General features: G+C 46.3%; 2 protein-coding genes and 1 non-coding gene across 3 annotated transcripts; 1 reads left to right on the top strand and 2 right to left on the bottom strand.

Annotated features, from left to right (window-relative positions):
• Window positions 1-5,595: 5,595 nt before the first annotated feature.
• On the bottom strand, window positions 5,596-572,713 carry LOC138526245 (arylsulfatase D-like). Its single transcript, XM_069636738.1, has 10 exons — window positions 572,554-572,713; window positions 433,290-433,439; window positions 403,711-403,832; window positions 302,224-302,346; window positions 199,027-199,450; window positions 123,153-123,289; window positions 88,897-89,031; window positions 62,337-62,499; window positions 18,787-18,908; window positions 5,596-8,849 (listed from the first exon to the last, which is right to left on the bottom strand). Exons 1-10 carry the CDS (start codon window positions 572,565-572,567, stop codon window positions 8,482-8,484), a joined length of 1,758 nt encoding a protein of 585 aa, XP_069492839.1. The 5' UTR covers window positions 572,568-572,713; the 3' UTR covers window positions 5,596-8,481.
• Window positions 572,714-855,133: 282,420 nt separating this feature from the next.
• LOC138526698 (5.8S ribosomal RNA) lies at window positions 855,134-855,283 on the bottom strand. Its single transcript, XR_011283720.1, has one exon. It is a non-coding gene; the product is annotated as a 5.8S ribosomal RNA (ribosomal RNA).
• A 32,913-nt stretch (window positions 855,284-888,196) lies between these two features.
• Window positions 888,197-1,078,656, top strand: AKAP17A (A-kinase anchoring protein 17A). Its single transcript, XM_069636739.1, has 5 exons — window positions 888,197-888,283; window positions 917,568-918,341; window positions 961,380-961,528; window positions 1,033,145-1,033,385; window positions 1,076,236-1,078,656. Exons 2-5 carry the CDS (start codon window positions 917,580-917,582, stop codon window positions 1,077,061-1,077,063), a joined length of 1,980 nt encoding a protein of 659 aa, XP_069492840.1. The 5' UTR covers window positions 888,197-888,283; window positions 917,568-917,579; the 3' UTR covers window positions 1,077,064-1,078,656.
• The last annotated feature ends 74,777 nt before the right edge of the window (window positions 1,078,657-1,153,433 follow it).

The raw sequence follows: 1,153,433 nt of genomic DNA on the forward strand, positions 1-1,153,433 counted from the left end.
GATGGTGTTGGGGCACACCTTAATTTTGATGGTGCCACACGCAATAGACGTTCTCTTAAACAGAACGCAGATGCAACAGCTCACATCAGCTAGATTGACTAGATATGAAATTATCCTGTTCGCATCACATATTCAAATTCAGAGGTGTTGCGCTTTGAACCCTGCAGAATTAATGCCCCTACCCAGGGAATAAACAGGTGAGAATGAATCACCTCCCCATGATTGTTTAATGGTTACTGAAGAAGAAACGAAGGGAAGAATTGACCTAACAGACACCCCACAGAAAGAGCCAGGTGGAGAACTGTTTTGTGATGGTTCCTACGTCAACTGCTGCCTATGCCATTTCGATACTAAAGACTATTGTAGAGAGCCAAAGGATCCCACACAATTCAGCGCAGGCAGCAGAGATAATAGCATTGACAAGAGCATGTGAAATTTCTGAAAATCTAAATGTAAACATATACTGACAGTCAGTATGCCTTTGGGGTGGTGCACAATTTTGGCTGACTCTGGGCTGAGAGGGGTTTCCTAACATCACATGGAACTAGAATCCAACATGGCCCTTTGATCGTGTGATTGCTGTCTGCACTTACGTGTCCGAAGCGACTGGCGATAATGAAATGTGAAGCCCATAAAAAAAATAACATGTAAGGTGGGAGAAGGAAACGCATTTGCAGACAAAATTGCAAAACAAATTGCCACTGACTTAAGCACAAAAATGTTGATAGTACAGTCAGAAGAAGTGCCCTGCATGATAGAGAATGGGATTGCTACAGTGAAAGAAATGCAGGCGGATGCAACTGCAGAATTAGACTTGGAAGGTTGCTGGGTGGACAAGGAGAGTAGAAAATGGATGCTGCCCAACTCCTACGTAACTGCAATGGTCACCATGGCCCACAGTCCCACGCACATCTGTGCACAAAAAATGGTTCAGCATTTAACTACAGTATGGCAGAACATGCACATAAGAAAAAATGTGGAAAGACTAGTTTAGAATTGTACAACATGTCTGCAACACCATGTTGGAAAAGGAACAGCTACTCCAACAGGTAGTTTTGGCCCCGCCTCTATGCCCTTTGAGGTGATCCATTTTGATTTCATAGATGATTTCATAGAAATGGAAAGATGTCAGAACCTAAAATACATCCTGGTGGTAGTGTGTGCGTTCAGTAAATGGGTGGAAGCATATCCGCTGAAGGACTGCACAGCATGAGCACTGCTAAAGTAATGTTAAAAGAGTACTTTTTCCGATTCGGCCTGCCACGTGTCATATGGTCAGATAACGGCCAGCATTTTGTTGCCGCCATGTTGTTATAGATATGTGCAGGCCTCCAGATTGATAAACGATTCCATTGCGCCAGGCATCCGATGAGTGCTGGGCTTGTTGAGCACCACAACGGCATATTAAAGCGTAAAATAAGCAAAATCTGTGCAGGGAGCAAGCTGAGATTGTCGGATGCATTACCTTTAGCTTTGAATTGCATGCGCACATCTGTGCCGGCAAGGGCTGGACTCTCCCCATACAAAATTGTGATGGGGAGACCGGCTAATGTTTGGTGTGTGCCGCAGCCAAGGCGGTTGAGTGAAATAGAATATCCTGTGCTTAGTACATATTGTAACCTTTTAATACAGAAGCTTTGTTTGATTCATCAGCAGGTGCAGGAGGTTCTTCCTGTCAGATATACTGGCCCGGGGCATTGTCTGCAGCTGGGAGACTGGATTCTCATTAAAAACTTTGAAAGGAAGTCATCGCTTGCACCAAGATGGCGTGAGCCCTAGCAGGTTCACCTGGCAACACAAACTGCAGTCCATGTGGACAGTCGGAAGGCGTGGATTCATGCCACTCACACTAAGAGAATTCCATCCCCGTTGAAAGAACTGCCTGATCCAGACGACAAGGAAGAAACAGATGCCTCTGACTCGAAGGACATCATTGCCAGTTCTCTGCCGCAAATTCTGCCTGAGCCCGAGACAAAGCCTGTAAAGATTGCTAAAAAGGAGAAAGGGCTAAGAGTGCCCCAACTTTGCCCAGCTGAATTTGCATCACCACAGGTTAACACGAAACCTGCATCATCACTTTGGCGCCCACCATCAATTGCTGCGCCGCAGGTTGACTCCAAGCCTGAATCTGGAAGTGCACCCGCACTAATCATCGATCACACAGTACCTGGAGCAATACGGTACAACCTACGTTCTGAAAATCGAAAGTGATCTGATTTCGTGTTCCTTTTGTTGCCTATATTTCCCATGATGGATGAAGTGGGAATCGGAAGCCTAGGGGAGTGGAGCGTGGGGGTTATGCCAATCTGACAGCTCTGTAAAGTGGCTTCCCGGTGCTATCTTTGAAAATAAAAAAGTCCATGTGTTGATCACCCTGTGCGAATGAGCGGCAATTGATGTTTGCTCTGGAGTCTTTTGAGCAGTGTGCAGAAGCACCATAATCTTGCCTTACATTTAGCAATCCAGGCTGCCGAGAAATGGCCCAAACACTTTGTTAATATTTTCAAACTTACTGGTATTTCAACGAGTGCAGCGGTAAGAAGTATTCACTACGAACATTGTTGGAGAAGAAGAATCAAGAAGAGGCCTATACCTCTTCCTGCCCCCTCCTGCACCAATGCTGATAATGTAGTAAATAGAGACTATAAAATTGCCGTGAAACAGTTGCCGTAAAAGATGTATGCTAATCATCACGATATTCATGTGCATTATGAGTCTACTTGCACTGATATCAATAGTCCTGGTATTATGGTATTTAGAGGAAATACATCCATTAGGTGTGTTTTTGCCTATTAGTAATGTTTCTGTCACCGAAAGCCCAGTCCATGTAATCTCTTATACTTTGCCCCCGATGGAAGAAAGACACAGGGAAGGCGCAGGGAATAACACGTTACTTCTGATAATGAACATGACGCACTCAATCCTGAGAAAAAACTATTGTTGGGGGTGTGCGCATATACAACAACATGGTGGAAAGGGAATAGGTTGGTACGTGCAGCCATTGCCGTTAAGTTCAGCATGTTATGCATCATTAAGTGCACTATATTATGGGAAATGGAATAAGAGTCAAACAGTCCGATTAGATAAGACAAACATGGACGAATTTGAAGAAGTGGTAATGAAACCTGTAGGTTGCTCCATATTTCACAGAGCAAGAATGAGAACACCAGTAATAACGCCACAAGGTAGATTATATGTGCCATATAAATCATCTGTAATCACGTTTCACATGAACCCACTAGGGAGTAAAGGTACAGTGCCCCCCTCGTATACAATAAATTACAGTCCTCACACTGTTCCATTTTGCTTGTGAAAGAAGGGCTCCTATTCAGTAGGGACATTCAATAGGTGTACGACTATTGCAATCCGAGAGAGAGAGAGAGAGAGAGAGAAAGAACCAGTATATGTAGGTGACCCTGTCTATTTCATATGTGGGGAAAAAGCTTATCCATGGTTGCCTAGAAATTGGGGAGGTACTTGTTACTTAGGGATTCTTTTCCCGGGGGTATTCCTTTCAAAAACGTCAGACATAGCAAAATTATCCAGATCGAGGCCACGACAAGATGAGGAAGGAGGATTAATTGCAGAAGATGTAGTAAAATCATTTATACCATTTTGGGGTCAAGCAATAAATTCATACAATATAAGACAACTGTCCAGAATTTGAGAGAAAACAATAAATGGAACAACGTATATATTGTATAATATGACTCTGGAGGAAAAAGCAATTAGATTAATGACACTTCAAAATAGAATGGCTCTTGACATACTTTTGGCTGATCGTGGAGGAGTTTGAAAATCGTGCAGTCATCGTGTTGCGTATTTGTAAGTGACTCCTCCCATACGATTTTTGAGGCAATAAAAAAGTTACAGTTAAAAAAAGTCCTGCGCTCTGACCTCCACCCCTCCGCAGGTAGTTGGGAGTTGAACATAAGCTCCTGGTTTTGGGAATTATTACGCTCACCGGGATGGAAATTAGCTGCAATTCTAGCAGCAGTACTTGGAATCTTCCTAACATGTTGTTGTTGCATACACTGCATACCAATAATTTCCACTGAAATAAGTGATGAATGTATACACATGATGACACAAAAAAAGAACTCCCAAAGTAAATACAATCACGAACCACGAAATGCAGACTGTGAAAGAATTAATGTCGATTAATATCGATGAGGAAGATGACGATTATAGCAGTATGCAGAGTTCAGAATCAGATACATGGTCGGAGGAACACATGATTTATGGTTGATGCATTTGGCTTACGGCCAAGAGGAGGGTTTGTTAGTCTAGAAAATACCTTACCATAGCATAGACGGTATATTATGTTGGCCGAAAACCAACCGCATCATATGTCTAGCATCATCAGTACAGAATCGTCAGCATAACCATACAGCGTCCATTTTCCTTCTCTTTGCTTTTCTGTTCAAATGCTTTGCTAAAAGTGAATTCTATTCCCTTCTGCTCATGCACAGAGCAAGGCCACAAGTCACATGTTGACGGACTAGCCCAGACAGCCCAGACGGCAATGGACCGTTCTCCTCTCTCACAAGTCCTTGGAAGTAAGCAGAAAGGCATTTAATCACCAAGCAGGTGCCAGCTAGAAACTGTAGAAATAGACAGTTAATGAACAGAATTATACTCTCTTTCATGGCCCCCCTTTTCCTGGGCCCCTTTAGATCAAGCCGACCTTTAGCTCACAAATAGAAACAGAGATAGTAAGGCTTGGAATGTGTCCCTCCTACGAACACAGCTTGCTTGCAGAACAAGAGCACTATGTTCTCCGTAACAAAGAATAGTGTCTGCACCTTCATAGATTGCAACTGTCGCTGAATAAATGTCTTTGAGGGTGTCATATTCGTCATAATTGTCAATCACCAAACCCTTGCTAAAGAAGATACAGATGGGCGGTTTTGAATGTGTCACTACTGATAATATGGTGGTCATTTTGTATATATGTAACTGATGTAAAATGTTCGTTCTCTTGCATCCCACGACGTTTGGGTAGCACACATTGCGGGAAGTGAGATCCGGTCGGCCGACTGAGACTATTTGCTTTGCAATATACCCTAGATTTTGGGAATAGAACCTTGTGTCTGGTGTATCAGTTCGTGTGTGGTGATTGTGCTTTGTTTCCATGCACGAGGGTCCCCCAGGGGCCCGTCACAGGGGCAGATGCTTTGGGGTCTGAAATCCCAGATTAATGTCACCCAAGGTAATGAATTTAGTCATCGTTTTCATATGAGGTGTGGTTAAGAGGGGCATGTCAAGGTCTCAGCGATTGGGACCATTTGGATGTAGGGGTGCACTGACTTGTCTGTCTCAAATTGAGAGACTTGTCTATCTCTATAGATATTCTAGATGCTAACATTCGATTAAACATGTGTGCAGTGTAAAGAACCCACTTGGGACAAAGAACAAAACAAAAACACAACTATTTATCGCTACACAGTAGGCCCAAATGCACTCTTAAGGGGACAATTGTCCCAATGTAGTTTAGTTAATCACAGAATCAGTTACCTCACTATTAGTGAGGACAGTAATTCGCCTCAATCACAATGTGGTTTCAATTTAAATAGGATAAAGATTCAAAACACATTTGTCTTTGCTATTTAGTAATAATTCACTGTCAACATTAAAGTGTTGATATTATTGATCACACAAGGTTTTGACTGTCCATACCCCCCCACTTGGTCCATCCAATTGGAGTCAGGGACAATACAGTAATCGTACAAGAGTCTTTGTTACCAACCACGTACAATGATATCACAAATGTCCTCATTTGGGATAAGATATAATCTAAAACAACAATTTCTTCAATGTATGTGCAGACTACAGTGTGTCTAGGTGTTCACACATGAATTTTCCACATTATATCATACAATCCTTGTAGCTTGTAGCTCCAAAACAGCTCTTTAACAGTGTTTCTGTCACCAACACGTTTCGGATCGTAGATCCATCCTCAGGGTGTGAGCTACATGTTCCTGGTCATCATGAATTTCTTTGAAGGGAGAAGAGCAGGCCACAGGCATTGTGCTGCCATGATTCTGTAGTGGCTAGGATGTTGAGGTGGATTCTGTAGTGGCTAGGATGTTGAGGTGGTGTTCCAGCAGAAGGTCATGAACATCAATTGCATGTGCTCCTATAAGGTGTACATTAATATGAGCACATTTTATGACACAGGTTGCTTAGATTGGGGGGGGTGCCAGGTGTACATCGCTAGTGGGCAGCAGGGAGGGGCGGCCTTTGCGGGGGTAATTCTAGAAAGTCTAGTGGCTCCTAGTGAGGGGATGATACATTCTGGAATAGGGGCATCTGGGAAGCTGTTCTATCTCTGAGGCTGGAGAGACTGAAAGATCACAAGCATGGCTAAGTGGCTCCTGCATTGTACAAGGCTGATGTGGGGTGGGAGTCGGCAGGCCTGTGAGGATGGAGATCCTAAAGCAGTGATGGTATGGGAGCGCAAGATGGGGGGGTGGCTGTAGTAAGGAGGAACCTGTGGTGGTTGTGCTTGGACCCTTTGTCATGGTGGCATTTAGCACTAGGGCTGTAGTGAGGAAGGGACATCTTAAATATGCCGGGGGCAGCTACAAAAGAAGTTATGCTGCTAGTGGTTTTATGCGTGGTCGAATCACATGGCAATGGGTAAGGTAGGCTTCCATCACTGCTTGGGTAAGAGCTGGCTTGTGCTTACTGAAAGTGATGTTGTCTGGTTCAGTGTCGGTTCCAAAGAGGAGTGGGGGTGTGTGTGATTACCTGTAGCTGGGGATAAGTTAGAGGTAGTTGAATGCAGGAATGACCAGAGTGGAGGCTTGCCAGTGTTGTACAATGCACCAAGGGGTTGAGCCCGGGGTTGGGCCTGCTATATGCGCGCCATTGGTAGAAATGGTGTGGGACAAAATAGCAGCCTTGGGCAAGCATGGTGGGGGAGCAATGTTGCAGAGATCTGATTGGTTGGACAGAGTATATCTGGACTAGAAACTGGAGGCTTGGCCTGACGTAGGAGGAGTGTGTGCTCAGAGGCAGCAGGTTGTCATGACCAGGCTCATCCGGGGGGTCGTGGAGGGAGAGGGGCTCAGGGTCCTGAGTAATGGGTGTACAGCAGGTTGTGGTCGGCAAATAGGGTGCACGGGCAGTGCAGACATGCATTTGAGGGGTGGAGGATAAAGTGGTATGTTGCGGGCAGCACATACCATCAGCTAATGGGCAGGGCTGTAAGATTGGTAAGAAGCATGTGGGTTGTGGAAGGCCAGCAAGAAACGATTGCACAGTGATGGAGTGAGTTACAGAACAGCAGGTGTGAGAAGATCCAGGGCACTTCTTACCTTGGCCGCATGAAAAGTGGGACAACCGTTTTTCCTTCGCAGCTAAATGGAGTATGCTGGTGCTGTCTTGTGCCGGCATCAGAGGGCTGGCAGGTTTGGCAGCAGCAGGAGCGGAGCCCAAAGCCAAACAGACTCTCAGTGAGAGGCCTTAAAAGTCTGTCTTTAAAGTGGGCCGGCTTCCCTGGGGGAAGTTCAATTTATTCTGTAGTCATCCTATCGGATGCGTGGAAAGGCAAGCCTACGGGCAGGCAGGCATCAAGGAAGCAAGACAAGTGTGTTGTGGCAGCCATTTTTAAATAGCAAACTGCTTCTGAGTAACGGAGCCCAAAGGGGCTTACCTCCGTATCAGGTCCATCCATGGTGGGATCTGGATGGTGTTCGTGCAGGGCCAGACAGGGTTCTCAGTGAGAGGCCTTAAAAATCTGCCTTTAAAGGGGGCCGGGAGGAAGTTCCATTTCTTCTGCAGTCAGCCTATCAGCTGCATTGAAGGGCAGGCCTACAGACAGGCATCCGGGAAGCAAGACAAGTGTGTAGGGGCAGTCATTTTTAAATGGCAAACTGCTTCGGAGTAACGGAACCCAACAGCGCCAAAGAACAAGGACTTGTGAATTGTTTTGCTGAACATTTCTTATTAATAAAAATCTATATTTTGTTTACAAAAAATTGGATATACATGTCTTGTTGGATTTATTGATTAATCTATAATGTGGGAAGACTCTTAGTGAATATTTTGACTGTTCTGTACAGTATTTGAAAGTGTCAGGGAACGGGGGATCTGACCTTTGGCACTTACCTGATTCCCAGTGAGGGAAAAATGGCAGCTTCCCGCTCTGAGGAAGCTCAGAGCGGGGTCTTTACTGTGTGGTAAAGACCCTGTTCTGAACCTCCTCAATGGCTGTGAGGCTGCCACACCCTCCTCGCTGGGTACGAATATGTATTAATCACTCCTTTATATCCTTCCCATAAGTCTACACCTAGTACAGTGACCTATGATACTTTGTGTCCTGCTTCATAGTCTTTGCATCTCAGCTCAAGTCAGAGTTTAAAGAAGAAAGACAGAAAACAAAGAAAAAATAATACTCCTGGGACAGCAATATCATCACTAAAGTTGCATTGAATGTGCAAGGTACAGTTTACATTACTGAATATTTTCAAATGTTCAGTTATTGTTTAAATGATCAACTTCTGTGTCGCACCAACAAGCAGGAAAAGTCCCACAGCATGGCTGCAGCCAGGGTTTCCAAATATTTTGATACCCATAGAGCTGATTTGGCACTGGGGTCAGTGTGCGCCTATGCTCCCTTACTGCTAGGTCTATGGATTCCAGAATTTCTTCAAACTGCACTTCAGTAGTAGGCGAAAGCGGGTAATCTTCAGAGGGGTCTCTGGAGAGATCAAATAGCAGTGGAGGATGGTGATGGGTCACTTGTTCTCCAGAGCAGAGGCATAGGATTGTGCCATAGCAGCCTCCTGCCCCTTCCGGATAGAAGTTTGGAGTCGTATAGTGAGCTTTCCATACAGTGTCACCTAGTACAGAAAGAACCAAGTCAAAAGAAAAGAAAATGTTAATTTCCAATTATATGTAGTATTTATGCAAAGTATAAACACTCACAGTATACAATTCGGGGCAAGGTTAATAAACTAGAAGACAGGTGATGTGCCCCATGCCAGGAAGTATATCTAGAATCAAATCTAGGATTAGGACCCCAGTTCAAACATCAACCAATGGACCCACCTACTTCCTATGAAAGGTAAGATATCAGAGGTCAAACAAAATTCATACCAGTTAGCAATTAAGTTGCTTTTATTATACGCATGGGGCCACTCAGGCTCCTTCTACACAAGAGGCCAAACTTCATGCACCAGTAGGACACAGACAACAATCCCAAACTCTAACTGGCCGATGATATGTGGAACCAGTTTATCCAAGCCTGTGCTGCTCCTGGTGCAGCACGCACCAGGTACTAAAATAAAATGCAGGGCCTCAGCGCACTTACAGCACCCTGGAGTGTCAGTCACAACATCTATTAAATACTACTTGGTTTTCATAGCTTTGCTGCACAGACAGGGTCAGCAATGGGGAAAGGCGGAGTGCTGATTTGAAGGGGATCATGGCCCCTTACTTGGAGTTGGTAAATTGTGAGCCACTGTGCTGTTCCATGTGATTACAACAAAAACTGGAATAACTAAAGCTAGTGTCACGACCCTAAAATAACAAAAAATACACCTTTTTTAATTTGGGGGGTGACCCTCCAAATCCCCTGTTTCCCTAGGTCCATAACCCACTCCAACCCCACTTTGTTGTTTAAAAAGTTGTTAGTTATTCCTAATTCGTTAATATCACAGTATACCACTGTGGGGGAGTGAGGGAACTACTGTCCCTGGGCCTCTGGTAAGTCTGGCTATATCTTTCAGACTTGTGTTGCAGGACATGTTGGTTGTTGACATAATGACCTACATACTTTTCAAAGGATAAGCCATTTTCATATAACAGTTGCATTAATCATAAAACAATGGTTCAGCAGTGTATATCAAAACACAACAGCTGACTTTCTTTTAACACGAAAATAAAACTTTGGGCCTCATTTCAAGTTCAGCGGTGCAGTAAAAAGGTTTTTGTAATTGCATTACACCCACTTTTTTTGGCAGTAACAGAATTATCCGCATTTTTACTGCACGGCCAAATTTCGACTTTGGAGGAAAAGTGACATATTTATCTCCAGCTTTCTGCTGGTGGTAGATCCGCCATCATCCAATTTGAGTCATATGGACTCCACAAAGTGGGAATTACACCTCTATACCATCACTCGTAATCCTGTGGTAAACCTACTGGACTGAGTGGCGGTAACAGTAAAGGTAAACTATTTTGATGGTAATTACTGCACTGACGAATTCCGAATTTGAAGGAAAAGTGGTGTATTTATCTCCAGCTTTTTACTGGTGATAGATTTTCCACTTTTCCTCCAATAATCTGTGGATTTACCTCAGCGGAATTACCGCTCAGAGTAAATCGACCAAAATCGCAACTGAGTCATATGGACTCCAGAAAGGGAGAATTACACCTCTATACCACCACTCATAATCCTGTGGTAAACATACCGGCCTGAGTGGGGGTAACAGTAAAGGTAAACTATTTTGATGGTAATTGAGTAATTCGGTTTACTGCCGAATTACCGCCAAGCTCATAACAAGGCAGTTAATGTTAGGTTCAAAGCTGCTTTAAATTGTGTATTAACTAGTTCGACAGCGTCAGGATTTCTTTATAGATATCCTGATTACTTAGTCACAGTACCTCAGAATAGATCAAGATGACAGTTATGTCGTCATTGATGCATTTTCATTCAAATGATATAATCGGCAAGTGTGACAATAATAGGTGCTTGCTCCGGTATCCTAAAGCTCGGCTCGAGTAAGACAATCCTGACCTAGTAGTTGGAATTTCTACATGTGTTAAGTGGCGCAAGGCAGCATGTGGTTTTGCCCTATTTTTCACAGCCACGTCAGGCAACAATGTTAAATGCCTATTTTTCCTCATGCCTGAGTTATCCATCGCCTTGCAGTATATCTGGGCACTCCAGTTTACCAGATACACAGGGCCTGGTGGTAGTGGTAGAATAAGTGGTATTTAGTTCAGGTCTATGTTGTTTCATCCCCATTTTTGTTTCGATTCGTTTTTTTACCAGATAAAAAATCATAGAATTATTGTAAAAATATTTGGGGTTTTCGGGAAAAAAACATCGAAAAATATACTGGCCATGAAACAACGGTATACCATTTAGTTCCACAAAAATGCAGTAATAAATGCTTTAGTATTCATGCAGTATTACTACATAAAATAATATCATATGTCCCCAAAAGAGAGAAGTGGGCTTATAAAATAGGGGATAACTACCGGGTCCAAATGAGTAAGTCATGCAGATCGTTGCTGCATTGTTACCATGCGTGGTAACAGATTTTCTTTCATAACATCACCCATTCACTGCACAAGGTTCAAGATTCTAACGCACTGCTTCTTTTGAAACTTATTACACCAATCTGGGCCATGCCTACATTGTGGACACTGTAATTCTATCATAAATAGCCCATTAATCCTTCATCCATCGACTGGTAAAAAAGTCTTCTTACGCAATTTTGGTACATGTGACTCACAGGGTGTCATTTATGGCATTTGATGCCCCTGTGAGAAATGTTACGTTGACAAAACAAATAGTAAGGCCAAGATAAGATGGAATGAACATTGTTCTACAACAGGCCAAAATAATTGTGTATCTCCACTCTCACATCCCTTTGTGCACAATCATATGTTGCTCGGATGCAAGTTTGCATTTTGTAGTCCCAAAATGAAAAAGAGGGGGCAATTACTACCTCAAAGATGAGCTATTTTATAGACTCACAGGTCTGAATTATTTGAACGTAGTTCAGCATTTTCTATGAATACTATGGAATATATCCAGTTTTATTATCTGTTCCAACTGTGTAGAGATGCCCTCTAGATTCACCAAGATGTCTGTCACAAGAATACGGCCCACACTATCATAGATATGTTTATTCTAACTACACTCACAATGTGGTTTGATTTGATATAATTTATATTTGTTTTGGACAGTATCATTTGCAAACTTGTATTCAACAACCACCTATACGAATTAACAAATTTGGGAACCAACATTAAATAATGATATCTGTGTCTTGTATTAAAATTGTGGCAACAAAATATGCGCGATGACAATCGCGCACAATGACTGAAACATACAGGCACTTTTATGCTATTAGATTGCATCACATTGATTTTATATAAATTACTCTTAAATAAGGAACTTGAATCCCTTTATCTTCTCTCTCTCCAGGGAGGCGAAAATTGCACTCCGGTTTTTAAGGAAACGAATGTATACAGGTATCTTTTTGAATAACTTAAATTGGGGTTTAGGGGAGTGCTATTGATTTCCTCAAATTGAGACCTGCTATTTAAAAATCTATTTTTCTCTTTATTTTTCTCAGTCATTTATGCTTCTGATGAGAGTTATAGAACCGGAATGTGTTAAGCATCAGTACACCCATCATTTGGCTTGGTGAAACGATGTCTCTGAGATTCTAAATCAGAAAATCTATTAGAATATTTTAAGCACCATTACTTTGTTTTTTTACTAGTTTTGGAATGCTGATTCTAAATGTCCTTATCATTAAGCTTTTTCTTTAAAATATGTGGAAACTTGATTTTTTTATATTGAGATTCAATGCTTTATAGCTAAATCATCAAACTGAGTGAGCATGGGTGGCCTGTCCTTACACTAAGAGAGCCTTAACTTTCATTCGACGAAAACCACCATACGAGGACTCAAAATCCTGTGGTAAGTCAACGGGACCGAGTGGCAGTAACAGTAATTGATTTGGGGGGCAATTCATTGTATTCACTACCAAATTACGGCCAAACCTCTGATGACTTGTATAACATGAATTACGTCCAAGAGATATTGTAAAGCTCTGCTAACTAAGCATGTAAGATGCAACCCAGAGGGAAACTGAATGATAAGGTCCTTTGAATAATGATCTTGGCCTGGCCATTGTGACAAAAACGTACCATGTGAGAAATTCTTATTAACAAATTTGGTCAGACATTGGAATATTGGCTTAATTTTTATAGTCTCAAAAATTTGACTAGTTTTGAATGAGTGACTGCTCTTTGTGTGCTTCCCATGTACCTCCATAATATAAGTATGCAGTAAATTGTTCGGAAAACTGATCTCCGAGATGTGTGTTGTGCTACAAAAAAACAAAGAAAAAAAAGATAAAGATATAGGTGGAAGCTAGGGCAAAATGTTTGCGCCAAAAAAAATTTGCCTCGAGGAATGCTGGGACGTAGACAAAATTGTATGCTAAGGTGCGAAGGCACAGCATGCATTCAGTATTCTGAATTGAGGCGCACGCATGGTGTTATAAAGGCCTTACTAGCTAAATTGGGTACAAATGGGATACCCTGGGTTCAGAATGTGAAATCTTATCTAGGAAAAAACCATGCAGGTAGCCATTTTATCCCCCCTCCCATTTTGGACATTAATATGGCAGATCAATGGAGTAGATGGAAGGCTGTGTATAAACAAAGCTTGCATGAGTCTAGCGAATTACTTAAACCATCTAACCGCAGACATTTAGTTTTACCCTCTGGGCTCATGCAAAACTAGCTAGTATGGTCAAATCATGGTTATGAAAGAAACACCAATACAAGGCCAAGATTTAATTGCTTCCATCTAAGAGTGGTTATGGCAAAATGGACAGGTCAACACACTAACAAAAGTGATTTTCTTTGCATGGCACTGATAGAGGACCTTACAAATGTTATAATAGTCTGCCTGGCTTATGCAGACATCAGACAAAGAATGCTGAAGCCTATCTTGAGGGAATTGGTTTTTAGACAATATTGACATACATATACATGCTCCGGCCAGATAGGCAATTGGTTTCTCGTCCTTTTCATCATACTTCAGACAAGCATTGCATGTCAGAAATAGTCTATTGTCGTCCTACTTAGTAATCTATCAGGAATTATTATAGGCTAATGCACGTTTATGATCTTGTATCTGCAGTCCGCTTGATCCTATATTGTACTGAGATAATTTAATTATTTTATGATTTGTTTCATGGATGGATATTTATGTCCAAAATAAGCATCTGTATTGATTGATTGGTAACATTTTGTTTATGGGGAAACTCAGCAAATTGATCTTTTATGTATTTTACGAGTCAAAGTAAAACATTGTGTATTTTATTTGTAATGTATGAGCTGCTGACATTTGACCTACTTTTCTGTAACAATTGTAACTCTATGTAACCATCTATTATTTGACATGCTTTCAGCAGCTTTGAATTCCTTTTGAGCAGGCTGCAGACAGAGCACCATCTAGAGAAATCTCAAACCACAAATAGAGTCTTCAGGCTTTAAACCACAGGAACCCTTTAGCATTGGGAGATCTTAGACATTGTGTCAATTCACAGGATCTCGTCACTTCTCCCCAGATCAGATCCCTTGCCTATGAGGCTAGTGAGGCGAGGCTCCTACCCAAAAGTCACCCTAGGGGTGGTAATGTGAGTGAGAGACTCCCCCCATGGGGATACAGACTTCCATACCATGAATAACCTCCCTAAACCCTTTTCTTTCCAACCCACAACCCTGATTAATCCATCTAATAACCATCCTGAGAGTATCACCTGCAAGATCCACCATAACTGTGATGAAGAAGATGCAGGGAAACATGAAAAATAATCTTAGGATGAATTGCCAAGGGACTGCAAGGAGGTGGCTTCAAGGAAGCATGAAGAGAAAGAGACTTTAATGTTATGCACAGCTAGACCCTGTGGTATAAAGTAGAGATTGAATAAGGACTCAGAGACTTGGGCAACAGGAAGCTGGCCTGCAGCCGCAGCGAGGAATGTTGGCACCCTGAGATACCGACCTAGGAAATTCAAATTCGGATAAGAGGACTAACCGACTCAAGAGGCAGTCAGCCATCGAGAAGGAGAATGTCGAGCAGCAGGCACAGAGGCTTTCTGTGAGTTGGCACAGATCCAACTCCAACACCCACTATAGGACACTGGTGGTTGCACAACCTTAGGAGGTGGACCGAGTGGTCCAGAAAATACGCCCAGACAGCAACAAGCAGAACGGTCCTGGAGAGCTGCACCAAGACAGGAACCAAGGTAACGGGAGGTAACAGGAGGCGCCAGCGACCTAGGAGGATTACGGAGAAATGTTCAAGTAATGTAAAGAATCAAGTGTTACTCAGGAGTGATCTCCATCACAGTGATACCTAGAGAACCAATAGCCAATTGAAACTTGGAAGTGATATCACTCATCACAGTGATAGACAAAGGACCAAAATCCAGTATTCCTTGAAAATAGACCACAGTACATTAGTGCTGATAGCCAAGGAGGAAAAAGGTAAGAGATTCACAGGGACAGTTTCCCTAAATACCAAGCCTACTTTCAAAGTAAAGAGTACATCAAGAGTGAACTTCCTCGTACGAGTGGTGACAATAGTCCTAAATATTAATAGTGCCTCAGGAGTCAACTCCCTCGTAAAAGCAGGAAACTTGCAGGAAAGAGATCAAAAGGACCAAGAGTTATCTCCCCTGCAGTTAAGATACAAGTAGTCCTAAGAGGGTATCAATGGTAAGAAGAAGAATTGAGAAAGATTAACTCAGTTGTTTATTAATCATTGGGAGGAAGGGAAAGACTTAAAAGGGTGTTCAAGAGACTATCAAGGAACAATCTTGAAAATGTCCTCAGAGTAGACCCAGAGTCATTCTCCTGGTCGTAGTGCTTTTGGTAAAATAGACCCTTTCACAAGAGACTGCTAATCAGCCAACCAAGACTGGATGGTTTCACCAGGAGAAAGGGGGGGGGGGGTCATTCCCCTGGTGCTTTTTGGTAAGAAGAACCTGGAACATTGGGTGGTTTAGTTCTCAGCAGTATGGATAGTGAAGCTGGCTTGGACAGAGGATGGTACTTTTTGGTTTGGACAAACATTCTGATTAGCACCCACATATCTGTTGAGACAGGGAAAACCCCTCTATACATAGGGAAAGACAGGTTTACTTACTTTGAGTTAGTAATAAAAGTATGTAGCCAAAATGAGAACACCTTGTATGTCTCCTTACCCCATCGCGCCACAGCACCCATGGCATAGCAGTGGCCCAGGGTGGTGGAGGGGATCTTGCATCTAGCTACAGAGCCACCTCTACACCTGCAGGTACATGATCCCATCCTGACCTTTGCAGTGCTCTTGTTGTTTTCACATGCTTTCAGCCTATTTCTAAGGGACTTAGGGCATGCTTCTGTTACGAAGAGGAAGCAATCCTGAATTTCCTTAAGAAAAAGAACCAAAACATGAGTAAACCCACAACAATGGGGAGAGTGCCATCATACGGATGCCCAGACCAAAACTCTGACACACTGAATGTGAACTTGAAGGTAAGTAAAGCAAAACGCAAGGAAAACAAAAAAGTGTGTTATGTGTCTATGTTATAATTTATTGCAATGTGTGTATGTGCAAGACTATATTGTGCATGTGTATGTTTGGTGTGCGTGTGTGTGATTTGTGTGTTTGTGTGTGCCTGAACTTGTTTGGCAAGCAGCATTTCCTATTTACAATGACAATGTTTTGTTCAAAGTCATTAAGTGCTGTGTAGGGAACTCTGGTATAGATTATGGCCCAAGCTTCAGAAAATGATTTCCAGTGACCTTACTGGTACATATTGTGGTTTCAGCTTCAAAAAAGTGATCTAAGTTTACTGTCACCATCCCTGCCATAGATTGTGGCTCGGAACTTCATGAAACTGATTTACAGTGATTGTGGCTGTAACTTCCTGAAAGGGATTGACAGTGACCATACTGGAATAGATTGTGGCCATAGTTTCACAAAAGTAAACTACAGTAACCATCCTCATGTAGATTAGCCAAACTGGTAAAGATTGTAACCACAGCATCATGGCAGTGATTTACAGTGACCACGTTGGCATAGATTGTCGCCGTATCTTAATGAAGGCGATTTAAAGTGAACATACTGGCACGGATTGTGGCTGCAGCATCATGGCAGTGATTTACAGTGACCATAGTAGTAATACATTGTGGGCAGAGCTGCAGGAAAGTTACTCACAATGACAATGGCATATAAAGTGGACACAGGCATTATGAAAATGTTACAAAACACTCTGGTGTGAATGTGTCATCTACTGGATTTATTCACGTGTTAGCCTAGCAAAGAAAGTGCACATTTTATGGCTTTTAAACCCATTTTCTTCAAGAATTGTGCTGTAAAATACACCACTTGAAAACATTAGTTTAAAAATATTCTTGGGGAATACCCCTGGCCATCCCACATTTATCATCAGTCACTTTTATCAATTTGTGGGAGACATTAATTCTCCTGCACTACAAATATTTGTCAACACTAACTTTTAATCATGTAAAATGCAAATCCCCACATAGAAGCCGCTCACTCCCCTGGCACAAAAAACTTCCTCCGCCATTGGGCATGCACATCATAATTCTACTGGCCACACACAGTGGTGGTGGCTGGGATGTTTGGGCACCAGGTGTCTCCACATTGTTTCGACAGCAGGTGAAAGATCCCACATGTTGATACAAGTGCAATTCGACAATCGCTCTCACGATTTTGTAAGTCAGTCAATTAGTTGGTGAAAATCGGAGTAAGTCTACTACACCATATGGGTGATATAGGATATGCCCATCTCCAGTAAACGAAAAAGTGCACATGCCAAAGCCACAATGGCTGAAAAAACATCAACATTTGTAACATCAACATTGTAGGTGCTTTATTCGATACGTTCAAAAATACGATGGACGATATGGAGATATTTGCTCCAGTGCCATAATTCACTCTAAAATGAAAGTGTATGCTGCTGGAGAAAAGACAGAACTCCTGTACACCAATTCAGTTTCTGAACCAATTGCACACAGACTCGAAATGTGCAGTAATCTAGGATTGCATCAGGTTTCAATCAGAGAAAAAATGCTGTCTGAGAAGAGTGCACAGACGATGCATGCACTCTTCAAGTGTCTGAAACACATAATTGTGCAGGTCACTGGAAACGCAAAGGTGACCTGCGCATTACCCGAGGGCCTTGAGTCTGTGCAAAAGATGTGCTGGACCGCACCCTTGAAGACATTAGTAGCATGCGCATGTCCAACACTAATATAGAAAATGGTCCCAGGGCCATGTGGGTGCTGGGAGTACATTTCACGTAACTAGGACCGAAGAGCTGCAAGCTGCAATCCACAGACTCGTGACTGTAGTGGCTGAAAATGCAATACACATCAGATTGTCAGTACTTACCCTTATGTACACTGACCTCTCAGTAGCAAAGGCAGATTCTAGTGCCAGGGGCGTGGATAATAGCGTGTCGGCGGGAGGCTAGGGGGTGCAAAGGCACCAAGGCGGATTCCATGACACGCACACAGATGCCCTTTGTGAATCTGGCACATCTTTTGTCACATAAAGGGAAACACTAGCCCATGGATTTACTTGTTCACAGAAAATGTGCGTCAATCAACCCCTAAATTATAGCTATTGTCTGCATTTTATGAAGTGAACCCGAAGATTCTGCGCAGTACATCCAAACATCTCGCACATCAAATGGCTGGGTTATATAAATTGTCAGAAAACAATTTTATTTTGGCTTTCTTTTTAATAATCTCCTATCTTCCAAAATCTCTACATTTGGTTTCCACTGTTATTTTTCTCCCTCTAAAATGTTAAACAAAGCCTAATGTATCTCCTCATGACAGAAAAAAGGCATACACATGCAATATTTTTTGGGCAGAATCCTACATCACAAAAATGAGCTCTTCCTACAAATTCTTCACAATATTTATGTTAGGCTAATATAAAACACCATTTGTTGTATAGGCGCCTTACAAATGTCCAATGAATAAATAAATGGTACTCACGCTCCACTTGGTGCCAGCGTACTGCATGAAGGTGAACTCCACAGTAGTGAAAGAGGAACTCATGCCCGGAGTGGGAAACTTCTCCCTTTAGTAAGGGCATCAGGTCTCGTCCATCGATGACTCTAATTGAATGTAGAGAATATGGGACATACGGGATACATATGAGCTGTGTGTCTCTCATTCTGTGCAAGTGAATTGTTTTCACCATGTGGTAAAAGAGATTTTGCACGCAGTATGCGCTGCAGAAATGTTATACTTATGGCAGTCAGACTCTTAACCATTACAAAATATAAGTGAGATTAATACGGTTTAGAGCAACAAGGATTGTCAAAACCACTGGAATTAAGGAGATAGCATACTTATTAATAGAGCTGAACCATGCAAAAATCCGCAAATAAAATCACATTCGAAATGAATTTGAAACGACATATAGCAACACCATATATTTATATACCATTGTTCTTTTATAGCACAGGTAATACAAGAGATTGCTTTCTAAAGACGCCATCGGGATTCAAAGCTGTGCTGCGTTGTCTTGCTTCCAATTCAAACTCGTTGCCCCTGAGCTATCCCCTTCTCTCCTCAACATAGCTTTAAGAGCCATGTGCAGACATGTGGTGAAAAGTTAGGTACTCAAAAAAATTCCATTTGGATTCAAATTACGCGAATAAATTCTGGCCATAGACAGTTCTAATCTTTGTACATCGGAAACGCTGTTCCACCAACCTTTGACTAACATTTTGAAATATTTTCCAATTTACTGTAATCATTTTAATGGCAATTGAGATAAACAGATAATATAATATAAACAAAATATTAACTTTACCACCAAACGCATATTTAGTGTAATTTATAAGCTCGTGTTGGTTGTTCTTATCCTGTTATTTCGACTTCCACGTCATATTTATTATCTGGTTCCTAGATAACATTTAAAATATATCACCTGTACTTTAATAGTATATATTTGCATATATCATTCTATATACGACATATTATCTGAGATTTATTTTCTCTTTTCGTTGCTTCATCTGCAGTGCAGTGAAAATAATACCTTCTGTGTTATCCATGGATGCAAGTTTTTGTTCAAAAATCAATACAACTTAATAAACTATAGAGCACTGGAATTATGCAGCAAGATTGTGCTAAATTATGTGGCACTTTGGCTAATTTATGCAGCGTGGAAAGACTGATATTGAAGCATTTCATGAGAATGAAGAAAATAAATACTATGGAAATGTAATACATTTGAAAATGAATGCCAAACAGATCCTAAAACATTATGCGTTTATGTACAGCAACAAGACATTAAGCTGGCAACAGAAACTCAATACGTTATCAAAAAAGCAGTATCGCCCATGTAGAGTGTCCGGTAGGTGTGCTCCTGCTGTTACTCCACCGCCCACCGTCACTGTAGTTAGCCCATCTGTGGTACTGACTCCTGACGATGTGGGTGGAGATGTGTCACGCCACTTTTGGGGAGACCGGGGTCCGTTGCACCCGCTCCCTCTCCCACCTCCTGGCGGATCTACCCGCGCTTTCGCGCTTGGGCGTTCGCCGGGGGGAGAGGTGCTGGGGCCGGTGCTAGAGGGCTGCGGCACATGCGCGGGAAACCACTGTCTCGGTTCCGCGCATGCGCCGTAGATTGGGCCTCCGTGCTGGGAAGGGCTTGCCTTCCAAGCCTCATTCTGGGTCCGCCGGTGCTCGGAGACGAAACGGCTTGCGTTTCAGGCCTCGCGAGTGCCGGCGGCCCATAAGAGGAACCGCAAGCAGTAGCAATTCGCGTCTCAACGCAGTTGCTACGGTCGTGTTGCTCGCTCCTGCTTCTTGTGGTTCCTGTTCCCTGTGCCTGGTCTTGCTTCAGCTCCAGCCTTCTCTTTGTCTCCCTGCCTTGCTGGTCCCCAGCCTGCCTGGTTCCCAGTCTCCTGTTACCTGCTTGGGTTCTCCTTGGCTCCTGTCTGCTCCACGAGCCTTCCTGGGGTCCAGGTCCCAGTCCCCTTCTTTTCCCTGGGGACCCCTGCTCCTTGTCCTGGGTTCTCCCTGGGTCTTTCTGGGCTTAGCCTCTCCTCCAGCTTTCCTGGGGCCCTCGTTCACTGTCCTTGGATTTACCTTAGGGATCCCAACTCTTGGTGGTCTCCCCCTCCCAATCTGGTTCCCTCTTCCTGTCTGGACCTGCCTGGTGCCTCATCCTTTGGACCTACTGTACCTCGAGCAGATCAGTCATCCCAGACCAGTTACGTGAAGCTGCTTGAACTTGTCTCCCTGTGGACTGGGGGGTTGCCAGACATTTGGTCGAAGTCTCTTGCCTCCAAGGACCTGATGTGTTCAAAACAATAAGCAAAAAGTTCCTTTCCGTATGTACGTTTGGGTGATGACTTTTCACCTCTGGGTTCCCCTCTTCCAGGCACCGACCCCTCTCGAATTTCAGCCTCCCTCCGTCGGGTTCACTATGGCTTGTATTCAAACAATTTCATCAGTTACATTCACGTGTCAGTGGGGGATGGCTTTTCACCCGTGGATCCCCCTCTTCGGGGCTCAGACCCTTCTTAAATGTTTGCCTCCCTCGGTTGAGTTCACTACGGCTTTTCCCAGATCAATTTCATCTGTGGCATTCACATTTCTTAATGGGCCTCATAAGCATGGCGGTCCAGGAACTACGGTACCGGCATGCTTACCTTTACCGTAGTTCCAAGACCGCCATACTATGAGCTGTGCTCGCGGGCACCTGTCAGCCCGCCAGGTCTGGCCTGGCGGGCAGAGCGGCACCCGCAAGAGCAGCACGTCGGATGCACAGGCATCTGGCGTCCCCATTTCTACTGAGCCCTATGGAGCTCAAATGGGAGTGGGGACTGACAGGCACCGGCACCCGGCAATGCAGGAATTACCGGGTCCAGAAATGTCAGAATTACCCAGTAATTCCTCATTGACCGGTGCCGGAAAAAATACAACTCCGGTGGCAGCCAGGCCTGTTTCACAGGCACGGCTACCGCCAGGGTTATAATGAGGCCCAATGTCTTTTTAAACAATTTACTGTGGACATCCCTCTGTCGGTTTCACTCTTGCCATTCACACAGTTCTTTCTCTTTCTCACTATGCAGGATTCATCTCCCTTAGCTTTCCAATAATGTGCCTGTCAAAGACTTTCGACTGTACAGGGGATTTTGCTAGACCCCTGTATGACCACTTTGACCTTTTCCTTGCGGCTCTCCTAAGGCCTTCGGGTATTGGTAGCTTCAAAAAAACGGGGAATAAACCAGGGTCTCTCGATGAGCACACACGCGGTGCCGGACCCTTCTGCAGCTGATTTTTCCCCTAAGACATTAACAGTTCTTTGAACTTCCCTTAGCTTGTCTTTTGCAACTTTCATTCAACACAGTTCGGTTTCTTATCTGTTCTCCCCACAACTCACCGGCTGTGATAAACCACTTGGCTTTCTTTGTATCTGGAGTCAAGGACGGTACTACAGTAGCATGTGCCTCTTTCTGTCCCACTTATCAGCGTAGGCGTGCTCCGTGTACAGTTGACATCTGCTGCAACACATGTTGGCTATTGTTCGCAGTTGGGTCAGAAAGGGCAAAGTTGCTTCTCTCCTTGTTACCCCTTTAGTTCTCGCTGCCTTTCTCCTCCTCTGCCGTCCTGTGATAGCTGTCTCATCACGCGGTCTGCCTCTCGCGTCTTTTACTGTTGTGCTCCACCTTTTATCCCTGTGGGGAAGGGAAAGAGCCATCAGGTATGTGCGATTCTGGTCAATTGCCTTACTTTGCGTCACCCTTCCATTGGGACATGTCAGGTAAACTGCTCTGGTGTTAGTCTGTTGTCTTTCGTGGTGTGTGAAAGCGGTTGTGTCGGAAGGGGGGGCAGAGTGTGAGTACCCTATGTGGCAGGATGGGGAAAAGGAATTAGAAGAAGTGGGATACCGCATCTCACCTGTCAGTGTCCCACTTCCACTCCCCGAGGACCCCCCATTCAGGTGATCCTCTCTCACTGGTCCTCCCCCAGGAACTGGATCCAGTAGCAATGGTCATGTCCTGGCCACCTGGATGACAGATCCCCGGGGACTAGTTAGGGAGGCACCTTCAGGTTTCTCACATACCCTTCCTCCATGCGATGTATCCACATTTCCCTGGTCTTTTCCTTTTCGGTTTTCCACAGTGAAACAATAGAGAGTTTGGTCTAGAAACCGTCGCATGACCCGAGGGTCAGAGTCTTTCCGTTGGCTAATCCAAACTAGGGGTGAATGCTCTGTAACAAGTGTGAATTGCGTCCTAATAGGTAGTATCTAAGATGGACGATGGCCCACTTGATGGCCAGGGCCTCTAGTTCCAACACAGAGTAATTTTTTTCACGTGGGAACAGCTTGCGACTAGTGAATAATATGGGATGTTCTAGTCCATCGCAAACCTGGGACAGGATGGCTCCTAACCCTGTAAGGGAGGCATCCGTCTATAAGACAAACTCTTTAGAAAAATTAACTACCTTTAGGAATGGGTTCTGACACAGAGTCCGTTTCAAGCTGGATAACATATCTCGTCCTCGTCATTCCAACAAAGTTTCTGGGGTTCAGCATTCTTATGTTTATCTGTCAGTCGGGCTGTTTTGTCCGAAAAGTTCGGGATAAATCTACAGTAATATCCTATTAACCTGAGAAAAGCACTAAGATCTCTTTTGGTCTTGGGGGTTGGTGTATGTAAGATGGCTTTTACCTTCTCATGTTGGGTCTGTACATTCCCATTCCCTACGAAGAAGCCAAGGTATTTTATGGCTGACTGGGCCAAGCTGCACTTAGCTGGATTAGCAGTTAGGCCACATTTCTGAGGACTTTCATGATGGTGTAAAGATGGAAGAGATGGTCTTCCCAGGTCATATAATGATGATATCGTCACTATAAGCTCCTAAGAAATTGGATTATAGTTTGATCCAAAAGGAGTAGGAAACTGGCTGGCGCGCCGTGTAAGCCAAAAGGAAGGACTTCGAATTGAAACAGTCCCAAAGGCGTATAAAACGCAATCTTTTCCTGATCTGGCCCATGTACGGGAATTTTCCAGAACCCTTTGTTTAAATCTAGGGTAGATAGAAAGGTGGCTGCTCCGAGTTTATCAATTAGGTCATTCGATGCATGGCATTAAAGTCCGAAATGGCATTAACTCAACCGGAATCTATGCAGAATCTCCAGGAACGGTCAGGTTTAGTGACCAACACGATAGGAGAGGAACATGGACTCGAAGAAGCCTCAATGATATTGGCTTTCAACATTTTGTTGACTTCCTCAAGCACTATGTTTGCAGGCTTCTGGGAGTCTGTAGGTTTTAAATGAACCACTTTTCCTTTAGGTGTTCTAATATAGTGCTATGTGCCTTTTACTCTTCCTAGTTTTTCTGAGAATACACGGGAAATTAGATAACTACATCTTTTAGATCTTGTTGTTGGATAGATAGCTCAGGAGAAATTAAGTCAAAGTTATCTATTTCTTCAGAGACCAGACAAGCAAGTACTTTGGTCTGGGTAGCTGACAGGTTCTCTTTCCATTCTTTCAAGAGATGTACATGATATAAATGGACTCTGTTTTCTGTCTGGTTGGGATACTTTATACGTACAGGTTCCCGTTAGTTCTATCTCATAAGACCTGTGCCACTTGGAGACAAGTTTGTTTTTGAGGTGGGTAAGAGGACTAGTACTTTTTGTCCTATGGATAATGAACTTAGATTCACTTTTTGTCATAAGTGGATTTTTGTTGGTTGTGGACTTTTACATAAGAGTAAAAACTAAGTCTCAAACTAATTTCATATGTTCTTGGATTCTGGTGGCGGTTTGCGAGATCCAAGACCGTGTTTCCTTCCTTGAAACACTTGTGTATAGGCGTGTTATAAATGCCATATCATATCATGGGAATGGGGGCCTCCTCTCATTCTTCCCAGGTTTCCCAGAGCATGTCCAGGACTTCTTGGTCTCTCTACCACAGAACAGTTCAAAAGGAGAGAATCCTGTGGAAGCCCGAGGGGTTTTCCTTACTGCAAATAGTGCCCACGGGATCATTCGGTCCCAATCTTTCCCGTCTTTATCTACCAATTTTCATAAAATTAGCTTCAGGGTATTATTGAATCTTTCTACCAAGCCATCAGTTTGGGGATGGTACAAAGAAGTTTGCAAGGTGGTAATGTTGAGTAGCGCTTTGACTTCAGCAATAAGTTTATTCATAAAATTCAAACCCTGGTTTGTTGGTATTTCCTTGCGAAAGCCTAACTTGGAGAAATACGGTAGAAGATGTAAGGATCTGCTGGGTGGTATGATTTTGCATTGGTAATGCTTCTGGATATCGGGTCGCATAATCCACAATCACCAAGACATATTTATTGCCTAGTCTGGATGTCTGCAGGGGTCCAATTATGTCCATACCGATTCTTGAAAAGGGGACTTCTATGATCGGCAACGGGTTCAGAGGGGCATGTAATGGGATGTGTGCGTCAGTCTATTGACATATTTCGCATGTCTGCATGAAGGTTTTTATATCAGAGTGAATACCTGGCCAGTAAAACTTCCCACTAATATGCGCCTGGGTTTTAGATTGTTCTAAATGCCCCCCGTAAGATGTGAATGTGCGATCTCTAGTACAACTATCCGGTGGCTCTGGGGTATTACCAACTGTGTTCTTACTAGACCTTCCGTAGACGTCGCTCGTCTATAAAGCAATCCTTGTTTTAAGAGGGACTTCCCTTCTCTAAGCCTTCTCCTTCAGGAATTGCTTGTAGGAAAGTTTCAGCGAGAGCTGGATCATTTCGCTGGGTGAAGGCTAAGTTGGGATAGATGGTAGGTTCTTCTCCCTTCCTTTCTTCAATGTTAAGAGATTTATCAGCTCCCCCAAAGCCTAAGTTTCCTCTTTCTGTTTTATCAGGTTCAGTTTCTTTAAACTTAGGAAATACATCTCTTTCCAAAATTCCCTGGGCAGTTTGATCTCCACAACATACCTCAAAGGGAATCGCACCATGATTTTGTAGGAGAACTTTCACATCTCCCCGGAAGTCGGGATCAATAACACCTGCTAAGCCATCTATCCCAAACTTCCAAGTTAGGCCAATCTTATGTAGCACCCCAGAGGGGGTATCAAAACCAAGTCTGTAGGAATTATTCCTCTTTCCCCAGGGGGATAATAGCTTCCCTACTGCTACAGATATCAAACCCTATTGGTACATTAGTGGCGATGGAAGGGTTAGAGGCTCTCCGACTATGTTTTTGAAACTGTAGGGTTCCCGATTTAGTTTCAATTGAGCCACATCGCACTTCTGACACCATATGTAAGGAACTCATGGTGATAACTGTAAAGACAGGCAATTGATCACATTTGAAGGGTGTTTATTAAACTGTATAGGTAGGTTGAAAAAATGCCTAATCTAAACCTAAATCTAAGATGGGAGCAAGCTACGACCATCAAATAATAATAAGGCAGCACTAGTGGTGTCTTGTCAAATAAAATAGGCTATACTAAAATAAAACTATTGCCAATTCTTACAACTAAATACAAAAGAGTGTGGGATAGTGTTCATAAAAAAGAACGAAGTGTTGGGGTAGCCGGGGTCTCCCTTCCCCACGTTTTGAGCGTGCGACAAGGCAGGACTTCGGAGTGCAGCACACGCTCGAGCTTTCCCGACACACAATTACAGTTCCATTCTCTGGTATCATGACCTCCGGTGGTTAAGTCTCTTTTCTACAAAAATCCTCTTGTCCCTCCGAGAACCTGATGTGTTCAAAATAATAGTTCCTTTCTGTATGTACATTGAGTAATGACTTTTCCCCCCTGGTCCCCCCTCTACCGGGCTCCGACCCCTCTCTAATTTCAGCCTCCCTCCATCAGGTTCACTAGGGCTTGTATTAAAAAATGTCATCTGTTATATTCACGTGTCATGGGTGATGGCTTATCACCCCTGGAACCCCCTCTTCCGGGCTCGGACACTTCTCAAATGTTTGCCTCTCTGTCGGGTTCACTACGGCTTTTCCCAGATAGATTTCATTTGTGGCATTCACAAGTCTTAATGTCTTTTTAAACAATTCACTGTGGACATCCCTCTGTCAGGTTCACTCTTTGTCAACACAATGTTCATTGAGGCATCAGGCTTCGCCCCTTTATATTGGCATCCCTCCGTCGGGTTCACTCTTGCCATTCACACAGTTCTTTCTCTTTCTTACTATGTGGGATCATCTTCCTTAGCTTGCCTGTCAAATGTACAGGGGATTTTGCTAGACCCCTGTATGATCACTTTGACCTCTTCCTTGCGGCTCTCCTAAGGCCTTCTGGTATTGGTAGTTTCAACAAAACAGGGAATCAACCAGAGTCTCTCGATGTGCACCAATGTGGTGCTGGACCCTTCTACAGCTGGTTTTCCCCTAAGACATTAACAGTTCTTTGGACTTCCCTTGACTTGGCTTTTGAAAGTTTCTTTCAACACAGTTCGATTTCTTGTCGGTTCTCCCCTCGACTCAGCGGCTGTGATGAACCGCTTGGCTTTCTTTGACTATCTGGAGTCAAGGACGGTACCACGGTACCACAGATCTCTGTCCTACTTTTCAGCACGAGTGTGCTCCGTGTACCATTGATATCTGCTGCAACACACGTTGGCTATTGTTTGCAGTCTTATGATTCCATCCACAGAGGCTTTGTGGGTCTGGGTCAGAAAGGGAAAGGTCGCTTCTCTCCTTGTTACCCCTTCGGTTCTCACCGCCTTTCTCCTCCTCTTGAACTGCTGCCCTGGGATAGCTGTCTCATTGTGTGGTCTGTCTTGCTGATTGTGTGCTCTCGTGCTCCACCTTTTATCCCTGTGGGGAAGGGAAAGGGCCATTAGATGTGTGTGATTCTGGCCAATTGCCTGACCCTTGTATTGGGACATGTTAGGTAAACAGCTCTGGTGTTAGTCTGTTAGTCTTTCGCGGTGTGCAAAAGTGTTCGTGTAGGAAAGGGGGGTGGGATTTGGGAGTCTAAGTATCCTAAGTGGCAGGATGGGGAAAAGGTGTTCGAAGAAGAGGGATACTGCATCTCACCCGTCGGTTCTCGCTTCCACTCCCCAGGGACCCCCATCCAGGTGATCTTCCCTCACTGGTACACCCCCAGGAACTGGATCCAATAGTGATGGCAGTCTTCTGGCCACCTGGATGACAGATCCCCGGGGACTTGTTACGGAGACAACTTCTGGTTTCTCACATGATCAACACAAAGTTCTCAGCTTCCTCCAGCTCTTAGCTTACCTTTCAGCTTTCCTTCCCGAAGTTCAAGAAAGTTCCTCAAAAGTCTTGAGATTACCTCTCTCAACTTCAAAACAGTTCCGCAAATCCTTGGGTCTCCCGTTGTCATGCACAGCAGTCAGATTACCTCTGGACCTGGACCTGTAACACCCTATTCTGACAGGTCTTGTTATGTCCATAGAACTTCAAAGCCTTTCTATTCTAGATGGAGGCTGTTTGATACATTGACTGGAAAACAGGGTTTGCATTATACACGTCGGTAGTATCACGTGATTTGAGATGGTCATGTGTTTTCTGCTCTACGTTTATTAGCAGAGTGTGGACGTCGCTCACTGCTTCTGATTGAATAAACATGGAGTCTTGTAGCTGAAGCTTTGATCTGCGTCCTCGCAACTCTTCAGCAACTTCTTTGGTAAATCCTTGCTGCGTGTAATATTCCACATGCAAACTCTTACTACCACAATCTCCTTGCTGCGTGTAATTTCCACACATGGTTTCCTAGAACTTTGCAGCCGCGTGTAAGAAGACAAACGTGTGGCTCTCCTGGCTGCGTGTACTATTGCCACGTGTAAAATCCATACACGGTTTTCCTGGAATTCAAGTGTGCTACGCTCTGATTGAATCCCGTCGCCTGTGATCAAACAGGTGGATTTCTGACTTATCCTTCTGCATTTTCGTGATTGAGTGTTTTGCTACACACTATCTCCTGTTCTACAAGGGAAAGGAAGTTCTGCCGTTAACTGTTAATTACGAAGGTGATTGTGCACATTACTTTGGACGCTATCCTGTGGTGCAGCAACCCGTTATCTAGAGTGACCCTCGTGCCATTCGGGATAAGTTTCCCTTACTAACCTTCCCTCCTTTTTCGTTGGTTCTATTTGGATTTCTTCAGAGACTTGTTGTTGGAGCCTCCCGTTATCAGCATCTACAGGTTAGTGTTATCCAATTAGTTGAACTATTCGTGAGAATTTATGTTGGGACACATCTTCATTACACTTTATTTTATCCTAGGCTGACTTCCAATTTTTTTCCCACACCCTTTCCAGTGATTCCTCCCTCTGACTGTTTAGCGTAGTCAGAGTGGCATAATTTGGAAGGTCTATTTTGACTTCAATACCTTCAAGCCGTTTTCCTCCTCAAGGATCCGGAAGAACCCTACCAATTGTATCCTTTATGGTTATACCTGTATCCTTTACTGGTCAGATACATGGTTGACTTACGACACCCTTCCAAGTTCAAGGCAACACAGTTCCACAAATCCTCAGGGTTCCCTTCCCCAAGTTCAAGGCAACACAGTTGCAAAGAAAAGGGTCTTGAGGCTTCTGTCCTCAAGACAGTATTACAGTTCCTCAAGTCTCAAGTCTCAGGGTTCCCTTCCCCAAGACTTCAACTTGCCAATTTATGCTTGGTTTCAGCATTTCAGTATTCTTGTTTTTAGCCTTTCAGTATTAAACACAACTTCAGATCAACTTAACACTTCTTCTGGAGTAAATTAACAGTTCAATAATGTCTTTGGTTTTCACAGTTGAGGATCTAGGCGCGGTTGTCAGACCACACAGTCCACGCATTAAAGGTTGTGCAACCAGGAACCCGAGGCTCTTCAGCCCACACAGGTTCTTCTGTATTTGCCCGTGTACAGTTTCACACTCACTTGGCTTCTCCTTGTTAGCAACTTGGCTTTGCCACAATATTTCACAAACCCTTCGCCAGTCTTTAGCCTTTTCATACTCTATTCATGCATAACATTCACTTAATGGTGGTTTTATTTCTTCCACACCTTTCCTTCATGCTCTTTTCGCAAAAACATCTACACTTGCTCTCTGATTTCGTATGTTGCTTTTAAATGGGCACCCTCACATTTATCTTTCAGTCAATGGTAGCTTTTCCCACAAAGTTCTTATTCAGTTCGGTATTCAAAAGATTTCATTTAGTTTGGGATTTAATATTAGCAAAGATTAACTTTGCTGAATTTCCATTTGACCCATGGCTTCTGGTTTTATTTCACTTGCTTCATTCGGCATGAGTTTCATTTCCATGCAGCCCCTAGAAGCGCCCCGGCTTCGAGTGATATTCCTTTTCACTTACCTGTCTTCGGTATTCTGCTCGGGCAGCAGTGTTGCTCCTCTTCTGCTCCGCCTGCTGTTTTGCTTGTGACCGTGAGCCCCGCTCGTACTTCATTTGCTTCTCTGCACTCATCGGCCGCACAGCTTTCCTTCCGCAGACACTGGCGGCAGCTTTATTTCTCCTACTTTGATCGCAGCTGTGGCTTCCTGACCACGTAGGCTCCCAAACCTGTGGGCTTCAATTTGACCAAATTGCTCTGGGCTCCAAGGTCTTTGGGATCTTCTGCCAGCATCCTGGCTTCCCAGTCGGTCCCACCATGACTGCTGTCTTTCAAACAGGATCCCCTGCTGGTCTCTTCCACACAGACCTCCCTACTTCTCTGCCTGCTGCTGTTTTCCTCTCTTATACACCTGGAACCACTGGACAGGTTACAGGTGTGAGTTCTTAATTGGTTTTATCCGGCAACATGCCTGACCTTCACAGTACTCTGCAAACATCTTCCTCGTCCCCGTACTAGAGTGGTGAAATGAGTTACCAGTGTTCCCTACTCCTAGTTGCCTCTTCCTCGTCCCAGTACTTTCATAGGTAAATTGTGGTAAAATGAGGGCAGATGTTTTACAATAGCCCATAAAGGTCAGAGGAGGGATAGGTTGGTTCTCAATAGGGAACAGGGCATACCATGTCTCACATGTGGGTACCTTCTTTCCAATCACCAAGGACCCTCCACCCAGGTGATCCTCCCTCGCTTCTCCACCCCCAGGGTTAGGATCCAAAAGCGGTTGCCTTTCCCTGGCCACCCGAGAAGAGGATCCAGGGGGAGCAGGATACCCTCAGGTTTCTCACAGCAGTCAGAAAGGCAATCACCATTAACCATACAAAAGGCAAATGATTAGAGCAAGCCAGCCCATCCAATTCTCTGTGCACAGACTTTATCTAGTCTGCTATTAGCAGAAGTGTGGGGCCTCGTCTTAGGGTCTTGCTTCCTTCATATCGTATATCACGGAATCCGGAAGTTGAGATTGCCACACAAAAGGATGGGAACATGTCCTCCAATTTTGTTAATTATGGTTTTGTTAATTATGGCCTCCATTTTCTGCACCCAGCGTTTTTTCGATGTAGATTACCCAGTCCTTTTCTGAGACCCCACACACATCTCTATGTTGCTGTTGAGAATTTTCCAGAACTGTTTAAGATTATTGGTGGTCGAACAAAGAACCATTTTTCACTGTATAGGCATGCTCTACTGGCTTTAGTTGTAGCTTAGCCGCATTGCAAAGTTCTCTACGAAGCAGCCTTTTTCTGTGCCTAACGGCTTTATCAAATATGTGGCGACGACAAGTCTTAAAACGAACTCCTTTCCTGGAGAAGCCACCAGTTTTGGTTAGGAAACTTACAATGCCAGCTTTTATCTTCTCAACACACCGTTCGTAATTCTGAATACTCAAAGAAGCAGATTCAGTGATGTGTGAGGGATCAATTCATAATCCCATAGGAAAAACTTTGTAAAAAAAGTTCTTGTACCTCCCTAGAGGCCACCCCAATCCTGTTTAGGTTTCAGGGGACACGGTTTAGTTCGGAGTTATCAGAAAGTGTTCCCCCGAGTTTCCCGATAAGTATGGTGTGTTAGGCAGAATTCTGAGAAATTTGCTAAATCCCTCCACCTTAGAGACCCCCAGCAACATTGCTGGATTTTGAAGACTTAATTTTTTTTTAACCTAGAGAGAGTGAGACCCTTTTTTCCCATTCTCTCATGCATTTTTATTTGATTCTTGAACACTTTTTCTTTTGGTTTGGGGTCTGACAAACTCCAGAGGCATAATCTTTTACATTGTGTCACACAGCACCTTCAGTGCAGTGACACAGGGAAGTCTTTCAGAGTTCCCAAAGGTTTAAATACCTTCTCTTAGATAAACTACTGTTTAAAGTGAAATTGACTTTACTTACATTTGTAACTTTCTAGACCCAGCCCACACTATATTACAATAGGATGCTGGAGGGGTTACCTAGTATCCCCTTTGTCTAGCTTCTCATGTAACATTTTTTATGTTACCCTTTCATCACCGAGTGGCTGGTGGCAGTGGTTTCGTTTTAACTACTGTGGTGTGCATTTAACACAGGCTGCGTTCGCAGCTGCAGTAAAGCACCCAAGGGTGCCATTTTTGTCAAAATGGCCCCAGTCTTCTTTTTTCGCCATTTTTTGTGGAAAGATCCTTCTTGAGATTTACTCAAGAACATTGTTCGCTTTGCCTTTGGCGGGATCCACAAGTAAAGCCTGCCTCTGGTTCCAGGGTGTCTGGGTTAGGCAGGAAGTGAGGGAGATGCCCGAAACCCCCTGTGCTTAGTCTCCTAGGAGACCCAAATGCACTATGTGGTGATTGGCCGGCTGACTGTCCGGCAAGGACAGCCACCCTGCTGGGTGCTTGAGCAGCTGGGCTGGAATGAATGGGAGAGAATTGAATAAAAGGCGAAGCTTTTGGCTTGGAAGGCAGAGTCAACCACTGGATGAAGGAACCGAAGAAGAACTTGAAGAGGATTCCTGCTGCAACTCCTGGACCATTGGTTTGCCCGGTGAAGCCCTGCTGCAGTGCCGAAACGCCAAGTTCGCATAGACAGAGAAGCCCCTGCAAGGACGACTTCTCCCCTTGAGTTGGTGGGACCAATCAACTCCAAAGTAAGCCACCTGGACATCCATCTCTGAGCTGGTTGAATTTCCACAGAGTTGCTGCTGGAAACCGTATAGCCAGGGAGAGGAACACCAGATTGTGTGAGTTGCTTTTAAGCTGGCCTAGAGCTCCAGGAAGATCCTCTGGACACCCAGGATGCAGGAATTACCAAGCCGGAGCCCCCTCAACAGAGTGCGGGACCCCAGAAGTAAGGAAATTTAATCTCGACAGCCAGAAACCGCAGTGTTGCTATTTGCAGTACAAGCGAGGAGCTGAAACACTGAACAGCCTCTGAAAGTGAAGTTTGCCGGTTGCGTGTTTTGACCGTCCCAGTGCAGTGCAGGAGTCCCCCGACGTCCTCCCTCTTGTCCCCATGACTGAGGCCCAGGAACAGTGAGATCTGCAGAGCTGCACAGGAACAGGAGTCATCTGCTGCATCTTTTCTTCATTTTTAAAGGTACTGTACAACGTCTAAGAGAACTTACCTCTTTCTGTAGAGTTGCTTGCATCTTCTACTACTCACAAGTCTAATCAGCTTGTGGCCCTACATTTGATTCTTCTTTTCTTCAAAGACTTCTAAAACATTGTGCAAAGACTTTTCCATGAACCTACCAGAAGTGCTTTATCCTATGTAAGACTTTTTGCCCATTGACTTTGGCCTAGCCTATTGTACTGAATTATTGGGGGGATCCAAAAGTATTTGCCCGCTTAAGAATATTTGAGGTCTCTTGTTTGTTCTAAATAATCTTTTCCTTTGACTTATTACGATATGATCCTAAATGCAACAGTGATATATTAATGTCCCCTGCACCCTAGCAATTGAAGTTACCTGAGGGTGTAGGAAGTGTGTGTGGGCCATTCTAGTAAGAGTGTGTATTTCATGAAGTGTATTTGCGTGTTACTATTATATTGCTCCCTTCTGAAGAAGGCTTATTCTAACTTTCTTATAAATACATTAATAATTGTTTATTCAAGAAACCTTGAGTGTAATAGTTTATTTGAATTCTTGTAACTGTAAATCTGTGTAACTCCACTCCAGCTTTCATTGACCCCTCTTGAGATAAGCCTGGCTGCTCAACTCGCTACCAAAACTGTGTAGTACAAGCTTATACCAAAGGTTGGGTTTCCTATACCTGTAGTCAGAGTGGTTTGTAGTGTTTCCAGAGGGTACTTCATACAAGCGTTGCCTAACATGATATCCCTTCATGGCCAGGTTGAAAAATATAGCATGATGATCACTTGCATTTCGGTGAAAGACGCACAGGTCATGGATCATAGAAGGAACCTGCGAGATGAAAACATGGTCAACAATACTAGCGCTAGTATCACTTATCCTAGTAATCTGCAAAGGGCAGTCAGAAGGGCGATCATTATTAACCATACAAAAGCCAAATGAATAGAGCAAGCTAGCCCATCCAATTCTGTGTGCACAGAACGCATCTAAACTGCTATTAGGGGAAGTGCGGGCCAGGTCTCAGGGTCCTGCTCCCTCCGTATCGTTTCTCGTGGAATCCTAGAGTTGAGATCGCCACACAAAAGAATGGGAACATGCCTTTCAAATGTGTTAATTATAGCCTCCATTATTTCCTTAAGTATTTGACAGTGAGGCACATTAATGACAATGAGTTCCCTCACAACCCCAGACTTAACATCTCCAGTTAACAGTATTCCACCATTCAAAACATTGTTAGACACACAGGTTAACTCTACAAGGTGCAAGGGCTTTAACACCCAAAATCAAGCCACCTTTAGGCCTGACCCTTGGGTCTTGTTTGGCCAGCTTGGATATAATATTCAAACCATCGATGGTTATCAGTGACGTATGCAAAACCAAAAGGTTGATGGCTGGAAAGTTTTGAATAAATCATAACCACGGCACAGCTCTGGCCGATCCTCCAGACCATTGTTTTTCAGCCCGCCAAGCCATTACAGAAGGGGAAAGACCGTATGCAAATTAGGCATGGTCCCACCCCAAAAGAGGCAGTCCAACCCAAAATGCTAGATCACATCCCTTCTGCTCAAGACCACAAGCATACCCAGACATGTTTCGGTCTTGCTCTGAGTCATAAGGAACCAAACTGCACCTCACTGAGGAGGTCCAACAAGGACGAAATATGTCTGGGGTTGCTTGTGTTTCCGTGCAGAGGGGACCTGGCCTAGCAGTTCAGGCTGGGCTGCTACCATTGGTTCAGATTCATTCAAAACCTTCCACCCATCACTTTTGTGGTTATATCAGTGACGTATGCCAGGTTTCTTGTAGGGCAAAGGCACAGAAGGTGTCTATAACTTCGAAGAGGCCATCCTGTTCAAATAAGTGGAGGTGGAGAAGGGACAAGGAGCCAGTCAGCCTTCTATGCTGGGCTAGACTAGCTAGCCACTGCCAATGACACCTCTTTTCAGACTCTATTTGAACTTCTGTTTCCCACACCACCACGCAAACCCAGAAAGAGTCCCTCTGATGGTGTCTGAGTGGTGGTACCCAAATCAGCCATCTAATCAACTCTCTTTTGTCAGTAATCTTTACAGGGATTCAAATCACCACCTAACGTATGAACCGTGTTTTCAACCCCCTGTGGGTAGTAGGTGAAATATGCGAGGATTTAACAAGAGGTCTACCAAACATGTCCTTTTCTACATCTAACTATTACAGAACATTCACAAACCATTTTTAAGTGTAATGTGCAATGTTGTAGAATATAATCCATGGTGCTTTCTGCCTGAAATTGAAAAAGCAAAGTGCCATATTTTAGTATCTTCACAAGTTTCAACAATTCGCATATCACTACTCTTAAGTGGTATAATGCCTTGAAACAGTCCCAACAATCTGGATCTATTTAAATAAAAAGCATCTCCAGAGCAGAAAAGGCTACTGATTCTAAGAAATCTAGATTTCTTAAGAGTCCTCCGGGGCAAGAGAACCATCAGTAAAACGGAGGACAATACCGCAGGAGTCTGTTTGCACCAAGACACTGACTGCAGTTCTGCCTATGTCAATGTCTCAGGTGCTGAATAACCCCTCACGATTATACACCCCTTCATCACCATCGTCCCAGGCCATCCCATATTTTGTCATTTGCTTTCCAGCACCCCTACTTGGCCTCTCCTTTGACCTTGAATTATCTATGGAACAACCCTGCACAGGGTTAATACAGGTACATATGTCACATTTGTTCTTACTAGGTAACACAATCAAATAGTCCTCACCCTCCTCTTCAATAGTGAAAGAGGTATTAACCACACAGTGAGGAAGTAAGGCGGCCTTACATTTGTTTCTTACCTTTTTGGTATTGGCATTGGGCCCCAATAGGTCAGATTTAGAGTTGGTGTCTCTGCTGGCTTTTCCAGCAGACTTTAGAGGTAACAGGGGCCCATTTGCCACAGGTACAGTCATATTAAAAGTTGGGTTGTCAAACTCATTTAGACGCCCGTTCCTTGTCCTTTTAACTGGCAACTCATCAACATTACTGCCTGCCTGATTACTCTTTTAGGCTTGCGTCTATACCAATCTACAGAAGATGAATGTTAGGCAAAGTGTGTATGCAGTACCCTCTGGGACAACTACACTAGCAATACAGGTGTAAGCAAAAGCAACCTTTGGTATAAGTCTGTACCACACAGTTTCTGGTAGCGAGCTGGGCAGCCAGGCTTATCTCAAGAGGGAATGTGAGCTTGTAAGGGTGTTACACAGAGGTCTATAATTACAAGTATTCAGATAGACACTTATACTCAAGGTTTCTTGGTAAGACACGTATTCATTTATTACACCGTCAGTTAGAAAACATTCACTTAAAGGAGGCATTCAATATCACACAAAAATATACTACAGTACTTCACACTATCAGGTTCTGAGGTATTTAAACTACTTTGAAGGACGAGCAAAATGGCATTCAGAGCATTTGAAGTAGGAGCAAAAAGGCATAAGTTAATAAAAAACGAATATTAGAGTTACTCTTAAACAGTGCAAATAGTTTGAGTTCACCAGAGGCGTTGATTCAATGCAATAGGTAGGCCAAAGTCAATGGGCTAGAGTCTTGTATAAGAAAAACGGTAGTTTAAATGGCAAAAGTCTTTGCCACAGTTCTCAGATGTAGTTCAAAGAAGAAAGGTTTGTATATCGGGTCACAAGCTGACTAGGCCTGCAAGTTGCCAAGGTTGTACGCACTTTCGCAGTGAGAGGTAAGTTCTCTCGGTCGGGTTGTCACAGTACCTTATATTGAAGAAAAAGATGCAGCTGAAGAATTCTGTTCCTTGCAGTTCCTGCAGATCTCACTGTTCCGGAGCCTCAGTCCTGGGGACAAGAGGGAGGACGTCGGGGGACTCCTGCACTGCACAGGGACTGGTCAAAAACCTGGCAAACTGGCAAATCTTCGATTCCGGAAGCAGTCTTCAAGCACACAAACGTGTCCTTCTCCCTGGCTAGTCAGTTTCCTGCAGCACTCTGAGGAAAATACAACCAGCTCTGAGAATAGTGTCCAGGTGGCTTACGAGTTGATTAGTCCCACCAACTTAATGGGAGAAGTCGTCCTTGAAGGGCTTCTGTGTCGAGATGATCAGACAAACCAGCGGTCCACGAGTTACAGCAGCCGGGCTCTTCCAGCACGTCTACGGTTCTTTGGTTCCAGTGGTCGACTCTGCCTTCCAAGCCAAGAGACTCGCCTTTTATCCAGTTTTCTCCCATTCATTCTAGCCTAGCTGGCACTCACCCAGCAGGGTGGCTGTCCTTGCCGGACAGTCAGCCAGCCGGTCACGCCAGAGTGCATTTGGGTCCCCTGGGAGACTCAGCACAGGGAGTTTCGGGCACCTCCCTCACTTCCTGGCCACCCCAGACACTCGGGCGCCAGAGGCGGTCTTCAGTCCTGAAGCCCACCAAAGGCCTAGGAACAAAGGGACCAAACCTGGTTTGGCATGCAGAGACAAACTCTAGAAGGACCTTTCCAAAAAGAAATGGTGGAAAAAGAAGACCGGGACCTGTTTAAACAAAGGGGGCTCAGACGCCATCTTGAAAAACATGGCTCCCGTGAAACATAAATACAACGTTTTTAAAGCTGCGGTTTTATTTCTAAGTTTTCCGGGCTCCTCCAGCCCGGAAAACTTAGAAAAAAAAACGCAGCTAGTGCTTATTTTTTGTAAAAAAAATAAATAGCACTTACCGAGATTCAGCTGCAGCTTTCCTGCTCTGGTCTCCGGTCCGCGTCCTCCGAGTCCCGGCACTACTAAAGGGAAAGCCACCCAGCAGTAGACTTTGTTTACTACAGCTGGCTGGCTTTTCCTTCATTAGTGCCGCAAAAGCAAAAGCCAGCACAGGAGGGCCTCCATTTCACAAAAGGGCTGCGCCCCTGTGCTTGCTTTATCGAATTTTGAGCTTGAATAGCTCAAAATTTTACATAGGAAGTTTTAAAACGGAGGATGCTAGTATTTTTTTTTATGTGGCCTATCTATTTTTGAAATAAATATTTTTACTAGACCATCCCTTTAATACTTCAGCTGGGCTTGGGACAATCACAGCTGCCCCAAGTTTCATTTTAATAGGTAATCTTGGGCATAGCTGCTCCTTGCCCACTAGGTCACTGGGGAATTTCCTGTTGTTGGGCCCTCCATCCCCTCCCTCCCAGAGCCCAAATGTCATTTTAATGTTAATAGCTGAGCAGGATGGATTCTCACAGCATCACAGCGCAGGGGGAACGGTGGGTCACCACAGCTGCTTCCCCCCCTCACCCTCCAGCTCACCTTACTGTCTTTAGCATTGCTGAAGCTCCCCCTACAGTCTTTGTCCTTTATCTCTGCTTCTTTACTTCTTTATTCCCTCTTCCTTTTGACACATGGTTCTTTTGACCTCATCACCATTGTTATACAGTATATTGGATGTAGTAAAGCTGGGACTCAAGACAGACCTCCTGTGGAGTCATCCAGGTAGCTTTATTTACATAAGTAAAAATGTACATCATCCAGTGTCTCTTGAGGGTATTTACAGTGGTACAGTAGACAGAAGACAGGACATAGTTATAGAGCAGACCCACCGGCCATCCTTCACACTCCAGCTCAAGCACCCAACTGACACACTCAGAACATCCACTCACAGATCCACCCAACATTCTCCTGAGCTGCATTCCTGCATCAACATTCTGACATCAAGCACTTCAGGCCAGTGACATAAGACAAGAGTACATCACAACATCTCCCTTTCATACCAGACTCAACCGCAACACTTGCCGCCATTAATATATGAATGTAACATCTCTGTGAGAGAAACAGAACTAGCAAGCCCTTTATTCAGGGTAGATACTTGGGCTTCAACAGTTATTACCAGCCAAACAAGGTTTGTGAGAAATCTATCTTGGCGAAGGTGTGAGGAACTGCAGAAACTTTATTTTTCATTAAGTTAGACAAAAAGGGTATGAGTGCTAATTAGTGTTCATTAAGTAATACATTGCTGCCCACCATATGTTTTAGCAGCTTAATGCTGGCGCAGAGGCATGCTATTTTGCATACCCACTCAGAAATTAGGTCGCAAATTCTGTGTTCTGTGCCATATAATCGGATTGATATTATATTTGTAGGGTATTATTTTCAGTAATTCACAGGTTCACAGGTCTGCATCTTGAAAATGTCAATTTGATGTGTTCAGCCAAAGACCTCATACAAGGATGGTGCCGTTTGTGACATTTGCTCTCCTCTGCAGGTGGGCACCCTTTTACAGCTGACATTATTGATATCTGAAAAATTGGATATCAACTTCCTTTACACATGATGTCAGGTTGATTCCATAAAAAGAGACCATTTTCAGTTGGTTTTGACGGGTAGCACATGAAAAAACCCATTAGATGCCGGGACACCAAGAGACTCAGAAGCATTTTAATAACACATTTGAATGATGGCTTCGCCCACAAAATATGTCAATAGTCTGCCCGTGTAACAAGACATTTTGATGCTGGCTGTGTCCAATAATGCCAGTAATTCCACTGTGCAAAGACAAGTCAATGCTGACTGTGAGAAACTCACGGTGACAACAAGTAAGACAGACACAAGTGATCACAGTTCAAGGGTGTTTATTGAACAATTGATGCTGTATGCAGGTTGGAAGAACACCTAATCTAAACCTATATCTAAGATGCGAGCAAGCCTTGACCATCAAATGAAAAATAAGGCCGTCCTAGTGGCGCTGTGTCAAAATAAAATGGGCCTATACTAAAACACCTATTGCCAAACATGGGTGTAGGATCATTCTCAAGAAAGGAAAGAAGTGTTCACAGATAATATGTCAGTATGCAGTAGCTGGGATCTCCCTTCCCCGCCGGATGAGATGGAAGCTTGGAGCACAGTACAGTCTTTGGCTTCTCCAGCACGAGACAAACGTTCTAATGGCAGCTCTCAGGACACACACACTCTAGCTCTCAGCTATCGGGGCCGTCGATGGCCAATACTCATTTCACTTGAAAGTCTCTTGCCTTCGAGGACCTGACGTGTTCAAATAACAAACCAAAAGTTATTTTAACAAATGAAAAGTATGTTTCCAAGGTTTACTGGGTGACGGATTCACCCCTGGGTCCCCCTCTTCTGGGCGCTGACCCTTCTCGTATCGTATTCCACAAATCGTAATGCCTTTTTAAACAGTTTCTTTAGACTTTGCCCCGCTGGGGATTCACTTTCCTGATTTCTTCTCACTGCAGGATTCTCTTCTGCTTTCTCACAGCTTGTCGATCAAAGTCTTTCGATTGTACTGGGATTTTACTAGACCGCCTGTACGGCCACTTGACCTCTTTCAGTGACTCTCCTACTGCCTCCTCCTGTAGTTTCGCTCAGATGGGGATCAACCAGAGTCTCTCGAAATTAGCACTCACATGATGCCGTAATCCCTCTGCAGCTGGTCTCCCCTCAACACTTCTTACAGTTCTTTTACACAGTTCACTAATCTTGGTTCAAACTTGCTACTTTGAGCTTCTCATTCAACGCAGCCCGGTTCTTAATTGATTCTCCCCTCGACTCACCCGCTGTGATGAACCGCTTGGCCTTTCTTCTTCATTGGCATAAAAGCCAGTACCAAGGTCGCAGGAGCTTCCCTCGCTCCTGCTTATTGGCATAGGCTTGCTCCGTGTACCGCTGCCATCTGCTACAAGGCACTGGTGCTATTGTTCACAGTTTTAGGCTCTCTCACACGAAGGTTCTGTTGGTTGGGGCGAAAAGGGCAAGGTCACTTCTGTCCGCTCCACTCTCTCGATTCCTGCCGTCTTTCTCCTTCGTTTGAACTGCTGCGTCTGCTTAGCCATCTCGTTGTGCTGTCTGCCATGCTCCCCTTGCTCGTACTGTGCTCTCTGGCTCCATCTTTTATTGCTGTGGGGAAGGGAAAGGGGTGTCAGGTGTGTGTGATTCTGGTCAATCGCCTGACTTTGCCTGACCCTTGTATTGGGACATGCCAGGTAAACAGCTCTGGTGTTATTCCGTTATCCTTTGCTTTTGTGCGAAAGTGTTCATGTTGGAAAAGGAGTCCGGGGGTGGGGGGGCAGTGGTTTGGGACGTCATATGAAAAAGGATGGGGAAAAGGTGTTAAAGGAAGGGGCCTACCAAGCCTCACCCATCGGTGTCCCACTCCTGCTGCCTGAGGGCCCCCCATCCAGTTGATCCTCCCTCACTGGTCCACCCCCAGAATCTAGATCCAATAGTGATGGCCATGTCCGGGCCACCTCTATGACAGTTCCCCGGAGACTAGGTAGGGAGACACCTTCAGGTTTCTCACATGACATTGTCAATATACGCTAGTACTACCACCCAAGAACACACTCATGTTGGCTTTGTCAACAATGTTAATAATGCCACTGTAAGAAGTAAAGTCCATACTTGGTGTATCAAAATATGTCAGTATTCCTATGTCAGAGCATTTATATTTTGCCTTTTGCCATAATGCCATTGTAAGAAACAGACTAATGATGGTTGTATCAATATATGCCAGTATCCGAATTTACGAAACACATGAATTGGCTTTCGCCCATAATGCATTAATGACACAGTAAGAAAATCTATCATTGCTGCAGTATATGCCAACAATGCTATTATTGCCAGATAAGAACACACAATGGCTTTGCCCAGAACGCCAGCAATTGCACTGATAGATTAAGTACATACGGGTTCTGCCTCATTCCCAACCTGCTCCTCCATGGCCAGGACTGGCTGCTCCGTTAGGCCCTCAGACTGCACCAATTCCTCTAAATCCCCCTGACTCGCATACTTCCTTATCCATACAAATGCATGCTCACTTTCATGCAGACACATTCACACATGCTTTTTAAAAAATGTACAATTACGTTTTATGGAAGCCTGGTCCAGTACATTGTCCATGAGCTCTGCTCCTTCTTCCAGGAGTCTGCACAGAAAAAAAGAGGTCTCTCTCTCTTTCTCTCTCCCTCTCGACTTGTAGCTTCTCTGTAAGATTTACCTGGCTCCACTAACGTCCATCCTCACCTCTCCCTTTTATTGTACCTGAACTGCCCCGTCTCCTCCCCACCAACTGTCTGTCTTCCAATATTTCACTCCTCCTCTCTCCACCCTTTGATGTTAATTCCTCACACCTCTTACTCTCCCACTACTACTACTACTCCCACACTGCGACTACTCCTCCCACACCACTACTCCTCCTCCTCCTCCCATACTACTACTCCTCTTCCCACACTATTACTCCTCCCACACCATTAATCAACCACCCTTCTGTCACCCTGTACCAGTCACATTCACACCTTACACTGCCCTTTCTGCACACTTGTCTCCCACACATGCACAATACAAATAACACTCTGAAGTCAATGCCTCACCTGCTCCGAAATCCACCGCTCCTTCATTGCTCATGCCTGTCTCTTGGTTGCTGTCTACCTCCCCCTCTGACCTTATCCGATTCACCAACACTTCCGGTTTCCTACCCCAGGCCTATATCCCCCTCCTCTGATGAGCATTGGCCAGCTGTCCCTAACCAAGCTACTGGCTTTATCCCCTTCCTGTGCATGTAAGCGGAAAATAAATGCTTGAAAGGAGGTCTTAGCTCCACTCAATTTCTGTGCTCAGGCTTGCAACCCAGGAGATCTGGCAGGAAGGAAAGTCAATTTCAAAGTTCTTTCTCGCGGTCATATTACTGGGGATCTCTAGGATAAGTCCGGGGAGCCTTCCTAGAAAATCCATGGTGGTATAGTCACTGATTTTCTGTTGCGGGACTACTAGTAGCTTTTGCTGGTCCCGTTTATTGCACTGCCACTGTGGGCCATGAAAAGGCTGCGATGTGCAGCTGGAGTCAGCGTCTCCCTCTCTATGCAACCACTCTGATGCAGTCATTGTGCTGGAGATATGTTCGGGCAGCTAATTGATATGTTTCTTTGATCTTATCACCTCATTACCCAGTCTCTCCCCTCTCTCGCTTGCCAGCATCTGCAATAGAAAAAGATCCCTATCGAGCATAGCCACTGACATATCCCTAGATGTCGTCACTTCTTCCTGCGGGGCAGCCCCTTCCCATGAGGCCAGGGTGGTGAGGCCATTACCCGATAGTCCCCCTGGGGGTGGTATAATGAGGGAGGATCTCATGGGGAGGAACTCCCCCTCCGGCGATGATGACGACCATCTAAGATATGGCCCGAGACACCACACCCACACATTCTTACTCTCCTTTTTCCTCTCCTGTGAGTTCAGTACCTAGTAGAGATATGTATTACTGTAAAATGCAAGACCTTGTCTATCTTGCTTGGAAGTACTGAGACGAAAAAGAACATATTAGACCCAAGTGGAAATAGGACTGGGGCGAGTTGGCCAAGCAGAACTATGAAGACCACACCTGGGAAACAGAAGAAAGACGTACCCCTTAAATCGAGACTACAGTTGCATCATAGTATAAAGGCCGACAAGAGACTAGACCCTTTTTTGTCGAATACAGCCGAAGGAGACAGCAGGTGCAAAGGATTTCCAGCGCAGGAGATCTGAATCATGTCCAGGAGCCAACGGGAATGCCGGGGGGAGCCACCAGAGTTCCCGAAGGGCTTCGCAGGAGCAGAGCCACATGGACAGCTCAGAATCAGGGAAACTGACCAGCACAATACCCGGAGACGCCAGACGACCACAGAAGCAGTCGACGAGAGCCCATTGAAGCAGAGAGGCGGAGTGCAGCCCCAGGTAGTACCGGCAAGGTCCTCAGTGCTTTTGGAAAGCGCAGTCATGCCGTCTGGCTGCTGGCGGAAGGTGGACGTTTTAAATTGAACACTATTTTATCAGGGTAAATCCACCCTCCACACATTTTTCTCCACTCGAACTACCAACATAAACATAAATGTTTTCCTACTGTTGCAAGATACTATCACGTTTCAGTTCTCCTATTATACCAGTGAAATAGAAAGCGTATCATTTGCATAGCATGGCTTGGTGCTGATGTAAAAGAGGAATTAAATCTCATACCAGTAGTGATGCAACTATGTCTAGGAGTCCCAAGAAAACTGGTAAAAATGTTGGTGCTATTTCAGAGCAAAGTAAAATTACTGAGTCCTTCCCACCATTCAATCAGGATAATTCTGATGCTGACTGGGGGCATTGTTTCTGTCTCATCGCAAATGCAGAACACTTCTTTGACCCACATAGACAATGATTGTCTATCAAATGTGTGTTATTATGTCCAGCGTGAGTCTGTGGGATATCCGCTCCCAAATTCTCCTATTTTACGTTCTGAAGATCACATCAAAATAATAGGCACTAACTTATTGTAGTCGCCTGACTTAGCAAAAATCGCTAATGAACTGTATGGCTCCTATAAGGTTTACACCTCGTTTTCTAGCTCTAAATTTAACAAGACTAACATGACTGAGAATTCCATGGCATATACCATTAAAGCTACTCTTATGTTATGCTGTGCAATATCTAAAGAACAAAGAGAGCTCAGCTTAAGCATTTCGGAAATTGTTGATATTGTGCTTAAGAACAGCACTACTGAAGTCACCAATATTTCATGTATGACCGAGAGTGATTCTAAACTACTATTCTTCTGATCAGAGCAGCCGATAGATTTGGCCCTTTCAGGCACCTCCAGCCTGGTGCTGTGGCCTTAATTGAAGAAACTCAATCACTGCAATCACTGAGGGAGGTAGTAATTTCAGATGAACTGTACGTTTCCCCATTCTACTCTCTCTTATGGTATTCGTGAGCACAGAGGAAGAGAAAGAAAAAGAAAAAAATCCCAAAATAAGACGGCCAACTCACAGCTGAATACAAATACTAATCAAAATAGCCATTAAAAAAACGCTGATGCGCTGGCTAATACTTTGGCTGTCAATGGCGTGTGCATATCTTCTAAGGATAAAGGTGTCAATCAAAGAAAAGAAAATGTTCTAAACGTCCCCTTCACAAGACTTAACTTGGTGGTAAATTCTAAAAATGGATTTCAACCATTGACAGAGGATGTTATGGCAATGAACACTACAAATGTATTACAAACTTTGGCTCCATCTTGTTCTAATTTGAATACTTGTGATCCTTTGCTAAGAATTGGTATTGCTGGAAAGTCAGTTAAAATTCTGGAACTATTTACATAATCTGAAAGCCCTTTCCTGAATAGAGAAAGGGCTCTGCAGTTACTTTATTGTATACCACAACTTGGTACGACTTGTTCTAGTGGCAATTAACTAATTGAGCTACCGTAACTCTACAGCAATAGTAACCAGGGGCAGAATGGCCTATAGGGAACTCCGTTAGCCCTCTGCACCCTGGACCATTTTGTGTGGTATTTCCAAATGTTCCCAGAGGAAAAGATTTGGTCTGCTGAAAATGTGGAGTATGGGGCCACTTTAAACATTATTTCCAGGGCCTCTATTGGTTTCCAGTCCACCCGATAGTAACTGGGCACTAGTGCCTTTTTTATCGCCTGTTATTGTTGAACATGGGGTCCCTTTCTTTGAATTATTTAAAAAAATGTGTTTTGAATTTGTTGCCGCCAAAAGATGTGATCTTGTCCTAGACAGCATTGGTAACGTGCCCTGAGAAACAATCAGCAATTTCAATATTATATAGAACTCTGCAGGACGAGTAATCAAGAAGAGCGCACTTCAATTTAGCATGGATCCTAATGGCTGCACGAAGGAAGATTGGTAATAGCTCCCTGCAGCTCTCCTAGGAAATCAACATGGACATAACCCTGCTTTTATTAATTGCCATATCATTGCTTGGAACACTAGAGATTTCCGCTCTTTTTGTCTAGTCCAGAGAGTTTCTGTCACTTGAATTCAAGTGATGTGTTTGTGTTCCAGGAAGCATGGTTATGTGACAACTTTTAAGTTGACGAATATATCATCATTTGTAGGCAAGCAGTTAGAACATCTATGGGTAGACCCTCTGGTGGCCTTTGCATTGGAGCCAAATTCTGACAGAATTTATTTCAATTCAAGCTGGATGGTCTCTCATCCTAATTTTCTGTCTGCTGCCCTTACGTGTTCTTTGACACAATATTCACCTGTTCTTCTTATAATTAACTGGGTTATATACCTGGCATTGCCAGGGTTTGCATTCCCGCAGATTGGTCAAATGCTGTGGAAATGTATAAGGAACAAAACTTCGCCAAGCTACAAACAAATGTTAACTTTTACTGGAATTCAGGGAAAGGGGTGGTGGGTCCAAATGTTATGTAGCCAGTAATGTCCAAAGGGTCCTAACAGGTGGCTCTGCAAAATTTGGTGCAGATTGGTGAAACGGTGAGGAATTGTATAGGGAACATACATGAAGCCACAAACCTAGAGATTTTTGCTGAAATCCTGGATAAGGGGTGGGGTTTCCAGATGTGATGTAGCCAGTAATGTCCGGAGGGTCCTAACAGGTGACTGCAAAATCCGGTGCAGATTGGTGAAACGGTGCTGTTGACGAATTTGGCAAAAAAGTATATGGGGCCCGCTGAATTATTTTGGAAAGTTGGGTGAGGTTGCGTGGAGGGGGGGGGCAAAGTTATAGCAGGGTCCCAAAATCTTTGCGCACGGCTACATGCTGAATGGCTGGACGGATTTTAACCAAATTTTCGGCAGGAGCGGGGGCTTGGTTCCGAAATCTTGCTTTTGTGTTTTTGGTGGAAATCCGACCAGTACTTTTCTTGCAAAGAACTGAAATGTAGGTCTCCAAAAATTACTGATATCTGGCTCCGCTCTGCGGACCCATTTCCCTGTTCGCTCCGTGGACAAAAGTCTGATTGGCTTGCAGCGGCCGGTGGTTGGCTGGAGGGAAGCGTGGTGTGCATCAACATTTTTGGGAAATGCTCCCATGGTGTATCGGAGGACAGTGCGGCACCGAAAGGGCACAGCAAACATTTTATGCCATGTGGTGGTGGGAAGAAGGGATGGAAAGGGTGGGGGAGTGAGAAGTGGTTCATGGGATATATCTCATTAGGTGGATGAAGACAGTGGTGAGCCTGCAGTGTCTGTGCGTAATGCGCCGATTTGCAGGTACCTCCACAGGTGACTACCTTGTGTGGTGAATGCAGGCAGCCTTCGTTACGCAATAGCTTGTGCGGTGACCTCTTTCCTTACTGACTGGTGGCAGGTGAATTGCACATATGTAAACATTGTAACATAGCATGCAGTATGTTGTGTTGTGCGTGTTAAGCCCATAGCCCCTTCCATGCATGGCTGGAGGCCTTTCACCAACAACTATGTGCCATGGTTGCAAGTAGGTTTGACATTGTTGCCTTGTGTGGTTTGTCAGCATTGTTATGTTATGTTATTTTGCATTTATATAGCTCCTTATATACCATTGGTATGGTCTGAAGGTGCTGGTAGGTTGAACGCCCTCGGGAACCGAAGTTCAGATCAGTAGAGAGAGTAGAGGGAGTCAAAAGGTGTGTGCGAACACCGGGTATGTGTGCAGCTCGTGCGGTATTCGTGTGATAGCTGCTTCTTAGCTGTAGGTGAGGTGGTTGAGAGATCAGGAGTATGTGTTCGCTCCAGCAGGGTTTATCAAGACCGGATGAGGCTGCGTTAGGCCTGAGAAGAACGCCTGGCTGGGGGGGTGTAACCAGCAGTGTTTACTTAGAATGATGTGGAGTGAGCGGCGGATGTTGGTATGAGAACAGTTATACCGAATGGTGTCATAGTATCTCTGTGTTCTAGTTGAGTGGTGATGTAAAGGAGAGAGTAAGCGTGGTGGTGAGATATGATGAGTAATATGCTTTTTTGAACGTTCTCTGCATTCCAAACCATACTATATACGTCTATATATGCAATTCTATGCGCTCGTTTGCTCCAGACACTAATCCGCTTTATGCCCTCATACGTATTATGCATTCACCCCTTCTACGTACTCGCCCCCTCAACGCACTCACCCCCTCTACTCGCTCTCCCCCTCTAGGCACTCTCCTTCCTCTCCCCACTCTCCTTCCTCTCCGCACTCACCACCCGTCTGCACTGACCCCTCTCTACGCACTCGTCCGCTCTATGCACTCGTCTGCTCTATACACTCATCTGCTCTATACATTCATCCGTTCTATACATTCATTCATTCTATACATTCATCTTCTCCAGCGATCTACATACTCTCCGCACATCCGAATTCATCCGCTATCCACACTCATGTGCATTACTTGCTTCTCTTGAGGATACTTGCAGATACGACCTGGAGCTGTCACATGCTCTACATACTCATCCGCTCCACATATTCATCTGCTCTACACACTCATCCGTTCGAGATGCTCATCCATTCTATACACTTATCCAATTTACTTATTCATTCGATTTCCACACTCATTTGAACTATGGAGTTATCTGTTCTTCCATTCATGCATTCTTCCACTCAGCGCGTTTGTCAGTTCCACCTGCTTCATCAATTCTAATTATCACATCTGTGCCATTCATTTCGTTCGCTCCTTATGCATTCTGTCGATTTCAGCAGTTTAACTCTCTTTACTGTTTCCGTATGATTTATTCTTATTGGCCCTTTTACTGCTTTGATCTACTTTATTTGTTTAATTCTTATTGGCCCTTTTACTGCTTTGATCTACTTTATTCGTTTAGTTCTGTTTGTCCTTCTAGTTTATATTAGGGGTTATTAGCTGTCAATTTCTCGGATCAGGCAGTTTGTTGGATTGGTGTCATTGAGTTGTTGTTAGACGGTTTGGTTAGTATGGTACGGTTGGTTTTATGGGAAGAGCCAGGTTTTCCGCAGTTTGCGGAAAGACGTTAGGTCCTCAGTTAGGCGGATGTGGGGTGGGAGTGAATTCCATAGCGTGGGGGCCAAGGCCGAGAATGATGATCCGCCTAATCTGACAGAGTTTGTCTTCGGTATGACTAGGAGGCCGGCTGCGCTCGATCTTAGGGTTCGTGGGGGGTTGTAGGGTTTTAGTTTGTCTTGAAGATATTGAGGTCCGGTTTTATGCAATGCTCTATGGGAGATGTATAAGGTTTTGAAGGTCACCCTTCGGGCTACTGGAAGCCAGTGCAGCGTCTTAAGGGCCAGGGAGACGTGGTCTCTCGAGCCAAGCGCAAGTAGCAATTTGGTTGCCACATTTTGTGCTCTTTGGAGTTTATTCAGTTGGTACGCATGGACTCCGAGGTATAGGGGGTTTGCGTAGTCCAGTCTTGATATAACGATTGATTGGACCACGGAGAGTCTGTTGGGAAAGGAAAGATACAGAAAGATGCACCTAAGGGTTTTAAGGTGGTAGTGGCAGGACTTTGAGACGTTGTTGACTTGGCGAGAGAGTGTTAGGTCAGAGTCCAGGGTGCATCCAAGATTTTTCACTGATTTGCCGGCGGTCGGTGAGTTGCCCATGGCGGCTGGCCATGGTAGTGGGTGCGGAAGAAGTTCTGTTTTAGAGGGGTTTAACAGGAGGTGGCTTTGGGTCATCCAGAGTTCTATGCCAAGGAGGTATGAGGCCAGGTCAGGTTGGGAGTTGGGTTTCGAGTTAAGGAGTTTTAGAATTAGTTGGGTGTCGTCGGCGTAGTTGTAGCACAGGATGTTGTGTGAGCGAATTATTGGTGGGAGGGTGATCAGGTAGAGATTGAACAGGAGGGCAGATAGGCATGCTCCTTGTGGGACTCCTGTGTCGACTGGTCGTGCTTGGGAGGTATAGCTGGAGAGTATCGTTATTTGGTACCTATCTTTGAGGAAAGAGGCTATACATTTAAGAGCGGATCCACTAATTCCTAGGGAGTGGAGGTGGTCTAGGAGGATTGAGTGATTGATCGTGTCAAAGGCGGCAGATAGGTCGAGAAGGATTAGAGCGGCGCATCCCGCGGAGTCGGCCGTCATTTTAAGGTCATCCCAGATCGAGGTTAGGGTGGTTTCAGTTCCGTGACGTGCTCTGAAACCTGATTGGGTGGGGTCTAGGAGATTGTTGGCTTCGACAAAGGCATTTAGTTGGGAGTAGGAGGTTCGGTCAATGAGTTTGGCAAGGAACCTGGTGTTTGAGATGGGGCGGGAGTTTTTGGGCTCGAGAGGGTCGAGCGAACGTTTTTTAATTAGTGGTTTGACGTGAACCGTTTTGAATGCGTTGGGAAAGATACCAGAGGAAAGGGAGGCATTTATGATAGATCTTGCGTGTTCTCCTGCGCAGGTGGAAGCGAACATTTCTTTAAGAGTTTTGGCTGGGCAAGGGTCCAGCGGCGATCCAGATGGTTTGCGGGCAGAAAGTTTGAGAAATTGCTCCGGTGATATTGGACTAAAGGATTCGAACGTTGGTTATGTGGAGGACGGAGCTGATGGGCAGGCTGGTATGGGGGAAGCATTGCCTGGTGGATGTAAGAGAGCTAGTTTGGTGGTTAGAGTTTTTGTCCTTTCGATAGCCGTGGTGTAAAAGTGGAGGGAGAGTGAGTCGCACAGTGATTGTGACGGGGTCGGGACGGTCATTGTACAAGCTGGATTGGTGAATTCGGAGATGATTTTGTGGAGTTCTTTGCTTGGGTTTTTGCAGTTTAGGATTCGGGTATTGTAGTGGGCTTTTTTTGCTTTCCGGATTTCGGCCTTGTACTGGTACAGGTGTCGGGCCATAGGTGGCCCTGCTCTCCTGGGTTTTGTCTTTCTGCCATTTGCGTTCTAGATATTTGTATTGTTGTTTAGTGGTCTTTAACTCAGGAGTGAACCATCTGGGGAAGAGGCCACGGCGGGTTGATGGTTTGCAAGGGGGTGTGAGCCGCATCAGAGATGCGTTGAGCCATGAATCAAAGGCCTCAGGGGTTAGTTGGTTGTTGAGACGGCAGGGAGGTGGTGGAGACTGTAGGTGTGCCTCGGCTAGGTCCAGGGCGATTATTAGTTTTTTCCAGCATTTGCGTAGATTCGGAGGTTCAGATACGAGTACAAGAAGGGGGTCGGGTGAGCGAATGGTGAACGAGATAATGAAGTGATCGGAACAGATGATAGGGGTGGGGGGCTTTAAATGAATGAGGCTGTTGGAGCTAAAAATGGCATCAAGAGTGTGTCCTTTATAGTGAGTCGGGCCGTTTATGTGGGGTTGGAGATTAATTGCATACATTGTTGGTTCCATGTGTGTGGTGATTGTTAGCACATTCTACAGTGTTCACTCCATGCCTTGAGCTGATGGAGTGAACACTCCTGCAGTGTGTCAAGTGGGTGCAATGTTCAAATATTGTGTGCATAGAAGTGGATTGGGTTGAACTGCATATTTCATAGGCTTGGGTATTGTCCATTGCGCAGAATACGGACTACTCAACTGCACTGTGAAGTATTGTTTTCTGCACTGAATAGAGTGCTGGGAGCAGGGCCACTGCTGTGAACAGTTTTTTTGGTTCAGTTGGCAGTAACAACATAGTATGTGAATGAAAGTGGGTATGGGGTGCGGGAGGTTGTGTTAGGTTTGTAGATTCTGCTAACTGTAGCATGTTTCCATGCAGAGCGGTATTACGGTGCAGAGGTTGGGTAGGAGTGCCTGTGGCTGTGGTACATGTGTGCATTGTGGTACTTCGTCACATGTTGGCATGCATGGCTGCATTACGTTGCAGTGGGTGTGGCCAAGGCATAGACTATTGGGTGCATGGCCAAAGGCTGTTAACCACACCCACCGCAGCAATGCAGTTTTGACTCTGCATCTCTCAGAGGGTGGTGACCTTTAAAGAATGGTTTTGGAGCACATTTTAGACTTCATAGAGCACCAGAAGTGAGCTACAATGCGTATATTGTTGGGTGCATGGGTGTGGTTATTGTTAGAACATCCTACATTTTTTGGTGTATGGCTGGAGATGACCAGTCCTGCAGTGTGCCAACTGGGTGCAGTGTTGGAATACTGTCAGTATAGAAGAGGGTAGAGTTGAAGTGGATCTTCTATGTGCTTTGATACTCTGCTTTGTGCAGATTGCTGGGAATCGGCACAATGATGTGAAGATTCTGTGGTTTGGTTGGCAGTGACACAATACTATGTGAATGGAAGTGGGTAGGGGTGCCGGAGGCTGTGGTATGTTTGTGATTCTGGTAACTGTTACGTTTCCATGCATTGCTGTGTTATGATGCAGGGGTTGGGTAGAAGTGCCGCTGACTATGTTACGTTTGTGGAATCAGGCCACATGTTCGCATGCATGGATCTGTTGTGCTGGGTGTGGGCAAGGACTAGATTATGGAGTGCATTGCCAAAGTTGCGATGGGTGCCACCCTGGATGATTTTGGAAATCGTGGATTCTTTTGCAGAACATTCTACTGGAGGTGCTTTGGTCGCACACACCCCGTGCATTCGGACAGTTTAATAGTAAATATGGAGTGCTGTACAGAAGTGATAGTTTTGGATGCAGAGGTGGTCTTGGATTCGATTGGTGCATGTGCGTGTGAATATTTCACAGTAACCAATAAGGGAGTGCTGGAAAAAGAACAGTGGAAAGGGAAGAAGGATTGCCCCTGCTTTACTGGGTAGCTGGGAAAGCGCACATGCCACATCCTGCCATTCTGAGCATGGTGGGCATTGAAATGGAACTCTGGGGATTAGCCAATGAGGTGTTCAGGGTGTGGCTCACACAAAGGGGCGGTACTATTTTTTCCCAATACTGTGTGTAATGACGTTGGTAGAGATGCAGAGACGCACAGTGCTGATCGTAGGCGTTGCAGCTAATTTTGGGTAGGAAGGAGTGGACCCTTTGTGGGGCAGTCTCTATGAATGCAGTTTCGGCGGGATGGTTCACCTTGCAGATATGTGGCCTCTGTCGCACTGTCAATGTTGTCGTGGTGCATTATGGAAGTCTACATTTGGGTTACATGTCGTGTGGACATTTGCTCCGTCACCTGAAGAAGTGTTGATGAATGCAGTGATGCAGATTTTTCCCACTGCCAATGTCGTTTTATCATGCATACCACCAAGAGGAGTATGGGACCATGCCGGTGTAATTTGTCCCCAGCCAGAGCTCGGAAGGCGTCTTATAAACAGAAGCATGTGTGCATTTATGTGCACTGATGGGATGTTCTCCACCCACTATGTGATCATGAAGTTGCAAAATATGCAGTGCTTGCATGCAAATGACATTTGTTTGACAGCCATTGGCAATGCTATTTTCTTTTACACTGTGCAAGAAGCATTGACCATAATTTAGTAGAAATGTAAGGAGGAGAAGCAAACAGAGTTATATAAAGAAAAAATCAAAAAGGTTGGTTCGCAAGCATGGAAAAAAAACACAAAAAAATAAAATTATCTTTTCTGAGCCATGACTAAAGACCCAATAGCATACCCTGTTTGAAATGTCTTCCCCCCTCCCATTCCTAGCACGATAACTCTGCAGATTCCGCAGTAGTTTCAGGATTACACGTGCCACATCCAAGACTTCAGGATGGCAGGCATGGAAATGGGACTGTGGAGGCTAAGGCATTGCTCAGTAAGGTTTCTGGTTGTGGTGTGTACGCAAAAACTGTAGCAGAAGGTCTATTTGTACAGAGAAATGCAGAAGGCTATGGTTGAAGTGTGCACAGTAAGGGGCAGGCATCCTGTTAGTACGCAGGCACTGTATGAACTTATTTAAAGTTGGTAAGATACATTCAGTGCTGCTTTTGTGCAATATTTTTGGGAATTTTGTAGGAAGTTGGTTACTGCGGAAATAAATTCTGACGTGTGCAAGGTAAGTTGCAGGCATCCTGTTATGCATGCAATGTGTGTATGATAAGATATGTGATGGTATGTGATATGGCATTTAAAACGTGCCTATATACAAGTGTTTCAAGGCGCATCGAGGCAAGGGGGGGCGGAGGGGAGACAGACAACGATCCTACTAGGCCAGGTGTCACAGATCACGCAAGTGCATGGGCAGGGGAGGGGAAGTGCAGTACATGGGAAGAAGAATAAATAACAATAGGTAAAAATACAGGCCGCTGGTTGCAAATGCAATGATAAGTGCAAACATCAGGTGGTGGTGGGACTGTTGGGGATACAGAAAACAGTTCCCAAGTGCGAGGGTTGCCAGAAAGGAAGTGCAGGGTGCGACTTGCGGGCGGAGGTGGCCTGGGCCCGAGACTCTCTAGCCAGGTAACCAGTGCAGAATCATTTTCAGCCAGGAAGTCAGCAGGGGAGAGGCGTTGAAAAAGCAGAAGCAAAGAGAAAGGTTATTAGGTGCTTCCGGACCCGGAGATGGTGCTCCCCAAGTTTCAGGGAGGGAGGGATCCTGTTCCAGAGGGAGGCCCCAGCCGAAGAAAGAGATCTACCACCAACTGGTTGCTTGGAGAAGCGACTGACCCTGAGGGAGTTGGAGGCAGATGAGCGAAGAGCTCGAGCATGGAGACATTTAGGAAGTGAGAGTTGAAGTTATTGAGGCCCCAGGGTCCAGAAGGCCTTGCAAATAATGCAGAGGGTTTTGGCCTTAATCCTTGCAGCCACTGCAAACATTTCAGTCCCGGAGAGATACGATTCCTGGGCTTGAGGCCAAGGACAAGTCGCGCAGTCATGTTCTGGATGAGTTGCAGAGGGCGGAGAGTCGAAGTGGGCAGATTTAGAAAGAGGCTGTTGCAATAGTTCAGGCTACAGAGAAAACCACAGCTGTGGAGACAGTGAGTTTCTGGGAACTTGGTTTAGGTTGGTAAGATACATTCAGTGCTGGTTTTGGTGCGATAATTTTACGATTTATGTAGGAGATGAGTTAGTGCAGAAAGAAATTCCTAACATTGTCGGAAGGAAAAGAGAGAGTTCCTGTTTGGATGTTACAATGGGTTATATGGGTAAATGAAAACATTGAAAGCATATACCATCGAAGTGCCAATTAATGGTAGGTGATGGAAGAAAAAAACTATGTTTTTTAAGTACGTAATGGACGTTCAGTGGCAGATACCGTGCTCAGCGGCACTTGTAAAAGAGATGTAAACATACTGCAGAACAATTATTCATACCTTGACTTTGTGGTGATGAATGGCCATGGGGGATGTATGTGGATGCAGAAATCTTGCATAGTTTTACTGAACTTTCTACTGGACGTGCTTTCGAATGACACGACACTTGCAGTCTGAATGTGTAACGGTACATATGAAGTGTTGTACAGACCGGTCAGTGTTAGATGCTGACGTCTTGGATGGGATTGGTGGATGCATGTGTGACTATTTCAAACTAGCCTTTGAGGTAGTGCGGGACAAAAAAAATAGCAGAAAGGGAAGAGGGACGGCTGCTGCTTTACTGGGGCACGGCCCTCGCAGTACTTGGGGAAGCGCACGTGCCACGTTCTCTGCTTCTCACCATGCTGGCCAATGGAAATGGGACTGTGGGGATTATCCAATCAGGAACTGAGGGTGTGGTTCACAGGAAGTGGCAATAACACTGTTTTTCATTACTCTGAGTAGTGAGGCACCTGACAAGGAGAAACGCATTGTGTTGGTTTTGGGTGATGCCTTTGTGATAGATCTGCACAAGTATGTCCAGGAAAGACACTTTGATGGCAATTCTGGTTTGGAAGGAGTGGATGCATTGTGGTGCGCTGTCCATGTTCTCAGTTTTGGCGATATGTTTGCACTTTGCAGACAAGTGGCCAGTTTTGCTACTGTTCATGTAGTCGTCGTGCATTATGGCGGGATGTGCATTATGGCGGGATGCATTTGGGTTACATGGCTTCTTTATGTTTGTTCCATCAACTGAAGAGGCTGATGAATACAGTGAAGAGGCTTTTTCCCACTGCTCAGGTGGTTTTCTCAGCCATACCACCAAGAAGATTATGGAACTATCCTAATGTATATTGTTCCCAGCTAGAGGCTGGAAGGGGTCTCATCAACAGAAGCATGTGCGATTTTTCATCCGGTTGTGGGATGTTCTTCTGCAACAATGACATCATTAATTCTCGAACGGCAGTTTTTCGATGCGAATGGCATTTCTTTGTCCAGCATTTGTGATACTCTTTTGTTTGCCCATCTACAGGAGGCTTTGAAAAGTTTACTGTAAGAATGTGAGGAGAAGAAAACCCTATAAAAATTGGCTAAGGGATTGCGCAATAACATTTCTGTGTGTGGTGTCTACGCAGAGGACTGTTGTACAGACCTTAAAAGTGTTACATGGAGAGCTCTCCAATGTGACTGGTGGATGCGTGTGTGACTTTTTAACAGTACCTAATGAGGGAGTGCTGGAAAGAAGACATTGGAAAGGGAAGGACTGTTTCTGCTTTATTGGGGCATGGCCCTCGCCGTACTTGGGGAACAGCACTTGCCACATACTACCATCTTCAGCATGCTGCCCATGGGAATGGGACAGTGGGGACAATAGGTACCGAGGGTGTGGGTCACAGGAAGGTGCGTTAATACTTTTCTCCATTACTGTGCGTAGTGAGCCGGGCTGACATGGTTACCATTACTTGCAAAGGTAATGTAGCAAAGCAAATTTGGACCGACATCAATTACAGCTCAAAGCTTTGTGGCCCCCTACTCTGTTCTGAAAAGTTACAGATTACAGAGCACCTCTGGGGTGTGGCCTTTTGTAGGGCTGCTGTGGAGACTTTGCACCCGGAAAACAGGCCTACATCATTCAAACAAATACATAAATTGTGGGGTGTTTATAAGCATGTACTTTCCCAATAACACTCCGTAGATTGCACTGCACATTTCCGCTGAGGGTCCGGATCATGTCCGCGAAATAAGGGTCCATGCGCATCGTGCGGTCGCATGGTGACCTTGTGAATGTTCACAATTGGGACGGCTGTCCACAGGACGCGTTTTGGGCAGAATACTTTGTGCGCATGTGCATAGGTGTCCTATGCACACTGTTGGGATCTCTGGACTGATTAATAGTGTGACACGCGTGCGCCGGGACACGCTGTGTGTTCATAGGGTATAGCAGGTGGGATGTTTATTTGTGCAGCTACCTGTAGGACGTGGGTAGGCAGCTTCCCCTAATTAAAGTTTGTTCGCATATGCTGCACAGGGGCGGTGTCACTAGCAGACAGATGTGTTTATAGCAATGCATTGGTTAATGAACTAGTGATCAGTGAAGTCATCAATGACGTTTGTGATGTCATCTTTGATGTCATGGGTGTTAGTGCGAGTTATGGTTCCTTAGTTTACCATAACTGGTGAATTTCTGGGTTTTTTCGGTTTTACCTGTAACCATAACGTCCCTGTAACATCATATTCCCATTGAATTTCATACGTTTTTACTAGTGCAACTTAACCATAACGTCCCTTTAACAACGTTTTTGCACTGATATACAGAGGTTTATGATCCTCTGGGTGGTGGCCTTACAACTACAATTTTTTTACTTTATTCAATATATATTAGAGGATTGGTCAGTCTTTATCCAAAATCACAGTTCATATTAGCGGGAGATCTCAATTCTTATTGTGATCTCGCAAAATATCTCTATTCTGATGAGGATGATTTTATATGTACTAAAGATGAAGTAACGTACTGTAAAATGTATGCTTTTAAGAATTCTACCAAATATACATGTGCAGTATTGCCACAGATTTCGAATGACCAAAGATGGATAGAGTTTTTAAAGGTCTATGATCTGATTGACCTAAATCCTAAACAAATGCCCAGTACATCCACGTTCGATACAAGGACTAATGGCAAAGCAAGTTCTAGGATTGATTATCTCTATACTTCCTTGAGACTCATGGAACTTATTGCAAATTTTGAGGTCATCGCAGCGTGCGTCAGTGACCATGCAATCTTGAAGCCTACATTGGCAATGTGTAACAACCTTTCACGCACAGTTTATCCAGGTGCAACGTTGATTAACCTGCAAGGCAACAGAGTAATTTGGTACGAAGTTAATATGGAAAGTAAGAATACCAAATTAATGAGTAATCCTTGCTCTCTAATGATCTAGATACTTATGATGTTTCTTCTATCATGTTAGAACTTGATAGTGTATTATTGTCTTGTTTTCTTTTAAGAAAATAACTTTTTTTGTTATCCTAAGCATCATCATATTAACATATATGATGCTGCTATAGCTGGAAAAAAATATGGTTAAAAATGACTATTAAGCACATCAAAAATGAACAATTACATTGGAAAGTAAAAAGCAGCTAAAGTCCGAACTAAATATAAAACATGCCTAAATCTCATAAGCACAGTATATATAATGCTTATTGGCAAATTATATTTGGGATGCTTCACGCTAATGATAATAAAACGTTTTGGCACTTATATCACAAATATATGTCTGATGAGAGCTCATCCCTATTTCTGAATCCACCTCGGTGGCACATGTCTGTGCATTATATTACGATTACATCTTTATTATTGGTCCCGATTGTGTGTTTTCTGATTCAGTGAGTAAGAATTGTTTTAAATATTGAAATAGAAGATATTCAGGTGATAATTAACTGGCTTAAACCCGCCTGTTTCCCGGACCTGATGGCATTGCGAATGCAGTCATACAAAAGGCCCCTTTATTTAGGGCTGACTTAATATATAAAATCTTTATTAAAATTACTCAGGAACGCTGCATGCCTCTTACCTGCAAGAAATCCATACTTATTTCTGTGTATAAGAAAGGCTCACAAGCTGATCCTGGTAAGTATCGGCTGCTCGCTATGATAGGCACTTCATGTAAGATATTTTCTAGTCTTTTGAAAAAACTTAACATCTGGACCATTGAGAGCAATCTTCTTAAGAAGCAACAAACCATCTCATGTTCTCTACTTATTGCCAACCAGAATCTAAACTTTATTTGTGGTCTGTTGATTAGGCTGGCGCCTTCGATTGCGTTGTGCGGTCAGGCTTATGGTACAAATTGGCAAAGCAGGGGATTGATACATTTGTATTTGATTTTGTGAAACAAATATATGAGAATACTACAGTGACCATTAGACTTGACCACACAGGTGTGCTTTCCAAACCTATAAACACGAATCACAGCCTCAAACAGGGCTGTGTATTGGGTAAATTTTTGTGCAATCTTTATGTTGCAGATATGTACAAGACCTTACCCAATTGTAGAACTTCTTCTCTGCATATTGGTAAAAATTCTCTTTCTTGGTTGTCTCATGCGGAAGATACAGTGATATTGAAAAAACTCCAATAGGCTTGCAAACATTGCTACATGCAATGCATAACTATGCTTTAACAACCTTAAGAAACATGTAAAAAAAAAAATAAGATCTTAATAATTGATGACAAAAAAAAGATCAGCCAAGTTTATTTGAAAAATTGATGGTGAGACTATTGAAGTGGTGGAGTACTATATATACCTGGGAGTTCCCATTACTAACCGAGCTGATAGGGCTTTTTATGAAGATAATTTGGCCCATAAAGTCCTTAAGAAATGTTCAGTTATAAATGTTTACATGGCCTGTAACAGTGGGTATTCTATTGAGGGGTCTCAGATGTTCTATAAAATTTGCATTATTGTGAAATTATTATATGGATTGGATTCTGATGGAAAACAAGTATCATGGTTGAATAATATTGAGGGTAAACTATGTCGACCTGTCTTGGGTTTACCTAGATCTGTTCTGATAGAGGCCATACATTGTGAATTGGGACTAACATCACTTTTAACTCTGTTGAAAATAGCATGTTGGAAGTTGTATATGAAAATTCTAGATGCTAAGGACGATGATGTCTCTCTGTTGGGTTTGTATGCTCATGAATTGGGTTGTATCACAAGAGCAACAAGGTATTTAGAGTACTTAAGACGTCCTATGGAGGAATTTCATAAGGCAATTGGATGGAAATCCACCAAACCATTTAACATTGGTGTATATATAAATACGTTAAAAGCTAAAGCTCTGGACTGGGATCAGGTTTTCAATCTTGAGAAATTAAATGTCAGATCATTGAACTTTGATAGGGCAAAGCGCCTGGTGACCAAAGAGGAGCTGTTGAACCCGTAGTGCAGTAGTTTGTTTCTTCCCACCAATGTAACACTCAGGTGTGCATAAAAACAGTCTGAGCATTCAATTGGTTGAAAGATGTTTGAAGAAGGAACAGGACACGCTGGAACCCCAATGGCTGCAATTTCCTTCAAGGTGCTTGACGACTGCACAGGACAAGCTGGAACCCCACTGGCTGTCAGTAGGGTAATGTGCATAACATGTCAGGCATGAAATACGACAGTAGGTTGGAACTAATCAGCCTCTGGAATGATACAAGAGTTTACGTAAGACAAGAATTAACAAAAGAACGAACAACTAGAGAAAGAACAAGGTGAGATTTCTTACTTGTATATCCGTAAGTAGAGATTCAAGCGAAGAAAGCATGATGTTGATGGTATAGACGGATCCAAAGGGAAAGTCCAAGAAGAACGCATGTCACACGTGCTGTGGGATTTCTTAGGTCCAACACAAATTCCTATTCCCGCCGGCACGCGTACGCCTAGGGTGTAATGCGAGTTCCCAAGTGTGCTGTAGGCAGTCTCTAGTCCAGCACCAGTTTCCTATTCCCGCCGGCACGCGTACGCCTAGGGTGTAATGCGAGTTCCCAAGTGTGCTGTAGGCAGTCTCTAGTCCAGCACCAGTTTCCTATTCCCGCCGGCACGCGTACGCCTAGGATGAAAATCCTTCTTCTTTGAGACGTGAATAAACAATCCAAACAACAAAATCCGAGAAAAAGCCAAGTCTGTGGGCGGTCCGGGTCAAAATCCAAGAAAGCAGGCAAGGTGAAATCAGGAGACGTGAATCTGAGCCAAAAAGGAAGTTCGGATCGTAGCAACAGGCGAGGCAAAAGTACTGTGGGTAAGACAAGAGCAAATCCAATAAACAGGCAAAAGGTCGAAAAGGAGCAAGAACCAGGATTATGAAAACGCCACTGCTGTGTTCCAAGTTAAACGATCAGAAGCACCGAAGCAACAAAGGGGAGGCCCTAAATTTGTGTGGCCACAACGCGGCAGTCACGTGAACGGGAAACAGCAGAAACATGTGACTGCAGATGTACTAGCGGCAAGTGTCGCCATGGCAACCTCCAATGCCTTCGAAACAAGCCTTTAAAGGAACGGAAGCATGTAGTGTTGTTGTCACGTTTCCTACCTATCTTGACCCCCGAAAGTCTGTCGGGTAAGCGAGGAAGCACACTAGTATCTCGTGTTCTGACATTAAATAGTAAAAAGAATTACAGTGAATATGTTACTCAAGGTGTTGACCCTCTAAAACCTCTTGACTATATTATTAAGATGTGCAATGTAGATTTAAGAAGGTTTATCATGAAATGACGGTTTAACATACTGATTACTTATTCTCACACGGGCTCCCGGAAATGTGTCCCTTATGAATTAAGAACTTGCCAGCTTTGCAATGACACTGTTAAAACTTCTCATCACATTTTGATTGCTTCCCCTGCCATTACTAATCAACATATGACGGGTTATATGCAATTTGTATGCAACTTGTCCCAAACACAAAATAACCAATTTTGGTCTAGTGTTTTTATGGCAAAGCATTTAAGGTTGTCAGCAGCTTCTTATCATATTTGGAACATTGCAGAGAATTGTTTAAATGATCTGAATATACAACTATTTTATTCTCTCTTTTTAGAAATCATAACAATGCTGTTAATTTTGCTTGTGTAATAGCAGTTTATATATATGGTGTATGTGATTTTGTTATTAATTCTGGTCTCTTAAGTGTAAAAGGTGTTTACCTTTTTGTATAAAACATATGCACTTTAAATAAAATAAAAGAAATACAAAATAACTTAGCTAGGCTTTGCATGCACTAGAAGCAAAATGCACAGTGTGGCCAATTCCTGCTCAGTACACAGTAGGTCAGGGGAAACAAGACCGGAAACCAGAAAATAAGATGCCCTTTGGAGCAGCTAACAAATAACAAAACCTGCAGGAGGACTCATCCCGATTCTCACTTCGTGAATAATGCACCGCTGGTGGGCAGCACCTTTGTGTATACAGGCATGTCTCTCTGATCATGTTATTTATGATATTAGAAGAAATACCATGTTAAAGTAACATATTTCATGATTTCCAATTATTGGAGCACTCAATTACTTTGCTCTGATATTGAGAGGTTTCTGAAATGTATGGTCAACACTGGTTATTCTTCAGGGAGATTAGCATGTGAAAGACCTGCCAGACAATGGCTGCAGTAGTTGAACTTTTGGTTCTCAATGCTGGCATTTTTACTGTACATCATATTTTCAGTGAGTACTTTTGACAGTTGTCCACTGTCAATCCTGTAAGTGGAATTATTTACCTGTATTGCAGCAGAAGGGTTCTGATATACTCCACTTGATCAGAGACAAAAACACTGAATAAGTCATACCTGTCTTGTGGTAACTTTCCTCCAGCAAGATGAACTACTGTAGGGTAGATATCCATAAGACTTGTAGGTGCATCAATCACTGTATCAGTGGGTAGCACACCTGGCCATCTGAATATCCCCGGAACACGGATTCCCCCTTCCCAGCCAGCCATGCTTTTTCCTCCTGAAGAAGACAAATAGAAAGTGTGTTGTAGTACACACTGTAGTTTATATCCATCAGTCAACGCCACACATATTTTAACACAACACATTGATGAGAATGACCAGACAAAACAAAGACATTTAAAAACCTTGCATCAATGATGCATTTGTTTACATGCATTGTAAACTGATAGAACACTCTTGGATAAACAGTAGGCAAATTAGTAGCAAAATCAAATATCCAGTTGAAGACAGTGAAATCCGACTGTAACACACAGCTAAGGACACATGTGAAAGGGCTTCAATGCCTGCAACCTAATGATCTAACAACATATATGACAACAGTGAGGTACCAGTCAACACACAACTTGATAAGAGCCATATTTTACCTGTATGTGCTTCAATATCAGCCTGCATCAAGAAGCATTTCCATTTGCTCAAGGGAATCTATGTTGATGTATGGCCCAGCTAGGTTTTCACATTTTTTAAAATGTTAGAAGACATTCCATGCAGGCCAGAACTTGCATGTAGCATAATTAATTTTCTCACAGAGAAATTTCTTGTTTAAAGGCAGGGCCACATTTTTCATAGTTCTGACTTCCTTTTAGGGTGGCTTAAATGGTGGCTGGATTTCCAGAGATGATGCAGTCTGTTTGTTAAATATTCAGCTTTGAAAACAAAAGGCCTGGGTTCTAATTCACACTGTTCCTTCCACTTGATCAAATTTGTGTGACAGAGGAAAGATTAAAGTTTACATTCAAAAACTGGACTTGTCAATTCTGCAAGGATGTTGGGAGTGCACGGAGCAATTTAAGCTGCAGTGTCAAGCAACAAAAGTCTTCTCACCCGCACCATCAACTGCTGTGCACCACCAGTAATTCTCGCTCACATTTGTACCAAGTGCATCTGGTCTGACAGTGTTGGTGTAGTATGGATCAGTGTGTTTACAGTACTTACTTCTGCTTAGGTGATAGTGTTTTTTCTGAACTATTAACAGCAGTTTGAGAAGATCAATGAATGTAAGCGCTCTGGAAATAAGGTAATGTAGTAGCTATTTTTGCTCAGCATCTGTGAGACATGTATTTTCTAATTAAGAAGATGCATTGGAGATTCCCCATAAAATGTACCAGCATCATCTACGTTGCCTGTCACAGCCAGTAATGCACGGTTAGCTATACATTTAGCCCCACATGCTCCCATCCCCATGACCACTCATTACATTCCATGGTGTCCCATCACAGTCGCCCAATTTTATTTCTGGAGGAATAAAACATATAACCCATGTGTTGTGAAAATGCATTTATTTCGGGTTAGACTTACACTTTTCCCAGCTTTAGGCCAGCTGCTTTTATGTGGTTAGGGACTGGTGCAAAGGGAAAACCCAGAGCATCAAGTGTAGACAGAAGCAAGCTCGCAAACATATGACCCAAACAGAAAAGGTTTTAGTGCATGATCAAAAGCAACAGGAAGACTGATAGGGCGACAGATAGAGCAATACAGTTAGACATATGCAAAATATACCCATCCAAAGAGTTGCACACAGCTGATAGGTTAATGGATGCACTACTGAGTGAAAGACGATAAGGTCCGATTGCTCCACCTCCCTATGTGACAGCGGTGCCTTGACCAGTACCGCATGTACCTGAAACCGGCTCTCAGCCTGATACACTTCCCACACTGGAGCTCCTTAAAGCTACACAACCTAGCTCCCCTACCACTTCCAAATCCGATACCCCTCTAGTGCAATATTCACGCCCACTTAGTGATCAGAGAGCTGGCCTTCCTAGCGCACTGCCAGAGAACAAAAAAATTATGTTAGAAGTAACAGCAGAAGACTATATACTGGAAGGGACTGAATTAGCTTTCTAACATATGTTGACTGGCTAGCATACCTCTGAACGAAAATATCTGTTAGAACACATGGGAAAAACACTTGCCCGAGAATGGTGTAAACTCACTGATAACGCAGTACCCAGAGAATTGCAACATTTAAATTATTCAGCATGCACCATCAATACACTTGAAGATGTACATCAGCACCCATTTGACCTGTTCTCAAATAAAGAGGAACTACATGAACTACAGATAGCAAAGCTAGATGTTTTAGGAATATCTTGTCCTTTAATAAACAATGCATTCATTCAGAAAAGCACTGTGCCCAAAAACAGTGAGATTAGTGCAGAGAAATGCATCATCTTTCGAGATGCTCTCAGATTGATTTCTAATCCATGGCTTTCCCATATGGAGATCCATGACACATTTAAGCAATACTCCCCATCCATTCAGAAACAGGTATTACAAATAATGGCTGAATACCTACAAGAAGAATACATTAAAAGGAAATAGTGTTGTACAGAAGATGTTATGAAAATATATAAGCGCACATTTACAAATGACACTGCGCTCACTTCCCTGTCTCTCAACTTAGTTTTACTGCTCAAAATAGGATTAATAAGGCCACTGCTCAGATGCCCATGAGAGAGGTGCCACCGACACTTGTCCCACAAATAGAGGAGCCGGCTAATGGTGACGTGCCTGCTAGAACAGTTGCCCACACTATATTGAACAATTTGTATAAATCCCCTTTTCCAGAAAAGAAGTTAACACAATTAAGCTATCCATCCCAGACACAAGGAAGAACACCACTGGTTTGCATAAGGAGGTGCAGTCGTCTTGGCTTTCTCTGTAACATCCCTACTGGGTCGACCCATTTTACAGTAATTGATTTAAAAAATGCCTTTTACTCTGCCCCTTATGCCCCGATTCCCAGTACCTCACAGCATTTATATATCATGGGCAAAGATTTGAGCACACAAGGTTACCCCATGGGTACTGTGAATCGCTGAGTGTTTTTAACAGGGTCATTCAAATGGATTTGGGAAACTTACAAGTGCCCAGTACCGTAATTCAATACATGGATGACTTATTAAGGGGTACAAAGTGGACACAGATAAATTGCAAGACAGAGGTAGTATATTTGGGACAGGCAGTGTCATCTGCAGGGAAAAAGGTAATGCCTGAGAGAGCCACTGCAGTCCAGAATACAACTCAGCCAGTTACGGTTAAACAGATGCAGCAGTTTCTGGGGCTCGATAACTATTCTAGGTCCTGTATTTTTTACTAATATAGTTACAGGAAGCCCCTACTTCAAGCGCTTAAGGAGGCCCAGAAGGAGAAGCGTCCAATAAAATGGTCAGAGGAAATGAGAACATGTTTTTGGGAAATCAGGACTGCGATCAGTAATGCTCCCGTTTTGGTGACCCCGAATTACCAGAAACTTTTTTCTATTTTCACATTCAGATGGAAAGGTAATGACAGCAATCCTGGCTCAAAAAACAATTAGGTTACAAACCCTTGACTTACTACAGCAGGCTTTTGTATTCAGTTATGCAAGGTCAGTTTCTGTGTGAAAAAGCTCTCGATGCAGCAGCTTTTGCGATAAAATACTCTTCTACCATTACTAGGGGCTGCCTGATGGTGATGTATGTGGAGCATGCAGTTTTTGCTATCTTTGAAAAGTCTAAGTCTACTTTGACAACCGAAAGAGTAATGGGGTATTTTGTCAAATGCTTCCATACATCCAGTAAGGTGTCACATAGTCAATCCAGCAACATTCTTAGCCGAACCAGTAAAACCTGACAATGTTGTCCACGACTGTGCAAGATATGAGGGAGAAGATGAGAGGCGGAATGTTGAGGAGGACGCCTTGGAAGAAGGCAAGGTACTCTTTGTTGACAGTTCGTAAACATTTGATCAGGGCACTGGTGAGAGGCATACAGGGGCAGCTGTTGTAGTTTTTGTGTATGGGGAACACCGAGTTGGAGTAGAGAAACAACTTCCTCCCCATTACTCTGCACAAACAGCAGAACTAGTGGCACTCATTGAGGCACTAGAGATGAGTAAGGTGAAGACAGTCACTATCTACTCTGACTCTGCATATGTCACATCCACTGTACATTCTGGTTTATCTAGATGGAAGAAAAGAGGGTTTAAAAGATCTGATGGGACCCCAGTCCAGCATGCCGCACTGCTATCCCCATTTATCGAAGTGCTAACATTGCCCCTATAGGTAGGAAAAGTGAAGTGTGTGGCGCATACAAATTGCCCTGATTTAATAGCGCTTGGTAATGATGTTGCAGACAGAGCGGCAAAGGAAGCAGCATACTTGCCCTTTTTAGTACCTTCGAAAATGCAAATGGTGACCAAACAAGTACATTTGCCAGTCTCGTATACTGCAGTCCCTTTGCTTCAAATAGTAGAAATACAGGGAAGGCCCCCCAAGAGGAGAAGGAGCTCTGGGCAAAGAGGGGATGTATGCTCTCACCCACAGACTTGTTGTGGAGACATAAGTTGTCGGGAAGGTAGTAATGCCTGTAAAACTACTTCTTGTGGCTCTAGAGCAATTAGATTGCCCTTCACATATGTCCTCACAACAAATAGCAACAGAACTCCAGGAGGATTGGTTTATACCAAACATTCGCAAACAGGTAAGTAGGTTTGTAGGGAATTGTGTAGTTTGTAAAGAATTCAATCTCGGTAACACCATGAAGGCAGTCAGAGGGGCAATATCATATGATACAGAAGTGTAATAATTTGAGGTATTTTATTGTAATTGTATGTCAATTTTCCTGATGGCTTGAGGTTTGTCCCTGCTGCACCCTTATGTAAAATCAGCATCTTAATTTCTGGTGAGGGAGGTATTTCGGAAATATGTGAAGTCTTGAGATCAGATAATGGGACCCATTTTTTCTATGTATTATTTGCCAAGATTACATCCCTTCTGGGGATCAAGCACAGGTTGTGCACAGTGTATCACCCACAAACCAATGGACAAGTGGAAAGGCTATATGGTGTGCTTAAAATGCATTTGTCTAAATTATGTAGTGAATTGTGAAAAAGTTGGTTGTATTATCTTCCGTTGGCCCCGTTTACTTAGAAAATAAACTGAAGAAAGATGATCACCTAAGTCCTCATGCAGTGGTGACGGGCATAGATTGTAAACACCACCCTCACCTGCACGCACAGGTTCAGACGCACATAAGTCAGCAGAGATTTTTGGAGAAGAATTTGGGGAATGTCTTCGGGCCTTGACTAAGAGCGTTAAGATTGTGCCTTCTCAGGTATACGCATCACACCAGCAAGCAACGGGAAATGACAGCAAAGAACAAGAATATCAACAGCAACGATTGCTACTCCCGGGGACTCCTATGTGCGTTCCTTTGTTCGCCGCTGGAATGAATAGCATTTCCATGTGCTCTTCGAGTGATCTTCTTACACTAGATGCAGTCAGAGTGGAGGGAAGCGTAACTTGGATTCCTGTCCATGACGTACAAAGGGATACCAAAGTCCCTCCACTGGCACCAGGGGAAGGGGAAGAGCAGTCCTAAAAAGATAAGTGTGCCCTAAAGAAACACAGTTCATGCCGGTGGAAGGGGCGCACAGAGATTGAGAATTGTTATTTATTTTTCAGACTGTAAAACAAAAGAATGTATTTAAAAATGTGTATGAAAATGTGTAGATATATTTCTCTCTTGATGTCGGTGGTATATGTTCTGAATAGTAGGAATGTAAAAGGGTCTGAGTTATCAAGTACTATGGATACGGCAGACAAATTGTTAAGAGCACAAGACCTTGAAATAGATTTAGTAAATAACTATGGCGATGTAAATTTAGAGACAGTAAATGACGCACACACCTTCGAAATCAGATAATACATGATATCATGATATGAAGAGGGAAAAAGAGGGGGAGAGAGAGACAGATCATTGTTCTATTTGTTCTCGTATCCCCCATACTTATGGTGTCCCTAGATTATTTATTCCCGATGAAGTAGAGGTTGCAGAGGCACAGTGTCTAGTGAACCTAGCCTTGTGCAGGGTCCAAGGGCAGTTTTAGGGGCAATCTGGAGCGGCTTCCACCTTTCCAGTTGAAGAAGGTTTACCATTAGATGAAGAAAAACAGAAGGCTGTCCATTGCATGTAAAGAGTACAGTTCAATCTTCAAGGACTAAATATTGTGAACAATAAACGGGAGCAAGGGGTGAAGAGTTGCAGAGCAGGAGGATTGGTGGGACTCCCTGAAAAATGGGGTGGCACAAATAAACTGAGTATGTGGAAGTGTATGGAAAAACTATGTGAACTTTTTAACATGGTTCAAAGAGCCAGAGAAGCCTGTTAAGATCCAGTTACTTACACATGTTTCTCTGTGTTTTAAGGGCGATGGCACAGTGGGCCAGATCACGAGTTAGGAGGTATCCCAGGTGGGATGCCGCCCAACATTACTAGCATTAGCACCCATCCATCTGGCAAAATTACAGCCGGATCATGGGTTGGGCGCTAACTAAGTCCCCATTCCCCATTGGGTCCATGGGGAATTTTCAGTGCAATTATTGTGCAGTAATACTGCCAGCGGTAATTGCACTGAAAACAGGCTTTTTTCCAGCATGGAAATGAAAACCCAAAGCTATTTAATATACACAATAAGGGGGGTCCTGAAAGTGTCTTTCTACTGGCCTATATCCCGGGTTAGAGTCTCAACCAGAGTCTTTAGCTCACTACCCTTTCACAGTAGAGACATTTCCAATACATATCCATCTTTGTCCTGCCCAAGGGCAGTCAAGAACCGAAATGCCATGCAATTCTCTTCTGAACAAGAGTACCAGTGTTGTCTGAGGTTGCTGTCGATACTCTTGTTCAGAAGAGAATTGCCTAGCATTTCGGTGCTGGACTGCCCTTGGGCAGGACAAAGACTGATAAGTAAGGGACATTTATCTTCTGTGAACGAATGGTGAGCTAAAGACTCTGCTTAAGACTGTAACCTGGGATATAGGCCGGTAGAGAGAAACTCCCAGGACCCCCCTTGTTTGTGCACAACCTGAGGGGGGTCTTGGAAAGGGGGACGGGAACTACTGATGACTCTTTTAGACATTTTATTCTTGGGTGCCTTCATGGATGAGCCTTACTATGAAAATTCTCATACCCATTTTTGTATTCTATTGAATTATCGTTGGTTCCTGTCAACTATGTCTACGGTGCTGCTCTACCAGAATGCCCTGAGCCGCTGCTATTGTCACTCACCTGTCTCTCTGCAGCAGCGATGGATGAGCCTCCCTTGACCCCGAGTTCTCACTTCCCCTGTTTCACCCAGAGGGATACCTCGATTTCTTGTAGGGAGCACACTCCATCCTGCATTCGCAGGGGCGCGATTCACTCATATGAATGATGCCAATGTATGTTGGCTGAGTTCAGATGCCACACGCTGTTATATGCCTTGACAGCGAGACCAAGTGTTCAAGGCGCCAGTTTCTTCACTGGCTAGAAAGTCCTTTCCACAAGTGAACGTTGCGCGGAGGATGTTGAATGTCCTGAATTGTCCGTATGGTCTTTGTTTGCCAAGGTATTTTGTGGGTGAGTAGCGCTGCATGTAGAAGTCAGCTGCTGGTAGGAATGCGCAGCATCTTGAATTTGAGCGTGCCTGGTAATGTCTCTCCCTTTCAGGAGTGGATTATGTGGAATTAGCGCCTCGAGTCCGGGTTCAGCGCTACTAGAGACTTAGTGGTCTGGTAAGTATGCACACAGGCTTTGGTAAGTATGCACCGCATTATGAGAGAGAGCGCAGTGAAATAAGTCTCTGCGTTATTTGGCCAAGCGCAATTAATAATGTCTCTTCTGTCTTTTGCAGCGGTTTTTGCGCTCGTACAACTGACCTGGATCCAGTGTCGCCGGTAGATTCGGTGAGTATGTGCAGCGTTACTGAAGTGCGTGTGCTAACGCAGTTCTTCTTTGTTCTTACAGGTGCCGGTGTAGAAGTCCCCTCTTGACCGGAGATAGCTGCGGCATGGAGAAAGCACGGAGGTCATCCAGTGCAAAAGCAGAAACAGAATGATCCGGAGCAGGTAAGCAGAAGCAGGAGGATCCGGAGCAGGGAAGCAGAAGAAAGATGATCCGGAGCAGGGAAGCAGATGCAGCTCACAGTAAGCAACGCAAAGCACTGGAAGAATCTTGGGTGTGGCTTATATAGCCAGCCACACCCAAACACTAGAGAGCTCATGCATCGTCACGCACTTCCTGTTTAGCAACAGGAAGTGGTAACCAGGAAGTTCCTACAAACACTAGGAAGGAATTAAAAGGAGGTATCTGCTATGGGTCTTGTGTGCCTATGCCACGCCTGCCAAGCCTCCACCCAGCTTGCCCGAACTATCTGCCTGGTACCCATGACCGCTATGATGGTCTTGACCCTCTTTAAGGCTAGGGCCACTGCCATTCCATCTCACATGGGTACTCAAACTGATTTTAAAATGGATACAGGAGTAGTTTTATGTCCTCCACAAGGTTGGAGTGAATATGTAAGACAACGTGTAGATTGCGGAATTGGTGGAAGGGCAAATTGGGATTGTCCAGCGGCGGAGCATGGGTGCGTTTGGACTAATATGAGAGATGGTTGTAAGATTTCATTCCCCCGAGAAGGTGAGATTGATCAGTTGGAAATTGGTTTGTTAGTTAATGTATTAATTGAAGGGGGGAATGTTGGGGTGGTTGATTAGGGTCCCGCGGGTAAAGAGAAGTTTGAATTGTGCACGCCATATTGGTGGCTGGGGTGACAGCGATGTTGACATAATGTGGCAGTTTAGTATGAATCTAGTTTAGCTAATGGGAACGAGGTGTTATTTTTATTGTTGTTGGTGCACATCAAGATAAGCGTCAAAACTGCTCATACAATATAAACGCAATACAGGTGTGTCATACTACACAGCACTTAAAAAAATCAGGCAGCATGGAGCTCTACATGTGCATGTAAGGTAAGAGATTGGAAATGGGAAAATCGGTGTGAAGGTATGCAGTAGTCCTGAACATACATGTACACACATGCATAAGAGTCTCTAGGGAAATAGGTTTTGGGCAGTATGAATATACAGATCTGTTTTGCCGCAGAATTCTCTGACAAGTTAGGAATTGCACTGGCTAAAAACCTGGGTTGGGCAATTGAGCTCCTTGTGACTGAAAAACTAAAGTGTTTGTGGAAGTACAGCAGTTGCGATGAATATCAGATGTTCAGTTTCGGGCAGGTGTTTTTTATGATCTAGGTGCATTGTGAAGGGGAGATGCAATCTCTGTAAGTATATAGGAGTCCGTTACTGGAAATTCTGGCCACCTGTTAGGGCTGGACAATTAAACCGGATGTGGGCTGCTTGCGGCAAAAGGAGCACTATAGATCATGGATTTTCAATAGAGTTGTCAAGATTTGGGTTGGGTCCATGTGGCTGGAATGGTAAGTCGCATAGTTTAGAATGAAATGTGGACACCAACATGTTTGGGCGATAAAACCTGCCACAATAGATCAAAAGGAAACGTGTTTGCTCTCCTCTTCTTTTACATCAATGGAATTTCCACAGAATAGCCATGTGCGTCACAAGTAGGGGTAAAGGTTTCTAACTAGATGGAACTTGTGATAATTGAAATTGTTTGTAAATTGTGTAAACATTGTAACTAGGAGATAGGACTATGACCAAATATGGAAAGGACCCAGAGAGAGGTGTAGTGTAAATATGAAACATGCAATTATAAGTTAAAAAGAGGATGGTGCTTGGATGAATGTATGGAATAAAACATGCAGGAACTAAAGGGAAAATGGTTACATTGTACAGGTTTAACCAATCATGGGTGTGGAGTTGGCACTGCTACAAAACCTTTACAAAACCTTTGGCAGTGTTTTACACTGTTGCAAATTGTAGAACATCTGTGTCTTTGTGTGGTTCAGGGAGACAGGTTAGTTTGACTCTTTGATGACATCTAACCCATCCTGGCCGTTTGTACAATAAACTTGCTTTATGGACAAAGCCTGTACTTACTCCTTAAGGGTGGCCCTGCTTTTGGTTACAGTGATCAAAGGCCCAATCCTACAACTCCCAAATGCAAAGTTCTCCAGTAACTCCGCCAAACTGTACACTGCGCATATACAGTGCATGCTACATGCTGGTTCGGAATTTTAAAAGCAGATCTGAAGGCAGGTCCGCCTCTTCCTGATAAACACAGTAGAAAGACTTCCAAATGCAAAGTTCTATAATAACTGTGCTACACACTGCCAACAATCTATGATTAATGCTGGAGCAATCCTAAATTCTGAGGGGTCTGTTATCCAGTGTTGCATTGAAAGTTTAGAACATGCTGAGGACACCAGAAAGAATTACATTTTCTGCGTGTTTAGTTTCAGTATTCCATATTCAGAGATATTCAGTATTTTCCCTAGATTTCCAGTAAGGTGGATGAAATCTTGTTCCATTGCAATCTTCAGTTAATCCTCAGTGTCATCTTTGTAGTGGTTTATCCTGCTGTTTATGTCACTTATCCGATCAACCAGTGGGCCCCATAGACAAGTTAAATGACATTGGCGAGAGGATGTGACATGAGTGAGACCTGGGAGACACCATATGATTCAGGGTACAATGAGGACATGGAACTTTAAAGCTTTACCAGTTGTGCACAGTTTTGTAGGTAGGAGGTACTCCATTTGAGCCCTTTCCCACTGATACCGTGGTGTCTCTTTATTGTTACAGAGAATCTGATGATCCAAAGTGTGAAATGCTGCAGATAGATCCAGTAAACCAAGTAGACATGCTTTCCCCTTGTCCATGATACATAATTCATCATTAACATTAATCGTAGTGGATTCAGTGCAACCTGCTTTAAACACTGAATGGTGGTCCACCAGCAGGTTGTTTTCCGTGATGCATGTGGAGAATTGCATAGCTACATAAGGGTTCTCAATCGTTTTAGCCTAAAAAGAGTAGCCAGTTATTGGTTGTGTTGTTTAGGTCTGCTGGGTCATTAGAGGGTTTCTTTAGGAGAGAGGTGATATTACCCGCATTTAAGCTGTTTGGAAAATTGGCAAAAGAAAGTAATGTGTGTGTAGCCAATCAAGTCCCAATATTTTGAAAGAAACCTTAACCAGTGAGTCACACATTGGGCCTCTGTTATGGCTGAATGGTTTGAGAGCACTGATGGTCTTTTCGAGGGAGACCAGATATAACAGATAAAAAGTATCCCAGCTGCTCTAAGCTTTGGACATTGCAGAGATGATCCCATTTAGAGTTTGTCTAGCACCAATCTCTTGTGTGAGTCACCTTATCTTCTCCATGAAGAACTATGAACATTTGAAATTTCTCAATGACATGATGGATCACTGATTTGGGGTGAAGGTAGTGGGTTTATCTCACCACCTCTGAGCGTTTCCTTGGCTAGTCCTTCTCTGCATAGATTTTGGTCTTTATGTGGCAGCCTTTGTGTAAATTATGCTCCATTTCTAATTTTGTGCAAGCAACATGTAGGCCATTTAGTCATTTCTGGGAAGGGTGTATGTACCATTACGGCCTTCCACTCTTTGTTCAGTTCAGCTGAGAACCAGGGAGTGCATTGATACGTTTCTCACTTTTCTGGGTCAGTGGGGCAATGTCATTGATGATGTTAACCAGGTGTGAGAAACCTGAATGCACTCTCACATTTACTCCCCAGGGATCTTCTGTTCAGGTGGCCAGGGAAGGGCCCTTGCTTTTGGATTCCCACCTTGGGAGTGGACCAGTGAGTGAGGATCACCTGGGTGGAGGGTCCTTGGGGATTGCGAAAAGGGTACCAGAAGGCGAGACATGGTATCCCCTATTTCCTGACAGTGGTTTACCTTACCGTCACTCAGCCTTTGTAGGATATTGTTACACAGATCCTACTTTTCCCCTTGAAGTGAGACCAAGTGCTGAGAAGAAGAAACTAACACCAAGAATAATGGAGATTACCCACAGGAAACACCAGTATAGTACTGGGACGAAGAAGAGGGAGCCTGAAGGCTATAGAACTGAGGGTCAGACATGTCCTGTTAATTGGACTAATTGGGGTCAATCAAATGAGTCTGGGACTTCACACATGCGGTCTATCAGACTCACAGGTGTATAAAAGGTGGAGTCTACAGAGTGTGAGGGGAGAGAGCAAGAAGCCTTTGAGGGGAGAGAGTTGGAGAGAGCAGAAGGAGAGCCATTGGAGTCTGTGGGACGCCGGATGAGAACGGGATGCCAGGACGCTGAAGGACAGCTGAGCAATGGAGGCTGTCATTGCATGGCGAGGGAGCAGTGTCTCCAAGAAGACGGAGAAGTCGGGAGAAGGGTACCGTGGAAAATACTGGCCCCTTTAACTGTGGCCAAGAACTACTCGTTCACCTGAATGGCAGTACCCATACAGGGATGTCTGAGGGCCAGGCGGTGAGACACTGACTTGAAATCCCAGAAAGCATCCGTTTGAAGAAACTGTACATTGCAGCCGGTGAGTTTCAAAAGGATGCGAGGAAACCTGGTGCATGTATCATACTTGCCAACCCTACCGATTTAGGCAGTAGGATACCGCTTTTTAAGCAGTCCTACCGCCTACCGATTTTTTTACACCAAATACCGATTTTTTTGGTTAAAAAAAAAAAATCTATTTTTTTTTTAATAATTTTTTTTTTGCCCACGCCAGCTCGTTGGAGTCTTAAAAGGGCTCCCCCGAGCTGGCGTACCGGGAGAATGCCTGGCATGCAGGCTTTTAATGTCAAAGGCACCCACGGCGGTGGGCTAAAGCACCCCTCCGCCGCGGGTGCCTTTGGCAAAAGGCGCCATTAGTCCCCCACCACGCCAGCTTGGGGGAGTCTTTCAAGGACTTCCCCGAGCTGGCGTAGCAGGAGAAGGCGTGGCATGCAGGCTGTTATTGTCAAAGGCACCCACGGCGGTGGGCTAAAAGCTCCCCTCCGCCGCGGGTGCCTTTGGCAAAAGGCGCCATTAGCCCCCCACCACGCCAACTTGGGGGAGTCTTTCAAGGACTTTCCCGAGCTGGCGTAGCGGGAGAAGGCACAGCATGCAGGCCTTTGATGTAAAAGGCGCCCACGGCGGTGGGCTAAAGACAACCCTCTGCCGCGAGTGCCTTTCACAAAAGGCGCCATTAGCCCCCCACCACGTCAACTCCGGTGAGTCTTTCAAGGGCTCCCCGAGCTGGCGTGATGGCAGAAGGCGTGGCAGGCGCCTCATTGTCATTGAATGCACCCGCGACGGCGGGCTCATTCAATGACAATGGGCTGCTGACGCACCCTATTCCTATCATTACCTCCTCGCCTGACTATTTTTGAAACTTTAAGATTCCTACAGATTTTTGGTCACAGAATGTTGGCATGTATGGTGTATGAAAGTGAACGGATTATATAGTAGTGGAGTGGTCACATGCAGTCGACACGTTCTCGAAAGCCTCCAAGTGAATTAAGGGAACAAATCAAAGTGAATGCAGTACTTGAAGTGAAACTTGCAGAAACATTATGTCGGAGTGAAACATGCTGAAAGCGATGAACGAGAAACCCAACGGGAGCCAGTGAAGTGCGAGCAAAATGCTAAGCGGGCAAAATAAAACTGTTATTGATAAACAAGCAAGCACATTATAGAAAGGAGAACTAAACGAGTATAAGATAAGGCAAACCCTGAATTTAAGAACTGGGGAAACGCTATAATCCACCACATTGATAAAAAGCTGGGAAAAGGTAACTGGTTGCATAACCTGCAACGGGTGGGCCATGCGACCTTAGACCAGGACATCCCAACAAGAATGGTGAAAGCAACTTCGAACTATGTTAAGGCTGAATATAACAGTATTTGATTGAAAGCAACTTCGACAGACAATGATGCTGAACATTGGTGTTTTGAGAATGAGAAAGAATATTTGAGTGAAAGTAACCTTGAAAGACACTAAAGCTGAACAGTGGTGTTTTGAGTATTTGAAGCTTGGGGAAAAAAACCCTGAGCTCTTTATGAACCATTATTGTTTTCGACATTCCTGTTTGAAGCTTGGAAAAGGGAACCCCTGAGCTCACTTGAAAAAATTGTTGCTCTGGACAATCCTGCTTGAAGCTTGGGAAAGGGAACCCTTGAGCTCCTCTGGAACTTTGTTGATGGGGTGAATCAGTGCTTAAGCTTGCACTTTGTGATTAAAACTGTGACCTGAACTTGTAAAGGGGGCTGGAGACTGCTCCAGACTTTTTGTTGAGCACTAGTCAAGTTGGCATATTCCTACACTTTCTTTATGAGATGTGAGGGCAAGCATAGATTTTGACACAGGCCGACATGTCAGTTCAACTTACAGACTTAGACTTTTCCTTAGTTTCTTTAGGTAGGGCTATTCCCACCATAGCTGCAGGTCAAATTAGGCATTACATCCATCCTGACATTTTAATAATGGTTTTCAAAAACGGTTACATCTGTTGTCTGTATCACTTCTTGATACCATGCCTGTCTCACACAGGGTATTGTGAAATTGGTCCTGATAGTGTCATTACCAATCTGTTCTGTGACAGGGAGGCAAGTCAGATACAGGGTGGGCAGTTTCCATGGACTGATGTGATGAATCAGAGATGATTCCCCCAGAAACTCCAACCTGGGACCCCTCTCATGTGACCAGGGAAAGGCAGACGCTTCCTGATCCTAACCCTAGGGGTGGTGTTCTGCAGGGGGAAACCGGTAGAGAGGAATGGGACAATCCCTTTAATAACTTCCCCAGAGACCCTGAGATTGCATACTGTAAAATCAAAGGTGGGGGGAAAAGCTGATTTTTACATTGAGGACTCCAAGTCCTGGGATGAAGAAGAGGACTGCAGACGCACGTGATTGCAAGTTGCAGCCCATTAATACTAATAGCCCACACCCAAGGGAGACTAGGAGGCATAAAAGGCCGCCTCAGGTGCAGGCCATAGAGCAGAGCAGCAGCAGGAGGTGGAGTAGTTGTACATCTACATGGCAGCAGAGCAGAAGTTAGAGGAAAGTAAAGACGTTGGGACCACTGTTGTGTACCAGATAGATACCGGTTGAGGGAGGGTCTCTTCTGTCCGCGACTTTGATTGCAGAAGCTGCACAGCAGGAAGCGATGGGATTAACAGCTTTTCCCTGGGGACCGGAGCTGCAGAGGTTGCGGAGCCAGAAGCGTGCAAATTGAAAGCTTTTCCGATTGTCAGTTGAGTGCTGGTGGCAGGTGAGCACCGGAGTGCCGTGGGGGCGAGGATAGCTCCTCTACCGACTGGTGTGGGTGGCGGGAAGCCGAGAAACAGAGGTTGCTGAGCTGTGCAAGAAGGCAGAAGCAGAGGGCCTGGAGGCAGTTAGGCAAACTGATGCGCATGACTGACCTGGTGAATTCACCAATAGATTGTGACACTGGAGTGCTTCGTAACTGGCCGCTGGCCAAGTCCAGGGGCCATAGGCACAGAAATAAGATAAACAGAGTGACATGGAAAAAGAAACCTGTTTTTGAATACCGGACTGATATAGCAGACTTATTATTCTATTGCAAATCAAGCTGACTCAAACAGAAGGAGGAGGCAGAGCAAGAACTTAACGATCAGACCAGGAGGGTGTGATTGTATCTATGCGGGTCAGATTAAAAGGCAACAAAAAGAGAGGGCAATAACCCAAGAAACCAATACAAACAACTATTGACCAAGCCAAAAGAGAATCATACCAACACAAGTTATAAAGAACCAACATTGCCAAAGCCAAGAAAGGGCAATTAAGAACTCAAGCTTTTGTAAAACATACTGCCCATATGTAAAGAAGGTCATAGGTGGAACTGGCTTAAACCCACATTGTCAAAGCCAAAGTGTGAGAGTGAGATAGAAACATTGCTAGAATTTGGTTAATGAAGAAGTGGGGAAACAGCTGTGGCAGCAGGGCTGTCCTTCTGATAGAAGATATTCAGAAGGAATGGAGCATAACCTGCATGTGTGTGGCAATCACAAGTGTGTAACAAACAGCACCAATGTGTTCCTTGTTTTACCAGAAGAAATACTTAAATTTGAAGTTGTGAAGCAAGAGACAATGCTAACGTGTTGGAAATTAACCTTTCCCACAGAAGTATGTGTAGTTAGTAGTTTATTCAGTCCTGGCAGGAGAGTACACCAGGGCAGAGGACCTTTTAGTGGAAGGCCTGGCAGGTGAGCGGACCAGGTGAAAGTCATTGAAGTACTGTGGTGTGGTGTGATTAAACATCTTGAAGTGGCAGAACCATTAAGATGTTTTTCTGAGCGGGTACAGAATGATCCTGACAAATTAATATCACTCAAGCAAGTGTTGTGTGAACTGCTGCAGAGTTATATAACATTGTTAAAACAAGTGCTTTCTGAACTGTTGCTGAACTATGTTGACAAAGACATTTGTGTTGATGAGTTGTTTTGAGCTCTTTGTCACCAGTGGAAAGAGAAAAACCTTGTTGAATATTTGTGAACTGTTGGTTGAATTCAAGTTGGAACTTTTTGTTATCCAGTTGGAACCAAAAGAACTAAAGTGGAACTTTTACAAGACAGAATGTCCTTATCCTTTTGGAACTGCTGAATGAAATCTTGCTTGAACGTGGGGAAGGGGAATTCACCCAGATAAGGAGAGCCTGTCATCAAGTTGTGAACATAACTGATATATTTGTTTTATTTGCACTGCCATAATGCCTTATTGAGTTGTTGTATGCACAAGTATGAGGGACAGAAACCTTTCATTAGAGCGTTTCCTTTCGAATTTATTAGGCATGGAAATCCTCGTGAGGATAGGGATAACGAGGCATTCATCCGCCCTTTTGAGTTAATAAAATGCCATCTTTTGAAAACTCTTCGCAAAGTTTTCCGCCTCACATTTCTGACCCCTCACACTAATGCGTGATGCACATGAGGTGTTTTAGTTGGAACCCCCTGGCAGACTGAGGTCTGTGATGAGAGAAAGTTGTGAATGCATGGTATATGAGAGGGAATAAGGACTCCTTTCCTATTTTCATGCTCTGCATGTTGTGTGAAGAAAATGTCAACAGGCATGAGTTGCATTTATTGGGTACAGAGTATTTCCATTGATGTTCGTAGAAATGGTGGTTCCGGCATGAATATGGGTGTGAAGTATAGACAGCCTTTTGAATTATTTCCGTTCACCACTGAGTGAAAATGGTCAATAAAGTGTTTTGAGAATTCTTAGTGTGAAGTGTCTGAACATTTAAACTGCATTCTTTGAACCAAGGCCAGGTGGGTATGAGATATCAACACTATTTGTTATATTTGTAAGTTCAAACAAAACAGATTCCTTTTTTTGGTCACCATGTTGCTTCGAATTTTAAGAGCCAACACATGTTTACTCAGAAAACATCATAAGCAGAGACTTCCAATTGCTAAGAAATGACTAGTGGTTGTTTTGAGCATGACATCAAAACAGGAGCCGGAGTACTCACTTCAATATTGATGTTCAAGCCTCTCAGAGAGTAGAATCACTAAATCAAGTGAGATCAAAGGTTTTGTCCAGTGATCCCATGGAGGCCAACAGAAAGGGAAACATTTTATGTTGGTCAGCGGCAATGAGGAGGGTCAGAGGGATTCTGGGGAAATTCCACTAAAGTTCATGAAAACGCTAAAACCACACATAAAATATACACACATGTATATATACACACATGTAGACAATACAAATATGAGTTCCAAAACCAATGATCATTATCCTGGTCAGTTCTGCTAACACAATCAGTGGTGAGCTGCTATGCCAAGGGACACCCACTACATACTCTACTCATGGTCAACAGAGCTCAAATGCTGTGATGGCTCAGTGTTGTCTTAACCACATATTAACAGCTAGCTTCTTTCCTGGCTTACTCCCCACATGTGCCCATCAGGCTACTAGAGGGTCCTGGCAGATCAAGTCAGCAGTCCACAAGAAATAGTATTGTGCTCAAATTCTGACAGAAGACACACACTTACTGCCAAAAGGATTTCGGTCGTGGATCGGGACTACAAAATCAGACATTCTGCATAGATTTTCACTCACACACACAGTGACTAGATTCCCTGCCTGAGCATGGGTGCCAGAAGGAAAGGGGCCCAGAGGCAGCTTGCTGCCTGGGTCAATGGATGTTGGGCCCTGGGGTGGTATGGGGAGGATCCCCTGGGCCCATGGCAGGAGACAGTCACATTAGCCAAGTACGCATCATTTTTAGCAACCCTCCTTCCCCAGGTGTGAAAGCACATAGCTCTCCTTAGATGGACCCACAGGAAAAAACCCTCTAATTGAAGGCTCTCCAAGGGAAGGCCTCAGTGAGTCTGGAGAGAAGGTATTGATGACTGGCAGCTGGTACCTCCACTATCAGAAGCTCTGAAACTTAATTTCAGATTTCGCCAGACCTGCACTCAATCTAAAGGTCCACAAACACAGAGTTTGTGAAATCTGCAGTTCCCAGAACATTGGAAAACTGATGTGGGGAGCCACTGTAACTCAACTGTGTCAACTACGAGCATGCCTCATGCCGGGTAACCATGGTAGCCATGTTCCTACTCTCCTAACATTTCAAATAACTCAAATGAACTAGAAAACCTACCTGAAGGCTTTCCAACCTCTACTTCCTATGCACACACCACTCAAAGGCCACAGATCAGTGTAGGCACATGTTGGGAGGGTCAGAGAATCCATTATAATATCCAACATGACCTAGGCCAGATATAGGCTTTCCTCACCTTGCGAGGCCAGATAAACTCTAGGTTTTCCTAAATGATCCAATCAATCCCTGTCTACAATGTATTTCCCCTCACAAGTGCAAACCCTCAGAGTAAGATCCATCAATGGGGAAGGGTCAGAGTATAAATGCATCTGATGAAAATCACTAGGTGAGGATCTTTGGAGTAGGTTGTGGTTGATGATTGTAGGAGTTGAGAGCATTACAAGGATTATGGAACAGTGGCAGTTGTTGGAGGTGAGGGAGGAGGCAGTAGAAGTTTGTACGAGGTGGTATCAACAGGTGGGGACAGCAGATATTTCAAAGATGTACTTACAGGTAGTAACAGCAGGAGGAGGTAGAAGATAACTGGAGGAGGTGATAACACCACTTATAGGTGGTCCCCATGTCCATAAGAGCAGGAAGGTTCTGGCAGATCAGGTCGGCCATAGGCAAGAGTAGACGTTAGGCATGGGAACTAGAAAGGAACATGAAGGAGGTTGTCAGTTCAGAGGGGCAGAAGATAAGGGAGCCGAGGGGTGCAACTTTGGAGTATGGGAATGGACTGGGGTCTAGAAAGTTGTGTTAGAGATGGCAGTCTCCAAACCCAACTTGATCTATACTGCAAACTGCTCAAGGAAGTTCAACAAGTCCAAGAGGAGCTAGAAACAGTGGACTTGGAACTAGACCAGAAGCAAAGAACTGGGTGTTGGAGAGCCATGGTTATAGGGCCCAGGACGTCCTGCATCTACTTAGCATAGTGAGCTTTCCCATCAAGGCACCGTATGACTGCACATCTCAGGGACAGAGGGTTTGTTTGGTGAACATTGAGACTTGTTTTAATTTGCCAATTTCTATTTCTTTGTTGAACATTAGGACTTGTATACATAAAAAGTATACATCCTACCTATTGTATCCAGTTGTCTGTGCATCCCATCAGGCTTCCATGGCAAAATATACATATATATTTTTAGGTCTTTATACAAGAAACTTTGAGGATATCAACGTTAAAACCTCTGCGACCAATGAATTTAAGAATAAAAATGTTGCATTGGTGTGGGAAACAACGGATACATAGAGTTCCACCCCTCCGTTGAATCGAACCGACTTGATTGTGTTTCTTACAAACTGCTTACTGTGCCATAAGACATTTTCGGGCACTCATCAATTGTAGTGATTCAACAATGGTTTAATAATGGCCCTTTCTGATTACACGTGTTTCGACACATCTTTGTGTCTTTTTCAAATCAGGGCAAATCTGTTTCTTTACTTATCAAAAAGGAAAATGGCATATAGTGTAACATTCAAATATACAGGAGCAATTTGAAAACAAAATGTTTCGAAAAGGAAATAAAATAACGTGGTTTAACGTATTGATAACATTGAGGATTGCATATTTGACAAATTAAGAAGAAAGCCAATAGAGAATAAAACCACAGCTGAACATACAAATGCAATGGAAAGAAACCACAGAGAATGGGGTGGGGGAGCGGGGGGGTTGGTAGGGATTCGACAAACACCGTGGAAAAAAATATAAAGGGAAAATTAGGAGAATTCTAAACCCATTTGGTGCTACTCAAAATCTTAATCACAGGTGTTTGTCATAGTATTCATCATATTAGGCCTCCTGTTAGTGGAACATTTTAATAAAGATCAGTTAGATCTTGAAACTCTTAGAATTAGTAATATTAAAAAAAATTGTTTGGTCTTAAAGTCCTGAGTTCATATCGTCACTAATTGACAAATGGAGTCCCTAAACCATGACTTCCGTGTTCAAATATGCTTCATATAAGGGTAACAAAGGAGTCAAAGGATGTCTTACCATTATTTGTTTAAAAAATGGTTCACATTGTGTGGTTGCTTGAGGTAAGTTCTTGGGTTAAATCCTGCCTATGGTATAATGACCATTGCTTTTCAGGGTTGCTAAAACATAGGCTAATGTCTTATCACATACATATTTGCTGGTTATTCCTTCGTACATGTTAGTTAAATATGATGCTTCTTATTTAATGCGCATTAATGTTTGTGCGCACGTCTGTTCCAATTGTAGAAACCATAGCCGACTCATAATTTATAACTTAATTCCTAAAGCCCTTCCTGATCTTAGTTCTAGTAAACATGTTTTTGCTAATATGCGCATCATTGTTACGAAATGGTGGCTTGTAACTGGAGTAATACTTGTGACTGTGCTTTCATGGCGTGTTCGTTATACGCGCTGCGGGGTTACCGAAGTGCTTGTTTGCATTAAGAATTCCCAAGCACGTATGTTAGCATTGTGTAAAGTACATGGGGAAATTCACAAGAGTCTCTACCTGGTGAGGATAGCGGTCGCATAGATATCGCGGCTGCCGTTTTCTTTTCGCATTTCTCACTATTGTCTAAATATTGATAAGTCACATAGACCTCACGGTTCGTGTTGTCTTAACGCATAGCTTACTTATTGGTTAATCTGAATGGTGGGCAACACGGGCCCCATGGCTTACCTGTTAAAACTTATCAATGCCTTTCGACATGGACTAGATAGACACTCAGTGTTTCCTGCAACAATATAACAAAATGGGTCCTACCTTGTCTCCGTAATTGGATTGAAGCTATAGAGACCTCACCTGCTTCACCCTCTCTCCGCCTCTGACACGGCGAACAGAGGATGTGGCAGTGAAAACCTCGAAAGGGAAAAAAACCTGTGTCGCTTGAGAGCGGAGATTGACAGGAGATGGAACTGGAATCCAAGTGGTTTCCCCTGAAGGAGTTCTTTTGGGATCGCGGAAGATGACGCCTACGAAGTCCGGAAGCGGGAACTGTGAGGTGTCAGCGACTAGGAAGAGCTTTGGGGTGAGAAGGTAAAAAGGTGAGTGTTGGTTATAGGGAGGCGGGTAGGTCAGATGTATAATGAGGGTTACGGCTCTACCAGCCCGGTCGAGGAGCGGGTTGAGGTAAGAAAATAGTTCCGGAAATGTATGCTGGGAGTTGTAGTCTGTGAGGTGGCAGAACCCTGAATACGACAGCAAAGGTAAAAAATCAGTATAAAGGAAGAGTCTTTCTAGCAACCGCAGAATGTTTGACAAAAGGAGAGATTTTAACCTACAATTCGGAGGCGACTTGGACGGCTGATTCTGCGGCTGATATGACCAATAGCTCGTGGGAGCGGAATTGGGAAGGTGGAATAGTCCTAGGAGGAAGAAGAGGTTAGAAAGAAAGGAGATTGTGAGAGATAACCTCAGTAGCAAGAAAAAAAGTATCGGGCAATGAAAACAGAACTTTCCTATGCGATAACTTACGAAGCGTGACCACCATAAGCAGTAGCAACGCATTGCGGTTTCTCTTCCGGGCGTTAAGTACCGTGGCCAGGTTAGGGGGCCGAGTCTCCCCAGGTGACAGTGTGGGCACTGGACCGTCCGCTTGTGCGAACAGCGCCCTCTTGGGAGGAATGTTGTGGAGAGAAGGCATAAAGTGCCAACGGCGCAATAAAGACCACTTCCATACGCTGTTTGTAACATTACCTGAAAATGATGTTTTTTGGCGCATCTCGTGTCGGTTGCTATGGAAGGCAACGTTTGATTCAGTACCTATTTAAGGCTGTCTCTATGGAAACATGGTCGTCTTACCTTGATTTCCATAGCACTAGAGAGCTTGGTGGCCATGTTTTGGGGAAAACAATGTATTCTGTATTTGAAGCGTGTTTTTTGGTTGTGTATGTCTTCAAAATGTAGATACTTTTTTTGTATTAATAAAAACTGTTAAATGTATAGGAATACATCTATTCATGGATTAGATATATTAGCACAATCGTGTATTATACAATTATTATTAGTCAATTTAAGGCTGTCATTATAGAAACTGGTCTTTCCTTAGTTTCCATTGCACTAGAAAATTTTACTTGCGAGGGTATCGAATGTAAAGGTTAGTGTTCTTCAGTTTGTGGCTGCCTTGTGAGGTGGACCTGAGAATGTATGAAATGGTAACTCTAAAAACACAATTGTGATTAAATTGGTACTATTAGTAGCTATTTGTCTCTTTTCATCATTTAGAAAACTGTGTAGCAATAACAGACAGACAATATCACATAGATGTAGGCATGTTACTAACAGCAGAGACAATCTGTGTTTTTGACGGGTGGGTATAATATATATATTATATATATATATATATATATATATATATATATATATATATATATATATATATTATTTATTTAGGTGTATTTACATATTATGTGGTCCCGAGAATACTGTTGCCTAAATTACTTAAGGATTTTTCCTTTTGTGCAGCTGTATATTTTATATTTTATACTAGCACACCTTTGGGTTTGGGGGTTAAGAAATGAAGGGATTTTTGCAAATACCAATTTTGCACCTGCCAGGGCAAACCACAATTTCACAGTCTTGCATATAGAAAATCGAGCTGTTTTCTTAAGGTTGTATGGAAGCCCTGTTAAGGTAAATTAAGTTGAATGTTCTGAGCATCCTGACAAGCTTTGCCCACATGTGGCATGCCAATTTAGTGTGAGAAAGGTCCATTGACCTAATCAGATGAAGATAATGTTTGACAAGCTCTCTAACCTCAAAATCCAATATCATTTAAACCAATCAACTGATTCTGCATTACACATTCCAAAATCCCCCAGACTTGGACTTTCTCATTGTCCTGGCCTCCTTTCTGCACCAGCCTCGTGGGTTAAACCAGTTTCTTCTAACGTTCAGCTTAATTCTTGTACCCACTTGACAACCCATTTCCAGACATCTAGGAATCCAGGATCTGGATGGCTTTCCAGTCACTCAATCCTGCGTTCTCAACTTGCTAGCTCGGGTGGAATTTGGCATCGAACTACATAGGGGGTTTTAGTAAAAGAGCACTGCCATTCAGGCATAGCCACGCCTCTGCCTGGTTGGGTCATATGCACGGTATGGGAGATTGTAGATATGCACTTAGTAAATACCCCCAGGCATTCAGTAATCTCCTTCAGCTGAGAAAGTGTGCAGTAAGTGTACTGCAATTTTATTTCACATGGTGATCTTGGGCCTTAATGGGAAACACTGCTAAAGTGTGGAGCAATGTCTTCATAGGGAGATGCAAATTACTACAGGGAAAACTGATACTTTTGAGTAGCATTTGTGGTTCTTTCAGAAGAGAGAGCATCATTCTCTATTTAACCCATCTTTGACTTACCATGCATTCATTACATGGGGCATTAGTTGGAGTAGTAGAAGTCCCTGATTCAACAGACATAGATGGCCACTGGTTAGGGAAATAAGGTTGGGTTGATACTGCAGATCAGGATTTTCTCACCATTTTCTGAAAGAAGCATGGGATTAGCTGGGGGAAATGTAGGCTCCAGTATAAAGAGCCTCCGAGAGATAGGAGCTGCCTGGAAAGGAGTCTACCTCGTTACGTATAAAGGAAAATATAAAATAGAAAATTGGTAATTATTACTTGATAGGGTTTACCCCAATAATTCAAGAAAAAAACGTTTAAATGCAAGTTTACTGTACATTTGTCCTGGTATAAAAAAAAAAATCGAAGTCCATAGTACCTGACAAGGGGATCAGGGGTTGTGGGGGTGTCCCCTGCTCCCCTAGTTTGGCATTATGGGCTGCAGGGGTTGTGGGGGCCCAGGGAGCGGGGGGAAACAAAATACCCAAACCTCGAATTACAAAATGCAAACAAGTGGGCTTTGTAATTTTGTAATTCAAGCTTTTGGGATTCGGTTTTAGAACGTAGAACCACTTGATAAACTCAGAGGTACAAACAGGACCTAATGTGCGGGAGGGGTATTCAATGGTAGAGGAGGAAGAGCTTGCCCCATTTTCAATTTGTGTGACACCTCAATGTGGAGGTGCACAAACAATGCTCCCCAAAGGCAGGTGCTTTGACCAGACATTGAACACATTCCTACCCACTGTCCTGCAGCAAAGGCATTACAGGCATGCCCCACCACTGCAGCTTCTGGTTCGTGCCATGGTATTCACCTTTCCAGTCTGTAAACAGCGAGCGATGCAGAGGCCTACTCATGGAGGGCCTGCCCCACGACACCTCATGCCTGACAGATGCAGCCATCTCTTGACTGAGTCCGATACAGTGCCAAAGCAGATGTCTAACTGTGCTGCTTGGAGGACAGTATATGGCTGGGCACACAGTAGGCAATATAGCATCTATGATTTCTAGATTCACTTTGAGTTTGAAATCCTGTTTCTTGGTTGGACTCGCTGCACCATTTATAACAGAGTATGGTTGTCATGTGGGTGCCTAAACAGACCATTTCACCTCTTGAGCAAAACAACTCAAGATGCTCTCAAAAGGGAAACTTCTGTCATCTGCAAATTGCTGGCTTTCGCTGCTGCAGGGGCTTGGTGGAGAAACCTTTAGCATGGAGCAAAATACAATTATTATGGGAGTAAAGTGTGTGTGTTTCTTAGTGAAAATCTGCACACCCACAGCTTCTGCTTGCTCTTACCTACAAGAGCAATTCAGCACAAAAATTCAAGCTGACTCTCCCATGAGCAAGCGGACCAAAAGTGATCACAGATGCATCTCATGGCTACCGCCCAACAAGGAACAAACATGTATATGGTGTTGTTACAGGGACTTTAGTTCAGAGGAAAACTGCCTCATGCTGGAATGCCCTTGTGGGTTGGACCAGACTGTTACGCAATGGATACGTCTCTTTTAGGGAGAGACAGAGGGTTACGTGGGTTTGTGGATCTTCCTAAGTGAAAACCACCCACAAAGAACAGGTTCCTGGCCCTTGTTCATTCTCAGTAGAGCAGCTCTCATACACATTTGGCAGGACAAGGAGAGTTCTGGAATCTTGTATCTATGTGGTTCTAGTTAGGCAATATGACCCGAGGAGGGGGGGGCATTACCTGTTAGGTAATGCCCCCCGGCCATATTAAGAAGCCTGAGCAAAGCAAAACCTTTAACAGAGCCCTGGGGGCATTACCCGACCGGTATTGGCCCCCCTCTGAGGGTCACTGTGCAATTAGTACCCCGGCACGTCGTACCGGGGTAATTGCATTTTTTTTCCTAGTTGAGAAACAGCGCTGCAACTGTTTCTCGACTTAAGAAAAATAAAGCAAAAAAAAATTGGCTGCTAGGGATCGGGAGAACGGTCTACACGTAGTCCTTTCTCCCTTTCCATGGTGGCCATTCAGATGAGTCGAAAAAAAAGTCAACTAAAGAAATGGCTGCCATGGAACAAGGAAAAGGGGTGTAGTCCCTTCACCCTTTCCGTGGCAGTCAGGCAGGGTAGGAACCCCGGGACCGCTGCGGTGAAGCAGAGGCTTCAGAGCCTTCTCAGCGAGGTAAGGCCCAGGCGAGGGCCAATGAACTTGCTTGTAATAAGCTCATTGACCCTCATTGGGTACTCATATACATTATGTTACAGACAGATTTCACCTTTCATGTTTAGCCGACCCCATTCTTTGCAAAACATTTTGGGAACTGAAATAGAACAACCTGCAAGTATCCAAGTAAAATATAAAGCTATGAAAGCAGCAATAACATTCCCCATGTATGTCAGTGCCAGTATTTGAATGGCAGTGGATTATGCTTCTACATGCCTAATCAATAACCTGCATTGTGTATGGACAGTAGACTAACATTACAATAACCATTTAAAGAGTGCTCTAGTGGTGGACCTCTACCTAGTGAGACATAACACAGCTTCCAGACAGCAGCCTATGCTACGAGAGCTTGCAGAGGGCCACTTTCCTTCAAAGAGTGGCCTTTTCAACAGCACCTGACCATGGACTAATCCCAATGGACGCACAGAATGCAACTCAAAGTACTGTGCTACAGTTGAAAGATGCCAGCCCAAACACTGGCTACCCAAACCTTGGACAGCGCTCTGCTGCTCTCGAGCTAGGTTTAAACAATATAATAAAATAAAGAGGCTGGTAACTCTACCCCAAGATTCCTCTGTAACCTTTTACCTTTATACACCCCATTCCATCCTCCCAGCTGGGCGTTGCCATCTCGGCCCTCTAGATGGCCTCCATGATCGGATGTGAAATAGGTTAGCGTGTTGTTTTCCAAACCACCTTCACGAAGAGCATCAAGTACACCACCTAAAATGTAGATATAGGTATGAGAAAAGTGCGTATTAATCAGTGTGCTTACCCTCGGTGTTAAGTTAAAGAGAGTTATCTTCCTATTTTAGTTAGTATTGATTTCCTCTCAAGAATCTAACAACATTTGCGGCCTGGCAGCAAAACCCAACACAGACTGGTATCCACTAGTCAGTCTGTAAGTAAGAAAAAACAGTGTGGGTAAATTGGGTTACTTGCACCTAGCCTACAAATAGAGCAGAAAATCGATAAGTAAATATTATAAGTGCATAGTTTATTGGTTGTAAACCAAAGTTAATTTTGACAATTATTAGAAAGGTGCCAACATACTCCAGCTGGAGACATGTGCAATTTTGTTTTGCTCTTACCCAGGCTTTTTCAAGACACAGTTACATGTGCGTGATACAGCGATATGTATTTAATTCAATCAATATAATCCTGCACATATTCTACATACAGTACATAACTCAAGTAAAAGTGACTGTTGTCTCTTAGTAACCACACAACAATATTTCTTACACAAAAGTGCATTACAATCTGGGCGACTAATATTCAAATTGACATACTTAGTAGCTCTGCTGTGAGAGGAGTAGCTCTGTTGTGAGAGGGGGGCGAAGGAGAGATAAAGCAGAGTGGAGTTAGTTAAGTTAGGGTTGGGTTTATCATGCGCTTGAGTCAAGTTCTGGCAGAATCTGTGTCAAGTCCTGGATCTTACCTACAGAGATCAGAACTGAACTGTTCCTCCTTCAGTGGTCAAGACCTTAAGATTTTGACATAGTTTTATGACGCTGGTAAGTGGTGATTCTACAGTGATTCAACACTTTCGGTAAATTTTAGAGCACAGTTTCCAAAGAAAATGCAAAGTCACATTAGTAAACATAAGTAGCAAAATATGCAATGAACTGACTAAACCGGCATTTGCTAGGCAAAACAGATTAATACCCAGTCTGACTTTTACAGACAGACCACATGAAGACACGTTTGGATTCAGTAACAATAAGGTAAACTAATCAAGCAAAGAGAACCCCGACTTTGAATAGGATAAGGTGAACTTAACTAAATTATGGGCAAATGTAGACTGCATATCCTTGAATAATTTAATAGGATACTAATGTGACTTTGCATTTTTTTTTTAGAAACTGCCCTAAAATGCACTAAAAGTGTAGAATCATCGCTTACCAGCGTCATGAAACTAAGAACGTTTTTTAAGGTCTTGACCACTGAAGGAAGACCAGTTCAGTTAAAATCTCTATAGGTAAGATCCAACTAGGACTTGACACAAAGATTCTGACAGCACTTGACTTCAGCGCATGATAAACCTAACCCTAACTTAACTAACTCCACTATAGTTTATCTCTCCTTCCCCCCTCTCACAACAGAGCTACTCCTCTCACAACAGAGCTACTAAGTATGCCGATTTCAATATTAGATGCTCAGATGCTAATGCACTTTTATATATGAAAAATTGGTGCGTCATTACTAAGACAACAGTCACTTTTACTTGAGTTATGTACTGCATGTAGAATATGTGCAGGATTATATCTATTGAATTAAATACATATCGCTGTATCCCGCATATTAACTGTGCCTTGAAAAATCCTGGGTAAGTGCGAAACAATTTCACGTGCCTAAAGCTGCAGTATGTTGGCACCTTTCTAACAATTCTCAAAAAGTCACTTTGGTTTGCAACCAATAAACTACGCAAGATGTACTGCTCTATTGTTAGGCTAGGGGCAAGTAACTCAGCTTACTCACATTTAAAATTTAGATATGCACATTAATCGGGATATAGAGTTTGAATGTCAAGAACTTAATACCTTTTTAATTGAACTGAAGAGCACACACAAGGATTCCTTGGTTGACAAGAAAATACTAAAATATTAGTTGTAAAAGGATTACAGACACCAATTTCCATAGAACAGTTTTCACACCTTAAAATTGCCCAATTAAAGCTTCATTACAATGGGCATTATGGTTGCAATACAAAACATCACTGATTTTGTTTTATTTATGGTTAGCTAAGAAACTATAATCCCACTTAAATGCACTGCATCAGGCTGCAGGAGTGACATCACAAATGCCAATGTTGATATATTTGTGGAATTGAATATTGCATAACCAACGACATATTCCACCAACTCAATCTCAACCACTGAACTCCTTTCATCTATCTTCCTTTCTACCTGTGGTGTTCCCCAGGGGTCTAACCTCTCGCCCTGGCTTTTTAACCAATACCTGGCAACTATCGCCCACTGCATTGCCATTTTCTGCTCAAATTTCCAGTGCTACGCTGACAACACTCAACTCATTTTCAGGCTGGCCTCTGCCACCTCCTCTCTCATCTCTGATTGCCTAACTGCCATTCAAGATTGGTGTGCCGCCAATGATCTTTGTCTGAATGCAGCAAGACGGAGATCCTCCTCATCGGCACACCTTCACCATCCTTTCCCCTCACTCTCTGGCCGGCCTCCCTTGGCCCTCCTCCTACCCCCCACCTGCGAGGCTAAGAACCTCGGGGTCATCTTTGACTCCACCCTTTCCTTCTCCGCCCACATCTCTGAGGTCTCTAAAAAATCAAATTTCCGACTGCACCTCCTCAGAGGTACTCTGCCTTTCCTCTCCATCCCCCAGAAGCTCATGGTAGCCCAAGCTCTGGTTCTCTCTAGCTTGGACTATTGTAACAGCCTCTTTCTAAATCTACCTGACTCTACTCTCCACCCTCTGCACCTAATCCAAAACAGGACTGCGAGACTTGTCCTTGGCCTCAAGCCCTGGGATCGTATCTCTCCAGCTCTGAAATCTCTCCACTGGCTCCCAGTGGATGCAAGGATTACATTTAAAACCCTCTATATTGTCCACAAGGCTTTCTGGGGCCTGGGTCCAAAATACCCTCAGCTATCCTTCCGCAAATACCTCCCCTCTCGAGCTCTTCACTCCTGTACCTCCAACTTCCTCAGGGTCAGTCGTTTTTCTAAGAAACGAGCTGGGGGTAGATCTCGGTCTTCGGCTGGGGCCTCCCTCTGGAACAGCCTCCCTGCCACTCTAAAACTTGAGGAGAACCATCTCCGGTTCCGGAAGCACCTCAAGACCTTCCTCTTTTCTTCTGCCTTCGCTCCCCCTCTCCCCTGCTGATCTGTTCTCTCTTGGCACCGTGCACCTGGCCACCCTCTGTCCTTTGGGCCCAGGTACCTGCTCATCCTGCCACCCTCCCGCACTGCCTCCGGGCCACTCCTTGCACTGGGGTCTGTATCTGTACCCATACAGCCCCCCCTTTTTCTTCCTGCACTTATCAGACCTACCCTGTCTGCTGCCTTAAACCTAGCACTTGCAAATTGCTGGATGCACTACCACTGTTTGTTGCCTTTATTATTTATTTATTGTTATTTATCTGTTTCTCCTCTGCTTTGCACTTTCCACTTCTCCCCCCTTCGATGCACTTTTCCCCTCCCCCCTCTCCCATGCACTTGCGTGTTCTCCATGTCACTGGGCCTAGTAAGATCGCCGTTTTGTTCTCCCCTGCTCCCCTCCCTTGCCTTGTCGCGCTCTGAAACTCTTGTGTACGAGCGCAATAGAAATAAAATATCAATCAATCAAAAATAAAGCACATTGCTGTAGCCATAGTGCACATTACCTGCAGGGCACAGCTGTGGCCAAGCTTTTGGGGCACTGCACAAACAATACCCCCTTTCCCAGTACCCACGATGCATGACCTATGGCCAGATCTAATTTATGCTGTGTAAAGGTCAGAGCCTATGGCCATGCCTTGTGTGCGGTATCCCTGCTCCCAGTATCTTCAACTCATGGTCTGAAAAACAAAATATGTGCCTATTGCACAGTATACCTGCCCAGGGAAACCATCAGGGATATCATCACTAATATTATGTGTGTGATCTAGTGCGAGGACAGGATCCATCTGCTTCCACCGAACCACTCCTCAGAATTCCTCACAAGTTGAAAATTCCACCAACTCAATCTCACCCACTGAACTCCTCTTCCCTGGTCCCACCCACCGATTCTGGTTTTGTCAACCCCACTAGACATGTTCCGTTTGCTAATGGGGATTTCACCTCCCCTTGCACCTACCCAACCCAGTCCAAACCATGCACTCAATGGGGGCTCCACCGCCCACGACCCGCAATGAGAACCAGCCCATCCCATGCCACCTAACTGCACTCCCTATCTCATGCCCCATACTACCTAACTCCACTCCCCCACTGCCCTTCTCTGATCTCCTCACCAATTCATCCTCTTTTCACTGCGCTCCACTTCTTGGCTTTGCACATCAAACACTGGTCATCAAAAGTGGACAATACTCTGACCAGCCCTATGTTCCCTGCAGATGCCAGGCGATGCCTGTTAGTTCGGTGACCTGTGTTCGGCAAAGATGGAGTCAGTGAATCCAGCTTTGTCGAACACGGTTAAATCCGCTTTTACATTTTGGATCATGACTACATTGTCCCTTGCCCTCGGGTTTTTACTGGGAGTTTGTAATATTTTGTTTTCATTACTGCAGTCCAGAATTTGGTCTTGCTAGAGAACCCTAGAATTCCTTAATTAAAGTGTAGTTAGTGCATGTCTAGCTTTTGCTGGAATACTTTGACCGTGCACTCTATGCAGAGTCTTTTAAATGATCATGTTGTGTGCGTAGTAAGTCCGTCACTGTGCCTTTTATGCAGTACCTCACCCCAAATAACCATAGGTCTCAACTTGCTGCACTGCCCTCTGCACTACCCCTGCCCACAGTAACCATTGCAGCCATGCCCCAAGCACAATACACCTAGCCATAATACCTAAAGAGCATGGCCAGCTACCATGCGTTGTGAGCACTGAGGTTTCCCTGCTAACAGGAACCAGAGGACAAGACCTAGGGCTATCTCCTATCAGTACTGCACATAGGGTACGGCTGAGTCGCATGAATGAGAGATGGACACAGGATAGGTCTTCAAACAGGGTTTATAGTAGTCTGTTACACTCAACTGGAAAAGTTAAACTTAAAAAACAAATTGCACCAAAGTAGAGGAAGGATCAACTTTCATTAGCAAATGTGTGCAAATGTCAATATTGGAACACTTTGTCCCCTCACCAGTTCCCTGCGAGATAGAAGTGATTAGACCATAAAGTAGTCCCAGTACTGAGGTGTTTATGTGCCTTTCTCACTTCTTTCTTGACTCTGCTCTGTAGTATGATCTTCTTTGCGCCATTCTTGCTAGCTCCTGGGAGACCTCTGCTCCAGGTCTCTAAGGTCCTACGAGCGCTGGCATGCTAGGCCTGGTGGTCGCAAAGATTGGGTTTAGTTAGCGGCTGTACAGGTTCTAAAGTGGTTGCCAGGGTCTGGGCAACCAGGAGCTTCCTACATGCTCAAGCTTTTCCTTCCACTTGCTTCCCAACCCAGGGTTCGATCTCTAGTTCCCTATGACTTGTCCTTGTCTACCTCCTCGAAGGTCCACAACAGTCTTGTTCCTGTGGAGAACCCTGCTTCCTCTCTAAACCGCTTATTTTCTCTCTCCTATCCACCTAGTTGTCGATTCCCCACGTACCTTTAATTCCACCTCTTCACTCAAACCCAATAGATGGAGGCTGAGTATCTTCCTAAACGTTCTTCACCAACCCCTTCTCCCCACTAATCTTCTTGTCCATCCCCAAACTACAATCACCCCCCCTCCTCCTTGACCTCCAAGTCTTCATTTACTCCCTTGGACTCCTCCTCGGTCTTTTTTCCAAACTTCTCTTCATTGATATTCTGTTTTTCTCCTAATAACTCCTTCATTTCTACTATACACCACATCCTTATTTTGTTCCCGATTTCTCCTGACATTTTCTTCCGCTTACTCCCCACTGCACTTTTACCATATCTCCTCCTATCCCAGTTACTGCTGCTTCCTTCTGTACATCTCTCTATAACCGGCTCTGCTCAGCTCATGCTCCTTCAGCTCTTTTCTGAACCACGCTGTGGATTTTTTTCTGCTCTGTCCTCAAACTTCCTCTCTCCCCCTATGCTCCTGCTGGTTTACATAGGGCCGTGGGCACTCCCTGAGGCATGTTTCTTCCCCAGTCATTTTCATGCGGTAGAGTACTCTTCTCAAAGGACACAAACAATATGAAATTCAAAACCAGTGTTTTATTGAGGTGTTTGACAAAGAATGGTGCAAAGGGTTAACTCAAGCAAAGAGTCCAAATGGTAATCTCTATGATTGGTCCAAATTATCAGAGTACAATTGAAAGTCCCACAAAAGGTCACTAGGTTTTTCTCTGCCATCAATCACAGTATTTTGTGCCAAGTGGAGTTTCCATGTCAGTTAATGGATTGGTTGTAGCTTGGATCTCTTCATATGCTCTTTTTTGTTGTACTGCTTTCAGTTCTCCCTGTTGGCAGACCAGGCTGTGCACAGTGCTCGCAATCTCTACCAAAAGCGAGACCTGGTTGGAGACTCCACAGGCTGATGTCTAGGCTCTTGACCATGTCCCGACTCAAGGGTCCTGGTCCTACAGCCCACCATCCGGCTACCACTGGTCTCCTTTTGCACCTTCATGAGCTTCTTCCTGGGAGACCTTTTTCTTGTGTCTGCCCTCCATCTTCACGCTGCACTGCTCTGCACTGAGGCACTGTTGCTCTGGCACTAGCCACTTTAGATTGTTCTGCCTGACCTTATGCTGGTAAGTGTCATTGCCGTTCTGTTTACAGTGCAATAGAGACTAGCAGAATGTGAAGTATTTTGCACCTGTGGTGCCTGTCCTAAATGACTTGAAAGGCTGCTAATTTCACCAATACTTTCAACAATATTTTGTATATACTTGAATATGCTTGAAGGGCCAGATGTAGCTGTGGCATCAATGTGATGAACCCCCCTGACCTCGGTCCCCTGCCTTCAGCCTCAGTCCTGGGTGTTGCGGGGTGTGAATGGAAGATTCTTATCCACAGCTGCAGCAAAGAGAAATTGGTGTTATCCAGCCCTCATGGTCACGTGTCCAGACATCGCAATGGTCATGCAGCAATATCATCACAGTGTAGGCTTCTGTGTATAACAATGATTCCATTTGTGATGGGGGAATTACTAATGTTATGTGTGCTACGGTTCTGTGTGTTTGGTTGGTGTCAAGCGATACACAGTCCAAGCCTTCACAGATATAGAAAGATATCTTGTTCCTAGTAGGTGCAAAGGCTATGGGAGTGAGTCGACTGCTCTCACACAGTATTTCTCTGAATGCAGCTTGGGGTATCTACTTTATGCTCCTGGCACCTCCTCTGAAAGACTACTGCTTCAGTAATAAAGTGTGACCCTCTAATTGACCGTTTATGTGTATTTTACTACTGTGGACAAAATGAAAAGGGTCGCTCAACACCAGAGTGACCTTGTCTCCGAGCACACTCTTGTGCATATCAATATGCAAATTTGAATATTACCTTTCAATTATGGTGTACTCTTATGTCGTTTGGTTAATTTTTTAATGATACAAAACAAAATACATTTCCAAACCGGAATTTTTCTATTACTCGCAATTAGCCATTGTAATTTTTCTGTGTACATGGTACCTGTTTCATTGCATTAATAAATAAACTATTCTTTCTTGGTTTTGAAATCCCAGGTATAATTCTTTACAACATGCAAACAAAATATAGTCAGAGAGTTGACCACTCAAGTTTTCATGATTAGCCCATAGTTTCCTATGATTGGTTGCCCACATATATGTCTCTTTTTGTGGGTTAATTCCCTGATTTGTTCTGATGGTGGTAATCCAAATGTGTGGCTTCCTTTCTTTCAATTTTAAGTGCTTTTATGTTGGTTTTTAATGCACAACGCGTTTCGGCTATTCCAGCCCTTCAACAGGTGTGGTCAAATCATAAGTTGTGATAAACAAATTTCTAGAATTTAAGAGGAGAAGAGTTCTGATCAGTATCATGTTTCACTCTGTGTTCCTTATTTCTTAAAACATTCTTCTAAAGATTTTGATTCAAAATAATTCTGACCTTCAGCTTCACTGATACTCGAGATGCAGTATTCTGCCAAACATCTTCCACATTTGTAAATAGACGGTGGATTCCTAGTAGTTTATCTTTCCTTAGCGTGCAACGAAGTGTCTTTTGGTTAAGTCTGAAGAAAACAATATGGAATTGTTTTGACTCAAATCAGTCTTTTTTACGAGGCATTCTGGTGTGAGTTTTGCACCGGGATGAGTCGCTTGTGTGAAAGCGCTGGGTCCCAGTGTCAAAACCCTGATTATTTTAGTTTTCAGGCTGAGTAAAGGTTAGAGCGCATAGGACTCATATGCTCACCTCTGTGCTTGAATTCCCGTGCCGTGCGTACCGCGGCCGCTATGTGAATTCAGTCAGCTGCTCGCCGATCGTTAATCTCGTCTTCCTTCTATCCTTCTCCGTAATCCACTGCTTAGTGTCACTATTTTACTACTGTGGCCACGATTGTCACTGGCAATCCATCAGTTATAGTTTTGTGAATCCCTTAAAGAGACAATAGGACAAAGTGTTCCTGCCTGAAAAATATGCCTGCTACACTTTGGCAAGTGCCTAATGTGCCTTTGTGGCAACCCTCAGCCTCCTTCAACTGGTATGGTGGGGCTAGACAGGGGATCCCTCCCCACACTGCCCACAGGTTTATCATCATATAGTGGTGGCAGCACCTGCCCCCTTGACTACACTACCATTTACATCCAGGGTCATGATGGGGAAGGGCCTATAATTATGCTCAATTGGTACTGTAAAGCGGGATCTTCATATCATGCCCTGATCGCAATATTTGGTCACAGTACCAACGGGGCTTGGCTACATACTAAACGCATGTGTGGGTACTGCACACAGGGCATGATCTTTGGCTATGTCACTCATGTAGTGGTTATTGAAGGCGAAAACCAATGATAAATCCATAATTGAATACTAATAAAGAAAAATTCAATTTTCAGATAGACACTGATTATTAATCGAATAAAGTTGATCCCGCCTCTTATGTTATTGCCCTCTTTAGTTATTTTAGCTGACTCTTTTGGACATCCCTGAACCCATTTGGCCTTGTCAGTGCTCGTTTTCCCATTGACGGATTTGTGCATGTGCTCTATGGATTGAGGGATAAGATACCGACCAGCAGGATTACCATGCCAAGGACAGGCACCCGCGTGGTGAAATAAACCAGACTGGACTGGCAAGGACAATGGGGTTGCTCAAAAAGGACTGAAAGTCATCATGGGAGTGGAGATCTAACAACAGTCAGCAAGGATTGGCAGGCCAGATGTTTTCATATGATGTCTTGAACATAGTGGACACTAATAAAAGGATTATGTTTTAATTAATTGATTCATTGTTTTGGCGGGACATGGGATAAATGTAGTTTTCTTGATTTTTCCTAGGTGAGGTCACCGATGGTCTATAAAGGTATGGGTTCATGAGGGTGGGTCAGGTCAGTGCACTTAGATCCCGTTTGGTTTATATTGCTGATTCCTTGACTTGCAAGACAACGAATAAAGATGCCTACATTTTAGTTTATCATCACCTACAATTGATGCATGAGCCTGATTTCTCCTACAAATCTGGAGTCGCAACTTGGACCTGTCGTGCAATGCGGCAGCACCACAAACTGGAGGGCTGCCTCTCGAATGACCCATGCACAACAAATGAAGAGGTATGGCGTCCTGTTTTAAAGCTCCAAGGGGTGGTCAAGAAAATTGTGTTCTGATGTAGATGTGGGAAAATCAAACCATTTTGATTTCTGGTAATTCTAGTCCGGTACGGATCTGTTGAATCTGTTAATTCTAGTTTGGTATTGGGCAAAATGACCTCTGGTAATCGGGTTTTAGTTTTAAAGGAAGAGGAATTACTAATGGGATAATGCACTGGCAATGGAAGGTTTGAAGTAGCCTGTATAATAGGATCAGATGGGGCAACTTCAGAGTCTGTGCCCCAAACCCTGTCAGGACCACTCAGCAATGTCTCATTAATCCCTCATGCCACTCAGGATGGTTTAGAAAGTGGTGTCACACTGTGTGTTAAACGGGGCAGATGAAATGTAAATGTGGGGTTCGAATTTGGCATAGACATGAGCAAAGAGTGGTCGAAGTAGGTACCCGCACAAGCTAAGGGTACACTTGCCGATTACATTCTTACAAATTATAACAGTGTTACGTGCAAGTTTCTTGAAGACTGGCATGATCTGATGGGGGAAAATAGGCACACTCTGTTCCTATTAGAGGGAATTTTTAATTGGGGGAAATTGGCAGCTCTGAGCCGTGCCTTAGAAGCAGGTAAAGGGAAAGTAGAGACAGTGGAGGACATATGACATGTTGTATGAGAAGGCTTCAGACAGACAGAATACATTGAAGCTTGCACGGCTAACGGATTCAAATGAGCGATTAAGACATACATTTTTGAAGAGCGAGGGAACAACTGATGCAAATCAGTCCTCCTTGCTGATCTGTCCTCTGATTGTAGCTGACAAACAAGATGACTAGACTTATTCACTAATGTTTGCATGCCAGTGAAGGGAGCTCTAGGGGTCGCTCCGACCAATTCAGCTCCAATAGCTTCTAAGGCTCCTGCACTACCACCTCAGCTGGATCTGGTATGGGTGACATCACAACCTACAGTGAACACTCAGCAGGGTGGGCCTGCAGGTCTAACGTGTGCGCAAATTGTTTTACAGCATGCTGAAATGGCTATTACAATAGTATGTAAAGGCCAGTAACCCCTTCAATCATCAGCAAAGGCAGAAGACGTTTTAAAGTTTGTTATAAGAAAGTTATCTAAAGCACCAACTTTAGGGCTGCCTACTCATAAGAAGACATTTGCATTGTTCTGCCATGAAAAGGAGGCACCTAAAGGGCTGCACCTTAAGCTGAAGGCCCCCTGTAAACGTGTGTTGCATAGGGGACCCTTCAAAAGTAAACAAAAGGAATTCTGCAGGGAGCGAGTTGAGTGCCATTTTTTCAATTTGAAGTCAGCATGGCCCTCACTTAGGATGGCTGAGCTGACGGTCCAATCAAAAACAACAAAAAATACCTGGTTGATCATACCCCATGGCCAGGAGGAGCACCACACTCTTCCAGTCACCGGTGGCGCCCGTGCTCTCTATTTACATAGTGCCCTGTTGCTAGAAGGGGTGCTGCAGTTCATATGACAGCCATAGCCTAGGCACTGTGGATCAGCGCTCCCAATGAGAAATGGGAGCACTCTCTTGTCACCGCCACAGTCAGGACCTTCATGGGTGCTCCCCGTGTGAAGGGGTAGCACCACACAAACATCTCCGCCCTCCCCAAGCCACAGGAACTTATATGTGGTGCTCCCCAGTGAATAAGGGAGTGCCGCGTGAGTGTTACAGGGCCCACCTTCTGACACAGTGTACCCACTCTGAATCCCTGTGCCATTTCTGGCATATGTAGCCTGGGCTAGTAGACTTTGCTGGGGTCCCCTACAGCTTCAATAAGTGCCGGGCATTCCTGGCATATGTGACATGCCAAGAACTCCCATCAGCGGCCCTCACTCTGCAGCTGCTCATTCTGGTATGCCTCTGGCATATACAACAGCCTGGCTTGGAAGATCTTTCGGCCCCCACATGCTGCTGCTGCCCTGAGAAAAGCCATCTATTATCTCACGAGCTCAGTCATCTGTGGCAAAGAGGACCATATGGTGGCCCTGGGTAGCCATGAGTTGCCTTCCAAGTAAGGACTCTTTATTTTTATATGTTTCTAGTATAAAGTGAACTTCATAAGGACTATATATATTTTAAAGGAGTCTTTTTTTCTTTTTCATTAACATTTTATAGTGTGTAATGTGTGATTTACCCCTTTTCATAAAATATAAAACCACTAAGAGATGCTACACCAGCATTCCTTTTCCCAACTTTCCTTATTTGTAGTCCATTTACACTGCACCTATTTTTGTTTCCTGGCTCAGTCCATATCCCAGTGTGGCACACCCAGGGCGATTACAGAAATCAGGTAAGTGGGCATGTCGCAAACAGGTAAGTGGCGGGTACTGAGTAGCCAGAAAAGTAGTGTGCCCATCTATACCTGCTTTGCGCCGAGTGGAAGAACTACCTCACCCACCTGATACATTTTTTGGAGCCAATTCTGAGATCACCATGTGGCGTGCCTATACCAACCCCACCTACTGACTTGAGCATTCCTATCTGCCAATTTGGGGTTAGCGTGTATTTTGCCAGACTGCATTTCTGTTTTTATACATCAGTTATTTTGTGCAATATTTGGGAATAGGGTTGATTTGTGTATGAGCATAATCCTTGTGTTGTGATTTCACCGGATTTGCCAACCAGAGGAGAGTCAGGCACCATCATCAAGGATCGACTTCTGGTAGTCAGCTGGTCAGAGGGTCAGGAGTTAAAGCCAGAAATCAGAACAAAGACAGCCTTTAACAGCAACATGCTTTATCTAAAATGAGGTGAGGTGTTAAAGCATTGCTTTATCTAAGGTGACGTCCCATGGAGCACCCCCCCCAGCATCAGGTACTGAAGTTGACTGAGTGTCTGCAATCCTTCACTGGCACAGTCAAGTGCCTGGGTAAAGCCCTTTGCCTAGCTGCCACCATTATCCTGGTCTGCTTTGGGACCCGAGAGGTCTGACTAGAGACGTTGCCCCTTACCATAAATGGGGAGAAGATTTGTGGAGCAGGTGAGGTATATGTTTGGAGTCGAAGTGGATCTGCTGTGTGATTATGCGTGTTTGTCATTGGTGAGCAGAGTGGTTAATGTGTGGAGTGAATATGTATTGTATGGTACCAGGTGAAAGGAGAGTGTTTGATCAGTTTGTGGGAGGAGAGTAGTCATGGGAGGGTGTGACTAGTAAAAGGATAAAGTGAGTAGTAGTGGGAGGAGGAGAGTAGTAGTGGAAGGAGGAGTGCAGTAGGAGGGGGTAGTAGCCTAGACGAGGGGAGTAGCAGTGCCAGGGAGAGGACTAGTAGTAGTGCAGAGGAGGGGAGTGGTGGCAGAGAAGAGTAGTAGTGATTGTAGATTGTAATTGAGACGAGAGAGGAGGCGTGACCCTCGAGGGTCAGTGACCCGGTTATTATATCACCAGGCATTTCTGTCACAAATAACGAGGAAACAATTATTAACTTCAGATTAATAAAACTAAGAAAATAAAAGCCGGCATAAATAATTGAAGGGCACCAAGAACTTAAAAGTGATGCAATCGCCAGGTATTGATAAAGACTCCGATTGCTTCACGGAGTACTCAAGTGTACATCCCACCATGACTAGGGAGAGACCGGCTGTAGCAGGGAATGGGGTGGAGCCGGGAGAAGCAGCACTGTATACTGCCTAAACAGAAATCTGTGCGATGGAAAATAGCCAGCCCCCGGCGATACTCAGAGAGGGAGTAGGTGACATGATGGACCATGAGTATTTGTTAAAGGGTGTGCCCGCTTCCAAACAAGAACCAAAAAAAAACAGGTCTATAGTATATTGAGGGGTTCGAATGAGGGAGTTCTGCAGGATCCCGGTTAACGATGGGCATAGGGAGAATCCTTCCGATAGTGTCAAGAGAGTGGGAAAGCACGGCTTGAGTAGTACCAGTGTATCCAAGTATGAAAATCTCTTGGAGTCGGGCTGGGGCATTGCCCAGTGTTCTACTTACTCACACTTGGAGAAGCAACAGGCTTGGTCATCACTTCAGGCTTTAAGGAAACAGATTGTTACTGGAGTGGAATTTTCTGGAAGGAAGGCACCTGGTCTTAACTAGATTCGGATTGTGTGTGTGGCCAAATCAGTCAACCGCTCCCCAGCAGGAGCTCAGGAGCAGGATACCCCACATTGCAAATAGGAGGCACAGGCATGTGGCACGTACAACCCCGTTGTTGCTGGTCACTGTATTTTGGGTCTGTAGTGGCTAAATCAGACTCTTGGAAAGGAATAAACCCATGGACCAAGTCTGAGCTACCAACGGTCAGTTGTAATCACCATATTGATATATATTGTAATCTTAGGGGCCCATATTGAACCATTTCTTTGCTTTAAGGTCTTCGGAATCGGGGGAGCCTTTCTATAGGGTGTGGCTGGTGCGCTATGTGTAGGACATTTATTTTTATAACAGACGGAGACACGAGACACTTAAATAGCACACCACAGGATATGCACGGGCGACTCAAAAGGACAACAACATTGAGGAACTGAGTGGTAACTGATTGTAGCTTGCCCTCACCTCATAGCTGGATACTGGGATTCTAAAGACCATTATAGCATTCTGCATATGACGAGCAGCAAAAAGAAAAGTCCCCCAGCTGGGCATGCTGCGGCTCTCCAGGCGTGTTCTAACACATTGCAAAGACTTTGGGCTGTAGATCATGCAGCAACTGCATCTGCTGGTCCAAAGAAAGTTCTTCCTTTATCTGGGTCACAAGCAGAAGGGTCAGTCATGGCCGCATCCAAGGAAGACTTCACAAAAAGCTTTTAGGACTTCCAAGAGAAACGTTCTGCATCTTTTTAATCGCAGTTTTACACATTTACCACAGAAAAAAGGCAGTCACTCACAGATTTTAGTAAGGAAATTTCAACTTTGGGTGCTCGTGTTAACACAAATGAGAAAGCCATTGAAGAACTGGTACAGGTCAGTAGACAAACAGATGTCACAATTGAAGATCTGGCAAGGGTAGCACATAACCTTGAACTGCAATGCAAAGATTTGGACAATAGATATCGTCGTTCCAATATCCGAATTCCGAATCTTACAGAAATAGTAACGTATCTGGAGCTTAAGGACGCTGTCAAGCATTTCTTCTCAGACTTAATACTGGGCAATGATCCGACTACAATCATGCTTGACAGGGTACACAGGTTGGGCCAGAAGAGATCGGAACACGGTGCACGACCGCAAGGTGTTATAGCTGGTTGCGCATTATATCGGCACAAAGAATAAATTCTCTTTGTGGAAAAAGTGACAGGTCGTTCTATCACGCAGTATGTTCCTTGGGAAGGTGTGTTCAGAGATCGACAAGGGCGCAGACATAGGGGAACAAAAAGGGAAGACTGGAGAGTTCGAATAAGGCGTCTGATACTGAAGTCATCATCTCAGGCTAGCAGTGAAACATAATTCAAAAGTGATGGTCAGAAAAGCGGCAATCCTAATACAGACATTATCGGAGCAGGACATCTTGGATTTTATCTGTTCAGGTAACAGATGGGGGTTTTAGGATACCCTGCACTTTACCCTGGGGGAAATATTGACCCTCAGCTGGTGGTTTTTACCGCAGAATACAGTAGGTTCTGCGGCTCACACCTGGGGATACTGAATGGTGGAACAGGGGAACATTTCCAGTTGGAGAAAGGAATGTTAGTGGTTGGGGAGGGAAAGGGTGGTGGGATACCGTGGTGAATGGGGCTTTATATGGACAGTGAGCAATGTACAGGTTCAGTCTGTATATATAGTGTCGCTGTGGACTGGACGTCAATTGTGTATAGTTCAGATGTCCAACGCTTAATATTAGGGGTTTAAAAACCCTGATAAAGCGTAGAAGGCTTGAGGCCTTCCTGGGGCGCCACCAAACAGACTCAGTGGTGCTCCAGGAGACTCATTTGTGTATTGATAGGCACAAAATATGTTGGCGTCATTACCTTTTATTGATCAAGTGAATGCGTTCTAGAAAGTCGCTGGGGTGTTAACTGCAATAAGATCAGGGTCCCCACTCAAAATGCTACGCTGAAAGGCCCACAAAGGTCATTATGCTATCATGGTGGTAGAGCTAGAGTATTTCACTTCAACAGTGGCTTCGATATATGCCCCTAATGTTGGCCAAGAGGGCTTCATGAGTAGGACTCTCACACAATTAGAATCTTTCATGGTGGGAGAGTTGGTACTTCTCAGTGACCTTAGCATCACATGGGACCCAATACGTGATCGAAGGACCACAACACGCTATGCCAACCATCTCCCTCTAACTCACTAAAACAAAAAAGTGCACAAATTCCCCTTGCTGATTTCTCCACAACACTCAGGGGCTCAGAGAAGGGGTACACATGTTATTCACATGTACATCGCTCCTTTTCATGTATTGATTATGCTTGGGGTGCAGCTCCACTCATTGGCAAGGTTACGCAAATTAAGTGTCACACTATAACACTGTCAGATCATGCCCCAATCTCAATAGACCTGAACATTTAACAAATCCCACAGAAGTTGTGGGCCTGGAGATTCCCACAACTACCACTAAGGGACCAGGTGCTTAGAGATCAAATAGACGAGAAAATTGGGGAGTTTTATGCAGTTAACTCTTTTGGGGAAACCACGCCAAATGTTACATGGGATGCTTTTAAGGTAACATTGAGAGGGATCCTGATTGTGGAGGCGGCCATTAGAAATAAACAAACAAACATTGGAATTCGAGCTAAAGGAAGAATTAGCTTGTGCAATGAAACACATGGAAACAAATGAGTCCGGGAGCACCAAAAATATACAGGACAGTGGCAGGGAGGTTACACCCTTTTCACACAAAGAAAGCAGAAAATCTATTATTTCTTAAACAAAAATATTATATATAAAAAAGAAGACGGACAGACTTTTGGCTAGACAACTTTGGCAGAATGCTGCGTCCCAAACTATACACTTTTTACTCCAATTTGTATCACTCAAACTCCAGACACAGTGCAACAAAAAGCATACTTAAATGCTGTTAATCTTCCCCAAATCTCTTTGGCCAACAAGGAGACGCAGGTCCGGACGGATATTCTGCTTTAATTTATAAAACATATCGGAACATACTGGTTCCCAGATTAACTCATTTATATAATTCCTTCATTCAATTTGGGGGCATATCAAGGATCAGAGAGTGCTTAAGGGGGAAGGGAAAGTTCCAGTGGCAAAGGAGTGATTGCAGAAATAGGCCAAGGCAATATCAAGGGTGTCGATGTGGTCTTTGATGGTTCTGGATGAGCAGGGCAGAACCTGCTTTGACGAGACTTTTATAGATCAGACTTGTCCAGAAACATTGTCAGGAGAGAACATGGGAAAGGAGGAGGAAGGAGGAAGAGGGGCAACCTCATTTTGGCTAAAGATAGTTGGTCTCTGTCCCCGCCCCCATAGTTCTACGTTTAGGAATCAACCTGGACAAAGACCTTACATTAAGGCATCAACTTTCAACAGCTTAAAATATGTTTCTTCCACTTAAGTTTCTAAGAGGCGTATGTCCCCTCCCTACCATTCCCCACTGAGTAAGAGCTATTTATTAGGTTCTGCCCGATTGTATTTTGCCAAAAAAGCGTCCTGTTATGAAGTTGTCTCACTGTATTGTTAGGGAGAATTCTCTTATAGGGCTAATTTCCCAAACCTAGTGAGTCTCCCAGCAGCTTTGCTGGATTTTTGGGGTCTGTTTTTTTTCTCCTGCTAAGAGTGAGACTCTTTTCCTCCCACTCTTAGGCATGATTTGAGGTATGTCTTTGACTTGTTGTGTGCTTATGGGCTATGTTTTTTTTTTACTCCATAGTGTATCATCTGTTTTTGTGTATGTGTTCACAGCACCCTCAGTGCAGTAACACAGGTGTAGTGACCCCCAAACATAGACTCCATACCCTGGGACTGACTAATGTCTCCGAGGGCATGTAAAGTCACCATTGACTTTACTAGACCAAAATTGTGAACAGAACCAGTACAAACCATCATATTTTGGAAGTACTGGAAGGGGTTAATTCGATTGCCCCTGGGTCTGTTTTCAAGGGGCCACTGTCCAGTCCCCCCTTGTCGAGTTTCTGGCTGGTGGCAGTGGTTACCACGCAAAATATTCCACCGGAATATTTCCTATGGGATTTTCCCATTGATTTTAAACGCACCACTTTTTGGTGCAATGTTAAAGATACTGCTGGTTTATATATTTAATATTAAATCAACGGTTGAGTCTTTTCACCAGTACTCTTTTCTAAAATGGCGTTCGTGTCCGTCTCTGTAACTCCAACCAAGGTCGGGCCCTTTGTTCCACTTTTTGGCGGGCTTCTCCACAGAAGCCCTCCAACTGGTGCCACTCTGTCTGGGTTCCACAGGATGTGTGGGTGGGGGAATTGGCACCCTGGACTGCGTTGCCTAAGCAACTCAAGTTGCACTCTGTTCTGATTGGCCCAGTGGTGAGCCGCCCGGCTCACCACTTAGAATGTTTGAGTGACAGCTAGGCTGTTGAATGGGGGGTTTTCTGCATAAAAGCAGGGCTTTTGGGACTGGAACTTCAGAATTCGCCACAGGACCTAAGAATCCGAAGCGGGAAGAAGCTGACCCATCTGCAACGATGACACCACCGGTGGAGCCCTGCTGCAACAAACTCACCACTTTCCCAACGACAAGAGAAGATCTTCTGCTGGACGAGACTTCCTCCTTTGAGCTGGTGGGATCAACCAGTTCGCCTCTTTCGCGTTCCAAAGACATCTCTTGGTCGAATCGCCCGTGCCAAGCACCCCGGCGGCCGGATAGCCAAGCTTCACCACTTTGACCGCGAATAAAAGGAACGCACATTTTAACTGACGAACTCCGCGGCTGGTTTCATCCCTGGGCAGTGCAACGACTCAAGTTTCCTCGTCGACGAGATCCTCTCTTCCCCTGGCCGAAACAACAAACTGCAACCACTGCCAGGAACAACTGCCACCGCTGGAGCTTCCTCTCTCTTTAAGGTACTGTGTTCTGCCTGGCCTCCCTTTCCAGGGATTGCTAAAGGTGACCCTTAAATCCTTGGCTTTCCAACTGGGTTGGTGCCAGACCTTCTAACTTTACTTCCTGAACCACCCCAACCTCTTTTGAACATTCTGCAAATACTTTTTAGTGCATTTTAAACTGTGTGATCTTGGGCACATTTCGCTTCGCTCCATTTAAAGTGGGCCTGGCCTATGAACTTTGGCTCTACATTGTATACTGCCTTTACTCCCTTGATTTGAACTTCTAAAAGTGTTGGGAACTGTTTTATTTTTATGACATGCCTTTTTCTCTCCCTTTAACTTAACTATTGGAGTGACAGAGGGGGGCGTGGCTACGAGAGCCATGTAGGAGGACACGTTCTGGAGGAGCTCCCGAGATCCTGCAACGATCCGGGCAAATATGTGCGGTACGACGGATCGCTGACCACCGACGATACACATGATGGTGTGTGAAGGTATTGGCCACGCATTGTGAACTTCTGGAGAGAATAGGATTAACGGCGACGGAGATCGGTGGCTACGAGTTAAAAGACGCCGCGAACAAAGGGCGACTCAAAATGGCCGACCAGGGCCCGGGACTGGAATAGAGGCGAGTTGTACGGTGGCCTAGCTGTGAAGGTGCATTGTACACAAACTTGCTACTTTAGCAACCGATCGATTTCCTGAGCCATGTCGAACAGGCCGGTGCGGCCGAAGGTGAAACAGCCTACCTTAGACGATTTCACTAAAACTCCCCCGAGCCAGGACACTACCAAAAGTAAGGATGCGCTGGCTGGGAGTGGCACGACGTCTTCGTGCACCAACCAAGAAATCCTGGCGGCGATTGTGGAACTGAGGGCGGCCTGGGAATCAAAGCTGGAACTGGCCGTTACTGAACTGAAGACTGCACTGGATCGCAAGGTTGGAGAGGTCCAAGAGGACGTTAATCTGCTACGACAAGATGTCAGGACCCTGGCGGAGCGCACGGAGTCCCTCGAAAAAGAAGTTGGCCCGAATACAGCAGATTGCGCCACTCATAAGGCCGACCTGCATGCCCTGACACAAAGGATGGGCAACCTGGAGAGCAGAGCGGAGGAGGCTGAGGGACGAGCCCGTCACAACAACATCCGCATCGTGGGCCTACCGGAGGGGATGGAGGGCCGTGACCCTACGGATTCCATCGAATCCATGCTCTTACAGGAGATACCTGGAGGGGCCCTATCTCAAGGATTTGCAGTAGAAAGAGCACATAGAGCCCTAACTAGGAGGCCACCTCCGGGGAACCCGCCTAGGCCTGTGATCGCCAAAATCCTTAACTACCGCGACCGGGAGAGGATACTGGAATACTTCCGTAAAGGAGGGACGATCACGAGAGGAGCGGCAAACATCACGGCTTATCCAGATTATACTCTGACTGTACAGCGTAGTTGCATGAACTTTGGGTCTGTAAAGCGGAGGCTGAGAGAAGCGGGCCACAAATATATGTTACTCTATCCTGCAAAATTGAAGGTCTTCCATGCACATAAAACCTTGTTTTTTGAAACCCCGGAGGATGCTATGGGATGGCTCGATGCGCAAGGATGCCCCCAGGAATCAGAAGTTCGGCCCAGAAAGGGCTCGGAAGAGATACGTGAATCGTAAAATGGCGTCGCAAGATGGCGTGGCTCGTGGGACTTGAATATAGTCGGTGTGACACCTTCGGTAAAGAAGGTCAGATGATTGCACTATGTGTCAAGACATTGTGAATGTTTATTTGATCGGGAGCCTTACGGGGCGATACTCTCTACCCCACAATAGTTTTAGTTGGGTGGCCGTTAGGGTGACCTCACCCTACTGGGCTCCGTTCACCGACCGGTGCTTGCGGTGCTAGATGTGGGGGTGCCTGAGCTCTGAGGCTGGAGCTGGGCAGCAGTTGGGGTGTGTGTTGTTGGGGAAGGCACGGGTGGGGGGAGGGGAGGGAAGTTGGGGTTTAGTTGTGTATATAGTTGAAGGGAGTTTGAGCTTATATGAGGAGTTACTGGACCGAAACGCTATCTGTGTCATGAGGGCGGTTGGGGGTCGCTACATGGGAGGCAGGGGGGAACGTACTTGCCATGGGAGACCTTAAGATTGTCACCTGGAATGTCAGGGGACTTAATAGTTATTTAAAAAGGAATAAAGTTATGTTGTACCTCAAAAGGCAGAGGATTGACATTGCACTATTGCAAGAAACACACCTGAACCGGCACAAGATAGAACTGGTTGAGAAAAAGTGGAGTGGCATGGTGGTGGGCTCCCCGTACTCTGCCTATGCCAGGGGAGTGCTAATCTGGGTAGCACCGCACGTTCCGTTCAGAGTCACGTGGCAGGAGGTGGACACGGAGGGCAGGCTGGTTATGCTCAGAGCCCTGGTGGAGGATAGAGAGGTTTGCATTATTAACACATACGCCCCCAATCAGAATGCTGCTGCATACTTCAGGACCCTTTGCACCCGTCTGGGCACATGTGTGGGGGGAGCGATCATTTGGGGAGGGGATTTTAACTGTGTTCTCGACCCAAGGGCAGATAGGTCCGATGATAGGATTGATCGGCCCACCCCGGCGGCCAGAGTACTACAGACGTTGCTGGGCGACTTTGGGCTGGCGGATGTTTGGCGACTGAAATACCCTGATACCTCGCAGTATTCTCAGTACTCTGCTCCACAGCGCCTATACACGAGATTGGATTATTTCTTTGCCACGTCAGAAGTGGTGATGGCGACCACTCAAATTGAATATAAAGCGAGGGTCCTATCGGACCACTCGCCCTTAGTGCTGACCTGGCAGTATGGCCGCCCTCGTGCACGAATACCTACATGGCGCCTCCGTGCAGAGGCGCTTAGGGACACGGTTTTTAGGGAGGACATCAGGGAGGCGATCCAGCGGTACTTTGAGGTTAACACGGGCAGTGTAGATTCGGCTGGTACACTTTGGGAGGCATTCAAGGTTGTGTTACGGGGGGACGCTATTTCCAAGTCAAAGGGCCTGCAGGTTGGGGTTCTGATGGAGCTAGAGAAGGCGGAGAGACAATTGGAGCGCGAATGTAGCAAGGCAGGAGGGGATGCAGACCTAGTACTTGAGCTGCAGCAGCGGTGTTCGGAGCTTTGGGAGAGGCTCTGTAACCTTAACTATAGAAAATATGTTGAGAGGCAGCATGCGGGTGGAGACAAAACTGGCCGCCTACTGGCATGGTTATATAAGAGAGAAACCCCTAGGCCCCCGATCAGGATGATAGTTAGAGAGGACGGAGAGGAGGTAGACACCCAAGAAGGAGTTAATGCAGCCTTCCTTGATTATTATAGAGCACTGTATGAGGACATAGGGGGAGAATATCAGGCAGAGATCAAAACTACATTGGAAGACATAGAGCTGCCCAGGATTAGTGATGAAGAAAGAGAGGAGCTGGACGCACCTATTACACTAGAGGAACTGGAGGAGGTAGTGAAGGGATTGCCCACTTGTAAGACTCCGGGCACGGACGGACTCCCGAGTGAGTTTTATAAAGTGTATGGAGCAGAGATACTCCCCCCGATGCTAGAAATGTTCAATGAATCTTTCGAGAAGGGTCGGTTACCGGAAACGCTCAGAGAAGCGCTGATAGTGCCACTCCCCAAGCCTAATAAACCCCGACAAAGCTGTGGATCGTATAGGCCGCTGTCGATGTTGAACCAGGACAGCAAGATCCTGACGGCGGTCCTGGCCAACAGGCTACGAAGGGTCATCAGTAAACTGATACACCCGGATCAGACGGGCTATGTCCCCAACAGGAACATAACTCACAATCACAGGCGACTTCACCGGGTGATTGAAGAGGGGAACAGAAGTGATGAAGAGATGGTGGTGGTGTCCCTAGATGCAGTTAAGGCATTTGACTCAGTGAGGTGGCCGTGGTTGCTGGCGGCCTTGGAGGGGTACGGGTTTGGGCCTGGCTATGTGAGGTGGGCGAAACTGCTGTACAGCGAGCCACTGGCCAGGGTGCGCACGGGATCTGTGATATCCAAAAGGTGGCGACTTAGCAGAGGCACCAGACAGGGATGCCCCTGGTCCCCGATGCTGTACATATTGGCCCTGGAGCCCCTGGCGGTGTAACTCAGACAACAATATGACTTGGTTGGCATCGAGGTGGGAGGAGAGAACCATTTGATATCCCTATATGATGACAACCTGTTGTTGTACCTGAAGTATCCGGAGGAAAACCTCCAGTACATTTTAGAGGTCATGGAAAAGTATGCGGAGTTGTCCGGCATAGCGGTTAATCCCAGTAAATCAAGCATGTTTCCGCTGGGGAGCTTCATTGGGGTCCCTCTGGAACGGTTGCCGGTGTTGCCCGTGCCCTGGGCAACTGAGTCTTTCCGCTACCTCGGAATTGATGTATATCATGCTGTGAAGGAAGAACACTTGTACAATACCGAGGCGGCGGTAAAGAAAATCCGCGATAGTATGCGGTTTTGGGAGAAGCTGCCGCTGGCAATGGTGGGCCGGGGGGCGATGCTTAAAATGGTGGTCCTGCCCAGGCTTTTGCACTTTTTCAGCAATATACCATACTTGATACCCAGGAAGTTCTTTGTCAAACTTGATAGTGTATGCAGGGACTTCCTGTGGCACGGCATCCGCAACAGGGTAGCCTTGTGGAAACTGCAAAATTTCCACGATAGGGGAGGCATCAAGCTGCCGAACTTTGAGGCCTATTATGTGGCCAGCCAGCTGCAATACGTGACCAAATGGCTCTCCGATGAGGAAACTCCTGAGTCTAGGCTGGTTGGGAGGGACTGCGCCCCGTTTTATCTAAAGGAGGTTGTCTGGGTCCCTAGGTCGGACTTGCAAGGATGCCCATGTATGTTGCTGTTGGGGTGGAGAATTTGGCGTAGAATGTGCCAGTTGATTGAGAGCCCGCACCCGTGTTCCCCGCATGTGCCACTGGTCGCCCTAACTATGGGGGTACAGCCAGCTCAGGAAAATTATCAGGACATATTGGGAAACGGTTGGGCTGGCCACATTGGGAGACATATGTCAGGATGGGGCCATTAGAGAATTCGTAGACCTGGGTGAAGAAACAGGGCTGCACGGGGGCCAATATGTTACATATCTAAGGCTGGTACAGATCATCCGCAAGACTTGGCCGGAGACGGTGCTAGCGGAAGATCCAGATGCACTGATCGGAACGATATATGATATATCAGAGGGCGGGCATGAGATCTCTAGATTATATGAGGTGGTGATGACCCGGGTGGGGAAGGACTTGATGAATTTGAGGCTTGATTGGGAAGCGGAAGTGGGGGCACAGATGACTGATGGGATGTGGGAACGGGCCATGGGATACCATAAGAAAGTGTCCAGGAATGCTAGATTGCAGCAAATACAGCTGTACATCACGCACAGAGCATATATGACCCCGAAGAAAATAGCCAAGTTTGCGAACGCAGGTAGACGAGCATGCCCGAAATGCGATGAAGAAGACGCAGGTATGACACATATGTTCTGGTCCTGCCCAGTGATCGAAGGCTTTTGGGGGGAAGTGGCACAGAAATTAGCAGATAAGGGGGTTCTGCTACGCATTGACACGGCCTGGGTCTGCCTCCTGGGAGGGTTCCCTAGACCACGGAACACCAAACATCTCGGGAAACTGAGAGACCTGGCGTATGTACTTGCTAAGAGAAGGATAGCTATGAGTTGGAAGCAACGCCATGGGCCAAGAATAGAGATATGGTGGCGGGACCTGCAGAAGTGGGCGGAGGCTGAAACGGTGGTATGGCAGGAAGCGTGTGGTAATTGTGGGGAGGAAGAAGTGGGCAACCTGGCGGCTTGGAGAATGTTAATGACGGGACTGTTTGGCGCGGAAATGGACCCTGCTGCTTCCCAGAGGGGCGACGCCCGGCCACACCAAGTGTACACAGAACTGTAAGGTTGATAAGCTCTTGGGGGAGGAGGGGTTTGAAGTGCAGTAACATGGCATTAATTGATGTTTACAGTTTGTAATGTATAATGCTGCAAGTTTGTTTTGTATTGTTTTATTTTGAAAATAAAAATTATTTAAAAAAAAAAAAACTATTGGAGTGACATCTAGGTTACGCGCTCACATCTGTTTTTACAAATAGTGGTGTTTAACTCTGACTTGTCTAATGGTTATCAAGGGAGGTGTTTATACTTAACCTGACTGTGTTTTAATTTGCTTTTTATTTAGAGTGCTGGTGTATTTCCTAAAGTGTGTTTTAAATAAATAATTATATACTTTTGATACAAAGCTCTGGTCAGTGTTTGTTTGCTCTACTGTGTTTTTAGCCCTATTGTGTATACTCTATATACTGCCCTACTCTTCTTGAGAGAAGTCTGACTGCTCAGCCAGAGCTACCAGGTAAATCTGGGTGGTACCGACTGCTACCAATTGGGTTTGCTGCTTACTCCTGTCGCCTTAATCTTTTTGCAGTGGTCCCCAAGGGAACTGCACAGGATTCTGCCTAACATGTATGTAAATAGTTATGGCCATGCTTGCTATTCATAGAGAGCAGGGTGTTCATTGAGTATGATTTAGTAAAGTTCTATATGGAATGTCACAGTGTAATCTAGTTCTGAGCAGGGTGTCGTAGCCTGCCTGTGGCCAGAAAATGTTTACTCTTAATGTTGCTTCTATTACTACTTGCACTAGCCAGCCAGGTGTAATGTTAAACTGGGCGTCTGTACTTCAGGACCTGTAATAAAGGGTATTTCATCTCACTGGAAACTGCGTGGGACTATTCTTCACGTCCACTTGGGACCTTCAGCTGAGCTGATCACACGCCTACGTAGGGCGCCGAATTCTATTGCAATTCACTGGTTCTGGAGTCTCTGAAGTGGCTTTCGGACAAGCAGCATGCTTTTCTCAAATACATATGCCTAATCCATACATCTCTTTATCGGCCAAGACCTACACTATTGTGCAACAGAATCTGCTGATACCACCATACACGACTACTTTACTAGCAAGTCAGCCTGTGTGCTAGTTGATCCTATATATCGGGACGCAAAATCTAACAGCTGGCAGATCATCTGGACCTGGATTGCTCTACCAGTCTCATTGCATAACCAGAGCAACCGCTTGTCATTTAGAAGAAATCTCAAGATTTCCCTACGTAGGACCCAAAACTAAACTATATAAAGATTAAGTTACTCACTGAGCCCCGCATTGAACCATGCATAGCTCGCTTCTGATTGAACTTCCATTTAATAGCACCAAGATGCCCTATAGGTCAAATAGCACAGCGGGCCGAGTACTGACGCAGGTTCAAACCCCGTCAGGGCCAACTTAGCCTTTTTTCCTTCCGAGGTCGATAAATTGAGGACCACACTAGTGCCGTGCTGTGGGAGGATGAGATCAACAGTTGTTTCATCGCTTCAGATGCCCGAGGGCATGAGTCGCTGTGAAGCAGAATTATATGCAGTACCCTTTGGGAAGAACACACACAATTAAGACTGCAAGTGACAGTACAAATTCACCTTTGGTACAAGCCTGTATTACACAGTAAAAGTGGTAGCGATGGCTGAGCAGCCAGACTTATCTCAAGAGCAAGTGAGCAGTATCAAATAGTTACACAAAGGTCAGCAATTACTATGATTAAAACAAACACTGACTCAAGGTTTCTGAGTAAAAGAATATACATTTATTTACACATCAATTGTATAACATCCCACTAAGGTAAAGCAGTTTAGAAATCACACTCTTAATACACCACACCACTCCCAATAAGTTCCAGACAAGTCAAGCTCACAAACTGAAGTGGGAGCAAAATGGCACTCCAGAAATTTAAAAGGGAGGGAAAGAAAGTTAGGCAGAAATGAAACCCCACCAACAGGTAAGTACTTAGGGCAATTGAGCAAGAGGAACTACAATGAAAGAATCAGGTAAAAAAGGCTTAGGGCCAAAGTCAATAGGTCAAAATTCTTTTGCTCAAGATCACACGGTTCAGGGTAGTTTGCGGTAAAGTTTGTGCCACGAGTTCCGGATGAAGTTGGTCGGCAGAATAGTTAGTGTTAAGAAAAGAGAAGGACAAGCCCTCGGATTGGAGAAAGATTTCACGCACTTTCACCGCGGCTGAACAAAACGAATAACCGGATTAGCACAGTACCTTAAAACAGAGAGGGAGTTGTAGCTGAGGCAGACGTTCCTGGGAGTTCCTGCAGGCTCACGGTTCTTGAAGCGACTGTCGGACTGACAAGAAGTAGGAAGACTGGAGGGTCCTGCACTACCCAGGGAAGAAACCAGCAGCAGAGCAAAGCAACGAATAAAAGGTGCACTCTTCAAAACCCAAGCAGGGTCCGACCTTCCTGGCTATTCGGCCCACTGTAGCTCTGCACAGCGAATTCGACCAGAGGAGGGGTCCTGGCTTGAAGTTTGGGCGAACTGGTTGGTCCCACCAACTCAAGGGAAGAAGATTCCTGGAGGATCCTATATGTCGTTAGAGTTTGAAGATTCAGACCTGCAGCAGGGCTTCACCGGGCGGTCCAGTCATTTTAGAGGTCCTCTTCTGTCAGCTCCTCATCGGCCTTTCGTTCCAGTGGCGGATCTGCCTTTCCAGTCCCAGAGACCTGCTTTTTATGCAGTTTTCCCCCATTCACAAAGCCTGGCTGTCAATCACACAGCAGGGTAGCTGTCCTGGCAAGGACAGTCACCCAGCCAATCAAACAGGAGTGTGACTTGGGTTACCAAGGGAACGCATGGCAGGGGTCCTAAGACCCCCTCCCTCACATCTTGCCTGCCCAGACTTTCAGGCACCTTAAGGGGGGCTTCTGTGCAGAAGCCCGCAAAAAGACAGTGAACAAAGGAACCAAACCTGGTTTAGCGAGCAGAGTAAAATACGAGAAAGACTTTTACAAAAAGAAATGGCGAATAAACCCAGCCAGAGCCGAAATAAAATATATTTTGTCAAGTGGGTTTATGTTCGAGGCTAATAAAATAGCCTAAAACAATACCATGGTTATTTAAGATAACCACGGTATGAAAAATAGGGTAGTTACCACTGCCAGCCGCCAAGTCTTGATGAAAAGGGAGCGAAACAGTGCTCCAAGAGAAACAGACAAAAAGGGATAAGAATTAACCCTTTCCAATACTCCATGTAAGATGGGGTGTACTGGTCTGTGGTTTAAAGAGACTACATAACGTTAATGGCAACTTTACATGTTTCTGGGAGACAGTAGTCAGTCCCAGAAAAATGGAGTCAGTTGGAAGTCTGAAAGCAACCCTGTGTCACTGCACTGAGGATGCTGTGTAACACACAAAGATAATGGCCATGGAGTAGGTGAGGCTCCAGAGCCCAAGATCACACAATTGGTAAAAACACACATTCAAATACATATAAGAGTGGGAAAAAGGCTCACACTTTCACCATGTGAAAAAATAAACCCTGGAAATCCAGCAAAGCTGCTGAGGGACTCAGTAGGTAAGGGAAATTAGCCATTTTGGAGAATTGTCCCCAACAGTCGCTATGTAAAAAAGTATTTTACTATATGCGAATTCTAGCACTTTATACAAAATAAAAACACTTCCATCTGCACATTTTACTCAGTTTCTTGGAGGCCATCTCATAAAATTTCGAAAAAATCCTCACTGTGGCATTTTTCTTAAACCAGGCAACAAAAAGTGATACATTCAAACATGTCCACCCACCTGTTGGCCCTCTACTTACTCTATTCCTTCAGTATCAACATCAAGATGGTGAAAGGTGACAGTTATGCCGTTTATAAATTAAGGACATTTTAAAGTAGAGGCTACAACCAGTTGGCTCCACCCACTCGTTTAAAGTATTAGAAGTGGTAGTGTTTCTCAAAACAGAGTTCCTAGTTGGCTATACCCAGGCAAGATTCTAAAGCACAGGGGTCTGCAACCTTCTGCTCTCCAGATGGTATGGCCTACAACTCCCATCAGCCCTAAGCAGCATGGCCAATAGGGATAGATCATGGGAGTTTTCGTCCAAAATGTTTGGAGTGCAAACTGCTGCAGGCCCCTGCGACGTAGCCTCTTAAATGAATCACACAAGTCCATGTATAAATGTTCAGGATTGGTGGGGTGGTTTCTGAGTAGGGCGAGAATTAGAGAACAAATGAATGCGCTAAGCACAGTCACAAGGGACCAGGCCAAGGACACCAAGCCCCTTTTATTCAATATAGTTTTCATCCAGATTTAGATGAAAATGTCTGTAAAGAGGCTTTGCAACAAACAGAGCAGGGGTGATTTTTGAGCCACCCCGCCCCTTGACTTTAGAAAGTAATTAATGTTAAGCAGTTCTTCAGCAGTTAGCAATGAATGGAGCTCATTTTGCTCCTTGTAATTTGGCGGCGGGAGCCGTTATGTGTAGACAGACACGTAGGCAGCTCCCAGACGCCAAATTTTGCTCATTTGCATAGTGTATTGCAAATATGCACTCTGCCATGCAAATGAGTAAACGCTGCCTGCCATACCAGTATGGCATGCAGTGTGTACAAAGGATCCCTATGCAGTATTTATTTATATTTTTTTAAAGCACTCACACAGCCAGGGGCATCGAGGTGCAGTTACAGGAATATGTCTTAGTTGCGTATTTATAACACGCTTAATTCCCAGAGGTTTCTAAGCACGGACAGGGAGATCGAACCTATGTTGCTTCGTATCGTCTTGTTTCCAAGGCGAGCACGTTGCCGCTGAGCTATCCTCCCGATAGTAGCCTGCGTTATGCTGGCAAATAAAGCTGGCTGGCTCCATAGGGATCACCAGAATTTGTATCAGTCAAAATGTATGCTGGAACAAATGCTGGAACAGTTGCATGGCAGTGAGAAAGCAAGTGGTGGAAATGCTCTGATTACTTACCAATAATCTTCATTACTCCTAGTCCTACTCTTCCTCATCACAGTACTTGCAACATGAGGCCCCTGACTCCGAGACAGGACCTTCTTCTATTTCTTTTGTTCTGTGTAACTCCTCCGCTTGACGCATGTCATTCAGTTTAACATATCCAAGCCGGATCAGGGGACCTCCCCCGCAGGGAGGGAGACGAGAGTCATCAGTACTGTGACAAGGAAGAGTAGGACTAGGAGTAATGAAGGTTACCAGTCAGTAATCAGAGCATTACCTCCACGTCCACTCTTCCTTGTCCCAGTACTTACATCATGAGGCATAACATAGCAGCAACAGGGAGAGGTGCCAATGAGACACAGAGAGAGAAAGTGCAGAACAAAAAAGACTCCCACCTTTAATAACTCCAAAATCACATCCCAAGACAAAATCCCAACCCCGAAGGAACCATCCCCAGAGTGGGATACATTCAACCGATAGTGGTCGACAAACGTGCTCTGATCTGACCAGGTGGCCACCCTACACATCTCCAGTGGTGAAACCCCCATACCATCCGCCCAGGAAGCAGCCAAACCCCTGGTAGAGTGCCTCTGAACGTGGGCAGGAAGAGGCAGGCCAGAAGCCACATAAGCCATGGAGACAACAGCACGAATCCACCGGCTAATCGAAACCACAGAGGTCTTCCGTCCTGCACCAGCAGTGCTAAAAGTAACTAAGAGACTATCAGACTGCCGGAAAGGGGCAGTCCGAGCCAAATACTCCAGAACTGGCCACCGCACAACAATGGCATGCCGAGCCACCTCATCCGGCGTCTGTGGATCCTGGAAAACGCAGGGAGAACCAGATCCTGAGAGGTGTGAAATGGAGACACCACCTTAGACAGGAACTTCGGATCACACCGCAAAACCACAGAGTCCGGTAGAACCCTCAAGAAAGGGGGTTGACACAGCAGAGGCCCAATCTCCCCCAGCCTACGGGCAGATACGATAGCGATCAGGAAAGCAGTCTTTAGTGTAAGGTGCTTGATGTCCATTTCTGACAGGGCTCAAAGGGAGGCCCCTGAAGGAACCTCAAGACAAGAAGGAGATCCCAATGGGGAAGGCCCTTATAAGTAAGTAGAAGGATGGGAAAAAGAGACCCTGCAGAAACTTCCCCACCAAGACCTAGGCCCTTGTCAAAACCCTCCTGGAGGAACTGGAGAATAGTCGGCAGACTGTAACCCAGGGGGGAACCCAGACCGCCCACACCAATCCCGAAAATGATCCCAGTGTCTGTCATACGCCTTCAGAGTAGAAGGTCCATGAGCATTAATGATGGACTCGATCACAGGACCAGAAAAACCCTGGAAGATCAACCAAGACCATGCAATAGCCAAGCCGGCCATTGAATCCGTCTGACCCCAAACCCTAGACCCGTCTGCAGGGGACAAGGCCACCTCGGAATCAACCAAGGTTCCTGGGACTGAAGCTCCAACAGGGAGGGGAACCAGCTCTAGCGGGGCAAGAACAGAGCAACCAACAGCACAGTCAACCCGCTTTCCCTCATGCGCTGAACCACCAGGGAAGAATGGGGCAGAGGGGGGAACACAAAGGAGACCCCAAGGCCACTCCACAGCGAGGGCATCCACCACTCCAAGCCCCCTTGGCCGGGAACCGGGAGCAGAAGAGAGGAACCTTCGCAGAGGCTGGAGAGGCAAAGAGATCCAGAACCCAGAGCCCGAACTCAACACAGATCTCTACAAACACCCTGTCTGACAGAACCATTTCCGAAGAGGAGGGGAACCGGCAGCTGAGCAGATCCGCCCGAACAATGTCTACCCCTCTGACATGAGAGGCCACCAGGGACAACAGGTGCAACTCCCCCCAGGAACCTATCTGAGCTGCCAGAGCATTCAAGGAGCAGTTGAACCCCCCCAGGGGTTGACATATGCCAATGCTGTGGTATTGTCCATCCGGACAACCACTGCCCGGCCTTCCAGAAACACCCTGAAGTACAACAGGGCCTGGAGAATGGCACACAACTCTCTCCAATTGAACGACCGACAGACCTCCTAAGGAGCCCACAACCCCTGGGCCGAGAGGACGCCCAACGTGGCCCCCCTAAACCCTTCCGCTGGCGTCTGTAGTAAGAGTGGTCAAAGGAAAAATTGACCAGGGACACCCCTGCCCGTAGATTCGGAACCCACAACCACCACAGTAAAGCGGCCCTTAGAGGAGGAGACACTGGGATCAAGGGCCTTGTAAGCCTGAGAAGCCGGGAGCTAGTGCAAGAGTAGATAAGACGCCAGAGGACGGAGATGAAGATGAGCCCAAGGAACCAGGAAGACATGAGACTCCATGTGCCCCTGAAGCATGAGCAACAGGCGAGCCGTGATACAACGCCGCCTGAGAACCTTGCCCAGAACAGACAGCAGGCACTGGACCCTCTCCCGGGACTGAAAATCCCTCCACATCCTCGTGCAAATCTGAACCCCGATGAAAACCAGATCCTGAGAGCGCTCCATTTGAGACTTCTGTCAGTTCACCAAAAACCCCTAGTCCCGTAATGCCCGGCAAACCAGAAGGAGATGAGACAGGACTGTCTGCAGGAGGGCCGCCTTGACCAAACAGTCGTCCAGGTAGGGAAAAATATGAATACCTCTCAGGTTAAGATGCACCACCAGGGGAGCTACCAGCTGGGTGAACACTGTGGGGGCCGAGCGGAGAGACACATGGTACTATGCATGCTGGAGATCAAGGGACACCATCCAGTCCCCCCTGCGCAAAATCGGGAGAATGTTCCGCAAAGAATCCATCTTGAGGCGTTCCTTCCAGACGAAGCAGTTCAGAGCCTTGAGGTCCAAGATGAGGCGAGAATTCCCTCAAGATTTGGGGATCAGAAACACCTGTAAGTTAAAACCCAGACCCTGCTGCAGAAAGGGAACGGGCACGATAGCCGCCTTCAGTAACAACTAAAACAGAGCTCTCGACATAGCCAACCTCTTGGGCAGCGAGCGGGGAAGAGCAGTTCGAACCATGCAACCATGGACAGGAGGAGACAGGAAGTTCCCTTAAAACCCCTCAGGACAGTGTCCAGAGCCCAATAATCCGAGCACCACCAGTCCCATACTGGAAAAAACAGACGGAGACGTCTGCCCAAAGAGTCAAGACTTCTGGGCCGGGCCCGGACGAGAAGAGCGCGGAGGACCCCAGCCCACCCTGGGCCTCCGAAAGGAGCGGGCAGAGGAACCAGGGAATGACCGTCACCAGAAGAAGATTTCTTGACTGTCAAGGTAGACGTCCGCTGTAACTTGTCAGCGTGTTTTTCAGCACGAAACACCTTATGCACTTTATCCTCAAGCAAATCGCCAAAGGGTTTTGAACTGTCAAAACAAAGTTCAAGGGGAGCTGCCTTTTGCGAACCCTCTGTTTTCCAATTCCGCAGATGCACATGCCTCCGGGCCGACACATCAGCACCCATGGCCATGGCCGGGCCACGCACTCCATCAAACGCCAGATCGGACAAGAGTCAACTTGCCGCTGAATGTCAGCCATCAGCAGGACACAGTCAGAGCCCCCTTCTGCAGCCTTCTTCAACTTCCTGAAACCACTCAGCACAGTCTCCGCAGTGTAGGAGCCTTAGATATTTGCCCGGAGGGCCAGTTGTGCACCAGCATGAACCTTCTTTAGGCTGGAATTCACCCTATGGTGCACCGGGTCCCGGACAGACGCCTCCTCGGCTGACAGAGGAACGATCCACCAGACTAGCGAGGATATCATCAACTTCAACAGAGTCCGAGAGCAACTTCTCACCCCAAGGATCTTAGCCCGGATGTCAGAGACCAAAGGCACCTTTTTCTTCTTCCTCCTGCGAAGTTCAGGGGAAGAGGAAGATGAAAGGGCAAGATGCCCGAGTTTAGCAGTGTGCTTTCCCATGTGGCAAGCAGAAGCAGAAACCAAAAAAAACAGAGCCAAAAAAATTGAGCCACGATATTTAACTCCAAGCTGGGAGAAAACCACCAATGAGGGAGAACAATCGGCAACAGGCCGGTACTGCAGTGTTTAACTCCAGGCTCCTCCGGAGGAACACTAAACACCCCTGTCCCCATAGGTGGGGCCAACCCGCTCCCGGAAGGCACAATCAGACTGCCAGGCCTGCCCATGCGCATTGATCCTGGAGAAACAGCACGGATCTGAGGAACAGACACACCCGGGGCGTACACAGGGCCCCAACCCCCACACAACACCAGGGCAGAGCCCCTTACCTTATCCCAGAATATACAGAACAAAAGAAACAGAAGAAGTTCCTGTGTCGGAGGCAGGGGCCTCATGATGCAAGTACTGGGACGAGGAAGAGTGGACGTCGAGGTAATGTAAGTTGCACTCCGCCCCTCCTCTCTGCCATGCAAACAAATTAAAATGGGGTGTGATGTTATGGAAGGCATAAAAGCTTTACGCAAGTCTTTTATGCCTTAGATTAATGTTACACCCCATCAAAAAAGAGCCCCAATGTGTGCCTTACGTTTTAGAAAGACAAATGCAGGGCCAGATTAAAATATACTTGTAAAAAAATTAATACGTTGCGCGCGTTCCCTGAGTTGGCATGTGCTTGCAAGCACTATGGGTAAAACAAGCACAACTGCTGGTTCCAAGCAGATCGGTTTGCAAGCTGAAGACACCACTCACTTGTCTCAAAACCCCTAGCCACAGACTAAAAAATAAAACAACTTACCAACCATCCAGTCCATCTCCTCTACGTTATCTCCATAGAGTTGATGTTTGCTCTTCCCAAGAAAGCGTTCAGTGGTAACAAGCGGAGTGTGAACATGCAATAAGGAAACAAAGAGGAGGAACGGACCCTCCTGGTTTCTGAAAATTTGAAAACATTGGAACGATTAGGGTTCTGAAATAAAATACTTATTTACAGAACATTCTAAGCGATAGTAGCATTTCAACTTTTGTTTCTGAACAGTGCCTACATCAAACGTAGAGCAACTGAAATCACTAGCATCTATACAACAAATATTAAATCAAACAAATCCTACCCAACTGAGACACTACACAGCGAGAAGTTAATTTTGTTTATAGGTATTACGAATACCCTAGAAGTTTAAGGCGTGGCCTAGATTGACAAAGAGTCCATATTGAAAGATCCTCCAGGCTCAGGTCCAGGCCCAGTAGCTTGTGACTAGATGCCATTGTTACATCCCTTACTAAGGTATTTCCACTCACAGCTGCCTGAAAGCGGAGTACTTACTTAGCCTTCACTGAGGAACCCCCTCACCCAGCCCCCATAAGAAAACCTTGTTTGGCAGCACCAGACTCTGGAGGGGCTACGCTGGGGTGATCCATGCCCCCCCATGTTGGGATTGTCCCATTTAGGAGTTCTGAATACTCCCTTTTCCTCACCCCCACTGTGGTAATGCAACATTATGTAATGGGGGAGAGATGGTTCCTGGCTGCTTGTGTTTAACTACAGTTTCCAGAATACCTTGCAGCAATGATGCTGATGTAGCCAATAACACCTGTATTGAACTGCCTCTCTGAAGAGTGCAAAAGGCACAAAAGCACTAAGCAGGGGGCGCAGGGGACACTGGACTAAAGGGTTGACGCTCCTTCTCTCCTCACATATCCGACGTCTCTAAGAAGTCACACTACCAGCTACACCTCCTCAGAGGTATCTTTCCTTTCCTCTCCTTCCCCCAGAAGCTCACTGTCTCGAGAGCCCTGGTTCTCTCGAAGCTGGACTACTGTAACAGCCTCTATCTAAATCTGCCCGCCTCTACTCTCCGCCCTTTGCAACTCATCCAGAACAGGACTGCGAGACTTGTCCTTGGCCTCAAGCCCAGGGACCGCATCTCTCCAGGACTGAAATCACTGCACTGGCTCCCAGTGACTGCGAGGATCAAGTTCAAAGCCCTCTGCATTGTCCACAAGGCCGTCTGGGGCCTTGGGCCAAAATACCTTCAACTCTCTCTTCCTAAATATCTTCCTTCTTGAGCTCTTAGCTCATCCAACTCCAACTCCCTCAGGGTCAGCCACTTCTCCAAACAACGAGTTGGGGCAGATCTATCTCCGCTGCAGGGGCCTCCCTCTGGAACAGCCTTCCTGCCTCCCTGAAACTTGAGGAGAACCATCTCTGGTTCCGGAAGCACCTCAAAACCTTCCTCTTTGCCTCCGCTTTCTCTCCCCCTCTCCCCTGCTAATACTACTGAAACTGCACTGAATCTGCAACTGGGCCACTCACCGTTCTCGGTCCTTGGCCCAGCCACTCTCCCAGCACTGCCTCCATGGCAACCCCTGCACTACGGGACTGTGTCTGTATCCCTACAGCCCCCTTCCCAGCACTTGTCTGCACTTACTTCGCACTTGCCACCAGCTGGCCCTTGTTATTTATCCTGTTTGCTGTATGCTATTAATCCTGTACTGCACTTTCCCCTCTCCCTTTCCCTCTACCCTTTACACTTGCGCAATCTGAATGACACCTGGCCTAGTAGGATTGTTGGCTGTCTCCCCTTGTTCCCCCCCTGCCTCGTCGCACCTTGAAACACTTGTGTATAGGCGTTACAAATGCCATATCATATCATAAATAGCTGTGAACCAGATTGCACCCCTCTTCCCCTCAAAAGAAAACACTAAGCATTATAAATATATTCATACTTGCCAACCCTACAGATTTAGGCAGAAGGCTACTGCTTTTTAAGCAGTCCTACCGCCTACAGATTTCAGTGACAGATCCTACTGCTTTTTATAGTGGCAAGTAATTTATGTGACTATAAGGCAAGCTCCAGAACAAAGCATGCAATACATTAATTAGTCTGTCTGTACAGTGGACTGGTAGGTGATTACTTTGGGCTCAGACCAATCCACTGACCTGACATCTATGTGACTGTCCTGCACTCTGGCCGGGACAACCCTTAGGTGAACCACCAGCGAAGGAAAGGGGCAGAGTGTAACACCTTCACACAACATCTGATTATCAGACTAAGGGGGGTATCAGTCACCATGTCATAGCTCTCAACTCACACGCTTTTGGCGGGTGTCACCCGCTTTGTAAAGGGCTGACTCACCCGCCAAGCCTCCTGCACGCCCATTCATTCCAATGGGCGTCTCACCCACCGAAAACAAAATCGGGTGATTTCACCCGCCTTTGCGACACAAATGGTTGAGAGCTATGCCATGTCATTCAGTGTTCAACTTGCAGTAAATATGTACTGCCCGGGCTGCTGCTACAGAGCAGTTGCAAACGTTGCCCACCAGCTCTGTGTAATTACCTTCTGTGAAGTTAGGTAATTGAATTTGGTGTTAAGTTAACATCCAGAATTATACATCTTTAACATTTGAACATCTTTCCATATTGTGCTGTTTGATGAGTTGTGTATTTTAGAATAATACTTCAATGGTGCCAACAATGTATGTATTTTCGCGTGATGTCATTGTTATTGGAATTAATTTTTGAAACTTCAAAAATCCTACATCTTTTTTGGTCACAGAATGTTGGCAAGTATGTATATTGAGGGAGAAACCCATATGCGGGTCAGTAGAAACTTACCGAAAGCAGATAGAACCAATCAAAAAAAGTACAGTGAAATGTGACCTAACTGGAATTCATGCTCGCGGTGGGTGACAGTCCCTGAGTAGCTCACTAGAACCTTGTAGCTTTAAAAAGGTAGTATTTTTTTCCTGACAGGTTGCAGCATCGACAGTTGTAATTGTTACGGTGGGCTAGATGGAACTTACCCAACGAGTCAAGGTGTGTGTAAGTTGCCGGAAACTAAAGAGACGGAGAAACACGTTCACTGAATGCCGGATATTGAGCTTCCTGTATGTGTTCCGCCTTTCCTTTCCACAATACATATGCAGGAAAATGGGACACAGCGTACGGTAAGCAAAATTCGTAAAAGCCTTTACACAAGAGTTTTTATGCATTTTGCTGATGTTAGGCCCCACTGAAAATAAATGAGCACAAAGGAGCTCATTTTCGAGCTGTTGCGTAATTTGGAAGGCGAATGAAAGGCATCAAAGTCTTACGCAAGGATTTGACGTCATTCCTGCACGTTACGCCACAGAGCAAAGTGAGCTTCAAAGTGTCAACTGTGTTACAGATCTTGAGACTTTCTCTAGGAAGAAGCATTGCGTCATTCCCACCTAGCCCGTTTTCGACTTAAGTCAGAAGAAACCTCTTATCACCCAAATGAAAACAAGATCCCACCTTCAAAAGGGTACTCCCATCACAGCTGCTTCACTCGAATACTGAAGAAGCAGCACTCTTTCAGAGATAGGAAAACACTTTAAAAATCGATCCCAATAAAGAAATTTTTACCGCTTTTATTTTAGGATATTGAAAATAGTTTCGTCTTTTACAGTCATTACATTGCATGTTCATAGGCATGAATGTGTGTAGGTTCTATAAAGAACTGGGCCATGTCAAGCAACATACTAGGCAAGGGTCCGTGTTGTGGGCTGCCTGCGGTCAGCCCACGGATGCCGTTGGGATCACCCGACTGGATAAACACGCCGGTGGGCAACAGCCGAATCCTCGGTAGGGTTGCACCCTACGGCGACAGGAACACCGGGCGCAATGTCAGCAGTATGGGGGTGTCAACCCCGCTCACCAGCAGCCGTGGCTCCGAGGGCACTCGGGCTGCGCTGCACACACAAGGCCACAACCACGTGGCAATCCTCAGACACAAACAACAGACACGAGTTGCCACTTCCTGGGGCTCTGCTCTCGCAGCGCCAGCAGAGCCCCTTTTATTGAGTGAGCATGTGAGCGTCATGACACAGTCACGGCGCTCACGTCGGCCAAAACACTAGACCACACACAACAGTCTGTCATCACGTGACTATTATTACACGAGTTGTTAGCCTCTGCACCTTATAAAATGCTTCTAACAATTTACATCGGAAGATGAGGCACGACGCCAGCAGCTATGGAGGTAGGGGAATTGCTTGTGATTGCTGTAGCATCTGGCATGGCATCGTCAATGTCAAAACACCTTGAAGCCGCTAATCCTCAGGACCGTTAGCTATGTCCAACAGAATGACGTAATCCTTAATCAGTTTACTAAAGGGCAAACAAGTAGATTCCAAAATAGAATATAGACGCACATGCTACCATATGTAGAAGGGATGTTCTTCTTGATAGCTATAGTTTACAGAAAGCCAAGACCACAATGATGGCAATGGACAAGCCCCAATTTACTGACCGTGTCTTTCCATGCATAGAGGGCATCAACCTTCAAATAAACATGCTGTGGACTGGGAAACAAAAGAGGCCCTGGGAATAATTGCTGAGAACCAAAACAGGCCTTAGAAAGAATGTTCAAAGTGGCCCCATATTACACATTTTCTGTAAGCCCAACCCCTTTCCTATGGGAACATTTGGAAATACCGCACAAAAGAGGCCGAGGGTGCAGAGGCCTGCCAGGAAATCTCCAGAGTTCCCTATAGGCCAATCCGCCCCTGGGTAAGAAAGAGGAGCTAACGTGAAAGACAGACATACGGCCTCATTACAACCTGTCAGGTTTGGACCGCAGTGATTCCGTGACGGCGGTAACAAAGTTTCCATGTCCGCAAGGTTGTGGAAAGACCGTCCGATTACGTGCTGTCGGTCGCGAGGCACCACACGGACACGGAAACGTTGTTACCGCCATCACGGAAAAAGCCACGGAAATGGACATAGCGCTGCCACAAGTAGCGCAAAACCTGTGTCCGCCTCCGTCGCCATGGACACGGAACCGGAAATACCATGATCGCCAAAACAGGAAACAGAGAGGCGGCCATCATATAAAGCACAATCTATTGCCATCCAGAGTCAGCACAAGCAGAATCCACACTGTGAGAAGGCAAAATAGACCACCAGCACGTCTGCCAGGATTCCAGCTCAGAGTCAGCGCAAACAGCACTTTAGTGAGGCGGAGCTAACTGAACTGTTCTGGTGGAGCATATCGTGGAGCATGCAGAGATGCTGTTCAGTGCCGCAAGTGCACCGCTGTGGGCGTGACTGTGAGGAGCGTCGAGGACTGCCACAAGCGGTGGAACGACCTCAGGCTGAGGGTTCGGAACCTGATCTCCACACACCGCCAACGCAGCAGTGGGACAGGTGGAGGACCCCCTTCCCTACTGAGGTTGCAAGCATGGGAGGAGCGTTGCAGCAGTGTCCTCCACCTTGAGGGCATCCATGGGATCGGGGAGGCTGAGGCAGGAGTGAGCCCACCTGCAGATGCTGGTAAGTGGTGAAACATGAATGCCATATGAGTATATTTTGATGGAATGACTGGGCCAAAGGACCCATTAACAACCCCCCCAGGAAGTGCATGACTGGGCCAAAGGACCCATTAACAACCCCCCCCCCAAGGCAGTGCATGATTGGGCCAAAGGACCCATTAACAACCCCACCCAAGGCAGTGCATGACTGGGCCAAAGGACCCATTAACAACCCCCCCCCCCAAGGCAGTGCATGACTGGGCCAAAGGACCAAAGGACCCATTAACAACCCCCCCACCCCTCCAAGGCAGTGCATGACTGGGCCAAAGGAACCTTTAACAACCCCCCCCCCAGGCAGTGCATGACTGGGCCAAAGGACCCATTAACAACCCCCCAAGGCAGTGCATGACTAGGCCAAAGGACCCATTAACACCCCCCCCCAGGCAGTGCATGACTGGGCCAAAGGACCCATTAACAACCCCCCAAGGCAGTGCATGACTGGGACAAAGGACCCATTAACAACCCCCCCCCCCCCAAGGCAGTGCATGACTGGGCCAAAGGACCCATTAACAACCCCCCCCCCCAAGGCAGTGCATGACTGGGCCAAAGGACCCATCATGATCCGTATGGCAACCAATATAACAACAATGCATATCCCCAACAATCAGATGCATGTAACCAACACTATTGAATGATAAACCTGTACGATGCATGAGATGCACCCATCAGGCACCACCACAACACTAATTGCATGTCCTCTGTGTCCCAACAGCCGTATCAAGTGACAGTGATACTGCACAACAGGCCAGGCAATCTGCACTGGCACGTGTCCAAGCCACCCCCCCTGCACAAGAGGATGCTGCCAGGAGTACGGCATCTCTGCCCCCAGTATCAACTGCGACAAATGTGCCGGCCACCACCACCGACATCCCCAGCGTCTCCACGCTCCCCGAGGCAACAGGTGCCACGGGAACCCATCATGCCCACCCAAACCAACACAGAAGGCAGCTGCACTGCAGAGGAGGCTGCCTGTAGTGACAACAGAGCCCCGGCAGAGCACACTGATACTGGCCGCAGGGGGAGAAGCCCACATTTGATGACCTGGGATCCTTCCATCAGCTGGAGTTTATCCCCACATCACTCCGAAGTCCCATAAGGTCACCCACCCCATCTATAGCAGAGCTTAATTCATGCATGCAGCGGATGGAGGAGCAGCAGGCTACCCTCACCCAGCTGGTGGAGAGGCAGCTCGAGGAATCTAGGCTGCAGAGGGAGTGCTAAAGCACGTCAGTGCGTCGCCTCTCAAGGTCCATTGGACGCTTTGCCAGCACTATTGTCACCCTGGCACGCCATGTGCGGGAGGGTAATGACAACACCTCCAGGCTCATAGAGTCCATGTTGATTGGGCAACAGGCAAATATTGCATGTATGCCATCTATACCTGATTCTGTGCCATCCAATACCACCACACCATCCAGGTCCACTACTGCCAGTCCAAGGAGGCGCTCGAGTCGGCTAACGGGGCTCTCGGGCAAGGATGCACAGGCACAGAAGCGCACACGGAAGTGATGGCATGTGTGTGGGGCACTGCAGGACACACGTGGACTTGAAGAGTGTGAGGGGTGGGTACGTTTGGGTGGTGGGGAGGTTGTTTTGGGTGTTTGAACATTGAGGCCTGGGTGGGGGTGGGTACGTTTGGATGGTGGGTGGGCACGGGTGTACAGCTTCCCTAACCATTGCACCTCCTTCCCTGTTGTTAATTCATCAATATATCATCATTTGAAATCAAAACATACATGTGTGGACATCTATCATTTCATTTGCAGTACAACAAATCAATTATTGTCATCACCATATCCATGCATTGCTGTGAATGTGCTGTGTCTCAAAAGTAAATGCAAATCAGTTCATCCCATGCTATTTGGCCATCAAGTGGACCCCCAGGGGGAGGTGGTGCCATCCCATCCCCATCTCCATCCCCATCTCCAACCCCATCTTCTTCATCTGCGTCTGGGGGCATTGGGATGTTTCTGCGCAGGCAGAGATTGTGCAGCATGGCACATACGAGCGTGATTTTACCCGTCTTCACTGGGCGGTACAGCAGTGATCCGTCAGATCTGCTCAAACAGCGGAACCGGGCCTTCTGCGGTCCGAATGTCCTCTCAATCATTCCACGTGTGCGGACATGTGCCCTATTCTACGCCTCTTCATGCCTGTTCCTTGGTCTCCGTACAGGTGTCATCATCCATGGCGTGAGTGCATATCCAGCATCACCTACATGGGATGTAGATGAGGGACATGTCAGTGTTTGTGGTATCAGGTCTTCATCTGATGCTGTGCTATCTTGTATCATTGTTCATTCATGCATATGTGCCATGCAGTGGTTGGAAGTGTTTATTGGCCATCACAGTGGATGTAGCCAACTGGGTATTGACCTACAAATTTACGCGCATGTGTACTCTGCGGGTGACATTTGATTGCGAGTATGGCATAGTGCAGTGATGTGCACACATGGCAGAGTCACTCCACTGTGATGAAGTAGTTAATGCAGGATGTCTCATTTACAGGCATCATGTGCATTGGGAGGGCAGTGTTCCATTTGTGGGTGGGTGTTTGCAGTGGCACAAGGTGTATGGGACAGTGACAGTATCGGCTGTGTGTGTCATATGGCAAGGTGTGTTCGGGCATACTGTGGTGACCTGTCATGTCTTCCTTTGTGATGTTTGGGATCCGCTGTCTATTTGGTTGATGGCAGGGGGGGTGATTCATGTCCGGTCACAGTGGCACACTCCCATTGCTCATTGGCCTGGACACACACACACCACTTCAACAGGGTCAGAGCATCGTCAGCTGTACTCACCTAATAGCCATGTGCTTTGTCCAGCATAGCGTTCCATGTACCATGGTTATGTGGAATTCCGCAGTACCATTGAATCATGGGTTGAGCCTGGAAAACGTGCGTAGCAGTGTGTAATCAGTAGCGTGGCATCACATACCATCTGTACATTCAACGAGTGATACTGTTTCCTATTGCGGAACACCATCTCAATTGCACGTGGTACTGTGAGCTCAATGTGGGTGCAGTCGACTGCACCTATGCAATTTGGCATGCCTGCTATGGCATGGAAGGCCAACTTGGTGGCAATGACCTTGGGAAGGGTACGGGGTAGGGCTATGTGTTCCGACACATGGCGCAACAGGGCATCCAGTACCTGTACCAGGATTCTTGAAGAACAGGGTTGTGATATGCCGTGCAGCTCACCGACCGTGTGTTGATAGGTGCCAGTGCCAAGGAAATGCAGCACAGACACAACCTTCAGGAGGGGGGGTGGTGGCGGTGGGTGTGTCTATGTGGCTGCTGATGTTGTCCTCAATCATGGCAGTGATGTACAGGATTGTTGGACGGTCCAGCCGGTACAGTATGTGGATCTGTCCTGGGGTAAGGTTCTAGGGTGAGGCCCTGATGCGTAGTATTGCAGGTTGCCTGCGGGGTTGTGCTGGCTGGACAATGGGGTTTGCCATAGGTGCAGGGTTGGCTGGTTGGCGTCTGCACCTCCTCCGCCTCCTCCTCTGCACCATTACTGCCATCATGTGCAGTGCTGCCTGTTGGTTGAGTAGGCCCAGTCCCAGTGCTACTAGAGCTGCTCCCTGCATGGTTCTGTGTTGTGTTGGGCTGGGTGTGGCCCTTTTGTAGGCTCCCAGTGTGCTGCTGGGTCCTGCTGGGCTGATTTGGTGCACCTGTGCCCTGATTCAGTTCAGCAGGCACTGTTTAACGTCATGTTCGTGGTGGCGGCCGTACCGCCACCATGATCGCGGTTTTAACGCCATTTTTTCTGGCAGTGTTTCTAGCGTCCGCGCTAGTTGTGATGCTTGCAGTATTTCGTATTGCCGGTAACGGAGGGGTTTCCGGGCAGGTGGACTTTACGGGACCCTTAACTCCGCGGTGGCGGTTGGGGGAGGTGCTGTTTCCGGAGCCGTGGGTCATGATTGGGCGGATGTGGAAACGTTGCCGGTATGGTTTTACCAGCGGCGTTAACTCCGGACCGGTGTACTTGTAATGAGGCCCATAATTTCTGGCTGAGAAGCATGTAAGCAGCATTGAGGCCGTTTCCTTCTACTTACAGGCCAAGTGTCTTTCAGGCCAACTGAAGACACTACTTAAATTAGTGCTTGCTTGCCCAGCAGCAGATCCAGAGGCAGGCTTAACAGGAAGTTGCTTTAGAATAATGAAGCAAAATGCTCGATTGCATGACACTATCCCATCGGACATCAAATCTACCCCTACATTTCAACCTTTCAGAACTAAGATCATCACCTGGTTACTTAACAATTAACTAGCACCGTATGTATGTATGTCACTCATTCTACTATAACTGCTGTCATAACCGATGTTGTAACTATACTTACATTGCACAATTGTACAAATGTTCCTACCTATGCCTGTAACTTGATGCTCAAGCGCCCATATACCTCTGGGTCAGGTGCGCTATACAAATAAATAAACAAACAAACAAACAAACAAACAAACATTCTTTGCTTGGAGTATCCAGCCCCCTTACAGACTCTACATGCAGCCTTTAATTCTTTCTTTGCCTTCTCTTGCACCATTTCCACCCCCACTGATGCCACACTCCCAATTAATTAAACTGGTCTAATCTGCAGCTCTGCAAGTGGTTCAACTTGAGAATCAGGCACTAAAAGAGACTGTGCCTGAGAGACTGAGGGCCCGATTCTCAAGTGGGTGTTAAATAACGAAAAGGTTGTTATAAGCATTAAAAGACCTTTTCGGTACTTAAGACCCATTCTGAAGGTGGCACATTTTTCCTAAAACGGTAGGAATGTTCCACTTTTGGAATATATGTGGCGGTTGCTATGATGGGTGGGAAACCAACCTAGCAACCGCCACATTCGTTACCGCCACTTAAGACAGGTATTCTTGTGGCACTCCTCCACTTTTAAATGTGCGCTAAAGTGGCGCACATGTACAGTGCAATTTAGGTACCGTATTGTGAAGGAGTGCCACAGGAAGCCAGTCGCAGTGCAGGTGGGTGAGAGTCCTATCCCGTGCATTGTTATGATGTCTTCTTACTCATTCACACAATTGTGCCTCTGCCTTTCTATACCTTACTATAATCCTCTCTCTTTAATTGATTTCCTTGCATTTTGGTAAATCCAAATCCTGATATGTTTTTAACAACGCTACACCCCTATTCAGCATTGTGCTTCTGTGCTTTTGGAAATCCGAATACTGATGTGTTTTTAACAACTCTTCACCCCCACAAGGCAGGTTCAAAACATATTCAATGGTTCACAAGAAGAAAAATCCGGGTCCAAAGCACCTTGAAATGTCAGAATGCCTTGAAAAAGCCATCAGTCAAAAACCAGCCTGAAAACTACAAGGGAGGATTAACACGTATTGAAAGGGTCACCAGAATTCATGGAAAAAATCATCAGACATGCATGATGAATATGAAGGGGTCTCGGCAGCACTTTCGTAAAATAACAATTATGTCGTTATTTTCCAAAAGTGCTGCCGAGATTGCTCCATTGCACCTGTTGTGCCCAAAAACAGGCGCAATGATCGTGGTGCACTGTTGTGCACTATGAGGACACCCAGGCCCACTTGAGAATAGTGGTGGAGCCTGGGCATCCTGATTTGGCACAGTGATTCGTGCTCTTTAGCACACCCACTGCGCCAACTTGAGATTCAGGCCCTAAGTAAGCAACAGACTTGGATGGGCATTTGAACTGGGACTAGGACAAGACACTAGGATCAGAGAAAAGAACTAGGATGAAAGGCTAGAAGGAGAGACTAATTAGGGCTGGGTCTAGGCACTAGGACAAAGAGCATGGGACAAGCAACAAGGGGTGAGTGAAAAGGGACTAAGAACCAGGAGGAGAGAAGCTTGAGAGACTAGTATTGGGATGGAGTGGGAGGAGTGATTAGGATGTGAGAGATTGTCACTAATGCTACATGGTCACAAGCTTTTCTCTATCTAATACAATTGTCTATTCAAGTTTGCATACCATGTATGACTCATGCTACCACAGCCAAACTCCACATAAAGTAACCCCCCTTTTACAGTAATTGTATAACCGGATTTCCCCAGATTTAGGCATTTATAGAGGAGAATGTGAAAAATAAATGAGATACCACAGTGATGCTGATGAGAAACAAATCTGCATACTAACAGAAGCCTGACCAAATGGGTATGTACTTAATCACTTCCTTTGAACACATGATTCCTACCTGTGCTTTCCTCTCATATTCCAGAGGCATCTCATGGCATTTTCATCTTGCTAAGATACAAGCAATGTTGACCAGAATCATTGCTTTGTTCCTCTGGTCCTAGGCAACTCTCTTTGGTTGGTGGCGCACAGACACAGAGGTTTCACGCCGTTAAAGTACATGGTTAGAAGAACATTAAGTTACAAGTAAGATAGCAGTAAGGTGGTTACATTGTGTCAGGGGTCCATAGATACATAGCTGGCAAGACCGTACATTACACATATTTGTTGAATAGTAAGGTTTTTATTTTCTTGCAGAAGAGAAAGTAGGAAGGCTCATCTTGGATGTGCCGAGGCAGGGTGTTCCATAGTGTGGGAGCGATGGTGGTGAAGCAGGAGCCCCCGGCTCTTTGTCTGGTATATCTGGGGATGGTCAAGGCACAAGTGGTGGAGGCGCGGAGATTGCGCATGCTATGTTTCTTAGTGATACAGTTTGTGAGATGGGGGGCAGTGTTGCATAGGCAGCGATGGGTGATGGCCAGGAGTTTGAACTCAATGCAGGCTTTGATGGGAACCCAGTGGGCCTTGTGTCTGATGTGGGAGATGTGGTCGGAGCGCTTCAAACCCCATACTGCTCTGAGAGCCTTGTTTTGCAGCAGTTGGAGTTTGTTAAAAAATTGTGGTGGAAGTGCCAGCTAAAATGGCATTGTAATAGTCTAATTTGCGGCCTATGATAGCTCTGGCTAGGGCGAGACAGTTTTTGGAGGTAAGGAATTTCCTGAAAAGATTAATGAGTTTGGTAGAATAAATTATGGAAGAGGCAATAGCTTTGATGTGTCTTTGCATGTTCAGTACTGCGTCCAAGTAAACACCTAGCGTTTTCACATAGTTGGAGATGGGGATGGTGTTTCCGTCTGTGCAGAAGGAGGAGAAGGCAGGCCTGAGAAGCTTGAGGCAATGTGGGGATCCTACGATAAGAGGTTCTGTTTTACCATCATTCAGGCAGAGATGGTGAGTGGCCATCCAAGCTTGTATGATGCCGAAGACATGGTTGATGAGTGTGGAATCAGTTTTGTGATTGCCGGAGAGTTTGAGGAGTACCTGTGTGTCATGGGCAAAGTTGGCATAAGGGATGTTGAGAATGTCGAAATGGTCAAAGAGTGGTTTGGTGTACATGTAGAGGATGAGAGAGAGGAATGAGCCCAGTGGGACACCATAAGATGCAGGTATGGGGTCAGCTGACTCGGGGCCCGCAAAGACCCTGGTAGTTCGGCCAGAAAGAAAGGATTGGATCCAGCGGGTGGCTTCTGGGGTGAGGTGGGAAGTGGTAGTGAGGTGTTTACAGAGGATCTCATGATCGACTAGGTCGAAGGCTGTGGAGAGGCCTAACAAAAGAAAGATAGCATGCTCACTGTTGTCCCTGATGTGGTCAAGCTGGATCTTGAGGTCAAGGAGGGCAGTTTCAGTGCTGAGTCAAGATCTAAATCCAGATTGGTGTGTATCTAGTAAGTTGTGGCTTTCGAGGTGTAGTTTCAATTGCGAGTATGCTGTCCGGTCCAGGATTTTGAGAAGGTAGGGAACAGTGGCGATGGGGCGATAGTCGACAAAATCCATAATATTGGTTCTATATGTTCTGGGTTATCTGTGAGGAAAGCATTAGCGTGATGCTTCCCAAACGGATTTGGGGTGCTTAGAAGTCTTAACCTAGGAAGGTCACAGATCCAAGTGTGGTGGGGTGTTTGGTATTACAAAGGAACACTTTAGGGACTGCAATGGCAGGAGCGGAGACCAGAGCTTAGTTCGTAGAGCCTGAGCAGGGTTTCCAAGTAGAAACCCCATGGACCAGGCACAGGAGATTTGGGACGACTTAAGTAAAGTAAGTACAGAAAGCCCTGATACCCTTGGGTCTAGTGCGAGTTACAAACAAATACACAAACAAAGCCAACAAGAGGGCAGCTGTGAGTAGGTCTCAAAAAGATCAGGGACAACTCACCACATGGGCCATCTCACCACATTTGTGATATTTGTATTGGGGGCAAGGCCCTGTTAGCCCCTTCAATGCCCCACCAACCCCAACAACCGTAAAATCCCATTAAAACAGTCCCCTTAAACTCCTGGTAAAAAGGACACAAAAAAATGCAGTGAAATGGCACCTCACCAAATGCAGCGAAACGGCTGTGGTGATTTGAGCAGGTACTGTGCCAAAAACGTTTTCTCTCAGCTTGGGATTTTAGACATCGTAAGTGTGAAACACATAGAAGTGATCAGCCACTAATTCAAGGAAATGCTTGTAAAAGTGAGGGTACCACACACCGATGTAATTTCAAGTCTGTTGCAAGCCGGTTAGGAGGCCTGAAGGATGATTTCAGAAAACCCCTTTTCCTGCAATCGCAAATCAGTGTGTAATCAGAGGAACAAAGTGCAGTGCCGGCAACAGCGGGACAATAAAACAGGGTCTGACCTGAAATTATAGTAATGGACACAACTGTAATGACTGCAAAAAATCTACGTTGTGAAACAGTCAGTCTTGTAGTTCAAATGTATTATGAAGTAAAGGGAACTTCTGTTAATTCTTACTAGCTAGTGAAGGAAAAAGTGGTAGGAATAAAACAGGAATTGTCCCACACCTTAACATATAATCCCCTGTTTTCCTGACTCACCCTCTAACTTAATAATAAGAACAGGGAAACGTTAATTGTGTCTCTCCACTTTGTTCAAGTCTGGACATTTCACTATTTCTTCAATCTGACTGACCACAGGCTTGATTTTCATTTCTCTGCTAATACCAGCTTGTCTGTTATGCAGCGCTTCATCTGAGACAACTTGACAATTAGCACATGTTATAGAATACAGGTCTTCATATAAGTAATGTAAAGTAGGAGACCATGTAATCCCTTGGAATTATAAATCAAGAATGGGTATAGGTAGAGAAGTCCAGTTTTGGTTTGAGTCCCTTACTTGTATGCTCTATTACTTATCCTGTGCCCTCAAAGTGAAAAGAGGAAGTCTATCTTGATATAGGACACAAAACAAATGGAATTATTTTGGGACATATGACGAGTTATTTCCCATTCAGTGGTGCTCATTTTGTCTTCAGACAGTTCATCCTTGGCCACATTCAAATCTGTGAGTTACGGGTTGAACATGTTATTTTTAAGCAGCCCCTTAACCCAATGAGCTGTTTCAGCTAACAGTAAAAGGAATGAAATGTATTCTGTTCTAGCACACACCACAGTGGGAATTGTTTTTTGTGCAGTCATATTTCGCAAGCCACAGCCTCATTTTGATGGCCACGCTCATTTAAGGCAAGAGATTCCCAATTTCAGCATCTGCACGGTTTGGTTAGTTCATCTGAATCTGATCTGTCTCCACAGAAAGCGAAGATGGATCAGAGATTGTGTGTGCAGTGAAAGGCACCGGAACAGATGATTGGACTTTCATCTCATCCTTGCGTTGGAACCATGGAGACCCGGCAGCCACGATAGCAAACAGGGTGTCCATTATTATCCCATTTTATCCCATTAATTTAAGTGGATCCAAGCACAATTCACTGAAATGAGTTTGTTTCTGTGAGAAATGAATATACATCACTTAGGATAGGAACAAAGTACACACCTTTGCAGTTTTCCAAAATGGGTCCGGAATGCCACACCACCACAGGATTTGCCCAATGGCACAAGGGATAAGAATGAGCAAATATAAAGGCAACCAAGCACACCTATTTTGCATGAGTTTCCTGTGTAGCCACAGTATCAGAATGAAGTCGCCACAGTACTCATTTACAAATCCTAAGAGGGTTGTATGGCGAATCCTCTCTGCTGTCATACTAGACTCAGTGTAGCATATGATAGTTCGATATGATAATTTGATATGATAGTTTATTTATATAGCACCTATACACAATGTCTTTCAAAGTGCTTAACCATATGTCGTGGAAGCATTTCGGCCAATTCCATCATGGCTGCCGCATTCGACTGTCACACGCCATCAGCTTTGTGATGTATTCTGCTCTTCTGGCAAACTAGGCATTTAAATATGGACAGACCCAGCCTCATACACGTCGAAATGCTGCAAGTCCTCAAGTGGATGCTTTTCGTCTCTTCCTCATGGTCCTTGTTCTTCCCGTTCCTCCCTGTGGTTCCTTCCCATCCGTTTCCGGTGTTCCTAGCTGATTCCTTAGCTTCTGCTTGGCTCCCACTGTAGAGTCCTTGTGGATTGCCAACATGTTTCAAGTTTCTGCCTCGAAGATAGTCTGGTCTTGCTGATCCATCAGGGTAGAGTGAATAGTGGAGGTTTTTCTTCTGGTTTCTAATGCAGGATACCCGAGTAAGAAATAATTTGATTTCCTTAACCTTGGCACAGTGAGAACCCCCCTATTCTATGTACTACACAAGGTACATAAGGACTCCCTAAATCCACAGGGTGTCCTATAGTTTCACTATGTGGTTCTATTTTGGTGCCGATTGGGCAATTTTTTTACTTCTTCCTAAAAGCATTAGCAATTACGTAACTTATCTAACTGGCAGATACAAAGGATGTATTAAAAACAAGGGGAACTGGTAGTATTTCACCCTACCACTGATGTACATATTACTCTGGACATAGAGTCACTGTGCTCGAATATTCCTCAAAGAGAATCACTATCCATTATGAAAGACTTCTTAAAAGAAAGATAAAGATCCCCTTTAGTGCATAGTGACATGTTGAATGAATTATTGGAAATTGTGCCAACAATGTTTGTTTTGCAGATTTAAGAACTCCATAGCAGTAGGACATGTTTTTGCTAATTGTTAACTGTTTAGCTATGGGGATGTGTTCTGCTTGCTACAACCAAAGAATGTGAATGGTAAAAGGTTTATTTTTAAGCCAAATACTAATAATAAAATAAAAATTAAAAAAAGAACTGTTACTTAATGCAATGTAAGGGTATGGTAATGGGTGCAGTATTTGCCCCTAAATTTGTCACCATATATATGTAGAGGTTGGAGCAGTTATACATATTGGCAGATAATAATCCATACAAGTTGGCTCTCAAATTTGATAAACAATCCATTAATGGTGTTCTTATAATTTGGGATACTAGCAAAAGGTATAATAACTTGATCAACTCATTGAACCCTAATTTAAGATATACCATGCATTCCAATACCAGAACGATTACATTTTTTGGATGTGCCTATTAAAGAAGATGGTCATGTAGTGGTAGATATATTCCGAAAAGAAACATTATGAGAGGTCCATCCACAAACCTTATGGAATAATATCCCCTATGGCCAATTTGTAAAGGTCAGATATAATTGCACCAACCTGAGTAATTGTATCTTTCAATCCAATCTTATTCAAGATAGTCTAAGAGGGGATACCCAATGAGATTATTAAGACAGTCAAAGAAAAGAGCCAAAAATCAGCTCACTGCTAACACTCTAATTAAATATCCTGTCAAAAGTTATATGAAAGATCGTTTGGTGTGTGCCATGACCTATAACACCCACCATAATGAGATTAAGAAAGCTATTTCCAAAAATGGACACTTGTTGCAGTTAGAGCACCCTCATCTGGCACGCTCCCCCTTTGCATATAACAAAGAAAAACATTTGAAAGAATGGCTGTCTTGTACAGAGCCCCCAAGGCTAGACCTTTGATAATCACCTCCATGGGAGGCATGGACCCAGTGACATGCCATTTCACATGCGGAAGTTGTAGCAGTTGCAGATTCACATCTCTGTGCACTACTGTTACAATTAATAACAAGATATGGACTCCGAGGAGCGATACTACATGTAACAGTAGCAATATCCTTTATGCTGTGGAATGTCCTAGTCTACAAATGAACATCGGCAAAACCTCTAGGCCTGTGAAAGCTAGGATTCTTTAACACAGGTCTAGAGTTAGTACACAGAGCTTTAACATCACCTTTAGTGACACATATTTTGGCTTAGCTTCATGGCCCAGACGACTTTAAATGGTGGCCAATTGAAAAAGTCTTTGGAAATGGTCAGAGTGCATCCGCTAGACTAGCCCAACATGAACAATGGTGGATGTATCAGACCCACAGTTATATCAGTGGTTTGAATAATCAGGAAGTGTGGAACCAGTTGGGTTGCACTTAGTTTCATACGCCCACTTAGATCCCATTTGCTGCTTTAATCGCTATTGTAACTTTTGAGTTCTCTTCACCTCAGCGTATTTAAGAGGTCTAGAGCCTTCTTTTTAAGGAAGCCTCATTTAGCGATCAGTATTATATTTGCCAATTATTGTTTGGCCGTCCTGATGCACGGTGGTTGTTTCGAAGTTGGTTAAACATAGTTAGCCTTGCAGGGGTGTTAGCCAGTATTTCAACATGGCTCCCACTACTACTGTTAAACTGTGCGTCATTTGGAGCACAACGCAAAATATAGGTACTTAACATTTGGCATTTGTATTTTACAGGAATCCGAACTTTAGTTTAGTCCCATACAGCCTTTCCTCTGAGCAAGGTTTTTACTATTTAATATGCGCTAAGTGCTGCAAGGATTAAAGTTAGCAGGGACTGGATTACGTATAGATTATATCTTTCCAGCGTTGGAAGCTTTACATCATAATAGGGCATTGGATGAAATAAGGTACATTTGTTTTTTCAGATGCCCTCGAATTAGCGCACACATTGGGGACGGTTTGATGTTGGCATGAAATTCACCAATTACTAGCATTTTCCTGCCACCGAATAAGAACTATATAGAGTTAAGGTATCTTTGTTTCACTCCTTGTTCTATTCAAGTCATATACAATTTACATGTCATCGTTTTGAACAGCATCAATTATTGTAAGCATTGTTTAATATTTGTCTGTTATTAGTGAAATAATATGTTGCATTCAATGGCAATTGCATAGGCAGGGTGCAAACTATCCATTCTCTTGGTACTTTTTGCCCTTTGTTTGTATATTTAATATATTGTCCTATGCACTTTTTGTCTATTTTATTTCCAAAGAAGGGTTTTATTAACTAATAAATAAAATATTTTAATGATGGAATGTGATCCCTAGGCCTTGACTAATCAATGAATCCTTTCATGCTCCAGTAGATGAATGATTCAATGATTCAGTCTTTACGCATTAGAATGAAATAATTGCTGGGCTTTCTTGTGGGACACCACCTTGTATTAGTACGATTGTCAACCCCAGGTGTCTACAATGGGTATAACCATCCATACTCTACAACATTGTAAATTTAATGCGTGAATTAATTGAATTAAGATAACTCAAGAATGCATCCAATTCGGACTCAGTTCCGGTCCAAACTGCAAAAATATCATCATGCAACATTAACAAAGAAACAATTTGCTTGCCCAACTAAGTATGTTCAGTGATTCAAAATAAAACATAAAAATATTGGCATATGCTGGGGCCATCGCAGACCCCATTGAGTTCCCAGATGCTTGTACGTAAAAGGTTCCATTGAACCTGAAGAAGTTGTTTAGTAGAATGATTTTAGCCAATTCAATAGTGCAAATTATTGATGCCTGGAATGTATTTTATTGCAAAAATATCCAATCAAGAGCCTCTAATGCCTCTTCATGGGGGGTAGAGGTATGTAGGCTTTGAACATCCATTGAAAACAAAATCAAATTCTCTGTTCGAGGGCCTAGGTCTCCGTTAGGAAATGTTATGTGTCCCTAATATAAGTAGTTGTAACATTTTGTCAAAATATATCCTGGCACCATAGGTCCTAAAGGTGGATTTTGTATATGTTTATGTATTTTTGGTCTGAAATAGAGCAGGCACAGCATAAGCAGGGCCAAAGAAAGCTTTCCTCAAACATGTACTACATTGACTTCACCCGTGCACCCATGCAAGCTTCCCTCAAAATCCGTCAGGTACAGCAGTAGGGCTAGTGGAAGATTTCCTGAATTTGAGATCTCCCAGAGTGCCTGGAAAGCATGCAAACATAGTGGAACATGGTGTAACTCTCAGTAACATAATAAACAGGTTTAGTATTTGAGGAACCAGGAATGAGACAGACTTATGATTTTGACCATAAACTTGTATTTAAAAGAAAAGGGGGTTGGGATATGCCTCTTTGTCCCTGCTCTAAGAGCCGTTTTCCTACCTCAAACAAAACAAAGGGTTTGTCGATGCCAGACTGTTCAAAGCAAAACATCCTGTGTCCAAAGGACTATTCTGGCCATCACATTCTAACAGAATTAACTCGAAGGTGAAAAGGGTAAACGTCTTTGGTCTTTGGTAGTGTACAAATGTTCAAAAGAAAGGAAATGTGTAACGTCAACGCAAACGTTCCAGAAGGATAGAGTTCCTTGTTCAAGAGGGTGATTCCCTTCCCTTAGGTTTTATATTCATGAATATCAGCTCCCTGAGTTTCTCTTGATAAACACAACTGGTTCACAACATAACTTGGCTATTAGTCTGTATAGAGTTCCTTACTACAGAGAGTGGTTCCATACGCCTGGATTTCTCTCCACTCTCGTCACTCTGTTTTATATTCAAGAATATCAGTTTGTTAAGTTTCTCTTGAACAACAACATAGTTTGGTATACAAAACAATTTGGCCATTAGTCAGTATTTTGTTAGGAGTCCTGGTGTACTCTCTTGCCGGGCGTTCTACCCTCTTTAATATGTTCTGCAGCCTTTTATCAGTCCTGATGTAATCAGGACATTCTTGGACTCTGTATGTTACACACTGTTCAAAGCGATGATACCTGGTGTGGTTTCCTGAAAGCGCTTTTTCACATGAACACATTTGTAACTTTCAACTGCCTAGTACATTCTCCTGCCAGGGCTTTTCTTATATTGATACACTTTCAACTTGCAGCTGCCTGGTATACTCCCCTGCCAGGGGTTTTCATATATTCTTGCACCGTTAATCTGCCTGCTTTTCTCATGTGGGCTTTGTGCTGTGAGGGGTCAGTAATGTGAGGCGGACTACTGCTTTTAGTTTGATTAGTATTTGACATTTTATTTTAATAAAGAAATGCAAACAAACCTAACTAGGCCTACTATACCACGTAATTCCCTATCTAGTCTATGATCTAAGGGTAGGTCTCCTAGCATGCATAAACTGGCCCTCACACTAAACAACAGATCAAAACAAAGGATAAACAATATAAATAAAAGATTACCAGATAACCAGTGTCTTGAATGTCTTCTACTTGTCCTGGTTTGATCTTGTTCCCCCAGGAATGTCCAAAGTCACTTTCTCCCAAGACCAACTCGGCATCAATGAACAGGAACAAAAACCAACAAAAAACACTCAACCTCAAAATGCAGCGCAAACTAATTGGACCAAAGGAAAGACAAAGAGCAGAAAGAGCAAACACAACTGAACACCACCGAAGACTCACAACTGCAGAACACACACCCACCGACAGGAACAACAGAACCAGCGCTGAGAGAAGAGAAAAATCCCTTCACCCAACTCCATACCTCACAAATAACTAGTCACCAGAACGAGCCAACCCAACGTACAAATCAACAACAGACAACCAAACACAACCAAGCAGAAGAATGGACAGCGCTAGAAATAACAAGAACATAATCGACTCACTAACACCTTACATCACAAAACAAGAGGACCTTCCACTCAACAGCCACAAAATTTAGAAGAGGAACCTGATGAAAACAAAAACCTAAGACTGAACCTAGAAGAACTTTTCGACGACACAAACTACTATACAAACGCCTCAACAAGTGATTGACCTGGAAGAAAACTGCAACACCAGTCAGAAGACAGCGCCAATATTAAATCACAAACCAAACTACATCTTTAAAATCCACTTCAACCTAATAAATGCAAGATCCATGTCAAAACACTTGGAGATCTTTGACCTCTGCAACAACGGCATTGACATCCTATTCATCACAGAAACATGGCTGGATGATAATTACAAAAATCACACTCCAAAGCTGCCTCCTCACCAACTTAAAATGCCTTCAGGTAAACAGAAAAAATAAAAAAGGAGGCAGCCTCACAATAGCATCCAAAGGACACCTGAAAGTAAAAACAGCCAAACCTCTTAACATCATCAACTGCGAAACCATGGTCATACACCTATCAGCGAATCCAAAACCACCACATTCATTCTGGTTTACAGACCACCAACATACTATGCAACCTTCGTGGACAACTTCATAGAAGCCATCACCAACATAACCATTGAGCATGAACATCTAATAATCCTGGGGGACTTCAACATTTGGTTAGAAGAAAAGCACGCCAACACTCAAAACTCACTAATTGGGCAGCTAAGAACCATGAAATTACAACAGTTGGTCGAAGGGGCAACTGGTAACAGTAACTGATGACAGTTCCTCTTTCTTTGATGAAAATATTCCCATTCCATGTTCCACAAAGAATACAGCACCAATGGTATTCCTGCAACAACTTCCTTTCAAGAAAGAATTGATAGAATTCAGAACAAAAGTACCACGTCTGCTTAATAAAAATTCCTCTTCTTGTAATCTCGGCAGCGTCTTGAATACAATTTGTCAGGATGCTTCCTCTTAGGGATTGCTCTCTTCTCCCTTCTGCCAATGATACTGTGAGAGCAGGCTCCTTTGCCTCACAGTCTACTACGGCTTCTAATACATTCAAATAATAATTTTCTGACAAAATTATAAACAACCACAGTTCTACTGCTTCTGCTGCAACTTTATACTGGTAAAGTATTTTAGGCAATTTAAACAAGACACCTTGACCTCTACAGGTTGGCAAGGCACCCTTCTTTCTTGGGTTATGAGAAAGGGCAGGTTCTTTGCCTTTCCTCTCAGTCTTGCAGCTACCACAAAATCTGTCTTTGGCTTCCAGACTGCTTCTCTCGCTCAACTTTAACAGCCTCCGCTCCACAAACTAAAGGAGTTCTTGAACAAGCACCCAGGTCTCTTCCCAAGCTTCATGTACACCTTCTTGGTTCCAGTAGTTACCCCAAAGCTGTATTGCCACCCTTCCAGCCTTGAATAACCTGGACACCGTTGTATCATAGGACTCTGGATTTAAAACAGTTCCAACAACCTTAAAACAATGGTGTTCAGTTATTAATTGGGCAGGTTTCCCTTTAGAAAGGCTTTGTCTACTGACCTGGGTAATGCTTGTTCTCCTCGTTACTTCAGCAAGTTCTAAATAATTGTTCTGAATATAATAAAAGGCAGGTTTCTTTGTAGAAACTAGTTTAGGTACACACAATTAGTGACAAACCTCGACTTAGAGGTGTGCATTCCTTTTTTTGGGCATCGTTAAGCTTTAATAGGAATCGGGAAACACAGTTTCGTACGCACAACCTCTCTTTGATGTTACATACCCTTGTAACACAAGTCAAATACTGCTTCTTAAAGGCTAACCAGGAATGTTCTCCTCCTTAATACGGGAAACACAATTGTTTGGCAACAGTTCAAATACAACAAGGGGAAAAAGAAAGGCTTTCTCTTCACCCAAGCACTTTAACTTCAGTGAAACGTGCGCATGATACAATTCCCTTGTTATAGTGACTTCCCATGGCTGCAAACAACTTTACTCGCTTTTACTTATACGTGAGCATCAATTAAGATGGTTGCAGTTACCAGCAAGGTATTCCTTTGGAGTACAGCGCTTCATTCACTAGCTCCCCAATCACACTGGTTGTGGCTGCTTCTACTTCCCATCTTTATTTCTTCTGCTACTACTGCTACATGAACACCTGGGACCCTCACCCCTCTGCAGCACAGGTGTCTCAAATCTAGCCATGATGATGGAGTCTTCCTTAATCCAGCTTCCGTCAGCTAGCCTCTGCACACGGGGCTCAGATGGATACACAGCTTCACCTCTGCATTCGCAGCAATTAGGCGCACCTGGAAAGACTGCCTGTTCCTCCCAATCTCTTCCAATTCCGCCACAGCCAAACACACAATTTCGTTTTGATGACAAACTTCCACTTAACAGTGTGTGTTCCCTTTTATTCTGGTAGCGTTATGCTTTAATAGGAATTGGGAAAGTTTCATATGTGCAACCTCTCTTTGATGTTAAATTAGCCTCGTAACACTACAGGGAAGTCAACTACTGCTTAAGAGTTCACCAGCAACATTCTCCTCCTTAATAGGAGACATGCGACCATTCGGCACTTAGTTGTTCCCTCTACCCTTTACACTTGCGCGATCTGAATGACACCTGGCCTAGTAGGATTGTTGGCTGTCTCCCCTTGTTCCCCCCCTGCCTCGTCGCACCTTGAAACACTTGTGTATAGGCGTTACAAATGCCATATCATATCATAAATAGCTGTGAACCAGATTGCACCCCTCTTCCCCCTCAAAAGAAAACACTAAGCATTATGCATATATTCATACTAGCCAACCCTACAGATTTAGGCAGAAGGCTACTGCTTTTTAAGCAGTCCTACCACCTACAGATTTCAGTGACAGATCCTACTGCTTTTTATAGTGGCAAGTAATTTATGTGACTATAAGGCAAGCTCCAGAACAAAGCATGCAATACATTAATTAGTCTGTCTGTACAGTGGACTGGTAGGTGATTACTTTGGGCTCAGACCAATCCACTGACCTGACATCTACGTGACTGTCCTGCACTCTGGCCGGGACAACCCTTAGGTGAGCCACCAGCGAAGGAAAGGGGCAGAGTGTAACACCTTCACACAACATCTGCCTATCAGACTAAGGGGGGTATCAGTCACCATGTCATAGCTCTCAACTCACACGCTTTTGGCGGGTGTCACCCGCTTTGTAAAGGGCTGACTCACCCGCCAAGCCTCCTGCACGCCCATTCATTCCAATGGGCGTCTCACCCACCGAAAACAAAATCGGGTGATTTCACCCGCCTTTGCGACACAAATGGTTGAGAGCTATGCCATGTCATTCAGTGTTCAACTTGCAGTAAATATGTACTGCCCAGGCTGCTGCTACAGAGCAGTTGCAAACGTTGCCCACCAGCTCTGTGTAATTACCTTCTGTGAAGTTAGGTAATTGAATTTGGTGTTAAGTTACCATCCAGAATTATACATCTTTAACATTTGAACATCTTTCCATATTGTGCTGTTTGATGAGTTGTGTATTTTAGAATAATACTTCAATGGTGCCAACAATGTATGTATTTTCGCGTGATGTCATTGTTATTGGAATTAATTTTTGAAACTTCAAAAATCCTACATCTTTTTTGGTCACAGAATGTTGGCAAGTATGTATATTGAGGGAGAAACCCATATGGGGGTCAGTAGAAACTTACCGAAAGCAGATAGAACCAATCAAAAAAAGTACAGTGAAATGTGACCTAACTGGAATTCATGCTCGCGGTGGGTGACAGTCCCTGAGTAGCTCACTAGAACCTTGTAGCTTTAAAAAGGTAGTATTTTTTTCCTGACAGGTTGCAGCATCGACAGTTGTAATTGTTACGGTGGGCTAGATGGAACTTACCCAACGAGTCAAGGTGTGTGTAAATTGCCGGAAACTAAAGAGACGGAGAAACACGTTCACTGAATGCCGGATATTGAGCTTCCTGTATGTGTTCCGCCTTTCCTTTCCACAATACATATGCAGGAAAATGGGACACAGCGTACGGTAAGCAAAATTCGTAAAAGCCTTTACACAAGAGTTTTTATGCATTTTGCTGATGTTAGGCCCCACTGAAAATAAATGAGCAACAAAGGAGCTCATTTTCGAGCTGCTGCGTAATTTGGAAGGCGAATGAAAGGCATCAAAGTCTTACGCAAGGATTTGACGTCATTCCTGCACGTTACGCCACAGAGCAAAGTGAGCTTCAAAGTGTCAACTGTGTTACAGATCTTGAGACTTTCTCTAGGAAGAAGCATTGCGTCATTCCCACCTAGCCCGTTTTCGACTTAAGTCAGAAGAAACCTCTTATCACCCAAATGAAAACAAGATCCCACCTTCAAAAGGGTACTCCCATCACAGCTGCTTCACTCGAATACTGAAGAAGCAGCACTCTTTCAGAGATAGGAAAACACTTTAAAAATCGATCCCAATAAAGCAATTTTTACCGCTTTTATTTTAGGATATGGAAAATAGTTTCGTCTTTTACAGTCATTACATTGCATGTTCATAGGCATGAATGTGTGTAGGTTCTATAAAGAACTGGGCCATGTCAAGCAACATACTAGGCAAGGGTCCGTGTTGTGGGCTGCCTGCGGTCAGCCCACGGATGCCGTTGGGATCACCCGACTGGATAAACACGCCGGTGGGCAACAGCCGAATCCTCGGTAGGGTTGCACCCTACGGCGACAGGAACACCGGGCGCAATGTCAGCAGTATGGGGGTGTCAACCCCGCTCACCAGCAGCCGTGGCTCCGAGGGCACTCGGGCTGCGCTGCACACACAAGGCCACGACCACGTGGCAATCCTCAGACACAAATAACAGACACGAGTTGCCACTTCCTGGGGCTCTGCTCTCGCAGCGCCAGCAGAGCCCCTTTTATTGAGTGAGCATGTGAGCGTCATGACACAGTCACGGCGCTCACGTCGGCCAAAACACTAGACCACACACAACAGTCTGTCATCACGTGACTATTATTACACGAGTCGTTAGCCTCTGCACCTTATAAAATGCTTCTAACAATTTACATCGGAAGATGAGGCACGACGCCAGCAGCTATGGAGGTAGGGGAATTGCTTGTGATTGCTGTAGCATCTGGCATGGCATCGTCAATGTCAAAACACCTTGAAGCCGCTAATCCTCAGGACCGTTAGCTATGTCCAACAGAATGACGTAATCCTTAATCAGTTTACTAAAGGGCAAACAAGTAGATTCCAAAATAGAATATAGACGCACATGCTACCATATGTAGAAGGGATGCTCTTCTTGATAGCTATAGTTTACAGAAAGCCAAGACCACAATGATGGCAATGGACAAGCCCCAATTTACTGACCGTGTCTTTCCATGCATAGAGGGCATCAACCTTCAAATAAACATGCTGTGGACTGGGAAACAAAAGAGGCCCTGGGAATAATTGCTGAGAACCAAAACAGGCCTTAGAAAGAATGTTCAAAGTGGCCCCATATTACACATTTTCTGTAAGCCCAACCCCTTTCCTATGGGAACATTTGGAAATACCGCACAAAAGAGGCAGAGGGTGCAGAGGCCTGCCAGGAAATCTCCAGAGTTCCCTATAGGCCAATCCGCCCCTGGGTAAGAAAGAGGAGCTAACGTGAAAGACAGACATACGGCCTCATTACAACCTGTCAGGTTTGGACCGCAGTGATTCCGTGACGGCGGTAACAAAGTTTCCATGTCCGCAAGGTTGTGGAAAGACCGTCCGATTACGTGCTGTCGGTCGCGAGGCACCACACGGACGCGGAAACGTTGTTACCGCCATCACGGAAAAAGCCACGGAAATGGACATAGCGCTGCCACAAGTAGCGCAAAACCTGTGTCCGCCTCCGTCGCCATGGACACGGAACCGGAAATACCATGATCGCCAAAACAGGAAACAGAGAGGCGGCCATCATATAAAGCACAATCTATTGCCATCCAGAGTCAGCACAAGCAGAATCCACACTGTGAGAAGGCAAAATAGACCACCAGCATGTCTGCCAGGATTCCAGCTCTGAGGCAGCGCAAACAGCACTTTAGTGAGGCGGAGCTAACTGAACTGTTCTGGTGGAGCATATAGTGGAGCATGCAGAGATGCTGTTCAGTGCCGCAAGTGCACCGCTGTGGGCGTGACTGTGAGGAGCGTCGAGGACTGCCACAAGCGGTGGAACGACCTCAGGCTGAGGGTTCGGAACCTGATCTCCACACACCGCCAACGCAGCAGTGGGACAGGTGGAGGACCCCCTTCCCTACTGAGGCTGCAAGCATGGGAGGAGCGTTGCAGCAGTGTCCTCCACCTTGAGGGCATCCATGGGATCGGGGAGGCTGAGGCAGGAGTGAGCCCACCTGTAGATGCTGGTAAGTGGTGAAACATGAATGCCATATGAGTATATTTTGATGGAATGACTGGGCCAAAGGACCCATTAACACCCCCCCCCCAGGAAGTGCATGACTGGGCCAAAGGACCCATTAACAACCCCCCCCCCCCCCCAAGGCAGTGCATGATTGGGTCAAAGGACCCATTAACAACCCCACCCAAGGCAGTGCATGACTGGGCCAAAGGACCCATTAACAACCCCCCCCCCCAAGGCAGTGCATGACTGGGCCAAAGGACCAAAGGACCCATTAACAAAGGCCCCCACCCCCCCAAGGCAGTGCATGACTGGGCCAAAGGAACCTTTAACAACCCCCCCCCAGGCAGTGCATGACTGGGCCAAAGGACCCATTAACAACCCCCCAAGGCAGTGCATGACTGGGCCAAAGGACCCATTAACAACCCCCCCCAGGCAGTGCATGACTGGGCCAAAGGACCCATTAACAACCCCCTCCCCAAGGCAGTGCATGACTGGGCGAAAGGACCCATTAACAACCCCCCCCAAGGCAGTGCATGACTGGGCCAAAGGACCCATCATGATCCGTATGGCAACCAATATCACAACAATGCATATCCCCAACAATCCGATGCATGTAACCAACACTATTGAATGATCAACCTGTACGATGCATGAGATGCACCCATCAGGCACCACCACAACACTAATTGCATGTCCTCTGTGTCCCAACAGCCGTATCAAGTGACAGTGATACTGCACAACAGGCCAGGCAATCTGCACTGGCACGTGTCCAAGCCACCGCCCCTGCACAAGAGGATGCTGCCAGGAGTACGGCATCTCTGCCCCCAGTATCAACTGCGACAAATGTGCCGGCCACCACCACCGACATCCCCAGCGTCTCCACGCTCCCCGAGGCAACAGGTGCCACGGGAACCCATCATGCCCACCCAAACCAACACAGAAGGCAGCTGCACTGCAGAGGAGGCTGCCTGTAGTGACAACAGTGCCCCGGCAGAGCACACTGATACTGGCCGCAGGGGGAGAAGCCCACATTTGATGACCTGGGATCCTTCCATCAGCTGGAGTTTAGCCCCACATCACTCCGAAGTCCCATAAGGTCACCCACCCCATCTACGGCAGAGCTTAATTCATGCATGCAGCGGATGGAGGAGCAGCAGGCTACCCTCACCCAGCTGGTGGAGAGGCAGCTCGAGGAATCTAGGCTGCAGAGGGAGTGCTAAAGCACGTCAGTGCGTCGCCTCTCAAGGTCCATTGGATGCTTTGCCAGCACTATTGTCACCCTGGCACGCCATGTGCGGGAGGGTAATGACAACACCTCCACGCTCATAGAGTCCATGTTGATTGGGCAACAGGCAAATACTGCATGTATGCCATCTATACCTGATTCTGTGCCATCCAATACCACCACACCATCCAGGTCCACTACTGCCAGTCCAAGGAGGCGCTCGAGTCGGCTAACGGGGCTCTCGGGCAAGGATGCACAGGCACAGAAGCGCACACGGAAGTGATGGCATGTGTGTGGGGCACTGCAGGACACACGTGGACTTGAAGAGTGTGAGGGGTGGGTACGTTTGGGTGGTGGGGAGGTTGTTTTGGGTGTTTGAACATTGAGGCCTGGGTGGGGGTGGGTACGTTTGGATGGTGGGTGGGCACGGGTGTACAGCTTCCCTAACCATTGCACCTCCTTCCCTGTTGTTAATTCATCAATATATATTATCATTTGAAATCAAAACATACATGTGTGGACATCTATCATTTCATTTGCAGTACAACAAATCAATTATTGTCATCACCATATCCATGCATTGCTGTGAATGTGCTGTGTCTCAAAAGTAAATGCAAATCAGTTCATCCCATGCTATTTGGCCATCAAGTGGACCCCCAGGGGGAGGTGGTGCCATCCCATCCCCATCTCCATCCCCATCTCCAACCCCATCTTCTTCATCTGCGTCTGGGGGCATTGGGATGTTCCTGCGCAGGCAGAGATTGTGCAGCATGGCACATACGAGCGTGATTTTACCCGTCTTCACTGGGCGGTACAGCAGTGATCCGTCAGATCTGCTCAAACAGCGGAACCGGGCCTTCTGCGGTCCGAATGTCCTCTCAATCATTCCACGTGTGCGGACATGTGCCCTATTCTACGCCTCTTCATGCCTGTTCCTTGGTCTCCGTACAGGTGTCATCATCCATGGCGTGAGTGCATATCCAGCATCACCTACATGGGATGTAGATGGGGGACATGTCAGTGTTTGTGGTATCAGGTCTTCATCTGATGCTGTGCTATCTTGTATCATTGTTCATTCATGCATATGTGCCATGCAGTGGTTGGAAGTGTTTATTGGCCATCACAGTGGATGTAGCCAACTGGGTATTGACCTACAAATTTACGTGCATGTGTACTCTGCGGGTGACATTTGATTGCGAGTATGGCATAGTGCAGTGATGTGCACACATGGCAGAGTCACTCCACTGTGATGTAGTAGTTAATGCAGGATGTCTCATTTACAGGCATCATGTGCATTGGGAGGGCAGTGTTCCATTTGTGGGTGGGTGTTTGCAGTGGCACAAGGTGTATGGGACAGTGACAGTATCGGCTGTGTGTGTCATATGGCAAGGTGTGTTCGGGCATACTGTGGTGACCTGTCATGTCTTCCTTTGTGATGTTTGGGATCTGCTGTCTATTTGGTTGATGGCAGGGGGGGTGATTCATGTCCGGTCACAGTGGCACACTCCCATTGCTCATTGGCCTGGACACACACACACCACTTCAACAGGGTCAGAGCATCGTCAGCTGTACTCACCTAATAGCCATGTGCTTTGTCCAGCATAGCGTTCCATGTACCATGGCAATGTGGAATTCCGCAGTACCATTGAATCATGGGTTGAGCCTGGAAAACGTGCGTAGCAGTGTGTAATCAGTAGCGTGGCATCACATACCATCTGTACATTCAACGAGTGATACTGTTTCCTATTGCGGAACACCATCTCAATTGCACGTGGTACTGTGAGCTCAATGTGGGTGCAGTCGACTGCACCTATGCAATTTGGCATGCCTGCTATGGCATGGAAGGCCAACTTGGTGGCAATGACCTTGGGAAGGGTACGGGGTAGGGCTATGTGTTCCGACACATGGCGCAACAGGGCATCCAGTACCTGTACCAGGATTCTTGAAGAACAGGGTTGTGATATGCCGTGCAGCTCACCGACCGTGTGTTGATAGGTGCCAGTGCCAAGGAAATGCAGCACAGACACAACCTTCAGGAGGGGGGTGGTGGCGGTGGGTGTGTCTATGTGGCTGCTGATGTTGTCCTCAATCATGGCAGTGATGTACAGGATTGTTGGACGGTCCAGCCGGTACAGTATGTGGATCTGTCCTGGGGTAAGGTTCTAGGGTGAGGCCCTGATGCGTAGTATTGCAGGTTGCCTGCGGGGTTGTGCTGGCTGGACAATGGGGTTTGCCATAGGTGCAGGGTTGGCTGGTTGGCGTCTGCACCTCCTCTGCCTCCTCCTCTGCACCATTACTGCCATCATGTGCAGTGCTGCCTGTTGGTTGAGTAGGCCCAGTCCCAGTGCTACTAGAGCTGCTGCCTGCATGGTTCTGTGTTGTGTTGGGCTGGGTGTGGCCCTTTTGTAGGCTCCCAGTGTGCTGCTGGGTCCAGCTGGGCTGATTTGGTGCACCTGTGCCCTGATTCAGTTCAGCAGGCACTGTTTAACGTCATGTTCGTGGTGGCGGCCGTACCGCCACCATGATCGCGGTTTTAACGCCATTTTTTCTGGCAGTGTTTCTAGCGTCCGCGCTAGTTGTGATGCTTGCAGTATTTCGTATTGCCGGTAACGGAGGGGTTTCCGGGCAGGTGGACTTTACGGGACCCTTAACTCCGCGGTGGCGGTTGGGGGAGGTGCTGTTTCCGGAGCCGTGGGTCATGATTGGGCGGATGTGGAAACGTTGCCGGTATGGTTTTACCAGCGGTGTTAACTCCGGAACGGTGTACTTGTAATGAGGCCCATAATTTCTGGCTGAGAAGCATGTAAGCAGCATTGAGGCCGTTTCCTTCTACTTACAGGCCAAGTGTCTTTCAGGCCAACTGAAGACACTACTTAAATTAGTGCTTGCTTGCCCAGCAGCAGATCCAGAGGCAGGCTTAACAGGAAGTTGCTTTAGAATAATGAAGCAAAATGCTCGATTGCATGACATTCTTTGCTTGGAGTATCCAGCCCCCTTACAGACTCTACATGCAGCCTTTAATTCTTTCTTTGCCTTCTCTTGCACCATTTCCACCCCCACTGATGTCACACTCCCAATTAATTAAACTGGTCTAATCTGCAGCTCTGCAAGTGGTTCACTTGAGAATCAGGCACTAAAAGAGACTGTGCCTGAGAGACTGAGGGCCCGATTCTCAAGTGGGTGTTAAATAACGAAAAGGTTGTTATAAGCATTAAAAGACCTTTTCGGTACTTAAGACCCATTCTGAAGGTGGCACATTTTTCCTAAAACGGTAGGAATGTTCCACTTTTGGAATATATGTGGCGGTTGCTATGATGGGTGGGAAACCAACCTAGCAACCGCCACATTCGTTACCTGCCACTTAAGACAGGTATTCTTGTGGCACTCCTCCACTTTTAAATGTGCTCTAAAGTGGCGCACATGTACAGTGCAATTTAGGTACCGTATTGTGAAGGAGTGCCACAGGAAGCCAGTCGCAGTGCAGGTGGGTGAGAGTCCTATCCCGTGCATTGTTATGATGTCTTCTTACTCATTCACACAATTGTGCCTCTGCCTTTCTATACCTTACTATAATCCTCTCTCTTTAATTGATTTCCTTGCATTTTGGTAAATCCAAATCCTGATATGTTTTTAACAACGCTACACCCCTATTCAGCATTGTGCTTCTGTGCTTTTGGAAATCCGAATACTGATGTGTTTTTAACAACTCTTCACCCCCACAAGGCAGGTTCAAAACATATTCAATGGTTCACAAGAAGAAAAATCCGGGTCCAAAGCACCTTGAAATGTCAGAATGCCTTGAAAAAGCCATCAGTCAAAAACCAGCCTGAAAACTACAAGGGAGGATTAACACGTATTGAAAGGGTCACCAGAATTCATGGAAAAAATCATCAGACATGCATGATGAATATGAAGGGGTCTCGGCAGCACTTTCGTAAAATAACAATTATGTCGTTATTTTCCAAAAGTGCTGCCGAGATTGCTCCATTGCACCTGTTGTGCCCAAAAACAGGCGCAATGATCGTGGTGCACTGTTGTGCACTATGAGGACACCCAGGCCCACTTGAGAATAGTGGTGGAGCCTGGGCATCCTGATTTGGCACAGTGATTCGTGCTCTTTAGCACACCCACTGCGCCAACTTGAGATTCAGGCCCTAAGTAAGCAACAGACTTGGATGGGCATTTGAACTGGGACTAGGACAAGACACTAGGATCAGAGAAAAGAACTAGGATGAAAGGCTAGAAGGAGAGACTAATTAGGGCTGGGTCTAGGCACTAGGACAAAGAGCATGGGACAAGCAACAAGGGGTGAGTGAAAAGGGACTAAGAACCAGGAGGAGAGAAGCTTGAGAGACTAGTATTGGGATGGAGTGGGAGGAGTGATTAGGATGTGAGAGATTGTCACTAATGCTACATGGTCACAAGCTTTTCTCTATCTAATACAATTGTCTATTCAAGTTTGCATACCATGTATGACTCATGCTACCACAGCCAAACTCCACATAAAGTAACCCCCCTTTTACAGTAATTGTATAACCGGATTTCCCCAGATTTAGGCATTTATAGAGGAGAATGTGAAAAATAAATGAGATACCACAGTGATGCTGATGAGAAACAAATCTGCATACTAACAGAAGCCTGACCAAATGGGTATGTACTTAATCACTTCCTTTGAACACATGATTCCTACCTGTGCTTTCCTCTCATATTCCAGAGGCATCTCATGGCATTTTCATCTTGCTAAGATACAAGCAATGTTGACCAGAATCATTGCTTTGTTCCTCTGGTCCTAGGCAACTCTTTGGTTGGTGGCGCACAGACACAGAGGTTTCACGCCGTTAAAGTACATGGTTAGAAGAACATTAAGTTACAAGTAAGATAGCAGTAAGGTGGTTACATTGTGTCAGGGGTCCATAGATACATAGCTGGCAAGACCGTACATTACACATATTTGTTGAATAGTAAGGTTTTTATTTTCTTGCAGAAGAGAAAGTAGGAAGGCTCATCTTGGATGTGCCGAGGCAGGGTGTTCCATAGTGTGGGAGCGATGGTGGTGAAGCAGGAGCCCCCGGCTCTTTGTCTGGTATATCTGGGGATGGTCAAGGCACAAGTGGTGGAGGCGCGGAGATTGCGCATGCTATGTTTCTTAGTGATACAGTTTGTGAGATGGGGGGCAGTGTTGCATAGGCAGCGATGGGTGATGGCCAGGAGTTTGAACTCAATGCAGGCTTTGATGGGAACCCAGTGGGCCTCGTGTCTGATGTGGGAGATGTGGTCGGAGCGCTTCAAACCCCATACTGCTCTGAGAGCCTTGTTTTGCAGCAGTTGGAGTTTGTTAAAAAATTGTGGTGGAAGTGCCAGCTAAAATGGCATTGTAATAGTCTAATTTGCGGCCTATGATAGCTCTGGCTAGGGCGAGACAGTTTTTGGAGGTAAGGAATTTCCTGAAAAGATTAATGAGTTTGGTAGAATAAATTATGGAAGAGGCAATAGCTTTGATGTGTCTTTGCATGTTCAGTCCTGCGTCCAAGTAAACACCTAGCGTTTTCACATAGTTGGAGACGGGGATGGTGTTTCCGTCTGTGCAGAAGGAGGAGAAGGCAGGCCTGAGAAGCTTGAGGCAATGTGGGGATCCTACGATAAGAGGTTCTGTTTTACCATCATTCAGGCAGAGATGGTGAGTGGCCATCCAAGCTTGTATGATGCCGAAGACATGGTTGATGAGTGTGGAATCAGTTTTGTGATTGCCGGAGAGTTTGAGGAGTACCTGTGTGTCATGGGCAAAGTTGGCATAAGGGATGTTGAGAATGTCGAAATGGTCAAAGAGTGGTTTGGTGTACATGTAGAGGATGAGAGAGAGGAATGAGCCCAGTGGGACACCATAAGATGCAGGTATGGGGTCAGCTGACTCGGGGCCCGCAAAGACCCTGGTAGTTCGGCCAGAAAGAAAGGATTGGATCCAGCGGGTGGCTTCTGGGGTGAGGTGGGAAGTGGTAGTGAGGTGTTTACAGAGGATCTCATGATCGACTAGGTCGAAGGCTGTGGAGAGGCCTAACAAAAGAAAGATAGCATGCTCACTGTTGTCCCGGATGTGGTCAAGCTGGATCTTGAGGTCAAGGAGGGCAGTTTCAGTGCTGAGTCAAGATCTAAATCCAGATTGGTGTGTATCTAGTAAGTTGTGGCTTTCGAGGTGTAGTTTCAATTGCGAGTATGCTGTCCGGTCCAGGATTTTGAGAAGGTAGGGAACAGTGGTGATGGGGCGATAGTCTACAAAATCCATAATATTGGTTCTATATGTTCTGGGTTATCTGTGAGGAAAGCATTAGCGTGATGCTTCCCAAACGGATTTGGGGTGCTTAGAAGTCTTAACCTAGGAAGGTCACAGATCCAAGTGTGGTGGGGTGTTTGGTATTACAAAGGAACACTTTAGGGACTGCAATGGCAGGAGCGGAGACCAGAGCTTAGTTTGTAGAGCCTGAGCAGGGTTTCCAAGTAGAAACCCCATGGACCAGGCACAGGAGATTTGGGACGACTTAAGTAAAGTAAGTACAGAAAGCCCTGATACCCTTGGGTCTAGTGCGAGTTACAAACAAATACACAAACAAAGCCAACAAGAGGGCCGCTGTGAGTAGGTCTCAAAAAGATCAGGGACAACTCACCACATGGGCCATCTCACCACATTTGTGATATTTGTATTGGGGGCAAGGCCCTGTTAGCCCCTTCAATGCCCCACCAACCCCAACAACCGTAAAATCCCATTAAAACAGTCCCCTTAAACTCCTGGTAAAAAGGACACAAAAAAATGCAGTGAAATGGCACCTCACCAAATGCAGCGAAACGGCTGTGGTGATTTGAGCAGGTACTGTGCCAAAAACGTTTTCTCTCAGCTTGGGATTTTAGACATCGTAAGTGTGAAACACATAGAAGTGATCAGCCACTAATTCAAGGAAATGCTTGTAAAAGTGAGGGTACCACACACCGATGTAGTTTCAAGTCTGTTGCAAGCCGGTTAGGAGGCCTGAAGGATGATTTCAGAAAACCCCTTTTCCTGCAATCGCAAATCAGTGTGTAATCAGAGGAACAAAGTGCAGTGCCGGCAACAGCGGGACAATAAAACAGGGTCTGACCTGAAATTATAGTAATGGACACAACTGTAATGACTGCAAAAAATCTACGTTGTGAAACAGTCAGTCTTGTAGTTCAAATGTATTATGAAGTAAAGGGAACTTCTGTTAATTCTTACTAGCTAGTGAAGGAAAAAGTGGTAGGAATAAAACAGGAATTGTCCCACACCTTAACATATAATCCCCTGTTTTCCTGACTCACCCTCTAACTTAATAATAAGAACAGGGAAACTTTAATTGTGTCTCTCCACTTTGTTCAAGTCTGGACATTTCACTATTTCTTCAATCTGACTGACCACAGGCTTGATTTTCATTTCTCTGCTAATACCAGCTTGTCTGTTATGCAGCGCTTCATCTGAGACAACTTGACAATTAGCACATGTTATAGAATACAGGTCTTCATATAAGTAATGTAAAGTAGGAGACCAGGTAATCCCTTGGAATTATAAATCAAGAATGGGTATAGGTAGAGAAGTCCAGTTTTGGTTTGAGTCCCTTACTTGTATGCTCTATTACTTATCCTGTGCCCTCAAAGTGAAAAGAGGAAGTCTATCTTGATATAGGACACAAAACAAATGGAATTATTTTGGGACATATGACGAGTTATTTCCCATTCAGTGGTGCTCATTTTGTCTTCAGACGGTTCATCCTTGGCCACATTCAAATCTGTGAGTTACGGGTTGAACATGTTATTTTTAAGCAGCCCCTTAACCCAATGAGCTGTTTCAGCTAACAGTAAAAGGAATGAAATGTATTCTGTTCTAGCACACACCACAGTGGGAATTGTTTTTTGTGCAGTCATATTTCGCAAGCCACAGCCTCATTTTGATGGCCACGCTCATTTAAGGCAAGAGAGTCCCAATTTCAGCATCTGCACGGTTTGGTTAGTTCATCTGAATCTGATCTGTCGCCACAGAAAGCGAAGATGGATCAGAGATTGTGTGTGCAGTGAAAGGCACCGGAACAGATGATTGGACTTTCACCTCATCCTTGCGTTGGAACCATGGAGACCCGGCAGCCACGATAGCAAACAGGGTGTCCATTATTATCCCATTTTATCCCATTAATTTAAGTGGATCCAAGCACAATTCACTGAAATGAGTTTGTTTCTGTGAGAAATGAATATACATCACTTAGGATAGGAACAAAGTACACACCTTTGCAGTTTTCCAAAATGGGTCCGGAATGCCACACCACTACAGGATTTGCCCAATGGCACAAGGGATAAGAATGAGCAAATATAAAGGCAACCAAGCACACCTATTTTGCATGAGTTTCCTGTGTAGCCACAGTATCAGAATGAAGTCGCCACAGTACTCATTTACAAATCCTAAGAGGGTTGTATGGCGAATCTTCTCTGCTGTCATACTAGGCTCAGTGTAGCATATGATAGTTCGATATGATCATTTGATATGATAGTTTATTTATATAGCACCTATACACAATGTCTTTCAAAGTGCTTAACCATATGTCGTGGAAGCATTTCGGCCAATTCCATCATGGCTGCCGCATTCGACTGTCACACGCCATCAGCTTTGTGATGTATTCTGCTCTTCTGGCAAACTAGGCATTTAAATATGGACAGACCCAGCCTCATACACGTCGAAATGCTGCAAGTCCTCAAGTGGATGCGTTTCTGTGACTCTTCGTCTCTTCCTCATGGTCCTTGTTCTTCCCGTTCCTCCCTGTGGTTCCTTCCCATCCGTTTCCGGCGTTCCTAGCTGATTCCTTAGCTTCTGCTTTGCTCCCACTGTAGAGTCCTTGTGGATTGCCAACATGTTTCAAGTTTCTGCCTCGAAGATAGTCTGGTCTTGCTGATCCATCAGGGTAGAGTGAATAGTGGAGGTTTTTCTTCTGGTTTCTAATGCAGGATACCCGAGTAAGAAATAATTTGATTTCCTTAACCTTGGCACAGTGAGAACCCCCCTATTCTATGTACTACGCAAGGTACATAAGGACTCCCTAAATCCACAGGGTGTCCTATAGTTTCACTATGTGGTTCTATTTTGGTGCCGATTGGGCAATTTTTTTACTTCTTCCTAAAAGCATTAGCAATTACGTAACTTATCTAACTGGCAGATACAAAGGATGTATTAAAAACAAGGGGAACTGGTAGTATTTCACCCTACCACTGATGTACATATTACTCTGGACATAGAGTCACTGTGCTCGAATATTCCTCAAAGAGAATCCCTATCCATTATGAAAGACTTCTTAAAAGAAAGATAAAGATCCCCTTTAGTGCATAGTGACATGTTGAATGAATTATTGGAAATTGTGCTAACAATGTTTGTTTTGCAGATTTAAGAACTCCATAGCAGTAGGACATGTTTTTGCTAATTGTTAACTGTTTAGCTATGGGGATGTGTTCTGCTTGCTACAACCAAAGAATGTGAATGGTAAAAGGTTTATTTTTAAGCCAAATACTAATAAAAAAATAGAAATTAAAAAAGAACTGTTACTTAATGCAATGTAAGGGTATGGTAATGGGTGCAGTCTTTGCCCCTAAATTTGTCACCATATATATGTAGAGGTTGGAGCAGTTATACATATTGGCAGATAATAATCCATACAAGTTGGCTCTCAAATTTGATAAACAATCCATTAATGATGTTCTTATAATTTGGGATACTAGCAAAAGGTATAATAACTTGATCAACTCATTGAACCCTAATTTAAGATATACCATGCATTCCAATACCAGAACGATTACATTTTTTGGATGTGCCTATTAAAGAAGCCGGTCATGTAGTGGTAGATTTATTCCAAAAAGAAACATTATGAGAGGTTCCATCCAGAAACCTTATGGAATAATATCCCCTATGGCCAATTTGTAAAGGTCAGATATAATTGCACCAACCTGAATAATTGTATCTTTCAATCCAATCTTATTCAAGATAGTCTAAGAGGGGATACCCAATGAGATTATTAAGACAAAGAAAAGAGCCAAAAATCAGCTCACTGCTAACACTCTAATCAAATATCCTGTCAAAAGTTATATGAAAGATAGTTTGGTGTGTGCCATGGCCTATAACACCCACCATAATGAGATTAAGAAAGCTATTTCCAAACATTGACACTTGTTGCAGTTAGAGCACCCTCATCTGGCGCGCTCCCTCTTTGCATATAACAAAGAAAAACATTTGAAAGAATGGCTGTCTTGTACAGAGCCCCCAAGGCTAGACCTTTGATAATCACCTCCATGGGAGGCATGGACCCAGTGACATGCCATTTCACATGCGGAAGTTGTAGCAGTTGCAGATTCACATCTCTGTGCACTACTGTTACAATTAATAACAAGATATGGACTCCGAGGAGCCATACTACATGTAACAGTAGCAATATCCCTTATGCCGTGGAATGTCCTAGTCTAAAAATGAACATTGGCAAAACCTCTAGGCCTGTGAAAGCTAGGATTCTTTAACACAGGTCTAGAGTTAGTACACAGAGCTTTAACATCACCTTTAGTGACACATATTTTGGCTTAGCTTCATGGCCCAGACGACTTTAAATGGTGGCCAATTGAAAAAGTCTTTGGAAATGGTCAGAGTACATCCACTAGACTAGCCCAACATGAACAATGGTGGATGTATCATACCCACAGTTATATCAGTCGTTTGAATAATCAGGAAGTGTGGAACCAGTTGGGTTGCACTTAGTTTCATACGCCCACTTAGATCCCATTTGCTGCTTTAATCGCTATTGTAACTTTTGAGTTCTCTTCACCTCAGCGTATTTAAGAGGTCTAGAGCCCTCTTTTTAAGGAAGCCTCATTTAGCGATCAGTATTATATTTGCCAATTATTGTTTGGCCGTCCTGATGCACGGTGGTTGTTTCGAAGTTGGTTAAACATAGTTAGCCTTGCAGCGAGTTAGCCAGTATTTCAACATGGCTCCCACTACTACTGTTAAACTGTGCGTCATTTGGAGCACAACGCAAAAATATAGGTACTTAACATTTGGCATTTGTATTTTACAGGAATCCGAACTTTAGTTTAGTCCCATACAGCCTTTCCTCTGAGCAAGGTTTTTACTATTTAATATGCGCTAAGTGCTGCAAGGATTAAAGTTAGCAGGGACTGGATTACGTATCGATTATATCTTTCCAGCGTTGGAAGCTTTACATCATAATAGGGCATTGGATGAAATAAGGTACATTTGTTTTTTCAGATGCCCTCGAATTAGCGCACACATTGGGGACGGTTTGATGTTGGCATGAAATTCACCAATTACTAGCATTTTCCTGCCACCGAATAAGAACTATATAGAGTTAAGGTATCTTTGTTTCACTCCTTGTTCTATTCAAGTCATATACAATTTACATGTCATCGTTTTGAACAGCATCAATTATTGTAAGCATTGTTTAATATTTGTCTGTTATTAGTGAAATAATATGTTGCATTCAATGGCAATTGCATAGGCAGGGTGCAAACTATCCATTCTCTTGGTACTTTTTGCCCTTTGTTTGTATATTTAATATATTGCCCTATGCACTTTTTGTCTATTTTATTTCCAAAGAAGGGTTTTATTAACTAATAAATAAAATATTTTAATGATGGAATGTGATCCCTAGGCCTTGACTAATCAATGAATCCTTTCATGCTCCAGTAGATGAATGATTCAATGATTCAGTCTTTACGCATTAGAATGAAATAATTGCTGGGCTTTCTTGTGGGACACCACCTTGTATTAGTACGATTGTCGACCCCAGGTGTCTACAATGGGTATACCCATCCATACTCTACAACATTGTAAATTTAATGCGTGAATTGATTGAATTAAGATAACTCAAGAATGCATCCAATTCGGACTCAGTTCCGGTCCAAACTGCAAAAATATCATCATGCAACATTAACAAAGAAACAATTTGCTTGCCCAACTAAGTATGTTCAGTGATTCAAAATAAAACATAAAAATATTGGCATATGCTGGGGCCATCGCAGACCCCATTGAGTTCCCAGATGCTTGTACGTAAAAGGTTCCATTGAACCTGAAGAGGTTGTTTAGTAGAATGATTTTAGCCAATTCAATAGTGCAAATTATTGATGCCTGGAATGTATTTTATTGCAAAAATATCCAATCAAGAGCCTCTAATGCCTCTTCATGGGGGGTAGAGGTATGTAGGCTTTGAACATCCATTGAAAACAAAATCAAATTCTCTGTTCGAGGGCCTAGGTCTCCGTTAGGAAATGTTATGTGTCCCTAATATAAGTAGTTGTAACATTTTGTCAAAATATATCCTGGCACCATAGGTCCTAAAGGTGGATTTTGTATATGTTTATGTATTTTTGGTCCGAAATAGAGCAGGCACAGCATAAGCAGGGCCAAAGAAAGCTTTCCTCAAACATGTACTACATTGACTTCACCCGTGCACCCATGCAAGCTTCCCTCAAAATCCGTCAGGTACAGCAGTAGGGCTAGTGGAAGATTTCCTGAATTTGAGATCTCCCAGAGTGCCTGGAGAGCATGCAAACACAGTGGAACATGGTGTAACTCTCAGTAACATAATAAACAGGTGCAGTATTTGAGGAACCAGGAATGAGACACAGACTTATGATTTTGACCATAAACTTGTATTTAAAAGAAAAGGGGGTTGGGATATGCCTCTTTGTCCCTGCTCTAAGAGCCGTTTTCCTACCTCAAACAAAACAAAGGGTTTGTCGATGTCAGACTGTCCAAAGCAAAACATCCTGTGTCCAAAGGACTATTCTGGCCATCACATTCTAACAGAATTAACTCGAAAGTGAAAAGGGTAAATGTCTTTGGTCTTTGGTAGTGTACAAATGTTCAAAAGAAAGGAAATATGTAACGTCAACGCAAACGTTCCAGAAGGATAGAGTTCCTTGTTCCAGAGGGTGATTCCCTTCCCTTGGGTTTTATATTCATGAATATCAGCTCCCTGAGTTTCTCTTGATAAACACAACTGGTACACAACATAACTTGGCTATTAGTCTGTATAGAGTTCCTTACTACAGAGAGTGGTTCCATACGCCTGGATTTCTCTCCACTCTCGTCACTCTGTTTTATATTCAAGAATATCAGTTTGTTAAGTTTCTCTTGATCAACAACATAGTTTGGTATACAAAACAATTTGGCCATTAGTCAGTATTTTGTTAGGATTCCTGGTGTACTCTCTTGCCGGGCGTTCTACCCTCTTTAATATGTTCTGCAGCCTTTTATCAGTCCTGATGTAATCAGGACATTCTTGGACACTCTATGTTACACACTGTTCAAAGCGATGATACCTGGTGTGGTTTCCTGAAAGCGCTTTTTCACATGAACACATTTGTAACTTTCAACTGCCTAGTACATTCTCCTGCCAGGGCTTTTCTTATATTGATACACTTTCAACTTGCAGCTGCCTGGTATACTCCCCTGCCAGGGGTTTTCATATATTCTTGCACCGTTAATCTGCCTGCTTTTCTCATGTGGGCTTTGTGCTGTGAGGGGTCAGTAATGTGAGGCGGACTACTGCTTTTAGTTTGATTAGTATTTGACATTTTATTTTAATAAAGAAATGCAAACAAACCTAACTAAGCCTACTATACCATGTAATTCCCTATCTAGTCTATGATTTAAGGGTAGGTCTCCTAGCATGCATAAACTGGCCCTCACACTAAACAACAGATCAAAACAAAGGAAAAACAATATAAATAAAAGATTACCAGATAACCAGTGTCTTGAATGTCTTCTACTTGTCCTGGTTTGATCTTGTTCCCCCAGGAATGTCCAAAGTCACTTTCTCCCAAGACCAACTCGGCATCAATGAACAGCAACAAAAACCAACAAAAAACACTCAACCTCAAAATGCAGCGCAAACTAATTGGACCAAAGGAAAGACAAAGAGCAGAAAGAGCAAACACAACTGAACACCACCGAAGACTCACAACTGCAGAACACACCCACCGACAGGAACAACAGAACCAGCGCTGAGAGAAGAGAAAAATCCCTCTACCCAACTCCATACCTCACAAATAACCAGTCACCAGAACAAGCCAACCCAAAGTACAAATCAACAACAGACAACCAAACACAACCAAGCAGAAGAATGGACAACGCTATATATAACAAGAACATAATCGACACACTAACACTTTACATCACAAAACAAGAGGACCTTCCACTCAACAGCCACAAAATTTAGAAGAGGAACCTGATGAAAACAAAAACCTAAGACTGAACCTAGAAGAACTTTTCGACGAAACAAACTACTATACAAACGCCTCAACAAGTGAGTGACCTGGAAGAAAACTGCAACACCAGTCAGAAGACAGCGCCAATATTAAATCACAAACCAAACTACATCCTTAAAATCCACTTCAACCTAATAAATGCAAGATCCATGTCAAAACACTTGGAGATCTTTGACCTCTGCAACAACGGCATTGACATCCTATTCATCACAGAAACATGGCTGGATGATAATTACAAAAATCACACTCCAAAGCTGCCTCCTCACCAACTTAAAATGCCTTCAGGTAAACAGAAAAAATAAAAAAGGAGGCGGCCTCACAATAGCATCCAAAGGACACCTGAAAGTAAAAACAGCCAAACCTCTTAACATCATCAACTGCGAAACCATGGTCATACACCTATCAGCGAATCCAAAACCACCACATTCATTCTGGTTTACAGACCACCAACATACGATGCAACCTTCGTGGACAACTTCATAGAAGCCATCACCAACATAACCATTGAGCATGAACATCTAATAATCCTGGGGGACTTCAACATTTGGTTAGAAGAAAAGCACGCCAACACTCAAAACTCACTAATTGGGCAGCTAAGAACCATGAAATTACAACAGTTGGTCAAAGGGGCAACTGGTAACAGTAACTGATAACAGTTCCTCTTTCTTTGATGAAAATATTCCCTTTCCATGTTCCACAAAGAAAACAGCACCAATGGTATTCCTGCAACAACTTCCTTTCAGGAAAGAATTGATAGAATTCAGAACAAAAGTACCACGTCTGCTTAATAAAAAATTCCTCTTGTAATCTCGGCAGCGTCTTGAATACAATTTGTCAGGATGCTTCCTCTTAGGGATTGCTCTCTTCTTAGCAACTCCCTTCTGCCAATGATACTGTGAGAGCAGGCTCCTTTGCCTCACAGTCTACTACGGCTTCTAATACATTCAAATAATAATTTTCTGACAAAATTATAAACAACCACAGTTCTACTGCTTCTGCTGCAACTTTATAATGGTAAAGTATTTTAGGCAACTTAAACAAGACACCTTGACCTCTACAGGTTGGCAAGGCACCCTTCTTTCTTGGGTTATGAGAAAGGGCAGGCTCTTTGCCTTTCCTCTCAGTCTTGCAGCTACCACAAAATCTGTCTTTGGCTTCCAGACTGCTTCTCTCGCTCAACTTTAACAGCCTCCGCTCCACAAATTAAAGGAGTTCTTGAACAAGCACCCAGGTCTCTTCCCAAGCTTCAATTACACCTTCTTGGTTCCAGTAGTTACCCCAAAGCTGTATTGCCACTCTTCCAGCCTTGAATAACCTGGACACCGTTGTATCATAGGACTCTGGATTTAAAACAGTTCCAACAACCTTAAAACAATGGTGTTCAGTTCTTAATTGGGCAGGTTTCCCTTTAGAAAGGCTTTGTCTACTGACCTGGGTAATGCTTGTTCTCCTCGTTACTTCAGCAACTTCTAAATAATTGTTCTGGATATAATAAGAGGCAGGTTTCTTTGTAGAAACTATTTTAGGTACACACAATTAGTGACAAACCTCGACTTAGAGGTGAGCATTCCTTTTTTTGGGCATCGTTAAGCTTTAATAGGAATCGGGAAACACAGTTTCGTACGCACAACCTCCCTTTGATGTTACATACCCTTGTAACACAAGTCGAATACTGCTTCTTAAAGGCTAACCAGGAATGTTCTCCTCCTTAATACGGGAAACACAATTGTTTGGCAACAGTTCAAATACAACAAGGGGGAAAAGAAAGGCTTTCTCTTCACCCAAGCACTTTAACGTCAGTGAAACGTGCGCCTGATACAATTCCCTTGTTATAGTGACTTCCCATGGCTGCAAACAACTTTACTCGCTTTTACTTATACGTGAGCATCAATTAAGATGGTTGCAGTTACCAGCAAGGTATTCCTTTGGAGTACAGCGCTTCATTCACTAGCTCCCCAATCACAGTGGTTGTGGCTGCTTCTACTTCCCATCTTTATTTCTTCTGCTACTACTGCTACAGGCACACCTGGGACCCTCACCCCTCTGCAGCACAGGTGTCTCAAATCTAGCCATGATGATGGAGTCTTCCTTAATCCAGCTTCCGTCAGCTAGCCTCTGCACACGGGGCTCAGATGGATACACAGCTTCACCTCTGCATTCGCAGCAATTAGGCGCACCTGGAAAGACTGCCTGTTCCTCCCAATCTCTTCCAATTCCGCCACAGCCAAACACACAATTTCGTTTTGATGACAAACTTCCACTTAACAGTGTGTGTTCCCTTTTATTCTGGTAGCGTTATGCTTTAATAGGAATCGGGAAAGTTTCATATGCGCAACCTCTCTTTGATGTTAAATTAGCCTCGTAACACTACAGGGAAGTCAACTACTGCTTAAGAGTTCACCAGCAACATTCTCCTCCTTAATAGGAGACATGCGACCATTCGGCAACAGTTGAAATATAACAATCGGGAAAAGAAAGGCTTTCTCTTCATGGGAGCACTTTAACTTTGGTGGAGCAAGGGTGTGATACAATTCCTTGTTATAGCGACTTCCCATGGCTGCAAACAAATGTAATCGCTTTTACTCACATGCAGGCATCAATTAAGCTGGTTACAGTTACAGGCAATATATTCCAGTACTGAGCTTAATTTATTGGCTCCACAATCACATCGGCTGAAGGCTACTTATACTTCCTGTCTTTAGGTCTTTAGTTATTGTGCTACTACTGCTACAGGCACTCTTGGGACCCACACCCCTCTACAGCACAGGTGTCTCAGATCCGTCTTGATGGAGTCTTGATTTCTCCAGTTTCCCTTGCCTTGCTTCTGCTCATGGGCCTCGGGGGGATGTACGACTTCAGCTCTGTGGTCCCAGCAATTAGGTGTACCAGGAAAGACTGCCAGTTCCTCTGAGTCTCTTCCAATGCAACCAGTGGTCGAAGTGTACGAAAAGAAGTAGTGGAGCTATGTTCCCTACTGGTCTGCAGCGCTCCCCATCGTCACACCCCCTCCCATGCACAATATAAACCCCCAAATGCATGCACCTGCAGTTTGAGGGAATGCTCAGTGAACTGCACTGAAAGTGCAAGTTTCAACTGCTTCCTACACTTTTATTTTAAAACGAAACCGTTCCGGAACGGTTTCTTTTTAAAATAAAAGTATAGGAACGGTAAAACTTCATTAAAAGTAGCAGAGGAGCACCGCTCCCGACTGCTCCCGCCCACTTCGACCACTGGATGCAACCATAGCCAAACAGGGTTTGTTAGCACAGGGCTAACTCAGAGCCTGCAGGTGAGATCTGCTTTTCCTTTGCTGTGGCGTCCCTTCTGTGGTCACACTTCCTAGTGAACTTCCAGCCTCATACTATGCTTCTTCTGCTACTGCTGCCGACCTTCCAGCTCCTGCTTGAGCTTCTCTCTACTGCTGCCTCCCACTGCAGCCTTTTATACCACTTGGGTGGGTTAATTGGCTTCAGGTGCAGGCCCTTAGCGATAATGGCCTGACCTTGCAAAAAGCTGATATGCCTGCCTGCCTTTGGTCTCTCCAGTCCTCTTCCTTCTTCATAGGAAGGAGTCTGGTGAAATATAGTCAATTTTTGAGAAATTCCGGTTTCTTACTTCTGTAAATGTTTTAAGGACAATTTATCTTCCTTTGATATTATTAGAAGAGGGATTATAGGATTTAACCTTTTTAGAGACAGATGGGACAGGAAAGGTCACATTTCCGTCATTCCTCTTGGCATACCTTTGGCCTTGGGGAGGATTTGGGATTTTAGGGGTACAAGAGACTTGTTTTTTGGGTACAACACTTAGTTGGATTATGCCTTTAGAGTTTACCCTTCCATCCTAAGTAGGAAGTTGAGATACATCAAAGTGGCAATAGGCCAATTCCTCCTATAATCCAGTGGCAAGAGTATTCCTCTTCACATAGAAATACTGCATCTCATCCTGTGAATTCCCATCCCCCCCCACCCTGGGCCTTGTCTCCCCCCAGGTGATCATCCCACAGTACACCACCTCCAGGATTGGGGTCAGGAAGTGTCTGGCTCCCTTGGAGGAGACTTTAGGCAAGGTTTTAGCGGGAGATCCGCAGGATTCTCCACACCTCTCACTTCCTCTATCTGATGTTCTCCTCTCACTACTCTCTGACTCATATCTCCACCCTCCCTCATTCCTTCCACTCCCTGTGTCTTCCTCCTCTGTACCTCTGATGTATTTCACTCCATCTCCTGCCTCCACTCTCCAATGAACATAACCCTTCTCCACATTACTATCCTCTCCTCCACACAACTACTTCCTCCTCACATGATTACTACTACTCCACCATCTTCTAGAACACCCTCTTTCCACTCATACAAGCACTTCAGAGACACTCCTGACATGCCCTCTCTTGAACACACTTGTTGATCTTCCACACGCACAAAGCAGTGCCACATGTACTCACTAACCAATATCTCACCGGCTTCACGCTCCAATTCCACCTCCTGCTTCTCTGACCTCTCCCGAACAACCCACACATTCTCGTTTCCTGCAGTCTCTCTCAGTTGGCGGCTAGACCTGAACAGTCTGGCTCTGTCTTCCCTGTCCAGGAGGTGTTCTATACCAAGTAGGTTTTACATATTGTATTAAGCCCCGTTCCTTTTCTCTGTGCAGAGCTTCCATGGAATTGTTAGAGGCCTGGGACGTACAGTGCCCAATTACGTGTTAGGGGGCCTTGGTCTGGGCTCCCCCAAGGTGAGTGCATTATGGGTAGAGGTCTGCGATCCTGGATTTAGTCCCTGGTGGTATGGGGAGTCTGCTGCACCATTATTGGAGCCGGTGCCAATGCTGGGGAGCAGTGTGTGGCATCTGTCGTAGCCGCATAGGCGCTGCAATCTTTTCTCTGTTGGCTGTCTCTCACTTTGCTGCTTGCCGGTTTCCTGTGCTGGGACACAGGGAGGGTTGGAGGCTGGATGGCTGCTCTCACTCTGCCAGTCTACTGTGAGTTGTTTTGTGATGAGGGAATAGCTGGCCAGCATTTGACTTAAGGGGCATGGGGTGATGCTAATGTATACTGCTCTATGGCAGGTAGAGGGATTGAGGCCCTGTGAACTGCCGGACTGGATTACTCCCTGGTAGCCCTTACACCACTGGATGGGGGGAGGGGTGGGAAATCACATAACCTGTTGATTAGGTTGGTAACCTTGTCACAATATTCAAGGCGTTGGATTCTTTTGTAATAGCTGACCTGGTAATAAATGAAAGAATTAAACCTTGCATTGGGTATATACTGTTGTCAGGGGATTGTTGGTAAGTTCTTTATGTAATCATGCATCAATAATTGCAAGCAATTAGTTGAACATATTTATGTATAATTGTTCTTTGAACCATAATTCACTTCTTCTGTAGGGTCTCCCTTCATCTTTGCTACTTGAACGCAGTTGAGCCAGATCACTGCTTAAATGTTGAATTGCCAGCAAACCGGGTGGATCTGCACATCACTGCTTCTCGCAAGCTTCTTAGAGCATCCACCTGGAGCAGCTTTTTGAAATGCACCACTCTACAATCAATCAATAAAACACTTTATACCCGGCGTTAATGTTAATAGAATTTGTGGATCAATGCAAAGAGAAAGACTTAATCACAAATACATTTACAATCATACTGGCTGTTCCTGGGGCAACATATGTCATTCTAGCTTATCTTAAAGGTCAAAATTGATCGGTAGTTCATAGGGTAACTTCTGTACCCCCTTCTTAACTATCGGAATTACCACTGATTGATTCCAGCAAGGGAGCGTAGCCATGTAGGTCCCTGTGACTTATTAATGGTCATCGAAAAGGCTAAACATATCAGAGAGGTATGCGCGGTATAAGAACAGTATCTAAGTTCCATCAATGAAACGGTCCTCTATGATGTGTCTTTGTAAACACGTAATTGTGAACTTTTTTCCCTTGCAGAGTCCCCGTGATGGCAAAAGATTGCATAGTAGCATAATTATAGCACCTACTTTCAGTTTTAGCTTGTGAGGAGGCATTTGTCCTACAGAGTTCGCTCTTTAGAGACTGAAATGTTGAGCTGGTAATTAACTGTTCATTGAAACCAGAACCACCGTGCTCCGTGTGAAGAGAAGTGGGGGTGGAAAGAAATAACCTCTGAATGTTTGTGATAGTGGAAGGTGAAGGTGACCACGTAGAACCATGCTCATTCTGTTTGTTGAAATTGTAGCTGTTGAAGTCGGTGCACTTTGCTATTTGGACAGCAGAGGGCATCCTAACACTGATAAATTGCATCCCTATATTGAAATGATAGCTGTTGTTGCAAGTGGGTGTACTTTGCCATCTGGACAGCAGATGACAACCTACCACTGAAAAATTGCATCAGCTGAGTACAGAAACATGCCTAAGCATTATATATATATATAGAGATATATATATATATAGATATCGATGTAACGATCAAATAAAAGATCTCCATTACAAAATATTGATGAATCCCCTCAAACCAACTCAACCGAATGTACAAGACAGAAAGTGCCCAGAAACCTGGCTCAAAATGGTAAATCTCCTGAAAAAGGAGATTACGGTATCTATAGTGGTTATGTCTGCCATGATCCTGTTGTATGGGCTTCAGAAAGTGACAAAAGCGGAGGAAAGGAAATGGATCACAAAGAAAGAAGCGGAATTCCTACGAGCAGAAAAACCGAGGATACCGCAATTTTATACTCTCCCGAAAATTCACAAAACCCTAACTAGACCACCAGGGAGCCCAATAGTGTCAGGTTGTGATTCGGTGTTAGAACCCTTATCTAGGTTCGCGGACCACTTCTTGCAACCAATGATCAGAGAGATGTCATCCTTTGTTAAGGATACCACACAAATCATAAAGGAAGTAGAAGAGAGACCATTTAACCCAGTTGAAGGAATTCTGATATGTCTTGATGTGGTATCATTGTATACTAATATACCGCAGAGGGCCTCACTTGAGGTTTTGGAAGAAAGACTACTTATGGGGAACAGAAACACCAATACCCCAGCCTCGTTCATCCTTTGGTGTGCTGAAGTAGCACTAATGGAAAATGATTTCCATTTTAATCGATGCTATTATAAGCAGACACAGGGAACGGCTATGGGGGCTACACTAGCCCCAAGTATCGTAAACCTCTATATGGAGGCTTTCGAGACAAGTATGATCTATGGTGACAACAACCCTTTCAGAAACAATATCCAGGTCTGGAAGAGGTACATAGACGATGTTCTACTAATTTGGAAGGGTGATGAGAGTGAAGCAATTTCCTTCTTCAAATGGCTGAATGAACAAAATCAACACCTTAAGTTCACTGAAAATTACAGCAGAGAAGAAGTGAATTTCCTGGATATAACAATAAAAGTTGACACTAACAAAAGGGAGAACTTTTTGTCAAACCATTTAAAAAGCCAACTGATCGTAATGCACTATTGCATTATACCAGCTTCCATCCAAACCATACGCGGGACAACTTGCCGTTTGGGCAGTTTTTGTGGTTGAAGAAAAACGGCACTAAGAGAGAAGACTATAGAGAAGGGGCCAATACATTGAGAACAAATTTACATGAAAGAGGCTACCCTAAAAAATGGACAAACCGAGCGATGAAGAGGGCTGATAATAACCATCGGGAAGCAATACTTGAAGAGCAACCGGTGTCCAAAGAAGAAAAAAAGAATGACAAATAGTTTTTTGTTAACACGTATAGTAATCTATCAAATCAGATTAGAAAAATCATATACCGAAATTGGACGATTATGGAAAAAGGAAAAAGCCCACTGGAAAAACCGCTAATAGCCTTCCGAAGAAGTAAGACCGTGAAGGACCAAATAATGCGTAATGATATTACAAAGCAGTATAAGATCCAACCAACACTTACAGAGAGCTGGAGAATGAGAGCACCGGAGGGCCATGTGCCATGTGGCAGCTGCACTTGCTGCCCACAAACAGAAATCAACTCAAATAGATCTAGGACTCAGAAACGAGTGGAAACAGAAAACACTAACTAATTGCCACTCTAAATGTGTGATCTATGTGGTACGGTGCCCCTGTAAAAAAAATCTATATAGGGAAGACAAAGAAAAATAAAAACCAGGATAACGGAACATAAGAGTTGCATAAGGAACAGAATTCACTCTGCACCTATAGTAGGACATTTCATTGAAATGATCTATAAGGCAGATGAACTAAAGTGGTCTGAAGTATATCAGGTGAAAGTGAGTAATGACGTGAACGTCGACAGGAAGAAACTACTGACAAAAGAAAAAACTGATTTTTCTAACAAAATGTTGTGAGACAGGCCTCAACGAAAGAGCCGAGTGATGTAGTATGGACCAATGGTAATGGACGATATAATGTGTAATGCACTGAGAGTTGCATTAATTCGAGAAGCATTTGTCCTAAAAGCGACTTATGACAAAATGCTATTGGAACTAACTTGTCCAGTTCCTGTGACAGTTACAACATGTGAGTACTGGGAAAAAGCATGGGCAAACGTATATTGAGCATAACAATACGGGATCAGGAAATAGGAGCCTTACTAGTTGTGCATGATCGACAGTAATAGGCTAAACGAACACGGAGCAGTGAAAAAAAGAAAAAAGGACCTTCAATTCCGGAACGATGACGTGACGGTACGGCATTGGATAAATGGAACCGCGCCTAACAACAGAAACGTAGAAAAGAACACGGAAATAGCAACACGCCGGAAAGAGGAACCAGCTGTGATGCGGGAAGAGTATTTCCGGGTGTGAAAAAAAGTCAACGGACATCGATGGATGTGAGAGGACGCCGGTAGCGACCCGCGAGACAGAGGGATCCAGCCCTCGAGATAGAAAGTAAGTATAATTTTGGAAGAAATTAATGGTAGACTATAGGAGAGTCACAAAATAGAACGGAACATTCTAATTTAAAATGCGCTCATTCTGCTTCGATAGCGGCTGGTTTAGAAAACCCAGAAGCTGACTAAAGATCACGTGAGAACCCGGGGCGATCGAGATTACAATCAGCAAGTAAGGGATATACACCAAATAGTCTAAAGAGCGCAAGCTGTTTCTAAAAAGGACACAGGATATAATACGCGATACTGTTTCTATTTCTCACCCTGACCCTTTTTAAAGTAAAAGGAGGTACTTACCTCGAATAAACACCCTTGAGGAGCTGGGACTAGCTGGGAACTGCCAACACGGTCGACTAAAAAATAAGAACACATTACTAAGGTATATTTCGTGGAGCTTTGTAAACCATGATGCTGTGTTTATCACACTAAGGACATGAATGATCAGTCCAACTGTGAGTGACTGTAAGATACACCCTTGTTTTTATGTGCTGAAATAGGTGAATACAGAAAGTTAACACACAAGTGCCAAGAATAAAGGAGCACCCAGAAATAGACACCCGGATGGATCAAAATAAATAACCTGCATGCTAAAGCTAGAAGGTAAATAGTGTACCTCCAAAGTATTATAGGTTTTGAGAAAATAAATGTTAATAATGCCCTATTGAAGAACAGGGGAACTACTGCTAAATACAAAGAGGGTAGGTCACCAGATTAATGGTATACCACCTAAGAAATGATGTTGTGCTGTGATAATGTCCTCTACCAAGTCGTGCATGTTAGTGCTAAATGACTGAAAGAAGATATTCTCTTTCAGGGTAAATTATATACCCTAGATGTAGTAATAAAACTACATAGGGCCTCATTACACGGTAGGCGGTAAAAAACAGAATTTACCGGCATGGCGCTATTAGCGTGTCCGCCCTCGCAGGTGACCGTTAATAGCGCCCCATTCCGAGTACGCGGACACGCGCATAGTGCCATGCCGGTAAATGACCCTACCGCCATGCCGCAAAAGTCCCCCAAGAGCACCTTACCGGCTTTGACCAAAGTGCTGATAGCACCTCCGCCCTCACGCTACATGGAAATAGCAGTTACCGCTAATAGCGCTTACCATCATTAGCGGTCACCGCTATTAACGGTCACTGTAAAAAAGCGGAAACCGGAAATAGCGTCATCGCACAGGAACGGGAAAGAGCTCGGCGGCCATCTTTAAAAACACAATCCATTGCCATCCTCTGCACCCAGGACCTGCAGCAACATCATAGCTGGAAAAACTTCTTCCCATGACATCAAAGAATGCCCAAGGCCCTAAAGAAAGCTGATGTGGGCCAGCGCAAACAACGCTTCTCCGACGAGGAGTTGACAATGCTAGCAGACACACTAGCTGAAAACGCAGATGTAGTGTTTGCAAGCGACATGCGGCGTCCCGCACTGCTGAGAAAAACGGAGATCTGGGCAGAGGTGGCGCGGAAAGTCAGTGCGGTGGGCACCACCCCCCGCACCGTAAAGGACATGCGCAAGCGGTGGGACGATCTGCGCCTCCGTGTACGCAGTATACTATCGGCCAACAGGAGTCTGGCCATGGGCACAGGAGGCGGAGGAGGATTCGCAATGAAGATGCAGGAGTGGGAGGAGACATGTGCCAGCATCATTGGCATTGAATCCATCGAGGGAGTGGGCCAAATGGAGCACGGTGTGGCAACAACGTCAGATGGAGGTGAGTGTCCACTCAAAACACTGCAATGCAAAGCATGAGGTCCTCCCCCAAATGTGACATGGGAATTATCTAATGGATGGGGACATCACACACACATGTATAGAACCCTGCACATATGCCATGCACATCCCCACACAACCATATGCATGCAGCACCTCACACCCTGACTCATGTCTGGATGACCCACCCATCTGGCCAACAACTGCATGTCCAAACTAGATGTCCAAATCCATAGAACTGCAGCAACAACAACATATGCATGATGCATGTTGACCCATCACTGATGCTGTCCCTGTCTTGCTCCCCCACAGGCTCACAATCTGACAGTGAGGAGCTGGACTCTGCAACGCAGGCCCCACCACCCAAAAAGCAGGCCAAGGGCAAGGATGCAGGCACCAGGCGCAGTACATCGAGGGGCACTGGGAAATCTGGAGTGGCCCAGCAGTCCAAAGCCACACACGCACCGACTACTCCAAGGGTTGATATCCCATCCGACACTGTGGTAGCACCCACACCACCCACCCCCACCACTCAGGAGCCAGTGGCAGAAGGCACGCTGTCCGCAGCCAATAGCTCCGTCGGGGAAGCCGCTACCACGGCACCCATGAGTGATGTGGAGGACCCATGTCCGACACCGGAAGTGCAGCGTACACCCAGTCCCCAGCTGTCTTCACACCACAGCCCATGCAACACAACAAATGGCAGCATCCATGAGGTGTATGCCGGAGAATCACTGGCAGGGTTATTGAGTCCCGTGGCGAGCTCTCCTGATGGCGGCCACATGCAGCAAGCTGCGCCGAGGAGAAACAGGGGCAGGGCCACAGACGAGAGCATAAGCCTAATACGACAGCGCCAGGAGGAGCTCAATACCCTGGTTGGCCGGCAAGTGAGTGAGGCTGCCTTGTCCAGGGAGGAGATTCGGGACTTTTCAAGGGACATGAAAGCCGCCATGGACAGCAACACGACGCGCTTATGTAATGAGATGGCCGCTGTGAGGCAGGTCCTAACCCGCATTGCTGAGGCGATGGAGAGCATGCGTCACACACAGGGACCTGATCAACCAGGCACCTCATTGTCTGCCAGCTCCGACCAAACAAGCACCCTGCGCAGGTCCAGCCGGTCCTTGCGGCGGCCAGACTCACAAGCCCCCAATGGTGGTAGTGGGGGAGGGAAGTAGGGCCAGCCTGTCACTGTTGACACTTGCAGACTAATGCAGCACTGATGTGCACACCATGTTTGTGGGAGTTGTGGAGGAGGGGGGTGAGGCTGTTTGGGGGAGTTATGGGGGGAGGGGGGTGGGGGTGTTTGGGGGAGTTGTGGGGGGAGGGGGGTGAGGGTGTTTGGGGGAGCTATGGGGGAGGGGGGTGAGGGTGTTTGGGGGAGTTGTGGGGGGAGGGGGGAGGGAGAGGATGTTTGGGGTGGAGGGTACATGCACTTTTGATTCACATAATGCTCAATACACACGTTATGGCATAGATAATCACATGACTGGACATTGATTATTGTGTATGTGTGCTTTATTGGTGAAGGGTGCACAGTGTCAATGTCCTCCCAATACCCAGTGCCCTGAGCTCCACATCAATTGCACCCTCCTAATCCATGTGTATCAGAAACAATGGTCTATCAGGTGCTGGCGCACAGCACGTCCCTCCTGGGCATCGCCACCTGCATGACCTGCAGCCCCCTCTCCTCCATCCTCATCCCCGTCATCATCCTCAGCAGGTGGTTGCAGTTCAATGTCAGGGGGAATTGGCACATTCCGTCTGATACACATATTGTGCAGCATGACACATGCCATGGTGATCTTGGCCACCTTCTCATGCCCGTACAGGAGTGCCCCGCCCGACCTGCTGAGGCACCGGAAGCGTGCCTTCAAAAGGCCAAATGTCTGCTCAATTACCACGCGGGTACGGGTATGTGCACGATTGTAGTCCTCTTCGTGCCTGCTCTGTGGGTTCCGTACAGGGGTAAGGACCCACCTCTTCAGGGGATAACCGGCATCACCTGCATGGGTGCAACAATGGGTATGTGTAAGTGTTTACATCAACTGGAACCTGTACATATCACACAAACAATCATAGCATTGTGAATGACATCCACTGATCCAAGCATGCATGGCAATCAGGGTAACTGCAATGTGGGAAGGTGAGGTAGTCCTTGCAAGTGGACATGCACCATGCATGCATACGGCAGAGATTGCCATGTCCTGGCTGAGTTTAAGTCATTCATGTTTCCCGGCCCTGGCAACGTTTGTACCACACTGCTAGTGTACTGCCATTCCACATTTGAAGTCACCATGCTGTTTAATGGCAATTCAGTAGTGTTGTACGGGTGTGGCTCACTTCAATGGCTACAGGAGATCCATTTGTATGCACTCATGGGCGCGGATCATTTCTGATGTTGTTCAGCGTACATTTCTGATGTGATTTTTCCATGCATGTTGCTGAATTGTGTTATGGGGCCAATGGTGTGTTGTGCGGTGTGCATGTGGTTGGAAATGGCATGTTTGGCGTAATGGATTGATATCTTTGTCCGGCAAATCACACCTTGCATGTGGTTTTGTGTCTGGTCCATTGTGGGCTGCCTCACTGGACAGTGATGCTAATATGTATGTCCATTCTTCTCCTGACACCAGTTCACACCCCGTTGGAATATGCATCCCCCCCCACTCACACCCAGTTGGAGTATGCACCCCCCCACTCACAATCCACATCACACTGCCATGTGGTTGGCCTGCTACTCACCAAGTAGCCACGAACGTTGTCCAGCATGTCGCTCCATGTATCGTGGTATTGTCGAGTTCCGCAGGACCATTGAATCATGGGTTGATCCGGGATATCGGGCACAACAATGTGTGATGATCTTGTTGGAGTCACATACCATTTGGACGTTGATGGAGTGGTATTGCTTTCTGTTACGGTAGACTACCTCATTGGCATGTGGGACCACCAGTTCAACATGGGTACAGTCGATGGCCCCGATGCAACTTGGGATGCCTGCCAGTGAATGGAAGCCAACTTTGGTGTTGGAGATCTCCTGGGCAGTCCGTGGCATGGCTATGTGTTGACTTGTGTGCTTCAGGAGGGCATCGAGCACCTGGTTCAGCGTGCGTGAGAATACTGGTTGTGATATGCCATGCATCTGACCTACCGTATGCTGGTAGGTGCCTGTGGCCAAGAAGTGGAGCACAGTTACCGCCTTCAGTAGAGGGGGGATGGCAGTACGGATGTCTATGAGACTCACAATGTCGTTGTATATCATGTCTACAATGGTGGTGATGGTATCCCGGTCCAGACGGTACAGGGTGTGTATCTGCTCAGGGGTTAGGTTGAATGGACTGGCTCGGATCCTGGGAATTGGTGGCTGCCTCTGTGGTATCACTAGGTGCACTGGTGGTGCTTGCTGCGCCTGTCTTGCCCTCCTCCTCCTCCTCCTCCTCCTCCTGTGTCTCCTCTATGCTGCCTGTTGTTGTAGCTGCTGCACTGCAATCATGTCCTCCAGCCCATGTAATGCTGTTAGTATTGCATCCATCTTGGTGTGGAAATGGGTGTGGGAAGGGGTGTGGTGTGCTCTTTTGTGCTGCCAGTCTCCATTGCCTCCACCTGTGCTGATTTTGTCAACCTGTGGCAGGTGGGAACACTGCTCAGGTCTTTTAACGGGTGGTTCGCGATGCCGGTATTAGCGCCTTGCCGGTAAGGGGTTTTTGGGTCTTCGCCATGCCGGTATTGCCATGTCCGCATGGCTTGTGATGGCATGCTATTAGAGCTATGGCGCTATTTCCGGACTGAGGGGTCGCGCGCCCACGGACTTGCTGCTAATAGTGCCACCGTACTTAGCGGTGCCGCTAATAGCGGTTTGTTCGGGTCGTAATTGTGGAGGGGATTTAACGATACCGGTAATCCATTACCGGTACCAATAAATCCCAACCGCCTACCGTGTAATGAGGCCCATAGAAGTTGGTTTAGTAATTAAATCCATTCTTCATATACTTGCTTCTCACAGATACCATCTTTTGGATTTCTGGCCCAGAAATGAAACAGATGGGAGATGAACATAAGAGCCTTGACCAAGAAGTCTAATGAACACAAGAAGACCTAATGGTCACTACATGATAGACTGTTGTTATACCAATATTAACCCCTGAAGAATTTCCTGGAATTGTGAAAACCGATATAGGAAAGAAACATGTTGGGTAGTGTGGATTGTAGAATGAAAGGATGTATGAATGACATAAGTGTGAATGAATAGAACGCTGCATTGGGGAATTTAGAGTACCCAGTGAGGGTAGGAGAGGACATAAAAAACAAATTATAAACTGAAAAGCTTGTCCTCCAATGATGAACCATTTAACTGCGAAGTTAGGTATTAGATAACAGAGTATTATGTAGGTTTTTCTGTGGTCAACAGTGCCAAAACTAGTGACAAATGTACAATAACTGATATTAGACATAAGTGCAATATTTTGTATTAGAGATAAACTATGAATGCAATTTTAGTGATGTTTTTATTGAAAGGAAATAAATTGATATTTTTGATAAAAAAAAAACTGTTTGGAAAGAGTATGTTGTAATCTAATGAGTTAAACAGCATGCATGACTAAGTCAAAATAAGGTACCGGAGAAGCAAGGGACCCTTTAAGCTTTAGTGTGGTATGTCTAGTCTTTTTTTTTTTTAAACATGTTTTTATTTTCATTTTCAACAACAAGACCATTACAGTATTGGTCACTTCAACAAAAGAAAAAAGAACCCCTGTATTATTTTCATACAACGTATATATAAGGAACATAGAGAGGGGAGAAGTGCAAAGCGATGATAAACTTTGGTCCTGTGTTTCTGAATCCCCTCCCACTCCCTCCCCTGCCTCCCCCCTCCCCCCCTCCACTCGACATTATCGCTTTGTACACAACTCTAAACGAAAAGTCATGACCACTTTGGGCATTACAGCATTGCAAGGGCACTGCAAGTTGCTACTGCAAGAAGGGGGCAAGCCCACACAGGATTTGAAGTATGCAATCGTCCAGCGGCGTGGGGCATTGCCCTGGTTCCTTTGCTTGACTGAGATGATAAGCAAATGTTACTAGTCTGTGGGCTCCCAATATGTCGTGTAGTATTCTAGGAAGGGCAACCAAATCATTTCAATTTTTCTGCGAGATTCATTTATTGCTGCCGTTAGGCTTTCCATTTCGTATATTGCGTGGGCCTTTATTAACCATTCTCTCTTCGATGGAAGGACCCTCGATTTCCATTTTACGGTCAGGCACACTCGGGCTGCTAATAGGAGATTGCGTGGTAAGTACATTAGGGATTCGTATGTTTCGTCATCTTCCGATTCTATCCCAAACAAAACTAGTGTGGGCGTTGGGTTTCTGGGGATCCCATCTATGTCTCGAATCCAGCCCAGCACTTCCCTCCAGTACACTTGGACTCTATCGCAACCCCACCACTGATGCCAGTAGTCGCATTGCTCTCCAAAACCCCTCCAGCAGTAGGGAGATGTTCCGGGGAACATTTTGGACAGGCGGAGGGGAGTGTAATGCCACCTCATCAGTAATCGCACATTGTGCATTTTGTATTGCATGGAGACCGATGATGACCACACCACCCTGTATATTCCCTTCCATACCTCCCCTTGGGTTTCTATAGATAGGTCGGTTTCCCATTTCGCCTCTGAGGGTGGGCGTGGACTGTGACCCCTCGTGACTAGTGCTCTGTACAATTTTGATACCAGGCCTCTCGATGTTTGGGGGAGGCTTAAAATCTGCTCGAATGGCGTCAAGGGGCGCTTTAACAAGTTACCCCACCTTGGGTCATGCATGGCACTTCGCAGCTGAAGGAAGGATAAAAGGGAGACACTTGTACCCTGCAAGTCGGCCTGTAATTCTTCCCGGGTTGTGAACACCTCATTTTTCCAGAGCTGTCCAGCTCGACTCAAACCTGCCTCATACCAAGACTGTGACTGCTGGACTGCTCTCAATGAGTTTTGGATTGGTGGAGACCAGATGCAACTTAAAGGAGAGGGCCACGTTGTGATTCCCTGCATGGCTCGGGATGGTCGCCAAAGAGACCATAATACCTTCAGAATGGGGTGCTGTTTAATCCTTTGTGTCATGGCTGATCTCGGGACCCACAACCACTCTCCCAGGGTGACCGGATCAAAGATGTCGTTCTCTATTGCCACCCATTGTTTCTCTGGGTTTTCCCACAAGTGATCCGGGAGTATACGAAGTTGTGACGCTCTATAATATTCTCCCAAGTCTGGGAAGCTCATGCCCCCCATCTATTTGGGTTGGATAAGTGTGGAGTACGGGATCCTTGCTCGTTTGTCTGCCCATAGGAATCTTAATAGTATGCGCTTTACTTCTGTCAGGAAGGAATCGGGAACAATGACTGGGAGGGACTGAAATAAAAAAAGAAAACGTGGGAGTATGTTCATTTTGATGGCAGTAAAACGCGCCGCCCATGACATGGAGAGTTTGCACCATCTGGAGATGTCTTTTTGGATGGCTACCCACAGAGGTGTGTAGTTAGCATCGAAAAGGTCGGGCAGGGAGACCGTTATGTTAACCCCTAGGTAGCGGACCAAGTCGGTTTGCACCTTAAAGTTCCAGTCTGTCTCTAGGCGCAATGCTAAGTCAGCATTGTCTTTTAAGGGGACAGCTATGGTTTTTTGTAGATTGACCCGGAAGCCTGATAGGGGACCGTATCGTGACAACTCTTGGAAAAAGGCAGGAATAGAAGTGGTGGGTTCAGTCAGGTACAACAGGATGTCGTCGGCAAACATAGCCAGTTTGTACTCCCTACTGCCTCTCGGGATTCCTCTAATGATCGGGTTGGACCTGATGGCTTGGGCAAAGGGTTCAATGACCAGGGCATAAATGAGAGGGGAGAGTGGACAGCCTTGTCTTGCACCTCGAGTAAGGCTGAAGGTTCGTGACGAGATGCCATTAATCGATACTTTGGCCCTGGCAGATCGGTATAGTGCTTTCGCTCCTTGTGTCCATGCTGCTCCCAGCCCCACCCATTCTAGAACAGCTATCAAAAAGGGCCACTCTACACGATCAAAAGCCTTTTCGGCGTCTACTGATAACAGGAGGGGGTCCTTACCGGCCTCTCGGAGAGTTGCCATGAGGTCTAGGGTTTTTCTAACGTTGTCTGCCCCTTGCCGGCCTCTTACATACCCTACCTGGTCGGTGTGGATTTGTTGCGGGAGAATCTGGGCTAGGCGGGCGGCCAGTATGCTGGAGTAAATTTTTGCGTCTACATTTATAAGCGAGATCGGTCGATATGATGAACACTCTATGGGGTCTTTACCTTCTTTGGGGATTACTATAATGATGGATTCAGTGAAGGAGTCGGGAGCCTTGCCAGATTCTAAGATGGAAGTGAATAGTTTGGCGAGGAAGGGTGCCAGTGTACTGGCGTTTCTCTTATAAAAGGCTGGCGTGAAACCATCCTGTCCTGGGGCTGAGCCTGCCTTGAGGGCTGAAATCGCTCCCTGCACCTCTGTTGCGGAGATTGGGGCATTTAGCATTTCTAGGTGCTCTTCCGTGATGGGAGGGCGTGACATATTGGTTAGGTATTCTTTGATGTCGGGGGAGGTGCCATCAGTCTCAGCAGTGTATAGGTCTGCGTAAAAATCGGAGAAGCGAGACACTATGTCTTGGGAATTTGTAAGCGGAGAGCCCTGTTCGTTGTTTACTTTATGGACTGCCCTATCTGCCCTTTGTTTGCGGAGTCTGTTCGCTAGCATGGTGTGCGCTTTGTCCCCCTTTTCGTAGAACTTCTGTTTAAGGTATTTAATTTGGGTGAGGGCTTTACCTTTCCATATATCTTTTAATTCCTCTCTCATTTTCCTAATTTTCATTTCTGTTTCAGTGTCACTAATGGGGAGATCCCTAAGGGAGCGTTCTAGTCGGGTAATTTCTTCCTTAAGTTTTTTCTCCCTGAGTAGCCGGAGTCTTTTTTTGGCGGCTCCCTCTGATATAAGAATGCCCCTTACTGTGGCTTTACCTGCTTCCCACACTGTGTTCAGTGACATACCGTCAGTGTCGTTGATGTCAAAAAATTCTGTGATGGCTTCCGAGAGGAAGTCCATAAAAATTGGGTCTCTGCATAGCAGGTCGTTACATCGCCACCGGCGATCCAGGGGTGGGAGTGGGCCCAGGTCCAATTCTAGACAACACAGGTCGTGGTCTGACCAGGCTACAATTTGGATGGATGTGTTTAAGATGTCGCCCTCATTTTCCGCCCCCAGTAATAGGTAATCTATCCTGGAGAAGGAGTGATGTGGTGGCGAATAAAAAGTAAAGGCTTTTTCCCCTGGATGGGTCACCCGCCAGGTGTCTATTAAATGATGTTCCCTAAGCTGAATTGCGAGTCTGTCACCCTGGAGCGTGCTTGGGGGGAGGGAATTTGGTCGAGCTGAGTGCCAGTCGCATTCACGATCTATAGATACATTAAAGTCACCCCCGCAAATTAGTGAGCCCTCCCTCCATTCTTCAATGAAATCGAACAGGGGGTCGGTGAAGCTTGCCTGCCCCTGATTGGGGGCGTAAATTGAACACAATGTCATGGTACGTGTTCTCAGCTTCCCCTTAAGTGCGATGTATCTCCCGTGCGTGTCTCTGTGTATATGAAGAACTTGCATTCCCAGGGACTTACGCAGCAAAATGCCCACACCCCCCTTCTTCACCGGGCCAGATGCCCAGAAAACTTCCCCTATGTCTTTTCCCAGGATCTTTCTTTCTTCCCCTATGTCTTTTCCCAGGATCTTTCTTTCTTCCCCCTTAGTGTATTTTGTTTCCTGTATGAAGAGAATATCTAATTTGGATTGCGCGAACTGTCTTGCTAGCATTGATCTCTTTTGCGGGGAATTTAAGCCCTTGACATTGAGGGAGCCGAAGACTATGCCCTGTGAGTTAGCCATAATCTAGGATTTGGATAGCGTTTTTTGTGTTGCTACTTGCTTGGTCCCTTTGTGTCATATTAGAGTAAATAGAAAACTGCCTTGTGTTGTGGTACTTTTGAGTTGGTTCTTTGTGCTTCTCGAGCTTACTTTGTCGAGTGGTTGTGTGGTTCCCCCCCGTCCTCTCCGCCCCCTCCCTAGTGTGGAATGCTATACAGGGCATCCTCGCCCCCCGGGAAGGGAAAAGAGTAAAGAAAAGAGAAAGGAGACGCCCTCTTCCAATGAGGGCCGCTTTAGGAGATACCCTCTTCAAGCCCATATAGTAACTTCGATCTCTGTGCAGGGACAGGGGGCACAGGGGACCGCTATGGTGGACAACAAACTAGAATGTCTCTGAGCCCCAAGCCCCATCCGGGCAAGCGAACTTTGAGTAGAAAAGAGAAGTAAAGAAGAACTTCAATGGAGCACCATGGCAACCCTTTCGGCCAGGGTTAAGGCGCCCAAGCAGTACATAGACACAAGATGCAGTGTTGGCGGATCAAGGAGTGTTCAATCGTTTGAATTTCCATTTCTGTTGCGCACGGCCTCTTCTCGAGGGCTTTTCAGTTGGATCTTGACGCGGGCCCTTGGGTTCTCTCCGGCACACTGCGTCCGAGACCGAGTCCCCTGCAGGGCCCTGCAGGTGGCGACGAGCTCGTTCCGCTTCTTCCACCGAGGTAAGCCTGTATTCTTCGCTGTCGAACTCGAATGTGAGAGAAAATGGATGGCCCCATCGGTACTTCACGCCTTTCTCTCGGAGCCAGATCGTGAGGGGACGACACCCTCTTCTTTTTGCTAGGGTCATTGCTGAGAGATCCTGATAGATTTTGACTGTTGAGCCACGGAAATCGATCGTGTCCTTTATTCTTGCTTTTTGTAAAATGTCTTGCCTTTGCGTGTAGTAATGGCATTTGATTAGGACTGATCGAGGGCCTCTCGCTGAGCCCCCTGCCCTGTGCACCCTGTCGAACTCGAGGGCTGGGGGGGCGGTCTCATCATAGAGGGACAAGATTAGGGATTTCACAGCACTCTCAAGGCCTGATTGTGTCTCTCCTCGCTCTTCCTCCAGGCCAATTATGCGGATGTTGGAGCGTCGCTCCCGATTTTCTAGGTCGTCCACTTTCGATTCCATGTCCCTTTCCTTCTGCTCGAGGTCTAGGAGTCTAGCCTCGTATTGCATGGTGGCGATATCACCTGATTGTTGGTTGTTTTCGACCGCTTCCAGGCGGTCCTCGACTTTGGCCACTTTCGTTTGTAGGTCTGATATTATTCCGGTTAGGTTATTTCGCATTGATCTAATCTCCCCGAGCAGAAGGCGGATGTCAGACTTTGTCGCACTATCGCCATCATTGCCTGGAATGTCTGAAGTGCTTTGGGCTTCTTCCGCTTCCATAGCTGTGTTGTTGCGTCTAAACTTTCTTAGGGTCGCCAGGGTTTGTGGATCCAGCTTTGTAACTTATGCAGGGTCCTGTGAGCACGGACTGTCGTGCTAAGGTGTGCTTATATTCACGATCGTGATCCTAAGGCTGGCTCGTTATTCGGGTGAGGTCTTTCTAAGCTCCGTGGTGGTCTGCCCCGGACTTCGCAAAAGCGCTAGCAACGTGCCGCGGACGAATCGGGGGCCCCCGCCGCTCGGTTGTCTCCACGCCTCACAAGGTGCTTGGAGGGCCCTTGGTGATCCTCCGATCGGCTGCGAGGCTCTACTAATGGTGACGAGTTTGAACAGAGGTCGGTGCACGTGGAGATCCGTTGTGTTGGAGCGGTGGGATAGAGCTGTTGGGGAGAGTTCCGTGGCCACGGGAATGGCTGTTTGTGCTCTTGTTGCTTGGTGGAGAGGGGGGGGGGAGGGGGGGAGCCCCAGCTGAGCTGAGGAAGCACAGGCCGTATTTCGCAAGAGGCCTTGTGTCCGCGGCTGACTGTCGCGCACAGCCCCACAGGAGAGGAGCGGGGAGAGCGTACTGCGGATGTGGCCCGGCCCCGCAAGGGTTGCTAGACGGAGGTGCAGCGTGGCCGGGTGTACTCCCGAGTGTTGAGCTGCGGCGTAGGTAGTGGGATACGACTCTGGCGAGCGGCTCGCGCCGTGAGGTGTAACTGCAGGGGCCCGGGAGCCGACTCCGATGGAGGATGGGGGGGGGGCAGGCAGCTAAGCTTGGAACGCTGCTTACCCGCACCGGGCCGATCTCTCCGGTTGTGGCTTGCCTAGCCGGTCGCTCCACCCCCTCCGGAGGGCCGGGTACCGCTGACCGCCGCGGCTGATCCCGCGGTTGCCTTGCCTCGCTGAAGAGCCAGAGTGCTCCCGTCCGCTGGGTGCTGAATGTTGCTGGCGGGCTGGTTCGGCTCCTCGTAGAACTTGCTCTTACGCGCGCGACGCGTATTTCAGATGGTGGCGGCCATTTTTTCTCCCGTCTCCTCGTTGTCCCAAGTTTGGGCCGTCTGTGTTGCCTGGGGGGCACCGATCGGAGGCAGATTTCTGCCTTTCCCCGCAGCCTTGTCACCTGGGCTATGGCTGGGTGGGTGCCAGGACGCTGTATTTACTGCATTTGCTGGTTTTGTCGGGCTTTAGTTTCCTCTGTCCTGCTTGAAAAAGTGATTTTTGCGGGCTTGAAGAGGGAGACGGTGACTCAAGCGACCATCGCGTCTGCGCCCCCTGGTGGTCCGTATGTCTAGTCTTTTGACGCTTTGAGTGTTGTCTTAAAGAGGTCCAGCTAAATATTCCCTCTAGTCTCTCAAAGTGTTGTGTATGGGCTTCAGTGACATTTAAGACCCAACCCTTCACCTTAAAAGACTATTTCTTGAGCTTGCTACAAACTACTTGTCTGAATTCCCTTGTTCTTCTCTTCTCTGAATGCACTTTCCACTGAAAGTCTGCATTATCTATGGATTTCATTAAGGAGGTTGGTCGCTAGTGTTTTTAATAGTTTGTTTCTCCTTTTAGTGTTATTAAAGTCTTATTATTATAGAGCCTTGTTTGGGCATTTACCACAGTACTATTGTTCTTTTGGATGACTCAATACTGCCACACACTCTTGAAGTGCATGACCTTCCCTTTCCCCATGCTTCTATAAAGAGGTGACACAATGATACCATTCATGTTGTGCTGGTTTCACCTTTATGATTGAGTTCACTGCTGGTTTAGTATACTATTGTGTGGATGAGTACGAGTTTAGAAACCACTCAACATCCCTGTCCTCACAATGGTGAAGAAGTATTGTGACGAAGGAGAACATTCTTTTTTCCCCATGCACATTTTCACCTATTCGGATATTGTGTGAAAAAGGGAATTCAGCGGCTTAGTGTGAAACTTGTAGGAGACCCCTACCTCCACCCCATCTATCTTTGTAGTTCCTGCTTTCTGCTGCCAAATGCTGTCCCCCCCTGAAGTCCCAGGAGGGATCTAACATGGCTGACCTGCCTGGAATCCGTGACTTGGACCTAACCACGTTATTGTACCAAGACGTTTTCCAGCTAGTCTGCTGTGTTTGTACTTTTGAGCCAGAACATATGTTGTGCAGCCCCCAAAACAGGTATCAATGGACAATAGCCCTGCTTCCACTGCCAAGTAAGAGACTTATGTGAGCCCTGTGGTTTGCAGCATAGAGCCACTTTAGCTTATATCGATTTACATCTCTTTAATAATTCATGATAAGAGACGGAAAACCCCTGCGGGCAGGGGCGTTGCTAGGGGGGGGCTAAGGGGCTATAGCCCCTGATATTTTGGTTGTAGCCCCGGATAGAATCTCAGGAGCTACAGCCAAAAGACTAGCTAGCCCCCAGTCCCAACAGTTCCAACATCAGTTTAGCCCCGGGTCTTTTCCAGACCTAGCAACTCCCCTGCCTGCGGGCCAGCATCCTAGGCTGCCTAGTGCTTGAACATGCCCCACCGTCCCCAACATTTCCACATACCAATACCCCAAAGACACACAGTTAAACCTTCAGGGCAGCCAACATGAGGCATTACTTGGTTAAAACACTGCTTGACACTCATCCAGTTATGAAGAGAGTACATACCTAAAACTCAATCCAACCAAAGCAGTTCGTGTGGAAACGCAGCTAAACTAATGCACATCCAAATCCCTAGGTTTCACCATCAACTGCAACCCTACCTCCCAGACAACATACCTAGCAGAGCTCAGAATTAACTTGCATTACTATGAAAAATGAAACCCTTCCTCCTATTTTGGACCATAGGGCAGGCACCAATTGCTGGTGCTACCTTATCTAGATGGGAGGGAATGCACTGAACGATATAGTTCCTAACTGAGCCCTTGAACCTTAAAAGCTTTTCAAAATGCTGTTGCGTGAAACGTTGGTGTCAAGAAATATGAGCACATCTTCCCCAAACTCCGGGAATTGCAGTGGCTGCTGATACCAGCAAAAGATCATATTCAAAACGGCATGATCACCTTCACAGCAGTGGCGAGCAAAGATCACCATAGCTAGCCCAAAAGCTAGTCACCTCAGGTGTCAACTGATGAATCTGGCAGCCCATCACCAAATGGTTCAATAGAGAAACCAGACAGCAAAGGTTGAGGCCAGGTTTATTCACATACAGCTCTGCAGAATTGTGCAGGGAAACTGGCTGAGTTTACCGTCCCAACATTTTGGCCTTGTATATGTTTTTAACGCAATGAGCCTTATACGAAAAAGTCTGTATGATATATGTAGTCCGTTCCTCTGACCCTGCGGGGCATAACTTTAGAGCACCATTCAACACCTGTATCATTTCTAATAGCCTACCCATGGAAGATAAACGACCAACTCTTGCAGATCTTTCCACCATATACAACATGCCCTGACCGTATACCTATTGCCCACATTATCCCTGTTTGGGTTCTCAACAAGCTAAATACGCCTTCATGTGACGCTAATGGGCATGTAGTTGGGCCTACACAGCCTCAAACAGAGGCTTACATCATGCTTGTATGGCTTTATGGGCACCCATGTTCATGCCAACCAATCAACTCTCACTGTGGGCCACCTCACCAAACATGGCAGCGTTACTGTCACATTATTGGCTTCTGTTTTGCTCTGTCGGTTACTCATGTACATCTGCGGACTGAAAAAAAAACACTGCCAGCTTTGACGTAACACACTTACGGAAACCGAATGACTGCAAGAATGGCAACCAAAAAATGATGGAAAGAAAAGAAAAACAGGAATCATGGACCACTCTCATACTGGACATTCATACATCTGCAACACTGCTATGTTTGAGGGATGAATTAAATACCCTCTTTTTAAACAATGTAATGACTGTCTTATTGACCTCCAGCAGACCAACTGGCCGATCGCCATTGCACCACCAACGCAGCTTTGTCCTCCTGCACCAACTTGTAGCAGGAATGTTCACCATGTACAGCGCTCAAAGCCATCCTAAATTATATGCACAACATACAATATAATTCCCTTGCATATAATGTATCAGGAAAAAAAACAACATCACATGCATTTTTATAGCAATCAATGACGAATTCCTTCAAGTTCTAAAGTGCTGTATTAATAGGTGTTATTGCCCATTTTAATGGTACCCACAAATTGACCATGGACAGATTAAAAGTTGGCTTGGCCAACATGTGATTAGAACCTGGGACTGGGACTTTGTAGTGTATATAGATACAAGAGGCACAGGCAGTAAGGGGGATAACGAGGGATTTATTGTTACTGGGTAAATAAACTTAAAATAAGAAAAGGGGAATGCGAGTCCCATCAAACTCCAGCTTCCCTCTCCCTCTCCAACCGTGTTCCTCACCTGCACAACATCGTCATGGAGCCCCTGTAACACAGGCTGATCTGCACAGCAGATGGATCATCTTGCGTGATACAGCAAGCTCACTGCTACACATCTTTCCTCCTTCACAAACAAGTGAACAAATGGAAAGGCCTTTTTTTTCTTCTACACAAATTCAGCCAGGTGTCGAGGTCTTTGGTAGGTCCTTCCACATCTTGACCGGCAGAGACATCCCGTTGTGTTACCAGGCAAGGAAAATCCAGAATCATGCCTGGTCACTCTCGCAGCATCACTCTCCGTGCCAACTTTACCATCTCCATTAACACCACTTCTCACACCGCCATTCAAACTCTTCACCACATATATTCGCTCCATGTTCCATATATGTCCATCTTCCAACCTTAAGGCATGTTTAAACACTTTAGTCACCCCAATGGGTCTGGACATCTGCACGGCCCATTCCTGAGAACAGGGGGAAGTTTTATCCTCACAGTGTGTCCTACAACTGGAAGAGTATTACTGGTGCCTATGACACTAGATATGTCATGTGCAATTTGTTCTTAACAGACTAAATTTGATGTTCTCAAAAACACTCACCAACTTTTTTACTATATCAGTGTCCTTCCCCATCCAAGGTGGTACTAATTTGATTAAAGCTTTCCATCCTCTGCTAAACTCAAATTGGGAAGCACCCGTCGTGCAATGTGGGGTGAAACAATGTGCTACACTCGCATCTCACAGCCCTCTCCCTATCCAAACCATTAGACCACCCCCCAACGAATGGCTTCCTTGAGGACTTTGTTGAAACGTTCCACACCATTCATTTGGGGGTGGTAAATGGCACACCGTTTGTGCTCAATGGAGTTTTTTTTGCAATATTCTTCCATGGCTTTCGAGCAAAATTGAGACCCATTATCTGTAACAATTACTCTTGATTTGGCAATAATGTATGGTCTGATCAATACCTCCACCCATCTGGTTAATAGATCAATCACAACTAGACAGAAGGACTGCCTCCCATTACTCCACACTGGGCCTAACACATCCATACCCAGCTTCTCCCACAATCTTGTAGGGATATCCATCCTGACCATCGGATACTTCAAACTCACACAAACATTATCACTCCTACTACAAAGGATAAACTCCCGAACTGTTCTTTCGATTTGAAGGTCACATCCTGGCCACCAGTAAGCACTTCTTATTCTTTGCTTCGTCTTGATAATCCCTCGATGACCTTCATGACCTAAATCTATAATTCTCAGGCGCACACCCAGGGGTGGGGTGATCCTGTTGCTGCATCAATAAGTCACCCTGGATGCTCAAATCATCAGCGACATTCCAATATGGTAACAATTCTAGATCATCAAATTGACTCTTCCTTAGAAAATGTATCTTCTAGTACTCGTCCAAGCTTGTTCATAGAAGCATCTTGCACCATTGCTCTCTCCCATTCTTCTTGCGGTACAGGCACAGAGGCTATGTTAAAAACTTCTTCTGAATTGTCCTCTTCTTTGTCTGCCTCTGTCAAATTAGTAAGCCTGGACAAACAGTCTGCAGTGACATTCCTTGCACCCAACACATACTTTACTGTGCAATTAAATTCTTGCAACTGAGTTACCCATCTCCTGATGCGATCAGAAACCCTGTCTAACCCTTTGGACATAATTATTTCAACATAAGGTTTGTGGTCATTGTGAAATTCAAAAATATACACCCCAAATGAAGTTCCTGAACTTGTCTGCTGCCCATTTAATTGCTAAAGCCTCTCTCTCAATTGTGGCGTATGACTTCTGTGCTCCTTTTAGCAACCTGGAAGCAAACGCTATAAGGACTTCCTTCCCATTGTCCCCCTGAGTGATTACGGCACCCAAACCTATGTTGTTAGCATCCATAGTTATGATGGTTTTACGATCACTTTTGAAATTTCTTAAGGCGGGAGCTCTGGTCAATGCTGACTTGATGCATGTAAATTGCTCCTCATGCCCTTTCGCCCATTCAAAAGCACCTTTCCCCTTGGTAAGTTCATGTAGAAATCCTGGATGAACCTAGAAGAATACTCTGCCATACCTATAAATGTCTGGACTTCCTCCCTAGAAACAGGTCTGGGCATATTCTCTATTGCATCAGCCCATTGCTTTTTTGGATGTATACCACCTGCCGAAATGACATGGCCTAAGTACTCTATTTCTGGTCTGCTGATCTTAAATTTTTCTTTACTCAAGGTCATCCCTGCTGCACTCAATTTCAGGAATACATACTCAAGTCTTTCATTGTGAATTTCAAGGTTGTCTGCATATATCAGTATCTGATCCTGAAAACATTATGCCATCATCTCTGTTAAATAGTCTATGCATGATTTTCTGAAATACGGAGGCTGCAGAAACATGTCTGAATGGCATCCTTTTGTACTGAAATAACCCCTCTGGCGTGTTGAATGTGGTCAAACTTTTAGATTTATGCTGTAATTTAACTTGATGATACGCTGATGCTAGATCTAAGGTGGAGAAAAATTTAGCTGGGCCAATTGTAGATATAATTTCTTGTATATTGGGTAGTGGGTGTCTTTCCGGAATCATATCAACACATATCCCATCTTTTTTCTTAGAACAACAAGAGGCGACACCCATTCGCTGGCGTCTATACTTTCTATGATTCCTTGTTCTTCCAATTTCTTTAACTCAACCTTTACTTCTTTCCTCATCGACAGAGGGATGCTGCGTAACTTTTGTGCCACCGGCTTACGATTGTCCTTCATCCTGATTTTTATGCACAAATCCACGTAGACACCCAATCTTGGCGCAGAAGACTTCTTTCCTCACTTCTTCCATCACATTCTCTTTTACGTTGATGTTCTCCACTGTGAATACAGAATCCTCTGCATTGGGGTCTAACCTCACTTTCATTTCAATTTCCGTTGGTGCGTCCAACTCAAAAGCGGAGTCTTCCCTTTTTTCGTTACGTATACCTTTCCTCTGGCTGTCCTACCTTTACATTTTAGGGTTCCCAGAACCATCCAATTAATTCAATCTCCACTCCTCCATAGGCCTTGGGGTTGATGTCAATTGCATTGAGAAACATGTTTTGATCGATCCCAATTATTCTGAGATAGAGTATTTTTCGCCCCTGAATCAATCACCATGTCAATTTGTGCTTCGTTTATGAATAGTGGGGCTTTGGGACCATCTCTTTCGCGTCATCATCAACAATCATAGATATACATTCTTCCCCTTCTTCTTTGCTGCAATCACTTCCGATCCAATTCGTGGACATTTTCTTAGTTTTACAACACCTTGAGAAACTACCTTTACATTTACATGTACACATAAGATTTTCAAAGCAGGGCAATCAGGATCATCTGCAGAGTGATTGACACTGTCACATCTGAAACATCCCCCTTGACTGTTTTTCCTGGGGCTACTTGTCATTCGCCCACGAAAAGACTGCTTACCTCTTCTGTAAGCTCTCCAGGATGACATGACGCGTGTTCTTGGAGATTCTTCTTCTGGTAGCAGTGTCACCAACTGACGCAACTGCATCATTCATGTTGGGTGCATTTGAAGGTGACACACTTACTTTGGTGTCTTCGGCTTTAATGTTTATTACTTTTACTCTGTTCTCTAACATCTTGACACACTTATCTGTGTGTTCTACTTCTTTTGCAACATGCAGGACTGTGTCTAATGACGAGTAATCTTCCGACCACAGCTTTTCCCCCGACTTTGGCATTGCTGCACTCCAGTGTAAACTGATCTCTCAGACGTTCGCCAAACTGATCATTGAAGTTGCAAGTCCTCGCTAGCTTCCTCAAACATGTAATGTACTGCTCTACACACTCCCCTTCCTCTTGTGCACTTTTGCCAAATTTATAGCGTTCCAAAATTCTGCTGAGTTTTTTTTTCATAGTGCTTACCAATTATTGTGACTGTTCTCTCATATTCGTTGAGATTCTCATCCTCAGCCTCTGGGAGATCTTGGGGTTCTTCAAATTCTTCTTGACCTGCAGTACCTAAGCAGTGCAGCAAAAGAGATTTCCATCTTTCAATGCTGCAATTTTGACCACAAACTACATTTGCGTAGTGCTCAAAAGACTATCGTTTCCACGGTGTGGTGGGTTCTCCTACATCAGGCAGGAAGAATGCAGGTGGAGGTACGCTGCTGAAAGCCACAGTGTAATGAAGTGTGTCATAATCCAATGAATTTATGGCGAACAATGTAGTGGATGTTGACAGTTCCTCGAATGAATGAATGGCAAGTAATAGGTTCTCTGCATCGATTAATTGATGATCAATCTTAATGGGTTTCACTTGTGTTAAATAATGTTCAATGCCAATTTGTAATATTTATTTCATGTGTGGTTGTTTAACAGGCATGAGACACGTTGCTCAGGATGGTTGGAGTATGTCTGGTATGATTGGTAATGTCCCATACGCTGCCTGACTCCAATATGGCCATTAATGTGTATAATTATCAAAGTCCAGTCAATATGCTGACATGAGTCTAGCAAGAATTTGATTGAGGACAATAGTAAACAGAGCGCCCCTTTGCAGACGTACGCAGCAAGCTGTAGCCGAGTGCTACATTCTCAAAGCTGAGCTGCACAGCTTAATGTTGCCGGCGCTGCAGAGTAAAATCTCCTCACCTTGTATCAGACGTCGCTGGATCAGGGAAGAGCAAAAGGCAGGCACATTCATCATTCGGCGCGGTGGGGCTCATATCAGTGCGGCCATCCTCGTTGCCACGTGTAGTGTATATGGATACAAGAGGCACAGGCGTTAAGTGGGATAACGAGGGATATATTGTTACTGGGGAAATAAACTGGAAGAAAAGGGGAATGCAAGCCCCACCAGACTCCGGCTTATCTCTCCCTCTCCAACAGTATTCCTCGCCTTGCTCGCATAATGTCGTCCCAGGGCCCCTGGATCACAGGCTGAACCGCGCAGCAGATGGATCCTCCCGTGTGATACAGCGAGCTCACTGCTACAGACTGCTAGTTGGACACCAATCTCAGAAGTGAGCCCTCAACTCTATAGGCTATCATGCACCAGAGTACGTGACACAGGCATTTGTTACATCCGAGATGGTGCAGAGGAGTTTAGAATTACTAAACCAAGCAGAAAGCTATATCCAAAAAGTTTATGTCAGCTACAAGACGAGGGTCTAATGAGCGATGCAAGAAGAGGGTCTAATGAGTTATATAAGACAAGATTTTAATTACAGACAAAAGTCAAGGTTTCTTTCACGAGATACAAGACAAAGGGTCTTACAAGTGATACACGATGACAAGCATGAAGCTACTCAATGTAAGACTGTATATATTTCACGGCAACCACAGTTTTACCACTGGAGGCTACATGGACGCGTGGACACCCCTCTAAGAGATCAAACAAGACAGAAAAAAGGTTTAATGAAGGGAACTGGAAAATATAAAAATAGTCATAGGAATAACCTGGAGGCACTATGTGGTAAACGCAGCACATTGTGTATTGGTTGGTTCAGAGAGTACACAGATACAAGGACAGCCCTCAAAATGTGCACTCGCCACTAGCTATTGGCTATTGCTAATTAACTCTTGGTGAGTAAGAAAGAGTTGTGCTATGTGCATGTGGTGAATTGAGGGGGCCAGTACCTATTTGTGCCTAGCCCGTAGCTTGCAGATTCATATGGTTATCCCTGAACTAGGAGAGGATGAAACACTTGGAAGCAGCAGCATGAGGTTGGCATATGGGATATGATGATCCGATCTGTTCTTGGGCTAATGTTTTAAGCAGTGATGGCTTCAACGCAGCATTGGATTTCTCAGACACATCAGAAACAAGCACTGGTGCCAAGAGCTGAAGCAAAATCCACAAGAAACTCAATTTCAAGAACTGGACAAAGCAGTCTGATGAGATTAGTAATACAGTTCAGCAATGAACAAATCAGTGCTATGTTACCGGTGCTGCGGGCCAAGGGCGATGAATGCAGCGTAAAGATAAGGAATCAGGTCTCTAGGTTGGATAAGACTCTGGCATCAGCAATGGAGATGTACAGGAGAACTAAGGCACAACTTCTGGGAAATGCATAGAAAGTGTAATAAGCCACATAAGCATGTTTCATAGGTGCATTAATGTCAGCCTGTATAGACACAACAAGTCAAGAACCTATGCTACATTATGCTACATGCTACGTCCCGGCAGGATAGCTCAGCGGCAGCGTGCGCGTCTTGGAAGCAAGACGACACGAAGCAACAACGTTCGATCCCCGGGTCCGCGCTTAAAAACCTCTGGGTGTTTAAGCGCGTTATAAATACGTAACTAAGACACCAAAAAAAAGCACAATTACGCAACTAATCCCTGTAACAGCGCCTCGATGCCTGCGGGCTGTGTGAGCGCTATATAAATGTAAAATAAATAAAATAAAATAAATAAATACATTCAAGAACAAATCACTATGCACTAGCAGAATCCGAGTCCAAAGACAGCAAAGCAGAAAGCCCCTGCTGGATTCTGTACACAAGTCCAGAGTGGCAATATTGTCACTAACGTGGTATTTACGTGGAATGCTGACACTGGACAGTGTAGCACGCATATGTGAGCCACCCATGCACAAGCACTATACATATGCCATACACATGCCCTTTCACCCACATAAAGATACGTGGTCAACCTTCACCACTGGAATAAACTATTACATATTTATTACAGATTAACCTGTATTAACTGTATAATTGTTCAAAGGCCCAAATGATGTGTGGGTGTACGTGTGTGTTCCTTGCTGTGCCTGGGAATCGAAATGTGATCATCAGGCAAGAGATGAGGCCGCCTTGTTCGTTGTCTCCAACACAACCTGCAAGCATTCAGGCCTACTCTTCAATGCAGCATTAATTCATGATATAACTACTGCACATATGCAATATTTTCTGCATAACTATTACAAAGCAAATAGTTCCCCCTATATAAAACTTCCTACTCCCGCCAGTTGCTTCCACCCGTAAAGCACCCCTGCGCTAAATCGTCTAGGAGGGGTGTAATCTGAACGTGCATCCCAACAACATTTCCAAACAATGAAAATTCAGGAAAGAAGAGGGGACAGATTTGTGAAGATGAGGTCACCATCTTGAATCTGTTGGTTGGCAGAAAAACATGGACTCAACCCATATCCAGGATAGAGATTACATACTTACTACTAAGTAAATCAAAATAGCAATACATTTAAAATCCTGTTAGTGATCTTCCAATCGAAGTGTACATTATCCCTAACGCATTCTAAAGACAAACCGTCCTGAGGCATTGCTAACGAGGAAATTGACAGAGTCGAACTAATATTCTATTTCAAGTAGCCTTTAACTGGAACCCGAGCATACTCAGCGTAAGGGCCTAGAATTAATTTACGTCATAATTATATGTCAACAAGATCTCTAGCCATTTCTGTAGAAGGCACACTTTCTTCCTAAAGAGCTGTAACATTCCCAGAGCCTTCAAAACGAATATAATGCACAGTTTGAAGAATAGATTTGTTTGCAATAACTACATAGAGTAAATCACCTTTTAATGAAGGAACGTGCTTCTGTCATCATGAGCGAGGTGGTCCTTTGAACGTTCATGGGTTGTTCCGTAATTTCATAGTTTCTCATTATCAGGCAGTTCCAATGCCGAATGAATCCATAACAGGAGTACCAAGATATGAAGAAGAGAAAGCCACACAAAGCAAAGCCGGTGATCAGTTTCCAGCTAATTGGCAGCAAAGTGGTAAGTCTTCCGATTACCAGAGTGAGAAGAGCCAGGACAATCATTTGAGTGTAGAACCTTAGTTTATTTTGTAAGGCTACATATATTTCTGAGGGCATGTTGAGCAGACAGTCATTGTGAAGTGTAAACGGTGCTCCATAAAAATAATCAAATCCATGGTTGAGAGGGTGGTGGCAGTGGTCAGCCGCTGATTCACAGTTTACACCCAGGTGCCATTTACCTGTACAGGAAATTAAGAAAGCAAAAAGCAGCTGTGACTTATTATTAAAAGGGACAGATGCATTCAGTCATGGAACTTTCCTTTACTTGCATTATTTTACAGTCTTCGGCCATAATAATAGGATACAAGAGATAATGTTATGTTCATCAGATCATGGACAATCGTGATCACATAAAACCTAGAAACCAGGTTGTTCTAGTGTTTTCAGCTCAATGTTGGTAGAGGAGATTAAATTGAATTAAAAAAAAGAACATGGTACACAATGTTTTAGTCAGGTTAAAAAAGAAAAAAATCGTATTTGTTACATCATATGTATTAAATTCATTTTTTCTTCCCACGCTTTATAGGCAGGACAATCGCACAATTCTGCAGAATTTGTGAAACAGATTTTTATTGTGAGCATAACTTCTTAAATTACAAAACAGCTTCATAAGGCAGCCCTAAAAAGAAAAAAAGTATATGTTTCACAGTGCTGCAAAACAGTATTTTAAAATTGAAAATGCAACGCATGCAGAGAACTTCTTTTCCAAACTTACAGATCTTCTCCTGTTGATTATTTTCCATAACAGTGTTTGTTTGTTAGGGTCACCTCAATACAATCTGACCAAAATATATTTTAAAAGGATTTGCCCATTTTAACTGCGCAAGGGGGGTCCATATGTCTTTAGGTTGCAGTGTGGCCCAGTGTTCTTCCATATCAGATGCCCCACGTAACGGCACACAGCCACCGCGCCACAGTTTGGCAGGTGGGTCATAGCCACTGCAGCAGTATACATCAAATTGCTAATAGCATACAGAGGCTTGCTAGTTTGTGAAAACTGTGCTGCAGCCGCCATTTGAATTGGTGAAACAGACAGTTTTGCATGGTGGGTTCTATAGTGCAATTCAACATTGCAGACCTCATGCCAGTATTCCTCCAGTCTCTGACAACTCCAGAGCATGTGGAGGTATCCTGTCTCGTCTGCGTGACATCTGGGACAGAGTGTAGAGTAGGTGTGTGTAAAGAGGTGCAGTCGTCGGGGTGTAGTGGAATCTGTGTAGTACTTTGAATTGTATTAGTCGTAATCAGGAGTTAAGGGATACTGCACAAGTCTGCAGACACATGGATTCCCAGATGTCATTGGTGATGTCCATTTCTAGGTCTCTAGCCCAGGCCTCCCGGAGTAAATATAAGGGTTTATTGCCGCGACTTTGCAGCAGGTCATATAGTCTGGCTACCCCACCCCACGTGCAAGTCCCGCTCATGAGGAGGTCATAAAATGGCTTGTCAGGTGGCTGCAATGGGAATATAGCCCAGGTTTTTTTTAACAGCTTGACCGGGTCCAGTATATTGCAGCCAGCGCAGTCTTTGTCTAGGTGGGGGGTTCGGTAGGTCCTGGGACGCAATAAAGGATTCCATGTCATATAGGTCTCCCTTGGTCATGTACCAGTCTGTTGCCCATTGTTGTGCTGCAGTTTTGTTTATTTTAGGATGGGAAGACGTTCCAAAGTGACAGATTCCCATGATATGGATGGGGGTTATCTACCATTTCCCTCACTTTGCCCCAGGCTAGTGCTGTCATAAGAAGTGGGTCATTGACTTTGGGGGTCCTTACATTGCGTGGTAACACCAATTAACGGATATTGCGGGTGCCAGCTGCCTACCATTCAATTTTCAAGTGTGGGTGTCTCGAGTCTACATTGAACCAGTAAAGTGCATAGTGTTCCAGTGCCACAACCCAGTATTTTTCCAAATCTGGGGCGGCCAGCCCACCTTGTGCATAAGGTCTCGTCAAAGTGTCCCATTTAAGTCAGACCGCGCCAGCATGCCACTTGAAGCTATTAATCACTGTGTTTATTGCGTCGAAAAAATATTGCCCCCATCCACAGCGGTATATTTAAAAAAAATAGTATAGTATTTTTCGGAGCATTATCACTTTAAGGAGGGACAGCTATTGTGAATGGGAGTTTTGCCTAAGCTAGTAATTTGGTTGTCAGTTAGGGCAGATATATGCCGTAGTTTCGGGCATAAAGAGAATCTTTGTGTTGCGTTACAATAACCCTTAAGTATTTAAGTTGCAGTGGGGTTGGAAACTTCTCAAAGGCCTGTAGGATAATAGCATGTGCACAGCGGTATGGCTCAAAGATACTCCTGTTGCAGGAAACCCATGCCACAAAACACCTATCGACTGGCCTTGCACCTTCCTGGGGGTCACAAAGGTTCTTCACCTCTTACTCAACCCAAGCAAGGGGAGTTTTGACATTGATCAACAAGTATTCATACTGAAAAAAGAGTTACATATATCCCGGGGGTAGATATGTTATACTACATTGTATCATAGTAACTGTAGAGTTCTACGATGTGGTGGTCTCCATCCTAGCGGGATATGTAGGGGTGCAGATTATATGGGGTGGTGACATGAATCTGATATTAGATACGGCTCTTCATAGAACGGGCACTACACCTAGACCCCCATCACGTGCTGCAAGGATGCTCCTACTGCATATGGCATCACTGGGTTTACGGGATGTTTGGAGGGTTCTCAATCCCATAGAGCGAGGATACACCTTTTATTCATCGGTGCATGACAGCTCGTCGCAAATAGACCTGTTCTTAACTTCGGGGCATTTACTGGGTAGAGTCGAAAAAGCTGAGATACTTGCACACTGTCCGACCATGCACCAGTGACCATGTTAATATTTTTGGGTTTGTCTCCACCCCCAAGCACGGCCTGGCATGGCGCTTTAAGTTGGAGGTTCTGAGGGATGTAGTGTTCAGAGCTGAGATCCGTTCAGATGTCGTGACATTCTTTGAATGTAACAAACAGGGAGACCCAACGATCGGGGTGTGCTGGGAGGCTTTTAAACTTCACATTAGAGGCATCGCTATCTCACGGAAAGCGGGGATATTAAAGATGATTAGAAATGACCTTAACCAATCTGAGTCTAAACTTAAGGGCCTGGAGCAGGAGTGTGTAACTGCTGCTACCCCTGCCAAGCTGGCACAAATAAGGGAGGAGCTTGCGGTCTTCGAGTCCCACGCCCAGAGAGAGATAAGTTACTTCTCTCGTCCTCAGGCGGCCAGGAAATATGGGGAGGGTGACAGGCCAGGTAGAACACTTGTTAGGCAGGTCCAGGAGGAGGGTGGGCGGTCACAAACAGAGTGCATCACTGACACACAGGGCATATTGCAGTGGACGGACCAGCAGATACTTTATGTCTTTGCCAGATTTTATACTGAACTATATTGGTCACAACCAATACACGATGTACATGACATATGCAAACTACTAGACCGTATCCCGATGACCAACATATCCCAAGCTACCCGAAATCTGCTAGACACCCCGATCACATTGGAGGAAATAGTCAAATCCATCTCTTACTTACCGAAAGGTAAATCCCCCGGGCCAGATGGTCTCACCTCAGAGTTCTACCAGGAGCATGTAGCTCTCCTTGCACCAAAACTACTTGAGCTCTGGGATGACTCGCTTACTAAGTCTGTATTCCCTCCCTCCCTCCCTCTGAGAAGCCACCATAAAGTTCCTGTTGAAGCCAGACAAGCCTAGTGCTGAATGTGGATCCTATAGGCCCCTATCACTCATGAACATGGATATAAAAATCTTTGCCAAAACAATAGCGAAAAGATTCCTGCCTATTATGTCCCACCTAGTGCATGAGGATCAGGGAGGATTGGTCTCTGGACGCTCAACTGCCCTTAATATCAGGAGACTTTTCAACGTAATATCTAGGATTGACCAGAATGCAGATGTGGTTGCGTTCACACTAGATGCCCAAAAGGCCTTTGATATGGTCTCCTGGCAGTACATGTGGGCAGTCCTTGATAAAATGGGAGTGGGATCCAATATGATTAAATACATCAAACTCCTGTATATGCACCCTACGGCACGGGTACTGGTCAAGTCTCAAACCTCTGTGCCTTTTGCGTTCAACATGGGCACCCATCAGGGTTGCCCATTTTCCCCCATCCTATTAGTTTTGGTCATTGAACCAATGGCGGACTAGATTAGGGTGCGACATGCCCAAAGGGAGATACGCTTGAAGGACACCCCTGAAATTATTTTGTTGTATGTGGACGATGTTCTATTGTACGTCCGAAATCCATCACTGAATCTTGACCCTATACTCAGAAATGTAGTCCAGATTGGTACATACTCAGGATTCACAATGAACTGTACCAAGTCTGAGATATTTGGCTCACCACCATGACCAGCCAACCCTCATGCCAGTTCCCTCTCCGGTGGTCGCCGAAAGGAATTCCGTACCTGGAGGTGCAGGTGTCCCAACTCAAATCATCCCTGCTGGTGGACAACTATTCAGCTGTGGAACAGTACACTTGTTCTAAGATAACGAGATGGCATTCCCTGCCACTATCGTTGGCAGGGAGAATGTCATTAGTGAAAATTATCCTAGTACCCAAACTCCTTTACATATTTGCCAATGTGCCTTTATGGCCTGGGAAAAAGTATTTTGGCGAGCTCCATAAATTGTGCGCACAATTCCTTTGGCATGCAGGGGCAGGTCGCAAAAAGTGTGTACATATGACATTTCCCTATGAAAGGGGGGGGCTTTGCCGCCCCACATTTGAAGATGTATTGAATTGCCGCACAGGCCCAATACGCTACGTACTGGTACTCGGAAACTGAGGCCCCTCCCAATGTCAAACTTGAAAAACTTGCAGCAGCTGACCAGAACCCCAGATCGCTAATCCTACATCGAACATATAGGGACGACACAACACTAGACCCTACTGCGGCTACTCTACTGGCGTGGAAGTGGCTGTTACAGCCAACCTCGGGACTATGCCCCTATTATAAATGGCTTCCTATTTGGGAATTTTCCGGACTCGCACCCACGCACGATAAACTACTATCCCAACATTGGCGAGCGCTAGGATATCAGGTGCTGCATGATCTGTTCCCAGATGGTAAATGTATCACCCCACAGACCTGGCGTCCAGGGCATACTGGGTCGGCGCTAGAAATGCTGCAATATTTTTGAATCCAAGCTCCCATCTGCAGTATGTGGTCATGCTATCCTGGTGAACCACCAGATTCACCTGAAATACATTACATTGCAAACTCGTGCGGAGCCCATGGAGTTATCTTTTCACTGTATGAAATGCTACTAGCAAAAACCCAAGACCTACCCCCCCACGGCTCGAAACGTATGGGCAAATGAGTTCAACTGTACGATTACAGACGACATGTGGACGAGACTGTGCTCTCACACATGCAGGGTTTCCCTCAATTCCTGATACCGCTGTATACAATACATATTATTAAATATACTATACTACACCCCTCACAAACTCAACAAAATCAATCGCAACGAGACACACACCCGCCCTAGATTCATAACTGAGTCAGCCGATCATACACATATGTTTTGGGGGTGCAGCAAACTCAGTGAGTTCTGGGGTGAGATACTACGTACACTCTGACATTGTAGGAAACACTGTGCATCCAGACCCGCTGGGAGTGCTATTTGGGTTGTGGAGAGACGACAATGTTAAGAAACTGTTAGCATTTCTGATGCAAGTTGTATGGTGGCAAAGAAGTGTGTTCTCCAGTGTTGGAAGCGACCTTCCCCTCAGACTATTGAAATGTGACTCAGCGCGCTCACTTGGAACCAAACCTGCAAAGAGAAGTGCATGAACTCCCTCGCCCAAGAAACATATGGTCCGAATTCTGTAGCTACCCAGTCAACCTGTCCAATAGTGATACTGGATCACCTGCCCCAAACTCACCCTGCACTCCGACACCAAATGTAACTTGAAATATATCTTACTGTACAACGCTCTTGGGACCATGTATGTTTTGCTGCTTATCCCATTTAAATGTGCTATACTACATGCTGAAGTGTATACTCTGCCTTATCGTGTATGCTGTGTTGACATGCCAATTAAATAAAGGTTTAAAAGGGGGCGTGGCTAGCGCGCGAGCGATGCGGACGTGAGCTGAGTGAGCTCCCGTAAGCGCCGACACAATCCTGTACCTTTATCCTGATTCCTGGGGACATCGAACGACATCAACGCCACGATTGTGCCCGTGAAGCTGGGGGCTACGACCGGCGGAAATCCGGGCTGTGGTCTGCCCGTTTGGAGGGCCATAATCTGCAATTTACTGAAGGCCGGGGGCCCCGAACTGCGAAACCAAGATGGCCGCCGGAGCTTGAGGGCAGACCACCTCCTGTCTGATTGGGGCTTGAAGCGGCCTGGTGTGGTGCGGCACACGCAGTGGACACTGACTTTTCTTACAACCAGAGGTCGCCCGGACAAACGGCTCCTGCTCTTGGGCTGTTTCGACCCAGCCCCGAGTGGTGGAGGACGGCAGCGGCCTGGCCCGACAGAGCTAGAGGTAGGTGGGATTAACTCTCCCCCCCCCCCTGCTCCATACAGACGGTGGATTCGTGGAACCTGCGTGTTGGAAGGTGTTTGGAGGACCCCGAGGCCTTCCACCTGGCCTGTTGCGGGGCTGCGACACGGTACACCGGAGTAGATCCATAAGGGCGTAATTAGCACTGTTCGACCTGCCGTGCCGGACGCCCCACGCCTCCCCGGAACTATGGGGAAAGAAAGGCAGAAGAAACCCTCCACACAGAGCAGCATGGACCAATTTGCCGTCGCCACCACCCCGGCCCCGGCGGCCCCAGCAACGCGACCGAACTCCCCCAATGGGGAGGGCCCTCTTTCTCTCCATGATGTAATGGCGGCCATTGCTAATTCCCGATCCTCCATGGAGACCAAAATAGATAGCATGGCGGCAGACGTCTCCTTCCTACGCCACGATCTACAGAAACTAACCTCCAGAACGGGAGAGGCGGAACAACGTATTTCTGAAGTGGAAGACAATATAGGCGGGATTAACCGCCAACTGTCCCAGGCCTTAAACCGCCTTAAGACCCTTGAATCAAGAGTGGAGGATGGAGAGGGGCGATCCCGTCGCAATAATGTCCGTATCCTGGGTCTGCCAGAAGGGGAGGAGGGACAGTGTATGGAGCTGTTCTTGGAGCAGTGGCTTGTAGACATCTTCGAGGCCACATCCTTTTCAAAGTTCTTCTCAGTGGAGAGGGCTCACAGAATGCCGGCGGGTAGACCACCCCCGGGTGCCCCGCCACGTACTATCATCGCCCGCTTACTCAACTACCGAGATAGGGATGCCCTCCTGCAACTGTCGCGGGCACAAGGCTCGATTACCCATAACGGCTCCCGAATCGCCTTTTTCCCGGACTACACCCGAGAAGTGCAGCGGGCACGACAATCGTTTGAGCCACTCAAGAGACAGCTGGCCCAACTAAATGTGAAATATGGCCTGCTCTTCCCGGCCCAACTGAAGATATATCATGGTGGAACCACGGTTCATTTCAGCGACCCGCAGGAGGCATGGAAATGGGCGGAGGCCCATATAGAAGGTGATTGGACTGCGAGACCGAGGAGGCCGAGAGGAAGACCGAGGCCCAGGCACGCCTCCCCGAGAGGAAACCCGGAGAGGAATGAACAGGGGGTCCTGGACCCCGATGCAGATCAGCGAGGACATTGACCGGACTGTCGCCCCTCTGGCCTAGTAATGGCGCTTTGAAGTATTCTTTCTTTGTTTGTATTCTTAAGCCGGACGCATGAGTAGTCCACCATGGAAGATGTTGACACTGGCGCATGGGAGGGGACTCTGGAGGAGCCTCTGAAAACCCCCCCCCCCTAGCCGAACTTCCTCCTTTCCTTCTCCTTCTCCTTCTCCCTTTTCCCCCCCCCTCTTTCTTGTTTATCTAGACCCGGCTCTAGGGTCTGGGTTTTTGAGCTGCTACCTTAAGTTGAAGGTCCAGCTATGTTTGGGCGACAGGTACTTCGTGTTGGGGTGGAGTATAGGGTGGGGGTAAGTTGGGAATGTTTGGAAGTTTGTTTGTTACTTCAAGACTGTCATATGTTTATAACGGACACGAACCACTGTCTTTGGTCGAAGTTACCACTTCACCATCTCTCACTGATTGCTACAATCGTACAGACCCCCATCATGTGTGATAGATATCCTGTGCACAGACTCACGGGACACCCATGCGCCACACCAAATCCCTGAAGTTCCTCACCTGGAACGTGAATGGGATGGGGTCCGGGATTAAACGGCGCCTGCTTAGGCAATTTCTAAATAGACACTCCCCTGATGTGGCCCTTTTGACAGAAACCCACCTGGCCGGATCACACTGTGCCTTTTTTCAGAGGACTAATTACCACCTTGCCCTTCAGGCGGGGTACACAATGGGCTCCAGGGGCACCCTCATCCTGATACACAAGCGCATTCCATTTACTCAGCAATTGGTTGAGCGCGACCCAAGGGGTCGATACGTGTTCGTCATGGGGACCATCTGGGGTCAGACGATGGCCATTGCCGCAATTTATTCCCCACCCGGGTTGGGACAGGAATTACTGGACGATCTTACTACCCTTATAGGGAAACACCATCCTGATACGTTCATTCTGGGGGGTGATTTTAATGATACCATGAATGATAACTTTGACCGTTCCCATCTCCGAAATCGCAACCCTGACACCTCGACTAGATTGGCCAGTTTTGCATCGGCCCTTGGGCTCCGAGATGTATGGAGAGAGTTACACCCGACTGATAGGGAGTACTCCTTCCATTCCGGCGCTCACGGCTCCATGTCCAGACTGGACTATTTCTTCTTGCCACATACCGACCTCCATAGGGCAATGTCCGCAGATTTACTCCCCCGGGGCATTTCGGACCACTCCCCCCTCTTAGTTGAATTGCGTATGCAGGGTCCCCTTCCCCCTAGAACGTGGAGACTTAACAATTATTATCTGGGGTCCCCGGAACTGATAGATCGCCTCGAGGAAGTTTCTGGTGAATATTTCGAAATTAACGAGAAGTCGGTGGACAGCCCCGTGATATTATGGGAGGCCTATAAAACAGTGCTAAGGGGTGAAATCCTTTCTTGGACGACACATAAAAGAAACATCCGGTTCCGGGAAATATTAAAGGCCGAAGAGGAAGTGAGAGACAGGGAGATTGAGCATATATCCGATCCTACGCCTGAGACCCACCGATCCCTCCAGCGCGCCCAGGAGTGCCTCCGTAACAGAACGATGGATGACGCCAAGCAGGCCCATTGGCAGGCTAGGGCGAGGGTGTATGAACTTGGGGATAAGTCGGGTAAACTGCTCGCTTGGTTGCAAAGGAGAGACGAGGGGCAGCGCCATGTCCGGGAAATTGTCACGGCACAGGGCGACACCCAACATTCGGACTCTGGGATTGCCGAGGCCTTCACAGAGTTTTACGCAGATTTGTATCGGGCTCCGACCTCACCGCTAAACCCCTGCCTCCTAGATGAGGTGACGCTGCCGATCCTTTCGGGGCAACAGAGGGACCAGCTGGACTCTGCTTTATCAGAGGCTGAGATTGCAGAGGCACTGTCTCAGCTCCAGTCGGGAAAGGCACCGGGCCCGAACGGATTCCCAGTTGAAACTTGGCAGAAGCTAGGAGTAGACAAAATGGCCGGTCCTCTACATAGGATGTTTCTTGCTGCCCGGGAACAGGGTACCCTCCCACCAGATCTTTGCAAGGCCACCATTGTGGTCATTCCCAAGCCTGGCAAACCTCCACATGATTGTGCTTCTTATAGACCTATATCGCTGATTAACGGAGAAGCTAAGGTCCTTGCTAAGCTATTAGCGAATCGGTTGCAGTTAGTCACATCCTCCTTGATCCATCCGGATCAGTGTGGTTTTATGCCTGCCAAATCGACTCGGATGAATCTGCGCCGCCTCCATTTAGCATTGGAGAGATCCCCGATTATAAACGAACCCTTGGCCTTGTTGGCAATCGATTTTGAAAAGGCGTTCGACTCCATTCGATGGGACTACCTTTGGGAAATAATGCGCCGCATGGGGTTCGGAGAGGCCTATTTAGGCTGGGTGCAGCTACTTTATGTTAACATCAAGGCGGAAGTGAGAGTGAATGGCTGGTCCTCTGGGTCCTTCCCCCTGGGCCGTGGTACGCGACAGGGATGCCCTTTGTCCCCTCTTTTGTTCGCCCTTGCTATCGAGCCATTAGCTCTTTGGCTTCGCCAAAACACCGCCTGGAGAGGATTCAGATGGCCGGAGGGACACGAGGATCGTACATCCCTGTATGCGGATGACCTCCTGGTGTACCTGGGTGACCCACTAACATCCTCTGCCATTGTAACGCAAATGTTAGTCCGCTTTGGGGAACTCAGCGGACTCAGAATCAACTGGGGGAAATCAGTCCTCTTTCCGGTGAAGGGTGGGGAACAGGCAATCCCCCAGGACTGCCCGTACCGGGTGGAACGACAGGGGTTTCGTTACCTGGGAATATGGATATCCGGGGATTTAACAAGCTATATAAGGAACAATCTCCGACCAATCACAGACCGCTTTATTGTTGATGTCCGGCACTGGAAACTCCTCCCCCTGACACTTATGGGAAGAGCGGCACTTTTTAAAATGATGACCCTTCCTAGATTCCTCTATGTCCTTCAAAATGCCCCACTTAAAGTCCCCGACTCGGAGTTCCACCAGGTGGAGACACTTCTCAGAGACCTCATATGGGGGGGAGGCCAGTCACGAATTGCGTTAACTACACTTCAAAGATCTATTTGGGAGGGTGGAATAGGAGTTCCCCGCCTTCAAACGTATTACTGGGCATCACAACTGGTGGTGGTTAATGACCTTCTCCACGGGGACCGAGACCTGCCCCATATACGGGCTGAGATAGCCACTATGCGCAACACTGACCCGCTGCTTCTCCTCTATCAGCCCCTTTCGAGAACCTCTCCGCCCACAACCACTACGCATATGATCACAGTGTGGAGACAGGCACACCGATTCATTGGGTGGGAAAATAAAGCTACTAGAGCACAACCCCTCTGGCGGAACAACAACCTAGCTGAGACCCAGAAGTTGGAGCCGTGGCCTAGGTGGGTGAATGCGGGGATTGCCAGGATTGGGGACATGCTTACACAGGGGTGTTTGGCCTCATTTGATGACCTACAATTGCGATTCCAGATTCCGAATACGGAACATTACCACTACATTCGCCTCGCCCATGCTTTGAGACCCTACCTGACAGCAGATACGCAGTTACCGGACTATACCCCCATAGAGCGTAACATCCTTCCGGCGCATATCCCTACCAAATGCACTTCCATCCTTTATAATGCTATATCCTCTTTTGCTACCCCCGAATTGAATGAACTAAAGGCAAAATGGGAAGTAGATGTGGGGGTGATAGATCCTGAGGATTGGATACAAGTCCTTATGCATCCCCGGGAAATCGCCATTTCCTCTAGGCTTCGATTAGTGCAGTTGAAAATACTACACCGGGTTTATTACCCTAGGACACGTCTATATGGCTGGAAACGGGCTTCTGACCCAAACTGTTTGCGGTGTGGGGATGGGGAGGGGACCTTTATTCACATTTTGTGGCTGTGTCCCCAGATACAAACTTTTTGGAACGCATGCTGTAGGGAACTCTCCCGAGTTCTGACTCGCACCATACCACTGGACCCAAGGGCTTTGCTTCTGGGCGTGCCCGATGAGATAGAAGCTAATAAGTGGGAAAGATTGCTCCTACACACGGCGATGGGGCTGGTTAAGCGCAATATCGCGCAGAAATGGGGTGCCCCTGACTCCCCAACGCTGGAACAATGGAAATTGGATATGGACATATGCGCTATGATGGAGCGTAGGATTTACTCGGCGCGAGGCTGTCCCAACAAAGCGTCGAAAATATGGGACAGGTGGGAGGAAGGTGTGGCCTGAGTGTCCCATGTACAGGCGGGGGAATGTGCACTGGGGGTTTTGTTTTGTGCTTGTACCATACTATACATTATTGCATGTGATGAGATGATCGCTCAACTGTTGATGCTCAGGGTACCTTTTCTGATTGTGAACGACTATGACAGTCTGAAGTTGTTTTTGTTTGCTTGTTGCTTTGTTATTATGACCATTGTACTATGTTAATAACAATAAAATACTTTATAAAAAAAAAAAATAAAGGTTTAAAAAAAAAAATATAGCGTAGTTTTACTGCTCTAGGGATCTCACTAAATATGTTAGATGACTTGAGATAATTCCGGAGTATAGCGATCATGATGTGTTAGCTCAGACAACTGTGTTGAGTGCTTATGGTGTGTTCATCTGTCCACAATCAGGGGAATTGCTAATCCGGGTGGTAATAGAATAAACTGGATGGCCTGCAACCTTGAAAAATTGATAAATATATATTGTATAACTTGGAGCCAGAGATTTCCATTCTTCTGAAATTGTCAGACTAATCTGAAGACTGGTTTGCTAGAATGACCGACACAACCGCTATGGTTAACCGTCCTGTTATTTTTAAGGAGGGGTAGGATGAAGAATAATTGCTGACAAAGATTGCGAGGGGCAAAGTGCAGATTAAGAAGAGAGATCGAGGTGGTCCACAGAGAGTAGGTCAACCCCTTCAGTCTCGACCAACTTCTTAGAAGTATAAGAAATAAGCACACATATTGGGTTAAGGGACGTTAAGTGCTCTATATAGAATGATCAGTGGCAACATATGATTCAGGTACTGGCTCATTGAAACACAATTGCAGGTCTGGGAGTCCCTTAGCACATATAGCGGTTCTGCCTCCTACTATGTGGTTAATCCCATCCCAAAGAGTATATGGTTAGAACATCTAAAAAACATCTTTTATGAGGATAAAGGCGAGCTAACTGATTATTGTTTAAATTAATATTTGATAAATATGATATTGTGATTATTAATGGCCTTAAATGGTCTGGGGTGCTGGGCCCTAATGGCCTGGCAAATGTGGTCTTAAAACATGAGCCAGATGTATGGTCACCAATACTGCTTATACTATTTAACAAGATCTGCACTGCTGGTCAAGTACTTATTTCCTAAAAGCGTGCAATTTTGATTCCAGTTCATAAGCGAGGAAGCAGGACTGTGCCCAAAAATGATCGCTTACTCTCTATGCTGGATGTGACAAGTAAGATCTTTTCGACTCACCGGTTCAGAGAGCTTCGGAGATGGGTGGACTCACTCTAGATACTGTGTATATTCCAGACTGGATTCAGAGAAGACTCCTCTACTGTACACAAGATGTTATTGCTGGGTACTGTAAGGGAGGCATGGTATCACAAGTGAAGACCGACAAGGGATGCAAGGTTCAATGGTGTTTATTGAATAATAAGGGTTGGAAAAACTCCTATCTGGCCCTAGATCTAAAGATGGTAGCGCACTCTACCATCAAATAATAAATAACACAGTCCTAGTCATGTCTGTCAAAATAAAGTGGCTATACTAAATAAACCTATGGTCTGCCCTTACGCTATTACAATAAATAGGTGCATGGCAAAAGGTGTATGTAAAGGAAAATCAGTGTTATACAAAAGATTAAGATGACTCAGATGAGTCAACTCTCCTGCCCAAGTTGGACAGCATGAGGTAAAGCTGCCCCCATAGACAGGATGACACACTCTGGCTCAGGTTCTCAAAACAAAAGGCAGTTTAAAACGTGGATCGAGGCCTGGCTGGCCTTCCACTTTAAAGTCACTTTTCCAGCATTCCAAAAGTTTTTCACAGGCCAACAAAACGTTCACAGTTGAACAAAAGGTTCACAAAGGTCTCCCTCCGTTGGGTTCGGACCTTTCAAAGCATTAACAGTTCACATAGGTCTCCCCTCAGTCGGGCTCAGACCTCGCAATCACAGCACCTGCAGGAGTTCTCTTCCCCCAAGCTTAATTCACATTAGTTAGGGGTTCCCTTCCCCTAACTTATCACACTTCCGGTCTCCCTCACTCAGCCTCAGACCTTCTACTGATGTCGAAGACTTTCAAATGTGCAAGGCTTTTAATGTAGACATCCACAGGACCACTTTGACTTTCTCAAAGTTCGCTACAGGTCTTGCTCTGCCGGGCTCAGAACTTTCACTTTGAAACTCAACTTGATTCACTTTCCTTAGGCTTCTCTTGCCTTGAAACCAAACACATTTTGTATCCTTCAGGCTCACATCAGTACTCGCTCAACAGAGACTTTCGACTGGGCACTGTCGCTATGCCGGACCACTCTGTTATACTGTATCATTATTATTTGTCACTTGTTCGCTTCAGCTCGCTGGCTGTGTTGGTTTCTTTGTTCGTATCCTTGATTTGAGAACGAAGAATGATACCACAGCCTTGGCCTCGCCTTCCCAACTCTGTTCACCTGGGAGGGGGTTGTTGGTATCTTTCAAATGCACTGTTCTCCTTCGCTCTGTCCTCTCAGGGGTCTACCTCAGTCGGGCTTGGACCCCTCTTGATTTGCAAAGTTTTAACGTCTTTGGCCTCATGTCCCAGAATGCACTTTTCTTATTTCGCTCGCACTTCATCAGCTCCCCTATACAGCATTCTGGGGTTTTGGGAGCTATGGAGGTAATGGGGAATAACGTGTTCAGGTCAGGGTCTCACCACCTGCCCCTCAAAGGTCTAGGCATTCCTGTTTTGCCCAGGGGAGGAGCTCTCATGTGGGCACTGCCAGGTAACTCCCAGCTGCCCCTGGTTTGGCTCCCTGGTGTAATAACTCTGTCTCTACACTGCATCCTCCCCTGTACTCACAGGCCCTGTAGTGATAGTGTTTCTTCCTCCAGGCTGTCCACAATCTCTGTAGCTCTAATTCTTTTCCCTCAACCTCTGTGCACCATCAAGCATCCCCAGCAGCCTCAAAGTGTGTGTGTGTGTGTGCCACCATTTATACTTCCTGGGAGAGATAACAGGTTTCAAGTGGGAATGATTGTAAAGGGAGTCCTGACCTTGCCAGGCATCATTACTGGGACAAAATGGCGACTGCCCTATGAATCCCTGGTGCATTGATTTCTATTGGTAAACTTCATAGCTCCCTCTCACCTCTTCTTCATCCCCGTGGTTTGGTAAATGGGATTTCTAGAGGCGGTAGGAATTGTGGAGGTTGTAATTTTTTCAAGATCTGGTAAAAATATTGTCAGAAGAAGGGGAACGAGTTTGTTGCTGCGAGATATAGGGTGTTGTGTTTCTTCTCGGTCACCTCCCTTTAATGTGAGTATCTGTTAGAATTGTGGAGAGGGCAACAAACTCTAAAGGTGGAGGAAGGGCTGGGTAGGGGTGTGTTGTGAAGAGGGGATACTGCGTCTTGCCATTGGATGTCTCACCCCGACTCCCAGAGGACCGCTCACCCATGTGATCATCCCGCTCTTGTCCACCCCCAGGGTCTGGATCCAAAAGTGATGGCTGTGCCTTGGCAAGAGATCCCTTGGGTCTGGATAATGAGACACCATTTGGTTTCTCAGAGTACATTGACTGGAAACTGTCTGGTGAGAGGCGCTAGTGCGCTCTACGTGTTATATGTCGATTTAAAAGCAACTTTTGACATGGTGAACCGCACTATGTTGTGGCAGAAACGTAGTAGCTCTGGTATTAATGAGTGGCTCCTTGAGGCAATAATGCAATTGCATGAATCCACAATGGTGTGTGTGCAGTTGGAGAGGGGCGGGGCTGGCTCTGCCCCTCTCCACACTAATCAAGGCGTTAAGCAGGGGTGTGTGTTAGCCGCGTTGCTCTACAATCTGTACACCGCCTACCTGAATACCTTCCTGGCTTTGGTTAACAACTGCCACCCAATAATTGGAGGAGTGCGCGTGGAATGGTATGGAGTGATATTATCGAATAGAAAACAAATGTATTTTTGAACGAACCGAAAACATCCCAAAATAATTACGATTTTTTAAAAAAAATTATATTTGGATATTTGGGAGTAGTAGTTTTGGGGTGGTGGTGGGGGGAGTATTTAAAAAAAGGAGGCCTGTTTTTTGGGATGTTTTTTGTTTATTCAAAATTCATTCTTTTTTTTCTCATTCGATATAATCACGTTACCACGTGGAATGGCTGCCCTATGCAGACGTCAGTCCTGTTGGACCATACTTATGTTGGTCTCCATAGGGCATCCATGGCATTAAGTAGGTATGCAGAGGCCAACGACTTGGTGCTTAATGTAGAAAAAAAACAAATCCATATACGATGGGAGTCGGAGAAGAGCAATTACCACCAGGAGCTGCCGATGTTGTACTAGTGTGCAAGTATATTGGTCTGGAGTTTCGGCACAGTAAACATATCAAGATTATTTTGCAAAAGAACAGGAAAGCTAGCCTCCTAACCTCGTTGACCAGAACGTTTGCGAATATTATGGCAGATTACAGTGCGGGGATAGTGATGCTGTATGAACAGAGCTTTTGTTCAGTGATGGTCTATGGCTTGGAATCACTATCGATGATCAACTTCCAATGGTTGAAAGTAGTGGAGGTGAAATTCTGGAGGGCACACCGGAACTTGGCTCAGTGCCAATAGAACTGGTGCGACTGGAATTTGGACTTCGATCCCTCAAATCTCTGGTCTTGAGATGAAAAGGGGCCTTATACATCCAGACTGTTAAAGCCCCAATCGTTCTGTTTCTCTAATTAGCAATGTCATGATGAAAGATGATAGGACCTGTAGACTGTGCACCTGGGCTGAATCTGTCCGTAAACTGTTTAGACAAACTTGACTGGTCTCCCAATTGGGATGACGAGTACTGCTTGCTGAAGGACGAATTTGAGCGCAAGCTTGATTCCTAGAATTGGGTCTGTAATTTTAATCACATGGAGACTCTAAGACGACATCCTAGACACAGCTATATTAAATACATGTACATGAAGCCACATAATTATCTGGTAAAATGTCCCTCTAGTCTGGTTAGAAGATAATGTTGAGAATCGACCACTTGCCTACTTCGACCACTTTAAGACCACAGCACATGAATGTTGTACTCGTCGACTTAGTGGAGCTCCTAACACACAGGAGATGGCTGAACATGCGTTGACTTCTTACAAAGCTTATGCACACCTCTGATGGGGTTTGTACACAATTAAGCCTCTATACGTGAAGATGAATTCTGGCTTTACTGCCTCAATTCCGGTAATGTGTGTCTTTTATTAGTTTTACATGGCATATGGAAGGTGATTGACGCTAAATTGAGGTCTATTGTATGAAACTATATGTTTTGTATGTATTTAGTGTGCTCATTTTCTTTTTCTTTTATTATGTACAATTGAAGGTGTATTTTATTTTTGTAAACAGATGTGTGAAGTTCTTTGGAACTAACATCACATTATTAAAATAAAATATAACCACAAGAGGGCGCAAGTAACACACGTATGCCTAACATTAACTAGGAGTTTTAATGTTCTAGTTCTCCGTTTTCTTCCGCATGTTTTGGAACAAGAGAGTAGAAGCGCTTCAATATCTTTCAAATTGAATGGGCAAGCATTAACATAGTTTTGCGCCTGGATACATTAAGAATAACCAGTGTTCTCCAGTAAAAAGAGTCTCTTTAATACATTAAGCTCGCCCAGGTCAATATTGTCTGCATGTAATTACCATTTGATCTACATGTAACTGTAACTGTAACCGCTAATCGTCTGCACTGGTTTCTGTAACAGCGCCTCCATGGCTCCGGGTTCTATGAGCTATGTATATGAAAAAATAAAATGAATAGAATACATATCTTTTCATACAAGGACTACAATGTTGTCACATTGTGAGAGTTAAACAGAAAATACCGTGGTTCGGGAGGATATCTTCCGTTCACAGCATACACTTGATCTAAGTTTCAAATCATTACAAGTCCAACACCATTATTCATAAGTCACTCCAAGTCAATCCAAAAAGTCCATTTGCATAGTGTTTCTCAAATATGAATGTTTTTAATTCTTCAAGAAAAAAAACACAGCCGACACGTGTTTCGACCACTTATACTTTTACTTTGGCAACTTAAATTTTGGTCATGTTGGAATGGCTTCACAAGGTGTGTGGGTATAAGTTTCTCATTTAGAGGTAATTAACCATGCATGAAGTTTATATATTGAAGTTGAATTGTTTTTACGCCGACTTTGTTTAATTTCGTAGTGAAGATACTAGTGGGTTTTACTGTGGAATATAGTTAAGATCTGTCTATTTTTGTTGATCAAACATTTGATTGAGACACTAATTTGTGGTTTTATATTTAGGTTTCTTTCTTTGGACATCGATTTAAATTCTTGATCATGGCGTGAATTTTCCATCATCCTGACCTGACATGTGACACTACATGGTATGGTTTTTGAAAAATGTATATATTGCATGAACCTGTAATTTTGTACAGCCTTGAGAACGACCGGTGGTCGAAACACGTGTCGGCTGTGTTTTTTTCTTGAAGAATTAAAAACATTCATATTTGAGAAACACTATGCAAATGAATGACTTAATGAATAATGATGTTGGACTTGTAATAATTTGAAACTTAATTTCTGTTTACTTGATAAAAGCTCTGTGGGAAGTTTGAGGGAAGAATATCACTTGCTGCCAACCTTTCTTTTAGGTTTTAAGAGTGGTAAATAGCACACGCAATCCAATAGCTTGTTAGCTTGTCAGATTCGCTTTGTGTGCCTGCTGAAATCCACGACTAGTAATGGCAGATTATATGTGCAACAGGGACGAAGATAGAGCTGCTTTATTCGCACCTACGGGAAGTACATCCAACCCTTTTAGAAGTAGTTATACTGCAACAGAAACTCTCAAACAGAAATTTATAAAACTAGAAAGACTGTCGAAAAAAGAAATTAATAAGTACTGGGAACATGCATCTTTAGCAAATTATTTAGAAAATGGTATCATTCCCCAAGGTTTGAGAGTTCTGATTTTCCCTAACTTTGATAATGATGAGGATGCTGATCTGGCAGAGAATTGGGAGAAGGATCTGAATCAGAGTTCTAAAGTAATGTTAGAATTATTGATAACACATGCTACAAGAGAACACAAGAGGGTTATAGTACAAACTAATAAACTCAAAGAAGAAATTAAGGCCATGCCAAATGCAGAAACTACTAAAGAAAAGAACTATGAGAAAATGAACAAAATCTTACGAGAATATCAGGATGATATTAAATTAAGGAAATTTTGAACGTTTTTCAGGGAAAACAAGGACTATAGACAGGAACGGGTGTATACCTTTCAACCTAAATATGACAATATAATACCACGATCTAGACCCAGCTCTTCCAATACTACACCTGCCAGCTCAGATTCTGACTCAGAGGAAGAACTTAGAGAGAGTGATGCTAGTACTAAAGATTGTACAGAACCCACACATAATGGAGGACAAAGTTTTTTAGAACAGATACGCAGACACAAGAAGGGAAACATAAGATTCACAAATCTAAAACAAGTCAGATTTGCAACACCACCAACAAGATTTATACCAATACCAGGTGCCACACAAGGGGCAGGAGAGGGGGCAAGCGGAAGCAGGTGTGGAATTTCGACCAGGTCGAGCAGCAAGAAACGTCAGGCGATCCAGTGAAATGTGATTTAGTTATAAATTTGTCAGACAAATGCCTCTCTGATGCTGAAAATGCTGTGCTGAATAAAGGATTTTCTTTTGCACCAGGTGTCAGGACAGACTTTGTGAATTTTCAGATAGATATTTTTAAATTTCTAAGTAAATTGAAATTAAAAAATGTTTTCGCAACTCAAGTACAAATATTCCAGCCTAAGACCGCCTTGAATCCACTAAGTTCACTATCTCTGACATTCGTAATATTACTACTTTGACTAGTCTAGCTGAAGAAACCACTGTAGATTCCGAATCTGTTTGCCAAATACTGGGTGTCAATACCAGACACCTTGATTTAAAATAATTGAAGCCTAAATCAAAATGTACACCTTGTTTGGGTACAGATAATGTAATTGAAACTTTCCACAAGACAATTATAAAGGCTATACACAAGCCTATGGATAAAAGAATCTATAACAGAAGGAGATGCAGATCAAATTTGAGTAAAGAGGAAACAGAAGCTTTAGAGGTCTTAATGAATGATAAGTCTGTAAACATCAGAGAAGCGGATAAGGGGGGTAACATTGTGGTGATGAATACTAAGGAGTATATTAACATGGCTATGTCTCATCTAAATACACCACAATGTTATACCCCTTTGAAATCTAACCCAACAAAGAGAATTGTAACTTAACATTTGGAACTAATACAGTGATGGTATGATAGAGGTTTCCTAACAGAGGATGAAAAGGTGTTTTTGACTAATACAGAACCCACCATGCCAACCCTATATTTTCTACCTAAGGTACACAAGACTTATGAAATTTTACCAACAGTCAGACCCATTATGAGTGGTATAGGGTGGGTCACAGAGGGCATGTCCCAATACTTGGATGAAGCGTTGAAACCTCATGTTCTTAAAGTGAAGTCCTACATTAGAGATAATGTACATGTTTTGCAATTCTTCAAGACTTTAAAATGGGAATCAGCTTTTGGCTACTCTAGATGTTTCAGCGCTTTATACTAGTATAGATCATGATCTAGCAGTTCAAACAATAGACTACACCTTTGAGAACTTATCTGCTTCTTATATGCAACACATACATATGCTTAAGAGTTTTCTAAAATTCACTTTAGATAATAATGTATTCATTTGTAATGAACGATACTATGCACAGGCCAAAGGGATAGCCATGGGTGTATAAGGGATGGCCATTAATGTGTATAATTATCAAAGTCCAGTCAATATGCTGACATGAGTCTAGCAAGAATTTGATTGAGGACAATAGTAAACAGAGCGCCCCTTTGCAGACGGACGCAGCAAGCTGTAGCCGAGTGCTACATTCTCAAAGCTGCGCTGCACAGCTTAATGTTGCCGGCGCTGCAGAGTAAAATCTCCTCACCTTGTATCAGACGTCGCTGGATCAGGGAAGAGCAAAAGGCAGGCACATTCATCAGTCGGCGCGGTGGGGCTCATATCAGTGCGGCCATCCTCGTTGCCACGTGTAGTGTATATGGATACAAGAGGCACAGGCGTTAAGTGGGATAACGAGGGATATATTGTTACTGGGGAAATAAACTGGAAGAAAAGGGGAATGCAAGCCCCACCAGACTCCGGCTTATCTCTCCCTCTCCAACAGTATTCCTCGCCTTGCTCGCATAATGTCGTCCCAGGGCCCCTGGATCACAGGCTGAACCGCGCAGCAGATGGATCCTCCCGTGTGATACAGCGAGCTCACTGCTACAGACTGCTAGTTGGACACCAATCTCAGAAGTGAGCCCTCAACTCTATAGGCTATCATGCACCAGAGTACGTGACACAGGCATTTGTTACATCCGAGATGGTGCAGAGGAGTTTAGAATTACTAAACCAAGCAGAAAGCTATATCCAAAAAGTTTATGTCAGCTACAAGACGAGGGTCTAATGAGCGATGCAAGAAGAGGGTCTAATGAGTTATATAAGACAAGATTTTAATTACAGACAAAAGTCAAGGTTTCTTTCACGAGATACAAGACAAAGGGTCTTACAAGTGATACACGATGACAAGCATGAAGCTACTCAATGTAAGACTGTATATATTTCACGGCAACCACAGTTTTACCACTGGAGGCTACATGGACGCGTGGATACCCCTCTAAGAGATCAAACAAGACAGAAAAAAGGTTTAATGAAGGGAACTGGAAAATATAAAAATAGTCATAGGAATAACCTGGAGGCACTATGTGGTAAACGCAGCACATTGTGTATTGGTTGGTTCAGAGAGTACACAGATACAAGGACAGCCCTCAAAATGTGCACTCGCCACTAGCTATTGGCTATTGCTAATTAACTCTTGGTGAGTAAGAAAGAGTTGTGCTATGTGCATGTGGTGAATTGAGGGGGCCAGTACCTATTTGTGCCTAGCCCGTAGCTTGCAGATTCATATGGTTATCCTTGAACTAGGAGAGGATGAAACACTTGGAAGCAGCAGCATGAGGTTGGCATATGGGATATGATGATCCGATCTGTTCTTGGGCTAATGTTTTAAGCAGTGATGGCTTCAACGCAGCATTGGATTTCTCAGACACATCAGAAACAAGCACTGGTGCCAAGAGCTGAAGCAAAATCCACAAGAAACTCAATTTCAAGAACTGGACAAAGCAGTCTGATGAGATTAGTAATACAGTTCAGCAATGAACAAATCAGTGCTATGTTACCGGTGCTGCGGGCCAAGGGCGATGAATGCAGCGTAAAGATAAGGAATCAGGTCTCTAGGTTGGATAAGACTCTGGCATCAGCAATGGAGATGTACAGGAGAAATAAGGCACAACTTCTGGGAAATGCATAGAAAGTGTAATAAGCCACATAAGCATGTTTCATAGGTGCATTAATGTCAGCCTGTATAGACACAACAAGTCAAGAACCTATGCTACATTATGCTACATGCTACGTCCCGGCAGGATAGCTCAGCGGCAGCGTGCGCGTCTTGGAAGCAAGACGACACGAAGCAACAACGTTCGATCCCCGGGTCCGCGCTTAAAAACCTCTGGGTGTTTAAGCGCGTTATAAATACGTAACTAAGACACAAAAAAAAGCACAATTACGCAACTAATCCCTGTAACAGCGCCTCGATGCCTGCGGGCTGTGTGAGCGCTATATAAATGTAAAATAAATAAAATAAAATAAATAAATACATTCAAGAACAAATCACTATGCACTAGCAGAATCCGAGTCCAAAGACAGCAAAGCAGAAAGCCCCTGCTGGAGTCTGTACACAAGTCCAGAGTGGCAATATTGTCACTAACGTGGTATTTACGTGGAATGCTGACACTGGACAGTGTAGCACGCATATGAGCCACCCATGCACAAGCACTATACATATGCCATACACATGCCCTTTCACCCACATAAAGATACGTGGTCAACCTTCACCACTGGAATAAACTATTACATATTTATTACAGATTAACCTGTATTAACTGTATAATTGTTCAAAGGCCCAAATGATGTGTGGGTGTACGTGTGTGTTCCTTGCTGTGCCTGGGAATCGAAATGTGATCATCAGGCAAGAGATGAGGCCGCCTTGTTCGTTGTCTCCAACACAACCTGCAAGCATTCAGGCCTACTCTTCAATGCAGCATTAATTCATGATATAACTACTGCACATATGCAATATTTTCTGCATAACTATTACAAAGCAAATAGTTCCCCCTATATAAAACTTCCTACTCCCGCCAGTTGCTTCCACCCGTAAAGCACCCCTGCGCTAAATCGTCTAGGAGGGGTGTAATCTGAACGTGCATCCCAACAACATTTCCAAACAATGAAAATTCAGGAAAGAAGAGGGGACAGATTTGTGAAGATGAGGTCACCATCTTGAATCTGTTGGTTGGCAGAAAAACATGGACTCAACCCATATCCAGGATAGAGATTACATACTTACTACTAAGTAAATCAAAATAGCAATACATTTAAAATCCTGTTAGTGATCTTCCAATCGAAGTGTACATCATCCCTAACGCATTCTAAAGACAAACCGTCCTGAGGCATTGCTAACGAGGAAATTGACAGAGTCGAACTAATATTCTATTTCAAGTAGCCTTTAACTGGAACCCGAGCATACTCAGCGTAAGGGCCTAGAATTAATTTACGTCATAATTATATGTCAACAAGATCTCTAGCCATTTCTGTAGAAGGCACACTTTCTTCCTAAAGAGCTGTAACATTCCCAGAGCCTTCAAAACGAATATAATGCACAGTTTGAAGAATAGATTTGTTTGCAATAACTACATAGAGTAAATCACCTTTTAATGAAGGAACGTGCTTCTGTCATCATGAGCGAGGTGGTCCTTTGAACGTTCATGGGTTGTTCCGTAATTTCATAGTTTCTCATTATCAGGCAGTTCCAATGCCGAATGAATCCATAACAGGAGTACCAAGATATGAAGAAGAGAAAGCCACACAAAGCAAAGCCGGTGATCAGTTTCCAGCTAATTGGCAGCAAAGTGGTAAGTCTTCCGATTACCAGAGTGAGAAGAGCCAGGACAATCATTTGAGTGTAGAACCTTAGTTTATTTTGTAAGGCTACATGTATTTCTGAGGGCATGTTGAGCAGACAGTCATTGTGAAGTGTAAACGGTGCTCCATAAAAATAATCAAATCCATGGTTGAGAGGGTGGTGGCAGTGGTCAGCCGCTGATTCACAGTTTAGACCCAGGTGCCATTTCCCTGTACAGGAAATTAAGAAAGCAAAAAGCAGCTGTGACTTATTATTAAAAGGGACAGATGCATTCAGTCATGGAACTTTCCTTTACTTGCATTATTTTACAGTCTTCGGCCATAATAATAGGATACAAGAGATAATGTTATGTTCATCAGATCATGGACAATCGTGATCACATAAAACCTAGAAACCAGGTTGTTCTAGTGTTTTCAGCTCAATGTTGGTAGAGGAGATTAAATTGAATTAAAAAAAAGAACATGGTACACAATGTTTTAGTCAGGTTAAAAAAGAAAAAAATCGTATTTGTTACATCATATGTATTAAATTCATTTTTTCTTCCCACGCTTTATAGGCAGGACAATCGCACAATTCTGCAGAATTTGTGAAACAGATTTTTATTGTGAGCATAACTTCTTAAATTACAAAACAGCTTCATAAGGCAGCCCTAAAAAGAAAAAAAGTATATGTTTCACAGTGCTGCAAAACAGTATTTTAAAATTGAAAATGCAACGCATGCAGAGAACTTCTTTTCCAAACTTACAGATCTTCTCCTGTTGATTATTTTCCATAACAGTGTTTGTTTGTTAGGGTCACCTCAATACAATCTGACCAAAATATATTTTAAAAGGATTTGCCCATTTTAACTGCGCAAGGGGGGTCCATATGTCTTTAGGTTGCAGTGTGGCCCAGTGTTCTTCCATATCAGATGCCCCACGTAACGGCACACAGCCACCGCGCCACAGTTTGGCAGGTGGGTCATAGCCACTGCAGCAGTATACATCAAATTGCTAATAGCATACAGAGGCTTGCTAGTTTGTGAAAACTGTGCTGCAGCCGCCATTTGAATTGGTGAAACAGACAGTTTTGCATGGTGGGTTCTATAGTGCAATTCAACATTGCAGACCTCATGCCAGTATTCCTCCAGTCTCTGACAACTCCAGAGCATGTGGAGGTATCCTGTCTCGTCTGCGTGACATCTGGGACAGAGTGTAGAGTAGGTGTGTGTAAAGAGGTGCAGTCGTCGGGGTGTAGTGGAATCTGTGTAGTACTTTGAATTGTATTAGTCGTAATCAGGAGTTAAGGGATACTGCACAAGTCTGCAGACACATGGATTCCCAGATGTCATTGGTGATGTCCATTTCTAGGTCTCTAGCCCAGGCCTCCCGGAGTAAATATAAGGGTTTATTGCCGCGACTTTGCAGCAGGTCATATAGTCTGGCTACCCCACCCCACGTGCAAGTCCCGCTCATGAGGAGGTCATAAAATGGCTTGTCAGGTGGCTGCAATGGGAATATAGCCCAGGTTTTTTTTAACAGCTTGACCGGGTCCAGTATATTGCAGCCAGCGCAGTCTTTGTCTAGGTGGGGGGTTCGGTAGGTCCTGGGACGCAATAAAGGATTCCATGTCATATAGGTCTCCCTTGGTCATGTACCAGTCTGTTGCCCATTGTTGTGCTGCAGTTTTGTTTATTTTAGGATGGGAAGACGTTCCAAAGTGACAGATTCCCATGATATGGATGGGGGTTATCTACCATTTCCCTCACTTTGCCCCAGGCTAGTGCTGTCATAAGAAGTGGGTCATTGACTTTGGGGGTCCTTACATTGCGTGGTAACACCAATTAACGGATATTGCGGGTGCCAGCTGCCTACCATTCAATTTTCAAGTGTGGGTGTCTCGAGTCTACATTGAACCAGTAAAGTGCATAGTGTTCCAGTGCCACAACCCAGTATTTTTCCAAATCTGGGGCGGCCAGCCCACCTTGTGCATAAGGTCTCGTCAAAGTGTCCCATTTAAGTCAGACCGCGCCAGCATGCCACTTGAAGCTATTAATCACTGTGTTTATTGCGTCGAAAAAATATTGCCCCCATCCACAGCGGTATATTTAAAAAAAATAGTATAGTATTTTTCGGAGCATTATCACTTTAAGGAGGGACAGCTATTGTGAATGGGAGTTTTGCCTAAGCTAGTAATTTGGTTGTCAGTTAGGGCAGATATATGCCGTAGTTTCGGGCATAAAGAGAATCTTTGTGTTGCGTTACAATAACCCTTAAGTATTTAAGTTGCAGTGGGGTTGGAAACTTCTCAAAGGCCTGTAGGATAATAGCATGTGCACAGCGGTATGGCTCAAAGATACTCCTGTTGCAGGAAACCCATGCCACAAAACACCTATCGACTGGCCTTGCACCTTCCTGGGGGTCACAAAGGTTCTTCACCTCTTACTCAACCCAAGCAAGGGGAGTTTTGACATTGATCAACAAGTATTCATACTGAAAAAAGAGTTACATATATCCCGGGGGTAGATATGTTATACTACATTGTATCATAGTAACTGTAGAGTTCTACGATGTGGTGGTCTCCATCCTAGCGGGATATGTAGGGGTGCAGATTATATGGGGTGGTGACATGAATCTGATATTAGATACGGCTCTTCATAGAACGGGCACTACACCTAGACCCCCATCACGTGCTGCAAGGATGCTCCTACTGCATATGGCATCACTGGGTTTACGGGATGTTTGGAGGGTTCTCAATCCCATAGAGCGAGGATACACCTTTTATTCATCGGTGCATGACAGCTCGTCGCAAATAGACCTGTTCTTAACTTCGGGGCATTTACTGGGTAGAGTCGAAAAAGCTGAGATACTTGCACACTGTCCGACCATGCACCAGTGACCATGTTAATATTTTTGGGTTTGTCTCCACCCCCAAGCACGGCCTGGCATGGCGCTTTAAGTTGGAGGTTCTGAGGGATGTAGTGTTCAGAGCTGAGATCCGTTCAGATGTCGTGACATTCTTTGAATGTAACAAACAGGGAGACCCAACGATCGGGGTGTGCTGGGAGGCTTTTAAACTTCACATTAGAGGCATCGCTATCTCACGGAAAGCGGGGATATTAAAGATGATTAGAAATGACCTTAACCAATCTGAGTCTAAACTTAAGGGCCTGGAGCAGGAGTGTGTAACTGCTGCTACCCCTGCCAAGCTGGCACAAATAAGGGAGGAGCTTGCGGTCTTCGAGTCCCACGCCCAGAGAGAGATAAGTTACTTCTCTCGTCCTCAGGCGGCCAGGAAATATGGGGAGGGTGACAGGCCAGGTAGAACACTTGTTAGGCAGGTCCAGGAGGAGGGTGGGCGGTCACAAACAGAGTGCATCACTGACACACAGGGCATATTGCAGTGGACGGACCAGCAGATACTTTATGTCTTTGCCAGATTTTATACTGAACTATATTGGTCACAACCAATACACGATGTACATGACATATGCAAACTACTAGACCGTATCCCGATGACCAACATATCCCAAGCTACCCGAAATCTGCTAGACACCCCGATCACATTGGAGGAAATAGTCAAATCCATCTCTTACTTACCGAAAGGTAAATCCCCCGGGCCAGATGGTCTCACCTCAGAGTTCTACCAGGAGCATGTAGCTCTCCTTGCACCAAAACTACTTGAGCTCTGGGATGACTCGCTTACTAAGTCTGTATTCCCTCCCTCCCTCCCTCTGAGAAGCCACCATAAAGTTCCTGTTGAAGCCAGACAAGCCTAGTGCTGAATGTGGATCCTATAGGCCCCTATCACTCATGAACATGGATATAAAAATCTTTGCCAAAACAATAGCGAAAAGATTCCTGCCTATTATGTCCCACCTAGTGCATGAGGATCAGGGAGGATTGGTCTCTGGACGCTCAACTGCCCTTAATATCAGGAGACTTTTCAACATAATATCTAGGATTGACCAGAATGCAGATGTGGTTGCGTTCACACTAGATGCCCAAAAGGCCTTTGATATGGTCTCCTGGCAGTACATGTGGGCAGTCCTTGATAAAATGGGAGTGGGATCCAATATGATTAAATACATCAAACTCCTGTATATGCACCCTACGGCACGGGTACTGGTCAAGTCTCAAACCTCTGTGCCTTTTGCGTTCAACATGGGCACCCGTCAGGGTTGCCCATTTTCCCCCATCCTATTAGTTTTGGTCATTGAACCAATGGCGGACTAGATTAGGGTGCGACATGCCCAAAGGGAGATACGCTTGAAGGACACCCCTGAAATTATTTTGTTGTATGTGGACGATGTTCTATTGTACGTCCGAAATCCATCACTGAATCTTGACCCTATACTCAGAAATGTAGTCCAGATTGGTACATACTCAGGATTCACAATGAACTGTACCAAGTCTGAGATATTTGGCTCACCACCATGACCAGCCAACCCTCATGCGAGTTCCCTCTCCGGTGGTCGCCGAAAGGAATTCCGTACCTGGAGGTGCAGGTGTCCCAACTCAAATCATCCCTGCTGGTGGACAACTATTCAGCTGTGGAACAGTACACTTGTTCTAAGATAACGAGATGGCATTCCCTGCCACTATCGTTGGCAGGGAGAATGTCATTAGTGAAAATTATCCTAGTACCCAAACTCCTTTACATATTTGCCAATGTGCCTTTATGGCCTGGGAAAAAGTATTTTGGCGAGCTCCATAAATTGTGCGCACAATTCCTTTGGCATGCAGGGGCAGGTCGCAAAAAGTGTGTACATATGACATTTCCCTATGAAAGGGGGGGGCTTTGCCGCCCCACATTTGAAGATGTATTGAATTGCCGCACAGGCCCAATACGCTACGTACTGGTACTCGGAAACTGAGGCCCCTCCCAATGTCAAACTTGAAAAACTTGCAGCAGCTGACCAGAACCCCAGATCGCTAATCCTACATCGAACATATAGGGACGACACAACACTAGACCCTACTGCGGCTACTCTACTGGCGTGGAAGTGGCTGTTACAGCCAACCTCGGGACTATGCCCCTATTATAAATGGCTTCCTATTTGGGAATTTTACGGACTCGCACCCACGCACGATAAACTACTATCCCAACATTGGCGAGCGCTAGGATATCAGGTGCTGCATGATCTGTTCCCAGATGGTAAATGTATCACCCCACAGACCTGGCGTCCAGGGCATACTGGGTCGGCGCTAGAAATGCTGCAATATTTTTGAATCCAAGCTCCCATCTGCAGTATGTGGTCATGCTATCCTGGTGAACCACCAGATTCACCTGAAATACATTACATTGCAAACTCGTGCGGAGCCCATGGAGTTATCTTTTCACTGTATGAAATGCTACTAGCAAAAACCCAAGACCTACCCCCCCACGGCTCGAAACGTATGGGCAAATGAGTTCAACTGTACGATTACAGACGACATGTGGACGAGACTGTGCTCTCACACATGCAGGGTTTCCCTCAATTCCTAATACCGCTGTATACAATACATATTATTAAATATACTATAGTACACCCCTCACAAACTCAACAAAATCAATCGCAACGAGACACACACCCGCCCTAGATTCATAACTGAGTCAGCCGATCATACACATATGTTTTGGGGGTGCAGCAAACTCAGTGAGTTCTGGGGTGAGATACTACGTACACTCTGACATTGTAGGAAACACTGTGCATCCAGACCCGCTGGGAGTGCTATTTGGGTTGTGGAGAGACAACAATGTTAAGAAAATGTTAGCATTTCTGATGCAAGTTGTATGGTGGCAAAGAAGTGTGTTCTCCAGTGTTGGAAGCGACCTTCCCCTCAGACTATTGAAATGTGGCTGAGCGCGCTCACTTGGAACCAAACCTGCAAAGAGAAGTGCATGAACTCCCTCGCCCAAGAAACATATGGTCCGAATTCTGTAGCTACCCAGTCAACCTGTCCAATAGTGATACTGGATCACCTGCCCCAAACTCACCCTGCACTCCGACACCAAATGTAACTTGAAATATATCTTACTGTACAACGCTCTTGGGACCATGTATGTTTTGCTGCTTATCCCATTTAAATGTGCTATACTACATGCTGAAGTGTATACTCTGCCTTACCGTGTATGCTGTGTTGACATGCCAATTAAATAAAGGTTTTAAAAAAAAATATATAGCGTAGTTTTACTGCTCAGGGAGCTCACTAAATATGTTAGATGACTTGAGATAATTCCGGAGTATAGCGATCATGATGTGTTAGCTCAGACAACTGTGTTGAGTGCTTATGGGGTGTTCATCTGCCCACAATCAGGGGAATTGCTAATCTGGGTGGTAATAGAATAAACTGGATGGCCTGCAACCTTGAAAAATTGATAAATATATATTGTATAACTTGGAGCCAGAGATTTCCATTCTTTTGAAATTGTCAGACTAAACTGAAGACTAGTTTGCTAGAATGACCGACACAACCGCTATGGTTAACCGTCCTGTTATTTTTAAGGAGGGGTAGGATGAAGTAAGAATAATTGCTGACAAAGATTGCGAGGGGCAAAGTGCAGATTAAGAAGAGAGATCGAGGTGGTCCATAGAGAGTAGGTCAACCCCTTCAGTCTCGACCAACTTCTTAGAAGTATAAGAAATAAGCACACATATTGGGTTAAGGGACGTTAAGTGCTCTATATAGCATGATCAGTGGCAACATATGATTCAGGTACTGGCTCATTGAAACACAATTGCAGGTCTGGGAGTCCCTTAGCACATATAGCGGTTTTGCCTCCTACTGTGTGGTTAATCCCATCCCAAAGAGTAAATGGTTAGAACATCTAAAAAACATCTTTTATGAGGATAAAGGCGCGCTAACTGATTATTGTTTAAATTAATATTTGATAAATATGATATTGTGATTATTAATGGCCTTAAATGGTCTGGGGTGCTGGGCCCTAATGGCCTGGCAAATGTGGTCTTAAAACATGAGCCAGATGTATGGTCACCAATACTGCTTATACTATTTAACAAAATCTGCACTGCTGGTCAAGTACTTATTTCCTAAAAGCGTGCAATTTTGATTCCAGTTCATAAGCGAGGAAGCAGGACTGTGCCCAAAAATGATCGCTTACTCTCTATGCTGGATGTGACAAGTAAGATCTTTTCGACTCACCGGTTCAGAGAGCTTCGGAGATGGGTGGACTCACTCTAGATACTGTGTATATTCCAGACTGGATTCAGAGAAGACTCCTCTACTGTACACAAGATGTTATTGCTGGGTACTGTAAGGGAGGCATGGTATCACAAGTGAAGACCGACAAGGGATGCAAGGTTCAATGGTGTTTATTGAATAATAAGGGTTGGAAAAACTCCTATCTGGCCCTAGATCTAAAGATGGTAGCGCACTCTACCATCAAATAATAAATAACACAGTCCTAGTCATGTCTGTCAAAATAAAGTGGCTATACTAAATAAACCTATGGTCTGCCCTTACGCTATTACAATAAATAGGTGCATGGCAAAAGGTGTATGTAAAGGAAAATCAGTGTTATACAAAAGATTAAGATGACTCAGATGAGTCAACTCTCCTGCCCAAGTTGGACAGCATGAGGTAAAGCTGCCCCCATAGACAGGATGACACACTCTGGCTCAGGTTCTCAAAACAAAAGGCAGTTTAAAACGTGGATCGAGGCCTGGCTGGCCTTCCACTTTAAAGTCACTTTTCCAGCATTCCAAAAGTTTTTCACAGGCCAACAAAACGTTCACAGTTGAACAAAAGGTTCACAAAGGTCTCCCTCCGTTGGGTTCGGACCTTTCAAAGCATTAACAGTTCACATAGGTCTCCCCTCAGTCGGGCTCAGACCTCGCAATCACAGCACTTGCAGGAGTTCTCTTCCCCCAAGCTTAATTCACATTAGTTAGGGGTTCCCTTCCCCTAACTTATCACACTTCCGGTCTCCCTCACTCAGCCTCAGACCTTCTACTGATGTCGAAGACTTTCAAATGTGCAAGGCTTTTAATGTAGACATCCACAGGACCACTTTGACTTTCTCAAAGTTCGCTACAGGTCTTGCTCTGCCGGGCTCAGAACTTTCACTTTGAAACTCAACTTGATTCAGGCTTCTCTTGCCTTGAAACCAAACACATTTTGTATCCTTCAGGCTCACATCAGTACTCGCTCAACAGAGACTTTCGACTGGGCACTGTCGCTATGCCGGACCACTCTGTTATACTGTATCGTTATTATTTGTCACTTGTTCGCTTCAGCTCGCTGGCTGTGTTGGTTTCTTTGTTCGTATCCTTGATTTGAGAACGAAGAATGATACCACAGCCTTGGCCTCGCCTTCCCAACTCTGTTCACCTGGGAGGGGGTTGTTGGTATCTTTCAAATGCACTGTTCTCCTTCGCTCTGTCCTCTCAGGGGTCTACCTCAGTCGGGCTTGGACCCCTCTTGATTTGCAAAGTTTTAACGTCTTTGGCCTCATGTCCCAGAATGCACTTTTCTTATTTTGCTCCCACTTCATCAGCTCCCCTATACAGCATTCTGGGGTTTTGGGAGCTATGGAGGTAATGGGGAATAACGTGTTGAGGTCAGGGTCTCACCACCTGCCCCTCAAAGGTCTAGGCATTCCTGTTTTGCCCAGGGGAGGAGCTCTCTAGTGGGCACTGCCAGGTAACTCCCAGCTGCCCCTGGTTTGGCTCCCTGGTGTAATAACTCCCTCTCTACACTGCATCCTCCCCTGTACTCACAGGCCCTGTAGTGATAGTGTTTCTTCCTCCAGGCTGTCCACAATCTCTGTAGCTCTAATTCTTTTCCCTCAACCTCTGTGCACCATCAAGCATCCCCAGCAGCCTCAAAGTGTGTGTGTGTGCCACCATTTATACTTCCTGGGAGAGATAACAGGTTTCAAGTGGGAATGATTGTAAAGGGAGTCCTGACCTTGCCAGGCATCATTACTGGGACAAAATGGCGACTGCCCTATGAATCCCTGGTGCATTGATTTCTATTGGTAAACTTCATAGCTCCCTCTCACCTCTTCTTTATCCCTGTGGTTTGGTAAATGGGATTTCTAGAGGCGGTAGGAATCGTGGAGGTTGTAATTTTTTCAAGATCTGGTAAAAATATTGTCAGAAGAAGGGGAACGAGTTTGTTGCTGCGAGATATAGGGTGTTGTGTTTCTTCTCGGTCACCTCCCTTTAATGTGAGTATCTGTTAGAATTGTGGAGGGGGCAAAAAACTCTAAAGGTGGAGGAAGGGCTGGGTAGGGGTGTGTTGTGAAGAGGGGATACTGCGTCTTGCCATCGGATGTCTCACCCCGACTCCCAGAGGACCGCTCACCCATGTGATCATCGCGCTCTTGTCCACCCCCAGGGTCTGGATCCAAAAGTGATGGCTGTGCCTTGAGCAAGAGATCCCTTGGGTCTAGATAATGAGACACCATTTGGTTTCTCACAGTACATTGACTGGAAACTGTCTGGTGAGAGGCGCTAGTGCGCTCTACGTGTTATATGTCGATTTAAAAGCAACTTTTGACATGGTGAACTGCACTATGTTGTGGCAGAAACGTAGTAGCTCTGGTATTAATGAGTGGCTCCTTGAGGCAATAATGCAATTACATGAATCCACGATGGTGTGTGTGCAGTTGGAGAGGGGCGGGGCTGGCTCTGCCCCTCTCCACACTAATCAAGGCGTTAAGCAGGGGTGTGTGTTAGCCGCGTTGCTCTACAATCTGTACACCGCCTACCTGAATACCTTCCTGGCTTTGGTTAACAACTGCCACCCAATAATTGGAAGAGTGCGCGTGGAATGGTATGGAGTGATATTATCGAATAGAAAACAAATGTATTTTTGAACGAACCGAAAACATCCCAAAATAATTACGATTTTTAAAAAAAAATTATATTTGGATATTTGGGAGTAGTAGTTTTGGGGTGGTGGTGGGGGGAGTATTTAAAAAAGGGAGGCCTGTTTTTTGGGATGTTTTTTGTTTATTCAAAATTCATTCTTTGTTTTCTCATTCGATATAATCACATGTTACCACGTGGAATGGCTGCCCTATGCAGACGTCAGTCCTGTTGGACCATACTTATGTTGGTCTCCATAGGGCATCCATGGCATTAAGTAGGTATGCAGAGGCCAACGACTTGGTGCTGAATGTAGAAAAAAAACAAATCCATGTACGATGGGAGTCGGAGAAGAGCAATTACCACCAGGAGCTGCCAATGTTGTACTAGTGTGCAAGTATATTGGTCTGGAGTTTGGGCAGAGTAAACATATCACGATTATTTTGGAAAAGAACAGGAAAGCTAGCCTCCTAACCTCGTTGACCAGAACATTTGCGAATATTATGACAGATTACAGTTATGCGGGGATAGTGATGCTGTATAAACAGAGCTTTTGTTCAGTGATGGTCTATGGCTTGGAATCACTATCGATGATCAACTACCAATGGTTGAAAGTAGTGGAGGTGAAATTCTGGAGGGCACACCGGAACTTGGCTCAGTGCCAATAGAACTGGTGCGACTGGAATTTGGACTTCGATCCCTCAAATCTCTGGTCTTGAGATGAAAAGGGGCCTTATACATCCGGACTGTTAAAGCCCCAATCGTTCTGTTTCTCTAATTAGCAATGTCATGATGAAAGATGATAGGACCTGTAGACTGTGCACCTGGGCTGAATCTGTCCGTAAACTGTTTAGACAAACTTGACTGGTCTCCCAATTGGGATGACGAGTACTGCTTGCTGGAGGACGAATTTGAGCGCAAGCTTGATGCCTAGAATTGGGTCTGTAATTTTAATCACATGGAGACTCTAAGACGACATCCTAGACACAGCTATATTAAATACATGTACATGAAGTCACATAATTATCTGGTAAAATGTCCCTCTAGTCTGGTTAGAAGATAATGTTGAGAATCGACCACTTGCCTACTTCGACCACTTTAAGACCACAGTTAGGGACACCACATGAATGTTGTACTCGTCGACTTAGTGGAGCTCCTAACACACAGGAGATGGCTGAACATGTGTTGACTTCTTACAAAGCGTATGCACACCTCTGATGGGGTTTGTACACAATTAAGCCTCTATACGTGAAGATGAATTCTGGCTTTACTGCCTCAATTCCGGTAATGTGTGTCTTTATTAGTTTTACATGGCATATGGAAGGTGATTGACGCTAAATTGAGGTCTATTGTATGAAACTATATGTTTTGTATGTATTTAGTGTGTTCATTTTCTTTTTCTTTTATTATGTACAATTGAAGGTGTATTTTATTTTTGTAAACAGATGTGTGAAGTTCTTTGGAACTAACATCACATTATTAAAATAAAAAATAACCACAAGAGGGCGCAAGTAACACACGTATGCCTAACATTAACTAGGAGTTTTAATGTTCTAGTTCTCCGTTTTCTTCCGCATGTTTTGGAACAAGAGAGTAGAAGCGCTTCAATATCTTTCAAATTGAATGGGCAAGCATTAACATAGTTTTGCGCCTGGATACATTAAGAATAACCAGTGTTCTCCAGTAAAAAGAGTCCATTTAATACATTAAGCTCGCCCAGGTCAATATTGTCTGCATGTAATTACCATTTGATCTACATGTAACTGTAACCGCTAATCGTCTGCACTGGTTTCTGTAACAGCGCCTCCATTGCTCCGGGTTCTATGAGCTATGTATATGAAAAAATAAAATGAATAAAATACATATCTTTTCATACAAGGACTACAATGTTGTCACATTGTGAGAGTTAAACAGAAAATACCGTGGTTCGGGAGGATATCTTCCGTTCACAGCATACACTTGATCTAAGTTTCAAATTATTACAAGTCCAACACCATTATTCATAAGTCACTCCAAGTCAATCCAAAAAGTCCATTTGCATAGTGTTTCTCAAATATGAAGGTTTTTAATTCTTCAAGAAAAAAAACAAACACAGCCGACACGTGTTTCGACCACTTATACTTTTACTTTGGCAACTTAAATTTTGGTCATGTTGGAATGGCTTCACAAGGTGTGTGGGTATAAGTTTCTCATTTAGAGGTAATTAACCATGCATGAAGTTTATATATTGAAGTTGAATTGTTTTTACGCCGACTTTGTTTAATTTCGTAGTGAAGATACTAGTGGGTTTTACTGTGGAATATAGTTAAGATCTGTCTATTTTTGTTGATCAAACATTTGATTGAGACACTAATTTGTGGTTTTATATTTAGGTTTCTTTCTTTGGACATCGATTTAAATTCTTGATCATGGCGTGAATTTTCCATCATCCTGACCTGACATGTGACACTATATGGTATGGTTTTTGAAAAATGTATATATTGCATGAATGTGTAATTACAGGCTTGAGAACGACCGGTGGTCGAAACACGTGTCGGCTGTGTTTTTTTCTTGAAGAATTAAAAACATTCATATTTGAGAAACACTATGCAAATGAATGACTTAATGAATAATGATGTTGGACTTGTAATAATTTGAAACTTAATTTCTGTTTACTTGATAAAAGCTCTGTGGGAAGTTTGAGGGAAGAATATCACTTGCTGCCAACCTTTCTTTTAAGTTTTAAGAGTGGTAAATAGCACACGCAATCCAATAGCTTGTTAGCTTGTCAGATTCGCTTTGTGTGCCTGCTGAAATCCACGACTAGAAATGGCAGATTATATGTGCAACAGGGACGAAGATAGAGCTGCTTTATTCGCACCTAGGCGAAGTACATCCAACCCTTTTAGAAGTAGTTATACTGCAACAGAAACTCTCTAACAGAAATTTATAAAACTAGAAAGACTGTCGAAAAAAGAAATTAATAAGTACTGGGAACATGAATCTTTAGCAAATTATTTAGAAAATGATATAATTCCCCAAGGTTTGAGAGTTCTGATTTTCCCTAACTTTGATAATGATGAGGATGCTGATCTGGCAGAGAATTGGGAGAAGGATCTGAATCAGAGTTCTAAAGTAATGTTAGAATTATTGATAACACATGCTACAAGAGAAGACAAGAGGGTTATAGTACAAACTAATAAAATCAAAGAAGAAATTAAGGCCATGCCAAATGCAGAAACCACTAAAGAAAAGAACTATGAGAAAATGAACAAAATCTTACGAGAATATCAGGATGATATTAAATTAAGGAAATTTAGAACGTTTTTCAGAGAAAACAAGGACTATAGACAGGAACGGGTGTATACCTTTCAACCTAAATATGACAATATAATACCACGATCTAGACCCAGCTCTTCCAATACTACACCTGCCAGCTCAGATTCTGACTCAGAGGAAGAACTTAGAGAGAGTGATGCTAGCACTAAAGAAGGTACAGAACCCACACATAATGGAGGACAAAGTTTTTTAGAACAGATACGCAGACACAAGAAAGGAAACATAAGATTCACAAATCTAAAACAAGTCAGATTTGCAACACCACCACCAAGATTTATACCAATACCAGGTGCCACACAAGGGGCAGGAGAGGGGGCAAGCGGAAGCAGGAGTGGAATATCGACCAGGTCGAGCAGCAAGAAAAGTCAGGCGATCCAGTGAAATGTGATTTAGTTATAAATTTGTCAGACAAATGCCTCTCTGATGCTGAAAATGCTGTGCTGAATGAAGGATTTTCTTTTGCACCAGGTGTCAGGACAGACTTTGTGAATTTTCAGAAAGATATTTTTAAATTTCTAAGTAAATTGAAATTAAAAAATGTTTTCCCAACTCAAGTACAAATATTCCAGCCTAAGACCGCCTTGAATCCACTAAGTTCATATACTATTTCTGACATTCGTAATATTACTACTTTGACTAGTCTAGCTGAAGAAACCACTGTAGATTCCGAATCTGTTTGCCAAATACTGGGTGTCAATACCAGACACCTTGATTTAAAATAATTGAAGCCTAAATCAAAATGTACACCTTGTTTGGGTACAGATAATGTAATTGAAACTTTCCACAAGACAATTATAAAGGATATACACAAGCCTATGGATAAAAGAATCTATAACAGAAGGAGATGCAGATCAAATTTGAGTAAAGAGGAAATGGAAGCTTTAGAGGTCTTAATGAATGATAAGTCTGTAACCATCAGAGAAGCGGATAAGGGGGGTAACATTGTGGTGATGATTACTAAGGAGTATATTAACATGGCTATGTCTCATCTAAATACACCACAATGTTATACCCCTTTGAAATCTAACCCAACAAAGAGAATTGTAACTGAACATTTGGAACTAATACAGTGATGGTATGATAGAGGTTTCCTAACAGAGGATGAAAAGGTGTTTTTGACTAATACAGAACCCACCATGCCAACCCTATATTTTCTACCTAAGGTACACAAGACTTATGACATTTTACCAACAGTCAGACCCATTATGAGTGGTATAGGGTGGGTCACAGAGGGCATGTCCCAGTACTTGGATGAAGCGTTGAAACCTCATGTTCTTAAAGTGAAGTCCTACATTAGAGATAATGTACATGTTTTGCAATTCTTCAAGACTTTAAAATGGGAATCAGACCATCTTTTGGCTACTCTAGATGGTTCAGCGCTTTATACTAGTATAGATCATGATCTAGCAGTTCAAACAATAGACTACACCTTTGAGAACTTATCTGCTTCTTATATGCAACACATACATATGCTTAAGAGTTTTCTAAAATTCACTTTAGATAATAATGTATTCATTTGTAATGAACGATACTATGCACAGGCCAAAGGGGTAGCCATGGGTGCTAAATTTGCACCATCCCTGGCTAGCCTGTTTATGGCCCAATATGAAGAAACACATATCTGTGACCAAGAAATCTTTAAAACGAATCTAATCGCATGGAGAAGATTTATTGATGATGTCCTAATTGTATGGAAAGGGTCTCAGGCATAATTTGAAAGTTTTGTGTCATGTGCTAACAATAACAAACTTGGGATCAGCTTTACTGGCTCAGCGAGTTCACAGAGCATTGACTTTTTAGATTTACATATTTTTGTTAAGAATGGGCAGATTGAAACCAAAACATATCGTAAGCCAACAGAGGTTAACTCTGTACTCTATGCTCAAAGCAGTCACCAAAGATCTACAATAGACAATATCCCAGCTGGGGAATTTTATCGAGCCAGGAGAAACTGTAGTTTGGATTTGGATTATTTCAAGGAGTCTGATCTGCTAATGGATAGATTCAAAAAGAGAGGGTACAATCTGAGATGCATAAAGAAAGCAGCTGATAAGTACAAAGAGTGCAGTCAAGCAGAACTTTTATGTGACCGTGCGAAAGAGAAAATAGGGAAGGATCATATTTCTATAATAACAGTTTTCACAGGATTCCTCTTTACAAAATGGTGTCCAAACATTGGAATATTTTAAGGCTAGATAAGGATCTAGTTCCTTTTTTGACTGAGAAACCCAAGTTCACTTTCACGAGAGCGAATACTATTAAGCAAAAATGGAGTCCTCCTTTTTTGAATGTTAAAGACGACAATACTAAAGGAACTTGGTTAAGGGGAAAAAAGCGATTTTTTAAATGTGGCAACTGCAACCAGTGCAAATATGCTCATGCAAACTGTGTTTCTTTTACTGATGCTAATGGAATGAAAATTGAGATTAATGAGTTCATCAACTGTAAAACGTGTTATGTTGTTTATGCTATTATATGTAAATGTGGCAAACTTTACATTGGTAGCACTATTCGGCAATTGAGAATTCGAATAAGGGAACATCTGGCCAGTTTAAGGAATACTGATCCGAAGTCACCATTGGCCATACATTGGCAGCAACAACACCAGCTTGACAATCAAGAAGATTTAAGATTTATTGGACTAATGCAAATTAAGATGGGGAAACGGGTTGGTAACCTTAGGCTCGAACTTAGGCAACAAGAATACAAGTTAATTTGTTATTTAAGAAGCACCATAGTTGGTCTTAATGAGGACCATGAGATGCATGTATTTCTATGAAATATTCATCAAGATCAGCAATATTCTCTGGCAAAAATCGATATGCTTACCGCTTGTGAAGCCATTCTAGCCTTACCTGAATGATGCAATATACAACAATTGAATGTCAAGTTCATTTAAATTTTAGTGAAAGATTATACAGAGACGCATTAGCAAAACCTTTTTCAGAGAAAGATATATTAATGCACCAAAGAAATAGATTTGTTTTGGGCTACAATTTAAGAGTGATACATTAATTCATACATGTATAATAAAAGGACACAATCGAAGAATGAGATCTTGATATATTGACCCAAATATATATTCAGTTATATTAAAGGAGTAACACCAGAGTGAAATGTGTAGCATTATACGGACTTAGTTAAAATGAGGACATTTTAATTGTGCAGGCAGATATCAGTTACCCAATAACAATTTGGGAACCAAAGTTATGAGCTGCAAATCATGCCGCTTATGATATTTGGGACTTTACTACTTGTTTACAACAAATGCACGTGTGGCGTCATTGCGTACACGTGATGTCATCGCGAATACGCACATATGGCATCATCGCGTGCGCGTGACGTCACAGCGATGTGGCCCGCAATTTCGCTTGCATTTAGCATTCTTAAGAGGAGGTAGTAACTTGTGGGACCCCTTTTGGAGCAACTAGAAGAACAATGATTGGGATCTAGCCCACCTGGTTGAAGGGAGCAGCACCTTCTCAACACCTTTGGCCCATAGCTAGGCCTCCATGTCCAAAGCCCAATAGACACACTATTGCTGTACTCTGGCTATACTCCCTAAATAGGTTTCCTGAAGGTGAGGGTTCATTGGGTGCAATACCTTTGTGCAGGTGGTTTGTGGCCTAAGGCATACACATGCTTAGGGTGGGGGTGCCTTTCTGCTTAAGCAGTAGGTGCTGCTCTGTGAAGGTAATTGTTGTGATGTGCTTGTCAGTGTGTGCAGGAGCTGGTGATGTAATGTGAAATGTCATGGTATGGATGAGATAATGTTTGTGGTGAGAGTTCCAAGCCCAGAGAGTCGGAGAGCCCCAGCCTGGGTGATGGGTGCCAGTGTCTGTATTATCTGTTCTATAAAGTCCTATGTAAACAGTCCCTGATAGGTTAAGCCAATGTAACTGAATAAGATGCCAATAAAGCTTAAAGGAACTTACCATGAAGACTAAGGAGGTCAGCTTGTTTCAGTAATGTTCCCAGATCTGAGGGGAGGGGGAATTCTTCAATTGAACAGTCCACTCTTGCCCTTTTGAACCTCTTAGCTGTGACAAATCACAGGGTTTTGTCACTTCCCCCCCAGATGGTAGACTTTCCTTGTGAGGCTAGGGAGGTGAGCCTGCTGTGCAACATACCCCATGGAGGTGGTGGTAGGCGGGACTTTACAATGAGAGGCTCTCCTCTTGGAGATAAGAACTCACATTCCATCAAGGAACCCCCAAAAACCTTTCTTGTGAACCATCAATAACATCCATGCTTCAGAGAAGTCCATCAGAACAAGACACTGTTTGTTATTGTAATAGCCCCAACATTCATCTTGAAGAAACGTATGCCAAAATCACTGAGACAAAGAAGAGAGATAAGTGAGTAATACAGATTGCTCCATGGGCTAAAGTTAACCAAACTGCGATGAAGAAGCCTAGACGAGTAAGAGAGAAAGGACTTTAAAGTTGGGGAGAACCCAGAATTTGGATATTAAAATCAAAGAAGGACTTAAGATGGAGAGTGAAACCCGAAGTTCGAACCTGGGAAGAGCTGGGAGATTCTGAGAACCGAGATCTCGTTGGTCGTGAGGACCTTGCCAGTGATTGGTCGTCAGGGCCTGGCCAGTGGACGTACCGAAGAGGCACAGGAAAACAGAGGTTTGTGCCATGCAAGGGAAGAGGACCTTGAGGAAAAGAGAACAGAGTGAGCAGTGGCGTGACCTGGGAAAGGTGGATTGTTCAGTCCAAAAATAGCACCAAGACCGCTACAGCCGTGGCTACGCAAGAGCATGCTGAAGAACCATGAAGGGTCAGCATGACCGCATGGTGCCTTTTCAACAACAAGAGTTATCCTGGTCCCAAAGAGTGACCCGGTGGGGCTAGCCCGTGAACAGGAAGGTAACAAGAGAGGCGGGAGAAATGGATATGGATACGGGAGCAGGCCATCTCGTCCCAGTGACACAACAAGTGTTTGTAAGAGCGAGAATAACTACGGGACTCAGCCTACTCGTCTGTGACAGATTCTAAATGTGAGGCGGACAACTTAATGAAGGTTTTTCACAAACAGCCTTTTTCTTTTACTTATACCGGTGTGACAAAAACCTCACTTTCCCTAACTAACGTGGATTTCCCGCCCTATGAAACCAAGTCTAAAGGAAAACACACTATCAAAGAGGTATCTGTCCCTCATACTTATGCAGCCAATAAAATCATATAAGTATTCAAAATGGCTCTTCAAATTCAACAAGAATAACAATTATATTCATACACAACTTTCATAACCAAATGACCTTGTAACCAAGGTAGGATTCCCATCCGCAGGTTTAAAGCAGGATTTCTCCAAACAAACGTTCCAGTTAGTAAAGGTATTTTCAACCATTTTGCCTCCTCCGCAGGATATGCAACCAAACTCATCAACGCTAGCAAACCCTTCCTCTCGGCTCAGAATATTCTTGAAATTGCCCGAGCCCTCATAGGGTCCAAACTGCACTACTGCAACGCCCTACTCTGCGGAACATCAGAAAAAATGTGCACAAACTCCAAACTATTCAAAACAATGCTCTCTGAGCTGCCCTTGAAATTGAAAGACATGCCCACATTTCAGAGGCCAGAAAGTCTACCCACTGGTCACCAGTTAAGGACAGAATCAAATTCAAGATGCTATCAATCACCTACAAATGCATGACCAAAGAGGCCCCCCAATACCTCGCTGACACTATCAAAAAAACATTCCTTGTCCAGACCGATCAGATCTGCCTACAAACACTGTTTGATCACACCGCACTTCAAGCATCAACCAGAAAAGAGTGAGGGGCAAGCTTTTTAGCCCGCGCCCCAGCTCTCTGGAACAATCTCCTACCACATCTGCGTAATGAACCTTCCTACTACACCTTGAGAAAACACCTCAAAACCACCCCCTCATTAACCCTTTCCCCTCTTTCCTCGTCTGTAACCAGAGCCTAGATGCCAGTGGGTTTTGTGTGCTCCTACAAATGTACAAAAAATAAAATATATACATATGCCAGTTCTGCTATAAGGGCAACGCTTTGGCAAGTAGCTTGTGAAGTAGCGGTTGGCTGTGAAGGCTGGATCCTGCTGCCTAACTCTCAAAGTCCTTGGAACACTGCAAACGTTGTTTGGGTTAAGCCCCACCCCCTTTCTAAGAAGACATTACCCAGAGCCCACGTGCCATTGGCGCACTCGCTTTGGCAAGTAGCTTGTGAAGTAGCTGTTGGCTGTGAAGGCTGAATCCTGCTGCCTAACTCTCAAAGTCCTTGGAACACTGCAAACGTTGTTGGGTTAAGCCCCACCCCCTTTCTAAGAAGACTACATTACCCAGAGCCCACGTGCCATTGGCGCACTCGCTTTGGCAAGTAGCTTGTGAAGTAGCTGTTGGCTGTGAAGGCTGAATCCTGCTGCCTAACTCTCAAAGTCCTTGGAACACTGCAAACGTTGTTTGGGTTAAGCCCCACCCCCTTTCTAAGAAGACTACATTACCCAGAGCCCACGTGCCATTGGCGCACTCGCTTTGGCAAGTAGCTTGTGAAGTAGCTGTTGGCTGTGAAGGCTGAATCCTGCTGCCTAACTCTCAAAGTCCTTGGAACACTGCAAACGTTGTTTGGGTTAAGCCCCACCCCCTTTCTAAGAAGACTACATTACCCAGAGCCCACGCGCCATTGGCGCGCCAGCTTTGGCAAGTAGTTTAGCTGTTGGCTGTGAAGGCTGGAACTCTCAAAGTCCTTGGAACACTGCAAACGTTGTTTGGGTATGGAAATTAACTGCTTTTCAACACGGACATTGAACAAGACTTATACTGGACTTCTAACGGACTTGCTAAAAGTTCTAAAAGTAATATAAACTCCGTTTTTGTCTTGTATTAGGTTAAGCCCCACCCCCTTTCTAAGAAGACTACATTACCCAGAGCCCACGTGTCATTGGCGCGCGCTTTGGCAAGTAGCTTGTGAAGTAGCTGTTGGCTGTTTGCTGTGTGCGTGGTGCGGGTAAGACTGGGATTTGCACTGCTTCGCAGGTTGTTTATATACTTTTAACTGTAGTGTTTCAGGTGGAGTTTGTGTTTTAAATGCCGAGCTGTGCTGAAGAAATGACAGTTTAAATCTGATTGAATGGGAATGAATGCGATTTGCAAAATACACTTGCGTGTGTGTAGGTGAAATATACAATTAGGCTGATCTTTGCCAAACCTTGCTGAGTTGAAAGTGCATAGAAAATACATAGAGAGTACAGAGTTTATGCTGTAAAATACTACCATCTAGTGGTCACAGGTTTAATTCAAAGGTTTGTTAGCTGAAAACCAAGTTGTGTTACACTGTGCATTTGTATTTCTGAACTGGCTGTTAGTGGAAAAGTGTAAAGCGTTTGAGAAGTGCTGACTCTTAACTCTTAGGATATGTGCCCTCTTATGCGCTTTATAATGAAGGATTCTATAATGCCCGAGTTGGGCTGTGATACCCTCAAAACATTGCGGGGGCGGCGTATCTGTATGCCCAAGGTAAGATCTCACCATAAAGTTTTGAGTAAATAACTACCGGAAATTTTACCCAAAATCGGGCATAGCATCCAGTAAGAATGTGGAAGCGGCAAAAGAACGTGCCACTGAGTTAACGCGTGATTTGGGCTGTCTCAGTGACACACTGCTAGATGATATTATATGTGGAGAAGTGCTGCATTCGATTACCAAGTCCGCTGACCGAGTTGTTGATAGTATTGATGAGGGTCATCTTGTTATATTGGATGCAACTACCGTAACTGGCTCTTCTTGTGCTGAAGGTGTGGAAAACTAAATGGATTTACAAGCAGGAAAGGAGCGTCTTGTGTCTAATTGTCCACAATATTTAGCGGGAAAAGTAATATGCACTAAAGCACAGATGTGCTGTGATATAGATGAAGGGGAGTGTTTAGATCTGCCTCAATGCTTTGGAAGACGATGTGGCTTATTTGGGTCAAGGTTTGGCAGCTTCCTTTTGTGAATGTTCCACTCCTCTTGGTGATATGAAGAAATCACCATCAGGATTGGAATGCTTGCCCTTATGTGGGGCAATATGTTTGGGGTTGGGTGTAGGAGAGAAAAGTGATGAGAAAGTTGGGTTCTTCTTTGGTGATACAAAAAAGGTGATGAAACAATCTGATTTTACTAAAGCCCCTATAACAGAGATTGCTTCTATCACAAATGACGTGGGAAATGAAAGTATTGGCGATACTAGCATGTCTTTGTCTATGATGTTTAATGCATTTGAGAATTTATTAACAGATATAGTGGCAAAATGTACGCGCTTAGAGGTGAAAATGGATATCCAGGCACTCATCATACATAAATGTATGATGGCTCGGGAAAAGGTACTATGTCAACGTAGTAATAGTGTATCTGGTATAGAGAATATAGATGACAATCTCTGAAAAGGCGAAAATACAATGTGTGTCATCATAAGCCTAAATCTAAAAATAAAACACATCATGCGTTTATGTATGGAAATAAACCCATACTAAGAAAGAACAAAAAAGCGAACAAAAATTAAAGATAAATATTAAGCCTATTATAGTTCCATTAATTAGTGATGTTAATGTTGATGTACTAGCATGTGCTGTTGCTCCTGCAGTTTCTAGTGCCTGCAGTCAGGAGGGGAATGCCCAACCTATATCAATGCCACAGTTAGAATCTCAACCCACTATACTAAAATTAGCCTTGTCTGAGCCTATAAAGCATAAACAAGGTACTTTATCCGAGATTTGGAAAACTAAATCTATTATTGACACACCGACGCCAACCCATAATCATGCATGTGAAAAAGTGGACAACAATAAGAACAATAATAGTGATAATATGGTCAAGGTACTGCAATTACAGAAAATATTGCATGATGAGGACCAAGCGCCATTAAACAGAGCTGCGGTACTAAATGTATTTCACTGTATTCTACCTTTGAGGTCTATTAAGGCCAGTGACATCAAATTGGTAGATCAAATTGAGAAGCCCAACACATACATATCAAATATATGGTTCAACAGTGACTCCATTCTATCATATGTATTGCAATTTGAAGAGGATTTTGTGTGCATGGGTTATACCTGCTGTACTACTACCATATCGACAACAGTAAATAAACGTGTAATCACTTCTAACTTGAATGGCACTACAGATAATAGTGTAAGGGCTGGTCTTAACCTAGAACGCAGCATAAGTAAAGTAGCAAATACTGTACCACCAATAGGTAAAAGTGTAAAGGTACCTCTTTTGGCGACTGTGTCTCCATCTAAATTGTTCAATACGAAATCGGATGGAGCTCAGCCAGTCGATTGGTAACCACTGAAAATAACCATTTTCGCAATCACATTCAAACAATATTTTTCTAAGGAATTGAGTTGATCAGATTGTCTTTTGTCATGGAATACTAGGGGTCATTGTCATCTATTTGCCAAAGAGGGTCTTGTACCTGTCCTTGAAAACGTAACCTTTGTAGCCCTACAAGAAACTTGGTTAATGGACAAAGTGTTGTTTGATGGTCAGAGCACAGTCCATCAGGTCGCAACCAAAGGGACTTTAGGGAGGCCCAAAGGTGGGCTCCTGAGTACTGTAAAACATCCATGGGTGGCGGCTATGCTAGATGAATCAACGTTGAATGTGTTGGTTGCTAAAGTGATCCATTTGAATCATGTAGTAATTCTAATTAATATCTAGGATGCTCCCAACACAGTGGAATCAAAAAGAAACATAATTGTGGTCAACAATATTTTGATGAAATATAGTTATACATTTCCGGTAATAATGGTAGGAGACTTTAAAGCGAAAATAGCTAACCACACATTCAAGGTGTTAAAAGACCGGTCTGAAAAATCAGGCAGGGGAGATTATGGCAAAGTATGTTAATTAACCATGGGCTTACCATGCTAAATGGCAATATGCCCGGCGATGAAACAATGGCGGCTACGAGGGTGGTTGGAAAAGCTGCCTCTGTTTTAGACTATGCTTTTGTCAATAATGCAGGCATGGAATTAATTGTAGATATGGGTTTGGTTTATCGAGAAGAGAGTGACCACCTTCCTTTGAGTATCCTCCTTAAACTGCCATACACAGAGGTACCATTAACGGAATATGATAGTAATGGACAGCTTTTTGTGAACGCAGCTAAGAATAGAATACAATGGCATTCGAATAATCTGTCCCGCGCGAACATAGTTGCGGAAACTCTTATTTCCAACTTTTTACTAGAAAGGAAGGTAGAGGTAAATTAAGAAGGAAGTAGTTTAATTGGTGATTTCTCTAATGATCGAAAAAATACAGAAAGAAGTTAGGGAGTTTCACACATATAAGTCCTCATTTGAACGAAACAATTAGGGTCAATACAAACATTATGACAAAAATATAAGTAATGAAAAAAAGAAGGTAAGAAGTGAGATAGCAATGGCTGTACACAAAGTAGCGCCAGGGGTTCAACCATCATCTATCTCTACTAAAGTTAAATTTATCAAGAAGAAGTATTGTCTTTGGCTCAGTGCCTATAAGAAGAGTTTGGAAAATGCAAGATGGAAGGAAATTGCACTGTTGGCCTAGTCCAATGAATCCTCTAAGATATGGGATGTCATCAGGAAAAATAAGAAAAGAGGCATTACAATTAATTGTATATCAGAGGAAGCATGGAGTTCTTATATTGAAACTACATTGGGCCGTACTGAAACTATCAGTCAGAGATGTTTTATACCAAAGGATATTTGACAGTGTAAATCAACTATATCAGATATAGCATCAATTATTGCCAATCTGAAAAACTCTTGTGCAGCAGGTCCCATGGGTCCTGCAAACTTTTGTTTAAACTTAATCCCCATCTTTGGGCCGAAGTTCCTTTCACTATTCACAGAAATCGGTAAATTCGGCTTAATACCAGAATCATGGCACACAAGCCACATTCTAACCCTGTATAAGAAAAGACCTAGGGCCGAGCCAAAGAACTTTAGATTGTTGACGATGCAAGATATCCCTTCTAACATTTTGTTGGCACGAGTACTTTTAGTGGAACTTAATTCCTGGATTAAAACTAAGAACATTTTACCACCTAATCAAATTGGTTTCAGGGAAAAAGCTTGCACAAACCATAATCTTATGGTACTAATCTCTAGCATTGAATATGCAGGCAAACGTAGGAACATAAATACATATTGTGCCCTGATGTATTCTCAGCCGCGTTTGATACTGTGCTGAGAAATTGTCTGTGGCTGAAGCTCCAAGCCTGTGGGTATTCCCAGAGGACTACTCAAGATGCTAATGTTGTTAAATAGCAATACAACTGTAAGCATAAGACTTGATGCAAGGGAAGCTCTCTGCTGTAATACCTACATGTTGCGGGGTTAAGGAGGGTTGTATTGTTGCCGCAACCTTGTTTAACCTGTACTCAGCTGATATGGAACTAGATTTTAGTTGCATAGAATCAACACATCCTGTAAAATGCGGTGAATCGTCAGTAGGGTGGTTGGCATACGCTGATGACTTGTTGCTTCTAGACCATACCCCAGATGGCCTTCAAAAGCTATTAGATGCACTAGAGGCATACTCAAAAAATAATGGGTTACGCATTAACATTGAAAAAAGTAAAATAATGGTGTTTCCAGCGAAGCACATTTATAAAAAATATGCGTGGTACCTTAATAGTATCGAGATTGAAATAGTTAGTAGTTACAAGTACTTGGAGGTTTTGCTGGATAGCAAACTAGTTTGGGAAGAGCATTGATCCTCTGTGAAAGCACATTGTTTAATTGCTGCTAACTCTCAGTGCGTTTATAGGATCTAATGTAGGATTTTAAGCCGAGGCGGTTCTATTAATGTATACCGCAACTGTTCGCACAATGTTTATGTATGCAATAGAGGTATGGGGCCATAGATTTTTGCCTTGCCTAATTAATCCGGAAGCCTTTATATTGAGAAAACTAATGCGTCTCCCTAGGAACACCTCCATTGAATACCGCTATCTTGAATTTAATATGAAGTGTATTAAAGCAGAATATATTAGTCATTCTGTAATGAGCTATGTAAATCTGTTGCATCTTGACAATGACACCATTGCGGTAACTCATATGCGTGCCTTTTTGAAATTACATAATTGTAATAGTTTGGGAGTACTAGGAATTGACATGTCCATGTATGAGCATTGGAAAACAGGTTTTCCAACGACATCAATGAATAGTCCTGTGAATTCATTTAGGCGGTGGCTCAAAAGAAAAATAGCAATTCACTGCAATGAGTTGCATCTAGTCTCCTTGGCCTCAAAAGCACATAGTGGACATTTTTGTCAGTATTACATGTATCGTGTACAACTCCCTAACTAGATCAAGGCATATCCTAGTCCATATGTGTTTAGAACTTATCTCTTAATGAAGTTCAATCTGTCCATAGTTTTAGAGATAAAGGGAGCATGGCTTGGTATAGAGCGGAGTAGACACCTCTGCAGACTGTGTGGCTGTTTAGAGATTGAATCATTACACCATCTTCTGCTGTGCTGTGAAAGTCTAAGAGCGCCGAGATCTTTGTTTTTTAAATCATACAACAATCAGATTGATGTTAGGATGACAGAGTTTGTGGACAGCTTTTATGCAAGGTGATTACCTTAATTTAATATATTTTTTTGTAAAATGTTATCTGAGAATAAGTGAGATTTTAAAATATATAGAATAATGAAGTGTAATGATTAAAAGTAATGTGAATTGTTTTAAGGATTGTATATTTGTCGTATTGCATGTGTTTTTAACTGTTGTATATACAAAGCTTGACAGCTGTAAGTATATTAAATAAACTTGCACTTATAAGAGCAACACAAAGTTCCTTTCAATAGCCAAGCTTTGTTTGAAACACAAATGTTTCTCTTCTCGTTAAGGTTTTTACTTGGCAATAATTAAACAAGGTGCACTCTTCAGAACAAAGGTTTCTACAAGCTCTTGTTTGTCAAACCAAAAAGTATTTTCCTTCACTTTTCCAGTGAATATTTCAATCTATATTCTTCTTGAAAAGACAATGACTTCACATTTCTTCTTTATAAACAAGGTTTTTGTCAGGATGGTTTTGTCATAATTTAGCAAACATTTGAGTGGACTTGCCACTTTCTTTCCACCAGAACCCTTCACCACAAAGTAGTACTTCAATATCTTCTTCCTGGTCCACTAACCTGCCAGGACTACCCCAAACAATCCCTTTCCTGGTGTACTCACATGCCAGGATAACATTCCTAACTCTACTACTAATATGCTGTGGTGAGGCTTACTTCACACATTAGTAAAGTCTTTGACTTTCAACAGGATTGAGATTCAATACTCCTTATTGATTTGCCACATGAAATGCAGGTTATGTTCCTCTCCCCCTTAACACTTTTCCCAAGGAGGGTTTTCTCCTGCCACATCTGAGTGTCTACTATTACACCAAGTAATTGCTGCTAATGTCTTTTATTCAAGTTTCTCTCTTCAATACAGCCGTTTCTTCTGTTATTCACAATGGTCTTTCTTTGGCTTAGGCAATACTGGTTGTGATCTGATTTATATATTGCCTTCTCTCGACTTTGACAATGGTGGTTATAGTCTTTTGTTAATATTACCCCCTCTTTACTCGGGTAATGCTGGTTACAGCCTTTTTTGAATATTGCTCCCTCTTTATTTCAACATTAAAAGTTACTTGCTTCCTTTCAATATAAAGATAGTACCAAAAATACTTACTTTTTTTAGTTCAGTATTCAAAATGATTATAAGCAGCAAGCGGTTTTGTACGGAGCGCCCCTGGGTCACCTATCAAAGGCCAACTGACCAGTTTGTCCCTGCATGTCTGTTTAACCCGCTGCTTCTGCAACTTTTTCTTTGAACGTCAGGTTTGGAGCTATGGTGCGCTCCGGTTGGATTCCTTTGACCCGCGGCTTTCACACCAGGAGCCTGCATCGCTCCTTGTGTTCCCTGATGCTCGCCAGTCACCTGAGCGGGACACAGGTTTTGGAGAGCTTCGCTCTCCTGTGGGGCAGCCAATCACAGAACTGCTTCCTGCTGTGTGACCTCTGCAGTTCAGGCTCTCTCATCACCATCATCCGCTACACATGCGGTGGTGGTGCCGGCGTCTTCCTTTCTACGCCTATGCTGCATACAAGATCTCTGAAAACTTCTCCTACTGCTTCTACAACTGCTTCCCTCAGTTTACACCTGAAGGGGATTTAAATAATCAAAACTACTACTCAGGTGTGGATCGCCAGAAACACTAGACTGCATACTGCAGTTCTGGGCCTCTGAGCACCTCTTCCTCATCACCGTACCTATGACATTCTGGGACTTGAAGTCCCTAATGTTCTTATTCTCCATTTTATCACAAGTTTAGATTTTGCAATAGGCCATTAGGACCATGGGATCACTAGGTAAGTTGTTAAGGTGGTTCTCCCAATTCTCCTCAACCAAGTCCCCTCCCATGTGATCCTCCCGCAGAACACCACCCCAGGGTCAAGGAGTGGCTGCCTTTCCCTGGCCACATTAGAGGGGTCCCAGGTCAGGGTCTTTGGGATGACCTCCTCTGATTCATCACATGGCCCAGTAACACAACAAGAGTCTATAAGAATAACTATGGGACTCAGCCTACTCATCCCAGTGACACAACAAGTGTTTGTAAGAGGGTGAATAAGTACAGGACTCGGCCTACTCATCCCACTGAGTAGGCCGGGGGGGACAGCGAGAAAAGGAGGGGGAAGTACAAAAGGAGGCAGTGCGACTGAGGTGAAAAGTGGGAAAGAAGGGTCCCCAGAAGATCGATCACACAAAACATCATCCAGTGAGGAAAGGAGCCTTGCTGTCAGATGAAGGCCTGAAAAGCAGCTGAGCCAGGCCTCTCCCCAACAAATGGGATGGAGACAAAGTATGGGTTCAATATTTGCTAAAGATGCTGTACGGACCAACTAGGGGCACAGGCTGTGGTGGTGCAAAAACTTGCATCAATCTAGGAAAGGCAATGCAGCATCCAGATGCGAATCAACTAAGTCAAAGGCCCTGCAAGACTGACCAGGACGAAATGCCATGACCCCTAAAATCCAGAGTCTGTGAGAAACTGCCACCAAATGGGCAAATTTACCCAAGAGGGAGCGAGAGGGATGGATTGAGGACCACAGTCATAAGATATCCTGTTTTCATTGCACTTGTTTTGTCAACACCTAACCAGTGACCAGTTGCGCTTAGTCCTCTCGTATTGTGGTCATTCCTAATAAAGCCTTGTCACCCTTCATTTTGACTGTGTTGTCCTTTGATCCATCAGCAATGATGTATGCATGAGCAAAGATTTTCTCATCATTGCTGATGCTTCGTGAAGTCTGATGTGATACCAAATAAGGAGGTGCTATATGTGATACGGCTTGCAGAACCATCGCCACATGAAAAGGCTTGCTGAGAGGAGAGGGTTTAGTAACATTGAGAAGAGAGGAACGCTGTCGTGCTGGCTGAACCACTGAGCTAAGCCAAAGTGAAAGGGTTTGCCAGATATCAAAAACTGAACCACCGAGCTCTCAGTTGATCACAGCTATCAAGAGCTGAGCATAGGGAGAGACTTGCATCACTGTACCCGAGCCATGCATCCGAGAACCACTCACACTGTGCAATGAAGCAGATAAAAAGAGCGGGATGAAAAAGAAACGTCTGGCAACAGTGCATGCAAGTTGAAAGGAGGGAGGGGTTGGAGAAACTGCACACTGGAAACCTGTGTGAGTGAAGGGAGCAAATCTGGGAAGTAGAGAAGGAATCCGACTGGCTCTGATCCGGGAGTGAAGCAAAAATCTGCCAATCAAGACACCTTACAGAGAAAAGAAAAAACCTGATAACAATTCTTTATGCTGAGCATCCTGAATCCCAGTGTACAATGCAGAATCCAGTAACGACTTAGCTACTGCTTACTGGAAATAGGACTTTTCCATCTACTCATTGGAACACACAAGAAAATACATGACTGCACTGAAAGCCTGACTGGTGAAGACTCGATCCAAAAACTAAAGACCAACCCTGACAACTTTAACATTTGGTAAAAATATTTTTTTTCCAGCTTTATTCAGAATCTATAACCTATTTCATTGAGTATGTCCCATAAAAAAGCAAATAAGTGATTTGGATCGCAACATCAAATCGCACTAGGCACTTGTGAGACTTGACCATCAGAATGTTACATTGAGCTCTCAGAGTGGAGGCAATATATGTAGAACTCATATGCCCAAGAATGGAGATAGAGAAAGTAGTAGTGCAATTATTATTACCAACACCAGACAGATTGGGGATCCTATTGTTTAACAAAAGCGGTCTAGGGCACCTGATAAGACTGACTGGACACCTGAATGTTTCACTGATTGGTAAACCCTATTATTCCTCTTGGTTCACTCAAAACCCCAACATCTTTGTCTCCAATCGGGGTTGTAACGTGTAAGAGAGGAGGATTCCAATTCTTGCAAGCTGACCACCTTCCCAGGTTGAAAGCCTTCACATAGGACAAGTTAAAAATCATTGTGGGGTGGGGGTACACATTTAAAAGAGTCAATTCACTGTTCCAGAAATGACTGGCAATGAAGGATCAGTAATATGCTCACACTGATATCGATGAGACAGGGAAGGCAAATGTTGCTTCATTTCCAAGCCATATTTCATTGGATTGACAACAACCAGTTATGTGTCTCACTTGTGAATCTAGGTATTCCTCTGATAATGGTGTAATTCCTTAAATAGTTGCATGCAGATACTCGGATCAAGGTCCAACTTCCCATGTAGAGTAATTTAACGCTCATAGTAACACCTGCAATGGACCTCACCAGTGATGCATTCTTAAGACAATTGAATGTTTTCTTCATTTGGCTAACCTGCCATTGGTGATGGATTCTACGTGATCATTCTCAACCAAGATTGAGGAGGGTCATGCAGAGGTCATGGTCTGATTGGATGATACGTTTTAGTGTGGACCTTGGTTCAATGCCATTCCAACAGACGTTGGAGACGTATTACACCAATATCAGCTTGGAGGTCAAATTCAATATATTGCATAAATATTAATTTTTCCCAATTTAGGCACAAAAATAAGCAGTCAAAGGTAACATGCAAATACATCTTCTGAAAAACGTGCCTCCTAATAACCTTCAATGCTAAGAAGGTTGAACTAAAAAAGATAATGTTCAAAGGTGAATGGTTGAAAAACTAAAGCCTAGGAAGGGCAGGGGATGAAGGGTCAATCAAGTGGTGGCAACCCTCATAAGGTATAAAGCGATAACCAAAAAGTGATGGGTGGAAGGTTTGAATAAATCCGAACTACTGTCACTGCTCTGGAAAACTCTGCCTGTCACCACTATTGCAAAGAGCGTCCAGCCATTTGAAAATCAGTCAGGTACTGCCACCAATGGGAGGATCCCAGCCCGAACCGCTAGGCCACGTCCCTTCTGCACGGAAACACAAGCAACCCCAGACATGTTGCAACTCCCATAAAGTATAAAGTGAAACAAAAACAACCATAAACAATGGACAATTTGAGAAGAATTTATTGAGGAAGGCATTTCCCCCGAATGGTTTTTAGATTGATCAATGAAGAACCTTTCACCGTTCAAGAGAGACTGTGGTAGCTCTTTCAGTAACTGTTTACTAGCTTTTCTAAGAATAAAGACCAGTCAGAAAGCTATTGGTACTGAGATATTGAACTATTTTCCAGAATTATATACGATCAAAAATAGAAATATGTGCTCTAATTCTACGTGAAGTGGGTCTGGCATAGATTAAAGGAAATGAAAAACAACCCTCTTTTTAGGAATAACATCTCTTAAGTGGAAAGATATTCTGTATTCCATGGAAAATAGCCTTACTTGTCCATGTCAGCAGTAGGCCTTTCCGGCAAAACATTTTTATGAATGATAATTCATCCTTTCGGGGTGCCATGTAGTGCCACCATCCCTCCGAATACCTTCTTGAGGCTAGGTCAAATCTATACTTTGCCTCCTTGAAGAATTTGCCTTAATATGGAATCATAAAACAAAATCCACTTACCTCCATTACAGCCATTGGAAAGCACATTTTCTAACCTTACACAAGACTATCCTAAAAACACGGTGTCCTAATAATTATTGGATTTGCTTTTTTTGCATTGTGAAACAATACTGTGAAATCCATTTGTGCCATCCGAAGACTTATCAGCAAATAATATTTGTACTGTTAGAATATATATTCCTTGCCAGGCATCATTTCCCTCCTTGCACAATTGCAGGGACTTGATCACAGTAGTCGTTAAGCCCTCACAAAGTTGTTTGAATTTGACAGAGTCAATGTCCTATCCCCGTCTCAGAGTAGTTGTTCCACTACTCATAGTCATAACGCAGAGGCCATAGACGTTAGAAAGCTAGGGGATCTGCAAAACCCCATATCCTTCAATGCAAGCATCATACAATTTCCTGGGGGAAAGAGGTATGACATCCAACAGCCAGGACTACCCCAGACCCACTCAAGACTTCCACAGATGCAATGAGGCTTTTGGAGAGCCAGTCCCTCATTCAGCAAGGCACAAACCCTATTCTTTTTAAATGGGACCTTTTTCCTGGTTTCCTGGGGTAGGAGTCAAGATACCATAAAACCTGGTCAGACCCTGAGCAGATCACATCTCTATACACCCCTGCTTAATTAGCAATACGAAATGGGGAAACTAATTCACTCTAACCTAAAAGGGAACCTAAACTGGAGAAACCCACTACCTCCCCATTTAGCAATGAGGCATAAACAAAGCAACACTTATACTGCCTCCCAAGCCAACAAGGAAACCCAAGTCAACATTTTTATGAATAAGGTTACCAATGAAATCTAAAACTATACAGCAACAACCCCTCTACCAATATACCAGGTAAACAGACATACCAGCTGCCAGCCAAACAAACACACCTAGCACAAGGTTGAAATCCAAAATGGCCACCAGCCCTTTTAAATATTCCCTCTCACAGTGCTGAACAAGAAAATCTCACTACTATGGAGGACACAGTAGGGAAGTTCCTACCCAAACAAGCCAATCCAGTATCTAGCCAAGCCAGTTTCTAGGTGGATCGGGAAGAAGCGAAGCCAGAGTTAAGGAAGCTGCAGGAGGAGCCGAGTGAGCTTGAGCACTGAAAGAACTGAGTGGACACAGTTAAGAGCCTTAGAGTGCTAAGAGGCTTTGAAATAAATAGACCAGAGGGCTTTGGGAGGTATAGGCGGCCCAGAGATAACCATGGGTCTGAAGAAGCTATAATGGCACCCATGAGCCCCGACACTGTCAAGAGAGCTGAATGGAGGAACCTCACCCATACAGAGGGTGAGAACAACTATCCTTGTGAAAGTATGTGGGGTGCCATATTCCGGCAAATACGGCAGAGCAGGCAGGGTGCTATTATCTCTGTGAATGTCAACTGGGTAAAGAAGCCATTAGCTGCTACATGTGTGAGTCTGTAGTAGATGAGAGAACCTGAGAGAGACCAGTATTCATTTTAAATAAATTACTGACACCTCAAATGTTTCACCCATTCTGACACTTTTGTACTGTTCTGAGAGAAGAATATACCTCTTATTTGAAGACCAACACCTAGTCAAGCCATTAATTTCAACCATGTTCTGATGGAACGTACCAGTTCTTTGAAATGTTCTACTGTGTCATGCGTTTTGTTGATTCGGCCACATGAAAATCCACAAAAGCCCCTAGTTATTGCTCAGTAGAACATTCTTACCACAGTCCAGCAAGCCAAAGGATTTCCAGAGTTTCACAATTCAATTTGTAATGCTTTCCTGCTTAAAGGCATAATTCTTGAGTATGTCAGAAGGTAAAATCATTAGAAGATCCATTCCACTAAGGTTGTCAGTCAAAGGGCCTTTGGTAATCCTAATGACAAATCGGTGTAATTTCGCTTTGGGAACAGGGGACTGCCCTGTCATCTTTTGCAAATACAAATTATTACTATAAAGTTGTGTCAAACATTGGGATAGATATATAAACTGAAGGGTAAATCCCCTACTCTGTGGAGGTCTGGGGTAAAGATTCAACAAGTATCAACAAATAGTGACCCCACAGGGTGTAAAAAATACAGGTGATGTAGTATACCTATTACTGATACTCACCTCACTTTTTCTAACCTCAAAAAGCAAACAACTAGTGTACAACACTGTAGCATACAAGAAAGATGCCACAGACTAGTAAACAGGTCTAGCATAAGGTTCCCTTGCAGGATCACTCTCAATTGGGCATATTACTTTCTAGTTCCAAAGAGTGTCCTAATTGACTCTGGCTCTTTGTATTTTATCTCTGCTTAGCATGTGGTCATATCATAGCTGTTTTCAGAGGGTCATTGCTAGGAATTTAACGCTTAAATATTGACCAAAGACTTGGCTATAATTCTCATTATTTTAATAGAAAACATAAAACAACTTTTGGTGCAAGAGCCTCAGTGACATTTTACACAAAAATATAATTTTTCAATCAAAATGACAGCATTTGAAATAATCATGCACCATGGAGAGCAATAAAAGTTAAGTGCAAGTGAAACAAAAAGAACATACAAACATTTTTTGCAAAAAGAACCAATAAAAAATGTTTTCATTTGGACAAGAACTATAAATAACACAGAAAATAAATTATATTCCTATGACAGAGGGATATTATAACATTACTTAGTTTTCACCCTATTTTGGTTTGACAATGCTTCGTTTTCACCCTATTTTGGTTCTGGAAATCCACATATGTGTTTGCCAAGGAATCCCAGACAAAGGAAAACAGGAGCCAATTATTTTTCCCCTTGTGGGGTTTTTTTGGGAATAGATGACTGGTTTCAACTTGACTTGTGTATTCACATTGGACCACTGTTTCTTACAGTACTGCTCAGGTCTACGTATATGCAAACTGGCATAGCTGATGTAAGTCCAGTGGTCAACTCAAACAGCCAAAGAAGGTCAGGCAGATGTAGTTGAAATACGTTTCGGCGTAATGATCTGGACAGAAAACGCCTTCCTCAGGACCAAAAGTCAGATGTGTAAGAATTATAGCCCCTATAAAAACAAGCAAAAACAGAAAGGGCAAGAAAGTGGAACAAAAAATAATGTTAAAAAGAGTTTTGGGAAGATTAAAAAGTCCAACCAAAAGCGACTGTTAAAGAACTAGAGGCGTGCCAATTTCTATTCAAATAATACATGTAAAGGGAAAAAGCCGAACATGAAAAGAAAAGGCAGGAGAAAAGACAGAAAAGAAGAGGGAAACACCCAAACCCATCACAGGGTGAAGAGCCAAATTATAAGGAATATTGTTCATAACGAGATACAATATGTGTGCATAGTCCAGCACCGCGAAGAAATATGACAATGTATGAATAATGAATCAAGCAAAAAACAATCGTGTGTCAGAGTAGGCCGAGATACTAAATAAATATGAATATTGAGGCCAAATGATCTAAGTAGAGTCAGATATGGGAACATTTTTGTGACACCCTCAAGTGTGAAATCACCCCTAAGTTGGAATCTTGTGTTCAATATGGAGGGGGTATCTTTACCTCAAATTGGGCGATCGAACAAAGGTCTGGAGCCACATGCAGTGTTACCGGATTGGGTAGTATCTGTATACTGGAAGGTATTGATGACCAGAGGACCCAGTAACGTGTGTACACACTTCACTTATCTAGAGGGAAACACAAATGTATACCACATAAAATAGGTGTCTCTCTGAAATCCGCATGCAGAATTCCAAATAGTGACAAATGTACTTGGAATACATGGCAGAAGTGAGAGAATAGAGGTCTGTACTTGAAATCATGGGCTTATCTGGGCACTAAAAACAGCACATGTCAAAGTCAGCGTGCCGCAGTTAGATTGCTGGTTGCTCGTCAGAGCTATGTGTCTCTGCAAAAGGAGTAACACAAAGGCCAAAAGAGGCGTATTAGAGCGCCATGCTAGCTGTGTGGGACCAGCGGTATTGATATCAAGCTGATCCAGCACTCAGCGATGGAAATAAAAGTAGACATGTACTCACCCGATGCCCTTGAGCAGGTAAGACGAGGGAACTCAGGTCTTCTCTGTATGGCGGGCATACGGGTCAAATAGAAACAAGAAACGGCAAATGTCGTCTTCGTGGCCGCTAGCGGTCTGCTAGATTCATTTGTGACCGGCAAGTAACTCTCTCAGTAGTGTTCGTCACACATAAAGGGCGCAGCCTCTATAGGGCAGAATATATCCTAGTTGTAATCAAGTGGCTATGGAGCCAGCGAGTGTAAAGACGTACAGCTAGAGCGGCTGCTGTAATTACGTAACGTGGAACTTGGAATGCAGTCCGAGTTGCCGGAGGTGCGCCATTGTTATGATGGTGGCCAGAAAAGGGAATGACACTCAGCTTGATTCTGGTAGACAAAAGCTGCCCATAAGCGGCAAGTATAGTCTAATCTCATGCTGATAGTAACTCAGGGGAAAGGGAAAAGGGAAAAAAAAAAAGAAAAAAAAAAAAACTATCGGATGTCTCAACAGAAAGATGGAAAGGGAATCAATGCCAATATTCAAATCCTATGGGTTAAAGCAAAAATTAGAGAGGACTGGGGTATATTTAAGCATGCGATACCTATGGGGCCAAATTGGCAGTGACTTGTCCAGTTTATGCAGCTTAAAAAACTCCAGCTATTGATACATCTGAGTGCAGAAGGTGGAAAAGGGGAGGGGGGGAAGGGGGGAACGGGGGGGACTCCTGGGGCCACAGGAGGGTAAATGGAAAGCCGAAGTCTGTCTGAACAGCAGTGTCCCCAAATGGAGATGGCTAAAGACAAGAGAGAAGGAGAGAAAGTAAAGCTGTGCTCCAGAATGGTCTGCAGCAAAAACCATGTTTGACTCTGAGGGACCCCAAGGTCAGTGTAGAAATTGACATTGCGGAGTTTCCTCATTTAGACCTCTCCGTTTATCCAAAGTTTGTAAACGATGGATCCATCTGGATTCCTTGTCATTCAATGCTCTCTTTGGATTGGAACTGTTTTTGACAGTGTCCAGAACCCACCAGTGTAAGTCCTCAGAGCTATGGGCAAAAGCCACATAGTGTGACACCATTGGTGCTTGATGATTCTTGCACTTAATCCGCCACATAGTGTGACACCATTGGTGCTTGATGATTCTTGCACTTAATCCTGGATCGATGTTCATTGATCCTTATGTGAACTGGTCTTGTGGTTTGGCCCACATATCGCAGTCCACATGGACATTGGATGCAATAAATTGCATTCGTAGTTTTGCAGTTAGACAAGAAACGTATGTCCCATACTCTCTCCTCAATTTTAAAGTTGGACATTTTCTTTGTGTATTTACATGCCCGGCAGTTTCCACACGGGAAGTGTCCCAACAGGGGTCTAAGAATTCTATGACTTATGTTGGGTTTGCCATGGCTAGTGGAATGCACCAATTTATCTCTCAGGTTTCTCGATCTTTTAAATGCAAAGAGAGGTTTGCCTTTGTCTTGAAGACAGTTTCTAACCATTGGCCAATACTTCAAAAGGGTTTTCTTAATGGCAAATGATTGTGTACTGTAGGTCGTAACGCATGTTATGCGATCCTGATTTTGTATTTTCGGGTTGCATTCCAATAGATTTTCACGGGGCGTAAATCTTGCTCTTTTTAATGCATGGGATACCAATTTCTTGGGGTATCCTCGTTCCTTTAACTCACCGGCCAATTTATTAGCATGTATATAGTAGTCAGCAACCTCAGTACAATTTCTTCGGAGTCTAAGGAATTGACTGAAGGGCAAATTCTCTTCGAGAGATCTGGGGTGGAAACTCTTAAAGTGTAGAAAAGTGTTTCTGTCTGTGGTCTTTTTATGTAAGTTACAGGCCAAATGTCCAACTTTCACATTAATGCATAGGTCCAAAAAGTTGATAGTCAATTTGGAATATTGCATCGTGAATTTGATAGTATCATGTTGGCAATTCAAGTAGGCAAAGAATTCCTGTAGGGACTCGATATTTCCTCTCCAGAGAAAAATAATGTCATCAATGTATCTGTACCACTTTCTGATATGTGGATTATAGATGTTGTTTTCGGAGAGAACATGTTTCATCTCAAAAGCAGCCATGAATAGAATCGCGAGGCTCGGGGCAAAGGCTGCCCCCATGGCAGTTCCTCGTTTTTGTAGATAGAACTGTCCTGAGTAGACAAAAAAGTTTCTTTGTAGCGCAATGGTCATTAGTTCGACTATGAATGCCGCTGGGACCCCATGTTGGGTTGCCTGGTGGATAAGAAAGAGATGAACTATCTCTATTGCCTCCTCCTGTGGAATATTCGTATAGAGGGCAGTAATGTCCATCATGACTAAAAAGTCCTGGTCTATATCAAATGGTTCTCCCTCAAAGATTTTTATAGTTGCTGTAGTATCTTTTAGATATGTGTCAGTTTGTTTACTGATTGGTTGCAAGAATAGATCTATGAACTTGCACAAAGGTTCCAAAATGGAGCCACAGCCAGACACAATCGGCCTACCTGGTGGCTGAGTTTGATCTTTATGTATCTTAGGTAGACTGTAAAAGGAGGGAGTCCTTTTCTCTGAATGATTCAGATATTCGAATTCATCCTTAGTTATCCATGATCGATCTACTGCATATTGGGTGGCGTCCCTGATCTCTTTTTCAATGTCTAATGAGGGGTCCTTCCTCAACGGCCAATAGCTTTGGGTATCCTCCAAGAGGTCCAGTGTCATGCGATTGTAGCGAGCCCAAGAAAAAAGGACAATCCCTCCCCCCTTGTCTGCAGGTTTAATAATCAGATTCGGATTAGATGTTAATTGTTCCAGGGCTTTCTGCTCTTTATTAGAAAGGTTATTTCTAACCTGATGATTTGTGTTTTGAAGTCTTTTAAGGTCACTTAGGACACATTTCTCAAATAGGACAATTTCCTCAGCCACCTGATTGTCTGATGGAGTAAAGGTAGATGGCACCCTCAATCCTGTGTCTGTTGTAGTTTCACTCTCCCCCTGTTCGCAGAAAAAATTACTTAATCTAATTTTTCTGAAGAATTGTTTCATTTCAATTTCCGTTGAGTACCAATCCGTCCTGTGGGTGGGGACGAAAGAAAGACCTTTTGTAAGAAGCAAAAGTTGTTCGTCAGATAGTATTACATCTGATAAATTAAAAACTGGAATAGTTTGATCTTCCGAGATAGTAGCCAGAGGAGTGACAGGGGCTACTGTTGGTTGTAGCCTCTCCTGCGTGATCGTTGCCATCTCCGACCTCCCCGTGTATCCCATGGCTGACTGTAGGGGTCCCCTTGGTAGCCTTGAAAGGGGCCTCTCCCTAAAAAAGGTCTTTGGCCCCTAGGTCTAAAATGTTGTTGGACTCCCAATTGATATTGGTCTTCCCCTGCAGAGTCGCTGCTAGTGTCAGAAAAAGTGACCCACCTTCTAGGGCCTCTCCTATTTCGTCCTGTCTGTTGCGTTCTTTCCTGGTTTTTTAGCTGTAGATATTCTGCACTCAGATATGGATATATTTTCTCCAATCTAAATTCCTGAATATCTTTATTGAGTTTTTTAGTTTTTTTTGATAGTGTAGATGTTTTGAATTCTTCAAAAAGTTTTTCAATTTCTCTTAATTTATCCTCCGGGTTAACAATTAAAGTATTGGATTTAAATTTCAGTTCATCTATCTCAATTTCTTTTTGTACTTTTACTGCTAGTCTCTGTGCTGTTGAGATCGTTAGGGCCATGAGGTCTCTGCTGCATTTTGTGGCAATTTTACTAAAGCCAGTTTTCTATTCCTCATCCTCCAAAAATAGGCCTGGCTCATTGCGTATCACCAGTCCTGCTGGTATGATGCTTGCTCTCAAGTACTCTCTCAAGAAATGCCCATGTAATTCTGTTCTAAATCCCTTCTTCTTTAATCTTAACAGTTCCTCAGAGTTACTTTGTGTTAATATAGGGACAGTATTATCACCTTGGTCAAAGAACGACGGGCCTCCAATTATATTCAATATTTGTTCCTCACTGAAACTCAGTGTGGCATTCTCGGCCATATCCTGGCCACAAAGTGTGTAATGAAAAGACAAAGTGGGTGAAAAAGAACTATTTAAGAAGAGTATTAGAAAAAGTTTGAAAGAACGACCAATGACAAAACATGGGGGACATAGAGTGTGGAACAGAGGATGAAAAGGAGCGTGAACTCAAAAAAACCTATAAAAGAAAATGAACTGTTCCAAGAAAACACTATAAATTGTAGGGCTAGGGGACCCTAAATGTGCTATGGTGCCCTAGACCTATATACAACCCTACAGTCAGCCGAGGCTGACAGGAATATATAAACTGAAGGGTAAATCCCCTACTCTGTGGAGGTCTGGGGTAAAGATTCAACAAGTATCAACAAATAGTGACCCCACAGGGTGTAAAAAATACAGGTGATGTAGTATACCTATTACTGATACTCACCTCACTTTTTCTAACCTCAAAAAGCAAACAACTAGTGTACAACACTGTAGCATACAAGAAAGATGCCACAGACTAGTAAACAGGTCTAGCATAAGGTTCCCTTGCAGGATCACTCTCAATTGGGCATATTACTTTCTAGTTCCAAAGAGTGTCCTAATTGACTCTGGCTCTTTGTATTTTATCTCTGCTTAGCATGTGGTCATATCATAGCTGTTTTCAGAGGGTCATTGCTAGGAATTTAACGCTTAAATATTGACCAAAGACTTGGCTATAATTCTCATTATTTTAATAGAAAACATAAAACAACTTTTGGTGCAAGAGCCTCAGTGACATTTTACACAAAAATATAATTTTTCAATCAAAATGACAGCATTTGAAATAATCATGCACCATGGAGAGCAATAAAGGTTAAGTGCAAGTGAAACAAAAAGAACATACAAACATTTTTTGCAAAAAGAACCAATAAAAAATGTTTTCATTTGGACAAGAACTATAAATAACACAGAAAATAAATTATATTCCTATGACAGAGGGATATTATAACATTACTTAGTTTTCACCCTATTTTGGTTTGACAATGCTTCGTTTTCACCCTATTTTGGTTCTGGAAATCCACATATGTGTTTGCCAAGGAATCCCAGACAAAGGAAAACAGGAGCCAATTTTTTTTCCCTTGTGGGGTTTTTTTGGGAATAGATGACTGGTTTCAACTTGACTTGTGTATTCACATTGGACTACTGTTTCTTACAGTACTGCTCAGGTCTACGTATATGCAAACTGGCATAGCTGATGTAAGTCCAGTGGTCAACTCAAACAGCCAAAGAAGGTCAGGCAGATGTAGTTGAAATACGTTTAGGCGTAATGATCTGGACAGAAAACGCCTTCCTCAGGACCAAAAGTCAGATGTGTAAGAATTATAGCCCCTATAAAAACAAGCAAAAACAGAAAGGGCAAGAAAGTGGAACAAAAAATAATGTTAAAAAGAGTTTTGGGAAGATTAAAAAGTCCAACCAAAAGCGACTGTTAAAGAACTAGAGGCGTGCCAATTTCTATTCAAATAATACATGTAAAGGGAAAAAGCCGAACATGAAAAGAAAAGGCAGGAGAAAAGACAGAAAAGAAGAGGGAAACACCCAAACCCATCACAGGATGAAGAGCCAAATTATAAGGAATATTGTTCATAACGAGATACAATATGTGTGCATAGTCCAGCACCGTGACGAAATATGACAATGTATGAATAATGAATCAAGCAAAAAACAATCGTGTGTCAGAGTAGGCCGAGATACTAAATAAATATGAATATTGAGGCCAAATGATCTAAGTAGAGTCAGATATGGGAACATTTTTGTGACACCCTCAAGTGAGAAATCACCCCTAAGTTGGAATCTTGTGTTCAATATGGAGGGGGTATCTTTACCTCAAATTGGGCGATCGAACAAAGGTCTGGAGCCACATGCAGTGTTACCGGATTGGGTAGTATCTGTATACTGGAAGGTATTGATGACCAGAGGACCCAGTAACGTGTGTACACACTTCACTTATCTAGAGGGAAACACAAATGTATACCACATAAAATAGGTGTCTCTCTGAAATCCGCATGCAGTATTCCAAATAGTGACAAATGTACTTGGAATACATGGCAGAAGTGAGAGAATAGAGGTCTGTACTTGAAATCATGGGCTTATCTGGGCACTAAAAACAGCACATGTCAAAGTCAGCGTGCCGCAGTTAGATTGCTGGTTGCTCGTCAGAGCTATGTGTCTCTGCAAAAGGAGTAACACAAAGGCCAAAAGAGGCGTATTAGAGCGCCATGCTAGCTGTGTGGGACCAGCGGTATTGATATCAAGGCCATGTCCTTCCTATACTAATATAACAGGCACAAATAAATATGGATTAGGTTTTCAGAACCTCCAAAATTTAAATGTCATTGCTTGTTACCCAAAACTACTCATCTCCACAAGGACCTGTTCATTCAGGCACAGCTAATTAAAGGATAGTTCCGGGACTTTTTTTTATTGTCCCTACGGGTCGGCCATGTGTTTGTAAGCATAAATCGGTAGATCGTAGGAAACTTTCCTATGGACCTTACCCGACTTTTCGCCCATTATCGCACTCGAAATCAGCCTCCATTTTGTGATAATCCTATCATTCCGCCGCATCGACCTGGCTCACCTGCCTTTGCGGCACTAAATCAAATCCCCCGCCCCTGAGCCTGACATCAGCAGACGCGTACTGCCCATTTCAAGCACGTCTCGTGTCAACAATCGCTGCGCCTCAGCTATTGACGTGTTGCCATGGAAATGGCAGGACGCCTCTTTCCCCAATAAGTATAAACAGACCGTTTCACAACATACAGCAGCAGATTTTCGATTCCATTCCTCTCTCTGTGTTACTTTGAGTATTCTGTGACTCGTTTCAGTGCTCTGGTCAGCTACCTTCGCCGCTTGTAGCCCGTGTGAACACCTGTACCATCTCTGTAAATTATTTTACTATCTTTACCGCACAATGGCCACAATAATGCCGTATATGTACGAGCCCGAGTACACCGAGGAGGAACTACTGGAAAGGCAAGCACGCGAAAACGATGGGGATTCGGACGGCAGTTGGGAGGACCAGTCAACGGATGAAGAGCCTGGACCATGTCGCATGGACGGCGTCTCCACCTGGTGCACGTGCAATCGGTGCGAGCTAATGCCAACTGAGGAGGAGAACTGCTGCTGCCGTGAAAATTCCGGGTGCTTGGCCTACATTTCGGAAAGCGAGCAAAGTCTGCAGGAAGGCGAGCAAAGTCCGCAATGCATCACCGAGCTGCCAGAGTTCAGGGAAGCCTGCCTCTCACGGACAGTGTTGAGGATGATGATGGTGCTTATGCACGAACTTCGTGGCACTGTTCGTCCGCGTAATCCGAGTAACGAGTAAGTATACTCTGTTTGTGATGCCACCACTATTTCATGGTCGTCTCCCACATATAAAATTACATTTACATATCATTCGAACGCATGTAAATTGGTTCCATATAGTGCATTTTCTAGATATAATTTTTTTCTAAGAAAAATGACATGCGTTACCTGAATCGACATTGATAAGAAAGTTTGGTCAGTTTAATACAGTTTGCATCTTTTTTTTTCACAGGTGGTACAGGCTGGTGGCCTATCGTTGCTTCACTTGGTGGCTTCACGGGAGGCTCGGACACCGCGTTCGGAGAGTAATACCTGCCTGTGCGGTACTTGCCATTAGACAACATTTCCCCAGTGACAGTGGACAATACCGCGGATTTTCCCTCGATGTGCTGCAACCTCAACTTTACAATGTGTAATGTTTATTATTTATGTTTAACTAAAATCTAAAATAAAGCCCAACATATATTTTAGCAATGGTTGTTTTGATTTTTTAAATGAATCTAGTGTGTCTCCGTTGAATAGCCTTCCAGTGCCTTGTCTTGTCACACCACATGTCTCCGGCCAGCATCCTCCCTCACGCTGGCCGCACACCTTCAATCCACATAACCGTTGAACCCATATATGCAGCAGTCATACATATATTATTTTGTGGGTTGGCATCAAGCGTTGGCAATAAAAAGCTGTTGGATTTTATTGATACAAAACATGGTTATAGGTAAATAATAAATATGGTTGATCATAATAAATCCTCTTTTTGGGCACCGGGTACAGAGATGACCCCCATATATTCTCCTGGGAGGGTGAGGTATTTATAAACTCACCCCCCTGCCTTCCATGTAGTAGATCCTGCAGCCATCCTCTTACATTCAGTTAGATGGCCTCTCCTTGGTGAGGCCCTGCGGCAAATGGGTCTTGTCTGCACGACCACCGCCCCGATCCACCCCCCCGCCCTATCAAAGGCAGTTCGCACCGGGGTACTTGTGCTGGCAAGTGGAGCTGTCAGGGAGCGATAAAGGCCAAGAGGTGCCAAAGACCATGTACACTTCAAAGTGGTCTATAGAGCATGGGTTGTTGTTCCCATGTCTACCTCCAGACCCCGTGTCTCCTGCCAAGCATCCCCCCTCACGCTGGACGGCCCCCTGCAATCCACATAAGTGTGTCTCCATTCACGAGTCTTCCTGTGTCTTGTCTGCACGACCACCGCCCCGATCCACCCCCCGCCCTATCAAAGGCAGTTCGCACCGGGGTACTTGCGCTGCTGGCAAGTGGAGCTGTCAGGGAGCGATAAAGGCCAAGAGGTGCCAAAGACCATGTACACTTCAAAGTGGTCTATAGAGCATGGGTTTGTTGTTCCCATGTCTACCTCCAGACCCCGTGTCTCCTGCCAAGCATCCCCCCTCACGCTGGACGGCCCCCTGCAATCCACATAAGTGTGTCTCCATTCACGAGTCTTCCTGTGTCTTGTCTGCACGACCACCGCCCCGATCCACCCCCCGCCCTATCAAAGGCAGTTCGCACCGGGGTACTTGCGCTGCTGGCAAGTGGAGCTGTCAGGGAGCGATAAAGGCCAAGAGGTGCCAAAGACCATGTACACTTCAAAGTGGTCTATAGAGCATGGGTTTGTTGTTCCCATGTCTACCTCCAGACCCTGTGTCTCCTGCCAAGCATCCCCCCTCACGCTGGACGGCCCCCTGCAGACCGCATAATGCCACGACATATACACGTCATTCATTCACAAACACACCCCTGTTTCGAATTCTTTATAACCCACTTCATATTTCTAATGAGAACTTCTTTGCGCTTTGCTAGTCAACCCGTGAAGGTGCTGGTTATCTGCTCTTCGTCTCTGTGAACTTCCGTGACCACTTTGAGCAAACTCGTCAGTTTGCAACCTGTGAACTGCTCCCTGTTCTACGACAAGAAACTACTCTGATCCCTGCATCTAACTGTTCGTCAAGGTAAGTCCATGTACCATAATCATTTTGCGTCCAATTTTTTAATTTATATCTATTTGCTAGTAGTCATCAAATTGCATCCATGTTTTCTTTTCGTTCACGACAGTACATGCAAGGAACTAGTCACATGTTCTGAGTTTAGTCAAATTACTTTTTCTATTTTTTGAAAGTTATTGAAATACTTATCCGCATGTGAATAACGTGTATAGTTCCAAGAACCAAAACGGACCTTGCATTGAACCTTTTATGTGTCATTTAATGTTTTAACACATTGGTATTCATAGAGAATTGTTGATCTTTACTTTTCAGAACTTTCCATAATGCCTGCCTGTTCCATTGGCGGTTGCCCTTCGAAGACCCATAACAAATCTGAAGATACTATAATGCATGTTTTCCCTAAGACAATAGATCAGATAAGAGAATGGGTCCGATATTGCGGATATCCAGCCTCTGAGCTAGAAAGTAGAGTCCTTGAAGTCTTTGCGGACAAGAGGGGTGATCGATACCGCATCTGCAGCAGGCACTTTAGCCCAGACATGTACTCCACATCATTGCTAATAAAGAAGAAAACACCGCGAGCGAGGCGAAAATTGCTCTCAACCGCTATTCCCACTCTATTCGTCCACATCCCTCCACTGGTGAGTCAAGTTTACGTATTTGTCTCTCGGCCTTGCGGTAGTGTGTAGCATTAGCTAACAATAATTTCCCCATTTATGTATCCACTCAATATGAAGGCGGAAGATTCTCCATCCGTGTCGTTATTGCAGTCATCAGCCACTTCAAGCGCCTATCGGGTAATCTTACGTAGCTATTCTGACACTGACTTGTTTTAGGCATGTAAATCAATAGTTTTAATTGATCGTGTAATCATTTTACCTAATGGTACACCACAGTACTCGTCCTCTAGTCTTTGTTTTCAGTTATAATTATTGTTATCCAAAATAATGCAAGTACTGTCTTTCAGGGAGATGCTGAGGAGTCCAACGCATTGACGACAACCGTAGATGTCACTCAGATGCTCGAGGTACGTTTCCGGACAGTTCCATCGATGGAGATCATCAGATCTTGCATTCTTGTAGCGTGATTGTTACACACAATGTTTCTTTCGTTTTTAGCCATTGGTATGTCCTTCTGTCGTCGCCCTCCTATGTGTCTTCTTTTTTCAATATTGTGTTCATTACTAATGAAAGTCCTATGTTTCAGGGAGTCGATGGAGCATTAGTCCAAGAAGAAGGGGGAGCATGCAGTTACGGGTCGGCGCAACAGCTTGCAGAAGTGTGCACCGCAGTTACAGCGTCCCTTGATGTTCTTATGCATTTCGAGGTATGGATACTGACAGATCAATCATGCGAGATCAAATGACGTGATTACATCCGCTATACTTCCTTCTTTATTAACGCAAGTACTATGTTTCAGGGAGCTGACGGAGCTTCTTCAACAAGAACATCACCCCTAGTAGTTGATGCAGATCTCTGGGTGGTGACACTTCCAACGATGGAGCAAATCGAATCATATTTAGATATCCATTATTTATTTTAGACAACTGATCATTTGTGCAGGTCTATTTAGATGAGCCGTTGACGCCTGCAGAAAGTTTATGTTCTTTTAAACAAAATAGAAAACCATACTAATGCAATTACTGTGTTTCAGGGAGTTGCTGAAGCGTCATCTTCAATAATATCATCAATGGAAGTCTATGCGGAGCCCGAGGTATGGATCTTGACAGTTCAATCTAACTAGATCAACAATGCGTGAACTATTGTCGTTTGAATGTTCTACACAATGCATTCATTCGTGTTTTGCTATTGAGATGTACGTATGGGTATTGGTCCCCAAGTACATTTTGTGTTTTCAATATTATTATACATACTAATGAAAGTTCTATGTTTCAGGGAGTCGATGGAGCCTCAGTGAGTGATGGATGTGCTTATCATGAAAATATAGTCGTTGCAGCGCGAGAGGAAGTGGAGACATGCACACACGAGTCGGAGCAACAGCGTCCAGATGTTGAATTTCTAGGCAAGAAAGTTTCAAAGAAAAGAAAGCAAAAGAAGGTTAGTGTCCTGTTCACTATATTATGTTGTCTTTCACTGTCAATAGTTCAATACTGTAAGTTGTGTTTAAACTGAACATCCCTTTTCTAATCTGTCCTCTAGTTGCGAGTGGGTGTAAGAACTAGATCTACACAGACAGTGAAGCGAACGAGAGATGTTGCTTGTCAAACCTTTTGGCAGGGACTTGAGACTGGAGATGCATCGTGCCAATGGGAAGAATATGAAGTGATTGACAACGGAGCTATACCACCACCAGCCATTGATAGTGAATGTCCTCCTGGTAGTTTGGATGCAGTCGGAGATCAATTCACAGAATCCACACCCGCAAAAAATAAGAGCGCGGGAAAGTTGAAGACATTGTTTTTTTCTCCCATCTCCGGACAAGGAACAGATGTTGCAATGGAAGAGAATGAAGTGGACGACAATGAAACACCATCAATATCACTCAGCATAGCGGAAGACGATATCAGAGATTGTACCTTTCATGCGAGTGACATGTCCTCAACGTTACAGGCCGAACCAGCTGGGATGCAGAGTGACAGTATAAGGAAAGAGGCCAAATTCATTGTATTCGATAGCTGTTTGATGGATATTATTATGATGATGAAATGTGGGCATTGGGTTGGTGGGGAAGTATGTGGGGAGCCATTGATTAATGTGACTCGTGCAATTCGAGGCACTAACCTTAAAATACATGCCACCTGTACACAATATCATCCGTTCGCATGGTCTGCACAACCCATGCTGGGGCAACTGCCAGCAGGCAATCTACTTTGTGCAGCGGCCGCACTTTTTAGTGGTTCAAGTTTTAAAAAGTTACAGTATTTCTTTCAGTTTGTGGGAATCCATTTCATTGCGAAAAGTCAGTTCTACAAATACCAAACCGATTATCTATTTCCAGCCATCAGCGAAGCTTGGAGAATGGAAAAAATGTCAATGGAAAGTACATTCGCGGGCAAACGCTTCAGGCTAGCCGGTGATGGACAGTGCGACAGCCCAGGATTTTCAGCCAAGTACTGCACCTACCACTTTCAGGACATGGAAAGTAAGAAAATTGTGAGTTCGGTGGTCGTGCAGGTGTCACAAAGTACATCCTCAGTGGCCATGGAGAAAGTTGGCTTTGTAGCATCATTGCAAGAACTACAATCGCGGGGAATGGTGATCGACCTGATAGCCACGGACAGACACGTTTCAATTGCCAAGACAATGAGAGAAGAGTACAAAAATATAAATCACCAATTTGACGTATGGCATCTTGCAAAAACAATCAATAAAAAATTGTCGGCTGCAGGAAAAAAAAAGATATGCAAGGTATTTCACAGTGGTCCAAGTCAATCAGCAACCATCTTTGGTGGAGCTCAAAAACATGTGAAGGGTCGTTGGAAATTCTACTGGAAAAATGGCGGTCAGTAATGTTGCACTGTAGCAACGTACATCGATGGTCGACAAATGAGCATTTCCACAAATGTGAACATGGCCATTTGTCCACAGAGGAGGCACGGAAGAAGAAGTGGTTGATTCCTTCATCACCCACTCACAAGGCCATTGAAAAGATTGTATTTGATAAAACTATAACAAGAGATTTGAGGGGACTCACGGAATTCTGCCACACAGGAGATTTGGAGGTGTTCCACAATATGTGCCTAAAGTACAGGCCCAAAAGATTGCATTTTGGCATGGAAGGCATGATAAATCGGACTCTTCTAGCGGTCTTGGCACATAACCATAATGTTGGCCGTCAACAAAGTAGGACGACCGGAACTTTAGGGACGCTTCGCTACAATAAGGCCTTCACTAAAAGAAGTAAACAATGGGTGATCAAACCAGTGTTTGAGGATATGCAATATGAGTTTATTGAGAGACTTATCGTAGATGTCCTCGATAGGCACATACATGGAGTGGTGAACGAACCTATGCAGGGGACAACTGCATTGCCACCCAACATTGCCTCTGTTCCATGTCCACCTAAAGCAGAGCTCATTGAGAAATACACATCACGGTTTAAATGATTGTAATTTGATTGTCTGTTCTCTCGAGTCTCCTCATGTTGCAGGCCCATTGCAATTAAACCAAACAGTAATATAAATCATTTTTAAAAAATTATAGAATGTTTCCGTATTACAAACACATGGCCGACCCATAGGGACAATAAAAAAAAAGGCACGCAGACAAGATGCCCTTACACTAACTGGAGCTAACTAGAAATGTGTGCTCGCTCAAAGTGAAGGTCAGCTGCTTTGATGTTTTGCTCGGGTGGCGGAACGGCCCACGACCCAGTATAAGGTTCTATTGTGATTTGACCTTGACAGGCCGGGACCATCCTGAAAGACTAAGAAAAGATAATGAATAAAATTTCAGAAACGAAACGATGAGCCACGTTCATTAGAAGAAGTAACGTCGGCAAAGAAGGAGTGGTGTTTCGGGTCTGCCCTACACAGAGACACAATGGAAAATGCAAATATAATGTAAGTAACTTTTGATGAGTTTATACCGCAATTTCATTACTATACAGTGGCTTTAAAGACGGGTTCAGTTGTACTTGTTCGCTCTATGTGGCATATTGTTTTCTACCGCGCACTATCTTGAGGAGAAACATCTGCTTTTACTGAAGCACCTCAAAACCTTCCTCTTTGCTTCTGCTTTCTCTCTCCCTCTCCCCTGCTACAACTGGTCCACTGTCTGCGACCTCGGTCCTGGGCCCTTCCACTCTCCACCTGCACTGCCTCCCTGTCAACCCCTGCACTGGGGGACTGTCTCAGTATCCTACAGCCCCCCCTTCCCAGCACTTGTTCTGCACTTACCTTGCACTTGCCACCAGCTGGCCCTATTTATTTATTATTTTATGCTACTTACCTTGTACTCCACTCCCCCCCCTCCCTGCCTCGCCACGCCTTTAAACACTTGTGTACACCCAGTAGCGCTGTCCTCGCTATGATTTTAATAAGGATCTGATGGTGAGACTAATTTCATTTTTTATGTTTTTAGGTACATCATTCACTACTGTCTGTGTCACGAGTACCGGACACCGGCGGACGGCTTCTACAGCCGCCAGTTGCTTCTCCGCGTGAACAACGTTACCACCCTGACCATTTTATGGGACGATCGCCAAGTACAAGTATGCCCTTACGCGGTACTAACGGTTAGATGCAACATACCTACCGTTGTGGTGGCCTAGTGCCTCGTTGTTGGAACAGCCATGCGATTATCAGTGCGACCGAAGAGCTTATTTTTATCGTAAACCAACACCCTGTGTACTGCACACGAACATTGCTTCCCTCAAGACGAACTAATTTGGATCGAGAGCAAAGAAAAATGCAAATCGCTGAATATTCTCTAAACATTTGATGTCCAATAAACGTACTTTGCCAAATGTACAATCTTGCCGTTTGCTTTTAAACCACGGTTTCACATTCCGAATTGTGGCGCTGTATTGTGAGATGCTCTAAGACCCTGTGTACAGCAAAGGACCATCGCGTTCCTCAATACGAACTTTTTGGAACATGAGCAAATAAAAATGCAAATCGCTGAATATTCTCTAAACATTTGATGTCAAATAAATGTACTTTACCACATTTACAATCTTGCGGTTTGATTTCAAAGTACAGTTTCATATTCCGAATTGTGGTGCGCTGTATTGTGAGCTGATCTGTGTTGATTTCCGGGGTCTGTGTGGAGTCGCGTAGAAGACGCCTGGGCGCGTTTGCCTACGCAGCTCAGTCACGTCACGGATAGAGGCGGGGAATATGAATGTTTTGATAAAGTCTGTTTCAGGGGCGGGGGATTTGATTTAGTGCCGCAAAGGCAGGTGAGCCAGGTCGATGCGGCGGAATGATAGGATTATCACAAAATGGAGGCTGATTTCGAGTGCGATAATGGGCGAAAAGTCGGGTAAGGTCCATAGGAAAGTTTCCTACGATCTACCGATTTATGCTTACAAACACATGGCCGACCCGTAGGGACAATAAAAAAAAAGTCCCGGAACTATCCTTTAAACCAAACCTTTTGTCATGATTCCTGCCCCTCATGTCCCCAGCCCTCCAAGATGTCGGACTGGAGCCAGGCAATGATCACCTACATGGCCCTCAAGGGCCTCTCCATCCCTACAGAGACCCACTTGGAGTCAGACTTGGTGCTTGTGACACCAGACTCACTCACTCCCATAGGATAACATTGGGGATTGGAGTTGTAGTGAATTGATGGGGACAAGATGAATGCCCCCACATATTTCGGTTCCCAGAACTGCATGTGCAGTCTAGTCTTTTGGGTGTGGTTCAGCCCAGAGACACTTGGGATACCCAGAGACTATTTAAGCCACGCCCAGGCTGAGAAACATGCTTTGTGTTTTCTGCACCTGCAGCGTGACACTCTTTGTGTTCGGATCGGTCTCCAGTAGGCCTGCATCTTTCTTCTGCGCTCAGCTCCTGCAAGAACAAGAACACCATTAGGAACAGCCTTACCTTGTGGCGCTTCTGCCTATCATTCATCGCTCCTTCTGTTCTGCGGGCATCTTCGGCGGAGTCATTTCCATCCCGGCACGCTGCTTTCTAAGGAAAAGGGAAAAGGGCAGAAAAAAGGCATTAGTAAGCATTCAGCAAATCTTCGCTTATTTTTAAAGACTGTACGAGCTTCAAACGCTCACCTGAATCCCAGCCACTCTGGGGGAACTCTGTCTCCGGAACTCTCATCCATCTGCAAGAGGGAAAAGACACACCAGGTTAGCGTGGAAACATCTAGAAGTGCCGCATACTGCGCTTACTCACCGCATTTCTTCTTCATAACCGGCATCCACACTGAAAACATTGCGGCACCTAAAAGACACAGAAAAAGAACTCAGTTCAATGCAAATACGAAAGGATCGCATTGCGCATCGTGTTCTCACTCACCTTCAGCGCTACTCATCTCAGCAGCACGTCGCCATCCCCGGACACCGGCCCTCATCTAAGGAAGGAATGGAACGAAGTTAGAGAACTGTTCAAAAGACTCATTATACTTACCTGTCGGACTCTTGCCAGTGAAGTAACTAGGCAGAAACGAGCCCGCATCAATCAACGCGCCCCTGCGCTGAAAGCAGGACGGAGAGCACACTTTCCAAGAAAACAAGGCCCAGTCTCCAGTCGAGTAGACTCCAGGGAAGGGTTTGAGGTTGTAAGAGGTCAGAACAGGCTGAGTGACAACCCCGTGGATACCAAGTGAGCGTTACACCTTTGTGGTCCAAGATCTATGACTGAATATGCTGAATATTCAAATGACGTCCAGGTGAACTGGGTCTCTAGCTACATCAACCAATGTCCTATGCAATAGCTCAAAATATATTTAATTATTTGTTTCCCAATGTTCTTCCCAAGAAACTAGAAAAAATGTAGCCTTCAGAATAAGTGTTGTATTATCTGGGATAGATGAGAGTACTTTAACAATCTGCTTTATCTAGACTTTCAAATATAGGCTTCATGTGTATTAATCAGGTTATCTTAAAAGCCCCAGGTGACAAAATAAGATCTTCAATCAGCTGTCTACAATGGTAGGGGCCTCTGCTGCAACCGACACCAACCATTGCTCTCATGACATCTAAAATGAATGCATCACTCACAAAATTCATTTTGTTTCATAATCCATCAGGGAGTTAGTAACTGAAGAGCTACCCCATCAATTTCCCAAAAAGTACCCCCAAACTTCTGCTCTATATAAATCCTGGGACATAACCTTTGCCTTCTTTACAGAGTATGGATGATTGACGGCTTCTATAAAGGGATACAATTGCTCCAGTTGATTGCTTCATTATGTTTTGGGACTGAGTTTTGCCAATTTAAACTGGATGAAAAGAAAATACTCAAATAATCAAAACGATTTACAACCTTTCATTTTGAGTCTTTAAGCTTAAAGCTACTTGTAGGTTGTGTCTTGTACCTTACAATCAACACGTTGGAATTATTTGTGTCAATTCCTCAGTCCTACTTGCCACAAAAGGCTTTCAGTGTGTTAAGGAGTCTACTCATTACGAATTCCGTCTTAGCTAACAAGGCAGCATTGTTCGCAAATAATACATTGGAATAGGAAATCATAAACTTTCCAAAAATATTGCAGACATTTAAAAATGGAAACTTTTAGTTTTATTTGTGTAATAACACTTTGCAAAATTGGTTTTGAACTTCGAGTTTGCCCTTTACTTCTGGCCTCAATTACCAGGATAAACTGATGTATCAAAAGAACCTCGACAAAAGCTTGAAATGAATTTCTTTGGATCCATTTTGAGATTAAACAATGCACCTTGAGCGAATACAGAGTGCTTTGAAGAGATTATAAACATGAGGTGACTGCTCCTGGATCTCATATCTCCTGCCGATTTGCAAAAGACAGGAGAACAATGAAAGCTTTGGAATTTCAAGTAATGCGTAGAGATCGAGGAAGGACTAGGAAATTCAACCAATAAAAAAAACTGCGTTATTTCGGTTTGGGGGAGAGATATGCAAACAATAAAAACAAGATTGACTGCAATAATTCTGAAAGTATCTCAAAAGATGGTGACTCAGACCTGACCGGATTATTGGTAGCAAGCCACGATTATACAAGTACTCATAAAATGTAACTGAACACGGGACTGTAGATACCACGAGACATATTGTTTGTAAAGTTTAATGGAGGAATCTTTAATAAAATATCAGCTGGGAGGTTGTGATATCAAATACAAAGATTCACTCATCCAGATGAACAAGCTTTTATTAAAAACAAAAGATATATTTAGACTTGAAATGGACATTACAGAAGAAACTAATACTGAAAAAACGATATTGAAGCCAATGTAAACAGTGGATTCAGAAAAGTTATTTTACAGGGTTAAATGGGAGTATATATGGATTATATTAAATGCAGATTTGTAATTAATGTTACAATGTGGGCAAAAGTACTAACTAGTAACCATCGAGCTAGAGTCATTGTTCTAGTTAACAAGTCAGTTTATCCATGTATCTTCGCCTTCTGACACATTATGTCCATGTGAGCAAAGAGTACCGTCTGTGACAATCGTATGGGAGGCTCCTAATCGCATCACCATGACGATTGCATATTTTGGAAGCCCACTGGAAAGGGTGCAGGCGGTTGGCTCCCTGCTGGCTCATTGCCGTGGATTGTTGCTGACCATGTCCCCCCTGCCTACTTAGGACTTACTGTGACCCGCAGGGTGAAGCTCGCTGTAAAGGGCGCGGGTGTTTCAGGGCTGAGGTCTCATTGCCATGTCTTGTTGCTGGCCACACACCCCCGCCTCATAAGGACTTGCTTCGACCTGCTGGTGGAGGGCCGCCCTGTAAGAACTGCAGTGATATGGCTGAATCAACATGCAATGCATAGAGGGGAAGCAATTCACAACGCCGGACAAGGTCAGAAGCTGCGACCTAGGGGGGGGCACATGTTGCACATTGTTCATCACCCCACTGCCCTTTTATTCAATCTTATCCTGCCCAGTTGTCGCGATTGTTGCGACTGCCACGACTGAAGCCGGCTCCTTTTCACCATGACACCCTAGCATGCTTGTCCATCTGAAATGGAAAGTGTAAACAGTCAAGCGCAAAATGCTAGGGACGCTCACTCCAATAGGCACGGATGCTGGTCGCATTAAGGCACAGTCCTGCATCCCCACAAGACTTCCGGGTGAGGCTTACCTGTTTATGAAAGAAATTAAATCAATTCCTTGGGAGCAACCATGATGCCTGGGGAAGCAAAGATAGACACTAATGCAAAAGTCAATCCATTCACCGGCAGCAGCAGCAGATGAACTGTCCTCAGCTTAGAGAGCAGAGGAATAGACAACAATCAACGCCCAAGGGTCTGTCCAGTACTCCAGGGGGGTCTAAGCCTGGCAAGGATGACATTTGGGGTTACAAGTCAACCAACCACTCACTCTGCAGGGCACACTCTGGATGTTCTGATCACATCAGACCTTCCCCTTTCTATCCCTCCCACCACTCCTCTCTCCTGAAGTGATCACTTTCTCCTTTTCTCCCAGCTCACCCTCTTCCCCTCAGGCCAAGCCACCTCCAGCACTACCACCTACCTTCTCGGTAATCCGACCTATGAAGCGTGTCAGTGAAGGCTTTCGCCGCCACTTTCTCATCTCCCTCCTCCTTTAGCTGACTCACACGCTAATACAGCCTTTTCCATGCTCCACTCTGCTATATGTGATACTCTGTTCTTGCCCCGGTCACGGAGATCCGCTTGAAGCCCAAAGCCAAGTGCAACTCCTGGTACGACTCAGACCTCGTCACCCTCAAACGCAAGTGCAGAGTGGCTGAGAGGAAATGGCGTGCTTCCGGTACATCCTCTGACAAACTGGCCTGCCACCTGCTCCAAAGTCAATACCGGCTCTCTGTCCGCACTAAGAAGAGAGCTCACATCCAAGCCTGTCTCTCTGCGGCGTCTAATAACTTGGTCAAACTCTTTCAAATCTGCAAGGAAATGTCCCAATCCTGCTGCAGTCTCTACCTCTTCTGCCCCCTCCCAGGCCCTTTGCATGGCTCTGGCTTCTCATTTAATCTCCAAAACTCAGGACATCCTGTCATCACTCTTCCTCTCCCCCTCCACTCCCTGCTCTTCCTCTGGGGCACTGCCCCGGCCACCTCTCCTCCCTCCTTCTCTGCTTTTCCCCTGTTCTCCCCAGACGAGGTTTCCAGACAAGTCTGATCTATGAAAGTATCGTCAAAACAGGTTCACCACTGTTCCACCAAAACCATCAAGGACCAAATTGACACCCTGGCTCCTGCTCTGGCTGAATTCTGCAACCACACCTTTGCCACTGGAGTATTCCCTTCTCCCCTGAAGCACTCCCTTGAGCACCCTCTTCTTAAGAAAGCCTCTGCCGACCCGTCTTGCCCGGCTAACTATCCCCCAATCTCCATCACTAGTTTCCTGGGCAAGCTCCTGGAAAAGCTGTCCATCTCCCAGCTTAATCTTCACACTGAATCTGTTGGTTGTCTCTATGACCATCAGTCTGGCTTCAGAGCTGCCAGAAGCACGGAAACTGCTTTCCTGAACATCTGTGAAGACCTGCTTTCTAACCTTGATTCCAACACCCCCAGTGTCCTCATCTTACTTGATCTGTCTTCTGCCTTTGACACGGTCAACCATGGCATACTGCTCAACCATCTCCGTGATAACCCGGGTATTACTGATCAGGCCCTGGCTTGGCTGACTCCTTTCCTCTTCGATCAACCCTCCCAGGTCCAACTTGGGTCCTTCCTCTTCACTATCTCTACCTGTGGTGCTCCCCAGGGGCCTAGCCTCTCTCCCTGGCAGTTCAACCAATACTTGGCACTTCTTGCCCACTGCATTGCCGCTCTCTGCCCCAACTTCCAGTGCTATGCGGATGACACTCAGCTCATTATCAGGCTCCCTTCAGCCACCTCTTCTCTCATCTCTGACTGTCTGCTAACCATGGTGGTGTAACGTTAATCTATGCCTTAATGACAGTAAGACGGAGATTGCCTCATCAGCACACCCGCTCCTTCCTTTCCTGTTACTCTCTGGCCGACCTCTGTGGGCCCTCTTCTTGCTCCCACCTGTAGGTCTAAAAACCTCAGGGTCATCTTCGACTCCACCCTCTCCTTCTCTCCTCACATCTCTGATGTCTCTAAGAAGTCACACTACCAGCTGCACCTCCTCAGAGATATTCTTCCTTTCCTCTCCTTCCCCCAGAAGATCACGGTCTCCAGAGCTCTGGTTCTCTCTAGGCTGCACTACTGCAACAGCCTATTTCTAAATGTGCCTGCCTTTACTCTCCGCCCTCTGCAACTCATCCACAACATGACTGCAAGACTTGTCCTTGGCCTCAAGCCCAGGGATCGTATCTCTCCAGGACTGAAATGTTTGCACTGGCTCCCAGTGGCTGTGAGGATTAAGTTCAATCCCCTCTGCATTGTCCACAAGGCCTTCTGGGGCCTGGGGCCTCAATACCTTCAACTTCTTCTTCCTAAATATCTTCCTTCTCGACCTCTTCGCTCATCCACCTCCAACTGTCTCAGGGTCTGTCGCTTCTCCAAGCAACAAGTTGGTGGTATATCTTTCTTCGGCTGAGGCTTCCCTTTGGAACAGCCTCCCTGTCTCTTTGAAAATTGAGGAGAACCATCTCTGTTTCAGGGAAGCACCTCAAGACCTTCCTCTTTGCTTCCGCTTTCTCTCCACCTCTCTCCTGCTGAATTCCTGGCTGAAACTGAAACTTCACTGTCACCTGGCTACCCTCCGTCCCGGGGCCCATGTCCCCTCCCCTCAAGTTGCCCTCCTGCACTGCTCCCCTGGCACCCCTTGCACTCTGGGGCTGTTTCTCTATTCCGACAGCCCCCTACCAGCACTTGACGTCTGCACTTACCCTTGCACCTGCCACCAGCTGGCCGCACCTCTTATTTATTGTTTTTGTTTTTATTTATTTACTGTTTATCCTTTGTACTGCACTTCCCCTCCCACTTTCCCCCCTCTAAGTCCCCCCCTGCACTTGCGCGATCTCAATGTCACCTGGCCTAGTAAGATCGTTCTCTGTCTTCCCTCTATTCCCCTCTCTTGCCTCATTGCGCCTTGAAACACTTGTGCATAGGCGAGTTATAAATGCCATAACATATCATCCAAACCATCATATCTCTTAAGACTCTCACTTCAAGTAAGACTTAGGCGACCTGCACAGATGACTCTGACACTGACAGTGCTCCAAACACTGTCATAAGTAGACAATGCGGTCGAAGACAACCCAGTCTCTGAGTCTGTTAGTGCAGACCAGAACCCAGCGTCCAGCCTGCCAACAAAGCAGCCACGTGGGGCACGGGGGGGGGGGTCCCCCCCTGGGAATAGTTTTTCAAGAAACCCCAAAGATGAGGAACCTGGCACCCTGCAGAGATTGGACATAGAGCTGACAGTGTCGTTACCAATGCCGTTCCCACAATGCCCTCGGTCACGCTTCTCGAATCAATGGAAAACGAGGATAATGAGGATGCTAAAGCTAAAATATGGGATATTGATGGTGTTGGCTTCCCAGGTAATGTGTCAGATCCTATTATAAAGGGGTGGACCATTTGTGCTGAGAATGGTCCACAAGTTTGCTCTAATTTCCTCTGCACCCCCACCCCCTGCCCAACCCCCACCCACCCGTGGAATGCCCACTTTGCATACCTTTGGTCATGTTTCTGAGGGAACACTAATGCAAAGGGATGTAAATGCAACCTGGTCCTGGTTGAATTAGCAGTCCTAAAGAAACTGCTCCTGTCCATTCTCGAGGTTCAAAGAAGAGGGGGAGCCACAACCCAGAATGGAGGATAACATAGGGGTTTCCCAACCCCGGAGGGGAGAGACCATTGCAACCTGGTGATCCGCCCATATCCGACCTGCACCATTTATGCAACAGGAGAGCTCTGGTTCCATTAATGCCCCGGCCGACAAGGGGACCCTGACACCAAATGACCCAGGCACTTGTGCCCAAACCCAAAGGCAACTGAATAATGCAATCATCAGTGCAGGCTGTTCCCTGGTGGGTCGACCGGGAGGCCAGGGCTAAATACATGGCCAGTAAGCCAAATCCACTCCCCAATGGCATCAGCCATGGGGCCTGCACACTGCAAAATGGGCAGGGCATGGAAATTGACAATATGAGAGGGGCGGGGAGCCGCAAGGGGGATTAGTATTTTTGCAAGGGGTACCCAAACAGGCCCTTGATTATTCAGAATCCAAGGAAGTGCTCCAAAATAAGTGCACACACTGGTTCCGAGATGTATGTGGCTGCCCACCTTTTATCCAAGAGAACATTATAAACTATACTAGATTGCATTACAATGGGGTAGTGCTTTTGACGTCATACGGAGTGAACTGAGGGAACACCGAGCATCCAATGGCATTATTGGGTATTGCCATGAGATGCCGCCCATTACCATGAAGTATGATTGAAATGAGAGCCCATCCCGATTATAAAAATGACTATCCTCCATCCACTAGGCCACATCATTCATTACTTTCCGGTGCTAATGCAGTCCCACTCGGGAACAGGTCTTGGGATACCACTAATGGAAGCGGGGAGTCTGCATATCCGGCTAACTTGAACATAACTTAGTTGAGACATGGGTATGCTGTTATCGGTCTGGGTGTTGAGGCTCTAGACATTGCCTTTCCATTCTGTGGAAGGCTGCACTGTAATTGGATATGTTGTAACAGTCTATGTGTTATGATGTGCTTGTATAGCCTTCCGGCCGTAAATAGGTTAATATTGACTCACAGACAGGCATATTTTGGGTTTAGAGATTAGTGGGAACAGGATCACAAGCTGAACGATGCCTACCCAGTCTAGCTGAGGAAGTTGTAGTCACATTCGTTTTGTCCTTGGTGTCAAGGCTGAATTGGTGGTATCCAACACATTCAGATGTATTCAAGGGGTGGGAAGCTTTGACCCTTTTTTGGGTTGAATGTATTTTATTTGCATGATTTAGGAGAACATGGCTGGAGCCCATTTTCAAGAACTATGGCATTTGTATGGTGCCAAATGAGAGCTGATACTTTGGCTTATCCTTTCCTCTAAAATAGAGTAGTTGTATGAGTCGCCTGTATATTGTCATCCTAATCTCTGAACATGTAAACATCCTTGGGATGTCACTGTAGATAATGGTAAAATATAATATCCATTCACATATGTGATGCACTTATAGGTAGGCATCTTGGGGGCAAAGAATGTGTTGAACTTAAAAGGTATTTTTGGGCATGCGTTGTGTTGTGGTTAGATATATGTGGGGGTGGCCAGTCGGTCACAATTAGAAATAATCAGTGCAACGATTCTAAGTGAATGTAGCTAGACCTCCAAGGCATTCATTAAGTTGTATTCAATACCTTTGAACCTGTTGCACTACATGCTTATGGAGCTTGAGCCTCAGGCATGGCCACTCACATGCACGCACTCGCACCATAACACCAAACTTAATACAAAGCACAGCATCTCAGTGTTTAGCACGCAGCTACGACAAAACTTTGGTCTAGTTGGACTCACCGAATGTACTGCATCAGAATGCAGCTACAACCTACGACAACCTTTCGTTCTTGCTGGACACATGAGTCTCTTGCACTCACGCACTCCTCTGTCCACCTCTTAGCACCCATACACATGCATGACCTTCATGGGTAGCTTTTCTCAGTGGCATAGCCATCCCACCTAACTCCCTTTCCTGGCAAAAATGCACACACACATCCTAATCCTTTAGACAGTTTTCCCATACATTGGCCTTTGGTCCTCCGAGGGCATTCCCCCCTCAAGTGGGTTGAGGGGATAAAGACTCAATACAATTGACAAACTACCACAACTACTACTATATATGTAATTATTCTACGTATTTTATAAGTAACATTATTTCGATGAAAGTGATAAACTATATTTTCCGGCATAATCATCTACTACATCCTGCAAAATAGATTATATGTGTGATAGCTGTGTAGCAGGAATTATTTCATAAAGCTTGGCACCACTGTATTTTGGATTGGTATTTAAATTTAATTCTAATAATTATTCTGTCACATTTAATTCTGGAGTTTGAGGTGTCACAAAACAATAGGTTTATACAGTTTTATGGAATGTTTACTGTTTGTTGTTGAATGAGTTCTGAACCCGGAGTACATATTTTCCCTAAAATAAAACCTGAATGTTTTTTTGAGACATATCCTCCTCAGTATCGCTCTGTACCACATGGTTCATCTTTTAAAATGCGTGTAAACTGATAAATCTAGAAACACGTTTCATAGATTAGCGACAATTTCAGATCTTCACTGATTGTTATTCAGAAAAGTAACATTTTCCAAGAAACCTCTGGCATATCTTTGAACCACTGGGGCCCAGATTGGAGACTTTGGATTCGTCTTTGTATGAGCAGCATGCAAGTGTGCTAAAACTAGAAGAGGGGTAGTCCCTCCTATTAAAAAGGGACTGCTTGCACAAATATGACACTGTTTGGTTTCCAATTAATAGCTTGATAAACAATAGACCACCATGGGAAGATGAAAAAACCAGAATTAAAAAATGCAGAACATGTACAAACATATGAATTTGATGTGTTGACCATTCTGAAGATATAGGGCATTTACCCTGGATTCTTATAATAATGATATACCTAATAGGTGTACAATCGTGGCAGAACGTTCTTCATCTTGCAACACAAGGTTTCATTTTCAACAATAAATATAACATATATAGGAGTAGATTCTACATCGTTTAACAATGGTAATGTCGTAGCCCACCTATTCAGAAATCTATCTAGATATTTAATAAGAATGTGTCTATTGATCTTCAGAGTATTGCGAGGGAGCCTTTGAGCGAATTGATGGGGTGCGAGAAACAGTCTTGAATTTAAAAATACTTTAAAAAACTTGTTCTTGAGATCGTAACTATCCAGAATCTGCTCAATTCTTGAGATCGTAACTATCCAGAATCTGCTCAAACAATTAAACTCCAGTCCATAAGCATTTGGCCAATCCTGGTTACGATGGTTTCTTGCACCTTCAGAAAGCTTTCTGGAAGCCTGCGTTGTACCAGAGAATAGTATAACTATGGTGTTGTGGTACTTGCAGGCTTCTTTATATTTTCTTAGATTTCTCATATGGACTTGAAAGAACTTCAGATTTACTTTGTTATAGTATTTAGAGTGGCCGAGTGTGGTATCAGCAATACTCTGGGTTTCCTTTTAAAAGGCCAGTGGCTCTAGTTACCCAATTACTGATCACAAACAGCCTGTTTCTATGTCATTGTGTTGCCTAACTGTACAGTTGAACATTTGTCAACAAGAAACCTCCCTTTGACCAATCTCTGTTCAAGTTGTGCATGCACATCAAGGTGACTAGTGAACTGTGTTTAAGTGGGATAGATTAGCAGCATGCCAACCATATTTAAAAACATTGATAGGATTGCCATCTCTATTAGACTTGTAGAACACATTAGGGTAATTGGACGGGAGATCTAGTGTATAGACTAACTGTGCATTTTCCAAATAAATTAATTGGAAATGCCAGGCCCCAATCAGTCAGATCGCACCAAACCCAACACCTAGAGACATATTGTATAATCAACTTTTGATTCCGGTGAATTTTAATACCCGGTTCCCTAATTGCTTGCATTAAGACAGGATGCAGAAACACAACCAAACTCACATGCACATTGCAACAGTTTAGGAAAAGTCTTCTTATGGTCCAATGAATAGATCATTATGTCATCCGAGTCCAGGGCAATAGAGACTTCTTTTCCTCTAAAAGGCTGCAAGTGGCTATTTGCTCTTTTCCTGCCAATTCACCTAAGCTAATGGTCTGCATATATGGCAAAGAGAAGGGGTGAAATGGACAGCCCTGGCGCATTCTACATGCAACGTAGAATGCATCAGACTGCCAGGCCTCAACCGCAACTGTTGCTTTAAGCTTTTCATGTATTTATGAGTACAAGCAAAGACTGAGAACCGCACATCACACCCAAGTGCTCAGAGGAACACCCACTATTTCCTAAAAGGTTTTCTCAGCCTCAAGGAACATGCATGAGAGCCAGGATGGCACATGTGCAACTATGCTCGGCATCCAAGAGTAAGTTGCATTCAAGAAAAGTCCATTTTCACCTTTGCCTGAATGTTTAGATTTCTCATCCTGTATATTTGCAGCTAAGCCCCTTGAGGACAGGGCTACATCACATTCCATCATTGGATTTGCATTTTGACGCCATCTTCCAATTTTCGTACTCTTGTTATTCTCTTTGCCTCATATTTGTTATGTCTGGTTATCAACCCTTACCCTGAATTTAAAATGCTATGGATTTTTGGTAGTTTCTATGAATATTTATTAGAATTATTTTGCTATCCATGTTCATTTGTTCTATGAATTAGTATTTTCTCGTTTATTCACAAATAATTTAAAAGTGATCGCCTATTGCATGAAACTAACTGCCTGAGCATACAGAAAATGTTTCTTTGCAAACTGTCATGTTATTGTGACCATCTTGGCGTGGGTGGGTAACATGCTAAATAGGACTATTTTATTGTTTATTTTCATTTCTTTTGTAAAGTGCGTTAAGCCTATGTCAGCAACCATGGCACAATGGAACCTATCGAGGGAATACGAGTATCCTCTACAGGTATTGAGGCTTCACTGTATTTCTGGCAGACACTCCTTCACTCTAACAGAAGTGCTTTCCCCTGTATTGCCTCAGTTCTTACCCGCCAGAATCTGCTACACTCAACCCACATCACCTCACAAAGAGCCTTCATGGAAGGCTTAAGGGGCTAGGAGTAGTTTATTTTGCTTTTCCAGTGACAACCATCGTCTTCTGTATCGTTTTAAACTTGGGGAGCCATGCCAACATGGCCGTCAAAACTGGTTTAATGGCCTTGCTTCACTTGGGCCTTTAACTTCGTTTTCCTGGCCATTAGGGCCGGCTGAAGCCCGCCTGATCATGGTGTATTGCTCGATTAACATCGTGGGTCTCATTTTCGAGTGCCCTGTAATTTGACAGCGGGACTCGTTAAGTTTACATTTTAATGTAAGTGGGCCCCTGCTGCCAAATGTTGGTCATTTGCACTGCGGCGTGCAAAAGTAAAGGGTAAAAGGCAGCGCACAAGCATATACGCCGCCTTTTTCCCTTCACATTTGCACTCTGCAGTGCAAAGTAAGTAAACGCTGCCTGGCATGCTTCTATGCCAGGCAGCGTTTACTGTTAATTGCGAGTGCTGCTTGTCCTTGCATGGCAAGCAGCTCTCACAGTTACAATTAAACCCTCCACGACATGCTCTCTTGTCGGGCAGGATTTAATTTGTACTTGGAACACCGCTTATCATGCGTGCATGATAAGCAATGTTCCCAATTGAAACTAAACCCTTCCCAACATGTACATGTTCCCTGTCATTCTTGCATGTCAGGGAGCATGTACAATGGATCGCTATGGGGTCCGCCTGATTTATGCTCATGCATAAAGCAAGCGGACCCATAGGGTGCTGTAGCTTTTGCACCAGCATGAAAATCCCTGCCAGCCGAAATGCAGGTTGCATTCCTTCCCTCCCCGACCATTCCAATGAATGAAAATGATAGTAACATTAATGGAAGGAGTAAAAGCCCTAGACTTTTACACCTTTTATTAATTTTATTTTATTTTATTTTATTATTAATGTGATATAGTTTAGTACAAATGTACAAACTTTACACATAATACACAAAATACATATAAAATATAAACAGCATTACTTTAAATATAAATCTCATGAGAGGACAAACAAAATATTCCTCAGCATAGGTTAAGATAAGTCTTCAGATCTAAAATCATCATCATTAAAATCATAAAGCCCTGCAGTATCATATAGGCAGTCAGAAGGGACTTTCATATCGTTCTGCAGGTAATAAAACCACTTCATACATTCACCATAGCATTACATCCAGTGATATCACACCTTCAAAATAAGCAGACATCAGTATACAAATGGGATAAGAGCATATTTCATACTACTTATTCAATCCCTCAGACCCTCTGCCGTTCAGTTGAAAACAAATAGATGCTTCAGACCATACCCGGAATAATGCCATATGGAGTTTGGAGTTTAAAGTGTTAATACATTGTATCCAAAAGTCAGTCTGTTCTACAAATTCTAGGTCGTGGACAAAACCTCCCAAATGTTTAACACGACTCTTTTCCATCCCCAGACATAGAGTCAGTACATGGCGAGCCGTTTCAAGTTCATTTTGCACGTTACAGATTCTACAATATCTCTCAGATTTTTCGAGTCCTATCTCCTGTCCCTTAATTGCCAGTACTGGAAGATGGTTTATACGCAGAAGTAATATAAAGCGTCTTAGTTGATCTGACGGGCAAAGGTTAAGATACAATTGCGCCTTCATAAATGTATAAAGGACATACGGGACAAACTTATAGCTTTTCAGATTTTCCAGGTGCGTATAATTACATTGCCAATCCCACAGTTTTAGGCGATACCCACATTTACTAAACAAGCTTTCATTATCTCTGCCCCATTCCGGAGCCCAGCTTAACTCTTCGCATAGTGTTTTCAAATGTAATTCATATTTCTTCAGTTTGCCAGCCTCAACCTCCTTATTAATACACATAAGCAGTTCATTAGTAGGTTCATTCTTGAGACGAATATAAAACTCTATCCTTTTTTTCAGGACCAAAGCCTTGAGGGAGCAGATACCCAGCTCCAGCCTAATGACGGCCATAGGAATACATTGGGGAAGCCCCAGAATTCTCCTCCAAAAACTGCCTTCAACCAGCTGGAGCCAGCCTAGATTCATATTGTACAGGGGGTCAAGGCCATACGTAACCATCGGTACAAGGCATTGCAGATACAGTTGGCGTGCCGCCCATATAGAAAAACCACATTGTTCCTTCGTGAATTTGGAAATAAGAGATGTGAGTTGGGCCGCTTTAGTTCTTCGGAATACAATACAATTATGGTAGTTCCCTTTATGATCAAACTCGACCCCTAAGTATTTGTAACTGAGTGTATAATTTATTTCAATCCCTTCCATCATCATTCGTGGTCTGGCAACTTTACCTGCTGAAAATAGTAAGAGATTGGTTTTACTTATGTTGATCACAAGTTCATTAGTCTCTGCATATTTCCATATTTGTTTTGCAGATCTCGACATGCCGCTGAAAGTGTGATCTAAGATCACTAAATCATCAGCATAGGCTAGTATAGGGCAGTGACTATTTCCAATCTTAGGTGGGCAGTTTTTAATCCCCCGCAAACATTCGGGAGCGTCCGATACGAATAGGTTGTACAACGTAGGAGCCGTAACACACCCTTGCTTCACCCCTCGATACTGTGCCACCGGTATGGTGGAAGCTCCTAGATTATCGAGTCGTACCCGTGACGTATTATTCGTGTGAAGTAACTCTAAATAATAGAGTAGGGGTTCGGGGCATCTTAATCTCCTAAGTTTATTCCAAAGCAGGGATCGATTAACCGTATCAAAAGCTGCCCTAAAGTCTATGAATAGGGCATAAATGGGGGGGTTTGTATAAGATAGAGCCTTATCCCTTAATGAATTCATTACAAACAGGTTGTGGGAGGTAGAATAACCTGGCCTAAAGCCACTCTGGAATTTGTCCAGTATGCCCTCAGTCTCAACCCATTTTAGCAATTCCTTCAGTATGAGGGCCGCAAACATCTTGCCCGTACAGTCTAGCATAGACAATAGTCTGTAATTCTCGGGTTCAGTTCTATTGCCCTTCTTATAAACAGGTATAAGTATGGCAGATTGCCATGTGGCAGGTATTAGTCCCTCGCTTAAGATCTTTTCAAAGAGGATTTTTAATAGGCCAGCCCAGAAGGAAGGGTTTTTCTTTAGTACAGCATTAGAAAGCCCATTCGGTCCGGGAGCACGAGAGGTATTCAGATTATCTATTCTACAGTGAAGTTCCTCAGTGGTAATCGCAAAGGGAGGCGACTTAGGTCTACTACATTCACGGCTAGGTGAAGTTTCAGTACGCCCCCCATTACGATTTTCTAAGAAAGCAATCCACTCGTTATCACTTATGGGGTTGACAGTATAAGCAGATTTCTTCCCTTTAGCATCTCCTAGTATAGTCCAGATTTTCCTGGGATTTCTACTACATAGGGTGCTGACCGTATGTTGCCAATTTTCTAATTTCCTCAGCCTTTTATGTATCTTCAACCATCTTCGATAATCTTTCTTCAGTTTATTGAGTTTTGTCTTTAGAGCTATCCTTGATACAATTCCTTTCCTGGCCCCCCGGATGTCCCTTCTTAGTGAGCGTTTCCTATCACGAATCGCCCGATCATATCTGACCTCTTTCCCCTCCTTCCCCACCATAGTCGGCATTTTACATGTACCGTGCTGGCCTGTAAAGCTACTAATCCAATCCTCAATTAGCTCGGGGGTTAGTTGATTGAAATGGTCAGCCCAACTTAGATTCCAAACTCCCGAAGCCGTCGTGGCCTTGCTATATTCCTCTCCGACCACGAGATACGGTTTAGGGAGTGATTACTGAGCAATTGGCCCAAATTGGTCTCCATTGTACTAGGTAGTGGGGCACTTAAAGTCATGATCAGAGGGTCATGGTCGCTCCACTCACATTCGTGCACCAGCATATCAGACACATTCTTAGCCACCTCCCAGCTTGTGAAGAAGTAATCAAGGGTACTTCCCGATTTTCCATTGCTCCAGGTATTTTTACCCGGGCTATCACTAAGGGTTCGGCCATTGATTATTTCCAATTCCCAACACTTGAAAAAGGATAACCAGCCCAATCCCTCCTTGTCCGATAATTGGGGGCCCCACATGCTATTCTTGGAGAGGCGGGGGTTATTACCGATGCCGCTACCACTATGGATATGGCAGTTTAAATCCCCGGCCACTATAACAAAGAATTTCTCCTGGTTTAATCTCCAATCCACTAAAAGTTCATGTAGGGATCCTTGGATCAGTTCGCTTAACTTAGCACCCGGGGGATTGTATACATTAACCAACAGTAAATTTTCATTTATACCATTCATATTCACAATTACTTCTACTGCACAGATATAGTCACATTCCAACATTGGTATCTTTTTACTCGGGATCTTATTTGATATTCCAGTGGATAGGCCCCCATATGGGCGGCCCCGTTCCCCTTTCTTTGCCAGAGTATGGTGTGTCACATAACCATCCATGTCAGTGGGAGATGTTAACCAAGTTTCTTGTAGTAATATAATAGGATGTTGGTTAATAATTGACAGAGATCCTTTGTCCGAGAGAAAGTGTTGGTGGCCGTGGGTGTTCCAGCTCACCATAGAGTAATCTCATGGTTGCTGTAACACCCTTGGTAGTGATTCTGCTAGCCACTTTAGAGTATTCTGGATATCGACTAATTGTACCTTGGCCGTAGTTAGTTGCGGAGGTATTCCAGAATTACTCTTAGGTGCCACATAATCCTTACTAGGAAGGGAGGGATCCTCCTTTTCTTTATCAACGTCCACATCCATACCGATCTGTCTCAGTGATAGTTTATGTTTACGGATTAGTTGGGCAGAAGCCAAAACACAGCAGTGAAGGGCGGAGACATTCGGGTTACGCGCCTCCAATGGTTCCACAAAAAGGAAGTCTTCCGATTGAATTACCCGTAACTGAGGGATCATATGCAGTTTGGCTAACATTTCAGTTCTGTTAAGCCACATATCTCTCTTTTTCTGATTGAGATTTTTAATTATACAGATTTTACTTGTATAGTTTTCTTCCGCCTTTGTCGGGGTCTCAACAGCCATGGGTACTTGGGTCGCTTCCTCTTCTGATCCCACGCTCGTATCTGGAATTGAGCATTTGGTCGATTCACCGATAAGGCTAAGGGACATTTCTGATTCCAAATCTTCCTGTACCTCACTCGGAGCTTCATGTGTTGGCTCCGGGATAATCCAGCCTGATAAAGGACCCGCTCCCTTCTTAGCGCGTTTTTTTGTTTTCTTTCCTCTTCTTTTGCTCTTTTTTGATCGGGCAGCTACAGGCAACGTGGCCGGTAGAGGGGAGGCAATTTCAACCGCCACATTTTTCGCCGCATCACGTTTCTGTTGCCTACGCTGTTTTTTTGTTAGTGGCACTGCCATCTCCGGCACCACCCTTTTTCCAGGATTGGCCTCATCCGATGGCACCATAGGGCTTATCAAGGCCTCTTCCGTCACTGGTAAAGATGGTAAAGGTGTCATGGCACCTTTCGGAGGCGGTAAGCCCATCTGAATGATGGTGTTGGTGTGGATTCTTCCGCACAGTTTTAATAGGATTTTCATTGCAAACTGAACAGAAGCCATAGAGGCCTGCAGCTCCACTATAGCAGGCCCGTAGGTATCTTCGTTTATTCCGCTATTCCCCACCTCTATATGCTCCAGTTCTTCCTGCTCATTGAAAAGACTAGGAGATGCTGATAAACGCCCCAGCGTAGGCATTGCTGTGGCGCTAGGAGTGGGTTGAATGGAAAGTATGCCCGATAAGTCGGAGATCGATCCTTCAGTATGTCTAGAGCTAGGGATCCTGCTATCACCCAGCTGTTCACTCTGAGCCGGATTCAAAACCTGTGCTTCTACCACCATTGGGCTTTTTACAACAGGAGGGGCGGGTCCATTTAAGGTAGCCATTGACTTTTGGATGGATAGACAGAGGTCCAGTAATGAATTATTATCAATATCAGTGTAGTTAGTAGAGTCCATAACATCGTTGATATTTTGTGGGGATGGACAGTTCTCCTTTCCTGACTCTGCATTATCCAAGCCCTTGTTCCTTGTAGAGATGTTATTTCCAAACATTGCGGGGATAGTGCCCTTTATGGGTAATTCCTGCACCTCTTTACTCGGTGTCTTTTTGACACCCTTAGCCGGCTTGTCCTGGTTTCCTTTGCGTAGGTTGTACCGGGCGTTCGCTCCTTTAGGTTTAGTCATTGCTGTAAATCCCTACTCGCACACCCACCACAAGAGGCTGCTTCAAAGATCGGGGTATTATATACGTATGCCCAGTATGCGACACACAACACACCGTAATATCAGTATCAATGAGGGATCAAGGATGGAAAACCCTCCACAGACTTCCGGTTTGTTCAGCACACTTACACAGTAGATATAATCCTTACCGCTCGTTCAGCGTTATATGGTGATCCACGGAAGGTTAATTTTCTGGGCCACTTCCACCGCGAGCCACCAGTGACCACCAAGGACCACTTGTCCTCCCACTTCTCCGCGCGCACTCCACGCTGGGAATGGGTTTAAGTAGCGTTGTTGCTGCTGACTGCTACTGCTGGGCTCCGCCTCCAAAATTCCACTCGCACAGAAAAAGGACTCGAGGGAACCACCAAGGACCACTTGTCCTCCCACTTCTCCGCGCGCGCTCCGCGCTGGGAATGGGTTTAAGTAGCGTTGTTGCTGCTGACTGCTACTGCTGGGCTCCGCCTCCAAAATTCCACTCGCACAGAAAAAGGACTCGAGGGAACCACCAAGGACCACTTGTCCTCCCACTTCTCCGCGCGCGCTCCGCGCTGGGAATGGGTTTAAGTAGCGTTGTTGCTGCTGACTGCTACTGCTGGGCTCCGCCTCCAAAATTCCACTCGCACAGAAAAAGGACTCGAGGGAACCACCAAGGACCACTTGTCCTCCCACTTCTCCGCGCGCGCTCCGCGCTGGGAATGGGTTTAAGTAGCGTTGTTGCTGCTGACTGCTACTGCTGGGCTCCGCCTCCAAAATTCCACTCGCACAGAAAAAGGACTCGAGGGAACCACCAAGGACCACTTGTCCTCCCACTTCTCCGCGCGCGCTCCGCGCTGGGAATGGGTTTAAGTAGCGTTGTTGCTGCTGAATGCTACTGCTGGGCTCCGCCTCCAAAATTCCACTCGCACAGAAAAAGGACTCGAGGGAACCACCAAGGACCACTTGTCCTCCCACTTCTCCGCGCGCGCTCCGCGCTGGGAATGGGTTTAAGTAGCGTTGTTGCTGCTGACTGCTGCTGCTGGGCTCCGCCTCCAAAATTCCACTCGCACAGAAAAAGGACTCGAGGGAACCACCAAGGACCACTTGTCCTCCCACTTCTCCGCGCGCGCTCCGCGCTGGGAATGGGTTTAAGTAGCGTTGTTGCTGCTGACTGCTACTGCTGGGCTCCGCCTCCAAAATTCCACTCGCACAGAAAAAGGACTCGAGGGAACCACCAAGGACCACTTGTCCTCCCACTTCTCCGCCTTTTATTAATGCTACGCCCCCATAGAACATGAACCCCCTTGTGTTCACTATTAAGAGCTCCTTTGCCAATCAGAATGCACCACATGCAGCCCGTTGCTGCAAGTGTGGGATGAAAAGCAAGCATTCAGTTAGCAGTACTACTATTAAGGTGGTGAGGAAAGTTTCATTTTAAACCCCCCTGCAATATCACTGGACATTAACCAGAAAATGAATCAATACGTATTTCCCAAATAAGGGGTTTCCCTCTCAATAACGTTTGTTTTACCTCCCACTCTCCATCTTCCCTTGTGTCCCTCAGAGGCCCTCCCTCTACTCCTACTCCACTCTCTACCACTACTCTCCCTTCTCTGCACTAGTATTCCCCATCTCTACACCAATTCTACTCTTCCTCTGCACACTACTACTACTACTCTCCTCCATACTACTATTCTCCTCTCTACACACTTTAACTACTCCACACCCACACGTTCCACAGTCACCCTCCTTCCACTCCCTTAGTCACCTTCTCAATCAGTCCCCACTCTCCCTCTATTAATACCACTCACACACCTTTCACACACACCCAAACCCAAGTACCACTTTATTAACCCATCAATACCTGACCTTGAACACTGCTTCAGCCCTCCTCCTCCATGCCCTTCTACACTGTCCTTCCCCTGCCTGGTCTCTTGGCCCTCCTTCTCCACCCTTGAACTCACCCAAATAACCCATACCCTCATGTTTCTTGTGCTCTTCTTATCCTCACCCTTTCCTCCCCATTGTGTATCTTGCTCGCCTGGTGCCAGGGCTATTCTCTGTCTTTCCTTTGCCTAGGGTGGGTGTTACAGTTGATCAAACACATAAAAGGAGTCTTCAGCCGACTCTTTTCTCATACGCAGGTCCACCATCTGCAGGGGGACCCGTGGAATCAAAGTCTCTGTTCCGTTCGTGTGAGGTATGTTCAGCATTTTTAAAATGGTGGTTCAGCTAGGGAACCATTCTAAGTCCCTATTTCAGTTAACATGATTCTTCTTGAGGGTTTTGCTGAGCACCCCGAGATGTATGGGATGATGTAAGGTCCATTCCGAAACACTTGCCAGCATTGAAGTTCCATTGCCTGTGCTGGTCCGCCTCACAGCGTATGTTTGCTATGTTGGGCTACTGAATGGGTTTCTATGAAGCATGGCAGCTTCCTGCTTCCAGGCTGCTCGTTAGTTCATCTAAGTCCTATGGGATAGAAAGGAGACTGGCCAGCATTGTGCAATACAGGCACAGGGCATAAAAATGTAGTACCTCATTCATGCAAAAATGCACAAGTAGAAAGGGCAGGGACGGGGCCCTCTCATCTTCCAACCCCACCTCTGGTGCCCAAATGGCTCTGCTGAAAAGCCTGGTAGGCCTCTCTCTCCAGGTTCAGAGGGGTCCTTAATGTTTCAAGGCGCGATGAGGGAAGGGGGAACAGAGGGAGGACAGAGACGACGATCTTACTAGGCTAAGTGGGTAAGTGACATTGAGAACGAGCAAGTGCAGTGGTGGGGGGGAGAGAAAAGTGCCAGGGGAAAGGGGAGGGGGCAGTGCTGTACATGGGTTCAAAACAATAAGAAGTGCAGCCAGCAGGTGTCAGGTGCAAGGGTAGGTGCAGACAGCAGGTGTCCAAAAGTGCAGGGGGGGTGGGGGACTGTAGGGTTACATATACAGACCCAAGTGCAAGACCCAGGTGTGCAACTGGGCGGGTAGGGACCTGGGCCCGAAATCAGAGGGTAGCCAGGTGACCAGTGCAGTATCAGATAGGAAATCAGCAGGGGAGAGGAAGAGAGAAGGAAGAAACAAAGAGGAAGGTCTTGAGGTGCTTCCGGAACCGGAAATTCTTCTCCTTGAGTTTCAGAGAAGCTGTTCCAGAGGGAGGGCCCAGCCAACGAAAGAGATCAACCACCAACTCTTTGCTTGGAGAAGCGACTGACCCTGAGGGAGTTGGAGGAGCAAAGAGCTTGAGTAGGAAGGTATTTACGAAGAGAGAGTTGGAGATATTTAGGACCCAGGCCCCCGAAGGCTTTGTGGACAATGTAGAGTGTCTTGAACTTAATCCTTGCAGCCAATGCAGAGATTTCAGTGCTGGGGAGATACAATCCCTTGGCTTGAGGCCAAGGACTAGTCTCACAGTTCTGGATGAGGTGCAGAGGGCAGAGAGTAGACACAGGCAGATTTATAAAGAGGCTTTTGCAGTAGTCCAGCCTAGAGAGAACCACAGCTCTAGAGACAGTGAGCTTCTGGGGGTAGGAGAGGAAAGGAAGAATACCTCTGAGGAGGTGCAGTTGGTAGTTTGATGTCTTAGAGACGTCAGAGATATGAGTAGAAAAGGAGAGTGTGGAGTCGAAGATGACCCTGAGGTTCTTAAACTCACAGTTGGGAGCAGGAAGAGGGCCAAGGGAGGCCGTCCAGAGAGTGACAGGAAAGGGGGGTGCAGGTGTGCCGATGAGGAGAATCTCTGTCTTACTGGCATTAAGGCAGAGATCGCTGGTGGCACATCACTCATGGATAGCAGACATACAGTTATAGATAGGAGAAGAAGTGGCAGAGGGGAGCCTGAAAAGGAGCTGTGTGTCATCCGCGCAGCACTGAAACTTGGAGCAGAGAGCGGAAATGCGGTGGACGAGAGGGCCAGGTATTGGAGAGGTAAGAGTCCTGGGGAATACCACAGGTAGAGAGTGAGATAGAGAAAAGGAAGGACAACAGTTGGACCTGGGAGGGTCGATCAAGGAGGAACGAGGTCAGGCAGGGCCTCATTGTTGATACCCAGGTCATCACAGATACTATTGAGCAGCATGGCGTGGTTGACTGTGTCAAAGGCAAAAGAGAGATTGGGTAAGATGAGGACAGAGGGGAGATTAGAATCAAGGTTAGAGAGCATGTCTTCATGGATGTTCAGGAGAGCAGTTTCTGTGCTTCTGGTTGCTCTGAAGCCAGACTGATGGTCATGGAGGCAACCAACAGATTCAGTGTGAAGATTAAGCTTGGAGATGACCAGCTTTTCTAGGAGTTTGCCCAGGAGAGGAGTGATGGAGATCTGGCGATAGTTACCCGGGTGGGAAGGGTGGCTGAGGGTTTCCTGAGAAGAGGGTGCACAAGAGAGTGCTTTGGGGTTGGGGGGGAGGGAAGGCTCCCGTGACAAAGGAGTGGTTGCACAAGTCAGCCAGGGCAGGAGCGAGGGTGTCAATGTGGTCCTTGATGGTTTTGGAAGAACCTTTTTTGGTGAGACTTTCATAGATCAGACTTGTCCAGAAACCTCATCAGGGGAGAACAGAGGAAAGGAAGAGAAAGAGGAGGAGATGTGGCCACTGGGGGGGGGGCCGAGGTAGAGGAGAGAGTAGAGGGAGGAGGAGAGGACGAGAGGGTGGACAGGATGTCCTGGGTTTTAGAGATGAAATGAGAAACCAGGGCCATGCAGAGGGCCTGGGAGGAGACGGTAGAGGTACAGACTGCAGCAGGATTGGGCAGCTCCTTGCAGATTTTATAGAGTTCGGCTGAGTTGTCAGATGCCGCAGAGATGTGGGCTTGGATGTGGGCTCTCTTCTTAGTGCGGGCAGAGACGGTTTTGCCTTTGGAGCAGGTGGCAGGCCAGTTTGTCAGAGGATGACTGGGCCAAGTGATCCTTTGCTGGATTGGCCATGTGCCAACCTTCCTCAGATGATCACAGACTGCGGTCAGATGTTTCAGGTAAGGGTGCTGTTAACACTGAGAAGTTGGGGATGCATCTCTGGTTATCTCCACTAGGGCCAGGAATGCTTGAATGACCTTTGTTGCGATTGGCTGCATGACTTTTGAGCAGCCTCTAGCTCACTGGTTTGGGGCAACACCAGCCCATTTCCCATTTGGAACAGAGCTACTAGACGGATGACTTGGCCAAGTGACATTTTGCTGGATTGGCCATAAACCGACCTTCCTGAGTTGATTACAGACAGTAGTCAGATGTTTCAAGTGATCTTCCCATGACCTGTTGTATATGGTGATATTGTTGAGATAGGCCCCAGCTACCTTTGACATTAAATCAGGATGCAGTCCATCAACAGATGAAAGGTAGCAGGTGCAGCATAAAGCCAAAGGGCAGGACACTATATTGAAAGAGTCCTTCAGGGGTGGAAAAAGAATCGGTCTTCTGCTTCGCTTCTACATTGAAGGGCACCTACCAATACCCTTTCATAAGGTTCATCGTGGAAATGCATTTCGCCCCTCTGAAGGGGTCTCAACCAGTTTATCTGTTCGAGCCATGGGATTGGCATCACACTTTGACATCTCATTCAGCCTCCGAAGGTCTAAACATAACCTATTAGAGAAGACCACTCACTGTAAGATGTTTATATTATGCCAAGGTCCAGCATTTTCCTACCCTACTCCTCTTCCAGGCTTCTGAGAGCTGATCAGGTTTTAGTCTGGTGACTCTTGCAGGTGGCGTTTGGATCTTATGCACCACCCCATGTACTCGTCCTGGGTTCATGGAAAATACATCCAGGTATGTTCCTAGCAATTTAGTCAGTTCCTTGTGGCTGGACCATGGAATACCTGTGAGTATAGTGATCATGTACATTTGATTTGGCTACAGAGTGTCCGGCTTGTTGTTTCCATAGAGTACAATGAGTTTGGCATTGCTATTTCCTCACCAAGACTTCAGTTCTTAATATGGGAGATTTGGGATGGCTTAGTTTTTCAACCTGCTGGACTTTATTGGTGAGGTGTGATGTAACCTCAGTGATAACATACGATCCATACCATCTGGCTGTGGCTTGGTGAGCAGTAAGGCCATAACATTGTCTCCTACCTGAAAGGTATGCAGCCTGGCATTTCTCTTGTAGGCTTTCTCCTGGGGGGCCTGGGCTGGTTGGAGATAATCTTGGACCAAATTTCGGACTTATTCCATATATTCCTGAGTGTTCTGTACCATGGGATGGTCACTGGTCTGTTGACTCTTGGGTCCTTCCTACTCTTTGATGGCCAGCAAATCTCTAGGGTTTCAGCTATACACCAATTTGAATTCTCACTGCATCGAGGGCCCATGGAATGAGTTACTCCCAGTTCCTCACATCCTTGGCAACTAACCTTTTCAGGATTCGCATTAGAGTCTGGTTAAACCATTTGACTACTCTGTCAGTCTGAGGGTGATACACCAATGTTCTTAGGGTCTTAATCTTAATACAATCTTTTATTTCACCCATCAGCTTCAACATGGAACTGCTACTTTGATCAGTGAGCACATCTATTTCTATGTCAAAGCCGACTCGCATGAATAATGCTTTCAGCACCTTCAAGATCACCTTACTAGTATTACTTCTTAAAGGAAATGCATCCAGATAGAGGGTGGTGAAGTCCAATATCACCAGAATTCAATTATTCCTCGTCATGGGCGGTTCCAGTGGCCCCACTATGTCTACTTCTATTCTGTAGAATGGGACCTCAATGATAGTGAGGGGTTGAGGGGGCCATTGGAAAATCATGTCAAAGTCTTCTACTAAGTGGGGCATCTTTCATGCAATTGTTTGACCCGAGCATACACCCCGTGCCAGTAGAATCGGTTGTGGATGGTCTTCTGTGACTTCTCTAGTCCCAGGTGCACTGCCATTAGGTTGGAATGCGCTAACTCTGTCACTGCCTTCTGGAATTGTTTTGGGGCCAGGATTTGGCAATTGTTGGTACCATACCCCTTGGGTTTACATCCACTCTGTACAGGAGCTCCTTCCTGTCAATGAAATGGGGAGTCCTCAGAGTTCTTACAGGCTTGCTCCAAAATAAAATCTGTTCTCTGTGCTTCAGCAAATGCTGTTGATGCAGGGTCTGGAGCTCCTACAGGTTTGGAGTCCTCTCTTTGCGCCTCAATCATTTCTCTAAACCCAGCTCCGGCTCTCTTGGTCTCATCTAGCTCTTCCACCTCTACAAGGTCTGCTACCAAGAACTTTTTACACAATAGTTGAGCTATAGGTTAGCCAGGTTTTATGACATATTCAGGTTTACCATGGTTAAAGAGGAGCACCTTCACTTTCCTTGGAAGTCCCCATCATCAGCTCTTACATCTATGGAATGTTTATGCGCCAATCCGGATTTTAGTGCAATCCGCCTGTAGGTTCCTTCAGGCACTTTTACACTTAAATCAGTCTTGACTAGTGCCTTGCCTCTTGGTGGAACTATCACCTCCTCACCCATATATAGATCACAACCTGCGGCCATGAGAGTGGCTCTGGTAGGGACACAGGCCATCTTAGTCAGGAGTACTATTCTCAGACTCTCTCTTGGCCATGGGCGGTTGATATATCAGGTTCTGGACAATCCCATGATATTGCCACAGTTCAGAGATGGTGATATCAAGAACACACAACTCTCAAAGGCAGTTTAAAGGTTTTTCTTATTTGAGCAAAAAGGAGCTAGCTAAGGGGCCAACCACCTCTCTCTCTTTCATCTAGTGTGAGCTATTCCCATGCAAGCCCATCCCTCTTGCCCGTGAACGACCTCTGTATCGGGTTCTGGACAATCCCACAATGTCACCAGATGTCACAGATGGCCCCCAAAACACACCAACTTTCAAAGAAATTACAAGGGTTTTTGTTATATGAGCACAAATGACCTAGCTAAGAGCCGACCATCTCTCTCTCTCATCTAGTGTGGGCCATTCCCTCCCTACCACAGGTGTCAATGCCAATATGGTCTTGCGACGTTAAGTCCTGGTCTGACTTAAATGCAGACAACTGAGTCTTAAGTGATGTAATATATGGGTCAATAGAGATTAAAGATTTAGACAATTCTTCTATTGTTAATAAAATTAAATCTAAGGAACATTTATTTCTGTACTTTCAGTTACGCACTAGTGGGCTTCTTAAGTTCTCTGTGTTACACGGGTTGTTCACAGTGAATGTCGCGCTCTCTGGGATTGAGCTCGCACCCATTTAAGGGTAAGCTTGCACACTAGTTTTGCTGTGTTGAATTACGGCTGGGTCTGAGTGGTCTATATGTACTTTGTGTACCTCCTAGGTAACCTGATGCCTTTGGTTTTTGTAGTGTAAAACGCATGCATGTGTTTCAGGACCCGCATTCACTTCAGTTTGTACCTTCAGAATTCTGGGTTTCCCCAGGTTTATCTAAGTGAACGTCGCGTCCCTGTGCCGTTCAGGGATTTCAGTGTGCGCCCATTTAAGGGTAAACTTGAATACTCGACATGTTGTGTGTAACTCCGTTTGGGATACTGTGATGTGTAGGTACTGTTTATGTATATTTTTAGTAACGGGATGCCATTACGGATTTTGCGTAATAAATTGCACATGGTTCAGGACCTGAATGTATTACATTACCATGTGAGCTACCTTTGAGAATCAGCCCCAACCATTTGAGCCATTTCTTGGAAAACATTTTGGAATGTTTTTTCACTATTAGAAGACCAGGTAAGTGTTAACTGGGTTTGTCCTTTCAATTGTTGCTTTGGGAACTTAACCTATTAGTAGTTGCCGATGACTGTTTTCTCTTGCTTTGCTGAAATGTCAATAGGTCGTTGGTCCTTGAACATGTCTTTCATGTTCGTTTGATGAGCTTCATTATTTTGTGGCCAGGTATGTCCTCTTCCGTTCAAGTTTATTCTTACTTTATCTATTCACTTTATGCATCTTTCTAGCACGCTACACTAGGGAGATGAGGAATAGGTCTTTCCTTCACCCCTTTTCTTTGAATCACTCAGTTCCATCCAGTTGGCTCTTTGGACTCAATTGTGTTAGTCTTCAATTGTATTTGCACTTTGAAACACAACTGTGTACATAACTTTGGCATGAATAACACAAGAGTCTTCATTGGCTTATAAGTAAGACACCATATTACTTTTGTGATTAATATGAGTATACAGACTCTCCAAGTTTGCTTTGGTATTCCTTTGCAGCTTGAATTGCTCTTGAAGAAGGGATTTTCACCCCGAAAAGTCAGCTTTTGTCAGACTGCCCGATTTCAAGAAGACATTGAAGTCAATAAACAACTTCATAATTTTAACTGTTGTGTTGTATTACGCTTGCTCTAATTTTCTACAAATTTGGATGTCTCAAAGATTTGGATGAATTTCTCACCATTGGAAAGTGTGCAGGGGACGGGAGAGTCCATACATTGGACCTTGCTTTTTCATTTAGTATATTTTGTGAGTTTGTGTCAGGGTCATTGTTCCTCCCCCGCACCTAAAAATGTATTGACAATTGTGAATTTGTATAGATTGATGGTTAAAAAAAAAAAAGGAGTGCACCAGCATCTATGTCTATTATAGTACATAACCCAGCATAAACAATAGCTTTGAACAGATGCAGCCCATGAAATATGATTTGGATTTTGCGGCTGTCAACTGGTCCAATGTCATGATGGTGACTTTTAGTTAGTCCTGTTTCTCTAGCCAACATCCACTGCATGCTGGGGCTTGAATGCCCATGGGGAAAAATAAACTGCTCAACCCAGAATCCAAAATATGGGTGACTTTAAAGCCAGCAGAGATGGATGGGACCAGCTGAAAACTCTGGGCTCTTCAAGAGACGATATGATGTGTTTAGTTTGATGTGTGTTTGCATCAGCTCTGATCATCCATAGGTGTTCAGCAATTGCTGACTGCAACCAAGGCATGCAAATTGTATATTTCCCAATGCATTGATGTCGAGTTTAAGATCAAAAGCAATTAAAATAGATGTTTTTCTTATTCCATTTTAAACTCTGTTTATTCATTGTCTGCTCTAGTTTGTACACATGGAAATGTGATCTATTAGCGTTGCACTGTAAGTAAATCTGGTGCGGTTGTCATTACTGTAATTCCACGTACCTATTATTCCTGTAGTGTATCCTTGTTGTTGCAGAATCTTGGCAAATGTTGTTTCGTTTGGAGGGAGTCCCCCGGATGAAGCAACCCAGAAGAGAACACGGTACCCATCACAGCAATCCATGCCTAAAAATGCACCAAGAGAGAACGCAACGCCATCTGATGTTAAATTGCAAGTTGGGAAATAACATTTGTAACATGAACCCCTACACCAAAGATGCCCTACCCACTACATCAATACCCACAATTTCATCATGTGCGCATGCACGTGTTTACATAGAAAAGCCGACTTTCTAATTTTAGATGTTCCACTATGTCATGGATGCAGAAGGATTATTGGTTTGGACAATGTAAAACATTGCTGGGGACAGCAGTGTTACCAGCGCATGCGCTCCCGAAACTGACAGAAAAGGAGGTACGTGGGGTTGGGGGCCGTGGAGGGAATCTGTGGATGGGAAAGAGGGACCACTTACCTCGATCCCCGGTGGGGGAAGATGGTTGTCCCAACCATCTGGTAATTCCCCCATTCCAAGCCCCATCATTGGCTGAGAGTATGCCACGCCCCCACTCCCTGCCCGGTGCTAATATTACAAAGGGGAATTTGTTTAATCTAATGTAGGTTTCATGATCATGGAGGAATCCCTTAGAAATAATTAAATACCCCTACATTAGCCAATAAACCTTATTTTTTCTTAGAAGAACAGCTGAAAAAAATATGAAAGTTAGCAAACATGCACTTTGAAGCAAAAACTTCAGAGAAGATGAGAAATGCAGTATTTCTGCCCATAATCGGTGCCAAAATTGCATGAAGACTGCAATAGTAAGAGAAGAATGCAGTAAGAATGGGATTTTAGGTGAAATGGCCCCCACTAGCAGGCACACACTATGAGATCATCAGTGGTGTGGTTAAGGGGCTACACAGTACACTCCTGTGGGATAATGAAGAAATATCAGGCATTCACTAGTGGGAAGTGACAACTCACTTACAGCCTTGCAGTTAGAGTGGAACCTAGTCTGAGGATCTACATATGGTCTATTTTTTTCTCTACCAAGGGAATATCAGCCACATCCTTCAGAGCAATTTAAAATCAAATACGTGGATGTCTAGTTCCAAGGTTGGGGTCTAGCATAGACACAGCCGAGGCGAAGCTGGTGGGCAGGGTGCGGCAAAAAGAAAGCAAACTCATGGTAGGATAACCATTGGGGGTGCTGATTAGCAAACAGTGCGAGATGGGATTGCGTCCCTGTTTTTAAACAGCAAAATGTAGGCACTATAATAGTGTTGTAGGCAAGGGATCCTCAGAAAGTTTGGAAACGGGGGACTGATGTTCAGAATGGCCCTCAATTCTGTGCCCATTCATGCAAGACTCCACCATTACATTTGAATCCTTGTGTGCAAAATAGCGACAACAGTCATAGTGGACCAAGGTACAGCTAACAAGAGAAATGGGAAAAGAACATACTGTAGAAAACCCAGAAAGGTAGATTGATGAAGCACCCTGGAAGCCATTGAAAATACAAAATTGGGCAGAAAGATTTGGACGGAACATGGATAGAGGCTTGTTAAGCCCTGGTGTTTATTGCCCTGCCCTGCGGGCTTGTGAACACTCCTTAGCCTCAGGCCAGGGTAACCCATTCACCACCCCTCTCCCCACAGACCAGATACAACAACAAGGGCAGTAGGCAAGTTGCAAATCTAAAATAGATGTTAATGCCTTACTGCTACAGGGGACGGATTATGCCCCAAGTGCTTACCTTACCATTAACATCCCTCCAATGGACCACAGACACCAAGGTGACTTTTCAGAGCCCCAGCAGAGACCCCCTTTTTAATTCAAACTTAAAACAATAAATGAAACGTAATGAATCTAAACCACCTAAAACTCCTAATGCCTTTCAATCCCCCCCCCCCCAACAGTTTAATTTCCCTCTTACGGTTCTGCCCGGTCAGCTCCTCTCCTTCACGGTTCTGCCCGGTCAGCTCATCTCCTTCACGGTTCTGCCTGGTCAGCTCATCTCCTTAAGAGTCGAGTAGAGACCTTTAGGGCTGAAGTGATGGGACATGCCCTACCTACCCAGCACCACCCACTGTGGAAGATGGGCCAGGAGATGGCCTCGGTATGTGGTCCAATCCCATCAGTGGCAACTGGAAGGCTGCCATTTCCTCTACCTGCCTCACACCAGGGTATTACTGTTTATCCCACTATTCGTAACACCCCCTCTATTTACATAAATACATAACTATATATACATACCCAAACAAATACCTTAATAACTATGAATATAAAATGACACACAAAGACATATAACTGCATACATTCTCTGTAGAATATATACATGATGTGAGTTTTGCAGTAGGACACACACCTTCAAAGTAACTGTCTCCTGTTCTGATGTTACAGGGCTGAGCCTGGCCTTAGTTACTGGTTTTCCACAGAGCCGACCCACTCCAGGTACTCTTCCTTTCACTGTGGTGCCACGTCCAACATGTGGGGCACACTCAGGTCACTGGGCCCAGGGAGGGAAGTCCCTTCATGTTTACGGCCACCTACCATGTGGGATACTGCTAGCCTTGCTGTGTAGCCCATGCCCTGTTTGCCCACCATAAACACCTCTGCATGACATGCACATTAAGATCTTCTGTCATCACCCCATGCCTCAGGGGGGCACCACTTTTCCATCTCTGGGGCAGTGTTCTGTGGGGCTGCCATACTCACTTCCGTACCAGGCTGGCATTGATTTTTTCAGGCAGCTGTGCCATTGCCATGTGGATGCTTCATTCACTGCCGCGCTCCAGTGCATTTAGATATAGGCAGGGCCTGCCCCCACCTACTCTGCACCTGTGCAGAGGGCTGGCCCACAGAGACTCTCCGGTGCTCCAGTGCTTGTTGAGGAGGTCCCAGAAGCTACAAAACCATTATATTAAAAAAAGACAGTCACAAGGGCCTCAGTGGCCTAGGACTTTGACACATTTACCGCCCACCCACCAGACACAGCGCTAAATCCATTATTCTCCCAGACTGCTTCTAGCATAAATGGACCAGGAGGGTTGTTCTTCTAGGCACGTCTGTTTGGCCCCTGGGTAGACAGTGTCATGGCCGTGCTGCATGGTCCTGGCCAGCCCCACACACACTGCTAGGGCTGGGTGGTCCCGATATTCTATCTGGGCTGTCCCACACATGGAGCCAAGGTCTTTTGCTCTGGGACCGGCCAGCCTGGCCAGTGGGTTGGTGGACTCGTCTCAAGAGTCCGTGGATGCCTAGGACACAACAGGCACGCAGCCCAAGGCCCACGGTTGTTGCCAGGCCACACTTGGCATCTGAGGCCCAGCTGAGAGCGCATGTTTGGTCCCGGTAGGCGCGTTTAAGGCCATGTCCACACAGGGAGCTCACTCCCCTACCCACTCCACTCCTGAAGCAGGGGAGATTCTGTTCATTGTGTTTTTTGTTCTTTTAGATATTCCATCCAGGCCCATGGTGGGCTGAATGGTTTACTCCTGCATAACAATAGGAGTACAACCAGTAAACACAAACAATAAATAAAATGCTATGCCACCTTTCTGTCCGTCTTATTTATACATTTCCCTCAGGTGAATAAGCTGTATTGATAAAGCACCCCAAAGTCATTCAAAAGTTATCAAAAATAGAGTGCACAAATTGCAAGGAAAAGCAGCTTTTTATTTGCAAATACGACCGGGAAAATCAGACATCTCTGTGGAACTGAACTGAGGAACATCTCAACAAGCCCACTCCGGCTGCAATATTTAAAGCAAAAAACCACAAGATTAGCATGTTCTACACACCCAACGTTCATTCTAATCCAAATATTTCCATTAAGCCCCTAAAGAACAATATACATTAAAGAATATGATGGAGGTTTCCTTTCTCGTGACCATCAAAATACCATCCCACAAACATGACATAATTTCATAGTCAGCACATAATACAATGTTTTAATTGGCTGGCAGCTTAATTGGGAACTGAAACCTGACACAGTTCAGGCTGTAGCATCCCACCAATATGGACCACAATCATACAGTGAGTGGAAATCAGTGAGGTCAAGACTTTGTTGCAACCCATGGAACACCACAATCCCTTCCCCTTGCACCTGCTTGCTCTGCAACTCACATCTCGATATATGTTGTCAACTGGAAAAAATGTGTCTGAGGCCCTGCTCCTGGAAATTAATGTCTCCTATTGATTAGTTTTACCAAGGCATGTTACCACTTGACCAAGTGCCCTACTTGCAGTTGGGGCACTGTGCTCGCAACCAAGTTCTTTATTTTGGCAATGCTACTGTCTGAGGCCTTCTTGCGTATCTCACTGTGACCTTTATTGCTATTGCATATTCATTTATCTATCTTCTACGAAGGCACCTGCTGTCTCCCATCTCATTTCAGGCCCCTGAGAACTTCCTCCCTCGCAACAATTAACTAGAAACTGTTCAACATCCCTTTCCATCCTGACCATGGCTACTTGGAGCTTTCTGCTGCACAGCAGAAATAAAATTCAATTAAATGATCATAGATCACAAATGCAGCCCAGCACACTAGAATGGCAACATTTGCAGCCTTCAACAGGGGCCTGTTCTAACATGACAGACCTCTTGCTCATTACAATGAATAATAATAATTAATAAAGCTCAATCTACATAATAAAAAAAACAAAATCAAAATACACAAAGTTATCTAATAATATAGATGTGGTGAAAAGAATAAAAACGAAATACTTTGCCACTTGCGTGTTTTCATATGCAACAAGCAGTCTGAAAACTCCCTTAAGCATAGCAAAACTATGTTAACCTAAATACAATGTCGCTCCACAAAAAACACAGGACATCCACGTCACTTCTAGGACCTAAAACCTAAAAGAGTTCTCATCTTTTGCTTGCACACACGTTTAGGGCGTTGCACCGGCAAATTTACTCTCCCCCTTTGGTTAATTTATTAACCAATAATTCCCCCTACCTCTCCCCATCCCCATCATCTTTTGTAACACATGCCTTACAGACACCATGTTAGCATCCGCCCCATGCTTTATACTCCTCAGGTGTACAGGTCCTAAAACAGCATGTTTATGGTCTTGCTCAACCAAGTGGGCACCCAAAAATATATGGCAGTGTATCAGTCATTTTTGACCACCCTGATGCTTTTTCTACACAGTAGTGTGCAGCATGTGCAGTGCATGGATTGCTTCAGTCAGGCTTCCATTTTTAGTGTCATTTAGGGTCAGGTACAGGCAGCAAGAACTTCTGATCTTTACACACACGCCTCCTTCCATAGCAGTCATTAAATCAAGGACAGACCTATTCTGCAGGGTGGTCAACCCAACTGCCCGCGTTCCTCTCTGACAGCATTGAGACCCGGCTCTGTACGGATAGCCAGCTGCAATAGCTCCCAGCTTGCGAATTGGAGCCATTTGGCATTCGCAACGGTCTGTATACCTGGTGCAAGAAGTGATGTAAAAAAGGTCCGTTTTAGAAAAAAGACAAAACTCAGCAAGTATTTCTTTCGGTCTGTCTAACATTCCTGGGAAAAGTAGTTATTGCGACAGCGCCTTTTCAAGTTCAGATAACTCAGTCTGCTTGTGGCAATAGTAGGATATTCTGCAAACACCACAAGAGCAGAATGTTGTACAACCAGTGCTGGTGAGCGCAGGGTAATGATGGAACAAACTTCTGCCCAACATGGTGAGAAATGAGTAAATTCCAGGGTGCCACACTCATAGGCTCAGGAGTTCCACTGTTCTTCTGCATCTTTTGTTCACTCCTACTTTAGCACGACCCTTTGATCTGAAACACAAGGTAGAGTGTATAAATACATGGAAGCAGGAGTGAGCCGTATGGCAGAGCCGGCCTAACTGGACATTGAAGGCTGTCATAAAAGGCCTATGACCCCTGTCTGGGCCTTTCCTCTTCTACAACATCTCCAGAGTGAGCAATGCAGGCCTGCTTTATTTATCTTGGCCGCACTGCCTGCAATCATTTTCATGGGTGTGAGAGAGCAGGAGTTCCACAACAACATGGCCCCCTCGCCTTCACACATTCTGCCGGGAGGTCTGCTTCCCCAGCCTGCCCCTGCCAAACAGCGCTATTGGCTACTGATTTATTTATCCACGGAAGCAGGAGCTAGCCCGGATGCCAGAACTGGCCTCATCCGACATCGAAGGCTATCATAAAAGGCCCAAGACCCCTGTCCAGGTACATACAGCGTCTCGGAGTAATCCTCCCTACAGCCCACAAGTGCTCATCATACCGCTCCTCTCCTCACCATGAGCTCTGCATCCATTCATCACAATATGATGCACACTGATCGCCGCCGCTGTCTTTGTATCGGAAGGTAAGGGCATGGTTTCCTCCATCCTGCTCAACATTTATGCTCACCCTTCCTAACTGATGTCTGTATCCATGTCCTCTGTGCTACTTCTGTGGCCCACAACTTCATCCGCATTAAGTCGCAGGCCCACTTTCACCTGGTTCTTGTTAATTCACTTCTCCATTTTACACGCTGCTGCAAATGGGAAATGTGCGTGGCTTATTTGTCAGACAACTGCAGCACCACTTCGACTCAAAGTTCACTGCGTTACTTTTACTCTTCCCTTACCCAGGAATTAATCTTCTTCCTTTTACTTTTACTGTTCATTCGCTTTAAACAAAGTACCTTTCACTGAGACTTTTGAGTGGGTCATTTCCTTTCACCGGAACACTCTACTTAATATCGCTGATTTTCCAGCTGTTTTTTACATCAAAGTTCATTCACAGGTCTGCCTTTCTTCGCATCTCATCCACATGCGTGCAGTCTTCACTTGTGATATGATATTGCTACTTCATTCACTTTAACACACACCGGTCTCTCAGGTCGCTTGTCAACTCACCAGCTAGGTGCAGTTCTTTCTTGTTTGGCGTTTCCCAATTTGAGTCAAGGTTAGTACCACAGGCTTCACCTCGCTTCCTCAACTCTGCCCTATACCAGGGAGGGTCCCTGGCATCCTCAAAACACAATACAATCTTCACTTGTGGGATCTGGCCTTCTCCACATGTCTTCCACAGTCTATCGGAGCCAACAAACTCCAATAGGGAAGCATTGGGGTTTTTGGCCCGCTCCTCTCATCACTTGGTCTGTTGCTCTGCTCCAGTAGGTTCGTCTTTGTCCTGGAAGTTCTGCTTGTTCTTGTGTTCCGCCTTGCTCAGAGTGTGTCTTTGGTTTCTGTCTTTTATTTGTGTGAGGAGAACTAATTGGTATCAGGTGTATGCACTTAGGATTAAGTGTCTGACTTTGCCTGACCCAATTAGCAGGACATGGCCAGTACGATGTATACAAGTCAGTGTTATTCTCAGTCATCCTCTTCCTCTGCCCAGTGTGTAAAAAAGGGGTTCAGGGGGAGAAGGGATCTCAGAGCATCCTAAAACATAGGATGGGTTTGATAAACAAAATAAGGGTGAATACTGCATTCACCATCAACTATCTCACCCTCACTCCCAGAAGACCCCTCACCCAAGTGATCCTCCCACACTGGTCCGCCCCTAGGGTCCGGATCCAAAGGCAATGGCCATGACCTGGACACCAGGAAGGGAGCTCCCCGAGGACTAGCGGGCGAGACGCCTTCTGGTTTCTCACACTTACAAACAAAAAACCCTGGCCATAACTATCCCACAATCGATGACCCAACTGCCTTTGCTCTCCGATCACCATCTCTCCTCATTTCATCATTCCTGCTACCCGGAACAACTTTCTGGAACTTGATTCCAATGCCTGGTGCAGCCAAAGTAAACCCGTGCTACATGGGTGAGACTTTTGAGGTTTGTGCTGTCCAAACCACTGCTTTCACGATCCCCTGGTTGCTGCATTTGGACCCTGCAAGCGAGGTATGGTACGTTAGTTTGCTTACTAGCAGACTCAAGTCACTTGTTCTCTATAATGCACTGGAATTTCCTACCTTTGTTATTTTTTAATCAATGAATCAGATAACCCATAACTGCCTTTGCTACCTTTAACCAATGCAATTGGACATCCTGTAACTGCCTACTAATCACTTATTGCACCCACACCATGATACAAGGCTGTGCTGGACTATGTGCCCACTCCAACATTGTCTTTTTGCTTATTTTGCTCTGTTCATTACTTTCCCAAATGTGTTCATATGTATAGCCACCTCTTCTGCAAATCCCACCAATCCTTCTGCCCTACATCATATCAACCCTTCCACCCACTCATCCTGGTAAAAACAGCACCTTAGATATCCAATCGTCGTCTCGCCCTACAACAAGGCAGCCAATGTCTCATTTATGTAAGAAAGTGTGTGTGGTGAATGATATCTCCCCTCTCCTGGGTCCCTTAGTTTCATAATGCAATATAACATCTTCCGTTTCTTCCTTTTCTGCCATGCCATTTTCTTTATCTTGATATTATCTTCATAAACAGCACCACCCACTGTTCTTGGATCCTGTGTCCCTGAAACAACCCCCTAACCCTGCATAGTGCCAAGTGAACCGAACAGTGTGTTGTCTGTACTAGTACTTCATGTGGGATGATGTGTGGGTGTGCCTGTCACATGTGGAATTAGGGAGCAGACATAACGGGTCCGATTTGCCCCCTCTCTCTTCCCACTGCTCGCATGCGGTTATACCACATGTTTACAGTGTCTGTATGATGCTCCAGTCTTGGATGTCCATTGCATACTTGAAGCACAACCCCTCCAAGACCGAATTCCTACTCCTCACCAACAACACCGAACATCCAGACTTACAGACCTGGCTATCAACAATGAACCCGGAGGGCTTCACACCCAAGCTCACCTCCCTTGGGTTCCACATCAACAAACACCTTGCCTTCAAGACACACATAGCTAAGAAAACTCAGACAGCTTGGTTATCAGATTTCCCTCCGGTGGAAGGTCAATCCCTTCCTCCCTCCAGACAGCTTTAGATTCACCATTCAAGTACTGGTCCTATCCCATCTGGATTTGGGAAATGATCTACTTGAAGGCCTCCCATCGTCCTCCCTTGTGCCCCTGAGAAGAGTCCTACACACGGCCGCATGCCTCATCCATGCAGATGCGGCTACATCACCGCGGCACTCATCGACATTCACTGGCTCCCATTGCATCCAGGAACCACCTTCAAGTCTTGCTGCATCATCTATAAAGGGCGTTACCCTCAAGTCACCCAGCTACCTTGCAGAAAAACTCAGTATTTCTGGTGGACAGCGCACCACCAGAAGCGAGGACATGTGCAGACTTGTAATCTGCCGCTGCAAAAAGGAAAGGACCAGAAAACAAGCCTCCTCTGCCTACACCTCTCCGTCATCATCATACTCACCGCCACGCACCTACAATCAAGAAAATAACTCAAGACCTACCACTTCAAGGAGTCCCTCCTCTTCCGCAACACCTAGGCCATTACGTCACCTCCTACGCCACCTGACTCGCTAGATGTGACCAGCCCCTCTCCTCCCTGCCACCCAGTGCCCCTCTGAACCCTATCCCCCACTGTATATCTTTTCTGTTAACTCTGAAAAGTGCTCCGTTAAGCATCTGTATTGTTGTATACCACTTTAAAGCACACTGACGCTTCTCGAAGCTAGGTCCATGCTCAATAAATACCATAATAAATACCATAATAATAAAAATGCTCCTCCCTAATGCTGCTCAAGAATATTTCTGAATTCAATACATCCCTCTTACTTCTGGTCATGGAAATAGCCTCTGCATTAGTGCTATCTTTTACAAAGCATTAGTGCCATGTTTTACAAAAATCTATTCTAATTTAAACAGAAGGAAAGGGAGATAGAGAAAAAGAGAGAACAACAAGCAACCATAACATATATTTCATTTTTCCTCTGTGTTTCTTCTGCTGTGTGGCTAGAAATAGAGCCTGGTTGTTGAAAAAGGCGAACCGAGATTTAAAAAAGTCACAACTAGCTGGCAGATACTCCCCTTGTCTCTCCCACATTTTCTTCGCCTGGGAGGGGGGGCAGTCACTTTTTCTATCCAGACTTCGACAGATGCAGCCATGCCCTTCAACCAGCAACCTTTAACACAGTCGGTCTTGCATAAATAACCTAGATTGGCGCCACTTTTGTGTAAAGTTTTTTATATATATTTTGTCACGCGGATAAAGATGTGGTTGATGTAGCAGTGATGCTTCCTCCTGTGGTGTTGGTGTTTCTGCTGTTCGTGCGGCTAGCCGACTTCAAGCAGGGGCCCCACATGTTGGGATATGAACTTGAAAAAATTGGTAAGCTCTGTAAAATATCCCTGAAATTCATCCCCCAAAATCTCTGCTGAGCTATGAGAATCAGAAGCTAAGCGGCTCTTGCAGCTTCCTGCCCGTAACTATATTGTGTGGCTTTCAATGATGCTCAGAGCCAGGCTGATTCCTGAAAGCAAACAAAACTAAAAGGCAAGCAATGCCGATAGCTCTTGTGCAGTGTTTCACCCGTCTACGTAAGGCGTTCTTTTAATAAGCCGTTGAGGCATTCCACAATTCCGTTGGTTTTGGGGTGATAAGAAAATGTGTCCCATTAGTGGACCTGAACACCTTGATTTGGCATCGGGGTGGGCGTAAAGACCTACTTAAAGCCAACGGGAGAATGGGCACACCACAGCAATCAAATAGCAAAAATGATTGCATCTTTTAAGCAAATCTACATAATCAATATGGTGATGTCAAAAAAAGGCCCTGAATGGTGGGGCAATGTGGCCTTATTCATTTTCAATGTGTGACCTGCGGTGTAACGTTGACATGTTACACAATTGGTAATGAACTCTGCCACATGTTCCTGCAAACTTGGGGCAAACCATTCCTCTTGTAGGGCATCTGCAATATACCCTTTCGATTTATGTGTGCTGGGTAATGCACCTGTTCAACGGCAATCTTAAGCAGCTACTGTGGCATAACAGGCTTCCCTGAAATAGTCTGGCTCCATATTAATTAATTAATGATGTGGGGAATGAATAATACCCCCTCTTTGTACATCGTTCTTGCTGTTAGTGGGAGGCGCATCCCTGTAATTCTATGATCTGGGCCATGGGCAGGGCATTATATGGGTCAGTAATTTGTACTTGCTGACGTGGGAGGTTTGTGAATGTAGGAAGCTGCTCTGTAACGTGTGGTAAATATGCTGTCTCTTTTGCGAATGTGTCTGCTACCCCATTGCCCTGCGATATTAAGTGTGCAACTTTGGTATGAGCTGCACACTTCAGGACTGCTAATGCAGAAGAATGGGGCAACACTTCTATCAATCTGGAGAGTAAATCTGCATGTTATACCAGTGTGCCATATGATTTTTTTAAACCCTCTCCTGTTCTATCTGGTGAACCCTGAGTGCACTGTTTGCGTGACATATGCAGAATCAGAATAAATGGTGGTGCAAAATCCTTTAGACATTTCTATTGCTGTTATTAATTCCACAAGTTCTACTGCTTAAGCAGAATAGCGTGGTGGCATTTTCACTTGATATGACATCAAACTCTCCATCCTCATAGTATACTACTTCCATTCATGTGTGTCTGTGTCCAGTGTTCTGATAGATCATTAACGACCCGTCAGCGAAAAGTATATACCCCCCCTCTAAGGGGTCTTCCTTAACATGGGTTAAGGCATCTAATCTCTCCTCAAATGTAGCCTAATCATGCACATAATCAACTTGCAGTACTGGTTCTGCAAGCAATGTCGCTGGATTAACAGTGTGACACCTCCCTACATTTATTGAATGATTTGACAGTATTACTTCATATCCTGAAACTCGTTGGGTGGTGAAGGTAGGCTTGATTTTTCCAGGTAGCAGACATGCATGTTCCACATAGAGCTTCATTGCCAAAACGGGGTGCATTACTAAGTGCTGTTTTAATTCCTTGAATGATTGAAGCCTTTCATCTGTCTAAATTATGGGGCCCTTCACATTCTGTGCTTCTTTCAACCCTGACAGGAGGGGACTGGTGCAATTAGAACAATCAAAGATCCAGGAATGGCAGTAATTGCACAGACCTAAGAGCTGTTGCATCTGCTTCACTGTGTCTTGCTTCTGGCGTGTTTTTCACTGCTGCTGCACTTTCTGGGGTTAGCCTTCTTCTCTCTGATGCTAGTATCTTCCCTAGATACACTACTTCTTTCTGGCAGTATTGCAGCTTCTCTTTGTCGACCTTGTACCCCTTCTCTGCCAATAATGTCAAGAGTGTCACTGAATCATTTCTACATTGCTCTTCTGTGGTGCTACACACCAGGAGGTCATCCACATGTTGTATCTCTGTGCTCCGTGTTTGCAGGTTTCCTAAACCCATCTTCAATACTTTGTTAAAGATGCTTGAGGATTCACAGTACCCCTGGGGTAAACAAGCGAGTTGGAATCTTTCCTCACAGTATGTAAACATGGTAAGGCACTGGGAATCTGGGGGTAGTTGAATAGAAGGGAATGCATTCTTATGGTCAACTAATGTGGAATAAGTAGCTCCTGTTACATAAATGGTGGCTGGATGTGTTACAAGAAATTCTGCTTCAACTATATTGTTTAAAGGGCAGAGGTCCTGCACCATCCTCCAAGACCCCCCTTTTGCTTTTTCCAATGAGTGAATGTTTTTATTTTTATTATTATTGAGCCACAAAGCTACAATCTTGACATACATTACCTCATCCACTTCCTGTGACATGGGGTGCTGTTTGACCCGGGGCAGTATTGCCCCTTATTTCACCGTGATATGGATGGCCCCTAGCCCTTTCAAGAGACACACATCACGAGGGCTGCTGGTCCATATTTCTTTAAGCAACCAGTCCAATTCATCTATTTAGTGTGCTGGGAGTGTCCTTGTAAGAAGAACTTTCCAGTGAACATCTCTATTCTCTACAGCCAATTGACACGGTATGCAGATCTGAAACACCATCTCTCCTACGTCGTCATCCTTGGTAAAAAGCTATTGGTCAGTCAAGTCTGTCAAGGGCTGTGCTGGGGTGATGCACAAAACAAGGTGCCATTCAATGCCATCTCTGTCTGCACCATGCGGAATCACTTTGGCTTTCTTTGTTATTGCTACGTCTAAGTTTATTATGATAGTGGTCCCTGGTGCTACTTCCTTGTGGACTGCTAGTCGGAGTATAAATTCTGTGGGTAATCAAAATGTGTGGTCCTTATTCCTGGACACCCAACCTAACAGTATTTGCACCCCATAAAGGAATAATTCTGGATATAGTGGTGCACCTTGCAGGGCGCTATGGGTTCAAAATACTTGTAGAAGCATAGCGACCCGCAAGTTATACATGTCTGGGGCGGAGCACACTATCCCTTTTCGGAAAATGAAATTGTCATGTTTAGTTTGCTCATAGCGTCTCAGCTCAATATGTTAATTGATGTTTCTCTTGAATACAGCAAAGGGTGCTACAACTTTCTGCACGCCTATTATAATGGGTTAATCTTCAGTGAAAGGAACTGTTACAACAGCCGCAGAAAGTCACTGTGTCCATTATTTTTTCCGACAAAGGAAATCTTCCTTTCTTAATTCAAGACTTAGATGCTCCGGAGTCGACCAAAAACAAAAATGGCCCATCACCTAGCATTGCACCCTGTGGTTCCTCTTTTGGGTCTACAGTTACTGATAGGTCTGGGCACGTCAGACCACTCCCTGGGCTATCCTATTGGGAATTTGTGTCAGTGCCTGAAAATGTAAAAGGGTTACCTTTTTACTGTCACTCCTGTGTAGTGTGGTACTGTGCCCTGGGGTAACAAATATTTGTCCCACTGCTGAGCAGGGGTTTGAACCTGTGTTGGAGGGGATATGGTTGTGAGTATGGGGGCACCTGCTGCTGCTTGACGTTATTTTGTATATTTTGGGCAACTAGGAGCAGCTGTTGTGAGGCGCTTTGTACATATGGGGAAATGGGGATTGTATCTGTGGGGGTTGTATGTGTGACTCGGGATAGGTGATAGTCTGATATGCTGGGATACCACCAGGGCCATAGAGCACTTGATTTCTGCTCCTTCACTCATGTGAAATGTCCTACTTTCCTGCAAGCCAGACACTGTCCTCTGAACCTGGTTTTAACTCCACCATATCCAAATCCAGTCCCCCTCCCTCTCTGAAAGCCCCCCCCCCCAGCTTGTGGAATATACCCTACGTGGAGGATAACCTGCTTGTGGGGGATACCCCATCGCCCTCCGTGTTAGGGGTGGACCTTATGTTGTGCTTCTGTGGCGTTTTTAATTACTGCTCCTTTCATACTAAATTCTTCTGTAACAACTTTGCCTCTGCCTTCTGTGTCTCATCTACCTTACTTCTCTCTTTGTCCTGTCTTGCTCTGCAGTGGTGTACTATGTGAGCTTGTATCTCAGCCCATCCTTTAGTCTCAATATCCACTACCTTTCCTATTTCCGTCTCCATGCCTGTGGGGAGAACCCTAGACAATATTTGATTAAAAACAGGGATGTTCCTTTCCCACTGTTGTCCCGTCTCTACGTGGCACATCTGTTATCTGTTGAATTACTGTGCAGGGTCCTAGCCTGGTCTCATTGTACAGGCCAAAATAAACTGCATGTCTGACATGGCTGGGTGCATTTCCCCCAGTGCCTTCCATACATGTGCTTGACAGTTATTAAATGGTGCACTGTCATGGGCATTGCCGCTCTTCATGTCTCCTACGGCCAGGGTAGACCTGCTGTCTTTTTATTTAGGGCATAAATCCACATGTCTGCCCCTGCTGTGAGGGATGGCAAGCTGCTCATTACGTTTTCCTTATCCATATTCAGACATGGTACGTACTGAGACCCCTGACCTTCTGTAATGGGGCAACTGTGTCCCCTGTCTCTGATGTTGTGATGTCTCTTCTCCCTTCATGCTAGTTACTACAGCTATTCTGGTGGGCCGTCTCCTGCGCCACCCAGACCATGGTGTCCTATCTCTGTCCTACTGTGAAACCCTGTACATTGTCTCTTAGGTTACCCACATGCCATCATCATCTTCTGCTTGTTTGTCGCTACACGCTGAATCACTATCTACTTCTTCTAGGGTAAGGAGGACTGGAGGTTTACATGCTCCTCCTCTGCTGCTTCTAATACATCTTATATCTGCCTTCGCGCATTTTTCCCCCCATCTTCGAAAGTAATGTGTTACTAACAGTATCCGTTTATGTGTTTCTACCAGCCTCTGTTGGTTACCTGGTTGACCCCTTTTTATCCTCTGCTGCAGGTGCATAACAGGGATTGGTATATCCTGCAGCGTGCTATAGAGGAAAGGAGCCATAAGGGGGTGGGCAGATGCTACTATATCCTTCTCCTTCATTCTGTCTATGTCGTCATTGAAGGCATTCTCCTCTTCATAGAACATTTTCCACACTTCCAATATGCTTTGTCCATTCTTCAGCTTTTTTCCCTTTCTGCATGGAAAAATGACATGTGCATACATATGTTCTATAACATCTTTTGCATGCTTAGCTTCTGCGGGCCATTGTTTGAATATGCTTCTTGCAGTCCCCTTTACCAACTCTGCATGGTACTTTAGTATTTGATCCTTCTATTGTGAAGTGCCTTGAACATATGTTACAACTGAGTATCCGTAATGTCAATAAATCCCACCCTCCCTACTAATATATACGGACACTGTTCCAGCAGCATCTCTGCATCACTTGAATAAACCAATTTGCATAAATTCCGTTGTCAACCAGTTTCTTCCCCCTAAGGCGTCTTTACTCCCATCACAACCTCTGCTCATTTTACTCACACACCTCTCATACTCAAAAAAAACATTAACACTCAAAATAAAAACTTCTAAATACACCACCACAACAAAGATGCACAATAAAAGAAAAAAAAGAAAATAAATCACATCTATATACAACAATGACTTAAGTCCTTCCTCATCCTCCTTCACTCGAGACGAGGGAATCTACTCATCATTGTGCCCCCAACCTCTGGGGCAGAGGGATAGCTCCTTAACTCACAATTCTATACTACTATGACATCATCTTTCCCCACAACAGGGGAGCGTCACCAAAACTCATACAATATTAAACAGCTCTGTCTTCCCCCGTCTTCCAAGGGACTTCCCCTTTAGCTCGATCTACTTACTAATACAACAACAAACGAAAACAACCAAAACATCCCCAATACTGTGCTTTCATGCAAGAGTGCACTCAAGTCATATGGGTCCTGCGTACTCCCTTGATGCTGGGTCTCCCCTCTCAACTGCCTGCACCACCCGTATCGGTGGCCTGCCTAATGGATCAGGCAGACCTTCGGGTACCTCAGCGCCTGCTCACCTCCGCAGGTTATGCACACAAGTACTGGTCTCTAAGCCCTCACACTGTGCAGCGGGGAGGCCCCAGCTCTTTGGGGCTTCTGGAGTTCTCACTGGGGCCTCCAAATATAAAGGTAAAGTACCCAAAATTAATGTAAAAGTAATCAAAAGAGTGCACAAATTGCAAGAAAGAAAATGCTTATATTTGCAAATATGGCTGGGAGAATAGACCGCTCTGTGGAACTGAACTGAAGAGCATCTCAACATGCCCACTCCAGGCTAAAATGACAGCTAAAACCACAAGATTAGCATATTCTACAAACGCAACATTAATTTTAATCCTAACATTTTCATTAGTTGCTCGTCATTAAGCCGCTAAATAACAATATACATCAAACAATATAATTGGAGTTTTCCTTTCTCGTGACCATCAGAATACCACCCCTCAAACATGATCTAATTTCCTAGTCAGCACATAATGCACTGTTTTAATTGCCTGGGACTCTTCATTTTAAAATTCATAAAAAAGCTCTGCCCTAATTTGACCACAGACACAGCTTTGGCTGTAGCATCCCACCAAGACTGACCAATCATACAGTGAGTGGACATTAGCGAGGTCAAGACTTCATTAGAACCCATAGAACACCATAATCCCTTCCCCATAATAGAGCCTCTTGGCTTCCCGTGCTTGCATCTGCTCACTTTGCAAATCCCATACTAATGCATGTTGCCACCCCTGGAAAAAACGTGTCTGTGCCCCTGCTCCTGGAAATGAATTTCTCCTATTTATTCATTTGACCAAGATACCTTTCCCCTGAAACAAGTACCCCACTTCCAGTGGGCACGCTGTGCTCACAACCAAGTTATTTATTTTGGCAAAACTGTCTGGTTCTTCTTGCGCATCTCTCTGTGTCCTTCACAATCAACGTATTCATTTGTTTATCATCTGGGAAGGCTCCTGCTATCTCTCCTCATTTAAGGCCCCTGTGAACTTCCTTCCTCGCAACAATTAACTGGAAATTGTTCAACATCCCCTTTCCACCCTGACCTTGAGTACAGAGCTTTCAGTTCAACAGCAGAAATAAAATTCAATTAAGTGATCATAGCTGAGAAATGCAGCCTAGCACACTAACATGGCAACATCTGCAGCCTTCAATAGTAGCCTATTGTAACATGGCAGGCCTATTGCTCATTACAACAACTATATTTAATGAAGCTCAATCTACACAATCAAAAGGAATCTAAAATACACAACCTTATCTAATATTATAGATGTGGTGAAAAGAATAATAAGAAATCCTTTATGCAACACGCAGTCTGAAAAGTCTCTAAAGGGTGGCAAAACTATGTTTATCTTAAATACAATGTCACTTCACAAAAAACATGTGACATCAACGTCACTAGCAGGGGCCTAATGCCTTGCTAAAAGAGTTTCCTCAACACATACTTGCACACACGTTTAGGGCGTTCTATCTGCACATTTACAAAGCCATGCAGCCCTCCTAGCCTTCCCCAATTTGGGCCAGGAACTACATTACTACTCCCCTCCCCCATCTGAGAACATTCCCATCCCCAGGAATGCCAATCCGAGTTACACTAGAAGGCGCTGCTATGACGGCCCCTCTGGGGCCCTCAGGGTGCAAACACTTCTCAGCAGTAACTACAAAAAGTTTCATACGTGCAAGGGAACCCATCTATCCAAGGGGCTGCCTGGGGGAAACCTGGGCTGTTCCACTATACATATTAAGACCCTTTATGGGGCAGAGGATTACATGCTCCCCCTCTTGGGACTATCATCGTCCCAGAGGATAACTGTCAAGATCTGAGGTCCACGAGATTATTATACCTCCGTCCCCACGTACCAGTCAGAGAAGAGCTATCAACTCGCTGACCGGTTATTGAGGTCACAGGTGGTAGGCAGGAACAGAAAACACTGGGTCCCGGATGGCAGTAAGGGAGAGAGAATGGTTATCAGGCAGGTACAAGGAAACTACTATAAGCACAAAAAGGTAAACAGAAAGAACACCTACCCTAGGGGTATCTGGTTGCAGCTAGAAACCTAAGTGTTCCCCCTAAATGAGTGGAGAGCAAGGTAGGAGGGTCCTCAGTGATGGGGGAAGTATCACCTAGGAGGCAATACTTAGCTCCCAATGCAAGTACCTGAGCGGGGTAGGAAGTAAGGCAGTCCAGGAAGCAATCCAGAGGTCTTGAACAGTTCAAGTGAGGCAGTCCAAAATAACCAAATTCAGAGGGCAAAAACCAAAAGCAGTCCAATAAGCAATCCAAGGGTCTAGTCAGTTCCAGTATACAGAGTTCCAAGGGACGAATCCAATAAGAGGTGATCCAGAAGCAAAAACAAGGTCAGAAATCCAGGAAATCCAAAAACAGGAGCACAGAAACGCTACTCGCCGAAGGAACAGCTGAGAAGCACTGACTGAGAGGGCTGGAGCTCTCTTATAGGGTTCGTTCGGGTCACGTGACTGCCCTCCTGGTCACGTGACCGCATTCAGTGTTGCTTCCGGGTCACGTGACCGCTAATCGGTTCACGTGACCTTCTCTTGCAAAGCGCTGTGCCCAATGGGCGCCCGCGATGAAGGAAGGAGCTGGTGCGTGCTTGGAGACGCCAGGGTAAACCCCAACGTGATCGGGGAAGCAGGCGCCAGGGATGCCACGGCATGCAGCATGCTCTCAGAGGCTGGGCGGGCACAGGAGCGGATGTGATCAGCGCTGCCGCCGAGATACTGCCAGATCAGGTGAATGGGAGGAGTTCCGAGGTCCATGCTGTTGCGGGGAGTGCATGACAATAACCATGGCCTTATCTATGAACCTATCCATCCATGATTTTAATTTATAGGCCAGTTGTAAACCACTACTCTGTTTCAGGCACCTCAAATAGTACCTCTGAACTCCCAGGAGCCAGCTCTAAAGATGGAAGAACAGAAAGCTGTGAGGAACAATCATTGAAAAACTCACACTGGTCCCCTGATGAATCATAGGTTAGTTTTAGAACAGGCCTGCTCTCCCTTGTGGAACGACAGAGCAGACGGGTCCTCAACTAGGATTCCCCCCCCAGACCCAGCAAACACACTCTCTATTGTGAGAAACCTGAGGGTATCCTCACTTCTAAACCCCCTGGATTCTCTTCTTAATTCTCTTCTCAGGTGGCCAAGGAAAGCCCATAACGTATGGATCCCGACCCTGGGGGTGGAAAAATTAGGGAGGATCACCTGGGTGGAGAGTTCTTCGGGATTGGGAGCAGAGTGCACCCAGGCGAGACATGATATCTCCTTTTTCCTATTGAGGAACAACCCAACCTTTCTCCAAACTTTATGGGTTACTGTAGGTCAGCTCCCCTCATTTTCTTCATGTAACACTTGGCAGTGGTGAGACAAGGAAGAGGCAGCTGAGAGTAATAAAGACTATGCTATTTCACCACTTTAGTACTGGGACGGAGAAGATGCCTGCAAAGTATTGTGAAGGTCAGGCATGTCCCCTTAATTATGGTCATGCACATTTCTTTGAGAAAGCTTACCTGCAACCTGTTAAAGGTGTATGAAATTAGAAGGAGAAAGTAACACACGGAGGAGCAGCAGGGAACCTTGTATGAAGAGACGCAAGCTGCTGGAGGAAAACTGCCACAGGCAGCACGCCGAGACGTTTGTTGGGTACTGCCAAGAGAGAGTGGGTCCCAGGAAGGGTGGCATGGGAGCAGAGTGTCCGTGGAGCGGACAGTGGGCCGAGAAGGCAGTTGTGTGGGAGGCTGTCCCTTTCCCTTGCATCAGAAGTGCATGTTCCCCTGTGTCAATAAGCCGACACAGGAGTGTCTATGGGCCAGTAGTTGGACCCTTGACAGCAGAAACAGAAGGCTGCGTAATCTGCACTGCTGGGAAACTATCAAAGCGACCAGTGAGTTTCTGTCAGATGGGAAACCCGGTGCGCAAATGATTGAACATTCCCATTGTTGAAGGATACTTTGTATCGGAGTGGTTAAGTGTCTCAGAGAGAACGTTTTCCGAAGGTCTCCGGTACAATATAATTTCCATTGATGGTTGTTAAAGCATAAGGCGCGTTTCGCAGGGAGAACATTTTTGAAAGTCTGAGTGCTGGGCATTTCAATTAAAGTAAAACAAATGAATATTGAATACCGGGCTGAATAGAAATTGAAGCACAAGCCCCCAACAATCTCTACTGAAAACCAAACTTAAAAAAAAAAAAACTGTACACTTAAGAAAAACGAATGCATGTCAAATTCTGAAGTGAACAGAACTTTGAAATTAAGCAATTCTAATGCATTTTGAGGTCTGAAGTAAACAGTGCATTACAATTAAGTAAAACAAATGCATAGTGAATTCCGAATTGAATGGAACTTTACATTAAGCTAAACAAAAAGGCACACTGAAGATTGAATTAAATGGAACTTTAAAACTGAGACAAAGAAAGGCGTATTGAATACCGAATTGAGGAAAAGCTTCAAATGGCATGGATATATATTGAAAGTGAAACAAAGTAGAATTGAGGTGAACTGTTTAAAAAGACATTAAGATTTGTGAAGGCCAAGGTGAAAATATCTTAGCAAAAGCCAGAGTGAACCTGACAGAGGGAGGCAAACAGTCAAGAAAGGGTCTGAGCCCAGAAGATGGGGATACAGGGGTGAAATGCCAACACCCACTGAAAAAGGACATAGTGAACCCGATGGGAGGCAAACATTTGAAGGGGTCTGAGCCAAGAAGAGGGGGACCCAGGGTTGAAGAGTCATCACCTCAAGTGCAATCTGAAAGAAGCTTTTTGTTTGTTATTTTTTAACCTATCAGGCCATCGGAAGCATGAGATTTAACCACCGAATGGCCCGATACCACTGAGAACTATGTGGGGGTCTGAGCCCGGAAGAGAAGAGACCCAGGGGTGAAGGCATCACCCAATATACATTTGAAAGGAACTTTTTGGTTGTTATTTTTTGAGCACATCGGGTCCTCGGAGGCAAGAGACTTTTGTAGTAAAAACACTTAACCACCAAAGGTCCTGATAGCTGAAGCTGGAACTGTTGTCTTGTGCTTAGAAAGCTTGAGCGTGTGCTGTGCTCAGGAGTCCCACCTTGTCCCATGCTCAAAACGTGGGGAAGGGAGACCCCCCGGCTAACACATCCCGATTTATCATTTGTGAGCATGTCTTTCTTTCTTGTGAACCTTATCCCACACTCTTTGTATTTAGCGGAAGGATTGGCAATAGGTTTTTCTTAATATAGGCCCTTTTTATTTGACCAGACGGCACTAGGACTACCTTATTTTTCTTACATCAAGTAGTGTAAACCCGGTTGCATCATTCTTCATACAGTTGTAAGAATGGGTCAGGTTAGCCACATGCTGACTCCACTTTGTCATCCCCTCTGGCCTCAGGATGCCCAGCATCACTAAGAGAATACAACTGAATCTCTCCACTTGGGCATTCCCCTGCAGTTGGCATTTGAGTCGTACAGGTCTTCAATGCAAACCAGCTCCATCATCTGCTTGATGAGTGTCAATTAAAAATCTGGTTGTACAAAAGAGAAGGAGGGAGGCACAGGCTTGTGAATATTACACAATAACTAATCTCAAGGAATGTTTTACCTCAAACTTTTCAAAACGGTCAAAGAAACATTTGTTGAAAGAATTTCATGTGCAAGGGGACAAGTGTCTCAAGGTCACTTGGGACAAAGCAGAACTATGTAAACGAAACCATATGTTGCCACACGGTAGCCTTGTGATGCACTCATTGGGGGAGCGAGAATCCCAGTGGTTTACCTATGTCTCTAGTCTAGGTCACCAATGTGGAGGGACCCACACGTATATTCCACAATAATTTCTTCTGTTGAGAATCACACAACTTGTTTGGGTGTATAGTGAGGTGAACAGTTATAATCAATTTCAATAATGTAACGTCACAGGATAATTCAAAGACAATGATTCAACATCGGTTTTTGTTGAGAAGTAAAGTCTTTATCTCATCAAAATTGGAAAAGTGATAGTATAAAACAAACTAATTAGATACAGTTCTAAAGCCAGAACCATAATGCTCATAATACTGTTTTTTACACAAAACAGAACATATCAAAACAGCGTCAGTTCCAACGGTAACAGACTTGTGTTTACAACATTCACACAAGTGAAGTGGTTATATGCCAACTGCATTTGAATTAAATCCAAAATAGCTCCTTTGAGATTTAGATGGGGACCACGCATTTCAGATTTCTGATAATCCATCTTCAAGGCAAGAGCTATCAGTGCCTATGGATAGTTTTGTTGCATTTGTAGATACATAAAAAGGTTATAAAGATGGCAACTCAGTATTGACAAGCATATGGTTAGTGTATATAGCTAAATCAATTTGAAATGAGTTGTACTGACCTTCTCCTTCATTCAGTGGTGACATGAGAAGAGTCATGCCTGTTGGTAAGAGAGTTAATTTTGTGGATATTATAACCTCTATTAGGTTCCTTTTATGAGACTTACACAAATAGACTAGAGATTAAAATGGGACTCACCCAGCTGTGAGAACAGCGGTTACATCAGATGGGCAATGGTGGCAGGATGGTCTTAAAGACACTATTTACTGGTTCGAGTGAAGAGGAGAAAAGTCAAGATTACTCTAAGTGCACGAAGAACAGAAGATAAACACAATCCTCTGGATATAGTGTCATTGTTACTATGTAACTTCCAAGGTACTCTTAGTCCCTGTGTAGGGAGATGCATTTATATATGGATCTACTAAGTTGGGCTGGCCGGTGCCCCCAACAACCAGGGAACCATCGGCTACGTACAGCCTGCTAACGGCATAGAAAAATAAGAAATACATGAATGCTTGACACCCATGTTGCATAAGTGAAGCGCATCTGTAATTGTGGTCACATGTATAATGTATTCATTAATGAGTCAACCATAACAATTTGGCCTCTCTCCGTGCGTCAGAAAAATGTGCACGTAATATTAGGATCCACCACGTAGATCATAGTTGAGGGGTAGACTACATGTATAAACCCAGGAGGATGGTGCAGAAAGGTATAGTTCTTACCCAAGCGTCTCCCATTGTTTAAAATGTCGCTATGGCACCCCCGCGCATGCACATCAGTGCCACGTCGACAGCCCACCATCTTGGTGTGGGCAAATGCTATCCCTGGTTACCAAGGTACTCATTCTGGCGTATGTTCACCACTGCGAAACCATTCACAGTGGTAAAAACCTGTGAACGCTCACCATATATGTGATAAAGGAAATGTAAACTAAATTTCATCTTGTAGAACGGGAAAATGGTGTCATCAGCATCCAGCAGATCTTGGGAAAATCAGGTAAAATTCTGTGTGTAGATGTGGTGTCAATGTCTGTGGTAACTCAGCGGTGATAGCTGGATGGAAAAATAAACTCACGTAGCCAGTCGCTGGCCCGAAAAATACCTATATGGATAAGGCGCTTATAGGGTGTACTAGATCGGTACAGACGTGAGCAGGGTCCCACATCAGTAACAATAGGGAGAAAACCCAACCAAGGTAACCTACGACAGTAGGTGTGACATCTATAATACAACTCTTGATGGTGGGTAGCCGGAGAGGTTTATCAAGTGAGGGTATAGAGCAGGCACAGGGGCATATCCACAGAACTACATGGAGTACCCCTCTCCCTCCTATCACTCAGTGTAAGTTGTCAGTTGAAATACCAGAGCCTAATTCCCAATCGACTTAATTGGTGTCGTCATGCCATAATCTTGTCCAGATAGCATAATCTTATCAATATGCATATAATAACACGCATATGTAATTTCTCTCGGGTCAATTCCCGTTCACAATCTTAATTAGACAAGCAGCATCATGTTTCACTGCAGATTGAAGACAAAATCTGTACTTGCTCAATCCTTTAATGATCTTGGTTTCACACAAATAGTGCAGGTCCCTACCCACAACCTAGGACATACCCTTGATTGGGTAGCAGTAATTAACAGCCCTCATCATGACGTATCAGTATTACCTTGCCCATGGTCGGACCATGATGCTGTTCACTTCTCTATTACTGTTCCATTTGTCACCAACGCCCAAACAGCTCACTCAGTAGATACTACATATCGCAACATCAAGCCCTTAACCACGGACAAATTTGAAGCCCTTTCTTCTCAGACCCTACATATCCTAGAGACAGACGATTTGGACATCCTTGCTAAGAAAATCTGCTCCAATCTTAAACTAGTGGCAGATTCTCTTGCCCACGTGAAAAACAAAAAGAAACCTTCAGAAAGTTTCAGAAAGGAAACTAACCAATCCTTGGTTCTCGCCTGAACTCCAATCCCTCAAAGCCTTCTCCCTTAAACTTTTTTACATCTGGAAAACCAATCAATCACCTATAGCACTATCCAACTATAAGGAAGCTGCCAATAATTATAAAAGAGCAATCACGAAAGCTAAGAAATCTTATTTGGATTCCAGAATCTCTCAGGCTACCTCCTCGAATTCCAAGGAATTATTCAAAATTTTGAAAGAACAAGAGGTTGTCCCAGAACCAGCATTATCTGCGATTACCAAAAATGATGATTGGTCTCTGGACATCCAGAATGCCATGGCAAATAAACTGGATGGTATTCGGGATTCTATAGCTACCAACAAAAGTGCTTGTGATATACAGGGCACCCACTCACTCAGGATCCCAATATCCCCATCTTTGACTTCACACCCATATCAGAGGAGGAGTTAGCATATATCATTAACAAACTTAAGGCAACTAATTGCACAGGGGATCTTTGTGCCTCTACAATTATCAAAACATGTCCCCCTACTCTTGTTCAAGCTATATGTAAATTTGTAAATGCTTCTTTTCAGAATTGTACGGTCCCAGACGATATGAAGGAAGCCTGGGTTACCGCGTTATTGAAAAAACCCAATTTGGATCAAAACATCCCCACTAATTATAGGCCAATAACCAATACCCCTTTCCTACTAAAAATATTGGACCAGGTAGCCTATACTCAAATAGCGCAACATCTTAACTCCCACCCTATTCTCAATCCTTTCCAGTCGGGTTTCAGACAAGGCTTTGGTACTGAGACCATGCTTTTGGAACTATGGTCTCCCTTCTTATCTCTCAGGACCAATCGGCAACGTTCGAATTAGTCGACCACGCTATAATAGCAGATAGGCTCATGTCCGTAGCCAACTGCTTGCAGGCAGCTACTAACTGGCTATTATCCTTCCTATCCAACAGATCTAGCAGGGTATGTGCCAACAATGCCAAAGCACCAGCAATCCAGATATTGTTTGGAGTTCCACAAGGCGCCAGTCTGTCGCCGTGCATTTATAAGATCTTTATGACTCCCTTTTTTGCCCATCTTGCCCAGGAGGGCAATCTCTTTTCCAACTATGCTGACGACACCCAATGTGTCATCCCTCTAACGGGCCAGCATGAGGACGATGAAAAAGAACTTAATCGCATTTTTGCCATGATAGAACAATGGATGATGCTGAATAATCTTGCACTTACCCGCGGCAAGACGGAACTCATGGTCGTGGGATCGGATTGTACTGTAGCTAAACAGACCCAGCTTACAAATAATTCCAGCTGGGAGACGCCTTAATCCCTACTCTTCCCAAGGTCAAGATCCTGGGTGTAGTCTTGGATCAGTCGCTTAACATGAAAGCTTACATGTCCAGTACAGTATCCTCTGCCACCTATTATATTAAACTGTTGTCCCATCTGCGACCTATTATTTCTCAATCCAACGCAGAGACCATCGCCCGAGCCATTATAGGCTCTAAACTGGATTATTGCTGCAGTCTATTAGCAGGCTCTAGTAAAAAAAAAACATCAACCGTCTCCAGGTGGTCCAAAATGAAGCAGTTAGAGTGGTGTCTGGCCTTGCTTACAGAGCTCACGTCTCTGAGGCACAGCGAGCTTTGCACTGGCTGCCTGTGGACTCAAGAATCTCCTTCAGACTCATGGTTATTACATTTAAATGCCTCAAGGGCAAAATGCCCTTCTATCTTCAAAGGTATATAAGATTAAAATCCCCGGTTAGAAATCTTCGTTCCAACAATCAGAACCTGCTCCATCAGCCCAAAGTGAAAGGCAAAAAAGCACAATGTGGTGCCTTTGCGTTTGTGGCGCCGGCTCTCTGGAACACTCTGCCAGATCAACTTAGAAACTCAGCAGCCCTGAGCATTTTCAAGAAGGGCCTTAAAACCTTCCTTTTCAAATAGTCATCCCTAGTAAGCGGCTTCTTTCCCTATGGATTCTCCGGTCTTATTCACTCTTGTGTCTGTCTGCGCCCTCATACCCATGGGTCTACGGTTGCGGTATACAAATGTAATAAAGTAAAGTAAACAAGTTTTACAACTTAAACCACCATGGAAAAAGACTTGTTGGCACATAGATAGCTGCTTACACCAGAAGGTGTATGAAATGCCGTGCCTCACCTCCAACTCCTCCACCTTTACACCCTCTCCTCCCCTCTACTCCCCTTTTATCCTTCCTCCTTCTCTTACTTGATCTTATTCTTCCCTCTCATCTTCCTCACACCATCTTGCCTCCCTTCTGACTTCCGCCAACATCTCCGCTCATCCCTCCCATCCCCTCTTATTCCTTTGTCCCGCTACACTCCCTTCTCACCTCAGCAATAATGTAAACTATTCCTTATACTGTTTGTGCTGTGATTCAATTGTCATCCGTTATTTGTTGGATCTCCCACTCCTTCCTTTTCCTTTGTCCCTCTTCACTCCCTCCTCACCAATGATGTAAATTGTTCCTTATACTGTTTGAGTTGTGTTCCTAATACCATATTATGTTTATTATTTCTCCCCTCCTCCTTATTCCTCTGTCCCTCTCCACTCCCTCCTCTCCTCTGCAATATTGTAAATTGTTCTTTATACTGTTTTCTAGTTGTGATTCAATTACCATTTTATACTTGTATTTCTTCTTGTTCTTATGTAGAGCACTTTGGATTAAAGGGCCATATAAATTCAATAAAATACAAATACAAATAAACTCGACATGAAGGAAATTAACTGATCTAGCACGACCATCATGTAGGCTGTAGAGCATGTGGAAAGTTACACAGTACGATCAAAACACAGTCAGTTGACGCTTAGCACAGGCCGTGCTTCACACAACGCAAATCAGGTTTATTCCCATTCACAATCTTGATTTGACTAGCAGTGTCATGTATCACAGAAGATTAAGACACAAGTGTTAGTGCTTGAACCATCAGGGAATAGGACTTATTGGTACATAGGTAGCTAATTACACCGGAAGGTGTATACAATAATATCAACATGGCCTTGAATCAATGGGTAAAAAGGAGAAAGGAAGATCTGACAAAGATCGAATGCTCGGAGATAGAGCTAAAAGAAAATCCAGACAGAATCAAAAAGAAGGTGGAGGATCTGGACTGGATAACAACTATCGAAAAAGCAACGGGTAACAAATTACTAGCCCACCTCCCCCCTACTTTCAATAAAGCTAAAGTCCCACTCCAGTACTGCATGAAGTTCCCGGAAAAAAGGCTCAGGATCACGATCATGAGGGCAAGACTTAACCTCCTACCCACTAGGGAGATTATAACCATCAGAGGAGGTGGAAATGAGAAAAAGTGCAGATTATGCAAGAAAAATGAGGCGATGGAATCCTTGAAACATCTGGTGATGGAATGCACTAGCATGGAAACACAGAGAAACCAGTATCTCCCCTCGTTAGAAGACAATTTATGGATCTTCGATACGAATGAGCTGTGGAATAGATTAATCTCCGGTGAAAACAACAAGTGGTCACAAGCCCTAGCAAAACTAATTGAAATGGCGTTTGACCAGATTAGACAATCCGAGAGTAATAAAGGGCAAATCAATCAACCCATTGGTTTAGTCACTGGAGACCTGGGGGAGGCTCTGTAGAAACTAATAGAACCCGGAGACACGAATTTTACATTGCGAAGGAGGAAAGCCTGCCTTATTTTTGACAAAACTCGGTTTTTACCGAGTAATAGTTCAAAAAAAAAAAAAAATAATAATAATAATATCAACATGAAGGAAATTAACTGATATAGCAGGACCATCATGTTGGCTGTTGAGCATGTAGAAAATTACACAATACCCTCAAAATACAGTCAGTTGGTGCTTAGCACAAGTCGTGCTTCACACAAAGCACATCAGGTCAAAGTCACCGATTCCTCTCAGGCTGAGTGAGTCCAACAGATCAACTCAAAGGATTTCTTTTTGTAGTAACTTTCTTTGAAGATCACCACCTCTGCGCCCCAGTCTAACCTGCTCAAGAATCACACATTTAAATTGCACAACAGTATGTCAGGCCTCTACAAAATGCATGACTACAGGAGATTTTTGATTTTTAGTACGGATATTGGACTTGTGTTCAGTCCACCTTGTTTTAGCCTTCCTTGTATTCATACCGACATAGTAATAACCACTTGGGCATTTAAGTGCATAGATAACATTAGTAGAGTCACAGGTACATGAATGTTTAAGCCATATTGGTTTCCCCGAATGTGGATGTGCGATACTGTTTCCAGTTATTATGTTGCCACAATGTTAGCAGTTATGGCACGGTGTTGTACGCTTGAATGTACATCTTGTTTGAGGTGTCAAGATCTCTGCTTTCACCAAACTGTTGCGCAGAGCTTTGTTGTTTCTGTATGTGAACGTTGGTGGTTGCTGAAATAACTGCTGTAGTTGGGGATCCTTTCGCAACATAGACCAATTCTTTTGTATTATCCTTTTAATTCTCCCACTTTGTGTCGAATGTGTGATCACATACACCCATGGTTCACTTAGTTTTGCAGGTTTGGGCGTTAGGATTGTCTATCAACCGTTCTTACTTTCTCTGCCACTCCTATTCCATGATGGTTCAAGCTGTAACACTTGTGTCTTTAATCTCCTGAGAAACATGACCCAATGACACTATGACAATGCACCTCATCTACCGGCCTCCAGGCCCGCTTCTGGACTTCCAAGCCAACCTTCTATACCTCAGAGGTAACAACCTCAAACCGAACACTAGAGTCATACTCCTGGGAGATTTTAATCTCGGATTTAAGGATACAAAAGACTAACACAGTAAAGCCTTTGCTAAAGCTCTCCAGGTCCTACAATTAATCCAGGAAGTCGACTCTGCCACTCACACTAAAGGTCGCATAATAGACTGGTTAGTTGACCACAACTGTAGGGTAGATATCAGTTCTAACACCCCACAACCGTGGACCGACCACCATCTCATCCATTTCCACATCCCAACAAATGCAGCATCCATACAAACCCTTCCATGCCAGCTGCCCTAGCCAGACCTAAAAAACTACTCACAAAAGCGAGTATTCACCCACTCCTAGAAGTCTCAGCATTAGCATCACCACTCAAGTAACCCTAGAGAACTGGTTGAGCTCTACAATACTACTATTAAAGAGGTGATCGACACAAGGGCCGTGGCCAGCGGGCGTGCGATGAAGACGTGATCCTTCGTCACTCCCGGGCTGCCAGCCTAATCCTGCATTCATCCTGCTTGAAACAACTTTGAGAATACTCAAAAAACACTTCAGCGAAGTGTGAAACATTGCCGCATCAGATCGTGACACAGCGGACCGAAACCGGTGCAGGGTTCCAAAGATACGGCTGCCGGAGGCCAGAGGCAACATACTGCGAAAGGCATTTAAGATGGCCGCCAGAGACGAGAAGTAGGCGGAGAGCGTGACGACTCAGCGGGGGGGGGGGGCGGCCCGAGGAGAGAAGTGACAGTTTCCAGCCGATCCGGCGGCAAGGGAGTGGAGGGCAGACCAAGGACGGCCTCCCACCTTGTAGAAGTGGGGAAAGTGTGCGATCGAACGGGGCTGGTCCACGCCCACCCTCCCTTGTAGCGGATCAACTCGACCGAGATACGCTGAGGCGGCAAACACACCCCTGCACACAGTGGAGTGAGGAAACTCTCCCTCTGCCCCCATGCAGTAATGAAGAGCGGGCAAAACCCAAAATATCTGGGGCGAGCGGATAGTACTCAGACCCCAAAGACCCAAAGTGAACACTGTATCCTGCCACTTGAGGATACCCATGAGGAATCATCCCCCTATACCGCCGCCACTGCACCTCAAAAGGGGGAAGAAACAGCACAACCTTCCCCCCGTGGGAAACGAACGCGGCACTTACACGAGCTTGAACCCAACTGCCATGACCCACGATACGGTCGCGGGCGCTCTGCTAGACCTCCCCCAGCGCAGTGGCAAGATACGCAACTGCCCTGGAGTTGCAGAGGTGCAGACAGAGAACAGCGGTAAGGAGAGGGGAAAGAGGGAGACAGGAGGTGGCAGCGACAAACGCAGGCCCCTGCCTGCTCCCCTGTCAGACCATCGCAGCTCCAATGACCCTGCGAGCTCCAAAGACCCAAGAACCCTGTCACAGCACAGCACCAACCACACCAGCACGGCATAACGAGGGCATTGAGACACTGCAAAAGCGTGATTGCACAGGCACTCCCCCGGAAACCCCCCAAACTTTGAAACTGCGGCACTGGGCACCAACATAAAGGTGGGGACACCCACAGTTCGACCAGTAACCCACTGCAATAAACAGACCAGGGAACCGTGTGCAGACGAGCCAGAGAGGCCAGACAGTGTAACCCGCAGAAGCGTCAGACAAGTCGCATAAACAGCCCAAAGAAATCAAAGTGTGCCAGACAGTGAGACAGAACACGCAGGCGCCTAAAAGTGTCCTAAATGAACTGACAAAACCCACAGTGTGTGAAGCAAGCAATAGCAAACAAAACTGTCACCCCCCCCGGAGGGGCGAATGAGGTAGGACCCCACAACCTGGAAAGGCACGCTCTACTCGCGAGACTGGTGTCCCACTACAACCTATTGCTGGGCGTAATTAACAAACTCACACCGCAGCAAAAGGGGAAAACATTCCAAACCTGAAAGGCAGGACTCTTAAAGCAGAGGAAGCACACATGTACACAAATACAACATATACAGCTGCATACAGAGACCTGCAAACTGTAGTTCCTCCTGTCAAAAGGTGGAAACAATAAAGCAGGGGCCCACTCCGTGCACTCTGTGCAGTCCCGCAGCACCGCCTCCCACTGGGCTCAACGATCCAGTGGACAACAAATCCAAGACTCTGAAACACACCTGCGGGCCAACATTGTCACCCCCCCATGAAACGAAATACATTTCCACGCCATTACGACGTGTAGATAACATGGGGAAAGACAAACCCAGGAAAACCTCCACACAAAGCAGGATAGAACAATACACGACCAAACCACTGTCTCGCACGCCGGAGCGGTTAGCATCAACTGAACCCGAGAACATGGAAGACTACATCTCCCTCAGAGACGTGATGGGTGCCATTGCCAGCTCCAGAATATCAATGGAGAAGAAAATGGACAGTATTGGCGCCGATGTATCCCTACTGAGACACAACCTCCAAAAGCTAACCTCACGCACCGGGGAGGCTGAAGCACGCAACTCGGAGGCTCAAGACAACCTATGGGGGTGTCAATCGACACATGTCTGGCTTGTTGGACCACATTAAAATCCTGGAAGCAAGAGTGGATGAAAGTGAGGGAAGATCCAGATGCAACAATATCTGCATACTCGGCCTCCCTGGGAAGGCAGAAGGGGCAAGCATGGAGCTATTCGTCGAGGGGTGGCTCACAGACATATATGACACGAAATCCTTTTCCAAATTTTTCTCCATGGAGCGAGCACATATTACTCCAACTGGTAAAGTCGTACCAGGTGCACCACCGTGCAGTCATCGCAAGATTCCTAAACTATAGGGATAGGGACGCCGTACTACAGTTGGCAAGGTCGAAAGGGCCCATCACCTACAATGGATCTAAAATCGCTTTCTTCCCTGACTTCACCAGAGAGGTGCAAAAAGCGCGCCAATCCTTTGATCCACTCAAAAAACGTCTGCAATCAATGGGAACTAAATATGGCTTAATCTTCCCCGCCCAACTCACAATATTCCACATTGGCACAACGGTGCATTTCACAGACCCTAAAGAAGCGTGGAACTGGGCTGAAAGACATATAGAAGGCGATTGGAGCACAAGAAATAAATCAGGGGACGAATGCAACAGACCACACCCAGAGAGACCACCAGACATCAGACCCCAACAACATCAAAAAGAAATGCCGCAACAAGGAAATGAATAATAAGGAACGGCAACAATCGAAACTAATATAATCACTGTAAGCATAAATACAACGGAGCCCCTGCTCAACACGGAATCATGGATCACAAAGCACATAATGGCTGGTGGCCAAACCAGAGCCGCCGCCCCGACGAGCAAGCAAACACACAGCATCAAAAAAGGGTACTGGACTCCCTAGCTTCAGTGTCTATACACAAACTGTGAAGCTTAACTAATACGGAGTTCATATATGCGAACTGAAGTTTAATTGTTCACAAGTTTATGATGGGACGATGCTTCAGTTGGGGTTGGAGTATAGGGAGAGGGGAGTAGGGGAAAAGTTTTTTATTCACCGGTTAACATACAGTGGCACTATGAGCATGACAAACACAAGGAAATCCAAAGCAAATCACACCTTAACAACCGCAAGACACTCACATTCCACGACACCGAAACTGGTTCAACCAATAGACACCCAACGCTTATGACATGGAACGTGAATGGACTAGTGTCCAGCATTAAAAGACGACTGGTGCTGCAACATATAAATCGACACACACCAGATATAGTACTCCTAACCGAAACACACCTCACTGGAACGATATGTAACCTCTTCAAAAGATCCAACTACCGCACTGCGATTCATGCAGGCTTCTCCATGGGGTCAAGAGGGGTGCTAATACTAATCCACAAGAGACTTCCACTGGCGATGTCCCAAATAAATCAGGATAAGGGGCAACGATATGTACAAATACACGCGACATTATGGAACCAAACCCTGGCGATTATGGCAATATACTCTCCACCGTCGCTCCTAACCACACTGCTAGAAGACATTACCCCCATCCTCGCCTCAAATATGGCAGACACCTGGGTTATAGGTGGAGACTTCAATGAGGTAATGGACAATACCCTAGATCGCACACAAATGAGGGGAAGAAATCCCACTACTAACACCAAACTGGCCACCTTTGCTTCTGCACTGGGCTTGCGAGACGCATGGCGAGATCTACACAGCAACAAGCGCGAATACTCCTTCCATTCAGGCGTACATGCCTCGATGTCTAGGATAGACTACTTCTTCCTACCGAGCCAGAATATCCATAAAGCACACATAGTGTCCCTCCTTCCGCGAGGTAGTTCTAATCACTCCACATTACTACTAGAGCTTGAAACAGAAAGACCACTTCCTCCTCCCACCTGGCGGTTTAACTCCCATTACCTGGAGTTTCCGGACCTACAAGAAAAGATAGAAACAACTACCTCCAACTATTTTGAACCCAATACAGGCTTGGTGGATAACCCTGGAACATTATGGGAGGCTTACAAGCTAACAGCTAAAAAGAAGGCTCAGCGTGCACAGGTTATAGAAGATGAAAAAGAAGTATAATCAAAGAAACAGAACACATCACTAATGGCAATCCCGAGTCAAACAGAGCTTTAATACTAGCGTAGGAGAAGCTGAATAACCTGTCCTTAGACTGCGGCAAAAAAGCGCATAGCGCCATGAAGGCACGCCTATATGAAACAGGGGAAAAAGCTGGCAAATTGCTCGGATGGCTGGAAAAACGTGATGAGGGATACCAACAAGTCAAAACATTAATGCAGAGATAGTCTCCTCTGATAGAGAGATAGCAGAATGTTTTGCAAAATTCTATGAAGAGCTATACAAACCCCCCAATATCGTAGTGGACAGGACCATAATAGACGAAACTGACCTCCCAACACTCACCACAGAACAAGCCACTATATTGGACAATAAAATAACAGAAGACGAAATATCGGCAGCTATCTCCCAACTCCAAGCAGGCAAGACCCCAGGCCCTAATGGCTTCCCACTTGACATCTGGAAAAAAATAAAACATCTAGACATAGCAACCCATCTGTTTAACATGTTTAAACACTCCCAAAAAGTAGGTATACTCCCACTGGACCTACGTAAGGCCACAATAATAGTAATCCCAAAAAAGGGCAAACCCCCAGATGAATGTAGCTCCTATAGGCCCATATCCCTAGTCAATAGCGAAACCAAAATACTAGCCAAAGTACTAGCTAATAGACTCTAAACAGTTATCACAACACTGATCCATCCAGACCAATGCGGCTTTATGCCGCAGGGATCCACAAGGATGAACATCCGCAGGCTGCATTTAGCGCTTGAAAGAGCACCCACTATACAACAATCATTGGCGTTATTGGCCATACACTTCGAAAAAGCCTTTGACTCAATCCACTGGGAGGCTTTATGGATAATTATGAGAAAAATAAACTTTGGAGAACAATTCATAAAATGGGTCCAGCTCCTATAGAATACCCCATTAGCGGAAGTGAAGGTGAACGGATGGTCCTCGCGTAATATTCAACTGGGGAAAGGAACCAGACAAGGGTGCCCACTATCAGCGATGTTGTTCGCACTGATCATTGAGCCACTGGCTGTGATCCTGCATAACGCAGCAACGTGGTCTGGTTTCCGATGGAGCCCAGCATGGGAAGACAAGGTATCTCTTTATGCAGATGATCTTCTGGTGTACCTAGGCAACCCAGCAATCTCCTGCCCTATATTTACCCAAATACTGATAAACTATGAGGCCTTTAGTCCCCTGAGAGTGAAATGGTCCAAATCAGTACTCTTCCCAGTCAAAGGAATAGACTGTATACCGCCCCAAAGCTCCACATATGAAATTGAACTCAACCAATTTCGATATCTAGGCATCTTGATTGCAAATAGACTGGACAATTACGTGACCCAAAACCTGCAACCAATAGTGAAACGATTTGCACAAGATGTGGATCATTGGGAGTCACTGCCACTGACATTATTAGGCAGAGCGGCGCTTTTCAAAATGCTTGCCCTTCCCGTTTCTTGTACATTTTACAAAATTCCCCTCTACACATCCCCACAGTGGAATTTTGCAAAATAGATAAAATACGGAAATTACTATGGGGAGGGAAACACCCAAGGATAGCCCTAAGTACCCTCCAACGTTCAGTATGGGAGGGGGGAATCGGGCTCCCAAATATCCAAACCTACTACTGGGTGACCCAGATGGCGACGGTAAATGATATACTACACGGCAACCCCGAATTACCACACATACAGGCCGAAATAGCAGCAAGACACGGCATGCCTCCAATTGAAAGCCTCTATACTACGAAGAGACACCCCCCATTCGCACAATTATAACGCATATAGCCCAAATCTGGAGAGAAACACACAGGCACATTGGGTGGGAAAATAAAATCCCCCCAGTGCAACCCCTCTGGAACAATGCCTATCTCAAGGAACTCAAACTCCCTAAATGGCCGAACTGGGTAACAGACGGAATACTGACCATTCAGCAAATGATCAAAGATAACCAAATTCTACCTTTTGCTGAGCTCTCGGCTACATATGGGCTCCCACCCAGCGTAAGTTACCACTACAATCAACTACACCATGCACTCACTAAGCAAATGGCCAAACTGGTGGACATGCCGGAATGCACGCCAATAGAGAGGAACATAGTCATAAATAGCGTGAAAAACAAGATCACATCCACCATGTACAAGGCAATTTCCTCTTTCACCACAAAAGAAATGTCTAGCCTGAAGGCAAAATGGGAAAGTGATGTGGGCACGATACTGCCTGAGGAATGTATCTCAACTTTAATGTATCCCAGAGAGACAGCGATATCTGGTAAAATCCGACTTATACAATTGAAAATACTCCACAGAATATATTATCCCCGAGTAGCACTATACAACTAGGGAAAAACAACCGACCCCAAATGCCTACGCTGTAAGCAGGAAGAGGGGACCTTTTACCATATCCCATGACAATGTACACAAATACAGCACTTTTGGCTAAAATGTTGTGAAATGCTGATGAGGGTCATGGGCCGACCAATTCCAAACGAACCCAAACTCCTCCTCCTAGGAATCGAAGAGGAAGGAGAAATGACACATTTTGAAAAACTGTTACTCTCAACGTCCACAGGGATCGCCAAAAGGAACATTGCGCAACTGTGGGAATCAGGTTACCCCCCAATATGACCAATAGATAACGGATGTAGATGCCAGCATACTAATGGAGCGCCGCGTCTACCAGGCAAGAAGCTGCCCGGGCAAGGGAGACAAAATATGGCAAAAATGGGAACAGACTATGTAAAGAGCACAACTACCAAACCAATTGACACTGTCGCAAAACTTTTGTTATTATTCTAAGGATCCAAATCATGAACTTTCATAACACGTTTAGAACAAGCGTCAGTGCGCCCAATGTATATGGTGTCTGATCATACTGCCTCACTATCTGTATGCAAAGAATTTGAATTTATGTTTATGTAATGTTTGTTATTGTAGTGTAATATAAAAATTCTATAAAATGTGTTAAAGGAGAGTTCCGGGACTTTTTTTTTATTGTCCCTACGGGTCGGCCATGTGTTTGTAAGCATAAATCGGTAGATCGTAGGAAACTTTCCTATGGACCTTACCCGACTTTTCGCCCCTTATCGCACTCGAAATCAGCCTCCATTTTGTGATAATCCTATCATTCCGCCGCATCGACCTGGCTCACCTGCCTTTGCGGCACTAAATCAAATCCCCCGCCCCTGAAACAGACTTTATCAAAACATTCATATTCCCCGCCTCTATCCGTGACGTGACTGAGCTGCGTAGGCAAACGCGCCCAGGCGTCTTCTACGCGACTCCACACAGACCCCGGAAATCAACACAGATCAGCTCACAATACAGCGCGCCACAATTCGGAATATGAAACTGTACTTTGAAATCAAACCGCAAGATTGTAAATGTGGTAAAGTACATTTATTTGACATCAAATGTTTAGAGAATATTCAGCGATTTACATTTTTATTTGCTCACGTTCCAAAAAGTTCGTATTGAGGAACGCGATGGTCCTTTGCTGTACACAGGGTCTTAGAGCATCTCACAATACAGCGCCACAATTCGGAATGTGAAACCGTGGTTTAAAAGCAAACGGCAAGATTGTACATTTGGCAAAGTACGTTTATTGGACATCAAATGTTTAGAGAATATTCAGCGATTTGCATTTTTCTTTGCTCTCGATCCAAATTAGTTCGTCTTGAGGGAAGCGATGTTCGTGTGCAGTACACAGGGTGTTGGTTTACGATAAAAATAAGCTCTTCGGTCGCACTGATAATCGCATGGCTGTTCCAACAACCAGGCACTAGGCCACCACAACGGTAGGTATGTTGCATCTAACCGTTAGTACCGCGTAAGGGCATACTTGTACTTGGCGATCGTCCCATAAAATGGTCAGGGTGGTAACGTTGTTCACGCGGAGAAGCAACTGGCGGCTGTAGAACCCGTCCGCAGGTGTCTGGTACTCGTGACACAGACAGTAGTGAATGATGTACCTAAAAACATAAAAAATGAAATTAGTCTCACCATCAGATCCTTATTAAAATTATTCATTTCATAGCGAGGACAGCGCTACTGGGTGTACACAAGTGTTTAAAGGCGTGGCGAGGCATGGAGGGGGGGGGGAGTGGAGTACAAGGTAAGTAGCATAAAATAATAAATAAATAGGGCCAGCTGGTGGCAAGTGCAAGGTAAGTGCAGAACAAGTGCTGGGAAGGGGGGGCTGTAGGATACTGAGACAGTCCCCCAGTGCAGGGGTTGACAGGGAGGCAGTGCAGGTGGAGAGTGGAAGGGCCCAGGACCGAGGTCGCAGACAGTGGACCAGTTGTAGCAGGGGAGAGGGAGAGAGAAAGCAGAAGCAAAGAGGAAGGTTTTGAGGTGCTTCAGTAAAAGCAGATGTTTCTCCTCAAGATAGTGCGCGGTAGAAAACAATATGCCACATAGAACGAACAAGTACAACTGAACCCGTCTTTAAAGCCACTGTATAGTAATGAAATTGCGGTATAAACTCATCAAAAGTTACTTACATTATATTTGCATTTTCCATTGTGTCTCTGTGTAGGGCAGACCCGAAACACCACTCCTTCTTTGCCGACGTTACTTCTTCTAATTAACGTGGCTCATCGTTTCGTTTCTGAATTTTTATTCATTATCTTTTCTTAGTCTTTCAGGATGGTCCCGGCCTGTCAAGGTCAAATCACAATAGAACCTTATATTGGGTCGTGGGCCGTTCCGCCACCCGAGCAAAACATCAAAGCAGCTGACCTTCACTTTGAGCGAGCACACATTTCTAGTTAGCTGCAGTTAGTTTTAGGGACATCTTGTCTGCGTGCCTTTTTTTTTATTGTCCCTATGGGTCGGCCATGTTTTTGCAATACGGAAACATTCTATAATTTTTGTAAAAATGATTTATATTACTGTTTGGTTTAATTGCAATGGGCCTGCAACATGAGGAGACTCGAGAGAACAGACAATCAAATTACAATCATTTAAACCGTGATGTGTATTTCTCAATGAGCTCTGCTTTAGGTGGACATGGAACAGAGGCAATGTTGGGTGGCAATGCAGTTGTCCCCTGCATAGGTTCGTTCACCACTCCATGTATGTGCCTATCGAGGACATCTACGATAAGTCTCTCAATAAACTCATATTGCATATCCTCAAACACTGGTTTGATCACCCATTGTTTACTTCTTTTAGTGAAGGCCTTATTGTAGCGAAGCGTCCCTAAAGTTCCGGTCGTCCTACTTTGTTGACGGCCAACATTATGGTTATGTGCCAAGACCGCTAAAAGAGTCCGATTTATCATGCCTTCCATGCCAAAATGCAATCTTTTGGGCCTGTACTTGAGGCACATATTGTGGAACACCTCCAAATCTCCTGTGTGGCAGAATTCCGTGAGTCCCCTCAAAGCTTTTGTTATAGTTTTATCAAATACAATCTTTTCAATGGCTTTGTGAGTGGGTGATGAAGGAATCAACCACTTCTTCTTCCGTGCCTCCTCTGTGGACAAATGGCCATGTTCACATTTGTGGAAATGCTCATTTGTCGACCATCGATGTACGTTGCTACAGTGCAACATTACTGACCGCCATTTTTCCAGTAGAATTTCCAACGACCCTTCACATGTTTTTGAGCTCCACCAAAGATGGTTGCTGATTGACTTGGACCACTGTGAAATACCTTGCAATTCTTTTTTTTTACCTGCAGCAGACAATTTTTTATTGATTGATTTTGCAAGATGCCAAACGTCAAATTGGTGATTTATATTTTTGTACTGTTCTCTCATTGTCTTGGCAATTGAAACGTGTCTGTCCGTGGCTATCAGGTCGATCACCATTCCCCGCGATTGTAGTTCTTGCAATGATGCTACAAAGCCAACTTTCTCCATGGCCACTGAGGATGTACTTTGTGACACCTGCACGACCACCGAACTCACAATTTTCTTACTTTCCATGTCCTGAAAGTGGTAGGTGCAGTACTTGGCTGAAAATCCTGGGCTGTCGCACTGTCCATCACCGGCTAGCCTGAAGCGTTTGCCCGCGAATGTACTTTCCATTGACATTTTTTCCATTCTCCAAGCTTCGCTGATGGCTGGAAATAGATAATCGGTTTGGTATTTGTAGAACTGACTTTTCGCAATGAAATGGATTCCCACAAACTGAAAGAAATACTGTAACTTTTTAAAACTTGAACCACTAAAAAGTGCGGCCGCTGCACAAAGTAGATTGCCTGCTGGCAGTTGCCCCAGCATAGGTTTTGCAGACCATGCGAACGGATGATATTGTGTACAGGTGGCATGTATTTTAAGGTTAGTGCCTCGAATTGCACGAGTCACATTAATCAATGGCTCCCCACATACTTCCCCACCAACCGAATGCCCACATTTCATCATCATAATAATATCCATCAAACAGCTATCGAATACAATGAATTTGGCCTCTTTCCTTATACTGTCACTCTGCATCCCAGCTGGTTCGGCCTGTAACGTTGAGGACATGTCACTCGCATGAAAGGTACAATCTCTGATATCGTCTTCCGCTATGCTGAGTGATATTGATGGTGTTTCATTGTCGTCCACGTCAATCTCTTCCATTGCAACATCTGTTCCTTGTCCGGAGATGGGAGAAAAAAACAATGTCTTCAACTTTCGCGCGCTCTTATTTTTTGCGGGTGTGGATTCTGTGAATTGATCTCCGACTGCATCCAAACTACCAGGAGGACATTCACTATCAATGGCTGGTGGTGGTATAGCTCCGTTGTCAATCACTTCATATTCTTCCCATTGGCACGATGCATCTCCAGTCTCAAGTCCCTGCCAAAAGGTTTGACAAGCAACATCTCTCGTTCGCTTCACTGTCTGTGTAGATCTAGTTCTTACACCCACTCGCAACTAGAGGACAGATTAGAAAAGGGATGTTCAGTTTAAACACAACTTACAGTATTGAACTATTGACAGTGAAAGACAACATAATATAGTGAACAGGACACTAACCTTCTTTTGCTTTCTTTTCTTTGAAACTTTCTTGCCTCGAACTTCAACATCTGGACGCTGTTGCTCCGACTCGTGTGTGCATGTCTCCACTTCCTCTCGCGCTGCAACGACTATATTTTCATGATAAGCACATCCATCACTCACTGAGGCTCCATCGACTCCCTGAAACATAGAACTTTCATTAGTATGTATAATAATATTGAAAACACAAAATGTACTTGGGGACCAATACCCATACGTACATCTCAATAGCAAAACACGAATGAACGCATTGTGTAGAACATTCAAACGACAATAGTTCACGCATTGTTGATCTAGTTAGATTGAACTGTCAAGATCCATACCTCGGGCTCCGCATAGACTTCCATTGATGATATTATTGAAGATGACGCTTCAGCAACTCCCTGAAACACAGTAATTGCATTAGTATGCTTTTCTATTTTGTTAAAAAGAACATAAACTTTGAGCAGGCGTCAACGGCTCATCTAAATAGACCTGCACAAATGATCAGTTGTCTAAAATAAATAATGGATATGTAAATATGATTCGATTTGCTCGATCGTTGGAAGTGTCACCACCCAGAGATCTGCATCAACTACTAGGGGTGATGTTCTTGTAGAAGAAGCTCCGTCATCTCCCTGAAACATAGTACTTGCGTTAATAAAGAAGGAAGTATAGCGGATGTAATCACGTCATATGATTTCGCTTGATCGAACTGTCAGTATCCATACCTCGAAATGCATAAGAACATCAAGGGACGATGTAACTGCGGTGCACACTTCTGCAAGCTGTTGCGCCGACCCGTAACTGCATGCTCCCCCTTCTACTTGGACTAATGCTCCATCGACTCCCTGAAACATAGGACTTTCATTAGTAATGAACACAATATTGAAAAAAGAAGACAAATAGGAGGGCGACGACAGAAGGACATATCAATGGCTAAAAACGAAAGAAACATTGTGTGTAACAATCACGCTACAAGAATGCAAGATCTGATGATCTCCATCGATGGAACTGTCCGGAAACGTACCTCGAGCATCTGAGTGACATCTACGGTTGTCGTCAATGCGTTGGACTCCTCAGCATCTCCCTGAAAGACAGTACTTGCATTATTTTGGATAACAATAATTATAACTGAAAACAAAGACTAGAGGACGAGTACAAGGGTGTACCATTAGGTAAAATAATTACACGATCAATTAAAACTATTGATTTACATGCCTAAAACAAGTCAGTGTCAGAATAGCTAAGTAAGATTACCCGATAGGCGCTTGAAGTGGCTGATGACTGCAATAACGACACGGATGGAGAATCTTCCGCCTTCATATTGAGTGGATACATAAATGGGGAAATTATTGTTGGCTAATGCTACACACTACCGCAAGGCCGAGAGATAAATACGTAAACTTGACTCACCAGTGGAGGGATGTGGACGAATAGAGTGGGAATAGCGGTTGAGAGCAATTTTCGCCTCGCTCGCGGTGTTTTCTTCTTTATTAGCAATGATGTGGAGTACATGTCTGGGCTAAAGTGCCTGCTGCAGATGCGGTATCGATCACCCCTCTTGTCCGCAAAGACTTCTAGGACTCTACTTTCTATCTCAGAGGCTGGATATCCGCAATATCGGACCCATTCTCTTATCTGATCTATTGTCTTAGGGAAAACATGCATTATAGTACCTTCAGATTTGTTATGGGTCTTCGAAGGGCAACCGCCAATGGAACAGGCAGGCATTATGGAAAGTTCTGAAAAGTAAAGATCAACAATTCTCTATGAATACCAATGTGTTAAAACAGTAAATGACACATAAAAGGTTCAATGCAAGGTCCGTTTTGGTTCTTGGAACTATACACGTTATTCACATGCGGATAAGTATTTCAATAACTTTCAAAAAATAGAAAAAGTAATTTGACTAAACTCAGAACATGTGACTAGTTCCTTGCATGTACTGTCGTGAACGAAAAGAAAACATGGATGCAATTTGATGACTACTAGCAAATAGATATAAATTAAAAAATTGGACGCAAAATGATTATGGTACATGGACTTACCTTGACGAACAAACAGTTAGATGCAGGGATCAGAGTAGTTTCTTGTCGTAGAACAGGGAGCAGTTCACAGGTTGCAAACTGACGAGTTTGCTCAAAGTGGTCACGGAAGTTCACAGAGACGAAGAGCAGATAACCAGCACCTTCACGGGTTGACTAGCAAAGCGCAAAGAAGTTCTCATTAGAAATATGAAGTGGGTTATAAAGAATTCGAACCAGGGGTGTGTTTGTGAATGAATGACGTGTATATGTCGTGGCATTATGTGGATTGCAGGGGGCCGTCCAGCGTGAGGGGGATGCTTGGCAGGAGACACGGGGTCTGGAGGTAGACATGGGAACAACAAACCCATGCTCTATAGACCACTTTGAAGTGTACATGGTCTTTGGCACCTCTTGGCCTTTATCGCTCCCTGACAGCTCCACTTGCCAGCAGCGCAAGTACCCCGGTGCGAACTGCCTTTGATAGGGCGGGGGGTGGATCGGGGCGGTGGTCGTGCAGACAAGACACAGGAAGACTCGTGAATGGAGACACACTTATGTGGATTGCAGGGGGCCGTCCAGCGTGAGGGGGATGCTTGGCAGGAGACACGGGGTCTGGAGGTAGACATGGGAACAACAAACCCATGCTCTATAGACCACTTTGAAGTGTACATGGTCTTTGGCACCTCTTGGCCTTTATCGCTCCCTGACAGCTCCACTTGCCAGCAGCGCAAGTACCCCGGTGCGAACTGCCTTTGATAGGGCGGGGGGTGGATCGGGGCGGTGGTCGTGCAGACAAGACACAGGAAGACTCGTGAATGGAGACACACTTATGTGGATTGCAGGGGGCCGTCCAGCGTGAGGGGGATGCTTGGCAGGAGACACGGGGTCTGGAGGTAGACATGGGAACAACAAACCCATGCTCTATAGACCACTTTGAAGTGTACATGGTCTTTGGCACCTCTTGGCCTTTATCGCTCCCTGACAGCTCCACTTGCCAGCAGCGCAAGTACCCCGGTGCGAACTGCCTTTGATAGGGCGGGGGGTGGATCGGGGCGGTGGTCGTGCAGACAAGACCCGTTTGCCGCAGGGCCTCACCAAGGAGAGGCCATCTAACTGAATGTAAGAGGATGGCTGCAGGATCTACTACATGGAAGGCAGGGGGGTGAGTTTATAAATACCTCACCCTCCCAGGAGAATATACACTAGATTCATTTAAAAAATCAAAACAACCATTGTTAAAATATATGTTGGGCTTTATTTTAGATTTTAATTAAACATAAATAATAAACATTACACATTGTAAAGTTGAGGTTGCAGCACATCGAGGGAAAATCTGCGGTATTGTCCACTGTCACTGGGGAAATGTTGTCTAATGGCAAGTACCGCACAGGCAGGTATTACTCTCCGAACGCGGTGTCCGAGCCTCCCGTGAAGCCACCAAGTGAAGCAACGATAGGCCACCAGCCTGTACCACCTGTGAAAAAAAAAGATGCAAACTGTATTAAACTGACCAAACTTTCTTATCAATGTCGATTCAGGTAACGCATGTCATTTTCCTTAGAAAAAAATTATATCTAGAAAATGCACTATATGGAACCAATTTACATGCGTTCCAATGATATGTAAATGTAATTTTATATGTGGGAGACGACCATGAAATAGTGGTGGCATCACTGACATCACAAACAGAGTATACTTACTCGTTACTCGGATTACGCGGACGAACAGTGCCACGAAGTTCGTGCATAAGCACCATCATCATCCTCAACACTGTCCGTGAGAGGCAGGCTTCCCTGAACTCTGGCAGCTCGGTGATGCATTGCGGACTTTGCTCGCCTTCCTGCTGACTTTGCTCGCTTTCCGAAATGTAGGCCAAGCACCCGGAATTTTCACGGCAGCAGCAGTTCTCCTCCTCAGTTGGCATTAGCTCGCACCGATTGCACGTGCACCAGGTGGAGACGCCGTCCATGCGACATGGTCCAGGCTCTTCATCCGTTGACTGGTCCTCCCAACTGCCGTCCGAATCCCCATCGTTTTCGCGTGCTTGCCTTTCCAGTAGTTCTTCCTCGGTGTACTCGGGCTCGTACATATACGGCATTATTGTGGCCATTGTGCGGTAAAGATAGTAAAATAATTTATAGCGGTGGTACTGGTATCTGTTCACACGGGCTACAAGCGGCGAAGGTAGCTGACCAGAGCACTGAAACGAGTCACAGAATACTCAAAGTAACACAGAGAGAGGAATGGAATCGAAAATCTGCTGCTGTATGTTGTGAAACGGTCTGTTTATACTTATTGGGGAAAGAGGCGTCCTGCCATTTCCATGGCAACACGTCAATAGCTGAGGCGCAGCGATTGTTGACACGAGACGTGCTTGAAATGGGCAGTACGCGTCTGCTGATGTCAGGCTCAGGGGCGGGGGATTTGATTTAGTGCCGCAAAGGCAGGTGAGCCAGGTCGATGCGGCGGAATGATAGGATTATCACAAAATGGAGGCTGATTTCGAGTGCGATAAGGGGCGAAAAGTCGGGTAAGGTCCATAGGAAAGTTTCCTACGATCTACCGATTTATGCTTACAAACACATGGCCGACCCGTAGGGACAATAAAAAAAAAGTCCCGGAACTCTCCTTTAATAAAAAAAAAAAGAGGTGATCCACACAATCGCCCCATTAGAGAGTAAAAAACTAAAAGACCATTTCATGTTAATTCATGGTTCAACCAAGACTTCCATGACCTGAAAGTACTCAAAAGAAACGCCCTTAGCAAATGGCAATCCTGCCCCTCTGTTCCCACTTGTGACTCCTACCTAGCTATTGCTAAACCATATAGAAATGCCATTGCCAATGCTAAAGCCGCTGCCTATAAAACTAGAATCGACAATGCTCAATCCCGCTCCAAAGAACTATTCGCCATCTTCAATGAGCTGGTCATACCTCCCACGTCCAAACATCAAACGGTTATGACATCCAGAAGGCTATCATGGAGAAAATCGACCTACTTCAACAACAACAAAAAAAAAGAAATCATAGTAAATTTGTCAACCTACCCAATACTACCGGCACAACACGGACTGCTCCCAATCCTAAAACACCCATCCAGCATGACAGCAATCCACCACCACCATTTACCTTTAGAAAGGTAATTATTTCTGAGGTTCTACTCATTATGAAGCAAATAAAACCCTCACTATGCAAAGGGGACATCTGTCCAGCAGACATAATCAAAGACTGCGTTGAGTCTCTGGCACCATTCATCAGAACTATTATTAACACTTCATTTGCCTCTGGCTCAGTAACCTCTTCTCTTAAGGAAGCATGGGTTCGGCCACTGCTAAAAAAGCCCACCCAGACTCTCATAACAACTAAAGGCCAATTACAACTGTGCCATTGCTGCTGAAAATTTTGGATAAGGCTGCATATCTACAGATACAAGTTTACCTAGAATTACACAACATCCTAGGAAAGAGACAATCCGGTATTCATCCCCGGCATGGCACTGAATCTGCTTTGCTTGACTTAAAAAACCAACTCCTAAGAAACATGGACAAGGGCAAATGTGCCATCCACTTACTTCTCGACCTGTCGGCTGCGTTCGACTTAGTTGACCACAAAATCCTAAATACATACCTCACAGATACCATTCACTTCTCCACTGAGGCCACTACATGGATTACATCCTTCTTGGGGGGCAGAGCTATGATGGTCTTCTCAGACCAAGCATCAGCCACTCCCTCCCCTATTAGCTGTGGAGTACCACAAGGCCCCTGCACCTGCCCTATGCTCTACAACCTATTTACACTACCGCTCTTTAACGACCTGGAAGAATTCAGCATAACTTTCACCAATCATGCTGATACACAAATTCTTCTCCCATTATTTTGTGATTACGAGCAAGACCTAAAAACCTTACAAAACACAAATGCGATAATCCAGGCCTGGATGGCAGCCAATGGCCTCTGTCTCAATGGGGAAAAGACAGAGATCTTACTGGTGGGCCCTAAAGAAACCCTCAGTAAACTAGAAAGCAAATACGGCAATTTCAAAATTGAGAGCACTGTAATTACAGTCTCTTCTTCAGTAAAAACTCTGGGAGTATACCTAGACTCACCCTGTCCATGGATAGACATGTAAGCTATATCCCCTCAACAGCAGCACTGACAACTAAAATAATCAATGCGGTAAAACCTCACCTGTCCACTGAAAACTGCCTCAACATTGCCAGGGCCACCATACGTGCCAAACTGGACTACTGTAATGTCCTCCTACTGGGCACCTCCGCAAAAAACATTAACAGATTACAAATTACACAGACCGCACTGAGAGCAGCCCTCAGTATTCCCAGAGGGGAGCACATCTCCCTAGCAAGACAAAAATACCCCTGTCTCCCTGGCAAAGAGTGCATCCTGTTCAATACTCTCACTATAACCCATAGATGCATATCCCAATCTGCTCCCAGCTATCCAACTGAACGAATACAACAAGTGCAGACACTTAGACCCAAAAGGGATTTGTACAAAAACCAACTCTTAATCCAAAACTTCAACAGAACCAAAGCCGGCAGCTCGAGTTTCGAATTTCTAGCACCAAAATCTTGGCACTCACTACCACCTAAACTGAGATCTGAAACATCCCTCATGTCCTTCAGAAAGGCCCTGAAAACCACCTTATTTAAGTAAATGCGTACCTAAAACACTACCTGAAACACGAATAATGTCTGTAACCAATATTGTACTTGTGCCCACAAATTGTACCTATGCTCACTGTTCCCATGTAACCTTGGAACGGTATCAGGTAATAATATCGCCACATATATGGTCGCCGTAAATAATATCGCCGGGAAAATGTCGTGGTGATATTATTTGGGTCACCATATATATGGCGACAGGGGCAAAAAAAAAAAAGGTTACACCTTACACTAAGTGATAGACGGGAGAGGGGCACTCCCCAGTGTGAGATATTTTGGCCCACTCTCATGTGCCCCACTACATCACTTTACTGCAATGCTGAAAGAAACAGCCCAAAATGACTGTGCTGACTCCTATGCATGCTAAAATCTTTAAAACTGCGTTTGTGTCACAACCAGAAGGCGGCTGCATACCCTGCCACACAGAGTTCAGGTAGGGTGTGAACAAAGTACTCACTGCAGGAGTATGCCAGTGTGCTCTGCCGCAGTCAACATGGAGCAAAGGAAAGAAGCAGCATTATTTTGCTGAAAAACCCAAAATTCTGAATGTCGTCTTTCAACCTTCAAAGTGCTGTTTTGCGCTAAATCCATTCATTTCTCATAAACCATGATGATCAAAAATGCCCTGCAATTCTCAGGATCATCCACTGTGGCTCAGAGGAACCAGGCCTCCTTGAATGACAGCTCTTGGCAACAGTATCCTTTGAAAAGCAAACCAGGGACTGCGTTTTCATTTTTCCATGGGAAATGCGGCTAAAACTTTGCAACAAGTATCAAGAATCAGATGTCCAGAGACAGACTTTTCCGGGCTGGAGGAGCCCGGAAAACTTAGAAATAAAACCGCAGCTTTAAAAACATTGTATTTATGTTTGCGGTAGCTTTTGAAGCGACCGCAAACATAAATACAACGTTATTGTGTTTGAAAACGCTGCAGTTTTTCTTTCTAAGTTTCTCAGGCTCCTCCGCCTCGGAGTGGATCTGCCCTCGGAGGAGCCTGAGAAACTCAGAAAGAAAAACTGCAGCGTTTTCAAACACAACCGCGTTGTGTTTCTGCCTGCCGTGGCTATCACTTTGGGTCTCCGGTTCTCCCCCCCCCATGGGCGCACCGGAGACCCAAAGTGAAAGCCAAGGCAGGCAGAAACACAACGCGGTTGTGTTTACATGCCGCGGTGTTTCTGCCTAAATCTGATTTTCCATTTGGGGCTCTCGGGCTCCCCACGGGGGGCCCAAGAGTCCCAAATGGGAAATGCTAAATGCTGCAGTGTTTCTGCCTAAATCTGCATTCTCATTTGGGGCTCTAGGGCTCCCCGTGCGTACCCCCCACTGCTCTAACTGGGTAGAGGTCTCCAGGAGACTTTTTGGGCTTCATTTCTTGGAGTTCCCCCCCGAATTTTACAAACTGATCTTTTGGAAGGCGTTAGTTTTGTGGATCCATTTCCCTGACTCTCCCCTCAGAGGAGTCTTCATGGTCAGAGATATTAGCCCTAACGTTTGGGTATCTGTACAGGGTCGCCCGTCCATCAATTTATGGGGGGTGCTGATCTCTGGGTCCCATCTTACCCACTCTATTGAAGCCTACCATCCACATGGCCCCTGGTTCATATGAGCCAGTGGACATGAAGCTGGCAGAGTTCATGGTATTGAGGGGGTTAGAGTCCCTGGGTACAGGGGCCCTGATGTTAGGATCAGGGGTTTCTCTATCCCTCTCTACCCTTTCTCTTTCAGCCCCTATTCCCTGGTGATAAGCAACAATCTGAGCCTTTTGTTCCTTTATGAAGGCCTTACTTTTCTCAATGATTCGCTCTTGCATTGCTACTTGTTATTGGAGCACATCATTCTTTTCACAGAGAGCCTCGTTGTCTCTGTGCTTCCTGCCTGGTCTGAGAGTACTGGGCCAATTCCTGCTGCAGGAGACTCACCTCCTGAGTTTTAGCATCATTGGCCTGGGTGTTCTCTTCCAGAGCATCCTCCACCCGCCTGGTGTGCTCTAGTTGCTTCCCATATTCTGTTTTTAATTCATTGAGCTCCTGGAGGGCCAGTTTTCTTCCCTCTTGTTCGGTTTTTAATTGGCTTACTTCAGCCAAGTCATCCCTTTGTTTTTTTAATGCATTGGATCTCTGGCACTCCTCATCAATTTCTGTTTGAGAGTGCAGGTCTGTCACGACCTCTATTTTAGGTGCCCCAGCCCCCATCAAGTCATTATCCTACTCGTACATACTGGCCACAAAACCCTCTCATAGGCCTTCACATTCCTGCATCACCAGACATAAGAAGAAATCCGGACTCAGTTGGGCAAGAGCATGGTGCATCTGGGACCAACTATGGCCATCAACATTTGAAGGATAATCCAACATGGAGGAGGAACAAGTATCAAGGCAATAAAAGCAACAGGCTAGTTGTTATCTCAGCCCTTGTTGTGGCTGGCTATATAAGCCACACCCAGGCAAGAGCCCACGCTTCACGTTGCTTTTGTTGTGAACAGCAGACACTCATCGCTGACCCGGAGTATATGTCAATGTCATGATGCCTACCCCCCAGGCATCCGGACCAAGCCCATCAGCCCCGGGAGCAGGCATCTAGACATTTAGTAAAACCTCAGCAGCCCCGGCTAGGGGCTATTTGGGTTCAGTCCGGGCGCCTTAGGCGCCAGGCTCATAGTAGGAATCAGTCCTGGCACCTAAGGCGCCAGGCTCATAGTCATTACTTACCTCAGGCAGACCATGCTGCAAATTACTCCAATCCAACATGAAGCCTGAAAGGGACTATTTTTCTACAGGGACTATTTTTTACTCGGCTGTGGTTCTAGGGACTTCTTACCTGGGACTACTTTTGAGGCTATTTAAACCACGACCGACCAGCAACACACGCTTCGCGTTATTCTGCATCCAGCAGTGTAACACTCACCGTGCCTGCAGCCTGCATCCAGTCTTCTGCCATGCCCGCCTCGAATCTGGAGCTCCTAAAACAAAGAAGAAAGAAAGGGACAAGGTTAGAAAACAAACTTATTTCTATTTCGCACCTGATTCTGGATCCATCTTGTCTCCGGACCTGTAAAGAACATAATTTCGGCACGCGCCGCACCTCCAGCTGCAGCGGCGTGCCATACTCGCCAGTCTTCACAGCATCCTTCGGGTCGGCGGTGCCTCCATCATTTCTTCGCCCAACTTCGGCACTTAGGAGACAAAAGAAAACCACAAGGTGAGCCGAGGGAACCAACAAATATAATTCTTACCACCATAGACTTACCTGATTTAACACCGGAGGCATCCTTTTGTGACTCTCCATATTTTCACATGCCGCATCTGTAAAGAGAGACAAAACAACACGTTTTCCTCGGGCAACATTTACCGGACAGCGCCGGGTAATACAGACTCTTACCTGAGCGCCACCAGCTGCCACAAGAGCATCTTTTCACGAGCCAGCTGCAAGACAAGAAAGAAAGGGGGGAACAAGAGTGAACATCGGACATATTGAACTCTATGAACTTAATACTTACTGGTCCTCGCCAGGAACCTCAGAGTCAATACTCTCTGGAACTCTCCCGAGCCTTCAAACCAGTGAAGTAACTGGAATCGACACGCCCCAGCAAATCCACGCAGGATGGAGAGCTCATCTTTCAAGAATATAAGGTGAGATTGCTGTGAGGGCATTTCGGAGGTGATTAGTTGGGGGGGACTGTGGGGGTACCATCACTTGAATCCACAAGTGGCTAAATCCATATCTCCACTTGCAGGAGAATATTTCTACGGGTTAAGCAGACCAGATTAGGAGGGCAGATCCAGTCAGTCATCGCTGCACTACGCATCACGTGGGTGGAGACCGCAGCTGTCCAGGTCCGACCGACACCCCTGTGGGAGCCAGGTGAGTGTAACAGTATATTGCATGCTCATAATTATCCAGTTTCGTTCGGCGGACTTCTCCGCAACAATACTTATTTGTGACCTGCTCCGATGGACAGCTCAACTGTTACCATCATCGAAGCTCCGGCATCATCTCCCGCTCTTGACTTCTCAGCTGATTGCAGCTACATAGCAGCCCCTCCTCTGCACCGGGCCCGCGCCTCCACCTTTCACAGCGCAGCTGACTGCGGCTCAGCAGTGGCCCCTCCTCAGCATCGGGCCCGCGCCTCCGCCTGGAAACACATCCCAGCTGTTTGTGGCGCCGCGCTGCCCCTACTCTGCACCCGGCGCTTCTGCCACCCGAATCACCGGATCAGCTGTTCTCCTGGTTTCAGTAATCTGCTGCATCCACAGGCCGCTCCAATTCAGCTCCGCTACATCTGTAAAAGAAGAGAACCCAATTATCCAACAAGACAAGGAAAGGTACCCAGATAAAGACTTTACTCTAAGAAAGACTGCAAATTAAGAACTCTCTGAGGAATAAGACTGAAGTTCCTTATAGTAATTACAGGATCATCTCCTAAGGCAAAGACAATCCAAGCCACGCCATTTCTGGGCTTCAAGAGGATCGGTGAATTAACTGGCCTTAACAGACAATTGCGCCCCTGCTGAGTCTCAGAAAAAGCAGGATGGAGAGCCTCTCTTCAATACATACAAGGTGAGCACACGCACATATTAAGGGTGGGGGGTTTGGGAGCAGCGCACAGGGAGTTATTAGAGATTTCAGGCCCCTAATCTCATAGCTGCTCAAACCCGCAGAGACAGGGTGAGCGTAACAAGGTCTCTCACAATTAATTTATTATTTTCCTCTTTCATTTTGTCTATCTGGTCTTGTAGGACAACCATCTGTTCTGCGCAGACTCTATTAAAAGGTAATTGTTGTGCCAGTTTCTGTTGACTCTGTTGCAGAGAGTCAACCCTTTCCTGACACTCCTCTTTTAGTGCCTGTAATTGGGTGTCTTGCTCTGCATTCTCTTTCTGTAGGGGAGACAGATATTCTTTTACTTTTGTGACATACTGTCTAGATTCTGCCTCTAATTCTTGGGTCTTCTGTAGCCTTTGTTCTGCAGAGTCTAGATCATTCTGGATTCTCTCTAGTGCTTCAACTGGATTTTGTGCCAGAACTATGTTTTCAGCGTGCTTTTCCTGCATCACTCCTATGTGGAGGTATAGGTAGGCCGCAATTGTGGCAATTTTACTCTGCTCCTCTTTAACTTTTGGGGCCATGTACAATTCACTTAGAGCTTGGTGTAATGGGCCTTTGTCCTGCCATTTATCCATGTCCATGCCAGTGACCTGTTCTGTGATTTCCTTCAGCCAGACATGTTCATTCTGAAAAATGAAAACACAGTCCCTGGTTTGCTTTTCAAAGGATACTGTTGCCAGGAGCTGTCTTTCAATGAGGCCCGGTTCCTCTGGGCCACAATGGATGATCCTGAGCATTGCAGGGCCTTTTTGATCATCATTGTTTATGAGAAATAAATGGATTTAGCGCAAAACAGCGCTTTGAAGGTTGAAAGATGACCTTTAAAAGAGGCATTTTTAGGGTTTTTAACACAATAATGCTGCTTCTTTCCTTTTCTCCATGTTGACTGTGGTAGAGCACACTGGCATACTCCTGCAGTGAGTACTCTGTTCTCACCCCACCTGAACTGTGTGTGGCAGGGTGTGCAGCCGCCTTCTGGTTGTGACACAAACACAGTTTTAAAGATTTTGCCATGCACAAGAGTCAGCGCGATAATTTAGGGCTGTTTCTTTCATCATTGCACTAAAGTGATGGAGTGAGGCACATCTGAGTGGGTCAAAATATCCCACAGAATCCCCTCCCTGACTTCAGCTTGACTTACAGTCGTGGGGGAGTCGGGCAAGTGGGATTTTTCTTTCTTGAGAAAGCAGGTTCAGTCAGGTGCAAGTCCTTCTCCCATCAGCGAATGATGCAACACGCTCTCCTCACCTCTCTGTTTGGAATAGTAACGATATCCCTGTCTTCTCTCAGGTTTTCTTTTCGGATCTAGAGCGACCCTCACAGATTTCTTTGGGTTTTTCCTTCCGGGTCCCTGAGGAGGTCCTCCTTGGTTGTTAGGTATAATCAGTGCAAATCTATGAAATAGAGACAAACCTGGTTATGACAATTATCCCCCCTACTGTCCTCCAATCAGGATTTCAGCAGTGGGATATGCATGCATTCAGTCAATATTGACCTATTTTTATATTTCAGCGGTATCCCCCACTATGGACTCCTCTATTTGCTGCAAAGTGTGCCTGGGGTGGCAACTATTTAACTGATTGATGTGGGCCTACTTTTTTTCTTCTGTCAAGTTGCGGATGCAGATTCTGTAGGCTGGGCAGAAATGTGCACTCTTCGGCTTGGTTCCTTTGGAAATTGTACAAGTAGACCTTGTCTCCTGCTTGATATTCCTTTTTGGTTGTCAGATCATAGTGGGTCTTCATGCTGTCTGTGGATCTTTCTAGATTCCGCTGAGCATACGCAAAAGGATGTTGAAGGTGTTTTCTCAGATTCTCAACATACTCATGTGTTGTGGAGGCGTTTATCAATGTCTGCTCTTGGGTTCTATAGAGCGGATGCTGGGTAGCATCATCCTTCGTCCAGTCATCAGCTCAAATGGAGACATTTCTGATGGCCATCAGGACAAGGGATAATCGAATACCCCAACTTGGCCCAGAGTCTGCCACAAACTTTTTTAGTATGCTCAGTGGTTTTATTGTACCTCTCAACTCCACCGCTAGAGGACTGGCGGTATGCAATGTGTAGTTTCCTTTTTACCCCAAGTATCTCCCACATCTTTGTCATCACTTTGCTGATGAAGTGACTACCTCGGTCTGACTCAATCTTTTGGGGTGGTCCGAAACGCGAGAAGATGCGATTGATCATCAGGGCAGCTGATGTTTCTGCCTTGTAATTTGGGGCTGGGAGGCATTCCACCCATTTAGTAAACCAGCGTATTACGGTTAAAATGTACTTGTTCCCACTAGAGGAGCGTATCACGGGCCCAATGAAATCTACTTGTTAATATGACCAAGGCACGGGCATCCCCCTCTTTTGGAGGGGAGCTCGGTGTGTGAGTGATGTTGGCTGAAATTGTGCACACACAAGACACCCCTTCAAGTATTGGTCAAGGTCCTGCCCCATGAGTGGCCAGTATGCAACCTCTCACAAGATTTCTAATGTAGTATAAAGCCCCTGATGACCGGCTGTGGCCGCATCATGGGCGTGACTTAACATCAGGCTTTGGAATGAGGTAGGGACCACCCACTGGTCACAGCCAGATATGGATCTAATCTCCAACAAACCGTCTTGGGTCCGGAACATTTTTGGACATTTCATCAACACTCTGAGGTCCTCTTTCCCAATGCACTCGGTATCCGTCAGGGGAAAGTTCTCTGGGTCCTCAATGTGATGATAAAACTTACCAATGATTGGATCCCCTTTTGAGCCGTGATTAAATCAGCATCTGGGGTCTCTTTACTCCACTGGGCAGTTGAGAGTTCACTGTGAGCATTTATCTGAAACCTAGTGATGGCAGTGACCTGGATTTCCCCCAACAGGGACCCGATCTCAAGGAGATCCCCTTGGATGGCTCTGGTTTTGGCCAGCTGATCAGCGAGGTCATTCCCAGTTTTGTCTGGTCCCTCTATTCTGGAATAATAACCCTTGATCTTTTTCCAGTAGATGGTCATCCAACTAGAGGTGACCAGATCATCAATATTTTGTGTTAGCTTTCCATGTTTGAGTGGTTTGTTGTTAGTACATAGCATGCCTCTAGTTTTCCAATTAACCAGGTGCTGCACTAACCCATTCCGGACATAATCTGAATCAGTGATTATGACCAGTTCGTGGAGTAAGTGTTGGACAGCAGTGAGGATGGCTTGATGAAATGCCATAAGCTCTGCCATTGACTACTACGGGGACTGATTTTGTACCCAGCCGGAGGGTTCCGGGGCGTCATTCACCCAGGCATTCCCAACGCCGGCCAACAGTTACTTTTCCATGTTGTCAACAAGGTAGGAGCACCCATCCACATCGACAGTGGGTATTCCCTTGCATTTGTCTTCTTCATAGACTTTGTGTGGGAATTTAGGTACGCCTCCACGTTGTCCTGTATTTTAAGACACTCGTCCTTGAGACAGTTATCTCTGGCACAATCATGCAAGTCAGCCAGACCTTGCGTGAGGGGACTCTTCTTGTTTTGGCCATATCTGACCTCCACAGGAAAGCCTTACTTTGACAGAATCCAGGAAGTAATTCTGGAATTACTCACATTTCCGGCCTGGATTCTGTCACTTTGAAGATATTGCAGAGGCTGGTGTGGAGTCTCCACTATGATGTGTTCTGCCTGGATGAATGGGCGGTAATTCTTCAATGCCCACACTGTTGCCAGGAGGACTTCTCACAATCATTGAATTTTTCCTCCACAGAGGTTAAAGTCTTACTTGAATAGGCGATAACTTTATTGACCTTGTTATGCTTTTGGTATAGTACTGTGGTCCAGCATGTATTTGAGAACCCTGTCTCCAAGAAGAACTCCTTGTTTTTGACAGGGTAAGCTAGGCAAGGTGCTTGTGAGAGTCTTCTTTTGAGTTGCTTTACTGCCTCTGCTGGTTCTGGACCCCACTCCCACTTGACCACCCCTTCAACACATGGATCAGGGGTCTTGTGATCTCTGCGTAATCCTCAACTTTCTACTGTAATTAGTCAGTCCAAGGAGGCTCCTTAGCTCACGCAGAGTTGTGGGGTCTTTTAGTTTCAGGAGTGCTTCCACTTTATTTCCCTGGGGACAGAGTCCCTCATGAGTTATCTCATGCCCCAAGAAAATGTCACGGGTCCTGCACGACTGTGCTTTTTGGAAAGATAGTTTTGCTCCGGCAACCCTCAACTGTGTCAGAACATAACGGATACCCGCTATGTGTTCCTCCACCGTTGAGCTTTTGGTCAGAACATCATCTATATAGGCCAGGCTACCCCTTTCACCCCAGTCGGGCCACGGCTTATGTAAGAATGTGGTAAATTCATTTCCAGAGTTGATGTATCCAAAGGGAGTCCGGGTCCAAGTGTACCGCTGCCCCCGAAGGTAAAGGCCAGCTTGTATTGGTCCTCCCTACTGACCGGTACGGGCCAGTACCCATTGTTCAGGTCAATGGCAGTGTATACCTTTGATCCCTGGATCTGGCCCAGCCCCTGGTCAATGTAGGGGAGGGGCCATCCGGACGCATGGACCCGTTTGTTTAGCTTCCTTAGGTCAGCACAGAGGCTCCACTGGCCATGGGGTTTTAAAATCCCCAGCACCGGATTATTAAAGGTGCTGTGGACAGGACGAATTATCCCACGCGACTCAAGATTTTTAATTATTTCTGTGAGGGACTCCATGGATGCTAGAGGCAAGCAATATTGCTTCACAAACACTGGAGTCATACCACGGTCCATGGGAATTGTTGTTAAATGGATTTCGGTGCGACCAGTCATACGAGTCCTCCACAAAGAGATCCTGAAAATCTAAGAAAACTTGTTTCAACTTTTGCTTTTGCCCCAGAGTCTCACAGGCACCAGGTAGGTTGACTCTCTTCAACCATTTGCGTGAAGCCTGGAAAGACTTTTGGTTTGGCTATCTCAGCGGCCCCCTCCAGCTGAGCGGAGAAGTCCCTGGTTAAAGTATTGACCTAGACAGAGGGTTTCAGGCACGGAAGGAAGTCCTTGTGGACTTGGAAGATCACCTCATCCCTCCTGAAGTCACAGGTCACCTCTTCCTTACCATAAGGGCAGGAAGATTACACCAGGAAATTCTCCCATGCGGGTGAAGATCCCGTCTGGTGTTGTCATAGTCGCAATCACTGGTTTAACCCCAACCCTTGCTGTTGGAGATGGGCGTTGAGGTGAACATATACATCAGGATTTTGCAGTTTTTGTCCTCTTTTAATTTTTACTTTAAGTGGGAATAGTCCTGGGATGGTGACTTCCTCTCCAATTTGAACTTCAACTGCATACGGCAGCAATTCGGCTGACCGAAATGCTTTTTCTGAATTGTCAAAGTCCATGGGATTACCCCCTATTGGGACCAGGCTTTGTAGTTTATCAGGTCCAAATTAATGGCAAAGCGATTGAGAATGTCACTGCCTAAATAAAATCTAGCAGGGACATCTCGCACAACCCAACAATTATGTATTATGCTTTTATTGCCTATAGAAATTTTGAGCATACACCTGCTAGGAAGGAGATGTTTGGAATTGGGAGTTTCCAGATCAATTTCCCATTTGTCAATCAATTTAAATGTGGGAAGTTTTCGGAACATGGCTTTGCTGATGAAGCTCTTTCTGTTGTTCACGCACACTTGGGCGAGAACTGTTCTCTAATTTTCGGAAGGTAAGCTAAACTTTGAGCTGGTTTCTCATCACTCTTTACTATGGAATTGGGATTTTCTGATTGTGAATTAGTATACAATTTCAGAGTATTTCCTTCCAGTGTGGAATGCCACTTGAACCTGGAAGGAAGGTTGATTTCCAGAAATAGAGCGGAATTTCCATCACCAGTTTGTTGTCCTACTGCAATTACGGTCACGTCTGGGATTTGGTTGTTTTGAAAATGGAACTCAATATGATCCTGGTTTTGTTCAACCATATGGCATGTGCCATTTAAACTAACATGGTTGACACTATGTTTTAATTTTATTGGCCGGTTAGTCTGGGTCCAGAGGACCTTGTTCATGCAGTCTATTAGGGGGGGGAAACCATCGCAGGATGTCATTCCCCAGTAGACAGGGTGTGCCCTCCGGCATCACAACTGTGACCGGGTGTTTCAGCTTGTGTCACCCAATTTTAATTTCCAAATCTGCAGCCCTCTCGACAGGAATTTCATTCCCAATCGAAGTTCTGAAGTTGTCCAGGACAAGGTGTGAGAGGGATCTGGTATCTTCCCCCCTTCCTGAATTCAGCTGATCAAAGGCTGTCTTTCACAAAAGAGTGGCTTGGGATCCAGTGTCCACCAGTGCCGAAAATGTACATTGCCCTTGTACTTGGACCGGGGCATAAAATCTTCCTCCTTCTCCTCAGAGGCAAAGATAATGTGCATTTTGGGCCAGTTAGTTGGTTAGTTTCTTGATTCTGACAAAGGGGTAGTTTGGGCATGATTCTGTGTGGGAGCTTGGGGATCTGCAAGAAAAATATGGCAGTTGGATATTGGGGGAGTTTTGGGCTCCCCTGGTTCTGATTCTGGGCCCGCCCCTTTTGGAGGTAGTCACCAGAATAGGTTTGGGTAATGTGGTTTTCTGGATTATCATTCTAGGGTTCAATGATGGGAGAGTCTAACTCAGTCCCCACATTCACCCAGCCTTAAAGGAATGGTTCGGCCAAACATTTTTATTTCAAAAATAGATAGGCAATATAAAAAAAAAAAACAATTGGCATTTTTTTTTCTTCGAAGTCCCTATGTAAAATTTTGAGCAATTCAAGCTCAGATAGCACATGGGGGCCTCCATTTTGTGAAATGGATGCCCGCCGCTGTGCTCGCTTTGGCTTTTGCGGCACTAATGAAGGAAAAGCCAGCAAGCTGTAGTAAACAAAATCTACCACTGGGTGGCTTTTCCTTCATTGGTGCTGTACGCGGAGGACAGGGACTGGAGACTACAGGCAGAAAAGCTGCAGCTGCATCTCTGTGGGGGACAAGTATCAAGAATCAGCTGTCCAGAGATAGGCTCTAAACAAATGCTTGATACATTTATCCATGTTGCAAACCATTCCAGCACTCAAAGGAAGGACTAGAGCGGACTAAAATGGGTATTTGCTGCAGAGGAAAACCGAATTTAAAAGAAATAAGTTAAATGTGTTATTTCTTGTATGAAAGGGGAAAATCGCCTATTTCAAAAGTACATTGTTGTTTCAAGGCTTAATTACTTAAGAAATGTAAACGAATTTGTAATGGTAAAGACACACTAATAAACTGCTTTAATTCTATATGTTTAAAGTTAAGATTTAAAACTATAAATCAAAGCTCAACCCAGTCTGAATGGCAAACTTATGTCAAAGAAAAAAAAAACTGCTATCCCAGAGTGCCAGCCCTGAGAAAGGGTGACACCTCCTAAACCTCTGGAGCAGGAAATGCTAATTGCAAGCATGGCAGCTTGGAATCCCCCAAAACAATGGTGCCTTTCAAGTTACATTAGACATTCGTCTTTGCCCCAGGCCAGGACAATAGCATGCTAGACACCCTTCCAGTGGGAGGGGCAGAAAGCTTCAGTCAAGCGAGAGAGACCTTCTTCCTGTTTCAAAGGAATTTGACAGCTGCTGCCAGTTGAAAGAAGAGAAGAAAACTGCTAAGGACATTGCTGTTTAAATGACTATTTATAACTGAACTTTAAAGACATTTAACTTTGCCACAAGAATGAGGAGAAATCTGAAAGGTGGTAGTTTCAACTCTAATTTTATGCTCTTTCTTTGAAGATGCGATTGAACCGAGTACTGCATAAGGAACAGAAGTTGTGAAGAATAACCATGTGTGGGGAAAGTATGGAAATTGCGCACTTGACGTTTTGTACACATATCCCAGGGGTAAATACACATGTGTACAAAGTTGGAAAGTTTTAGGCCAAATCTTTCATGAAAAAATTGCCAAAATGTCGCAGAAAGCCTAAACCAGGTCTCACAGACTGGGGATTTGGATTGAAATGTGACCCACGAAATATGTAACCTATGCATCTGATTTTCTCAGAGGTCGTCACTGTATAAATATGTATTTGTGGGAAAATTAGATTTGGGGGAGGTTCCTAGCCATTGTGAAAGTAATACCATAAAACATGACATCCTTTTCTGTTATCCAAACAGCAAAGAGCAAGGCAGAAACTATCATAGCTTGTTAGTTTATTCATTTATAGTGCGTGCCAGACCCAAAGGTATAAGGGCACAGGAACAGCAAGGTTATTCTCAGCTTGATTACAGTGCTGTACAATAATTACAGTGTGTACATAGGTTAGATAAACAGTTACGAATATGATGAACAGTTACATATATGCATTTTTACGTAGTACACATGGGTAGGCAAGGTGAGTTATCGGTCATTGTCCTTTATCCACTGAATGTAGTTGCGTCTAAAGTGGGGTAAGTTTGAGGAGTCCTTAAGAAAGGTGGCAGGGAGTTCCAGTGTTGGGCTGCTTTCACCTGGAAGCTGTTGCCACCCGTTTTGGTTCGTTTGAACCTGGGCACTGAGAGCAAGTTGGCATTGGCGGTTCTGGTAGGTCGGTTAGGGGTTTATCTTTTTATTCTGTCGACTAAGTAACAGGGGGCTGCATTGTTGAGGCATTTATCAGTTAAGGAGGCTACTTTGAGCAGGATTTTGTCAGTAGTGGTGGTGAGCCAATTATGGGCTCTCCTGATGTTGGAAATGTGTCCTCTCCTGGGGATGCTAAGCGCTACTCAGAGCATTGTTTTGCAGAGTCTGGATTTTTTTATTTGTAACATATTTGTTGGCTCTGACGTAAAGGGTGCTACAATAGTCCAGTTTTGATAGTATAAGGGCTCTGGCTAAGGTGGTACAGCTCTGGGTGGATAGGAAGGGTTTGGCTGCTCTTATTAGCTTACATGTGTAGGCTGTGGAGGAGGCCATGGAGCTAACCTGTTTGCGGAAGAAGAGGGTAGAGTCTAGATAGATTCCTAGAGTTTAGACTTCCTTGGCTACCTTAATAGAATTGCCATCTATGATGAAACTGGTGTAGTTGTGATCCAGTTTGTTCAGTCTTCCTTCAGGCAGACTATGGGAGGCCATCCATGCCTGGATGATGAGGTACACCCTGTTCACCAAGGCCAAATCCTTGTTATCTCCCGTCAACTGGATGAGTATCTGGGTATCATCGGCGTAATTAGTGTAGGTGATACCCAGACCATCAAACAGGGGCTTCGTGAACACGTTGTACAATGTGGGGGAGATCCATGACCCCTGAAGGACCCCGTAAGTGATGGGGATAGGGTCCACGGATGGTGAGGTGAAGACATGCATAGACCTGTTGTTCAGGAAGGACTCAATCTAACCGATGGCTTCTTGAGAGAAGTGGGCTGCCGAGTCTTGGTGGTTACAGAGAATTTTGTGATCTACTAAATCAAATGCTGCAGAGAGGTCTAGAAGAAGTAGTAGAGCTGTTTTCCCGTCATCTCCAAGGGTGTAGATTTGAGCCTTTAGATCGATGAGAGCAGTCTCTGTCCAGTGTTGGGGTCTAAAGCCTGATTGCCGGATTCCCAGGAGATGGTTAAGTTCAAGGTATTGTTGTATTTGTAGATAAGCTGTCTTGTCTAATATCTTGAGCAGGAAGGGGGACAGTGGTGATGGGTCTGTAGTTAGTGGGTATAGAAGGGTCTAAGGAGGGTTTTTTGAGTAAGGGGAGAACCCAGTACTCTTTGAGATTATTGGGGATGATGCCTGAAGAGAAGGAGGTGTTAATGAGTTTGGTAATGAATGGTGAGAGGTCTCTTGCCGCATCTTTGATGATTTGTGAGGGGCAAGTGTCGCCCTGGCAGTTTGAGGGTTTGAGGCCAAGGATAATTTTTTCCACTTCTAATGTGGAGACTTTGGAGAAGCTGAAGCGGGAGAGTGGGTTGGGAGTAGAGTTGTGGGGGGTAGGGCAGGGGGGAGTGTTGGTAGAGTTAGTGGAGTTGGTTAGGGATTAATTTTGATTTGCAGGCCTGCAACTTTGTTGGAGAGGGTACTTTGGACACAGGTGTACCATTTTTTTTATCTTTCACACGTGTCCGGGACAGGGACAGGTGTTTCCAGCTCTTTGATGATAGTAAACAATTCTTTAGTACTAGATTTGGCTTGTGATATTCTCTGGTTATAAGATTCTTGTTTGGCGATTATGATTTCTTTTTTGTATGTGGAAGCTATTTTATTGAGGATCAGCTTGTTGTTGTCTGTGGGTGAGTGTCTCCAAGCTTGTTCTTTTTTACGTTTCTCTAATCTGAGAACTTTTATTTTGATAGAGAACCAGGTGTTCAGGTGTTTTTTGGTTTGTTTTTTCTCAGTTTTAGCGGTGCAATAGAGTCTAAAGCGGAGTGCATGATTTTGTTGTAACCTTCTACGAGGTGGTGAGGATTGGAAGTAGCTGAGAGTTGGTTCAGGGTCGGGAGAATGAGGGGGATAAGTTTTTCCGCTGTGATGTTTTCCTTGTTTCTCGTGGGGATGGCTGTCGCTAGTAGGTTAATGGAGATGGGGCTTGATGCTTCGAGGGCGAAGGTAAGGAAATGGTGGTCGAACCACGGTTGTGGGGAGATGGTGGTGATGGAAGCCACACAGTTATGATCAAAGTTCTCCCTTTGTTGAGGGTAGGGGGGGACACTCTTTGGGTAAAGCCTAGTTCTGACAGGGTATTGTCAATGAGGGTGGCCTGAGCGTCTTTGGGGTCTTTAAGGCCTAGGTTAAAATCTCCTAAAATAAGATTCTGGGAGGTATTTTTTAGGTTGTTGGTAAGGATAGTAGTGACGTCTTCCTCGAAAGAGCCTAAGGGCCCAGGAGGTCTGTAGAATAGATGAATGGTAATAGTTTGGGAATTGGCAGTAGGCAGCTTAGCTGTAAGCGATTTGCAAGATGTGAGGTTATTTGTGGTGTCAAGTCTAATGTTGAGGTGTGTTTTGGAAATTATGGCGAGGCCTCCGCCTCTGGATTCTATTCTGTCTGTTTGGAGGATAGTATAGTCATCAGGGATAGCTAGCGAGAGAGCTGGGCCAGCGGCTGCATGGCGTCAGGACTCGGTGATGGCTAGAAAATCTAGTCTTTCTTCTAGAATGAGGTCTGCTATATCTGTGGCATGGGCTACTACAGATCGCACATTAATTAAGGTGCCTCTAATGGGCGGGGTGATAGTTTTAGTGCGGGAGGATGTGGTGGCTGTATTGTGAACCTTAAACTTAGTCATAGTATTAGTTAGGTTATGCTTAGGTCTGTTCATGGGGCGGTTGGTGGGAGTGCCCATGTGCGTAGGTGGGGTCCGGTTAGTCAGTTTAGACTGGGTGGACTCCCTGGCACAAGGTTCATATAGTTTGGGCAGTCTGGCTCGTAGTCTGACATTTCTGGTGGATGGACTACATGGCGTGGAGAGGTGGTGCAAAGTAGGTATGATGTGAGTGTAGGCGGTACAGGGTAGACGTAAGACATGATGGTAGGGGGAATGGTGCCTCTGGAGGCAAAGCTCGAGGTGAAACTTGGATAGCTAGATGAGTGGATAAGGTGGCGAATTACGCTCAGCAGTGCTGAGAAGATGCCTGGTAGGTACATTCTGTTGGGTGTGGGTAAAATGTAACAATCAAATGGCAGGGCAGATAGATGTTAAATGCAGCATATATGCTAAATGCAACAATCAAATGGCAGTGCAGCTAGATACTAAATTCAACAATCAAATGGCAGTGCAGCTAGATGCTAAATTCAACAATCAAATGGCAAGGCCGATATAGGCTAAATGCAACAATCAAATGGCAGTGCAGCTAGATGCTAAATTCAACAATCAAATGGCAAGGCCGATATAGGCTAAATGCAACATAGATGCTAAATGAAGCAATCAAAGGTGATAACAGTACATAGAATGTAGCAAAGCGTGCATGTGGGCAGAGCATAACTTACAAGGTGGGAGTTCGCCAGGAGTTAGGGCAGATTATGAGCATCTCCTTTGTGTGACTTTGCAGGCGATGGGTCACATGTGAGCATTGGAAAGTTAGGTGAGGAGATGCTTATACTGCCAGTTAGAACGTAGGGCTGAGCAGTACCAGGTATGTCTATGAGAGTCGGGGCACTGGTGGATATGTCCAAGTTGTGTTAGGTAGACGTAGGGCAAAGACTAAAGGGAGTACCTCTGTGTGCGCTAACAGGGGTGCCAACAGGGCTTTAGGTACGGGCCTTCGGGGTTAGGGCCGTCTACACCTGCCGGCTCGGGATTGGCTAGTTGAGGTATGCTGAGGCCAATGGGATCGCGGCAGCCACTGCAGCCAGGTCCTTAGGCTAGGGTGCGCTCTGGCGCGCATGGGGCAGCCATTTTGGAATGGCGAGAAACAAATAGGGAAATGAATGAAAGGGCAATCACAAGACCCGTAATTTAAAGGCAGCAGAAACTTTTATGCCAATCAAGTAGTTGTGCACTGTATCTAGGTAGCATATCTGGTATGGAGCACAGAGAAACGAGGAGGGTGTGCAGTACGTGCATTAGAATGCAGGCGTTCCAGAGGAGGTTGGTTGCCCTCGTGGGCTTACATTCTCTAATCCAAAGTCCATATTCGCACTGGCTCCTGCCTGGTGCTCCTGACCACGGACATGCTTCTTCATGGAGCGGACTTCGTGTGAATGCATCATGGGTGTGGGTTGTAAGCCTGCCCCTGCCATATAATTTAGTGATGTCATTTGGCATGATAAATAAGGGAACCTCACAGCCCACACACTGATTCCTGACTTCATCCCGAATTTCTGCGTGGCGCCCTGTTCCTGATTTCTCCATCCTTGTTCCTGATTTCATTGCAAAGCCAAGGCCTCAGCATTGCTGAACTCTTTTTCAGCGAGGCCTCAAAATTCTGAAACAAATCCCGAATTCTGAAACAAATCCCAAAACCCCAGGGAAGCATCTTGATCCAGCTGGCTTGCTACTACTAAAGGCTTGCCTGCAGCAAACTTGCAATCCAACTGATCTCCCGTCTCCAGTAACCAGCGCAGTCCAGTGTGCAGTCCGGTGACCAGAACCGCCAGCTGACCTATCCCGCCAGATGTGCCCTGCTGTCCTTGGTTAGACCAATCGGTGTGATGACCAGAACCCTTGACGGTCCAAAATCTTAAATTAAAGTGGACTGTAAGTATTAATAGGAAGCATAGAAAATCATAGCATACCTTGTTTTGTCCCATCTCAATCTCTAAACCAGCTAATCCTTAACTTGATAACTTGTCACATTGTCAGAATCCTTATTGCCATCCTGTCTTTAATCTATCTTGCTAAGCGCCATTTCTTTAGTCATTTTCATCTTGCGTAAATCTTAAACCATACATCCTACTTCGAGTGATCTGACTGGTTCCGCCAGGAGAGGACACTGGGGATTTGGTGATGAAGTCATGAATCAACTCCAGAGCTTACTTTGTCCCTCCTTGGTATTCTAGCCGGAATGCTCTAGTCATAGAGTAACTATAGTAAATATTTTCTTGTCCAAACTGAGTTCTTTTCTGTTTTCACTGCCCTATTTTTCTTTTTTTTTAAACATTTATTTTATTGAGAGAGCAGGTCAGCAGCAATAACAGTAGATAAATATCAAAGCATAGTTTGGAGGTATTCGCAGTATTCGTACATACATGTCATACAACAGAACATTACACATCATGGTGAGGGAGCAGGTGTTGCATCGTCTGGTGCCAGATCCCATAGGTATGCACGTAACAGTGTCCAAATATCTTTAGGACGACAAGGTATCGGAACCGATAGGACAGAAAGTTCCTCGTTGTCTTTCACCGTGCACAAGTCTTTTAAAAAGTTAGCTCTGGATGGAGCAGTGACAGATTTCCACGATCTAAGAATACATCGCTTTGCAACAACACATGAGATGTTAAAAAGACGCCTAGTGGTTTCCCTCACTTTACCAATATCACCAAGCAGGTACTTTAGTGGGGACAGGGTCGCCGGGATCGACGTTATGTCTTCAAGTAATTCCGCCACCTCTTGCCAGAATTCCGCAATCAAAGGGCAAGACCAGTACATGTGATATGGCCCAGCGTTTGGTGCATTACACTTAGGGCAGGCTCCTGTGCAGTTCTCAACAAATTTAGCTAACCTGGCGGGGGCATAATGTAACTGGTTCAGGATTTTGAATTGAATCAGCCGGAGGCCAGCATTCATAGACACTGATCTGGTGAGTTGACAGAAGCGTGACCACCGTATTTCATCAATTTGGGTACCCGTATCTCGTTCCCAGGTCTCCCTTATCGCATTACGGGACGGGGAATGGGCCTGCACTAAAGAGTATACCAGCGACACCCCCTTGTTGGGACCATTTGTAGCCACTATTGCCCTAATGCATTCATGCACCTGGGGTTCCATCGGAAAAGTTGGCCATCTAGCTGCAAAAGCAGTTTTCATACGATGGTATTGGAACCGTTTAAGTTGGCCACCTCCCACCGCCCCAATAAAATCTGTGAGTTTGCAGAATACGCCATCTAGGAACATGTCACATAGCATAAACAGCTTTCTTGGATCCCAGGATTGTTGAAGGGCTTTGTCAAATGTTGGGGATATACTCGAGAAGTTCCACAGGGGGACCTCCGGGTCGTAGGGGGTCTCTAGGCCAATTCTTTTATATATCTTAGCCCAGGCTTGTGTAGTTGTATATACCGGGTCGAATGGGCAGATATCTCCGTAAACAGGGTTAAGGAGGACTGATCGGATATCATTGGGGCGGACAGAACATTTTTCTATCAAGACATGGGGATTTGTATCCTCAGCGTCGAACCAATGTTTAGAGAATTGAGCCTGTGCAGACAGGTAGAGTTCAAAGTCAGGTGCAGCAATACCTCCCTGTGAGAATGGTTCCATCATCTTATCCCATCCCAGCCTGGCCGCCTTCACATTCCAGATAAAAGAAGAGGCGAGCGACCTGAGTTTTGCAAAAAAAGCCTTGCCGGGCCATATCGGGATATTATTAAAATAATATAGGAGTTTGGGTAAAACTACCATTTTGAGTATTGCTACCCTACCATAAAGGGACAGTGGGAGACTGGTCCAGGTCTGGAATTTGGTCGCCAAACTTGATAGCAGTTCCCCATGGTTATGTGCGTACAGCAATTGTTTATTCCTAGCAATCACAACACCCAAGTAGCGAACCTGAATCAGAGCGGGCCTGAGTCCCACTATTGAAGAGAGATCACCCGTGCAGCCAGTTAAGGGAAATATCTCGGAATTAGGAACATTGATTCTATGCCCTGAATACTCTGAGAATTTATGTATGTCGACATGATGTGTTGTACATTCTCCTCTGGATAACGGGCATGTAACAAAGTGTCATCTGCGTACAGTGAAATGATCTGAGGGGGGCCGGTCATCCTGAGTCCTCTGTGTGAATGGTGCTGTCGTATATATTCCGCCATTGGCTCAATGGTGAGTGCAAATAATATAGGCGAGAAGGGACAACCCTGCCTGGTGCCCCTATGGTGCCAAAATGTAGGGGATAGCGTAGTATTAGTGAGGACTTTAGCGGTAGGGTGAGTGTATAATAGCTTTACGCATTTAATAAAGTATCGACCCAGGCCGAAACATTCAAGCACCAGGAAGAGGTATGTCCAAGACACGGAATCGAAAGCCTTTTCGGCATCGAGGGCTACCACTGCCGCCTTCGCCTCGGGATCAATCTGTGCCATTACATTAAACAGGCGTCGCAGGTTGAGTGCAGTGGATCTGGATGGTATAAAGCCTGCCTGGTCTGGGTGGACCAGGATTGACATATACGGGAGGAGTCTGGTAGCTAACACTTTGGCGAAGATTTTCGTGTCAGTGTTAATCAATGAGAGGGGTCTGTAGGATCCCATCTCATGTGCCGGTCTACGGGGTTTCAGGAGGACTGTAATAATTGCTTCACGCATCGATTCTGGAAGGTCCCCTCGGTCCATCGACTCCTCCCACATTTTTAGCAGTAAAGGGGCTAATTCACTCCTGAATTCTTTGTATAGTTCCGCTCTCAAGCCATCCGAGCCAGGGGCGCAGCCTCCTCACAAAGATTTAATGGCCTCTTCAATTTCTGCGATTGTGATGGGCCGGTCTAGTATGTTACGGGTTTCAGCAGTTAATGTAGGGAGGTCTAGGCTGTCCAAGTACCGGAACGTCTCCTCTGAACACTTTGTGTCATGATTGGAATAAAGGGAGGAGTAGAATTCCGCAAAGGTGGAATTAATGTCCTGCTCCCTGTTAACCATTTCCCCGGTAGGTGTCAGAATGCCAGGAATCGGGCTACGGTGTCTGTCAGCCTTAATCATAGTAGCTAAAAACTTCCCGGCCTTATTACTCTCCCCGTATCTGCGGGCTTTGGCAGGGGCTGCCATATATAGAACTTCTCTGTTGGCCAACTCACTGAACTCCTTTAAAGCAACATGCATTTGCGCTAACGTTTCCTTTTCTTGTGTGACCCCATATTCAATTTGTAACAGATCTTTTTTTGCTTCAACTGTACTCAGTTCCCTCCGTACAGCATTCAACATGCCGGTGGACTTACCAAGGATAGTGCCCCGGACCCAGACCTTAAAGGCCTCCCATAAAGTAGCATAGGTAGTTACCGATCCCTCATTTATTCTGATGAATTCGGTGATCTCATCATGCAGGGCTTCGCAAATGTTAGAGTCCCTAAGAATGGCGGGGGGAATTCTCCATCTTCTAACTGGGGGAGGGGCATCACCCAACTTAATGCTAAGTGTTACAGGTGAGTGGTCCGAAAGGGTACAAGGGTGTATATCGCAACTAGTGACAGCGCCCGCCAGGTGTGAGCTAACGAACCAGTAGTCTATACGCGAATGGGAGTCGTGGACGGTCGAATAGAAGGTGAATTTCTTTTCAGTGGGGTGTAATGTACGCCAAACATCTATCAAGCCCATCTGTTCCATCAGTTGTTTCAAAACCAACGCAGCCCTAGTAGGGGCCCTAGGGGTGGTGGAAGATCGATCAAGGGATTGGTCCAGAATAGTATTGAAGTCACCGCCCCAAATTATTAACGCCTCTCCTGACCCAGTCAACATATTTAATATAGTACAGTAGAATTGTGGGTCGTCTACATTAGGGCCGTATGTGTTTACCAGGATTATCGGGCATCCTGCCAGCTCCCCCCAAACTAGCACATATCTGCCTTGCTGGTCTATTTTACTAGAATAGTATTTAAAACTCAATTTGGGGTGTAGGAGAGTCATCACTCCCCTTGACTGTGTTGAATATTCCGTATATCATCTTTGGGGGCCCCATCGTGGCAGAAATTTAGTGTTAACGCTTCCGAGTGTGTGCGTCTCCTGTATGAAAAGAATGCAAGGATCATGGAGTGCTATGTATGCTGCAACCTTCCTTGCTTTAACCGGGTTATTAAGCCCACGTATGATCCAGGAAAGTAAGCCGACACTTAAGCCCCTATTAACCTGCGTCATACCAGCTTTCAAAAGGAATCGGCTGCCCGTAGACTTGCCCCTGTTGCAAGCGATACAGGCGTACTGCTGTGTAACCGCTCTCTGATTTAAACATTACAACTCCTTTCAACAAGAACTCCCTTAACTGTCCCGGTCTGACACCAGGGGTAACCCTTTCACGTCTCCCCATCCCACCCCCACCCGCATCATCCACCCCAACAAGATGATGTAACCCTCGAACCATAACCTGAGAACACTCCTGGGGGGAAGCCGTACTCACATGGCCGAAATCCCAGGGGGACCTCACGGCCCAGCTGCAAACAAGTGTTATTAGTCAGGGCTGCCGTGCCACGCCAGGCTTCAAATTATATCTAAAGTACCTCAACCGGCGGGCTCCTCGAGTATTTCAACGGTTCGTGGTGGCGAATTCCGGTTCTGGTCACGAGTCGGCAGGGGGATAGAAGACTCAACATATAGCATGGCATCTGTAGGATTTTCAAAAAAAATGCGCCCGTCCACCATGCTGAATTCTCATCTTAGCCGGATAGACTAGTGAATAGGGAACTTGGCGTAGTCTCAGTTGCCTCTTGACTGGCTCGTATGACCGTCTCAGCGATTGCACATTTGTTGAAAAGTCCGGGTAAATGTGTATCCTACTGCTCTCATAGAAAAGTGTGCCTATCTCCCTGGATTTCCGCAGGATGGCGTCTCTATCTCTATAATTGAGGAGATGGGCAATTATAGTGCGCGGCGGCGCCCCAGGTCGGGGAGGGGGCGCTGAGGTACGGTGGGCGCGCTCCACAAGGAAGTGGTCAGAAAAGGCGTCGGGGCCCAGAAGGTCTTTCAATAAGGATTCCACCTGGCGCTCCATTGATCCCCTGCCAAAGGTCTCGGCCACCCCCACCAGGCGAATATTGTTCCTTCTGGAGCGGGATTCCAAATCTTCACATTTATTAAGGATCTTCTGGAGGTCTCCTTTCAGTTGGGCGATGTCTCGGCCGTGCTGTACGATGGAATCTTCATTGGTACTTATCCTATTTTCGGCTTCGGTGACACGGGAGCTCTCCTTATCCACCCTCGCCTTCAAGGAGCTAATCGTCGCCCCAATGTCGTCTAGTTTGCTGTTCACCGCTAGGAAGCCATTCTGGACCATCTCCATTAGTCGGTCCTCTCATCAGGCGAGGATTCCACCTGCCCATCCGTCTGCCCCAGTGGTGGAGCGGCAGACCCGCCCGGCTGGGAACTGGTGAAGGAGTCCATCGGGCCCGTTTTTCTGGAGCGCGCTCCTTTCTGCTCGTGGCGGCCCATATGATGAATCGAGTGGCTTGTGTTCTCCCACGTATCACCACGCCTCCCAATGAATTGCTCATAATATTATTAAAAGAGCTGCAGTGTTCACGTACCCTGCTTGTGGCCACTCCAGAGATCAAGGCAAGGTATCGGTGTGTCGTCGGGCAAAGAAGGGTAGCTCGGGGAGGTGACCAGGTGCAAATTCACAGGGGGGGGGGAGCCACAGACGTAGGGGTTACCAGACCCATTGACACTCTCCGAGACCGCTCCGCACAGTCACCTAGGCAAGAATCATGTCATCACCTCAATCCCATAGCTCATGCCAGCGGTGACAGCCACATGGTGCAAGCCGAGAACAAGGCCCCCAGCAAGGGGGGTCTCCAACACCAGGAACAGGGAACACTCCCGTATATCAGTTTTCACATGGAGCACCAATAAATGTTCAGCCAGATGCACCTCACAGGGGGGGAGGGGTAGCCCCACAGATCAGGGTTATGATCAGGGCTCCGACGCTACAATGGGAGAGTTCTGTTGCTGCAGTATTACCTCCGGGTAACAGATCCACGCAAAACTGGCCCCTTCCGATTGTATCCAGCAGGCCTGGGGCACGTCGCACGCCCGGTACGCCGCGCGGGCGTGATGGTGTCCTCGTAGCCTGTAATGGCGGCGAGAGCCCCCGCTCTTCGTTCCCCGCACAGCGGCCGGGGTGGTATGCCGGATCTCACATGCGGGGGAGGTTCGTTCCCCTCCCAGGCAACCACGGGATTGCTCACCGCTCCACCGGGCCCCTTCAATTCGGATGTGCCACGGAGCTCAGCCCGCGGCACCGCAGAGCACCAACCAGCGCCACCATCCACCGGGCTCCCTCTTTCCGTCAGCGGAGGGACGCGCGGGTCCGACTCCGCCTCTCCAGTAAGGCGCGAACAGCCGCGGTAGAGCTCCGTTGCCCCTCCCCCAGCGGCACCTTAAGGGGAATCCACGGAACTCGCGGGCGGCCCGCGCCACCACCAAGGCCCGCCGGTTCTACGTGACGATGTAGCTCCCGAACGGGCGGCAGTAGAGGCGCCGGATTTTCACAGCGCGTGCCTCAAGTCCTGGAGGGCCCGCCGGTGTAACGCTTTCGTTTTGGAGGCAGCCCCGACACAGGATATTTACCAGCAGGATTGATGTGGACTGGAGCTCTGGGACTAGGCGGCCATTTTCCAATGTGCGCAACAGCGCCCTCACGCCTTCTCTTTTTCCACTGCCCTATTTTTCTAAACACGCCTCTCATTCAACCTTGCATATCTTCCTCAGTTTAATAGCTAGAGACTTCATTTCATCTCTAACTTATACATAGGACCAGTAGCTACATCCCAACACAGAAAATGCACTAGGAAACAGTGCATTTCACCCATTTGTCTTAAAAACGTTTAGTGAAGTTTAGGCGCGTATTCGCATTTCTGCAAAGTTTTACATGCGTGATTTTTGTTTCAAATTATTTTCAAACTTCCATTAAGATTCAAAGTGTTTAATTTTGCTCAAACCAAAGCTCATGATTGCTAGCATCTTTCCAGTATTGCTGCCATAGAAATTTGTATTGATTTAAGGATTTTGTCATACATTCATTGTTTTACACAGCCATTTTCAAATGTCATTTTAAAAAGTAAGATTTCAAAACCGTTTTTCTCTCTTGTTTGGGGAGGGAAGGTGGTATTTAAATTATGTTACTGTTCTTTGTTCTGAATACCTGCTGCTTACTTATATCTGTTTAAAATTGCTTATTGGTGGGTTGAGGAATATTGCAGGGGGGACCTAAGTGCTATCTTTTCAAACAAGCCAAAAGTGTTCTTTTCTCTGATGGTCTATATTCCGTGTCCCTAAAAGTGAATTTAACTGCCTTACATACATTATTATTTGTTATTGTCACCACATTGGTGATTGCTGCTCCCTATTCAAAAGTATATGTTTAATTTGAGTTTTAAATAAATAAATATTACCTTTAACAACCAGCCTGATTCCTGGTCAATTGTGACCTGGGGGTATTTTGAGAAGGGGTGTGATATGAGTGGTATATCACTCAGAATATTGAATCTATAGACATAATAAAAATAAGTATTTAATTGGTGCGCTGCAAACTAGGCCGAGACCAGGGTGTATCGCCTGATTGAAATACTTAAGAGATTGTCTAGCCGCATAGGTGCCCCACTGCTGGTCTATAGAGAACTAGCAGGCAGGGGTCACCCCGCAGAGCAAAGTTCTGTGGATATGCCCCTGTGCCTGCTCTATACCCTCACTTCATAAACGTCTCCGGCTACCCACCATCCAGAGTTGTATTATGGATGTCACACCTACTGGCGTAGGTTACCTTGGTTGTGTTTTTCTCCCTTTTGTTACTGATGTGGGACTCTGCTCGTATCTGCCCCGAGCTAGTACACCCTACAAAGCACCTTAGCCATACAAGTATTTTTCAGGCCAGCCACTGGCTATGCAAGTTTGTTATTTTCCATCCCGCTATCAGCGCTCAGTTACTCCAGACATTGACACCACATGTACGCACAGAATGTTATCTGTTTTTCCCAAGATCTGCTGGATACTGATGACACCATTTTCCCATTCTACTAGATGAAATATAGTTTGCATTTCCTTTATCACCTATGTGGCGAGCGTTCACAGGTTTTTAGCACTGTGAATGGTTTCATAGCAGTGAACGTACGCGAGAATGATTACCTCGGTAACCAGGGATAGCATTTGCCCACACCAAGAGGGTGGGCTGTGGGTATGGCACGGACGCGCATTCGTGCGGGTGCTGTAGCGACATTTTATACAATGGGAGACCCCGAGCCGCCCTAGAGTAAGAACAATACCTTTGTGCACCAGTCTCCTGGGTATTATACATGTAGTCTACCCCCCCCCCCAACTATGATCTACGTGGTGGATCCTAATATTGCATGCACCTTTTTTCGACCCACTGAGAGAGGCCAAATTGTTATGGTTGACTCATTAATGATTACATCATACATGTGTCCACAATTACAGATGCGCTTGACTTATGCAACATGGGTGTCAAGCATACTTGTATTTCTTATTTTTTTTATGCCGCTAGCAGGCTGCACGTATCCAATGCTTCCCTGGCTGTTAGGGGCACCGACCAGCCCAACTTAGCAGATCCATATATAAACGCGTCTCCCTACACGGGGACTAAGAGTACCTTGGAAGTTACATAGTAACAATGACACTATACCCTGGTATAGTAATCTTGACTTTTCTCCTCTTCACTCAAACCAGTTAATAGAATGCCTTTAAGACCATCCTGCCACCATTGCCCGGCTGATGTAACCGCTGTTCTTACAACTGGGTGAGTTCCATTTTAATCTCCAATCCATTTGTGGATATTATAACCTCTATTAGGTTCCCTTTATGAGACTTACACTAGGTTAACTCTCTCACCAATAGGCAGGACTCTTCTCATATCACCACTGAATGAATGAGAAGATCAATACAACTAATTTCAAATTGATTTAGCTATATACACTATCCATATGGTTGTCAATACCGAGTTGCATCTTTATAACCTTTTAGTATCTACAAACCCAACACCACTATCCATAGTAACTGATAGCTCTTGCCCTGAAGATGGATTATTAGAAATCCGAAACGCGTTGGCCACATCTAAATCTGAAAGGAGCCATTTTGGATTTAATTCAAATGCAGTGGCATATAACCACTTCAATTGTGTGAATGTTGCAAACACAAGTCTGTTACCATTGGAACTGACGCTGTTTTGATATGTTCTACTGTACTTGTGTAAAACGTAGTATTATGAGCATTATGGTTCTGGCTTTAGATCTCCATCTAATTTGCTTATGTTTTATATTATCACTATTCCAATTTTGATGAGATAAAGACTTTACTTCTCAATGAAAACAGATGTGAATCATTGACTTTGAATTATCCTGTGATGTTACATTATTGAATTTGATTATACCTGTTAATTTCACTATACACCCAAACAAAATTCGTGTGATTCTCAACAGAAGAAATAATTGTGGAGTACACTGCTCTACGTATATGGATCCCTCCACGTTGGGTGACATAGACTAGAGATCATAGGTGAATCATTGCGATTCTCTGTCCACCAAGCAGTCCATCACAGAGCTACCGTGTGGCAACACACGGTTTCGTTTTGCATAATTAAAAATCTGGTCCTTGGTCTGAAGAAATCTTTGCCAGCCAACCGCAGTGCACCAAGTATTTTTCCTACAGCACGTGGGCAACTGTAGTGGCACGCTGATCTGTGGTGGGAAACGCCCACGAGTACAGAGTAAAGTGGTCTGTCACCACCACAGTGTTTGGTACATCTTGCTGATCCATCTCCAAACTGAGCAAGTTGATGCAGAAGAGTTCCATGGGCCCAATGCTGTCCTGCTTCTCGCGGTTGGTAGAGAGGGAGCTCTATTAACTGATGCTTTATGATGGATGGTCATGACTCCCAATTAATACCCAGCTCTCTTTCACGCTGCAGTCAATACAAAGTTGAGCTTGGCATTGTAGCAATGTTTGTTACACACTATGTAGATTGTCCTGCAGCCTAACAACTGCCTTTATGCGGGCAGACCTGACACAGTGCTGGCAATAATACTCTACATTGGCATAAAGTCTGGGCCAGAAAAACATTGTTGGGACCAAATCAAATATTCTGTCACTGCCGAGATATCCATGCTTGTCATAGAGTGGATAAAATACAGATTGGCAGAATCCCTGTGGTAGCACCAGGTGATGTAAAAAACAGTCTCCAACTTTGCTCTCCTTGTTCAGGACTCTGCCCTGCTGAATGAGAATCTTTCACTCCCTCAGCATTGCACCCGAGATATCGGGAGACATCTCTGGGCACATCCACTCCGGTGGAGTTGGCTTTCAGGAATGGAGCAATTCCAAGATGTGCTAGTTAGGACAAATGGATCTTCCCTTGGGTCAGACATGGTAGCTCAGATGTCTCCAGTATGGTGATGTTGCAGTAAATGGCTGGCACAGCCCTGATTGAGATCCCAAGCAGTCCATCCCCCTGGCTCTGCTTGGCTGTGCTGACTCACAGCAAGGCAGATAGCTCTGATGCCTGCTGTAGATAACTTCATCCACAACGTGGATCCACCTGTATCTTACGGCAGAACATGAGGCCTCCGAGAGAAGGCAGTGGCATCAATGTTAGTGCACCCTGCTCGGTACTGTAAGTTGAAGCTGCATATGGATAATGCAATCTGCCATCGGCATTTGGTAGAATCAAGCTTTATGGACTTGAACACATACCTCAGGGGGCCATTAACTCACGCCTAGAAACACTTGTGTACAGGTGTGTTATAATGACTCATATCATATTATCCATCCTCACAATGAATATGACACCATAAAGGTAAAACTGGAACTTCTCTATAATAACCCACTTTAAAGCCAGAAATTCCAACTTGTAGACTGGGTAGTTCTTCTCGTGTGTGCAGGCCTCGACTGGTGAAAGCGACCAGTCCCATCTCACCATTGTTCTACTGGTAAAGCACTGCTTCCAGGTTCTCCAGACTTATGTCCACCTGCAAGATGGGTGGGCAACTGGGCATCCATGTCAGCCAGGATAAGTGCTGTGGTGAGATCCTCCAAGGCCTGCTGATGTTGGTCAGTCTACTGCTCACCAAAGAGCTCCCGTGGATGGTACAAATGGTCCGCAGAGCTGGTGGTAGTTGTCTTGCTCCACTAAGTGGGTGGGTATCCTTTGTGAGGTCCAAAACCGTTTGGGGGCAATGTTGGCATAAGTTGATGATAGTCAATACACATCCAAGCATCCCTGTTCTTCTTCTGGGTGATGACAATAGGAGACGCATTGGGGCTACTCCGCTCCTGGATGATGTATGCCTGCAGAAGATCGTCCAGGTGGTGGCGTATATCCTCCATGACTCCTGGACCAGGTGTTGTGATAGCTTCTTGTCGTTCACACGGATCCAGTCTTCCAATGTCAATTTCCCAGGGCCACAAATAGTCATAGTCCCGAACAAGATCAGTGAGTCACTAAAGTTTAATTGTCTTCAGATTCAATGCCATCTCGGATGAGCTGGTGGCAACACTCACTGGGGCTACATAAGCGATCAGGTGGAACTGTGCTATGATGGTGCATGGGTACCATTCTCAAACAGCACCAGGATAAGATCAAATTGAGGAAAGCAAGGAAAACCTTTTGAGATAACAAAGACCACTGTCAAGATAGAGTATACACTTTTCAACAAAAATATGATGACAAAAGGAAACCAATATCAAGGAACAGCACACCAGGAACTTCAACAACAGGTTCTGATGCAGACAACGAAAATGAAGCTACAAACATCAACCAAACGGATAACCTGGAACTAACTAGACTGTTCTTTTTTTTTTGGAACAAATAAAACAAGATCTCAGAGGCAACAGATTAACAAATGCAAAACAAGTGAGATTCCAGGACCCATTGTTCCCAAAAACCCCAATGGCAAAATCTTACCAATGGTACAACCCATACCAGAGGATGTAGGGGAAGAGGATGAAGAGGACGGAAGGGGGAGAGGAGGAAACAAACCAGGAATAAGAACACAATCAGAACACAGGAAGAAGACAGTGGAACAAAGACTAACCTAGCACTGAACTTAACAAAAATGCTAAACGAGACCGAAATTAGTGATATCAACAAGGGCCCATCCTTCGCACCAAGCATAGATCCAAACTATAGTAACCTACAAATTGACATTTTCAAGTTCATACACAAACTAAAATTGACAGGATTCTTCCATAATCTAGACAATCAGAGAAGAGGAAAGATATGGCTATCCGAAGAGTAGCTTATCTATAAAATAAACCTAAAACTAACACAAGACTACTCTTATCACTAGAGGAAAACAAGGAGATACCAGAAAAAGACCTGATTGACCACCTAGGAATACATAGTAGTGTACTTAGAGAAAGTAAACTTGAACCCAAATCCAAATTCATTCCCATAATACAAAAGGGGAATTGCATTGATGCTTTTCATAAAGCAGTAGCTAAGGACATTGAACGAGCAAGGGACAGACCAACTACTAAAAGGATGAATAGCAATCTGAATGCAAAAGAAAAAACAGCTGACAAAGGTAGGAACATTGCGATCCTGGACAGAACCATTTACATCAGAATGGCTGATGAGCATCTGGCCACCCCAGGGTGTTACAAAATAAGAACAGAAAATCTTTATAGCAGAGAGTATAAAATAACTACAGAGACTAGTCAACAAATGGCACAGCAAATTGCTTATTAATGATGATGAAAAGTCGTTCATGATCATCAAAAAATCAAGGGTTCCGACAATACACTTTGTACCAAAAGTTCATAAAGAGTATACCGAATTACCAGAAGTAAGAACAATTATTAGCACCATTGGGTTCGCAACAGAGAATATATCTAAATTAATTCACAAATTTATCAGACCTGAGGTATACAAACTAGATTTGTACACCCGAGATACTGTGCACATATTGGAAATCCTAAATGATGTAGAATGGAACAAGGAATACATGTTAGTTACAATGGATGTAAAAGCACTGTATACATGTATAGATCACAATTTGGCAATCAAAACCATTGATTTCACATATGAGTACATATCAGCCTCACATTACTTGTTCACAGAAATGATAAAAGAATTATTGAACTTTATGCTGAAGAAAAATGTATTTCTATTTAATGAAACTTTATACCAACAAAATAAGGGCATAGCGATGGGCACTTGTTTTGCACCGTCCATCGCGAATCTGTTTGTAGGGGAATTTGAATACAAACATGCATGTAAACACCCAAGCCTGTCACAGAAAATTATCAAATGCCAGCAATATATAGTGATGACATTCTCATTATATGGAATGGTAACAAGATGGAAATAAATGCATTTTGTAAATACCTTAATGACAACAACTTTGGACTGCAATTTATGATTGAGATAAGCAAGACTGAGGTAATATTCCTAGACCTATATATATGTGGATGGTGATAAGAACTTACTGTAAAAAGACTGAAGCTAACATCACCCTAAAGGCTGATAGCTGTCACTTGAAAAGTACAATTCAAAATATTCCAATTGGGGAATTCACAAGGGCAAAAAGAAATTGTAGCTAGGACAATACCTATATCACTGAGTGTGGACATATCCAGGATAGATTTGACTCACAAGGATACACAAAGGATTACATACACAGAGCAAAAGTAAAAGTGGACAGCAAACAAAGGGGGGGGTTAATTCAAACCTAAGGACAGAAACACAAGAAAGGAAATGACACAATAACGATGATCACACAATGCACAAGGAACAACACAGCAGTACGAAAAATCTTCCAAAGGAACTGACATTTGCTACAACGGACCTAGAGAACTACATATCAGACAAACCAATTTACACCAAGGCTTCTACTTTACATACAGAACTAAGTCAGAGTTTCATGGACAGAACTGGACACAAACACCAAACAAACATTCTGAGTGGTAAACCAATCAAGGCATTTTACAAATGTACAAACTGCAGCATGTGCAAGTATGCATTGAATAATATCCAAAGTTAAAAAACTGCAAATGGAAGGGATGTCATAATCAATAAATTAATTCATTGCAGAACATTTTTAATACGTTTTATAATATGTGCATGTAATAATATATGTAGATAGTACTATACGTGAAATAAGAGTAAGAATCAGAGAACATCTGGGGAACATCTCCACTCCAGGAAAAATCTCTGCAATATCAGAACACTCGACCAAAGAGCAATCGAAGGACAAATAAAAAAATAAAAAAGACTACATCAAATTCTTTGGAGCTAAACATCTAGACCTAGACGAAAGAGTGGGTGACCGTGAAAAAAGAAAGCTTACGTCAACATGAATGTAAACTAATCTGTAATCTTAAGATCAATCAATCAATCAATCAATGAGGGTTTTAACACAGACACTGAAATGCATCACTTTCTCAAAATGAATTAGATCTAGAAATTATGAATGGACGTCCTAGCCATGGGTATCTGCTACATGTTCTGACCAATCTTTGAGACAGGCAACAACAGAAAAAACAGAAAAAGAGCTCTGACCACGTGATAAGGATACTATGTGTGACTCTAATATTGATGAAGTCTGGTAACAATACCAATGTTTTACATTGGACGAACCAATTCCTGACCACAAACAGCAACACTTATCAATCCCAACCAGAGTATTTCTAATCAATGATTTAGTGACAAAGTAATATTAAAACGTATGAAAGAAATTCATTTTGTGCAAGTTACTTAAATTCAACAACAATGGAATGCATATAAGAATAATAAAGAAAAAGCATATCAACAAACATCCCCCGGGTAGGGACAGCAATACACAATTAGAATTGAGACTGCTTATATGTTTATAGATTACATCTTCACGTGATTAGGATGCACGCTGCATGGCTCACCCCGATGACACAGCCGCTCTAACGTTATAAACACGGGTTAATAACAAGCAGGACAGAGTAGCTGTCATGCAGGAGGAACCAGACATATAGGAGGAAACCATAACCATGGAAATTAAGATTTAACCAGGTAACTGTAACCATTGGCAATAATGAATGCTGCTACCACTATGTAGTACAGAACGGCTGTGACTAGCATATGTAATGTCACAATCACATAACCCACACTTAATAAGCATTTAGGCATAGATTGAATACACTCTGAGCCGACAGGATCGGGGAACCTTAGAAATGTACTGCCAAACGGAGGAATACCTCATAGAAAACCCACAGGCATTTCGAAATATCGAAATAATATCTCTAGGACATTTGGGCACCACTGCCCATGGTAAATATTGTTCACCGTTACAAATGTAACAACGAAATTACACTTTGGAACTTAACGTAACAGTAGGAGCGCCATCAAAAAGCACTCATCATTTGTCCTAGGACGTGTAGACTTGCCACATTAAATACAACGGAACCATTTTTCATGTTAAGCTAACGACAATGTAAACTAACGAGGCCCACTAATATGTTCACATGGTAACTGATTGCACATGTAATCACTAATGATAACATAAGTCAGAAATGAATAGTCCCAACCAATCAGGGACTCATATTTCAAAAAAGGTAGCAGGCACTCCTCTCCAGAAAGAACAAGGCATGATAACCTGTTCTGAGATGAGTTTGCAGCACACGCCTTTTCCTCACTGTACCTTTCACAGATGGGAAATCTCCATTTGCATATTAGTCTTTGTCCCGCTCACATGGGAGATCCAGCACCGAAATGTTATGGCAATTCCTCTCTGAACAAGGGTACCAACAGCAACCCCATACACGTGTTTCAGCCTTGTTGGGCCTCATCAGTGAGGTGAAGCTGTGCCTCTCTGAGCACAGTGAGCAAGGAGTCCATGTCTGGTTGCCCCCAGGTAACTCAGGGTGACCAACCCCAAGTTCCTTGCAAATATTTCAAAAAAGGTAGCAGGCGCTCCTCTCCAGAAAGAACATGGCATGACAACCTGTTCTGAGATGAGAGTTTGCAGCACACGCTTTTTGCTCACTGTACCTTTCACAGATGGGAAATATCCATTTGCATATCAGTCTTTTTTTCCGCCTGCAGTCCAGCACCGAAATGCTATGGCAATTCCTCTCTGAACAGGGACTCATGTAATCCACCCCATGGTGTAATAAATCACAAATACGGTTGCTATACCACCTGGGCACCTATAGGATATACACAGGCCCCATGGCTAATGTTTTCAAACAACTTGTAACCAAGGTCTACCGTCTCGCAACAACTAGGATAAGAAATCTAAACAAAAAGAAACAGAACAAAGGACCACACCTGAGCAACCTCATAGGGCCCTAGATACCGAGAAACCCAGAAGGCAATAGGAAAATGCCAAAATAATAACTTTCAACCAACACAGTCTTATCTCATACTCTAAGGTAAGCAATGTCAAAATTGACCAACTTGTAACCATTACACATTTATGTGACCATAATTGTGAAATCTAATCCCCTTAATTCCAATTTCCCCTTACCCCCAACAGAACCACAAGACACCCATCCGCTCAGCATCGGACTACAACAACAGGAAGAGAAATATACATTTAATATGAATGCTGTTTAGATAAAACGGACAAACCTTCGAAAATAAATGTTGAAAAATAATGTTTAATAACAATACACCATCTAACTGTTGAATTAACTGTTATAATTGTGCCTTGAAAAAGCCAGAGCAAGGGCAAAACGCATGCACGTGCCTCCTAGTGGAGTTTGTTGGCACTACTTTATCAGAATTGAAGTTTGAAATATTTATATGAATACCTATTTAGAACCTGAATAAACTAGTGTGAACAACTAAAAAAACGTATATTAACTTATTCAGTAGACAACATTAATAGAAACACTAAGCCAATCACAATGGCTAACATGAAACACAGAACATTAATGGACTGGTTGGTGGATACCAGTCTCTATGCCCTCACCTAGTTGACCAATCCATAATCCAAAACTTAATGGGAAGAGCGCACTGACTAATCTACTCACCATCTTATACAAAGCAAGATGTTATATTCCCCATTAAAGGTGTCCAAAATTGGGTATGAGCACCAACGAATTGGTTAGGGACAATAATATACTACTTTTTAGTGTACCTCTCTGTTTACCCCCTCTGTATAATGACGCCTGCGTTGAACTGATCTTTGCAGAAGTCAATATGGAAACAAATGTTTTGAAACGTACATGAGTGCATACACAAGTGTTGACTGCGGCTTACTTGAGGCAGTGAATAATGGACAGCAGGGTTAGTTTTTCCCAAATAGTGGACAGGCATATCCTCCCAGTCTTCGTCAGGCAAAATACCTACAAGGTTGCACCTAGGAGTTGCTATGACCTGGATTTCTCACCTGCTCTTAATCTAAGGTTACCAATAGTACTCAATATACTGCATATGTTAAATTATCTGATGGGTGTTCGCATCTAAACGCTCAATTATTAATATTCCAAATGGCAGTGAAGGTTAACAAAATATATTGCACAGTTCTGATATAATTAAGGACCATTTCACTGTGTCTTTCATTTCAGAAACACGTGCTGAGTTCTGATGACCCATTGTTGTTCAGTCTTGAAAAAGTGCAGGTCCAGTGGTTCACGCCCCTCATCAGGACATGCACCCTGAAAAATCACTCCTAGAAAACGTTGGTCATCATGACCTGCATTCCGAAAATATTGTATCATCAAGGATTGGTTATTGGCCTATCTAATTTTTGTGTGGTGTTCTGCAATCCATCTGGTTATTTGGCTAGTATTTCACTGCATAACAATATTTTCAAGGGCAAACAAGAAGGCAGATACTATAATGAATTCACCCAATAAACGATGGAAGTTTGGCAGCCTGGCATGCTTCGCAATTGCTGCATGGATAAAGGCAAGATAAGGGGTCTATGCCCCATAACCCAGTGATGACATGGAGGGTCATCCTTTTTCTGTAGTGAGTGAAGCTCATCTTTTAAATGTGTCCCTGTAAAGAGCAGTTTATTGGCAAAGTCTTCAATCGTGGTCATGGATGTTTTGATACATTTTGTATCTTAGTACGGTGTCTGGAGAAATTAAGTTCACATATTGATCTTTCCTTGTTTCTACGTGTCATACAGTTTGGGTCCACTTGAATTCGAGCAGATCATTTTTGTTACGGTGGGCTACCCCCATGGCTCCCCTCCCTAACCCACCTCTCCAGCCTGTATGACCCTGCCCCCAATACACATACACTTTTATATGTATATAAAATTAGTTGATATTCAATCAAAAATGCACAACCAAACTGTAGACGTTCAAAAGAAAGTATTTGAAAAGCACGGGAACCTTCCCGGTTTTGTCTTTGTCGGCAGGGTAAATAAAGCATCATGGTAAGTATACCGCGACAGTTTTTGTCCACACTCAGCCTCATGCGATAGCCCCCCATCTCTCACGATCAACAACACGTTTGTTTTCATTGAACAGTTACATTTAATGCCTAGATACTGTTCATAAGGCAGATTACCCCTTTTCGATTTAGCATGCTTACTGCTGTAATGAAGAAGAGTGTGTTGATTGGTTTCTGTTCTATATCATTTCGGTGCAAAGTTGTTACATCAGCAGGCTTTTTTTTGCTGAGCTTTTGGCCAAAAGGTTTTCGGCTGAAAAAACGTATCGAAAAATAATGGGGGTGGTAAGGATATGTAAGGGGCATGGTGCTGTGGGGAATGGGGACTAGCTAATAGGGAAGGTGTGGCTTGGGGGAAATCCCCCCGAATAAAAAATGTTGATTGTTTTTTTGGAAAAAATCTCTGCGAAAATAAACCTGACGATATAAGCATATAGAACCATAATTTTGATATAAAGATGATTGATTATACATACATAACAAAGTATCAGGTTTCGTGTTTGATTGAAAACAGTTGGATTTTATGATGTTCCGTTAGTAAAAAAGACAGTGAGGCGAACTTTGATATTTCTTTGACAATGCGTGCCATATTGCTGGAAGGGGTTATTGTCATAGATATAATAATCTTCAAAGGTTGCTATATACAAATGAGAATTGCCCGGTGGAAAACCCGCTTTTTTGTTTTAAACAATATTGTCCTTTGAAAAGAATGTATTTTGTTTTGTCATGTCACGACGCATCAAATTCCCTAGAAATTGAGTAATGACATCTATAGGGGGACCTCTAGCTCATTCATGTTTCTGTCACTGCTAAAGCCTCGTTTTGTAGAGAAGTTATATTTAAAGATACTAATGTGTCGGGGGCGTGGCCAGGCGGCACACCATGCGGACGTGCCTCCTCTGAGCTCCGGTCTACAGCGCCCAAGTCGGCCGTATTAACCCCCTCAAAGGAAGAATTTCGACCCCATGCGAAAACCAAACCGAGTTGACATGCGGAGGGACCCGCCACCGAATTACTGAAGGGGAAGACTCGGGATTTATGCACTTTTAGTGCCGGGGTTCTTGGCACTGGGAATCCCAAGATGGCGGATCGCGCCTTTTTCGGCAACCCCTGTGGGGAGACGGAGGGCCCCTGCGGCGGCAGCAGATCCAAGGCGCCGAAGGTGGAACGGACACACGAGCGATGCTGAGCCCGGCGGAAGTGCCCTGTGGAGAGCGAGGTCCGAGGCGGTCAAATCCGGGTGCCGTCGGAGGTGGCGAAGCTACGTATGGAGCGCTCACAATCTCCATAACCCAGCCATCCGACTGCCCCCGCGGCAGCGACTCTGAATCCCCCTGCGAGCCCTGCCCGGGACAGCTCGCCTTGACTGGAGGGCGGCGGCGCCTGGAGGAGATCCCACCGACGACCTGTCGGCGCGGCTGACTCTCCGGCTACTTGAGCCTCGGAACGGACGGGCTCCCCTGCAGCGCCGGAGGGCGGACCCGGCCGGATCCTGAAAACCGGGCCCCGGAGGACACCGGCGCCCGGGGGAGATTCCATCTAGGACCCCAGCACAGCAAACTTCCCGACTACTCGAGCCCTAGAACAAACGGGCTTCCCTCGCTGGGTCCCCAGCCCCCCCCCCCCTGCAGCGCCAGAGAGCGGACCCAGCCGGCCCCTGGGATCCAGGCCCCGGGTCCCGACGGGAAATCCAGACCGGGCTACAACCGACCCTCCCTGCGGGTGAGGCCCCCGCCTCCTGGCACCTTCGGGAGCGCCGTGTTCGCTCACCCGCCCTGCCCCCCCCTGGGAGCGCTGCTCGGGGCTGTGCGGCACAGGGCGGATGGGCCTTCTCAGCCCACTTCACATGGGTCTGTGGAGAGTGACCCTGATCATCCCGCCGACCCGGCGGATTCACAGCACTACGAGACCACTCTGCTCCATGACCGCGTGACTACGGGATCGGACATCACAGACAGCAAGCTATTCAGGTACTGAAAGATAGGGGCCACGAACAAACACGCCAGGGGGTCCTGCAATTACCCTAAAAGAGCCGGGGAGCCGGGAGAAGGGGCCACTGTTAAGGAGAATCTCTTTTGGAGGGCCCAAGCGCCCTGGTATACCCCGCTTGATTTATAGCATCACTACGACACAACAAGGTTTAGAAGCTCTCAACAATACCAAAGCACGGGCTGAGCGCGCTTACATACTCTTCTCCTTGGGAACTTGGGATCTCTACGTGAAGCCAATCAGGCGCAACCTACAGCACCCTGGGGATGCCCAAATCTGGGACCAGGCAGAAAACACGTGGAATACAAGCCTACTTATCACCTCAACCAAGAGACCCATCCACTTTCCCTACTCTAACTCCGGAGCTGAATTCCAATATGGCTGTGTCCAGGGAGGATCTGGAGAATATGTTCAAGTCCCTTAAACAAGATATCACCCAGGAAATAAAGAAGGAGATTAAAACCTCCAAGGACTCTCTGGCCCAGTCACTTGCAGACCTGACGTCTCATCTTGGAGGCCTGGAATCCAGGGTCAATGACCTAGAAAATGTCACCTGCGTTCAATCCCATGATAATCATGCCCTGGCAGGAAGAGTAAAGATTATTGAAGAACACCTGGAGGACATATGGGCAAAACAAGCCGATCTTGAAAATAGGTCGAGACGAAACAACATCCGCCTGCATGGAGTTCCCCGGAAGATTCCCGACCGAGACCTAGCGGAATACGCCGAGACATCTTCAGATCCCTCTTAGAGCTGCCACCGAATGAGGAACTAAAATTGGACAGAACACACCGGGTGTATTCCTCGGCTCAGCTGAAGAAGAACCTGCCTCCAGATGTACTTACCCGAGTGCATTTCTACCGCCAGAAAGAGGACATCATGGCGGCAGCCAGGAACTCTGACTCAATCCGATTTCAGAGCACTGAGATACATCTATTCCAGGACCTTGCCCCATACACCCTGGCCCGCAGAAGGCGCCTGCACAGAGTGACGTCCTGGTTGAGGGATCAGGGGATCCGGTATCGTTGGGGGTTTCCCTGTAAACTCATATTTGAACTCAACAACCAACACCACATAACATCCACCGAGGAGGAAGCGAAAAGCTTGATGGAAGCGACTCCTGACGGGGCGGACCGTGGCCCACGGCCCCCGGCGGACGATGAGCCCACCTCTCGCCCTGCTCCAAAGTCTAAGAGGGGAAGATCCCGCCGTAGGCCGGGGAATGCGACAGCCCCCAATGGCGAATCAGACCTGAGGAAGACATCGAAAACCCCTGGCGGGGCCCCTTCGCCGGCGTCCTCGGAGGAGCAGAGTTGGGCAGAGATCTGTACAGGCTGAAGGTGAGAGAGCAACTTTTGTTTTAACCTCACCAGAAGAAAGGCTCCCTGCGAGGATACCACCTATCCCCTGCCAGAACCCGAGGCGGGAGCCCAGCTGTGAGAGTGTGGTACATACCTCCCAACAGAGTTCTCCCCTATGCTCTGAGATGGTACTCCCAACAAAGTTCTCCCCCACGCACTGGTATATGACTCTCCCCTTGTTTCACCCCTCCCTGCCGGGTCTCACTGAAGGCCCTCAAGCAGTTTGTTACCTGCAATTAACGATCAACTCTCCCATGTTAAACCCCAGTTTAACCTCGGCAGCCACTTGCTACCCCTGAGCCTTAAGTTTAAACGTAGTTTGGGTTCTGAGATTCTCTATTCGCAGCTGACTTGGGCGTCAGACCGGATGGCGCCCGACAAAGATATTAGTCAGATCAACGTACCTTGGGGACTCCGATCATCGCAGTTCTTGATGGAAATGACTAACGTATTTGCTGCCATAGTTTCTTTTTATAAGTTTTTTATTGAGTTTAGGTTTTGTTCCCACCTGCTGCCACCAGAGAAGGTCTATGTTCTGACCCACCACGGCCCTCACCCCGGTTGGACCTCTGTGCCCCACCGAAGGAAATGCATTCGTCCGGTGATGGCCGGAAGCTTCATACTACCCATGGAACCTGAGCGACTGAGTCATGGCAACCCCTAGCTATAAATTTATCTCACTTAACGTGCAGGGTCTGAACTCCCCCCTGAAGCGAAAAGCACTTCTCCATAGACTGAAGTCTCTAGACGCCTCCTTCCTGTTTCTTCAAGAGACACACCTATGCCCAGCGGACGAATTCCGCCTAAATGACAGAAATTACCCCATTAGATTTTTTGTATCGAGCGGTCTGAAAAAGCGTGGGGTTGCCATCTTGGTGCGCAAAGGGATCTCTTTTAAAACTAACGGACAGTTTCGGGATGAAGAGGGGAGGTTCCTACTGGTTAACGCTACACTAGATGGCCGCAAGGTCACACTAGTCTCCATCTATGGCCCGAACTCTAATCAAAATCAGTTCTTCACGAAGTTGTCCAAAGCCTTATTCGACCACGCTGAGGGGGAGGTAATCATAGGACGGGATTTTAATGCAGTAATCAACCCCACAGCTGACAAAACACTACCCCCCACAGTAAACGACGGTAACAACTTCAAGGCCCTCACCTCTATACTAAGAGAACATTCCCTGATCGAGGTATGGAGATATCTTCACCAAGATGAAAGAAATTACACATACTTCTCACCAGTACACGTTCATGATAGCCGACTCATTGATCCCAAATGTGTTAGAAGCAGAGATTCTCCCAGAGGCACTAGCGGATCACTCCCCGGTCCTATTATCTATCTCACCCCCTCGAGTCACCCCTCCCACGAAACCTCCCTGGAGGCTAAATGACTTTCTACTAGATGACCCAATAGTTCGGGCCCACATCAAGGAAACTATAGAGCTATACTATAGCGAGAATAGCACGGGAGACGTGAGTTTGGGGACGGTCTGGGATGCAGGGAAGGCGGTACTCAGGGGCCACCTAATAGAACAGGCTGCGCAACGGGGGAGGTCCAGGAAATTGTTGCGGGAGCAATTAGAGGCGGAAGTTCTCGGACTGGAAGGGCTGCATAGGAGGAAACCCACTCGGCGCACATTAAGGGACTTGAGGGTGGCCAAGAAAGCGCTGGAGGCACACCACGTGGGGAGGGCGGCCTATGGCATGATGCGAACTAAACAATTTGTTTACACTAAAGGGAACAAAGCAACCAGGCTATTAGCAGCCAAAATAGGGAAGCAGACTAAACAAAATAGAATAGACTTCTTAAGAGACAAGACGGGTAGAGGCACATTTTTAGAGGAGGGTAAATGCCACATCATAAAAGACTATTTCACGGAACTTGCTACCCCACACACGGGGAACCCGGCCCTCATTAAGGAGTTCATAGACAAAGCAGAGCTTCCACAAATATCCCGATCTCTGAAGGATACCCTAGAAGCTCCAATAACGGGGGAAGAAATGGAAGCAGTCATCAAATCCCTCCCCAATGGAAAGGCCCCGGGCCCAGATGGGTTTACAAACAAATTCTATAAAACCTTTGTGAAGGAACTCACACCACATTTAACCACTTTGTTTAATACCCTGTGGGAAGTGGGATCAGTCACCACATCCATGGCTGAATCATTTACCACCCTAATACTAAAACCTGGAAAAGACCCAGCTGACTGCACCTCCAATCGGCCCATAGCTTTGCTTAATACCGACGGTAAAATCTTCAGCAAAATCATAGCGCGCCGTCTGGGGGAAGTACTACCTAAGTTAATAGATCAGGACCAGACAGGTTTCATCCAGGGTAGATCGCCCCATGACAATATCAGAAGAGCAATTGATCTGATAGCCCTTGCCCCCTCCATTCCAGCTCCTCTCTCCCTACTGTCATTAGATGCCCATTGTGCCTTTGACAGCATGTCATGGAATTACCTACACTCGGTTCTGAAGGGGTTTGGGTTTAGCCCGCATTTCTCCAAGCTGATACTAGCCAACTTCCAGATCCCCACCACCCAGGTTCGAGTCAACGCCCTTTGGACGCCGCGGATACCTCTCGGCAGAGGGACCAGGCAGGGCTGCCCCCTATCGCCGCTGGTGTTTGCGCTTGCAATGGAACCACTAGCCCAGCATATCCGCCTACACTCCGAAATCCAAGGGTTCAAACTAAAAGATCAGACGCACAAAGTGGCCTTATACGCAGACGACGTGCTCTGCTTTCTGCGAGAGGCCCAGACCTCAGTCCCCCCACTTATGGCTCTGCTGGATAAATTTGAGCGAACCTCGGGCTTCTCAATAAACGCGGCCAAATCAAAGGGGCTGAACCTATCCGAAACCCCTGAGGTGTTAAACACCTTACAGAACAAATTCTCCCTCAGCTGGGAGACCGCCAAAATAACATACCTGGGAGTGTACTTGACTGCAAGTTACTCTGGACTGATGAAGGCCAATATTCCCCCACTATTTAAAGAAGCTAAGGAATCACTACTAAAATGGGGCCCCCAGGAAATTTCCTGGCTGGGGCGAATGTCAGCTGTTAAAATGACCCTATTACCCCGCCTTCTCTACGTATTTCAGGCGCTTCCAGTCTATATCCCAGAGCGAGACCTACAAAACTTTCAGAAAGCCATATCCCAATTCATCTGGCAAGGTAAAACACCTAGAATCCAGCGCAAGATCCTCATTAGAAGTAGACAGCTTGGCGGACTAGGGCTCCCGTCTACGGTAAGATACTATCGTGCATCTCAGATAGCCCCTATCCTGATATGGGCGCTCAAAGAGGACTCCCCTAAATGGCGAGATATAGAACAGACACTCACTGCGACCCCCCTATCTCATCTCCCTTTCCTGCCGCGGGAAGCCCGAGCCACCCAATTCCCACTCCTCCCAACCACATGCGCCTCACTCAGATGCTGGGACAGACAGCTCACCCTAAGAGGACTGACCCCGGGTCTGGGCCCTATGACTCTGATCACACAGAACCCTATCTTCACCCCGGGGCCTAGATCCTATCATGAATGGTCGGGAAACAAAACCTTGAGGCTGCAGGAGACATACGCGGACGGTGTCCCCTTAACATTTATTCAGTGCAAGGAGAAATTTAACCTCCCAGAATCCGAAAGGTTTAGATACATTCAACTTAGGCACTGGATCACCAACCCACTAGTTAAGAAAGCCACCAACAGACCCCCCCATAGGTCTTGAACTAACTGCGATCGAAGGTCAACGCGCCCATAATGTAGCCACATGCTATCGTCTTACAGAAATAACCCCAGAGGAGGAGGAGCTACCGTACATGGTATCATGGGGGAAAGAGCTGGGGAAAGAGATTTCTCCTGAGTCGTGGCAGAGAATCTGGGCCAGAGCACACAAGTCCTCCAGATGCACGACAGTGAGGGAATGTGCACTCAAAATATGCTACAGATGGTATTTCACTCCGCAGAGACTGCATGCTATGAATATTGAATACCCTGAGACTTGTTGGCACGGGTGCGGGGCAAAAGGGGACCTGGGTCACATGTGGTGGCACTGTCCGACCATTCAATCTTTCTGGCTGGAGATTCGCTCCAAAATTAAAGACATCTGCGGTTCCCTCCTCCCTCTGGACCCAATGGTGATGGTCCTGGGAGATTCCCCCGAGGATGGGTCATACCCACAGTCCGGCCCTAGAGCGCAGCTCATTACCCAACTACTAATGGCAGCCCGCCTTACGCGCGCGCGCTTCTGGAAAGAGCCGGAGGGCCCCTGTATTGCACAATGGTGGGTCAAGGTCTGGGAAATCTTGGGAATGGAGAAACTAACAGCCACATTACTGAATCGAACGGACAAATTTCGACAAATCTGGGGCCCATTTCTAGACCATGTGGAAGATAGGGAACATATGTTCTTCCAACCAAAACTAATCAAATGCCTCCTCCAGCCCTGAGAATCTCACTAAAAACAAGGCACATGGCTGATTTAGCACCAGAACGTGAGAATATCGGATACTAAGAACAACACTCGGACCACGGGGGGGAGCAGGTGGAAAGGAATGTGGGGTTTTTTTTTTTTTTTTTTCTTCTCCCTTTCTCCTCTCTCTCCCTCCCCCTTCCCTTCTTTTCTTCTTTTATATACAATTGCAGCAATACATCCCCGAGAGTAACAATGATGTTACAAACGAATAATAATGTTCAAAATGAAATGTCAACCCACTGTTAAATTAATTAGTCTCAGCGCTATTCGTTGAGCTCAAGGCAGAAGAATAATGATGTAATGTTGAACTGCATTCAAATATCCTTGCCATTGTTTATACTGTTGAAGACTACATTGTGAATTGATATTTCAATAAAAAAAGATTTTGACAAAAAAAAAAAAGATACTAATGTGTCAGTACATGGTTGAAATGTGTATCCTTCCATTAGTCTACTTAAATTGTGGGTGAAAGAGCTGGGTTTCTTAGCGAGAAGTTGTAAAATGCTGACTATGCATTTAGAGAACGGTTCCAGAATCTACCCACATCCCAAAATAAATGGGTCTTCCTGGTGGACTTTTATTTCCTTATGTATTTTCAGCAAGATATGGAATACCTCGACACTTGGGTTCTAATGGTTAAAAAACTATTTCTGCTGATGAATAAATCTGCTATGATGTAAGCTTGGGCTTACCTCCAGGAATGTTCTCACATCAGCATTCTACTGTGATGATGGTCTCACCGTTTACTTGTAGACCAGGTTCCACGTTCCACTGGAGAGCAGTTTGTGGACAGAGCTGGAGTGTCCGGCTGGGTTCAGGGTTGCTGCAATAAAGGCACTTCTACATCCTCTCTGTGTCCTCCTTAACACACTGGCGATGAGTGCAGCCAACCCTGACCTACTCACGCGTACCATGTCCTGTATTACAACCCAGTAGAACCCATCTCCACTGTCCACCCGCCGCCGTCAACTGGGCCCTGGGAGGCGGCGAGCGAACATCCCAGGCCTGCGCTCCCCGTCCAGGAGGGAGCCGAGCGTGGTGCCCGCAGCACCGGCAGTCAAGAACAGGGACTTGACACCGGCGTGCCTTGCTGGTGCCGTGTCATCTGCTGTGGAGCGCGGCCCCTGCAGTGGCTGTGTACAAGAGGAGGAACTCGACATCGGTGAGTGCTGCTGGTGCCCGTGTTGTCGTGTGGGAGGGGTCCCGCACTACATACCATCCTCGCATTTGGGAAGACTGGTAGTTCCTCCCTGCCGTGCTGCCAGCGCTCCACGTTGTGGAAGGGTCGAGCGCGGCGCCAACATCGCGGGGGAGAGTCACTCCATTCACTGAAGCTTCACGGGCCTGCCTCTTCCTCCCGTTTCCATCGAAAGTGAGCGCCCTGGAAAGTCAGGGGGAAGAAGCGCTCTGGAACCTGCGCCACACCCATTACTTCATTGTCCATTCCGATCCGAGGAGGCGGGACAACCAGGAGCGGCCAATAGCTGCGCGGCTTAGCAGCATAGCTTCATCTGAGGCAGCTTGTCCATAGAGGCGTGGCAACCAGGAGCGTCCTGTAGCTGCAGGTTAGGAGCACGGCATCATACGAGGCAGCTCGCTGATCGCATTGAGCTCAGTGCCAAGTAACTCAAGGAGAGCATAATTAGCCTCCGTGGGTTTGGCAGAACCTTGTCAGTGCGCAGCTTGTGGGACTCATAGTGAGTGCATCCGAATGCGCCCTTTGTGCAAAGTCAAATCAGAGTGAAGTCAAAAGCCCAACCACAAACCACATTGTGGGTGCAGCCAATAGACGCCCTTGTGCTATACCAAAGAGTGTACAGTCAAAGCAGAACTGGTGCCCCTCCCAGCTGTTTCGGTTTGCACTATAACCAAGTGTTCCAATTGCACTCTACCAAGCCCCTACTATCCGTTACCATTTAACCTAAGGAACCATGCAGCACAGAAACGCTCGTCCACCTCCGTCCTTTCTCCCTAATCCTGGTGAACCACCTATAGCTTGAAACTTGTGGGTGGACACCTTTAAGGTGTACTTAAGGGCTGCAGGTGGATCCACCTTAAGTGACAATGATAAAGAAGCTAACCTCTTGAACTCTTTAGGGACAGAAGGGCTTAGAGTGTTCAGGCACCTCCCAGGCCCAGAAGTATGCGCTCCTCGCGCGGAAGGGGGCGATGGAGGAAAGGGCGCTGAAGGTTGGTCTGGTATTAGCTTACGAGACTGCCTTGGAGAAGTTGGAAGCACGTTTTTGCAAAAGGACCAATGTGGTACTGGAGAGGTACCACTTCTTCTCTAGAGCACAGGGACTGGTGAAAGCATCGACACGTACATTACGGCACTACGTACTCTAATCGCGACCTGTAAATTCACTGATGTGGTGGACGAGTACATACAGGATCAAATAATGATGCGCACAAGTGACTCATGAGTGAGAGAGAGACTTTGGATAGAGAGGGATCTGCCATTGGAGAAGGTGATCGAGATAGCAAGAGCAATAGAGGAATCCAAAAAAAAGTGTCATGGAGGAGACAGACAAAAATGAAAGTGTCCATGCCATCATGCCGAGGAGAGGGAGCGATGACCACAAAGGGAAATGCATAGACACTAAAGGAACGTCAGCGCCGAGAGAAGCATGTAGGAGATGTGGGTGGTGGGGGCATTCAACGGTTTTGAAGGAATGTCCTGCTTCCACTGTTGATTGCAGAAAATGCAAGGGCAGGGGACATTATGCCAAAATGTGTAGAAGAGTGGTACACAACAAACAAGCTGTTAGGATGGTAAACCCGACCAAGATGATGACAATGTGACAGTTGTGGGTTATGTGGGTGACACTGGCTCTATTGATGAGGTTGTGTGCGAAGGATTGCCATTGAGCATGGCAAATGGTCAAGGAAGGAAGGATGCATGGGCCACATTGATTGTGAATGGTGTGTCGATGAAGATGATGGTTGATACCGGATCTCCTTATACTATGATATCCCCCGAGTTATACGGGGCAAATTTCCACAGGAAAGTGACTGAGTTACTCCCCTCAGATATCAACCTGTGTGCATATGGTCGGGTGCCAATAAAAGTATTTGGATTTGAGTGGGTTGCCATAGAATTTGAGGGGCGCACCACCCGGGGGAAGCTATACGTAGCCCATAAGGGGGATTCTGTAGTAGGGTGGGATGAGCAGGCGGCGTTAGAGATTGAAATACGGCCAGGGAAGGCCATTCCTGTTTTGAGTGTGAGCGAGGGCAGATGCTGTAAAGTGGAGGAAGACAAGTTGACTGCAGAGTACCTCGAGGAGCAGTTTCCCACTGTGTTTACTTCAACCTTAGGAAAACTAAAGGGGTTCTCCCATAAGATAGTACTGAAGAGGGGGGCGGTTCCGAGTGTACACAAAGTTAGTAGGGTTCCCGTGGCAGCCTGCTATGGGTTAAAGAGTGAATTGGTCAAGCTCCAGGAAGCTAGCATAATTGAGGAGGTGGAGAGTTTGGAGTGGTTGGCACCTGTAGTTTTGGTACGAAAGGCAGATGGGAGTAGGAGAATGTGCGTTGACCTCAGATTTAAACGCTAGCATTTGGGTGGATAGGCATCTTCTGCCCAACATAAACGAGATGCTTGCGATGGTAGGGGCGGCTTCATGTTTTTCCACTTTTGACCTATCGTCTGCGTACCACCAGATTGTCTACATGTCGAGTCCCGTCCTTTGACATCGTTTGGGACTCCTTTCGGAGCTTTTAGATTTTGTCGTATGCCATTTGGTTTAGCATCTGCGTCCGTGGTATTCCAAAGGGTGATGCAAAAGTTGTTTGGAGGCATTTCGGTTGTTGAGTGTTTTCAGGACGACATTCTGGTTTGGGGAAAGAGTCGCGCTGAACACGATGAGAGATTACTTGAAGTCATGGAGGTGTTGAAGAGGTGTGGTCTCACTGTAAAATTGAGCAAATGTCATGTGGGTGTGTCTAGCGTGACGTATCTGGGACACACTTTGGATGAGAGTGGAATTCATCCCAAAGGGGAGCTTGTGAGGGTGTTCAAAGATGGCTCGGCTCCTGTAAATAAGGAGCAGCTTAGATTGCTCATGGGGCTGGCAGAGTATTACAGTAGTTTTGTGGCGTCATATGCCGACAAGACATCTAACATGAGGGCATTGTTGAAAAAGGGCGTGCGTTTTCACTGGTCCAAGGAGTGTCAAGTTGAATTTGAGGAGTTGACCGGGCTCCGTCCTTGAGTTCGTTTTCTCCCAGCAAAAAGACGATCTTGACGGTCGATGCCAGTGAGATAGGCATCGGGGCAGTACTGGAACAGTGGAATGATGGGGAGTATCGTCCCGTAGCATTCGCCTCTAGAGTTTTGAGGGACGCGGAACAGCGGTATACAGTAATCGAGAGGGAGGCTCTGGCGGCCGTTTGGGCCTCTAAGCATTTCAGAACCTTTTTGTGGGGAGTGCAATACACCCTGCGGACTGATCACAAGCCGTTGGTTCACGTCCTTACCGCAAGGGTTTGTCGCATGCGTCATCCAGGATTTCGAGGTGGATGGCAGACATGAATGAGTTTAACTTTGAGGTAGAGTACATTTCTGGTGCTAGGAATGCGGTGGCGGACTGTTTGTCTCGCCTCCCCCGTGTCAGTGTTGTAGGTGAGGAGTGTGTGGGCGACTTGGGTAAGTGCACCATGGTGGCAACCATAGTTCGCGCTATTGATGAACGAGTGTGCCAATGAACTTACCCTTACTAATATCAGGTCTGCGCTTAAAAATGGCATTCTGGATGAGGGTTTGAACAAGAATTATGGCGACGCCTGGCATGAGCTTTCTGAAGGTCCATGGGGAGTCGCCTGTGGTCAGAGACTAATACCTCCTGTGTCTCTTAGGAGTAGGCTGGTGACATTGGCTCACAAAGGCCATCTTGGTAGATCAATGACAAAGAGGAGATTAAGGGAGTCTTATTGGTGGCCCAAGATGGATAGTGAAGTGGAAGAGGAAGTAAAGGAGTGTGTGGCATGTGCTGTGAGCGACAAGAGCAAAGCTCCCAGCCCTCAACCCGTGTATCCGGTGGAAATTCCGAGAGAAGTTTGGGGAAAGGTGGCCATTTATATTATGGGTTATGGATGTTCTGGGTGGTGATGTCAGGTTTATCGTGGTTCTGGTTGACTATACTTCCAGGTGGGTTGAGGCAACCGCTTTAGAAACAAACAGTTACCGCAGAGAAGGTGTTGGATTTCTGGAGCAAGGTCTTTGATAGCATGACGGCTGGCATCGTTACCGATAATGGGGTGCAGTTTGTTTCCAACCACATGCAAGAGTTTTTAAAGAACATGGGCATACGGCATCATAGGGTCTCCTTATACAATCCTGCAGCCAATGGTCTTGTGGAAAGGATGAACAGATTTGTCAAAAGTGCGATTCAGCTGGCGTTGGCCAATGGTCTGTCATGGAGTTGTGTTGTGTCTGAGGCGCTTAAGGCGTATAGGTACACCTCATCTGCACTTACAGGTCACTCTCCTTTTGAACTTATGCGCGGAAGGAGACCAGGCACTAAGTTGAGCGTGCCTGCGTTGGGGGGTGGCACCCATTCGGGGTTGGATATGCAGGAGGTTTTGGACCGGGTGTTTAGGAAGCAGGAGGCATTCAAGGAACGGCAGGCTGTGGTCAAGAGGCCTTTGGTTGTAAGAGTAGGTGACATTGTTCAAGTCAGGAACCCTAGGCATGTGGTTAAGGGTTGCAGTGTGTACATGCAGCCCCGGGTGGTTGTTAAGACGGGTCGCAGGTATGTCAAGCTGGATGATGGGTCTAGGTGGAGCATGAAGTGTCTGGTTGTGTTGGAGAAAGAGTGTTGGGAGCAGGGCCAATAATGTCAACACCGAGGCAAGTTCAGCCAATTCTACAGGTGATGGTCTCATGGGTCCCAGTTTTGATGTGGGTGTGGGTCCTGGCCGTAATGTGGCTGATGCGAGTACTATTGTGCAAAGTAACAGCTCCAAGGCCGTAGAGTCTATTCCAAGTGCTGGTAACTGCTCGGATGCAGGGGAAAGTTCCAGCTGTGAGGGTTTGGGCTCTGTTGGCCCTATCAAGGAGGTGGGTGCGGGTTCGCTGACTTGCCGCCCTGAGCGGGAGGGGAAGATGCCTTCCAGATTTAATGACTTTGTGGTAGGCACTATTGTATGGTAATTGGAAAGTAGTGTTTTCCTTCCCTCTTGGTGTGTGCACGGTGGCTGAATGGGGGTGCGTAGTGTATGTGTGGGTCATGTTGAATACTTTCTTCTCTACTCATGTTTTGATGTGGGTAAATGTTGTGTAATGTATCATGGGGGGAGAAGTGTTATGATGTAAGCTTGGGCTTACCTCCAGGAATGTTCTCACATCAGCATTCTACTGTGATGATGGCTCACTGTTTACTTGTGGACCAGGTTCCACGTTCCACTGGAGAGCAGTTGGTGGACAGAGCTGGAGTGTCCGGCTGGGTTCAGGGTTGCTGCAGTAAAGGCACTTCTACATTCTCTCCGTGTCCTCCTTACCACAAAATCCTTCTATTCTAGCTTTGCTCATACAGTCTATAATTAGGGCACGTATTGCTTCAACACGGTGGGGGGCGGGGTTGGAAGAGGGGGGTTGCTGGCTGTAAACTCTACTTCTTTCCATCGCTTAAAATGTCTAATGCCATTATGATGTTTTAATGTAGATGAGCGATACCTTTCCCTTTCCTTTGCCTCTCAGTTTTATGACGATTTCTTTATTATTCTGTAAACCTTGCAATGCAAATATTTCTTCACTAGTTAGATTCATAGGATAGATTTGGGGGTGCTGCATATTCGATAAAATACCCTGTACCATACATTATACGGATATTGCAAGTCACCAAGCAGTTAAATGACCAAATAGAGGAATGGGGCAGTTCCTTTATAAAGATCACGGAACTCCAAGGTGACCTTTCTTTTTTAAGTAGGGTAGGGACCATTGTAATCCTTGTTATACATGGCCATACAATGCCAATCCCTTTAATGCCCACCTTCCTGTTCAATGTACTCTAAGTGATCTTCAAGTTGCTTACACATGTAATTAGTCGAGAAAGAGTTTGGAATAAAAAATATGCAGTTTCCAATGTGTTGCAGAAAAAGAGATTAAGCAGTTTAATACAAATGCATCTTAAAAAACGTTTTAGCTTTAAAATAAGCAATAACCAGACAGATTCTTGCTCTCGCCTGTTAAACTCCATGAATGCGCAAAATGAACCTATTACCATAAAAAGTCAAGTAAAATACATTATTCTGGGAGCGATCCAAAAAAAAAAAAAATACTACCTGGCTCTACCACCATAAATAGTTCCTTATCAGTTAATGGATTTAACGCGTCTCAGAAAGGAGTTTTACAAGAAAGGAATTTTCACAGCTTTAATTAAATACTGCAGTGACAGATAGAAATCAGCAGGCCTTGTGGCATCACAACTGAAGCATTATAGCAGATGACAGAGCAGCAGTTAAGTCTTTAAAAAGTCAGTAGAGATGTCACAGCCAGCCTGTAATAAGAACATTATTTACAAGCGGATCTATGTGATCACTACGACCCCCACAATTCTGACGGCCGAAGATGACGTTTTAAACCCACAGTGATAATAAAGAACTAATGGAACGAATCAATAACTAGTGAAGTATGTTTCTCAATGAACTTTGATCCAACTCAACATAGGAATCTTCTTCTAAAAACCTGCCAACTGTGTAGAAAGTGCCAATATCCTAGGAATCCAACATTCACCTACTTATCCCATACTTGGGGCACATGAGGACTGCCCTAATGGATTCCTGCAACCGGCAGCTCCGATGCCACACTCATAATAGTAGAAGTTCAGCGTGGTAACTACATGTTCCTTGTGCTCTCACCCTTTCTCCAAACCCCTTTGCACCACAATTGCGGGGGCAGACCCCCACAGTCTCCCCATACTACTATCATATCCCATACAAACCCACATATTTATGTGGTGTAAGGGGGGGAAATAAAAAAAAACGTTTTTGTAAATCAGAATTTCGTGCGTTGAAATTCTGAGGGTGACGTTTTGCAGGTAGACTCTTGGACAATACACAAGAAGAAACTGACCAGACTTCCAGTTGCAAGCAAGTGGCAAGAAGACACTGAAACAAGCAGCAAGATGCCGTTCAAAGTCATTGGCACACATCTCAAATTATGACAGATAAAACCCTGCTTGAGCCACCAAGAGAAGGTGCTTGTTATAAAGTATATTTGTTGGTAATAAAGCTGGGACTCGAGACACAGACCTGCTGTGGAGTCATTGGGTTTGTTCCAGGTAGCTTTATTTACATAAGTACAAATGTACATCAATCCAGTTTCTCTTGTAAGTATATACAGTAGACAGGAGACAGGACATAGTTACAGAGCAGAACCACCGGCCATCCTTGCATCCCCAGCTCAAGCCCCAACTGACAATCACAGAACATTCACTCTCAGACCCACTCAACATTCTCCTGAGCTGCAGCATTCATACATCAACATTCTACAAGCATGCACTCCTGGCCAGTGACATAACATGACAAGACTACATTATAACAGTGCTGTGTGTCTAGTGCACTGCTGCATTGTATCCCAGGTTCAGCAATGGAGAAAGAGAATATCCCATAATCCATCTGAAATCCTCTTCCCCATACAGTCGTCCTCTGCAAGACTGCACCACATACAGAACTTCCTCGGGTACCTCGCTATGCCCTACTGTCCACACGTTTGCTATTGTGAATGGACTACCATGCATAAGGTTAGCCAAGACCAACACTTTACTATGTGAAACCCACTTCATGGTTCGACATTTAGACTTCGGATTAGACGGACCAGTGTGTGCGCACACCATTAGTTCCGGAGGAGAACATTTCTTCAGAGCATGGAACAGTGGCACTATGTATGCCAGATCTGGGGTCAAACCTGCATGTGTTACAAAGACTCTGCCTCACTTTCTTTCCCATGAGCTGTTGATAACGTGCTCTTGTTACAATTCATGGTTTTAGTGCCCTTTATAGTTTTGTGTGGGTTTAACATATACTGCTGATAGTGTTTAAGAGTTTGTGTTGCAGGTTCAAGTCCCATTATGGCATTCGCACATTGCGCTCATTCGCTACATTGGCGTGTTATTCCATCTCCATGGCAAAGCAATTCCACCAACATATTCCCTTGTCCCAGTTATTTTTTACAGAGTGTTAGGTCTCTGTTTTGTGAATTTCTCGTAGATGCACTTCTCCTTAATCTCCTTACAGCCGAGAAGTCAAGGCAGAATCCACCACCTGCTGTTACCCCCCAAAAAACAAAAACCAGAGCTGCTTGAGGCTTGAGAGGAGTTTATCATCTGGTGATGAGCATTTAGCCTTGTCTGCATCTCACCAGAGAGGGAACATGATTACCGATGCCTTAAAGAAGAGTACTCTATCTGTGACAGTCTTACAGATAGCGGGCAGTAGTCCTGAGTCCTGACATGGGCAAAGATATAGCAAGGGTTTGGTGAAACTAACGCCATGGAACTGGCCCTTTCTCGCCCTTCACTGCCTTGGCAGCCTTAACAGATCCTTGACGCACATATATTCTCTCTCTCTCATTCTCTCTCTCTCTCTCATTCTCTCTCTCTCTCTCTCTCTCTCTCTCTCTCTCTCTCTCTCTCTCTCTCTCTCGAGAGAGAGAGAGAGAGAGAGAGAGAGAGAGAGAGAGAGAGAGAGAGAGAGAGAGAGAGAGAGAGAGAGAGAGAGAGAGAGAGAGAGAGAGAGAGAGAGAGAGAGAGAATATATGTGCGTCAAGGATCTGTTAAGAGAACACGAACTAGGACCAGAAGTCGCCATGTTGTACTTGTTTCATCTCACCCACTGGTTAGTGAGCATATTGGGTCTTCACAATAGCCATTCATCACACAATGTTAAACATAAGGGTGGGGCAAGTCCTTGCCTTTGAATCGCACTGTTCATGCATACTTGATCTTTTAGAGTAATTTGAGAAGATTCATGATGGAGTTTGTTGCGACAGGATAGGGAAGCACAAACCTGATCTCAGTGGGTATCGGCCAGTCATGAAGGCTGCTCTACTTGGGGTGCAGAGGGGTGCAGCAGATATGTGATGTGTGAGTTTCACTCCTTCCTTTGCCAATCTGTCAATGTTGGGTGTCCTGGAAAGCAAATTAAAACACGTTAAGCACATCAAAGCAATAGGATTGAAAAAGGACTCAAATGCAAAATAACAGATATAATATTGTATGAGATCTAGAAGTCAATGTTCCAAGATCTTGCATTTCAAAAGTTTCCTTAAAATATGCAATCCACACACTAATTTGACATGCAGTGATTGGTTTTACCACAATACTTTCATTCGTAGATAGTACATTTTTAAATGTGTCATTAAATGAGAAAAGTACCTGGGTGATGGCTCTAATAGTTTACTCCAGTATTAACTCAAAGGAAGTTTTTATAAAGGGGGCATTCAAGGTCATATTTTAAGTCTGTGTAAGGGAGGTTTGGCTCTCAGACAGCCTAGTAAATGAAAAACAACAAGGGGCTCAATAGTGCCAAAGAGTAATGTCATGTTGTTCAAATGGGACGTTGGCGAGATTTCGCTAGTGGTCAAGTTAATTTTCCTCAGTGAAGGAGTTCATGGGACAGGAAAAGAAGGCTGGCGATGAACCATTGGTCTTCCTAATTCCTGACCACATCCTTATTTACCCCCAAATGAATCTGCCCCACTACAGCCCTCCTAGCTCCAACTCTATGCTAACCTTTCACTTGACTACACACCATTAGTGTCTGGGTCAGTGTGCTTAGATACGGAGTCGTGAAGGCTGCAAAGTTGTCTCCATAGAAAGCCATTCTTCGGACTCACCAAAGCAGGTGCAGTGTGGGCGTGTGTTCAAGTGAGAGTTTGCCCGACTGAGTGGATTAACTGGGGCATGTTATCTGGGACTGACTGAGGCATCATTTCTTGTAAAATCTCGTGTTGCAAGACCTCTGGTGAGCGAGACAAAATCAGTGGTGCTTGACTGTGTGTCAGAGGAGCTGCAGCACCCCATATATTATTGGCCAGTTGACAGATCAGCTTTAATTGGCTTATTACCGTTGCCAATAGAGACAGGACTCCTGACTGAGGTGACATGAGTCTGTGTTTTGTTTACTCACCTTCAAAGTGCAGTAGATACTGTCCTTTGGAGTTGATAGAGCTGGTTACTGCTAAATTAATATATTTGGTGTAGATGGTGCTCTAGAGGTATGACCGAATCTGTGCTGACTTGTTTTACAACACAGTGGAGGCCTTTTATAACGGTTGCCTGGGATGGCACCAGTATATTTGACAAACAAACTGAAACCATACCAACCTACCCGCCGCATCCATAGGTCGGAGGATCAGCTCCTCTTTGTAATTCCTAGGATAAAGTGCAGATCTAGAGGAGACCGGTGCTTTTCGGTGACTGGAACCAGATTGTGGAACAGTCTCCCAGTAAATCTGAGACAAGCTAACTCGCTGATGAGTTTTAGAGCAGGTCTTCAAACCTATCTTTTTAAATAAATCTAAGATTTTGGATTAGTTACTCAGTCTATGTCTGCTCTAGTACGATCTTGTTGGGCTTGCCCGCTCCCATTTCATCGAATTCTTCCCATCTGCTCCAGGATACGATTCAGTTCGTCGTGTGCGCATTTATAAATGTTTCAAAATTCAAATTGCACTTACTGTGCTTAGTGTGAAAAATATGGGGGCACTTTAGGTCTGATTTTGATAGTATTGATGGAGCAACAGCAACCAGACTTTTTTTGCTGACTAATTTGTGCCATTTCTCCCACTGGTGTTACCTTTGTGTTTTGGGTTCCATGTCCGTGAGGTCAGCAAATATTCATAAACCAAGTCGGTATTCACCCAAGAAACACCTCAATATGTTGAAGTGATTTCAGTCAGCGATTCAACAGACGTGAGATGGCTTCAGACGCATGCCCACAAATCATCGTAATGTAATGGGCAAGGCTTCCAGCACAGTTCAGCATGTCCTTGTACACCCCACCACGGTGGCGGAAATTGCACATTCTGTGAGCCATATGCTACTGCGAACATTGCATTATGGCGCCCAGGGGCATCAGGAAAATGCAAGGCAACATTTTCAGAGACTTTGCTGAATATTTTGGTAGAGGAAGTGATACCCACTATGACATTGGTGTGAAATCCTGTTGCACCCTCATCACCGTTGAGAATGCTGTTTGGGATAAAATAGTCCTTCTGCTCAACATGTCAGGTACTAGGAACATCAACCTTGATGCAAAAAGCGCTACTACGACCCAAGCGAGAAAGCGTGGAAAGTATCTCCATGCAAAGAAGTTCATGAAGAAAACCGTGGGAGGACCTGCCTGTGAGTTGGACATGACACCCACAGAGATGAGAGTGCTTGAGACCATGGATTCAGGCAGTCTAAAAGGGTTGGGAGGTGTCGATTTCGTCATTCTTGAATGCAACATGGGAGCATTGCAGGTCTGGAGCATTGTGTGAAGATCACAGTTTGCATTCCTTTAGTAAACTTGTGTTCGTGCTGGTATCTTCCAGCCTGGTGTGCATCTACCTGCTGTATGGATGTGTGAGGGGGAGGGCAGAAAGGCACAGTTCCATGAGTTGATTGTGATGTACTTTAAGGTGGTTCCACGACTAGAGGGAATCGTATAAGAACAGTGGGGTTATGTGGTTCTATGTGGCCATTATTTGGGATTAAGTAAGTATTGCCTCTCCTTTTTGCCTCTCCTTTCTTCATATTTAGGAAGCAGGGAGGGGGAGCAACCAATCTGATCTAAGCCCGCATTCTGGGCAATCGGACGGCTGCTTCCCCACCCGCCATCTTCCGCCCACCCGGCTTTCTCCTCTGTTTTACCGTCCCTCCCACCCCCAGCCCCGCTTACCTTATTCATTCAGCAGCAACGGCACCCCCACCACCGCCTCTCCATGTTAATGATGGCTGTCATGGAAATGGAAGAGGGTCTCCACTTGAAGCGCCAACTTCCAGCTCCGTAGCGGCCATCTTGCGTCCCATTCATTCATATAAAAAACATGGATGTCAGCACCCCGGATTGTCAGATTGGCAACCCAGAGTGCTAATAGCAATAAGACCTGATCCAACCAACTGGAATGGGTAAGTACGGCGCTGGGGCACATCGGTAAGGCCTTTGCGCTGTACCTTGTGCACCAGGCCGTTGCCACCCGATCCGGATACCTGATCAGGTGTTATTGCTAAAGTAGAGTTCCGGGACAAAGAATGAGTCAGGAGATATAACAACATGTGTGATGATGGTCATTCATTTTAGAGTAACAGCAAACATGGATGCCATCAAGGGGCCAACCAAGAGGAGTTTGTGGAACGTGGTAGTTCCGGTAAATGCAAATGAAAATTACGTAATAGTAAACCTTTCCAATATTCTAGAAGACTGCAATTTGATTTATCTTGGAGTGCAGAGAGGAGGATGACAATGTATTACTGAGCGGCAGGGTGGTAGCTACCATCTACGATATGGCAGCCTATGACCATGAAGTTACAACTGCTGTCAACAATGCTCCAACCAATGACGCAGCTAGCTACAGGGTCAATGTGCAAACGCCTGGAGCACAGTAGTTTCATGGGGAGGAGGGGGTGCAATGCAGTATTCAAGATGTTACGAAAGAAAAGGAGAAATTACTATAGCACACTATCAAACAGTGTGGCCTCATGAAATAGCAAAACTGTCTGGTGCACACCCACACATTGGCATCCCAAAAATTACTATGTATCAACAACCTTTTGTGTATGCAAGAGCACATGCAGCCAGGCAAAAGTGATGATCGTGGGCCAATGGCTGTCAGCAAGGGGGTGCAGAGCACCTATGCAGTGAGAGGATTCAATGTGCCACTGCCATACAGAAATACATTAAATAGTAATGCCCAGTGTATCCAGCCCTTACTGAATAGCACCCAACAGCAGACAGCATGCAGATGTAGGTGCTTTATGCAATCAGATTGACTCAAATGCAGACATGCAACCCAATATATGGGAACATTTTGGAACTGATTATAAAACCAACACCATAAGTGCTGAAAAACATAGTAAAGTAAAACTGCCTGCAGTCTATCAAAGTGGTGCCTTTTTTGACAAATCTGGTTGATTCGGCCCTTCTCCCCAGAGGGGAGCCAGCACCTGTGAGGCTAGAGAGGTGAGCTTGCTCCGCAAGACCCTCCCTAGGGATCTGGGCAAGTGGGACCTCACTGGGAGGTACTCCACTCTCAGGGACAAGGACTCTCAATCCAATGAGGACCTCCTGACCAGACTACACTGTCTGCCTACATGGGACTTGAAAAACTGTTTGTTCTCATGTTTTGACTACAACTACCAGTGAACATCCTTCCACCCCGTTGGCTTCAGGTAATGCAGAGTTTCATCGGAGCAGCATCGTCAATGAAGAAGGACACACACCTTTTTGATTTTGATGATGAACCTAAACACAGGAAGACCTGTGAATGAAGGGGGATCTCCTACACAATCAGGAGTATGATTCTTATGCAGAGGCAAGCCTCTGTGGAGGAGACGTCCTGGAGGGGTGGAGCCAAGTAGACCACAAAGCCGGCTGTATCATGGAAAGTGAGTTTAACAGTAGCTGAACGCTGGAAGGCTGCCACCTGTATGACCAAAGCCAGGGTCGCGGGACAAGGCAAAGACAGAGAAGCACCCATTTCCTCTGGTGGTGCGACCACGTAGAAGTCATAGTGCACCTGGGGCCCAGTAACCAACACAAAGGCCAGATCGCCAGGGAGGATCAAAATCCCAAGCTCAATGCGGAAGGACGATAGCTTCCGAGAGAAGCCACACAAGAGAGGCGAGTGCTCCCAAGGAGAGGATACCGCTGAGAGGTAACGATACTGTGAGTCAAGGCTGGGGAAGCCTACAAGATTCCTGAAGCCTGAGAAACACGAGGGGGCAAGCGAATCGTGTGAACTTGAAAGAGAGAAGTATGAATACTGTGCATCAAGGCTGGGAGAGCCTGTGAGTTTTCAGGAGCCTCAGAGAAACCCGAAAGGGCAAGCACCATTGTGAATTAGTATGAAAGAGAGACGGACACTTTGCTTCCAGGCTGGGAAAGCCAAGGAGGTGTCCTATGTAAAGTATGAAGATTGAGAGTGAAGCCACAGGACTAAAAAATTCCTCCGATAACACTTGAGAGTCTCTGCTAGCTCCACCCCTTAAATAATTATTCTGAAGTGAGTATGAATATTCCCCCGAATGTAATTAAAAGGTCCCATAGAAGCCTTATCCTGCTAAGTCCCTGGGGTGGGAGGAAACTGGGGAAACGATGCCGCTTGGGGACAATCATTTCCAAAAGTATACTTTAATATTATAGTGGTGAAATGCACTGTGGTGTCCCCACTTTAAATAAAGGCAAGAGACAATTTAATTGTGATGATAACCTATTGCATTTTCTGTGATCTGTGTAGAACTGCACACAGAAATGTATTCCTTTGAAAATGAAATCCAATACCATTTTACCCAGAGTATTTTTTACAGGTGTTGTCAAGCAATTGGGTTATGATTCAAATGGCCATGCTCCATCGTCTTATGGAGGCGTGCCTGATAATTTGCGACTTGTGAAAGCCAATGGTATTTAAAAAGTGAATGGGGAGGCGAAAGGGAATTTGACCAGCTTCATTTCATTCCCATGGAAAATAATACCAATATAAAACATCCCCTCCTCTCTATTGGCATTGCACAGTAGGAGAGGAGCCCCTGTGGGACCTGATTCGCAAAGTGAAGTGGGAGGTGTACTCACCCTTGTATTAGAAAATCATAAAACTATATTTTTATATTGGGTGTGTGAACAAATATCCTTTGCATTCAAAATAGCCCCGATTTCCTGAACAATACAAGCAGAACTAGATGAAATGTATTATAATTTGCATTCATATTACATGCACATACTAGTAGCCCACAACTCCACATTCACACACATAAGGGGCATCCGTTTAGATGTGTTTACATGTATTACATTTTTCTATGCAACCTTTATCAGATTCCAATACTTGTTTTTGATACTGGAGGAAAAATGAGTTTAAATTTGCTATTTACAGAAATGCATGTTATTTAAATATGAATTGAGGAGAGCTTTAAGTCGCTGACCGATAAACAGCAAGGTAGTCATAGGATTGAGGATACTGCTTAGAGGTGGAATTGTATTATTTAGGATTAGAAATGTTAGAAATATATTGCCTTGATCTATGGTGTGAATGCAGGTGCCATACTACAGAGATTGTCACAGACAGGCCATTTCTAATTTTGTAGACAAATTATCAAGGTTTATGTATCATTTTGTGGTGACCTATACAGCATAACATTTGATTTGAATTAATTTGAGTTTTAATTATAAACATCCTGGTTCTGTGGAGTTGTATTGTATGACACGGAGCATTATATTAGGGATTTTCACATAGTGAAAAGGGTAACATATCGATGAATATCTCAACACATTGGGGGTTTAGCTGGGGTGCTTACTAGATGACATCACTGATGTCGATGCATCCATGCATTGAGTAACCCAAAATGTGTGCATGCTCACAAACGTGTGTTAAGTTGCATTAGTGCATGGAGTTAGAAATAGGTTGCTATTCTGACTTTAATTTGTGGAATTGCAGATTGAAAAAATAGTGGATTTTTGAATGAGAAAACGATGTAGGATTTTTTTTATTTCATTAAAGAATTGGTGATTTTTATATACATTGTCACATACTTGTGATCAGATATACAATACAGCCATGTCATCACAGGGTGATCAGGGCTGATTTGAATGTGGCTCTTGATTTTGCACAGACTAGATATTCCCTGCATGGACAATGGCCGACGGAAGACAAAGCCGCAGAAAAACAATATGAAAGAAATTGTGCAAAATTCAGGAACATATTTGGGCACCAGAAGGCCATCATTGCACAAATGATATCTATCTCCACAGCTGGGAGGAGAAACAGATGCTTGTGAATCTTTCTGCCCACCTCTTCTTCTACCTAATACTGGTAGAGGATATGAGATTGTACATTACTTGCACCAATTTATAGAAAATTCTCAAAAGGCTTCAGCAGGATTAATACTCATGCAACACACTAGTGATCAATGTGTACAAGTAGATATACAATTGAATGAGTCTTTGGGTGACAAGTAAGTGTTAATACTGTGACGAATCCTTGGATGTCATCCCTTCTCCCATAGGGGAAGACCCTTCTCATGGGGCCAGGGCGATGCAACCACAGTCCAATATTCCCCTGGGGGCGGTGCATCATAAGGGGTGGGGGGGGAAATCACATGGGGAGAGAAGACCCCTATGGGACGAGGGATGAAACCCTGGGGAGAATAAGGTGTTCATCCGTCCCCTTGCCAACCTCCCTTGCTCCTCAGCCTGAAAAGGGTACCATAATCCCACAGGCCTTTATGTATGTCATGTAGAATATTCCAACTCACTACCTTATAACATGAGGATGACGAATAGGGACTGCCCATGCAAATCTCACTACAAATCTGCAATGAAGAGTGACGCAGAGTCATGAAGAGCACTGTGTAGGAACAACTAGAGCACTCTAGTCAATATGAACCTTGTGTATGTAATAAAACCGAAGAAGAACTTTAGTCCAGTGTTGAGTACTAGTTCAGTGTGGAGTCCTCCCTGGAGGAACCACAAGGTCGGACAGAGCAGAAGTAAAGAGACGAAAGACTGAGACGCCAAAACCGGAGCATGCCACTGCAACAGGACCCAGTCTGGAAGGACTGCTTGAGGGACAAGGTGACAGAAGCTCCTGGCATTCCCAGCGCATGTTGAGAGTGGCAACCAGAAAACCTGCCGAGTGGATGCAGGTTTTCCTCGGAGAGCCGCTGCAGCTCCAAGGAAGAGGCTGAACCATGAAGAAGCTCGACGGCAGCCCAGAAGCATCTTGAATGTCCGGAGACCACAGGAGACAAAGAAAAAAGGTACGCAAGTGGGAGGGGAGGCACAGGGGCCCCACAGGAGTGGTTCAGAAACTGGGAGAAGGGAAGAAAGCGAGAGCCAAGTGTCTTGGACCGTCAGAAGGGAATTTTGAATAAATGAGAAGGCATCCCAATCTGTTATCATAGTCACAGTACCTGAAGGAGAGTACACTAGGGGAATTGAAAGGAGAAAAAAAAAGGAGAAAGTGTGAGTCTGGGACCCGCAACCATAAAGGCAATCAAAGCCTCATGTACACTCACCATAGTCACTGTAACTGGAAAGAAAGAGAACCAGGTCTGACAACTCCGGTCTGGGACCCACATTTCAAGGAAGTAAGAAGCCATGGGCAGGGAGTCATCCCTCTAGTACTGTTGAACACTATGAAGAAGTCAGTGGGACGCAGTCATCCCCTCTGGGTACTACCGTGTATCAAGAAAACGAAGGAGCAATGGAGACACAGGAATCCGTCAAGTTATTATTGGACACTGAAAGAAAACCAGGGGAAAGGCGATATCCCCGATGACAAGTTTACAAGGGACTCATTTGAAAAACCCCTATCCAGAAGGAGAAAACCATTGTTATGAATTTAGTAAAAACCTTTTGCTTAGTTGTCTATAAGTGTTGGGGACAGAAGTAGTGTTTTGATACAACAGTGGACTTTCTTTATTTTAAACTTCCGGACGTACTCCTTAGTTTATCATTTGAGGCAGGGCAACCCCTCTTAGCAGTAGGTATGTTTTCTTCACTTAATTTTGATAATAAAAGTTAATAGCAAGTAGCATGCCACCCTTGTATCGATCTCTTATTTCTGCACCCTTACACTACAGAAACAAGACAGTTTTGTGGAGGCAATAAAAGACAAATTGAATGTGTGTGGAGAAGCCAAACAATGTTTAGAAAGAGAACTTTTAAACACAAATGACATCCATAGCAGTCTCTACAGACACATGTTAAAAGCCAAAATAACTGATCAAGCCACTTATACAAATGGCTTATTAGATGACATGATTAATATACAAATGAAACTGAAATAGAGTAAAGAGACAGCTGCAACGCTCACCATGGAAAATGTAGATTTACTGGCTGAATTTGATCAGCTATATAATGATATAAAATCATTAAGAAACAAACAAAAACACAGCACAGGAACGAGACACTGCATTTCAGTAAATAGAAGAACTCACCTTACAATTGACAAAGGTACACACAAAGGGTGAGGAGTAAGGTGACTGAAGAAGGGTTTACGCAAATAATATAAGAAAATGTGACAGTGAGGTAGAAGTTAGAAACATTAATGTAAGTTCTTGATGACACAAGGTCAGCGATTGAATACTTGTAGGAAGAATGACTTCGAAGTCATGAGCACCCAGGACAGTGAACATAGGCCCCGGTCACTGAAGCTCACCCAGCTGAGTGGCCAGATGGAGGCCTCTCCCAAAGCACCTAGTTTCCCCATGTACCTGCAGGGCGCATCCAAGCAGTGGGTAAAATGGTCTGATCTTGATATTGGCGATTTATAACCCCATACATATGAAGCAATCCTTCCCACCCTTGAAGTTTTAGCCACAATGGAATTGGGGGACGCCGAGATTCACTTGTTCTTCACCGAAGTTTTCACGACCATTCAACAACCCTTTGTCACAAAATCAAGTAAAAAGTTAAAAAACTATGCAATAAATTCCCAGCCATGGTTTGACGAGGATTGTAGACCGGCAAAATCTGACATACTGAACTGCCTTAAAAGACGCCACGGGCCAGACAAAGCTGAGTTAGGAGCTCTTAGGGCTTCCAACAAGGCTTTATTAAAATCCCCAAAAAGATGGGTTTGTTCGCTTGGAATGGGAGAGAAAGCAGGAAGCAGTCGAAGCAGGGGACTCGCATACCTTTTGGAATATTGTGAGTGGGTCTAATGTGTTGTGTCACGTCTGACATAAGCCCAAACACTTGGTTGGCTCACTTAAGGGATCTGTATGGCAGGTGAGACAAAAAGATTGTAACTTGCTGTGAGGACATAACTCCAATGTCCTTAGAACTAGTGGACATATACAAGGCTATATCTTTGCAGAAGTGGGGGAAAGCACCCGGCCCAGACTTATTGCCTATAGATTTAATTAAAGATGAAATGGGAGTATGGGTACCTAGTTTAAGGATCCTTTTTAACACCTGCCTTAGTCTGAAACAGGGTCCCACCCACCCCCATGTTTAAATGCAACAATAATCCTGATCTTTAACAAGGAGGTTATGGGGGTGGGGGCAAGCACATTTCAGACCCATCTCTCTCCTAGATTGGGTGGGGAAAATCTTTGCTAGAACAATCCATGCACATTTACAAGTGTGGGGCAGCCAGTGCAAAGTCAGACCATCTACAGGCCGGGTTTTCACCAAGGATTAGCACAATGGACTAAGCTTTACGCCTACAATTGATTACGTCGAAGTATATGGCCCTGAGAAAGATGAATATTTATGCAGTCTTCGTCGATCTGAGGACCGCTTTCGACGCGGTTTCCAGGGCTAAACTTTGGACACTTCTGGTTAAGAGGGATCCTGCAGGGATTGCTGCAGATTATACTCCACTTGCACTCGAATAACATCGCATCAGTATGGTGGGGTTTCGGGGTGTGGGGGAACTAACCAGGTCCTTTGATGTAAACAGAGGTGTCAGGCAGGGATGCATCTTGGCCCCCCTGTTATACATAGAGGAGGCGGTTCGACATTTTAGGTCAAAGTGTCTTGACCCACCTAAGTTGGGCTGGCGGGCCTGTCCGATTTTACTCTTCTCAGATGATGCTGTGTTATTGTCCACCTCACTGAAGGTCCTCTTAAACCACCCTGGGGGCCGTTGCAGCGATATGTTCAAAGTTGTCCATGGAAATTAATATGGAAAAGACCAAATTGTTGATATTCCGGCCAAAATTCACACCCTTTAAAAAACTTAGGATGGCCTTAAACAACACCCCTTTTGAACAGGTACAACATTACAATTACCTAGGGGTGAGGTTTAATGACCAAGGGTATTGGCCCCTACAGATGGTGAAATCCTGCTTGTCACTTGAAAAATATGGTGGGGGAATATTAAGGTTTTTTTATTCGCATGAACAAGGACAAAATTACACCAGCAGTCACAATGTATCGGGCCCAGGTTAGGACAACAGCAATGTATGGGGCCGAAATCTGGGCACATTCGGACATTAAGAACTTGGGTAGAGTTGCTAGATCTTTTTTTAAAAAATGTTTAGGCCTGCCGAAATCATGCCAGAGTGTACCAGTTGCACTGCTGCTGACAAGGCTGGACCTGGGAGAGCTATGGTCTAACCCACACAGGTTAACTCCCAATGACATAGGCAATGCCAAAATGAGGGCACAGAGCCTAATAGATATTGAGCTAGTGAATGATCGCACTTAACTTGCGATGGGTACATTTTACCTCCCAAGTAAGCTAGCCAAGGGCTTTGAGAATTACTTGGATCACGTCAAGCCCTTGTTGGCCCGTACCCTGTACATTAAACTTAGGTTCAACCAACTGCACCTGGCATTGCCACCAATAAAATGGGTTTCGAATGGAAATTAACTGTGCCCTGCCTGTGGTCTCGATAAAGAAACCCTGATCCATTTCTTGTTTTTTTGTCAGTGCTACCGGGTGGCACGTTGTACGTTTTTAAAAACGATGTGTAACACCAATGGAGTACAGCGTATAAGGCATACCCTCCCATTTTTTTAAAACAGGTGATGATCCTAAAGTGGTCTTATTGTGCAGCTAATTATTTAGACCTGTCCTGGTGCAAAAAGAGCAAATTTAATGAAAATGGGCCCAGTGCCTGAAGTTGTGTTAGATAAATCGTATGGATAGCTGTGTGTGAGTGACCCAATATAACGGTAATAATGAAGTTTTTAAACCGCTTGAATTATCAAATGATTTTTAATCCAATCGTGTTTTAACCGGTGTATAGAAACCAGTGATCAATGCTTTGTACTAACACCAGGGGGACCTTTTAATTGTTTATCTATTTTATTACTAGAATTATTTATTGATTCTGATCCCAAAGATGAATTTCTATTTCCGCAATGCCATTCTTAGTTTTACAGTGTTGTATATGATATTGTATTATTTTCCTGTCACTTCCTTGTGATCCTCATGTACATGTATGCTTATGTCGAATGACGTAAAGTCGAATAAAAGCTATTTGATGATGAGAAAGAATTACCTAACTGGCAGTCTATAAACCAAGAGTCAGAGAAAGAAATACATTAAGATCAGTAAGGAAAAAATTCCTTGCAGAAGTTATAACATATAACCGAAATATTGGCTTCCAAAATAAGAGCATTTGACACTAGCCAAGTTAGTCTGAATGAATGTAGGAAACCATTAGTACACAGTAAACAGCAGCTGATAGTTGAAATGGACCATAATGCTAGCAAGAGACAGGAAACAAAGATATTCTGTAGAGTTCAGAATCACAATCTTAAACTTGCATACCGATACATTTCATGGAAGAAGGGAATTATGCCCAATTCCTCAGACTATCTCTCCATTGCTCAGACCTTTCCAGAGACAGACTGGCGGCCTTGGCATAACCAGCCATAGTCAGGATATAGGTAGCACCAGACACCATTTCATCTTCCCAAACTCACCCAGATACACAGAAGACTTGATTTCCATGTCAGATATGGAGGAATAGAGAAATTCAGGTAAGAGGAGAGCGGAGTGGCACACTTAGGGCTTAATTCACAGGAGTGTTTTATAATGACAAAAACCTTATGGAAAACGCTCTCGGAATCAAGCCCTTAGTATTTCATGAGAGGACAGGAGAGGAAATGAGGGCACTCCCAAACAGAGAATTAATGAATCAAGATAGGAAAATGAGTTAAGGGAACAAGAATTAAAGCACATGATCCAACAGTGAGACCATTTAGCCCGTTTGTCTGAATTTGAGGGACAGAAGCAAAAGGGCATTTTAAAGAGCCCTATTTAAGCCAATTATCATGAGGTTACCCTAGAACCACTAAGTCATTGGTGAAATACTGATTCAGAGTGACAATAGGAAGTCATACCATACTACACAACTACTCAGAAAAAGATTTTCAGCCCATAACAGAGAAGACCAAAAGAAAAGAGAGCAAAGAGACATCCTTAAAGTCATTATGGCAGGGGGCAAGTATGCAAATTGTGAAGGGTATTCAAGTAGTGGCTCTGACTCTGATGAGGGAAGTTGGACTCAAGGAAGGAAACATAGAAAAAGAAAACCATAAACAGATGTAAGACTACTGACCATAAAAATGCAAACTATTCTGTTTGGAAACACTGAGTAGGCCTAGTACAAACAGATGATGGTATCAGTTGAATTCCTAAAATAGATGTTCTATCCAGACTTTTCTAGTTACTTTGCTGGGCAGGAAGATCAACATCATTACAAATTGTACTCTTACAAGGCAGCCATTTTGAAATACCTTTCTACTCACAGAAATCCACCAAAAGGCCACAAGGCAGACTATAACTTAATGAGTGAATATCCTAATACGTTTGCTCAAGAACTCAAGCGTGCTTTTGCCCAAATTTCTCAATAGGTCGATACTGAAAGTCGAGATTTCAAAATTACATTCTTCTACACCCTTCCAAAATGTGCAGACACTCAATTAGTGCATGATTGTGATGACTCAAGAACTCTCAAGTGGATTATCACACAGGGTTTGAGGATCTATGAAGTACAGAATCCAACAACTCTCAAAAAACAAAGAGAAGAGCACCAAATGTCTGCTACAGTGGCCACCAAAGTAGCTGAGATAAATGGCACTCCTCAGTTGGTCTTTGAGACAGGGGGCCAAAGACTAATTCTTCTGCTGTTAAGGATCCTAACAGGCAGAGAAGACCGTCTGTTCCAAATCAGCCTACTAGTCCTCGACCTGGCATACAAAATACTGAACAAACAAAGATTTATATCAGTCCTTGGCATTGAGGCATAGAAGCTATGGGCATACCCTGGGCCACAAAGATATTTCTCTTTCAGAGACAAATAGTTAGAATCCAGGAGTAGGTTCCAAGGTAAATCCAAATTAGAATTTCCCTAGAGAGAGAAGCCAGTCGCCACCTCCTATAATCAATCGACATGAAAATGACCCTCGTCTTCCTAGGCTGCAGGATAACAGATCCAGTATCAAGGCGAGTGGAGACCAAGCAATGCATACAGTAACAGTTATCAGAGTTACCAAAGGTACCCTCCTAGAAGAGATAGTTACCCTTATAGGGAAGAACAGAGCTATGACTAAAGACCAACCCTGCAGTCCTGAGAGTTGAGAAGAAGTGGCATAACTTGAGAACCAGGTTAAACAATTGACAGAGGACATTGGTCAAATCAGGAGATTCCCAATAGAGAAATCCTGATCCTAATGCTCAAAGAAACCTTAGGCAATGGGAGTTGACAGGTGAGGGTAGAGAATGACAAGAGGAAATTGCTCACAATACGCAAGTAGAAGAGAAAAGGTGGGACAGAAATGATCTGCCAAGTCTTAGAGAAAACTTTGTTTACCTCACATGAAAATACTCCAAGATATGTTGAAACATTGGCAAAGGCCAATGGTGAACCCTCTTTATTCCTCGAGATAAAATCAGATCAAAATAAAAGTGTGAATCTTAGTGAGGGGAAAAACAGGTGAAATTACATTTGAAAAAGGAGGAGAAATTTGTGGACATAGAATCAAGTAGATCCTCTTCCAAATAAAGCGGAAGACCTGAGTTAAGAGAAATACGTCAAAGCAAAAAAGAGATTAGTCAAGAAACCCACTAAGAACAAAACCCAAGAAGAACCAAATCCAATAATTTCAAAAGAGATAATAGAGCGTAAGGATTTTCCTTCCACTCCAGCTTTTTCTAGGTGTCAAAACCCAAATGACAGTGGTGATCTAGTACCCAGGAAAGAGGGGCGGGGGAGTTTCATGAGAGGACAAAGGCAGTGAATATGGCAAGGGAAATGTGCACAGGATCACACAGTGAATAGCTTTGAGTCAAACATGCACAGGAGAACAAAGACGCACGTACACTAAAGCCCAGGATGTGCAAGTAGAGTGGGATAACAATACAAATATATGAAAAGGGATGTTGGGTAAGCACTTAGAAGCTCCTTATGATTACAAAGAAAGTTGGCAAGCTCCTTCCTCACAATTGCTGTTACAGGTAGCGACAGTGCTAAGCCCACATACAGGGCAAGCAACGACAGGCTCTGTGAGCTAACACCCTTGATGGTATTGTATAAGGTACCTTAAAGACAATACCCACAAGGATGAGAAGTACCACCTGAAATGTCAGCAAAGTCCACGAACCCTGTTGATCAAACAGGGACCCAGAAGGACTATAACAGCATTGGGAGGATAACTTAATACATAAGACTCATGACAAGGAGCAAGTAGGACTAGTGATTACAGAATAGTGAGGAAAACATAGGCATTAACACAGGAGCTAGCTACAACAGCCCACCACACCTAATGATCAATAGGAAACAAATGGAGAAGTGAAAGGGAAAAACTGGAATAGATTCCAAGAGAAATTAAAGGAACAGGGAAAACAAAAATCCCAAATGCAAAACCTCCCCCTCCCCATCCAGGGCAAAAAGGAAAAATGCTAAATCTATAAACGGAGAGAGACTAAAGGATCAAGGTTTCACAGCAGAATAGGGCAAAGTCAAAGAAATATAGAACACAGTCAAACTGGGCTACATTGAAAAAGAAAAGCACTGGGAAGTGCTGCCTGCAAAACAGAGGAAGACCGAAAGGAAACCCAGGAAGCAGAAATCACTAATAAGCACATACAATATGAAATCCAGGCAAAAGGAACAAGAAAATAGAAACTAGGAACTAGACACTAAGCTAAGAACCAGGAAACAGTCACAAAAAGGAACACTGCATCAATGACCAGCACTGGACTGAAGCAAACTGAGGCTTTTAAAGCTGCTTAACGAGCACATGCCTCAGGTGTGCTGCTTGCTGCACCTGCCAGCCACAGGTGTTGCTTACCCCACCCAACCTCGGCCTGTAAGGTTGCAGATGAAGTAGTGGGCCAGGCCTTCTGGGAAGCATAGTCTTTCAATTAAAGCAGCATGCTGGTTGCCAAAAACCTGGAATGGATCCGGAAGCGAAATAGCATGGAAAATAAGGATTTAGCGCTCTAAGGTTCGGAAGGAAAGTCCAGCAAGTATTGAACCACAAATCATGCCCCCAAGAGGTGGGAACGGGAGCGAATCGTGACAGGGAGTCCCTGTGCCAATGATGACCTCAAAGTGCATTTTTAGCACTATGGAGTCCTTGACCAACCTAGATGAACTTGACCCTGAGGAGAATGCCCACAAGGCTCCTGCCCAAGATCAAACAAATATAAACAGAATCCATTCACAATCATCCACTAGCTCACACTTACTCTGTACGTTGGAGATGAAAGTTGGCAGGTGTTTTGTGCCTATCAAAGAACAGTGTAATGTATGGGTCTTATAGATTCAAGATCTCAGACGACCTTGATCTTGATAAATACTTTTAACTTAGAACCAAGGAAGAGAGGGAAATCATTGTATTACCCTCAACCCCCTTATAGGGGAGTTGCATACATTTGGTGGAAAGGAGATCCCAGCAGATGGGGTTACTGAAGTAGAAATTTACATAGGTCGACATTTACTCACCAATACGGTGATAGTCATGGTTCCACAAAGCACATATGTTTTACTGGGAAATTATTAGGTCTTCTTCTTTGATTTATTGCACGAGCCAGGTTCTCTTCACCCAAACTTGCTTGCCGATCAAATTAAATAGAATTGTCAGTTCTATTGGTTTGAAAGACATCCGTTGTTCGATTGAAAAACATCTAGATCGAGTGGAGATTAATTTCCATAACGGTAAAGTCAGAGACATCACTATCATATCTGTGAAAGAACAAGATGATAGTGAAGGGACTACCATAGTAACTTTTGAGAATAAACCACCCTCCAAATAATGAAGGTTTTTCCACTTTTCGACAACTGGCCTCAAATTAAGCTCATCAAATCAGCAGTTTATCTACCGTACAAAGGAAAGAAGAACTCCTATTCTTCCCAATTTAAGTGAACGCAAGGATCCGTTCTCTCCAAAATGTGCTTAACTCAAGAAAGAAGCTTCATGAACGAAAGATTGTATAGGCATTACAGAAGGACCAGAACATGTCCACATTTATTCTGATAGATAAATGGGGATCTGGACTTGATGCAATGGATTCAAAGCATCCAATTAGTAACAGGTGGATGCTGTAAATCGCAATCGGAAACAGAAAGATAAATCCTTATTCTTGTGATGGAAGGGATGTATTTTCGGATATTTATAATCAGCAATGACATACTACATCAATTTGTAATTAAGTTTGATCTTAATAACAACAACTTGGGCTGAGAATTGCAGCAAAACCCATGTATGTCAATGATCACAAAACAGGCATTTAGGTCAGCCCATGTGCTACTTTCTGGTGTTGAAGTTCAAGTCAAAGAAGAAACACTCGACTATGCACTTTGCCAATTAATATCAGAAAAAGGACAAACCTTGTTTAATGAAGGAGTTTTTATTATTTTAAATAATATTTTTCAGCAACAGGGTTTGTCTCTACACCCAACTACATCAAAGATTATAGTATTCCTATATTGGTTGACAATAATGATGCCCAAAGCGTAATTTTAACCCAATATATCCATTGGAATGGAAGTGTCAAACAGAGCAATTTGCACCGTCAACCCAACCACGGAAGCCACATGTCCACTCCCCTCCCACCTTGGTTGGCAGGAGATGCCTATATGAAATACACATATGCCTATTTGTCTCGGGAGGATAGCTCAGGGGCAACGTGCTCGCCTTGGAAGCAAGAGGACATGGAGCAACAGACCGTTGATCCCCGGGTCCACGCTTAGAAACCTCTGGGTATTAAGCGCGTTATAAATAACCTATCATATCACAGGCCACCTCAATGCAACCAATGGGAGGAAAGGCGGTTAGGTAGAGGTTGTGGATAGGTACAGGGAGTTAGGGTGACTTGAAAGAGGTTTAGGGAGAGGTAATGGATAGGAAGGGGGAGCAAGTGGGAAGTACCTACACAGTAACTAATCGCCACACCTTTCCAGAACTTCACACTTTAATAAGCTTCTCCAACACCCTGACATACACTGTTTGTATCACTGAACACCTGACGCATCTATTCTGCCTACTCATGAACGCATACTATGCATATTCATTTCCCGAACATTTATCTATGACTTAGTGCATCCTTTTTTTGGCACTGCACCACCTCCTGACACAGAACATTCTTTCATTCCCCAACACATATTTTGCATACTCATGCTTTATTCCAAGCTGTACCTTTAAGACATTTTCATCTTGAACACTGTATTCAGTTCCACACACTCTGGCTATTGGTCAGCACACGTTCGTAGCAGTTCAATAAACACGCAATGAAACAGAAAAGTAGGCTGTAAACGTTTTCCCTCGAACAAAATCTCTGCTAATCCTAAAATGAAATTAACTTATTGGAGGCCCTAGAACGTGTGCACTACAGATTTTCAAATAGGAATAATAATGTCGGAGGTATTTTTATAGTTGGAGACAAACGTACAGCATTCTGACTAAATTAGGGCACACGCGCCCCCTTTTGAGAAAAGAATAGTATCTTAGGCCATTTTATATTTTGCAGTAACATAGTATGCAGAGCCACTTCCATTTTCCACTGCCTCTAGTAACAGGCACAATTCAGGAATCTTGTCACAAGTTAGTTCCCACTCCTGGGCTCCTAACTGGCTCATCCCATCAGCAAACACGCCCCCCACCCCCCAGCATTCTCTCATATTTCTTGGGTTGACGACAGTTTTGGAAATTGTTGCAGCCGGTAACACTTATCCCATGTAACAGCTTACATCCCATTTCATAGGTAACTAGCTTTAGTCCGAGACCTCACAAATAAAGTAGGTCACATGGAACAAGGCATAACAGGAGAAGGAAATACTTACAGTATCATTGGTTTAGGAGTATAGATAATATTTGCATTTGCTGATACACATAAATAAAGGTCCATGAGCAGGAAGGAGAATACAGTCAAAATGAAGCATATTTCTTGAGAAGCTGATCTGGGGGCGGTGGGGAAGAACATTTGGTAGACCTGAAACAACTATTTATGAATAAGGACCAAAACAAGGCTTAGATCTGGAAACAAGCCTTAGATCACCACAAGGATCAACCCAATTAAAAGCAATCGGTGCGATGGGAAAGCTTGAATCTAGGCCATGTGGAAGATGGGCACAGATCCACAATTGGCCACATTACGGATGCAGGTATACTGCCAGGGTGAAACGCATTCTTGCCTTCAATCCAAGGATGAACCTAGGGGCCCTGTCACTCATAACAAGTAGAATTAAATGCTTCAACAGCTAATACAAATATTACTACCAGGAAATACGGAAGATCCCTTTTTAATGAACAATTAAAATTGTGCTTCCATCAGGAATGTGCTTAATGCAGGATAAAAGATACAGCCCAATGATTGTCACATCGTTAAAGAATTTCAAGAAGTGGATAGGCAGCATATAAGCCTAGAAGCAAAAAGAACAATAATGCAGAACAAACACAGAGATTGCCATCTGAATGTGAAGAATCAGCAGTGTCCAACATTGTTAGAAGTAGCCTTAGAGGTGCGTCAGGATCAGGATACAAACTATGAACAAGAATAACCTAGTGGCACAGTTGTAGAGCAGAAGCCAGAAATGACTTGAACAAAAGATTTGAGTACAACTGTGTCAGTTAATTCTGTCACAATCACCCTGCTCAAAGGACAGCATACTAGTTTAAGTATGGTTTATAAAATGCTTGGTATGATCAACAATGAGACATTTTCAATAGATTACTCAAATGTAACTCCATTCTCTGTGTGGATGGAAGGGATGCTGGCACTGAAATGTGGGAGGATCCTAGAGATTTGCAGCAGGATGCTGCTCGCCCTCTGAGACTGCTGACTAGAGCTGACGGTGAAGCCTCGGCTGAAGCAGCAGGGCACCTTGACAGACATCAACATCATGGCGCTCATCACAGAAGAATCACATAAAGGACCAGATTCAGATGTGGATGATCCTGATGATGCAAGCTCTCCAGAAGTGAATTTACCATAGGGCTCCTGAGACGACGTAGTCAGCTCAATTGTATGGAAGAAGGCAGCACCTGCCAGCATTTGAAGGCATGGACCCACCTTTGATGTCCTTCACATTTGCTGGCTGTCAGTGTGGCAAGGAGAATCTGGTTCACTGGATGTAAGGGAGTGCAAGGGTCATTCAGCAGGTTCTGATAGTCCTCGGCTAGTTAATACAGATATGTAACAAACGTATATGTAACAAGAGTGTCTTACTGTCAAAGAAGACCAGGTGCTCAAAGACTATATTGACAAAGTTATCTTGTCTGGTTTCATCCGCCCTTCGAAGTCCCCTGCTGCCTCTCCCCTGTTCTTCGTGCCTAAAAAGGAAGGGGACCCGAGACCATGCATTGACTGTAGAGCTGTGATTGCCATAACGGTAAAGAGCCAGCACCCTTTGCCACTCATCTCTGTTCTCTTAGACCAATTGGGCGCCTCAGCTATATTCACCAAGCTGGATTTACGTGGGGCCTTTAACCTAGTCCGCATCAGAGACAGGGATGAGCGGAAAACCACATTCAAGACTCGTTACGGTTAATACGAATACCTTGTGATGCCGTTTGGCTACTTTCCAGTATTTCGTAAACAACGTCTTCTGTGATATTCTGAACCAGTACATTGTCATCTATCTAGGTGACATCCTGATAATTCTCCTTCCTACAATCTACATACCATACATGTCCGTTCTGTTCTTCAACGACTGAGAGAAAACCACTTGTTCGTCAAAGCTAAGAAATGTGTGTTCAATGCAACTGATGTCAAATTCCTGCGGTATGAGCGGACTAATAGTGGTGTTAGGATTAACCATTCTAAGGATAAAGCAGTGCTTAACTGGCATGCGCCTAATTCGACAAAGTCTTTGCAGTCCTTTCTTGGTTTCGCCAAACATTTACCACTGATTCGTACACTCTTATTCTTCGGTTGCTGTGCCTTTGATGGCCCTTACCAGCTCCAAGTCACCTTTTTGCTGAAACGCCAGTGCACAGGGGGCCTTCGATGCTCTCAAATCGGCCTTTACTTCTACTCCAGTGCTGCAACATCCTAAACCCGACCATTTCTTTGCTCAGGCCGATGCTTCCAGCATTGCGGTTGGGGCCATCCTCTCCCAGCAGTGTTCTGATAATGGTGGCATCCATACAGTCACCTTCTATTTCCGCAAACTCACCCCCTATGAACAAAACTACATGGTTACTGAACACAAACTCTTGGCGGTTAAAGATGCATTCACCGAGTGGAGGCACCACCTGTTGGGTGCTCGACACACTGTTACTGTCTTTTCAGATCATCGCAACCTTCTGGTCTTCAAGACTATGAAATGTGCATCTGCCAGGCAGGCATGTTGGCACTCATTTCCCCAATTCAACTTTACCAGCATTTTTCAGCCCCCTTGTCTACATACCAAGGCAGATGCCTTTTCCTGTCTGAATGGGGACCCACCTTCGGTACACGCAGATTGTCCTCTTGTTCTACCCAATTTGGTCATTTGTGGATGTACTCTGCAACTGACGCTCAGGAAGTTAATCCAAGACTGTATTTCTCTCGCACCATCTGAAAGCCAGGAATTGAACCTGGGTGTCATCAATTGTTTGCCATATATACAGTGGAGGATCTATATTCCCTTCCTCCATCCTGACATTTGAAGTAAATAAAACTTTTCCTAGAAAGTCGAATCCATTGTCTGTGGCTTACTGCATGGTGCCTTCACAGGTGATCTGAACACCTATTGGAATGGAACACTGAAAGGGCCATTCTGGTGACATAAGGAAGAAACAAGCTATGAATAATCAGGCAGCCAACTAGACAGCACCACAAAGTATTGAGGCACAAATTACAGTGTTCTATGGACCAATATTCATTTTTTTGTTCTGGTACTAGATCCTGCAGCACAGCCAGACTAGAGAGAGTTTCAATGAGGTATTGTTACCCTGAAACACAAATAAGGACATTGTTATGAAGCAGGGGGCTACCTTGGGCCATGGTTTGTGCTGAATTAACAGCTAATGGGTATCCTCTTGCCAACTCTGAGCTGGATAAATCATGAACTTAGCTCTTCACTACTTCCAGTGCAGAAGGTAACAATAAGGCTTTCAGTAAAGCAGAAACAAAGACCATTACATAGAAGAGTACCAGCTCTCTTCGGGTAGCCACACTGTTTCCACAGTAAGCCAAAGCTGTGAACAAGACTATGGGCCTAGTGGCAATCAATGTAAATCATGGGCAGCATTAGGCCCCACTACAGTTACCTGGTATCCTTGAACCAAGGAATCTGCTTTTTCTTCTAAGTGCAGTTGTCACCACTGCAACTGGAGAATGTGTCAAACCTGCAATCACAGGATCTAATGCAGTATTGTCATAGGCAATAGGGTGGTGCTCATCGCAATGTATGTGAGTCAGCACTCCCAAAGCAAACTTCACAATCATCACAATATACAGTGAAAGATTTCAAATAATTCACTTAACCTAGGACCGGGGCCTTTGCCAATTCTTGCTTCATTTCAATAAAAGCTTCTTCAGCCTCAGGAAACCATGGACGAGGTAAATCAAGAGTGAGGTTCTGTTTTTTCAAAATAAGCAGCTGTTACAAGAAATCTCACTTTCTTTCAAGTTTGGGTTTGCAATTTGCAGAATCACATTAATTTGATCTTTCGACAAGTATCTCTCCCCAGTGTAGATATCATGACTAAGGTAATGGATTCTGGTCTGACAATTGAGGCGGTTCCCTAGAGGCATTATGTCCTTTTAAGGCAAACACCGTCAGCAAAACAAGATAATCCTGTTTGCAAGTTTCAAATCCTGGGGATGCAATAAAAGGTATTCAACACACTACATCAAAAAAGACGCCACCTTTAAAAAGTAGTAAATCAAGATGTCTATGTGAAACCTGAGAGAAGCGTGTCAGACTTTCCACATCACCTGTAGTAAACTAGTAAATTGTCATTGCAAGGATTTATACGGAAAATCAAATATTGACTGGCAGGATGTCCAGATATAGAAAAGAATGCAGAGCATAGATCTTCTGCAAAATGTGTTGCAGTTGCTGGAATGTAAGATTAAATGGTTGCACGATTAGGTTATGAAGGTAAAAGAGGTAAGAACCACTCCATTGACAGTTCAGGGATCTTGTAAAAATCAGTACATTCCTTTCCAAGGTTTTTTCTTACATGTACAATGGGATTTTTGCAAGGACCACAGGTTGGTACAATAATTCCTTGCTTAAGCATCAGCTCAATGACAGGTGTTTTACCCTATTGCGCTTTCTTTGAAATGGGGTATAGAGGGATCCACAGAAGATGTTCGGAGTGATGCATGTTGGTTCTACATTCAATATTCGTGCAGCTTTGCTTGCATGCATTAACTGTAATTGTGGAAGAACTCGTTGAACAATCTCTGTTGAAATGAGGTACCGTCTCCTTTTTTAATTCGGAAACTCTCACAACACAGCCCAGAAATTCCAGTTACCTATGCATGGGAACATCTAAATAAATGCTGTCGGGATAGTGCAACCAATTTTACACAATAGATCCAATCCTAATAAATTCACTGGTTGGAACGGCTCAATATAAATGCATGTAGTTCAGAGTTTAGACAAAGTAACAGTCTGAGTGAGTGAACGGATGAGGTATCAGTTGACCTGCAATACCCACAGGCATTCATCACCTTGACAGAACACAGAACATGAGGAAAATGAGAGGCTGTCAATGTTACGCATGATGATCCAGTAGCGACCAGATAAGAAAGATTCTTCCCACTAACACCACAATTTAAAAGAGAGAGCAGAATCAAGTGCAATCAATAGTGCAATCATATTACTGGCCGTCCTATTGTGTTTCTGTTCCAGACATTGTTGCTTGATTTGTACCTCCACCCTCATTAGGACCTCCCTAGGTCCCAGTATTTCTTGTTCTGTGGTCTACTACCTGTTCCCCTCTCCGTTTGTGTCCCCTGTGTGCCTCCCTCCTGTCTGCCCTTTGCATGCGACACCCCCCCACCCCGGCTTGGCGGGGGCACCCCTACTTTCCACCCCATACCCTCTATGGTGCTCTCGGTCTCCCCTATCTTCTCTAACTGCTATTCCATCAATTATCCTATCCCTCTCACCAAGACTGGCAGGAAGAAGCTAAAAAGGAATTCCTGGTCTCCAGCCCAGGCCTCCCCATCGCTGATACCTACACATGCGCTTCCTCCAGACAGACCCTTACCAACATCCTCCATCGTTCCCTCTTTAGGCCTATGGATCCCCATATGGTCTCTGTTTGCTCTCCTTTTTCCTCCTCTTCCATTAATGGTGGCACCCGGTGGGAGGCCCTCCTGGCCCCCTTCCACTCCTCTAAGATCCTCATTAATATCTACTTAAATGGTACCGTCTTGATCGAAAGCCCTCAGGCCAATCTCCTCCTTTTCGATAGACGCTTCCCGTGCCTTATCAACTTCCTTTCTTCTCCTTCTATTCCTACTTACCCCTCTTTGGCTCCAGTGCTGCCTCCTTTCTCCACCATCTGTCTAGCACCCACAGTTGCTTCTTTGGCCAAGCTGTTGCCTCCTTCCTGTGCCATCCTCCTCCGCTTCCTTGGCTGCCCTGTTGCCTCCTCCCTTAGCCACCTCTCTGACACTTCTTCCTCTGACTACGCTGCCATTGCTTCCTTCCTTCTCTGTCCATTCTCGGGCACCTCAAACACCTCCGCAGGCATACCTAATGCCTGTACCCCTCTTAGTGGGGTACAGCTGTGTTCTAAAGACAGTGGAGAGGTTCATGGGGGTGTGTAGGTATGTGTGCAGCTAGGCTGAAATTAATTGAGGGGTATAGCTGCATTCTGTGGTTTGTTGGTGTGGGGGAGAGAGTGAGCATATTGATGTGTTTTAGTGTCTGTGCCGATTGGTGGGAGAACCCTATTCCAGATTACCTTCCAGTGCCCGCTGAGCTGACCATATCTATTCTAGATGTCCGTAGCATTGGTTAGTACTGAATATATAGGTATAATCCTTCTTATAAATTCACTTACAAATTACACTTCCCTGTACACATTGCCTTTAGGCATCCCTTTGAGAAATCTATACATTCTTCCTCCACACCACACGATATATCATACATCATATGTTACCGTGCGTTCGGCCGTCCACCACATTGCAACTAGCAACACACTGTAGAGAAATTGGAACAGTGCGGTTACTTTCTCTATAGGCCTAGTGGTCGATGGCGGGGGAAAACAAATCAGAAGTAATCCATGATACACCTTTGGCATCATAGCTTTCACTAGCAAGACTTGTTCACTGTTGCAATCTTTGGCAACCACTTAACTGCAGCAATGCCAACGGTTACTGTATCACAGAATCTCAAGCTATTTGTTCTGTACTCGTTGCATAAGAATGGTTGTCGACAAAGCACTGTAATCTCGCTTTTTCTGGCATTCCTGACACAGGAGCCAAGTCACTTTAAAGCAGAGTTTGAGGCACTGCAGAGGACCTTAGGGAGCCCATGGCAAATGCAGCTGCAACCACCAGGACCATTAAATGTTGTCACTACCTCTATCACTGGCTGGAGATCTCCCACTAAGCCACTACTTCATTTAGACCAGGCATAGATCGGTGCCCTATGTGCTCAATGCAGCAACATAACAGGTCAAAGTACTGAAGAAAACTTGTATGATATAATAGTTTATTTATATAGCGCCTATACACAATGTGTTTCAAAGTGCTTCAAGGCAAGGAAGGGAACAAGGGAAAATACAATGACATTCTTACAGGCCATGAACAGTAAGGATGTGCAATTAACTATCCTACTTGGCCTGACGACATTTCAGATAGTGCAAGAGCTAAGACATAGATAAGGAAGGGAGGGGGATTGCGAAGGAAATGGAAACAGACAGAGGACTACCGTACTAGGCCTGACGACATTTCAGATCATGCTGGGGATAGGGTGGGGGACAAGTAAGGGGAGGGAGTAGGTGACAGGCGAGGTTGCCATCATACTAGGTCTAGTGCCAATTCTGATAGAGTAAGTGCATAGAAGAAAGTAAGGGGAGGAGGGAAGGAGATGGGAAAAGTGAGAAGACGAGATAACAGAGTAAGCAGTCAAAAAGAGTAGAGAAGCAAGAGGGGAGATGAATACAATTGCAGAAGTCTGTAGTAACACATAATGTTGCAAGCCAGGATACAAGATGAAGATGGGAACAGCATGATTCAGAGCTGTTGGGGAGAATTCTCAATGTGTGCTAATTTCCCTTACCTTTTGAGACCCCAACAACTTTACTGGATTTCTGGATTAGATTTTTTTTACCTGGAAAGAGTGTGAGCCTTTTTTCCCACTCATGTATTTAGATGTGTGTTTTACTTTTGTGTTCTTTGATTATGGAGTTTTAAAAACCACTCCAAGGCATCATCTTTTTCTGTGTGCCACACAACACCTTCAGTGCAGTGGCACATGGTTGTCTTTCAGACTTCCCAAGGTTTAAATACCTTCTCTGGGGCTGACTACTGTCTCCCAGAGCATGTAAAATTAAATTGACTTTACTAGTCTCTTTAGATTTACTGACCCAACACACACCATCTTCCTATAGAGTGCTGGAGGCGCTCCCTAGCATCCCGAGTCAAAACACTCATGTAACAGTAAAATGTTACCCTTTCCTACTTTAAATGGCTGGTGGCAGTGGTTTAGATCAACTACCGTGATTTTTCCCTACCGCTAACAATGGTAGCTAAAAATCGGGTCAGCCATGTTTTCCAATATGGCACCCAAGACCCATCTGTAAAAACAGACTCTGGTAATCTTTTTTCGCCATTTCATTCAGGAAAGGTCCTTCTTGTGTCTCTGCGCGGCAAGCCAGGTTTGGTCCCTTTGTTCGTTGGCCTTTGGCAGGCTTCAGTGCTGAAGCCCTCCTCTGGCGTCTGAGTATCTGAGGTGGACAGGATGTAAGGGAGGTGCCCGACACTCCCTGTGCTTAGTCCCCTAAGAGACCTGAATGCACTCTGGCGTGATTGGCCGGCTGGCTGTGTCCGGCAAGGACAGCCACCGTGCTGTGTGAGTGACAGCCAGGCTGGAAGGAATGGGGGAAAACTGTTTAAAAGCAGGTGTCTGGGACTTGGAAAGCAGAGTCGACTACTGGAACAAAAGAACCCAAGAGGAGAGGAAGGAAGAGGACTGCTGCAACTCCTGGACGACCGGTGAAGCCCTGCTGCAGGTCCAAATTGCCTGAAACTCCGACGACAGAGAAGCCCTTCAAGGTTAACTTCTTCCCTTGAGTTTAGTGGGAACAACCAATTCACAAGCCACCTGGACACCGTCCCCATCTGGTCGAATTTTCATCAGAGTACTGTTGAAAACCGGATAGCCAGAGGGAAGCAAACCAGCTTGTGGAGGCACTTGCACCTTAAACCAACGTCTTGCTACAGCTTTTGGCATCTTCCCTGGGCAGTGCAGGAACCTCCCGATGTCCTCCTTGTCCCCACGACTGAAGCTCCGGAACAGCGACATCTGCTTGAACTGCCAGGAACAACTGCCTCAGCTACAGCTTTCTTCCTTGACAAGGTACTGTGCAAACGCGTTTCGGAAATCTTTTCGGCCATCGAGAAAGTGCGTGAAACTTTCCTTAACTATGAAGGCTTGTCCTTCCCTAAATATTTGTCAAACTTTTTGCCTAGCCAAATTCTTCTAATCTCCATGGCGAAGACTTATCCGTTACTTACCAGAACTGTGCTATCCTATACAAAAGACTCTGAACCATTGACTTTGGCCCAGGCCTATTGAGAAGAATTGCTGGTTGTGTTTAACTGAAACCCTTTTGGTGGTTGTGTTTAACTGAAACCCTTTGCCCTGCCTATGAATGTATTTGGGCTGTCTATTCTCATAACCTTGTCTTTTCCCTCTCTTATTAAGTATCTGAAGTGACATTTTGCTCCCACTTCATTTTGGAGCTAAACTTCATTTACTTACCAGTTGGATTTTTGTGGTGTATTAGTGTGTGTGATATTGAGTTGCTTGTGCTAGAGTAATGCTTTCTAACTGACTGAGTAAATGTATATTATTTTACCAAGAAACATTGAGTAAGTGTTTACTTGAATCACTGTATTGGTTGGTCCTTTGTGCAACTTGTTCTACTGCTCACTTAAACTCTTGAGATAACTCTGGCTGCTCAGCCATCGCTACCACGTTACTGTGTAGTACAGGCGTGTACCAAAGGTGAAATTGTGCTTACAATTGTAGTCCTAATTACCTGTAGTGTTCCCCAAGGGTACTCCAGGTGATTCTGCCTAACTACGGCCACCATGAGTACAAGATTCAAAGGAAGTTCAGCATGAGAGTTGAGAAAGGGTGACGCACCGTTAATCAATTAAGTCCATAAAAGTCAAATTCAGCATTGGCCACAAGACGGTGATGGACAAACCAGAATGTATCAGGACAGAGTCCTGCAGAAGTAGGCTGGATGGGTGGGGGGTGGTGGAGGGGGAGCAGGGTAGAAGAATCAAGCAAAACAGGCAACACCTGTGTGCAAGAAGGGTGGGGGGGCACAAGGGAACATCACGGGGGCCAAGAGTGGGTGGGGATGGCCTGCGGGGACAGAGGGAGTAAACACATGTTGGTGTATGCTTACCTACTGTCTGAGCAGGGGTTCGGGCCCTGGTTCCTCCTGGTCCGACCATGAATTGCCCTTTTCTTTGTCTGCCCTTCGCTTCGGACGCCTGGGCGAGAGACACCCCTGACCTAAGAGCAGGAAGAAAGAGGCAGGGCTAAGAAGATGGGCGGGGCTTGCTAAGTGGGGGAAAAAAGAGCGGCAACCAGGAAGACACCAGGTGGGCGGGACTTAGGTCAGATAACCTAGATCCACTCACATCTGCTCCCCATCTGTAAGTGGATGAAGTTCAGCAGTGCTGTTGGATGGGCCGGAGGCAGCATGCGACAACCAAGGGGCATTATATTTCTTTGAAAAGGAAATTATAACATATCTGCAGATAGCTGCATAATAACGTTTTAGGTGTTCATTATGAGCTTGACTGTAGGCTGCTGGTAGCACTTACCGTTTCCGCCGCCCAATATCCTGGTAATACCAGGATATTAGAGGTGGCGACCTGACGGGAACACTGAAGCACCAGCATGGTTGTTAATGGTGCCAGTACTTCAATGGAAAATCTGCCGGTGGGGGCATGAACTACCGGCAGGTCAGGCCTGCGGTTGCTCGCAGGCCCTACCGGCAGACTCGGAGTATGTCAGTCCGGAAAAGGTGCAGGTAACCATTGTTCACCGCACCTTTTTCCGGACAGGCATACTTGTAATGAGGGCCGTAATCCTAGAAGAAATGTCCTGTGCGACTATTACATCAAATAAGGCTTATTTACTCCTCAAGCTTTTTTGTGAGCCGCTCAAAACCAGCACACTCCCAGGTAGGGACACTTCTCAAATGCGGATCTTTGACTTTATTCTTGTTATAAATATTTTGCATAAAATAGGGGTGGCCAGAATGACTAAGACCAATGTCCTTACCTTATGGTATCATTGCCATAGCAGCCTATATCGCCAATGCCAAGATCATCGGCCATTATCAGCACAATATTAGGCTTGGCGGAGTGAACTGCGTGTGACCCATACTTCTGCAGACACAGAAACAGCACCACCATGAACTCTTTCAAGATCCTAAAATGTAAGGGAAAAAAAATGTCCAGTTGTAGATCAATTTAGTGAGTAAAAAAAACATGCTTAAATACAATCGTAGGATATAAAACGGATGTTTACTTTCAAAGCAAACTCATCAAAAATGCTGAAAAGCAAAACAAAACAGCTGATCTCAATTAACGCACATCATTTCCTTTGAAATAAGTACTGCGCAAACACGAGGGAACCTTCCTCAGGGCTTTTGCTTGGTTTAAATCAAATAATTTATGTTGCCATTATTTGCACTCTATAAACAAATCGAAAGGCCGCTAGGCTTAACAAATCTAATTGACATAACTTCGTGTCCGTGAAACGGTGGAAAAGTCACTTAAGTAAAGTGACTGGATTTTGGGTTTGACCAATTATACTCCTCCTTTGCTTATGCAGAGTAAGATTGGTCAACGAGCGATAAGGCCAATAAAGAAATGCTCACCAAGGAACCTAAAAGAGTTTGTGCCCAGTGGAGTAACTTAGCTGAAATTGGTGGAGGGGATTTACATCTAAATGAAAGCGGCCACTGCCAAATGAGTGGGACAAAATGGTGTGCCACAAAAGTTTGGACGGGGGGGAGGAGGGGTACAAATACTGTTGTCCCCCCCTAAAATTACTCCCATGTTTGGGCCTAATTAACATATCTTTGTGTGACAGGACATCTCCCCGGAACGTAAGCAGAAACAGCACCAAGCAATCAGTCCATTTCATTAGTCCATATGCATGGCCTCTGATGTTCCTATGCAGCCTATAGTCGAAGAGTCCAGCCGCTTCAAGGGAACAGGGGACACCTGCACTAGAGGTTCATCCCTTCCAAGTGCCGCGTTGAATGATGCCCGAGACACTTCTCGATCGGGTAGATCCTGCCCCTGAAAATATCGTGAAACGAAAAGTGCTTTTCATTCTCATCTGGTCTCTTTTGCCACCAAGGGCTACCTGGTCACAGCTAAACAATCAATTTCGCAGGCTCCGGGTCATCAATGGGCATTGCCTTGCAAACTTTTGGACCAGCACTATAAATTACTTTTCACATGCTCTACAATGCTAATCAGTGTAGTCTTCATTGTGTCTTTTGCTGTGGTGTCACCAATTCTTAGCTGATGTGCGTCTTCGGGATGTCCTGACCGGATGACAAACGTTGGATATGGGTCCTTACCATTTGACCAAATATCAGTTCCGACGTATCCGTCGATGGTGCCTTGCGGTGCAATGTAATAGTCTCTCAAAAGCTGGCACAGTCCCTGCAGCAGCCTGACTTTCCTCGGTGGCTTAGTTGAAGTGGCTTTGTGACAATGGCCATGAATCGTTCCACTAGGCCATTCGCCTGAGACCACAGTGGAGTGATTTTCTGTGATGCAAATTCATGCAGTGAGCAAATTATTGAAATTCTTTTCCACAGAAAGGAGGTCCATTATCCGTTTTGACAACTAGGGAAATCCCATTGCAGAGAATACCTATTCAAACGCCAGGATGATGCCAGCCTCTGAGGAGAAGGCACTACCTGAACATCAGGATATCTTCTGTATTGGTCTTGAACCTCTGGCAGATATTTGCCAGAAGGAAGTGGTTGTAAGAAATATGCTGCTGCTTCCCAAATGCCCATCTGCAAATGCGTCATTCCTGGTGGTTCAGGCCTGACTTGCCTCTAGGGCTCTGGCATGCTAGCCATGTTTTTAACATGGTCTCTGCCATTTTATTAAGGGTGGGAAACAACACGTTTGGGTGCATGAGCCATTTGGTGGCTACTATGCTGCAAAGGTCCTTGTGCGTAATATCTACCAGATTTGCCTCATGGAGATTGGGATGAAAATGCTCTCATTTCTTGGAAGCCTTTATCAGTTGGACAGGCTGCATACCACTGTAGTTTGGCTGCTTGCTCCCCTAGTTGTCACACGCTACTTCAGTCAATAGCTTCAGCATGGCATCCAACTGCAAGGCCATAATCAGGTCTTTCAGGACTGTGACCAGGCATTTGGCTTGACAAAAAACATAGTTGATGCATTCATCATCAATTAACCTTTTAACTGCCATGGGTTTTCCCCCCAGTGCCAAGGCCTTTTTGGGGATTTCAGTATTTCACCATGCAAAGCCTTCTAACATTTTCTCCTTCATTAACCCCTTAAGTGCCAAGGACGAGCTATGTCGTCCTAGTAATCTTGTGCCTGTGATGATAAATAATCAATAGGGTTGTGTTCTTTTCCTGGGCGAGGATTGATCTTGAAATTATATTCACAGAGATGGAAACCACACCTTGGGTGCATCTTGTGTGGTCCATAAAGAGTGCATTTTTTTCCTGGATAGGAACACATGATGAATGCTTGCAATCCCACTCAACTGACTGAGTTATTTGGAGTTGGAGTCCAAAGCATTAGACAAGCCAAAGCGTGCAGACCCCTTCTCTATAGTAATATCCCTTAACACGTACTCAAGAGTGTCCGATTGACTCCTGCTTAAATAAGATACAATTTTATGAGCAAAGATGGCACTCACCGTGAGCCACAGTTAAAAAGCAAAAAGCAGCGACGAAATAAGTTGTGGAATATGCACTTGCAATCCTGTTTTTGATTTGTAGACAGGCAATCTAGCATGATGCAGTATCGGAGAATTCACAATTCATCAGTTGATGAAGAGGGTTACTGATCGAGCCAATGTCAAGGATCTAATGGGCATAGAGACTGGGCATACTCAGGAGGGAGCGTAAATATGACAACATGGCAGGTGGAAGTGTGGAATCCCATCACTGGAGAAGACATGCCCATTGAATTTGAGATTAGATTGATCCAACTCCCATTCGCCTTTGTTCACTGTGTTTCGTGCAGTGCCACTGCAGACTTCCCTCAAGGCATCGTTGTGCAACTTCTGATCGACGCCGAGCACCAAAATGTCATCACTGTACATTGAGGCAGTGTTTGGACATGCCTTGTGATCTTTTGGATTTCTTCCTGAAAAGCCTAGTATAAATGGCAAAGTTGAATCACTTGTAGTGGATAGACCCAAAAACATTGCAAAAGTGGTGGTGTGTCATGATCAGGGAGGGAGCAGTTCAAGAACGAGATAGATGTGTAAGATCGGATTTAGAAAATACAATGGCACTGTTGACTATGTGAATCCTGTCTTTGATACCGACTGTTAGATGCCTTTCTCATTGAATCGCAGTATCTGGTTGATGCAGAGCTACACATTTGCTCAAGCGACTAGGCTCATGCTTCTTTGGCATGGGAACAGTTGGCCAAACCTGCTTTTGGACATTGGATGACTCTGTAGTAGTGCTAGGCTATTGGTTCCACTGACTCATTGATATGCAGAGCAACTGAACAACATCTCAACCTTCGACTAGTGATGGAAATGCATTTTTAACAAAATTAGCATTGTTTCTTGAGGTGAACCATCATCAGTAGGCAGCAATGTATTCCATAAGAGGAAGAAACTGAGGAATGTTACCTAGACCTGGCTGCACTCTAAAAGCCTGTGCTTTCATCATTAAATACAATACTTCATAGAAAAAGAAAGGACATGACAATATCCCATTATTTATTCATCCTAATTATGACCACATCTGTTTGACCATCCAAAATTCACAGTCAAAGGAATCTTGGCCAATGCATTTTGGACTACTCGGTTCTTCATCAGGGAAGACTACACAAGATACATGATATGATATAGCATTTATAACACGCTTATACACAAGTGTTTCAATATACTATATGTTACAATATACTCAATGGGGGGCGGGGGGTAAATGAAAGCTCTCAAATCTTTAGCCAACAGAAAAGCCACATACCTGTGTGGTGAGTTTGTTATGTATGCAAGCCTATATATTTAGACATAAAAAAATGCAGTCAAAAACCACATGTGGAATGGGGCCAAAATAACCTAGAAAATGTACATTTGTGGACAGAAAATTGATTTCACAACTTTTGTTAGGATGGGAATGTGACCAATAAGTGTAAAAGACATTGGCCCTCATTACGACCCTGGCGGAATAGGAAAAACGATGGCGGAAATGTAATACCGCCATCGAATAGCGCCCGTTGCGATCATGACCCGTCACCGAAAAGTACGATGCCATTAGCGACACCGCAGTGAACGCCAACGCTAACTGCACCAAGTACGCGCACGCGCACCTTGCAAAACCGTAATTACCTCCATGGTGCAACGGTACGCGAATTCCGACCCTAGCGTACATGTACTTAACGCCATCAAGCATGGCGGAAAGTACCATTCCGCCATGGTGAGAAATACGGCATCGCGAACCAACCGTAAATGGCCCTACTGAGTGCCTGTACTCCACTCCCTGCCCACATTGCACAACTCCTCGTAGGCGCAATGCAGTCACACCATGCAACCAGTGAAATGCACAAGTCACCCAAGCATGCCAACGAACAAATGCATGCAGGGGCCCCAAGTGCCCTGTGAGTGGCCACCCACAATTGGCAACACACCATTGCCGTACCGATGCAGCACAGGCATCTGAAGGTGCAAGTACACCAAAATGAACTGAAGATACCATCATGACACAAAACAACAACTGTCCCCCATCGCCTGCCACCAGTGCAAATCAACATCCAAAGCAGCAACCTGAGGGAGACTGCACCAGCCCTGTACACATGCCAGTAGTCAAACCGACCATCAGCATAAGCAGGTACCACACAACTGTACCCAGGAGCCGGAACCCAATGCAGAACACCTCACAAAACATCGCGCCACAAAACGGAATATGCCACATTACTAGCAAAGAATAACGCTACACGGTTAACATCTGAATACAAATTTAATGCACATCGAAATCACCAAGGCCATACAGCCATTAGAACAGGAACTCACAAATGATCAGCATTACTGTGGGCTGCATCCGCAATAAATGACCAGCTACCCCAAGTGTGACGCCCTGTACCCTCATGGCACACAGGGGCAACATCAACCTCCAAAAAGGCAACATGGAAGCACCTAGGACCGCAGGGCCGTCCCATGAGGTAGGCACTAGTCCAGCTGGAAGCTAGGTATGCTCCACCTAGCCACAAGTACTGCGTAAGGGCATGTGGGCCATTGGCGATCGTCCCATAAGATCGTAATGGTGCTCCACTGATTAACTCGAAGATGCAGGTGTCGACTGTAGAAGCCATCTGCAGGAGTGGCGTACAGATGGCAGCGGCAGAAGGGGAGGAGATACCTGTCACCCAAAAGAAAAAAGAAGATAGAATGGGCATCCGAACTTCTTATGTATCACTCACATCATTCAACACACCAAACCTACAACCACATGCATGTTAGCCCACTCATAAGGACCAATTGCACCCAAAAACCACTAGCGAATCATAACGACCCAAATCGATGTGAATACTCCTTTACAAAAGAGTGTCTGTGTGCATGCGCCTGTCAGAACAGGATGCATCAGATGGGATCATCAACGTGCATAGACACAAGTGATTGAAGGCGCGTCGAGACAGGGAGGGTACAACAAGGGCAGACAGACGATCGTCCCACCATGGCAGCCTTGCATCACATAGCGCAGGGGAAGGGGATAGATTCCAAATAGCCATGTACATGGCAGACTCCCAATTAAATTAACTGTCCATGCATCCATTCATCATTCCCTCATCCCGTTATGAAGACGCCTGAATATTCACTCACATTACATTTGAAATTTCCATTGAGTCTGTGCGTAATGCAGCCTTCAAAATCCACTGTGCTCCTGGCCGGATTCCTTGTGTAGTGAAGTCACATGTATTTGGGAACGTCCTGCCTTATCGTCCACTACGCTATAGCGCATCCCATTCAAATCATATCATTCATTGCATTCCCGTCATGGGCCCTGTCCCAAGGACATTCAACAATAGAACGTTACTTTTCCAGTCAGACCTGTGGGCGTCTCCACGCCACTAGTCGAAAACCGAAAGCGCTGCCCTTGGAATTCCTAATTTGCAACATCACGTTCAAAAGGCAGCTGTGAACGCTTGCATCCACAAATACATCTATGCAGCGCGGCTGTGTGTGAAAATGGTAACTGGCCACAATCACTGATGGGACTCCCCGCCGTCGGTTAACGTCGGTGCAGTGCTGCATGAGGGTCCACCGCTGATCGGGCACTACATTCCACCGACCCTTCAGAAGTCTGCTCGCAAATGCAAATGTAGTATGTGCAACAATGTGACCATAGCAGAATTAGCGTATAAACCAATATTCCACTGCCATCGGGATTAAGAACATGAATGCAAATGCAAGATGCCATGCGTCTAATTGCAGCGTCGTGTGCGGGACGTGCTCGCACGAAAGGCATTGCAGCTGACACAGGTGGAATGAATCACCACAGGTGAAGGCAATACAGCCTGAAAACACATAAATTGCACACCCAACCCCCTCCCACAACCACACCCACTCCAGAATGATACCGGCAGGACTAGCGATTTTGGGCCTGGGGAACCTGATTGCACTGCAAGTACTCCAACTTGAAGAAGAAGACGAACGCCAACTACTACAACAAGCGGCCGCACAGAGGAGACGCAGGAGGAGGAGGAGGAGGAGGGCAAGGCATGGCCAGCAAGCCCCACCAGCACGGCCACTACCACCACGCAGGCAGCCCGCAATCCCACGCCTCCGAGCTAATCCGTTCAACCTCACAGCTGAGCAGATCCACACCCTCTACCGTTTGGACCGGGACACCATAACCGCCATTGTCGACATGACACACGCTGACCTTGTCAGCATGATAGATAGCCCAACCGCCATCCCACCCCTACTGAAGGTGGTGTCTGTACTACACTTCCTGGCCACAGGCACCTACCAGCACACAGTCGGACAGTTGCATGGCATTTCACAGCCACTATTCTCACGGACACTATTCCAAGTACTTGATGCCCTCCTGAAGCACTCAGACGACTACATCACTTTACCACGCATGGAGCAAGAGCTTACAAACACAAAAGTGGGATTCCATGCACTTGGCGGCATACCGGGTTGCATTGGTGCCATCGACTGCACCCATGTGGAATTGGTTGTCCCACATGCCATGGAGGCCCAGTACCGCAACCGGAAGCAATATCATTCTATCAATGTACAAATGGTGTGTGACTCCAACAGGATCTTCACACATTGTTCTGCCCGATTTCCAGGATCAACACATGATTCTATGGTCTTGCGGAACTCTAGAATACCACGCTACATGGAGCTACACGCAGGGTGCCGATCCTGGCTACTTGGTGAGTCTCATTAAATGCATGTTTATGTGGGGTAGGTGATGCGTGAGTGACCTGGCAGGAAGGGGGGGGATGCGTACGTAGTAATGACATTCCACAAACATCCTTTGTTGTCCACATGCAGGTGATGGCGGGTATCCACTGAAGAGATGGCTCCTTACACCAATCCGGAACCCACGGGACCAGCATGAGGAGGACTACAACCATGCCCACTCACGTACCCGTGTGGTCATAGAACAGGCATTCGGCCTACTGAAGGGTCGTTTCCGCTGCCTCAGCAGGTCTGGCGGGGCACTCCTGTACCGCCATGAGAAGGTGGCAAAGATGGTCATGGCATGTGTCATGCTACACAACATGTGCGTACGTAGGAATGTGGCCATGCCCCCCGACGCAGAACTGCTAGCACCTGAAGATGGGCATGATGAGGGTGGGGATGTGGCAGCACCTCAAGGGGTCCACGAGGCACAGGAGGCCCGTGAGATCCGTCAAAATCTCATAGATGTATGCTTCTAGCACTCACGCCTGGTGGCTGTTACATGGACACGGGACTTGTGGCGCTGTGTGTGTCTGGAACATGCACAATGTGGACTGTACGCCAAGATAGGCCTCGTACACAGAGATCAATGTCCACGCAACTCATTTGATGGATGTGAAGATTTGTATTGCAGATGTGAAATGACATTACACACCCAATCGACCCGCCACCCGATGAAGCACAACACACCCCCTCCACCCTCCTACCCCCCCACACACACCAGTGTCCAATGGCGCTCAATGTCAGAGGGCTGACGCTATTGCAAGCCCCCTTTCCAGGTATCAGGGGCACCCCTGCCTGTGGAGCGGCGGGTCCTCCCAGATCTACGTTGGGGGCTGCCCTGGACGGAACTTGCAACGGATGATGTCTCTGCCTGCTCACGTCCATGCATGTCCCTGAGGGTTTGTGAGAGCTCAGTGAGAACACGGCGCACAGCGGCAAGTTCACCACATACGTCTTTGGACGTCGCATGCAGTTCCCCCCTCAGGCTCTCGGTGCTTCTCTGCATTTCTGCCCTCAGGCTCTCGGTACTTCTCTCCATTTCTGCCCTAAGTGTCTCAGTAGAGGTTTCAATGGCTGCCTTGGTACCCCCACATTCAGCAGCATGCTCCTTGAGGAGCGTGGCCAGTTGCTGCTGTTGCTCTACCATCTGCTCGAGTGACTGTTGCCTCTGCTGGGCCATGCCCATTTGCGGTGGTGTCACAGAGGGGCTGGACGCCTCATGTTGCCTTGCAACAGGCCTTGTGGGGGTTGGCCAGTCGTCGTCTTGTGGGTGCCCCTGCGTGGTTTCCTCATGGTGTACGGGATGGAACAAACAGGGGGATTGTGACAGGTCATGGCTGTGTCCTGCTTCGACAGCACCGTTTTCTGTGTCGGAGCATGCTGGCATGTATGCAGTGTCACCTGGGGTGCTGCTGCCACCAGAAGCAGTGCCTTCTGTGGCATCCATTGGGGGTACCTGTGGTGCTGATGTTGTGGACATGCTGGCTGCTGGGGTGCCTGTTGGAGTCCCCTCCAGTGTGCTGCCACTCGATTTGTGCAGCTGCCGTGTCTTGATCCGTGCAGCTGAGGTGGAGGGTCTTTGGCCGTTGGTCTTGGCCCTCTTTGCAGGTGTGCTGGTAGGGGTGTCCTGGAGCTCGTCGTTGGAATCGGACCCTGTGGTGGAGTAAAGGAGGGCGAGCGTTATTCATGGGTCTGTGGTATTGGAATGGCAATTGCATCACATGCATTGGGGTGGTACCTGGGGGTGATTTGGGTCAGGGCCTTGGGGGTGGTCTCATTTCTGTGTGGATTGGGGATGCAGTTATTTTGCAGTCTGCAGTTAGGGTGTGCATGCTGCACATGTAGAGTGTGTTTGTGGGAATTTTAATTATTTATTTGTTTAATCTGGCTTTTAAGGGTCGCTGTCATGGCAATGTATGTGGTCGTTCTCCTGGACATGTGTTTCTGTTGCACTATGGGGACACGTGGTACTTCACATGGTTGGTAAATGTGGATTTGGCATAGTTTAATTTGGGCCACCTACCTGATTCTTCTGATGTCTGCACTCCTTTCTCCATCCCTCCGACTCCCTCTATGCTCTCCATTCCAATGGTGGAGGCACAGATTTCTTCCCAGGGGGTCAACTTGATGGGTGATTCCGATCCTCCCCCGGTAGCTGTGGCAATGTTCCGGTTGGCAGAGAGTATGCTCCGGACGCGTATCCGTAGGTCGTCCCATCGCTTTCTGCATTGCTGTGGGTTGCGGGGTGCGGTCCCCACCGCACTTACCCGCTGTGCCACCAGGGCCCATATAGCCTTCTTGTTCGCAAGTGACGTCCTGGTCATTTGCGTGGAGAAGACGACGGCAGCATTCTCCTGGAGGGTCTCAGTGAGCACGGTGAGTTCCTCGTGGGAGAAGTGGACCTGCCGCTTGCGGTCGCACGCTTTTTTTGCTACTTTGCCCATATTTATTATTTTACCTGGGGTGGCTAACGGGTTGGGATGTGTCTCAGGGTCGGATTTTTAATGGTTGTGTTGGGATTCTCTATTTATAGGTGTGCGGCGTGCAGTTTCCCGTTCCGGCCCCATGTTTTTACTTCCGTTTCCGTATATTTACGGTGACCGTATTTTGCGCTGACCGCTCATTACGGTGTCCGCTTGGATGGGTGGCGGAATTGCACCTAGGGCGAAGTACGACGGCGGTAAGGGGCGTTTTGGGGTCATTTCCGCCATCGCGGACTTTGCACTTCCGCCATGGCGTGATGCTCGTGCTCGATGGGTCGGAATTGGCCGCACTTTCCTCCGTCGTGCCGTGGCGGAAACGCTATTTACGCTATGGCGGTCATGTCAGTCACTTTCCGCCAGGGTCGTAATGAGGGCCATTGTGTTGCAGTCAAAGCGCTGTTTCCGGCGCAACTGAGATGGATCTAGCCTCTGCTGGATATCTTCAAGCCATTCACAGGGGTCATAGCAACCTAGCATGCTTTCTTGACTGCAGTGTTTCTAGGATGAAGACTCTGCACGCCTCACAGGCAAGAACATTCCGTTACCCTGAGCTATTGCTCCCAGACGGCTCTTGGAAGCATGCTTGAAAGACTGAGCAGTACTGTTCAGCAATCTGCTCCACTACACCTTCATCAGTACCCCCATTGCGGTTCTGACTCCCTCACTACCCATGTGCTTCTTTGTTCTTTTATCCAGGCATAAAGTGTCTCATAATGCCAGGGATATGCTGTATCATGTTTCGGTTAGATCTGGGTCACAGGATTGTTCACGAACCTTGGGTTCTACCTCCTTCCCATGTTTTTTCTCTCGTCTCCTCATTGCCTTTCTCTAACTCCGATGGGATTGCATCTGGAAGCACCAGTGAGTACTCAAGTGCCATTTTTAAAGTCAGGCGGCGCTGTGATGCAGCAATGTGGCTCGGTGCTCTACCACACACCACCTTCATTATGGATGGTATTGTGTCTCCGTCAACCAATCTTTCATCCATCTTCATTTCACAGTGAGAGTCTATAGTGAAGTGGGATTGGCTTTGCGAGTTGTTCATCTGCTCGTGGTCTGCCCTCAGTTTGAGTCAGCCTTCGAGCCTATTGCATGTTCTCTTAATAGACGTTGTGGTGCTGCCCCTTTATGGGCTTTGGCACGCGGCGGAGTGATGTTGCACTCCGGTGCGTGCCTTTAAATAAAGGGGATGTGCCCGCGTTGCGCATTCTGACCGGGGAGCCCGAGCCTGAAACACGTCTCTGCGTGAGTCTGTGCCACTGGGGGCTGACGGATGATCGCGGGGGGAATGGGACACCCCCACAACAGACATTCTTGCTGCTTCCAATCGCTAAACTGATGGCTGTCTGAGACACTAACACTTGTTCCCCCTTTCAGATCTGACAACTCTACATATCAGCGTGGGGTGGGGGGAGTGGCTCCGGGGGTCCGTTCTACACCACTTCCAGATCACTGCAGGTGGCAGGTGGCTGATCTGCAGAGCTCCTCGGCTCCACCTCCTGTCTCTCAGAGTTGACTTTGTCACAGTTACTAAAATATTTTAGGCTTTTTTACGAGTGAGATTGAATTTTGACTGCGGACATTGCGGATTTGAAAAAGTAAATTGCTTTGGGGAGTTTCTTGCTGCTGTTATATGACTTGTGGAGTAATTTTATTATCTATCCTGATAGAAGTTATGATCCTATTATCACAATAAATAACTTCATTGTCTAAACCTGAGAGAACTCTACAGTATGAGCAGTAGCTCTCCCCTCTGAACACCTAAGACTGCTTAACTGAGGGCTATCTCTGCTGTATAAAGCAAGCTAAATTAAATGTTAAGGTTTACTTTTTCTATGTTTCCCCTTCCCTGCGATTTTTCATTCATATTATGTGTGTCCAGTTTCTCAAATATGTCGTTTGTGGACCCTTTCTCTGGCTCTGTTTTTTCTCTTGGTCCGACAACCGGTGCACGGCACTCGCTGTTATGCCTTGCCACAGACTGACCTCTGTACATTATCTGGAAAGTTGCACAAGCATCTCGTCCACTGAACCTCTCATCGGGTTTGATCTGTAAATGATTCTGGCAGCTGTACAGGTTCTCTCATCCTTGCTTTTTCTCACCGGTTGTGGGCATCCACCAATGGACTACTTCCCAGTTCTGCCAAAGCATAGCCTGCTCTGCAGAGATCAGGCCTCTTTCCAGCAACCACATCTCTCAGACAGTCTCACTCCCGCGTACCTATGGTGCCACAATCCCTTCAGCTAACCAATCATAGGGAAGTTGCACGTCCTCAGATGGAGCCTATTCTCAGCTGCTAAACCACTCCAAGAACCAGTAGTTGTAGTCAATTCACCACAAATTGTGTTCTGCAAACGTGGTACAACGAATCAAAATGGATGCCTGCATAACCATGGCTTTCTTGATGCTGGTCAACTGTCCATAGAGCATACTACGGTATAGCAAGCTGCTTTCACATAATCTGCTCAAGAAAAAGGGCCGATGGGAAATACCATTTCTCGGTTCATGAAATGCATTGAGGTCATTGGAGGCTGACTGAGGAGTGTTGTACGAAAGATGTCCTTTTGGTGGAAAATGATGTTGTTTTGGCCATCAATCTCAGTTTTAATAGATCCTGATCTCACAGGGAGGGTTGGTGGCTGTGTCTCACCTTTATCACTCTGACTTATTGTAAAAGTTTCTCACATACATGCCTTCCAATCCCCACATTAAGGTGGCACTATCTCCCACTTTAGCTATAGCAATTCTCTTTATTTTGGATATTCATATTTACTCAAGATGCTGAAGGTGGCATGGAATGTGGCAACGAGACGATCACTCAACCCCATTTCACCGCTTATCAGTTTCTTTCAATGGGTCTCAGTGAAGGAATGGATTAAAGTCCTGTGTATTATACTCATGTCATGTAACAGGTAAGTCTCTCCCTTAGGATTAACTGATGCCCTAAGTGCCTTTTGTGCTCTGTGGTATGTACATACCCTAAGCAAGCCTCTTCAGCATCAGCCCAAACCTCATAAGTGTCTTTACCTCAAGGACATTAATTAGGTCTCCACATCCTTCAGCAAGAGCCCTTCAGCTTTGCGGCCCTTCATAAAACTTGTCTGACAATATTCACGAGTGCATTTTGCCCGTGAGCCATTGGCACAACGTCTGTTTAATTATGGGTGCTAGGTTCCTTCCAAATAAGGAGTGAACATCATAGGGGACATTAACAAATTAACGAATTATACCAGAGCAACGCATTCATGATTTTCTTTTACATCACTAGAGAATTGCAGAATTCCACCAAACCCTCTCGTGCCAAATTGGGAAAGGATTTCAAAATACACAATACAATTGCTTTTTTTCTTTAATAACATGTAATATATAATAAGAACATATGTCAGCACCAACCACTGTATATTAGGTTACTATAGTTCAGAAGTGCTCAAATTCATTCTGATTCTGAACGTCCAATTTATGATGCAGAAAATGATGACCAGGGTAGTTTCCAAAAATGGACTATGACCCTAGTAAATTGGATATTTTGTTTTTAGTTTGTGATTTCTTTTTTAATAGGAACTGTAATGATCATCTGTTTAGCACATGCTAACAGCTTATATATTGATTCCTGGCAAAGGTTTAATATTAGGCATATAGACAGCAAGCCTTTTTCAGGACATTGGAAAAAGTCTTAAAGTATTGTAGAGTTAGCCACAGAAGTAATTTAATAGTTCAGGGGAAAAGCAAAGAAAAATGGTGCCTAGAGTGTTTTTTCATTAATCATGAAAAACATGCACTTGTGAGATACTGGTAGTCGTCTGTTATCTTGAGAGATGGCATCTCACAAATGCCAGAGTTTCACACATACCATGAACACTTTCGAACTGGCGTAAAGACTAATCTTAAACAACTTTGAAATAGCGGCAGGAAATTCTGAAAGCCTAGTCCCTATAAATTATGGAAGTACTTATCAAAAATATGAAAAGGCCCACGTGTGTGTCAGAAATGTGGTTAAGCAGGCAACAGAACACACCCTGTGCTACAGAAATATTCATTTCAAAATGATGAAAGTCGCGTGAATTATCTGTTAATTTTATAGTATTTTGCCACGTTTTCTAAAGGAACACAAATGACTCAAATTCAGATTTTAAACTTTGTACCATAGAAAATGTCTAAAAGGGACCATTTCATGTAAACTGACAGTGTGGATGTATTACAAGTTACAAATACATTATTGTCAAATGTACATGGAAAAATATGTTGCACTCCAATGCTTGTTTTTTTTCCTTAGACCTATTAAAATGTACAAGCTCATTGATGGGAACGTTTGAGAATATCACAGATAATAAATAGGTAACACAAGGAGGATGAGGGAGAATTAATCCGAGAGAGACTGAAGAGCTGGGATTTCATCAGGGGTGTTTAAGGGAGGACTGCTGTTCCAAATGGATGAGTGGTCAACATGGATAATATATGGAAGGGGATGAACCTAGTCCAAAAGGGAATCAGGAGAGAAGGGAACCCAAGGCAGTTCTAATATAATGGAAGCAGTACAGAATGAGCCTAGATGGCTGGGAGATTACACGAGTTGTGAGGGTCCATTCGAGTAGGAGGGTCCATCAGAGTTTGAGAATCCCCCAAATGAAATGATATATGCTCTCTAGAACCATATTTCTGTTAAGTACTAGGAGTGGGTGGCCTAGAAGGGTGCCACTACAATACATTGATATTGTATTGGTAAATGCACCTTGCATTTTCACTATATTTAAAACCAAGTGAGATGTTTTAATCCGAATCAAAAGTACACTTCTGAGCTGTGTGAGCAGTGCAAACATGATAGCACTTTGGCGCAACCTAAGCAACCTAAGCACAGCTCTTTGTAAATAAAAATCCAGCTCAACTCTACCCAATGAACTTTCACAGATATAGTCAATATTGGGCTGTGGTTCAAACCCACATCATAACCTAGTGAAGAATTACTTGGTAATGTGTGATCTGTGAAAGCCATGGATACTTAAAAAGAATATGGGAATGAGAGGGTGCTTAAGTGTGCCACTTCCAGCCACATAGAAAATGACATTGATGTAAATGTCCTTGCCTCCCTCCCTCTTTCCCTTGCACAGTGTGACCCAGTTTTTAAAGTGAAAGGGGATGGTTACTCATCCCGGGAAATGAAAATCCCAAAACCATTCACCTAGGTTGGGTGGGTGAATCGATAGTCTGTGCATTCTAAATTGTTAGCACTGCTTCCCGAACCAAAACCTGCATAGTTCTGAGGCAACTCTACTGTAGTCTACATTTAAATTGCATGCACATATTAGAAAGTCACAACCCCAGCTTAATCCAGCGGCAAATTGATGTAAATATGTGTACACAAATGTCGTTTTTTCATGCAACTTTTCTCTATTACCAATACTTGTTTTGACATTGGAGAAAATGTTATTTGATATAAATGATAATTGAAGAGAGCGTTAACATATTAACTTCTACGCAACACAGTGGTCATAGATTTGTGAATTTTGCTAAGAGGTTGCCTTGTATTACTTAGGATAGAAATGTTAGAAATATATTTAATTGATAAGGTGTGACTGCATATGTGTACTACATCATATCAAGATTCCCACAGCCAGGCTAACTCTAATTGTGTATCTAAGTTTACAACAGTCATGTATACAATTGTGGTGACTTCACTTGCATAAAGTAAGGGGATCACCTTTGATTTTTATTTAAATAAATGTGAGTTTCAATGATACACGCACAGCTTGTTTCGTGTCCCAGAATTGTGGGGTGTGATTACAGACCAGGCGGGAATAGCAACCTACTGCTTGACTCGGTCCTTAGAAAGCCTAGGCATTTAAGGACAGTCAGTTTTCTATAATATTTTCTTCTTGTAGTGTTATCTGGAACATCAAATGACAGTGAGCATTGTGGGTTACAGATATATTTTGTTTGCTGCAGAAGTATCATCTGGTGCCGAGAAAAAAACAAAATCGGGATTTTCAAAACCCAAGGTTGCACATATGCATAGTCTTCCGATTCCGTCATGGCCACAGGCCCCAAAACACAAAATCCACACCATCTAGTGGTGGGGGCAAGGGGTCAGATGACTCACTTATGTCCCTTTGAGACCCATAAACACAGGGGCCCTGGCTGGACTCAGTCCTGGCGCCAGGCTCATATAGAGATGTAAGCATCTTTATTTCAGTGCAGGAGTGCTTTTATTTTACAAGAACTTTCCAGGAGTTGAAAGCCTTTATTCCAGAGAACATCCTCATGTGCTGACTCATCAGGTGTGGCTCCCTAGGCCTGGTCTTCATGTGCTGACTCATCGGGTGTAGCAGGGTGTGGCAGGCAGGCTGGACCTGGTGGGCGTGGCTTCAGAAGCTCAGCTATATAAGCTGCTCCATCCTTAAGGACGGTGCTTCGCGTTACTGTGCACTCGCAAAAACAAAATGTAGGAGAGCAGAACCTAAAAAATAAACACATTCGTACCCAAATGGCTACCATAAAGGTACATTGGGCTACTGGTGAAGCCAAACCTAAATCACAGCTGCCACCAGCATGCTCCCTAAAACCAAGGTAAGGTCATATAATCACCTAGGGCCAAATGAAGGACTTAAAAATCACTCATGTTTTAGGAGCCATATGGACTACCATAGGACCATATACTAAACAAAGGGCTGACTGCAAAATGAGGTCTGAGATCCTAAAAACCAAAGAGGAAAAAGTAAAACGTTTAGGGGTCCTGTAACAGGGACAATAGAACCCCCAAACATGGAATTCTGCCTTAACAGGTAGCCTGTAGATGATCACTTAGCTCCCTAAGGTATGTTTAGTTTCTTGGACTGGTCTTTCAGACAACAAGCAGTGGACCCGATTCATGGTGCATTTAAATACCATTACCCTCTAGCTGCCAAAAGGTGTGATGGGGTTAAATAGCCCTGCCTCCAGATTCTACTGTGGCTCTTAGACAAGGAGGTGCCCAGCACCTTTCACGGCCATATCCCATGACAATCTTATTCAGGTAATTGTTGAGGCTGGGTATAGGATTCCCTCAGTTGCACATGTGGTTATACTTTATCGTATTGAGACTATAACAAGAATGCCACGTTCCATGTGTTAATATCCCAGCAAAAATATCGCCATACAAAAACATTGCCATATTTTAGCGCCAACATGAAGCCATGGAACCTGCAGGGGACACCACCGCCACCCCCATCATTTTTTTTAAAGGAGCGGGGGACACCCCCGCAAACACCGGACCCGATAACCCCATAAATTATCCCCACTAATAATATCGCCCATTGCCTTACCCCACGACCAGATATACGGCGATATTATTGTTGGGGATAATATTATCCGATACCAAATGCCATTATTGAGGCATTTGAAGTGGCATACTGGCTTTGCCAATGCTTGTTCATTTCCTGTAACTTCTTGTCCTTGGCTCTGCTGCCTAAGATTTACTGGTAATGAACGGCTGATGTAAAGGCAGAGTCCGACTTTTTGCTGACATAGATGGCTAACATTTTGGTTTTAAAATAGCATTTTGCCTCCATTTAATTTCGGTTTAACAATACCTTAATACGCCCCTACTAGCTGAAAATTTCCTTCAATTGTTTTGGTCACAATTTTCAGTGTTATGTGCAGGCTGCAGGATTAAAGACCTGGTGTTCATTTTACATGTTCAAAATAGTCACAGAACAAAATGCTTCATGTTAAATTCATACGAGTCGACATGATCACTTGAAATTATCTCATGGATACAAACGCACCATGTGCACAAGCAACCGTCATTTCCTGTGCACTCAGGGGTGAATTGTTGCAGCTACTTGTACCGAATTTATACAGCTTGAATGTTCATGTTATCCTCACTGTCTTCATCATGGCCATGTATCTTGGGGGCTATTTTAGCTATTCTGTGCAATACTTGGTCAAGTGTCACTACCCCCCCAAACCCCCGACGAACTTTATTGTAATTAATTGAATTAAATGTACCGGTGCTGTGTAACTAAACGCCGTCATGTCTCAGCTTTGCCAATTTTGAGTGCCTGAATAAGTGCTGCCAGTCAAAAATGTAGCACATCTGGGCTCCAGGTAAATCCGCCTGCTTTACCCCTAAAGTCACTCCAATGCACCACATGTAGAATTATAAATCGGTAGCTAGACTTGTGACCTGTGAGTCTATGTACACACTCAACTGTAACATGTAAACTTGCGCCCAGATACCTTTGGGTGGGGAGCGCTATATAAATAAAAAATTATAACTAAGATACATTCCACTAGGGGATTCTGATGGCTATCTGGGAGAGGAAAACCCCAAATTGAACGATACGTCTGAATTGGCTGCTACAGATTTGTAATGTTATGCTGTGTATACGCAGCCACTGTGGAAGACTTCAGGCCTGAAATTGTTTTTTTTTTTTAATAAAAAAATAAAATATATATATGTATTTAAAAAAGGACTTGACAATCGAGGGAAAGAATTAGCGGGGGTTATTCTTTTCAGGAGAAAATATGTTTACCTTGCCCCCCCCAGTTACATCATCCCAAATCCCCTGAACCTTAGAGTCACGGACTTCATTTAGGCATCGCAAATGCGACCCCTCAGGTCTCCCTTGCACCCCTAATTTTTTTATTTTTTATTTTTTTTTTTAACATTGAGCCTCATGGGCTGTGGCCAGCAGACTGCAGCTCTGTTTCTGGAGTGCCTGGTTTTATGATGGCTATAGCCTATAAAATAGCTCAGTGGGTTGAGCGGTGGCTGCTGCAATGTGTATGCGATCTGCAGGCTGAAGGTTCGACTCCCACAAGGTCAACTCAGCCTTTCATCCTGCTGAGGTTGATAAACGAGTAGCAATACAGGTTGGGTGATATTGTATGTATATGTGTTCTATATGAAGTGCTTAAGCATAAGTACTATGTAATAACACATCATTATCGTTTGGCCTTGAACATCTGCTTGGATTCACAGTGATTTAGTAATATGGGCCTATACGCACTGATATTAACGACACATATGGTGATCCATTCTTGTATGAAATGTACATCACTTTACAGTTATATCGTACCCGTATCGTACCCGTATTTTTCGTAGTGTACTCAGAAACAATTCTATGTGATGCCACTTCCTGTTTTGTCGTGGGATGAAAGGTCATGTTCCATGGCTTCCCGTGATGTCACTTCGTTGGGGGATGGGGTCAAATGACAGCACTTGCAGTGATGTCAGAGGTCAAGGGTCGTGTGATGTCACTTCCGCTAGCCCTGACATTTTGGTGAAATGAAGTCCCTGCTTCGAGTTTCTTTTTGTCTGCCGGACTTTGGTTAGTTGAAATGTCCTTTCTCCCCATTGGCACTGACCAATACGTACTTGTCATAAACTGGACTGCGGGTGTGCACCAAATCCACTAACTGCAAACTTTCTGTCCATCTAATGGCACTGGGACCCGACAGTTGAATTTAGGCCAATGGATAATCCCTGTAGAAGCCACCCAAGACAATGAACCATTCATGTGGGGTGGAAGTCATCACAGGGTGGGGGACCTACGCTTCCCGCCTGAGGGCCACGGGACCGGAAATCAACCTGATCGGTCATGTTTACCAGGAAGGACACCTTTTATCTTCATGCACGCTTTCGTCATTTCTAACCCTATTTGTTCCTATGCCACTTTGTATGCTGTTTTCATCTTTCTCCTCACACATTCAGGATATTTCTCCCTTCACCTTTCCCCTCCTCCCTCATCTCCTTCACCATTTCCCGCTTTCTTCCTCCCACTTGACTCATGCCTCTTACACCTCGCCAGTCCCCTTCCCTCCCCTCATCTCACCGGTCTTTCCATTCTGCCTCCTTTCTCATCCTATTTCTCTCCATTCCCCCCATCCTCCTTCATTCACTCATCCACCTTCCCTCCTCCTGTACCCCTTCTAGTTTCTTCTCCAGCATTCCACTTCTCCTCCTTGCCAGGCTCGCTTTTCTCCCGGCCCTCACTCTCAAAAGGCTTTTCTGATGGAGGCCATAGGTCTGCTAAGGGGCAGAGCTCTGCTGATGGTTGAATGTGGCTCTTTTGTGCCTGTGCTTTGCATACCGGTTCACCAGTCCGCACCTAAGCAACACCGTGAGGTAAGCACTGCTAGGTTGGGGTTATAAGGAAGAGGTCTCCACTGAACCCATTCTGCCTAAACTACCGTCCAGACCTCCTCAATCTAGCCTCAACGGCTAGCTCATAGCCGGGAGCTCCATATATTTTCAGTCGCCTAAAGTTACGCTGTTGACATTGTGGCTAAATTGTGGCTAAACAGCGCTTGAAGAGCAGGCCCTGAACTAGAAAAACATCTGAAAGATATGTGAGCTTGGGTCAGAAAGTGGCACATTGTGCATAGGTTGCACTGTAAGAACCATGGTCCCCTGAAAGTCAACAGTAACGAGGAGTCAAAGGCAAGTGCTTCTTGTATTCAGAGGAGCAGGTCTAACCCTACCTTGTGGCACACCATTCAATCATTTTCCCAGGTACAGACAGCTCTGTTGGCTAACACATTCCATCTGCTCCCAAAATGAACACCAATGTTACCCAGGTAGGCAACAAAAAAAAACGGCAAATTATAGCCAGGGGTCGATTTTTCTACTCGAGTAAAAGCCCCATAGCATTTTTCCTGAAGACCCTCTGTCAAGTGATGGAGCAGAACAAGACACCCCCTCCAGTGGGCGGGACTTCAAATCATGTGAAATTTGAAGCAGCTTGTGTATAATAATCAGTGAGTGTGTGTAATCATGGTCACCACTCGATATGCAAGCCCCATAGTACTGAGAATGTAAAGATTATCAATAAAAGTGCTTTTCAAAGTGTATATTAAAATGCGCATACTATGAAATGACATACCTATACTACAATGCTTGTGTTTGTGACTGCGGTGTATATACACACACGACTTTTCAGTTGCCTTTTTCCATATAATAAAATGCATTTCATTATACCAATAAGCCCTTCTCAGTATATACCAAACGTCATTTCTCATCACATCATAAATGCACGTTCACGTGCTGTTCTCTTACGTTACATGGAGGTATACAGCATTTCTATGGTCTCCAAGCACCCTGGCACAGCTGAAAATAAGATACGGGCGAGTTTTATTTAGTTCGGAGGAGCGGAGCAGCGGGAGAGTGCTTTTGCTGTAGAAGTTCCGAAGAACTGGCGAGTGGTTTTGTTTTTTTGCAAGTTATTGGAAGCAGCGTGGAGTGCTGCTGTTTGGTGCGAGAGGGTGTCGGGGCGCTGCTTCATTTGTGCCGGTGTTTTCCGGGGGCCCAGCTCTGGCACTTTTTTTGTATGCAGTCTGACCACTTGCACTTCTAGCAGGGCTATTGGGGACCACTGACAGTCCCAGCATGACTGCTTAAAGATTCACAATGGGTAACAATTAGCAACCAAAACAACATCTGAAGTTGCAGAATTGTGCCGTATCACTCCGTGGTATAGGCTCGACCCCCCCAAGCTTTCAAGTACCAGACACACGTATTAACTAACTATGCCACAGAGACAGGTTAGGAAACAGGCACAAGGCCTGCAATATCAATCATAACTAAGTGTTCCTGTTTTACTGGCATGCTTACATTCACAGTCAAAACGGCACAGTGTATGCACAGGAGCAGTGTGGAAAGTAGGTGTGGGGCCGAGAGTTATGTACGGTGGGGTGGAGGGGTTATTTTTCTTTTCGACTGTCAAGGTTTATCTTGGAAATCTGATCACCGAATATGCAAAGAACAATGAAGCAGCGCAATGAGGCCTAGCAGTAGTAGTTGCAGCCTGCACGTGCAGGGATGCATTTTCCTTTCCTTTTTTTCCTCAAAAAACGTACCCTGGCTCTGACGGCCAGCAACTTGATCATGTGTGGGGTCTGAGTCGGGTGCACTTCAAAGCATTTTCCTTATGAGAGAAGGTGGGTCACGAGACTCCTAGTTCTCCACTTCAACATAAAAGAAAAGTATTTTTGCAACTCAATTTATGCTCAGAAAATCATGCAGGCTGTGCCCTAAACAATGTGCTTTCTTTTTGGGAAGTTGTCCTGTTCCAAGTTGGTTTTTCCTCTTTTTCTAAATCTCTTGCGTCTTCCCTGTCTTTCTCCCATTTCAAACGCTTTCTCATTTTCTGCCTCCGACTCCATATGTGTGAACATTTGTCTGGCCCCCAGAGACGGCATTGGGTCATTTGAGCTGTTTCAGTAGAAATGGGCCTCCAAGCAGTTACCCCATGTTGGTCTACGCATTCATAGCTCTCAACTCACACGCTTTTGACGGGTGTCACCCGCCCTGTAAAGGGCTGACTCACCCGCCAAGCCTCCTGCGCGCCCATTAATTCCAATGGGCGTCTCACCCGCCAAAAACAAAATCGGGTGATTTCACCCGCCTTTGCAACAGAAATGGTTGAGAGCTATGCGCATTACAGGCTGCCTTTGCTGACATCATGAGGTCTGTCAGCTCCCTAATGCAGTATGCAGCAACGGTCTTATCACCTTGTTTCCTGTTTACTCTACTTTCCTTGATATTCGCACCTTACTGTGCGATTAGTAGCTTTGCAGCTGCCATTTAGAGTTTTAGCTTCCTGAAGGCTTCCTGTTCCTTGATAGTCTGCAGCTATAAATCAACTGGCTGCATTCCTTCAAATTCATTTTAATGTAAGCACCCCACGGGTGGTTCAGACTTTTTTTTCCCAGCTGTAAGGGAAGGGGGGCCCTTAATAGCATGTTAAAATGAGGCCCCACCAGCCCGGACACATCTTCAGCCGACCCTCTTGGTGTCACTGTTACTAATTAGAATGGTTTAGGTCTCCCACCCTGTTGATTGATTCTGATGGCACACGTCTCTCTCGTCTCTCCTTTGGGCAGTGAGACATTGAAATACATTCAGGCAGGTAGACCGACAATCAGACTTGTAGTCCCTCATGTTCCATCTTCTGACCCCTGACCTGCACCCCAATTTGCGTGTGCTTAATTCTTCCGCATACGAAGGATAAGGTGTCATCTGTCCTTGAGAGCAGAGCATGCTACAATTAAGGAGGCAGTGACATCCTCAGGGGCACTGAAGGCATCCCTCAGGCCAGAATAATAGGCCGCCTCTCTTTTGATCTGCATCTCAACGATGCAGCAAAAATGAAAGTTTGAGCAGCACAACAATAGGGTTACTTTAACCCTGCAGTATACCACAGTGAAGAGAGCATAGAACAGAATGAGTCTGACTCCTACGCATGGACAAAACTGTCAATACTAAAATACTTCTGGTCGCCACTCCCAAAGTACATATTGGAGGTCCCATCAACAGACTAACCTTTACTTGAGACACTCGGCAGGGCAGTTTCTAGTCCAGTTGGTGCCCAGGGCGAAACACTAGGAATGCGCGCCTCCTACACCCCATCCCACTGCACTCCGTGTGCCAACCCCCACCGCACCCCACATGCCAATGCCCACCGCACCCCACGCGCCAACCCCCAACGCACCCCACGCGCCAACCCCCACCGCACCGTTAAGGGACTCCTACCCAAAGTCAAACAGTCTGTCACACAAGGAATGAATTACCATTTGCAACGGTGGGACACTTTTTCATTGGTGCCCAAAACAAATTGTATTCCCCAGTCCCACTTAGGCTGCAGATAATGAGGACTGGGCACACCAAGAGACCATGGATATGGCATTGGATGCAGTATATCCAACCAACAAAGAACACAAGATGCTGAAGGGGGTTTGAGGCAACCTAAGCCAAAAGGGCAATGACAAGGAGACACCTGAACCCAATAAAGAATCACTTTAAAATTCTTTGAATGGGAATCAAGTGTATGCTTTGATACAGTAAAATCTCACTGTTGACTGGTTATAAGGATACATGGACCCAGATTATTTATTTATTCAAGCAATGTTTGTCGGGTACCTGTATAAATAATCCGTGTCATGGGTTAAAGAATATTTACTCAGCAACACTGGAAAAAACTATTATCAGAATAATTAAGTAACTCATCACCAGTGCCATGGAAGTGGAATTGATATTCAGTTTGGAAAAGAAGCAGCATGAAAGAAATAGCGCCGCTTTAAACTATTATTTTGGGTGAGGCAAAGCTGCCTCCAGTGCACGACCACTACCCACGCCGCCTCCCCTCCCATCACAATACCAGCACGAAACCATTCAGTGACTGATGGCCCACCATTAGCAGTTTTCTGCCGGCATTGTGATGGGAGGGGCTTGTCTTAGTTGCAGGGGAACATGAAGTGTTTTAATTGTTGTGCTTATGCCCCCACCGCACGTGGCACGGAAGTGGTCAGAGGGAGTCTATGACGTGGAAGGGGCAGCGCCAGCACCTGACCCGCAGAACTTTCCCCACGGCAATGCGCCGCACCACAAACTGGGGAATTTCATCCCCTCCAGAGGCTCCAGGGACTGGGGCAATTGCGCCCCCCGGGGCCATTGCGGCCCGGGCCGCTGCTCGCCTCGACCCGGGCCAAGAAACAGGGTTCCCTATAATGGTGGGGTTTGCGCGGCAAGAGCACTTCTGTCACTGAAGCAACACTTTGTTTAGTCCTTGGCTTTCATTAAACCAAGTAATTCATTATTAAAGTGGCAATGTTGGTTCATTTTCTCGGCATACTGCATTCAAGTTAAGCACCTGATGCCAATGATCTGTTTAATAGAAGCTTAGGACTGGATATGTGTGTTCTTTGTGATAAGAGTCATCTGTTTGTCCTAGCAAGGAAAGCGGTGGTGGGTGATTCATGTGGTGTGGGCCGATTGTTGTCCTGGTGGCTAGTGGTGGCACTAGTTGTGTGATGGCACTGCTTGTTGGCGATGGTGGCAGCGCACTGATGGGAGTGGTATTGGTGTGGATGGTGAAGGTGAATTATGGATAGTGTTGGGTGGTGTGCTGGTTTTGGTTGTGGGGTGATTGTGCTGGTGCAGGTCGTGTTTAGCAACATATTTGAGTGTAAAATGCAATTGTCACTGCTCCAGCCTTGCTAGCTTTTGATAGCTGCTAGCTAGTTGGCAAATTAGAGATATTCACTTGATCTCAGTGGCAAAGTGGCACAGAATAGTTCTTATTCACCACAGTCGATGATCTACAGGCCGCGGAGAGGGGGCAAACTCGAGCATTAGCAGGCATTTGGCTAATGAACAATATTATAATGTCTCTGCCGGATATGTCAAAATGTGGCAGTTCATTTAGGCCACACTGGGTGTAGAATGAGGTATTGTATATATATTTCGTTTCGAATATTTATGGTGTACTGGTAGATCAGACAATTCGGACAGCTCTTCTAGTTTGAAGCTGTTTGCCGAGTAAGAGAAGGGGTTTCTTGTACATTGTACGTAGAACATCCCAGGCTTAGGGAGAGTTCTGTAGGATGTGTGGTCCACCTCATAGCATCTCCCGGACCAGAGCTGCCCCTTTCTTTTTAGAAGGACTTCCAAAATGTTTGCTTGTGACTTTTTTTTTTGACTTGCAGTTAAGAATTAACAGCCAAACTCAGTGTAAACACTGAGCACAAATGCTTCTGATTTGGTGGCAATGTTTACAGCAGTGAAATAATGTTGCCGATTAATGTGAAGAAAAAAAGAATACGTTCCCACAGATGTGGGAACTCCCGTCCCCTGCACACTATCATGGACCAATTAGCCAAAAGAAACCTATAATGTTACAAATGTGTAATAAGGAGAAGTAATATTTATGTACATACAAAGTAAATGTAATATTGAATATATTTCTTTACAAATTGTAAATACACTCTTGAAGTCACAAAATATGATTCATATAAAACAAAACTCAACCCGACGCGCTTCGAGATTATGATCTTTTCTTCAGGGGTACAGGTATTTGTGACATGCTGCAATGCAATAAGAAGGGGCTAATGTCAATGTTCATCCAACTGTACTTTCACAATGATATACATACTAGATACTAGCTGTTCCCGGCATAACATACACCATTTCAGCATATCTTAATGGTCAATATCGGTCAGTAATTCATAGGGTCACTTCTATCCCCCTTCTTAAATATCAGGATTACCACTGATCGCTTCCAGGAAGGCGGCGTAGGTCCATATGGCTTATTAATGGACACTGAAAAGGCTAAATGTATCAGATGGAATGAGAGGTATGTGCGGTATAAGAACAGTATCTAAGTTCCATCAATCACACGGGCCTCTATGATGTGCCTTTGTAGATGTGCAATTGTCAACCTTGTACCATGGCAGAGTCCGCATGATGGCATAAGATTGCATAGTAGCATAATTACAGCACCCTCTTTCTGTTTTAGCTCATGAGGAGGCATTCGTCCTACAGCATTTTGCGCTTTAGGGACTGAAATGTTCCATTGCAGAGGCCCCGCGATGACATAGAATTGCGTAGTAGCATAATTACAGCACCTACGTTTTAGCTTGTGAGGATACATTCATCCTACATAGTTCCACTCTTTTTATTGACTAAAACGTTGAGCGGGTAATTAACTGTTCATTGTCACTGGAACCGCCATGCACTGTGTGAAGAGAAGTGGGGGTGGAAACAAGTAACTTCCGAATGCAATAGTGGAAGGTGAACGTGACCGCATAGGACCATGCTCATTTTGTTTGCTGAAATGGTAGCTACTGTTGAAGTGGGTGCACTTTGTCATTTGGACAGCAGAGGGCAACCTGACACTGATAAATTGCATCCACATGTTGAAATGATCGGAGCAGGACATTTTGGCACGGCCAGTTCGGCCCATGTCGTTATGGCACAGCCGTTTCGCTGCACGTCCTGTTTCAGCGCACCCAGTTCACCGCAGCCAGTGCGGCACGGGACCTATGGGCACAGTGATGTTTTGGCACAACAATGGACATGAAACTGCACCTGTAACATGTTACAGATGTAGTTAAAGAAAGTGCACCTGTAACGGGAACGTGTTGGTAAGGAAAGCCATTTATAAATGATTGGATTACAATAATCTGACACCATTGAGGTGGATGCAAGTTGTTTTGGCATGTTAAGAGTCCATCACAGCATTAGCTGTAACAAAGTCCACTATAGACCTGCCACAGATTATAGTGTGCCACTCACTACTGCACCATAAGCACAAGGATAATTATATGTGACCACGCTAATAATAACATAGCAACAAGGAGTATTTAGAACTCTAAATGCGCACTATGTGCTTAATGCTATGAACTTACTATGAATTTACTATCTAATGAGCAAAAAACTGATCAGAAGTTTGTCTTGCACTTTCTCCTATGCCCTGCCCTGACCAACGGCCCACTTTGGTATGTTATTGTATTCAGCCTTGAGAACAACCTAGCATCGAAACACGTGTCGGGTGAACAGATCAATAAACCAGCGAGCAAATTACTTAAGAACACCTGCGACTTTTTCTATTTAAACTTATTTGGGCAGTGCGCAGAGCTAAAGTATTAACCCTCTGTTTAGACCTCCAGATTTTAGGGTGGTTGGGGTACTACCACCAGGTGCCTGATATCTATCAACTTAGATGTGGTTGGGTAGACATACTTACCACCAGTCAAAGCACATCTCTGGCCCCCACACACACGCAGCACCCAACATGATCCACACAGGAAGCTGTGCAACCATGCACCCACACTGCAGCCTACAGCGCCATGAGGCCACAGCTGTGGTGGCTGTAGGCTACATCAACGGCTGTACTTTCATCTGTGATAGAAGATTTAGAGAGTCACTTTCTTTTAGGAAACAAATGTTGGTAGAGTGACAGGTTTTTAAAGATTTGCATTACAGGCATGTTTATTTATTACATTTATATAGCGCACCTAACCCTTAGGCACCTGGGCACTTGCGCTTAAGAATATGGTTACATTACAAAAACTTGATTATACAGTTACATTGCTGATTACAATTATAGAGTGAATACATGCTTGTTCAGTTTCATTGCTACAAGTGATTACAGTTACATTTCAAACTTAGTCCATTTCATTACATTCTTGCATTTACGCAGTACATTTTTCTGGTTCCACTATACAAACAATGTCTACTGAGAATGGACAAGGGGGGGGGGGGCACCTAGTGCCCATTGGTGGAGTTGGGTTGATTCTTAATATCTTGGTTGAAGAGACAGGTTTTCAACGGAAGGACCATAGTGAGAGGTCTGTCCTTAACTCCGAAGGCATGGCATTCCGGTAGTTAGCTGAGATAACACAGACGCTAGAGCCTCCTGCTTTTTGTCTTTTGTATCTTCGCGTGGTCAGTTGTCCCACGTAGGCCGATCGGGTTGGTCTAGCTGAATGTACTTTGGAGATTTGGTTGGAGAGGTAGCACGGGGCGGTGTTGGACAGGCATTTGTGTGTGAGCGATAGTACTTTTAATTTAATACGGTCTCTTACTGGGAGTCAATGAAGGTTTCTTCTAGTTGTAGTTATATGGTCTGATTTAGGGATACTGAGTGGCGCTCTGATTGCGTTATTTTGAACAGTCTGAAGTTTCTTAATGTTTGTTGCTGAAGAGCCTGTGAAGATGGCACTACAATAGTCAATCCTAGACAGGATCAGTGCTCTGGCCAATGCGACACAGTTCTCCATAGTTAAGAAAGGTCTGCATGCGGTGAGGAGTTTGGCATTATATGCTGAGGCAGATGTGATAGCATTAACTTGTCAGGTAAGGGTGAGTGATGAGTCTAGATATACCCCTAGTGTTTGACTTCTTTGGCTACCATTATACTGTTGCCATCAATGTCAAAGGATTTGTATGATGGTGGGAGGTTCTTGAGCCTTGAAGGACTAACTACAATCAGAATCTCTGTTTTATCGTCATTAAGACAGAATTCGTGTTGAGCCATCCAACCTTTGGCGGCGAGGTAGATTGAGTTTAGAGATTTGGAGTGTGTCGTAGTCCCCCGTGATTGACAGTAGGATTTGGTTGTCGTCCACATAATTTGTGTATGTGACACCCATTTTGCCTAGTTGGTCAAAGAGAGGTTTTGTAAATCAATTGCACAATGTTGGAGAGACACAAGAACCTTGTGGGACTCCGCAGGTGACTGGAGTAGGAAGAGCTGCAGGCGTAGGGGAGAACACTCTCATAGAACGGCTCTATAGGAATGATGCAATCCAGCTTATGTTGTTATTGGAAAAGTGGGCTTTGCTGGCAAGGTGATGGCACAAGATGCCGCAGAGAGGTCCAGTAGGAGAAGGACGTCAAGGTCACCTCTGTGATTTGATCCATTTGGATTTTAAGATCCAACAGGGCCGTTTCGGTGCCATGGCCTGGGCGGAAGCCTGATTGGCGGAGTCCAAGAAAGTTATGCTTTTTAAGGTAGTTCTGAATTTGTACATAGGTTACTCTGTCTAATATTTTTGATAAGAGGGGAAACTGTTGTAATAAACCAGTAATTAGTCAGCACATTAGGATCTAATATTGGTTTCTTAAGCAAAGGGAGTGCCCATGCTTCCTTCATATTTACCAGTACTTTGTTAGAGTTGAAGGAGTTATTAATTGCTCTTGTGATAAACGGGGAAAGGTCGTCTGCGCATTCTGTGGCTGGACAGACGTCGCCTTGGCATCTCAAAGGTTTTAAGCCCTTTATGGTTTCATCTATGGTGATAGTTGTGAATTCAAACCAATGGTGTTTGATGACACGTCTACTGTCTAAACTGCTATCTGCTCCTCACAGGCTTAAACGCATCACCATCCTTTTAGCGACCAAATGGAATAAAGTGTTTGTAGAATCTAATAAGCAACATTACACTAACCTGCTTTCCCTTTCAAACATATGCCCACAGGCTACCCATACGCACAGAAAAAAAAAACAATTCTAAGAAAGGAATCGCCTGCTATTATCCAATAAAGTAAATGCAATCACGTGATAAATCACCAGCTTACCCAGGTGACATGTTTAGCTCTGGAAGTGCAAAGGCATAAATGTTTTAAACGCACCCAGAGTTTATTGTATTTGAAATATTTTATAATTCAAACAACGGAGTAAAAATTAATAAATCAAACCTAATCTCCCAAAGGCAGATGTTGATGTCGGAAGAGGAAAGGGGACGCATATGCTCTAGGCTTCTAACACAAATGTTTACCCCTTGTATAAAAACATTCATAAAACATGGCCTACATATGTATTTGGATGTGAAGGGAACCCCGGATTTGCAGGGCGAGTGCAGCCTTGCCCGTTTCTTTGGAAGAGAAACAGCCGGGACGTGGGCCCTCAGGGGTTAAGGCCACGTTTTCTAATGCTTTGGACTCGTGCCCTGCTAGATCCCAGGCCGGAGCCGCTCACAGCTGCATGCTTTATTTGCAATCCCACTGGCAGACTTACAACTGCACTGGGCTGTAACACAGTGTACCCAATGTTCAAACTGGATTACTTCTCGTCAATATTAAACAAATTAACAGGCACAGTAGCTGTCAACGTGCGCATTTGCGAAAAGCAATCCTTTTGTATTTGACATGAGGGCGTTTAGATTAGGCTGGAGTGTAAACCACGTTCCTCGCGCCAAATCAGAGGCACCAGAGAGGCTTCTCCGTCATCTGGTAGTGTGTGCATTTTCAATAGCAAATCCTGGAGTGCCTGGCCTATAGGCCAAAATTCTAGGGATGAAATGCAGAAATAGAACTCATAAATAGTTTTAGTAAAGTCTGTGTGAAATACACAAAATAAACTATAGTTTTAAATAGAAGAATGTGTCCAGAGAGCTAAATATGCTCTTACCATAATTTGCATGGGATCTAATATCAGTGATGTCACATCATTATTAGGATCAGTAATGGAAAGACAAAACAAAGCAGGCTAGTATTTAATATGAATGACAGCAGCAACATTATGCAAAGGGTCCTGTTAAACCTGGAACGGAGTGTGAAATTACAATGGGAGAAGAAAAATCCTTTCCACTACTATAAATGTGCAAAATAGAGCAGATCAAAAGATGTCACATAGTGTGAAGAACTCCTCCTCTAATGGCAGGAGATTTCTAAAAAAAGTTAGAATTAAGTTCTAGATTGATGTCAAATTCTACTGGTGGTGAATATTACAAAGGAGTTCTGCATGATGCTAGATCTAACCACTCACCAATGAGATGGCACAGTGAAGCGCAGTCAATAGATGATACGGTTAATCTCTGGTGCTTCTAAAAAGATATGTTGCATCTGCTTCAAGCTCCTGGAACAACATGTAATAACGTGTATGGATCATTCCTCCACCTCTCCAAAGTCCAAGTTATTTAAAGTGAAGAGGGAGAATGGGACGATCCCTTCCCCCGATTCCCGTCCAGACCATGGCTTTTACGTCACCACCTAAGCACCCACTGCGGGATGAGTTCAGCCCTTTGACTGCTGCCCAGGACGTCAAGATCCACCATGGCCATGCCCCACACACGCAAGCCAGCTGCGCATCATCCAAAGCACATGGTGGGACCTCGGGTGGAGCTGAGACTGACCATATGGACCAACTCGATCAGACGTCACCCACCAGTAACACCATCGTTGGAGATGACATGACGACATAGCCAACGGATAAAAACATACGTGCCACCAAGCACCTGGATCAGACACACACCAGCCCACACGAAGAACATACTCAGTGCTATGACGTAGAGGACAGCTCACAGACATGCATCGTTGTTATTTTTCACATAGGCTAACTATTACACCACAGAAACGCAAAACGCCAGAAGAGCTTGTGTATATGCTTGCAGACGCTTCTTTGCTACTAAAACCATGAAGATATCACCCTTTAGATGAACTAATGTGTAAGGACCCAAGTCGCCCCTCGCGACCCCAGTGTTATGGACTATATGCCGCCACCCATAGACTAGGCCAAGGTAGGCCGCAACCCAGAGTTCCCAGGCCCGGAGCAGCTCAGACAGAGCTGGAAGGTGCTGAGCATGCAGAACAAACCCTGGCGAGAGCCTCACAGCCAAGGTCACGAGGTTGCAATCTACATGCCGCGCTCCAAGCGCCAAGGTTACACCTGGCACTGCTAAACATTCCTCGGAGCAGTAATACAAATCAAATCCCCGTAATTCTGCTTCAGCCACGGTCTCGCAACACGTGAGCAGGCCAACCTGATACGATGCCAAGCTCCAAGGACCAGAGAAGCTATGGGGTCTCACGTCTGGGACCCAGACTGCAACAACGAAGTTACAAGTTCGACACCGGCAGCGATGGGAAAAGGACACTCAACAGCCAGGAGTAAGACCTGTCCATTGTCTACCACTGACGCAGAGTCATACATTGTTGCCAGCACCAGGTACATCGCGAGCTGGGAACAGCGATGGTCCCAGGCTTGGGGGCTCGCGGATGAACCAATCAGAATACGAGGGGCTAACCACTGACGGCACTATAATTCAACCAATCACTAACTTTCCCCATGTAACTATTTTCATGTAGCAACTCTTAGGGACGACCCAAGCGTACCACCTGACCCCTTCTCTACTAATAACATTTCCTTCTATACAGGTCTATACTGATCCTACCACTCGGGGAGCCAACCCGAGATTGCGTTAGGTTTAGGGGCTAGTTTTCCCAGGTGATGCACATAGTTGCGTCATCCGGTTAGAAAAAAGGCCTGCGAGCCAATCACCACTGAGAGATGTTCCTTGGGTACCTATGCTCCGAGGACCTGCCCCTGTCTGTTTTGTGCAATAAACAGCAGTAACTCTTTGCTCTTGTGTATGCCTCATACTCCTTTGGGACGCGGGAGGAGTTGGGGCCTCCCCAACCCCGGAAGTCCGCAGATGGCCCTGCCGACCCCCGGGAAATTACGCCAACAAGTTGGAGGCACTGCTGAGATGGTGAGATAGACCACAGCGAGACCGTTTGTGTCAAGGTGGCCCGGCAACACAGCCCCCTCTGCCATTGCCCAGGACTGCAGGACCATCGTGGAACTGCGAGACAATCGGACAGCACAATCTGGAGATTGGCCGTCGGAAGCAGACTTCAGAAATTTCCCGCCCGCGGTTGGCGAGTGTCCAGACGTGGTCCAGACGAGGGGAGGCAGCGAGCTGATTGGGAGGGTGTAATGTTGTGCAGGTGCCGGGAGGAATTGTGAACAGTGTGGCGGGTGGTTTTACAGTGTGTTAAGAAAAGGTTTTGATCATTGAGGGGCGATCGATGTGCAAGGGGGGGGGAACGGAGCGAACCGTCCCTTCTGGTGTTACGGAGAGTGCTGGGTGGGGCATTGAGCTCTTATGTGTTGACTGGCGGATCGCGCTGATTGGTCTAGATTGCTGACACCTGTACAGGGGGTGTGGCATTCCTATGAGTTGGCGTTGTAGGTCGATGAATAGATGAGGATTCCTATTAATTGAGTGTTTTAGCTCGGTGAATAGATGACGTATTCCTGCAAGAGGTAACTAGATTGTTTTTCATTGCGGAAGATAGTTGGCTGGTTAAGCCCTTCCCCCAGGGAGGGGGCGTATCACACGCGAGGCGACACAGCGGGTGCAGCAGAATTATAATAACGAAAGTGATTAATGAATACTCCACTCCGGGTGCGGTGGGAAGACAGCTGTGGGGATTGTGGGAAAAAACATTGTCAAAATTGGCACGCATTTTATGTTGCAACTGCACGTACCGGTAACACATTGTACTAGATTTTGACGTCACCCATGGGCTTGCATAGGACTCTGCGGTCTTCAGCGTAATTGGAGCAGTGGCACGCGGTTAAGGAGGGGTGAAGGAGGGACAGGCGGCCGCACACAGAGAACGCCAGCACATCTTCGACCAAAGGGGTCGTGCTGAGCAGCGGTGCGATCAGTGGGAGGGGGAAGAGACAGGCATTCACTGCGCAGTCTTGAGGACAGAGAGAAAGGAGGAGGGGTTAGAAAAATATCACAGGCGCACAGAGTAGCGGCCGCGCTGAGAAGGTGGGGCGGCCCAAAAGCATGCCGCACAGGGCGTGAGGACGCAGGGGGCCTCGCGCACTCCGGGTCGAAGGGGGCCCTCGCTCTGAAAGGTAGGGTGTCAAGGAGGCGATAGCGTTGTGAAGAATAAGAGCAGTGGTGACCGGTATGAAAGTATTGTAATAACATTGTTTTTCCTTACAGCAGAAAGTCGGCAGTCCCCAAATTACAGGGCCAGGTAACGGCGGTAAAAAAAATGTGCAAATATTAAAATGTCTGTGTATTACAGGATAGGAGCAGGATATAGGGCCAGCACATTAACAACACCACTCCAGCACATCTGCGCAACACTAATACCGCACAGAGATAAAATAGTAAAGTACAGTATTGAATGGACTCAAGGGACAGATGACAGGATTAGGATACCGTGGCCGCACAACGGCAGCTTTGACATGACCACTCAACATTCACTGCTAGCATACCTACATAACACCTATAAGGGGAAGAAGTTAGCAGGCCACCTAGAAGTTTGACCTCTGGAGAATGTTTCAGGGGTATAAACCGGGGATGTTGAGCATGCAGGAGGTAAAGAAGGGGGAGGTGAGCGAGGGGGACGGGTGCAGCGCACCCCAAGCTCCTCCCAGTGCTGAGGAGAGCAAGGAAGAGGCAGAAGGATCATACCCCGTTGCACAAATAAAAAAGGAAAGTGAAGGCGAGACACCCCCAATTGAAGAAGTGAAGAAAGAAACAGAAGGTCTGTATCCACTGAGGGAATTGAGAGCAGCAACACGACCGCAGTTAACAGCTGCTAAGGGATACTCCAATCCAGCATACAGCCCACCACCATGCACGCCAGAAGACCACTACCAAAAGGGACTGGGCATGGGGATTACAGTAGACACCAAACAGACACAGGTAAGCTCTGGTAGCATAAAAAAGACCCAAATAGATTTGGCTAGTATATGACCAGACGAATGGATAGCAGCACAGGTGTTATTGAAGCTTTAGGGATGGTAACAGGAGAAGAGGAGGAGGTGATAAAAAAAAATTACAAAAAAAAAAGATAGATAACGAAGAGGCAGGAGGACACACTCAGAAAGGGAGCGAGGTAAGTACCAGGGAAGAGGGAAACATGACGAAGGAAGAGGAGGCAGTGTTGGAGGCGAAACTAGCAGAGCTGAGGGAGGTGCGAAGCGTATTGATTAGACAGCTTGAGCAAAAAGAGCGGGAGTGGAAGGTGAAGACGCAAGAAGGAAAGGGGGTGCGAGCGGGATTAAACCAGCAAGAGGAAGAGAGAAGGAAAAGGGTAGAGGACCACATAAGGGGGAACTGCAGAAAGAGCAGCACGTATGGATCAACGGGAGATCAGGAGGAAAGAAGAGAACGGGAAAAGAACGACAAGGAGATGAGACTATGGAAGAAGATGATTATATCAGAGCGCACAGAAGTACGAGGAAGGGAGAATAATAGATAGTATACTGACAAAAGAGGGTGGGACGTGGAACGACAAGGACAGAGACGCAAGGGTGCTAGGACAGGTAAGTGACGCGATAATTAACGAACTTCATAGGGCGAGTATTAGGCAGAATCCAGGGCAGTTCCGTTAGGGAGCACTAACCCAGATAAGGACTACAGGTGGGAGCAATAAATCCCCTTTGGTAGTACAGTACTATGGAGCAAGGAAACACTGACCAAAGCTTTGTATTAAAAATAGATTTTATATTTATTTTATACACTTCTAAGTCAACACATAGAACACAGTTACTAAAGTTAGTTAAGTTTAGTCAAAAGAAAAGCATATACAACTCCCTATTCAATTGTAGACAAGTTTGCGGTAGAGTGAAAACTGAGCAAAATGGCACAGTGAAGCCAACTACAAATGGCACTCTAACAATTTAACGAAAGGGAGGGAAAGCACAAGTTAAACCGAAATATCTTCAGACACCCCTTAGCAACACTTCCCTGAAGTTTTGTGAACAAGTAATGCACAGTAACACTTTAGCCAAGGATAAGTGAATGAAAACTGAGCAAAATGGCACTCCACAGGTTAAAGCAGTAGGAAGGAAGAGGGGTTTAGAAGATTTAGGGGCATCCACACATTTCTCATTGAAAATCTAGTGAGAGCAGCTCTAACAAAATCAGCCAGAGTCAATAGGCCTGAGCCAGAGTTAGTGGTACAGAGCCAAGGGCTTAGGAGCAAAAATGTTCTTGTAGCTGCAGTCAAGTCTTTAGTAGAAAAATATTGAAGAGTTAGATGCGAGGCGAAAGACAATGTTAAGAGAGAGGGTGGCCGACCCACAAGTAGTTAAAGGATTTAAAACACCTTTAGGGCTACCACGAAAAAAGGGCAGCCTGGCGGAACAATGTACCTTGAACGTGAAGAAGTGGCTCCTGTGGTGGTGGTTGTTCCTGGTAGTTCCTGCAGGTCGAGGGATCCAACAGAGGAAGAGAGGCTCTCGTCGTGGAGGAAGGTTCGAGTCACTGCACTACCCAGGGATGAAACCAGCCACGGTGCTGCAAAACGAAGTTTAAAAAGGTACGTTCCTTTTAATCGAGGTCCGGGTCGATAGCTGCCTGGCTATCCGGTCTCCAAGTGCGGGGCACTGTCGATTCGACCAAGGCAGGTCCGAGGAAGCGATAGGTGAACTGGTTGACCCCACCAGTTCCAGGGAAGGAGGCTCTTTTGCTGAAGATCTCCTCTCGTCATGTGGAAGAAAAAGTGGTGAGACAATCCGGCAGGGCTTCACCGGTGGTGTAGATGCTGAAGATGTCTCTGGCTTCTCTCCCCTTCGGTTCCGTAGTTCCAGTGGCGACGTCTTGCTCTTCCAGTCCTCAGGACCCTGCTTTTATGCAGAAAGAGACCCATTCATACAGCCTAGCTGTCACTCACACAGTGGAGTGGTCATCTTGGCGGGAGACCCTCCAGCCTATCAGGTTAGAGTGCGACCTTAGTTGCTGTGGCAACTCTGTCCAGGGGTTCTACTCCCCCTCCCAAACAACAGTCCCACCCCAGACTCAGAGGCGCCGAAAGGAGGGCTTCTGGGCAGAAGCCCGCCAAAAGAGCGAACAAAGGATCCCCGACCTGGGTTAGGAATATAGAGTAAGACTCGAGAAAAGTTATATCAAAGTTCTGGCAAATAAAACCTACCGGAGTAAAGTTAATAATAAAATAAACCGGCGGCATGTTAGAGACTGTCAGTAAAAGTATTAGCCTCGAACAATGGGAAAATCCCATAGGAAAATATTTGCGGTCGAATATAAAAAAGGTAGTAACCACTGCCACCAGCCAGAAACTTTGTAGAGGGGGACTTTAAGGTACCCTCTCGAAAATGAACATAGGGGAAAAACTATTAACCCCTTCCAGTACTTCCATATTAAGATGGGGTGTATTGGGTTAGTTCATAGAGATTGACTAGTAAAGTCAATGGGGACTTTACATGCCCTGGGAGACAGTAATCAGTCCCGGGAAATGGAGTCTACGTTTTGGGGGTCGCTACGACACCCCTGTGTCACTGCACGAGGGTGCTGTGTAACACATGTACATAAAGATGGTTCCTATGGGTGAGAGAAAAGATCCCATAGGCATTAAACACAAAAATAGCCTAGAACGCACATAGCAAAGATGCCTAAGAGTGGGAAAAAGAGTCTCACTCTTAGCAGGTAAAAAGAAATAAACCCTTCAAATCCAGCAAAGCTGCTGGGGGACTCTATAGGTAAGGGAAATTAGCCATAAGTGAGAATTCTCCCTAACACCGAGAACGGTGTTAGAGAATGAAGGAGACCAACAAAGCAATCAAGGGCTAAGAGGAACAAGCCAAGCACCCAGAAGTAAGATCAATGCATGTAGTAGTAAACAGGTAACAGATATAGATTTGGAAACTAACAGTGGGAGGGGCACGCCCACGCACAAAATGTACATTCTCAGATGGCTTTTGTAGTGAGGAGGAGGAGGGATCCTGCGCAGGTCAGAGTGACGGGAGTGGAGAAGGGCTGAGTAAACTATATATTACACGCACAGGCTGCGGTTCGTCATGGGAATGTAGGACACAAGAAGGAGAAACAACAGGACGGGAGGCCAAAAACGCAAAGGGAGGGGACACTACGAACAATGACGACACCAGCACAGCACACGCCATATGTCAACAAGCTTAGAGACCTCCCAGGATGCAGAATGGAGGGATCAGCAACCACACACAAGGACCAAGCGGGTCAACAGAGAGGCCATAAGGGCGTAGGGATCACATGGCTTGCACAACACCTTACTGAATGTATCGAAGAATTTTCTGACATGGAAGAAGAGAGTGAAAAAACACACACACACACACACACACACACACACGAAATAACTGAATACACACAGATGCCCATTATTGGAGAGAGGAGGGGCAAGACCACATGGAAGCATGCAGGCAAGGAGAATATTAAATGCAGGCTACCATGTTTAAGCAGAGGGGCAGGACAATGGATATATGCAATGGAGAAGCTAACTGCAATATACAAGATAGCAGATGGAGACCTCAAGGGGTTATTAATTTCCATATTGGGTGACGCAACAGGTGACATTTGGAAGAGAGCGGGATTCCCAGGGGTGACAATCAGTGACACTTCACATGACGGGGCACCATTTGCAAATTGCAGGCACGCACTATGGCAAGCGCGGAGGGTACAATATCCGGACACCTCAGACATAGGGGCAATAACGTCACGCAAAATGCGTGAGAACGAGGACCCTGTTAATTACATCCAAGAAATTCAGGAGAAGTGGCGCCTGGAAACGCGGGAGCCATGGGACAAAACATTAGCAATCTTTTACCACATACTGATACAGGGGCTCCCAGAACCAGTACAGAGGCAGTTAAAAAAATTGGTAGGGATGCAAAATCATGGCCAGAAATGCAGTTAACAATAGTAGACCATTGTAGGTTATGGCAAGAAAAGATGAAACAGAAAGAGGAAGATAGAAAGGCAGATGAGTCAAAACTGATCCAGAAGAAACTGTCAAAATATGCCATGGAAGGTGCACTGATAACAAGCCCCGCCCCACCGACACCAGCCCCACCAACACCAGCCACTGCACAGCAGTCTTAACCACCAGCAACACTGTCACAGCAAGTACCAATTACAACACAGCAATTGCCACCACCACCCCCATACAAAGCACAACACATATACACACCATAAATGGGGCGGTGGATACACGGCAACGGCTACACCACCAACTACAGAGGGAGGGGTGGGTTAGAAAGAGGGAGGGGATTAGGTCCAATGGGACACATGCCAGGAGGAGGGTTCCAAGGGTATAACCAATATGGACAGCAGGGGTATTTAGACAACACAGGAGGATACCCATGGCAAGCACGAGAGCTGCCAACGTTATGGACTTGTGGACTAGTAGGACATGTATCACGCACATGCAGGGCAAGGCTGACACAAGCGGGATGGGGAGAGCAAGGGCAACAGGGTTACAACAGGGGACAAAATTACTACCAACAACTACAGCTGCAACAAACGGGCAAACCACACATGCAACAGCAAGAGGGACTGACAACAACCATAGCAGCAAACATACGTGACGCCCACCGCACAACAAATATAGCACCAACCAGCCCAACAACACATCCAAACGGTACAACAGCTCACACAAATACAGGACAATACACAACTACCTACGGACACGCCAATACCTGACGATACTGTGTCACAACCCATACACAGGGAACGGACAATCACTATACCCCCAATTGGACAGCCCACAGACGTCCTTGTTGTGTCCTATCCTGACAGTAACACCTAACCCTGCGGAGGAACCACGCATAAAGGTGGCAATAGGTGACATATTCTTTCCTAGTTGACACAGGGGCCACTAGATCCTGTATTAGGGAAGGGAAGTTCAACTTGTCAGGCGATGCCATGCGCACTCAAGGATTCTCTGGGGCACGAGGGCTGGTTCCTTTTACTGATAACATCTCCTTATCTGTTGGAGATCACAACCTATCTCTGCCACTGCTATACTCAAAAAAGAAATCACCAGTAAATATACTGGGGAGATAAATCATGAGCAGATTGAACAGGACTATATCCTCCACTGATAAGGAAATAGTGATGCTCAACACCAGGCATACACATGCTCAACACACAACACATACTTCAGGCTTACTGTGGCAAGACAGTGGCGAGGGCAGAACCAGTGGACGGGGACATCTTCCAATACGGAACAGACATGGCAATAGCATGGCTACCGGGGATTGAGGGCAAGGTGTGGAGGAGGCCGGCAGCATACCTTTTCAGACCGGAAACGCCCACTAGTGAGAAAGAAGGGGCAATAATATCAGTGGACATCGAGAGTATTGTGGCAACCAAAGACTACATTGCAGTTAACGCTCAGGATGGGAAAGGGAAAGCCTGGAGGTCAGTAATAGCATTGGCTGAAGGATGCAGGCTGACGCAGGTGTCAGACGAGGAACTATTCTCAGACGAAGTAGGAGATGGGGAGATGGTGTTCCAGATGAACGTCTAGGTTTGGTTGAGAGTGACCTACAAGGAGGTAGCACAGAAAATGGCAATGGCACTAGAAGCACCCGTCCCCACACAAGCAGACTTGTACAAGGAAGACTTAGCAGCTGTACCCGCCTCACTATGGACTACTAGTCCCTATGATGTGCGATGCATAAAAAACATTGGAGGAGTAAAAATAAAGTTAAAAAAGAAAAAAGAGAGCAATGCTACCCAGGGTGAAGCAATACCCACTGTTCAAAAACGCTGATGAAGGGATTTATGAAACAATAAGTGCCCTAGAGGAAAGAGGAATATTGGCACCATCAGAATCCCTGTGCAACACTGCGGTATACCCTGTGCGCAAGGCAAAGGGAGGGTCTTGGCGTTTCATACAAGATTTGAGACTTCTTAACCAGATTGTGGAGGCAGAGTACCCGATAGCAGCTAACCCAGCCACAATACTGTGCGGAATACCAGCAGAGGCGTCACGGTTCACCGTGATCGACCTCAAAAATGCATTTTTCTCAATACCACTGCACCCTGACTCACAAGATTAAACAAGTTTCACATACCACAACACAAAGTGGAAACACACTAGACTACTCCAAGGGTAGTGCGAGTCAACATCCATCTTTAACAGGGTAATACAAATGGACCTAGGGAACATTGACTTAGAAAGCACAGTGCTACAGTACGTGGATGAGATCATCTGCAGCACCACTGAGAAAAAGTGCAGGAGGGACTCATGCTCACAGTGCTGGCTGAGAAAGGATACAAGGTTGACAAGGAGAAACTGCAGTACTGTCAGGAGCAAGTACTATACATCGGGCAGATCATTTCACAAAAGGGAAGGAACATTGCACCACAAAGGGGAAAAGCAATAAAGAACACACCACAGCCACAAACGATAAGGGAACTGCAACAATTTTTTGGCCTATGCAACTATTGTAGAGCATGGGTTTTCGACTACAGCACATACATAGGACCCCTATTAGAGGCTCTAAAAGAGGCACAGAGGGGGGCGAGAAAGTTGGGATGGACAAGAGAGATGACTGATGCATTTAATGAACTAAAAGAGGCCATTTCAACGGCACCAGTTCTGGGTACCCCCAACTATGATAATGAGTTCTACATATTCTCACATTGCGATGGTGCAGTAATGAAAGAAGTGCTAACAGAAGACCTGCATGGGACACAAACCAATAGCATTTTACAGCGACCATTTGGATCCAGTAATGATGGGACACTTTCCGTGCGAACAACACTTGGCTGCAGCAGCTTTTGCAGTAGAAAAATCATCATCCATTACTATGGGGTGCTCCACCACACTATTTGTGGAACATGCCCTCTTCGCGATATTAAAAAAAAACAAAATCCACACTGACCGCTCAGAGAGCAACAGGGTATGAGATTATTCTCTCTAGAGCTGAATTGAAAATAGTAAGGTGTAGCAATATCAACCCAGCGCAGTTCATAGCAGAGGAAGTGGCTGAAGGAGAATATGTACACGACTGTACACATGAAATTGAATTTTTCTCATCCACTAAAAAAAGGTAGAAGTAAATGCGCTAGAGGGGGGGTGAGGTTTTATACATTGATGGGTCATCAACAATTGATCAAAGTGATGGTGTGAGGAGAACTGGAGCTGCTGTAGTATGATTGAGGGAGGATTGGACATACATTACGGTCAAATGTGTTAGCTTACTCCAACAATACTCAGCACAAGCAGCAGAGTTGGTGGCACTGATCATAGCTTTAGAAGAAAGCAAAGAGAAAAGAGTTACCATATACTCTGATAGCACATGTCACCTCAACAGTACATTCAGGATTAATAAAGTAGCAAAGGAGAGGATTCAGGAGAGCATATGGTACTCCAGTGCAACATGCTCTCCTCCTGGGTGAACTAATAGAAGTAATGACATACCCAGCAGAGGTAGCCCTGGTGAAGTGTCAGGCACATACAAATGGAGAAGATCCAATATCAAGAGGTAATGAAACAGCAGACGCACATGCAAAATATGCTGCGTACTTGGCGAGACATGGGACTTCCAAGAAAATCAAAAAGATAAGGGGAGGGTAAGACAGATGATAATGAAGGATGGGTACACACACATCCCAGAGACACAGATTATGGAACTGCAGGTGGCAGCCAAATGGCAGAAAAGGAACTGTGGGTTAAAAGAGGATGCACCATGTCCCCCACAGACACACTATGGTGACAGAATAATCCAGGGAAAGATGTGATGCCCCTGGCCCTACTGAAAACAGCTCTGGCCCAACTACACCACCCCACTTATACAGGGAAAGAAGTCATTGCAGTACGAATAAAAGAATCATGGTTCTGCCCGAGCTAAACTCACACGTTGCAAATTTCATTAGCAATTGCCTCACATGTCAACAATTCACAGCCAGTCACACGCTGCAAGTAATCAAAGGTACAATACCCCGGCCTGAAGGACCCTTTTTGCACTTACACATTGACCCGATCAACGTATGTCAAGGATACAGACACATGATTGTAGTAGTGTGCCCATTTTCAAGGTGGATTGAGGCCGGCCGTACTCTCATGCAGATGCATTTAGAGCAGCTAAATATTTAGTAAGGGAGGTCTTCCCGAGGTGTGGAGTTTGCGAAGTATTGAGGTCAGACAACGGCCCCCACTTTGCCAGTGAATTATTTCAGCACGTAACTGCCCTTCTGGGGATCAAGCATAAATTTGCCTGTGCATATCACCCACAAGCTAATGGCGTCTGAACGCCTCAACGGCCACCTGAAAGAAGCAATATCAAAAAACCAACAAACAACCAAAAAGAGCTGGCTCTATTGCCTTCCTCTGGCTTTGTTCGAATTGAAGAATAAACCAGGTTCGGACCACCACCTCACACCACATGAGGTGGTGACCGGACGCCAGATGTGCCTTCCCCTCATACCACCATCAAGGGCAATGAGTGACTGTCATGGAACAAGTACTGTTTTGGTGAAGAAATGCACGAGTAGGTCTCTTCCCTGGTTACTAGTGCTGCTTTTATCTCTCAACAGATTCAACGGACGCAGGGAGGGTCAAAGAACAACCAAAAGGAAACAGCACCCAACGAGGAACAGGAGCTGACTGGACAGTGAAAGAAGGAGACGAGGTTCTCCTCAAAAACTATCGGAGAAAGTGGAAAACACCTAGGTTTAAGGGGCCCCACACAGTCCAGAAAGTGGCCCCTATTGCCGTCAAATTGTCCGATAAAGACATTTGGACACATACACACACACGACATCAAGCCCTACAAAGCACAGACCTGCCACCATTTCTACAGCGACATGGCCAACGCTTCAGCAACGACAACTAACGACACAGCACAAGCACCAGATAACCCAAAAGACACAAACGACCAACCACCCATGGCCCACCCCATGGTTACGAGGTCACAGACCAAGTATGCCCCCACACCAGAACAATAAAATGATCATCGTTAAGAACCTGCCAATAAAAAACTGGAAAAATAAGTTTAACTAAATTACACCCACCAACAGCAAAAGAAAAACTTTGTCAAAGAGATTTGTAATATACACCACACTGTTTAACACGTGCATGCTCTCTTCTCTTTTTTTTCTCACACATGCAGGTATTGCGCATTGTTATTGTGTATGTAAGTATCTGACAAAGAATATACGCCACTGCCTAGGGGCAAATGCTTCCCACAGACGATATCCCAGAAGCACTGTCACACCAATTTGTATACATTATAAAAAGGCCACAATACTTAAGATCAAGGAGAATAGGCATCTATTATAGCGCGTTTCTCATGCTAATAGTACGTTCGTTTCCACACCTCCACGCAGCATTACCTGCCTTAGGAGATAGGACGGTAAGGAAGGCGTGGGAGGAGCTTTTCGCCTGGGTATTGAACAACCACTTGATACGCAGGGCTTGAATACCAAACACTAACAGAAATAACGCATATTTTTAGAGATTTTCAGGCGGGCACCTATATCATCTAAAGTAAAGTAGCTGCAGGACGGCAGCAAAGGTAAGTGGTAGTAGGAACTGTAATAAAGATGTTGGGGATATTTTTCACCACTGGTCTGCTAACTGCCGCTGTCTGGCAGACTTACTACGCTTTTCATGTCACTGCAACTCCCAATCCTAACATTTCCCCTACCACGGCTGCAAGGAGAACTATGTCAGGTGGTACAAGTAACACGGGACACAATGTAAAAAGAGGTAAACGTAGTGTTTCTGTAGATGTACATGGGGTGGACACATCTTACAGCATCAGCACACGTCTCCAACAACATGTGGTATAAGCACATGTTCAAAATTGGTAAGGACACGACAAAGGACAACTGCTATGTGTGCTCGTTGATCCCATACGCCATGAGCACCTCAAGAACATTCGTGGCTACTGAAGTATCAGGAGCAACAGCAGAATGCCTTCTAGATTTAGCATTATTTCAAACACGAGGGCGATTTCAAGGTAAACAGGCAATACTAAGGTGGAAGTCAAGATCAACACACCTCTATGACGACAACTTCATCAAGACACTACTGATGTATGACAATTCCTGGCAGCTGACTGAAGGACTTCAATACATAACCGACGGACCTGACAAGGGAAACACAAAAGAAGTGACATTGAACTACCTGCCATGCAAATGGAATGCAAGAGAGGTTGGTGGTGAACCAGGGTGCTGGGAAAGACCACTACTACTAGCATATGGCAAGTTATACAAAGAACGGGTGGGTGGATGGAGTAGTAGGAAGCAAGATAGTGACATCGGCAAAATCATCAATGATGACATTACAAGAGGAAAATGACAAATGCTACAAGGAGTGGATGAAGAGTGCCACACTCCTAACTTGATTAGAGAAAGAAGAGGAACCAATAACGATAATACCCATTGCAGCACCTACACTATGTTACCAGTACAATGGCGAGGTTGATGTTGGAGTAAATGAAGGATGTAAAAGAAAAATAAAGATTCCTGAGGGGGAGCAGGAACAGCAGTACTGATGGATCACTATTGGGCCTGTGGAACAAAAGCTTATAACAGCTTACCACTGTCATGGAATGGGGTATGTACCATGGTACACATCAACGTACCATCCCTGGTAGTACCGTAAAAACACATCAACCTGGAGAAGTTCCCCAAGATGGACAAAGGAAACAAAAGGAAGAGAAGGTCCCTGGAAAAAGAAGAAAGCGCCTCAAGGAGTGTACAGAGAATAAAGTAAAAAGACAAGGAGAACCACTGACTGGAAATTACCTGTGGGGAAGGTCGGAAACAGCACTGAGTGAGATTCCACCAGCACACAGACTATTTAGCAGAGCAGAGATGTTATTTTCCTCCGTCATACATCCAGGAGTGCAGGCGTATGCAAATGCAAAATGGCTACAGATAACCAGATGGGAGCTAATGATGGCGATTAACTCCACCGTTAACGGATTCAACGAGATTAAAGAAGAACAGAACACCAAGGATGGTGGCCCTACAGAACAGATATGTGCTAGACCTTCTGACAGCAATGGAAGGAGGTGTTTGCACAAAAATTGGAAGTTCCTGTTGCACGTTCATTCCTGCAAATGACGAGGGCAACAGCACGTTATCCGCAGCAGCATCCCAGCTGGCCAAGATGGAAGAGGAAGCAAAGGGGGTGAAGAAGGTTGGTAGCTGGTTTTCATACCTCTGGTCATGGATGCCATCATGGCTGTCGGACGGCCTCAAGGTTGTGGAAGGATGCATGATCCTGGGAATGGCTTCACTAATGGGGATAAAATTATGGATGACCAGGTCAAAGCGTAATGCCAAGGAAATGATAGGCATGCACGTACTAATGCCCGCTGAAGACGACAAACACGCAGATATAATAATAAAGTAACGCAAGAGGCTGCAGCAACAGATAGTGGAAGTTGAAAATCCACAAAACCCGAAGCTATGTTGGAAAATGGGTTTATTGCAAGCCCGGTGGCGGATGCGTCTACATGTACTGGTCCTTTGAAGATCACGTGGACCGATATGGACACCTGGCAGGAACAACAAAGGCATGGCGAGTAAGAGGAGGTAAAAGAGTGGATAATTTTGTGGTTGACAAGTCGACCAGAGGGGGGATTGAAGAGGGGAAATGGGACGATCCCTTCCACCGATTCCCATCCAGACCATGGCCTATGGCGTCACGACCTAAGCACCCACCGGGGGATGAGTTCAGCCCTTTGGCTGCTGCCCCGGACGTCAAGATCCACCGTGGCCACGCCCTGCACACCCAGGCAGCTGTGCGTCATCCAAAGCACATGGTGGGTCCTCGGGTGCAGCTGAGACTGGCCATATGGACCATCTCGATCAGACGTCACCCACCAATATCGCCATTGTTAGAGATGACATGACGACATAGCCAACGGATAAGAACACACATGCCACCAAGCACCTGGATCAGACACACACCAGCCCACACGAAGAACATACTCAGTGCTATGACGTAGAGGACTGCTCACAGACATGCATCATTGTTATTTTTCACATAGGCTAACTATTGCACAGCAGAAACGCAAGACGCCAGAAGAGCTTGTGTATATCCTTGCAGATGCACCTTTGCTACTAAAACCATGAAGATGTCACCCTGTAGATGGAATAATGTATAAGGACCCAAGTCGCCCCTCGAGACCCCAGTATTAGGACTGTATGCTGCCACCAATCGACTAGGCCAAGGTAGGCCGCAAAGCAGAGTCCCCAGGCCCGGAGCAGCTCAGACAGAGCTGCAAGGTGCTGAGCCTGCAGAATAAACCCTGACGAGAGCCTCACAGCCAAGGCCACGAAGTTGCAATTTACACACTGCGCTCCCAGCGCCAAGGTTACACCTGCCACTGCTAAACACTCCTCGGAGCAGAAATACAAATCAAATCCCCATAATTCTGCTTCAGCCACGGTCTCTCAACACGTGACCAGGCTGACCTGATACGATGCCAAGCTCCAAGGACCAGATAAGTTCTGGGGTATCACGTTGGGACCCAGACTGCAACAACGAAGTTACAAGTTGGACACCGGCAGCGATGGGAAAGGGACACTCAACAGCCAGTAGTAGGACCTGTCCATTGTCCACCACTGACACAGTCATACATTGTTGCCAGCACCAGGTACATCGCGAGCAGGGAACAGCGATAGTCCCAGGCTTGGGGGCTTGCAGATGAACCAATCAGAATACGAGGGGCTAACCACTGGCAACACTATAATTCAACCAATCACTACTTTCCCCACGTAACTATTTTCATGTAGCAACTCTTAGGGACGACCCAAGCGTACCACCTGACCCCTTCTCCATCAATAACATTTCGTTCTATACGGGTCTATACTGACCCTACCACTCTGGGAGCCAAACCGAGATGGCATTAGGTTTAGGGGCTAGTTTTCCCAGGTGACGCACGTAGTTGCGTCATCCAGTTAGAAAAAGGGCCTGCAAGCCCATCACCACTGAGAGATGTTCCTTGGGTACCTATACTCCGAGAATCTGTCCCCGTCAATTTTGTGCCATAAACAGCAGTAACTCTTTGCTCTTGTGTGTACCTCATACTCCTTGGGACGCGGGAGGAGTTTGGGCCTCCCCAACCCCCGGAGGTCCACGGATGGCCCTGCCAACCCTTGGAAAATTACCCTGACAAAATAAATGTATATATATTTTTTTAAAAGAGTATAAGGGGACTAGTCCCTATAGTATTATTAGCCTACCAGCTGTTATAATGTAGCCAAGAGTATTTGTGTATCTCGCAACTTCACAGAATCATGGGTTGATGTGTCAACCTAATGTATATGTACTATACACAGACTCAGATGATCAATACCTCCATCATTGATGTTCCATCCCATCAGTATTATGTCATTACATGATGTATCCCATTAGAATGAATGCTTATATCACCCGGGTCTGAGCAACATTACTGTATTGTTCATACATAGTGACAGGGGTTCAGTACTGGTCTATAGGTAGGGTCCTATGCATAATTCTTCATTCATACCCAAGTGGTTTATGGCATCCAGATGGTATATACAGTATAAATCTCTCTAGGACAGGTGAACCACCCCAAGTATGACACAGCTCATCTGTGCAGCAGTGTGTCTTGCCTCCTTGAAGTGTCTGCAAACCGTGGATTTGTCGTGAGCTGTCCTAATGCTGGACCTATGCTCTGTCCGCCGTTCTTTCACCCTCCTCGCTGTCTGGCCCACATATATTTCCCACAGGGGCATTTCAATGCATACATGACACTACGTATGTCACAGGTGGCAAAGTTACATAGCATGATTTTCTTGCCTGCGTTTGGATGTCTGATGTGTGATCCCCTTGATCACGTTGGAACAATGTTGGCAGTTAAGGCAGGGGAATGTCCCCATTTTAGGTTTGTGTAACACTCTCTCTGATCGCTTCTGCTTTAATCAAGGTGTCCCTAAAGTGCTTGCCTCTTTTGAACACCATCATAAGGGGTTCTGGGAACAGTTTATTTACAAATGGATTGAATCAAATGAAATTCCAGTTCTTGAGCGTTCCAGCTACCCGATGACTGTGCAGGAAATCTAAGAGTATGGGTCAGCCTGGTGTGGTCCCTTTTCTGGGTGGGTTTTAGGAGGTCTTCTGTCCTAAGCGTCTCTACCCTCGTGATGGCTTTCTCCAAGATCACAGATTAATAACCTTGTTTTTTTAATCTCTCAGACATACGGTTGTATTCGTTCTGGAGTGTTGCTGTGTTGGAAAGCATTCTCTTAAGCCTAAAAAATGGGCAATAGGGGAGACTTTCCTCAAGATGTGTGGGATGAAAACGATCAAAATGTAAAGTATTATTAACATCGGTTGGTTTTTGGTACATATTCTGAGAGCTCAGTGTTTTCAACAGTGATCATCACATCCCAAAAATGTAGATGGGGTTCGCCCACCTGTAGTGTGAATTTAATATGGTCCTGACATTGGTTTAGGTATTCGGGAAATTGTGAAAATTTGCTCTGGTACCCTTACAATTCGCAAACACATCTTTGATACATCTTTTCGAAAATACATTTTTTGAAGACAAAAGGTTCCATGTTCAGTACGTGAGTAGATTCGAAATGAAACAAATATGTTTGCGTAAGTAGGCCCTACTGCTGACCCCATAGAGGTGCGAGAGAGTTGCAGAAATGATTTACCCTTGTATCTAAAAAAGTTGTTATAGAGGATGATGTTGATAGGTTCAATGGCAAGACTTAGTCTATCTGGACAATGTCATGTTTTAACAGGAACCACTCCATGTTTCTATGCCTTCCCCATTGAGAATTGAAGTCTAGAACTGTTGACATCAAGCGATAACAGATTGCGTTCAGGGTGTGTAAATTGAAACTCGCCTAGTAACTGTATGAGGTGTCCTTGAGATAAGTAGATGTAAGTTGTACTAACGGCTGTACAGCAATGTCCAAGTTGACAACCAGTGGATTGAAGGCACTGTCTGTGCCTGCCACTATGGGTCTAAATGGAGGATTTGTGGGGTTCTTGCACACCATTGGACGTGCATGAAGTACTGGTTTTATTGGACGTTTCTGAATCAGATGGTCTCTAGTGTGTGATGTAATGCAGTCCTGGTCTTTGGCCTTAGTGATGGTCTCTCAATAAGGATCATGATGCAATTAGTGGGATCATGATCTAACTCCAAGTACGTCCTGGTGTCATGTAACAGTCCTAGGCTGCTGACGAATGTACCACAGTATTGGGTTGTCTAATGAATGTTTACACTTGTTCAGCCAATATCAGTTTAAAAATATGCTTTTGCAATGCACAATTTACAAAATCCCACATTTCCGGACGCTCACTACTCGCCCATTTCCACAAATAGCCAAGAAAACTATATACAGAAAGATTTTCTCGCTTGAGACATTTAAATATGTCGAAATTGATATTTTTGGAGTAGCTCATGTGTCGTCCGTCATGGCATTTTACCTGTTCTTTTCAAAGACTCATGCACTAAATTGCTGCCCAAGTATGCAGTTTTGCTAAATTCTCGGGACCACCAAACAGATATTTAACATGTCATGTATTCACAAAATTCCATGCCAAAAAAAATCATGACCACTTCTGGACCTTTGGCAGAGGAGTGGGGGCGGTGCAGCATAAGGGGCCTCCTAAGAAGACGGATGGGCCCTGCCACTTATTTGTTTCCAAATTAAGCACTGGGTTAACAGCAATATAAATGGTGTGTGTGCATGGCATAGTTGGTTTGCAGGAGTATGCAGGGCTTTGGCTTGGGTTAGTGGGGGAAAGAAGGAAATCCTCAGGCATAGGGCACAGTCCTGCAATTAGCTTGTTGAGTGGTTGAACCCAATGTACCACAGTCAACAATGTTTGGCCTCTCTTCGACAATGGCCCACATGGATTGGACAGTTTTTCCTGGCATGTTAAAGATGTGATTTATTTGAATTCACGGATTGCCACCTGCACTGCATGCATTTCAATATGCATTCTATGCATATCAGTGTACTACGACTATCAGTGAATTCCAATACATAATTTCTGCATCTCAATTATATACCTCCGCCCATCCAATGCAAATTTAACAATGGGAGGTTTGTTTGGTTGGGTGAAAATACCAAGTATACTAGAATATTATTATGTGGCTATGGTTCATTGACAACCTATGTGTCCTTTGGAAATGGCCGAGACGGATTGGAAACCATTTGTGGAAGCGCTAAAACAAAATTTGAGATTCACACAAACGTAGTCATGATTCTATTGTTTTCCTGGACGTTATAGTTAAACAGGACAGCAGAGAACTTATCACAGAGCTAGATAGGAATCCAACACGTTCCAATCCTTTATATGTTAAAGGCAATCATCCTATGAGCCATAAAGGGAGCATTCCCTATGCGGAATTCATCATAATCCGACACAACTGCTCCACTATCGAGTCCTTTGACCAATAAAACAAGATAACTGCCATGACTTTCAGGCATCAAAAATATCCGAAGAAGGTCATCAATCAAGCATTTTTAAAAGTTCCCCATCAAAGCAGAGACTCTTTGTTAACATCATTCAAGGTCATAAATGAGTCAGAAACTGATAACAAAGTATTACTAATTCCAACCTATGGTACCCACTCAAAGTTCATAAAACAGATTCTGCATTGCCACTGGCATGTCTTAAGACTTGACGACAACCCAACATCAACTTTGGGTGAAAGAGTTAACATCATTCTTTGCAAGTCGGCCTCATTGAAAGATTCTTTGGTATCCAGCTACATGCATACAGATAGAGTGGACTCAAGAGATGTAAATGCCAGGAATAGTGTCAATGAGACAATATTTAAGTACCAGGTCCAAAGCTTTTCAATATGCCATTTGTTCCTGCTATGTACATCCAATTCTTGGTCATGAAATACATTTGAATTCCAGAATTACCTGCAAATCTGAATATGTTTTTTGTTGTTTATGTATTATCTTGTATGTGTACCAATTGGCATATTGGCAGCACAATTTGAAAATTAAAAGACTGTGCATTCTGCAACACACGAGAGCCATACAAAATGCTGATCCATCATATTCCATGGGCAAACACTTCCAGGATACACATGGAGGCCAACTGCAAGGCATTAGCATTCTTGGCCTACACACCATCAGAAAATCGCCAAGGAGAGGTCATCGTGAATTGCATCTGAGTCAGTTGGAAACTAAGTGTATCTTGGACTTTGAAACTAAAATTCCTGTGAGCCATAATATGGATGAAGAATTATAGAATTTCTTGGGAACTTAATATCTATTCTTGTTACCCTTCTGTTGTTTTTCTGCTGTTTATATTAAGGACTGTTTCAATTTTTATTTTAGCTATTGTTTTCCTTACAGGCATCTTGTATGGTTGTGTCGCATGTTAGGATTTTATTCCTAGCACAAGTTCACCTTTAATGATGAGTCTCTGCACTTTCCTCACTCTCTCCTTGTAGGGAGAATATCAAAAACATCCATCTATGATATGGTGTTAGCTCTTAGTAAGGCATTATTTGAGTCTTTAAATACTTTTTGGTATTAATTGTTGAGTTGTTTGCAGATACGCATTTTTTGTAAAATTGCACTATGGCAAGGAAATTCCTGGCTACCATTTTCTACTAGTTACAATAACATCAGTATTTGGAATAATAGTTAATGGTGCTACAATTATTGATTGCCATTAGTATTTTAAATGTTCTTTTCTTCATGTTTATTAAGAATTCCCTGCCATTCTTAGAGCGAACGTGGGATGATTGAGGAGTTAAATCTATATGGCACATAGCCGCTCACTCAACATACCTTGCCCAAGCCTTAGAGGAGCATTCTGCACAAAATTGGGATGGATGCATAATTTGGTCTCAAAAGCAATTTTTTTTTCCAGTATCATTGAAATGGTATTTATATTTGCAATGGACCTCACCTGCCTGTGCTTGTTCAGGCCTGATAGGGCCAATGGCCTGACCCGCTAACCTGCCTTTCACCTACAAACTAATCGCTACTACTGCTACTCACAAACAGACATTACCATTTGTCTCCTCCCTCCACAGAGGGAGTTCGAATGGCCAGGTGCCCTGGGCAGCCCCGGCAAGCTTCTCTACCGGAGTTCATCAACATCACTCAGCCGGCATGATTCTTTTTTAAACTGGTTTATATTGGGGTCAATAAACATCATGAAAATGCATTGGAAAGTGCTCTGGTGCCTTGGCATCTTTTCATAATTTTTAATTTTTTAACCCAAAATATTACTGCAATCTGCTTTTTACCAATTTTTTCACCGAATGTCTTCTGTAAAATGCAACATTTTAACCCTTTATTTAAAAATATTTGCATCTTCTGGGGTGGGGGGGAACCCCCTACCCCTGGATCCTTACAGGTTAGTTCAGGCGCCATCACTATGCTTGGTTAGTCTTGCATATTCACAGGAAATGTTTAGGCCTCTGCAATTAAAAAGCTATCAGCTTCCATTGTTAAAAGATTAGCTTACGGTGGCCCTAGCAAAGGCACTGAATTTACGCAAGTCTATGCTTTACCTTACTCTTTGCCTAATTGTGTTCCAAGTCATGAGCTTTGTTTTACTTCTCTGGTAACCTTAGTCCGCTGGAAGAAATTGAGCATTCTTGCTAAAATATTGGCTCCCCCTTCAAATTCTCAGTTTGAGGATTTGTGTACTAGTTTAAATGAAGAATCGATTCCAGCCTTGACAACATTTGTGGATAATACGTGCATATTAGAAGAGATGGGTTATGATAAGGAGACCCTGGTTACAAACCCATCACTTATCAGAACTAAACTATTTGAGTGAGACTGGTGTTGTACCAGGGACTTGCTTTCAAATTTGACATTATACGAAGAATATGCCACTTTAGATCGGCGAGGGAACTGCTATCCCAAATATCTGATCAAATTTCCTGTTCTGCTGCAAAGATTACCGTAAATCCGATTTCTATTTAACATTGTGCCTACTTTGGAAGTCACAGACCCCCGTGTTGGCCTGGCTAATTTCCAGAAAAATTGTAGACTCTCCAAGTCCTCAAATTGTCGAGAGAATCTGAAACACTTGATCGCCTCTTGGCCCACTTTAAGTGAATTGATCTATTCACTTCTTTAAATATGTTTATGAGTTAGAAGTCTCCTTAGAAGCCCTGCAGAATAGGTTGATGAATGGTGAACATACTGCACTAATGCTATGCTCTGAATTTTAGATACATTGTTTGACATTTTGGCAAGAGTCCCTTATGGAGGTCAAACTACACTGGGTAAAATGAATGAAACTACTAGCTTTAATTTTATTGGCTAATTTGGATTAATAGCGTGCTTTTATGGAATCTATGAATTTGATACTTTGTGTCTTTTAAAATATGTATTGTCATGTTTAATATGAATTTGTTGATGTATATGTTCTATTTTTAATATGATCTTTTGTAAATGTCAATGTCATGCTTCGTGAAATGTTTGTAAATAAACAAAGCACAAAAAAAATGAAAAATTAATGTACGCAAGTCAGATGCTGACTAACAACTGCTCTTAATTCAGGAAGATCCTGATGCTGCTGGGCCAGAATTATTCCCACATGCCAGTGCGCTGAATTTCAATCAGATGGTCAGGCTCTAATAGATGCCTGGTCTATGCTGGAGCTCCAATTACCGTATAGCCTGACAGGGGCTTCTATGTTAATATTCATGACTACCATGTCGTCTATTACAGTCATGGACAATGCTTTATAGAATAAATATTGTTTAAGCCGATGACTGTGGAGTATTCATGTTGGGGAGGCTGCAGTAGGGACCTAGTACAGGTGTAATAATTGAGATGGAAGAGGGACTAAAAATGTTCCTGCCTGCCATAAAGGAATGGTTTATACACAAGGATCCTAAACCATCAGAGATGCATGCTTTGACCTCATCAACAGTGGCAGCAATAGACGCGTGTAGTGTAGTAATATTAATATTTATAATAATGACAATAACCACACAACCAAAATATGTAGGGCACCACAGAAGTGGAAAAACACATTAATATACTAAGCAGTGAAGACACAAAACAAGCACAATTTTTCACAAGAGCTCTCTAAAGTTGACACCATGTACTGTGCATCATCACTAACTGTGAAAACAGAGTCAATGAATCCCCTTGTCATAACGCAATGTTTATTCCTTCATTTAACAATCAACATTTTGAACTTTCTAAAATACTCTCCAAGCAATGGTTTGGGCTATATCCATATCTTGAAACAGTTCCATCACCTAAACCAGCAATTACCTGTCGGAAATTAACAACAATATGTAATATTGTTACCCATAGTATATCTGCGAAAAGTTACAAATACACTAGACAGGGAAGTTCTTTGTTAACATAATTTCGTGGGCTTTCACATATGTGGTTGATGTTCCATCTGAATTTGCGAATTAACGAAAAACATATTTGGGATCTGAAAATTCCAAGGAAGGGGATTTGATCAATTCTCTAATTGTGTAGAGTACGGGATCCTATGTAAATGAGGGTTTGGTTATTTTGGTTGAACCACCAATGCTCAAAGTGCTCATCCAAGTCCAAGTGTTTTAATGTACATTTTATGCTACTTTTCTAGAGTAAGATTAAAATATGGAAAAGCGAACATCTGAATAATGTATTTTTCAACTGGAGTTTTACTGCCATGAGTTTGATCAGCCATTACCAACTGATGTTTACACCACCCAGAATGGCAGGCCAAAGTGCTTCCCTATCAATTAGAAGCTACATTGCATTCTTTTACCATTTCCACACTTGAAATAGGTCCTCTCTTCCCGCTTCCTGAAAACTCAGGATGACCCTTACACAAAATGAATGTTCCTGGCTCGCTACTGGATAAAGTGCTGTGGTCTAATACGTGCTGTGTTTTGTCTACTTTTCACAAAAAAATTGAAGGAACCTTGGATTAAATAGTACCATTTGTAATAATAGTGGACCTAATATTTTGGTTATCCCCGAGCTGGAAGTAGGTCACACCTCTGCAATATTTCACAGTGCATAGTTTTCAAATTGGATGTACTATATTTTGCACATGTACATGTCACTTTGATCTTTGTGCATTGTTGGAAAGCACTTTACTTTTAATATAATCATTGTTGTTTAAAAATATATACACATTAAATCAAAGTTTTACAAACACTTAAGGACTGCTGTCGTTTTCCCTTTTGCAAAAAAACAAGCACTTTCCAAAGCTCGTTAGCTTATACGGTTCCACTGACTTCTATAAAATGGCAGCTTTCGCCAGGATGCACACGTTCTGCATCACAGTGCAGCAGACTACAATCGGATCCCCCCTCGGATATGTTTCTGTAAGCGCTCTACTCGAAGTCAAGCAGTATCTAGCTAAATCTAAAAATGGAAGGCAAAAACAAATATTGTCAAAAGCAACAGTTTGGGCTTTTGTCACGTTAGGTTATGAATGTGATGGTAACACAAAATTGCTCCCAACAATGACTATCCAAATGTACGTATTGTTTTAAACTTCAAGCTACAGAGTGCATAAATTCTGAGACAGTCCACTTTTTTTCCTTTTACTGAAATTAATCAATTATACTAACTGGCTGTAAATGATCATTTTAGTCTCAATCATTTTCCATGTATTGTAGTCATTTTAATCCGCATTTAATAGGACACTATATACGTAAATATGATGTAACTAAGTCATCATCCAGTGCAAACATTACAAGACGGTGCAGATTGTGCCATCAAGAAAACCATATACTGTGGCAATACACAAAATTCACATTTCCTACGTCTTTTTTGTTTAATCTGTTTATTGTATTTTTATCAATACATTGAACATGAAAATTTAAGAATAGTGATGATGGAAGGGCTTGTGCCTTGTGATCTTGCAAATCAACATTTAAATTAATTCCCATCACAATCATACATGAAACCTTCTATTAACTTGGCGAACATGCCCCCCCCTTAGATGCATGCTCAGTATTTGTGACAATACAATGTCAATGTGTGTAAGCTTAGATCACATGATGGCTGTACAGAATAGATTGGTGGGGTGTCGTTAGATGCGTCCAGTGACACTGTGATGTCATTCAGCGTACCTCCCTCCTCTGATATATAAAGATATCACCACATTAACTTATTGACCTTGCCCTCCCACTGTACTAGTGGAAGGAAGATCCTCATGTTCTCCTTGGATGCCTGGTATATTTGCCTCCCCCACATCCCCCAGGGTTTGCACATTCCTTTCCCTGCCCCCTAGATCCCCTGGCCTGTGTGACAATGCTGCGACACTTCGTTAGTTATAGTGTCCCCCAGCGTGGGGATATTAGCCGCCCTGTCAGATATCTGGGTCTAGTTGTTCCCAGAATCTGCCCACGTGTGTTAGATTGGTCCCGCATTGCCACTTGAAAGCAGCACGTTCCAATGCACAGATCCTGGACAGCTGTCAGGCCCAAAGTGCTTTAGTGGATGGGTAACTCGTTTTCTATTGTAAGACTGGGCATAATACCCATCAGTCTGCGAGTGAGCACATTCTCATGCCAGTCGGTGCTGCCGGACTCAAATATGGTTTCAGGGGTCAGTGCGAGGTGGGCACCCCCTACGCATATTTGGTGATGAATCATGTGCCAATAGGTCGTCAAATGTGACCAGGACCATAGGACGAGATCCAAAGAGCCCATCTCCGTACGTTCACGCCGACATGCCGGGGTTTGAGTCAGACCCATCCTAAATAGTCTACCCGGGGTATAGTAGAATTGTTGGATAATCTTGAATTGTATCTCCCCGTTTTTGATGTTTAAGGAGGTCTCTGGTATGGCTGTGGAGTTGTCATATGTCTATGGTGTCGATAGGGACGCTGAGCTCGCTAGACCATGCAGTCGCCAGTGCGCAATTTCTGTCTACATTGTTTGGGATGCACATAGCATAAAACGTGCAAAGACGTGTGAATGTGTCTAGATGTTGTTCCATCTTTAATTCACAAGGCGCAGGGGTAGCTTGCCGACTGGTGTCAGGAGCGTTTTTTGCGATCACAGTGCAGAGCGTCCCATATTTAAGCCAGTTCCTTGCAGAAAGGCTCGTGGGTGTGGCACACAGTCTGGAAAGGCAGTATTTAATTCCCTTCACAAAGGTCCATCAATCGGACATGTGACCACATTGTGTCTCGTCAAGGATGTAGTTTATACTTAATCCCAAATGATAGCAGCGCATGCACGCTGCTCCATGCAGGCAATATGGTGATTACACCCTGTTGGGAATCGCAGCCTGTGCCATAGTGTGATTTTTGTCCTATTATAGGATGTGATTTGATTTGCTGTGCTAGCTTAGTCGGAGAAATAGCCATCATTTCTAGATGGGTCAAGGGGGACATTATAGCCAGTTCTACATCCCTCCAGCTAGCTGCAGCACTGGGATCCAGCCACCATTTTGCCCAACAGATCTTCCATGAAGGTAGCGCCAAACCCCCATCAGATTTAGCCGCTTGAAGAACTGTTAGTTGTAGGCATGGTTTTTTTCCCCCGCCAAATGAACTTACATAGGACATTCAGATCTTTAAACATTTTAGGGGTGGGACTGGATGGTAATAGAGCAAAGTACAGTAGTTTCAGCATCGAGTTCATTTTAAGGGTGTTTATTCTGGCCGCCAGGGAGGGAGTCATATTACCCCATCTCGACAATTCTAGTCGGATGCAATCCAAAATATTTGGATAGTTGGTCCCGAGGCTCATGAATAGAGGCACGGATATTGACCCCCCTAGATATTTTATATGGTGCAGTTGGAACTGAAAGGGAGCGCTCCACCCGAATCGCAGGGGAGATCACGTCGTAATGGGAGGATCTTTGACTTGCCCCAGTTAATCTTGTACCCTACCATTGGGCCACATTCTTGCAACAGATATCGGACCCTTGGAAGAGAGTCCAGACATTGACTGATGTAGAACAAAAGGTCATTAGCATATGAGGAGGCCCTGTGTTCTTTCGTTCCCGCTTAATGCCCGACCAATCCGGAAACTTCTTTGGACAGAGCGTATAAAAGGGGTGAGAGTGAGCACCCTTGTCTCGTACCCGATTGGAGATTAAACAGAGGAGATGTTGTGCCATTTGTGACCACAGATGCCCTAGGTTGGGTAGACAACAATTGAATTAGATTGATAAATGAGGCCAGGAAGCCATATTCTGCCAGGACCATGAACATAAATTCCCACTGGACTTTATCGAAATCCTGTTCAGCGTCCACGGCTAGGAAGGCGTTTCCTGGGTCTGAATCGTCAGCAAGAATGTGTAGTAGCCTACAGATGTGGTCTCCTGAATGCCTATTTCGGATGAAGCCTGTCTGATTATGGATCAAAGAGGGCAGCCTCATCCTTTGCGCCAAACATTCACCAAAATCTTGGCATCAGAGTTCATTAATGATATTAGGTGATAGGAGCTGCATTCGTCCGGATCCCACCCTTTTTTTTTTAAAATACCACTATATTTGCTACCAGCATCATCTGTGGTAGTCGTCACCGAAGTATAACTTCGGCAAACACAGTTTCTAGTTTAAGCGCCAGCTTGTTTGCTGTGATTTTGTAAAAAGCAAATGGGGATTCTGTCTGGCCCAGAGGCCTTGCCCGAAGAAAGCAATTGAATTGCGCAGTCAATTTCTGCCGCTGTGATGGGGGGGGGGATGTGATCATCCCATTGAGTGCCCGAAATTGTGGGTAGAACTATGGACCAAGAAGTTGCGCATGTTCTGATCTGTAGTCCACTCAGAAGCTGTGTATAGCTTCTTGTAGTAGTCCACGAACAAAGCATTAATTCGTTCATCTCCCGTTAGGAGAGTTATGTGGGTATCGCGTACTGAAGCAATCGTTTGAGAGGCGTATTGCTGTTTCAGCGCCCCAGCCATCAGGTGTAGTGATCGGTCGCTTTCTAGGTAGTATGCTGGAGTCCAGCTTATATAAGATTTGGGCACGTGCCACCGAAATTTGCTTGATTTCTGCCTTAAGTGTGCATATTTTGACCAGGGTCCGTCATGAATCAGGGGCATCGATGGTCGCTATGGCAACATTGGAGGCACATTGCATCAGTGTTCCACCCTAAAATGACGGCAAGAATTGTATGCAGCATTCCAGTCGACCGGCTGCCTTGCATCCACTGGGCTCCGCCACCTAGCACTGCAGGATTACATATAGAGCTGCCTCCTGAGAGCCGGCACCATAAGTTTGCAGCTGTCTTTCTGACTCTATAAACTCTCTCGCTACATTCTAACCTGAGCTTTCTCCCCTCAGATCACATTCGCTATTACGATACTGCTCCTGTCCTCCCTGCCGATTTCCAGAGAAGCCTTAGTTCCGGGTATGTGTCTGCATTTTGGTTCTCAGCTCCGGCTTCCAGGATTCACTCTTCTCTCAGTTTCCCCCTAATAGCTACCCGCTCGCACACACAAGGACATTCTTCAGTGAAGTCGGAATTTGTGCCCGGCAATCCCTTGAAACTCAAAGCCTCCCCCCAGAGTCTCCATTCGCACTGTCAACACCCGTCAAGCGTACATGTCCGATCAGTCTCCCTGGCAACCCGTAGGCATTAAGCATTACTCCTTCTATCGCATACAGCTCCCCCGCCAATTCCCCCGGACCCCCGTGCCCCAGAGTCTCGACATTTCTAATACCTTGCTTCTCCATAGCTTCTCAGAAGCCAGACTCTTGTTCTCCCGAGCTAATCACTCTATACATCCCAGACACGTGGAACCTTGGAACGCCCAATCTTTCACATTACACAGGAAGAAAGCATGGGTTATCACATACTCTACAATTCACATACCTGGAAGGGGTTTAGGTTATCATTACTAATCCTCTTCTCTGTTGTAGTACCTAACTCCATACGCCTACTAGAGAACACTTCTGGATAGACGTACATCCTGCTTGCCGCAGACCAGACCGCGGATACATCAGAGACAGCACAGGGGTTTATTCCCCAGAGGGTTTCCCTGGAAATCCTGTCCGTTCTGTGCATTATTGGCAGAGGGGGCAGGGTGACCAGGAGGATTCTCCTATTGTCCACTGCTGTATCAGCCCAGGTCAGTGCAATCCCCTGTTACTATTCAGTATGTTTTATACTTGGTTTTGTACCCTGGTTACTAGCTCACCCCTCACCTGAGGTTTCTGTGCTGAATTTGGAGTTGTCAGAGCTGGTCTCCTCGCTCTTTTCTCTCTAGGCGCTCATAGTCTTCTTCTTTACTGTCTTGCCTTTCTTCTTGAAGAGATAGGGACGGGCTCCCCGGAGGGCATTTTGCCAATAAGACTATCTGCCCGACAGAGGGGACTCCGGGGAGCCCACCCCAACCAGGGAAAAAAAAGCTTTGGCTTAAAAAAAAACCTGGAATGATGTTGCCGAGGTGGCTGTAGCTTGATTATGTTGTAGGCTTGAAGGTAGTGCAAAGTCGTAGTAGATTTCCTTATTTGACTACAGGTTCCAGCATGCAATGGCATGAATAGAATATCCAAGGAAACCCACGAACATCCAGGAGATGTGGAGTGTTCAGGAGGAACAGGGAGTGTAAGAAGAGAAAGCTGAAATGGGTAAAACGGGGCAGCTGTGCGAAGATTAATCCAAACAGATGTGTTTCTTTGTAACGTGGCGGAAGCAATGAAAGGGCAGCCGCGAGAAGTCTTACTCCAGACAAAAGCGTTTCTGCATATGCAGCAGCAATAATGAAAAGAAAGCTGTGTGAAATTTTTAATCCAAACCAAAGGCATTTCTTCACAACTCGGAGCGAGCCATAAAAAAGCTGCAAAGGTAAATATCAGCAGCTGAGGCGTGTCGAGTCAGAAAGAACGGAAAGTCCAAGATAAGGCGCCGTACACAGTGCGGTGGAAAGGCAAGGAGGGAGAGAAAGCAGCAGGGAAAACACACGTAGGCAAGTGTGGCGCTGCCCGATGATGGGCTTACGCGGCGGCGTGACGTGTCACGCTGCCGCGCTGTGTATAAATAAAGGGGGCGTTCCCGGCCGCGAGAGAGCGACCGGGAAGCCCGAACACGAAGGACTGGTGCCGGAGTGAATCCTTCATGTGGTGGGGGCTTACGGGACCGCGTGGGGGCTCTGACCCGCCCCCAACAGTGGCGACGAGTGGTGAGGGAGACCCGGGCCCGGCGGTGTAATCTTTGGAAGATAATTTTTGAACGAAGCGGAACGGACCTTCGTTTCGTTTCATGCCGGGTTGCGGGACGCACACGCGGCCGGCGGCCATTTTGTCTTGGAGGCCGTGAAACTTCACGAGGCTCCGGTCTGGAGCGTGAAGTCAACACGGGCCTAATTTTTGGACACATTTATAGCAGGAAGTCTACCCTGCACGCCCATGTCTGATTTGTGGGTTTTTACCCAATTTTGGGACTCTTACGTCGTGTGAAAGCCAGGAGAAGGACTTTTATGACAGGGCCTGTCTAGGCCAATCCATCGCCTCGGCTCAATTTTTGGAACTCCCAGGTCCATTTGGATTGCGGCAAGGTGGATCCACGGTGTTCTCTTTGTCCTCTTCATCATCAGAGTGCCGTGGGTTTTTTTCTTCCTTTTTCTTTGTCTTCTTCATCATCAAGCTTGGCTGCTCTGGGTATCTGAGTCTTTTGTGCATCCACTTGTCCGGAAGCCTCCCCTTGTTTGAACTGTTTGTGTGCCCAGAAAGGAGGGGTGAGTCGCACTATGATGGTGGGAGTTTGAGTTGCGGCCCTCAGGACAGTAGGTGGGGGTGCCTGTGCGCTCAAGCCCATGGGTGACTCTGAGGATTCAGACAGTGGTGGTGCAGCAGCGTCGCTCCCCCGCGATCGTGGCCAGGCAGCGGCTCAACAACAGGCCATCCTACCTCCGGTGATTCAAGCCCCTGCAGGACTGCCACCTGCACAACCAGGATTTCCCATCATGGCTCAAGTACGAGCACCCGCGGCCCATGCCGCCTTGCAGCCCATTCCGGAGTTCGATGCGTCGGGCCCACCCTCGAGCATGGGGCCCCGATGGAGAAGATGGGTGAGTCGCCTCGACATGTATTTCAGGGCTGCTCAGGTGACGGATGATGACAGCAGAATTGCCACCATGCTGTACTCGGCAGGGCCGGCAGTCCAGGAGATATTTGAATCGCTTACACCAATCAACAACTCTTATGATGCGGCCAAGGCGGCACTCCTTGCACATTTCCTTCCCCTTGCAAACGTGGACTATGAGAGGTTCGTCATGCTCTCGGCTAAGTAGAAGGAAGAGGAGACACTGGACACTTTTTATGGTCGCCTACGCCGCCTCTCCCTCGGATGTGCATGGGGGGATGCAGACGACATGATACGCACGATGCTAATCCAGGCATGCTCCTCCGGCAAGCTCAGGAGGCAAGTCCTGAGAGAGCCGGGCATCACGCTGCCCTGCATACTGGAGCTGGGCAGGTGCCACGAGGTAGCAGAAGCACGAGCCAACAAGATGGAAGCAGGGTCGCGGTCAGTGAGGTCGGAGGAGGTGTGTGTCGTGTGGCGGGGTGGCCGAGGAGTGAGACGCCCGGGAGGAGGACCCCGAGACAGGGCAGGAAGAGCCGGGGAGTCGTGCCAGAAGTGCGGGTATGACCTCCCTCACATGGCAGAATGCCCGGCGGTTGGAAAAATCTGTGGGAGGTGTGGACTGGCTGATCACTTCTCGAGAGTATGTCGTGCAGCCATGCCGGTGATGGTGCCGAGAGGTCAGGCACGGATGTGGACTCCGCGCCAGAGCCAACAGCCCAGTATTGCCCAGGTAGAACAGGGTGAAGTTGAGTCCCATCCGGAAGGAGCCGAAGAGGAAGACGAGGAGAACATCTTTTTCATCTCAAGCGTGGGAATACTCAAAGAAAAAAGCAGGAGACAGCCGAGATGTGTGGTCGAGATCAACCACTCCCCAGTCCCAGTGCTCGTTGACACAGGCGCCTCTGTCAATGTGATGGCCAGAGGGCATTATGACTCTCACAAACCACTCCCAGGTCTGGTTGCACTGAAGGCCCGCATGTTTGCTTTTGGGGGTCAGGAACCGCTACCGCTAGACGGTGCCTTCGTGGCAGATGTGGAGCATGATGGCTCACAAATCAAGACTCGATTCTACGTGACCCCAGTGAGCAGTAATACCTTGCTCAGTTGCACAGCTGCGGAGGCCTTAGGTATCGTCAGCTTTGCATACTCCGTCCACCTGGAGGACATTAATGATCTCCTTGACAGATATGCTGCACTCTTCAGTGGGATCGGAAAGATGACGGGGGAACCAGTTCGATTACACATCGATGAGTCAGTGCAGCCCATCGCATTGAAACACCGCCGAGTACCATTCCATTTAAGGGAGCAGGTCGATAAGGAGCTGGACAACTTGGTGAGCCTGGATATCATCGAAAAGGTTGAGTACCCAACCCCCTGGGTGTCTCCGATCGTGGTGGCCAGAAAGCCCAAGCAACCTGACTCGGTACGCATTTGCGTGGACATGAGGCTCCCCAACAAGACGATCAAAAGGGAGCGCCATCTTACACCAACGATCGATGATATCATTGCTGATGTGCAGGGGGCTTGAGTGTTCTCGAAACTGGACCTCCGAGCCGGGTATCACCAGGTCGTCCTTCATCCAGAGTCCCAGTACATAACAACGTTTACCACCCATCGGGGACTGTATCGATACAAGCGGTTGAGTTTTGGAGTATCGTCTGCTGCTGAAGTGTTCCAAAACATCATCAGGGGCGCCCTAGCAGATCTGGAGGGCGTCCTTAATATCAGCAATGATATTCTGGTGTTCGCCAAAACCGAAGTGGATCACATGAAGAGGCTCGATAATACTCTGAAACTACTTCAATTGTTGGGCCTCACCCTTCACAGGGAGAAGTGAGAGTTCATGCGCCCCTCTATTGAATTCTTTGGCTTCATTTTCAAGGAGGGGGGGGGTGTCGCCAGACCCGAAAAAGGTTCAGGACATCAAAGCGGCGAAGGCCCCCGAGTCTGTGACGGACGTGAGGAGCTTCCTGGGGATGGTAACCTATTGTGGGCGGTTCATCCCGAACTTAGCCTCGAGATCTGAACCACTCCGGGCGCTGACCAAGAAGGAGTCACCTTGGCACTGGGGCCCTCTCGAACAGGCCGCCTTTGAGGACATTAAGGGTGCCCTCACAACGGGGGACACCATGGCGTTTTTCGACCCAGCCTTGGAATCGGAGATTGTGGTCGGGCTGGGAGCAGTGCTGACTCAAGTAGATCACAACGGGACTGTTCGACCTGTGGCATATGCGAGCAAAGCGCTCACCGAAACGGAACAGAGGTACTCCCAGATCGAGCGGGAGGCCTTGGCAGTGCTGTGGGGCTGCAAACATTTCCGGCTCTATGTCTTGGGACGTCCAGTGACGGTGGTAACTGACCACAAACCACTGCTTCCGATACTGGTGGGTTCCTCGTCAAAACCACCGGCTAGAATTGAGAGGTGGATGCTCGCCCTCCTCGAGTATTCCGTCACCCTGGTGTATAGGCCAGGGGCCAACAATGCTGCAGACTACCTGTCTCGTCATCCGGGACGAGGTGGGGGAGATGGACATGACACCTGCGGAGAAGAAGCGGACAGTTCTGTACGAATGGTGGTGGAGGCGGCAACGCCTAATGCGATGTCCCTAGAGGAGTTGGAGGCTGCTGCGGCTGAGGACGAGTGTTTTCGAATCGTGAAGGACGCAATGCATAATGGGTCTTGGAAGTCCATCCTCGGAACTGTGTCCGGGCGCACGCAGGATGCCAAAACAGCTCTGGAACAGCTGTGGAAGGTGAAGGAGGAGTTGTCGTTCTCCGAATCAGGGCTGCTACTCCGGGGTGACCGGATCGTTATTCCACGGTCAAAGGTGAGCGATGTGATCAGTCTCGCCCACCATGGACATCAGGGTGCTGTCAAGACCAAGGCGCGGCTCCGCTCGAAAGTCGGGTTTCCGGAGTTGGAGAAAATGGTGGACGACTTTGTGGCGGCATGCGTTTGGTGTCAGGCGGCCTCTCCTCTGCAACGAGAACCTGCAATTGAGGCAATGCCCCGAGGCACGAGGCCCTGGGAGATCGTCCACGCCGACTTTGGATCAACATCAGTGGGCACTCACTTCCTGGTAATAGTCGATGAACACTCGAGATACCCGGAGGTTGAGTTTGTCGAATCTGTGGCCTTTGAGCATGTGGTGGTGGCGATGGAGAAAATATTTGCGGCCCATGGCTTTCCCCACACTCTATGCTCTGACAACGGATCGCCCTTCCAAAGTGAGCGGTTCTCCGAGTTGATGGAGAGCTGCGGAATACAGCACCGGAAGATCTCCCCACTGTGGCCCCGAGCAAACGGGGACGCTGAGAGACTGATGCGGACTCTGAACAAAACCTTCCGAATTGCTCAGGGGCAATCCTTACAACGCGCCCTGTATCAGTTTCTGCGGGTGTACCGCACCACCCCACATGCCGCCACGGGAGTGGCGCCGGCAGAAGCGTTATTCAAGAGGTGCCCCAGAGGACTGCTGCCGGAAGTTGGGGAGAAAGAACCAGGGGTCATCGATAGTCAGCGGGTGGAGGCTGAAAGGCGAGTCCGAACAGAACAAGAAAACCTGCGCAGGGGTCTTCGACCTCAAAGACTTGAACCAGGAGATGAGGTCCTCATCCGCAACCGACACCCCCACGGCAAGCTCTCGCTCCCCTATGAACCGGAGCCTTTGGATGTGGTGGCAGTGAAAGGGTCCATGGTGACGGCCTCGGATGGACGATCTGCTGTCACCCGAAATGTGAGTTTCTTTAAGAAGCTGGGTGATTCCCGAACTGAAACCCCACCCGAACCTGATCCATCAGACTTGCCTGCTGACGGAGGTCTCTGGGACGAAGTACCCGAATCCCCAGTCCGGGGAGACGCGGCGGAAGGACGTCACGTGCCGGAGGTAGGCCGGAGGTACCCCCAGAGGGCTGGGCGAGGGAAATCTGCCTACCTCAGCGAATATGTTGTGGGACGCTTGGTTAGTGAACTGGGGTGATAAGATCTGGGTGGATGACATTAAAGGGGTTTTTGGGTGTGCAGTAGTGGTTATGATAGATGTGTGGTTTTCTGGTTAATAAAGTTACTGTTAATCTGTGTTGTTGTTCCTCCCGGAAAAGGAGGAGTGTGGCGCTGCCCGATGACGGGCTTACGCGGCGGCGTGACGTGTCACGCCGCCGCGCTGTGTATAAATAAAGGGGGCGTTCCCGGCCGCGAGAGAGCGACCGGGAAGCCCGAACACGAAGGACTGGTGCCGGAGTGAATCCTTCATGTGGTGGGGGCTTACGGGACCGCGTGGGGGCTCCGACCCGCCCCCAACAGCAAGGAAGGCACAGGAAGAATTAACACCACACAAAACAGGAGCGCCATCTCACCGAGCATAACTGCAAGGTGGCGTTGCAACGCAACGGCTTGAACACCTGGTGTCCAATTTTAGTGCTGCAGGGAACTCTGGAAAGGCTAGAGCATTATCACACATTCACTACTGAACGTGATGGGACGCCTAGTACCTCCTTACTCTGTCCCATAACTTCCAGGAGTGAGCCATGACACTCAGAGATCTTTGTTAAACTGTGCCTCCTTTTCACCCCCATAACTTTAGTTTGTGTGACCATCTCGAAATACACTGGCCTTATAGGCTTTAAAAGGCGTCCCAGCATGTATATGAGTTGTATTCAGGATTTAGGTTAGTTAACCAGAATGTGTCTATATCTTCCGTTATGCTTTCTAGAAAATCCGGATAGCCTGGTGCTCTCACGTTGAAGCGCCATGTCAGGGTGTTGCGTATTGTGTCTGGAAGAGCTAACCGTCGCCGTATTGGCACATGATCCAACAAAGTGGTAGGAAGTATAGTGCAGTCTTCTGCCATATATAAAGCGTTAGATGGGAGTAACCAATAGTCAATTCGAGAGTAGCTACCATGACTGGGAGAAAAAATAATAGTCCCCCTGGTCACTGTGTTTGTATCTCCATACATCTCTGAAGCCCAGATTGGTCATTAGCGTCTGCAGGATGTCCAGTTTCCTCAGGTTCACTGGATTGATTGTACTGGCGCTCTGCCAGTCTTGGGTTTGATTAAAGGCCAAATTGAAATCACCTCCCACTACTGACAGACACCCCAGGAGGTGTGCGCCCAAACTGTAAAGGTATGAGTGAAGAACGTCGGGGTGTCAATCGTGGGGACGTATAGGTTCAATAAAGGTGATGGGGCATTGACAGATGAGTCCCTACAGGGGAGCGTACCTGCCATCCTTATCGGTGATGGTATCTTGGATTTGAATAGGCACCCGCTTGTGAAACAGTATGGAGACACCCCTCTTCCCGTGGTATGGGGAGTGTCCAGCTAACCGCACCCAGCCACGCTCAAGTTCCCTTGATTCTACTTTTTTTTAAGTGGGTTTCTTGTAAAAAATACAATATCTCCTTGAAGGTCTCTCATGTGGTTCACCACGCGTTTTTCTCTTGATAGATTAAACTGCCAGGGCTTGTGACACCCTAAGTGTACCCATTCGTAGTTAATGTGGGAAGATGTCCCACTGGGTCAAAGGTTTAGCGCTTATAGCATTCAAGTCAATTTGTGTCATTTGAGCATGTGTAGACTATCAGTTTTAACCCAACCTTCAACTTGAACCTCAAACATAACCATAACAAAACCAAGAAAAGCATTGGCATAGGCCTTTCCTTTCCCCAATACGTGGCATGAAAGCCCTTGCATGGAAGTGATGGGGGCGGACCGTCATGCCAGCACCCTTTCTCTATGGTAGGTTTGTCCTGAAAATTAGCCATAGTTAATGTTTTTGTTATAGGGGGATCACTTTAGGCTGCAGGAGATGAGCCTCCTGAACTTAAATGAACATAAATGTCGCCCCTCATATGACTGATGTCAGATCAGATCGGGCTTGCATGTCATTTATGTCTAAATAAGGCACCTGTGGTGTTTGTGTGGAGTCTCGGGTCCTGAGTGATCACTTCTCCTCATTAGGTGGTCATTTTGCTGTACCTTTTTGCCCCGAGTCCGGGCCTCGAAGACCCATGCCTGATTTCTGCCACTTCCCCCTGCCTCAGAGGCAGCACTGGGAAAGAGAGGCAATGTCTGTGCTCCTGCTGTCTCAGCTTGGGCGAAGACTGTATTCAACAAGTGTAACGCTCACCTGGTATCCACAGGGACGTCACTCAGCCTGTTCTGACCTCTTATGACCTCAAACCCTTCCCTGGAGGCTACTCGACTGGAGACTCGGCCTGAAACACAGGATTGGTAGAGTTTAAATCCCTATTGTCTCTGTGTGCTTGAACCCCTTCTTCCCCGGGGTCCAACCCTTCCCTTTGATCCACAGCTCACCTTGTTTTCTTGGATAGTGTGCTCTCCATCCTGCTTTCAGCACCGAGGTGCGTTGATTGATGCAGGCTCGTTACTGCCTAGTTACTTCCCTGGCAAGAGTCCGACAGGTAAGAATGAGTTCTCTAACTTCGATCCTTTCCTTCCTTAGATGATGGCCAGCGTCCGGGGATGGCGGTGTGCTGCTGAGATGAGTAGCGCTGAAGGTAAGTGAGAGCAATGCGCGATGCACCCCTTTCGTATTTGTATTGAACTGAGTTCTTTTCCTGGGTCTTTTAGATGCCGCGACGTTTTCAGCGTGGATGCCGGTTATGAAGAACAAATGCGGTGAGTAAGCGCGGTATGCGGCGCCTCCAGATGTTTCCACACTATCCTGGAGTGTCTTTTCCATCTTGCAGATGGATGAGAAGTTCCGGAGACAGAGTTCCCCCAGAGCGGCTGGGATTCAGGTAAGCGTTTGAAGCTCGTACAGTATTTAAAAATAAGCGAAGATTTGCAGAATGCTTACTAATGCCTTTTTTCTGTTCTTTTTCCTTTTCCTTAGGAAGCGGCGGACCGGGATGGGAATGACACCGCCGAAGATGCCCAGAGAACAGAAGGCGTGATGAATGATGGGCAGAAGTGCCGCAAGGTAAGGCTGTTCCTAACGGTGTTCTTGTTCTTGCAGGAGCTGAGCGCAGAAGAAAGATGCAGGCCTACTGGAGACCGATCGAAACACGGTGAGCGTCAAGCTGCAGAAACCACAAAGCATGTTTCCCAGCCTGGGCGTGGCTTAAATGGTCTCTGGATATCCCAGGTGTCTCTGGGCTGAACCACACCCAAAAGACTAGACTGCACATGCAGTTCTGGGAACCAAAATATGTGGCGGCATCCATATTGTCCCCATCAATGCACTACAAGTCCAATCCCCAATGTTATCCTATGGGAGTGAGTGAGTCTGGTGCCACAAGCGCCAAGTCTGACTCCAAGTGGGACTTTGGAGGGATGGAGAGGCCCTGAGGGCCATGTAGGTGATCGTGGCCTGGCTCAAGCCTGACATCTTGGAGGGCTGCGGACATGAGGGGAAGGAATCATGACAACAAGTTCTGTTACAAAAAGCACCATGCCTCCTTTGGTTCATTGAAAGAGCCATTGTCATTCCAGTTTGATGCACCACACTGCAGGACATTTCAGATAATGCCTGCGTTCTGTGCCTTTGAGTGCGTCAAAGATCGGATTTGACCTTTTTTGGCGTTGGGAGACCTCCCATGAATAGTCATTAAATAGTCTTACAGTGACGTGGTCTACCTTCCCCTGGCTGACCACCCTGTAGGCCTTTAAGATGGCCATTTTGTGTTGGAAGTTCAAGAGTCTCATTGTGATCCCTCATGGACGCTCTCCCGCTGCCGGTTTTGAGATTGGTGGGGTGGGGGGGGTTACAGTTAATCCTTTCAACCACATATTCCCTCGAATTGTCCAACGGTAGTGCTTCACGTAGGAACTTGGATATAAAAGACTCAAGGTCGGGTCCTTCAACATTTTTGGGGAGACCCACTAGCCGAAGATTATTACATTGAGATCTATTTTCTTAATCTTCGAGCTTTGCCCCTAGTCTCTGCACCTCTTTAATGATGCCATCCAGGTCAGTTGCCACGGTATCATGGTTGTCTTCCAGGGCACTTATGCATTGTTCATTGTCCGTGGTTCTTTTCGCTTCAGCATTTAGTCTTGTCTGGACATCCTGTAAATCCTGTTTAATGTGTTTTACGGTGGTGTTAGTTTCTTGGGTCCGCTGACCAATGATTTTTATTTTGGCCAGAATAGCCTGTAGTTGTGTTGGGAAATCCATTCCAGACTTTTGTCTCGCAGATCGGCATAGTGGACCACCTGTATCTCTGAGTTTTGCTATACAAACACTGGCCAGTTCAGAGTCTGATTGTAGCATATCACTGGGGTCTCGTCACTCCCAGAGGGGTGCCGTCCCCCACGAATTTCACGTTTGCACTGTGGCAGGTACTGGCATGTATGAGCTGTTTTCGTAGCAGTGTACCCACCTATGTATCAGGATGGGGTGTTGGGTGTATAGACGGCCACCTGCTTCCTCTGATGCAGAATATTTTGTAACTTTTTTTCTCCCGGGTTATAGATGCACGTAGTCAGGGTTGCGTCTCTACTCCTCAGCACTTATATATTTACTATAGTGGGTGAGCGGGGAGGTAAACGGTACATTTAGTGCTGTGGTATGTTGTAGTGTTTTTCAAAATGGAACGGATGTAGGAAAAGTCAGCAACACCCTTCCTGACCACATTGCCGGGCCCCGTGGGTGAGCCTTGTGAGCAGTATCTGGTCTCTGCCATTTTAGAGCAGTAGTCAGACTTTCCTGCACCACACTGGTCTCATGGTGGTACACATGGTGTGTACACCTTGCATCTCATAACTATTTATTAAGGCTTTATCTTTAGACATGTGTTTTTCATGTAGTTCCACCCCCCCGGCGCATATCTGAATGTGGCAGGGGGATGAGTCGACTTTCTGCATCCTCCCCGGGGTTGCTGCATGTTTCTATATTGTTCATAGAAGATCCTCTCCGTCTCAGAGATTTGTATTGCAATAACAATAATAGGGTCCCCGCCAACCGCCCTTCATTACTTTTTTGAGGTGAGCCTGGGTGGAGTCGCCGGTCTTTCTGCTGCGTCATACCTTTAGTTGGTGTCCTGTACTTCCCGCTCCTTGCTTGGTTACAGTGGGGCGGTATCTTCGCTGGTCACAGACTTCAGAAACAACATGTGTGTCAGGCAGGCAATTTAATAAACAGCCGGCTGGGTTCTTGTCGGTTCTGCGCCAGCTGCTTCACCTCAAATGTGAAGAAGTGGGCGGTCATCACTGGAGGCCCATCTCACGTGTCGGCAAATAACTCTGACACCCTTGCTCCATATTCATTGAAAGTCGGGTCGGGCTGTCGTCCAAGTGTTGCGCAGCTTCATTATCCGCCACACATGTGATCAGTCAGTGCGTTTTGAGGGAAGATATATTTGAATAACTTTTCCGTCTCCTTTTCCGTCTCCCACAGAGCTCCATCAACCCACATCCATCTAGCTCGGGATCTCGAACGCCCCCTCCAAATTTCCTAATTCTAACATAGAATACCCATTCCAAACTTTCTCCAGACAAATATCTCCAATGTGCAAATGCAAAACATTACATCTCCTACTGTAATCGACATTACGCATATGAAACACTTCTAAGAATTACAATGTGCAACTGCCGCAACATGTTTCATCTCCTACTGTAGGAAGTCTTGTTGTCTAGAACCAGGCTCTACATCTCCAAATATTGGAACCAGTCTCTACAGGTTGAATAAACCCGGTCTTGATGAAAGGATGGGAGTAGAAAAAAAGCCTACTCTCAAGAGACTTTTTCGGGATGGAACTATTACACTGCCTTCATCAGGACCAGGACTACAATGGTACCCTGGATCAGAAAGCGCATTTAGAGATAGTAGTTAATTGAGCTGCAGAGGTCTAAAGTTTGCATGACTCAGCAGACGCTCGCATTTCCACAACAATGACCACTAGACTTTCAAGTCTATATTATTGGTTTAAACAAACAGTTCCGAATGGCCATTCAATACTCCTTGGCTCATGCCATATATTCCAATATGAAGAACATAGTAGTTTTGCAACATACAGTTTTGGTTTCCATATAAAGTAGTTTAGCGCCTTCATTATGCCTCTTCACCTATGGACATTTCACATTTAATTCTGTATCAAGTAAAACACTATTGGCCAATAGGTAGAGTTTTCATAATGGTTTGGTGAAATCTGGACAGGGAACAGTTTAGTATCCTGCCACATTTTCCTATTGACGGTCTAGTCTTTGTGATGCTTGCTCTGCGCCAAATAAAGGTTATAAAGAAATGCATGGCAAAACATTAAAAAGTACTAAACAGACCCCCAATCGCTGACATTTCCAATCATAGCAGACATTAATCACCTCACATCCTCACTACTGAGAGTCAGAGGTGCTGGCTCCAGCTCTGGAGCTTTATGTTCACTTTCCCCCTGAACACTGCTGGTTATCAGAAAGGAATCTGTACTCACAATATAGGTTTCTGAAATGGTCAAATCAGGTTTGCTCTGGAATACAACCAACTAATGGTGCATAATCTATGGGACTGCCCACCCCCATCAATTTCCAGAGCCTGCCACATTCCCTATTAGCGATTGCCATTAACAGTTGCCTAGGCCTAGTTATCTCCTTCCCAGGTACCAGGCTCCCCAAAGTTGTGATCAAACCTTGGGGTTTGGGGGGGGGGGGGCACAATAATCTAGAGGGTGCCTCCCCTCTGAATTGCAGGGGAGATGGTCTACCCCAATTCTACGGACTCCGACTGCTGAGCCAGCTTCTGCAGTTGGAGCACTAAACCCAATTGCTACTTCCAGCCCTTGTCGTGGAAGTGATCTTTGTTCCATTGACAAAAGTACATCCATCAGATCCCTTACCACTAGCTCTACCTTTATGAAGCCCCTCTGCCTGTCGCTAGGATAGGCATAGCACTCGCAATGAGGAATATCTCTGCGTATGATGGAATGACATCCTCTTTTATTCCTAAACCAGTGGCTCACCTTATTGATCATTGCCTCCCTGGTTTCGTGAAACTTACTCGCCACTTTATGAACATTCATGAGTAAAACACAGTTCCTTCCTGTACTTTCAATCATGCAGCAGAGGCCCTCCTTCCTTTTTGGGTAGTCACCTGTTCATTGTCGGAAAATCCTCTCTCCTTTCCCTGGCAAATTTCTAGCTACAAAACCGTTAATTACCCTCTCCACCCCTTATCTAAGCACTACTGCTGGAGCCTCTACCGAGCTACCCCGAAGCTTTCAAATCCCTAACCTTTTGCGTGAGTATATCCACATCTCTCTGTAGCATCTCATTTTGTAGATTTCAATAGGGCCAAAAGTGGATACATCAGTTTGCAGTCTTCACACTGGTGACAGATCCAGGGGCTACTTGACTCCTCCTGGGCTGAGAGTATTTTTCCCTGTTGCTGCGCGACTTTAGTTACCTCACTGGCATCTAGTTGGTCACCAAGTACAAGCGGATCAAACCTATTCTTAATCGTGACCTCTGGTGGATAGATAAATACTTTTGAGCCTAATGCTCCAGAGAGAGATAGGCATTCTGCGGTAGTTTTCGATGCTTGTCTCGTTTCTTCTGCCGGGTCGGCTTCATGATTGAAGCTAATCATCTCAACTGAGATGTTATAACTCTTCCCCTCCGTCTGCACTGGCGCTTTTTGCACCTCAGATACTGGGAGAATAATGGGATCCTACCCCTTGTCTGGCTTTTTTCCACTTGATCCCTCATAGCTTCACTCATGGCATGGGGCACATCGGTTTCCATTCCTCCCACTTTTCTCCCCATGCCCTTTCCCATCCTGGGAGGAAGGGAACTGGCCCCATCTCAAAGGTCATTGGTAAGGTTAACAACACAGTTTGATGCCTTTTGTTTCCCAGTGACATTTGCCACCTGGTGAGATTCCTCCCCCTCCCCCCCATCTTCCATGTGATTTAACACGCTGGCTCTCTCATGTATCAGCTGGTTAGCTTCATCAGTGTGTTTAGTGAATTTTATAGACTTCTTCACCACTGTCCCATTGACTGGGGATTCTGTTGCCTTCCTTTTTGCCATAATGTGCCCAATTGTCAGAAATATGGCACTATTTGACAATAATAACCCCAGAAAAAGTGTTGAGTATAACACCTAATGCTGCAGCTGGTGTGAATAGCGGTGTAAATGTCACACTAACAAGAATTCACATGGGAGCAGAACATACGTTGATGAAAGCCAATCTAAAAGAAACCAGTGCAAAGTACGAACTTGACTATAATGTTATTAAAAATTATAAAAAATAAAAACCAATTTAAAATTGGGCAGGTATGGCATCTAAAAACACAACCGAATTCCTAGATAACAAATACAATTAAAAAGAACATAATACAAAACACAAGAATAAGGCACAAGACAATCTGCTCAGAGGGCACCCATAGTCGTCTCCCTCCCCTCGCTCCCGCGCAAGGCTGGCAGAGACAAATATTAGAGCCGCCAGAAGGTCAGCGCACGGTCAAAATTAAACAAAGCCAGGTATACACAATATGGGCTCCAATACTGAAACACAGCCGATGGCTTGGAACGGCCAAGCCGCAGCCAAGCCCTTGCCACCAAATCTCATGTGGGCTACTATTGCACAGTAATAATTAAAATGTGCGGGCTAAAGGTATAAACCAAGAACCCACCGGCGATACACCTTGATTTGGCCTTGCAAGAAATTGCCACTTCGGCGGATGATGGTAGTTCAGAGCCTCCAAAGCTTAGATGAAACTGTTCAGTCATGGGACAGGGGAACATCCCACAGCTAGGGTGAAGGGGGTCTGGAGGGGGGGGGGAAATCCGACTCCAGCGCTTTCTATGCTGTTCTTATGTTTCCCATTCCTCCAAATCTTGGGATAAAAATATTAGCAATAAGGAACTCTCGATGTTTCTCGGGATAATATAAACCACATGTGATGATGAAAGCACACTGCTACTGCCAATAAATAACTGTCATCCCTTACCTCAGGCTTAATGATTGCTGCTCATGTTAATATTACATAAAACTACTGAGGCTGTAAACAAAAATAGCAGGCTACAGCTTAGCCATTGGAAAGAAAATTATGACAAAGGCCGGAATCTAAGTCCAACGTGGTCCATCATGAATAAACTCACCCCGACTGTAATCTTCCTAGCGCTAAACAGCTGCGACTTGTGATTGCGCAATAGATTCTTTCTTTAGCCTGCCCCCAAAGACCTAAAACGTGTCTGCTTCTATATCAAGACAGGAGGCTTCATATTATACAATCAACCTTTACTTCAGACACCACAGCAGCAAAGATTTTTTTCTTTTTTTTAAAACAAGTTTCAACAAATTAACTGGAAAATAAATACCGTATCTCAGTGGAAACAAAGGGAGGAATCCCCAGTCCAAGATGGAGGCCAGGTCATACCCTGCCAGTAACCAATAGGCAGGTAACCACCGCCATAGTGCACCACTCTAATAGCAACTCCTCTTTCTTTGCTGTTGTTGCCACAAGATAAGTAAATTTGTTTCACACGTGTCTTTATAAGGATTAAAACGTTTGTTTCTTTTGTAAATAACTTTGTTGCCATTTACATTCACACGTGGTCCATCCCTCTTTTTTTCGAAATAACTGTGTGCTCTGGGAAGTGCGTCGTGACTGCGGAGTTAATTTATTATCCCTTCAGCGGTTGCGTGCGAACTAACGCTTTCCGAGCGTTCTATTTACAGAAGGGCCAAGCATTCACTGACAGAACACGGGTCCTTCAGGATTACACGCTCGCCAGTGGCAAGAGTTCTGAGGCAGCTCCGCCTCCGTTCCTCCCAGAATTCAGCACTGGGTTTCTTCTTCTTAATTATCGAACGCGTGGGCGGACCCACGCAGGCGCTTCCCCATCCTAAATGATGATGTGCACCAACCCCACCAATCAACACACAGGCCACACTTCCACACAAACCACCAGCTACCCAACCACAAACAACCACACCCCCCCAATCCAACACCACTAGCCACCCCACCGCAAACACACACCCCCCACCACTCAAAACACCACCCAGCGAGCCCCAGAGAACGGCGCGCAGACTCGCGAGACCCCGGCCCGTACGCCTACACATGCGCTTCAGGCGAGGCACCGCGCGCCGCCGCCCACCCACCGCGACCAACCCGAGCGACACCCACACTTCCACACAAACCTCCAGCCACCAAACCACAAACAACCACTACCTCCAATTCAACACCACCAGCCACCCTACCGCAAACAACCACACCCCACCAATCCACACCAACAGTCACAACACCCCAAACTCGCACCACCCAGCGAGCCCGGAGACCGGCGCGCAGACCCGCAAGACCACAGCCCGTACGCCTACACATGCACTTCAGGCGAAGGCACCGTGCGCTGCCGCCCACCCACTGCGACCAACCCGAGCGACACCCACACTTCCACACGAACCCCCAGCCACCAAACCACAAAAAACCACTACCCCCAATTCCACACCACCAGCCACCCAACCGCAAACAACCATTCCCCACCAATCCACACCAACAGCTACCCTACCACAAACAAACGCCCCCACCAACTCACACCCCGTCCCCAGCACCGCCAACTACTCGCCACTTCCAAACGCATCCGCCATCCGCGCAACACCTGTCAACAGCCCCCCAGCACTGGGTTATTCATGCCCATAGCAGCACAAGCCAGCACAGTGATTGTGGGTGTGTCAGTCGATTTTATTCAGCCTTCAAGTTAAACGGTCGCCTGCTCGTCGAGCGTATTTGTGTGGAAGGTAGGTCCGTTGCCTCATTCTATCAGACATGCTGGTGTAAACAAGAGTTATATTTAACGCTTTGCCAGCCTGCTGAGCTTACAGGCTACGCCTGGTTCTTTCGTCATTGCCTTTATTATAAGGAATATCCTGCAAGCGCTTACACAGCTTTCTGACGCGGTTTCCTTATCTTTTCCCTCAACCGGTTTCGCTTTCCAGGTGCTTCCTGGTTTCCCCTGTGGATACCCATTCCTTTGCCTCCATATTTCACAGCTATTGTACAGTGCCAAGGAGGCTGCCCATTTACATATGATTTGGGTCCTTTTTCATATTGGTCTAATTATGGTTGCATCCAAAGGACTGATGGGTCCCCCTTCTGCGAATGCTAGTACCCAGCGAGGCCTTAAAAAAAAAAAAAAAGTGAGAGCTGGGAAGGATTCTGGGGTTAGAAGTTCAGAAGAGGGCTCCCTCTCTGGCCCCCCTTCAGTAGCTAGGGATATTCAAGATTCTCTGGATTCTGTGCTGCTTAACATTAACTCAACCCCAACCTTAGCTTTTGATAGGACGATTAATAACATTTCTGATTTTCACCCAGGTCCCTCTTTGACAGTGCATGTCCATAGGAAGTGTACCACTAAATCTAAGCATTTGAAGGGACAACTCAGTCCTGTGTCCAGTTCCCCAAGTCAGGCTGATTCCCCCAATAGGACCCTGAAGCACAAGTTGGGAGGGGAGTCCCCAGCGCCAGTTCCTATCGTTATTGCCCCTTCAACTCCCATGTCCTCTCAGGATAGTTCTGAGGATTCTGACTCCCCGCCCAAGAGACGTAAGAATAAGGGAGCCCCTGTGAATTTATCACAAGGGGCTAAGGGTCAGTTGTTGGATGATAGGGGAAGTGTCATTTTTTGATCCCTCCCTCATCCAACACTGAAGGTCTGCGGAGTGGCATCCTTCTGGTGCCGTTTCTTCTTTTATACATCATTGGGTTAGAAGACCTTTGCCCAAGGAGGACAGGAACAAGTTACGTTCCGAATGTCCTGGGCCTGTTATTCCGGATAAGGTGGCCCTTACCCTGGATATTGATCAACCAATGGTGTCTTTCTTATCCCAAAAAGGAAAAGACCCCAAGAAAATGGTTGACAAAGCCCTGCGCAGTTGTCAGGACAAGTTTCTAGACATTCTGGGTCCCTCGACACAATTTTCGAGATAGTCAAAGAAGCTGCACTCACTAATACCCCAGTTGATGTCCAGGCTCTCCGAGGATGGGTACAAAGAACGGTATGCCTGCTCGCCAATGCCAATGCAGCCATTTCCAGGGAGAGGCGCAAGACCCTTCCTATGCACATTGACTCCAAGTTGAAGGATATGGCAGAAGGGGAAGCAGGCCGTAAGCCCCCAGGCAACAGTTTGGAGACAGGTTTATTAAGGACCTATCTGCTTATGTGCACACCTTCACTGCCCTAGATAAGGCCCAGGCCAACATCAGGAAGGTTGTTCCCCCCCCCCCCCAAGTTTTTTGATAAGGCCGGACGAGGTAGAGCCCGCTCTTCTGGCTATTTCTTCCGGGATTCTACCCGCTCACAACAATGTGCTTCCAGAGGTGCACATCATTCCTCCTCTGCTATAGGAACCCAAGCCGCCTTATACACCCAGAGGAGGTTTCTGTGGAGAGGACATGCCAGCAGAGATGCGGGTAGAGCAAGATCCGCTCTATGTATTAACACATTTTTTAAATGCTTCTTCCCGCAAAAGTTTGGGGGGCAGGTTGGCAAGGTTCTTTCATCAGTGTGAGGAGCTCACCTCAGACCCATGGGTGTTAGACAATTCAGGGCTTTCAAATCAAGCTTTACTCCCCTCCCTGTCAACTCTCTCCCTCCCCTCTTGTTCGACAAGAACAAGCAGAGGTTAGTGGATGCAGAGGTCCGGGATCTCATCTTCAAGGGTGCTGTGGTCCCGGCCACTTTCAGAGCCTCTCAGTTTCTCAGCACAATTTTCCTGGTGCCAAAATCAGAGGAGGGGTTTCTCCCAGTCATAAATCTACGAGCCCGTAACTCTTTTGTAGTTTACCAACATTACAAGAGGGAGGGCATTCACCTTCTCAGGGACACCCTTCTCCCGGCAGATTGGATGGTCAAAATAGACCTCAAGGATGCGTACCTGGTAGTCCCGGTTTCTCCCCTTCATCAGGAGTTTCTAAAGTTCCAATGTGGGGGGCACCGTTGGCAGTTTGCCTCTCTCCCGTTCGGCCTCTCGTCAGCCCTGTGGTGCTTCACCAAGCTAATGAAGCCGGTAATGGCTTCCCTTTTGGCGCAGGAATTCCAGGATGTCCTAAATCACCTACATTTGACAATTGTCCTGTTGCAAGCCCTAGGATTTGTCGTGAATGTGAAGAAGTCCATCTTCCAGCCTACACAATGAATCTAGTTTCTTGGCTTCAATATAGATTCCAGGCAATGCATCCTTCAACTGCCAGATGGCAGGCTCGTCAAGATTCGGAAGGAAATTCGAAGACAGCTAGCAAGGGTGGTGGGGGTGCTATCCGCCTCCATTTAAGCCATCTTTCCAGCCCCCTTACATTACAGAGCATTGCAGCGTCTCAAGGGGAAACCTCTTTGAAAGAATCCATCCTATTCGCAGATAGTGTTGTCTCCCGACGGCAGGTTTGAGCTCCTATGATGGCTCAAGCATATGACCCGCCTTGAATGGCAAGGCAATCTTTGGTCTGTCTCCCAACGTTGTTCTAGAATCTGATGCGAGCAGGGCAGGTTGGGAGGCCAGGATAGGACAGGTCTCCACTGGAGGGATTGGTCGGCTCAAGAAAAATTGCTTCACTTGTGTATGAGCGCGATAGAAATAAAATATCAATTCAATTCATATAAATTGTCTGGAACTACTGGCAGGCTCTTTTGCAGTCAAAAGATCAGGGGAATTGTGTCGTCCTTGGATGGATAATATCTCGCAGTACGCTATATAAACCACCTGGGGGAACCCGCTCAAAAGCACTGGCGGATCTAGCAAGGGAATTTTGGCTCTTTTGCTTAGATAGGAACATCCTCTTAAAGGCAAAGGAGCTCCCAGGAGCCAACAAGGCTGTGGCAGACTGGAATTCCAGGCATCTTCAGGACAGGAGTGATTGGATGCTGGACAAGACCAGCTTCGCCATGATCCTGTTTCTCTGGGGTTCTTTCAAATATATCTCTTTGCCTCGTCTCATCTGCCAGGTTCCTTTCTTTTTCAGTTGGAGACCCGACCCCTTGGCCTTAGCAACCGATGCCTTTCTCCAGGCTTGTTTGGGTCCCCTGTCCTATACTTTTCACCAATTCACCATTATTGCTAGAGTCCTGGTGCAGGTGCGCAGACAGTCTGAGAATTTGATAATAGTGACTCCTTTTTGACCCTCTCAGGTGTGGTTTCCCGTTTTCTGGAGCTGGCAGTGGCTATCCCTCGTCTTCTCCCTCTCCACCCTCGAGCTCTTAACTGACCCGACGGTTCTCCCTCACGACCTGGTCCTTCGGGGGCATCTCTCCCTTATGGCATGGAAGATTTCATCTCTTCCTGGTGCTTCTGAGGAATTTCGCAGGACTCTGTCATCAAGGAGTCCTGCCTGGGCAGCTTCCACCAAGTCAAGCTACTCCACAGCATGGAGCCGCTGGGTGGGCTGGTGTTTGGCTCGGCACCTCTATGCGATTTCTGCCCCTCTGGTAGAGGTTGTAAATATTTTGGTTGAATTGTTCAAAGAAGGTAAGGCTTATAGGACTATTTACGGGTTCAGGTCAGCCATTTCAGCTGGTCACATGCTTGTTAAAGGGGGGTCAGTGGGCAGACACTTCTTGGTGAGGAAGGCCCTTAAGGCTATTCACATTAAGGTCCCTCCTAAAGCTAAATATTCAGTTCTTTGGGATGCCAACATGGTCTTGGATTTGTTTCACTCTTGGCCCCATAATGACAACTTATCTTTGCAACAGCTTTTCTCTAAGTTAACTGTGTCTCATCTCCATTAAAAGAGTGTCAGATATCAGAGCTCTGGAAGTTGATAATAAGGTGTTCTCCTCACAGGGGGTAACTTTCTTTGCGTCTTGAAGAACTAAATGCATAATTTCTTCCATTTCATACCCAGCATTTCCAGTAAACATTAAACTGTGTGTTCTATGTTTAACATTTGTTGAAAAGACAGTGGGCCCTAGGCCCCCGGGTATCTCTCTACCCATTATTTCCTACAGGAAACCCTGTAAACCTGTGTCCCACGCCACCTTGGCCAGGTGGATTAGATGGGCCACCTTCTTGGGGGGAGGTCTAGAACAGATTTTGAAAGCAGAGGATTGTGTTACACCATTTAGGCGATGGTCATTGTTTTACAAGAAAAGGTTCTGTGGTTCAATACAACGCTCCGCCTCACTGAAGTCAGCCAATTCTGCCTGCACATGTATTAGCGGTCTAGTCTTTCCACGTCCTCAACGAACGTCGGATGCAAGTCATGTGATCCCTTTAAAGCAGAAGCGGGGCTCTCTTCGTAGCGTCGCTACTGTTTTCAGAGACGCTCCGTAAGTTCGCATCTAGGGAGAATCAGTTTCCTCTTACCTTCTTTCTCCTTTTTCTTTCTTCTTAGACTAACCACTCTATTTTGTACCGTAGAGCATCTTTTCAGTGCCATTTCCCCGCAATTCGCCTAAGTTTGCCCGTACTTCCGGGTCTGCCGAATCCAGCCCCCTCTCCTTCTTTCAGTCCCAGATCGGGCAAACTCTTGATCCTCCTCCCGCCTAACACAGTGAGTGGTCTCTTCCCCCTCCTTTATTCCTACCTTAATCCTTTTCCTGCACTTACTCACCTCCCATTACAGGATCCCCTGGAGCAATTGGGAGATTTATTCCAGATGGGTTCCCTTTCCAGGGGTTTCTTCGCTCCATGTAGAGTCTTTCCCGGTACTGGAATTCCCGCAAGACCTTTTTCCTTTCTTTCCATCTCGAACACTCCATCTCTTATCAATCACACACTCACCAATCATTCTTCTTACCCTTTAGAGTCCCGGCTTCCCGCACTACCGAGAATTCACAACAGAAGACTTCCATCCACCCGAGAGACACTCGTCTAGATCGTCCAGGGTTTTCTTCCCCAGAGGGTTTCCCTGGGGATCGTGCTCCTTTCACCGCGGGCTGTTCCATTGCGGTGTGGGGGCAGAGTCCTCAGGGGGTCTCTTACTTCTGCCGTTGCTGCCTCAGGATCACCAATCAAACCAGGTTAGTGCATGAATTGCAATATTCAGTTGAGTCGGTCTTTGCTCCTTACGTAATAGATTGGTCCAGAGAGTCCACATTCAATACATTTTATCATAAGCGTATGGATCATGTTGCACTTAATGTGATGCAAGGGCTTTGAACTTGCATAATATGAAGCCTCCCGTCTTGACATAGAATGACTAATCCCCCTCACTAGCGTGAGAGGGGATTCTATTAAAGAAAAGGGAGGCAAGTATTAGCCCACCCACCCTTTTCTGTTTGTTTCACATGCAGCTTCAGGGTAAAGCGTTCCAGTCAAAGAGGTTTCTTGCTGACCCCCAGGCGGTGCGACCTAAGAGGATGCCAAGAACTGGTGCACAGGCATACAAAATGCCCTTGCCAACAAAATAACAATGCTTCAGGCGAAGATCAACAACAAAACAGCGTCCATAACTGCCCCAAACACTATTAACATAGGCCCCCCCTCCAAGGCTACCACTAACCCATTACCGACTCTGAAACTTCTGGACACCCTCCCCCCCCTTCTACTTTCGCAAAGTCTCCACCAAAGAAGTCGAGAAAGTCATCCTCACCCTCAAACCCTCTAATTGCCAGGGCGACCCATGTCCAGCCCAAATCATAAAAGACGCCGCCCGTGAACTCTCACCCTTCATTACTAAACTTATAAATGCCTCTTTCACATCAAGTACCATAGCCAGCAACCTGAAACATTCCTGGGTCCTCCCCCTCCTCAAAAAGCAAACCTTGGACCCCTCCATCCCAACCAATTACCACCCCATTACCACTGTGCCATTCCTACTGAAAATCCTAGACAAAGTAGCTTACCAACAAATTCAGCACCACCTGGAACTAAACCACCTCCTAGGAGTCCGACAGTCCAGCTTCAGACCACAGCAGGGCACCGAGACTGCACTCCTAGACCTTAAGGCACAAATAGGCACACTAAGAGATAAAGGCACAACTTCACTCTTACTACTCATTGGCCTCGCTTCCCCATTCGTTGCGGTAGACCATGCAATACTATGCAATCATCTGGTCACGGCAGCCTGCTTCTCCCAGGAAGCAATCGCATGGATCCAGTCTTTCTTAGATAACAGGACAATGTGAGTCTTCTCTCCTCTAGCAGCTGCTGACCCCGCACCCATTACTTGCGGCGTACCCCAAGGATCCTGTGTATCTCCCACCCTCTACAATATCTTCACAAAGCCCCTTTTCAATGATCTAGACGGTCTTGGTATCACCTACACCAACTATGCAGACGATACACAGATCCTCATTCCGTTGACGGGAGATTATGACAAGGATTTGGCCTTTGTGAATAGAGTCTACCTCATCATCCAGGCATGGATGGCCGCCCACAGTCTATGCCTGAATGATGACAAAACTGAACTCCTCATTCTAGGCACTTCTTCCAACATCAAAAAACTGGGCCCCAACTATGACTCCTTCATAATTGACAATAACATCATTACTGTAGCCAAAGTAGTTAAAACCCTCGGTTTTTATATAGACTCCACGCTTACCTTTGGTAAACGAGTGAATTCCATGGCTTCAGCCACCTCCTACACCTGCAAGCTAATTAGAGCAGCCAAGCCCTTCCTCTCACCTAATAATTGTGTCATTCTAGCAAGGGCATTAATCCTGTTGAAACTAGATTACTGCAACGCCCTCTACATAGGCAGTAACAAATACATCACCTCCAAAATTCAGACACTTCAAAATAATGCCCTGAGAGCCGCCCTAAACTTCCCTAAAAATGCCCACATATCAGTCCTTAGGAGATCTACCAACTGGCTCTCCACTAAAGACAAAATCCTCCTCAAAACAGTCTCCCTTACACACAAATGCCTCAACCATGCAGCCCCACAATACCTTATAGACAGATTCACCAGACAAACAGCCTCTCGCCCCTTTCAAAACGCTAACTCTAATCTTTTGTTAGGACCCAGATTCAAACTTACTAAATCTGGCGGGAGTAGCTTCGCTGTTAAAGCGGCAAAACTGTGGAACTCCCTTCCAACTGCTCTAAGGGAAGATCTCCCGTATCAGCAAATCAGATCCAATCTGATCCAATGGCTAAAAGATCATGATGCCTAACTTCGCCCTACTGTCATTTGGGATCTCATGTATATTTTGTATATTTGCTCTGCTCTATTTATCTGTCACATCTGCATTCTTGTTAACTCACTGTACATACTTCTGTGATTTTTTTGACACTACATGTCTACAGCATTGTAACCGTAGCTGTACCCCTGTTTATTTGTAACATGTAACCTAAGTTGAACAACCCTCTTTCTGCCTTTGCGCCCGAATACCCTTGGTTCTGGTGCGCAATATAAACAAACAAACAAACAGAGCTGGTCATCCATTGGCGTGTTTGTGTTACTGTTGACCTTAAGGATGGCGTTGTTGTGCTGCAGCTACAGAAGAGGAGTTGCTATTGGAGTAATGGACTTATATGGGGGTGGTTACCTGCCCATTGATTACTGGCAGGGCATGACCTGGCCTCCATCTTGGATTGGGGATTCCTCCCTTTGTTTCCACTGAGATGCTGTGTTTTTTTCCTAGTTAATTTGTTGAAACTTGTTGGTGTAAACAATCTTTGCTGCCGTGGTCTCAGAAGTAAAGATTGATTGCATAATACTCCCCTCCTTCTCTGCAATAGAATCTAAACCAACTCTCACGTTAGTGAGGGGGATTAATCATTGTGCTACGCTCAGCCCTGCATACCAGAAGTAAAATCCAGTCCTGTTAATGCAGTACTGTGGCAGCCCCCAGTCCAAAACAGGAGAGCAACGCCGTTCACTGTAGGGACGTTTTACTACGTTTACAGTCAGTAAATATAATTGATTAATTTCAGTGAAAGATAAACAGTGGACTGTCTCTGATGTAAGGCACCCCTTAGCTTGAAGTTAAAATCATATGTACATTTGGATAGTTTGTTAGGAGCAATTTTGTGTTACCATTGGTTATCACCACAGTTCCTGGCAGTAGGGGTTTTCCCCTCTTGTAAAGGGTTATGGGTGTAATCCTGTGGTAGCAAGTAGTGTGTGTGTTTAATCCTTGGTAGGGGAAATAAAAGGTAGTACAACTGACCCATGGTGCTTAACAGTTTCCTTTGAGGGAATTTTCTAGTACAGTGATTTTGTGATACTCAAATCAGTCAGCGCTTCGCTGTGTTATGGACTTCAGGTGTGCTTGAGCGAGCGCCTAAAGTGAGGAGGCTTCTTCACCAGAACTTGTTGAATGTCACCAGAGGGATAATTGGGGGTGGCAAGCAGGCTGGCCGAAAGGCCAGATACAAAAGATGGCCAAATAAGCATTTGCCAGACACTGCCATCAGATACCTCTGAACTCATGGCAGCTGTTGCCACAATATACGTACACAATACATGAACTACCATCAAATGAAGTGATGTGAATACTATGCGCTCATATCAAATGGTAGGCATTGTCATGATATGCTCATAGCATTAACATCAATGGCAGTTATTGCCATTCAAATGCAAATATTCTGAACAGCGCGGACACCATGGCGAGGGGAGAATTCAAGTGCATCACAATGTGTTCTGGGTGCTGCATTATTACGGTCACCATTTTATGAAAGGTTGGCCCACAATTCCTCATTAATAGGTACACGCATTATACCACCACCTGACATAACATCCACAAAGGTTAGAATTAAGTGGTCAGAAAGTTAAAACGAGAGGGACGGCTGTTATAGTTGCATGAGCAAAAATCCTTGAACTAGCACCATAGATGGCAGCTAATCTTTGGCAGACACCTTGAAAGCGGTGTGTTTACCCAATAAACAACTGCACTAATAGACTAATGAGAAGTCTAAAGATGCCCATAATGCTCCTTCAAGTTGCTAAATACAGTGGGCAGCTGCGTTCGTAACCCCTTCATTTTTTGTTTTGGCTATTAGGTGGTGCTGAAAGCGCTACCTTTAAGCTGAAAATATGGTTATTAAAAGAAGAGCTTCAAAGTGGAGATGAGAAAGAGGGTCTGTAATGCTTTTCAATAGAGATGACATAAGGATGGATACATTTGTTTTTTCTCCATCAGCTTCGGCTGAACCATCTCCAGTTTAGTGTGGAGTCCCTCAAGGATCATGCGTATCATCAACACTTTACAATGTGTTTACGAAGCCCCTCTTTGACATTCTTGACTATTTGGGCGTCACCTACACTAATTATGCGGATGACACCCAAATACTTATCTCCATCACTGGAGACCACAAAGCAGACTCCAAAGCCTTGAATGATATCTATCTGGTCATCTAGGCTTGGATGGCCCAACACAAGCTTAGTTTGAATGACGATAAAACAGAGCTACTACTCCTTGGGTCTCAACCTAGACTCAATAAGCTAGACTCCGTTTTTGACTCATTCATTCATCAATGGCAACACCATTAAGGTGTCCAAAGACACTAAACTCTTGGTATATACCTAGACTCCACAATGTCCCTCACTACACAAACTAACGCCATTAACATCCTCCTCAACCCACACATGCAAGCTCATCACCGGCTGTCGACCATTCCTCACTACCGACAACTACACCACCATAGCTAGAACCCTTGTATTGTCGAAACTTGACTACTGTAATACGCTTTATCTAGGGACTAGCCAACAGAACTTAAACAAATTACAAGTTACCAAAAATAATGCCATTAGGGCAACTCTGAACATCCCCAGAAACCATCATATATCTCAGATACAAGACGCAACCTACACTGGCTTTGTCTCCCAACGTATTGCGTTTAAAGCACTATCACTTATGCACAAATGCATTGATAAGCAGGCACCGAAACACCCATCTAACCTGTTCAGACGTAACACTTCTGATCAACCCCAAAGAGCGGCCTAAGCACACGGCCTTCTAGTAACTAGATTTAAGCTCCAAAAGGCGGGGGGCTGCAGCTTCCCGGTACTCGCAGCAAGGCTCTGGAATTCCCTGCCAAGCCTCCTCAGAACCGAACCTTCCTTCTGGATGATAGCCTAGGGCCACAATGCTCATGCCAAATTCAACCTTTGCTCTGCACAAAGGTTATGATACTGTAAATATTATCTGTATCTAACTGCCTGGTTACTTGTAATGATCATGTAATATGTAATACGTATGCAACATCTTGCAAAATATGTAAGTACTATGCCTGTGTAAATTCGTGTACATATATGTAACTTTAACCTTCCTAAGAAATGCACCCAGATGCCTTTGGTCTAGGCATGCTTTTGTAAGTGATTTAAAACCGGCACTTCACCCAAGTCAATGCCTTGCGTGTAATGCACAACTGAAATCCTTATTTATTGTGTGTCTAAGAGTTCTTTTATTCTGAACGATGTACCCCTTATATCACGCCCCTCTCCTGGAACCCCCCCCCCGGTCACACTGAACCATGAAGGCTGGTTCGCAAAGTTAAAATATTTTTTATGTAGTTACAATATAATCACACTTTGTTTAATGGTTATACAATGATCACCAATGAGGTGATGTCGCACTAAGCAATCTCTTTAATCATAAGGAGTAATAGTGAGCAAAACAATTTAGCACATAAATTATACTTTGAGTGTTCAAATCAAGTAGCAATGTGGTTACTATTTCCCCCTGCACACCCCTCAACAAGCAATGTAATGAGATAGGAGGAGAGAGAACAAGTTTCGGAATGCAAAATTCAACAAAATGTCAATCCCAATTTTCCCCCAGCAAACACAAGAGAGAAACCTAACTGATTGGCAAACTGTCAAAGTGGTTTTAAAGTTATTTGAGAATGGATTGGGTAAAACCCTAAATATGGTTTAAATGACTGAAATTGTTTAAATTCTAATGGGAGCCGCTTTGGATGGTTGCAGACAAACACTAGTAATGATTTGACACTAATAAGCAATGTGCAAACTTAAAATTGAGGTCGGGTGCAATCAAAAGCTGTTTTACACGTTATAGAAATTTCCTAAAACAAAATATGCTGCAAACTTTTCTGTGTGCGGTAATCTATATGGATTTGGGATGCGGATTATGGTTCTATGGAAAGCTGTGGATGTTAGCTACAAGCAGAAGTCACAATTGTGTTTCTAGCATAGAAATTGGGAAAGTTATGGACATTTTAGTGGATGTCGTTTTTCTGAAATAGGCGCAAGAACGAGAAAACAGGGATACGCTTTCAAAAGACAAAACAGGATTTCTTTACACTAGGGGATGACTATGAAGAAGCAAATACCACACGGAAGCACAACCACTGAACCAGGGCCCCATTGGATCAGGGCGACTGCCTGCCGAGGAGCTTGCTTTCTTCAGATGAAATATATCAGCGCAAAGATATTTTTAACAATACTAGTACAGAAGGAAGATAGTAGGGATAAGATAGAGAGTTCAGGCAATTCAAAAAGATTTCTAACAATGCAGATTCTGAAGACAAGATAGGATGGATTTGGATAGGGATTGGACTATGGATAGTACATATGCGACTGACACAGTCCTATACTATGGATACTCACTATATATGTTTTGAACAGAACCGTCAGGAATTCTGGTCTGTCAAGATTTCTGGACAGGCTGCTGGGCACACCGGACTGGACTGGGTCTGCAATGGCTCTAGTCACGGCTATCTGGTCACAGCACAGCACAGCACAGCACAACTGGATTGGATCTTTTGGTTCTGGTAATAATTATTTTAGCAGGAAAGCAGTTACAGCACAGCTCAACTGCTTCTTTTGTTCCCCTTAGATTTTGTGGGATTCTTTCTGGTTCTGGAAACTCAAGGCCTAGTTGAAAATGGTTCAAATAATGGAATGGGCCTTTCTGTTTGCCAAGTTTCTGGAGTCAGGAGCAGAGCAAGGAATATGGATGGATCTGCTTCAGGGTGCTTCGCCAGGATCAGGATAGTGGGTGAATCTGTGTGTGTTTCTATGTCCTCAGCTTTCTCTATTTATGCATATGGTAAAGGGGTGTGTGTGCTGGATTAGCCTAAGCACGCCCCCTAGGCAGGCTATAGGTTAGGAGATCTTCTCCCCCTTAGTTGGAGAAGAAAACAGGGTGTCACCATGATGATGCGGGTTTATGAGTCAGAGAGTCCTCCCCTTGACCCTTTGAACATAAATCTACTGTTGGTACAATACACGTTTACATGTGTGCAATCTTTATGACAATAACATATAAATCACATATTTTGTGCAGCAGATGCTCCTTCGAACCTCGTCGCTGTAGGATCTTGTGCCTGCTTTTGACAGAATTCAGCCCTTTTTGTCCAGAACACAATATCTAGTTTATCCAAAAATGTGTACAAATGTGCGCATTGCATAGGGGCATAAGCGTGTGAAGTTTCATGCTTTTGACATAAATACATTTACTGCAAAACCATAATTTCCACTGTTACTTCCCAGAACATAGCACAGAGTTCTAGCACCTCTTAAAATGTGCAGCCGAAAATTAGGTTCATAAGTCTGGGGTGTACATATTTTTCACAATTTTACACCATAAATTATCAGTCTTTTTAAAAATGTGCTTTTTGTCCTTGTGAATCAACAAATGGTTGTCTGTCCCCGCTTCCTTCTCCTTCTGGCAGCTCAGAAGCAATCTCTGCCCCCTTCCTTCTGGGAGAGGCCGTTTGTGACGCTTCAAACTCTGCATATCCTTTCAGCCAGAGGAAGTCCATTGTCCTCTTCTGCTGCAGCCCACGTTCTCCTCCCCTAATCTAATCATCACAGAAGTGTGATTTCCTGGCCTTCATGGGGGGGGGCTATCATACTGGTTGGGTGGCTTTGAGGCAGCTTAAATTCAATGTAATTTTGTTACAGTTTTTTTCTTGGTTTAAAACAAACTTGCAATTTTCAAACAAGCAGCTAGAACACTTATTCCAGCTTCTAAACCATGGGATTTAAATAGTTACAACCTAGGTTACTCTCAATAACAGGTCACTTAGTTTTCAGACATTAGATTTAAATGGTACAAGTTTACATCCTTATGATTCAAGCTACTGACAGCTGTCATACAGGCGGCCGCTGGTACTGCGCCCCGATTTTGACAGATTTCACGTAGGCACATTTGCTTTGAATGTTTTGATGACAAATTCCGCTTTTCAATGCATTGTATGTTCATAATGATTTCTTGAATGAAGTGACTAGTAACACCCAGCAAGAATATTGAATGTTTGATGGGGTTTTGGACCGGCATTCTGTATTTTCAGCAACCAAGGAAAAGATTTGAAAACAAGACTCTGGATTCCTTTCAGCAAAACACTGCTTTTCATGCAGTCTCCATTTTTACTTGTTGTGAAGCCCAGTGACATGTTTCAGGAGTGAGATCTCTGTTCCACCACTGACAACATGCATTGTAGATTTGACGGCCATCTTTTTGTGCTTTGTAGAGCGCAATTTTCATAGGTTTTGGTGTGCCCAGGGGTTTTGCTGCCATTTTGATAATTCTGGCACCATCAGCACACAGTGATACCGCAGGGCAGAGCATAAGTGGGTTAATACATCCCACAAAGCCCCCCCTCATGACTTGAAATTTGACAGCCCGTCAAGGGGAAGTCGGGAGATTGGGATGTCATTCTTTCTTTTTGGTCCAAGTGAAAAAATGTGTCTGCTTCTCCCATCAGTGCTGGATCGACAGGTTCTCCTCGCCGGTTCCGGATGAGATTATGGAGCGATACTCCGGGCCCCTTGGGTCTTTCCTCCAGGTCCTCCTTGGTGCTTGGAATCCAGAGTTTCAGTACCATGATGACAGAACAGAGCATGGTTATAGACACTTCCCCACCACTATTCATGTAGTGGGGCAGATGCATACATTTGACAATCTTTCCCTCCTGTAATTGCTACTAATTTTAACAGGTGGAATGGTTTTTAATAGTTGTAATTTTCTAGTGATCCTGAATGTCCCCCTCTGGGTTTCCAGCTAGCTCCTAATGTTGCTGCAGAGTAAGCCTAGGATGGCAACACTTCAGCTGGTTAATGTGGACCCATTTATCTTCCCCCTCTACCAAACTTCCTTTGGGGATTCAGATTTTGTAGGCGACTGGTGAGATTCTGTTTACAATTTCAAAAGGACCCCGCCAGCTAGGAAGAAATTTGCGCTGTTTGGCCTGGTTCCTTTGGAAATTGTACAAGTAGACCCGGTCTCCTACTTGGTATTCTTTTCTAGTTGTCTTAAGGTCATAGTGGTCTTCATACTGTCTGCAGATCTCTCTAGATTCCGCTGAGCATAGGCAAAAGCATGTTGAAGGTGTTTTCTCAGATTCTCAACACACTCATGAGTTGTGGAGGCATTTATCAATGTCTGCTCTTGGGTTCTGTAGAGCAGATGCTGGGGAAGCACCATCCTTCGTCCAGTCATCAGCTGAAACAGTGACATTTTAGTTGCCGAAGAAGGGGTAGATCTGATGGCCATCAGGACAAGGGGTAGTTGAATGTCCCAACTTGGCCCAGAATCTGCCACAAACTTTTTTTAATATGCTCACAACTGTTGTTGTATCTCTCAACTCCACCACTAGAGGCTAGCCGGTAGGCAATGTTTAGTTTCCTTTTGACCCCACGTATCTTTGTCATCACTTCGCTAGTGAAGTGACTACCTCGGTCTGACTCAATCCTTTGGGGGTAGTCCAAACATGAGAAGATATGGTTGATCATCAGGGCAGCTGCTGTTTCACCCATTTAGTGAACAAGCATGTTACGGTCAACATGTACTTGTTCCCCCAGAGGAGCGAATCACGTCCCGATAAAATAGACTTGTAAATCTGACCAAGGCAGTGTCACCCCCCTCTTTTGGAGGGGAGCATGGTGTGTGAGTGATGTTGGCTGAAATTGTGCACACACAAGACACCCCTTCAAGTATTGGTCAAGGTCCTGCCCCATGTGTGGCCAGTATGCAACCTCTCTCAAGATTTCTAGTGTCGTATGAAACCCACGATGACTGGCTGTGGCCGCATCATGGGCGTGACTTTGCATCAGGATTCAGAATGAGGTAGGTACCACCCACTGGTCATGGCCAGCTATGGATCCCCTTACCAACAAACCGTCTTGGATTCAGAACATTTTTGGACATTTCAGCAACACTCTGAGGTCCTCTTTCCCAATGTAATCGGTATCCATCAGGGGAAAGTTCTCAGGGTCCTCAATGTGTTGATAAAACTTACCAATTATTGGATCCCCTTTTTGAGCCGTAATCAAATCAGCATCTGGGGTTTCCTTACTCCATTGTGCAGTTGAGAGTTCATTGTGAGCATTTTTCTGGGACCTAGTGATAGCAGTGACCTGGATTTCCCCCAACAGGGACTCGATCTCAAGTAGATCCCCTTGGATGGCTCTGGTTTTGGCCAGCTGATCAGCTAGGTCATTTCCAGTTTTGTCTGGTCCCTCTACTTTAGAATGACCCTTGATCTTTTTCCAGTAGATGGTCATTCCATTCGAGGTGACCAGATCAATATTTTGGATTAATTTTCCATGTTTCAATGGTTTGTTATTAGCACATAGCATGCCTTTGGTTTTCCAGTTAACCAGGTGCTCCACAAACCCGTTCGGTACATAATCCGAATCTGTGATTATGACCAGTTTGTGGAGTTGATGTTGGACAGCAGTGAGGATGGCTTGATGCACAGCCATCAACTCTGCCACTTGACTACTTCGGGGACCGATTTTGTACCCAGCGGAGGGTTCTGGGGCGTCATTCACCCATGCATTCCCTACGCCGGCCACAAGTTCCTTTTCCACGTTGCTGTCAACATGGTAGGAACATCCATCTTCATAGACAGTAGGCATTTCTTCACACTGGTCTTCTTCATAGACTGTGTGGGGAATTAAGGTATGCCTCCATGTTGTCCTTAATTTTAAGACTTTCATCCTCGAGACAGTTTTCTCTGGCACAATCATGCAAGTCAGACAGACCTTGCACGAGGGGACTCTTCTTGTTTTGGCCATATCAAACCTCCACAGGAAAGCCTTGCATCAACAGAATCCAGGAAGTAATTCAGGAATTACTCACATTTCCGGGCTGGATTCTGTCACTTTGGAGATATTGCAAAGGCTGGTATGGAGTCTCCACTATGATGTGTTCCCCCTGGATAAATGGGCGGTAATTCTTCAATGCCCACACCGTTGCCAGGAGTGCCTTCTCACAATCGTTGAATTTGTCCTCCAGAGGATAAAGTCTTACTCACATAGGAGATTACTTTATTCACCTGGTCATGCTTTTGATAGAATAATGCAGTCAAGCATGTATTTGAGAACCTAGTCTCCAAGAAGAACTCCTTGTTCTTGACAGGGAAAGGTAGACAAGGCGCTTGTGAGAGGCTTCTTTTGCGTTGTCTTACTGCCTCGGCTTGTTCTGGACCCCACTCCCACTTGACCCCCCCTTCAAAAGATGGATCAGGGGTCTTGTGATTTCTGCGTAGTCCTCAATGAACTTTCTACTGTAATTAGTTAGTCCAAGGAGGCTCCTTAGTTCCCGCAGAGTTGTGGGATCTTTTATCTTCTGAAGTGCTTCCACTTTCTTTTCCTGGGGACAGAGACCCTGAGGAGTTATCTCATGCCCCAAGAAATGTACGCGGGTCCTACACCACTGTGCCTTATGAAGGGCAAGTTTTTCTCTGGCAGCCCTCAACTGTGTCAGAACATAACAGATCTCCGCTATGTGTTCCTCCACAGTTCAGCTTTTGACTAAAACATCATCTACATAGGCCAGGTTAGCCCTTTCACCCAGGTCGGCATGGCCTTGTGTAGAAAGATGTTAAATTCATTGCCGTAGTTGATGTATCCAAAGGGAGTCCAGGTCCAAGTGTACTGCTGCCCCCCGAAGGTGAATGCCAGCTTGTATTGGTCCTCCCTACTGACAGGTACAGTCCAGTACCCATTGGTCAGGTCAATTGCAGTGAATACCTGTGATCCTTGGATCTGGGCCAGCCCTTGGTCAATGTAGGGAAGAGGCCATCGGGAAGTATGGACCTGTTTGTTGCGCTCCCAGCACCAGATTATTGTAAGTGCTGTGGACTGGACGAATTATCCAACGGGACTCAAGGTTCTTAATTATTTCAGTAAGGGACTCCATTGATGTGAGAGGCAAGCAATATTGCTTCACAAACACTGGAGTCATGCCAGGGTCCGTGGGAGTTGTTGTGTGGATGTCGGTGCAACAACAGTCGTACGAGTCCACCACAAAGAGATCTTGAAAATCTAAGAAAACTGGTTTCAATTTTTGCTTTTGCTCCAGAGTCTCAAATGCAACAGCTAGGTTGACTCTCAACCATCTGCCTGAAGCCTGGAAAGACTTCTGATTTTGCTATCTCAGTGGCCTCCTGCAGCTTGGTGGAGAAGTCCCTGGTCAAAGTGCTGATTTGGACTGGTGGCTTCAGGTGGGGAAGGCAGTCCTCGCGGACTTAAAAGATCACCTCATCCCTCCTGAAGTCACAGGTCACATCTTCCTTACCATAAGGGCAGGAAGTGTACACCAGGAAATTCCCCCCCATGCCAGGTGAAGATCCTGTGTGGTGTTGCGTCGTCATTACTAGGACTGTCAAAACTTCCCTTGGGGACTGGTCCTAATCGTTAATTACCTAAATCTATCAACCACCATTCCAATAATGGTGCCCGCGGCTAAAGTGATACTCTTTAAGTCGCTGTTATCCAACTCTATTGGAATGGTATTGTTCTATGTTGACTAGGGGTGTTGGGTTTACCCCCAACCCTTGCTGTTGGAAGTGAGCATTAAGATGAATATATGCGTCAGGGTTTTTCAATTTCTGTCCTCTTTTAATCTCTACTTCTAGAGAGAATTGTCGGGTCTGTTCTGGGATGGTGACTTTCTCTGACAATCTGAATATTTCAATTGCATAAGGCAGCAGTTGAGCTGACTTAAATGCTTTCTCTGGGTCATCAAAGTCCATGGGATTACCCACAAGTCGGGACCAAGCTTTGAAGTTTATTAGGTCGAAACTAATGGCAAAGCGATTGAGAATGTCACTGACTAAATAAAATGCAGCATGGACATCTCGCACAACCCAACAATTATGGACTATGCTCTTGTTGCCTATGGAAATTCTGAGCATGCACCTGCTAGGCAGGAGATGTTTGGAATTGGGGGTTTCCAGGTCCATTTCCCATTTGTCTATCAGTTTAAATGTGGGAATGGCTGGATCTTTTGGGAATTTGCAGAACATGGCTTCGCTGATGAAGCTCTTACCGGTGTTCACACACACTTGGGTGAGGACAGAGTCCTTCCTTTCATTTAACTGAATAGGGATGAACAGCTGCTCTCCAATTTTCTGAATATCAGCCAGACTTTGAGCTGACTTCTCATCTTTCTGGACTATAGGAGTGGGATTTTCTGATTGTGAATCTGTAAAGAATTTCAGAGTGTTTCCTTCCAGTGTGGAATGCCACCTTAGACTGGAAGGAAGGTTGCTTTTCAGAAATAGAGAGGACTCCACATTACCCGTTTGTTGTCCTACTGCAATTACCATCACGTCTGGGATTTGATTATTCTGGAAATGAAATTCTATTTGGTCAGGTTTTTGTTCAACCATGTGGCATGTGCCGTTTAAACAAACATGGTTGACACTGTTTCAATTTTATTGGTCCGTTAGTCTGGGTCCAGAGGACCTTGTTTACACAATATATGAAGGGTGACAATCTACGCAGGATGCAATTCCCTAGTAAACAAGGTGTGCCCTCTGGAGTCACAACTATGACTGGGTGCTTCACCTTGTGTCGCCCAATTTTAATGTCCAAATCTACAGTCCCCTCGACAGGAATTTCCTTCCTGCCGAAGTTCTGAATTTGTCCAGGAAGAGGGGTGAGAGGAATTTGGTATTTCTCCCCCCTTCCCGAATTCAGTTGATCAAAGGCCCTTTTTGACAGAAGGGTAGCTTGGGATCCAGTGTCCACCAGTGCCATAATTGTACATTGCCCCTGTATTTGGACCGGGGCATAGAATCTTCCTCAAGGGGGAAGAGGTAATGTACATTTTTGGACAACTGGTGGGTTCATTTCTTGGTTTTGGATACTGACAGAAAGGCGATTTGGGCAGGATTCTGTTTGGGGTCTTGGGAATCTGAACGGAAAAGGTGACAGCTAGATATGGGGGGGGGAGGAGTTTTGGGTTCCCTTGGTTCCGATTCTGGGCTGCCCCCCCCCTTTTTGGAGGCAGTCGCCAGGATGGGTTTGAACCAGGGAATTTTCGGGCTGGTGACTCTGGGGTTTGATGATGGGCGGTGCCAACTCGGTCCCCACATCTACCCAGTCTGGATTTGGAACCTTTGGGACCCATTTTTCTTTGGGAGGAGTTCCCCCAGCCCTGAAGGAGAAGATCCTTTTCCCAGGATCCTCTTAGGATCCCTCATTCAGACTGGAAGATTTGTACCTCCTCCTCAAATGGGTCTTTTTGGGCTCCTTATTTCTCCTACCCCCCTCTGCTCCTTGGGTTGCAGATTGTTGGGGGCAGGAGATTTTGGTTCCGGTACCTGGGTTTCCAGGGGCTTTTTACAAGTGTGGAAGGAAGCATCCTCCAAGGCTTTACACCTCCCCTTCCCCGTGTGCCTCCTCCCTGGGAACCGGTGGGTTGTCGGGGTTCTTCCCCATCATTGCTCTGGAGCACCAGATCCTGGATTTGAGGCATTCTGAGCTGCCATGCTCACCTGGGGGTTCTGTTGAGCCCTCAGCATGCGACCTAGATCCTGTGCCATGTTCTGGACCTGGCGCTCTAGTTGGGACACCCGCTCTGGCTGGTACGGGGCTTTCATGTCTCCTCTGGGTTGATCCCAGGAAGGGTAGCTATCCCTCCTCCCAAAATACCCCGTGTTAGGGAAGTTTGGGTACCCCTCCAACCTTGTCCTCTCCTCTCCCGGATCGGGCTGTCTGAGCTCAGGAAAGAAGTTTTGGGGGTTGAAATTTGGCAGGTAGCTAGGAAAGAAATGTGATCCGGTATTTGGGGGATTACTGCCCTCCTGTGGAAAGTGAGGAGGGAAGTTCCCTGGGTTTCCTGCTGTCTGGTTGGATCCCCCCCTTGGGCTGGAGGAGTCCACACATAACCCAGGATGGGCCTATTACCTGTGTAGCATGGGCTGATGTAGTCAGGTGATTTAGGGGTCCCATTTGTGGAATTACCTCCCTGGCTCCCTGTTTGTGATTGTCCCGAGGGCCTTCTGGGTTTGTGGTTCTTTGGGTTCTGTGCGGGTAGGTGTTTTGGCACCCCAATCTCCAGATCTAAAATGGGGGCAACCTTCTCCTCCGCCACTTCGCAGCAGCAGGGGTGTTGGTTGTTTTGGAACTATTTTTGTTTTCCAACGGCTTCTGCACCTCATAGATGGGTGTTGCTTATTCAATGACCCAGTCTAGTGATCTTTTTTCTTGAAAGTCCCTCACTAGCTGGGTCATAATATACTTGGGGAGAGTGTGAAAGAAAGTGTTTACAAATTCTTTGCTGTCAGTGCGCACCCTTCTAGTGGTCTGCGCAAAGGCGCGTTTCAATGCCTGAACAAATTCTTGTGGAGCCTGGTCTTCCCCACACTTTAATTTATAGGCTGCCTTGCAAGCCTCTTGAGGATTCCTGTGAACGGAAAAATGTTTCAGGATGGCTGCCCTATAAGTATGATTCTGATCCTCCAGCCCCGCAAAGAAGCTGGAGTACTCCGGAGAAAATGTCCACTTCACATACTGAATACAGCTTTGGCTGTCCTTCAGATGGAAAGTGTCCATCATCTGTTCAAATAGCTCAAGGTGCTCCCAAACCAAATAGTTTGCATTCTTGTGATAGGGCGTGATGACCCTCCTAATGGCTTTTATTTGTTTCAGGGGATCCTTCAGCAAGGCCCTCTTGACTTTGTTGGCTTTCTTAGTTCGGGTCACCCTGGTCCACTCATCCTCTGACTCAGAGGCACTGCTACCAGAGGTGGCTGTCTGGTCTTCTAGGCTCTCCCGGATTCTGCGAGCTTGGGAATGGCTGGCAGAATGTGGGGGCCTAGTTGCTTGGGTCCTGTGGCGCTCAGAAGAGTCTTTTGACTCTTCCTTGCTCTCAGGATTGGCCGAGCACCCCCCCCCCACTGTCCTAGCTGGGAAGAGGTTTTTAAATATGCTCTTAGTGGACCCACCCTCCTGGAATTCCCCACTAAATTTTACCGTCTGATCTCTGGATAAGTGATATTTCTGAGGATCCATTTATCTGATTCTCCCCTCATTGGAGTCTCCCTGATCAGAGAAGATGGCTCTAGCACTTGGGAACCCATACACCGATGCTCGCCCATCCATTTCTGGGTGGCGCTGACCTATGAGCCCCATATTTCCCCTCAGGTTGAAGTTTGCCGCTCATGTGAGCCAGTGGACATGGAGGTGGCAGAGTCCATGGAGTTCAAGAGATGGAAGTCTCTGGTGCCAGGATTCCTGAGGTTATGCTCAGGTGTTTCCCTCTCCCAGCAGACCCCATCTCCCTCAGCCCCTACTCCCTGTTGATATGCAAGAACTTGACCCTTTGGTTCTTCTATGAAGGCCTTACTAGTCTCTATCTGCATAGCTACCCGTCTATGGAGCCTGTGATTTTCCTCACAGAGAGCCTCATTGTCTCTCTGTGCTTCTTGTGTAATTTTGGAGCATTGGGCACATTTTTGCTGCAGGAGGGTTACCTCCTGAACCTTGTCCTTACTGGCCTGGTGATTCTTTGCTAGAGCATCTTCCACCCTCCTGGTGTGCTCTAACAGTTTTTCGTAGTCTTTTTGGAGCTCACCCAGTCCCTGAAGGCCCAAGTGATTTTCTTCCAAATTGGTTTTTAACTAACGACTTCCTGGCCTAAAGTGTCCCTTTCCGGAATTAGAGTACCCCTCTGTGCAGCCAGGTCGTCCCTTTGTTTTTTGAGTGCACCAGCTTTCTGGCGCTCTTCGTCAAATTCAGTCTGGGAGTCAAGGTCTTTGAGAATTCATTTGTTATTTTCTTCTTTTATATCATCAATATGATTTTCCAGGGTGACTATCTGCCCTGCGCAGGCCCTATTATAGTTCACTTGCTGCTCCAGCTTTTGTTGGCTCCGTAGTAGAGAGCCCAAACTTTCTTGGCACTCTTTTTGCAGCGCCAGTACTTTGGTATCCTGCTCTACCTTCTCTTGCTGCAGGATTTACTTTTATCAGGTACTGTCTGGTTTAAACCTGATTCTTGGCTCTTTTGTAGCCTTTGCTCTGCAGAGTCCAAATCAGTTTGGGTTTTTTTCTAATGATTGTACTTGCCCGTTTACCAGATCTAGGTTTTCGGCATATTTTTCCTGTATTGCTCCATTGTAGAGGTACAGATATGCCGCTATTTTGGCAATTTTACTTTGTTCTTCTTTTACCTCAGGGACCATGTACAGTTCACCAAGTGCCATGTGTAATGGACCCTGATCCTGCCATGTATCCAATCCTGTGGCAGTGGCTTGTTATTTGATTTCCTGCAACCAAACATTCTGATCCTGCTCTGTCCATTCACCCCTGACAAATAATTTGTGCAGTCGGTGTTCTTTTCTACTGGGGGTCGCCATTCCGGAAATATTAATTTCCTTTCCGACTTACAGGAGTGATTTTATTTTTGCAAAACAGGCCAACTCCTTAGAGTGTTTCTATTGAAGGGTGTTTGTACAGTGTAGCACAGTGTGGAAGCCCAACAGGGTTTATGTACCCCGTCAGTTAGCACGCTGTATTAAACTGTCACAAGTCGTATGTCTAATTCAGAAATCTCATGACGAGCTCCCAATCTGTAAGTGATTTCAATCCGGCACTTCACCCAAGTCAATGCCTAGCGTGTAATGCACAACTGAAATCCTTCTTTATTTTGTGTCTAAAAGTTCTTTTATTCTGAACAATGTACCACTTATCGTTATAGAAATTTCCTAAAGCAAAATTTGTGGCAAACATTTCCATGCGCGGTAATCGCGATTGTGGGAAATCTATATGGATATGGGATGTTCTATGGAAATCTGTAGATGTTAGCTACAAGCAGAAGTCGAAATTGTGTTTCTAGCATAAACATTGGGAAAGTTATGGATGTTTTAGTGAAGGTCGTTTTTCTGAGATAGGTGCAAGAATGAGAAAACAGGGATGCGCTTTCAAAAACAAACAGGATTTCTTCACACTAGGGGATGACTATGAAGAAGCAAATGTCACACGGAAGCACAGCCACTGGACCAGGGCGCCACTGGATCAGGGCGACTGCCTGCCGAGGAGATGGTCTTCTTCAGATGAAATATTTCAGCACAAAGATATTTTTAACAATACTAGTACAGAAGGAAGATAGTAGGGAAAAGATAGAGAGTTCAGGCAATTCAAAAAGATTTCCAACAATGCAGGTTCTGAAGACAAGATAAGATGGATTTGGATAGGGATTGGACTAATGTTAGTACATATGCGAGTGACACAGTCCTATACTATGGATACTCACTATATATGTTTTGAAGAGAACCGTCAGGAATTCTGGTCCGTCAAGATTTCAGGACAGGAATTCTGCTGGGCACACCGGACTGGACAGGCTGCTGGGCACACCGGACTGAGTCTGCAATGGCTCTGGTCACAGCTGTCTGGTCACAGCACCTCACAGCACAACTGGATTGGATCTTTTGGTTCTGGTAATAATTAACTTAGCAGGAAAACAGTTACAGCACAGCCCAGCTGTTTCTTTTGTTCCCCTTAGATTTTGTGGGATTCTTTCTGGTTCTGAAAACTCCTAGTTGAAAATGGTTCAACTAATGGAATGGGCCTTTCTGCTTGCCAAGTTTCTGGAGTCAGGAGCAAGGAATATGGATGATCTGCTTCAGGGTGCTTTGCCAGGGTCAGGATAGTGGGTGAATCTGTGTGTGTTTCTATGTCCTCAGCATTGTCTATTTATGCATATGGCAAAGGGGTGTGTGTGCTGGATTATCCTAAGAGCGCCCCCTAGGCAGGCTATAGGTTAGAATCTCTTCTCCCCCTTGATTGGAGAAGAAAACAGAGTGTCACCTTGATGTGGGTTTATGGGTCAGAGAATCCTCCCCTTGTCCCTTTGAACATAAAATCTACTTTTGGTACAATACATATTTACATGTGTGCAATCTTTATAACAATAACCTATATAAATCACATATTTTGTGCAGCAGATGCTCCTTCGAACCTCGTCACTGTAGGGTCTTGTGCCTGCTTTTGACAGAATTCAGCCCTTTTTGGCCAGAACACAATATCTGGTTTATCCAAAAATGTGTACAAATGTGCACATTGCATAGGGGCATAAGCGTGTGAAGTTTCATGCTTTTGACATAAATACATTTGCTGCAAAACCATAATTTCCACTGTTACTTTCCTGAACATAGCACAGAGTTCTAGCACCTCTTAAAATGTGTAGCCGAAAATTAGGTTCATAAGTCCGGGGTGTCCATATTTTTCACAATTTTACACCATAAATTATCAGTCTTTTTAAAAATGTGCTTTTTGTCCTTGTGAATCAACAAATGGTTGTCTTTCCCCGCCTCCTTCTCATTCTGGCAGCTCAGAAGCAATCTCTGCCCCCTTCCTTCTGGGAGGGGCCGTTTATGACTCTTCAAACTCTGCATATCCTTTCAGCCAGAGGAAGTCCATTGTCCTCTTCTGCTGCAGCCCAAGTTCTCCTCCCCTGAGCTAATCATCACAGAAGTGTGATTTACTGTCCTTCATGGGGGGGAAGCTATCATACTGGTTGGGTGGCTTTGAGGCAGCTTAAATTCAATGTAATTTTGTTACATTTTTTTTCTTGGTTTAAAACAGACTTGCAATTTTCAAACAAGCAGCTAGAACACTTATTCCAGCTTCTAAGCCATGGGATTTAAATAGTTACAACCTAGGTTACTCTCAATAACAGGTCACTTAGTTTTCAGACATTAGATTTAAATGGTACAAGTTTAAATCCTTATGATTCAAGCTACTGACAGCTGTCATACAGGCGGCCGCTGGTACTGCGCCCCAATTTTGACAGATTTCACAGGCAGGCACATTTGCTGTGAATGTTTTGATGACAAATTCCACTTTTCATGACATTGTATGTTCATAATTATTTCTTGAATGAAGTGACTAGTAACACCCAGCAAGAATATTGAATGTTTGATGGTGTTTTGGACCGGCATTCTGTATTTTCAGCAACCAAGGAAAAGATTTGAAAACAAGATTCTGGATTCCTTTCAGAAAAACACTGCTTTTCATGCAGTCTCCATTTTTACTTGTTGTGAAGCCCAGTGAGATGTTTCAGTAGTGAGATCTCCACTCCACCACTGACAACATGCATTGTAGATTTGACAGCCATCTTTTTGTGCTTGTAGAGTGCAATTTTTATAGGTTTAGGCGCTCAGGGGTTTTGCAGCCATTTTGAGAATTCTAGCACCATCAGCACACTGACATGCCGCAGGGCAGAACATAAGTGGGTTAATACATCCCACACTATACAAATAAAAAAAATACAAATAGAAAATACAAATTGTCTGTAGGTGTTGTTTGATTATGTGGCTGCCCAGGAACGCCGATTAGTAAGGGAAACCTATGTGATTTTCCACCAATCATCACCCTAAACCACACCCCTTTTGCACTCTTTCCTTGCATTTGTATTGTGTGGTGAATTTGGCAGCCCTTTTTGCTTTCAAAATGGTGGCCGCTACATGTTAATGTGCGTAAAAAGTTATTTGTTTTTTTTGTTTTAAAATATATATAATATATATTAGTGCTTGTAATGTGAGTTTTTGTGGCAACAAAACCCAAAGCTGGGAGTGCGCACGCCTGATGAATATTGAATCTGATGTACAAAGTGATTAAAGAAAGGCTGCAGCCGTGTGGTAAATTGGGTGATTTTCCACTATCACCTATAATACATACATAGACTTTGAGGTACTGACCTCATAGATTGCGCCCAAACAAATTTCTGTGCGACATTATTGCACCGTGTATATGATTTATATTTGTTTAATTCAGTAATTAGGAAACCAAAAAGTAAAAAAGAAACTTAAGACAACACAATTAAATATATTCCTTATTTGGTATTCAAACATATGTATGGTACGAAACCCATTTGATGGTTTTGGTACCATGTATAAATCAAACATGAAGCAGAGTAGTTCTGATCACATCCATATACCACAGTATTGAGTTCATACTTCATATAATTTGTGAATAAACAACGACACGCCAACACGTGTTTCAACCCAACAAGGTCGTCCTCAGGGCGTAAAAACAAATTATATACCATCAACAATTGCACTTAGAATTATATATGTGTGGCTTTTTAACAGCTCCTGTAACGGAAGAAGGGGAAAAAAAACAGGTGGGGGGAGAGAAGACAAAACAAAAAGAAGAAACAATGTGAAAAGGGTGTGGTTATTAAGGGTTATTGGTTTAGTCATTTGGGATGTAAGCAGTACCCGATTGGATGTGCATTATGTTAGTGATGTCTGTCATATTGAATTAGCTCATGAATGTATTGGCGAGGTAGCTATTTTCAGTGTAGATGCAAGCCTCATTTTCACTTTCCCCTCATGTGCCATGACTTTTACGAGATGGAGGCCTGTGCTGTGCCAATAGCCACAAAGGTCAGGTGCTGCGAGGGTTAATGGCACAGCTCAGGATTCCAACTTCATGGCACAGTTGCAGTTGCTTGGGAAGGAGTCCAGATACGAGAGAAAACAGCGGGTGACTCTTTGTGCAATTGACATATTTATACAGCACCTATACACAATGTGTTTCAAAACGCTTCAAGGCAAGGGAGGGAACAAGAAAAAATACAATGACATTCTTACAGGCCATGAACAGTAAGCATGTGAAATTAACGATGGTAGTACTCAGCCTGATGACATTTCAGATAGTGCAAGAGCTAAGACATAGATAAGGAAGGGAGGGGAAGGAAATGGAAACAGACAGGCGACTACTGTACTAGACCTGACAAGATTTCTGGCAGAGCCGGAGAAAAACAAGGTGAGGGAGAGGGGTGCAGAAAGGGAGGGGAGGAATAAAACAAGAGACTATTGTACTAGACCTGATGACATTTCAGGTAGTGCTGGAGGGGTAAGGGGGAACAAGTAAAGGGGAGCAGGGAGGAGACAGACAAGGTTGCTATGATACTAGGTCCAGGGACAATTCTGATAAAGTGCATAGAAGAAAGTAAGAGGAGGAGATGGGAAAAGGGATACATGGAGAGGAGGAGAGAACACAAGTAAGCAGTCAAAGAGTGCAGAAGCAAGAGGGGAGAGCGAATACAATTGTAGAAGTCAGTAGAAACACATAATGTTGCAAGCCAGAATACAAGATGAAGATGGGGACAGCATGATTCAGGGCCACCATGAACACAAGGTGCAAAGGAAGTCCAGCATGAGAGTTGCAAGTGAAACTTTTCTGTCCCGAAAATGCATGCTAAGCTGCTCAAAAGGATTTTTCTTTTAGAAGTACTTGTCTGTCACAGGAGATACCACACAGTTCGACTTGTAAGGTTAAAAGTCCCACGGCAAGGTAGTATGTGCAAATATATGCTTTGCTTCACATGATGGCACGAGAAGGAAGGACAGGAACGAGGCAATTAAGATTTGCATATGGACTAGGAGCACAGCACATAGAGCTTTGGACTTTTAGTGCAAGGGCTCATGGGTATGTTCTACGGCAGGACCCCCAGCATCATAAAGTAGTAGCAGAGTCCCGAGGTTGGCAGACTTTAACACTTGTGCAATCATTGTGTCGCACAGCAATAAACGCAGGTGACTCACTTAAAACAAGTCAGTGCCAAAGAATAAAGGGCGCTTTTTGGGACGGTCCAAATGTTTTAGGGCACTGGAAGGATTGGGGAGCGTGTTAAGGATTCCACACCGCCCAGCAGGTTCTCCGAAAGGTAGTGTAGAATCCGGATATTACTCATCTCACCAGTCACGTGAGATTCCCTATTTCAGAAGGTTTCTTTAAGTGTCCTGTGCAGCATCACTGGTGCGTTTCCGGCCGCCCCCCACCTTTTTGCAAGGAAGAGACTGTTGCTTTGTAGTTCTATTGGAAGGAGGTAATGCACGCACTTCCCTGCATGTGTTATTGTACACCTATCCCTCTCAATGCTTCAATAACGCGGCCATACCATCTATGGTCCATTCCCTATTACACAAAGAAAGGCATCCTATTTTAAGTTCTCTCTGCTGGTGCAAGCCCAACAGACCTGGGACTGAGCACGTGCTCCAGCTGTATACTGAAAGGAGGGACACAATGCATTAGCGGCAAGAGCGTCTCCTTCAATGGACCATAAGCCCCTCTTCATTCACGTCAGTGTGTCCGTCGCTCCGGTGGTGGCCGCTACCACACACTTGAATGTAGGTGTCAGAATACCGGGAGCCTGGTTCCGCGTTGACCCGTCGTGAAGAATATATTTCTTCCTACCAATGTGATTCTCAGGAGTACGAAAGGACAGTCTGAGAATCCAATTGATCGGAAGATGGTGTAGAGTCGTTGGGATCGTAGAGCTGAGCGGCCCGCAACTTCCCGGTAGATGATGGTTCCAGGTTCCGTCCAACGACTGCAGAATATTATACTGATTACAATCAAATACACCCCTTTCAAGAGAACACGTAACAAAATCTCAACAGACTAACCTGCAGAAAACGGTTTAACCAGAAGTGTTTCATGCAAGAATGTCCTCTATACTGGTGTACTCTGGAGACCAGAAGAAGAAAAAAGACAATCAGTACCAGAGAATGAGTAAAAGAAAAAATGGTAAGGAAAGGTAGGTTTCTTACCCTGGTTTCCCTGGAAGTGAACGTCCCTGGCAAAGTTCTTCTTCTTTCCTGTAGGAACAGTGTGATGGTATCTGCCCTCTGTTCGGTGGACCAAAACAATCCAAGGTGTAAGAAAGTCACTAGTCCAGCAACCAACTATTCCCGCCGGCACGAGGACGCCTAAAAGGTGCTCAGGAAGTCTCTAGTCCAGCACCCAGCCTATACCCGCCGGCACGAGGACGCCTACAGCACCCTGGGGAAGGACAGGGAAGGGATTGGAGGGGGAAATGGAAGGAAGGAAAGAAAGAAGGTAAGAGGTCTCCCAAGCTTCGAGGTCCGAATTCGACAAAACCAAATCACTAGGCAAGAATAATCCATAAACAATCCGAGGTCAAGAAACAAGAACAGGTAAGGGTAATCCAAGAGCAATCCAGTCAACGTAATCCGAGATCAAACAAAACCACAAAATCCGAGCAAGAAAAACCACTGTCACCATTGGATCAGAAGCAGCGAGAAGTGGGCGCCAGATCATTAAGTACTTGAAGTACCGGCACCAAGATGGTCACGTGACCCAACACGTTTTCTATCACGTGGAAGAAGCTGCGTCCACTGACGTAGTCTCCATGGCAACTTCCACGTGAGGCGTCGGGAACTGCGTTCCCGACGCAAATGTGTTCCGTGCGTAGAGCGTGGATACCGCAAGCCCGCCTTCTGTATGGTGGTATAACGGGACAGAAGCTTTTGGTGAGGATGAGACACGAGAACCGCAGGGGTGATACAAGACCTGGAGCGTTTTCTGACAGTATCCTCCCCCAAAGGACCCCCATGCCCCCGAGAGGCCAAAAATTGGGAAACCAACAACGGGGCATGCACATTCTGCTCCGGTTCCCATGTCCGATCTTCCGGACCGTAACCCTTCCAGTCCACTAAGAAATACCTGGTACCACGAGAAACCTTGGTATCAAGAATGGAATTGACCTCATACTCCTCCACCCCTTGAACCAATATCGGAGACGGAGAAGCCGGTATCCTGGTACTGTCTACACAAGGCTTAACCATGGACACATGGAAAACCGGATGTATCTTCCAAGAGTGCGGAAGTTCTAATTTGACCACCAATGGACTCAAGACGTCCTTTATAACATAAGGACCTACAAAACGTGGCAACAAGCATCGTCGACCTGGAATGCGTAGATTCTTAGTGGACAACCATACCCGTGTACCTGGAATGTAGACGGGTGCAGGACGGCGATTCCGATCCGCGTACTTCTTCGCCTGTTCTTGTGCTTGATTCAGATGTTCCAGCACCCTATCACGGACCAGAGACAGATCTTTGATACAAGATTGAACTGCCGGACAATCCTCAGGTAGCTTCCAATCAAGAGGAAGGGTGCGTGGGTGTTGCCCATACAAGGCATAGAACGGCGATGTTCCCGTTGATGAATGGCTGGAATTATTGTACGCGAATTCCGCCAAAGGCAGAACTGCTAGCCAGGATTCCTGATGTTGAAGGATGAGACACCTGAGGTACTGCTCCATGGTAGCGTTAACCCGCTCTGTTTGACCATCCGTCTGGGGATGGAAAGCTGTAGAACACCGTTCATCTACCCCCAAAGAGAACATTAGATGCCTCCAGAAACGCGACGTGAACTGGGACCCCCTGTCAGAAACCACAATCTCAGGCAACCCAAAAAACCTGAAAACATGTCGCAAGAACAACTCTGCCAGCTTAGCAGCTGATGGCAGACCTTGGCAAGGCACAAAGAGAGACATTTTAGAAAAGCTGTCAACCACCACCCATATGGTATCAAAACCGTCAATCAAAGGCAACTCCACCACAAAGTCCATGGTAATCATCGCCCAAGGTCTGGCTGGCACTGGTAATGGCTGTAATAACCCCATAGGTTTCGCTGAATGGGACTTACACTGGGCACAGATGGCGCAGGTCAAGATATATTGCGAGACGTCTCTTCGCATGGAAGGCCACCAACACCAGCGTTTGAGGAGTTCAAGAGTTTTCTGGGAACCAGGATGCGCTGCGATAGCAGCGTCATGACACAAAGAAATAGCTGTACACCGGGTATCCTGATCAGGCATAAAAACACGACCCTGGACATAAGGAAGACCATGCAGAATATCCATGTTATAGTCTGCCAGTTCTGTGGGCTGTTTATCAACCCAGTTCTGGAGCGTTGACTTCAAAGTGGGTTGTAGAACACAACTACAGACCACTTGTGTAGGTAATAGCAAAGACCCATCCTGTGGACGTGAACCATCATTACCCAGGCTTCTGGATAGCGCGTCCGCCTTGGAATTCAAGACACCTGGGCGGTAAGTCAAATTAAAGTTGTACATGGAAAAGAATTCATGCCAACGGGCATGTCTCGCAGTGGTGCACGTCAGGGACTGCAACGCCAACAGGTTTCTGTGGTCAGTAAAAACCTGGACCGGTAATTCCGTCCCCCTGACGGAGATTCAGCAATTCCAGATCCGTGGCTTGAGTCTTGTAGCGAGTATCAAACACCCTCGTCATAGCACTGATCAATGCATCGCAGTCGAACAACAGCGGACTGCCTTGTTCCAACAAAGGATTCGCCCAAACCGCGGCCATACCTCCAAGGTTAGACAAGACAAAGGCTGCTTTTGTAGTCGCATCAGGAAACGAGGTAGGCCGACACAAGAAATGCAGTCTGCATTGGTTAATGAATGTCCGAAAGGATTTTGGATCCCCAGTAAACCTTTCTGGGGGAGCAAGCGGGAACTGAGCGGCCATGTACACATGCGTAGAATCAGGTCTGACCGAAGGCCCTGCCTGACCTGAAGCGGAAGCGGAGGCCAAAGACGGTATTCCTGTAACCACTTCCCTGATACCAGCTTGCATTTCATCAATGCGCCGGTGGGTGTCAGCCTGGGTGGCCGTCATATCGGCACGTAGGTCGGCCACTAACTGAACCAAAACGGCCAACGGGTCATTCGCGGTATCCATAATAAGGCTTCTGATTCTGTCAGAATACCGGGAGCCTGGTTCCGCGTTGACCCGTCGTGAAGAATATATTTCTTCCTACCAATGTGATTCTCAGGAGTACGAAAGGACAGTCTGAGAATCCAATTGATCGGAAGATGGTGTAGAGTCGTTGGGATCGTAGAGCTGAGCGGCCCGCAACTTCCCGGTAGATGATGGTTCCAGGTTCCGTCCAACGACTGCAGAATATTATACTGATTACAATCAAATACACCCCTTTCAAGAGAACACGTAACAAAATCTCAACAGACTAACCTGCAGAAAACGGTTTAACCAGAAGTGTTTCATGCAAGAATGTCCTCTATACTGGTGTACTCTGGAGACCAGAAGAAGAAAAAAGACAATCAGTACCAGAGAATGAGTAAAAGAAAAAATGGTAAGGAAAGGTAGGTTTCTTACCCTGGTTTCCCTGGAAGTGAACGTCCCTGGCAAAGTTCTTCTTCTTTCCTGTAGGAACAGTGTGATGGTATCTGCCCTCTGTTCGGTGGACCAAAACAATCCAAGGTGTAAGAAAGTCACTAGTCCAGCAACCAACTATTCCCGCCGGCACGAGGACGCCTAAAAGGTGCTCAGGAAGTCTCTAGTCCAGCACCCAGCCTATACCCGCCGGCACGAGGACGCCTACAGCACCCTGGGGAAGGACAGGGAAGGGATTGGAGGGGGAAATGGAAGGAAGGAAAGAAAGAAGGTAAGAGGTCTCCCAAGCTTCGAGGTCCGAATTCGACAAAACCAAATCACTAGGCAAGAATAATCCATAAACAATCCGAGGTCAAGAAACAAGAACAGGTAAGGGTAATCCAAGAGCAATCCAGTCAACGTAATCCGAGATCAAACAAAACCACAAAATCCGAGCAAGAAAAACCACTGTCACCATTGGATCAGAAGCAGCGAGAAGTGGGCGCCAGATCATTAAGTACTTGAAGTACCGGCACCAAGATGGTCACGTGACCCAACACGTTTTCTATCACGTGGAAGAAGCTGCGTCCACTGACGTAGTCTCCATGGCAACTTCCACGTGAGGCGTCGGGAACTGCGTTCCCGACGCAAATGTGTTCCGTGCGTAGAGCGTGGATACCGCAAGCCCGCCTTCTGTATGGTGGTATAACGGGACAGAAGCTTTTGGTGAGGATGAGACACGAGAACCGCAGGGGTGATACAAGACCTGGAGCGTTTTCTGACAGTAGGGCGGAAATTGCAGCTGCACGTGGAAATGCAAAGGTTGGGTTGCAGCAGGTTATGCGAGTGGCTGAGACAGCGCCCAGAGCTTCTTTGTAGATCTGTTAAGTATTGTGACGCAGAACTTAGGGCACAGAGGGGCAAGAATCATTTTACACGAGATGAGATTTAGCAGGGGTCCCACGAGCGCCAGAAAACAATGCAGGTTGAATGCACCGAACCTCTAGGTGGATGATGTTGAATGAAATAAATACCACTCGTTGCCAGAGACTCTCCTGGTCTCTCGCTCCTTGTCTCCGTCTCCCTCCCCAGGTCTGTCTCTCTCCCCATGTCTGTCTCTCTCACTCCCCGTGTCTGTCTCTCTCGCTCTCCCCGTGTCCGTATCTCTCTCGCTCTCCTTGTGTCAGTTTCGCTCTCTCTCTCTCTCTCTCTCTCCGTGCCTGTCTCTCTATCTCTCCCTGTGTCTGTCTCTCTCTCCCAGTTACCATCTCTCGCCCCCAGTGTCCGCCTCTCTCTCTCGCCCCCAGTGTCCGCCTCTCTCTCTCGCCCCCAGTGTCCGCCTCTCTCTCTCTCGCCCCCAGTGTCCGCCTCTCTCTCTCTCGCCCCCAGTGTCCGCCTCTCTCTCTCTCGCCCCCAGTGTCCGCCTCTCTCTCTCTCTCTCTCGCCCCCAGTGTCCGCCTCTCTCTCTCGCCCCCAGTGTCCGCCTCTCTCTTGCCCCTAGTGTCCGCCCCTCCCTCTCCCCAGTGTCCATCGCTCTCTCCCTGTGTATGATAAGTCATTTATAATGCGCCTGTGCACATGCGTTTCTAGGTGCAACAAGACGAGGGAGGGTACAGAGGGAGGACAAGCCAACAATCTTACTAGGCCTTGAATCATTCAGATCGTGGAAGTGCTGGAGAAGTGGATAGGGAGTGCAAGAGGGTGAGGGGAAGGGCAATCAGGGCAGCATTGCTCTGAGTAGTGCAGCCAGGACAGCCTGGCTCTGGGTAAGTGCAAGGAGGAGGGGGACTGTAGAGGTTACAGTTACAGCCCCTAGTGCACCACAGGCCAGGAGGCAGTGCGGGGGAGACCAGTCAAGAGGAGCCAGCTACCCAGTAAGACACTGAAGGTAGCCAAGCAACCAGTCAGCGCAGCAGACAAGTAGGTCAGCAGGGGAGGGAGGGAGAGAAAGCAGAAGAGAAAGGGACGGTTTTGGTCCGGCTCAAGTTTGAGAGGAGCAGGTAGGCAGTTCCAGAGGGATGCACCTGCAGAGGTGTATTGCTCGCCCAGAGTGCACAGAAATCACCAGCGCAATTGCAGAGCCAATACTTTAAACGCAAGTAGACGACGCAATGACTTACAACCACACGCACGCTTAGAAAATAATGAGCACTTATACAGCTATTTATTCAAAGCTTGGAAGCAACAAGTGATAACACAGAAATAAATCACAGAAAAGACAGAGAATTCCGAAGAAAATACATCACCGTGGGTGTAACTGAATCCCTCATCTCACCAGAAGCGGCTGGAAGACCCCGATAACAGCCAGGCTGAGAGCACAACAACCCATAAGTATGCCGGACAAAGGCGTCCCCCTTCCGACTGAGGTCTTTGTACTTGTTCCGTCTGACCGTTGAGGGGTTCCGCATATATGCACTCCTCAAAAAGGGGTGGTAATTTCTCGAACCTTCTGGCAATGCACTTGCGCATTGATGGGTAACCGTTGGTTGCCAGCTGGGTCAAACAACAGTAACCTCAAGGAGCAAAGCGCTTCCCTCTCCTAGGAACAAACGCCACGAAAAACAGTCCCATAACTCATAAAAAATACAGCTTTCCCAGCAGCATGTCCTTGACTGCATACCAGGTTTGGAAATCATGTTTTCTTCAGCAAAGTAAGTACAGCTTTTCACTGAGGCATGGAGTAAATATCCATTATGGCTCTGAGTGCCCCCAGAATACACTGCGCACCAGAGCCATGTTTTAGCTCAAGCATAACATTTCCACCCTTGGATATTTATCTTCCATAGCCCAGTGGCAGAGGAGCCGGTCTCTGAAACCGATGAAATATTAAAACTAAGTTGGGAATGCATTGAATACAACAACAAGCTATTATGATAGCTAATATAATGCAAATACAAGCAAAAGCGTAACACAGTGTACCCCCAATATCAGGAATCCATGAAAATAACCAATCCCACCAATTCCCAGTATGATCTTGGGACACTTGAGAAATGAGATCCCTCAAACCTCGAATATGACTTTCAATGGATTGTGAATGGTCACTTAGATTAAAACAACACATACCTTCAACTACGTTACAACCTAAATTATGCTTTAGCAATAGATAATGAACAGCAGCCCTGTTTTGCAAAGTTGCTTTTCTAAAAACTTTGCTATCAAGGAGTAACTCTTCTAATGCTTGAGAAGTATGATTGAGTCCTTTCACTACTAAACATGCTAATTTGATCAAAGATTTGTAACCCCCAGCAGCTAAACCCCAACTCCGACTAATGAAAGGGTTAATGCTAGAACCTCAGCTTCTGATAGCAAATGCACATGTGAATCACAATCGGGGGGATAGACCCACAGACTCAAAAGTTGACCTTTTGCCTCGAGATATCGCTGGGTGTAAAGGGAACATCATTAGTCCTAATCGAGTTAAGGCACATGGACCTCCGGAAATGTTAGCTGGAATATAAGTGTATGTGATGTTGCCACATGAAGAGCCATCCTGTTGGAAGTTTCACATGATTCAGATGACTTGCAGCTATCACTGTATGATTACAAGACATAGGGCCTCATTACACGTTGTGCGCTAAAAATCTTACCGGCATGGCGCTCTTAACGTGTCCGCCCTCACAAGAGGGCGCTAATAGCATACCATTCCGAGTACGCGGACACAAGCATAGCGCCATGCCGGTAATTACCCTACCGACATGCCGCTTAAGTCCCCAAAAAGTCTCTTACCGCCTTCGACGAAAGTGCAGATAGCACCTCCGCCCTCACGATGCATGCAAATAACGGTCACCGCTATTAGCGGTGACCGTTAAATTGCGGAACCGGAAATAGCGTCCTCGCACAGGAACGGGAAAGAGCACGGCGGCCATCTTTAAAAACACAATCCATTGCCATCCTCTGCCCCCTGGACCTGTTTGGTGTAGCTTGCAGTAGGAAATCCACAGGGACACCCTCGACATGCCCAACACCGACCGGCAGCAGAAAGAAAAATTTGGAGGAGCCATTAATGCTCACCCAGACCCTAGCTGGGAATGCCGCCGTGGTCTTTGCCAGCGACATGCGGCGGGAGACACTCATCAAAAAGAAGGCAATATGGGCTGAGGTCACCTTGAAAGTCAGTGCTGTGGGCACCACCACCCGCAATGTGCGTGAGTGCCGAAACAGGTGGGATGACCTCAGACTCCGGATGAGAAGCATCCTTGCAGAAAACCACAACATTGCCACAGCAGGTGGATCTGGGTCGCCCATAAAACTGAAAGAATGGGAGGAGACCTGCGCCAACCTCATTGGAGTGGAATGCATAGAGGGAGTCGGGACGATGGAGCATGGCGTGGCAACCACTTCAGATGGAGGCGAGTGTACACATGAAAGCATGCAATGTGAATCTACTGGTCCCCCCAAATGCGAGCCCAGAATCACCTCATGGATGGCCAAGCATCCACACATGCATCACACCCTGGCCATGTCAGTGTCAGACCCAAACACACACACACACATCACCAGAGACAAGTGCCACACACAACCATGCATGCATGCATGAGCCACTTTACTGACACATCACCTGCATCCTTTACAATGTAGTCAAAATGCCCACAACTGCATTATTGATGTATACTTCATTAAGTACATAGAACCGTAATCAACGCCATCCCCCTTCTTGTCCCCGACAGGCTCACATACAGACAGTGAGGATGCTGGCAATGCATCTCAGGCACCCCCTGCGCATAAAAAAAACAAGGATACAGGACACAGAGGACACCCCCACAACATCAAGGGGCAAAAGGTAGAAGGGTCCAGATGCAGTGTGAAACATCGGTGGAGCGCCACTTCCAAGACACAAGTTGTCACACCACCAACAACTGCCCCACCTCCGGAGGTTAACTCACCACCACCGATCCCAGCCACGGAGGGCCCACCCTCAGCTGCAGCTAGTTCCGCAGGAGAGGCGGCAGCCACTGCACCACTATCAGATGTGGAGGACACAACCGATTTCCACATGGAGATGCACACCCCAACCCCCCCTGGAACCCCTGAGCCATCACCACAGCAGACACCTGTGTCTAATGTCACTGGCGATGAGAACATGGGAGCTTTTAGTAGCCCCCCGGTGGCTTCATCTGTTGACCTGGTAGCATCACAGGGCACAGCAGCCACACCACCAGAACCCAACACTGCCCTCGACCTGGCCAGCATCAGCCAGCGGCAACAGGAAATAACTGTGCTGGTTGGGCAGCATGTGGTGGAGGCTGCCCGTGTCAGGGCAGAGATTACGGAGACAGCAAGGCACTCCAGGGAGGGGATGGAGGCATGTACAGACAGGCTGTGTGGGGAGATTATCCGAGTCAGGGAGGTCCTCACACGGATAGGGACGCATTGGACTGCCAATTCCCACCACCACCACCAGGACAGTCTGCCACTTCCTGATCTGCCAGTTCGCGGCAGACAAGCCCCCTCCGCCGCTCCTCACTCACCACCAGGCGCACGTCTACGCAGCCTCCCAATGCTGGTGTTGGCAATGGCCAATAGGGAGTGCATGGTGAAGCCTCCGCATGCATGGCTGGACGGAAAAATTGTGGCAGACACATGTGGAACTGTTGTGGGGGGTGGGTGGAAGGGTGTCATGGGACTATTGTGGGGGGTGGGGGGAGGGGAAGGGTGGTGGGATGTTGGGGACATGCACATTTTCTTCCTTACGTTCCTTAATACACTGGTGTTTGAACAAAACACAGGCTTGGACTTCTTCATTATGTATGCGTACTTTATTGACGCCAGGGTCCATTGTGCGCTTCCAAACAGACACCAGTGCATTACTACCCATATCCATGTGACAGTACGAAACCATGTTACTCAGAATATTTGGTTGATCAGATGCTGTCTCACAGCAAGTCCCTCCTGGCCATCCCCTCTTGCATGACCTGTATCCCCTTCACCTCCGTCCTCATCACCATCATCATCATCCTCATCCTCATCCTCATCAGGTGCTTCTATTTCAACGTCAGGGGCAGTGGCACATTCCGTCTGATACACATATTGTGCAGCATGACACATGCCATGGTGATCTTGGCCACCTTCTCATGGCCATACAGGAGAGCGCCACCAGACCTGCTAATGCACCTAAACCGGGTCTTCAAAAGGCCAAATGTCTGCTCGATCACGATGCGGGTACGGGTATGTGCACAATTGTATTCCTCTTCGTGCCTGTTCTGTGGGTTCCGTACAGGGGTGAGGAGCCACATCTTCAGGGGATAGCCGGCATCACCTGTATGGGGGGGGGGGAGGATGGGGTCCTGTTACTGTTCACCTCAAGAGCGGCCTGTTCATATCACACAAATTGACTTTGCATTGTGATTGAAGTACACAATTAACAGCATACATGCAGATGGTCTGTGTGACTGCAATGTGCAAAGGTGAGCTCGACCCTGCAAGTAGACATGCCCCATTAATGCCTCCAACAGTAATTGACATGTCCTGGGTGAGGCCAGGTCTTAGGTGTCCCTGGGCCCAGGCAGATTTGGTACCACAATGCTTGTGTTTAGCCATTCCAACATTGATGTTGCCATGCTGAGAGGCATCACTTCAGTGGTGCTATAGGTGCGTGGTGCAATGCTATGGCTAGGGGTGATCCCTTTGCATGCATTCAAGGGCACATTGCATTATTGATGTTGTGCTGGACTAATTCTGTATGACTATCTTGACGGCATGTATGACATTTGTGTATTTTGTGGCATGGAATGTTGTGCAATGTGGATGGACGTTTAATGTTTCTAGACCTGGATTGTCATCTATGTTGTGTAGCTTATACTTGCATGTCCGTTCATCTCAAGTACGTTGCGGCCTTCCCAGATGGACATTGGCGTACATCTGTATGTGCATTTGTCCGACGGACGACAAGCTACACCCATTTCAAGTATGTATATCTCCCCCCCCAAAATCGCACCCAGTTGGAGTATGTATCTCTCCTCCCCCCTCCCATCACACCCAGTTGGAGTATGTATCTCCCCCCACCCCAATCACACTGCCATGTGCTTGCCCTGCTACTCACCAAGTAGCCACGAACGTTGTCCGGCTTGTCGCTCCATGTAGCGTGGGATAGTTCAGTTCCGCAGGACCATGGAATCATGGGTTGATCCAGGAAATCGGGCACAGCAATGTGTGATTATCTTTTTGGCGTCACATACCATTTGGACATTGATGGAGTGGAATTGCTTCCTGTTTCGGTAGACTACTTCATTGTGATGTGGGACCACCAATTCCACATGGGTACAGTCGATGGCCCGATGCAACTTGGGATGCCTGCCAGTGAATAGAACCCAACTTTGGTGTTTGCAATCTCCTGGGCAGTCCGTGGCATGAATATGTGTTCAGGTGCATGCTTCAGGAGGGCATCAAGTACCTGGTTCAACGTGCGTGAGAATACTGGTTGTTCCCACTGTATGCTGGTAGGTGCCTGTGGCTAGGAAGTGGAGCACAGTTACCACCTTGAGTAGAGGGGGGGAATGGCAGTTCGGATGTCTATGAGGCTCACAATGTTGTTGTGTATCATGTCCACAATGCTGGTGATGGTATCCCGGTCCAGACGGTACAGGGTGTGTATCTGCTCTGGGGTTAGGTTAAATGGACTGGCTCGGATCCTGGGGATTGGTGGATGCCTCTGTGGTATGATTAGGTGCCGTGGTAGTGCTTGCTGTGCCCGTCTTGCCCTCTTCCTCCTCCTCCTCCTCCTCCTCCTCCTCCTCCTCGTGCTTCTCATGCGTCTCCTCTGTGCTGCCTGTTGTTGTTGCTGCTGCGCTGCAATCATGTCCTCCAGCCCATCTAATGCTGCAAGTATTGGAACCATCTTGGTGTGGGAAGGGGTGTGGTGTGCTCCTTTTGAGCTGCCACAGTCTCCATTGCCTCCACCTGTGCTGATTGTGTCCACCTATGGCAGGTGGGAACACTGCTTAGTTCTCTTAAGGGGTGGTTCGCGATGCCGGTATTAGTGCCATGGCGGTAAGGGGTTTTGGGGGCTTTACCATGCCGCTATTGGCATGTCCACTTGCCTTGTGATGCTGTGCTATTAGCGGCATGGCGTTATTTACGGGATGGAGGGTCGCGCGCACGTGGACTGCCCGCTATTAGTGGCACCGTACTTAGCGGTACCGCTAATAGCGGTGAGCCGGGTCGTAATTCGCATGGGGATTTAACATTACCCGTATTCCATTAGCGGTAACGTTAAATCCCTACCGCCTACCGTTTAATGAGGCCCATAGTGTTATTCACACTGGTACATGTGCGTGGAATTCATGAACACAATCATTTCTCGAACACAGTTTGATTTTGCTGTTTGGTTAAATTGAGCTGTTGGCATTTGCCAATTTCTTTTGCATTGCATGTCATAAGGTAACACACATCACCTTGAGTTATACTATAGGTTATAATACGTGTCAAATTTCTCCATTTGGGATCTGTTTCCTGGCAAATCCTGCAGTACTCCTAGACGTAAAAGGATTGCCTGATATCGGAATCTTGAACCAAAGAAACATTGTGCGCGACGCCGAAAATATGCTTTAGAACCGGAACTGGCATCAGCACTGCTACGAAGCACGTAGTCAATAAGGCTTCAGCATTGGGCATGTCAGTACGCCAAAAGTGCATAATGTTGAGCACCTGTTGTGCCAGGTATGTCCACATATTCTCCGTTTGGGTGATCATTGGAGAATGTTTTCGCCGTCCTGAAGATGCTTCTCGCATAACTGGCATCAATGTTGTTTCAATGTTGTTTTCACTTGCGCCTGACGTGTTTGCTGCATTTCACGAATCCATGTCTTCAGTCTGGCTGGCTTATCGGCATCGGCATAGGGCTGCTTTTGGACATCATTATCTGTTTCTCCTTGATCGTTGGCACAGATGTGACATTTTTCATTGGTAGCAGCATGCCGTTTGACTCTCCCGAACGGAGTCCATTTAGTCCCACAATTACACCAGCCAGACACAGGATCTACAAGGCAAACCCAGAAAAGAGATATCAGTTTTGTAAATCACTCTCTTAGGTAACATTTGTCTGCGGGAACATATTGCCATTTCTTTCTACTGGGCTCCATTACTAAAACTACTTGGTCTTTGCCTGATGCAATGACATCTGCGGGTACTGGTGGGCCACTTGGCCTTTCCACCCACACCTTCGCACCCAGGACCATACTGTCTGAAGAGCCAAAACCACAATCCCCACGGGTAGTTAACACTGTAGGAGGCTCCCCCTTCTTAATCATGGACAATTTAACGGGGATAATAATTAGTTGGCCCACCCGATCGCACTTGTGGATCAGTAACAATTGGTCCCCACTATTCATCAGGACGACTTTAATCTCGCCTTGGTAATCGGCATCAATGACCCCTCCCAACACTTGAACTCCCTTCAATTGTAGGCCAGATCTAGGGGCAATCCATCCCATATGCTCTGGGGGAATTTGTTCTCCAATCCCCGTTTCAATTACGACAATCCCTCTTGGGTCTAATCTGATTTCCTCATGGGAATGCAAGTCTAACCCTGCTGACTCTGGAGTCGCCTGATAGGGAGCTAAAGAACCCGGGGTAATTTCCCAGTACAATAGGGTTTCTCTGACTGAGTTGGGTTGAACCTGTAAAGCAGGAGTCATTAGCCGCATCAAAGGAGTTTCATGCTCATTCACAGGCCTATTGTTTAGCACTTGCACCGCATCAAACACACGATCACGCCAGCCTGCCAAATTGCCATCTTCAGATTTGCGCAGCTGTTCTTTCAACAAACCATTCATGCGTTCAATCAGCCCTGAAGCGGCAGGGTAATAAGGCACATGGTATAGCCATTCAATGCTCTTTTCCTGACAATATTCCTGAATCAATTTGCCTTTGAAGTGTTACCCATTGTCACTTTGAATCTGCAAAGGCACTCCGTAATGCAATATGATCTGATCTAACAACCTAATGGTGTTCAGTTGTGTGGCACGCTTGCATGGCAAAACCCATCATGTATCCCGAGTATGTATCCACAATAGTGCATGCATACTGACAACCTTTACTGATTGATTATATCTGTCCCCTGCCAATCTGCCAAATTTGACCTGGTAATTTTCCTCTTCGCAATGTACCCCGAACAATCTGAGGGATAGCCATATGCTGTTGGTGTTGGCCCACTTGACATTGCAAAATGATCGTTCACTACCTCTAAAGGAATGCGGATTCCTCGAGCTTGTGCCCACCTGATAGTAGCCTTTTCTCCAAGGTGCCCACATTTCTGGTGAGCCCACTTGGCCAAACCCTCCAAATTGTCTTCCTGAGCCTCCGCATCCACAGATGAAATCTTGGTGTGTTCATCTGCAACAGAATTAAACCAACGTTCTAATGAGTCTGTAGCACAATGCGCGTCCACATGATACACAGTGACTTAATTTTGTGATAACATTTCTGCAATATCTTGCCACAGTTCTTTTCCCCACAACTCCTTTGAATGAATCATCCACCCATTATTTTGCCAGGTTGGCAACCACACCGCCAACCCATTCGCCACTGACCATGAATCCGTGTGCAAATGACATCGACCAGGGGTCTCTTGTTTCAATGCCTGGTAAACTGCATAAAGCTCTGCAAACTCGCTGCTCTTCTCTTTCCCTGACGTCAAAATCTTTTTTGTCTTGGGAATGTACGACAGTGCTTTCCAGTATCGCTCTGCTCCCACATATTGGGCTGAGCCATCCGTGAACCAGGCATGATCTGTCTGCTCCACGGTCAAATCGCCATAAGGTACTCCCCATTTCACGGGAGACTCACGTTTTTCAGGCACTTCCGGTGGTATGTAATCTGAGGGCGGTATGCTGGCTATTTGCTCATGTAATTTTGCAACTTCACCCTTCCCTGATTTGGCTCTGTCTTGAATGTACCATTTCCATTTAATTATGCTTGCTTCTTGAGCATGTCCTATTCTATGTGTTTTAGGAGAGCTTAGTACCCATTGCATAATCGGTATTTCTGGCCTCATTAGTACATCATGGCCCACCGTCATTTGCTCGGTATCAACAAGGGCCCAATAACATGCCAGCAACTGCTTCTCAAATGGAGTGCGAGTTACCAGCATCGGGTAACTTACGACTCCAGAACCCCAATGGCACACGTTTCCTGTCCTGTTTCTGCCACACACTCCAGTTAGCATAATTGTCTTGTACAAACACATTCAATTCCACTCAGCCTTCCTTCAATGGCCATAGATCAAGCACCTGCTGCACGGTGTCTTTAGCCAAATCAAATGCTTTCTGCTGCTCTTCCCCCCACTGAAACTCATATTTCTTTCGTGTCACTTTGTAGAGGGGGGCCAGTATCTACCCTAAATGGGGAATGTGCTGTCTCCAAAACCCAAACAGCCCTATAAACTGCTGAGCTTGCTTTTTGTTCATTGGAGTGGTGAAATCAAGTATTTTCTGTCGGGCCTTCGACACCATTTCTCGATGCCCATTATGCCACTGAATCCCTAGGAATATCACTGTTTCAGCTGGGCCTTGAATTTTATTCGAGTTAATCTCCCACCCTTCCTTCTTCAATCCTTCCATAATGACTTCTAACTGGTTTTGCACACTGCGCTCATCCTTGCCCTGAATCAAAATATCCTCAATGTAGTGAGAGATTATTATGTCAGGTTTACACGGTATCTTGTCTAAGCGCTCTGCCACCAGCCGGTGACAGATAGTCGGGCTATGTATGTACCCCATAGGTAACCTTGTAAATGTGTACTGACGCCCGCTCCAAGAAAATGCAAACTGCTTTTGGCACTCTTCAGCAATTGGCACAGAGAAAAATGCATTGGCTAAATCTACCACTGCATACCAAGTCCCCTCAAACTTTTGGACATTCTCAATCAAGGTAATGGCATCTGGGACCGCGGGCACTAAGGGAGGAGTGTGTTTATACAACTCACAGTAATCCACTGTTATCCTCCAAGACCCATCCCCTTTTTTGATAGGCCAGAGAGGATTGTTCCATGCGGTAGTGATAGGGCGTAACACACCCGCCTCTACATACCCTTTCATGGCGTCTGAAATTTCCTTGTGCCCCCCAGGAATGCGGTATTGCTTCATTGCTACCCGCTTGGTTGCCACAGGCACTTGCACTGGGGGCATCTTCAATTTGCCTACAGTAATGGGTGTACAGGTCAATGCACTCACCCCAAACTGGTACGTTTTACCACCCAGTCCCAAAGTCAACCCTTCGAGAATGTCAAAGCAAATTATGTACTCAGGTATCGGGACAATCAACACTTGGTATTTCTGCCTATTCAAATTGCCTATTTTCATCTCCACTTCAGTTTGTACTGCGAGGGTCTCCTTTCCCCCCTGCCCCACCGAGACCTGTAATAGTAAATTGTCTGCCTTTGAATCGTGCTGGATTGCCATGAATCAGAGAGGACTCCTCCCCAGTGTCTATCAATGCTCACACCCCTTGCGTATTTCCTGGCCCCCAAAAAATCTTAACATTAACATTTATGCGAGCAGACGCTGCCGGAGCTCGGCCGTAACCCTAGTCACATTTTGAATGAGTGTGACTTGACACTGCCTCTAGCATTGCACTCACCACCTTCCTCAAATCGGAGTATGCTGGCTGGTACGGGGAAGGTGTCCCCATAGACTCCGTTTATAGCGCTCTTTGGCTGCAAGCCTTCTCTTTTTGTATAATTCATACATTACCCTAGTTTCAATGCCATCAATTTCTTCTCGTGGCACATCATCTTTTAACAAATCCAAAAACATGTCCTTTCTGGACACTCGGGAGTCTCTACTATCTTGCCTCCTGCCCTCAGCTCTTCTCTCACTACGCCCCTCTCTCTCCCGTGGCTTGTCATCACTCTTGTCCCACTTCCCTAAACCTGCCAGTTGCCGAATGGCATCCACTACCTCATCAGTGGGTTTGCCCGTCATACCTACGAGCGAAGTCATAATGACGGCGGCGGGCGGTGCAGTTCTGATCACTAGATTTCTAGTTGAAACTGAGAGCGGCACGGCCCCCATGTGTCCTGGAGCATCTACGTGAATTGCCTCTTTCATAGCATGCTCTCTGACCTTTTGAATTGCCTCTTTCAAAGTATACCACTTTGTTTCCTCGCTAGGCCAATCTGTGGTAATGGGGTATTTACGGTTACATGCTTGGGATGCTAGGTGCAACAAAAAGACACCTGTGAATCTTGGCCATTCTCATCAAGGGGCGGCCCTGCCCTTAAGACCTCCTGTACATTGGTGTCAGTTGACAAAGGTAGAAAAGGCGGCGAGTCCGTGGAATCTACCAACAACCCTGCAGCGCCCCCATCTAGCAACCTCACCATCCATGTCAATAAAGGTTCCCCTGATTTTTTCCTCAAACGGGTAATAATTTCCCCAACCTCCTGCTGGGTGTAATCCTCCAGCGTGGTTAAATCCACAACCCCGCCCGCAGGATTCTGCGGGTGGGGCCTGGCTCGCCGCCTTCTAACTGGCTTAGCCACCACTGTCTTCTGCTTAAATTCCGTTTTGGGATCTGACTCATTTGCCAAACTGCTCTCTGGACTGGTTGAGTTAAAAATGTCACCATCCCAATTATCCGGATCCCAATCCACACCGGCGGTAGCGATTACAGCTGCCACCTTTCTTTGGTTGAATCCTCCCCGTCTTTTCATATACTTATACCGGGCTACTCTGACTGCTGCCCTCTCGGCCACGGCCTGGTATGTGTCGGCTTGATCTTTAAAAAGTTTCATTTGAATCTGCTGCATTAACACAATCTGCCTTTCTGCAGCCAACTCTCTTTCCAATCGCAAAATATCATTTTTCATTTCCAAATTCCTTTGATGTATTTTCCTATAGGCATGCAGAAGGACCCAACCCCGCCTACCCAGCGCAGTGCATTCCCTTCCCCTTTCCACTGAAACTTGTTGTAAGCACAACATTATATCAGAATCTCCCAATCCCTGATCCCATGTTTTACTTAGCCCCGTGCCGCTTTATCATATGGGCTCTTAGCCCAGCCTGGAATGATAACATCAGAACATTCACCGCCAGCGGGAACGCTCTTTTTCCTGAACAAACTATTCATCATTGCAATAATGTACAAAACCTCTTTATATATATTTTTTTTTCTTTCCACACTGCCGTCACTCGCGCAGGCACGCACACACCAAAAAAAACAGATAAACACTCACTGCCAAATTACTTTCGCTTGCAATGTAAACAAAGCCTATCTGCGTTCAAACAGATTCTTTAATATTTGGAACAATTCATCACAAATACCCTGCTCACAGCGCCAAAATGTATTGCTTGCCCAGAGTGCATGGACAGTCATTAATCACCAGCGCAATTGCAGAGCCAATACTTTAAACGCAGGTAGACGACGAGATGACTTACAACCACACGCACGCTTAGAAAATAATGAGCACTTCTACGGCTATTTACTCAAAGCTTGGAAGCAACAAGTGATATCACAGAAATAAATCACAGAAAAGAGAGAATTCCAAAGAAAATACATCACTGTGGGCGTAACTGAATCCCTCATCTCGCCAGAAGCGGCTGGAAGACCCTGATAACAGCCAGGCCGAGAGCACAACAGCCCACAGGTTTGCCGGACAAAGGCGTCCCCCTTCCGACTGAGGTCTTTGTACTTGTCCCGTCTGACCATTCAGGGGTTCCGCATATATGCGCTCCTCAAAAAGGGGTGGTAATTTCTCGAACCTTCTGGCAATGCACTTGCGCATTGATGGGTAACCGTTGGTTGCCAGCTGGGTCAACCGACAGTAACCTCAAGGAGCAAAGCACTTCCCTCTCCTAAGAACAAACGCCACTAAAAACAGTCCCATAACAAGACATAACAAAACCAGCTTTCCCAGCAGAATGTCCTTGACTGCATATCAGGTTTGGAAAGCATGTTTTCTTCAGCAAAGTAAATTCAGCTCTCAGCAAAGTAAGTACAGCTTTTCACTGAGGCATGGAGTAAATATCCATTATGGCTCTGAGTGCCCCCAGAATATACTGTGCACCAGCGCCACGTTGTAGCTCAAGCATAACAAGAGGAAAGTTATCTACCCCACTCTCTGCCTGAAAAAGCATACAAAACCTCAGAGAGTTGGAGGCAGCAGAGCAAAGGGCTCAAGACGGAAGGTATTTAGGAAGAGTGTTGAATGGAGTACAGGCCCCGGCCCCAGAAAGCCTTGTGGACGATGCAGAGGGTCTTGAACGTGCTCTTTGCGGCCACCTGGTGTCAGTGCAGAGATTTCAGGGATGGAGAGATTTGGCCCCTGGGGCTGAGGCCAAGGATAAGTCTTGCAGTCCTGTTCTGGATTATTTGCAGAGGGCCGATAGTAGAGGAAGGCAGATTGAATTACAGTAGTCCAGCCTACAGAAAACCAGGGCTCTGAAGACAATGAGCTTCTGGGGCGAAGTGAGAAAAGGAAGAGTACCTCTGAGGAGGTGGAGCCGTTAGTGGGCCTTCCTGGAAAGGTCTGTGATGTAAGGAGAGAAGGAGAGAGTGGAGTTGAAGATGACACCAAGGCTTTTTGCCTCACAGGAAGGTGAAGGAAGAGAGCCCATGGCGGGCGGCCTGAGTGAGAGAGGGAAAGCAGGAGCGGGGGTCCCGATGAGAAGGATCTCCGTCTTGCTGGCATTAAGGAATAGATCGTTGGAGGCACACCAATCCCGAATCATGGATAGACAGTCTTGATGTGCGAGAGAGGAGAGGTGGCTGTAGGGAGCCGGAAAGAGAGTTGCATGTCATGTGCATACACTGAAAGTTAGAGCAGAAAGTGGAGATTACATGGGCCAGAGGGGCCAGGTAGAGCCCTGGGGAACACCCCATTTTAAGAGAGGTGGTGGAGAGAAAGGACCCAAGTTGGATCTGTGATGCCCAGATTCACACACAGTTTGCCCAGGAAAAGTGTGATAGAGATCGGGCGATAGTTAGCCGGACCGGTAGGATCGGTCTCTGTGGCTCTGTCTCTCGCTGTCTGTTTCTCGCTCTCCGAGTCCCTCTTACTCTCTGGGTCTCTTTGTTGCCCTTGTGTACAATTACTTTTTTGCCCCCTGCAAAAAACACCCTCTCTATGTCTGTCTGTCTATGTCTCTCACGCTCTCTCTCACCCTGGTTCTTCCTGCCCATCCCCCAGTCTCTGTGTCTCCCTCCCCCTCTCTTTCTTGCACTCTTGGACCCTGGCTCTTTTGCTCCCTGCACAAACACCCTATCAGACATCCTCTAGCTTTCTCACACCTTAGTTGCCCTCAGAGCCACCCACATGTACAGCATGAGACATGACCTATTTTTTTTTTTAGACAAGCATTAACTCGAACACTGTCAAAGATAATAGTAATAAACACAGTAAATACTTCATACACCACTGTGAATGCACGTCTTTACTATATTTATTAGAAATAATATGTGTCGTCGAATGCTAACCTGCTGACATATGTGTTTAAATTAATTACTGGGTGTGTAAGGCCAAAGCATTAACTGCATTCAATAATAAAATGATGCCCATGAATGTAAAATGCAATAAACGCCAAAACTATTGGCTTTGCCAATGCTTGTTAAACTAGAAGACAGTACTGAGAGGCCACTTTGATGATATTTGAGCACTGCATAAAAGATAAGAACAACCGACAACCAGGAAGCACCCTTTGATTATGAGTTTAACACAACAACCTTGATCCACTGAAAGTGAAAGGTCTTTTTAGTGGTTCAGTGCAAATAAGAAATGCCAAATATATACATTGCATTTCATGTCCACTATTCCAGCAATGTGTCATTGGTGTCTGACCGCTTGGCCGTGACGGTGTTAATACCAACCATGGGCACCAGAGGTCTATAATAGCTTTCATGTCCCGGCTGGGGGCAGACATTGGCTTTAACAGCTTGCCAAGCCAAGCTTTGGTAGGCCTGAGCGGAGAGAGGGCCTCAGCTCGGGCTCCGGGCTGTTAAAGCCCATATTTGGCCCCCAGCCTAGGCCTGAAAACTATTCGCATCCCAGGATTTACCAGGGTGCAAGTTTTCTTTTTTTTTTTCCTCCATCCGACGGGGGATCAGCCCATCGCCTGTTGGAGAATAATAAAAAAAAAAATTAAAAAAAAAAGAAAAAAGGACAATGCAATTGACATGGAAAAGGGACTAGGTCCGTTCCAGATTATGTCGGCCATCGAAAGCATGTTCCAAAATGGCTGCTGTCATCTGAAAAAAAGTACCTGGTCTCTTTTCTATTTCAATGGTGGTTCGGAGAGAAAGGCTCCTGTCCCACCAGTAAACTGGAGTGGGGAAAACAGGGAGAGGCTCCCTGTTGCCTACCCATGTTAGGGGGAAAAAAAAAAAGGGAACTGAAAGCGCCACCCGGGGGGTGGCGGGAGGGCCTCTGGAGGCTGGAACAGAGGGTGGGAATTTTGTATTCTCGCCCGCTGTTCCAGCTAGCTGATTGGTTGGCTGACACTCCCTGGGTGCGAATATCTAAGTTGCAGAACTGCCCAGGCAGGTGGTGCATTGAGCTATCATGCTTGCTTTCCTGTAGTGCCAACCTGCCCAGCTCACCACTTTAAACAAACTTGATACAATACAGAAGCAAACAAGTATTATTATTTCTTTGAAGCATTTACTTTAATGTTACAAAACTATTAGGAAGAGAAATGCAAATTTGGTGACACAAATAAATGAAACAGTGGTTTATTTTTGACTCATCCCTCCCAATTGAATTGCAGTGTGCGTGATGAAAGCAACATGCTTAATGTAAATGAACACAATTATGTAAAATGCAGCTGCTTCCCTGGAGCAGGTATTATTATCTGCAATAGAGACATGGGCGTAGGACATGGGGGATAGGGGGGACAAATCGCCCCCACAATTTTAAGTGGGGGGATATAATGGCATATGCCCCCCCCCCCAGAATCTCTTGTTGTGCACAGACAGTGCACTGCCACTGTCTGCTTCTGCACATAATTCCTGGCCCAGCCAGGAACAGCTGCCAGTGCCAGGCACAGGGCCATCACAAGGGGGGGGTGCAGGAGGGTCAAAATGCCCCAGGCCTTACACTTGGGGGTCGGGGGGGTTCCCGGCGCATTCAATGACTGACCATCATTCCACACCTATAGAGGCCGAGGCCCAGGGAATGCTGTCTCATGGAGCTCTGGCAATGGTGAGCGAGCTTAGCTGCTATTGGACAGTGGCCTATCTTTTGGCTTGACAGCTTTATATCCCTGATAACTAGGACGGTAGCAAGTCAAAGACTCCGAGAGCTTGTATACTGTGACTGAGGTGACACATAACACACACGCGTGCTGTGGGAGTTAGACCTGCAGGATACCATAGATTTTACTAATAGATTACGGAACATCATTTTCAGAAGGAGCAGGGACTCCTATTAAGTTAAAGAACCAGAAAGAAAACGTACCTTCTGCTGGCCTTCCGAAACTAAAAGGGTGGGATGCACTCTTGCCAACCTTCCAAACCACACTCAGGTTTAAGGCGCATTTCTCCTCTTATAAAGCACACTTGAAATGGGTAAAACAAACTTTCCGTATTCGAATGCACTATAAGATGGAACAATGATGTGTTCTGCATGAACCCACAATAACACGGAAGAGTGATATGTACTGCATGAAACACTAAAAACGAGCCGTGATAAAGCCAACAGATTTGGCTTTTGTGTAGCCATGGGATAGGCATTTGGCATGCACTGCCTGAATGGACATACTTGACCATGATACGACAACGGCTGCAAAATGGTGTGAACACCTGGGCAAATGATAGTGCTTGGCAAACGCCTATGATACCTATAGCCAATCCAAAATGGTTGTCTTTGAGAATGCTTGATTTTCATAGGACTTCAGTGCAAGAAGAGATACAAGGACAGACACACACACACACACACACACACACTACTTATAAATCAAGTGGCTGAAGGCACACTTGGTTAAGACACGTTCCATTACACCAGTAGCACAATTACAGGTTAAATTATTATTTGTATTTCTATTATTATTATTAGGGTATTTATTGAGCACAAACTGTGCTTCAGCAAGCAACAAAGTGCCTTACAAGTCATAGGAGAAAGTACACACTGAGGAAAGCAGAGATTCAACAGATCGGGGGGCAAAGAATGGGGGTGGGGAGGTTAGGCAGTTTGGCAGCAATGGATATGCAAGCAAACAGGGGAGTAAAGAGGAGGGGGCAGATCCCCAGTCTCAGAATAGGTCGGGAGTTGAGCCAATAACTCTCAGAACACTGCTTAGAAATAACAATGTAAGGCCCTCTACTGCACAAAGTCTTGTGTTATTGTTTGATAGAGATTGCTCAAAGAGTTCTCATGAGGATGTTTTGGTTGGGAAGATGCAGGTAGTGGGTTAGTATGGTGATAGGGATTATTAGCATGGGGTAGTCAATCGGTGAGTCAATAACCAAACACCCACAAGCTGTGTGCCTCTCCTGATATCCTATATGTCTCCTATATGTAATCCAGTGTAATAGTTTTGGATCATAAGCGGCGCTAAGGCACCAACTAATAATCAAGGTTAATAATGGGTGCCTCCTACCACTCTGAAACAGAGGGAAGAATCCACATATTGCATTAAGAACACCGATATTGAAATTAGCTACAGCCTTCCACCTTTGCAGCAAATCTGATCATGTAAAATGTGCCTACTTCAAACCTGCCAGGCATCTCACCCTATGATCCACTCTGAGAACAAACAAACATGTACTGGCCTAAGAATACATATATTGACAGCCCAATACCTCTGAAAGCCTTATAGGGTGGTTGCAGAGTCTGTCAGTGGTTACTCAGAGCCTGATGTGAGACTGGCAGAGTCTATCCCAACCCTGCTGACCTCTCAGAGGCACAGACACTTTGAGAAATGCCCTAATGTATCCAGCGGAGGGGGAGCCAGCTTGCCTCCACAGTGCAGAAAAATTCCCATGACCATGCTAATCCCTATGGCAATTCCCACCCAGTTCCTGCCTACCCCCCACCCAAAACACCTCCTCATTGGAACTCTGAGCTAACTTCAATCAAGCCTTACCATCAAACGTTGCCCTCAAAGTGTCTGCGAGTGGTTTCTCAAACGAGTCTTCTGAGAGTTAATGACTAAATGAAGTTGTAAACACGCTACTGCTGTAAAAAAAATGTCTTGACCAAGTCTGCCTTCAGCCACTTGATTTTAAAGCACCATGTGTTTTTCACTGAAGTCCTACTAAAAACAAGCAATGGCAAAGCCAACAGTTTTGGCTTGTGCATAAGTATTAGGCATTTGCCAGGAACTGCTATTAGATGCTCAAGTACTGAACCCCTTTGCACCGGATACCATCAACAGCCAGTTAATACCAATACAGCAGTGCCTTTCCCATTCCTGCACAAACGTCCAAACTGTTAGCATTGCCAATGAGTGTTTTGCTTTGCCCTTGATTTACAGGACCATGCATCAATGGTAAAGCAAATATACTACTTGGCTAAACTGAACCACATTGAATATAGGCCGGTCTAGTCATTAATAACATTTATGGTGCATAGCCAACCTGGACATACTTTCTTTTACTAGCTGGGAGTCCTCATATGGTAATAATGGCATATATTGGTGCAGCCTGAATGGACATACATGGGAAGAACCATCACAAAATATATTTTTATATTAGCATATGTTATGTGCAAAAACTGCATGACATGTATTGGAAAATGTTCCTGTACATGGTTGGTGACTTGCAACTATTGGGTTTTTTCATATGCTTCCGTAAAAAACCAATTGCAAACTGTATGGATTTCTACCCAATTTTGCAAAGAAAGTGCCGTAAAATGCATCATTTTAACCCAAGGTTTCAAACATTTTCTTGGGAGTGAGACACCCCTCAAACTCTCCTCGTTTGGTTTGGTCGCCCTGACTATGTTTTGTCGATCCTGCATAATTGATGCAAACATTTAAGCCTCTTCAGTTCAGAAATTCACCAGCCCCCACTTTACATTGTTTATCTGTCACTGTTTAGGATGTGTGTTTTAATGTGCACACGGGGGCAGGATGCTCCTTAATGCACCACACACTGTCATTCCATCCTATATATCTTTATGCATATTATACAAAAGTTAGTCTGGCATAAACCTTTCTTCAGTACAGAAATCTAACTTTGCTGTAGTTGATTTGCAGTTGTAATAAATATGGTGTGTGAAGGGTGGGCACCGCTGTTTACTTAATGTTCAGTTCAGTGTTTTGTAATGTATCGGGGGACACCTTGAGGCTTAGGCACAAGGTTGTTATTTCCAGAACAAGTAGAAGAATCAGAAGTTAATCTGATACAAGGTGTGCTCATTCCCAGCTCTCCTATAGGAGTTGCTCAAATTGTGAATTCCTTCAATAATATTCACATCAATATGGAAGTCAAAAATCACAATTTATGTAAAACTCATCTTCCACTTTATTCGTAAGGCATAGGCGCTCCTTAATTTAATAGTGCCAAGAACTTTCTTTGCCAATGCATTTCGGACTTGTGTTTGTCCTCAGGGCTTCTAAGCACTTTATATAATTCATACATTATTGGTCAAGCACCATAAATTCACATCATATTATTTTCATATGTTGCATCATTAATCCGTTCATTTACATGATTCACATCCATCCCAAAGTTATAGTCATTATGGGAAAACAATTCCCCCATTATTCATATTGAAGCCACAATTAGTACATTTTCTCAAAATGAATATTCAAAAGTAAATATGATAACATACCATTTCATGTCGGTATCCAGATAAGCCAAATTCATGAAAACCAACAAACAGACACAAATGAAAATAGATAACAATAAGTCAATTTACTTAGCGACGTGACAATATGTGCAATATGTGTGCCAAGCCTCAACTACATTCATGGTTGGTATTTCGTGTACCTGTATTTCAAAAGGGCAATGCTTGTGTCCTACGCGGTATCTCTGTGCTAAGCATCCGTTTCCTCAAGTCACAGCCGTGTATTGGAGCGGTCTGTTAATCAATAAAACAACCCAAATGTATTTACTGCTAGATCATTTTTTGTTACGTGATACATCAATGTCTGTTCCTACGTTACTGCCATACATTCTCTTAACTCACCTTGTTCACTCCAGATCATGTCGTGAATGCCGCAACAAAGAACCGGCGCCTATTGCAGACGCCGCTTATCTAGCTTGCTGTCCTCTGTTTCCTAGCAACCTACGCAAGCGCTGGTTGTTCGCGGGGAGTTACTTTTTTCTTCCCGCTGTTAAGTGCAATACGGTAACAATGGTGGATCTTGTAAAAGCTTTTGGTATGTGTAACAAAGACATTGCATGTCACATCCCTGATAGTATTTCTGTGTCTATGTGTCATTTCCTCAATCTCACATTATTATTAATTCACCACGAGTATATGGACTCTCATAAACAATGTTTTCTCTTATGCTCATGTGTTTACTTATTATGGGAAGTTAATTTCCCACATCACGTCAGGCAATCCCTATAATATGCTCCATACTCAAACCAAATTCATACCATGAACTTTTCAGCAAAATCATAAGTAAAAACATATAGGTTATTGTCCTTATAAACATAATGCAAAGATATTGTTTGAAATGTAGTCTCACAGTTGTTCTCTGATCACCACAACTGGTATGACTATTGTGATTTCCGGTGGTATCCCAAAGCTTTCCCAAAAATTACCTGATAGAATATCAGTTATATTCGCTATGAGAGGTGTGTTATGGCAGGAGCTCCAGCTTTTGCCCTGGGTCCCGCTTGGACATGGTCTCCTTGCTGGAAAAAACACCCACTCAGTTTCAATGGAAGAAATCTTTTAGAAAACGTTTTTCTGGGGTATCTAGATAATGAGCTTTCACAATCTTTTTAATGTTCAAATCCTTCACAGAAAATACACATAATTCCTGGCCGGGAAGTTGCTTGCAAATTCACTTGCATGCAAAGACAAAAGTTCGGCTCCTGGTGTGCCATGGCCCAAACCACGCGCCTGCGCATATGACTCCAGGCACTGCCCGTGCGAGAAACAAACTGCACGTGCCCCTGCGCAGTGCACTGCTGCGCAGTCTCCGGAGTCCAGTCACAGTGCTGCCGACTACTGTTGTCGAAGCGAGCACGGAGCATGAGCGAGCAGGCTGACTGAGCAGCGATGTCCCGTGCCGAGTCTCAGGCTGAGCAGGGACGGTCACATCCCATTTGCTCTTGCAGCAGCGACCAGCGAAATTCAAGTGGTTGCAGTCTCACTTGCTGCTTGCTGGGCTGTCTGCCAGCCTGCCTGCGTCTGATCAATCCGAATCGATTACTCTGGCTGTCTGAGAGCATGAGTTTGCTGCTAACCTTCAGGTAGTATGTCTGTGTGTCACTGTGTGTGTGGCCCACCAACTTAGCAACAAACTTTCTACGCCATCATCACATTTTGAATGAAATGTTTCAGTTATTTTCAGAACTTGCCTGTTTTCACCTCAGTGGGGTTCAGTTGCGTGTCATATTGTTGTAGTGTCTTAAATTAATTGCCTCCTTAATTTATTTACAGGATTATTGATAGCTGGCTGCTGCCCGCTTGTGGCATAGTTTAACAGCGTAGATATAATGAAGATATTTGTTTAAGGGGCACAGGGCGAGTATGCATGCTGGTTGAAACTGGGGCCATGAAAGCACTGAATAGGCATCCAAACACAAATGAACCCATCACCAACCTGCATATCTGTACACTCATCCTCCCATCATCTAACAGTGCATTGTTAGATTTAAAGCAGATGTGCATCGCCTTGTGCCTGCTTGGAAAGGTGTGGTGGGATGCCAGATGGTGTTGTGTAAGAATCAGGTTTTCATGATATAAATTTATTTTGTACAGCGAGACAGCCCTTTCTATGTGGGGTCTCTTGCTGCATTTATCAAGCGTTTCCTCCTCATTGTGGAGTGTTCAAATCCATGTTCCTTCCAACATGCTCAGCTGCACTTAAAAAACAAATGCTGACAAGGCCAAGGGCAAGGAGAGAAGAATACATGCAAAGGACACAAGGGTACTATTGAGGGTGGACTGGTCATACATGACCTGGCTGGAGGCAGAGGCTTTGATTCGCTGCAATAGCTGGCAGTGTAAGATGATAGATACAAGGTGTGCCTGGACATATAACTTTCATGCTGTGAGATTGCAGAGGTCTTCTTGAGAGCTCTATGATAAGGGCTCTACGATAATGGCTGTCAATCTGTGTAATGTGCCCTGAGAACCCCAGGGGTAGACTTGCACAGCCCTAGCAGCACCAGAAGGAGAGAACAATTCCTGGGGAGTCTCAGGTTTGGGCGGGGTAGCATGTAAGACGATCCCGAGAAATTAATATATATATATTCACTAAAAAAACTTTGTTAAAGGGACGTTATGGTTCGAAGTAAAACCGAAAAACCCTTGAAATTCACCAGTTATGGTAAGCTAAGCAACCATAACTCGCGCCACCAATGTGCACTGCTAAGACTAACACCCAGGACATCAAAGATGACATCACAAATGTCCTTGATGACATTACATGTCTGGCTCCCCCTTTTTTCCCTTTACTGACATATCTAGGCTACATGGTTTTCTTCAGTAACAGTCAGGAACTAAAAATTGAAAAGGTACTATATTTGTACACTTAACCTTCAAGTATGTTCTTACAATAATACCCTTGGGTTCCAGTCACATCATATGAAACATATACATAGGAGAAGACACAGACTTGAAAGACAGCAATCCCTTCTGTGCATGAAGATAATCAGTAGGGATATCAGCACTCTGATAGTTCTGTTTTTTTTTATTACTGTACTTTCCCTGTATATGCTCATTTGTATACATTGTACTCGCACTACTTTCCTTAGGGTCCAGTCACATCATGTGATACATATACATAGGGAGAAGTAGCAACTTTGAAAAAGAGCAATCATTTCTCTGCATAAAGATAATCAGTCACGTTATGAACACTTTCTGGTACTACTGCTGCTTTTTTGCTTAGTTCACTTTCCCTGTATGCACTCCTATTTGTATTTGTTGTTGTCTCTTTGTGTTTTGTCTGCTATAATGCAATTAGGTAGTAAGTGGGTTTTATTAGCTACTTATTACATGTTTCACAGTATGCAAAACTGTAATAAGAAAGCAGTTATTTCATTATTCAACATGTCAAGATTATGAATAGTGCACCTTCATCATCTATGTTGCACACAATGTCTATGTTTCTACATGAGTAGCTTAGTATACTGGATAGAACTTCATAATAGAATGCTATTTATATCAATGCATTGCTTAATGCACTAATTAGCTCATGATATTTATTCCAATGACCCTTGACACTTTTTTGTCAACATTATAATAAGAATCTCTTGTACAGACTTTTCATGAAAAGTAAATGCACATGTGATATCGTCAATTACATTTGTGATGTCATCTTTGATGTCCTGGGTGTTAGTCTTAGCAGTGCACGGTGGTGGCGTGAGTTATGGTTGCTTAGCTTACCATAACTGGCGAATTTCAAGGGTGTTTCGGTTTTACTATAAACGTCCCTTTAACAAAGTTTTTTTACTAAAGTTCATTTGTTTCTAGTAGGGGCACGTAACCATAATGTAAACTAACATCTGACTTCATTGCACACCTTGCAGAGAATGCCACATGACCATATGCTGGCGCACAGCACGGTGACGTGTCCGAGAATCCTTACACACTTAACAACAAGATCTATGTCTCATGGACAGTGTGGAAATACATTTTTTACTATGTAAGAACTTCCAACTTCAACATTTTCCTTGCACGTTTTGGGACCCCTCTATAACTTCCCCCCAGCCCCCTGGGCTAAATATCACCAAACTTTGCAAATACAATCAGAGTGGCCCATATACTTTTTTCACAAAGTTTGGTGTGGACTCGTCAAGGGGAAGCGGAGTTATAAGCCACCCAAAAAGTGTTCTTCCTATGGAAACAGCAACTTAACCATAAATACACAGCCAATACTGTGGCTGTGTAATATATAGATACTGCTTTTTATTTCTTCCACATTTGCCTATGTGTCTCCCGGTCTTCTCTGTCCCAGTTTTCTTCTATCCTGCTTCTTGTTCTCACGCCCCTCTGCTTATGGGTGGGGCGACGGGTCGGGACAGCCAACTGAAAGGTGAACAGTCATACTCATACCGTAACCCACCCTGTCCCCATGCCACATCAGGGACCGGGTCACGGTGACCCGGTCATCCTGCAGCTACGCTACCCTGAAACGCAATAGGGGAACTACAGCACAGTATGGGCATAGGGGGGGGGCGGTATTCGGATGATTACTGAAAGGTAAAGCACTTGCCACAGGCTTAAGAGGTGCTCTGTGTGTCTTTTCAACACCCATGAAACTGCCAAGGCAAAGAGGTCAGCCGGTAATCTCACAGCAGCCCACTGGTTTGCACCCCTTACATTCTTTGGTGTGCACGTGTACATGCATAAAGGGGGCCTAGAAAATGTCCAGGCTTCGAAGGCTCAGAACCGCCCACATCTCTTGTTCTAACCATTAATGGTCAACAATGGGAATCGCCAATGGTGGAAATGTTTGAGAGAATTGGAGGTTATCCACCTTTGTAATCAAGATACATTAGTGGAAGGCAACTTCTAGCTGGAGGGATGTTGAAAAGAATACATTTTAGGTCTAGAAACACTTTTTAAGTATCTTAAATGGGGGAAGTGAACAGAGGCACGTGTGTTCTGCAACCTGGTAGAACTGCGACCCTTAATCCGAAGCTTACCGCACTACGCAGGACAATGTTTCACTGTAGCATATACGCTTTCCCAGGCTATGACACACTTTCGATAGCAGTAAGGAATTGCACTGTGGAATAATCCCTGACAGTGGCACTAAACTATGTATTGCCTGAATGGAAGATTCTAGGAGAGCCCTTGCAATGCTACCTACATCCAGCCCAGACTGAGCCAATCCTTAGAATGCTGGCATTCCTCTGCTTTTGGGTTCAGCATGTGCTGGGTTTGTCACCTCTGCTGAAAGAATATGTGTTTGCTTGAAAGCAATAGTTCATTAATTACACGCTCCTATTTCCTGTGATGACATGAAGCAGCTTTGGGTGCTCTCATTGTAGCCTCTTTCACAAGCACAATTTTCACCCGAGTGCCTTGATGTGGGGGAAGTCGCCTCTGAGGGCCACATAGGTAGGTTCTCATGCTGTGTAACATTCACTCTCTGTGGATTAACCTGCATTCCTGTTGAGGCTCTCCCTTTGTCTTACTATATTACCTCTCACAGATTTGGGTGTTCATGCAGACTGGACTAAACAAGGTAGGACAGATCTCTCACCCCCCACCCTGCCAAAACTCCCCATTGTACTCAGGCTCTCTCTGCCAGATTCTCTGCCACGATTCGAATTTGCTTGCAAATATTAAAGCAGATAGTGGGGTGACCATGCATTTTGAGCAGTCGTTACTCTGATACGACACACAAAAGTATAGTATAGTGTATGTTTCTTGACCTTGATTCGAGCTTCAGCTTCGTTCCTGTATGTGGTCATGGCTTTGGTGACTGCAATATACTTTATCCCCATGTGCAATTCGCATTTGCTCTGATTAAAAACACACCGCTGTTGCAGATGTGATTAACCTTTGGCACTCGAAACACCTGTGTTTCTGCTGTGGGTATTATGTTAAAACTCTCATTTGTATCGCTTGCATCTGAAATTGCACACCGCGCCAATATTCACATTACACTCAATAATGTTTGTGTGTGCAATATACACAAAGATATAAAGGATCTGGTTGACATACAAACAATAGCAATAGTTTACCATGCGTACATTTTTTTTTTACAAATGTGCGTGATCATCACTCACTACAAATAAATTGACAGGTCATTTTACTCTGTGGTTTGCGTCTGTAGTAAAGTCCCCAAGGTATCCCCTGTCCCCCCAGATTTTGTCTCCTATGCCCCTAAATAGAGAGCTAGTGGCGTGCAAATTGCATGCATAGTCAAGAACAGGTTGATTACAAGTTAACTACAGGGAAGGAAGAGCGAGGTTTGCTTTTCGCGACATTTAAAAAGGGGAATTAGAATTTGGTAAAAGAGAGGCTGCGATACTGTTTTTAGTTTAGGCTATTAGATGTTGCTTGCGAAACCTATAAGCCTAAACTATTGCATTACAGTACAGATAAGGAGAAATGGCATATGAGGAGGGACACACAGCTTGTAGGTGCTGTTCTGGTGATTTGCCCACTAATAGACTTGTTCCCACCCAGCTCCTGCCCCCCCCTCACACAAAACATCTACCCATAGGAACTCTTTGTGCTCCCTTTAATCAAGCCTTACATTAAACTTTGCACTCCAAGAACCTGACAGTGTTTTTTCAAGGGGGTGTTCTGAGAGTTAATGACTTAATTGGAGCTGCAAACCCATTACTGGTGTAATAAAAATGTCCTTGTCTTTAGCCACTCGATTTACAAGCACTCTGTGTGTCCTTCGTTGAAGTCTTCTCAAAAACAAGCATTGGCAAAGCCACCAGTTTTGGCTTGTCTATAAGTATTAGGCATTTGACAGGCACTGCTATTAGATGCCCAGGTACTCGCACCATTTTAAAAATTCTACCATCAACAGTAATTTAATACCACTATGGCAGTGCCTGACAAAGTGCCTGCGCAAAAGCCCATACTGTTGGCATTGCCAATGCTTGTTTACGTTTCTTTGTTATCCTTGAATTTCTTCCTAACAGCAAGTAACACACTTTGATAATTTAAACTCAATAATAAAATGAAGCATGAGGCATATCTGCATATTATAATAATGTGCAGCATATCTTTGCCTATATAATAGTCGAACATAGGGAAACAATAAGGTAAAGAGGGTTTGGAGTATTCATCCATTCGTTTTGATAGCATGTTCACTGTGTGAGAGAAAGCTGCGCGTTTAGTACACAGCTACACATGGGTGCGAACTTCTGTTGTCCTGCAGCCAAGCTATCCACAACAAGTTGCTGTGGGCGTGTTACACGCCCCATTGCTCTGCCATTGCTTAATTATCACTCAGCTCTTAAATTGGGGAAAAAGGAAATGTCTGATGAACTTGAAGAGCAGGAAAACGTAGTTACCTGGGGATAATTGTCAACCTTATCAAGTTGGAGTGCAGTCAGGAAAAAAACACTTCACGTTCAAATAAAGAGGGTGGACCTGATCCAGAGATGAGGGACTAAAGACAGCCTGATAGCGGGACTGAAAGAAAACGAGGGAGATAAATTACAACACAATTAAGGGAACAGGAGGGGTAGGGGGACAAATGGCCAAGAGGTTGCAGCTTCCATAAATTACCACGCACGTTTCGTTAGCATACCGGATTTAAAATGTCAGTCACAGTTAGAATTACATCAATTTCAAAAACGCCATAGACAAAATCTGTATCCGGCCAATTGCGAAGAGACCAGAGAGCTAAGTGATACATGCATGTGCATCGCCACTGCAGTATTTGAGACCAGTGAGCTAAGTGGTACATGCATGTGCATCGCCACTGCAGTATTTGAGACCAGTGAGCTAAGTGGTACATGCATGTGCATCGCCACTGCAGTATTTGCTGCTGGCCTCAATACTGAATTTACCGCAAGTAAACACACGGCAAAGCAACAATGTGTTTTCCATACAGCGCGTTCGAATGTTGAACTACATGCTTCTGTATTAAAAAAAAATGCTTACTTGCAACCTGACATGTTTCTCTTACTTAAATCCTTTCCTCATCGTTCTTCCACTTGTGCAGGAAAGCAGCAGCCGAGAACAGGAAGTGTTCTCCGAGCTGAAAGCTGAAAGGTCGCTTCCTAGCAAAGCCCGGTCGCCCTACACAAGAGCTCAGCTGTGAATTGGCGTCTCCCTGCCACGGAGCAATGGGCGGGATCCTTGCCTTAAAAGGCGCCGGAAAGGGATCACATGTGTGTGCTTCTAGGGAATCTTAGAAGGCATTTTATTAGGGGCGTACTACCAACTTTCTCACTGTACGTTGTTATGTAATTTATATATATTTGGCGTTTAAAAGTGTGCCTCATGTATGCAAGACACTTCAGAGCGCTGATGTTTAAGAAGAGAAGAGGGCAGCACAGCAAACTCGCAGGTTTAGGGAAAAAATAAAAAAGCATTACAATAGCTGCAAAGACGATGCATGTCTCCTGGATGTGACAACGTTTCAAAATGTCATCCAGCCGGGCCACAAAAGGACGGGACGTTAAGCGTGAGAGGGGAAGACTATTACAAGAGAGTATTCTGCTCTTTAGCTTGCCAGTCGGGTCTGGTGTATCTATTTCTGCTTATTAATTGGCGGCACCGGCCTATTTGCAGAGTGGAGCGAAGCGGTACTCAGGCGGTGGGCTGACAGGATAACAACTTTAGAGTGTACTTGGGCTCTATGTTCCAGGCTGCTTTGCTTAGGATAAAGGCAGTGGACGGAAACGGTGCTCTACAATTTCTACATTTTTTAGTTAAGTAAGTTGTACTGTTACTAGACCTTTAATTTTAGAAATAAACCGTTCCGGAATGGTCTTGTTTTAAAATAAAAGTGTAGAAAGAAGTTGAAACTTGCACTTCATTGCACTGCACTAAGCTTCCTTTAAACAGCAGGCACGTTTTTTTCAGGGGTTTGTATGTGTCATGTGGTGACGTGGCGAGTCCCGCGCCCTCCCGCACCGTTATGCGGGCGGCCCATGTTCGGGCCTAAATGTTGGGGGAAGTGACGTTGGGCTAGGTAGGGGGTGGGACGACGGAAAGGAAGGGGTTTCCATGGGATAACTATTGTGAGGAACTTGGATAAAGAAGGTTCCATATTGCTTGCAGTGTGTGTCACAATTTATTGAAGTTGGCGTATGCTTTGCTGCAGAAGACCCACATGTAAATGAGCGTTGTCCTCTCCTGCTGACATTGGCGACGAAGGTCCGAGACGACCGCACGCCGCCTCGCACACCACACTGCATTGACGGAGTGCAGACCAGACAGCGACACGCACGTGGTCCCGGGGTATGGGCCGTGCTTTTACCAAGGCGCTGCCTCGGAGGGTGCCTCCACGTATGGGAATTGTGCTCCATCCCCCTCGAGTCTCCCAGGTACGGAGGAAGGATCTTGCCGGAGGCCCAGCATCATTAAAGCATGCCCCCACACGCTCGCGGCGCGCTCTTCACTTCTCCAGCAGTCCCCGGTACGGGAGAAAAGGGGAAGGTCGGAACTGGAGGCCCGGCACCGTTCCCACTCCATGAGATCCCAAGTCTCCTCCCCACAGGAGGCACAGCACAGCCTGTGAAGGTACGAGGCACGATAGGAAGCGGTGGAGCACAAGACAGCCCAATCCTGCACCAGTGGATAGGAGGAGCACAGAAAGCCACAACCCAGGGCCGGGGAAAGGATTCAGGGACAAAATCTAACCTACACACTGTGATGCTGGAAATTCATTGGAGGGACAGGGCCTCCCTGTCCTTGTCCTGTAGTCCTTTTTCATGTGTGTTATTTATTGGTTTCTGCCCAGGAGTCCATGTGGGACTCCTGGCAGTGCAGCTCTTCCTCTTTTTGGTTTTGTGTACAACCCTTGGGATACCCTTATGGCATCCATGGGTGGGGGTACAACCCAGTACCCTTAGTGTATGTTTTTGGGCACCTGTGTGTGGCCCACAGAGCAGGGTATGGGCTGGTGGCAGCTCCATGCTGAATTTGACAGGTGCTCTGAGTATCCTCCATTTTGGGGTACCCAGGTCCTGCCATTGCAATCAGTTGATTCGGAGAGGAGACAAGATGTCCCCTGTAACCTCTTGCTTTCTATTGCCTGCTACCATGTTTTCCCAAAGTCCCTGACTCTGTCCCCTTCCCCCTGACTGGCTCTGCAGTGGAAGTTCCATATATGGTATTGTGGGGAAGTCCAGGCCATACTGGCTGGCGCCTTCCCAATGACTGTATGTTGTGGGTATGCCCATGGGGTGGGATCTTGGTGAATGAAGTGTGTGACAAATATGCATTTCATATTATGGGTGTCTAGTATCTGGTGTGTGACACAAAGACTGAGACTGCCCTTCCCAAAACTAGTATGAATGCAGTGTGGAGTGCTGAATGGCTGGGTGCTTGTCCGAATCCACATTTCGTGTTGTGAGTGTCTACATGGAGAAGAATGGCCTGAATGCACTCTGGGCCTGATTGGCTGCCTGACTGCATGAATGCCCTTCTGAATGGTTGACTCAGTGTGACCCAGCAGAGTGAATGGGCGACCAACAGTCTATCTGGGGACCTCTCACTGACGGAAATCTTTCATAAGCTGAAGTCGATTCTTGCTGCTTACTCTCGAAGCTGAGCCGGAAGAAGGTGAGCCGCCGTTTCCCTTCAACGCAATCTGAAAGCTGCTGTGCCTTCAAGAAACGAATCCAAGCGACGACCTGGCTAGGAGACCTCTTCCCAAGCTACGAGGGATCATCGTGCACCAGCTAACCTTCGCCAAGTCTCTCTGGAAGTCAGTCCTCGAAAAGCTGCCGAACGGAGACGGGGACCACCGCGGAATCACGAAGCGAAGCGCCCAGACATTGAAGTCCATCACCGTCGACGAAGAGTCTCGTCGACCGGAGCCGCAATGCTCCATTGCCTAAGAACATTAGAAAAAAAGACTCCCTTGCTCAGCACCGACGACCGCTTTGTCCCGCCGGAGAAAGTCAAGGCTGCCGACGACTGAGGAGAATCAACGGGTGGGTTTCCCGCCACCCGAATACCACAGAGACGCTGATGACCTGACGCCCTTGTTGGGCCAAAGTTCTTCATTAACTCTTTGTGGCAACAAACTATTGTCGTCGAGGTGCACCGCACACCTCCGCTTGCTGGACGTTTTCGACTGATCGTCAACGAGCACCACACGAACCAAAGCTACTGCCTCAACGACAGTGTTCACCTTTTTCTTCACTGAATCTCGACAACCCGTGACTCCTGCCTTAAAGGGAGTGCACTCAATAAGGGCCCGTTGATGACTCATCGAAAAAACTCTACGAAACCAGGTACTTTGGGGTCGTAGAACCTTTTAGAAGGAATAAAGACTATACTGAGCATAATCGGACTAGGCTTGTCAAATATGCTAGATTTACAGGTTGCCCAGGTGGGCGGATCCTCGCACTCAACTGTCTCATGGTAGAGGCATAGACTGTTCTGCCATTGCTTGATTTAACTTGCTTTCTTTCTGTGGTCTATCGTTGATTCATCTTATAATCTGATTTGTATGCTATTTGGGGCGGTTAGTCATGGATACATTTCAAAGGAATCGACAGTAAGAGTGGTCCCACGTAGACCTGTATATATTTGCCATTATAATATTGCCAGAGTACAAAGTGTGTTATTGTGATTATATAAATAAGGTTCATGTTATATACACCAAGACTGTGTTTTCACTAACATAGTGTGTGGACATTCCTTTGTGGGTGCAAGGGGACTATGCTGTGCTTAAGAACTAGCCTGCATCACCTCCTGAGAGCTAAGCCTTGATTGCGCGTCACGTTTTACCACTTAGAGAATCTTGACTGGGGTGTTCTGTGCTTCGACTCTGCCATATAGAGAGCAGGAGTATAGATAACCCCCTCCAGTCTTTACACCCACCCCACCAACACGGGGTACCCACTCCACAATCGACATCTCAGACGTAAAACACCAGAAGGCCCCCACCAACGTCCAATCAAACACCGGTGCTTGTCAGAACAACCAGGCAGCACATCATGTCAGCCAAAGAAGTTACATCCACGTCAGGGGATGGCTCAAGTACTGCACCTGCCTCACGCTTTCAACATACACGTCACCAGCAACCTGGGCCCCAGATGGACAACCTGGCTACGCAATTTCAAATTCTACATGGGGGCAGTAGAGCTCAGCAATGACATAGGGCTCAAAAACACACTATCTATGGCAGTGAGACCCGCAGTCAGAGACATTACAGGCAAACTAATCAACCTGGACACTGCATCTTATCACGACCTGCACAGCAAACTATCTGAATATTTTACACCTCACACCAATTTCGACAATGAAAGGCACGTCCCTAGACAATTTCGTAATGAGACTGAGAATCAAACTAAAACACTGCGAATTACCTCTGTCAGAAATCCGGGAGCCTGGTTCCGCGTTGACCCGTCGTGAAGAATATATTTCTTCCTACCAATGTGATTCTCAGGAGTACGGAAGGACAGTCTAAGAATCAAATTGATCGGAAGATGGTGTAGAGTCGTTGGGATCGTAGAGCTGAGCGGCCCGCAACTTCCCGGTAGATGATGGTTCCAGGTTCCAGCCAACGACTGCAGAATATTATACTGATTACAATCAAATAAAACCCCTTTCAAGAGAATACGTAACAAAATCTCAACAGACTAACCTGCAGAAAACGGTTTAACCAGACGTGTTTCATGCAAGAATGTCCTCTATACTGGGGTACTCTGGAGACCAGAAGAAGAGAAAGGACAATCAGTACCAGAGAATGAGTGAAAGAAACAAAAAAGGTAAGGAAAGGTAGGTTTCTTACCCTGGTCTCCCTGGAAGTGAACGTCCCTGGCAAAGTCCTTCTTCTTCTTGTAGGAACAGTGTGATGGTATCTGCCCTCTGTTCGGTGGACCAAACAATCCAAGGTGTAAGAAGTCAGTAGTCCAGCAACCACCTATTCCCGCCGGCACGAGGACGCCTAAAAGGTGCTCAGGAAGTCTCTAGTCCAGCACCAAGCCTATACCCGCCGGCACGAGGACGCCTACAGCACCCTGGGGAAGGACAGGGAAGGGATTGGAGGGGGAAAAGGAAGGAAGGAAAGAAAGAAGGTAAGAGGTCTCCCAAGCTTCGAGGTCCGATTTCGACAAAACCAAATCACTAGGCAAGAATAATCCGTAAACAATCCGAGGTCAAGATACAAGAACAGGTAAGGATAATCCAAGAGCAATCCAGTAAACGTAATCCGAGATCAAACAAAACCCAAAATCCGAGCAAGAAAAAACCACTGTCACTATTGGATCAGAAGCAGCGAGAAGTGGGCGCCAGATCATTAAGTACTTGAAGTACCGGCACCAAGATGGTCACGTGACCCAACACGTTTTCTATCACGTGGAAGACGCTGCGTCCATTGACGTAGTCTCCATGGCAACTTCCACGTGAGGCGTCGGGAACTGCGTTCCCGACGCAAATGTGTTCCGTGCGTAGAGCGTGGATACCGCAAGCCCGCCTTCTGTATGGTTGTATAACGGGACAGAAGCTTTTGGTGAGGATGAGACACGTGAACCGCAGGGGTGATACAAGACCTGGAGCGTTTTCTGACAGTATCCTCCCCCAAAGGACCCCCATGCCCCCGAGAGGCCAAAAATTGGGAAACCAACAACGGGGCATGCACATTCTGCTCCGGTTCCCATGTCCGATCTTCCGGACCGTAACCCTTCCAGTCCACTAAGAAATACCTGGTACCACGAGAAACCCTGGTATCAAGAATGGAATTGACCTCATACTCCTCCACCCCTTGAACCAATATCGGAGACGGAGAAGCCGGTATCCTGGTGCTGTCTACACAAGGCTTAACCATGGACACATGGAAAACCGGATGTATCTTCCAAGAGTGCGGAAGTTCTAATTTGACCACCAATGGACTCAAGACGTCCTTTATAACATAAGGACCTACAAAACGTGGCAACAAGCATCGTCGACCTGGAATGCGTAGGTTCTTAGTGGACAACCATACCCGTGTACCTGGAATGTAGACGGGTGCAGGACGGCGATTCCGATCCGCGTACTTCTTCGCCTGTTCTTGTGCTTGATTCAGATGTTCCAGCACCCTATCACGGACCAGAGACAAATCTTTGATACAAGATTGGACTGCCGGACAATCCACAGGTAGCTTCCAATCAAGAGGAAGGGTGCGTGGGTGTTGCCCATACAAGGCATAGAATGGCGATGTTCCCGTTGATGAATGGCTGGAATTATTGTACGCGAATTCCGCCAAAGGAAGAACTGCTAGCCAGGATTCCTGATGTTGAAGGATGAGACACCTGAGGTACTGCTCCATGGTAGCGTTAACCCGCTCAGTTTGACCATCCGTCTGGGGATGGAACGCTGTGGAACACCGTTCATCTACCCCCAAAGAGAACATCAGATGCCTCCAAAAACGCGACGTGAACTGGGACCCCCTGTCAGAAACCACAATCTCAGGCAACCCAAAAAACCTGAAAACATGTCGCAAGAACAACTCTGCCAGCTTAGCAGCTGATGGCAGACCTTGGCAAGGCACAAAGAGAGACATTTTAGAAAAGCTGTCAACCACCACCCATATGGTATCAAACCCGTCAATCAAAGGCAACTCCACCACAAAGTCCATGGTAATCATCGCCCAAGGTCTGGCTGGCACTGGTAATGGTTGTAATAACCCCATAGGTTTCGCTGAATGGGACTTACACTGGGCACAGATGGCGCAGGTCAAGATATATTGCGAGACGTCTCTTCGCATGGAAGGCCACCAACACCAGCGTTTGAGGAGTTCAAGAGTTTTCTGGGAACCAGGATGCGCTGCGATAGCAGCGTCATGACACAAAGAAATAGCTGTACACCGGGTATCCTGATCAGGCATATAAACTCGACCCTGGACATAAGGAAGACCATGCAGAATATCCATGTTATAGTCTGCCAGTTCTGTGGGCTCTTTATCAACCCAGTTCTGGAGCGTTGACTTCAAAGTGGGTTGTAGAACACAACTACAGACCACTTGTGTAGGTAATAACAAGGACCCATCCTGTGGACGTGAACCATCATTACCCAGGCTTCTGGATAGCGCGTCCGCCTTGGAATTCAAGACACCTGGGCGGTAAGTCAAACTAAAGTTGTACATGGAAAAGAATTCATGCCAACGGGCATGTCTCGCAGTGGTGCACGTCAGGGACTGCAACGCCAACAGGTTTCTGTGGTCAGTAAAAACCTGGACCGGTAATTCCGTACCAAGGAGATGATGACGCCAGATCATAAATGCGTCTCTTACGGCCAACAATTCCCGTTCAGTAACGGTGTAGTTACGCTCATAGGGCGTTAATTTGCGCGAATGGTAGGCGACTGGATGCAACTCCTTGGTATCAGCGCAGGTTTGGGACAAGACAGCCCCTACCGCAACATCCGAAGCATCAGCTTCGACAACGAAAGGACGTTTTACATTTGGGTGTAGCAACACTGGGGCTGTAGTGAACGCGGCTTTTAAAGACTCAAACGCTATTTGGGCGTTATCGTTCCATAAATAAGGTTTCTTGTTACTGGTCAATTCGGTGAGGGGTGCAGCAATCGAAGAGAATTGTCTAATGAACCGCCTGTAAAAGTTCGAAAACCCCAGAAATGATTGTAGCTCTTTCCTTGAAGTTGGTACAGGCCAGTTTAAGACAGCTTTCACCTTATTACTACTCATCTGCACTCCTTTATTGGTGATGTCATAACCAAGGAACTCGACCTCACTCGCATGGAATACACATTTTTCCAGCTTGACAAAAAGATGATGCTCTCGCAAGCGTTGTAAGACTTGTGAAACGTGACGTACATGATCTTCCATGGATGGAGAATAGATGAGTATATCATCTAAATAGACAATAACGAATCTGTCGATCATGTCGCGTAGAACGTCGTTGATGAAATTCTGGAATGTGGCCGGGGCATTGCAAAGCCCGAATGGCATCACCAAATACTCGAATAGGCCATATCGTGTCTTAAAGGCTGTTTTCCACTCATCCCCCCGACGTATCCGGACCAAATTGTACGCACCCCTTAGATCTAATTTGGTGAAGAATTCTGAAGACCCTAACTGATCCAACAAGACAGAAATCAACGGGATCGGGTATTGATTACGGATAGTACCTGCATTGAGTTCCCGATAATCAATACAAGGTCTTAAGTCCCCCTCCTTCTTGGGTACAAAAAATAGCGGTGAAGCAAATGGAGAGTGAGAAGGCCGAATGAAACCTAACTCGAGGGCTTTATCCAAATATTCTTTAAGGACGGCTTCTTCCTTTTGTGTAAGGGAATAGATACGTCCCGAAGGTGTCTTGGCATCCGGTTTGAGAACAATAGGGCAATCATAGGGCCGATGAGGCGGCAGGATCTCTGCTTTCCCCTTGTCAAAGACGTCCTTATAACTTGTGTATTCGACAGGTAATACGGTGTTAACAACAGCTCCGATTGTAACCACAGAGTTCAACAACGCCCGACTAGGAGCTTCAGGTACTTCATACACGGACTCTAGGGAACTGCAGGATCGAGGGCGTTGCTGAGCACTGAAAGCGATAACCCCGGTCTCCCAGTTAACGACCGGGTTATGAAGCTTGAGCCACGGTAAACCCAGGATGAGTTTGTATTGCGGTGCCATAATGACGTCAAATGTGATGATTTCCGAATGCTCGGCGCCAATAGTTAACAACAACGGAATGGTATGTTCAGTAACAAGCCCCGATAGTAGGGTTGAACCGTCAACCGCATTGACTACCTCCGGAACACTTTTTGACAACAAGGGAATACCCCATTTCCGAACGTATTGGGCATCAATGTAGTTACCGGTTGCCCCTGAGTCAAGAACAGCTGCAGAACTCCAAGGATTGACCTGATCGTAACTCAACATGACGTCAATATAAAAAGGCGTGGACAACGAGGAACCCTGCAGGGAAGAGCTCGGCGTAGGGGTTCCTTCTACGACCGGGCCTTGGCGTTTCCCGACTTGCGGGGTCTCTTTGGACATGCACTAAGCAGATGAGTAGAGGAACCACAATAAAAGCACAGATTGTTCCGTCTACGATGTTCTCGTTCTTCTGTCGTTAACGGGCCCCTAACTGCCCCTATTTGCATAGGCTCGTCACCGCCAGAAACAGGGATTGGGGATATAGTGGTATTGACCGTAATCATTCTCTTCTCCCCCTTTCTTTCGGTACGTCGGGCATCAATCTGGAGTACTAGATCCAAGAATTCAGAAAAGGACGTAGGAACCACCGGAACCGTAGCTATGGTATCCTTTAACGTATCCGACAGTCCTTTATAGAACAGAGCGGCTTTCTTATCTTCCGGCCAACCAGTTTCAGCCACCAACTGATTGAACTTAGCCAAATACGATAATAAAGGAGTGTCCCCCTGACGGAGATTCAGCAATTCCAGATCTGTGGCTTGAGTCTTGTAGCGTGTATCAAACACCCTCGTCATAGCACTGATCAGTGCATCGCAGTCGAACAACAGCGGACTGCCTTGTTCCAACAAAGGATTCGCCCAAACCGCGGCCATACCTCCAAGGTTGGATAAGACAAAGGCTGCTTTTGTAGTCGCATCCGGAAACGAGGTAGGCCGACACAAGAAATGCAGTCTGCATTGGTTAATGAATGTCCGAAAGGATTTTGGATCCCCAGTAAACCTTTCTGGGGGAGCAAGCGGGAACTGAGCGGCCATAAACACATGCGTAGAATCAGGTCTGACCGAAGGCCCTGCCTGACCTGAAGCGGAAGCGGAGGCCAAAGATGGTATTCCTGTAACCACTTCCCTGATACCAGCTTGCATTTCGTCGATGCGCCGGTGGGTGTCAGCCTGGGTGGCCGTCATATCGGCACGTAGGTCGGCCACTAACTGGACCAAAACGGCCAACGGGTCATTCGCGGCATCCATAATAAGGCTTCTGATTCTGTCAGAAATCCGGGAGCCTGGTTCCGCGTTGACCCGTCGTGAAGAATATATTTCTTCCTACCAATGTGATTCTCAGGAGTACGGAAGGACAGTCTAAGAATCAAATTGATCGGAAGATGGTGTAGAGTCGTTGGGATCGTAGAGCTGAGCGGCCCGCAACTTCCCGGTAGATGATGGTTCCAGGTTCCAGCCAACGACTGCAGAATATTATACTGATTACAATCAAATAAAACCCCTTTCAAGAGAATACGTAACAAAATCTCAACAGACTAACCTGCAGAAAACGGTTTAACCAGACGTGTTTCATGCAAGAATGTCCTCTATACTGGGGTACTCTGGAGACCAGAAGAAGAGAAAGGACAATCAGTACCAGAGAATGAGTGAAAGAAACAAAAAAGGTAAGGAAAGGTAGGTTTCTTACCCTGGTCTCCCTGGAAGTGAACGTCCCTGGCAAAGTCCTTCTTCTTCTTGTAGGAACAGTGTGATGGTATCTGCCCTCTGTTCGGTGGACCAAACAATCCAAGGTGTAAGAAGTCAGTAGTCCAGCAACCACCTATTCCCGCCGGCACGAGGACGCCTAAAAGGTGCTCAGGAAGTCTCTAGTCCAGCACCAAGCCTATACCCGCCGGCACGAGGACGCCTACAGCACCCTGGGGAAGGACAGGGAAGGGATTGGAGGGGGAAAAGGAAGGAAGGAAAGAAAGAAGGTAAGAGGTCTCCCAAGCTTCGAGGTCCGATTTCGACAAAACCAAATCACTAGGCAAGAATAATCCGTAAACAATCCGAGGTCAAGATACAAGAACAGGTAAGGATAATCCAAGAGCAATCCAGTAAACGTAATCCGAGATCAAACAAAACCCAAAATCCGAGCAAGAAAAAACCACTGTCACTATTGGATCAGAAGCAGCGAGAAGTGGGCGCCAGATCATTAAGTACTTGAAGTACCGGCACCAAGATGGTCACGTGACCCAACACGTTTTCTATCACGTGGAAGACGCTGCGTCCATTGACGTAGTCTCCATGGCAACTTCCACGTGAGGCGTCGGGAACTGCGTTCCCGACGCAAATGTGTTCCGTGCGTAGAGCGTGGATACCGCAAGCCCGCCTTCTGTATGGTTGTATAACGGGACAGAAGCTTTTGGTGAGGATGAGACACGTGAACCGCAGGGGTGATACAAGACCTGGAGCGTTTTCTGACAACCTCGATATTCAAACGAAGAAGCCCTACGGTCCCAGGTCACAGCTGGTTGTGACTCCCAGTCGTTTCGAAAGAAACTCCTACAGAAACAGCGGTCGCTGGAAGAGATTTAGCCTTAGCACACATGGAAGCAGCTGTTGAATCACAACTGGGCAGCGTGGGAACGCTGCAGTCAAAGACCCCCAAACCAGACATCATCAACAAACTCTTCACTACACTGAATCAACCGCCTAGACGCACCGATGCCGCATGCTACAGATGTAGATACGAAAACCCTCACACAGGGCACTGCCCTGCACTCGCTCAAAAATGCACTGCATGTGGTGGTGACGATCATTTCAGGGCCATGTGAAAAAATGCGCTCACTCACCTAGTCAGCCGGAGAAGTCTCAGGGAACGCAGGACGGCATCACCAAGCCCTCGCGAGGGCAGGCCAGGCAACGAACCAAGATGGCAGTGACCCGACGAGTGCGACCACAGGAAATCGTGCACATGAGAGGAACACAAGCTGTTCGAAGGCCCCAGATGCAATGCCGGCAGATGCTACATCTGCTACATCGAAATGAGGTCAGCTTCCAGCAGTGAATCGCCCTCATCAAGTGAAGACCAGTGGAAAAAGGGATATGTGTGGGCTCTAAACAACAGCACAGTGACCCAACACAGTCTGGTCGTGACACTCCAAGTTAATGACTGGAATTTCTAATAGACAATGTAGCTACGGTCAACATAATCATTAAAGAGGCATACAACACCCTCACAAAGGCATCAAAGCTCAAGAAGTCCACGGTCTACATTTACCCATATGGCTCCACCACACCACTACCATGCAAAGGTGTCATCTCCACCATGTGCACGCATAAGGCTCACGCAGCAAAGATCTCGCTGCACGTTCTCAAGACAGAAGTGAACAGCAGCTGTATACTTAGCTTCAAAACAGCGGTGGAAATGGGTTTAGTACACATCCTATACCAACATGGCTCACAAATGCTTTGCAAGTCCTGAAGACATTGAATCAATATGTCCATGTCTGTTTAAAGGGCTGGGAAAGTTGAAAAATTGCAGCAAAGTCCAGCTCCACATCAACCCGGAGGTCAAACCCGTCTCTCAGCACTACAGGGGCAGACCCATCAATATCCAAAGGCAGGTGGAGGAGGAGATCAGCAAACTCCTAAAGCAACACTTCATCGAGCCTTCGACAGGAGCAATGCCATGGGTATCCCCCCTAGTACCTGTCCTGAAGAGATCCCCGGACAGCTCCATCAGACTGTGTGTGGACATGAGTAGGGCAAATGAAGTGATAGAAAGAGAACGGCACCAGGCACACTGGATAACGGATATGATACACCTACTGCATGGTGCCCTGTTCTTTTTCAAAGTTGAATCTCACAAAAGGCTACCACCAGATTGAGATTGCACCAGAGTCACAATATATCACCACTTTCATCACCCACATGGGCTTATTCCAATGTAAACAGCTCAGTTTCGGCATCTCGTCTGCGGTGGAGATCTTTCAGGACGAAATTCACAAGGTCATCCGCCATGTCCCAAACTGCCTGAACTACTCAGACAACGTGCTGGTTTTTGGCAAAACGAAAAAAGAACACGATGTGGCCCTTCATAAAGTCTGATCAGCTCTTGAGGCAGCGGACTGACACTCAACAGAGCGAAATGTGAATTCAGAAAAGGCTCAGCAAGATTTTTTGGCCCCATATTCTCGGAGAAAGGCATGAGGCCAGATCCCGACAAGGTGGCGGCACTGAACACCGCCCAGCAACCCCAAAATGTGTCCGAACTGCATTAGTTTCTGGGACTAGCAAGCTGCTGCTCGAGATACTTGCAAGTCTATGCTACAGTCAGCAACCCCCTCCGCCTACTTACATGGAAGGACCAGCTTTTCGAGTGGTCAACAGACTGCTAATACGCTTCCTAGACCATCCAAAACAACATCTCCAAGGCAGAGGACATGGCCTATTTTGACGCAGACAGAAAGACCAAAGTCATTGTTGACACCAGCCCCATCGGTCTCTGCACCATTTTGACGCAACAGGAACACTCGGACCTGAACGGCAGGTTCATAGTGGCCTATGCGAGCAAGAGCCTCACGACCACTGAACAGGCATACTCCCAGGCAGAGAAAGAAAGCCTGGCAGTGGTGTGGGCCTCCGAGTACTTCACACTCTTCCTGTACGGGAAGACGTTCACAGTCATCGACCATCAGGTCGACCCTCCTGATGATATTCAGCGACCCCAAGGCGAGAATGCCCCCCAGAATAGCCAGATGAGGACTGTCACTACAGGACTAAAAGTTTGACATAGTGCATCGCCCAGGCAAGGAACACAACACCGCTGACTACCTGTCCAGTCATCCTACGGGTTCCCCACTAGCAGACTCTTCCATTGCCAATACCTATATCAATTATGTCATTCACCACCTGCAACCTCTCCCAGTGGATTGGGCCACTCTAGTTAAAGAGTCGGAAAACGACCTGGCCCTCGCAATAGTGACACACTGCATCAAAATGGACAGAAAGGCGCACATCAAACACCAGGCCAGACAGGAGCAGGAATCTGTGAGAGATGACATAAGGTCCCTGGAGCTGGAGAAGGACGTACTGACAGTGGTGAGCAATCACATCATCATGAAGTGCTGCAAGGTCATCATTCCTTCATCACTGCATGAACAGACGGTCATGCTGGCACATGAAGGCCACCAGGGGGTGGTTTCCACAAAACGCCTTTTACATCAAAAGGTGTGGTACCCCAAACTAGATGCCCTAGTAGAGGAGGTCATTGGCTAGTGCAACATCTGCACACTGGTGGCTCAACCACCCTAACCCAGTGCAAAGTTCCCTGCTCCCAGAAGACTTCTTCGGACCACTACGCTATATGTGCTGGCGCTAATTGATGAACACTCTCGCTTCCCGGACGTGCAACTGTTTGAATCCACAGCAGCGACATGCATCATCCCAGCACTAGACTGCATGCTTTCGACCTATGGGATACTGAAAATAATAAAGTCTGACAACGGCCCACCGTTCCCGAGCCACGACTTCAAGAACTTCGCACACTACATTGGGTTCCAACATTGAAAGATAACCCCACGCTTGCCCCAAGCCAATAGCATCTTGGAACGGTTCATGGCCAACATCAAGAGAACCCTGCAGAAAGCCAAGCTCATCAATAAACAGTTTGAGCATGCGCTGTATCAACTCTTACGTGAATACTGCCACACAGCACCACAGGATTCATCCCATCTGACCTCATGTTTTCGTCGAGTCGTACGAACAAGACTGCCTGAAGCTCCCGTTGCAATGCAGGCGGTGCCCCTAGAACAACTGGTCAGGGCTCGAAACCAGGAACAGAAGAAAAAAATGAAGGAAAGTGCTGACTCACGATGGGGGGCGAAAGAAGGTAATATAGAACCAGGAGATCACGGGGTTGTATGCCAGCCGAAAACGAGAAAGCAGGATCCGACATTCGCGCCTGACCGGCTGGTAGCAAAAAGGGAACCAAGATAACCACCAGTGGAGAAGACCAACACTCCATAATGAGGAATTCCTCCCACTTCAAGAGGCTTGAGGGCGCCATGCCCCAAAGGTGGGAACAATCGTAAGCCAGTACAGATGGCCCGCTCTCAGATGAGCCTTATCAAGGAGATGGATGAGGAGTCGGAAGCTGAAGAGAGCAATGGAGGTGAAAGGCCACTCACACAGGAACTCTGTCTCCCCACGACGCATCAATGATGCTGCATAAAACCTCAGAGACTGATTGAAGAAATGGTGGGAAAGCTAAAGTGACACAGCACGCTAAAAAGGAGGGAGATGTCACTTCATTATGCGGGCGGCCCATGTTCGGGCCTAAATGTTGGGGGAACTGACGTTGGGCTAGGGCAGGGGCGGGACAAGGGAAGGGAAGAGGTTTCCCTGGGATCAGTATTGTAAGGAACTTGAATAAAGAAGGTTCCATATTGCCTTTGGTGTGTGTTGCAATTTATTGAAGTCGGCGTATGCCTTGCTGCGGAAGCCCTGCATGCAAATGAACATGGTCTGCCCATGCTGACGGTATGGCACGTGGGAGGAGGCATGGCGATGGGGTTTGTGGGGAGCGGGGACAGGCCAGCAGGGAACATAGTTCCACTTCTTTTCGTACACCTTTACCACAAGATACAGGGGTCGTAAACTCAATCCAGTATTGGATCGTAAGTCAGAGGGTTTGGTGGAATGTGTTTGCATTTCCTAAGGGTGAACGTTGTTCATGCAGCTCTTTTTTGTGCAGGCTACAGTCTGGTGATATATCTAGAAAGACCAGTTTACGTAATGTACTGTTAGTACACGTTTCTCAGATTTGTCGGCAGCCTAAAAAGCTTCTAGTGACACAAGAACCAATTAATTAGTAGTAGACCGGCCCTCTCCCCGCCCCCAACATTGCTGACAAATAATCTACCATTAGGATGCCAGCAGCACTAATATCATTACAGGCCTGTAGCTCAGGCTGTACCAGTCGTTATTGCTCCTCTTATCCTACCCTACACATTAAAAGCTTGGTCTTGTAGGCTCATGCCTCATGTATATAATACTGTATTACAATATTCTAGTTTTGAGATTACTAGAGTCTGTATGGCTTATCCTTTGTTAATACTGTCTTTTCTTTTTTAAACATCTTTTTCTTTACACTTTGTTTTTATTGAGCATTTGACCACATCCAAAACTCATCAGGAGGTTCCTGGTGACAACCATAAGGAACACAGTAGGAGAATGCTAAACTTTATTTCCCCAACTCCACTCCCTCCCATCCCCCCAGACACTACCACGCCCAACGTAGTGTTGGGTACAAATGACATTGAAAAACAACCATGGGGCAAGACAATTTAATACAACTGACATAGTGAGGTCGACAAATGAATCAGGGTAAAACGCAGGTTACAGTTGATAAACATAAGAAGTAAATACACAGTGACTGCTCGCCAGGAATCTACAGTTTCAAAGCACTGCATTCCTCACTCAGGAGGACCACAGACCTGTTTAGCAGGAAGGTGTCCATTTTGTTATTGGTTATTGCTGAAATGTTGTCGTACATATTTACTGAGTTTACAACATGTAAAACAAACCCCCACATTTTCCCACCTCCCTCCCTCCCCCGAGAGGCAATTTCAAGTCCTTTCCTATTTTTCATTGGCTTGTGCAGTACCACAGTGTTCATTATAAATCCAAAAGTTTGAGGCGCTGAGGGCACCATACGGTCCTGTACTCCTCTTCCAGGAACGCCAGAGTCTCTCTCCAGTCTTTTGCAAATTTATGCACATTATCATTCATGGCATAAGGGGCCCATTACATGGCTATTATTTCCCATGGTTTACACAACCAGTCCTGAATCGTAGGTACAAATCGGGCTCTTCCATCTTTGTGTAATTATAGTCTTTGCCGCCAGAGTTAATATCGCTCTTGCTCTTTCTCAGGCTCTCGGTTCCCCCGCTGCTTCCCCTCCCCTAAGACCCAGTAGGCTCTGTTCTGGAGGTCTGTTCCCTCTTGTCCCATAAGCCTGCTCCTGTGCCTGCTGTATTTCCCTCCAAAAGGGTTCGATTCTTGGGCACCCCCAACAGATATGCTCCGCTGTGCCCTTGTTCCCACACCCCCTTCAGCACTCCCCCGTTGTTCCTGAGTATATTCTGTGAAGGCGGTAGTGCCAACCAAAAAGTATCTTGTACCAGGCCTCTTGTACCTGGGCTGCCCTTGCCAGCTTGGGAATCTTCCCCCACAGTTTCCTCCACTCTTCCGTCTCTGTCCCTCCCCAGTATCTGCTCCCATCTGTGCATGCACGGCCATTGCTGTCTAGGAGTGGCGTCATCCAGTATCTTGTACAGATTGGAAATCAACCCCTTTGCCCTGTCATTCGTCAAACGGGGTCATCTTCCTGGTGGCTGCTTCCTTATTTACTGGGTGTAATAACCAAATAAGTAGTTTGACATATCTAAACCTCTCCCCCTACCCCACTGCAAATTCCCTTTTGCTATCTCTTAAAGCCAGGATCTCCTCTCCTCATAACATATCCCATAGTATCCTACAGCCTCCCTCCAATACCTAAATGCCCCCTTCTCTGTCCCGGGTGTAAAGTCTCCATTATTGAATATAGGTGTAAAGGGTGACAGGAAAATTGTGATTTCCTGTGTTTTCACTAGCCTATCCCAGTTGTCCGCTACTAAACTAGTGATAGAGCTCTCATACATGTGTTTTGGTCTATTCTGCTTTGGCAGCCAGAGTACCTCCCTCAAGTCATGTCTTGTCACTGCCCTATCCATCTTGACCCACTGTTTCTCCTCTCCCTCATGTAACCACTCCCTAATTACCCTTAGTTGGGTAGCTTCGTAATACTTTTGGAAGTTGGGTAGGGCCAGCCTCCCCTCCCTCCTGGGTGCCATAAGTAAGTGCCTACTGATCCTTGCCCTTCTATCTTCCCATATAAATTTGTTTGTCATAGTCCGTATCTCCCTGAAGAAGCTTGCAGGGACTGCTTGGGGTATTGCTTTAAACAGGTACAGCATGCGTGGGAGGATGACCATTTTCACTGCTGCTATTCTTCCCAACCATGAAATCCGGAGGTTCTACCAATTATGGAGGTCTTTCCTTATTCCCTTCAGTAGAGGAAGGTAGTTAGCCGTATACCACCCTGTGAGTGCCAGAGTAATCTGTACTCCCAGATATTGGATCCCTCCTGGGCTCCACACAAACAGTGCTGCTGCCTTTAGCCTATTTCAGTCTTCTGCCCCCAATGTGACACTGATCATCTCAGATTTCCTGAGGTTGATTCTCAGGCCCAATACCTCCCCAAATTCCTCTAGCAGGTCCCTGCTTGCCCTGATGGATTCTAGGGGTTTGGTCAGGGTCAGTAGCATGTCATCGGTGAAAGATGCTATCTTATGTTGCTTGCCTCCAAATGGGATGCCTTGGTTGTCATCTGCCACCCGTATTGCTTTCAGGAGGGGTTCTAAGTAGATTGCATAGAGTAACAGGGACAGAGGGCACCCTTGTTTAGTGCCCCTGCCCAACCGAAATGGATGTGACATTTCCCTGTTTACTGTCACCTGTGTCACAGGTCTCTGATAGTTGGCCTGCACCATTTTTAAAAAGTTTCCTCCCAGACCCATCTTCTCCATGACCCTAAACAAGAATGAACACTCCACCCGGTCGAACGCTTTTTCAGCGTCAAGTGATAGGAGTACCGCAGGGGTGTCCGTTTTCTGCGCTTTTTCTAGTAGATGTGCCACCTTCTGTATGTTATCCGTCATTTGTCTACCCCGTAGGAAGCCCGTCTGGTCTTGGTGGATCAGTTCTGGAACTAGCCCCTGTTAGGAAAGATTTCGTAATTGTAGGTAATTTTCCTTCCATGTGGCAACCCCTAAACTTTTTGCTGTTGTTTTTCACCTTGTTCTCGAATTTGCCAGAGAAGTACAGCCTTCTGCCGCACTCCTCTGGGCTTTCGCTCCTTTCTTACGGGGAAACTGACATGCCCTTAAGACAGTCAGTACCGGGAAACGCTGTTTTCCGTAGTTTCTTTTATCATGTTGCGGCTTTCGTGCAACATGACACAAGAGGGCACTGTAAGCTAAGTTACTGCTCTCTTGGGTCTCTAGCCTTCTACAGGCCCTAGATACTCGTTTTAGGATTGTAACTGATCGGTGCAAGTGATTCACGGACGGGAATGGTGGCAGCGATCGTTGCATGTGTTTTGAGCTCCTTTTGGCGTTTTAAGCGCATTTCTCGCGCTTAGCCCAAAATGGTGGCCTGGCTCCCAAAATGGCCAGACCACGAGGCTCCTTTGTCCTGTCCGCTGACCGTCTTGCTCCCTTCACCTTCCCCAGGTCGAGCCAACCCGGGGCCTTCCTTATTTGGGCATGTACTTTCCCGCGAAACACGGATGCTTTCGCGGGCTTCTACATGTCTTGTGTGTGCCTCCAGGATGTGGGCTGGGATGTCTGGTCCCAATACACATCCTGGGTGCCAGAGAGTCTAGGGTGGTGTGAATGCCTGGGACCACCGTGGTCCGTGATAGGTCCACGAATGGTGTGAGTGTTGATGAGTGGATCTCCCATTGGGTCCCCTCCGTTTTGGCGCAAAGGGAACGGTGGATAAGAGGGGGCTGGAAACACCACTACCATGTCGATCTCCTGAGTTCTCACGAACAAAGGAATACAGGAGCCAAGTATCCTGCAACCAAGAGGCCGAACCGAGGAATCGCTGGTGACCCGCTGAAGGACTGCTCCTCTGCACTGCTGTCGCCTTGTGAAACCCTTTTCACCTTTGATCGAACCAGAAGGCCTGTACTGGTACTTCGACCCTTGGAATAGCGGGGACAGCTATTCTTGGCATCTTCACCATCTCCTGCTAGTGAGCCTTCGGAAGCGTCTCTGGGCCATCCAGCAGACTGACCAGCCTACACAGGAGTCTTGCTCTGTAACCGCCGCCAAGTTGTGTAGTATTTCGAGTCCTTGTCACTCTCACACGATTCGTACACTTGTCGTTCCCAGGTCTGAAGTGAGTAGTGTACATTTGGCTCAGATACACACAGCCGCTCCGTTGCCCTGCTGTGGTAACAAACTGTGCGGGTTACTTCGTTTGGGACGTCTTTTACTCAACTCTGCTGCTGCAGACTCAACACGATGATGAGACGTCCCCTGCTCTTCTGAACCTGCCAGCGACTGAAACTGACGCGGAGAAGCCTGGGTCTGCTTGCATCGGGGACCGGTGAGTAGCATAGCTAGGAACTGGTCGCCGTCCTGCAGGAGCCCATAGCTTTTCCCCGCTGTGTCAAAACAGCACGCCTTTCCGTACTCGCGCTCTGCTTCTGCCCACAGTGGAGGCTGCGCTTGAGTCGTGGAACACTGTTCTTCTTCATTTGTGCACTAAACTGAACTGCCTGATTTCCCTCGAAGAGACTCCCCTTCTGCCCGTTGGCACCAGCGTGTGCAGGTACTTTTGAGCACAAGGTTCCACTCTTCGTAGGGCTCGGACTTGCTTTTAGTTAGGTGCCTCTGAAGGCGGACTGGGTCTAAGCATTATTTTGCACTGCCTGTTTTCCTTCCCTTTTAGGTGGACTACACATTTCGTGCATCTAACGCTTGAGACTTGTTTGTATTTGTATATATATTGTATTGGTATGGTATGTGTTGGTTTACTAGAGTTGTATTGTGATTTCTCGCTACGATCATTGTTTCAAAGGCCTTGGAATAAATGTTTATATATTTTTAATATAACACCTGTTTGGAGTAGTTTGTAAGTGTCCTTGCTTTGTGTGCTCATTGCGGCTTTCAGTCACCCTCACCCCTCTTGAGACCTAGTCTTGACCGCCGCGATCGCTACCCTGATTGGTCTGGCTTGTCCAGAGGTTACCCTGTTCCAAGTAATTAGGTTGGCCTTCTGAACTTCTGCGCCGCCAGGACAGAGTTCAGAAATCCATCTTAACAGCCCCTCTAATCTGTTCTCCAGGATTTTAGTATATATTTTGGCATCCACGTTGATTAGTGCGATTGGTCTATAAGATGTGCGCTCTGTTGGGTCCTTATTGGGTTTCTGTAATGCTTCCCTGCACTCCTCGGGAGCGCAATACCCCTTCAGCCTATAGACCTGATACCTGGAAGCCTTTAGGATTCTTTTTCTATTATGACAGACAGATAACAACAATAGATATGTTATAAAAAAAAAACTATTAACTGCGATAACTACTAGATGGGGTATGTATAAACAACTAAAAATGTACTCCCCCCTTCTAACTCTAGTGCTAAATTCCCTTCTCACCTGTGTTTTGTAATTGTGGAGCTCTCCATCCTGTTTTTTAACAGGGGCGCGTTGAGATGGTGAAACAATTGCTACACTTGGCATACTAAAGAACTCGATCATTCTTTGGAGGAGAATGTCTATCTTTTAAAGAATTAGTCTTTAGGCAGGTAAGCAAAAGAAGACACTGTAGTGCTTAAGAGTTTTAAATGATTCCTACATTGGAGAGATCTCTCATGTTACTTTTGTCTTTTCTCCTTTTTGCATGTTCTAGGGATTTGGCGCGCTGACTGCAAATGATGCACACTTTAAAAGATGAGTTTTTTTAATAAAGAAACAACTATAGATGCGGGATGGTTGCAGCGATACTCAGGATGAGAAAATGTTAAAATGTAAGTTCGCCATTTCAGAGTAACTGCAACCTTCAAAAGTGGCGCAGTAACAACTGTGAGGTGATAACTTGATGAAACTTCAGTTACGTAAGCGTATTAGAAAACGTCTTCTCTTTTAGTCTGTAAAGTTAGTTTTATCATTAAATACCTTTTGCGTTTTCTGCAGGGTTTTGGAACACTGAGGGAAGACCTTTGGAAGATGCAGCGGCTGCAAGGGAAAACTTCAGACTGACGGTGCTGCAGCTGTAAGTAAAACTTCTGACTGAGGAGATGCTGCGAACAAACAAATATTCTTCAACGAAAATGACAGCGGCAGAGGAAAACTTCTGTCAGGTAAGTCTTATCTGTGTCTGTGATGCTCTGTAATTGTCGCAAGAACTAATATTTCTCTTATCTTTTGTTTCTTTAGATTTTGTGCGGAGAAACGCCGGTAGCATTACACCGCTGTCAGCGGAGCAGACGCGAAGCATGCCTTCCAGCAGAGTCGGGGTTTAAGTAGCTCTCTAAGACAAATGAATAGTTCCCTGCTGCCCCTTGTAAATGGATCCCCAAAACAGCCATCTTAAGAGTATGGAACTACTATTGAAACCTCGGATGCTGTAAATGGAGCCATATGTGCCAGGCTAACACTCACCTTTGACCTGCTGATTGCAGTAATGTGTTCTGCCTAGCCTGAACGTCTGACTGAAGACTAGGTTTTCTGACTAGGATCATGACAATTTCAGAAATAAGGTCATTTTAGCCTCTTCCATGGATGGGGCTATGAGGCCTGTACGTTTGAAGGTATTGTAGAGGTGCGTTAACTGTGGTAGTATGATTGCTGTGAAGGTTTTGTAAAATGCTGCACTGTAGCCGTCTGGGCACGGAGCTTTGCCCATGGGCAGGTTCCCTATGGTTCTGCTCACCTCATTTTCCGTAATCTCCTGGTGTATGGCATGTTGGGCCTCCCTACTTATTCTATGCATGTAGATCCGTCCCAAAAACTCCTCCTGCGTGTGGGGCTAGGGGTTTTGTGATGTGTAGAGTGTCTTGTCGAATTTTGCTAGGCTCTCTTGAATATCTTCAGTGCGTGTAATTCGCTCCCTGGTTTTTGTCTTTAGTGCCGTATTTGCGTTTTTATCCCCTGCTCCCCTCAGAAGGTGCACCAAAAGCGCGTCCGCCTTGTTCGCTTTCGCGTAGAATTTTTGTTGGACAAAGAGTAATGCCCCTTCTGCTCTCTTTGTTCGCAGGATCCCCAGTAGGCGTTTGCCTGTCTATATTCCATCAGGGAGGATCTATTGGGTGTCTCTTACACCCTCTTCCTCGACTCCTCCACTTATACCTCCAGCTGTGTCTCTAGCGCTCCAAGCTGCTTATCTATCTGGCTTTGGCCGCTATTAGTTTCCCCCTCAGTGTGGCCATAAAGGCGACCCATCTGGTAGCTTCCCTGTATCCCCCCTTTTATTATTCTCAAAGAATTCCCTCATCTTGTCCTCTATTTCCCTCTAATTATTGGGTCCCTGTCACACCTTCATGGGAATAAGAGGACACACAAGCAAGACTTTTGGTTCAACACAACTTTATTTAAAACTATGTTTCTCTTGTGGAAAAGGTTACTCGAAGTGGAGGCTTCTTCCAAATCTGCAGGATTTCCTTTCCTCCCAAAATTAGGTACAACAGTGTCCCAAGGGTCCTCTTCGCTCCTATGTGTTAACTCTGTATGCTTAAGATTTTAAGACCCAGGTCCTGTATTTTCCTCAAAACAGGGAACAGTCTTTGCACGTCCAGACAACTGATCACACGTGCATAACAACTTCTGTCTCTGAAACTCCTTCACTGTCTTGTTGCTCCTGCGAAAGGTTGTTTCCCTTCATACAGTCCTTATCATAGGAGAGGATTAAAGTTTATTGGGTCTGGAATCGCAGTATTTTAAAACGTGGCGTTGTGATGTTCGTAACGTTCGCTTAACTTATCTCTAACAAGTTTTGTACAAGTGTATACTCAAACCAATCCTTTAATAGCGAAGAAGTCTCTTGCAGAGGGAGAAAGAGAGACACTGCAATTTCAGCAATGTTGCTAACATAAGCCTTTCGGCCGTGCGAAGTGTCAGTTTCGCTATGTGTGCCAGCAAGAGCTGCTTCTCCTTAATGGCCAGCGGCCCCTTCCCTCTCGAGTCCTTCAGTTACCGGCTCATTGACACGTTGAGCAGCTGATCTGGTGCTGTCAGCGTACGTGTTTCCTTAGCGCTGACAGGCCCCCACCTTATTAGGAACTCCTCACTTCGATACTCTGTGTCCCTCTCTCCGCTGACGAGGACATCCCAAAGTCTTTCTCCTCATATTATCAGCCGGCCTCTCCTACGCGGATTTCGTTCTGCTCGCGGTACTCCTTCTGCTTCACAGCCGGACTCTGGATTGCGGAGCGGGCAGTCTTTCTCTCCTTATCTGAATTTGTAACCAGTAAAAGCTTCAGTGCAACAACACAACCTTTTCTTACTCTTTTTGCGTTACGGTGGAGCTTTTCTAATAAGCCCACTCGTAACGGACATTTTCTTCCTCCTCAGCTGGTATGGTTCCCTAGCAACCAAAACACAGAAAACCCATTAAAGAAAAGAACCTGGTGAAAGCTGGTATTAGTGAAGAATGAAGATCTCCATAACACCAATACGTCCCGCCCCCTCTTAAGGTTAGCCTTTCATCTCCTGTCTAACCTGCAGGTTGTTTCTAAAAGTTCTCCCTTTGGCCATAGTTCCTTTACAATAGTCAGACTCTTCACATGCCCCCCCTCCTAGGCCCTTACGCTCGGGAAGGGCATGAGTATGTGACAAGAAGTCAGCTTGGGTCATCAACCGACCCGGTTGATGAACTGTTTGAAAAGAGAAGGGCTGGAGAGAAAGAAACCATCTTAATACCCTTTGATTAGTGTCTTTGTTCCGTGCTAGCCAGACCAATGGTGCATGATCTGTCATTAGGGTAAAATATCTTCCTAACAAATAATACCTCAGTTCCTCAATAGCCCATTTGACTGCTAGACATTCTTTTTCAATCGTGGCGTATTGTAATTCATGAGGAAGTAGCTTTCTACCTATAAACAGTATAGGTCTCTCCTCATCCCCTTGATATTGGAACAACACTGCTCCAAGACCGTTTCCAGACGCGTCAGTATGTAAGAAAAAAGGGGCAGTGTAATCTGGACAGTGAAGAACTGCTTTATCTGTAAGAGCCTCTTTCAAGGAGTTAAAAGCTTTCTCGGTCCTTCATTCTGCCACTCTCTTCTCAAAGGAGCCGACTTTTTTAGAAGATCGGTCAAAGGAGCTGCCAAGGTCGAAAAATGGGGAATAAATCTTCGATAGAATCCTACAAAGCCTAGGAATGCTCAGACTTGCCTGGCATTTCCTGGGAACTGTAGGTGTTGAATTGCTGACAGTGTTGAACTGTTGAACAGGGACATCAACAGCAGTGCGACAGCCTGTCTCGCTTCAACTCTCTCGGGCTTTGCACAACACATAACTTTTATACTCAAAACGCATCATAATCTGACGTGTAACACTCAAAAGTTAACGTGCAATTCTATTGGTTGGACAAAGGTAACTTTAATATAGGTGCTATATCTGTATATGGTAACGGGGTGAGGGGATTGGGTAAATACTGTCAGGTGGGCATCTAAGCCCTTCCTTCACAAATGACTACTGTAGACGTCACTAAAAGTACAACGTCTCATTGGTTCTACTAACTATAGGACCCTAAATTATTTGGTCCATTGTGATTGGGTTGGCATCAACCCAATGCATAAATCTCCACTTTGCTTAGCACTACGCAGAACGGTCAACCAGGTGCAGGGTGTCCCCCAATTCACCCTGCCTTCCTTCAATCAGTCATCACTTTATGGGCTATGTGTCAATTAGTTCACTGTGGTTGGCCTCGAAACTACATCTTCTTGTCTTAAAAAAGTTCTCATATCTCTGTCTGGGCCGGTGTCAGGCCTAGGTGTGAAACTATGCCTCTTCTCGCTCGGCTGGACACGTGCTAGCACACCATGGATTTGTCTAGTTTCTCTCTATTTAGGCATTTGATTTTCGTTTCACCCTGCCACCTGAATTCGCTTTCTTATTTCAGTTCCTTAGCGACAGGATATTCTGTTCTTAGCTTCAATTAAAAGTAGCTGCTGTCTACAGCCTCTATCTGTGATCTCGGCTTTCCTGGCACAAGCTGCCTCTGCTGAGTTTAGATTCAGTCTTTTTCTTCTTGATGCTAAAATATGAAACTTCTTGCGTTTGACCTGGAATAACCTGGGTTGATTCTGCTTTTCATGAAAAGTGGATTCACACTTATACCATCGTGTTTTGTTATGAGGTAGATTATGTATGATGGCGCTTGCCGCTCTATTCTTCTACTAAGCATTGCAAGCCACACTATTTTCCTCAGCTTCTTGCGGTTCCAAGCATATGTACAGGCGTTAGTTGGTTGAATATATTCACCATGCTTTCAGCTTAAGCTCCCTTGTGTTTCAACAATGTTCTCTTCCTGTGGGTTCACGACATCTTTATTCATGGTGTTTCGTCTCTTTGTGTCATCCTTGGGTCGTCATATCTATATCTGTATGTTATTCTGGGCCTTTTTGATGTCACCCTTCACCCTTCTGGCTTCTTCTTGTACAGTATTTAAGCAATCTTCATTTTGTTTCATTTGCTGGTAGGGTCTTCTCAATGGGTACCCCACTGCCCATGGTTGTCTGGTTATTGGTACTTCATTAGGCGTTATTCTTCTAATAGGCATTGGGCAGAGCCGCACTGCAGCTCTCTGCTGGTTTATTTGCTCATCATACGTCACATATTTTGGTGTGAATGTTCCTGGTACTTCAAGATGGGCGAATGGAGTGCAGGCTGTATTTGGGACCTCATCTACACTCCCCCCTCTGGTCGATTCATCAATCACTTCCATTTTTTCCTTTGAATTCATCTTGCTTGGTTCTTCTGCATTCATTTTCATTTCATCTTCTGGGCTCACTCCCTCTTCATCTTCTGGTTCTGTGCATGATGGCTTGAAGAAGTGTCTTTTTGGCGTCCATTTGTTTATCACTCCTCTCAGGCTTCGCGCAGTCCTCACATGTTCGTCTTTGTTCCATTTGGGTTGCAGTAGATCCATTTTCCCACATAATTTTTATGCTTCCTGGGATAGAGAAACTTTGTACCTTCTGGGGCGTGCTTGCTAGCCTTCACAAAATTTCTTATTTCTTCGTCAGTCAGATCTTTGGGCTTCCATACTGGTTTGACATCAATCATGATCTTCATCCCTATGGCTTTCTTTGCGGTCCTCTGGCATTGTGAGATTACTATCTTGATAACGCAAAATCGTAGTAATATCATCACTAGCACTGCTCCTAGGAACTTGAATGCATCTGCCATCCATTGTGGAACCCATGAAAACAGTGATCCAAACCAGCTGTCATCATCAACTTCATCAGTTTCATTGATCATCTGGTTCTGCAGGTTTTTCAGCATACCTATAGCCTCTGTTAAGGTTCCATTTTCCTCGTCAAAAGAAGGTATAAATGTGCAACATGATTCTCCTATTTTGGCAAGAACTCCTCCACCCATAGCTGTGATCATGTCAAGTACATATCTGTTCTGGAGAGTCATCAGTCGGATGGCTCTTAGTTCTTTCTTGATTGCATTGAATCCTTTTATGGTTGTGTTGATTGTTTGCAGCAACTCCCATCTGGGTATCTGCAACCATTTAGTATTTGCTCAACTTGGAATCTTGGCATGAAGATTGCCGTGAACACTGATGAGGTGAGGCTGAATAGCCGGTGTTCATATGGGATTGCAGGAAAAGCTTCTTCTGATTTGGCAGAGAAGTAATTCTCTCTCTTCATTCGAGTTATCAGTTCCACAATTCTCTCCCATATTTCTCGTGCCATTGTTTCTGAAGCAGAATTTTGGGCTTTCCAGTGGGACCATCTGTAAGGGTCCTCCTCTGTCTTCGACCCATGTTAGTAATTTTTTAAGTTTTGGCCATAATGGCTTGCAGCCATTTTGCACAATGTCGACGGTTTCTTTGTAGAGTCCAGTAGTCATCCAAGCTCTACAAAGCACCACTCCCTTCTCCCATCCATCTGGTGAAAGCACCGTCCCCCAAATCTGCATTTGGGCTCTGTTTTTCCACTCCCGTGCTTCTTCTGGAGTTTTTCCTTGGATATTTAGTCTCGGATTTACTTCCCATCTGATTCCTGCTCCTTTAACTCCAGGCTTCTCGTATCTGATCACATGATTCCTCGTATGAGCTCTGTTTCTGGTTTTAATGTCCTGAACATAATCATCTTCATCGGGATGGGCTGTTTCAGTTGCCCATATTAGTGAAGCATCACTTCCCATAAACTAGCCTCTAGTTTTGCACATTGCCACGTGTGAGAGACAGTGTGCTGTCTGGACATCAATTTCTACAGCCACGAAGATCTTGGACTTTCCCATGCTATTTGGTAGGAGAGCACAAACGAAGCATTCTCCTTCAGAATTTCGTCTTCCAACTTCCTTCATATGCTGGTACCAAATGTTATTTCCCAGGTGTGCTATGCTGTCCAGATAATCGTTCAGTTCATTGTCATCTTCATGCATGCTTCTCTTGATTCTTAAGGTCTTCATGTAGTTTGCTATTACTACATCTCTGAATGCATCTGTGTGGCTTTTTCTTGCTGGACGGTTTTCAGGTATCCTGTTCCACGCTGCAGGCTTCTTCATCTGCGCCATTTGAGCAGACAGGAGTTTGGCATTCCTTTTCCTTTCTTCATGCATTTCTTCTCTGCTGTGTGTAAATGCCCATGCCAACCAGCCTGACACTGGTCCTGTATATGGTTGTATTGTGCAACTGGTACTTGTCCCTTGTGTTGGAACATATATGTTTGGCAACACAGTTTCTGCTGTCTTGTTCTTCATTTTCTCTTGTAGTTTCCTTGCTCTGGCTATGAACGGGAATAGTAAGTCTACTAACATGTGTGTCCTTGTGGAAAGCTTTTCTGAGGCCGCTTCTGTTTTCTTAAGGGTTTCTGTTAGGACTGCTTCCATTGGCTTTTCCTTTAATTCTTCGTGTTTTCTCATGACGGCTTCTGTGACTTTTCTCACGGCAAGAGGTCTCTTTCTTCCTGCTGCTTTGGTTTGTGGTTCTGCAGTCATTGATGCTAGGCCTGTTTCGTGTACCTTCAGTGTTTCTGTGCGTGTAGTTGTCAGTGATCTTACTTCATACATTCTGTGCTGACCCTGTCTCCGGCATTCTTTCTCGTTCATTACCACAAAAGAGTGTGTACTGTTGCTAGTCACATCCATTTCAAGTTCACTCACTCCTCCTTCAGATCTTCTAGGGACTGGAATGACTATATGGGGTCTGGGTGCCTTTGTGGGATTCATGCGTATATCATTAGGTGGGTGCACTGAAATTGGGATGCTTTGTGCACCAATATAGAAGGCAATTCTAATTGTTAATGACAGTAAAATAATGATAAACACAATGCATAAGTACATAATGGTTCGATATGTGAGGCGACAGCATTTCCTTCCAGAGAAGCCCGGATGCCTCTCTTCTTGTGGGAGGACCAGGTTGCTGCTCTGGTCCCCCATCTCAATCATTCACCAATGTTAATGTTAGTATTTCCTTATTCAATGTCGCCCTTTAAGTTCAGAATTTACCAGTGTCTTTTGTTAGGAAGGTGTTCCCCTTCCCCTTCTTGCAAGTGGCAATTGTCCTTTTAGTTCGGGATACAGTTCCTTTGTTAGGCTATGGAAAAGAAATTAAACTAAATAATACTTTTGTGTGTCCTTTTAATGTGCGTGTTCAAACTAGGTGAGCTCCCAGTCCACCCCCCAAATTTGCTTCAGTCCTGAGGACATGCTGGGAACTGATCACTGTGAGGAGGATAGGAAGGAAAAACAACATATATGACAAGTGAAGTTATCAACTCCTTTTCCTCGATCTGTCCTTCGGCGGAAGGTTTCACAATCTCCTCAGAAAACATCTCTGATAGTTTGGAAGTTCCACATGCAGCATGATCCCATGCAGTAGCGTTCCCATTTGTGCAATATTAGCTGGGTCTCTGATGAATGTGAGAACATCAACATCGATTGGTCTCCCCGTTAGCTCTGGAAAGTCAGTAACTAGGCAAAACGGAACATTATGCACCAGTCTGCTGTCCTCTGGTGATAGAGACATTTGTCCTGTCTCGCTGGGTTCAGGATTGTGTGTTTCTTCCTTGATGTAAACAATGTCTGCACTGTCCATCTGCATGAAGTGCAACCAAAATTCTGGTTTTATCTAGAAGATGGTTTAAATGTTCAGTGTTCGCTGGGTCTCGTAGAAATGTACGTGTGTCGGTTGTTCTTCCGACAATGGTTGGACAGTCTTCAATTATGCGAAGGAACACTGTGAGGATAAATTAATGTATCTTCGCCTGTGTTGGGAACATTTGCTTCTATCTCACTGTACTCAGGGAGTACGATGAATTGTTCTGCAATGACAGTAAGCAGTTGCCATATTATTTTTTCGTTTTCAGGATCTTGAAGGAAGTCTGCAACACTTGTGATTTTTCCTACTAGTTACGGGTATGATCTTAGCACTAGGTTGAAGTATGTAACAACGTCCTTTGTGATGTCTCTACCGTGGGACACCATAAGTGATTTCCAAATAGGGTCTCGGTGTGGAAGGAATTTAGGGTACTGTATCGTGTTTCAATTTATGTGTTCTTGATCAACATTTGGCACAGTCTTCTAATCAAGGCTTTAGCGTGCCTCAGTTCAAAGTTTAGAGTCAACAGACTATGTTGTGGCTTATAAGCAACATTTTCTTCTTCACCCTGCAACTAGGATGCACAGAGTGTCCATTTTCATGTCCTTAACCTCTTTTTTGCTTAGAGGAATGTCCAAAATGAAGCCACAACCTTTTGCAAAAAGTTATTTGTATTTTACTTTGTTGGTCATGCGTCCTTCTTCCTCGTCATGGATCTCATCTGTACGTGCTGTGGTTCTTCCCCGTAGCTTGTCGATTCCTCTCATTGGGGTGCATGCAGGGGCTTTCTCCGATGTAAGGTTTAATGTCCCCAAGAAAAATCCAAGCTCTCCTGCCCTGTAGCTTCACAGCAGACGGAGTGCAGTCCTCTATAATGAAAGGAACTTTGAATCTTAGTTCGTCCCACTTTTTCATAGTATGGTTTCTCACCAAGACGGCGTCACCAGGGAAGACGAGTGGAACACGTAGACCTTGAGCTGAGCCTGGTGTAGCGTATCCTTCTATGTTCTGTGCTGTGCTGCACCCTTTTCGTAGTCGCTGCAGCGGGTTTGAAATTACAGAAAGGCAAAATGTCATGCAGTTCAGATAGTTTTGCATTTCAGACCCTAAAACCTCTTCTGTTGACTGGGCATCTGTCTCGGGGTGTGAGGGGGGTTCTCATTCTTCTTCCTGTGGCGTAAGATGATGGTCGGAGCCGGGTTGGTTCCAAAGAGCATACAGTGCCAATGGAAGGCAGTGCAACCATCCCCTCTTTAGAGTAAGCTTCAACTTGGCTATCCATTCCTTTAACAAGCCGTTGAGCGTCTCGCAGATACCATTTCCTTTCGGATGATATACCGACGAGTACTTGTGCTTTATACCAAGCAACAAGCTAATCTGTTCGAACACTGCATTAACAAAGTCGGCCCCATTATCTGATCTCATAACTTCACACCCCCCCCACCTGAGAAATACTTCCCTCACTAAAAATTTGGCAGCCCAGGTAGAGTCTGGGTGTGTACATGGACCTGCTTCTATTCATCTAGAGAATGGACACTCCACAACAATTAAGTATCTGCACCCGTTGCATACTTGAATCATGTCGGCGTAATCGACATGCAAGTGCTGAAAAGGCCCATTTGGCCTGGGGATGACTCCTCTCATTACTTCTAATGTGTGCCCAATGGTAAATTGCCGGCAGATTATGCAGTTCACCATGAAAAATGCAACATGCTCTGCTAAATTCGGTGTGAATTAGTCTTCCACGAGCGTTGCTGCTAGATTCTCTTTTGACATATGCGCCATGTAATGTAGTTGCTCCAGCGCTATTTTTAATAGGGCTAGAGGCATTACTGCAAAACAAGGGGGGGGTCTGGGAATCTCTCTACCAGCACGAACACAGCCCAATGACCTGTTCTTGGGTGAGTAACCCCTGGGAGAGACTCTACCAAGTTCTTAGCTCACTGTCCCTTTCACAGAGAAGAAATGTCCGTGCATATCAGTCTTTGTCCTGCCCAAGGGCAGTCCAGCACCGAAATACTAGGCAATTCTCCTCTGAACAAGAATACCAACAGCAACCCCATACACGTGTTTAGCCTTGTTGAGCATCATCAGTGAGGTGAAGCTGCGCCTCTCTAAGAACAGTGAGCAAGGAGTCCACGTCTGGATTGACCTTTTAACTTAGGGTGAGACCCAAAGTTAATTTATGCAAAACAAGGGGGGGTCTGGGAATCTCTCTACCAGCACGAACTCAGCCCAATGACCTGTTCTTGGGTGAGTAACCCCTGGGAGAGACTCTACCAAGTCTATAGCTCACAGTCCCTTTCACAGAGAAGAAATGTCCCTACATATCAGTCTTTTTCCTGCCCAAGGGCAGTCCAGCACCGAAATACTAGGCAATTCTCCTCTGAACAAGAGTACCAAATGCCACCCCATGCACGTGTTTCAGCCTTATTGGCCATCATCAGTGAGGTAAAGCTGCGCCTCTCTAAGAACAGTGAGCAAGGGGTCCATGTCTGTATTGCCCTTTTAACTTATGGTGAGACCCAAAGTTAATTTATGCAAAACAAGGGGGGGGTCTGGGAATCTCTCTACCAGCACATACACAGCCCAATGACCTGTTCTTGGGTGAGTAACCCTGAGAGAGACTCTACCAAGTCTTTAGCTCACTGTCCCTTTCACAGGTAAGAAATGTCCCTGCATATCAGTCTTTGTCCTGCCCAAGGGCAGTCCAGCACCAAAATACTAGGCAATTCCCTCTGAACAAGAGTACCAAGAGCAACCCCATACACGTGTTTCAGCCTTGTTGGGCATCATCAGTGAGGTGAAGCTGCGCCTCTCTAAGAACAGTGAGCAAGGGGTCCACGTCTGGATTGCCCTTTTAACTTAGGGTGAGACCCAAAGTTAATTTATGCAAAACAAGGGGGGGTCTGGGAATCTCTCTACCAGCACGAACACAGCCCAATGACCTGTTCTTGGGTGAGTAACCCCTGGGAGAGACTCTACCAAGTCTTTAGCTCACTGTCCCTTTCACAGAGAAGAGGTTTCCCTGCATATCAGTCTTTGTCCTGCCCAAGGGCAGTCCAGCACCGAAATACTAGGCAATTCTCCTCTGAACAAACGTACCAACAGCCACCCCATGCACGTGTTTCAGCCTTGTTGGGCATTATCAGTGAGGTGAAGCTGCGCCTCTCTAAGATCACTGAACAAGGGGTCCACGTCTGGATTGCCCTTTTAACTTAGGGTGAGACCCAAAGTTAATTTATGCAAAACAAGGGGGGTCTGGGAATCTCTCTACCAGCACGAACACAGCCCAATGACCTGTTCTTGGATGAGTAACCCCTGGGAGAAACTCTACCAAGTCTATAGCTCACAGTCCCTTTCACAGAGAAGAAATGTCCCTACATATCAGTCTTTTTCCTGCCCAAGGGCAGTCCAGCACCGAAATACTAGGCAATTCTCCTCTGAACAAGAGTACCAAATGCCACCCCATGCACGTGTTTCAGCCTTATTGGCCATCATCAGTGAGGTAAAGCTGCGCCTCTCTAAGAACAGTGAGCAAGGGGTCCATGTCTGTATTGCCCTTTTAACTTATGGTGAGACCCAAAGTTAATTTATGCAAAACAAGGGGGGGGTCTGGGAATCTCTCTACCAGCACATACACAGCCCAATGACCTGTTCTTGGGTGAGTAACCCTGAGAGAGACTCTACCAAGTCTTTAGCTCACTGTCCCTTTCACAGAGAAGAAATGTCCCTGCATATCAGTCTTTGTCCTGCCCAAGGGCAGTCCAGCACCAAAATACTAGGTCATTCTCCTCTGAACAAGAGTACCAACAGCAACCCCATACACATGTTTGAGCCTTGTTGGGCATCATCAGTGAGGTGAAGCTGCACCTCTCTAAGAACAGTGAGGAAGGGGTCCATGTCTGGATTGCCCTTTTAACTTAGGGTGAGACCCAAAGTTAATTTATGCAAAACAAGAGGGGGGTCTGGGAATCTCTCTACCAGCACGAACACAGCCCAATGACCTGTTCTTGGGTGAGTAACCCCTGGGAGAGACTCTACCAAGTCTTTAGCTCACCAAGAACAAGTCAATGGGCTGTGTTTGTGCTGGTAGAGAGTTTCCCAGACCCCCCTCTCTTTTGCATACCAAGTAACTTTGGGTCTCACCAGGGGAATCCATACGTGGACCCCTTGCTCACTGCTCTTAGAGAGTCACAGCTTCACCTCACTGATGATGCCCAACTAGGCTGAAACACATGTATGGGGTGTATGCTCGGAGGTAGCCCCTCCTTTTCCAGCTTGATAAGCCTGCGTGCACTGTTGATGTCACATAGGCGGATTCACTGTATACGTTACTTCCTGGTCTGCGTGATTTTCAATGGCGCGTATCAACGCCAATTATTCTGCAGCCTGTGCTGATAGTGAGATGGTATTCCTGCACTAAGAAGCATTCGAAACACTCCATTTGCTGTGTGTTTCATCAGCGCAACGCCTGTGTATCATTGCCCATCACTTTGTTCGATTCTCGAAGACCCGTCAATAAAGACGATCTGTCCTCATGCCAAGGGATTTTCTTTCACCCTGGGAATTTCATCATTGAATTCTTCATAGTTCGCGCAGTCATGTATCGGCTCTCCCTCTGGTTCTGCAATGAACATAGCTGGATTTACTATCTTACATCAAATTATTTTGATTGATGGGTTAGATATGATCACTTCATAGGCAGAAGCTCTCTGAGATGTTAATGTGCCCTTTGGTTTTTCTAGAATGGCAAATAGTGAGTGCTCGACGTACAACGTCATGGAGCATCCCATTACAATGGTTGTAGCCTTCGCTATGGCGAAAGCTGCGGCAGCTACACTTTGTTCGCATGGGAAGGGGCCTCTCATTACCAGGTCCAGATTCCCACTGTAGTATGCTAGGGGCTTGTAACCCACAGAGGTTTTTTGGGCGAGTACTGCCGTCATGAAGCTACCATTTGTGTGTGAAAACAGGTAAAATTCCTCGGCATAATTGGGAATTCCGAGAGCTGGAGCTGTGCAAATCGCTCTCTTGAGTTCAGCAAACCCTTCCTCCATGGCTTTAGATCATTAAATCTTTTCTTTCGTCATTTGGGCTTTCTTTAGGGCCTGAAGCAAAGGCTTAGTATAAGAGCTATAATCGAAAACCCATGCCCTAACATAGTTGCACAGGCCTAGAAAGCTCTGCATTTGCTTATCGTGAGTGGCTTGGCCATGTTCAATATGGCTTCAGCCCTTTCTGGGGTCACTTTCTTTCCTTCGTGTGAGATCAGCTGGCCTATGTACAACACAAAACTTCTTGTTGACAATATTGTAATTTTTCCTTGTCAACTTTATATCCTTTCTCAGCCAATATAGACAGTAGCTGTATAGAATCGTGCCTGCACTGCTCTTCTGAGGTGCTCCAGATTAGGATGTCATCCACGTATTGTAAGAGAACACTTTTCAATGCAATATTGCTCAAATCCATTTGCAGGACTCTGTTGAAAATGTATGGGGACTCACAGTACCCCTGTGGCAGCCTTGTGCTGTTCAGATGCATTTGTCTGAACGTGAATGATGTCAGATCTTGTGAGTCACGGTGCAACAGGACTGAGAAAAATGCATTTTTCAAGTCAATCACCATGAAATTCTTTGCCTCAACGGGTATATTACATAGAATTGTAGACGAGTTAGGGACTAAAGGGAGCTCAGCCTCAACAATATCATTTATTGGTCGTAAATCCTGGATTAAATGCCAAGACCCCCCCTTTGATTTCTTGACAGGATAAACTGACGTATTACATGGTGACTCTGACGTCACTAAGATGCCCTGGTCCATCATGGCAGAAATTGTCTTAGAAATCCTGTCTGCCTCTCGGGACATGGGTTATTGTCGGGCTCTTGGTAGGATTGCTCCTGGTTTCAATTTAATTTTCACTTCTCCCACCCCCTTCAAGAGGCCTACGTCATAGGGTCCAGTGGTCCATACTGAGACAGGCACTTTGGCTATATCGTCATCAAAATATTCGGGACGCTTCTGTGCCAACATCATTCTTTGCGGTACTTCTCTTTTAATCATCTTTACCCAAAAGGTGACACTTCTACAATTGTCTCCCATATGTCTGTTCTTTCGAACAGATCGTCATCGGTGACGTCAGTCACTCGATATCCTTCTTCGATGGCGATAATCGCGCATCATTGTCTGTCCTCATCATCGTAACTGCCAACCAACACCACTTTCCCTCGCATTACAGCTGCGTGTATTATCAAGGGAAATACTTGTCCCTCCTCCTCACGCATTGGTATTCTAGGTCTGAAAAATAATTCATCAGGGGCTCTCATTACCTTATCTGCAAGGCCTGACAATCCCGCCATAAGCACATGCATGTCATATGCGAAAATCTCTGGCTCTAATGTTATGGCCCTCATGGCTGTGTGTCCTGAGTATGCTCTGATCATTTCGCATACATTTGAGTAGTGTATTCCTGGAGTGCAGCATATTATGCCCTCCTCTGTGAATGAAATTGTCATGTTCAACTTTGTCATTAGGTCTCGACCCAAAATGTTTACTGGGGTCTGACACGAGTATAATAAGGGTACATTCATTTCGCACTCTCCTATGGAGACTGGCAGTGCGTTTGTAAAGGGAACTCGACTGTGAGCTCCTGTGAAACTCTGAATATCTATGGCCTCGCCAGACAAGTCAAACTTGCCTTCACGTATGCACAAGCATGTTGCACCCGTGTCTACTAGAAAGGAATAATCTTTACCCCCTATAACGACATCCACCCTAGGTTCCCTGTGAGGGTCTGGTGTCACTGATACGATAGAGCACATCAGGGTTCCCAGTGAGCTGTCCTAGTTCATATACAAATTGGGCCCACTGTGCACTTGAAGATTTTCCTCATTCCCATTGTTGCTTCCCCTGCCAGGGTTCTGGGTCTGCCCTGTGCTCATCGTGTGTGACACTTATAACAGTGCTTGTTGGATTTGTCCTTGTGAAAAACTGCCCATGTTCTGAGGTTGTACTCCTTGTTGCGCTCCTGCGCTTGTTGTTGCACCGTGTGATTCTGTGCAACACCCTGTTGTAAAACTGCAGGTGTATTTGCCATGCCTGCTCCCATCCATTGGCCATTCTGCATCGTGCCTTGGTTTATGCATGTGCGTGCCAAATGCCCTGTCATTCTACACAGCCAACATACTGGCGGTGGTCGGATTATTTGTCCGTTTGACATATCTCGGTTTCCATTTTGTATGTTTTGAAAACCTCCCTGGTTATTTTGGAAGCCTCCTTGACTGCACTGCCATCCTCTTCCCCTAAATCTTCTTCCCCGTGGGTAAAATGCTACATTCCCCTGATTATTCTGTTGCGGACTGGCCACCTGCTGCATGCTTTGTTCGTCTCCGCTAGTTAGCATGGCTCCTTCAAGAGCATACTTTGATAGTTTCTTCTGCACTAGTTTAGCTTCCTCACCCTTTCGCGTTGCTTCCTATTTGCGATTCTTTTCCTGCAGCAGTCTGCAGTAATGTGCGATAGTCAACTGTATTTCAGCCCAAGGTTTAGCCTCAACTCCTACTAATTTCTTGAGTTGTTTCTGTACCGGCTCCGGCAAGCCTTGGCACAATATGTAATAAAACACACGTATGGATTTTGTCCAAGATTCATGTGTTTTGAGCACCCACGTGTCTTGGAAATTCTATATACAAAGTAACAGATCTTCAGAATCCTTCATTTTTTGAGTCATTATAGCTCCCATATCGGAAGTATCTGGGTAGAGTACTCGCAGTGCTTTCCATAATGCTGCTCTGCAATTGTTAAATGGCACTCCGTCATGTGCTGTATTGATTGTGGTTACACCAGGGTACCATGCCCGTGCCCACACATCGTCTGCTCTCTCACCAAGTATGGCACCGAGGAGACCCTTAATGTCCCCTATGGCTAACGTGCTTCCTCCTGTCATTTTTTCCAACTCCTGTATCCACGTTCTGGCTCCCGATGTCAGCATTGGAAGCTTGTTTCTCAAGTTTTCCCAATCCAATTTTCTAGTAGCAGAAACTGGAATGCGTAGCCCTCCTTTTCTTCTCTCATTGTTCTCCTGTCTATTGCAGGGGTAATATTCCCACATCGCCGTCTACCTGGCAATGACCTAAGCCTGTCCACATAGGGCAGTGAAGGCACCCCCCCTCTGACCGTGAGATACTTCTTCATGTTGGTCAGACTGTGTGGCTGACTCTGATGCACTCGGTGCAGACTCGCTAGCGTCTGACCATCTTATCTCCTTTTCCCTTGGGAGTCACCTTTCACTTCGCCTCCCTTCCTCGTTTTCTTCGCTCTCTTCCCTTTCAGAGTCGGACATTGTCTTGCCCCAGTTTACGCAATTTCTTGCGTCTTCATTGTTTCTACTTATTTCTAATCTATCCAAGGATAGCTCTCTGTTCCCACTGCTTCGAGTGAGCTCCTCAGTATCAAACAGCTGAGTGCGTTCCAGGTGCTCATCCTTCCCCTCCCCTTGGGGTATTTGTTCTAGCCCCATTTCATCATATATTTTATCAATCGTTTCTCCGATGCTTCTGGTGTCAAAGTCATCGTCAATATTCGCCCTAGTCGTACCTGGTACTGAGTCGTACGCAGGAAAGAATTCTTCAATGTCTTCCCAGTCTACAACTGGATCAGGTTTTTTAACTTCCCTCTCCAAATATTCAAGATCGCGTGCTCTCTGTCTTCGCTTGCGTTCGATATCGTCATCAAATTGTTTGCGCTTCCTCGCCTCTTCTCTGACCCTATCTTCTTCCTTTCTCTTTTCATTTCTACGTTCATCTGCCCTTTGCATTTCCTCATCTCTTTGTCTCCTTATTCTTTTCTCAGGTATCCTTTGCTCTTCTTCTAACCTTTGCTGTTCCTGCCTGTCTCGATCGTAGGCTGCTCTTGGGTTGCGATCAATCTGTTTTTCTTGCTCCTCGCGATAAAGCTGTTCTCGCCTTTGTCTGTCTTTCCTCCTTGTTTTTTTTTTTAAACAATTTTTATTATTTTAAAACATCACACCAAACATTACATTTTTAAACATCCATAATTGATGTTAAATCAACACATTATACATTTTCTATCCTCCCCCCTCGCTCCCCACAAACTCGAGCCGTTTCATCGGAGTCATCCTCGTAAGCATTTTAGGGGATCTCAGTTCTTATTGACTCGTCTGAGTTCTCTGTTTCGTGGCTGGCCTGGTGGGGGGTGGCCAATGAGGCCACCAGTTGCCTCCAGGCCATAAGGGGACTCACTTCCCCTCCTCCTCCTCTGGTGACGGCTTCAAACCAGACTGCAGTTTCTACCTCTGCCCATCTCAGGAGGTCCTCCCACCATGTCTTCACTCTAGGCCTGTGGGCCGCCTTCCAACACATTGCAATCCTGCGCTTAGCCAGGACATATGCCAGGTCTTTCATTTTAATAACATGCTTTAGATCACGTGGCCTGGGGAAATTCCCGAGCATGCATGCCCCCGCAGACCCCACATCCAACACCACACCCCCCTTGGCCATTTTCATCTTTATTTCCTCCCAGAATCTATGCACCTCTGGGCAAGCCCAGAACATATGCAGCAACCCTGCCTCCTCCTCTCCACACTTGGGGAACTTCTGTATGGCTGAGCCTCCAAACCTGGCTATTCTTCCTGGGGTCAGATAGGCTCTGTGTGTAATGTACAGCTGGATCTGCTGGAGTCTCGCATTCCGGGACACCTTTTTATGGTACCTCTGAGCTCTATCGCATTGTCCGTCTGTCATGGATTCTCCTATCTCCTCTTCCCAGTCATGCCTTAGCTAAAGTAACTCCCTCTATACCTTTGCTCTTAAGAGCTCGTATATCCTAGATATTTCATGTCCACCTTCTGAGATGTCATACATCGTTTCCAGGGTGGCTTCAGGGTCTTCCGCTAGCGCCGTCTCAGGCCACCTTCCCCTCACCCGTTTCAAGAGCCTGATATATGTAATGTATTGACCTCTATGCACCCCTGTCTCTTCCTGCAACCTCTGAAACTCCAGTACCTCTCCTTCCTTCCAAATGTCTCTGAGGGTGGCTAGGCCCACCGGTTCCCAGTATCTACGGACCGTTTTGAACAATTGGGAATCATCCCCATTTAGAGCCACCAGCGGGACCTGCTGTGATGAAGCCATCACCTCACTGATGATGCCCAACAAGGCTCGACACCGTTTTCCATGCTCTGCGCCAAACCTCCCATCCTAACTCCAATAATCTTCCCCTCCCCGCCATCTTGGTTTTATGCATCCACACTGTGTCTCTTAAAAAGTATGGGGCTGAGTCCCACCGCAAGAGCCTGGCTTCTGCCGAGTCCTCCGCGGACAACCACCTAGCCACATACAACAGCTGTCCCGCCAAGTAATATAGTTCAAGGTTAGGCAGGTTTATGCCCCCCTTGTCACAAGTCTTCTGTAGCTTCCACAGGGCCACCCTGTTCCTAGAGTTGCCCCATATAAAGCCCCTGCACATGCCATGAAGTCTCGCAAAGAAACGTCTGGGGATCAGATATGGGATATTCACAAAGAAGTGCAAGAGTCTTGGCAGAACTACCATTTTAAGCAAGGCCGCTCTCCCCATCGTGGCCAAGGGCAACCTGGACCAGAACGCCATACTCTTCCTAATACCCTCAATCGCCTTCTCTGTATTGTGCTTGTGCTCTATCTCTATTTTGTGGTATATATTTACTCCCAGGTACTTGAATGACACGGCCCGCTAGGGCATTTGCAGGACGGGCAGCCTCGCCAATGGGGTGCACCTATACCTTCCCAAGGGGAACAAGCTAGACTTGCTGGGGTTAACCGATCTGCCCGAAAGGGTGGCATATCGGTCCATCACCTCCAGCACATGTTGCAAATTTTCTTCTGGGTAGCGCAAGTAGAGAAGCACATCATCTGCATAAAGTGATATCAGATGTGTGCCCCTTGTCGTACGGATCCCCACCTCCCCATATTGTTGCCGCAGGCATATTGCCAGTGGCTCTAATGCCAGGATATATAACATGGGTGACCATGGGCAACCCTGTCTGGTCCCCCTGCTGAGTTGCCATTTGTCTGAGACTGTGGGTCCAGTTTTAACTCTCGCAGTGGGAGAACTATATAGCAACTGGACCCATCCGGTATATACTGGTCCCATTTCATATCCTTTCAAGGTCGCGTTCAACCACAGCCACCGCACCGAATCAAAGGCTTTCACTGCGTCTAGCGACAAGATAGCCATCTCGCCTGAGTCTTCCTTCGTTTGGTCAATGATGTGGTGCAGCCTCCTGTGGTTATCTGTGATATTTCTACCAGGGACATAACCCATACGGTCTGTGTGTATCAACTTGCCGATTACCCTCTTTAGCCTGTTTGCTAGCACCGCCGTGAGTATTTTGCTGTCCTGATTAAGCATGGACAAGGGCCTATAGGACCCGCATTCCATGTCCGGCTTACCTGATTTCAGGAGTGGGACAATCACTGCCTCGCGGAGGGACGCTGGCAGTTCCCCACGCTCATAGGCTTCATTAAACATGGTCAGCAGCGGCTGCAGTAGCTCCTGCTTATAGATTTTATAGAATTCGCTAGGTAACCCGTCCGACCCGGGCGCTTTACATGTGGGGAGGTGCTGTATCACCGTCTCCAATTCGTCCAAGGCAATGGGGGAGTCTAAGTCTGCACGTTCTAGGTCATCTAAGGTGGGCAGCCCCATATCCTCTATTGTTTCTAGTATTTCCTGGCTCGCACCTTCTCATGTATCCTCATATAATCATTTATAGTACTTGAGGAACTCCCCGTTTACCCCCTCCTGGGTGTTATAGATTCGACCTTCCGCGTCCCTGATCTCTCTTATCACTGTGCAGGGGGTCTCATTTTTGTATAGCCACACCAGAAGTCTACCTGGTTTATCTCCCCCTCCATGTAACCTCTCTGTATATTTCTTATAATTTAATTTGCATAGTCTGTCCCAGAGTTCATTACAAGCTAGCTGTAAGTCTTTTATCTTGGCACTGTTCCTTTGGGCGGCCTCCTCATTTCGAGTAAGGCCCTCAAGCTCTCTTTCTGTTTCCAGCAGTTCCCGTTCAATACCCCCTTGGAGTCCTTTGGATTTTGATAGGGCTACCCCTCGCACCACCACCTTAAATGCTTCCCATACTGTTCCCACAGAGCGTACACTGCCCGTATTGATTTCAAAGTACTCCTTGATGGCCTCCCTCAGATCCTCTCGAAATTCCGCGTCCTTTAGAGGCTCCATTCTGAGCCTCCATGTCGGGATAGGCGCTCTGGGGGGTTGATGTTGCCACTCTATTACCAGAGGCGAGCGGTCAGATAATACCCTAGCCTTGTATTCGGCCCCCACCATTTCTCCCGCTATCTCCGCTATCTCCGCAGCAAACACGTAATCCAACCTTGTATACAGGTCATGTGGTGCTGCATAATGTGAATACTGCCTATCCTTTGGGTGTAGTCTTCTCCACACATCCTCCAGACCAAGGTCTGTCAATAGTGTCCGTAATGCTTTAGCTGCTGGCGCTGGCTTACCTAATTTGTCATCTGACCTGTCAATCATGGGGTTCAGGGTGCAGTTGAAGTCCTCTCCCCACATCATCGCGCCACCCGCCAGGGGGCTAATTTTACTGTATAGGGACCTACGATATGCCGCTGTATCATGGTTGGGGGCATACAGATTTATAATGTTCACCTCCCTGTTTTCCAGGATTCCCGCCACCATCACCATTCTGCCCTCTGGGTCTATTGTCGAGCTGAGCAGCTGAAACGGCACGTGCGGTGCCACCCAAGTGATCACCCCTCTTGCATATGCCGAATATGTGGCCCCTATGACATTACCCTTCCATTTCCTCTTGACCACCTCCAGCTTCTCTTTGGTGAGGTGGGTCTCTTGTAACAAGGCTATGTCAATGCGCATCCTCTTTAAGTACATCATCACTTTGTTACGTTTTAGATAACTGTTGAGGCCCCGCACATTCCAGGTCACCACTCTGAGATTACCCAACGCCATCTACTCGAAGTACTTCCCCTCTACCCTCCCATCCAATGTCTTTCCTGATGACCTGTTGTCCGGCTCTTGGCCCGCCCCTCTTCAAAACCTCCCCTTCCCTTCCCAAAACTGTTCCCCACTGCACACACCCCTTCCCCTCCCCCCTCCCTGCCCTGCCCCAACAAATGCCCAGCTCCATCCCTGGATCTCAGGCCCACCCGCGTCTGGTCCTGTCTCGGAGTCGAGAACTGGGACCCCGCAGGGTGTCACCGATCTAACAGTGACCTAACTAGATATACTACTAGGGGGTGCGAGGATTGTCTCTCTAGAGCTACCATTAGTCTAAATGGTATAATAGCTTCCAACGGATCCTGCCGGTCCATATTTGCTGCAACTTATTTCCCACAAGCTATATTTTGACACTATGTTCAATTACTTTAGCTGCTTATATTGCCGCAACACACTCCCCACAAGTTTTATTTAAAGACTAAAATGAAGTCCCAATGTCCTATGTCAAGTCACCAGGGGTGACCCATCTGCATACTACTTATCTTCTCCGGCTCCCATCTGGATATCCCGTTCCTGAGGGCGACCCTGCGTGTCCAGCCAGTCCATAGCATCCTGCGGCGTCTCAAAGAACAGAGTTTTGTTCTTATAGAACACTTTCCGTTTGGCCGGGTAGAGCAACATGTATCGGTGACCGGCCTCTCTCAACCTCCTTTTCATCGCCCCGAAGTTAATCCTATTGCGTTGTAAGTGCAAAGTGTAGTCCGGGTACGCCGTGATTTTCGCCGGCCCCCTTTCTATCGTGCCTCCCTTCCGGAAAAATTCTAGTATCATTTCCTGATCCCGATAGTTCAAGATCTTTGCAATCAGCCGCCATGGGGGGGTCACCGGGGGCGGTCTCCTCGTCAAGGCCCTGTGAGCCCTCGCTACTGCAAACCCCTGGGTCAGTGCTCCACCAGTTATTGCCTGCAGAAGCATGGATTCTACGTACTCTGTTGGGTTGGGCCCCTCCATTCCTTCCGGCAGGCCCACAATACGAATGTTATTGCGTCTGGTCCGCCCTTCCGTCTCCTCTGCCCTGTTCTCCAAGTTGCCCACGCGCTGCACAAGGGCATGAAGTTCTGATCCGTGGGCGGCGTATGCCGCCGTATTCGGGGCCATCTCCTTTTCTAGGTTCCCAGTGTGCTCTGCTAGCGTGCGAACATCCTGTCTCAACAGATTGACTTCCTCCTGGACCACTCCGATTTTGAGGTCCAGATCCACTTTCAGTTGGTCCATCGCTAGGCCCAGTTTGGTCTCCCAGGCTATTTTCAAGTCTGCAATTGCTGCCAGCACTTCCTGTATTGTGCCCAGTGTTTCCGCCACTGCAGCGGTGGTGTCCTTGCCTTTACCGCACTCTGCGCCTATGGGCGTCTTGGTATAGGCCTCCATCGTGGGCTGTTTACTTTTGGGTCTGACAGTTTTGTTAGGCATTATGCGGTGCTACTCAGGCGCGAGCCCACAGCACCTCCTCATGTGCAGGTGTCCGCGTGGTGCCAGGCCACACGTGGCGTGTCTGGGGCCTTTTCGGCTGTGTTCAGGAGTGTTCTTGTCACTCGCCCCACACATAGAATGGGCTGTGTCCTCTCACGTACCTGCGCTCACACATTGTCGCTCTCCCGGCCCCCGATGCATTTCCACCAGTAGCTGCTGGTCGCGTCCATCTGCTGACCCAACGCTCTCCCACTCCTGTGCTCCATGGGCCTGTGGTCTGTCGTCTTGCCTCAGGTGTTTCGGCACCCCCCTTAGCCAGGGGGGCTGTATGACACAGTGTCTGGGGGCCAGCTAGTGCTTCAAAATTATGCGCCCTTATTGTCTTGCTCTAGTGGCTGCGCCCTGGTAGAAATGCTCTGGGTGTCCCTTTTAGGCGCCCAGGTATCGTGGTCTTATCAGCCTCCAATTTTCCTCGGGGGCAGCCCCCCGGCGTGTGCCTGGTCTCCTGTGCTTCATCACTCCTCATAGGACCGGCCGCTGCACCTCCCTCCAACAGCTTAGCTTGTAGTGACTTAGATCGTGTGGGGCATCTGTTTTGGATTGTCTTCAGCCCCTTTGATGCCTCTCACTCTTTGTGCCCAAGCTCTGTCCCACAGAGTACGTATGCAGCCACTGCCGCTCACTCCCTCTTGCCAGCCTCAGGGACTGCTGCTACGATGTTGCAACCCACTCAGCGCAAGCCCGGCCGGGGAGCCAAGGTCTTACTGTCACTGCCAGGTCTATGGTTGGAGGGTTCCAGCCTGGTCCCGCCCAAGCCAGGCATGGACCGCGTCAAGGTTCCGAGAACCACCTGCATCGCCAGTGCACCGGATCTCCAGGGCCTAGGCTCCCGTGGGGTTCCCGTTGCAGGAACTGACAGGCCCAAAGGCCCGGGCACCGCAGCCGTCGGGGGAGCCCCGCGAGCCGGCGAGGAATGCAGTCAAGTCTCCGGGGGGCAGTGCGGGCCCGCACCCGCCTCACCCGGCTGCACCGCAGCAGACACCAAGCGTGCACGCCGGGCCCCTGTGTCGGCCGCACTTCTCGGTGCCGCCGCCTCCACGCCCAGCAGGCACTCCTCAGTCCTAAGTGCCGGGGGCAGCACCTACTCCCACCACATCTTCTCACATCGCGGGCCGCAGTGCCCGCATCAGGGTCCGGCCGGATCCACCAATTGGGCCCGGGTTCGATGCCTCAGCCGGGCCCAGGCAGCTGTCAGGTGCGACTCTCCTGGCGTCGATGGGTCGGGTCCCCGCGCCAACAGCGCTCTTCGGCGTCACCGCCTCATTGCCTCACCAGCACTTCTCGGTGCTCAGCGGTCAGAGGCAGCGCCATCCCTCACCATACCGCCTCTCGTTGCGGGCTACTGTGCCCGTTTCAGGATCCAGCCGGGCGGGTCCCGTGGGCCCCCAAAACCTGCAACGCCTCCCCTCCCCCGGGCGAGTCCCCTCCAGCAGCGCAGTGCCACTGCAGGCGCGAGCCCAGCAACAGCCGCAGGTTTTCCGGGTTGCGGCGCCGTGGTCAGCTTACGACCCTTTGTGTGCCGCCGGCCATCTTGTCCTTCCTTCCAACGCGGGCACCCAACTTTTTCCCAAACACTGCATCTTGCTTATAGTGTCGCCGCTTGCAGTCTTTCAATGCCCAGCATGAGCTCCATTCACAAGTCCGTGAGTATGCTTTTAGTGTATCTGTAAACTGCATTTCTATCCTAGGATCGTTGTCGGATCATGGGAGCTCCTCCAGAACACGTCCTTCTACGCGGCCATCAGGCCGCGTCCCTCTGTCTTTCTTACTTATCCTTTTGTCTCTTAATTCCTTTTCTTTCCCTTTTCTCTGTGTCTCATCTAACTTCTCCTTTTGCCTTGCGTCATCAATGCCTTTACCATCGAATTTCAATAAAATGTGTCCTCCCATCCATTCGTCTTTCGCGAATGCTATCCCATCAGTTCTGTCTCCGCTCCCTTTCCATCTCTTCCCTTCTCTCTCCTTATCGAGAGATGCACTTGTCTGTGCCTGATCCTTTCTTTCTTCATTGCTTCTCCCCTTGTCCCTTGGGACTACAGAGGTAATATCCTTATCCTTGCCCTTTCCTTGATTTTTGTCACTACTATGCGTAGGTGACTCGTATGTGGGGTTGCTGAACCCCGAGGCTGCTTTGAGTTCTTTCAGTGTGTATAATCCCTCGTCCTTACTTCCTTCATCTTTCATTTCGGGTGGGGCAGGTGGCGCAGTAGGCGTCTCACCCCCCTCTGTTGGCGGCTCCTCCTCCTTTGATTGCTCATACATTTTCCACAATTCAAGAACGGCAAGGCGTTTTTCCAACTTCTTGCCTGTATATGTGGCATGTAAATATGTCATCATATGTTGTAAGATGGCTTTAGATAAAGACCCATTTTGGGGCCTTGGCATAAATATCTTGTGGGCAGTACCTTTAACCCACTTGGTGCTATACTTCTTTAGCTTGGGTGCGTGTTTTGGCAATTGCTTGCATAAGTGTGCTAATGGAGTTATGTCTTCCATGCTTAAATCTGTTCCCTCCCCTCTTATATAACACTCGTCAATGCTTTCGTGTGGTTTAAACAACTTGTGACAATATGAGTGAGCACCAAACACTGCAAGCTCCAATCCAAATGTTCACAAAAATGTTACATATTTCAATTTACTCAGAAACATCACTTCATATGCGATTCTGTCTCAGCTAGTGAAACGCGCACATTTTTTACTCAGTTTAAAAAAAAAATCACTCATGACGTCACAACAGAAAAAATGTAAGACGGACACTTAACAGACTAGACAGACATCAGCTGGACACAAATATCCCTGCCTCTAATCATTACCGCTTCATGGAGTCTAAACAAACCCCTTTCATGAAGTCTTTAAACATTGTGGTAGCCCAATTGTTCCCCACTATGTGGGACTCTGGGTACACGTTTCTTCTAGCCGCTATATTTAAAGCGCAAGAATAAGGCAAATCTTCTCTCTTCTCAGATGTCCGCCCTGGTAACCTCTCTCTTCTCGGCTGTCCAGCCCCGTAGCTCTATTTATTTATTTATTCCAGAGTCATTATCCCCTTATATATATATTTATATATATATATATATATACACAGTGTTCTCTACTGCTAAATTATATATTTTTTATTTTCCCTCCATCCTCCGTTACCTTCTTTTTTGAGGGGATTGGGTAAATACTGTCAGGTGGGCATCTAAGCCCTTCCTTCACAAATGACTACTGTAGACGTCACTAAAAGTACGGCGTCTCATTGGTTCTACTAACTATAGGAACCTCGATTATTTGGTCCATTGTGATTGGGCTGGCATCAACCCCATGCATAAATCTCCACTTTGCTTAGCAGCACGCAGAACGGTCAACCAGGTGCAGGGTGTCACCCAATTCACCCTGCCTTCCTTCAATCAATCATCACTTTATGGGCTATGTGTCAATTAGTTCACTGTGGTTGGCCTCAAAACTGCATCTTCTTGTCTTGAAAAAGTTCTGATATCTATGTCTGGGCAGGTGCCAGGCCTAGGTGTGAAACCGTGCCTCTTTTCGCTCGGCTGGTCATGTGCTAGCACACCATGGATTCGCCTCGTTTCTTTCCATTTAGACATTTAATTTCCATTTCACCCTGACACCTGCATTTGCTTTCTTATCTCGGTTCCTTAGAGACAGGATATTCTCTTCTTCGCTTCAATTAAAAGTAGCTACTGTCTACAGCTTCTATCTATGTGGCCTCGGCTTTCCTGGCACAAGCTGCCTCTGCTGAGTTTCGATTCAGTCTTTTTCTTCTTGATGCTAAAATATGAAACTTCTTGCGTTTGACCTGGAATAACCTGGGTTGGTTCTGCTTTTTATGCAAAGTGGATTCACACTTATACTATCGTGCTTTTTTATGAGGTAGATTATGTACGATGGCGCTTGCCACTCTATTCTTCTACTAAGCATTGGAAGCCACACTATTTTCTTCAGCTTCTTGCGGTTCCAAGCATATTTACAGGCGTTAGTTGGTTGGATATATTCACCATGCTTTCAGCTTAAGCTCCCTTGTGTTTTAACAATGTTCTCTTCCTGTGGGTTCACAATATCTTTATTCATGGTGTTTCGTCTCTTTGTGTCATCCTTGGGTCGTCATATCTAAAAGCTCTCCCTTTGGCCATAGTTCCTTCACAATATTCAGACTCTTCACAGTCCCTCAGCAGGGTCTTTGGGTATTCCCAGCAGTCCTGCAGTTGCCCATATATAGTCTATTCTAGACTAAGTTCTGTTTACGCTCAATAGGAAGGTGTAGCCTCCCTTGTTCGTCTTTAATTCCCGCCACACGTCCCTCAGACCCAGGCGTGCCATCCAATCCCTCAGATCCATCGAAGCCACCCTCCCTCCCCTACCTTTACCCCCTGACCTATCCCATCCCCTATCCCAGGCTATGTTAAATTCCCCCATTAAGATGATTTGGTGTAGACGATTGGGTGCGTAGACGACCGCTATCGTGTATGTGGAGTCCTGGTGTGTTCCCTTCACTATTATGTATCTGCCTCCCTTATCTCACAGGATTTACTCTATTCTAAAGTCTACTATGTTTTTCATAGCCAGCGCTACCCCCCCCCGTCTTAGTCATCCCTGAGGCTTGAATTATTTGGTCAAAACCGCGCAGTATCAGCCTTGTTTGATCCTTATGTAAGAGATGTGTTTCTTGTAGCCCTAGGATGTCGGGCCCTTCCCTTTTCGTGAACCTCTCTAGCTTTTTCCGCGTCAGGGGGAGTTAAGGCCCATAACGTTATGAGTCACTCACTTGAACAGTACAATTTTGCGTGCTGCCTACATTTGCTGATGGACTGGGGGACTCCCCGCCTTTTATTTCCTTCCGCTCCCTTACTCGCTCTTTCCTTTTCCGTGTGGGCCCCTTTGGTGCTCTCTCCGTTTGCCCTTTTGTCGTTGCCCAGTCATCCTCTCCGTTCTCATCTGCCCCTCTTCCTTGACTTGCCCCCTCCCCCCTCCATCCTACATCCCCCTTAACTTCCCCTCCGCCCTTTTGATTTCCTTGATGTACACCACCCCTTTGTCGATTTACCGACTCAGGGTTTCTCTCTGCTGTCTTCCTCTCCCTCTTCTGCCTTTGCCTCTTCTCCCCTCTCTTTCCATGCTAGGCCCTGTAGTGTGTGCTCCCTCTTCCATCCGTCTCTCACCGTGGTCCATTTCCATGGTTCCATGGTCTCGATCTATTTGCTGCCTCAGGTGACCTCTCTGGTATATCTGCTTGGTGCTCCCGCTCCAAGTCCAAGTGTAGAATGTCTGCCCCTTCCTGCATCGTGGTTATTCATTTCTGCGATCCCGCCCACTCGAAGAGGAGGCCAAAGGGAAAGGTCCCCTTGTTTCTAACCCCTCTTTCCTTGAGTACTGTGAGGATCGGGCCCATTTGCCACCGCTTCACTAGTGTGCTATTGTCAAGGTCCTGGTACAGCTCGATTCTTTGACCCCTGTATTGTACTGGTTCTCTTTGTCTGGCTGCCTTCAGGACTGCCTCCTTCCACCCATATCTTGTGAATGCTGCTAGTACACCCCTTGTTCTGGCATTTGAGCTCCTGCTGAAACGTCCCACTCTGTGAACCCTGTCCAATTCTACCATGCCTGGAGACGTTTCCCCTAGTAGCTCGGCGCAAATCTCCTGTATAGTTCCTTTCAGCTCTTTGGGCCTCATTACAACCTTGGTGCTAAGTGCACCAACTTTACCACCATGGTGTAAACTCCGTTTACACCATGGTGGATGGCGGATTTACCGCCCCATTCCAAGGTGAGTGGGGCGGTAAATCCCCATTTCCCATTTTCCCTTCCCCATTCCCATTTTTGCCCCATAGGGCATAATGGGAGTGGGGAAGGCGTTAATTACGCCGCCGTAAATTACGGCGGCGTAATTAGCACCATGGCAGGTTAGCGCCATGGATTTTAACGCCTGCTAAAAGCAGGCGTTAAAATCAGAATCAGGCGTTAAGGGTTAACGGTGGCGTTAACCCTTAACGCCTGAGTTGTAATGAGGCCCTTTGTCCATTACTGTTTCTGACAGTAGTTTCAGCCTAAAATTGATTCTCCTGGACCTGTTTTCCTTGTCTTCCATCCTAAATTCTAGGTTTCGGGATGCTGTGTCCAGTCTTTCGGTCGCCTCACTGTTTGCCATTGTTTCCTTATCGACCTCCTGTAGGCCTTTTTCCAGGGGGTGCGGCCTCTCTCCCAACTGACCCACCTCCTGTTTCATCTCTGCCATGGCTTGGTTAATGTCCGATCTCATCAGCTGGAATTGGTCCTAGAAATTTCTTGCTAGTGTGGTCTGTAGGGAGAGCATTTCTCTGTGCAAATCTTGGCGTGTCATTGGTACCGTTGGGTCCACTTCCATAATGTTAAAGAACTGGTTCATACAAACTATAAGGATGCTTAACATCAGACTAACATCAGAGATTAAGCAATACCCACAAGGATTCTTTAGACCAATAGATAAGTGAGTGCTCAGTTCTTTAAAATTATGGAAATTATGTCACACACTTTATGGTGTGAGACTCAGTGCCAATTAAGGTTATTATGGTGTAACACAGAACCCGTGGTTTCTCAGTCTAGTGCATCTATATACCGGATCTTAATATTCCCAAAAGATGGCGCCCACTTTTGCCCAGAGTAGACTAGAACCAGCATTCTAATAGAACGATTCTGACCGGCAGCTTAGAGACGCCCTTGTTTGCAATGCAGCGGACAGTACAGCACATGCGAGAGGAGCTCCCAGGGAATTCAGCTGTTCATGAAATAGCAAAGGTAAGCTATATTTACATGCAAGATGAATACTTGGTAAACGCACGCTTGTGATCACACGCAGCATTTTATAGCACATCTTTAATACCTTCTAGGATCACGATCACCTATAACTGAAAAGTATCAGCTACACCCAACACGCCATAGCACTTGGATGAACAAGAGTTACTGTGGTAATCAGACGGAACTCGATACGCACACGAGTAACTATTACCAGGTAGGCATATAACTTACCCATACCCAATAAATAACCTAACAGAGAAGGATATGTAACTCTAAACCACTGTTATTATCACTTTTTAGGGGCTAACCCAAAGCCTGTAACATACAACGAGAGCTGTATCTCTGATGTGTATCACAGATCCTTATACAGAAAAGACCACTTTCTTGGTAAGTTACCAGTCTCTTTTTTAAAAATGACCTCTATCAATTATCATAGATAACTGGAACAGCGCTTAGTCCCTCTGCTCACCTCCGATTTGAAACAATTGAACATGCAAGTCACACTTGACTTTGTTCTTATTTTACAGCAACCAAATCACATCTCACTTGTTGGGGCATACTGCCTTTAACAGAAAATCATTCTCAAGGTTAGTGAATATCAATTCTGGCATATAAGGACTATTCTTGGTTAGAAATTGGCACGCAGATTAGTAACTGCGAAATGCATTATTTATGTTTTTCAGAAAACAAAATCCAATATCTTAAACCTGAAGACGCGTGAGAAGTGCCCGAAATGTGTAGTTATAGATAGGGCATCATACGCTCTATTCACCATAAGAGAGCGGGAATGAACCACTATCAAGATGATTGGATTGTAATATTTGTGAAATACAGTTTGTGACATATGAATTGAATATGTGGACAAAACTACTTTATTGTTGAATGATGAACTATTTTCTTTTGAAGAAGTACAGAGATTTGTATGTATAAAACTTTATTTTGAATGATTTATATATACACACAGAACAATATACAGCTGAATAACAGAAAATATATTGTTTTATCTTGAAAATAATTAATTTGAATAAAGTGTTTGAACTTATTTAACTAGTGAGCAAAACCATTGATTTGCTTATTGCTGTGCCTCAGTTTGTTCTTCGTGACATCACAACGAACCACCTAGTTTAGGGTGTTTGGGAGCGTGTCCGGTGACCCAGGGGGAGGCTCACCTGTTGTGCCTCTCTCTCGTGGTATCCACCGCTCCATCACTGGCCGGGCTCCTCCTCAGCTCCGGTGATCATGCCTGTTTTTCAAGTTTGTTTTCCCTCGTCGGAGCAGGCCGCTCACCTTCTTCTTCATAGCTCTGCCTCGGCCTGGCCTCCGCTGCCTTTCTCCCTCGCCTGGGGCACTCACCTCTTGTTCGGGTGCGCTTCTTCCACCCGGCCACCGGTACCTTTCTTCCCCGACGGGCTCTCCCTCTTTTCCACCTGCGATGTGGTTCCTCTCGAGCCAGCCGGGACGCCCCTGCGCTCATTGTCCTCTGTCCGGAGCCTCCTGCGGGGGTGCGGGCCGGCTTCTGTGTCTGCGTACCATGCGTTGCTCCTCTGGCCGCCTTTCTATTTTCAGAGTCACTGGCTCACCCTCAGGGCTGCTCCTCTTCTCGTGCCTGGCGGCCGATGTTCTGCTTTCCTTCTCAGGTCCGCTTTCCTTCTATGCCATACCCTCCTGCTACTATGGCAGCGTTGGGATGCTACCACCTCTTCCTCAGCTCGGCCACTTTCTTCCACCCGGGCCTCTCCGCTCTTGCGCTCTCCTTCACTGGGCCTGTAGTCTGCGTCTCTGCCCCTTGCCATCCTGTGTCTCAGGCCATCCATACCCCTTCTCTCACCTTCGCTCGTAGGGGCTCTGCACACACTCCTTCTGTCCCAGAGCCTTGTTGGAGATGTTCCCAAGAGTTTCTCCTTTGTTTTGGAGTCTAAACAGCCTTAACGGGGTGGTGGATCCGTGTTATCTTGCTGTAGGGCTCCGGAGCACCGTCGACATGTCTATCTCGTGTCATTGGCCATATTGAAGTCTTAATACTGTCTTTTGTTCTAATTTCTAGGATCCACTTGCAGCTATGTCAAAGGTATATATACATATAATAATCTAAAAAGAGAGTGACATGAAACAAAGCTAAAAGAAAGTATGTATTTTTAAAAGAATCATGTAACAAAAGCAACTGAAAACTTCTCTGAAATAGCAAATGCATATCTGGTTTCTGCACTAGGTCAATACTTCAGAAGTAATTACGAAATTATTTGTAACTCAATAATAACAATCAAAAATCAATTACAACTTCAAACATTTTGACAGAAAGCAATCTCCTGAGATGTCTTGAATATGTAAAAACTAAGTGAAAGTGAACTTTGCCAAGCAAACACCTATTCTCCTTACATATATGGAAAAAAGTGGTACTATTGCTTTCACCAGAGTTGACTTCTGGCTACGTGAACGAGTAACTAAATCGCTGAAAATCATCTAGTTGATAAATGTTTACTTCAGTTGGGCAAAAGACATACCAGCAGCTGGAGAGTGAAATGGCAACCATCCAGAAAGTTGTCTGCAGCCTGAAGTGTGCACATGGGGACATGTAGGAGTTTTGCATGTAATCACACTTTAAGCACCCATTAAAGAGGGTTTAATATTATGCAGCTCTCTGTTGTCAACCGTGACCTTATAAGCACTCAAGAATAATGTTCCAGGAAAGACTAATAGTTGTGGTCATCAGGAAAGGTCCCATGATGAAGAGGGATTCATGTTGCATGTGTCATATTTGTGACTGAGGGTGCAGGGAAAGCAGTGCAATGTTGAAATTTCATATGTATCAAGTATAGTTAATTATGAATGGGATATGTTACTTTAGTGTTACTTTTTGTTTAAATTAATACATATTAGATTTGCACGCACATGGAAAGATAAAATGCCCAAACCGCCAAGTGAAATATAAATGCGATTCACTCATGGTGTGCCACTAAGTACTTAGAAACTGAGCGACGGGGAGTTTTTTAATGTGCATGCGAAGAAGGGGCCTGTCCTGAACAACACACTGGGCCTCATTACGACTCAGGCGGTAAGGGTTTTACGACGGCGTAAACAGCGCCGACCCTTACCGCCTGAGTACGAGGTCCCTTAGCGCCATGGCGGATTTAACACCTGCTTTTAGCAGGTGTTAAAATCCATGGCGCTAAGGGACCATGGAGTTAATTACGCCACCGTAATTTACGGTGGCGTAATTAACGCCTTCCCCACTCCCATTATGCCCTATGGGGCAAAAATGGGAATGGGGAAGGGTAAATGGGGATTGGGGACTTACCGCCCCGCCAAGGTCGGAATGGGGCGGTAAGTCCGCCAACCACCATGGCGTAAACATAGTTTACGCCATGGTGGTAAAGTCACAGCCCAGGCGGTAACTTACCGCCTGGGTCGTAATGAGGCCCACTGTAAAGGACAGATGATATTTATTAAACATGCATGCACACTGAGCAACATACAAAGGGAATTTAAAAATCTGCATGGAGTAGGCTTTTTATGAATTCATTCAGACTTGCAACCAACAGATTGGGCCTCATTACGGCCCTGGCGCTAAGTGAAAAACGATGGCGGTAAATGGTTACCGCCATCGTTTTCCGCTAGGTCCGATCATGACCCGTGACCGTTAACTACGATGCCATTAGCGGCATCGTAGTTAACGCTGCCGCTAACTGTGCCAAGGGCACGCGCACGCGACCTCCCACACCATACTTAGCGCCATGGCGGAAAGGTACACGAATGCCAACCCAAGCGGACATGCACCTAACGCCATCACCCAGCCCGTTAAGTACCTTACCGCCATGGTGCTAATTACACCATCGCGAACCAACCGTAAATGGCCATGTGAAGTGAATGCAGCTGCCACAGGTGCACAGAAACAGCACAGGTGAAGGCAATACAGACTCAGGAAGTACAAAAAGAGCACACCCCACCCCTTCCCGCACCCAGTCACACTCCACAATGATACCAATACGACTAGCAATGTTGGGGCTGGAGGACCTGATAGCAATGCAAGTGCTACAACAGCAACAACAACAACAGGCAGAACAGAGGAGACGCAGGAGGAGAAGGAGGGCAAGGCAGTCCCAGCAAGCCCCACCAGCACAGCCAGTGCCACCACGCAGGCAGCCCCCAATTCCACGCATCAGAGCCAATCCATTCAACCTCACTGCTGAGCAGATCCACACCCTGTACCGTTTGGACCGGGACACCATCACCGCCATCGTAGACATGACACACAACGACATCGTCAGCATGATAGAAACTCCAACCGCCATCCCACCCCGACTGAAGGTAGTGTCTGTACTTCACTTCCTGGCCACAGGCACCTACCAGCACACAGTGGGGCACTTGCATGGCATCTCACAACCATTATTCTCACGAACACTCATCCAAGCGCTCGATGCCCTCCTCAAGCACACAGACGACCGCATCTCATTACCACGGACTGCCCAGGAGATTGCAAACACCAAAGTGGGTTTCCATGCACTAGCCGGCATACCTGGTTGCATCGGTGCCATCGACTGCACCCATGTGGAATTGGTGGTTCCACGTGCCATGGAGGTACCGTACCGCAACCGGAAACAGTTCCACTCAATCAACGTGCAAATGGTCTGTGACTCCAACAAGATCATCACACATTGTTGTGCCCGATTCCCCGGATCAACCCATGATTCTATGGTCCTGAGGAACTCCACAATACCACGCTACATGGAGCGACATGCAGGCCCAAGATCCTGGCTACTCGGTGAGTCCAATGTCATGACCATGGAAATTTGAAGTGGGTAGGTGAATGACGTACCGATGCATACTCCACCTGGCTGAAGGGGGGGGGATGATGCATACTCCACCTGGCTGAAGGGGGGGGAATGATGCATACTCCACCTGGCTGAAAGGGGGGGGGGGTGATGCATACTCCACCTGGCTGAAAGGGGGGGGGTGCATACTCCACCTGGCTGAAAGGGGGGGAATGATGCATACTCCACCTGGCTGTGAGTAGCAGAGAGAACGGAGACAGATGATACCCTAAAGTAACCCAAACTCCACCCAACACCAGTAAAGCCAATACCCAATGTATGCAGCCCTACCATGTGAATGAGGTTGTGTCCCAACCATGACACAACCATCTGCAAGTGCATTCTACCAAATCAGACCACATTGTCAACAATGAAAAGCACCTACATGCACGTCACCAAACACCATCAACCGATAGGCCTGTCCCCCATAACTGCCCACGAAGGAGGCACATGACGGACAGAAACATCAACACACCATTACACAGACAGCAGGGCCCCCAAAATGTCCCTGTCTACATCAGCATTGCTCACTGAGGTCATGATGAGGCCCACAGCAATGTTGCAATGATGTGCGCATTGCCATCACAGGACATGTGCCAGGCCAACTAACCAAACGGCATGAACGGACACAGTGGATGGGCACTCACAATGCACTCCACCCCTCTGCATACATTGGGTGATGGCATGCAAAACAGGCCATGGGAGCCATGAGCATTTACTGGTTGCATTGTGTGAATCAATTAGTGCATGTAGAAGTGAGCCAAAGTAACAGTTGGATGCAAGCCATGGTGGCACATCATGTTCTTGATCAGACGTCATGACTGACACATACATTCTCGCCTACATACAGGTGATGCAGGCTATCCCCTGAAGAGGTGGCTCCTTACACCAGTCCGGAACCCGCAGAACCAGCACGAGGAGGGCTTCAACCGTGCACATACACGTACACGTGTGGTCATAGAGCAGACATTCGGCCTATTGAAGGCACGGTTCCGATGCCTCAGCAGGCCTGGTGGGGCACTCCTGTACCGCCATGAGAAGGTGGCAAAGATCGTCATGGCATGTGTCATGCTACACAATATGTGCGTCAGACGGAATGTGCCCCTGCCCCCTGACGCAGAACTGCAACCACCTGACGATGAGGATGAGGAGGGTGCAGATGGGGCGGCACCCCATGGTGTAGGCGATGCACAGGAGGGGCGTGCAATGCGCCAAAATATCATCGACCACTGCTTCTAGCACACACGACTGTTGTGTATCACATTGAGACTGCACTTGGGGCACTGTGTGTCTCTGGGACATGCACACTGTGGACTGTACACCAATAAAGCACACATATGCAATGAAAATGTCCACACGTTTCATTTCGGAAAAGCAAAAAGTGTATTTCAATCGTAAAACGTCGTGACACACCCCCTCCCACCTCCCCCCTCCCCCTGCACACCCCAACACACCCCCTCCCACCTCCCCCGTCCCCCCTGCACACCTCAACACACCCCCTCCCACCTCCCCCCTCCCCCCTACACACCCCAACACACCCCCTCCCACCTCCCCCCTCCCCCTGCACACCCCAACACACCCCATGTAAGTGTCAACAGATGCCTGTGACAGTGGCCACAGGCTGTTACAAGCCCCCTCTCCCGGCCCCCGGGGCACCCCTGGCTGTGGAGCGCAGGTTCCGTCCGGAACGTCGGATGGGGCTGCTCTGTGCAGAACTGGCAGCAGAGGGTATCCCTGCCTGCCCCCGTGCATGCACGTCCTGTAGGGTGTGGGTGAGCTCAGTGAGCGCACGACGCAACCCGGCAAGTTCACCACAAATGTCCCTAGACATGGCCTGCATAGCATCCCTCAGGGTGGCAGTGCTCTGCGCTATTTCGGCCCTTAGGGTCTCCGTGGCCTGTTCAATGGTTGCCCTAGCCCCCACACATTCCGCAGCATGCTCAATCAGCATCGTGGACAGTTGTTGCTGCCGTTCTATGATGTCCTCGAGGGACTGCTGCCCCTGCTGGGCCATGCCCAGTGCTGGTGGTGTGATGGAGGGGCTGCTCCCCTCCTGTGGACTGAGGACTGGGCATGGGGTAGAAGGCCACTCCTCTTCCTCTGTGTGCCCCTGTGTGTGATCCTCATGGGGGCTGGCATTTGACAAACAGGGGGAATGTAGAAGGTCAGTGGGGCTTCTGACTTCGTGCTCCTCAATGTCAGAGTCTGAACATGCAGCAATTGCAGCTGTTTCACCCATGTTGCTGCTGGCCGCAGACCCGGTGCCTTCTGTGGCAGGCAATGTTGGTACAGGTGGAGCTGCTGCTGCTGGCCTGCTGCCTACTGGGGTGCTTGCCGGTGGGCCGTCGGGTTTGCTTGCAGTGGATTCTGCTTGTTGTGGGGTCTGCCTCACTGCAGCTGAGGTTGAGGGTGCGGGATGGTATTATTGGCCTTCTTGGCTCTCTTCGTCGCAGGGGTGTCCTGGTCCTCGGGGTGTGAATCTGTGCCTGTGGTGGAGCAAAGGAGGGAGGGCGTTATTGATGGGTCTGCGGACTTTGGAATGACAATGATTGACATGAATTTGGTCAGTAGATGAGGCAGATTTCAGGCAGGGCCATGCAGATTGTCTCCTTTTTGTTTGGTATGTGGATGCAGGTATGTGGGTACCAGCAGTGTATACAGGGTGGAGCTTGCATGTGGCTATGGGCAGTGTCGAGCTAATGTGTTGCATTTACACTCTAGGGCAACATTGTGCTACACATGAATGGACTGCAGTGACTATGGCATGTCTTGTTTGAGGCACCTACCTTCATCGCCTGATGTCGGAACTCCCCTTTCCATCCCTCCGACGCCTTCAATGCCTTCCATGCCAATCGTGGTTGCACAAATCTCCTCCCACGGTTGGAGTTTCAGTGGGGATTCCGAACCTCCACCGGTACCCAGGGCAAGGTTGCGGTTCGCAGAGATGACGGCTCTGACCCGTATGCGAAGGTCATCCCAGCGCTTCCTGCACTGCTGTGGGGTGCGGGGTACGGTCCCCACCGCGCTGACGCGCTCGGCCACCAGGGCCCATATGGCCTTCTTTTTTGCTATCGCTGGCCTGGTCATTTCCGGCTAGAAAATGACAGCTGCATTGTCTTGCAGGGTCTCCGCAAGTATGCAGAGTTCCTCCCGGCTAAATCTTTCCTGGTGCTGGCGGTCACATGCCTTCTTAACAACTTTAGGCATTTTTGGGTGGTTGGATGGGTGGGTGATGGGTTGGGACAGGTGTCAGGGTTGGATCTGGTGTTGTTCGGAAGGATGGCAATGGATTGTGTTTTTAAAGATGTCCGACGTGCTGTTTCCCGTTTCCGCCGCGCTGACGCTATTTCCGGTTCTGCTTTTTACGGTGACCGCTAATTGCGGCCACCGCTAATTACAGTGGCCGCTAATTACGGTGGCCGCTACTTACGGTGGCGGAAGTGCACCTTGCTCGCCCTACGATGCCGGTAGGGGCCTTTTCCGCCATGGTGTTATTTACATTACCGCCATGGCGTAATGCTCGTGCGCGATGGGTCGTGATGTGGCGCTCTTTACGCCATCGACCCACGGCGTAAACGCTCATTACGCCATGGCGGTAATGTCGGCAGATTACCGCCTGGGTCATAATGAGGCCCATTGTGTGATAAATTTCAGGTGGCTTGGAACATTTAGCTCTGCAGGATTGAGAGCTCACAGGGGAATAATAATGAATTAAGCAGATGGTAGGCAGTTGAGGAGAACAATGTTTATGGCTTGGTAGTTCCGCAGGGAACAGATGTAATCTCTTTCAATGCATTGTAATCTTGCAGAGGAATCCGCCCATTTGTTTTGACCAGCAATAGCACATGAGGTAAAGTGGTGCTCGAGGCCAAAGTAATCAATATCCAGGGGTTTCAATTGTATTTTCAGATGTGATTTCTCTGTTGAAATGGTAATCATTTAGATTTGAATGTTTCAATGGAGCTAGTAAGCTGGGGCAAATGAGATAGTTATTGTCAGTTCAAAGAGAACTTGTTTATCAGCCTTTTTCATGTTGTTTAGGTTTCCATGCAGACCATTTGCACTTATGTTTAAGGTTAAAGGGCTCAGGCCAGTTGTTACTAGTAATGAATTATGTTTGTATGTGAATGTTGTATGTCATGATGTCACAACCTACCACGGAAGAATCCAAGAAGGGGTGTGCTAAGAATACTATCTGGAGATGACAGTTAAGATAACAAGTGGCCAATAAGAATGGAATAATTGGAGAAAGGTGGGATTTCTTTGTAGAGGTTTTGTCTAATCAAATGTGGGGGGGGTGGATTGTAAAAAAATATATGGGAGTATTTTAACTGTTGCAAAAATGTACATAATGTGTCAACAAATGTGGTTTGATGAGACTTGGGTTAGTTTGACTCTACGGCATCTTCTAGCACCTCCCTGGATGATTGGCCAACAAACTTGCCTTACGTACAAACATGCACTTGTTCCTTAAGTGGGGGGCCCACTTTGGGTTAAGATGAATAGGGGCCCTACCCTACATAATAATGAGGCAAGTATGTTTGAACTAAAAACACCTGTATGCAATAAAGCTTAATTTTAAACTATATTGGCATTTCCAACATTATGCCATTCCTGGTGTCATTGCAATATCACCCTACACATTGGATCCTATGTGTGCCTAAATATAAAGAACATATTGCTACAAGAAATGTGTTTTAGTATGACTAAAAGCAAAGTTTCAGCCACCGGGATGTGCCATGGTGTAAAGTGATGTGGACATCCATTAGTCTGAGCACGGAGGGTGCAGAAGATATCACCACTAAATAGCCCTCTTAACAACCCATACCACTGCGCAGAAAATATGAGTGGGAATGGTAGAACACCACAATATACTACATTAGCTGGGATATGTGCCACAGGCGGGCAAAACTGAGGCAGTACGATAAGTATCGGCAGTAACCAACTCCTCCCTCTACATACACCCCTCAAACTCTAAAGTAAACACAACCATACTTCTACAGCACAACAAACGGCATGCATTTCACTACACCACAACAACGAAACAAACCACACATAGCCTCGCACAACAGGCCAGGACGGCTACCGACCGAACATTCACACCTATGATCAGCGAATGGTGTAAACTGAACTGAAGCTGCCAACAGCACATCACGGCTCTCTTGCACTTTCGTCCCACTCAGTCCTAATAACTGTAAGGAATTCATGGTGGCAACAGTAAAGAGAGACACAAGTGATTACAGTTCAAGGGTGTTTATTGAACAATGAATGCAGGGTGGAAAAACATCTACGTTAAACCTAAATCTAAGATGGGAGCAAGCGTCAACCATCAAATGATAAATAAGGCAGTCCTAGTGGCATTGTATCAAAATAAAAGTGCCTATACTAAAACAAAACTATTGCCAATTCCTTACAACTAAATACAGAAAGAGTGTGGGATAGGGTATCAAAATAAAGGATATATTGTTCAAATAATAAGTTAGGATTTGATTGCCTTGAGGTCTCCATTCCCCATGTTTTAGCATGGGACAAGGTGGGACTTTGGAGCACAGCACACGCTCAGGCTTTCATAGAACAAGCCGACAGTTCCATTCCAGCTGGTACAGCACACGCTCGAGCTTGCTTAGCACAACCCGACAATTGCCTTTCAGCTATCAGGTTCTTGAAGATAAAGTCCCTTTTCAATAAAATTCTCTTGCTTTCGAGGCCTGATGTATCAACAAACAAACACAAAGTTCTGCTTCACGTAGACTTTGGGTGATGGCTTCATCCCTGGGTCCTCCTCTTCCAGGCGTAGACCCTTCACACTATCGTATTAAACAAATTTATAAGATAGTTCCCTTCTCAGTAAACTTTGGGTGATAACTTTCCACCCCTGTATCTTCCGCGGACGGGCTCGGATCCCAAATGACAAGGGGGACACTTCACTTCCCCTTGCCTTGCAATACTTCCTGCTTTTTGCACTTGAGGTGAGAACTCGTCACCCCTGGGTCCTGCTCTTCTGGGCGCAGACACCTTTCAATATGTGTCTCGGTTCTCAGCCTCCCTCTTTCGAGTTTACTATGGCTTTGCACAAAGACAGTTCAGCTTATTAACTTTCAGCAGTCTCAATGCCTTTTCAAACAATTCTTGTGGACATCCTCTGCCAGGTTTACTTTTGTGAATACACTATTTTCCAGGACTTTAGACTATACCCCTGCTCATCAGCATCCCTCTACCGGGTTCACTCTTGCCAATCTTTATGGAACACAGTTCATGTATTAATGCTCATCACGAGGGATTCCCTTCCCTTCATTCGTTTTCTCAATCATCTGTGGGTCAAATACTTTTGACGGTACAGAGGGTTTGTCAAGACCCCTGTAGGACCATTTTTACCTATCTTTGCCTCTTTCTAAGGCCTTCTGGTTATGCTAGTCTTCCTACCATCGGGTAATCGCCCAGAGTTTCCTGCTTGAGCACCCACATGGTGTCGGTCTCCTTTGTATCTGGTTTTCCCCCTTGTTTCTCAATCATATTTTAAGAAGTTCAAATTAGTCTTTGGCTACTTTTCTTTTAACATAGTTTGGTTTATTATCGACACTCCCCTTGACTCAACGGTTGTGACGAACCGCATGGCTTTGGAGTCAAGGTTGGTGCCACTGAGACAATGAGACAAACATCTCTCCCCGGCTTGGTTATCAGCTGAGGAGGGTCTTGCCTGGCTTTGCCTGACCCTTGTTATAGGAAATGTCAGGTAAAAGGTTCTGGTGTTAGTCTGTGGTCTTCAGTTTTGTGCAAAAGTGTTTGTATCGCAAAAGGGGTGGGGAGTTAGAGTGTTAGATTGTTCTATGGGGTAGGATGTGGAAACCGTGCTATGTGGGATTACCGCCCTCATATTAGGGGTTTTTAAATGAATAGGAGGGTTTGTGAGGCAAACGGGAATAGCTAGTTTCTATTGGTATCACCGAACAATTTAAAGGATTTGATTGCCCCTGAGACAAACAAACTCTTTCTATAGCCACCAGATGGGTGGTTAGGATTACTATACAAACTATTAAACTTCAAATAAACTGACAAGCTAATTTCTATATGTTATTCTCAACAAGACACCTCCATCAATGATATAATGAATATCTGGAGCCATTAGTTAGGAGTGAATGACCCTTGCAGAATCAATAATTCTCAATTTCATTTTCGCAGATACACTAATCAGTGTAAACAATTAACATAGGTCACACGCCATCACAACATGAAACAGAGGAGAATGACACTTTTAGGTGAGCACACAATATTACCAATACAAACATACTCAAGTCAAATCTAATTTCAAACACATTATGTGGACCACCTGCAAAATAACATAATCTCATTTTCCATGTCTTTCCCTTGTGCTGAATTGTCTCTCATGCATTACGATATGTTTTATTTAATTGGTATGCGACGCATACATCAATCACCCAATAGCCTTTTATGAATTTACTGCATACTGATAATGGGCTACTGAATATGATTTATGATGTAATAATGTCATAATTCAAACGCTTTTATTTGTGAACTTATACACATGTCACCACACTCATTACTCACTAAATCACTCATCATTCGGCACCTGTGGTTGGATATGATGCTCAATATTGAAACAAACAATGTGTGCGTGATAATGACTGCAGCCTTGAAAAAGACCTTGAGATGGTCGAAACATGTGTAGGCACCCACAGTGATAATAAATATTGAATGGTACTAATCTACAACGAATGGACTACATCTTTCATCACTAAAGGACTCCCAAAAACAAAGGAATCCTCCAAGAAGTAAAACAAATGTGTAAAGACCCAACTTTGTAGGAATCCAACACACACACACATATATCACTTGTGCTATATCAACTGTTCTATCACATTGAGTGTAAGCTAGGCTGCCTTCTTTTCAGGGCTGGGCACCTCCAGCAACCACTTTTTTGGTAAACAAACTGCCTATTCCTGGTGGTAATCTCTCTGCACAGAGCATGGCTGATTCACGGTTAGAGATCCCTCTAATCAAGGGACCAGCCTTTTATCAAGCTGTGTTGTACTAGACAACATTTTTGGGAACTCACCCCAACCTTGCTCCAGTTCCACATGAAGCTGGAGACTTTTACCATGTTGTTAGATCTCTGGGCCATTGCTGATTGTTTATTTTACTTAGAACTTTGTTCCTGGTGCTCTTTTAGTGACTGATATGTGCAATAGTTTGTATACAATGGAAATAGGTCCAGGGTTCTGGTTACACTCGTTAAATAAATGAGGGTTTTGGTAAGGAATCAAAAGGGAGCAATTCCAGGTTGCTTAAAAGATCATTATCTGTTCACTCCTTCCCTAGTTTTTGGCGCTCAAATGAAAGTTGCTTACAGTCAAGGAGGTTGCAAGTATCCCCGGAACTTCTTTCTTCACTTAGCAGATGTTTTCTACTGTTGGCATTACGATGAGAATACTGAGCATGCATTTATATCCTTTCTCTCCCTCCTGGTAAATGCTACATTTTTCTTAGTTTCCTCTTTACTCCTCCTCCTTAAAACCAGGGAACCATCAGGCCCTGCCCACCTTCCCTCTTAGTTTTCTTTCTTTTCTCACTCCGGTCACCACCACCTCTTTTCTGGAGGCTTCTGGAACCTTGGACTTCAGTACTATCCCAACTTGTTGCACCTTTGGTGATTCTGATCTTTCACCCTTCTTTCTTCTCCTGCTCGCACTTGTTTGCACCACTTTATCATTTTCCTCCTTTCTTATATATCTCCACTGTGCCCCTCATCCTCTCTCTAGTAACCCCTCTAAGTCTATCCACTTGGCTCCAACTCCTCCATTTGTCAGTCCCCTCTACAGCTTTCCACAATCTCCTCTTCACTTTCCTCCTCCTGTTTCCACTTTCCACTCCATATCGTGGCACTCTTCTAACCCTTCTTCATACTCTACTAATTAGTCTTCTCCAGTTCAGTTCTCTCTCCTCTCCCTCCTTCTCCCGTCCTTAAGCTCAACCTTCACCTCCCTCCGGCTGTCTCTTTCTCTTTTCCGTATTTGATTTTCCGCCTAAACATTTATCACCACCACTCTCCACTTTCCAACACCCACACATGGTTTTGACTGAGGCCAGTTTACATAGTGCAGCAGGCTCGAATGACAAGCTGTGCTTAGCTGTGATGCGGGGAATGACTGGATGTATGAATGTGACGGTGGGCAGTCATAATGTCGACAGTCAAAATGTCGACAGTCAAAATGTCGACAAATAAATGTCGAAAAACAATAATGTCGACAAACAAAAATGTCGACATTTTTTCGAAATTTTGTATTTATTGTAAGAATAAATAAATAAATAAATATATAATTAGAATGTGTTGAGTATGATTTATGGGGGGGAGGGGATTTGGGGGGGGGTGGCAGGGGGGTGTTGGATGAGGGGGGTTGGGGGGGACCCCCCCAATAGTAAATGATACTCTTTTTGGTTATTTATTTATTGAAAAAATAAATAAATAAATAAATATATAATTAGAATGTGTTGAGTATGAGGGGTGGGAGGGTGGTTGGGGAGGGTGTGGGGGGGGTGGCAGGGGGGTGTTGGGTGAGGGGGTTGGGGGGGACCCCCCCATTAGTAAATGATACTCTCTTTGGTTATGTATTGAAAAAATAAATAAATAAATAAATATATAATTAGAATGTGTTGAGTATGAGAGGTGGGAGGGTGGTGGTGGGGGGTGTGGGTGGGGGTGGCAGGGGGGTGTTGGGTGAGGTGTTGATAGTTTTAAGTGACATTTTTTTGTCGACATTTTTTTTTCGAAAAAATGACTTTACATTATAAGTATAGGATGTCGACATTATTATTTTCGACATTTTTTTTTCGACATTTTTGTTTGTCGACATTTTTTTTTCGACATTATGACTATAAACCAATGTGACTTCTTTTACAAAGATGTGTGTTGCATTGTGCTGTCAGGAGTGTAAAAAAACAGCAACCGCTATCTTGTCACTTAACTTTTATGGAAACTGCAACTGAAACTGCTGCTGTTAGTTTCCGCCTTTGTGGCTTCAGGTCAGTGGTTCCAGCTTCTCTCCTGTTTCACAAGCATTTTCCCTGGAAGATTGTGGGTTATTGGAGGGAAATGAATGCTGGTTCTTCTTGTGTGAAACAGTTCTTTAATGTCAATTGCTAGGAGACACTGGGACCCGCAGCTGTAGTCTCCCTCTGTCCCAGCTTGTCTCTCTTAGGAACAATGCAGACCACAAAAACAACTTGGCAAATTATATTCTATGCTAGTTTGTTGTGCTCCAGGTATCCATTCTAGAAAGGGGCTCCCTGACTCCTGCAGACTCTAAAGAGTAGTGGGGTTTTGGGAAGGTAGGAATTTCGCTCATGGGATTGCTTATAAAGATGGTGGGTGCCAAGATGTAGGAGAAAAGTTGAGATGACGAGGTGGGCAATTCCACAATACTTGTAGGGCTTTCTAAAAGGACAGGGAGACTGATTCTTATATTGGAAACCAGAGGTTTTAGGGCAATGCGAGCATGGAAAAAGTGTGACATAGGAGTTGATTTACCTTGTTCCGCTCCAAAAAACATTCCTTTACCCCATGGCAAACAAATGGCTTCCCTTAATTCTAACCTAGGATTTCTAGCCTTGTTTTTTTCCCTTTCAGGGGCTTTCTCTCTCTCTCTCTCTCTCTCTCTCTCTCACTCACTCCCGGTGTGCCCATTTCTCCAGTTCTGGAATATCTTTGGTTACTGTGGAGTAAGGTTTCTGCCTAGGCTGGATGTGAATAGAAGCAACATATACCATTCATCAACTGACAGGTGTAAAACACGCCCCTACTGGAAGTCCCATCGTTCTGGAAGGTCCGTGCTAGCGGAAGTTCTACCCTATGGGATGTCCCGGTGCGGAAGTGACGTCATACCGGGTGTTCCGGAAGTGCTGCCCTAGGAAAGGTCCATGCCCGGAAGTGACATAGTGGGGGTGAGCCATGATTTTGGGGCTAGGCGTAGCGCAGCAGGGGGTGTGCCATCACGGCAGTGTCCCAGAAGTTCCCCCTAACTCCTACTCTAGTAATGACCTCATGGGGGTCCCAAGGAAGTTATGTGGGGGTTGGAAGGCCTAGGCCGGATGGGGCAAAGGTGTTGTAACCGGAAGGTCCACCTGTAGGTTGTGGGTGAACGGTGTGACTGGACCTGGCAGTAATTTGTGTGAAGAGAAGGCAGAAAGGGCATGGAGGGGTGTGTTGGACCCTCCCCAGGTCAGTGCAAGACCCAGGAAGTAGAGGTAAGGCACAGGGCACTGAGAGATGATGCAAGTATTAACTTGTGATGTTGGGGGCAGGCCAGGGGTTGCTGTGGATATGATGTAGTTATGCTCCCTCCCATAGGGGCGGAGTGAGGTGTATATATAGAGAAGGAGCACTACAGAGAGTTATACGGCACTCCTGGAGACTAGCTGCACTATTTGCATAACGCTAGCAATACCCTGAATCATGAAGCGTTACAGTTACTACTCTAAGAATACCATAGGGAAAGATGATTGCAACACTACTGAAAAGTACGATCATCCAAGAAACCCGACAACAATAATGCCTATAGCTCATGAGGAATCGCGACGCCCCTCCAGTAGTGGGATGGAGTATGAGGATGAGTTGAGCCAGGGCGTTTTTCTAATGAATCTTGGTGATATGTCACCTCCTGATTCCCACCCTTTCAAAGCTGCTGGTGAATGCTGTGATGGTGTGGAGGCCGGAGTGTTTATGGATGCCGCTAATTTTATGGAGGCGGAAACTGAGGGGCCTGCTCTGTGCAATCTGGTATGTAGGAAAATGTGTGTTTGTGTGAACTATGTGTAAAAAATATATATTGAAGAGTTAAACTTCTTTCTTTTTTGAATTGCAGAAAACGGCAGATAAAGTTGACGGTGCTGAAAGTCAGCAGTCTTCATTCAATACCGTAAATGTTTACTGTGTGTGCTGTTAAAAAATGATGGAAAGTCCAGCAACCCAAGCCAGAAATAAGTGTAAGAAGTGTGTCTGCATAAAACGCTTTGAAAGTTCTGATGAAGAAGAAGAGGAAACTATGACCTTTTTGAAAACCTCAACTGTTCAGGCTTTTGCAGCCTGTGTAGTGAAAATATGCTTGAAGCGTGATTATTACCAATGGTGCTATGGGCATAATTGCGATGACCTGCAACAGGATGCTCACGACTGTTTACTTCTGAATGATCACATTAGAGCAATACCGCGGATATGTTTTTTGTTGAATTCATCTAAATATTTTCAGTTGCTTAAAGCTGTCTATAAAGGCATGGGCATGCGTATAAATGCTAGTGTGGAGAGTGTTTTATCAAAAGCATTTATAGAAATATACCATTGCTGCGATCCAGAGAAAAAAATGAAATCTTTTCAAATGGCTGGTCCCGTAGTTTTTAGAAACAGGATAGCCCGGTTAATGGACAAAAAATTTTGTGACATATACACTTATGGGAAGACCCTCAAGCCTTGGGCAGCATGCCAGAAACTGTTTTAAAGAGAAAAGAAATACAAAGAGTTGACTCCTTATATGTGTATATTTGTTTTAGGATAACATTTTTGAAGGTCCAGCAATGCGTGTGGATCGTAAACTGAAACCTGGATGTGTATGTGTGGAAAAACTGTTATACGCTATGCTGAAAGAGTGGATATCAGAAATTGCCCCAGATACCATGAAATATCTACAGATACCTTCATCCCGACCCAAGCCGTTTTTGTAAAAGTATGATGTGTATAGGTAACGTATGTACCAATACCTGGCTACCGGTATTGGATGAATACTGGCATCTGTACAAATATGATATGGGTTCTCTAGACCTACACCCTAGAGCGGTATTACAACAGCTTCTGGAGCAATTTTATGAACATTACTTTAGCATTAAAAGATACGTTTTAAAGTACCGCAAATTGTATGAACTTTTAAATGCTTTGAGTCTTTTATGCATACAGAGTTATATGCGGGGGGAGCGGGAGATTTTGTATAATGGCATTTATAATGCTGCAGAAAAAATATCACAAATGGTAACGTTTTGTCAGACCCTTTATGAATAATAGTTGCAATAAAATCATATTTCACCCATTATGCCTCTGTTTATTTTCTGAAGTGTTTCAGCAGCGAACAGCTCTTATTGAAGCATGCACGAAAGCCATTTATATTGAAAGTGTAATTGGCAGTTATGGGGGCATTGAGGCGCTTTATAAAAAATTATAACATGACAAGCAACCCGTCACATGCAGAGCTGGTAAGGAATGGTTATCTGGTCAAGAGCCATATAGCCTTCATAGAAATGCTAGAAAACCTTTTAAAAGAAGAAGAACTGTGTTAGCTCATAGAGACTAGCAGTGGCAGGCTGATTTACTGGATATGCGCCCCTATGAAAAGCAGAACTATGGGGTGTGGTACATCCTGACGGTTATTGACATTTTATCTAAATATGCTTTTGCTGAGGGTTTGAGGGATAAGACTTGATCAAGAGTGATTGCCGCTTTCAAACATGTTTTCAGCAAAGGATGGGTGCCTGTAAAATTACAAACGGATGCCGGCAAGGAATTTTTAAGTAGGTCCCTCCAAAATCTTCTAAAACAACATAACGTGCATCATTTTATAACGTACAATGAGGTTAAGGCGGCTATTGATGAACGCTTTCATAGAATCTTAAAATCTAAGCTTTGGAGATTTTTTACAGCAAACAATACACATAGTTATGTGGATGTATTGCAACATTTTATAGAGGTGTACAATGATAGCTATCACATGTCTGTAATAATGACTCAAAACTTTGTAACACCTGAAAATACACTAACCTTGTGGAGAAACTTAGCAAGTGATCGGGATCCAACAGAAAACATTGAAAAGGAATCCCTACTGCAGGACGGAGAAACAAATATTAGGGAAAGTAGGCTCGGGAGGGTGGGAGGGAATGGGTGAAACAGTAGACACGGATAAAGCGATGTATATTCAAATGTTATTATGTGCACTGTAAGTTTGGTTTGTGTTGGTTGTTGAAATAAAATCAATAAAAATTGTTTAAAAAAACCCACAAAAAAAACCTTGTGGAGAAACTTGTATGCTGATATGTTATCAAAGAAGGGGAAGAAACCCTTATTTAGGGTAGGGGACCACCTCCAAATTTCCAAGCATTAAGGGTATTTTTACAAAGGGGTATCAGCAATAATTTACCAATGACATTTTTATAGTGTCCAAAGTGTTTGCGAAAGAGGGGGTCTTCATTTATCAGCTTGTTGATTATGATGGCGATGGTGTGAGCAGTAATTGTTACACCAAAGAGTTACAGAAGGTCACAATTGAGCCCCAGTGTTTTTATAGGGTTGAGAAAATTCTTAAGAGTAAAGGTATAGGAATTAAGAAACAAAGCCTGGTAAAATGGGCATGGTGGGCTGAGAAATTTAACAGTTTGGTCAGTGCTTGATCTCTAAAGGATCTAGAAAGCAAAGGCGCTCCCTGAGAAGATGGAAAGCAGCGGCTTTTATATCACCTTACCCAGTAATGCTTCTTTAGATACATTCCCTAACAACAAAATATCAAATTATTGTGTTAAAATGGCCAAACCCATTGATTTACAAGGATTGTAGGAAACAGGTCTAATGGAGATTCAATACCCCCATACATGGGACACGGTGGATAGAAGAGAGGCCAATTTTACCTTTGAGCATGAAGGTCCTATTGAACTGTTACACGCCGGCTTTCTTCTTGGATTTTATGGCAGTATACAATCCTTGCTACAGGCTATCAACAAGGCTCTCGCAAACATTGAACGCTATTCGGATATACAGTTGTTTCTGGATAAGGCGCAGAGAAAAGTATTTCTAAAATCGACTGATCTTACCATCGAGTTTATATGTACTGGGAAACGTTTTAGGGTGTTGGGAACCGTTCAACATGTAAAAAGTACTACAGCTTTGGACAGAACATGTGCTGATATTAATGGGGTGTTTTACAGTCTCATGATCTACAGTGATATAGTAGAACATCAAAGGGTCGGTGACTTCTATGCTCCCCTAATGAGAACAGCCCAGGTGAAAGGTGGAAATAATGGCATTGTTAATATACAATATATTAAGCCTGATTATATCTCGGTTTCTAAGAGTCATTTTGACACCATCAATAAACAGATATGGGATGATCAGGGGGAGCTGGTCTCATTTCAATATGGGAAGGTCCTAGTGAAACTACACCTCTGTCCTAGGAGGGAAAATACTATTGAAACATGGTATTCATGAAGAACTATAGGGAGCTGTATGTTTATAGGGATTATTACCGCCGGTTATGGCGATCAACCTTACTTTCAAGGGGCGTCCGTTATGTATGGAGTGGGTTTAGGAAGTATTTTCATTCTACTAAAAGGGCTTGAATTAGCCAGACCACATGTCAAAACAGCAGCTGGAAATATCGCTAAGGATGTGGTGTCTATGGCAACAACCTCCATTGCAAATCTTTTTAACCAGTCATCGCAAGAGGGCTCTGGTCTGGTTTATGTGAAAAAAACTCTAACAAAAGAAAAAGGCGAACATTGCACATGCGGGGGCCTCCAAGTCTGCATAAAAAACCAGGATCAGCAACGAAAAACCGCTCAGAATGGAAAATGAATTTGCAAGAACAGATTGACCAAGAAAAATAAAACCAGCCCCGGCATCAATATTTTCTAAAAGATGCTGTTTATCCATTGTGCGTTGGGGGAATGTGTCAAATCTGAACGCAATCTGTGTGCCGTACCCCCGACACAAACAAGCATCGAAAACAGTTTTTTTATGGAAGTGGCTCCCCTCGCTGCACTATCTCTTCTAGCGCCTATAGAGTTTTACATATCAGGCTCAACAGAGATGTGCCAGGATCTAAATGACATGCTACTTCACCTCAACTGTAAAATAACAAAGGCCGATGGGTCAGCTATCCCTGCAGTGGCTAAAGTAGCTACGATTGGTTACCCCGTGGCCACCCTCTTTAATCAGGTGGACATCACTCTAGGCGATCGTCAAATCACGCAGAGTGACAATATGTAAGACTATAGAGCCTACATAGAAAGCATTTTGGGGAGGCCACCAGAAGGTGCACAGGCAATGGTTGCCTGAGCGTACAGCTCCCGCTGAGGCCTGGCCGTTTCGGAGGATTGAGCCCCCCGAACCCCACCCAGGCAAACTCAACGTGGCGACTCAGCGTTGTGACCCCCCGGGCACCCTAGACTCAAAAGAGCGACCCCCGAGAACCCCGTGGAGCCTGAGAACGTGCCCCGACGCACACAAGGGGAGAAGGGAAATGAGGCCTGGGCGGCCACGGCTCCAGAGGAACGGAGGCGTTCACCGAGGCCGCGAGGAGGCGCGGACCGAGAGCACAGACCCGGATCGCGAGGTGAGCCCTCACCCCCTCCTACCCCGAGGCCGTCGGGAGGTGGGGGGTTGGGGGACAGGAGCGGTGGAGCCCCCACTCATTGGGACGGTTCGTCGCTGAGCTCTGGATAGCCTGAAAAAGTTAAGGCGGGCCAGGAGGTGCCGCTCCCACCAGAAGAGCAAGCGGAGGGAGCACGAACACGCCGACTTCAGTCGTGGAGGGATCCGCAGGCACTAAGTGAGGACGGCGAGGTGGAGTAGCCAGGCCCATTGACCATTCCCTCCCCCGCAGGCGACACCGATGAGGCCCGGGTGCGAGGCCCCCATCCGGCATCGGTGGGGCGTGTGCCCACCCGTAGACCCCCTCTGGGCCTGGCCGGACGGACACAATTGCCCCGACTGCCATGGTGAAACTTGAGAGGGTGTGAGGCACCCGCCCGGCGACGGCGGGGCGTGTGCCCGCCCAACACCGGTACCCCCCCGCAGCAGCAGACCCACACTAGGGGTGGGTGGGGAGAGACCTGGCCTGGCCCCCCCTCTCTCTCGCTGACCCCCCAGGGCTCCCCAGGAGGAAAATCACTGGCTGCCTCTCGACGGTGGGGGACTGGGGGTGACCAGATGAACTGGTGGAAAACATTGCAGGAATTTCGCTTTCAGGAGGCTGTGAGTAGCATCCAAGGTACGACCCTCAGGAACGAAATGGCCCAGCCGGAGGCCCTGGCACCCTCCACAGTGGCAATGGAAAAGGGTTTCGACTCGATCCTGCAGGAGATCAGGGTCATGCGCTAAGACATCACCCAGAAATTTGAAAAAATTGACCAGAGGGTGGATAAGGTCGAGGACAGACTACTACAGGTGGAGACCAACCAATCCTCATCTGCGTCCCAAGAAATACAAATAGACATGAGGCTCGTGGCCCTGGAGAAGAGAGACGAAGAGTGGGCCAGGCAGATGACGACTTTGAAAATAGGGAATGGAGGAACAACCTCAAGATCTTTGGGGTCCCGGAATCGGAAGGAGAAACGGAGAGAGACATCACCCGCACGGTGAGAGACATCATCAACCTCCTGTTCGCGGAGGAGATGACGATGGAACTCACATTTGATAGAGTGCACAGGGCAGGGGGCAGAGCGGGGGGCCCTAGGTTGATCCTGGTCCGGTTCCATTACTACTCAGAAAAGACAAAAGTGTTGGAGGAGGCCAGAAAAGCCCGGGAGATCACTTATAACGCTCAGATCTCAATATACCAGGATCTTTCGGCCTACACATTGGCCAAACGCAGAATGTGCCGCACCCTAACACAACTGCTTAAGGAGAAAGGGGTGCGATACAGATGTGGCTATACCTTCTCCCTGACCTTCGAATATATGGGTCAAAGGTCAACTCTGATCACGGATGACGACATAAGGGGAGACATCCAGGATTACGTAGCGGACTCAAACCCCCAGATGGGCCCATCGGGCCCGGAGACGGGCAGACCAAGCGGCTCTGGCCCATCGGGAGACAGGAGAAGTAAAACGGGCACAAGAAAATTCAGAAAAATGAATACTCCATCGCCAGAGAAGGACGGAGAGCGGAACGACTCTGAGGACTTGTCATGATGCCTACCTCCAAGGAGCCAGGTCCGACCCAGCAACCCCAGAGGCAGGCATCATTCCCCCCAGGGAAGTGCCAGCGGGCCCAATCTGGGGCTCTTTGGACACAGTCTTGGCGCCTTAGGCGCCAGGCTCATGTTGGACCCCTGTCCTGGCGCCTTAGGCGCCAGGCTCATAAAGCTAGACATGTGTTCAAGTGTTTTAATGTGCACTTACCTGATGCAGACCATGCTGCTACATCCAGGCCCTCTTGAGGCCTGAATGGAACTACTTTACCTGTGGGGCTACTTTCCACCTGGGTGTGGTCGGGAAAGGATACATACCTGATCGGTGGAAGGATACATGCCTGGAACTTCTTCCAAAGCTATTTAAACCACGCCCGATCAGCAACTCACTCTTCGCGTTGTTCTGCTCCTTGCAGCTGGACGCTCACCGTGTCAGCTCCTGCATCTGGACTTCAGCCACGCCTGTCAGCATCCTGGGTCGCCTGCAAAAGGAGAGAGAGAAAGAAGACCTTACCTGCTAAAGCTGCATCACGGGGACATCACACCGACGATCCTGAAAGGGAAGACATCATTTTAAAAGCATTTCGCTTCGATCGCTGTAGCGCTGCATTTCACTCACCTTTCCTGGGCGCCTCCATCTTCAGCAGCGATCATCCGGATCCGCACCCACTTCCCAGAGCCTAGAGAGAAAAGACAAGAAAACAAGGTGAGAGAAGGAAGGGAAATAGGAAAAGCTTACTTTCCTTCTAAGACTTACTAGTTGGGTCATTCCCATTTCATTTCGGGTCCTGCCGCTTCCTGGCATTCCGGACCCCGGCCCCAATGGGGAAAAAAGACAAAAACATTGAATGAGCGAATGCAAAGACATTACCTGAACGCTCATCCGGAACTTACACTTCGGGTCGGCGCCATATCTCCGGCATTCCGAACCCCGGGCCGTAAGGGGAAAAAGACATAAGCATTAGCGCTTGCTGCAATAAGACAATGAACATTATTATTAAGCTTGAACTTTTGAACTTGCAACAGAACTCTTACAGCGCCTCACCTGAATAGTCAAGCTTATTTTGAACTCCCATCAAACCTCAAACCAGTGAAGTAACTGGGTTTCAACGCGCCCCTGCATCAGAAGCAGGATGGAGAACTCATCCTTCCAGACCCTAAGGTGAGACTTCACGGGGAAATCGTGGAAGGGTATCGAGGAGGGTTGGAAGGGAGTGGGAGGCTTGAGCATTATTCCGTCAGTAGGTAATACTCCCTCTTCACGCACAGGGGAATATTCCTGCGAGCCAGAAAAGCCAGAGTAGATGGGCCCTTCCTGTCCATCATCAGAGTCCTGCGCTTCACCATTGAAGAAGCATCAGCACTCGAAGCCAGACCTGCGCCTCCGTGGGAATCAGGTGAGAGTGACAGGACTGAGGACGGGGGCATACCATCAGGCTCCAAAATGGTGTAGTGGTGTCTCGGAAGTTCAATTACTCGCAGCGTCCCCACGAACAGCAAGTATAAGGGGGCCAGGGAGGGGTCGCTGCAATTAGAGGGTAGGGGGGGCTCAAGACAATGAGCTTTACACAGATGGCCTGGCCGAGATGGGCAGGCTGGTGGTTCGGCCAAAGCCAGCGATGGCAGAACTAATTGGCTGGACGCCGGGGAGGGGTGAGGGGGGATACACGACAGTTGGGGTTGTTCAGTTCGGGACAGGGATTGGGGGCAGTTGGGGAAAAGTTTCAGGCCCACCCAGGGGGGTGGGGAGGGAGGAATGGGGGAGCACAATTTGAATTCAAGGGAGCACGCAGGAAAGGGTGGTGAGAATATGTCAACAGGGAGAGGAGCGATCTTAGATAATGGCTGAAAGTCCGCCGGCCCTGGGAGTGGGTTCCCTTAACGTGCGGGGCCTAAACACCCCCACAAAGAGGTCCCTGGTCTGTAGGGAATTTAGGAGGGCTAACCTTGACCTTCTCTTCTTACAAGAAACTCACTGGGCACGGGGGAAGGAGCCCAAGATGCGGGGGGGAGGAATAGGGGAGTTTTTTTTGCGCATCCCATAAGGGTAAAAAAAGAGGGGTAGCCATCCTCCTGGCGAGAAACGTTGGTTTAAAAAAAGAGGACATACTGAAAGACCCTGAGGGCTGTTACTTGTTGGTATGAGGGTCCATGGAGGGCGCCCCACTTACCCTAGCGGTGGTATGTGGCCCAAATGAAGGTCAAGCCCAATTCTGGGAGGAGGTGGGGGAGAAACTTAAGCTTTTTGTCCATGGTATGTTGGTGGTGGGGGAGATTTCAACATGGTCCTGGATCCAACCCAGGACAGGAAACGCTTTGGTCCCCAGTCGTCCAGGGCAACGGATGAGTCCATGGCTCGGACCTTCCAAAGGGTTAACCCAGGGCTGGGTCTGGTGGACATGGTCCCGACTTCCAGAACGGCAGCCCCCTCCTTCACATACTATTCGGCCATTCACTCATCTTTTTCCAGAATAGATTACATCTTAGTGGACAAGACCCTGCACCCATTCGTCACTGGTCACAAAGTCGACCCCGTCCCCTGGTCGGACCACGACATGGTCCGAACCACCATTGCAAGGGGCTGGCTAAATGACCGTAGGGGACGATGGAAATGCAACAACTCTCTGTTGAAGGATGAGGTCCGCGCTAGACGCAATAACAGAATTCTTTGAGTTTAACGACAATGGGGAGGTAGGTCTGCACACCCTATGGGACGCCTTCAAGGCGACCCTAAGGGGACTCCTTATCAAAATGGGTGCCCAAAATAAAAGAGTAAGGGAGGCCCAGGAAAAATCACTGAGAGAGAAAATAGCTCAACTCTAACCGGGGGGTCCCCCTGCAGATCCATTGGATCGAGATCAGCTCGCCACTCTGGCCGACTATAGGCTCCAGTTGAAAGATCTCCTCCTGCACAAAACGGAACAGAGTCTCCAGCTGGTTAAGCAAAAGTACTACAAAAAGGGGGACAGGGCGGATAGGATCCTGGCCTGGAAACTGAGGGAGGTGCAGAGAAGCAGAATGGTGAAAGCAGTAAAGAACAAGGAGGGGTTAAAAGGCCACGACACTCCCCACATAGGAGAGGCATTCCGCCGATACTACGAAAAACTATACTCATCAGACTATAACGGGGGTGATGCGGGGATAGAAGAGTTCCTGAACTCAATGCAAATGCCGGCCCTAACTAGGGAAAAGGCAGAGGGGTTGGAGGGCCTGGTGACCGAGGACGAGGTGGAACACGCAATCAGCGGGATGAAGGTGGGCACTTCCCCGGGCGAGGATGGCTTCACAGTCTACTTTTATAAAAGGTTTCGCTCAACCTCAGCCCCGCACTTAGTGAAGGTCTTCAACGCAGTACTAGAGGGGGGGACCCTCCCAGACTCCATGATGGAGGCCATAATTGTGGTATTGCCCAAGGAAGGGAAGGACCCCACGGAGTGCTCCTCCTACCGCCTGATATCCCTGTTGAACATCGATGTTAAGATCCTAGCCAAGGTAATCGGGAGGCGGATGGAGGAGATACTACCGAAACTGATCCATGGGGACCAGGTAGGATTTATAAGGGGAAGACAGGGCTCACACAACATCCGTAAAACCATAGACTTGTTCCACCACGTCCAGAAGTCAGACCTCGACGCGAGCGTCCTCTCCCTGGACTCGGAAAAGGCATTCGATAGGGTCGAGTGGAGATACATGGAACTCCTCCTCCAGAAAATGGGATTTGGAGCACATTTCAGGGGATGGGTGGCTGCATTATATAGAGCTCCGATGGCAAGGGTACAAGTGAATGGCAGGTTATCGGATCCCTTCCCCCTCTCACAGGGCGGAAGACAGGGATGTCCGCTGTCCCCCTGATATATGTCCTTACAATGGAGCCCCTGGCCATAGCAGTTAGATCACACCCGGATATCAAAGGGGTTAAGCGGGGCGAAGTGGAATTTAAGCGTTCCCTATTCGCGGACGACATCTTGGCTTACCTGGTGGACCCCAGCTCCCCCCTCTCCCCCCTCCTGTCTCTGGTGGGCGCATTTGGGCACTTCTCAGGGCTGAAGATGAATGCATCTAAATCAGTTCTGCTCCCCATGAGAACACGGGACCCGGGCTTAGACTCCGTGGGCGTACTTAATGGGATAGCAGTGGGAAAGGTCTCTATCCGATACCTGGGCGTCCTCCTCACCAGGGATTTATCAAAACTCGCCCCGACTGTGATGCCGGAAATGCATCTGAGGGACAGGGCCTCTGAATCCTTGTCCTTTTTCTGTTTTTACCGTGTGTTCTGTCATGTTTTCTGCCCAGGAGTCCATGAGGGACTCCTGGCAGTGCAGCTCTCTCTTTTGGTTTGGTGAACAGACCCATGGGATACCCTTATGGCACCCCTGGGTAGGGGTACAACCCTGTGCCCCTAGTGTATGTTTTTGGGCACCTGTGGGTGGCCCACAGAGCAGGGTATGGGCTGGTGGCAGCTCCATGCTGAATTGGACAGGTGCTCTGGGTGTCCTCCATTTTGGGATACCCAGGCCCTGCCATTGGGATCAGTTGATTCCTGATAGAAAACAAGATGGCCCCTGTGGCCTCTTGCTTTCTATGGCCTGTTGTCTTGTTTTTCCCAAAGTCCTGGGAAGCCCTGACTCTGTACCTTCCCCCTGACTGACTGTTGGGTGGAAGTTCCATATATGGTGTTGTTGTGAAGGCCCAGCTAGACTGACTGGAGCCTTCCCAGTGACTGTATGTTGTGGGTACCTCCTGTGGGTGGGACCTGGGTGAATGGAGTGTGTGACCAATATACACTCCTTGTTGTGGTTGTCTGGTTTCTGGCATGAGAGACAAAGACTGAGACAGCCCTGCCCGAAACTGGCCTGAATGCAGTGTGTAGTGTTGAATGGCTGGGTACTTGTCCCAATCCACATTCCTTGTTGTGAGTGTCTGAAAGGGAGGAGTGTGGCCTGAATGCACTGTGTGCCTGATTGGCTGACTGACTGCATGAATGCCCTTCTGTGTGATTGGCTGCTGTGTGTGTGCCAGCAGTGTGGATGAGAGACAGAATAGTATATCTGGGGACCTCTCACCACTGGAAATTGTTCAGGAACGTTCAAGCACGTTCAGAAGCATTCAGAAGCTGAGTCTCCACTCAAGAGTAACTGGATTTGCTGATCCTCGACGTCCAGCTGGAAGAAGAAGACTTGCTGTGGCATTTGCTTCGACGGAACTGAAGGTTGTCGAAATCGTCGAGGACTGACCCGAGAGAGGACCTGGTAAGGCGCCCTCTTCCCGTGCTCCGAGGGATCATCGAGCACCGCTACATCTTCGCCGAAGCGCCCTGGAAGTCAGACCCTCGAAAGGCTGCCGACCCGAGACGGGACCGCCTAGGAGATCGAAGTGAAGCACCGGACATCGACGCCGTCGAAGTCCATTGCCGTCGACCAGGGTTCGCAGGTTTGTGTAACCGCTGGAGGCCCGTCCAAGTTGTGTTGCCCAGCCGTGGGGACCACTTGACGCAGTGCCGCCGACGACCGGAGCCGTCCGCTCCTTTGCCTAAGAACATTCAATCGAAGGACTCCCTCGACCGCATCGTCGACCGCTTATCCTGCCGGAGAAAGTCGAGGACGACCAACGCGCCGAGGAGAAACCTGCCGGTGGGTTTCCCGCCACCTCACGACCCCAAAGACTCGAGCGACTCGACGCCCTTGCTGGGCTCCCGTCTCTACAATCTTTGCGGTCCAGAACTATTGTCATCGAGGTGCCCCGCACACCTCCGCCTTGCAGGACGCCGACGCCCCGACGCCGACGAGCACCGCTCGGACGAAGCTGCCGCCTCTTCGACGTCGTTCTGCCTCGTTCGTCGACGGACGTTCGACGCCCCGTGCCTCCCGCTTGAAAGGGAAGGCATTCAAGAAGGGCCGTCGATTCCCCGTCGCCGAACCCCGAGGTCTTCGACGTCTCTCGACGCCTCTCGACGATCCGTGACTCCTGCTTTAAAGGGGGTCATTCAAGAAGGATCTGTCGACGCCTCTTCGAAGAACTCGACTCCACCAGGTACATTGGGGGGGTAAAAACATTGTAGGAGAGAATAAGACTGTTGAACAATATATGGACTGGGCTTGTGTTATATCTCTTTATTTTACAGGTTGCCCAGGTGGGGGGATCTCCACACAGAACTGTGTCCAGTGGTAGGGGCCAGTATTCTGCTTATTGTTTCAACCCTCTGTTATCTCTCCTCTCTCTATTTGCTGGTTTCCTGCTTATTGATCTGCGTGCCATTGCTACAGTATTGTGAATGCACTGTTATGAGGTCTAATATTAGTGGTACCACTTTAGAATTGTAGATATTTATCATTATTGGTTTTCCTGAGCACAAAGTGCGTTGTTGTGATAAGTGTACATAACCCTTGAATATTAATTATATAAAGACTGTGTTTTCAGTAATACAGTGTGTGGACATTCCTTTGTGGGGGCTTGGGGATACACTGTACTTAAGAACCAGCCTGCATCACCTCCTGAGAAGCTAGGCCTTGATTGCTCGTCCATCGCTACCGTATTAGAGAATCTTGGCTGGGGTCCTCTGTGCCTCTCCTCTACCATATAGAGAGCGGAAGTACAGACCCCCCCACCGGTCTTGACAAGCTGGTGGCCAGCGGTGGGATGCTTATGGTTTTAAGACTCAGTGTATAACCGTGCCACTTACAAAATATCCGCACTTTATTAGATTAAGGTTTGGGTGTGTACCAAATAACTGCATTACAAGCAATGGAGTCCATTGCAAATGGTAAATTGACTCGGATGAGCTTAGAGGCTCTCCAGAGTGCTTGTGAAGCCAGGGAGTTGGACTTTGTGGATAAGTCTAGGGCTGAGCTGATAGCTGCCCTGGTGGATTACCAGACTAATGGTGAAACTCTTGAGGAAGGGGGGGATGCAACCAGTGAGGACTCTGCCCCTGGGGTTGTCGCTGAATCTGTTTCTGGGAATGCCACCATTCCTGCTGCCTCTGTTCCAAACCCCAGCAATTCCATGGAACTTGAGTTATTGAGGATGAAGTTAGCCTTTGAATATCGCAAGTTGGAAATAGAAGCTGAGCTTAAGAAAGAGGAGCTGGCACAGCAAGTGGAACTCAAGAATAGGGATCTTGAACTCAGAAATAAGGACCTTGAACTCAAAAGCCAGGACACTGAATGTCAGAGAATCCAGCTAGAGAAGGCTAGAGTGGAGACTTCAGCTAGATCCAGTGAGAGTGTCAGGTCCCCAGCCACCAAGTTTATGAAAGATTTGGTTGGTGTGTTTGTGGAGGGTTCAGATATCCTCCAATGGATTGAAGCGTTTGAAATGGCTTGTGCAATTCATGATGTAGATAAAAGAGATTGGGCTAAGTGTTTGTTAAGCAGAGTGCCTCAAACTGGATATGACTGTATTCTGAAGCTGAGTGTGGAAGAAAGGGGTCAGTATGAGTGTATGAAGTCTGCTTTGATTGCCAAGTTTGGCAAGACACCTACCCAATACCTTAAAAGGTTCAGGGATTTTAAGAAAAGAGAGAATGTGTCTTGGGTTGACTGGGTGAGTACTGCGCACATGAACATGATGGGGTGGATTGATGGTTACAAGGTGAAAACTTTTGTTGAGTTGTCCCACCTCTTGTTTTTTGAGCATTTTTCTGAAGCCTGTTCACCAGAGCTGCGTCAGTATGTGGCTGACCAGAACATTTTGGACCCCTTTAAGCTGGCTAGGTTGGCTGACAAGTGGGTCTCCCACCGGGTGTCCCCTAAGGACTCCAGTGGGAAGGACAAGGACAAAGAAAAGGGGGCCTCTCAGAAAGCTGAGGAGTCCCAAAAGCAGTCACAGTCGGGTAAACCAAAACCTTCCTCTCCTAAGACCCAAAAATCTAGTGGGGATAAGTCCTCTGTGGGTGGGAATAGGAGTAGTGGTCCACCTGCTGCAAAGCAGGTTCCCAGTGGTTCCAGTACCGTACCCCGCACTCCTGGCACTTGTTGGGATTGTGGGGCTCTGGATCACAAAAGGGGTGACCCCAAGTGTAAAGGTAAGGCACTTGGAGTACAGGCTGTCAGCCTGACCTACCCTTACCCCGTGTCTGAGGTGGAGGCCACTGTCCTCCCCTCCTCTACAGGAATCACATTTGGTGCTCCGGTAGAGATTTCCTTAGTGTCCCTTGGGGCCTGGGACCAGTACGCAGAAGTACTGGCGACTATCCCACAGAACACCCGTAGGTTTTTGAGAAGTGTCCTCTTGAATGGCCAGCCTTCTACTGGTTTGAGAGACACTGGGGCAAGCATGACAGTGGTGGACAGGACCCTGCTCAAGCCAGAGGACTATGTAGGTGCTCCTCTGAGAACCACCAGGTTAGCTGGTGGGCCTCCCAAATTATCGCCTGTAGCCCTAGTCACACTCATGATTGGAGACAAGACAGCAAAGCTTCCTGTCCTGGTTCAGGACAATGTCCCTGCTAACATTCTGTTAGGAAATGATCTAGTAGAGTTGGGGTTGATCTCGGATGGTCTTCCCATGACTGCTGCTTCAGTCACTAGGTCACAGGTGACACCGGGTCTGGCTGTGAGTCAGGTACCCGAGCCAAAGGCGAGGCCTAAGGCAAGAAGAAGGAAGACCAAGAAGGCCACCTCTGTGGAGGGAACACCTTCTCTTCCTGCTGTTCCGACAGCACCCATTGGGATCCATGCTCCGGACGGGCTGGGTCCAGCGGAAAACCCAAACTCAACTCCTGTGGGAAAAGAGACAGAAGACTCTCCTGTGGGAGAGGTTCTCAACCCGGAGGATCATCCCGACCTTCAATGCTTGTTAGCTGAAGGGGGACCCTCCCGGGCAGACTTCTGTAAGGGACAGAGAGAGTGCCACTCTCTCGAGGGCCTGAGGAAACAGGCCCTGTCCCAGGCACAAGGTGAAGTGCCTAGGACATTCAAGATTTATTGGGAGGGTGAGCTCCTTGTTAGTGAGCCCACTAAGCCTGAACCTGGTGCCCGCAAGAGGTTGGTGGTACCCCAGGTTTACAGGCCCTTCCTACTGCAGTTGGCGCATGAGGTGCCCTTGGCTGGTCATCTTGGGACTAAGAAGACTAAGCAGAGGCTCTCTGCCCATTTCTACTGGCCACGGATGGGAGTAGAGGTGGAGTCCCACTGCAGGACCTGCCCAACTTGTCAGTTGTCTGGCAAGACTGGAGGCAGGGTCATTGCCCCACTGCAGCCATTACCAGTGGTTGGCACACCATTTGAGAGGGTGGGCATCGACATCGTCGGTCCCCTTGACCCTCCCACTTCAGGTGGACATCGGTTCATCCTGGTCTTGGTAGATCATGCCACCAGGTACCCTGAGGCAATACCCCTTCGGACTGTTACTGCCAAGGTGGTTGCCAGGGCTCTCCTGGGCATTTTCACCCGTGTTGGATTCCCCAAGGAGGTTGTCTCTGACCGAGGATCCAACTTCATGTCTAGTTACATGAAAACCATGTGGAAAGAGTGCGGGGTAACCTACAAGTTCTCCACCTCTTACCACCCCCAGACCAATGGTCTGGTTGAGAGATTTAACAAAACTCTCAAGGGCATGCTAGGTGCTTTGGAAGAGCCCCTAAGGAGGAAATGGGATCTCCTCCTGCCATGCCTGCTGTTTGCTTACAGAGAGGTAACTCAAGAGGGTGTTGGTTTCAGCCCCTTTGAGTTACTCTTTGGACATCCCGTGAGGGGGCCCCTCGCCTTGATCCGAGAAGGCTTGGAAGCCACCCCTCCAGGTCCCGCCAAGCAAGTGGGGGACTATGTGTTAGGCCTCAGGCGGAGGATGACACAAATGATGGGTCAGGCAACAGCAAATCTCAAGGCCAGCCAGGAATTGAATAAGTACTGGCATGACCTGAAAGCTTCGCAAGTGGATTGGACTCCGGGACAGGAAATCCTTGTGATGGAGCCTACCAAGCCTAGAGCTTTGGCAGACAAGTGGACTGGACCCTTCAGGATCATCTCCAAGATGGGCGAAGTCAATTATCTGGTTGACATGGGAGCCTCTGGGGTAGCCCCCCAGGTATTCCATGTCAACAGGCTCAAGCCTTTCCACAGGCGAGCAGAGGTCTCATGTCTCTTGCTAGCTTCAGGGCAAGAAGAGGATGAGAGTGAGCCCCTTCCTGATTTGCTGCATAGCAACCCTCAGGATGGCTCAGTGGAGGGAGTACAACTCTCTCCCGATTTGACAACAGAGCAGCAGAGGGCCTGCCGGGCTTTGCTCCAGTAGTATGCCCCTCTGTTTTCACTGACACCGGGCCTTACACCGTGGTGTAAGCACGAAATTGACACTGGTGACAGTGTGCCTGTCAAAAGCAGGTGCTACCGTATGTCAGATACCGTCAAGAACCACATCCAGGCTGAGGTCGCCAAGATGTTGGATCTGGGTGTTATTGAACCCTCAACCAGTCCCTGGTCCAGTCCAGTGGTCCTTGTCCCCAAGGCAAGTTCCCAGGCGGGTACCAAAGATTGGAGGTTCTGTGTGGACTACCGAGGAGTCAATGCCGTCACCAAAACTGACGCGCACCCATTGCCCAGGGCTGATGAGCTCGTGGACACTATAGGTGCTGCCAAGTTTGTGAGCACCTTTGACCTTACCTCAGGCTATTGGCAAATAGCTCTGACGGACCATGCCAAGGAAAAGACGGCATTCTCCACACCTGAGGGACTCTACCAGTTTAGGGTCATGCCCTTTGGGTTGAAGAATGCCCCTGCCACCTTCCAGAGATTGGTCAACCATGCGCTCAGTGGGCTGGAAGCCTTTTGTGTGGCTTACTTAGACGACATTGCCGTCTACAGTTCCACCTGGGAAGAGCATTTGACACATCTGGATAAGGTGTTGCAGGCCTTGAAAAGGGCTAACCTCACTATCAAGGCCACCAAGTGCCAGATAGCTCAGGGGAAAGTTACCTATCTTGGTCATGAGGTAGGAGGGGGTCAAATCCAACCTCTCTCCAGTAAAGTACAGGACGTACAGAACTGGGAGACTCCCACTACTCAAACCCAGGTGAGAGCCTTTTTGGGCCTCACTGGGTACTATCGCAATTTCATGGCAGACTATGGAACCATAGCTGCACCCCTGACAGCTCTAACTTCACCCAAACAGCCCAGGAAGGTTAATTGGACTGAAGACTGTCAGAGGGCCTTTGATGGCTTGAAAGAAAGTCTGTGTAGGGCACCTGTGTTGAGTGCGCCTGACTACAGCCGACCCTTTATCGTCCAGACGGATGCCTGCGACACCGGAATTGGAGCTGTCTTGTCCCAGTTAGATGACAAAGGGAGAGAACATCCTATCATATTCATCAGTAGACAACTCAAGGGTAGAGAACTTAGGTGGGCTACTGTTGAAAAGGAATGTTTTAGTATAGTTTGGAGCCTTAGGCGTTTTAGGCCCTACCTTACGGGGTCCACCTTCAAGGTCCAAACAGATCATAAGCCCCTGAAGTGGCTTATGCAGATGAAGGGTGAGAATCCGAAATTGCTCAGGTGGTCGATTAGCCTACAAGGGCTAGACTTCACCATAGAGCACAGACCAGGGAAGAGTCACGATAATGCAGATGGCCTTTCCAGAAGGTATGTTGACCGTCTGGATGAGGGTGTCTATCCCGTGGGAGATTAGACACCCTCCACCTCAGTCTGGGGGGGGCGACTGTGATGCCGGAAATGCATCTGAGGGACAGGGCCTCTGAATCCTTGTCCTTTTTCTGTTTTTACCGTGTGTTCTGTCATGTTTTCTGCCCAGGAGTCCATGAGGGACTCCTGGCAGTGCAGCTCTCTCTTTTGGTTTGGTGAACAGACCCATGGGATACCCTTATGGCACCCCTGGGTAGGGGTACAACCCTGTGCCCCTAGTGTATGTTTTTGGGCACCTGTGGGTGGCCCACAGAGCAGGGTATGGGCTGGTGGCAGCTCCATGCTGAATTGGACAGGTGCTCTGGGTGTCCTCCATTTTGGGATACCCAGGCCCTGCCATTGGGATCAGTTGATTCCTGATAGAAAACAAGATGGCCCCTGTGGCCTCTTGCTTTCTATGGCCTGTTGTCTTGTTTTTCCCAAAGTCCTGGGAAGCCCTGACTCTGTACCTTCCCCCTGACTGACTGTTGGGTGGAAGTTCCATATATGGTGTTGTTGTGAAGGCCCAGCTAGACTGACTGGAGCCTTCCCAGTGACTGTATGTTGTGGGTACCTCCTGTGGGTGGGACCTGGGTGAATGGAGTGTGTGACCAATATACACTCCTTGTTGTGGTTGTCTGGTTTCTGGCATGAGAGACAAAGACTGAGACAGCCCTGCCCGAAACTGGCCTGAATGCAGTGTGTAGTGTTGAATGGCTGGGTACTTGTCCCAATCCACATTCCTTGTTGTGAGTGTCTGAAAGGGAGGAGTGTGGCCTGAATGCACTGTGTGCCTGATTGGCTGACTGACTGCATGAATGCCCTTCTGTGTGATTGGCTGCTGTGTGTGTGCCAGCAGTGTGGATGAGAGACAGAATAGTATATCTGGGGACCTCTCACCACTGGAAATTGTTCAGGAACGTTCAAGCACGTTCAGAAGCATTCAGAAGCTGAGTCTCCACTCAAGAGTAACTGGATTTGCTGATCCTCGACGTCCAGCTGGAAGAAGAAGACTTGCTGTGGCATTTGCTTCGACGGAACTGAAGGTTGTCGAAATCGTCGAGGACTGACCCGAGAGAGGACCTGGTAAGGCGCCCTCTTCCCGTGCTCCGAGGGATCATCGAGCACCGCTACATCTTCGCCGAAGCGCCCTGGAAGTCAGACCCTCGAAAGGCTGCCGACCCGAGACGGGACCGCCTAGGAGATCGAAGTGAAGCACCGGACATCGACGCCGTCGAAGTCCATTGCCGTCGACCAGGGTTCGCAGGTTTGTGTAACCGCTGGAGGCCCGTCGAAGTTGTGTTGCCCAGCCGTGGGGACCACTTGACGCCGTGCCGCCGACGACCGGAGCCATCCGCTCCTTTGCCTAAGAACATTCAATCGAAGGACTCCCTCGACCGCATCGTCGACCGCTTATCCTGCCGGAGAAAGTCGAGGACGACCAACGCGCCGAGGAGAAACCTGCCGGTGGGTTTCCCGCCACCTCACGACCCCAAAGACTCGAGCGACTCGACGCCCTTGCTGGGCTCCCGTCTCTACAATCTTTGCGGTCCAGAACTATTGTCATCGAGGTGCCCCGCACACCTCCGCCTTGCAGGACGCCGACGCCCCGACGCCGACGAGCACCGCTCGGACGAAGCTGCCGCCTCTTCGACGTCGTTCTGCCTCGTTCGTCGACGGACGTTCGACGCCCCGTGCCTCCCGCTTGAAAGGGAAGGCATTCAAGAAAGGCCGTCGATTCCCCGTCGCCGAACCCCGAGGTCTTCGACGTCTCTCGACGCCTCTCGACGATCCGTGACTCCTGCTTTAAAGGGGGTCATTCAAGAAGGATCTGTCGACGCCTCTTCGAAGAACTCGACTCCACCAGGTACATTGGGGGGGTAAAAACATTGTAGGAGAGAATAAGACTGTTGAACAATATATGGACTGGGCTTGTGTTATATCTCTTTATTTTACAGGTTGCCCAGGTGGGGGGATCTCCACACAGAACTGTGTCCAGTGGTAGGGGCCAGTATTCTGCCTATTGTTTCAACCCTCTGTTATCTCTCCTCTCTCTATTTGCTGGTTTCCTGCTTATTGATCTGCGTGCCATTGCTACAGTATTGTGAATGCACTGTTATGAGGTCTAATATTAGTGGTACCACTTTAGAATTGTGGATATTTATCATTATTGGTTTTCCTGAGCACAAAGTGCGTTGTTGTGATAAGTGTACATAACCCTTGAATATTAATTATATAAAGACTGTGTTTTCAGTAATACAGTGTGTGGACATTCCTTTGTGGGGGCTTGGGGATACACTGTACTTAAGAACCAGCCTGCATCACCTCCTGAGAAGGTAGGCCTTGATTGCTCGTCCATCGCTACCGTATTAGAGAATCTTGGCTGGGGTCCTCTGTGCCTCTCCTCTACCATATAGAGAGCGGAAGTACAGACCCCCCCACCGGTCTTGACACCGACCAACTATGACCCCGTTTTAGCAGGTATTACTGCGGACCTCAGGAGGTGGGGCTCAATGATTCTGTCCTGGTACGGCCGCATGACGGCAGTGAAGATGAATGTACTGCCGCGTCTGCTGCATCTCTTCACCTCCCTCCCAACCAGCGTCCCTGACCAAACCTTTAGGACTCTGCAGTATGCGGTCCGCAAGTTTATTTGGCAGGGCAGGGCCCCGAGGACCCCGAAGGCGGTCCTGACCCTCCCGAGAGAAGAGGGAGGGTTTGGCTTACCAGACTTCCAACTTTATTTCCGCGCCGCCCAACTGCGTGTCCTCCTGGAGCACATGAGGGAAGGAATGGGCACCTACTGGTCCTACTTGGAGGATATGGATGCCCACCCTCTTAAAGTTCGAGATCTCCTCTGGGCCCCACACAGGTTCATCCCAAACAGACTTAAAACCCATCCTACCCTGGGAGTTCTCTGGGCAATCTGGAGGGAGGGCCCCCAGACAGCGCACCTAACGTCGTGGCCATCTACGATGTCCTCACTCTGGGGACACCCCCTCAATATGGGTAGTAGGGGGTTCCGCAAGGCACAGGCCTGGTCCGACTCGGGACTGGAATGGGCGGGGCAGTTTTTCCGGGAGGGGGAATTCCTACCATACGAGGATCTGAGGGACGCTATTGGGCAGGGGTCCCTCTCCATATTCGAATATCTCCGCCTGAAGGGCATTCTTTGTGACCAATCATGGGGTCAGAACCTAAAGAGACAGCTAACCCCCTTTGAGAAACTACTTGACACAGCGACCTCCAGGAAGGGAACGGTGTCAGGGATGTACAGGATCCTGAACACTGCTAATTTAGTGGAGAGACAGGGTTTCCGCGCATTTTGGAATGACCTGGCAGGAGAGGTGATCTCGGAGGACGCCTGGTCACGGATATTTAAAATAGCATTCCATGGGAATTTATTCACAGCCGACATGGAACACAACTTCAAGATCTTGCAGGGGTGGCACAGAGACCCCGTAAAGTTATGAAAAATGTTCACGGGAGTGTCCCCCATGTGTCCAAGGGGGTGCGGCCAGACAGGATCAAGGGGCCACATGTGGTGGCACTGCCCAAAAGTACAGGCGTATTGGGATAGGGTAAGGGGCTGGATTGCTGAGGTCACCGAGGAATTGCTCCCCCAGAACCCTCTGACGGTGTTGTTCGGTCTCCCCTCGGAGGCCACGGACATTTACAGGTACCCCAGAATGTGGGAAACAATGCTAAGGGCAGGAAGGGGGGCCCTGGCTCAGAAATGGAAGAGCCCGGAGAACCCCTCAAAGGAGGACTGGCTAAAAAAATTGAAAAATATGTTCTTAATGGACAAGCTAACGGCAATGATGAACAATGACTCTGGTGCATTCCAAGAGAACTGGTACGGGGTGCAGCAGACCTGGGGATGGGACGTCCACTGATGCCCGGTAGGGGCCCGGGGCGAGGCCCGGTGAGACGGGACTGGGAGGAACCAAAGACGGAACGGGCGCCCACGGCCCAGGGGTAGGCGGTCGAATCACAGCCATAGATGATTGTCGACGTTCACACTCTTTGCCAAGCTCCGGACACAAATGAACAGTTTAAGACTCCCAAAATTACGGTTCATGTTTGATTAAAGGGGTTAGGGGGGTGGGCATGTTTTGGGGTGGGGGGAGGAGAGGAGGGCGGGCCGGGTTCATTGGGCCTGTCATATGTACTTCTTTTGAACATGCATTGAGCCCATTTGTTATATTACGAAAATGCTAATAAAACCAAAGTTTAAAATATAAATAAAAAAGAAAGCATTTTGAACTACAGCAATGATGCTTTGGATACTGAACATACATCTGGGCTTTTTTATAAGGACACAGACAGACATATGGAGGATTATGCTCTCAAAGGGGCTAACGTCGGCTTTATAAAAAGAGTGACATGTGACAGGGAGCAGAAATGTTGATTTACTAGGCCGTCCACACTCCGATCTATTTTTCCAGGAGAAACTAATGGTGAACGGCGTTGATCTGAAAATTAAACTTTCTAGAAATAAAGATGCCTTTTGCCTTAACAATTATGATGCTGGAGCCTACAAGCTGATCATCGTATCAGCAAGTTTATTTATTAAAAGGGTGAATGTGTCCCCCACGGCCAGATTAGCTCACGCTGATCCTCTACAAGTATCTAACTGAAAATATCCGGTTGAGAGGACATCCTTGAAAATGTTGAGCATTCAAGTGGGTAGCCGTGTCGCCAGTCAAGAAAACATATTCCTGGGCCAGTTACCGAAAATAAATTATCATTGGTTTTGTGGACAACACTACTTTTTGTGGGGTTTATGCCAGCAAACCTTTTAATTTTAAACATTACAACATCAACTATGCAGCTCTTTTTAAAGACAGGGTCGTTATACTGTCTAAAGCCTATAGCCCCAGTTTTAACAGAAAAATACAATTATGGAGTATCTGGGCCTTGTTTCCATCAGTGGTAAACACCTGCGTGATAAAGGTTTTGTGATACCCTGTAACGAGTATAACGGGAGTTACACCCTGTTGGCTTTTGATTTGAGACCTGATAATACATCAACCGGCCATTATAATCTGATTAGAAATGGTAATCTGTGCATTGAGGTATGTTTTGCTGAAATTTACCCAACACTGTGAATCTAATTATTATGGCTCTATTTGACTCGGTCATGGAACTGAACAATCAACGACAAGTATTGTACGACATGTAATGGATACCTATCAGATCAAACCTTTCCTAAGTAAAGACAAACACGCTAAGAAAACATTCAAGGGTGTGTATTCATGTGATAACCTTCCAAGAGGTATACCTAATGAGCGACCAGTTAGCCCTGTAGCGAACACTGATCCCCAAGATCAGGAAGGCACCCGTTGGATAGGTATGTTTATAAACAAGGACACAATAATTGTCTTTGATATTCTGGGGTGTTTCCCAAGCCACGCCATATACAGAGGTGCAATACTGGACTATGTGAAGGATATAGCCCCCGTCATGCATTATAATAGAACACCTGTGCAACATCCTGAAGCCATCACGTGTGGACAGCACTCGTGTTACTTTGTATCTAACATGTCTGAGAAACACACTCTGATGCGGGTTATGCAGACCTATTCACTGAACCACTGTCAAAATGATCTCATGGTTACTGCTTTTGTGAACAAGAACAGCTTTCGTTGTCATGACCCATAGAACTTGCCCCTTCTGGACTTCCTGGTCTTTATTGCGACGGGGCTTGTATTCCTTGTTACTCCCAAAATGGCTGTGCCAAGTGACTTGCCTCGCACCAGCCTTCACGTCGCACACAGCACGTTCTATAACTTGGCCACGCCCCCGCAGCCCCACGTGTCTCAACACTATCATTAGGTAGCGACTTGACATGTGTGTGCTTTTCGGCGAATCCACTATTCCTAGTTTCCTGGTTCCTGCTTCCTTCCCTTCAACCCTTACCTCTAATTCTGCTCTCGGAATCCTCATCCCTAGTGACTCGTACTTTTTTCCTGGACATCCTGGAACTGCGACCTTCCCGGAACTCTGAACGCGCTCTGCAGCCGAACGAGTCTCGAGCGAGCCTATACAAGACCCGATCCATCCACAAGAGGAATCCTCCTGCAGAACAGAGCAAGAAGCGGTCCCAGGTGAGACGGGGGAGAATTACGACATTCGCAGACTCGCTGTAAAGGTTTTTGATTGCTGGCAAAAATGTACCCTTGTTACTAAACCTTAAAGCTGTTTTATTTTTCATTTCTTTAATATTTTAAACTAATAACAAAAAAAGGGGTTTACCCCAACGGTGGTATAGCTATGGTGGGGGGTCTAAAGTATAAATGCATAGAAATCCAAAAAGCTGTAAGAAAATCATTCTAACCTAGAGAGTGAATTTAATTCAATTCATTTTCACATTTGGTATCATAGATATCCTTATTAAATAGCCCTCGATAATTGAAATACAATCAAAAGAAGTAAATAAAAGGAAGAAAAACCTTTTATGTTTCCCAGTTTATTCTATTTGTCAATACAAAATGCAGTCATTTGGTCAATGCGAGATGGAACTTTGAGCCTTTTTTTGGGCTACAGCATTTCAGACCTTTTAGACAGTAAACAATTGGTGTTTTCTACGTAGGCAGACCTGTTAATTAATTTATACATTATTGTGACATGCAATCCAATTTAACTTTTCACAATATTCAAAATCTCAACCTGTGACATCTCAGCTCAGGCTATGTTATAATTTGATGTCTTACTTTGTTAAAGCTTGTGACATTTTCTGCACAGAAATCTATGTATAATTTTGTCGTATTCATATATTGTTCATTTTTTATTCTTATTATTTGTACATGCATTTTCTGAATTCAAGAGTGAATGACTTTTTTCTTTTTACTATTTGTATTTGTTTTAAATTCAAGCTTTTTAAAAATTATTTTACAATTCAAATCACCAACATTGGATTTCCAAAGTTTTTTTGTATTTTTGGATTACTGCATTTTATATTGACAAATAGAATAAACTGGGAAACATAAAAGGTTTTTCTTCCTTTTATTTACTTCTTTTGATTGTATTTCAATTATCGAGGGATATTTAGTAAATATATTTAATTAAATTCACTATCTAGGTTAGAATCATTTTCTTACAGCTTTTTGGATTTTTACGTATTTCTACTTTAATATTTTAAAAGCATGCATAGCTAGACATGATTGAAATGATTAGAGGTAACACGTTTGTAAGTATAAATAATAATGTTTTTATTGTAATCACAGCACTTTCTTTTACAGAATGGAAAGCTAATCTTATAAAAAACATATACATGTATATACATATTTTACAATGGTTGAGAATTTGTTAAAGAAAAAACAGGCTATTTTTTATTGACATTTCTAGAGATTCAACATCAGTTGTTAAGGGTTTAACCTCAGAGTATTTTAAAGTTTCCAGCAGTTCATGATGTATCATATTTCCAATAAAGGTGGCGGGCAGGTTTAAATTGGCTGCTGCTTGCATAAACAGCTCCCATCCTTGAGGTTTTGTGTGTCTTCCAAAAGCCTGAGGGGTGGTAATGCTACAAACTAAATCGTGAACATTTCATTGTTTAACAACCGTTCCTTTATAAACAAATTCCCCCTTTTTGTTCCATGTTGCCACATTCTTTTCACTCCCCATTTAGTTCAGCAAATGTTCTGCATTTTTCTGATAACAGGGGTTAATGGTGTCCAGTACTTCCATCACAATAGGATCTGGGGCAGAAGTAGATATGGAGGGTTTAGCGCCTGTTGCAGGGTCTTCGGGGGAGCTTGTACAACATCAGTTTATTCTTCTCGTTTACGGGCTTTCTAAAGTATGTTAAGTATTTTTGTAGAATAGTTGAATAGCGGCCAACCTTGTCAAAGTCTGATAAATCATGCCGTTTTAAGACCTTTTGCATTTCAGAGTCAAGCCTTAAAGTGGCTGATTTTCGGATATCTGGTTCTTCCTGGTTCGGAGTACTTAAACCATCCAGCTGGCGTTTGTCAACCAAATACATCTTTTGGGCATGCTCCATTAACCACCCACTAAAAGCCAATGCAAAACCTAGTAGCATGCCTATGAAGCCCCCAGATTGTTTTAAAAGTTTTCATTTGGTTTTTATAGACGCCCTCTTGTTACCCAGCTTCTTAAGGAGGTGTTTTTTCTTTTTAGGGCTCCTAGCTGCTGGGTGGATAACGGAACATTACCCTTTATGGTGTTAAAGGCAAACTCCACTGTAGCCGATACCAGATCATCAGAGGCTGACAGAAAATGGCCTTTCGTTGTTGGGGTGGCACTGTTACTAGCATTTGATAAGGAAAGATTGTTTTTCACCTGGGTTTTCTAGAAGTCTTTTGTACGTAAACCACCGGTAGATCAGGAGGGAAAAGACCAGCCCTCAATCTGTAGTCCTCTAAAGTGTTTGTTTTTAGATCCACCAGGAAGTAACCGTAAGGTTTCAAGGTAGCGTCTTCAAAAGCCTCCATAAAAAATCGGCTGTTACCAGGGCACATTTGTCTCGCTAGGACTGTTAGTTGGTATTTATCTCTAGGGTTCTTAAACAGCACTATATAACTGGCATTTAATGTTATTGAACGGTTGCCATACATTTTGAACATTATAACAAATACTGAGGTTACTATGGTGGGAATATTGTGTCAATGCTTTTCCCCTTTCTGAACTATGTCCACCCTCCAACATTAAATCATCTACTATGATCATATTGACAAGGTTTGGAGGTAGCAATCTATTGTCATTCAGAAAAGCAGGCAAACCTTCCACAAATTTCAAATGAGGTAGATTATCAGCAAGATCCTTATACAGGGTTTACCAGCAAGAATACAACCAGACCAGATTTTCAGGCATCGCAGTCATAACAGCGGGTGCATTTTCTAAAAGCTGTTTAATAAAATAGCTTTTACTGCCGCTAGAAGGGCCCGCTAACAGGCATGAAAAAGGGTGTTGTAACCGGGTACCCATCGTACACAATGTTCCCTTTTCAATAACCATAGGGTAATGTCTTGTAATCATCGATGAACACTCCCTTATCAAATACTACCCTCAAGGTTTTTTGCAGCATTTGACTACTAATCTCCCATTGTTTCTTTGTTACACTTCGAGTTCCCGTGCAGCGTACTTTGCAGTATTCCATTCATCGGCATGCGCCTTTGTGGAACCGGTACAGGTTGCCATGGCGCCTGCGAAAACAGAGGAATCATCCGTGTCAGCTGATGTGGCTTGTAGGTGAAAGACGTACTATAGGACACACCCCCATATGGCTATAAATCCCTGTCTTTCGCGGATACTCGTTGTTGCTAATTAGCGTTTACTCGCTACCGCGGTTTCGTCCGTACTATCTTTGCAAAGTTCTGCCTTCCTGGTTTCGACCCTTCGCCTGGCTATTGGATTGTGACTCTTTCTCCCTCATTGGAATTGTTTGATTACTCACGGCTTTTTCAACCCGAACTGCTCCTGACCTGCTCCTCCTGCTCCTCTGGGCCCTGGCGTGCCCTCCTGATCTAGACGCGGAACGCTATCGGATTTCTCCTTGCTTCCTCAGCCTTTCGTGGCTCCTTCCCGGCTGAACATCACAGATCTGCTTCAGCCACCATCCGCACACTACTGGCGGACTTCCACCCGAGCTGCACCCGCTACGCCGCTCCACACCTGAACGTGTGTCTTCCTGAGATTGTAACGGGATTCGGGTGAGCTTTTCCAACTCCCTCCCCTGTTTGATTTTCATCCTACTGAGTTGTGTGAACTTGTTTTGTTTTCCTGTTGGTGACTCTGGGAAGTAGGTGGATTAGTAGACATTGGGGTATTACCATCCAAGTGCAGCCAAACGCTTTCCAGATTCTGCACCACCCCGGCTCTAGTGCGTGCCTCATGCCGCCCGGGTTATTTCCCAATACTAATATGCCTGTTTGTTATTTTTTCCTGTCGTTTTCTTCAGAGAAGGACTTACTCCAGCACCGTTATATCCACTACTCAGGTCTGTTGTTCTAGCTTCATACTGTATTTTGGGTATCCCTTCCTCGGTTCCAATCACTAAGTCTAGCTCCTTATATTTACACAGATCCATTCCGGGGAAACTCCACTCCAATACTTATCTAGGTAATTCATTGCCTTTTTTGCTAATTGGTTATTTGGAATACACAACCACTGTCTAATATTCATTGTGTTCCTTTACAGCTTTGGTATTGGCGGTGCGTGTTCTCCCCGCTCTTTTGTTCAAGTGACACCTCTGTCTGTCCCAATTGAAACAGCAGAGAAGTACATTGTAGAAAAGAGCCCCTCTTTGAGGAAGCCTGAGTCTTGAACTCAGGGGGCAGGAAGTTAAGGCTGAAGATCGATTCTTGCACACCTATCATCTCCGAGGTTGGCTAGCTACTTCCTTTGGCCCAACTGAGTGGTGAGTAATAGAATTAGCAGCCATAATGTCCACGGAGGCCAGCGATGCATTGAATCAAATTCTGCAAATGGTCATGGATTTACGAACCGATTTGACCAATGCACAGGAGGCATTGCGCCAACGTAGGGATGCCATTCAAGCCTTGGTTACTAACCCAGCTCCACAGATGGCAGGTGCCGGTGCTACGGCTTCGGGGTCTGGATTTCCACCTTCCCAGCAGGAATCAAACCCTATTATGCCTACAACCCAGTTCCCTCTGGCCATTCCAGAAAGGTTCTTGGGTGATCGGTACACAATACAGAACCTTCATTAACCAATGCAAACTGCATTTCCTGTGCCATCCTGCCTCTTTTCCTACTTCCACGACTAAGGCGGCTTTTGTTTTGTCTCATTTGGGTGGCACTGTGGCCGCCTGGGCTAATCCTTTGTTAGAATCAAACAGTCATGCTCTCTACAATTGCGATGTCCTTCTGGCCATGATGAGTAAAGTGTTTGACACACGGTACACTACTCAAGCCACTGACTTGGAGCTCTTAAAGCATAGGCAGGCGAACAACACCCTCTTGGTTTATTTGGCCCGCTTCAATCAGTTGGTAGCAGAAACGGACTGGCCCGAAGAGACGAATACTGCGGTCTTCTATCATGGCCTGTCGGACGAGCTGAAGAACATCCTCTCCACTGTTCCGGTGGTCCCCACAGCCTTTGGGGAATTACTTGACTTAGTCCTTCAGGTTGATGCCCGTAAAGCTTAAAGATGATGAGAGAAGAAAGCTCCTGTGTTTAACTCTTCTCCTGCGGACATTTCCGCCCGACACTTGCTGCGCCAGAACCTATGCAGATTGGTGTGGTCAGGGGTCCACTTACCTCTGCTCAACGGGAATACCGTAGATCGCACAATCTCTGCATGTATTGTGGGGCTTCTGTCCATTTACTGCCTGAGTGCCCCAAGAAAATCAAAAGAAAGGCGGGAAACGCCAAACCCCCACAGTAGCCGGAGTCCCTACGTCGGGAAGGCTGTTCATGGACTCCCCAATACCTACCTCGGTACAACTAGTCCGCCTCCCTGTCACGTTTTCTGTGAACCATGGTGTTTCATTCCAAACCATGGCAGTGATCGACTCGGGAGCAACGGGCAATTATGTCGACCAATGCTTTGCTTCCAGTTCTGGAATACCACTGATTCGCAAGGCCATACCTGAAACAGTGAATGCAGTGGATGGATCAGTCATGGTTTCTGGTTTGGTAACTCATCAGACGGTTCCCTTGCTTATGAGTACAGACGATGGCCATACTGAAGAGATATCATTCGACATCATTCAAGCGCCTGCCTATGGGGTCATCCTGGGTATTCCTTGGTTGCACTTCCACAATCCTGCTATCGATTGGTCGACCTCTCAGATCCAGTTTCCTTCCGCCATCTGTAACACCCAATGCACTTCCCTGCTTGGAATCAGCCAAGAACACCCTGCTAGGGCACTAGTGTCTCCGTCCTTGCACATCAGAGCAGTCTCTAATAAACTTATCCCTGTGGTGCCTTCTTATTATGCAGACTATGCAGATGTCTTCGATAAGGGGATGGCAGAGACATTGCCCCCACATAGGGTCTATGATTGTCCTATAGACCTGATAACAGGGATGAAGGTTCCAGCTATGAGGGTGTATTCACTCACACTCAAAGAAGATGCAGTAGTCAAAGAGTACATCGACAAGGCTCTGGCCATGGGTTTTATCCATCCTTCTAAATCACCATTTTCATCCCCGCTCTTTTCTGTCCCAAAAATAGAGGGAGATTTACGCCCCTGTATTGACTATCGTGCCTTGAATGCTGCTACCATAACAAACCAGTACCCCCTCCCTCTGATCTCTGTTCTCCTTGATCAATTGGGATCCTCAAAGGTATTCACTAAATTGGATCTCAGGGGGGCATATAATCTCGTTTGTATGAGAAGTGGGGACGAATGGAAAACCGCGTTCAAGACGCGTTACGGCCTGTATGAATACTTGGTGATGCCCTTTGGGCTCTGTAACGCCCCAGCCACCTTCCAGGCGTTTATGAACAATCTGTTTCATGACATCCTTGATCAGTTCGTAGTGGTATACCTGGATGACATTCTGGTCTATTCACAAAACCTAACGGAACACGAACAACATGTCAAAACAGTGCTCCAACGTTTGAGAGAAAACCAACTGTTCGTAAAAGCCGAGAAATGTATATTTCACGCTTCAGAGGTGGAATTCCTGGGATATGACCTCACCAGCAAAGGGGTTCATATGAGTCATTCTAAAAATAGTGCGAACTTGGAATGGCTGTTACCCAAGTCTGTCAAAGCGCTACAATCATTTTTGGGATTTGCGAACTTTTATAGGCGCTTTATTAGCGGCTTTTCAGAGATCTCTGCTCCCCTCACCTCTTTGATCAGTGCCAAGGTGCCTTTTGTGTGGTCCCCTGAGGCTCAGAAGGCTTTCGATCAGCTCAAGGCCGCCTTCACTTTTGTCCCGGTTCTCAATCATCCTGACCCGATCGCCCTTTCTTCGTGGAGGCTGATGCCTCGGGCTATGCCATCGGTGCTGTGTTGTCACAATCATGTCCCCTCTCGGGTGACATACATCCCGTTGCCTTCTTCTCCCGCAAACTGACACCTTATGAAAGGAATTACTCCATTACGGAACGCGAACTCCTGGCCATCCGAGATGCCTTCTTGGAATGGAGACATCACCTCCTGGGGGCTAAGCACCCTGTGACGGTGTATTCGGATCACCATAGTCTGTTGGCCTTCAAATCCATGAAGTGCCTTACGGCCAGACAGGCACGGTGGCATCTGTTCTTTTCGCGGTACCAGTTTCTCACCTACCTACCTGTTGGCCTTCAAATCCATGAAGTGCCTTACGGCCAGACAGGCACGGTGGGATCTGTTCTTTTCGCGGTACCAGTTTCATCACCTACCATCCTGCCAAAGCTCAAGTTTCAGCTGACGCCCTTTCACGCCGCCATCCAGGTGAACATTCCCAACAGACCGAAGCACCCCCCCTTTTACCTAACAAGGTTGTTTGTGGGTGTTCGGTTCAGCCGTCCTTACGTTCATTGATTCTTGCATGGGTTTTTACCCATCCTAAGGAAATCCTGGATTTGAACCTGGAGGTGGTTCATGGTTTACCATTCATCCCAGGGCGCGTCTTTATTCCTTCCGGTCAGGCCAGAACCTTGGCTCTCCAGTGGTCTCATGATTCCTTGGTTGCGGCACACCTGGGAAACCAGAAAACCCTCGAGGCACTGAGACGGTGGGCCTGGTGGCCCTCCATGGCACGTGACATAAATGATTATATATTGACCTGTGCCACATGCACCCAATGTAAAGTCTCCAGAGCTAAACCGGTGGGGTTGCTACAGCCTTTTCCTGTTCCGTACAAACCTTGGCAAATGGTGTCGATGGATTTAATTGTAGAATTGCCCGACGTCCAGGGGCACGACACCATTTTGAGTGGTTGTGGACTACTTTACCAAATATGCCTTGTTCATCCCTTGTTCCAGTTTACCCTCAGCTCCTGAATTAGTGAGACTATTCTTGACGAATGTCTTTCGTTTCTTCGGTCTACCATCGATCATTGTTTCTGATCGTGGGACCCAATTCACTTCACGGTTTTGGAAGGCTCTTACGTCCTCTTTAGGCATCGAGGACAGATACTCTTCGGCATACTATCCGCAGACTGATGGGCAGACCGAAAGGACCAGCGCTACCATCGAGCAGTTCCTGCGATGTTTATGCCTCCAATTTCAACAATCCTGGTTTGCTTCTCTGCCCTATGCTGAGTTTGCATACAACAATTCCATGCACTCATCTACGGGTGTTTCTCCTTTCTTTGCACTCTATGGTGGTCATCCTAGGGCTCGCCCACTCGACCCCATATTGCCGTCGGCCAGTCCGGCTGCGAAGGACTGCATAAGAGATCTGGACCAGATTCATCGTGACGTACAGTGTCACTTGCTCCGAGCTCAGGATCGTGCCAGGAAATACGCAAATACGCATCTCTCTGCGGCACCGAGTTATCAGAGCGGTATGAAGGTATGGTTGTCGTCCCGTAATCTATGGATTACAGGCAAACGTTCCCTTCTGCCTAGACACGTGGGGCCCTATACCATTGCCAAGGTTATGAATCCTGTGGCGGTCAGATTGTCGCTGCCGCAGTCATGGCGCATTCACCCAGTTTTTCATGTTTCTCTTATCAAGCCTTTCTTCCGGGGTACGCGCCTGCCTGCGTGTCCTTTGCCAATCTTGATGGAAGGCGAGGAGGAATACGAGGTTTCGCGCATCCTGTACAGCAGGATATCTAGAGGCACGGTTTTCTACCTCGTAGATTGGAAGGGTTTTGGGCCTGAAAACCGTACCTGGGAGCCTTTGGCCAACCTACGTTGCCAACAACTATTGAAGGAGTTTTATTCCATCCGGGGGTTGCCGATGTCTTTGGGGGAGGATGCTGTTACACTTTGAGATCCCGCGCAGTGTCCTTTGCAGTATTACATTCATCGGCATGCTCCTTTGTGGAACCGGTACAGGTTGCCATGGCGCCTGCACAAACAGGGACATCATCCGTGTCAGCTGACACGGCTTGTACGTGAAAGACGTACTATAGGACACACTCCATACAGCTATAAACCCCCATCTTTCGCGGACACTCGTTGCTGCTAATTAGTGTTTACTCGCTACCGCGGTTTCGTCCGTACTATCTTTGCAAAGTTCTGCCTTCCTGGTTCCGACCCTTCGCCTGGCTATTGGATTGTGACTCTTTCTCCCTCATTGGAATTGTTTGATTACTCACGGCTTTTTCAACCCAAACTGCTCCTGACCTGCTCCTCCTGCTCCTCTGGTCCCTGGCGTGCCCTCCTGATCTAGACGCGTAACGCTATTGGATTTCTCCTTGCTTCCTCAGCCTTTCGTGGCTCCTTCCCGGCTGAACATCACGGATCTGCTTCAGCCGCCATCCGCACACTACTGGCGGACTTCCACCCGAGCTGCACCCGCTACACCGCTCCACACCTGAACGTGTGTCTTCCTGAGATTGTAACGGGATTCTGGTGAGCTTTTCCAACTCCCTCCTTTGTTTGATTTTGACTCTGGGAAGTAGGTGGATTAATAGACATTGGAGTATTACCATCCAAGTGCAGCCGAACGCTTTCAAGATTCTGCACCACCCTGGCTCTAGTGCGTCCCTCGTGCCACCCGGGTTATTGCCCAATACTAATATTCCTGTTTGTTATTTTTTCCTGTCGTTTTCTTCAGAGAAGGACTTACTCCAGCACAGTTATATCCACTACTCAGGTCTGTTGTTCTAGCTTCATACTGTATTTTGGGTATGCCTTCCTCAGTTCCAATCACTAAGTCTAGCTCCTTATATTGACACAGATCCATTCCGGGGAAACTCCACTCCACTACTTATCTAGGTAATTCATTGCCTTTTTTACTAATTGGTTATTTGGAATACTCAACCACTGTCTAATATTCATTGTGTTCCTTTACAGCTTTGGTATTGGCGGTGCCTGTTCTCCCCGCTCTTTTGTTCAATTGACACCTCTGTCTGTCCCAATTGAAACAGCAGAGAAGTACATTGTAGAAAAGAGCCCCTCTTTGAGGAAGCCTGAGTCTTGAACTCAGGGGGCTGGAAGTTAAGGCTGAAGATCGATTCTTGCACACCTATCATCTCCGAGGTCGGCTAGCTACTCCCTTTGGCCCAACGGAGTGTTGAGTAACATTCTTCTTGTAAACTATTGAAGGTTGATGGACCGTGATATTTCTGGTTGTGTTATTTAAAGAATACTCCTGCACTAGCTCCTTTAAGCTGTCAAAACAGATTTTTATACTGTTGCTAACATTTAAAGTGATACCCTTTACTTTCATACAGACAGTACCGTTGGATGTCCAATATGAATAGGTTTTGGGTCCTGCAGAAACAAATTCTACAATGTGTTCACCCGGAGCTAGTTTGCTTGTTAAATTACCCAGATAATCCTGCAGGGCAGGTTATCCTGCCTGGGAGAGCTGACAAAAATAACAGAGTCAGTATTGTGGTACAAACAATGTTCTTGGTAGGCATTGATTACTTTAAACATCCTAAAATGTTTATGTTGTTGGAGCATGATGGGTACTCTTTAGCGTACGTCCAACAAAGACACGCTGTTTCCTCATCTATAAACTGTAAGCTTAAAATGTCATAGCCCATGTCAAAAAGATGAGAAGTCAGCTCTTCAAGGTTAGTTATAATTGTTGTATTTGGAAGGTTGGTTCTTTGTGCAGATTTACCCCTCAAGGAATTTAAACACAGTCTAGCTAACTGGCGTCTATAGGGGTTGTTTTCAATGAAATCAGGTCCTAACCATATCCTCTGGTGTTTGTAATACTCATCTATATACCGTTGCCGGACTGCAGCATCCTTGCAACTCTCAGGATATCCTGACGCTTCTTGCTTGTCTCGAAGAAAGAGACAAGCGTATTTCGTAAACAGTTCTACCGTAGCCTTTCCAAAGTGCCATATTTCATAAATCCTGCCCAACCTGTATCCTTTCTGCAAGGCCACTTGTAACTCGAATGTGCACCAGGTACCAGTAATAGATCAATCCTCATCACTGTGTGTGCATTTTTCAGTTTGTTTTGCTGTGGCACAGATCATACAGAGCAGGAACATTCGTGTTCCAGAAACTCTCTGAGGGAGCACTGGAAAACAAAGTTTCTTAGGTGGGTACACCTGACATTTGATCAGACCAAAATATTGTTTAACATCCCCAAAATATTCATAGATGATTTTGTCATGATGCCCGCTCCCGGGGAGCCGGTTCAAGCCCTGCATCCCCAAAAGCAGACATCCAGTCCCCAAGGAAGGACCCAGCAACCCCATATAGGGGCCCTTTGGACAGTGTCCTGGCGCCTATGGCGCCAGGCTCATAAAAGACATCAGTCCTGGCGCCATAGGCGCCAGGCTCATTATGGAAGTGCTTGGGTGCACTTACCTGATGCAGACCATGCTGCAGGATCCCGGCCTCCTTGAGGCCTGAAAGGAACTACTTTACCTGTGGGACTAATTTACCATCCGGGCGTGGTCGGGGAAGGATACATACCTGATTGGAGGAAGGATACATACCTGGAACTTCTTCCAAGGCTATTTAAACCCCACCCAAACAGCCACACGTGCTTCGCGTTGTTCTGCATCTAGCAGCTGGACGCTCACTGTGTCTGCTCCTGCATCCTGACTTCTGCCACGCCTGCTAGCATCCTGGATCACCTGCAAAGGAAGAGAAGAAGAGAACAGAAGAAGGAAAAGTCCTTACCTGCTAAATCCGCATCCCGGAGACATCTCGCCGACAATCCTGAAAAGGAAGACTTATTTAAAAGCTCATTGCGTCGATCGCTGCAGCGCCGCATTCCACTCACCTTTACAGGGCGCCTCCATGTTCAGCAGCGATCATCCGGATTCGCAGTCACGTCCCAGCGCCTAGGGAGAAAAAGACCAGAACAAAAGATGAGAGAGAGAAGGGAATAAGGAAAGCTAAATCTCCATGTTAAGACTTACCTGTTCATTTCGGGTCCGCGCCGCATCCTGGCATTTCCGGACCCCGGCCCCTAAGGGAAAAAAGAGACATCAGCGTTAATGAGCGAATGAAAAGACATTACCAAAAAACGTTCATTAAAGACTTACCTGATTTCTACAAGGATTTCACCTCTCATCTCGGGTCGGTGCCTGTTCCCCGGCATTCCGTACCCCGGCCCCCATGGGGAAAAAGACACTAGCATTAGTACATTAATGCATGGACACAAGGGGAACCTCTTATCAAAAAACTTACCTGGAAGCCAAGCAAGTTTGGTTCTCACCAATCCGAAAATCCAGTGAAGTAACTGGATGCCAACGCACCCCTGCATCAGAAGCAGGATGGAGAGCTCGTCCTTCCAGACCCTAAGGTGAGACGCTACGAGGAATCACAGAAGGGTTCGAGGAGGGTGAGAGGGGAAAGTGGGAGGCTGATTGCTTTACCCCGCAGACAGTTAATCCCCTATTTTCGCCTACAGAAGGATACTTCTGCGAGCCAGACAAGCCAGATTTGGGGGCCCGGTCCAGTCCGTCTTCCGAACCCTGCACATCACCTTGGAAGAGGTCACAGCAGCGCAAACCGGTCCAGCGCCTCCGTGGGAGTCAGGTGAGCGTAACAGAACGCGAAGCCTTCCTACAAATTCCCACCCAGGCGCTATGGAAAGTTCTGAGACTGATCAGTTGGCCCAATTACTGGGGGAATTACGGGCCGAAGTACATGCCGCTCGTCAAGAGACTAATGCCCTTAGGAGGGAATTAATAATATCAAAGGAAAGAACTGATGACCTGGCCAGACAGCTTTTGCAAGGTCAAGCTGGGAAAACTCCTCTACCCGGTTCCGGAGGGAACCCCGCTCCTGTGGTTTCCAGTAACCCTGTGCAGATTGATCTACCTGGAACCATGCCGCTGGCCCCACCCGAACGCTTTGCTGGGGACCCCAAACGATTCGCCGTATTCATGAATCAGTGTCGTTTGCACTTCCTATGCAGACCTGGGGCCTTCCCTAATGATCAGACCAAGGTAGCCTTTGTATTGTCATATCTCAGCGGCTGCGCTGCCGATTGGTCAGTTCCACTGGTTACTCAAGATGACCCGATTCTCAGTGATTTTCAAAGGTTTCAAGCAAGCATGGAAATGTTATTTGCTCGACACTTTCAGGGGCAGGCTCTGGATGACGAACTTCTATCCCTGCGACAGGGCAATCAGGACCTCCTATCCTATATTGCAACCTTTAATAGACTAATTGTGGAAACGGGATGGCCAGAGGATAAAAGAGTCACGTTGTTTTATCGAGGCCTACGCAGAGAACTTAAAGATGTCTTGGCCCAAGTTGTAAATCCGCCCCAAGAATGCACAGAGTATATAGACTTAGTGGTCCGATTGGATCACAGACTTCAAAACAGAAAAGCAGATCGGTCCAGGTTTGAGACCCGGGTGTTGGTCAAGACCCATGCTAATCCCAAGGGAGTTGATGTCTCTGAGCCTATGCAAATTGGAGGGGTTAAAGGACCCTTAACTCAAAAGGAACGTGAAATGAGGCGGCAGTTAAAATGATGTATTTATTGTGGGAATTCTGGACACTTTCTACGAGATTGCCCGGCAAAACCGCCCCGAAAGGCGGTAGGAGCCGCTGATAAAAACCATGAAGACTCTGTTTCAGAAACAACTCCGCCCGACAAGTGTAGGGGTCCGCTTGCCGAGCTTGAAAACTAACTCTCAGACCTCGCATTTCATTGTGCCAATGGTTCTCGTAGATCCAGAACAGCCTAAGCGGTTGCATGCAATAAAGGCATACATAGATAGTGGGGCTATTGGAAACTATGTGGATCGTGAATTGGTCTCCAGGATTAACCTCCCTCTCCGTCCTAAAACCAGCAAAGATGTCATCACCACAGTCGATGGAACTGAAATTGCCTCTGGACCGGTAACACATTCCACTACTGAGGTGACTCTTATTGGTCCCGACGGCCATCGGGAGGGTGTTGTGTTTTATGTAATCAAGGCTCCACAGTTTCAGGTTATTCTTGGAATCCCTTGGTTAAAGACACATAATCCTCAAATTGATTGGCGAGCTAAGAGAACAACCTTCCCAGATTGTACACAAACCTGCTACCCAGAAAACCTGAAGATTAATCTAGCATCTGTAACCTCTGCCTCCATGCAACTACCTCCGGAATACCAAGACTTTCAGGACGTCTTCCAAAAGGAACAGGCCAACACGTTACCTCCTCACAGATCGTACAATTGACAAATCGATCTGGTGCCCGGTGCACAACCCCCTTGTAGCAGGAATTATTCCCTTACCGAACCTGAGAATCTGAATTTGAGACAATATTTGGATCAATACCTAGCTAATGGTTTTATTCGCCCGTCAAAGTCCCCGGCATCCTCGGCTTTGTTCTTCGTGCCCAAAAAAGAAGGCGACCTTAGAACTTGCATCGATTACCGCGCATTGAACCAGATAACGGTTAAAAACCGTTATCCTCTGCCTCTGATCCCTGAACTCCTTGACCAGGTGAAGGACGCTTGCATATACACCAAGTTAGATCTCCGGGGGGCTTATCATCTGGTACGAGTTAAAGAAGGCGACGAATGGAAAACTGCCTTCCGTACTAAATACAGATTATTCGAGTACCAGGTGATGCCTTTCGGATTGTGTAACGCGCCGGCTGCCTTCCAATACTTCATGAATGATGTCCTTCGGGAACTCATCGATGTTTGTGTTGTTGTACATATCGATGACATTCTGGTGTACTCCTCTTCGGAATCTGATCACAGAAAACACGTCAGGGCAGTACTTGAAAAACTGCACCAACACAAACTATTTGCTAAATTGGAGAAATGTGTTTTCCATACCACAGAAGTCGAGGTTCTAGGTTTCATCCTGACACCCAAAGGAGTCCGAATGGACTCAAGAAAAGTGGATGCCATCCTCAAATGGTCATCACCTAGCTCTGTAAAAGGGGTTCAAAGCATGCTCGGCTTTGCCAATTTCTATCGCAGGTTTATCCCGGAATTTTCACGCGTGGTACAACCCATTACTGCACTCTTGAGGAAAAATAAACATTTTGAATGGTCTGAAGAAGCCGAGCAGGCCTTTCAGGATTTAAAAGCTAAGTTTACCTCCGCACCTATATTGAAACACCCGCGTCCAGATCTCCCTTATGTCGTTGAGACTGACGCATCCAGCCTAGCCATGGGAGCTGTCCTGTCCCAAAGAGATCCCGAAACCAACCAACTGCATCCCGTAGCATTTTGGTCCAGAAAATTCTCGGCACCCGAGGTTAATTATGCAATCACGGACAAAGAACTGTTAGCCATTAAGTCCGCTTTTAAAGCCTGGCGGCATTATCTGCTTGGCGCTCGACATACCATCACAGTGATCACTGATCACCGGAATTTACAGTATTTGTAAACCGCCAACGCTCAGTCATCACGGCAGCTCCGATTGGGCTTTGTTTTTCGCTGAATTTGTTTTCGTGATTACCTATCGACCTGGCTGCAAGAATGGCAAAGCAGACGCCTTATCCCGAATTGGAATGGGAGAATCTGATACAAACTCAGAACCAGTACCAATAATTCCCGAACAGAGGATTCTAGGCATGACTTCGTTACAGACGCTTGAAGACATTCAAGCCAGAGTGAAACAACTCCTGGACCCTACAACCTTACAGGATTGGATACAAAAGGGATCAGACTTTAGCATAGATAATGGTTCACCTTATTTCCAAGGACGCTTATTCCTGCCACATAAGGAATTACACGAACTAGTTATTTCCGGTTATCATGATGCATTAATAGAGGGACACCCCGGTATTGCGAAGACAGAGGAAAAGGTGAAACGACAATTTTGGTGGCCCTCTTGGCGAAAAGATGTTAAATCTTTTGTGATGTCCTGTGGTGTTTGCGCCCAAAATAAAAGTCAAAAGAAAAGACCAGCCGGTCTCCTTCAACCTCTAGACATACCGCCAGCACCCTGGCACACCCTATCAATGGATTTTATTACGGACCTGCCTCCTTGTTCGGGGTACAATACTATTCTGGTAATTGTGGATTTGTTTTCCAAAATGGCCCACTTTATTCCTTTGAAAGGTTTACCTTGAGCTTCTGTCCTAGCCAAAGAATTCCTCGAAAATATTGTTCGGCTACATGGATTCCCATCTATACTAATCTCTGACCGGGGAAGCCAATTCATTTCCCACTTCTGGCGCAAATGTTGTCAAATGGCGCAGATCGACGTAAGATTATCGACCAGTCACCACCCTCAGACCGATGGTCAGACCGAGAGGACAAATCAGACCCTTGAGCAATACTTACGGTGTATGTTACAGCAATCTGAAAGCAACTGGAAAGACATTCTTTGGATAGCCGAATACGCATATAATAATTCGGTACACTCTGGAACTGGCCACAGTCCTTTTTATACTTTGTTTGGGCATCACCCTCGAACCTCAAACCTTGACTCACCTCAGAACCTCGGAATGCCTGCAGTAGAACATCTGCATTCTACAATTACCCAAGCCTTCAAAGAGGCAACTACGCATTTACAACAAGCCAAGAGAAAATACAAGGAGAATGCTGATCTACATCGGAGTGAAGCACCTCCGTATCAGATTGGGGATCAAGTGTGGTTAGCTACCAGACATTTACCACTCAAAGGGCCTCGAACTTTTAACCCAAAATATCTGGGACCTTATTCTATTACGGCAATAATTAGCCCAGTGGCTGTTAAACTTGATTTAGCAGCTAGTATGCAAATTCACCCTGTTTTTCATGTATCACTTCTGAAACCAGTGGTACCCGGAACCCGACTACTCAAACCTCCAGAACCTATTCTAATAGATGGGGAGCCCGAATTCGAAGTGAAGAACATTTTAGACTCAAAAATGTTTAGGTCAAAACTGTTCTACCTAATTGATTGGAAGGGGTACGGACCTCAGGAGAGGTCGTGGGAACCCGGCGACCATGTGCATGCACCTCGATTAGTCAGGAAATTCCACCGACTCTTCCCAGACAAACCAAAACCCACGGAGGGAACAACCTTGGGAGGGGCCTTGGGGGGGAGTGCTGTCATGATGCCCGCTCCCGGGGAGCCGGTTCAGGCCCTGCGTCCCCGAAAGCAGACATCCAGTGCCCAAGGAAGGACCCAGCAACCCCATATAGGGGCCCTTTGGACAGTGTCCTGGCGCCTATGGCGCCAGGCTCATAAAAGACATCAGTCCTGGCGCCATAGGCGCCAGGCTCATTATGGAAGAGCTTGGGTGCACTTACCTGATGCAGACCATGCTGCAGGATCCCAGCCTCCTTAAGGCCTGAAAGGAACTACTTTACCTGTAGGACTAATTTACCATCCAGGCGTGGTCGGGGAAGGATACATACCTGATTGGAGGAAGGATACATACCTGGAACTTCTCCCAAGGCTATTTAAACCCCACCCGAACAGCCACACGTGCTTTGCGTTGTTCTGCATCTAGCAGCTGGACGCTCACCGTGTCTGCTCCTGCATCCTGACTTCTGCCACGCCTGCCAGCATCCTGGATCACCTGCAAAGGAAGAGAAGAAGAGAACAGAAGAAGGAAAAGTCCTGACCTGCTAAATCCGCATCCCGGAGACATCTCGCCGACAATCCTGAAAAGGAAGACTTTTATTTAAAAGCTCATCGCGTCGATCGCTGCAGCGCCGCATTCCACTCACCTTTACAGGGCGCCTCCATGTTCAGCAGCGATCATCCGCATTCGCAGTCACGCCCCAGCGCCTAGGTAGAAAAAGACCAGAACAAAAGGTGAGAGAGAGAAGGGAATAAGGAAAGCTAAATCTCCATGTTAAGACTTACCTGTTGATTCATTCCCTCTTCATTTCGGGTCCGCGCCGCATCCTGGCATTTCCGGACCCCGGCCCCTAAGGGGAAAAAGAGACATCAGCGTTAATGAGCGAATGAAAAGACATTACCTAAAAACGCTCATTAAAGACTTACCTGATTTCTACAAGGATTTCACCTCTCATCTCGGGTCGGTGCCTGTTCCCCGGCATTCCGTACCCCGGCCCCTATGGGGAAAAAGACACTAGCATTAGTACATTAATGCATGGACACAAGGGGAACCTCTTATCAAAAAACTTACCTGGAAGCCAAGCAAGTTTGGTTCTCACCAATCCGAAAATCCAGTGAAGTAACTGGATACCAACGCGCCCCTGCATCAGAAGCAGGATGGAGAGGTCGTCCTTCCAGACCCTAAGGTGAGACGCTACAAGGAATCACAGAAGGGTTTCGAGGAGGGTGAGAGGGGAAAGTGGGAGGCTGATTGCTTTACCCCGCAGACAGTTAATCCCCTATTTTCGCCTACACAAGGATACTTCTGCGAGCCAGACAAGCCAGATTTGGGGGCCCGGTCCAGTCCGTCTTCCGAACCCTGCGCATCACCTTGGAAGAGGTCACAGCAGCGCAAACCAGTCCAGCGCCTCCGTGGGAGTCAGGTGAGCGTAACAGATTTGGGGGTGCCCTAATGGGTATGGTTTTGAATTGTTAACAAAGGGGTAAAGACTGGTAAAGTCATATTAATGTATCTTTTCACAGGGGGCTGTATCGTGGTAAAGTTTAACAGCATTAGTCCTCGCCCAAAAAAGAGCATCACACGGTTCTAGGGGTTCTGGTAGATTTGTCTTATTCAGAAAACTGTTTAGCCCCTTATACTTTTTTAGCTTAAATGTTCATTCATGCTCCCAAAGCGTAATAACGTGAAAACACAGTTGTCAAGGAAATTATTTTTTAGAAATGTTCTTCTATGTAGATGGTCATAAGTACAGGCCTTTAGGGTGTTATAGTCATCTTCCTTATAGCAACGGGGGCACCCATGGAAAAAAAAAACATTAAATTCATAGGCCTATTCAAAGAAGCATAACCATCTAAAGAATAGGGCCCAATCTTTTTTTCCCCTCCATGGAGGGCGTGTTGTATAGGTATACCGTTTTGATTGGACACATAAATCAGCCACTGTATGGAAGGTGTGGAAAAGCATTTTTGTTTCCCATGGTACAAGTCTGTTGGCACAAGGGCTATTTTAGGCTCTAGAAACAGTTGCCTGTATATATGCATACACATGCTAGCTAACGTGATAAAAGTAGATGGATCTACATAAATCACATATTTTAACATCTCAGAAGTACTGGGATTCAAAATGTGCTCCTTTCGGGTCAGCTCAACGATACCGTTTCTATAAATGTTACAGGCTGTTCTCAAAATATTGACATCTTCGTGACAGTAGCTTTTTAGCTCCCTCTTAAAATCAAAAACATCTTTATGGGCCTCTGACTACCATTTAAGAAATGCCTCCTTTTCTTCAGACATCATGAATTCTGAACCATAAAACTCCACAGGGGGAACAGGTCCCACATAATTTTGGTTATGCTGGGTGTAAAAAAAAATTGGGAAATAGCCTTTCGACCCTGGAAATCCAAAAGCTTTAGGCAACTTACTTAACTTCAGTGGCAAGAAATTCAAACTGTCAATAAAGGAAATTCATTTTAAGTCTATTACCTGTAGAAGCTTTAGTTTTGCACCCTGCATTATCAGCTTGATGGCTATTCGTTCTTTAATCTTTTCATGTATCAGAAACAAATAATCATACCCTTTCATTTTGTGTGCCAGAAAGCTATAGCCCCTAAATTTATGTTAAAAATTGTGGTGTTAAAAAGGTTAATGCATTCTGTACCCTAAATGAACCAAGTCTTATCCCCAGTCTATTGTTGGGCGTAAACATTGCTTGGAATATGGATGCCTGTCTCTTGCTTACACTCTATATCAAACACTATGTAATCCTCTGCTTTAAGCACATCTTTCGGAAGGGTCATGTAACAAAACAACTTCAATTTTACACCTACGACAGATCTTACGACGGCATTCATGATTAGCATTTATAAAGTGACCACATGAAAGACAGTTGGTTTTCAAATAGCATTGTGCTAAACCCTGTGCAGCTTTCTCAATGTGTTTTTAAAGGCATTCTTTAGACATGGCAAAGGTTTTACACTTGGGGCATTTAGATTTAGATTCAGTCATCCCAACACACCCGTCTCTTTGACACATGTAACAATGAAATCTACATTTGTGCCCCATGTGTTTGCTGTATATATGACAACAAAAAGGGCATTCTGTGCCCCTAGAAAACCTTGTATATTTTAAATACCATAATAGTGTTTCTCATGATGTAGAATGTAGACAGTGTTTTTATTACAGGTGTCACTCGGGGGAAAATATTTCCAAATCCGGTCTTCGTTATACAGAATTTTGATCGGCACCCCTAATTAATCTTCAAATAAACACACTTCATTAAAACCAACCATGACGTTGGTGAGTATACCCAGAGCCTTGTAGACCTCTAAAGCCTTTGTTTGTATGTAACAGTTCTAGGCTCCAACAGGCCTTTGATACTGGCAGCCATACAAATATTTAAGGCCCCATAGTTAAAATCCAAAAGCCAATGCTTCTTCTTAGCCACAACCATAATGTAGAGTGTTTTCTTTAAAGGCCTGTACATGCCCCCCTCTCTAGATCTAACAATCACAGTTACAATCCTTAAGGGTTCAGTTAAAAGAAGCTCTGCCTTATTTTGTAACAGTCGTCCAATATGTTCTAAAAACTCTAAAACATCAACCACTTGGCGATAGGAGAGCCTAGTAAAAAGAGCTCTGTTTAAATTAACCGTGAAAGCGGATCTTCCAAACCACGCCAGTGGTGTTAGGATCCATCGTTTGTGTGCTGCATGAGACCTAGCATGGGTCATAAAGCTGTTATAGGGGCTGCCAAATGGTCTGTAGCAGCCTGAGTTTTCTTTTTTAAAGTCTGCTTTTTTATAGTACAGAGCTATTGCTTTGATTTTATGTTTCATGCTGAACAAAATCTGTTTGGCTTTAGAAACACGTCTATGCATATCAATTAAAGCTTTCTTAGGAAGATTATTGTTACGAAGAGCCGATGGACCTCATCGATTTGGCATCGCTGGCGTCACATTTCTTCAGTCTATTGGAGTACCCCCAAGATGGCGTACCATACTGAGGGTATCATTTCAGACTTGCAGACTGAAATACGAGAAGCACCGCCCCCACACCCAGAAGCAGTATTTCTGAACCAGAAATTAGGACCGCAGTGCGTTGCTACTGCTTATGGTGGTTTGCGCTACGTGAGTTACCGAAGAATAGTTTCCTAACATTCTACTGCTTACTTAACTTTCTTTCTGGTACCTTTCATTCCTTACCTCCCTTTCTTTTGTGCTTCTAGACAATCCCCTTCCATGCGTCTACCGAGCGCGGACGTTAACCTTGCCATTCTAAATAGAACGTTGATTCCCATTCCGATCGTAGGTTCTGCTCCTTAGCTAATAACCAATCTGTGTCTTGTTTGTATCCCTCTTTCAATAGTGTTTTCACTCTTGTGTTATCTTCCTCATCTTCAAAGCAAGAACCATAGAACCAAGACTACATCACCCAGAATTCACTCCGCTCACGGTGCAGATGTCATCAGCAGCGCTCTTGGTAGGAGGGAATTCCTAACAGATTAGCAAGTCAGGTTCTTTCTGCCTTCTAACCAATGTTATCCCTTTCTTGCTCAAAAGAAATCAAGCGTGTGTACGATCAGCAAGACTTCCTTCCTGTCTACACTCTGTTCGATCATTTCCGAGCACCGGAAAGGTACTCTAGTTTCTCTCTCTTTACATAACATCCTATACCAAAATTACCCCATTAACTCTCCTTTTTATATTTTAGTTCCATCCCGAGCCTTAGAAAACACTTAAATCCTTCAACCTTCAGTTCCGAAAGGGAGAAATCTATGCTCACTAGCGACAATCCCTATTCCTCTTCACCAGCGCTCTCAAGCCACACAGGGTTTTTTCCCTTACGAGGGTTTCCCTGCCGTGGTCTCTTGTTGCTTAATTTGTGAGCACAGAGAGAGCGTGGTAGGTGAACTTCTCATCTCTACTAGTGGTTCCGAAGGCAAGGTAAGCTTCTCTTCTGATTGTACTGCCTATTTGTCATCAAGAGAGAGAGGAGTTATTGTCAGAAAGTAGAGCGAGATAAAAATTATGCTTTAATCTATACCTCTGGTGTCATAGGTTTACTTTCTTATGTAGGCCTGTCAATTGTTTTCCTTTTTCACTATTTGATACATCTACCACAATAACCGCTTAGCACCTCCACCCCTTTTGTAGCCTGCAGCAGTCTCCCTGCCACTTGGTGTGTTAACATGTTTAGAGATATGTGGGTCAGGCGATGGTTTACTATGGGTCCTGTAAAAATTGTTTGCTGCACATGCCCATTTGTTTACATCATTTGGCCCTGTGCGAGAAAAGTCTATGGGTTTAGGGGTATAATTTAACCTACAAATAGCAGAGGCGTATACACATTCTTCACTATCTACTTTTAAGGGGGAGTCTGATAACTATTACAGGCTCTTTTACGGGGGAGTCTGTAATTATTATTACAGTCTCAGAATCTGGGGCTATCGGTACAACTGGATACACCGATGCCTGTTCTAAATTTTGGGGCCTATCAGCATCCAGCTCATTTTTGGGGCTTGTGGGTGTAAACACATGGGTGGTTTAGGGTCTCCACAACCCGGAGACCATGACCTAGCGGTGGCAGCTGTTGGGGCTAGAGGGGTTCTGTCCTTTAAATATGAAAACACATGAGGTGGAGTGATCTTGCCACAACCTATTCACCCCAACCGCGGACTATCAGCTGCTGGGGCTGTAGGTGTTGTAGACTTCACCGATAAAAACACCTGGGCCATGTAATTCTATCACAGCTAACAGACCCGGGCTGAGGGTCAAACAATGTAGGATCTAAAATGATAACCCCCTCCAAAGATCTATAGGATTCAAACAATGTGCTTATCTGAATACTCCTGGCTTCCATGGTTTCAGAGCTAGGAACATTTAAAACATTTTTAACCCGTTTAGCCCGTACAATTTTTTTCAGAGTTAGTTTACTCTTTTTTTTCAAAATATTTTGGAGCCCCACACATTCCTCATAACCCATGACTGTTGCGGTGTCAAGGTGTTCTGTGTAGTCTCTCTCTCTCTCTCTCTCTCTCTCTCTCTCTCTCTCTCTCTCTCTCTCTCTCTCTCTCTCTCTCTCTCTCTCTCTCTCTCTCTCTCTCTCTCTCTCTCTCTCTCTCTCTCTCTCTCTCTCTCTCTCTCTCTCTCTCTCTCTCTCTCTCTCTCTATATATATATATATATATATATATATATATATATATATATATATATACACAACTCACTCCACCACTATGGGAGGGTGCATAACTACATCATCCCCACCGCGCCTCCTGGCCTGCCCCCCTAAATTCACAAGTTAATGCCTGCATCATCTCTCAGCGCCCTGTGCCTTCCCTCCACTTCCATGGTCTTGCACCTACTTGGGGAGGGTCCAACACACCCCTCTACACCCTTCCCGCCTTCTCTTCACACCCAATACACTGGTGCCAACAGGGCTTTGCACATATTACTACCGGGTCCTAACAGTCACACCCTTTACCCCACAACCTACAGGTGGGCCTTCCAGTTACAACGCCTCTGGTCCCCATCCGGGGCTAGGACTTCCAACCCCTATGGGAGGGCACATAACTACATCAACCCACAGTGCCCCCAGGCCTGCCCCCCTAACATTACAAGTTAATACCTGCATCATCTCTCAGCGCCCTGTTGTCATGCATGGTAGGTTTGTCCGCGACATCTTTATCGTCACTGAACTCGAGATCCCCCTCCTCCTCACCTGTGTCCTCTGAAGATGTTGCCTGAGGCTTCCCCATCTTTCTTCTAATCAGTTGTTTTTTAGTGAAGAGCTAAGGCTGCCCTCGGATAGAAGCCACCCTGCCGCCGTTGTCAAATTGGCAGGCTGAGGACCCCTTCCAGAGAGTGCCAGAGAGAGGAAAAAGCCTGTGGCAGAAAAAACCTCTCAGATTGATGTATTGGTGCAGCTGGAGTGAAGTTGGAGTCCAGTAGTAGTTCCAATGAGGGCAGCCAGAGGACTGATCAGTAGACGGAAGAAAATGAGTCCAAGAAAGCAAGCTCCTCCGGGTACAGTAGTGTCGAGATGGGAATGGAGGAATTAGCTATAGCAGGTGAAGTGAGTGGAAAGAAACACTCACCGCCGTGGAAACGGAAGGAACAGAGGAGAGCACGTGACAGAAATACAACAGGTAAGTAAGAAAACAGTTAGAGAGAGCCGCGGCGATGCGACAGCCGGAAAAGCAGACAAAACCGCATAAGAAGAAGAAAGGTAAGAACGGGAAGGATCCCAGGCGGATAGGAACGGTGGGAAGTATAGTAGCAGGCAAACTAAACAGGACCCGGAAGTAGGGTGGAAGGGACTGCGACCGAAGAAACTGACCGCGAGTCCCGGGAAGGCAAAGAAATGATCAGAAAGAGAGGGTAGGGAGAGAGTAGTTGGAAACAAGAAGGGCGCAGTGCAAAAGCCAGGGAAGGAGCTACAGAGAGCAAACGAACTATCGCAGCGCGTAGACCCAGAAACAAGCAAAGGGTTGTAACGCACAGCGGGAAACGCGGGGCATGGCTAAAAAGGGAAACTGAAAGCACCAGAGGTAGAAAGACTAGGCCCACAACCCGGAAGCGTAAAAAAATGAAGCAGCACATTCTAATGGTGCCATAGTCTCCATGCATTCCATAAGCGCCACGGAGGCAGCGTGACACCTGTGCCTTACCTCCACTTCCTGGTTCTTGCACTGACCTGGGGAGGGTCCAACACACCCCTTTACATCCTTCCCGCCTTCTCTTCACACAAATTACTACTGGGTCCAGTCACACCATTCACCCACAACCTACGGTTGGACCTTCCGGTTACAACACCTTTGCCCCCATCCGGCCTAGGCCTTCCAACCCCCACATAACTTCAGTGGAACTCCCATGAGGTCATTACTAGGGCAGGAGTTAGGGGGAACTTCCGGGACACTGCTGTGACATCACACCTCCTGCTGCACTACGCCTAGCCCCAAAATCATGGCTCACCCCACTGCGTCACTTCTGGGCATGGGCGTTTCCTTGGGCAGCACTTCCGGGACCCCCCGGTATGACGTCACTTCCACACCGGGACATCCCATAGGGTGGGACTTCCGCTAGCATGGACCTTCCAGAAGGACGGGACTTCCAGTAGGGGCGTGGTTTACACCTGGTAGTTGATGAAAGGTATATGCTACTTATACTGGGGGTGGGCTGTGGAGCCAGGGAGACCCACCGTTTCTCACTTCTGGGCCTTACCTAACATAGCGGCTGGTGGCAAATGGCCCTTCCATTGTCACCCAAGCCCTATCACTCAGCTCAGAAAATATGACTTCATCAAAATATGCTCATGGGTTGTAAAGGCTTTACTATAGACCTGTTTTAAATTGGAAAGCATGCCATTTGTTATGTGTGGCAAGTTCCAGGCTATATTAAGTGCAATAAATACAAGTGCCATTCCCATAAAGGTTCTGAGATTAAAGAGTAAAAGACTGGAAAACCAGCCCCTCGTTCACTGCTTGTACCAGATGGGTTTGTCCCAACCCAAGAAGAACCTTAGTACTACCATGTGAAATCTTCACACTTCTTCTCACACAGTTGAAGAGACTTCAAAAGCGTGAGCTGATCTCAAAATATTCTTGGAGCCCGGACAGCACCTGGGGATTATAACAAGGAATATGAATAGCAGCCAGGGGCATTTGATCATGGGGAGGTAGAAAATGGGCAGAGCTATGGCCCAATCGAAGCCTAGGGACAGGTAGGATCGAATGTACCATTTTGGAGCTCCCAGACTCCTCGCCATCTGCCACCAAGAAACTCCACCAGAAGGATTGTGTCCTGGGAAATGTTGCAAAGGAAAGACATTCCACAGGATAGGTCTAACCAGTGCATTCATGTGAGGATTAAGTGTCATGCGATGAAGTAGTAGTTGCTTGACAAATACCCTCCTTGGTTCCCTTCTCCTTCTCCTCACCTGTACTCAGTTCTTCTGAGGAACTGTCTGTGTCTATGGCTCTCCTTTCTCTCCAAAGGTCCAGTCCTTTCCTGTTGAGTTTGGGACGAGCTCCACTGGAAGCCACCCTGCCCGCTATCCAACAGCAAGGCAGAAGGGACCCTCAGGGAGTCCGCCCCCAATTCCAGGGAAAAGCGTGGCTGAAAAACCCTGGTGTGCTTGGATGTAGTAGCACTACGAATATCAAGGCTGAAGGCTTTCCGTTGATGTAGATGAGAGGACTTCAATTCCCAGAAGACACTGCTGGAGTCGAGCTAGCGATGGAGACCTTAGCCGAGGAACGAGGAAGAGGTCTGCAGAAGGCTGCGGTGGGAAGGAGCATACAATCGTAGATGTATGTACCACAAGTTAGGAAAGAGCGCTAGAGTGGTAGAATGATCAAGGACTACAAAGCGGGAGGAACAGAAGAGTGGAGGAATCACAATGAGAGATCAAAGGCACAGCGGGAAAAAACAAGGGGAGTCAGAGAGGAGCACTAGCGTACAAACCCTGGCGAGGAAAGCAAGGTTGCAACGCATCGATTACCGCGAGTGACGCCTATATATATGCGTCATGATGGTAACGTGCAGAACGTGGGAGACTAGACCGCTGGTGGAGGAACGGAATCAGCCCTTCCATCGGCTCCATAGCTTCCATGGAGCGCGCGTCATGACAGTATAACCCCTTCGCCAAGGCCTTCCTCCAGGCTTGCCCGGATGGTGTCTGTGAAATATGCGTAGGAGTCTGGAGGCATGTAGATTTTTGGCTGGTTCCCAAGATCTTTCTGTCCAAGGGTATCCTTTCCACAGTATGAGGTATTGTAGGACTCCGTGTTTGTAACGAGAGTCCAAGATGCGTGAAACCTCATACTCTTTGGTGTCATCATCCACACTGGGTATCTTTCTTCTGGAGGTTCTCAAAAAAGGATCAGGTTTATATTCCTTAAGAAGCGAGGTATGGAACACTGGATGTATTCTTCGAAGAGAGTGTGGGAGGTTTAGTCGAAAGGCCACAGGATTGATCCGTTGTTTTATGGAAAATGGTCCAATATATCTCGGAGTGAATTTACCTGAGTGGACTCTCCGGGGAAGGTATTTAGTGGATAACCATACCTTGCTTCCTTTCTTCCAATCAGGATTAGGTCTTCTGTTTTTGTCAGCCCATCTCTTGTAAGTCTGGCGACTGGCTAACAGGGTTTCTTGAGCAGACCTATGAGTTTGTTTCAGAGTGTCCAGTAGTAGGTCTATAGTAGGGACATTAGTGGGTTGAATAGTAGGAAATGGGATATGTTTGGGTTCGTACCCATATGTACATTTGAAAGGACTCATTCCTATTGCAGTATGTTTGGTGTTGTTATACGAGAATTCTGCAACCGATAAGAGATGATACCAGTTATCCTGAATCTGGTTGCAGTAACATCTTAGGTACTGTTCAAGTGTCGCGTTGAGGCGTTCGGTCTGTCCATTTGTTTCTGGGTGAAAGCCAGAAGACAACGCTCTCTGAATCTGCAACTGTTTACACAAGGTTGTCCAGAACTTGGAGGTGAACTGAGTTCCTCTATCAGACACAATTGAGGAAGGCAGACCATGGAGACGAACTATCTGCTTTAAGAACACGTCTGCTGTGGTAGTGGCAGAAGGAGTACCTTTAAGAGGAATGAAATGAGCCAGCTTACTGAAAGAGTCGACCACTACCATGATGGCAGAACATCCTCCCGATCTGGGTAACTCAACGATAAAATCCATAGATATATGTTGCCAAGGTCCAGCAGGTGGTTCATCTTGTTGTAGCAGCCCCAATGGTTTAGCCGAACTGTGTTTGCTTTGAGCACAGACTGGACAGGAAGAGACGTACTCCACAACATCCTTATTCATCTTTGGCCACCAGAAATTCCTCTTCAATAGTTCCAGTGTAGCATTACGGCCCTTGTGACCAGCCATGTGCAGATCATGGCACCACGAAAGAGCTTGGTTCTGGAGTTCTTGGGTGGGTCGGTAAAGCAAGTCATCTTTGAACAGGTATTCTCCTTTGTAGGATAGAGAGGGGTCTCTTGGAAGAGAGGTGGTTTTTTGGGCTTGCAGAACCTGTTGTAAATATTTATTTACTGTTCCTATGAATCTCTTCCCATTGAGCAGCCATTCCTGTTCGGGGTGATTCCCTGATCCTTCTTGATGGCTGCGGGAGAGTGCATCAGCTAAGTGATTGTCTTTACCCGGTAGGTATGTGAGTATGAAATCAAATTGGGAGAAGTAATAAGCCCAACGAGCATGACGAGAGTTCTTGCATTCCATCTGTTGGAGAATACTTAGGTTCCTGTGGTCTGTTCGTACCTGAAACGGGTATTTCGCTCCTTGCAACAAATGGCGCCATTCCTCACAAGCCTGTTTTTTTGCTAACAGTTCCTTTTCAATCACCGAATAGTTTCTTTCACCGGAGGTGAGTGTTCTGGAATAATAGGCAATGGGATGTTCGAGTTGATCTTCCTTCCTTTGTAGCAGAGCTGCTCCAATAGCCCCTTGTGAGGCGTCGGCTTCTACGATAAAGGGTTGAGACTGATCAGGCTGCCTGAGGATAGGTGCGGAGGTAAATGCTTGTTTGAGCTGATGAAAGGCGTAATCTGCTTCTGGCGTCCAACGGAACTTCACCCCTTTCTTTAGCAAAGCTGTGATAGGTAGGACTATGTTGGAGAAGCCTGTGATGAATTTTCGATAGAAATTTGTCAGCCCCAAGAACCTCTGGATGTCCTTGACTGAGTTGGGAACAGGCCAATCGTTAATAGATGTAGTCTTGTTAGGGTCCATCTCAATGCGGTTTTCTGACAGAATAAAGCCCAGATATGAAACTGTAGAAACCTCAAAAAGACATTTCTCTGGTTGACTAATAGGTGGTGGTCTCGAAGTCTCTTGAGCACTTCTCTTACGTGGAGACGATGTTGTTCAAAAGTGTGAGAGTAAACTAAGATGTCATCCAAGTAAACTACAGTGGACTTGAACAGAAGATCACAGAAGACCTTATCCATAAATCTTTGGAACTGGGCTGGCGCGTTAACCAAACCAAAGGGCATTACCTTGTACTCAAAATGACCTAATGGAGTACGAAAGGCGGTCTTCCATTCGTCCCCTTGTCTGATTCGTAGGAGATGATAAGCCCCTCTGAGGTCTAGTTTGGTGAACCATTTAGCCCCTTGTACTGCTTCCAAGATCTCCTTTATCAGAGGCATCGGGTATCGATCTCGGATGGTTTGACTATTCAGGCCCCTGAAGTCAATACAAGGTCTGAGTTCCTTGGTTCCCCTCTTTGGTATAAAGAACAGAGCAGCTCCAGCCGAGGAAGTAGATTCTTGTATCAAGGCATTCTGTAAATTGCTGGCTAGGTAGTCTCTTAATGCTTCCTTCTCCGGGAGGGATAAGGGATACATTCTCCCAAATGGAACCACCGCATTAGGTATAAGGTCGATCTTACAATCCTCGGCTCGATGTGGAGGAAGAGGTCTAGGAAGAGTGTCTGCAAATATGTCGGTAAATTCTTGATAGGCTACAGAAATGGAGTTAATACTCCTCGCTGGCACGGTGTCACCCTGATGTGAATGTTGCCCTTCCTCCTTCAAACAGGACTGCATACAAAGGTCTGACCTGAACTCTATAATGTTAGTTACCCAGTCGATTCCCGGATTGTGTTTTCTTAACCAGGGTATCCCGAGTATCACGGGAAAGTGGGCAGCCTTAATCAGATCGAATATCACGGTTTCATGGGGAGTCTTTATCTTAACCATGACTTCTGTAGTTTCTTGTCGGATAAGACCGGAAGACAAGGGGGTACCATCCACTCCTTCTACCGGTATGGGTTGAGGCTTTTCTCTCCTAGGAATGGCGTATCTACTGGCCCATTGGTCGTCCATAAAGTTCCCAGCTGCACCACAGTCAAGCATTGCCAGACACTCAACTGCTTGGGTAGAGGTCCATTCCAGGACGATCTTTAGGACCATAAGTTGGTTTGAGGGAGTACATGGTATAGGTGGGTTTGTAACACAGGGATTAGCAAGAGAAGCCCCTTCCGTGTCCCTGCTCAGGGTCGGGGTCTGTCGTTTCCCGATCTTCGGGGAGGTACTTCCGGACAATCTCTTAGAAGGTGCTTCTCAGAACCGCAATACATGCACAAGTGCAGATCTTTTCGTCTCTTTCTTTCTGCTGCGCTGAGGGGACCCCTTGCTTCACCTATTTGCATGGGCTCTTCAGTCTGGGAAAGAGATCTGTCTGGAGCAGCAGGCGTGTATGAGGATGGTGTAAAAGGCGGATTGGATCTGGTCTTCCTTCTTTCTGCTCGTCTCTCGGAAATTCGAAATTCCATCTGGAGGGTCAGAGCGACCAGTTCTTGGAAGGAGGAGGGTCTTGATACTCGAGAGAGTTCATCCTTCAAGTCTTCATGTAGTCCTCTCCTAAAGAGAGTCTGCTTAACTGAGTCAGGCCATCCTGTCTCCAAAGCTATCCTCTGGAAGTTCGAGGCATAGGTTTGTACATCAACAAGACCTTGTTTGAGGTCTAGTATGTTTTCATAGGACGCGTACAATGTCTCGGTCCTTTCAAAGCGTTCTCTGAATTGTAGTACAAAGGCATTGTAATCATTCAGCACAGGATCAGTTTCTGTAACTAATGGGGTAGCCCATGCTAGAGCGTTACCCCCAAGGTTTGAGACGAGGAAGCCTACCTTTGCTTTGTCGGATTCATACATCTTTGGGCGAAAAGTGTAGTATACTCTACAGGCATCGAGGAATTCCTTAATCTTCTTGGGGTTCCCTTCATACTTCCCACAAGGTAAGGGCATAGGTGGGAGATCTCCCCGAACTTCTTCTCTCAGAATCATTTGTTGTCTCAGAGCGGCATTGTCAGCCTTAAGGGCGGTATTTTCTACCCTCATGGTTTGGAGCTCAGCAGTTATCCCCTGTATGGCATTGACCAATTCTTGATACTGCTCTAAGCTAGCCATCCTTTGGCGTTGCAAACTGTCATGCGATGAAGTAGTAGTTGCTTGACAAATACCCTCCTTGGTTCCCTCCTCCTTCTCCTCACCTGTACTCAGTTCTTCTGAGGAACTGTCTGTGTCTATGGCTCTCCTTTCTCTCCAAAGGTCCAGTCCTTTCCTGTTGAGTTTGGGACGAGCTCCACTGGAAGCCACCCTGCCCGCTATCCAACAGCAAGGCAGAAGGGACCCTCAGGGAGTCCGCCCCCAATTCCAGGGAAAAGCGTGGCTGAAAAACCCTGGTGTGCTTGGATGTAGTAGCACTACGAATATCAAGGCTGAAGGCTTTCCGTTGATGTAGATGAGAGGACTTCAATTTCCAGAAGACACTGCTGGAGTCGAGCTAGCGATGCAGACCTTAGCCGAGGAACGAGGAAGAGGTCTGCAGAAGGCTGCGGTGGGAAGGAGCATACAATCGTAGATGTATGTACCACAAGTTAGGAAAGAGCGCTAGAGTGGTAGAAGGATCAAGGACTACAAAGCGGGAGGAACAGAAGAGTGGAGGAATCACAATGAGAGATCAAAGGCACAGCGGGAAAAAACAAGGGGAGTCAGAGAGGAGCACTAGCGTACAAAACCTGGCGAGGAAAGCAAGGTTGCAACGCATCGATTACCGCGAGTGACGCCTATATATATGCGTCATGACGGTAACGTGCAGAACGTGGGAGACTAGACCGCTGGTGGAGGAACGGAATCAGCCCTTCCATCGGCTCCATAGCTTCCATGGAGCGTGCGTCATGCCATTAAGAAATAAATAGGGTGGGAAAGACGCACTGTGTTGGTTACTTATGATATTATTCAGGATAAAAGATTCCTTCCATAAGAGACATGTGGCAATTAAGGAATGGAGAAATACCCTTCCCTCAACATCCGTGGAGAACAGAGGGGGCACCTGCTGGCAGTCTGGAAGCTTATCTGCTGCTGATTACTGCAGACCAGAACCTCCAGATGAGACAATGTGCCCAATAGGTACCTCAGAAGCTTCCAGGATGCAGATAAAGAACAAAGAGCTCCAGTTCAGGTGGCTCCAGTGTGAAAGACCCCTAGCAGGCCAGAAGTCTAGAAGTTCTACTTCTAGAAGCTCCTGTTGCTCAGCAAAAAATGTCACAGTCGAACTGCAAACAAATCGACAAGCCTCCACACAAATAATTCCCACTGACCCATAACACCCACTCTAACTCAAACTGATCAATAGAGCCCCCATAAAATAACCTCTATTCAAATACCCTTTCCTGACCTCAAAACAACTTGAGACATGGGAGGATAGCTCAGGCGCAATGCATTCAACACATAGCAACACAGGTTCGAATCCCAGTCTTGCGCTTGGAAACTGGTCTCGATATTAAGCGTGTTATAAAAGAACAATTATAATTATAATTATTATAGTTATAGACCAAATCACTGTTTCACACCATCGCGCTGCAGATCAAGACCACCAATCCATCTCAAAGACAGTTGTATTGCCCAAGAACATTGGGCTAACCGCTCAAAGACAGTACTGCAGTAACTAAGTACCATCGAGCCAACTCAAGGACCTCGAACTGGAGCGCAAACCTTTGGAAGCACTGCAAAGACAGTCAATGCTGTCAAGCTACCAAAGATATATATATAACATGAGTGGACTTTGTGCCAGCCCCAGGCGCTTTGGGTACATGGAAACTTCTTCCACCCATCACCCCAGGAATGTACCTACACTACTAGAGATTAGTTTAGTCCCCTGCCTCTCGCCACCTTAACCCTTACAACATATCTTTTTTCAAATGTTGCCTATTTTTGCTATCCCTTATACAGCACAATTCCCAGTTCTCCAGTCTGGCTAAAAACTGTATTGAGCCTGCTTATACTATACATTTCCTTTGCTTGGGTGGGTTGTTCGTGTTCATGTTTTTTGTTTTTCTGGGTATTATGAAAATAGTGCTAGGTTTGTAGGGAACCTACTTATCTCCTTAGAGAGTATAGCCTACTAAAGAAGAATCAAATTAACTGTTGTCAGTTTACCGATTGAAACATCTCAGAGCCAAGCTGTGATACAAGTTTGCATGTAATGCATAGATGCCTTCGTTAATCTTTGTACTTCTTCTGGCCAGAAATCTATATATACACCAATCATTTTAAAAAAAATGATTTAGTATGTTTGCTGTTTTCATTACTCAACCATCCACTTTAATGAAAATAACCAACAAGGGAAAAAGCAAAAATACACTTACTGATATATTGAGATGGAATTACCTTATGAATGTGCCCAACGGTGGCCAATCTTGCTCCCCAATACTTTAAGCACTTGATAATGCATGAAGCTTTTTGAAAACTTGCAGATTTCCTAAACGCACCATGTAGATAACCATGAGAAATATTTTGGTTCTGATAGAACTGATTTCCCTGACCGGACGAGATCAACACTATCTTTATTACTGAAATGGCCAACACAGTTATCATAACTCAAGCATTTACTTTGGTTTAAAGTAACAACATTTCCTTATAATCAAGTGGGCGTGCAGTTAGAAAAGTGCCTACAAAATCTTTGAAAGTATGCCAGGGTAAGCGTGGCAGTAAGCCAGAGTGAAAATGGTACTCTACCAGAGTGTGAGTGTGTGTGTCTCAAATAGCACTTGTTCTCCTTTGGATGAAACTAAAATTACCCATTGGCTTCTTTGGACACCATTGGACAAGCTCTGCTTGTCTGCCATGAAAAAGTTAAAAAGCAGACCGAAGTAGCAAAAGATGGGTTTTACAGTGATCAGAAAATCATGAAATTGATCTGCCCGTATGAAGAAGCTAGAGACAGGAAGTACATTAAAATGTATTAAAGTACATTACAAAAAAAGGGCACCCGCATCGAGTCTGCCACTACCCCTCCCTATGATCTCTCTAACCACCACTCACCATGTTCCAAGCATCACCTACAAATCCAACATTAAAAACGTACATCATTGTATTAAACAAAATTCTGCACCTTTCATCACCACTAAAGACATATTGTCACATAACCCTTTCAGCACCATACAACACACCTCCATTGTCATCAAATAGTATTCAAGGAAAGTAAACATATTTACCAAAAGCACAAACCAACATATAAATGAGTTAATAATTTTGTAAAAGTGAATTCCTAAAATATTTTTCCAGATATTCTACTCTCACATCACTTTATGGTTTTAAAAATATATATGGCCTTTGCAATCCCTCTTTGCTCATTATACAGGCTGTCATGAACTGTCACCTGCGTCCCTTCTGGACCTCGTGGTCCCTGACCCATAGAGCACTGAATGCAGTAACCCTCCCAACATGGCCGTCGAATACGAAACGCAGCTTGCCAGCCTTTGCGCTCCACGCTCGATGCACTACTAAACAGACACACCACTGCGGCTCTGCGCGTCTCAATGCTACTGCTCGCCAGCGCTGGACGTGTGCTGCCGGAGTTCGCTCGGGGCTAATTTCCTGATTTCTGTATCCCGGTTCCTTGATTCCTCCTCCTTTCCTTTCATCCCTCAAATTTTACTGAACTTCTCTGGATTTACGCCCGCGCTTGAGTCACGGCTTCCGTGCCTCCGCGCGCGTACATTGTTCCTTCCTGGTTCCGTCCTGGACAATCTCAACAAAGCACGCTGGAATCCGAAGACCCGCGCACGTGCTTATACAAATCCCGGACTGTGCGAAAGAAGTCACAAAAGAAAGTTGCAAGCAAACAGGAAAAACAGGTGAGAAGGGGGGAGACTTGTGACACAGGCATGTAGTTCCCACCTCCAATTTATACCTGTGCTCCCATTTCTTTTATCTCAGAAAAGCCTGTACGGATGGTATTTTTCTCTTTTCAAAGCATCAATAAAATTAATCTCCCACCCGCTTTCCTGTCAACTAAGAACACACCTTTAAAGCAGTCACCCTTCCCCTCATCACCAGAAATTGAGTTTAGACAGTGGCAGTAATTGGAGGAATCTTGATTTGCAGCTACTATATCTGTGAATGCTGTCTGAACACTCAAAGCCTTCAACTAAAGCTAGATGTAAAAGATCTTTGCAGCTAGGATTGTATAACAGTTCTCCTTGTTTCTATTCCTTTAGTGCTCAAAAACACAACAATTTAAACTTAAATGAGTTGCATCCAGATAGCATTTACCACAACATTTGAATATCCTTTCCCTCTCAAAAATCTGTATACTGCCAGAATAGCGCAACATAATTATGGTCAAATGGCTCATTACATAGGAAAATATAAAAATGCTTTCCTCTAAATTTTGTTCACATCCATGGAAGTTCACCAAATTTGGTGGGCCACTGTCCCGGCCATATTCAAACACTCATATCACATTTGGCAGTTCCAACACCTTATCCACAATACACGCATTTAAAAAACCACATATAGTATATTTATTAACAATTCTGAAATTGTATCCAACAGTTTTCTCAAAATGTACATTAAAAATGGATAACAAGACTGCGCATGCGCGAGCCGCGCATGAAGAGCTAATCGTCTCGGGCTCCCGGCGGCCGCGAAATATATGCTGTAATTATTCCGCATATCGGAACCACCCGACCTCAAGACACAGCTCCCCGGTGGCGGACGTCCCCAGGCAACAATAGCTGCAGCCTGGGGCAAAATCGGTCCCGGGAAGGTGAAGAACGCGACCCCGGACTGGCCGGCGCGAGACTTGCAGCCATTGCTGTGCAGCTGCAAAGCGGCCGCTCCGCCCCTCCCCCCCTGAGCCATCGAGGTGCGGGCCCTTCACAGAAGGCAGGAGACGGCCCCGAGCCAACACCTACAGGCTGCAGCCCGGAGCCCCTCTCTCCCCGTGCCACGCAAGTCAGCCAGACGCCTGCCCACGCTGCTGGGCCGGACCGGACGGCATATGAGAGGAAGAGGACGGGGGACGAGGCACGGAGCTGGGACCTCTCCGCCCTTCCACCCCCGCCACTGGTGAGATAGCAGCATCCGGGGTTGAGCCGCGACGCAGACACAGGCAACACGGTGTAGCGCTCCCCCCAACAATACCGACAAGGTACGTGGAGCCTCTCCCCCCCCATCCAACGAACCGAGGGACAGCGTCCCGCACGAAGGAAGGGGCACACCCCCCTCCCACGACAACAACGGAGCTGGGTGAAGGGGACTGAAGGTGCTCTCCGCCCCCACCTCTAGGAGCACCCTGTACTGGTGACTGTGCGCATAACCCCCACACTGCGAAAGGGCTTAAAAGGCCCGGAGGACTGGTCACAAAGCGGCAACTTTGGGACACGATTGTTGGAGGCACGAAGGTCCCTGATGCAGGACCCATAGCCCCACTGGCAAAATGCTCTGGACACACACCCCACAAGGGGGAACAACTCCCGGTGGGGACAAGTATTGGGGCAACCCCCCCAAAGCTCTACCGGACCGCCGCAGATCAAGGGCCTTGGGCACCATTACCGCTGGGAAACCGGGCCGCCACCCGACAACCAGAGGTCCCTGGGAGGATAACACTCCTACAGAAGTGCACGTGGTGGGGTGTGGGTGACTGGCGCCGGAGACAGCGCCCCTCTGCGCTTCAATCCACTCAGGAACAGTACACATTTGAGACGGTGGGCACGGTCATCACGTGTACGCAACTACAAGACGCCCCCCCCAGTGGACCACAGACTCCAACAAGAATACCGGACCACCCAGAACTGGGGATTGGCGCTTAAGCAACCCACGCAGCCCCTACCCCTGCCGGTGCTTCAAAACAGAGACTGAGTGGCAAAAGATAGACGACCGGCGAGCCCACCCTGACTCGGTCCCCTCGGCGATCCCCGCGGGGCATCCACACGACCCACCCGGGCCTAAATCCTCACATAAACCACCGACTCGGCCATGGGCAAAGACAAGGTCAAGCGGCAAACCCTGCAGAGTAAAATGGACCTTTACACAGTGGAGGCCCCCTCTCGCCAGGAGACACAAACCCCGGCGGAAGCAGGCAACATGGAAGGAACTCAGGACCCCCAACTCTCCCTGAATGACTTAATGAAGGCAATTGGGGACTCGAGAACTTCGCTGGAACTTAAAATAGGAGGTGTCTCCACGGAAGTATCTCTCCTACGCCAGGATCTCCGCAACCTGTCGTCCAGGGTCAGAGAAGCGGAACAAAGGGTGTCGGATACAGAAGATAACGTCCGCCAGTTGGAACAACAACTAGCCATAATCGCCCAGAAAGTCAACCAACTTGAATACCGGGCCGAAGACAGTGAGGGCAGGGCACGCCGCAGCAACCTCAGGATTCTCGGGATCCCGGAGAGAGAGGAAGGCCCTAGTGTCGAAATTTTCCTAGAGGACTGGCTACCTTATGTCTTTGCCCCCAAGAAATTGTCGAAATTCTTCTCTCTCACTGGGCGACCCACCGCAGGAGCCCCGCCCAGAACAATAATAGCACGCCTCCTCAACTACCGGGACCGAGACGCTATCCTGCAGATGGCACGGGCCTCCGGCCCAATCACATACAACGGCTATAGAGTGGGGTTTTTCCCGGACTATACCAAAGAGGTCCAGAAGGCCCGCCAGTCATACGACTCTGTAAAGAAGAAACTTCACTCCTTGTCAATTAAGTTTGCTCTCTTCTTCCCGGCGATACTCAAGGTACACCACGAGGGCACGACCCATTTATTACACAATCCCAAAGAAGCATGGGATTGGCTCGAAACACAGATCCTATGGCCCGACGCTCGCCCTCCGAACCGCCTGTGCGCAAACCCGGGCCCTGGCAGCGCTCGCCACCCTTCACCCAGATGGACCCGGAAACCGCATCGCCACAGCGTTCCACCCAAAATACCAAAGAGAACGGATGAGGTCTGGGCATCACAGAACCGAACTTGCCACGTGACAACACGGAAACTACATCATTGCGGCTGCCACCGTTCAGGTACCGCAGTCTCCACAAGGGCTACCACCCTAGGTCGGGTCATCCCGACGCAGTTTAAGTTCACCAAGTTATAAGTTCAATGTTTGGGCAACAGGTGCTCCCAGTTGGGGGGGAAGTACAGGGTGGGGGGAGTTTTGGGGAATCGAGGAAACGGAATCACGAGAAAAGAAAGCTGGAAACCGACGAGAGCAGGCAAGGCAAACAAATACTGTTTTGGGCCAGGACCAGAGACACACGTACCTGCCAGCCTTCAGGTGCTCCAGTGCGAAGCGGCCCCCGGATGTCCCCCCCGAGAGGAAAACGACATACGTCCCCGGGGGGAAAAATGCAACTGCCACTAACCCTCCCTGCTACCCCACCAAATAGACTCACGCAGACAGGATGAACTCCAACAAGGTGACAATAATGTCCTGGAACGTCAATGGCCTCGGCTCTAGCATAAAGCGGAGACTGGTGCTCCAGTACCTAAACCGACACTCGCCAGACATTGCCCTCTTAAATGAAACGCACTTGATGGGCACAAATACCAACTTTTTCAAAAGGTCCAACTACTCGAATGTCTACCATGCCGGATTCACGAAAGGAGCCAGGGGCACAATGATTCTCGTTCACAAGAGAGTCCCTCTCCAGGTTAGGAAGATTAGGGCGGACCCCCGGGGCCGCTACGTACTGATGCTAGCGGACATCTGGGGCGAGAAATGGGGCCTGGCAGAAATCTATGCCCCCCCACGCTGACGAAAGAACTGCTCGCCGAGCTTCAGAGCTTGCTCCTGGAGGAGGAGGCTGATGTGTGTGTGCTCGGAGGGGACTTTAACAAAGTAATGGACATCACAGTCGACAGAACCTATAGGCGAGCTGGAACACGCCCCACTTCCACGCCGCTCGCAACGTTCGCCGAGACCTCAGGAATGGTGGACGCATGGCGCACACTTCATGGAGATGAGGCAGGGTTCTCCTTCTACTCAGGTGTCCACAAATCATTCTCCAGGATCGACTACGCCTTCGTCCACCGCAACATGACCCACAGGCTTCTCAACGCTGCATTCCTCACGAGAGGAATTTCGGACCACTCCCCGCTTCTTTTAACTCTCAAAAACTCCTCCTGCCGCCTGGATCGTAATTGGTGCCTAAATGCATACCATCTCCGTCTTCCTGAAATTGCGGAGGAGCTAGAAAAGAGGACAACGGAATATTTCAAACTTAATGACGGCTCGGTGGACTGCCTGATTTCGATCTGGGAGGCATACAAAACAGTCCTACGAGAGGAGGTTATTTCCACGGTTTCCGCCTACTAACAACGCCAAGTCCAGAAGATCAGGGAAGCAGAAACACGCATCCTGGAGTGTGAGCGACAAATCCTTATACAAAACACCCAAGAAGCAAAGGAAGCGATGCTCACGGCGCAAGACGCCCTCAGTAACCTGTCCCTAGACAACGCACGAACTGCCCACCAATTAGTCCGGAGCCAAATATATGAAAGGGGCGACAAAGCTAACAAGACTCTGGCCTGGTTGGAGAGACGCGTGCAAAGCAGGGGACACGTAAGGGCAATCAGATCTCTCGATGGGACATTGTTGACAGAAGACTCGGATATCGTCGAGGCATTCGCCACCTATTACAAAAATCTTTATACCCCACCCATTGGGAATCCATCAGTTGAACCCTCTCGATACCTCGACCACATCGAGATTCCGATACTCCCGCAACACCAATCTGATCTCCTGAATGCTGACATCACTGACACCGAGGTACAAGATGCACTGGCGCAACTCCAACCCGGGAAAACTCCGGGCCCCAATGGGTTCCAAACAGAAACGTGGAAGTGCCTCGGTGGCATGCTACCTGCCCACATGCACCGCATGTTTCTACGCAGCAGGGAACTAGGAGCACTTCCCCCAGACCTCAGGAAGGCATGCATAGTTGTCATACATAAGCCTGGGAAACCCCCTGAGGAATGCGCCTCCTATCGTCCGATATCCTGGATCAATGGCGAAGCGAAGGTTCTTGCCAAAACACTCGCTAACAGGCTGCTGCAAGTGATTGAGACCCTCGTCCACCCAGACCAATGTGGTTTTATGCCCAATAAATCAACTCGGATGAATTTACGCAGAGTCCAATTGGCACTGTCCAGGGCAAAGGAAATACCAGCCCCACTCGTCCTCCTGGCGGTGGACTTCAAAAAAGCCTTTGACTCTGTGGGGTGGGATGCTTTGTGGGAGATCATGGATAGGATGAACCTGGGGCAGACATTTATATCCTGGGTAAAACTTTTATATGCATCCCCGGAGGCCACGGTGAGGGTGAACAGCAGGTCCTCCAAACCATTACCCCTGGGTCGGGGCACGAGACAGGGATGCCCGCTGTCTCCACTCCTCTTCCTCCTGGCCATCGAGCCGCTAGCGATTGAGCTTAGAGCTAACACCAACTGGACTGGTTTCATCTGGCCGGGAGGGGGAGAAGACCGCCTTTCGCTCTATGCGGATGACCTGCTCTTATACCTCAGTAACCTGAGCATCTCGTGCCCGATGGTCTCCCTCATACTCAGGGAATATCAGTACTTTGCAGGTCTGAAGGTTAATGATGCCAAAACCATCTTCTTCCGGATCCAGGGTGGCGAGTCGGCGATCCCGGAGACCTGCCCATATCACGTCTCTATCAGGGAACTCAAATACCTGGGTATACGGCTCGACCCGACGCTTGATGGGTTCCCCCGGCTTAATATACAACCAGTCATAGAGCGGTTCAACAGAGACACCCCCCATTGACAATCTCTTCCCCTATCGCTAATGGGCCGGGCCGCATTATTCAAAATGATGACCCTTCCCAGACTATTGTATGTCCTCCAAAATGCTCCATTCCCCATCCCCCGAGAAACATTCGCACTCATTGACAAGAACCTCCGCACACTGCTATGGGGCGGGAAACAATCCAGGATTGCCCTTGATACGCTCCAGAGATCGGTGTGGGAGGGAGGCATCGGTTTACCCTGCATACGCACCTATTATCTGGCCACACAGATTGGGGTGGTGAATGACTGGATGCATGCGGATCCCACACTCCCACACACCCGTATAGAGCTGGAGACCATGTCCCCGCTAACACCGCTCCAAATCCTCTACGCCACCCACGATCAACTCCCGGTGCTGCCCAAAATGACCCACCACATCCGGCGCGCATGGCGGGCCGCACACAAACTAATCGGCTGGGAAGAACAGCCAACACTGTCGCAACCCATATGGCACAATGCGCTCCTCCCGGAACTAGTGAAAATGGGCTCCTTCGGTCACTGGCTGGCAAAAGGAATACACACATTAGCACACATGATACAAGAGGGTCGCCTCCTGAGCTTTCAGACCATGCGCGAACAATTCGACCTGGCACCCATGGACCGGTTTCGGCATGCGCAACTGTCCCACGCCATCCGCACCCAATTCCCCGACACTACGGTCGTACCCCCCTGCTCTCCCATCAAGACCAATATCCTTCCACAGCACATCTCCTCTAGGGTCACTTCCACTCTCTATCAGGCCCTTAACTCATTCAGGGCTACACAAATCGACGGTGCTAAAGGCAAAGTGGGAAAGGGATCTGGGCCCCCTGGAACCTGAAGAATGGTTGGAGGCGTTACTGTCCCCCAGAGAAATTGGAATAGAATCCAAGCTCAGACTAATACAGTTGAGGATTCTCCATCGTTCATACCACTCACGCACTGCAATGGCCAGATGGGGTGGAATAGAAGACGGGACATGTGTTCGATGCAAAACAGAACCCGCCACCTTCTACCATATGATATGGGACTGTCAGGCGATACAGGCCTTCTGGGTGGGCTGTGTCAACACAATCTCAGCCGCTCTGGCGACACCAATTCCTAGGGACCCCAAGATGATACTCTTGGGCATTGGGGGTGAAGTAGACCTGTCCAAATATGGGAAAATGTTTTTGGCAATTGCGTTGGGGGCAGGCAAAAGACTTATTGCGGCCAATTGGGGATCTGCTGATCCACTGAGCCTGAACCGTTGGAGTAATGAGTTGGACAGGTGCGCAACCTTAGAGCGCCGGATCTATAATGCAAGGGGCTGTCCCCGCAAATTCGAAAAAGTCTGGGGTAAATGGCTAGATGCTCAATGAGCCCCGCGGGTGGGGGTACACCGGTAACGCTGCTAGCATTGTTTGCCTGCCTTGTCCTATTGATGTCTTACGGTCCTCAGCCCTACGGGCCCTGTTGCTATGGATAATTGCCTTCAACGTGTATACCGTTGATTCATGTCTTATTCATGTACGTTTCTTTATGTTATGTTGTTAAAATTCAATAAACAGAGTTATAACAAAAAAAAAATGGATAACAAGAGGTCCTGGGGTGGATCAGGAACTTGGATGGGATCCAGCGATTGGCAGACCCTCACCTTGTACTGTTTGGCTTCGAGAAATGCAAGGATAAATGGAGGAGAGTCCAGGGCCTGGCTCCGCACCTTTTGCTTGCCACCCGAGCTCTACTAGCTAGGAAGTGGAAATCTGCCACAATTCCGACCGAGAAAGAATGGGTCAATGTGGCAATGAACATATACACCATGGAAAAAATAAACAGCATCCCTACATGGAAAAGCGACACAATGTGATATCCCGTGGAGAGATTTTTTGGACAAATACATGCCGGGGACAACACATTAAGGGAACGCAACATATAGAGAGCTTAAACACGAACACCCGCTGTCATCTAATATCCCCCTCAACGCTTGACAGTGCCTTCCGAGTACTCCAAAAGGTGTTGAAGAAACATATAGAAGTATCCGCTAACAAAGGAGACCCCAAAAATGTTGAAAAAGAAACCACCGACACACAAGAATACAAATAAGCACATAAAACCACATTACTCCTGTGAAATAAAAGCCCAGCCTTAGGGGGGAGGAGGCAGGGGGAGGGGGGGAATCAAAGAAACGGGAGCGTGAAAAATTATTTTTGAACTTTGTTGAATACAATTGAAAGAGTAAATTAAGTTGATGTAAAATGATGTTATTGGACCATTAGGAGTTGCATTTTTGATATATAACCAAAAGCATATATTTGAATTTATTTCTCTCTCGTCTTCGAGAGAATTGTTTTGTATGAAAACTCAATAAAACCAAATTTAAAAATAAAAATGGATAACAGCAATAGATACTACATGAAACCAATCAACTGCACCATAAACCAAAAGAGTTTAAATGGGTGGTTAAAAGGAGCAGATCAACAACAAGGAAAGAGATTACTGCCCGTATATGTGCAGCAGATGACTTACAGAACACAATGTGATCAAATCAGACTAAATTAAAACATTGAGTAGGAACGTTTGTTGAGATTTTGTTACTTTTATTTTTGTAGATAAGATAGAAGCAAGAAACAAAAATACAAGAAATGGCCAAGCAAATAGAAGAATGGAAAATATAAACAATATGCAATTAAATGCATACAACCTCACTGAATGGATCAGCTAGCCATTAGATGGTAAGTCATCTACATAGCAATAAGAAATAATTGAGTTTGATGATGAGCCAACATAAGAATACAAGAAGTTACTATCTCGTGTGATTTAATCTCGCAGTATAACGAGAATGAATTGGGGTGTTCAGATTTTAACAAATAAAGATCAGACATCGGGTCAATAAGGACCGAAAATATTTAAGGACATTTCCTGCAACCTATTTACATTTAAGTAATTGTTAAATTATAATGAGAAAGAGCTTTGTTGATTCCACAGAACTTCATGACTACTATGAACAGTGAAATGGAAAGGAGAATGAGTCTCCAACCCTAAGAAAGACCATCACCTCAAGTAAAGATTCATGAGGAACTGCAGGAGTCCCCTGACGGATGTCCATGCAGCATCAGAAACCAAAAGAAAGAAACATGTACATGTAGGGAACAATGACAGATAGGGTATAAACCTAACTGTGACACATAAGATTAAAACAAAGAAATCACAAATGAGTAGATAAAAGTGTACTTGACAATTCAGGAAATGTTACTTCTGAGCTAAATGGTGGATTGACTACTGATCACTGTCTGTGTATTTGTCTTATTTTGTGACACTTTTGTTAGTTGTGATTTTATTTATATATGCATATTGGTATGTTTTGTTCAGGGGTGGATACTTTGTTTCATCCTACCTGAATCCGGTGCACTCAGAAATCTGCCACTTCTTTAAGGCTTGCTGCACACTGAAATTAACCAATAACCATTGTGTACGCCACTGCTTTTAAACTTGCTCTACTTTGAGCTCAGACACTATCTCAATCTGGTTGCCCTCTGAAGTCTGCCACTGTCCTTAAATGCTGCTGCACCCTGCACTTGGTGCAAAGGCGAAAGGCACCTCACACCACTAGGCCACGTATGTCGCTGGTACGCTGGTTTGCCCTGGTGTCCCATCTACACAAGGGATAACCATAGGCTTCTGCAAGACAAACAGATGGGGGACTTTGGCACAAAGGTACAGTTTTATTCAGAATCTAGATAATACTTGCTGCCACCACAGCACATTCTTAGTCCAAAAATAAGTCCTAAAATTGGGCTCGGGTACAACTGACTCTATCAGTGGTGGGCTACATCACCTTGCATTGCTTTCCCTTAAACAGCATTTCCTCCCAAAGCACAGCTCGGATGTAGGATTAGTTACATCTGGCAACTACCAAGCATCTAGCCACCACAAGAAGGCTTCTGCCACGGTACAGCTGATAAAGAAAAAAAACTGCCGGACCCCACAAATAGAGACAGCTACACAGGACTACACAAGGGAAGATCTAACCACAGGTCACCTCACGGAGGCTAACACCACTGTGAACCCGATAGAACTATAAAACCACAAGCCCCCACAAGAGAAAGTCAAATCAAAGGGCATCACAGGGAGTCTTCCACAACTGTGAACCCGAGACAAATAGAGCTACAAACCTACAAGAACAAACAAAGGGAGACAATTATACAGGACCCCACAAGGGAAAGTCAAACTGCTGGTCACCACAGAGAGGCGTTCACCAATGTGAACCAGATACAATTACTACACAACCACAAGAGCCCACAAAAGGAGACAACTATACAAGACCCCCACAAGGGAAGAGGAAAACCACAGGTCACCACAGGGAGGCTTTTACCACTCTGAACCCGATACAACTACAACTACAAAACCACAGACCCCCACAAGGGAAGATCAAGCAAAAAGGCATCACAGGGAGGCTTTGCAACTGTGTGCTGGATACAAATACAATCACAAACCTACAGCAGCCCACAAAAGAAGACAGCTACACAGGACACCACTATGGTAGCTCAAACAACAGGGCACCACAAGGAGGCTTTCACTACAGTGAATCTGATACAACTACCACTACAAAAACTGCAGCACTCTACAAGGAGAGACAACCACACAGGAACCCTCAAGAGAAGATCTAACTACAGACCACCACATGACACCTCAGGGAGGCTCTCACCATTGTGAACCTGCACAACCAACCACTCAAATTTAGTACCCGACCTCCTGGGTTAGTCCGACCGACAGGGTTAGTCCCTGATAGTCAGGCCTAATCTTAGCCAGCAAGGGTTAATCCCCAACTGCCAGGGTTAGTCACTGACTGCTAGGGCCCCTAGGATAACCTCGACTCCATGATTATCCCCATCTCCTGAAACAGCACGACCTGTTACAGCCCGCCCCCTCCCTGGATATAGCCACTACCAGAACATACCCCATCACAAGATTCCCAGCATCAGGAAAGACTGACGCACAAGGAACAACCAAAACAGAACAAACCAAGTGGAACAATCTCAGAACACCACACCTGGGAAAAGACAAATACCAAGGGATGACACACCTGCACGGTCAATGGAAACAGGTCCATCCACCAGAAAAAAACCAGCATCTCTCTACCTAGCACCCTACCTATCAAACTACCACCCAAGCATCTATCCACAAGTACCAAAAGCAAGTTAGCAGGATAACCGGAAACCAGGGGAAAGATGGGAAACACACAGAATCAAACCGGAAGGAAACAAAACTTACACGCCATTCATCACAAAATGTTGGCATGACAAATGGTACCATCAACGTCATCAGAGAGGCATCTATGAAGTATACATCAATCCAATACGAAACCTGGCTGAACTACTCAATGAAGAAACAGCATCAACAGACCCGAACACACATTCCGGTGAAACAAGTGACCAATACCAATGAAGCCACCAAAATACACTGCCAAAAAACCAAAGAAACCATAAGAAATAAAAAGATACACTGAAACCTAGTCAATGCTAGATCAATGTCCAAACACACAACAGAAATATACAAACTGCTAAGCGATGGAGGGCTAGACAGCCTATAATTCACAGAAACCTGGCTAACTCACAACTACAATATAATAGTGTACGACTACCTACCCACTAACTTCAAACTTAAGCAATTTAACATACAGGGACCAGCTTAAAATAACATCACCACCGTTAAACATCCCAAACTGCGAATCACTCATCCTACACCTAACCTTAGATCCTCAAACCAGCATAACATTTCTACTCATCTACACTCTCGTAGACGCCATCATCAACATGGCCATTAAACATGATCACGCGATCATGCTTGGTGACTTCAACATCTGGTTCGAAGAAGAGAACATCAACTCACCCAAAACACTAACTAATCAACTAGCGACAATGCATCTATGACAACTGGTGAAAGGAGCAACACACACATTAGGCCACACACTAGATGCAATCTTCTGCAATAAAAACCTGGTCACAGTTCACCTCCAATGCAAATCCTCTGCAGTGACCACCACATTATACCCTTCATGATCCGATGGCCAACAAGAATACCTAACAACGTCCCTAAAAATCCTCCAGTTCTGAAAAGAAACTGGAGAGCTATTAACAGTCTTGCCCAAAACGTGAGCCTGGAAGCTACAAAAGCATCAACCACCATCCTAGACCCAGCCAGCATAGCACAAAGAACAAGCACTACAAAAATGGGTTGTGAAAACACTAAACGGCATTGTGCCAGAAAAAAAACATTCACCGCCTCACTAAAGAAAACAATGGCAAGATGGTTCATGCCTCATCTCAAACCATTGAAAAAACCAACAGGAAACTAGATCAAGTATGGAGGAAAAACTACAACCAACACAAATAAAATGCACACCAAAGACAGATTAGACTATACAAAGCCAAAATACTCAAAGCAGAAAAGACATACTAAGACTGTTTGTTTTGATCTATTTCCATTTGTAAAGGGCAGTTTGTGCACTTTACAAATGGAAATAAATAAAAACAAACGGATCACAAAATCAAGCAACACTCAGAAAGAGATGTTCAACATCATAAACAAGCTAAGAAACCCAGCAATATGCAACATCACACTAACCCCATGCAAAAGCTATGTGACGACCTTGCTGACCACTTCAAAAACAAAATCACTAACATCCAACCAATCATAGAAAACAAGCAACAAAGCACCATTGACCACTGCAACCGGCCAACACCAGAACCGCCCACTAGACTAAACCACCTCTAGTCGATCTCGCCAGATAAATTCAACAGCTTTGTGAGCAAAAGCAATGGAGCAGGTTCTCTAGCAGACCCCTGCCCACCAGACATCTACAAGACCATCCTCACCCAGAGAACACCAGAAGAATATAACCTCCATCTCTTCAAACACTCAGTAGCAACAGGAGCCGTGTTGCGAGCCTTCAAATAAGCCTACATTAAGCCACTCCTTGAAGATTCATTGGGAAGCACAGAAGACCTAACCAATAACAGACCAATTTCAAATATCCCATACCCGGCTAAACTACTAGAAACCTGCATCTACAAACAAATCTTGGAACATGTAGAAAGCAATCGACTATTAGATCAGGCACAAGTAGGCTTCCGACCCATGAGAGGAATGGAAACTGCATTACTATCTGAATGGTACGATCTAAAGACCAACGCCAATTCAGCACTAATACTACTCGATCTCTCAGCAGCCTTCGATTCAGTCAACCGTGACACACCATCTATGTAACCATGTTCGCCTCACTCTGTCAGGTGTATGCTTACTGTAACCTCGAGCAAAGCACCCCCTCCTGTAACTAAGACAAAGTCATCATCTTGCAACAGCGCCTCGATGCCTTTGGGCTCTTAGTGAGCTTTGCAAAAATAAAAAATAAAAAATAAAATAAAATAAAATACTAGAAGATATTGGGATTGGCGACACAGCTCTCCTCTGGCTAAAAACATGTGGAGCCCCACGGGGCTCATTGCTGTCCCTGCTACTCTTCAACATCTACATGCCCCCCTGACTAACCTCATCAAAACAAATGGCCCCACCTGCTACAACTATGCAGATGATGCTCAAATCATCTATAAAATCAACAATAGTGAAGAACAAAACCCAACACTCACCTACTGCCTCACTGAACTAAACAAGTGGATGAGCACCAAAAGCCTTAAACTCAAACCGGAAAAAAAACGAAATCACGATCGCACCCAACGACCTGTTGAACAACCATCGCATTTCATGGCCCACTGATCTGGGGAACCCACCAGAACCATCCAAAGTGGTACAAAATCTTGGAATTGTAATGGACAACGAACTAACACTAGAGCCAGAAGTCAACGCAGTAATTAAGAAATGCTTCTTCCACCTACCCGCGATCAATTTCATTTCCTTCACGCACAGAACACTTGCAATTATCTCTTTCATCAAGTTAAGAATAGATCATGCCAACAACATATATCTCAGAATGCCAGAATACTTTATAAGGAAGCTACAACAAATATATAATGCAGCAGAAAGACTACTCCTTAGACTCACTAAAAGCGAACATATCAACTCAGTGTTAAAAACACTGCATTGGTTGCCAGTCAATAAACAAATCTCCTTCAACACTCTCTGCATAACACACAGATCAATTCACGGCCAAGGGGAAGAATTCACACAGAAACAAATCCCATCTACAAACCAAACACCTAGGTCCAGCAACGACATCCGCCTCAAACGAAACAATATGCAAAACAAATATTTGGGGATCAGCATTCTCGTCCATAGCAGTGAAACTCTAGAATGTGCTCCCAAAAGGAAATACGAATGATGGAAGACCACCTAAAATTCTGAAAAACTGTTAAAAACATGTTTTTTTTAATGCACCAAGCTAAAGAAAGCACACAGAAGAGAGAAAACCCACCACTGCGATGGGAGGGACATCAATGAAACTGGACCACCCAAAGAAAAACTTGATCCCAAACTCATTAGGAACAAGACTATTCCAAACGGTTAACCCAATGCAAAAAACAAAAATCAACAACCTTTGACTAACCTTGCTAAAAGAAATTCTGTAACACTCTGCATACCCACCACCCAAACACAGAAGTAACATGACGCAGACCCTGGCCACAAAGCACCCAAACTACAGGCACTCTACCAACTCTCCACAACATCCAAGATGCACATAAAACACCTGCATACTACCATCCACAAACCATGACACAAATGCCAAGCAACTAAAATCATACCAGAACAGAGTGACCGCTTTTTCCAAACTGATGCTACCAAGAGCACATCAAAGCTCTCTTTTGCTTCCCCCTCTCAACCCTACTAACCAACCATCCCAATCCCCATTCTTTTCAGATTGGCTTAAGTGCCTGGAGAACATGAAAAATGGGTGTGGTGCGTGGTACAAACCACAATAACATAACATGATGTATATTATTATTATCCATTTTTAATATTAAATCTGAGAACACTGTTAAAATTTGGAATTGTTAATGAATGCACCAAATGTGATTTGTATAAAACATATATTGTAGATAGATAAGTGGTTGAGGGATTCTTTTTAGGATGAAGCTGTTGACTTATAAATAACTTTAGTAGAAGGGATAACAATGCAATTGATTACATTTGCACAGAATTCTTGTGTATGTGTTAGTGAAATATGGCTATTGCTGTGGTTTAGATGCTGAAAGCCCTGTATTGATTAATAGGTATTGTTGCTGCCGATGGTCACAAAGCCATGTATTGATGGCTGTTCCATTCTGTGTATTTAGTATTTTTAGTATTTTATTTATTTCTATAGCGCACCAGGCCCAGGGGCAACCGGGCGCTTAACTTAGTTACAACAAGATGAAAGCATGACAAGGCAATGTGACAGAGTATTACAAGATTATTACAGGAAGATTTACAAAATTTACAAAATATACATTCAAATGAATATCGATAAGGCAGTGATTTACAGGATAGTTAATAAGGGATGCAGAGTAGGTCAAAGTGCAAGTAGGGCAGTAAGCTGGTGTTAGCAGTCTTGGGCGGATAGCCATGCTTTGGTAAGGTATTTGAATTTCAGGAAGGAAGGTTATGCTCTGAGGTAATTGGGGAGTGAGTTCCAAAGTTTGGCTGCCAGGATGGGGAAGCTGGGGAAGTATTGCCTAAATTAACTATGTGGACTAATGGGAAGTTATGTTTTCATAGTATTAACAGTCTGCCTAAAACATGCACCTTTACACATTAGATTATCATGTATGCTTAGTAGTATCCCAATGTTGACTGCATCCTCTGAGTCTTTATTTATGTCATTATCTGGCAACTGTGGTACTACTGTTTCCAATTGGTCCACTATACTAGAACTATGGATGCCATTACCTTCTTCCTTGCTAGACTTCTGCTAGCCTTTTGGGATAGTTGCACATGTCCTAAAGCTGCAGATCACCTTCACCGAGAGATTCTTATACTGCATTTCCAGTCGTGGGCTGGTATTAAAACTTTGCAGCCTGCCATGAACACCCCCACTATTCCACTACACTGGATAAAGCCAACAAAATGTCTGCCACCCCTTAAGGTGATATCTCAGCCTACCACCATCAGACCAACAAAATTCCTGCCTTGGCTAATTCAGGAAACTAACCCGCCTTTTGAAGATGCCCTACCTTCGGTTGGTGCTTACTGTACACTAATGCCAAAGCAATGGATTCAGCGTTTGTCATCAGTCCCCAACTAAATTCACCATGTTCTACCCTGGTAAGAAACAGTAGGCTAGGCTCTAGATTAACTAAAACATTCCCAATATCTACCTGCCACCTTCAAGGACCCTCTCAAAAAATTCCATCACAGAAGAATGCTAAACGAAAAATGAATAAAGAAAGAAATAACATGGTTGCTAAAAGAATAAAAGAATGCACTTCCCGACTCTATTATCACAAGTAACAGTTCCCAACTGATCAAAGGCGCTCTGATCAATGCGAGATCTATGGTTGCCCCCACTGTCGATATAGACGAACTGATCAAGACTAAAGAATTACATTTCTTGGTAATAACAGAGACATGCCTTCATGCAGCTGCTGGTCCTTCTCTCCTCCTTGCCATCCCAGATAATTACATTATCCTGAGACTATATAGAGAATCGTCCAGAGGTGGGGGCATTGCCTTTATCGCCAAGTCTAGTCTAGGTCTTAGAGTATCTACTCATCCTCCTGTCACTCCATGTGAATTGTTAACTGTGAAACTACCACTTTCTAACTCTCATACCTTAACGACTCACATGATATATAGACCTCCTGGCCGAATGGGCTCTTTTGAAGAAGACACTACACTCTCTCTGAACACCAAACCTTCCTTGCAAATTCTAGTCCTTGGAGATTTTAATCTTGGTCTCAACGACCCTAATGATCAGCAGGACCTTGCACTGACCTCTTTTACGGAACTAAGCATCACACAAAGAGTTAACCAACCCACTCATGTTAAAGGGAGAACTCTAGACTGGGTTGCCGACCTTAACTGTGAGACAGTAATAACATCCATTGAACCTCACGCTTGGACTGACTATCATCTAGTGACCTGTTAGTCCACATTCTTCGATGGTAGTTATCATGTGAGTAATTCATCTATTAAATCATCCACTGACCATGTACTAATTTATGCATGCCATATTAACCACATGGGTTTGCTAAAGCTACAATGGGTCCAAATTTGCTTGAAAGCCATGTGAATCATGCACACCTGTCATTTTAGTATAGCATATATAAGTGCTTTTAGGCGCTAGAGAGAAAGCTGTTGTCTGTCCATTCTGAATCATGCGCGGAAGATTGTTTTTGTACAGTGTGGAATGGAATGAAAACAATTGTCTTTGCCAGTAGCTGCTTGGCACAGAGGGAGATGGCCTTGGCTGGGAGAGCTGGATGAGAGAGGGAATATGTGCTTTGTGAAAAGGGGAACTAATGTTTTGGTTCTGCAAACGAGACTGCAAGGCAATGTCTCAATGCGAGAATGTTAGTGATAGCTTGTTCTTAGGAAGAGACATGTCACTGTGACTGGTACAGTCCCAGCCATAACAAATGTCTGCACGCACAAAGTGTAGAAGTGTACGTAGGCAGACATGCCGTCTCCTATGAAAACGCTTACTGCGCAGTGAGAGTGTGTCATTGCAATGTATAACTGTGGGGGTCTCTGTTGAGTAGATTCTGGCTGTCTGTCAGGAGAGCAGGAGACTGTGAGAGGCTGATTGAGTAGATGCAGAGATCAGAGGGTGAGTTTTGCATTAGGAGAGAGCGGAAGATGACTCAATAGATCAGAGGGGAGTCTCTGTATTTTGGATGAATGAGGACTCTGATGGGTGGGAGACATGATGTGTATGGCTGGGGAACTGCTGATAGAGAGAGCTAGTGGGAAGAGGAGCTGTCCCATTAGGGGTTGAGAGAGGTGTGTGTGGACAGGGAAATGCTGAAAAATGCTATGTTTTGCTATTTGCTAATGCTAGAGAAGCAGTAGGCTCGGCTGAGAGCGTGAGAAGAAGAGAGGCCGGGGGGCTGGAGATGTTGCAGTAGTTCGGCACCCATGCCCAGAGGTTGCAGATTTGCTTGCTTATGTAGTAATTTGCAGTGGTTTTATCATGCAATGCAAGGCATGAATAAAGTGTATTATGTTTGGAATTCAACTGATTTCTGTGTCTTCTTTTTGTGTCTTATTTTGTGTCTCTTTTCATGGTTTGTTTGTTCCATAGCATAGCAATTTTGTCAAATGCACCTCAGTAACACAGTGCACCATTCTTTTTGTAGTTTTCTCAGACCTTTACTATTCAAGATAGCCTACCAACTATAACAAACCTGCACGCTCCCTCTACTCTAACTAGGAATAAGCAGAATATTACAGTGGACAGGCTAAGACCCTATCTCTGCCCAAACTTAAACGTTCAGCCTGCCTATCTAGTATACAACTCGACTATCTCCCATGCCATAGACAAAATGGCACCTCTCAAAATGCACAAAGGTAAACCCAGAGCCCACCTGAACTCTTGGTTCACCTCTAAACTTAAAGCCCTTTGGGCAGAAAAAGGAAGGTGAAGCCATCTGGAGAAAGTAACCAACAGTGGCTAACAAAGATACCCTTCTGAAAAACACAGCTGATTACAAATTGGAAATCTTACAGACAAAACAAGACACTTATAACGATAGGATAAACAAAGCTAGTTCTAGCATAAGAGAACTCTTTGTCATTCTAAGAGAAATGGAATTCCCTACCCCTCTAACTGACACATGCAATAAAGACAAAAGTTGGTGCTCCAATATTCAAAATGCCCTGGCCACCAAAATATCCCTGCTTCAAAATAAAATAGCAGTTAAAAAATTGAATTTGCCAGACTTAGGTACCCTCAGAGTGCCCTATCCAATGAACCTAAACCTCTACAGTGATTCAAATTCACCCAAGTCTCTACTCACGAAGTGGAAATCATAATAGCATCTCTCAAACCTTCCCGATGCCAGGGAGATACCTGCCCGGCTTCTATTATTAAAGAAGCTGCCAGTGACCTAGCCCCTTTCATCACCTCCTTAATCAATTTGTCTTTTCAAGCCTGCACAATCCCAACCAACCTTAAGGACGCATGGGTCCTTCCACTGTTGAAAAAACCGTCTATGGACCCAAATAACCCGACTAACCATAGACCCATTACAACGGTCCCATTTCTATTAAAGATAATAGAAAAAGCAGCCTACCTCCAGATACAATCATACCTGGAGTCTAATAACCTTCTAGGGCTCTGGCAGTCTGGCTTCAGACCGAGACATGGAACAAAAACATCTTTGATTGACCTGAAGAATCAAATTGATGAGCTCAAGGACAATGGGAAATGTGCACTCCTACTCCTGCTTGACCTGTCACGAAGGCCAAACTCCAAGGCGCAGGAGCGACGCAGTACCAACCACCCCCACTTTGGTCGCGGAGCCCGCAAGTCAGAGCTTACACGGGTTTCCTGGACCAGAGCAGGGAAGGGGAGTTAGGGTCTCGATGGTTGGATAGGTAGGGGGAAGTTAGGTAAACCGGATTGAGGGTAAGGTAGAGGTTATGGGTAGGAATGGGGAAATACTTAGGGTAGATTGATTGCTGCGCACTTTTTGTTCAGGTGTCCTCAGCCCTTACTTGCTAGTCTTACATAAGCACCAATTTGCACATAAGAACGCCCTTACTAACCCTAAGTCAACAGACCAGTACAAAGAATTAGCATGCAAACTTAGCTCTGGTCTTCAAGTCCTGTCCGTGAAGGGCGGTCGCGTCCTTGAGCACGTCTGAAGTGTTGTCTTCAAGATTCAGGCATTAAAACGTGCCCTCTGAATTTGTCAGCATTCACCTCATGCGACATCCGCACACACACACACGTTAAAGTGCCCCCCTTAGGGGCCTGGATTGTTCTATGCAAGATGCTACACAGGCGGTCTTCCTGCAGACCCCCTGCGAACGTGGTTTTTGCCGTAGCCAACTTTTCACGAGCGGTCTTCCTGCAGACCCTCGTGATCGATCGCACTTTTAAACGTAGCGAGATTTCTTCGGTGCAGTGTTTTCTCCTCGCGGGCCTCCAGTGGTGTCCAGGAGGCAGAAACACCCCTATGACAATGCATCCCCGTACGGGTTAATATTCCCCAAAGAATGTACCGCCGGCGCGTAGGGTGCCAAAGTTATGCCCACTTAGCTTTTTGCATCGGTGCAGGGGCTCTGGATCGGCTAGTGGTTGCCCCCTGCACTTCCCCCTCGATCCCCTTGGGCGCTTAGCATGAAGAGGTACTTATCTCGTGTAGGCAAGGGGCCGGCTGCTGCTCGGGTGGGGCTGGGCCCCTCGCGTATGATTCTCCTGGAGCTCCGGGCCGCACGTCCTTTCGGCATGGAGTCTCAAGCGCAAGCCCCGTGCTTGGGGCTCTGCGCATGCGCGATGTGGCCGCCGTGCCCCTTCTGGTCCCTGATTGGCCCGAATTGGCCCTTGGCATGCTGGGGATTGTAGTCCTCTGGCACCGGCTGCTGGGTAATGCAGTCTTTAGCTTCTGTTTCCTGCACATGGGGCAAAGCAGCCTTTTGTATGGTTGCAAGCTTTCCTGAAAAGCTGATTTCTCCACAACAGTGCCCACAACAGCGCCCACAACTCTCCTGTGCCCAGCCTGTCCATGTTTCTGTCCCAGGTTTGCTAGGGTAATTCTTAGAAAAGCGTGCAGCAATCTGGGGGCATGTATATGCTGAGAGGGTTCCCAAGTGCGTTCTTCAGGGCCGTACCCCACCCAGTCAATGAGATAATACACTTGCCCCTTTTTATCCCGCTTGGAGTTCAATATTGCTTGAACTTCGTACTCGGGTTCTCCTTGCACTAGGACGGGAGGTGGTTTCTTAGTAATCGTCCCATATGGGGCAGGTTTTAGGAGGGAAGTGTGGAAAGTGGGATGAATTTTCATTTGGGGAGGTAAGGTCAATTGCACTGTAACTGGATTCACAATTTTCACTATTGGGAATGGACCCAAATATCGGGGTTGTAATTTTCTGGGCCCATCCATGCGGAGGTTGCGGGTGGATAACCACACTTTATCTCCCACACGATACAGTGGGCTAGGTCGACGACGCTTGTCCGCATAGCATTTATATGTGTCCTTGGCTTTTGTGAGATTTCCTTGCACCTCCTTCCAGACCTGCTCTATGCCAATCCGTTGTCCGGCCAACGTAGGCAATTCTAATTCTGAAGCCGGAATAGCCATTGGGAGTATCCGTGGGTGTCGTCCATAAAGACAGTAGAACGGAGTCTTTTTGGTAGAGGCATGTGTGGCGTTGTTATATGCCAACTCTGCCAACCATGTATGCGGAACCCAGGTTGTCTCCCTACTCGTGGCAAAACAACGTAAGTATTGCTCTAGGCATTGATTTACACGTTCTGTCTGGCCGTCTGTTTCGGGATGGTATCCAGACGACAAGCGGACTTCCATTCCTATGATCCGAGAAAACGCACGCCAAAAGCGAGAGGTGAACTGCGGGCCTCTACCTGTAACCACACAATTGGGGAGGCCATGGAGGCGAACTACATTTTGCAGAACTAGTTCGGCGATTGCACCAGCCGTCGGGACTCCCTTACAAGGGATGAAGTGGGCCATTTTCGAAAAGGTGTCTACTATCACTAATACTGAAGTGAACTCCTGAATCTCGGGAAGATCCACAATAAGGTCCATGGTGATCGTATGCCATGGTATCGTAGGAGTTGGTAAGGGATGGAGGAGCCCAGCGGGTTTTTGGTGACTAGCTTTGTTTCGAGCACACACCTCGCAATTCGAGACATATTGAAGAATGTCTTGACGCCACTTAGGCCACCAAAAATGTCTGGCTACCAACTCCTAGGTTTTTGACTTTCCCGGGTGTCCCGCTAATGTCGAATCGTGGCACCATGATATGGCCTTTTCCTGTAGTTGCTTGGTGGGCAAGTATAAGGCTGACCGATGATAGGGAAGCCCCTCAATAAGTGTATTCTGGGAATCTTGCTTGCACCACTGATGAATTTCTTGCATGGTGAGATCCTTTAACACGGCCTCAAAGAAATCCGAAGTGGCCCCAACGATACGGGTCGAAGGAATAATAGGCTGAGGTGTGATACCAGCCTCTCGCTCTGCTGACTCAGTATAGCGTGACAATATATCCGCCTTTCGGTTGTTGGCTCCGGGTCTATATGTTATGATTAAATCAAACTCAGCAAAGTATTGAGCCCATCGCAACTGGCGCAGGCTTAGCATCTTGGCGGTTCTTATGAACTGGAGGTTACGATGATCCATTATTACCGTGATGGTATGACGTGCCCCCATCAGTTAGTGCGCCACTCACCAAGAGCCGCCTTTATTGCCAACAATTCCTGATCGGCAATGATATAGTTCTGTTCAGCAGGGAGTAATTTCCTTGAGAAGTAAGCCACAGGATGTAGTAGGCCTGTGTGAGGGTCCCGCTGGGACAGGATGGCACCCAGAGCATAACTAGACGCGTCCGTCTCTACCACGAACGGTCTGGACAAATCTGGATGTTTCAGTACCGGCGCATCGGTGAAGGCCTTTTTGAGTTGTTGAAACCCCTGGTTGGCTGATGGGTCCCACACGAATGGGCAGCCCTTACGTAGAAGCTTCGTGATTGGAGTAACCAATTCTGAAAAGTTCTTTACGAAGCGTCTGTAGAAATTTGCAAACCCCAGGAAAGACTGTATCTCTTTCACACTGGTAGGGGGAGCCCAATCCAAGATTGCCTGCACCTTTTTTTGTCCATTTGTTTGCCAGTCGGGGTCAGGAAGTAGCCTAAAAACTCCACGTGGTACAATGGAATTCGCACTTCTCCAGCTTTGCATAAAGGTGGTGTTCTCGCAGCTTTTGCAAAACCGCGCGTACATGTTGGACATGTTCCTGGAGGTGACGAGAATATATGAGGATGTCATCTATGTACACTACGGCACACACATCATAATATTCCCTAAGGACCTCATCCAGGAAGTGTTGGAAGGCTGCAGGGGCGTTACAGAGACCGAATGGCATAACCTGATATTCGTACAATCCAAACTTGGTTCGGAAGGCGGTTTTCCATTCATCTCCCTCGCGCACCCGCACAAGATGGTATGCGCCTCGAAGGTCCAACTTGGTATGGATGGCCGCATCCCTGACTTGATCGAGAAGAACTGGGATAAGAGGAAGTGGATAACGGTTCTTAATGGTTATCCGGTTCACTCCGCGGTAATCAATGCAAGTCCGGAGCTCTCCAGACTTCTTCGGTACGAAGAACAAAGGTGACGACACGGGTGAATTTGAGTGTCGGATAAAACCATTCTTTAAATTCGCGGCTATGTACTCTTGGAGGTGATTATTTTCAGCCTCCGTCAGGGCATATATACGGCTACAAGGTAGAGTAGCCCCTGGCTCCAGATCTATTTGGCAGTCAAAGGGCTGATGTGGGGATAAAGATTCTGCCGCGTGTTTATTAAACACATCCACTAAATCTGCGTATTCTTGGGGTAGATTTTCGGGACATACTTCCATTTGCTTATTCGAGACGCTGATAGCGCACACAGAAGGTGAAATTCCTTGCCGGCATTGTTCTTGACATTGCGGTGAGTCCAAGCTGATTAATCCTGTGGACCAATGTATTTGGGGGTTATGCTTCTTTAGCCATGGTAATCCCAAAATCAGCCCAAATTGTGGGGCAGCAATGATATCAAAGGCAATACTTTCTCTATGCCAAGCTCTGCATTGTAAGGCCACCAAACAGGTGTTATGTGTTATAGGCCCTGAGCAGAGGGGAGTGCTGTCCATGGCACGTACAGGTTCCGGCCTTGTTTTTTGTTGTACTGGGATACCTAAGGTAACCACGTACTGGGCATCAATAAAATTCCCCGTCGCTCCCGAGTCCACAAACATTGTAACCTGTTTTCTATGTGTTTGGAACTCCAAACAACCTGTCAAGGTGACATGCGTGGCATAGTTTGAAATGCCAGCCATTGGGGCCCTGCTACTCCACAGGCTCGATCGGGTGACCCCCACTACCGACGAGCCGAAACGTTTCCCTGGGTTTTGGGCTTAGTTGGGCATTCACAGACAAAATGACCGAACTTGCCGCAGTACATGCAGAGGCCGTTCTTCCTCCTTTGTTCCTTCTCCTCTTTAGTTAGGGGACCTCGTATTGAACCTATCTGCATTGGTTCATCCCCCTCAGATTTGGCTGCCACCCCCCGGGATCCCTTATACAGATCTAGTCGAGGTACAGGTCGTGAATCTCCCTTTCGCCTATCGCCCCGTCTTTCCGTCATACGATGATCGAGCCGTAAGGCCAGATCAATCATTTCCGAGCACTCCCTTGGTTGTGGGTCAACCTGGGCTATAAGATCTTTGATGTCATCCCTCAATCCTTGGTAAAAGAGGGACATCCTCTTATCATAGGGCCAGTCGGCTTCGGCTACCAGCCGATTGAAATGTATGACGTAAGTCACCAGTTCCTTGGACCCCTGCTTGAGGCTTAACAATTCCCGATCCTTACAAAGGGTGGCAGCTCGCCGGTTGAATATTTTTTCAAACTCAGCCAGGAAGTCATCCCAGTCATAGAGAATGGCATGGTCCTTTTGGACTAACGGGTTTGCCCATGCTGCGGCATCCCCCGTGAGGTACGATATTACAAACGCTGTTCGGGACTGAACGGACCTAAAGGCTGCAGTCTTGGTCAGGAAATGGAGACGACACTGAGTAATAAAGGTGGAAAACGTTTGTGGGTCTCCAGCATATCGCTCTGGGGGCGCCAACGGAACTATGGGCTCCGGACTTACATGTACCTGCACCGGTGTAGATGGTTCACCAGTTAAGGGCACTGTTTGAGCTGCTAAACTGCGTACCTGCGCGGACAGGGTGGCATAATCCTGTCTAGACGCTGCCAATTCACCTTGTAAGTCCTGCAGAGCTTTGGCTATTTCTTCCATAGCTTCGATGGGGGCTGGTTACGCCGCTCGGGCGCCTGAATAATACGCGGGCTTGCGCTTCTGTCACGAAGGCCAAACTCCAAGGCGCAGGAGCGACGCAGTACCAACCACCCCCACTTTGGTCGCGGAGCCCGCAAGTCAGAGTTTACACGGGTTTCCTGGACCAGAGCAGGGAAGGAGGGTTAGGGTCTCGATGGTTGGATAGGTAGGGGGAAGTTAGGTAAACCGGATTGAGGGTAAGGTAGAGGTTATGGGTAGGAATGGGGAAATACTTAGGGTAGATTGCTGCGCACTTTTGTTCAGGTGTCCTCAGCCCTTACTTGCTAGTCTTACATAAGCACCAATTTGCACATAGGAACGCCCTTACTAACCCTAAGTCAACAGACCAGTACAAAGAATTAGCATGCAAACTTAGCTCTGGTCTTCTGAGTCCTGTATGTGAAGGGCGGTCGCGTCCTTGAGCACGTCTGAAGTGTTGTCTTCAAGATTCAGGCTAAAAGAAAATGACAAGCATTAAAACGTGCCCTCTGAATTTGTCAGCATTCACCTCATGCGACATCCGCACACACACACACACACGTTAAAGTGCCCCCCTTAGGGGCCTGGATTGTTCTATGCAAGATGCTACACAGGCGGTCTTCCTGCAGACCCCTGCGAACGTGGTTTTTGCTGTAGCCAACTTTTCATGAGCGGTCTTCCTGCAGACCCTCGTGATCGATCGCACTTTTAAACGTAGCGAGATTTCTTCGGTGCGGTGTTTTCGCCTCGCGGGTCTCCAGTGGTGTCCAGGAGGCGGAAACACCCCTATGACAATGCACCCCCGTACGGGTTAATATTCCCCAAAGAATGTACCGTCGGCGCGTAGGGCGCCAAAGTTATGTCCACTTAGCTTTTTGCATCAGTGTAGGGGCTCTGGATGGGCTAGTGGTCGCCCCCTGCACTTCCCCCTCGATCCCCTTGGGCGCTTAGCATGAAGAGGTACTTATCTCGTGTAGGCGAGGGGCCGGGCTGCTGCTCGGGTGGCACTGGGCCCATCGCGTATGATTCTCCTGGAGCTCCGGTCCGCACGTCCTTTCGGCATGGAGTCTCAAGCGCAAGCCCCGTGCTTGGGGCTCTGCGCATGCGCGATATGGCCGCCGCGCCCCTCCTGGTCCCTGATTGGCCCGAATTGGCCCTTGGCATACTGGGGATTGTAGTCCTTTGGCGCCGGCTGCTGGGTAATGCAGTCTTTAGCTTCTGTTTCCTGCACATGGGGCAAAGCAGCCTTCTGTATGGTTGCAAGCTTTCCTGAAAAGCTGATTTCTCCACAACAGTGCCCACAACAGCGCCCACAACTCTCCTGTGCCCAGCCTGTCCATGTTTCTGTCTGCCTGTAGTCCTGACAAGACCTGTCAGCCGCATTTGATTTGGTGGAACACAATGTGCTCTGCAAGCACTTATCCTCGGCGGTTCACATCTTCTCAGAAGCCACAGCATGGATTCAATCCTCTCTGAATGATAGATCTATGAGAGTCTTCTCACTGTCGGCCTCAGCAGACACCATACCCATCACCTGCAGAGTCCCGCAAGGGTCTTGTGTATCACCTACTATGTACAATATATTCACCAAGCCTTTGTTTGATGACCTTGATGACCTTGATTATCTGGGTGTCACCTACACTAATTATGCAGATGACACCCAGAACCTCATACGTTGACTGATGACTATGACACGGGCTTGGCCATAGTTAATATCTATCTGGTTATTCAGGCCTGGATGGTCCAGCATGGACTATGTTTGAACAATGACAAGACCAAGCACCTGCTCCTAGGGGCACCGCCTAGCCTCAACAAACTTAGCAATCAATATCTATCATTTAACATTGATGGTATCGACATCAAAGTGCCGAAGGACCTAGATTCAGCTTTAAATATGCGTAACCAAGTCAACGCCACAGCATCAGCAACAGCATATACTTGTAAGCTGATCCACGCCTGTAAACCTTACTTATCTACAGACAGTTAACTCACTTTAGCGAGCTCTCTCAGTCTCTCCAAACCTGACTATTGTAATGCACTCTATCTTTGTGCATGCAAATACACTATTAATAAACTCCAAATACTACAAAACAATGCACTTACAACTGCGCTAAGTATCCCTAAAAGACAACACATCTCTGAGTATAGATGAAAGAACAACTTGCTCTCAGTTAAGGATAGGCTACAACTCAAAATTGCATCCCTCACCCACAAATGCCTAAACAACTCTGCTCCCAAATACTTAATGGAGTAATTTGCCAGAAATACTTCAACACACCCTATGCAGACAGGCATCAAACTCTTTCTGTCTAAGGGTCCCTAGATTTAAGCTGAAAAAAGCAGGGGACAACAGCTTTCCTGTAATGGCCGCCCAGCTTTGGAACTCTCTACCTACCAGCCTAAGAGCCGACCAGTCTTTCAGTAGTTTTAGGAAACACACAAAAAATTGGCTCATTGACAATGATTCATAACTATTTCTAGACAATCTCGTTCTGGTCCTTCTATTGTATATACTGCTCGCTCCTATACAAGGTGCTTATCCATTAATTGTATGTAGATTGTTGTGTATGCCTTTGTGTAAATTATGTTACATTCGGCTGTAATCTTTTCTACATTGCTTTCTATATGTAACCTGTACATTGAAAATTACCTGCATAATGCACCCAGATACCTCTGGGTTTGGAGCGCTATAGAAATAAATAAACAAACAAACAAACAAACAAAAAGGATAGAGTGGTTAGATATATTGCAAGAAGACAGGGAACACGATGGAGGAAGAAAGATGTTTGTTTTTTTCAGACCATATTATGCTACAACTACTCGCCAACACCTGTACACTAGCCATGGTGTAAGCACCAGTGGCAGCAATGAATTCAACAAGTTGGACGAAATTACCCAACTCAAAAAAAGATTCAGAAGATCAGAATTATACAGAGCAATAACATTGGAATGCCTAAGGTGTAAGACTATACTACAAGGTGTAGTAGTGCGAAATGAACGCACATTATTTTTAAATAATCAACAATTCAAGCTCAAATTGAGGTTTATAACGAAAGTAAATGTGGCTGTGATTGGCTCATACTCAATTGAATTCAATGTTTATTTCGGATGGAAAACATCTATCCATAAAACAGCACATTCAATTAGTAATATAGGTTCAAAAAGAAAGATAAAAATACATCAGTAAACATCACAATATTAGAAAAATTACTACAACATTCATGATTGATGTTTCCGGGTTAATCAATATTTATTCTAGACATTACATGTGGATTAGAGTACGTCAGTTATAAACAAAAAATACAATGATTAAAATACAACAAAATTCATGTATTTATTTTATTTATTTATTTTCACATTTGTGTAGAGCACCAAACCCGTGGGCTTCAGGGCACTGGTTACAGAAGGCGCTGGTAACAGAAGGCATGGTTGTGTGCATGCGTTTTAGATCAAATCCCACTAGAAGTGAAAATTGAATGGGCAGGCATAAAGATACTAGGGTATCCAGTATGGTTACATAGTTTTCAGTTGCATAGGTTCCAGTCACGATATGGACTAGGGCGTGCAGTGCTTATACATCTTGTGTGAAGAGTCAAGTTTTGAGGCCTTTGCGCAAGGACCAAATGGAGGTTTCTGATCTTAGATGAGGAGGTAAGGCATTCCAATATTTTGCTGCCATCATCAGGAAACTGCAGCCCCTTGCTTTATGCAGTTTGAATTTGGGGTGGCTAGTAAGTGGAAGTGTGAGGCCTTGGTTACTCTACTGGTTTTAAATGTCTTTAATTTATTAGATAAATATTTGGGGCAGGAGATTGTCAAACAGTTAGGGTTAACGTTTTGAAGTGTTTTCTCTCACTAATGGGGAGCCAATGGGCACTTCTGCCTGCATAGATGTGGTCCCTTCTCATGGTGGTTCCTGCAAAGAGGGCATTCCAGGACACAATGAGGGCTCTTGTGAGTGTCATGGAGCTGTCTTTGGAGAGGCAAGGTCTGCCAGCATTAATGAGTTTGGTTGTGTATGCTGAGGAAAAGGGTATGGTGTTGACCTGTCTGGTAAATGATAGGGATGAATCAAGGTAAACTCCTAGGGTTTGAACTTCTTTGGATACCTGGACGGTGTTTCTGTCAATGGTAAATGTTTTGCAGGCTTTGTCATGTTTGTTTAGGAGATTTTGTGAACCAAGGAGGAGTAGCTTGGTCTTAACATTGTTAAGACAAAGAGAGTGTATAGCCATCCAGGCTTGGATGCATTGGTAAGCTGAGTTCAGGGAGTTGGAGTCGACATGATCGTTGCTTGAGATTGCCTGACTTGAGTGTCGTCTGCATAGTTAGTGTAGGCGATACCTAGCGAGTCAAGGAGGTCAAAGAGAGGTTTTGTAAAGATACGGTAGAGTGTAGGTAAGACGCAAGAACCTTGGGGGACCAAGCATGCGACTAGGGAAGGGGAGGCTGATGTCGAGAAGGCTCTCATTGTTCTGTTGGTTAGGAAGGATTTGATCCAAGTAACTGCCATGGGAGAGAAGTGGGTTGCTGAGGCAAGGTAGTGGCAGAGGGTTTTATAATCCACCAGGTTAAAGGCAGCCGAGAGGTCCAATAGGAGGAGGAGGGCGATTTTACCATTGTCTTTAAGTTCATCCATTTGGATGTTTAGTTCTAGGAGAGCAGTTTCCGTTCTGTGACCTGGGCGGAAGCCCGATTGGCATAAGCCAAGAAGATTGTGTGTTTCTGTCAGGGTTCCATTGATTGCCTCGTTGGATAAACATAGACGGAGCTTGCGCAATAACAAACTACCTATAACCCCAGGGGAGCAAATGTTTTTGGTTCCAAATCAAGGTGGTCTTCTAAGGCTCAGAACTGTGCTGCATTGTTTCTGGCGCGTCCTTTTACAGAACGCTATGGGTTGCCATGGAAATGCTGGCGGCCATGGTATTCGCGTAGGTACTCTGGCCTACGGTGCCGTCCTGTGCGTACGGTTAGGTGACCAGTACTTAAGCCGCGCCCCCTGCGCACGGCGGCGCTTCTGAATTTGTCCGTTTTCAAAGCTACATACCTTGTACCTTGTCTTCTTGGATCCTTGAATCCCCGGCCTGCCTTGTGACCTTCCTTGCTTCCTTCTTGTCATTGTTCTTAAGTCTTACTTGCTCAAACACGACCCAGAACGTCCACAGACTGCATTCATCTAATCCCTCAAGTGTTACATGCTCATACCAGACCCGGAACGTCCACGGACTGCATTCATCTAAAATCTCAAGTCTTACCTGCTCATACCAGACCCGGAACGGCCACAGACTGCATTCATCTAAAATCTCAAGTCTTACCTGCTCATACCAGACCCGGAACGGCCACGGACTGCATTTGTCTAAATCCCTCAAGTCTTACCAGCTCAAACCAGACCCGGAACGTCCACGAACTGCAGTTATCTCATTTCACAAGTCTTACCTGCTCGTCGTTACAATCGGAAAACCCACGGACTGCATACATCTCATCTCTTGAGTCTTACCTGTGTCATATCTTCTTTCTGGAACTGTCAAAGACACTTTTGGAACATTCAGGACTGTCGCGCATTGGCGCAAGGACCAAAGGACATTGGCACATCAGCGCAAGGATCAAAGGACACTAGCGCAACGGCGCCCGGATTAACTCTTTAGGCGTCCTCGTGCCGACGGGTATAGGAAAACAAAATATTGGGCCTCATTACACGGTAGGCGGTAAGGGATTACCGGCACCGGTAAGGGCATCGGTGCCAGTAATCCCTTACCTTCCTATTCCGAGGTCCCTTAGCGGGTCCCTTCCTTAACGCCCGGTTTTACCAGGTGTTATGGAAGGGACCCTTTAAGGGACTTCAGAGCTAATAACGGTACCGCAAATTGCGGTACCGTTATTAGCTCCATCCCGATTCCCATTGAGCCCTATGGGGGCTCGAATGGGAATGGGGAATGGTTCCCGGAACGGGGACTTACCGGGTCCTCCAAGTTTGTAATGACCCGGTAAGTCCCTATTTCGGAACCCGGACCCGGAATGTGGTAAGGGGGTAGCCATGGCGCTAATAGTGCCATGGCTACCGCCTACCGCGTAATGAGGCCCATTGTGTTTCCCGGACTGCCACTCCATTTCCAATTCTCCTGCAACACCTATCCAGGTCCCTCATTTGGTAAGCACAAGTCTATTAATTTCTTACTTTCTTGCTATTTCTGTACTCCTGGTAACAGTTACTTTCCTTGTTTTCAAGGTACTCACCAATCTAACTTGGAACTATTCAGTCCCAGTCTGATTTTCTTGTTTGTGAGTATCAGTTCAGTATCTTGCTTTGGAGAGTCCATTGCCTTAACCCACATGTTAATATCTGGTTAATTTTTCTTGCAGCCAGCTATTGGAGTACCAGGGTGTACCATATTTTCAGGCAATACTCACCTTGATCTGTCCTTTTGTACTCTTGAGGGGTATATTGTCAGAAAACCTAAATTGCATCATGACGTGTCAAGCCACCACTACTATTCTGAGCCCTTGTGTCATAACAGTTTCCAAGTGCTTTTGGATCTGCAAGTATGCAGTTCGGTTCAGGACTTTGAGTAGGAAGGGGGCAGATGCTAGGGTCGAGCGTAGGCTTTTTGAGAAGCAGAAGGACCCAGGCATCTTTCAGGTGGGAGGGTGCAGTGCCAGTGGAGAATGAGGTATTGATAAGTGAGACAATGAAGGGAGTTAGCTCTTATGCGCAGTCTTTGATGATAGATGCAGGACAGACAGATCTCGCCTTTGATTATGTTGGTTACTTTTAGGTTTGACACCTGGGTAATTCGAAAAGATAGGTGGTATGGTCAGGAGTTGCTGGGGATTGAGTTGGAGGTGTTACGCTGGCCCCTAGTTTGTTTCTTTTTGCTGTAATTTTAGATTTGAGTGTGGAGATTTTGTCCAGAAGTGCATTCTGGATATTATAGCACCATGTGCAATCTTTGAGGCAGCCGTCAGGAGGGGTAGCTTGTGTCTCAAGTTTGCGCAGTATTGCAAAGAGCTCACGAGGGCCCGACTAGGCTCTGTCAATTCTCTCATTGTAGGATTGTTGTTTGGCTTGAATTAAAGCTTGTTTGTATTTTTTAGATAGGGTTGTGAATAGTTTTTTGTTGGTGGCCGAGGGATCCTTATTCCAGGTTGCCTCAGCCGCCTGTTTGGTGGCATGCAAGGTTTTAAGTTCGGGGGTGAACCAAGTGTTCATGTGGGCAAGGAGTTTCGGTTTGCGCTGGCACAATGGGGCTACTTTTTCAATGGCTTGGAGGAGGGAGTAGTTGTATAAATCTACCATAGCTGTAGTGTCCTTAGAGGATGCTGCAGGTCTGTGAGAGGCTTTAGGAGTGGGAGTAGGTTTTCCGGTGTGATGTTCTGGGCCTTTCTGATGAATGTGGCAGGTAATGGTGGTGCATAGGGATGGAGAAGGAGATCACATTGTGGTCCAACCATGGGCATGGTGCATTAGTGAGGATTTTGATGTTGCTGTTACATTCCACCAGCCAATCTAAGGTGCAGCCCTTGTGGTTTGGTCTTGAGATGTGTTGGGTGAAACCCAGGGCTGCGATTGAGTTGGTTAGGGAGAGAGCGTGGAAGTCGGTAGGGTCATTGAACCCAAGTTTAAGGTCACCCAGGATTGCAATCCTGGAAGAAGGTTTGACATCTAGAGAGAGGAGAAGAAAGACTTCTTCAACAAATGACACAATTGGTACCAGGGGCCTATAGATGAGGTGAAGGTTGAGGGTCGCTGTATGGGAAAGGGTCAATTTAATTGATAGAACTGCTCCAGTTTGGAATGTAGGGTTTCTTTAGCGATGAAGGCTACTCCTCCACCTTTAGCTGACTGTCTATCCTTTTTGAAAATGGTATAATTATATGGGATGGCAAGGGGCCTGCTGCTGGGGGTAACCAGGTTTCTGTGATGGCCAGGATGTCAATGTTGTTGGATGTGATAAGGTCGGCGATGTCTAGGGCCTGAGGCAGCAAGGACCTTGCATTGATGAGTGTACCATTGAGGGCTACACATGTGGCTCTGTTAGGGGTGGGAGGGCTAGTTTTCTTGAGCGAGGGACAGATTGCAGCATCTGTTGAAACGTGGTTGGTATTGTTAGACAAGTGGGTGTGTGCATCTGGCCAGAGGGGCTTAAGCAGGGGTTTGGTTGGAGTGCCATTGGAGGCATCCATTATTGCAGCCTGGTGGGTGCTGGTGAGGTTGCTCAATGTTGACGCTGCCAGTGTTCTATTGTTAGGTGGGGAGCTGCTGTTAGACAAGCTGGCAGTAGAGCTATTTGCAGGTGTGGGTATAGAATATTGGTGGTTGTTCACGGAAGCTACCTGGAGAGTTGAGGGAGGCATGGTTGGCATTGCACGGTTTCTGTTGCCGCCCATAGATATGACGTTAGCATCTGGCAGGAGTTGCAATTACAAATTTGACAAATAAGAACGACAGCAGAAGGCTAAACAACGACACACCAATACATTTCCTCCTAAACAGCACTTGTTTTATAAAGGATACTGTCAACCAACCAACTAGTGGGGTATTTGCCATAACAGGTAAATTAGGGATCGGCGACATTGCGTCAAGTTAGCCATTTTAAGAATTGGTTTCAATGTTCTATCCCATATATCGGAGTAGACAGGACAAAACAGCATAAAGTAATTCTCATAATAGACACAGCAAGAGAAGTAGCCAAGCAAATGAAAGAGGACTTACACAAAACATGAGATGAAAAAAATGAGTACCTCTGGATGCCTTTAAGAAAATATTGGATGACCTTAATAAAGAGATACATGAATTTAATACTTTCAACACATCAGAAGGCAATTACACGATTCATGAAAGAACTTAAGAATTTCACACATGAGAAAGTATATTCTTATGTTAGAGAGGACTGCTGCAAACAAAGGAAGTGATACAATATACAATCAAGGTAGAAATAGAAAAGTAACTTTCAGAGATACTTCCTATTGTAGCAGTGAGTGAAATATGGAAATTGGTTTTAAGGAAAATGAAGGACACGCAATGTCCTATAGAAGGGAGTCAATAACAGAGTTTGTATAGAAGAAGAAATAGAAGACAAGGAGATCTTTTTAGACAGAGGCAGGGAAAGAATAATAAAATGGGCGGATCAAAACCCAAAACCGACCAGAACAGGTTGTCCCTGGTAGAGAATTTATCAAACCGAGCACTAATGCAAAATGAGGTCAACATCCTTGATAAAGGATTGAGACTTGTGATAAGAAAGAGATACAATCCTTTTACCTTTTGATTAGAATTCCAAATCATATTGTGTAAAATACACTTAAATCAATATTTTGAAAACAAGGACTATTGACAATTACACCAGACTTAGAACACTTTAGATTTCAGTTATGCAATACATTCTAGGAATGCAGAAGACCTAGTTTTCCAGAATATGGTATTAAAAGAGATTGCGCATTTACAAATATAAAAAAGCAAAAGATAAGGAACTGCCAGATTTGGTGAGCTATAATGTGTAGAAGTCCAGAAATCAGACAAAAAGGAGCTATAGTAATCCTCGATTGTCAGGCATATGAGAACGAATGTCTCAAACAATTGGCAGATATAATGCATATTGTAGACTGGATAAAGATCTCAACAAGTGATTAGAAGAGATCATAACATCTGCAGTGATAATAGCCAAAGAGAAGGTGGTTTAAAAGCCAGGAGCCCGCTATAGAATAAAAGGACATTTTGAACCAGCATTTTCATGGCAAAAAGCATTGCTGAAAAAAATCTTTTTGCATGGGCCTTTCTTTAGAGGCACTCTTTAGACCACAACATTATCTGTTTTGATATTCAAGATTATAGCCGCACACTTGGCCTAAGGCTGAAGTGGTGTACCCAAACTCATGGGGGGGGGGGAGTGTCGCCTGCGACCAAATGGGATAGTTGTGTGAGACCTCTGGTCTGCTTGAATGGACATGAATGTAATGCTTTTATAACCGGAAAAGTGCTTTTGAGCATGCTTTCTTATATCATACCTGATTAAATAGTTGCAGCGCATCTCTTTAGATTATTTCTTCGAGGTGCAGTGTTGTATTGACTGCTGCTTCTCGGCATCTCACTCTGTGGAGATATTGGTGGTGGAAGACACAGGAGCACTGTACGGCACTCGCCGGAGCTTGTGCCTCATCGGTCAGCAAGTGTTCTGCAGCTTTGCCTGAATATACATATCTTCTGTGGGTCGGCGCTCCGTACAAGTACTGCGAACGGAACAGGGGTCCTTAACCTCTGGCTTCCAGGCAGCTGACCAGAGTCTGGCCGTGTCACCTAAGGTGATCAGACGGCATAACGCTCCATGAAAGAATGTGGTTGCTGTGCAAAGCCGAGGCCTACTCGTGACTGATACCTAAGCCTCGCATCTGTTACTACCGTCCCTATTTTTTTTATTCTGTCTTTTGAGAACTTGAATTTAACACTCATTAATTCTTTGCTGCTTTATTTGTTTATTATATAATGAGTGAGCAAAACTCTCCTGCCTTCCCCATGGAAGTAACTGCTTCAAATATAGGGATGGCAAAAATATTAAATGAACTGTCTACCATCCAATCTTCAATTTCATTATTAGAATCCAGATCTCTAGCAATACAAGATGATATTGGTGCCTTTAAAAATTAAATTAATTAATGGTAGACTGAGGCGGAAGAACACATCTCCACTACCAAGGACAGCGTAGAGGAATTAGAGCATATGCAGCATAAATTATTTCAAATGGAGACAGAAATATAACATTTAGAGGATAGGAACAGAAAAGACAATATAAGAATATATGGGATTCTGGAAAACTCTGAACTCAATGAGCCTATTAAATTCTTGTGTGAATGGATCTCAAAATGGTTGAAGATCTCTTTTACGCCTTCTCTCGAGTTTCAAAGAGCACACTGAATCAGACCTTGGCTCACCAACAGTTCCTTTCCCATGCCATTCTTTGCTTGTCTTTTACGCCATCAACAAGCGTGTCTAATTCTTCAAACAGCAAAGAAGCAATCTCCTCTAACTTTCCATGGCAATAAAATATATTTTTCTCCCGATTTTTCAAAACCAACTCAAGATAAAAGGAAAAAGCTTCTGCAGTTGAGACCGGCACTGAAGAAACTAGATATCAAATATGGACTTATGGAGCCAGCACAAATGATAATCACTCTCCCTCACAGCATTACTAAATAATATTCTGATGCTGATGAATTGTACGCCCTTATCAAGTCACTTTATTCTCCATCTATGGACACCTCACCCATTGCCTCTCCTTCTTCGTCATTCTGCTCCAACTCACACCAGCCTTTACAAACATCCAACTCTGTCAACTATTACAAGTTCAAAAATAGCAAATCACATCATTCCAGGAATATATTTGACCCCCAGCCCTCATCAAACTCGCATAATACTCTTGATAAACCTAGAGATAAATCTGGATCGCCTATTAAACAAATTGATCCTGATCTAGCAACCTCCAAAAACTTATTCTGCACCTATCACTAATGTGTCTCTTTTTGCATGCTTAAATATTGACAGATTTTGTCAGAAGGTATTTATTCATTTTTACCTTGTGTCCATTTAGCTTTGTCGAGTACTTTTGGACTCGCAATTTCCCATCTTGTTCTAGCGTATGGCAACTCCAATGGAATGTGTAATTCCTTATGTTATCGTCTTCTGCTTATCCTACATGCTTTCACTTTTCTCTTTCTTTGATACTTGCTTCTCGCTATATCTTTTTATCTTTGTTTTCTTCCCTAAATGTCCGTTCCCTTATGTTTTTCCCCTTACCAGGTAATTTGCTACTGTGATACGCAAATGTTTATTCATTTTAATGCTTGGCAGTATTTATCAATTGACCGTAAAATGGTTCTTACAGATGGTCATGTTATTTGTATATAGTTTCTACTGTTTGCGTATTGATCATACAACTATACTTATACTAGAGTCAGTATACAAATTATCTAATGGAATGTGAAAGGGAGGGAATCATCCTATAAAGAGGCCAATAATCCTCAGTCACTTGTGCAAAAACAAGGCTGACATTGCTTGCCTTCAAGAAACTCATTTCGATTCTATTGATGAAAATAATAAATTAAATAGACTTTGGGTCAAACATGCTTTTTATGCTCCTGCAGTTGAGAAAAAGGGTGGGATTAATATAACCATTAGTAAAAGAACCAATTTTTTATTAATTAAAGAAGAGCATGATCTTGCAGGTTGTTGGTCGATTGTTGAAACCATTGTCAATAAATTGCAGGTCGCTATTGTCAATATTTATGGTCTGAATACCCCCAACCCACAATTTTGGTTAAATTTGAAATTAAAAATAGTTCAATTAAATTATGAACGCATCATCATTAGTGGGGATTGCAATGAGATATGTGATTTTTTTCTTGACTGGAAATCTGATACTAAATGTATTAATTCTAAATCACATAAGCATTTTATTCATTTTAAAGATTATTTAAACCTGATTGACATATGGTCCTTCTGTCACCCTGATTTTAAAGTATTTACTTTTTGATCTCCCCCTCATAAATCTCTATCTAGAGTAGACCACATCTTTATTAATTAATCTATTGCTAATACTATTCTTCACTCAGAAATAGGCCCAATTGTCATCTCTACAATGCCACAGGTTCCACCATCCTAAAATGGGATCTTCAACCCAACCCCTCTTCCATATGGAGATTTAACTCATTCCTATTAAATGATCCCACTTTCTTCAACATATTAAAACATGTACTGATTTTTTTGTTATAAATAAGCCACAAGACAATCTGTAGAGGACAATTGGGATGCATTCAAAGCAACTTTATGTGGATTTATAATTCAATATGTTTCTATGAAAATATCTCACATTAATTGCTTAAATCAATTAAATTGTTGGAATCATATTTTAATAATCCCACTGATATTATCTTTAAATCCCTTTGAGCTAAAGGCATTGCATTTAATAAATTAGGTTCCAATAAAGCTTGTTCCTTTTTATTGAGATCCAAAGGCAAATATTGAGGAGGATCTAATAAAGCTGGGAAATTATTAGCTTCTTACCTGAAAAAGAAAAAATAGTTATAACCTCTATTATTAATCAACAAGGCGTTAGAGTAATAAACACTAGTAAAGGAATGATTCCTTCTTTGATTAATATTGTGATCTCTATAAATCTGACTATACAACTGATAATAGTTATATTATACATTTTCTACATATAAACCATATATAGATAACCCTTTGATCTGTCCTTTTTAGACTATCCCATCACCATACAAAAAAATCAAAATTATATTTTTCATGTTAAAATGGCAAAGCCCCAGGCCCAGATTGATTTCCTGTTGATTTGTATTGTTCTTTTTCTGAGATACTTTCCCCTAAACTTCTTGAGTTATTTAACAATTTTTCCTGAAATTTTAGTTTGGGTACTTTTGGGGAAGCATTATTAATTATATTCCTGAAACCTGATAAAGATTCTTCTATTGTTAAGAATTATCGCCCCATTTCGCTCATTAACTCTGAATCTAAATTGTTTGCTAAAAGATTTGCCAACAGATTGCAAGAGGTATTGCCCAAATTTATTAGTGCAGACCAGTCAGGCTTTATTGAAGGCAAATTTGCTTCTTCTAACACCAGACTTCCTTTTAATGTCCTCTGCCATGATGCTAAAAAAATCTTCTGATACCCTTATCCTTCTTACATTATATGCAGAGAAAGCTTTCAATTGTGTATCATGGCCTTTTATGTTTGAATACTTAAAATATAGATACAATACAAGTGATCAGAGTGGACTCGAATATACTCTGACCCAAAGAGATGTTTTTAATGAGTTTACCTAATTTTGAAACAGTAAACATACACAGTACAATTCATGAGTCTGGTGCAAGACATTCAAATACAATTATTGAGCAAAATGCAACACTGGAAAACAATAAATATCAAACATACAATTACAAACATGGACAAGTAATTGTACAATCTGCAGAAATTAGTTCATGCAAATGCAGGGTGGTCCCTTTACATTTTCTTGGAACCAAAGAACATTGTTTCTGCTGAATAAGTCCGTTTTGCGAGCAGTGTGAGCAATAAACACTATGTTGTAATTTAGTTGACAACACAATATAAACCTGTGAAGACACCCCACCCCCTCAGAACCGGATGAGACCTGGCAGAGATGTAAGGTGCTTGAGGAAACTCCCTAGTGGGGAAAGGGAGATGCTAGGCATGATGGCGGCGGCCTCGTGAAGTGAAAGAATGCAGAGCAATGAGTTTGAGTGGCCGCAGACAAAAGCAATTATAAGGGAAGAACCCCCCCCCCGGCCCGAACATCGTTATGGAGGCTCTCTGACTGTCTAAGGCCCACAGGAGTGCCAATGCAAGGAGCAGAGCCAGCCTGGCTAAAGGGAGGCCACTGTAACTGTGCTCTGCACCCTCTAGAGGCACAGGGGGAGGGGGACCAGCCTAGAGACCAGCTGCACATTGGAAACCTGCAACCACGGAGAGTGGAATGGTGTGAGGGTCCCGGCGTGCCATCGGGTGATGAGGAGATACCACAAATTACGGACAGATATGCTGCACACAAACAAGTACGGGGAAAGCCCCCCCCCTCCCATGACACATCACGGATGAGCCAGGCCATGGTGAAGAGGAAGGGAGTCGTCCCTGTAACTGCCTGAGAGATTAAATCACCCAGGAGACTCGCCAAAGCAAGTATGCGGGAGGACCCCAACCTAAACACCATAACAGAGGCTCCCAGACCATAGGAGGCCCACGGAAGAGCCACTGCAAGGTGAAGCTGTGCAGTGGACACGCTAGAGGTAGAAGAGGAGGAGAATAGGCTTAGAGACCAGCTGTGTGGTGGAGGCCAGCTCCCACAAAGAGTGGAACAGTGTGGGAATCCCAGGTGCCACATGGTATGGAGGAGATACCACGGAGCACAGATGGAGAGGATGTACACAAACAAGTATGTGGGAAATCTCCCCTTCCCACTGACACATCACAGATAAAGCAGGCCATGGTGAGGACAAAGGGAGTCAACCCTGCAGCTACCTGAGGGACAGAACTGCCTGAGAGACCCACATTAAGAAGAGGGGGCCCAGCTCAGAGGCCAGTCGGGTGCAGGGGAGAGAGCTCAGGGGTGAAGAGTTGGTACCAGGAAGGGCTGAGCAGCACAAACACCAGTTAGGCCCTGGTGGGCGTGCCCTGGGCCTGTAGTAGGGTCAGGTGACCCAAAAGTAAACATTTGCCTGTGTGGATGCACAGCTGGAGATCAGGTGGTGTATCCCCTGGACGGCCTACAGTGCAGGGAAATTACCCCACGGGGAAGCAGGGAGCAGACATACCTCCCACAGAGCAGTAACAAGGGGGTCTATGAGAGGAAGAAACATCACTACCCTAAACAAAACCTGACCCCACCCTCCCAAATCAAAAGGTTGGTTCGGGTGTCTCCTCACTCAAAGAAAGGAAATTAGAGGCCTCATGTGGAGAGATGTCTAAAACCACATAGAAGCAGAATGGGCTCCCTAGAGCAGACATCAAAGGCCTTATGTTGTCCCAGGAGGGAGGCAAGAAATCTGGCACAAAAGTCACAGCTAGGGTCCATGCAGCAAGGGAGATGATGGAACAGAATGAAGCCCCAGCCACCAAAGGAGACATAGAGCACCTAATTTCATACCTGACAAAGGAAATCAAAAGCAGCACGACCGAACTAACTAAATCCATTGATGAACTTAATAACCACGTAATGGCTGCAGAGAAAAGTTTGGGTGAGCGGGAAGACAAATGCTGCGGACAAACTTTTCAATAGGCGGAAATGGAAATATGGTCCAAACCCGGGAAGAGCAGGTTGAATATCTGCTCATGAAACAAGAGGACTTCGAAAACAGGTCACGCAGAAACAATATTAGAATTCAAGGGGTGCCAAGATACATCCAGGACGCGGACTTGGAGAAATACACAGAAGACCTCTTCCGGCACATATTACACCTCCCAGAAACAGAGATATTTTCCAACTGCACTCATCGGGTGTACTCATCTTTTCAGAATACCAATGCCCTAATTCCACATGTTTTGATAAGGGCCCATCTTTTCAAAACCAAAGCAGAAACAATGCAAGCAATGAGGAACACCAAGAAAATCATATTTCGTGGCATCCTGCTGCTCCCGTTTCAGGATCTAGCCCAGACAACACTAGTGAAATGTAGGAACCGCAGAGTAATCTACTGAAAAATTGTCCAGAGGTTGTTTTATTTTTAAAGGTATCAAAAATGTATTTATTAAGATACATTATTTTCAAAAATGAATTAATCATTAATTAATACACACACATTAAATTATATTAACATTGCAAAGGAGCACAAAACACCAGGTCATAAAAACCTAACACAACCATCATTCGCCAGCAGTCAATCCATCATTTACAACTCAAAACAATCAACCTCATTCACTCACAGTAAAAACTTTTATTTGACTAAACTTTTTAGTACAATCCATATGTGGTAGCACATAAATTAGCCTCACATGGTCTTAGATAATTCATCTTGTCCACATCAAATGTGTGTCAGCACAACCATTGACAAAAAATGTGCTCTATTCCACGGAGTGGGTACATTTAACAAAAAATGATAAGTCCCATCCCCGGATCTTCTTCTCTACCGGTTTCGATGTTTTTGAAAAATATGAATGGAATAACGTCTTCATCAGGAGGACCACTTGATACAGTATTACCACTAAAAAACACAAAAATACCACATTTATATATACAAAAAACTGCTATCTATACTTGCTGTCTTGAGCTACCAACATGCAATTGTTTATACCATAAATGGAAAGAAAACTATTGGGGGTACCGTGTTGTGACGAATCCCAAGGTGTCCCTATTGTTACAGAGTGTCTAAAAAGGAGGGTTTGTGGGACCCTAGACCAAAACAGACCACTGTATCTCAAGTGGGATCATACCGCCACCATATGAGAAACCAGACATCACCAAAGGACCAACACTGAAATCGTGGGACCAAACTGACCTGACTCCCAATGTCATGTGCTCAAACTCGTCAGGCCCATTAAATCTGACTCTAGGGGATATCACAAAGTTTCAAGGAGAGCTGAAATGACATATTAAACAGCAAGATTTGAAAAAGACATGAATTCTATGCTACCTAAGAGCATCAAGGTGTCAGTGCTTCGCCACTCACCTCAAGAAACAAGTCGCGCTACTATTGCTGACGTTGGTGTGGCCTCAGTACACGTGACTTTAGATGCATTTTAAATCTAAACAAGAGAAAGTTGCAAGGCAAAAAGGAGAAAGGTCAAGAAGGCTCATTTACAAGTCCTAGAGTCATGCTGTTGTCAAACGTGTGTGTTTTTACAGCTGCAGCCTACTGAAGGCGGCCGTACGTGCTGCCAAGAATAAATTATCGTAAATGGCAAATACAAACATTGCAACGAAAAGCAAGTGCTGTTAACCAGACTACAAGGACCTAATGTGTAACCCTGTTTATGTCAGCCAAACGGAAAACACTTACTGCAGTTTGCCATGCCCGCCTTATTGTCTGCAATGATCAGCCGAACATGGAGCCGAAGGCTCTTCAAGAGTTTTCCTAGGCGTTGCATGAAAGTTCATCTGGCATTTAAATATTGAAAACGTGACGTGGAAGCTTCCGCAGCAGTCTTCTGACTGTCGGGGAAGCCCGTCACGTGATTAAGAGGCATCCAAAACTTAAAGGGGCCGTAAGGTGTGATTTACGTTGGTCCTGGGCTAGGCGTCTAAAGTCAACATGTATTGAACTCCCGAGGTTCCAGCGTGTTAAGTCCTTTATCTAATGTTTTTAGATTAAAAATCCACAGTTGTTCTTTGTATGACAATTTGTTCTTAGTCTGAATGAGCCCACTAGTGGCAATTTTCTCAACACAAAACCACCTTAGGTCTTCTACATTATGGCCAGTCTCCACAAAGTGAAGTACCATAGGGGCATTAAGGTTACGAGTTCGAATTTTGGAACGGTGTTCGTTAATACGAATATGTACCTCTCTTGATGTTTTTCCTATGTAAAATTTATTACACGGGCATTGAATCGCATACATCACGTTTTTACTTTTACAAGTGGTAAATGTCCTTAAGTTCCATGTTTTACCTTCTCCTACAAATGTGGTCATTTTCCTTGAGTATTTGCAAGCTATGCACGAGGTGCAAGGATAATGTCCCACTATTGGATTCAAATTAATGTCCCTAATAAGGTGATTTGTATATCGTACCCGCTTTCTGGATTGTCTAACCAATTTCTTGGGATATCCTCTTTGAATGAGCCTAGTTTCCATGATCTCTGCATGTTTATTGAAATTAGCCAAATTTGAACAGTTACGTCGGAGCCTTAGGAACATACCATGTGGAAGATTCTGCAATAGACTTTTGGGATGTTGACTGGAAAATTGCAATGTGGTATTTCTTTCCGTCGGTTTCCTGAATAACTCCAATTGTATATGGCCTGATTCATTGTAAATAGAGAGATCTAAGAACGAGATTCTCATGGTGGAAAATTCAAAAGTAAAATGTAAGTCATCCTCCATTTGGTTAAGCCAATCCACAAATTGTAGCAGTGTATCCTCATCGCCTTCCCAGATTAGTAAAATATCATCGATATATCTTCGATATAGCTTAATCTGTTGGAAGAATGGATTACTGTCCTGTAGTACTTTCTTTTCTTCAAATAAGGCCATAAAAATGATGGCCAAATTAGGGGCAAATGTACAGCCCATTGCAGTTCCCTTACTCTGCAGAAAAAAGGTTTCTTTAAATTTAAAGAAGCTATTTGCCAAGACCAAATCAGCAGCCTGACACAGAAATTGAGTTGGCACATTGTGTGGTAAGGGACGCCTATCCAACATAATGCGTAGGCTGTTAACCGCTTTATCTTGTGAGATGTTGGCATAAAGCGCTTCTATGTCAAGGGTGACAAGAATCTGTTTGGTGGAATCAAAAATCAACCCCTCCAACAAATTGATGAAATCCCTGGAGTCCAATAGGAATGTTGGTGTTGCCATTGCCAAAGGCTTAATGAAAAAATCAATATATTTTGACAGGGGCTCTAGGATCGAGCCGCACCCTGATACAATGGGACGGCCGGGTGGTTGGTTAACATTTTTGTGGATTTTGGGAATATGTAGAACAAGGGAATCCGCTCATCAGAGTAATTAATAAATTCGAACTCTTTTGTGGAAAGAAAACCTTCCCCTAGAGCTCTTTCACTGAGAGCCAATATTTTTCTTTTTATTACCAATGTGGGGCTCCATTGATTTTCAGGTAGTGACACTCTGTAACAATAGGGACACCTTGGGATTCGTCACAACACGGTGCCCCCAATAGTTTTCTTTCCATTTATGGTATAAACAATTGCATGTTGGTAGCTCAAGACAGCAAGTATAGATAGCAGTTTTTTGTATATATAAATGTGGTATTTTTGTGTTTTTTAGTGGTAATACTGTATCAAGTGGTCCTCCTGATGAAGACGTTATTCCATTCATATTTTTCAAAAACGTCGAAACCGGTAGAGAAGAAAATCCGGGGATGGGACTTAGCATCATTTTTTGTTAAATGTACCCACTCCGTGGAATAGAGCACATTTTTTGTCAATGGGTGTGCTGACACACATTTGATGTGGACAAGATGAATTATCTAAGACCATGTGGGGCTAATTTATGTGCTACCACATATGGATTGTACTAAAAAGTTTAGTCAAATAAAAGTTTTTACTGTGAGTGAATGAGGTTGATTGTTTTGAGTTGTAAATGATGGATTGACTGCTGGCGAATGATGGTTGTGTTAGGTTTTTATCACCTGGTGTTTTGTGCTCCTTTGCAATGTTAATATAATTTAATGTGTGTGTATTAATTAATGATTAATTCATTTTTGAAAATAATGTATCTTAATAAATACATTTTTGATACCTTTAAAAATAAAACAACCTTTGGACAATTTTTCAGTAGATTGCGTTACACTAATACCCTAGTCCAGGGTGTGGGGTTTTCCTGCGCCTTTCAGTGTGCTTATACTCGGAACCGCAGAGTAGTCATGGCCTGGTTGAGAGATAAGGATATAAGATGCAGGTGGGCCTAGCCATTCAGATTGGTGTTTTTAGTACAAAGGTTGGCAGTACTCCATTGTGAAAGAGGAAGAGGTGAGAGACCTAATGGACCTCACAGACATGGAGCAAGGAGGACCGCACAGAGCCGGGCAAAGACTGGGAAGGAGAGTAAGAGAACAAGGTAAAAAAGTGGAGAGAAGAGATCGGTCCTAGGTACCACCATGAGCTGGAAACCTCTGAGTCAGCAGATGATGACCATTCCTGAGGCAGAGGAGAACAAATTGGGAGACAGTTGGGGAGAGGAACCCAAAAGGGGTCCATAATAAGAAGTGGGAGGGAGAGGTAAATCAGAGGTGGAATCATGGGAGGGAAGAAAAGAGAGGAGGTATGATTAGACATGCAGGGTAAGCGGAAAGGAGATTCCGGAAATGCAAAGAAAATTAAAGATATGAAAGGGGGTGAAGGGATACGGAACAACTGGAACAGGGGGGTGAGGTTAAAACGAGTACATCACAATGAGGGAATTCTATAACTCCTGGGCCTGGGGTGGTACGGGGAATGGGGTGGAGAGGTAAGCCCTGGAAATGTTATCAAGAAGTGGGGATTAAGGCACCTCTGAAACCAGATATCTAGTAAAAGCAAAGGGCTGAACAGTGTGCTGGCAAACTCAGACCATAGCTGACTTACTGTGCATAACCCTGAACGTGCAGTGTCTGACCTCACCCTCCCAAAAGGAAATGGATTATCCATAGACAAGTTGAGATGGGCATGGGTATTGCGTTCCTACAAGAGACACATCTGCTCCCAGCAGATGAAAGGCACATAACACAAATGTCTTTCTATTGTAATATTTTGGATGGGGGCTAAATGAAAAGGTCTGGCGATCGTGATTCCAGAAGAGCATAATCTATAAAGACCCAGAAGGCAGACTGATCATGGTGAAGAGCCTGCTGCACAACTGGCTAACCACCCTGGAATTTCTCTACTTCCCCCCAACGAGCAACAAGACACAGTTTTCAAACTAGCCCTGGGCTGCTGGGTAGGGTTTATCAAAGGAGAACTAAGAATTGATGGGGACTTCAATGGCATCCTAGACTTAAAGTTGGACAAATCATCACCCCCACCAGAACAGATAGGCAATAATTAGCCAAATTGTTGAGGGATCTTGGGGTAATCGAGACTTGGAGATTCTTTAGTAACACAACACAGGGATACACCTTTTACTCCTAGGTACACAAAATCTTCTCAAAGATAGACATGGGGCCTCATTAAAAGGTTGGCGGTAACCCATAGGACGCCACAGGAATGGGAACATGGAAGCACTGGCACCGTTCCTAACAGTGCCAGTGCTTCCGTGAGTAACATACCTGCAGAGGTCGTTACTCCCAGCCGCTCAGACCTGCCGGGAGCACTGGCCTCTGCAGGTATTCTCATAGTCTGGCTGTCTGGAAAGGGTGCCGGTACGTTGCTACTGGCGCCCTTATTTCTGGACTGCCAGACTTGTAATGAAACCCATGATCCTGGTCTCCACCACACTAATTCCTAAGATCCTTGAGACCGAAATAGGAGAAAGCTATTTGTCCGACCATGCACCGAAGGACTGTAACTCCTACCGCCCTGTCACTCTCCTGAACTGGGATGCAAAACTCTTTGCCAAAGTGCAAGCACTGAGACTGAAGAAGGTCCTTCCACAACTAATCCCAGCAGAGCAGACAGGATTCATAGAAGGGAGGGATATAGGGATCACAGGTCCTCCTTCCTCACAGGGAGACCTGCACCACCATCTGCCCTGGAAGAAGCACTGGGTTTGGAGGCCCACTCGACCGTTCCAAGATGGCTGCCACAATGCCTTGATGCACACCAGGCTCCCAGCCTGCTTTGGGCCTGCAGCACCCTGATTGGATGGTGATCCAACCTAAACCCTCAAAACACCTGTGCCGGCAGGCGAAGTCGCCCCCCACAGAAGGCCAACACACAAGGTCTGAACCAGCAGTCTCCGCCGGTCTCATTGAGACACAGGTCCCCCTTCCTCACAGGGGGACCTGCACCACCATCTGCCCTGGAAGAAGCACTGGGTCTGGAGTCCCACTCAACCCTTCCAAGATGACCACCACCATGCCTCCATGCACACCAGGCTCCCAGGCTGCTCCAGGCCTGCAGCACCCTGATTGGCTGGTGATCCAACCTGAACCCTCCAACCCCCAGTGCCGGCAGGCAAAGCTGACCGCCAAAGAAGGCCAACACACAAGACCTCGACCAGCATTCTTTGCGGCTCGCATTGCGACACAGGTCCCCCTTCCTCACAGGGAGACCTGCACCACCATATGCCCTATAAGAAGCATTGGGTCTGGATGCCCACTCAACCCTTCCAAAATGGCCAGCACCATGCCTTGATACACACCAGGCTCCCAGGCTGCTCTGGGGCTGCAGAACTCTGATTGGCTGGTGATCCAACCTGAACCCTCCAACCCTGTGCGCCGGCAGGCAGAGCTGGCCCCCATAAAGGGCCAACACACGAGGCCTCGGCCAGCAGTCTCTACCAGTCTCAGACGTGCTCAGTGTGAAGCTACACATGCTGCGCAACCACGTGTTTCCACTATAAGAGGCAAGCACATGCTTTGCAGCAAACCAGTCATGCACAGTGTTGAGGAAAGTGCACCCACTAACAAACCAAGCTGGACACAGGTATCTTGCGCTCAAAACATAACCATGCCACCCCCAACTACCTTTCTGATGTCTGTACTCCCTCCTGCCCTGGGGCATTCCTTAGCGAGTCATCAGAGCATTGAAAAGCCATCTACACAGGAAGGCTTTAGCTGCCCGCCCGCCATGGTCCAGGAAAGCATCTTCTGTATTGCGCAAGCTGTTTCCACGGCCAATTACATACCGAATCTGCACTACGCAATGCAGAATCTGTCTCCTCAACATGCAACCCCAAAGGCAAATGCGCTTGCTCGACCCTGTACAACAACACTGAAAACTCACGTGCACGTGAGTATGACCGCGCAGACAGCGACAACACCACGACTTCAACCGCCATCAGTCCCTATGGTCGCACATGCGCACAATTTGAAACCCACGCCGCAGAAAGGCACGCAGCTCACAGCCACGACCTCTGATAAAACTACTTCCCACCTGACAGCGCGGACCCCCTGCCCTAGCCGCAAGAGGTTACCTTATGGGAGCCCACTGCGTTATTGATATATGTTATTTTTTTTTTTTGCTTACAACCTCAAAGGTTTTAACAAAAGGTTGCTGGTTTCCGTTTAGATCCTTTGCCTGCTACGTAGCGACACCACTGACAGAGGAGAAGAATTTAAAGTGTTGGTGTTAGTGTGTTTTGGTGGATTTGTGGAGTGCTTGGCGTTTCACTGTGGACAACAGCGACTTTTTTGAGTGCCACTTCAAGAAATTTGGCCGCAGCCCTCGACCATCTGGCCGAGTCTCCTGCTATCATTCTACACCAACAAGTTTCTTCGTCGAGGCTTGCAGACTGGTCGCTCAGTGGTGTCAAAAAGGCGTGCATTTCCTTTGTTAGGCCCGGACAGGATGTGAGGAGGTGGAGGATTGATTCTACTTCATTTTGGTTAGCGCAGAAACGACAGTCTTGGGTCGGTGCAAGAGCTCTGATGAAAAGGATTTCTCTTGTAGGAAGTAAATGTAGGCGAGCCCGCATGAAGCTTTTCCTTAACTCTTTTTCCGGGAATCTCTCGCAGTATTTTAATGGGACTTTCAACCTGTTGTGCGTTGTTGGTAGGTGTTTTAGCGATTTGTAGGACTGGCTTTTTTCGATTGAGTTTATCCAGTCTTGCTGTTCCAATTTGATCTTTACTCGCCCTGGATTGTGAATTAGCGTTTCTTCGTCACACGCTACCTCTTCTAATTTTACTTGAATTTTTGCGACCCACTCCATTAGTGGTTTACAGGATCCCTTGTTGATCTCGGAAGCGAACACCTGGAAAATTGGAGGTGAGTCAGGGATCAGGATTTTTCGATACAGCTGTGTGGCACTCTGGGTTACCGCCACCGCTTGTGATGACAAACCTAGATCTCTTCTAATCGCTGGCATCGGTGCTGCTTTTGGCAAACCCAGTACTGATTTCCAGAATAGACCTTCCAGCTGAGTCCATAGTTCTTCTTCCAAACACAAGTTTGCCGCCATCCCATAGGTTACTGCAGGAACCACTTTTGATTTGTAGAACAGGATTGTGGGGGTCCACGAGAATTTTCCAAACTTTCTGTCTATTGCACAAGCTTGCGCAGTTACATTTCTCATTTTGTCCCATAGTATTTTTTGTTGCGAGTTCTCTTTTAAAGAGTTGTCGAGCTGGATTCCCAAGTATTTATATTCATTTACTTGCTCGATTTTTGAATTTTCCATGGTCCAGCAGTTGTTGGATTGTTCTTTCCTCGGCGCCTTGGTCCATATTAGGATTTTGGTGTTTCCACTATAAGAGGCAAGCACATGCTTTGCAGCAAACCAGTCATGCACAGTGTTGAGGAAAGTGCACCCACTAACAAACCAAACTGGACACAGGTATCTTGCGCTCAAAACATAACCATGCCACCCCCAACTACCTTTCTGATGTCTGCACTCCCTCCTGCCCTGGGGCATTCCTTAGCGAGTCATCAGCGCATTGAAAAGCCATCTACACAGGAAGGCTTTAGCTGCCTGCCAGCCATGGTCCAGGAAAGAATCTTCTGGATTGCGCACGCTGTTTCCACGGACCCTAACATACCGATCTGCACTACGCAATGCAGAATTTGTCTCCTCAACATGCAACCCCAAAGGCAAATGCGTTTGCTCGACGCTGTACAACAACACTGAAAACTCATGTGCACGTGAGTATGACCGTGCAGACAGCTACAACACCACAATTTCAACCGGCATCAGTCCCTATGGTCGCACATGCGCACAATATGAAACCCACGCCTCAGAAAGGCATGCAGCTCACGGCCACGACCTCTGATAAAACTACTTCCCACCTGACAGCGCGGACCCCCTGCCCTAGCCGCAAGAGGTTACCTTATGGGATCCCACTGCGTTATTGATATATGTTATGATTCCATAGATAAGGAAGTTCTCTTGATGCAATATGGCCAACCACAGCCTCGCTGCAACACTTACATATCAGGCCAGCACCTGGCATGCTACTCCCCACAATCTGCCGTTCTGTTGACCCTGAAGCCAGGAGGCCCGCTCATAGCCTGCAACCTCCGACTGGAGTCACATACTGTGAACAGACTGCCTCGATCACAGTACAACTGTCATGATCTCTGCTTCCAAAAGATCAGGACTTGCCCGACTCCCTTGGAAGCAGACCCATAACCCCGGTTCCGAGTGCCAGCCAATCCCAATTGGGACCTTTTGGACCCTGTCCTGGCGCCAGGGGCACCAGGCTCATAAAGATGCCCAGTCCCAGCGCTGGAAGCGCCGGGCTCATAATGCTTGGGTGGACTTACCTGCAGCAGACCATGCTGCTTACTTACCTGCCAGTTGAACCCCTGATCCTCTTCTGTTTGGGACTACTTTTCCTGTTGGGTGGGGCAGGAGCCACTCCCTAGGTTCAGAACACTGGAACTCTTCTGGAAAGCAGGAACTCTTTTCTTACCTAGGCGTGGCTGTGGAAGGAGACACCTAAGCACTACAGGAGGCTATTTAAACCACACCCGATGGATGAATCTTGCTTTGCGTTATTCTGCATTCTCTGCAGCAGAACGCTCATCTTGTCTTCTGCTTCTGATCCTGGGCCTAAGGGAACAAAGGCTTACCATCCTGGAATCCAGTCTTCAGCAGCACCTGTAAAGACAAAGAAAGAACAGGTTAGCACTACGGTCTTCAGTGGCAGCGCATCTCTTACCTGGTCCATCGGCTGTCACCAACGCCTTGCGCTGCATTCCGGCATCTGAAAGACAAAGGCTTACCTACTCTTCGCATGCTCCGGAGGTCTTCGCACTGCATTCCGGCATCTGAAAGACAAAATCTTACCAGCTCTTCGCACGCTCCGGAGGCCTTCGGCGCTGCATCCCGCATTTGAAAGACAAAAGAAGGTGCGTTTAAAGACATTGGGCAACTGTATTACTCACGTGCCATTACTCCTTCCCACGCCGAATCCAGTGGGTATTCCAGCACCCTTCAGCTTCTCTAAAGCTCCCAACTTGTACCTGCAAGATAAAAGGGACAGTTAGTGCGCATCGTGAAGCAGGCTACAAGCGCTTACTTACGTGCTTCCAGGCGCTTCTATTCCTCACGCGGGTTCGATCCTCAACTCTCATCAGCCCGCCATCCGCCATCGCCGGAACCCTGCAAAACAAGAGATATCATTACAAAAGACTTTTAAGACATTTGAAGTGCCCAGAACTTACCGTTCGTGCAGTTAACGACGGACAGCAGTCCTCTGAGGTCAGGAGGCCTGCACCCTTATCCAGTGAAGAAACTGGTTACGGCACCCTGCCCCGAGGCAGATGGAGAGCTCGGCATTCATTTACCTAAGGTGAGGGCGTTAACCTTTCGGGTTCTACAGGAGAAGAGAAAGGGAAGAGGAGAGAGGCACCCAATAACCCCAGTTCATTAATCCCATATTTTCTATCTGCAGACATCTTACTCTTCGAGTCAGACATACAGTGCACAGAGGTCCAGCCCAAAGAGCCAACCGTGTGTTACACATCACCTTTGAAGATACGGCATTCACCCAGTCAAGACCGGCGCCTCTGCGGGAATCAGGTGAGCGTTACAACAACTCACTGCCTGGCTCACTACCACAAGCCACAGCAGCTCGCAATCACCACCTTTGAGCACAAACAAGTCTTGGGACATACAGGAGGAGTAATGGACCCAAACTCAGGCATACTGTCTTGCACTTGCCACAGGGCCTTCCACCACCCGTAGCTACAAGCATAATCAAGGCAAGTGTAAGGCTGTTAGCCCACCCCAGAAGCCATCCTGCAAGTAGCCTTCCTTCTGCACCCCCTCGCAATGCAGAATTATCGAATGTATGCAATGTTATCACTAGCAGCCATCCTGCAAGTAGCTTTCTGCGTGTACCCCCTCGCAATGCAGAATTATCGAATGTATGCAATGTCATCACTAGCAGCCATCCTGCAAGCAGCCTTCCTCCTGCACCCCCTCGCAATGCAGAATTATCTAATGTATGCAATGTTATCACTAGCAGCCATACTGCAAGAAGCCTTCCTCCTGCACAATGCTGACATGTCCAATGTACTTGATGCTACCACCCTCCCAAACCTGCGCAGACCACAAGCCTGCTCCCCCTATTGTCATCAATATGCCTGTAACCATTATACATGCAGCCCCCAAACACTACTTTTGGCCATCTGATTCTGCGGCACCTCCAGCTCACCAGGACTACACTAACACCTCTTACCCTTATGCTGGTGCACCTAGCAGCACCCTCAAGCAAAACAACTCCACACATCAGCTGACAACCTTCTCATCATTGCCACCTCCACCTAGACAGGCCCTATCAACTAATCCACACACCAAACCAACCAACACACAACCTCTTATGGCATGCGCCCTCAGCAAAACACGCTCCCTAAGTGCTCATGCACTAGATATCAATGATCTCATCACCAACCATAACCTTGATGCATTAGCCATATCTGAAACATGGCTCCATGAAGCCTCAGGACCTGCCCCATCCCTAGACATCCCTGCTCGGTACACCATCTACTGCAACAACAGGCTCACATCCAGAGGTGGAGGCGTTGCCCTAGTAACCAGAGAATTTCTCCCTATCAGCCAGCTCAAGACATCCCTCAATGACAATGCAGACCTGCTTTCCCTCATACTCTCAGCATCATCCACCTGCACCATCACCATCCACCTCATCTACCACCCTCCCTGCAGCTCCCTTAACTTTGAAGAAAACCTATTCCACATCCTGTAGGACAATATCAAAGCCTCCACAAAAATTATTCTTCTGGGTGACCTCAATTTAGGCCTCTGTGACATGAACAACCCTCAGGCCACCTCGCTAGCCAAAGCACTAGAAACCCTAGGATTCACACACAGCTGCACCAACCCCACTCACGTGACCTCAATTGTCAAGACGCAATCAGCGCCAACACCTCCTGCACGTAGTCTGACCACCACATCCTCCACTTCGCCATTCCGCAACCATCAAAACCCAAACCCACATCCTCTCCACTATCCACAGCAGTGACTTGCAGCTCTCGTAAGCTCACCAAAGAAAACATCTTGCCTTGGCTTGACACACCATGCCTCAAGACCCCATTCACCTCTGACCCTAAGTCCCTAGTGAACATCTACACCACTACCCTAGCCAAAGCAGTGAACACCATTGGCCCCCTAATTCCCCGGAAAGTCAAACCTATTAGGCACTCTAACTCATGGTTCACCCCATACCTACTAGAACTGCACAACCTTAAATGACAAGCTCAACTACTGTGGCAAAAGAATCCCACCGTCTCCTTGAAAGGCGACTTCGCCAAACTGTCCAAACGCTACAAATCAGCCATCATAACTGCCAAAGCCAACTCCTTCAACTCCAGAATACAAAACACCAAATCTGACCGGAGGGATCTTCTCCATCTTCAGGGAACTGGAAACTCTAGCCACTCCTCCCCCAAACCAAGAATGACGCCTGGTGTTCGGACATCCAAAAGGGAATACTAAATAAAATCGACACTCTGAACAGGGAAATCCTCAGTCACCGACCTAAACACCACAAGATCCGCCTGTCCTCTGCCGTAAGGTGGTCACCTAGCTTCCTTAATACCTCCTGCCCTCGGTTCGATTTTACAGACTTATCAGAAACCAAAGCCTTAAAAATTGTCAAAAGTCTCCAACCCTCAAAATGTAAAGGAGATATTTGCCCAGCCACCCTCCTCAAGGACTGTGCACAATGTCTTACCCCTATCATCACCGCCTGCATTAATGTCTCCTTCTCTTCCAGCACAGTGCCAGCCAGCCTCAAAGAAGCCTGGGTCCTCCCTCTCTTAAAATAAACATCTGTGAACCCTGCTATTGCCACCAACTACAGAGCGATCACCACTGTACCCTTCCTGCTAGAAATCCTGGCTCGACCAGCCTACCTGCAAGAGATCTGGCTGCCGCATTTGACCTGGTCGATAATAAAATCCTATGCCACCACCTCATGACCTCAGCCCACTTCTCCTCCAGGGCTATCGCCTGGATTGCCTCCTTTCTGGAAGAAAGAGTCATGAAGGTATTTGCAGAAAATGCTAATGCCCCCTGTCTCTCATCCCCTGTGGGGTACCGCAAGGATCTTGAATCTCCCTGACCCTCTACAACATCTTTACCAGGCCCCTTTTTGACATTTTGGACTCCCTCTACATAGCCTACACTAACTATGCCAAAAATACCCAAATTCCGATCCCTCTCGTAGGGAATTATGCCGAGGACTCAACACTCTTGATAATACCTACTCTCTGATAGAGTCATGAATGGCAGCCAACCATCTTTGCAAGAACAGCAACAAAACGGAAATCCTACTTGTTGGACCACACAGAGTCTTAAAAAACCTCTCTAAAGAATAATCTGCATTCCAGATTGACAGCATCTCCATTCCTGTCTCAAACTCGGTTAAAACCCTAGGGATGTACCTCAATGCTTCCCTTACCATGTCACGACAAGTAAACGCCATTGCCTCTTCAGCAGCCTAGGTGACAAATGTCCTAAATGCTGCCAGACTGTTCCTCTCCAAAAACAGCTGCCTAACTGTGGCCTGAGCTATCCTCGGCTCCAAATTAGACTACTGCAATGTCCTCTTTAAAGGCACCTCCTCCAGCAATATCACAAATCTCCAAACTATTCAAAACAACACCCTTCGAGCAGCATTAAACATCCCAAGAAGGGAACACATCTCTGAAGCCAGAAAGGGGGCGCAGTTGCTGCCTCTCCAAGCTCACATCACCTTCAAAACTCTCTCTATCACCCACAAGTGCTTATTGGACACAGCCCTCCCCCCCACTATCTCTCTCAGAAACTAGCCAAGGCACGCTCAACAAGACCCACTAGGACACCATACACTGACCACCTACACTGAGTAAAAATAGTTCTAAACAGGTGTGGCGTATTTTAAACATTTCTGGACCTTCTACCAAATGCTTAATCGTTAACCCCATTTCAGAGAAAACATGGATTAATTTCATTGAAGATAAAATGAAAAAACATGAGGTTATAGAGGAAACATCTAATCCTAAATGTTTAAATTGGCAGATGACCTTTGATTTATCTAAGATGATAGACCATTTAAAAAAGATTATAAAACTCCAGAGCACCTGGACCAAATGGCCTTACATCTGCAGTATTCAAGGGCAATCATGAAAGTGTGCTGTGATAGAAGTATTCCTATGTCGTGGAAGAAAGACATTTATTGCCCAGTTGTCGTAATGTATATTACGTGTGCTGTGAGGTGCGCGCAAGGTTTTTGAGCGTAGCTTGGAACGTGCAGTGTCTGACTGGAGGCTACGTTCTATGTTTGACAGTTGGGGTTGACTATTGTGGCCGGGTGGGATGTGCCGGTGTCATTCGCTTACCATCAACGTAATAAGGATGGCGCTGTAACAAGTAATAAACGTACCATATATATTACTTACCTGCGTATTGGATCTATGTAACATGATTTACATCACTGGCGACGAGGATGCTGCTGCGGAGGGGGCAGCCTATGGAGCGTGACAACGCCCACCAGTCTTGACATCCCACCCGGCAGGCGGCCACAGCAGGAGCAGAAGGACTGCCTTAGAGTCGGCGGTTCGTGGCGGCACTCCCCAATTTGTGGTTGCTTCCACGTGGCCTTGTTCCTACTGCGTCTTATCTTCGGCAGTGAGGATGGTGAATGTGGGCCGCCCGAGGTCTCCGAGGTCCGCTCTGGGTGTCCGGTACCCCTGGCTCTGAGAGGTGAGCGTTGGGGTGGTTGTCTGGTTGGAGCGCTGGTGCCCTGCGTTGTTTTGGCTAGAGCAGAGACTTGGAAGCGCTTTTGGTTTGGTGCAGCGACAGCCGGGGGAAATCAGGACCGGTCTGGAAGCATCTCTCTCTTGTTGGCTGGAGGTGCCGGGGGCGGTTGGCTGGTGTTCGCCAGGCCCCTTGATGTTGGCAGGCCGTTGGTGCGGGTACAGACTGATGGTTTTGGTTCCTTCGAGGTCGTGTTCCCCTGCGTCCACTAGGGGGAGCAGCTGTGCGCGACCGTTGGCAGTAAGAGAGCCAGTCTCTGTAGACTGACAGCGTTTGGAAGTCGGGCCCAACGTGAGTGCGCCACAAGTGGCAAGGAGCCAGCAGCCTGTGTATGTGTCAGACTATTTTTGGGCCTCTCATGGCGAGCAGGATGGAGAGTGCACGGTACCGGGGGAGCACCTGTGCTATGTTTCCCTCCGTTTTGCCAGCGGATTGTGTGCAACTTTTGTTTTGGCGGCAGTAGAGACTATACACAGCGAGAATCAACGGAGTATTTCCCGGATTTCAGTGGAGGTGCAGAAAGAGGCGACTTCCTCTCACTCCTCACGGAAGAGGGGTTTGGACTCGGACACCGGAGAAAAGTACTGTTTGTGTCCAAAGAGGACGTGTCGACGGAGATGTCGGTCCTATGGAGTTGAGACAGGCAGCATGGAGGATTTCTGTGTGGAATGTTGTTCGTTGCTGGATTTGTGTCACTTTTACATTGGTTTAAAGGGTCTCACATTGAGTGAGGATTGAAGCATTGTGTGTTGTCGAGGCCAGGGTGAGTGCGTGTGGGTAGTAGCGTCTGTGACCTCTGTTGTGTCTTTGTGTGGGCCGTGTGGTGCGTATGGTGTGGGTGACTATATGTAGTGGCCCTGTCAGGTGTGAATTCGGTTTTCTGCTATGTAATTAATATGATGTTTTTTCCTTGCAGGGTGGGTTCATCTAATTTTCTAATGTGTAATGCAATGGTGGTTTTTGGTTTTGCCTGTCATGGGTTGTAGCTCGCTTTTAGTGATGCAGGGTTTCTGGGTTTATGTGTGTACAGAATTCTACTGTATGAAATGTTAGCTTTAACATTTTTCTTTTCAGCTTGGACGTTTGCTGAAGGTTTTTGGAACTGCTTTTTCATGCAATTTCTGTTTCAGGTTGGACATTGGGCATGGGTTCAACTGCTTCATGGGCAATTACTATGTGCATGACAAACGTGTTGTGCTGTGGAAACATTTATGAGGGAAATTGCTATGGGCAGGACAATGGTGTTCTGTTTAGTGGAAACTTTTATTAACATTTGCTCAATCAACTCAAATGATCATTTGGGAAGTATATGCTCTATACATGTTCGGGGTTATGTATATGTGAATGTGTGATTATATGTGCACCTTTGTGGAACACTATGAGTGTTTGCGATTATGCTTCCCTCGGGTGTGGTTAGTGGGGGCATTTTGTCATAGCATCGCTGTGGGGGGTGGGCCGATGGGTTTGGTCCTCATTTTTTTGGTTGGTGGAGGTGACGGCTGCTCAGGTTGTAATTGAGGGCAGCTGAGGTTGTCATGGAGTTTGTTTCTCTCTTTTTGACATGCTTTTGGGGGCCATGTAGGGCCATGGATTTTTTTTTTTTTTTTGGCTTTATCTAGAAGCCACGGGAGTATTTAGCTCTTTGGCAATGGCTTGGGGCCCAGGTGTTTGTGAGGTGTTGGCAATGGCTTGGGGCCAAGGTGTTTGTCAGGTGTTGGCAATGGTTTGAAGCCATAGTGTCAGTGGGCGTTGGCAATGGTCTGGTGGCCCAAGGGAGTTATGGGTCATTGATAGGCGTTTTGGGATTTGTGTTGGTTTGGAGATAGGTAGTGATTTGATTCTAGGGTGTTCGGGCTCTGCTGTAGGTAGCGGGATGTTTGCTCTAGGTTGAGCGGGTGTGTACTCGGATGTGGCAGGTCCGTGGTCCTTAGGGGCAGCTCGGGACGGGAGGTGTCTGTGCTTGAAGGGGTTAGAATGTTAGTGTGTTTTCTTGTGTATAGATGGGTGTGGCAGACTCATTTCCCAAGGGGCAGCTTGGGACCGGTGGAAGTTCTGTTTTGTTGTTTTAGTTCTCGTGGGTTGGGGCTTCTGAGCGGGTTGGTTTGATGTTTCGGGCTTGAGGGTTATGTCTGATGCTTTGAGGTTCAACAAGGAGTTATGAGTTTTTTATAACAACTTTTAGTGCGTGGTATGTACTATGGGGCTTGCATGTTCATTCGTGTGATGGGTCCACCACCCGTGGGGATAAGGTGTTTGGTGTTGCTGCAGATGGCTACATTCCGTGCTGGCCACACGTTATGTAAGGTTGGGGCATTATAAGGAATGTCTTCCTTTGTAATATGAACGGGGGAGGATATGTCGTAATGTATATTACATGTGCTGTGAGGTGCGCGTGAGGTTGTTGAGCGTAGCTTGGAACGTGCAGTGTATGACTGGAGGCTACGTTCTATGTTTGACAGTTGGGGTTGACTATTGTGGCCGGGTGGGATGTGCCGGTGTCATTAGCTTACCATCAACGTAATAAGGATGGCGCTGTAACAAGTAATAAACGTACCATATATATTACTTACCTGCGTATTGGATCTATGTAACATGATTTACATCACCAGTGTTTAAAAATGGAAATCGCCTAGCCCTTGAAAACTATCGATTACTCTCAAAGCTTGACTCTACCGGCAAAGTTTTTGCTGGTTTTGTGTTGAAGCACTTGCAAACATGGGTAACAGAGAATCATATTCTGAATACTTTCCAGACTGGTTTTTGCCAACGCTCATCAACAATCCATAACATTCGACTACTGGATTCTGTTCTGGAACAGGCAAGAACTAAAGAATAATCCTTCTGTTCATATTACCTACATTGATTTTTGTGCAGCTTTTGACCAGGTTAACCGTCTGCTGCTTTGGAGGAAATTGTGGGCACTTGGTTGTGATGAGTGGCTATTGCAAATTATAGTAGCATTACACACAGATACCACTGCACAGATTCGACTTAGTGATTCTGGTGTCCTGTCAGGTGACACACACATAGGAAGATGGGCGAAACAGGGCTGCATATTGGCAGCCCTACCTTTTTAACCTCTATATTGCAGATCTGCCGGCTTTGATGGCTCTTAGTGCAAAGTGTCCCCCTCGAAATGGGCAATGTATTGCTGCTGTTATGCTTTACGCAGATGACTTGGCCATCTGCAATTATTTATTTACGGTATGAAATCTATGAAAATGCTTTAGCAAGTTATGCCAAAGGTCATGGGCTATCGATTAATCTATTAAAAACTAAAACTATGCTAGTTACGACTCGCCATGTAAAAAGGTTACCCCTTATTACGGATCTTGGGCATATAGAGTATACTGAAACCTATAAATATTTGGGAGTTTTAATGTCTATTAAAAAAGGATATCATGAAATTATATCATGCAAAACGTGCAAAGCAAAACCCATCACACAAATGGTCCGTCGATTTGTGTATCAACATGCCAGGTTTGCAGTAGGGGGTATTCTAGAACTTTACAAGCAGTGGTTTTGTCCTGTAATACTGTATAGACTACTGGAAATGCAAAATCTGGAGTGGCTACAGGTGTTAAGAGTTGTACTTCTGGCGCAGTGCGGTTGGACTTTCCCCTGCTACTTCTATAGAGTATATACGGCTAGAATTAGGACTATTGTCTCTAAAATCGATGGCATTTAAAAACAGAGGGGAATATTTTATGAAAGCAAATACCATTGTGGTATCCCTCTCTTAAACAATCTAGGAGCGAATTACTGCCTTGTACATATCCCCGAGAAAAACAACAGGCACATGAAATTGGTAAACCATCTGTTTGCCAAATTAGATTTGAGACCTGATTTTACCCGTTGCTCGAATTATTTGAAGTTGAAAGAGGCTTTTTCCCATCATTTAAGAAAATGAGATTGAGCAAACAATTATGAGCACCAATAGACTCTTCATAATTACAATCAAATGGCCAAATCTCACATAAGTTTATGAAGCCTCAAAAATATTTGTTGCTGTGCCCGGACCCGGATGTACGATGCTTTAGTTACTAATGAATACAAATAAGCTGCCTGTGAGATCAATTCGGGGTGGGCAATGGAAAATCCCTAAGGATGGCAGAATATGCAGGGTTTATAACATCCCAGAATGTATCAAAACAGTAAGGCACGTGTTGACTGAGTGTTCAAAACTAAGACATATTTATATGACCATATAAGGACATATAACACATGATTATGAATCCATGAATCCATAAAATCAGTAGATTTTTGGACCTATTGTCTGAACACAGAATGTGGGCCAACTCACATTGCTCTATATAGATTATGGTGTCAAGTCAAATCACACTTTGAACAAATATTGACTAAACTGTGAAAGTGTTAAATATATTGTTGTAAGTGTAAGTACTCTTCCAAAATTTGTAAACAGATTTTAAATAAGAAAAGTTAATCAAATATGGATAGTTTTAAGTTACAATATATTGAATTAAATTTTGCATGTGAAGATTTCTGAATTTGCATGTATGTAGTGTATTATGTATTGTAATTACATATGAATTTGTTTAGATGTCAATATATAATTTATTGATTTTTGTAAAAGTTCAATTATGAACTGATTACAAATAAATAAATAAACCACAGTGGAACTCCCTGCCCCACTCACCCAGAGAAGAGATATCCTACTGCATATTCCGAATAGCACTCGAAATGCAGCTTTTCTGCTAATCTTTAACTAATCCGTGGGAGCTCCTTCACACCCACATATACTATAATTGTAACATAATGCAACAATTTATTTGTATGAATGGATCACAAATCACATGTACTTGCAACAGCGCCTCGATGCCTTAGGGCTGTTTGCGCACTATACAAATTAAATAAATAAATGAAGCTCACTGGTTACTCACTTGCCGTTACAGTGGACACTGGGTCTTTTACAAGTGGCTGCGACAAAATGTTTGCTCTCAAAATCTGTGCATTAGCCAAAATTTCAGCCAGCTTTTCTTTAGGCAATTGTCTCAAGCAGTGAGCCGTAAACAATTTGTTGCAGCTGAGAAGAGGCGTTAAACCAGTGTGTGAAGACATAATTTTCCAAAATATGATTAAAGGGTTGTGATGGCTCTTCAGGCGAGTGCATACTTCAAAGTTTTTCACCTTCCAAAAGGAATAGCAATCGACCAAACAGTAGACGATTAAAGAATTACTGCCTGCTAGGCTATAAGTATATTTTGGGGGACCATCACTGTAGGGGAGGCATGGTATCAACAATATGACACTGACACAATGGGTACAGTTTGTAAAATATTTATTGATATCGTTGGGATTGGAGAAACTCCTACTCTGCCCTATAACTAAGATGATAGTAGTCTCAACCATCAAATAATAAATAATGCACTCCTAGTGGAGTCTGTCAAATCAAAATGGCCTAGTCTAACAAAACCAAATGCCTGCCCTATCTCTTGTACAAAAAGTGTAAAAAGTAGAAATGTATGCAAAAGGAAAAATCAGTGTTCAAAATAAAGAAGCGTGGTTGAACCAGTTCTCCTCCTCATATTAGACATCACAGAGTAAGGCTGTCCTTGTAGGCAGGATGACACACTCTGGCTCGACTTCCAATATAACAAACAGTTCAGGAACGTGGATCGAGGCCTGTCTGGCCTTCCATGTTTAAGTCTCTTTTCAAAAGTTCCAAAGATAATCTTTCAACCAAAAAGTTCACAAATGTCCCCCTCTGTTGAGCTCAGACCTTTCTCTATGCAGTTCTCATAGGTCCCCCTCTGGCGGGCTCAGACCTTTCCCAACACAGTTCTCGTAGGCCCCCCTCTGCTGGGCTCACACCTATCAATATTAAGTTCAACACAAACTTGTAAGGGGGCTTCCTACCCCAAGCTTATTTCACTTTGGGTCTCCCTCTGTCGGGCTCGGATCACTTTCAGATATCGGAGACTTTCAAATGTGCGTAGTTTACTTTTCAGACCACTATACGAGCACTTCGACTCAAAGCTTATAGTTCAATTTTCACTTTTATCTTCTCTAGGAGTTAAACTTCTTTATCTCACTTTCGCTGTTCATTCGCTTTATCGCTTCTAACAATGTACCTTACGAGTGGGCTACCTCCTTTCACCGGACCACTCTGTTACTTAGTATCACTTATTTCACAGCCGTCTTTTACTTCAAAGTTCCTTCACAGGTCTGCCTTTTCTTGCATCTCATCTACACGGGTGCAGCCTTCACTTGCAATATAATGTTGCTACTTCCACTTCAAAACACACCAGTGTCTCAGGTCTCTTGCCAATTTATGGGCTGTGTGAGTCGCTTCATTGGTTTTGCGATATTCACTTCACGAATCAAGGTTAGTACCACAGGTTTGGCCTCGCCTCCCCAACTCTGCCGTTCACCCGGGAGGGTCAGTGGCGTCCTTGAAAAACAATGCTGTCTTCACTTGTGGGATCTGGCCTGCTCCAAGTGTTTTCCATGGCCTGTCGGAGGCAACAACCTCCAGTAGGGAACTCTTGGGGTTTTCTGCCAGCTGCTCTCACCTCTTGGTCTGCCGCTCTGCGCCAGTAGGTTTGCTTTTGCCCAAGAAGTTCTGCTCGTACTCGTGTTCTGCCTTGCTCAAAGTGTGTCTCTGGGTTCTGCCTTTTATTCGTGTGGGGAGAGCTAACTGGTATCAGGTGATTATACCTAGAGTCAAGTGCCTGACTTTGTCTGACCCAATCAGCGGCACAGGTCCAGTATGATGTATGCAAGCTAAGGTTGCTACTCTCGGTTACCCTCTTCCTCAGCCCAGTGTTTGTGCAAAAAGGGGGCGGGGAGTTGGGACTTCGGTAAATCCTAAAAAATAAGACAGGTTGGATATAAAAAAGAGGGTGGATACCACATCTCACAGTCGGTTGCCTTACCCCCACTCCCTGAAGACCCCTCACTCAGGTGATCCTCCCTCACTGGACCACCACCTGGGTCTGGATCCAAAGGTGATGACTGTGCCCTGGCCACATGAGAGAGAGATCCCTGGGGACTAGCGGGTGAGACACCCTCTGGTTTCTTACATCACCCAAACATCTCCCGCTTAGTTCAACAAGGGCAGTAGCATGGAGCCTGCTGTCTACCTTGTTACACAGAATGATAGACGTTAATGGAATTTGGGTCTGAAGGGGCAGGGATTTATACTAGGCCCAAATCACAAGTCCTCTGTACCAAAGAAGCAAGACCCTTGCGTGGCCTGCAGAACCCGTCGTAAATAGCCGGGAAAATTGTTACCCAATATTCAGGGAAGAATTTCACCAGCAGAGTCATCGCACATCCACATCTCTTGAAAACACAGTGTGTCATAGTTTCGCAACCAATGTAATCAATCAGGATCGTATAATTTATTAGCCATGCTCCGTCCACAAGACAGCATTGCAATTTATCAAATCTTCCACAAGACTCTGATGTAACAACTTATACTTGGTTTCAAACTTCCAATGTTCAACACAACTTCAGGTCAACTTGCCACTCCTTCTGAATTACATTAACAGTTCATTTACAGTGCTCCTTCTTGGTTTGTTTCACAATGTTTTTGGCTTTTACCATTGAGGATTCCCTGGTCTAGGCGCAGTTGTCAGACCACACGGTTCACCCATCACAGGTTTCGCAACCAGGAACCCTAGGCTCTTCAGCCCACACAGGTTCTTTTATATTTGTTCCTGTGTACATATTCACATTCACTTAGCTCCTCCTTGTCGACCTCTTGGCTTTATGAGAAAGTTCACACTCTCTTGGCTTCTCCTGGTTAGCCTCTTGGCTTTGCCACAGTGTGTCACACAACTTCTGCTAGTCTTTGGCCTTGCCACATTGTATTTATTCATAAAGTTCATTTTGTAGTGGTCTTATTTATTCCCCAGTTTTCTGTCACGCTCTTTCACACTTGCGCTCTTATTTCGTATATTTTAAATCAGCACTTTCCCATTTGACTTTCATAATCTCACAGTTTGCCCACGTTTTCATTCAGTTCAGTATTCAATATTCACGTAATATTTCCATTTCAAGTGTTCGTTACTTGCTCGATATTCAGAAATTGTCTATTTTCTATTCAGGACCGTGTCCAATCACTTTTAGATCATTTGGCAGTCATAGTTTCTTAATTCTGTTAATTCGGCATTCTCAGAACACATGCCAGTATTAGCGGAACGCTCCAGACATACTGTTTCCTGCATTACACTCACTGGTTATGCGCAACCTCTCTCTGCAGCTTCGCTAGTTCTTCTTGCCTAATCCTACAGGATCCACGAGCTTTGCCTCTCTGGCGGCAGCTGTGGGATTCGGACGGAGCACAGCTAGGCGTGGACTGGCCTATACGGAACTCTGAAGATTTCCCGGGAAGGCCTCTACACCCTGGGCCCCTTTTGTGTGGTATTTCCAAATGTTCCCATAGGTAAAGTGTTTGGCTTGCTTAAAGTGTGTAATATGGGGCCCTTCTGAACATTATTTCCAGGGCCTTTTTTGGTTCCCAATCCACCCCTGAGCACAGCTTCCTGCTGTTGCTGTCAGCAACTGGAGCTCAGCCAGATATTTAGATCCTCTCACTGCCCGCACTCGGCTAGGCATGTCTCTCCTTCTCTGGACTCACACGGTTTCCAATCCTGGCTCTGACATGCTTCTCTCGAGCCTTTTCCATCCTCTGCTCTCCCTGCTTGCACTCAGGTATCCCTCTATGATGATGTGCAGCCCCACCTCATATACTCCCTGTGATCATCAAGGGTCCACAGGTGTGGATCAGAAATGTTAATTGCCTGACCTCCAATCAACCTATTTGTGGGACATGCCTGACTTCCCCAATAGTGTTTGTTCACAGTCCTCTCAGTACCAGAGTGATGGAAATACCTATTGGTGGACACTACTCCTAGTTGCCTCTTCCTCGCCCCAGTAGTGTAACAGGTCACATTAGGGGAAACGAGGGGAGATGTCTTAGAGTAGACCATAAAGGCCGGGAGCGGGTTAGGTTGGTACCTAGAGCCGATACCTTGTCTCGGCTCTAGGTACCCTACTCCCAATCCCCAAGGACCCTCCAGTCAGGTGATCCTCTCTCACTTCTCCACCCTCAGGGTTGGGATCCAAGAGCAATGGCCTTTCCCAGGTCACCTGAGCAGAGGATCCAGGGGGAGTAGGAGTGAGGATACCCTCAGGTTTCTCACAGTATATATTTATTCTCTCATAAATATAATATTACCATCAGAAAGGTTCAGGTTAACCTAGAGGCAATTCAAGTTGTTAGTAAGCGTAAACATGAATATCATTCTATCATCCTTACTTTATTTTCTTGCTAACTTATAAGCCAAGTTGCAGTGTTTGAAGTCATTTAGAACATGACACAATACAATTATACATTTGTACTTAGAATAGTGTTGTTTAGTAAAGCACCCCTTTCTTGCTATTCAGAAACAATCCACTGGTAACATCTACCTTACAAATCCAACAAATTGTTTTTCAAAATTTAATATGGCCAAAGAATATTCAACTTGGAAAAACAGCACTCCAAAAAGCATTCTTCTTCTGTTAAATGTTTCTATGTGGCCCATCCTGCCAGCTCTTCCACCAGTGTATTATTGCCATGTCCTATTCCTGTGACGCATCTGGAGACTTTGTCCCTTCGTCCCTAGGGGGAGTAACTAACCCCCTTTGAGACTAGGGAGGTGAGCACACTAAGCAAAACCCTTCCTATTGGTTTGGTAAAGCAGGACATTACTGGGAATGACTCCCCGCTAGGGGACAAGGACTCCCATTCCCCTGTGGAACTCGCTTTGGGGTTGGAAGCCCGTGGCTGAAATGTTCAAGGGAGAACAGACAAAGTAATTTTTCTGAAAATAATTTTCAGTCTTCACTCCCCTGAACAATTTCAGCCTTTGTCCTTGCCCCCACCCCCTTACTTAGCTTGCTGCAGTACACTTTGCTTTTTTTGTTTTTTACTTTTTACGGGATCGGCTATGGGGGACACCCCCGCAAGCTTCACTCATAGTATAGTGAATAAGAGTGCGGGGGACACCCCGCAGCCCTTGTCACCTAATGGGGGATTTAGTCGAACTTTTCGGACGTTCAGAATTTTCAAACGGCTGAAATACGGCCAAATCTCCCATTTGGGATTTTCTACACAGTCTTTTTGGACGCTTCCGTGGAACTCCACTACAGAAAAGATAGATCACAAGCTCGGCGGTAACCCTTAAATCCGGCGGTAGCGCTATTACCGCCGGATTTAAGAGTCCGCCGAAATCAGGGCTTCGGCGAATTTCGCCCCAGCTCTTGGCTGGGGGGAAATCCGCCGAAAATTTGCGCTATTACCGCCGGCGGGAAATCCACCGGCGGTAAGAGTGCGAATTTTTCCCATTGAGCCCAATGGGGAATGGGGCATTCCCGAATGGGCTCAATGGGGAATGGGGACTTCCAAGTCCGCCCAACTCGTGATCCCGCGCTATTAGCGCCGGGGGCTATGGCGGTCGCGCTAATAGCCCCCGCGCTAATAGCGTTAGCGTTACCGCCGAGGTCGTGATCAGGTTCACTGTCTGCTTACATGGGAGTGGCTAATGTGAATGAAACCATTACGTGTTTTACTTCAAAGTATGTGAAACTTTCTATGCATTTAACATCTTGTAATGAACGATCCGCCCCTTCTCATTTCAGTTATGAGAAAAAAGAGCTGGTAACACTTGGGTGGAGGAAGAGAGAACACACGCAGAAGCAAGGCTCTGACGTAGCAATGCCAACAAGTGGTGGAGCCATGCTGAACCGCAGAGCCAGCTGTGGTGTGGAAGGAAGCGGGCATCGGGTGAAGATGCCGCCATGCAGACATAGAGAGGGGCCAGATCGGAGAAGGAATGGCAAAGCACGCTGACACCTACTTGGTAGCAGGAACGCAGTGGGCCAGGAGTCTGCTAACGGCAGCCGAGACCAGGAAAAAAGGGAGGAGCGACTTCTTCCCTCACAGAGCAGATATGAGTACCGCGCTGAACCGCAGAACCGAACAAAGTAACTTCTTCTTTTCCCTGCAAGAACGCATAGGGGAGCGAGAGCATCCAGATGAGCAGAAAGCAACAACTGCTTGTATCCAAAGAAGATGAGTGAAAATCCACTGGGAACCTCCCTGAAGAGTCCAACATTACCCGGGGCAGACCCATCAAGGTTTCCCTTGCCTCTAGAGGCTTGGAAAGGAGAGAGAGCAATTGGGGAGAAAAGGAAGCATATTGAAATCACAGTCAAAGTCAAGCGAACCCACATATCCCAAGGAAGGAAATGAGAAGCAGATAAATAGGAAGCAAAGGGGCACCTTTTTTCTGAATGTGATAAAAAGCCCAGATGTGTGGAGAAGAGGGATCAGTGAAATATCCTTCCACCTAACAACTCTTAGACATTTTGTGCTCTCTGCACATAAGACATTTTTGTGTTGTGTGAACAGAACTTTGGGAACCATGATGTGATGGACAAAATCATATATTAAGGAAGAACTTTCAGACGATTGGAACACTGGAACTTGATCCAGCGAAAGGTCCCTGGAATACCTGCAGAGACTTTTCTAAGAAGCCTGAGAGTACAGGGTAATGCAACTACTTTAGTTACGTTTTGATAAGTGTTAGGGCCAGCTAGCTGATATGTTTGTTAGGCAGGGAATGTCCCTCTAGCAAAAGGGCTTGTAAGGCATTTTCTTTAAGTTAAATACAAATATTTGAAACCTATGTCCTCTGGTCTGAGTTCTCCTTCTGGCTTACCACAGCCCCAATTAACTTTAGGATCCTCTCAAAAAATTGGTTACCTATAAAGTAATCTGTAAGGGCCACATAGTAGCACCTGAACACATTTACCAGATCAGGTGATATCTCCCATGTGAGGTCATGTGGTTATCAGACCTGTGGCATTGCTAACCTAAGAGTTCCAATCTTTAGTATGCTATCTTTTCAGGAACATCTATCTATTCATTGCTATGACTATCTTGCAGGGCCATCTCTAATATGAGACATTTCCTGACTTAGGTATGACTCGATGTCTTGAGACTAGCCTGCGGCTGTTCTGGATATCATTCAATTTTTAGGTTAGAAACATGCTCACAGATTGTTATGACTACCAAACCTGTGTGAAATTATGAGAATATTTTCTAGCCTTAAGAAATCCTGCCTATGCGCCAGATGGTTCTTACCACTGGGGCTGAGACTAGCGGTGTTAGGGTGCTAAAGCAATCCCGGACCTGGTTGAGGCAGTTGAGCTGAAGAGCAGAGAGCTATGCTGCATTTATAGTATCCTTTATCGCAACATTGTTGGTGTTTAAAGACAGTCCAGCATCAGGACTAATTGAACAGAAATCAGTGACATTATTCTGAAAAACGTATTTTGTCTCTCAGATCTACCTGTCTGTATGTCTGCAAAGGAAGGGCATTATTACTAAAACAAAAGCAGCACTCTTTCTGGAGACAAAGGGAGGGTGAAATGAGAAGCTATGGGGCTCATTACAGGGTTGCCAGTATCACGCTAGTAATTCCATCAGGATACCGGCAACCCTGGCTTACCGTCTCAACTGCCCGATATCCCGGTATATTGGGTGGTGTAGCGGCAGTGCCTTCCCATTCTCATGGAGTCCCATAGGACTCCATGGGATGGGATTTCCCGAATCACTGCCACTGTTAGTAACAGTGCGGGTGATTCAGGCATTTTTCTGCCGGTGGAGGCCTGATCTACTGGCAAGTCAGGCCTGCTGGTAGATCTGTTGCCCCCACCAACAGAGACTTGTTTTGCCAGTCTGGAAAAAATGCTGGTGCCAGATTACCAGCATTACTGCCAATGATTTCATTAGGCCCATAGGCACATGCCTGTTTTCTTAACACACCCAGATGTAGTAAGCATTGTTAATGGTAAAACATATCCTACATTCAAAGGAATGTTTTTGTTGTGTATGAACATGATATGGCTACAGGACATCTGTATTGCTACATACTCTATCGTTTTAAAAGACTGGTTGTGCAAAAGGGTATGGGGTATTTTGGTAGTTCAGCAAAGATATCAGTGATTTTCTGAATATGCTGTCTCAACTGCCCTTTTAATCATTTAAACAGGATCAGGTGGTGTAGTAAGCTGTTATTTTTCCAATGGAGCTTTACTGATGGGTTAAAGTGAACAGCACGTCCACGAATGGTGAGCGAAGGACATTTGCCTGGGCTGCAAAAATAGACCGTTAACGCACCATTTATCATCATGACAGGGAGATTAATTCTCCAATGACAGTATAAATGGAGTGGGGAAGAGCTGCAATTGGGGACACAAGATTACTTGCAGGGGCCTGGTAAGTGAGTAAGATGAATGGTGAGAGCTAGACGCATAGCAGATGTGGGGTGGGAATGGGGGGTATGGTGAAAGACAGTGCTGGCGTAAAGCCACAGAAATGAGGTGGGATGGGAGGGAAAGGGTAAGTGGAGTTACATATGGGTGTCCCACCTGTTAGATTGCATGAAAATAGTGAGGTAAGCAGGAGGAGCAGAAAAAGAAACCATCTTCGGGGTTTGTGTAAATCACAGCTGGAAAGGAGAGATAGTCAAAATACATGATGTGACAAATTGACCCTGCAGGAGTACAAGGATGAGCAGAGGCTAAAGTGCCTACTCAGCCCTCACACTTCAACGAGCCAAGAGCCAACACAATCATAAAGGTAAAACAGGCACTGTTAAGAGATATACCTCATTTGCCTTTTGTGGTAGCGTGGGCCAAAGGAAGGTTATACGCTCAAGATGGGTGTGAATGTGGTTCAGTGGCAACCCAAACAGCGAAGTAGAACAGTCCAAAATAAAGTAATGTCCAATCAAGATTCTATAAAAATATATGGTTTTGACCATACACTTTTATTGACAAAAGAAAAGGGGTTGGGGAAATGCCTCTCTGTTCCTACACTAAGAGGTGTTTCCCTACCTAAAACAGAACTAATGGTCTATAGGAAGTCAGAATGTCCAAAGCAAATCATCATGCATCCAAAGTACTATTCTCGCCTTCAGATTCTAAAAATCAACTCTAAGGTGAAAGGCAAAATCTTTTTAGCCTTGAGTAGTGTACACATGTTCAAACAGGAGATGTGTAACTCCAACACAAACGTTGCAGAAGGTTAGAATTCCTTGCTCCAGATGATGGTTCCCTTCCCATGAATCTATCTATACTCTGTTTTATACTTCCAAGAATATTAGTTCCTTAAGTTTCTCTTGATCAACAAAACAATTGGTACACAAAACAACTTGGCTATTAGTCTGTATCTTCGTAGGATACCAGGTCTACTCTCAATACATGGGCGGAGCCAGCCACACAATTTTGGGGGGGGGGGGGCTGAATGGCCATTTTGAAAGCTGGTAGTGAATGGGGTCATTAAACCTATTTTGCTTTTGATCCCCAACTGGAGCCCAGGAGGCTGAGTAGATAATGTGCATTCCTTTGGCCCATTAGATGCATCTTTCACCCCCAACTCACCAGATGTGTATCAAGGATTGTGTAACAAGTGGGACTTTGTGCTAACGTAGTAGGGCTCACCCTAAGGGGTGTCGGAAGATGGAATTCGGCTTGTTCTGCCCCCGACTGAATCTGTAGGAGCTACCAAGGGTGGTGAGGGAGAGTGAACCAACCCACGTGGGTTCAGAGGGATTCTCTCCCAGAGAAACATGTTTAAATAAGGGGTCGAAATGGTGTATTTTAGAGTACACTTTCTGTGATACATAGGTAAACAAATCACAGTTTAAATAAAATGTATTTTTATTTTTTAATTAGCATGTGTTTTTCAAATGAAACCTTTTGGCTATCAGTCACAAATAAAACAATCAATTAAAACAATCAATCATAAACAATTTACATATTCAAATTTGGTCATTTCATATAGGCTTAAATCCATTATTGTTTCACATGTGAATTAATTCCTTCAATTTTCGGGAAAATTACTGGCACAAATTCCAGTAAAGCGAATGAAAATGAAATGCATGTTCCTGGCATCATTTGGGCCCATTTGTCCATCTCAGTCACAGTATGATAATCACTGAACATTTTTTCCATCAGATTGATCCTAACGTCTTTTTCTCCTGGACAGATCATTTTGAGATGGTGTAAAGTCTCTTGTTTGTGCTTACAGAGTCTACAGCCGTAATCTGTTGATTGTGTTTTTTTCCTGATCTCAAGAAGCTCCTTTGTGTGGAGCAAATTTAGGCGTAATCTTAGAAATTGTAGACGCAAGCGGTCCGAAGGGAATTTTTCCAGATAGGGCAGTGTTTTACCTCTCCTTCTGAGGTAGATTTGACCTTTTCCATAGATTTTATATTTGGATGCTAAATCCAGAGTGTCGATCCAGTCTTGATCGTAAAGTTTTACCTGATCTGGGTTTTCAAGTTGTATTTTTTCTGTCATAGTTAAGTTATCCAGAACCTCTTTACCCTTGTCGCTCAACTGGCGGAGAAAGACACTTTACAGTAAAAGGAAAGGGTTTTCCATACAGTTGTTGCATACATGGAATTCAATTCAAGCTCCCTCCTTATTATCGCAATTGGTGTAGAGTTTGGCAATGTCAGGGCGTATCTCTAGAAATGGACTTCAAGGATTGACCATACCTCCCAGGACAGGGAAAGGGATGCTTCTGCCCCAAAGTCAAGATGGGCAAGACTTTCATCCTGTAAAATTTTAGGACTGGGCTGAGAAAAAATGTACAGTAACGAAATCTGATTATGTTTGCCTGAACTGCTAAGGCTTTTGTTTTACTTCTTAAGTTCAGCATTCTATGGAAGTCAGTTGTACTGTCATTTATCGACATCCCCAAGTATGTCTCTGAATTTATTTCCAGGATCTTCTCTCCTTCCATTGACCATCCTTTAGACTTCATCCTTCTCCTTGAGTTCCTACCAAGAATCAAGATTCTTGATTCGGTGGCGTTTATCCGCAGACCATTTTCTGTTACATAAGAATCCAGGGCACCCACTTGTCGTTGCAGACCGATCACTGTTTGATCCACGATCACTAAGTCGTCTGCATACATGAGTCTATTCACTGGGGTTACAGACAATCTTGGTGGGAAGCATTGTGTATGTTTAAAAGCATTCTTCATGTCTGAGACAAACAAATTAAAGATTGCCAGTGCTAAGCAGCAACCTTGCTTAAATCTGATTGTTGTAAGAATTGCGTCAGTGAGGTCACCCTGGTTATTCAGCCTCATTTGTATTTTAGTATTAGTATGCAGGGCACTGATGGCTTCTCGTAGGTCCTGTGGGCATCCCCACTGTTTTAGTTTAGACCACAAGATGGAATGGTTTACTAGATCAAAGGCCTGCAAAAGATCTATTGATGCTAGGTAGATTTTGTTGCCTTTGATTGAGGCTGCTCTAGTTTTGAAGTCATTAATAAGGAACAGATTTAAAGATTTACCAGTCCCCCTGACAAAACCTGCCTGCCATCAGTCAAAATGATGCGTCGTAGTGCTCCACTCGTTCAGTTTTTTCAGTATCAATGCTGCAAACGTCTTTCCCATCACATCAAGAAGGGCTATCGGCCTGTTATTCATTTATTTATTTATTTATTTATTTATTTGCATTTATAAAGCGCACAGCTGCCCTGGGGCATCGTGGCACTGTTACAAGCGAGCTTACTTGACATAGAAATACAGTGGGCACTTGGTTACAGTCATTGCCAATGTTCCAAGTTACAGGGAGACAAAGAGCGTAGGTACAGTTGTTAGTTACAGTAATAGTAATGGTTACCTAGAACATTATTGGTGCAGATTTACTTGAATAGGATGGTTTTCAATGATTTTCTGAAGGACGTGAGCAAGGTTTCCGCTCTTAATTTAGGTGGTAGTGAGTTCCAAGATTTTGGAGCTAGAACTTTGAAACTTGAACCACCAGTTCTGACTCTGTTGAAGTTGGGAACAGAGAGTTGGTTGGTGTACAGTTCCCTTTTAGGTCTGAGTGTCTGGACTTGTAGTATTCGTTCGGACAGATAGCTGGGGGCTGACTGGGAAATGCATCTATGTGTAATAGTGAGGGTCTTGAACTGGATGCCCTCTTTGACAAGGAGCCAGTGGGCATTCTGTCTAGCTAGGGAGATGTGCTCCCTTCTGGGTATGCTGAGAGCAGCTCTCAGTGTGTTGTTTTGGGTAGTTTGCAGTTTTTTATGTTTCTGGCAGAGGTGCCTAGGAGGAGGACGTTACAATAGTCCAGTTTAGCACCTATGGTGGCCCTGGCAATGTTGAGACAGTTTTCGGTGGACAGGTGAGGTATTACAGCATTGATTATTTTGGTTGTCATCTGGCGCCATCTATCGCCCTTCTTAAAAATTGGCACTATTACTGATGTTAGTCAAGAAGTGGGAATGACTGCTTCTTTTGATAGTTTCGAACAGGTGATGCATTAAATGTGCTAATTGTTCTGGATTTTCCTTGAGCATGACATTAGTAAGGCCGTCCGGCCCAGCCGCTCTTGAACTACTTGCTGTCTTTATTAGTTCTATGATGTCTTCCTTTTTTGTCTCAAAGGTCCAGGCTGGTATGGTCTCTTCCCCTTCTTCATCCCCCATTTCTATGTCACTTTTAAATAGTGCACTGTAGTGAGTTGTCCATACACTTAGTGGGATCAGGTAAGCAATTAGTGTTTGCTGTGGTGCACTTAATGCATTCAGAATACTCCACATTTCTCCCGTGTTTTTAGAGTTAACTAGCCTTAACATATGTTCAGCGTCCTGTTAGTTTAGCGCACACTTATGTTGTTTCAGCCAGTTTTTTGTAGTTTTGTTTCCCAGATTTTCAGGACAACCAAAGAAGCAGCTGTTGGCTGTTTTCTGTGCAGTCTTTCTAGGACGTTTAGCTGTTTTTTCCTTTTTAATACCACAGGATCGAACTTGTGGCGATGGAAAAAGATTTTTTTCGAGCCCAGGCTTTTCTTTTCCCGATATGTAGTCAGGTATCTCGGATATTCCAAGGATGCTTCCGTTGATTCCTCCTTGAGGATGGCTGTTAAATAATTTATGTTTCCTGGAGTTAATCTTTGTCTGTTCCTACCAGGATTAATTCCAATAAACTATTTCTGTGGGCCACATTGAACTGTGGTCTTTCCGAAGAGAGTCATTTTCAGGATGTTGTGGTCACTGTACATGGTGTGTGTGATTTCCATACCGTCAAGATTTTCTCTGATGTTATCTGAGAGAAAGATATAGTCCAAGAGTTGTGTATCACTTCTGCTTTTTGGGGGTAAGTCCCCAATTATAGAACCATTGATGATTTTAATATTTCTCTGAAGTAGTTTGTTCCTCCATTTTAAGCCCCTTAGAACAGGCTTTCCTGACTTTGGTTTGGAATGTTTTATCAGTACCCTATTTGTGTCAAAACCGTGGATGTTAAGATCACTGCATACGATAATGTCCAAGTTTGGCCATATCACCCTGGTTTCATCGATCTCAGTCATTACATTTTGAACAAAGTTCTTTGCAACCCTCAAATTTACATTCCAGTATAGATTGCATATAAGTATTGTTCTTTCTTTCCAGTTCCTTCTTCCGGCTTACACAATAGAATTGTCTGAATTATGAAGTCTTTGCACAGGTCAGTTGCCTTTCGCTTGCAACTCCCCAAGTGTCTAAGACACATAAATCCTGTCTTACATTCGTCTCTTCTGCGCCCAACTGAAGGAAGGGCCACTACCACACCCGTCCACAGAACAGTGCCACAGAAGGATCCTTACACTGAAGAATACGAAGTGTCACAGATACGGGATTCACGTTTTCGTGGAGGAAGACTGGAATACTTAGTGTCTTGGAAAGGATACCCTACTTCAGAGGATTTTTGGGAACCCAGTTCTTTTGTTAGAGGTCCGCTACTTGGTTCGCAAGTTTCATTGGGGCCCATCCGGGCAAGCCCATCCTCCCCAAGAGTCGAAGGGGGCATACTGTCATGCACCTGCCTCCTTGGCGCACGTGGGACAGATGGAGATTACAATGCAATTAGGATGTTCCACTACGTCCCGTTACTTTCTCCGCTTCAGCGGTCTAGTCTTTCTTAACATGGCTGCCGCCGGGAGCTCTTAGCCCTCCCACCCCCGGCGGCCACCACGTTGCAACTGTGTTCATTTCCCTTTGTTGCTGCATGTTCAGGTTATTTCCCTTTTTGGGATTTCGCTGCCTATCCTTTTCTATAGCCCTTCGGTCTTCCCTCCCGTCCGTGCTCTCCCGGAGTTCTTCCTCTTAGGCACCTCCCCGCTTCCTCATTCACTCTCTCTCTCTCTTTCTACCTTTCTGCTCTCTCCGCTCCTGGTTCCCTAGTACAGCGCTTCCTGATCTCCGGTCTCACCCTCTCCTTTACTTCTCCGCTTCTTCCCGCTGTCCTTGTGTCCCGCTCTGGTTCCCGAGCTGTGTCTCTCTTTCGACTTGTTTTCTGTTGCCAGTTTTCTATCTCTGGGCGTTTCTTCTTGTGGCGGGACCTGCTTTCCTTACCTGCCACAGACTCCTTTTCCCTTGCCTGGTGGACTACGTCCACCCATTACTGCACCTCGAGGCATATTCCTCATCTTACCTGCAGGATTGGAACTGACCTATTGGATGAAGTTGGCTCACAGACTTCTCTGGAGCAATCCTAGCTGCTGACAACGTGGACCAACTCCAAGGGCTTTTTTTGTGCCTGGTATGGCTTTTTTCCCCTTTTGGCTGCTGCGGGACCAGGGCCACTGGTCGTCTGGTTTCCCTGCAGACCACCGTGGCGTCGTCCCACGTAGACCTTATCTCCACAAAAAGAAATCAGAACCCAAAGGCAAAGGAAGAAAGAAACAGCTGGTGAGACTCTCCAGCAGTTCAGGTGAGGACTGTGACTTAAGTCCTGTGTCTGAAAGGGAATTTGACACCTTTAGCCATTGCCTTTGGCCGTGGCCACACAACTAGGTTTACTTTGGACACACCAGCCATGGCCTTTGGCCCCTTGACAAGTTGCCCACTATGTGCCGTGTCCACTGTACATGTTCCCCCAATATCTTTCTATCTGACCCACTAGGTAGCCATGGCCAACTATACATGCCATTCGGGACCACTAGCAAGGGCCTCTCCCTTAAAACACTACCTATCTTTCCCACTCACTAACCTTGGCCTTCACCCATGACCATCTGCCCCAGCCTTTGGCCTAGGCACCTTTACATCTTGCTCAAATAGTTTTCTTCTGGTCGTACTGACTTGATTGCCTAAGAGTCTAGAAAATGTGTTACGACACAAAGACTTTCTGTGGCTTCTTGGTCGCTTTTAATCATTGACAGGTCATTTTGAACCAATCCCACTACATCTGTAATGAAATCTCTTAGCACACAGAAGTCCTGCTCTAGTACTTGATCATTAGAATCTTATGCATTAAATCCTAGCCGCACTGTCTCACTTTCAGTCTGCAGGATTTGCATTATTGCGTGTGACCAAGTGTAAATTCTACCTGTTATTGACAGTTGTCCCACCTCAAAAAGTACTCTAGGGTCAGAGGTGGTGCAGGTAGCTGCTCCCCTGACACGCCCACTCTGTGTGCACCTTAGAACAGTAGCTGAGTGCATGATAGCTGTCCAATTCTCTTCTTTTATGAACGTATCTACAGATTGCATCACCTCACTCAGGTGATACTGGAAAGCCTTCCTTGGCAAAGCTTATCTATGAATGTAGCTTTTGTCAGGGGAGTGTTATGGGAATTCAAAGCCCTATATGGGCCCACACTGGATCCTGCTTTTATTTTATTGCATTAATTTGCTTGAAGCGTCCATAATACAGGCCTCCCTAATGCATAGGTAATATGCTTGGTGCCATTGCGTTATTTTTCTTCTCTAAAGGATGCTCTCCAAAACTCACCTTCTTCCCTTTTCCAGTCTGGGTAGAAGCTCAAGTTCCTATTACTGCAAGTGGTCTGGAACTGCATATAATTTAAAAAAGACATCAAATGTGTGCATTTACATGCCATGTCTAATGTGTGACCACCTTTGATTTGCCATATTTATTAACCACAGAGGGACAGTTTCCTGCCATGTTTGTTCAGTCATGTATAAAGAATATTCTCTGTCGAAAATGACTGAATCTGCAACATACATGTGCTCTGTATCATGTGGCTTTTGAGGAAATTTAAAATGATTTTCAAACATATAATCCTCTGCTTGGTATGGTCTCAGTGAAATATATGGGGACTGTGCTTGGAATTTAGGACTATAGGTTTGAAAAGGCACTGCACAGTGTTCTCAGAAAGTGTATTTGGGCCACAGGATGGGATCAAGCAAGACAAGTAAAAAGGAATTGTAATATCACACATAACACACATGGGACCCCATCTCATAGAGATCCTCAACATCATCAAAAACATCAAATAACGCATTTTGCGCACATGTCTGGAGCCTAGTTCTTAACAGTTCTCTATATGTTCGGGACATAGGATTACTGGGTGTAAACAGTCTGGATTCGTCAATCACAGAAAAAGTGGGACTTGCAGCTGCTTGGCTGGGCTAATAAATGTCTTAAACGATGGCATCCACATATGACCCATGGTTAGAGGAAACATTTGTATTGAGGCTGGAGTTCCTGACTCTTGGAGCTCTGTTTTCTCTAACATGTGTGAAGAACTTAAAGGCTTTAGAACAACTTCTGTGCTTGCAGATAGAGTGGAAACTTTCCTAAAAGAAATGCCCTGAAGCCAGTGAGATGAGAAAAACAGTGAGGCTCAGCCACAGTAGAAGGAAATATACTGCCACTATTATATAACACTGTTTCAGAAAGTCTGTCCAAAAGAATTCTTTCATTACTTTAGCAACCGGAAAGGCTTTCTGTTTCCAAATTGGCAGACCTGTAGTACTTCCCTGAATTGTGGAGTTGTAGTCAAGAGTGACATATTCTTCCTCATCTTGAACGCCATTCATCATCATTTGTCGGATCTCCATCTCTTCTTCTTATGCAGGCTCCTCAACTGGAAGAGGAGGATTGCATGGAAACATTGTAGCAACCATCTGGAGTGGGTTTCAGGTGATCCACAGAAACTTGTCTTGTACCTCTCTTGGGTTGTATTGCATGTAGGACAGCACTTCTTGAATATTTCACTCTGATTACTTGCACTACTGGTCTATAGGACGGGCCAAACAGAATCTTATCATGAATCTTCTCCAAGACCCAATCTCCTGCTCTGAGAGTGGTCTCAGAACTGGCCTCAGCAGCTACCACCTGGAGGGATTCCCTCAGCAGCGTTGCTACCAGCAGTTGCTCTTGCCTAGAGAGGGGGCTGGGGAGAGTGTGAGAATCACACGTAAACATCTTTCTTCCAAACAAGAGTTCAGATGGGGTCTTACAGTTGCATAGAGACTGGCGTGGTACATTATTTAAACTTCTTATCACTAGAGGCATGTGGTCCACCGAGTTACCCCCCCATCGGAATGATGCATTTAGTCAGACACACTTTTTTGGAATTAATTGTTTATGGAATGATTGGCTCGTTCGATAATCCCATTTGTCTCAGGACGAAAGGGATGGGAATATTGCAGCCTCAAATGCCTTCCTCAGGGCCTGCCCTGCGAAAGCTGGACCATTATCAAAATGGAATGTTTGAGTTGCTCTTATAGCTACTACACCCCAGAGTGCTTGTATGACTGATTTGCAGTCTGCTCTCTTCTGAGGAATCATCCAGGTGAACCTAGTGCAGGAATCCACATTACTAAATATGCTTGTACCTATTTATTGCTGGTAGTGGGACTATATGATCCAGATATTGAATCTCAAAAGGCGAGGTTGCCTTTCTTAAAGGCGCCTGTTTAGGTTTATTGCTGTGGTCCACAGTTGTCTTCAGACATGTGTCACAGTTCGCTATATATACTTTAACCTGTTGCCTTAATCCTGCCCACCAGTACCTGCCAAAGAGCAGCTGTGCAGTTGCAGTAAGCCCAAAATGGGTAGATGTGAGTCCAGCATGGGTAACTGCTATATTAGCTTTTCACTGCCTGTCTGCTCTATTAGGGATTAATCTTTGAATAGGATTTTCTATTTTCATAGGAATTGTGACTACCACTTTATTATTCTCAATATCATAAATGTAATTACTTGGGAAACCTTTCGGCATAGGTATAATACTTAAAAAAGCTTATTTTATTTCCTCTTCCATTGCAGTTGCTGAGCGAGTTATTGCTGCTATCATTTTTCTCACTGTGTGCTCTTTGGCATATTTATCTGCGAATGCATTGCCAATGCTGTGAATGTGTCCTTTACTATGTGCTTTTGTGTGCTTCACCCATAGCAAAGGTTGAGTCTGTTTAAGGTCCCAAACTTGTTTCCAGGGTTGTCTGGAAGAAATAGTATTATGCCTAATGTCTCTAAAGTTATTTTGAATCCACGAATGCAAATCAGTGTTATGAACCCTGACAATGTAATCTGAATCTGAAACTACTAGTGTGAGCTTCCCTGAGTAAGCTAGGCGCAATGCAAGCAGCAATCCATGCAATTCAGCAGTCTGGGCAGACATGCCTCCCAGATGCTTTATTGCAATATCAGTATGTATACATGCTTCTTGATGTGTGAAATGTCCTACCACTGCTGCACATGTAGCACCATTTTTTGAACATGTTCCAACAGCTGGTATGTCAGAGCCATCGCAGTAAATTATTTGGAAAAAATCAAACAATGCCATGTCAGGCAGTGAGATGTCTGGCTCTGTATCCATTGTCCAAGTCAGTCCACTCATTCTTTGCAATTAAACTTCATAATGATACTTTACATCTGGAGCATGTTGAGATGCTGACCATTGAATCCATCTAGTATGTAATGCCTTTGCATTGGGAACGCTAACTTTTGTGGCAGCCTCAAATTGAGCTAAAGGTGTATTTATGTGTATAGTTCTATTTGCTGCCACCGGCCTTTCCTTCTGAATGATCATCTGAAATGAAGAGCGAATTCTTTCCTCAAGTGGAAATCTTAATTCAGGTGTGGAATATACATGTGACTTATATGCAATTGGTTTAGTCTCCCCTAGATTTCAAACTGTGTATGTGAAAGCATCATCTCCCACCAACAGGTTTATTTCTAAGTCTTTTTCAGTATTTCTGTCTTGCAAAGGACCAGTTTGAGTCATTAATGAGTACACATGGTGGAGAATGTGAGTGTGCTCTGGCAACCAATGAGCTGCTTTGATTCGGTTTTATCAAAGCATACAATGGTTTCACTAGCTCGACGAAATTAGACATAAGATCTGCCAAAATTCAAAAGCGTGTTAGGCGGCCATATCCTGGCACACTTCTTAAGAAAATCTGCTGACAAGCCTCTGCCCTCCTCTGAAAGAGTGAACCCTAAGAAGGTAACCTCACGATGAGCTATTCTTGATTTCTTGAAGTTAATCAGGTACCCTTCTGCAGCCAATGTGTGAATGACTATGTCTACTTGTTGCAAGTGTTCATTGAGATTCTTATGGGTGATGTAAATATCATCTACATATTGCCAACTGTTAGGAAGGTCTGCAAGCAAACTGTAGTATAAGCAATTCAGCTAAAGACAGCAGAGCTCGTGACCAGGCAAGCACGAGAGGTGATCCATTGAAGCACGTCATAGTGCAGGGGACGGATTGAGTGTGAGCGAGCGGAGGAGGTTTGAATTGCCAACGGAAGAGATCGTCAGCCGGTGGAGCCTGATACTATACATCTATTGATCTCCATAACATGATATATGATATACAATAAATATATAACTTACCTTAATACGCCTCCGTGTAAACGATACTTCAAGTGGCGACGAGGATTCGGGCTCCACCGCCTCCTTCCGCCGATGAGTTCAGTTGCCGGGGAACATTTCCAGGGGAACCGGGCCGCTCCGCTCTGTTTCCCGAGCGTGGCAGTGGCCCAACGATGAGTATGGCCGCTCCGTTCCCGTGAACGTTGCAGCGGCCACCTTTAAACCCTACTGTCTGTGAAGAACACATCATCACGTAAGTGCTTTCGTTTTTCTCATTGGAAACAGTCCAGGAGAATATCACGCCCGCTCAACCAGATCACAGTGTGTACACGGAAATTGTTACCGTACACCACGTTATAGATGCGCATGTAAACTCTGACTAACAAACTACCTTTAATAGCAGGGAAAGGTAAAAGTAAAATTTATACTGCACACCACGTTATAGATGAGGAAGTGAACTCTGGTAGCCAACTACTTTCAATTGCAGGACAAGTGTGATATTTTAACGGTGTGAAATGCATTGTAATGAGAAATGCAAATATTGAAAAGTGAATGAGAACTGGATTTTGAGTTACCACAGAGGTACACTGCCAATATTGTGTGCACTACTAATTAGGCCAAGTTTTAATAAGACATTCAAAATGGCATTCAGTGGTGTTCCACCTCCCATGTTCTTTCTGACGGATGTAGGGGAACCTTCAATACCGTGGAAGAGATGGATCAAGGCTTTTGAACACTATGCAGGAGTAGTGTGTGGTCCTAATTGTAGTATAGAGAAAAGAAAATCTCTTCTGTTACACTGCTTAGGACCGGCTGGACAAGAAAAATTTGAAGATCTGCCAGAACTATTGCCGGAAGGGAGTGCAGATTTAAACGACTATGAATGTTCTGTGAAGAAGATGAGTAAACATTATGAAAAGAAATTAAGCACTATACTAGAACGGTACAAATTCGGGAAGAAAATTCAAGAAGAAGGCGAAAGTGTTGAACAATACATAACTAATTTAAGGAAATTAGCCAGAACCTGTAAATTCAATGCACAGTTGGATGAGAGACTACGTGACCAATTCATGTTAGAGTGCAGAAGCGGCAAGGTGAGGGAAAAATTGTGGGCTGAAGATGACCCACCCCTCGACACAGTTCTGAGGATAGCCAAAGAAGTTGAACATACGGAAAAATGTGTTCAGGAACTAGAAAACAGGATGCAGTCTATGGAGATTAAACAGGAAGCCCCAAAGAGTAATAACACTATAAACACAAATAAAGGCACTGAATCAATAACCCAAGTGATGGATGCAACTAACAACAGAGACAAATCAGGAAGACTTCGTAATTCATTGTGGAATGGAAATAGAAGGGGCAGATGTGCAACCAGAGTAAATGAGAAAAGAAAAAGTCCACGCAGACAAGGAGGCAACCCAAGGAGAAGAAATGAAGGAAGATGCTTTAGGTGTGACAGTACTGAACATTGGGCCGATTGTCCTGAATGCCCTGCTTTGAAAATTATATGTGGCAAATGCAAGGGCAAGGGCCATTATGCCAGATGTTGCAAAGCATCAAATACTTCCATGAATTGGATTGGTAGTGACAATGACAGTAATATTGATGATGATGAATGTGTTTTTGCTATATCTGATGAAGAACAAGAAGAAGAAATAGAAAGCCCTAAAGCCATGGTGTGTGTTGATGGAGTGAACATGCACATGATGGTTGATTCTGGTGCCAAATATACATTAATACCACAAGAGATGTGGGACAGAAAGAAACATGAATATTTGCATGAACCTGACATTCGACCCAGAGCCTATGGTGGCATTAAAATAGATATCATTGGATGGTTTTGGGCTTCACTCAAATTTAAAAACAGAAAGGCGAATGGGAAGGTTTACATTACGAAATCTGGGAGAATTCCTTTATTAAGCTGGACCCATCAGAGCAAACTCAGAGTGAGATTGGATGCCAATGCTGATGAGTCAGTGATGAATATTGAAAATGATGAAACAAGAAAACGTTTAACACGTGAGAAAATTGAAGAAATAATGAAGAACGTGTTCAAGAATGAAATTGTGTGTTTACGTGGGTATTCTCATAAAATCAGAATGAAACCAGGATGTATTCCAGTGGCGCAGAAATTACGGAATATTCCCCTTTCTATGAGAGAAGAAGTCAAGAAGGAATTAAATGATTCGGTTGAGCAAGGAGTCATAGAAAGTATTGACGCCAGCGAATTGGTATCCCCGTTGGTTGTCTTAAGGAAGAAATCTGGGAAATTGAGAATATGTGTTGACATGCGTGAGATATCTGTTCTTGGTTTTGGCAAGGAAATCATTGATGGGTCTTTCTCCTGTGTTACATCTCTCTGACATCTCTCAACATCACTAGTACTATTTGCATTCATACCCTCTCTTGACTTCCCTCGACTACTATGCATTGGTGCATTCTCTACAGGAGTATCCCACACACATACTCTCTTCATATTCCAGACTCTTCCATCTTCAACCCTCACTGCATGTGAGAATTCCAACAGTCCATTTTCTTCATATTTGGTCTTGGTCAATGCATCACCACTTATAATGATGTGTTTCAACTTGTTGAATGTATCATCCAACTCTTCTGCTTTAACAGAGTGCTTAAAGATGCTGTGAGATGGGCTTGGGCAAACGGTGTGAAATGGGAAGAAGCTGTTAAACAAAAGATTAATGCACACCGTTTCACAACACACTGTACGACTGGCCTGTCGCCATTTGAAATGAGTAGAGGTAGGAAAGCTAACACTAAGTTAACACCATCCTGGTTAAAAAGAATGACTGTGGTAAGGAAGGATTTCGGAGATGCATGTCAGAACATCAGAACTATGCAGTTAAGAAACAAAAGAAATCATGATGTGTCTGTTAGCACTAAAAAAAAAGGGAGTCCAACGTTGGTGGTTGGAGGACGAGTGAGAATCAAACTTCCGCCTGTATTGAGAAATGGTCCATGTAAATGGTCCAAGCCAGTTGGAGTCATTGAAGTTTTTAAACATGCAGTGAGGGTTGAAGATGGAAGAGTCTGGAATATGAAGAGAGTATGTGTGTGGGATACTCCTGTAGAGAATGCACCAATGCATAGTAGTCGAGGGAAGTCAAGAGAGGGTATGAATGCAAATAGTACTAGTGATGTTGAGAGATGTCAGAGAGATGTAACACAGGAGAAAGACCCATCAATGATTTCCTTGCCAAAACCAAGAACAGATATCTCACGCACATCAAGAAGAGGTAGAGTCATTCATCATCCCTGCAGATTGAAAGACTTTGTGTGTGAACAATGAGCCCAATACAATTTGTAAAGAGACAGTCTTGTTATGTTTTCGAATATTAAGAAAGGGAGATGTGTAGTATAAGCAATTCAGCTAAAGACAGCAGAGCTCGTGACCAGGCAAGCACGAGAGGTGATCCATTGAAGCACGTCATAGTGCAGGGGACGGATTGAGTGTGAGCGAGCGGAGGAGGTTTGAATTGCCAACGGAAGAGATCGTCAGCCGGTGGAGCCTGATACTATACATCTATTGATCTCCATAACATGATATATGATATACAATAAATATATAACTTACCTTAATACGCCTCCGTGTAAACGATACTTCACAAACTCTGTATTATACTTGAGAATGTGCTGGGCGCATTCTTATATCCCTGCATTATCCTGGTGTATTGGAAATGCGTTCCCTTAAAAGTGAATGCAGTGTATTTCTGGCTTTCTACACTTAAAGGTTGTGTGAAATACCCATTGCCTAGATCCAGGCTTGTTTTATATTTGCATCTGTGTATATTGGCTAGGAGTCCAGAACTATGTTTGCAAGGGACTGCCTTTGTCTTACAATGTGCATTCAAAATTCTAAAACCCACAATAAAACGAAAAGTACCATCAGGTTTTAAAACGGGGAGTGCCGGACTGTTATGTGCGCTTGCTTGCATTATAATTACCCCCAGTCCATTAGTTGGTCCACTATTGTTTGCATGTGGGCAAATGCTTGTGGCTTGACTGGATACTGCCTCTGTGGTGGGGGTGGTTTCAGCACTGGAATCACATATGCTGGACATTCCAGCTCATGTCCTACATGGTTTTTAAACGGATCCACTGCTGCCAGCGCTGCCCAGTACTGTGCATATTTATGCACTAGTTCCCCACTCACTTCTTTTGAAAAGGCAGGCATCACTACCTTTTCACCTCTTGGTGCTTGTTTCACATACAATGGTGGCTAATCTTGAAATGCTAAAAGTCCTTTATATTGGATATGTAACTGTGGCCAAAACAGTGTTTCAATCTCTTTGGGATGTTCACCTTCCAGCTGAATGGTTACAACATACACTTCATTATTTGCTAATGTCTACCCATTGGATGTATTTATTTGTGCATTTCTGTGTGTCTGTGTATGCTCCAACAGTGCCTTGTGGCTGCATTCAAACATGGAAATATCAGACCCATAGTCTAACAGCACCTCTATCCAATCAGTGTGTTGTATTAGTCTTGGGAATGATTTGATGATTGCATGGCCTCTGCATTATGTGAAACTTGTAGGGCTGCCGTTTGTTTTTTCTCAACTTTCACATCCTTCCCCTCAGTTTTAGAATGGTATGGCGTCCTTGCCTGTGAGGAATGAGATGAACCCTCATCAGCGCCATATTTTTATGGACTTTTCATGTGTTTTCTGTTTCTCTGTTTCTGAACTCATAGTCTATTGGTCTAAAATGGCACTTCCCCCTAGGGTTACCCCAATATCGTCTACCCCTGTGAGTGCCTTGCCACTGTGGGGCATCCCTATCTCCTGTAGCTCTCCCATTTTTTGGCTGATGCTCTGGGTATTTTTCTTCCTCTATTGGCGAAAGCTGTCGTCTATGTGGTTTAGCACCATTTATACCTTGAAACGATCCCCTTCCTTTTGAGGGATTCCCTTCCTAGTGTGTCTCCTTGTCTGGCTTACTATCCTTGTTAGCCTTCTTCTGTGTCTCTGCATGTCTCCTGCCGAAGTGATCTCTGCCTAGTGATTGATAAGTGGATGTCACTATATCCTCAAATTGCTCCCTTTTTTCTTGCTCATTTAACTGGGTCAATTGTCTATGAACTCCTTACCTTGCAGGCTCTCCTTTCAATAAGGGTTGAATTATGCTCTCAACCATTTTATAATTATTGGATGCAATCGACAAGCATAAGTTCATGGTGGCAGCAGCACCCTGTGTGCCCATAATGTCTGCCAATATTAATGCTAGCGATGTGATAGACGGTATGCGGATCAGCTGTAAATAAAGCCAGCTATAAATTGAGATACAGCTGTCACAGCTTGCTAAAGGTGGTGTGCAGCCAGAGGGAAGGAACATGGCTAGTGTCTTATGCCTATGCTGTGGTGTAACCTGGGGATTGTAAGTGATTTCAATCCAGCATTCCAACTAAGTCAATGCCTAGTATGGGATGCCCAATGGAAACCCTTATTTATATATTTTTATGTCAAAAGTTCTTTTAATTCTGGATGATGTACCCTTATATAACGCCCCTCTCTTTGAATTCCCCCCGGTCTCACTGAACGAAGAAATAGGTTTGTTTTGCAAATTAAAAGATTTATTTGAAGAATTGAACAATATATAGATGAAACTTTTATGAATATGAATAATATCTGAATATCACACTTACCAATATGAACAATGATCAGCAATGGGTAATATCACAATATCAACAATCTCTTTAATCAATTAGGAGTAGGAATAGGAGGATTAATGTAGCAGAGAATACTTTGTGCGGATTCAAAGAAATGCAATGATAGGAAAGAATGCAACACGGAAATAAATTTGATATGAATTCAACCAAAGACAATATAATCACTCTTTCACCCTGTTGTTACTCACTCCCCCCAACATGCACTATGGAGATATGGAATGAGGCACACAAGTATCAGGAATAACAATCAACAATTGCAGTTTCAATCCTGATTCCCCCAACAAGCTTAGAGAGAACAGGAATGATTTTAAAACAGGTCAATTGCTTTTAAATGTAATATGAATTGGATGGGAAAAATGCTAAAATGATTTTAATTTGCTAAAGGAGATTCAGAACAAGTGAGAGTTGCTTTGGATAAGTTCAGGGAAACACCAGCAATGATTGTTGAATGGTTAGCAGATGGAAAACCAAATTCAGAAGTTGAAAACAAGAAATAGCTGTTTTACATGGAATGAAATTGAGCCAAATGCGAAATCGTGGCAACTTTTTCACGTGCGATTACGGAAAAACATTAAGGAATATTGGAATGTCACACACGGTTCAAAAGTTACAAAGGTTTTAATAAAGGTAGATTTTTCTCAAGAGTAAAGATTTCAAAATGAAAGATGCGCTGTTGAAGATTTGAAACAAAGATTTCTTAACACTAAAGAGTCTACGGAGCCGCAAACGACACGACAGCCCAGCCGCCTATCCAGAGGCGCCTCCGGATGGTTTCTGTCTGCACGAGACAATTGCCTTTCTCCAGAAAATATATATTAGCGCCAAGATGATTATCACTACAATTATCAAGGATTATGTGGAGGAGAGAAGAATTTAGGATAGACAAAAGAGATTCAATAATGCAGTTATGGATAGGTTGGAATGGTTGCATTGGGTTACTTAATACTAAGAGGTTGTTTATGGACAGTTCTACACTAAATACTTACAACTATGGCTTTGGAATGGAATGGGCCCGTCAAAGATCTGGTCAAGGGTTTGGCTGGACTTTGCTCGCCACCGGACAGGCGTCAGGGCACCTGGACTCTGCTCTCAGCAAGGCACTCTGGTCTCCGCGGCCTCTTGGACTGGGTCTGACGCGTTCTGGGTTACAGCTCTGCTAGACTGATCAGGATCTTGGGTTCTAGCATGGTTCTTGGCCAGTAGCAGCAAACAGCTCAGCCAGGCTGTTGGATCAGTTAGGTTAGGCCCCGTGGAAGTTTAGGGGTTAAATCGGGTTTGCAATATTTTTAAAGGCCTGCTAAAAAGGGTTCATCTTTTTGGTTTAGGCCTCTGCCTCAGGGTTCTAGAGTCTGGTTCTAGAGTCTGGATCTGGAGTCTGGTTCTGGAGTCTGGATCTTCCTGCAGGGTGCTTCGCCAGTGGATCAGTTGATGAGTGAAGAGTGTGTGTCTGTGGGTCCTCAACAGTCCCTATTTATCCATTTTCCAAAGTGGGTGGGGAGGCTGATTGTCTATGCCCAACCCTATAAGGATCTGATAGGTCAGAGAATTTCCCCTCTCCTGATTGGAGGAAGGAACAGTGTGTCATCATGTGTCATCATGTGTCATGTTTATGGCTTGGGGAGAAAACCTCCCCTTTGCCTTTGTACAGTATATCTTATTTTTCATACAAAAACATATTTACAATATGCACAACTTGTTCATAATACATATTTACATGATAGATTGACTAAGGTATGTTTCTGTCAAAATCTTATCTTCCTACGAGCTTTGGTTCACAAATGACAGTTTTTCGCGCTTTTGGCCGGTTACACATTTTCGGATCTGTACAATTTGTTACCCATACCTGCACATACCCTCTGGGCATATTCCTGTAATTTTTCATGTTCCTAGCATAATCACCACATCTAGAATATGAACATTTCCAGGGTTTAGTCTCTGAATGTCACACAGATTCCAGATTAGTTTTAAACTGGGAGCGAATTTTTCATTTTAATAATCTCTAAATTCCATATTTTTGTCAGTTCCGTACAATTTGTTTTAAGTCTTTTCCTTAAACATATATTTACTCCAGTTTCAATCCACATTTCCAGTCTGGCCCGCCCCCAAGATCTTGGCTGAGTCAGAGAGTCACATGGCTTGTCTTCCTGCCAGAGCAGTTGTTGTCAGTCACAGCCGAATTAGCATTTCCATTCCGCTCAAGGACTCCATTGTCTCCACTCAGAGCAACATGCAGGAGTGCCCCACCCAGTTCCTTTCACACCAGCCTGCCAGTTTCTTAGCAGAGAGAAGGGGGAAGGATTCTTTTGTTGGGTAGAAGGTGTGGAATGTCTTTGAAGCTCAGTGTAGGAAACCTTAACTTTTAAACACAATCATTACGACCCAGGCGGTAAGTTACCGCCTGGGCCGTGACTTTACCACCATGGCGTAAACTACGTTTACGCCATGGTGGTTGGCGGACTTACCGCCCCATTCCGACCTAGGCGGGGCGGTAAATCCCCAATCCCCATTTACCCTTCCCCATTCCCATTTTTGCCCCATAGGGCATAATGGGAGTGGGGAAGGCGTTAATTACGCCACCGTAAATTACGGTGGCGTAATTAACTCCATGGTCCCTTAGCGCCATGGATATTAACACCTGCTAAAAGCAGGTGTTAAAAGCACCATGGCGCTAGGGGACCTCGTAATCAGGCGGTAAGGGTCGGCGCTGTTAACGCTGCCGTAAACCCCTTACCGCCTGAGTTGTAATGAGGCTAAATGTCTGAAATTGTTTTGCCCTAAAATGTAACTTACATTTTTAACAAATACATCAACCAATTTCTTACTTCAAGCCTTTTTAAAATATAGTTTTGAATTGTATCCACCTCTTAGGCTTCTGATAGCAAGTCTTTCTTTGGCATAGGTTGAGTTCAATGTACAACTTTACACATGACAGTTTTTAAAATCGCCAGCTTCTGACAGAGGTGAGTAACGATATTACACCCATTTTTGAAAGATTTATTCCAGCAACCATCTTCAAAAGTGGACTTTGTTCTGATGACATATACTCCTGCTGACATTATATTTATGTGGATTCTTGAAGTAGAATGATGTTTACCACCCAACAAGGAGGTTGGATCTTTTTGGGTGGTTGGTGAGCCATGATTTTTGCAAATTTGACAGCCAGGGAAAAACTGATTTTTAAAACAGCTCTGTGTTTCTTTTGCAATGATTTTGCTCCGTGGGCAGCCAAATGATAGGTTTTGGCAGTGGTCTCTTGTGTTACCACTGACATAGGCAAAAGTGGATGGCGGCCCATTTTTCAGATTTTTACTGCGCACTTTCTGGTGATTTTTAGCGAGCAGTATGCTTTCCGGCGGCCATTCTGATGTTTCTGCTGCAAGCAATGCACAGTAATGTTTCAGAACCTGGACTAGTGGGTTGAAACATCCCACAAGCCCCCCCTCTTGCGATTGGCGTTGATCGACCATCAATGGGAATTCGCAAGACTGGGATGTCAGTTTCATCTCTTCTGATTCCACAAATGGCAAAGTTCATCATCTTTTCCTCCATCAGGGGTGGATCGATCGGTTCTCCTCACCCGTCCTGATGGGAGTATTGAGCAATACTCCGGGCCCCTCGGATCTTTGCTCCCGGTCCCCGGGTAGTCCTCCTTGGTCAGTCTCCATGGTTTCCAATCAACTATAGGTTATCCTAGGATGACAAAGCAAAAAAACATAATTGTAGACATTTCCCCACCATGATTAATGTAGTGGGGCGGACACATACATTTTGATAATCAGGACACATTTTTATTGTTATATTTGATACGCTATATATGGACTATTAGAGTTGGAATTTTATGGAGCTGGAGTGGCCCCCTCTGGGGTTCCAGAAGACACCTCCAGTTGCTGCAGAGTGTGCCTAGGACGGCAACACTTTAGTTGATTAATATGTACCCACTTATCTTCCCCCTCTGCCAAACTGCCTTTGGGGATGCCGATTTTGTAGGCGACTGGTGAGATTTTGTCTAAAATTTCAAAAGGACCCCTCCAGGTAGGCAAAAATGTTCGCTGTTTGGCCTGGTTCCTTTGGAAATTGTATAAGTAGACCCGGTCTCCTACATTGTATTCTTTTCTGGTAGTCTTGAAGTCATAGTGGGTCTTCATGCTGTCGGCTGATCTTTCTAGATTTCACTGAGCATAGGCAAAAGCATGTTGAAGGTGTTTTATTAGATTCTCAACAGACTCATGAGTTGTGGAGGAATTGGTCAATGTCTGCTCTTGGGTTCTATAAAGCAGATGCTGGGGAAGCACCATCATGCGTCCAGTCATCAGCTCAAACGGTGACATTTTAGTTGCAGATGAAGGGGTAGATCTGATGGCCATTAGGACAAGAGGTAATCGAATATCTCAACTTGGCCCAGAATCTGCCACAAACTTTTTTTAATATGCTCACAATTGTTCTGTTGTATCTCTTGACTGCACCACTAGAGGGTAGCCGGTAAGCAATGTGTAGCTTCCTTTTAACCCCAAACATCTCCCACATCTTTGTCATTACTTCGCTGGTGAAATAGCTACCTCTGTCTGACTCGATCCTTTGGGGTAGTCCAGAACGCGAGATGATGTGGTTGATCATCAGGGCAGCTGCTGTTTCTGCCTTGCAGTTTGGGGCCAGGAGACATTCCACCCATTTAGTAAACAAGCATGTCACGTCCAACATGTACTTGTTTCCCCTAGAGGAGCGAATCAGGGGCCCGATAAAGTTGACTTGCAAATCTGACCATGGCAGTGTCATCCCCCTCTTTTGGAGAGGTGCACGGTGTGTGAGGGATGTTGGCTGAAATTGTGCACACACAAGACACCCCTTCAAGTATTGGTTGAGGTCCTGCCCCATGTGTGGCCAGTATGCAACCTCTCTTAAGATTTCAAGTGTTGTATGAAACCCCCTATGACCGGCTGTGGCCGCATCATGAGCGTGACTTAACATCAGGCTTCGGAATGAGGTAGGGACCACCCACTGATCATGGCCAGCTAGGGGTCTCCTTATCAACAAACTGTCTTGGATTCGGAACATTTTTGGACATTTCATCAACACTCTGAGGTCCTCTTTCCCTATTTAATCGGTATCCATCAGGGGAAAGTTCTCAGGGTCCTCAATGTATTGATAAAACTTACCAATTATTGGATCCCCTTTTTGAGCCATAATCAAATCAGCATCTGGGGTCTCCTTACTCCATTGTGCAGTTGAGAGGTCATTGTGAGCATTTGTCTGGGACCTAGTGATAGCAGTGACCTGGATTTCCCCCAACAGGGACTCGATCTCTATTAGATCCCCTTGGATGGCCCCGGCTTTGGCCAGCTGATCAGCTACGTCATTTCCGTTTGAGGTGACCAGATCATCAATATTTTGAATTAATTTCCCCATGTTTCAATGGTTTGTTGTTAGCACATAACATGCCTCTGGTCTTCCACTTAACCAGGTGCTCCACGAACCCGTTCCGTACATAATCCGAATCTGTGATTATGACCAGTTCGTGGAGTTGATGTCGGACAGCAGTGAGGATGGCTTGATGCACAGCCATCAACTCTGCCACTTGACTACTTTGGGGACCAATCTTGTACCCAGCGGAGGGTTCTGGGATCTCATCCACCCATGCATTCCCTACGCCGATGTATTGCTCTTCCCCAAAAAGTGCACGGAATAACCATAAATCACCAATACAATTATAGAGCAAATACTTCAACCCATAAACAGACAGACACAATAACTCACAGCCACGCACTCTTTAGAAGATAATCAGCTCTTTACGACTATTTATTCAAAGATTACAAGTACATAGAAATAACTCATAAAAATAATAAGGACATAGATCACAGAAAAAGAAAGAAGTCAAAAAGAAATACATCACCGTGAGCGTAACAGAATTCCTCATCTCGTCCAGAAGCGGCTGGAAGACCCCGGGAACAGCCAGGCCGAGAGTACCACAGCTCACAGGAAGGCCAGACGTAAGCGTCCTTCTCTGGCTGAAGTCTCACCTGACCCCCTCCGGGTTTCTGCCTATATACACACTCCACAAAGGGGAGTTAATTCTCGAACATTCTGGAAATTGCACTTGCGCAGTTGAGGAACAGCCGTCGGTTGCCAGCTGGGTCAATCGAGAGCTCCCCCCAAGAAGCACAGTGCCTCGCTTCTCTAAAAACACGCTGCACAGAGAACAGTAGCAAACCATAACAACGTTAACTTTCTCAGCAGAAATTGCCTTGACCGCATACCAGGTTTGGAAAAGCATGTTTGTCTCAGCAGTGTGAGTCTAACACTCAGCAAAATGTGTGCAGCGTTTCACTGCGGTATGAAGTAAATATCCAACATGGCTCCGAGCGCTCCCAGAATGCATTGCGCACCGGCGCCATTTTGGATCAAGCATAAAGCAAGCATAACAATTCCACCCTTTGGATATTTATCTTCCATATTCCGGTGGCACAGGAACCGGTCTCTGAACCCTACGAAATGTTAAGACTAAATTGGGAATACATTGAATGCAACAACAACAAGCAATTATAATAGACAATATAATAAAAATGCAAGCAAAAATGTAACGTAGTGTACCCCCAATATCAGGTATCCATGAAAATAACCAATCCTACCAATTTCTATTACGATCTTGAGACACTTGAGAAATGAGATCCCTCAAACCTCGAATATGACTTTCAATAGATCGTGATTGGTCACTTAAATTGAAACAACACATACCTAAAAAAGGCATTACACCGTAAATTTGCAATAGGTAATCAACAGCAGCTCTGTTCTGCAAAGTTGCTTTTCTAATAACTTGACTATCAAGGAATAATTCTTCTAAAGCCTGCGAAGTATGATTAAGATGTTTAACTACTAAACACGCTAAATTCATCAACGATTTGTGACCTCCAGCAGCTAAACCCCAAACACCTACTAATGAAAGGGTTAATGCTAGAACCTCAGCTTCTGATAACAAATGTACATGTGAATCACAGTCAGGAGATAGCCCTACAGATTCGAAAGTTGACCTTTTACCTCGAGTTATCGCTGAGTGTAAAGGAAACATCATTAGTCCTAATCGAGTTAAAGCATGTGGACCTCCAGAAATGTTAGCTGGAATATAAGTATATGTAATGTTACCACATGAAAAGAGCCATCCTGTTGGGAGTTTCACATGATTCAAATGACTAGCAGTTATCACTGTATGATTGCAGGACATAGTGTTAATAACACTGGTGCATTTGCGTGACATTCGCGAACATAGTCGCCTCTCGAACATGGTGTTATTGTACTGATTGGTCAACTCTATTTGTTGGCATTTGCCAATTTCTTGTGCTTTGCATGTCATAATATAACACACATCACCTTGAGTTATGTTGTAAGTAATAACCCGTGTCAAATTTCTCCACTTTCTATCAGTCTCTTGGCAGAACCGACAGTATTCGTAAACTGAAAAAGATTGTCTAATGTCTGAGTCTTGAACTAAAGAATCGCTGTGTGTGACGCCGAAGATATGCTTTAAAACCGGAACAGGCGTCGGCACCGCTACTAAACACGTAGTTAATAAAGCTTCAGCATTGGGCACATCCGTAAAACAAAAGTGTGATATGTTCAGTACTTGCTGTGCCAGATAAATCCACATATTCTCCTCTTGGGTAATCATAGGAGAGTGTTTCCGTCTTCCTACGATCGCGTCTGGCACGCCTGGCATCAAGGTTGTTTTCACTTGCTCCTGATGTGTTTGTCGCATTTCACAAATCCATGTCTTCAGTCTGGCGGGCTTGTCGGCACTGGCATAGGGCTGCTTGGGGACAACATTATTCATCACTATCAGTATCCCCTTGATCACTGGCACAGATGTGACATTTTTCGGTTGTAACAGCAGATCGTTTAATTCGCCCAAATGGAGTCCATTTGGTGCCACAGTTACACCAACCAGACCCAGGATCTACAAAGCAAACCCAGAAAAGAGATATCAGTGTTGCACATCATTCTCTCGGGTAACATTTGTCTGCGGGTACATATTGCCATTTCTTTCTACCAGGCTCCATAACTAAAACAACTTGATCTTTGCCTGATGCAATGACATCTGCGGGCACTGGTGGGCCACTTGGCTTTTCCACCCACACCTTTGCACCCGGTACCATACTGTCTGAAGAGCCATAACCGCGATCCCCATGGGTAGTTAACACTGTAAGAGGCTCCCCTTTCTTAATCATGGACAATTTAATGGGAATGACTATCAATTGGGCCACTCGATCACCCTTGTGGATTGATAACAATTGATCCCCACTATTCATTAGGATGACTTTAATCTCGCCTTGGTAATCAGCATCAATTACCCCTCCCAACACTTGAACTCCCTTCAGTGCTAGGCCAGATCTAGGGGCAATCCATCCCATATGCTCTGGGGGAATCTGTACTCCAATCCCTGTTTCAATTACAACTATTCCACTTGGATCTAATCTGATTTCTTCATTGGAATGCAAGTCTACCCCTGCTGACTCTGGAGTTGCTCGATAGGGAGCTAAAGAACCTGGAGTAATTTCCCAGTATAATAGCGTTTCTCTGACTGAATTGGGTTGAACCTGCAAAGTAGGAGTCATTAGTCTCATCAAAGGAGTTTCATGTTCATACACAGGCCTATTGTTTAACACTTGCACCGCATCAAACACACGATCACGCCAGCCTACCAAACTGCCGTCTCCAGATTTGCGCAACTGTTCTTTCAGTAACCCATTCATTCGTTCAATTAGCCCTGCCGCAGCTGAATGGTAGGGCACGTGGTAGATCCACTCAATGCTCTTTTCCTGACAAAATTCTTGGATTAATTTGCCTTTGAAATGTGACCCATTGTCACTTTGAATCTGCAAAGGCACTCCATAATGTAATATGATCTGATCTAACAACCTGATGGCGTTCAATTGGGTTGCACGTTTTCACGGCAAAACCATCAAATATCCCGAGTAGGTATCCACAATAGTGCATGCATACTGACAACCTCTGCTGATTGGCATAGGACCGATATAATCGATCTGCCAAATTTGACCTGGTAATTTTCCTCTTCTCAATGTGCCTCGAACAATTTGAGGTATCGGTCTATGTAATTGGTGTTGGCACATGGGACATTGCAAAATAATGGTCTTCACTACTTCTAAAGGAAGACTGATGCCTCAAGCTTGCGCCCACCTGATAGTAGCCTTTTCTCCAAGGTGCCCCCATTTCTGATGGGCCCATTTGGCCAAACCCTCCATATCATCTTCCCGAGCCTCTGCATCCACTGAGGAAATGTTGGTGTGTTCATCTGCAACAGAATTAAACCAACGTTCTAATGAATCTGTGGCACAATGCGCGTCCACATGATATACAGTGACTTCACTTTGTAACAACATTTCTGCAATATCTTGCCACAGTTCTTTTCCCCACAACTCTTTTGAATGAATCTTCCATCCATTCTTTTGCCAAGTTGGCAACCACACTGCCAATCCATTCGCCACTGACCATGAATCTGTGTACACATAACATTGACCAGGGGTCTCTTGTTTTAACGCTTGGTAAACTGCGTAAAGTTCTGCGAACTGACTGCTCTTCCCTTTCCCTGTCGTTGTCAACATCTTTTTTGTTTTGGGATTGTACGACACTGCTTTCCAGTACCACTCAGTTCCCACGTATCGCGCAGAACCCTCCGTGAACCAAGCATGCTCTGTTTGCTCCACGGTCAAATCGTTGTAAGGGACTCCCCATTTCACGGGAGACTCATGTTTTTCAAGCACCTCCGGTGGTATGTTATCTGAGGGCGGTATGTTGGCTACTTGCTCATGTAATTTTGCCACTCCACCCTTTCCTGATTTGGTTCTGTCTTGAATATACCATTTCCACTTAATTATGCTGGGTTCTTGAGCATGTCCTATACAATGGCACTCATTACGACCCTGGCGGAATTCGGAAAACGATGGCGGAAATGCAATACCGCCATCGAATAGCGCTCGGTGCGACTATGACCCGTCATCGCAAAGTACGAAGCCATTAGCGACACCGTAGTGAACGCCAACGCTAACTGCACCAAGCACGCGCGCGCGCGCCATGCCAAACCGTAAACACCACCATGGCGCAAGGGTACGCCAATTCCGACCCTAGCGGACATGTACCTAACGCCATCAAGCATGGCGGAATGTACCATTCCGCCATGGTGAGAAGTACGGCATCGCGAATCAACCGTAAACGGCTCCACTGAGTGCCTGTACACCGCTCCCTGCCCACAAAGTACAACTCCCCGTAGGTGCAATGAAGTCACAATGCAACCAGTGAAATGTACAAGTCACCCATGCATGCCAACGAACAAAAGAAACACAAGAGGGGCCAATGGGAGCTGCAGGGCACAGATGGCACGAATACAGAAGCCAATCCAATGGACATGACCACAGTCCCCCCCCCCCGAAACGCACGCAAACACAGGCACCTGTGACCAGCAACATTCCGAAAATCACATCATTCCACCAGTCCACCTGGCTGACCGGCATCTGTTACACAAAACCCAATCCCCCGCCCCTGAGCATGACAACATTCAAACAGTCATATTGGCAGCCCCCATCCCAGACCTCACTGGGCTTCGTAGGCAAACGCGCCCAGTACAGTACCACGCAACTAAACTCCGAAGCTGGAACCCAATGCAGATCTCCTCACAATACATCGCTCCCCAAATAGGAATATGCCACATCACTTGCAAAGAAGAACGCTACACGGGCCAAATCAGAATAGAAATTTAATGCACAACAAAATCACCAAGCCCATACAGCCATTAGGCCATGAACTCCAAAACACATTTCACCATCGTGGGCTGCATCCGCAAGAAATGACCAGCCACTACTTGTGTGACGCCCTGTTCCATCATGGTACACAGAGCCACATTCACGTACGAAAAGGCAACATGGAAGCGCACAGAACCGCAGGGCCGTCCCAATGGGGAGGCACTAGTCCAGCTGAAAGGCCGAAATGTTGCTCCGAGCCACTAGTACTGCGTAAGGGCATGTGGCCCATTGGCGATCGTCCCATAAAATCGTAATGCTGCTCCACTGATTAACACGAAGCAGCAGGTGTCGGGAGTAAAAGCCATCTGCAGGAGTGGCATACAGATGGCAGTGGCAAAAGGGGAGGAGATACCTGTCAACCAAAAGAAAAGAAAAAGAACAGAATGTCCATCAGAACTACATTCCAACAACTCACTCCAATGATCACACTAAATCCACAGCCATATGCATGCTAGCCCACTCCAAAGGATCATCACCACCCAAAAACCACTTGCGACTCATAACTATCTATATCGAGGTGTAAACACCATCACAAACGAGTGTACCTGTGCATGCATCTGTCAAAACAGAATCCATCAGATGGGATTGGTAACGTGCATGGACACAAGTGTCTGAGGGCGCGTCGAGACAGGGAGGGCTCAACAAGGCCAGATAGACGATGGTCCCACTATGGCAGCCCTGCATCACATAGCGCAGGGGAGGCGGATAGATTCCAAGAAGCCCTGTACATGGCAAACTCTGTATCAAATCACCTGCCCATGCATCCATTCATCATTCCCTCATCCCGGGATTAAAACGCCTGAATATTTACTCACATAACATTAGAAATATCCATTGAGTCTGTGCGTTATGCAGCCTGCAAAATCCACAGTGCCCCAGCCCGTAATTCCAGTGTAGTGAAGTAACATGTATTTGGGAACGTCCGGCCTCATCGCCCACGTCGCTATTGCGCATCCCAAACCATTCATATCAATCATTGCATCCTCGCCATGGCCCCTGTCTCAAGGACATTGAACAATAGAACGTTATATTTGCAGTCAGACCTGTGGGCATTTCCTCGCCGCTAGCTGAAAACCGAAAGCGCCGCCCTTCGAATTCCTCATTTGCAACATCACGTCGAAGAGGCATCTGTGGCCGTTTGAAATCACTAATTAATCCATCTAGTGCGGCTGTGTGTGAAAATGGCAACTGCCTTCACCCACAAATGGGACGCCCCGCCCGTCGTTGCAACTCGGTACAGTGATGCATGAGGGCCCACCGTTACTCGAGTACTACGTACCACTGACCCTTCACAAGTCTGTTCGCGACTGCACAGATAGTACGTGAAACAATGGGACCACAGCAGAATGAACATATCAACCAATGTTACACGGCCATCGGGTACAAATACATGATTGCAATAGCAAGATGCCATTCCTCGAATTGCAGCGTTGTGTGCGGGACGTGCTCGGCCAAAGGGGAGAGCAGTTTGCACAGGTGGAATGAATCACCACAGGTGGAGGCCATACAGCCTGAAAACACATAAATTGCACACCCAGTCTCCTCCCACAACCACACCCACTCCGAAATGCTACCGGCAGGACTCGCGATGTTGGCCCTGGGGGACCTGATAGCACTGCAAGTACTCCAACTCCAAGAAGAAGACGAACACCAACTACAACCGGCCGCACGGAGGAGACGCAGGAGGAGGAGGAGGCCAAGGCAGGGCCAGCAAGGGCCGCCAGCACAGCCACCACCACCACGCAGGCAGCCCGCAATCCCACGCCTCCGAGCACATCCGTTCAACCTCACTGATGAGCAGATCCACACCCTCTACCGTCTGGACCGGGACACCATAGCCGCCATTGTGGACATGACACAGGCTGACCTTGTCAGCATGATAGATAGCCCAACCGCCATCCCACCCCTACTGAAGGTGGTGTCTGTACTACACTTCCTGGCCACAGGCACCTACCAGCACACAGTCGGACAGTTGCATGGCATTTCTCAGCCACTGTTCTCACGGACACTATTGCAAGTGCTCGATGCCCTCCTGCAGCACGCAGACGACTACATCTCTCTACCACGCTCGGAGCAGGAAATTACCAACACAAAAGTGGGATTCCATGCACTTGCCGGCATACCGGGTTGCATTGGTGCCATCGACTGCACCCATGTGGAATTGGTCGTCCCACATGCCATGGAGGCCCAGTACCGCAACCGAAAACAATTTCATTCCCTGAATGTACAAATGGTGTGTGACTCCAACAGGATCATTACACATTGTTGTGCCCGATTCCCTGGATCAACCCATGATTCTATGGTCTTGAGGAACTCTACAATACCACGCTACATGGAGCGACACGCAGGGAACAGATCCTGGCTACTCGGTGAGTCTCATTACATGCATGATAATGTGGGGTATGTGATTCGGCAATGACCTGGCAGGAAGGGGGGGGGGTGTGCGTACGTAGCAATGGCATTCCACATCATACGTTTCTCGTCCACATACAGGTGATGCTGGATATCCACTGAAGAGATGGCTCCTCACACCAGTCCGGAACCCACGGGACCAGCATGAGGAGGACTACAACCATGCCCACTCACGTACCCGTGTAGTCATTGAACAGGCATTCGGCCTACTGAAGGGTCGTTTCCGCTGCCTCAGCAGGTCTGGCGGGGCACTCCTGTACCGCCATGAGAAGGTTGCAAAGATGGTGATGGCATGTGTCATGCTCCACAACATGTGCGTACGTAGAAATGTGCCCATGCCCCCTGACGCAGAACTGCAAGCACCTGATGATGGTCATGATGAGGGTGGGGATGTGGCAGCACCTCAAGGAGTCTGCGAGGCACCGGAGGGCCGTGACATTCGTCAGCATCTCATTGATGTATGCTTCTAGCACTCACGCCTGGTGGCTGATACATGGACACGGGACTCGTGGCACTGTGTGTGTCTGGGACATGCACAATATGGACTGTACGCCTATGATGGCCTAGTACACAAAGATCAATGTCCACACATCTCATTGGTTGATCGTGCACTGTTTATGGCATATGTGATATCATGTTGTACACCCTATCGACCCGCCACCCAAGTGAGCCCAACACACCCCCTCCACCCTCCTACCTCCCCCCCGAACACCAGTGTCCAAAGTTGCTCATTGTCAGTGGGCAGTCGCTATTGCAAGCCCCCTCTGCGGGTATCAGGGGCACCCCTGCCTGTGGAGCGCAGGTTCCTCCCAGATCTACGTTGGGGGCTGCCCTGGACGGAACTTGCAACGGATGATGTCTCTGCCTGCTCACGTCCATGCATGTCCCTGAGGGTTTGCGAGAGCTCAGTGAGCACACGGCGCACTGCGGCAAGTTCGGCACATACGTCTTTGGACGTCGCATGCAGTTCCCCCCTCAGGCTCTCGGTGCTTCTCTCCATTTGTGCCCTTAGTGTCTCTGTACCTCTCTCCATTTCTGCCCTAAGTGTCTCAGTTGATGTTTCTATGTCTGCCTTAGTGCCCCCACATTCATCGGCATGGTCCTTGAGGAGCGTGGCCAGTTGCTGCTGTTGCACGATTAACTGGTCGAGGGACTGTTGCCTCTGCTGGGCCATGGCCATTTGCGGGGGTGTCACAGAGGGGCTGTGGACCTCATGTTGCCTTGCCACAGGGCTTGTGGGGGATTGCCAGTCGTCTTGTGGGTGCCCCTGCGTGGCATCCTCATGTTGTACGGGATGGGACAGACAGGGGGATTGGGACAGGTCATGGATGGATCTGACTTCGACATCCCCGTCTTCTGTGTCGGAGCATGCTGCCATCAATGGGGTGTCACCTATGGTGCTGCTGCCACCAGAGGCAGTGCCTTCTGTGGCATCCGTTGGGGGGACCTGTGGTGGTGGTGTTGTGGGCATGCTGGCTGCTGGGGTGCCTGTTGATGTTCCCTCCTCTGTGCTGCCACCTGATTTGTGCTGCTGCCGTGTCTTGATGCGTGCAGCTGAGGTGGAGGGTCTTTGGCCGTTGGTCTTGGCCCTCTTTGCAGGTGTGCTGGTAGGGGTGTCCTGATGCTCGTCGTTTGGATCGGACCCTGTGGTGGAGTAAAGGAGGGCGAGGGTTATTGATGGGTCTGTGGGAATTGGAATGGCATTGTATCACATGCATTGGGGTGGTACCTGAGGGTGATTTGGGTCGGGGCCTTGGAGGTGCTTTCATTTGTGTGTGGAGTGAGGGTGCAGTTGTTTGGCAGCCTGCAGTTAGGGTGTGCCTGCTGCACGTGTAGTGCGTGTTTTAGGGGTTTTTAATTATTTATGTATTTATTGTGGGTTTTAACGTGCGCTATCAGGCCGATGTGTGTGGATGTTCTCCTGGACATGTGTTTCTGTTGCACTATGTGGACACATGGTACTTCACATGGATGGACTTTGTGGATTTGGCATTGTTTTATCTGGCCCACCTACCTGAATCTTCGGATGTCTGCACTCCTTTCTCCATCCCTCCGACTCCCTCTATGCTCTCCATTCCGATGGTGGAGGCACAGATTTCTTCCCAGGGGGTCAACTTGATGGGTGATTCAGGACCTCCCCCGGTGGCTGTGGCAATGTTGCGGTTGGCAGAGAGTATGCTGCGGACGCGTATCCGCAGGTCGTCCCATCGCTTTCGGCATTGCTGTGGGTTGCGGGGTGCGGTCCCCACCGCACTTACCCGCTGTGCCACCAGAGCCCATATGGCCTTCTTGTTTGCAAGTGCCGTCCTGGTCATTTGCGTGGAGAAGACGATGGCAGCATTCTCCTGGAGGGTCTCTGTTAGCACGGTGAGTTCCTCACGGGAGAAGTGGACCTGCCGCTTGCGGTCGCACGCTTTCTTCGCTACTTTTCCCATTTTTCTTGGTTTCGCTAGGGTGGATGACGGGTTGGGGTGTGTCTCAGGGTAGTGTTTTTGGTAGTTGTGTGGTTTTAGTGGTTTTATAGGTGTACGGCGGGATGTTTCCCGTTCCGGGCCCATGTTTTTACTTCCGTTTCCGTATATTTCCGGTCACCGTACTTTCCGGTAGGCGCACACTGCGGTGTCCGCTGTGATGGGTGGCGGTATTGTACCTAGGGCGCCGTACGGCGGCGGTGTGGGCCGTTTTGGGGTCATTTCCGCCATCGCGGACTTTGCACTTCCGCCATGCCGTGGTGCTCGTGCCCGATGGGTCGGAATGGGCCGCACTTTGCTCCTTCGTGCAATGGCGGAAACGCTATTTACGCTGTGGCGGTCCGGTCAGTCACTTTCCGCCAGGGTCGTAATGAGGGCCAATGTGTTTTAGGAGAGCTCAGTACCCACTGCATGATTGGTATTTCAGGTCCCATAAATACATCATGACCCACCGTCATCTGCTCGGTATCAATTAGAGCCCAATAACATGCCAGCAATTGCTTCTCAAACGGAGTATATGAGTTACCAGCATCGGGCAAATTACGACTCCAAAACCCTAATGGCACATGTTTCCTGTCTTGTTTCTGCCACATACTCCAGTTAGCATAATTGTCTTGCACAGACACATTTAATTCCACTTCGCCTTCCTTCAAGGGCCATAAATCAAGCACCTGCTGCACAGTGTCTTTTGCCATCTCAAAGGCTCTCTGCTGCTCTTCCCCCCACTGAAACTCATATTTCTTTCGTGTCACTTTGTAGAGGGGGGCCAATATCTGCCCTAAATGCGGAATGTGCTGTCTCCAAAAGCCAAACAGTCCTATAAACTGCTCAGCTTGCTTTTTGTTCTTTTGAGTGGTGAATTCAAGTATTTTCTGTAGAGCTTTTGGCACCATTTCTCGATGCCCATGATGCCACTGAATCCCTAGAAATATCACTGTTTAGCTGGACCTTGAATTTTACTCGGATTAATCTCCCACCCTTCCTTTTTTAATCCTTCCATAAGGAAATCTAGCTGACTTTGCACACTGTGCTCATGCTTGCCTTGGATCAAAATATCATCAATGTAATGAGAGATTTGTATGTCAAGTTTGCACGGTATCTTGCCTAAGTGCTCTACCACCAGCCAGTGAAAGATAGTCGGACTGTGCATGTACCCCATGGGTAGTCTCGTGAAAGTGTACTGACGTCCACCCCACGTAAATGCAAACTGTTCTTGACACTCATCAGCAATTGACACAGAGAAAAATGCATTAGCTAAATCGATCACTGCATACCAAGTCCCCTCAAACTTTTGGACATTTTCGATCAATGTAATAGCATCTGGGACTGCTGGTACTAAGGGAGGAGTATGTTTATTCAACTCCCTGTAATCCACCGTCATCCTCCACGACCCATCTCCCTTTTTAATAGGCCAGAGCAGATTGTTCCATGAGGTGGTAATAGGGCGTAATACACCCGCCTCCACGTACTCTTTAATGGTGTCTGAGATTTCCTTGTGTCCCCCAGGAATGCGGTATTGTTTCATTGCTACCCGCTTGGTTGCCACTGGCACTTGCACTGGGGGCATCTTCAATTTGCCTACGGTAATGGGTGTACAAATTAAAGCACTCACCCCAAACTGGTACGTTTTACCGCCAAGTCCCAAGGTTAGCCCTTCCAAAATGTCAAAGCCAATTATATACTCAGGTATCGGGACAATCAACAATTGGTATTTCTGCCTCTTTAAATTGCCTATTTTCATCTCTACTCGCGTTTGCACTGCGGGGGTCTCCTTTCCCCCTAAACCTGTAATCGTAAACTGTTTGCCTTTAAATCGTGTCGGATTACCATGAATCAAAGAGGCCTCCGCCCCGGTGTCTATCAATGCTCGCACCCCTTGTGTATTTCCTGGCCCCCAAAAAATCTTAACATCAACATGAGGCTGCCTATCCACTTTTATGCGGGCAGACGCTGCCGGAGTTTGGCCGAAGCCTTAGTCAAACTTCGAATGAGTGTGACTCGACTCCGCCTCTAACATCGCACTCACCACCTTTCTCAAATCAGCGTATGTCGGCTGGTACGGGGAAGGTGTCCCCATAGACCCTTCGTCTTGTTCTTCCGCAGGGGGAGCAGAAGGTGAGGTGTCCCCCTGTGGCATGGTGAATACTTGTTTCTTAACCTGTTTATAGCGCTCCTTGGCTTCAAGTCCTCGTTTTTTGTATAATTCAAACATTACTCTGGTTTCAATGCCATCAATTTCTTCATGTGGCACGCCATCTTTTAACAAAGCCAAAAACATGTCTTTTCGGGACACGTGGGAGTCTCTGCTATCCTGCCGCCTGCCTTCAGTTCTTCTCTCACTACGCCCCTCTCTCTCTCGTGGCTTGTTATCGCTCTTATCCCACTCTACCAAATCTGAAGTTGCCGAATGGCATCTGCTACCTCATCAGTAGCCTTGCCCGTCATACCTACGAGCAAAGTCATAATTACACTTTTGTATGTGGGTGGCGCAGTTCTAATCACCATGTTTCGAGTTGAAACCGAGAGCGGCACGGCTCCCATGTGATCAGGCGCATCTATGTGAATCGCCTCTTTCATAGCATGCTCTCTGACCTTTTGAATTGCTTCTCTCAACGTATACCACTTTGTTTCTTCACTGGGCCAATCTGTGGTAATAAGGTATTTACGGTTACATGCTTGAGCTACCAGGTGCAACAAAGACACCTGCGTATCTTGACCATTTGCATCAGGGGCCGGTCCTGCTCTTAAGACCTCCTGTACATTGGTGTCAAGTGACAGGGGTAAAAAACGCGGTGAATCCGTAGAATCTACCAATAACCCTGCAGCACCCCTATCTAGCAATCTCACCATCCATATCAATAAAGCTTCCCCTGATTTTTGCCTCAAACGGGTAATAATTTCCCCAACCTCCTGTTGTGTGTAATCCTCCAGCGTGCTTAAATCCACCATTCCGCCAGCAGGATTCTGCGGGTGTGGTCCGGCTCGCCGTCTTCTAACAGGCTTTGCCGCCACTGTTTTCTGTTTCGCCTCTGGTTTGGGGTCAGACTCATCTGCAGAGCTACTTTCTAGACTGGTCGAATCAAAAATATCACCATCCCACTTGTCCGGATCCCACTCTACGCCAGCGTTAGCGATTACAGTTGCCACCTTTCTTTTGGTGACCCCTCCCCGCCTTTTCCTACACTTATACGGGCTACTCATACTGCTGCCCTCTCGGCCACCGCCTGTTATGTGTCGGCCTTATCTTTAAACAGTTTCATTTGAATCAGCTGCATTAACGCAGTCTGCAGCTAGCTCTCTCTCTAATCGCAAAACCTCATTTTTCATGTCCACCTTCATTTGATGTATTTTCCTATAAGCATGCAAAAGAACCCAACCTCGCCTACCTAATGCTGCACATTCTTTGCCACATTCTACTGGAACTTGTTGCAAGCATGCAATTACATCAGTCGGATCGGCATCTCCCAATCCTTGATCCCAAGTGTTTCTTAAACCGGCGCCACATGCCCATGCCTGAGCCAACTTATCATATGGAATCTTAGTCCAACCTGGGATAACAACATCAGAACAGTCACCGCCAGCGGTAACGGTCTTCTTCTTGAACAAACTATTCATTATCGCAAACAATGCAAACCCTTGTTGAACCTATATATTTTCTTCTTCACACTGCAATCACTCCCACAGGCACTCGAGCGCTTACAAAAGAGAAAAAAAAAAACTTCACTATTCAAAAACTTCACTTACATGACAACCAAATCCTATCTACGTTTCAACAGATTCTTGGACACTCGGAACAATTCATCACGAGCAATCCTGTTCGTGGCGCCAAAAACGTATTGCTCTTCCCCAAAAAGTGCACAGAATAACCATAAATCACCAATGCAATTATAGAGCAGATACTTCAACCCATAAACAGACAGACACAATAACTCACAGCCACGCACTCTTTAGAAGATAATCAGCTCTTTACGGCTATTTATTCAAAGATTACAAGCACATAGAAATAACTCATAAAAATAATAAGGACATAGATCACAGAAAAAGCAAAGAAGTCAAAAAGAAATACATCACCGTGAGCGTAACAGAATTCCTCATCTCGTCCAGAAGCGGCTGGAAGACCCCGGGAACAGCCAGGCCGAGAGTACCACAGCTCACAGGAAGGCCAGACGTAAGCGTCCTTCTCTGGCTGAAGTCTCACCTGACTCCCTCGGGGTTTCCGCATATATACACACTCCACAAAGGCGAGTTAATTCTCGAACATTCTGGAAATTGCACTTGCGCAGTTGAGGAACAGCCGTCGGTTGCCAGTTGGGTCAATCGAGAGCTCCCCCCAAGAAGCACAGTGCCTCCCTTCTCTAAAAACACGCTCCACGGAGAACAGTAGCAAACCATAACAATGTTAACTTTCCCAGCAGAAATTGCCTTGACCGCATACCAGGTTTGGAAAAGCATGTTTGTCTCAGCACTGTGAGTCTAACACTCAGCAAAATGTGTGCAGCGTTTCACTGCGGTATGAAGTAAATATCCAACATGGTTCCGAGCACTCTCAGAATGCATTGCGCACCCGCGCCATTTTGGATCAAGCATAAAGCAAGCATAACAGCCGGCCACAAGTTCCTTTTCCCCGTTGTTGTCAGCATGGTAAGAGCATCCAACCACATAGACAGTGGGCATTCCCTCACCCTTGTCTTCTTCAAAGTGTTTGTGTGGGGAATTGAGGTATGCCTCCATGTTGTACTTGATTTTTAGACTTTCGTCCTCGAGACAGTTTTCTCTGGCACAATCATGCAAGTCAGCCAGACCTTGCGCGAGGGGACTCTTCTTGTTTTGGCCATATCTGACCCCCACAGGAAAGCCTTGCATTGACAGAATCCAGGAAGTAATTCGGGAATTACTCACATTTCCGGCCCAGATTCTGTCACTTTGAAGATATTGCAGAGGCTTGTGTGGAGTCTCCACTATGATGTGTTCCCCCTGGATAAACAGGCTGTAATTCTTCAATGCCCACACTGTTGCCAGGAGTGCCTTCTCACAGTCGTTGAATTTTTCCTCCACAGAGGATAAAGTTTTACTCGCATAGGAGATTACTTTATTGACCTTGTCATGCTTTTGGTATAATACTGCAGTCAAGCATGTATTAGAGAACCCTGTCTCCAAGAAGAACTCCTTGTTTCTGACAGGGTAAACTAGGCAAGGCGCTTGTGAGAGGCTTCTTTTGAGTTGTCTTACTGCCTCGGCTTGTTCTGGACCCCATTCCCACTTGACCCCCCCTTCAAAAGATGAATCAGGGGTCTTGTGATCTCGGCGTGGCCCTCAATGAACTTTCTACTGTAATTAGCCAGTCCAAGGAGGCTCCTTAGTTCCTGCAGATTTGTGGGTATTTTAATTTCTGGAGTGCTTCCACTTTCTTTTCTTGGGGACAGAGACCCTGAGGAGTAATCTCATGACCCAGGAAATTGACACGTGTTCTACACCACTGTGCCTTTTGAAAGGAAAGTTTTGCTCCAGCTGCCCTCAACTGTGTCAGAACATAACGGATCTCCGCTATGTGCTCCTCCGCAGTTCAGCTTTTGATGAGTACATCATCTAGATAGGCCAGGTTACCCCTTTCACCCAGGTCGGGCATGGCCTTATGTAGGAAAATGTTGAATTCATTGCCGGAGTTGATGTATCCGAAGGGAGTCCGGGTCCATGTGTAATGCTGGCCCCCAAAGGTAAAAGCCAGCTTGTCTTGGTCCTCCCTACTGACAGGTACAGTCCAGTATCCACTGGTCAGGTCTATTCCAGTGAATCCATGTGACCCCTGGATCTGGGCCAGCCCTTGGTCAATGTAGGGAAGAGGTCATCGGGAAGTATGGACCCGTTTGTTGAGCTCCTTAAGGTCGGCGCAGAGTCTCCACTGGCCGTTTGGCTTCAATATCCCCAGCACCGGATTATTGAAGGTGCTGTGGACTGGACGGATTATCCCACGGGACTCAAGGTTCTTAATTATTTCAGTAAGGGACTGATGTGAGAGGCAAGCGATATTGCTTCACAAACACTGGTGTAATGCCAGGGTCCGTGGGGAGTGTTGTTGTGTGGATGTCGGTGAGACCACAGTCATGAGTCCACCACAAAGAGATCTTGAAAATCCAAGAAAACTTGTTTCAATTTGTGCTTCTGCTCCAGAGTCTCACAGGCATCAGCTAGGTTGACTCTCTCTTCAACCATCTGCCTGAAGCCTGGAACTACTTCTGGTTTCGCTATCTCAGCAGCCTACTCCAGCTGGGTGGAGAAGTCCCTGGTCAAAGTGCTGATTTGGACTGGTGGCATCAGATGGGAAAGGCAGCCCTCATGGACTTGGAAAATCACCTCATCCCTCCTGAAGTCACAAGTCACATCTTCCTTACCATAAGGGCAGGAAGTGTACACCAGAAAGTTCCCCCCATGCCGGGTAAAGATCCTGTCTGGTGTTGTGTTGTCATCACTGTCACTGTCAAAACAGTACTTGGGGATTGGTCCTAACAGTTCATTGCCTAAATCAATGGAAAAATGTCGGTCATCAACTGCCATTCCAATAATGGTGCCTGCTAGAGTGATACTCTTTAAGTCGCTGTTATCCACCTCTATTGGAATGGTGTCATGTTCTATTTTGACTAATGGTGTTGGGTTTACCCCCAACCCTTGCTGTTCGAGAGAAGTATTTAGATGAATATAAGCAACAGGGTTTTTCAATTTCTGTCCTCTTTTAACTTTCACTTCCAGGGAGAATTGCTGTGTCCTTTCTGGGATGGTGACTTCCTCTCCAATCTGAAATTCAACTGCATAAGGCATCAGTTGAGCTGACCTAAATGCTTTCTCTGGATCATCAAAGCCCATGGGATTATCCGCTAATCGGGACCAAGCTTTGAAGTTTATTAGGTCCAAACTAATGGCAAAGCGATTGAGAATATCACTGCCTAAGTAAAAGGCGGCAGTGATGTCTCGCACGACCCAACAATTATGAACTATGCTCTTGTTGCCTTTAGATGTTTTGAGCATACACCTGCTTGGCAGGAGATGTTTGGAGTTGGGTGTTTCCACATCCGTTTCCCATTTGTCTATCAGTCTAAATGTGGGAATGGCTGGATCTTTTGGGAGTTGGCGGAACATGGCTTCGCTGATGAAGCTCTTACCGTGGTTCACACTCACTCGGTCGAGAACAGAGTCCTACCCTTCATTTAACTGAACAGGGATGAACAACTGCTCTCCAATTTTCTGAATATCAGCCAGGCTCTGAGCTGATTTCTCATCTTTCTGGACTATAGGAGTGGGAATGTCTGATTGTGGATTGGTAAAGAATTTCAGAGTGTTTCCTTCCAGTGTGGAATGCCACCTTAGGCTGGAAGGAAGGTTGATTTTCAGAAATAGAGAGGACCCCCCATCACCAGTCTGTTGTCCTACTGCTATTATTGTCATGTCTGGAATTTGGTTGTTCTGGAAGTGAAATTCTACTTGGTCAGATTTTTGTTCAACCATGTGGCATGTGCCGTTTAAACTAACATGGTTGACGCTCTGTTTCAATTTTATTGGTCAGCTAGTCTGGGTCCAGAGGACCTTGTTTACACAGTCTATTAGGGGTGACAACCTTCTCAGGAGGTCATTCCCTAGTAAACAAGGGGTGCCCTCTGGAGTCACAACTATGACCGGGTGCTTCACCTTGTGTCGCCCAATTTTAATGTCCAAATCCGCAGTCCCCTTGATGGGAATTTCCTTCCCGTCAAAGTTCTGAAGTTGTCCAGGAAGAGAGGTGAGAGGAATTTGATAATTCTCCCCCCTTCCTGAATTCAGTTTATCAAAGGCCTTTTTGGACAGAAGGGTAGCTTGGGATCCAGTGTCCACCAGTGCCAAAATTGTATCCTGCCCCTGTATTTGTACCGGGGCATAATATCTTCCCTCCTTCTCCGCAAGGGGGCACAGATAATGCACATTTATGGACAACTGGTGGGCTAGTTTTTTAGTTTTGGACATTGAGAGAGAAGAGATTTGGGCAGAATTCTGTGGGGCAGCCTAGGGAATCTGAAAGAAAAAGGTGGCAACTAGAGATGGGAGACGTTTTGAGTTCCCCTGGTTCTGGTTCTGGGCCGCCCCCCCTTTTTGGAGGCAGTCACAAGGATGGGTTTGAACCAGGGGATTTTCATGCTGTTGGTTCTGGGGTTGGATGATGGGCGGCGCTAGCTCAGTCCCCACATCTACCCAGTCTGGATTTGAATCCTTTGAGACCCATTTTCCCTTGGGAGGAGTTCCCCCATCTCTGAAGGAGAAGATCCTTTTCCCATGATCCTCTGAGGATCCCTCTCCTTCAAATTGGAAGATCTGTACCTCCTCCACAAAATGGGTCTGTTTGGGTCCTTTGTTTCTCCTACCCCCCCTCTGCTCCTTGGGTGGCAGGCTTTCAGGGGTAGGAGATTTTTGTTCCGGTTCCTGGGTTTCCAGGGGCTTTTTACTAGTGGGGAAGGAAGCTTCCTCCAAGGCTTTACACCCCCTTCCCCTTGTGCCTCCTCCCTGGGAACCGGTGGGCTGTCGGCGTGCTGCCCCGTCCTTGTTCTGGAGCACTAAGTCCAGAGTTTGGGGCATTCTGCGCCGGCATGTTTACCTGAGGGTTCTGCTGAGCCCTCAGCATGTGACCCAGATCCTGTGCCATGTTTTGGACCTGGCGCTCTAACTGTGACACCCGCTCAGGCTGATACAGGGGTTTCATTTCTCCCCTGGGCTGATCCCAGGAAGGGTAGCTATCCCTTCTCTGGTAATACCCCGGGTTGGGAAGATTTGGGTACCTCTCCACCCTTGGCCTCCCCTCTCCCGGATTAGGTTGTCTGGGCTCAGGAAGGTGGGGAAAGAAGGATGGATTATTCTGGGGTTGAAAATTTTGTGGATACCTGGGAAAAAAGTTCTGCCCAGGATTTGGGGAATGTCTGCCCTCCTGGGGGAAGAGAGGAGGGAAGTCCCCTGGGTTAGGGGCTGCTTGGTTGGATCCCCCCCCTTGGGCTGGAGGAGTCCACACATAACCCAGGATGGGTCTGTTCCCCTTGTAGCGGGGACTTACATAGTCAGGGGAGTGAGGGATCCATTTGTGGGACTACCTCCTTGGCTCCCTGTCTGTGACTGGCCTGAGGGCCTTCTGGGCTTGGAATTATTCTGCTGTGCAGGCGGGTTTTTAGGCCCCACCATCTCCAAATCCAAAATGGGGGCAACCTTTACCTCTGCCACCTTAGCAGCAGCAGGCGTGTTGGTTGGTTTGGGGCTTTTCGAGCATTCTTGTTTTCTATGGGCTTTTGCACCTCATAGATCCGGGTGGCCTGTTCAATGACCCAGTCTAGTGATCTTTTCTCATGAAAATCTCTCACAAGCTGGGTCATGATGTATTTTGGTAGAGCATGGAAAAAAGTAATAACAAATTCTTTGCTGTCCGTGCGCAACCTTCTGGTAGTCTGCGCAAAGGCACGCTTTAACTCCTGCACAAATTCTTGTGGGGCCTGATCCTCCCCACATTGCAAGTTGTAGGCTGCCTTGCGAGCCTCTTGGCAATTTCTGTGAACAGAAAGATGCTTCAAGATGGCCGCCCTATATGTGGACCACCTTGAATGATTTTGGTCCTCCAGCCCCGCAAAGAAACTGGAGTATTCTGATGAAAAGGTCCATTTCACATACTGAATGCAGCTACTACTGTCTTTCAAATGGAAAGTTTCCATCATCTGCTCAAAGAGCTCCAAGTGCTCCCGAACAGAATACTTAGCGTTCTTATGATGAGGCGTGATGACGCTCCTTATTGCCTTGATCTGTTTTAAGGGGTCCTTAAGCAAGGCCCTTTTTGCCTTATTGGCCTTCTTGGTTCGGGTAACCCTGGTCCATTCATCCTCTGACTCAGAGGCACTGCTCCCAGAGGTGCCCGTCTGGTCTTCTAGGTTCTCCCAGATGCTGCGAGCCAGGGAATGGCTGGCAGAATGTGGGGACCTAGTCTCCTGTGTCCTGGGGCGCTCAGAGGAGTCTTCTGATTCCTCCTTGCTCCCAGGATTTGATGGGTACCCCCCTACTGTCCTAGCTGGGCAGAGGTTTTCCGGATGCCCTTAGTGGGCCTACTCTCCTGGAGTTCCCCACTAAATGCCACTGTACTTGGGTACCCATACCCAGATGCCCGCCCATCCATTCCTGGGAGGTGCTGGTCTATGTGCCCCATACTTCTGACTGGATAGTAATCTGCCATCCCTGTGGCCCTGGGCTCATGCGTGCCAGTGGACATGGGGGTGGCAGAGTCCAGGGACTGGGAGAGATGAAGGCCTCTGGTCCTAGGGCTCCTGAGGTTATGCTCAGGTGTTTCCCTTTCCCAGCGAACCTCATCTCTATCAGCCCCTGCTCCCTGTTGCCATGCAAGAACCTGAGCTTTCTGTTCCTCAATAAAGGCCTTACTAGTCTCTATCAGTCTCTCTTGCATGGCTACCTGCCTATGGAGCCTATCATTTTTCTCACAGAGAGCCTCATTTTCTCTCTGTTCTTCCTGGTTTGTCTTTGAGTACTGGGCCAGTCTTTGCTGCAGGAGGGTTACCTCCTGAGTCCTGTCCATACTGGCCTGCTCCTTCCTTGCCAGAGCATCTTCCACCCTCCTGGTGTGCTCTAATAATCTATCATGCTCTTTTTGGAGGTCACCCAGTCCCTGGAGGACCAGGTGATTTTCTTCCAGTTTCCCTTTTAAGTGACAGACTTCCTGGCCTAAGGTGTCCCTTTCCTGAGCAAGAGCCTGCCTCTGTCCCGCCAGGTCGTCCCTCTGTCTTTGAAGGGCACCAGCTTTCTGGCGCTCTTCATCAAACTCTGCCTGGGTGTCCAGGTCCTTCAGAATTAATTTGTTGCTCTCTGTCTTCTCTCTATCTAGGTGGCTTTGCATGGTGACTACCTGCTCTGTGCATACCTTGTTGAAATCCAGTTGTTGCTCCAACTTTTTCTGGCTCTGTAGTAGAGAGTACAAACCTTCTTTGTACTGCTTATGCAAGGCCAGAATTCTGGTATCCTGGTCTGCCTTTTCCTGCTGCAGGATACCCATATCAACTTTTATTTTAACTATATACTGCCTACTTTCATTTTCTGACTCCTGGCTCTTCTGCAGCCTCTGGTCAGAAGAGTCCAGATCAGATTAGGCCTTTTCTAATGCCATCAGTTGCCTACTTGCCAGATCTTGGCCTTCAGCATATTTGTCCTGTATGGCTCCCATAAATAAATATAGATATGACGCTATCTTGGCAATCTTATTTTGCTCATCCTTGGCCTTAGGGGCCATATATAGTTCACTCAGGGCCACATGTAAGGGACCCTGATCTCTCCAGATATCTAACCCATTTGCAGTGATCTGTTGTGTGATTGCCTGCAAGCACACATTCTGGCCCTGCTCAGTCCACTCACCTCTCACAAATAATTTATGTAAAAGGTGTTCTCTAGCTATCTTGATGTCTACCAATGTCGCCATTTTGGAAAATATTAATTTCCTTCCTGACTTACAGAAGTTTTTTATTTTATTTTTGCAAAACAGACCGTTTCCTTAGAGCGTTCCCTTTTGAGGGGTGCTTTTACAGTGTAACACAGCGTAGTAGCCCAACAGGATTTATGTTTCCTGTCAGTTAGCACACTGTATTAAGCTGCACAAGTGGTAGATCTAATCCAGAAATCCCGTCCACGAGCCCCCAATCTGTAAGTGATTTCAATCCAGCACTCCAACTAAGTCAATGCCTAGTATGGGATGCCCAATGGAAACCCTTATTTATATATTTTTATGTAAAAATTTATTTTAATTCTGGATGATGTACCCTTATATAACGCCCCTCTCTTTGAATTCCCCCTGGTCTCACTGAACCAAGAAATAGGTTTGTTTTGCAAATTAAAAGATTTATTTGAAGAATGGAACAATATATAGATTATACTTTTATGAATATGAATAATATCTGAATATCACACTTATGAATTTGAACAATGATCAGCAATTGGTAATATTACAATATCAACAATCTCTTTAATCAATTAAGAGTAGGAATAGGAGGATTAATGTAGCAGAGAATACTTTGTGTGGATTCAAAGAAATGCAATGATAGGAAAGAATGCAACACAGAAATAAGCTTGATATGAATTCAACCAAAGACAATATAATCACTCTTTCCCCGTGTTGCTACTCACTCCCCCCAACATGCACTATGGAGATATGGAATGAGGGCACACAGGTATCAGGAATAACAATCAACAATTGCAGTTTCAATCCCGATTCCCCCAGCAAGCTTAGAGAGAACAGGAATGATTTTAAAACAGGTCAGTTGCTTTTAAATGCAATATGAATTGGATGGGAAAAATGCTAAAATGATTTTAATTTGCTAAATGAGATTCAGAACAAGTGAGAATTGCTTTGGATAAGTTCAGGGAAACACTAGCAATGATTGTTGAATGGTTAGCAGATGGAAAACGAAATTCAGATGTTGAAAACAAGAAATAGCTGTTTTGGGTTCAAACGGTTCAAAAGTTACAAAGATGTTAATAAAGGTAGATTTTTCTCAAAAGAGTCAAGATTTCAAAATGAAAGATGCGCTGTTGAAGATTTGGAACAAATATTACTTAACACTAAAGAGTCTATGGAGCCGCAAACTGCACGACAGCCGAGCCACCTATCCAGAGGCGCCTCCGGATGGTTTCTGTCTGCACGAGACGATTGCCTTTCTCCAGAAAATATATATTAGCGCCAAGATGATTATCACTACAATTATCAAGGATTATGTGGAGGAGAGAAGAATTTAGGATAGACAAAAGAGACTCAATAATGCAGTTATGGACAGTTTGGAATGGTTGGATTGGGTTACTTAATACTAAGAGGTTGGTTATAGACAGTTCTACGCTAAATACTTACAACTATGGCTTTGAAATGGAATGTACCCATCAAACATCTGGTCAAGGGTTTGGCTGGACTTCACTCGCCACAGGACAGGCTTCAGGGCACCTGGACTCTGCTCTCAGCAAGGCACTCTGGTCTGCGCGCCCTCTTGGACTGGGTCTGACGGGTTCTGGGTTACAGCTCTGCTGCACTGATCTGGATCTTGGGTTCAGTTAGGTTAGGCCCCGTGGAAGTTTAGGGGTTAAATCAGGTTTGCAAGATTTTTAAAGGCCTGCTGAAAAGGGTTCAGCTTTTTGGATTAGGCCTCTGCTTCAGGGTTCTAGAGTCTGGTTCTAGAGTCTGCATCTGGAGTCTGGATCTTCCTGCAGGGTGCTTCACCAGTGGATCAGTTGATGAGTGAAGAGTGTGTGTCTTTGGGTCCTCAACAGTCCGTATTTATCCATTTTCCAGAGTGGGTGGGGAGGCTGATTGTCTATGCCCAACCCTCTAAGGATCTGATAGGTCAGAGAATTTCCCCTCTCCTGATTGGAGGAAGGAACAGTGTGTCATTATGTGTCATCATGTGCCATTTTTATGGCTTAGGGAGAAAACCTCCCCATTGCTTTTGTACAGTATATCTTATTTTTCATAAAAAAACATATTTACAATATGCACAACTTGTTCATAATACATATTTACATGATAGATTGACTAATGACTAAGCTAAAATATGAACATTTCCGGGATTCAGTCTCTGAAAATCGCACAGATTCCAGATTAGTTTTAAACTGTGAGCAAATTTTTCATTTTAATAATCTTTAAGTTCCATATTTTTGTAAGTTCCGTAAAATTTGTTATAAGTCTTTTCCATAAACATATATTTACTCCAGTTTCAATCCATATTTCCAGTCTGGCCCGCCCCCAAGATCTTGGCTGAGTCAGAGAGTCACATGGCTTGTCTTCCTGCCAGAGCAGTTGTTGTCAGTCACACCCGAATTAGCATTTCCATTCAGCTCAAGAACTCCATTGTCTCCACTCAGAGCAACATGCCAGAGTGCCCCACCCAGTTCCTTTCACACCAGCCTGCCAGTTTCTTAGCAGAGAGCAGGGGGAAGGATTCTTTTGTTGGGTAGAAGGTGTGGAATGTCTTTGAAGCTCAGTGTGGGAAACCTTAACTTTTAAACACAATGTCTGAAATTGTCTTGTCCTAAAATATAACTTACATTTTTAACAAATACATCAACCAATTTCTTACTTCAAGCCTTTTTAAAATATAGTTTTGAATTGTATCCACCTCTTAGGCTTCTGATAGCAAGTCTTTCTTTGGCATAGTTTGAGTTCAATGTACAACTTTACACATGACAGGTTTTAAAATCGCCAGCTTCTGACAGAGGTGAGTAACGGTATTACACACATTTTTGACAGATTTATTCCAGCAACCATCTTCAAAAGTGGACTTTGTTCTGATGACATATACTCCTGCTGACATTATATTTATGTGGATTTTTGAAGTAGAATGATGTTTACCACCCAACAAGGAGGTTGGATCTTTTTGGGTGGTTGGTGAGCCATGATTTTTGAAAATTTGACAGCCAGGGAAAAACGGATTTTTAAAACAGCTCTGTGTTTCTTTTGCAATGATTTTGCTCTGTGGGCAGCCAAATTATGGGTTTTGGCAGTGGTCTCCTGTATTACCACTGACATAGGCAAAAGTGGATGGCGGCCTATTTTTCAGATTTTTACTGCGCACTTTCTGGTGATTTTTAGCGAGCAGCATGCTTTCCGGCGGCCATTCTGATGTTTCTGCTGCAAGCAATGCACAGTAATGTTGCAGGGCCTGGACTAGTGGGTTGAAACATCCCACAGGATAGGCAGCTTGCAGCTGTCCTAGCTTTTCTGAATACCACTTCGGTTTGTCCACATTTCCGGAAGGGCATGGCCCTAATATCATTCTCATTGTCTGTAGCTGCACTCCTTCTGCGTCTATCTGTCCTTGTGGCTGCTGGGCAGGGGCTATGCCATGCTGTGCAGCATATTGCAATGCAAGGTTATGCACAGTGGTCAAAATGTGTAGCCAGTAGTTGATAGTCTGTTTGTAAAAAGGGGCCTCTGCGGTTTGGATGAAACCAGGCTAAAAATGTGCGTGACAGGTTGGGTGTGGCTAACGGTCCATGTCTAGCATTTGTTTGTGTATAAACTAGATTAGCTGCAAACTAGTTGAAGTGATTTGTATGTGTTAAAGCCAATTCAGGAAACTGGTATGGGCGATATTGGATGGTGTTTATGTCTCCCCTTATCAGGAGAGTTGCATACACGTTATTTCCCTTGTTGGCTGGGGTTTTCAAGTAAGTAAAGAGCGATTCAGCGGGCAGCTCTCCCAGTTGTCCCATTGCCACTGTAAAGTTTATATTAACTCCCTGACAGTGAGATTCCCTAAACCACTCGAACACTGCCATCCTACAATGGAAGGGAATATGTATTTCCTGATGGGCCATCTTATGTACCCACTTAAACTCTTTTGATTAAAAAGTTTTTAGAAAAAATATTTTTACATGGTCCGTTTATCATGACTGAGGCATGAGGTTATTTTATCATTAGCAATGCTACAGTCATCTCTAAGACGTCCAATCTGTGTGAGCTGCCACCTGACTTGATTGCGTACAAGTTAGGTGTGACATGAGCCTCTTATCTCCACCTTGTGTGAGGCTGTGAAAATAGACCCTTGATCATCAGTCATTCAAATCAAAATTCACCCTAGGCTGTGTCTCAGCGCTAAAAGACAGGCCTGCCTAGGTGTATGTGCTTATTAACATGATTAAACATATGCAGCCAGGAATTGTAAAGTTCTTGGACTCAAAGAGATACCACTCTGATGCATTACTGTGAATCATACACTTGATACAGGAGTTATCATGTTAATGCATTTAATATGACCCCTTATCACCTGAGGATTCTTATGTTCATTAAAAAAGCTAAAGCGAACGCAGATATAACATAACATAATATAACATCACACCTATGAACATGATTGCCATGTGGGCAAAGAGCATGTTGGAATAGGTCAATAATAGAATAAGTGTTGTTTTTAGTTTACCAGCAAGTTTTACTGTTATGTCTCATAAAGCTATGCTACACTATACTACACACAATCAGTCTCCATGCATGCAGCAAGCCCCCACCCATCACTCACGTTTAAAGCAGAGTGTGCTTCAAATGAAACAGCTCCTTCTTGGGTTGCCGGGATCTGCTTAGCTGGGCAAGGCTGTCTCCTTTCTATATGCTGCTGCTCTGCTCTGAGCAACTCTGCTCTGCACTCCTCCCCAGCCCTGCAGGCCTCACTGCCATGGCAAAACTGCTGGTGTTCCTCCTTTCCCTTTTTTGCTTGGGCCTTATACGTATGAAGGAACATGGTTTCCCTACGTGTGTGCGTTTGTCATATCCGCTGTCTGGAAGAGTAAAGCCTAGGGCTGAGTGTGTATCTGTGTTCGCTGAACTAGGTCTCCTATGTAAAACTACATTAGGTGGGTGTTCGCACCTCTCAGTGAATGTCTTCACTGTACTTTATGGCATTAGTGGAGCTCTGCATCATATATCTGTTGTGAAGAGACATCCCTCTCACTTGTTATTTAGTACTTTTTATGGCATTCGATGGGCCTTAACTGGGCGCATGTAAGCGATGCGTCTGTTCGCGATTCCTTATCAGATAGAACACTTCCCCTTGTAAAGTCCACCATCTGCTTCTCAGATAACTCCTAATGGTGTGAAGTCAACCCTCACACCTACTGGTGTGCACTTAAAACAGCCAGCTATCTGTCATTTGCGGTTTGCTCATCTGCCAGAACAGGAAGGCACCACTTCCTGGACCTCAGTGAGCCCAAGAACATTTTTCGGCTATCAATGGCTGCAGGGCGCATGAGATATGAAAAGCTGTCTTAATTAGGCTTGTTTTCATGTCACTACTAGCCATGACCTTCTGACATGCCCAGTTCCCATGGCCTTCGGCTGTGGTCACTCTACATATTTCTCCAATAGGTTTCCTAAACTGACCCACTAGCCTTGGCCTTCAGCCATGACTAGTGGCCCCAGCCTTTGGACACACCAATAGGTTTCTTTTGGGCACAGTAGCCAAAGGCGTTTCGCTGTGGCTCCTTGATATGTTGGCCAATAGGTTTCATTGGGGCTCACTAGCCATGGTTAGCCGTCAAAAGTGTGCAAACTCTTCCCTGCCCTCCAGGGCACTCACCAAGTGTCCTCCTCCTTGTGCCATGCTCCCCCCACTCTCCATAAGTTCTTTTTACCTCCCTACACCTCTCCCATTCTCCCCAACACTCGTCCTTTCATCTGATGCAGTTTTATTCCCAGTCTAGTTTTCTATCATAACCGTGGCTATGCAAAAACGCTTGATCTCTGAACTTGGTCCCCACCTCTACTCCTCCCAACACCCCAAATTCTGATGGTGTCCTCTTTCCCCGCCTCTAGCATGGTGCTATTTCATCCTTTTCCCTCCCAAATGGCATTTTTTCCACTTTTTTTGTTTTGGCTAACCCTGGTTATAACCGTTATAGACGCCGTTATCTCTTGCATTGAACACAAAAAAAGGCTGTCTTTTACATTTGTGAAAATCCTCTCCAATGCATTGTCGGACACATATAGCTATACCCATTCTCTGCCGAACATTTAAAAAAAATAACCGGATGGGTTTACCACAAGTCAGTCAAGAAATTTAAGTCCACGCTTTGTGTGGGCCGTGCAGCCATTTTCACGCTAAAGCTGTTAAAAACAGCACTTTTCCTCTATGGGAAAATGAATGGGCTGAAAACTGTGAAACTGTGGTGTTTTTTTTTTATTAATGACTTTTTCAGTTTACAACGTTTTGGTGCCATAATTATCAGTTGGTGGCAAAGGGGGAGGATTACAAACGATTTGTTTTAAAATGTCATCCAAATCCCTCCAGCAAGTTAAAAGTTATTAGCAAAACTTTGGGGGGAAATTGCTGCTTTTTCATCTCTGAAAAGCTGTTAGCATCTTTGCTGCAAAGCACCATGGGAGATATAGCTATCATTATGGAAGAAGGGGGCAGCCCTGTTTCTGTCAAATATTTTGAAAAAATACTGGATGCAGAACCCCAGACTTTCGTGAAGTATACCCGTCGTGCCCAAGTTGTTCCGTACCGTAGAGTTTTGGATGGCATAGTACACTTTTCTTCACTTTTGTTCACAAAATGTCAGCTAAATCTGTCGTACGAGTCAAAAGTTATTAGCAATGGACCTTGACACTCAACTATAGTGTGGCGACCACCACAAATAATATATATAGAAGGGGGGGAAATTCCAATTGCTAGCTACTTGCCAGCCATAGAACATTGCTACCTAGTTCTACATATACAGACAGCACACAATGCCAGGAGCAATGGCTAGTGCAAAGTGCACCTTGTATATAGGCTCTCTTGACGCCTCTATGTGCCATGCATTATTTTTTTTCCCAAAACGGATGGAAGCTTGCTTGCGCCTGATAACCGGGATGTACATAGTTCAAAAACATTTTGTGTTCCCCAGTGCGCTTGAAAACAGCCATTTTTGTTTTTGGCCTGGTGAGTGCGCATTGAAGTGCAAGGGCGTGTAAGGGGCTTGGAAGGAGAGAGAACTGATTAGATGGTGGTTGATACCCACCAAATGTATGTGAGTTGATAGGTTTGTATTCATAAGTCAATCTAATACCGTACTAACCATGCATACATGGTGTGGCATGGGAATCGCATGCTACCTAACGAAATACACATAGCGAAAGACTAATAACTTGAACGTCAAGGGTTGCCAAACAAGGTAATTTCAAATTCTCCCTTCAGAAACATGGAATAAACTTTAAAAATCTGGAACCAATTCTTAATTATGAGAGCATTTCAAACGGAAGCATAGCACGCGCACATATGACATAGTGAGCTAGCACAGGCTGGATCATTGAAGAGAACACTTTGGGAAACCGCTAGTAAATGACAGCTGTGCACAGCTATCGGCTGACCTGGGACTCTCAGGTTTGCCCTGCAATAAAACACCAAACCCTTGAAGCCACAAAGGTGTCGGGAAACTCGTGGGCAGGGTAGTATGAGAAGCAAGGTCATCATGTTAATAAAGTGTTGCTCCTTTTAGATGTAAAGAAGCCTTTCTTCTGCTGACTGGCATTAGTGAGGTCAGCTTTCCTTCAGACAGTCACAGGACTTTGAACACCTGTAAGAGCTTTAGTTTTGCAGCCTCTCATCGCTCACCTCATCATACAAGTTCTTCAAAGTGTCCTGCAGAAATGTTCTGAAGTTATTGATGGGTCCCCAGTTAAAAATAAATCTTATTCAGACCATAATACACAGAAACATGCCCTAGTGAACCAGATATAAAACGTTTTTTTTTAATTTGGAGAATTACATTACTATAAATATTAACAATGTTTCAATATGTCAATACATTAATTGATAGTGAACACGATTCTAGAACAGTTTTGCCCAAGATAACAAGGCACTCCATTATACCCACACCTTGTCTCAACCTTGATTAAAAGGCAACTCAAAAGTACAACTCCATACCTGTCAACCTTTTCAAATGAAAAGGCGGGTGAAAATGGAAGATTTCACTTTTGAGAGTGAAATCTCAATTGACACAAATGGATGGGTAATGGGATGGGTGGGTGAGGGAGCCGCTTCTCTAGTGGGTGTCACTCGCTGAAAGCAGGTGAGTTGACAGGTATGCAACTCATTACCTCCATGTGCCTCTTCTTCAGTAATTACCTTTGAGAGATTCTGCCTCCTTCCAGGAACCCTTTCCAAGCTCTTCTTTGTTGACTCTGCCCCTCCTCAGGAAGTATACCTGTTATCACCTCTACCCGGTGGTCTGTCTGGAGGTGGTGGCGTAAGGGTTGCACCGTAGCACCACAACGCTATACTGGTACCTATGCTAACAGTCTAGTCTTTTTCCAAGATGGCAGCCACCATTGGGAGCTGATAAGCTTCATAACGCTCCATGTAGAACCGTGCTCCGTGTCCCAACCCTTGATGTTTCCTGAGCCTCGGTCTATGAGCAAGATGCTGCACACTCCTATTCCTGTCCTCTTCCCCTGTTTCCGTCATATGTGCCTGTTTTACTTTTTGTCTGTCCTGCTTCTGCCCACTTACTTTGTTACTACCATCCCTCCAGTCATCTATTCTTCCTTTGCATACTACTTTCATATTGCTATCAGGAACCAGGATCCGGCTCTGCATCAACTTAGGAGGGGCAGGGGGTTGCGCCGCTGGCTTTTTCCCTGGATTCTGGTGCGACCCTCTGGTCTCCCCTCTGCCATTACCTATAGGTGGGCAAAGTGGCTACCGGTGGGGATTGCCCCTATCTCTACTCAGGCTGACTCCACTCCAGACATAAGGAAAGAGAATCCAAACGACCCACAGGTGAGAGTTGCCTACGCCAAACGGATACCTGCAACATGGACCAGCTACAAGAATTAGTTAACACTTTCCAGGGACTAACAGCAGAGGTTCAGAACCCAAAGGCCGAAAACACCACCTTACGCCACATGATGTCTACCTGCAAACCGTTTCCCACAGATTCCGCAGATTTGCATTTGGAAAGTATGATGGTTCCCCTAAGAAACCTTGTAAATTCCTCAAAGCCTGCACTGTTCATTTCACCTTTTTCTCACTATGGCCTTTGCCATGGACTGGGCCCAAGTCGGATTCATGATTTCAAACATGGTTGGAAATGCCCTGACTTTGGCTACCCCATTGGTTACCTCCACCGGTCCTCTTTTGTCAGAATATTCTGCTTTCATCCTTGTCATAAAGGAAATGTTTGATTGGCCCAAGTTAACATACACAGCTAATGAGAGCCAATTGGACATCCGACAGTATTCCTCCGACATTCTAGCTTATGTAACTACCTTCAAACATGCCGCCTCGCAAGCTGGCTGGCCAGACACTGCTCAGTATGCAATCTTTCAGTGAGGACTGAGTGATGAGATCAAGGATGAATTGGCACAAGTAGTTCATCCTCCGTCCCTTGCTGAATTGATCTCTCTAGTACTCCAAATAATATATAGCCAGCCGGAACAAAGGGACGAGAGAAAGAGAGGCAGAGGAAGTACCAGCTACCATAGACCATCCGCTGCTCCTGAGTTTTCAGATGATGATGAGCCTAGGCAGATAGGTGCTGCTAGATGTCCCTTAACATCAGAAGAAAGACGTCGGAGAAGGGAACAAGGCCTTTGCCTATATTGTGGTTCTGAGGGTCATCTATTAAGTAACTGTCCTGAGGTGCTGCCACGAAGGCAGAGAAACACCAGACCCCGGTCCTAGGAAGGGCTAAGACCGGGGAAGCTTTGAGAAGTCCCTTGTTGGTACCGACATGTTCCATATGCTTATCATGACTTCCTTGATATATTGGAGGGAAAGAGTCCCAGATTACTTCCACTGCACCGGGCCGAAGATTGCACCATCTATTTGATTCCTAATGCAGCGTTACCTTTAGGATGCATGTATGTTCTCTCCGTCCCAGAGAAGAAGGCCCTTAAGGATTATCTTATGTGGTAGATCAGAAGGACACTGGCTTTATCATACTGGTGCTTTTTATTAACTGAAAGAAACAAATGCCTATCTGTCCCTACGCTAATGGTTTCCCTACCTAACAAAACGAAGGTGCTTGTCAGTCGTCAGTGAGAGTCTAAATCAGGATCGGTACACTGTCCAGACTAAAAACAAGGTCTGGAGACCCTCTACCAAGAACGAGCATTGCCAAATAACCTGCTCTCTGGGAAGGTGCCCACTTGGGAAGGTCTACAATCCTGCTTTAGCTAACTCTACTTTTCACAGAGGAGAAATAACTATTTGCATATCAGTCTGCTCCCACCCACTTGGGCAGTCCAGCATCAAAATGCTATAAAATTCTCCTCTGAACAAGAGTAACAACAGCAACCCCAGACATGTGTTTCAGCCTAGTAAGGCCTCAATAATGAGGTGAAGCTGTGCCTCTCTAAGCACAGCGAGCAAAGGGTCCACGTCTGGATTACCCTGGGTAACTTAGGGTGAATCCCCAAGTCCCTAAACATATACACAAAGGTCTGGGTGCCCCTTTTACTGCAATGTGCACTGCCAAATACCCTGTTCTCTTGGTAGGTTCCCCATAAGAATGCACCTGGGAACCTGCATCCAGTGTCCATGTCCCTCTGCTTCTAAGACGATACCACGCTTCTCACCCCTGGAAACTGGGATCCTCTCGGATGGGAATGGGACATACTGTCACTAACGTGACCCGCTGGTCTGTCTGGAGGTGGTGGCATAAGGGACGCACCATAGCTCCACAACGTTAGACCGTTACATGTTTTACTGGTCTAGTCTTTTTCCAAGATGGCTACCAGGATCGGGAGCCGACACTCTTCATATCGAGGAGAACAGGGCTCCGTTCCACAACCCTCGATGTTTCCTGAGCCTCAGTCTACAGAGGAGATGCTGCCCACTCTTATTCCTGTCTCCTTTGCCCGTTTCCTTGTCTGTCCTGCTTCTACCCACTTACTTTGGTACAACCATCCCTCCAGTCCTCTGTTCCTCCTTTCCATACTACCTTCATATTGCTATCAGGAACCCAAGATCTCTCTGCATCACCCCTGGAGTTTTTCCAACCTCTAGCTTTTCCCCCTGGATTCTGGTTCACCCTCTGCTACTACCTGTCCCAATAGATGGGCAAAGTGGCTACCGGCAGGATTGTCCCTATCTCTACTCAGATTGACTCCACTCCAGACGTAAGGAAAGAGAATCCAAACGAACCACAGATGAGACTAACCTCCCTTTTACCCATGAGGCCTCTGTTTTTTCTTTGTTCCTGCAAGGAACTCAAGATTCCTTTCTGTTCCTGGCTCTAACAGCCAACTGTTGACGCTCCTTGTCCAACTGTTTCTCTGCCGGGCTTGGGATCAGAGAGGACTTGAAGATGTCTGCCAGGTCCCCTGCAAGGCGAATGGACCCAGCGGACAAGAAGCTGAAAACCAGGGGCAATTTTAAGGAGGCCCAATAGGATTGGATCCCTTCACCTGGGCACAGGTGGACACAGGCCTGCAGCGGGACATGCAGGCATCGGTCCGGAGGTTTGTCCAACAAGCTGGAGATTTCTCTCCAGGTGTGGGTTCCGGGCCTAGCTTCAAGAAACAACAGAACACTTTATAGAGGTATACAACAATACAGATACACAGTGGAGCGCTTTACAGAGGTATACAACAGTACAGATGCATAACAGGGCACTTTTTAGAGGTAACAACAGGCCCAATATACAGTGGAGGGTAGGATACACAGGGGCACAGGAGGGCTACAACTGTACAGGGTGGCAGGGAGAAGGGCAGACGGCATCTAGCGCATCAGGTTGGGGGGCACATGATGGCTTAGGTGTTGAGCAGGAGGGACTCCTTGAAGACGTGGGTCTTTATTTTTTGTCTGAATTGTAGGAGCATGGGGGCGAGTCTGATCCTGACAGGGAGGAGGTTCCATAGTCTTGGGGCGTAGGCAGAGAAGGCTTGTTTTCTGGTCCTTTCCCTCTTGCAGCGGCGGATTTCAAGTCTGCACATGGCCTGGCTTCTGGTGGTGCCCCGCCTGCCGGAGATGCTGAGTTTCTGCGCGAGATAGCTGGGTGACAGGAGGACAACTGCCTCATAGATGATGCAGCAAGACATGAAGGTGATCTGTGCGTGCAGTGGGAGCCAGTGAAGGTCGATGAGGGCTGGGTTGATGTGGTTGTATCTGTGTAGAACCTTAATGAGGCGTGGCCCCCGTGTAGGACACTTCTCAGGGGCACATGGGAGGACGTGGGAGGCCTTTGAGGAGGGCATTGCCCCCATCCAGGTGGGATAGGACCAGTGCTTGAACTGTGGATCTAAATCTGTCTGGAGAGAGGAAGGGCTTGACTTTCCGCAGGAGGGAGAGCTGATATCATGCTGTCTGAGAAGAAAAAAGAGAATCCTGGGGTCATACATGGCACACTGGTAAACAGGCAACTAGGGGAGCATTATTGAGGCACATGGAAGGAGACACCTCAACTGTTGCGGGGCAACGGTAAATATTGCCAGCACACCAAGTACTCATATTACAATGGCATACTGAGGTTGCAAGGCATTTTTGTGTGTGTTCACATAGTGTTCCTGGCATCATAATGGGGAAGCGCTCAGAGAAATGCAAACACCTGGAGCAGTAGACTGGCTTTCTCTTCCTCATGACATGCCATATATCAAGGAGATATGAACCTCGCATTTAAGGAATTTTGCAGAAAAAGCAGAAGGGGAAAAAGAAGAAGTCACCATTCCTTTCCTCTTCTCCTTCATCCACTCAGTCCTCTCCTTTCTTGCACTTCATCTACCTCTTCAGAAGAGGATGACGATGATGAAGCTACCGGCAAATTTCTTGATAAAGAAGAAGTTGATAAAGTACTGAGACACATCCATGTTTCCATGGGTTTCCAAGATAGTGGGACAGTCCCTGGACCCAAAGATCCGACAGTACATACACATCCCTAAAGTCGGTTTCCCACCGATTTCTGATAAAGAGACAAGATATTAAGGGAATGGGTGGACCTGGAACACGTAGCTATGCCAATATTCATGTTCAAGCTCTACCACTTCAAAGGGGATGAGACCAGACTGCAATCAGTTGAGGTGGATATTTTGGTAGGCCTGGTGGGACGACCATCCATGTTTGTGCAGGAGGCAGCCATCAAGCACACAGTGGATAAGAAGGTGGACTTGGCCCTTAAGAAGTCCTATGATGGGTCTCACCTGGCACTAAGATCCAATACCTATGGTTCTTAAGCACAGACACAGAGTTGGCGGGCTTCAGAAATCTCTAAAAGTCTCTGGAAGAAGGCACAGATTGTGGCCAGATTTTGATGGACATGCAGAAAGTGGATTTCATGTCCGACCTCTTAATGACAGGGTCAGAGGAATGGCTATGGAGATGGGGGCTACCATCTCTGGGAGACACCACATGTGCATCAAGGATTGGAAATCTGAAGGCTCCCAGAAGTCCACAGCCATCATGTTTCTATTTGAAGGCCAAAAGGTGTTCTCTGACGCTTTGTAAACCAAGGGTTAAACATGTGGATCAGTTAAGGAAGAAGACCTCCTCCTCATCTAGCTCCCTGCGATCAAGAGCAAATAGAAAGCCACGCTTCAACTGATCAAGAGGCGATCAGAGAGTCTGGATATAGAGGACCATTCAAGAAGCCCAGATCCCTGTCAAAGTGGCAGAAGCCCTGACAATTACTGTCAAATGAAAGGAGGGAAGCTGGTTTACCTTTCAAGGACATGGGACCTATTAGTCTCAAACGCCTGGGCACTCAGCACAGTACATCTGAGGTACAAGTTGGAGTTTTCCGCCACCCCTGTAATCAGGGACACTGTGGACCAACCTACCATCAGATGTCCCCAAGAGGAAGGCTATGCACCCGCAAGCCAGGAGCTATGGAGCTGCAACAGAAGAAGGCATGATGCCAAGGACATAGAATGGATTTGGATTTTACTCTAGAATCAGACCTAGTGGTCAAGCTGGGGTGCAAGAAATTCAGGCTGATCACAGATTTGAAGGAACTTAACAACTTTGTGAGAACCAGGTCATTCAAGATTGAGACACTGCATAAGATCATCAGGGTAATTTTAGATCTGGCTCATATCGATAAAACTCCAGGATGCCGATTATCTCATCCCCATTTTCAGGAACCATCAGCAATTCCTGAGATTTGCCTTGTGGTCAGAGCACCTCAGCTCGGCCTAAGGAATGCCCCCAGTCTTCTTGAAGCTGTTAGCTCCACTAATAGCACCTCTGCACTGGGAAGGCATTCAAATGTACCATAATGTAAAGGATTGGCTGGCCAGAGCCAAGGACAGAAGGTCGGCCTTGGTGCACATGCACAGAGTTTGCCTGTCTCTAATCCATTGGGGGTTTCTGAAAAATATCCCAAAGTTGCAGTTGGTTCCTTCACAGTCCATACAGTTTATCAGAACACAGTTCTGTACAAGGAAGGGGGGAGTCACTACCTCTGGACGGAGCTTGCAGACTATGGTCTCTACTACACAGCAGTTTCTGCAGAGAAAAATTGACTGCCAGTAACCAATGGTCTCTCCCAGGGACATGGCCTCTGCCTATTTGTGGTTAATACAGCACCTCTACTTCTTCTGACACCCGGTGTTGGAGAATTTTGACTTCAAGGTGCCAATCACAGATTCTCTCTGGAGGGTTCTTCTTTGGTGGTGCCCCCTATCGTACCTCAGGAGAAGAGTGAGCTTTCGTCAACTTGACGGGCCAGTCTTACTACAGACACTAGCAGCCTAGATTGGGGGGAGCGACTCTTCTGGAGGAGCAGGGTCATCAGAAGCAGTGATCCCAAGAAGAGATGAGACACTCCTCCAATTAAAAGTAACTGGCAGCCATTGGTACGGCATTGGTAGTCTTAAAGAGGCCACTGCGCAATCGGGCAGTAGTATTGCGCACAGAAAATACCACAGCTCTGTGCTATATAAATCATCAAAGTAGTATGAAATCCTGGTCGCTGGGGATCCTGTCATTGGCAATCGGCCTCTGGTCAGAGCCTTATCTATCCTCTCTGCAAGCTGTGCATATCAGGGGGGTAGACAATATAACAGCAGACAAGCTCAGCAGGGTTTCCCCATGTCAAGGGAGATGTTTTTTTCAATGTTGGCTGTCCAGAGAAGTTTGCAGGTTCAGACCTGTTTGCATCCCCTAAAAAAACTCAGGTTTACAGGTTCTGCTCCAAGTTCGTGGCACAGGCAGCATGGCGAGTGGAGGCCCTGTTGATAGACTGACCCGAAACCCTGGCCTGTACCTTCCCCCTTTTTCCCATAATACCGCAGATGATCAGGAAGATAAGGGAGAGCCTTGTCACAGCAGTATTGGTGGTTACTTTCTGGCCCAAGAAACATTGGCTCCTGGTATTGATCGAGCTGCAGGTGGAACCCCATGGTTATTATCCAAGTGGCCTCTGCCATGCAGGAGGTAACAGTCTGATCATCGTACCCTCTGGTTCAATGGGGGTATGATGGTTGAAAGGAGTGGATGGCAGAGGCTAGGTAGTAGGTCTGAAGGCTCCTCTGTCTTTGACAATTAGGTCATACAACCATCATTCGGCCAAATGTGTGGCATAATGTGGCAGCCTTAGAGTTTGGGATCCCAGTGATTCTAAAATTCTTGCATGAAGGAGGATTGACGGGACTAGTGGTGTCATCCTTACGAGCACAATGAACTGCCATTCAGACACTCCCTCAGCATTCTTCCCCTCCTCCAGGAAGCAAGAGTTTGGTGACAAGATTCCTTAAAAGCATAGCAATATCTAGGCCAGTGGAGCCGTCGGGTGGCCCTCCTTGGGATTTACCTCTAGTTGTCAGCATGTTGCAGAAGCCCCGCTTTGAGCCAATAAGATATTTTTATTTGAAACATCTAACCCTGAAAATCACATTTTTATTTGCCATCACCTCAGCCACGAGTCTGGGGTTTATTTGGGCTTTCTTGTTCACCACCTTTTTTGAAGATCCACGAACAGGCTATCGTTTTGTAGTGAGATCCTGCCTTTATTCCCAAGTTCCCAAAGTTCCCTCCAGGTTCCATAGGTCTCAAAAGATAGTGCTACCATCCTTCTTTCCTGAACCTGACTCTCCCAACAAAGAGGCATGGCACCATCTAGATGTCAAGAGAGCAGTATATAGAAAACCTTAACCTTTCATTAGGAAAACTGTCAACTTGCTGGTTACTTTTGGGGCAGGTGGAAAGGTGGTCAGAAAGCTTGCACAGCTATCATTAGTAGATGGATTAGGGTGCATATCGTGATGACATAAAAAAAAGCAGGAGCAATGCGCCAGTGGTCCAATCCAGGGGAAATCCACAAATGGTATAGCCACCTCTTGGGCGGATGCACAAGGGGTATCGGTGGAGGACATCTGTAGGACAGCCACCTGGGCCAGTCCTAACACATTTATTAAGCAATGCCATTTGAATGTGGAGGGGCCCAGGGCAAAATCATTTGGGGTTGGTGTGTGGGGTTGATGTTTGGTGTGTGGGGCTTGGTGAATTTGAACTTGCACTATACTCTGACAGCACAATACATTTGTGATGGAATGGGTAAGCATGCTACTTGTGTCTTGAGAAGTTCTTAAGGTCATAGGCCCTTAACCAATGGCCTTGGCACATTTTAAAGGTAAGCACTGAGGCGAGGAAGAGGGACATGGAGGTAATGATTCAATTGCTTACTAGTAATCTTCATTACTCCTAGTCCTATTCTTCCTCGTCCCAGTACATACATCACTTCCCCCCCTCCATCGATGGGGAAAGGGTCCCACGGCAGGGCTAAGTATGAACCGAATACTCATGGTTAAAGGGGGGATTATAACTCTCGAGTAAGTGCAGAGTCAACAAAGAAGAGCTTTGATCTTGGGAGGAGGCATATTGAGCTTCTCATGTACTGGGAGGAGGAAAAGTAGGGCAGAGTAATGAAGTTTAATGGTAAGTAATCAAATCATTACACACTTCTACAGAGTATTGCAAATAAGATAAAGTGCTTACCTGTCAAAATAATAGCAAATCATGGTCAACTAAGGAACTATCATGGGGCAAATACTTTTGTGCAATGTTAAAAACAATTGCAAAATGATAAATTAAAGCAAACTGTTATTGTTTCTGATTCTAATACAATTGCCCAGTGTGTCCGTTTAGTGTGGGGGGTGTGGCTGTGCAAATTACCCTTAAATTCAAACTGTGTAAGGGGGGACCATGGGAAACAACGCACAAGTGAAAGGTTGGCATCTATGGGAGAGGGACAAGAAGAATTGGAAGGCCCATCCCTCACAATAATATTACGTTTACAGAACACGGTATTAATGATCTCCATGTGACAGAGGGGAAACATTGTTGATACAAAACAGCTGAAGAGGTTACCTTACACCCAATACAAGAGGTCTAAAGAACGATAATTGTTAAGCATTGTTGGGTAGGCGTGAACCCCCAGGCAGGGGAGGGCTACTGGACGTCCCTGGATCCAGCACTCATGGGAGGCCCAACACCTCCCTTCTTGCCAAAAAGGAATGTTGCAGGAATCTAAACAAACAGCGAGTTCAAACTGTGGTTTTATTCTGGCCAGAAACACACAGGGATGTGCGCAGGGAAACAAAATCCAAGCACCCTCTCACTCAGAGCCTGGCTGCAGGCTCTTTTCTAAGACACAGTGCCCTGCCTACATCAGAGCTTGGGGCAGTTCCCAGAACCTATTTCACCCAGTGATTGGCTGCTGAGTGATAGATCACATATAGTTCCCTTATAGAAATCATTTTCATTAGTCCTACGTTGTCTGAGGGCTGGCCTGGCCGTTTCCCAATTACCTAATTCTAAAATATTGCATTGTGAATGTCTTCCCATCGGTTTAGCTGATGCCCCAGGCCTGAGACAGAATTTGCTCTCAGCTTGAATGTATCTTCTCAAGTAAAGGTAACTGTTTTCTTTCTGCGTCATAATTATGTGTGCGTTGAGTGCTCTCTCTTTCAAATGCTACATGTAGGTGTTCTTGTTACACAGTGTTGCAAATCATGTCTGCGCTTTGGGAAATTGTCCTTCATTTTCAAGACAGGTCCTTGGCTTGCTGTCAGGTCCACTGAACCACTGTTACGCTCACCTGGTAAACACAGGGGCATCACACCATACTGGATGGAGGTCTAAGCGCTATCCCGGACCCCTCTCTGCTTGGTTATGTGCCAGACGTTGGGTAGCACCTATAACAGGAGAATGGAGGGTTAAGATACTCGTTCTGTGATGGGTGGACTCCACCTCCCTCTGGTCCAAATTCCCTCCCTTGGGGCTATTGCTCACCTTAGGTTTTTGTGCGTTGAACTCTCCGTTCTGTGTCTCTGTGCATGGGTGCGTGGTTGGTGCAGGTGTTCCGTGGACCTAGTTGCTTCACTGGTCCGTGTGCCCTTATGTCTGGTCCAGACCAGCTGTGACTCCGACTCTGCTTGCTGTCTTCCAGGTGATTGATAATGTCTTTTCCGTCTTTTTACTGTCTCTTTCTTTCCCTCCGTTTTCTCTGTCGTCTCGGCATCTTGCTCCACTACGCTGTTCCCTAACAATGTCTCTTTTGTTTTCACGGGGATGGTTGCGATCTTGGAGTTGCCGCACCGATAGCAAAGACCACAGTGAGTTATTGATGCGCGGAGCGCTGCGCTGTTTATTGGTGTTAATTGCTAACCCGTGTTCTCTTCTCTTCTTTGTACAGGTTTCGGTGATGTTCTGGAGTGATGAGTGATCGAAGCGCTGCTTGCCCAGGTAAGTGCTTTGTTAATGCTGACCTTGTTCCTTCTCTCTTGCAGGTTGCGGTGAAACCCGGAGATGGGCGAGGTAAGAGAAGCACAGGGTGCTGCCAGGACTCGCTGCTTGCCCAGGTAAGAATTGTTATTAATGCTGTCCTTGTTTCTTTACCTTTGCAGGTTGTGGGGAACTCCAGAGATGGGCGAGGTAAGCGAAGCACAGGATGGATTCAAGGCTGGTTACTTCACAGGTAAGTGGTCCTGCTCGCTAATGCTGTTCTTGTTGTTCCAGGTTATTAATGGAATCCGGATCTAGGACTTCAGGATCGGGCTGCCGGAGAAGCAGATGAGCAGGAGCTGGACACAGTGAGTGTTACGCTGCAGGAGTGCAGAATAACACGAAGCATGTTCTGCTGTTTGGGTGTGATTTAAATAGCCCAGGTAAAGCAGTTCCAGGCCAAGTAGTTCCAGGCCCAGCCACACCGAAAACACTAGAATGCCTGGCTTGCTCCTAAAGAACTGAGCTGTGTAATAGGCCTCCATGTTGGATTAAGGTTCTTGAAACAAAAGCCTTCAGACCTTCTTCAGCCCCTAGCCATACCTCTGACACACTAGCACACAGTCTCGTTGGATTTTATCACGGACATGCCTCCATGCAAAGGATTCAACACCATACTAGTCATCGTAGATGTTTTGTCCAATTTGGCACACTTCATTGCTCTCAAAGGGCTCCCAAATGTGTCAGCACTAGCAAAGGTCTTTTTGGAGTAGGTGGTCATACTCCATGGTTTTCCCTCTGTGGTGATATCCAATCGGGGCAGTCAATTGTAATGCTCACCTGGTATCCACGGTGACGTCACTCAGCCTGTTCTGACCTCTTACAACCTCAAACCCTTCCCTGGAGTCTACACGACTGGAGACTGGGCCTTGTTTTCTTGGAAAGTGTGCTCTCCATCCTGCTTTCAGCGAAGGGGCAAGTTGATTGATGCAGGCTCGTTGCTGCCTCGTTACTTCACTGGCAAGAGTCCGACAGGTAAGTATAATGAGTCTTTTGAACAGTTCTCTAACTTTGTTCCTTTCCTTCCTTAGATGATGGCCGGCGTCCGGGGATGGCGACGTGCTGCTGAGATGAGTAGCGCTGAAGGTGAGTGAGAGCGCGATGCGCGATGCGACCCTTTCGTATTTGTATCGAATTGAGTTATTTTTCTGTGTCTTTTAGGTGCCGCGACGTTTTCAGCGTGGATGCCGGTTATGAAGAAGAAGCGCGGTATGCAGCGCCTCTGGATGTTTCCACGCTAACCTGGAGTGTCTTTTCCCTCTTGCAGATGAATGAGAAGTTCCGGAGACAGAGTTCCCTCATAGCGGCTGGGATTCAAGTAAGCGTTTGAAGCTCGTACAGTCTTTAAAAATAAGCAAAGATTTGCTGAATACTTACTAATGCCTTTTTTCTATTCTTTTCCCTTTTCCTTAGGAAGCGGCGTGCCGGGATGGGAATGACACCGCCGAAGATGCCCGCAGAACAGAAGAAGCGATGATTGATGGGCAGAAACGCCGCAAGGTAAGGCTGCTCCTAACGGTGTTCTTGTTCTTGCAGGAGCTGAGCGCAGAAGAATGATGCAGGCCTACTGGAGACCGATCCGAACAAGGTGAGTGTCACGCTGCAGGTGCAGAAAACACAAAGCATGTTTCTCAGCCTGGGCGTGGCTTAAATAGTCTCTGGGTATCCCGGGTTTCTCTGGGCTGAACCACACCCAAAAGACTAGACTGGACATGCAGTTGTGGAACCGAAATATGTGGGGGCATCCATCTTGTCCCTATCAATGCACTACAAGTCCAATCCCCAATGTTATCCTATGGGAGTGAGTGAGTCTGGTGCCACAAGCGCCAAGTCTGACTCCAAGTGGGTCTTTGGAGGGATGGAGAGGCCCTTGAGGGCCATGTAGGTGATTGTGGCCTGGCTCCAGCCTGACATCTTGGAGGGCTGGGGACATGAGGGGCAGGAATCATGACATCAATTTGTCTCCCAATTCTGGAGGGAATGTTGCCACTTAGCACAGATTGACGTGTGCCTGTCCACAAGTCATCATTTGCAAACGGACGGACAAACGGAAAGGACCAATCAGACTTTAGAGCAGTACCTCCGTTGTATGCTCCACCAGACTGATCTGAACTGGATAGACCTCTTATGGATTGTCGATTATGCATACAACTCAGTGCACGCTTCCACGGGTTACAGTCCTTTCTACCTGCTCCATGGTCAACACCCCCGTACCTCTGTGTATGACCCACCGGGGAAACTGGAAATGCTGGTGGTCACAGCGTTACATGAAACCATTCATCAAACCTTAAGAACAGCCACAGAACATTTATCCTCAGCAAAGGCAGCTCATAAAAAGTTTGCGAACCGGTTCCGTAGAAACCCTCCCACCTATCAAGTGGGGGACGAAGTTTGGATATCAACCAAGCACTTGCAATTAAAAGGACCCAGGAAGTTTCACCCGCGATTCATAGGCCCCTATGCCATCACCGCTTTGGTCAGTACCATAGCTGTGAAACGTACACTACCACCCACCATGCGCATTCACCCAGTATTCCATGTGTCGCTGCTCAAACCCGTTCTACCAGGTACAGGAATTAGGGCCCCTCCGGCCCGTGAAATAATAGGCAGTGAAGCAGAATTTGAGGGGAAAGGCATTCTAGACTCAAAGTGGGTAAGACGCACCTTATATTACCTAATCAATATGATAACCTGCCTCTAATTTTCATGCAACATGACTAGTAAACAGGTTCCATCGCAATCACCCAGAGAAGCCCGGACCCAGCGATTGCCCCCAAAGGAGCGGCCTATGGGGGGAGTGCTTTCATGGTCACCAGTAACACCCTCAGGGGTTGCCCATACAGAACCACACACACCCTAGCTGGGGCAAGACACACACGGAAAGGCAAAGGTTGGGCTGCTTTATGGCATTCCTGGCATCTGAAGACTGTTAATCCTCTGGAAGTTTGACTTCCCAACAAAGACCAGCTGAACACTACCAAGATGGCCGACAATCTGGCTGGATTTCATTGTCAGAAGGCACGGATTAGTGTGAATGGTTGGTTTTCTATTTAAGCCCCACCCATGTGAGCTTCCCGTCCTTAGCGTTGAACTGCCCATGCAGCATACCGCTCACCACAGGAGCTCCATTCCACTTCGACAGACCTGCAGAAAAGAAAAGAAGGAAACATGTTAAGCAGGGGAAACGGCAACTTGGTTAAGAAAGAGATCACTTACCAGCACGTTGGTCATTTCTGCAGCTCCTCCTGATCCGTCATCAGGGTCATCCTTCTGCATCCAACGTCCTCGTCCGCTGCCAGCTCAGCACCTGCAAGAGAAGACACACAAGGTCAAGCACGTTTCAACCGAAGCGCTCTCCACTACACACGGCACACTTTCCCTCATACCAACCATCGCTATCAGAAAGAGCGCACCTGCATATCTGCACAATCAATGCTCCGTGCCACATGCGGCACACCTTCCCTCATTCCAACCATCACTACAAGTAGAGCACACACTGCAAGAGCGCATCTGCATACCTGCACCTTCTGATGACTGAAAACAACCGTAATGTAACGCTCACCTGAGTCCCACGGAGGCGCTGGCCTGGTTCGCGCTGCTGTGACCTCTTCTAAGGTGATGCGCAGGGTTCGGAAGACGGACTGGACCGGGCCCCCAAATCTGGCTTGTCTGGCTCGCAGAAGTATCCTTCTGTAGGCGAAAATAGGGGATTAACTGTCTGCGGGGTGATGCAATCGGCCTCCCACTTTCCCCTCTCACCCTCCTCGAAACCCTTCTGTGATTCCTCGTAGTGTCTCACCTTAGGGTCTGGAAGGACGAGCTCTCCATCCTACTTCTGATGCAGGGGCGCGTTGGTATCCAGTTACTTCACTGGATTTTCGGATTGGTGAGAACCAAACTTGCTTGGCTTCCAGGTAAGTTTTTTGATAAGAGGTTCCCCTCGTGTCCATGCATTAATGTACTAATGCTAGTGTCTTTTTCCCCATAGGGGCCGGGGTACAGAATGCCGGGGAACAGGCACCGACCCGAGACAGTGGCGTAACACAAAATGTGGGGGCCCCCCTGCGAGCCATGCTGAGGGGGCCCCCCAACTCGGCAACAAATCACGGGTTGCGCCACACTCTGGGCCGGCCTAGACTGTCACGCTTGCACAATACGCATGAACGTGCTGCTGAAGGGGTATGCCGCACACTGCACTAGGAAAAAGATATAAATATGTGTTTTAATGCAAAAAACAGCACACTTTCTGAGATAAATTGGCTATAAAGCCAGAGTGTTTGCAATTGTTTTGTAGGGTAACACAATCCAATACATGCAAGTCACCAACAGTGCACAGGAACATGAATGCTTCCAACTGGCTGCACAATGTAGACCAGTGTAAACACGTAATAACATTATAGTACAGAATGCCAGGCCACATTTAGACATACTTAGACTTTTTTCAGCAAAATGCCAGTCAAAGCAATAACACTCATCAAGAAGAGAGCACACAATAAAGCATGTGTCTCCATGGCCTCGAACAACACGGCCAAACTCTTTAAAATCTGCAAGGAACTGGTCAATCCTGTTGTGGTCTATACCTCTTCTGTTCCCTCCCATGCCCTCTGTACAGCTCTGGCCTCTCATTTCTCTGCTAAATCTCAGGACATCCTGTCCTCTATGTCCTCTTCCTCTCTCGGCCCATTTTGGCCATCTCTTCTCTCCTCCTCCTTTTTCCTCTTTCTCTCTGACAACACCTGATGAGGTTTCTAGACAAGTCCGATCTATGAAAGTGTCGTCCAAACAGGTGCTCCGCTGCTCCTCCAGAACCATCAAAGCCCATATTGACACCCTCACTCCAGCCTTGGCCGATTTCTGTAATCACTCTTTCGCCACTGCAATGTTCCCCTCTCCCTTTGAGCACTCCCTTGTGCACCCACTCCTCAAGAAGCAGTCTGCTGATCCTACCTGCTGGAAAACTATCGCTCAATCTCCAACTTTCCTGAGCAAACTCTTAGAAAAGCTTGCCATCTCCCAGCTTACTCTCCACACTGAATCTGTTGGTTGTCTCCATGACCATCAGTCTGGCTTCAGAGCTGCCAGAGGCATGGAAACTGCTCTCCTTAACACCTGTGCTGCTCTCTAACCTTGATTCCAGCATTCCTTCTATTCTCATCCTTCATCTTTCCTCTGCTTTCGACAGGGTCAACATCGCCATCCTGATCAATCGACTCTGTGAGAACCTGGGCATCACAGATCAGTCCCTAGAGTGACTGACCTACTTCCACTTGGACCGCCACTCCGCTCCCAGGTCGATCGTGGTCCCATTCCCTCCGCCACCTCTCTCTAGCTGTGGCATTCCCCAGGGCTCTATCCTCTCACGATGGTTTTTCAACCTCTACTTGGCCACTTTGGCCTCCCTGATCTCTACCTTATCCTCTAACTTTCAGTGTTGTGCGGATGACTCAGCTTTCCTTCAGGCTCCCCTCATCCTCCTCTCCTCTCTTGCTCATTCCTGACTGTCTATCCACGATTCAGGATTGGTGCACCTCCAACAATCTCTGCCTTAATGCCAGTAAGACAGAGATCCTTCTCATTGGGACCCTTGCCACTGTGTTTCCTCTCTCACTATAGCAGACCACCGTGGGCCCTCTTCCTTTGCCTTCCTGCGAGGCAAAAAACCTTGGTGTCATCTTCAACGCCACACTCTCTTTCTCTCCTAACATCTCGGACATCACCAAGAAGTCCCACTACCAGCTGCTCCTCCTCAAAGGGACTCTTCCCTTTCTCACTCTCCACCAGAAGCTCACTGTCTCTAAGATGGACTACTGCAACAGCCACTTTCTCAATCTGTCTTCCTCTAGTCTCCGTCATCTGCAAATAATCCAGAACAAGACTGCAAGACTTAGCCTTGGCCTCAAGCCCTGGGATTGTATTTCTCCAGCCCTGAAATCTCTCCACTGGCTGCAAGGATCAAGTTCAAGAACCTTTGCATTGCCCACAAGGCTTTCTGGGGCCAGTGCCAACACTAAATCCAATGCTCTCTTCCAAAATACCTTCTTTCTCTAACCCTTCACTCAGCTACCTCCAACTCTCTAAGGCTTAGACATTTCTCCAGGCAGAGAGTGGGGGTAGACCTCTCTCCTCTGCTGGTGCCTCCAACTGGAATGGGTTCCCTGCCCCTCTCAAACTTGAGGCGGACAACCTGAAGTTTCGGAAGCAGCTAAAAGCTTTCCTCTTCTCTGCTGCTTTCGCTCTCTCTCCCCCCCTGCTGACCTACCTGACCTACCTGTCTGCTGTACTGACTGGCTGCTTGGCTACCCTCAGAGTCTCTCTGAGTCCAGGCTCTTTCTTGATTGGTCACCCTTGCACTGCCTCCGGGCCTACCATGCACTTAGGGGCTGTAACTGTAACCCTGCAGTCCATTGTTCTCCTTGCACAACCAATAGCTGCTCTGCCCTGGCTGCACTTACTGAGAGCATTGCTGCCCTGTTTTCCCCTCCCCTCTCACTTGCACTTCCCTGCTCCCTTTTCCCTTGCACTTCTCGTTCTCACAATGACACAAGGCCTATTGAGATCGTTTGTCTTGTCCTCCCTCTATCATCCCTCCCTTGTGTACACTTGTGTACAGGCGCATTATAAATGACTTGAATCACATCATATCATTTTATCACAGATGCCCAAAAAAATATACAATGCCGCAGTAAGAAATGGCTAGACTGGCAGCACCCAAATGCCAATATAGCCAGGTAATTAAAGTTAGCAGGACTACTTTATCAGAAATGTCCAGTTAAAAGAAAGTCATACCAAACTGAGGAATGACTAGACTGGCTAAATCAAAATGCCTCTCTAGCCACTAATACCACATATCATGCCTGCTTAGCCTGGACATGGACAACCATTATGATTTATCACACAATCCTGCCCCCCACACATCCACTCTCCCTCCCACCCACCACCCCAACCTCCACAATCAGCTCCTTGGCCCAGAATTACCTCTGCGTCCCTCTTCCTTGTCCCAGAGCTTTCGTATGAGGCTCCTTGCCTCATAGGTAAGTACTGGGATGAGGAACAGTGGGACTAGGAGTGATGAAGATTACAGGTAGCTAAATCAGGCATTACCTCCATGTACCTCTACCTCTTCCCAGTACTTTTGTATGAGGCAGAGTGCCTCAAACACACGTACTGCCTCGTATATAAGTACTGGGACGAGGAAGAATAGGGCTAGGAGTAAGCAAGGCATTAAACACAAGTAGTAGCGCAACACCATTGAGTTGACTGGGCTTCAGCACTACCCCCCCTGACATTTTGGGCTATATTGACTCAACTTGGCTAACCTTTACAGCAGTTGCCAGACCGAACAGGACACAGATTTTAAACGGCACCTGGTTTTTGCTGTTAACAAGAACCCAGCAATTACCAACGTAAAGCATTTCACTGTTAGTACCTGCATTCAAATGCCACATTGTTTAGGCGATTGAAATCGTGATGTGGGTTTAGTACTTGCATGCCAGGGGAGTGATTGGAAGGGTAGAGAGGGAACAGGAGACTTATAGGAGAGAGTTAACTGCTTGTAACATTGAATCTGCACTAGAATAGTCTCATTAAAATGCGTAAATAATTTGGATGCGCCCACACAAATAAGTTTCCCCCTCCCCACATTTGAAGGGTTAGCCCCCCGAAATGAAGGTTTTCTTGTGCCCCTGTACACAAGCACACACACACCATTCACCTTATACACACCCAGTCATCCACACATTTAAGTGTGCACCCTTTCACCATACACTCACACAGGTAGCCACCTATACATTTATGTGTGCACCCTTTCACCATGCAGGCACACCCCCACAGCCACCCATACATTTAAGTGTGCACCCTTTCACCATACACACACAGGCAGCCGGCTATACATTTGAGTGTGCACCCTTTCACCATAGACTCATACACGCACACCTCATGGAGTTGAGGGGGGGCCCTATTACTTAAAAAAGAAATTGGGGCTCATTACGGGTCCAGTGGTAACCGTGCCGGTGCTACCGGCGGGTTGCCGCCAGACCCATAAAAAATTACTATGGCCTGACTTCCCGGTGCCACCGTGCTATTTCAAGTCCGGCGGCTGGGAAATCAGGTGCCGGTAATTTCGTTAAACCCCAGACTCCACGGGAATGGGGACACAGAAGCACCTGCACCATTGTTAACGGTGCCGGTGCTACCGTGACAGGTCTGCCTACCGTAGCTGCTGTGCCTGGCAGGGTCAGACCTGTCGGGCACGGCAGCCCCACCAGGCAGACCTGTAATATGCCGGTCCGGAAACAACAGTGCCTGTAAGCTTACCAGCACCGTTGTTTCCGGACCGGCATGGTCAGAATGAGCCCCATTGTTACTTTTTTAAGTCACTATAACTTCATTAAGAAATTATTTCAGTTAAGGACCGAACCATAATCAAAATAATTTCTTTATGATGGCTGAGTGGCTTCAAAAACAAACAATGGGCCTCATTACGACCCAGGCGGTAAGTTACCGCCTGGGCCGTGACTTTACCACCATAGCGTAAACTACGTTTACGCCATGGTGGTAGGCGGACTTACCGCCCCATTCCGAGGTCGGCGGGGCGGTAAGTCCCCAATCCCCATTTACCCTTCCCCATTCCCATTTTTGCCCCATAGGGCATAATGGGAGTGGGGAAGGCGTTAATTACGCCACCGTAAATTACGGTGGCGTAATTAACTCCATGGTCCCTTAGCGCCATGGATTTTAACACCTGCTAAAAGCAGGTGTTAAAAGCTCCATGGCGCTAAGGGACCTCGTACTCAGGCGGTAAGGGTCGGCGCTGTTTACGCTGCCGTAAACCCCTTACCGCCTGGGTCGTAATGAGGCCCAATTTCTTTTTGAAGGCATAGGGTTCCCCACCCCCCCCCCCACCCCATGACATGGAGGCCTCCAGCCTAGGGTCTTCCATGTCATGGGGTACGGGGGCCCTCAGACTTCAAAAAGAAAGTTTCTTTTTGTAGTCACTCTGCCTTCATAAAGAAATTATTTCTGTTACAGAAATGTTCTTTATGAATGCAGAGTGAATTTCAAAAGAAACTTTTTTTTTTTTAGTGGGGCCCCCTCCCAGCCATGTGCTGGTGGGGCCCCCCACACCGCGGGCCCCCCGCACCGCGGGGGCTGCGGGGGCCCCTGTTACGCCAGTGACCCGAGATGAGAGGTGAAATCCTTGTAGAAATCAGGTAAGTCTTTAATGAGCTTTTTTTTTGGTAATGTCTTTTCATTCGCTCATTAACGCTGATGTCTCTTTTTCCCCTTAGGGGCAGGGGTCCGGAAATGCCAGGATGCGGCGCGGACCCGAAATGGAGAGGGAATGAATCAACAGGTAAGTCTTAACATGGAGATTTAGCTTTCCTTATTCCCTTCTCTCTCTCACCTTTTGTTCTGGTCTTTTTCTCCCTAGGCGCTGGGGCGTGACTGCGAATCCGGATGATCGCTGCTGAACATGGAGGCGCCCTGTAAAGGTGAGTGGAATGCGGCGCTGCAGCGATCGACGCGATGAGCTTTTAAATAAAAGTCTTCCTTTTTCAGGATTGTCAGCGAGATGTCTCCAGGATGCGGTTTTAGCAGGTAAGGACTTTTCCTTCTTCTGTTCTCTTCTTCTCTTCCTTTGCAGGTGATCCAGGATGCTGGCAGGCGTGGCAGAAGTCAGGATGCAGGAGCAGACACGGTGAGTGTCCAGCTGCTAGATGCAGAACAACGCGAAGCACGTGTGTCTGTTCGGGTGGGGTTTAAATAGCCTTGGAAGAAGTTCCAGGTATGTATCCTTCCTCCAATCAGGTATGTATCCTTCCCCGACCACGCCCGGATGGTAAATTAGTCCCACAGGTAAAGTAGTTCCTTTCAGGCCTCAAGGAGGCCGGGATCCTGCAGCATGGTCTGCATCAGGTAAGTGCACCTAAGCACTCCCCTAATGAGCCTGGTGCCTATGGCGCCAGGACTGATGTCTTTTATGAGCCTGGCGCCATAGGCGCCAGGACACTGTCCAAAGGGCCCCTATATGGGGTTGCTGGGTCCTTCCTTGGGGACTGGATGTCTGCTTTCGGGGACGCAGGGCTTGAACCGGCTCCCCGGGAGCGGGCATCATGACACGTAACACGCACTGCGCTCCAGGATGATTGTACTTTTGAAAGACTAAAACAACAGTTGCTCTCATTGCGCTCCAAGAGAGATCTTATCCTTCACCAATACAGTGTTCTACTGCCAACAGGCAGCTACGTACTGTCAGCCACTGGGCTACTGTCAGTGAAGTAACTGACAAGGACACAGTCCAGCAAGCAAAGACAAAAGGCAAAGAGACCACAGGTTGAGGCCAGCTGAACACTTAGCGCCCCTGCAAGAGGCAGCAGGAAGGAGTGTGCCATAGTTCTACATAACAAGTTAGTCTATGGTTCTAGGGGGCAGGGGTAATCCTGGGAAGGGCTCATACCAGTTCCTCAGTGTTCACCCATATAGTCTCACTTAAGACAGATGTTCCATGACAGTCCCATCCAGCAGTCCACAGCAGACCTGCTCCAGTTCCCCTCTTCACGTCCCCAGATGCTGAGGGTCCCAGCGCTCCTGCAGAGTTAAGGTGAGCATTGCAAATGCTTGTTTCCAATCTCCCATACTAGGCCTTCGACCCAAGCCTCCCTGTATAGTCCTGCCCCTTTTGAAACTGAAAAAGGAAGGGTGTTAACGAATATACCCAAGTCCTTATGTGTACGTGACAAAGTAATTGGCTCTTCTGAGTAACTCATCTTCAGATCTAGTGGTTTGTATCAGTTATACATTGTCAGCTGACAACTTGAAGTCAAGCAGCGCTGTCATGGTAGCTGCCTAACCCCACCATGGTGCCTCCTGCAGGGAGCTGCACAATAACTCTGCCAAACTTGAACCTCATCTGCCAACTTCATTGCATACCCTCAAGCTCAAGTATGTCTTTTTCACAGTCCATCCTGCAGACTGTGTATTCAAATGTATTTTTAGTTTGATCAAAGACAATACCCACAGTCCTTTTGGCCTTATAATGCAGAGTTCTTCAAAAATCTTCTAGGTCTTGAATTACAGACTGGTACCTGGAAAAGGAGAAAGTGGACAGGGTAGACACCTTGGGAATACCTTCCTTGTATAATGGCTATTATCTTTCTGAAGGTACAGCCCCCCCCCACCCCGCCACAGGGTCTCATAGCTCCATTCCCATGTGTCCACCTAGAAACATGGTCACAGTTCTCTCCTTTTTTATGCTGTCACTCAGTTCATTTCTGTACTCAATATGTAATTCTTTTCATTGACGGTTTCATATTTTCAGTCATTTATGTTCCATGAAAGTATTTATATTGTTAAAGTTGGCCTTATTTTCATGTATTATATTACTCGAGTTATCAGTTCATGGTTCTTACATATTTATCATATTCAAGATTTATTGTAACCATTTAATTGGACCAAAGTGTAAGATATTTTACCATTGGCATAATTATGGATCTGTTTTCTACTTGAACCTGAACTAGTTTCCTTTTTTCCAAATGTTTTTTACCAAATTTTTTTACTGTCAGAATGTGGGGTAGGTTGCTCTTACTCCCCACCCCTTACACAATCCAATACGGCCTATTCCCAACTGACCATCTACCTTTGGTGGTATAAAAAATGTAAAGAAATTGAGGGGGGAATTTCAACCAGTTTGTGCGGGGGAGTCAACCAAAATACATAAACCTATAATTATACTGTTAAATGGTGTTATGTTCACTAATATTCTTAATAAAAATCTACACAACTTTAAAAAAAGAATAACAAACATTAGCTTAAAGAAATAGACAATTGGGTAATGGAAGTGTTTTTATTTTTATATAGAGTGCAAACTGCCCAAGGGCATCGAGGCACTGTTACATGCGAGGAGCTTAGTTACAGGGGGCATCAGGGATGCATTTTGTAGTGAGTACATGTTAGTTAGATACGTACATAGCACATTTTGATAAGCAGTATGAGAGACAGTATCAAGCGAAGATGGTTAGATGAAAAGTAGTGTCTTGATCGCTTTGCCGACGGCGATGTGTGAATCTTTTCTAAGGGTTGGAGGAAGGGCGTTCCAATGATGGGCTGCCAGGTATGGGAAGTTGGCTCCACCTGCTCTGACTTTCTTGATTTTGGGGACTGTCAGCATGTTGAAGTAGGGAGTTCTGATTGGTCTGGTGGTCATGGATTGGTGAATTCTTTGGTGTAGGTAGGGAGGAGCGGTTTTGTGGACGCATTTGTGGGTCAAAGTGAGGGTCTTGAAGAGAATGTGCTTTCCAATGGGTAGCCAGTGAGCCTGTTTCCTGGGTGAGGTGATATGTTCCCTTTTGGGGATGCCTAATGCAACACGGAGAGCACTGTTTTGTATAACCTGCAGCTTCTCCAGGTTTTTTGTTGATGTGCCTAAGAAGAGGGCATTACAGTAGTCAAGTATTGTCCCTGTTATGGCTCTGGCAATGGTTAGGCAGTTTTCCTTGGATAAAAAAGGTCTGGCTGCATTTAGCAGTATTGCGTGATATGCGGCAGCAGAGGCGATGGCATTGACTTGCCTGGTCGTGGAAAGGTTTGAGTCCAGGTATACTCCAAGTGTTTTCACTGAGTCAGGGACTGGGGTTGGGATGTTGTCAATAGTGAAGTGCCATAATTGGGAGTTGAGATTTTTCAGGGTTTTGGTGGACCCAATTATGAGGAGCTCATTTTTGTCACTGTTGAGACACACTCCATTAAGGGGCATCCAGGCTTGTATAGTCATGTATATGGCATTGAGGGCTTTAGCGTCTGCTTCATAGCCACCTGTCAGTCGGAGGAGGACCTGCGTGTCATCCACGTAGCTCATGTAGGAGATGTCTAGTGAGTCCAGGATGTAGAAGAGGGGCCTTGTAAAAATATTGTAGAGTGTGAGCGAGATGCAAGACCCTTGAGACACACAGCATGAGATGATGGTAGGACAGGCAGATGTTAGGTCGGAGAAGACTTGCATGGATCTGCCTTGTAGGAAGGATGTAGTCCCAGCAGTGGTATTTGATGAGAAGTTTGCTGTTGAGGTCAAGTGGTGGCAGAGAACACTGTGGTCGATCAGATCGAATGCCTCAGAAAGATCTAGAAGCAGGGGTAGCACAGGGTTGCCCGAGTCTTTAGCATTATCCATTTGATTTTTGAGATCCAGTAAGGCTGTCTCAGTGCCGTGTCCTGGGCGGAATCCGGATTGTCTCAGCCCTAGGAGTTTGTTCTCCTTGGTGAAGTGTTGAATTTGTAAATAGGCGGCTTTGTTTAGTACCTTAAGCAGAAACCGGACAGTGGTAATGGGCCTGTAGTTGTTGGGTGAATGGGGGTCCAAGGTTGTTTTATTTTTAGAAGTGGGCAGACGCAGCCTTCTTTGAGGCAGGGTGGTACTTTTCCGGTAGTGAAGGAAGCATTAACGAAGGCTGTCAAGAATGGGGCGAGGGTGTTGGCACACTCCTTGATGATGGATGCAGGGCAAATGTCCCCTTTGCATTTGGAGGGTTTATAGATTTGAAGAAATTGATATCTTTCTCCTGAATTTGGTTGAAGGGGAACGTGGCAGTAGATTCTTTGTCTTGTGGTTGTTCAGGTAGATGAGGGTTGGTCATGGTTTGTTGTGTTGTTTTGATTTTGGATTGTAGGGTGTCCAATTTGCTGAGCATGGCTGCTTGGATATCATCACACCAGGTCTTGTCTTTGGTGATGTTCTGTGGAGGGGCAGTAGGTGTCTCTAAGTCTCTGGAAGGAGGTGGCTTTGGCTTGGATGATCACTTTTTTGTAGACTTTTGAGTGGAATTGGAATTCTAGTTTGGCTGACTCACGAGTGGTTAGTTTGCCAAAGGGATATGGCGGTCTGTTTTTTAGCACGGAGTTCTTGCAGGTCCATAGTGAACCACATGTTGGTATGCCTGGTGGGTTTAGCTTTCCGAGCTTTAAGAGGAGCAATAGCGTCCCCTGCTAGTTTAGTAGCGGTGTTGTAGGATATTGCTAGAGTCTCCGAGTCATTGGAGAAGGGGGCCTGAAAGCACAGACTTGTAGATGTGGTAGTATTCTTTCTAAGGTGAGCTGGCGAGAGCTTCTGCAGATTGCTGGAGGAAGTGTTGGCGTGCGAAGGTGGGTTTTCTTAGAGGTAGCGATGTCGAACTGGATGGCGTGGTGGTCGGACCAGGGGGCCGGTGTGCTTCCAGTAATAAAGAAAGGGCTGTTGTGTTGGGCTACCCAGTCTAGGGTGCAACCTAGAAGGTGTGTGGGTTCCGCAATGGTGTTGGAGTCTCAAGGGCAGTATTGAGGGACTTTTGCTGAGGGATCTTTAGGGTCGTTGAGGCCAAGATTGAAATCTCCTAGGAGGATGGCTTTGGTGGATTTTTTCAAGTTGTCTGAGAGGAGGTGGGTAAGGGCTGGTTGGAAGTCACCTAGAGGGTCTAGGGGCGGTAGACGAGGTGAATGGAGATAGTGCAGTTATGAGGAGGTAGTCACTGTTGTTCTCCGTGGTTTTGTCAGATTTTCTGATGTTTAGGGTGTCTCGTGCTATGAGGGCGACTCCTCCTCCCTTGGCGGGTTGGTCCTGTCTGACAGTGGTGTAGGCTGTTGGCAGAGCAAGTGATAGGGCAGGGCCTGAGGCTTCATGTAAACACGATTCTGTTATCATCAGGAGGTCAAGATTGTGGGTGGCAATGAGGTCGTGAATGTCCAGGGCGTTGGCGTTGATGGACCGGGCATTAATGAGGGTGCAACTCAAGGGTGCATTGTGTGCTGAGTAGGTGGGGCTCGTTCTGCCCCTTGAGGGTGGTGACTTTGAGGGCTGGGAGTTAGTGCGTAGAAGGGCAGTCAGTAGGGTGCCATTCAGGTATAGCGCATCAAAAGTAGAGGTATTGGTGGCAATATGTTTGGCCATTGGCAAGGTCATATAAAGCAATTCTACATTTACAGTGGTATTGGGATCAGGAGGTATGGCAAATGGCAGGGTCCTATCTGTCACATCAACATTTAGAGTGGTATTGGGATCAGTAGGTATGGCCAATGGCAGAGTCCTAAATGTCACATCAACATCTACAGTGGTATTGGGAACAGTAGGTATGGCAGTTGGCAGGGTCTTATCAAGCAATTCAACATTTACAGTGGTATTGGGAGCAGTAGTATTGACTGGATACATACTATACATTACACAGTATATTTGGCAATTGCCTTTTTAAAACTGAAGATCGAATTGGTGGAGCCATATGGAGTGAACCTGCTTTACCTGGCGGGATTGGAAGAAAAAGAAGCCTAATAGTGAAACATTGGTGGAAAAACAGTTCTCATAACTGCACATGAAAAGCTGCAGGAATTTGATCACAGAAAAAGTAAACTTTATTATTGAAAATGTTCACAATCTTATGTCACAATATTTCCTGTAAGGGATCAACAGATATCACAACTTCACACCTTCAGCAGGGGCACGCTGATGCACAGTGCTGAAGGTTTGTGTCGCAATTATTGATCTCTAAATGATTTGCTTTGCATAATGGTGCTGTAGTGTGAACAGGTACGGGTAAACTATAGACAACTATCTCAGAAAGAACATTTCCAAGTTAAATATTTCACTCAAAATATGGATTTATTGGACAGTGAGTTAAAATAACATGAAAAGCAACTCACACTGCCTAAAATTAAAAATGTGATTAAAGTGGAAGGAACTCAGAAACACTTGACACTTCTCTGAAGCGCACCTAGCACATTTTTAAATCTGTTATACTTTTTGCACTTTAGTTGGGCATTTACAATACTTACGATTTGCCTTGGTGAAGTAATATGGTTCTGCATTGACTTTATGATACATTTTGCACTCAGCACTTTCATATGGATGCATAATGGATGTGTATGTACAAGGCAGTTTGGTCAGTATTTAACATGTGTTTTGATATGTATTCTTATTGTTTTGATGAGCTCTTTGTGTTAGGTATGCAGTGAGTGTTTTGGAATAAGTCATTGTGAGCAGGGCAAAACGAGTGGTACGTATTTCTACATTAACGTGTACCTGCATATATTTTGCTGCCAATTGTTGTTATACTGTAAAGCGCTTTGGATTAAAGCGCTATATAAACTCAATAAACATAAGCATAAACATTACACTTTTATTTTTGTCGCTGTGTCTGAAGTATTGAGGAAAATGACAGTATATCAATTTACTGTTTAGCAACATTTATTGCTGATTTCAATAAAGCTAATAATGTTTAATTAGTGAGTCTATACCAATGAAGTTCTTTGTCTATTGAGACAGTGAGATTTTGCAGTAATTGGTAGTGCCATTTCTTCATTGATGTGGAAGGAGAAATCCACCTTTGGTCGTAAAGTGGGGTGTGTTCTGAGAACCATCTTTTCCCTGTAGAAGAAAATAAAAGGCTGTTCCTCACGGAGCGCTTGAAGCTCACTTATCCGGCAGGCCTGGGTGACGGCAACCAAAAAGTCCACCTTTAAAGACAACCATCAACAATTGGCGGATCAAACAGTTTTCATATGATCGCCAACAGAAGCACATTGAGGTCCCACTGGTTGTGCACTATTCTCCTTGGCAGGTAATCTATGTAGACCGTTAACATGGCTCCAAATAATTTGTTTTCCAAATGACAGCATCTGCAGTCAGCTGTTCTAATATGCCCCTATAGCTGCCAAATAGGTTATATAAGAGACCACAGACACACCACTTTCCACTAATTGTGTGATGAAGGAGATATCATCCAGTCATGCCTGCAGTGGGTTTTTGTCACTCCCTAAACACCAGCAGCAATAACACCTAGATGCTCTGCGGCCTTAGTTTGCGCTATATATTTTTAAATAATAATAACACCTCCATTTACTTGCGTACTGTGACCTGGTGGAATCATTCCTAGTGGCCCTAATGCTCCCCATGTTCCTTTGAGAGTGTCCCAGGTAACTGTAACCTAAGTCCTGTAACGATCATTCAGATGGAGTCACTTTTCCCCAGGCTGAGACTCTTTCTTGGAGTTTAGAGAGGTGAGGCCGCTAACCGATAGTCCCCCTAGAGGAGGCAACATGAGGGAGGACCTCATAGGGAGGAATACCCTGCCTGGGGATAAGGATAAGAGCTTGGGATACGGTGCCTTTAACTCCAATCACAAGGTGTAATAACACCCAACTCTTCCTTACACATGATAAAATCAGAGACAATCTATTACTGTAATGTGTCAAGACAGTCTCCCTTTGATAAGGTCTGGGGTGAATAAGAAACCAAGAACACTACAGTCAAGCATGAAGAAGCCGCTCTCAATTGGACTGATGTTATGCTAGGGCAATCCCAGCTACTTAAGACAAACCAACAACCCTACAGTCAAGCATGAAGTAGCTGCGCTCAATTGGACTGATGTTACACTAGGGCAATCCCAGCTACTTAAGACAAACAGTAAAGAAGGACTAGGAAAACCATCTCTGAAGAGAGAGCTACCTCTGGGAGGAGAGTCCGACAAGCAAGGATGCTGACAAAAAGCCCACTTTCTGAGGCTGTAGCGAGACAGCCGTCTGAAGTGCTGAGTTGAACCAAGGGACGCAAGGGAACCATCTCATCCATCAGTGGAGAGCCAGAAAACCTGAAGTCGAAAGTCAGTGCAGTGGTGGCATTACCTGTAGCGGGTGGATCATACGATCCAAGAACGACACCCTAACCATTAGTACTAGCCTACGGCAGAGCCACGTGGGAAGTACGAGAAACTGCGGTGGTTGCAAGACCTGTAATGAGTGGACTGTTTGTCTGAAAACTTGCGCCCTGATCACCAGTCATAACAGACCACAAAGTCAAGCAGGCCAAAGATGAGTAATACAAGAGAGTGACAGACCATAAAGTCGTGCGGACAGAGGAAGAGAGTGACAGGGTACAAAGTTTATCCAGCCGAAGGAGTGTGGAAGAAGAAAGTAGACTATCGAACCCACAACCGCTGGTAAAACCGATGAAGAATTCCCTGAGAGAAGTTAAACGGAACAGTGATTAGTCCAGGAGGGGCCCGGGGCAATTTATGAACTGGAAATAGAGACAAAAGAAGTAAACTATTTTGTGAAGCAATTCCCTGGTCAGTTCCATAAAACTGTGGTATTGAGTAGTTGAGAAAGACTCGAGGAGCATCTCCCTGGTCCAAGTGGTGCCAAGTTGAAAGACAATGTTGAAGTAAAGAGAACACCAAAGCATTGGAAGGAATTAAACATGTAGATGAAGGATGTAATGCTGAACTATACTTGAGAGGAATCTGCGTAAGCTGTACAGATAGGAGGGAGCCATTATCCAAGTTGTTTTACAAGTGTGGAACTTTGTGAACACAGAACATTATAAGACTTGTACTCTGCTGGGTTGTAATAAGAACTCTTTGGTTAGCTTAGTTGTTCGTTTTTTAGTGACAAGGATAGTTTAGGAGTTTGACTAGGATCAAATACTTTCTTTTTGACAACAGATTTTCAGGCACACATTTTAGTTTTGTTGTGATAGGGAACCACCTCTAGTTAGGGGCAAGATAGGTTTTGCATACTTTTGTCCATAAATAATGTTTATAACCAAAACCATGCCTGCTTTTGGTCAGACTGCCCATTCCATGTCACCACAGTCCTCTGTGACCAGGCTATCAAGAAAGGATGTGTGCTTGAGTACAAGACGCGCCCCCCCCTTTATTGTTTGAGAAGATCCAACTTTACTAGTAAGCTCCACAGGGCTTCCGAACTCAGCACTTTCTGGTTGGAAAACCACAACCTCTTGAGCCAGTTCGGTGAAATCAGGATTAGATGGTAGTTGCTTGCGTGCTTCAATTTAGACTCAACACTAGAGGGACTGTCATGAACTACAGAACACGCCCCTTTTGGACTTCCTGGTCCTTGTCTCAACGGGGCTTACATTCCCTTGTACTCCCAACATGGCCGTCCACTGTGAAACACGTTCCTCGCTCTACACCTTGGACGTAGCATGTTCTATTAATAGACCATGCCTCCCGCGGCTCAGCGCATCTCAATGCTATTGTGAAGTAGCGACCAGACGTGTGCTCCATAGCTCGCGGTATTGTTTTCCTTGCTTCTTTCTAGCCAACCCCATTCCTAGTCCCTTTCCTTCCTTTCTTGATTCCTGGACTCGTGTGCTAGTAGCGCACTCTGTAAATTTCCCAGATTCCTGGATCTTTGCATCCCGGAACTTTGAACACACGCTGGAGTCGGAAGAGACTCGTGCAGCCTTATTCAAGACTCGATCCATCGGCAAGAAGGCATCGATCAAGAAATCCAGCAAAGATGGAACTCAGGTGAGAAGGGGGGGAACTCCTTGACAGGGACTAGTGGGAAGAGTCCAGGCCTCTCAAATGATGAGAAAGGACCCCTGTAAGAGTTTCCCCCTCCCCCTTCCAAGACGCATACAGAGTACATTTTTTTCTTCCGAGTCAGCATACCCCAAGCTCAGAAGATTGGCTGTAATGTTTTCACATGATGTTCCCACCATTTATGGGGGATGTACGGCTTTCAACTCAGAACATCCGCCCATACATTCACCAAGTGGGATGCTATTGGGAAAGCATTGCAGGCACCAGCCCCACAACTTGAGTGCGAACATGCAGAGAGTTGCAGACCTCATGCGGACCTAAAACTGAGTTGTTGTGTTGTCAGTGCAGATCAACATGCAGTGGTAACCTCCCAGATGGTGCAGAATGCCTTCAATGTCAGATTGCTCTGAGTGCTAGTCAATTTATATGGTGTGCCTGTTCCTCCGAGCTATAAAGGTCATGGACCACCCATTGCCCCATTAGGCTTATCAACCTGAAAGACTGGAGTGTGTCACAATGATCTTGCTCAGGTATGGGTAAAAGGCATTTGCAAAGTCTGGTTGCTTCCCTCTATTCAACCCTGCAATTCCTGATAACCTATTCCCTCTGTCTGAGCCTGTGAACAGAGGCTCACAAGGTTTAATTGTATATCTTTCATGTGTTAGATTATGTTACCAATACTTGTAAACTGCAGCGTACATCAAAAGGCATCTTAGTGCTAGCTAGCGGAATGAGGATGGAAAGAATTAGAAAAGATACGTTTTTAGTATCAGATATAGTTCTCAGTGGCACATAAAGCACGCGGAATAGAATTTCAAAGGTGGGTCGCAGCGACTGGAAAGGATCGGTCCCCAATACGAGTGGTCTTGAATCGTGGGACAGAAACAAGACAGGCATTCGCCAAGTAGAGTACGAACAGTAACGTACAGACCGAATTTGGCCTGTAGATATTCTGCCCCAGTTCCATAAAAGGCGTGATGAACTAGACATTAGGCCTTGACCTGGATGCGCTTGGCCGTGGGTAGCCAATGAAGATGGTGCACAACTCAAGTAATGTGAGCACAACTAGGTATGAAAGTGGCTACTCCGGCTGAAGGACTTGAAGGTGCCATAAGAGGTAGGCAGCTTGTGCCAGAAATAGGGTGTTGCAGTGGTCCATGGCGGACATAACAAGTGAGTACACCACAGGGGCATCTAACTGAGAATGGAGAAAACAAAGAACCTTACTTAGGGTTTTCAGTTGAAGATAGCCCCTTTGACATACTGCACTTATTTGAGATTCTGCAGACAGAGAGGCTAATATCTTTACCCCTAAATCCTTCACTGGCAGAACAGGAGGAGGAAAGGGGCCCAAGGAAGATGCCCAAAAAGAGGGAGTCCAAAAGGCAGTAGATGAATGAGGGCCCAACACCTCATTTTTTTCCCAATTCAACTTGAGCCAGCTATTATACATCTATGCACCCACAGCTTCGAGGCAGGCTCTAAATGTGGTTGCTGTCTCCACAAAAGAGCTAAATATCTAAACGGACCAGAATCTGTGTAATCTGTTAAGAGTAACATTGGAAGCCGTGAGAGCAGATAAGCTTGTTAAGAGGTTGCATGCACATGTTAAACAAAACCTGGAAGATGTAGGAACCCTGAGGGACTCCACATGTCAAGGCAGTGGGCACAGAGTGAAAAGGGGGGACGTAAAGAGAAACAGGAAAGAACAGCACCAGAAAGGCCGGCCCAGTCATTCAAGACGGCATGGTCAATGGTATCAAAAGGCGGCAGAAAAGTCAAATAACAATAAAGCACTGACGCTGCCCGAGTCGTGCAGCCGAGCCACATCGTCAACGATGGAGACCAGCACCCCCTCTGTGCCACGTTCTGGATGAAAACCGGATTGTAAAGCGTGGAAGAAGAAAGATTACTCAAGAAAGGAACTCAGTAGAGGGCAGACAGGCTTCAAAAAGCTTCCCAGGAAATTGAAGAAGCAAAATCGGACGACAATTAGCCAGGACAAGAGCATCTAAAGAAGGCTTTTTCAAAAATGAAACAACCAAAGCGTGTTTGACAGAAGCTGGGATCTGACCTGTGAGAAATTATCAACAGCATGTGTGACCAGAGGACCAATCAGGGGACACAGTCCTTCAAGATAGAGTTTCCCCAGCAGGCCAGTCTCTGCAGGAGCATTGCGTGGGGCACAGTCACCCGGCCTGCCATGGAGACCAGGTTGGGCAGCGAGAACTAAGTGGAGCAGAGACGGGTCCCTCACACCCTGTCTATAGTAATCTTGAGGAAGGTGACTAAGCTTTCTTGCAATCTGTGTACCAAGAGTGACAAGGGGGACCTGTTGGCAAAAGCATCCAGGCTCCTTATAGACCCAACTGGAGAAAGATTTCTAATTGAGGCCCATCCAGACTTCCAGAGCAGCCTGGCTACCTGGTCCTTGCATTCATTCCTATGGCCAATTAGCAGATGGTAGGGCTCACAGATAGGGTGGCCAACTGTTCCACATTCTGTGGGACGGTCCTGTTTTGGAGGACTCTGTCCCGTGCTGGACAGATAAAAGTCCCACCTCCTTTCAGTAAGGTAAATGCTTTGTTTGTGTGTCCACCATCTCCAAGCCCAGCGGCGGTGCTGGGGAGCCCCAGTAGCGGTCCTGGGGAGCCTCAGCGGGGTCCTAGTCCCTGCCCAGAGGGAAAAGCTCTAAGGCAGAGGGGAAAGCTCGAAGCCAGACTGGCCAGAGTTCCAGGGCGGCCGTTGGTACTGCCCCCGGTTACCTGCCTGGTATGTGGGTCCCCAAGACAAGCGGCAGTCCCAGGGAGCCTTAGAAGGGTCTCGGTAACTGCCCTGAGAGAAAAGCTCTAAAAGAGCCACCCCACCCCCTTTAGATCTCCATGGTGGCCTGGGCCAGAGCTAGAGGAAGGCCGGGCTGGGGTGCTCCCGCCCCCTGCCTATGGGCACTTGCCAGTGGGGGCCAAATGCCCTTCCCGTCCGGGCCCATTGGAAAGCATTGCAGAACCAGATGGCTCTCTGTGAGTAGGGTGGCCAACTTTCTGAAATCATTTTACAGGACACTTGCCCAAAAGGCGGGGGACCTTTTCTCTCCAGGGAGGCACAGGGACCGCGTTGGGGCTCCCTACAACCACCGCTGGGCTTGGGGACTTGGTCACACACGGGTGACACTTGCCACGAGGACCGGGACCAACCCATGAATACCATGGAACTCAGGGTCAGCCGCTCTTAGCGGTTCTGGTCCCACAGAGGAAAGGGGCCTGCTCAGGGGGCCCCTTGACACCAGCATTGCATTTCAGACTTTGTCACACCCGGGTGACATTAACCTGAGGAAGGGTCAGGTGCCATAGCCGCCCCAGAGCTCCGGCTGGGCCACGTTACCAGCCTCTACTCGTGTAGAGGTACAGGGACCCTGCAGGGTCGCTAATTCCGTTACTTGCACTTGCCTTAGCTCCACTGAAACTTTAGTGGCAAATAGGGGCCAGACTTTCTGCTTCTGATGTCCAGCTATACGTTCGGTGGAAGTTCTGCACTCAGAAACATCATCGCTGGGGCCAGGACTTAAGGCACAGCTTCCCTGCATTAAGCCGACACTGGCAAACCAAGGCCCAGACTCTCTTCCCTGCATCGGTCCTGGTGCGGAGCAGGTGTCTATCGCCTGCGCCACAGAGCCGCCCTGCAGGGAGTCACTTTCACACAGACTATTAAGCCCCCACATAGTGGCGTCTTACGGAACCCGACCAGAGACAAATGTAGGAGTCAGTCGGGCCAGCCGCTACTGGGGCCACCTGGTCCGACTGCCCCATCCCCTCGACCAGTCGGACCCCCAAACAGATGGCCCGGCCGCCATCATGCTGTGCCCACCCTGACGCCACCATCCAGGGGCAAGGGCTTAAGGCACTACTGCCTCCACGTGCTGGGGCTTAAGCTGCCACGCCTCTTCCCTGCCTGCCTCCCAAGGGCTGGGTCGAGCAACACTGCCTGCCGCCGGCTGGGCCGGGGCCATCTGGTCTGCCAGGCTGACCGGGAAGAGAGGAGAGCACACACACCCCCACAAGTGTGCACCCAGGGTGGGAGGAAGTTTCCTGTGCGCCCTGCGGCACAGCGGGGAGGAAGGATGGAGGCCCTCGTGGCACAACCGTGACGCCTTTTGACAAAAGCTTGGCTCAGAGAAGAACCCCAAGGGAACCAGAGCCTGCCACAAAGGAAATGCTCCCTGCGGGGGTTGGGTGTGCCTGGGCGGCAGTCCCACGAGGGCATCCGCCATTCAAGGCAATCGACCTGCCCACCATGTTGAATCCTGTGGGCAGATTTCACCGACCCCACCCGTTTACCTCTCAATGGTTTCACACCCTCTTGAACTCTCTTTTCAAAGTTCTTTTCACCTTTCCCTTACAGTACTTGTTGGCCATCGGTCTTGTGCCTGTATTTAGCCTTAGATGGAGTTTACCACCCACTTTCGGCTCCATTCCCAAGCAACCCGACTCCGAGAAGACCCGATCCCGGCATGCCGGAGGCCGCTACCAGCCTAACACCGTCCGTGGGGTGAGACTCGATCAGAAGGACTTGAGCCACCTGAGGGACACCGGGGAGTCTGTCTTCTGTAAGCCACATTTCCCACGCCTGTCGCTGAACGGGGATTCAGTGCTGGGCTCTTCCCTCTCCACTTGCCGTTATTGAGGGAATCCTGGTTAGTTTATTTTCCTCCCCTTTGTAATATGCCTAAATACAGCGGGTCGCCAGGTCTGATCAGAGGCCATAGTCGGGGGAGCAGAAAGCTCAGGGCGGCCAGCCTAGAGCCCGGGGTTGCTCAGCCCTATGTCTCTGGCACTGTGGTCGCGAAGCCCGCACTCCAGGGCCATATCGCGCTGTCTGCTGTGGGACACCACAGACGGCCACACGTGGCACGGCCATGTGCACCAGGTAGGGTGAAGGAGCCTAGGTTTTTTTAAGGCCCGCTGCCGCCACCACTACCAGGGTGTGCCGGGCACCTGGCCCTCCCGAAACCCACACAAGGCAGGGAAACTGGGGAGGCCGGGATGTGCCAGCAATGAGCATGCGCGCCAGGTCCAGGGATCCTGCAACAGTGCTGATCATGGTCTGACCATAAGGGTACGAAGGGAACGTGATCCCTGCGACAGCCCCAGCCTTGCGCCTTGGGAGGGAACCCCAGGGCGATTAATGTTCAAGCGACCCTCAGACAGGAGTAGCCCCAAGAGGAACCCGGGCCGCAAGGTGCATTCCAAGAGGCGATGAATGTGTCCTGCAATTGACACTAATTCTTGCAGCTAGCTGCGTTTTTCATCGACACGCGAGCCAAGTGATCCACCGCCAGGAGTCACAGGGAACTTTTTTGTTTGTTCCAGACCTCGGCCTGTCCCTGCTGGTGCACGAGAGGCAGGTCCGCTTGTGGCGAGACAGCGCAGCGCCCAGTCTAGCTTCCCCACTGGCGAGTCGGCTGAGACCATTGTGTTTTTTTTTTTTTTTAACTTCTTTTTATTGAATTTTACTGCATTGAACAGAGAAAACCGAGAAAACATTCCCTCCCAACCCCCCCACAAAGTGACGAGCATTCAAAGTCCACATCCACCTCGTTGCCAACAGTCCCCCCAATCCACAGCAAAACTTTGCACTTTATTCTCCATGGCGTAAGTTGCCCACTCCAAGGCCGCTATGTCCCACACTTTCCGTAGCCAATCCTGTTCCAAGGGGATCTCGGGACTCTTCCACCTCTGAGCTATCAATAGTATAGCCGCTAGGGTCAGGATTACTCTTGCTTTCTCCCTCCCTCTTATTCCCCCCTCATGCCCAAGAGGGTCTGCATTGGAGACCGAGTCTCCCCCGGGCCAAAGGCCCATTCCTGTGCCCTTAGTACGACAGCCCAGAAAGGCACGATCTTGGGGCACTTCCACCACACATGGTCAGCCGTGCCGGGTATACCAGCCGGGTATACCACATCCCCTCCAACAATTGCCCGATCTCGTGGGAAACATCTTATGCATCCGGGCCGGAGTATAGTGCCACCCAAAAAGCAGCTTATACCATGCTTGCTGGAGCTGAGAAGCTTTAGCCAGTTTGGGTATCTTTCTCCATAATCTTTCCCACTCCGTCCTACTGATTTCTCTCCCTAGCACCTTTTCCCATTTCTGCATATAAGCCCACTGGGGCTCCGAAGACGAAGAATTCAAAATCTTAGAAATATTGGAGATGAGGCCTTTTGTACCATCATTGGTTAATAGAAATCTTTCAAACCGTGTAGGTTCCCTAGTTGCTGCCATCCTGACTCCCGAGTGAAGTACCCAATGTCTCATCTGAGCATTGAAAGCAAGCGTCCCCAACAAGCACGATCCTCCCCGCAATGAGAGACAATGAAGGACTCTCCCAAAATGGGAATAAGGCCAAGACAGAGTGCGGGTGAGCGTAAATGGGAGTTTATCAATCAGAATAGGGCATGCAAAGAACTCTGCAAACTCCGAGAGCGCTCTGTCTGACAATAGCAAAGACAGGCGTATATATTTACAAAAAACGTCACAAGAAACCTACATACTATAGGGGGCACAAGTTCGAGGGGATTGGGTGGCGACGACTAACTATAGGTGCTGCTGTGATGTGGTTGGCTTGGCTGGAAGACGTCACTGGTCAGCCTCGTGGGTTGGGCTGGGCCTGGCAGGGTGGCGGAGTTCATCCGGGCGGTGTTGTCGTGCCATCGCGGCCAATGTCAGAGATGAATGTCCTTTCCTGACTTATTTGCCCTAGGCCATGCACACCGCAGTCATTCAATCGTTTCAATATTATCTTCTTTAGTAAATCTTCCAATAGGTTATACTACAGGTTAATGCAACACAGGAGGAATGCACCTTGTGAGGGGTCTGGAGGTAATACGTCAGGACATTGTTACCAGTGTCCTGTTGACCGGGGCCATAGGTCGAGGGGCTAAGCTTCAGGGCCTGGGACGGGCGGTACAGGTCTTTCTGCCTTGTTAGAAGTTGTTATGGATGTTCTGCTGTGTGTTGTCAAAGTGTTGGGTGTCCTGATTGCACAGGGCCATAAGTCTGAGATGGTCCGGTGGGTTGTGAGGTTTACGAGGGGGCGCGTGTGTTCAGGCAGAGGTTTACTGCTGTGCTGTAAATAATGCAGGTGGCGGGTGGCGGCCTTGGGTGCTTCAGAGGGGGTTACAAGTCTTTGAAGCGGCTCCAGTCTGGTTGGGGGAGGTAAAGCAGCGCGGCGCGGTCTCTGCTCTCATGCCTTTGGCAGCCTTCGCAGGGTGGGAGGGGGAATGGCCTTGCACGTATTTCACAAAGGTATCTCCCTCGTGTGTTGCTGATTTAGGTAAAAACATCAAACATTTGAACATTCTATAATACTTATTCAAATCATTTTAAAACATGCATTTCATCTTTGCTGGATGTGTCTCGATTATACCCAGTCTGAACACCGTATTCGTACACTATGTTTTAACAACTACAGTATTTAGTTATATGCATATACAGTTGCAGTAAGTGAGGTAGTAGTTGGGTTGGTGGAGTACATAGGAAATGACTCGCCACTGTACGTGACGGTGGTGGCACATAAGGGGCTTAGACATACACACATGACAAGTGCATTTCTTGCGCATCCTTCACATGAGTTCCACAGTATGGTTACATTCGTTTTCTCGTGTACTCTAGCAGCATTAGTTCAGTTATGGCGCGAGCCCATGGGGTGTAAGTTTCTCAGTAATACACGTAACAAATAGATTCCTGGTGCGTTCCTTTATTATTAGCACCCAACTGCAATGGTGTGGGCTCACCATCGCTTATATCATGGAAGCATGATTTCTTGTAATTATACATTTTACAGGCTTTTGTAATATAAAGGATTTTGTGGAAGAAGGCATCCTTTGCGAGTAGTCTCAACATTAATATATAAAGATTGTCTGTCATCCAATGACCATTTTACTGTTCTTTTCATTGCCTAGGCCTGCTGGCCGGGTCATGCTGGGAGCGATGATACACTGCGGGAGGTGAACTGTTACAATGTTAGTGTATTACACTAGCTCATGTCCGTCTTATTCGTGGGAACGTGCTCGCAGCGGATCTGCCAGGGTGCTGTGGCAACAAGGATGACTGAAACCCTCCAAGGGTGGGGGCCGCGCTACAGTGCGCTGAGCTCACACCATCTTTCGCAGACAAAATGGTTTCTAGGCCTAGCTAGATTTTAATACATGTGGGCAATTAATACGTGCGGGCAATGTCTTCAGTGGGTGAACCCTCCACCACCTGGGCCCGGGTGGCATGAGGGGACGCCCAAAAGAGCCATAGCCCTCACCTGGGGAGAAAGCGCAGGCGAGGGGGGTCTTCTTGGACCAGTCTTCCCCTACATTTCCCCCCTTTCGTTACTAAAGTAACGAATTCTTTAAATCTTCTATCCTCCTACATTCTGCCTCGTCCATCACCGCCTCATCCCATGCAGGAGTTCCTTTGATGGGCATCCATGCTCTGCACACCCCCCTTAAGCTCTCACCTCTCCGGGCGTATTCATCTGGGGTACACATTAGATATATGCATCCACCATCTCCTTCCAAATCTACCCAAACTTCCTCATACCATTCTAATATACGGGGCTCTTTGATGGTGGTGTGCCACAACTTATCTACAATGTTTTTATCATAGTATATAGGCACCAGTTGGTACCTGGGTGAGTTATCTATCCCTGTTTGTACTTGTGCTTCTTGCATCGTTTTTATTGTACCGTGTGAGTTGCCCATTGTCACCATCATCATTGCACCATTTGGTACTGCGTTAGCACAAACTCGAAGACCCACCTGGCACAGGCAAAAAAGTAAAAGGAGGAACACAACAGCTGGTATTAAAAATTTCACAGTTGTTCCAATGTCAGAATGTACCAAAGTATTAACTGAAAAGGATACAATACTCAAAAGGATACAGGAGGTAGGGTCTTCCGGATCCCTGTTCACACGATTTGATAGTTGTGAAGTCAATTGAAGACCTTCCAAATGATACAACCCTCTGGCTGATAAAACAGGCAGAGCGATGGATCACTGGAAAGGGCGTGGGTAAGGTATAGAAAGCCAGCCTAGGACAAATTAAAGTATCATGAATAACTGCTCCAACCTGAGTATGATGAATTAGATAATGACAGGAATGTTCACACTGACCTTTAGTTTAGGGTAGAATAATCCAGAAGTCTCTTGATGGATTTGAATGAAGAACAAACGACAAGGAAGGGAAAATTAGTAAGGGAGACTTATCCCGAACGGAACGAGGCTCACGCTAGATACGGGTTGAATTCACCACAGGATAGCGTCCAAAAGTTCAGTTCAATGTCACCTTCCAATAATCCTTGAAAAGCTTCCTTCCCACTATAGGGATCAATCCTTCTGTTAATTCCACAGATGCAGGAGTTAGAAATAGCGTTCTTTTTAAGGAAAAACAAAGTACACGCGGTTATAAACAGCCGCGAAGAAAATAACGTGTGAAGACAACGTGCGCGTGTGGATTTTACACGCGGGCAGGATTTACGCAGCCATGGCCAGCCGCACTTGAAGACAGAGAGCGCGTGTGGATTTTACACGCGGGCAGGATTTACGCAGCCTTGGCCAGGCGCGCTTGAAGACAGAGAGCGCGTGTGGAATTACACGCGGGCGATGTTCCCGCAGTCCGGAACAGCCGCGTTTAGAGACAACGTGTGCGTGTGGAATTACACGCGGGCAGGATTTACGCAGTCCGGGCCAGCCGCGTATGAAGACAGAGTGTACGTGTGGATGTACACGCGGGCAGGATTCCCGCAGTCCGGACCAGCCACGCTTGAAGACAGAGAATGCGTGTGAATATCACGCGAAGGAATAGCTCCAGGAATTAGCGTGTGGCGGAACACACGCTATTGAAGGCCCAAAAGTAGCTGTAGAAATATGCCAGGATGCAGATCAGAGGTTCAGCTACACAACGCCAATAGATTCGATCAGAAGCAGCGAGTGAAGTTTCTACGCTGCTTAAATACGTAATACCGTAGTTCACGTGACGAAGCAAAAGTCACGTGAAGTTAGCGACGTGAAAAGTGCAAACGTCGTTTTCCCGGTAACGTATCGAATAACCTCCATTTGGAATAGAACGGTCTAGCTGTTCTACGAGTGTAGCGTCCAGCATGCATGACATCCAAGCCATGAGGGAACCCAGGAGAAGATGTTGTCGAACCATGTACTCGCTTCTGCTCCACCTTCCATTTTCATTTTCTCTCCTAGGTTGTGGACTGCTTCGATCACATGGGACAGGGAGCCATTCTCTGCGTCTTCAGAAGGTACGAAAGTGCAGCAGGCACTTCCTATTTTTCGGCAAACACCGCCGTCCATCGCCCTCAACAGGTCCAGGACATACCTGTTTTGCATGGTCATTAGTCGTAAAGCTCTTAGTTCCACTTTTATTATATTGAATCCTTCTTCAGTGTCGTTTGCCAGCTGAATCAATTCCCAGCGTGTTATCTGGAGCCATTTTGCGTTTGCCCTTGCTTGGACACTTGAGACGAGTGAGGCAAAAAATGTTTCTGCTGAGCTGAATAATCGATATTTGTCTGGGATCTGAGCCAATAGTTCTGATGATGCCTTTGATATGTAATTTGATGCTCGTCTGTTACGGGTCAGCACTTCCCCCTTGCTTCCAGAAGACAGGACATATATTTGTGACTCTACAGTTGGTTGAGCCACACTCTGCATGCGTTCCTGTGTCCTTTTGTTCCCATCGATGTGGCATTCTGGTATCACCATTAGGGCTGAGTGCAGAGTGGCCATTGAGCAGCTGCCACTCCATGACTGGGGGAGGTGTAGGTATGCCTGGTTGCCGCATACCCAGTACGTGTCCATCAGGGCCGCTGTTCCTTTCCTCAGATCTGGAATGGTGAGGGTCTTGTTGCAGTTCTTGTTTGTTCCCATGGGGGTTCTCCCTTCTCCTTTAAAACACAGTCCATAGTCCATTTCGCTCTGCAGTTTGAACGGCTTTTCAATGGCGGTAACCCAAGTTAGTTTTGAAATGTGTTCTCTCCATACTGGTGTACATGTTTCCTCTATCCACTGCAACTTATCCGGCGCCACACCTCTTAGTGCTTCCGCTTTGCACAGTACTTCTTCGTCCTTCCGCTTGTTGTCAGAAAAAAGTGTCCCTTCTATTACAAAAAATGGTTCTTTCAAACATACCACCCCTGCCGGTTTTGGGTAACACGTTTTCTCGTTCTGCAGCATTTGAAAAGTCACTTCGTGTGCCTGGAAGGTGTTCTTAATCCTGCATAACGTGAGATGAAGGAGACATTGGGCATCCACAATAGGCAACTCTTTGGGTAACAATACTTTGGGTGTGCCTGATGCGTGAGGGATGAGAGAACAGACATAACAGCTCTCGTTTGTTGTCTGTTTAGCTGTGGCACTCATATCTGCATACCACTTATTTGTTTGATGGGGGTGTCGTGGGTCTTCCATCTTATCTAGACCTAGCCCATAGTACTCATCATACTTCCTCCTCTCTGCTTCCCTCTTCCGTCTGTTGTTCTTGTTCCTCATGTACTTCCCAACTCCCTGAGCAGTGGACAAACTAGACCCCCCTTTCTCATTCCCGCCCCCCTTGGCCCATTCCTCATATAATATTTCGTGCATTGCTAGTAGCTTTTCGTCTTCTTTCCTGACGTTATCTGGAAGGTTGTTTTTTAGGATGGGGGCAGGCTGGCTGGTGGGGGTGTTGTACAACCATGATATGGCAGACGGGTTTCGGTCATTGAGACTGTGGGCATTGTAATTAGATACCCCTGGTGGAGACACTGTACGGCTCTGCATTCCACCTTGTGGCTTTTTTCTTTGTGAGGTGACAACACTGGATGGTGTGGTATGATACCCCCATACAAATTTAGTTCCGTCCCATATCAAAAAATCGCCTTCCCTGGTATTAACACCTGCAGTTGCATTGGGCCCGGTGGTGCTGTTAATTCGTACAGTAGTGTTGTTACTCCCTCCCCCCTCGTACATCTCGATAGAGATGAACGTTATAAACCAATATGTAACCAGGCCAAACATTATCATAAAAAACAATGTGATGCATACTGATAATCCACACTCATACGAATATCTGCATCTCTCATGTACTAATTCTCTCATTCTACTAATTCTATCCGTTGCAGCCTGCCCGTTAGATGCCATGGAAGCTCCTGTTTGAGATATAAAAGTGCATTAAGTACATGCATGTAAACGTTTTGCTGGCACCATCGGTGCCAATATAAATTTGACAGGAATGGAAGCGGGTGGGGATGCGGGGAGGGGTATTCACAGACAAGGGTGTACACAGGCTATAATTTTGTTATTTCATTAATTTCATACCATTCAACAAAATAAAAACAAAACACACATTGTATTTTTTTTTTTTTTTCTTCAAATATCCTTATCAGTTATTCTCCCACTCTAGTCCAGTGCTGACATACACACACAAGTTCATATTTAGACACTTTACTCAGTTTCATCGTTTGCTGTTGTCTGTGCCTCCTCATCTATCTCCTCTTGTACATTGCTGTATGCTTTCCGTACGTCGGTCAAGTGCACCCAGTACCTCAAGCCCTTTACCTTTACTGCCGTGGGCGTGCAAAATATTACCTCGTATGGGCCATGGAATCGTGGTGCATTCCACCGACGCACAAAGCTTCTAACATAAATTGAGTCGCCTGGCATCAGCTGTAGCTGTTGCTCTGGCTCCATGACAGATCCTGTTACATTTCCCTCTTCTCTAGTGAAAGGTGGGGACAGTTGTTTTGATATGACGCGCGCTGCCCTTGTCAATTTCCTTAAATAATCTGTAAACTCATCTCCCAATATTGCGGCGCTTCTGTGAGCATCTCAGTGTTCGCGCAGTGGAGAGTGTGCTGTATTCATTCGTCTCCCGGTCACGATCTCGTGCGGGGATAAATGGTGGTCTTTGCTTGGCTGATTTCTCAATTCAAATAGCGCAAGGGGTAGGCAGTAAATCCAATTCTTTTTCAATGAAAACATAGTTTTGATAGCCTGCCCTTTAACAGTCCGTTCATCTTTTCCACTGCGCCATTACTTTGGGGATGATAAATCGAACACAATTTATGTTTTATTCCCAATAATGTAGTAACTTCCTTGAAAAGCTCATTCACAAAATGAGTGCCGTTGTCTGAGCCAATCACGTCACAAATTCCCCAGCGCGGGAACACTTCCCTTACTAGGAACTTGGCGGCGCTTTTGGCATCAGGTCGCGCACAGGGTCCTGCTTCCACCCACCTTGAAAATGGGCACACAACCACGATCATGTACCGTGCGCCATTGCACCTTTCCCCCATGTCAGCGTAATCTATATGCAGTTCTCTGAATGGGCCAATGGGTTTAGGAATTGTTCCCCGGAGTGTGCGCAATGTCATTCCTGAATTGTATATTTGGCATGTTGTGCATTCCATTGCCAATCGAGACACATGCTCCTGGAGACAGGGCACGAACCATTCTTCCTGTATTTCCGCTGCGATGTGCTGTTTGGTATTATGTGCAGGGAAGTGTAGCTGTTGAAATGCAACTTCTAGTAACTGTAGCGGCATTACCACTTTCCCTCAGTTATTTTGTCGCCACAGTAGGTCTGTTCCCGACTGGCTGCACCCCCGTTTTGTCCATGTCAATTTCTCCTCTGCACTAGCTCCTTCCTGCAATTCTAGTATTTGTGATATGGACATCATGTTGTACCCTTCTGGGGGCTCTTCGGTTCTCTTATTCTTCAGCATGTACTCACCTGTGTCATATTTCTGAAAATAGGAAGCCTCCTTGGCGGCAGCGTCCGCTGCCGCGTTCCCCAAGGACACAAAGTCTGTGTTAGATGTATGGGCTTGGCACTTTACTATTGCTACTGCAGTAGGGTTTTGTAGGGCCTCAATTAATTCTTTCAACAATTCTGCATGCTGTACTGGTGTTCCGTCTGCCCTCCTAAATCCCCTACGCCCCCATCTCGCTAGACCTCCATGTACTGTCGTCGTCATGTAAGCTGAGTCTGTGTATATTGTCACTGCACAACCCTTTGCTGCATGTAGTGCTTCTATGAGCGCAATCAGTTCTGCTGCCTGTGCAGAGTAATGTGATGGGAGGCGGTACTGTACTAGTGTTTCATACTCACCTTCTTCTAACCTTACTACTGCCATGCCAACGTGTTTTTCTCCCGTGTCCACATCAATTGATGCCGACCCATTCACAAAGTACACTTCCCCCTCGCTTAGAGCGTTCTCACACACCACTGTGTCCTCCCCTCCTTCTTCTGTGTAGGTTGCGCAATCGTGGTTCTGCATATCCTGTACTGTGCACGCTTCTGTAATGAATGTGGCGGGGTTCACTGTCTTGCATCTCACTATATGGATGTTGGCGCTGGACAATATAATCTCGTAGGCTGTCGCCCGCTGTGTGGTCAGTGTGCTCTTTGATCTCTCAAGTATTGCAAATAATGAATGTTCCACAAACAATGTCACAGGGCAACCCATTACTATTGTGGCACTTTTCTCAATTGCGAATGCGGCTGCAGCGAGTGATTGTTCGCATGCGAAATGACCCTGCATCACGGCATCTAAAGTACCACTATAGTAAGCCAATGGCTTGTGTCCTAAGGATGTTTTTTGTGTCAGTACTGCTGTCATGAGTGTTCCCTTGCAGTGTGAGAATAGGTAAAATTCGCGTCCATAATCAGGGTTTGCTAGTACTGGAGCGCTTGAAATTAGCTCTTTCAATGATTGAAATGACATGCTCATTTCTTCTGACCATTTTATTTTTTCATTCTCCTGTTGTGCTTCCTTCAGTGCTTGTAGGAGGGGCCTCGTGTATGCTGCATAGTCTAGTATCCATGCTCGGCAATAGTTGCACATCCCCAAGAATTTCTGCATATCTTTCACTGTTGTGGGTTCTCCTACTGATCTTATTGCCTCTACCCTGTCGGGAATTATTCTTTTTCCATCTTTTGATATGAGCTGTCCCAGGTATAGGACCTCAGTCAGGCAGTACTGTAGCTTCTCCTTGTCTACCTTGTATCCTTTGTTGGCGAGTAGAGTCAGGAGCGTTGTTGAATCTTTTCTACATGTTGCTTCATCTTGTGCACACACTAATAAATCGTCTACATACTGAATAATCGTACTCTCAACTGATAGGTTTCCCAAGTCTTCATGCAATATGCGGTTGAATATGCTCGGGCTCTCACAGTATCCCTGTGGTAGTCTGCAGTGTTCATATCTCTTACCCCCCAGCGTGAAGGCTGTAAGGTATCTACTCTCTTCAGCCAGGGGTATTGAGAAAAATGCATTTTTCAAGTCCACTACTGTGAAATGTGATGCTGCTTTTGGGATGCTGCATAGTATTGATGCAGGGTTCGGGACTAGAGGGAACTCTTTCTGAATTACATCATTGAGGGGGCGTAAGTCCTGTATCATCCTCCAAGATCCCCCTTTCGCTTTTTTGATTGGATAAATACATGTGTTGCATGGGGAGTTTGAAGGCACTATTATCCCTTGTGCTAGTAGTGCATGTATTGTTTCTTTTATCCCTTCTTCAGCTTCACGAGACAATGGATACTGTTTGACTCGGGGTAAGATTGCTCCTTGCTTTAGTTTTATTATTACAGGTTGTACTCCGTGCAACAGCCCTACATCATGGGGGCCTGTTGTCCATAAATTGTTTGGTACGAGCCTCATGTCGTCATCAAAAAATGACGGTGGTGTTCCTACCACTGCCATCAATTGGACAGGGATCTCCCTGGCTTGGATCAAAATGTCACAGGGCATCGCTATTTCCATTACTATCTCACCATCCCCTTCTGTGTCTGAAAAGAGATCCTCATCTGTTACCTCGCGTAGGGCGAGGTTTGCGTTTGTACACAGCACTGTGCGCCATTCACATCCTTCCCTGTCCATTCCAATCACAGCGATCCTTTTCGTTGATACCTGCACAGCGTGCAAATCCAACGATACCACTGATCCTGGCGCTGCGTTTGGACACACTATGGGGCGGAAGAGGAACTCTGCTGGATCCCTCCAATCCATGCTTTTTAGCTCTGGAATTACGAGGGCCAAAGTCTTTAGCCCTTCAATAAACATTTCCTCATTTTGTGGCAGCCCTCGTATTTCCTGTGTGGTTGTGTAGGCTTGTACTACCAACATCGCACGCAAGGGGCATATCCCGGGTGTAGAACACACTATTCCTCTTTCAGTGAATGATATGGTCATGTTAAGTTTACTCATAAAATCCCTCCCCAACAAATTTATTGGGGACTGTTCGTAATACAGTAAGGGTGCCCTCACAGTCTTGCCCCCCACCGTTACATCCAAAGCTTCTGTGTAAGGAACTTCAATTACAGCCCCAGAGAACCCCTGCGTCTCCAACTTCCTGTTAGATAACGGGAACCGGCCCTCTCTGACACATGATTTCTCCGCTCCCGAATCAACCATGAATATAAACTGCTTGTCTCCTATCTGCGCCCCTACCAATGGTTCCTCTGCTGCACTGTAGGTGGTAGATAGAACTGGACACGCAAGTGTTCTCTGTGGGCTGTCCTATGCAGGGTGTCTCATCGCCCCCCCCTCATTAAATACGTTGCCTGAGACCACTGACATGCCGTTGTAAGGTGCTGGTGCGGGGGCCCCGTTTGCTGCTGTCGCGAAAGGGTTACCTGGTGTATATTGCATACTGTCGTTGTTTTGTGGGTGGTTCTGTGTTCTATACTGGGGTCCCTGTTGCTGGCCGGCATTACCTTGGCTTGGGTTTCTTAGTTGTTGTTGTCCCATTGGGAGGCCATATGGGCTTCCCGGATGGGGATGGCCATATTGTTCTACCTCTTGGAACCCGTTATTGGGTCTGCTTCTGCACTCTCTAGAATAGTGCCCCCATCGCCCGCAGTTCCAGCAACTTCCTTGTGCACCTCTAGGGCCCTGCCATCCATTTCCTCCCATTCCCCCATACCCCGTTCTGCCTCCTCTTCGGCCCCTGTACCCACCTCGTCCCCCTCGAGGGGTCCACTCTTGCCACTGCGGACCTCCACCTTGCTCTTGCTCATTCCACTGCCGCTGTCCTGTTCCCGCCCAATTAGCTGCCATCCTTCCTTGTATTGCTATCAGCCCCTCCTCCTCATCGTCTCCCTCCCTGCTGTGTGGGAGCGCAGCTACTGCTGCTGCGACCTTCACCAATTTTGTCTGTACTAACTTCGCTTCGTCTGCCAATCTTTTCTGAGCCACCTCCTTCTCCCTTTCCTTTATTCGTTTACAATGGTGTACTATTATGCTCTGAATTTCTGGCCATCCCTTTGCTTCAATACCTGCTATCTTGTCGAGCGCTTTCTGCACTTCCTTTGGGAGCCCTCTTTTTATAATGAAGTAAAATAAAGATGTCGATTGATGCCAAGGCGTGCCCGTCTCCGCTCTCCACATCTCTTGGACCCGAAAAATGTAATCCATAGCCTCCTCCCCGTCATTCATTGTACATTGCATCACTGACTGTAAGTCCGGTGTGTCTGGGAATGTTTCGCGTAAGGCGTCCCACACCCTAGCCCGCACTGTGTTAAAGGAGGCCCCATCATGGCGGTCACAATCTAACGTTACTCCCGGGAAACCGGCTTTAACCCATACTCTTTCAGCCTGATCGCCCACCGCTGATACGAGCAGACTTTTCACATCTCCTATAGCTAGGGGTACCCCAGCAGTATGTTTTTCAAAGGCGCATATCCACTTACTTGCCCCTCCTGATAATGGGGGCAATAGCTTTAATAAATTGGCTTTATCCATCTGTGCCCATGGGATATAGTTAGGTCTCCCTCCTCCTCTGTGTATCAACGGGAGCTGTAGCTTTCCTTTCGTTATGGCATCCGGACCCGATTTGGATGCTGATGTTTCTAGTGATGCCATTTTTCCCACTCTGTTCCTTAATCGTCCCGACCACTCATCGTCCAGTGTTCTCACTGAACATGTGCCATCCCCCCCTTCGCTTCCCCCTCCTATAGCCATGCTCAACCTGTCACTTTCTTCTAATTCGTCCCTTATGTCGCATAATAATTCCTCTCTGTCCCCCATAGGCCTTCCATCATTGTCAGTATCTCCCTCACGTGTCTCTATTTCAATTATTCGTGTTGGTTCTTCTTCAATTCTGAACAGTATCTCACCTTTCTTCCACCCCTCTTCAGGTCTTCTGGTCTCGCCTGGCGCTCTAGACGTGCGCCCTGATCTAGTCTCATTAAGTGCTGTTTGTCCGCACATGTCTTTTATCCTCGAGAGCTCATCTTTTGCTATTGAGAGTCTTGACTGTAAATCATCTGTGAGTTTCTCTATGTCCACCCTTTGTGTACTCGCCTGTCCTCGCTCCCTTGTACTTTCATATGGTGGGGGTGCAGTGGGCCGGTGGGGTGTAGGGGTTGTCGGGGGAGGCACATACGTCGGATCGCTGTATCCTTCTGCGGGTACAGGCTTTTTTAATATCGGGTACAAACTTATTACCTCTACTGGTGGCGCTACACTTGACACTTCTTTGATATCTTTCTGTATCATCAGTGGATTGTCTGTAGTGGATGGGAGATCAGGATTTGATGCTGGTGCTTTAGGCGGTGGTATCTCTTCAAATAACCGCCAAAGATCTAATATTTCCCTCCTATTTTGCAGCTGCTTCCCTTTGTACTTCAAGAAAATGCATGTTACCACCATATCCAGAACGCTTTTATCAAATGACCCTCCCTCTGGCCATATCTGGGGTAACCCCTCTCCCTTCAACTCAGTTACCCATTGGTCGTGATATTTCTTGATTCGCTCCGCGTATCCTGGAAGATTCTTACAAATATGTGATAAGGGTGTTTCAGCCCCCATCTCTGTGCCCTCCTAGTGCTTGTGTTTCTCTGTATGTCTGCAACTACAAGGTAAATGCAGTATCAATATATATATATATTTTTTTTTTTTTATGCTACTTCACATTCAATGTTGGGCTCGTCTGGGCTCTCTCCCCCTTTCCCCTGATTGCACGGTACACAACTAGCTATACACAGCGTCTACTCTGTTCTCTTGGGGGGGCACATACAAGGGCAACCCATCATTTATTTTGACAATATCAATCCGGAAGTCAAAACATGCACATCACACTTACCATGACCATTTAACTATTATACATTTATAACCGTTATGCACATTCACAACCTCAAATCGTCCCCTGACACATACGAGGTGCACACACCTCTTGATAACACTCAATGCACCATTCAAGCTGCCCTCCCTTTCCTCCCTAGCCGGCTGTCCCTGTCTGTCTTACTTAGATAGATAGATGCGCATATGCATATATTTATATGTTTTAACCTGCTCTCCCCCTTCTAGTAGGACCCTTTTTCTCTTACTTTCTTCCCAAGTTCGTGCTAATCTCGATTTTTATTCTCCCCCTACCCCTAAAGAAGAAGAAAAGAAAGAAGTAATAGCGATCACTAATATATTCTCAGTGCCCCCTTTTGCTGAACACTTTTATCTTGTATTTCACTTCGTCATATATTCCCAGTACTAGTCAATATAGCACTATGCGGCGCCGCCTTCCACCCCCTTTCGGAGCTAGGTTCCCGTCACTTTTATCTCTTATTCACCTCGTAATCCTAATGGCCATATGCAAAGAAAAAGAAAGGAAATTTTAGAATGATCTTTAGTATATCTTCGTACCCCCTTTTCGTTCCTGTCCTACACTTCTCTCCCCGCTCCCTTTACAATCGCTCACACTCAGTACTCACGTGCCCGTCTTGAACCGATAGTCTCCGAAACTGGGTCCGTCCAGGCAGTGTCGCCGTCAGCTCAACAGTCAGCCCCGGCTCCGGCGAGCGGTACTCAAAGGGGATTTTTCAACCGGGATCCCGTACCCTCTCTCTATTGAGTGCGCACTTCTTAGTGTACCGGTCGCCGTTAGCGGGCAGCCTCCCGGAGCCGGCTCACCGTGCGTATCCCTTTTCGACCGGAGATTCTCGTGCCAAAAGGGGACGGTTATAATGAGTTAGGAAGAGATAAAAATCACGCTATCGGGGTCACCACTGAAAGCAAGCGTCCCCAACAAGCACGATCCTCCCCGCAATGAGAGACAATGAAGGACTCTCCCAAAATGGGAATAAGGCCAAGACAGAGTGCGGGTGAGCGTAAATGGGAGTTTATCAATCAGAATAGGGCATGCAAAGAACTCTGCAAACTCCGAGAGCGCTCTGTCTGACAATAGCAAAGACAGGCGTATATATTTACAAAAAACGTCATAAGAAACCTACATACTATAGGGGGCACAAGTTCGAGGGGATTGGGTGGCGACGACTAACTATAGGTGCTGCTGTGATGTGGTTGGCTTGGCTGGAAGACGTCACTGGTCAGCCTCGTGGGTTGGGCTGGGCCTGGCAGGGTGGCGGAGTTCATCCGGGCGGTGTTGTCGTGCCATCGCGGCCAATGTCAGAGATGAATGTCCTTTCCTGACTTATTTGCCCTAGGCCATGCACACCGCAGTCATTCAATCGTTTCAATATTATCTTCTTTAGTAAATCTTCCAATAGGTTATACTACAGGTTAATGCAACACAGGAGGAATGCACCTTGTGAGGGGTCTGGAGGTAATACGTCAGGACATTGTTACCAGTGTCCTGTTGACCGTGGCCATAGGTCGAGGGGCTAAGCTTCAGAGCCTGGGACGGGCGGTACAGGTCTTTCTGCCTTGTTAGAAGTTGTTATGGATGTTCTGCTGTGTGTTGTCAAAGTGTTGGGTGTCCTGATTGCACAGGGCCATAAGTCTGAGATGGTCCGGTGGGTTGTGAGGTTTACGAGGGGGCGCGTGTGTTCAGGCAGAGGTTTACTGCTGTGCTGTAAATAATGCAGGTGGCGGGTGGCGGCCTTGGGTGCTTTGGAGGGGGTTACAAGTCTTTGAAGCGGCTCCAGTCTGGTTGGGGGAGGTAAAGCAGCGCGGCGCGGTCTCTGCTCTCATGCCTTTGGCAGCCTTCGCAGGGTGGGAGGGGGAATGGCCTTGCACGTATTTCACAAAGGTATCTCCCTCGTGTGTTGCTGATTTAGGTAAAAACATCAAACATTTGAACATTCTATAATACTTATTCAAATCATTTTAAAACATGCATTTCAACTTTGCTGGATGTGTCTCGATTATACCCAGTCTGAACACCGTATTCGTACACTATGTTTTAACAACTACAGTATTTAGTTATATGCATATACAGTTGCAGTAAGTGAGGTAGTAGTCGGGTTGGTGGAGTACATAGGAAATGACTCGCCACTGTACGTGACGGTGGTGGCACATAAGGGGCTTAGACATACACACATGACAAGTGCATTTCTTGCGCATCCTTCACATGAGTTCCACAGTATGGTTACATTCGTTTTCTCGTGTACTCTAGCAGCATTAGTTCAGTTATGGCGCGAGCCCATGGGGTGTAAGTTTCTCAGTAATACACGTAACAAATAGATTCCTGGTGCGTTCCTTTATTATTAGCACCCAACTGCAATGGTGTGGGCTCACCATCGCTTATATGATGGAAGCATGATTTCTTGTAATTATACATTTTACAGGCTTTTGTAATATAAAGGATTTTGTGGAAGAAGGCATCCTTTGCGAGTAGTCTCAACATTAATATATAAAGATTGTCTGTCATCCAATGACCATTTTACTGTTCTTTTCATTGCCTAGGCCTGCTGGCCGGGTCATGCTGGGAGCGATGATACACTGCGGGAGGTGAACTGTTACAATGTTAGTGTATTACACTAGCTCATGTCCGTCTTATTCGTGGGAACGTGCTCGCAGCGGATCTGCCAGGGTGCTGCGGCAACAAGGATGACTGAAACCCTCCAAGGGTGGGGGCCGCGCTACACCATCTTTATCAGACAAAATGGTTTCTAGGCCTAGCTAGATTTTAATACATGTGGGCAATTAATACGTGCGGGCAATGTCTTCAGTGGGTGAACCCTCCACCACCTGGGCCCGGGTGGCATGAGGGGACGCCCAAAAGAGCCATAGCCCTCACCTGGGGAGAAAGCACAGGCGAGGGGGGTCTTCTTGGACCAGTCCTCCCCTACAGCATTTCTCAGCCTTTCCTTCTCTTGTATCGCAAAGAGGTGTTTACAATCCCTGAACGACAGGACTTCCCCATCTTGGAACATTTCACACAGATTTCTACACCCTCCTTCCCGCCACCCCTCAAAGGCCCCCTTCTCCAGACCCAGGGTAAAGTCTCTGTTACCAAAAAGCGGCGAAAATGGGGAAGGGTATGTAGTGATGCCCCTAGTCCGCACCAACTTATCCCCATTATCTGCCATTAATTTGGTTATGGTGCTTTCGTAAAGGTGTCGAAGTCTATGCTCCTTAGGAAGCCAAAGGACCACCGAAAGATCGTGGTGCCACCGCCCTATCCATTCTCAGCCATATTTTCTCATGCCGGCTTTCCTCCCCCTTCAACCATTCCCTAATGATTCGCAGCTGGGCAGCTTCTGTCACCGGGATCGGTGATATCCTCGTCAGAGAAGGTTGAATCCGATTCACCACCCTCCCCTACCTCCTCACCTTCATCTCTTCTTCCTGTACCCTTCTTTCCTTTACTTCTCGGTCGCTCCTTTTTTTTGTGTAGGTAAGGGCGCCCACGGAAGGAAGCCACACTGTCACCCAAGAAGGGTACTCGGTGCCTCCTCCCGGGAACGGGAAAAAGTCAAGTGGCACAAAAAACCCCTGAGCGACCTGCGTGACTCTCCTAACGAATGAGCTGGTATGCTGGGAGAATGCAGTCGGCTGAAGCTGAACTCCGTGGTAGATAGGTAGATGCTCCAGAGGAAGGTAGTCAGTACGTAGTACTGTACAGGAGCTGGGCAAGGTGAGTGTCCCCCAGAATCCTGCCCCAGATGCCCCTCAACTACCTTAAACGCTGTAAACAGTGTTTAAAAACAGCATTTTCTCCTGCGCCCTCGGCGCTCCAGTCCCCTTCCTCCTCCCCCTCCTTTCCTCGGCCTTCCCCGGCCCAATCCGGCCTCCCAACCCGCCCCTCGCCCCCTGATTGGTCCACGGGCCACATATCACAAACCCTCCCAGGGAAGCCCTCTGCCCGGCAGCCCCCTGCGGCGAAGGGCCACCAAGGCCAAGGGCGGCTCCTACAATGGCGGCTCCAGAGAGTGTCTGCAGGTGTCAGCAGGGGAAGCCAATGAAGCCACCAGACACCGACAAAACTGTAAGTGCAGACACGGGTGGGGAGTAGAGCAATTACTCCACTCCAGAAAGCTCCTGCCACTCTCATTTACCTTTCAATGGCCTGCAGTATAATGTTAACCAGTACCACACCCCGAGAGAACCACAAAGATTAGCCTGCACCAAATCTAACACTGCACTTAGATGGTACTCTCAACCTTAGCCCGCATCGCATCTAGGTAGAAATAATGATTGTTAGCATATGCCACACTTAGATGAATCTCAAGTTTAGTCTGCGCCAAATCTAGACAGAAATGTAATTGTCAGCAAAAACCGCACCTAGATGGCATTTCAGAAATGTGATTGTTAGCATATGTGATTCCTAGCATGCACCACAATTAGAATTATGAACCTAGCTTGCGCAGCATCTAGATACAAATGTGACTCTAAGAAAAGCTGTATTGAGAAGTGTACCCAATAGCCTAGGTGTATTTGGAAGTTGTGCCCAATAGCCTCTCTGAGAAAAGTTGCATTTAGAAGTGTACCCAATAGCCTATGTGTATTTAGAAGTTGCGCCCAATAGCCTCTATGTATTTAGAAGTTGTGCCCATGGCCTCTCTGAGGAAAGTCTCATTTAGAAGTGTACCCAATTGCCTATGTGTATTTAGAAGTTTTGCCCAATAGCCTCTCTGAGAAAGCTGCATTTAGAAGTTATACCCAATAGCCTCTGTGAAAGTTGCATTTAGAAGTCGTGCCCAATAGCCTCTCTGAGGAAAGTTGCATTTAGAAGTGTACCCAATAGCCTATGTGAATTTACAAGTTGCGCCCAATAGCCTCTGTGAGAAAAGCTACATTTAGAAGTTGTGCCCAATAGCCGCTCTGAGGAAAGTTGCATTAAGAAGTGTACCCAATAGCCTATGTGTATTTAGAAGTCGTGCCCAATAGCCTCTCTGAGGAAAGTTGCATTTAGAAGTGTACCCAATTGCCTATGTGTATTTAGAAGTTGTGCCCAATAGCCTCTCTGAGGAAAGTTGCATTTAGAAGTTGTGCCCAATAGCCTCTCTGAGAAATGTTGCATTTAGAGGTGTACCCAATAGCCTATGTGTATTTAGAAGTTGCGCCCAATAGCCTCTATGTATTTAGAAGTTGTGCCCATGGCCTCTCTGAGGAAAGTCGCATTTAGAAGTGTACCCAATTGCCTATGTGTATTTACAAGTTGCGCCCAATAGCCTCTCTGAGAAAGCTACATTTAGAAGTTGTGCCCAATAGCCTCTCTGAGAAAGTTGCATTTAGATGTTGTGCCCAATAGCCTCTCTGAGAAAAGTTGCATTAAGAAGTGTACCCAATAGCCTATGTGTACTTAGAAGTTGTGCCAATAGCCTCTCTGCGGAAAGTTGCATTAAGAAGTGTACCCAATAGCCTATGTGTATTTAGAAGTTGTGCCCATTAGCCTTTCTGAGAAAAGTGGCATCTAGAAGTTGTGCCCAATAGCCTCTCTGAGAAAAGTTGCATTTAGAAATGTACCAAACAGCCTATGTGTATTTAGAAGTGTAGCTGGCCCCAGTATGGTCTGGAATGCAGGGAACGTTTGGAAGAACATGTAAACCCACCATATCACACCCCACGCTTACTCTCTCCTCTACATCACCACTCAAATAGAACACAGAGATACTATGACACCATTCGGTATAACTGTTCTCATACCAATACTTCTCGCTCACTCCCCATCACTCTAAGTAAACACCGCTGGTTACACACCCCCCAGCCAGGCGTTCTCCTCAGGCCTAACGCAGCCATAATCGGTCTGGATAAATCCTGCCAGAACGAACACATACCCCTGATATCAACCACCACACCTACCACTAAGAAGCAGCTATTTCACGAATAACACACCAGCTGCACACATACCCGGTGCACACACGCGCCGTTTGGCCCTCCCCACTCTCTCTACTGACTTGAACTTCGGTTCCCAAGGGCGTTCAACCTACCAGCGCCTTCAGACCATACCAATGGTATATAAGGCGCTATATAAGTGCAAAGTAACAATAACAATACCACAAGGGGAACCAAGTCCATAGGTGTAGCACAAAGAGATAAGGCAGTCCTAATATAGGCCAGGATTCGGTACACGGGAGATCACAGAGGAAGGTATCCGAAACAGTAGAATCAGCAATCCAAGAAAACAGGCCGAGGTCTGGTACACAAGGAGGCAGGCAGAAGGAAAACAGGAAGGGGAAAATAAGGAAAAGAACGGGAAACAGAGAAGAGCCGGGAGAAGAAGGGTGGCGAGGGGGGAGGAAGGAAATAAGGCAGAAGAAGGAGGGCAGAAGGCAAACAAAGAGAAAGAGGACCGGGACCCGATAGAGACCGGGAAAGAACTGCAACAAGGGCGAGCGAGGGAAGAGCAGGCAAAAGGCAGACAGCACTAACGGAGGAAACCGGAAGCGTTGCAACGCGTACGCAACCCGGAAGCTGCTGTATTTAAACTCCTGGCCGCGTCAGCGCGCATACGCACGGGCAGTGCTGCAGGTGGGCGTGACGGGCTACCAGCGTGTGCGGCGGAATAATGTCTGCGCCGCTAGCGGTTCCACAGGCGCCAAGTGCCGCGCGGCATGACGGCTTCGTAGTACCGCCGAAAATTAGGTAAGGCCAGGCCCCCTTCCCCCTTGGGGGCCATCAATATACTCCCACTGACCCTTGATCTCTTCCCTTCCCACACAAATTCCTTAGTCAAGGTTCCCAGGTCTTTAAAGAAGCTCGAGGGAACAGGCTGCGCGATCGCCTGGAATGAATATAACAAGCGCGGGAGTGTAACCACTGCTGCGATATGCCCCAACCAAGATACTTTAAGCCCTCTCCATCTTTGGAAATCCCCTTTGATCGCTTTGAGCAGAGGAGGAAAATTCGCCGAGTACCACCCAGCAAGTGTTGACGTGAGGCGCACTCCTAAATATCGAATCCCTCCCGGGCTCCATAATAGTGGAGTGCAATCCCTTAATTCATCCCGTTCCCTTCCCCTAAGCATTAAGTTTAGTACTTCAGACTTCTTAGCGTTAACTTTCAGCCCCGAGGCTTCCCCAAACTTACCCAGCAGGGACAAACTAGCCTGGATCGATTCTCTTGGTGCCGACAGCATGAGTAACATATCGTCGGCAAAAGCTGCGACCTTCTGTTGTTCCCCCCCAAACTGAATGCCCCTGATGTCCGGCAACTCCCTAATCGCTTGCATCAGCGGTTCCAAATATATTGCGTAAAGAATGGGAGATAATGGGCAACCTTGTTTGGTTCCCCTCTGTAATTCAATCCTCCTAGTAGCCCTCCCATTGACCATTATTCTAATTGACGGGGCTTGGTAATTGGCCCAGACCATCATCAAAAATTCCCCTCTTATGCCCATCCTTCCCATCACTCGAAACAGGAACGACCACTCCACGTGGTCAAAAGCTTTTTCCGCATCGAGAGCCACCAAGACCGCAGGAGTGGACATTCTCTGAACCTTTTCAACCAGATGGGCCACCCGCCTAATATTATCAGCAGTTTGCCGGCCTTTAACAAAGCCCGCCTGGTCGGGGTGTATTAAATGGGGGAGAATAGGATCTAACCTATTCGCCAAGATCTTGGTGTATATCTTAGCATCGATATTAATCAGGGCAATGGGGCGATAGGCCGCTCTCTCCTTTGGGTCTTTGTGAGGTTTGAGGACAAGAGTCACCTTAGCCTCCTCCATTGACGGGGCAATTTTACCTGTCCGCCAAAACGTGTTAAATAGGGAAGTCAAGTGTGGGGCCAGCTGCGTGATAAACAATTTATAAAAGGCCTGAGTGTACCCATCGGGACCCGGGGCTTTGTTCACTGGTAAGGCTCTAATCACCCCCCTTACCTCCTTTTCTGTGATTTCGCGATTTAAGGCGTTTCTCGTCTTCCTGTCGATTTCCCGTAGCTGCACCGATTGCAGGAATTTGTCCTGTACCTCGCTAAGGTGGTTTTGGGATGCATAAAGGGAGTCGTAGAATCACACTATAGCCTCCTGCAGTTCTTCCCGTTTTGTGATCCTTTCCCCCGTGCCCAACTTTAATGCTGTGATGACATTTTTCGCCCTCTTCCCTCTGAGCAGTCGCGCCAGTAGCGTATCAGCTTTGTTAGCCTTAGCGTAAAATGTTTGTCTCACTGCGAGAAGCGCCCCTTCTGCTTTTTTGGTGCGTAAGAGTTCTAATTGGCACAACGCCTTCCCGTATTCCCGCAGGGCCCTCCGGGATGGGGTCCCACCAGCTGCCTGCCTAGCTGCTTCTACCTCAGCCTCTAGTTGAACCTCCAAAGCCTGTAGTTGTTTCAACCGAAAAGCGGTCGCTGCTATGAGGTCCCCCATGATAGTAGCCTTAAAAGCATCCCACCAAACCGCCTCCCCTGTGACCTCTTTCTTGTTCAGGTCAAAGAAGGCTTTGATCTTCTCTTCAATGTTTGCCCGAACTTCCGAGTCTCTCAGAATGGCCCCTGGAAACTTCCAACCCCATACGCCCCTTGCCCTTTTACCCAAGGCCATCTCCATCGAAACTACCTTGTGGTCCGCTATTCCAATCGGGCCCGCCCGCACCTCCCGAATGTCACCCACTAATCCCCCCCGAGACCCATATGTAGTCTATCCTGGATTGTGACCCATGAACCCTCGATATGAATGTGTAACCCGCTTCCTCCCCCTTCACCTCCCTCCATACATCCCTCAACCCCAGCCTGCCAATCTTTTCCTTCAATTCCACCGACATCACCGCACCGCCACCCCTCACCCTCTTGCCATTCCAGTCCCTCTCCCTGTCCCACGCAATGTTTAAGTCTCCCAGTAGAACAATCTGCCCCCAGGACTGCTCCTCTAACATAGTCAGCGTACGCAGCAAAAACTGTTCCTGGCCCGAGTTAGGGTCATATACCACCGCAAAAGTGAACGAGGCGTCTTGAAGTTTCCCTCTAACCACTATATATCTCCCCTCCGTATCTATCGTTACTGCTTCAACTCTGAAGTCAAAGTATTTCTAATAGCTAACAGTACCCCCTTCATTTTGCTTGGTCCTGAAGAATGAAGAATCTGATCAAAGCCCCTCAACCGCAACCTTCCCTGATCTCTGCATAACAGATGAGTTTCCTGGAGGCCCATAATATCGGGTTTCCCCTTCCTCACAAAATGTTTTCCTCTTTAGTGGGGAATTCAGCCCTCTCACATTATGCGTTACGCACTTAATTCAGCCCTCTCACATTATGCGTTACGCACTTAAGGAGACAGAGACTAGAACTTGAGCCTACCCATGAGCCACCACGCTCTCCTCCCTCCTCCCCTTCAATGACTCGTTACCCCCTCCCCCTGGCCCCCCCTCAACCCGAAACCCCCCCTCCCTCCCTGGAAGGACATCCCCTTCCCTCTTGCTCACCACTCCTAACTCGGGCATTCCCGCCCTTTCCGTACCCAAGATGGTTGCTCCTCCAGAGACCCGAAGCTTAAGTACCCCCTTTAGAGGCCCACCACCCCTATAACACCCGTAGAATTCAAGAGCAAACTGATAACTCATTCCTCTCTTCACCCGCAGACTCCTTTCGTTGCTGCCTACTATCCTTGCCACTTTTCTTCCTCTTCTCTCCCACTGTCGTCAAACTCCACGGTTTTGGCTTGGTGCGCTCTCCCGCGCCTCGCGACCCGAAACCCATGGGGGGTTACTCACATTCAATGCCGAGAATATCGGCTCCTTCCTGCAAAGATGTAACCCGCTTCTGAGCTCCCTCCCATTCAAAGAGAAGGCCAAATGGGAAGGTCCATCTATAGCGTATGTCCTTCTCATTCAAGACTTTCAACAGTGGACCCATCTGTCTCCTCTTCGTGAGGGTGCTACTTGCCAAGTCCTGGAACAACGCAATCTGCTGTCCCTTATACATTATGGGTTCCCTCTGCCGAGCTTCTCGTAGACTGCTTCCTTTTGAGCATATCTAGCAAAAGCCACAAGGACATCCCTGGGCCTCGCCGTCTTACCCTTGAGCAACCGCCCAGCCCTGTGCACTCGGTCCAGTTCAATTTTCTCCGGATTCTCCACACACAGGATGTCAGCAAAAATGCTCTGAAGCACCGCCTTCAATTCCCTATCGGCCACTGACTGCAGCAGCAGTTTCACTCTAATGTTGATCCTTCTGGATTTGTTTTCCAAATCTTCCAGTTGGACTTCAAGGTTTATTGTAGCGACATCCAGCCTCTCCATGGCCTGACTATTGGCTGTGGTTTCGACCTCTACCTCTTGGAGGCCTTTTTCGAGAGTATCAGTCCTCTCCCCCAATTGCCGCATTTCTTGCCTTATCTCCCCAAGGGCCTCATTCAAATCTGCTCTCATGAGTTGAAATTGGTCCTGGAAGGTCTTGGCCAGGGTCGCTTGGAGGGCCTGCAACAACCCCCTGAATTCCTGTTTGGACATCCCAGCCTGCTCTGAAGGCGTTCTCTGACCGGAGTCCGTCCTAGGGTTCTCACGAGCCGACCCAGGGTCTTCCCCTGAAGTGTATATTGGCCAAATTGCAGGCAATGTGCCAACCGCATCGCCGGTAGCTTGAGACTCCTTTACCCCTTTGCCTTTGGATTTAGAGGACATGTCGCTTAGTGCCCTAATGACCACTCCTTTGTATCCGCCCTGAGAGGGGGGTCGTATATAAGGTCCAGTCAACTGCCTCCCCACTCCCGCTGATAGGGCAGAAGGAAATCGCCACCAATACAATATGCCAAGAGTCACTGTTGCCCTCTCCAGCAGAAAAAAACACTGAATGCTGCTCCTCTTATCCTCCCCAACTGGCCTTTAGGAAAAACACCAGACCCTTCCACTCGATGTGCCGTGCCGTCTCTTTGATTGCGCCCACCTAATACTCGTAGGGGATTTCTCCCATCCCCGCCTCCTCTCCGCCGGGATCCTCTCAACTTCAAAGAGGAGCCGGGGGGCCCGCCCGAGTATATAGTCAGGAGCCCTGTGAAATCGTAGTGCCAATTAGTCCCCCCGAGCGGCCTCCGAACCCCCCCTCAACCGCCGCAAATCTCCTTAGTGTCCCTGCCTCCGCGGAGGCGACAGAAAAGGGGTGAATCTACCCCACAGCCTCGGCACCGTTCCGGTTTTGCCCTCAACCCACGGGCTTTCGCACCGTCTCAGGTAGGCTCTCTCACCTCTCCAGCTGCCTCTTGTTCCGTCTCCACTCCCTTATCTCGATACAGCTGGGGGCCAACCGCGTCCGGTTCCCCAGCAAGGAGAGCCGCCAGGCCGGGGAGCGGGCTTGTCTCCGCGGCTCTTTCCTCGCCCGCTCGCCCCTTCAGGCCATGGCCACCCCCGCCCAGAGGGCTCCTTCGCGTCCCTGTGGCGCTTCTCTGCGGCCGAAGGGGGGGCGTGGGCTGCCAGAACACTTCCGCACTGGCGATCTGCTTCCTGAGCGCCGGGGGTCGCACAGACTCTCCACTCCGGCCCCCCTGCACCCAATTGCTTTGGACCCGGCTCCTCTCGTCACCGGGGCACCTCCATGTCCGCCCCTGCTGCCGACCGCGGCCGCTGCCTCCGCCGCACCGATCACTGAACGCAGTCCCGGTCACCAGCCCCCCTCAAGCAGCTCCCCAACTCCTCCTGTCCGCCGGGAGTCCTCCCCGGCCAAAGTTGTCATCTATTGATGGGGCGGCGGGCACCATGCATCAAACCGGGTCCTGAGAGCGCCGTCGGCACAACTACTCAGTGCCAGCGGCCATCTTAGAATCCATTGTGGTTTTAAAACAAAAAAATCCAGACGCTCAGCCCGGGAAGACTGCCCGCCGCCTGCAGCAGCACGGCGCTTCCCACATGGACGAAGGCAGGCCGCTCTGCAACCGGCCCAAACCACTCATCTTTCCCAGACCCTCTATGCTCCCCTTTCAGGGGATGTGGGGGACAAAGAGACGGGTCAGAGACAGCACGGGCAGGGGGTCATGTGGGACAGCTAGTCTTCAAAGCCCAGCCCGCCGCACAGGGCCGAGCTACAGGTACCTGGGCAAGAGGGAAGGTTTCCCGCTGTGCCTGGCCATCGCTTGTCCACAGAAGTTGGCGACTGGAACCTTGACACCCACCCGTCGAGTAAGCCTGCTGCACCATGGCTCACGCCTGGCGTGTCGGTCCCGTCTGCCTGGGGAGGCGTCCCTCGAGAACAGTCAGGTTTACCTCGGCTCCCATCTGCCCCCATTCGGGGCTTACCTGCCAACCGGGGTGCGCCCACCAATGCCTGCCCGCTGGTCAGAGAGACAAGCGCACGCCCCCCCGGCCGGCACAGCAGCCGGCAAGGAGGGGGGCCGCCCGGACCCCCTCGCCTGTGCATGGTTGGGACATCCCCAGCCAGTTAACCCAACCCTGGCAGGCGTCCCCGTCCATCTGCTGGCTTGCGTACCATCTTCCGGTGGAAGGGAATCCAACTCCCTGGCACCTGGTTGCCCATGCACCCCAGACCGATCTGCTCTCCAGACCGTAGCACGAGGGGTGCCCCGGTCTGTGCTGTCTGGGACACAACTGAGGTGGGCCCGCAGCTCTCCCTCCGGCCGCTCCGCTGTTAATGATCCTTTATGCCCCAATTTACAAGCAGATACCCCAGCCCTACATATCCGAATTCACAGTCAAATGCCCCATTTCTCCTTCCAAACACATGTTCCAGATTCAAAAGCCACATCCCTCCGGACCCACATGCCACCACCCCACACAAAGATACCAACATCTGTGCCTCCATAACTACACCAAGATGCTCCACCCCTCTCCAGAGCCACACCCATATGCTTCACATCTACTACAAAACTCACACTCAGATGGTGCCATCCGCCCTCTCTATATACCCACACTCGGATTACCCCATCCCTTCGACACACACATGCTCCCACCCCTCCCATAGACAACATATGTCTCTCCAGACGTACATACCCCATCACTCCATTCACAACCAGATGCCCACTTCTTTCCCTCCAGAGTGCTCCAGTGCTCACTCAGACCTGCATGCTTCATCATTCCCTGACATGCCCCCATTATGTGCCCTGTCCCTCCATTCCAGATCAATGATGCCCCCCTCCGATCGAGACTCCAGCAAGATGCCTCATCCCTTCCTCAAGACCCATACCATGATGCCCCATCCTCCCTCCATACAGCAAGATGCTTCATCCCTCCCCTGACCAATGAGGCCCTATCCCTCCCTCCAGACACACACTAATGTGCCCCATCAAGACACACACCAATGTGCCCCATCCCTCCCTTCAGACCCATGCCAATGTGCCCCATCAAACCAACACCAATGTGCTCCATCTCTCCCATCAAACCAACACGCCTCCATCCACTGCCTCCAGAGCCACACCAAGATGCCCCCATCTCACGCTCCAGATGCACACATATGTCCCCATCCCACCCACACCAAGATGCCCCATCCCACCCTCCAGATCAACAGATGACCCATACCTGTTCCAGACCGACACCAATGTGCCCCATCCATTGCAGACCCAAAGATGCCACCATCCCTCCACCCACACAACATGAAGCCCCCATCCTGCCCTACAGGCCCACACCTAGATGAACCATCCCACCCCCCAGACCCACAATGGTGTCCCTCTCCCAGACACAGACCAATGTCCCCCATCAAACCCACACCTTTGTGCCCCCATCTCTTCCTTCCAGACCCACACCAAGATGCCCCATCCCACCCTTCAGACCAAAAGATGCCCCATACCTGTTCCAGACCGACACCAATGTGCCCCTATCCATTGCAGACCCCACCAAGATGTCACCACCCCTCCCTCCAGATCATTCACACTTTATCTCTGCTTCACTCCGGACCTGCGTTGATGATGTGGAGGCTTTCCTACTGCCTCACCTGCATTTCAGCTCATTGTGCATACTGGGGTATGCCTGGTTGTGTGTTTTGCGAGTTCATGTTTGCTGTAACTTTTTGGGGGAAAACGAAAATCGAAAAAAGAAAATTGCAAAATAGCTTTTATAATTGCCAGCATTTAAAAGCGCACAGCGAGGATTATTCTTCTAGGACAGTGCATGTCCTTACTGGTGATTCCACCACCTTTTGCCAGTATCCGTGTTATGTCCATATTGTTCCTGCCTTCGACGACATGGCCGCTCCGCCTTCTTTACCATCTATGCTGCACTGCTCTGCCTGCTCCTTCTCTCATTGGTTGCTCATGGCTTGTTATGCCAATCCTTGAAACCGGGAGGCAGGAGCCGGCCCATTCAAACAAGGCCACAACGAGGCCGCTGTCTGCTCCCTGTCCGCTACCAGACCACTCCTTTTGGTAATTCTATGACTTCCGTTCACTTGGACTTCCATGTTGTTGCTGCTGCCCCACTTAACTCAGAAACCTGGTCTTCCATAACACACCACCATATCTATGGGTTTATTCCATCCTTATGGACTTCCCTCTACCCTCCTTCGACTCTCAGTTTCCCCTCTCTGCCTGTCTCCCATGTTTGCACTTTGATTGCACTGCATTTTTGCACCTACTGCCAGCTTCTGGTTGCTATTCATATCTGGCTGTGTTTATGAATTTAACTTAGTTTTCACATCTGGCTGTGTTTATGCATTTAACTTAGTTTTTACATCTGGTTGTGTTTTATGCAAACTTGCTGTGTCCTTTGTTCAGGCCCCCCCTGCTTTACCCTTGTGATGTCTGCTTTCTGCACTATGCTACCCCCCACTGTATGCTTGTGATCCCCATCTGCCTGCCCGTTTGCCTGCTTTTTCTACTTCTGGCCTCCTCCCAATTTACCTCTTCTGTTACCACATTCACATTTACTCTATCCAAAATGTCATCTGACCTCGTACGATAGTAGCTTGTTTGTTTTCCTCCCGCTTCCCCTTCCAGCTCTACCTGAAATGTTGTCAGGCCTAGCACGTTAGCTGCTTGTCTGTCTCATCTCCTACCCTCCCCTCCTTATCTCTGTCATCGCTCTTGCACTATCTGAAATGTCATCAGGCCTAGTACGATAGTAATGTTTCACATTCTGAATGTCTCAAGGCCTTGTAAAAATGTCATGGATTTTCCCTTGCTCCCTCCTTTGCCTTGAAGCACTTTGAAACACATTGCGTATAGGCGCTATACATATAAACTATCAAACTGTCAATGAAACCCACAACAATATGCCCCATCTCTCCCCAGACCCAGACCAATGTTCCCCCATCCCTCCCCCAGACCAATGTGTCCGTCCCTCCCATCAAACCCACACCAACGTTCCCCCTATCCCATCCCTCCAGACCCACACCAATGTCCCCATCCAACCCAAACCAGGATGTCCCATCCCTCCCTGCAGACCCACACCAATGTGCCCCATCCCTATACAGAACCACACCTATGTGCCCCACCCCTCCCATCAAACCAACATGCCTCCATCCACTCCCTCCAGAGCCACACCAAGATGCCCCCATCTCAACCCCCAGATGCACACACGATGTCCCCACCCCACCCACACCAGGATGCCTCATCCCATCCTCCAGACCAAAAGATACCCCATACCTGTTCCAGACCAACACCAATGTGCCCCCATCTATTGCAGACCCCATCAATATGCCACCACCCCACCCTCCAGATCATTCACACTTTCTCTCTGCTTCACTCCGTCGATGATTTGGAGGACTTTCCTACTCCCTCACCTGCATTTCAGTTAATTCTGCATACTGGAGTAAGCCTGGTTGTGTGTTTTGCTAGCTCATGTTGTTTGCTCTAACAATTTGGGAAAATCAAAAGTCGAAAAAAGAAAATCGTGAAATCGCTTTTATAATTGCCAGCATTTAAAAGCACGCAGCAAGGATTATTCTTCTATGACAGTGTGTGTCCTTACTGGTGATTCCGCCGCCTTTTGCCAGTATCCTTGCTGCCTTTTCCATATTGTTCCTGCTTTCCAACATGGGCGCTCCGCTTTCTTTACCATCTATCCTGCTCGGCCTGGCCTGCTACCCCTCCCATTGGTTGCTTATGGCTTGTTAAGCCAATCCTTGAAACCGGGAGGCGGCCCACCCAAACAAGGTCCACAACGAGGCCCCTGTCTGCTCCCTGTCCGCTACCAGACCGCTCATTTTGGTAATTCCATGACTTCCGTTCACTTGGACTTCCGTGTTGCTGCCACCCAACTTAACTCAGAAACCTGGACTTCCATAACACACCACCATATCTATGGGTTTATTCCATCCTTCTGGACTTGCCTCTACCCTCCTTTGATTCTCAGGTCCCCTCTCTGCCCGTCTCCCATCTTTGCACTTTGATTGCACTGCGTTTTTGGACCCACTGGCAGCTTCTGTTTCTGGTTGCCATTCATACCTGGCTGTGTTTTTGCATTTAACTTGGTTTTCACATCTGGATATGTTTTATGCAAACGTGTTGTGCCCTTTGTTTAGTCCTCCCCCGCTTTACCCTTGTGATGTCTGCTTGCTGCACTATGCAACCCCCCACTGTATGCTTGTATCCCCGCCTGCCTGCTTTTTGTACTTCTATCCCCCTCCCGTTTACTTCTTTTGTTACCATATTCACACTTACTGTATAGAAAAATGTCATCTGACCTAGTACCATAGCTTGTTTGTTTCCTACCCCTGCCTCATTGTTTTGTTCCTCCCCTTCCCCTTCCGGCACAACCCGAAATGTCGTCAGGCCTAGTACGATAGTTGCTTATTTTGTTCCTCTCCTCCTCCCTCCTCCCCCTCCCCTCTTGTTAACTCTCTGGCTCTACCAGAAATGTCATCAGGCATAGTACATTAGCTGCTTGTCTGTCTCATCTCCTACCCCTAACCCCCACCCCTCCTTATCTCTGTCATCACTCTTGCCCTATCTGAAATGACGTCAGGCCTAGTACCACAGTCATTTTTCACATGCTAAATGTCTCAAGGCCTTGTAAGAATGTCATGCATTTTCCCTTGTCTTGAAGCACTTTGAAACACATGGTGTATAGGCTCTATACAAATAAACTATCAATCAAACCCACACCAATGTGCCCCCATCCCTCCCCAGACTCACACCAATGTGCCCCATCCCATCCAACCCAAACCAGGATGCTACATCCCTCCCCTCCCTGCAGACCCACACCAATGTGCCCCACCCCTCCCATTAAACCGACACCAATGCACCTCCATCCACTCCCTCCAGAGCCACACCAAGATGCCCCCTTCACACCCTCCAGATGCATACAATGTCCCCATCCCACCCACACCAGGATGCCCCATCCCGACCAACAGATGCCTCATATCTGTTCCAGACTAACACCAATGTGCTCCTATCCATTGCAGACCCCACTATTCCTCCATTCACACAGCAAGATGCCCCCATCCTGCCCTGCAGACCAACACCTAGATGAACCATCCCTCCCCCAGACCCACAATGTGCCCCATCCCTCCCCCAGACACAGACCAATGTCCCCCATCCCTCTCATCAAACACACACCAATGTGCCCCATTCCCTCCCTCCAGACCCACACCTAGATGATCTATGCCACCATCCGGACCAACAGATGCCCCCAAACCTGTTACAGACCAACAATAATGTGCCCCCATCCATTGCAGACCCACACCAATATGCCCCATCCCTCCCCAGACCCAAACTAATGTGCCCCCATCGCCACCCCAGACCCACACCAATGTGCCCCATCACCCTCTCAGACCCACACCAATGTGTCCCCATCCCTCCCCAGACCAATACCAATGTGGCCCCATCCCCTCCCTCCAGACCCACACTGTTGTCACCATCCAACCCAAACCAGGATGCCCCATCCCTTCCCCGCAGACCCACACCAATGTGCCTCATCCCTCCCATCAAACCAACGTGCCTCCAGCCACGCCCTCCAGAGCCACACCAAGATGCCCCATCCCACCCTCCAGATGCACGCAGATGTCACCATCCCACCCACAGCAGTATGCCCCATCCCACCCTCCAGACCAACATAGGCCCCATATCTGTTCCAGACCGACACCAATGTGCCCCGTCAAGACGCCGTCATCCCTCCATCCACACAGCAAGATGCCCCATCCCGCCCTCCAGACTCACAATGTGCCCCCATACACAGACCAATGTCCCCCATCCCTTCCATCAAACCCACACCATTGTGCCCCATCTCCCCTTCCAGAGCCACACCAAGATGCCCCAAGTCCACCATCCCAACCCACACCTAGATGACCCATGGCACCCTCCAGACCAACAGATGCCCCATACCTGTTTCAGACCAACAATGTGCCCCATCCATCCATTGCAGACCCCTCCAAGATGCCCCCATACCACTCTCCAGAGGCACTGTGTCCCCTCTCCCTCCAGACCCACACCCATGTGCCTGATCCCTGCCCCCATACCCACGCCAATGTGGCCCCAAACCCACACCAATGTACCCCACCCCTCCCTCCAGACCAACACCATTGTCCCTGTCCATCCCTCCAGACCCACACCAATGTACCCCATCCCACCAGACCCACACCAGCGTGCCCCATCCGACTATTCACACAAGATAGCCCTCCCTCTAGACCAATACCATAATGCCCTATCCTCCCTCCACATAGCAAGCTGGCCCTTCCAGACCTACACCAAAAAGATATGTGCCTCTCCCAAACCACACGCAGATAGCCCCAGCCGACCCCCTGTCTCAATCTGGTGTCTTACAATAACGTTCACGGGATAGGTATCCCGAAGAAAATGTAAATTGCATTCTCAGCCAGCCAAAAAGACACAGATTGCGGCTGCAGGCAGCAAAGGATTCCCGGTTCCTGCTCAGAAAAATAACCATGAGGGACAAGACGAAGTCGGACGCTCCATCACGGGTCTTGCAGAAACCTTCCCGATATCCCGATTGCACCAGCCTCAATCTTGAACTATGAGGGACAAGACGATGTCCGAGTCAGACACGCCATCAAGGGTCTTGCAGAAACGTTCCGGTATCCGATAGCATTTGCACCAGCCTCAAGCTCGCATGAGCCTTCCCGCTCACTAAAATTGCTCACGAAAAGCACAATGATGACGTCTAAGTCACGTGAAGAAGAGTAGGCGGGTCGTTGCTATGGTGCGTTTCTCGGATGGAAACTAGCCAGTATCCTGGAAGTGGTGCGCGCAGTCTAGTCTTTACCCAGTGATGCACTTCCGGTATCCTGAATAGGTGCTGTGTTGTTTGGCTTGATGCACTTGGAGTTGCTCGCCGGCGTTGGGTTTAGCAGGTACGGACGTGTATAGCAAAGGAGGTAAACGGTGGGTTGTGACATATAGGTCGTACCACGGATACTAGATACAGTCTTTGAGGATACGATTCAGAAGCATAGCTGCTGTCAACTCCCACGGCTGCGTTTTTTCTCTTGATTGCTTTTGCACATAGAAAAAAATGACGTGCCGTTATCTTGCGCCCCTGAAACATGCGTGTAGGACGTAGGGACATTTGGAAGATGTGTTGCTTCTGTGTCCAGATCGCATCTCTCGGAACATCTCCGAAATAAGCATATTAACTTCGTTCCAGAGGGACATTAGTTATAGACTTTAAGTATATGGTGAGGTGTGACTGCCAACTTACTGATCCCGCTGTTCTTGCTGTACCACACACCAATTTCTTGGTGGGAGGACGTGACTGTCAGTAATGATTACATTGCCCCTGTACGTTAACTACTTAACCCCTTAAGTACTAAGGACGAGTATGCTCTTCTAATTGCATAGACATATGTCCCTTCATGCCAATTTCCTTGAAGGCCCATGATTTGTTCTAACTCTTATTTTACACATTTAACAGAAAATACAGCGGGTGGAGGATTAGGTTTAGGTATTCATTAAAGTGGGGGTAGTTGAGTGGGCAGGGGTTTTCCACCTGCATTTTTTTTGCAACCAAATGTGTTAAAAATGTGTGCAAATGTGCCTCGAACAGGAAACATCGTAGATCCAACAAATTCACAGAAAACTTGACTCTTGTGTCGTCGTCACTGCTTTTGCTTGTTCCGCCCCCAGAAGCATTATCTAGTCATCAGCAGCAGTCCTTAAACAAAGCTTTTCTACACGTATCTCCCTGCAGATTTGGCGTAGCAGTTCCCTGTCATTACTGTTCGTCTTGAAAACACACAGCTGCGCATGATATTCCGTTGGGTGTTCCAGTGTTGATCGCATGTGCATTTCTCTGCTTTAACTGTACACAATATTGAACCCACTACGAAATGAGGTTTTGTCCGGTAACGTTCCCATTTCCCCCCACATAACTCCTGAACACTATATGCGATCCACGGGTTATGGAAGGAACGCTACGTATTAATGTATACATGTTGTAATAATGGGTGTTATTGCCCAATTTACTGCTGTACATTGATGCAGTAGATTGATTTGTGCATATTAATTTGCTGCATTTCTTCACTGAATTGTTTCATATGATCTTTAGTTACTGCTTTTGCAGAGCATCCTGGACCCCCGGCCCTGAGGGCCTACTAGCTAATGCTGTATTCAAAGGTAGGCCGGAATTACGGGACCAGTTGTTTATTCTAGCTTTTCATCAGACTGAAGGATGGGAACGTACTGGCTAGCTGGTGTAGCTCAATTTTAATTCCAGCGTTTAAGAAGGGGGGCCACTTGGATCCAGCAAATCGTAGGCTATTGGCCATGCTGGATTCAAACGGTAAGATTTTTTTTTTATAAACTTTATTTTTGGGTTGCACATCACGATACACTCACCTCCAATCTCCCATGCAAGTTACAAGTATGGTATGCATTTCATAATCGTACAGATTTTATCAAGCTGATGTTATACGTCAGGCCATTATTGTTATGAGTACAGTAGACACAATGCCTATAATGGGGGATAGAGTCTCATAGTAGAACCACAAAGAGTTTACATTTAGTTCACACTTTCATCATCAGAATTTTCTGTATCGGGACATGTTTCAGTTAGGTACGCCCTGAATGGTGCCCAAATGTCTTTCGGTTTACATGGAGAGGGTATCGTTTCCACATAGTTTTCTTCGCATTCGTTTACGTAAACCAGTGCACAGAGGAACTGATCTATCGTCGGTGCCTGTGTGCTCTTCCATTTCTGGAGGATGCATTTCTTTGCTACTGCGCATGCCACATTGAACAGTCTCCTGATTTTTTTCGGGGACTTTACTGATGTCCCCGAACAAGTATTTCTGAGGGTTAAGGACTGCAGGGATTTGTGTGACCTCCTCTAGGATGTTAGCCACCCTGCGTCAGAATTCCGCTACATGGGGGCAAGCCCAGTACATGTGAAAGGATTTAGCGCCTGGAGCCAGGCATTTTGGACAATTATCAGATGAGGTGACATAGAATTTTGCCATTTTTACTGGGTGAAGTGTAGTTTATTCAGTATCTTGAATTGTATTGATCTCAGACCTGCATTCAATGACATTTTTTTGGATAGGAGACATTATCTAGTCCTTTTCCCCACATCAATAGCAGTGCCCATGTCCTCTTCCCATGATGTCCTAATGGTGTTTTGAGTTTCCGTATGTGTCTGAATAATGTTATATAGTTTGGATATTCCTGTGCCCGCCTGAGAGTACAATGATTGGTAACATGCATGTTCGGGGGGCTCATCTGGAAATGTGGGCCAGCGTTTCTTGAACGCCGCTTTCATGCGATGGAACTGAAGGGTGAGCAGTTGATTTCCGCCAACCGATTCTGTGAAGTCCTCAGGGGTAACGAATTTACCGTTCGGGAACATGGTTTTCATGGTGAGTTCATAATCCAGGAGCCAGCTTTTCTGGATGTCAGTATCATAGGTAGGTGTAATCTCTGGGAAATTCCAGATGGGAGCTTGAGTCATAGGGGTTGTCTATCTGAAGTCGCTTGCCAATCTCCGCCCATGCCGCAATTGTACAAGAGGTAGGGTCAAACTTGCAGTTATCTCTATACCTTTTCGTAAATATGATTGAACGCAAGTCTGTTGGGCGAACTGAATGTCGCTCAATAGGTATATGTGGTGCTGTATCCGAGGGGTCTTGCCAGAATTTTGCATAATGTGCCTGTGCTGCATAATAGTAGAGCTCGAAGTCGGGAGTCGCAAAGCCACCCTTTTCATAGGGTTCGACTAACTTGGCCCAACTGATTCTGCTTGCCCCCCCGTTCCAGATAAAGGTGATGGCCATGGATCGGAGGTTATCGAAGAAGGGTCTTCCCGGCCAAATAGGGACGTTACAAAAGATGTAGAGGAGCTTAGGGAGTATTGTCATCTTGAGCACTGCAATACGGCCAGCTAGGGAAATGGGGAGTTTAGCCCAGATTTGAAGTTTCGAGTATATGGTTTGCAAAGTAGCCTCGTGGTTGTCAACATAAAGGGAGGTACTATCCCGGGAGACCAGGATTCCCAAGTATCTGATGTGGTCGGGTGCCCATGTGAGGCCGTGTGTGTTTGTGGGGCAAGTAGTGGCAGCAGTCAAAGGAAAGATATCGGATTTGGCATTGTTAATCTTGTATCCTGAATATGAGGTAAAGTCGTTTATCACGGTCAGTATGGGAGTCAGGTTCTTCTCGGCTTCCCGGACATATAACAGTGCATCGTCCGCGTACAGTGAGATGGCTTGGTACGCCCCGGACATATATATATGCCTCTCGGCTCTTGTTCGGCCCTGACTGCGGCCGCCACCGGCTCAATTGTCAGAGAAAAGAGTATAGGAGAAAAGGGGCACCCCCTGTCTAGTTCCTCTGTGTAGCGAGAACTGTTCAGATAGAGTTCGGTTAGTAAGTACTCTGGCTTTGGGCGACGAGTAGAGTAGCCTGACACATCCTGTCAGATAGGGGCCAAATCCGAACTTGCGGAGGACCTCAAACATATATATCCATGAAACCGAATCGAACGCTTTCTCTGCGTCCAACGATATAGCTACAGCCTGCGCCTCTGGTTTAATCTGTGCCAGTATGCAGAATAGTCTACGCAAGTTTAGAGCCGTGGATCTGGTGGGTATAAATCCACATTGGTCAGGATGGACCAGGGCTGTCATCTTAGGGAGTAGTCTAGTGGAAAGTACTTTTGCGTATATTTTCGCATCAGTGTTGATCAAGGACAGGGGGCGGTATGAGGAGCGTTCGTGGGCTGGGCGTCTGGGATTCAGAAGCACCGTGATGACTGCTTCCGTCATGGATTCTGGGAGTGAACCAACATCAATGGCCTCTTCCCAAACCGCGTCAAGTACGGGGCCAGAATTGTGCAAAAAGATTTGTTTAGTTCGGCACACAGGCCGTCTGGGCCTGGGATTTTACCTGAGGACAGCGATTTGATTGCCTCGGCAATTTCATCGCTTGTTATGGGTGGCTCGAGGGCCCGGTTGTCTACCAGGCTCAGCTTGGGGAGGTCAATCTCACTCAGATATGTCCGTATACTGTTTTGTGTACGACTGTCATGATTAGCATACAGGTCAGAGTAGTAATGCGAGAATTCGAGGTTTATTTCGCTTTCTCCATTCGCGACTATCCCGTCCTTCATTAGGATGCTCATGATGGGAGAATGGGTGCGCTCACTACGTAGCATGCGGGCAAGATGATGGCCTGCTCTATTGCCCTCCCCGTATCTGCGTGCTCTGATTGGGATGGCCATGTATTCTTGTTCTTTGGTTGCCAGGTCTCTGAAAGTTTGGAGATATGCACTAATGTCTGAGAGGATACGCTTGTCTTGGGTCATACTGTATTCAGTTTCTAGTGTGTCGTCCAGTTGGGTCCTGATTGCTTTAAGGAGGCCAGTCGTCTTGGACATCAAATTACCCCTTACCCATACCTTAAACGTCTCCCATATCGTCGCTCACCTGTCTACGGAGCCTTTATTCAACTGGAAGAATTCTTCCATGTCAGCGCGGAGGGTATCTACAACGCTCGGATCTTTTAATATGTTGGAGGACATCCTCCATCGCCGCGCTGGGCGGTTTATATCAGGGAACCGAATGTCCAAGGTGACTGGAGAGTGGTCTGAGAGTGTGCGCGGGAGGATTTCACAACGTTCGATACAGTTAACCAGGGGGAATGAAATGAGCCAGTAATCTATTCTGGATTCAGTGTCATGGACTGAAGAGAAGAACGTATATTTTCTGTCAGTAGGATGGGTCCCCCTCCAGGCATCAGATAGGGCAAGTTCCTCTTGAGCGTGGCGAATAATGTTCGCTGCTTTGGAGAGGTGTCTGGGTCTACTGGAGGACCTATCCAATGTAGTGTCGAGGATGGTGTTGAGATCTCCCCCCCCCCACAGGATCCAGTAATCTGTTGTCAAGCCTATCACTGTAAGAAGCTGTATGTAGAACTCTGGGTCGTCCAGATTCGGACCATATGTATTAACTAGCAAAAGTTTAACTCCAGCCAACGTGCCCCAGACCACCACATATCTACCCTGTGGATCTATCTTGCATTTTTCAGTGGAGGACCCCAATGAGGAGTGTATTAATGTAATGACCTCACTGCTCTGAGAGGAATATTCCGTGTAATGCCTGTTGCTACCCCATTGCCGGAGGATACTTTCATGTGTAGCCTTCAATGCATGGGTCTCCTGGAGCAATGCAATATGTGGGTGGTGCCTGTTAATATATGCACCCACCTTACTAGCCTTCGCTCTATTGTTTAACCCTCGAATGTTCCAAGTGATTAGTTTCAGTTGAAGCCCCTTGGGCACATTAGTGTTTTGCGCCATTTTCGTGCATCATGATAACATAAGGAGAAGCTTTCTTACAAAGAGTGTCAGCGAGCGAACCCGTGAGTGCAATTTTATCAGTAAACCAGCAACAACAAACAACGATGAACATTTGTGCCTTGCGCCCAACCGGGGCGTCCTGAGGTCTTAACCTGGGTAAGTCAAATACACCACTTATCCGGCGCCCAGGAGGGGCTACCCTTGGCGTTGACATGGTTTCCAAACAGTGAAGCCATTCCCTATCACCCGTTCCCACCCCCACCCACACCATCGTACCCAACTTGATGATGATCCCCAAGACTAATGTATGGGTGTTCCCCAAAGAAGGGGACGAGTCCAGCAACCCCGCGTCGAATCGGGCACGACTCATCCGGTTTTTATAATACGAGGGGGACATAGGTCATCCCCCTTTCCTGTCCTGTTTCCAGTATTCTCAAATGTCACCGCAGGTTAGCCGCTCCTGAAGCTAGTTCAAGTGTGTTGAAGAGGCCGATCAGATGGGTTGTTGCAGATCATTTTGATCAGGCTCCCGTCTCCCGGGTGGAAGGGGTATCGAGGCTTCCACATAGGCGAGGGCATTTGCAGGGGATTCGAAAAAATGGGCTCTCCTCCCCCCCGCCCCCCCATGCTGGATGCGAAGCTTCGCCAGAAAGAGGAGAACATAAGGAACCTGTCGCATTCGAAGTTGACGCTTGACAGTGTCGTAGGACCGTCTCTGGGTCTGGAACCCTGCAGAAAAGTCCGGGTAGATTTGGATGTTGTCGGTTCCGGACCTAAGAGGACCCTTCTCCCTCGCCAGTTTAAGGATTACATCCCTGTCCCTGTAGTTCATCATTCTGGCTATCACCGTGCGGGGAGGCGCACCCGGCCTGGGTGGCGGGGCGGCTGAGCGATGTGCATGCTCCACAAAGAATTGGGGCGAGAACGCCTCCTCCTCAAGGAGAGGTCTCAAGAGGTCCTCCAGGCGTGTTTCCATAGGGCCCTTACAGAAGTTCTCCGAAAGGCAGACTATACGGATGTTGTTTCGTCTGGAACGGGACTCCAAATCGTCGCACTTGTCACGAAGCTTGTTCATTTCCCCTCTAATTTGTGCAATGTCCTGGGTGTTTTGCCTAGTGGAATCCTCATTTGCACCAATTCTAGTTTCAGTGTCTGTAATTCTAGCACTTTCCTTGTCCAGGCACGTTTTCAGTGAACCTATCATTGAGACGATGTCATCAAGCTTAATGTTTATTGCAGGGAATCCATTCTGAACAGTTGTCAGTAAGTGATCGAATTTGGTGTCCTCTGCATCGAGGGGCGAAGAAGAGGATTGAGGATCCGGGCCCTCAGGTGAAGCTTGCGAGTTTGTGAAGGAGTCCATCGGGCCCGTTTTCCTGGTTTTACCCGGGGTCTTTGCCGGCATGGTGAACTTGCAGTTAAAGTCGGCCAGGGGCCCTCTGGCGCAAGGGGACCGTGCTGCGGGGGTCCGCCGAAATATGTGCAAAGGGAGTGTAGGTCTCGCAGCCGGAGGAAAGTGTTTAGGTCCACGATCACCTCAAGTCAATGTGTCTCGTGGGACACGCAGCCCGGCGGGCATGTAGGCAGGCGAGGGTGGGGTGTGTGGGCAGGCAGCGGGTGCCCCAGGCCGCTTAAGGGTAACGACGGATGAGTTGTAGAGTTAGTCGTTCACATCCGCTAGTCTACCAAGAATGTATCGCGGTCTCCCAGACTCGAGCGTAAGTCAGGGCGTTGCTGAAGCCCCCAGTATATAGTACGCGGCTCATGGGGGGGGCTCTGCAGGACGGACGGATGGCCGCATCGGTGGAGGAGAGAGGCGGGAATTTACCGGATGGCGTCTGAGCGGGCCCCTGATGTGGGATGGGCTCCCACTCACCGCCGCCTCCCAACTCCCGCGGGCAATGGGTGCCCCGGGATAGGAGAGATGCCGCCGGGCCTTTGCAGAATAGGGCAACCGCGCTAACAGCCCGAGGCTGGGCCCCACACAGCACCCACCTTCAGGAATATGAGCAGAGTCAAGGGGGGAACACCCCCGGTCGCCAAGCCGCCACAGGATCCGTGTCGGGGGGGGTTCGTGGTCCTCCGCTGGCGTACGCTCTCCGCGCACGCGCTCTCCCGGATGGAGTAGGCCGGCAATGGACCCCGGCAGCAGGTTTGCAGGGAAGGCCGGTACGCCGCCGCTGCAGGAGACGAGGTGGGGGGGAGATCCGAGGGAAAGGTCCCACCGCTGATGTTCACCCAGGCCCGGGGGGCCGTTCCAGGACGCCACAAGTCAGCTGGGACACCGCCGTCAAGGATGTGAGGTTCGGCCTGCCGCCGGGCCCGGCGTAGCCGAGGAGCCGCGGCACTCGCATAGGTACTCGCGGAGCCGCGGATCTGCCCGGAGCCGCGGCACCAGGAGCTGCCAGGTTTCTCAGGGTTAGAAAGTCCGATTTTAGACGGGACTTCGCCCGTGGGTGCAGCGTCAATTGCAGGAGCGGCGCCGCTAATTAGAACAGCACAATGTGGGGTGGAAACAGGAGTTTATTGCTGCAGGATTCATCCCGGAGAGGAGCTCCTCTTCTAAGCGGCCATCTTGTCGCGGAACAGCGCCCCCTTCCAAACGATAAGAGTTTTGCCTCTTGTGTTATGGAAGCTTCAGTCCTGGGGTTGCTAAGTAAGCTACCGACAGGATTTAGGTGGAATCACAGCACCTCCTTTTAATGTTCTTGCCCTCCAATACATCTTTGCAGAGACTACACGGAACAGCAATATTTCGCTTTGTATATGTTTTATAGACTATGCTTGTGCATTTTGATTCTGGCTCCTAAAATTTACTTTGGGAAAAACTTTTTGAATTGGAATTGTTTATTTGAGCTCATAGAAAGCTCACATACTGATACTGCAGTCGTTGTTAGAACTGATCAGACAGGACAGGTAACAGAGCACACTTTAACGGATAAAGGACTTAAACGGTGTGCGTTTTAGCACCCCCTACTCTTCAATCTGTATGTGTCAGATATGGACCAGGGATTTCGTGCTTGCTGCAGTTTTTCACCTCGTATTGCAAGCAAGCACGTGCAGCCCTACAGGTAAGGGGTGTAGCGACCCCTTTTACTCCCTAAAAATTGACAAAACTCCCAACAAAAAATGGGAAACCGACACGTTGCTTTTACCCACACAGCTCCATGAATGTTTGGAACTGTAGTGCACATAAAAGTAACCACCGTTAATACCCCCTGATTGGTTGTAGTAAACTTGTATCTTTTTAATGTGTATGAATGAATACGTGCAAAGAAATAATAATTTCAAAAACATTAGTTTTCCAATTGGAACATAATTTAACTTGATTATAAAATACTCCCATTGGGAAATTGACGTATTGTTACTTTCTAAAAAAATATTTTACTCCCAACTTTAAAAAATAGGGAGTAGAATACTCCCACTTCAAAATGTTATCTGGCTCACAAGAGTACGTACCCTGGTTAGCATATGCAGACGATAGGATTTTATTGGATTGCACGCCCATTGGCCTTCAGTGTTCGTTCTGTGCATTACATGAGTATGCAAACAACAATAATATGCTGATAAATTATAAGAGAACTAAAATTATGATCATAGGCACGCAAAGATGAGGAAAGTCTAGTTGCAGTTGGGGGAATGCAAAGGAGCCATTGGAAGCTGTGGCGACCTAAATATATCTGGGGGGTTTCCTGTTATCCTCTGTCCCAGTATAGCCTCTATGAAACATACCAAGTATTTAAAAAAGGGCCTGCAGTCCGTCAGTTTATTCTGTCGAAGGGTGGCAATAGTATTGAGTGCTTCCTTGAAATGTATACAACTCGTGTTGTTCATGCAGTGCTATATGGAATCGAAGCTTTATCGTCAAAGTATTTTAAGTGGTTTGATAAATTTGATGGCAAACTTTTGCACTCCATCTTGGGGGTACCTCGGGCGGTCCCAGTGGATGCCCTCGCATGTGCGCTGAGTATAACTTCACTAAAGGCACTTTGGCGGGCTTGGTTGAAACAATCTTGGAATTAAGCGTAAATGGGCTCGATCTGGTAACTGTCCCATATTTGGCTTAATTGCCCGGGCCATTGAGGCTAGCCCGCAAAATAAGCTTTCTGCCAATCTGGATGTAACGATGCAAAAGCTATCGGATTATTATTTCCCCTTTCAGATTAGTATTGTCCCACTTATCTCCTAAAGCTAAAACCAAAAACCCTGTATTGGGAGCGTCGATAAATCTGGATAGCCTGCATAAGAAAAAGCAATAGGTGGAATATTCAAAATCTGGTTTTCTTATTGGAAGCGCTCTGCAGTATCTTTTAAAGCAGTGTTCTTCTTTTATTAGATGTTTTATCATGTATATTCGTTTTAGTATACTGCCCACTAATGAATACTATGGCGCATTGGCTGGCATCCCTAAAGAACTTGGAATATGCGGTTGAGACAAGCAGGCATTTACTATTAGAATGTCCTATGCTGGAGTACTATGGACTATTATATTCACTGCCTCTTCAGTGGTGATGAGTGGGGCTGCAGTATATGTCTGAAAATAGGTACTTCTGATGGTAGAAAAAAAGCTGGCATAGCAATGTTCTCTTAAAATATTTTGCTCTTTTTATCTGTAACGGTCTAGCAAATTAGCATGATGTTGTTCATATGTTGATGAAATGATTCCTGTTTTCTGTTTTTAATCAATTGCTATGTTTTTAACATATCTGTTATTAACTGGGTAACTTAATTTATTTGTATGTCTTTTTCTGTAGTGCAAAGGTTCAATTAAACTATAAGCACTTAATAAAATAAGTTACTGCTGCTGTTACAACCCCCTCTGAGGACTCAGACGCTCTGGATAGTGTAGAGCAAAAACCTGTGTACTTGGTGATCTGATCCACAATGGGCTTTTTGTGATATCCTTTTTTTCTTCCCCCCTGTTTAATGTCACTGAATGCCTAGATTATATTTGATCTTGATCATTATTTTTGTTTCTTAATGATACAACCATGTAAATACATAGCTTTTTACACATTAATCCATCACCCAACCACTCAGTATCTAGCTACATCGAGTACTGTGCTTTGTCAGTTCTAGATATTGCCATCACAGTAAAACTTTGCTGTAATCTGAGTTGCACTTTCATGCTTACCAATAACGTAGCATGTTATGTTACCTTACATTTATATAGTGCCTCCTGTCATTATTCATGGTGTCAGTGCTGTAAGAGTCTGAGAGGCCAGTGGTGGAGTTATAAAGAAGGTCATTCAACAGTCATTGTATATAGATGGGGGTAAGAAGTAGGATAGATGGGAAGCTCTAGAAGTTGTGATGGAGAAGATGAAATGGTGGAAAAAATATTTGTATTTATTGAATTTTATATAGCACTTAACATGAAACAGTGAATACATTACAAGCAAGTAACTATACATCATTAATCAAGTAACAGAGAACAATATACAGAACAATTGACCAAGAGCACATAAGAATAAGCATGTGTAGGAGAAGGCGGAGGTGAGAGAAACAGAGAGCTGTCAGGTAGGAGATTGGAATAAGTAGGATTTTAGAGGAGTATGAGGTGATGGAGCGGAATGGGAGGGGGAGACAGTTCCAGTGAAGAGGAGCAGGAAGTTGGAAGGAACGAAAGCGGGATGGTGCACAGGGAGCAGGTGGGACAGTAAGTAGGAAATGATCGGCGGAACGAAGTGGGCGAGAGGGAGAGTAGAATGAGAGGAGGGAAGAAAGGTAGGGTGGGGTAAGACAATGGAGAGACTTGAAGACGAGACAAAGAAAGTTGAATTTGATTTGGGAATGAAAGGGGAGTCAGCTCAGCGAGAAGTGAGAAGAAGAGATAGTCGTGAAGACAGAGAGAACGGATGGCAGAATGGAAGGTAGATTTAAGGGGGGCAAGATGAGAGGAAGGTAGACCGAAGAGGAGAGCAGAGCAGTAGAAAAGTCAAGAGGAGATTAAGGAGGAAATTAGGAGTTTAGTTGCGTGAAAAGTTAGAGGTTGAATTTTGCGAATGTTATAGAGGTGGAAGCTACAAGCACGGGTGGTGAGTGAGATATGGTGAGAAAAGGAGAGATTAGACTCGAAGTGTAGACCAAGATTGTGGGCAGAGGGGGAGATAAGGAGCTGAGAGGGACAAAAGAGGATGAAGGGAGGAGGAGGAAGGGAGTTAGCAGGAAAGAATAAGACTTCAGTTTTATCAGTGTTTAAGATGAGAAAGTGGGAGGACATCCAGGATTTAATACTAGTGAGGCAGGAAGAAAGTTTAAGATGGATGTTGGGGGTAAAAGAAGAAAAGGAGAGGAACAGTTGGGTGTTGTCGGCGTAGAAGTTGAGAAACACCAAAGGAAGAGATAATTAGCGCTACAAGGGAGGTATATAGTGAGAAGAGAAAAAGGCCAAGTACTGAGCCTTGAGGGACACCGTAGTCAAGGGAGTAGGTCGGGGAGGTGTGGCCGCCACCAGGAAACGGCAGAGGTGCAATTGGATAGGTATTAGGTGAACCAGTTGAGGACTGAGCCTTTAAGGCCAAAGGAGGAGAGATTGTCGAGAAGTAGAGGGTGATCAACCATGTCAAAGGCTGCTGAGAGGTCAAGAAGAATGAGAATGGAAGAATGTTTAGAATAACGGGCAGTGAAAAGGGTATTAATTACAGAGGTGAGAGCGGTTTCAGTGGAGTGGTTGGGGCGAAACCCAGAATGAGTCGGGGGGGGGGGGGGGGAGGGAGTAGGGAGAAGCTGGAGATGAAGGCTGAGAGTAGACAAAGTTTCAAGGAGTTTAGATAGGCAGGGTGAGAGTGAGATGGGGCGACAATTGGAAGCCAAGAGGGGGTTGGCTGTGGGTTTTTTCAGGATTAGGATAATAGTAGCGTGCTTGAAGGCAGACGGAAGGAAAGGTAGCAGTGGTTAAGCAAATGAGGTAAGGTATAAGGAGAGGGTATACTTTGGGGATGAGAGAGGTGGGAATGGGGTCAGAACCATGCATACAGCTGGGTCAAATTTGTTGTGGGTCTGAGCTGAATTTCATGGGGCGTGGTGCAGGTGTTAGGGAGAATTCTCATTCTATGGCTAATTTCCCTTACCTATAGAGCCCCCCAGCAGCTTTGCTGGATTTGAAGGGTTTGTTTCTTTTTTTCCTGCTAAGAGCGAGACTCTTTTTTTTTCCCACTCTTAGGCATTTTCGCTGTGTGTGTTCTAGGCTATATTTGTGTTTAATGCCTATGGGGTTGAGAAAGACCCCATAGGAACCATCTTTGTTCACATGTGTTAAACAACACCCTCAGTGCAGTGACACAGGGGTGTCGTAGCGACCCCCAAACATAGACTCCATACCCTGGGACTGACTGCTGTCTCCCAAGGCATGTAAAGTCCCCATTGACTTACTAGTCCAATCCTATGAAATAAACCAGTACAACCCATCTTACTATGGAGGTACTGGAAGGGGTTACCCATGTTCATTTTCGAGAGGGTACCGTACAGTCCCTCTCTCAAAAGTTTCTGGTTGGTGGCAGTGGTTACTACCATAAATATTCGATAGCGAATATTTCCCAATGGGATTTTCACATTGTTCGAGGCTACCACTTTTTCTGACAGCCTCTAACATACCGTTGGTGCATTTTAATATTAACTTTGCTCCGGTAGGTTTTATTTGCCAGAACTTAATATAACTTCTTTCTCGTGTCTTACTCTGAATTCCTAAACCAGGTCGGGGAATCCTTTGTTCGTCCTTTTGGCGGGCTTCTGCCAAGAAGCCCTCCTTTCGGCACCACTGAGTCTGGGGTGGATCCATTGTGTGGGAGGGGGAGTAGGACCCCTGGACCGGGTTGCCTCTGCAACCCATGTCGCACTCTATCCTGATAGGCTGGAGGGTCTCCCGCCAAGAAGACCACTCCACTGTGTGAGTGACAGCTAGGTTGTATGAATGGGGATCTTTTTGCATAAAAATAGTGTCCTGAGGACTGGAAGAGCAAGACGTTGCCACTGGAACTTAGAAGCCAAAGAGGAGAGAAGCCAAAGACATCTGCAAAGCCTGAACCATCGGTGAAGCCCTGCTGCAGCGTCTCACCACTTTTCTCCACACGACGAGAGAAGATCTTCATCTGCAAGAGCCTTCTTTACTTGAGCTGGTGGGGCCAACCAGTTTGCCAATCGCCTTCCCGGACCTGCCTTGGTCGAATCTCCCGTACCCTCTACTCGGAGGCCGGATCGCCAGGCACCAGTCCACCCGGACCGCGATTTAAAGGAGCGTACCTTTTTATTAATCGGGCAGCACCGTGGCTGCTTTCATCCCTGGGTAGTACAGTAACTCGAACCTTCCTCCACGACGAGAGCCCCTCTTCCTCTGCTGGATCCCCCAAACTGCAGGAACTACCAGGAACAACCGCCACCGCAGGAGCCACTTCTTCATTTTAAAGGTACATTGTTCCGCCAGCCGCCCTTTCTTTGCGGTAGCACTAAAGGTGTTTTAAATCCTTTACCTACCTGTTGGGTTGGCCGCCCCTCTCTCTCAACATTGTCTATTCGCTTTCTGCATCCACCTTTTCAGCATTGTTATCAAAAGACTTGACTGCAGCTACAAGAACGTTTTGCTCCTGGGCCCTTGCCCTGTACCACTAACTCTGGCACAGGCCTACTGACTGGCTACATTTGTTAGACCTGCCTTCTTTAGATTGATTCTCATCTAGAACTGTGTGGTGCACCAATTTCTTACAACTACCCTTTCCTTCCCTTTTCTAAACCTTGTGAAATGCCATTTTGCTCAGTTTTCATTTAAGTATTGTTTATACTGATGCACTATCTTGCTTAAACTGGTTCACAAACTTAGGGAAGTGTTGCTAGGGTGTTTAAGAGACTATTTCTATATAATTTGTGCTTTCCCTCCCTTGTGAGGAATTGTTAGAAGAAACATTCTGTGTAGTTGTCACTGCCGTTTTGCTCAGTTTTCACTCTGGTTCACTTGGTCTACAATTTAACTTGAGAGTGTGTATATTTTTCTGTTGACTTAAAAACGGAAACTTACTTGATGACTGTGTTACATGTGTTTATTAGAGGTGTATAAAATATAACTACTTTTTAATACAAAGCTTTGGTCAGTGTTTCTTTATGCCACAGTCTTGTAGGCCTATTGTGTAAACCCTGAATACTGCTAATCTCCCTCTTGAGATAAGTCTGACTGCTCAGCCACAGCTACCAACTAAATCTTTGTGGTACAGACTGATACCAAAGGGGATTTATTGCTCTCACCTGTAGTCCTAATCTTGTGTAGTGCTCCCTAAGGGAACTGCACCGGATTCTGCCTAACAGCAGGAAAGGAGAGCTGGCAGGAGATAGCTGAAAGCAGAGCCACAGGCATCTGTCTGTAATTACTCTGTGCCATGAACAGGGTCATATGGCCGACGAGGCACAATGAGTTATGCTCATATAGAATAGCATGGCATTGTAAGAGGAGAGCAGTGCAATGAAACACATGGTTTTTTTTGTCTTACCTGTAGTCCGGTGTGCTTGTTTTCGTTCCTAGCTAGCACAAGCAGTTCTATAGTTTGGTGAGCTTATAATCGTCCATAGCTGTCATGTGATCAAAGATGGACTTGAGAAAGGTAAAGTGAGACACAGAAGTAGTAGAGGGGTGAGGTCTAAGGATGTCTCCTGGATAATTGCTAAGAATCAGGCAGAGGAGTAGGAAGAGTTTGGTGGAGCTTCTGAGGACGTGGATGTGCAGAGAGGGAAATTACCACCAGAATAGTGCTCCAGATAAGATTTTGAGCTGTGATGATTTTACTTCCTATTTTTAAACTTTGAGAGCAGTTGCAATTTCAAGAAGGTAAAAAGGAATTTTCGTCTTCGCAAGAGTAAAAAGTATGTAACATGCCGACGCATATAAATAGTTAACTGTGTGAAAATTATTCTCATGTCATCGATCCACATAGTGACAGAAAATAAGCTTTCTCTCGCAATTAACATATACAGCAGCACCCTCCCATCAATGAAACAGATAATGCACTAACTCTCTGGGCTTATCTTGCATGCAAAGAATCTCATGGTCAAATGTTGGCTTGACGGGACGAATAATCAGTGCTTATCTGTATGAACCACTACATAAAGTTAAATACCTATCTGGATTACCTCTCCATGGACATGTCTTGATATTTGTTACACATAAAAACCGTTTTATTTTGTACTGGTGCTTGAACAAACTGGAGTGTCGGGGTTAGAATTGTCGAACTGTGGACCGTGACTAGTGAAAGCCAGCAGTGTGGGTTGCACACCCTTAATTTACCTAAAGTGCCAGAGCAATGCACGTCAATGGCGTCAGTGATCTTGTTTTATTTGTTTAAAAATCTGGGCAGTGCAGCCATGCATTCACTTTAAAAAAGCATAATCTGTTTGCCACAAAGCGTACTTCTCAATGGTAACTAACTTGTTCATCTTTTTACTGATGGGGCCCAAACGTGCTGGGAAAATAAATATGCATGCATAAATCTTCTCTACAGGACCCCTACAGATGCAAAACACAGCAGAAGTTAAAGGAAAACATTCACTATCTCACTGTGTGACGTTTCTTTCTCAAAGGAAAAATGCAGACAGTTAAGAGAGTAAATGTCTGATCTGACCTTTGCACTTCTGTCAAGTGATCTGACCTTTGCACTTTCAAGTGATCTGACCTTTGCACTGCCCTGAGCTCTCATGTAGTGTGTGAATGATATGAACAGAAAGATGAAAGGTGTTGCATTTACACTATTTTAATGTGTAACAAGGCCTGGTACGACCCTTATCTATATAACTGTTCTTTCTTTGGTCAGGTCCAGGTCCAATATGATGGGTCAGTGAGGAAGCTTGTTCACTGTTTTCGGGCTGGAGGGAGATTAGCTGTGAGTGTTCTAGGAGTGATGGGATAAAAATATCAGGGCCTCTAGTAGGCCAAATATGGCGACGCTGCCGCTGGATGGGAAGGTGAAAGGTTGAATGTGCATCAGTGGGGGAACACAGGAGGCCTGAAAAGGGTAGAGTTGTAGGCCCGAAGCAGTGCTTTTGTGTTAGTCAAGTAGATTAAAGCGAGACTTCTTCTTGAGGGAGGAGGGTTTTGTCTCTTGGGGTAGGGTGGGGGGGGTGGTGGTGATGGGTGAGAACCAGGTCTTCAGAGCTTTTCTAAGGAGGTGGTGGTCTTCTATGTTCGGCATGTTCATCACAGGTCGAAGATGTAGGGGAGTGCATTGGGCCATGTCTAATTCTAGTTTGAGGAGGAGTGAGGTGAGTGTGTGAGAGGGTAGGTGAGTAGGCACATTGAGGGTTGGAGGATACAGTGAGTGCAATGATCCATTTGGTCTAATTCTAGTTTTAGGAGGGGAGAGGGTCAGTGGATCGGTGCGTTGAGGGGTAGAGGCAAGGAATGCTCGCAGCATGGCGAGTGAAGTGGGGGAAAATTGCAAGGGGACTGAAGGAGTTGAGTGCTGGCTGATTTGGTGGGGCGGAGGGACGGTGATCAGCATAAGTGGATTCATAGTGAACTGGGTGAATGGGATGGGGTGTTTTGGTCGATGTGAGGGTAGTGATTGTGAGCTTAGTGTAGTGTAGTCAATGTTTCTCGTGGTGAGAGGTGAAGATGATGTGAAAGGGAGAGGGTGGATGAGGGGTTGTAAGCAGAGGGGAGTTGGGTATAGAATGGGGAAGTGGCTGTATATATAGGACGAGTGTAGTGGGTTAATGTTGCACAGTCTGGGGAAGGGGGCAGTGTATGGAAGAAGACTGGTAGGAGGAGCATGCATGGATGAAGGGGTGTGGGGTATTTGGGGACGGGCGGAAGCAGGGTTTGAAGTGGAGAAAAGGTGAATGAAGTGTTGTAGGGTGTTTAAATGGTGGGGAGGCAAATGGGGGAACAGATGTATCTGGGGTTACAGGGTAGGGAAGGAGGGAATAGTGTGGGAGGTGCTGATGGGGGTACAGTGTGTGTAGATGTCTTGGAAGATATGGTGACTGGAATGGTGATGAGAGCAGAAAGGAAGGGCATAGATGGTGAACATAAGTGGGTGATAAAGGGAATGGATATTTTGAGAGGACGATCTGGGTGTGGAGCAGGGCTTTTAAGTGGGCTGGGGCTTTGCCCCGCCAGACTCCCGAAACTTTTATTGAGCTGGGCGGTGCCGGGGTTCCCACCATTAACACGACAGCGAGGAAAGCAGCGTTAAAAAAAAATATATAATTTTTCTTTTTTTAATTGTCCCAGGCCAGGGATTCGAACCGGAGCTCTGACTGGGACAAGCCAGTATCATATTGCGTTGTGCTATTCCAGAGATGCTGGATTTCTTTTTGTTTCATTCAATAGACTGCATTAGACACAAAGCTAGTAACGGGCTTTGTCTCAAGCAGTCTATTGAATGAGAAAATATCAAATATCTTACAACGGGTCGGATCTGTTACTCTTTCAGGACTTGTCCCAGACGACCTTGACCAAAAGGAGAGAAATTGTCCCGATCACCCAGGCACTTAGAAGGATATACGGTACAGATGGACATTTCCGTTTGGCATGGTGTTTGAATGGCAGGGCAGGCAATATCGGATCACCACCATGCAGGAAGGAGCGAAGAGTTGATTCCTAGGACGCGGCAATTGAAAAGGGCCCACATTACCACATTCCTGTCACCATTTACCCCAATCTTTGACAACCCAGGGTTGACCCCAGGTCAAGGGGGAAGGACCTTTGGAGCATGGCGGGAAGGGGGATGCCTTAAGGTGCTGGATACGTTTAAGGGACCAGAATTTACCCAGTGCAAGGAAGACTTTGGGTTGGAGGAGATGGAGAGGTTCCGATATTTCCAGATAAGACATTGGGTCACACACCCCACAATCAAAGGGACAGCCACGAGAGATTTAACCCGATTCAAGAAATGCCTAGCGTTGGACTCAAGGGGATAAACATTTGGTGGGAGCAATTTATGCTTTAATCAAACCAGGGGAGACGCTAGGGGAAAAGAAATATGACTTATTGGCGGGGTAAAGGGTCAGGTCATAGAAACGGGAGATTGCGAGCAGTTATGGGCCAACATTCCAAATTTTACTTGATCTCTACAATTTCAAGAAATATTGGACAATGTTTATGTTCCAGTGGCATCTAACCCCGCAGAAACTACATACTTTTTACCTCTTGGTCTCAAATCTCTGCTGGAAAAATGCAGACCGCTGGGTACCTGGAACCATATCTGGTGGGAACGCACCCATATCAAGGAATATTGGAGATTAATGGGAAAGGCTCTGAAACATCTGAAGGGAGGCGGTAATAGAGGCCTGTCTATTTTGTGGCTGGGGGGGGGGCAACTGCTACTACCCTCCAAAGTGGAGCGAAACATTTACATAATTCTGATGGCGGGTGCATTGGGAATAGTGCAGAAATGGAAGGCAAAGGACCTACAATCTGAAAGTGACTGGGTGGGAAAAGTGTGGAATTTTGCTCTTTTGCAATGGGCTACTTACTCTCTGCAAGGTGATCAACAGGCCTTTCGGGAAGACTGGTCAAGGGTTATGTGGTTTCCCTAGAATGGGGCAAGGAGGAAATGGTGTCCAAGGAGCATGAGACTGTTAGGCCTGGTGGAGCGAACCAGTTGGTTTTCTTTCAAGAGTTTAAAACTCCACAGGCTTCTAGAAGAGCTACCCGAAAGGAGGTCGGACCACAGGGGTTGTGGGTGGCGGGGGTTACCAATGTGTAAAAGTTGTTAATAAAACGTTATATGGAGAAAAAAAATTGTTTACACATGCTTGTGTTTGCCAAACAGGATATAGGGCCTCATTACGACCCTGGCGGAGTGGGTTTACGCCAGCGGTATTCGCGGCGGACCCGTCCGCCCCACTACGAGTTCCCGTAGCGCCATGGAGCGTTTTCCGCCTGGTTTTTCCGGGCGGAGAAATCCATGGCGCTACGGGACCTTGTTGTTAATTACGCCACCGTATTTTACGGTGGCGTAATTAACGCCTTCCCCACTCCCATTATACCCTATGGGGCAAAAATGGGAATGGGGAAGGGTAAAATGGGAAATGGGGATTTACCGCCCCGCCAACCTCGGAATGGGGCGGTAAATCCGCCAACCCCCATGGCGCTATCGCCAGCTTTCCGCCGTGCTCCATGGTGCATTTGGCGCCACGATTTCCGCCAGGGTCGTAATGAGGGCCATAGTTTGCTTAATGAAAAAATCATCCTGATTACTTCTAGTTTGCAATTATTTTTGGTTAGCGCTCCCACACCGACGAGTAGAGGAGATGATTACTGCTGCGCACTCTGTCCATTAGCCCGTTTAAACTTGCAGTTAACAGAAAAAAATAGGGTCGAGAGCCCTGAGGGTAAGAGAAGGAGAGGAATGATGGGTGAGCTGTGCTTTGATTGAACCAGGTAATTTAAATGGCTAGCTGTGCTACACAAGTATCAATTTAATGAGCAAACCTACAGAATTGCAAAGCAAACTCCTATAAGACAGTGCTTGTTTTATGCCTTGCAATTCTACATTTTAAATGCAGTTATGAACTTATCAACAAGTCGCAGCTTTATAATCCCGAATCTGAGTAAACTGCACTACACAGTTTAATGCATTCCCTCTCTCTCATACCATGCGTTAAGCCCTAAGAGGGGGAATTTATTTCCATCTCTTAGGTAGAGTTGATTTTTCTTTTGTTCTTTGGGAGAAGCTTCTGTAGGTGCATAACTGAAACCGTGGTCATGCATGTGCGAATTTCTGCTTCTTTGCATGTTTTTGTTGTCGTGGCATTTTTTTGAATCACGAGTCATTTGTGGTGGCATGGCCTGGGAACAGATCATTACTTTGGGTTCAAGTGACAAATTCCAACCTCTCCCAAACATGTCCTAAAATAGTTTATCATTGAATTTGTGTTACTTTGTCCCAGGAAACAATTGAAGGATGAATGCATTGGAGCAGCCTTGAGAAAATACGTAATTCACAATAGCAACTTAACTCTTGGTGCCACAAAATATAAAATCTTTCTATAGCCCTTGGTTCTCAATTTGTCCTGCTTCCATGTGCTGCAGTAGTGCGCGCTATTGTCTAGGTGCCCAGTGTATTGACAGTGCTCGCAAAATATCCTTGTCCGCTCGCATAGGCCCACAGTGCGGGGGGAAAAAAAACAGGACTGGATGGAACAACGCCACTTGACAGCTATGGTCTACCCAGCGGAACCCAGGGGCAGGGTGACATGAGGCTCTGCCCTCAACGTCTTACTGCCTTTCCCTCCCGAGAGGGCAGAGCAAGAACTCCCATTTTCCACCCACCCCTAGTTCCCCCTCCAGATTTGAGGCTGGCACCGCACTGCCCCGGGGCTCTGGCTTTGATGCTTTGGAGCTTTGCTGTCCAGAGAGGACTGTGACACCTCATGGAGACCCAATAGCTCTTCCTGGAACTCCCCCTTGGACTATCATCTGCAAGCTTGCTTAGCCTCTTCCTCTGCAGCGAAGCCCCTTGATCTCCACCTACTCTGTGCATGGAGGAGCCCGTCCCACCATGAGACTCTTCCCACCGACTATTTGTGGGGGTTTATGGAGCCGAGCCGCAGAAAAATTTAGTTGACAGCCAGGCCAGCAGCGACTCGGGCTATCTGGTCCGACCGCCATGGCCAGTTCAGGCCCAGCCGCTCTTTCTGCTTCCCACATCCTATGTGAAGGCCGTCTGGTCTGCTAGGCTGACCGGAAAGGGAGAAGAATGCTCCCCGCCCTGCCCAGCCTTCGCCCCTGTGGGTGCACTCTGGGAGGGTGGGAGTTCCATGTGCACCCTCTGGCTGCGCCTTTGTCAAAAACATGGATCAGCGGATGACTTTCAATGGATCGCAAAGAGGTAGCTGCTCTGCTACTTAAAAAAACCCTGACCCAGAATTGTGTTATCTGCGAATGATTTAGCACATGGTTCCCCACAAACATGCAGCGCACTACAGTCTAGAGAGGTAGCCCCCTTTTGTGCACACTTGAGTCCAGAGGTAAGCAGCTCAATGCACTGGCCCGGAGGCCGGCTATCCTTGGTCAACCGAGGCTCCACAGCATTGCAGAATTGTTACTCTTTGGGGGGGGGGGGGAATTCTGACTTGAACAAGCCAGTTAGCCCTGTGGTAACTTTTCCGACACTCCCCTTCTTGAAACCCAAAAAGTCAGAAAGATTGTGAGGCCCCACTTTCACGGTCTGTATTCACACTGAAAATCGAGATCAAGTGAAATCTTGCTCTTCTGCTTGGCAGGAGGTGTCTGTCCTCCATGAGCAAGCCTTAGCACACCTACGTTATAGTTTGATAGGTGTACCGCCCCAGTCAAACTCCTCCCCTGCCACTATCCCCGGAGCGGGTTGCCAGTTCATTGCGCCACAGGGTTCTGTTCGTCCCTCTGACTCTTGCCCATGTTAAACTTTTTGGTCCATGTTTCAAGACGAGTTGGGTGGGTACTGACATCACCGCAGACTCCTGGTGCCTTTCGCGGGTTCCAATGAGGACAGCCCACCCCAGTTTCACTGGGAGGGCCCCGTCGACCCCAGAGAAGGGCTGGGACTGTTGCCAGAGGAGGGTGGGATTCAATCTCCCTTGGCCATGGCGAAACTGCTGCTAGGGGTCTGTAACGCGCTCTGCCAGAGCGGAGAGCTACCTGCCCCCGGAGACGGGAGCGCACATCGGTTTAGGACTGGTTCAGAGAGGAAAGTGGGCCCTTGTCCCTTTCTGGTGCACGGTTGGGGATGTCCCGGCAGGTTAACCCAACCCTACCGGATGTCCCCATCTGTCTGCTGGGTCGAGGACCCCTCCGGTGGAACAGATCCTGCTCCCTGTCGCCTGGCCCCCCCCCCCCCCCCCAACATTCTGCTGGCTGGACCGTTGCACGAGGGATGCTCTGCTGTGAGTGTGCGCATCTAGGACACAACAGACGTTAGGCCTGTGACGCTGCCCCACCGTTGATGATCCTTCCGCAGGTTCACCTATGGAAACCTTGTTATGACTTTTACTTCCTCTAACCAAGTTTGATCGTCATCTTGGCACTCCACCAGGGCCGTTGCCAACCCCGGTGGGCTCGATCTGACGGGCAGTGTGTACAAAGCGCAGGGACGGGAATTTCTTGTTCATGGGGGGAAATAACTGCAGTTCCCCATCACAAACTGTTACCCGCATCTGTCGGCGAAGGGTAGACACGCTGATCTGTTAGCACTGGACATCTAAGGGCATTAGAGACCTGTTATTGCTCATTTTTGTGCAGCTGAATGCCACTTGTACCTCCTAAGAAGTTGAACGCCGACCAGTGTGGGTCGCTTAACTAGATAGCACGGAGTCTTGTTAGTTATCAAAATTAACCAGACAAATAGCTCCACCAACTAAGAATGGTCATGAACCACACATCCATAGAATCGAGAAGGAGCTATCACTCTGTCCTTTCCATGTCTGGGCCGGGTGAGGTTTTCCATGTTGAGCCAAATAAAACCGCATGCTCCACTCCTGGTGGGGTCCTTGCATTAATTCCTTAAGTTTCAGCTTTGCAACCATACTGCCCCCAAACTCAGACTTTTGGTTTTCGGGAAGCTGCTCGGCAGGTCATGGGAATAACACAGCTGGATCGCTTGTTGGCATTTATGGTTGGAACTACGACGGTATCTGATCTTCAAACATTGTTCTTGATTAATGAAAACATTTTGCCAAATGCTTTCGCTTTGGTTCGTCTTGTGCTAGTCCAAGAATTTTTACCTCTAGCGGCACAATACAAATGCCCCCCTCCTGTCCCTCTTAATCATGGCCCCAGTTCTGAAAACCAACAAAATGGAACCAGAGTCCTATTCCATTATTTCTAGCTGAAGTGTTGGCGACCGGCCTGCTTTGAACACTCACATTTTTTCAAAGTACACACTTCGGACCCCTAGGACACTCCGTCAAGAGCATCAAGTGGAGCACCAAGAGGTAAGGGCTTGGTCAGGTGGTAGCTAGCTTTGTGGAGGACCGCCAGCTTGATCAAAATGAGATTTTTAACTGCAGTAGCTTTAATATACTCTATTGGAGCTAGAATAACTGTGGCTGCTTGTTGTGTAAAGTTGGAATGCAGTACCCTCTGGGAACACTACAAACAACTATGACTACAGGTATAGGCAACCCAACCTTTGGTATATGCTTGTACTACACAGTTTTGGTAGCGTGTTGAACAGCCAGGCTTATCTCAAGAGGGGAAATGTCAGCAGTAGTGGAGTTACACCGAGATCTACAGGTATTCAAATAAACTCTTACAATCAAGGTTTCTTGCATAAACCATTTATCAGTCAGTTATAAAGCCTTCTTTAGAAGGGAGCAATAGAATAGTAACACACAAATAAACTTCAATACTGTACACTCTTAGTTTCTAAATCAGTAAAGACCCTTTTGGGATGGCCCACAGAGACAACCTACACCCACAGGTGACTTCATTAACAAGGGTGCTGGGGATGTTAATATCTTACTGTTGGCATTTACAATACTTTGAGAAGGGGTGAAAGACAAATGTTATTAGAACACAAGAGACCACAAATATTCATAAGCAGGGAAAATACATTTAGATTCTCCTAGAAGAGTCATTCAATTCAATAGGCTAAGCCAAAGTCAGATGAGCAAAAGTCTTGTATAGGATGAAGCACTTCTGGTAAGTAATTGAGTCTTTTCACAAGTTCTTAGGAGTCTTTGAGAAAAAGAAGAATCAAATGTAGGGCCACAAGCTGATTAGACTGGTGAGTTGTAGAAGTTTCAAAACAACTCTTCAGTAAGAGGTAAGTTGTCTTAGGCTTATTTTACAGTACCTTAGAAATGAAGAAAAGATACAGCTGATGACTTCTGTTCCTCTGCAACTCTGCAGATCTCACTGTTCTGGGCCTCAGTCGTGGGGACAAGAGGGAGGACGTCGGGGGACTCCTGCAATGCACTGGGACGGTGTCATGATTCCTGCCCCTCATTTCCCCAGCCCTCCAAGATGCCAGGCCACAATCACCTACATGGCCCTCAAGGGCCTCTCCATCCCTCCAAAGACCCACTTGGAGTCGGACTTGGCGCTTGTGGCACCAGACTCACTCACTCCCATAGGATAACATTGGGGATTGGACTTGTAGTGCATTGATGGGAACAAGATGGATGCCCCCATTATTTCGCTTCCCAGATCTGCATGCGCGGTCTATTCTTTTGGGTGTGGTTCAGCCCAGAGACACTGGGGATACCCAGAGACTATTTAAGTCACGCCCAGGCTGAGAAACATGCTTTGTGTTTTCTGCACCTGCAGCGTGACACTCACTGTGTTCGGATCGGTCTCCAGTAGGCCTGCATCTTTCTTCTGCGCTCAGGTCCTGCAAGAACAAGAACACCGTTAGGAACAGCCTTACCCTGCGGTGCTTCTGCCCATCATTCATCACTTCTTCTGTTCTGCGGGCATCTTCGGTGGTGTCATTCCCATCCCGGCATGCCGCTTCCTAAGGGAAAAGAACAGAAAAAAGGCATTAGTAAGCATTGAGCAAATCTTTGCTTATTTTTAAAGACTGTACGAGCTTCAAACGCTTACCTAGCCCAGCTGCTCTGGGGGAACTCTGTCTCCGGAGACATTCCAGGTTAGCGTGGAAACATCTAGAGGCGCTGCATAACGCGCTTACTCACCGCATTTCTTCTTCATAACCGGCATCCATGCTGAAAACGTTGCGGCGCCTAAAAGACACAGAAAAATAACTCAGTTCAATACAAATACGAAAGGGTCACATCGCGCATCGCGCTCTCACTCGCCTTCAGCGCTACTCATCTCAGCAGCACGCCGTCATCCCCGGACGCCGGCCATCATCTAAGGAAGGAAAGGAACGAAGTTGGAGAACTGTTCAAAAGACTCATTATACTTACCTGTCAGACTCCTGCCAGTGAAGTAACTAGGCAGCAACGAGCATGCATCAATCGACGCACCCCTGCGCTGAAAGCAGGACGGAGAGCACACTTTCCAAAAAAACAAGGTGAGGTGTGGATCAAAGGGAAGGGTTGGACCCCGGGAAGAAGGGGTTGAAGCACACAGACAATAGGGAGATAAATTCTACCAATCCTGTGTTTCAGGCCCAGTCTCCAGTCGAGTAGACTCCAGGGAAGGGTTCATGGTCGTAAGAGGTCAGAATAGGTTCAGTGACGTCCCCGTGGATACCAGGTGAGCGTTACAGACGGTCACAATTTGCAACTGGCAAACTTCCCTTTCAGTGGCTGTTTCGTGTTTCAGCTCCTCGCGTCTACTGCAAACGGCAACGCACCGGTTCCTAGCTGTTGAGGTGGACTTTCTATGGGGTCCCGCACTCTGTTGAGGGGGCTCAGGCTTGGTCAGTCCTGCTTCTTGGGAGTCCGGAGGATCTTCCAAATGCTCTAGGCCAGCTTAAAAGCAACACACATAATCCTGGTTTTCCTCTCCCTGGCTCTACGGTTTTCCAGCAGCACTCTGTGAAAATTCAACCAGCTCTGAGATGGATGTCCAGATGGCTTACTATGGAGTTGATTGATCCCACCAACTCAAGAGCAGAAGTCGTCCTTGCATGTGCTTCTGTCGATGCGAACCTGGCGTTTTGGCACTGCAGCAGGGCTTCACCGGGCAAACCAACGGTCCAGGAGTCGAAGCAGGCGTCCTCTTCAAGCTCTTCTTCGGTTCCTTCGTCCAGTGGTCGACTCTGCCCTCCAAGCCGAAAGACTCGCCTTTTATTCAGTTCTCTCCCATTCATTCCAGCCTAGTTGTCACTCACCCAGCAGGGTGGCTGTCCTTGCCGGACAGTCAGCCAGCCATTCACCACAGAGTGCATTTGGGTCTCCTAGAAGACTAAGCACAGGGAGTTTCGGGCACCTCCCTCACTTCCTGCCTACCCCAGACACTCTGGAGCCAGAGACGGGCTTCACTCCTGAATCCCGCCAAAGGCGAAATTACCCCTCCAGCACTCTATTGGAAGATGGGGGTGTGCTGAGTCTAGAAAGTTACAATGGTAAGTAAAGTCAATTTCACTTTACTGCTCTGGGAAACAGTAGTTTATCCCAGAGAAGGTATTTAAACCTTTGGGAAATCTGGAAGACTTCCCCGTGTCAATGCACTGAAGTTGCTGTGTGCCACAATGTAAAAGATGATGCCTATGTAGTTTGTCAGACTCCATAACCAAAAGAAACAGTGTCAAATTAAAATACACGAGAGAGTGGTGGAAAAAGGGTCAGACTCTCTCCAGGTTAAAAAAATCAAGTCCTCAAAATCCTGCAAAGTTGCTTGGGGTCTCTAGGGTGGAGGGAGTTGGCACATTTATGAGAATTCTCCCTAACACTGCTGGCACCAGACTTTCTCTCTAATGGATCCTCGTCAAAGGATTTAAAGTGTATTCTTTCCAGTTACAGGCCCTTGGAGTCCTGTATGGTCGTTTGTCATCACAACTCCCAAAGTCAGGAGTGGATAATTTGTGTGCCTGCTTCCTTCCTTGGATGTCTTAGTCATTTCTCAGGCTCCCTCTCGGGAATCGGACCCTGCTTCTTTGATACCTGCGGCTACAGAAAGTACCTTGATGAAAGTTGATGGGACACACCTCCAAATGTATTGTCATTGTCACAGGGACGTGCAATCAGCCTGAGGTTATCTAGAGTCGCTAAAGGGGCCGTGCAAGCCTGGATTTGTGTGTCTCTGATAAATACATGCATCCCCGGAGGTCAATGTTCATCGGCATCTGTTAGCTCTAGAATTACCACAGTTATCCAAGTAACCGATAGATCGATCAAAGGAAACCTTACTGATTTAATGAGCTATTTGCAGTTTCACTGTACTGGCTGTATGTACTTGCATGTGCAGGCTGCCCTGCCATCCACGTGCAAGTCCGCTAAGGCTCTTTCGTCACTCAAACTGCTGCCTGGAAAAAAAGTTGGCCTCTCGGAAAAGCACCCCCACCCTCCTTCATCACCATGGAGCACAAGTTGGGCAGCCAGAACGAAGTGGAGTGCAGACAGGACTCCTACACACTGTCTACGGTAATTTGGGGAACTAAGCTTTCTTGTAATCTGTGTACACTGGCTTGGCACCCACACAGAGTTCCAGAGCACGCTGGCTATCTGGTCCTTCCATTAGTTCCTAGAGAGCGGCCATCCGGTTGTGCATTGTATTCCAATGGGCCTGGGCGGAAATGGAACGGCAGGCCCCCGGGGACTTCAGGGGGGCAGTCAATCCCACGTGTGATGTAGGCGCCTAAGGGAGGGGGGCAGAACCCCTGGCCATCTTGGAGCTCTGGCCAGGGAGCGATGGAGCTTCTCTTTAGGCAGGGTCAATTTGGCACCCATCCAGATTTCCAGAGCAGGCCGGCTATCTGGTCCTTCCATTTATTCCTATGGTCCACCACTAGATGTCTGGGCTTGGAGAGCGGCCATCTGGCAGTGCAATGGGCCTCGGCAAAGGAACAGCTGGCTCCCAGGGACTTTAGCTGGGCGGGTGGAGATCAGGGGGCGGTCAACTCATATGCTCTCAAGGAAGGGGGCAGCACCTCTGTCCGTCATGGAGCTCTGGCTGGGGAGCAGGCGCTGGTATTTCCTGGGAGGCTGGGGCACCCCGGGTCCGCCTCTGGGCAGGTGGATTGCTGACCTATGTGCGAGGTAGGTGCCCAAGGGAGGGTTCAGCACCACCCCTGGCATTCCTGGAGATCAGGCTGTTGCACAATGAAGCCTTTCCAATGGGCCTTGGGAGGCAACACCCAGGTAGTTTTGGGGTATGGGGGGGAAGCTGCAGGGCCATTGGCAGGGCGGACAACTGCTAAACGCTTTAGAGCTTTGCTGGACGGGGGGCCCTTCAAGGGCACACAGACAGTGTTGCTTGCTAGCTACACCACATCTATCAGGTTTCCCAGTTCCATGCAGGACTCCTCGAGCCATTCCTTGTTTTATTCCACATTGCATGCCTATGCGAGCGAGGAGGTTTTATGAGCCCCGATTGACCACAGAAGGATGAAGGACAGTGTTAGCCTTGGCCCAATGTGAGTGTCTGCTGAACCCCCCCTCCAACCCCTCAAATCTCAAATGAGTGCTTAACTTGCTAAGCTATCTCACTGGCCACATAAGCGGTCTATAGACCTATGGTAACTATTGCAGTCAAACTTCCGCCAGACACTGATTTGCCCAATACAAGCAGCATTCCTCCTCTTCTATTCCCTTTCGTCATTGTGCATTTCCACTTTGGTGTTAGTCTGTTCAAACCAAAGGATGTTGCTCATGCGGCGCCCCAACCAGTTTACACTTGAACACTTGCTCTGTATGGTACCTCGCATCAATATTCTTGTGAAAGTGAGTCTTGTGAAGTAGTGGCTAGTAGCCCTGCAACATAACTTCACATATTCATGTTGACAGCTGTTTGTAGTGGTTTAACACACGGGATCTGGTTGCATGTCATGCAAGAGATCGCTTTTGCTTTTATTGGTCATAAATAAGGGCACTGATATTGCTGATGACCTCAGCACTGCCTGTTTAGGAAAGTTGAGGTTAAATGCCACATCACGTTTTTGTAGGCTTACCTTGGAACCGGTACCAGCATTCTGGTTTCAGAATGTTTACTATGATATTATGGGACATTTGGTGTTTAGAAATGATTAATGTTGTATACATTTTAAATTAAATCCCATTCATAGGAAGTAAATGTGTTGCATGGTCTTGTTCTCTAGTAGAGCTGGTTAGATCAGGTTTCTGTCTCCACCGTTTCCTTTCCTTTAGCAAAGGCGGCCGCTGCCAGAGACTTTCATGCTTCTCTGGACTTTAACAGCTGTGGTAGATTTGCTTTCAAGTTGTATCTTATCGTAAAAGCACACATTTTCTGCATAAGCATCAAATTAAATAATATAGTTAATATAATTCTCCTTTTTTTTTTTTTTTTTTTGTAGGTTATTCCTGCAATGGCAGCTGCTACTATAGTCCATGATACTTCAGAAGCAGTGGAGCTCTGTTCTGCAATAGGGTTACATCTGAAGCCCATCACAAAAATGACAATCAGTGTATCTCTTCCTCAGCTGAAGCAGCCAGGAAAGTCTATATCCAACTGGGAGGTAATGGAAAGATTAAAGGCCATGGTGCAGAACCATCAATTTTCCACTTTGAGAATTTCAAAAAGCACCATGGACTTTATCAGGTTTGAAGGAGAAGTTGAAAAGAAGTGCCTGGTGAAGGCATTCCTCTCTGCGCTCGATGGCAAAACAATCAAGCTCAGTGGCTTCTCTGATATATTGAAAGTACGAGCAGCTGAATACAAAGTTGATTTCCCCACCCGGCACGACTGGGACTGCTTTTTCCGTGATGCCAAGGATATGAATGAAACACTTCCAGGAGAGCGGCCTGACACCATACACTTGCAAGGATTACCTTGCAAATGGTTTGCCTCAAAGGATTCAATCTCTGAAAAACCAAGTGACCAAGTGCTTATTCAAGTATTTCAAACTTTTGGAGAAATACGTAACGTGGATATACCCATGCTTGACCCGTACAGGGAAGAAATGACTGGTAGAAATTTCCACACATTTAGCTTTGGGGGCCATTTAAACTTCGAGGCATATATTCAGTACAAGCAATATGCAGGGTTTATAAAGGCTATGAATGCGCTACGGGGCATGAAACTCATGTACAAAGGTGATGACGGCAAAGCAGTTGCATGCAACATTAAGGTAAGGTTATTAGTGTTTGAACAATTGTTTCACTCTTTTATTGTTGAATGTGGTCCATTAATTGTGAACGGCGCATTCTATCAAATGCTGACGCAGAAGTCGGTCTTTCGACAAAGCCAGTTTGTGAGAAGTGTATTGTCGGGATTATACAAGATAAATTGTATTTAAATCCAATCCTATTATTCCCTTTGGTTCAGGGTGATGCCATCAAATCTTAGTCGAATGAGAGGGAGAGAGGGAGGGAGAGAGGGAGGGAGAGACGGAGAGAGGGAGACCCCCAATTTTAAAAGAAAACTGCGACCAAATCGAATTGGACCAATTGAACGCGCAGTAACCTGCCATTTCCTTCCCTTTTTAGATGTTTCCATACCAGTGTTTCCCATTAAACCTAATTTAACCGAAAACTCACAATGGTCCTTGGTAACACTGTAATCAATTACCCATTTAGTGCTTGTTAAATGCGCTCAATAATAGTCCAGGAAGCATTTTGTTAGCCGACCTGCTGCTTCATTGTTATTGTAATACTGTTGAAATTTGATAGACATTGTGGAATATACTTAGATCACATGCTATGCATAGGCGGACTTCTAGTGGAAGCTGTAGAGTATTAAAGTTGTTTACCAAACTCAAAAAGGGACATTGACGGTGTGTGCCAGTAATACGATCCCACGGTCCTTCACGTGTCGAAGTCCCTCAGATTGTTTTTTCCCTCCATCCAGACGGACGCTTTTTTGCCTTTTGGCCTACGCCATTTACTATTGACAAATTAAGATTAGTTACTCTTTCTGTCCTTTCTCCTAAACGACTACTTCATCGACACAGTGGAGAGGATGACCGTCAAATGAAGTCAGACTCGATAGACCCTTTTGGCCTTGGAAGGCCTCACCGGGCCTAGGCTCTAACACTAGGGAGAGTGGGGGCTGGTCATTGTAGAATGCATTTTCCCTTTCATCCTCTCCTTCCTCACCCGGCAGCCATTTCCCATAAACATGGAGAACACTCCATTTAAGTTTTGCCCCACGTGCAATAAAAAATTCCCCTGGGTAGACCAGCACCGGGTGTGCAATTTGTGTCTAGCACGGGATCACGACCCCGTGAGCCTGCAAGCTCTTCAATGCAAAAATACTTTGGGACCGGAGAACTAAATGCTGGGCCGTTTGACCATGCAGGCCAAGGCCGCCATGGACGTGGAGGGATCCTCCGTTGATGGCAGCGTCTTGGTCTTTACGGACACCAAAGGCGACTGGGCACCGTTAGGTTCCCAAGTGCAAGCCCCTGACCCCAAAAGACAGGCTGGCGGCTTTGTTACAGGGGTGACACCCGGTGGCGAAAGCATTCTCTCGACCCCCAGCACTGAACACATAGCCCGGGGCAAGGAATCGACATCGCCGACCAAACGCCTACACACCTAATCATGGGGGAGGTCCACAGAATCCCTGTCCTCTGAGCACTCGAGGTCCCGATCACCTCACGACAGGTCCCGTAAGTCAAAGTCCAACCAGACACTGCGCCCAAAACATCGACCGAATGTTGGAAGACGAGGCTGCGGTCCACCCCACCGCCGAAGTCGACATCCACATCGAAAACAGCTGTAAGCACTAAAATCACTAGTTTATCCCACTTAATGAAAAAACATGTCCCTGAGAGCCTGCTGAAGTGTAAACATTCAAAGAAACACTCCTCCAAGAGCCCCAATCATAAGGGGAAGTCTAACAAGGACAAGTCTACCACTACTCACAGGGAGAAGCAAACTGTTCCCTAGGAGAAAGGGTCCTTGGCAGAAGCCTTAAAGAACAAAAGCCAGCTTCAAACTCGGGGCCAGTCTACACCTTGGGGTCAACCTACACTCCTAGGACAGGTCACTACTCCTCAGTATCCTGGTGTTATTCCAAGTTCAGCCACATGGACTGCTGAAGACATAGACAGGGTCATGACTAGGATGACCTTTATGGCCAACTTCTTCGAGGAAAAAACCCCCAGGCATACCAGAACTTCCTAAACACACCTCCAACAGCTGAAGCTTCGACCTCCCAGCCCCCAGCAAAGAATACACAACCTAATACTCTTCCTTTTTGAACTCCAGTTGAACCAGTCCGGAGTGATCTATATGATGTTCACACAGATACCGACGACAATGAAACCTTTCACGAGACAGATCCTTATTAAGATGATGAGTAAGAGGTGTATAACCTAGCCTCACCAATTCATCGGGACTCGCCACTGGCCGATTCGCCAGTTGACAATCAGCCACTCCATAATGATATGCTTATAAAGGCAGCTGAACACTTTGGAATCCAAACCCAAGAGACTCAGCTTGATAAAGATTTATTGGGGGACAAGAAAGCCGCCACCCAATTCATTCCTAATCTGCAATCCGTCCAAAGAAGGATTCAACCTTCTCTGGAAACACCAAACCAGACACAGCAGTCAACCCGTGGGTTTAATAACTTTTCCGCCCAGCGTCATCTGACCCACTTTACATCAGGGGCCAGCTTAAGTCCTATTTGCTTGTGGTTACCACGACTCGTAAGAGGGCCGGAACACTGTTGGCCTCGTCAGAGGCATCCCCCTCCCCCGATAAGGAGAACAAAAAACTCTACACTATGGGGAGAAGGGTAGCCACTTAGGCAGCTTTCCAGACCAGGATTGTCAATAATTCGACACTTCTAGCAAGCTAAAATTGCCACAAATGGGACGAGATAACTACACTGATAGCTTCTGCTCCCGAACCTCTGAAGTCACAACTGGCCGTGGTAGCAGCAGATGGCAATGGAACATCCAGCTGCATCTTGAAAAACAACCTAGATGCTGCAGACAATGCGGGCAGGATTATTGCCGAAGGGAGCATCATTAAACGCTACGCCAGTCTGCCTTCAAACTTGAAACCCAAGCTTAATATGCCAGTGGAACCCAATGCCTTCTTCAGGAAAGCTGCAGAAGACACGTTAAAGTCTGCCAATGAGGAATATGATACCCTAAAATCTCTAGGCCAGCTGACGAACAAACCACCAGGCCAGAGAGGCGGAAGCAATTTTTGTCTGTTTCGTGGCCAAAACTGTGAGAGGCTCGGGTTACGGGTAAGGTCAAGGCTCTTCCTGGGGTAACAACCAGAGTCAAGCCTCGCCGGGATTCCAGAGGCTAGCAATGAGCTTGTGGCCGCGGGAGGTCCTCTACATCCAGAGGTGGAGCTACACCTGCTAAACAATGACAAGCCCGCTACAGGTCCCCTCCCATGCCTCTCCAGTAGGAGGGCGTATTTCACACTTCACCAACACATGGGAGAGAATCACCACAGACAAGTCAGTGTTATCAACCGTGGCGGGAGGTTACTGCATGGAGCTCCTCCAAAAACCATTGAACCATCCCCTGCTTCAAAGGAACTCCATGAAGGAAGAACTCCTTCTCGAGGAGGTCACTGCGCTGCTACTCAAGGACGCCATACAACTCGTACCAGCGAACGAGGTAAACAAAGGTATTTATTCAACCTACTTCCTTGTTCCAAAGAAAGATCTTTCTATGCGGCCAGTGTTAGACTTACGCCCTGCAAACACTTGTAAAGTCACAAAAATTCCACATAACAACGCTACAAGAGGTAATCCCTCTGCTAAAGCGGGGGGACTAAATGGCAACACTGGATATGAAAGATGCCTATTTTCATATTTCCATGTTCCCAGCGCACAGAAAACTCTTGCGTTTCAAGATGGCAAACCAGCACTACCAATTCAAGGTGCTGCCCTTCGGAATAGTGTCTGCTCCAAGGGTATTCACCAAGGTACTGGCGGTGGTGACAGCGCACCTGCGCACGGAATCTCCCCTAGTGTACCCCTACTTGGATGACTGGCTGACCACGGGAATCGTCCCATCTTTGCAGACAAAACACGCAAAAGACCATAAACCTTCTCTTCCAATTGGGCTTCTCAATAAACGAGAAAAAGTCAAGCCTTGTGCCAAACACAAAGAAAATCGTTCCTATGAGCTGTCTTAAACATGGAAGCAGGGTTAGTGTTTCCTTCAAGGGTTCAAAACATTCTACAACAAATACCTCTGCATCAAGCCGGGCGCCAGATAAGCGTACAAAATGCAATGTGTTTACTAGGCATGATGCCGTTGGTCCCACACAAACGTCTGCGCATGCACCCCATGCAGGAGTGGTTGGCTAAACAATGGTCTCAGGCGACCGATCAGTGGGTGATCTAGTGGTCGTTTCGCCAACACTAGTACAACACCTGTGCTGGTGGACAAAGGAAAAACAGGGGAAAACCCTTCTACGACCCGGCAGTGCAAGCAATCGTTACAACAGATGCATCACTCTCCGGGTGGGGAGCACATTACCTTCACCACACAGCACATGGTCTGTGGCTCACATCACATCACAGAACGACATCAACCTGTTGGAATGCCTAGCAGTATTTAAAGCGCTTCAAGCATTCAAAGCGCAGCTGACGCACCAGTCGGTTCAAATCCTAACAGATAGCACCACTGCCAGGTTCTATATCAACAAGCAGGGGGGGCACACACTCTCCAAATCTGTCCAAGCTGGCACACAAAGTATGGAGATGGGCATTCAGACGGGAGATCTTCCTATCCTCGCAACATGTTCCAGGGGTACTCCACACTCTAGCAGACTCTGAGCCGAGATCCCCTACCAGAAGATCGCGAGTGGCAACTAGACTCCACTGTCGTAGACCACATCTTCTCACAGTTGGGTTACCCCACGCTAGACTTCTTTGCTACAAGAGAAAACAAGCAATGCCCAGACTTCGTGTCCAGGTTCCCCCTACCAGACTGCCAGGGGAACGCCCTATGAATGAGCTGGTAAGGAAAATGTGCTTATGCTTACCCCCTCCCCCACCAACTCTAATGAGCAGGTTGGTGAACAAGATTCAGAGAACAGATGACACTCATCCTAGTGGCTTCTATGTGGGCATGACCGCCATGGAATCCACATCTGTGCAAACTGGCGATGTGCGATTCCATCAAACTCCCGTGCCAAACCAACTTCTTGACCCAACACTGCAGAATAACAGTACATCCTCAACCACACTCCATGAACTTGGCAGCATGGCTCCTGAGATCATAGAGTTTGGACATCTTAAACTATCACAACAGTGCATGGATATCCTCAACGGGGAACGTGAACCAGACACTGTTTTTTCGACAAGTGGAGAAGATTTGTCATTTGGTGCCAGTCTAAACAAATAAACCCCATAGAATGTACTCCTTGCCACATTCTAAATTATATGCTCCACTTGCCTGACTCGGGCTTAGTGTTCAACTCTATAAATGTCCACCTGGCGGCTTTATCAGCTTACATTACCTCCCAAAATAAAGTATTGTGGTGGAAGGTGCCGGTCATTAAGGCATTCATGGAGAGTAAAAAGACTCTACCCTCCAATTTCTAACCCTCCGCCAGGCTGGGATCTCAACGTAGTACACGCAAAGCTCATGGGGGCCCTTATTCGAGCCTATGCTTAACACCTGACATACAAGACTGCCTCCTTAGTGGCCATTAGTTCCATAAGAAGAGTTAGTGAATGCAGGACCCCTTCTTTCTCATACACGAGAACAAATTGGTTTTATGTACACACCCTAGGTTTTCCCCTAAATTCATTTCCAAATTCAATGTGAACCAATCTGGTGAGTTGTCCGCTTTCTTTCAGATCCCAAGTAGTACAGCTGAGGTGAAAATCGATACACTTGATGTAAGGAGGGCGGTCCTTTAACTATGTAAACAAGACCGGACCGCTTAGGAAAACGGACCCAACTGTTTGCCTCTGTAGCACCAGGCAGAGAAGGAGACAGCATTTCCAAGAATGCCATCTCCAGATGGATAGTCATATGCATACAATTATGCTATTAATTATCAAACAAGACATTGCCTTTCACACCTAGAGCTCACTCCACAAGGAGCACAGGAGCGTCTCGGGCTTTTATCGCAAATGTCCCCTTGGGCAGCATTTGCAAAGCAGGGTTTATAGTCATAATTTTCGAAAGCAATAATGTCGAAAGTCATTTTTTAGAGAAAAAAAAATGTCGAAAAAAAAATGTCGAATTTTTTTAATGCATTTTTTTTTCGAAATGGGGGGGTTCCCCACCCCCCCTTTTTTTTGTTTTGTTTTACCCATTTATTATCCCGAACCCCAAAATAAATATATAATTTAAAAAAACGGAATTCGATATTTTTTTTTCTACATTATTTTTTCGAAAAAATAACCGACCACCGCAAAAGCAGCTACATGGAGCTCAGTACGCACTTTCACTCAGCACTACTGTATTGGCACTCATTCCAAAGCAGATACACCGGTGGGACAAGCGGTTATAAAACATTTATTTGCTGCTGAACCTTCTCACAACCTGCCACCTTCTCCTAACACTGCTCTCTAATCTATGCATAGCATGTGATCTAAGCAAATTCCACAAGCCTCAGAAGGGATTCTTTGCTCACCGTAATCGTATTTCTGATCCTTGTATCTGCTTAGATTCACATGCGCCCACCCTTCCTCCCCTGAGAAAAGGTGCATAGATGTTATATGCGCTTCTCTGGTCATACCTGCTTGGAAACCTGTAGTCCTGCTACACTTCATGCTACCTCATGTCAGAAACAAAACAATCTGAGGGACCTCGACGCGTGAAGGACCATGGGTACAGTGGATGTCACACTGGGGATAGTACTACTGGCACGCCCTGTCGACATTCCTTTTTGAGTTTCGAAAACAACTGTAATACTCTGCAGCTTCCACTAGATGTCGGCCTATGCATAGCATGTGCATCTAAGCAGAAACAAGCATCGGCGAGTAATGTATTGTATTATACATTATTTTTACATTCAGGGTAGGTTATGAAATTCAAGATTAAAAGGACTTTCACCTTCATTGTAACACCCCTTTTCAGATGAGCTTCGATTTCTCTGTGCTTGTCGCCATCTGTGCCTTCCCAAACCTGGTCAAGTAGAACAGCGGTAGAGGCACACATGTGTCAAGCAAGATACAGTTACTGTAAAACCGAACAGGAGTTAATTGCATCTGAAGGAATGCAGGATAACCTATGTCACTGTGGCTTGCAATATGGTATATGCATGGGCTACACAGCATCCATGTACCGTATGCAGGCTGGTATGGTAAGTTGTTCTTCCTATAGTACACTTTGTTTTCTACTGTATCAACTTCTCTGATATAAATAAAAAAGTAACCAGATTCTATAGAGTGCATTGTGTGGTATCACAGTTCTGCAGACAGAAATCAAAATGAAGCACCATGGCCAGGCGCTAAAAGTAGATTATGGGGATCCATAGTTAACGATGCCAGTGGTCAGTGACCCCCTGGCAGCTGCTCTCACCCCCACACCGCCGACCACATTGGGATAGCAAATTAAGCCCCTTTGAGCCAGATCAGACACTCCCCCCTCGGTAGTGCCTTCCTAGAACATAATTTTAAAGATGTATTATTTTGATATTTGAGCTATAAATTAGTTGGAGAGGTGTAGCATTCTATGGTTTTATGTCTTTTGGGAGGGATGCTTTATTGCCATTTGTGTGCATATTGTGAATTGGAATGCCAAATTTGAATGGGTCTTCCTATTGTTCTTTAAATCCATCCGGTGTGTCAAAGCTCCATTGAACCACTGGTCCATTGCCAAGCAAGGTCATTATATCATTTCCAAGAGTATAATTGCAAAGTATGAAAATATCATGGGTTGCCTGCGCAAAACACACCTTATATTATTTTGACCACTTTAGAATAAACATTATCCTTTTCCCAGTTTAGAAAACCCCCAAATATTATGTTGTTATGCAAGCTCTGTAAAAGCATTACAGATTCAGTTATTTTCTGGATTCTCTTGTATTTCTCCCTTCTCTTGCTTATCATTGGAGGGGTTGTTAGATTATGAACCCCTGCTCCCCTGCACTAAAAGGACAAACTCCCACTGGCTACTGCATTAATCTTTCGTTACCTTTCAAAGATTAAGGAAGTTATGCCCTCATGTCCAGTCTGACACCTGTAGGAGGGATCCAAATTAATTGTTCACCTATTTATACTCCTGAAATGATTTCGGAACTTTCTGCCTTTCAGAAGGGTCGCCTCGCATTCGGCTCGCCAGAACCTTACTGGCAGCTAGATAGATGTCAGCCCATCCCTGCCAGGACACTGCCCCGAAAACGAACCCAGAATCTTCTGAGAATTCTCTCGCCAGCTCCCTGCTACACTGATCAGCGGCCCAGCACACAATCTGTGCCAAAATCCCCAGCCACACAGCACAGCCCTCGCTCTGCAGGATGTTTCCAAAAGATGGCTAGCAGCCGCATCCACTAGTAGCCCAAGGCCCTAGCCTTTCACAACCTCCCAGTTTCAACTAGGAATAGCAAGAAAACCAAGGACTTTATATTGTTACTTTATAGCAACACTAACAAGCCAGTCCCAAGGTCTCTCACTCGATTCGATCAGAGGCAGAAGAGCAAATCTGCTCAAAAACCCAAAGGGATTCAACTCGGAGCCCAGCCAATGTAGCCCAAAATACTCTATTTTGTTTTCTTATTTTTTTTATCCCTGCACCTTTTTCAACCAACACTGCCCCCTTCATATGGCTGTGTATGTTTTTGTTAACATTTTCCTTCCTACTGAGTTCATCTTCACCACATAATTTTCCAGCCTTTACTCTGTTGACCTCCGGACAGCATTTTAATAAACGTGCTCTTTTCAAGAACGATCATGCTGTTACCTTGCGTGCCTATAGTCTTTCCTCTGCGATCAACTTTTTAATTCCACCTTATTTGCATGTTCATGCGCCTGCCACTTTGCCGGCACTATTGTGGCCTAACTAATCTAACCCATTCTAACCCCCAAAACGAAGTGGTTTTCTTTTTTTCTCATTTTATTTATTTATTGGTTTTTCACATACCATACATCAGTAACAACCTGCAAACATTACAGACCATACATAATTGGTCATTGCTTTTGTTCACCCCCTTTACTCCCTCCTCACACCTTGGCCTACGTCACACCTCCAGTTCGCTGCTTCCTCCCGCCTGATCAGTCCAGTACTCTGTCTTCTTGCTTCCAGGACCATCACCTATTCTATTCACACCGCTCCAGGACTGATAGAGCCCCTATCAATTGTCTCCACTCCTCCAGCCCTCCCTTCTGGGTGCTCGTTTGCCCCCCCTTGCTTCCTCCCACACAGCTGTCTCTGCATTGGCCCATTTCACTAAATCTCTCCACCAGCTTTGCGCTGATGGTCTCGACTGTGCCTTCCACCCCATCCCGGTTCTGTGTTTTGCAAGTACATATACCAAATCCTACAGTTTGCTCACATGTTTGGCCTTCTTTGGGTCTGGGAAAGCCTCCCACCAGGAGGCAAGCTACAGGGATTCCACCTTAGTCTTGATTTGGGCTACTCTAGCCCCCCCATCCCCAAATCTCCTCTCTGCACACATGTGCACTAACCCTGCGTTCACCTCGTCACATTTCGGACAAGTCTGGATTTCTGCTTGGTGGAACTTGGCTATTTCGTCCGGGGTCAGATATACTTTATGGGTTACATATAACTGGATCTGTTGTAAACGCACATTTCTTGACACCGTTTTGTGGTACCTCATTGCCCTGCCCCACACCCCATCCGACATTGGTTCTCGTATATCTGTCTCCCTACCTTAGCCATCAATAAATCATATATACGTGAGACCTCATGTCCCCCTCCGACACCTCAAACGTTTCTATGGTCACATCCGGTTGTGGGGGCTGTTCGGAATCTGGGTATCTGCTCTTCATAACCTTGAAGTGTCTGGAGTGCATGATGTATTGTCCTCTGTGTAACCCAGTGTCCTCCATCAACTCTGCAAAGGTTTTCGGTTTTCCTTCCACAAGCACTTCCCCTCCTCCCCCCATCGTCGCTATCCCAACGGGCTCCCACCTTCTCCTGATAATAAACATAGTCTGTTCGTCTATCCCCTTCAGTGACACAGCGGTATCTGAGGGGAATAGGGAGCAGAGTTATGTATCATACGGTATGCTTTGCGCCACATCACGCTCCTCAGACGTAGCAGTAGGTGCTCTATGGTCACGCCCCCAGTGGCTGTCCATATTATTCAGTTTTAAAAAGAACGCTGCGCTTTCTGCACATAGTAATCTGGATATGGGCGACTGTTCCTCTGACAGCCACTTGGCCATAAATTGCAGTTGACTAGCTACGTAGTATACTTCGAAATTGGGTTTCTGATGCTTGCTAATCTGCTTAGAATCACATGCTGTGCATATGGTCCGACATCCAGTGGTAACCGCAGAGTATTGCATCTTGCCTTTTGGGGGACCGAAAGGGGACGTCAGTATAGGCGTGTCTGAAACACTATCCCTATTGTGACGTGTGTAGTACCCAAAATCCCTCACGCGCCGAGGTCCCTCGGATTGTTTTTTTCCGCCCACATAACTGGTCGCCCTATAGCAGAGCTCTTCATGAGACATTGTTTATCTTACCGAATTGTCGGTTATTCCCCGTTAAGTCACTTCGCCCATCAAGAACATCTTCGATGAAGACTACGGGGGAATAGTCTACGGCTGTGGGTTCCGGCGCCTAAGATCCGGCGTTCGGACTTCCACATGGTCGGGCCTTCTGGCCGGCCTACACAGTAGGGAGAGTGGGCTTGGGGTTTGCCATACTGTTATGTCTTTCCTCTTTTCCACTGCTTTCCTTTTTGTTCTGGTCACCCTTCCCTTCTGCTATGGAAAGGACTCCATTTAGATTCTGCCCTGTGTGTAGGGTCAGATATCCGTGGAAAGACGAGCACACGTCGTGTAACGCTTGTCTCCCCCCTAGAGCACGACGAAAAGCGGTGTTCGGCGTGTAAACTCCTTAAACCCTTAAGGAGCGTCGGTTGAAGTGGTGGGCCGCGTACTGAATGTCACGCGTGGGCCTCCCTCCCCTGCCGCGACACCAGCCGAATGTGACGGGGGTGGGGGGGGTACATCGGATGACCAAACGTCCAACGCGGACGTTATAGACCTTGAGGCGGACTATTCTAGGGCTGCCACGCCCATCCCCGACCCTTCCAGGCTCGACTCCGGTCTTGCTACAGGGACCACACCCGGTGACAGGGGCGTACAATTGCACCGCACAAAGCACACAACCAGTGCTCCACATAAGATTTTGAGATGGGAGTATTTTACGCATGATTTTTCAAATTAGAGCGTAAATGCAATTTCAAGAGTAAAAATTAGTTTTCTCCTCTGCAAGAGAGTAAAACTTATCCAACCCATAAGTTATGGGTATGAACACATTTTAAAAGGGTGCGTGCTTTATTGTGTTGCTCGCTTAGCTGTCACAGATTTGGTCTTTCAGTTGGAAATTCACCATCATGAATAAGAAGGCTATGCTGCTGACACAAGAAATGCTACATTGCCATCTAGTGGTTGAAAGTATGTTTTTTAATGAATAGATCAAAGCGTACACGGTACGCAGTACAAAATTAAATGGTCCCTATTTGCCATATTTACATGCGTAAAAGGGCAAGATAGGCACGTTAACTGGTAGGCTGCATACAACCCAAGCGCCCTCCTCGACGACTTCGTCAAAGAAGGCGAAAGCGCCAACGGGTCCGCCTGAAACTTGGGCGGGGCCCACGGATCGGTCTGATCCGAATCCTTCCCCGCATCCGCAGCAGCGCATGACGACTGGCATAAGAAACATAACAAGGGCGCTACTCCCCAAACTACACGCGCCAAAGTTTCAGAACTAGAAACTTCGACAGATTCCAAGGTTTCCAAGGCCCGTACAGGCCCGAAAACTACGAGTAGGCCTCTACCCGAGAAGCCATCCGCTGGCCTTTCTGGAGCCGTTGAAGACATTTTCACTGCCGACACATCATTGGAGGCGCTGTCGCCTGAAGATTTGGTGACTATCCGTAAGAGCATCAATAGGATTGCTACGGCGGTGGGCCTAGTACCGGTTCCGCCCACAGTTATGGGCCAATCCGCTGAAAAGTTTTCCACGGATTGTGAAGACTATCCCGAAGACTCTTACGAAGAAAGCCAGGTACCCCTCTCAAGCACCCTGAGGAGATCCTCTCAACCCCTTAGGACAGAGAACACTGTTCCTACTCAGCTAGGTCCATTTGGGTCATCCAAGTGGACCACGGAGCAATTCGAGGGGTGTATGGATCGGCTGGAGCAGTTTTTCAGGGCTTCTGATCAACCTCTGCCGAAAAAAGCTCGGGTAGACCCTAACCCTCAAACACAAGATGTCCAACACCAAGTTGACTATCAAGAAGATGTCCAGATGGACACGTATAGAGACATCTATACAGAAGAAGAGGAGGCGTCTTTTCTGTACAACTATGGGGAAGATCAAGGAGCAACGGACAACTGGGAGGACACCCAGCAGGACGATCACAACTCTGATATCGTTTGCCTCGACTCTTCCCCCATCCACCCCGATTCGACAAGCTTCCCCGGTGGATGATCAAATGGCTTTCAACATGTTGAAAAAAGCAGCGGAATTCTTTAAAATTGCCATGCTTGCAGCCTTGCCCGAACAAGATTTTGCGGAGGACATTATTAATGAAAAGCCTCCGGCAAGCCAGTCTATCCCTCTCTTGAGCTCTGTAAAGAGATGGCTGGCCCCTTACTTACTCACATCCGCTCAGACTAGGGCTGTGAACCCAAGGGTTGAAAAAATTTTCCGACCCTCCCCCACCGACCCGCTTTATATCAAAGGACACGCAATCCCAGACTCGCTGGTGGTGACCAACACTCGCAAGAGAGCAGGGGCTCCCCTTGCCACGGGAGAGTCAACCCCTGACAAGGAGTCCAAAAGGTTGTATGCCTTAGGCGAACGGGTTGCGTCGGCGGTGGCCTATACCGTCCGGATTGCCAATAACACAACGTTACTAGCAAGCTACGTCGACGCCCAATGGAACCTACTCCAAGAAGGCCTTCAAGAGGTTCCGGAACCAACCAGAGCCAAGCTTCTCGCCATTGTCTCGGAGGGCAAACTTGCCAATCGGAATGTGGTAAAGAATACCCTGGACACCGCAGAGACAGCAGGCAGGTCTCTCGCACAGGGTAATCTCCTAAAGAGGCACGCATGGCTGCACACTTCGGGCTTCAGGCCTGAGACCCAGGCATCCTTTATCAACAAACCCATCGAGGAGGCCAACCTCTTCGGGAAGGCGGTAGACGATGCGTTCGAGACAGCCAAGAAGGAGCACGAGACTATTAAGTCACTGCAACAAATTTCCCAGAAACCCTCTTCAGAGGGGCAGTAATTCTCAGCGGTCCTTTCGAGGACAAGCCCGCGCCGCTCAAAACAATTTCGGCACGGGCAACTTCAACTCAAGTCAACCGGCTGCAAGCCCCACTTACTACCCCCAGAGGGGTCAGAAGCGCGGAAAGAATAGAGGCAGAGGCTCCAATTCCAGAGGAGCATGAACTTCGGTTCAGAAATGACCACCAAGTCCAGGTCCCCTCCCATGTCTCCCCGGTCGGGGGGTGATTAACATCTTTCCTCAAGGCATGGGAGGGGATAACTTCAGACCAGTGGGTCTTAAAGACGGTCGCACACGGTTACTGCGTGGAATTCGCCCGACCTCCAGTTCAGACCGCCGAAACATCGACGCCTTTCACCGGAACATCTGCAGATCCTGATCCAAGAGGTGGAAGCGCTGCTGGGAAAGGACGCCATAGAAGCGTCCCGATTCTTCAGGTAAACGAGGGTATCTATTCAGTGTACTTCCTTGTACCCAAAAAGGATCTCACCATGCATCCTGGCAGACGTACTCAGCAGAGATTTTCCTCTGCCAGAAGAGTACGAATGGCGACTGCACGAAGACATTGTGCTATATCTAACCCATCTGTTGGACTCTGGGTTAGTATTCAATTCCTTAAAGATTCACCTAGCGGCGTTGTTGGCCTACACCACGTCACAGCAGAAGGTGTCGTGGTGGAAAATACCTGTGATTAAAGGCTTTATGGAAGGGGTTAAAAGAGTTTATCCCCCCATCACTCACCCAGCCCCTGGGTGGGACCTAAATGTGGTTTTAACTAGGCTCATGGGACCCCCTTTTGAGCCTATGCATAAAGCTCGTCTGAAAGACCTGACCTACAAGACAGCCTTTCTGGTAGCTATCATTTCTATCAGAAGAGTTAGCACACTACCGGCCCTCGCGGTTTTGGACCCCTTTGTTACAGTCCACAAAGATAAGGTAGTTCTGCGCACATATCCCAGATCAGATTTGCGGCAAAATTTATTTCGAAGTTCCATGTGAACCAGTCAATCGAACTACCCACGTTCTTCCAGAGACCTACTAACATGGGCGAAAGAAGCCTTCACACTCTAGATGTGCGCAGGTCAGTCATGTTCTACATGGATAGAACTAAACCACTGAGGAAAACTAAACAATTCTTTGTTTCAGTGGCAGCTTGTAGAGAAAGCGGACCCTGTCTCTAAATCAGCAATATCAAGATGGATTGTCAAATGCATCACACTGTTTCTCTCTTGCAAAGAGAGAACTGCCCTTCAAGCCTAGAGCACCTTCTACTCGAGGCACTCGGGCATCCATAGCATTCATTGCAAATGTTCCCCTAGAGTCCATTTGCAAAGCGGCAACCTGGAGTTCTGTACACACCTTTACAAAACACTATTGCCTAGACACTCATTCTAGGTCTGATTCTCAGGTGGGACAAGCAGTACTAAGACATATTTTTTTCTACTGTTCCTTCTCACAACCCACCTCCAACTCCGGGTACTGCTCGCTAGTCTATGCACAGCATGTGATTCTAAGCAGATTAACAAGCATCAGAAGACATGCATTACTTACCGTAAAAGCATTTCTGATGATTGTATCTGCTTAGATTCACATGCGCCCTCCCTGCCTCCCCGCTCGGGGTGGAAGGAACATAGACTTCTTACTACTTTCTCTCTTCATGTACTCACTCACTATAGCCTTGCGCTCCCTCATGCCAGAAAAAATACAATCGGAGGCACCTCGGCGCGTGAGGGATTTTGGGTACTACACACGTCACGATGGGGATAGTGTTTCAGACACGCCAATGCCGACGTCCCCTTTCGGTCCCCCGAAAGACGAGATGCAATACTCTGCGGTTACCACTGGATGTCGGACCATATGCACAGCATGTAAATCTAAGCAGATACAATCATCAGAAATGCGTTTACGGTAAGTAATGCATGTCATTTACATGCCACCCAGCTTGTGTGGATTTTGGAGCTTCCTTAATGCTACCCTACACCTCAACTTGTGCCTTCTAAAGCTCCTGCATATACAGTGTAAATTTTGCAAAGAACTTCTTTGGAATCTCAAATGGGACATTAGCAAAGCAGTGTAGTAGTCTTGGCAGCACCACCATCTTTAGTAATGCTGCACGCCCCATCGTGGACAGTGGTAGCTTGGTTGAGAATGTCATACATTTCTGGACCAAGCTACCACCTTTTCTGTATTATGCGTGTGCTCTGTTAGGGTTCATGGTATATATTTATCCCCAAGTATCTCAATGTATCGCTTTCCGACTTAATCGGTAGTACCAGCAATTTATGTATAGGCATCCCAACATGTACACCCATGGTGTATAGACTCGACTTCTGCGGGTTAACTGTTATACCCGACAATACTGCGTAGCGTGCCATCACATCCAGGACATATTGTAAATTCTCTTCTGGGTATTGTAAGTATAAGGGCATGTCATCTGCATACAGCAAAATCAAATGTTGACCCCCCTCCAGTGCTGATACCCACTTCTCCATATCCCGCCCTTAAATACACCCCTAATGGTTCCTGCGCCAAACTGAAAAGCATTGGCGACCACAGGCATCCTTGTCTTGTGCCTTTACTTTACTGCCATTGCTCAGAGATAGTGAAGCCCGTTTTAACGCTCTCTACAGGCGCAGTGTACAGCAGCCGCGCCCACCTTATGTATGTGGGCCCAATCCCGTATTCCTTCAAGACCGCTAGCGGCCAGGGCCATCTGACACAGTCAAACGCCTTCACTGCATCCAGTGTAACTACTGCTACCGCCCGTGTCTCCCTTTTTGTTTAATCAATTATATGATGTAATCTCTGCAAGTTATTAGTTATGTTCCTATGTGGAACGTTACCGGTCTGATCTGCATGTATAAGTTTGCTTATGACTGCTCTAAATCTATTCACCATGACTGCTTTAGCAACAAGAGGGGTCTATAGGATCCGCATTCTGTTTCCGGCTTATTTGGTTTGAGGAGTGGAATGATTACCGACTCTCGCAGGGACTAATGTATGCCTCATTTAGCATTGCTAGTGATAGAGGGTGTATTTCAAACATATATACTTTGTAGAATTCTCCATGGAGCCCATTTGCCCCAGGGACTTTATTACTCGGAAGCTTTTTAATCACACAAGTTCTTCCTGCGTGATAGGGAGCTCGAGGCTTTCGCTCTCTACCTTGCTGAGTTTGGGAAGATAATCTCTGACAATACCTCTTGTATATCTAACCCTTCCTCTGCATTGGATTCGCTATATAAATGCATGTAATAATCAAACATTTATTCACACCTCGCTGGGTCTCTTGCAACATACCGTCTGCCCCTTTCACTGCCCTTATTGTCTGCCGAGCAGTCTCGCTCTTATATAACCATGCCAGCAGTCTGCCCAGCTTATCCACTTCTGCATGTGGTCTCTCAATGTATTTCCTATAGCTCAGTTTGCTTAACTGTCCCCAATGTTCCTACATTCCCCCTGTAAGCGGGCTACTTCCCTGGCTTTCTCGGGGGTTCTCGTACCTCCTCTCATAATAATTTCTAATTCCTGCTATGCTTTTTGGAAAACCTTGTTGGACGTCTTGCATGCCTTTCGACCACCACCTTGAATGCCTCCCACAGGGTACCCGCTGATCCAACACTGCCCGTGTTATTCACAAACTATTAATTCACTTCAGTTATAAAGCCCCCTCGAAATCCCAGATCTCTTAATGCCTCAACTCTGTCTCCATGTCGGAATTTTAGCACAGGGAGGAAGGACCTGCCAAGTCGCGACCAGAGGGCTATGATCTGATAGGTCCATCGCTTTATACTCTGCAAGTGTGACCTCTCTCAACGTCTCCTCTTCCGTGAACACATAGTCTGACCTAGTGTGTAGGTTATGTGGGGCTGAATAGTGAGAGTATACTCAGTCTTGTGGATGCTTCTCCCGCTATACATCTAGCTTGAATATGTGCAGCAGTGTTTTCAGACGTTTGGCGGCAGGGGATGGGTTAGCGAGCCCGTCATCTGATCTGTCTACTGTTGGTTCCAAGGTACTGTTGACATCTCCTCCCCATATCACCACCCCATCCCTATATGGGCTTATGGGCTGATCTTGGGATATAGGGATCTAAAATAAGCCGCAGTGTACTGATTCGGAGCATATGCATCAATTACACATATTTTCTTATTACACCAGGCTGCAAATTAACACCATCCTACCATCTTTATCTAGAAAGGTCTGAAGGATCTTGAATGGGACCTGTGGTGCTATCCAAATACGCAGAGTAAGTTGAACCCAGGGTCGTCCCTCCCCACTTCCGTATTATAGTGTCCTGTCTCTCCTTTAAGTGGGTTTCCTGCAAGAGCGCAATATCTATTCTTTGGCGCCTTAAATATGACATGACCCGGTTTCTTTTGATATAATTGTTCAAGCCTCTGACATTCCAGCATCCCCCCCCCCACTCCCTCCCCCCTTCCACCCCAACCGTAGCCCAGCTCCATAACTGCATCTCGGGCTTCCCCCGCATCTCGCCCCTGTCCCGGCCTATTGCTGGTACTCTGGAGTGCAGCAGGAGGATACTAGACTACTAATATCCAAACTATACTAACCTAATGTGGGTAAAGAGTGAATCTCTGCGCAGCTTGCTCTTATGCTGCACATGTGTCTCCTGCAGTCTGCTAACAGTGCAAACGCATATATTCATCAGTCCAAAAGTCTTTCACGCCTCTAATTGCTAGCTTCACTTGACACTTCCTTCTCATCTCTGGTCAGGCTGCTCTTCTGGCATATTGAGCAAGTCCATCCATCTGCTCACATCTTGTGGGGTCTCAAAGAACAGAGCCCAGTCCTTATGGAGAGCCTTCATTTTTGCTGGACACAGTAACATGTATTTGAGATTAGCACCGCGTAACCTTCTTTTGACTGTCCCGTAGCTCATCCTTTGTTTCTGCAACATAAATGTGTAGTCTGGGTATGCCGTAATAGATGCTCATGCCCGGCTGATGATTCCACCTTTCCGGAAATTTTCCTGGATCCTCTCGCTCTCTTTATAATTCAATATCTTCACAATGATCGGTCGGGGCGCCTGGCGGCTGTCTCCTCATTGGGGCTCTGTGTGCTCTCTCCACTGTGAACCTCTGGGTGAGTGATCCGACTCCTATTTCCTGCAGGAGCATGTCCTCTGTGTAGTTAGTCGGGTTCTTGCCTTCCTCACCTTCCGGGAGTCCGATTATACGCATGGCGTTTCTCTGTGCCCGAACTTCTGCTTCCTCCGCTCTATTGTCAGGTTTTCGCACTTGTTTCAGTACTGAAACGTCCGGGTGTTGTCCTTACAGCTACTTGTGTTAGCCTGTACTTCTTTCTCTTAACACCCCAGTTTGTTACGCCAGCGTCCTGTCATCCTTGGATGAAAATGCTGTGCTACACATATGAACAAATACCATTGGGACCTCTAGAAGCAGCTGTGCAGTATGAGACACTGAAGCAAACTCAGTGGGACACTGGGGAGAAGTGGAAGGTAGAATGGTGAACGGGTTAATGCGGGGAACAAACGGTCCTGAAGCTACATAAAACTAGGCATGACTTAGTGCAGAGCAATGATGCTGTTCATACACCCTCCCACCTCCCAAGCACACAGTTAATGTCACATTTGAGACCAGTTGGCTTGCTGCGCCAAAGGTAGCTATTGGTACCTGGTGATGACCAGCTAAACCTGCTCTTCCAGGCTACAAGCCCAGGCTATATAATCCCCCAACTCCCAGCAATTCTGATCCTTGAAAAAGGTATTTCTTTTGCCTGACTCAATGATGCTCTTTTTGTTGACATTGGGGAAGAAAGTAAATTTGTTTCTGGTGTCCTATAGCTTTCAAACCAATTTCCTCATCTTGCACCATAACATGATTGAACTCTACTTGTGTCTTCATGGCACAATGATGGGAAAGTCTTAGACCTGGAAAAGGCACCTTTTTGTTTTTATTAAACAACCCACAAGGAATTGTTGATTTAATGGTGCAATCCATGTTTTATTAATAATGGGTTATTTGATATCTATCCTAATACAGGATGTTGCAGCTGTTATGTTGCATGTTACCCCGGTGATCAAATGATGACTTCCTGGCTGGGACCCAACATGTTTTTGTGTGCACTCTGTGACAAATCTGGACTATTCGTACCCACTCCCACTTGACCCTGGCCTTCAGTAAATGGACCCAAGGGTCGGGTGACCTCTGTGTAACTTTCAATGTACTTCCGATAAATAGCGAGTCCAATAAGTCTTCTTGGTTGTCGTTGAGTATTGGGGTGTTTTTAAAGTTCATTAATACTTCTATCTTTTTCGCCTGGGGACGGAGACCCTCGGGGGTGATTTTGTGCCCTACGAAGTCCACGCTGATCTTACACCACTGTGCCTTCTGAAAGGACACTTTTGCTCTGGCTTTCTGCAACTGGGTCAGAACATAGCGTATTTCAGCTGTGTTCCTCCACAGTTGAGCTCTTAATTAAGGCGCCATCTACATAGGCCAGGTTCCCCCTTTCGCCCAAATCTGGCATGGCCTTATGTAGGAAGATATTCAGTTCAATGTCTGAGTTTATGTATCCAAAGGGGGTTTGTGTCTGTGTGTTGCTGCCCCCGAAGGTAAAGGCAGTACTGTCCAATGACTGTTGGTCAAATCAATGCGGTGAACACCTTTGACCCCTGGATCTGGGCCAGTCCCTGATCTATGTAGGGAAGGGGCCATCTTGACATGTGGACCCGTTTGTTTAATGTCTGCGCAAAGTCGCCATTGGGTTTAAGTATTCCAAGTTTGTTAAAGGTACTGTTGCTTGGACGAATTATACCACGGGATTCTATGTTTTTAATAATCTCTGTGAGTGACTCCATGGACGTGAGAGGTAACCGGTATTGCTTCACAAATACTGGACACAAATACTGGAGCCATCTCAGATCCATAGGTATGGTGGTTGAATGTATCGCTTTGCGTCCACAATCGTAAGAATCCACTGCAACTATGTTCTCAAAAATCACAAAACGGCTTTTTCTGCTTTTGATCTCACAAGCTTCAGCAAGATTTTTTTTTTTCCTTTGACCATCTGCTTAAAGCCTAAAAAGACCTCAGGCTTGGCAATTTCAGCAGTATCTTCCAGTTGGGTGGAGAGATCTCTTGTTATGGTGTTGGCCTGGACCGGCGGTTCCAAGGATGGGAAGTAGTCGACTGTTGACTCTGAATACCATTGCATCCTTCTTGATGTTACAGGTCACCTATTCCACACCTTAGGGGCAGGAAGAGTACACTAAGAAATCTACCCCCCGACCCCCCTTTGCTTGGTGAAAATCTTTTCCAGAGGGGATATCGTCTTTAAAATAGTAGCAGTCATTTGGAATTGGTCCAATGATCGCATTACCTAAATCAATAGAATAATGTTGGGCATCAACTGCCTTTCCAATAAAGGTGTCTGCGCCCAAAGTGATACTTCGCGGGTTGCTGTTATCCACAAATATTTGAATGGTGTCATGTTCTAGGTCAACGAGGGGCGTCGGATGTAAATACAAAGTCTCGGGAGGATAGCTCAGGGGCAACATTGCTGGAAGCAAGACAACATGGAGCAACACAGGTTCGATCCCTGATCCACGACACCTCTGGGTATTGCGCTTTTATAAATAACCTATCATATATCAAACCTTGCTGTTGGAGATGATAATTAAGATTTATATAGGCGTCCTTGTTTTTGAGGTTCTTCCCTCACTTGGGTTTTAGGGGAATTGTAAATTGTCGAACCTGTCCTGGTATGGTAACCTCTTCACTCACTTAACTTCAACTGCATACGACAGCAGTTTAGCTGACCAAAATGCTTTCTCAGCGTTGTCAGTGCCCATGGGGTTACCCACCAGTTGGGACCAGGCCTTGTGATTAATCAGGTCCAGATTAATTGCAAATCGATTGAGAATGTCACTGCCTAAGTAAAAGGCGGAGGGGACATCTCTCACAACCCAACAATTAGGTTCTATACTTTTGTCGCCAATAGAAATGTTTAGCATGCACCTGCTAGGCAGGAGATGTTTGTAATTTGGAGTTTCCAGGCCCATTTCCCACTTATCAATTTAAATGTGTGAATGGTCTGATCTTTTGAGTTTCCTGAATAATGCTTTGCTTGTGAAGCCTCTTCTGTTATTCGTGCATACTGTGGCGAAAACAGGCTCCTCCCCCTCATTTACCTGAATGGGTAAAAACGTCTCTTTACCCTTTATCTGGATATCGGTCCAACTTTGAGCTGGTTTTTCCTCGTTTGTCGTGGAATGTGGGTTTTCTTCAGATTTTTGGTATTTCCGCCCAGTGTGGAATGCCACTTAGAACTGGGAGGGAGGTTAATTTTCAAAAATGGATAAGGGTTCCCATTACCAGTTTGTTCTCCTACAGAGAAGACCACGATGTCTGGGATTTGATTGTTCGTAAAATGAAATTCTATTTTGTCGGACCTTTGTTCAATCATGTGGCATAACTCGCATCATTTGTACTTTGTTTTAATTTGATTGGCTGGTTAGTCTGAGTCAAGAGGATCTTGTTCACGCAGTCAACCAGGGGTGATGACCTCCAAAGAGGTAATTCCCCAGTAGACCAGGTGTGCCCTCTCGTGTACTGACTATCACCGGGTGTTTCACCCTGTGTCGCCCAACTTTGATCTCAAGATCCGCAGTCCCTTTGACGGAAATATCATTCCCATCGAATTTTGGGAGTTGTCGAGGAAGAGCTTTGAGGGGGAATTTGGTGACCCAACACCTGGAATTAGTTGGTCGAAGGCCATTTTGGACAGGAGGGTGGCTTGGTATCCAGTATCCACCAGCGCTGATAATGCACACTGACCTGCAGTTAATTTTTTTAAATATTGAACTCCAACACTGTGTGGTCTTGGACAGTTTTCTGTGTCTGAGTCAGGGAATCTGAATTGTTGTTTTTTTTTTTTTTTTTTAATAAATGCACCCAGAAACAAGTGGGTTTGTGAAGTTCCCTTTTTCTCCCAATTCTTTGCTGTCCCCCTTTTCCTGGAAACAGTTACCCGGACCTGTTTGGTGGGAGGATACCTCGGTGCTTTCAGGATCATCTGAGTGATATTTTTGGGGTTTAAGAATCTGTTGCTCTGGGTCAGTCTAAATCGGGGTCTTTTGGGACCGATTTTACCTTGGGAGGGATTCCCTTCTTCCCTGAATACTCTAGGGAGTCTTCTCCTTCTAAAGGGATGATGCAGACTTCCTGTTATCTTTTGCTTTCGATTCCTCCTACTTACCCTCTGTTCCCTAGGTTCCACCTTTTTCGGGGATCGAAGATTTATGTTCAGAGGTTTCCAGGGGTTTTGTTCTGGTGGGAAAGTAATCTTCCTCTAGGGCCTTGCATCTCCCTTGCACCCAGGCCCCCTCCTCTGGAACCTGTTGGTTGTTAGAGGTTTCTTCCCGTCATTGCTCCAGGGTACCAGACCTGGATGTCGAGTTATTCTGGGCAACAGTTTCCAGTGGAGGGTTCTGCTGAGCCCTCCACGTGCAACACAAGTCTTGGGGTTAATTGTTGGATCTGTCGCTCCAGTTCAGTTGTGACATTTCTTTCTGGTCGATGGGGAGGTCTGGATTTATTTATTTATTTTTTTATATATATAGCTCCTGGGAAGGGTTGCTGTCCCTCCTCCCAGAGTAGCTTGGGTATTGGGAGTTTCCTTGATAACCTTCCATTCTAGGTCTCCCTTCTCCCTGATTGGGAATCCTATTGTCCTGAAAGCGGGAAGAGTGAAGATTGCTCTGGAAATTGGGGTTAGAAAGGTATCTGGGAAAGAAACTTAGGTTGGATGGTGGAGTATTTCTTTCCTCCTGAGGGAAGTTCTGAGAGTGTTTTTGAAGGACGTTTCGTAGGGCAATACTTGACCGATTGGGCCCCTTTTCCCCCCCTCCACCCCTTTTGCTGGGGAGTCCATACGTACCCCTGGATGGGTCTGCTACTCTTGTATCTTGGACTTATATAGGCGGCAGGGTCAGAGGGAGCGTTGGTATGATACCCTGCCTGGCTACCACCTGATGGGGTTGGATCTGAGGGTCTCCTCTGACTCTCATTCTGCTTGTTGGTGTTAGTGGGGGGGAGGGGTGTTTTTAGGCCCCCCCCCCATTTCCAAGTCCAATATGGGAGAATGTTTCACCTCTGCTACCTTTGCAGCGGCTGGTGTGTTTGATGGTTTGGGTTTTTAGGGTTGTTTTTGTTTTCAGAGAGCTTTTGGACCTCATAAATCCAGGTGGCCTGTTCGATCACCCAATCCAGGGCCCTACGCTCATGGAAATCCCTTACTACTTGGGTCATAATGTATTTTGGGAGCGCATGGAAGTATGTGTTAATAAACCCCTGGCTATTAGTGTTCACCCGCCTAGAGGTCTGTACAAATGCTCGATTCAGCTCTTGCACAAACTCTCTAGGCGCTTGGTCTTCCCACACTGCAGGTTGTAGGCCGCCTTGCGGTCCTCCAGAGGGTTCTTGTGAATGGAGAAGTGTTTCAAGATGGCCTCCTTATTGGTGGACCATTTTTGATTATCTTGGTCTTCCAGCCCTGCAAAGAAGCTGGAGTATTCAGGGGAAAATGTCCATTTGACAAATTCCATGGAGTTTCTATCATTCATAATACCAAATAAAGTCCTCATTTGGTCATAAAGCTCTAGATGCTCCCATACTGAATATTTGGTGTTTTTACGGTATTGAGTCGTAAAGCTCTTTAATGGCCTGAATTGGGTTTTTCACAAGACCTCTTCTGTTTGGCAGACAACTTTTCTGCTGCACCCGAGTCCACTCCCCCTCTGACACAGAGATGCTGCTATTGGTGGTCCACTCCCTGTCCTCTCAGGATTATTTCCCCTTGTGCCCCCCTTTTCGTACTGGGAAGATCTCATCCTCCTCATCCCTCCTTCCGGGTATGGTGGGGTATTCACCCCCACTTCCCTGAATGTGTGGAGGTCTTGAAGATGCTCTTTTGAGGTCTAGGCTCTGGTTCTTCTGTGTCTGCAAAGCAGACCAGGTGGTCCCTTTTTAACTTCATTTTCTGCCAGTCCAACTCCCTGATCTTCTCATCATAGGAGCCCTCCTGGTCAGAAGTACATGCCAGGGTATTTTTAAATTCCCACAGCACACTGGTCCGCCCACCTTCCCTTCTACTGGGTAGAGATGAATATTCATCAATATCTGATGAGGACTGGCCTTCTGGCTCAGTTCGACGAGGCCTGGTTGAGTCCAGCTGCCTCCTGTTTCCCTGTTCTCGAAAACTGGCAGGTATGAAGTCCCCTGCACCCTGTACATATGAGGTGGTGAGTTGGTTTGAGGTCCCTGGTAGTGAGGTCATCACTGTGTTATCCGGGGATGCTTTTCCATACCCTGATGCTTTGGGGCGCCTCAAACCCTGTTTGTATTTGGCTATTTCATTTTCCAATCTTTCACTTATTATTCTCAGTCCCTATCTCTTGGTGATATAAAGAGGCCTGAATTTTCAACTCCAACACCACTGCTTGTGTGGCTTCCAGTATTTTATTTTGTGCCATTATTCAGTCTCTGGGTCACTTGTTCTCCTCACAATAGGACCCCGCTTTCCTTCTGTTAGGCTTGTATTGTCTGGGCATATTTGGACCGCTTCTTTTTCAGGAGACTTATCTCCTCCCCTTGTGCAATTTTGGACTATGTTGACTGCTCTGTCAACCTCTGCTTGCCTCACATGTTCCAATTTTTCATTTTCTAGCCTCATGTCAGTCAGTTCCTGAGAACATTACTCACTTTTCTCCACGTCCGTCCTTAACTGACGCACTTCCAGAAACTGGGCACTATTCTCTTGATACAATTTATTTCCTTCCCTCAACTGCTCTCTGCTGTGTGTGTGTTCAGATCTTGGTGCATCTGATCGAATTCACCCAGATAATTAACATCCCTAATGACTAGCTGGCTGTAAACAGCATTCAGTTGTTTAATCTGTGCTTGAAATGCGAAAATGTCCTCTAAGCAGGCTCTATTGTGAACAACCTGCTCATTTTATTTGTGTTGACCTGCGCTCAGGTTTTGAACACGTTCTTGATATTCCCCTTGCAGTGCAGAATATTGAGCCTCTTGCTCTGCATTCGCTTGCTGTTGTTGCTAACTCATCTTTTAGCTGCTGAATCATACGGTCTAATTTGGACTCTGTTGCGCTTTTTCTTCTAATTGTTCCAACTTTCCCTGGGCTTGATTCAAAAGCTCAGACTGGTTTTGCACAGAGGCTACACTTTCCTGGTATCTTTCTTCCATGATCACCATATGGAAGTACATGCATGCTGTGAGCTGAGCCATTTTAATTTACTCATTGCTGGTTTATGTCATGTAAAAGTTGGTTAGGGCCTGATGTTACAGCCCATTATCCTGCCACATATCAACATTCTAGCTTGCCACATTTCATGTTCTTATTCTACCCATTCACTTTTAATAAACAATTTGGATAAGAGATATTTCCTGGCCATATTGATTTCTATGGTACTCATCCTGAAATGTGTTCTGCACCTAATCTACTCTCTATGCATGGGCAACAATCTCAACCCTGTTCTTGCTTAGTTTCCATTCACAATTTCCAATCAATACTATTTTTTCAATACACCGCCCTGGAACCCAGGGTACCTGTGATAATGGCACCTTCACAATGCAACACAACGTTCTATCCACTGCAATGCAATTACACCCAAATGAATAGTCTGCTGCCACTGCACTGTCACAAGTAAAGACTCTATACCAATCCCCGCCCCCCCTCCCACCCCCAGGCTTTGTCAGTTAATTAGGAAGTCACACTCGACTCTGTTCCCCCCCCCCCCCCCAAGCAAGTTGGCGCACAGTAGAGCGCTATTTCTTTCAGGTCCGCTTTGGTAAGGCCTCCAACCCGTCTCGCTCCCAACCCCAACAAATACCCTGTGTCACCAATGGATTAGGAATATCAGGCTGGTGTAGAGTAAGAATATTTGTGATGCTTGTTAATCTGCTTAGAATCACATGCTGTGCATATGGTCCGACATCCAGTGATAACCGCAGAGTATTGCATCTTGTCTTTCGGGGGACCGAAAGGGGACGTCGGCATAGGCGTGTCTGAACACTATCCCTATCGTGACGTGTGTAGTACCCAAAATCCCTCACGCGCCGAGGTCCGTCAGATAGTTTTTTTCCGCCCAGATAACTGGTCGCCCTATAGCGGAGCTCTTCATGTTTATCTTACCGAATTGTCTGTTTATTCCCCGTTAAGTCACTTCGCCCATCAAGAACATCTTCGACGAAGACTACGGGGGAATCGTCTACGGCTGTGGGTTCCGTGCCTAAAATCCGGCGTTCACACTTCCACGTGGTCGGGCCTTCTGGCCGGCCTACACAGTAGGGAGAGTGGGTTCGGGGTTTGCCATAGTGTTATTATGTCTTTCCTCTTTTCCACTGCTTTCCTTTTTGGTCTGGTCACCCTTCCCTTCTGCTATGGAAAGGACTCCATTTAGATTCTGCCCTGTGTGTAGGGTCAGATATCTGTGGAAAGACGAGCACACGTCCTGTAACGCTTGTCTCCCCCCTAGAGCACGGCAAAAAGCGGTGTTCGGCGTATAAACTCCTTAAACCTAAAACCCTTAAGGAGTGCCGGTTGAAGCGGTGGGCAGCGTACGGTATGTCACGCGTAGAGCCTCCCTCCCCTGCCGCGACATCAGCCGAAAGTGAAGGGGGTACATTGGATGACCAAACGTCCAACGCGGACGTTATAGACCTTGAGGCGGACTATTCTAGGGCCGCCACGCCCGTCCCTGTCCCTTCCAGGCTCGACTCCGGTCTTGCTACAGGGACCACACCCGGCGACATGGGCGTACAATCGCACCGCACAAAGCACACAACCCAAGCGCCCTCCTTGATGACTTCGAAGAAGGCGAAAGCGCCAATGGGTCCGCTGGAAACTTCGGCGGCGCCCACGGATCAGTCTGATCCGAAGCCTTCCCCGCAGCAGCACATGACGACTGGGCATAACGAACATAACAAGGGCGCTACTCCCGAAACTACACGCGCCGGAGTTTCGGTTCAAGAAACTTCGACGGTTTCCAAGGCCCGTACAGGCCCGAAAACTACGAGTAGGCCTCTACCCGAGAAGCCATCCGCTGGCCCTTCTGGAGCCGCGGAAGACCTTTTCACTGCCGACACATCATCGGAGGCGTTGTGTCCCGAAGATTTGGTGACTCTCCGTAAGAGCATTAATAGGATTGCGACGGCAGTGGGCCTGGTACCGGTTCCGCCCACAGTTATGGGCCAATCTGCCAAAAGGTTTTCCACAGATTGGGAAGACGATCCCGTAGACTCTTACGAAGAAAGCCAGGTACCCCTCTCAAGCACCCTGAGAAGATCCCTTCAACGCCCTATGACGGAGAACACGGTTCCTACTCAGTTAGGTCCATTTGGGTCATCCAAGTGGACCACGGAGCAATTCGAGGGGTGTATGGATCGGCTGGAGCAGTTTTTCAGGGCTTCTGATCAACCTCTGCCGAAAAAAGCTCGGGTAGACCCTAACCCTCAAACACAACACCTAGATGTCCAACACCAAGTTGACTATCAAGATGATGTCCAGATGGACACGTATAGAGACATCTATACAGAAGAAGAGGAGTCTTCTTTTCTGGACAACTATGGGGAAGATCAAGGAACAACGGACAATTGGGAGGACACCCAGCAGGACGATCACAACTCTGATACCGTTTGCCTCGACTCTTCCCCCATCCACCCCGATTCGTCAAGCTTCCCCGGTGGATGATCAAATGGCTTTCAACACCATGTTGAAAAAAGCAGCAGAATTCTTTAAAATTGCCACGCTTGAAGCCTTGCCCGAGCAGGATTTTTGCGGAGGACATTATTACTGAAAAGCCTCCGGCAAGCCAGTCTATCCCTCTCGAGCTTGGTAAAGAGACGGCTGGCCCCTTCCTTACTCCAACCCGCTCAGACTAGGGCTGTGAACCCAAGGGTCGAAAAACCTTTCCGACCCTCCCCCACAGACCCGCTTTATATCAAAGGACACGCAATCCCAGACTCGCTGGTGGTGACCAACACTCGCAAGAGAGCGGGGGTTCCCCTTGCCACTGGAGAGTCACCCCCGGACAAGGAGTCCAAAAGGTTGTATGCCTTAGGTAAACGGGTTGCGGCGGCCTATACCGTCCGGATTGCCAATAACACGACGTTACTAGCAAGCTACATCGACGCGCAATGGAACCTACTCCAGGAAGGCCTTCAAGAGGTTCCGGAACCATCCAGAGCCAAGCTTCTCGCCTTTGTCTCGGAGGGCAAACTTGCCAATCAGAATGTGGTAAAGAATACCCTGGACACCGCAGAGACAGCAGGCAGGTCTCTCGCACAGGGTACTCTCCTAAAGAGGCACGCGTGGCTGCGCACATCGGGCTTCAGGCCTGAGACCCATGCATCCATTATCAACAAACCCATCGAAGAGGCCAACTTCTTCGGGAAAGCGGTAGACGATGCGTTGGAGACAGCCAAGAAGGAGCACGAGACTATTCAAGTCGCTGCACCAAATTTCCCAGAAACCCCCTTCACAGAGGGGCAGTAATTCTCGGTGGTCCTTTCGAGGACAAGCCCGCGCCGCTCAAAACAATTTCGGCACGGGCAACTTAACACAAGTCAACCGGCTGCAAGCCCCACTTACTACCCCCAGAGGGGGTCAGAAGTGCGGAAAGAATAGAGTCAGAGGCTCCAATTCCAGTGGAGCGTCAACTTCGGGTCAGAAATGACCACCAAGTCCAGGTCCCCTCCCATGTCTCCCCGGTCGGGGGGTGATTAACATCTTTCCTCAAGGCATGGGAGGGGATAACTTCAGACCAGTGAGTCTTAAAGTCTTATAGACCTCCACAGTTCAGACTGCCGAAACATCCACGCCTTACACCGGAACATCTGCAGATCCTGATCCAAGAGGTGGAAGCGCTGCTGGGAAAGGACGCCATAGAAGCCATCCCGATTCTTCCGGTAAACGAGGGTATCTATTCAGTGTACTTCCTTGTACCCAAAAAGGATCTCGCCATGCGTCTTGTTCTAGAACTGCGCCCAGCGAACAAGTTCATAAAGCCCCAGAAGTTTCGCAAGGGAACACTGCAAGAGGTGATCCCATTGCTAAAACAGGGGGACTTCATGACAACATTGGATATGAAAGATGCATACTTTCATATTTCAATGCTGCCAGCGCACAGAAAATTCCTAAGGTTCGTGATTCAGGACAAACACTACCAGTTCAAGGTACTTCCCCTTTGGCATGACCTCGGCGCCAAGGGTGTTTACCAAGGTCCTGGCAGTGGCAGCGGCACACCTGCGCAGACTCAGTTCCAGTTTACCTTTACCTCGACGATTGGCTCATCAGGGGGGACTCGTTCGACGTTTGTTTTTCAAACACCCAAAAAACAGTGGACCTACTGTTCAGCCTGGGATTTTCCATCAACGAAAAGAAATCCAGCTTAGTCCCCAGCCAAGTAAAACAATTCCTGGGGGCTCTAATTCGTACAGAAGACGGTCTAGTCTTCCCTTCCAGCGAGAGGGTTCAGAACATGCTCTCTCAGGTTCCTCAGTATGTAGCCAGTCGAGAGGTGACGGTACGCAAAGCTATGCGTTTGCTAGGAATGATGGCGTCATGCATATACTTGGTTCCCCACGCGCGGCTGCGCATGCGTCCCATGCAAGAGTGGCTCAACAGCCAGTGGTGTCAGGCCAGCGGACAATGGGAAGATCTGTTAGTTGTCTCGCCAGCCCTCGTTCTCTCTCTGCAGTGGTGGTCGAGGGAGAACCTCTTGAAGGGGAAAACCTTCACCACCCCTGCAGTGGAAGCCACACTCACGACAGACGCATCTCTCACGGGGTGGGGGGGCTCACCTGCTTCAGCAGACAGCGCACAGAGTGTGGTCCCCTCAGGTAGTGTCCAACCATATAAACCTACTGGAGCTACTAGCAGTCTTCAAAGCGTTGAAAGCCTTTCAGGAGCAACTGCAAGGGAAGACAGTGCTGGTCCTTACCGACAGCACAACAGCAATGTATTACCTGAACAAACAGGGGGCACTCACTCTCCAGGGCTATCCAAGCTGTCCCTAAACATCTGGATATGGGCTCTCAAACACAAGATGATCCTGATATCCCAACATGTTCCAGAGAAACTCAATCTTCTGGCAGACGTACTCAGCAGAGATTTTCCTCTGCCAGAAGAGTACGAATGGCGACTGCATTGTATCCAACGTCTTCGCAGAATGGGGGTTTCCAGAGATCGACCTGTTCGCTACTCAGGAGTACGCCCAATGCCAAGATTACGCCTACAGGTACCCCCACCCAGAACCGGATAACTTGGTCGGGGAAATTTGTCTACGCTTACCACGCCCCCCACCCCCGACTCCCCTTCTGAACAAGATAGTACACAAGATGCACCAGGAACCAGTCACCATGATTCTGGTGGCTCCCATGTGGGCCCGCCTACCTTGGTTCGCGCACCTGATGGAAATGTCCCTCTCCCCACCAGTCAAGCTGCCTTGCCCGTACAACATGTTGTCTCAGGACAGGGGGGAGACTCTGTACCCATGCCCACAAACTCTGAAGTTAGGAGCCTGGCTCCTGAGGTCATAGAGTTTGGACATCTGCAACTCCCTCAGAGATGCATGGACATACTGAGGGAGGCAAGAAAGCCTAACACACGTTATTGCTATGCCAGCAAATGGAAACGTTTTGTCATCTGGTGCATTTCCAAAGGCGTCAATCCCACCGATTGCCTTCACACATTGTGTTATATCTAAACCGTCTATTAGATTCTGGGTTAGTCTTCAATTCCTTAAAGGTTCACCTAGCGGCATTGTCAGCCTACACCACGTCACAGAAGGTGTCGTGGTGGAAAATACCTGTGATTAAAGCCTTTATGGAAGGGGTTAAAAGAATGCATCCCCCTATCACTCACCCAGCCCCTGGGTGGGATCTAAATGTGGTTTTAACTAGGCTCATGGGACCCCCTTTTGAGCCTATGCATAAAGCTAGTCTGAAAGACCTGACTTACAAGACAGCCTTTCTAGTAGCTATAACTTCTATCAGAAGAGTTGGCGAACTACAGGCCCTCTCGGTTTTGGACCCTTTTGTTACAGTCCACAAAGATAAAGTAGTTCTGCGCACACATCCCAGATTTGCGCCGAAATTCATTTCGAAGTTCCATGTGAACCAGTCAATCGAACTACCCAGGTTCTTCCAGAGACCTACTAACATGGCCGAAAGAAGCCTTCACACACTGGATATGCGAAGGGCAGTCATGTTCTACATGGATAGAACTAAACCACTAAGGAAAACTAAACAAATATTTGTTTCAGTGCCAGCTGGTAGAGAAGGGGGACCCTGTCTCTAAATCGGCAATATCAAGGTGGATTGTCAAATGCATCACACTCTTGCAAAGAGAGAACTGCCCTTCAAGCCTAGAGCACATTCTACTCGAGGCACTGGGGCATCCATAGCATTCATTGCAAATGTTCCCCTAGAGTCCATTTGCAAAGCGGCAACCTGGAGTTCTGTACACACCTTTACAAAACACTGTTGCCTAGACACTCATTCTAGGTCTGATTCTCAGGTGGGACAAGGAGTACTAAGACATCTTTTTTTCTACTGTTCCTTCTCACAACCCACCTCCAGTTACTGCTCCCTAGTCTATGCACAGCATGTGATTCTAAGCAGATTAATAAGCATCAGAAGACATTCATTACTTACCGTAAAAGCATTTCTGAGGATTGTATCTGCTTAGATTCACATGCGCCCTCCCTCCCCGCTCGGGGTGGAAGGAACATGGACTTCTTACTACTTTCTCTCTTCATGTACTCACTCACTATAGCCTTGGGCTCCCTCATGGCAGAAAAAATACAATCCGAGGGACCTCGGCGCGTGAGGGATTTTGGGTACTACACACGTCACGTTAGGGATAGTGTTCAGACACGCCTATGCCGACGTCCCCTTTCGGCCCCCCGAAAGACAAGATGCAATACTCCGCGTTTACCACTGGATGTCGGACCATATGCACAGCATGTGAATCTAAGCAGATACAATCATCAGAAATGCTTTTACGGTAAGTAATGCATGTCATAATTATTTTGATAAATTTAGCAGTCAATATCGGCCACCAATACTGTGGCAACACCCAACATTGCAACAATGACTGTCATTAGAACAAAACGAGTACAATTTTGAAACGTGTAGTCACAATTTATGACCAATTTAATTTCGATGTAACCAATAGAAAAACTTCACAATACAATGGAAAATAGTTTTGCAACACACCTTCAAAGAACCAGCAATGGTTTGCGATTCTGGTTTTGGGAGGCAAGGGCTTCAATGGGAAAACTTTTTTTTTAGGCTTTCATTTGAAAGCCACCGTTGGGGGTGCGGGGGGGTTGAACGAACTCGAAGGGAAATCTGTTTTCAACACTCATGAAAATGAGAAGCAATGCCTGAAAATTATAGTCAGAGAAAATGAGAACAAAGGGGAAATTCCATTTTGGCAACACACATACAGATGCTATGCAATGCTTTGTAATTCTGATTTTAAAATGCATGGGGATGAATGGGAAATTTCATTTTTTCACCCTCCACACCTACTTGAAAGGTGCTGTTTTATGGATTACTTCTTTTGGGATACAGGATCCCCCATCCCCTTCTGTACAGGATTGGAGGGTTTCAGAAAAGTCAACCAAGTCTTTATGGGCTATACCGGCTCTAACACACTGGGCATGAGCTTTGTTAGTTTTCAATTCTGATAGCACTCATCCTGTGATTTTCTATATGCGAATTTATTGATTTACTTTAATCAAATGTGCTAAGGGTCTATACAGTTTCTCCCCCTTCCACAATTTAACGAAAAGGATCAAGTGGGGCTGTTCCAACACAATTCGCTTTTGAGAGAGATGGTGGTGGTTTTCTATGGGGAAATAATTTGAATGAGATTTAATACATTGTGCGAAGGGCCTACCCAGTTTCACCAATCCTCCCCACTCCTCAGCCCCCCCCCTTTTACCCACTGATGGAAAGGGATAGAGGCAGGTGGCTCCCCACGCATTTGATGGCTTTGGGATATCTGCTTACATGGGAGCCCTATGCTCTTTGCTCACGAAACCAGACATATTTTTTTGCTAGGCAGCTCACACCAGGCCTCTCCCACTGCAAGGTCACTCCAGATAGGCCTCTCTGATAGGGCTCCCAAGTTTACAGGCAAGGTTTACTCTGATGGCATTGGTAGCTCTCCTTGCCTCTCTGCTACCTCGCAAGAGTCCAGCAGCAGGCCATCTCCCGGAATAAAGTCAAAACGCCCTTTTCTGATGAAAAACTGCCTGCTTATAGCACGTATGACACGCCAACCTTGTCATAATTGCCATGGTCCGGATTGGCTAGCTCACTCCCCCCAACACCTCCTGCCTGCTGATAGGACCTTGAATTGAGAGGAGTGTATAATGTAGGCTGAGGGAGTAGAAAAGATGCATCATTTCAAATTGAGGGGGATTTTTACATTTTGTATTCTGAAAAATCTCAGAATGTGACATCTCTCAATCTTTCAGATAACCACATGAATATAGATATTTTTGAATTCTATATTTATGGTATGTCGGCCAATACTAATTTGATTTTCGGCATGCCCTTCCTGGGCAGAGCTCCTGTTTTTTGTGGTTTGCTGCTGTGCTGAAACAGCAAACAATTGGACCATTTCCACTTCAAACCTGACTTTCATGATCGATCCCTTCGTCAATTTTCCCATTTCTCAGGTGTATGAATAGGGCAGAATCATAATCTTTCCTATGATTGAGTTTGTGTACATCACACACATTTCGTTTTTACAGGGTCCTGACTGGCTTTTCATCCCTTTAATTTGTAACCAGGGTGGGCTCATAGGACATACAATGCTCCTTTTTATTTAGGAAAAACTGTATTCAATGTTTACTCAATGGCCGGGCATGACATTGCCCATAGTTTCACATTTAGATCAGCCACAAGCAGTTTGCTTTCCCCTTAAAGCATGTGACCAGCCATCTGGTTTCTCCATTTTTATCTTAACCTTTATCCGCCTTGGCTTCAAAGCACTGTTTATGGAAAGGCCTGACCCAAAGATCGCTTCTGCAGGATAGGTTATCAGCAACTCCCATAATTTCAATATACTTCTTCATGTATTTTAGCATTTAGTTTGATAGCCCGACCTGTTTCCTTGGTATTCATCCAACCAAAGGGCTGCGAGGTCAGGATCCAGATACACTATCCAGTTCACAGTTCAGTGGGGGATTTCAGCTCAAAGAGAACAAGTTGCAGTTTACCATTCTGAAAGGCTGCATATTTACCCACTGTGTATCTGTAACTTTCAATGCTGCACCAGTGCCTGTTGTCTATAAATACAATGTTTCTTTACATACTGTATGAACAGTTCACTCTATCTACACAGATGGGCCATAGTTACATAAGGAAGCAGTATTCAAATCTAGACCAAACGAAATAGGCCTCTTACAAATGTCTTTTTAATGTGCTCAAATCAAGTCTCATTACTGGATACAAGCAGTCTGCCATTCGACTTTATTTCTGTATTGCAAAGGCATTATTCCACCTTTTTAGCTTCCAAATGCGCAACTATTACTTTACATCCCATGTACACTGCTGCAGTTTTATAATCTGTCAATGTACAATGTCTTTCTTTAATATAACAGTTGAAACAACAGTATCCCTTTTGGTGTTGTTCATGCATAGGCCATTCTTTACCATGGGAAACTGATGTCCCCTTTAATACTTCAAGTAGGCCTTTGCATTCAAGTGTTTTCATTTGTGAAAAGTGTCTTTCTCCACTTGCGCACTTGTCTATTTTCATAGATTTTAACTAGGCCCATTTCTTCCCATGTCACTAGGCCTCAAGTCTGAAAAGGAAGTGTTATGAATGGCCTACATTTTCCAGTGGATAGCACCAGCCAGCTTCACTCTTAAATCCTGGCCTGGCATGGCCTCTTTATTTCTGACATTCAGGGGCTGTATTTTACTCCACAGATGGATGATGGGCTTTTTGCAGATTTGGCTGCTATGTACGCTAAAATAGTCCTGTGGTTCAGTGATAATTTTTCTTGCAAAGGACAAAGCTTTACATTTGGCAATTGATTTTGTATCTGAGAATTTGAATAGGAACACAGTTTGGGAGGGTTGGTGGTTTCCTCCAAAATATGCCTTCCAATCTTTTCCAGCGTGGACGCTTATCGATTAGTGTGGCTTCCGCTCCATAGGTTAATTTTGGGGACAGCCTTCTGTTTGTAAAAGAGTATCGTAGGTAATCGGGAGAAGCAGTCATATTTCTTAAGTATTGTGAGTGCTTGTGATGCTGCACTCTCTGCCTTGGTTCACAAATTCTTTGAGTTGCGTTTATAAAGAGGCCCAGATACCGATCTATTGTCTAAACCAGGGAGTTACAACGGACGTTTGCTCGTGTTCTCTCAAACATTTCACGTAAAAAACACAGCTTTATACTAAAAATGTATCATACCTGACGTCGTACTACGTGGCAAATAAGAACCTATATGGCAACTATAATAGCCCTGACTATGGTGGCACAGTCGGAGACAGCCATGGACTCAGTTGTTAATCTTATGGTGAAAATGGGAACTCACCAGGCCATTTTGATTCGACAAGGTGAAGTCAAATAAATGCCCAATGACTTAACTTTCATTGCCACTTTTACCGAACAGTTTGAGTTAGACTAATTTTAATATTTGGGGAATTCTTTAGGTAGCATGTGTGAGGGGGAGGGAGGGAAGGAGCAGAATCCCGGTTTCGATGAATTAAATCCTAGCTAATTAGCAGACATCCACTCGGAGATTTATTGGAAGAAGTACTGTACATGGTCTAGATTCTATATGGCAGTGTCGTAATACGTTATGGGAATAATGACTGACTAGCAGAGCGTTGATTTAACACTCAATTCTTTATTTGATTTCAACTGTCTTTAAAGACTTAACTCAACACTGCGCAGCTTGTCAGTGTCTCGGGATTCTTGCTGTGTTACTCCCATATGAACTGGCTCCTGTTGGTCCCTCCACTTCCTGTCAGTTCTGACAATGTTGGCAGGGCTATCACGGTTCTTGTCACTGACCTTTTGTCCCTCGTGTTGTATTGGGAGAGGGAAAAGGGGTAAGCGGGCTTGGGTTCTCCTTTCCACTGCTTCTGTGCCTGCTGCTTAGCCCTGAACACTGGCTGTCTCGAGCGCTCTAATGGCACAACAAAAAAACTCCTCCGGATCCACTGGTATTTCGGCTTCAATGCGGGCTGATCTTCCTCAGCTTTCTTTACGGCGTCACCGTAACTCGCTTCCCTCAGTATGCCCATTCATACCTTGACCTCCGGTGTCTCCTGTCAACAAACACACAATAGAAAAGGACCCAATTAGTCCCTTGGTTTTCTCTGCTGTCCACCAATCGCTCCTTTTGTCCCCTCTCCTCCTCCAGCCAGCTATACACCCTTTTGGTCCCGTAATGCGCTGTGCTGCATTTTCCCTTGCAATGACTGCCTCTCTTTTCATTACGTCTTCACAGATCCCCCCCCCCTTTCTAGGCCGTTGCGTTCGGGAAGGGCATGATCGCATGACAAGAAGTCTGCATGAACAATCCGTCGCCCTGGATGGTGAATGGTTTGAAAGGAGAATGGTTGCAGGGATAAAAACTATTGTAAGATCCTGGGATTCGTGTCCTCGTTCCTCGCCAACCAGACCAGTGGGGCGTGATCTGTGACCAATGTGAACTGCCGGCCTAGAAGATGGTACCGCAGGGACTAGACAGCCCATTTGATGGCCAAACACTCCTCCTCAATGGTGGCATAACCCATCTCATGGGGTAGCAGTGTTCTGCTTGTAAAGAGGATTGGCCGTTCAGACTCTCATTTATTTTGGAACCGTATGGCTCTGACGTGTCGATATGTGAAAAGAAAGGTGCGGAATAATCTGGGCATCGTAGCACTGCTTGATCGGTGAAGGTGTTCTTTACGGCCAGGAAGGCTGTCTCAGTGGCTTCACTTCTCCAGATTCATTTTGCGGTGGTGGTCTTCAGAAGATCGGAGAGTGGTGCAGCAATCATCGAGAAATGTGGAGTTTATCAGCAGTAGTAGCCTACGAAACCAAGAAAGGCTCCTACTTGGCGAGTTTTGGCCGGGAACGGTAATCTCTGCATCACCTCAATTTTCTCTTTTTGAGGTTGTATTGTACCCTGTCCCACGAAGTATCCCAAGTATTTAGTGTGAAAGTTGTCAATCTGGGCCTTCCTTCGGATTAACGTGGAGTCATGCTTGCTGCAAGGTTTCTAAAATAGCCTCCAGGTGTTTCAGGTGCTCTCCCCTGCTGGTACTGTACACAATGTCGTCCAAGTAGGGCCCCATGTATTGTTCATGGCCCTTCAGAACTGTGTTCATGAGTCTCTGGCAGCTTGCTGGGGCGCCATGGAGGCCAAAAGAGGACTGTATTGGGATAGCCCTGATGGGGCGGCAAAGGCCGTCTTCTCCTTGTCCTCGGGAGGAAGGGCAATAAGCCAGTATCCCTTTGATAGGTCTGAGGTGGTCAAATACTTGGCTCTACACAGCTTGTCTAGGAGGTCTTTGATTTGGGGCATGGGGTATGCATCAAACTTGTAGATCTCATTAAGTTTGCGGAAGTCCATACAAAATCGGGAACTACCATCAGGCTTGGGAACTAACGATGGGCGAACACCACTTGCTGTGGGACGGTTCTTTCACTCCCATTTGTAACATTGACTGCACCTCCTGATTCACTGTCTGGTTTCGGGCTTCTGGGATTCTATATGGGCATAGTCTGACTGGTCCCTGGAGTTGTCTCTATTCGGTGTTAGGCCTTGGTGGTATGTCCTGGGTAATGAAGAGAACACTGGGGAAAACCTGTTGATTAACTGCACCAGTTCCCTCTTTCTCGAGGTTGAAGGTCTGGATTAATCTTGAGGGCCTCCTTTCCAACATGAGATCCTTGGTAGAAACCTCCTCTGTGCTAATCGAGGTGACTGTGGTTGGGGGCTCCACCCATCCTTTCGAAAGATTTGACATAGGTTTGTACGGGTACCTTCCGATCATCCTTGCGCATCTTGTAAGTGACTTGGTCTATGGTCCTTTCCAGGTCGCTAACATGTTGTTCTCTGTCGTTTGTACGAGGACCAACACTTTGTCCCCAATCTGAAACGCCTGCATCTGGGTGCCCCGGTTGTAGCTTTGTTCTAGTCTCCCTTGGGCTTGTTGGAGATGAGTCTTGGCAATTCTTTGTAGGGTCTCCACTCTCTCTCTCTCTGAGCTGCGCCACATAGTCTGGCAGAGTAATCGCTTGTTGGGGCTGCTCTTCCCATCCTTCCTTCAATCTATAAAGTCGTGTCCGGACTGGCCTTCCAAACAGTTCGAAGGGTGCGAAGCCCCTTGAGGACTGAGGGGTGTTCTACAGCGTCATAAGTATCCAGGGTATTCGTCTCTCCCGATTCCGGTCTTCTGCCTTCACCGTTTTCCTCAACATCTGCTTAATGGTTTGATTTTACTGCTCCACTAGCCCATCGGTCTGGGGGATGGTAGACCGCAGTCCTCGGTTGTTCAATGTGCAAAGTTTCACAGACTTGTTTAAGAACTGTCTACATGAAGTTTGTGCCTCTGTCTGTTATAATTTATCGTGGTATGCCCACTCTGGCTATGAATGGGACCAGGGCATCACACATTTGTTGTGCGTTAGTGCTCTTCAAGGGGAAGGCTTCTGGGTAACGCGTTGCATAGTCCACAATCACTAACCCATACTTTTGGGACCCCTCGACCCCACAAGCAGGGGCCTCGATGTCCATCCCTATACACTGCTGACAGAAGTGAGTGGCTTGTCCATATATTTTCCGGGCCAAAAGAATCTTCCCAGTATCTTCTGTCGTCTTTTCGGCCCCCATGTGGTCCTCCCCTACTTGCAGATGTGCTACCTCTCTGTAGAAAAATGTTGTTTTGAATGCAGATGGCAACCATTGGCAATATCTGTCACCTGGTTTGTTGCAAATGCTATCCTTTGTCAAGGCAGTGGAATTACAGTTCCTTTCATTTATTATTGGTCCACTCTCACACTCAACGATGGTCTACTTCTTGTCTAATAGATATACATTCTTGCCTCTGGACCTTTATTAGGACCAGTAGTGATGGCTACTGTATTGGGTGGATTTCCATCTGTATTGGAGACTATGGTGCTAGCCCTTGGTTTGACTTGAGGCAGCATCACAATTTTGCAGGTATAGCCTACCCTATAGACTTTGTCTTTGTATTTAAGTACATAGTCAAGTGTGGCCTCGTGTGTAAACCATATGTTGGTGATAAACCCATGCATGGTTCAACTTGGTCTACAATTTTGATATCTACAGTAGATCTACCTCTCAATGGTCCCACTATATGAAAAATACTCAGAATAGCTGCTCTATTTAGAGGTGGTAATGTCGCCATATGAGAGACTGGCTGAAGTTGTAAGGCCTTATGGAGAACGGTATTGGGTATTTCAGCTAAACTAAGGATGGGCAGACTAGGGGGCACAATATTGGCTCTCCATATCTCGGATATCTTTGTTTTGGATTTGCGGGCGCAGCGTAACTGTACACTTAAGTTTGCATGGTATTACAGATTTGTTGATTATACTCGAAATAGTGACACATACTTACTCAGGCTTCGCCTTGGCAGCCTTATTTGTTGAGGTCCCAACATCTGTTAATAGTCCAAGTGCTTCAGGGTTAATGGGCAGCAGACTGAATACACTATATATATTTGGGGTATCACATTCACTAATCGGATTTATTTGATAAATCTCATTATAATGGCAAGCGTTATTTACTACTCATTTCTTTTTGTGGGTTCTCATGCGTTTGGAGTACATGAATGCTTGCGAAGTTGATTTCAGTTTGGATTTCCCACTATACCTATTACACCCGCCACCCTCCACAGCTGTGAAAGATTTAGTAGCCGCCTTTCGCGCTAGTTAGTTAGATCAGTGGAGGTACTTTGATCTTTAACCGTTTTACGGTTAATGCTTTTAAGCAGGAGCAGAGATTGTACATCAAGTTTCTTTTCAAGGCTCTCGCATTTCGCAGATAACGTTGGTAGTAAGTTGTCGAGGGCCCAGAATATATCCTCATTCATGCTTGTCGCGCTATTGTTGTTCAAGCTTGTGTTGGGGGGAGCGGGGTGAGGGGGTTCACCTAAGCCGTCTAGATCTACTTGTTTGCTGACATATTCAGACTTCTTTCCCCTACATGCCCATTAGTTTGCACATTAGTTTCCATACAGGCATCCGCACCATTCACAGGACACGATAACCTAATATTCTGATGATCAAAAAACGTATTGGGATCAGTCTCTGTAAGACACTGTGTAGATGAGATTTCCCCCACATCACCCATATATTCATTTGAAGATATATCGATCATTAAATCTAGTGTATATGTAGACTGAAGATGAACATCAATACAATCCTGTATGGATCCATGGACCATTACAATCACAGTGGTATTTTCATCTAATCCACCAACAATTATATTATCAATGGGACAGTCGGGTACTGACAGTAGAGGAGCAATATCGGTGCACTGCACTTTTATAGATTCCTTTTTAATAGTTTCCCCATTCGCTTTCTCATTTGGCAAATCCTGAGGTAGTGCATTACTTGATGCATTTAACTGCATCAGGTCCTGCTCACTTAAATAGGCAATGAAATTACAGCTTCTAAGAGTTTCAAACCTAGGGAGTTTAGCGGTATACATAGCTCTTCAATTATTTCCTTTGCAGCTAATTCTTAATCTACACGCTTGAGAGGTTGCCTTTTAGGAACATTTTTTCGTTTTTGGGATTTTACGCCAGTATTTGGGTTACTTATTGTTTTCGGAAATGTACCTCCTACGGGTCCGCCGCCTTAAGGGTTGCCGACTACCGCCCATGGCCAGAGTCACTACCTCCCGACTCCAGAATGAATTTGATTGCTAATGCCTCATTGTTCTGCCATTACCCCTACATGGGTAACCCTCTTGCTTTTCTCACTCATTGTGGCCCCACACGCGACAAGGCTGCACACACCAAATGAGCAGCGAGAGGGGTAGCGCGACACAAGGCAGATATAACTTACTGCGGCAGGTTGGAACAAAATGAATTGAGTCAAGGCGAGTACTACGCTTCACAGTATATTACTCATCACACTGCAGAGCAATTCGCTATTACACATTTGCCCTTTCTTTTACCAGAAAACTGTCGGGTTACTTGCATAGGACAAAGATAATGTACAGTCAGCCACTCTCGGACTACTGCAGTTCCTTACGTGTAACAGCAATGGGAAGCAGCTTGGAGGCAACTAACACTCAGAACGACAGTGCGAATCGGAATATAATTATTAAAGCTCAATTTGAGTGACCGAATACAAGCCAACATTACGGTCTTTACCTAAGATAACGACAATTACTAGATGCCATAAACAATTTCTGAAGATAAGGATAAACACTTAAGTGCTCAGGACCCATACACTCTCGGAAAAGAATATGCGTGCAATACAGACTCGCAGTGTGAAATTCAAATTACAGGGTAGCACTGTTCTTTCTCACTATCATCACTCAAACAGCACTTGTCTAAAGCACTTCGCTGATGCGCGTGCGCGCTGATGGCGTGTGCCCCTGTATTTGAAGGCTTCTGGGTAAAGGGGCAGGGCTTGAGCAAATTTTCCACAAAAAAAACCCAGAAATTGAGTATAGATCACTACAAATAATTTAGAGGTTACGGTAAGAGCTAAAAGTCCATGTCATATTCCATACCCCAGCTTTCTTCACGAAGTTCAAATGCTGCTAAAGAGAGAGGAAAAAGCAGCCGATCCAGTGAACAGCACTTGTCCAAAGCACTTTGCCGATGTGCGTGCCCCTTTATTTGAGGGCTTCTGGGTAAAGGCGCGAGGCTTCAGCACATTTTCCACGGCTTTCTTCACGAAGTTCAAATGCTGCGAAAGAGCAGCCGGTCCAGCGAGCAGCACTTGTCCAAAGCACTTCGCTGCTGCGTGCATATGTAAAGCAGGAAAACAGTATGTTTTGAAGAAGCTGCTGTGAAGAGTGGCATTAAAGAGTTCAGCATAATGCTTGCCTCCGGTCTTGACCTAAAATTGCCACATAACCTAACATGAGTTGAAGTACTTGAGGAAGGGCCACTGATGTATTTGACAACCCCAGTATGTTTTTGCACTATACTGCATTTAATGAAATGTACTGAATTTGAAATCCTGTTATGGAGTTCGACAAGCTGCACTGGAAAATGCGAAATAGACCAGAAATAGCACAGAGGGAAGCTACTGCTCGAGAAACTTTGCTGCTCAATCTGAGGTCCCAACGCATCACTATACCCAAAAGAACAACGTAACTTGTGCATCACTCAGAGATATGTTTGCCCATCTAGCTGAAAGTGTGAAAGACTGAGAACCCCTGTTGCCAGAAAGTGCTTTTCTGCTTTTAGCCCCTAAAAAAATAAATCGACAGTCTGGAGGGGTGCTGGTTCATGTTTTCTTAGCATCTGGTATCTCCCATAGTTAATTTTCTTTCAGTAGATTGAATAAGATCCAAATAATTGGACAGTGTATTGTGAATACCTCACTAACAGCAATTAGAAAATGCTGTCACCTATGGACTTCTGTCAAAGGTGCACACACTGGAGAACTATCTTTCCAGCTAAACATTTTCTTTTGTGTATCAAGTTATCTGAACCTGGAAAATATTTGTATCATAACTGTTAATTTCTTTATTTCAAAAGGTTTCTTTTGACTCTACAAAACATCTGAGTGATGCAGTTATTAAAAAGCGTCAGCTGGAGAGACAGAAGCTGCAGGAGCTTGAACAGCAAAGAGAGGAGCAGAAACGTAAAGCAAAAGAGGAAGAAGAAAGGCTAAAGGAAGAGGAAAGGTATTTGTTATTGGCCAAGCAAATGAAATGGTTTTACCCAATGTAAAAAAGCATTGCCAGCTTCAATCGCTTTGGCCTTTGTATTGAATTATTTTGTTTATTTTAACATCTGGATGCATTTCCGGCCAGTCTGCCTCTTCTGTTTTAAACCTACAAAGTATAGTCCTCATGCTGGCCTCCCACTGTTTCATAGCAGAGTGGGCGCATAAAGAGGCTACACTCGGGGGCATAACGGAAGTGAATTACCCAACTTGCCAAGGAAAATCAGCATGGAAAGGGGTCTGTATAGGCCCCGCTTGCTAAAGGCTCACCTTCCAACTGAATCTGGTTGAGTTGCAAGTTTATATGGGTTCACAAGCCCATCTTCTTTCGTTCTCCTTTCCGGGCTCGAGGGTTTCCTGCATCCTTTCTTCCAATTAGGTTTTAAGGGGTTCCCGGCGCCATTGTTGTTTCACCTCCACTGAGTCGCTTGGATGTACTTGTGTCTCCCCGAGAAGGAAGTGGTACAATAGTCTACTCTGCAGGGTCCAAATGTGGACACAACCCATCTATTGTGCTTGCCCTGCTAGGGTCTCTGGGGACTGATCACCTTCCCAGCCTGTGATCCTGGTGGCTTTCCTTTTTGCACCCTTTCACCTGATGCTTTTCTACTTCTCCACCGATCTTCCTCCTTGACATCACCTCACAAGCTTGTTTCTTCCTCTGACTCTACTACCTGCCTTGGGCCAATCTGGCATTTTGTGCCTTCTGAATTGGTCTAGTGGTGTTCCCTACTTGTTTCTTATTTTGTACAACCAACTACTGATTCTCTTGAACCTCCTCCTTGCTTCTTCTCCACCTCTCGCAAAACTCATCACCAACCCTTGTTTTGCTCCAATATTCTGCCTGAGCCTTTAGGTTTTTATAGCACTGTGACCCCTCCCTCTGAGCTCCATGTGAGGCTCTGCATCTGTGATATGGGATTGGGTAGAGCCTGTGATTAGTTGGGAATAATTGTTTAACCTGGGTCTGCCTTTAGCACTTGTGGGCCTGACCAAGTCTTTAAAGGCTGAGTCCTCTAAATTAGAATAGCTTCTGGTTCTGATAATCCAGTGTGTTTTTTATGGTGCTGTTACTTTACTTGTTTTGTTAGTATCTTGTCGGGTTTGCAGTCTATGGGCTTTCTAAGTCTGTGTATCAGGCGCTGGAAGAAATCGGTGTACATCCACGACTAGAGGTTGATCTGTTGGTGAGTTGCAGAGAAAATGTGTGTTTGCTTCCGCGACTCACTCAGTCCCATGGAATAAAGTGTTACTGGAGATTGTAGCTGCATCTGCGACTGTTGGGTAAGAATTTGTGGAGTCCAACTGGTGTGGGATTTTACAAGACTTATTTCTTGGTGTTAAGTTACCCACCTTTTAATGTAGGCTTGTACTACACAAGTTAATACTGTGACTGAGCAGCCAGGCTTATCTTGAGAGGGGTAGTGTGAGCTGTGGAGCTGTACAATGAAATCAGTAAATACAGGTATCCAAGTAAACACTTTCACACTTACAGTTATAGAATAAATATGTATTTATATATACACACAAGGAATTAGACTCTTTTAAAAAGCAGCAACTACTAATAACTTTAATCCCGAAAGTTAGGATGCAATTTCAACAAGGAAAATAAAGTGGGTGAGAAACTTTTCATATGTTATACATTTTCCAGCACATTGAGTGACGTCATTTGAGGTCAGTAATAACACTTATTTGTGATTACCTTTGCAATGAAGATTGTCCAGGCTTAACAGCTCAGGCAGTCTTGATTCTATTAAAGACAAGGAGGCGAGCATTATGCTTTAACTTCTTTAATTACTGCTCCCACAGCAATTCAACAAAACACATTTATTTTTTTTTCAACTTGGTAACACTGTTTTACGCTTCCATGCCCTGGAAGCTTCTGTAAACATAGGGGTAACATAGTTTTCAAAAAATAGCGTAAAAAATGATATCAAATCGTTCTGAACTACTAATGTCCACAATCCTCTGTGCCTCTGTAGTCCTGCACCAGTCCCTTTGCCCAATGAGGGCTCACCCCTGTCCATAAGAAGGGCTCCGACTGCTCTCCACTCCTCTTTCTTTGGCTAGCGACCAATGTTCTTAACTCAAACTCCTCAGTCAACATAACTAACAACCATGGGAATGCAGTCCTTCCTCCCGCCGAACTTTGGCGTAAGCTGTCGCAGTAGAACTTTCCCCCAAGAACTCCAAAATGCGGGAACACTGAAGACTTATTTATGTCTGCTTCTGGTCTTCCCCTGCAATTAATGGAAGACGAGAACGTAAGGGTGGGTCTTTGCTCAACACAATACAACAGTACAGTTCATGCTTTGTCATGACCCACAAGGGTGGGATATAATGCTCGCCTCCTTGTCTTTAATAGAATCAAGACTGCCTGAGCTGTTAAGCCTGGACAATCTTCATTCTATGACAAGACGGAGGCGAGCATTATGCTTGTTCAAAGTCATTAATAACTCTATTAGCAATCTGTGAGACAGGTTTTAAAATAGAAAGTCTTAAAGGTACGTTAATTAGACCAATCAGCTGACTTCATAATGTCTTGCAAGGATACTCCTGACGCAAACGCGCTGGATGCCATTGCGCCTCTCGCGGAGTGCGCCCCAAACCGTGACAAGTCTATTCCTGCCCACTGCATCACTTCTCTAACCCATCTCGCTATGGTGGCTGTCGCTACTGTGTGAAAGGGCTTCCTACGCGCAATGAGCAACTGCGTCACACCTCTGGGCCTCAACGCTGCTGTAGCTGCTTCATAGTCCTTGATGCACTGCGCTACGCAAAGCTTAGCATTATCTGGGAAATAGGGATATGAAATAACTGCAGAGTCCGACTTCGTTCTATTCGCTATGGAGAAGGCCATGCCATCTGGGTAGAATATTTTTCTGTCTATTTCTAATGCCTTCACATCCGATACCCGTCTACATGCTATGAGACATAAGAGCATGGCTAGCTTCCCTGACAGTTGAGAGCGAGAAAGGTCTTTATCTGGCCAGGACACGAACAACTGAAACACTGAGCGTACGTCCCATAGTACGGAGTATTTAGGTTCCGGTGGTTTCTTTAGCTTCACTCCTTTCAAAAGTCTAATCACTGCTGGGTGCGCCGCTATCTGGTGCCCCTCTACCTTGTCGTGACCTGCCGATATGGCTGATCTGTAAAATCCTAAAGTTCTGTAAGCACAGCCTTCGCTAAACCTTAGTGCTAGAAAGTTCAACATGTGAACTAGAGGGGCTGAAACGGGATCCACACCGACGGTTGTGCAGTACGACGACCATCGATCCCAAGCGGAATCGTAGCTACTAATGGTGGAAGGCGCCCATGAACTTCTAATGCAGTCCGCAGCGAGCTGCGAAATGCCTGGCAACTCCCAACGTCGTCCGAAACCCTGCACGCTAGCAAGGTTAGTGTACCCTCTGCTAAGAGCGGGTGAGCGTGCCCGACTGGGCTCAGTAAGAGATCCGCTTCGTGGGGAATCACTCTCGGGAAATCCGTAGAAAGTTCCATCACTACTGGAAACCACGGTTGGGACTTCCACAATGGGACTACGAGAACCAGCTCTGCTCGGTTTCTCCTCGTCTGTGCTAACACTCGCGTCAACATGATAAATGGAGGGAAGGCGTATAGCACTCCTTCCGTCCACTTCTGTAGAAAGGCGTCTGTCCCCGCTGCTTCCGGGTCTATCCTCCAGCTGTAAAACTTGGGTAACTGTGCGTTGAGCCTGGAGGCGAACAGGTCCAGGTTCAATGGGCCCCATAGATGCTGGAGCGTGTTGAAAATGGAAGGGAGTAGCCTCCAATCGCTGAAGTCTACCAGATATCGAGAATTCCAGTCTATCGTTCTGAGCGCCTGGTAAGTATTCTGCTGATACTGATATGTGCTGGCGCAGGCAATGATGCCAGAAATGCTTTGCTAACTCTGCTAACATTCTGGAAGATGTTCCCCCTAACTTGTTTATATAACGGACTGCCGAAATATTGTCCGTCTTGAGAAGGACACAGCAGTTCACTCGGTCCTTGGGGAATGCTTTCACTGCAAAAGAACCCGCTAACAACTCTAGGCAGTTTATGTGGAGCTTAAGCTCTTCTTGGGACCATTTTTCTCCCGTTTGGAGACTTCCGCAGCGTGCCCCCCCCCCCCAGCCTGCTCTGCTGGCGTCTGATTCTACTACTAACTCTGGGGAGTCCCCGAAAATCGTTCTGCCGTTCCAGGCTTCCATATTCTGTAACCACCACTGTAGCTCTGTCATGGCTTCCTGATCTAGCGAAACTAGCTGGTGGTAATTCAGCCCTTCCCGGAGGTGTTTGATCTTTAACCACTGAAGGGCCCTGTAGTGCAAAGGGCCCGGAAAGATTGCCTGAATGGAAGCTGCAAGTAGACCCACTATACGGGCTAGATTGCGAGGCAAAATAACTTTCCTCGCTATAACCCCTCTGAGCTCCTTCCGAATCGCTCGCACTTTGTGAGCTGGTAATTCTAGGACTGCCTTCTTGGTATCTATCACAAATCCTAAGAACTCTATCCTCTGCGCGGGGTGAAGATCTCACTTCTCGTAATTGATGATGAAACCGAGAGATGTCACTAGCGTGGATACCCATTCTGCTTGGACCCGCAGTTGTGCTGCGCTCGGACCTAGAATCAATATATCGTCTAGGTAAACGATAATCCTTATCCCTCGCTCGCGGATAGCTGCTGCTAGTGGGCGCATGGGCTTGGTGAAGGCCCACGGAGCGGAGGCCAGACCGAAGGGCAGGCAAGTGAACCTCCACACCTCGGAGCCCCACAGGAAACGCAGATATCTCCGATACTGAGCTGCTATCGGAACTGTGAGGTAGGCGTCCTTGAGATCCAGGCGGACTAGCCAATCCCCTGTCCTGAGAAGATCTCGAAGAAGATGGATACCCTCCATCTTGAAATGCCTGTAAACTACCCATTCGTTCAGGCTCCTCAAATTTATTACGCCCCTCACTTTCTCTCCCCTGCGCACTAGGAACATGTTGCTGATAAAGCCTGTATCCTGCAGTAGCTCTCTTTCTATTGCCCCTTTGGCGGCTAGGATCTGTAGCTCGCTGAAGAGCTGTGCCTTTTAGCTCTGAGATTTGAACGTCGGAACAGGGGTACGTGCTTGGATGGGAGTACCTATGAACTCTAGATGCATACCAGATATTGTCTGCAGAACCCACGCATCTCTGGAGAGCTCGCGCCAAGCCTGCCCAAACTCTGCTGTCCTGCCCCCTATTTTGTAGGGAATTGGCGTAGTACTCACCGATAGGAGCACCTTGCTGCCTGAAAGCTCCTCTCCCCCTTCTGTTCCTAGGGAAACGGCTCCTTGTTGGGAAGAAATTGTCCTGTTGCCGAGATTCCCAGTATTGGGACCTTTGATTCTGAGGTATTCTGTTGGAGTAGGAGCGACCGGACGCTCGACCTCTCTGGTGCCCGGTCCCGGAAAAAACACGGCTGGGGAAGATCCTTCTGATGGAGCTCTGTGCCTTCTCTAGGGCAGAGTAAGTCCCCACAAACTGATTCATTTCTTTCACAAATGCGTCCCCGAACAACATTCCCTTTGCTCCTTCGCCTGCCTCGTACGAAGCGAGATCACTCGGCTTACTGTCAATTTTCAGTAGTACTCCGCGCCTTCTCTCTGAAGAGAGTGCGCAGTTTGCATTTCCTAGCAAGCAGACAGCACGTTGGGCCCAGTTTGCTAGAACCTGGGGGTCAACCGGTGATCCTGTGTCAATGGCTCTCTCGGCCAAGTCCATGATCTTGATCTAGGATGCCTGATCGCCTCTGGATCAAACATATCTCCCAATGGTTCCTCTTCCGGGAGTTTATCCTGTGCTCCAGGCTGACGAGGGGAGACCTCCTCGTCGCCGATCTCGTCGTCTGGTGTATAACCGGCATCCTCCTTTTCCCCTAAATTATACACGCCTGGGGCAGGGGGTCGAGAGCCTGGCACTGTTGCCCTTTTCAGAAATGCTTCTTTTAGTCTGCTGACTGGGTCAACTGGCTCTTCAGGTGTTAATTCTATCTCTTCTGGTCTGCTCGGGGGCGCCATAGAGCGTCCGCTCTGCCAAGCCTTCTTACAGCCCTTCTGCTCAACCCCCGGATTGGGGTGTCTCCCTGAGGTCCCCTCGGCAGGGCTAAGCGCCCGCCTCTTCCTGGACTGGTCCTGTTCTGCTTTCTGTTTATTAAACATAGCCTCCAAATGATCGAGTCTTTGGGTGAGGGGGAGGACTCCTTCGGATACTGCTTGGGACAATGAATTCCCTAGGACCCTCTTGAAACTCAAGCTGAGGTCCTGGTCCTCCTCGATAGTCTCCTCTACCCACTCATCTGAAGTCCACTCAGGAGATGTGGATCTGGGTTCCTTGTACAGTGCCATACTGGAATGGGACCTCAGAGTACACTATATTTTCCTGTATAGTGTAAAGGAACACAATCTCCCTTTTTTCATTTTTTTTTTTATATATACCCAGCTGAATGTAGAACATTCCAAATAGCCCAGACTCCTCTCCTAGAACTTATCGTTCTACCGTTAGAACTCTTTTGCGGAGCTCCGTATCGCACGTCGCTTTGTTCGCTCTCTTCTTCGTACTACGCAGTTTGAGCTGCGCGCGAAGGCTGATGGGGCGTGCCCGCCCTCCCGCCGGGTCCTAAAGCCCGCTGGGGAAGGCCGCTCGACACACTCGCAAGAGTCGAGCTGAGGAGGCGGGGCCGGGGGCCTAATGCGAGCGCGATCGTCCGCGGCTCCGGCCCCGGTTCCTCGAGGATGTGGAAACCGAAAACAAGCGTCGGTGACACGAAAGAGGAAAAAAGAAACGCAGCGTTTAATTTATATCTTTGACACCAATAATGGCTAAACGCTAGCGCTACTAATATTAAAGTAGGTCAGGAAAGCGTGCCGCGCCTTTTAAATATATCGCAGTACGATCACACAATGAAGAGCAACGCTCATGAGGTACTTATCTTATGGGAGCAGCAACAAAGAAAGAGGATTGGAGAGCAGTCGGAGCCCTTCTTATGGACAGGGGTGAGCCCTCATTGGGCAAAGGGACTGGTGCAGGACTACAGAGGCACAGAGGATTGTGGACATTAGTAGTTCAGAACGATTTGATATCATTTTTTACGCTATTTTTTTAAAACTGTTACCCCTATGTTTACAGAAGCTTCCAGGGCATGGAAGCGTAAAACAGTGTTACCAAGTTTAAAAAAAAAAAAAAAAGTGTTTTGTTGAATTGCTGTGGGAGCAGTAATTAAAGAAGTTAAAGCATAATGCTTGCCTCCGTCTTGTCATAGAATATTGGGTTATAAGGCTGAAAAAAGTTATAGTTCGATCAGAACATACTATGTACTTTGAAAAACAGTTATATCCTGTCAGAAGGATGTAGGCAGTCGTTTATCCCAGCAATAATAGTGTCCAACAATTAAAACAGTAAGGGAACAAGCACTGCCAAAGCCAATGGGTTCAGAAGGGGGCCTTTACGGAGCCAGCCAGTCAATGGGCTAGTTCAAAGTTCTGATGCTCTCTTAGAAAATGTTTTGGAAAAGTCTAAGCTGCGTTTAGAAGTTGTGCCCAATAGCCTCTCTGAGAAAGTGACATCTAGAAGTTGTGCCCTATAGCCTCTCTGAGAAAAGTTGCATTTAGAAGCGTATCAAACAGCCTATGTGTATTTAGAAGTGTAGCTGGTTCCAGTATGGTCTGGAATGCAGGGAACGTTTGGAAGAGCATGTAAACCCACCATATCACACCCCACGCTTACTCTCTCCTCTACATCACCACTCAAATAGAACACAGAGATACTATGACACCATTCGGTATAACTGTTCTCATACCAACACTTCTCGCTCACTCCCCATCACTCTAAGTAAACACCGCTGGTTACACACCCCCCAGCCAGGCGTTCTCCTCAGGCCTAACGCAGCCACAGTCGGTCTGGATAAATCCTGCCAGAACTAACACATACCCCTGACATCAACCACCACACCTACCGCTAAGAAGCAGCTATTTCACGAATAACGCACCAGCTGCACACATACCCGGTGCGCACACGCGCCGTTTGACCCTCCCCACTCTCTCTACTGACTTGAACTTCGGTTCCCAAGGGCGTTCAACCTACCAGCGCCTTCAGACCATACCAATGGTATATAAGGCGCTATATAAGTGCAAAATAACAATAACAATAACAAATAGAAAATCACAGCAGCTCAAGAGGAGCCGCCTTGAAGAAGCACAAGCTGCAAGGCTAGTGCAAGTGAGTTGAGGTAAACTCTAAAGAGGGTAAAATAGCACTTCCTAAGCTAGGAAGCACCTCACTTGGCAAAAGGTAAGTATACCCCAAGCCCCACAGTATCTGTGAATGGAAGAATTTGTTCCAGCTGGATGCTTTCCTGTTGCAGTGTAGCAGAGCCTTGTTCCTGGCCGTGGTGATGAATGGGAGGATATCTAGCGTGCAGAAATGGATTTGCCACCTTTTTTTTTCTTTTTTCAGCGCCAAAGAAGAATGAACAGCTCTGGTTAGAAGTTAGTTGATCCCTTGGTCCTGGACTCTGGCGAGGGGACACTGGATGAAGATTTCCTGTTTCTGTAGGGTCCTCTGGATGCTCACGAAGTTTTGGCCGGATTTGCACTTCCGAATATGAATACAATGCACTCGATGATCAGGGCTCCCCAGGCATTGGGATTCTGCAGCCTTGGAAAGTCACAGCTAGTTGCGGGTTGTGCCAAAATGAAGCTCTTCTTAAGGCTAGTTGGTCCTACCAGCCCAATGGAGGAAGCTGTCCCATAAGGGCCTTCCCAGTTGAAATGAAAATGGGGTTGGCACAGCTGCAGGGCTCACTGGGCACCTTGTGGTCCAGGAGGGAGATGCTGGCGTCTCTTCACGTCTTCTTTTTGTCGGCTGTTGTCCTCCAGTAGTCGACTCTGCCTCTAGTCCCCAAAACCTCGCCTTTTAAGCAAGTTCCCATTCATTCACATCCCTACGCTGTCAATCACCCACCAGGGTGGCTGTCCTCCTAGACAGCCAGCCGGCCAATCAGAACTGGTTTCACTCAGGCACACCTAGAGACAAAGGACGGGGACGTTTTGGGACCCTCCCTCGCTTTCTGCCTTTCCAGACACACTGGAGCCTAGGTGGGCTGAAGCCCACCAAAGGCAAAATGCACAATGGACTCAAACCTGATTCAAAAAGAGTAAAAGCCCAGAAGGAATGAATTGACAAATGGTGAAAAAAGAAGACTGGGGCCATTTTGAGAAAATTGTCACCCTTGGGTGCTGTACTGCAGGTGAGGAATCAGCCTGCAGATGCATGGCACAAGGTAGTAAAAAAAGAAACCACTGCACCAGCCATTCAAGTGAGTTAGTATAACAGAATGTTATAGTAGGAGTAGGATAAAGGAGTTACTATGTAACCCCCGGCACTCTACATATGGTGGTGTGTGCTGGACCCGCAAAAGAAAGGGCAAGTAAGATGGGAGTCAACTTGCTATTCTTGGGAACAGTAGTTCTCCCAAGAAAATGTAGTTGAACATTAAGACAAGTTAAAGGGACTTCTCAATGGCACTGCAGAAAAGGTGCTGTGTGTCACAATGCACAAAGCAGATGCATACGGAGTGTTGGGAAGAAGCCAGGGTCCTCCCGCACCCCCAAGTGCTTTTGAGTTGGGCAAGACCTATTTTAGGCACTATAATGGAGTAGGGAGCAGGTGGGGCACTGGGAAGACTCTTTCATGCAGATATAATCGCATACACAGACATGGGCAGACACTGAAAAAGGCAGGTATTGTTTAAATATAAAGCAAAAGTAACTATTAATTAGATAGATTTGTAATGTCAGATCCTATGCATTGTAAAAGTGTGATATGTGTTAAAAACTCCCCCTCCCTGCCAGGAAGAATGTGGCTGTGCTAAAAATAGACTACAGGCTTACGCGGTGATCACCCCTAAGGCTAGTACTAGCAGAGCATTTGAACGGACTCGCCAGCTGTCTACTGTCCTTCAAGAGTCCATGCAGGCTAAAAATGGGATTTACATGTTCTATTCGACAAAATGCAGAAATGGGACATATTGTAAGTATTAAGTGCGGGGGGAACCTACAGGGCCCCAATAACATGAGTAGACTATGGAGAGAATGATTGGAAAATGTTTTTATACATAAAATGTTCATAGGTAGCAAAATGAAGGAAAGCATGAGCTACAGTGTATCCTTTCATAAAGTAGCAAAATGTAGTACAGCACGCTCTGACAAAACGGCTGACAAAGAAGAAAATAAGGTATTGGAGCATCCCTATTATGGAAGGAGGACGGATTTGGATGAAGCAGTGGCCTGTATCCAGTGACGCCACCACAGCAAGACAGGCCTATATAAACTCCTGCCTGGCACCACTTTGGCAGGAAGGAACGGAAGAGGGACAGGAGAAGACCATTCAGGCAGCAGAGTCCTTTGCTACTATCCTCATTTTTGTAAGATTAAACCTGTTATTCTTACAAGTTAGACTTTTGACGTTATTTCCCTATTGGGGTGTTTTTTATTCTGGTGTGACCATAATTGGGGACTCCCTTACAGGGTTTTACCAGACTCCATTAAACAGTGAGAACCACAAAAATCCTAGTCCGAAAAAAATCCTAGTCCGAAAAACACGATGGAGTGAGAAAGTTGCACTCACTCAGGAGCTAAAATTAAAAGACCCGAGTCCAGCAAAAGAGCTCGGGTCTCGAAGGTTAAAGGGAATTGGCACAGAAATGAAAATTCTCCCTAACAGGGACTTTGCTAAAACCTCCATGGAATTTGTATATGGCTAGTGGACTCCATGTGGCTGTGCCTTACCACAGGATGGGACTAAGAGATTGACCAGCTACTCCCCACACTGCCCCAGTGCACATCCTGTAGCTTGGAGAGGCATCCAACCCTCTTAGTTGAACCCCTCTTGGAATTCCTCAGAATCAGACTGGTCACCCCTCCCTCCGTTTTTGGCGAGTCGTAAAGAAAAATGACCAGATTTGCGTGCATGGGTGAGTATTTTGCATAAAAAGCAGTACCTCCCATGGGAGTGAATTTGCTCGATCACATTTGTAAAATGGTATGATCATGTTTGTATATGCCCCTATTTGTTTTCACCCTCTTCTCCTATAACCCTGTCACTGAAGGGGGCTTTGAAAAATGTTTACCTCGCCATAAAGGGAACTAAAAGCCCTGTACTCTCAATTCCTAAAGTGTTTTATTTGCATCCCTTCTTCTTTGCCTCTATGCAGGGTTGCATAGTTTGGGAAATGGGTGCATGGACACATGTTTCAAAATTACTTAAATAAGTTCTGGTTTATTGTATAACATGTAAAACCAGTTGCATTGAAGGACATGGACTAGGGAAGGTCCCTTGTTTGGAACATAAAAGCAGGCGGTTAGCCGAAACAGTCCAATCTCAGTTTCCTCGTTGATTTTTGCGAATAGCAGAATTTTAAATACCAAGAAACAATTCAGTGTGAGTGCCGACCAGAAGAAGGGCTCGGACTACATTGGTTATTTTCAAGATTTTTATTTAAATAAAAAGTAAAATGCCTAACTAGCCCTATCGCTATGAGAGACGTTACTACCTAATGAAACGGTATGGGCGTCTGCCTGGCCCAACTTGCAATGGACTTGTTCTCAGTCTCAAAATTCCTTTTAGATCACATGGGTATAATCTTTTATAATTGTTTTCAATGCGGGTTTCACTCTACACCTTGACAAAGAAAACGGTTGCTTAATTCTTTTTCTGGTTTTATTTCAAATGTCCAAATCCCCTGCCACCTCCTCCCCCCAGGATTATTTGATCAGACTCTTCGGTCTCCTGCCTTTTTGGCATTTGGACTCCCCCAAGTCTTAAGGTTCTCTGGTATGTCTCGTTTCACAGCATCAACATCAACTTAAGGTTTCTGCTTATACGGGTATTGAAGGTTCCTTTGGCCTTGTGCCTTTGGTTAGCCTTGCAGAAGAACATTCACTCTTCTTTCACTCTGGTACTCATTGGACATGACGTCTGTCTTTTAGTAGCCTGTTCGGCTATTCCATCCTTTTATATACATGTTCTGCTATATACCCCATATGTTCCATATGCATGCCTCTCATTTGGATACAGAGCCTGCATGATAAGATCTTTTGCCCGGGGTACGCAGGCATCCGAAGGGCAACTTTGCTACCCGCCCTAAGGAAAACCAAGATGCGCCATTATAAAGCTGCACTTCTTTATTTACTTAGTGCTGACTGCGTTTTTACAGCATGGGCATTGCTTACATTCCTAAAAAGAGCATTGTACTTTAGGAAAAATTTGCTCAGGCTCCAGGAGGACGAATGCAAACTATGAACCATCTTTACAATGGATATACCTCGCATATTGACTTTTATTGTGCCCCTGTTCAAATTGGATCCCACGATGTAATGAATGTGAACTTGCTATTGTTCAATTTTTCTGTATGTCTCATTTTAACCCCAAGCACTAGTTTTTAGAAATTGTGAATTTTTTATGGATTGTATGTACTTGTGTATTAATTGATCGTTTGATGAATTTTTTAAAAATTCGAATAAACATGTCTTACTGATTGATAAGTGCCTCAATTCTCACGTGTCCACAAGTTTGTTTGAACCACACGCTTCTATCCAGCTGAAATCTCTGCTGGAGCAAGCAACTGTTTTTCTGCTGCTGAACGAACTTCTGTCTTCCTGAGCTAGTGATTTCTCATAGCAAATGTGTTTTCTGGGAAATGATGCTTAAAACTGTCCCTAGTATTCGTGCAGTATGTTCTGGTGCCCAGGTAGACAATACGATGAAAGGTACAGCATGAAATGAGACTGCTAAAGATAAGGCTGACTTACGGAAATGCAGCAAAGTCAACAAAGCGGCTTAAACGCTGGTTTTCAAAATCTCTGTATAACCTGCTAGTCACAGTACACAATCTTGTCTTGTCCCTCAACCTTTGTAATGATGGGGAAATTGAGAACCACCGACCTAAGTGATATTAAGCAATTCCACATATTTGCATCATTTTAAAAGCTACAAGCATCTAACGGCTACATAAAAACTTTATTACTTCTGCAAAACATGGTTAAAATATCCCACTTGGCTTCAGTTCTTGTTTTCAGTGATTAGTTTCAGCGGTTGCCATTGCAATTAATGGTAATGTACACTGGGCTTACCATGCTCATTATTCAGGGCTCGGTTAGTGAGTGCCCTTACATCAGATTATGGTAACCCCTGTTCATTGATATGATTCAGAAAAATGGCAGTTAACAAGTACTATATAAGTATGTTTTTGTATTTTTATCGTCCTGGAAAGTATGTGTCAATCTGAGTGGGACTTAAAAACCTTCCATCTTCACATAGTTGCTTAGATCATCCAGACTGGATATTGGAAGACTGTCTGGTAAATGATTTATTAGCGAATACCGGATTGAATGTTTTCCTTGAGTTGGTGAAATAGCACAATTCGTAAATGAGCTAACTTGAGAAGTTGCTGTGTAACTCTAAAGTTGAAAAATTTTGCCCCCATCGGGTCCGATTTAACTGCCCACCTGTGACCGACTACAACACAATCAGGCTTTTTTTAGGAAGTTGTTCTGGCTGGTAGAGTTGGCCATTGTTTTTGGGGATGAAGCCTACATGGTTTTGTGATTCAAATGTGAGTGTGGTCCTTCAGGCTTCTATGTACAGCAACTCAGTCCAATTTTTCACTTCTCTCTGTGAAACTGAATTCACTTCCTCATGCAGTATTTCAGGCAATAAATACTTTACACCATACAGTTTCTGCATGGATAAAACCTTAATTTGCATAGTTCTTCAGAGCTCTAGGTCCTGAGACCTTCATCTTCACTGTCCTCCGATTTGTTCTTTCTCGAAGTCTCACCCCCGGTCCCACAAGCTCGCACTTTCCCCAGTCGGGTTGGTTTTTGCTGGTTCTCTTCCCCCAAACCCCTCCCTTAGCACTTGTAGGGCTTTTTGTGTATATCCTCCGTTCCCCCTCATTGCTCGACAGAGTGGTGCTTGCTTCTTTGGGGTAGTTTGCCTAGTTAGCATGGACTATCTTACTCACTGTTTGTTCCCGCAGGCCTTTAACTGTTCGTGTCTTTCTGGTCTCCTGCCACTTAGCAGGAGGGAACACCACTTCCTCATCAGTACTAACTTCTGAGTCCAACATCCACAAGTATCTGATGGTTTCTCTTTTCTGATCTGCTTCGGTACTTCAGCCTCTTGGAAAAGGGAGAATAGTTCCTCACTGGTCGTTGGTTCTCACTGTCGTGTCTCTCTCCCTCTCTCTCTGTGCACAGCAGGTGAAATATGATGAAGTTAAATGTGTTATATAAAAAGTCAACATTTTAAGTTTTAAACCCAAGCTGACCACTGATTCTAGGCCAGAAGGTGACTTGACTCTCTAGTCGGGCCTGAGAACATCCATTTCCGCTCACTGCCACAGCTGCCAGACTGAGTCACTGACACTTCAAAATCCATAAGAAAAGCACCATGCTCTGGAGGTTGGGTCGCCGATCTGGAATGAAGATATCACATCCTTGCTTTCTACAGTAACCCCATTGTGTGATCTCGGGCATACTTCATCGTGTTTTTTAAATGGCATGCTTCTGAGCCCTCGGAATAAGATATATTGTGGTAATGGAAACCAAGGTAGAGCTAGAAATCTATTGTATTTTACAGGAATAACAACCTAACCCATATGAAATCAAACTGAAAAATGATTACATTAAATATAAATGTACTGATCCACAAGAAATTCCACAGATCACTACATCAACATTGGCAAGAAAGGTGACTGCATATGTTCGACTTCAGGAACTTCATAGGCAAAGCAGTGCCATTTTATCAAGCATCAGGAAGGGAGTGGCCTGGCTAATTGATCCAAGTAGCACAGTGCAAACTCCTAATGGCACTCATTCTCTTCTTACCCTTGAGCATGTTCATGTTAGTTGAAGGTGGCTTGTGTAAGCACTATGCAAACCAGCATTACATACAACTGGGTGTTGGACTGAGCAAGCAAGCTCACCCCAGTGCTTGAGCTGCACTGCATGGTGCCCGTCAGACTGGTGCCATGTCCTGTCACCAAAATATACCCCCTTGTCCTCGACTGAATCGAGATCATGATTAAAAACTCCACAAGAATTAGGATTTGGAGCAGGCACTACTAGTGAGTGAGGGCAGTTGCTTCTGCAGGTATGCAGCGTGTGAATGCCTGTGTTGTTCCTGCAACAGTTCACACATTAAAATGCCTGCAACAGTTCACACATTAAAATGCTTTGGGTCCACTCAACCGGCCATTGTTCCTAGGTTGAGAAAATGTATACATTTTGGGGTAATGATGCCATAATCTTTAACTTTTTCTCAACTAGAAACATGATATGGCGTGCTTGTCCCGTTCACTTGCATCCAAACATCTAATCGAGTGCACCCTTCTACTCCTAGTAAATTCCATTTTTATATATATATATATCTCGAATCCGCCTTGCAATTGAGCGAAAATATATATTATGATTTACCTCGGAGGGAGCTGTCCCCCACCCTTGCAGGTCTAGACTTCAAGGTGGGTTTCTGATTCCCATCCATACACTGTATTGCTCTCCCAGAGTGCACGGAAAATCATAAATCGCCAATGCAATTACAGAGCCAATACTTTGAACGCAGAAAGACGCAATAACGTGCAACCACACACTCTTAGAGAATGATGAGCACTTATACGGCTATTTATTCAAAGCTTAGAAGCAACCAGTGATAACATAGAAATAAATCACAGAAGAAACATAGACATAGATCACAGAAGAAGCAAAGAATTCAAAAGGAAATACATCACCGTCAGCGTAACTGGATTCCTCATCTCGCCAGAAGCGGCTGGAAGACTCCAATGACAGCCAGGCCGAGAGCACAACAACCCACAGGAATGCCGGACGAAAGCGTCCCCCTGCGGCTGAAGTCTCACCTGACCACCCCCGGGGTTCCGCATATATGCACACTCCGAAAAGGGGTGGCGATTTTTCGAAACTTCTGGCAACGCACTTGCGCATTGATGAGCAGCCGTTGGTTGCCAGCTAGGTCAACCGACAGTACCCTCAAGGAGCAGAGTGCCTCCCTCCTCTAAAAACAAGCACCACGAAAAACAGTCCCATAGCTCATAACAAGACATAACAAAGTTAGCTTTCCCAGCAGAAATGTCCTTGACTGCATACCAGGTTTGGAAAGCATGTTTTCTTCAGCACCGTGAATCCAACTCTCAGCAAAATGCGTGCAGCTTTTCACTGTGGCATGAAGTAAATATCCATCATGGCTCAGAGCGCTCCCAGAATGCACTGCGCACCAGCGCCATTTTAGTTCAAGCATAACATACAAGCAGACTGCTGCCTCTGCATACACTGCCTCACATGTCCGTTAGAGGAACATTGATTCTGTGGTCCCTGGTGGTAACTGCACCGTCCTGGCATCAGGAACCCAGCAGCCTCCCACACCTCTGAATTAGCATTTACTCCTCTGCATGCTGACACTGCCAATTCTCACTGTAACCGGACTCTGCCTTCCTATGTCATCAGGATGCATTGATGTCAGTGGTAGTGTGTACTGGGAGGAAGTGCCTTCCCTCTAGCTGTAGTAGCTTAAGCAGCAGTGGTAAGCGCTAGATGGCAACGACAGTGGTGCAACTAGGCATGTCAAGCTGTTTTTGTGGGGGCTGCTGCTTTGGCTGTCTCACTAGCAGGCTCAAATCCCACTCCAAAATGAGTTGGAGCCAGGTAACAGACTTGATTATGCTTTAACCTGCATGAGCCACCAGCTAAGAAAGTTGAACTACTAAATCTCCAAAAAGAAACAGTCATCCTTGAAGGTTACTGCAGAACCCACCAGGAAACATTCCAATCCCAATAGACCTACACTAAACGGCACCAAACAGACCGCTAAAGATAGTCATAATGCTACCTGCCCTAACTTAGAAAGCCACAAACCTTATCTCAAAGAAGCGCTTATAAACGCCAGGTCTCTAGTCCACACGCAACAGAGATATCGGATATCATTCTTACAGACAACCTAGACTTCCTGGCCATCTCAGAATCCTGGGTACATGATGCGGCAGGCCCTGCCCTATCATTAGCAGTCCCGGACAACTATACAATTCTACGAGCGGACAGACATACTTCCCGAGGTGGAGGCCTAGCAATCATAGCTAAGATCAGCCTAGATATGAGAATTGTCACAACAACCACTATGAAATCCTGTGAATGCCTCACGGTCAAAATAGCCATCGCTAACTCCCAAACTCTAAACGTCATCCTTATCTACAGACCACCAGGTCCTATTGGAAACTTCGCTGAGGACATCTCGACATCCCTGTCCAATAACCTAAAAAATACATCCCAAACAATAGTGCTAGGGGACTTCAATCTAGGCTATAATGACACTAAGGATATCCAATCTACAGTGATTGCCCTGACCCTGAAAGAGCTGGGATTCTCCAGAGAGTTAAATTACCCACCCACAATAAAGGTTGTATCCTTGATTGAATAGCAGAACATAATTGCAAAGTAAATATCACGGATTCCGTACCTCCGATCTGGACTGACCACCACCTGCTATTATTCACAGTGACGACCAACCCTGCTACTGCACCTTCCTCACTTGCCCCACCCTTGCCTACGAGGAACAAAAAACTCATGACAGCGGAAAATCTGATGCCCGTCATAATACCTAAACTGAACTCACTACCAGACATTATGGACCCTAATGTGTTAGTTGAACAGTATAATGAAGCTATGAACTCAGCCCTCGACCACATAGCTCCGCTCAAACTAAGAAATAGCAAACCGAAAAAACACCTTAACTCGTGGTTCACGCCTCATCTAAAAAATCTCAGGCTGACCAAAAGAAAACTTGAAACCATTTGGAGACTCCCCATCAGTCGAAAATAAACTCGACCTCTCCAAAGCCTCCTCCCAATACAAGAAAGAAATTCTATTAGCCAAACAGGAAACTTATAATACTAGAATATCTAAATCGAAATCTAGTGTCGGAGTACTGTTCAGCATTCTGAAAGAACTGGAAACTACCGTTGTACCTCAAGAAAACTGCACCAAGGACAAAAAATGGTGCTCTAGTATACAACTTGCCTTAACAAATAATGTAGCTAATTTACAAACTAAAATTGCTCTCAAGAAGGCATCCCTAACACCTCACATCCTTCAGAGCTTAGCGCCACCACCACAGCCTAATCAAGAAGCCTGATTCTGCTTTTCTAAGGTATCGACCATTGAGGTAGAAAAAGTCATTCTGGGACTTAAACCGTCCAACTGCAAAGGCGACCAATGCCCAGCACAACTTATCAAGGATGCTGCGAGAGAACTATCGCCATTTAAAACCAAACTTTATCAACTCCTCCTTTACCACAGGCACAGTAACGAATAACCTAAAAGTCTTGGGCACTGCCACTACTAAAGAAACAAACCCTCGACCCTGCCATTCCTACAAACTTCAGGCCCATCACAACTGTGCCCTTTCTTCTAAATATTCTAGACAAAGTGGCTTACATGCAAATACAAAACTTCCTAGAATCCAACCACCTACTCGGAACCCGCCAATCCGGATTCCGCCTGCAACATGGGACTGAGACAGCTCTAATAGATCTTAAGGCCCAAATAGAGTAATGCAGAGATAATGGGCAAGCAGCCCTTCTCCTTCTGGACCTATCAGCGGCATTCGACTTAGTTGACCGCACAGTCCTATGTAGCCACCTTGACTCTGCAGCCCATTTCTCAAAAGGGGCGATAACATGGATCAAGTCATTTCTGAGTAACCGGACTATGAGAGTCTTCGCTCCATCAGCCTCAGCAGACCCGATCCCTATAACATGCAGTGTACCACAAGGATCGTGTGTGTCACCCACCCTCTACAATGTTTTCACTAAGCCCCTCTTTGATGAAATGGATCATCTGGGTATCGCCTACACCAACTACGCAGACGGTGCCCAGATCCTCCTCCCGCTCTCAGGAGTTTACGCCTAGGATCTGGACCTAGTGAACAGAATCTATAGTATCGTTCAGGCATGGATGGCCACACACGGCCTATGCCTGAACGATGATAAAACCGAGCTTATCATCCTAGGCACCCCAACCTATATATCCAAACTCAGCCCTGACTATGCCAACTTCATTATTGATGGGAACAACCTAAAAGTAGCTAATGAAGTGAAAACCCTAGGATTCTACCTAGACGCCACCATGAACTTTACCAAACAAGTTAACTCACTAGCCTCTGCTACAGCATACACATGCAAACTTATCAGAGCTAGTAAACAATTCCTCTCCACAGACAGCTGCATTACACTTGCCAGAGCCCTTATACTATCCAAATCGGATTATTGTAACAGACTCTACATTGGGGCTAATAAACAGACCATCCACACAATTCAAGTCCTCCAGAACAATGCCTTGAGAGCAGCACTCAAGATTAACAGAAATGAGCATATATCCGCAATAAGAAAAGAACACAAATGGCTTTCCACCTCTGATAAAATTCAACTCAAGATCTCCTCCCTCATCCACAAATGCCTCAATAATAAAGCACCACCCTACCTCATGGACAGATTATGCAAAAGAACCTCTTCCAGACCAACAAGAACAGCTAACGCAAACTGCCTCCAAGTTCCGCGCTTCAAACTCTACACTATAGGAGGACATAGCTTCCCAGTCAAGGCTGCGCAGCTATGGAACTCCCTCCCCCATGACATCAGAGAACCTCAGCCCTTCGCCAACTTCAGACGGAACCTAACTAGGTGGCTGAGAGCCAATGACATCTAACGACTCTAACCTGCATGACCCTTTAAATGCTCCTCCCTTGACTTCCACTCCCTGCTCTTGGAGCCTACTTACCATGCGATTGAAGCTCCGTGCGCAGCACATCATTCTGACATTGGTGACCTGATATGTCACACTGTACATAACTGTATATCACTACCTTATGACTATGCAGAAAATATGTACCCTGCTACCCTTTGTTCCTTGATCCTGACCTTACCTTGTACTTACCTGCCTACATTGTAACATTGTTGTCTGTATTTTCTTTTCCTACTTTTCATGTACTTGTAACTAAGTTGAGCATATCCTTGTCTGTTTGCGCCCTGATGCCCCATGGTATGGCGCGCCATATAAATAATAAACTAAACTAAACTTTAATTTGCTTTGGTTTGTATACTAGCAGTTTTTTTTATCACCTTCGTTTTTGGTGGTGGTCCCAGCCATTATCACTTGCCTTTTATCATATACATTAGCATTCCTAGCCTGTCTGCATAGCAGACACTGGAAACCAGTTATAAAAGTAAACAGCATTGCCAAAGGCAACAGTTTTAGCTGTTGCCATATACTTGGGTAGGTGGCGTATGAGCCCAAGGAGAGCAGCGATGCTGCACTCCCCATCTTGCAACGCGTTTACACTGAGTGCAGCCTTGAGTTGCTACTCTGTCCTGCACATGAGGTGACTAGCTCCTCTTGCAAGCGCTATTGCAAAGTTCCTTTACTATCCTTAATTTTCATTAGTCGAAAGGACCTCAGTGGTGCCACTTGCATGAGGTGATGACTATCGACGGCAACATTGTGGAGGTAAGAAAATGATGACACAACTAATGTGCATCAATCAGCAATGCTATTGTTCTATCTCACCACGCTCCTACCTTTCCCTTTTGGTTCACTCTAGATGGGGCTAGAAGGACACCAAAGAGATAAAAAGGAAAATGGCATATGGTTCAGCACCCAGACATCTTTATTATTTTCCCATTTATTTCAAAGCTAAACAAGCTCGACTTTGCCCTTATGACAGAGTAGTTGCACAGTGGACTATCAGACTATCCTGAAGTATACATCCTGAGCAAAAGATATTTGTATACTGTAAAATGTCACCTTTTTAATTGCCTTACTTTAAGTCTCCTATTTGGAAAAAACAATTGGCATGACTGCAGTGAAGTAACGAGAATAGTGTTTTACGTGATATAAGAGAATACATGCAATGCAGTTCTGACGATTGATTCTGCAGCGGTAACCTCGTGAGGAGTCACGGTTTTGCAAGAGAATTCAATTTGTTTTGGTATATATCTCCTGGCGGCCAGTCAACGGTGAGCTGTACACTGCATCATAGCAGATACTGTGGATAAACTGATCTGGGTCTGAATTTCTCTAACAGAAGGCAATGATGTGTTGGGCCACATTCTAAAGCGGCCTCTGGAATGTTGCCCTTTCCTCCTTGCCCCCTACTGCTGGTACTTTTCTGTGTGCAGGACCATTCCCACCCTGGTGCCCACTGTCTTGCGCACCCCCACCTCCCCACTGGAAGAAGGGGGCACAATCCTATGTGTCCATTGCTTTCTATTCTCTGAGCATGTTTACTATTTATTTTCTCGGTTAGAGCATCAATCTTTAGGAGCGCTGGTTACACTGTAGGGTTGTGTATACGTTTTGCTAGGTGTTTTAGATACTACTAGATGTGCCTCTTTTTCTAACCAATGGACCCTGGAGCCAGAAAATACTCAACCTGATGCATCTGGCATTGTGCATGCAACCAGGCATCTTCTGGTGATCTGCTGCATATACCTACTAGTCAGAAATCAAAGTTGGAAGTGAGTGTGTTGTATCTTTATGTATATTAAACTGGAAACGGAATGTGTATTCATTGATTACTGGAACTGTCAACAAAGGAGTGTTCTATGAACAACCGTTGGATCAGAGAGAGTAAAGTGAGTTGGCTGCACAGGGTTGTAATATTGGAACTCTGTGTTAGATGCCCAACTGTCTTCTAGCGGGGACACTGGTGACTTGAGAAAATAGTCAATTCATCAATCCTCTTTTTTTTCGAATGTATATCCATATAACAGTGCACCTTAAAAAAGAGATGCTAGCTTATACCTAGAAATGCCGGAATGAATGGGAACTTGCTTAAAAGGCAAGGTTTTTGGGACTAGGGGCAGAGTCAACCACTGGAGGACCACATCCGATGAAAGATGTGAAGAGACGCCAGCAGCAGTCTCCTGGACTGTGTGAAGTGCCCGGTGAAGCTCTGTAGCTGTGCTGACCCCGTTTTCGTTTCGACTGAGAAGACACGCAGGGGATGACTTCTCCTTTAGGCTGGTGGGACCAACTAGCCTCTAGACAATCTCCATTTTTGCGCAACCCCTGACTTGCTGTGACTTTCCAAGGCTGCAGAATCCCAATACCCGGGGACCCCTGACCATCATAAAGTGCATTGTCTGCCGAGGTGCTAATACGGACAAACTTTGTGGGCATCCATAGGACCCTACAGAAGCAGGACATTTTTTATCCAGACTCCCTCACCAGAGTCCAGGACCGAGGAATCAAGTAACTTCTAACCAGAGCTGTTCATCGTTCTTTGGCGTGAGAAAAAGGCGCCAAAACCACAAAGGCACTGAATCAAGGGGAATCCATTGTTGCCCAGTCACCTCTCTCGCGTGCTGCCGCAGGAGCCCGCCAGAATTCCTCCCTTTCGTCACCAGGGTCTGCTGCACTTCAACCAGAAGGCATCCAGCAGGAACAAATTCTTCAGTTCACAGTTACTGTCGGGCTTGAGGTACAATCATCCTTTTGCCATTTGGGGTGCTTCCTAGCTTGGGGAGTGCTATTTTCTCCAGCATGGGGTCTGGCATGGATTCACATGCTTGTTAGGCAGAAACCTGTGCAGTTCCCTTAGGGACCACTGCAAAAAGTTTAAGACTACAGGTGTTGGCAGTAAACCCAATTGGTAGCAGTCTGTACCACCCAGATTTACCTGGTAGCTGTGGCTGAGCAGTCAGACTTCTCTCAAGAAGAGTTAGGCAGTATATAGAGTATACACCTTAGGTACAAACGTACAGTAGCACAAGCAAACACTGACCAGAGCTTGGGTATAAAAGTATATAATTATTTATTTAAAAACACACTTATAAAAATACAATGGCACTAATATGTCAAGCAAGTTCAAATACAGTCACTAGAAATATATACACCTCCCTGATTAATTATTCGACCAGTCTTCGGAAAAGAACACCACTTATTATCAATACAGAGGTGAGCGCTTAACCAAGATGGCACTCCAATAATTATTTAAAAAGGGAAGGAAAAGGCAGAATTAGGAAAGCACACAATTCCAACACTTTTAAAAGAACCACAGCAAGTCAGGAAAGCCAGAATCTACTGTGGAGCAAGAAAGTTCATAGGCCAGGCGCACTCTTGGAGAGAGCAAGGCGGAATGTGTCCAAGATCACACAGTTAAAGTACACTTTAAAAGTCTTGGCAGATAGTTCAAAAAGGAGTTGGATCAGTTCAGAAAAGTTAGTTAACAGGTCCCAGGTCACCCCAGGATAGGGAGTCAAGGATTTACGGGACACCTTGAACAGTCTGTTGCAAGGGAGACCAGGCGGGACACAGTACCTGAAATGGTGAGGAAGCTCATCCAGGGGAAGAGAAGATCTCGACGTGGAGGAAAGCTGGAGGTCGTCGCACTGCCAGGGAAGAAACCAGCCGCGGAGTTTCCTGGTTAAAAGGTACTACCCTTTTATTCGCGGTAGTGGTGAAACGTGACTATCCGGCCGCCAGGGTTTTTGGCACGGGCGATTCGACCATGAGACGATCCAGGAAGGCGAAAAGAGGGCGAACTGGTTAACCCCACCAGTTCAAAGGAAGAAGACTCTCCAGGATGAAGATCTTCTCTGTCGTCGGGAAGTGGTGAGGCGGTTCAGCAGGGCTCCACCGGTGGTGTCGTCGATGCAGGTCGGCTCAGCTTCTCCCTCTTTGGATTCTTTAGGTCCTGTGGCGACTTCTGAAGTTCCAGTTCCCAAAGCCCTGCTTTTATGCAGAAAACCCCCTTTCATCAGTCTTAGCTGTCACTCAAACATGCTAAGTGGTGAGCCGGGCGGCTCACCACTGTGTGAATCACACGAGTGCGACTTGAGTTGCCGAGGCAACTCAGTCCAGGGTGCCTATCCCCCCCCACACCCCCCTCCCACACATCCTGTAGACCCAGACAGAGTGGCACCACTTTTGGAGGCTTCTGTGTAGAAGCCCGCCAAAAGTGGAACAAAGGGCTCGACTTGGGTTGGAGTTACAGAGGCGAACACAAACGCCATTTTAAAACCGAGTCCTGGCAAAAAGACCCAACCGGGAAATAAATATTAAATAACCCGGCGGTATCTTTAACATTGCACCAAAAAAGTGGTGCGTTTAAAATGAATGGGAAAATCCCATAGGAAATATTCCGGTGGAATATTTCGCGTGGTAACCACTGCCACCAGCCAGAAACTCGACAAGGGGGGACTGCACAGTGCCCCTTCGAAAAAAACAGACCCAGGGGCAATCTAATTACCCCTACCAGTACTTCCACAATATGATGGTTTGTACTGGTTCTGTTCACAATTTGAAACTAGTAAAGTCAATGGTGACTTTACATGCCCTGGGAGACAGTAGTCAGTCCCAGGGTATGGAGTCTATGTTTGGGGGTCACTATGACACCCCTGTGTTACTGCACTGGTGCTGTGTAACACACTTACTAAAACACATGAAACCCTATGGAGTAAAAGAACCCCATAGCCCATAAAATACATTCCAAAGTCAAAGGACATTCTCAAATCATGCCTAAGAGTGGGAGAAAAGAGTCTCGCTCTTAGCAGGAGAAAAAAATAAACCCCAAAAATCCAGCAAAGCTGCTGGGGGCCTCACTAGGTTTGGGAAATTAGCCTATACAGAGAATTCTCCCTAACAATGCTCATGAATATTCCCCGTCGTCAGGCTGGGAATGCTCGGTAAAGAAAAAAATCAGTTTGTTTCGTTTCTGAACTGTCTTTCTCCTAATAACCAATCACTGGTCTCTGGGTCATACTGCCCCCAGCCAATGACTGCCCTCTAGCTAAGCCCCTCCTCCGGCAGCCATCCTCAGATTTTAACCGCATGTTCAAGTGTTGGGAGTCCTCTTGCTATAGCTCTCGAGCTTTTACTGCATTTTGTGTTTTATTAGTTTTTTTTTCCAAGAGTTTAATCTCATTTTTTCGGTCAATCGAGCCTCAAGCTCCACCGTTTCTACCTCCGATCAACAGGGACCTGTTTTGGAATTTTCTATGCCCCTCAAGGGTGAAGTTTTCATCGTTTCGCTTCTTGGAGGATTCCAGAAGATCTTGAGGCCTACCCCGTGGACATGGCCCAGGACAAAGGAAGCTCGATGCCCGGATCCAAGCTGTTCAGGAACTGCCCTGGATGCGGATTGCAGTGTGTTTTCAAGGAGGACGAGCATTCTAGATGCCTCTACTGCCTTCACGAAGACAAATCGCACGTGGAGAAGGACTGTGCGTTTTGCAAGAACATGTCGGAGCGGACCATGAGGGATCGGCGTGTCCGCCTCACCAACTGGCTGGAAGGGAAGAGCCCAGCGGTAGGTGAGAAGAAGCGGTCCGAACGGTCTTCTAAGTCCTTTGAGGGCCCTCTGGCAATGGGGGCCCAACAAAAGGCAAAGCACTGCGAGTCCACGGGCACCAGGAGTGCCGAACGGTTGGGCTCCTCGGCTGCCAGGCAGGGCGCACTTTCACCGACACCATCAACCATGAGCCAACACTCTGGCTCGGGGAAGAGGAAATCGGAGAACCCGGTTAAGCTTCTGGAGAGGTCCCAGTCGATCCCGACAGACAGCCGAGGGGAAGCGAGGCGGTGACCCTCCCCCCCCCCCCCCAAGGTGAAGGCCTCAAGCGCGCCTAAAGTCGTGAAGGCCTTGATTCACCCGGCTAAGGCCTCTATCAAGGGAGTCGTGGCGGCCCCGGCGACCCCAGAGATTCCCTGCCACCGGAGGAAATCCTTCTTTTCAACTCATCGATAAGACCCTCGTGAGAACCCCAGTGGAAAAAGAGGGGGGTGGTCGGAGGCCATCACGGACACAGATACAGCCTCTGAAGAGGAGCTGGCTGGAGTCGTGAAGATCCTGAGCAAGAAGTTCGAGGAGGTCCGGTCCCACGGGAGGGATCCCGACAAGGCGGACGAAGAGAGCGACTGTGGTGCTGACGAGGTTCCCGTGGAGGCGGAGGATTCCACTCCACAACTGTCGCGCCGTTCGCAGCCGGAACCCGAGCCACAGGACAACTCGGGAGCCATCTTGATGGCGATCCAGGCCTTATGTACGGCGATGAGGACGAGTTTACCCTTACCCCCAACGGACGATCAGCGGAGCCTGGCCCGTCGGGTAGCCCTCCAAGCCAGCGGAGGAGAGTTCATCCCCCCCGCCCTTCCAGCCTTCGCGGCCCTCACAGCCTTCATCTCCTTCCCCTGATCCTAGGGATGACACGGGAACAGAGACGGCCACGACAGGGACAGATGACGACGGTGGTGACGACGGGATGGGCCTTCCATTACCACATCCTCGGGCCTCCCAGCCCGACGAAATTGGCTCCTTCCACGCCATGATCGCCTGGGCATCCGAGCTCTTCCCTGAAGAACAGAAGAGGGAAGGCTTCCTCTGTCAATGGCGTGAGGCCAAGAAGAAGCCTGTCTTCTCGGTCCCGTTGCTTGACGACATCTGGGACGAGGGGCTGTCGCTTCTGAAGAACCCATCCACGACTACTGCCAAGAGAGACCAGTACAAGAAGAAGTACCGAGCCCGGATTTTGCCCCTTTGTGCCTTAGGGCGCAGCCGACCCCGGATTCGGTCGTCTCGGCGGCGGCCAAGAAGAAAGTGGCGGGGGCTACGGCTACAACTTCAACCTCCCGGCAGGACGCCGAGGGGAAGAAACTGGACGCCATGGAACGACGGGTCATCGCGGCGGCGACGACTATTAAAGCGGCCAACGCCCTAGCGATTGTGGCCCGCTACGACAGGGAGCTTTGGTTTAAGATCGCTCCTCTGCTGGACTTCCGGGCGACAAGAGGGCAGAGGCCCTGGAGATCCTGCAGGAAGGCGAGGTGGCGTCGGACCACGCCATAACGGTGGCCACGGACATTGCTGACACCGGTTTCCGCCAGTTGTGCAACAGTGTTTGTCTTCGATGGCGTGGTTGGCTCAAGGCGACCGATTTCCACCAGGACGTGCAAACCAGAAATTTGGACATGCCCTTCGACGGGAGCAACCTGTTTGGCAAGACAGTGGACGAGTCACTGCAGGCAATCAAGGCCGACACGGAGACGCCACGGACCTTGGGAGTTTTGCAGCAACGACGGCCGCCCTTTCGGAACTCCGGAGGCAATCAAGGTGCCTTCAAAGGATTCAGCGGCGGCTCCTCGACGTACCGCCAGGCGGCCCGCTCTTTGTCGCAGGAGGCCTACAGAGGACGCAGCAATTCAGGAGGATCTCGTCGCCAAGGCCGTTGCCAATCGGGACTGAACCGGCTGTAGTGTCGGGCCCCCACCTGAGCACCCTGGCTGGCGAAGTTTGTCAGCGTGTCGGAGTCCATCTCCACCGCCTGGTGGATGCCCTGGCCCGCGGACACACTCGAGTTCCCCAAAAAAAATTACAAAAATAAATAAATAAAAATGCCCCTGCATTCCACCCGTGGCCAGGAAGGAAAAGCACGTCCCTCAACTGCTGCTGGAAGTAAGGGCAATGCTGAAGAAAGGTGCCATCAAGCTTGTCCCAGCGAGGCCCCGGGGCTCTGGGGTTTACTCACGATACTTCATCGTAAGAAAGAAGACCGGCGGTTGGCGCCCCATCCTGGACCTGCGTCGTTTAAACAAGTACATCAAGGCCCAGAAGTTCCGGATGGTCGCCCTCCAGCACGTGCTGGGGCAGGTGGAGGAAGCCGACTTACTACCGTCGCTGGACTTGGAGGATGCCTACTTTCACATCCCCATTCTAAAAGGACATCGAAAGTTTCTCAGATTCGTAGTCCAAGGGCGGCACTACTAGTTCAAGGCCCTTCCTTTCCGATTGAAGTTGGCACCCAGGGTATTCACCAAGTGCCTAGCACCAGTGGCGGCGCGGCTGCGTCTGCAGGGGATCCACGTCTACGCCTACTTGGATGAGAACTCGCCGTCAGGCACACAGCGAAGACCGTCCAACTGATCACGGATCTGGGATTCTCCATCAAGTTCTGGAAATCCCACCTGGTTCCGTCGCAGGTCGCACTGTCTCTGGGAGCCAAGCTCGACACAGTAGCACGATTGGCCTCTCTGTCGGAGGAAAGGACAAAGGCCATCCTGGGCAATGTGCAGCGGCTGTTGGCCATGGACGTGGCCAGGGTAAGGTCCATCAAGTTCCTTCTCGGCATGATGTCCTCATGCATCTACCCAGTGTGGCTGTGCAGGCTGCAGATGCGTCCACTGCAAGAGTTCCTCGATGCCCACTGGATGCAAGCAGCGGGCAGCTTCGAAGACAGGATCTCGCTCAACGAGACCTTCCGCCAAGTGATCCGGTGGCGGGGCACCCGCGCGCATCTGGCGGCGGGTACGGACTTCCAGACCCGGGCTCATCTGGAGACGGTGACGACGGATGCCTCACTGGAGGGATGGGGAGCACACACCGGAGATCGCCACGCAAGAGGCCTTTGGCTCCCGGAGGAGAGGTCACTACACATCAACGTCCTGGAGCTCCCAGCCGTGTTCTGGGCCCTCGGGTCGTTCCTACCGTCCCTCAAGGGCAAGGTGGTGAGGATCTTCACCGACAATACCACCATGATGTTCTACATCCGGAAGCAGGGAGGCACAGATCCCCAGCCCCTATCCAAGGAGGCCCAGGTCCTGTGGCACTGGGTTGTCGCCCAGGGGATGTTTCTGGTGCCCTTCCACCTGGCAGGAATAAAGAACACCATCGCCGACTCACTTGGCAGGGAGCTGCGTTCGTGCCACGAGTGGGAACTGCAGCAGGATGAAGTGGATCGGCTATTCCAACGATGGGGCAATCCCCAGATCGACCTATTCGTGACGGCAGCGAACACCAAGTGCCAGAGGTTCGCCAGCAGGTTTCCCCAGCCGGGGAGCATGGGCGATGGCCTTCTCATTCCCCTGGGACGGCCTGTTCCTGTATGCGTTCCCGTCGCTGCTGCGACTCATCAACCAGCTCAAGCAGTCCCGGTGCAGGATGAGCCTCGTCGCACCGGCGTGGCCGAGACAGATCTGGTTCCCGGACCTTCTGGACTTGTCAGCGTCCACCCCCTCCCAACCCCCCCAGTCAAATGTCTGTGATGATAGCTATACATTGGGCCCAGAAGACCTTCACCAACGGGCATGACCACCACATGTGTAGATAGGAGCCTGGCGAGCCGCACTGTGGGTCCAGCGACTGATTGAAGTGGTGTAGTTGAAGAGGTGGGAAATACCATCTCATGAGCAGTTTATGTGCGCATTCTCGGTTAGTGATGCAGAAAGAAGATGAGTGCGTGCGGGACCAGATATTGGTCCAGTCTTGATCCTGGATTGGATGCCCTAGTCCTTTTCCCACTGCGCCATATATGTCGCTCTATTTGACAGTAGGTTCCCTTGGAATAATCGATGCAGCGTCGAAATCCGCCCTCGGGCTGGAGGGTCTGCCACCGTTAACTCCAAGGCATCCAGGGTCCGGGTGGCCGCCTCTCGCGTCTGGGGGTGTGAGCACCAGTGTCTGATTTGGCAGTATGAAAACCTGTCTGACTCTGCGAGGTTAAACGCACTTTTGCATTGGGCGAATGTCAGCGGCTGGGTTCCTTCAAATAGTTGGTTTAGGGAGCTGAGGCCTCCGGCGATCCAGTTTTTAAAGTTCGAGGGGGGAGATCCCGGTGAGGACGCCGGATTGTGGAAGACTGGGGCTGAGGGGCCCAGGGCTCTCGGGATACCTCTGGATTTGCGGGCCCAATCCCATGCCTTCAACGTTTGCTTGGTTGAGGACAGAATCGCTGGCCACGCCCGGCGCAGCGAGGTTGGTAGGTGTAAAAGAAAGCGCAGTGGGAGGGGTAATCGGGATTGCTCTATGTCCATCCATTTGGGGCGCCCTGACGCTATAGTCCAAGCCCGGGTGTGAGCTATCTGCGCTGCCATTTGATATTTTTGGAGGTCAGGGACCCCTAGGCCTCCCTGGTCCGGGGCACATAGCATGGTCCTCCGTGGAATGCGGGCCTTCTTCCCCCTCCATATGAATCCAAATATCTTCCTCTGAAGTCTCTGTAGTTGGGGGTGGGGGATTATGATGGGCAGGGATGAGCAGGCGAATAGGAATCGTGGCAACAAATTCATTTTACAGGCCGGCCGTGATAAGACCTATTAGGGAGATTTCCTGCTTGAGCCAGGCGTCTAGGTCTTTTTCCAAAGTTTTCATCGGGGGTGGGAAGTTTATCCGATAGATGTCTCCAGGGCTAGTGGGGATCTGCACCCCGAGGTAGGGGATGGAGGTGTCACTTAGTGGGATCGCGCACTGGGCGCTGAAGGATGCCTTGTCTCTCTGATCTAAGCCTATTCCCAGCGCTGTCGATTTCACCAAGTTAATGGCAAATCCGGACACCTTCCCGAATCTGTGAATTTCCGCTAGGGCGGCTCTTAAGGATTGAGAGGTGTCTGTAATCGTTAGCATCACGTCATCCGTGTAGAGCGCGATCTTGTGCTGGGTAGGGCCCACTTGAAGGCCTTTGATTCTGGAGTTGAGGCGGATCCGCTGGGCCAAGGATTCCATAACCATGGCAAACAGTAGGGGGGAGAGGGGGCAGCCCCTGTCTGGTGCCGCATGTTAGGGAGATCGGGTTAGTTAGTAGACCGTTCACTTGGAGAAGGGTGGTCGGGATTGGTAGTTCGCTAAGGTGAGCTTTAGGAAGGTGGGCCCAAAGCCGAACGATTCCAGGGTGAGGCGGAGGAACGACCAGTTTACTTTGTCGAAAGCCTTGGTCGGGTCCAAGGCTAGCAGGGCAAGTTTCTTCGAGCCTTGCCTGGCTATCTCGATCAAGTTGAGGACTCTGCGTGTGTTATCTGTGGTGGCTCTGTTTAGAATAAATCCCGTCTGGTCTGGGTCTATGATGTCCGGAAGAAGCTTCGCTAATCGGTTTGCCAAGACCTTCGAATAAATATTTGCATCCAGGTTTAATAAGGAGATGGGTCGATAGGCTGCTATATCGCTGGGGTCTTTTCCTGGTTTCAGCGCTAATACTGTTATCGACTCTTTCATTGATGGGGTTGTTGATCCAGAAGTGGCGAAGGCGTTGAAGAGGGTCGTCATTGGGGTTAGTAGCTGGGGCCGAAAGAGTTTGAAGAATCTGGACGAGAAACCATCCGGGCCCGGGGCTCTAGTTCTTAAGCTTTTAATAGCCTCGTCGATCTCCTCGCTGGTAATCGGGGCCTCCAACTCTTCTCTACTCGTGGTTGAGAGCTTGGGCAAGGCGGCTTCCCGCAGGTAGGACTGCTGCTCTTCATGGGATTTTTGGGTAGCTGACATGGTTTCGGTTACGTGGGTCTCTGCGATTCTCAGCTTATCCCGATCTGCGAATTGGACTGTACCCTGGGGGTCTTGGAGGCCTATTATAGTGTTCCTTCTTTTGATTCTTGCCAGTTTTTCCACCAGGAATTTATTTGCTTTGTTTCCCCTGGCGTAGTAGCTCTCCTTCGTTTTGGTTAACAGCTGGGCTGTGTCCTTCGCGTAATGGGCCTCTAGTTTCTTCCGGGCCATCTGCAAGGCTCGGTAGGTTCTCGGGGACCAGTTTCTAGCCTTACACGCTGTCTCTGCCTCCAGGACCTCGTCTTCTAGGATGCGGCGGACCCGTTGCTTTTGTTTATGGTAGGCCGCTCCCCGGGAGATCAGAACCCCTCTCACCACTGCCTTCATTGCGTCCCATGTGTTCGCTGGGGAGGTATCTTTGTTTTTATTGTCTTCGAAGAACTGTTTGATTGTTTTGGCTATTACGTCTCTGGTGGCCATGTCATTTAGGATCGGGTCATAAAGAGACCATCTTTGTCTTGGGGACGGGTCCGGATTATAAGCTCTTAGCGTTAGCATTATGGGTGCGTGGTCTGAGTGGATTCTGGGGCCTATGAGGACATTGTCCGTGTATGACAGGATCTGCGGAGATGCCAGCAGGAGGTCGATGCGTGAGTAAGTTCTGTGCACATAAGAGTAGCATGAGTAGTCGCGCTCCTCTGGGTGGAGGATCCTCCAGGTATCCACTACTTTGAAGGTTCGGAACAATTTAAGCAGAGCAATCGCCAAGCCAAAGTCTCCGCGGGCTGGGGGGTGCGATCTGTCTACTAATGGGTTGGGGACTCTGTTGAAATCTCCCCCGATGATGGTCTGACCCTCAACAAACGGTAGGAGGGTGCGTTCCAGGGCCGAGTAGAATGCTTCCTGCTCTTGATTCGGAGCATATACTGAGATCAGCGTATATAGTTGGCCGAGGATTCGGCATTTCACCGCCATGAAGCGGCCATCGGGGCCCCGCTTCGAGTCCAGGATTTGTGGCTTCAAAGATAGCTGTGCCACCCTTCTTTGCTCCATTCGATGCCAGGAACTGCAGTGGGAATTGCCGATCTCTGAGCCTTGTGAAGTCCGCTGGGATCAGGTGTGTCTCTTGTAGGAAGACTATGGAGGCCTTGTCATTCTGGATGCGTTTTAGAATCGCTTTCCGCTTCTGTGGGGCGTTGAGGCCTCTAACGTTCAGCGTTAGGAACCTCAGTTTCTGGATCGTCGGGGGGGCTTCCTGGGTGCCCTCTGGGGTGGGATACTGTTCCTCGTGGGGGGGCTGGGGGTATTCAGTCTTCATTTCGTGACTCAAAGTTAGCTAAATCCTCCTGCGGCCAGGGTTTTCTGTATCCTCCAACGGGAGGGTAGCTTTTTATCTGAGTGGGCCAACCAACGGGTGGGCGAACTTAAACGAGGGGGAGAACTCCCGACTGTGTGGGTGGCCGGGATTTTCTGCGCGGCCACCACCACGGCCAACGGGGCCCAAACAGTTTTCCTCGCCAACAGGGCGGGGGTCGAACCATAGAGATCGGCTCGGCTCCAAGGGTGGGTAGGTGACATACTCCTTGGAGAGGGGACTGGGCCATTCGGGGCCCGCAGCGTTGCCATGCTTAGTTTTGGCTCCAGGATCGATCTTAGCACCATGGGAGCAGACATCTGGATCATTTGATCTTTCGGCGTCTCTGTGCTTTAGACCAGGGTTTTTGCTGTCTTTGGGGTGATTGATCTGGTTCCTCTGGCGGGAGGTGTGGACTGGGGTTGGGTGAGGTCTCTGGAGAGCTCGGGTGTAGAATAGATTTTGCGTCCTCCAGATGGCTGATTTTACGCAGGGTTCCCTGGTACGAGAATTGTAAAGTGGCGGGGAAGAGCCATCGGTAGCGGATCTGCTGGCTCTGGAGGAATAGGGTCAAGGGCTTGAGAGCTCTTCTTTTCTGTATAGTGATCGGGGAGAGATCTTGGTATATCTGCAGGGGGGTGCTCATGAATGACAGTTCATCTTTGGTGCGGCTTATCGCCGAGATGGCCTCTTTGGTAGCATAGAAGTGGACTCTAGTGATCACATCCGGAGGGCCGTCCGAATCTGCTCCTCATCTCAGGCGCAATCTGTGAGTTCGGTCCAGGACGAGTTGGGTTTTGTCCATAAGTGGGAGGAGAGCCTGGAAAAAGTTGCCTATATATTCCGGGAGCTCTTTATCTTGAATCGTTGCTGGGACCCCACGGATGCACAGATAATTTAGTCGAGCCCTGTTTTCTAAGTCCTCTTGCTTGAATGCGAGGATCTCGTTACTGGACTGGAGCGCTTGGATCTCGCGTCGCATTTCTATTATTGTTGCATCGTGGTTCTGGGTCAGGTCCTCGACCTCTCCTATCCTCTGTTCCGCTTCCGTGAGTCGTTGGTCCGTCTGTTCTAGTCGTGTGGTGAGTTCGGTCTTGCAGGACCGGATCTCGGCTTTAATGTCCCGCATGAAGGCCATCAAGTCATCTCTGGTGGCGAGATTACCTTGCTCTTCTGGGGGCTTCTGCGGGGTGAGTTTAGGCGGGGGATCCGGTTTCCTTGTCTTGTCTGTTGCTAGGAGCATGGAGGAAATGTCCGCGGTTTTGGCTGGTTTGGTGAGTCTCGACATTTTGCTAGGGCTGAGACTCCGGGGATCCTCCTCTGGCTAGGTCGCCGGGGGTGGTCGGGACGCCGCGAGCTCCCTGGCCGGGAGCACCTGGGGGGCTGCAGCTGTCAAGGATCATAGGTGTGGCAGGTGGAGTGGGCAGGGGCGCCCCAGGAGATTATGGCGGCAGGAGACGTGGGGATGCCTTCAGAAGGAGGTCGAGGAGAGCTTTTGAGAAGCCAGGGGGGGGGGGTAGGAGCGATATGTGGCCCGCTTCAGGCAACCAGAATCCCAGATGGTAGGGGCCCCTTTCCTTAGCTGGCGAGGTATCTGGTGGGCAGGGGCGCCCCAGGAAGCTGGAGAGAGGCTGTGAATCTGGTGCCGGGGAGACTGTAGTGGGGGATCCAATTTGGCCAGCAGAGAGTAGGGGTCCACCCGAGGAGGGCTGCGCCGCAGAGGGCTGGGGAGGCTGCACTTCAGGGCAAGCGGGAGGCAGGGTAGGATCCGGAACCGTGGAGCATGCAGCATGTATCCTTCAATGGAGAGGGGGGGGGGTGGGCACCCACCCGGCCAGGCCCCCGACACCAACTCCGGGGCGCCGGGCCGCGGGGCTGGGGACAGATGAAGTCCCGGGAGGCAGATGGAGGCCTCAGGCTGCAGACGGGGTCTCCTCAGAGGAAGACGCCGTCGTCCCGCCGACCCCCGGCGCCGATAGTTGCGGGTGAAGGGGGTGGGGGGGGCGGATGAAGAGCCCTCGCCCCCGCACCCGGTCCAGAAGCAGGAGGGCTCCGGGGGCCCGGTCGTCCCTCCAGGGAGCCGGGCCGCCGATTGGGAGAGGGTTGGGGAGCTCCGGAGGCTCTCCTCCAGGAGGGCCTCCCTCTGAAGTGTGTTCGTCGGGTCCGGCAGGCAGGAGAGTCGGGAGGCTTGGGGTGGCTCCGCTGGGGTCCAAGGTGGAAGGAGGGAGACAACGCCGATCCCAGTCCCCGCTCCAGTGGGCCTCGGCGGGAAGCCGGGGGGGAGGGGCGGGCGGAGAGGTCCCGGACCCGCGCCCAGGTTCCAGGCGGGAGGCCTGCCTTGGGGTCCGGAGTGGCCGCCTCCTTCAGTAGCCTCCGATAGCGAGACTCGGGGCCGGAGCGGAGGAAGGGAGCAGGAGGTGCTATAGGCGTCTAGCCACTGGGCGGCGGCGGAGGAGATGAGGGGCCTGGATCACGGCCGCCATCTTGGCTCGCTGTAGTGAGGCACCCGTGCCAAGCTTTCCCAGCTGCGTTTTCGACGTTCCTGCAGCGTTTATCTTTAAAATTGATGCGGTGGGTGCGGGAGTGGTTCCGCCAGCTTCTCCCGCCAGAGGAACAGCAGCGGCGTTGCTGGAGCCGGCTAAATCTTAGTTGAGGCCGCAGGTCCCTACGGAGGCCATCAACGGAGCAGCCTCATCCGTGGCGCTCCAGGCCACGCCCCCTTTGGCAGTGCTTTTTACCTTACAGGTTTTAATTGTTGAACACTATTATTTCTAGGATAAAAGACTGGCTGCATCCCTCTGGGAGGATCAAACTGTTTTTGTAGAATACCAGTATGCTCTGATCTAGCTATAACCTTTCCCTCCCTTTATAAATGAACACTGCAAACGTGATACAAAAGTGTTTATTACTCGCCTCAAATGACGTCGCTATGTGCTGGAAAATGTGTAACGTATGAAAGAATTACTCGCCTGCTTTATTGTTCCCTTTTTGCATTGAATCATGACTTGTGATTAATGCTGCTATTAGTTACTGCTTTTTAAAGAATGCTTTAAATGTTAGTCTCTAATCTGAGTTACTGCAAATAATAAAAGAACACCAGTCACGCAAACGGATGAACGAGAGTTTATTCACGGTTAAACGGGCCCAAGTTCATCTAGAACTGTGAACAGTCATAGAGAAAGTGAGACTGTTACATGAGGAACAGTTAGTCTTAAATAAATTTCAAATCGGCTTCAGTTCTTTGTATTGCTGGCAGTTCATGACCCGCGAAATGTGGGTTATTTGCCATGGTAACACATGGAGCATCGCTCTGCGTCACCATCCTGTAATCTACTGTTCTCAGATTGGGAGGAGTGGGGGCGGAGGGGGCGTTCAGCCTATTACCAACACAAGGTAACATTCCTGACTTATCTTTGACACGGTTTGTTTTATACCAAAAGGGCACTTTGCCATGGCTCAGTAGTTTAATTATCTTTCCCTTCCTAGAATGTGTATGATGCGTTATGGTACATCAGGTTTTCTAAACATGGCCCGCACAATTGCCCCCGGAAAGCAGAAGACGGGGACGAATATAAACTATCCTTCATCTTCGTCTGTCTGTGGCTGCCTGCTCAAGGTTTGTAGCTGGAAAATCCCATTAGCTAAGCATTCTTCATGGAGACGTGCCTTGCAAGCTTTTTGGTTGTGATCACGTTCTGCATGGGGAAATGAAAACCTGTGAATTGAGCAAAATGGAACCTGAATAAACATTGACACAGAATGGGTGCATTTTCACAAAATATCTGTGTATAATAAATAAATATTTATACTCTAATTTTAAGTGTGTAAGTGTTTACATGGGTACCAGTTTTTACTGATTTGATTGTACAGCTCACATTATCCTTCTTAAGATAAGCCTGGCTGCTCGGTCACACTGCCAACCTGTGTAGTACAGGCCTATATTAAAAGCTGGGTTACCTAATATCAAAAGTTGTCTTGTGTAGTCCCACACCAGTTGGACTGCATCAATTCTGACCTAACAGTCAGTCTCCTTCCTTTAACCATTTAGTTTGAACTGTCGCCGATCCTCCATTCTGCCACCACCCCTGTGTCCCGACCTCTGTCCTCTCCAAGCACTTAAGAAGCAGCATCTCTTACCACCTTTCCCCTCAATATTTCATTTTCCTTTGATAATTTTCCAAACCCATTTCAAGGAAGTCGGTTATACCCTTCTTGGAAGCATACTGTTGAACTAATCATTCCTGCAACTATGTTCTGGTCTCTCTCCCTTGTTATGAAGTTCTCAAATGTGTAATCTTAAGCAGCAGTACTGCCTACTTTGAGGCCAACATACTCCATCCCAGTGACCCCAATGCCTTGCCACTGGAGTTCTGAAGCAGTCACGCCATAGAGATTCCTTCAGGCATTCTGGGCACTGCCTTGGCTTGCCCTCGACCTGGCCGATCGCTGCTTCTCCATTTCTGAGGACACAGTGACCACTTCCTGCACAAAGTAGGGATCCGGTTTTACCACCAGAACAGCTATACAATCCTTCCCCATCTAACATTTTACCAAATGAAAAGATTTCTTTCCCACCTGGTCCTTAACAGCAGAACTAGTGTGCCAGCCTCATTATGGGACTTACCAAAACTACTTTTCGAATGGATTGTGTCCTCCCACGTATTCCTCATCTTAGATATATTCGTCAGCTTGCTGCTTCTTTCGGAAAACATTTTCGCCAGAGGGTGCTGTGCTCGAGGCCACACAGGTTGGTTTCTCGAAGGCCAGCGTCTACGTCATCTGTCGTATAAAGGGCTTGAGCCGCGCTCGTTGGGTCAGTTCCGTTTTTCCGAGCTTCTGCTTCGTGTATCAAAACGGTACACGTCAGTTATTCTCATCGAGAAATGTCTTCTTCCTCAACCCCGACAACACCCAAGACAGGTTTTAAAAAGTGTCTCAATTGAGGAAGAAAGATACGAATCCTCACTGCAACTGTCTTTGGTGCCTTAGTCCTGATCACCGAGTCGACGAGTCATGTCAGGCGATGTCGAACAAGGCTCTTAAGGAACGCCAAGGTAAGCTAGCTCTGGGGGAAGAGTCTTTCAACTATGCTAAAAGGCTAAAAGACTCGAGAGAATCGAGATCTAAATCTCGTCACGAGTCGAGGTGATCGAGGTAAAAACGTCGCTCGAGGAAGTCCTCTTCCTCGTCCTCGAAAAAATAAAAAAAGCGACGTCATAGATCTTCGTCCTGTTCTTCCTCACCCGAATGTTAATTTCGAAGGGATTGTGTCCTCCGACGTATTCCTCATCTTAGATATATCCTTCCAGCTCTGCTGGCCTCGGAAAAATTTTTCTCCAGAGGGTGCTGCGCGTCGACGTCCCTCGAGTCGATGACCCTCGACAGCCGCCGTATCGACGCTCGACGTCATCCTGCCTATAAAGGCCGCGCGCAGCGTCCGTTGCTCAGTTCCGTTTTTCCGCGCTACTCGGTGCCTCGGAATACCGTTGCTCAGTTCTTAGTAATATTTACTTCAAGTTATTCGAATCGTACTCGATGGCTTCCTCGTCGGAACCGACAAGCCCTCGATCCGGCTTCAAAAAATGTCGAGATTGTGGGAAAAAGATGTCGTTGACCGATCCTCACAGAAATTGTCTGTGGTGCTTGGGAGCCGAACACCATTGTTCGGAGTGCGAGGACTGTATGTCCATGACAGCTAAGGCCCTGAAGGAGCGTAGGGGGAAGCTGGAGAAAGGTAAGACTTTTAAAGCTTCTTCTTCTTCGACGAAGTTGAGACATTCGTCTCCTCGTCACCATTCACGCTCCAGATCTCGGAGTGGGTCTCATCACTCCTCGAGATCGAAACACTCGAAGAGGAAACGTCGAAGATCCCCTTCTCCGTCTTCCTCTTCCTCTGTTTTCGCCAAAAAGAATCCCTTGCCCCACGAAACTTAGTTCCCGGGCTGAATGGGAGGAATTCAGAAAAAACATGATGAGCGTCTTCGAGAAAGCGGCCTCGACCCCCTCGAAGACTGCCGAGAGCGATGCTCTGGTCGAAAGACCCAAAGGTCAAAAACGCCGCGAGTCGCAGTACCCGGCGAAAGAAACCTCTCGAGCGCGTCTCGAACCCTCGAGTAGGACTATGACCTCCAAACCTTCCTCGAAGGTTCCGTCGACGCCGTCGACGAAGGTTCCGTCGAGGTCTTCGACGCCGTTGTCGAAGGGACCTTCGACACACAGGTCTGTCGACTCGACGCCGGCCTCGACACCGGCGTCGACGCCGAGAAAAGTCACGATGACCACACATCCAGTGACGATTCCCAGGCCCTCGACGTCGATATTGTCGAGTAAAATTCCAATTCTGTCGAGGTCCTCGAGGCCTCCACCTCTGTTTTCGATGCCACGCTCGAAGCCTTCGACGTCGGCGTCGACGACATCGACGTTTTCGAGGCCAATAATGACAAGTTCAGCACCCTCTGCCTTGGAAATGGGATTTACTCCCTTTATTAATTCAGAACAATTGAGAACTATATCCTCAATTTTAGAAGAGGGTGATTTGTCAGAACAAGATGAGTTACAGGGACCTGTAACCCCAGTTAGAGAGGAATTTTCCTCTGAAGAGCGCAGATTAAAGGATCTTCATGATTCTTTACATGAGGCAAGTGGTTTAGACACTTCCCCTGAGGTGGATTTTGCTAAACCAGACCCGGGGGAGCATGCTGAAACCCCCTACAGAGCCTTAATGGCCAGAATTACAGAGTTCATGGGGTGGTCTACACCTTCACAATCTTTCCAGCAAGATGACCTCACGGATATTCTTGACAAAGGCCCACAAGAGGATCCAGTGGTGCCCTTTCATAAAGCTCTTCAGAGAAAGATCATGACAAACTGGGAAACCCCAGATGTAATACCAGCAGTAAATAAAAAACTGTCTGCAAAGTACAGGGTATCTTCCACAGACCCAGAGTTCTTGTCTAAACATCCATCCCCAGAAAGTCTGGTGGTACAAGCAGCATCCTCTACCGACGTCAAGACGGCTTATCCTACTGTCCCACAGGACAGGGACGATAAAAAATATGATGCTATGGCTAAGAAAGTCTTTTCAGCATGTAGCATGGCGTTAAAGTCTGTTAATGCTACTTGCACCCTTGCTAGGTTCAGCCATACACTTTGGGAGTGTGCTTCTACAGCGGCTGACTGCATCCCGGAGGGAGAAGAAAGGGATGCGTTCCTGAATATTATACAGGACGGTAAAGACGCTATGTGCGAATCCCTCCAGACGGGCATTGATTCGGCTGACCGTATCAGCAGAGCAATGGCGGCAAGTACATCAACCAGGCGGTTCGCTTGGTTGAGAAAGTCGGGTTTTGCCCCAGATGTGCAAGCCAGGCTCTTGAACATGCCATTTGATGGCTCTTCTTTGTTCGGGAAAAAGGCGGATGACAGTTTAGAGAAACTGCAAACTTCAAAAGCAGCAGCAAAATCCCTAGGAGCTGCAATCCGTCAGACTCCTTTTCGTCCCACAGGAACCTCTGCGAGGGGCAGGTCCTTTCGCTTCTACTCCTCATTCGGAAGAGGTAGAGGACGACCGGCTCAAAGGGGTCAAAGAAGAACTACCCGAGGTGGACGGGGTAGATATTCTAAAGCCGCAGCAACAGCAGGTGCCTCTTTACCATCGGCATCTGCATCAGCCGCCCCAAAACCACTCTGAGGACTTCCCTCACAGGACACCTGTAGGAGGCAGGTTGACTCAACATCTGGCGGAATGGCAGGCTATCACGTCAGATGCTTGGGCATTGGAAACAGTTGCCCAAGGTTACTGCCTACCTTTCCTACGTATACTTCAGAGTCATCCACCGGGGATCAGCTCTCGGAAAGCTCCAGATCCGCTCCTCTTGCAGGAAATTATAGACCTGCTAGAGAAAGGTGCCATAGAACCGGTACCTGTAGCGGAGAGGAACAAGGGCTGGTACTCCCCTTACTTTCTCGTTCCAAAGAAAGACGGAGGACTGAGACCCATCTTGGACTTGCGAGAATTGAACAAATTCCTCAGGAAAGACAAATTCAAGATGGTCACTCTTTCTCAGATCCTCCAGGCCCTTCAGTTTCAGGACTGGTTGGCATCTCTGGACCTTCAGGACGCTTATTTCCATGTGCCTATCCATCTCAAACACAGGAAATACCTGAGGTTCGCAATTGGCAACTCTCACTATCAATTTCGAGTACTGCCTTTTGGGCTGACCTCCGCCCCGAGGGTCTTCACCAAGTTAATGTCGGTAGTGGCGGCAAGTCTAAGGAGGGAAGGGATTCACGTCTACCCCTACCTGGACGATTGGCTGATCAGGGCTGTTTCTCCGGAGCAAGCTCAGATCCAGCTAAATCACGTATGCTACTCCCTTCACAAGCTGGGCTTCTCCCTCAATTTAAAGAAGTCTCAAATGATACCATCGCAGAGACTCCAGTTCATAGGAGCGATCCTGGATACTTCCCTGGGAAAAGCCTCGCCACCAGAGGTGAGGGCTCAAGATATTCTACAGATGGTTACCAAGTTCCAACTTGCCCAACGTCTCCCAGCTTTCGACTTTTTGAGGTTGCTAGGCCTCATGGCATCCTGCATTTTCCTTGTGCCAGAGGCTCGCCTGAGAATGAGATCCCTCCAGTGGGCACTGAGGACTCAGTGGTCACAATTCTCAGGGAGAATGACAGATCTTCTTCAGGTTCCCGGCAGGGTGGCTCGAGACCTTCAGTGGTGGGCCTGTCAGGAGAACATTCTGAAAGGGGAACAGTTTTGGCAACCCTGGCCGGAGATAACAGTAGTCACGGATGCCTCACTCACGGGGTGGGGAGCCCACGCCAACGACTTGACCATCAGCGGTCGTTGGTCTCCATCGGAGTCCAGACTACACATCAACCTGTTAGAGCTGAGAGCCATCAAACTTGCGTTGAAGGCTTTCCTGCCAGTTGTACAAGGGAAGAACGTCCTGATAATGACGGACAACACGGTGGCCATGCATTACCTCAACAAAAGAGGAGGCGTAGGATCACTACCCCTGTGCAGAGAGGCGATGCAGCTCTGGTTTTGGGCAATCCAAGAAGGAATCTCTCTATCGGCAGTTCACCTAGCCGGAGAGAAGAACTTGACAGCGGACGCTCTGAGCAGGCAGAACACAGTCTCTCACGAGTGGGAGCTAGCTCAGGAAGTCCTTCAAGAGATCTTCGCCCTTTGGGGAACCCCTCAGGTAGATCTGTTCGCCACCAGCCTAAACCGGAAATGCGACCTGTTCTGCTCAAGGGAATTTCCTCCGAGAGGAGCTCTGGGAGACGCGTTCATAGTGGACTGGGAGTTTCCGCTTCTGTACGCGTTCCCACCGGTCCCTGTCATTCCTCAAATGATCAGGAGGTTGAGAAGATTCCGGCGAACCATGATCCTAATTGCCCCGGATTGGGCCAGGAGAACGTGGTACCCGGACCTTCTAGACTTGTCCATCTGCCCTCCATTTCGACTTCCTCTCAGAGAGAACCTACTCTCACAGAAGGGAGGTCAGGTTCTCCATCCAGACATCAAAACCCTCAACCTTCACGCTTGGCTTCTGAACGGCTGAGGTACAAGGATTGGGACCTCCCTGATGATGTTATGGAGGTGTTGCTTTCGGCAAGGAGGCCAGCAACAAAGTCTTTATACCGCTGCCGTTGGAACAGATTTTGCAGCTGGTGTAGAGAACAGAATATCGACCCATTTTCATGTGGTACACCAATGGTTTTGTCCTTCCTACTATATTTGGCAAATTCAGGCCTTCAAGTTGGCACCATTAAGGGCTATCTCGCAGCGCTATCTATCTTTAAGCGTACTGCGGAGGAACCATCCTATTTCAAATTACCCTTGGTAATACAGTTTCTAAAGGGGTTAACCAATGTTTATCCCCCAAGACCATTCCAAGTTCCCCTATGGGATTTAAACTTAGTATTAACTTTCCTGATGGGGACACCTTTCGAACCTCTCCATTCTTGTTCGTTAAGATTCCTTACCCTTAAGACTGTTTTATTAATAGCACTTACATCTGCTAGAAGGGTGAGCGAATTACAAGCTCTTTCTTGTAAACCCCCTCATACAATCTTTCACAAAGACAAAGTTGTCCTGCAAGTGAAGCCTAATTTCCTCCCAAAAGTAGTCTCTGAATTCCATATCTCTCAGAAGATTATCCTACCATCTTTCTATCCTCCGCCTCACCCGGGGAAAGAGGAAGAGAGGTTACACAGACTAGACCCTAGGAGGGTTTTAAGTTTTTACATTAATAGACTAGCCAGGATAAGACAGGCAGACCAGCTGTTTGTAGGCTACGCAGGTCACAAGCTGGGGTTACCAATAACTAAGCAGACCATTTCCAGATGGATCATTCTAGCCATTCTGGAATGTTATAAACTGGCAGGGAAAGAGCCCCCTCAAAACCTTAGGGCTCATTCGACCAGAGGTATTGCAGCTTCATCGGCCCTCAAAAGAGGCGTGCCGATTAAAGACATATGTGCGGCCGCTACATGGTCGTCTGTCCATACCTTTACACGTTTTTACAATCTGGATTCCTCCTCTAGTCAAGAGACTAGGTTTGGAAGGGCTGTACTGCATTCTATTCACCAATAGAAGACAGCGTGAAGTCAGTACTCCCTCCTCCGAATATAGAATACTGCTATGGGAGCCTATCTAAGATGAGGAATACGTCGGAGGACACAATCCCTTCGAAGAACAAGTTACTTCTTACCTTGTAACGTTCTTTCGACGGGATGTTCCTCCGACGTATTCCTCATCGACCCTCCCATCCATCCCTGCAGTTTTACTTCCCTTGTTGTTGCAGCTTACGCTCCTTCAGGGTGATTAGTCTAGTCCAAACAGTAATACTGTGGGCTACAAAACGGAACTGAGCAACGGACGCTGCGCGCGGCCTTTATAGGCAGGATGACGTCGAGCGTCGATACGGCGGCTGTCGAGGGTCATCGACTCGAGGGACGTCGACGCGCAGCGCCCTCTGGAGAAAAAAATTTCCGAGGCCAGCAGAGCTGGAAGGATATATCTAAGATGAGGAATACGTCGGAGGAACATCCCGTCGAAAGAACGTTACAAGGTAAGAAGTAACTTGTTCTTCTTGTCCTTCGAAGCATGATTCCCCAAAGAAATGGAAGGCCTTTAGGGCTTCAATGCAAAAAAAATTTGAGAAGGCAGCCCCGACCCTCTCAAAGCTACGTGAAGAGCATGTCCCTATCCACTCTAAAGGTGACGGAGGGAAATCCAAAACGTCTCGCACTAAATCCGACAAAGTCGAGGGTGTCCTTGGATGATGATTCTCCAGCGCCTCATGAGACTGTACAGAAACCTTTGGTGCATAAATCGAGGTTGCCTGAGGACAAAATGGCGTCCTCACCGTCGAAGTCAGCTATCGACTTGACGCGTCCGACGACGCTGTCAAAGCCAAAAATGGCGTTGATACCTTCGGCCTCGGCATCGAAGCCATCCTCGATGACCTTCGGGAATCCTTCGAGTATGTCGAAGCCGGTGTCTATTCAGTCGGCGCCTTTGTCTGGGAAATCTTTCATACTGGTTCCCAAGATGACCACTATGGCTAAGGCTAGGTCTGTTCCACCTTTACCAGAAAAAATGTTCCACCCTCAGCCCAGGCAAGAATTTTTTTAATCTGTCTGCTATTTTTGAGGAACAAACCTCCGATGAGGAAATTACATCAGCTGGTGTTCGATCTGGGACAAGAGAAGTCCCTGAGGAATTGGTAGATCCTAATTCAAAAATGTCAGATCTTTATGACTACCTACAATCGGCCAGTGGCCTAGATACCTCACCTGAGGTAGATCTTGAAAGGCCTGACCCCAGAGACCATGCTGAAACGGGATATAGAAACCTCATTGGAAGAGTGATAGATTTTATGGGGTGGAAGTCAGTGTCCCCAAGATATGACCAGGACGACTTAACAGACGACATTGATGAAGGACCTCAGAGACCCAGTCCTTCCCTTCCACAAAGCTCTCTAAAAGAGAATTATGACAAATTGGAGACACCTGAATATCTACCAGCTGTGAATAAGAAATGTGTAGGAAAGTATAGACCTTCTCCCTTGGATCCAGAATATTTATCTAAGCATCCTTCGCCTGAAAGTTTGGTAATTCAAGCTGTGACTGCGAACAGTCGGTTTATCCCTCTATGCCCCCTGACAGGGACGATAAAAAGATTGATGCCTGGGCGAGGAAGGCTTTTACTTCTGGTAGTATGGCCCTTAAGTCTACTAATGTGACTTAAACATTAGCTAGGTTCACTTACAACCTGTGGAGCGGTTTAGATGCAGCGTCTGATCACATCCCGGAGGGTGAGGAGCGGGATGGTTTCCTGGCGATAGTAAAGGATTGGAAGGAGGCTATGGAGGAGTGCCTCAAGTCAGGATTGGATACTGCAGAGTGTATAAGCAGATCCATGGCATCTAGCGCAGTCTTGCATAGATTTGCATGGCTAAGAAAATCTGGTTTCGCACCTGATGTTCAATCCAGGTTACTTAATATGCCCTTTGACTGCTTGAGGTTGTTTGGCAGCAAGGCGGACGAGAGCTTGGAGAAGCTGCAGACCTCGAAAGCGGCAGCAAAATCATTCAGCGCTGCTATAAGGCAACCTCAACAGCACTCTTACACAGGGTCATCTTCCTGAAAGAGTCACCCTTTTCGCTTCTATTCCTCTTTTGGAAAAGGGAGCGGGCAGGCCAGTCAAAGTGGACAACAAAGAAAACCCTTTCGTGGTGGAAAAGGGAGAGGTGCTAGATAAGCCACAGCAGCGGCTACTACCTCCTCAGCCACTGCAAAGCCACTTTGAGGACTTAACTCACAAGACCCCATTGGGAGGCAGAATCACTCAGTATCTGGATGAATGGCGGGGCATTACTTCAGATGCCTGGGCACTAGAGATAGTGACCCAGGGTTACTGTCTTCCTTTTCATCAAAGGCCTCAAGATCATCCACCGGGAGCCAACTCTGTAAAAATTCCAGACCCGCTCCTTGTGCAGGAGATTTGAACCCTGCTAGAGAAAGGTGCAATAGAACATGTACCTGTAGCGGAGAGGAACAAGGGTTGGTACTCCCCTTATTTTCTCATTCCCAAAAAGGACAGAGGATTGAGACCCATCTTGGATTTGATAAATTTGAACAAATTCCTCAGGAAGGACAAGTTCAAGATGGTGACCCTTTCTCAGATCCTACAGGCTCTTCAGCTTCAGGACTGGCTGGTTTTATTGGACCTTCAGGATGCTTACTTTCATGTGCCAATCCATCTCAAACACAGAAAGTACCTGAGGTTCACAATTGGCGGATCTCACTATCAGTTTCAAGTTCTGCCATTTGGGCTAATCTCCGCCCCGAGGGTCTTCAAATTAATGGCTGTAGTGGCAGCGAGTCTCGGAAGGGAAGGGATTCACATCTACCCTTATCTGGACGATTGGCTAATGAGGGCAAGTTCACCCAAACTGGCCCAGGGACATCTGGCCATGACCTGTCCCTTCCTTCACAAATTGGGCTTCTCCCTCAATTACAAGAAGTCACAAATGATTCTGAGCCAAAGACTCCAATTCATCAGAGCGGTCCTGGACACTACCTCAGGGAAAGCCTCGCCTCCCGAGGAAAGAGCTCACCACTTTTTGCAGATGGTAAAAAAAAAAATCAGAATGCCCAACATCTGCCGGCGTTCGACTTCCTAAGGTTGCAAGACCTCCTGGGATCCTGCATTTTTCTGGTGCCAGACGCTCGACTGAGGATGAGACCCCTTCAGTGGGCCCTCAGGACTCGATGGTCCCAGTTTTCAGGGGAGATGTCAGATCTTCTACATGCCCCGTCCGAGGTGGCTCAAGATCTCCTTTGGTGGGCTCACAAGGAAAATATCCTCAGAGGGGACCCTTTTTGGCAACCATGGCCGGAGATAACTGTAGTGACGGACACCTCACTCACAGGGTGGGGAGCCCACACCAACGATCTGACAATCAGCGGTCGTTGGTCTCCATCGGAGTCCAAACTACACATCAACCTTTTGTAGCTGAGGGCAATCAGACTGGCGCTGAAGACCTTTCTGCCCTCTGTACAGGAAAAGAATGTCCTGATAATGACGGACAACACAGTGGCCATGTACTACCTCAACAAACGAGGCGTAGGATCACTCCCACTGTGCAGAGGGGCAATACAGCTCTGGGTCTGGGCAATGCAAGAAGGAATCTCTGTCGGCAGTTCACCTAGCAGAAGAGCTGAACACTGCGGTGGGTGCTCTGAGCAGGCAGGGCACAGTCTCCCATGAGTGGGAGATAGCTCGGAAAGTCCTTCAAGAGATCTTTGCCCTTTGGGGATCCCCTGAAGTGGATCTGGTCGCGACCGGTACCAACTGAAAGTGCGAACTGTATTGCTGAAGGGAATTTCCCCCGAGAGGAGCTTGTGGGACGCGTTCGTAGTGGACTGGATATTTCCACTCCTTTACGTGTTTCCTCCAGTCCCTGTAATTCCTCAAGTAATCAGGAGGTTGAGAAAGTTCAGGAAAACCATGATCCTCATTGCCCCGGATTGGGCCAGGAGAACGTGGTACCAGGACCTTCTGGACATGTCTATCTGCCCTCCAATACGTCTTCCACAAAGAGAGGATCTTCTCTCGCAAGAGGAAGGTCGGGTTCTCCATCCAGAGGTCAAGACACTCAACCTTCATGCTTGGCTTCTGAGAGGTTGAGATGGAAGGATTGGGACCTCCCGGAGGACGTTAAGGAGATTTTGCTTTCGGCCAGAAGGCCAGCAACAAAATCCTTATACCGGTGTCGTTGGAAGAAATTCAGTAACTGGTGCAGGGATAAGAATGTGGATCCTTTTGAATGTGCCACTCCCATGGTGCTTTCCTTTCTATTATATTTAGCCAACTTGGGGCTCCAAGTTGGAACTATTAAAGGATATTTGGCAGCGCTATCCATCTTCAAGCTCTCCTCAGAAGAAGTTTCATATTTCAAAATGCCTTTAGTTATCCAATTTCTTAAAGGATTAACAAATGTTTTTGTTTATTCACTTGTATTGCGCGCCAGACCCAAGGGTATAAGGGCGCAGGAGCAGCAAGGTTATTCTCAGCTTAGTTACAGTGCTGTACAATAATTAGTGTGTACATAGGTTGAATCAGTTGCGTCAAATGCAATGATAGACAGTTTACAAATATACATATTTACAAGTATACCTAAGGTAGGCAGTATACCTAGGCTGGGCAAGGTTAGTTAGTGGTCATTGTCCTTTATCCACTGAATGTAGTTGCGTCTAAAGTGGAGGTAGGTTTGAGGTGTCCTTAAGGAGGGTGGCAGGGAGTTCGTGTTGGGCTGCTTTCACCTGGAAGCTGTTGCTACCCGTTTTGGTTCGTTTGAACCTAGGAACTGAGAGCAAGTTGGCATTGGCGGTTTTGGTTGGCCGGTTGGAGGTGTATCTTTTCTGTCGACTAAGTAGCGGGGGGGCTGCATTGTTGAGGCATTTATGTGTTAAGGAGGCTACTTTCAGCAGGATTTTGTTTGTAACCTATTTATTGGCTCCTACGTACAGGGTGTTACAATAGGCCAGTTTAGATAGTATAAGGGCTCTGGCTAAGGTTGTGCAGCTCTGGGTGGAATGGAAGGGTTTGGCAGCTCTTATAAGTTTGCAAGTGTGGGCTGTGGAGGCGGCCATGGAGCTAACCTGTTTGCTGAAGGGGAGGGAGGAGTCTAGATAGATTCCTAGAGTTTTTACTTCCTTGACTACCTTGATAGAATTGCCATCTATGATGAAGCTAGTATAGTTGTGATCCAGTTTGTTTCGGTTGAGGGTGGAACTGAGGATAAGGTGTTCGGTCTTGTCATCATTCAGGCATAGACTGTGGGAGGCCATCCATGCCTGGATGATGAGGTACACCATATTCACCAAGGCCAAATCCTTGTTGTAATCCCATCAACGGGATGAGGATCTGGGTATCACCAGCGTAATTAGTGTAGGTGATGCCCAGACCATCAACGAGGGCTTCGTGAACATGTTGTACAATGTAGGGAAGACGCATGAACCTTGGGGGACCCCGCAAGTGATGGGGATAGGGTCGGCAGATGCTGAGTTTGAGAAGACACGCATAGACCTGTTATTTAGGAAAGACTCAATCCAACTGATGGCTTCTTGAGAGAAGTGGGCTGCCGAGTCTAGGTGGTTGCAGAGAATTTTGTAATCTACTAAATCGAATGCTGCAGAGAGGTCAAGTAGAAGTAGTACACCTTTCCAAGTTCCCATTTGGGATTTAAATTTAGTTTTAAAGTTTCTTGTGTGTGCCCCTTTTGAGCCTTTACATTCTTGTCCTTTAAGGCTCCTAACCTTAAAGACGGTTCTACTAGTGGCTCTAATTTCAGCCCGCAGGGTGAGTGAGTTGCAGGCGCTCTCTTGCAAGCCTCCTCACACGTTTTCCATAAAGATAAAGTTGTTTTAAAGGTCAAGCCTTTTTTCCTACCTAAAATAGTTTCGGATTTCCATCTGTCACAGAAAATCACCTTACCATATTTTTATCTTCCTCCGCACGCTAGTAAAGAGGACAGATTTCACAGACTAAACCCTAAAAGGGCTCTCAGTTTTTACATATCTAGATTGGAAAGATTTAGACAAACGGATCAGTTGTTTGTCGGGTATACTGGACACAAATTGGGCCTTGGTGTGTCCAAACAAACTATATTCAGGTGGATTATCCTAGCAATATATGAATGTTACAAATTGGCTGAGAAATAGCCTCCAGATGGTTTAAGGGCCCATTCAACCAGGGGCGTAGCAACTTCCACGGCTCTTCAGAGGTGTCCCAGTGCTAGACATTTGTGCTGCGGCTACTTGGTCATCAATGCACACTTTGCAAAACATTATTGTTTAGACACAACTTCTTACCAAGGAGGTCTTTTTGCAAAAGCTGTCCTTCATTCTGTGCATAATTGAAGAACTATGGTACTCCCTCTTCCTTTAAATTACAACTGCTATGGGAGTCTATCTAAGATGAGGAATTTGTGGGAGGACAAAATCCATTCGAAGAACAAGTTACTTGCCAACTGTAATGTTCTTTCGACTGGATGTTCCACGTATTCCTCATCGACCCTCCCAACCTACCCCTCCGTACAGTTCTTACGCTTGTTGCACTTGTACTTCCTTAAGAGCCTGACATCTGCCGACATAGAATACAACTGATGCAACGATTAACATCGAAAAAATAGAACTGAACCAACGGGCGCGGCTCGAGCCTTTTACACGACGGATGACGTCAACGCTTGACAGCGGCCTTCGAGGGACCAAGCTACGTGGCCTCGAGCACAGCGCCCTCTGGCAAATTATTTTCTCCGAAAGAAGCAGCAAGCTGACTAATATATCTAAGATGAGGAATACGTGGGAGGAACATCCAGTCGAAAGAACGTTACAGTTGGTAAGTAACTTGTTCTTCTCTCCAAAAGGTACTGAACCTTGTTACATGTAGCATGACCAACCTCTCATGATCCTCTCCCACCTTGTGCACCACTTTCCTGCAGGTTGGATACAAGTGGCAAATTGTTGCATATTATTCAAAATCCTTGCTGTGGTTAAATCATCCATGCAGCGTATTTGGCTAAATCTCTCTTCCCCCCCCCACACACCTTTTTGTGCTGTATCCTTCTAATTCTTTTTCAAATCAGTCTTGTTCCACCCTCTCACCGCCCCATACCCCATAGCCACCACAGTCAACACTGGATTGGATACATGAGTGTCAGTACTGTAATAATTACTCAAGATGCATCTAATTGCTGCCTTGTGCTGTTCCCATTTACTGTTTCCATTGCTTTTCACAACACCTTATTGTTTGTATTAGCGGTTGGCACATTGATGGTTGAAGTAGTCACACTGTTTAGTGCTTCTTGGCAAAACACTTAATAATTTTCTTTCATTTAAAAAAAAAAAAAAACATTTATTTAAAAGTTCATACTAATTTTCTTTGCAGTCAGGGTTCGCAGTTTGCCATGTTTTTACCCAACCAAATGCTACTGATGAAATTTTACTGGGAAAATAAATATCATTTTAAAAATTCTTTTTAATTGGGGTGCCACCAACTGCCCTGTTTATCTACACTTATAACCCCCCAAATTATCCCCCACATGTTTTAACCCCTTACCCTCCACCCCCTATGTATTTAGTCTGTATTTTTTTCAGTAAAAGTTCATTCAGTATTTTCTTTGCCCATATAATGTGAACAACGTTCTACAATGTGAAAAATTCCAGAAACTTTTGTGGGTGCAGTGTACAAAAATCCTCAGTCAACAAAAAATTCTAGATGAAGCACAGACCATGGTTCGGACTGTACATGCATGCAGGAATCCTCATGACTGCGCTGAGGTCAAAGGCACGCACTCCTTCTTTCTTAGTTTTTACAAGTTGTCAAATAGGGAGCATTAAGTAGCAAATTGAGTATTACAATTAAGTCAGGAGCTTTTATACGTCCCACAACATTCGACTTAACCGTATTGGCACATAGCAACATAGCATGCATGATCTCCCATACACAGTTAACATTTGCGTGACACACATTGTCGCTAAAGGCACGATCGGGACATATGGGGACATTAAAAAGAAAAGTAACGCTGAAACTTCATGGTAACCAGCATTTCTTGTGTTTGAAGACTTTATATCGTCTACCTCCGTTACCCCTCGTGACAAACCAAAATCCTTAGGGACAAGGGTTTTGAAAGACTGGAGGGGTGAGTGCAAACCCACATTTCTTGTGGGCTTCTGTGTGTGAATGGGAGGTGTGTCCATGTTTTGGCCGGCATTTTTTTTTTTTTCTTCTCGTTCCTTCTCCTTTCACATTGCTTCGTGCTCCCAGCATGAAGAGTTTGCCTAGCAGACTTGGTATGCTCCACCAGCAGGGGCAGCGGGCCTGTCTGTTAGGTGTTGTCACCTCAGCGATGATGGGAGCGCCCCTGCAGAGGAGTGAAGGTGGCAGATCCCCACGGGGATAAAACGGTTGTAGCCTCGCCATCAGGGGAGGAGTCGGCGAGAGCCGATGAGAGAAGAGGCCGGAGGGGAAGCCCTCCGGGGCTACGGCCCTGTGGTAGCACCTCAGGGGCTGCAGCGGCCTGTTCAAGGCTGAGTTTGTTTTTTCACCCCCTCCCCGGGGAGTCTGTGGGGAGCTGGACGGTTTCCCGAAGTGTTCCTGACAGGTCAATCCAGCCTGCGATATTTCATTTTCGCACAATGGGGAAAAGCAACCGGCTGGGGAACGCGAAAAGTGGAGGTGAACAAAAAATAGTGATGCAATATTCAATGGAAGGCCAAATGGAGGCGACGCCAAGATAGCAGACCATACATTGTTGTTGTAATGCACCAATGCAGCAGGAAAACATTTGGGTGCTGGAAAAGTCCCCAATTACTATTATACGGACAGGTATTCAACTCAGAAGGATGGGTTAAAGGGACGATTGGTTATAAGGCGCAAGCACTCCTAACAGTAGAGATTGTGCAGAAAACAACCGATGTATGCCTTAAAGAATGGACTGGAAGTTCCAAATTGCTCTCAAGGGTACAAGATGAAGCGGGACCCTTAACCATAATGCCAGCTTCGGAAATATGGGCTCAATAAAAGTAGGGGAACATAAAAAGGGTGCAAATGCGTTTATCTGCCTGGCATGCAAATAGGAACAGTGGTATTAATGGAACACTACTGACCCTGTAGTTCAAAAGCTTACAAGGAGCTTTCCCCAAACTGGGGAGGGCTGTGCTCCCTGGTGGTCATAGGCTCTCCAGCCCTAAAAGTATCACAATTTGAGGTGCAGATTAGTGATTTTCCTCGAATGAACACATACGTAAGAAACAAGAGGGCCCTCGCCCTCAAACGCACAAAAAGGAGTAACTACTCAAGCAAGATGGAAAAAGCATATGACGACCTACCAGACGAGCATAAATTATTCAGTAGAATAGAATTCTTCTTTGCATCCCTCTTTACTGCAGCTGTGTGAGCCAATAGCAATGCCAGGTGGCTGCAAATAACCGTTGGGAGCTGTTGCTGATGATACATACTACTGTAAAGGACTTTAATGCCATAAGGGAAGAGCTAAGAGCAATCTGGCTCATGACCCTTCAAAATAGGTATGTCATGGATTTAATAACCGCCATAGAAGGGAGCGTGTGTGCAAATATTTGACCACCTTGCTGCATATACAAACCCGCGTACGATGAAGAAAATGGGACCCTCACAGAGGCCATTTACACCCCGACGGAATTGCGCACATAAATGGTGTAAGAGGTGGACGACATTGCGGATGATGACTGGTTATCTGTTTTCATGGATGCCCACCTGGTTTGCGAATGCTTTAAAAATACTATTGGCTATACTGGTACTGCTAGTACTGGGCCTCTTGCCTTGAGAATAGTCATAAGCTGTCCTGATCACCTCGAGGGTCAAGGGGCTGGAACCACTTATGCAGGATAACAAGGGTTAATTGTGCAGGCATGTGGGGACTAGATGTTTAGTAGCATGGCGTGCCAGACATTCATCACATTCCTCAGTGTCAGAATCCGCAGTGGGCCCCCATATAGCTTCAATGGTAGAAGGGTCCCCTAAGATATCCGCCTTGTGGGTCACGGACAGAATAGCACGAAGAAACTAGTAGTTGGGATTGGAGGACTATATAAGCCCCGCCAATGCTCACCGGTGCTCTGTCCAGACTTGGCAAAAGAAAAGTCATGTTATGAACTTATCGAGTTACCTGAAAGATTCCACAGACTGACTATTCTATGTACCGCATAAGAATTCCCTCAGCAGCAGTTTTCAAGTAAGTGGAGCTCTTCTTCAAGTTCCGCGTCACACACCACTATGTGTCATGATTCCTGCCCCTCATGTCCCCAGCCCTCCAAGATGTCAGGCTGGAGCCAGCCCACGATCACCTACATGGCCCTCAAGGGCCTCTCCATCCCTCCAAAGACCCACTTGGAGTCAGACTTGGCGCTTGTGGCACCAGACTCACTTACTCCCATAGGATAACATTGGGGATTGGACTTGTAGTGCTTTGATGGGGACAAGATGGATGCCCCCACATATTTCGGTTCCCAGAACGGCATGTGCATCTAGTCCTTTGGGTGTGGTTCAGCCCAGAGACACCTGGGATACCCAGAGACTATTTAAGCCACGCCCAGGCTGAGAAACATGCTTTGTGTTTTCTGCACCTGCAGCATGACACTCGCCGTGCTCGGATCGGTCTCCAGTAGGCCTGCATCTTTCTTCTGCGCTCAGCTCCTGCAAGAACAAGAACACTGTTAGAAACAGCCTTACCTTGCAGCGCTTCTGCCCATCATTCATCGCTTCTTCTGTTCTGCGGGCATCTTCCGCAGTATCATTCCCATCTCGGCACGCCGCTTCCTAGGGAAAACGGAAAAGAACAGAAAAAAAGGCATTAGTAAGCATTCAGCAAATCTTCGCTTATTTTTAAAGACTGTACGAGCTTCAAACGCGTACCTGAATCCCAGCCGCTCTGGGGGAACTCTGTCTCCGGAACTTCTCATCCATCTGCAAGAGGGAAAAGACACTCAAGGTTAGCGTGGAAACATCTAGAGGCGTCACATACCGTGCTTGCTCACCGCATTTCTTCTTCATAACCGGCATCCACGCTGAAAACATTGCAGCACCTAAAGACACAGAAAAGGAACTCAGTTCAATACAAATACAAAAGGGTTGCATCGCGCTCTCACTCACCTTCAGCGCTACTCATCTCAGCAGCACTTCGCCATCCCCGGACGCCGGCCATCATCTAAGGAAGGAAAGGAAACGAAGTTAGAGAACTCTTCAAAAGACTCATTATACTTACCTGTCGGACTCTTGCCAGTGAAGTAACTAGGCAGCAACGAGCCCGCATCAATCAACGCGCCCCTGCACTGACAGCAGGACGGAGAGCACACTTTCCAAGAAAACAAGGTGAGCTCTGGATCAAAGGGAAGGGTTGGACCCCGGGGAAGAAGGGGTTCAAGCACACAGAGACAATAGGGAGTTAAACTCTACCAATTCTGTGTTTCAGGCCCAGTCTCAAGTCGAGTAGACTCCAGGGAAGGGTTTGAGGTCGTAAGAGGTCAGAACAGGCTGAGTGACGTCCCCGTGGATACCAGGTGAACGTTACAATATGTTCTTCTTCGACCTCCGACACTCCGGCAACCTGCAAGACAGGGTATTTAGTCAAGAGACATTTAAACACCGACTGCGCGAATTACAAAGTACGTGCTTACTTACCGCATACTCCAAAGAACTTTCCCAAGTTTTTCCAAGACTCGGCCACGCAGCGAAAACCTGCAGCAGGCCACAAAGTCAAGTATCACTGCGCACCTTCTTTGTTATGCGTGCAGCCTTACCTCAGGAACCAGACTTCGTGGTGTTCATTAAAGACACCCGTGAATCCTCACGTGCAACCTTTTTCCTTGTCAAACCTGCAAGAGAAAGAGAGCGATTTAGACATCAACAAGAGAATGCATCTCCTCAGACACTATTCCCAAGAGACTACACCACCAACATCTGATTTACAGCAAAACTCTGAACTTCAAGATACTTACCACCCTAGAGGCTCTTCAGCACTCTTCATTCTGGAGAATTCTTGCCCCCCCCCACTACCAACGTACCCCTGCACGATAGCAGGACAGAGCTCCATTACCCAAAATCACAGGTGAGGGGGGAAAACGGGCACCCAGACTATTGTAAGGGCGCACCGCAGGGTGGGGGTAGAGACTTTGAATTGTGAGCTCACATTAGAATCATTCCTTGTTCCTTTATCTCTCGTTGACACAGTGGGACCCCCCCCCTTTTCATCCAGCATTTGCAGCCATAGAGTTTTCAGGAAACGTACGCTCCTGCAGAGACAAGGTAAGCATTACAGAACGCGAAGCCATTACTTAAAATTACTCCGAGCGTAATGGAGACCACAGAGGTAGTTAACACGTCCCAGTTGTGGGGGGGGGGGGGTTGGGGGTGTGGGGGGGGTGGGGTGGGGAGTTACGTTCTGAAGTCCATGAAGCATGGTCTGAAACGAATTCCCTGAGATGGGAATTGTTAGTTAATAGAGATCGCACAGATGAGTTGGGCCGGCAGCTACTCCAAGCACAAGCAGGCCAGGCCCAACTTCCCAGTGGCATTCCGCCAGGCCAAATTCCTCAACCAGTGCCCCCTGTTCAGGTGGTTGTATCAGGAAACATTCCGCTAGCACCCCCTCAACGGTTTATGGGGAGATCCTAAGTGTTTTGCAGTGTTCATGAACCAGTGCCATTTGCATTGCCTGTGTAGACCAGGTTTTTTTTCCGTCAGACCAGTCAAAAGTAGCTTTTGCCGCCCATAGAGTTTTCAGGCAACTTGCGGTCCTGCAGAGACAAGGTAAGTGTTACATAAGCCAATGAAAAAAGACTGTGAAAAAGGCGGTGGGGATGAAAATAGTGATCAACTTGGCTACTCATGTGCATGAGTACACGCAAACAGATGACTTCTTCTGTGATCCAACAGTAGAGGCCTGCATAGCCCCTCCATGGTCCCACCAGATCCCCAGAATTATACAGAGCACTAGGTGAGTTATGTCTCTGTACCGTGCAACTACATGCCATGAAACATTGATGACTGAGACATACAGGTAACGGGAGGGGGTGAACAAAATATGGATACCTGAGTTGACCTATATCTCAGGCAGGTACAAAAAGATGGGCAATCCAGCCTGTAGATGACAAACGCAGTCTAGTTAATGTTGCACCAAGTAAGGCGCATGCATTAGACACAAATCCAATATGTACTCCAAACGAAGAACACTAGGTGACATGTGCATTCTACATGAAAAATTAACTTGACCACCACAAGACATGAAGAACATTAACATAACCAAACTGCCTTATTCAATTGACATGTCATTCCAGAAAATTGATTGGCATCTCGCCCTCTTTCGCCAAGTTAAGCGCCCCGATGCCTATTGCTTTGGTACGCTCTACAAATTTAAAAATAAGTAAATGAGCTGAATGCAATACGAACATTCAAGTACAGCTCACTAAGATAGAAGCCAGAATGTTAATGAGGCAGCCATCTTTTTTTTTAATGGATGCTGCAGCATGCTTTAATATAGCCCCAGGTCTCAAGACCTTGAAAAGCTGAATCCACAGAAATACAGAGCTGTGCAAAGCTCACGTTTTAGTTGGCAATTAGACCCAAGGTTACAGAGTAGGCATGAGATAGCAGTTCCCCAGATGCAAGCACGATTCTCCCAACGTCATTTAAAAGTGTATATGGAGACAACCATCCTTTGTTTGCCAGGTGCACGAGAATAGTAAACCAACAACCTCCATGAAGAATAACTCCAGAGAGCCCATGTGGAAGTAGAAAACACAATCCCAATAAATATGAGTAATTTCACTTCATACACGGTCCCCTAATGTCATTTGAGAACATTGTCTATCCATTAGGAGTCAATAGATAAGGACACCTCGGGTACTCCCTAAAAGCACACATGGAACAACTGCCACACAAGTCCAAATACAAACATCGCCTGGGCCCAAGGCCTAGGAATGAGGGATAACTTCTTTAATGAATAGAAGGCAGTCAATGGACCTCTCTCCCACTACTATCAGTCTGGTGCATATCTTGATGACCTGTCAAATGTTGGTTAGAAAGAAGCCAACCAATCAAATGCACTAGTATCATACCGCCCACCATGTAGTATGCCAGCCAATAGTTCTTCTTGTAAATTATGCATTTGTATTTTTATCAATATTGTTGTGGTCTCAGGAGGAGCCATACTATTAAGTTAACCCAGCCAAATGTCTGATTGATATGCAAACTATATGTAGTTGTGTCCCTTAACCAGTCCCCATACCTCTTAGGTTTTGTAAAAGTGTGATCAAGTATGATGCCATATGATGCTCCCAAGGTACTTGGTGTTGTTTCACATGTACTAGATGAGAGCCTCAGGATTTATATGCTTTTTGTGAAGAATCCTACAGATCGCCCACTGAAACCCTGCCTAGGACCCCTCCCAGGTGGCCTGGGGAAAGGCAGACTCTTCCTGATCCTGTCCTTGGAGGTGGTCAACTGCTGGATGATCACGCGGGTGTGGGTGGGACCAGGCCAGGAAGACTGGGAAAATCCCCCTGTTTAACTTTCCCTGTAATCCCCACACTTTTATTGGCTGTTTACCAAACAGCAGATGTTAAAAGAACTTTTGGTTGTTGGGGGCTACATGTCCCATTATCCCATAAGTACTGGGACGAGGAAGAGGCATGTTGTAGCAGTAGTCAGGCAATTAAGTATAACAACCCACACTTGAATGAACATGGAGGCATAAAAGGCTCCCTCAGATGCAGGCAATTGGGAGAGGAAGGAGCTGGAACTGTGACTGGACTGCGTGCATTAGTTGCAGAGGCAGAAACAACTGAGCTGGCATACCAAGCAGAAGTGGGAGAACCAGCAGATTTCACATGCTTGTTCTGAGAGGGTCCTCTTTCCCTTCCTCCCCCAAACTGACGTGCAGAGGCTGCACAGTGGAAGACTTGCAGAGAGGCTCTTTCCCCATGTGAGCTGGATTACTGCAGTTGCTTTGCAGGAAACGTGTCAGAGAGCGAAGCGAGGAGCTGTGTTCGAGTTGCAGGTCTCGGGAGTGAGAGGGGCTTCATAATCGAGAGACCTGAACAAAAGGAGGGTGTGGGTTCTTGTGAAGCCAGAAGCAGTAGAAATTGTGCCCGAAGTCGAGCAACCCGCAGAACAAGGATCACAGAAGCCGGTGAGTGAAGCCTGACATTCTGATTTGTTGCTCAAACACTGCCGGCACCAGAATCCAGTGAAATCTTTCACTTTCGTAGAAGCTGAAGCGAGCTTAAGTGTTCGTTGTATTTTCTAACAAGGGAACAATGGAAAGTAGCACTCGCATGTGAATGGAAATGTCTTTTACTCGTGGAAAAGCGAATGCTGTCGGAAGACATTAAGCCCTTAAACTCATGTGTGCCTAATTTCGTTTTCAAAGTAAAGAGCAAACTTTACCTCTTTATGGAAAGAAACCATCATTGTTCCTAAAATAAGTGTTTAAATTTCATATCTGCATTTGGAGAGAGCGCAAGCATTGCCCAAGCCAAAAGTATTCCCATATTGAGATTGAAAGCAGCTGTTCTCAAAGCCAGAAAGTGTTCTAACAATTACTCTGAGCCCAATGGAAGATCACTTGCCTAGGATATGTGTGCCTGAATACCTGAAGCCAAGAGAGTGGCACCAAGGCTTCTGCGTAATTACGTGGCTACAGTGGCAAAGCGGTGAAGGCCAAGTTGGGGAAGGGAAACCTTGCTGCTTATATACAATACTGATGGGTGTAGACAGAAAATGGAGGCAAAGAGGCTACCCCTTTTGAAGAGCTATTCAGAGGCAGCGCTTTGCCTATTTTGAGGCGTTACAGTGCCTTAAAGTCAATCTTGTCAAAACCAGTCTTTAAGATGCAAAGTACTGAAGCTGTGGTGGTATATTTTGGTTGTCAGTGGATGCAAGACTTAAGTAGTTCAAATTAAGGGGAGTGCTATGGGGTCAAGGAGAATATCCTTGTGGTAAACTGTGACTGTGTTGAAGTAGAAGCTACAAAACTGAGAAGTTATCCTGACAAGTATACCTATTGTGATTTCTAACCCGACTAGACGAATAATGACTGTTGACCAAGACTAGTTTACCTTCTAGAAGTTGTATTTCTTTTCTTCTTGTACAAATGGAAGTGGTAAAAGGACATTCTGGCTGAGAAAAACATTGATGCTATTTTAAGAAGCAAGTCTTAATTTCAGCCGAAGAACAACTTTTGTTGGAACTGTGGTTGACCGATCTTTACCGTGATACTGATTTTTCAAGAACTGAACTGAAACTTTGGATTTCCTTATATTCTTTTGATGAACATTGAAGATGAATACACCTTGAATCCTGGGCAAGGGAGTTCACCCAGGTTGCTAAATGGTTACCACAATACTATGAATGTCATTGTTGATGATTGAATTGCCATATATTTTCTTTAGTATTTGATGTTTAGTGTGAGGGCCAGTTCTTCTGCGTTCAAATGTTCCCCTTAGTTATGTTAGGTAGGGAAACCCACAGTAGAGTAGTTAAAGTAAGGAATTTTGATATTATTTCTATTCTAATAAAGTGGCATCTTTTTTTTAACAAATATCAAACAGTTGTCGGTCTCGCATTGCTGACCCCTCACATTGTTTGCTGTACCTGCTTTATTTGGATGATAGTAAAGATGAACTTTGCTTTGTACTTTCTACTTCCTCCTTGAGTTTCCTTTGGATAGAACTTCTATGGCCACTTAACACATTATGGGTGATCTGGTCCAAAGGTACCTTTAAATGATCCTGCACCCCAGTGATGGCAGTGCATACCTTTTTTTAAATAAAGTTTATTGAAAACCTGAGCTACATAATAAGCACCAATACTTATTTCACCTGCTAAATGCAAAAGCCCTATTGATGTTTTAGATAAACAATTAGATTGTTAAATTAGGAGGGTTGCTGTTTCCAAAGTCTAGGATTTAGCCATCAGGCCGTATCTTTCTTCCGGGTTACTTTTTGTGTAATATTTCACTTTATACTAGTTACCCAACAGTTTTGTTTAAATGGGGAAGCTTGTATCTTCAGGAGCTAAACTTGGCAACGTTGCAGTTAAGTTGCATTGGCCCTCTTTCCACTCCCGTCGAAACACTTTGATTTAATGCAGCACATTGTAATGTTGATCCACTTATGTCTAAGTAGTGCTTAAGTTTGGCCGAAAAAACTGCAGCACAAACTATGTGCCCAAGATCACAATTTTGGTCGACCGCAATCCAAGGTTGGCACCCGGTTCTAAAGTGTGCAGTTTTTCTGCTGTACTAGATTCCTGTCTTGTATGTCATTTCGATCAGATCATTATGCACATTGGAAGCAAAACTGAGGAGAGACAGTCCGTGGGTAGGGCAACTGCTCCATAGAAGCTGCATGGCTGAATGTGAATACAAGTAGAAATACAGAGACTAGGGACACCTAAATGGGATAAATAGGAATGTAGTGCCCTTACATGTAATCAATATAGATGATCGCAATTTGTACATGGTGGTGGGACATTATCTTGGCCAGCCTTTTTTTCGGTTTACCCCTTTGACTACCCTTCGGATTGATTGATATTTTATTTCTATCGCGCTCGTACACAAGTGTTTTAGAGCACCACAAGGCAAGAGACGGGAACAGGGGAGAACAAAACTGCGATCTTTCTAGGCCCAGTGACATTGAGAACGCGCAAGTGCATGCGAGAGGGGGAAAAGTGCATGGAAGGAGGGAGAAGTGGAAAGTGTGAAGCAGAGGAGAAACTGATAAATAACTAATAAAGAAAAAGGGGGTGCTGTATGACAGACCCCAGTGCAAGGGATGGCCCGGAGGCAGAGCAGGAGGGTGGTGGGGTGAGCAGGTACCTGGGTCCGGAGGACAGAGGGTGGCCAGGTGCACGGGGCCAAGAGAGAACAGATCAGCAGAGGAGAGGGGGAGCGAAGGCAGAAGAAAAGAGGAAGGTCTTGAGGTGCTTCCGGAACCGGCGATGGTTCTCCTCAGCTTTTAGAGTGGCAGGGAGGCTGTTCCAGAGGGAGGCCCCAGCCGAAGACGGAGATCTACCCACAGCTCGTTTCTTTGAAATACGACTGACCCTGAGGGAGTTGGAGGTAGAGGAACGAAGAGCTAGAGAAGGGAGGTACTTGCGGAGGGATAGCTGAAGGTATTTTGGACCCAGGCCCCAGAAAGCCTTGTGGACAATGCAGAGGGTTTTGAATTTAATACTTGCATTCACTGGGAGCCAGTGGAGAGATTTCAGAGCTGGAGAGATGCGATCCCAGGGCTTGAGGCCAAGGACAAGTCTCGCAGTCCTGTTCTGGATTTAGTTGCAGAGGGCGGAGAGTAGAGGCAGGTAGATTTAGAAAGAGGCTGTTGCAATAGTCCAAGCTAGAGAGAACCAGAGTTTGGGATACCATGAGCTTCTGGGGGAAGGAGAGGAAAGGCAGAGTACCTCTAAGGAGGTGCAGTCGGAAATGTGACTTTTTAGAGACCTCGGAGATGTGGGTGGAGAAGGAAAGGGTGGAGTCAACGATGACCCCGAGGTTCTTAGCCTCGCAGGTCGGGGTAGGAGGAGGACCAAGGGAGGCCGGCCAGAGAGTGAGGGGAAGGGATGTTGAAGGTGTGCTGATGAGGAGGATCTCCGTCTTGCTGGCATTCAGACAAAGATCATTGGCAGAACACCAATCTTGAATGGCAGTTAGGCAATCAGAGATGAGAGAGGCAGAGGAGGTGAGAGGGCAGCCTGAAAATGAGTTGTGTTGTCAGCGTAGCACTGGAAATTTGAGCAGAAAGTGGCAAAGCAGTGGGCGAGAGTTGCCAGGTATTGGTTGAAACGCCAGGGCGAGAGGTTAGACCCCTGGGGAACACCACAGGTAGGGAGGAAGATGTATATGTACATTTGAATAAAAGGTACCGGTTTGTAGGTATACATCATAAATTAAGGGGTTGGTTGCTGTGCTCCCCACTCATGAAAACCCTGCTTTGGCCATGGCAGTCTGGGCTTCCGAGGATGGGTGTAGCCAAAGGCCTCTCATACATATTCTACTGGTGTGAAATTGTGTGTGGCGAGTAAGGAGCTGTGCATGTGATGGTGTTGATGGAGTGTGTCGATTTTGTCTATGGGAGTGGAAGACTATATTTCTAGAGATTGAATATTGGGTATGGATTTGATACACTAGCAATAGATTTTTCATGCTGCCTGTTGTGTTCCTGCCAGAGGGCTAATTCGGGTCAATGGTGTTTATTCATAACACTGAATACAATCAATATTGCAAACGCCCTGCCTGCTTTGAATATTAATCTGCTATCAGTTGATCATAATAGCAACTGTCCTACCTGATCATGAGTATTGCTTACCCACCTGATGGTCATCAATAATACCTTACATGGTAATCCCTTGCCTGTTGTCATTGCTTAACATTTCGCTGCAAATATAGATGGGGCAGGGTGGTGGGGGCGGTACTTAGGATTAGCTATGGGGGTGGAGGGGAGGGTTGTTTGGGGTCTCCCTTCTTGTGTAGGAACATGAGCAGCTACGGTTTGATTTTTTTTCTTGTTTTTTCTCTCCACCAAATTAGTATTTCTTTCTTCTTTTTAATTTGGCCACACATATATGGGGGCAGAGAGACCCCTGCTGCTGCCCCACCCTTTGCAACCCCTCCCGACTACCCCCTGTATTTATTATCACAATTACCCCCCACATATATTCACAGCCAAAATTGGGCAAAAATGTTTGATGAATTCTACTGCGACCACACCTCCCATTCCCGCAGCTACTTACTCCAAAATTGTCAACAAATCTAATCCTAGTGGGTTGTAAATGCAAGAACCTCTTCAGAGTTTATTTCTGGATGTAAAAGATGTTGAGGTTAGACAAGTTGAAGAACATTGTGTTCAAGATGAAATTAAATGATTTTATTTATATCGCGCTCATACACAAGTGTTTCACAAGATGTGAGGGTTGCCAAATATCTCTGAAAGAATTTGAAATTATTCCTTTCACTATGATTGGAATCCAGGGGGGCAATAATTAGATGGTACTGGAGTGCACTACACCAAAAAATATAGAAAACGAAGCAGAGGATGCACACTGTGGGTTGTCCATACTCCAGTACCTTCACTCAAAAGCTTCCCTGCGTCCAACCTTCGGTGTGCGTCGATGCAGTCGATTCGATTCCCTCGAGGGCCTCTGTCTTGAGGGTGATGTCATTGAAGGTATATATAGTACGAGCATCGCCCGTTGGCTACAGTTCAGTTTTTTCCGAGTAAGCTTGCGCTTTGAGAAACTACAACGTTGTTCTAGTCCTCATTCGCGAAAATGTCTTGATCCTTGACTCCCTACTAACCCGAAGACCAAGTTCAAGAAGTGTCAGGACTGCGGCTCCAAGTAATCGATAACCGACCCACATCGGGTATGCTTGTGGTGTCTCGGCGTGGAGCACAAGACCTCGGCCTGCTCGAAATGCCAGTCAATGACCGGTAAAGCTCTGAAGGCGCGTAAAGGGAAATTGGCGGTAGGTAGAAACCCCAAGAAATCCCCATAGACTACCCCGTCGAAAAAACCTTCTTCGGAAGATGTGAGATGCGACTCTCCTGGAAGGAAGAAGGTGAAAAGCTCCTGATGGAGGAGTGGCTCCAACCACTCATCGTCTAAAAAGAGGCAACACAGGAACTTATCCTGTCCCACAAAAGCCTCGACTCCTGCCGAATGGGAAGCATTTAGGTTAGAAAAATATTTGAGAAACAAAAATTTACGACAAGCCATGCTCCTACCGAGCCCGGGACGAAGGCCAGATCCTCATCGAGAACTCTATGCAATGAGAAATCATGAAAGGATCCTTTGAGCGTAAGTCGAAGCAGAAGTCGAGGTTGTTGACGCCAGCTGCGCCCTCGACACCAATGGCACCTCAACACCATCGAAGCCTTCGATGCGATTTAAGCCTAAAACTACTTCAGTAAAAAGATCTACGACTCCTTGAGCGTCGCATTCAAAATTTCAGAAGCCTTCAATGCCCATTACAGAAAAGACTTGTACTCCTTTACCAAGAAAGGATTACTTCAAATCACGAAACTCAATTTATGAGGAGAATGAGCGATCTGATAATGTTGCGCCATTTGGGCTACAATATGGTACACCAAATGTGGCTGAGTTTTATATCAGGAGTCAAGGCTAAAAGATGTACGAAAATGTACCTACCCTCCCCTTTCTGCAGGATGATTTAACAGACGACATTGATAAGGGTCCGCAAATGTATCCCATTTTACCATTCCACATTGCGCTTCAAAGAAGGCTGACGGCCAATTGGGAAATACCAGTGTGAAGTCCGGCAGTAAACAAAAACCTAACTAGAAAATACCGCCCATCTAGTAGTGACCCCAACTACTTGTCAAAACGCTGCACCCCAGAAAGTTTGATGGTGCAGGCTGCTATGTCAACTTCAAAACCGGCAGCTTGCCCAACCATCCCTCCAGATAGGGCTGACGAGAGTAGATGCATGGGCAAGCAAAGTATTTTCTACAGGGAGCATGGCTCTTAAATCTGGCAACTACACATGTGCCTTAGCAAAGTTCTCATTCACTCTATGGGACTGCATTTCCATGACGGCTGAGCACATTCCTGAGGGGGAGGAAAGAGACAAATTCTTGGCTACTGTTCGAGACGGAAAAGATGTGCGAGTCTATTCAGTCGGGTCTGTATTCTGCTGACAGCATCAGCAGAGCCATGGCAAGAAACACCATAATACGCAGATTTGCATGATTAAGTCTGCATTTGCGCCGGATGTGCAATCCAGACTCCTTAACATGCCCTTTGACGGGTCTCTCCTTTTGGGCAGCAAGGCTAACGAAAGCCTTGAGGTTGCAGACCTCGAAGGTGGCAGCCAAATCTTTTGGTGTCGCTATTACGCAGCCTCAGCCCTTTCGCCCCAGTGCACAGCCTTGGAGGGGTAGATCATTTTGCTACTACTCTTCAGTTGGAAGAGCGAGAGTAATGGCTGGTCAAAGAGGCCAAAGAAGATTCCCTTGTGGTGGACGAGGGAGAGGTGGAAATCCCGCTCAAAGCCGGGGCAACCTTGCATAAAGCCACTGTTTCAGCTGCCTCAAAATCTCTGCAGTCTTGAGTCGTGAAAAACCAGTGGGTGGCAGGCTGTCTCAGCATCTGAAAGAATGGCGAGTCATTACTTCGATGCTTGGGCATTGGAAACCATAGCCCAATGTTACTGCCTTCCTTCATTCAAAGACCTTGCAACCATCCACCAGGGAGCCATTCTTTGAGGATTCCAGATCCTCTCCTTGTGCAGGAAATGTTGACCCTGCTAGAGAAAGGCGCTATAGAACCAGTGCCTGCAGCGGAGAGGAACAAAGGATGGATGGTACTCTCCATATTTCCGAATCCCCAAGAAGGATAGAGGATTGAGACCCATCTTAGACTTGAGATACATCGTCAGGAAGGACAAGTTCAAGATGATCACACTTTCTCAGGTCCTTCATGCCCTCCAACTCAAGGATTGGATGGTGTCATTGCACATTCAGGATGCCTATTTTCATGTGCCAATCCATCTCAAGCACAGAAAGTACCTGAGGTTCGCCGTTGGCAGTTCTTATCAGTTCTCATTATCAGTTTCGAGTTCTGCCTTTCGGGCCTACCTCCGCCCGAGAGTTTTCACCAAGCTGATGGCGGTGGGGGCAGCAAGTCTCAGGAGAGGGGGGGATTCATGTCTACCCCCACCTGGACGATTGAGTGATAAGGGTGCATTCTCCCGAACAAGCACTGGATCATCTCAATGTCACCTGCCACTCTCTTCACAGACTGGGCTTCTCCATCAATTACAAGAAGTCCCATATGACACTATCTCAAAAGCTCTAATTCATTGGGCAGTGCTGGATACATCCCTGGGGAAAGAGCTCGCCACCCGGGGTGAGGGCTCAAGATATTCAGCAGTTTCAGAGTGCCCATCGTCTCCCGGCCTTCTATTTTTATTTATTTGGTTGCTCAGTCTCATGACCTCCTGCATTTTCGCTGCCAGATGCTCGTCTGAGAATGAGATCCCTGCAATGGGCTCTCAGGACACAAGTGTCTCAATCTGTTACGCTCACCTGATATCCACAGGGACGCCACCCAGCCGGGTTACTTGCTGGTATGCTTCTCCGCTTTGCCCTGATGTGGTCTGCAGGGAAGGTTCTGCCTGAAAATACAGGAGGACTGTGTTCAAGACTGACCGACTGGGGTGAGTATCCTCCCTCCACCCCCGTATGATTTCAGTCCCTCTGGCACCCTCTCCTCACCTTGTGGTAGAATTAGGCATGCTCTCTGTCCTGCCTTCTTTGCTTTGTCTTTCATGGGCGAGTGCGGTCCAGTTACTCCACTGACGCCGGCCCGTTTGATATTGTTCAGGTAGGTCTTATTGCTGTTCTTTAGTTTTGTTGCTATCCTGCATGCCTTTCTTTATTTAAAATGTCTCTTTTTTTTCTCCCTTAGGTACGCGGAGCTTCAGCGCGGCAAACTGGCTTGGTTGAGACCCGCTGGAAAATATTGGCGCATTAAGAGCGCTATGATGCGGTAAGTAAGCGCTATGCGCAGCGCTGCGAAGTCTTGCCTTTGATAACGTGTTTTTCTTCCTTGTAGGTCGCAGTGTTCTTCAGCGCGAGTGGAATGTCCAGAGTGGTGCCAGCCGAGAGGCGACCAGCCAGGTAAGCCTTTTGAGCAGTTCGTAATTTGTAAATGTCTCTACTGCTTTCTTTAATGTTGCCTCTATCTTCCTCTTTCAGGTCATTCTGTCCGGGAGGCATGCAGATTCGAGGAAGCTGTTCTCAGTAGCTGCGAGTGTTTAAAGATGAAGGCTGCAGGTAAAATGCTGCTGCTAATGATGTTCCTTTTGTCTCCTTGCAGGTTCTGCTTCTCCGAGGTTCGAGGGAATAGCTGGACACGGTGAGCGTCCCGTTGCAAGCTGCAAAGTAGCGCGAAGCGTGTTGTCTTGCTCGGGTGTGGTTTAAATAGCCCCAACAAAATAGTCCAGGTAAAGTAGTCCCTAGGCTACCACACCCAAAACACTAGACCGCATAGCTTGGTTCTTAGGACCTAAGCTTTGTGGATGCCTCCATGTTGGCTGACGATACAATAAAGTAGTTCCCAAGCACATTGTTTTTCATGGTGTATGAGCCTGGCGCCATAGGCGCCAGGACTGGCCGCATGAGGGCTTTTGAAGAGGATGCCAGGCTCTAGAGGCCCGAGTCCGGACTCCACCTGGCCAATGGGTTTGCCAGATGGGGTTTTGGGCGAGTGTCGTGACACAATCCTCGGGTAACATGTCGGACCTACTCCAGGTTCCAAGCAGGGTCACACAGGTTCTCCTGTGGTGGGCCTGCAAGGACAACATTCTGAAGGGAAAACCTCTTTGGCAACCATAGCCAGAGATGAGGGTAGTGATGGACGGGTCACTCAGGGGTGGGAAGCTCACGCCAACGATCTGACAAACAGCGGTCGTTGATCTCCATCAGAGATTCCAAACTACACATCAGTCTTTTGGAGCTGAGGGCAATCAGACTTGCGCTGAAGGCCTTCCTGCCCTCTGTACGGGGAAAGAATGTCCTGATGATGACGGACAACACCTTGACCATGTACTACCTCAAAAAGAGGTGGTGTAGGTTCACTACCGTTGTGCAGAGAGGCAACGCAGCTTGGGTTATGGGCAATAGAAGAAGGAATCTCTCTATTGGCAGTTCATCTAACTGGAGAGGAGAACACAGCGGTGGGCGCTCTGAGCAGGCACAGCAGTCTCCCACGAGTGGGGAACTAGATCAGGAAGTCCTAGGTGGCACTAACTTCAGCCTTCAGAATGAGTAAATTGCAGGCACTATCATCTAAACTATCCTTTACAATTCCCCACAAGGATAAAGTTGTCCTGAGTGTTAAGCCTTCATTTTTACCTAAAATCGTTTGTTTTTCATGTAGGGCAACAAATTGTATTGCCCACTTTCTATCCTCCACCTCATCCTGACAAAGAGGAGGAGAGGTTACACAGATTTGATCCATGTAGAGCTTGAAGCTTCTACATCCTATAGATTATCCAAACTTTGTATAGATCAGCTTGTTATAAGCTGTACAGGTCACAAACTGGGTCAGGCTGTGACAAAGCAGATCTTATCCAGATGGCTCATTCTAGCAATTTCAGAATGCTAAAGGCTAGCGGGTAAAGCTCCTCCAGGAGACTTGAGGGCCCATTCCACCTGGCACATGGCTACCTCTACGGCTCTGCAAAGAGGTGTCCCGTAAAAAACATTTGTGAGGCGGCTACGTGGTATACTATACACACATTTACGAAGCATTACTACCTTGATTCTTCCCTCGGTCAGGATGGAAGCTTTGGGCGTCTATCAAAAATGAGGAATACGTGGGAGGGCACAATCCATTCGAAGAACAAGTAAGTTACCCCCATAACATTCTTTCGACTGGATGTTCCTCCCACGTATTCCTCATCGCCTTCCCAGCCTACCCCGCAGAAGAATTTACCATGCTATTACAGCTTTCTCTTCTTCAAAGCTTAGATCGGTCAAACCTGTGGTTATGTGGGTAGTTTCTACTGAAAGAAAAAACGGAACTGAAACCAACGGGCGCTGCGCTTGCTATAAATACACCTTCAATGACATCACCCTAGAGACGGAGGCCCTCGAGGGACATAGTCGACTGCATCAGCGCACAGCGCCCTCTGTAGAAAATCTTTTCCGAAGCAGCTGGATATTGTAACGCTCACCTGATTCCCACGGAGGCGCGGGTCTGGGCAGGAAGCTGTCTGTGACTCAAAGTGATGTGCAGGACTCGATTGGCTTCTGGGGTCGAACCTCTTCGCACTGTGTGTCGGACTCGAAGAGTGAGGTTTCTGCAGGTGAAAGAATATGGGGGTTAATGGTCTGGGTAGTTGAATGTCCCTCTCTCCCTCTCTCTTCCCAGCTTTTTCGTAGAGCCCCCAGGTCAACGTGCTCACCTTATATAGGTGAATGCTGGGCTCTCCATCTGCGTCTGGTGCAGGGTGCCGTTGTCAGTTCCTTCACTGGTGAAACATAGGCCTCTTGAATTCAGAGGATGGGTACCGTCGTCTGCACGAGCGGTGAGTTTCTGGACACCTTTTGTCGGTATAGTCTTTAAATGCGTGGCACGTTTATATGCAGACTCTGTATAATGCTTTTCCCTTATGTATTGCAGGGCTCTTGAGATGGAAGATGAAGTAAAGCGCCTGGAAGTTTGCAAGTATGGCAAGCGCTCTAATTGTCTCTTTCCTTGCAGCTTAGTTCGTGTTAGAGAGACGCCGGAGTATTTGCAGGCGTCTTATTGCGACGAGCGGGATGGACGTAAGTAAATACCTGCTTAATGTCTTTTCTTTTGCCTTTCAGATGTTGGTTTGCAGCGCCGGAGTCCGCGGAATGCCAGTAAGTTGTTAACGATGCTTTGTCTTTGCAGGCGGCAATGCAGAACGAAGAAATCCGGAATCCACAACGTGCCGGTAAGTATGGCAATACTTCTGCCTTTGCAGGTGGAGATGCGGCGTGACGAAGCGGCCGCAGTCGATGGAACAGGTGAGTAAGTGCTGCGTGTAAAGTTCGCCTTGCTAACCTGTTTCTGTTCTTTGCAGGTGCAGATGATGACTGGATACTGAAATGGTAAGTAGATTCTTGCAGGTCCAGGATCAGAAGAAGAAAAGCCGGAGCTGACTCGGTGAGCGTTCTGCTGCAGATGCAGAATAACGCGAAGCACGCTTCATCCATCGGGTGTGGTTTAAATAGCCTTGGGGTGATGAGGCGTCTTCTTCCACGGCCCCGCCTAGGTAAGAAAAGAGTTCCAGTTTCCAGAAGAGTTCCAGTGCTGTATCCAGGGAGTGGAGCTGCCCCACCCAGGTAAGAAAGTAGTCCCTGTTCTTAGATAGCTTCTAAGTGACTGGTAAGTAAGCAGCATGGTCTGCTGCAGGTAAGTCCACCCAAGCATCCTTACACCTATTATGAGCCCGGCGCTTCCAGTGCCGGGACCTATGGTTTTGATGAGCCTGGTGCCACCGGCGCCAGGACAAGGTCCAAAAGGTCCCAGTGGGGACCGGCTGGTGCCTAGGATTAGGGTTAGGGGCCTGCTTCCAAGGACGTTGGGCTGGTCCTGGCTCCTTGGAAGCAGTGATCATGACAGATATCAAAGATGTGGAATACGCGGGAGGGAGGAAAATCCAGTCAAGCGAAGGTTACCAGGGGTAAGTAACATGTTCTATCCTTTCTGGCCCTGCCCGGGCTGTCTTTTTCCTTGTTTTTTTTTTTCTTTGTTTCTCGGTCTCCTTCAGTGCTTCTCTTGGCGAGACCATTGTCCCTCTGTGGTGGGGAAGAAGTATGTCTTATGTTCCCTCTGTTTCACCCCTGCCCCTTTCAAGGGAGGCCTCCGTGCAGCCCTTGTTTTTCTTCCTCACATGGGACTATTGTAGCCACCCTTTTGATTTTTTAAATTATCCAGCATGCACTCATTGTTCGTCTTTACTGCCGATTTCTTTTTTTTTTTATTTCTTTTTTTTTCTTCCCACCTTTCCTGCCACCTTTTGTTGGGCACTCCCATTCATACACGGTAAGATTCACATCGATGACCCACTCCTGTTCTAATTCGAACTGCTGTGATTCCTAAAGACTTCACCTCCATGTAGAAATGTGTTCTGATTTTAAACCCATTTCCTTCTCCATCTTCAGAGAAAACAAAATCGTTTTGCCAAACTTGCTTGCAAACATTCACCTAAAGAAAAGCTTCCCTTTGGTGGAAAGCTGTAATTTGCTGCATAAATGAAGTATAAATTCTGTGGTTGCCCTCATAAATAATGAAATGGTATATTGAATACCAATAACTTAGTCGCATAAACACATTTGCCCAAGCTCTTTAAACAACTTTAGTTCCTTGTACAGCTCTTCTGGTACTTGTTACTGTTTTTTCCTTTTTTTCCTCCAAATTAAAACAAAGCTAAACTGATTTTTCCCTTCTGGATTCTTATTAGTGTTTGTTTCTAGATGATCCACTGCCCCGTCCCATCTTGGAATATGTGGACTTTGTAGTGGTTTCATCACAACTTCCTCTCAATATTTCTTTTTCAAACCTATCTGATAATAGACTTCTTAAGAAATGTTATACATCCACCTTCATTGAACCATTCAGCATTTTCTTATTTTGGTCCAAATCTAGTTCTTCAGGGAAGGCACTTATCTAAGACTAGAATTTAGTACACTGTGAAAGCTGCATTGCAAAGTTTTTCACCACACTAGTAAACCTTTCATATACCTAATTGTTTAGGAAGCAAAAAGAAGAACAGGAACTTGAAAGGGAACGAAAAAGAGAAGAAAAACTACGCAGAAAGGAGAAAAAGCTACGAGATCGTGAAGCTCGCAGGAACCAGAAAAGGCTGGAGAAGATGCAAGCAGAAGAACAAAGAAAATTACAAGAAAAAATCATATTGGAGGAAAGAAAGCTCCTGTTGGCTCAGAGAAATCTAGAATCTATAAGACTAATTGCGGAGCTGCTGGGCAGAGCCAAGGTAACCCATTTTCTTTCATTATGCCTGTCCTCGTGGTTGTTTGACACTGGTTGCACTTGCAAGTTGAAATTCAAATTCGTTTTTGTATGACGGCATAGTCCCCCTGTTATGTTTTGGTTTGTACTTCCAGTGCAGTATAAAGTAATTTGCCTCCCTCCAGAACTTGTGTACTGTTAACATTGGCACCAATCATAAAAAAGATAATGTTTGTATCTCTGTATACAGATAGATACATTCAAAGAATGTTTAGAATCCATCTTTGAAGCTTGGCACAGGATGATCTGTACAGTGTTAAAAATATAATTCTACATTGGAGCTTGCACCATGGTCCGCCCGCAATAAGAGGGCTGAAAGATTTACCTGCTGTTAACTGCTTTCCTCTCTTCTTCAAACCTACTGAACATTTACTGTAGGAGCGGATTATGGACTAAGCAGATTGGGGGAAATTGGACACTGCCTACTAGTAGTGCAGGACAAACACTCGATATGAGAAAGAAAAAGGTGTCTGGGACAGGTGGCACTGGGTGACCAAAACCTTTTCCTTCTGCCTTGCTGCTCCCAGTTCATGCATGAGGGCAGCTGTACACTTCTCTAAATAGAGGGCTCAAGAGTGATAGTTGGGCACACCAGTATTTGTTAGTGGTTCAATGTATCCAATCCTTTATCAGAATCTCTCTGGCAGGATAGTAAGGGAAGTGGCGGTGAGCAGTTATTTGTCTGCTTCCTCCGTTTTTACTTTGTAGGGATTTTCTCTGCTTCAGCCTGCCCAGGCCTTCCAGTCTGTGAAAGGTACAGTGAGCAAAAAGCGTGTGCTGCAAACTCTCATCTCAGAACAGATTATCATGCCATGTTCTTTCTGGAGAGGAGCGTCTGCTACCTTTTTTGAAATATTTGCAAGGAACTTGGGGTTGGTCACCCTGAGTTACCTGGGGCCAACCAGACGTGGACTCCCTGCTCACTGTGCTCAGAGAGGGAGAGCTTCACCTCACTGATGATACCCAATAAGGCTGAAACACGTGTATGGGGTTGCTGTTGGTACTCTTTTTCAGAGAGGAATTGCCATAGCATTTCAGTGCTGGACTGCCCATGTGGGCGGGGCAAAGACTGATATGCAAATGGAAATTTCCCATCTGTAAGGTACAGTGAGCAAAAAGCGCGTGCTGCAAATCTCAGAACAGGTTATCATGCCATGTTCTTTCTGGAGAGGAGCGCCTGCTACCTTTTTTGAAATAACTACCCCAAAGACTGCACATTGAGAAATCAGCTGATGCAAGTTGGGTGCCTTTTGGCAGTAGAGATGGGGAAACTTGAGGGCAGCGCTGGGCGAGCTGCTTGGCTCCATTAATCTGTGGCAGATTAGTCCCCTTTTGAGGTACTTGCATTATGGACATGCAGTTGGGCGGAGTGAAAAGTTCTGTGATGCCTGAAGAGCATGGACGAGTGACTCTGGTTGCCCTGAGGGCAGGACCTCTACGATGAGTGAGGCAGAAAATAACCTGGCAATCCGCTTACTGGGCCAACAGTTGAATGCAAGGCTGTTTATTCTGCATATGTAATTTGTATGTTTTCTATGACCTGTAGTCCTTTGTTAAGGATAGGGTCTTTGGGGCATCCACTTCCTTCTGCCTTCGGTAGCAAACATTTCACTGAGCGTGCACTCACCCATGCCTCCAGCATTCTCTCAGATGCTAATCACTCCAAACACACTACTGTACTCTTCCTTTTGGAACTCTCTCTCAACACTGTGGACCAACCACTCCTCCCTTCTCAAACTCTGCACCAACCTGGATTGGCTTCTATCTGAAAGGTCACACCACTGACTCCACCCTCTCTCGTCCTCCAAGTATTAGTCCTTGGACCGCCGCTCTCCGCCCTCTATACATCTGCCATAGGTAGACTTATCTTGTCCTTTGGCTTTCACTATCACCTCCTTGTTAAAAACACTGGATGGCTCTTTGTTGCCTTATTCTGAACTCTTAAAAATGGAAGTTCTCCTTCTGGATTCCAACCCCATCCCTCCCCTCTCCCACTTTTTCCCTGCATAACCTTCTTGTATGCAACCTTTCACTACATCAGGCTGCAACAATTCATCACTAGCACCACCGCCCCTGTTGTTTATATTAACCATTGCAAAACAAGAGGTGATGCCTGGAAGGTTTTCGCTCCTTCCAACTCCTAGCCCCCCTGCACTGGAACTCCCTACCTCTCTCTGCTCTATCCCTACCTTCTCATTCCGCACCTCCCGTAAATCTCTCCTTCTCCATTCTCCGCCTTGAAACCCCTTCCCCTTCTTGCTTTCCCTATCTCCTTTATCTTTCCCCTTGATTATCTCCCTCCCCTACCACCCCACTCTCACCTTTTCCCCTTCCCTCCTCCTTCTCCTCCTCACCCCTCCCCCTCCCACACAGTCCACTGCACTACTCTCCCTATTCCCTTCAGTTAATTGCTCTTCTTACTGTTTTGTTGACTGATTCATATTGTAATTTGCTTCTAACGTTATATTGTTTGTTTCATGTATTAAGTTGTTCAATTGTGCAGCGCTTTGGTGTAAAGCGCTATATAAACAAATAAATACAAATACAAATATGGCAGCCTCCGTGGTGGTCTGGACTGTTTTGGACCAGTTCCTGGCCCTGGGCAGGCCATTACACTCCTGTGAAGGTGGGCCCGAGTGTTTGGTGGTTTTTGAGCCCAACCTGATTGGCTGGCCGCCAATACCTTTGTATTAAATCCCCTAGTGGGATTGGTGTGCTGGCAGAAACCAGCCCCTGTGGGTGAAGGAATATGTAGGGGAACCCATGTTCCTGAGCTCAGAGCTGCTGGATGTTTGGAGGATAAGCAGGTCTGCTTACCTGCTCAAGGATTTTTCAGTTTCACAGATGCGCTTAAAAGTCAATTGCATCTCAAGGTGGCACACTGTACAATAGTGTAAATTAGAGGCTAGTTTTGTGCCAAAATAATATAGGGTCTTAATTTTCAGCAACAATAGGTAATCCTGTATTAACAAGATATCACAAGAAGAAGGTGCAGCAAGCTCTTCAAGCTTTAGGAAAGCAATTTTTAGGGATATAAACACTTGGCCTTTACCATGCTAAAATGGCGCCCAGCATAACAGGCCTTCCACTTCTGGTCGGCGTTCAGCGATTTAAAACTGGAGCTGTCGCGGGCTGGTGTCGCGAGGAGAGTCAAAGCTGAAAGGCCTGCTACATGAAGGTAAGGAATAGGATCCTTGCTTTGCAAATCCATTTTTAAGAGCTTTTTGGAACAAATTGTCGCAATATAATTAATAATGGTATTCAATTGGGACTGCTTTCCCTTCAAAGTATAATTTAACCATATTGACAGCCTCAAATAATCTGGTATCAGGTATTTACAACCAGTCATATTCTTCTGGTATTAGATGTGTGTGAGTTACCTCCAACATCCACCTAAGTCTTCATGTGGTTATGCGCTCACACCCATATGCTGAATATCTTTTCAGGAATGCAGCGTATAGCAACTGTGCAGAGGTATTATTGCCTTCTGGTATAGTCACTGTCAGATTGGTATATAGAGTAGGGGGATTTCAATGGTATCTCGCTATAAGCTTAATACAGGTATTTTTATGATCCGGTTTCATTCACATTGGAGCTTTATGATTTATATACAATCAACTTTATTTAATGGTAGGCATTTTATGGAGATCTTAGGGTAGGCATATTTATGCTTATTGAGGGTGGGTGGAACTAATAACCCCCCATTTTATATACATTAGCTCAATGGAACTGAAGATAATGGTCCGAAGGGGGCATGCTCATGGGGTACGGCTCACCATGCAGTCACACTGTATTACCCATGTAGAATAATGGGATCAGTATAGTTTGGTGTTTTCAGACACTAAGGTGGTGGAGTCTGCACTGGAACACTCAGCATGCAATTACATGGACACAAAGGGTGTGGCAATGTCCCAGGTGGCAAACTATTTCAGGAATTTGACAAAGTAATGATTGATTTTCATGTAACTATAGTAATGGTGCTGTTTTTTTTTTTCTTTTTCTTTGTGTTGTTGTTACTTGTGTGTTCTGCGTCAAACATATTTCTCTTTTTTTACCTCAATTGTGGGTCTACATTTGTCATTTTTTCATTTTGTTTTGCTCATCTTAATGCCCTGGTTAACTCGTATTGATGTTCTAAATAATGGTGCTGTATGAATATGGTGCCATACACTAAATGTCTGAATGGGCTTTCTTTTGGATGAATATGGAATTGGTCATTTTGGAAAATGCAAAATCCTTGTTTTTTTGGTGTTATATATTTATGTATTCAAATCTGTTTTAGGTGGTTTGTAATTCATCCTTGAAAAATACTTAGGTCGAAACACATGTTGGCTATGTGTTTTGATTAAAATGTCCTGTTAATCAGTGCAGCGTGAGCGTGCATAAATGTAATTTTGTATGCTTCCCCAGTACTCCTCTTGCTTCAGTTGACACCATTCCATTTACAGTTTAACTTGTTCCCCATCTAAAAAAGAATTGTCTGCGATATCAGTTGAGTGATAACCAAGCTTCCAGTAAATTTTGCGACCATATTTCCCTGTTGCGAAACTTTTCATTGTGGTCTAGTCCCTGCGGATTGCAACAGCATAAGCATAATCCACCACGGCTATAAAACAATGCTGTTGTTCAATAAGTGTAGAATCAAGGAGGACTTTTTCTAATGGATTCCTTATCTGATATTCTATCCGCAGTGCAGCTGATGATCGTAATCTTTTGTAGTGCTGTCGGTTTGGGGTGTATGCAACACGGCTCCATGTCAGTTCAACCCGATACCTCTGCGTGCCCCACGCCAGATGTGATTTTGGGGCCAGTATGTGTGGAGGACCTGTGACCTCGGTTTTGACTTTTTTTTGTTTCTCCAGTCCCTTGGCACGGTTAGTCTACTTGGTTAGATGAAAAAAAAGGGCCAACCCTGCTAAGGCCTCTGGTTTTAAACCTTGCGTGGATTACGGCTGGCAGATGTCTGTGTCTGATGCCCATCGCATTGGTTTGTTCTGCTTAGGGGGAGGTGGGATCACAAAATTGACTATTGTGGATCATGCCAATCCATGCATCAAAAGACCTGGCAAAGGGCAGCTAAACTGTTCACTTATGTCCACAAGGAGTGTGTCGAGGTTGTGCAAAGTGCTTATGAGAGCAAAGAAAGACGAGAAGAAGCAGCATTGCAAGTGGTCTCGATCCCAAGGCGGTTGTTCCCATCACCATTTGTCTTTATCCTTGAGGAAAAGTAATTGCTCAACAGACTCCCAAATGCGGTTCTGCAGGTACTGTTTCCCACCCAAACTCCACCTCATAAAGGCTGGTCTATCTCTTATGAACTAGGGTTGTGGCTCGGTTCTCCAAGAACTCACCACCCTCACAGCCAACATAATCCACCATGCACCAGTGAAACAACGGACTCTCAAGCCTAAACCGTTCGCACCCTTGTCCAATCAAAAACTACACTTCCACAAATGAACCATCAGAAAACAATAATGGACTTGGCAAAAGTCCTGTAGCCCATCCAACCTTGCTCTGCTCAAGGAACTCTGTGCTACGACTTATCACCACTGCCAAAGACAACTGCTGCCAGCAATGAAAGCAGAGCCTTCTGTTGGGAAAGATTTCTCTTTTTGCAACTTTGCCTCCAGATTGTTCAAAGAGCAGCCTGCTGAAGATCCGAAGACTACTCCTGAAATGGGCAAGCAGCCTTCCTGTAGCCAGTCCGTTAAACCCTGCTCCTCTGCCTGATCGCAAGACCCTGAGTGGTGCTTAAGCATTTGGACTAGTGGGACCAACTAGTCTCAATGCCTTCTTGAGGATCCTGCCCTTCTGAGCCTTGTGAAGTGTCCCAGGATTGGTCGGTGGACTGACCAGCTCTCTCGTGGGCTACTTCGACAGAAGCGTTGCTGTTCAACATTAGAGTCTGGAACTTAGATGATCGCCAGCGTGTGCCACTGGTAGTCTTCTCCCTGAATTTCTGCTTTCCAACTTCACAGGAACCTGTCCTGGAGGTGCTGCTGTAGTCGTGACTGGAACAACACCTGTCTCCTGTGTGTGGAGACCAGCGCTCAAACTCTCCTTCTCCAACCTGTGAAGTGTCTAGTAGTAGTCTGCATTGGTGGATTATGCATTTCTTCTTTCAAAAGATTGCATCTTGCTTTTATCAGAAGAATCCTCAAACTGAGCCTGCAACGCCTGGGCACTTCTCACTGGAAGAAAAACTCGAAGATCGAGCCTCCAGACGATCCACAAAGTAATCTGGGAACATTTGAGTCTGGTTGGGGGGGCGGGGGGGTGGAGGTGTAAGTAAACACGTTGTGCATGTCCTCTAGGATAACGTGGGAACCAGTCCCTTTGTCTCTTTATTGCATGCCACTCACCTTTTAGACGATTCTGTGTTAGCCTTGCATCTGGAAGAAGGGAAAACACATACTTACCTCTGGTAAAATTGTTATAGAACTTTTTAAACTCAACACAAGCCTATTGAAAAAAACCTATCAAGACTTCATCCTGGTGAGAAACGTTGTCAGAGTTCCCTGTTCACTATAACTAGGGGGGGGGGCCCTCTCAAAATCTGTCCACCGGGGCAGATTCTAGAAATCCATCTTAACACCCACTTCAAAGCCATCAAGCACTGTATCAACTCTGCTTATACCACCTGACCCTCACTCCATCAAAAGCCATCAACTCTTTCTTCATCCACCAGTTCAGCATTATCCCTGCACGCACACATACACCAACTCCACATATGATGGCACATTACACATCTTGCAAAACCACAACTACCTGGATAACTTTCAAGACACTCTGTATGGAAGACCTCTCTACCACCCAAGCATCCTTCAAGGCCACATCCGACTGAAGCATTTCTACTATACCTGACCATCATCGATGACTCCCTACCTCAAGGAACCTTCCCCTGAACCCTCAAGACCAGACAAATCCTCCTGCATCTCAAGAAACCAACACTGCAGGGGGGCGTGGCCAGGAGACGAGTGATGTACGTGTAAGGCTTGGAGCTCCGGGACTGGCCAACAATAATCCTACTGATATCCTTCACCAAATTGGAAATATGTAAGTAAACTCTTTGTGAGCAACCCTTGTGACAGTGGGTACCTGGTGCCGGTTTGAAATTGGAGTTGCGACGCAGTAAACTGCCGAAAGCAGAGCAATGGTGTATAGCGGGCACCATATTAGCAATGGAGTCAGCAACAGGCTAACGGAGGGAGCAAAAAGAGACAGCACTGAGTATCTGAGTGGGCACAGAGAAGCGGACGTGGAGCCTGATGGCTCATACCAGGGTTCTGACGGAGGAAGCGATACAGCACCAGAGCCGCTGAGGTGGAACCAGATGGTGTTTGGACTCCGGTGCGCGCCTGTGGTATGGAGAGGAGGGGTTCTGGAGAGTATGGCACCTTGAACAGTGCTCTGGGCTTGGCAGAGCCTCAGTCTGTGTGGGCTAAAGCCGCAGTGAGGCGGAGGAAAGAGCCATGCCTGGTGTCTCCGACGTCAAGGACAGAGCAGGGTGAATATTAAGAGGACTGCAGGGGCATTGGATAGGAGCGCCTAGCACAGATGTTTGGTGTGAATTGGGAGTACCTGGAGCTTTTACCAGGCTCAGACTGTCTCCTATAAAGCAGCAGAGGCTGTTTGGCTGTGGAAAGTGTGAAAATTATCTGCAGAGCCTGTTCGGGCCTGATCCCAGATGGCATACAATATTCACCGAGCAGGAGGTGCCCAAGAGGCACAGAGTCCTCGACCTAAGTGTTGGTGCCCCTAACTACTGACCTTCGAGAGAGCACCGACTATTGCACAGTAGGAGGCAAGTGGAGGTGTATTGCACTGGACTACACCACACAAGGGACAGTTAGAGGGCACACCAGAATCGATGACCTGGAGGAAACTGGTCACCTCGCAGTGAAAAGGTGCAGTGAGAGACTCTTGGCGAAGACACCCGAGGGTTCACGGACGGTGGAGGGACAGCAAAGAATGGAGCAGTATGTGGGCACAAAGCCCAAACAAGCTAAACGGGGTCCCCGGCAGTGGAATTTGAAAGGCTCACAATGGAAAGTCTCCTGGCGGCTATTCAGGACTCCAGCGTCACTTGAAGCGAAGATTCAGGCTGTGGAGTGGATGTGTCTGGTACGAGTGGACCTGAAAAAGGTGAATGAGTGGGATTGCGGCACCACAGACGCTGAGCGTTGTGGAAGACATGGTGAAACTGTTCAAGAACCAGGTGAAGGGCCTGATAGGAGCAACAAGGGTCTTGGAGAAGATGGCTGAAGATGTGGATGGGTGCTCTTGATGGTGCAACAAGGTCATTGCATGGGGTGCTTTATGGACACTTTGCTACTAGATATTTTTCATCTGGAGGGACTGTCCAAACTATTCAGTGAAAAGGGTGCTGCCCAGAGCGATCGTGGACAAGTTGCTGAACTTCAGAGATCGGGACAAGATTTATCAACAGGTGTGGCGAGTAGGCCACTTCCAACCGAGGAAGACGAGGGTCCTGCTCTTCCCAGATTTCACTCTAAGAAGTCCAAAAACAGAGGTCATTCCATGCAGAGAAGAGAAAGTTGAGGGAAGAAAACAGGATTTTTGTGCAGTGAAGCTGAACGTTTTGGTGGATGGAGAAATCGTTTTCTTTTTTTCTTTTTTCTTTCTGCACCGGAGGTTTGGAACTGCGGGGCGGAAGGCCCCAACGCTTGGAGAAGGAGCGCAGTGATGTTGTGTAGGCGGAAGGAGGATTAACAATTGTACTAGTTACCAGTGTTCCTGCCCTAGAGGGGGCAATTGGGGTAATTTCTTTTGGGAGGATGACACTGGGGTTACAGATGAAGGTGAGGGGGGCATTGTGTTGACTGAGCTGGGAGCAAGGAAACCCGACCCCCATACCATCGGTCCGTTCACCCTCAGGGGAGCACCCAGGGAAGTTTTGGAAGGGATAAAGGGGTCTTGCGTGCAGCAGGCATTTGCTGCGGCATAGGGATGAGAAGGGATGTTGAGATTTGGACTGGGTGGTTGAGGGGTAGCGGAAGGGGGAGTGGGATAGGTGTAGCGGAGAAGAGAAACAAGGTGGCCGGTATAGGATTGGGGGAAGAGGATGTGGGCGAAGAAGAGGAGCGGGAGAGGAGAGGGAGGGGGGCCAGTTTTAGAGACGCTTGGTTTTACAGGGGTTGACTTGTTCTATTGTTGAATGTCTGATTTACAGCATACAGAAACTGTCGGCTATGGTGGACAGTGAGAGGAAGGAAGATTTGGGATGGGTTCATATTTGTGGGGACAGAGCTGAAAATAGGGACTTGGAATTTCTGGGGCCTAGGGCAGAGGGAGAACAGGAGACGCATGTCTTAGGCCCAGATTTAGAGGAGGTACGTAGGAAGTGGGGTGGGGATGGTATACGGAACCAGATATTCATTGTTTGCTAGGGGAGTTCAATTTGGATTAGCAATGGGGTACCCATAGATGTAGAGGAATCAAAGGGGTACTCTGAAGGGTGGGCTCGGGTGATAGAAAATAGAGGGATTTAATATTTGCATAGTGAACTCGTATGCATCTAATACAGGTAACTAATATTGCAATGGAGATGGAGGCGTGTGACTGAGATGGTAGCCTCATTTTGGGAGGGGGAGTGAGGGGGTTATTTTAACTGCTGGTTGGACTCCACTAGGGATCGATCAGGGATCGATCAGGGAATGCAGGTCCAGGTAAGCCAAAATTGTTCTGGTCCCTTGATTGGGTGGTTTTAGATTTATTGGAGTTGTGGAGGCAGGGGTCTCATGGGGACGAGAGAGGGTGCTCTTTTCTTCACACGTACATGGCTCCTCTTCGAGGCTGTTATATATTTGTAGGTAGGGAAGCATGCTCCATGGTTCTCAAACTGAATATTTGGGGCGGATCCTGTTGATCATGTTCACAGGTAACAAAGTTTCAGTGGGCGAACAGGAGGCCAGAAATACCATTATGGAGACTACGAGTAGGAATGCTGGAAGATACTGCAGTCTGAGAAACGATTCAGGAAGAACTCGGTACATTTCTTTAAATTAGTGACTGTTCTGTAACAGGCATCGGGATTGTGTGGGAGGCCTTTTAAAGTGAACTTGCTGAGAGTGTGCATCACCAAGGTGGTCTGTGCACGTAGACCGTTCAACTAATCATTGGCTTGAACCAAACGGGATATTAAACCAAACTGAATGGGGGCCATGTGGGAGAGGATCTGGCAAGGGTGCTCCTGCAACAGCAGGAATGACGGGACGTGTTACCGAATTGGTAACCACTGATTATATTGCAGTAAAAAATAAGACCATAAATGAAGGGGTTAACATTTATTTCAAAGTTATTAATGTTGCTTTTATAAATGTGTTTAGATGTTTTGGCAGCGATAAAATCACATAACCACTGAATTTTGACTAGTCGGCATACTGTTCAGATCCATGGGGAGGAGGGATAAGGCATGCCGGCTATTGGCGTGGCTGATATGCAAGGAGGCCCATGGGTCTGCGTTAACTCGGGGTCTATGATTCTGGGGAGAGGGAGAGGGCAGGAGGGGGAGGGGACCTGGTGACGATACAAGAGGGCATTAACGTGGTGTCTCGGGAGTATTATCAAAATTGATATCAGTGAACGGCTGTACATGGAGTTGGAAGCATCTGACTTGCTGGACATAGTACGGCTACCACGTCTATCAGGGACTCCTCTAAGAGAGGAGCTGGATGCGCTGATAAGAGGCAGAGATATGGAGTGCATTGCGTACTATGCAACGGAATAAATCGCCAGGGATTGATGGGGTTCCCAGTAGAGTTTTACAGTATGTGTGTCGATCTGCTTGCCATACAGCTGAAGCGGGTATATGGCAAGGCATATGATGGAGGGATTCTCTCCAAATTCGTGCGGGAGCCAGTGATCACAGGTCTGTGAAGACCAGGAAAGATCTGAATCACTGTGCATCATATAAGCAGAGTTCATTGATGTTGACGCAAAGATATTTGGTAAGGTTCTTGCACGATAACTGGCAGCGTTGGTACCTGGCTTAGTGCATCCAGACCAGTGTAGGTTTTTGGCGGAGGGGGGGACACATCAATGAATCTAAAATGGTTGCATTATGTCATGGAACAGGTACACCAGACCGAGGAGAAGTTAGCGTTATTAGCTATAGATGCAGTCAAGGTGTTTGATTCTCTGCAATGTCTTTTCAAAGTACTAGGGGCATTTGGATTGGTATTGGGCATACTGGGTGGATAAAGCTACTGTATAAGGATCCCATAGTGAGATTGAAGACGTGGTGATGGGTCTCATCATGAGTCTCATCATGCTGGATATTGGCGAGGGTACGAGACAGGGATGCCCGGTTTACCCAATACTATTTAAAATCTCACTGGAACCGCTAGCCGAATATTTTAGCCTGTATATCGCTGAAACAGGGATTAGGATACGCGGAATACTTCAGAACATATCCTTGTACGTGGATGATGTTTTATTATATGTATAATCCATTAGAGAATGTTCCAATTATATTGGAAGTGTTAAGTAAATTTCTGAAAATTCAGGGTTCTTAGTGAATTGGGAGAAGTCCATAATGTTCCTCTTGACAGAGCTGCAGGGGTAGACGCATGCTTCCTAGTTTGGCGATACCGTGGGAACGTGAGCCTATCTGTTACTTGGGGATAAAAGTATTCCATGAGATGGAGGAGAGTTTTATGTAGAACACAGGAAGGGCATTGGGGAAGCGGTAGATTTTTGGAAGGGATTACTTTTGTCATTAATGGGAAGAATAGCTTTGTGTAAAATGGTGATCCTTCTGAGATTATTGTACTATTTTTTTTTATTATTATTTTTTTTTTTAATCAACATTCTGTACATGATTTAAAAAATAAGGTATTCAAAATGTTGGATGCAAAGATAGGGGAGTTGCTGTGGGGCAGAGTTAGGCAGAGAGTGGCCCTGGAGACACTTCAACGCCCGATCGCGAAAGTCGGTTTGTCTCTTCCAGATTTTGATTTGTCCTTCGGCATCCTTAACTGCAGGCATTATCCTCTGGTGGGAGGATACTGTGGAGGGGAATGTGGGCCAGTTGTTGGCTGCCCTCCCGAGGTATAGACAGTGTATTGAGTAGCTGTAGGGCCCAATAGGATCGAAAGGGATGGACAACATATAGACTTTCATGAGAAGTACGGGGTAGAGACTCCCATAGATTCAAACCGATACAATGTATAGTCCCGACCTTCCCTTCGGGTTCGACATGAAACTGTGTGAATTGTGCAAGAGTATGGATGTATCGAAATGATGCACTAGGGGTTGTGGGAGGATAGGCGATCTCTTCTCAGAAGGACAATTACTCTTTTGAACAGTGGAGAGACAAATACAATATGCAGAAGGGTTCCTTTCTGATATATTCATGAGTAGTGAAGAGGTTGGCTGAATTGTGGGGAGATATCCCAGAGGAACCGGAATCTGATTTGACATTGTAAATGTCAACAATTAGTGAAGGGACAGCAGCTATATTACAATTGTACAAGGGGTTCCAAAAGTGGTTGGTGAGGCAGGAACTAGGCATCAAGGCCAAGTGGGGAACAATATGTGGGGTTCATGATATTGGAGAAAGCATGGGTTTAAATATGGGAACAAGGGCTAAAGGTATTGAGGCATGCACGGTTCCGATTGTTCCAGTACAATTATTTACAAAGGGTGTATATGACCAGGTCGAGATTACACGCCATTAACCAACAGGTGCTGCATTGTTGTCCACGATATGGGGAGGGCTTGGCAGGGTTTTGGTATATGATATGGAAGTGCCCAGTGATCGCTACACATTGGTAAGAGGTGTTGATCAAGATTAAAGCCACCTGAGTGCTCCACTCCTAAACTGGTAGCTGTGATATATAGGTTGTTCCTCTCCTTTTGTCATCAAGCTGTGATAGTTTCCCTACTATCCCGGTGTCGTAGGCATCTGCCTGCACTATGAAAGGTTGCTTCCTATCAGCTGCTATTAAACCAGGGGCCTGACGTAGGGTTTCTTCAGGCCAATGAAGGCCCTCCCACACTTCAGGGTCCATAAGCATTCTTTAGGTCCCCCTCGGAGTAGTGAGGGCAGTCAAAGGGAAAGGTATATTGACTGATATGCTAATAAATTCTTCCTCCTTTATGAAAAGTACAGTGAGCAAAAAGCGATGGCTGCAGACTCTCTAAGTGGGGGGAAAAAACCACAACAGGTTATCATGCCATGTTCTATCTGGAGAGGGCCGCATGTTACCTTTTCTGGTATATTGATATAGTTTGCCACATCACTCTGGTGTTTCCAAGTGAGGGCCAGAAAAGTCCTAACTTGTTTTCGGTAGTGGGGGTTGCCCAGTTATGTACATGATGTACTTCACTGACAAGAGGTTACGTCTTGCCTCCACTCATACCAATGATATGCTAAAGGAAGACCAATGATTCCTGCTCAGTTTGACAGTTGGTTGTCATCCTGAACAAGTTGGCCTGATGAAGGTCCTGACACCCAGTCACTTGAGTTATTCCAAGTTCCTTCCAAGTGGGGGTTGAATCTGCCATATTATCCATATATGTATGTCTCCTCCTTAGCATAGACTGACAGTGATATGTTTCTATACCCTGCGGAGATCAAAAATGCTGTTGCACTGTTCAGTACGGAGCTGATCCACCAAGTTGTCACCTCTTGGTTGAGAGTGTGTATCTGTCTTGGGGACAGCATACAGAACTCTAGTGTCAATTCAGATTCCCAAACTGGATGTACCTGTAGGTTTCTCCAGATCCTCGGAACTGGACTCATGACAGCTAAGAGGCTCAAACACGCCTTGTTCCAACACAGGGTGGATTTGCACCATCTGTCAGAACTACTTGTTTGTTCTGTTCACCACAACACCCAAATTTGGTTGGCTCACCAATTGTCAGAATACAGCCCGGCTGAACTAGTCTGTTATAAGGGGTTTCAGTGACAACAAAGGGGGGGGGGATTGCCTCAGCAAAATCTCCACCTCCCCCTGCTGATGTGGGGTCCGCTGAAGAGATACTACGACATATTCACTGAAGCCATTAGAAGGGCTGCTCTGGCACAGGATACAGAGACCTTTAGATTTCTCTGTCCCCCGTTCTGTAGCCATAAGCCCGGGCTCCAATTCTATCCCTCAACGTAGAATCCTCGACACTGCTCTCCTAAACATCCGTGAAGATCTGCTAACCAACTTTGACTCTAACATTCCATCTGTCCTCATCCTCCTCGATCTCTCTTCTGCCTTCGACACGGTCAACCATACCATCCTGCTCAACCGTCTCCGTGAAAACCTGGGTATCACTGATCAGGCTCTGGCCTGGTAGACCTCTTTTCTCTCAGATTGACCCTCCCAGGTCCAACTTGGGTCCTTCCTTTCATCTATCTGCCTCTCTACCTGTGGTGTTCCCCAGGGGTCTAACCTCTCGCCCTGGCTTTTCAACCAATACCTGGCAACTCTCGCCCACTGTATTGCCATTTTCTGCTCAAATTTCCAGTGCTACGCTGACGACACTCAACTCCATTTCAAGCTGCCCTTTGCCACCTCCTCTCCCTCTCTCATCTCTGATTGCCTAACTGCCATTCAAGATTGGTGTGCCACCAATGATCTTTGTCTGAATGCCAGCAAGACGGAGATCCTCCTCATCGGCACACCTTCACCATCCTTTCCCCTCACTCTCTGGCCGGCCTCCCTTGGCCCTCCTCCTACCCCCACCTGCGAGGCTAAGAACCTTTGGGTCATCTTTGACTCCACCCTTTCCTTCTCCGCCCACATCTCTGAGGTCTCTAAAAAGTCAAATTTCCGACTGCACCTCCTCAGAGGTACTCTGCCTTTCCTCTCCTTCCCCCAGAAGCTCATGGTATCTCAAGCTCTGGTTCTCTCTAGCTTGGACTGTTGTAACAGCCTCTTTCTAAATCTACCTGCCTCTACTCTCCGCCCTCTGCAACTAATCCAGAACAGGACTGCGAGACTTGTCCTTGGCCTCAAGCCCTGGGATTGTGTCTCTCCAGCTCTGAAATCTCTCCACTGGCACCCAGTGGATGCAAGGATTAAATTCAAAACCCTCTGCATTGTCCACAAGGCTTTCTGGGGCCTTGGTCCAAAATACCTTCTGCTATCCCTCCGTAGATACCTCCCCTCTCGAGCTCTTCGCTCCTCTACCTCCAACTCACTCAGGGTCAGTCGTTTTTCTAAGAAACGAGCTGGGGGTAGATCTGTCTTCGGCTAGGGCCTCCCTCTGGAACAGCCTCCCTGCCACTCTAAAACTTGAGGAGAACAATCTCCGGTTCCGGAAGCACCTCAAGACCTTCCTCTTTTCTTCTGCCTTCGCTCCCCCCTCTCCCCTGCTGATCTGTTCTCTCTTGGCACCGTGACCCTGGCCACCCTCTGTCTTTTGGGCCCAGGTACCTGCTCATCCTGCCACCCTCCCGCACTGCCTCCGGGCCACCCCTTGCACTGGGGTCTGTATCTGTGCCCATACAGTCCCCTCTTTTTCTTCCTGCACTTATCAGACCTACCCTGTCTGCTGCGTTAAACCTAGCACTTGCAAATTGCTGGCTACATTATCACTATTTGTTGGCTTTATTATTTATTTATTATTTATCTGTTTCTCCTCTGCTTCGCACTTTCCACCTCTCCCCCCTTCCATGCACTTTTCCCCTCCCCCATGCACTTGCGCGTTCTCAATGTCACTGGGCCTAGTAAGATTGCTGTTTTGTTCTCCCCTGTTCCCCTCCCTTGCCTTGTCACGCTCTGAAACACTTGTGTACGAGCGCGATAGAAATAAAATATCAATCACACTATTCATTGGAAACTCTATGGTAATCTTTTTGCCTCCACCAACGCCTTCTGGATTGTTTACCTTGCTAAATTGGGAAACTTGACATGGCCCAGACCACTCGTATGTTTAGGGATTTAAGAAATAAGTTTTACAGGAGAAGATCCCATTCCCTTCTTTGGGGTTCACTAAGGGCTCCAGTCAAACTTAAGAGAGCTTTGACAAGTCTCTCTTAGACCATGTCCCTGTGTATGACCGCTAAGTGTCACTTGACCGGTCACTTCACCCTCCTTCTATTGGGTCTGACCATTCCTGAGTACAGCAGAGGAGCTACCTCTGGTTACTGACATTCCGTAAGCTGTCAATGACTGGCTTGGCAGTCATTCTCGCTGGGTTGGCACAAGGGACATATGCTGGTGTGATCAGCACTCCCCAAATAACGTATTGCCCGAGGTCTCCAGAGTCAAAGGGCTAACCCAATTGGGTCTTGTCTCTAGTAAAAATTAGTATACACCTAAAAGTGAATTCTGGAGTGACTGAATACCTGTCTCACCCTTGTCAACCTGCTGACAGTGCGACCCCTGCAGTGGTTTTCACCGGGCACCCCCATATTCAACCAGCAAGAATGTTTGTTAGACCACTCTGGGTGGTATCCTGATATCAGGATGAACCACCAGGGGAATGTTGCACACAAACCATAGGCGGAAGGGTCACACATCCTGAGAAACCAACTTCTCAAGGTCTTCTCTGATGGGCTCTGTGGGCTTACTTTCCGGTAACCCACAGTCCTGCTGTATTCTCTGCTTCACTGGAGGGGAACCCTCCCATTAGAAGCAGGCCCCTTCATCACAGGCCTATCCATAATGTTTCTTTCTCTGTTGGCCCCTACTTCTCTCTCCCCTAGGGATTTCCTCTACCAGCAAGCTTGGTAGTTCAGGAGTCCCATAGGATCCAAGATTTTCTGGCGATCCTTCTTCCAAGCTTGAATTGGGGACACTACCAACTACCCCAACTGATGTGTAGTTAAGACAGGGAGAATGTTCTCTTTCCCTCTGCCTCTTCTTCGGACTACTTTGGCCACTGGTTTCCCCTTAGACCTAGGCTTTCCCTTAGGCTTGGCTAAGGCAGCCTGATTCTGAGAATTACTGCTTGAAGGGTCTGGTGAGTGCCTAGCAGGGCCTAAATCTTGAAGACTAAGCTCACCCAGAATTCTTCTAGGAACCGCTCTCCTAATATTGAGATGCCCTGACCATTTCACTATTCACAGCTTTTAAGTTTAGTTCGTTTATTTGTATAGCGCAGCCAAACCCTAGGGTAACTGGGCGCATTGGACTTAAGGATCAACAAGGTTACAGAAGGTTGCACATACTAAATACATAAGAGGATAATACAGTGGGTAGCCAGAGGACCGCGTTACAATGTTGTCCGTAGCATAGTTACAGATGGCAGTGCATGCAGTACATAGTTACAGATTGCAGTGCATACATGTAGGTATCGTATAGTTACGGAGAAGTGAGCCATATTTTCACCTTTGCTCTGAAAGACCTGAAGGATTCTTCAGCTCTAATTATCATGGGAAGTGTTACAGCATTTTGCTGCTAGCACGGGGAAGCTAGATTCCCCCTGCTGTTTTCAGATTGAATTTGGGAATGTTCAGTCGGTGCATGCAAGGGGTTCTGGTGGGTCTGGTAGAGCTGTTGCTAGAGAATTTGTCTGATGGGTAACGTGGGGCAGTCATTGAGAGGCATTTGTGTGTGATGACGAGCGATCTTAGTTTGATTCTATCTCGGATAGGGAGCCAATGAACTTCCTTACAGAGTGTAGAGATGTGGGCCTTACGGGCCTTACGGGGAAGGTTAAGGGTGCATCTAAGGGCATTGTTCTGTAAAACCTGAAGTCTGTTCAGGTTGCGATTAGTTGAGCCCAAGAAGAGAGTATTGCAATAGTCTAATCTAGACAGTACTAACGCTCTAGACAGTGTGAGGCAGCTGGTCTACAGGCATTAATACGTTTATTAGTATAGGCCGTGGATGAGATTGTGGCGTTTTATTTGTTTTTTTAGCAATAGTGTGGAATCGAGATACACGCCCAGCGTTTTGACTTCTTTTGAGACTTTTATGATATTGCCATCAATGGTAAATGATTGGTACCTAGGGTCAAGTTTGTTAAGGCGGGCTTGTGATCCTACAATGAGCAATTCCGTCTTGTCATTCAAGCAGAGGCTATGAGTGGCCATCCAAGCTTGAATTTCAAGGTAGATTTCATTAAGTTTTGCAACATCTTTCTCATAACTCCCAGTGAGTGTGATGAGGACCTGGGTGTCGTCCGCGTAATTGGTATATGTGACACCCAGTTTGTCAAGTCAGTCAAAGAGGAGCTTGGTAAAGATGTTGTAAAGCATGGGGGAAATACAGGAACCTTGTGGTACTCCACATTGGATTGGGACAGGGTCAGCTGCAGCCGCAGGTGCGAAGACCCTAGTCGGCCTATCGGACAAGAAGGACCAAATCCAATTGGTGGCATTCCGTCAAAATGTGGCAGCCTCTGAGAGGTGTTGGGTGAGAATTTGGTGGTCAACTAAGTCAAAAGCTGCGGATAAATCCAACAGGAGCAAGATGGCCAAGTTGCCCTTGTCTTTGGCTTCATCCGTTTGGATTTTTAGATCCAGAAGGGCAGTTTCGGTCCCATGCCTGAGTCTAAAGCCAGATTGTTGCAAGCCTAGGAGATTGTCTTCCAAATGTTGTTGGAGGTATGCCACTCTGTCTACTATTTTAAGGAGAAATGGGACGGTTGTGATGGGCCTGTAATTAGTAGGAATGTTGGGGTCTAGGTTGGACTTTTTGAGGAGAGGTAAGACCCAGGCCTCTAAGGTTGTTGGGGTACAGACACATTTTTAAATGAGGAATTGATCAGCGAGGTGATGATGAGGGGCTAGGTCTTTGGCTCCGTCCTTAATGACTGAGGCAGGGCACACGTCTCCTTGGCAGTTTGAGGGTTTAAGGCTGGCAATTCATCTTCGGTGACCGGAGAGAAGTAGAAGGGCAGGCAATCGGGAGTGGGGCTCTTTTTTTTTATTTTTAGTGGTCTTTGGGGGCAAGGCTGGATTTTTTTGCTTCCATTTTAGCTTGTAAGAGGGCAATTTATATTTGAGAGTGCTTGTTGGATGTTATTGCACTGGGTCTTGTCCTTGGTGCAATCATCTGATGGAGGCACTGTTGATTCTAGCTCTCTTAGAATGGAGAATAACTCTCTCGTGCCAGATTTGGCATTGTGTATTCTCAGGTTGAAGATCTTTTTTGGCGTTCATGATCGCCGTTTTATAGGTGGTGGCTGCAGACGAGAACTTATCTTTGAATGCGAGAGAGAGGGCTTTTCTCCAGTTAGCTTCTGCTGTTCGTTTAATATTACGAAGATCTTTTAGTTCTGCTGAGAACCATTTAGTCATGTGGGCAGCTTGTTTAGCCTTTCTTGATTTAAGCGGAGCTATTTGATTAAGGGCTGGTTCCAAGTATTGTTATAGAGTTCTACGAGGGCAGTTGGATTTGAGTTCGGGATAGGATGGTTCGCATTGGTAATTGGATTTAGTAGAGGTCTTAGGTTTTCTATATTAATATTGCGTTTATTCCTAGTGACGGTTTGTGGCGCCATGAGTAGGTGCACTTTTAGGTGAGTCTTTGGGTATGGAGAAGGTGATGAGATGGTGGTCTGTCCATGCACAAGGAGTGATGTCAGTCAGTGATAGGTTGCAATTGGCGCCAGCCAGCCAGCCAATCCAGGGATCCCCCCCTTTTGTATGTGTGGGTTTGGTGATGTATTGTGTAAGACCTAGGTGAGTGATAGTGTCATTGAGTGAATAGGCATTAGCATCATTAGGGTCATCCAGGCCAAGGTTGAAATCGCCCATGAGAATATGTGAGCCCAGTTTAGTGTTGGCGGTCAGTAAGTGGGTGATGTCCTCATCAAAGGTGTAGATGGTGCCAGGTGGTCTAAAAAATGAGGTGTAGAAGTATAGTTTGGATATTGGATAGTGGTATTTTAAGGGATAGTTCAGCAGATGATAGACCAGTGTTAGTTATTTCTCTAATGCTCAGATTGGTTTTTGCAATGATGGCCACTCCACCCCCAATCCTGGATCTTCTATCCGCTCTGATGATATTGTAATTCTCTGGTATGGCAATTGAGTGCGGGGCCAGCTGCAGGGTGGAGCCATGTTTCAGTGATCGCCAGGAAATCTAAGTCATTAGCGATAATCAGGTGTGCAATGTCAGGAGAGTGAGCTACCAGGGATCGAACGTTGATGAGGGCGCCCTTAATTGTTGTAGTGGTTCGAGTTGAGAGGTCATCTAATGGGATATTCAATGGTGTGAAGAGTTTGTGGCTATTGAGGGTGTTGGTGTGTGTCAACAGCAATTTGTTGATTCCAGTTTGTTGGGTGCGCGTCCTACGATGCTTGAGGTTGGTGCAGGAACTTAGTCTAGCGTTTCTTAAGTAAGTTGGGCAGGAGATATAAGGACTAGTGTCATAGGGTAGATTGAGGCGAGAGCCTAGCCTTGTGTTTCTTGAGAACGTAGGACATGGGATAAGTGCTTTGGGGGGGTGGCAAATTTAGTAATCCATTCTGCCAGTGATAGAAGTGGTTCCAAGTAGGAAGTGGCTGTAGTTTGTATGTTGGTGGATGAGTTATGCATTATGGGGGGAGGGAGGTGGTGATGATCAGAGGTGATATGTTGTGAAGTAGTGGAAGGAAGGTAGCCATGGCGAGTGTCGCTCTTCTTAAAGTGGCCATGGTAAGTGTTAAAGCGGCTGGGTATGCAGCTCGTGGTATGGACGTGGTGAAATTTAGTCTGTGTGCTTAGGTGTTTAGTAAAACATAAAGCCTTACAGGGCGGATAAGGTAGAAGTGGATAAAGGGAAGGTAGAAGTGGATAAAGGGTGGAAGTACATTTTATAGTAATAGGCTGTATCAGTATACGCAAGGTGCCCAATAGTAGGCTGATGTGGAAAAGGCAGGCAGTTGGGAGTAATACCTTAGCAGCAGAGGGGCTGTCTCAGAACATTGGAAATTCAGCAGTGGGCTATTTCAAAACATAGGATATGCAGCAGTGGGCCATTTCAAAACATAGGATATGCAGCAGTGGGCCATTTCAAAGCCTAGCAGCAGTGGGCCATTTCAAAGCCTGGCAGCAGTGGGCCATTTCAAAGCCTGGCAGCAGTGGGCCATTTCAAAGCCTGGCAGCAGTGGGCCATTTCAAAGCCTGGCAGCAGTGGGCCATTTCAAAGCCTGGCAGCAGTGGGCCATTTCAAAGCCTGGCAGCAGTGGGCCATTTCAAAGCCTGGCAGCAGTGGGCCATTTCAAAGCCTGGCAGCAGTGGGCCATTTCAAAGCCTGGCAGCAGTGGGCCATTTCAAAGCCTGGCAGCAGTGGGCCATTTCAAAGCCTGGCAGCAGTGGGCCATTTCAAAGCCTGGCAGCAGTGGGCCATTTCAAAGCCTGGCAGCAGTGGGCCATTTCAAAGCCTGGCAGCAGTGGGCCATTTCCAAACCCGGCAGCAGTGGGCCATTTCCAAACCCGGCAGCAGTGGGCCATTTCCAAACCCGGCAGCAGTGGGCCATTTCCAAACCTGGCAGCAGTAGGGTATGCAACAGTAGGCTATTTCAAAACATAGCGTATGCAACAGTAGGCTATTTCAAAACATAGCGTATGCAACAGTAGGCTATTTCAAAACATAGCGTATGCAACAGTAGGCTATTTCAAAACATAGCAGCAGTGGGCTATTTCAAAACATAGCAGCAGTGGGCTATTTCAAAACATAGCAGCAGTGGGCTATTTCAAAACATAGCAGCAGTGGGCTATTTCAAAACATAGCAGCAGTGGGCTATTTCAAAACATAGCAGCATTGGGCTATTTTTAGAGCATAAGATGTGCAGGCAAAGTAGGAATAATATGGACTAATATATCGCAGTCGTACTGGGCTGTTTCAGACCCTATGGTAATGTGCTGGTTTGAGAAGTACATGCGAAGCTGAGCAATATCGTGAATGACGTTGTTATAGACAAATAGCGCTACGTGAATTGTAGGCCTGTTTTGGGGAAGAACATTACATTACATTTAAAGATAGTGTCTGATGAAGAGATGACCAACTTAGCGAGTAGGCTAGGCTCAGGACGTAGGATCTCCCACTGCTTTGGGTGCAGTCAAAGAATGAGGCAAAGCGGAGGACGGTGAAGTCTATGTTGTTGGCCCAGTGGGCGTGAAAGGCAAAGATTACCCAAGGGGGCGTGAAGGATTTTAAGTGTACTTACACGGCTGCCAAGCTGAACAGTAAGGCGATTTGGATGACTGTGGCAGAGGGACGTGCCGAAAGCGCGGACAGGCACAGACGGGCCCTTCGACATTGCGCTTTCAGACGGCAGCTTCCGCCTGACGGTGGGGGCTGAAAATAGGTGCAAGTAGCCAATCGCGTCTTAGGAGTGGCGTGAGCCTTTGGTATGCATTGTATTCGCAAAACCTATGGCGGCCATTACCACGTTGCGAGTAATGGTGGCCCTATGCCTGAATGGCGTCTGGATCAAAAAGATGACGGTGCATGGTTGAGACGTCCGTATGCTTGGATATAGTGAAGTACTTGCCCACCCCATGCAGAAAGCAATATTGGGCCGACAATATGAGTGGGGGGTGTGGGCGCCGTATCTTACCCTCGAATGCAGGGTAATTCTTACAAATTTAAGGCAGGTGCTACTGGAACATTGAGAGAGGGCCTACCAGTCAACTGATTATCCCTCCACAGGATCTCTGGAAAGAACCTATGGGTTTACCATGGAGGAAGCTACATCAGTAGGACAGGGCCCAGTATTCCTAACAGTTGAGGTACTTACACCTACTAAATGAGCACTATCCTCAGAAGAATTATTAGTATTTTTAAAATGTATTGTGCTTATGGTTACACATATAAAAAACCTTATGCACATATAAGTTACAAATCCAAATCTACAATTCCCCCCAAATATATAAAGGGGTTTTGTATACATCGAACAAGTTACATTCAACATATCATTTCACTTCAGGTTAAGATTCAATGATTAAAATACATATATTAAATCTTCAAAAATTCTCAACCAGTTACAAATAATATAAATGTTAATAAAAAGATGGTTTGTCAAAAAATGTTTAGGGGACCCATTCACTCACCACTAAAAATTAGGAGTTTAACCACCCCTTTCCACACATGATGGGTGGAGGCAGATACCACAATTGATTGAGCACCAGAAGAATTATGACTAGACGAAAGGACTGGATGGGAGCATGCACTCGAGCTCTACTAGGTTCCAAGGAATCTAGATTAACCTCAGATTCTTCACCTGTGGGGAAGGACACCCCAGCAAATTAATTTTGCTCACACTGAGGGAAGGCCGGACTTGCAGAGTGGACCCCCAGGGTCTTACCCTTACACTTGGTTTCCCCCTGATTGTAGTCACTGGCTCCACAAGTGTAACATGACAAGTCCCACTGGGTCTTGACGCATAGGAAGGCTTGGAGAAATCACATTCATGCTTGGGAGGATTAGTCCCACTGCCCTGACCTGACTCTTGTGACTTCCCCTTATTAAACGTTTTGTGGGCCTGCTTGGACAATGTTTTATCTGTACCTCCACTCACTTTCTTTTTCATTCCCTCCTGCTTATCAGAAGTGGGCTTGTCCTTATGGGGCACTCTGTCAGACCCATAAGTCAGCAGCAATGGCTAACCTCTTAGGATTTAACTCCCTAGAGTCAGCCAAATGCTGCTTAAGTTTTGGGTTACTTGATAGCCCTCTACCCCGCCACACATGTTTTTCAAAGAATCTGTACAAAGTCATACATTCTTTTTCTTGTACTCTCTAAATCTCCTCAAATATTGGGCAGGTGTCTCCCCAAACTTTAATATGAGTTTGCTGAAGTTTAGCTAAATCTTGCCTCTCAACTTTTGACATTTCCATAATGGCACTGCTGCCAGAATGGGGCAGTCTACTGAGCAACCATGCAATCCTATCCGCATCGCTCACTCCTTGTACTAGACATGCATACTCGCATGCCAATCATTTATAATCTTTGTTCTCATCCTACACATTGAGCACATCTTTTCGGAACCTTGGATGTGAAGAGGACCCGAACCAGACCTTGTGAAGCCTGAAACTTTGCAAGCTCCATCTGATGGGTTCCATGTCATTTTGCCGATACCTGTTTTTACGAGTGTTTTGCTGCAGGAGTTTTTATGAAAAAACTCATCAAACTTTTTTAAATATAATTTTTTGGGGGTTGGAGGAAGGTTCATTTTACACATTTTTTTAAAAAAACTATTCCATTCCCCCAGCCCTTTATTTGCCTCCCACCCCAAAAAAACTCCAGCAGCAAAACACCCATTGTAAAAACTGGTCTCAGCGAAATGACGCCATATACCATCTGGTGATCACTGCCCTTCTGCCTCTCAATCCTCTCAAAATCTAATCTAGCCAAGTTGAACTCAAGCTCTTTTCCTTAAGCTTCTCTTTTTTCAGATCATTAATGGCCTCCGCCTCTGAGGTTGTAACAAAAAGTCCACAAGATGCTCTTCCTCCTCATCCTCAACATCAGTAGCTGCAGTGGCAGCAACTCCATTACTGCTGCTGGACCCAGCCCCAGCTTCACTACCAGTACCATTAGTTACGGGAGGTACACCCTTCTCAAAATCCAGAATTTTTACAATCAATTCAGCTGTAGTGGCAGAGACTGTCGGGCCTCTGTCACTACACAACCTTTTTAAGTGATCCACTTTTGAAGAACTGAAGGAAGTGAATGTGATTGTCGCCATGCTACCAATTATAGTAGGTGACTAACTACCAGGCACTCAAATATCAGTGTTTTCCAGACACTCCACTAGTGCACAACACTGAGGTTCCCAATACTGATACTCATCCCCTGAGCACCGAAATGTTAAGTGGAGACGGTCATCCCACCGCTGTACACCAATTTGTTAGGACTGAATTTCTATACTCTAGCCTTGTTTGGAAGGCCAACCTAGTTTAATGACTGGGACAACTTTGGGAGCTGTTGCCAAACCAGTTAAAGGTAGGTGGATGAGTGGTCTAGGCAAAGTCTCAAGAGGTGGTGAGCTTGTTTATTTTTTTATAGCGCACAAACAGCCTGTGGGCATTGTGGCGCTGTTACATAGGTAGGTAAGTTACTTTGTTACAGAGGTGAGACATAAAATCTATGATGAGCAACGTAGAATAAAGGTATAGATAGGTCTTACGGTTAGAGAGAGCGAGCATACATGTGGAGGAGAAGTGAGGCGGGTGTGTGCGGTTAGTTAAACAGCCTTATTTTTAGGGCTTTACGGAATGCAAGGTTCTAAGGGTTCATTATTGAGGGTGAGTGGCATGTGTTCCATTGCCTAGTAGCAATGAAGGGGAAGCTGGCTGGGTTCTGGCTGTGTGACGCCTGAGGAACGCCTATGCGAATAGCTAGCTGGAATGTACTCTGCTAGCTGCGTTTTATTAGGGTGATTAGGTGATCATGGGGTCGTGTTCGTATGTGAACAGGTTGGCCGAATTATCAGGGGTATAGCTGTGTTCTAGTTGAATGATGGTGTATAGTAGAGAGTAAGCGTAGTGATGTGATATGGTGGTTATCAGGCAAAGCGCCTGAGACCAGGCACTTGAGCATGACGGTGGGGGACGTACATAGCGGCATACAGATGTATAGCAACAGGTTGGATACAGGTATATATGGGATCCAGCTATATCTATATCTATATAGATGGCATATATAGGGGGTACAGTTATATGGCAACATGGGGAATAGGTGTTGCCAGCATCTACACCATCCGTAACATCCAGATAAAGTCTTGCACAAAGTTAGTGAGTTTGTAGAAAAATCACTTGTAGGGGCACAAGCTGTTAAGCATGTGTAAAGCAGAGTTAGGATCAACTCTAAAGGTAAGCCACTGCAAATCGCAACTGAGAAAAGCAAAGCTCAAAGACAATGAGGTAAGTACCCCAAGTCTAAACAGTACCCTCTGGTTTGAAGAAGAGTGGTCCAGCTGGATTCTGTCCTGTTGCAGCAATGCAGACCCTGTTTCAGAGCCTCAGTCGTGGGGACAGGAGGGAGGATGGCTCCTGCAGCGGCACTTTGAAGGTAGTTGTCAGCAATGGCCTCTTTTTGGTTCATCAGCACTTTGCAGTTTCAGCGCTCGGTAAACAGTACTGTCGCGGATCTCTGATACTGGTTGGGCTTCCTTCACTCCTTGGTTCCTGGACTTTGGTGAGGGTACACGAGCTTGGGTCATCCTGCATCTGGATGGTCATTAGGAGACTCCTGGAGCTTCTGGCAGGATTTCAGAAGTTGTACTCAACTACGGATTTCTCGACCCCTGGCACTCAGTTCTTGCAGCAGTGAAGAAGTACAGCCAATCAGGGAAGATGGTCCAGTGGAGGATGTCTCATGGTTAGTTGGTCCCACTAACCCAAGAGAAGAAGTTGTCGCTTCCGGAGCTTCTCTGTCGAATTGAAAAAGGAGTTTCAGCACAGCAGCCGGGCTTCACCAGGCAATTCAAAGGTCCAGGAGAATGCAGCAAGCTTTGTTCATGGTTTCTTCGCCGGGTGTTTCTCCCAGTGGTCGACTGCTTCTAGTCCCAAAACCCTCGCCTTTTTAAGCACGTTTCTCCCATTCATGCACAGGCTAGGCTGTCAGTCGCACAGCAGGGTGGCTGCCAATCGGGACTGGTTGCAATTAGGCATTCCTTGAGACAAAGGACAGGGGAGTTTCAGGAACCTCCTCACATCCTGCCTTTCAAGACACACTGGAGCCTGAGGCGGACTTCAGGGCTGGAGCCCGCCAAAGGCAAAATGAACGAAGCGCTCAAACCTGGTTCAACGCACAAAGTAAAACCTGAGAGACCTCACAAACAGGAAATGGCGAATAAAGAAGACTGGGGCCGTTTTGACAAAATGGTCACCCATGGGTGCTATACTGCAGCTGAGAGGTCCGCCTGCGGTAGAAAAGCACAAAGATAGAAACATTAAACCACTGCCACCAGCCATTTAAAGTAGTGAGGGTAACATAAAAATTTTTACATGGGAAGGTAGGATAAGGGCTACTAGGTAAACCCCCGCCCCCAGCACTCCACATAAAATGGGGTGTGCTGAACCTACAAAGAGTAAAGGTAAATAAAGTCAACTTCACTTTACTATTCTTGGGAACAGTAGTTCACACAAGAAAAGGTATTTAAACCTTATGAAATCTGTGACACTGCACTGAAGGTGCTCTCACCATACAAAAAGTAGATGTCCATGGAGTTTGTTAGACTCCAAAAACAATCCAAATTAGGTCAAAGCAAATGAGCTCTCATTCCAGGGTTAAAATTAAAAAGTCCTAAAGTCCAGCAAAAGAGCTGGGGGTCTCTAAGGTTGAAGGGAATTAGCACAGAAATGAGAATTCTCCCTAACATTATGGCTGCAAAAATGTGTTTTCTTTTGGGAATGTTCAGAGCAGCTCTGGAGGGCGTTGTTTTGAATTATTTGGAGTTTCTTTAGGTTTGTAAGTGCCAGCGGAGAGTACCTTGCATTAGTCCAGTTTTGAACCTATTGTTGCTCAGGGAATTGAAAAACGGGTCTCTGTAGATAGGAATGTGTTGGCTGCATTAATAAGCTTAGTGGAGTACGCGGCTGAGGAGGCAATTGCGTTAACTTGGTGTGACACAAAGTGCGGCATCTAGGTGGACTCAAGGATCTTGATGGAGGAAGAGACACACATCTGTGTGTTGCCAATTGTGAACCTACTAGGAGGATTTTGGTTTTTTCACCATTCAAACAGAGCCAGTCGGCCGCCGTCCAGGCCTGAATGATCGAGTAGACTGTGTTGAGGGCTTTTGGGTCTGTTTCATAGTTACCGGAAAGCAGGAGGAGGACTTGGGTGTCATCGGCATACTTGGTGTAAACTATGCAGATGGAGTCCAGGATGTCAAAAAGTGGCTTTATAAAAATGTTGTAGACGGTGAGAGAAATGCATGATCCCTTCGGAACTCCGCAGTGGATGGTGGCTGGTGCTGCGCAGGCCTGCTCTGTGAACACTCTCATGGCTCTTCCTTCAAGGAAGTGATCCAGGGTGTGGCTTTGTGGGAGAACTGAGCTGAGGAGGCGAGGTAGACCTAGAATATTGTGGTCCACTAGGTCAAATGCAGCTGAAAGGTTAAGGAGGAGTAGTGCTGGATTACCTGCATCCTTAATATCATCTCATTTGCATTTTGTTCATTTGTATTGTGCACCTTGCCCTTGGGCATCTGGGCGCATAATTTAAGTAAGAAATGGTTACATGCAAGAACAAGATGTTTCCCAAGTGAGAGAAGTCAAGCCAAAAGAACATTTCAAAGGGATTGGGTTCCTCCGACGTATTCCACATCTATGACGGGTAATCGCGACAGCTGTGATGCTTCGGAAGATTTTCGGCGTCGGTACGCTGTCCTCGAGGGCCTCCATCGAGCCGACGTCACTGTATGTTATAACTAGGACGCACGACGCCCGTAGCCTCAGTTCTGTTTTTTCTGCGAACGTGTTCGCTTCAGAGATCCCGACGCGCCTCGGTTCTTCTGAGTAATTCTATCGGTTCTTTGAAATTGTTCGTATTGTGAAAGTTTCCCTGATGTCTTCGTCTTCTTCGACCCCGCATCCAGGTTTCCAGAAGTGTCGGGACTGCGGTTCCAAGATGTCACTGACGGACCAGCACGACGCCTGCCTCTGGTGTCTTGGTGAGGACCACGCCACGGATGATTGTGATGAATGCCAGTCGTTAACATCAAAGGACTTGCAAGCCCTGAAAGTCGAAATCCGCTGGGCTTTCGACCGACGATTCGAGCGGCGACTCTCTGCATCATCGGCATAAGTCCGGGGGGGGTCTCGGTCCCAGAGTGGGTCCCGCCATTCCTCTGCCTCTTCGAGGCACTTGCGGAAGCGCAGTCACCGGTCGCCTTCCCTGCTCTCGTCCGAGGACTCCGCCCGTCGGTGGGTTGCTTGTCCCAACAAGCATTCCTCTCCTGTGGAATGGGATTGATTTCGTAAGGAGATGATGTCGATTTTTCAGTCTCAGGGCTCCGTCCGTCCGTCCGTGCCTTCGAAAGAAGCTGGCAGGGAACGTGCTAGAGCCGCTGCTCGCACACCTTTGGGGTCGGGTGGTCGGCGCGATCACCGGGAACCTTCGAGGTCCCGGTCGTACAAGGTGGATCGCTCCAGGTCCCGGTCCTCGACGCCCTCCAGACTGTCGGAGCCTGTGAGGTCTTCGAAGAAGACATTGGCGCCGAGGCCGCTTAAGGACTCTCTCTCGGCTCCGCCTCCAAGGAAGCCATCAAGGCCGTCGAATGACACGCTCGAGGCACCGCCCTCGAGGCCTGTGTCGAAGCCATCAGCACCACGCGCTGGACGTCGATGCCGATTCCATCGACGCCTTTCAAGGAGGCTTTATCAGAGGTGCCCCGTAGACCGGTGGAAACCCCAAGGAAGGCTTTGGCCAAGTCAAAAAACGTGGTTGTGCCTTTTTTCTATGCCCTCATCCAGGGATTTATTCCAGCCTCTTGATTATATTTCTGAGGTGGATGAAGGGTCTGAGGAAGGTTTGGTTCCTGATAAGGTTCCTGACGAACTCTTATCTGGTCATAGCCAGATGGAAGACCTGCGTCAGTCTTTGCAGGATGCCAGTGGTCTGGACACCTCTCCGGAGGTTGAGTTCGGTAGGCCTGAGCCTGGCACGCACGCTGAGTCTTCATACCGGCGGCTCATGTCGAGGGTGACGGAGTACTTGGGGTGGTCTGCACCACCAGTGGATTTTCTGCAGGATGACCTGACAGATAGCTTGGACCAAGGTCCGCCAACTGACCCGGTACTGCCATTCCATATGGCCTTGCAAAGAAGGGTGGCAGCGGCTTGGACTGCTCCGGAGAGTCTCCCAGCAGTGAGCAAGTCTTTGCCGAAAAAATACTGTCCAGCCAGTAGCGACCCCCGCTACTTGACTATGCACCCCACTCCGGAGAGTTTGGTGGTGCAGGTGGCTACGGCCCCAGCAAAGCAGGCGTCGTACCCTACCATCCCTCCTGATAGGGACGACCAGCGTTTTTATGGCTGGGCGAAGAAAGTGTTTTCTTCAGGCAGCCAACTCCGTGTGTGCCTTAGCACGTTTCACACACACTCTGTGTTGTGTCTCTTTGGCAGCTGAACATATTCCCGAAGGGGAGGAACGGGATGGTTTTCTTGCTCTCGTTTAGGATGGCAAGGATGCCATGTGTAAATCCGTTCAGTCGGGTCTGGACATGGCAGATTGTGTCAGCCGGTCCATGGCAGCGAGCACCGTAATGCGCAGATTTGCGTGGTTGCAGAAGTCAGGGTTTGCTCCTGATGTACAAGCCCGGCTTCTCAACATGCCCTTTGACGGTGAACATCTTTTTGGCAGCAAGGCTGAGGAGAGCCTTGAGAGGTTGCAGACCTCCAAAGCTGCAGCGAAGTCGTTGAGCACTGCAGTTCGCCAACCTCTGCCTTTTCGTCATAGGGGACAGCAATGGAGGGGAGGTTCCTTTCGATACTACTCTTCCTTTGGTAGATCGAGAGGAGCTGCAAGTCAAAGGGGCCACCGTGGGCGTACCAGAGGTGGAAAACAAGGTACTCGAGGTGCCCAGGCCGCTCGGGCAGTTGCCTCTTTACCCTCAGGCAATGCCACAGCTGCTTCAGCTCCGTCATGAGGCCATGTCCCATGGTTCGCCGAGTGGGGGGAAGACTGGCGCAGCATCTTGTAGAATGGCGTGCCATTACTTCAGATGTGTGGGTTCTGGAGATCATAGCCCACGGCTACTGTCTTCCTTTCCCGGCAGAGGCCTCACGACAATCCACCAGGGAATGTCTCTTTGAAGAGTCCAGATCCGCTCCTTGCGCAGGAAATCGAATCCCTGCTGGAGAAAGGCGCCATAGAAGGTGCCTGTAGCAGAGAGGGACAAGGGATGGTATTCCCCTTATTTTTTGATCCCGAAGAAAGACTGGGGATTGAGACCCATCATGGACTTGCATGGTTTGAACAAGCTCCTCAGGAAGGACAAGTTCAAGATGGTTACTCTCTCTCAAGTCCTCCAGGCCCTTCAACTTCAGGACTGGTTGGTGTCTCTAGACCTCAAGGACGCTTATTTTCATGTGCCGATTCATCCCAAGCACAAGAAGTACCTGCGAGTCGCCAACCGCGAACCTCATTTTCAGTTTCGGGTCCTGCCGTTCGGATTGACCTCCTCGCCAAGGGTTTTCACCAAGCTCATGGTGGTGGTGGTGGCAGCGTATCTCAGGAAAGGGGGGAATCATGCCTACCCCTATCTAGACGATTGGTTGATCAGGGCACGCTCTCCCGAGCAAGTCCTGGATCATCTGTCAGTCACCTGCCACTCCCTTCACAGGCTGGGCTTATCCCTCAATTTAAAGAAGTCCCACTTGACGCCAACCCAGCGGCTCCAGTACATCGGAGCAGTGCTGGACACATCCCTGGGGCAGTGTTTCCCTCCCCAGGTGAGGGCTCGTCACATTCTGCAGATGGTGCACAGGTTTCAACATGCCCAGAGTCTCCCGGCGTTCGAGTTCTTGAGGTTGCTCGGCCTCATGGCATCCTGCATTCTTCTGGTGCCAAAGGCCAGGTTGCGGATGAGATCTCTGCAATGGGCTCTCAAGCTCCAGTGGCCGCAGTCCTCCGGCAGGATGTCGGACTCCGTTCAGGTGCCACCCTCGGTCGCCCAGGATCTTCTGTGGTGGGCCGTCGAAGCAACCTGATGAGGGGGGGGGGGGACTCCATTTTGGCTACCCTGGCCGGAGGTAACGATTGTAACGGACGCGTCCCTCACGGGATGGGGAGCTCATGCCAACGAGTTGAGTCAACGGTCGTTGGTCTCCTTCGGAGTCCAGACTCCATATCAATCTGTTGGCGCTGAGGGCCATCAGGCTAGCCCTGAAGGCTTTTCTGCCGACTGTGCGAGGGAAGACTGTCCTGATTCTGACGGACAACACAGTGGCCATGCACTACCTCAACAAAAAGGGGGCGGCAGGGTCACTTTCTCTGTGCAGAGAGGCGATGCAGCTCTGGTTCTGGGCCGTCCAGCAGGAAATTTCGATCTCGGCAGTTCATCTGGCTGGAGACAAAAAGGAGGCGGTGGACGCTCTGAGCAGGCAGAGCACGGTCTCTCACGAGTAGGAGCTGGCTCAGGAGATTCTCCTGGAGATCTTCAACCTTTGGGGGACCCCTCAAGTGGATCTCTTTGCCACCAGTGTCAACCGGAAGTGCGAAAGATTCTGCTCACGGGAATTTCCTCCAAGAGGAGCCTTAGGGGACGCGTTTGTAGTGGAGTGGTCCTTCCCACTGCTGTACGCGTTTCCTCCAGGCCCGTCCTTCCCACTGCTGTACGCGTTTCCTCCAGTCCCCGTCCTTCCCACTGCTGTACGCGTTTCCTCCAGTCCCCGTCATTCCGCAAGTGCTACGGAGGTTACGTTCGGTTCCCGGATGATCCTCATTGCTCCGGCATGGGCCAGGAGAATGTGGTACCCGGACCTTCTAGACATGTCCATCTGCCCTCCACGCCGTCTTCCCTACCAAGATGATCTGCTCTCACGGGAGGGGGGGGGTCAGATTCTCCATCCAGAGGTCAAGTCCCTCAACCTTCATGCTTGGCTTCTGAAAGGTTGAGGTATAAGGATTGGGACCTCCCTGAAGACGTGATGGAGGTGTTGCTTTCGGCCAGAAGACCCGCAACAAAGTCCCTGTACCGTTGCCGTTGGAGAAAGTTCTGGGACTGGTGCAGGGTTCAGAATATGGATCCTTTTTTCATGTACCAGTCCTCTGGTTCTGTCTTTTTTTACTTTCCTTAGCCCACAAGGGCCTGCAAGTGGCGCTGTGCATATTTAAGCCCTCGTCTGAGGAGTGTTCTTATTTTAAGATTCCTTTTGATTTCTCAGTTTCTCAAAGGGCTCACTAATGTGTTCCCACGTCCCCTTTCCAGGTGCCTGGTTGGGATTTGAATCTGGCTCTAAAATTCCTAATGGGAGCTCCATTTGAGCCTTTACATTCTTGTCCTTTGAGACTGCTGACCTTGAAAACTGTATTTTTAGTTGCGGTTACTTCCGCTCGAAGAGTGAGTGAGTTGCAGGCACTTTCCGTTAAGCCACCCTTCAATGTGTTACATAAGGACAGGGTTGTCCTTAGAGTTCGTCCTTCTTTTCTTCCGAACGTTGTGTTGGAATTTAATTTAAGCCAGAAGGAGGTTGTTCCGGCGTTCTATCCTCCTCCACATCCTGGTAAGGAAGAGGAGAGGCTCCATAGGTTGGATCCTAGCAGAGCTTTAAGTTTCTACATCCCGCACATGTCCCAGGTCAGAGTGGACGATCAGCTCTTTGTAGGTTACGCTGGAAGGCGTTTGGGACAAGCTGTTACTAAGCAGACTTTGTCTAGATGGATTATCTTGACAATTTCTGAATGTTACCGCTTGGTGGGTAAGGACCCTCCGGTGGGCTTACGGGCCCATTCTACTAGAGGTGTGGCTGCCTCTACTGCCCTACAGAGGGGCGTTCCCATTCGTAACATTTGTGAAGCAGCCACATGGGCCTCTGTCCATACTTTTGTCAAACACTACTCCCTGGATTCTATCCATGGGCAAGATTTGGCCTTTGGCAAGGCGGTCATCTACTCTTCAATTTAATTGGGCATTCTAAAATTCAAAATTGTTTTCCCACCTCCATACGTTGGTACTGCTTTGGGAGTCTGTCATAGATGTGGAATACATCGGAGGAACCAATCCCTTTGAAGAACAAGTTACTTTCTTACCTGGTAACGTTCTTTCAATGGGATGTTCCGACGATGTATTCCACATCACTCCCTCCCTACCTGCCCCTTTACAGAATGTCTTATGCGATTACAGAAAGCCTTGCGGAAACGAAAGCTGCAGTCATTCTGGGAGAAGATTGGTGCCACACGTTCTGGGAAAAACTACAACTGAGGCTACGGGCTTCGCGCGTCCTACTTATAAAATCCGGTGATGTCGGCTCGACGGAGGCACTCAAGGACAGCGTATCGACGTCATCGACGCAGGACAGACACCAAAAATTTTTCAAAGCAGCACTGCTGTGGTGATTACCTGTCATAGATGTGGAATATGTCATCGGACCATCCCATCAAAAGAACGTTACCAGGTAAGAAAGTAACTTGTTCTTCTCAGACAACAAGGGTTACAATGAAATAATATTGTACAAACAATACAATCAGCAAATCACGTAGTCTGAGGTCAGAACAAGTGTTAGAAGGAAATTCTGTCGATACATAACGCAGGATCAGTAAATCACGTAGTGTGATGGCAAAGTACCAGGTAGACTGGTGTACAAGATAACTAAGTATAGTATACTTAGTTATACTTAGATAACTTTGTCTTTCCCTCCCTTTTAAATTTCTCAAGTGCCATTTTGCTCCCACTTCATTTGTGAGCTTAACTTGTCTGGAAACCTATTGGGAGTGGTGTGGTGTATTAAGAGTGATTTTTTTAAACTGCTTTACTTTAGTGAAATGTTATACAACTGATGTGTAAATAAATGTATATTCTTTTACTCAGAAACCTTGAGTCAGTGTTTGTTTGAATCGTAGTAATTGCTGTCCTTTGTGTAACTATTGATACTGCTCACCTGCTTTTGAGATGTCTGGCTGCTCAGCCATCGCTACCACTTTTACTGTGTAGTACAGGCTTGTACCAAAGGTGAATTTGTACGGTCACCAGTGTTTTTGTGTGATTGGACACTTTGATAGTGTTCCCATCATTAATAAAGGTTTTATATGCAGTCTAGTTTAGAGACTTTGATATGTGAGCCTAAAATGAGTAACTCCGTTTTTTCATCATTAAGGCAGAGCCCATGACGTACCATCCAGGCCTGGATGACAAGGTAGACATCATTAAGTGCTTTGGAATCCGTGACGTAGTCGCCTGTAATTGGGATGAGTATCTGGGTGTCATTCGTATAGTTGGTATACGAGACACCCAGATAGTCCATAATGTAATTGATTTTGTAGGTCAGCGGAGCCGATTCAGTGCTATGACCAGGGCGGAAACTAGATTGACGTAGACCAAGAATGCGGTTGGTTTCTATAAAGTGTTGGACCTTTATGTATTCTGCTTTGTTGAGGATTTTTAGAAAGAAGGGGACTGTTATAGGCCTGTAGTTATTGGGAGCGGCAGGGTCGTGTTTTTTGTTTGTTTGTTTTAAAGCGGCCTTTAGAAGCGGCCATACCCAGGCTTCCTTGAGGCATGGGGGTACTAGTCCTGAGGTGACGGAGGCATTTATGAATGAAGTGAGGAACAGAGCGAAGATGGCTGCCCAACACTTGATGATAGTGGCTGGGCATACATCACCTTTGCAGTTGGAGGGTTTGAGCTGTTTCAAGAGGGTGGGAACATCGAGTTCATTGACATTCTTGAATGAAGAGAGGGATGTCCTGGGTGGGAGGGTTCATGGTTGGAGTAATAGGGTGGTGGGGTTTAGTCATGACTTTCTGGTTGGTTAGGATTCTGCTCTGCAGTAGGTCTAATTTGTTAAGCATGGCAGTTTGAATGTTTGAGCACCAGGCTTTGTCTTTGGAGATTACCTGCATAGTGGGAGCCAGTGTTTTTCTTTTCCTAAAAATGGCTTAAATATCCTTGGATTCAGATTTCGCATTGGCAATTCTGGTGTTAAAGGTTGGATTTGGCTAGGATAATGGCGTTTTTTGTATCGGTAAGTATCTTGATTTCTTTTTGGGTAGATTCTAGGGGGTTAGATTGCCACATGGAACGGGCAGGACGTTTCCGGGATCGGAGTTCAAGTAGTTCCAGGGTGAACCAGGAGTTGACGTGTCTTACAGATTTAGCTTTTTTTGCTGATAGAGGGGCTATTGTCCACAGATTTTTTTTAGTGTAGAATTGTAGATCTCAGCAAGGGCTGTGGGGTCATTGGAGAAGGTGGGGGTTAGAAGACAGGGGTTTCTAAATATGGCAGAAGATTCTCTTTAGTTCATTTGCGTGAGCTCTGCTCTAGGGCAGGTGGTAGGTGAGTGGTGAGCGGTTTTTGTTTTGTAGGTTTGGGGATGGAGAAGAGGATAACATGGTGGTCTGTCCAAGGGCATGGGGAGTTGGAGCTGATTGCAGAAGAGCAGTCGTGGTCCGATATCCAATCCATGATGCGGCTTTTGGAGTGAGTGGAATTCATGACCAGTTGTGTGAAGCCCAAAGTATCTAATGCTTTGGCAAGGGATTTGGCTTGTGGGTCTTTGGGATCATTAAATCCCAGGTTGAGGTCTCCAAGTAGGGTGGATTTAATGGAAGTTTTTAAGTTGTCGTACAGGAGATGGAGGTTCCCGTGGAAGTCGGCTGAGCGGGTGGCGGTCTGGGGATGTGAATTGTGATGGTGCAGTTAGGGGATGGGCTGAGTTTGAGGGAAAGAGTATCACTGTTGCCATTTAAGGAGATGTTGATCTGTCTGAGAGGAAAGGATTCTTTGACTATGAGGGCTACTCCACCTCCTTTCATATGTTGGCAGTCCTGATGGTAGATGGCGGGGCCAGATGCCTTGTGGAGCCAGGTTTCCGTGATAGCTAGGAGGTCTAGGTTGTGGAAAGTGAGTAGGTCGCAGATTTCTAAGGCGTTTGCTGGTAGGGAGCGAGCATTGATGAGGGCTCCTTGAAGGACACTATGGGTTTGCAAGTGTTCATGGAGGAATGGCTGTTGTGCGAAGTGACATGAACAATATTGGTCTCAGCTGGGGTAGTTGTGAGAAGAAGGCTGGCAGAGTTGGTAGCGAGTGGCTTTGAGGCAACACGGTTATTGTTGGCGATGTCCAGGATAGGCTGAGCGATTCTCAAAGTATGAAAAGCTTTGGGTAGTAGGGTGTTAGCCGGTATGGCACTCAAGTAGGGTGGGGCATCTTCTGGGGCTGCTCGGTGTGGGGTTGGGTCATTAGCAATGGGATTGTGATTGGCAGAGTGCAGAATGCTAGTATCTGGATTAGCGTGAATGGCTGTAACAATTCAGTGTGAATGGCTAACATGTGGAAATGCTACGGCAGTGCTTCCCTATGTCAGATGTAGAGGAAGTGGAGAGGCGAGGTGAGGGTGTGAAGAGTTCTAGGGAAATCTTCAGAGGATCAGTGGCAGAAGCTGCAGTAGGGTCAGTAGTAAGTGGATCACTGGAGGTGCCAGCGAAGGAGAAAGTGGGACTGCCTAGGTACAGATGGGCGGTTTTGCATCCTTTCGGTGTTTTAGGCAGGAAGACGGTTCTTTTTGGGAGAGTGTCTTTGGGGGTGACTATGGTAGAACCGTGGCATGAGAGGGGGAACATGGAGAGCTGCTTGTTGGCTGCTAGTGCCCTTTTGTAAGGATGAGGCTTATTGAGTTGAGGTGCAGTCTAATGGTCTGTTTGGAGCGGAGCGTGTGACGTGCTTCTGTGCTCTTCTTGGGAACTTGGTCATCCAAGGGGAATGTTATGCTGGTGCCTGTGGCAATGCAAGGGGAGGCGACCTTGTGAGTCTTGGGTGTGGGGTGCTCGGTGAGGTTAACCCTGGTCTTTTTAGGGGTTGACGCATGGAGGGTGCGCAGGCCGAGAGGGTGGTTTCTCAAGGAGATTAGTCTTGGGCGTGATGGGCAGAACACAGGTTTAGTGCGGGCCCCAAGTATCGCTAATCTGCGGGTCAGAACTTCCTGCAAGGGAACGGAGCAGAGATCTGGTGGTGGTGGTGGTGGTGGTGGTGGTGTTGGAGGGGCTGTGGTGAGGGTTGAGATTCCAGCAAGGTACGCTGGCACAGTGTGTTGCAAGGACAGATTGGGGGGGGATAGCGTGCATATATTTTCGGTGCTCGGTGGATCGACATGGTGCGGGCGTAATGGTGAGGAGAAGATGTGTGCGTTTGTTGATTGTAAGGGGTGGGGGGGTGGCTATTAGGGGTAGACCTTGTGTTGCGGGAGCATGGTAAAGCTTGTGCTGGGAGACAGCTGGGCAATCGGCAGGAACCTGGTTGGCGCAGGTGTAGCTGGGTTAGCATTACAATAAAGTCTGACACACTTTTTACTAGCAAAAAATGTGAAGCCTGGACCATGCATTGTAGCAGGTGGCTTACCTTTCCAGTTTTGCAGCGGAGAGCTGGCTTGTGGAGCCTTTTGTCCTGGCCTTGTGGACCATCCAGCTCTGGGTGCAAAGTGCCTTGTGCCTAAAGTTCACCAGTTCCATACAGGGGGATTTAGGGCTTCGGGTAAGTATTGTTACATCTCGCCCCCACCTGTACTCCTATTCTTCTTAGGACTTGGCAGGTCTTCTGAAGAGGGTCTGAGGTCACTTTTCCCGCTGTCAGCTTTGGCCCTTGATGCCCAGGGACTGCAGGTTCGAGCATTCTGTTTGGTGACAAATGCTGGAGCAAGGTCTTCAGGACCCTTAACTCTATGCAGAGCCCCTCTCAGCACTGGACTGGACGCAGGAAAGCAGTTTTGGACGACGGCCACACAAGAGGATTCACTTACTGCAGTCTGCTCTGGCTCCTATCTCGGGCCCCCTTGATACTAGGACCTTGACATTTCTCATAGGGGAGTCTTGTCACATAAGCGGAGGATCCCCCAAGTTCAAGGCCCCAACTCAAAAGGGAGACTTCTAAAGCACAGTAGCCCAAAGTGAGCTGGTCAGCCACTGGGTGGTCCAGGGACACTTCCGAAGGCTCTTCTTCATAGGACTCCGAGCTGATTTCGAGAATGGGTGTTTCCTCCACTCCAAAGGTCGCATCTCCTTTGCAGCACTGGTGGAGATCACCTACAAGACAGGGCTCTTCGAGGACATCAGCAGCAGGTGGTCGCCAGGCCTTCTTCCGACAGGTCCACTGTCTACTTGCGGGTCTTGGAGCTGGACAAGATACTTGACTCCTTCGGTTTCTTCCAGGATCCCTCTAGAGTAGGTGCAGGGGTCCTCTTCTTATCCAAAATCCAGGTAAGAGCTGAAACTCCCACTAGCCAATTACCGTTTGCCCACACACCCCGGCAGTGGTCAAATCAGGACCACTATGGAAAAACTCATAAATATCACGGACGCACCACAACCAGTTTGTGCCTTGGGACCAGACAGTCCCAACACATTTCCTGACAGCAAACCTACATGGCTCTGCAGTAGCCTGCGAAAAGCCTCTGCTTTCCTGGGCACTGGAAGTCATTATAAGGATTTTCCTGGCCTCGTTAGAGACCAGGTGCCCAAGGGCAAACGAAAAAACATGTGGCACGGCCATGTTTGGATACTAGCCACAGCTGGTAGCCAAACGCAGCAAGGCTAAAGTAAATTGCACCAAAAAATAGAAAAAAGTAACTGTCCCTTAGGCACACCTAGAGTAACCAAAAATCCTCTGAGTGTTTGTTGGGGCAAAACAAAACATGTTCCCCATTGTACTGCCTTGTACAGTGATAAAAAGTTACCAAAAGTGGCAACTAACAAGACTAAGGGAAACCATGTTTCCCAGTAATGACCATCTGAAGGACATATCAATTTCCCCATGACAAATGAGCAAACGCCAGCGTAGTGAAGCTTAAGTACACTGCAATGCAAAAGAGAAGGTAATCAAAAATAAAAGCAAAATGTTTGTGTCTCCATAGAAATGGAAGGAAAGGTGCTGTAAAGAGAAGTCTTATCTAACAGTCTGTCTGCTTGTGGGGACTGGTGCCAGGGGGAAAAAAAAAAGAGTACCAATTTTGCTGATTCTAGCTAAAAGATGACTATTGCATGGAAAAGTTCAAAGGGCCCAGCAATACCACACGGGAAGTAGATTGGGGACAGATACTTAATGAATTAATGGCAACTCCAGATCTTAGACCACTTTGAAAAGGAGGGACCAGAAGTAGGTGGTTGTGCAACAAAATGGATCAGATTAGGATGGGAAATTGGATTGGAGGGGAAGTTGGACATGTTGGGAGAAAGGAGGACTGGTAATAAAGGGAGGGGATGGATGTGAGTGGAATTGGCAACGGACATGGAAGCTGGAAGAACAGACTAGATGAGGATGGGGTTGAATTGGGGACCTGTGTGTGGAAAATAAAAAAAGCAAAAAAGGGGGGGGGAGAAACCAACTCTGGACCCTGATGACCTCAGCCCCACCATCACATCGAAGCCAACAACCTGCTTCAGTCCTACCAATCTGGGGTCCAACCCAGATGCAGCACAAACTGCTACCATCAAGGTGATTGATGCCCTTAAAATTCTTGATGGTCATTCTTGGACCACTCAACAGCATTTGACAGAGTAGACCGCAAGGCACTCGCGAACAATCTACATCGCTGCATGGGGATCAGTGAGCTTGTCTGCAAATCATACCTTGCTGATTGACACCACTTCGAACAAATGGATTCCTCCAGATCACCAACTCTACCCATCACCTGTGGATTCATGCAATGATCCATCCTCTCCCCTTGATCTTCAATGTGTTTTTGGAACTGCTTTGAACCATCCTCGCTCGACACAACCTCTACATTCCCCTCCCAATATGCATCTCTACCTCAAGAGATCCTCCTTCAAAGACATCAGAGACTCGAGGCCTACCTCGCATTGATCCAGTCGTGGATGTCCAGTGCTTTCTTGAATCTCAACCTCTGCAAGACTGAATTCCTACTGCTGACCAACGACACCGTACAACCTGACATCCAGACCTGGCTCTCTGCAATGAACCTCGAGAGCTTCACACTCTAGGCTGGTCACCTTGGTCAAATCCCTTGGTTCGACAACGCCAGACACTTCTTCAAACAGCACGTAGCAAGAAAGATACAAATGGCATGTTATCAACTTTCTCTCCTGCGGAAAATCAAGCCCTTCAACCCAAAAAAATAACTTCAGATCTGCTGTCCAAGCCTTGGTCCTCGCCACCTGCATGGTGGCAATGCCTTCTGGAACCCCTGAGATGTCCTGCATGCTGCAGCCCATCTCATCAAAGGACTCTACAAATTTGACCACCATCCCATCCCTCATCGAACTGCACTGGTTCCTGATGCAAGCCTTTATCATCATCAAATCCGGCTGCATCATCTACAAAGCTGTCTCCCTGAAGTCCCCAAGCTACTTCACTGTGAAATTAAGCATCTACGGAGGCCTATGATCCACCAGAAGGAAGGACATGTGCAGATTGTTTACTCTGCCGTTGCAGGAAAGAAATTAACACAAGACTGGTCTTCTCTATCTACGCCCCCAAGACTTTGGAACCACCTGCCCATCAACATCAGACTTGCCCCTGCACTTCTACATTTCCAAAAGGAGCTCATTCCTCCTCCTGCTCCTTCTCCTCCTCCTCCTCCTCCTCAATGGATGGCTCCTCCCTAACACCTATATCCACACACCCTCCATTCCCCACCCTACCTGAGACTGAGTGATCTGCTCCCCATTGTTTTGTCCCCTGATTTCTCACAGACCCCTTTCTACCAAACTGCCTGCCCTGCCCCCCCCCCCGCCCGTTATCTCCCATTTTTCTTTACTTCCCTCATCGATAGTTTTGGATATGAAGTATTGATTCATTTTAGGTGATTTTTGTTATTGGATTGGGAGTACTGGTAGAGCGTTTATGCACGGTTCAACTGCTTTCAATAAGGTCTTGGCTTTATTGTTGACATGGGGGTGATGGTTTGAGTGAGGACTTGGGTTTGCATGGTGCATGTTTCTTCTTAAGGAAGAGGGAGTTTTGACAAGTTTGAGTACATAATGTGCTCAGTATTTTTGAGGTTCTGTGTATACTAATGGCTTTGGTATTAACTTTTCTGGTTCTGAGAAGAGGGCTTTGGCTGATCCACTGAAAGTAGTTATGACTGTGTATTACTGAATTTGTGCTGGTGATGGAGGTGTGGGGTAGAAATGAGTGAAAGATGTATTGAATCAATTTGAAGGTTCTTGAATGACGGGAATGACCTATTTGAAGGTGAGTTGGGACATGTAGATTTTTTTTTGTGATGGTGCTGTGAAGGAAATGTGAACTGATCAATCAATTTCAGAGGTGGTTCTTCGAGGAAAGGGTGCAGAGGCTGGAGTTTGCTAGGTCAAATGTGCTTCCTCTGATGTGCATGCGGAGGAGATGTGAGATAGGAGTGTTGCCAGATAGTTTGATCAGATAAGTATTATTTGAGTTGGCGTTTGTACTGTTTGCTGTGAATTCAGAGAGAAAATCGTTCATGTCGCATGGAGGTCCGAAAATAAGGGAGAGCGATGAGATTTGTGTGACGGCAAGGCAGACCGACTTTTAAAGGTAGAGATAGAAAGGGCGAGTGTTGACAAGCCAAGAGGTTTAATGAACAAAGGCAAGACTGCTGTGTATTTTTTTTATGAGGTGGTTAATGGAGAATGTTACCTGCGTGGGCGAGTTGCCAAATATTTGTGGACTATGGTATGAGCCATGTCTCTGTGATGAAATAAAGTAAAAGGTTAGTCATGAGGACTGCAGTGCCATATGTCCGATTGTTGGCTCACTGGCCATTGGGAAGTGTGAGGAAGAGACTGGATTCATGTGAAATGTGGATGTTTCGGGTGCTGATAGGAATGATGATCACCTTGCAACCCTGTTAAAGGGGTGAGTGACAAAGTGGGCAGTATGGGATTATTTGTATGTGAGTGCAGAGGCACATGATGGGTAAGTGTGAGGAGAGTGAAGTGAGAATTGGAGGGTAAGAAATGCATCAAAGGACGTTTGTTTTTAAAAATGTTTCCCCAAAATCAAGGCACTCGCTGGCTCAAAATGTTGGTTTACAGCGACCTGCTTTTTTATGTTTAAAACAGATACTTTACCATGTACACCACATAGTGGATCAGCCTCTTTTGTGCCCTGCACAACCAGACTGAACATTATGCCCCTTTTGACTTGTTGCTTTCAGTAAGTTTGGGCACTTCCATGTGGTAGGCTTTGTAGACGATGCACACTTAATTTTCTGTGTTCTGCGTTTTGGTGTATTCTTCAACCCTGTTACTGAAGCCAGTCTTTTTTTTTCTTCCTTTTTTCCTTTTTTTCATTTTTTTTTCTCTTTTGCAGACTGTAAAACTTTTAGAGCAAGAACAAAAGGAAGCAGAACATATCCGGATCCAGGAGTTGGAGGCAAGGCGGCGAAAGCAAGAAGCAGAACTCAGACGTGTAGAGGAAGAGAAACGTAGAACATTGGGGCTTCAAAGAAAAGAGAAAGAGCTTAGGGAAAAATTGTTAAATAATCTCCAGAAAAAGCAAAAACTTCTTTCAGAAATTGGTGAGGACACCAGCCCTGAATGCAGCCCTGTGAAAATTGGAATGCATCTTCCTGTAGCAGAGTCATCCAGTTACGTTACGTCTACTTCAGTACAAGCTCCTCCTTGTCTGTTGAATGTGACATCCAGTCATAATACCACAGATGTTAAGGGTTTAAATGGAATCATTCAAAAGGATAATTCTGCCAAAAGTATACAACAGAGTTACAGTAAGAATGAGAGTAGTTCTCAAGAAAGACCTATTGCTGGGTATTCCACTAATCCAGATTGTGACCATTGGCGAACCAAAACATCAAGCTCAGAGCAAAATGCATGCAAAAAGGATTTCTCTCAGCGAGGAAGGTTAGACACAGAGGAAAGCTCAGAGGATGGCCACAAAAAGCATAGAAGCAAGCACAAAAGAGACTTGGGCAGTGGAGATGAGAGCCATAGAAAGGTAAAAAAACACAAAAAGCATTCCAACAAAGAACGTAGTCCTGGACGGCGTAGTTTAAGTCCTTGCCGTACTTTGCACACAAGACCTTTCAGTAGTGAAAGTAAAAATGATAAATGGGAGAAAAACCACAGTCGCAAAAAACGAAGCCATCAGAAGTGTAGGGAGGGGAGTCCTCCACACAGGTAATGAAGGAATGGGCTGGACTCTCCAGAACAAGCAATGACTTAAAATAGAACTATAGCTACAAAGGCTACATATTCAAGACCCAGCAGAGGACCGTTGATGGTTTAACGAGCCAATCATGCAATTATTTTAATTACTGCCGTCGTGAACCTTTCATACAGTTGGAAGTTGAGTACCAGGAAGAAACTGATATTTCTAACTTGCGTTGTCAACAGCAAATGGATGTTCACGTAAATTCGATTTGATATCTTATGGTCTAGTTTTTGTATTGCTGCACAAACAGCCCAGTTAATCCTTTGTTTGAAAAATGTATTTCCAAGACTCAATAGTAGGTACCTTCTGCAGGAAGAGGTATCTGATGTATTTCCAGAGAAATGGATCTATGCACAAAAGTCGAAGAATAGGACCTTTTGCCAAGAAGAGACAGCTTGCTTTGTGAAAGCTAATGAAACTGGTAGTATTCATTCAGCTGCCTGATATTTTGTAATGAGTCTGCACATTTTAAGGCCATATTTTGCATGGATCAATCATACGCTCTTGATGCTATTTTGCATCGGAGGCTCTCTGCCCGCAATTGCGGTTATTTCGAAGAAAAAATCCTTAGTTAAATCCTGTTATTTTATCCAGAAGTAGTCATGTAAATTCAACAAATGTTTAAATATAACTATTAGCAGAAGGTGTCCTCCTCAAGTGAGCCATGGGTGCTCCTTTGCTTTGCTGACCATTTCACTGGCCACCTCAAGTCTCCTACTTGTTGCTCAAATGAACAGGTTAAAAATGTAAGTGTTTAATTTTAAAGTGATCATGGACAATAACGTTGCAGAAAAAGTTGATATCGGCAGGGCAATCATGCATTACACTTAAAGTGAAATGGGAGGAAAGTGCCCACTTGAAAAGAGCCTGAAGGTACTTTAGCTTACAACAAATCAGACGTTTGTGTTGGACTGGTACAGTTACATCTTTGTTCCATAAATCCTATCTATGTTTAGCCATTGACTCCAGTACACGCTGAAAACAGCAATGTGCAAAATAAATGTAGTTCTACATATCGAATTAAGAACAAATTATCTTATAATTATCCCAGCCAATTGGAACAACATTTCTTTTCAGAGGCTGTTTATGTTCCCCGATGTTAATTATGTTACCTAGTCAAAACATTTGTTTTTGAAATGCTAAAATTCTATTGGGTGCAATCATTGTCTATTTGTTTAGCAATTACACTGAATACTTTAGTCCATTTCTATACTGCCCCACAAAGCCTCTGATTCTAAAAGAGAAGTTCAAAATGGTCTATTGACCTAGAGTTTTGGTATGCTTTTATGCCATGCATTTTTTTCAGAATAAGTTACTGGTTTCCTGATTATGGTTTCATTTCAAATGGTTGTTTGTTGCCTGTTATTTGACTTAAGGTAGTGCACAGATGTGTATTGAAACACTGTGAACTTTCAAAGTTCCATGCCAGTTATTAGTTTGCGATCATCACTGCTTGTTGACATTTTCATTTTTCTTCACAAAATCTTGAAAATGTGAGGTTTTATATTTGTCTACAAAGCATTAGGTCTAAATAAACACATGAGTGTTTGTTGTGACAAACCACCTGTATCTTTAATACAAAATATTTTTTGGTGCAAGAGATTCGTTTGAACATGAACATTGGTGGAGTGATTAGATTGAATTTGTCTTTAGAGTACAAAAACTCTGACTGGATTTCATGATAATGATGGCACTTCTTTTGTAATGCATCTACTAGATAGTAATACTTGACTGATTTTGGCCCCCTTCTTAAATACCGGCAAATCTGCTTAAGGCAGGGGCTTGAATATGAGATGAGAGGTTAGTTTAGTGTTGCAAGCGGTTTCCGAGGGAAAACAATGTAGCCTCTTATAATCCTGGTATAGCTCTACCTGTATGCATTTGTAAGTGGTCTAGCCAAGGTATTGTGCAGAGAAAATGTTGGGGTTGGAGGGGGGAGAGTAACATAGAACGTGTGTGTATGATGATTCCAGCAAGGACTACCCACCACTACACCCCCGCCACCGATAATACCTCAGTCAGGTTGCACCTGAAAGAGTGGTTTAGTCATATTCAAAAACATTTTTTCAACTGAAAGAATAGAATAAGAGGAGGGGTCTTCTCACTTATCAGGCGCACACACGCACATTATTCCCAGTGTCGTTGCACCAGCTTGTGCATCAGCCATTCAGAGAAGTCTGAATGCTGCATCACTATCTCAAAATATCTGTGCTACACATTATGAACACCTATTTCCATACTAAAATGTTCAATTTTCCTGCAAACTCACCTTCAACCACCAAATAAAACAACCTCCTACCTCGACCACAGCACAAACTTGAAATCATGCAGCAATCTGCACACTCCTCCAATACTCCTCTCAACCCCAACACACTAAAATATCTGCAGAAAACTACACCACAAACACGCAAAATAATCCTACAGACTTGCACCTAAACAATACCAAACCCATACCACCTAGAAGCAATCCTCAAACACACTGACCGTTTTTCCGAACTGAAGCTACCAACAGCACAGCAAAAACTCCCTTGTGTTCTCTCTGTCCCACTAACTAGCACTCCTTCCTTTTCAGATCCACCTGAGCACCTTCAGATCTTGAAAATGGCCGCAAGGCGTGGTATAAATCGCAGCATATTTGTCAGTCTATTTGTTGTTGACAGTGTAGATGCAGAAGTGTGATGGGGCTGAATGTGTGCATGCAGGTCTGTTTGTAGGCCTGGCCAAGCGTATGTTTGATTTACCAGAGTCGCTGCTTTTGCTCTGTTATATGAACAGAACAGAGTTGTATGTGCGAGTGGGTGGGTTCACTTATGTGTTAGCTTGATATGGATGGCAAAGCACATTGTAGTTTGTTATGCAGTGGCTCTATAGATATCATTGTGGGTTTTTCATTTCTTGACTGAGCATTCTAGAACTGCACAGTTGTTTTAGTTGCTAGGTGGGGCAGTTGTTGGGGGAGTGTTCTTAAGTCCACTGTGAGGTAAGACGTTATAAAACTATGTCAATGTTATATTTAGATACCCATCTTCGGATCCGTCTGTGTACTACTCGTGGAACCTTGGCGGAGGGGCAGAGCAGTCAGGCTTATAAGAGGAATAAGTAAGCTGTAGTTAAGTACATTGAACCTAGTTAGTAATGCAATGCAAAGAAACGCACATACATGTATATTACAATATAGATTTATATTTACACAAGTTGTCTTTAAATACTTAGAACATTGAACCAGAACACATACAAATACTTTCAGACACTTTTCAAAGGCCACTGCTTAATTTGTAGTTGCTTGCGGTTATAATTGTTAGTGTTTGACAATAATGACGGTTGTACCGTATTATCGGTACTACCACGCACTCGCGTAAGACAGAAGAAAATACGGTAATTACATTTAGTTAGCAAAGCCACATAAAATGAGGTATTTTAGGAAGGAAAATAGTAGGTTACTCAAATACTAGCAGCGTTTAAGGTTCTAGAGGCAGTTTCTTCGCACAGCATGTCTTTTAAAGTCCAAATCGAAACCCTAGCTAAAAGGCATTTAGGAGAGGCTCAAAGTCTTGTGAAGCATCAGAATGCAAAGGTTCCTGTGGCTACTTTGTAGTCTTTAAGATGCAGGAAGATTAGCACGACGTTGGAGACCCTGTTAAAGGACTCGCTAATGGGACACCAGCAGCTTGGGTCGGAGGTAAGAGGTGGGGTACCCTGGACACCTCTATGTGCACTGCAATGCTCTGGAGTGACTTCTTGGATTAAGGTAAGCAATACCTTTCTCCCCACAGTATCTTAGGTTTGAAGAAATGTTCGTGGCTGGATTCTCCTCGATGTAGCAGCGCTGCACCTGACCACAGCATTCATTGGTCTGGTGACTAAAGGCAGGACAATGGACTGGATCTCTCAGCAGCAGTCTGACTTCTGGCATGGATTTCATTGGCTTCTCTGGTCAGTCTGTGGTGTTGCCACATTTTCTGCAGCACCAACAAAGGACACGATTCACCTGGTCAATCTTCTTCGAATCCTCAAGTCTGTTTAGGGTACTTGGATGAGTCGGATTATGTCTCTGGAGGTTCACATGGAGCTCAGTGAAGACTTGGATGGATTCTGCCTTGTTAGGCAAGATTGTATGCAGTACCCTTTGGGTGCACTACAACAACCACAACAACCCTGACCTCCTGGCAGTAGAAACCCAACCTTTGTATAGGTCTGCACTACTCAGGTTGGTAGCGTGCAGGGGCAGCCAGGCTTATCTCAAGAGGGGTCAATGTGAGCTGTAGGGGAGTTGCACAGAGATTCACAGTGACAAGTATTCAAATAAACTCTTACACACAAGGTTTCTTGAGTAAACAATTATTAATGTATTTACCCGTCAGTTATTGTAAGCCGCCTTCAGAAGGGAGCAATATAGAGCACCACACAAATACACTTCACAAATACACACTTAGTTATCTAAATCAGCAATTACCCATTTGGGATGCCACACAGGCACTACCCACACCCTCAGGTGACTTCAATAGCTAGGGTGCTGTTGGCATAAATATACCACTGTTGCATTTAGAATATTCTTGGGAGTAGTGTTAAAAGAGAAGAGAGTGCAGAATAAAACAAGTATACACAGTTATTCTTAAGTAGGTAAGTACTTTCAAAACGACCACCCCAATGCAAAGTTAGTTAACCCTTTCCTGGAAGGAAGGCAAAACACATAAGCAGAAGAGAGAAGAGTCATTCAGGGAGCCTTGGCCAGCCAAAGTTCAGTTAGCAAAAGTCAAGGGGAAGTGAAGCACTTCTTGCTGGTAAGTAGAAAGTCTTTTCCAATGGCTAAAAAGTCTTTGTAGAATAGAAGAAAATCAAAGTAGAGCCACAAGCTGATTAGGCTTGTGAAGTAAAGAAGCTGCAAGCAACTCTACACATGCAACCAAGCAAGTCTCCAACGAAGACAAGTGGCTACACAAGAGGTAAGTTCTCTTAAACTTTACAGTACCTTTAGGTTGAAGAAAAAGTGCAGCAGATGACTTCTGTTCCTGTGCAGCCCTGCAGGTTTCACTGTTCTGGGCTGCGGTTCCTGACTGTTGGGATGGGCTTTCCTTACTTCTGGGGTCTCGCACTCAGGAGGGGTGGGGGGTGACGGGAAGGGGGGGTTTGGGCGGCTCAGGCTCCATCAGTCCTGCTTCCTGGGAGTCCAGAGGATCTTCCTGGAGCTCTTGGCCAGCTTAAAAGCAACGCACACAAACTGGCGTTCCTCTCCCTAGCTATCGGGTTCCAGCAGTGTATACTCAGCCAGCTTTGAGATGATGTCCCAGTGGCTTATTTTGGAGTTGATTGTTCCCACCAACTCAAAGGAAGAAGTTGTCCTTGCAGGGGCTTCTCTGTCGATACGAATTTGGAGTTTCAGCACAGCAGCAGGGCTTCACCAGGCAAACCAACGGTCCCGGAGTTGCAGCAGGCGTCCTCTTCAAGTTCTCTTCGGATTCCTTTGTCCAGTGGTCGACTCTGCCTTCCAAGCCAAAAAGCCTTGCCTTTTGTGCAGCTTGCTCCCATTCATTCCAGCCTAGCTGGCAGTCACCCAGCAGAGTGGCTGTCCTTGCCGGGCAGCCAGCCGGCCAATCACCTAAGAGTGCATTCCTGTCTCCTACACCCTGGAGCCAGAGGCGGGCTTCACTCGTGAATCCCGCCAAAGGCAAAATGAACGAAGGGACCGGTCCTGGTTTGGCGCGCAGAGTAAATCTGAAGGACCTTTCCACAAAAAAATGGCGAAAAAAGACCAGGGCCATTTTGACAAAAATTGCACCCATGAGTGCTTTTCCGCGGCTGCGAACGCAGACCACGGTATAATCCCATAATGGTAGTAAAAAGCAAACCACTGCCACCAGCCATTCAGTGAGGAAAGTGTAACATAACAATGTTACCTGAGAAGCAAGGCAAAGGGGATACGAAGTAACCCCTCCAGCACCCTATTGTAAGAGTGTGTGCTGGGTCTAGAAAGTTACAAATGTAAGTAAAGTCTATTTCACTTTACTGCTCTGGGAAACAGTAGTTTATCCCAGAGAAGGTGTATTTAAACCTTTGGGAAATCTGAAAGACTTCCCTGTGTCAATGCACTGAAGGTGCTGTGTGACACAATGTAAAGGATGATGCCTATGGAGTTTGTCAGATCCACAACCAAAAGTAACAGTGTACAAAATTACATTAAAACGCATGAGAGGGTGGGGGGAAAAAAACTCAAAATTCAGCAAAGTGGCTTGGGGTCCCTAGGGCACAGGGAATTGGCACATTTCTGAGAATTCTCCCCAACAGGCCTTTCTAAGATGATGCACTTCAATTGGGTCGGAGGTCTCCTGCTATTCGCGGTACGCGGCTCTGGAGAGGCACAGCACTTTGGAAGATGGCTTAGATTGGAGCGTGTCGAGGGACTGTTTGTTCCCACCTGCACAGAAAACGGGGTCAGGACAGCAGTGGTCGCTTCAGTGTTGCGAAGGGTGTGCAGGCGTCTCTGGTCGCCTTCTTCATTTACTTCAGTTTTCAGTGATCGACTTCCCTTTCACCTGGGGAACCTCACCTTTTATTCAGTTTCAGCACACTCTTCTACAATCTCTCATAGCAGTTTACAGAAAGGGGTGGGCGACTGTCTGCCATTGGGACAGCCAGACACCCCAGTGGGAGCTGGTTCCTTTCAGGCACTCGGGCAGACAAAGGCACTTCCTGCCTGCCCAGATACACTGGAGCGTAGGTGGGGACACCCAAGGGTTCCCACCAAAGGAAAACAAAGACACACAGAGACCCACACCCACACACAGACACACACACACACACAGACCCCCCACCAAATGTAAACTACAGATGCCTTAAAAGAGATGTGGAGGCAAGTATACCCCATCGGACAGGTTAAACAGAGAACAGAGTTCCAAAAGACAGAGCCCATGAGAATGAATGAGTAGAAAAAGGCTCTACTCAATCATAATATAAGGGAACATTTCCAGAAGTCCAGCAAAAAGTGCTGGGGGTCTCACTGGGAGAGGGGAAGAAGCATACAATTGATAAGTCTCCCTAATAATGGGTGTGTGCAATAGAATGGATGTGTCATGCTGCATTTTCTTGTATGCGATAGCACATTATCTGAGTATTAAAGTTGGTTCTGCAATGCCTTCTTTTGCTTGTGCCAATAGTCTGTGTGTCTGCTGACGTTTACAATACATGCATTTCATTTTAGGCTATGTGGGTGTGGATATTTGTGTCTGTTGATCAGTATAATCCTAATTTTGTTTGCCCCTCCAGCCTTACTGTGTAGTATTCTATGATGGGTGATGCGACTGTGTGTTTAGCAGTTTAAACTTAATATTATTTGCCCCATATGTTTTATTTCATTTAATTGCAGCATGCGTTACTTGAACCTACGGCTGGAGCCTGTAGCAAAAATCAAATAAATGTAAAGCTTGTTATCAATGGCTGAACAGTGCATTTTTCAGCCTCTGTAAAGTTACCTGCAAAGAAAATACATTTTTGAATGGATTGTGTCCTCTAACGTATTCCTCATCTTTGATAATCACGTCCAGCTTCGGACAAATTTTCTCGGCAGAGGGTGCCGGGTGTCGATGTCCCTCAAAGGCCTCCGTCGAGGATGATGTCATCGGGTATAAAAGTGGCACGCGCAGAGCCCATTGGCCTCGGTTCAGTCTTTCCACAAACTGTTTGCTTCGGAGACTCTGCACGCCTCGATAGTAATTATTTGCTACGCAATTCCTAAAAAAATCGAAGTTAATCAAAACGACAATGTCTTCGTCCTCTACCCCGACGACTCCTTGCACAGGCTTCAAGAAGTGTAAGGAGTGTGATTCAAAAATATTGATCATGGATCCCCCATCGTTCTTCCCTGTGGTGTTTGGGGGAAGGCCATGACACCGATCCCTGCACAAAGTGTCAGGCTACGATGGGAAAAGCCCTGCGAGAATGAAAGGGAAAGTTACAGGTAGGGAAATTGCCTCTTAAAATTAAAACTGATTGGTCCTCAACCGTCGATTCCAGAGATCGTTCTCCTCGATGTAAGAGTGACAAAAAGCGATCGAGTTCCCATAGTAGTTCACGCCACTCGTCGTCCTTGACGTAGCGATCGAGGAGACAGCACCATCGGTCACCATCCTCGTCAGACGAAGCCCCCAAAAAGTGTAATTGCCCCACCTAACATTCATCATCTGAAGATTGGGAGGCATTCCGCTTGAAAATGCTGGAAATATTTGAAAAGGGTAAGCCTCGATCCGCGCCTTCTTCGGAAGCCGGCAGAGAGCGGTCCCTTACTGTAATCTGTGTGCCCTCGAGCTGGGGTGGTCGAAGGAAGGTTCACAGAGAACCCTGTGGTCTCCGGTGAGAAAGTCACCCGAGACGTGATGAGCTTTCGAGGTCCTCGAGGCCGTCGAAACCTCCTCGAGCCTCGAAACCAAAATGTTGTAAGGGAACTGTCGAATCCTTGACACCATTGGCTCCATTACAATCAACGCCACTGTTCACGTAGACACCAAAACCATCGCCGCCAAAAATTCCGGTGGTTTCAGCACAGCCTACAGATCATTTGAAACCTCATAAAGGCGCCAAACCAAAGCCTTTGAATGTTCCAGAAAAAACCTTTACCCCTTTGCCAAGGAAGGAGTTTTTTAAAATCCCTTTCTTCAATTTTTGAGCAAGAAAGATCTGGTGAAGAGGATGCCCCATTTGGCCTTGACTTTGGAACTCATGTACTGGAATGTCTTATTTCAGAAGAGAGCAGGATGAGAGACCTGGTTGAAACTCTGCATAATGCCAGTGGCGTTGATGCATCGCCTGAAAGGGAGTTTGGTAGGCCAGAGCCAGGAGAGCATGCTGACTATTGTCGCCTGATGTCCAATGTGGTGGAATATCTAGGCTGGGCTTAGCCCTCGGTACAATTTGTCGAGGATTACCTTACAGATGGTCTGGACCAAGGTCCACCTAAAGACCCTATCTTACCTTTTAATGTGGCTTTACAAAATAGGGTGGTCAGAAATTGGGAGTCCCCGGACACCATCTCTGCGGTGGATAAATCACTCGCAGGAAAATACTGCTCTTCCTGTAGCGACCCGGCTATCTGACTAAGCACCTCACTCCCGAGAGTCTGGTGTTCCCGGCAGCCACAGCTACATCAAATAAGGCAGCGTGCCCTATCATCCCTCTAGATGCGGATGACAATCGTGTGGGTGGATGGACATGGGAGGTAATTTCAGCTGGGAGTATGGCCCTGAAGTTGGCCAACTCCACATGTGCCTTAGCCAAGTTTTCATACACTTTGTGGGAGTGCATATACATGGCGCCGGAGCACATTCCAGAAGGGGAGGAAAGGGAAGGTTTCCTAGCTATCATTAAGGATGGCAAAGAAGCCATGCGTGAATCCCTTCAATCTGGATTGGACACTACGGACAGCATCAGCAGGTCCATGGCTACGAGCACGGTAATGCGCAGATTTGCGTGGTTGCACAAGTCTGGTTTTGCACTGGACGTGCATGCTCGTCTGCTAAACATGCCATTTGATGGGTCTCCCCTATTTGGTAACGAGGCTGACAAGAGCCTTGAGAGGTTTCAGACCTCAAAGGTGGCTGTCAAATGTTTAGGGGCCGCTGATAGGCAACCTCAGCCTTTTCGAGGACACTCATGGAGGGGACGATCCTATAGTTACTACTCATTTGGAAAGCCGAGAGGAATGGAGAAGAGGCCAAAGAAAAAATCATAATGGTGGAGAAGGAAAAAGTGCAAAGCCATTACTTCAGATGCTTGGGCTCTAGAGACAGTAGCCCAAGGTTACTGCCTTCCATTTATAACGCAAACTCACAACAATCCACCTGGGAAACACTCTTAGCGGATTCCAGATCTGCTCCTTGTGCAGGAAATAATAAGCCTGCTAGACAATTGGTTGGTGTCATTGGACCTTTGGGATGCTTATTTTCATGTGCCAAACCATTGCACGCACAGAAAATACCTGAAGTTCACTGTTGGATGCTCGCCCCCAGGGTCTTCACCAAACTGATGGTGGTGGTGGCAGCTCGTCTCGGGGGGGGGGGGGGGGATTCATGTCTACCCCTACCTGCACAATTGGCTGATCAGGGCACGTTCTTCAGCACAAGCTCTGGATCATCTGTCACCTGCCACTCCCTTCACAGACTGGGCTTCTCCCTCAATTTCAAGAAGTCACAGATGACACCTTCCCAGCAGCTCCAGTACATCAGAGCTGTACTAGACGCATCCTTGGGAAAGAGCTTGCCACCCAAGGCGAGGGCTGAAGACATTCTTCAGATGGTTACCAAATTTCCAACTGCTCAGAATTTTCCAGCCTTCGATTTCTTGAGGGTGCCCGGCCTCATGCCATCCTGCATTTTTCTGGTGCCCGAAGCCCCTCTTGAGAATGAGATCCCTTCAATGGGCTTTAAGAACACCATGGTCGCAATTCTCAGGAAAGATGTCGTACTGACTTCAGGTTCCAACCAGGGTCTCTCAGGATCTTCTGTGGTGGGCCTGCAAGGACAATATTCTGAAGGGAGAACATTTTTGGCAGCGGAGGCCGGAGATTACAGTAGTGATGGACGCCTCACAGGGTGCGGTGCCCATGCCAACGGTCTGACAATCGGTGGTCGTTGTTCTCCATCAGAGTCCAAACTACACATCAACCTTTTGGAGCTGAAGGAAATCAGACTAGCGCTGAAGGCCTTTCTGACCTCTGTCAGGGGAAAGAATGTCCTGAAAATGATGGACAACACAGTGGCCATGCATTACCGCTACAAGAGAGCTGTAGGGTCACTACCACTGTGCAGAGAGGCAATGCAGCTCTGGTAATGGGCAATTCGAGAAGGAATCTCCCTATCGGCAGTTCACCTAGCTGGAGAGGACGACACAGTGGCGGATGCTCTGAGCAGGCAGAGCACAGTCTCCCACTCTCCCACTCGTGGGAGCTAGTTCAGGAAGTCCTTCAAGAGATCTTCGCCCTTTGGAGAACCCCTCAGGTGGACCTGTCCGCAACCGAAAGTGCGAAAAGTATTGCTCAAGAGAATTTCCTCTCAGAGGAGCTCTAGGAGACGTGTTCGCGGTGGATTGGGATTTTACACTTCTATCCCAGTCATTCCTCAAGTAATCAGGAGGTTGAGATGGTTCAGAAGCCGCATTATCCTAATTGCCCTGGGTTGGGCCAGGGGAACGTGGTACCCGGGCCTTCTGGATATGTCAATCTGTCCTCCGATACCTCTTCCACAAAGAGAGGATTTTCTCTCGCAAGGGGAGGGACAGGTTCTCCATCAGAGGTCAAAACTCTCAACCTTCACGCATGGTTTCTGAAAGGTTGAGTTACAAGGATTGGGACCTCCCGGATGACATAATGGAGGTGTTGCTTTCGGCAAGAAGACCAGCAACAAAATCTCTGTACCGTTGCCGCTGGAATACATTTTGCGACTAGTGCAGGGAAAATAATGTTGATCATTTTCTATGTTCCACTCTGGATGTGCTTTCTTTTTTCCCTTTCATTAACAAAGAAAGGTCTTACTATTGGAACCGTTAAAGGTTACCTGGCAGGGCTTTCCATATTCAAGCGCTCTTTGGAAGAATGCTCTTACTTCAAATTTCCCTTGGTGATTACATTTCTGAAAGGGCTCACAAACGTGTTCCCGCCTTCTACTTTTCAGGTTCCAGTTTGGGATCTTAATTTGGTTCTAAAGCGTTTGTGTGCCCCATTTGAACCCTTGCACACATGCCTATTGAGGTTATTGACCTTCAAAACTGTATTGTTGGTTGCATTGACATCTGCACAGAGTGAGCGAGTTGCAGGCACTCTCCTCCAGGCCACCCTATGATATGATATGGCATTTATAACGTGCCTATACACAAGTATACTACCGTATTCCACAAGGACAGGGTTGTGTTGAGGGTAAAAACCCTCTTTCCTACCGAAGGTGGTATCTGATTTTCATCTAAATCAAAATATTGTTCTTCCAGCGTTTTACCGACCCCTCTGCCCCCTGCCGAATCCCGGTAAAGAGGAAGAGAGGCTCCATATATTGGACCATAGAGGAGCTTTAAGCTTCTATATTTCTAGATGCTCAAAACTAAGAGGATGACCAACTCTTTATTGGCTACACAGGGTGAAAATTAGGCGTTACTGTAGTCGACTTCATAAAAAGCAGACAATTCTAAATTCTCCTCCCTCCTTCTATTCTACATACTGCTTTGGGAGTCTATCAAAGACGAGGAATACGTTGGAGGACACAATCCATTCGAAGAACAAGTTACTTACCAACTGGTAACGTTCTTTTGATTGGATGTTCCTACACCTGATGACGTCCCCCTTGACAGAGGCCTTTGAGGGACATCAACTCAACGCCATCGGCACCCTGTGTCGAGAAGACCAGTCTTTTGTCAGCTCCCAACATCGGGTGTGTCGATCTCCATTCAGGGAATAGTTCCAAGCCAGCATATTTCTGTCTTTACATTTCATGATGATATGATGTAATGTCTTGCTCTGATCATTCTGATTGCAAAATCGACATGATCTGTCATTTTCTGCGAGTTTTCTAGAAGCAAGAATTTCCTTTGTTGGGGGTATGTTAAGTCTCATTCTTAAAGAGATCCCTCGTTTTTTGGCAGAGCTAGGTATGCAGGCAGCTGGTTTAGTCATATACTTTGTTACTCCCGTTATTCTCAATTTGTAAGTCTTCTCCTTTTGTATTGTCTATTCAATAAGATCTTTGGAGTTTATTTATTTGTGGTCTCAACTTCAAGGTTTGAGTCTAGTACTTTTATGTTGTGGAGACAAGCTTTTTTCCACTCATCCAATATTGAAGCATGGGATGTTTGAAGTTTCGTTCTTATAATTTTGAGTGGGGGATTTGCTTCCTCCAATATTGCTTTTCTGCAAATGTCCAATGTTTTCCAAATCATCATGGATCTTGGCGATTGAGTCGCTACTTCGAAACGTATTCGGTTTATTGGAAATTATTTTGGGGGAATGTAATGTTCTTCTCCAGAAAATTGCTTCTAGGTAGTCCCAAATTTTCCAGTGCAGGTTTAGAAATGTTTTGCTAGCATATGTTAAAATTGCGACTGCATTTTGTCTGTAGAACATTAGTGATGGTTTTAGTGAACATTTCCCATACTACTTATGTAGTATTAGTCTTTCTCTTGCCAAGGATTCTACTTTGATGGTCATACCATCCTGAGATTCGTTGATTCAACCAAATGCCCAAGTATTTTATTTCCTTGACTTCATCCAATTTCTTTTTATATAAGTATAGTTTCAGGGCTTTTTGTTTTTTGCCAATTTGTCGTGTTAAACACACATCTTGAGTCTTTTGGATGTTTATTGTGAGATAATTTTCTTTGACGTAATGTTCCAAAGCAACAAGGCGCTTCTGTAATCCCACTTGGGTATGATCTAGAAGGACAAGATTGTCCGTGTATCGCAAGTAAGGGGACTTGCGACCCATTTAGGATTGGTGGGTTTATAGTTGGTAATTTCTGTGTATTTATGAGGTCCGAAATGTATAGGCTGAAAAGCGTTGCTGCCAGGGGGCATCTTTGTGTTTCAGCCCATTCCAATTCTGTATCTCTTTTGACATGACCCCCAAACTTAGGAAGCCTTACTCTTATGGTGGTGTTTGCATACAATGCTGTGTTTGGCTCGATAATGTTATTCAGGCACTGCCACTGCCTTAGTTTGCCCCACAGTTCCAATTGATTTACGCTGTCAAATGCCAACTTAGTCTATGAAAACAGCATTTGTTGTTTTTGTCTTTGTCGCTTCCAATTTCAGCAAATTCAAGATAAGTAGGTTAGTGTTGGTCCAACACGCTTCCTCTATTCATAACTACTTCGTCATTTTTTTTTAACTGTACTCTGTATTATCAGTCAAGTTGTTTCTGAAGGGCGTTGTGGGTCGGTAAATGTAGGCATAGTTAATTGTAGGTAATTTGTCAATTGATTTCTTTTCCTTTTCCTCTGACGTGCCTTGGTAGGTTGCTGTAGCTAGCAAGATTCCATTTTCGTGCCACTGTCATAAAGGTCTGGTCTTGTGATGCAACAGAGGGTCGCAATATGAGAAATCTCTTCTACTAGCCATTATTTTATCTTTTGTTATTTCCAAATCTGCATCTGATATTTGTTCGCATGTCAACTCTGAAGTGATGATGAACGTGTTCTGCTCCGTGTGATTTACTTCTGCGCAATTTCCATTTCGTTCTTCATCCACTATTGGGATGTCTTCATTCAGATTGGAAGGTTCCATTGTCGTTTCGTCTATGGAATAGACCGATTTAGCGAAAGATCTTGTTGAATCTGGTCTTCATTTGGTGAGTTAATCTCATCCTGCATTTTTCCTGTTATTTGTAGTGGAGTTTTTCTGAAAGATTTTATTTTTTTGGTAATATTTTTTTTTTGCCTCTGGTTGGCTGGCTTTTGTTATAGCTGGTATGTGCAGGTTTCTCAAAAAAGCCAGAGAACCATTTGCTTTGACTTTCCCCTTAAGGGTTGATTTTTTTTTTTTTTTTTTTTTTTTTTTTTTTTTTTTGGTTAGAGATTTTTCTTGGGAGTTTTGTTTTCAATGGTACTTGTTTGCTCTCGAGAATTGGGTATGCGCCCTCTGTTTGAGTGGTTACTCCACTTTGTACGATGTTTTGTGCTGGGTTTGTCAAAATGGCACTTAAGTCATCTTTGTTTACTGACGTTCGTTAGTTGTAAACGTCACTCCTGGAGCTTGATCCTGTTTGTTGCTCTGAGTGGCAGGCTTTTGAATGACAGGTTCTGCATGCTGTAAGTTCTCTTTATCGTGCATGTCCTGATGCGCTCTGTCTCCTACATTGCTCTTTCGCAATTCTTCACAGTGATTTCTTTGGGAAGATCTTTTTAGTATTCCCATCAGGGCTGTAGTTAGACATGCCTTGTCCATATGGTCTGTTATTATGTCAAAGAGGTGGGACTGCCGTAACCTAGATTGTTCTGCTTCCAAATCTAGTCGGTCCTGAATTTTATGAACGGCTCGTTGTGTATTTGTTTCGTGTGTATGAGAGCTAGGAGCGTCGCCCGATCCTTCATCGACTCGCTGCAGTAGTGGTCGAGGGGAAAACCTTTACAGTGGGAAAACCTTCACCACCCCCACAGTAGAAGCCACTCGCACCACAGATGCATTTCTCAGGAGGGATGGCATTAGGGTGGGAGGGCCCCCGGGCCCCCTACTTCATCACACAGCATTTGGTCCCCAGCTGTAGCATCCAACTGCATAAACCAGTTGAAATTGTTTGCAATGTTCAAAGCCCTGAAGGCTTTTCAAACACAACCACAGGGGAAAACTGTGCTATTCCTCACGGACAGCACCACAGCCATATATTACCTGAACAAACACGGGGGGCTTGGACTCTCCGGGGCTATCCAAACTGTCCCAGAACATATGCAAGTGGGCTCTCAAACACAAGATGATGTTGCTGTCTAAACACGTTCCAGGGGAACTCGATCTTCTGGCAGACATGCTCAGCAGAGACTTCCCACTACCCACAGAGTACGAATGGCGATTACACAAAGACATCGTCTCCAATGTCTTCGCAGAATGGGGCTTCCCAGAGATCAACTTGCCCAATGCCCAGACAATGCCTCCAGGTACCCCCAGAACCGCTGCAAGGGGGATGGTCTCTGGATAACATGGTCAGGGAAAATTGTCTACACTTTTTTTTTCTTTTTTTTCTTCTTCTTCCCCCTAATCAACTAGATAGTGCACACGATGCACCAGGAACCAGTCGCAATTATTCTGGTGGCCCCAATGTGGCCCGCCAACCCTTGTTCTCCCCTCTGATGCCGATGTCAATCTCTCCTCCGATGAAGCTACCTTGCCCATACAACATGCTATCACAAGACATGGGGGAGACTACATCCATGCCCGCAAAACTATCAATTTAGCGGCCTGGCTCCTGAAGTCAGAGTTCAGGCACCTCCAACTTCCTCAGAGATGCATGGACATACTTGGAGAAGCTAGAAAGCCTAACACCAGACATTGCTTTTCCCTGGTTGCTGCCTACAAGGAGGAGGTCCTTTATTCCACCATGGTGCTACGCCTGCTGCTTCCCCATCTGCCGCAGTAGCTGAAGAGGACATACCAAGATGTCTGCCGTACCGTCTTTCCTCTTTCTTCTGTGTCGCACACCATGTTGCCTGGAGGCACTCCCCTCCCCTCCCCCCCCCCCACCCCCTGCAGCCTGATTGGCTGAAGCTACCATCAAATGCAAAGACCCGGCCGAGCCGTGAGGCGAAGCTGGGTCCGCGCATTTAAGGGCTGCCCTTAAGAGCTCTACCCGGTCTTTGCGCAGCCCTTGCCCGGTACTTGCATATGCCTTATATGCCTGACCAACTCCTGCCTTACTTCACTGTCCACATGGCTGCTTCATAAGGTATGATGCGTACACTCTTGCTCAACTTGTCTAACCTCTGAGAATCACTATGCCTACTGCCGCCCTATCCTACGAGTCTAACCTCTTGAGAGTCTCCCTTCTCTGCTCTAACTCTCGTCAGACTTCTGGCCATTGTCATCCCTATTAATGCTCAACGCCTTTTACTTGCCTTTACCTTACTCGGAACCCTATCGTAACATCTTCGTCGACCCGAAATATGTTGCTTAGCGTCATGAGCCTAGCATCGGATCCTGCATCATTAACTTTTTCCTCTACATGGTTCTCAGATGCTGAATCCTTTTTTCCTGGACTTGATCTGTGTACCCCTGAACTTAACGTATACATCCGAGTGGTAATGCATTGCGTTTTTTATGTTGTGCAGTTTTGCTTTCGTTCCCGCACTAACTAGACCCTAGTGAGCCCCACTTCTTCTCTCTTGTGAACTTCTACCCAATTGCATCCGTTGCCCAATTGTTTTTGTCACTGATCTCATTGGTTAATTCATCGGAATTTTGCAAACCAAGTTCGCTAGCTGTGCACATCAACTGCCCTTTCTGTCAAATGTTCCAACCTTACTGCTCCTCCTTGGTATTTAGCTGATATTGTTCCCTATAAAAGGCAAATGCCCCATATTGCATTTTAACTGCTACCTGATTTTGACCTAATATGTACCTGATGTTGCTCGCTATAAGAGGCAAACGCCCTATCTTACATACACCTATTGTATGCTTTCTTTGCGCTTTACAGATGTTTACCTTTGTTATTATCCCCAACTGTCTTCCTCATTGTTTGCCGCCTTCTGTAACCATTTATGGCACTTATGTTATCCTACGTTAAGTGCTGAGATGCCCCAGGGCTGTGTGCACTATATAAATTATAAACCAAACCAATAAATGCAAACGCTTCGTTATCTGGTGCAATTCCAAGAGCATCAATCCCATAAACTGCTCTCCAACACGCTGTTTTATACCTCACTCGTCTACTTGACGAAGGTCTGTTTTTTAATTCCCTGAAGGTACACCTAACTGCACTTTCAGTTTATACTACGTCCCAGAAAAAGGTGTCATAGTGGAAGATCGCAGTGATCAAGACGCTTATGGAAGGGGTAAAAAAAACCTCATCCTCCTATTTCAAATCCAGCTCCCAGATGGGAACTAAATGTGGTATTAACTAGACTAATGGGATCTCCCTTTGAACCGTTGCATAAGGCTAGCCTTAAAGCACTCCCTTACAAGACCACCTTCCTAGTGTCAGTCACTTCAATAAGAAGAGTTAGTGAATTACAAGCCCTTTCAGTTCAAGACCCATTTGTCACAATTCACAAAGACGAGGAGGTTCTGCGCACTCACCCAAGGTTTGTGCCTAAATTCATATCAATGTTTCATGTGAACCAATCAATAGAACTGCCCAGCTTCTTGCAGGACCCCACTAATGTGGCAGATAAAAGACTACACACACTTGATGTGCGCAGGGCAGTCATGTATTATCTGGAAAAAACAAAACCATTAACGAAAACGAATCAGTTTTTCGTTTCAGTGGCGACTGGTAGAGAAGTGGACCCTGTCTCTTAAGTCAGCCATCTCAAAATGGATTGTAAATTGCATCACACTCTGCTAAACTCTTGCCAAGAGAGATCTGCCCTTCAAGCCTAGATCACACTCTACTCTGCGCACTGGGGCTTCCATAGCATTCATTGCAAATGTTCCTCTCGAATCCATTTGCAAAGCGGCAACCTGGAGTTCTATACACACCTTTTTATAAAACACTACTGTCTAGGTACTCACTCTAGGTCTAATTCTTAGGCAGGACAAGCGGTACTAAGACATTTCGATACTACTGTTCCTTCTCGCATCCCACCACCAACTCTGGGTACTGCTCGCCAGTCTATGTACAGCATGTGATTCTAAGCAGATTCACAAGCATCAGAAGACCTTCATTACTTACTGTAACACCATTTCTGATGATTGTATCTGCTTAGATTCACATGCTCCCACCCTTCCTCCCCGCTTGAAGTAGAAAGAACATAGACATCTTACTACTTTCTCTCTGTACTCAACCATGATAGTCATAAGGTTCCCTCACGGCAGAAAAAACAGGGACCTCGATGCGTCAGGGATTTTGGGAACACTACACGTCAGGTTAGGGATAGTGTTACAAGCACGCCTATGTCAATGTCCCCTTACGATCCTCGAAAGACGAGATGCAATACTCGCGATTACCACTAGATGTCGGACTATATGCACAGCATGTGAAATTAAGCAGATCAATCATCAAATGCTATTACGGTAAGTAATGCATGTCATATATCTATATATATCTGAGGCCTATGGATCGGTTTAGATCACATGCTATGCCTAGGCCGACATCTAGTGGTAGTCGTAGAGTATTATTTTATTTGATTTTGGAACTCAACGGGGCGTTGGCAGAGTGTGTAAGTAATACTTTCCCTAGTGATGTCCATTGTACCCATAGTCCTTCATGTGTCCAGGTCCCACAGATTGGGTTTTCCTGCGACGTTCTAAGCCGTTGGGCATCAAGGCGCTGTTAGATAAAAATCAGTTACACATAACGAAGAACCAGAGCATATAAATCAGGAGATAATTAAATATTAATGGCATGTGTATTCTGAAGTGACATTCATTGTTTGTTTCCCAGCCTCGGAGGGGGGAGCAATGGGAGATAAAGTTTGGTGAACAGCATAGTTTTTAGTGCTTCCTTGAAGGTCCAGTAGGACCGTTTGGCCCAAAGGGTGGGCGGGAGTAAGTTCCATTGCTTGGCGGCAAATGTTGGGAAGCTGTTGGAGTTCCTTCTTTCTGGCTAATGCCTTTCATTATACAAGTTTTAAAAGTTGGATTTTCTTTCTATCCTTTTGACGCCCATACTACCATAAGATCTTCGCCGACGGCTTGCAAGGACAGCTTCTTTGGCGATGACGACTACTTGGACCGTCTCGACAAACTTTGACTGTGACCTACTTAGGCCTCAACAGGCCTTGGCTATTCACAGTAGGGAGAGTGGGGGGAGGTCATAACTTCTTCCCATTAAAGAATGCCCATTTCCCTATTCTTTTCCATCGCTGTGCTGCCATCTTTCCGTACTGTGGAAAGCACACCATTTAAATGTTGCCCTTCTGTAACAGGAAGTTTCCCTGGAAGGACTTGCACAAGGTGTGTAACCTCCGTCTCCCCAGGGACCACTCTGAAAAACATTGCAAGTTTTGCAGACTTTTTTTTGCCCAAGACACTAACGGACCGTAAGACTAAGCGCTGGGCCCATCGCACCATGCAGGCCGAAACCGCTGTGGACGTCGAGGGAGCCTCAAGTGATGGCAGTGTCAGCGTCCTAAGTGACGCCAAGGGCTATTAGGGCCAGACGGTTTGCTGCTTGCGAGCCCCCAACTCCATCAGGCAGGTCAGGGGTTCTGCTGCGGAGACGACACCTGGTGGCTCAGGCACCCACACAAAGCACACCGCCCATGGCCCACAGTCGACTGCTTCGTCGCCCGTTATGCCACACGCAATTTAGAAGGGAAGGTTAGAAATAATACCTGTCCTCTGGGAGATCACGTTCGCCACATGCCCCCAAAACAGACATCGAAATCTATTCCTGGCACCACGAATAAACCAGAGAAACCCTTGGGTACTGGCGACCATGCGTCGAAAGATGCTTCGATGGCCCTTTCTAATAGCTCTAAAATGAGGGCACTTATTAAGAGAAATGTCCCAGATACTCTCCTCAAGTCCAAAGCATCGAAAAACTCAATCTTTGATGCCCCTACTCTCGAAATCCCCAAGTTAAGAAACAAATGAACAGTTATACTGAGGTGCCCCTGCTGAAGAATAGAAATAAAGTATTAATTAGTGTCTCTGAGGTGTGAGGCATTACCCATTAAGTTGGAGTTACCAGAGGACCTTAGAGAATATCTCTACCCCTGTTCCCACAGGTTTTCCAAGCTGCACCCAATGGACCCCTGAAATATTCGACAAGATAATGCGAAGAATGTCATACTTTTCAGACTTCTTTGATCAGTACCCTGATCAACTGTCCAACATCGAAGGGCTCTCACAAGGGTAGGCAGCTAAAGACAAACCTGCTGCCAAAAACCACAGCTAGACACTGCCCAACCAAGCACTTTGCAGGACATGTCTCAAGATCTTTATTACATTGACACTTCCGTCCCTCACCTATATGACAGAGCCCAGTATTATGATGACAAGTAAGTCTATATCATTCAGTCTCTGGATCATCATGAACAACCCGTGGCTGGCTCTGCTGTGGATAATCAACTGTAGTATACTGAGCTTCTCCTAAAGGCTGACGAATATTTCAAGATAGATACTCAAGACGCACAAGTGGACAAATATTTTGTTGAAGACATCCTTGGGGATAGAAGGTCTGCAGCACAGTTTATACCACTCCTGCCGTCCATCCAGAGGCTCATTCAGCCTTCCCTACTCACCCCCAACCTTATGAGAGCAGTTAACCCCTGAATTGAAGAGATGTTCAGGATAGCCTCCTCTGACCCAATATACATTGGGTGTCAAAGCCTGACTCTAGTCGTAACTGCCACAAGAAAGAGGGTGGGCATGCCCCTAGCCTCTGCTGAAGCCTCTCCTGACAAGAGTAAAAAGATATATTCACTGGGCAGAAAAGTAGCTTCTGTGGCTGCATACCAAGTAAGAATAGCTAATAACACCACGCTCTTGGCAAGTTAAAACTGCCATAAATGGGACGTGATCATACTACAAATCGATTCCATCCCAGAAACCCTTAAAACACAAGTTTTAAAAACAGTGACTGTGGGTAAGCAGGTAGCCAACTGCATCCTGAAATATAATTTGGACGCAGCAGATAATGCAAGCCGTATAGTAGCAGAGGGTGATCCTATCAAGCAACATGCACGGTTAAGACAATCCGGCTTTAAGCTGGAAACTTAAGATACCCTACTTGATATGCAAATCGGACCAAATGCCTTATTTGGGAAAGCAGTTGAGGACGCACTGAAAAGTGCTAAAGAAGAGTAGGACACTCTTAGTCCCTGGGACAACTAAATAAACCTTTTATGCAGTAAGACAGAGATTCTACTCATCGGCACACCCACTCCCTCCTTCCCTGAAGCTCTCTGGCCGTCCTCTCCTGGCCCTCTTCCTGCTCCTACCTGCAAGGCAAAAAACCTCGGGGTCATCTTCGACTCCACACTCTCCTTCTCTCCTCACATTTCTGACGTTTCTAAGAAGTCACACTACCAGCTGCACCTCCTCAGAGGTATCCTTCCTTTCCTCTCCTTCCCCCAGAAGCTCACTGTCTCCAGAGCCCTGGTTCTTTGGAAGCTGGACTACTGTAACAGCCTCTATCTAAATCTGCCTGCCTCTACTCTCCGCCCTCTGCAACTCATCCAGAACAGGACTGCGAGGCTTGTCCTTCGCCCCAAGCCCAGGGACTGTATCTCTCCAGGACTGAAATCGCTACACTGGCTCACTGTGGCTGTGAGGATTAAGTTCAAAACCCTCTGCATTGTCCACAAGGCCTTCTGGGGCCAAATTACCTTCAACTCTCCCTTCCTAAATATCTTCCTTCTCGAGCACTTTGCTCTTCCGCCTCCAACTCCCTCAGGGTCAGCCGCTTCTCCAAGCAACGAGTTGGGGGAGATCTCTCTCCGCAGCAGGGGCCTCCCTCTGGAACAGCCTTCCTGCCTCCCTGAAACTTGAGGAGAACCATCTCCGGTTCCGGAAGCACCTCAAAACCTCCCTCTTTGCTTCTGCTTTCTCTCTTTCTCTCCCCTGCTAAATCACTAAAACTGCACTGAATCAGCAACTGGGCCACTCACCAATCTCGGTCCTTGGCCCAGCCACTCTCCCCTGCACTGCCTTCCTGGCAACCCGTGCACTGCGGGACTGTCTATGTATCCCTACAGCCCCCCTTCCCAGCACTTGTCTGCACTTATCTTGCACTTGCCACCAGCTGGCCCTTATTATTTATCTTGTTCATTACTAACCCTATACTGCACTTTCCCCTCTTCCTTTCCCCCTTGCACTTTTCCCGTCCCCCCTACCCATGCACTTGCGCGATCTGAATGACACCTGGCCTAGTAGGATCGTTGTCTGTCTCCCCTTGTTCCCCCCTCCCTGCCTCGTCGCATCTTGAAACACTTGTGTAAAGGCGCGTTACAAATGCCATATATCATATCCTATCAAGAGGTGTGTTTAATACACGCAGATTTCGAGGACAAAACTCCCATCGGTTCTCGAACTATAGTCTGGGTGAACAAACTTCATTTGAGGGTTCCTCGCACGGGCAGTCCTACCAGCTAAATTTTGGGAGGGGGCACAGAAGATCTAGGAGTAGAGGCAAAGCCTCCTCAACCAGAGGCTCCACCCAAGCAATGACCACCTGCTCTAGGTCCCCTCCCATGCCTCTCCAGTAGGTCGCATTTGTCAATTTACCCACGCATGGGAGGGGATCACATCAGACAAGTGGGTTCTATCCAACGTGGCGGGAAGCTATTGCATAGAACTACAGAGACCATCCAACCACCCACCAAGACCGAGAAAAATAACGCAGGAGGAACAATGCATTCTGCTAGATGAGTTCAACGCACTGCTGGAAAATGCTGCTACAGAGATCGTTCTGGCAAACCAGGTAAACAAGGGTATCTATTCAATGTACTTCCATGTGCCAAAGAAAGACCTTACAATGAACCCTGTCCTAGACCTGCATCCTCAAACACATGTCACACCAAAAAAGCTCTGCATGACAACGCTACAAGAAGTAATCACACTGCTAAAGCAAGGGACACATGCAAACGTTTGGTAAGAAAAATGCATACTTCCATATTTCAGTGTTCCCAGCGCAAAGAAAATAAATTCATGTGCTTCAAAATAGCAAACCAACACTACTAATTCAAGGTGCTCACCTTCGGCATAGCTTCAGCTGCAAGGGTATTCACCAAGGTATTGGCGGTAGTCACGGTGCACGTGCGCAGAGATCAATCCCAGTGTACCCTTACCTGGTCGACTGGCTGATAACAGGGGAAGCCCCTCAAATTTGCAAACAGAATACCCAAAGAACAACCTTCTGTTCCAAATGGTGGTTTCCAATCAATGAGAAAAATTCAAGCCTTGTTCCAAGCCAAACCAAGCAGTTCCTATGAGTGATCATAAAGACAAGAGGGGCTAGTCTTCCCCTCAAACGGAAGAGTTCAGAACATACTGCTGCAAATACCTCATTATCTTGCCGGTCACCAAATAACCGAATGCAAAGCAATGCGCCTGCTCTGGATGATGGCTTCATGCATTTATCCAGTTCCACATTCATGGTTGCGCATGTGCCCAATGCAGGAGTGGTTGTTTCGCCAACCATTGTGCGAGCACTTTGCTGGTGGACAAAGGAAAATCTGTTAAAGGGGAAAACCCTTTCACACTCCTCCAATCCAACTTACAACAGATGCCTCACTCTCTGGATGGGGAGCTCATTACCTTCACCACACAGCGCATGGCATGTGGACACAGATCACAGCCCAGAACCACATCAACCTTTTAGAACTACTAGCGGTACTCAATGCCCTACAAGCTTTCCAGCTCCATCTAACAGGCCAAACAGTGCAGGTCCTTACAGGCAGCTCCACTGCCATGGTCTACATAAACAAGCGGGGAGGTACACACTCTCAAAGTCTGTCCAGGCTATCCCCAAAACTTTGGAAGTGGGCACTCATGCGGAACATATTCCTAGTGTCTCTACAATTTCCATGGGAACTCCATTCTCTGGCAGACTCTCTAAGCATAAATCCTCTACCCGAGGAACACTAGTGGCAACTCAAAAGATAAATCCTAGACTGTCTTCTCCCTCCGGGGGTGTCCTTCTTTAGAATTGTTCACCACAAATCTAAACGCACAATGCCCAGACTTCGCATCCAGGTTTCCCCAACCCAAATTCAAGGAGAACATCCTGTGGATGAGCTGGTCAGGGAAATCTGCTTATGCTTTTCCACCAACACCACTCCTGAGCAGAATAGTGCACACGATGCACCAGGTAAACGCTGCTCTAATCCTGCTTGCTCCTGTGTGGGCGAGACAACCCTAGTTTCCTCATCTGCTCAAACTGGTGATGAGCAGACCAGCCACACTCATATGCCCCTACAACATTCTATTGCAGCATGGGGGTGGGGGGGAAACATTCCGCCCACAACCTAAGTCTATGAACTTGGCAGCCTGGCTCCTGAAGTCAGAGTTTGGACACTTAAAATTACCTCAAAGGTGTATGGATTTCCTCAAGGATGTATGCAAACCTAACACCAGGCACTGCTCCTTCAACAAATTGAAAAAATGTGCAATATGGTGCCGATCAAAAGATGTAAAGCCTATTGAATGTACCCCATCGCACATTCTTCACTACATGCTCTACTTACTAGAATCTGGCCTAGTATTTAACTCTATCAAGGTTCACCTAGCGGCTCTGTATGCGTACACCACTTCACAACACAAGGTGTCCTGGTGGAAACTACCTGTTGTTATGGCTGTCATGGAGGGAGTAAAGAGACTTTACCCCCCCCATTTCCAGCCCGCCTCCAGGTTGGGATCTTAATGTACTCTCAAAGCACATGGGTCTTCCCTTCGAGGCTATGCACAAATTCCGCCTCAAACACCTAACATACAAGACAACTTTCCTAGTAACCATCATCTCAATAAGACGGGTTAGTGAGCTACAAGCTTTGTCAGTGCCAGACCCTTTCTTAGAACACACCCTAGGTTTTCACCTAAATTCATATCCAAGTTCTATGTTAACCAATCCATTGAACTACCACAATCCATCAAGCTCAGCTGAGAAAAACCTCCATACACTGGATGTACGAAGGGCAGTTTTGTACTATGTAAACAAGACAAAGTCGCTAAGAAAAACAGATTAACCTTTTGTCTCCATAGCACCTGGCAGGGAAAGTGATCACGTTTCAAAGAACGCCATCTCCAGAGGGATAATGAAATGCATATAGCTCTGCTATTCCCCATCAAAGAAAACTTTGCCTTTCACCCCTGGAGCTCACTCTACCGGAGGTACAGGAGCTACTTTGGCTTTTATTGCAAACGTTTCTCTAGACACTATTTGCAAAGCAGCTACAGGGACTTCATACATACCTTTATTCAGCATTGATAACACATTCTAAAGCGGATTCACAGGTGGGATAAGCAGTGCTAAAACATTACTTGCTGCTGTATGTTCTCACAACCCACCACTTTCTCCTGATACTGCTGGTTAGTCTATGCATAGCATGTGATCTAAACAGATCCACAAGCCTCAGAAGGGATATATTACTCACCGTAATTGTATTTCGAGGGGATTGGGTCCTCCGATGTATTCCATATCTATGACACAGTAATCACCACAGCTGTGCTGCTTCGGAAAATCTTTCGGCGCTTGCGTCGATGACGTCGATACGCTGCCCTCGAGGACTTCCGACGGCCGATGTCACTGGATGTTATAAGTAGGACGCACGACGCCCGTAGCCTCAGTTCTGTTTTTTTCCGCGAACATGTTCACTTCGGAGATCTCGGCGCGCCTCGACTCTTTGGAGTTTCTGTTCTTTATCGGTTCTTCGAACCTGTTCGTTTGTGAATTTATCCTTCGTGATGTCTACCTCGTCTTCCACCCTGCGTCCGGGCTTTAAGAAGTGCGTGGACTGTGGGTCCAAGATGTCAGTGACGGACTCGCACGACGACTGCCTCTTGTGCCTCGGGGAGGCCCATGACACCGATGATTGTGTCGACTGCCAGTCGCTTACGTCCAAAGCCTTGCGAGAGCGCAAGAAGAAACTGTCGGTAGGTAAGGTGTCCAAGCCACGGAAGTCGATGTCTGCGGGGCTTTCGACAGACGATTCGAGGGACGACTCTCTGCATCGTCGTCGGAAGTCCAGTGGGTCTCGGTCCCGGAGTAGGTCCCACCACTCCTCTGCCTCTTTGAGGCACTCCCAGAAGCGCAGTCATCGGTTGCCTTCCCTGACCTCATCCGAGCACTCCGCCCGTCAGCGGGTCGCTTATCCCACCAAGCATGCGACGCCGAAGGAATGGGCTTCCTTCAGTAAGAAAATGCTAGAGATTCTTGAATTGCAGGGCACTGGTCCGTCCGCGCCTCCGAGTGGGGTCGGTCGTGATCGGTCGAGAGACACCGATCGTATGCCTTCGGGCTCGGGTGGTCGGCACGATTTGCGGGAAAGGTCCCGCTCCGACAAGGGGAATCGTTCTCGTCATGCCCGTTCCAGGTCCCGGTCCTCGACGCGCTCGAGACCGTGTGCACCTGTGATGTCTTCGAGGAAGACGTCGACGCCTGTGCCGCCGAGGTCGTCGACTGACTCTTTCAAGGCTCCGCCTCCAAAGAAGTTGACGCCATCGGTGCCCAGGCTGTTGAGGGACACGCTCGGGGTTCCGACCTCGAGGCCTGTGTCGACACCGTTGATGCTGTCGGCGCCGCGTTTGGCGTCGTTGCAGATTCACTCGACGCCCTCAACGCCTTTTGAGGCTGTTTCGACGGGGGTTCCCCAGGGCACGGTGGAACCCCCTAGAAAGGCTCTGGCCAAGGTCAAGCATGGCTTTGTTCCCCATTCTGTGCCCTCTTACCGCCATCTTGAGTACTTTTCAGAGGTGGATGAGGGCTCCGATGATGGCATGGTTCCTGATACGGTGCCAGATGAGATTCTCTCGGGCCATAGCCAAATTGAGGACCTGCATCAGTCCCTGCACGACGCCAGTGGTCTGGACACCTCTCCGGAGGTGGAGTTTTTTAGACCTGAGCCTGGCACTCATGCCGACTCCTCGTACCGGCGCCTTATGTTTAGGGTTACCGAGTACTTGGGGTGGTCGGCTCCCCCAGGGGATTTTCTTCAGGATGACCTTACGGATATCCTCGACCAAGGTCCACCAACTGACCCGGTACTGCCGTTCCATATGGCTCTACAGAGGAGGGTGGCGGCGGCTTGGACTGCTCCGGAGAGTCTCCCGGCAGTGGGTAAGTCTTTGCCCTGAAAATACTGCCTAGCCGGTAGCGATCCCTGCTAATTGACCAAGCACCCCACTCCGGAGAGTTTGGTGGTGCAGGTGGCTACAGCCCCAGCAAAGCAGGCGTCGTATCCTACCATCCCTCCTGATAGGGACGACAAGCGTTTTGATGGTTGGGCGAAGAAAGTGTTTTCTTCAGGGGGTATGGCGCTTCAGGCGGCCAACTCCGTATGTGCCTTGTTTCCTCATCGGCTGAACATATTCCCGAAGGGGACGAACGGGATGGTTTCCTTGCTATGGTCCAGGATGGCAAGGATGCCATGTGTGAGGCCATTCAGTCGGGTTTGGACATGGCAGATTGCGTCAGCCATTCCATGGCGGCGAGCACCGTAATACGCAAGTTTGCGTGGTTGCGGAAGTCGGGGTTTGCTCCTGATGTGCAGGCCCGGCTCCTCAACATGCCCTTTGACGGTGAACATCTTTTTGGCAGCAAGGCTGACGAGAGCCTTGAGAGGTTGCAGACCTCCAAAGCTGCAGCAAAGTCGTTGGGTGCTGCAGTTCGCCAACCTCCGCCTTTTCGTCCTAGGGGACAGCAATGGAGGGGAGGTTCCTTTTTGTTATTACTCATCCTTTGGTACAGCGAGAGGAGCTGCCAGTCAAAAGGGCCACCGTAGGAGTGCCAGAGGTGGAAAACAAGGTACTCGAGGTGCCAAGGCCGCTCGGGCAGTTGCCTCTTTGCACTCAGGCAACGCTGCAGCCGCTTCAGCTCAGTCATGAGGCCATGTCCCATGGTTCACCGGTTGGGGGAATGCTGGCGCAGCATCTTGTAGAGTAGCGTGCCATTACTTCAGATGTGTGGGTTCTGGAGATCATAGCCCACGGCTACTGTCTTCCTTTCCGGCAGAGGCCTCACGACAATCCACCCGGAAATCTCTCTTTGAAGAGTCCGTCCTTGCGCAGGAATTTCAATCCCTGCTGGAGAAAGGCACCATAAAACTGATGCCTGTAGCGGAGAGGAACAAGGGATGGTTTTCCCCTTATTTTTTGATTTCCAAGAAAGACGGGGGATTGAGACCCATCATGGACTTGCGCGGTTTGACCAAACTCCTCGGGAAGGACAAGTTCAAGATGGTTACTCTTTCTCGAGTCCTCCAGGCCCTTCAACTTCAGGACTGGTTGGTGTCTCTCGACCTCAAGGACGCTTATTTTCATGTCGATCCATCCAAAGCACAAGAAGTACCTGAGGTTCGGGGATGGCGACTCACACTTTCAGTTTCGGGTCCTGCCGTTCGGATTGACCTACGCCCCGATGGTCTTCACCAAGCTCATGTTAGTGGTGGCAGCGCATCTCAGGAAAGGGGGATTCACGTCTACCCCTACCTGGACGATTGGTTGATCAGGGCGCGCTAACCCGAGCAAGTCCTGGATCATCTGTCCGTCACCTGCCACTCCCTCCACAAGCTGGGCTTCTCCCTCAATTTAAAGAAGTCCCATTTGTCAACAACTCAGAGGCTCCAGTACATCGGAGCAGTGCTCGACATGTCCCTGGGGCTGTGTTTTCCTCCCCAGGTGAGGGCTCATCGCATTCAGCAGATGGTGCACAAGTTTCAGCTTGCCCAGAGTCTCCCAGCGTTCGTGTTCTTGAGATTGTTCGGCCTCATGGCATCCTGCATTCTTCTGGTGCCAGAGGCCAGGTTGCGGATGAGATCTTTGCAATGGGCACTCAAGCTCCAGTGGTCTCAGTCCTCCAGCAGGATGTCGGACCCGGTTCAGGTGCCGTCCTCGGTCGCCCAGGACCTTCTGTGGTGGGCCGTCGATAGCAATCTGATGATGGGGGCTCCTTTTTGGCTACCCTTGCCGGAGGTGACGATCGTGACAGACGCATCCCTCACGGGATGGGGAGCTCATGCCAACAAGTTGACAGTCAGCGGTTGTTGGTCTCTGTCGGAGTCCAGACTCCTTATCAATCTGTTGGAGCTGAGGGCCGTCAGGCTTGCCCTGAAGGCTTTTCTGCCGACTGTGCGAGGAAAGAATGTCCTGATCCTGATGGAAAACACAGTGGCCATGCACTACCTCAACAAAAAGGGGGGGGGCAGTGTCACTTCCTCTGTGCAGGGAGGCGATGCAGCTCTGGTTCTGGGCAATCCAGCAGGAAGTTTTGATCTCGGCAGTTCATCTGGCCAGAGACGAAAACGTGACGGCAGATGCTCTGAGCAGGCAGAGCGCGATCTCTCACGAGTGGGAGTTGGCTCAGGAGATTCTCCTGGAGATCTTCGACCTTTGGGGGACCCCACAAGTGGATCTCTTCACCTCCAGTGTCAACCGTAAGTGCGAAAGGTTCTACTTGCGGGAATTTCCTCCAAAAGGATCCTTAGGCGGCGCGTTCGTGGTGGAGTGGTCATTCCCACTGTTGTACGTGTTTCCTCCAGTCCCTGTCATCCCGCAAGTGCTGCAGAGGTTGCGAATGTTCGGTTCCCGGATGATCCTCATTGCTCTGGCGTGGGCCCGGAGGACGTGGTACCCAGACCTTCTCGATTTGTCCATCTGACCTCCATGTCGTCTTCCCTACCGAGATGATCTGCTCTCACGGGAGGGGGGTCAGGTTCTCCATCCAGAGGTCAGATCCCTCAACCTTCATGCTTGGTTTCTGAAAGGTTGCGGTATAAGGGTTGGGACCCCCTGAAGACGTGTTGGAGGTGTTGCTTTCGGCCAGAAGGCCCGCAACGAAGTCCCTGTACCGTTGGCGAAAGCTCTGCGACTGGTGCAGGGTTAAGAATGTGGATCCTTTTGCATGTGACATTCCTGTGGTTCTGTCTTTTTTGCTTTCTTTAGCCCACAGGGGCTTGCAAGTGGGTACGGTTAAAGGTTACCTGGCAGCGCTGTCCATATTTAAGCGCTTGTCTGAAAAGTGTTCTTATTTTAAAATTCCTTTAATTTCTCAGTTTCTAAAAGGGCTCACTAATGTGTTCCCTCCGTCACCTTTCCAGGTGCCCGGTTAGGATTTGAACCTTGTCCTCAAGTTTCTGATGGGTGCTCCGTTTGAGCCTTTGCATTCATGCCCTTTGAGACTGTTAACTCTTAAAACTGTATTTTTGGTTGCGGTCACTTCCGCTCGCAGAGTGAGTGAGTTACAGGCAATTTCAGTTAAGCCACCCTTCACTGTATTTCAGAAGGACAGGGTTGTCCTTGGAGTTTGTCCTTCCTTTCTTCCGAAGGTGGTGTCGGAATTTCATTTAGGCCAGAAGGTTGTTCTTCCGGTATTTCATCCTCCTCCACATCCTGGTAAGGAAGAGCAGAGGCTCCATAGGCCCGATCCTAGGAGAGCTTTAAGCTTTTATATTTCAGGCATGTCCCGGGTCAGAGTGGCCGATCAACTCTTCATTGGTTACGCTGGAAAGCGTTTGGGACAAGCTGTGACTAAGCAGACTTTGTCTCGCTGGATTATTCTGGCTATTTCTGTGTGTTACCCCTTGGCGGGTAAGGACCCACCGGTCGGCTTGTGGGCCCATTCGACCAGGGGTATGGCTGCCTCTACTCCCTACAGAGGGGTGTTCCTATTCGTAACATCTGTGATGCAGCCACCTGGGCTTCCGTCCATACTTTTGTACGTCACTACTCCCTCGATTACATCCGTGGGCAGGATCTGGCCTTTGGCAAGGCGATCCTTTGCTCCGCAATTTGATTGGGCATTCTAAATTTCTTTTTCTAAATTCTTTTCCCACCTCCTTGCATTGGTACTGCTTTGGGAGTATGTCATAGATATGGAATACGTCGGAGGACCCAATCCCCTTGTAGAACAAGTTACTCTCTTACCTGGTAATGTTCTTTCGATGGGATGGTCCGACATAGTATTCCATATCGATCCCTCCCTGCCTTCCCCGCTACAGAGTTTCTTATGCGATTGCAGATTACGTTTCCGCAAACCACCAGGCCAGAGAAGCGGAAGCAATTTCCGTCGGTTTCGTGGCCAAAACTCTGAGGCTCTGGTTACGGACAGGGTCAAGGCTCTTCCATCGCATCCAGAGGTGGAGGTACACCTCCTAAACAATGACAGCCTGCTACAGGTCCCCTGCCATGCCTCTCCAGTAGGAGGGCAAATTTCACACTTCACCCATGCATGGGAGGGAATCACCTCAGACAAATGGGTGCAATCAACCGTGGCGGGAGGTTATTGTATGGAGCTCATCCGAAAACCATCCCCGCGTCAAAGGAGATCAATGAAGGAGGAACAACTCATCCTTTTCGAGGAAGTCACCGGGCTGCGACTTAAATACGCCATAGAGCTGGTAGCAGCGAACAAGGTAAACAAGGGTATTTATTCAACTTACTTCCTTGTGCCAAAGAAAGATCTATCAATGCGCCCAGCGTTAGACTTACACCCTGCAAACATTTATGTAAAGCCACAAAAATTCTTCATGACAACGCTACAAGAGGTAATCCCCCTGCTAAAGTGGGGAGACAACATGGCAACACTGGATATGAAAGATGCCTATTTTCATATTTCAATGTTCCCAGCGCACAGAAAACTCTTGCGTTTCAAGATAGCAAACCAGCACTAGCAAGTCAAGGTGCTGCCCTTCTGAACAGCGTCTGCTTCAAGGTTATTCACCAAGGTAGTGGTGGTGGTGGTGGCAGCGCACCTGTGCAGGGAGGCAATCCCAGTGTACCCCTACCTGGACAACTAGCGGATTACAGGGGAATCACCCCATCTTTGCAAACAAAACATGCAAAGAACCATAAACCTTCTCTTCCAATTGAGCCTCTCAGTAAATGTGAAACAATCAAGACTTGTGCCAAGCACAACAAAACAGTTCCTAGGAGTTGTCTTAAACACGGAAGCAGGGTTAGTTTTTCCATCCATGGAAAGAGTTCAAAATATGCTACGACAAATACCTCTGTATCAGGCTGGTCGCCAGATAAGCTTATGCAAAGCAATATGGCATGATGGCGTTGTGCATATAGCTGTCCCAAACGCACGTCTGCGCATGCGCCCCATGCAGGAGTGGTTGGCGAAACAATGATCTCAGGCAAGCGGTCAGTGGGACGATCTAGTGGTTGTTACGCCAACACTAGTACAAAACCTACGCTGGTGGACACAGGAAAACCTAATAAGGGGAAAATCCTTTCACGACCCTGCAGCGCAAGCGATCGTTACAACAGATGCATCACTCTCTGGGTGGGGAGTACATTGCCTTCCCCAAACAGCACATGGTCTGTGGACTTCCATCACAAAACAGAAGCACATCAACCTGCTAGAACTTCTAGCAGTATTCAAAGTGCTTCAAGCAGTTTAAGCGCAGCTGACGAACTAGTCAGTTCAAATCCTAACAGACAGCACCACTGCAATGTTCTATATCAACAAGCAGGGGGGCACACACACACACTCCAAATCTGTCCATGCTGGCACAGAAAATATTGAGATGGTCACTCTAACGGGGGATGTTCCTACCCTCCCAACATGTTCCAGGGTTACTCAACACTCTAGCAGACTCTCTGAGTAGAGATCCCCTACCAGAGGAACAAGAGTGGCAACTAGACTCAAGCGTTGTAGACCACATCTTCTCACAGTGGGGTTACCCCACGCTAGACTTGTTCTCTACAGGAGAAAACAAGCAATGCCCAGACTTCGCGTCCAGGTTCCCCAAACCACACTGGAAGGGGAACGCCCTATGGATGAGCTGGTCAGGGAAACTTGCTTACGCGTTTCCCCCAACTCCTTTAATGAGCAGGATAGTGAACAAGATTCATAGATAACAGATGACGCTCATCCTAGTTGCTCCTATGTGGGCAAAACAGCCATGGTATCGACATCTGCACAAACTGGCGATGTGCGATCCCATCAATCTCCTGTGCTAGACCAACTTATTGACCCAACACGGGGTGATAACAGTGCATCCTCTACCACACTCAATGAACTTGGCATCATGGCTCCTGAGATCATAGGGTTCAGACATCTTAAACTATCACAACAGTGTTTGGATATCCTCAAGGAGGCACATAAACCAAACACCACGCACTGTTATTTCGACAAGTGTAGGAGATTTGTAATCTTGTGCCAGTCTAACCAAATATACCCCATAGAAAGTACTCCATCTCACATTCTAAATTATGTGTTCCGCTTGTTAGACTCGGGGTTAGTATTCAACTCCATAAATGTCCACCTGGTGGCTTTATCAGCATACACCACTTCTCAAAGTAAGGTATTCTGGTGGAAAATTCCAGTCATTAAAGCATTCATGGAGGAAGTAAAGAGACTCCACCCTCCAATTTCAAACCCACCGCCGGACTGGGATCTCCATGTAGTACTTGCAAATCTCATGGGGCCCTTATTTGAGCCAATGCATAAGTCAAGTCTTAAACACCTGACATACAAGACTGCTTTCTTAGTGGCTATTACTTCCATAAGAAGAGTTAGTGAATTGCAAGCATTGTCAGTGCAGGACACTTTATTTGTCATACACAAGGACAAATAGGTTTTACGTACCCATCCTAGGTTCTCTCTTAAGTTCATTTCCAAATTCCACGTGAACCAATCCGTTGAGCTGCCGGCTTTCTTCCAGAATACAACTAGCTCAGCTCAGGTAAAACTCCACACACTAGATGTAAGGAGGGCTATCCTGTACTATGTAAACAAGACCAAGGCATATCTGTGCAGATCTTGCACAAAGGTATCACCCACAATGAGCACTGAGGTTTGGGGAAATATATCGGCACCCCTTCCTGTGAACCACACCCTCGACAACTGATTGGATAATCCCCACAGTTCCATTTGCAAAGGCACAATGCTCAGAAGGGCAGATTGTAGCATGTGCACCTTCCCAGCTACAGCGAGGGCCACACCCCAGTAAAGCATAGGCACTCCTTATTCCGTTTCCACTATTTTATATGCAACACTCGCGCATTGGGTAGTATTCAATAGTCACACGGGCATGTAGCGTTCACATCCAAGATCTTCGCATCGAACACTATCATTTCTGCACTGCGGGCATACCTTTACACACTCAAAGTACAGGTCGTGTGTCATGTGAAAGCACCTCCAGGTAACAGCTCTCCAAACCGATGCACGCTTTCAGCGTCCACATTCACCCAGAGCCGCACCCAGCACCACGAACTGCAGGTAGGCATCATTTTTTCCTCCCAGAACTCCACCAACTCCAATGATAAAATACTTCAAAGTGCAGTACTGTAGTTAGTAATCTGCGCAATGCACACTACTCAAGCACGTACACTATGCAGTTTAATCCTATGCACTAGTACACACACATACTTTCTCACCACAGCACTCAGTGGACACACTGTAGAATTGCTCACTCCATAAGCTCCTGCCATGCACTGGAAAATGTACCATGTTTGAACAATGAGTACACCTATGGAATTGACAATGCATGCACAACTCACAAACCACACACGGAACGCAACAATCTGAGGAGTAGTTGCAAGCAACCCACATAGCTGTTCATCTAAGGCTTCCAGACATGCATCCAAGATGCTAAGCCCTCACCACTATCACAGCACACCCTAGTGCACCCCACGTTGTACTCCTCATGTCATGTGTATTGCATTCCCCATCTGCAATTGCGCCTGCCACCTTTCCACCCTAGCCACATCTTTGCATGCATGGTTCCATGACGTTGGGTTGGCTGTGCTGAACGGTATGGGTGGCTCTGTACATTGTCCATATTGCAACTCTCTGATGCTTATGGCTTCCTTTCATCCCATCCCATAGCAAATGGAAATGCTAACCTATGGCTCCCTAATGTGCAACACGTGCAATGACCTACACCATGTGCTCGTCAACGCATATCACCTCACTTTGGTTGTTCCACCAAGTGTAAAATCCTTTCTGCACCCATTATTCAAAGGTCACCATCCTAGGAGAGACGCAGAGGCAACTCTGCATGGCTGCAGTATGGTGTGCTGACTTTGGCCATGTATGCAATAGTCTAGGCCTTACCAAAACCCATCACAACATCATGGCCTTGTGAAGGGAAACATTTGCCACATACCGTAATCCACAAACCTACCATAGGATGGGTGGTGCAAAAGGCAACTCATGCCAAACGCAGACAGTGCCATGTGCTGCCCTAATGTTTAAGGTGGTGGCATAATGTACACCACATGGTACTGGATGCATATCGGGTCACTTGTGCTGTTCTACCACGCCTACAGGTTCCTGCAGAACCATTTTGTTAATGTCACCACCGTCGGACACATGCATACAACTGCATGTCTGAGCGTTATGGTGGCGTGCTATGGTGCAGGCCTAGGCTCTTCAGTGCTTGGCCTACAGCCTTTTGCCATACACCCAACAGTGTAGGACTTGGCCACACCCAGCACAACATAACATAGTCATGCAGGTGAACAAGTGGGCAGGTACATGCAGGACATCCCTAGCCACTTCTAAGCATCCACTGCTTCACCACTGCACCCATGGGATTCACTAGAGGAGTCTTCACTGCATCAGGTCCAGGCATGTAATACAGTGTAGGAATTGCAACCAATCCCCACAACCATAAAAGCAACATTTTATGCAATGATCACAAACCGCACACCGAAGGCAACAATGTGAAACCTACTTCACCCCAGGGCACATATTTTGAAGTGCAAGGTGGCATCGAAGGGGCTACGGGCTTAGCACACGCAACACACCGTACTGCAGTTTACATTTGAAGTTTCATGTGGTCTTCATGGGCATCCACACACAGCACACCCTAGTACAACCCATGTTTTACTTCTCATGTCATGTGTAATGCACTCCCCATCTGCAATTGCGCCTGCCAACTTTCACCCTGGGCACATCTTTACATTCATGGCTCTATGCCATTGTGTTGCCTGTGCGGAACGGTAAGTGAGTGGCTGTGTACATTGTCCATATTGCAACTTTCTGATGCTGAGGACTTCCTTTCATGGGGCAATGTGGTCAAATACTTTCTCGAGCAAGGGTATTATAAGGGCCTAACCATTGCAAACACAAACAATGATATGTGGCTCCCGATTGTGCAATAGGGGCAATGATTAACAGACTGTTGGGTGCATGGCCTACAGCCTACCGCCTTCGGCAATGCTCCCAACAGTCTAGGCCTTGGCCACACTCACCACAACATAACAGAGCCATGCAGGCAACCATGTAGGCATGTGCCAGAAATCACAAAGACAACATATACACCAGCACTTCCACCCAACCGCCGCACCATAAAGCAGGGAAGCAAGGACACGTGTTCCACTTACCATAAATGCAGAAAAATATTGCTGTGTTTGGCACTGCTACCCACTTCCAATCACAAAGCATTATAAGCGCCTACTTTCACCCAGTGCACATACCTTTTCAATCAGTGGACATACTTTTCTGTGCTAGGGCTGCAGCCATGCATCGAAGGGGCTATGGACTTACCTCACAAAGTACACCATAGTACACACTGTGTTTAAATCCTCATGTCTCGTGCAATGCACTCCCCTTCTGCAAATGTCCCTGCTACCACTCATCACAGAAAGACATTGCCGCTGCAGCTCGCATTCCATAACGAAAGCTGCCTGCAATAACCACACAAGATTGTTGCCTGTTGAGGTATCTGCGCATTGGTGGAGCGCTGGCACACCACTGTATTCTTCTAATGGGATATATCACATGAAGCACTTCTCAATCCTGCACCCTTTCTTCCCACCACCAGATGCCGTGCACTATGTTTTTAAGGCCCTTCGCCACTGCATTGTCCTCCGATACAACATACTGCCGTCATGGAACACTTTTGACACACATCCCGTCACTGCAGTCAGAATTTTGACCGCGATAGACCTCATAGCCACTGACAGACATGTTTCAATAGCCAAGGTCAAGATCATGCGAGAGCAGTTTCCAAACATTCATCATCAATTTGATGTATGGCATGTTGCCAAATCAATCGATAAAAAATCACAGCTGCTGGTAAAAAAAAAGGGTTCTGAAAATATTTTACAGTTGTCCCAGTCTTTTAGCAACCATCTTTTGGTGGAGCGCCAAAACATGTGATGGGTCTGTGGAAATTCTACTGGAAAAATGGCGTTCATTGATGCATCACTGTTCCAACGTCCACACATGGACAGAAAACCAAGATTTTCACCAATGTGCACATGGACCTTTATGGCAGGAACAGGAACGCAAGGAAACGTGGTTGGTTACACCTTCACCTCCACACAAAGCTCTTGAGAAGATTGTATTTGATAAAACTCTTTGAAGAGACCTGAAGGGACTCCCAGGGTTCTGTCACACCGGAGTTTGGAGGTGTTCCACAATATGTGCCTAAAGTACAGGCCCAAGAGGTTGCATTTCAGCATAGACGGTATGCAATATTGAACATTACTAGCCATATTAGCGCATAGCTAGAATCTAGGCAGAGAACAATCGAGAACTGCAGGAAACTTTGGAATGCTTCGTTACACAATGGCCTTTTCCAAACAAAGCAAAAAATGGGTTGCCAATCCGATATACCAGGAAATTGAATTCGATTTTGTGAAAGATCTCACTTTGACTGTGTTGGCCATGCATACTCACTGAATCAATCCTGATTTTGTTGCTAGAACACATACATTGCCACAAAACATTGCAAGCGAGCCCTGTCCACCAAAGGCGGACCTTGTTGAACATTTGACTTCCCGGTATAAATGATTAGCAGCGGTGGTGTGTATGTTACACAATGTTTGTACATTGTACATGACCAATGGAAATCTATTTTGAATTTCAAAGCTATTAAAAGTACTAACAAGTATTAAGTGTCCAAATTGTCTTTTCAAATGTATCCTCTTTGTCAATTGTTTTTGCAAGAAGTGCCGGGTTGAGCATGCATATAGTGTAACTGTGTTTTCCCCTTCCCGCTTTTGGCCAGCTCTTGTGGGTCCTTCACTGATCAGGGCACAGGAGGGTCTGAAGGATATCTGCATGAAAGCAACTGCAGGGTCTGCTGTTGCCTTAGCATGCACATGTCCAAATGGACAGAATAAATAAGAGTCCCACTAGGGAATGAGACGTAAGCTAAATAACAAACTTGGCATGCAAGAACTAATGACTATAAGCAAAACACTGCATGGAAGGGGGCTGTTGGTGTGAAATGGGTGCATTCTGACTTATATTCTTTATGGGGGCATGTGTTAGGGGTTGTTCCTTTCTTGTGCATTATCAGAAGTGAAGATCTTTGAAATCGTAAGACTCCAAAGGCCGCAAATCAAACACAGTGTTGATAGGTGTTAGTGTTACCACAATATATGACCACTCGAGATTAGGTATATGGTAGGTGAATTGGAGGTGGTGCGGGGGTAGGGGTCTGGTGACCAGGTGCGTCCAAAGGGAATAGGGGGCATGGGTTCAGGGGACCGTAGCCTGGCAGGGAGGCAGTGGAGATGGCATGAGTCGGTCAACAGAGATGGATGGGGCACTAACGTCTGAGCAGGCCTTGGTCTCACATTCTTGGATGAGCACATTTTGTCAGGGCTCGATACTCGCTACTTGCAAAAATGAATAGCTGCATTTCCGTGAGAACAGGAGACACGCTGAGCTGACAGAGGACAAAGATGGTGGGGACTGGCTGTGCGCGGTGCTGGAAGAGGGAGCGTGAACATTTTGCAAGATGGCCTAGAAAAAGTTGGCGTTTGGAAGGACACAAAATGGAGTTCAAAGTATGCACATTAGCACAGCGTTAATACACTTATATGAAACATGGTTGATGCAAATAGGTACAGGAGGGGTGGAGATGTCTCCCACCTTAGCTTAAACATCATTTCCACGGTACGATAATGATGCAGGGGGGCGGCATATACTGCCTTTCCCACAACATTTGTTAGTGCACAGGAAATGCAGTCGATATGGAAGGGCACTCGGATTTATATCTTGTCGGTGTCTCGCGTTATCTGCAGAGCACATTCTTCTGTGAAAACAGGGCGCATGCAGACGTGACAATGGGGAGGACTCTAACTGGAACTGTTGCCCTAAAATAACTAAATCACCATCAATATAGATGAGCAAAAAGTATTCACGATCGCACGGCATTGGTGGCTGCCAGCAAATAATTTGTTTATTATTTGAACATATTTTGAATGCCACGTTGGACCACAGGGCTAATCGCTCCCATGGAGTGAAGGTCACTCACTGCTTTTGATGTTGCTTGTGGGCTGTTCAAACCAAGGCTTCCTGTACGGTATGTTTTTGATTTGTGGCTTTCATTCACCAAAACAAAACTTGGCATACTCTCTCATAAGAAGGCTCAATTGTTGTTCGTCCTTGGAAGAAAGGGAGGGTTCACTAAGGATTGAGGGACGGGAGCTGTGTAATACCCGCAAACATGATAAGGTTCACTATTTTAAAAGTGGAAAAAAAGGAACATTAATTTCATTTAATGAAAACCGTTGAACTGAGCGGACACTCTGCATTACGCCAAGAGAATGAAAATACTAAATATAATGTAAGTGTAACTGAAGTTTGGGCATATTGTTTGCGCCATATTGTGATGACACGCGAACACAACCTGTATGCATTTGTCTTTGTCCAGGGCACATGGGCAGTCCAGCAATGAAATGCATAGAGTCCACGTATGGAATAGCTCTCAACCTTTCATGGCCCTTGGGCAGGTGAAAACACCAGATTTTGTATTTGGCAGGTCAACGCCCATTGGATCCTATGGGCGTGTAGGGAGCTTGGCGGGTGAGAGCTGCCAAAGTGCGGGTGACACCCGCTAAAAGCGTGCGAGTTGCGAGGTATGGGTTCCCCCAGGTTCCACCAACGCCAAGTTCATTGCTAATATTCCTTTATAATGCTGTCTATGTTTCTGGTTTGTGTTCATTACTAGGTTTCACCCGGTGCTGAATTAAAGGGTACATGGATAAACTAGAATAAAGAACGGCTAATAAAATATATTTCTGTTATGTTTTCTACATAGTTAAATCCTCCCTTTCTGCGAATGTCATAGTTTCCGGATACCCAATGACAGGTTCTTAAACAGGCAGTGGCAGATAAACCTAAATGGCTGGATCACAATTACTGTTTTATGGGACGATCGCCCGGGACTGATCTGCCCTTTGGCGGTACCAGCAACTAGGAGCAGCCTGACATTGTTTACGGTGGCCTAGCAAGAAGCTGATGCAGAAGCCTTGCGATTCAAGGTGCGTCCAATGCGCTTCTTCTACCCAAAGGAATACGTGTGCCTCATGATAAAGATTTGATGTTCGAACAGAACGAAATAAAACATTTGGTTGAAAATGTAAATTGCTGGATGTTCCCAGAGCGTTTAATGTGAAATAAAAGCACATTATAAATAGCACAGTATTGGTGTTTCCTTTAAAAATAGTGTTTCCTGTTCCGATTTGGGACCTGTTGTGCTGGCAGAGGATGTGTGTGTTGATATTCTAGGTTCTGCATTAACTAACGTAAAGACATAGGTGATGACTGAGTGCGTTTGGCTATGCTACACACTAACGTCGTAAAAATTGGTGGACAAGATCGCTAGGAATAGTGATGTCAGCTTCAGTGGCGGGGGATATGATTTAGTGCCGCGAAGGCAGTTCACCTTCGGGCGATGCAGCAATGGATAAGATTAGCACAAAATGGCTGCGCCCCACTGCTTGATTTCGCATTTGTGTAAAAGTGAGGCAAACTAAGGTAACGTGCATAGGAATTTTTTTATATATCGATCATATGCTTATAACGACTTGTCTGATCGATTGGGACAATACAATTTTTGAGCCCTGAGCACACTATCCCTTTAAATTCAAACAAGTAGTTCTCCAGTGCTCAACTGTACAACAATACATCTTTTACATATATTGACATGTAAACTACACTAGCATTTTCAATATTTGCAAATGATCAAACGGAACAATCTGAACATACAAAAACCATATACCAGCCCTTCAATCTCTCTTTGAAATAGTTTTGGGACTATTTTATTACTGTGTTCAAAGTTGCTAATGCAATCCTTAAACCACGGGACAGTCAACTGCATCTATTCTTATTGGGAGCCCAAAACATATATGTCTGCATATTACAAAGTGTATCTCATTTGTAATTTTAACATGCTCATTTTAATGTGCACAGACACTCCCTAAAGTTTAAGAAAAATAGCAGATTATAAAAAGCACCTGAAAGCGTGCATCGATTATACATTTATTAGAATTTTCACAAAATAACCTTTTTAATTTCCACAAAAAACTAAATCCTCTGCAAAAGTTCTGCATTTCACAAAAGTAAAGATATTAATTTAATATGGATCACATTACAAACTTCATAAAATATCTCGACTTTCAGCTACAAAGCCATCACCCAACTAATTAAAATCTTCATTTGCCTTTTCCACTACTTACAATCACATTAAATCTATATGATGATGAGTAACAAAATGACAAAGCACAGGGATCAAAATTAAGAATAAAAGAGTAGCCACCTACAAGCAGCTCCAAAGAATTAGGCATCAACCAGTGGCCCTGGCGTACTGTCAGGGGACTTGAAAAGTATACATATCATTCTGCATGCATATCTTTCACATAAGATGCAAAACATAACTTCTTATCCCTTATAATTCACCTGTATATATTATTCATATGGCGTGTGTTGAGCCAAAATTAGTTTATGGTCCTTTCCAGAGTCAAACCAGCCAATGTCTCCTAGGCTATAAGAAGACTCTAAATAGCTCTCAGTATCCTTCAATATCAAACCCTAGTGCCCAACCCCCTATTAGCCATTCCCACTCCCACAATTAGCATACTCCATTTCATTGTTCCTAATGACTCGAGCAATTGCATTCCAAACCCATCACACAACTAGCTTCTTATGTCCATCTAGAAGAGTCAAAATACCAACCTCATTTACCTTTTCCAACAGCCCCAATAAACGGATGTGACTACAAAGATGAAAACAAACGTAAAGGACACAATTCCTGTATTACCACTCTTTCATTACCCATGCAAAATAACTCCTTATTCTACTCATAATGCATACTCATAAGCTATGTTTCTTGTTGTCTCAAATTACCCTTGCAAGTACTAGTTGCCATTATTTTTTACACACGCACAATTCCCACAAATACACTCCTTGCCCCGTCTCTCATTACTCAAAACTTTTTTACGTCCCTGAACCTCCTTGCTCAAGCAATTTCCCTGCTTCTCCCAGTCCTGTTTAACCACACAAATCTTCTAATCCGACTCCCTCACTAACCAGGCAATTTCACTGCTAGTTCCATTTAAGTTGTATTCACAAAATGTTACCTCCTGCCCTACCCCTTCATTTAAATTACAGACTGCATTTCACTTGCAGTATCTCCTTGATATCATAAATAACCAAAACATAACACTCATTACAACCCGCAGTGAATGTAGCAGCCAGGTAGGTTGCCCCAAACCCCAGCTGACTCAAATGATCGAACAACAGAAATAAAGCAAGCTGCCAGCTGCTAACCCCCACACTCCTCCAAGTGCTATATTCCCCCCCTCAGCCCTTGCCCACCATTTCTCTAACCACCTTCCACACCAGCCCCTCCATCCCAACCTATTTAGGCTAACAGTTCTCCTCACAGTTCTGTCCACCAAAGTTACCATGGAAATGGAAGATGAGCTCCATTCAAAATCCCACCTTGAAAATGGAGCCAGCACAGACCACACGCTCAACACAACTGGTGCCTTCTTTAAAATCTATAATTGCTCTTAGTCCCCCACAGATTTGTGTCAGATTGTATTAAATCCTACCACATTCCCCAGGCTGCATTGGCTGGTAATGGCACTAAGGCACATGTAAATCTTAAGCCCTGCATCATTACCCACCTGGTGCAGCCCATCAAATCCAGTATAAGTGATTAACTATTTTTCAAATATCGCTTATTTGCTATATATACTAGCTGTTGCCCGTGACTTCACTCGCTTGGATTTTGGGATATGGTACAATTGGTTATAAAAGACACATGAGTTTTTTGTTCAAACAAACCCATTACAGGTTGATGTCTTAACGTAATAAGCGATGTTTAATGCAGATGTTAGTCGGGTCATATTGGCTGCGAAACAAAGGTAGTTGTTCCATTGATGTGCGTCCAGAAATATTTGGTGTTGTAATTGCAAGCAGAAAATGAGACGGATAAAAAAATGAAAATGATTTATTATTATTTATTTGGTAACTGCAACCGCAGAAAATCTATTTGAGTGCTGCTTTGAAAACTACATTAGGTGCTAGGGTTACCAGAGAGTTAGGTGTGCGCACTCTGGAACAGGCCATGTAAAACTGCCCATGTGAGAAGCAGCCTTCCTTTAGGTCAATTCCTGCTACCTTTGGTTTATGTAAAATTTGGTTAAGTTCACTTAATACTCCTTGCGAATGGGAGTGCTCCTTTGATGCCCAGGCAGCTGCCTGCTGTGTAGCTTTGTTGGACGGATGCTGTTACCTCCCCTCACAAAGAGATCAAATAGGAGGCCCAGCCCTCTGGGTTTCTGTCCTGCCGGCTGACCAGAATTCACATCAGCTTTCACAGGGAATTAACCAATGTGTTTGAAATTTTTGATCGAATGAATCATTTGCTCTTTTTCTAAATGTTTAAATTGACCTTCTGTGCACTTTGCCTGCATACTTTTCAAAATACTGAAAGTTGAGAGTGGGGGTTTTTGGGGTGTCACTCGCTTCCCAAGTTCTGTATTTTGGGGATTTGTGGGGATTGCAGGGGAAGCAAAAGAAAAAGGGTTGCAGGGGAAGCAGAGGCGAGTAAGCAGGTAAGTAGGGGAGGGAGTGTTGGTGTGGTGTACGCTCTGTTTATCGGGTGCATTGTATATATGTAAAGTGACACACATCATTGTATTCCCTTCTTTAATATATATGTTTAAAATGTTGGCTAGAGCAATAATATTCAAACACAAACAAACAACCCAAATCCCTTCCTCAGCAGAGCTGACTTCACAGGAGCTGACATTTGCGATGTCAATTGGAATGTGGTGGCCATGATCATACAGTGCTGCACGTTGAAAGAGGTGGGCAGGAGCCCTCTCTTCCCCCAGCAGCGCCATACCGCGTGAGGAGTAGTACTGCACCGATAATCCACACAGTGACCAGGAGGTTCACTCGCTCTACACCTTTGTCGGATCCAGGTGAAGCCCCCTCTGGCCCTCAACTAGGCATATCCCGCCACCATATATCGCCACCATTTGCCCTTGCTCGCAATATGCACCCTATACGGAGCTGCGACCAGGTTTCGGCTCTGAGGAAATGGCCGCCCTAGTTTTGTTTATCAGTTTCTAGGCAACCGTAGCTTCCGAATCAGCCACTTGATTGGCTGCTACGATCCACCTCCCTGCAACGGCCCGACCAGAAGGCGAGAGCCGGCCATTGCAGGAAGGGCTGAGCAGAAAGGGTCAGGCCTGTCTGTGGCGGGTGCTGGTGCCCTGCCTCCCGGAATGCATCTCCTCTGTGAGTAATTATTAGAGGTAACCTCCGCTTTACGATATTCCCTATATGGTGCAAGTCTATTCCAATATACCCTGGCTAGCCAGTGACTAATATTTTAAGAAGCCCATACAACGTACTCTCTCTCTGTCGCCGTCATCTCATGCACACTTTGACATTGCTCGGCAAATGCATTGCACTATCCAGACTTGCTAACGGTGACATTGTTTGGTTTCTAATGCATTCAGCCTGACTGTGCCTGCTGATATCTAATGATTTGAACTAGCTTGTGTTACCTCTTGCACTGCTCTAGCCTGATTGCGCGGACTTATTTTGAACTACTGCCCAACTCACATTAATAGTGATACCACCACCATGCTCTGTACTAGCCTGATTGTGCCAACTTTCTGCTACCTTTGCATTTAGCCTGATTGTGCCAACGTTCTGCTACCTTTGCATTTAGCCTGATTTTGCCGATTGATTCCCTTGCACTGTACTAGCCTGACTGTGACTGCTGATACCTAATGATTTGCATTAGCTTGTGTTACCTCTTGCACTACTCTAGCCCGACAGTGTTGACTTACTGTGAACTACTGCCCAACTTAGTTTAATAGTGATACCACCACTAATTCCAACCATTCACTGAACTTTGCATGCTTCCCACTAAGTCTCACCTCATCATTCTCATGGCCCTCACAATCTTATATCTACAGCTCTCTGGTGAGCTGATTGATCTCCAGCCCGCTAAGAAAATGCCCCCATCCCACCAGATCAAACTGACACCATTTCTCCCTCCATTACAAGTAACGCGAAACATGCCCCCTATCAATCCTACTCCATTCCTACCCATTCTGACCCCTAACTCTCAAAAAAGTCAGACTAGCCTAACTAATTCAAACGACCCATCGTACCTTACTCCCCATCAATGGATTGGGCGTTTCACCACCAAACCTACCCCTAACCAACTATGCCGCGGCATCCATAGAAATAATAGACTTGGGTCTAGACTCATCATCGATGTACGCCCAGCCAACATCTACCTTGATACTACTGCACAACCGTACTCTCCTCAATCCTCCACACCGAGCCCACTATAACCTACTACCACAAGCTTACCACCAAAAAAACATAAGCAAAAGCGGGAAAGACTCCCTGTTCCACCTCTGCAAACCAAGCCCTCTGAATCTAAATCCCCACCATTAAAGGGGCCCTAATAAACTCAAGATATGTTGTTGCTCATGCAACAGACATAGCAGACCTAATCACAGATAACGAGCTTGACTTCCTAGCAATATCCGAAACCTGGCTTCATGCTGCTGCAGGTCTCTCATTAATGCTAGCCATCCCCGACTCCTACACCAATATTGGAGCATATAGGCAAACCTCTAAAGACTGAAGGGTTGCCTTCATAGCTCGAGCTAACCTGGCACTCAGACTCTCAACTTCCCCCACACTCAAGTCTTGTGAACTCCTCAGTTAAATTAACAACCCCCCATACCAGTACCATTACTCTCCACCTTATATTCAGGCTTCGTGGTCCTACCAGAGACTTTGAGGAGGATATTATCACACTGTTCTCAGACAATACCAAACCCTCATCCCAAATCTTAGTCTTAGGTGACTTCAAACTAGGCTTGTCTGATCTCAATGACCTGGCTGCTAAATCTTTGTAAGACTCCTTGAGTGAACTTAACTTTACACAAAGAATCAACCAACCTAACAATGTGAAAGGTCGAGCTTTAGACTGGCTGGCCGACCATAATTGCGCCACTTCAATAACTGACATCGAACCTTTGACATGGACTGACCACTCCCTGATTATCTTCATTATCGATGCTGCCCGACCAGCCACCAAAACTAGGATTATAGCACCACCCTTACCTACCAGGAACAAGCGCAACATCACAGCTGAGAAACTAACTCCTATCTTGATCCCAATACTGAACTCTTCCACTTCTGAAGACCTGGAAGAATTAATCAACCTATTCAATAACACCTTGACCAACACCTTAGATGCCATTGCCCCGTTGAAACTCTGCAAAAGTAAACCGAAAGCACACCTTAACACATGGTTTACACCACATCTGAAAACCCTCAGATCTGAAAAGCGGAAATGTGAAACCATTTGGAAAAACTTAGCTACCAAAGAGAACAAAGATAAACTTATCGAAATATCCTCCCTCTACAAAGCAGAGATCATTAAAACCTAACATGAAATCTATAACGACAGGATTCAAAACGGCAGTTCCAGTATCAAGGAACTATTCGGAATTCTAAGAGAGCTAGAATCACCTATAGCCCCTGAGGACTCCCACCCAAAAAACAAAGACTGGTGTACTGGCACCCAAAGTGCCTTAGTTAATAAAATTGCCACTAAACGACTCAACATTAACCTCACTGACACTGCCCAGAAACGTGCAAAAACTCTAGCCTTCAATACTTTACAAGAATTCAGATTTGCCTTAGTTACCCCACCCGAGGTCGAAAAAATGATAGCGTCTTTAAAACCCTCTCGCTGTCAACGCGACATCTTCCCGGCACAAATCATAAAAGATGCTGCCAGGGATCTTGCCCCCTTCATCACAAAAATAATAAACTCATACTTCCAATCATGGCAGGTTCCTACCAATCTCCAAAGACGCCTGTGTTCTCCCATTACTAAAAAAAAAGCTTCCCTCGACTCCACTATCCCGACTAACTACATACCTATAACTACAGTCCCTTTTCTACTGAAAATCATCGACCAGGCAGCTTACATCCAAATCCAGACTTACCTTGAGACCAACAACCTTCTAGGGCTTAGACAGCCTGGCTTCAGACCTCTCCACGGAACAGAAACAGCCATAATTGACTTGAAAACACAAATTGACCTCTTGAAAGACAACAGACAATGTGCACTACTACTTCTGTTAGACCTCTCTGCCGCCTTCGACTTGGTAGACCATAACATACTTTGTAAACACCTTACTTCCTCGGCCAACTTCTCACAAGTAGCTTCAAACTGGATCAAGTCGTTCCTAAATAACAGAACAATGAGAGTTTTCTCTCCGACAGACTCTGCTGACCCCATTACCATCACCTGTGGAGTGCCACAAAGCTCCTGCGTCTCCCCGACACTATACAATGTTTTTACCAAACCTCTTTTTTGACGCATTGGACCGCCTGTGTGTCATCTACACTAACTATGCAGATGACACCCAGATACTGCTACCACTATCTGGTGACTACGACACAGACAAAGCCCCACTAAACAAAATATACCTTGTCATTCAAGCTTGGATCGCCATCCATAGTTTCTGCATGAATGATGAGAAGACTGAAATCTTCATCCTAGGTGCTTCCCCACACCTCAACAAACTAAATTCTAAATATGTGTCAACGTAGACGGTAACACAATCAAAACTGCTAAAGAAACTAAAACGCTAGGCTTCTATATCACTCTTCCTTGAGCTTGAAGAAACAAGTCAACGCCACTGCTTCGGCCACAGCCTACACTTGCAAGCTCATCAATGCATGCAAAGCCTACCTGTCTGCAAACAGCCGTATCACATTAGCTTGAGCACTAATCTTGTCCAAACTTGATTACTGCAACGCACTATATGCAGGAGCTAACAAACAAGTGAAAAAAACCCTTCAAACTCTACAAAATATCGCGTTGAGAACAGCCTTGAGCATTCCTAAGAACTATCACATTTCTGAGACGGAATCTACTTCAAACTCGTCTCCATTTCCCAAAAATGCCTTAACAATGCGGCCCCTCAATACCTGAAAGACAAAATTATCCACAAAACCTCCTCCAGACCCACTAGATCTGTTAACTATTGTGTAATTGTAACTGTGGTAACTCAATGGCTCTCTTCACCACAACATGACAACTGGAGATTTCCTACCTTGTCTTCAGTAGAGAGATGTGACTAGTAAGAATTCACCTGTTACACCCTCCAGTCGCCTCCACTCGGCAAATGGAGGATGCTTCAGGGAAACTCTTTGTTAAGGGGAAAAAACCCTGGGTGGCTGAGAGCGCTGAATTAAACAGAGCTTGACAAGACTTCTGCCGCAGCCTCGATGTGGAAACAAATCAGCAAGCGGGTCTCTCCAGGAAGCTATCCTGCAGTTCGCCGATGGCGATGACGTTTCTCGGAAGTGGGATTGTTGAGGGGTTCGGGACTGGAGGTGACTTTGGGAGAGGAAGAAAAACCGGGTCAGTGATGTACAAAGAGAGGACCGGTTGTAGGAAAAATGTAAGGGGGTTTGATTCCACCTACCCAGTCTACGAAAATGGATGTTAAAGATGTTTTCCCGTGATGAACGATGGGAGATGTAGTTAAGGAATTCCTAATGAATAGGCACGAGAGAGAAACAATAAGAGGTAAGTGTTGCGTGGGGATTCCTGTGTATAGAAATGCAAATTTAATGGAGAGGCGATGTAACCTACGGACTGTAAGCAGGTCTGAAGCGACTTCCATGGTAACGAGCTCTTGAATCTAATAGAGTGACGGTGATGGGCAGTGGCCAGTCTATGAGAAAAAGAGGAGGATGGATAGACAGTTTTCAATAAGGTAAGGAGGTGGAAGCTTAGAACCAATTCGGATACAAATACCAGAAATTCCCCTAAGCGAAGACTTACGGAGCGTGACCACCGACAACAGTAGCAACGCGCTGAGTCTTCCCTTTCGGCGGTTTAAGTAACGTGATCAAAGCACTGGGCGGAGTTTCCTCAATGGATGGAAAGGGATCTAGACCTTCCATTCGATCCCGCGACGCCATCTTGGGAGAAACGCGTGAACAGACGACATAAATCGCCACCGGCGCAGAAAAGACCACCGTTGTGAATGGTTCGTAACAGTATGCCCCGTGCCAAAGGAGGCGGCACCTGGCTTACCCGGATGTCGGCGATAGAAGGCGCGAATCAAGCGCGGAGCATGTATCGCAGAGGCGGGCTCCCAGGACCTCTCAGAAGGTGAATAGCCTTTCCAATCAATCAAGAACTGCAGAGTTCCCCTGTGAAAACGTGCATCACAAATATCCGCCACTTCGTATTCGGGCCAGAACTTCGAAGTATCGAAGGGGGTGTACCTGTAGGAACACAAAAACGGTTCCGAACATCTGGTTTTAGCTGAGAGATATGGAACGTAGGATGGATCCTGGTCCATGATCTAGGTAATTCCAACTTGAAGGCCGCTATCCCCTTTCGTTCAAGCACCTTAAAAGGTCCATAGTACTTAGGGGACAAGTTAGAAGGGATAAGTCTCCTGGGTAGAAACTTACTGACCAACTGTTATGCTTGATTCAAAATGGCGCGGGCGCGCAATGCATTCTGGGAGCGCTCAGAGCCATGTTGGATATTTACTTCACACCACAGTGAAAGGCTGCACACATTTTGCTGAAGTGTTAGATTCACAGTGCTGAGCCAAACATGCTTTTCCAAACCTGGTATGCAGTCAAGGCCATTTCTGCTGGGAAAGTTAATGTTGTTATGGCTTGCTACTGTTCTCCGTGGAGCGTGTTTTTAGAGCAGGGGAGGGCCTGCGTTCCTTGAGGGGAGCTCTCGATTGACCTAGCTGTCTACCGACGGCTGTTCCTCAACTGCGCAAGTGCATTTTCCAGAATGTTCGAGAATTAACTCCCCTTTGTGGAGTGTGTATATATGTGAAGGCACAGAGGGGGTCAGGTGAGACTTCAGCCAGAGAAGGACGCTTACGTCTGGCCTTCCTGCGAGCTGTGGAACTCTCAGCCTGGCTGTCCCCGGGGTCTTCCAGCCGCTTCTGGGCGAGATCAGGACTTCTATTACGCTCACGGTGATGTATTTCCTTTTGACTTCTTTACTTCTTCTGTGATGTATGAGCTTACTATTTTTATGAGTTATTTCTATGTATTTGTAAGCTTTGAATAAATAGCCGTAAAGAGCTGATTTATCTTCTAAGAGTGCGTGGTTGTGAGTTATTGTGTCTGTTTGTTTTTTGTGGTTCAAAGTACTTGATCCATAATTGCATTGATGATTTATGGTTGTTTCGTGCACTTTTCGGGGGAGAGCAGTACATTTTTGGCGTCACGAACAGGATGTACGTGATGAGTTGTTCCATGCATCCAAGAGTCTGTTGAAACGTAGATAGGATTTGGTTGTCGTGTAAGTGAAGTTTTTTTGAAAAGTGAAGTCTTTTGTCTCTTTGGTAACTGTTTGAGTGCCTGTGGGAGTGATTGCAGTGTGGAGAAGAAAACCTATAGGTTCAACAAGGTTTTGTTTTGTTTGCGATAATGAGTAGTTTGTTCAAGAAGAAGAACGTTACCGCTGCCGGTGACTGTTCTGATGTTGTTATTCCAGGTTGGACGAAGAGTCCGTATGATAAATTGGCTCAAGCGTGGGCATGTGGTGCCGGTTTAAGTGAAACTTGGGATCAAGGATTGGGAGATGCCGATCCGACTGATGTAATTGCATGCTTGCAACAAGTTCCAGTAGAACGTGGTAAAGAATGTGCGGCATTAGGTAGGCGAGGTTGGGTTCTTTTGCATGCTTATAGGAAAATACATCAGATGAAAACCAACATGAAAAATTAGGTTTTGCGATTAGAGAGAGAGCTAGCTGCAGAACGCCAGACTGCGTTAATGCAGCAGATTCAAATGAAATTGTTTAAAGATAAGGCTGACACATATCAGGCGCTGGCCGAGAGGGCAGCAGTCAGAGTAGCGCCATATAAGTATAGGAAAAGACGGGGAGGGGTCAACAAAAGAAAGGTGGCAACTGTAATCGCTACCGCTGGCGTGGACTGGGATCTGGACAAATGGGATGGTGATATTTTTGATTCGACCAGTCTAGAAAGTAGTTCCGCAGAAGAGTCTGACCCCAAACCAGAGGTGAAACAGAAAACAGTGGTGGCGAGGCCTGTTAGAAGGCGGCGAGCCGGACCACACCCGCAGAATCCTGGTGGTGGTATGGTGGATTTAAGTACTTTTGAAGATTACACACAACAGGAGGTTGGGGAAATTATTACCCGTCTGAGGCAAAAATCAGGGGAAGCTTTATTGACATGGATGGTGAGATTACTAGATGGGGGTGCTGCAGGGTTGTTGGTAGATTCTACTGATTCACCACGTTTTTTACCCCTGTCAATTGACACCAATGTACAGGAGGTTTTAAGAGCAGGACCGCCCCCTGATGCTAATGGTCAAGATACGCAGGTGTCTTTGTTGCACCTGATAGCCCAAGCATGTAACCGCAAATACCCTATTACCACAGATTGGCCCAGTGAAGAAACAAAGGGGTATACTTTGAGAGAAGCAATTCAAAAAGTCAGAGAGCATGCTATGAAAGAGGCTATTCACATAGATGCTCCTGATCACATGGGAGCCGTGCCACTCTCAGTTTCAACCCGAAACATGGTGATTAGAAATGCGCCACCCGCATACAAAAGTATCATTATGACTTTGCTCCTAGGTATGACGGGCAAGGCTACTGATGAGGTAGCAGATGCCATTTGGCAACTCGCAGATTTGGGAGAGTGGGATAGGAGCGATAACAAGCCATGCGAGAGAGAGGGGCGTAGTGAGAGAAGAACTGAAGGCAGGCGGCAAGATAGTAGAGACTCCCGAGTGTCCCGAAAAGACATGATTTTGGCTTTGTTAAAAGATGGGGTGCCACATGAAGAAATTGATGGCATTGAAACCAGAGTAATGTATGAATTATACAAAAAACGAGGACTTGCAGCCAAAGAGCGCTATAAACAGGTTAAGAAACAAGTAGTCACCACGCCACAGGGGGACGCCTCACCTTCTGCTCCCCCTGCGGAAGAACAAGATGAAAGGTCTATGGGGAGACCTTCCCCGTACCAGCCAACATATGCTGATTTGAGAAAGGTGGTGAGTGCGATGCTAGAGGCGGAGACGAGTCATACTCATTCGAAGTTTGACTAGGGCTTCGGCCAAGCTCCGACAGCGTCTTACCGCATAAAAGTGGATAGGCGGCCTCATGTTGATGATAAGATTTTTTGGGGGCCAGGAAATACACAAGGGGTGCGAGCATTGATAGACACCGGGGCGGAGGCCTCTTTGATTGATGGTAATCCGACACGATTTAAAGGCAAACAGTTTACGATTACAGGTTTAGGGGGAAAGGAAACTCCTGCAGTGCAAACGCGAGTGGAGATGAAAATAGGCAATTTAAAGAGGCAGAAATACCAAGTGTTGATTGTCCTGATACCTGAATATATAATTGGCTTTGACATTTTGGAAGGGCTAACCTTAGGACTTGGCGGTAAAACGTACCAGTTTGGGGTGAGTGCATTGATCTGTACACCCATTACCATAGGTAAATTGAAGATACCCCCAGTGCAAGTGCCAGTGGCGACTAAGCGGGTAGCTATGAAACAATACCGCATTCCTGGGGGACACAAGGAAATTTCAGACACCATCAAAGAGTATGTGTAGGCGGGTGTATTGCGCCCTATTACCACATCATGGAACAATCCGCTCTGGCCCATTAAAAAGGGGGATGGGTCGTGGAGGATGACGGTGGATTACAGGGAGTTGAATAAACATACTCCTCCCTTAGTGGCCGCAGTCCCAGATGGTATTACTTTGATTGAAAATGTCCAAAAGTTTGAGGGGACTTGGTATGCAGTGATCGATTTAGCTAATGCATTTTTCTCTGTGCCAATTGCTGACGAGTGTCAAGAACAATTTGCATTTTCGTGGGGTGGACGTCAGTACACTTTCACAAGACTACCCATGGGGTACATGCACAGTCCGACTATTTGTCACCGGCTGGTGGCAGAGCACTTAGACAAGATACTGTGTAAACCTGACATACAAATCTCTCATTACATTGGTGATATTTTGATACAGGGCAAGGATGAGCACAGTGTGCAAAGTCAGCTAGATGTCATTATAGAAGGATTGAAAAAGGAAGGGTGGGAGATTAATCCGAGTAAAATTCAAGGTCCAGCTGAAACAGTGATATTCTTAGGGATTCAGTGGCATCATGGGCATCGAGAAATGGTGCCAAAAGCACGACAGTAAATACTTGAATTCACCACTCCCACGAGCAAAAAGCAAGCTCAGCAGTTTATAGGACTGTTTGGGTTTTGGAGACAGCACATTCTGCATTTAGGGCAGATTTTGGCCCCACCTCTAGAAGGTGACACGAAAGAAATATGAGTTTCAGTGGGGGGGGAGAGCAGCAGAAAGTCTTTGAGATGGCGAAAGACACGGTGCAGGAGGTGCTTGATTTATGGCCCTTGAAGGAAGGCGAAGTGGAATTAAATGTGTCTGTGCAAGACAATTATGCTAACTGGAGTGTGTGGCAGAAACCAGACCGGAAACGTGTGCTATTAGGGTTTTGGAGTCATAAGTTGCCCGCCGCTGGTAACTCATATACTCTGTTTGAGAAGCAATTGCTGGCATGTTATTGGGCTCTGGTTGATACCAAGCAGATGACGTTGGGTCATGATGTATTCATGAGACCTGAAATACCAATCATGCAGTGGGTATTGAGCTCTCCGAAAACGCATCGTATAGGACATGCTCAAGAAGCCAGCATAATTAAGTGGAAATGGTATATTCAAGACAGAGCCAAATCAGGAAAGGGTGGAGTGGCAAAACTACATGAGCAAGTAGCCAACATACCGCCCTCAGATTACATACCACCGGAGGTGCCTGTAAAACGTGAGTCTCCCGTGAAATGGGGAGTACCTTACAGTGATTTGACCGTGGAGCAAACAGAGCATGCTTGGTTCACGGATGGTTCAGCTCGATACGTGGGAACTGAACGGTACTGGAAAGCAGTGTCATACAATCCCAAAACAAAAAAGATGTTGACAACGACAGAGAGAGGAAAGAGCAGTCAGTTCGCCGAACTTTATGCAGTTTAACAAGCATTGAAACAAGAGACCCCTGGTCAATGTCATGTGTACACAGATTCATGGTCAGTGGCGAATTGATTGGCAGTGTGGTTGCTGACTTGGCAGAAGAATGGATGCAGGATTCATTCAAAAGAGTTGTGGGGAAAGGAACTGTGGCAAGATATTGCAGAAATGTTGTTACAAAGTGAAGTCACTATCATGTGGACGCGCATTGTGCCACAGATTCATTAGAACGTTGGTTTAACTCTGTTGCAGGCGAACACACCAAGATTGCGACAATGGATGCAGAGGCTCGGGAAGACGATATGGAGGGTTTGGCCAAATGGGCCCATCAGAAAAGTGGGCACCTTGGAGAAAAGGCTACTATCAGGTGGGCACAAGCTCAAGGCATCAGTCTTCCGTTAGAAATAGTGAAAACAATCATTTTGCAGTGTCCCGTGTGCCAACACCAATTGCATAGACCTATACCTCAGATTGTTAGAGGCACATTGAGAAGAGGAAAATTACCAGGTCAAATTTGGCAGATTGATTATATCGGTCCTATGCCAAACAGCAGAGGTTGTCAGTATGCATGCACTATTGTGGATACATACTCAGTATATTTGATGGTTTTGCCGTGCAAATGTGCAACCCAATTGAACACCATCAGGTTGTTAGATCAGATCATATTACATTATGGAATGCCTTTGCAGATTCAAAGTGACAATGGGTCACATTTCAAAGGCAAACTGATCCAAGAATTTTGTCAGGAAAAGAGCATTCATTGGATTTACCACATCCCCTACAATTCAGCTGCGGCAGGGCTAATTGAACGAATGAATGGGTTATTGAAAGAACAGTTGCGCAAATCTGGAGATGGCAGTTTGTCAGGCTGGCGTGATCGTGTATTTGATGCGGTGCAAGTGTTAAACAATAGGCCTGTGTATGAACATGAAACTCCTTTGATGCGATTAATGACTCCTAATTTACAGGTTCAACCCAATTCAGTTAGAGAGACATTGTTATACTGGGAAATTACGGCAGGTTCTTTAGCTCCCTATCGAGCAACTCCAGAGTCAGCAGGGGTAGACTTGCATTCCAATGAAGAAATCAGATTAGATCCAAGAGGAATAGTTGTCATTGAAACAGGGATTGGAGTACAGATTCCCCCAGAGCATATGGGATGGATTGCCCCTAGATCTGGGCTTGCATTGAAGGGAGTTCAAGTGTTGGGAGGGGTAATTGATGCTGATTACCAAGGTGAGATCAAAGTCATCCTAATGAATAGTGGGGATCAATTGTTATCAATCCACAAGGGTGATCGAGTGGCCCAATTGATAGCCATTCCCATTAAATTGTCCATGATTAAGAAAGGGGAGCCTCCTACAGTGTTAACTACCCGTGGGGATCGCGGTTTTGGCTCTTCAGACAGTATGGTACCGGGTGCAAAGGTGTGGGTGGAAAAGCCAAGTGGCCCAGTGCCAGCAGATGTCATTGCATCAGGCAAAGATCAAGTGGTTTTAGTTATGGAGCCTGGTAGAAAGAAATGGCAATACATACCCGCAGACAAATGTTACCTAAGAGAGTGATGTGCAACTCTGATATCTCTTTTCTGGGTTTGCTTTGTAGATTCTGGGTCTGGTTGGTGTGACTGTGGCACTAAATGGACTCCATTTGGGTGAATTAGACGATCTTCTGTTACCAGTGACAAATGTCACATCTGTGCCAGTGATCAAGGGGATACTGATAGTGATGAATAATGTTATCCCCAAGCAGCCCTATGCCAGTGCTGAAAAGCCCGCCAGACCGAAGACATGGATTCGTGAAATGCGACAAACACATCAGGAGCAAGTGAAAACGACTTTGATGCCAGCTGTGCAGGAGCCCTTTGTAGGAAGGAGAAAACACTCTCCTATGATCACACAAGAAGAGAATATGTGGATATATCTGGCACAGCAAGTACTGAATATATCACACTTTTGTTTTACTGATGTGCCCAATGCTGAAGCTTTATTGACTACATGTTTAGTAGCGGTGCCGAGGCCTGTTCCGGTTTTAAAGCATATCTTCGGCGTCACAAATAATGATTCTTTAGTTCAAGACTCAGACATTAGACAATCTTTTTCAGTTTATGAATATTGCAGGTTCTGCCAAGAGACCGACAAGAAATGGAGAAATTTGACACGTGTGATTACTTACAACATAACTCAAGGAGATGTGGGCTATATTATGACGCGCAAAGCACAAGAATTTGGTAAATGCAAACAAATAGAGTTGACCAATCAGTACAATCTTACTACATTCGAGAAGCGACTGTGTTTGCGAATGTCACGCAAATGCACCAGTGTAAATAACACTATGTCTTGCAATCATACAGTGATAACTGCTAGTCATTTGAATCATGTGAAACTTCCAACGGGATGGCTCTTTTCATGTGGTAACATTACATATACTTATATTCCAGCTAACATTTCTGGAGATCCATGTGCTTTGACTCGATTAGGACTAATGAAGTTTCCTTACACTCAGCAATAATCTGAGGTAAAGGGTCAACTTTTGAATCTGTAGGGCTATCTCCTGACTGTGATTCACATGTACATTTTCTATCCGAAGCTGAGGTTCTAGCATTAACCCTTTCATTAGTAGGTGTTTGGGGTTTAGCTGCTGGAGGTTACAAATCGTTGATGAAATTAGCGTGTTTAGTAGTCTTAATCATACTTCGCAGGCTTTAGAAGAATTACTCCTTGATAGTCAAGTTATTAGAAAAGCGACTTTGCAGAACAGAGCTGCTGTTGATTACTTATTGCTGAAACATAATTTAGGGTGTAATACCTTTGAAGGTATGTGTTGTTTCAATTTAAGTGACCACTCACGATCCATTGAAAGTCATATTCGAGGTTTGAGGGATCTCATTTCTCAAGTGTCTCAAGATCGTAACAAAAACTGGTGGGATTGGTTATTTTCATGGATACCTGATATTGGGATTACACTACGTTATATTTTTGCTTGCATTTTTATTATACTGTTTATTATAATTGCTTGTTGTTGCCTTCAATGTGTTTCCAATTTAGTTTTAATCTTTCGTAGGTTTCAGAGACCAGTTCCAGTGCCACATGGCTACGGAAGATAAATATCCAAAGGGTGGAATTGTTATGCTTGATTCAAAATGGCGCGGGCGCACAATGCATTCTGGGAGCACTCGGAGCCATGTTGGATATTTACTTCACACCGCAGTGAAAAGCTGCACACATTTTGCTGAAGTGTTAGATTCACAGTGCTGAGACAAACCTGCTTTTCCAAACCTGGTATGCAGTCAAGGCCATTTCTGCTGGGAAAGCTAACGTTGTTATGGCTTGCTACTGTTCTCCGTGGAGCGTGTTTTTAGAGCAGGGAGGCCCTGCGTTCCTTGAGGGGAGCTCTCGATTGACCCAGCTGGCAACCGACGGCTGTTCCTCAACTGCGCAAGTGCAATTCCCAGAATGTTCGAGAATTAACTCCCCTTTGTGGAGTGTGTATATATGTGAAGGCACGGAGGGGGTCAGGTGAGACTTCAGCCAGAGAAGGATGCTTACGTCTGGCCTTCCTGTGAGCTGTGGAACTCTCGGCCTGGCTGTCCCCGGGGTCTTCCAGCCGCTTCTGGACGAGATGAGGACTTCTATTACGCTCACGGTGATGTATTTCCTTTTGACTTCTTTACTTCTTCTGTGATGTATGACCTTACTATTTTTATGAGTTATTTCTATGTATTTGTAAGCTTTGAATAAATAGCCGTAAAGAGCTGATTTATCTTCTAAGAGTGCGTGGTTGTGAGTTATTGTGTCTCTCTGTTTTTTGTGGTTCAAAGTACTTGCTCCATAATTGCATTGATGATTTATGGTTGTTTCGTGCACTTTTCGGGAGAGTAGTACACCAACCATACTCGATTCCCCTACGGTAGGAGGAGGATCTGGAGATCTGTGTTTGTCCGCTTGCGCCTTTCTTCTATCCTGTGCTATTTTTAAGGCTTCCAAGGCCTTTTGGTGTCGCTGTTGAATGGAGTCCGAAAGCTTCTCCAAGCTAGGGAAGACAGAGAAAGAGGGGAGGACTGAAGGAAAATACGGAAGGATGAAAACCATAAGTACAGTAGAAAGGGCTGACTTTTGTGGCAGAATGCACAGCATTATTATACGCGAATTCTGCAAGAGGTAGTAAGTCTTTCCAATTGTCTTGCGCCGCAGAGAGATAACATCGGAGGTATCCTTCTAGCGTCTGATTCAGGCGTTCCGTTTGTCCGTTAGATTGAGGGTGGAAGCCCGAACTCAGAGCACGTGAGATTCCTAAAGTGTTACACAAATGTTTCCAGAACCGGGAGGTGAATTGTGGACCACGATCAGAAATAATTGTGTTTGGGAGACCATGTAAAGAGAAGATACGATCCAAAAAGACTTGGGCCATGCGTACTGCAGAAGGTACTGCTGGAAGGGGAATGAAATGTGCCATTTTGGTTAGCGAATCCACCGTGACCATAATGGTGGAGCAATGGTCCAAGGAGGGAACGTCCACAATAAAGTCTGTGGATATAATTTGCCAGGGTCTATTGGGTAATGGCATTTGTACTAGTTTCCCCACTGGCGGTCTGCGCAGAGTTTTAGTCTGTAGACAAACTACAGGAAGCTATGTATTCCCGTACATCCCCCTTCACCGTGGCCCACCAAAAATGTCTGAGGATCAGCTCTACGGTATTGGAGATTCCTCTATGCCCAGCGATTCGTGAATCATGGCGCAGTCGCAGTACTTCCAGTTGAAGGGATTCATTAGGGATGAATAACCTATCTTCTTTAAAAAGGAGCCCGTTGTCAACCGATAACTCTTGCTGAGTTGTGATGTCTGGATTGGTAGTCAACGTCTTCTGAGTATGCATTCGTATCTTCTGTAGAAAATGATGAATGACTGGAACAAACTTAGCTGTGGGTTCCGGTTTAAATCTCTTATGGTCCTTGCCGTCCCGTCGAGACAGAGCAATCAGCCTTCAGATTCACTCTACCTGGAATGAAGGTAAAAGTAATTCGGAGCAGTGAAAAAAAAATGTGCCCATCGAGCTTGGCGACTGTTGCATGTCTGTGCATACTGAAGGGTTCGTAGGTTTTGGTGATCTGTCCTCACTTCTATGGGGGGTGTTGAGCCCCCAAAAGCAGATGTTGCCACTCCTCAAAAGCTCTTTTTATAGCAAGGAGCTCCTTCTCCAGGACTGTGTAGTTGAGCTCCGCCTGTGTTAGGGTTTTTGACAAATATGCTACTGGTCTTTCCATATTCTGTGCATCCAGCTGTAATAGGACCGCTCCGAGTGCAGAATGGGAAGCATCCGATTCCACAATAAATGGTCGATTTTGGTCTGGAACAGCCAAAATGGGTGCTCTAAGGAATACGAATTTCAAAGCATTAAAGGAGGTCTGGGTTTCGGTGGTCCAAACAAATGGGACCCCTTTTTTGAGCAAATGTGTAAGTGGTTGGGAAAGAGATGAGAAATGTGGAATGAACCGCCTATAAAAGTTGGCGAACCCCAAAAAGCTTTGTATGTCTTTGATGAACTTGGGGGATGGCCAGTCACTAATGGCTGAGATCTTTGTCAGGTCCATAGAAATTCCTTGCGGTGAAAGGACATACCCCAAGTAAGTGACAGAAGTTTGATGAAATTCGCACTTTTCTATTTTACAAAACAGATGGTTGTCTTGCAGACGGGAAAGGACATTTTTGACATGTTGAACGTGTGTAGTTTCATTGGGAGAAAAGACCAAGATATCGTCCAGATAGATGATGACATAATGTAGCAAAATATCAGCGAATAAGTGGTCCATGAACCTTTGGAACACCGCGGGAGCGTTGGTAACACCAAAGGGCTTGACCTGGTACTGGTAATGACCAAAAGGGGTGGGGAAAGCTGTTTTCCACTTATCCCCGGATCTTATGCGGATCAAGTGATAGGCTCGCCCTTGGTAATCAATGCATGGGCGAAGTTCGGAAGAGTCTTTTTTCGGGATGAAAAACACGGAAGCTGCTGCCGGAGAATTGGATTCGGTAATCAACCCATTCTGTAAATGTGTGTGCAAGTAATTCTTCAGTACTTCCTTTTCCTTGGCTGATAGTATATACATTCGCCCGAAAGGGAGAGGACTGTCAGGGATCAGTTCAATAGCGCAGTCATCTCTGCGGTGTGGTGGAAGAGAGGAGTAGTCTGTCTGTGCAAAGACTCCCTGGTATTGTTGGTAGACAGGGGGAAGAACCGTCACCTGGTGGACCCCCTGGTTAGTTATGGATTGCTTTAGGAACGGGTTGTTTGATCCTAAGCATTGTTGAACACAGTGTTCCGAGCCCAGGAATAAAGTGCCCGCGGCACAATTTATATAAGGGTTGTGTTTCCTCCACCAAGGTAATCCTAAGATTACCGTGTAATGGGCTGTTTTGATAATGTCCAATACCAGTGGCTCCTGGTGATTAGAAATGCTCAAATTTAAGGGGCAAGTATGATTGGTAATGGGTCCTGAGATTAAGCTGCCATCCACGCTTTCAACTGGAATTGCTATGGGTTTTGCTCTTCTCGGAATGCCATGTTGTGCAGCCCAGGTATCGTCAATAAAATTCCCTGCAGCCCCACTATCTATGAGAGCAGACACGCTTTGGAGCTGGAAGTTGTTCCATGTAAGGGTAACCTCTAGTACAATCATGGTGCCTTCTGGGATGGAGTCAGGATCAGAGTGTGTTGCGAATAGGGAACCGGTAACTGTCAAAGAGCCCTGGACCATTGTTCCCTTCACGGCTGGGCGCTGGCGTTTCCCGATTGACTTTTGGGAGTAAGCGGACACTCCTTTACCGTATGTGTACTAGCCCCACAATACATGCACAAGCTTAATGCCTTACGTATGGACCTTTCTTCTGGTTAAAGAGGACCTCTAGTGGAACCTAATTGTATTGGTTCTTCGGTCAATGAAGTTTTGGGTTGAGGGACTGTTCCTTCAGAAAAGGATTTTTGCGAACGGCTCTTACGCCGTTCACGCTGTCTCTCCTTGAGGCGGTGGTCTAGTTGCATTGTTAATGCAATAAATTCCGTCAAATTGTGAGGACGGGGGACTCGTGGGACCTCGTCCTTTAAGTCTTCCGAAAGCCCTCGCCTTAATACGGTAACGAGAGCGTCGTCCGCCCAGGAGGTATCTGCCGAGATTTGTTTAAATCTGGTAATGTATGTCAGAAGGTTCTGATTTCCCTGTTTAAGGTTCAACAACCTCTCTTGTGAGGCTATCGTGATTTCTTGCTTGCCAAACATGCTTTTGACACTGTTGCAGAATGCGGGGTAGGAGTCCAGAATCGGGTTATTACTGGTTACAAGGGTGGTAGCCCATACTAATGCTGCGCCTGTCATTTGAGCGATCATATGACCTACTTTGCCGCGATCCGTGGGAAAAAAGGCTGCCTTAAAGGCGAACTGAACCGTGCATGCTTCTAGGTATTCCTTGACAGCATGTGGGTTTCCATCCAATTTTCGGAATGGGAGTGGACCCGGGGGAACTTCAGAGCTATGAGCTGAGCGACCCACCTGTTTCCGCAATAGTTGGTTTTCTTGTTTAAGTTGTTGGACTTCTCCTGAGAGGGCTTGTACAGCTGCCATCAACTGTTGGACCTGCTGTTCCATAATGATTTGCAATGTGGTGATGGAGGGAGCACCGAGAGAGCCAAAATGCTGCTCAGTTACTGTCCACGGGCGTTGCTAACTGTTAACTATCGTGCTAATTGTAACTGTGGTAACTCAATGGCTCTCTTCACCACAACATGACAACTGGAGATTTCCTACCTTGTCTTCAGTAGAGAGATGTGGCTAGTAAAAATTCACCTGTTACACCCTCCAGTCGCCTCCGACTCGGCAAATGGAGGATGCTTCAGGGAAACCCTTTGTTAAGGGGAAAGAGCCCTGGGTGGCTTGAGAGCGCTGAATTAAACGGAGCTTGACAAGACTTCTGCCGCAGCCTCGATGTGGAAACAAATCAGCTAGCGGGTCTCCCCAGGAAGCTATCCTGCAGTTCGCCGATGGCGATGACATTTCTCGGAAGTGGGATTGTTGAGAGGTTCGGGACTGGAGGTGACTTTGGGAGAGGAAGAAAAACAGGGTCAGTGATGTACAAAGAGAGGACAGGTTGTAGGAAAAATGTAAGGGGGTTTGATTCCACCTACCCAGTCTATGAAAATGGATGTTAAACATGTTTTCCCGTGATGAATGATGGGAGATGTAGTTCGGGAATTCCTGATGAATAGGCACGAGAGAGAAACAATAAGAGGTAAGTGTTGCGTGGGGATTCCTGTGTATAGAAATGCGAATTTAATGGAGAGGCGATGTAACCTACGGACTGTAAGCAGGTCTGAAGGTGACTTCCATGGTAATGAACTCTTGAACCTAATAGAGTGACGGTGATGGGCAGCGGCCAGTCTATGAGAGAAAGAGGAGGATATATAGACAGTTTTCAATAAGGTAAGGAGGTGGAAGCTTAGAACCAATTCGGATACGAATACCAGAAATTCCCCTAAGCGAAGACTTACGGAGCGTGACCACCGACAACAGTAGCAACGCGCTGAGTCTTCCCTTTCAGCGGTTTAAGTAACGTGATCAAAGCACCGGGCGGAGTTTCCTCAATGGATGGAAAGGGATCTAGACCTTCCATTCGATCCCGCGTTGCAATCTTGGGAGAAACGGCATGAACAGATGGCATAAAGCACCACCAGCGCAGAAAAGACCACCGTTGTGAACGGTTCATAACAAGATCAGCCAACTCCTGCTGCATCATCACACCTCGCTTTAATCTGAAAAGAGCGGGTGGCTCTAGCTTCCCGGTTGAAGCGACCACAGCTTGGAATGCCCTCCCTCTTAACTTAAGATCTGACCAAACCATCCACAGCTTTAGATCCAATACAAAAAAATGGCTACTCACAAATGATGCGTCTGCCTGCGCTGCCAGGGTTTAGGAATTTAGCCATTCCATGACTACTACACTGCACCTACGTCTCATCCGATCGCCATTGTCTTGCCTGTTGCTTATTCATGTCCTTTTTGCCTTGATCTATGCAAGTCAGTGTTATATATCTTTGTACCTTTCATGCCTTGACTAGATTTTGTACATGTATACTAAGTTGTCTTGTAATGCGGCCAGATACCTTAGGGTGTGGAGCGCTCTACAAATAATAAATAAACAAACAAACAAGTACTACCATGCCTAAACTCAGGCATAGCTTTATTTTAGAGATTATTCTGCCACCATCATGGGCTACTTATGATCATCATTGTTTGGGTACAGGCGTGCATTTCTTAAATGCCACCCCTGCGCTGCACAGAATTTTCTGTCAATGTTGCTGTCACTTGGGCATCTGTAACCTCTGGACCTGCTCTGTGCAAAAGGGAGAAGAGGGCAAAATGACTCCGGATTCTGATGCAGCAGACCACAGATACATAATATGCTTTTTTTTGCATGGAGCTGGCGAAAGAGGAATCTGATCAGCAGATTACACTTACATGATATGGAACTATTTGCCAGTTTTGGTTACACTTTGTTGTGTTCATGTGCCAAGAAACAAAAAGAATGAGACACAAATGTACGGACGTCAGGAAGCTAGAACTATTCAGGCTGGGATTGAACCCATGACTGTTGGCATGCTGAAAGGCTTTTTCTAATCGTCAAGACATTAACATTGGCCCTGATTTGAAAAAGACGGTGTGTTCCGTCGAAACACGTGTCATCTTAAAGGGCAATTGCACAAACAATACATTATCTATCATCACAAAGAAATCGAGTTGAGTCTCCTTTTTGTTTCTTGGCGCATGAACACAACAAAGTGTAATCAAAACTGGCAAAGTTTTCTAAAAACGGAGTTGAGGAACCATAAAATACTCTGTTGTTACCAGGTTCATGCGACGGATAATTAGCATTAAATAAGAAGGGCGCTGAGGTCCTACTTTTTAGTGTCCACTGTGAAAAGGTTCCTCATTAGTTATATGATATGGAACTACCCGCATTATTTTATTATCCAATAGAAAAAAAGCCTGCACTTGGCACCCCTGCCAGATGGCAGTCTCCCCCAAACCCCCCCAGCAAAAAAAGGTTGAAACCCACCCTCCTAAGGGTCTGGCGCAGTCTCCTGGTGAAAGTACCGACTGAGGCCATCTGCATTGGAGTGCTGCGACACAGGTTTGTGTTGGATGCCCATGTCCAGTCCCTGTAGGTGGCTCAACGCAGTAATTTGGGGTTCTCTCCTTGCATGGCCATATGCCACCTGTGAGGTCTGTGGTCAGTTTGGACAGTGAATTGAGACTCAAATGTAGGGTTTCAACTTGCCTACCTCCCAAACTGCTGCAAAAGCCTCCTACCTGATTGTAGCCCAGTTGTGCTCTCACTTGCTGAAGCACCTACTTAGGTACGCACAAGGTTGTTCTACCCCTTCAGAGTTCAGTTGCGCTAATACTGCAACAGTGCCAAATTCACAAGCGTCTGTCTGGATGATAAACTCTTTTCCAAAACCGGGGAATCTTCAGACCTGGGGTCTAGCACAGGCCATTGTTCAAGCTCTGGAAGGATGACTGACAGGCAGATGTCCAAGTGATCTTCTTTGGCGGTTTCTTTGATATGAAATCATTTAAGGGAAGGGCAAGGGTCGCATAACCCTTAATAAAAGGCTGGTAATAACCTGTGAGGCCTAGGAAGAGCCCCACTTGAGTATGGATGGTGGGGATGTCCCAATCCTTCACCGCCTGCACTGGCCTGGAGAGGCTGCTTCTTACCACCACCTAGTTGGTGACCTAAGTAACAGTACTCTGCACTATATGGCATTTGGATTCCTTCATAGTCAAGCCAGCCTTCCACGTGGCTTGAAGCACCTATTCCAGATGGGCTACATTGTCTTCCCAGGTGTTGCTGAATGAAGCCACATTGTCTAAGTAGTTGATGCTGAAGTCGTCCAGCCACGTTAGGACCTGGTTCACCACCCTCTGGAAGGTGGCAGGGGCATTCTTTAATCCGAAGGGCATAACTACTATAAACTGGTAATGCCCATCCTTGGTGGAGAATGCAGACCTCTCTTTTGCATGATCGTTCATACGGATGTGCCGGTTGGCCTGTCGTGAGGTCAAAGGTACTCATGAACTTGGTAGTGCCTAACCGATCAATGAGTTCATCTGGCCAGAGGTGGGGTCTGCATCTGTCTTCGTGGCAGAGTTGAGCCCCTGATAATCCATGAAAAAGTGGAACTCGGTTTTCCCACTACTGGATATCTTAGGGACCAGTACCGGCGAGCTCACCCAGGGGCTGTGGGACGGCTCTATAAGCCCCAAGGGCAACCTCTTGGAAATTTCCTCCTTGATGGACATCTGGTGAATCCTACTTTTTACTGGTTTACTGCTTTTGGTGTTGATATCTGGGACGCACCAGCCAATCTTTCTGAGAGTCAGCGAGCACAGTCCTGTGAAACTGATCCAGCAACAACTGAAAGTCCTGCATTTGCTATTCAGTGCAGGCTGGAGAAATTTGGACTCCCTTAATAGACCTGTCAGTGAGTTCTGCGTGCAATAAGTTTGGGAAGGGGTCAGTCTCCTCCTCAATCTAGTCATCCATGACCAGAGCCATCACTAAGTCATCCCGTCTGGAATGGGGTTTAAGCTGGTTGATGTGAAAGACCTGATGTGTTTGCCTCAGGGTTTTAGTATCAATGAGGTAGGCAAACCTCACTGATCTTTTCCAGCACCATGTAAGGCCAGTCCACTTGTCATCCAAGGCAAAGGGCTTGACGGGTTACATGATCCATCCCATCTGGCCTGGTGTATACTCCTTCATGGTGGCCTTCTGGTCATGCCAGTGCTTCATGAGCTCCTGACTTGCTTCCAGGTACTGGCTGCTCTGTTCCCTGTACTTAGCCATCTTGGATCGAAGACCAAGCAGATAGTCCACTATGTCGGGGGAAGGAGTTCAGAGTTTGCCCTCCCATCCTTCCTGCACCAGACTTAGCGGACCTATAATGGAATGTTCAAATAGAAGCTCGAAGGAACTGAACCCAAGAACGTTCTCTGGGACCTCCTGGTAGAAGAACAGGAGGCAAGGCAGGAAAATATCCCACTTTCTCCTGAAGGGCACTTCCAAGCCGCCTATTATGCCCTTGAGGGTCTTGTTGAATTACTCAACAAGCCCATTGGTTTGTGAGGGAAATGCCATAGAGAACTTGAAGGTTACTCCACATTCACCCCACATCACCTTCATATATGCTGATATGAATTTGAATACCCTGTCAGAAATGACTTTGGGGAATCCCACATAAGGGACTATTCCAATGAGCGCTTTCACAACCACAGGGGCTTTGATGCTTCTCAGAGGGATAGCCTCGGGGTACCGGGTGGCAGGATCTGCCACAACCAAAATTTACTGATTTCCAATGGAGGTTTGGTGATCCAAAGGACCCATTATGTCCATACCTATCATCTCGAAAGCTGCCCGACCATGGGTAGTGGAATTAGGGAGGCCCTGGTGGCACCGCCCGCCTTGTGAGATTCTTGGCAAGTGTGACAGGACAAATTATTTTATGTTCAACCGCATCTGGGGCCAGTAAAAATGGGCAGACAGCCTGTCGGTTGTCTTTGTCATTTTGAGATTACTTGCCAAAAAATAGCGTAATCCAAGACCCTCCTGTGACACTGAGGAACCTCTAAACTCCAGCTGGCACCCTCCGCTGAGTTTTTGGACTCGCTGTACATGAGTCCTTTCTCTCAGTATACCCTGAACCTCCCAGGGGCTTCCCCTTCGGCCTGCCTGTTCACGCAGATCTTCCAAAGTTGAACAGTTGCACTGTGCCTGGCAAAAGTCAGCCTGCCTTGGGACCCCAGTTAAGGACAAGTCACTGAGCTTGGTGAGCCCCTTGAGGTCTGAAACTACAGGTTTGGTTTCTATGCCTGTAGGCAGCCCTGAGGTCACTGAGACGGGTGCCGCCGCAGCAGCAGGTACTTGAGTGGCAGCTAGACCCTTTCCGGCAGGAGCAGTCACCTCTGTGGACTCTGGATCTGGACTTGGTAGTACCATTGGAGCTGGTCTTTTGCTGTCATCCGCAAGAAAAGATCCATGCATGCAAGGGCTGCTTCCTTTGCCCTAGATCGTGTGACCGCAGCAATGATTTCGGCATTGGTTTTATCGTTCCCGAGCAGACAGTTAACTGGAATGGCATCTTTTGCAGCAACACAGAGGGAAGACCAGGAATGATCTGGTCCTCTCATGCCCACTGTCCTCTCACAGTGGTGAAACTCGCAGCAGTATCACAAAGTGCTGGGGCTCTGTCCCGTTAATGAACATGTGGTCAAAAAAGATCTAGTATTAGCAGGATTAGCTGTTTTTGTGGAAGACCCAGTACCTTTCCTCTAAGGAATATTAAGGTGCATTCCACCGACCCCTGTCTGATTGGGAAGTCATTGTCTAAAATGCCCACGTTGACTTTCTTCTTCTTCTCCTACATTGGCGTAGCACTAACTACGACCGGCTTGGGTCTGCCCTTGGAGGCAGGATCTTGCTTCCTATGTCTCCAATCTCTGCAAACAAGGCAGCCTTATGATGCTGTGAACGTGGGTGCCCCAGTGCTAGGGGTGCCCTCACTTCTTTCTGATGGAGTGGACAATGCAGGTGACTGGAATTTCCCCTCTGCTTTTTGGGGCCCTTTCTTAGCAAGAAAGTGTGATCCTTTCTCCATACTGTTTTTAAATGTAATTTTCTCAACCCCTTTGTCATCTGGTTTGGATGCAACGGCCACTGCCTTTTTCTGGGCGCGAGTAGCCACAAACCGTTCATCTGCCTTGGCAAGCTCCCAATGGTCTGTCATACTCTTGTCCCTTAGGTGCCAGTGTAACTCCATCGTACATTGTTTAAGTATGCTCTCACAGGCAATCAGATTAAACATACCCTCATCTGTCAACTTTCTTACCTGTGACCCAACCACTCAGATATTTCAGGGACTGATGTGTAAATGCCTCAAAGATTTGACTCCCTTTTTGGTGAGCTCGCAAAAACTCTTAAGGTACTGTTCTGGGGTTTTGAAGAACTTCCTGAGGATGGTGGCCTTCATCTTGCAATAGATAGACCTATCCTCAGGAAGCAACTGAATAATTACATCAGTTCCAACCGTCAGTAGAAGGCACACAAGGGCTGCAGCCCATAACTCTTCTTCCACCTTCTGCAGGTTGAAAGCGAACTCCAGCTTTTCAAACCAGTCAAAAATGTCCTTCTCCTCCCAGAGAGCTGGATTAAGTCCCTCGGGAGGTGGTGTAGGGGGATTCCTTGGGAGCCATCACTAGAGACACTTCCCTCTCCAGTGGAAGTTTTTGTGGCCAGCTTCTTGGCCTCGAATTTCAGCTTGAGCAACTTCACGTACTCCTGTTGCTTCTGTTTCTAAAGACCCATCCTCACCTCCTCTAGCAGGTAGAGCCTGTCAGCATCCAGTGCTGGGATGCTCTCTCGTGGCCTGGCTGAAGCGCAGGATCTACCCAATGAGTGCGATTTGCAAAAGACCCAGGACCCTTGGGATACCATTGTACCGGCCCGTCACGATGAATGCTAAGAAGTGCTATTTATTGCTGTCACTCTGCTCCGTTGTTTGCACCGCCCAGTACATGGGCGAAAGGGCTAGGGGATCCAGTTTGCCACTGGTCCCCTGAGAACCTTCCATCACCTTAAATTCCACAAAAAAGCTTGGAGGCTTTTTAACAATTCGGCTTCCATAACCTTATTGCCATGAGGGGGAATCCCTCTCTCGACAGAGGTCGAGCAAGGAACTTGGTGTCAAGGTCTGCACCGTGCTCATGTCGAGTTTCATGGTTGTAAAAATAACTTGGTAGTAAAAACAAACGTTAACTGCACACTTTTAATTCAGCTTCCTGGGCTGTAGGAACAGTCTGTTTCAAATCCCACCACTGCCACCAGTGTGAGGAATTGAATCCTGCTCTGCAAGAGTATGAGGATGAGTCGGGGGAAAAATGGCCCATTCAGTTATCACACTTCTACAAACCAAAATACAACACAATCATAAACATAAAACAGGGACAGCAAAGAGACATGCCTCCTTTTGTGGTAACATGGGCTGATGGAAAGCTATTCTCTTAAGAGGGGTGTGAAGGTGAACCACTAGTGACCCAAACAATACAGTATCACAGTCCAAAATAAAGGGAATGTCCAATCAAGGTTTTATAAAAAATATATACTTTAATCAAACACATCTGCATGTACAACAAAATAGAAAATACTCTACAAAAAAAACCACCCCATAGAAAGATCAGAGAAGATATATAATCTATTATGGGGTGGCGATAGCCACCCTATAGGTAAGGTGAATCGGACTCCCATTGGAACCTCATAAAATTCTATTGGTAATCATTGTTGAATTGATTAATGGTTTTGGCTGACTTTTGAAAAGTGAATCGGGACTTGCGCCCCCCCCCCCCAGACTGCAAAACTTCGTAAAGTTTTGTCATAAAATAAAAAATATTAAGAATACAAAGATATTTTTCCAAAGTTGCAGCCTACTTCCCATTCATTTTCCTATAGACAAACAAGGTCATTTTTTGTCAAAGCGCACACCTCAAACTGCTGGATGGATTTGGACCAGGTCTGAAACCACTTGGGCACGAAGTGTTTAAAAGAGGACTTTATGTAGTTTGTGGTTATACCATGCAGTTGTTTTTTTTCAAAATTTGACGGAGAAGGGGGTGCCACCTTCTCAAAAATAGATAGCTATATCTCAGGTAAATTACCAGGAACACAGGATTTTAGTAGCTGCGGCTACCGCTGAGGATATTGGGAAATTTAAAGTTGTTAAAAAGCTATTTGGGGGGGGGGAGGTGGCTGGAGGACACTAAGTGTTAGAGGAGGTCCAGGCACTGAGTTTACAAAACAAAGCTTTCAGTAGCCTCGGCTATAGCCGCGAATAGCCAACATTTCAAATGAAACTTTGTCATGGAAACAGTGTGTGTCAAGGGGGCAATGGGGGAGGTGAGGGGACCTTGTAAGTAGTGTGGGGGAGCTGGCAGTGAGTGGGGGGACACTTAGTTTGGGCTTGGGTGGGCTCATGGAGTTTTTTTTCTGCACAATCGGTTTCCAGATAGCCGGGGGAATGTGTAGTTCTGTACCCGCAGCTATAGATTTTGGGGTGTTTGTATTTCAATACATAGTAATAATAAATAACAATAATTAATAATAACAATAATTAATTAATAATAGTTTTTCTTTCTTTAAACAAAATATTTGTACAGAAATAGTGACGCTGGGGGTGAAGAATCACTGGCCATGCCCAAAGGCCATGGTCAGTGACATGGTGGGTATTTGGGAGTCTTATGTATTTTGGAAGGGTGTTTCCAGACTTACTTAAATGTGAGTTTGTGGGGGAAAAAATAAAACTGTAAAAAATAAAACATACAAAAAGGAGTCTGCAAATTAAAATGGAAATACTTGAAAGAAAAATATAAAAAAGTAAAATTACAGATAGAATTAAATGTTATATTTTTCTTATCCTATGTATTAATAGTCGATCTCTAATGTGAAATCTACTGAGTTTACCTAATTCTGACTAGTGTATATTATCTACTTTTCATGTAGATCGTTCGAAATTGTATTCAGGTTATCTGTACATTATTGAACCCTTTGTATGCTGTTGTCATGGAATGTATTATTGGTAGTACACCATAGTTATATCGTGTTTTGCAGTGAAAATATTTTACAATTTAAGTTACAAAGGAGTATTGTTATATATACATGTTTGAATATGAAACAATATTTGAAAAAAAGATTAATTGGTTGCCGTGGCTATCATAGCAGGCAATCACACAGCGGAATTTGAGGTGCATCTAATCGCAGCAATTACCGGGACTGTTTGGTAATGTGCAAAAGATGTCACAGCTGGATTGAGGTGGGAGATGCCACTTTAGACGGTTTGGGCAAGGCTGTTTCAGAACACCAGGCCAATTGCCAATGCTAGGAATATTTCTATTTTGTTTAAGTGTCCATTTTCTTTACACTTACTTTAGAGAGAAAAAAACGAAAAAAATGTACAAAATATAAAATGAAAAAAGTTCTTTTTTTTACCCTTTGTAATATGTGTGAATCCTAATGTTTTTCCCTCCCCAGTTCCTACCTCTTTTTTCCCCTATCTCCCAAAACGGTCCTTTTCAGGGCCAACTTTTCAGTTATAAAAACAGATTATAAAAACACACACTGTATAAATGGATCAAAGACCTTTAATTGATCCTTTCAATACACTGTGTGTTAAAAAAAGACATAGGATTGTGTTTTTTATTAGAGGCACGGTTATGCTCCGTGTTAGCTTTGGGTAAAGCCACTCCAGCCAGTGCTACATTTAGCTGCATATACATTTGTTAACCAGGGCGATAAAACCGTAAGAAAAATAAACATATGTGTGTGTATATATATGTGGGCAGTAGCCTTGTAAAGATTTATTTTAAGATATATTGTGTGGTCATTGTACACAGTTACTATAACAATTTTAATAACTTTGTATTCATCAATAGTACATATAAATACTTTAAAAAGGTAAGTAAATATTCAAAGTTTTTTAAGAACGTGTTTATTTGGTGGGAATGTGGTTGCGTGATTCTTTTTTATTTTACTTTCTACACATGATACACAGTCGTCATTAACCCAATTATCCCAATTATCTGAATTATTATTATTACCAAATATCTAGCGCAAGGAAAAGCCATCAAAATCCCCAATCGAGCGCAAAGGGCTGCGCTAACCCTGAACCAGTTTACAGGGCTGTCAAACAGCAAACGCCAAGCGGGGAACGGGTATTACTGGGGTTTGCATGAAGTTTCACACGCGATAGGCCCTGTGCGAGTGGGATACGTGGATAACTGGGTTTCGCATGAAGTCTCACACGCGATTTGAGCAGGGTATGTGTATTTCCGGGGTGCGCGGGAAGTTTCACACGCGATTGGACCTGTGCGAGTGGGGTACGTGGATAACTGGGGTGCGCGTGAAGTCTCACATGCGATTTGAGCAAGGTACGTGTATTTTGGGGTTGCGCAGGAAGTTTCACACGCGATTGGCCCTGTGCGAGTGGGGTACGTGGATAACTGGGGTGCGCGGGAAGTCTCACACGCGATTTGAGCAGGGTACGTGTATTTTGGGGGGTGCGTGGGAAGTTTCACACGCAATTGGCCCTGTGCGAGTGGGGTACGTGGATAACTGGGGTGTGCGGGATGTTTCACACGCGACTTGAGCAGGGTACGTGTATTTCAGGGGTGCATGGGAAGTTTCACATGCGATTGGCCCTGTGCGAGTGGGGTACGTGGATAACTGAGGTGCGTGGGAAGTCTCACATGCGATTTGAGCAGGGTACGTGTATTTCGGGGGTACGTGGGAAGTTTCACACGCGATTTTGCTGTCAGAGTGGTGTACTGAATTTCGGGGGTGCGTGGGGAGTCCTACACGTGAATTGGCAGTGTGGGTCCTCCCAGGTGTTCCCTCTACACCCCCCACGGCCCCTGCAGGCAGCCCACACACAGGGGATTACCCTGCACCCCTGGTCATGTCCCGCAGGCAGCCCATCTACCATGAGGATGCCCCCCAGCCAAGCCACATGTCAGCTTGCACTACTGATCACCCACTCATGTCCCCCTGCACCCCCACCCCCCAGCAGTGCGGGGCACCTGCCATCAGGCCCCCACTCATGTCCCACTCATGTCCCTTTGCACCCCCACCAGTCAGGGGTACCGGCTAGCCGGCCCCCACTCATGTCCCTCTTCACCCCCACCCCCCAGCAGTCAGGGGCACCTGCCAGCAGGCCCCCACTCATGTCCCCCTGTACCCCCACCCCCCAGCAGTCAGGGGCACCTGCCAGCAGGCCCCCACTCATGTCCCACTCATGTCCCTTTGCACCCCCACCCCCCAGCAGTCAGGGGCCTCTGCCAGCAGGCCCCCACTCATGTCCCCCTGCACCCCCACCCCCCAGCAGTGCGGGGCACCTGCCATCAGGCCCCCACTCATATTCCACTCATGTCCCCCTGCACCCCCACCCCCCAGCAGTCAGGGGCACCTGCCAGCAGGCCCCCACTCATGTCCCCCTGCGCCCCCAACCCCCAGCAGTCAGGGGCACCTGCCAGCAGGCCCCCACTCATGTCCCCCTGCACCCCCACCCCCTGCAGTCAGGGGCACCTGCCAGCAGGCCCCCACTCATGACCCCCTGTACCCACACCCCCCAGCAGTCAGGGGCACCTGCCAGCAGGCCCCCACTCATGTCCCAATCATGTCCCTTTGCATCCCCATCCCCCAGCAGTCAGGGGCACCTGCCAGCAGGCCCCCATTCATGTCCCACTCATGTCCCCCTGCACCCCCACCCCCCAGCAGTCAGGGGCACCTGCCAGCAGGCCCCCACTCATGTCCCCCTGCACCCCGACCCCCCAGCAGTCGGGGCCACCTGCCAGCAGGCCCCCACTCATGTCCCCCTGCACCCCCACCCACCAGCAGTCAGGGGCACCTGCCAGTAGGCCCCCACTCATGTCCCACTCCTGTCCCTTTGCACCCCACCCCCCAGCAGTCAGGGGCACCTGCCAGCAGGCCCCCACTCATGTCCCACTCATGTCCCTTTGCACCCCCACCCCCCAGCAGTCAGGGGCCCCTGCCAGCAGGCCCCCACTCATGTCCCCGTGCACCCCCACCCCCCAGCAGTGCGGGGCACCTGCCATCAGGCCCCCACTCATGTTCCACTCATGTTCCCCTGCACCCCCACCCCCCAGCAGTCAGGGGCACCTGCCAGCAGGCCCCCACTCATGTCCCCCTGTGCCCCCAACCCCCAGCAGTCAGGGGCACCTGCCAGCAGGCCCCCACTCATGTCCCCCTGCACCCCCACCCCCCGCAGTCAGGGGCACCTGCCAGCAGGCCCCCACTCATGTCCCCCTGTACCCACACCCCCCAGCAGTCAGGGGCACCTGCCAGCAGGCCCCCACTCATGTCCCAATCATGTCCCTTTGCACCCCCATCCCCCAGCAGTCAGGGGCACCTGCCAGCAGGCCCCCATTCATGTCCCACTCATGTCCCCCTGCACCCCCACCCCCCAGCAGTCGAGGGCACCTGCCAGCAGGCCCCCACTCATGTCCCCCTGCACCCCCACCCCCAGCAGTCGAGGGCACCTGCCAGTAGGCCCCCACTCATGTCCCACTCATGTGCCTTTGCACCCCCACCCCCCAGCAGTCAGGGGCACCTGCCATCAGGCCCCCACCCATGTCCCACTCATGTCCCTTTGCACCCCCACGCCCCAGCAGTCAGGGGCACCTGCCAGCAGGCCCCCACTCATGTCCCCCTGCACCCCACCCCCCAGCAGGCCCCCACTCATGTCCCCCTGCACCCCCACCCGCCAGCAGTCAGGGGCACCTGCTAGCAGGCCCCCACTCATGTCCCCCTGCACCCCTACCCCCCAGCAGTGTGGGGCACCTGCCATCGAGCCCCCACTCATGCCCCCCTGCACCCCCACCCCCCAGCAGTCAGGGGCACCTGCCAGCAGGCCCCCACTCATGTCTCCCTGCACCCCCACCCCCCAGCAGTCAGGGGCACCTGCCAGCAGGCCCCCACTCATGTCCCCCTGCACCCCCACCCCCCCAGCAATGCAGGGCACCTGCCATCAGGCCCCCACTCATGTCCCTTTGCACCCCCAGCAGTCAGGGGCACCTGCCAGCAGGCCCCCACTCATGTCCCCCTGCACCCCTACCCCCCAGCAGTCAGGGGCACCTGCCAGCAGGCCCCCACTCATGTCCCCCTGCACCCCTACCCCCCAGAAGTCAGGGGCACCTGCCAGCAGGCCCCAACTCATGTCCCACTCATGTCCCTTGCACCCCCACCCCCCGGCAGTCAGGGGCACCTGCCATCAGGCCCCCACTCATGTCCCACTCATGTCCCTTTGCACTCCCCAGCAGTCAGGGGCACCTGCCAGCAGGCCCCCACTCAAGTCCCCCCCTACACGAAATAAAGATGCACAGTCATGGCCCACTTCTACACCAAAAAATACCATATCACGCCACCCCATTCTTGAGACGCAATGATTTCCCAATCCACCCCACACTGATATGCCTATCTCAAGACACAAACCAAAACTCAACTATGTACATCAACACATGTCCAGCACACACATACACTGGTTGGCATTGCTTGTGCAAACCCTCAATTTGACATGCATCAACCCAATGGGCAAATCCCACAAATATGAAAATGTATTATGTACATAAATAAAAAAGCATATCAAAATATCAAACATGAAATGAAAAGCATGTGAAAAAGATGAGTGAATGAAAATGATAAGCAATGCAATTTTGTTTTTAAAAAACAGTCCAAACTCTCCCTCCACCAAGGCAAATCCAAAAAAAGGTTAAAAAAAGATATCCATTGTTTCATGTTCATAATGATAAATAAAAATGTGAAATCAATCCATAGTCCAACTATTTAAAATACATTGTCCTTAAAAAAAAAAAATCACTCCATGTCCATGATGAAAAAAAAATCCAAATTAATCCATGATGTAACTATATATACAATCCATTGTCCAAAATAAAAATCCATTAATCCATGTGCAAAAATCCCAAAAATAAAACAATCCATTGTCCAACGATGTAAAGGGTCCATGAGCCCAACTAAACAAATGAAACCTACCTAAGAAACTACCTAAAAATATAACTATATACAAATGTGTGTGGCATTGTCCATTGACCACAAAGAAA

The sequence above is a fragment of the Ambystoma mexicanum genome, chromosome 7p, assembly GCF_040938575.1.
Source record: "Ambystoma mexicanum isolate Mex_15411 chromosome 7p, UKY_AmexF1_1, whole genome shotgun sequence".
Taxonomy (NCBI): domain Eukaryota; kingdom Metazoa; phylum Chordata; class Amphibia; order Caudata; family Ambystomatidae; genus Ambystoma; species Ambystoma mexicanum.

Coding starts and splice junctions, on each gene's coding strand:
- LOC138526245 (XM_069636738.1), bottom strand. Junction 403,833..433,289: donor TATGGCAATGATACCATAAG/GTAAGGACATTG, acceptor TTTGCTTTCCAG/GACACCCAACATTGACAGAT. Junction 18,909..62,336: donor GGAAAGTTACCACAAGACAG/GTATGACTTATT, acceptor ACATTCAATTAG/AGTCATCGATGGACGAGACC.
- AKAP17A (XM_069636739.1), top strand. CDS start 917,580: ATGGCAGCTGCTACTATAGTCCATGATACTTCAGAAGCAGTGGAGCTC. Junction 918,342..961,379: donor CAGTTGCATGCAACATTAAG/GTAAGGTTATTA, acceptor TTATTTCAAAAG/GTTTCTTTTGACTCTACAAA. Junction 961,529..1,033,144: donor AGGCTAAAGGAAGAGGAAAG/GTATTTGTTATT, acceptor CTAATTGTTTAG/GAAGCAAAAAGAAGAACAGG.